Raw genomic sequence first — 1109234 nt, forward strand, 5'->3', positions numbered from 1 at the left:
ATTTTAATATGGGACATCAAATTCATTAAACTACATTCTTGTAGCTTAGACAGGCTTGGAGTTAAGAAGACTCATCTTTCTGAGTTCAAATCTGGTCTCAGACACTTTCTAGTTGGGTGATGCTGGGCAAGGCATTTAATCCTGCTTATCTCAAATTTCTTCATTTGTAAAAATGAGTTGGAGAAGGTAATGGCAAACCTTCAGCCACGTGTTAATTCACTTTTTGTTTGATGAACAATTGGGGTATCAACAATTAAAATGATGATTGTAGGCAGTCTAAGAACCACGTCATCCTCTCTCCTCCTTCCAACCCACTTTTGCCATCTCTTCCATAGAGGCCAAATGGAACCCACAAAGGATTATGGGCCATTTGAAATTCCTATACATTTGAGGGATCCCTTTAGCCACAAAACTTTCTTATTTGGTGACCAACTTTCTGGTGATGTCTCTTACCTACTTAGCTAGGATAGTTGTTACAGAATAGGCATTGTAGGGTTTTCTGTGTCTTGTCACAGCTTGTACTCTATTGCTTGAGTATTCAATAATAGCTAACATTTACACAGTACTATGTTTCAGAAATTGTGCTAAGTGCTTTACAATTATTATTTCATTTGATTTAAAGAACCCAGAGTCACTCATATGGCATAATAAGGCATTAGAGGAACAGAAAGACTTTATAGAAGTTGATTCTCTAAAGAAGGACCTCTTCTCCTTATTTTGTGTCATGGACTCAAAACTGAGAAGTTGGGTAAAGACTTTGGCCCTTTCTCAGAATAATGTATATTTTTAAAATTTTCATAATTGAAGGAAATGCTAATGCTAGAGTTTAATGAAAATAAAAAGAATCTTTTTTCTGTCCAAGTTCAGAGATCCCCTGAAATTTATCCATAGACCCAATGAGAATCTTCTATTAATCATCCCTGTTCCAGCACTTTATCCATTATCAGTCCCTTGAAGCAGAAATGCCAGGTCTATAGTGTGTATTGTCACAAAGCAATACTAATATTTATTTGTTTCTTTTTTTAAAAAGTCATTTACATGTGTTCATAAGCCAGTTCAAGGTAAAGAAGAGAAAGGAATATAGGTTAAAATGTACAGCATGCAATCAATTCTTTTTAATGTGAATTTCTTTTCAAATGTATTACTTGCTCATTCAGCTAGTCTACCAGTTTGAGTCACATTACAATCAACTACAGTTTATCTACATCTCTTTGTATTGGGAGTTGCTCTCTTACTGTCCAGCTATCAATGCCCCATTCCCCTTAACCAGAAAATCTGAGGCAGTCTTTTTTAAAGTAGCTGGATTATTAACAATTTTCCATTATCCATACCCATACTCCCCTTTATTGGCACAGATAATCAAGAATTGATCATATGCAAAATTGAGTTTAAAATATTACCTATTTGTAAAAAGAAAACAAGCATAACCCAAAGATTCATTGGCAGTTGTAGTAAAATTATATGCAGGACATTAAAAAATGTAGAAACTAACATGCATCATCTCTCATTATTTCTATGCAAAAAATGATTCCTCATTTACTTTTTTAAAAATTTAATCTTAGTATTTTGTTTAAACCTTAGTAAATAAATATTTCACAATTGCAAAGCTGCATCTCTTACAGCCCAAATGCAGTGAGGTTAAGGCAACTATCCAGGTAATTCAGAGTAAAACAATTTGTTATAGAATTTAAATTGTGAAAACTAGAGTAGAGAACTGAGACAATTATCTGACAATTCAATAAAAATAATCTGTTCTTGCCATGATTATCTTCATTCTTTAGGCAAAAAGTGATTTGGATTTAAATTATCTGAAAGACTGTCTCAATTCTCTTTCACACTTTATGGGGATAAATACAGTGGATTAAATAGGGAAAGAGTACTTACAGCCTGAATTATCTGGTCTGTTGTCAACACTGATCTAATTAATTTTTTTAAAAATGTTATGCAAAGAGTCATAGATTTTTAGAACTGGAAGGGATTTTAGAACTCCTCTAGTCTAATCCCCACCCCCCTCATTTTAAAAACTGACAAACTCAGATCCAGAGAGAATCAAAGATTTGATTATGTGCACGGTGTTATTCAGTGGCAAAATTGGGACTACTATTCAAATCTGTCCCTCAGGTCAATGAGGTTTCCACTATAGCCCATGGGAAGGGTCAATCTTTTCCAAGTGTTTGGCTTTAAGCCTTTTCCACCTTCTCTGTTGTTTGTCTACTCAGAAATGGAAAAGGTGGATAATGTGATTCACTACAAAGAGTCAAGGGACATAGTGGAAGGAGGGCCAACCTTGGACTTAGAAAGACCTTGATTTTAGCCTTACCCTGGCACATATTAACAATGTGACCATGAGCAAATCACTTAACTGCTCAGTGTGCCAGACAACTCTCAAAAACTGTAAGCGACAGATGAGTTATTTGTCTGCATTGGTTGGGAGAGTTTCCATATTAGGAGTTCCATATGCCAATAAAATAACAGGTCCAGACCAAAAAACCCCAACAATAACAATGCAAGGCTCACTGACAGCCAATCATTGGGCTCCTCCCTATCCCATGCTCTGTCTTACACTTCAAATAAATGTCCTGAAACAAAGCTGGAAGCAAGTTTCCCCCAAAAGAGTAGAAACAGATGTTGAGATGGTGGCTTCCACATACACGCAGATTGATTTGTACCTTACCAAAAGGCCATCTTGTAAACCCAAACTAGGTATGAAGAGAAAGGCCACCTCCTTCCCAAAATATTCCCGATTTTATAGAATTATCTATGCAAAATTTTAGGAAATATGCTTAAATCTAACAAGTTCTACAGATTTAATCTATCCAACTTTGCACCATTTGTTTTTACAATATGACTGCACAGCAAAGACCTGGAAATATTGATTCTACAGGGCATAGTGTTGCCTTAACCAACAGCAAATGGGAAAGACTGACCTCCCCCCCTTCACTCACTTTTGTAGACACAGCCTGTATTAAGTATCTAATTAATTTTAAATGTTGCTTTTTAAAGTGCTGCTAAAAGAAAAAAAAAAAAAGAAATTAAAGTCAGTAACTATTAAGCAAATAGCAGTTTTCTTTTTCTTAGCAAGACAAAATGTTTTGTTTTGGCAAATGGTTTTACATGACTAGAATGCAAAAACACTTAAAACCTCTCCAACAAAATGAAAATGTCCCAATTATCTCGAGTCAAAAGGCACATACAACTGTCTCAACAGTTCATTCAAGTTATCTTTTGCATGTGGTGGTTTAACTGTGCTTTCAGCTTGTTATCCATGCTGTGTGATCTTAAAAGTGACATCTGTGCATGCTTTCATTTTCTTTCCCAAATGGGCAGATTGTTTTCTCTGCTGATTTGATTTGATTTTTTCATTTTCCAAGCTTAACTGGTTTAGGCTTCAAAGAAGGACATCTCTTCCATACTGCCTTTTAGAAGATGTGGTTGACAGGGCTCTCTTCTACTTAGAAACAAAGTTTGAGATTATGTAATCCATCTTTCTATCATAGGTTGGAATTTCTTTGAATTTCAGGGTCATGGAGTTCCAATGCTGTCATTTGTAGGGCTGGAAATGGCCTTTTTGATTCTCTTTTCTTACTGGCTGTCTAAGGCTTACTTCACTTCCAGAAGAGATGATCGGCAGACTATTCTCCATGTGATAGCGAATGAGGTGACCCACATTATCAAATACATGATCTTTGGTCCTCACCTTATAAAGAAAGTACAAAGGATTCTAGGTTAGTTTGTAATAGCTCTCTTGAAAAGAAAAAAAGTAATAATTATATCAAAATGAATGATAAAAACCTTTCCCTAAAATATATGTTTTGTTGTCCTGAGGGACAAAATCAACCAGCAATTTACAAACTTCATGTTAGAGGTTGGTCTTGGGTAATTGGACTTGGAGATCTTTCACTCAGAAGAATGGCCAGAACTAGAGATCCAGATCTGGTCATCATGTGCATAAGGATAGTGTGATTAAAGAAACCCCTTGGGATGAATGAGATCACTGAGGACAAAAATATATAGGGAGGAGGAAAGAAAGAATATAAGAGAGGAGAGTGGGGTGGAGGTAGAAAAGAAAGAAACAGAAGAAAGAAAAGAGGAGAGAAGAGGAGAGGAGAAAAGAGAAGAGAAGAAAAGAAGAGAGGAAAGGAGATGAGAGGAGACGAGAGGAAAGGAGAGGAGAGGAGAAGAGAAGAGAGATCTGAAGTTGTGGAGATCTAGAGTTCCCAGATCCAACTTGATGGGTTCATGAGCCTTTTTTGGAACTTGGATTTTATTTTGCCAACTATGAAGAAACTGAAGGGTACAGATTGCAACTACTACCTTTTGTGCTAGGCTTTTAAAAAGCAGAATTCTTGTCTACACTTCACTTTTCTAGTCTCCAATTCATGCCCAGTTGTTTATCTCTTCAAAGTGAGAAACTGGTCTTCATTTATTACTGATTTATTGTATAGAACCTTTGTTGCTACTCAATAGTCCTTCAACTTTACCTTTATGAACTCTGTCTCTTTACCCAAAAGAAACTGTTCTAAATCTTTCCTCTCCTTTTAACTTCAACCCTACCTCTTTCCCCTATACTTAGATCCCCAGAGGTCATCTAACATGAAACTCCTTCAGTTTCTCTTCACCATTCCTCATAACTTCTCAGTATCATCACCCTACTGTTCACTAATTCCTTTCTCTGTACCTCTGATTCCCTTCCCTCTTCCTCTAAGACTTTGTTCCAAATATCACTTTTTCTCTCAAGCATCTTCAATTTCTCCTTCTCCATCTGCCTACAAATAATGCTCATGTTTCTCCCATCTTAAAAAAAAAAGTTTCACTGACTAGCTATCATCCTACTCTCTCTTTCCTTTATTGCTAAACATTGCATAAAAATTATCTGTACCCAATGCCACCCATTTCCCCACTACTCACTAACTCTTTGTTCTCTTATTATCAGGTTTCTCAAAAAGCATGAATAAATTCCTAATCACTAAATTTGATGGCCTTTTCCCAGTCCTCATCCTCCTGAACCTCTCTGTACTTCAGGGGAGGCAACTGGGTATAGAAGGCACCATAGTTCATAGGACCTGGTGTGAAATCCTGTCACAGTGATTTCTTGTGTACCTTCAATCAAGTCACCCCTCCCCTTCCCTCTCCTCTCCTTTTCTCTCGCTCCTCTCTTCTCCTCCTCTCTTTAGTTCTCTTCTTCTCTCCCCTTTATTTCCTTCTTCTCTACGCCCCTCCCCATTCTCCTCTTTCATCTCTTCTCCTCCCTTCTCCTCTTCCCTCCCTTCCTCTTCTCTACCCTCCACTTGCTTCCTCAGTGATCCCATTCATTCCAAGGACTTCAATCACAGTATTCTTATGCACATAATGACCAGTTCTAGATCTGTAGTCTTGACCAATCTTCTGAGGGAAAGCTCTCCAGGTCCAATTACCCATAAATATCTTTATCAGGAAAGCAATCAATATTTCTCAAGCCCAACATATCCAAACTGGACCTGTTATCATTTCCTACAAACTGTTCTTCCTTCTGACTTTGCTATTTTTGCTCTAGTGCCGCCATTCACAGGTCTGATATGTTCATAACTTTAGAATTATCTTAGCCTCTTCCTACTTCCTTCTTTCTCAATCAATTACCAAGGAATCTATCCCTGCAATTTCTCTCAAATTCATTGCCTCTTCTTTATTCCTACAACTACTACCCTAGTATAGAGCCTGATTTCCATACACTTGGAATACTGAAATACCTCCCTTATAAATATTCCCTTCTATGCTGTCTAACCACTCTAATTCATGCTTTATATCACTACTGGAATGGTCTTTGAAAAAAAAAAAAAAAACACCACACAGTTATGATCATGTTTCTCCTTTGTTCAAAAATCTTCAATGAGTCCCTATGTATCATTGCGTTAAACTGAACTCATATATTGGGCATTTAAGACTATAATCTGCCATCACCCTACCTATCTAGCATTATTTTATAATATGTTTCTCAGGGAACTCTATACTCCAGACAAATATGATTAACTGTCCCTCAAATATCCTCTGCTTTCTCATCTCATACCTCTGTGATTTGGCATAAGTTATGCTGGGGATATTCACTCCCCACCTTCATTGGTTGAATTCTTCCCCATCTTTCAAAACCAAAACAAATGCCATGTTTGCCATTAGACTATCTTTGATCTCCCTTGTTGTTAATGAATCCTCACACTTTTTTTGATGGGGATGAAGTTGGGGAGAGAAATAGTAAAGAAAAATTTTCCATTCATATATATCAATATAATCTTGCATAAAATAGATATTTTTTTTAACTTGTAAGACTTTTGAGGGCAGGGCCTATTCCTTGTCTGCTTTGAATATAGTAAATGCTTTATAAATGCTTGTTGTTGGATATTTGTTTTTTTTCTTGTTGAAAATAAGACTAAAATAGGCAGCCAGAAAGAGGAAGAAAGTTTTCTTTCCCTCCACAATTCAGGGGAATAAATTGTTTCAGATCCTATCCCAAGTTCCAAGAATTGAAAGACTTATTGAACTTTTTCAAAAACTGAACAAAAAATCAATATGCATACTGAACCTTCCTGAATTCCAAACATTCAGACAGTTTTACCAGTACCGTTTTGAAGATAATGTCTGTAAAGAAAAATTGCTTATACCTTGCCTTCAGGGTCCACCAATAGAAGGTGTTTTGCCTGACCTCCTTGTAAGCCACTCAATACATATTGACCAGGTGATGTTGCACTTTCTCGAACCAAAAAATCCCCATCCTTAATTAAGAGGCTTTCTGCTGCTTTCCGACTTAGTTTTCCATGGTAGCAATCTTCATTCTTCAATTGTCTTTTGATTTGGGGTAAAGCATAGAGACCAGCTGTCCTGCTTGTGGCACTTGGTTGAACCGTTTCTGGTATTTCTGAAAATTAAAAGAAAAAAAAAAAACATGGCCAAAACACCCAAGCTATTTTCCCCCATTCAATAAGCATTTTAATTAGTGCTTACTACATACACATTTAAAGGCAATGTAGAGAGACAGCCAGGAAAACAGGCCAAAATCCTGCCTCTGACACAAACTATATGATCCTGGGCAAAGACCTCACTTCTCAGTGTTCACAGTTAGTAGTACTGAACTCAAATAGAAACAGAGTCCTCTAAAGGGCACAGAAGGACACAGAAAGCTACATGTCAATATTTCCAGTTTATTGCATTTTTAGTTATTTTTGCTTTTATTAACTTATTTTTTATTCTAGTTATTAAGTTTTCCCCAAATGTTATGGGTCAGAACTCTGTACTTGAAACAAGGATTCTTACAAGGTGTTAACTCAGTGGACTTGATAAGACAATGGTTATCTAGTTTAGCATGGTGCTTAATAGTTCTCTATTTCAGTATGATTAAATCACTGAAAATTACAACAAATAATGGTTCCCTAGTGATATATTGATTGGCTTATACTCAATACACTGCTTAAAAGCCGGGACAAACTCAGCCAGACAGATTTATTCTATCTCCCACCTTTGTGGTGGCTGGAGGCAGGAGCACAAGACCTCAGATTAAGACAGACTTCAAGACAGAGACCATCGTGGTGGTCCTCCTGCCTCCCGCACAGAAACCAACATACATTTCGGAGGACCTCCAGAAAGCCAAGCCCAGGCAAAGAGACAAGACTTTGAAGGAGATAATAAAGAATTTGGACTTTATCCCTGGCTATTCTTGTGCTGATAGCTGAAACGAAGGCTGCTCCAAGACCTCCAGAAAACCAACCAGAACATTACACCCAAATACATTGTAAGCTGGTATGGAGGACCCATGATAGCTGTATGATTGACACCTCTGCTCTAGGCAACTCTATGAATTACTAATGTAACTTGATAAAAGAAACTTCCTATTCTAATGACAGATCCAATCCCTAACCTGGTTAGCAAGGTAGAAGCTGGAGATGCAAATACAAAAACAATTTCTGTCTTCAAACTTTTTTTTTAAAAGAATATACCATTTTCATAGAAAAATAAATGAAAAATAATCATTTTTTAAAAAGCCTTGATTTAAATTTTTTTCTTTTTTATTGTTAATGAATGCAAACATCTCATTATTCAAAAAAGAGCAAGAGACTTATGTGAAGAATTGTGAACTGTTTTATACTATCTGTTTTTATTTGTTTGTTTTAAGAAATGCATGCATGGCCATCTTGCAGGGAGAGGAAAAAAGAAAAAAAGAAATTTACATGATAACTTTATTATGTATTTAAAAGAAATAAGAAGGACTGCTTGCCATCTAGGAGAGGGAGTGGAGGGAAGGAGGGAAAAATTGGAACAGAAGTGAGTATAATGGATACTGTTGTAAAAAAAAATTACTCTGGCATGGGTTCTGTCAATAAAAAGTTATTATAATGAAAAAAATAAAAAATAAAAGAAATAAGAAGTTGTATATAATTTGAAGTTTCATGTGCAATCATTTTTTATTATATTATTGATAAATACTTATTTTATTACATAAATTAAAAATATCGTTTAAAAAAGAAATATATATGTGCATGTATACATATATATGTATATAAATTTAACAAGGTCATAGCAAAATTGCTCTATTTGTTTGCAATATCTTCTGTACTTTTTAAAAAATGATACAGTTGTGTGTAAATATTCTAAGGACCAAATGAAAATGTTTGCACAAGAAGTTCCTAAAAATTCCCCAGTTTCTGAAACATGGCTGTGGAACGGGAAGAGCAATGACATTAAAAGCAGAGGATCTGCAGCTTAACTCATGGTGCTGCTATTTACTCACTATGGGACAGTGGGAAATCCCATTGGGTCTCAGTTTCCCATAATTAAAATGAGGGAGTTGGTCTAGATTAGAGGTATCAAATTCACTGGCCAAATGGAAGTCCAGCCCAAACCATATCAAAATGCAATTGGGAAATGTTTAACAAAATAAATAAAAATACAATACAACATCAATAACCTCAATTTGTGGGTTTCTAAGTTAATGTGCCTCCAATAGGGATCCTCTTCTAGTTAGGTTTGACATCCCTCACCTAGAGATTCTCTAAAATCTCTTCAGTTTTTGATCCCATGAGCCTATGAGTATAACAATACTAAGCCATGTTTGGCTTCTGTTATTGAAAAAAACCTCACTCAGATGCATGGGTGGTCCCTTTCAAAAGGAAAGGGGAGAAAGGCCAGATTCACAAGAGCTGCTTATGTGACCAGAAAGGGAGGAATTTTTGTGTCTGGTTCATTGCCCTGCTGGAATATTTTTTAATTCCAAAAAATTCTCATGCCCTTTCCCATATGTTTCAACACTTCACATTTTTGGTTGAATCAATATACTACTTCTACTTAACCCTTCAATACACTATTAATAATCAATAAAGCTTTTCTTATGTCCCAGGCACCATGCTAGGGTAGAGTGGGGCAGATTTAAAAAGAAGATAAAACAAAAATTAAACTCTGCTCTTAAGTTGTTTATATTTTATAGGAGTTGGGGGATGTCTAAGAGATAATGTGGAATTTGGTTAATGTGTATATATGTGTATATGTGTACATATATACATAATACAGATATACACACATTTATATATACAAATACACACATACACACACACACACACACACGCACACGTGGAGAGAACAAAGGCTTCTTGTAGAAAGTAATATCTCAGCTGACTCTTGATAAAGTCAGAGATTCTAAGAAGAAACTATGGAAAGGAAGTGCATTTAGACTTGGAGACAGCTAACAAAAGCACAAGAAAGAGATGGAATCATAAGATTAGGGAAATGATAAATAAGTAAGTTTAGTTAGAGAAAGTAAAGCATATGAGGATGATTCATGGGGAACAGACTTATGGAACTGGAAGTGATGTCAGTGGCCATTATCACTATAATATACCAGGTCAATGGTCATGCAGCCTTAGTCTGAAGACCTCCAATGTGGAGAAACTCATTACTTCCTAAGGTGATCCATTCAACTTTGGGAAAGCTCTAGTTGTTAGAAATTCCCCCCCCCACACACACACACACATATATATCAAGATTAAATTTCTTAACAATTTCTGCCATCACTCTTGTTTTACACTTTAATGCCAAGCAGAGTATTTTAATCCCTCTTTCAAATGACAGCCCTTAAAATAGCTCTCTTGAAATATCATACATTCCCTCAGGATAACCACCTGAAATCTTATCAACATGGATACTGCTCCAGCTTTGGTACTGAGAACTCTTCAGTTGCCTCTTCCCTTGGAATGCAGGGCTGGAGGGAAGATCAAAAAACTCCCCTCAAAGCTCCCTTTATAGAGGACTCAGAATTGCCAGCCAGCTTTTCATTTCCCACCAGCTCTTCTGCTTAGTTTCAACTCCTTAAACATGTCCCTTCCGCTTTGGTACTTTCAAACTTCTTTTTGTGTATTGTTTTTCTTTATTAGATTGTAAGTTCTTTGAAGAGAGGGATTTTCTCTCTTTTTCTTATTTGTTTCCTCAGAACTTGGCATATAGAATGGTGCTTAACAAATGTTTACTATCATAGCTATCATTTTTTTCCATTCCCCCAAATCTTCTCTTCTTCAAGTTAAACATTGCTGCTTCCTTTCATTGATCCTCATGTGCTGTTTTTCTCTATTCTGATTGCCAACCTTTGGTTCCTCCTCATCCTGTTAGGGTCCTAAAATGGGATCTGCAAAACTGAACACAATGCTCTAGATGTGGTCTGACCAGAGTGGAGTATAAGTTGATTATTACCTTTCTATGCCTACTTTTAGGAATACAAAGGCAACTAAGTGATGCCCTCCTTTCTTCTAGAGCCATAGATTCCTTAGTTCTAGGCAAGAAAGTAGACCTCAACAACCAGCTTGACCACAGTCCTTTAGGAGCAAAAGCCTGCCAGGGGCTGCAACCTGAAAGTCCTAGTACCACAAAGCTCTCAATTATAGTTCTTGAGGAAAACAAGACCTAAATTGCTAGTGCTAAGGAAAATAGGCTTAACTTCTAAGGCTAGGCCAGAGAACTAAGGATTAGAGCAAGAGGAAGAAAGAGCACAGTATCTAGTTGGGGTCGATTCTGACCACCCAAAAGTCATTTGGGGATGGAGACCTACACTGGGGAACTGTGAATTTCCAAATATGGGAGGAGACTGAGATGCTTTAAGACCTAGCTCTCCCCACACTCCCAAAAAAACCCCAAAAACAGTGAATGGGGGAAAGAAGAGGAAAAATAATTAAAAAAAGAGTAAAAAGAACCCTGAAAATATCAAAGATTTCAGGAAGAAAATAATCTCAAAGACCTTGAACATAGAAAAATCAATAGGAAAAACAATAACAGCAGAAAGAAATGTGACGTCTAGATCTAGTAAAATGCTTTAGGCATCTATGAATAAATACTGAAAAATGAAGGAAAATGATCTAACACTTAATGAGACAGAGGACTCTGTGGAATTTGAAAACAACACAGAATCACAACACATTGTTCCTTAGTTGTTTAAAAGAAAAATGAGAATTTTTGTCCTGTATAGCACAAATGATGAGCAGAACAGAAAAACTTTAATCTACAATGGCAAGCCTCACCAAAAAAACACAAAGAGAGAACAATACACTGGGTATGTAAAAACATATAAGTAAAAGACTACCTAGAAGAAGAGGAAAAAAAATAAGAACATTCAAAGAGATTATACTTACTACACAAGTAAAACATGGGGAATCTCAAAGATAGAATGCGTAGAGATAACCTAAGGATTATAAACCTCCCAGAAGAATACACCAGGACAAAAACCATTAACACCATAACAAAGGAAATAATAGAACTGTTTCAAACTTCTAAATATAGAAAATAAAGTTCCAAAGGAAAGAATTCACATATCACATCCATCAAAAACAAACAAACAAACCAACCCAAGACTGTAAACTCCAAGACACACTAGTTAACAATTCAATTCAGAAACAATAAGTTCTGCAATCTATCAGGAGAAAGGTCTTCAGATTCAAATATAAGATCATCCAAATAATACAGACTATTTGCTACTAAGTCTCTTCCTACTTCAGTCCATCGTCCATTCAACAACTCAACTCTTAGTTTCAGGCATTTTTTTTCTGATAGTCTTCATGCCCGGAATGGTCTCTTTATCTTTGCCCTGACTACTGAATTCTCTGGCTTCTTTTAACTCCCAACCAAAACCTCATCTTCTATAATAATCCTTTTCTAACCCCTCCTAATTGTACTTCCTATTCATACTGTACATAGATTGCTTTGTATATGTATATATATTATATATGGTATGCTGTCCCATATGATTATGATCATAATGCTCCTTGAAGACAGAACCTATCTCTTCTCTTTTTGTATCTCCAGAGCTTAGTAGAGGGCCAGGTGCTTAATAAATCTTGGTTAATTGATTGAGAGAATACAATACATGCAGTTTTCACTTTATATAAATTTGCATTATACAAATTTGACTTTACTAAAGAATTCTGAAAGAAACCTGCATTTCCCCTAAAAAAAATCCACTTTATCTTTACTGTACAGAACTGTGCTCTTTCTCCACTCCTGCTCCTCAGTCCCAGCTCCATAATCTCCTTACTCTCCCTCCAAAAAGACTTTAAAAATAAACACCTTAAAAAAACCCTCCAAGTGAAATCAGCAGCCCATTGGATGGAGATTTGATTTGAGACATCCAATACCAAAAGAAGAAATTTTTGGCCCATTCTGCCCATTTACCCTACATGTTTGGCCATCTTATGTCTTTTCTCTGTATTCTTTCACATATTGTGTGTCTGTCCCTGGCTTATCTTCCCCTGTCTATGTTGTATCCAGCCCCCATGTAATGTCCTGCCATGTATTCTTCCTCTCAGTTCTGACCAGAATTCCACATGGTCCCACAAGTTCTTCCTCTTGCTGTTGTTTCTTTATCTTCAACCCCAACTTCTCCTTGAACCATGTGCAACCCTCTCCTCCAATAGTTCATGACTCCATTCTTCCCTTTCCCATGTCTATGGGCAAATTCATATTATGTAAAAACATACAGAATGATCCATTTTTGTAAAGTGAGAACTGTCAATAATGTGTTTAGAAGAGCATTGGAGTTCAGAATGCAGCCCAGATTAACCTATCTGACAAATTTGAGTTTAACTATGTAGGAAAAGGATAGATACTCAATAATAAAAGAATTCTAAAACATATTTATAAAGAAAGCCAGAACAAAAGAGATAATTTGCTTCTCAAACTACCGAACAACAGAAATGTAGGAAGAGTAAATAAATACAGACCCTCCAACAGACTGACAACAACAGACTGACAAAAGAAAGACAAATAAGAAACTTGTTTCTAAATGTACTCAAGGAGATAGTGATAAAAGTGACCATCTGTTAGAGAAAGGGACATTATGAACAGAACCTGACAACTCCCTAACTACAGGTAAATGCTTCTTTTGGAGGATTACATTATAACATGAGAGGGTAGAGGGGAATATAGAGAGATAAAAAGGAGTGAGTGATGCAGCAAGTTCAAATCAAAGGCTATCAATGATGGAAAGTTGACTTCTGAAGTCTTAAAAAAAAAAAAAAAAAGAACCTATGAGAGTGAGAAATGAGGAGAGAAAATATTGAAAAGGGAAGAAGTGGGAAGTAAGGAGCTGTACTCTGGGCATGGAGAGTTGAAACCCCTGGGGATGACTAACACCTGGAAGAGTGGGAGAGAATGGACACAAGGAGATTTCAGGTAAATACAATAATAAAAGATCAATAAGAGAGGATATATCTGGAGAGCAATTTGGAACTATACCCAAAGGGCTATAGAACTGTGCATACCTTTTGATCCAGCAATACTACTGCTATATTGCAAAGAAATCAAAGAATGAGCATCTAAAGTAAATAGAAAGAGAAGATGGATGATAAAGAGAAAGAGAGAAATCATTTTTGGAAAGGGACACAAAAATGACAATTAAAAATTAATGAAAAGGATTAGCTGAAGGAAAAAAAAAAGTAGGAATCTACTTCATTGAGAAAGGAGAAAAAAGGGAGAAATATATATTATATATCATAATATAATTGTAATATATTATAATAATTATAATATAATATTTAATCAGATAAAAGAATAATTAATAATCAAAGCCTAAAGGAAGAGAAGAAAAATATGAAGAAGAAATCAAGAGTGAGTAGGAACAGAGCCACCTTAAAAAAAAAAGATTAAAGTAACTGAGGGAAGATAGCACCATGTTTACATTAGAAGAGCAAAACAAAAAAAAAAAAAATAGATACAAATGGAAGAAAATATAAACCTAATTTATAACTTTAAATGTGAATGGATTGAACAATCCAATAAAAACAAAAAAGCAACAGATTGTATAAGAAAATAAAACTTTACAATCTGTTGCTTCTAAAAAACACTTAAAATTCAAAGACACACAAAACTGAAGGGATGGGTAAAAAAAAAATTTACTATGCATCAAATGAATATAAAACAACAGGAGTTGCCATTGCTTAGAGAGTAAGCAAAAACATATATTCAAAAAAACCCAAAAGGATAAACAAGGAAATTATATTATGCCAAAAGGAAACACAGATAACAAATCTCACAATAATAAGCTTATATGCTCCAAATGTCTTACCATCCAAATTCATTAAAGGAAAAATTATCTAAACTACAAGAAGACATAGTACCATAATAGTAACGAAAACTTCAATATCTTGCTTTCTATTTAGGAAATCAGTCCAGCAGAAAGAAAAAAAAAAGGGAAAATACAGAACTGAACATATTTCTGTAAAAATTAGAATTAAAACATTTATAAGAACTTCTAAATGGGATAGTAAGAGAATACACATATTCCTTTGTATACTTGGAACTTTTTCAAAAAGTTGATCATTTACAAGGGCTTAGAGATTTTGTAAACCAATGTAAAAAGGCAGAAATAGTCAATAATCCTTTGCAGATGACAATGCAATAAAAATAGAAATTGGTTCAAGATTGCAAATAAATGATACAGACCCAAAGAAAGATATCTCAGAAAAGGAAATAGATCTAGCCATAAAGGAACTACCAAATAGAGGGGGCAACTCCTAGACCTATTGAATTCCAGAATTCTTTAAGACTTTTAAAGAATAGTTAGTACCTGTAGTTAACAAATTGATATCAAAAATGGAGAAAGCACACTATCAGAATCCTTTTGTTCATTAAAATATCTTAATACCTAAACCAAGGAAAAATAAAGCATGAAAAGAAACTATAAACCAATATCATTAATGAACATAGATTCAAAAACTTTAAACAAAATTCTATCAAACTGCACTGATTTATCTAAAAAAAATCATTCATTATGATCAAATGAAATTTGTACAAGGGATACAAGGATGGTTCAACATTAGGAAAATAATTAACATAATTAGTCATATTTAAAAAAACAACCACCCAAACCCATGTGATCATCTCAATAAATACAGAAAAATCCTTGAACCAACTACAACACTTTTAATGCTAAAAAACCCTACAAAATATAGGCACTGAAGAGCATGTAAGAAAATATATTTTTCTTGTAGGTGATCTCAGGAATGATTGTAAAGCAAGTGAATTCTGTCTTGGCCTCTTCTTTTTTGGGGTGTTTCTCCTTTCTATGGCAAATGATCACAAACTTAGTTAAATATTAGGTCCAGCACTTCCACCTAGATTTCTTGATTTTTGATCATGTGTCTTTTTCACTCTAGGATACTGAATGGCCATTTAAAATCAAAATATACCAAAGTAAATAGAAGGAAATTCATAAGAGTATAGAATTCAATATTGGCATTATCATGTTAAGTTTAATATATACTTTTTAAAAGTCTCTACATAGTAGATATTTATAATTACATATACAATATTCTTTTATTATTGTTTTTGTCTATAGACCTGTTCATTTTTGTAGGTCATAATTTAAAAAAGAAATTAAAATTATCCCTAAAATTCTTTTAAAATGAGTACAATGGATAAAATGGATAAAAATACAATATTTTTTTTAAAAAGTTAATGATGCCAATTCAAATACATTTGAGATAGATTCAAAGTGATGTCAAATTTAGGGGATTGATTATGCACATTACGCACATGATGATGATAACCATGTGTCAGGCACTTATATCATTGTTGTTATTATTCTTTACCTACTATGTTATGCCCTGGAGTGTTGAGTTCATTTCTGAAAGTCATATTTTAGGGAAGACAGTGATAAACTAGAGAAGATCCCAATGAGAGCAGCTAAAATTGGGAAAGACCCTTAGGATTGGGAAAGACAACATGCAAACAAAAAAGACATATAGATAGGATAAATCAGATCAGAGTTAATCACACAGGGAAGGCACTAACATTTAAGAAGACCCAGGAGAAACTTCTTATAAATAGTATGATTTTAGTTAACTCCCTCATTTTATAGATATAGAAGTTGAGGTCCAATTTCAGTTACGAGCATTTTTTTCCCTTGTTTGACATGGTCATCTTCAGTTGTGGAACTCTATACTAACAGCTCTGAGCTGTGATCTCAGTGTATTCATTAAGCAATGTATTACCTTCATTCCCAGGGTATCCTCTATGCGCTTATGAAGTGTGACAACTACAAGAAGAGGAAGCTAAAAAGTCCACACCAACAAAAGCTACTTTAAAAATTTGACTCCAGTAGAATTTTCTCTAGAGAATTTTACCTCTTCTACACAGGATGGCTTTCTGTGAGAAATGAATTAAGCCCTTCTCATTTGGGATTTCGATGGATTTCATGCCATTATATTACACACTATAAGAGTCCCTCAGGACCATTTGAATCAATGTTCTCATACACAGTGATCCTTGCAAGTCTCATGCAGTCCCTTGTATGAGAGAAGCTCAGTCTTCTAATAATATAAGATATAATTCATAGAGAATTCAGATGATTCAATCAAGTTGTAAGAATCCAAGAAAATCACTTTCTAAACTTGGTTTAGCAAACTTATTTACAAAGCTGCCACTGATAATCCATGAGAATGAAACTTACTGAATCAGTAAATCATAGATCATAGAATCAAAGATGAAGAATTCAAAGGACTTAAAAGTCCAATCCTGCTATTTTATAAAATGAAAAAACTAAGTCCCAGAGAAGTGAGGTGATTGATCTTAAAGTTATTTTTATCAAGGTTAATTGATGTGCCCAAGGTCACACAGCTAGTAAGTGTCTGAGGCCAGTTTTGAACTCGGGTGGTCCTGACTTCAGGGTTGGTGCACTGTCTACTTCACCACCTACATACCCCAACCTTAGGTTGTGCAAACTCTGGATTTAAACTCATATCCTAGGATTCCAAGCTCAGTGTTCTCTCTACTACATTAAAAATGAATCTCAGTAGTGGTTTCTCCACCTTTGCATACTGGAGGACTAATCAATGAAAGCCCAATTTTTATGAGCATGTATAGTCTGCTCAACCTAATGGAATCTTCCATGTAAGCATCATAACATGTGTACATGTATTCTAAAGCTATTTCCAGTCTTTTAAATTAGTTTCGAGTTAGAATTGATCATGCATGCAAATAGACCCCAGTGACTCTAGTTTGAGTGAAAGAGCAATATATAAGCCTCCAAGTGTGAAGAACAGCAGTGGTTATTCTCCCCACTCAGTTTAACATGAAGCCATAAGCCCATGGTCTCACTGTTGTTTCTGACTTGATTAGTCCTATTCTTTTCTACCTTAGATGAAGGAGTATTAGAAACGCTAGGCTAGAATGTGATCTTTTAAACTTCAAAAGTTTGAGAGAATGTGTTCAAATTTTGGGGCAGACAGACCAGTAAGGAAAAAGCTGCTTGACCCACAGAAATTAAATTACTTGTCTAAAGACATGTAGCTAATTAGTGACTGAAGAGAATTTCAACTCAGTTCTTTCTGATTCCAGGTCTAGTGCCCTAACCACTACACTACATTGCCTCTGTGAAGGAGCCCAGAATAATTGCAGGAACATAAAGTTAGAGCTAGAATGGATTCTAGATCATTGTGTCTCTTTTTATAGATAAAGAAACTAATGACCAGAAAGGTGACTTATCCATTGGCACACAGCTGGTAGATTCCCAATGTGGAGCTGAATTTGGTTTTCTTGATTCTCCTCACTATATTTTTAGTTCACTATGCTTTCTCTTCAACAAAAGCCATGTGATATCAAAAATCTCTTTTAAATTCTAAATTTTGCTCTATGAACAGGGGTGTGAGGGAGTGAGAAGGGAATGGGCAATTATTAAGTATCTACTATGTGTCAGGAATTGTGTTAATATTATTTCATTTGATCCTTGTAACAGATCTGAGAGGTAGATTCAACTGTGATCCTCATGAGGAAATTCCAACAGGGATTACACAGCTAAGTATCTAAAGCCATATTTGAACTAGCATTTTCATAACTCAAAGCCCACCTCAGCCATCTAGTCACCTCTATGAAGAATACCCAAGTTAAAATCCAGTATGTATTCAAATTTTTCCCTCCCCCAACTATAAATTGAGCATAAAGGAAATGTGATCTTTGCATACATTTTCAAATGAAGTAGAGAGAATGTTCCCTTTAGAATGTGAAAAATGTGTCTAGTTACTTACTTGCACAGTGTAACGGGCTCCCAAGTATTTGAGCGGGGTCTTGATTTCCAGAAGGGCAGACTGCCGTCTGAAATGCCTGAGTGTTGATGTAGCAGGGATCATCGAAGAGATCCACCCTGCACCTATGCTTCGTTAATGATGGATCCCTTTGAGTCTTCACAACTCTTTCACTGATACTACCTGGAGGGATAGTATCTTGCTTGTATTATGTAAATTTTTAATGAATCATAGCACATACAAATATAGAATAAGCTTGGGATTTGAATCTTCTAGATTTCCATAATCTTGGCTTCCATGTCTAGAAATCAAGAGCCATGTTCGCCTCATACTTTTTATTTATTTTGTGTAATCTAAAGCCCAGAACCAAAATTCTGGATTTATATAGCCTGCATTCAATCTCTAGAGCTTTCTTAGAATTATACTCTTTTGGTTTGTGTCCCCACCCATTATTTCCCTTGGGAACATCAGCATTTGGCTTATTTCCCACCACCCAACCAGGATTTCCCCTAGGAACATAAGAATTTGGCCCATATCTGGAGCTACACAAAAATAAAAAATAATGGAAACCAGCTCACATCTCTCATGAAAGCATTCAGGCAAACAAAACATCAAATATAGGACAGAGTTATTTATTCTGACAAAACCCACATAAAAGCTTACATTCATAAACAATAAAGACAACTCTCCTTCTGTCACTGATGAGTTTCTCCCTCCCAAATATCTATGCAAGTTTCCACACAATTCTATTCCAAGGGAAATAATTTGAGATTGTAAAAAATAGTTGTGTATCCCATTGTGAGTCCCACTCCCTACGGGATCTTTACAGTTGCCTTAACTTATCTGCCCTGAGTTGAGGGAAAAGTATTGAGAGTTAATAGAGACTTGACTGCCTTCTCTAGATCTGAGTCATCCATATTGCTCCAGAACCAGTGAAAAGTTAGATCCAGGTTTGCCATTCTATATCATGGATCTGGCACTTACTATTTCTCAATTCTGGTTCTTGCTTCATCAAGAAATTTCTCTACTTTGTTTAAGAGCTGCTTTGTTGTATGGCTATTATCACCAGCTTGAATTCCTGTAGTTCCCAACTTGGTTTAGTAACTCTCTATCCACTGCCTCTATTCACTGCCATTTTGGGATAAGTGCATAGTTCCCTGATATAGCTGGGGGAAAGTCTCCTAATTCACATTCTTTCCCAGGAAAATGGTAGGAAAGGAGCTTGGGGGCTGTACAGACTCCTGTTCAGAGAAATATCCTGCCTTTTAGATACTTGTCCTTCTATCTCTAGTTTCCCAGTTTCCAGTAAAAAGTCATACTCCTAAGGTTTTTATAGTTCAAATGTTAGAAGTAATTGTTAATTATTCGTTATCAATCCATATTCAATGATATCAGAAGGATTAAGAAAAAATATATAGTCCCAGATAATATCTATGCATCTATTCATCTACTTATTTATATGATAATCTAGGAGCCAAATTAGTTCATACTTTATCAAAAAACTAATTTTGTCAAAGGAAATTTTGTCTTGCATAGGGAAAAATCACCAATGCCAGAATAAAAGACCTCAACTGAAGAAACAAGTATCTAAGACAATGTTTACATTTGTTTTCGCTATAATTTACTGGTGTTCAAACAGTAGTTTTCGGTTTGGGCCTGGTCTATTAAAAGTACAGTAAGTCCTTGGCCTTTGAGTGAGATCCCTTCAACATGTTTTCTTAGTCTCTTCCTCAGATTCCTCCAATTGTACATGGAGAGAAAATCTAGTAGGAGGAACTGAGGTTGAGTGAGGCAGATTAAAAAAGATTAAAAAAAGGCAGATTAAAAAAGAGTAGGAAAGGTAAGAAATAGAAAAGGGCTAGTTGAAAATCACAAAAGCTGGTCAGTAACTAACTTCCAGTGACCACCAATGATTGAATCTAACAATTTCCTAATTAGACCTATTTTTAAAAACTTCAGTAATTCTTATAATAATATCTTTCATCCTCTGTCAACATGATCATACTTAGTTCTGTCAAAAAAAAATAATACTCTATGGAGGACATGTGCTTTTTAAAGTATATTCATGGGGAGTAACTATAACAATGTAACTTTATAATCAAATTTGTAGCATGCATTTTGGATACTATGTAGTATCATATACAGTATAAACAAGCTCTTAACTTGTGATTTCCAGTGATAGAGAAAACTCACTAAAAAGAAGCTTTCTCTTATCAATGCAATTGAAAAGCTCTTCGCAACCCAGAGAGCTGCCCAAGAAACTAAGTTTCCTTGGTTTTCCTGGGTCATACAACCAGTCAGGGTTAGAACTGGGACCCGTGTTTTTTTAGTTCTGTGATCAATCTTTTAACCAAGATGCCACACTGCCTGATTCATTCATTTGTACCAAAGAATTAGGGAATAAATGAATATTTTCATGACATCACATCATTTGTACTTATTTAGTAAGCTCCTCAAGGTCAGGGACTATCTCCTGCCTTTTTAAAAATTGTATTTGCAGTGCTTAGTATAGTGCCTGGCACACAAAGTAAATGACTGATAAATGTTAATTGTTTGATTTAAATGGTTTAATCTTTTGGCTTGGTTTTTTTGTTTGTTTGTTTGTTTGTTTATTTTCCTGGTGTCAGGTTACCAACAGTAGACTCCTGTTGTCTCTTGAGATCCACTGCACATGACCACCCTATAGTTAAGATCAACCTTGAACCTTCTTGCTCTTTAGCAACTAGACCCTTAGATGTAGTTCAAGAAAGGCAAAAGTTAAATTGAGTTTAATGTTATAGTGAATTTTGCTGTGTTAAAGATGATGCTTATGTCCCAGAGAAGTTGTGGTAGCCCTGTTTCCTTTCACCTGCCAGAGTACTCTCCAGACTCCAGACTCCAGACTCAAAGACCAGGTATCCTCACTGCTTGGAGGAGCCATTCAATTCTGGAATTTAATGAGTGCAAACTCATCTAACTCCAGCCCCCAGCTTCTTAAACTGTGGGTCTCAACCTCATATGCAGTCTCACAACTGAATGTGGGGGGGTCACAAAAATATGATTTATTATTAATAAATGTTTGATTTGCATACCTATTTTTATAACTGTATACCTGGAGTCACTTAAAATTTCTCAGGCAAAAAGTAGTGGCAAGTAAAAATATTTTTAAAAGCCAGCTCCAGATTAGACTTCATACCTCATCTCTTCATCTACCAGGAAATCCAGGCCATACCCTAGGCATCTTTTCATCTGCTACCCTACTATGCAAATATCATGCCCCAGCATTTTTCACTTTCTACTTCTTACCTGGAAGCACTAAATAAATAAATATGGCCACTGCCTATGGAAAACACATGACAATCAACTTCTGGTGCAATGCCGCTCTCAGTCACTGTGACTCCCCAAATCAAAACTTCCTTCTCTGGCCACCACTGCCCTAAATATGCTATCTCCCCTTATTCAAACTTAACCGCCTCAAGCACAGACATTGACTGTCTCCCTTTGGCATTTTTAGCTTAGTGCCTGACACATAATAATACTTAATAATTCATTCAGTGTTTAGAAAAAAATCATTCAAAATATTGGATATTTTGCTTTATTGAAAGTCAAAGAAACAAAATATATAGTATCGTGTAGTGAGAATAACAAAGGACAGGAACCCAAATTCTCATCCTATCTTTTATTTGCTAGCTCTATGATCTTGTTTAAGATATTTAATCTCTGGGCCTGTTTTCTCATGTGTAAAGTGGGAGTAATAATATTTACAATCACATATATAAGAAAACTGAGGACCAGTGTTGTTCTTTGTGTCTCAATGTCTCATGAAATCTTTAAACTTGTTATCTAATTGAGCTTTTTACAAAATAAAGATTTCTGTTTTTTTAAAAAAAAATCATTTCCTAGGTTTTAATAAGATCTGGAGCTGGAAGGGTCCATGGAGATCATTTACCTAATTTTATAAACAAGGAAAAACTCAGGTCCACAAAGAAGGGACTGGCCCATAATCATTACAGCTAATAAGTCTTGGAGGTGAGATTTAAAAACAGGTCTTCAGAGTCAGAGCTGAAAGGGACCCTAAATCTCTTTGTTGAGCCACCTTATTTTATACATGAGGGTCAGTTCCCAGAAATTTAAGGGACCTGACCAAGATTGCACAGGTATACAAAAAAAAAAAAAAAAAAAAAACTCATAGATTTAGAATCCAAAGGACTCTTACAGACAATCTAATCCAACCCTTTTGTTTTGCACGGGAAGAACTGAGTCCCAGGGAAGTTGTCACCGATCTGGCCATGGTTCCTTAGGTGAATCATAAATGACAGAGCGAGAATTGAAACCCAGTTCCTGACTCCAAGGCCAGCACGCTCTGTTGGGCCAAGCTTCCTCCCCTCTTTCCTGATTCCAAGTCTAACAGTCTTTCCACACAACCGCATTGCCCTGGGAGAGTAATAAAAGTGGAGTCTGAGTAAAAGCTTTCCTCAGGCAGCCAGTTTCCCTATTGAGTATAAAAATGATTAAATGCAATTATAATTACAATTAACATTTGAATTAATATAACACTCCTTTGAAGAAGTGGAAATTCTATGATCTGAAACAAATCTGAAATTGAATTCAACTTAGGACTTTAAAATGTGGCAAAAAATTTCAGATCATATAAATTATTTGTGCAATGATTGCATTTTAAAAGAAATCTTGATATTCTCCCTTCCATAATTTTTTTTTTCTTTCTGAAATCTCTAATCCTTTTTTTTTAGGTTTCTGAGCAGAGAGAGGGTTTTGTGGGTGATGGGGAAGGAAGAGCAAGTCTTTGGTGAATGTCAGTGACCTAAAGAAATAAATGAACTTCAATAAAATATTTAAAAGAAAAAAACCCCATCAAATCCTCTCTTCTCTGCAGTCTTCCCTTGACTAAATAGAAGCAGAACATCATTTCCTATCTGACTCAGGCAAAATCAATCAAAGCATACTAAGCCGCTCTTATGAGCAGGAAACTGCTATTGGCAATGCCATCATAGTCTCCAACTCCCACACCCACTCCAGGAAACCCCAAACTAAAAAGAGAACACTCACTGTGTTTGTCTTGTTTGACTTCCGAAAGAGAGGACCAATATCTCATGCATTCTTTCACAGTTCTTAGTATACTATGAATTCCTTAGCCATATATTTAAGACCTGCTACTATCTGGTTCCATCCTACCTTTCCAGCCATATTTCATATTTCATATACTCTGTCATGCAAACTATATTCCAGCCAAACAGGATTACTTTTAATTCTCTGATTTCTTCCTGTCCTTTTCCTGTCTTCATGAATTGATATAGGTTATCCCAAATTCTTGGACCACACTCTTCCTCTTCATCTCTGTGTTAAAGTCCTCTTTCTTTAAGGTTTAGCTCCACTGTCACTTCATTCATGAAGTCTTCCCTAACCCCCCCCCCCCAACCCCAAGGAAAATCATTCAGTTTCTCCTGAAAAGTCACTCAAATTTTCCTAAAGCATTTTGTCATAAGCTACATTTAAACTACCTTTGTATATGTATATTCAAGAGCAATACATGTACCTTACACATAGGATTACAATAAAATAAAATACACAAGATTACAAGAAAATAATATAAACTATATTGCATGCAAACTCTAAAGGGAGAAAAAATATATTTTTCTAAATTTTTACTCTTGGAGATAAATTCTGTTCCTTTTAAGATACAATTATTTATAGAATGAATAACATTAAATTTATTCACAATTAAATGGTGGTTATTTTATCTTTTCTTTTAAGAACTTAAATAGTATTGGAATTCTGGGTAGGATTGGCTCTATTTGAACTATTTTCTTTTGGGGATCCTATGACTTCATAGATAAAGATATTTATAACTACGAGGAAGTTTCTTAGCTTCGTAGCACACTAGGCAACTAAGACTATAAGTCACAAAGAAGCTATCAACTTTTCTTGGAAAAGTTTCCTTTTACCATTGAAATAAATCACTAGTCCATTTCCTACCTCTAGCCTGTGATTTCATTAAATGAACTCCCAGTATGGAAACTTCTTTTCCCTCATCCAAGTAGAATATTTAGTCTTACAGACTTGCCTAAGAACATTTCAAGATTGATTGATTTTTGTCTTACAAGTCATACAAGTAAGTGTGTTTCAGAAATGGATCTTAAAATTGGGTTTCCCTGATTTAATGTTAAATTGTTATTCTGATCTGGCATACAAACTTGTTAATCCAGTTGAATCTTTCCACTAAGGTAAATGTGAATTTTTTCTCTCTCTCTCTCTGATGCTGTCCTAGGAAGTGAGACTCTTTAAGATGGATTCATAGAACCTACCCCTACATATGAGCTATTTGTAAACATTCTGTTCTCCCATATTCATAGTTGTTAACATCTGTATTCATTCTCTTTTAAGTTCTGTTCTTTGTTAAAAGACTACTTTCTTTTTTCAGTTAGCAAAGTTATCTTAAATCGTTAAAAATAAATAAAATAAAATTGGGGGAATCCCACCCTGTACCCACATTTAAAATACAGACTTAAGTGTGTGGTTGACTAAAACTTAACCACATATGCCAGCCATTGTGCATTCCAGGGTTTTTTTGTTTTGGGGATTTTTTTGGCCAAGTATTGCTCTGAGAACCTTATCCAACCTGCCTAAGAGAAGATTTGTGGTAGAAAATAGATCCACACATAGGCTGCTCATACTGTAAAGTACCAAAAATTTTAAGTGTAAACCCTAAGGGTATATGGAAATTTGACGTCTTTTTGATTAAAAAGATCAACATTTCCATTTTAACTTGAAGTTTAGGTAAACATTATGCTATTTCTCCATCTAAGTTTTTTTTTTTTTCCATAAGTGAATTTAACATTAAGGATCTTTAAAAAAAAATATGTCTGGCAATAAATGTGATTACCTTTTGCAACCAAGACTGTCCATTGCAGTGTGTATAGTGTCCCAAATTCAGGTTTTAAGTCAATATTTGAATAAACAAATGTCTTATGAGGAAACAGGCCAACACCTATTAAAAATATTTATATAGGTGCTCTGAAATACTTGCATGAGAATCTCTAATGGGAAAAACTCTGAAAGCTGCAAATTCAAAACCTGAGTAACTTTGTTGAATCATTAGTCAAGCACTGAAAATCTCATTTCAGACTTAAGTCTGATTACCACAGGCAGCCCCTGAAATAGGTCCATCAGATTTTTAAATTATTTTTTTCAAATATGCCAACATATAATCCACCACATTGTGAGGATGGAGTTGCCTTTTTGCCACCACAGCACATAGGGGAGTAAGGGAACTAGTGAGGGATCTTAGAGATCTTATCTAGTCTTTATTTTATATTTGATGAAGTTGAGTAATTTGTTCAAGGTTATAAGTAAAAAGAGCTGAACTCAGGTCCTATTATTCTAAGTTCATTGTTTTTTTTCTTCTCTTCTATGCTGCCTCCCTGCTAGTATGGTGGAGTGGAAAGTGGGAAGAGGAGAGAAAATGAAAGTTGTACAATGGAAAAAAATATTGGATTTTTGAATCAAAAGACTTTGGCTTAATTCTCAGATCTGCTAGTTAACTCCTGTGTAATACTTAACCTTTTAGGACCTTGAAGTCTTTATCTGTTGGACTAGATGATCTTAGAGGTTCCTTCAGTTTCTGAATCTATGACTCTCTGTTCCCCAAGTCTCATAGCTGAAATACGATACAGTTACAGCAATATCTATTTCCAATTAGTGCATTTTCCATTCTAAATGTATGTCAGTTAAGACACTTGTTAAAAGAGGCTTTTGTAGACTTATTTGGGAATTTATCCATCCATGCATCAACACATCAATCAATTAATCCACACAAACTAAATCCTTACTATATGCTAGGCTAAAAACAAAAACAATCCCTGTTCCCAAGAAGCTGATATTCACTTTCTCAAAAATGATTTTTTATTGAAATCTTTTGTTTTTGCATCACCTATATTTTTCCCCTATATGCCCAGAGAATTATCTTACATAAGGAAAAAAAAAAGAATTTAAAGGAGAAAAAAAAAAAACAGTAAAACCAATAAGCAAATAGAAAAAAAAAAAAAAGTCTATTATTGTAGGGAATGTTTCACATCTGCAGACCCTGGCCTCTACAAAACAGCAGGAAGGGGCAGTTTCTCAAGTTTCTTCTTTGGGACCAAGCTTGCTCTTTATAATTTCACTACATTTACTTTCAATTGTTTTATGATTGTTGTTCTTTTCCCTTGCATTGTTGGTAATCAGTTTGCACAGTGTTTTCCTGGCTCAACTTCCTTCACTTTGCATGAGTGTGGCCAAATCTTTCCATATTTCTTTATATTCATCATGCTCATTGTTTCTTATAACATAGTAATAACCCATTATTTTTATTTACCAGAGTTTAACCATTTCCCAGGCACAGATATCTACTTTGTTTCTAGTTATTTGCTACTGCTAAAAGTGCTGTTCTAAAAAAATGTGGTTGTAAATGGAATCTTTCTTTTTGTTGATGACTTAAGGACAGGATATCTTAAGTTTTTACCAATGGAATCTGAATCAAAATTCATGGACATTTTAGTCACTTTATTTGAATCATTACAAATTGCTTTTCAGAATGGATTGGACCAAATCATACCATCACCAGTTATGCATTACTATGTACCTCTTTCCATAACACCTCCAATAAAAACGATTCCTAAATTTTGTCCTCTTAGTCAATTTATTGGGTATGAGGTAAAAACCTTACATATCATTTAGATATCAATCCTTATAATAGATGTTTAATATAAAGATCTTTCCAAGGCAATTATTTCCCTTCTTAGCATAGAATAATCAATTTTATTTGTGTAAAATGCTTTCCAATTTCATGTGATCAAAATTTTTGTTTTATCTTTTGTAATTGCCTCTATTCCTTATTTGCTTATGAATGCATCTTCTATTCTCAAAGCTGTGAAAGTTGTGTTTGAGATTTACTTTTCTTCCCAATTAAAAATGCAGAATTCTTCACAAATGTATATGTTAACCTTGCCCAGGAACTCTTGGCTTTGTTTGCTTTTGTTTGTTTGTTTGTTTCAGTTTTAGCAAATGTTTTCCAAAGAGAGCAAAGAGGCTCACATTCTAAATAGGAAGACAACAGATAAACAATCTAGGTCCCTATATTGTATATAAAAATAAATAGAAGGCAATCCCAGAGGGGAAGGTACTTCAAGGCCAGGAAAGACTTCTTGTAGGAAATGGGTCTCAAAAGAAGCAAGGGATGTTGAAAAAGTAGAGGTAAGGAGTGAGAGACACTTTGAAAAAACAAATTGCAAATTTTAACAACTGATTGGATAAGCCAAAGTGTAGAGAAAGGGATGACACTGAGTCTGTGAACCTGTGTATCTAAAAATATAGTGGTACCCCAAATAATATAGAGAAATTGAGAAGTGGGATAGTTTTTTAGGGGGCAAAAGGGGAAATAAGGAGTTCTGTTTTGTACCTGTTAAGCTTTGAAATATGTATAGAATATTATCTTTGAAATGTTCCCTAGGCAGTTGGTTGATACAAAGCTAGACCTCAGAAGAGGGCTATAAATGTAAATCTCAGAATCATTTGCACAAAGATCATAATTTAACTTCAATCTGGTTAGCGGATGGAGCTCCAGTGCTGAAGTCAGGAGGGCCTGAGTTCAAATCTGCCTTCAGACACTAGCTATGTGACCCTGGGTTGGTCACTTATTCCTGGTTGCCTCAGTTTCCTCATGTGTAAAATGAACTAGAGAAGGAAACAACAAATCACTCTAATATCAAGAAAACCCCAAATGAGGTCACAGAAAGTTAAACACAACTGAAATGACTGAACAACAAAAAGATTAATGAGATTACTAATTGAGAGAATATAGAAAGAGAAAAGAAGAAGACTTAAAACAAAGTCTTGGGGGATGCCCACTTAGTGAATGAACCATGGATGAAGAGCTAGCAAAGAAGGCTAAATAAAGGTCAACAAAGGAGGAGAACAAAAAGAGCAGTTACAAAAACCCAGAAAGAGCAGAGTCATGAAAACCAAGAGAAAAGAGGATGCTGAGTAGTGGTAAATGCTACAGAAAAGTCAAAGGACTGAGAAAAAGCTAACTGATTTGGATTAAGGGATCATTGGCAGATAAACTACTTTTAGCTAAATAAGATCTGATGTTGAGAAGAGAGTGGAGAAATGGGAATACTGGGTTTAGAGGACTTTTTCTAAGGATTTAGTGAGAAGGGGAAGAGAAATGAAAAAGGAGATAGCAGGGGTGTGATTTCAGAAGTATGTGAACCCAAGATGAGATCCTCATCTATAACTTTGTTCCTAGGAGCAAGTATATACAATTTACAAAAGAATTCTTATAAACCAATTGTTTGTAATTTAAGGATTTTGTAAGTGATAAATGAAGTTTTAGAGGAATAGCTAGAAAATTATTCCTTGCATTGGTTGTTTAAAAATGAAAAAAAAAATCCAACCCTAAACATAAGGACAAAAATTCAACAAACCTTGGTCAAACCTCCTAGAACTTGTGGGCTATTGCCTGCCCATTGTATAATCCATTCCATGATGAGGCATCAGAATGGTAGTTGGACAACTGAACTGGAGGCAAATCCAGTCAAACTCAAACAGAAAGGATACTTAAAGCTGTATATTGACTTAGAAAGCCACAAATTAATATTATCTGTGTTGTATTGCATTTTAATTTATTTTGTTAAGCATCCTTCAATTATTTTCATCTGGTTCAGCTGCACTTGGGAGTTTTGCAGCTGCTTGCTATCCACTGATGGTGAGTTTGACACCTCCACTTTAGATTACCTAAAAAATACCTACAACTAGAAGAGACTTCAGATGCCATTTAGTCCAACCCACTCATGTTACAGATGAGAAATTTGGGACTGCATGAAGTGAAGAAACTCAGCAAAGTCCACATAAGTGATAAGCAACAGAAGTGGTCCACTGATCCTAGAGAGAGCACTATTTCAACTCTTTCATACTATTTCAGTATGGAACAAAAGAAAGGGGAATGCAACTCCATTTCAAAAGTACTTCTAATAAAAAGCTCATTTTATTAAACAGTATTTAATTGAGGGGACAGCTAGGTGGCACAGTGTACAGAGAACTGGGCTTGGGCCAGGAAAATATTTTCATGAGTTCATAACAGTCTTCATGAGAAAACATCCAGTGCCAGATACTTACTACCTCTGTGACTTTTGGCACATCACTTAACCCTGTCTGCCTTAACTTCCTCATGTGTAAAATGAGCTGGAGAAAGAAATGGCAAACCACTCCATTGTCTCTGCAGAGAAAATGCCAAATGAGGTCACACAGAGTCAGACATGACTGAAATTACTCAACAATAATAAAAATCCACTTATGTAGAAATTATTGAGATTACTTGGGATTTGAAAGCTACTTAGGTTTGGATTAGGTGCTCTCAGGATGAAAAAGAAATAGGAAATATGATTGCTTTTTTCAAGAAGCTAAAATTCTAACTAGGGAGAAGAATAGAACAATGGAGAAGTATAGAATGATAGGGAGGACAACATGATTTCAATTTTATTCCTGTATCTTGGGAAGTATTAGTAAGGGTCAGGGTAGTTAGAGAAAGCTTTTTGAAAGAGAATATTCTTGAGATGGGACCTTGAAGGAAGTAAAGAAATGGGATGGGAGGAGGGAAGGAAGAACAGTGTTCCAGCTGGAGTGAAGGTGTTATCCAAATAAGCAAGATATTACCACACTAAGGAAGCACAATGATTGGCACACAGGTGAAGCTTAATGAATATGGTGAAGTTGATTTTAACTGCTGAGCAGTTGATCTCAGATTTAACCTCATGTCTGACACTAGACTGTTGCCCACTGTGAGGTTGGAAACCAAGAGAAAATCAGAAAGGAATAGAATAATAGCTAATAATAGTTAGAATTATAAGATTTCCAAACGTGCTTTACGTTATTATTGTATCTGATCCTCACATCCACCCTGGGAAGTAGGTGTCATTATTATCTCTGTTTTATAGATAAGGAAATTGAGGCTGAAAAAAAGACCAGTGACTTGCCCAAGATCACTTAATAAGAGTCTGAAATGGGATTTTAATTTGTCTTCCTGACTCTGAGGTTTCAGGTTTATGTGTTTCTCTGTGAGATCTGAGTCTCAGGACATGCAATGAGCTGCTCAAAGTCTTAGGCATAGCAAATGCTCAAGAGTTTGGGGAGTAAATGAATCAGTGTTACAAGATCCACAATAAATTGTCTTTAGCCACATATTCTGAGCCCTTTCCCCTTCTCTCAGGTGTCAGGACTCTGACATCAGAATTTGGCTCATAAGTTTTTCTAAGGAATTTTGGATAGGATGATATGGTTAAAATCAAGCTTAAAAATTTAAGAATATATCAACTTCATCCCAAATATATCTATGCTGGCTTTTATAGATTATTGATCTAAAACTGGATAACACCACAGGAGCTTAAATAATTCACTGTAGTTTTTACATCTATATTTCATGTATCTATCTATCTATCATCTACTTTTCACCTATTTACCCATACATCCATTCATCCATCCATCTATCATCTACCTACCTATCCATCTATTCATCTCTCTATCATTGATCTATATATCTCTTCATCTATCAATCTATCTATTTAATATCCAGCTAGCTATCTTACAGTAGTCACCTCACTGCAACTACCACCATTGGACTTGGAATCAAGAAAACCTGAATTTCCTCTTCTGTTAAATGAAAAGGCTTGGGTTGGATGGCCTGTAAATTCCAGTTCTAAATCTATGATCCTATGGATTTTTCTAAACCTTTCTTGGAATTGTTTGTATTTTTAGCCTTCACCTTCTGCTGAAAGAATGAGTTTTTTTGCTTACCACCTAAATGAATTTAGCTTATACTTCCAGAGATTTTCAGTAAGGTAGGATAAGTTTATTGATTTATTTCCAATATCAATACCCTTTCTGATAATGACCAAATATCTACAAGGAATTAGGAATATATTCTGAATAATATATTTCTTTCTGGATTGTGTGATAGTAAAAACCAATAACTTAAGCATAGTTTAGAGTATTTTCCTGTAAAACTCATTACTAAGCATTTGTTAAATTTAAAATACAGCTGTCATATTTCTGTCCATTCACAATGTCTTGTAAGATTATCTGTAAAGCTTAGCATGTGACAGTCTCAAAGGGCACAGGGTCTGTAAGCTTGAAAAGTTGCTGTGCAGTGAATGATCTTCTATACCAGTAGTATACAAATACTCCAGTGAATATGTTATCTTATCACTGTGGCTATTCCCTCCAAGAGTGCAGCATGCACCTCATCCATGTATGTCTATCTGGCATGACTCTTGACACACCCTCCCATAAGTTCACCACCAGGAGACCACTTAACATTGTAGAGGTCTTTCTCACTTTTTCTTGACATTGTAAATATATCAGAGGAGCACAGGAGCTGTCCAGTAGTTATTCCTTCATTCTCACCATGGACCAGTTCATCATTTCTACATTTCTCTGACAACATCCTTTACTCCTTTTCCATTTTGGTGGGATAATGTTTTAGAGTCTATTCACAACTACCAAGGACTTATTCATTGTTCTGAAGGTGATTTTTAATTTCAATTCTTTTTATACTACAGTTGTTCTATAACTCACAGCCATACAACAGAACTGGAAGGTCATTGGATCTTAGATCTGGGAGCTAAAAGAAACCTTAAAGTCACAGTCTTCTCATTTGATAAACTATATATATATATATATAAAATAAGATTTCTTCAAGCACTAATTTCTGGGGGAGGGAGGTCACACTTTTTATGTGATCCCCACTTATCTTCTTCAGTGAAGCAGAATTGGGATGGTGGATAGAATGTGACTTTGAAGCCAGAAGACCTGAGTTCAAGTCTTGACTATGAAACATATTTGCTGTGTGACCCTAGGCAAACTGATTAATCTCTCAATGTCCTAAGCAGTTTTGTAAGACTATCATTTGGAGAGAAGGTATTAACCAGAATCGGTAGAAGTTACTCACTGAGAGCTCATTATACCAATAAAATCATAGATGTAGTCTTTATCTCTTTGTCTAACCATGAAGAATGGGACCATGGACTGCTGTTGCACATTCATCCAAGGTTAAAACTATATGGAGAGTCTGCTAAGCAGAGAAACAACTATACTTCATAATAGGATATAATTTGGAGTAATATTAAATATAAAGAGTTTACAATAGTAACTGTACCTATGAAAGAACAAATCTGTCAACATGGAAACATGACTAAAAACCACTATAGGTCAACTATCATTACCTGAAGAGAAATGCTTAAAGTAAATCTGGGTTTTGGTACAAAGCTACAGGTCAACTATAAGAAGACACAGATCAGAAACACAGTGGGGATTACTGGATCTGACAGTTTTGGATACTAAAGTTCATTAATTTTCTGACTTATTGAAGAGGAATAGCACTATGCTCTCATCTCTGCTGCCTGAGAAGCAGCATAACACTAGTCTCTCACTTCTGCTGCCTGAGGAACTATAGCAATAGGCTTTCATCTATGCTGCTGAAGAACTAGGTAACCCTGGGTTCTCAACTCTGCTGCCTGAGAAGTAGAAGCATTAGGTGCAACTCTCTAGTCATCTGGGATAACAATACAGCTAACTGTTCTTGCAGGCTATAATACACAAGGCTACAGATGGCTGATTGAATTAATATTTGCCAATTAGTATTTTTTTAGTATCTGCAGTGTTTTCACAGAAGACCACCAAAGTTCAGAACAAGAAAGTATTCTATGCTGTAGCCAAATAACGACTAGCATGGAGTATTGCTAACTCCAATCTAAGAGTTTTTAATAAGACATTTTCAGGAGTGAGCATTAAGATTTTCTTCCGAATAACATTCCCTTTTAGAAAGTTCTCTCCTGGCTCAAGTAGAGGAAGCCTCTTTCTGCCTGAGAGACAGCATTTAATGTGTAAAAATAATGAGATGCTCCATAAAGTAGTATGACTAGCATGGCAGGGTACCCAAGGGCAAGCAAAACCTGCAAGTCTTCCAAGAGACACATATGAAGGATTTTAAGGCCTTCCTTTCTGTGAGGCCTGCAGCCAAAGGAGTCTATGAATGGATATATACACAGAGCAGGCTTTTCCATGGAGGGCTAAAGGTAAAATACCACACCCTTCCTTATGGCTTGAAATACAAAACTGGAATCAATTCCACCTACCTATTGCCCTGCTGGGTTCTAAGCAATTTTCATATACGCTGCTGCATTTGGGGTTCCGGGGCTGAAAGAATGAGAAAAACATAAAGCAGTCACAAAAATAGCCCTCTGCAAAAAGCTTCAAAATATATTAATAATTCCCTAGTAATACACAATGGATCACTCTTGCCTTACTCATTTGTCTAAGAGGAGATAATAAACCTTGGATATAAGCTAAGAGCTTTGACTATAGGACATTGGGTCTGGGGCTGCCCCAGTGGGACTGGTCAGAAGCTATAGAGAAGGCTATGCTGGCTGAAAAGGGCCTCTGTGAATTTATAATCTGTTTCCAGAAGTCCAAGAAAATCCTAGATAGAGACTGGTTTTTAGGATGGCTGGGCAAATAATGGACAGAGAACAATTGTCTCTCATCTGGAGATCTTTATTACTAGACTTATCTGGTAAATTGACTTGAGTCAGTCTTTTCTAAAGATAGGGCATGGATTAAATAACCCCCCTGAATTCTCTTCCAATCTAATAATTTTATAAGAAATAATTTCTCATGTCATGAACAATTTAGATACTAATATAGACATGAGGGAAATGGGGATTGGGGAAATAAATACAGGGGAAATAGAAGTAAAAGAAACTCAAGTCACTCAAATAATTCATAGAATCATAAAGTTAGGACTAGAAGGGAAATCTGAGTTCATCTCATCTAACTCTCTTTTTGTGGATAAACAAACTGAGGGAGGTCTGGAGAAATTAAATGACTTGCTCAGAGTCACACATGTAGTAAAGTAAGAGACAGAGCTAGGATTTGAACTCAGATCCTCTGACTCCAAATCTAGTGCTCTTTAAAAACAAAAAGAAAAAAAAAAGGAAAGAGATGTTTCAGCTGCCACTATACACAAGATTCTGAAAGTGGTTTTGACCATAGCTTGCTCTATGACCTGCAATCAAGCATGGAATCTCAGGACACCCAAAATGGCACCAGACCGGGAGTCAGGAAGACCTGAGTTCAAATCCTGCATCCTGAACAATTCACTGAACCCTTTTTGACTCAGTTTCTTCTTCGGTAAAAAGAGCTAGAGAAGGAAGTAGCAAATCACTACAATGACTTTGCCAAGAAGACCTCTAGTGAGGTCATGGAGAGTCACATATGGCTGAAACAACCTCTGAGCCCTAATTTCCCTATTGATAACATCAAGGAAAGAAATATTTTTTTTTAAAAGAATTGGATTAGAGCTACTGTAATTAGCCTCTAAGATCCCTTCCATTTTTAAAGCTATGGTTCTGTAACTTTTGAAATTGGAAAATGAAATAGGTTCGACACAATAACAAAATACACCCCCCACTAGTTCTAGCACAAAGGAAGACTTCCTTACTGAACAGCATAGCTTTTCACATTGTATTGGGCAGTAAGTTCTTTGTTCTGTGGTCTGAACTTTCATTCGAGCATCTAAAACACCACCAGCAGGTGGCTGCTTTCCTGGAATTTCATTGTAATACTCATGTTCTTCTTTTTCCTCTGTATTGTCCTCAATATTCACCTCCTCCCTGAAAAGAGGGAAAACAACCAACAGACTAGGTCAAGAATTAAAATACTAGTAGACATTTAGAAGAAATAGATACTGTCAGGGAGATTCATCTAGGTCTTGATTAGAGCAAACTATATGTTCACCCTGCTTATTTCCTTTGGGATAGAAGCAGTGATCATATTTTAAATAGTCATAACTTAAATGCAAATTTGAATCCGTAAGACCACTTCAGTGCATTCATTATTACTACTAATAAGGACTTATCTATATATTACAGATTTTGCTGTGATAATTTAGCACCTTCCAAGGTGCTTTGCATACAAGACTTAAATAAATGTTTTTGAATGAATAAATGAATCTATAAATCTGTAGTTTTACCAACACTGTATCAAACATTTGAATGGGAAAATTCAGATATTTAAATTCTTTCATTTCTACTGGGTTCTTGAAATGGTGAAAGCCAAAAAATGGTACAACAAATGATGTTTCATACTTTCTTCTGTTAATTATTTAAAATAAAAAAAAATTTAAAGGGTAGGCATTTTGTCATAAGAAACATAAGAACATAAATACTTCTTTAGCTGCTCCAGGGCATTTATTCTTTCAGAAGAAAGCTATCACTTTCTTTCTAAAATGCTTTGCCTAAAGAACCAATTCAGTAGAAAGCCTAGCCAGTTCATTAAATCAAAATAAGAAAAAATGTGGAAGCTATGGCCAGTTATCTTGTCGGTATAAATCTGGGAGAAGTATATAGAGCTTATAAAGAAATATTAAAACCATATGTGACATGTGGGTAGGATTTATATAAACATAATTTGTTTTTAAATTGAATAAGGGTACAAAAACAAATGCATTTTTCTTCCAAGTAGGAGTGAGTAAAAGTTTTGCATTTTTTAAAAAGAAAAACAATAAATCTAATCTCCTTTGCCATTTAAGTGATGTCATTGACAGGCCATACCACTTGGGTTTATTGCACTACAACAGAATGATGGCATTGACTGACATGCATCTGCCCTTCTTGAACAAACTAAAGACCAAGGGGTTCTTGTATTCCCTTGCTACTCCTCTCTAAAGGAAGATGTTCTATGCCAGAGTTTGTATGAACAAGAATGAAAATGACAGATTATAGGGAAAACCCTACATATAAATGGGCCTGAGAATTTACTTTCTTAGACTTAGTTGATGAGATACCCAGGCTCATGTCCTGTTCCACATATGGTAGCATCTGACAGGACAGAAAGATTTTTTCCATTCCAAATTGCTGAGCCATGATAGCATGACTAGCTCTTTCCATCACAACCTGTTCAACTTGGAAACAGGTTTTTTTTTTTAACCTTGACTTTTTTTTAACCTTGAAGAATACAAAACTAAAGAAGACAAAGACTTTAGAAAACTGAATATCACTATGCAAATATGAGGCAAACAGATCATATCATAATTCATTTTGATATAGTTTTAAGATTCACAAAGCACTTTATGTATATTATCTCATTTGATTTTCATTATTATGGATTATCAGGGTCCAACAGGAAGTGTTGGTTTCTATATACTTTATTCCCAGTCCTTGCTCCTATGTTCTTGAATTTTACAATGTAAAGAGCATAGGGGATGAAGGAAGAAAATGGAAGAACTATTGATTTTTTTTAAAAAAATTAAGCTATTAAAATATACTGTATCTGGATTAAATTAGAGCCTACCACCTTGTTCACAAAATTAGAAAATAGTATCAAGATGGGGACAGACAAAAGAAAAGTTAGAAATACCACTTGTGTCTGACACCTTCATGTATGGAAAAAATATAAAACACATTGTTTGTGAGCCACTCTACATAAACCACATTTTATCTCAAAGAAAAGCAGAACATAGTAAGTCAAACAATTACAGAACACTTGGCTGACCTTTCACTGGGAATATTCAAAGAAGAAGGATTTTTCAAATACTCTTTAAATCGGAGTTCAAAAGCCTGCCCTATGGTATTTATGACATCTTGAGCCATTCCACTGGGACATTCCAAAATATGGCAGGCTATAAGGAGTGAAAAAAAAAAAGAGTATGTTACTAAGAGTCTTCCATAAGAGAGGAAACATTAATTCAAAATATTATCAAAAGAAAACCTCTAAGCAAATAGAATTCTCTCTTTTTCTTGTTTTTCTATAAGTGCCTTTCTTCTCTGAAATGTCCAAATGAATACCACATATATCACCTCATACTGAAGCATCACACTCCATAAAAGCATACTTACTTCCATTTTTTAGGAATATGTGATTTTTCCAGTGTAGAGATTCTTTCTACTAATACTCTCTACCTGGGTAATCTCAAACAAGTTATTGAATCTCTCTGGATTTCAGTGTCTTTATCTGTAAAATAAAGGGGTTGGTCCAGATGACACTGAGTTCTTTTCAAGCTCCAGTTCCATAATCATAAGACATTAAGATTGGTGTAATTTCCACCCCTTAGCACATAGTTTTTGTGACTTGCTGTGGCCAAAAAAATCCTACATCACCTGGTGTTTAGCCTTCTTGTGGGTAGCCCCTCCAGATTTCATTAAATTAATTCTCTGAAAACAGATATGTGACCTATTGCCAGGATCATCCTCAAAGCCTTGGAGCTTGAGAGAGCTTGGAAGAGCTTGTGTTCCATTGGCATAATATCCAAGAAGCCAAGGTCATCTTCACACCATGATCAGGCACTGAATACTCTGGGGGACACAGACTCTGAGCCAGATGTGCTCAGGTGTGTAAGCTCACGTGGTGAATGCTGTGTGCACATCTTGAGAGGAAGCCATAAAAAACACAAATGACTTTTAAAAAATTCCTGAAGCACCTCCAACTAGATCTCTCAAGGCATTTTATGAATTTTGCTCTTGGATCTAGTTTTCTTATGCCTCTTTTCAGCAGGAGAAACTTGTGTAAAATGAACATATGACTTGCATAAATCAAAGTAAGGCTCCTCACTATTCTTCTGGTATTCAATGCTATAAACTTCAAGTCAACGTACAACTGGATAATAATTATTTGTCCTAGGGTCTTCCAAAATTACATTTAATATATTTGAAAAAGAAGTTATAGGTACAAGGTTGGCTCTGCACAAGCAGGAAAAGGATAAAGGCAACTAGAGAACACTATTAAATACAATTAGCAATATGACTCAAGGTTAGAAAAGCAAACAGGTTACTGGGAGGTATAAATAAGAGTACATTATCTAGAAACTGAATTAATCTCTCTTCCATCTTCATCATTGATCCTTATTAAATAAAGTACTCTGTTGAGTTTGGTGTTTAGAAAATGAAGTTTTAATTAAAAGTGAAGAATAGAAGATAGAAAAGAAAAAGAAATCACTTGCCTGAGCTCTCCCCAAACACCATAGAACATTTTAAAATAATGCCATAAAACAATTCTTGAAACAAAAGAACCCACAAAAGGACAAGGAGGAATATTTTTCCAGCAAAAGAAAACTCAGATGGTCAGCTAGAAAAGTCTGTCAGGTGAGAGGGCAGCACAGTCCAGCACAGGCCCTAGCTCCAGCAAACCAGGAACAGGTCTTGGCAACCATTACATCATCTCTGGAAACATCTGCTTCAGGAACTCTCAGTCCACAGATAGTAAAGAGTTGAAAAAAAAAAACTTGTCATAAGGAGATGATGGAAGGAAGGGTTTGCTACCACTGAGGAAGGACTCTGTTTTGTCATGCCTGGATCCGGGTTGCAGTCTTTCGGTGGCAGTCCCAGGGTGAAGGGGAGCACTGACACACCAGATCTTGTGGTTGCAGTGAAGTGGGGACCCTTATCACGGTTCCAGGACAGAAAAGAGTGCTTGTGGTCACTCACAGACCAGAGCACAGGCTCAGCAGAGTAGTAAAGATATCTCTTCTTAGATATTATTACCTCAAAAGAACTAGAAGCATCTCTGAAAATAACTTCAAAAAACACCTGAAACTTGGGACAATGTACCCTCCATCTTGGAAGCAAAGTCCTACGCTAACAAAGAGTTTAAAAAATAGAGTGGGAAAATGAGAAAACAACAGAAAAAAAATTCTAACCCCAGAAAGTTATTATGTTGATAAGGAAGATCAAAACACACACTCAGAAGAAGATAACAAAGGCTCTTATATCCAAAGCCTTCATAAAATATATGAATTGGTCTTAGGCTCTGGAAAAGCTCAAAAAGGATTTTGAAAATTAAATGAGAGGTAGAGGAAAAGTTGGAAAGAGAAATGAGAGTAATTAAGGAAAATTATGAAAAATGAGTCAATAGTTTGGTAGAGGAGACACCAAAAAAAAAAAAAAAAATCCAAAGAAAATAACACTTTAAAAAACATACTTGGCCAAATGCTAAAAGAAATACAAAATGCCAATGAGGAAAAAAATAACTTAAAAAGCAGAACTGGCCAAATGAGAAAAAAAAGGCACAAAATTCACTGGGGGGAGGAGGGGGAAGGGAGGACTTTTTGAAAAGTAGAATTGACCCAATGGAAAAGGAGATACAAAAGCTCACTGAAGAAAACAATTCCTTAAAAATTAGAATTGAATAAATGGAAGCTTATGGCTTTATGAGAAATCAAGAAACAATAAAACAAAACCAAAAGAATGAAAAAGTAGAAGACGATGAGATATCTCACTAGAAAATCAACTGATTTGGAAAATAGATCTAGGAGAACTAATTTAAAAATTACCTGGAAGCCATAATCAAAAAAAAAAAAAAGTCTAAACATCATCTTTCAAGAAATTATCAAGAATATCCTGATACTGTAGAACCAGACAATAAAATAGAAATTGAAAGAATCTGCCCATCACCACCTAAATGAAATTCCAAAATAAAAACTCCCAGAAATATTATAATCAAATTCCAGAGGTCCCAGATCAAGGAGAAAATGCTACAAGCAGCCAGAAAGAAACAATTCAAGTATCATGGAACTACAATCAGGATAATTCAAAATTAAGCAGTTTCTATATTAAAGGACTGGGGAGAAGGGAGTGTGGGGAAATTGGAATATGATATTCCACAGGGCAAAGGATCTAGGACTAGAATTCAAAAATTACCTACCCAACAAAATTGAATATAATTCTTCAGGGGAAAAAATGAATATTCAATAAAATAGAGGACTTCAAGCATTCTTAATGAAAAGACCAGAGCTAAATAGATAATCTGACTTTCAAATACAAGACTCAAGAGAAGTGTAAAAAGGTGAATAGGAAAGGAAAATCATAAGGAATCTAATAAGGTTAAACTGCTTGCATTACTACATAGTAAGATACTTGTAACTCATGAGAACTTTCTCATTATTGGGGCAGTTAAAAGGAGTATAAATAGACAGAGAGCATAGCTGTGAATTGAATATGCAGGGATGTTATCTAAAAAAGTAAAATCAAGGAGTGAGAGAAATGTACTGGGAGAAAGGGAAAGGGAGAGGTAGAATGGGAAAAATTATCTCACATAAAAGGGGCTAGAGAAAGCTTTTACAATGGAACGAAGGAGGAAGGAGATTATGGGGAGTTAGGAAACCTTACTTTCATCAGAACTGATACAAAGAGGGAATACTATACACACTCAATTAGTTATAGAAATCTATCTTACCCTATAGGAAAGTAGGAGGGGAAGAGGATAAGAGAAGAGAGGGGAGAGTGATAGAAGAAAAGGCAGATTTGGGAAGGAGATTGTCAGAAGCAAAACACTTTTGAAGAGGAATGATGAGAAGAGAGAGAGAATAGAATAAACAGGATGAGGGGGAATAGGATAGAGGGAAATATAGTTAGCAATAGTAACTGAAAAAAATTTTGAAGGAGGTTTCTCTGATAAAGTCGGTTAAAGAGAACTGAGTTGAATTTATATAAAAAAGAGCCATTCCCCAACTGAAAAATAATCAAAAGATATGAAGTAATCAAAGCCATTTATAGTTATATGAAGAAATTCTCTAATTCACTATTGATTGGAGAAATGCAAGTCAAAACATTTCTGAGGTACTATTTCATACATTTTAGATAAGCTAATAGGACAGAAATGAAAAATGACAAATGTTAGAGGAACTGGTAGAGCTGTGAACTGATTCAACCATTCTACATTCTACAGAATGTAGAGCAATTTGAAACTATGCTCAAAGGTATATACCACTACAATGTTTGTATCCCAAAAGAGACTTAAAAAAAAAAAAGATAAAGGATCTAAATGTACAAAAATATTTATAACAACTCTTTTCTGGTGGCAAAGAATTGGGAATTGAGGGAATGTCTATCAGTTGAGGAACGGCTGAACAAATCGTGATATGTGATTATAAGGGAATATTATTCTGCTATAAAAAATGTTGAACAGATGCTCTCAGAAAAATCTGAAAAGACTTATATGAGGCATGCAGAGTGAAATGTACTGGGTACAAAATCATAATGACATTATAGGATGATCAGGTCTGAATGACTTAGCTATTCTCAGCAATACAATGATCCAAGACAACTCTGGATGACTTATGATAAAAAATATTGCCTATCCCCAGAGAAAGAATTGATAGTATCTGAATATAGATAGAAGCATACTTTTTAAAAAATTTCCTTTATTTTTCTTGAAGTTTTGGATTTTTGGGGGGCGGGGTGTCTATATATTTCTCAACATGACTAATATGGAAATGGTTTGCAAGACTACACATGTATAACCTATGTCAAACTGATCACCTCAATGGGAGTGGGAGGGAAGGAAGAAGGAAGAGAATTTGGAACTCAAAGTTTTAAAATGTTAAAAATTATTTTTACATGTAACTGAGGAAAAAATAAAGTATTAAAAATAAAGTGTACTGACCTGGAAATTGGGAGAAGTGGTTACTAGTCACTAACCCCTAACTACTATGTGATCCTGGATAAATCAATATTTTCGATAAGTATTTGCCTTTGATAGGGCATGATCTTAGTTTCTCATCCATTAGATGAAGAGAATGGACTAGATGTTCTTTAACTTCCCTCCATTGTCTGCCATAGACATTGGTATGTCATCAAGAACATTTTCAATCTTCTTTATGGAGACCTTAAAAGGATACAAGTTTTTATCTTTCTGAGTTGATTTTTAATTGCAACCTGACAGAAGCAGGATATTAGATGACTTGCCACCCAAGAGCCCTTTTAAGCCCATGATTTTAAACTTCATTTTGCAGTGATAAAGATTGTAGTTATATAGAGAAGTCAGTTCATATGACTTTTATAGAATTTGAGAGTACTAGTTAGTTCTCATAAATGTTTTCCAAATTTCATTTTGCAAAACTTCAGGATATTTCCAGTTATCTCAAAGAATCTCAGAAAATTCTCATAAATTAATTAATTTCAATTTCTTATAATTCTAATAGTAAATCTATATCATTCAACATTTTAAAAAGTTGGTATATGAAATCAACTAATAAGCTTTTAATCACTTAAGTTATTGAAATTCTGTTCCTTGAATTTATTTTTTAAAAAATCTCAGGTTTTAATCTGGGATTAGAAATTAATCTGTTGCCATAATTATGGAAATCCAATTAGAAACATAAGAACAAAAGGTATTTTTTTTCACCTCGTACATGGCTTTGTTTCATCATAGGCATTTAATGTATGCTTGTTGAATTTAATTAAACGTTTTAACATTATCTCTATCAATGTATATCTTTGTTCCCCAAAAAGGTAATTTAAAAAATCTATTGGCCTCATTGTATGATCAGTTTCTATGAGAGGTTTTCATTAGATAACTTGTAAGGTATCTCCAAGATTTAACATTTTATGATATTAGACTTTTCCTTCAACTCAAATCAAGTTTTCTGTTAGCTACTTACTACTTATGTGACTTTGGGCAAATATTTAACCTTCAAGGCCTATTTGCTTACCTGTAAATGTAAAAAAGTTAAATTAGATAAACTCCAAGTTCAACTTCTAATTTTAAAAATCCTATTAATTTTTTAACAAATTTATTTCCTTACTTCTAATTATTTCTAAATCATCTTATAGAATGCTACCTCTGACTCTTATGATTTTACCATTTGCCACATGCTTTAAGTAAGAGATACACGTTAGCCAGGAAGCTGAAAAAGTGAATGGACAATGCAGTTGTTGCTATGTTCTCTTTAGAAAATGAACAAAATAAAGATTTAATTTATTAGAATACTCACATATTCATTACTATTCACATCCTGGGGAAGGAGTCATGCTTCATTGGAAGCATGCTTTTTCCTATCTAATCCTAAAGGAATGTTCCTACCTAATTCAGAAGTCAATAGGGATTTATGAAGTCCTCAGGGTTAGAGCTCCCTCTGTCAAAATGAACCTTAAAATTAAGTATATTGGTCTTAAAAGACATGCTGGAGGCTCCAAGGGTTTTGAGACTTGCCTAATAACTAGTCAGTATCAAAGGCAGAATTTGAATCTAGGTTTTTATCACCTCAGGATGTAGAGACTCTCAAGAACATGTGGGCATTCTTTCCGATGCCTTCATTTCCATTTTTTGCCATGCTGCTGTGTCAGAATATTCTTTAGTTGGTTTTGAGACAAATGATTATTTCTTAAAAGTGGGAAGACCCAAACTTTTTTTCTCTGTCCTATTTGCTTCTCTGAAGCCTAGTCTCTCTAGGACAGGGCTAATGAAATGTAGGATTAGCATTGTCCTCATTCTGGGTTTTGCTATTCCACCTAACTAGATCAGACTTCTAAGATAAAATGAATTCTTGCCTCTAGTATTCTAATCAAACTAATCTGGGTGGAGGAAGACCCTCTGTCTGGGTTTCTAAAGGCTCTGGGTGTGGAAGTAATCCTTTTGTCCAAGAATGAAATGTCAACTCTCCTCACTAGAATTATCCATCTATCATTACTTGTTAAGCAATAAAGAGTTGATCATCACCCTCCAGAATACCCATTATTCCAAGGGCATATAACCTGTGAATGTGCTTCCATGATTATCTTTGGTCCAAGACAGAGGGTCATGGGACCATTCCTTTTATTAATAAAATGTAATTACCCAGAAACTATATCTCTCAAACTTTTAAAATATCAGTTTCCCATTTATTCCAACTAAGTAAGTTCTTTGCGGACTATATCTTCTAATTATAATTGCATTTCTTCCCCACATTTCTTCACATACACATTAATAATATGAGTATTAAATAAGTACTCACCAAATATTTTTGACTTCAAGAATGTTCAAATGCTACTTTCTTTATGAAGTTTTTCTTCATGCTTCAGGTCATCAGTGTAATATATTCTTTTATTTACTCAACTGTGAATGTTGTATCCCTCCAGTTGGAATACAAGTTCCTTGAGAGTATGTATTGTATTACTGTTGTATTTGCCTCTCCAGCACCTCACATAAAATTGGCTTTTAATGAATGCTTGTTGGATGATTAATTGGCTCATGGTATAAGCCCATAGGTTAGGACTATGATCTCCTCTTAGATGGCTAGTTACTTATTGGATGATTAATTGACTGATGTTTATACCATTAACCAACCTAACCCCGAGGATGGGTTAGGACCACAATCTCCTCCTGGATGGTTAGAATGGAGTCTTAAAATATAGCTACCTCACTTAGCAGTAAAAAGTCATAACCAAAAAGCCTTCCTCATGATATAGAAAGCTAAGCTCAAGATTGCTTAGTCTTATAAATGTCAGGCAAAACAAAGCCATAGAAGTATTAGAAGTATAGGGTCTTTTGCAGAAATTCTCAAATTGGAGTTCCATTTGACAGTGTTATTGTTATCTAAGGTCTGAACTGTGACTCCATATCCAGACATTTTTCCTAACTTCAAAGAATCTGGGCTCTTCTCACTTGCTTTGTAGTCTTGCTCAAGGCTGATGTCAGAAAAGGCACTGGATTACAAGTCCCAGGGGTCTGAGCCAAAGTCCTGATTCTGATACTTATTACCTGGGTGATCTCAGGCAAATCAATTACCTCTTTGACCTTCAGTTTCCCCATTCATAAAATGAAGTATGAGGCTAGTATAAGATCCCTTCTAGTTTTAAATACATGATCTAATGATCTAGAAGTCAATCTTCTCTTTCTTTTTCTTTTTTAAATAAATTTTTATTGATATTTTTTGTTTCTATGTTGCTTGCATTTCTCTTTGTATATTTACCTTTTTCCCTTCCTGTAGAGCTAATTCATATAATAAAGAATTTCCCTTTACTTTTTAATTTAGTATGTTAGAGGGGGAAGGGGCTAAGAATTGTTTTGTTAGCTAATAAGGAATTAGGTCTGACTTTAAAAAAAAACTGACTTCAAAATTCTAATTCTCACTAGGAATCCAGAAAAATTGGATTTCAAAGTCAGCCATTAGGTGGTGCTGTGGGATTAGGGCAAGAACTGCCATATGTTTCTTACATGTTCCACACCATTTGTCATCAACCTCCTGCCCCTTCTGGGCAGAAGTCAGCCTGCGGTAGTCTTAGCTAGATATTGTATAATGGCATCAGTACAAGTGATACAAATATCATGAGTATAGTTGATGCAAATAGCCTGGAAATATGTCATATGAGTGAGTCAATTTTAATATGGCATAGTGGTTATTATTCTGGCCTCTAAGGGATTTGAATTCAATGTGTTAATCAACATTTCATGAATTTGTGGGAGAGAGTGAAGGACATAAAGATGATATTTCTTCTGAAAATTCTCTTCAATCTATTTCTTCCTTTTCATTCCCATGATACCTCATCACCTCCCACCTCAACTACTACAATTGCTTTTTAACTGGTCTCCTTGCTTCCATTCTCTCTAATTCATCATACAAACTATGGTAGAGTAATCTTCCAAAAGTACTGCTTTGTACCCATCTCACACACTCCACACAGCTCTCCCCACCATACACATTAAATGAAATGCACATTACTCATGAAATAAAGTCCAGACTCTTTAGCCTACTTTTTGAAGTCTACGCTTTTAAAGTCAAGTCAGATCCTTTCTTATCAGTTGTAACTAGGGTGAGGTATATTTAATTAAGGGGAATGAGGTATAGAACAGACAGACCTCATGACATGATTGTGATCATGCTGAGAAGAAGGTGGCCCAATCCTTTGCCTTCAATAATAATAACAGCTACCACTTATATAATGTTTTAAGTTTCAATCAATAAATATTTGTTAAGCACCCACTGGATGCCAGGCAATGTGCTAAGTACTAAGCATACAGAAAGAGGCAAAAGTCAGTTCAACTTGACAAAAATGGTGATTTTTTTTTTCCATTAAAGAGGAATGGAATAAAGTTGGAAAGTAGGTAGTGGAATCATATCTAGGGCAAGATGGCATATAGACTTTGCCTCAGGTACTGACATTTAAGGGTGTGAACTTCCTCCCCCAAGACAGCATTTTCTGTGATTCAGAAATAATTTTTCCAGTATCTTATAGTCCTTTGCTAGCTCACACCCCTTAGGACTAGGATTGAAGGACAGATGTCAAGAAAACAGGGTCATGGAGACTGGAGAAGCTCTGTAATGTAGCAGACAGTTGAAGTCAGGAAGAGCTGACCTTGACTCCTACCTCTGATATTTAACTAGGTACTCCTTTTTTTTTTTTTTTTTTTAAATTAGACCCATGATTTCATTGGGTAGGAAATTCTCTGGTGAGGAAACCACCACTATCAATGCAGATCAGCAAGTTATTCAAATTAAGAGTCTCTGAGAGTTGGGATGGGGGACAAGAGTTGGGATGGGGGTAAAATGATTTGTCTAGTGCCATATAGATAAAGGTAAATTGAAATTCACATCTTCCTGACTCCAAGGTTGGGTAAGAATCTTGAGCCAAATACCTAATACTTTATAATGAATATGAGTATGAGTTCCATGATGATGATGATGATGATGATGACAACGACGACGACAACACTAGATAGGACAGAATCTGGGCCACTTATCTCTTTCCTCTATTCACAAACATCTTTATGATTCTTTGATTTAATCCTTTTGTCTGTTTTTGCCAGTGACAAAGTACAGTTTACTCTGAGAAGCCACAGTGGAGGACTGGTGAGAAAGAATGGACTAATTTGGGTAAAACAGTTTTCTTAATATCAGTGGCACAAAACTTTGGTAAACAAGGATCTTCCTATCTTATCCCTGTTGTTACATCTTTCAAGGAGTCTAGAATTAACTTTGACATATGCACGGGGAACCTTGCTGCAGGAAAGACTTTTAAGACACTATTTTATTCCACTTAATCACAAGCTTTTTTATAGTTCACAAATAATAAGTATAGTGGGATCTTGTATTTGCTACATTTTTTCACTAAGTATGATGGTAAAGATGTGTTCTATTGTAGAGTATTATTTATTAAAGAGTACCTGTTCCCTTGGAATATGCTCATTAAGGAAGTTCACAAGGTATAAATAGATTATTTTCCCCTAAAAAAAGTTTTTATAGATGAGAAAGGAACTATATAAGCTAGGCATGGCTGATGATCTCTTGCTCATTTTGGGGGTCTTAACTGGGTTCAAGTGTTTTTTCATACTTTTGATATTTTTTCCTCCTTCAAATATTTTCAGAATCAATTCATCCTCCATCTTCATTATTTCACATCCAATATGGACTGTTTCTATTTGTACTTGGTCTAATTCAACCGTTTTTCACATTTTAGTTTTGTTCCATGCTATCTCTACTATGTCCATATCTGGGATTAGGAGATTAGATCTCCAATGTGATTCACACTCATTAGTGATGTTTGCCACTGTCATGGAGGACATCCAAGGCAGTGTCTAAGTCAGAAGCAAATTTCCCCATAGTTTGTGATGTTCTCTTCTTTTGTTTAATATATGATGGTTCTCTGGGAGCAGATTTCTTCGAGAGGTTTTTTGGAGGCAGCCTTAGTTTCGGTTCCAAGAAATAATCACCTCAAACGCAGCCAGCTGATAAAATCCAAACGTTTATTTTCTCCTTCCAACTTTTGTCTCTTTCCTTGGGCCCAGTTAGCTTTAATAGAGACCTATCTCTCTCCTTGGTTCTAAGAGCTCCCTCCGAATGTCTCCAAATCCAAAGGTTTGTCCTTCAGCCTCCAGCCAGCACAAAGGTGGAAAATGGAATGAATCTGACTTCACCTCTGAGAGTGGGATTCTGTATCTCCCAGAGTGCTCTTTAACCCTGAGAGCTTCTTGCTTATATATCCCACACTGAGTACACACCAATCATTATATCACTGGGAAACCATTATTTGTTGCAGGATTAAATCAATTCTAAACTAGATTTAAACATTGTCTCCTCAATTCCACTTAGTACCTTGTTTCAAGTTCTGGCCCATAACAATTCCTTGTAAGATCAGATCAATCATACTGAACCATGCTAAATTAGATAATTATTGTCTCTATCAACTCTAATGACTTAACACTTTGTAAGGATTCCAACAATAGTTGATAGGGTCCTGTTTGCAGATAGACATAACAGTCTTCTAAATGAGCTCCATAAGCATTCAGAAGAAATTTTCCTTCCTATTCAAATACACAAAACCAAATTGATAAAGAATGCCTATAGGTAGCTGGGAATGGCACATTGGATAGAGTTCTATGCCTGGAGTCAGAATGATAATCTGAGTTCAAATCCAGCCTCAGACATTTACTAACTGTGTGACTCTGGGCAAGTCAATGAATACTATTTTCCTCAGTTTCCTTATCTTGAAAATGAGCTAGAAAAGGAAATGGCAAACCACTCCAGTACCTCTGCCAAGAAATCCCAAATGGGGTCACAAAGAGACAGACATGATTGAAAAATAACTGAATAAAAACAAAGAATATCTATTACCAGGATTATGATATGCAGTTGAAGGAACAACAAATAGAGGACATCCATTAGTATACTATATCTTGGAAATAGTGCAGAATGAGAAATGTGCAGAATTAAATGGGAAGAGAAGAGAGAATTGAATTACTTTTGGGATTCTGAAAATTTCTTTCAAGCTTCTTTTTGAAACAAAGGCTCATAGTTTAATACTAGTAACTTTCCAGTGATATAATACTGTGAGTCATGGAACACTATGGGGTCTCAAGAATTGAAGTTGCAGATAGCTTGAAGGGCAAAGGAGAGGCACAGGGTGGATCTGAATAGGCTGCAACACATTACAAACAAAAAAATCAAATGTCAGGAGAAAGACCTCACCATTTTATATGGACTACTTGTTTGTAATGTAGATGGACCACATTATGAACAAGGAAGACAGAGAATCAAATGTCAGGAGGAAGACACCCAACATTTTGGATGGACTACTTGTGGTAAACTTATGGGAAGATGTAAACAAAATCCTCACAGAACAGGCACACATCAGTGGATTATTGTCTGAATTTTTGTAAATAAAACCCAAAAGAATTCTCAGATCCATTGTAATATTGGAGTTTCTGTTTGGTTTGGATTTGAAAAGTATTTTTTCTAGTTTTATGCAAGTGGGAGAAATATAGTACATTATACATCTGATTCTGAAGAGCACTTATGCATTCCTCTAAAGAAGGACTCAAAGAGCAAAGGGTATTTCTAGGACTTCAAACCCAGGAAAAATATTTTCTAGTGCTTTGTTATCCAGGTTCCATAAAACACACAGGCATTGACTGTATCCCAGGTACTGCCAATTATGGTACTTCTTCTACCTTTTAACCCCTTCTAATTTTAAGACACCTGGAAGAGAGGAAGAAAGGAGATGGGGCTGAGAGAAGTGTGGATTTTATTACTGTTAAAGGAATCACCTTGCTCAGAAACTCTTGGAGCCAGCAGAGAATTGATTGATGGATTCCAGGGAAGTGGCAAGGCCAGAATTGACTCAAATAGCATCTGTTTCACAGTTGCTCTTTTCCTCCCCTCTTCCAAATAATTGAATTTAGCAAACATTTATTACACACCCACACGTGTGCCATGTACAATGACAAGCCCTGGTACAAGACAAAAACAATCTCCGCCCTAAAGGACCTTACATTCTCCTTCCATCAACCCCTCAAAACAAAACAAAACTAACTGAGCCTCTGTTTCTAAATTCTAGTCTTGAGACTTGGCAATATCTACTTTGGCTGTTCCCTTGTTTTCTCTTTAGAAAGAGAAGTTTGACTTCCCCACAATCCAGAATATATAAAGAAGTAGAACTGAACCCTGTAGTTCTTTGAACAACAGGTGATCTTTGGTTCCAAACTTGGAATGGAGAAGTGAACAGATTCTTACCACCTTCCTGTATCCTAATCTAGAATTCCACCAGCCCATCCAGCTTTGGCTCCGTTTCCTTCCCCTTTCTTTCTTTTCTCTCTTCTTTCTCTTTTTTGCTTGTCTGTCTGTTTTTCTCTCTCTCTTTTTCTCATACACAGACACACACATAGACATGCATACAGATACATAAACACATACAAATTTGGTTCAAACTAAAGGAAATTAGAATAATATAAAATAAGACCTTAAGCTAATGATTTGTTCCTTTAAGTCAAACTATCTGCCCCACTGGGTAGAAGCCAACTAAGCAGAGCCATAAGTAAATAAAGGCAGCTGTATCTTTTCCCCACAGCAGCAACATTTAAAACATGCAAAATTCAAAATAATGTTTTTAAAAGTATAAAATGTTAAAATTATTTATAATTATGACTAATATGTTTTGCTCATTCCTTCAGCAACATTAAAACTAGTTAGCAAGCATCATTCGTTCACTTAGTACACTCTCTACCATCCCACTTGCACACTAGGTCATTTCTTCTCAGCCTCTCCTCTCCCTGCCATCTTTTTTTACTGTTCTCAAGTCTATACGACTCTCTACATGACTGATGTAATGGTCTTCTCTCATGGTTGATATAAGAATGCATTTCGTGTTTTACACCCCAGGTTCCACTTCATGTTTCTTGTCCCAGGTACCAAAAATTGTTCTACAACTAAGTCATTTTCTACCATCACCAAACAAGCTTCCTTTTTATAGACCCTAATAGAATAACACCTTATTTTGTAAGCCAGTGGTATAACTAGGCTATGAAATCCCATTTGTGGACTTTTCTATTTTTTCTCCTTTTATTGGTGTTATTATTTCCCATTCACACTCACATATGATTGTATAGAAACCAACATAATATCCCATTGTAATTTATGGTACTCTTTTGCTTATCATGGCACATAATGAAGATCACATAGAAAGCTGTTTATAACTTTATAGACATTACTAGACAAACTCTTAAAAGAAAACTAAAAGTTACTTTTCATACCTCTTTGATTAACTGGATCTTTAGCTACGTAGGCAACATAGTCTGTGGTGTCCTATAAAAGAGGGAAAATCAGCATATTTAAAATGATTGGCTAGAACTCACAAAAAATTAGAATGCACATGAAAGCTTAACAGTCTTGGCTTGAAGGTAGGTGCTTCCCTTTTTCTGGGATACTATATAAGAAAATGCAAAGTGTACACAAAGATGAAACATGTCAAACATATTTTATGCTCTATGTGTAGATAATTGTGAGAGAAATAATTTGGAGAATAAGTCAGAACCCAGAGAAAAAATAGGTTAGAGCCTTTGAGTATCTATACAGGCTTCTCTGAAAAAGAACTATTTGATTGATTCTGTGAAAGCATACTAGGAAAACCAACTCTTCTTGACAAAGATATTGGAGGGGTTTGCCATGTCCTTCTCCACCCATTTTACAGATGAGGAAACTGAGGCAAACAGGGTGAAGTGATTTGGCCAAAGTCACACAGCTAAGAAGTGTCTGAAGCCATATTTGAATTCAGGAAGATGAGTCTTACTGACTCCGAGTCCAGCACTCTATTCAGTGCATCACATAGTAGGCAATATATAAATACTTATTCCATTCTCTTTCCCTTTACCCTCAGTTCCTTTAGCTTTAAAATGAGAAGGCTGAACTAGATTTTTGCTAAGGTCCCTTTCCTCTCTAAATTTATAATCCTATGAGCCTACACTGATAAGGATATACAGCTAATTAGTGGAAGGGCTATAAGTAAACCAGGTCTACTGATTCCTAATCTCTCTGTAACATGTGTGGAATGTCAGCCACTGTACCTGGTTATTATAAAGATGCAAGCCTTAAAGTCAAACAAATGTCGGTTCTTCTCACTAGAAGTTATTATCACTGGAGCTCAAGAACCAACTTGCTTCCTCATCAACCACTGAATTTACATTCCAGCTTATTTGTTTAAAAACAAAATAAAACAAAGCAAAACAAAACCAATGAGATTTCTGCAACACTAACGAGTGGATTTGGTGATACCGTACTAAGGATATGTCATGAAAAGACATTTACCAAAATAACCTTATACAGATCCTCCTGCCTGCATACAGAAGATCAAAAGGACAATGAATTTGGTTTTCCCCATTTTTAAAGTTGAAAAAATTTAAACACCAAGATTGTGGGATCAAAGAATGCCATAACTTAGACCACAATAATGGTTCTCCAATTGTCCATGCAAAGCTATCAGAAAGCTCAGGAAATTCTTTAATTAAAGATATGTATCAGGGGAATTTTTTTTTCAGATTAACTCAAAAAAAAACAAGAAAGGAAAAGAAAAGAGAGGACTAAAGGATTTACAAAGAGGGAAAAACTCGTTTTGTGGCAGGATTGAAGCAGCTCAAAAAAAAAAAAAAAAGGATTTGCTGACGCTTTAAAAACAAGACTCTTGGTAATCTATACACACTGAAAACAGTGACATAATGAATGACAAGATTTTAATAATTAAAGATGCTTTTCGTTATCTCAGATCTTGAGGAAAAAACATGCTCATACAATGAATAAATACCATTTGCAGATTAGAGGCATGACTCTCTAGAGGGAAGATGCAATCAGCTGGCAGGAAATAAAAATCCATGTTTGTAATACCCTCAAGGACAGTCATTTAATAACCCACTGTGAATCATACAGGAAGCGGATCTCAGGGTCAACATAACTTGTCTTAGATTATTTTAAAAAATAAAAATACACCCCTAAATAAATTGCCCTCCTGAAAATAAATTTCTTCCAAATAAATAAGATCATAGTGGCAAGCTTAGTTTTATGTTTATTCAGAAGTAATCAACAAGAACTGTTAACTCCTTTGCCACTGAACTTAAGCCTGGCAGATGTTAGAGGGGAAAAGTGAGGCATGCAAATGCAGAAATTTACTGAACTAAAATCTCTTCTCAAATCTACCACTGTCATACAGCATAGGCAAGTCATTTCCCATGCTAAGACTATTTCCTTATCCATAACATGAAGAGATTAAATGGTGGATTTCGAAGGTCTCTTCCAGCTCAAACATTTTAATATTTAAGGGGATAATAATAGCACTTCTCTCCCATGATTGTTGTGAGGACAAAATGAGGTAATATTTGTAAAGTGCTTTGCAAACCTTATAGTGTTATATAAGTGATAACCATTGTTATTATTATCACTGCTGGTACTAATAAGTATTTCTTTCATATTTTTATATTTCTATACTTTAGTGTATCCGTGAGTACTGATATGGTTCCAAAGGTATGGAATGAAGTCCTTTTCACTTTTTCTCATTATCCACAATTGCTGGTCTATGGATTCCCATAAATCCTCCATAAGGGATTCATGTAACACAGTGGTTCCAAATGTTTCTGATTCCTCAAACTGCCTTCAACCAACAAAATGTGTTGTGAAACCCCAGGGAAATTTCATACACTACTCATGATATTCTTTGTAATTATTTCCTGCTTAAGGTTCCATTAAAAGAATTTTTAACATAAAGCCCTTGAATCATCATCATGGATCCAAACTACTAAGTGGGAATCCCTGACCGTTGGATTTCAACATCGTATGGACACCACTGGAGCAGTGTTAGTGTTCTATCTCCCTTTCTGATCATACATCTCTCCTTCATAGTATTGTTATTAATATGCTCCAACTACTCATGGCTGCTGGATGAATATCTATTGCCCTTTAATTCTTCAGAGACTATCACATTCTTTGACTTTAAGCCATATAAGAACAATGGAAGAATATTTATGTGAAAAAAAAAAAAACGTGGGTCTTTATTTCAGGAAGAATCTTGGGGTCATTAAAAGCACTCTGCAATTTCTCAAAGGCAATTCAACTCAAGCCATATTTGTTAAGCAATTATTGGCAAAAGGTACAGTGCTAAAGACTGGATGGACAAAGAAAGACATGCAATACTTCTTACACTCACTCAAGATATTTATATTTTACTGAAAATAATTCACAGATTAACACAATACAAGAAATATTGGTAGCTCAGGGGCACAGCTGGTAGAGCCTGAGACCTGGAAGTAAAAACACCTGAGTTCAAATCCAGGCTCAGATATTTACTAACTACATTAACCAGATTCCTCATTTGTAAAATGAGGATAATAATAGCACCAACTTCTCAGGGTTGTTGTGAGAATCAACAAAGATAATATTCTAAAAAATGCTTAGCATAGTGCCTGGCACATAGTAAAAGCTACATAAGCATTATTGTTGTTGTTGTTATTACGGAAGGTGAGGAGGAGTAAAGGAGAGAGGGGTGGGAACCATAAAAAACTTTGTAAATATGGTGACATTTGAGTGAAGCTTTGAAAGCAGATAAGGATTCTAAAAGGCATAGATGAGGATAGAAAACATTCTAAGCATGGAGAATGGCTTGTACAAAGGCATGAAAAGTGGGAGATGGTATAATAAATTTGAGAAATGACTAATAGTCCAATTTGCTTGAAAAGTAAAGTTTGTAAAGAGGAATAGTATATAATCATTCTGAAAAGACAAGTAGGAACATGATCACAGAGAGACTTAAATGCCAGGTGAAATATTATATTTATTCCAGAGGGAGCCATGAAAGGTTTTGAATTCAGGAGTGACTTGATCAGATTGGTGCCTTAAGAAGAGTGTTTTTGATAACTGAGAGAAGGAGGATTTGGAAAGGGAATTTATTAGAAGTTAGGAGAAGGTGTCCAGGTAAGCAGTGATATGTTCTGAACCAAGGTGGTATAGAAAAGGACACGGATGCCAGAAATGTGGCGGCAAAATGATTTGAGAACTGAACAATACAACAATCTATAAAAGAGCATTTTTATGTGCTTACTATATACTGTTCAATATATGAGCATGTATTATGTGCTTACTATGTGCTGTGCACTGTGCTAAGCATAGAGTGACAAATGTGAAGCAGTCCCTCCCCCTAAGAAGCTGACATCCCAATGACAAGGACAACTTGTACTATCTAGATCAGTGGTCCTCAAAGTGTAGTCCAAAGAATTGTTAGGGTCTCTGAAACCTTTTCAGAGGGTCTACAAATTCAAAATTATTTTTTATTTCTAATATAATAAATAGCTATAAATATAACCCATGTGAACAAAAACTCTTTGAACAGATCTTGGATAGTTTTTTGTTTTTTTTTTAACAACATGAAGATACTGAGAACAAAAGTTTGAGAACCACTGATTTAGATATATACAAGAAAGATATATTTAAAAAATATAAGGTATTCTTAGAAGGGAAAATGCTAGCAGCTGGGGTGACCAGGAAAGGTCTCTTGCAGAAGGCAGAGTCTGGCTGAATTTGGAAAGAAAACAGGGATTCCAGAAGATAGAAATGTAGTGGGAGAGCACCTAAGAGAATCAGCCCAAAGGCTGGATGGAGATGGAAATGAAAGACAAAACTCATCACTGTATAAAGCCCTAATTCTATCTCCTTTTCTCTGTGTTAATTCACAAGATCATCAGAGATTCAGAAGGAGAAGTCTTAAAGATCAACTAATCCAACCCCTCATGGAAAAACTGCGTAATCTGCCCACGATCACAGAGCTGGCTGTGGCCAAGCTGAGCCTGGAAGCCAGGTCTTTCCGGCTCTAAGCCCAGGAGGGTCTCTCTGTTCTATCACACTGCTCTAGAGAGACAGGATAAATCCCAGGCGAGGATGAGGTTGTGGACCCCATTCAGCCTAGACATCTTACTGAAAATTATCAGTGAACTTAAAAGTACTCAGCACTCTGAAGATAGAAACTATAAAACTATACTTACAGGAACTACCTGATGCTGATGGTTTGTGCAAAGCTGGTCTTGTCCTCCTTGGTCAGAAATTCAGTCTGCTTATTTTATATGCTGCCCATGATCAAACAGGGATTTGTGTACTAGAGCCAGACTAGTAATATTTTAGGATTCTTTTAATTCCTTTAATTGATTCTGTAAGTGGTGATACTGTCAGAGCTGATGGTATCAGATGTCAGATCCATGACATGTGGTAACTAGAGAAAATTCTTCTGAGGGTGGGTCAGATAATGGACTGGAATTACTTCCTCACCCACTATTCGTCATGGGGCTGGACTATCCCAATTCCCAGATCAAACATGACACTGGCAAATAGTTCATGCCAGGAGACCTCATCTTTGATCGGCCTTTATCCTGGAGCCACCTGGAGCCTCCCTTCTGTCAGGAGAAGAAATTCTAAGGAAGCACTCTCCTCCACCCATGCCAGCACCTGGGTCAAACCCTGTTTGCCCCATCACCACTATTACTATGCTAACTATATCATGAAAAGCAAAGTCTTTGGTCTGATGCTCTATACAAGGGTTCAGAAGTGGCAATACATAACTGAAAAGGGAAAAGCAGCAGCTAGCATATTATATTTTCAAGTTATCTTTGGTTCTTACAGAAATAAAATATTGACAAAAATGTGGGAAATTTTACAAATCCATACTCACAGGATCACCTCCAGAAGCAAAAGAAATGGACTGCATGTGATGATTTGCAATAATCTGAAAAATACAAGAAGCAATTACTTTCTTAATTATGAACAGCCTGACATGAAGATTTTCTTTTGAGAAGTCAGAGTATTCAGGTGCACTGAATTATTTGGATCACAAATATGCTCAGATGTGCTGTGTATTTCACCCATAAAAGATCATAGTATGACGTATAGTTGATGGAGAGGAACTTATTTTAGTGTTCTAAGTCATCACTGAAAGATCTTCTAGCACATTCCAGTCTAGCCTCTGCTCTTGTCTGAGGATGCCCAACATTATCCTAGGTGATAAGATCTCTGGAACAGTTTCGAGAAAACTTTTTGCATACAACTATGGTACCTTTTAGTAGATACCATTTCTTAGAAGAATACCCATTTAAAATGTATTGGATCATTAGGATTTAAACAAAACATGCATCTATATATCCTGCCTATTCATATTTCATTGACACTTATTTCCTACAACTCCTATAGAAAGACACTCAAAGGACTGTTGATAAGCAAATACTATCATTCAATAGTTTTAGCAAGAAAACTCCCCCTCATGATGTAAGAACATATTGTGGAAACTTATGTTTTATTGAAGCATCTTGCCATGGGAGACAGGCTTTACCATGGGGCAGAGGAAGGTGGAGGAGGGAAGAGAGGAAAGGGAACAAGCATTTATTAAGCATTTACTTAATTCTAAGCATGTGTACTATGCTAAACACTTTACAGATATTATCTCATTTGATCCATTAAGAGACCTCTTGCCAATATGTCTGTATTTATTTCTCCCTACAACATTCTTCCCTAATTACTCTCCTCTGTCTATTCCTCCCTAAAAGCCTTTTTGTATCATAGGCTAAGAACTTGGTCTCTTTGGAAACCAAAACATTGTACAGTATGTACTTTTGTTTGAATAAAAACACATTTTAGGAAAGGCAGTATAAGAATGATCCAATAGTTATGAGACATCATTATAGTCAATCTAGTGGATAAAATATCCATGTTCTGAGATTACAGTAAATTTCAAATCAATATCTATTTATCTCACTCATTGATAATTTCACTTATGAACATCTCACACATAAAAAGATAGATGAATACTGCTTTTCTCTCCCTCAAATAAGTTTGAATTATGGTTCTTTTTACTGCCTCTCTGCTCATTTCAGATGGCAGCCAAGCTGTCCTGAGTCAATTCTACCATCTAGTGGTCAATATAGAGAACTGTCTGACCTCAAATCTTCCCTAGTGAGGCAAGATAGTATAGGAGACAGCATACAGGCTTGGAATCAGGATACCTAAGTTTGAATCCTCCTTCTGATATTTAATAGTTGTTTGATCATAGGCAAGTCATTTAATCACTGAGCTTCAGTTTTCTGATGAGATAATAATACTTACATTACCAACTACGGGATTGCTGTGAGTGATGCTCTTGTGTAACCCATATAAACTTCAATTATTATTCTCCATCACCCTTTATCTTCCCCAGTAAAAAGGATCATGCAAATTGTGTTCCCATAACCTCTGAAAATCTGCCTTTCACAATTTATAGGTCAAACCATTTCACTATAGGATAGTTTCACACACAGCATACACATCCTCACACCTCCCCCCCCCCACACACTTCCTTTTTAATGCCAATTTTTGTCCAGTTACCTCAGAGAATTCTCTTCAAATTCTGAGACTATATAAAAAGTTATAAAGTGAAATAGAGAATTTAAATTTTTTAATAATACCAAGAAATTCCCTTCAAAATCTCCATTTACTTTCTTTTGCTCTTTCCATTAATTTGGCTTTCTTCCTTCTTGAAATTTGGGGTAAATAAAATGAAGTTATTTTTCTATTAACCGGTCTTGTCTTGCTAATTTACCTTATCTTCCATTATAGTTCCATGGTGATGCATATTTTTCTAGCCTGGAGGTAATTCTTGTTTCTTGAAGGTTATTACAGTGGAGTAAAAATTCTACCATGTCCTAAGTGAGGTGGAAAGGCTGCCCATACAGACCTGATAATGGACTCTGTCTCTGTTATCTCAGGTCCAGTCTAAGTTCAGGAAGGCTCATCCCCAAAGGGTTGGCCAATAGGTAATGACTTAATCACTACTGATAATGAAGAATTTTATTGTGTTTTTCTGCTGGTAAAAGAAGTAACTATACTAAGGATATGTTTCTTATAATAAGAACTAATAATAAAATAGTACATATTTATATCATGTATTAAGATTTATAAAGTGCTTTCTTCAGAATAATGCTGTGGGTAGATATTACAAATATGATTATATTTATGCAACCCCTGCCCATTTTTGTTGCAGATATGTGATTTCATTCATATAATTCACTATGAAATTTATCTCTACCAGTAGATATTTGCAGCTAGTCTTCTTATCTCTACCAGTAGATATTTGCAGCTAGTCTTCAATCTACAATATTAGATAATTCCTTAGACTGAGAAGTTAATCTGTCCATGAATGAACCACTGTGCATCAGAAGCAAGCCTTGAATCTGATACTTTCTGATTTCCAAGGCCAGTTCTCTGTCCATTATATCACACTGCCTCTTTCTCCTAACATGAGGTACCTTAAACATAAATTTAAGCTCTATTCATCTCTCTAATGTACTTTTGTAATAGCCTCATAATTGGTCTCATTGCTTTCAGTTTTTCCCTCTGTCCAATTCATCATCCATGATTTTCAAAATAATCTTCCTACAGTATAAGTCTGACTATGTCATTCCTAGCTCAAAAATCTTAAAGTGGGCCTTAAGTGCTTCAGGCTTAAGTCTAGTCTCTGTAACTGACATTGGTATCCTTCCACCATACTGTCCTTCACACATTCTAGATCCCAGCTAGGTAGACTACTTTCTCAAATGCAAGATTCTCTCTCATATCTGTATGAATTCTCAAAATCTCCCTGCCATGCCTGGAATGCACTCCCTCCTCAGCTCCACTTGTTAAAATCCTCATCTTCCACCAAGAGTTCAGCCCAGATACCATGTCCTCTCCACCACCTCATCTTCTCTGACCATACTGTCCCCATCTTCCTCAAATTAGCTTATATTTACTTATCTGTTTCCCCAGTAGAATATAAACTCCTTAAAAACAGGGATGCATTCGATTTTGTTAGCTTTTTTATATTCCTATCTGATTAGCACCGTGCTTTTGCACATAGTAGGTTTATTTAGTCAATCAATGTTTATTTAATTAAATTAAATGGACTTGGAATGGCTTTATGGAGAAGGTGGAATTTGAATTGGGCCTTGAATGATGAAAAGGTTGTTATGTCAAGGAATTAAAGTCAGTAATGTTATCATTAGCAAATTTTGATAAAAAGAGAAAAAGATGGTAGCACATCTCTCTCTCTCTCTCTCTCTCTAGGGTAACAGATGTCTAAAAAAGAAGAGACTGAATCAGGATACTAGACCATTCAAATTTTTTTTTTTTTTTTTTTTTTTTTTTTTTTTTTTTTGCTGAGACAATTGAGGTTAAGTGCCTTGTCCAGGGTCACACAACTAGATCATGTTAAGTGTCTGAGACCAGATTTGAACTCAGGTCCTCCTGACTTCAGAGCTGGTGCTTTATCCACTGCACTACCTAGCTGCCCCTGGACCACCAAATTTAATAGTTCTTTTATTCATATAGTAACAGGGATAGGAAATAGATTAGCTAGGGACAGGATTTCATTGATAAAGAGAACAATAAGAAACTCCTTAATCAGTGCAAGTCAGCTCCTTCTCCACATCTTGAAATCTCAGGGAGCTGTATATATCACATTTTTATACCAATCTGTCTTCTCTGAAAAAAGGACCATGACCACTCCAAAAAGATGGCCATTCTTCGAGTGCATATAGACATACAATCAGTATCAGATATGGACAATTCCCTCTAGAAAGAGGTATCAGAAGAAGAGTTGGCCCAGAGGGATTGGCCACACAATCAACAAATCTAGGAATTAAGCAGTAACTACCCTTTCTACTTTAGAGGATGGGCAGTAAATATAGGAAAGAGTGAAAGGAAGGATCACTCTCTGTTGAGTCAGGATGGGAAAGTCCTCCAGTAGTTGGATTAATTTATTTTGAAAGCAGCAACTATGCCTTGAAGTCTCATTAGTCTAGAAATCATATAATTGTAGATTTCAAACTAAAAAGAATCTTGAGGTCATTTAGTCTAACTTTCTCCTTTTATAGCTGAGGAAACTGAGACCCAGGGTGGTTAACTTAAGGGGAAGTGTGTTCTGAACTTAAATTCAACACTCATTCTACTTCATCACATTTCTATCATTCAATACAGAATTTTAACTAACACATCTTGCATCCAGGGCATGCAACCCTAACAGATGCTCTGGGACAAGTAACACCCAGGAGATTCTCAAATCAGCTTTCTAAGACAAATTCATAAGGAGAGACCTTAGGGGACAACTTGGACATCAGACAAGAACCCACCAAGGAAAGAGAAAGACCCCTTGATCTGGTTTCCTACATGGAAGAAAGCAGAGCAGGGTCAAGCAGAAGAGTAGCTCAATTTGGAGTGTGACTGCCAACAATAGAAATGAAAACAGGCTATCTGATAGGTTAATATTTTATTATCTTGCTGCCTTCAAACTAACCTCAGCTGTTTTGATCTCCTGAAGAAACATAAGTGATATCAAAACAAAAAAAATGGTACCTAGAACAAAGACTGCTATGATCTGTCATGATAAGCTAGAACTTAAGGAGCTCTTTTTCATTAATTAAAATCATTTACACCATTTTTTAGTCTTTTTATTTGCTTTATGTTATACTTTATACTTTGACACAGGCTGGAGAATGAAAACATAAGGGAGATCTGGAAAGTGTCTCAGCCTAAACTGGGAGAATTTTGGAAAGGCCTTCCAAATAAGGACTTTACATGCTACACTGCCCCACCCTCCACTCCCAGTTTCCAGTGTCTTCACCACAAAATATATGTACTTTTGTCTCCCCCAGCTAAACTTCAAGATCTTTGAAGTCTGGGACTGCTTTTGGCTTTCATCTGTGTCCCTGATTCCCAAAATAGTGTCTGACACATAGTAGGCACTCCTTAACACTTATTCATTAACTGATCCATTATACATTTGTTGAATTACTAAATTATTATAGAGGCTGGATTGTGTACTTGCTCTATCTCTTTATACACATTTTATTTGCCTTTTCTCCTTTCCTTATGTAGTCGTGACTAGAGACAGAGTGGTCCCAAAGAAGAGTGGGTGGATAATTGAAAAGCAATTACTAGCAAGAAGCCAGTTAGGCTCTTTCTGAAATTTTTGCTTTGGTGCCTAAAATTCCAATTTATGTCACTTGATAAGGACATGTAACTTGGATTAAATTAAGACTTATGTAGAATTTAGTCATGGAAATAGAACATTCTAAGTAATCAGGTGAACATTTATGTAGAAATATTTTAAGGAATGAATTTTATACATTCATGTGGGTAAAGCCATTTTAAGGGTGATTATTTTTCAAATAAATTTAATTTCATATTTTTGATACCAGCAACACAAAAACTTTTCTATGGCTGTGGAGTTTGCCTCTACAATATCCTCCTTGCAAGTTAAAATATACCCAAAACATATAACTTATTGCATATCATTCATCATTTATAGAGGACTGGATTTAGTATCAGGAAGAGTTGAGTTCATATCCTGATAAATAATAACTGTGTGAACATGAATTTTAACTTCTCAGTCCCCTAGGCAGGTTCCTCCCTCCTCCCCCCAGGATTATAAATCATAGGAGCTACCAATCTTCTTTAGAAAAAGAATCCCCAATATTAATGAAATCACAGATCTACATCATAGACAGGCTAATTTCCTTCATTTATAGATGATAGAACTGAGGCCAAGCCTGGAAAACTGAGTTGCCTAGCATTACACAGGTAGTTAAATGGTGGAGCCAACATTCAAACTGGTGTTATGACTTGAAATTCAGCATGCTTCCCACTGTACCATTATCTGTCTTCCATCTATTAGTTTTCATAAAGTATTCTTGAAGGTATTTATATTTTTAGCTAAATTAATCCCCCCCCCAGAAATATGAGTAATTCCTTTTATTTGTCTTGAAACTACATCAGAATCACTCAGGGTCATCCCCAGTTTTAGTTTTGGGGGACTGAATGAACAAATCCCCTTTTGTATTATTTATGCCCTTAACAAATTGAAAATTTTTGCTCTTGTATTTTCTCTGCCTTCATTCCTACCAATTTAAGGAGTCTAAATGTTTGTGGGTTTTGGCTTTTGCTTTTCTGTTTTAGACTTCACGTGGCAGCTGCTTTAGCCCTTGCACCATTCTAATTTCCCTTCCTTGGGACCCTCCTCCATCCCTTGTTAAAACTTTGTTATGGGTTTCTTGAAGTGGAGTAACTAAAGCCACCTGCCATATTTCCCAACCACTTTCCCCTCAGGCCAGAAAAAGCTCCGAAACCATTACAAAAGTGCCTCACTTTTTGAATTTGACAGCTTTGAGATCCTGCCTGATGAGTCTTATCCCTAAATACCCACCACCAGAAGGGAGACAATCCCCTCCCAAACCCGTTAGTGTAAGGAGAAAGTGTGGTTTGCCATCCTCTTCCTTAGAAAGTGTGTCAGCAAAGGCAGCCTCGCGTATACTCATAGTCCACTTCTCCATTTGCTCCCAGAGACGTCACTGTGTGGCAGTGTCAGAGAAATGGCAGAATGAGCAGGCAGAGAATGGGAGAATAGGCTGGGATGGAGGAAAGGACCAGGTAGTATGAAAAATAATCACCACACATTCACACACCCTCCCCCTGAACTCCCAATAACCTCACTGGACATGGAAAGGATCCAGGAACAGAGATATGTCCCCAAAGAGTAAGTCTCCCTCTGGATGTCTCCACACTCACTCCAACCCTGCCCCCTTCCCTTCCACCATGTAATCCTCTCCAGTGGATTACCGAGGGCCCCCAGACTCTGTCAATGAGACCACATAACTAAGACAAGACTATCTGCCAGATGCCAAACAGCTGTTTGTGTGAAAAGGGAGAAATTCAGCCAATCCCCTGAATGTTTCCAAATGTACAGACGTCGTGTAGACAAAACATCTGGATGGCTGACTGCATTTTTTCATTTTTTATCCAGATGTTTGGCATCCTGTAAGCGAGAACTAGATGTCACGCTGGCCTTGTAACAATGATCTCAGCTCTCTTGGCTAATCAATACTCAGACAGACAGGATGAGACATTGGTATATTGAACTTGCTTCCTTTTTCCCAAGTTATCTATTATACCACCACACCTTCAGGTGTTTTTGTTGTTGTCCTTTTTCTTTATTTACACTTTAATCCAGAATCAGAAATCCTCAAGTTAAAAATAGAAATTAAGATGGCGCTTTGACAAAATTGCTAACAGTGATGTACTAGTATTTTTTTTTTTTTTTTGCGAGTTCAAGTACATGGGAAAGTTTTTATGAAGAGGATGTCTGAGTAACAGCAGCTAAGTGATGATGGTTTATTAATATTTATTCGCTAGACTTAATAGTTCATTAGACTTAATAAAGTAAAATCCAGATTGACTGGAAGCAAACTATCTCCAAATCTCAGAGTTGGAAGTGTTACCAGGCCATCTAGTCCAATCTGTACCTGACCTAAAATCCTTACTAGAATTTATAATAAGTAAGTCATCACCCAACCTTCATTTCAGTACCTCTAGTGAGGAGGATTCCACTATCTCTGGAGGCAGCCCATTCTACTTCTAGAGAGCTCTAATTATTAAAAATAAAAACAGTTTTCCCTTACATTGAGCCTATTATCAGCCTTTCTATAACTTCCCATTGTTCCTAGTTTGACTTTGTTCTGGGACCTAGTGGAACAAGTCTTATCTTTCTCTTCCATAAACAGCTCTTTAAATATTTTTAAGATAGCTGTTAGGTTCCTCCTACCCATCTCTAATTCCTTCAATTAATTTTGATACAGTATGATCTGAAAACTCTTCACTACTTTGGTTGTTTCCCTAACTAGCCAAAGCTTCCAACTAATTGGAATTTTTGTACTCAGCTTTCAAGAGAGGAAACCCCCCCCCCCCAAGAAAACAACCTGATATTAGCAATTCCAAAAAGCACTTCCCAGGGGACTCTGAGCCTAATGTTCAATACTTTCTGTAGCTCTACAACTGGATAGTAAATACTGAAATTCACAATGTTGATTCTGAAGTACTGCAATGTCCTGAATGAAATCAAAAGAGAAATCGATTATGTTATACTCTAATCTTGCTGATTCTGCATCTGTGATATCATTCACATCCTTGCCCCTTTATTCATTTCACTGCCAGAACCATAGATCAGCCCTTATTCTAAGCTCTTATAATTTCAATAGCCTCCAACAGAGTCAACCCTTTTCTGGCTTCTTTTTCAAATCCCATCTACACACTATTGCTAGGTAGATAGGCGGATCATGTCACTCCTGGACAGAAAAACCTTCCATTGCTTCCCATCAGCTATAGTATGAATTCAGTAAGTAATATATGAATTAAATAAAATTAAGAAATTCATTCTGACTGATGCTGAGTGAAATGAGCAGAACCAGGAGATCATTATATACTTCAACAACGATACTGTATGAGGATGTATTCTGATGGAAGTGGATTTCTTTGACACAGAGAAGATCTAACTCAGTTTCTATTGATCAAGGATGGACAGAAGCAGCTACACCCAAAGAAAGAACAGTAGGAAATGAATGTAAACTGCTTGCATTTTTGTTTTTCCTCCCGGGTTATTTATACCTTCTAAATTCAATTCTTCCTGTGCAACAAGAGAACTGTTTGGTTCTGCACACATATATTGGATCTAAGATATACTATAACCTCTTTAACATGTATAGGACTGCTTGCCATCTGGGGGAAGGGGTGGAGGGAGGGAGGAGAAAAATCAGAACAGAAGTGAATGCAAGGGATACTGTTGTAAAAAATTACCCTGGCATGGGTTCTGTCAATAAAAAGTAATTAAAAAAAATATATATATATATATAAAAGAAAGAAATTCATCCTGGCTTTCCACAATCTGGCCCCAACCTACTTTCTAACCTTGTTCTCCCTTGATTCTGTTTTATGCATATGTCAGGCAGCCTGGTTGTTTCATGATCATGTCTTTTTCTTGTTTCTATATCTTTGACCACACTCTTCCCTACACTTACAATGCACTCCATAACCATCCCCTTATCCACTCTCTATTGAAATCTTATTCACCCTTCAAGGCTTAGCTTAAATGTCATCTAGGTGATGCAATGGATAGAGCACTAAACTTGGAATCAGGAAAACTGATTTTCATGAGTTCAAATCTGGCCTCAGACACTAGCTGAATGAAGCTGGATAAGTCACTTAACTTTATTTGCCTCAGTTTCCTCATTTGTAAAATGACTTGAAGGAAATGGCAAACCACTCCAGTACCTTTGCCAAGAAAATTCCAAAATAAGGTCATGAAGAGCTGGACATGATTGAAACAGCTCAACAACTCTTCTGCAAATGCAAGAAGGGATCTATGACTAGTTTGAACTCTAATGTATTTATCAAATTCTACCTTCCTTAACATCTTATCTTGTCGACCAGTACAGACGTTCTTAATCATTTTTGTGCCTTTGGTAGTCTAATGAAATATTAAATGCATAATATAAACTACAGTCAATTCTCATTAATTGTCATAGTTACATACTATAACATCATTATGAACACTGAATTAGCAAATACTGAAACATTTCTCTCAGGGAAAATAGAGGGTAAGGTTCCTGTAAGCCTTTGGTCACAACATTTATTTTAGCACTTTCTGGAGCAGTTTCACATACAGATTGGTGAATTTTCTCTTCCTTTTTCTGTATGTAGCATATGGTTAATTCACTAGCAGCAAACTCATGGGCAACAGCACTATAAAACTCATGCCAGAAAAAAGCTTATCTAACACATGGATTTTCTCCATAAGGCACATCACAGCCTTCTGAATAGGAACACCAGACAGCACTCCAGCCCTGCAGTTGGAGGCCATTTTAAATAGTGAAATTACCAAGAAATAGCATAAACATGTGAAAAATATAGCACTAAATAGACCACGAAAAAGATATTTGTTTACAGTATAGAGCTAAAACAAGAAGACAGAGCTTGCCTTGGTCAACTTCAGCTGGCAATGTGTGCATTGGATGACTCAATGTTTTTTGCTGAAAAAAGCTTTACTTTTGTAAAGTGTCATGAATATTGAGTTTACAAATAAATGTTAGTGAGTTGGCAGACTGGCAAATACAGAATCGACAAATAATGAGGATCAACTATATATAGATTACAAAATGTCTTTATCAATTATCCCTCATGCCAGGAACATGCTCCCTTGAAATGTTTGTTTTCTGGCTTCCCTGACTTCCTTCAGGTCTCATCTAATGATCCACCTTCTGCTATAAATATTCCCAGTTTTCTTTAATCTTAGGAATTGTCTTTCTATAGATGGTTACCTGTTTCTAGAGAAAGAATTTCTAATATTGATGAACTCACAGGTACAGATCACAGAAGTATAGCCGGACAGGACCTAAGAGGTCATATAATCTAAACTTTTTCATTCCACAGATGAGAAAACTGAAGTCTAAAGCTACTTTCCTAGTGTCATACAGATGCTTAGGTGATAGTCAATGTTCAACCCAAAATCTCTGACTCCACATCCAGCTCTTTCTACTTTATCATCATCCTTTTATAACACAGTGCCTAGCTCATAATAAATATGGTTAATAAATTCCTATTGACTGAATGACTGAATACAAAGGAAATCAATCATATTGGAATGGTTACTAAAATATTTTTTATTTTTTTTGTTCCTTTCTTTTTTTTAAAATTAATTTATTTATTTTTATTAAATAACTTTTTATTGACAGAACCCATGCCAGGGTAATTTTTTACATCATTATCCCTTGCACTCACTTCTGTTCCGATTTTTCCCCTCCCTCCCTCCACCCTCTCCCCAAGATGGCAAGCAGTCCTATACATGTTAAATAGATTACAGTAGATCTTGAATACAACATATGTGTGCAGAACCGAACAGTTTTCTTGTTGCTCAGGGAGAATTGGATTTAGAAGGTATAAATAACCTGGGAGGAAAAACAAAAATGCAAGCAGTTTACATTCATTTCCTAGTGTTCTTTCTTTGGGTGTAGCTGCTTCTGTCCATCCTTGATCAATTGAAACTAAGTTAGATCTTGTCTTTGTTGAAGAAATCCACTTCCATCAGAATACATCCTCATACAGTATCGTTGTTGAGGTATATAATGATTTCCTAGTTCTGCTCATTTCGCTCAGCATCAGTTCATGTAGGTCTCGCCAATCCTCTCTGTATTTGTCCTGTTGGTCATTTCTTACAGAACAATAATATTCCATAACATTCATATACCACAATTTGCTCAACCATTCTCCAATTGATGGGCATCCATTCATAAAATATTTTTTAAAAATAAACAAAAAATAAGTTCACAGATCCCAGGTTAAAAATTCCTTTTCAGGCCACCATTCAAATCTTATTCTTCTCTCTATTTCCCTCATCCCCAAGCACTATGCACTAAACACTCACTGAATACTTCTCAAATCAGTGCATATAAAATAAGTTATTTTAATATTTTAGAAAGCTTTTCAACATAGGGCCTGAAAGAAAAAGGATTTTATGCTTAACTTTTAATTGACTAGAAAATTAAATAAGTAAATTTAATTTAAAAATTAAATAAAATTCCTCATACATTCTGTTAATTGATTTTATTATACTTTGCCTTGGCAAAAGGTGGGACAGATCAGTGGTTTGAAAAATTCTAGCCAGTATCTATATTTATGCCTTAAAAAGTCCAGACCTAGGGTGTAGGGTATGCAAATAAATGAGACTTTTTCAAAGTGTGGTTTCTGGATCAAAGGCATCTAGTAAGCAAGTCAGCTTTCAATTTCCCTTCTAAAATAAATTGCTGCAAGGTGAACAGCAGAGTATTGTTCTCTTTCTCTGAAACATCATCATCATCATTGATATTGTCAAAAGGTATTTATTCAGCACTCACTTACATAGGGCACATGGAGCTCTATAATAAACAAGAGAAAAGAGAGACCATCTATACTTTATGATAGCCAATGATAAATACTTCTATCATAACTGCTTAAAGAGAAGTCTGGTGTCCTTAAAATGATATAGTTATCCTTTACACCTCTTGAGATTTAGAGGCATGGTGCCCCCATGATCTGGAAAATCTACACAAAATTTTTTGGCCTTCTCTTCATAATAGAGAAGAAATATGAATTATTATGCTATTAAAGGATAAAATATGTTGATATTATACAATACTATACACATATCTTATGCATTTCTGAGTTTTTAAACTTTTTTGTGTCATCTACAGGCCTTTGTGTGTTATCTTTGCTTTATGCAAAACTACCCAAAAATTCCAATTTAATTTCTTATGTCAACCTGCAATATGTTGAAACCACGATGAGGGAAAATAGTGATGTGGATGAGATAATTGCACTTGAAATCATTTACACAAGGATCCAAATCCCACTTCTACTACTGAATAGCCTTTTGACCCTGGGCAAATCCCTTAGAAATGTATTCATTAAGTCAAAGAATTTTGAATAAATGAATGGATAAACAGATGGATTTATACAAAGAGAAATTAATATTTTTAGAAATGAATCATTAGTATCTTAAATAAACCTTCAAACAAAAGTATCTCCAGGATCTTACCTGCTGGGTTTCAATGTTCGTCAAAGTAAGGCTACATGTTGAGATGGTCAGTTTTATATTAATTCCAGAAAACTGAAGGTTACTTCTGCCAAGTACAGAAGATAAAAACTTAACTGGAGGCTTTAAAAAAGAAAAAAGAAAAAAGAAAAAATTTGATGTAAGGGGTTTGAGGGGTTTGTTGCCTAATAAGATGATAAAAGTATCAAAGCAGTCTAGTCTTCTCTATTTTACTTTAAACAAATCATTTCAAAGTCCATTCCTCAGCATGGTGATCTGACCACACTGGGACCACTGATCATTTAGGAGCACAGACCTACAGTAAGTTCCTAAATCCATCCCCTCCCCAACTCAGTTATTTACAAGAGTGAAAAGATGTTGTCAAGTACCCATCTAAGAGTTTTGTGGTATTTGCACATTGGTGCTGACATTTCCAAATCTGCAGGGGACCTCCTTGGTTGAATCTGTTGACTGGCATTGGTCTAGTCAGCTTAAAAACCTATTAGAGTTGTTAACTGGTTGCATTGACAGCTCAGTCAGCCAATGATATTGGTGGAAAGAAAAGTTGAGAAAATAGTTTCTTTCTATATTTTCTATGCCCCTCTACTTTTTCTTGGGCCCCATTAGCACAAAATCCCTGCATATCAATCACTCTGACTCAGTTCATAGATGAATACTCTGTAATTAATTCACTCTTCTCTTTCCACAAAAAAAAGTCTCATTAATATCCCTACCCTCCAGTACTTTGGCTCAAGGCCCAGCATGAGATGGTAGACTGCTGTCTATGTGGTATGATTGGAAGGGTGCCATAAGCCCCCCCCTTCCCTCCAAAGATCTCCATCCCCCATAAAAATCTGCCATTAATCACTTCTATGAGTTAAGACATTGTTTCCAGAAGGTCCCTATTAAAATGCATAAGTATTAGCAGAGAACTGGGCTACCATTAACACTTTAGCACCCATTAACCCATTATCTAGGTTGGGTTTATCAGATTAGCTAATAGGTGCCAAAGTCAGAGTCACATTATTGAAATTATTATTTTTATTACTAAGCCTTCTCTGAGCCACATTATAAAATGATGGTAATGAATGAGTCTATTCTCCCATGCTTATCCCAGGTAGCAGTCTGTATTTCACAGAAAGAAACATCGACAACTCCTGAAACACCTCCTTTCCTCTCTCTATACCATATGGCCCTTTGCAAGACAAGCTATTAATACACAGAAAAGACAGGCTTACTGTCAATGTTGATTATCCCACTGAATATATGCAAATCACTCATCTGAATTTCCACAGTGTTCTTTTGTTACTAGTTTTTAAAATATAATTTATATCATAATATTAATGAGCAATAGCTGACATTTATATAGTGCTTTGTGATTTTAAAAGCATTTTCATATTATTATGTTGAGCTTCTCACAATAACTTTGATACATGGTAAGGCTGCCCATGTATATAGAATGAATTATTATAAAGTCCCCTCAACCCTCAAGATGTCTTCTATGCCTTCCTACTGATGCTGAAAGATAATTCTGAACATTTCCTTTTGTAATTAGAGCTAGGGTTTAAAATGCAAATTTATAATAAGAATCATTTAAGTATAGTCATTCATGGCAAAATATAAGTCACTGACATCAGAGCATCTGCTAGAAGTGAGCTTTAAAAGAGGGGAAGGGACAGATCTGAAAGCAGAAAGGAGGAAAAGACACAGAAGTAGGGAAAAAGGACATGTCAAAATAAAAGGGCAGAAGAAAAGCTTAGATAAACAATTTCTCAGGGGAGGGGGTCTGCCCTTCGTTGGGACATGGGGAAGAGGTCTTATTAATCCCATTTCACAAATGAAGAAACATTAAGAGATTCCCTCCAAGGAGAGGATATGTAATTACCTTCTTGGAACTTCTTATTGGGGAAGTCAGACTGTTGGCTAATCCTGCCAGCCTTCTAGCTTTCTGATGCTTGCAAGTCACTTTACTTTTGGATTCATTATGTTTCTTCATCTATAAAAGTGAAGAAGGGTGAGCCCTAAAATTTTTTCCAATTCTAAACTTTGATAATTCTCAATCAAAAGATTAGGGACTTTAACTTGGGTTTCTTGTAGCCTAATCCTATATTCTTTCCCCTGCACTAGGATGCCACCCAGTGGATTATAAACTTTTTTGATTATTGAGCAACTACAAAACTTCAAATTATCTAGCATCAGAATAGATATCTAGTAAAGACCAAAGCTGGGTATATATTAAATAGAATGCATATTTTAAAGGGAGAGAGGAGAGAGAGAAACATTGTTCACACTTAAATATATATATATATGTATCTTCCTTAGACAAAGGGATTATTTCAGGCAAAAAGAAAAGACCATACTTCTTTTTTTAATATATGTACCAGTTTGCCTTCTGGTGGGAAGAACAGACAGTATTTTTTTTTCCTGAGGGGAGTGGTATCTTGTTGGGATCTTTAAAAACTTTTAGAAAAGGCTATCTGTCATATAGGATGTTATTCCTTGATGGAGAAAAAGCTAAACAAATGAGACCATTGAATGGAATCAGTAAATTGAAGTTGCCTATTCATAAGGCTCTAGAATGAGCAGGAAGAGGATGTGAAAAATGGATGCAGCTAGCTGGGGCCACACCAGAGAAGCTGTGGTGGTGAGTCACAGCGTCACAGACTCAGAGGATAAGAGATTTAGAGCTGAGAGGTCATTTGGTTCAATACCCTCATTTACAGAGGAAGAAATGGAAGCCCAGAGAGTGAAATGACTCACAAGACACATAGGAAATAAGTGACTAAGCTGGGATTCGAACCCAGATGAGTCTGTGCACTATTCTCAAAATCCAGTTTGTCAGAGAGTCTCTTTTTGCTTCCCTGCTGTACCCTGAGGGACACGAGGGTCAGTTCTAGGCAAAATTGTGAAGGGCATCTGCCTTACTGATCTCTGACAACCTGTTCATACTAAAGTATTAATGGATTCATGAGTCAGACTCAAGCAGCAGCAGGTACTTCCCAAGACACTGGGAAGAGAATGTAAAATATCTTTATCAGAAAAAATGGTCCTTTAATTGTGGGGATTTTAAATATTTAGCCTCTAACTCAAATCAGTAACCTGTTCTGTTCCCAAATAAGCCTGTTCTGGATGATGTTAATGTATATATGTATACATACATGCATACATAGAGAAAAAGACACAGAGACAGAGAGAGAAAGGGGAGAGGGAGGTGTGACATGATACAACATGATGCTTTACTTAAGGATCCTTTGTGATATATGACAAGTCAAACTAGGTACTCTTTGGGGCCATCAACCCAATAATTATGGAAAAACATCAAAAGAAAACCAAATTATTATTTACCTTGCGTCTTTTAATGGGTCCATTTTCCCCGGGAACAGCCTCACACAGGCGGCTTATTGCTTCCCTATAGAATGAAAACCAGAAGCCGTAAAAGATTTGACCTTTTATCATACAATATACATTCACCAGCCAGAAATATGGATAAAGGCATAGAATTCTAGAGGTGAAATGAACCTTAGAGACCATGTTGTCCAACCCTTCTCCAACATGAATTCCTTTATAATATTCCCTACAGATATTCAAGACTGATAGTCTTCAGTGCTACAAAGTCACTGGAGCCTTTCTTCTCAACCCCCAAAGAGGCCCAATAATAATTCTGTTTTTAAGAGGTATTTTCAAACTCTGAGCTGAAATCTACCTCCCTGTTACTCCCACCCATTGATCCTAGTTGTTTTCTCCAAGTCTAAGTAAAAATAAACCTAATGCCTCATTCACATGATGACTATTTGAATATTGTGATCAGTATCATCTCCTTTCCTCCCCCATTCCCAAAGAAGAAAAAAAGCTGTTTCTTTTCCAAGTAGACAGGTGGTAGGTACACTATAGACAGAGGAGTTAGGAAGACTTGAATTAAAGTCATCTTCAGACGATTATTGACTGTATGATCTGGAAGTCATTTAACATCTCTGCCTCAGTGTCTTCATCTGCAAAATGAGGATAATAATAGAACTTACCTCCCAGCGGGGTTGTGAGACTTAAATGAGATATCTGTAAAGCATTTACCACAATGCCTGATATACCTCAGGTGCTTAATAAATGCTTATTTCCTTTCTTTTCTTCCCTACTTTCTCTGAAAATATTTCTATTTTTTTGGACCAACCCTTATATGCCATAGTTTTAAGTCCTATGACCACCCTAGGTGCCTCTCTCTGGATGAGCTGTGGCTTGTCATATCACTCCTAAAACTTGGCACATTGATTTAAAAATTTCAATACTATTGCAAGAGGAATTCCTCTGGAAATTCAACTCCAGCTTTGGGGCCAGAGAGGCTTTGTCTGTGCCAGGAAAGCTTGCACAGACAGACAATAAAAGGATGCCTCTGACATAAGAGGTTTTATTTTTATTTTTTTTTAGATAAGAGTTTTTAAAAGAGTGTTGGACAATATCTACTGGGCCTGTATCCCAAAGAAATCATAAAAAAGAAAAAAAGACACGTGCAAAAATGTTGGTAGCAGTCCTTTTTGTAGTGGCAAGGAACTGGAAATTAAGTGCATGCCCATTAGTTGAAGAATGGCTGAATAAGTAATGGTTTGTGAATGTTATGCAATATTATTGTTCTGTAAGAAACGACCAGCAGGATGATTTGAGAGAGGCCTGGAGAGATTTATATGAAACTTAAATGAGCAGGACCAGGAAATCATTGTACATGGCAACAAGATTATAGGATGATCAATTCTGATGGACAAGACTCTTTTTAACAATGAGGTGAGTCAGGCCAATTCCAATAGATTTGTGATGGAGAAAGCTGTCTGCATCCAGAGAGAGGATTGTTGAGACTGAATGTTGATCACAACGTTTTTTTTTCACTTTTTTGTTGTTGTTTGATTGCTTTTTGTTTTTTTCTCATTTTTCCCCTTTTGATCTGATTTTTCTTGTGCAGCATGATAATTGTGGAAATATATCTAGAAGAAATGCACACGTATAACAATATATTGGATTGTTTGCTGTCTAGGGGAGGAGATGGGGGAAGGGAGAAAGAAAAATTTGGAACACAAAGTTTTGGGAGGTTGAATATTGGAAAAAAACTATCTTTGCATATATTTTAAAAATAATTTTTTTAAAAAAAAGAGACCAGGTACTATTAAAAAATAAAAATAAATAAAATTTAAAAACTAAAAGAGTGCTGGACAATAATGCCATAGAGCAGCAAAAACTCTGGGTTTGGAAACAGAGCACTAGAGATCTAATCTTGGCCCTGCCATTTCTTTCCTAGTGACATTGGGTAAGCTATTTTAATATTGTAGGACTTAGTTTTTTCATCTGTAAAATGAAGGGAGTAGAATAAATAGTCTGTAAGGCCCCTGCCTGCTCTAAAATAAGATACTATAATTCTTAGAAGATCAAAAATTCAGAGAAGTAAATGGAGGAAAGAAGTGACTATCTCTGACTCATCATCATCATTAATAAGATCACCAACAAATATTTATTAAGTGCTTTCTATATGTCAGACACTATGCTATGTACCAAGGACAGAAAGCAGTGAAATGCTAATCAAATGAGATAATATCCATGAGGAATCAAATGAGATTAGTAAAGTGCTTAACACAGTACCTGGCACACAGGTGCTATATAAATGCTAGTTTGTTTTTTATTATAGCGAGGCAAAATCACTTTTAGGTTGACATAAATTATAGTTTCCTCTTTCCTGTTTGCAGTGCTAGACTCTGGACTCAATGCAGTTGTGTGTTGCCCATCCTGACAAGTGTTCATCCCTTCTGCCATGGAATCAGCAGGGACAGGGCAGTAGATTTCCTAGAGCCTTAGGATTATTGGGAAGAGCAACTTCCTGAAGAGTCAGGATTACTAAGAGCATCACCAGTGATCTTATCAAGAAGCAGTTCTTTTCATAATCACCCATAAAGTAAGTTATTAGTTGGTTAAGATGACAGGAAAAAATAATGATGATTGTTGGAGGGGATGTGGGAAAACTGGGACATTGATTCATTGTTGGTGGAGTTGTGAACGAATCCAACCATTTTGGAGAGTAGTTTGGAACTATGCTCAAAAGTTATCCAACTGTGCATACCCTTTGATCCAGCAGTATTACTACTGGGATTATATCCCAAAGAGATTATAAAGAAGGGAAAGGGACCTGTATGTGCACGAATGTTTGTGGCAGCCCTTTTTGTAGTGGCTAGAAACTGGAAATTGAATGGATGTCCATCAGTTGGAGAATGGCTGAATAAATTGTGGTATATGAAAATTATGGAATATTACTGTTCTGTAAGAAATGACCAACAGGATGATTTCAGAAAGGCCTGGAGAGATCTATACTAACTGATGCGGAGTGAAATGAGCAGGACCAGGAGATCATTATATACTTAACAACAATACTATATGATGACCAGTTCTGATGGACCAGGCCATCCTCAGCAACGTAGATCAACCAAATCATTTCTAATGGAGCAGTAATGAACTGAACTAGCTATACCCAGAAAAAGAACTCTGGGAGATGACTAAAACCATTACATTGAATTCCCAATCCCTATATTTATGCAACACCTGCATTTTTGATTTCCTTCACAAGCTAATTGTACAATAATTCAGAGTCTGATTCTTTTTGTACAGCAAAATAATGTTTTGGTCATGTATACTTATTGTGTATCTAAGTTATATTTTAATATATTTAACATCTACTGGTCATCCTGCCATTTAGGGAGGGGGTGGGGGGTAAGAGGTGAAAATTGAACAAGAGGTTTGGCAATTGTTAATGCTGTAAAGTTACCCATGTATATATCCTGTAAATAAAAGGCTATTAAAAAAAAAAAAAAAAAGATGCTCCAAGTCATTATTAATCAGAGAAATGCAAATTAAGACAACTCTAAGATACTACTACACACCTGTCAGATTGGCTAAGATGACAGGAAAAATAATGATGATTGTTGAGGGGATGTGGGAAAAACTGGGACATTGATTCATTGTTGGTGGAGTTGTGAACGAATCCAACCATTTTGGAGAGTAGTTTGAACTATGCTCAAAAAGTTATCAAACTGTGCATACCCTTTGATCCAGCAGTGTTACTACTGGGATTATATCCCAAAGAGATTATAAAGAAGGAAAGGGACCTGTATGTGCACGAATGTTTGTGGCAGCCCTTTTGTAGTGGCTAGAAACTGGAAACTGAATGGATGTCCATCAGTTGAGAATGGCTGAATAAATTGTGTATATGAAAATTATGGAATATTACTGTTCTGTAAGAAATGACCAACAGGATGATTTTAGAAAGGCCTGAGAGACTTACACGAACTGATGCTGAGTGAAATGAGCAGGACCAGGAGATCATTATATACTTCAACAACAATACTAGATGATGACCAGTTCTGATGGATCAGGCCATCCTCAGCAACAGACCAACCAAATCATTTCTAATGGAGCAGTAATGAACTGAACTAGCTATACCCAGAAAAAGAACTCTGGGAGATGACTAAAACCATTACATTGAATTCCTAATTCTATATTTATGCACACATGCATTTTTGATTTCCTTCACAAGCTAATTGTACAATAATTCAGAGTCTGATTCTTTTGTACAGCAAAATAATGTTTTGTCATGTATACTTATGTGTATCTAAGTTATATTTTAATATATTTAACATCTACTGGTCATCCTGCCATTTAGGGGAGGGGGGGGGTAAGAGGTGAAAAATTGGAACAAGAGGTTTGGCAATTGTTAATGCTGTAAAGTTACCCATGTATATATCCTGTAAATAAAAGGCTATTAATTAAAAAAAAAAAAAAAAAAGTAAGTTATTAGTCTCCCATGTCCTGCTCCTTCAGAGTAGGTATTAGCCAGGTATCAGCCATGCAGGATTGAGATAAACATTTATCCCTAGGGCACTGAGAAGTGCTTGGGTTTAGGCCATGGGTACTCAGAATAGTTGTTTCTAATATATTTTCCTGATTTGATCCTGCATTCCTAATCTGAGTAACTCATTTGTTTTTTGACTGTAAAGTGAAATCATGTGACTAATACAGCAGATGACCATGAGGGAAAAATTCAAAGAGAATGGATATAAACCCAAACACATCATTACAGGCCCAAGTGTAGCACTAACTCATTATACCATCATATATCCCATAAAAATTATTTTAAAAAATTAATCAGGTAGCTAGATTTCTGGCTTAGTGAATAGAGTACCAGCCCTGGAGTCTAGCGGACCTGAGTTCAAATCTGACCTGGATATGTGACTCTGGGAAAGTCACTTAACCACAACTGCCTGGCAAAAAAAAATCAAAATTTGTTTTCTGACAAGATCATAGTCATGTTAATTTCTAATAGTATGAACCACTGTGGTCTAATTTTGCTCCAACTTTTTCATTCAAGGAGAATATTTGGACTGGATAGGATGAAACAAAAATGGGTAAGCAGAAAGTAGAAAAACAGTGAAGAGATAGGCAGAATGTGACTGCATCAATGAAGTCAGTGTTGAAAATTAGCATAAATGATTGCAAAAGAAAACAATCTGGGTTTTATGTAGAAGGGAAGAAAAAAACTTTGTAATTGTCAAATAAGCCCCAAAATGAATCAGCTGCCTCAGGTAATAGGTTCTCCTTTTTTGAAGGTGTTCAGTGAGAATTTATAATTCTGTGTTGAAAACATTGTAAGGGGAATTCTTGTCCAGATACTTGTGAGAGTAAATGGTCTCTGAAGTTTTTCCAAAACTTGAATACCAGAAAAAAAAAGTTCTACACAATTAACACATTAAAAATACCAGCTGTGCACAATACCTGATTCTATGTCTTGGGAAAAGAAAAACAATTCAATAAGAATTTATTAAGCACCTAAAAATGGCAAAAATGATTATGTGATGATGATACAGAGACAAAAGTGAAGCAATTCCTTCTCTCAATGAGCTTTTGTTCCACTGGGGAAAAACATAAACGAAGAGGTAAAAACTATGTGTATTATGTATATATATACACATACATATATATTATACATATATGTGTATATACACATATATATTATACATATATATGTATAGATATATAGATAACTATGTAAAGACAAATATGTGTACATGTATATATTAGATATGAGAAACAGAAATTGGGGGATTTATTGCACCCAGATTATAGATCTAAAAGGCTGGAAAAGAAGGGAAATCAGAGTTCATCTAGTGATAGGATCATAGACCTAGATCTGAGAAAGACCTTAGATGCCACCTCGTCCAAAATGCTCATTTTACAAATGAAGAAGGTCACAGGACTGATAATAAATATAACAAGTGGGATTTATATCCAGGTCCTCTGACTCCAGAGCTAGAGTTCTTGCCTCTATGTCACGACATCTAGTAATTGGGCTGAGATTTCTAGGTCACAGCTGCAAAATAAGAATTCTTCTCCCTTCCCCGTCCCTTCAGTGGCATTAAAAGTTAATACTGTGAAAGTCAAGGGGGCACTTGGGTACTTTCATTACACAGTCATATAAATATAAAGCCTCATTTCTAACCTAATATTTAAATTCCTCATAATTATGCAAATAATAGGACTCCTGTAGTAAATGCAAATCTTTTACCCAAAGGCACATATAATAATTGAAACAATTACATTAACTTATGTAATTGCCTTTTGCACATTGACACAGACAGAAATTGCAAGGTGAAATATTTTAGAAACTGGGAAAGAAAAAAACAAGCTATAAAGTGTTAAATTGTCTTGATTCCTCATTCTCTCACTACCACACCCCATTAGTTGCCAAATCCTGTCAATTTTATATTCATCATATCTCTTATATATGCCTCCTTCTCTCTTTTGATAGTTATCACTCTGTTGCTTCATCAATACACCTGGACTATTGCAATAATCTCCTGATTGATCTTCCTATCTTGTGTCATCAACTCCAGTCCATCCTCCACTCCACTGTCAGGGATCTTCCTAAAGTACAGGTCTGAGTATATATCAACCCTTTGTTCCTTACTCATTAAACTTCATTGGCTCTCTTTCATCTCCAGAATAAAATATATCACCCTCTGGCTTGTGAAGCCCTTCATAACTTGCTCCTCACCTCTCCCACTTTTCCACTCTTCTAAAACCTTATTCTCCTCCAGTTAATCTGAGATCTAGTGACATGGCATCCTTCCTTTTCCTCCCCCAAGACACTCCATCTCTTAACTCCAAGTTTTTTCACTGGCTGTCTTCCGTACCTGGCATGACTTCCCTCCTCATTCCTGTCTCTTAGCTTCTCAGATTTCTTTCAAGTCCCAATTAAAATTCCACTTTCTACAAAAAGACTTTCCTTACTCCCCTTAATACCAGTGCCTTCCTTCTATTGCTTATCTCTTATGTAATATATACATATATACACATATATTATATGTAATATATATGTGTGTGTATATATATAATGTTGTTTTTTTCTTCACAGTTGTTTACATTTTGTGTCCATCTGTCCAGGAGAACAGTTACTGTCATTTGGCTTTCTTTGTATCCCTTGTACTTAGCACATAATAGGCATTTAGCAAATATTTGTTGACTTGGCTAAAATGAAATGGGCTGACCCATCCCACCATTGAAAATAACTAGAGATTGAAAGACAATTGCTTGAAGATATTGTAGAGAAGATTCCTGTTTTATAAAGCTAGTTATCGTGAAGCTTTATTCCATTTAACATATTACACATTTATATTGGAATGTGTCATTTTAAAATTTGAGAGGGGCAGGACAAGATGACTGAATAAAGGCAATAACTCATTTGAGTTTCCCCAAATTTCTCTCCAAACAATGAATGAATTCTGAAGCAGCAGAATCAACAAAAAGATAGAGTAAAATAATTTTCCCAGCCCAAGATAACTTAGTAGGTTAGCAGGAAAAAAATCTATCTTTCTAGGGTGAGAATGAAGCATAGTCCAGAAGCAGATCTTAGGGGGCAACTGAATCCATGATGGCCCTGGAGGTCTTGACCCCCATATAGTAAAAAGGTCATAGAACTGGTCAGAAGGAAATTACATAGAGTCTTTTGCCAGTACTGGCAAAAGTTGCATTGCCCATACACAGTCTCAGGGCCAGGAAGAGCACTAGCAAGAACTGGGAATCTGGACATGGGTCCAGAACAGAAAAGAGTGCTTGTGGTCACTCATAGATCAGAGCAGAGTAGTATGGAGAGTAATATACCTCCTTAGTTCATAACATGTTGGAAGAAATGAAAACTTACAAAACTAGTTCTGAAAACAGCAGTATGAAAAAACTGTAACTTGGAACAGTGTCCCCTTCACCCGGGGGACCAAAAACCAACTTTAACATAAAGTTAAAAATTAAGAAATAGGCTATGAAAAGAGCAGAACAAAAATAACAACAAAAAAAAACCCTGACCATAGAAATTTTTAATGGTGATGGAGAAGAGCAAAAGCTACATGCAAACCTTTAAAGAAAAAATGTTAATTCGTCTCAGCCCTCTCTTCCCCTCATACTCCCGCACAAAGAACTCCTGAAAGAGCTCCAAAATTTTTTAAAAATCAAAGTAGAAGTAGAGGAAAAGAATTGGGAAAAGAAATGAGAGCAAGAAAACCATGGGAAAAAAGTCAACAGTTTAGTAAATGAGGCACAAAAAATACTGAGGAGAAGAATTTCTTAAAAAGCAGAATTGGCCATATGCAAAAAGAGGTACAAAAGCTCACTCAAGAAAATAACTCCTTAAAAATTAGAATTAGGCAAGTGGAAGCTAATGGCTCCTTAATACATTAGGAAGCAATCAAACAAAATCCAAAGAATGGGGAAAAAAAAGGGAATGTAAAACATCTTGAAAAAAAACTGATCTGGAAAATAGATCAAGGAGAGATAATTTAAGAGTTATTCAACTACTTGGTGAAAGAGAGAGAGAGAGAGAGAGAGAGAGAGAGAGAGAGAGAGAGAGAGAGAGAGCTTAGACATCATATTCTAAGAAATTATCAAGGAAAACTGCACTGATATCCTAGAACAGAAGGTAAAAAAGAAATGGAAAGAAAGAATCCACTTGTAATGTTCTCTAAAATATAATTGTTCTCTGGGAACAGGTTTCTTGGGGAGCTTCTGGATGCAGCCTTAGTTTCAGTTCTGTATAATAATCACCTCAAATGCAGCCAGGAGTTAAAGTCTAGTCCTTTATTGTCTCTTCCAAAATAGCCTGGTTAACTTTCTTAGAGGCCTATCTCTGTCCGTGGTTCTGAAAGCTTTAGTTGCTGGTCCTTTGCCTCTGCCAGTTAGAGCCTCTTGCTCTCTCTCCAAATCCTGGCTTCTCAATCTCCCCAACCGACTCCTGGTTGGGGCTCATCTTTTTATATGCTCTTTTAAAGGTGTGAACTCTAAGGTTGACTCCTCCTCCAGGAATGGGATTGTGGGAGCTGTGACTTGTGAATCTCCTCCACTGAACTTGTGAATCTCCTGGACTTGTGAATCTCCTGACTGAATTCTGACTTGTGAATCTCCTGGAGTGAATCCTGACTTGTGAATCTCCCGGAGTGCCTATCAATTCCAGTGACTTAGCACCTTGTAAGAATCCTAACATCCACGGATCACCTCCTGAAAGAAATCCCAAAATGCAAATTCCCAGGAATATTATAGCCAAATCCAACAACTTCCAAGTTAAACAGAAAATACAGCAAGCAGCCAGAAAGAAACAATTCAAGTATCCTGAAGCCACAGTAAGGATAGCTTCAGATGTAGCAGCTTCCACATTAAAGGACTGGAGGATTTGCAATATGATATTCCACAGGGCACAGGATCTAGGATAACAATCCCAAAATCACCTACCCAAAAAATGGAGTATAATCTTTCAAGAGGGGAAATGAATAGTCATTGAAATAGAGGACTTTCAAACATTCTTTTTTTTTTCAAACATTCTTGATGAAAAGACTAAAGCTTAATGGAAATTTTGACTTTCAAATACAAGATTCAAGAGAAGCATAAAAAGATAAACAGGAAAGAGAAACCATAAGGGAATCAATAAGGTTAAACTGTTTACATTCCACATGGAAAGATGATACTTTTAACTCCTAAGAACTTTATCATTACTACAAAGTTAGAAGTAGTATATATAGACAGAGAACATGGATATGAATCAATCATAATGGAATTGATGAGGGCTGAAGGTACCAAAGAAGAAGTGAGGCAGGAATGGGTGTGAGGGTCAGCTGTCCAAGGTATGAGTTCCTGGTAAAGGAATTTCTCTAAACCCAAAGGCAATGGCAGAAAACCTTTATTGTTAAAGAAATACCAAGAGGGATTCTCTTGATGGGCATATCATTCTCAAGAGAGAAGTGATCTGCAAAGTGTCGTTTTCTGAAGACCCATTTTATGCATGAGTCTAAGGGGAGTCTCAAGTGCATGTGAAATCTTGCCTGGAGTTGTGACTTCCTCCAAGAAGGCTTATATTGCTCCAGAGGATGCAAGACCATTTGGGTTTGTAGATCAAAGGAGACATTTTGTTGGTGATTTTACATAATTTTACAGGGCTGACTCAGATCAAGCAGAGCTTGTATGTCATCAGGATGACATACATAAAAATAACATTAAAGGGTAAGGAATAGGAATGTACTATGAAAAGGAGGGAGAAGTACAATGGGGTAAGATATATCATATAAAAGAAACATGAAAAAGCTTTTACAGTAGAAGAGGAGAGTTAATAATTAATAATTGAACCTTTCATAGGAATTGACTCAAGGAGGGACTAAGACACACACTCAGATGGATACAAAAATCTATCTAATCCCATAGGGAAGTAGACAAGGAAGATAAAAAGGAGGGAAAGGTGGGCAGATTGGGAAAGGTACTAGTCACAAACAAACCATTTTTGATGAACCTATACATAAAACAGAAGTAGATAGCAGAAAGAGTTACATGGTTTAGACATAAAGGATGATACCATAAGCAAACTGGGGAAGTATCTATAAGATCTATGGATAAAGGAACAATATATGACCAAACAAGAGATGTAGAGCATTACAAGATATAATATAGATAATTAGATTACATCATATTTTAAAGTTTTTGTACAAGTAAAACCAATACAGTCAAGATTAAAAGGAAAGCAAAAAAAAAAAAAAACTGAGGAAAAAATTTACAGCAAGTTTCTCTAATAAAAGCCTCATTTGTTAAATATATAGAGAACTGAGTCAAATTTTTAAGAATACAAGTCATTTTCCAAATGACAAATGTTCAAAGGATATGAATGTTCAAAGGTGGAGTTGCAAACTGATCCAATCATTCTTTTTTTTAAAAGCTTTTTATTCTCAGAATATATGATAAATAGTTTTCAATATTCACCCTTGCAAACCTTGTATTACAATTTTTTTCTTCCTCCCTTCCCTTTACCCCCTTCTCCAAATGGCAAGTGATCCAATATATGTGAAACATATGCAATTCCTCTACAGAATTTTCATAATTATCATGCTGCACAAGAAAAATCAGATCAAAAAGGAAAAGGAGAAGGAAAACAAAATGCAAGGAAACAACAACAAAAAAGTTAAAAATACTATGTTGTGAATAATCAATAACTATAGCAATCTAGTGTTTGACAAACCCAAAGATCCCAACTTTTGGGATAAGAATGCACTATTTGACAAAAACTACTAGGAAAATTGGAAATTAGTATGGCAGAAACTAGGCATTGACCCACACTTAACACCATACACCAAGATAAGATCACAATGGATTCATGATCTAGACATAAAGAATGAGATTATAAATAAATTAGAAGAACATAGAATATTTTACCTCTCAGACCTGAAGAGGAGGAAGCAATTTGTGACCAAAGAAGAACTAGAGATCATCATTGATCACAAAATAGAAAAGTTTGATTATATCAAGTTAAAAAGCTTTTGTACAAACAAAACTAATGCAGACAAGATTAGAAGGGAAGCAATAAACTGGAAAAACATCATTATAGTTAAAGGTTCCTCATTTCCAAAATATGTAGAGAACTGACTCAGATTTATAAGAAATCAAGCCATTCTCCAATTGATAAATGGTCAAAGGATATGAACAATTTTCAGATGATGAAATTGAAACTATTTCTCCCCATATGAAAAGGTGTTCCAAATCATTATTGATCAGAGAAATGCAAATTAAGACAACTCTGAGATACCACTACACATCTCTCAGATTGACTAAGATGACAGGAAAAGATAATGACAAATGTTGGAGGGATGTGGGTTAAGTGGGACACTGAAGCATTGTTGGTGGAGTTGTGAACACATCCAGCCATTCTGGAGAGCAATTTGGAACTATGCTCAAAAAACTGTCAAACTGTGCATACCCTTGGATCCACCAGTGTTTCTACTGGGATTATAACTCAAAGAGATCTTAAAGAAAGGAAAGCAATCAGTATGTGCAAAAAATGTTTGAGGCAGTCCTCTTTGTAGTGGCTAGAAACTGAAAATTGAATAGATGACCATCAGTTGGAGAATGGCTAAGTAAATTGTGGTATATGAATGTTTGGAATATTATTGTTCTGTAAGAAATGACCAGCAAGATGATTTCAGAGAGGCTTGGAGAGACTTACATGAATTGATGCTGAGTTAAATGAGCAAAACCAGGAGATCATTATACATGGCAACAATACTAATATGAGGATCAATTCTGATGGATGTGGCTCTCTTCAACAATGAGAGGATCCAAATCAGTTCCAATTGATCAGTAATGAACAGAACCAACTACACCCAGTAAAAGAACACTGGGAAATGAGTGTGGACCATAACATAGCATTTATGTTTTGTGATTGTTTATTTGCATTTTTGTTTTTCTGTTATTGTTTGCTTGCATTTTTTCCCAGGTTATTTTTACCTTTTTTCTAAATCTGATTTTTCTTATGTAGCAAGACAACTGTATAAAATATGTATACATATATTGTATTTAACATATACTTTAACATATTTAATATATATGGAACCACCTCCCACCTAGGGGAGGGGGGTGGAGGGAAGGAGGGGAAAAGTTGGAACAGAAGTTTTTGCAAGGGTCAATGTTGAAAAATTACTATGCATATGTTTTGTCAAGAAAAAGTTATAATTTTTAAAAAATACTATGTTGTAATCCATACTCAGTCCCTACAGTCCTCTCTCAGGATGAAGATAGCTTTCTCCATCACAAGACCACTGGAACTGGCCTGAATCGCCTTGCTGTTGAAAAGAGCAACATCCATCAGAGTTGATCATCATATAATCTTGTTGCTGTGTACAATGTTCTTTTGGTTCTATTCACTTCACTTAGCATAAGTTCATATAAATCTCTCCAGGCCTTTCTGAAATCATCTTGCTCATAATTTCTATTAAAACAATAATATTCCATAACATTCATATACCATAACTTATTCAGCCATTCCCAAACTAATGGGCATCCACTCAATTTCCAGTTTCTGCTACTACAAAAAGGCTGATACCAACATTTTTGCACATGTGGATGCTTTTCCCTTTTTTCATGATCTCTTTGGGATATTGTTGAAAGAAAAGGTGTGCACAGTCTGATAGTTCTTTGGGCATAGTTCCATGTTGCTCTCCAGACTGGTTTGATCCAATCATCTTGAGAACAGTTTGGAACTACGCTGAAAGGGCTATAAAACTATACATACCTTTTGATTCAACAATACTACTGCTAGATCTGTATTCCAAAGAAACCATTAAAAACAAAAAAAGATCTTTATGTACAAAAATATTTATAGCAGATCTTCTTGTGGTGGCAAAAATTCAGAAATTGAGTGGATGCCCATAAATTGGGAAATGGCTGAACAAGTGGTATATGAATTTAATGGAGTATAATTGTGCTATAAGAAGTGATGAATAGGCAGATTTCGAAAAAAACCTGGAAAAGCTTACATGAACTGATGCAAAGTGAAGTGAGTAGAAGCAGGAGAACAACTGACACAATAACAGCAAAACTGTATTCAGATCAATTATAAATGACTTAGTGGTCCTCAGCAGTACAATGACCCAAGACAATTTTGAAAATTCATATTGAAATGTTATTCACTTCCAGAGAAATAACTGCTGGAATTTGAATGAAGATTAAAACATTTTTAAATTTTATTTTTCTTGGGTTTTTTGAGGGGAGGAGATTTGTGTTTTCTTTCACAATATGACTAATATGAGAATGTGTGTTATGTGGTTATACATGCAAAATTTAAATCAAATTACTTGTCTTGTCAAGGAAGAGGGAGAGAAGAGAGAGAACTGGAACTCAAAAATTTTTAAATGAATGTTTTTTAAAAAATCCCTTTTACTTGTAATTGGAAAAAATAAAATAAAAACTGAAGCTATTTATAATCTGGCAGAAACGCATCAGTGGTAAGAACACAGTTACCTATAAGGCATAACATTAGTTGCCTCCTCAATGGCAGAGTATTGAGATGCTGTGAGAACAGGAAGATGGGGAGGAGGGAAATAAGGAAGAGCTGATGAAACACACATTTATTAAGCATCTATTCTGGTCTAAGCACCATAGGCTCAGCACTTTACAAATACTATTTCATTTCATCAAACTCTGTAAGGAACTATGTGCACTATCATTTATCCTTATTTTGGAATTGAGGGAAATGACTTGCCCAGAATCACACAGCTCTCAACGTCTCCAAAGTCAGATTTCAGTTTGTCTTCCTGACTCCAGGCCCAGGACTTGAAGCCTGCCCCTGTGGAGTTCTGTAAGTGGTAGGTTACAGCTCCACAAGCCTCAGGGTCGGCTATAAAAAGGGAAGGGAAATAGAGAAGGGAGAGCAGCCTTTGGGTAGTCACACTCCTTGTGCAGGAGAGAGATTAGGAACATCCTTGCCTCCTAGGGCCACAGGGTCTTGCCTTGGATTTTTTTCCTTTGATGTGTTTTTTGATGGGAGTTTAATAATTAGGGGGATTTAAGGGTGGCCACAGGCCCCATCTCCTAAGAATCACAGAGTTAAAAGAGATTTCAGATAAAATATCTCACCAATTTTCAAGCTACACTCCTCCACCTCCCCAGTCAGGGCACCAATAAATCATAAAAAATCCAGCTCCAAGTGGTTCTCACTAGAGCTGATTGTTAAAATATCAATGTGAACATTTGCCCCTTGGAAATCAGTAAATGCTGCAAATTAGAGCTTGATTTATTTGGTGGTTGTGGTTTCTAGACTTAAGAAAGTGAGGGGCAAAATATTAAACCTAAAAGTAACATAGGAACAGATGGGTAGGTTTAATTTTTCTGGAGAGCTGGTTGTTAAACATTTAACAGGGCACCCCTATCTAGGTCTTGTTTCCATAAGAGATTGTTAATATTTGCCTATTTTAGTAGCTACTTTTAGCCTTCACCCATTAGGACATTTGGGCAATTAGGTGGCACAATGGATAGAGTGCCAGGCCTGGAGTCAGGAAGCCATTAGTTCAAATCAGACTCAGATACTTACTAGCTGGTAATCTTAGGCAAGTCCCTTCACCCTGCCTGCCCCAGTTTCCTCATCTGTAAAATGAGCTGGAGAAGGAAATGGCAAACTGCCAAGAAAATCCCAAATGGGATCTGAAAATCAAATCAATAATAACAAATTTGCATGTGTTTTATCCCCCGCCTACTCAGCACCTTGGGCCAGGAACCAGGCCTGACTTCCTTTTGTATCTCCAATCAGTGTCATAAGCTTCTGCACATATTGAGAGCTTACCAAATGCCTGGTGAAAAGAACCACATCCTAGTTTGTACTGCGTTTATTTTTATGCATATCTTACCACCCAGACTGGATTATAAACTTGGTGAGCTCAAGGCTGTGTCTTTGTAACTAGGGCTGGTGAGAACAAATTTGTATCATTCAATGGGAATAACTGACAGGACTCTTTATATCCCAGAAGTAAATACAGAAATTTTTTAAAGGAGGTATTTATGCTATAGAGAAAAGGAGCCACTAACTGGATTTGGATCATGTTAGATAATGCAAGAAACATACTACATAAATATAAGTTGTTATTATCATAACATCCTCCATTTCTGAGACACGATCAAGCATGGGAAATGCTGCTAAGGCTAGGATGGTCTTTGATCCACTGATGTCATATTTCTGAAATGGTACCACGAGAGCTCCTTCCCCCTCCTCCAATTTTCTGAGTATCTTTCTGAACAGACAACACATGCAAACCTGCTTAAGCTTTTCAAAGTATCAGTCTCATCCAAACTGGGTGATAAAAATCTGTGTGATAGAAAGAGTCCTGGATTAGGAGACCCACACCTGCTGCCTGCTAGCTGTGTGATCTTATGCAAGTCACTTACTCTGAAAATTTAATGCTTTTCCTCTTCTGCAAAATGGAGCCAATAATGCTTTCACTGTATACCTCAGGATGTCAGATATCATTGCTCAGTGCTGCAGAAATGTGAGCTATTATTATCATCATCACACACCATGTCACTACCTATTATATATATATATATTATTTGAGCATTAATCTTCACTTCCTGATTCTTCCACAAACACTTTTTCAAATGACAAAAATCAGCACCCAGTCTTTGCTGTGAGTGTTAATTCATGTGCCTTACTGTGAGTCCTAAAGATTAGACTCTCTTTAAATAGATCCAGGAGTTGACTTGATACAATTAGACAAATAGAATTCCTGGGACTTCAACATGCCCAAAACTTATAAAGATAGAAAGACAAATTCTAGATAAATGATTGTCCTCAGGAAAGTCTGCTGGGCTGAATTCTGCTACAGTTCAAACAGAAGGAAGAGAGCAAAATCTAGCTACTGATAAATGGTTCTGCTACCAGAGGCTGAAGCTATAAATAGGCTTATTATTCACTTCATTATTCCCTCTCATCTCATCAGATTTCCAGCGGCCTGTTACAGAAGAGAAGAAAAAGCTTCATGGCCTGGGAATAAAATACAGTTTTGAGTGCAGCCAGAAAACAGGCAAAATAATGTTGTGGCATCGTGAATAAAAGCTCCCACACAGCTTGGCACAGAAGAGGAATTGAACACGACATGATACTGTCGGGTTAGAGGAAGAAAAGAAGTTTAAAAGGACTAGAAGGGAACAGAATTTCAAGGTGGTCTCAAATGCAGCCCAATTGACTCTCACGCTCCTGCAAACAATTGAACAGTTGTGTAATTTCACAGAAGGAAAGAAAATCAATAACAAATTTCCTCCTTACCTTATTTTCTCCTCTGACTATGTATTTGCCCTTCCTGAGTAAGAGGCACAACTAGGGTACCAGTGCCTTAATGGAAGCAGGGAAGGTTGATTGCTTTCTCCTCTTCCACCTACCCACTCTCCCTTTCCAGAAATGAAGCTATAAATAAAAGCCATCTATCTCCAACCCTGCCCATTCATAACTTCAGAAGCATTTGCTCATTGCCATCTTAACTTTGGCCTTCAAGCTTTCAATGTCCATATTAAACTTTTAAACAAGACAAATGGAAATCTCTTCTGCTGGTTCTAGGTTTATAGCCTTCAGCGCACTCTGAGATCAATCATTCAAACAACAAAAATTTATCACTTTATTTTTTACCCAATGCCAGACAGTGCTAAGCCTTGGGTGTACAAAGATGACAGAGAAAGAGAAAGAGAGGCAGAGAGAGACAGAGATAGAGACAGAGACAGAGACTGACAGACAGACAGAGAGAGAGAGAGAGAGGGAGACAGAGACAGAGAGGCAGAGAGAGACAGAGACAGAGTGACAAACAGAGAGAGACAGAGACAGAGACAGAGAGAGGCAGAGAGAGAGACAGAGACAGAGACAGTGACAGAGAAAGAGAGAGAGAGAGAGAGAGAGAGAGAGAGAGAGAGAGAGAGAGAGACAAAGAGACAGAGACAGAGAGAGGCAGAGAGAGACAAAGACAGAGAGACAGAGACAGAGAGAGACAGAGAGAGGCAGAGACAAAGACAGAGAGACAAACAGAGAGACAGAGAGAGGCAGAGAGACAGAGAGATAGAGCGAAACAGAAAGACAGAGATAGGGACAGAGACAGAGACAATGACAGAGAAACAGAGAGAGGCAGAGACAGAGAGAGACAGAGACAGAGAAACAGAGAGAGGCAGAGAGAGACTGAGACAGTGAAATAGAGAGACAGAGACATAGACACGCAGAGACACAGAGAGAGACACAGAGAGAAAGGGAACTGCTTTCAAGATGATATTCTACATGTACAGGTAGCTGAGAAAAGACTTTCTGCAGAATGATGAGATTGAGTGTAGGCTCCAAATGATGGGGTTCTGGAATAATTCACAGGTGAAGAACTCACAAGGTGTTTCTCTTTAATCAAAAGGTACATTTATTTATGAGAAGAGGTTACAGACAAAATGAAGGCCTAAAATAGGCACCCAGCATGGTAAATATGAAATAGATTGGGGAGAGCACACAGTTATAGAGCATACAGAAAGGAGATTTAACAATTAACAAGAGACAGTTCCCCAGTGAACTCACATTTAACCAGGCCAGAAGAAACATTGCATGAGCTGCCACTGACTGGCAGACTGAATCCATAGAGGAGTGTGGCAGACTGAATCCATAGAGGAGTGTAGCAGACTGAATCCATAGAGGAGTGTAGCAGACTGACCAGTTAGCCATATGGTGGAGAAAGACGCCATTAAAAGGATGACACTATGAGGAAGGGAAGAGAGAGACTATCTCACAGCAGACTTAGTCCTGAAAAGGACAAGATTACCAAAAGCATATCTTTTATAAGGAAAACAAACCTCAGGGGAGGAGGTAAAGTACCAGGGCAGAGTTTGGAAGCTCAGAGGGAGAGGAACCAGGTGGAATCCACCTGGCTTACCTGTTTAAAGATGTGTTAATCAAAATCTCAAAGGCTGTTTAAAGATACTCAGAGGTTGGAGGGACAGATTATGGAGCCGGAAAAAGAGTTCCATCCTTACGTCACTCAATATTCAACAAGATAGTCTGACACTTGGTTATGCCTGATGACAGCCAGATGGGCTTCTTCCTGCTAATGGAAGAGTAAGCTCATTTTAAAGCCCAGGTACAGGTGTACTTGAGTTGGATCTTGAAGAAGGAAGGGAATTATGAGACAAGGGGAAGCATATAGCACATACTAGACATGGAGATCAGCCAGTGCAAAGGGACAAAGAAGAGAATTGAAGGACTGTATATGAGGAAGCAAAAGGCCAGTGGGATGCAGGAAGAGGAATAATGTATCTGGAATTAACTAATGATATTTACCAACAATATGCATTACAAGTTTGATTTGTTTTGTATTTCACTCAAATACTTATTTTTTATTCTATTGTTCAAAAAATAAGATAGTAGACCTAAAATAGCTGGTGACTTGTGGGAGTGGCTGGTGGGAGAATGTAATGCAGAGCAAATTTGAAAAATAGTGCCCATTTCAGAAACTAAAGTAGCAAACAAATGGTAGGAGGAACAATTGGACTTTGAGTGAATGTCTCACGAGGAACTAGAACAAAGGAATTCCAGAGGAGTTTTACTTTCCTGAAGCTCTAAGAGACCAAGTCCCTAATTTTATAGATGAAAAAGACAAAGCCAAGAGAAATGAACACAAAAACTTCCCAGACACATTGAAGTTATCAGCAAACAGATGGTTCAGGAGGAAGCTTATGGGTTTGAGAAATCTTCTTTTTCTTTACGCCTACGAAAATAAGTTTCCATTTCTTATCTAATTTTTTTCCCTGGTTGAATCAAACCTTTCTCTGGGATTTTCTCATTCCTCATTTTGGCAGCACTAATTACAAACAATAAAATAAAGACACTTCTGGCTGGAATCTTCCTTGTATTTCAGTTGCTTTTGAAGGATCCCAGTCATTTTGTTCCAAGAAGATTCAGTTCAACTTAACAAACATTTACTAAGAAAGTCGTATTATATCCAAGGCCCTGTGCTACATAGTGGAGATTTAAAAGCAAAAACAGTCTCTACCATCTATGGATCTTATATTCTATTGAGAAAGAACTACAACACACATGAGGAAAATGAATTCTGAGTATTGTAAGGAAACAAACAATGTTAACTAGGAGGATCTGAAATTCCTATAGAATTCAAGAGGTGGTACTCGAGAAGAGGGTGTGTTCTAGGTGTGACAGACAGCCTGTGGATAGGTTCAGAGGTAGGAGTTGGGAAAGCAACTTCAGGGAATTTCAGGTAGGCCAGTTTGACTGGAACACAGTCTACATCAAAAGAGAACAATGGGATGCAAGTCTGGGAAGGCAGGCTGACATTATTGTGGAGGGCTACAAATGCCAGGCTGAATAAAAAAGGTCCATAGAGAAATGATATATGAAATATGGCCATACCAATCCTCTTCTTATTGGTCCACTCTATGTTCTTCCCTCACCTATTTTAATGACCTGTTGCTAGGTAATTGATTAAAATTGCCCAAATAACCAGTCCATTCTCTCTAAATCCCCAACTTTTATCACAGCAAAGACTACACCCCAGAGATCCTAACATAAGGACAGTCAATTTGGAGGCCTTGGTCTAGAAACTAGCTTCTTAAACTGTGGGTCATTATCCTATATAGGGTCTTGAAAAAATCTTTAATAAATGATAAAAAAATATATATGTATACCAAAGAGTTGTTTTAAAATAAAGTTCTTTGTGATTTATTATCAGTAAATGTATGATTTGTATACCTGAATTTATATACCTATATACCAGGAGTTTCATAAAAATTTCTCAGGCAAAAAAAGAGTCACAAGTAGAAACAGTTTAAGAAGCTTTGGTCTAAAAGATCATCCATAGGAATGTGGATAAATAAATGTAGAAACAGCTGAGAAATGGTGGAGTCCATTTGGGTGTAACAACCCTGTCATGTATAATCTTATGTTAGTTGGTATGTATGTTGGTAAGTGATGAAAAATGATGGATCAGGGAGATTAGTTCACTGAGAGAGCCAATGTGAAGGCAGAGAATGATAGGTAGGAGACAGATGAAGGGAAAGTCTATATGCAAAGAGTCCACGAAAGTCAGAGCTCAGAATGGAACAGTGAATTAGAACAAAAGTGGAGGTCCAAAGTCAAGGATCATGAAGAAGCTAGATATAGAGACAGAACAAGGGAACAGAACCCCTTGGGGAATCAGGAAATAAAGAAAGATAAGGGAAGCCCCAAGCTTTGAAATCCCAAAACTAAAGAAATACAGGCTATTTTGGTAATGGCCTGACCCAGAAGCTATCTTTCTTTGGCAAGGACCTCTTTGGACCAAGGCTTCAAAGACCACACTATAATGAGCAAATTTGTCATAGTACTGTAGCATTTAGAACTTAAAGAGACAATGGATGTCCATCAGTTGGAGAATGGCTGAATAAATTGTGGTATATGAATATTATGGAATATTACTGTTCTGTAAGAAATGACCAACAGGATAATTTCAGAAAGGCCTGGAGAGACTTACACGAACTGATGCTGAGTGAAATGAGCAGGACCAGGAGATCATTATATACTTCAACAACAATACTATATGATGACCAGTTCTGATGGACCAGGCCATCCTCAGCAACGAGATCAACCAAATCATTTCTAATGGAGAAGTAATGAACTGAACTAGCTATGCCCAGAAAAAGAACTCTGGGAGATGACTAAAAACCATTACATTGAATTCCTAATCCCTATATTTATGCACACCTGCATTTTTGATTTCCTTCACAAGCTAATTGTACAATATTTCAGAGTCTGATTCTTTTTGTACAGCAAAATAACGTTTTGGTCATGTATACTTATTGTGTATCTAATTTATAATTTAATATATTTAACATGTACTGGTCATCCTGCCATCTAGGGAGGGGGTGGGGGGGTAAGAGGTGAAGGGTTGGAACAAGAGGTTTGGCAATTGTTAATGCTGTAAAGTTACCGATGTATATATCCTGTAAATAAAAGGCTATTAAATTAAAAAAAAAAAAAAAAAACTTAAAGAGACCATAGAGGTCATCTCAACCAACTCTCTTATTTTACAGACCTGGAAATTGAGACCCAGAAAGTGTAAGGGATTTGCTTGAAGTCACCCAGCAAATAGCAGAGCCAAGATTTGAACCCAGATTTTCTGGTTCCAAATCTATCATTCTTCCTCACACACTACATTTTTAATATTCTACTGGTCTGAATATGGCAGAAGACATATGACTTCATCACTTTTAAGACAATTGTTATTCAGATAAATCATTCTTATAAATGGTGAGAAATCCTATCCTCTTTACTCAAGAAAATATAATATTAACCAAAATAGACATTAGATAACAACAGCCAAGAATATAAATCCTTCTGCACCCAGGTGAGTTACTCCATGGTTCATTTCCCATGGCTAGCCTCAGGATCCTTTTCTTGGTCTTCTTATCTCCTGTCCTCAGTACCAGAATTCCTAGTTGAAGCTCTAAGCAAAGATGATTCCCAGGATTTGATGGTGATAATGTATCAGACTTGTGATTTCAATAGTTTAAGAAAAGTTCTAGCAGTGTAAAATGACACTTTCTTTGCAACATAAAATCTAAATAGTTGCTTGGGACACTGGGAGATTCATAGCCAGCTCAATTTCATACAGCCAATATGTGTCAGAGGGAGACCCAAAATCTTTCTAACTCCAAGGATGGCTTTCTACCACTATGTCACATAATAGCAGCAGGGATGATGATCATAATCATGATTATGATCATGATCATGATGATCATGGTGGTGGTGATGGTGATGGTGGTAGGGATAAAGATGATATTAAAAAATTTTAAATGCCTCATCATGCTGTGGAATCAAATTCTCTACCTTTGGGGTAAAAACTCTGGAAGTTTCTACCATGCTAGAAAGTCTTTGAGTAGGTTCTAGAAACAGATTGCATCTGCTTTCTGAGGACAAATCTAGCTAAGTACCAAGAAGTTTATTGTCAATAGGGATAGGCAGTAGGTGATTAATTCTTTGGTAGTGACAATCCTTGAAACAAAGAATTATTTGAAACAAGGAAAAAAATATAAAATAAATGACTTGTTTTTTGTGGTTCCCTTACACTTTTCCATCTCACTTCTGTAATACACTAATGTGAGCACATCTTAAAAATTAAATATTAATAAAAAAAAGTTTAAGATGTGCTTAAACTTCATCATGTCAGAATTGCACCATCTCCAAGATTTAGAATTTTAGAATTCTACTCTCTGATTACAACCTCCTACTCTTTCCATTCTTACTTTCTCATTCACATTAATTCTCATCGTCACTATTATCATGATCTCTGGATCCTTGAACCATATTTGTTGTGAGCCATCTTACTCATATGTCTCCATTTTCATTCTTGATTCCACAGTGCATAATTTTGATTTTTCATTAATTTAACTTTTTATTATTCTTGACTTGTGAATTTTAATTTCCATTCCTAAGTAAATACCAGCATCTAATTCTCCAAACTTAAAACTCTGGAGCTATTTTTTTTTAAAAGTGTCCGTTTCCCCCACTTTTCACATCTCCTTCTTTGCCAAGTCCTTTCAATTCAATCTTCTCTCAAATTCATCCCCTTTTCTCTTCTTCCTACAACCACCTTAATATAACCCTCAGTAACGACTGCTTAGATTACTGCAGCAGTTTTCTAATTGGTCTTCCTAACTTCAATCTCTCCCAACCCCACCCTTGTTAAAATAGAAAATTCTTCCTCTCACCAATTCCTGATTTCTCAAATGATTACTTGCTTTCAACACTTCCCTGCTCTCCCATGCCTCACATGTGTTGGCTTCTTAAGCAGCAAGTCCTATCTCCTTACAGTAGGATTATATGTTTGGGGTATCTGTCTTCCCAATTTGTTATTATTATTATTATTATTATTATTATTATTATTATTATAGCTTTTTATTTACAAGATATATGCATGGGCAATTTTTCAACACTGATCCTTGCAAAAACTTCTGTTCCAACTTTTCCCCTCCTTCCCTACCCCTCCCCTAGATGGCAGGTAGTCCAATACATGTTAAATCTATTAAAGTATATGTTAAATATAATATATGTATACATATTTATATAGTTACCTTGCTGCACAAGAAAAATTGGACTTAGAAAGAAAGTTTTAAAAACCCAATCTGTTTTTAAAATATCGATTTGGGGGTGCATTTTACAAATCCTTTAGTTACATAAAAATCAATTTAAAAATCAACAAACATCTAGGTGCCAGACACTGTACTATATACTGATATATAAAGATAAAAATCAAGCATTAAATTATATTTTATATTCTATCAGAGAAGTCAATATATACATAAATAAAAGAAACATAAATATTGAGGTCAAGCTAGTTTTTTCAGTAAATTAGCATTTATTAATTGCCTACTACATATGTGCCAAGAATTATGCTAAATGCTACTGATACAAAGAAGTACGTAAGACAGTCCCTTCTTTCAAGAAGTTCACAATTCAAGGTCAGAGGCAATATACAAGCAACTATACACAAGCAAGATTCATACAGGATAAATTGGGGTCACTCTCATTGGGGTAGACTCTAGCAACCAGAAAGATTAGGAAAAGCTTCATGCTATGAGATGTCATTTGGGCAATTTTTAAAGTGATGAGAGATTCTAAGAGACAGAAGTGAGGTAGGGCTTCATTCCAAACCTGAGGGTCAGCTAGAGTACCTTCAATGAGAAACAGCAAGGAGGACAATATTACTGGAAAGAAATAGTTGAAATAAGTTTGGACAAGAAAGTTGGGGTCTTCCTGGCTATGGAAGGCTTTAAAAACTAAACAGGGAAGCTTATTTGATTGTAGACTCAATAAAGGGCCAATAGAGTTTCTTGAGTAGGAGGGTGACATGGTCAGAATTGAAGCTTAAAAGAAATCACTGTAGCAACTCTATGGAGATAAGGGCGCGGATACGAAATATGTTGTGAACATAGAAACCGCGAGATTCAGCATCTAATGAGAAATTTGGTGTGAAAAATTAAGGGCGATGCAGAGAATGAAAGGGCCCTCACAGAACCAGGGAAGGTTGGAAGAGGGTTGGCTTTCAAGGGAAAGAAAGAGAATGAGTTCAGTTTTGAGCATATTGAGTTTTCAGTGTACACAAGGCATGGCTCATGGGAAGCAAGCTAAGTTTACAGAAGAAATTCATTCACCAAATCTGACAGCCCAACCCAAATTTTTGCTGCCAACAGCCCAATAAATCTATATGGATGTTTTTTGATACCCACCCCCTCCTGAGTGATTGCTACAAAAGCAGAGCCGGGCTCTGAGGCCGTGTGATCACTCACTAGACTAGATCTCTGAAACACACTGCCATACAACATTTGTGACTGTGTTGGGTCAAATGAACACAACAAATATAACACAACACACGTTTATTAAACATCTCTGTGTAAATACTACCATGTCCTATGCAATGGAGAAAACGTTTAAGAAACCCATATAGTCATAATGTACACTATGTGCCTTATATCATGGTAATCACTGAAGATGCAAAGAAAAAAATGAAACAGTCCCTGCTTATTGTGTTACATGAGAAGGATATCAAAGGGTTATAAAATAAATTGCTATGTAAATGGGGAGTGACCAAATTAGACTAAGGTGTAAAGATTAGAGAAGGCTTTCTTGATCATGTGAAATTTTTTTTTTGAATCTTTCTGTTCACTAAATGCCTTTAAACTGATGGGAGAGCAGTCCACATATTTATCAACTTTTTTGCTTTCCTTGATGTTTCTATAGTTCTTATGACATTGATATGTCTATAAAGTTCATTTTAACATACCACTGTGTGTGGGTAATTGTCTAATAAATACTTCAAAAGAATAGGATAATAATAGGGTAAAATAATAAAGTAAAATGTTTTTAATTCATGATGATGTTAACCAAGCTTCCAAATATACGTGTAGCTAGGTAAATGGGGTGGAGGCCAGAAGGCTTAGGCTATATAGCCTCAGTTTTGCTGTTAATTATGTGAACAGTAGCAAACCACCTATGGAGTCTCAGTTCCCTCAGTTGTAAAATAAAGAAGTTGAATTAAATAAGATCTAAATGAACTTTCAGCTGTAATATTTTATGTTTTGAACATGGATTGTCCTAGATATACCACAAACATCACTCAACAAATAATAAAGTGGTAAATTGGTTCTAAAGAGACAGGCAATCTGGTTAATTCAAGACAAAGCGAGACTTGTGTTTAGTGTACCCTCTAGAGGTTGCCCTGGCAACTCCAATTCCCTGGGCAATTTCCCAACTCCCACTCCTTTTGTGTGGCATCTGTAAGCTTAGGCTCCTAAAGCTTGGATTATCTACATTTTTGTACCACAGAATTTCAGTTAATTCAAACCTCTTGCCAGTGAATGCAGCACTGGGCCAGGTATTAGGAAAATCTGAGTTCAAAATTAATCACAAAGGCTTACAAGCTATGTAACCCTGGGCTGTGTCTCAGTCTATTTGCCTCAGTTTCCTTACCTGTAAACAGCATCTTTCTCACAGGGCTGTCATGAAGATCAAAGAAGATAATAACTTTTTGTAAATAACTTAGCCTGGCATGTAGTAGGTGCTGTATAAATGCTGCATGTAGTAGGTGCTGTATAAATGCTGATTTCCTTCCTTCTCTCTTCTCTATGCTTTGAGGATGGCAGAAGGCAGCATTGTATAGTAAAGAGTCCGAGTGACATGGAATCAGGAAGATTTGGTTTACAATTCTGTCTCTTTTACTTAATAGGTATACAATCATCAGTGAGCCATCTAACCTTAGAGAGCCACAGTTTCCTATCTGCAAAAGCAGGATGATAACTCCAGAATGTACCTGATAGGCTATTGTGAGACTCAAAAGACACCATGTGAATAAGCCTTAACACACTACATGTGCCAGTTGTTACTGACTGACTGTGGACCTAGAAGGGAGGAAAACTGTAAGGCATCAAGAGGCCAAATAGTTACATTCTAGTGTGCTGTTTGTTTTCTTTAACATCACGTAGAACAGGGACTCTTCCTGCAATACCGCTTACATGCCATGCCAGAATATATGAATGGAAACCCTGCAAACACATTTTAGAATTTATTGTAAAGGATGAACTGAAATGCTTCCCAAAGTGTCATGGGAAAAAAAGAAAGAAAAGGAATCCCTAGTGGCTAGCTTTCTGAAAGACAGAGTGGAAAAGTTGAAAGAATACTATGTTTGGAGAGAATCTAGGTTGGATTCCAGCTCTTTCACTTACTAGCTGGATGACATAGAAATGTCATTTAAATTTGTAGGGAGTGGTGTTATCATTGAATCATTTTAGTCATGTCCAACTCTTCATGGCCCTATTTAGAGTTTTCTTGGCAAAATCTTGGCACTGCCGTGATTTGCCATTTTCTTCTCCAGCTCATTTTACAAATAGGGAAACTGAGGCAAACATGACTAAGTGACTTGCCCGGGAACACATGGCTAGTCAGTGTCAGAGGTTGTATTTGAACTCATACCTTCCTAACTCCAAGCTGTATATTCTATCTCTTCTGCCACTTAATTACCCTAAAACTTGGGATACCGGTGAAAGTCTTGGACTCAAGTATCAGCATAAGGCCAGGTTCAAACCCCACCCCTTACACTTTCTAGCCATGTGATGATGAATGTCACTTAACTTCTTTGGGCCTCAGTTCCCAAACCTGTAAAATGTGGGGCTCAAAGTAAATGGCTCATTCCTTCTTTTCCTGAATCGATGCTCTTGTCATCTTTTAAAACCCTAAGGACTAAATTGGAAATCAGCTGGTTTGTATTATAAAGTTCTTCTCTATATGGTATAAAATTGTGACTGAAACCTCACTTTGATACTTCATGGACAATTAATTTATCTCTGTGGGCACTTCCTCCCCTAAAACAGAAACTTCTATGCTTCAGAACACTGTCCCCATGAGTTGCTATGAGTAAAAAACTGTATTATCTGTATGTTAAATACACCTCCCTGTATATTAAATGTATTCCATGTAGTACCTGGTAACTAGCCTTCTGATGATAAACATTTCTGTACTTGGTTAGGCCAGCTCTCAGCTTGACAAATTATCTGGTTACTTAGAATCAGTGGATCTCAGAGTTGGAAAAAACCTCAGACATGATCTGGTTCAAGTCAGACCTGAACACAAATTCCCTCCCCAACAATTTGGAAAATTGATCATCTAACTTCCTCTTTCAGACATCTCATGGCAGGAAACTCACCCTTTCCTGAGGTAGAGCATTTTGCTTGTGTACAGCTCTGAATATTATTTATTCATTCATTCAATAAAAATGTATTAAGTGCCTACCATGTGCCAGGCACTAAGTTTTTGCTTACATTGAGATCAAAGTTGCATCTCTGCCACTTCTATCCATTGTTAAATGTATTATATTCACTAAACATTTATTAAGTTCCTACCAAGAACAAGACATTGTGCTGGATGCTGATAATATCAATTGCTACTCGTAGCACACATTTAGAGTTTTGTTTTGTTTTGTTTTTTAAAATGTTTACACCATCTACACCCAAAGAGAGGACTGTGAGAACTGAGTGTGGATGACAACATAGCATTTTCACTTCTTTTGTTGTTGTTTGATTGAATTTTATTTTCTTTCTCATTTTTTTCTTTTGATCTGATTTTTCTTGTGCAGCAAGATAATTGTATAAATATATATATGCCAATTAAAAAATAAAAATGTTGACGAAGTTCTTCCTTGAGATAGCCTTGAAGGTAGACAGCAAAAATACCATTCTCTTCCTTTTAAAGATAAGAAAACTGAGGATTAGAGAGATTAAATAATTTGCTTAAGAATACTCATTTGGGAATGTCAGAGTTATGCTTTCTGAGACCAAAATTTTGTTTTGTGATTTCCTTGATGTAGCACCTTCCTATAAGGAATCTCCTCTGCCAGATGAAGATCTTCTACCAATATAAACTGGAACATTTTCCAAGATTTTCCATTTTAGAGAGTTGCCTGGGACACTAAAAAGCTAAGTGATTTGCCTGCACGCACACAGACCATAGAACATAAATCTAGGTTTTCCTGATTACATGGCCAACTCTCCATTCATTCTGCCAGGTTTTGCGTCCAAACCAAAAAAGGTTAATTCTCCTTCTGCATGACAACCCTTCAAATATTTTTGAAGAGATCCATTTTGTTCAGAGCTTGTGCTATGTTGGCAAAGCTTTAGAGAACCCAGGTCCACTTTATTACTAAGATGATGCTCCAAAGCAGGACTTCACAGAGACTGTCTGGTGGCTGCTAAGAATGTCTAAATTCTGTCTTTACTGGAGTTGTAACTAGCAATTTATGCGTTTGGTACCAGTAGCACCAAACAGACCCTAATTTCAGTTGGAGTTGGGGGAGTGTAGAGCTGGGTCATTGCTGGGGGTGAGAGTATGGGAGCAGAGCTCATGAAGAACTCACCCTGGATGGAGATGGAGAGAAAGCCACCATCTAGTAGCACTCGATTCTGACTATTATTCTTCTTATGCTAAGCTCAGTTGTTTCTAGGTAATTTTTGGTTTGTTTTTGGCTTTGGGGGTGTCTTTTTTGTTTGTTTCTATTTCTGAAGGACTAAAAATATAAATTACTCTCTAAATTTCAGCACCATTGTTTAAAGCCCCCGAGGTCTCATTTCTGTTCTTTACGTTGGTATTTGAATCTCACACATCTGAAATCTCAAGCAACAGTATACCTGAATGCACTTCAAAAATTCTCTTTCACAAAAATCTGTCATCTCTTCCCTAATGAAAGACTGAAATAAAAAAATTAAATGTAATTTTTCAAGGACAAATAGTATTTTTAACTATATTTCTGATGTTTCAGTCACGCTCTTTGCCTAAAGAATTGGCTTATACTCTTTTTTACCCCAATCAAAATAAAATAATGAAAAGAAAAGAAAACAGAATAGATATGTAGCCTATGCAGTGATTTCTCCTCTAGACTCTGGATGCTCTTGCCACTTTAATAGCACTTTAAGCACTCTGAGATCCAACTATCTAAATTTTGGACACCTTTTCCAAATAGTTGGGAGACTGACAAGTTATGAGAAACTCTTGGACTGGCCGAATATCTACTAGAGAATCCTCCCAAAGAAACTGACTTTTCAATCTCTCATGAAAAGCTGCCAGTAATTTTTTTGGACCTTTATATTTTAAAAAGAAAAGAAAGAAAGAAAAAGGAGGGGAAGAAAACCTCACAATAACAGTGGACCACTTTGTTTATTGTTTCTCCACATGAGAAGGAAAGAGAAGTGGGCTGATGTAAGTGAATGAGAATGCTGTTGAAGATTTGCTTTTAAGCATGTCAAACCCTGCCTACGCCATAAAGACAAAAAAAGATATTTTGTCTGTCTTAGCAAAGTACAAACTAATCACCCAAACAAAGCTTCCTTTCTTGGTCAAGTCTCTGCCATGGCCCTGCTAATATTAAAATTCTTCTCCTTCATCCAATACCCTCCAGTAGTGAAAGAACCTCTTGAAACAATGCTTCCAACCACTTTCAGGTTAGAAAGGCAGGTTAGAAAGTGAAAAAATACAGCAGAGTTGTGTGTGTGTATGTGTGTGTGTGTTTTCCTGTGGCTGTCAAAATGCAATTACTAAAAAGAAGTTTCAGTTAATAGGAAGAATCAGGAAGCATGGAACATGAAACCAAGCAAATAGCTTAGTAGAATAATTAAAGGGAATATTGAAAATGCAGTTCTTCCTCCTCCCACTCTCTTCTCTCTCCTCCCCAGAGCAAGAGTAGGTACTTTCAGTGATTTGGGGCAAATAAGATGGAAAATTGATTTTATTTGTACCAAAGTCAATTTGTTTATTTCAGGAGAGACATGGGAGCCCCTCACCTCATCTTTGAAAGAAATCACCTAACATGGTTGAAGGAATGTGCTGTGATGGGAACAGATCAAATTGTCCTAGTACTGATGAATGAAGAGATTTGTGAACAGTCCAGAGAACACATCAGTGCTCTATGAGGTTGTTCAGCTTGTTATAGGAAACGGCAAACAATTGGGGGGTGAGAGGGAGTCTCTGCCCTCAGGACATGAAGGAAGGCTTAGTGGTCCACTCTGTTCTATTCTGTTCAGTTTATCGACATTAAAAAAAAAAAAAAAAAAAAAAAACACCAGAGAATCTTTGCAGTCCCATTGGAGGCCTTTAGAATATGAGATCGCCTCTAAAGAGATAAGGATACAATGGAATCAGTCACTGGCTGAAATACCACCTCAGAATGGAGGGCTTCAACAAGTTTTAATGTACAATGCAACTGTGCTATTTATCAAGGGGCATCATACATGAACTTTGAGAATAGTAGATATGGCCCATGAAATGCATTCTTTAACTTGAAAAATGAGCACTTGCTGTCCCAGGATGCTTAAGTGCAACCTGCCAAAAGTTTCCTGCAGCTTTAAACCTGCCAGTCCCATTCAAACCAGAATGACACTGAAATCTAATTTTACACTCTATTAGCATTTCTGTCCTATTTTTCATCTCCAGTATTGTAAAGGTTCTCTTTCTCCCTCTCTCTGTCTTTGCCTCTGTCTCTAGCTCCCTCTTGCTCTTATTCTCTTTTGCTCTTTTGGTTTGGCTCCAACACGATGGACCCATCAAAAGCACTTTTCTATAGAAAACAATCAAATACACAAACATGAAAGGACTATAAGATAGTCTTGATATATCTGGAAGAAAAACCTTCCCTAATGAATGAAAGTGAGGTAGTAATTCTCTCCCACACCCACAATCAATTGTGAAGTAGCTATCACACATTTCAAAATGCAAAAGCACATGGTAGACACAGAATTCCACTATCACTGTGTATTTCTGCTCTCTTTCTCAGTCAAACTTAAAAAAAAGTCTACATTCATTGCCTATGTTTCTACTTCTATCCTGGTTCACTTCTCAGTCCTTTGTAATCTAAGTTTCCAGCATTATAACTTAAATGAAATGGCTCTTTCCAAAGCGACCAATGATATCTGAGTGACCAAATCTAATCTTTATTAAGGCTTCATCCTTTCTTGACTTCTCAGAAACATTTTATGCTTTCGATCTCTCTCTCTCCTCCTGGATATACTCTTTTTTTCAGCACTCTCTGATACTAATTTCACCTATTTCTGTTTCCTATCTGTCTAACTACTTTCCAGCTTCCTTTGCTGGCTTATTGCCCATGCTATTCTCACTAGTGGTGGATATACCCCAACATTCTATCCTTGGCTCTATCTCCTCTCTCTAAACTCTCTCATTGGGTAATCTCATTAATATTGGTTTAGTTATTAATTTTTATGCAGATAACTCTCACACATGTATATTTATATCTAACTTTATTTATATAACTCATATGTATTTGTGTTCATATCTCCAGCCCTAGTCATTTTACTGAGCTTCAGTTTTATAAAATCAACTGCCTGTTAAACATTCCAAAACTGGACGACCCATAATATTTAAAACTGAACATCTCTAAGATGGAAGTTATTCTCTCTCCACTCCCATGCCTATAAACCACTCCTCTTCCACATTTCCCTCTTTCTGTTAAGGGTACCAATATCCTTCCCATCTCCCAAATTTGCTACCAGTGTTATCAGTTGTCCTTACCTTGCATATGTAATCACTGAATCTTGCCATTTCTACCTCCATGCCAGTCATTATTGTTCCTCTCCTCACTACTCACACAATCACCACATTAATTCATTTCATTATCTGTCCCCTGGACAACTGCAATGGTTTTCTCCCAGACTCCTCTGTCCCCAATTCAAAAACACCAAGTGAAATAGCATAAAGGGAGAAGAGGATCCAAGACTGAATACTGAGGGACATCTAAGTTAAAAGGTGATCTAAGGGAAGATCCAATAAAGGACATCAAGAAAGAGAAGTCTATTCGGTGAAAGGAGAACCACGAGAGAATGATACCCTGAAAAGCCTAGAGCAAAAAGAGTATCAAGGAGAAGGAGGGTTAAGAAAAGGTTACTTGAAATTGCCTTGAAAATCAGTTTATAAACTACCCAAGAAAATGACCTCATGTGACATCTTTTGAAAGAATGGAAGTATGGTTGATAGCTCTTTCCCAGTTCTATGGGGGATGGTATATGCCATTTTTAGCTGTGATATGCCAAGTTCATTCCAATAACTAATGAGACTCTTGCATGCTGCCTCAGAATATATTTCCTGTTTTTCAAGTGTTATATCCTCGACAAAGCCTTCCCTATCTATCCAGGCTGAAAATAATCCCTCCCTCTCTAAGTTTTCTCATAACACTTTGTACTTATTATATCCTGCCTTCTAGTAAGTTTAGCCCTTTATAAAGGGTCTGACTCGCAGCAATGGTTTCTTGAATACTATGAAAGAGGAAAAGTTCTGGAAGGTTTTAACAAGCTAGGATGACTTCACAGAGAAGATACACAAAGTAGTAGATAGAACTCTGGCCTTGAAGTCAGAAACACCTGGATTCAGTTCCCAGCTCAGACACTGTCAAGCTACTTAACTTCTCTGTGCCTCAGTTTCCACATCTGTAAAAGGAGGAGCTTAGACTTGATGGCCTCTAAGATCTCTTCCAGTCTGAAAAATATGATCAGGAACCTTTGCTGGCAACCAGCTTAGGTATTAGTTTAGAAGAACTCTAGAAACTTAGATGCCAGATGATGAAATTTTTTTAGCTACTGCAATTCATGAAGACCATCTATTAAAGCATGGTATATGGCAATATATATGGGAGAAGGACTGATACCCGAATAAAGGTGAAAGCTGGCTGCTTTTGCTATGGACTAAGCCCTAAAGTAAAGCAAGAAGTCGTGACTATAGGTTCTAATGTCCCCCCTGCAGCATTATTGGGCAGCAGTGATGAGAATACTCAGATGAGATTGTGTGTGTGTGTGTGTGTGTGTGTGTGTGTGTGTGTGTGTGTGAATTCACATATTTTCCATGTGGGAAAAAGAGCACCAAGGGAGTGAAAGCAGACTTAGAGTAAGTGAGAGCAGCTTGGCTGTCCAGGAGGTTTTTTTTACAATTTTACAGTGACATTACTACTTTCTCATAGTTTAGCACCCTGGAGATTCTCATAAATAAACATAAAGGAAAATTTCTTGGAGAGAACCCGACAATGTAACCACGCCCTTCCTGAGCTTTAGAAGCTTATTTATTTGGTCTGCTTCTCACTTCTTAGAGGGCCAGATCTGACTAAAGGCAATGGGGTTGTGGTTAACTTCATATTTCACCAGAATAAGTTTTTCCTCTGTCTTAAAACAACTCATCTACACATGGCCTCGGAACCTTGGAGATAAAGTAATGTTGGTAAAGTACTTTGCAAACCCTAAAATGTGATATAAATAAAAGTAATGATGATGATGTTGTTGTTCTTGGAGCACCTGCTTTTAGTTCTTGCTGCTCTCCATCATTATTAGACTAACTCTGGGGGAAAGAGGGAGAAGCTGATTTGGTTTGCAAAGAAAGGGAAAAGTCTCAAAAAATGGAGATGGGGACAGTTCATTTGAGTCAAGAAGTCAGGGAAGAGTGAAAGAATGGAGACAGAGAGAGACTGGGGATATCCATATTGTTTAGAAATGAGGGTATATGAAAGGAAGTGGGTTTCTGGCTCCCCTCCATTAAAACTAAAGCCTTGTCACTAAATCCTATGAAGGAAGAGGGAGCTGATATCAAAAGCCTTCAATCTTCCCAGTAAAGTGCAAAGCCAAGCACCTTCTCAGAATGAGGTTCAATTAAGTGGAGTTCAGCACTTGAAGAGAAAAAGAAGATGCTGAAACAACCATGAGGAAAAAGCAGCTGACCCCATGAGAGATGAATAAAAGGACTGCCTCACAATACTGAGGGCCCAGGTAAGGATGTATATATAGCACAAGTTTCTACTGGATCAAAGCAACACAATTTCACAATTTCCTCCAGTCATTCATCCTCTTAAAAGTAGAAGCAGAAGGGGAAGAATGATCTCATATGGTAACTTGGCAATGCAGAAAGTAAGGAAATTAGGGGAGCAAGAGATTCAAAGGTAGAAGAAAGAGAATTATTTAAGCGACCAGTCAGAGGTTAAGGCTGGCACATCCTAAATTAGGCTAAAGTCATAGAAGGTGGAAAAGTGCCTGGGAGGACAATAGATTGTAATAACAATAACCTGGAGAGTGGGTATACAGAATGGTATTAACAATAAAGGAACAGGACTTCCACCTCCAAGGACACCACTGATAAGAAGAAAATCTTCATATCCACCAAAATACTTAAAGAAGCACTTCTTGTGATAGCAAAAAATTGGAAATAAAATAGATGCCAATCAATTGTAGAATGGCTAAACAGATTTTGTTACATAAATGTAAAGGAATGTTACTGTGTTGTAAGAAAGGATAAATGTGATGATTACAGAGAAGCATGGAAAAATCTACATGAACTGATGCAGAGTGAAGTAAACAGAACCAAAAAATGATATACACAGTGACTACAGCAATGTAAATGGAAAGAACCACACCCCCTAAAATAAAAAATGAATTAACAAGGTTATAGGTCAAATATAATTCAAAAGAAGAGATATGAAATATATTCCCAACTCTCCCCTACTTGGAGGTGGGAGGTCCACAGGTGTCTCATACTGCACTTTTTTTTTGCACTTTTTCAATGTATTGATTGGATGTGATAATTTTTTCTCTGTCTATAAAACTGTTTGTTTTTTGGGATGGCTTTCTGGAAGGAAGAATTAGAGGGACATTGGGCAATATTATGATGATTTAAAAAAAAACAAATGACATCCATTATTAATAAGAGAAATGCAAATTAAGACAACTCTGAGATACCACTACACACCTGTCAGACTGGCTAGAATGACAGGGAAAGATAATGTGGATGTTGGCGGGGATGTGGGAAAACTGGGACACTGATACATTGTTGGTGGAATTGTGAACACATTCAGCCACTCTGGAGAGCGATTTGGAACTGTGCTCAAAAAAGTTATCAAACTGTGCATACCCTTTGATCCAGCAGTGTTACTATTGAGATTATATCCCAAAGAGATCTTAAAGTAGGGAAAGGGACCTGTATGTGCATGAATGTTTGTGGCAGCCCTATTTGTAGTGGCCAGAAACTGGAAAATAAGTGAATGCTCATCAATTGGAGAATGTCTGAATAAATTGTGATATATGAATATTATGGAATATTATTGTTCGGTAAGAAATGACCAACAGGATGATTTCAGAAAGGCCTGGAGAGACTTACACGAACTGATGCTGAGTGAAATGAGGATCATTATTCACAGCAACAACAATACTATATGATGATCAATTCTGATGGATGTGGCCCTCTTCAACAATGTGATGAACCAAATCAGTTCCAATAGAGCAGTAATGAACTGAACCAGCTACACCCAGCGAAAGAACTCTGGGAGATGACTATGAACCATTACATTGAATGCCCAATCCCTATATTTTTGCCAGCCTGCATTTTGGATTTCCTTCACCAGCTAATTGTACAATATTTCAGAGTCCAACTCTTTTTGTACAGCAAAATAACAGCTTGGTCATGTATACTTATTGTGTATTTAATTTATACTTTAATATATTTAACATCTACTGGTCATCCTGCCATCTAGGGGAGGGGGTGGGGGGAAGGAGGGGAAAAATTGGAACAAAAGGTTTGGCAACTGTCAATGCTGTAAAATTACCCATGCACATATCTTGTAAATAAAAAGCTATTTAAAAAAAAAGAACTATAAAAAAAACAAATGACATTAATAAAAAACTTTTTTCTAATTAGAAGAGAGGTAGTTGATTAATACTAGCAGGGCAAAAGTCTAGGTTCTGTAAAATAGGGGTGTTTGAAGAAGAGCTGTGAGTATTTGAAAGGGCTGCCAGAGATGTGGAGTTATTAGTGGGTGTGAGGGAGGATCAAGTCTCAAAATGGTTATAAGGGAAGAGATCAAAAATGAGATGGAGAATTTTTTGGGGGGGGGAATAACTATTGGGTTATAAACTCCCTGAGGAGAGAAGCTATATTATTTCATATATGAATTCCCAATGCTTTGTACATATTATGTGCTTCATGTTTGTCATAGATTTGAATTTTTGATTAAAAATTTTTTCTTTCAGTTCCATCTCCCTTCTTTTCAGAGATAAAGGTAAGGGGAGGCCCATGGAGTTGGAATATCATGCATAGCATCAAATTTTTTCCCATATGTTGACTGTTTCTTTTGACTTTCTTTTAATTCTTCACTATAAAGGATGACTATCTGGTATGTAGGAGGGAAAAAGGATTCAGGGGGAATTCTAAGTGATATAAAAGCAAAAGATATCAATAAAAATCTATTTTAAAAATGATTTCTGGACTAAAAATAAAGTATTCACTAGCATTGGTTCTAAACGATGTCTGGCTGTTTCCAAAAAATTAAATTTGTCTTTGACTCTATTGAAGAAAATAAAAAAGAATGTGCTACAGATCTCCAAGGCAATGGTAAAAACAGCAGTATAAAAATGCTTTGAGAAATGGCTGCATTGGGGTAGAATGAAAGTATAGCAGCTCAGGGTGATAGTTTGAAGGGGACAACAATCATTTAGATAAAAATATTTTAATATGTTTACTTATTTGTTTTTTTAAACAGGCTTCTCAAGATATTGTTTCAGGCCAGGCAGGACTAGAATTGTGACTATGTTGCTCAGAAAATATTAAGTTAATAAAGCAAAAGAATAGACTCTTCCTGGAGGCTTCCTCAGGTTTGGAGATCCATTCAGAGGGGGCCAAGTCAGTGTTAGATGAGGGAGATCCAGGGAACAGATACAGGACCCAAAGCCAAGGAATCAAGCTCCAAATGAGTCCGTCACAGCAGAAATTTCTTAGGGTGCAGACTCTAAACCATCAGGGGTTGGGTTTCTATTCCTGGCATCCTAGGGTCTTCAGGCAGTACTTAAGACAAAGCTGTCCCCCAGTACACCAGCATCTCAGAGCATCCCTCCTACCTGTGGCAGCGAGGAAGACCCCTGCATTGGATGGGTAACTAGATGAAAACCAAGACTTTGCCTCCTCCAAATGCCCAAATTAGACAAGTCATGGTCCCTTCCTGTGGAGGCCCTGTATCAGGATCTTCTGCTAGGCCATACAATTGCAAGACTGGATTTCTCCTGCCACCCAAGCCGCCTACCATGGCACTTTTTCCTGAGGATGTGCTTTCCACCCACTTTGCTTCCTTGCCACCCTCTTCATGCAATCACATCTGGGGTTAGGCTGTCCTCCAGAACTCCTTCCCCAAGCTCAACTCGTTTTGTCTTAGAGGTGACTAAAGATGACTAGAGATGACTAAAAACCATTACATTGAATTCCCAATCCCTATATTTATGCCCACCTGCATTTTTGATTTCCTTCACAAGCTAATTGTACAATATTTCAGAGTCTGATTCTTTTTGTACAGCAAAATAACGTTTTGGTCATGTATACTTATTGTGTATCTAATTTATATTTTAATGTACTTAACATCTACTGGTCATCCTGCCATCTGGGGGAGGGGGTGGAGGGTAAGAGGTGAAAAATTGGAACAAGAGGTTTGGCAGTTGTTAATGATGTAAAGTTACCCATGTATATATCCTGTAAATAAAAGGCTATTAAATAAAAAAAAATTAATAAGACTGCTACTCTCGACATTCCCCCCATACTCCACCCATCCCCCAAGACTGCTATTTAAAAAGCAGATAAATAGGTGAGAGCCAGAATATATCACTCATGCCCATGCGAGATTGTGTCTCTGTATGACAACTAGTTTATAGTTTATGGCAAACATTTTCTACTTCTTGGGGAAGATACCTGAATGGAGGGAACAATGCTGAGGCTAGGGGCTCTTGGCTGGTAAGCATTTTCCTTATCTAGGATGGCCTAGATCCAATACAAATACCTTTGTGCCTTGCTTCCACCAATATCCCCAGGGCCACAGAGAGAGGCGGTACCCAAATTCCCAATTCCCAAATTTTAATTTTAGTCATAAAAATGTATTTTTAAAACTATTAATTCAGGAAAACTATTACCATTCATGAGGTAAGACTATATTGAATACCTCAATGAATGTTTCATAAATTCAAAAATACTCCGAAATGCTCCATTCATAGCATGTTTCCAAGCTGTTATTCAGAATTGTGTATGTTGTACATACATATATATGAGATAGTCTATTCAGAATTATGTTAAATATAATTATATTCTGTTCTTTATATGTAATTGTAGTCTATAATTGTCCCATAATTGACTGAATTTAGTTAATAATTATTATTTTCTCTGAAATTCACTGATTTTGACCATGGATATTAAAAAATAATCAACAAATAATTATAATTATCCAATAAAGATAAAAACCTATGTACCCTAATTAGACTGTGGTTTCCTCCCACACAATGGAACTCCTCCTGTACCATCATCAGATCCTGCTCTGAACTATAGACCCTAATTACTTGTACTAGTTTCCACCTACCCATCTCTATCCCCAACTTGTTAGCCCAATGAACACCTTTACTTTCTTCACCTGACTTTCTACTCTAGCTCTGGAAATCAAAATCAACACTACTGAAAGGAGATGACAATCAGTTGTCCCATGGCTCTATTCATATCTCTGTGACTTCCCAGACCAAAATATCCCTCCCTAGCTGCCGTTCCCCTCTATATGTTGTCTGTCCTGCTTTTGTATTTGCATCCCCAACACTTAGCACAGTGCCTGGAACCTAATAAACACTCAATAAAGGTATTCTTGATCTAATCATTCATTTAGAAAATCAGATGAATGTGAAAGGGCAACTAGATGACATAGTGGTTGAAATGCTGGTCCTGAATTTAAGTTGGCCCTCAGACACTTGCTGGCTGTGTGACTCTGGGCAAGTCACTGAACCCTGTTTGCCTCAGTTTCCACATCTGTAAAATGGCTGGAGAAAGAAATGGCAAACCAGTATCTCTGCCAAGAAGATCCTAAATGAGGTATGAAGAGTTGGACATGACTAAACAATAATAACAACTACAACCACGGTGTTTTCAATGCCCCTAAATCGCTCATCACAAGAAAAACTCGCCAGTTTCGTGAATCACATAATACTGTGAATTTTAAAGAATCACAATGGCAGGTAATTCAAAAATCAATAGAAAAAAAGACAGGGTGGGTCCAAACAGGTTGTATGTTTCTGTTTATAATCTATGCATAAGAACTGACAAAAGAAAAAAAAAAGAAGGTTTGTAAGACTGAAAGGGAGGGGGGTTGATCATGTAAGAAAAATGAGAGACAAATGATGAACATCCCAAGTTCTACACTGGTACCCTTGAAATCATAAAAAAAAAAAAAAAACAGAGGAAGGCCTCCAGATAATTGGAGGATTTACAAAAACTTACAGATAAAAATAGCAAAGGTGAATTTTAGGGATGAAGATGTTGGAACCTATACCAGTGGAAAGGCTACTCATGTCGCTCCACTGAAATACATTTTCAAAACCTTTTTCAAAATATCTTTATAATGACAGTGAAAAAATAATTTCTAGTAGATTCTTCAGATGGACCTTGAGGAACCCAAAGCAGACAAAACCTCATTCAAATCATTAAGGAAAACATTTCACTTTCCTAAGGTAAAATACCTATTTCAGTAGATATAAAAGTGAGCTTTTTCATGCCTTTCTATGGGTATATTTGACTTCTATCATACATTTCTCTGTTTTCCCTAGGAAAATACTGTCCAGAAATGGAGCAAATATTCTTCACTGTCATTGGAATGTTTTGTGCTCACTGAATTTCCTCTAGTCACCAAGCTCTTTTCCTGCCAATGAGAGAAGGTTACTTGGGCTATGATTAGTTTTTAATGAACTTCTGTTCCCTCCCATTTATCTCTGTGTTCCCTATGGGAACTTACAAATTGACGGCTTTATTAATTTTTCTAGCAATTTAGTAGAGTGAAGTTAAAACTTGCTGCTCTGTTATTCTCCCAACTTCTTCCTCTTAAAGGCAGACCCAATCTGGGTTAGATTCCCTAGAGGCGCTCAAGAATCAGAGGTTCCTACATAGGCTCCAGATAAACTTAGAATTCTGGCTTTGGGACAGAATTCCCTTTACTTTCTTCCCATGCTTAACATTTTTCTTGGGACCCAAAAGGAAACTCAGAAAGGACTTTAGCTATATATATTTTTTCTTCTGTCAGAAGGTGCCTGAATTTGTGATCAGAGAGGAAAGGGCCAGTTCACCCTGGGAAATGTTAGGCTCAAATAAAATCAAAAGAAAGGTAGAAAGAAGGCAAAATTGAGAAGTATAACTTGAGCTGAGGGAGGCAGCATGGACTAATGTGTAGAGCAGAAAGACCTGGCTTCCAAATAGTCTTCAGTAATAACTAGCCAAGATAATTAGCTTCTCTGAGCCTCAATCTCTCATTTGTAAAATAGAGATAACAAAAAGTTGTTGTAAGGATCAAATAAGGAACCGCATGTAAAGTGTTATGTAAACCTGAAAGCATTTTATAAACTATTATCATTATCTGCAGGCTCAACAGGATTAAGGTGAAAAATCCAATTGATTCCTCAATTGCAAAAGAGACTAAAATTATGCTGTGATTATTAAGTTACAGTCGTTTGAATTCAAGACAACTTTGAAATTTTAATATTGGATATTAAGGTATGAATTAAACTGAGCTTCTCATATATCCTAGTGGAGCCATGGATCTCACCTAACGGGTTCATCAGTCCAGATTCAGAGTATACCTCCTGCCACACACAATGCCCTACCCTAGATGTGGGCTTTCCAGGGCTACTCCACATGCACTTCTGTCAGAACCCATGTGATCTCTGGGGCTTTGGAATCTTCAGTGCTATCCATGATACAAATCTGTACAGCCTTATTTGCCTAAGTGTAGTTGTGTACCACTACAGAAGAGATAAAGAAGCTCATTAAATGGCTCCTCCACAAAGTGGAACTATACTTTAAAAAAAAATTCAAAAAACTTTGCTTTGAGGACTTCGTGTGGTAGAGAATGCCTGTAATCCCTGCTCCTGGAGGCTGAGGTTGGTGGATTGCCTGAGTTTGGGAGTTCTGAGCTGCAGGATCCCTCTAGGAGATACAATGTCCATATTAATTTCAGCATCAGCATGGGGAACCCTTGGGGGGTAAATGTCACCAAGATGCCTAAGAAGGAACTGAGGGAGGAGCTAATCTGGGTCAGAAACAGAGTAGATCAAAGCTCCCATGATGATCAGTAGTGGGTTATCAGTGGCCCCATGATACTTTTACCTTGAGTGAAATTGAGAGACCCAATCTCAAAAGAAAAAAAAGAAGTCTGGAGGTTGAGGAAAATTCCCAGACAGCCTCACAGAATTTTATGAAACCATATCTTTTCATACTTCCAGAAATGATAGTTCAAAAAGAGCATTGAATGGAAAGCAATAGTATCTGTTCAGATTCAGAGCTAGCTACTGATATGACAGTCAAAATGAGAAAGAAAATCCTTTTCTTCTTTGCAATGTTTGCATAAGTTTTGGTAGGACATAATTAGGGTTTTGAAAAAATCCAGCTTTGCCCCTTAAAGGAAATTAAACATCAGATTTCCAGAGTATATATTTAATGCAATGAGCCACTGCTTTGTATTCCTTCCTGATTCTGGGCAGTAAGAAGGGCTGGGAACATGTTGATGCTATCAATACATTGAAGAACTACTCCATTTAATTTTCTCAAAGCATATGTTGCTATTGTTTCTCTCGTATTACTTTCTTGTTTTTAAAAACACTCAATTAATTAATGATTGTCCAAATTAGACTTGTCCAAACTGCTTGACAAGATTAACTGGGATAGAGGCTAGATGAGGTTAGATGTTTAAATAATGAGGCTGGGTTGGTACTGAAAAGAGTGGTAAGAAGGTCAGAAATAGGAACCAGGACCTCTTCTAACAAAGCATGCTAAACCAACAGAGGTTTATCATGGAGTGTTTCCTCTTAAAAGGATGGTCAGCATTCTGGACTTCTGGAGGAAGGAGCTATCTTTAAAGGAGTCTAGTTGGGGGCAGCTAGGTGGCACATTCAATAGAGCACCAGCCCTGAAGTCAGGAGGACCTGAGTTCAAATCTGACCTCAGACACTTAACACTTCCTGGCTGTGTGACCCTGGGCAAGTCATTTAACCCCAAGTGCCTCAGCAAAAAATATGAAGAAAAAGAAGTCTAATTAATAATTATAGTTCTAGATCTGTGACCCAGAAATGTCCCTCAAGTCAGGCCCTACAGTACAGAGCTCCCTCATCCCAATGACCCAGGCTGGGGCCAGCCTGGCCATAACTTGTCTTGAACCTTAGAGGTCTTGTTTCGTTCATTTGGGGCTTGGGGAGGATGACTACCAGGAAGCCATCACTGAAAAGCCCTGACAAAGGTCTGCTCTTCATTTATGTGGATTGTCTGTACCAATTCTCAGATAAACTGGCCACATTGAAGATTTCCAGGTATTCTCTCTAGGTCCTACTGTCAGGCTAGGGCACTGCAAGGAGGATTTTTCAGCTAAGGGTAGGAGATTCTCCCGGAGCATCACCACTACAGTGATGGGCGCAGTGACAGTGGCCAAAAACAGTTTCAACAAGTGGAAACTCATTGTCCAAGAACCTCGTCTGGGGTGTTTAATGAAGTCAGGGAGCAAGAAACTCCTGACACGTTTGGGATCCAACTGGTAAGTAATAATGGTAGAGAGCGCAATTGTGGCCTTGTCTCTGGTCCCGAATCCTTCTCCTCTGGTCTGTTATTAGAATTGGGAAGGGGTACCAGGTTCAAGGGGTCTCTGTTGCCTAGGCTGTTTCAGAAACCACACATAATGGGTATGCACAAAAATAGGAGTAAATAGGATGATGCAAACTGTGGTCTAAAGCCAATAAGAGCTGTCAATCTTAGTGAGTTTAGTGCTGATTTCCTGTCATTGAGAAAAATCCATCAATCAATAAGTATTTAAGAAGTACCTACTATATGCTGGTCACAGTTGCAGGTATTGGGGCTACAAGTATAAAGAATAAAACCATTCCTACTGGCAAGAGGCTTACTTTCTCATGAGGGAGACAAGTAAATATATAAATATATTGCATAAATACAAAGTGAATAAATAAAAATGTACATAAAGTAGTTCAATATAAAGGATTTGGGGAGAGAGGGCCCTAGTAGTTGGAGGAGGAGGGATTGGGAAAGATAGTGCTGGACCTTCATCTAAAAAGGTGAGAACTCTATGAAGCAAAAGTGAGGGGAAAATGAATTTCAAGCATGAGAAATGTGGTGTTGGGTGGTGTTGGATGTGAAGAACAGAAGGAAAAAAAAAGGCCAGCACAGAGTAGGGGAGGGGGAGTACCATCCAATGAGATTGTAATATTTGGTGGCAAGCTTTTACAGGATTTTAAAAGCTAAACAGAGAAACTTATACTTTATCTTAGAGGCAATAAGAAGTCATTAGAATTGATTGAGCAGGAGAGACATGTGATTCGATTTGTGCTAAAGGAAAATTACTTTAGCAGCAATGTGTAGGTGTGATGAGAGACTTGAAGCAGGGATACCAATTAGGAATCTGCTACTATATCTTGGCTGAAAATGATGAAAGTGGTAAGCTGTGTAGATAGAGAAAAAGAAATGGGATATAAGTTATTGTGAAGATTGAAGGAACAAGATTTGGCAACTGACCGTATAAATGGAGTGAGAGAGCATGAAGAGGTAAGGATTATACCCAAATTATGAATCTAGGTGCTTGGAAAGCTAATGCTGCCTTCGACAAAAATAGGGAAGTTTCAAAGAAGGGAGAATTTAGGGAAATAATAAAAGGAATGATAAAGAGTTCAGTTTTAGAGAGAATGAGTTTGAAATATCTCCAGGATATCCAGTTTGAAATACTCAATTGACAACTAGTGGTGTGGGATGGAAGCTTAGGGGAGAGTCTGGGACTAGATATACAGATCTTTGACATAAAGATGAACCCTAAATTCATGAGACTGCTGAAAAAGAGTATAGAGACAAATGTAGGATCCTCTGCTGAAGCTTTATTTTTAAAGAAGAGAGGAGACTTGAACATATTTGAAATGGTAGTGAAGGAACTAGTAGATAGGGAGAAGTTGAAGATTAAAGAAGAGATAGGGAAGATTCGTCTAGTTCAGAAAATCTACCCTTCTTTCCCCTTCTATTCTATCTACCTTTAATCACATGAAACAAAGTTAGCTAGAATAGACTTTAACATAACAAAATATCAAATAAACCCTTCTAAGCTCAATCATTTAACAAATGTTTATTAAATTCCAACTCTGTTATTATGCTAGGCAAAAAGATAAAATTACCTTTCATAATATCCTTTGTAACACTTGACCCCTTTTTTGCATTCTAATAGAGCCCCTCAAAATTGGAAAACCATAAAAACTATCACTATGTGATTAGCATAGATTTTTGAAAAAAGACATGTTAAAACATCTTGCTGAAAAATTCTCAAGACAAGTATAAAGACAGTTTTTAACTAAAAATATCAGATTTCTGTCTTACGTCAAATGACCAAGAAAAGAGGTCTGGGTCTTAGGAACTGAAATAATGAACCAATGAGTAGCAAAGCAGTGAAAGGTAAAAATTATCCATTCAACTTACATATTTTGATTCATGTGTCCCTATATGTGTTTTGTATATTTAAGATCGAAGATTTAAAATTTTGTGTACTGTATACTTAACATCAAAGATTTAAAATTTAAAGGAATCATATGGGATCATGGATTTAGCTTTGGAAAGGATCTTAAGGAACCATCTAACCCAATATTCCCATTTTACAAAAGAGGAAGCTGAGGTCTAAAGAGATTAAATGATTTGTCCAAGATGACACAGTAAGTATCAGAGGTGGAATTTAAATCAAGATCTTTTGGTTCCAAAACCATTGCATTGTTCAATAATTTCAATCTTCCTCATTTTATAGATAAAGAAATCCATATTGGTTAAATGACTTCCAAAGGGTCATACATAACAAATATACAAGAGAAAACTTCTGTGATGCTTAAATGTGGCCAATCCTATCCACCATGACCTACTCTGACCTATCATGAGCTAGAACAGGAACATGTTCATATATTATATACCTCCTTTCATCCAATTTGCCTGTAGATAAGCATACCCATCTGAGCCCAGACATACATTAATAAACAAATGCACATCCTCGTACACAGTCATTGGTTAATTTAAAGACAGGTTATCCAAATTCAAAATGAACAGGAGTTGCAGTGGGGGTTATAAAAATATTCAGATATTTAATCTTTAATTATAGGGATAAGGACCAGATTTATGATTTCAATGGGAAAGGGAGCTCTTGGGAAGGAAAACCCCTTGACTCAGCACTTTCTTTACAACCTAAAGTCTTAGAGAGCTGCCAGGAGCTCTCAGACATTGAGTGTCTTGCTCTAGGTCACATTGCCGACAGGTGTCAGAAATAGGATGTGAACCCAGTTTGTCTTGATTCCCAGCATGACTCTCTGAACAGTACCCCTTAGTCCTATTGCTTCTATAATTATGTATTTATCCATTTCAAAATACTTTTCCCAAATAAAAATTTGAAGTTTTGGTAAATATCTGGAAATTCACAGATTCTTATATAAATATCCTGTAGTTCATGTACTCCTGTAACTGTTTTGCAGGTGAGGGCTACACACACACACACACACACACACACACACACACAAGCATGTATTCATCTCCAAAGAACTCTCCTTAATGTCTTACTGAAGCCAAAGAATTAAAATTTCAAGATAGCGAATTAAATTTGCAGAGTCATTGCTAAGGAGCAATAACATTACAAACAGGAAATTAGTCCAATTACAATATCCTCTGAATTATGATCTCTGCTTCTTTGCCTCTTTACCTCATACCCAAATAACCAAAACAGACTGCTTACTGTCCATAGCAGCAGAGTGAGAAAAGCACAGTGCTCTCTCTCTGACTCTTGTCTCTTTCTGTCTCTGTCTCTGTCTCTGTCTCTCTCTCTGTCTCTGTCTCTGTCTCTCTGTCTGTCGCTGTCTGTCTCTCTCTTGACTCTTTTGAAAAAGAAAGATAAATAGGTTACCATATGCAGGCTCTTATGTTAAGCAAGACAGGATGAATCCAATGCCCTATCTTAATAGGGAATAATCCTAGACCATTATCTAACAGATCCCAATTTTACTTTATAGAAGTAGGAATCTGCAATTTCATGAATAAGGCAAACTTGATTAATGCTAGGCTACTAGTGCCCGGCAGTCCCCATAGCTCCAGCAGAAGTTCTGGTTTGTGACTGGTTTCTCCAAGGTTTGGTCAATCCAACTATCAGCTTGTCTATTTTGATTACTGAGTATATATTAAAAATTTTAAGCAATTTTGAGAGGAAGTGGACAGATTAATATGAGAGTGATTAGGGGTCCCCTTGCACCAACAATATACAGAATATCTTGAAAGGATTACTTTCTGTTTTTAATAATGATTTTAGAAAATAAGTTTTATTGATACCTTTTGTTATTACATCAGTGTCATCTTGAAAAATATTGTTTCTTTATCTTCCTCTAAATTAAACCTTCATTTGTGATAAGGAAAAACAATCAAGCAAAAAAATCTAATAAGGTGGCTGGTCTGACAATGTATATTAAATTCTGGTGATGATATATATAATATTTTCTTCCAAAAGCCCATAAGCTCTTTGAGGGCAAAGGCCACTTATTTTTCATTTTTTGTCTCTCTAAAACCTACATAGCTCCTGGAATACAGTATGTACTTAATAAGTGATCTTCCCAAAGTGCAGGTTTAACCATGGCACCCTCCCATTTTTCTGTTTGATAACCTCCATTGGCTGTGGCTACCTATCACTCCCAGGGTTAAACCAAAAATCCTGTTTGGCTTATAATACCCTTCAAAACTTGGCCCCTCCCCACATTTCCTGTCTTGGACCCCTACCCCTTACTCTCCAGCCCCACCACCACCACCACATATTCTAAAATCTAGTAACACTGGTCTTCTTGCTAACCTCCACCTCCCAATGCCAAACACATCCCCCCATGCCTGGGATTACTCTTGTCCCTGACTTCCTTCAGGTCCTAGCTAGAATCCCATCTTGTACAAGAAGCCCTTCCTCACACTCTCTGCTGATCACCTCTCATCTGTCCTGTTTGTAAAGTGTTGTTTTAAAATTGTCGTCCTATTGATTCATTGTTGGTGGAGTTGTGAACGAATCCAACCATTTTGGAGAGTAGTTTGGAACTATGCTCAAAAAGTTATCAAACTGTGCATACCCTTTGATCCAGCAGTGTTACTACTGGGATTATATCCCAAAGAGATTATAAAGAAGGGAAAGGGACCTGTATGTGCACAAATGTTTGTGGCAGCCCTTTTTGTAGTGGCTAGAAACTGGAAACTGAATGGATGTCCATCAGTTGGAGAATGGCTGAATAAATTGTGGTATATGAAAATTATGGAATATTACTGTTCTGTAAGAAATGACCAACAGGATGATTTCAGAAAGGCCTGGAGAGACTTACACGAACTGATGCTGAGTGAAATGAGCAGGACCAGGAGATCATTATATACTTCAACAACAATACTAGATGATGACCAGTTCTGATGGATCAGGCCATCCTCAGCAACGAGATCAACCAAATCATTTCTAATGGAGCAGTAATGAACTGAACTAGCTATACCCAGAAAAAGAACTCTGGGAGATGACTAAAAACCATTACATTGAATTCCCAATCCCTATATTTATGCACACCTGCATTTTTGATTTCCTTCACAAGCTAATTGTACAATATTTCAGAGTCTGATTCTTTTTGTACAGCAAAATAACGTTTTGGTCATGTATACTTATTGTGTATCTAATTTATATTTTAATATATTTAACATCTACTGGTCATCCTGCCATCTAGGGGGGGGGGGGGGGGGGTAAGAGGTGAAAAATTGGAACAAGAGGTTTGGCAATTGTTAATGCTGTAAAGTTACCCATGTATATATCCTGTAAATAAAAGGCTATTAAATAAAAATAAAATAAAATAAAAAAAAAATAAAATAAAATTGTCGTCCTATTGGACCACGAGCTCCTTGAGAAGAGAAATTGTCCTTTGCCTTTTCTTGTAACTCCACAGTGCCTGGCACATCATAGATGCTTAATAAATGTTGACTGAGTGATAGGGAAGCATTTCTCATGACAACCAAGTTAGGGGTCCAAGCTTGACCCAGCCAAGTTTTTTGAGCCAAAGGCTAACACTGCCTTCCTCTTGCGTTTCTTAGACCTAAGGCACATCAGCTGGCTTGTGCTGTTCTACCACCACTGAGAAAGGTATATTTTTCCCCATCTGGACACAGAGTTAAGAGGTACAAAAGCTTCTTTTAGCTTTTTGCTAGAACAACATTCAGTCCAGTCCTCTCAGGGAAATGAAGCTCTTGCTTCAGGGAACTCCATTTCTTTTTGATCACTCATTCTCAGCAGCCAATTTTTGTTTTATTTTCAGATGTAGAGCCGTAGAGGTGGAAAGAGTACTGGTCTGAAGGACAACACAGTTTGGATTGGAATCTTGCCTCTGGTACTTCCAGGCAATGGGACTTGGGGCTTCTAGCCCATCTTGCCTCTCTGCTTCTATTTCCCTCTTAAAAATGAGGCCATTAGAACCTACAAAAGCTACCTCACTGGAAATTCTCCCAACATTCCTCTCCAAACAGCCTTAAAATAACACTTCAAATTGAATTTTAAAGCAGCAAAGCCAACCAAAGGTCAGGGTGGGACATTTTTCTAACCTGGGACAATTTAGGACGTTGGCAGGAGGGGTGAGACCTGGGTGGATAGAACCAGCAGCAGATTTTGGAAGCGACTGTGGCAGCTCCCAGAGCTCCCAGCCAGAGACATAAGGAGGTTTGACAGTGCTCAGAAAGGAGCTATGAGGGACCCTTTACTAGAACTGGGTATCACTGGAAATTTTGGGCAACTCTATTACCCGGGATGGTTCTGGGTCACAGTTCTAGCGCAGAGAAGAGTGTGTATGGCTGGTTACATGGGAGCAGGAGCCCAGGTCTCAATTCCAAGGCAGAGAGGAACACTAGCACTTATAGCCACAGGAGACCAGGGTGCCGAATTAAAGCTCCAAGGCCAAGAAGACCGCTGTGTTTGCAAATATAGGAGAATGAGGGTCTTCTTAGGGGAAGACCAGAGTATCCACTAGGAGAGCAGTGATTGCATCTCTGTGTAGGTAACACCACCTTGGAGCTCCAAAAACTTGCAGACCTCCACAACTAGCTCTGTTTTTTTTTTTTTTTTTTCAATCAGGAATACTTGGGAGTCCTCTCTTTCATTAAAAATCTATTTTCTTCCCTGAAGGATTACATTCAATTCTGCTGGAATTTTTGGTTGTAATGCCTAGCTTCTTTACCTTTTAAAATATCATATTCTAAATCCTCTGATCTTTTACCATGGAAGCTTTAGATCTTGGAATCCTGACTCTATAATATTTGAATTTTTTTTCTTGTTTCTCATAGTATTTTGTCCAGAGCTCCTAGGAACTCTGGAATTTGACTATAATTTCCTTAGGAGTTTTCATTTGGGGATATTTTTCAGGAGGTGATCAGAGGATTTTTTCCATTTCTTCTGGATCTAAGATATCAGGCAGTGCTCCTCAATAATTTCTTGAACTATGATGTCTAGACTTTTTTTTTTTATTATGGCTTTTAGGGAGTCAAATAATATTTAAATTATCTCTTCTCAATCTATTTTCTAGGTCACTTCATTTTCCAATGAGACTTCACATTTTTCTCTATGTTTTCATTTGTTTGACTTTGTTTTATTGTTTCTTGATGTCTCATAAAGTCATGAGCCTCCATTTGTCCAATTCTAATTTTTTTTAAATTTCTTGTCAATGAGCCTTTGTATCTTTTTTCATTTGATCAGTTATGATTTTTAAGAAGCTTTTTTTTTTCAATGAATTTTTGTGGCTCTTTTTACCCTTAGATCAATTTTGTTTTTTAAAGTGTTAGTCTTTTCAGTGTTTTTTTGTGCTTCTTTTACCAATTTATTAGCTGCATAATTTAAAGCAAGTTAATTTACCTTTGTTAAGCTCAGTTTCCTAATCTGTAAAGTAGATAATAATAATAATACCTTACATTAGATGATGAATTGAGTCTTTAAAAGAATGTGGAAAAATGTTTGAAAATCATTAAATGTTTAATGGGATATATTTGCTTTAAAAATAGATAATACTGGGGCATCTAGGTAGTGCAGTAGATGGAGCACCAGCCTGCAGTCAGGAGGACCTGAATTCAAATCTGATCTCAGACACTTAACACTTCCTAGCTGTGTGACACTGGGCTAGTCATTTAACCCCAATTGCCTCAGCAAAAAGCAAAAAGCCAAAAAAACAAAAACAAAAACAAAGATAATACTGATGACTTACTGTTGGGAGAAAAAGTAACAACGTCTCTTTAAGTTATTCTTATCTATGAAGTTCCTTGGGACTTTTTGCTTGGGCACAGTCATATGATTTGATCAGTCTTTCTGACAATGTGTTATAAAATCCTAAAATATTGAAGTTGGAGAAACTAGGATAACATCCAGAAAAGAGAGGAAATTTATAAGTTTCCTTATAGCAAAGGGCAAGTTTCATCTGAAATTATTTGACTATCCCTGATGAAAATGATGAAATCATATATGCTAATGAGTAGTATGTATTGAATCTTTAAGCCAATTTAATAACAATAGATTTTAGATTCAAAGATTTTATTTTGTGCTACAAATTAATAGGCAATCTGTTAGTCTGTAGACTTAGAATAGGCAGATTTTTTTAGAAATTTGGAGTCAACTATCATGTATTTGCTGCATATATAAGACTCCAGAATGTGATTATTCTTAATTTATAAATAAATGACAAATGAAATGTCCTTATGTATGCTCCTTGTTAACTATTATTGAAACATAAGCAAAAATAATTATAACCTGAGCTGAAGCTGTAATTAATGAAATTTTACTTTTTGAGGTAAAATCTTATGAGACTATAATCTGATACTATTCTAAATTTTGATTTCAAGTATGATTGTCCGAATTGTTGTAAAGCATTTGCTGTCCAAAGGGAGTGTGGTCTGAGAACTGCTACAGATGGATATCTGAAAATAGGAAAACTTGAGGAGACAATCTTGTGAAAGTAGGAGCCTCTTGACTCAGTTTCCCTATGGTGCAATTTCTTTTCCAAGCAGGAAATGTCCTCATCTGGTTAATTCTGAGCAGGAATATGAGGCCCTGTGAATATTATGGAATTTGCTGTTTACTATGACTCTTGCCTGGAATCGAGCAGAGTTTTAAAGGAGTTTATCCTCTGTTTTAATTTATGTCAGATCATGTCAGATTATGATTGTCGCCTGAAGGGAAAGACTTGATATTGTTGTAATCATGTCCCTCTTTTTCCTTTCATAACACATTTCTATAACCAGGGCAAATAAACAGTGGAAATTTGTCACTGCAGTGCTAACTCTTTATTTTTTTTTTTTTATTTAATAGCCTTTTATTTACAGGTTATATGTATGAGTAACTTTACAGCATTAACAATTGCCAAACCTCTTGTTCCAATTTTTCACCTCTTACCCCCACCCCCTGCCCCAGATGGCAGGATGACCAGTAGATGTTAAATATATTAAAATATAAATTAGATACACAATAAATATACATGACCAAACTGTTATTTTGCTGTACAAAAAGAATCAGACTCTGAAATATTGTACAATTAGCTTGTGAAGGAAATAAAAAATGCAGGTGGGCATAAATATAGGGATTGGGAATTCAATGTAATGGTTTTTAGTCATCACCCAGAGTTCTTTCTCTGGGCGTAGCTGGTTCAATTCATTACTGCTCCACTGGAAATGATTTGGTTGATCTCATTAGTGCTAACTCTTTAACTAGTAGATTAATACTGTAAAATCTTATTGCTTTACTATGAATCCATGGTCAACTCCATATCCTAAGCAACTAAGTAAATTAATTCTTAGGCTTGCAATCCCCTTGCCAATAGTTATATATTCATGTATAAGATTAGGTATCCTTAAAGTACCTCATTCCTTCAAGATGATATGAAGATGATATATATATGCATATATATATCCTAAAAAGAAGAGGATAAAACAAAAATGTAAAAGCTGTTATAAAATTTAATGGTTTGTGGTAGACTGAAAAAGCAACAAGTTTTGTCTGTTAGAATTATAAGAGTTAGGATATATGAATGTGTGTGTGTGTGCGTGTGTTCATTTGGCTTCCAAATGTGTCTGATGGGAAATATAGACTTGAATATGTTTTAATAATAAGTTTCCAAACTTAGATTAGATTTTTTACATATAAATTGCATTAATAATTTTAAGAATTATAAATTAAATCATATCCTTCACCAACTTGAAGTCCCTATCTGATAATATTAAGCAAAGGGAGGGCTAGTTTTCCAAATAAGATGTTCTTCCTTTAGTCTCTGGATAGCACAGAGCTTGAGTAAAGATAGAAAGAGCAAGTAGTATATAAAAAACTGAAATTCTCTGAAGTTTCAGGTGAATTGTTGGTTCCTAATTTGTTCTTCTTCTAACTTTCATGTCAATAGGATTAGATCCATACAATTAACTTAATTCTTACCATATGAACTAATTATTGGAAAAGCAAATTTGGGAAGTTGCACTACATTATACTGAGTCTTGTTACTAGCAGATTTTAGCAGAATTACCTAGAAACCTTTGCAAGTGACTTGGAAACACAGAAGCAGAACTACTAGAAGGAGACTATTCCAGAATGTCCAACAAAGATGTTCCAGGGAGCAGACACTGGACACCTAAGACTCAAGCTGAAATGTGATAATTGAATGAGCACTGGGAGTGGGTTACCAGGTTATAAGAAAACTTGAGGTTATTGCTCTCTTCAACTAAGTTTGTTAAATATTTAACTAGGATACCTTCCCCCAAATCTCCGAAAACCCACAAAGGAACTAGAAGCAAAAAGTAATAACTTATTCCCTGTAAAGATGCTCAGCCAAAAGCAATTTTAAGTTTCAACTATGGCAATAAGGTTCGTTGCCATGCCATGGTCTTACCTTGTAACTTGGGTTCTCATGCCAAAATCCAAGGATCTCATCGACTGCAGCACTTCAACACAGCCTATGTACTGGAGTAAGGGGAAAAAAAAACACATGTAGGGAAAAAAAGCCAAACCCATAGAAGATGTAGAACATCACACAAAGAATATACCCTTCACCTTGGCATTCCCACATTGAAGATATTAGAAATTATCTACTTCAAATCACCAAACCAGCTCCTGCTGGCTTTTCCTGGGTTACACATTTGAATATTAGTTCTGGGCATCTGAATATCAAGGGAAACTTGTGATCATTAAGATTCTGGGTAAAAATACACAAATTTACCTGCCCTCTGGATAGCCAGAGCTATCAGAACTGAATTCTCCCTCTGCTAAGTCATTGAGGGTTTTTAGGGGAAGGCTATTATCTTCTTACATGGTTAGAAACCAGGTGACTAACCCCTCAAATCTAAGTATTGGGATGGTTAAACACAATGACGAAGGCTGTGCCTTTTTTAAAATTCTTTTCAGTGTCTTGAGCATAACTGGTTTTTATTAAATATTTATTGTGGAAACAAGAGGAAGCCAGGGGAAAATACTCAGCGTATTTTGTCCCATTCTGACATAAGGTTTCCTAAGCTGTGGGACTCTTGGTTCTATCTTCCCTCTCCCTTTTGTCCACTATAATTTAGTAGATAAATCCTAGGAAGCTGCTTGTGGTACCAAGAGTTTCAGGGAAGGTTACTGAGATAGTAAATTGGAAGGACAAGATGCAGCCTAGACCTCTTCTGACCTAGCACTTTGGATAATTCAGCTCAAGAAGCAATTAAACCTAGTAGTTGCAAAACACTGGTGTAAGACAGGGGAGATACAAAGAAAAAAGGAAAAACCCCTCTCCTTAAGGACTTTACATTCTACCAGAGACAGTCAGGTAAGGAAGTGTAATACAGAAGTGTCAAACTCATGGCTCAAACTAGATTAAAATATAATTGGGAAATGCTTCACAAAATAAAAATACAACACAATACAATGAAGACAATGCTAATTTGTGATTTTCTAAGTCAATATGCCACCTATAAAGAATTTTTTGTATTTGAGTATAATACCACTAGTGCTGTTCAAAATGCAGATATTTACTAACGTGTTTAATCTGGGCAGGTCACTTATTCTCTTGTAGGTGACATGCTGAATTCTGACCTGGGTCCTAGGCTAGCTTATAAAAATTACTAACATAATCATTTTCTAAAATCATTAATATAATTATATTTAGACTTGTTGGGCTCACAGGAGGACCACTTGCCCAGTAAACTATTCCTTGAACCCAGGTAACAAAGTTGCTGTTTTGACTAATTTTATTTTTAACAGATTCTGTGGCTAAGCTACTATCTGAAAAAGATTCTGTTTTTAGGAGACAGTATTTCTAATATGACTTAGAACCAAAATTATGGTATATAAGTTTCTTCTCCCTAACCCTAATTGCCAATTGGTTACCCACGCTTTTTAGCACACCCACTTTTATGAAATAAAAGTTTGATTTAAAGAGAATCCTGTGTGAGTATTATACTTGATTCAGAACCAAAAATTTTCCCACAGTTCTCTCAGACTCAGTTTCCTTATCTGTAAAATAGTGATAATAACATCTATTTCACAGAGTGAATTTAATAACAATAGGATAATAGATTTGGAGCTGGAAGAGACCTTGGACATTAACAAGTCCACATTCCCACCCTTCACTTTAATTTGGGCGATTAGGTAGTACAGTAGCTAGAGCACTAGATTGGGTATCCGGAAGGCCTGAGTTTGAATCCTGCCTCAGACACTTAATAGTCATTTGACTTTGTATAGATCACTTCCTCATTCTGTCTCAGTTTCCTTATGTAAAATGAAGAGATTGAACTTGAAGGCCCCTAATATCCTTTCCATTTCCAAATCTGTTTTTTTCTCTCTACTCTATTCAACTATCCTACCATCTAGTCGCATATTCCTGAGAATTGCAGAATTATTGAAAGGGACAACTTTAATCTATCTTCTTTACCAACGATGAAACAAAAGACCAGAGAAACGACTCTCTCCAGTTTATGCAGCTGCTTCAAGGTTAAGTGGCTGTGTAATTTCTATTTTTACTACCTAAATCCAAAAACTTGGTGGCAAGGTAGAAAAAAGGATTTGGATTAGGGATGGTATGCATAGAGGAAGCTTTTTATTTAGGCAAAAATCTTATAAAGTCAAGCAAAAAATTCTCAAGAAAAGTGGATCCCCCAGATTGCTCCCAGCTGTATGCTGGAACTAGGCAGGTGAGCTGATTGTTAAATTTTTCAGTGTGAACATTTACATTTTGGAAATCAACAAACACAACAACTCAAGGATTGAATTATGGTATTGTGGATTGTCTAGATTTAAGAAAGTAATGGAGAACAAGTGAATCATGCAGATTAAAATTAAAGCACGTTATGATACTTTTTTTGTGGGTTGGGGGACAAGCTGATTTGTTAACCATTTACCAGCACACCCCTGCTCTAAACCTATGGTTAGTTCTACATGAAAGAGTATTTTTCTTCTTCCTTCAGTTTATTTAGGCATACTTGGAGTTCTCTTTCAATATAGCGCACAGGATTTTCAAGCTAACTGCTTATCCTCCCACCCCATCCCCAAAAAATCCTCATTGATTTCCTATTGCGTCTTGAATAAAGTTCAAAATCTTTTGTCTAGCATTCAAAGCCATTCATGATCTGCACATGGGAGAACATATCCTAAATAAAGTCTCAAATATTCAGGTGCAATCGTTTATTATCCTCCTTGCAGTGGCATTTGTATTTTAAAAGGTAATAATTAGCCAAAAAATGAATAAATCAAGATAGAATTTGCTGGGGCAGGGGAAATACCTTCCCTAAAGCTCCCCACATCACCCCTAGGTGGGTGACTGCTGACCTTGCCCACTAGGAAAGTAGCTATAATGTTCCTCCCTCCAACATTTCTCTCCACATTTACTGGTCTGTCTCTAAGGAGCATGGGGATATGCTTCCCACCCAGTTCACAGGGATACAATGAGACATTCAGAAGAAACCTGAGTCAGAACCCAGATCATCAAAGAATGAATGAGTTTCTACCTTGATTGGCAGAGGCAAGTCTTAGAAGAAAATGAGGAGGAAATAGTGCCAGAATTTTGCAACCAATTACTAGTAAGCCCAGAATGGAGTTGATCTTATCACTAAGTCACAAAAGCCCATTTTAGTTTAAAGATCTTTCCTTGGAAAAAGACCTTTTTCTGACACAGACAGAGAGAGACAGAAACAGACAGACAGACAGACAGACAGACACAGAGACAGACAGACAGAGACAGACAGACAGAGAAAAAGAGACAGAGAAAGAGAGAGAGAGAGAGAGAGAGAGAGAGAGAGAGAGAGAGAGAGAGAGAGAGAGAGAGAGAGAAGAGAGACAGAGACCTTTTTCTGAGACAGAGGCAGAGAAAAAGAGACAAAGACAGAGAGACAGAGAAAAAGACAGGAAAAAGAGACAGAGAGAGAGAGAGACAGAGACAGAGAGAGAGAGAGACAGAGAGAGAGAGAGACAGAGAGAGAGAGAGAGAGAGACAGAGAGAGAGAGAGAGGAGAGACAGAGACACAGAGAGAGACTCAGAGACAGAGAGAGGTAGAGGCAGAGACAGAGAGAAGCTTCTAAAAATGTTATTTGTCTACTTTGTTGCATAAACTGATATGGGGGCTTTCCCTATACTCTTAGGTGCATTGCTTTGTTTGTGTGAAAACTTTTTCATTTTATAGAACCAAATTGATCTATTTTATATTCTGTAATGCTCCTTGTATCTTTGGTTTTAAATTCTTCCCTTTTCCATAAATCTGACAGATAAACTAACTATTCCATGTGCTCTTGATTTGTTTATGGTATCACCCTTTATATGTAAATCATTTAATTTGAAGCTCAAGGTTTTTGAGAACAGGGTGAGGAGGGATCTGATTTATTAATACAAACGTGAGTCAGAGTGAAGTCAAAGTCTTCATCTCTTCCTTATTAGTCTCTCTCCCTTCCTCACATCTCTCCATTCTCCAGTCCACTCCCCCCCCCCATCTACCAAAATGACATTTTAAATTTTAATTTTCTATTATTTTTTAAATTCATGAAATAAAAAAGAATTTTCATAACAGTATAATAATGTTTTAAAAGATGATTGCACATGAAACTGCAAATGTATTCTGTACAACTTGCTATTTCTTTTAACGTATTTCCAACACAAATCTGGCTAGGTCACTCTACCACCACTCCCACCTCAAAAACTCCGGTTCCCAATTGCCTCTAGGATAAATTCATCCTATCAATCTACAGCCTTATTTCCTGTTTCCAGGTCCTTTACACATTCATTACTCTTCTTTATGTATTCTATCTTCCAGCAAAAAGTTTTGTTCCATATAAAACACTTCATCTCTTTTCTCCCTGCCTATATAGTATGAGTTATTGCCCATGCCAGGGAAAACACTCTTTTCTCAGGTGCCTCCCCACAGCTCCCACCCCACCCCAGTCTCCCACAATCTCTAGAGACTTTTAAGGCTCAGCTCAGTCACCGCCTGGGCCATGAGGTTTCTTCTGATCTCTTTAACTAGGAGCACACAGCAGCCTCCCTCACTTATGAAATTATTTTGTGTTTACCATAAATATGTTAGCATTTTAGTGCTTTACTGGTTTCCCTAACTGAAAATTAGCACCTAAAAAGAATACTGTTCACTTGTCTTTGTGCTCCCAGTGCTTGGCACAGTAGCTGTTTAATAAATGCTTGTGAATTAATTGGGCAGTTGATCAATATGTTCATCTCCTCTTTAACAGAAAAGACTCAGAGATGGCAAATGACTGTGCCCAAGCTCAATGAATTAAAGTGATCAGCTCAGGGTCAGCCAACCAATATAATTTTTCTCCATTATTTAAAGTTTTGAATTTCAAATTCCCTCTCTCTTGACTCCCTTCTCATTCCCTGAGATAGTAAGCAATTAGATATAGGTTATATATGTGCAATTATGTAAAACATTTCTATATTAGTCATTTTGTACATGAAGACTCAAATAAAAGAAAAAAATGAAAATAAGTAAAAAATAGGATTCAATTCAAGTCTGTATTCAATCACTATCAATTCTTTTTCTGTTCCCAAATAGTATGCTTCATCAGTCTTTTGGGATGGTCTCAGATCATGGTATTACTGAGAATGACCTAAGTCATTCACAATTTTTTTGTCAAACAATAATACTGTTCCTGTGTACAACATTCACCTAGTTCTGTTCACTTCACTATGCATTAGTTCATGTAGGTTTTTCTGAAATCATCCTGCTTGTCATTTCTTATAGCACAATAATATTCCATTACAATCATATGCTATAGTTTGTTTAGCCATTTCCACACTGATGAGCATTCCCTCAATTTCTAATTCAAGCTACTACAAAAAAAAAAAAAAAAAAAAAAAAAAAAAGCTGCTAAGAGATAGATGATAGATAGATAGATTGATAGATAGATAGATGGATGGATACTATTGATGGATAGGTAGATGCATGGTATTCCAAAGAAATACAGACTTAACAGTAGTATCACTGGATCAAAGGGTATGCACTGTTTTATACCTCTTTGGACATAGTTCCAAATTGCCCTCCAGAATGACTGGATCATGGCAGAGTTTATAATTCCAACAACAATATGTTATTATTCTAACTTTCCTATACCTTTCCAATATCCAATATTTTCCTTTTTGGTCATATTAGCCAATCTGATAAATGTAAGGTGGTACCTTAGAGCTGTTTTAATTTGAATTTCTCTGATCAATAGTGATTTCAAGAGCATTTTTTTCAAGTGACTATAGATAGCTTTGATTTCTTTGTCTGAAAACTGCCCATCCATATCCCTTGACCACTTACCAATTATATTTTTATATTTGTATTTGTATATGTAAATATATATACGTATGTATATATGTATTGTATTTTTATAAATTTGATTCAGTTCTTCATATATGTTAGAAATGGAACCTTTAGCAGAGATACTTGTTGCAAAAATTATTGCCAGTTTTCTGCTTTCCTTATATTCTTAGGTGCATTGCTTTGTTTGTGTGAAAACTTTTTCATTTTATATAACCAAATTGATCTATTTTATATTCTGTAATACTCCCTATATTTTCTTTGGTCTTAAATTCTTTCCTTTTCCATAAATCTGACAGATAAACTATTCCATGATCTCCTGATTTGTGTATGGTATCATCCTTCACAATCAAATCATGTACCTATTTTTACCTTATTTTGGAACAGAGTATGAGATGTTGGTCTATACTTACTTTCTGTAATACTGTTTTCCAGTTTTCCCAATAGTTTTTATCAAATAATGAATTTTTACTCCAAAAGTTTGGATCTCTGTGTTTATCATTTACCAGATTGCTATTGCCATTAACCAAATTAGTTTTTCAAGAGGAAATTGTTAAAATGTAGTCATGCTAATTAGAATGAAACCTACTTAGATAATAATTACTTATATTTATACAGCTAAGGTCTACAAAGTACTTTACATGTCTCATCTCATTTGACCCTTACACAACCCTGTGAGAAAATTATGATCATTATACATATATATTCTTTCTAATTGCTCTTATAGTAATAAAATTGTTAAGCATTACAAATATCTTGCCATATAGAAATGTAAACAGTTTGACCTTATTGAATTTCTTACATTTTCTCTTTCATGTTTCTTTTTTTACCTTTTTTTATATTTTCCTTGAGTCTTATATTTGGAGTTTAGTTTTTTATTCAGCTCTGGTCTTTCAATTAGAAATGCTTGAAAGTTCTCTATTTTGTTAAATATCCATTCTTCCTTCTAAAAGATTATATTCAATTTTGCTAAGTGATGCTTGATTGTAATCCTAATTCTTTTGCCTTCTGACATATCATATTCCAAGTCTTCTGGTTCTTTAATGTGGAAGCAGCCAAATTTTGTGTAATTTAGATTGTCATTTGAAATGTTTCTATTTAGCTGCTTGCAATACTTTTTCTTTGATCTGTGAGCTCTGGAATTTGACTACTATGTTCCTGGCCTTTTTCATTTTGAGATTGCTTTCAGGTGGTGATTGGTGGAGTCTTTCAATTTTGATTTTCCCCTTTGGTCCTAATATATCAAAGCAGCTTATCAGGCTTTTTTTTTAATCAAGGTTTACAGATAGTCAAGTCATTCTTGTAATATCTCTCCTGTCTCTATTTTCTAGGTCAGTTGTTTTTCCAATGAGAATTTTTACATTTTCTTATATTTAAAAAAATTAAATTTTGTTTTATAAAATCTTGATGTCTCATAAAGTCATTAGTTTCTATTTGTTCAATTATGATTTTTAAGGAATTATTCTCTTCAGTGAGTTTTTGTACTTCCTTTTGGCCAATTTCATTTTTAGAGAGTTATTTCCTCATTAATTTTTTAAAATATCTTTTCCCATGCTGTTGACTAATTTTTTTTCATATTTCTCATTCATTCTCACTTCTTTCCCCAATTTTTCTTCTATTTCTCTAATTTAAAAAAAAAAAAATCCTTTTAAAAATCTTCCAGGAATCCTTTTGGGCCTGAGGCAAAATTACATTTTTTTTTGAGGCTTTGCATGTATCTATTTTGTCTCTTCTAAATTTACGTCCTCAGTCCTCTATCACCATAGTAACTTTCTATAGTCAAAAATTCTTTTTTTGTTGTTTTTAGCTCATTTTTTCTTCACTTTTTTTGTGAGTTCGTGTTTTTATGTAAGATTTGGGTTCTGGTTCTGCACTGTCCCAAGCTTTATGTACTGGAGTTCTGATCTTATTGCTGGTTTTCACTGAGCTTCAGGGCTTTTCTCCTTGCTTTCTCTGGGGGTAATCTTCCCTTATGGCTCGTTCTAGGCCTTAGACCTCCTTGTTGGGCTCCCTTGGGTGTGGGTCTTAGCTGCTAGCTTGCTCTGGGAGGAGGAGAGCCCTGTTGCCATGGAAACAAGGCCTCTCTACGGGTACCCTCAGGGCAGGGGTCTCACTCTCAATTCAGGGCAGTTGGGGCTGCCCTCGTGGTCATTCTGGGGCTGGCCCTGCAGGTGGCTTGTGCTGGGGGTGCAGATCCCTGGGTTAGGGCTTTGCTGTGCTGCACAAAATGCTCACTTCCCTAGAGGACTGCTGCTTGGCAAGAAGGTAGGGCCTGGTGGTGAGTTGCCCCAGGCTTGGAGCAATGCTGCAGGCCTCCCGCTGGGAGCCTGTCCACTGCTGTTACTGCAGCTCTTGGACCTCATTTCCCTCATGTCTTAGTGAACAGACCTTTCCTGATGGCTGATAAGTTGCTTCCTTTCTCCTAAATCAATTCTGATGCGGTTTTCCAGTTGTTTGGAAGGGAATTGGGGGGAGGGGAGCTTCAGAGGGTTTCTTCCACCTTGGCACCCAGAATTTCAGTCAATGTAATTGTAATCAGATGGGACTTAATCTCAAGAGTCCTTGAGCCCATTGTCCAATGCTATATAATGAGTATGAAAATCATCAATAGAATGGATTTATGCAAGTAGTTTCAAACTTCTTATTGTGGTTCTGTCATGTCCAATTTTTCATGACCCCATGCGGGGTGTTTCTGGCAGAGATACTTGGAATGATTTACCTTTTCCTTCTCCAGCCCATTTTACAAATGAGTAAACTGAAGGTTAAGTGACTAGCTCTGTGACAGCTAGCAAATGTCTAAGGTCACATTTAAACTCAGGTCTTGCCCAGTACTCTGTCCACTGCTCTTCTAGGTGACCTGCTTGACTTCTATTGAAGCCAAAATAACTATATTAATTTTTATTTATTTCCTTAAAACAATCTAGGTAGTATAAAATTATCCGTTTTACAGATTATGTAGGTGCTGAAGCCAGGACTCAAGGGCCAGTATCTCTTTCTACAGTACTGTCTTCCCTGAGATTGGGTTTCCAAAGGCATTGATTGGAAAGTAGGATAACATAATAGGAAGAGTGTTAGAGCAGAATTAAAATAATGAGAGTGAATAAGAGCTCGTCAGAAGCAACCCCAAATACAAATACAACCTTTAACTTGGCTGAGACCTATCTTGCCAGGAGAAAATTCTATTCAGAATCTAACAGATTGATCCCCTAACTTAGCTGTTCCTTTGATGTCCAGAAGCATTACTAATATGTGTTCAGTCTTTGCTTTAACAATTCACTCATAAGAAGAGAACAGAACATTCATTGGTCTTGAGCCCCATATCCCAGAGGGAAAAAAATGTTCTGGGTTTTTTTTTTTTCTGTTTGAGAAGCAAAATGAGAACGTATGGCAAATAGGACGAGAAGCAAGGGATCCAAGTTCTAGATCTGTCACGAATTAGAGTTACTGAATTGTGACTTTGCAAGTGTTACTTAGTGTACAGAGAAACCTCAATTTCCTTGTTTTTTTTTTTTGTTTGTTTGTTTGTTTTTGTTTTTTTAATGAAGTGATTCTCCTTACCTTTTACAAATATTAGATGTAATCATCCTAATAAAGGCCTTTCCTTTTTTCCTAGTCCAGTGCATCTTTGCCCATAGCTGCCAGAATAATGCATTCCTCTGCTCAAATATCTTTAGTAGTTTTCAGTTGTCTGCTCATATGGTCCAAGCTCTTTTGCCTGAATTCAATGTCCTACAAAACTTGGGACCAGCTTCCCTGCTTCGATCTCCCTCTTTCTATTCCTTCCACATTCACACTTCAGGCAGCCTGGATGACCTGCCCTCTATCCAACAAAATCGCCTTCTATTTTCCTTAACCCAGATGTTTGCTCATGCTGTCCCCGGATCCCCAGAATGCCTTTTCTCCTCTCTTCACCTGATAAATCACCTTGAAGCCACACACAAATGCTCCCTGAAGCCATTCACCAGTCTTTACAGTAATGACCTTTGTCCTCATAGTTCATATAGCATTTTGTGGTGTAACTCCCTGATGTATTTACCCGAGTATTAGTGACCATGAGTGTGTGTCTCCTGTTCGTATAAACCTATATGTTCTAAAGAACTGTTTCTTTGCTCTGCATATGGCAAGAGCTTAATAAATGTCTGCTGAATAAATGAGTGATTGATTAAATAAATGGGTGTTATGTGTAATACCAAGAAAGTATGAGTCATAATCTTTATCCTTGAGGTGTTTATAATCTACTTAATATTCATGAAATGATCAAAATAATACACAATACCAATGTTAAACTAAAGGTAATGTTTCATAGTGAATAGAGTGCTAGACTTAGATTCATGAAGAACTGAGCTTAAGTCCTCTTAACTTTTATTTCCTATGTGAACCTAAACAAAACACTAAACTTCCATGTGCCAAAGGCAAGTCCCTAGGGCTTGCCTGCTGATTCATAGATGTGTTGAGATCTAAAGAGGGAAAATATTCCATCCTGTTGAAACAACATACATCCGTGACATCAAGAGGTGTCAAAACAAGTTCCACTGGCTGCTTGCAGCTCACAACACTCGTGTACAATGCCCAAACCAGATAAAAATGTGACTGAGAAGCATTTTGCAAAATAAATAAAGACACAGTAAAACATGATTGATATTAACGTGATTTTCTAAGTCACTATGCAGACAGCAGAGATTTAGTGACCCTCATTTCTATCTGAGTTTAATACCTCTGGTCTATGTAACTAAATGAGAAATTATATGGTCTAGAACAGGGCTTTTTCAACTTTTTCCACTTGTGACCCCATTTCACACAAGAAATTTTTATGCAATCACAGAGTATTTATAAAGTAGGTTGGGGAAGCTAAATGGTGCAATGGATAGAGCACTGGCCCTGAAGTCAAGAGGACCTGAGTTCAAATGTGGCCTCAGACATTTAATACTTCCTAGCTATATGACCCTTGGCAAGTCACTTAAATCCAATTGCCTCAGTGAAACAATAAATAAAATAAAATAGGTATATAAATCAACATTTACTGATAATAAATATAATTTTGCAATCCCCACATTCAAGTTTTTGATCCCATATAGATCACAAATCCTCAATTTAAGAAGCTTTGGTCTAGACTCTTGGTACAAAAGTAGTATCAAGATGGGAAAAATCATGGTTGGGTGTATTGCAGTTTCACACTGAGATCTAGGCCTAAAGGGGACTCCATCAATCATATAATAGGCAGTTTTCCTTAGTTCACTAAGAAATTTCTTTCTCTCTCAGTCTGATTACTTATTCTCTTTAACCCAGATTAGTGAACCTGATGGTGGGTGAGATTTTCCCAGAGATTTCTAGGAACCCAGGTTAAGAAATTTCTCAACAATGTTCCAAGAAGTTTCAAAAATAACCTGAATCCTTCCTGTGCAATCTATCCTGCTATTTCTGCAGGAAGAGATATTCTTCCTAGATAAATTTGATTGAAGGGTTTATGGTTGTGATTCTTGTACAAGACGGAGCATTCTGTGAATGAAAAGCAGAATCCTTTCCCTTCCAGTAACTGGGACGCCACAGCAAGTTCATGAAAAGCAAGATGAAGAATCATGGCTGGAGAGAAGTGAAGGTGATGTGCTTGGAATGGGAATTAGCCAACACCTCACCTTGAATGGTAACCAGGTCTTTTTGGACAAGTCAGGAATGGCACAGCTAAACAGTTACAGCCCAAGAGCCAGAAGGAGATCTCTCTAAACATTTCCCAAAGAGCTATAAGAGAGTTCTACCTGGTGTCAGCTAGCAGATATTAATCATTCATAATAAATCCACTGACGGCCTTGGAAAATGTATGCAGATTTTAAAGCATGCTGCATATTCCTTCCCAGGAGTGCACGGCTGTGGACAAAAATAATTCTAACGTCTATGTCACAGGAATAGAACTATGCTTCTCTGATGTTTCTGGGCTGCTGTAAACCTGAGTGGTTGAGATTGTAAATAATTCCCACACCTTGGGGTGATGTTAATGAGGAATGAGATGGAACTTTTCAGAGAATGTATGGGTCTGTATAGAAAGAGAAGAGAGGAGAGTGAGCCTCAGCATCAGTGAGCTATGTCTCTGTGGATATCCACAGGATTTCTGACCCAATTTAAGTCTGAGAGGTCCCCATGCATGTCTACATGACTAGCCTTAGGCGACATTGTAAAGTAGGGAAAGGTCATTTTTCTCACTTGGCTCTACCCTTTTGAAACTCTTTTTCCCTTTGTACCTCCCCTTTCAGGTATCCAGAGTTCTGCTAATCACTTTTCTCCTCATTTAAAAAATTTGCTTCGGTATCCTTTTTTCACACTAAAGTATAAGTGACTGATAACTAAATTGCTAATGTAAATTAAAATACATCAGTTATCTCTTCTGTATGCGCCTCCCCAAACCTCAAATCTCTTCCCTCTCCAAACTTATCTCCCACACTAAATTACATTTCCTCCTTCCATTTCCATATTAACAGAAAATTTAAGTGTTGAGATAAAAAGATCAGAGGTCCAGAAGGGATGACAGAGGTCTACTGGTCCAAAGCTTCTTAAACTGTGTTGTGACCTCAAGTAGGTTCACATAATTGAATATGGGGGTCATGAAAAATTGGGCAACAGTAAAAGGTTTCTGAATGCAACAACCAGAAATTAATTCAAACCCAAATCTAAGATGTTTCTGGCAATACTTGCCTGTGTTGCATTGCACAACAAACAGTCTTGATTCTCAACACACAATACGCACACTTTGCAGTGCATGAGCAAATGCTAACAGTAACTTCTCGGCTTAGAATCCAGACGGGATTGTGTAAAAATTTCTCAGGAGGAAAGGGGTCATGAGTACAAAAAGCTTAAGAAGCCCTGATCTAGTCCAACTTCCTTATTTTATTCATAATGAAACTGAAGGGCCTGGCCACACAAAGAATCAGAGTCCAAATTTGCACTGGGGCTTTGTGACCTGGGACAGCTAGGTGGCCCAGAGCATCGAGTGCCAGACCTGAAGTCAAAAAGACTCATCTTCCTGCATTCAAATCCAGCCTCAGACACTTACTGGCTATGTGACCCTGGCCAAGTCACTTACCCTCATTTGCCTCAGTTTCTCATCTGTAAAATGAGCTGGAGAAGGGAATGGCAAAACGCTTCAGTATCTTTACCAAGAGAACATCAAATGAGATCAGAGAGAATGAGACATAGCTGAACAACAACACCTTGTGACTTGGAAGTTCATCAATCTTTCCGTTGTTCTACTTTGCTAAGGTGTCTCACAAATAGAAATGGTCTTTCTCCCATAGAACAAGCAATCTCGGACTGCTCCCCAAAAGCCCCAAGGAAAATTAAAATTCAACGTCATATTTTGGAAACCCCACAACTTTAAGGGGGAGAAATGCAAACTGTAAACTTTTAAAAGTGATAAAGTTGCATGCAAATGCATTACATTACCCCCACCATTCTTAATGTGGGCAAGAGAAACATGAGAAGAATCCAAGCATTTCTGAGAATCCTCATGTCAGAGGCCCACTCCTGAGGCACTCCTATAACCAACTCCCTCTGACTGATTTTTGGAATGGGAAGGATTTCAGCTCTGCCCACGGTGCTGAATCCAGCTCTGTTCACTCAGTGTGAGGTCCTCCATGGGCAAAGGCGTGCCTGAAAAACTTGCAGGCTCTCTCTCACCTTTCCCAGCATTAACTTTAAAGGGAGAGAAAGACCACAGGACGCGGTCAGTTCCTTCTCTTTGGATCCATTCTAATTTGGGTCCTAGTGCTAGGGGGGCAAGGGATGCAAAAGGACTATTTTCTGATGGGCCAGCTTGATGGGCCTAGGTATGGCCTTGCAAAGTCATAGGTATGGTATTAATCATCACAATCACTCTGAGACAGGTAGGGAAGGAAGACTGGCATGAAAGGAAGCAGAAAGGATGTTGGAGCTGGAGTTGGGACTCAAGTTCTTGCATTTGCTGCTGTTCTTCCTTCCTTCTCAAAGAGGACCAAAGTCATCAAAAGGGTGACATCTTGATTTGATCTTGAACTGAATTTAAGTGAGACAGAGCTAACCACTTATTATTTTGGTGACCTTGGCAATCATTCAGTGTGATCTTGGGCAAGTCAATTAACTTCTGTCTCAGTTATCTCAATTCATGTCCTCCCATACACCAAAATCTCAGAGTTGTTGTACGAATCAAATTGGATTATATTTGGAAAGTACTTAGCACAGAATCTGGCACATAGTAAGAACTATGGAAATTATAACTATTATTGTTTTCTCAAAAAAAAAAAAAAAAAAAGGGAAAAGTTGGTTAATCCTCCCTCAGAAACCAAAGTATTGCAAAGGTATTTATTTCACTAAGCTGTTTGGTTATTTAAATGTGAAAATAACAACTAACATTTTAAACGTATACAATGTCCATTTTTTGGAGAACAGAAAGGTGAGAATTATTTTAATGGAGAGCCTAAGCCACTTGAGAGACTTTTAAGAGGCTTCCTTTCATCCAGACCCAGAATACTGTTTCCATTTAGGAAAGGATTCCAGTTAGCCTGGGCACAGTTTTCTCACGAGTAGAATGAAAAGAAATACTGCCATAAGAGCATTTTACCAAACTCATGAAATTTCTATCCAGTGGCCACTAAGTCATTCTATCTTACTGCACCCCAGTTTTCTCACCAAAGAGCAAATTTTTTTTAAAAAATTGGTTCATGTATTTGGATTCATCAATTTCTCAGCTTTTTTGCTTTAAGACCAAGTCAGAAGGAGCATGATTTTACAACATCCTGACTTTGCCATCTATTATTTGGAGAAGACATAGTATCCCACAACTAAAAAGTAACTTGGAAGTTTGAATTTTTCTTTTTTGTGCTTGTTGATGCCTTAAAAAAAATCAAAGGGAGTATAGTTGCCAAGACAAACCCACAAATTATATGAACACAATCATAAAACTTTTCACATTAATAAGTGAGATTTAACAATTGGGAAAATATCAATTTTCCTCGTGGGTAGGTCAAGCTAACATAATAAAAAATAATAATTGTACCTAAATTAATTTACTTATTTAGTTCCATATCAATCAAACTGCCAAAAATTATTTTATGGAACTAGAAGAATAATAGTAAAATCATCTGGAAGAACAAAAAGTCAAGGATATTAAGGGAATTAATGAAAAAAAAAAGATGCAAAGGAAGATAACCTGGCCATAACAGACCTAAAACTATATTATAAAGCAACAATCATCAAATCTACTGACTATGAAATAAAGTGGTACATAAGTGGAATAGATTAGTTATACAAGACACAGTAATAAATGCTTATAATATAGTAGGAACTAAGCATAGATCAACATCTCATACATCATATATCAAAATAAGGTCAAAATGAGTATATGATTTAGACATAAAAGGTGATACAAGCAAATTAGGAGAGCAAGGAATAGTTTACCTGTCATATCTATGGAGAAAAGGAAAATGTATGACCAAACAAGAGATCAAGATCATTATGAAATGCAAAATGGATAATTTTGATTGCATTAAATTAAAAAAGGTTTGCACCAAAAAAAAAAAAAAGAAAGAAAAGAAAAGAAACAAAAAAAACAATACAATCCAGATTAAAGGAAGCAGAAAACTGGGAAACAAATTTAACATCCAGTGTTTCTGATGAAGGCCCCATTTCTCAAATATATAGAGAGCTGAGTCAAAATTATAAGAACCCAAGTTATTTCCAGATTGATAAATGGTCAAGGAGATGAACAGACAATTTTCAGATGAAGAAATTAAAGCCATCTATACTCATATGAAAAAATTTCTCTATTTATTAGAGAAATGCAAATTAAAACAGCTCTGAGGTACTACCTCACAACTCTCAGATTGGCTAAGATGACAGGAAAAATGAAAAAGTTGGAAGGTATGTGAGGACATAACATAATGTATGAATGTATTATTGGTGGAGTTGTGAACAGATCTAGCCATTTGGAGGGCAATATGGATTTATGCCCAAAGGACAAGCAAATTGCATACTCTGATCCAGCAATACTACTAGGAGGTCCCAAAGAAATGTTTTTAAAAGGTGGGGGGGAAAGACCCACATGTACAAAAATATTAATGACAGCATTTTTGAGGTAGCAAAGTACTGGAAATTGAGGGGATGCTAATCAGCTGGGGAATGGCTGAACAAGTCATCCTATATGAATGTAATGGGATACAATTATACTATAAGAAATGGTGAGTAGGCAGATTTCGGGAAAAACCTAGAAAGACTTGCATGAACTGATGTTGCATGAAGTGAGCAGAACCAGGAGAATACTGTGCAGAGTAACAAGATTACATGATGATCAATTACAATAGACTTAGGTCTTCTTACTAATCTTTGTACACAATATAGGAATCAAAAATCAGGCTCCCCATTCTAAAGGTATGTCATGTATGGGACAGTGAACACTGCTTTTCTTCTCCTTCATACACTTAAGACAAATGGCTCACTCAGTTTCCTCATCTATAAAATAAGCTGGTTAAAATAGTAGAAAGAGTATTAGACTTGTCATCAGAAGGCCGGATGGTAATCTTCCTTCAGACTTACTAATGTGTGAAAGATTATGTATGACTTTACCAAGTTACTTAATTTCTCAGACACCCAAATTTCTCATCTGTAATAATAATAATAATAATGTTTATATAGCTCATACAACTGGAAAATCAAGATGAAAACTCATTGAGAACCCCTTAATTCTATAATAATGAGAGTTATTTTTATTAAATGACCCATACATATTCTTCCACCTCTAAATTCCATGACTTTTAAGTTTTAGACCCAGCTCTTCCTGATTCCTCCAGAAGTCTACTAACAAGATACTTCCACTCAGCTCCGCGCCTGTTTCACAGCACCAAATAAATAAACAGCTAAAAATATGGTCTTGGTCATGAATCATAAATGAGATGGAAAAGGAGTGACTCACAAATGTTAATTTACTTCCCAGGAGAATCTCGTTGGATGTCCTTTTCTCTTGAAAGGTTGGGCAACATGCCAAGATGAACTCTATGACCAGACAACGTGGTACAACTATCCTCCCTGCACATTGTTTCTGCACATTTGTGTCTTCTTGAGCTCCCATACAGAAATCCAATAGAGTGATGGGTATTGCACTTTCCTCAAAGTAGCAAATGACACATGATCAGCCAGAAGACATTGCTGCAGGGGATGCTCTAGGAGATGAGCACAAGCACAAAAATGGTTTGGGGCTTTGAAAATGGTGATCAAGTAACTCAACCAAAAGACAATGCATGATATTTGCTTATAACCTGAGTTGGAGTGCCCTAGAAGAAAACTGAATAGTTATCTGGTTGTTTGTGGAGTTAAGGGACAGAGGAAGCATGGTTGCTTCCTGACTTTTGTAGCTTTTACCATTAAGCTTACTTGTCTGGAGCTATAGTATGGTAAGAAAAACACTGAATTCAGAATCTAAAGACCTAGGTACAAGTACTGATTTTGCCACTTGCTAACTGTGTGACCTTGATCAAGTCACACTATGTGTGAAAGAGGGAACTGATCTAAATGACCTTCAAGGTTCTCCCAATTCTAAATCTGAGCCGTATCTGATGATATGGCTTACCTAACAATTGTAGTGATCAAATTGGCTTCAGTTCCATTATTTCTTTAAACATGACAACTAGAAGTCTACATAATATTCCCTATGTGGATACAACCATGGATTGGTAGAAGGTAGGGTGAAAGATACTTCAATTTTGTTGTCAAGACCTATTGTCAGAATGCCCAAAATTCAGTTGGTCTTTTTGACCACTGGTACAAATAAAACTAATTATCTTTAAAAAGAGTGAATCATAGCTTCCTTTCTTGGGTCCAGTGATAATCTGGATTTTATAATAACATTTATATTTATTTTACATTTATTTTTACATTAAATTTACATTTACTTTAAAATAACGTTTATAGGTACTCACCTAACATCTGTTAAAGACTTTACAATTACTATTTCATTTATTTACTCGTCTCATATAAATATGGTTTGAATTATTCATCATTAAATGCCTTAACTTACACATATTCATTCACATACACATTTTCTTTTCATGGTAGAAATGGGGAAAGTTCACTTAAGGCTCTCCTCTTCATCACTAATCCTTGGTGAATCTCAAGCCCTTAACACTAAATATATAAAGTTCCACAAGTTGTAGTGCAGTTTTATACTTTAATAGCTGTGCAGTTCTTCCTTATTGTAATCATTGATCCCTTGACCTACCTTTATTTTCCCAGTTCCTCTCCCATAATGTGTTTTCACATGCTTCTAATCTCAGCTTTTACCTCACAATCTTTCTTTTTTTAACGTTTTGCTGTGTGCTTCTCTACAGTCTCAAACCACTTTGACCATCCTCCATTCTTAACCTGTGAATTCTCATATCTGAATCAGTTTGTACAACCCCTTCTGCACAATAACCTGTGAGGTAGGTAACTGCTTCTACATTCATAATTTACCAGATTGGTTCACTAGTCTGTAGTTCCTTCCTAGTGAGGCCACTGGAGATTTTTTCAATGAGTGGAAATTATGGGCAAGAATATAGTCCTTGGGAATTATCAAATCAAGAACATCAAGTCCATTATTTCTGTGAAGATTTCTTTTGTATTTTTCCACCCCAAAAGAGGCCAAAGATTACTCTGAATGAAAGATTACTTTGTTTTAACTATAGCATTCAAAAAATTTACTTTTGGGGGCCTTTTTCTGAGATATCGTTTGCTTACAAAGTTTGCATTTTAGCACATGGACTTCTAAAATCAGGAATCTACCCTGAACACTGAATGAATAAAACCCATAGTCTACTCCCCATAGGAATCAGGCTTCCTCATTCTCTTCTATAACTCCATATGCTCAACCTACAGTCAGAGAAAGTCAGCAAAGCCTAGTGAATAGGGCACAGGTCTTGGGGGGTTACTTTGGAAAACTTAGCTTCAAATTCCAGTGCACATACTTAGCTGTGTGACTCTGGGCAAACTATTTAGCTTTTCTCTATATTTCCTTTTCCTCATCTTGTAAACTAATGATGACTCATCATTCTGTTTCTAGTTATGAAATCCAAAAAAGATGGTGAGTTTGGTAAGTAGTAAGAGTGAGCATAACTCATGGACAGCATGACTTGTACTGGTGACTTTGGAATATTAAGAAAATCAGTGGTGGGCCTCCAATATGTTGGATTTATCCTCTGTGAAGAATTTACAGAAAGACATGGAATCAAAACTTTTAGAGCAAGAAAAAACCTTAAAGATCATTTAGCCTCTTCCATTTTATATATAAAGAAACTAGGTGAGTTTAACAAAGTCACTCTGATAAAAAGTTGTTAAGACTTCATGTCAGGCCTTCTGACTATTCCAGGGGTCTTTCTACTATAATTATCATTGCAGATCCAACCTCTCCAACTGCCCTCTGGGCATTTCCTAGAGTTGGATCTAGAGAAGACCTTAGACACCACCAAATCTGCTGAACTATGGCTAGACAAAACTGAGGATAGGACTCCAAACCAGATCTTCTCTGTCACCAAGTTCAGTATTTCCTATAGCACCACACTGGAATATAATCATGATTTCTTCAACCAAGTGCTGATGATGTTTTTAGACATCACATTGAAGAGAAACACCTGGCTCTGGTCTGACTTAAACAATCTAGCGATGACTCAAGGAGTTTCTTCTGTTTCCTTTCTCAGAGTCCTCCAACAAAGCCAAGTCTTGAGTGGTATTAACTTACTCCTTAGGGAGTGGGCACATTATGCTTCCTAAAGGCCTCCAGGATCAATAACATCCCTTTGCCAGGTCTTAAGAATCTCTTCCTTCCATCAGAATGATTCTTTGCTGCTTTCCCCTCACCACCTTTTCCTTTGACAGTGACATTGACTTAGGATATTTGGTTCTTAATTCTTTCTGAAGGATGACTCTTGAAAATTAACCCCACAATTTGGGGAAGCCTATTAGTGTACTGTTGGAGTTCCAAATTTTAGCAACTTCCCTCATTTATTGTATCTAGTATCTTTCTTACCTTTCTTCCAACCCTTTTCCCTTGGCCTCTCCTTGGTGAGGAAATTTGACCACCTACTAAAGTGGTATAATAGCTAGAAGTAACAGACTGAGAGTCAGGAAGAGCTGAATTCTTCCTCATTCACTAGCTGTATGACCTTGTTCAAATCTCTTTATTTTTCATCTGCAAAATAGATATGATAATAATGCTTTCCTCACGAGGTTGTTATGAAGGTCAGATGAAATAATATATATCAAATATTTTGTAAACTTTAAAGAGCTACAAAAGTGCTAGCTATTATTATTCTCCTCTATAGAAGTCTTTGTCTTTATACTAGACACCAATTAGCTGGTTATTGATTGGCTGATGGAACCACCAGTCATTTAATAGGACTTAGCTAAATTTGGAACTATGCCCCAAAGAGCTATAAAACTGCATACCCTTTGATCAAGCAGTGTCTCTACTGGGTCTGTATCCCAAAGAGATCGTAAAAAAAGAAAAAGGATCCACATGTGCAAAAATGTTTGTAGCAGCCCTTTTTGTAGTGGCTAGAAACTGGAAACTGAGGGAATACCCATCAGCAGGAGAATGGCTGAATAAGTTATGGTATGAGAATGTACTAGGTTACTATTGTTCTATAAGAAATAATGAGCAGGAGGATTTAAGAAATGCCTGATAAGATTTACATGAATTGATGCTGCGTGAAGTGAACCAGAATCAGGAGAACATTGTACACAATAACAATAAGATTGTGTGATGACGAATTATGATAGACTTAGCTCTTTTCAGAAATATAATGATCCAAGACAATTCCAATAGACTTGTGATAAAAAATGCCACCCACATCCTGAGAGAGGACTACAGAGATTGAATGTGAATCAAAGTATACTATTTCCACCTTTTGTGTTTGTTTTCCTCATGGTTTTTCCATTTTGTTCTGATTTTTCTTTCATGGAATATGGAATATGGAAATATGTTTTAAATGATTGTACATATATATAACCTATTGTTATTGATTGCTTGCTTCTTGGGGAAGAGGGAGTAAAATCTGCAACTTAAAATCTTACAAAAATGAATGTTAAAAACTATCTTTACATATAATTGGAAAAAATAAGATACTATTAAGTGGGGGGGGGGGGATAAAAGTAATCATGACAAAAAAAAAAAAAAAAAAAGACAGTGCCTAATTAAGAAAAGCAATTGTTGGACCAATGGGAAGCATACGGAAGCTTGGGCCAATCAATCTGGATACAAATTCCACCTCCAATACTTACCTGTATGACCATAGGCAATCACTGACCTTTTTCTCAGCCTCAATTTCCTCTTTTGTAAAAAATAGATGTAATAATACTTAAGGATACTCTAAGATTATAAACCATAAAATAGGAGACAATTGATTTTGCTTAAATGGATTCTGTTGCTGAGGCTTTTCTACAACAGTGAAATTACTGGTCAGGCACAAACAAAAATACTTAATTTACCTACCTCACAGAATTATTGTGGAAAAAAGCATTTTATAAATCTTAAACTACTACATAAATAAAAGACTATTACCAGAGGACAAAAAAAGAACCTTTTGAAAACTTCATACTGTCTGTTTTTATTTGTACAAGCTGAAGGATATCTAGGGATCTGCTAACAATAAATAAATTACTTAAGGACTATAGACAACTGAACAGAGATATCTCAAATGGATCAGATACCAACTCCTGGCAGAAAAGCAACACAGACAGATGGACATAGGGTGTTAGCACATTGGTCTTGGTTTCTGGGGATAGTTAGAAAATAAGATGATAAGAGTAAGAACTGGAAGGGACCTGATGAGGCTTTTTAGTCCAATCCCCATTTTTTACACTTGTATCAACTGAAGCACAAAGGAAGTAAACCACTTGTGTAAGGTCACACAGGTAGTGATAGAACCAAGATTCAGAATCTCTGATTCCAAAGTTCTCACATCATGGTGAGCACTGACTAGGAGTCAGCAAAATATAGATTCAAATTCCTCCTCAAATACTTATGCAAATATACAAAATACTGTACTTCCACTTGGATACGTCTAACTGCAAGATTCTGGTAAGTTTTCCCATCTCTTAAAAAAGGGGTAATACTTTCACCTTCTTACCTTGTTGTTAGGAGCAAAGCACAGCAAATTTAGATATTGACCTAGTCCAACCACTTCATTTTACATGTGAGATAAGTGAGGACCAAAAAGCTTGAGGTACCTTCATGCTATGAGTTCCTAAAGTCAAGGAGATTAGAATGCAGCTACAGGAAGAGCTAATGTAGTTTGCAAAGCATTCATTTTCAGATAAAAGCAGCAAATTCAAGATTTGGACCCTGCACTTTTGCCACTATTAAGCAACTGAGATAAGGCATGCAAAGGACTTTGAAAAGTTCCATGTAAATGTGAACTCCTCTCAATGCAGTTGTGAGATATTCAACAGTGTGAAACAGGAGAGCAGTCTTCTCACAAAAGTCTCCACTTTCAATCCTGTAGGGAGATTTGGGGGAGATGGGGAAGGAGAAAGGAGAGAATCCCAAATCTGAATTTTCACAAATGCAGAGACTGCCTCCCACTGATGTGGATTTTAGAAACAGCATTTAAATCCGGGTCTTTCTGACTTCTGATCCTGCAGTATTCCCATGATACCTAAACCTCCTCAAATTTCTGGTTACTTGGCAAGAATGAAAGTCTTTAAACAATGTTTCCAAAACAAAACAAAAAAGAAAACAAAGGAACTGATCAAACTGTCTTTCTCCCACTGTTCTCCAGATAATTTGCTTCTTCCACCCTCCCTCCATAAGATCACATTTTTAAAAAGAATCCCTTGTCTCATTGGATGGTTATCTAATTAAATCTGTATTCCTTGAGCTAGAGAGAACTTTGTAATCATTTTCCCACTTGTTATTCCTCTCCTTAGGTTTTGTGAATTCTCGGAATTCCCCAAAAGTAAGTCTCCCACATACTGAGAGACTGTGGCAGGGAATGTGGAGAACTGGCCAGGAAGACCTGACCTCAAAACCTACATCTGATACTTTCTGGTGGTGTAAATCACCCAACACTTCAGAGCTCCAGGCAACTAAGACTAAGTTGTAGAGAAGATGGTACTTTGTCTTCATAAAGGGCATTTCCTCTTATGGAAGTTCCCTATTTTGTTATTAATCAGTTATATCCAACTCTCCTGTGACCCCATTTGGAGTTTTCTTGGTAAAGATATTGGAGTAGTTTGCCATTTCCTTCTCTGTCTCATTTTATAGTTAAGGAAACTGAGGCAAACAGGGTTAAGTGAATTGCCCAGGGTCATACAACTAGTAAATGTCTGAGGCTGGATTTGAATTCAGGAAGATGAGTCCTCCTGATACAAGGCCTGAGAGCCATCTAGCTGCTTGGGAATTCCCTACATCAAAGAAATAACAGATCATCTTTATCTGTAATCACATCTTACCATTCAAAGTTTCTCTTATGCAAAGAAGGGAGTGAAGCAAAAAAGTATAGAAGAAACTAAAAAGGCATTATTCCTAGTCCTTAAAAGAATTACTAATCTCCATATTTGAAAATATCAAATAAACTACTTTTAAGCCTCTTTGCATCTTGGCATATGGCAATAACACTTTTTTTAATGGTTCATTTCCCCACACACACACCATTTTGCTTTAAAAAAAATTTTTTTTGACCCAGATCCATGATTTCTTCAACATTTATAACTTCCAATTTGCAAACTCCCTCCACAGAGGCAGATCTCTTATAATATACAGTATTAGAAAGTTGTCTAGGATACAGAGAGATTAAGTAACAAAAGTGCATATGAAATAGAGTCTGCCTGACACTGACCCACATGGTTCCCTTTGGCAAGAACCAGGATGTGTCAAAAGTAGAATTTGAACCCAGCTTCAAGGAGAACAATATGATCACAATTAAAAGATTACTAAAATGAAGCCAAATGCTCAGTAATTTTAATGATCAATCTTAGCCCCAGAGAAAAAGATGACTAAGCAGTTCCTTCCTTTTGGGTAGAGGGAGGGGGTTCCAGGTACAGAAGGTTGCCTACACAGTCAGGTGTGGTCACTGTAACATTTAGCTTTGCCTAAATTTTTTTTTCTTTGTTCCAAGGGAGGATTCATGAATATGATAATTTTCTTAATAAAAGGTATCTGATAGAGTTAGCAATGGAAGGGTCCCTTGAAGTCATGTAGTCCAAACCTTCCATTTTACAGAAAAGGAAATTGAGACCAGTGAGATGAAGAAGCGTGCCCAAAACCACAGAGGTAGCAAGTATCAGAGGTGGAATTTGAACCCAGGTCCTCTGATTCCAGAGTCAGTGAGTACTTTTTCCACTGTACATCATTAAAGCTCATCTTATAAAGGAAAATAAAAGAAATAGGGTCAAGGAGTCAGGAAACTGGGGCTTCGTTTCTATTCCAACAAATACTTAGGTTACTGCCACGAGGTAAGGAATTTTTCCTCCCTCTTCCAAAAGCATCCATCTCCCCATGTACAAACAAGAGATTACAATCTCAGGTCTTGTCTAAATCAGAGTTGGAGATCACCAGCAGGGCTGGGCAAAGGCTATCAGTTAGAACTGAACTAGAAGTTCCATATGTCACACGAACAGAGTATAAACTACCTTGGCTTTTGGCAAATAGTAATAGGCATATTGGAATAAACATTGGATCAGAACTGTTGTTAATGTCCATTAGGTACCAAGGTAATAATACATTTCCAATTTTAAAAAGCAAAAACTGTTTAAAAACAAATTGTGTCTGCTCTAATAACAAATTTCAGGCCAATTTACTTAATGCTCACAAGGTCCTTTGAAGAAAGAAAGGATACTTTGTAGAAATGCAAAATGTTATTAAGTATCAGGAGGATTGCTGTAAAATGGTTGGGAAAAAAAATGGAGACTCTTTGGTCAGGTGGATTTTGATAAAAGGCCCTGGTCCTTGGATCCTTATAATCTAATACAGGAAAGACATCCTGTTACTGATAAACAAAAGCTGAGAGAGGAAAAACTCCAGGGCTGGGAGAGTATCTAAATGTAAATTGACAGCTACAATTTTACACTTTTTAGAGCTGATTCAATTGCATTTTACCACCTCAAGGATGGTCATTGGACAGGGCACAAGAGCTGGGAGTCAAGAGACACACTTTCTTCCCAACTCTTGTTTCATTCTTATAAATTTCCTGGGGAAAGGGGGCTTCTCTTGGACCACCCTTTACCTGAGTAAAAACTATTTCAAAGACAAGCATAATGACATTCAAATAATATGTTTTGTGGAAGAAACTTAATGTGGCCCCAGTAGAGCCTATTATTATTTATTCACTGTAATGGAATCTGGTCACTGAGGACCCAGTCTTTGAAGCTTGTGAAATAGGGTCTGCCTACTACTGACCCATATGATTGATGCTAAAGCTGCACATTCCAGAAAACACCTTTCCCTTTTCTTAATCTTAGTGCTTTCCCTTTAAGGCAATTTGCAAATTATCCTGTCCATATCCTGCTTATATATATTATGATTGTATTCCTCCCCTATCAGATTGTGAGCTCTTGAGACCAAGGTCTTGGTTTTTTGCTTTTTATTGTATCCCTCGTTTTAGTGGAGATCTAGCATGAATACATTACAGAAGATCTACATTTCCTTTCCTATATTCTCTTAAGAAAACAGAGGAAGCAGCCTCTCTTCAAGGCTAGGTCAAGTGCTATCTCTTCCAAGAAACTATTCTTCATCCCAAAATTAGTAGTAGTTTTCCAAACTTGAATGATCATTTTGTGTTTATTTTGTATAATTTTAATGCATTTATTATGCAAGCTATATTTTCCAAGTAGAGCGCTTAGAGTCAGGAAAATCTTAGAAGTCAGGGACTTCTATACAAGTCCCATCTTTCACACAATCTGGCTATGTGACATAAACAAGTCACTTAACCTCATCCTGATACAGGAGATTCTTTGAATATAAATTACAAAAAAGTTACTGATTGGGATTGGTGCATAGCACAGTACAATGTAAAGGTGTAATGTACCATTATTGTAGATGTCTGAACAATCAGGGCAACTGGACCATGAGTGCACATTTTCTTCCCTTATTCTGGGAGATGCCTGGTAATTTGGGTTTGCTGCTGTTCCTATCCATCTGCCAGGGTCTGTGCCATTGCCACTAGCTCCTGTCCCAGCTGCCATTCCATTTAATACCTCTACCAGCACCCATACACAAGGAATGACCCTGCTTGAACTCTGATCTGCCTCCATTCTCATCCTGATACCCATTATTTTTCCTCACCACCAAGCATAGAAACCTTCCTGGTCACTATAAACAAGGCCAACAACTAAATAAACCAGGAAATCTAGAAAGTCTATAGTGGCAGCTGTCAGTAAAAGATGCAGATGAGCCTGTCACTGGTTTATTAGTATTGATGATGTCAATGGAACCACATCAGCACCAGTGGTTATTAACAGTACCAATTTTAGAGGACACAGAGGATCAATGGAAGAAACAAAGGTAAAATATGGTACAGTAGAAAAAAAGCTGAATTTGGAGGATGATGAGCTGAGTTCAAATTCTGCTCCATCAGGACTTGTGTTACCTTGAAAAAAAAGATTTCATTTCATTAGACTTCACTTTCCCCATGTGTAAAAAGATAAGATTTAGATTTAGACAATCTTTGAAAGCTGGTTCAAAGACTATGATCCTAAAACATGCAAATTATCATGTCCTTCTAGGGAGAAGGGTGGTTGTTGTTATTGAATCATTTCATGACCTCATTTTGGCCAAGATACTGGAGTGTTTTGCCATTACATTTTCCAGGTTATTTAACAGATGAGGAACTCAGACAAACAGGGTTAAATGAGTTTACTGGGGTCACACAGCTGCAAAGTACCTGAGGCCACATTTGAACTCAGGTCCTCCTCTCTCCAGAGATGACACTCTATCCATGGAGCCATCTAGCTGCCCAGGAAGCAGGATACTTTCAGTATAATCACACTGACACACAGAAATCTGGAGGATGGGGAAATTACCTGATATCCCCAGATCACAAAACATGTTTCTTCCAGCCAAAAGAAAGACCACTCAAATCACATTACATCTAAAAGTCTGATACATTTTATGGTCCAAAAAATAAAGAATAGGGATGAATACAAATATGGTCATTCCAATTTGTTGGAATTCCAATTAATTCTAATTAATCAATGAACAACTCTTTATTAAATGCCTACTGTTCACGAGTGACTGTGCTAGACATTGAGGATACAGGTACAAAGAATAAAGTCATTCTTACAGAAAAACATATATGTGTGTATACATATATATTATTTATACGTATATACATATATGTATTCTGTTAGAGGACACAACTCATATACAGAAAATTAAAATATAAGGTTATTGGAGGAGGAAAAGAGCAATAATAACTGGGATGATTGATAAAAGTCAACTTGACCCTTGAAGAAAAATATTTTGAGGGGGAGGGATGAGCAAGGAGTGCATTACAGGCATTCAAAGTGGTTTCAGCAAAGCCTCAAACATGAAAGATGGTGTGCTGAGTTTAGAAAAGAGATAATAGTACAATTTGATTGGATCATAGAAGATATGAAGGGTAAATATGGTTAAAAAAACAAGGCTGAAAAAATGGGGGGATCAATGGGGAGCCTTTTTGGAAGGACTTCACATTTTATTTAAGAAGTAATAAGTAACATTTGGTAGTGTTTAAGCAATGATAACTGTACCTTAAGCCAATTATTTTAGAAACTTAATAGAGAATGAATTGGAAGCTAAAAAATACCCTGGAGAGTAGGCCATTAGGAGGCAATTACAGTAATCCGGGTAAGAAAGATGGGGGCCTGAAGGAGGTTGAGGACCTTCTGAAGGTGGCAGGAGGAGAAAAAGAGATGGATTTAAGAAATATTGTAAAGATAGAATAAACAAGATTAGTAACAGACTGGTGGTTATGGAGGGAAAAGAAGTGGAAAGTGTCAAGGCTGACTCTCATGTTTCAAATCTGGGAGCCTGTCAGGATGAGGAAGTCTTCAGAAGATCTAGGGAATAGGAGCAGATATGGCTTTAGATGGGAATGATACTCAGTTCTACCTGAGAATGTGCAGAAAATGAACTATACGAGTAGAGACATCAAACAGGGGAGGACCAGTTATTAATGGTACCCATGCAAATAAAACTAATGCTGAAAGAAACACAATAGGTTGGAGAATAGAACAAATTGTGAAATATATGTAATGGATATTATAGCATAAGAAATTATGAATACAAAGAACAAAGTGAAATTTGGGAAGACTTTTATGAATTGATGTTGCATGAAGTAAGCAGGATCAAGAAAACAATATACACAGTGAGTACAAGACAAAAAAGATAATAAAAACTTCAAAGTCCAAAATAGAGGGATTAGTCTTTGCAAAGAGAAGTCTTCATAGACGGTTGTTTCTTACTTACTTTGCCTGCTGAGATCTAGATTATTCAAACCTAACACAATTTGGTATTAAATTTCAAATATTAAATTAAATATTCAAGTAGTAAAATTTTAAAGCAAATCTGACTGGATCTTCCTGAGTTCTCATTTTAAAGCAAGTATTTACAAGAAATAGAGGGACAAGAAGGGAACAAGCATTTATAGAGTACCTACTATGTTCTAGGTGCTAAAGCAAGCTCTTTTTTCAAATATTATATGATTTGATCCTCACAACAATCTTTCAAGGTAGGTGCTGGTATTTTCCCCCTTTTGCAGTTGAGAAAACTGAAGCAGACAGAGATTAAGTGACTTACCCAGGAACACCCAGCTAGATTTGAATTCATGTATTACTGACTCCAATGCTCTATCTACTGTGCCACCAGTTACCTCTAAAATATTTATTAAATTTGAGGGAAGTGCTGAAAAGGAAGGCCCCATTTCATATTTGATGAAACTGAGACAGAAATTAAATGACATAGACAGGATCACACAGCTAGTTAGTGTCAGAGGACAGATTTAAATTTAACAATTCCTGACTCTAGTTAGGGAACTCTATTCACTGCATCCTCAATATGGAAACATAAGGAAAACATAAACACTACTGGTGTTAGGCAGGGAATCATCCCCTATCTTATAGACTAACCCCTTCAGATCTGGTTCTCTATGTAAGGAATTGCTATTTGTAAGGTCAAGTTTTGACCCACGCAAGAGAATATTGTATACAGTAATTGCAAAATTATTTTAAGAACCAATTTTGAGTAATAGCAACATTGTTCAAGAATCTGCTTTGATAGACTTAGCTTTCCTCACCAATATAATGATCTAAGATAACTCCAAAAGACTCACATTGGAAAATGCTATCCACATCCAACGGAAGAATTGTGGAGTCTGAATGCAAATCAAAGAATACTATTTCCACTTTTGGGGATCTTTTTTTCTTGCGGTTTTTCCCTTTTATTCTGATTCTTCTTCCACAACATGACTACTCTGAAAATATATTTAATTTGATTGTGCATGTGTAACCTATATAAAATGAATTGCCATCTTGAGGATGGAGAAGGGGTGGAAGAGAGGAAGGGAAAAAATGGAAATCAAAGTCTTATAAAAGTAAATGTTGGAAACTAAAAATCAAATAAAAACAATGATAAAAAATAATAACTTTGAGGGACTAAGTCATTTTGACTATTATAAAAACTCAAATTAATGACAAAGGTTATATGAAGGAAGATGATATCTATACCCAGAGAAAGAATTGAATAAATAGAAATATGTATAGAATGATTTTACACATACATAAACATATATTTGTATCTAATAGTAGCCATTTTGGGGGTGGGAGAGAGGAAGAAGGGAGAAAAAAAAGAAATTCCTCTCTTTTACTAATGCCACACATTCGATCTGTTGCCAAGTCTTGTCATTTCTATTTTCACAAGACCTCATATACCTCTCCTTCTATCCATTCAAATAGCTACCACACTAGCACAGGCCTCCATCACTCTTATAATAGTTTTCTGATGAGTGTCCCTGCCTCAAGTCTCTCCCCACTCCAGTTTATTTTTTCCTAAGGTACCAAAGTGATTTTTCCTTAAAGTGAAAGTCTGATCAGTTCATGACCCTATTCAATCAACTGCAGTAGTTCTTGATTACATCCAGGATCAAATATAAAATCCTCTGTCATTTAAAGTCTATCACAATCTGTCAATCTTCTTACCTTTTGCATTCTCTCTCCATGTACTCTTTTTTTTTTAATTAAAACTTTTTATTTTCTATTATTAAAGCTTTTTGTTTACAAAGCGCATGCATGGGTAATTTTTCTAACACTGACTTTTGCATAACCTTTTGTTGCAAATTTCCCCCCCTTCCCTCCGCCCCCTCAGTGGGACAGCTGGCAGGTAGTCCAATACATGCTAATTATGTTGAAATATATGCTAGATCCAATATATGTATGCATATTTATACAGTTATCTTGTTGTTAAAAAAAATCAGATCAAGAAGGAAGAAAAAGAAAACAAAATGTAAGCAAACAATACCCTCTGTTCCCACGGTTCTCTCTCTGGGTATAGATGGTTCTGTTCTTCAATGCACAAGTGAGACTGGTCTTAATCATCTCTTGGTTGAAGAGAGCCACATCCGTCAGAACTTATCATCATGTAATAATGTTGTTGTGTATAATGGTCCTGCTCATTTCACTCAGCATCAGTTCATGCATGTCTCGCCAGGCCTTTCCCTGCTGGTCATTTCTTACAGAACAATAATATTCCATAACATTCATATTCTACAATTTATTCAGCCATTCTCCAATTGATGGACATCCATTAATTTTCCAGTTTCTAGCCACTACAAACAGGGCTGCCACAAACATTCTTGCACATACAGGTCCCTTTCCCTTCTTTATGATCTCTTTGGGATATAAGTCCAGTAGAAACACTGCTGGATCAAAGGGTATGCACAGTTTGATAACTTTTTGAGCATAGTTCCAAATTGCTCTCCAGAATGATTGGATCTGTTCACAACTCCACCAACAAAAAGTGTCACAGTTTTCCTGCATCCCCTCCAACATTTGTCATTATCTTTTCCTGTCATCTTAGCCAATCTCAGAGGTGTGTAGTAGTATCTCAGAGATGTCTTAATTTGCATTTCTCTGAACAATAATGATTGGAGTACCTTTTCATATGGGTACAAATAGTTTCAATTTCTTCATCTGAAAATTGTCAGTTCATATCTTTTGATCATTTATCAATTCTCCATGTATTCTTTGTGCATTATATGCCATCTTTTAATTCTACCTCTTTCCTGTGACTCTGTCCCATAACTTGAATGCTCTTCTTATTTATGCCTTCATTCAAGACTTGGCTCAAATCCCATTTTCCAAAGGACAACTTTCCCAGTCCTCCTCCCTCTAATGCTTTCTCTCTGATCTTACTCTTTGCCTATTCTTGTATTTACACATTTTTCTGTAAATTGCCTTCCATGTACTTTGAATCTCTGTGGAGAGCCATAGAAAAGCTACCCCTTCCTTAGCTGGGATAAGATGTTTGATATGGTTTTATCTCCATTGCCAAACTTTCTGTCCCTAGAGTCATTCAAGAAAGTAGCAAAATACACTGGCCAGGGATCACTATTATTCATATATTGTAAAGGAATGATTCTATTTCTCCATCTCTAAGGAAAAAGTGAGGAAACAAATCAAATAGATTATAGCCACTAACTTCTAGCCATTTGTTCAATATCCACAGTCACAACTAGGGGTAGTAAATAATTCACTCCCTCCATTTCGTAAGGGCAATGATTAAGGGTTTCATGGAATCGCTTTGAAAGAGCTCTCCCTCTGCTAGAATATGAGCTCCTTGAGGGTATGGGCTACTGGAGGCCTTTCTTTGAAACCTTACTGTGTAGCACAGTGTCTAGCACATGATAAGTACTTAATAACTTTTTTTTTACTGGCTATATTCTTCAACATTTCACCATTGGATACTTGAAGTACCAAGCAAATTGAAGTGGATAATACCTTTTCAAAAATGGTAGATGGAAAAGCCAATGTGGAAGATATCCAGGTACTTTGTAGTTGGGAAGTGATGGAAACAAAAATCTATCCTAGCACTAGAATAAACTTATATACCTTTTACATTCCAGTTCTGATGTATCTCTATGGCCTTATATTGTAAATAGACCTAGCCTTATGCAAAAAAAGATAGTCTGGCTTTGGAGTTCTTTCCATCTTTTGCACTTTCCATGCTCCCACACTTTTCTTCCTCATTCTTGTTTTAAGATAAACTTCCTTCAAAAAAATAATGTAACCTTATTCTCAACATTTTAATTGACTAGAAGCAAATTAGATAACCTTCAGGGCATTCTCTTGCCCATCCCTTTTGTCTTCCACTTCCCTGTATTGCTCTTTCTTTTTCTTTTACTTCCCCACATTTTCTCAGACCTTCTACTTTACCTTTCTCTCTCAAGCCTCCCATCTACCTCTATCACCTTCGAAAGGAGGTGGGATGAAAGATGGAAGAAGAAGGATAAAAAAGGAAGAAACATGATTTAGAGGATCTTGTTGAATTCAAGGTCACTTTCAAACCACAATAAGGCATCAAAATTGGACTTTAGAGGAAGGTGAGAAGAGTAATTTATTCCAATGTGCTAATGTTAGAAAGTTATAGCTAATAAGTCATTTGACATCCATCTATTTCTTCATAATATGAGGGAGGACAATGTGTTCAATTACATTAACCTGTAACTATTAAGGGCTGACTACATGCAAGACATTGTGTCAGAACTAGGGATAGACACAAAAGATGCAAATGAAAAGGTCCCATGAAATGGAAAGAACAAGAGAAAAAGAGGTAGGTGATCAGTTCAAGCATCATTATATATCATTATAGCATTCATCATGTGTAATTTAGATAAGCCACTTGGTTAGGGTGTACTTCTGATGTAGGCAGGCCAATATGTTAGAGACAGCTCAGAAGATGGGACAACTATCACTGGCCAAGGCCAGACTATCAATAAGTCATTGATGCTCAAATTCTTCAGTGGCCGTGGGTGCTCCAAACCCCAGGCACCCAATGTATAGACCAACGTAAAAGATTTCTCCAGTGATTTAGGTAACACAAAGAAACACTTGTACACAGAAGTACTAAAAGCTTTCTAAGTGACCAGACCCTACCTCCTCCTCTAATTGCCCTGATATGCCATGAAAAGATTCTACCTAACTCTCTCCTTTTCTTCCTTTCAAGGAAATCATATTTGCATGACCAGAATAAAAAGGTAAACTTAAAAATTGGGGATAATTAGATGGCACATAAGACTTGGAGTCAGGACCTGAGTTCAAATCCAGCCCCAGACATTTAGCAGCTGTGTGACCTTTTACAAACCATTTCACCTTGTTTCCCTCAGTTTCCTTATAATGATCTAGAAAAGGAAATATCTCTGCCAAGAAAACACAAATGGAGGTCATGAGTTAGACACAAGTGAAAAATGATTCACCAATAACTATCATGTGCTAGGCCCTAGATTTATAAGAACAAAACATTTCAAAGTTTTTGGCAGAAGTTGCTATTAATTTTCAATTTTAGAACTAACATTATTAATCAGAGAAATGCAAATTAAGACAACTCTAAGATACCACTACACACCTGTCAGATTGGCTAAGATGACAGGAAAAAATAATGATAGTGTTGGAGGATTGCGGAAAACTGGGACATTGATGCATTGTTGGTGGAGTTGTGACAGAATCCAACCATTTTGGAGAGTAGTTTGGAACTATGCTCAAAAAGTTATCAAACTGTGCATACCCTTTGATCCAGCAGTGTTACTACTGGGATTATATCCCAAAGAGATTATAAAGAAGGAAAGGACACTGTATGTGCACGAATGTTTGTGGCAGCCCTTTTGTAGTGGCTAGAAACTGGAAACTGAATGGATGCCCATCAGTTGGAGAATGGCTGAATAAATTGTGGTATATGAGATATTATGGAATATTACTGTTCTGTAAGAAATGACCAACAGGATGATTTCAGAAAGGCCTGGAGACTTACAACTGATGCTGAGTGAAATGAGCAGGACCAGGAGATCATTATATACTTCAACAACAATACTATATGATGACCAGTTCTGATGGACCAGGCCATCCTCAGCAACGAGATCAACCAAATCATTTCCAATGGAGCAGTAATGAACTGAATCAGCTATGCCTAGAAAAAGAACTCTGGGAGATGACTAAAAACCATTACATTGAATTCCCAATCCCTATATTTATGCACACCTGCATTTTTGATTTCCTTCACAAGCTAATTGTACAATATTTCAAAGTCTGATTCTTTTTGTACAGCAAAATAATGTTTTGGTCATGTATACTTATTGTGTATCTAATTTATATTTTAATATATTTAACATCTACTGGTCATCCTGCCATCTAGGGGAGGGGGTGGGGGGATAAGAGGTGAAAAATTGGAACAAGAGGTTTGGCAATTGATAATGCTGTAAAGTTACCCATGCATATATCCTGTAAATAAAAGGCTATTAAATAAAAAAAAATCAAAAAAAATTTTAGAACTAAAAGGAACTAAAATTTTAATTCCCATGGTCAGTGAGTTTTCACCACATGTACTAAACCTAATCTTGACCCACTTAGATAAGCAGAATGGTGCAGTGGAAAATGTGCTAAATATTGTCAGAGGCCCTGAGTTCAAATTCCAGTTTTGCCATTTAACCTTTCTTGGTCTGTTTCCTCATTTGGAAAATTAAGAGGATTATGGATTATCTAAGGGATTTCAAAGACCCTTTCTGTACTGAATTTAAAGTACATGATCTTAAATTAAGCATTGCCTATATAAAAGTCACTCTACCAGGCCCTGGGGAGCCAAAATTAAAAACTAAGACCAAAACAAAACAAAACAAAAATCTGAAATAACTCTGCCTTCAAGAAGCTAACATCTTACTATTCTAGCTCTCTGCTGCCCACTCTAAAATTTACAGCCATACCCTTGGTTTCTTGTTTGAGACCCAGCTTTATCTTTCTAACTGCATAAATGACTTCACCAAGCAAGCGCCACCTTGTCACATTTAACACATCTAAATTAAAACTCTTCATCTTCTCCTTGACAATGTACCTCTCTCTCCCTTCCAGCTCCTACCCCCAATTTCCTAGCTTCTGCTTTCTAGGTTATAATCCTTGTCATTATGGGCTTTCCCTTCCACTCTTCCTCTTCTCTGTGCTCCTTATATCAATCATTTTCCAAAGGCTGTTAATTGACTCTCCTAGGGAGTCATAGCTTCCTCTCCTTCTCCATGGCTACCATCCTAATCAGAATCACAGAGCTAGAAGGGACCTCAGCAGCATCTAATAGGAAATCTAATGGAAAAGGAATTCCCATTTGAACTCTCAAGCAAGAGAGTTTAAGCTGTGTCTAAAGATCTCCTGATATGGAGCTCATTACAGTCTGAAGTGGCCCATTCATTCTGCTTCTGGACAGATCTAATTTTTCAAAAGTTTTTCCTCTTATCCAGCCAAAATCTGCCTCAGTAACAGTCACCTACTTTTGTCCCTGAAGCAAATAGGAATGAAGCAAATCCCTGTTTTCTTCTTCCATGTGATAATTCTTTAAATACTCAAAGATGGCTATTTTGTTGCCCCTAGGTCTTTTTTCCAGAGCAAATTTTTCCAGTCCCTTCAAGTGTTTCTCATATGACTTGTTCATTCATCCTCACACCATCTCCTCCTCATGGAATTACTAAAAAAATTACTAAAGAAGCTTCTTTCTTATCTTTCTTCTTCATTCCATCCCACACATAACTACCAGACTAATCCTCCTATACAGCACTTTTTGGCAATGGGGACCATTGCTTAAGAATTAAACTCATTTCAACAAAAATGTCCTAAGTGCCTACTGTGTGCAGGATGGAGAGGTCACCTTTACTGCTACAAAGATTCATGTTCAAGGCTTATCTCAAGGTTAGCTATATGACCCTGGATAAGTCATTTATGAAATGAATATTGCTTTCTGCAACAAGAGTATCCCCAGAAAACTCTCTGATATTTACAAATTTTAAACAAGATAGGAGTCTGAACTGGGAGAATTTCCCTTTTCTAATAAAAATCATAGGTCTGCTTCTCTCCTTTGGGTACAAACACACAGACTGGAATTCATGTCTTCCTGACTGCAGCACTCCATTACTAGATCACCTATTTGTCCAACTTGGGAATTGCTGGAAGACCAGATGGACTGAATCAGAGAATATATGAAGGGGAATGATATGAAATAAGGGACCTTTAACAAAGAGAGTGCTCAATGTAGCCCTAAATTTTTGTATTTTATCATAGAGGCAAAAGAAAGCCAATGAATATTTCAGGAATTTTTTTCAAAGACCCATTGTAGCTCCTTTTAAATACTAGATTAAATCCCATCTCCTAATTTAGCATTCAAGCACCTTCACTATCTGACATCACCCTTAGATATTAACTTTAATCTCCCATCATTTCCCAGCATTAACTTTCTGGTCTTAATATCTTCTGTGAATGGTCCTTCTTGTATTTGTGTTTTATTTGTGTTTCACTTGACTGGAATGTTCTACTTCCTGCCAATCTAGATCCTAAGCTTTTGTTAAAAATGAGATCAAAACTCACTTCCTCTAGGAGGCCTTCCCTGACTAAACCTAGGCTATAATAAATTTTTTTTGATTGCTTAAACCCCCCAAGATAGCTTGAGATTTACTTGCTAGATTTCTTTCCTAAGATTCATTCCTTAAACTCAATTCACTCTCTCATTGACTGGCTTCAAAATGAATGTTTGGGCCCCAAACTCCCAAATTGATTTTTTTTTAATTAGGTAAAAGAGTCCATTCTTTGCCTCAATTCTTACCTAGCTTTAATCACTGAATGATGCAGCCTCAAACTGTGTCCTGTTGAAAACCGTAGCTTAAAAAGGCCAAGGTCTCTCACTGGCATCCAGGGCCATCTCCAGTCGTCCTGATCTATATCTTGACACTGGACCCACATGGCTCTAGAGGGGAAAGTGAGGCTGGTGACCCTGCACAGCCCTCCCTCTCTTACATCCAATTAACTTGCTTGTCCTGGTATCATCCTGGTATCATCTCCCTGATGTCCTGGTCCTCTTCGGGAACAAAGGACAAACAACAGTACATATAGTGTAGAACAGAGGTATCACACTTGGACCGAACCAGACTAAAATGTAATTGGGAAATGTTTGACAAAATCACTGAAAATACAATATAGCATGGATAATGCTAATTTGTGGTTGCCTAAAACAATATGCACTTTGTAGGAATCTTTCTATTTGAATTTTACACCACTAATATAGAATACTCACATCTCTGATGACCTGGTACTTAAGATTTATTCTTTAATTATCTGAGATAGATAAATGTATATTGTGTACATATGAATATGAATATGTTGGTGCAACTATGTGAAGCAATATGGCAAAGTGGATAGAGTTGGCCTTAATGTCAGAAAGGCCTGGAGTCAACACCCACCATTGACAAACAGTGATTATGCAACAGGGGCCAGTGACTCAATGCCCCTGCCACTCTCTGAAGACTTTAAGTTTCAGAGCAAATGATTTCTGCTTTGGTCACGAGTTTCACCATACCAATGAAATTGTGTGTGTGTGTATGTGTGTGTGTGTGTGTACTCACTAATTCTCACTAATTTTCTTACTAATTCAAGTAAGTTCCTTTAAGACAAGCACCTAAAAATATCTCCCATCCCCCAACTCCCGGAGACTTTACCATGACTGGACACTTGACAGGTATGTAGCAAAAACCGGCTGAGCACTAAATGGCTTTTTTAAAAATCAGACAGATTAAAATTCCTACCACACCTCTTTGTGTGTTTTCTCTCCCTCCCCTTTTATCTATGGTATACTGGTCAGGATTCCTACCCACAACGTGTAGGGTAGCAAGAATATTAGCCTTGGAATCAGAAGACTTGGGCTATTGTTCCAGTTCTGCGTCTTAATAGATATATAGTCTTAAATGAACTATTCCACTCCTAAGACTTAGTTTCCTCATCCGTAAAATGAGGATAATGATTTTCTCTTGGCTAACTCACAAGCAGTCAGTCAATCAACAAGCAGTTGTTAAATGCTGTCTGTGGGCCAGGAACTGTTGTAAGTACTGGATTGTAATGAGTTTGTAGTGAAAACTCAAATAAAATAATATAGAAGAGAACATTTGACCATAAAGTAAATTATAAAAAGGGAGCCTGGTTATCATCTATTCACCCAGATGGATGAAAGGGCTTGAACAGATATACAGGTTGCATGTACCTAGATTCCAGGCCAGATAGTTTGGCACCAAATTCCATGTCCTTCCTTCTATACTACTAAATGTGAGCTATTCTGTTTCTACGTCATTTACAGTAGAGCCATGTACATAGTAGGTGCTTAATAAAGACCAATTAGATTAGAAATCATGCTAAGTGCTTAATAGATACTCATTGGATTGGACTGGATTGCATTCTTGGATTGGAAATTACTGTATTGTTTTCTGACAATTATGGAATCAAACAAAATCAAGTGGACATCCTTGTAATTGTTCTTGTCTAGAAGTAGCACCTTCTCTTGCCCTCGGTCCTCCCTGGTTGTCTTTGAATTGGAAAGTGCTCTGATCTGAGAACATGTCACTTTAAGTGGTATATTAGGGGAGATCCACAACCCTGATCACCACCTCTTTAGACCCCTTAATTGCCCAAACATAATATCAGTTTTCAGTTATTCTCATTGCATTGCCTGTTTCATATTTCTAGACTCACATGATGTTTAGCTCTTCTTAGCAAAGCCAGAGGCTGCAAAAATAATCATAGATCCCCAGACTTTAGAGTTGGAAAGAACCTTAGGAATTATCTAGTCCAAATTAACTCATTTTACCAGTGAGGGAAACTGAGGCCCAGAGAATCTTCATAAGTTGCCTAAAGTCACCCAGAGCACTAGTGATTAACCTAGAAGACCCCTTTCTCAATCAGTTCTTAGGAGGCAAAAACACCGAGGGAACAGACTTACCTTTACACAGTAGTTCATGCCTGTCCCCAGCAGGTGCCGGTGAGAGGACCCATCCTGATTGCTCCCAGAAGGTGGTGCCTCCAAGGTGGGCAGGATGCAGTTATCCTCATTTTGTACATCCAGCCGAGGAGATGAAGCAGAGGTGGCCCGGGAAAGGCTGGCTTCTGGGGAAGTTGGGCTGCTCGGAGCTGCCCCCCGACTCTCCAACAGTTTGAGCTTGGGCACCTCACGGGTCCCCAGGCAGAAGTTTTTCAGTCCCAGTAGGTTTGCTGGATTGGCCAGTCTAAGACTTGCCATTCGGGGCATCAAAGTGCACAGTGGGGTGGGGTTATCCTGAGCCGCCAAGGTGACATCTTCCCCAGGCAGGTGAGCTGGCAAGGGGGAAGAAGGAGAAGTCTGAGGTACGCCTTTGACATTGACTGAAGAACCTCCAGAAGACCCTTCATCTAAGGAAGTGATGGGCTCATTCCGAAAACGACTATACTTGGCCCTGTGCAGCATCCCGGGGTACCCAAAGAGTCCTACATACAGTACGTGTCCACTGAGGCTCTCCGGACTGCGTCCTCTCATAGCCTTGGCAGGGCTGAAACAGGATACTGTTGCATAAATTGGCTTCCCCGTCTGGCAGATAAACGATATGGAAATTAAATGCTTCAACACACCATACAATTCAGAGAAAGAAACCTCTCTAATATTTTCATTCTCTCTCTCTCTCTCTCTCTCTCTCTCTCTCTCTCTCTCTCTCTCTCTCTCTCTCTCTTCTTTGAGACTCTCACCTAAGCATGGAGTTCTGCTCAGGGTTCCTAGATCATCTCTTCCCAGACATTTTTAACCCTAAGAGGTAACAGCCAATGCAGAAACCAAGTCCCCATCACTGCTTTTAGTCAGAGAGCTGCTGTCCCTCCCTGCACTGGCTCCTGCAATAGAATCCAGGCATTTAAACTGCTCTGAGCTTGGGCTTCTTGCCGCTGTTACCAGCTCTCTGAGAAAGCCTTAATGGTAGAGCCCAGACTGCGGTGAAAGCACACACACACACACACATACACACACACACACACACACACACACACACACACACAGCCTTCCACACAAAGCAGTGCAAATCAGTCAGCTTGTCAGTCCCTTAGCATTTCTAGCCCACTGAAATATTTACTCCCCCCCTTCTGGGTCTCTGCACTTTGAAACCCTCCTTGTACAGCTCCCCAAGGGGAAAAAATGAATTGCAGGGTAACCCTTTCATATCCTTTATTCCTTTCAATAATTTTTTAAATAAAAAATTAAAGCATATGAACAAAAATCACTTTGTGCTGAATCAATCTGATCTGATCCCTGGCTTCTCCTGGAAAATCTCATCCTGCAAGTCGTTCAGCCCAGCAATCCAGGAAAAACTCCTGTGATGCTCAACATTCTTTCCGAGACTTAAGATCCAGCTGTGTTACTCTAAATCCTCACACAGACTCATCAGCGTTCAGGAGACTGCTGCTTCGCCTCCTCGGTGTTGGACTTATCTTCCTTCAGGATCCAGTTCACAGTGGAACGTTGAGATATTAAAAATGATATGGAGAGTGTTGCAATTTTTATGAATGAACTTTCTTGAATGAATTTCTCCCTGTGTGCAAGCTAATAAATCTGTGAATGAAGCTGAGAATAGCTGTAATTGACTGACAGTCCCAGGGGTGTTGGGTTTTCACCCAATCAGAAGGCAGCTTGATGACTCATGCACCATAAATATACTAAACTAGTAGCCATGAGAAATAAAGCTTTTTTTTTGGGGGGGGGGGAGAATAGGGTGGAGTAGAAGGGAGGGAAAGAATAGGAGAGAGAGAATAGCTTTTATTTTGTGTTATTGATGAGTGGGCAAAGGAAACAAAATTTTCCTTATCTATAAATCATCAGCAAGCATAGAGGACGGCAGGTTGAAAGAATCCTTTTTTCAGAATTGTCTCCATAACTGGGAATACCAACTGGGGGAGCTAAAAATTAAATCCATTGTTCCACGGGTATTAGGACATATGGTACAATTCCTGGGGGAAGCTCTGATGCATCTTTCTTAAAACCATAGTTCTTTTTTTATTGATTGTTGGTTCAATCTCCAGTCTGGTGCGACTTCCTGTACCTATCAAATTCACTCTAAAGACAGGATGAATGCTGCAAGCCCACAGGAAGCCAGGAACTGAGCAGGCAAAGGAAGATGCAGTCCCTCTTAGGATTAAGGATGAGGAAATCACTTAGAAGAGGCAAGACAATCTCTTCTGAAGGTTTGTTTTCACAGAACACCCAGCAGGGGCTGATTCAGGCAAGACCTGTGATCCCACATCTTGCTTCCTGCACTCTGCACATCAGTTTTCTCCATTAGGTCAACAAGCTAAATTTTTTTTCTTTCCTCTTTTGAGTAAAATGATGAAAGATACAGTATATTGAAAAAACCCTGGTATGTAATCAAGTAAAATCTCTGCATAGTTTGAGAGATAATGTCTTCTTCACCTCAGTTTCCATTGCTACATTTAAACTCCTCTGTGCTTATGGTGGTCCAGCTCTCCTAAGATCTAGACACCAACAATAGATTAAAAGATATTCTATGACAGGCAGGAAAACCTTTCTCTCCTGCTTCCTGATCCCTTCTTGTAGTGGTTCATTTTTCCAAATACAGGCTGCAAAATTTGTTTAGATTTCTCTTTCCTAATTTGGGAAAGCCCTTCCTGAGTTACAATAATTTCCCTCCACCCTCAATTTTTTCAAATTTCATTTTCCCTGAAAATTTTCTCTCATTAAGCCTTGGGACAAAGTCAGGAGTAGGAGATAGAAGAAGTGTCGCTTTGAGATTTTTATATAATCTCAATTTCAGAAAGGGCCTCACATATCATATTGATCAAATGGTGGCTAAACTGGAGATCTCGACAGCAACCCCAGCAAATGGTATTCCAGCCTTTACTCAAAGACAAGAGGAGGAACCTCCTATTATTTAATCCCACTCTACTTTTGGACAGTACTGATAGAGAAGAATTTTCCTCAAGCATGGATTTGATGTCATCATTAGAGACTCATTAATCTTTAGTGGTTCCCATTGCATTTAGAATCAAATACAAACACTGACTTGTAAAGCCTTGTCCCAGCCTATCTTTTCAGCCTTACTATATATTACTCCCTTGCAGGTACGCCATGGACCAAAAAATGTGTTCTCTGTTCTTCACAGGACCCTCTAACTCTCCATGTCTTGTAATGACTATCCTCCTTGAATTGGACTTGGAGTCAAGCACATTTAGGGTCAACTCTTGCCTTAGACACTTATTAAGTTGGACAAGTCATTAACGTCTCTGGGTCTCAATTTCCTAATCTGTAAAATAAGAAGAAGGGACTTGATTACCATTAAATCTCTTCTACTTCTAGCTCTGTGACACTTCCTTATCTGGGAGAATACTTCTCTTCCTTCAAGAAAAACCTTAAACACTGGCAAACAAAGGATTTTCAGATCCCTCAAGTTTGTCAGTGCCCTCCCTAGGGCTCTGACTCCCTCACTAAGCACATTACATTTTACTTCCCTGTACAGTAGACAAGAAGGCTGATCCTGAGTTAGGAAGACTCATTTTCCTGAGTTCAAGTCCTTCCTCAGACATTTTACTAAGTGATGTGACCCTTGGCTACTCACTTAATCCTATTTACCTCAGTTTCCTCACCTATAAAATAAGCTGAGAAAACCCCAAATGGGGTTGCACAGAGTAGACACAACTGAAAAATGACTAAGCAAGAATAACATTCTCTGTACATCTCTATATGAATACTTTGCCCCCCTTGATAGAATGTAAGCTTCATAAAAAGACAACTAAATAGTGCAATGGGTGGAACTCTGAGCTTAGAATCAGGAAAGCTCATCTTCCTGAGTTTAAATCCTGCCTCAGACACTTCCTAGCTAGTCGCTTAACCCTCTTTGCCTCGGTTTCCTCATCGGTAAAATAAGCTGAAGAAGGAAATGACAAAATACTCCAGTGTATCTGTCAAGCAACACCCCAGCCCTGCCAAATGGCATCAGAAGAGTTGAACATAACTGAAATGACCCAACAACCAGGTTCGTAAGGGTAGGGGCATAGTGCCCAGCACAAGACAGGAGATTAATAAATGTTCGTTGATTGATTGACTAATTACATTGAGCTAACTCTGTACAAGACAGGAGATTAATAAATGTTTGTTGATTGATTGACTAATTACATTGAGCTAATGCCGTACCCATTGCTGCTAGTTCTGTTCCCTGCAGCTAAACAGAACAAGTCTAATTTATCTTCAAATACTCAAAGGCAGCTACCAAGTCCTCATTAATCTTCCTATGGGATTATATCCACTCCTTTCACCATCCTGGGCCTTTCCTCCAGATGCTCTCCAATTTATCAATGTACTTCCTGTGGAACTTCGAACTGAACAAATATGATCTGGCTGAGATAGAGTCCATGTAGAACTATCCCCATTCTTCCCTGGACATTATGGACATTATGAATTCAATTTAAGATTATATTAGCTTTTTGGAGCTGCTATGTCACAGAATTGACTGAGCTTTCAACTTTTTCACATGGACAATTGTCTAGCCAACTTTTATTCATCCTATATTTGTGCAGTGGATTTTTCTTAAAAAGTTTAGGACTTTATTTTTATTTCTATTAAATTTTTATTAGACTTGGCTCATTTTTCTGATTTGTGTAAACATTTTATTTGCTATATAATTCAATTTGGGTTGAATTTTATCAACCACCATTTCAGGAAGAGAACCACCCATATTTCATCTCATTCACATCTATCAGTTCACCTGGGAGCTCACTTCCAGAACCTTTCTACATCCCCACCAAATATCTTTGCACCCCACAGAAACTTCTGACTTGGGCCCTTGTTCTCCTAATTAGTGAACCATCATTTCAGAAAAGACCCCACTTATTTATCACCTACTCACGCCTCAATTCACTTTTCCAGACTTCTTTTTCTCCTCACCAATCACCTTGTCCCCCTGAGTGTACTCTTTCCCTGTAAAATTACTCTAAATTATTTGAGGTTTGTATTTGGAACCTCAGTATTTAGCAAAGCAACTGACACATAGAGACTATTCAGTATCTACTTATCATGTCATCCTTTGTCTTAGTTATCCTTCCCAATTTCTGTCATTTGCAAATCTGTCTGCATGTCATCTATGTCTTTACCTAGATAATTGACAGATTTCTGGGCCAGTCCTCATGAGACCTCCTTCCAACATTTAGGACAATAAAATTAGCAACCTTCTCTCTCAGTTGGGTCATTTAACAAGTTGTGAATTTACTTCACTGTGCCATCATATAACCCAGTTTCTATATCTTGTATAGCAGAGGTGACAAATATGTAACCCTATGGAGCCACATGCAGCCCACGATGCTCCTGAGTACAAGTAGTACCTGATCAAAATGTAGGAAATAATTAACAAAAAAATACAATAAAGCATAGATAATATTAATATGTGGTTTTCCAAGTCAGTATAAGCAGCCCACAGATATCCTTATATATGATTTAGTAGCCCCCAATTCCATTTGAATTTAACATCATTATTGTACAGTCTGAGATATTTTATTAAATGTTTAGCTGAAATCTAGTTATGCTATATCTGTGGTATTCCATGGGGTATAACCCCATGATGCAATAGTCTTGTAATTCTGCCCAAATGCTTAATTAATTTCATGTGATATAACTTGTTTCTCATGGATCTATACCGGTTCATCATGGTCACTATTTCTTTATCTAAATGATCATAAACCATCCTTTTTAATATTATATTTTATAACTTTGTGAAGAATTGAAGTCAGTCTTATTGAGCTATAATTTGAACCTTATTGTCCTACAGTTTTAATCTCGAATTCCTCCTTCAAAAAACTAGAAGGTCTAAAGGGAAATCAAAGCTGAGGAAAAATTATGAAATAGGCAGCTTGTTCTTTGGCAGCCCTGCTCTCTTTTTGCCACTAAGCTTCCCATCTACCAATGAAACCTACCTTCCTCCTCCAACTCCATTTCAGAGCCTCCTCCTCAGAAATCTCCCTGGTCTTTGCCTAAGATCTTAAGAACCTAATCTGATACACTCTCTATTATTAAGGGAAGAAGGCTAGAGGAGACTCTAAGAGTGGTGCCATTCATGTCCCAATTAGAATATAGGCAGGGCAGCTCAGTGTTGCAGATTTATTTTCCTGATGAGTTTTTCCTCAGACTCTATAATAGTTCTCTGACTCTGTCTGGGTAACTCACTTAACCCTGTTTGCCTCAGTTTCCATACCTGTCAAATGATCTGGAAAAGGAAATGACAAACCATTCTAGGATCTTTGCCAAGAAAATCTCAAATAGGCTCATGAAGAGTCAGAAATGACTGAACAAGAAGAAGAACATATGCATTTTAATAGTCACCTTCTCTAGACAATGACACTACCTAAGAATGACTCAGAGTGAATTTCAGGCCAAGAAAAAGAAGTATGGTGCCTTGGTAAGTTAAATCAGGGAGATTTTTCTGTTGATTAGGGAACCTTGGCAAAACTTTGCATATCACATTAGATAGAGGGCAATCTGACCCATTCTTGTAAACCTTCCAAGACATGGAAGATAATAGATTTGACAGATTTAATAGATACAGAGCTAAAATTGATCTTAGAAGCCATTAAGCTCAGTCTCCTCATTTCACAGATGAAGAAACTGAGTCAGGGAAAGATTTAAGTGGCTTCATTCTCCAATTGAAAAATGGTCAAAGGATATGAACAGACAATTCTCAGATGAAGAAATTGAAACTATTTCTAGTCATATGAAAAGATGCTCCAAGTCATTACTAATCAGAGAAATGCAAATTAAGGCAACTCTCAGATACCACTACACACATGTCAGATTGGCTAAGATGACAGGAAAAAATAATGATGATTGTTGGAGGGGATGCGGAAAACTGGGACATTGATGCATTGTTGGTGGAGTTGTGAACGAATCCAACCATTTTGGAGAGTAGTTTGAACTATGCTCAAAAGTTATCAAACTGTGCATACCCTTTGATCCAGCAGTGTTACTACTGGGATTATATCCCAAAGAGATTATAAAGAAGGGAAAGGGACCTGTATGTGCACGAATGTTTGTGGCAGCCCTTTTGTAGTGGCTAGAAACTGAAACTGAATGGATGCCCATCAGTTGGAGAATGGCTGAATAAATTGTGGTATATGAATATTATGGAATATTACTGTTCTGTAAGAAATGACCAACAGGATGATTTCAGAAAGGCCTGAGAGACTTACACTGAACTGATGCTGAGTGAAATGAGCAGGACCAGGAGATCATTATATACTTCAACAACAATACTATATGATGACCAGTTCTGATGGACCAGGCCATCCTCAGCAACGAGATCAACCAAATCCTTTCCAATGGAGCAGTAATGAACTGAACCAGCTATGCCCAGAAAAAGAACTCTGGGAGATGACTAAAAACCATTACATTGAATTCTAATCCCTATATTTATGCACACCTGCATTTTTGATTTCCTTCACAAGCTAATTGTACAATACTTCAGAGTCTGATTCTTTTTGTACAGCAAAATAACGCTTTTGGTCATGTATACTTATTGTGTATCTAATTTATATTTTAATGTATTTAACATCTACTGGTCATCCTGTCATCTGGGGAGGGGTGGGGGGTAAGAGGTAAAAATTGGAACAAGAGGTTTGGCAATTGTTAATGCTGTAAAGTTACCCATGCATATATCCTGTAAATAAAAGGCTATTAAATTAAAAATAAATAAATAAATAAATAAAATGAAAAAAAAAAAAAAAAAAAAAAGATTTAAGTGGCTTGCCCAGTATCATATAACTAGGAAGTATCTGAAGTAAGAATTAAATCCAAATATTTTTTACTCTAGATCCAGCTCAATTTATTATATCAGGCTGCTTTTAAAGGGATTAAGGCAGGAAAAGAGGGACTTTTACCTAGGAAAACTTTTACCTAGTTAAAGCACAGTCTTCATAAATAGCACAAAACCCTCTGTAGCAAGAAATTGGCAAAAGCATGACTTTGGATTTATGTCTAGAAAACCCCTAAAAACAGAACGTCTTTGCCCAAAATAAAGAGGATGATGAATAGTGTTAAATAGCACTGGGGTATTAGAAACCAAATAGTGAGCATCTTCCTCCAAAACCCAAGGCTAGATTTCTTAACTGACTCGTGAGACTGAATAACTCAGGAAAAAGCTAAGTTTAAAAGAGGAGTGCATTTTGAGGTGACTAACTTGAAACAGCACTACGTTTTCCACTGCTGCTGGTGCTATGGAAAACAGACTGTGGGAACCCAACACAAGGGTACCTTTCTTGGAGCTTCTCTAGAAAAGTCATTCTATTTGTCAATGAATCAAAGTGTCTGATGATTAAGCTTCCAAATTTCATAGAAATGGACACAAGGAGGCTCAGAAATGGATTGTTAGAGTGATTTTTAAAAATATATGTCCTTTCATTTTTAAGTTGTTTCTTCTTAGAAAATCCCATAAAGTGGGAGTCCATCGATTAGAAAATGATTGAACAAACTGGTATATAAATGTCATAGAATGCCATTGCTCAGTAAAAAATAGTAAATATGAGTGAAAGTAGGGCTTTGCTTTGTGCATGTTCAGATCACCTAAACGGAAGTAGACATACGGAAAACAGCAGGGACTTGTGTCTGAAAGAAGACTCCTCTGTTTCTCTACCAAGTGGTTCAGAATATCCTTTTTCCATTGGCAATGGACAGGATTGTTAAATTACAAGGTTAGAACACTCTAGGTTCTCTTTCCCTCATTTTTCCATACTTAGAATAGGTAAAAGTCACATTCCTCCCCACACAGGTGCCATGAACTAACTTAGACTGTAAACACCGTGAGGGCAGGGGATGCCTTTGCCTCTTTTTGTATCTGAAGCACTTAGCACAGTACCTGGCAAATAAATAGTTAACAGAAGTTTATTGGTTGTACTTGATTGTACTTCATTCTTGGGGTTGCGGTTCTGTTTTGGTATGTTCTGTTTTATTTGTCTTTCTCACTTGTAGGCATAAATGGTAAAATCTCCAGGAGACTCGAGTAGGAGCTCACGCCATGATGGTTTTGGAGGCAAAATTCCAAGTTACCTGTATGGCCAGCTGGCTGAGTAAGGAACCCTGAGAAAGAAGGTGGTAGGGTGCACAAGAACCAAACCCAAGGGAAACTTGGACTCGGAGCTTGCTGGGATTGTGCTGTATAGAAAGGGAGCTAAACTAGGCCGTGCACCCATTCCCTCACTCTCTGGAGACCGATCCTGAATCCAGAGACGAATAGTGAAACATGGGACATGAGGTGCCATAGATGGAGAATGCGGCATACCTTGTCAGTCATGGTTGACTGCTTTGTTTGATGTCGTTCTTTATTAGAAGGGAAGATTCTATAGGGCAAGGCTACTCTACAACGACCGAGGCACTTAAAAACAAACAAACCAGGGGCAGCTAAGTGACACAGTGGATGGAGTATTGGCCTGTGGTCAGGAAGAGCTAAATCCAAGTCCCTAGTCAGACACTTACCAGCTGGGTGACCCTGGGCAGATCACACAGTCCGGTTGCCCTCAAAAAAAAACAGACGAACAAAAAATAAGTCTCCAGAAGAAGTCTTCTCTGGGGAAGCCCCTCCCAGCCTTATGAGATAGGGAAGAAGAAATGCGCACTTGAAACAAATACAGTCTGGCCCCCAGGACCGGCCCATGGGACAGCGGGGAATCCCCGAGCCCTCTCTCCCATGGAACACTGGCTCTCCCATGCCGCTCTCAGAATGTGCGCGGTTCCCTTCCCGGGGGCACACGGGTCCCGACTGCGGGGGAAGGGCGGGTAAGGGACCCGGCCGGGAGAAGTCCAGCCACAAGAAGAGGCCGAGTCCCTGGCACCATACTAAAACCGGGCTCGGCGGCGGGAGATTCCAGGAGAGTTCGCAAGTCCGTGTATAAGCTAAACTCTGATGAGTCAAAATGAAGCCGGAGGACGAATGTTTATTAAACCCGAGGCGTGCGCCGGGCTCTGCGTTAAGTCCTGGGGAGCCCATCCCTCGCCGAATGCCCCCGGAAGCCATCCCAGCAGACAGGCTGAGTCAGGGGGCTCCCTGCTGAGTGAGAAGGTGTTCTTAGAGAAGTGAATGAGGCTGATGGCGTTATTGGGCCTTCTGCCATTTCTCAAGTGACAGCGCTCCCAGCAGCGTCGCTGGCCGGTCCAAAAAAGCTGGAACCAATTCCCAAAATGTGGGGAAAGCCCCTGAAACAGCGCTATTCAGCTAGAAATCTGTGATCTCTGTAAAGCACAGGTAGAAAACCTAAGCAGAAATATCCCATAGGCAACAGGAAATACATGCGCAGGTCCCCAGCGAGGTAAAAGATGAGGGCTAGAACAGAGGTTTGAGTAGGCATCCTAAGTAACTCAGTGCAGGCTGAGGAATGGATATTTCAAGGGACAGAGTAGAGAAGAAGAACAGAAGAGAACCATAAGGACTTCCGTTAGGGAAACATCCATTTGAAAGGATGGATGAAAGAAAGGATGAAGGGATAGAAAAAGCAGAAAAAGAAGAAAAAGAGTGTTTGGATTTCCCAAGTCAGAGGAGGAAAGAAAATCCAAAAATCGCTCATCATTTTCAAATACAGACCCCAACTCCTATAGAAGTGGTAATAAGTAACCTGTGTGACCTTCAACAAGCTACTTAACCTCCTTGGGTCTGCTCCTTAATATGTAAAGTATGAGGATGGACTTGATGATATCTGAAATCCCTTCCAGCTTATGCTCCTTTATGCTATTCCAGTTGGAAGTGATTAGTCCAAACCCCTTATTTAATGGATTAGAAAACTGAGGTCCAGAGAAGTTTGTGCGCTTTGCCCAAGGTCATACAGGTAGTAAACATTAGTACTTGAACCAAAGCCCATGATTCTTGCCCTGTGCCATACTATCTCCTATTCTATAATCCTGTGATGCTAAGAACAAAAGGGGATAATTAGTGAAAAAAGATTACCAGACTTGCAGACTTTTTATAAATCATCTGTGACCCTTGATACAGTTACAATGAAGTAGTGGGCACAAAAAACAGATAACATGAGGCTTTCCAGAAATTAGAAGGTAAAGTCAGCTGGAGAATAGCTGACAATGTTGTGATATATGATTGTGATGGAACACTACTGTGCTATAAGAAATAATAAGCTGGTTGATTTTTAGAAAAACATGGATAGATTTGCATGAAATAATGAAGAGGAAAATGAGTAGGACTAAGAGAATATCATATGAATAATAGCAATATTATTTTAAGAACAACCAAATGACTGTCATTTTGACTAATATAAATATCCAAATTAGCTACAAAGGAAATATGAAGAAAAATACTATCTGCAACCAGAGAAAGAATTGATAAATAGAAATGTGTAGAGAATGACTGTACACATACACACACATATACACACATACACACTTGTGTTTAATAGTAGCCATCTTTAGGGTAGGGTGGAGAAAAAAGAAAAAAAGTTATACAATTTTATTATATATTTAAAAGGAATAGCAAGTCGTACGTGATAGAATTGCAGTTTCATGGTCAATCTTTTTTTTATTCTATAATCCAATGAAAATGCTTGTTTTTAATTTTAAATTAAATTTTAAAAATTAAAAAGAAAGAAAAGAAACAGAAGTTGTCAGCAAAAGGGAAGAAGTAGAATAGTAGATGATTAAATGGATCAAGAGAAAACTCTATTTTTCCTTACAATAGAGAAGGTGTCATTAGTTGGTAAGAGTGATAGGAAATCCTCATTGACAGGGATTAGAGGAGGAAAGGGGCATTTCTGTAGCTTCAACCTCTAAAGACCATTTGCAGCCATTAATATATATATTACATATATACATACACACATGTATATAGGTATATATATATATATATGTGTGTGTGTATGTATATATGTATATGTATGTATTACATGTATACATGTATACATATGTATATGTATATACATACATTTAATACATATATAGACACATGTATATATATACACACATGCACACACATATATGTATGTGTATATATATATACATATATATATATATATATATAAAGTTCATCATTCCAATATTCTTAAATTTGATTAGAAGTCAAGGTATCCGAATTCTAATTCTGTATCCTCTATTAGAATAATAGAATCTATGGTTAGAAGAGAACTCAAATGTTATCTTTTCCAACCCTTTAATTTTACAGGTGAGAAAACTGATGTCTAGAGAGATCAACTGACTTAATTAAGAGAGAGAATCTTGACTCATGTTCACTGATTTCCAGTGCATTGTTCCTTCTACTACAACTAGCTATGTGACCTTAGCAAGATGAAGATTAATCTCTCAGTTTATTTCCTCATCTGTAAAAGCAGGAGGTTAGACTCAATAATCTCCAGATTCCCTTTTAGCTCTAAATTTATGATCCTATGAAGAAACTGAACTTAGTTTTTCTCATGTGTCAAGTAGAGACAAAATCTTATATTTGTGCAAACAGAGTGTCAAATGATCCCTAAATCATGGGAGGCTATTGCTCTCAATCATTAGAAGTCTTCAGGGTGGGGCTGGATGTTACATGTTGAAGGGACTTCTTTTTTAATTTATTTTTTAAATTTTTTTTTTGTTTTCTTTATTTTTCTGTTTATACATGTATGCTAATTTTTTTAAGTATACATTTCTTTTTTAATCATGTTGGGAGAGAAAAATAAGAACAAGGGAAAAACTAAGAGGAAAAGAAAACAGGAAAAAAAAGGTAAACATAGCATGTGTTGATTTACATTCATTCTCCATAATTCCCTCTCTGGATGCAGATGGTATTTTCTATCCAAAGTTTATTGGGATTGCCTTGGATCACTGTTTACAATGTATTCCTGGTTTTACTTGTTTCACTCATCAGTTAGCATAAATTTTTCCCAGCCTTTTTAAAATCAGCTTGCTCATTTTTTAAAAATTAGAACAATAATGTAGAAGAGACTTCTATTGAGATTCAGTCTGGATTTATTGGTGTCAGGTCCTTTCCAACTCTGTTGTTTGTGCTGTTCTAAGGCACAAAAATATTTATAAAACATTTAAAAATAACATCATTTGGGAAATATGGAAGGAGTTGGTAAGGAAACAAAATGGATTATGTGAATATAAGGCAGGAAAAACTACTAGGACTTGGGGATCCAGTCTCTACTTTTAAAGACAGAGGAGCATGTGTGAACCAATACAAAGTAGAGACAGTTTTAGGAGCATTGTTATTAGAAACATAAATAATATGTGACAGGTCTTAATCATTGAAAACTGATATAAAATAGATATTTTTAACAAATTCAAATTGAGTGACATACTGATTGTGATGCTAATAGAGCATAAGCCCTGTACTTAGGACCCAGAAGATTTGGGTTCAAATATTAGCTATATGAATTGTTAGCTTGCTCTTGAAGTCATATAGAATAAATAGGAAATAATTAGCAAGGATAAGACACTAAGCTTAAAGGGAATCTGAAAAGGCTTCTTTAGGTGGGTAGAATTTTTGCTGGGATTTGAAAGCCAGAGGGTCAAAGAGAATTCAGGAAAGGGAGACAGCTAGTGACAATGCTTGGAATCAGGAAGTGGCAGCATTCAAGATTTCTCAAAATCTTACAAAAATGGATGTTATAAACTATCTTTACATATAATTGGGAAAAATACTATTAAGTGCAAGAATAAAAATTTTAAAGTATCTCCTGCCATTGGTGAAGGGAGCAGAGGGGAGGTCAGGCGCCCTCTGCCAAGATCAATTTCTTTTTAAAAGTTAAAGTAAAGAGAAAAAAATTTGATGTGTTTTAAAATGAAGCAATCACAGGTTTTAGAGGAGAAATAATATAGGGAAATGGGACTAGATGAGAACAGTGCTTCTCTGGAGCAAAGGGATGAACTCTGGCCTGATTCCCTTTTCCTGATGAAGAGCTATAGATGCAGGGGCTTAGTAGGATTTTAAGAGCTTTGGTTGCTGCTCTTCCTTTTGCAGATGATGGTTTTAAAAGGAAATACATTTTCCAAGGCATCTACGTAGTGCAATAGATAGAGCACTGGACTTGGAGACAGGAAAACCTGAACTCAATTCCAGTTTTTAATATTTTATAACTATGTGAACCTGGGGAAATCAGTTAATCCTGTTTGCCTCAGTTTCCTCATATGGAAAATGAGTTTGGGAGAAAAATGGCACTCTGATAACTTTGCCAAGAACCCCCCAAAATGGAGTCACAAAAAGTTGGACACAACTGAAATAGATGAACAACAACATAAAAATACACCCATTTCCATTTGAGAGGGAACTGTGTTTTTCCTGTGTTCCCCCACACACACTGTGCGTTTTCAAGTAGAAACTTGACAATTTGCCTGATCAGTGGCCATGTGTTTTGGGGACATGAAAATGCGCATGCTTAATAATAAAAAGCATTTGTTGTTATTGAATTATTTCAATCATATCTAACTCTCATGATCCCATTTAGAGTCTTCCAGACAAAGATACTAGAGTAGTTTGCTATTTCTTTCTCCAGTTCATTTTTCAGATGAGAGGCAAACAGGCTTAAATCATTTGGCAGGGTCACACAGCTATTAAGTGTCTGAGGCCAGATTTGAACTCAGAAACCCAGACATCCCATCCGCTTCACCAGCTAATTGCCTCACCCATAATACTGATCTCATTAGATCTTAATTACATCATGAGGTAGTAGACCATTCTCATTGTACAAAGGATAACAGTGAGATTCAAAGAGGCCTAAGAAAAATAATTATTAATAACCAATAATTTGGGGCAATTCAGAGCTCTCCACCATTTCCAAAGTTCTGATCTTAAAAGTTCAGTCTCTTGAAGAACATTGCTGATAATGAGGTTAGACTTTCTTGTTCAAGACCCGACTTTAGCAGAAGCTATTGTGATCTGCTCAGGCTGGAACGGGGTAGACATTCTTTGAATAAATAGCCCAAAGCTGTGCAGGCATAGAAATAGTTTCTCTGTCTGAGGGTGACAAGATGTCACTCTCAGTCCTTTATTTTAAATTAACTTACCTCCTATAGGGTTATCCAATAACAGTTGATTGCCCCCCCCTCAAGAACACCTAATCTTTGAAGTATACATAAGTTGTGATCCTGCTGCCATGATTGTCCTTTGTCTAACAGAGATGGCCAAATGACCATTCTTTTATTAATAATGTGCTAGCTTTAATAATAAAATGATTACATTACCCAGAAATTATGTCTCTCAAACATTTTCAATCATCACACTGCTCAAGATCATAGAGCTAATCAGCAAGCTTGGATCCCATTTAAATACTTGGCAAGGATACTGGAATGGTTTGCCATTTCCTTCTCCAGCTTCTTACAGATATGGTTAAGTGACTTGCCCAGAGTCACACAGCTAGGAAGTATCTGAGACTACATTTGAACTCAGAAGATGTTTCTTCCAGACTCCAGGTCCTGACACTGTATCCACTGAGCTTAGCACATAATAGGTGTCTTATAAATGTTTATTGGTTGGATATGATGTAAGAGGACCTGCGTTCAAATTCTGGCGGTGCTCTTGGGCCAGTTACTACCTACCAGCCCTCAATTTCTTCTTTGTATGTAGGAATACCAGCAACTTTGTGGCTATTATGCAAAAGAAAAGCAGGAATGGGGAACAATAATTAAGGGATCCAACTAGCCCTTGTTGGTCTTGAAACCAAGCTGATTTATGTAGCCACTAAAGAAATGATAGGATTAAGAAGAATTCCTTTAGCATCAGATACTTTTCAGTCTTGTTATGAAGTCTTTAGGATGATTTGAAGGATGGAGTTCTTAGGATGATTTGAAGGGAATCCAGGCAAGTGATGAAGGGGTTAAATGAGTTAAAGAGATTTTTTCCCTACACTTAAGTAAAATAAGGATTTGAACTGAGACATCCAGCAGAAATTCAAAGCTTAGATTTAAAGATAAGGCTTCTTAAAAGCTTCTCAGTCAGTTTGGGTTGGGCTGCCCACCTGGAGTTTACATCATAACAGAGCTAAGGTGAACCTTGAGGTTGCCAAATCAGAGACCTGGCAGATCCCTCCCTTTGCTACATACAGAGATGCCCAGCAGCAGGAGCTACAGAGGCGTCCAGTTACAGGGCACTAAGAGAAAGAGAACAAAAAGACAAGCAATCCCAGCTCAGCAGAGAAAACAAGTCTTCCTATAATCTCACTAACAATATTAGCCATTCTGAAAGCACTAGGGACATGAATTCTCCTCATTACATGTTCTGTGTGTTCTCTCTGTGTGTATGCAATCCCCTTCTGGTAGTATGGTCATCTGTGAGAGATTGCCTCCCCCTTGGGGGAAAATTTTTTGTCATTTATCTTGATATGCTATTTAATTAAACGTTTTTGCTTTGAACTATATAGTGTCCTGTGTTTGTCTGGTTTTAAAAAAACCACTTTGATAGGGGCTCATAAACTATAAATGATGACCCATATCTCCAAGATGTCTCAAATTTGGGGTAGTGTTCAGGGACTCATGTAAAAGGGAGAAGAGGGAACCCTGGGTGTAACATATAAAAAGAAAGATTTGGAATAGATAATCTCTCAAGTCCCTTCTAGTTCTAAACCCCATAATCTGAACTAAGGATCTTAGTAGAAAAAGTCCTACAGCCTAGAGCAATTTCTCTGTCATATTCCAGATTCAGTTAAATTTGCCATGAATCTACTTTATTTCCAGTGGGGAAAAGGACACAAATATTAACTGAACTCTCTCTCTCTCTCTCTCTCTCTCTCTCACACACACACACACACACACACACACACACACACACACACATTTTTTCCCTCTTCTCTCCCCCTTCTCATCCTTTGCTTTCCTTCCTCTCTACTTCCTCCTCCCCCCCATCCTGAATTCAGAGGCTGAATGAGACTCCAGGGCTAGAAAGTGCGTAACAGTTGGGAAGGAGGGGCGCCTGACCTCCCCTCTGCTCCCTTCTCCAATGGCAGGGTCTAAAGAAGCCAAGGAACTGAGAAGATCTGATAACATCACAGATTTGAGACATGATGCAGAGAGTGACAGACCAGGTAGTGGTTGGGAGGATAGAGAAAAGCCTGAGCTCCAAACTGGAGGACAGCAATAACAGAGTCAAAGCCAAAGCTTGGGGCAACCCTCAGTGAGCATCGGAAACAAATGTAGGAGCAATGTTTCAGAGGCTAAACATAACCAAGCCAGCCTAGAGAAGGAAATTAGTTCTCATTGTGCCTCTCTCCTTTAACAGAAGTAGCTATAGCTGGGCTCTTTGAAATCTCAGGCCACTGTCCTTCTCCTTTCTCCTTGGGGGTAACAAATTAAGTGGCCAAGGGGCAGCAGGCCCCTGACCTGTATCCAGCAGAGCTCCAAGAAAGGGAATATTTCAACAAAGGAGAAGGGGCCACCTGGACACTCCCAGCCTGGCTGGACTGGAAACTTCATATACTTCCCTTTATGGTCACACAAACATCCCCCATCCAGGCTTTCAAATGGAGCCATGTCCCTCTTTTTCCCTCCCCTCCAAAAAAGGCAAGCAGAACACCAGACTGAAATCTAAATCATCAAAGCTACAAAGATCCTAGAGAAGAAAAAGCCCAGTGTACATTTTTTTTAAATTAAAAAGCTCTTCTCAAGGCAAAAGCAGCTTGGGGGTTGGGCAAGTAGGAGTGAACAGGGAGAGAAGGGAAGGTGAAACTGTAGTTTCATAGTGTGGGTAGTCAGTGTGTGGGTACCCAGGAAGGACAAAAGGGCCTTAGTCCCAGAGAAAATGTAGCCTGCAGCCCTTTTGAAGAGTATAAAAGAAAGCTGTGTCTCCCACAGGACTCAGGCCCACATTTGTCTTCTGTGTACATGTCAAAAGGAGGTTAAGGAGGGATCCTGCTGCCTTGCCCCCTCCCCCTCTCAAGGAGCGGGTCGATGGGAGAGCCAAGTTCTTCTCCCCAGGGAGCTTGGTCAGGAACTCGATTAAAATAGAATTTTCCAGGCTCTGCCCTGGGTTCTCTGTTGGCCTTTTCAAAGAGGCCTGGGTGGGAGAGCAGTGTGCTCTGACCTAAGTTTCTTGCTCAGCCATGCTTTGTCTTCTTGTTAGAAAGAGATGCAACACACAGTTCAATCTCCTTTGATGAGGTCCACATCCTTAGCCAAGGGCCATGTTCAAATCGTAAAACCAAAGGCCAGAGGTGGGGAGCTAGGGATTGTTACTCTTTCTCTGTCCCTCTCTGGAGTCTCCTCTGGCCAAGTGTCCTTTCTTCAGTGCTCCCTGGCTCTGTCCCTATTGGCAGTCACAAGGAAGGAGGAAATGAGCTTGCTGACATTATTCAAGCAATTCTCTACAAAACTGTGGGTCTCCCTGCCCAAATGTTGTGCATTCACATCTGCCCCCCCACTCAGGATCTTGGTAGCTGTTGTCTACAGACCTGGTCATCCCCTTCCCTCTGAACAAATTCAACATCTGGCTCACAATTTTTCTTTCCTACCAAATGTCTGCCCTCATGCGAGGGATTCAATATGCACAGACTACCCCTCAAACCCTCTAGGCACTGAATTACTCACCCTATTCATTTCCTGTGACCTAATCCTCTGCTCTACTTCAGCTGTACATAAAGATAACCTTACCCTTGATTTTGCCAAAAGCTACAAACGTACTGCCTCCATGTTCAATAACCCGACATCCCTTCTTCTCCATTTAGACTATTTTACTTGATGAAATCATCCATTCCCAAGGATTTAATTATTATGGTGATGATTCTCAAATCTACCTATTCTGCCCCAAACTCTCTTCTGACTACACTATTAAAAACTTACAAAATATATTTCCTAACTACAGTTTTTTTAAAATCAATAAACATTTATTAAATATCTACTATCTGCCAGACACTGTGTTGAGCACTGGGAATATGAGAAGAGAAAGATTGTCCCTGTCCTCAAGGACCTCACAATCCAGCAGGGGATTTAAAATTAAAAATTTACTAAATTCAGGAGCATGGATCCCTATGTAGAAATTAAGAAAAAAAAATGCATGGACTTTTTCATCCTAAATCAGAATAAAGTCTCTGATAAAGAAACATTTAGTGTCTAAGAAATAAAGATGAATAAAACAAATTTGGACCTGAAAGAACTAGTTAATTAAGGAAGTTTCAAAAGAATTTAGAACCTGGGATGAGAAATTATCCTCTGAAGAAGAAAGCTTATTCCAACAAAGGCTCAGAGAAAAAGACAAACCTCTCCTTATGAGAAAAATAAATAAGTGAATAAATAAATAAAAGTCAGGAAAGGTTTTTCCCTAGTCCCATGAATGAATGTGTAAGGTTCTGTTTTTCTAATAGAAATATAGCAAAAAGCCTCTGGGTTTAAAGCTAAAAGAGTAATGGCTGTACTCACTCTTCTTCCTATAAAAGAGAGGTAGAAACTCAGCTAAAAACTCCAAGTAAGGCTGCAAACAGAGAAACACCACAATCTCAGGCGCAGTAGAGCCATACCTGGTAGTAATTAAGAGTAACCACGGGATCAGCAATATTGGGCATCCACCTCATGAGACAAGCAAAAACTTCATGATCACCACACAAGAACTGTGGGATTAGCCTCAAGACATCAGTGAACAAAAAGCATTTATTGTGCCTACCATGCGGCAGGGCCTGAGTTAAGCACTGGAGAAGCATAAAAGCATCGCCAGAAGACACTAATGGACCCACTATGGTACTGGAGGCATGAGTTACCCTTCCATGTGTTGGGCCTGGACACACATGTTCCCTGCATACAAACATTCTTCCATTGGCATTTTTTTTTCATTTTGAGGAGAATGCCCCATAGATTTAAGGGAGAGGGAACATTTTATTACTATTTTTCTTATTATGAAATTTCATTAAAACACTATATATAATTATTTGTGTCCTCTGTTTGCTTGATGATATAAACATATCATCAGGGGCTTGTACTCAAATACCCTATTACTTGTATAATCCTGGGCAAATCATTTAACCTTTGTCAGCCTGATTTTCCTTATCAGTAAATGAAAATATTAATAGCTCATGTCTCCCTCGTTTCTTGTGAAGATTAAAGAAGATAATTTCTGTAAAGCAGTTTACAAACTTAAAACTTTATATATACATATTTTTTTTTCATTCCTGTCAGGAAGGGAAGCAGGAACCTGAGACCAAAGGTCACACTGCTCTCACACAGAAGGGGTTAGAATTATATCTATTTGTGCCTTTAAATATTTTTAGTCTAGAAGATATGATTGGGTTCAAGTTAATTTTTGATCACTTTGTCTTATTATTACTGGGAAGAAAGAGTGAATCTAAGTTTCATATCTAAGATTTGACCCCTGTCCACCAAATATCATTTCTGTAATGAACACAGATAGTGGGTTGCAAAGAAGCCATTTATCCAAATTATAGTAAAAAATTAGAGAAAATATACATAGGAGAATATATACTAGACAATATGAAGTGAAGAAGTTCTCCCATTGGGAACAAGATGTCTATTGTAGCAAAATGGGGACTGCCAGATTCTTTTCTCTTTCTAGAGTCTTCCTTCAACATCCTAAAGTGGAATTGGTCTCTTCCTTTTTCCCTTCTAGAAGCTAGAAATCAGATGTGTCTGAAGCAATTTGGGCTTGAAGAAGACATGAAATTTGAAGAGTCCCAGAGAGCAGAGCTTCTTAAACTTTTTCCACTCATGTCCCCTTTTGACCTGAAAAATTTTCATACCACTCTGGGTATATAGGTATATAAAATAGGTATACAAATCAAACATTTACTGACAGTAAATTATAATTTTGTGACCCCCCATAGTTAGTTACAAGACCCTATATGGGGTTGAAAACTACAGTTCAAGAAACTGGATCAAAGAAGACTCTCTGAGAATGAAGTATTTTTATGTACTTTGCTCCATCCCTCACATGGGACAGATTTTATTTCTACCAATGAGGAGAGAGTCCCATACTGAAGGGAAGAAGGATGAAGGATAGGGGTTATGCTATTATCATCAGTGTCATCATTATTATGAACACTGATTTTGTGTGGATTCAGATTACAGAGTACCTTAAACCTGGGGTTGCTTTATCTAATGGACCCAATTATGCAAACTGTGGATGTCCTAGGTACTAAAGGAATTAATGTAAAATCTTATACTTTGAATTTAAAATAATCAACTCCAAAAGTATATGACTAAGAAAAAATAACAAAATGGCAATTTCTTTGAAAAAGATATGAGGATTTTTAGCAGATTACAGGCTTAACTTGTCAACAGTATTGCTTTGAGGCAAAAAAATTAATATTTTTCTTTGACCATCTTGAGAGAAAGTGTCTAGAAGTGAAGTTATAGTCCCATTGTGTTCTGCCACAGTCAGACCAAACCTGAAAAACTGCGCTCCACTGTGGGTGCCACATTAAAACCCTGTACACTCAAAGCATAATTAGAGAAATGTCCACGGGAGGGCAATTATCATGGTGGTTGACCTCAAGGGCATACCATCAGAAGTGATATTTAGCCTATGGAGAAAAAAAAAGTAGGGAACTGCTTTCAAGTATTTGAAAAGCATATTATGAAAAAGGGATTAGAACTGTTCTGCTTGGCCCCCTGGGAACAACAGGAAATTACCAAGAGGTAGACGTCAGCTCGATGTTAGAATCTCTTACCAATGACAGTTGAATTGTCTCCTTAGAAGTCTTCAAAAGTAGACTGGTTACTCCCCTATCACAGATGCTGTGAAAAAGGTTCCTAATTATGGATAGGAAGAGATAGTCTCTGAGGTCTCTACTGAGTCTGTGAAAACCCTGCCAGAGCCTTCCTTCTGTCAATACACAATTGATATTTGACTTGCTTGGTTCAGTCTCTAGACCCTAAACTGAACTATGACCCTCTGGGGAGCTTAAAAGAGATGAGTACAAAATGATGCAATGGTTAGAAAATGTCATCCACAAAGGAATACTATCAATTCTCCATTATCAAGTAAATTTGAATGATTTCCTGAATTCTGGATTTTGTGCCAATCCATCTATAAGTTGGCCCTATTCCTTTTTGTGGCCTGTAGCAAATGTTATTAGGATGACTTTTTTTAAATGTGGTCTTGGGACTACAGAACAAAGGATTTCTTGGGCAAATTTGGCTTCTCTGACAAATGAACTAGCAACCTCATTAACACTTTGCTTTAAGCACCTAAGTTAAGTGGGCCAGACGTCTAGAAAGAGAATAGAAAATTGGACTTATTTAGGAAGAGAAAGAGGTGAGAGGAACCTAATAACCCTTCATGTTTCTCTTAGTCCTTTGGCCAAATGAATTTATCATCTGCATTGGCTGTTTGAGCTCCTCATCTCACAACCCCTCCACAGACCAAAAGTCCTCTCAGATCCATGGCGCATGAGTTGAGAGAGCTGATAGTTCCTTGTGAGGGATTCTTTCCCAAATATTTCTCCTAACTGGGTTGAAACTCGATTATTACAGATTTGCTCCCATTGCTCTTGACAGATCACAGATTTGAAGCTGGACCAGGAAAGGAAAAAAAGGGAACTAAAAAGGCAACCAAGAAGCATGGCAAGTCCAGACTTGGATGACCACTATTTTTTCTAAGGGTCAGTCTTGCCATAGCCTTAGGACCCCTTGTAGGTTCATTAAGTTAGGGGGATCCAGGTTAGGAGGCTCTAACAGTGTGGCTCCAGTGAGTGCCCATTAGCGATCTATCATGTTTAATACAGTATTGGTCTTCAAGGCCTAAATTTAATCCCCAGGGTTTTGAACAAACTCCTTCACAGTGGTCCTATTAGCTTTGTAACTGGGAAAATCATTTCACCTTCTTGACCCTTAGTATTTTTGATCTGTGAAATAGGTATAATAATTAGAACTTTCTCACAAGGTTTTGTTAAGGCTCAGATGAAATGATATGTATTTTGCAAACCTCAATTGTATAAATGTAAATAATTATTATCCAAGTAGAAGGTTCCATTGTCATTAGTCTGACCATACTCTTACAACTTCCTCTTGAAAAAACTGAGGAAATGACTATAGTAATCTAGTATATGATAAACTCAAAGATCCAAGCTTTTGGAATAAAAATTCACTATTTGACAAAAACTACTGGGAAAACTAAAAAACAATACGGTAGAAACTAAGTATGGGCCAACATCTTACTCTGTCAAAATAAGGTCAAAATAGGTACTTGATTTATATATAAAGGATAACATTATAAGAAAATCAAGAGAGCATGAAATAGTTTTCTGTCAGATTCATGGATAAGGGAAGAACTTAGGATCAAAGAAGATATTAGCATTACAAATGTAAACTAGATCATTTTGATTATGTAAAATTGAAGTTTTCACACAAACAAAACTGAGGCAGCCAAAAATATAAGGAAAGCAGAAAACTAGGGAAAATTTTTGTAACACTTATCTCTACTAAAGGCCTCAATTCTCAAATATACAGAGAAATGAGTTACATTTATAAAAATATAAATCATTCCCCAATTGATAAATGGTCAAAGGATATGAATAGGTAATTTTTAGGCCAAAAGAAAAATCAAAGCTATCTATAGTCATATGGAAAAAATGCTATAAATCATTATTGATCAGAGAAATGCAAATTAAAACAACTTTGAAGGACCACCTTCATTTACCAAAGTGGCTAAAATTACAAAAGAGGAAAATGTTAGATATTAGAGGGGATGTGGGAAAGTTGGGATTGCATTGTTGGTGGAACTGTGAACTGATCTATCCATTCTGGAAAGCAATTTGGAACTATGCCTAGAGGGTTATAAAACTGCATGGATGCAGTTTGGATCTAGCAATAGCACTGTTAGGTCTATATCCCAGAGACATCCAAAAAATATGTACAGCAGCACTTCTTTTTTTTTTTGGTGACTAAGAACTGTAAATCAAAGGGATGTCAATCAATTGGAGAATAGCTCAAAAAGTTGTGGTATATGACTATAATGGAATACTATTTTATTATAAGAAATGACAAGGAGGATGATTTCAGAAAAACCTGAAAAGACTTACATGAATTCATGCAAATGAAGTGAGCAAAACTAGGAGAATATTGTTAACAATAACATTGTCTGATAAAGAATTGTAAATGATTTAGCTATTTTTAGCAATACAATGATCTAAGGCAATCCCAAAGGATTAATGATAAAGCCTACCATCTACCTCCAGAGAAAGAACTGATTGATCTAAAGCTTTTTATTTTTCACTTTTTTTCATTTTTTTCTTTTATTTGAATTTTCTTACCCAAAATGATTAATGTGGAAATAGTTTACATAATTGCACATATATAAGTTATATCTGATCGCTTACCATCTCAGGGAGGGGAAAAGAAAAGGAGGGAGGAATAGAATTTGAAATTCAAAACTTTAAGTAAAAATGTTTTAAATTTAAAAAAGCAACTAATTCTTTGTTTCAGGGATCATGGCCTACCATTTGGCAGAGAACTATTTAGTCACATGTATTTGCATGTCTCCTTCTCCTTTGCCATGCATTTATTTCAGTCACAGGTGGAGGTTTGTGAGTAGTCCAGGCTCAGGAAAATATCCTAAGGGAAGTACTACTCAGTTGAGAATTGACAGGAAACAATAAATGCAGAGAATATGCTCTCTAGGCACTAAGTTTCCAATTTAATTAGGCAGCTCTTATGAGAAAAGGATTGTTTGAATTTTTATAAGACACTTAGTCAAGAAATGCCACCTGTCTTAAATGTCCCTAGGGAAGATGAGTCAGAGATGATGTGTACTACATCTTCCTCTTTTTTAAAAAAAAATAAAAACAGTATATATGGGTTTTCTCCTATACTAGAAAACAATTTAGAAACAGATAAATTAACAACAACAACAAAAGAATCTATTAAGTACCTTCTATGTGCCAAACATCATGCCATATGTTAGGGGAAAGTGTTTTGTTTTGGTTTTTTCCCCTCAAGGAGCTCACAAATTAATAGGGAGGGAACACACACATGGGGAGAGAGAAAGGAATGAGAGTTTTGGACTGAAGAAAGTCATAGAAATGGTGCGTGGATCCATAAAATGGTCAGTTGCTATGCCCCTTCTAAGAGCAATGGCATTATTGCTTTAATTACCATTCCCAAAGCAAGAAGTAAAAGTTGGAGGCTATTTAAGAATGGGAAAAAATGAGTCCCAGCAGAGCAGATGGCAAGATGCTTGGAGAGGTCTTGGTTTCCTAGTGGATGATTTGATATAGATACAGGTATAAAACTCATCAAACAACCCCTTAGCATTAGAGTGACCCAGAAAAGAGAAAGTCCCTTCCAGACAACATCTGTTTGTTTGGCCATCAATAAAACATAACAGGCCTGTTCATGTTCATTACTGAGCAACTAGTATGTGCTCAACTAGAAGGGAGCAAGAAAAGTTCCAGGAGTCCTCAATTTAAGAATAAGTACCCTGGAAGCATGCTGCTCCCCTCCTGATGAATAAATAATGAACTCAGGATGTAGGGTGAGACAGACATTTTTGGACATGGACAAGTTATCAATAGCCACATAAAAAGTACTGCAGATGAACTGATGCTGAGTGAAATGAGCAGGACCAGGAGATCATTATATACTTCAACAACAATACTAGATGATGACCAGTTCTGATGGATCAGGCCATCCTCAGCAACGAGATCAACCAAATCATTTCTAATGGAGCAGTAATGAACTGAACTAGCTATACCCAGAAAAAGAACTCTGGGAGATGACTAAAAACCATTACATTGAATTCCCAATCCCTATATTTATGCACACCTGCATTTTTGACTTCCTTCACAAGCTAATTGTACAATAATTCAGAGTCTGATTCTTTTTGTACAGCAAAAATGTTTTGGTCATGTATACTTATTGTGTATCTAAGTTATATTTTAATATATTTAACATCTACTGGTCATCCTGCCATTTAGGGGAGGGGGTGGGGGGGGTAAGAGGTGAAAAATTGGAACAAGAGGTTTGGCAATTGTTAATGCTGTAAAGTTACCCATGTATATATCCTGTAAATAAAAGGCTATTAAATAAATAAATAAATAAATAAAATTCAAAAAAAAAATTCAAAAGTACTGCAGATTACTAATAGTTAGAGGAATGCAAATTAAATCAGTTGCACTTCCACATTACACCCATCATATTGGCTAAGTTGACTAAAAAAGAGAGAATAACAAATATTATAAGAGAGAAAAGAAAACAAGCACATTAATGTAGAGTTGATGGAACTATGAAATGACCCAACCATTCTGGAAAGAATTTTGTAACAATGCCCAAAGAGTTATTATATAGTTTGTAGTCTTCAATACAGCAATCCCACTACTGGGCCTAGAAGAGATCAAAGAAAAGAGGAAAAGATTCTATATGTCCCAAAATATTTACAACAGTTCTTTTTGTAGTGGCAAAGTTAGGAGTATGCCTAACAATAGAGGAATGGCTAAATAAATTATATCAATTGACAGGAAAAGATAATGACAAATGTTGACGAGAACATGAAAAAACTGGGACACTAATACATTGTTGGTGGAGTTGTGAACTGATCCAAACATCCTGGAGAGCAATTTGGAACTATGCCCAAAGGATTATCAAACTGTGCATACCCTTTGATTCATCAGTGTCTCTACTGGGCTGTATCCCAAAGAAATCATGAAAAAGGGAAAAGAACCCACATGTGCAAAAATGTTTGTAGCAGCTCTTTTTGTAGTGGCAAGAAACTGGAAACTGAGTGGATGCCCATCAGTTGGAGAATGGCTGAATAAATTGTGGTATATAAATGTTATGGAATATTATTGTTCTATAAGAAACAATCAGCTGGATGATTGATTTCAGAGAAACCTGGAAAGACTTATATGAACTGATGCTAAGTGTTATGAGCAGAACCAGGAGATCATTATATATGGCAACAGCAAGATTATACAATGATCATTTTTGATGGACTTGACTTTCTTCAACAGTGAGATGATTCAGACCAGTTCCAATGATCTTGGGATGAAGAAAGCCATCTACAGCCAGAGAAAGAACTATGGGAACTAAGTGTGGTTCACAGCATAGCATTTTCACTTTTTTTGTTGTTATTTGTTTGCATTTTATTTTCTTTCTCATTTTTTCTGGTTTGATTTGATTTTTCTTGTGCAGCAAGATAACGTAAAAATATGTATGCATATATTGGATTTAATATATTTCTACCATGTTTAACATATTTTGGACTACTTGCCATCTAGGGGAAGAGGTAAAGAAAGGGTGGGGGGAATTGGAACACAAGGTTTTGCAAGGGTTCATGTTGAAGAATTATCCATGCATATGCTTTGAAAAATAAAAAGCTTTTAAAAAAGAGAAAAAGAAAAAGTTATTATAAAAAGGGGGAATAAATAAATCTAGAAAATAAATTATTTCAATGTAATGGAATATTTATGTAGTAGGAAATGTTGAGTAAGAAGGCTTCAAGAGATACCTAAAAAGACTTGTACCAACTAATGTAAAGTCAAATAATCAAAACCAGGAAAATAATCAATAATATGATAATAGCAGTATAAAAATGATGGTAAAAAATGTTACCTTCTGACAGAGAAGGGATAGACTTAATATGTGGAATGAGACACTTATTCCGCCCCTCCCCCCAAGTACTTGCAATGAACCTGCCTTCTTACAAAGTATCATAGGATTATATATTTATCATTGGAAGATCTTTTAATCCAAATGATTGTTTTTACAGATGAAGACACTTAGACCCACAGAGATTAAATGACTTGTCTAAGAATACACAGGAAGAAAATGACAGAGTCTGGATTTGAACCAAGTCCTCTTTCACAGATCTAGCATCCTTTCCATCATACTACACTACCTTCCATTTCCTTGACTTTGTTTGAGTTTATAATTGTCTAAGGAAGTAGGAATGCTGTTCTTCCTCCACTCCCTTTCTCCCCACCCTCCAAGTCAATTGATACAGTCATAAAAAGAGCAGATTGTAACAATAATACATAGAGTAATTTTTAAGGATTTTTTGGTCCATTCTAGGAAAACATAGTAACACATGTTGAAGTTTTAATGTATAAACAAGATGAATCTAGGCAAGAGTTTTTCATCTTTATTGCATATGGAGTCCTGTGGAAGTTGATGGACTCTTTGTAGATGCATTTATTAAACTATAGATGATTATAAGGGAAACCAATTATATTGAAATTGTATTGAAACATATTTATCAAAATATTGTTTAAAAGTTCATGCTCCTTAGGTTAAGAACCCTGGTTTTATGTCCTATGATACCTTTAGAAGGTGTCAATCTCTTTGATTAGGAAACATTAGGAGTCATATGTATGTATATATATGTATATATTTGAACACATGCATATATTTGCACACATATACACATAAAGTATATATTTGTATTGTGCACATATATGTAGATGTATAAGTACATATACAGATACAGATGATATCAATATCAATATTGATGATTGATATATAATCCTTCTTCCCCCAATAAATTCAGTGTTTAGTTCACAATTTCTCAGTTTAGCATAATAGGGATCTTTAATATATATGATACTCCCTCAAATACCTTAACATCCTATTTCCTCTGACTACTTAATTTCTATTATCTGCTCCTCCACTTCACATCATACCCTTGATCTTGCCATCACCCACACATGTTCTACTCCCTTTTTCATAAACTCTGAAGTCACTTAAACTGATTATAACATTTTCTCATCCTTTCCACCTCCCCACCTCAACACTTTTATTTGTCCCTATTTGACTTCCATTCTCTCCAAGCCTCAGTTTTTTATATCTCCTTACTCCTGCACTGATTATATCCTCCTCCCTTCCCTGTCTTGATCTCTTTATGTACCAAATCAGTTTTACACTCGCCTCCCTGCTAGAATTCCTTAATCCCTTGTCTTTTGGCCACCTATGTCTTATCAGTCCTCAACCATGGATCCCTCTCACTTCATTCACTCTTATTCATAGCACAACCAAATGTAGCTGGAGGAACAGAATGAATATGCTACACAGGTGACACTGGACAAACTTGCCAACAATTAAAATTCTACAAGATGACATCATACTTTCCAATCATGCATCCTCCTTTGCTCTGCTGCTTATTTCATTCTCTAAACTGTACCAGAGATCATGCCCAGGAAGCACTAAGTTGCTCAAAGCTTATCTTTCTGGAACCATGAGAGCTCATTTTCATTTTGTCATTTATTGCTATGTATGCACTCACCTTCTCCAATTTCAACCTTCAGCTCTGAAAATTATAATCACATTTAATCAACTTTACCACTGATTAAAGGGCATATCGACTGCTCCATTGTTCCTTTCTCCATCTTTGTGACTTCCCTGTTTCCCTATATGTGCTATCTTATCCAGTTAGAATGTAAGCTCCTTGAAGGCAGGGAATGTTTTGTTTTTATATTTGTATCTCTAGTACTTAGCATAGTGATTTGCACATGTTAGACACTTATCAAATGCATTTTCCCCCATTCATTCACTTATTCATTGGTGGGCCCCATAAGCCGGAAGGAAAACCCACCTACACAGGTTTTCCTATATACAGAGGAAAGTCCACATGCCCTAACTAGCCCAGGTTGTTCACCTTGCATCTCTGGATTATGGAGCAGAGTCCCAGGCATAAAAGAAAAATCTCAAATCGGCTTTGTAACTCCATTATTGGCAACTAACTTTTTTTTTTAAATAGCTTTTTATTTACAAGTTATATGCATGGGTAATTTTACAGCATTGACAATTGCCAAACCTTTTGTTCCAATTTTTCCCCTCCTTCCCCCAGATGGCAGGATGACCAATACATGTTAAATATATTAAAGTATAAATTAAACATGACCAAACTGTTATTTTGCTGTACAAAAAAAATCGGACTCTGATTGTACAATTAGCCTGTGAAGGAAATCAAAAATGCAGGCGGGCAAAAATATAGGGATTAGGAATTCAATGTAATGTTTCTTAGTCATCTCCCAGAGTTCTTTCGCTGGGTGTAGCTGGTTCAGTTCATTACTGCTCCATTGGAACTGATTTGGTTCATCTCATTGCTGAGGATGGCCAGGTCCATCAGAATTGGTCATCATATAGTATTGTTGTTGAAGTATATAAGGATCTCCTGGCCCTGCTCGTTTCACTCAGCATCAGTTCATGTAAGTCTCTCCAGGCCTTTCTGAAATCATCCTGCTGGTCATTTCTTACTGAACAATAATATTCCATAATATTCATATACCACAATTTATTCAGCCATTCTCCAATTGATGGGCATCCACTTAGTTTCCAGTTTCTGGCCACTACAAACAGGGCTGCCACAAACATTTTGGCACATACAGGTCCCTTTCCCTTTTTTAAATCTCTTTGGGATATAAGCCCAGTAATAACACTGCTGGATCAAAGGGTATGCACAGTTTGGCAACTAACTTTTCAAGGATACACTTGCACTCCATATGGCCTGAACTGCTCTGCTCAGTTGCCTTTCAGTCTGGGCCTTGAAAGCTCAGAAAAAGTAATACTTACCCACAGCTCCCTTCATTTTCTTCCTTGGCAGTTAAGGGGTACAGTTAATAGAGTGTTGATCTTGGGGTCACAGAGACCTGTTCAAGTTCTGTAACCCCAGGCAAGTCATTTAATCTGTCTCAGTTTCCTTACTGGTAAAATAGGAATGATAATAACATGTCCTTCATAGGAGTATTTTTTTTTTTTTTTTGCTGAGGCAGTTGGGGTTAAGTGACTTACCCGGAGTCACACAGTTAGAAAGTGTTATGTTTCTGAGGTTAGATTTGAACTCAGGTCCTCCTGACTTCAGGGCTGGTGCTCTATCCACTGCGCCACCTAGATGTCCTTCATAAGAATATCATGAGGATCAAATTTTTAAAAAAAGGATTTTGCAAACCTTAAAACATTTATACAAATGTCAGCAATTATCATTCCACTCTCAGAGCAGATTAGCTGCCACAAGATATTTCTATAAAGGGTCAAGCATTTATAAACATCTTATATAAGCAATGAATCATATCAGTTTGAATATGTAATACATTCTAAAGACGCCTGGATGACACTTGCTCTGTGGCTATTGAAAGTTATTTGCTGATTCAGTATCCCATTGACTATAGTTCTGCTTGTCAATCAGTGGCAAGGATGGTATCAAACAGTCCATTGATGTTCATGAAGTAGTCATCATCTCCTACCTGTGACTTTTGTCCCCATATCTGCAAATTGTTATGTTCTTGCTACCTTGGAGAAGAATGCAAAGGCCCAACCTCTTTCACTGATGTTGATTTGAATTGTCTTCAAATTTACTATAAAAACTGTTCCCATCTTGAAGCTCTCCTGATATTTAGTGATTAGCCTCTCAATGTTTTAGTACCTTGATTACTCATAATAAACTCCTTTTAATTCTGTTGGTCCTGAATTTTGCCTCATTAATCAGGACAAAACCTCAAATGAAGGATATCCCTTTCAATATAGCCATGAGCAAGTGATTTAATTGTGATGATACCTGGAGTATCTGTTTCACAGGATTGTTTTGCAATAATGAAATAACACAGAGCTGTACAAATATTATTATTAAAATAGGCTGCACTGTTTCCAGCCAAATCTAGCTTGTATAAACTTGTAGGCAACCTATAATTTTTCAGGGCAGCTGGATTGTACAGAGGATAAAATACCAGGCTTGAATTCAATTCCAGCCTCATATACTAACTATGTGATCCTGGGCAACTCATTTGGCCCTGTTTGCCTCAGTTTTCTCATCTGTAAAATGAGCTAGAGAAGAAAATGGCAAACTATTCCAGTATCTCTATCAAGAAATCTCCAAATGGAGTCATAGTTGGAAACAACTAAACAAAAATAAGTTTTTCAGTGTTTCTGTATAACACTCCTTTCACAAAGATTACAATTGTAATGGATATTCTGTATTCAGAGGAATGTGGTATATTGGCAGTGACAAAATTTCTGACAAAGGTCAGGAAACTCTTTGTGGGATAAGAGCTATCTCCTATTTTGAGTGCTCCCTTTTATTCCTTCTTCCCTCAGAGTAAAAAGCCAGCACATGGAATAGTAATTCTAGATCTGGGATAGGGGATATGGTCACATCCTCCTCCTGCTTTCTTCCTCTTGGAGACTGATCCGTGTACCCCCCTATCTAGGGCAGTTGTAGTGTCAGAATTGAACAGTGTTGGGTCCCTGAGCCACACTAACATGCTGTTGTGACTTAACCTGCCTGTGCTGACAGAAGTCACTGAGAAAACTTTGCAGAGCACCTAGATGAATCCCTGCGACTCAAACACCATTATTCAGTCCTGCTGTATCCTTCTAGTTCCATTTTTGGTTCTTTCAAAGGTTTTGCAATTTTCTCATATTTAAAAAAAAAATCCATTCAGAAGTAGTGTTTTTTCTTTTCTTTACTTTTTGTACCATAAACTCCTTTGGCAATCTTGTGAAGACTATGGACCTGTCAAGGTATTAGGAGACATCCTTCGCCCTGTTGCCAAGACCTAGCAAACCGGCTGTGCCTTGAATTTGGCAAAAAACCACCCTTTGTACTGACCCTCTATATGATCTCAGACATAGCAAAATCCCAGAATTGTTTCTGGTCATGAAGCCCTGCTATGAAACAATCTTGTCACACTGTTGCTGTTACAGCCAATGTGTATTGAGATCTCTTCTCATTCACAAGTGGATCCCCCCACAAAGGACAGGGCTCCTTGCTCACAAGCTCTTTCCCTCACTTGGAAATTAAAGTTTTATTGGATTCCTAACTCTCCTATCTCTAGCCTGCTTTGTTCAGCTCCAGAAATCCAGAGGTTAGAGGCTGGTTCTCTCCAATTGATTGCCTTCTCTGAATGTTTTTAGATGGATGAAATAAAACACACAGGATTACAAAGGAAACCATTTATACTAAAATTCAATATTTGATGTAATTTAAAAACTGGTTCACGGATTCCATGTTAAGAACTTCTGATCCCTGTCAAACATGTTGAAGGGTAAGAAAATTTTGAACACGGAGAAAAAAAACTTAACATGCCTTACACAAAGCCATCTTTTTCTCTTCCAGATTTGTAAAATAGTTTCCTCAACTTAAAAATAGGAACTATACATGGTTGTTGACAACGAATTTTCTATTGATTGGAATTGGGGGCGTGGCTTGGAAAAGTGACAAGTAGCAGAGTAAGCTAAAATTACAGATGATCTGAAAACTAGTAGTTTCAGTCTCATCTATTCTGACTAGAGCAGCTATTAAGAAAGAACTAATTATCTCACACTATTCCTGGTCAGAGGTCTTCATAGGTAGTAAAACTTCTTTGAAGTCAGGCAAACAAATGGACCAATAGGAACAGAAAAAGAAGCAAAAGGTAGAAAAGCAAGTGTTCTACGTAATTCATAATTAAATAGTCCCTGAGTCAAATCATTTAATCAATTAAAGTTTATTAAACCCCTATTATGTGCCAGGCACTGTGCTAAGTATTTGGGATTACAAAAAGAGGTTAAAGGCAAACTCTGCCCTCCAGGAGCTTACAATCTAATTGAAGAAATGTCGTGCAAATAACTATAAAACAAATTATATACAGGATAAATAGGAATTAACATCAGAAAAAAGGCACTGGAATTGGGGAAGGCTTCCTGTAGATGGGATTGTTGTGATTTAAAGCCAGGGAATTCAGTAGGCAAAGATTAGGAGGAAGAGTATTCAATGCTCTTGGAAGATGGCCAGAGTATGCTTAGATCATGGAACGGCCAGGAATTCAGGGTCAGTGGATTGAAAGATATGTTGGAGAGATAGATTGGAAAGATAGAAATGGACTATGTTATGAAGGGCTTTGAATGTACCATCTCTATAATGATTACCAGATCTACTTGTTATGCCAGTTCTTTTATTGTCCTTACTCAGTTTCTCTAATTGTTCTGCTTTAGTTTATAATTATCAGCTCAAAGCTCAGTTCTGCAAAACCTCCCCTCCCTCTTTATCAGAATATTTGATAAGGATAAAAGATCTTATGTGTTAGAGTATCAGAATGCCTTTCCCCATCCCAAGCTACTGGAATGTCAGATACCGTCTTTATCAAGATGCTTCTCCCATATCCAGGGTGCCTCCCCCATTATGTCACCCTTATCTCCGGTGGCTCACCTCACCCTGTCAGAGTCCCATTCCCATTCTCAGCACCCTGACTCTGCCCCTGCCTCAGTCTACCCCAAGTCTGAGCCACATGTGTATATACGTCATTGAGAACTCACATTGTTTGCTGGATTCTGGAGTCTCGTTCAGCCCTGGGACCAAACCATGGATCCATTTGGTCCCAGGAAATATCTCCCATTTAATAAATCATTAAATACTCTTTAATCTCTATCTTGCCTCAGTTTTTCCAGCCTTACATACTTAGCCCTAGCCTCTCTCCTGATTTCATCTCACATTTCAGAATATCTGCTGGACATCTTAAATTGGGTATCCTGTACTAACTCCATAGATCTAAAAGTCATTATCCTCCCCCACCCAAACTCTCCCCTTTTCCTAAGTCTCCTATTGTTGTTGAGGGCACCATCATAAAATCCTGTTTGGCTTTCATAGTTCTTCATGAGTTAGTACCATTCTAACATTAACATTGTCCTTCTTGCTGCTATTCCTCATCTCCCACCTCTGGTAATTTTTACTGGCTATATCCCTCATGTCTCTCCTTTATCATCAATTTCTTGCCTCTTTGACTTTCTTCAAGCTCCAGATAAAATACCACTTTCAATAGGAAGCCTTGATATTTTTAATGCAAGTTTCTCGTTATTTACAATTTATCCTGTATATATCTTTATACAGAGTTTGGCATGCTGTCTCTCCCATTAGACTTTGAGGTCCTTGAGAACAGGAACTGGTTGTCATTTCTTACCTCTTAGTATTCCCAGTACTTATTATAGCGGCTGGGACATAAAGGTACTTAATGTTTGTTGACTACCATTTTTAAAATTAAGTCATTTCTCCTTTAAGAAGTATCAGCATAATGACTTAACATGCATAATCGATATATTACTTATCTGCTCAAGGGGTTGGATGGGAGTGGGAGGAAAGTAATTTGGAACTCAAATTTTTTTTTAAAAATGAGTTAAAATTTTTTACATATAATTGGGAAATATTTTAATGTAATAAAAATACATTAAGAAAAAAATAAATACCAACAGAGAGGCATCATTGCATCAATGCAGACACACATTGTTGGGGGGAGGTGGGTGGTACATGAGATCATTTTCTTTCTAAGACTTGGTGGGGGGGGGAGAACACCCATATTGTTTACATATAAATAAAATGCACATTTCACAAGCTTACAATTCACACTTGTGACCCCCAAAGTCCTTAAAGCCAAAAACTGCAAAGGCGCAACACAGGTGACTTTATTCATTTTCTGATCTTTTGGCAAGTGGGGTAAAAGGCCATAGTAAATATTAAGTAGGAGTCCCTAAGTTCACTTCAGCTCCTCTTGGGAGCAAAGTCCTGAACACAAATGGCATCAAACACAAGAGACAAGGTCACTTAAACAACAAATTCTGAGTGCATTGGTCATTGTCACTTCATACCTATGTCCAATATGGCAGCCACCACGATAAAGCTTTGAGTTTGCTGTGTTATCACAAATGTCAACAAACTGGGAACGGGATAGGGTGGGAGCTATGGAGGTTTTGGAATGTGAAATGAAAAACACTTTCCTATATACTTGATTTCCTAGATCTCTGCTGGGTCATCTCTCCATTGGATCTGAAATTCATTTAGCTATCCTGGTTCTTAGAAGGTGAAGTAAATAAAATCTGAACCTCCAATTTGAGATATCAATCTCCATCCTTTATTAGGGCAATCACTTAATAAGTATTATATAATTCAAACTTAATACATAAAGGCAAACACACATGACCAAAGACCTGAAGTAACTGACAGGAAGGGAGTAACAGATTGGCCTGAATATCTGAATAGCACCAGCTCTGCACTAACAACAAGACTTTGGGGAGAATTATTTAATCTATTTGAATCTCAGTTTCACCCTCTATAAAATGAAGAGATTTGGGTAAATGAGTTCTGTTCAGGTCTAATATTCTAGGGATTTATAAAACATAACCCAAAAATTGTTCAAATTAAATGGTTTGTAATGACTATCATATAGAGGTGATTTGGTGGGGTGAAGAGGAGGAGAAAGAAAAACCCTAGACTATTGATTTCATTGATGTAGAGAACTCCTGGTAAGGAAAAAAAAAATTTTTTCTCCTAAACTTCCCCTATTGATGCAGAGAAGCAACTCACCTATAGGTATGGCTGCTCTGTTCCCAATTCTAAAATTCAAAGTAGCAACAGAGCTACTAATACCACAGATTAGCTAATATTTTAGGATTAACATCCAACTTTTGCACTGTTGGTTTCCTGTGGCTGTAGGTGTCATGTACACCACCTTCTGGCTGGTTTGTAGAAAAACAATTACTTCGGTTGGGGAAAACAGACAAAAGCTTATTAAATTTTGGGTAGTAACTACTGGTTAAGAATTTGGGTGTTCTGGTCTAATTGGTTCTGTCCAAGCACAACTCCCTGCTCTATCATCTCAAAGTGCAAAATAAATGACAAATAAAGCAAAATTAAAATGGGGAAGTTTTCTTTATGAAGAGAGGAAAGGAAGGAGGGAGGGAGGAAAGAAATGAAGAGAGGGAGGGAGGGATAGAAGCATCTATTAAGTACCTATATCTCAGGCAGTGTGTTAAGCTTTTTACCAATATCTCCTTTGAGCCTCACAATCCTGGTAGGTGCGTGCTCTTCCCCATTCTATAGTTGAGGAAGCTGAGGCTGACAAAGATTTAGTGGCTTGCGCAAGGTCACACACAACTAGTAACTATGGCTATATTTAAACTCAAATTTTCTTGACCTTCCTGACTCTAGGTTCAAAGTTCTATCCATTTCACTATCTTGCTGCCTCTAAACAAAGCTTTTAAGAAAAATTTTAAAAGAGAGCTGATGAGCTTGGATCAAAGGTGGAGAATTTTAATAAAGTAATGGAATATTTTTTTAAAGGAGAATGCAAAAATTCAGCAATGCAATAAAAAAATATAAGCACAAAGTCAACAAAAGCAACTGACTTAAAATTTTTTTTAAGTATGCCTCTTAGCAAAAAAAAAAAAAAAAATCCAGTAAGACAAAACAGATTGATCCATGTGAATCCCTCCAGAATCTGATTATCCCTTACCAATTATAAGAACTTTATAATGAAATGTTTTGTCCTTAAAAAAAAATTAGCTTTTTCTACTCACCAGAATATCTAGCATATACCATTAAATTCAGTAAAACTTTATAAAGGGACTTAAAACTTCTCAAAAGAAAAGCATTGTTTTACTTAAGAGTCCCATTTCAGTCTTCCCAGAATATGCACTAACCTGTGGCTTGACTCCAACATGATCAATTCTTAGCCTTATTCTCTAACCCTCCCGCTTATTCAGCCCCTTCTTCAGTTGTGCAAGCTCTCAACTTCCCTCTTCTTAGCTGGATTTGGAGTCAGCTCCTCAATCCATATTCCAAAGGTAGCAGCTTTCAGCTGTATCACTGAATATTCTGTACACCTCTTCTCCCAGCATATATTCCTCTATTCTCAACCCATCTACCTGATAGCTATCAAGCACTTCTCAAGTAATAACCAGAATCATCCTCCACCACCACCCCCACCCCCTTTTTTTTTGGATGTGACAGAATTCAACAGGAAGAGCAGGCATGGATTGAGGCAGATCACAAATCTCATTTACATTATTTTTCTGTCCAGAGGCAACATATTTCCCACCCAATTTCACAATTATTTATGTCATCTCACTCACCTAATATTTCCTATCATTTGCCAAATCTTGTCATTTCTACCTTCTCAGTTCACTTTATTCACATAACTACCACCCTAATTCAGGACCTTGATTGCAAAAGCTGCTTAATTGCTCTCCCTCTTCTAAATTTCTCCTCACTTCAATTCAGCTGCCAAAATGATTTTCATTAAGTTCATGTTTCACCATATTCACTTCCTTACTCAATAAACTTCAGTTGGCTACCTACTGGCCTTAACATTATATATTTTTTTCATTTCTTTTTTATTTTTTTATTTTTTTTCATTTCTTTTTTATTGCAATTTTAATGTAAATTTTATAATGTAACTTTCTCATAAGAAAAATAGCCTGATCAGTGCCTGTGATATGTATCAAATTCTTATTAATTATATAATTATTAGTATAACAGTACATGTACATAACTTACAAATAAACACATTTATGTGATATACATGCTCAAAATTCAACCAAAAAAGTTGGGAATCTACCAGACTAGGATAGTGCTCTCCAAACTTTTTTCATCATACAAACTCAGTTGCTTTTGTGGGTGCCTGAGAGTAAGGTTAGACTACAATTTCAAGAGGTTAAGGCCTTGACAAGAATGTTGGAAGCTTATATAATTTTGAAAGGTGAAGGAGCTGGGAAATGCTGAGCTGTAATGTGTGAAGAAGGATGAGTGAGGTTCCAGGACTGGCTATCAAAGGAATTTCAGAAACATGCAACAATATTCTTCTGGAAAGCCGTTTCAGTTTTCAACAATCCTACAGCCAAAATTTCCCCAGATTTATTCCATACTCATGATGTTGAGGAATAACTACACCTATGTGTACTATAATAAAAGACAAAATCTCTACAATCATTTTATTGGTTATTAAGAGTCCCCACTAATATTTACATAGTGCAAAAAAGCTGTTATTACTCCAAAATGATTAACAGAACAGTTATCTTAATATAGCAAAAAAACAAAAAAATTTTAAACAAAACCTTCATGTTCTAATTCACACTAAATTTGCTAAATTAATACTAGAGTATAATAAGTTTAAAGATATTAAATTATAGATAAATGTAGCATTTAATTATGAAATATTTAAAATAAAGGAAAACACTATTACACACAACATATGAACACTTTAGAGGTTAGATGTGCCAACAGCAAGTTTTCAGTACTTGGGATTCAAATTTCAAGTTAAACAGACATTTTGGTAGTATTTGTGGTGTGTGGCTGGGTTGATAACCTTATGGTTTTTCATTATGGCTTCACACTCTGCTTATTGAGGGAAAGGAAAGAGAAGAGTTTGTTTATAAATAAATCTCAAGTTCACTGCAATTTAAAGAAAACTTATTAAAACCCAGTACATATTTAAAAGATTAAGCTAATATTCTGATGAGTTGGCACAACTTATAGTAAATACTTAAAATGACAGTTTTTAAAGCAAACAGCAGCTTTTCAAACAGTAATACTCTGTATACATAAATTTAAAGTAATATTGTATTAAATTTAAAGTCAAAGAAATTAATGCAACCACGTGTAGCTCATCACCCATTTGCACATAACATTTTCTACTCCTCCCCATCCCACCCCAACTTATGTTAAGAAAATCACTCAAGTGCATTATTCCGACATGAACAGTTTCTGAATATTTAATTAATGAACTACATTAATTAACTTTTGACTAAATTTCTTTCCCAAATATTGGAGGCATATAAAATACCTTTTCTGTAAAAATGACCTCCAGTCAGCTATTTTAAAAACTGTCCTTCCAACTATATCCTCATATTATTTTCCCCATAATTAGTCAAAAGAAATATATTACAGGATTTACAAATGATTTAAACTAAAAATTAAAACTAATACAAACATTTGTTTTATGAGTAGTTATCTTCACAGCAAACAAAGCTACGGTAGCAAGAAAATCTGTTTGGGGAGTGTAACAATTCACATAGTAAATCATATACCTATATATTGAAATAGAAATATAAAATTTCAAATAATTAATCCCAATAAAATAACCTAGCCAAAAATTAGAAAAAGCTATGCCTTTGAGTGCTGATAGAATTAACTTTCATTATCATGAATTCTCTTTCTTGTTCTCCAAATGTTCCCTCAAAAACTCCTAATTTTTGGATACTAGAAGACTTTCTCCACATACTGTAGTTATTACAATTATAACATTATTATAATTTATCAAAAGGAAACAAGTCCTAAGCACATTATTAATACTTAAGCATATTCTCTCAGCATGGTAGCACATCCTTTGCCAAATTTTGGTTTAGCCTCTAGAGGTGACCTGTCTCCTATTATAAAAAGGCCATGGTCCCTTGGGTGTGTTGGCAGAATGGATACTACAATTGCGAGAGGAACTATTGCACACATTATAGAATACTTCTGAAATCTATAGCAAAATTACAAGTAATTGGTGGTTTGAGGATTACCCGAACTTTTCCTGTATACAAAGTCAAAAAACTTTAAAATGACAATTCAAGTTCAGAAAAGATATATAAAATATAAGAAACCATTGTAATGTCATTATTTCAAGATCAAGAGTTATCTGAATCACTGACACTGACTGACTAATCAAAGGAAATATACATCATGGAAAGTACTAAAATCTTTTAATTCACTTTTTGAGGGGAAGAGAGATTGTCAGTAGTTCAAAACCTCTATCATTTCCTATGCTGGCTAACATTTCTATATGTAGAAAGTAAGATCTGCCTTGTAACTATCCATGATTACAATTTATGAGGCATCATTCCTTACATACGGCATTCTTAAAATGCCCGTTCCTTAGTGCCTAGGAAGTTTATATTGGGGAACAAAAGAAAAAGACAACAGTGCTCCCCCTTCATATAGCTTCCCCTATATTAAAAGATTATCACTATTTTCTAGACATCTATGTCTCAATTGTGAGTATTTTATATAATCCACAGATTTTCTGTAGGTCTCAAACACTCATTAGCATCTCAAAGAAGGCTAACATTAATCATTAACCCTAGAATGTCCAAAAACTAAAATGCCAACACTGTTAAAATACCAAAACTAATACAGTAGTTCCAATGAGTTAAATATTCTGCCCAATTCTCCTCTTCTGGCTTTGCGAGGCACAACCTGTCAGGTAGTAGTAGAATGGCAAGGAGAGAACTCTATTTCTGTCCATCCCTATATTTCATGTTTGAACCAATCTTATTGCCTAGGTAAGTGAGAGCTGGTGAGCAGAAAGTTGATTTGGTTTTGTGTTAGAGGTGGAGATAGGATGGTCTGATTCTCCTACCCTCACAAACCTGAATATTTCATGAGAGTCTTTTAGGTGTCTGATTGGAGGTGGAGAATTGAGCTCAGTAAGTTTAACTCCTCAAAGCAGGTAGTTTCTGTGCACACATTGCTAAAGAAGGGCAGTGATATGAAAATTTTTCTTAAGCGATCAAGGAGTAAATATACAGTACATACAACTGCTTACTCTGAATCATCATCTGGTAAATTTCACTACAACTTTGACAACTTCCTCTCTTCTTCTATATTTGCTCTTCAAAGCAAAGTCATCAGGATATCTGTTGCAGTTCTGTAAATGCTTTGTCTCTCCTCTACATCAGTAGCTATGGTCTTCCTTCTTTATTTTACAGAAGATATATCACTAGGCTAGTACAACTGACATGCAAATATTTCATTCTATACAAGATTTTATGTTCCAAACCAGAGCTTTAACTCAAGTCAAGAGGGTCATGATCCAGAAACATGCAAGATATCATTCTCTCAAAATCCAAGCCTCACCTTTGATTACTCTATATCGAGTGCTTCAGTTATAAAAGTTACACTTAACTATTAAATATTTACCTGTCAAAACATGCCAAATTCTGTATAATATAGATGATGTACAACAGCATTCCTGAGGTAAAGTGAGTAAAAAACAAATATCAGAATGAGGGTGATCATGGTTTACTTTTCCATAATTGTAGGAAATTAGTATTAGCTGTGACAAACACAGACTATCATTGGTCACCATGGTTTAAGTTTCCTCCTCTACTATAAAAGTTTTAGAGGTATTATCCTCATTGCAATTTACATCTTTCTAAACACAATAATAGTCTTTGAAAGAAGCTTTCAAAGGCCAAGTAACAGTTTCATCAAATTTAGCACGAAACACTTCTGGTACTAGTCATCCTCTTCCTTTCAATTAGGTGGGCTGTTTTGTTTCCGATGCATTACCCCACCATTTTTATAGCAGCCAGAAAAGTTCCCCCTCCTCCTCCCTCCCACTGTTTTCATTAGAAAAACATGGGCAGAGAAATTAAAATTACAGTGGGATACTCAGGATGAAAATGCCAGTAAATTGTTGTTGATCTTAAAACTTGTATCTTCTATTTTCAAAATATGAGTCTAAGTAGGCATTTTAAAATTATTTCTCTTAAAACTGGTCTTTTTAACATTAGTTTCTATCACAGAAAAAGCTAGAACTTATCTGTCAAAATTTTCATAGATAGCTCATAGAAATACATTTTGATGTTATTTAAAGCTAAGCTACAGATCATAAAGAAACAATTAACAAAGACAACTACAAAAATATTTCTGTTGGGAATTAAATACACTTATTAAACATTTAACAGTGCAAAATGTTGAGATGAAGCATAAAAGGTAATGGCTGCAACCCTTACAGTTAATTTTATATATAATATATATATATATATATATAAATATATATATACACACACATAAATACATATATATGTGTGTATATATGCACACACACATATATATTTTTTAATTTCCTGAGTTATGAATTTTTATGTTGTAGTAGAATCAGAATGTTCTTTATTAAGAGAATTGCAGCTGTTAGGTTTCTCTTGGACATTGCTTGCTTGTTTATCAGTTGTCCATTCCTCAATGTCAGTTACTGGATCTGTTTGCTCTGGAACCTCTATTTCCTCTTCTCCACTTTGTTCAGTATTGTCTTCCTCTGCTCCATTAAGGGTCTTCCCAAGTTGAAGAGTTTCCATAGTTCTTTGGGTTTCTGAGACCCATGATTCAATTCTACTGTTGAGTTGCACTTCTACAGATATGGGTTCATGGGGGTAATCTTCATCATCATCATCATCTTCATCCTCTTCTTCCTCAAGCATTCCTGGTACAAGAGTACTTGTGGTACTAGTAATAGAAGAATTCAAAATATCTCGGCAGCTCCCATCCAAAGACCCTGTCTCTGTACTCTGCTGTGACGCCCATTCTAAGTCATCTGGTTTCACCTCCTCTTTGTCACTCACTGCACATTTCCCAGGGTTTGTAGTTGAGGCAGTGGCACCAGTAGTCACTGAGGGTAGTTGTTTATTAACAAGAACCTTGTCGTTTGGGATTTTATTGGATGTTTCAGGTGCAATGGTCTTATTATATGAAGCATCTCTCTCATTTTCGGATGTTTCTAGTCCATCTGAGGTTTCTACCATGTTTCTCCAATTTGTTTCTGTAAGTAGCAAAACAGATATTTTCATCAGATTATTTCAAAACTTGCCAACAATCATAATGCAAAAAATTAAGAAATTTTTCCTTGTAAGAGATTTCAGCAGCATTTCAGTCCATCCTATACTTGGGAAGAATCCCCATTATAAGCTATCCAGCTTTAAGCTCTCCAAGAAAGAACCCACCACCAAGGCAGGTTTTTTCATTTTGGAGCAGTTCTAATTGTTAGACACTTTTTTCCTCACATAGAGCTTAAATTAACCTATGCAAAACTACCCACTACTCATAATTCTTTCTTCTGTGGCCAAAAAGAATAAGTCTGATCCCTCTTGTATCACAAGCTTTTTCACATACCTGAATACGGGTATCATATCACCTCAGTGGATTTTTTTTTCAGCCTAAATATCCTATGTCCCTTCAATTAATCCCTATATAATATAGAAATAAGGACCTTTCCTATCCTGGTTCTTCTTCACTATACACTACTTAGTTTTATCAGCATCCTTCTTAAAATATGGGGTGCAGAGTTGAACACAATACTCTAGATGTAGATTTATTAGAAGAAAATACAGAAAATCTATCACCTCCTAATTTCTAGGAGCTGTGCTTATACAAACATAAGCCATTGTGGCCATAACGGCAAGATGCCATTAGCTTTTTCGACTGTCACATTGCATTGCTGACACATCTTGACCATGCCTCCCCTATCTTTTTTTGTGACACTGATTTCTGAACCCAATTCTCTGGTGAATTGTAGTTTTTAGATTTAGCTCAATCTTCAAACCTGTTGAAATTTATCTAGTTCCTGGCTGTCTTCTGGCATGACAGCTATCCTTCTCAGCTTTGATTCATCTAAAATTTTGTTGAGCTTGCCATTTATGCTTTTATTCAATCAACTGATATAAATGTTACAACATCCAAAGAAAAGTCAAGGCCCCAGAAGCACTCTGCTGGAGAGGTCCTGCCAAGATGACCTTGAACCTTTAATAACCATCCTAGGAGCCTGGTGATTTCAACAGTTCTGAATCCATCCAGCTGTATTGTTATCCAGCCAACATCTCTCTATTTTTCCATAGGAAAAACATGAAAGATTTTACTATCTGCTTTGTTAAAATCTAAGTAAAAATTTGTTACAAGAGATAGTGATTAAAAAAAAGAAATTAAGAAATAAAAGAGAATCAAAGAAAATCTTTAAATACATCAAAAAAAGAAAGAGATACACAGAGAGGATAGTATTTGTACTTTTAACAATGTTGACACTTCAAAAAACCCTGAATATTGTAGATTCACAGCTTCATAAACAATCCTCATGCTTCTGAGCTTTTTTGTATATAGAAATATTTATGCCTATTGATTATACAAATTATGAACCTGATTTTAGATTTAGTTCAATTTTCAAACCTGCTGAAATTTGTCTAGTTCCTGACTTGAATACAAGTTCATAATTTAATTTTTTTTTAAATCTAGGTAAAAAATATCAGTTTAGAAATCCTATCAAAAGAAAGAAATAAGATTGCTCTGTCCTTGATGAAGCCAGGCTGTCTTGAGGATCCATAATTTCGCCAGTTATGATTTATTCCTCTTAATGATGTAAATCTCAAATACTTTGTGCCTTATAACTATTTATGAGTTGGTATGGTCAAAAAAAATTTTTAAATATTATTTAGTGGCCCATTCGCTAAATGATGTGTTTCTGCACTTAGCTAACTAAGCTCATCCTCTGGGCAAATGAATATGGTGCAGAGTCTGCTGATGATCAGATGCTCTAGACCATTTTAGCTTTGGGCCTTCCAGAGAAGGTGCTCCATGAAAAAAGCCTTCAAGTACTCAGATCCCCTGCATATTTGATGAGGATTTGTGGTAGAACTTTAGTGGAGAGATCATAATCACAGGAGAAAAATAAGAATTTCATATTTAATGAGAAGAAGTTAATCCTATGCCATATGCTTAGAAAAACAATCACAGAATGTTAGAATGAGGTTAATCTCATGACCTAGATAAAAAAACTGAAAGCCAGCTAAGTTAAGTGTCTTATTTAAGGTCACATACCTCACCAGTTGTCGAACCAAGACTAGAAATTATGCCTTTTGATTCAAAATAAAATGTTCTTTTTCTTAGCTAAATAAATAAATAAGTGAATGTTTTTGTTAGGCTTATCTGCAGTTAAGACTCAGCAAGTAATTTTAGAGTAGAGAATATAAGTGAGAGCAAGACAAAGAATAACAGAATGTCATTGTTAGAGAGGAACCGCAAAGAGACATCTAATCCAACTCAGACCTGATCAAAAATCCTGCAACATAGCTGAAAAAAGATCAACTAGCTTTTGCTTAAAGCCCTTGAGTAAAAAATAATTCTAGGGCCAATTAGGTGGCAGAATGGATAGGGTGCTGCTTAGAGTCAGGAAGACCCGAGTTCAAATTCAGCCTCAACTATTTACTACTTGTGTACCTGGGACAACTCACTTAACCAGACTGCCTTAAAAAAAAAGACTCTTTTCTTAAGTAACTCATTCTAACTTAGAAGGTCTAGTAGATAATGAAGTTTTTCCTTACATCAAGCCTAAACTTTTCTCTTTACAACTTTCATCTATTACTTTCAATTTTGTCCACTGAGGCCAAAAAGAAAAAAAGTCTAATTTCTTCTATGTCATAACCCTAAAAATACTAGAAGACAACTAGGCTTATATCCCAAAGAGATCATAAAGAAGGGAAAGGGGTCTGTATGTGCAAGAATGTTTGTGGCAGCCCTCTTTGTAGTGGCCAGGAACTGGAAACTGAGTGGATGCCCATCAATTGGAGAATGGCTAAATAAATTGTGGTATTATGAATGTTATGGAATATTATTGTTCAGTAAGAAATTACTAGCAGAATGATTTCAGAAAGGCCTGGAGAGACTTACACGAACTGATGCTGAGTGAAACGAGCAGGGCCAGGAGATCCTTATATACTTCAACAATACTATATGATGATCAATTCTGATGGACCTGGCCATCTTCAGCAATGAGATGAACCAAATCAGTTCCAATGGAGCAGTAATGAACTGAACCAGCTACGCCCAGCGAAAGAATTCTGGAGGATGACTAAGAATGATTACATTGAATTTCCAATCCCTATATTTTTGCCTGCCTACATTTTGGATTTCCTTCACAGGCTAATTGTACAATATTTCAGAATCTAATTCTTTTTGTATAGCAAAATAATTGGTTAGCTATGTATACTTATTGTGTATCTAATTTATACTCTAATATATTTAACATCTACTGATGGTCATCCTGCCATCTAGGGGAGGGGGTGGGGGGAAGGAGGGGAAAAATTGGAACAAAAGGTTTGACAATTGCCAATGTTATAAAATTACTCATACATATAACTTGTAAATAAAAAGCTATTGAAAAAAAAAAGAGAGAGAAAGAGAAAAATACTAGAAGACAAGTTTCATATCTCCTGTAAAGTCTTTTCTTCTTCAGGATAATTATATTCAAATTAATTTTTTTTTTACTCATGAGGAATCAGTAAGTAGACAAAACAATAGGAATCAGGAGATGTTATCTCTACAATCTTAGGAGAATTATTAATTCTCACTGGAAAAATGAGGAAGTTGGAAGGACTAGTATTTCTGCTTCCTCATCTGTGAAATGGGACTAAGAATCCCTGCCTTAGTAAGCTCACAGAGGTTTTGAGATGATCAAATAAGAAAAAAATATGTAAAAATTACTTGGAAAATATAAAGTTCTAAATAAATAATAATTATACAGGAGTATTTGCAAGATAGTGGCAATTTGTCTAATGTAAAAAAAAAACACTGAATTATATAGGTGAACAAATGTCAAGAGAGACAATGAAATAAAACATGACAAAATAGTGGCATTCACTTAAATAGAACTTTATAGTATTTTATATATATTACTCATTTGATTCTTATAATAGCCTTTACATGAGATATGTGAATAGAGCCAGAATTTGAACACAGGTCGTTAACTCAAAAGCCCAGTCCTCTTGCTGCCATAATACCACAACTGCTAAATACCATCATTTAAAAAGTTAATGTATTACTTAGGAAAGAACTCCCTTTACAATTATATACCTTTTACAGCTATGGGTAAGAAATTATTCTTAATCAATTACAAAACATGAAATGGATAAATTTGATTACATCAAATTGAAAGAAGGGAGTAAAAGATTATTAAGTAATGTCTTAAAGGAGGGAAAAGGGATGGAATCAAAAGCACAGACCAAAGATTCTGCAAGAAGGAGAAAGAAAGAATGAGGGAAAAATAAAGAAGCAAACCTTTACCTTTCATAAGATTATTTATTTATTATGGATTTTTTTTGTCTGATGTTTTCATGGGTTTGTGTCATCTAGTTGTATCTATCCTTTTATCTTTTATAAATATCCTTTTTTTTTTTTTCCTGAGGCAATTGGGGTTAAGTGACTTGGCTAGAGTCACACAGCTAGGAAGTATTTGAGAGGTCCTCCTCTCAGGTCCTCCTGACTTCAGGGCTGGTGCTCTATACACTGCGCCACCTAGCTGCCCCTTCAAAATATAATATTAAAACATGAGTTCAGCAGAAGATTGCATAGATAGCCACATTGGTTTCTTCAGATGCCTGATCCTTCTTCATCCTGACAGTATTTTCAAAATGTCTTTGCTTCTGTCTCTTAAGGTTTTCTTCAGCTAACTTGAGGCACACTTTTTTCTTAAAGTCTCCATGGAATTTATCTTTTTCTGAGTCCTTTTGAAATATTCCTTCCTAATATCTACCTTAAGTTTATGAGAATATTCAGTGTTTGTCAAGACTAAGACTAAGTGCCAGTGGCATTAGAGGTTACTTCCTTCAAATTTCAATTTAAGGCCCTCATTAGGTAAGCAAATATCTTGCTAAATTAAATGTCTTTTTCACATTTGAGAAATGTACCTGTCTCCTGCCAGAAGCTCATCATTTTGATATTAAAAGCCAAGGAACAGAAAACCAAATCCTATTTGACACTATCCCTTCAGCTATTCACTTTTCATATCTGTCTCTTCCTTGAAAGGTTTTAGTGTTCAAAAAATCTGACATATAAAAATGAAAATAAAAATTAGGGGGAAAACCCTCCTATTCTTTTATTATCTAAGTCAAAAGAACTTAGGAAAACAGAAAGAGCTGGTAAATTGAATAGCTTGACCATTTATTCAATGGGTTAGGGAATGCCTGTCATTTCTGATCTGAAAATGAAACCTAACTGGCTCCCAAATTGGAAACAAGAACTTGGCAAACAATCTAAAAGGAGCTGAATAAAAAAAGAGACAAGGTATCTACTTCTAGCTGCCATAAGAGGTATGATACAATGTTGAAGTAAAAATAGATGGTCACTAGAAAGATAAGACCAAGCTAGTAGCTTAGAAAAATAAAATCATATTGCTCCAGAATATATTTATAGTATTTAGTAATTTTACTATATCTATGCTATATCTATATAATATGATTTCACTAAATACTAATAATTATAAAATAGATCATTAATAATCAGTTAGTGGTCATGATTCAGAAAAACAGGAAAAAAATCTAATGGATCCAGAGTAAAAATCTTTCCTCATTCAAAGGAAGTTCAGGAAATCAGAGCAAGATTGTAGAAAACCTCAACACCTTTACAATGGAATTCATTTTTTACCCAAATCCATTCCTCTCACAACCTTCCCCATTTCTGTTAAAATATACATTATCCAGTAACCAAGGTTCATATCACGAGTGTCATCCTTGATTACTTCCTCTCCCTTAAGCTTTCATATTCAACTAATAGCTAAGTCTTATAGATTCAATTTTTATTTGTGATTTTCTACATGGACAAATGCAATTGTCTCTCCTAATCAGTTTCTTTCATATCACTTTCTTTTATATACTCTACCTGCCAGTCAAACCAATCTTGTTGGCTATTCCCTGAACTCATCACTTTAGCATCTTTCTCTGTGCCTTTCTATAATGTAATGTGATTTATACACTTAGAAATTCCCCCTCATCTCCAGTTTTAGCATCCCTAATTTCCTTCACAATTCACTCCATTATCAATTGCTATGTTAAGCCTTTCCTAACTCTCCTCTGTTGTTAGTGTTCTCTTCTCTTCTAACTATCTTGCATTTATTTAACTGTGCATAGTATACTCTCCAATCCCAGCCCAGGAGCAGATAACTCTTTTTAAGATCACTTAGACGTACAAAAGAAGGAAAGCAGTAATATATCCAGCATTGTTGCAAAATAAGGGAGTAGAACAGATGATCATACTAACCCCAGGACGGATTACAACAGTTAAGAATAAAAGAAACAAGAGTAATAGTCGGCAAAACAGTCTGAACTCCCAGTATGTTTGGGCCCTTCCCTCACACCAATATGAGTCAGCATCTATTATGTGCTTAGCCCTGTTACTAGGCAGTGTTAAGAGAGAAGACAAGACCTTTGCCTTCAAAGAGTCTACAAGCTAATGCAAACACAAATAAAATATATATGAAACAAGTAAAAACAATTTAAAGTGTTAATATGTTCAATGAGAAGCAGCATGACAGAGTACATAGATGGCTCATAAGAACTGAGATTATATACATATTCTTGACTCTGACATATAACAAATGTATGAACATGAGCAAATTTTTTAATCTCTAAGTGTCCCAGGCTATTCTAAGATTAGTTCCAGATCTGCAACAATGAAGATTTTTCCATACTAGAAATTCCTTACACCAATGAAATCCTAAATTATAGTCCCTCTTAAAATAACATTAAATAAATAAATGGAATTTAGAAAGTAAATAAATATAAATAAAATAAATAAGACAAAAAAGTCTAGGAAGATCAGGAAGAAAGCACCAGTACCTAGAGGAAGGAGGAAAATCTCTAAAAGATAGTGCCTACTATAAATTTGGGAGGAAGTTAATAAATCTAAGCAAAGAAGTTAAGAAGCTATTGCACTAAAGGCATGAGGGTCAACCTGTGTGACTTTACAGGAGCAGAAGACAAAATTGAGATAAATTATCTCAATTGACTATCACATAGAACCCATGAACTGAAGTATTTTGAAATAAAACCGGAGGGAAGGAAGACTGAAGCTAAACTATGGAAGGCTTTGTTCCAGCCAAAGGAGTTTACATTTTACTTCAGGGACAGTAAGGAGTCACACTGAAGGTTTCTGAGCAGGAGAATGACATTATGAGTTCTATTTCAGATATACTAAGTTTGAATCATCATCAATGCGACACCCAGTGGGAGATGTCCAGAAGACCTTAGGAATATTTTCTGGATGATGAACAAGCTGATTTTAGAAAGTCCTGGAAAGATTTGTATGAACTGATGCTGAGCAAAACAAGCATAACCAGGAATACATTGCACACAATATCAGCAAGAATGTATAGTGATCAACTATAAAAGACTTGGTTCTCAAAGGTTCAAAGATCCAAAGCAATCCCAAAAGATTTTGGACAGAAAATGCCATGTGCATCCAGAAAAAGAACCATGGAAATTAAATCAACACATGTTATGTTCACTTCTTTTGTTTTTTTTCCCCTTTCTCCCATGGTTTTTCCCTTTTGCTGATTTTTCTCTCCCAATATAATCCATAAAGCAATGTGTGTTAAAAATAAAAAATTAAAGGAAAAAAAGAAATACATTTTGGATTCATCTAAACAAAGATAACTGAATTCATGGGAGCAAAAAGGATCAATGAAGAAAAAGACTTGGTGGGCAGTCTCATATAGGAATTTGGAGGCAGATGATGAATAAATGAAAGAAAACAAGAAGGATTAATCAGACAGGTAGAAAAAGCATGTGGAGAAAGTAATCACAGAAACCAAAGGAAAAGAAAAATATCCTAAACAAATTAACCAAGAAGGACTGATACTTTCTAATACATCAAGGAAAAAGTTTAGGGACTTAAATCATCCAGATTAACAAGATACAGGGTAAGAGCTGTATTGTAGAGAAGAGGAGTGGAATAATTATTGAAATAATGGAGGAAGAGAAGGAGAAATTCAGAAGTTTACAGTTCACAGGACTCATCAATGCCAAGGAGAAATCAGAGAAGAAGTAAAAGAGTATCTGGGAGTCTAGGGTGGAAAACAAAATTTCCCCAACAGGGGGGGAAAACAATTCAGCAGATCCTTGGAGTTAAGTGTCTTGAGAATAGCATTTTCCATTTTCCATTTTCCATTTTCATTAAGGAAAAAGATATGAAAGAAGATTACTGTGCTAGGGATCACACAAATTCAGGGAAAAGCTCCAGAACCTTGATAGTTAGATTCCTAGGAATCCTTAAGTGGCCTGATTCCTAAGACCAGTGGGATATAGGGAACAGAGTAACAGATTTGCAAAGGACTTTGGTTTGATGCTTAGTTCTGTCTGTGTGACCTTGTACAAATCACTTATTTCTGTGAACCTCAGTTTTCTCATCTGTAAAATGAGAAGGTTGAACTAAATAACTCTAAGATTCCTTCCACCATTAGATATATGATACCATAAACTTCTGGAATTGGGTGCAATTCTGAATAACATTAAAGTCTAGAATACAATTTAACTATAATACCATCTATTCAATTTCAGCCCAAATCTATTTTTTTCTGCCTTTTTTTTTTAAAGAAAATATTTTAAGGCAAACGTAACAAGTTTTGTTTTTTTTTTTTTAAATATATATGTGTAACTTTAATTTTGGGCAACTTGATTCTGATTATAAATAGAATGAAAAAAGGTAAGACTTTTTAAAAACCTTTTTAAGTACTTCTCTATAGTAAAGCAAACGAGTAATCTACCTCCAAAAATTATTTTAGACATTATAAGTTAAAATTAATAGATAAAACCACCTACCATATTCCTTTTCATTTACTTCGGAGATGGGTTCAGAAATAACACTGCAAAAAGAAATTGCACTTGCTGCAGAAGGATTCCGGGAATGGCCCATGTGATGGGGTACCTTCTTAACATTCTTCAAGGCTTCCTCAGCCTGTTCTTGTTCCATTGCTGCCACCATGTCCTTATAAGCTTTCCTGGCTTCCTCAGTCAGTTCTACCAACTTATTAAATAGGCTCTAAGTGGAGAAAAGAATTTTGGTTAATACTTTCTTTTCCTATACAATTTTAATTCAAGTTAATTTTAAAACATCCATAGTATTATTCTTAATCAAATAAAGATACACTCTAAAAGAAGTTATATTCAGATTGGGTGAAACAGCAAATCATAGACATAATTAATAACTTCACTCAAGAAAATGATAATAATGAGACATCATACCAAAATGTGTGGGATGCAGCCAAAGTGGTAATAAGGGGAAATTTCATATCTCTAGAGGCTTACTTGCATAAAATAGAGAAAGAGAAGGTCAACGAATTGGGCTTGCAACTAAAAATGCTAGAAAAGGAACAAATTAAAAACCCCCAGTCAAACACTAAACTTGAAATTCTAAAAATAAAAGGAGAGATCAATAAAATTGAAAGTAAAAAAACTATTGAATTAATTAATAAAACTAAAGAGTTGGTTCTATGAAAAAAACCAACAAAATAGACAAACCCTTAGTAAATCTGATTAAAAAAAGGAAAGAGGAAAATCAAATTGTTAGTCTTAAAAATGAAAAGGAGAAACTCAACTAATGAAGAGGAAATTAAGCTAATAATTAGGAATTACTTTGCCCAACTTTTGGCAATAAATGTCGACAACTTAAATGAAATGGAAGAATACCTTCAAAAATATAGCTTGCCCAGATTAACAGAGGAAGAAGTAAATATCCTAAACAGTCCCATCTTAGAAAAAGAAATAAAACAAGCTATTAACCAACTCCCTAAGAAAAAATCCCCAGGACCAGATGGATTTACATGTGAATTCTACCAAACATTTAAAGAACAATTAACCCTAATGCTATATAAACTATTTTAAAAAATAGGGACTGAAGGAGTCCTACCAAACTCCTTTTACAACACAGACATGGTACTGATACCTAAACCAGGTAGGCTGAAAACAGAGAAAGAAAATTATAGACCAATCTCCCTAATGAATATCGATGCTAAAATCTTAAATAAAATATTAGCAAAAAGATTACAGAAAATCATTCCTAGGATAATACACTATGACCAAATAGAATTTATACCAGGAATGCAGGGCTGGTTCAATATTAGGAAAACTATTAGCATAGTTGACTATATCAATAAGCAAACTACAAACCATATGATCATCTCAATAGATGCAGAAAAGCATTTGATAAAATCCAACATCCATTCCTAATAAAAACACTTGAGAGTATAGGAATAAATGGACTTTTTCTTAAAATAGTCAGGAGCATATATTTAAAACCATCAGTAAACATCATATGCAATGGGGAAAAACTGGAATCTTTCCCGGTAAGATCTGGAGTGAAGCAAGGTCGCCCACTGTCACCATTATTATTCAATATTGTATTAGAAACACTAGCCTCGGCAATAAGAGTCGAGAGAGATTAAGAATCAGAATAGGCAGTGAGGACACCAAACTATCACTCTTTGCAGATGATATGATGGTATACTTAGAGAACCCTAGAGATTCTAAGAAAAAGCTATTAGAAATAATCCATAACTTTAGCAAAGTTGCAGGTTATAAAATAAATCCCCATAAATCCTCAGCATTTTATACATCACCACAAAATCCAACAGCAAGCGATACAAAGAGAAATTCCATTCAGAATAACTGTCGACAGCATAAAATATTTGGGAATCTATCTACCAAAGGAAAGTCAGGAATTATATGAACTAAATTACAAAAAATTTTCCACACAAATAAAGTCAGACTTAAACAATTGGAAAAATATCAAGTCCTCCTGGATAGGTCGAGCGAATATAATAAAGATGACAATACTGCCTAAACTAATCTATTTATTTAGTGCTATACCAATCAGACTTCCAAGAAAATATTTTAATGATCTAGAAAAAATAACAACAAAATACATATGGAATAATAAAAGGTCAAGAATCTCAAAAGAATTAATGAAAAAAAAAATCAAATGAAGGTGGCCTAGCTGTACCTGATCTAAAACTATATTATAAAGCAGCAGTCACCAAAACCATTTGGCATTGGCTAAGAAATAGATTAGTTGATCAGTGGAACAGGTTAGGTTCACAAGACAGAATAGTCAACTATAGCAATTTAGTGTTTGACAAACCCAAAGATCCTAACTTTTGGGATAAGAATTCATTATTTGACAAAAACTGCTGGGATAACTGGAAATTAGTATGGCAGAAATTAGGCATAGACCCACACTTAACACCGTATACCAAGATAAGATCAAAATGGGTCCATGATTTAGACATAAAGAGCAAGATTATAAACAAATTGGAGGAACATAGGATAGTTAATCTCTCAGACTTGTGGAGGAGGAAGAAATTTGTGACTAAAGACGAACTAGAGACCATTATTGTTCACAAAATAGAAAATTTTGATTACATCAAATTAAAAAACTTCTGTACAAACAAAACTAATGTAAACAAGATTAGAAGGGAAGCAACAAACTGGGAAAAACATCTTCACAGTTAAAGGTTCTGATAAAGGCCTCATTTCCAAAATATATAGAGAATTGACTCTAATTTATAAGAAACCAAGCCATTCTCCAATTGATAAATAAATGGTCAAAGGATATGAACAGACAATTTTCAGACGATGAAATTGAAATTATTACCACTCATATGAAAGTGTTCCAAATCATTATTAATCAGAGAAATGCAAATTAAGATAACTCTGAGATACCACTACAGACCTGTCAGATTGGCTAAGATGACAGGAAAAAATGATGATGATTGTTGGAGGGGATGCGGGAAAACTGGAACACTGATACATTGTTGGTGGAGCTGTGAACAAATCCAACCATTCTGGAGAGCAATCTGGAATTATGCCCAAAAGTTATCAAACTGTGCATACCCTTTGATCCAGCAGTGTTTCTACTGGGCTTGTACCCCAAGGAGATACTAAAGAAGGGAAAGGGACCAATATGTGCCAAAATGTTTGTGGCAGCCCTGTTTGTAGTGGCTAGAAGCTGGAAACTGAGTGGATGCCCATCAATTGGAGAATGGTTGGGTAAATTGTGGTATATGAATGTTATGGAATATTATTGTTCTGTAAGAAATGACCAGCAGGATGAATACAAGAGGGATTGGAGAGAATTACATGAACTGATGCTAAGTGAAATGAGCAGAACCAAGAGATCATTATATACGTCAACAACGATACTGTATGAAGATGTAATCTGATGGAAGTGGATTTCTTTGAAAAAGAGACGTAATTCAGTTTCAATTGATCAATGATGGACAGAAGCAGCTACACCCAAAGAAAAAACACTGGGAAATGAATGTAAACTGTTTGCATTTTTGTTTTTCTTCCTGGGTTATTTTTACCTTTTGAATCCAATTCTCCCTGTGCAACAAGAAAACTGTTTGGATCTGCACACATACATTGTATCTAGGATATACTAGGACATATTCAACATATATAGGACTGCTTGCCTTCTAGGGGAGGGGGTGGAGGGTGGGAGGAAAAAATCAGAACAGAAGTGAGTGCAAGGGGTAATGTTGTAAAAAAATTACCCTGGCATGGATTCTGTCAACAAAAAGTTACTATAATAATAATAATTAAAAAAAAAGAAGTTATATTCAGTTATACATATATATATATGTGTGTGTGTGTATATATATATATATTAGTTATATTCAGTTCTGACACATTCTTGGATAAAGCATCCTCATGAACAAATTCCATTAAAAATGTATTAATTTGTGTATCTATGTGAACATGTAAATATGGATATAAATATATATATGCATGTAAATATATCTATAGCTCCTCCCCTCACAAAAACACACAGATATATTTATACACATAGATTTTCACATACACAAAAATGTGTGTATAAATCCTAAGCCTTCAATAACCTGAAAAATAGCTCCATATTAAAAAAAGAAAAGATATTTCTAGAAGTTTGGAACAGCTTCTGTCCCTCCACTCTGGAGGTTTACTAAAATAGTAACGCCCTTTACTAAAGTTTCCCTACTTTAACTGAGATTTAAAGGCAGAATGAGCAGACAACAAAAAAATTTCTGACCATTGAAAGCAATTATGGAGACAAGGAAGATCAAAACACACACTCAGAAGATGATGAAGTTGAAGCTGCTACATCCAAAGCCTCCAATAAAGGTAAGAATTAGTCTCAGGCCATGGACGAACTAAACAGGGACTTTGAAAATCAAGTAAGAAAGATAGAGGAAAAATTAGGGGAAAGAATTGAGAGAGATGCAAAAGGAAATACAAAAAAACTAATGAGAAGAATGCATTTTAAGGCATTTGTTCTGATTATTTGCAATATTTTTCCTTGATTTTTTTTCTCTCTCAATTGCCCCTTAATGTTTTTTTTTGTGTGTGTCTTCCCTCTGAGATTATGTCCAGTAGATTGTGTATCTATCTGGTTTGATTGAAATGTCCGGGCTAGCTTTCTGGAGGTTCTTGGGATCAGCCCGAGTCCTTGATCTTAGTGGAGAAGTGAGGAAGGCAGGACAGCAAAACTGACCAATTGGGAAAGGAGGTACAAAAGCTCACTGAGGAAAATAATTCCTTAAAAAAAAAATTGAGCAAATGGAAGCTAATGACTTTATGAAAAAATCAAGATACAATAAAGCAAAACCAAAAAAAAAAAAAAAAGAAGAAGAAGAAAAAAAATGTGAAATATTTCATTGAAAAAGAAAAAACTGACCTGGAAAATAGATCCAAAAGAAATAATTTAAAATTTTTTGATCTAGCCATGATCAAAAAAAGAGCCTGGACATCATCTTTCAAGAAATTATCAAGGAAAACTGTGCTGATATTCTAGAACCAAAGGGTAATACGGAAATTGAAAGAATCTACTGCTCTTTCAGGAGATGATATTTCAAAATGAAAACTCCCAGGAATATTATAGCCAAATTCTGGATCTCTCATATCAATGAAAAAATATTGCAAGCATCCAGAAAGAAGCAGTGGAGAAACAGTCGGGATTTAGCAAACTTTAGCAAGATTTAGCAGCTTCTACATTACTAGAGTAATTTACTACAATTTACAACTACTACAATTTACAACTACTACAAGACTAGAGGGTTTGGAATGTGATATTCCAGAGAGTAATGGAATTAGGATTGCAACCAAGAATCACCTGCCCACCAAAAGACTATAATCCTTCAGAGAAAAAAAAGAGATCATTCAATGAAACAGAGAATTTTCATGTGATTCTGATGAAAAGGCAAGAGCTGAATGGAAAATTTTATTTTCAAATATAGTTCTCTGGAGAAGCATAAGGAGGCAATCAGGAAAGTGATACCATAAGGGACTTAATAAGATTTATCTGTTTACATTCCTACATGGGAGGATAATATTAGAAGTTATTAGAACATTCTAATTATTATGGCAGTTAGAAGGAGAAAGGACACGGATATGAGTTGAATTTGAAGGGAAAATATCTTTTTTAAAAATATGATGAAATTAAGTTTTGAGAAAGGAATGTACTGAGAGAAAAGGAAAGGGAGAAGTGGAATATAACAAATTATTTGCCATTTAAAAAAAGGGCAAGAGGGGAAGATTCTGGGAAGATGGGGAAGTAGGCTGGTAAATTTCAAACTTTCTTGATTTACTCCACAAATGAACAGTCAAACCTCAGGGCAAACATTGACAGGTTTGAAAAACTAAGAAGACTTGGGGCATAACAGGAATCTTTCTGGTACAACTCCAGAAGATCTGAAGAAAGGCCCTGGATTGGGGCTTAACCCAGGTGAAGTGCAAACACTCCAGGGATACTTTGTAAAAACATCAAATAGAAATTCCCTCAAGCTAACTGGATGTAGTTGGAGCCTTAGCCAGAACCAATTAACTATTTGTAGAGACTGGGAGCTCCCACCCAGCTGTGCCTGAGACCAACCCTTAATTTAAGGGTTCCTGGTGAGAGTGGAGAGTTGAAGGGAAGCTTGAGACACCATCCCCCACTCTACGATTAGAGATGCTTACACTAATACCTCTTATTAAAAATTTTTAAAAAACAAATGAACTGGCAAAGAAGATAGAATTCCATCCACTGAAACATTTTATGGGAACAAGGAAGTCCTGGAACAGGGAAGAACATCTTCAGAGGAGAACGTTTTAGTTAAAAAAAAAAAAAGGTTCTACCCCAAAGAGTAATGTGAAATGGCTCCCTGCCCAGAGAGAATTTATAGAAGAACTCAAAAAAGAATTCAAAAATCAAATGACATTGAGAAAAAACTTTAAAAAAAATTAAAATCAACCAAGAAAAACAAGATTATAAAAATAAGTTAACCAATTAGAAAAGGAGATACAGAGTCTCAAAAATGAAAATAATTCTTTGAAAATTAGAATCAGGCAAGGGGAAGCCATAAGCTATGAGAAATCAAGAAATAAAAAAAGAGATTATAAAGAATGAAAAAAAATAGAACAGAATGTGAACTCTCATAAGAAAAACAACAGATCTGGAAAACTGATCAAGAAGAGAAAATATAAGAATAATTGGACTGCCAGAAAGTTGTGATTATCCTAGAAAACTGTCCAGGAGTGATAAAACATGAAGGGAAAACAGAAATAGAAAAAAATCAACCAATCACCACCTCAAAGACATCCTTTGTGAAAAACACATAGGAATATTATTGCCAAATTTCAAAACCCCCAGATCAAAGAGAAAATTTTCCCAAGAAACAAGAGAAGAACAATTCAAATACACTAGAACTATAAATAGAATAATTAGAACAAGATTTCTCAGCAGCTACAATAAAGACCGAAGGTCTTGGAATTTTTTTTTTACAGACAAGCAAAAGAACTAGGTCTGTGGCCAAAAATATCATATCCAGCAAAATTATCTATAATTTTGTATGACAAAAAAGGGACATTCAACGAACTTGCAGATTTTCAACCAATTCCAAACTTAACAGAAAACATATAAGAGCCAATATCAAAGAGCAATTTTAAGGATCTCAACATGAACAAACTATTTAAATATGGACAAATTATTTTTTTTTAACATGGGAAATGTATACTTTATATTTAAGATTTACATCAATAACAGGTTAAGTTCAAAAGAAAAACTGGCAGAGTTAAGGTAAAAATAGTAATCAAGATATATAAATGAGGTGCAGAGGAAGACCAGACAGAGGCATTAGAGGGGAGAGGAGGGCTCATAGTTCTAAAAACCTACTCACATCAAGAATGGGTTCAATAGGCAACACTACATAAATACCATGAAGGGTAAAGCACCCTCCAAAATCTATCAAGAAATAAGGGGGGAGGGATAGGTGAATGAGGAAGCAAAGGGTGAGGAAGAAGACAAGGGAGGGATCCCTGAGTGGAGGGAGGTTAAGTAATAGTAAAGCAAATTATGGAGCAGAATTTAATGAGAGTCAGCAGGGATAAGAAAGATATGTGGGGTATATATGTGTTTCTGTGTATATATATGTATTTATGTATGTATAGATCTACACATCTTTATATAAATATATCTTCTCTTAACTATAGCCTGCTTGGAGGCAGTAGGGGGGATAAAAAGGTGATATGTATGTGTCTACGTATGTATGTGTATGTATATATTTACCTATGTATATATAAATATATCTTTTTTTTTTTTTTTTTTTTTTTTTTTTTTTTTTGCTGAGGCAATGGGGTTAAATGACTTGCCCAGAGTCACATAGCTAGGAAGTGTTAAGTGTCTGAGGCCAGATTTGAAATCAGGTCCTCCTGACTTCAGAGCTGGTGCTCTATCCACTGCGCTACCTAGCTGCCCCAATATATCCTTTTTAAAAAACTATAGCGTGCTTGGAGATGGGAGGGGATAAAAGGGAGGGGGGGAAGCATAAATAAAGGTGTGCAGCAGAGATCAAAAGAACAAAATTATATGGAAGTAAAGAAAAGACAGACACTCATGAATATAATTTCTTCTTTAATATATATACTTTCTTAAATTGGTATTTGCTATTATACACCTTGAATCCTCCCTGATGTTCTGCTGGGCACATGATAATGTTATTTTTTTTTGTTGTTGTTTCCTTTTGTTTTATATTGCTTTTCTTTTTTTTTTTAAATTCAGTTTCTTTAAATAAAATAAATTTGGAACAAAAAGAGACAAGAAAAAACTCTTACAGTGGAGGGGAAGAGGGGGAAAGAAAGGGAGAATGAGTGAACCTTACTCTCATCACAATTGGGGCTCAAATAGGAAAAAATATAAATACTCAATAAGGATATAGAAATCTATCTTATCCTGTAGGAAAATAGGAGGGGAATGGGATATGGGAAGGGGGGAGTGTGAGAAAAGAGAAGGTCTTTTTTGGGGAAGGAGTGGTCAGTAGCAGAACACTTTTGAGGAGAGACAGGGTGAAGAGAGAGAGAACAAATGGGGGGAGGAATACAATTAGCAAAAGTAATTGTAAAAAAATTTTCAAAGTAAGCTTCTCTAATGAAATATTATTGTTATCTGAAAAATGATGAGTAAGATATTCTCAGGGAAAAAAATCTGGAAAGTTCTCCATGAACAAAGTGAGAAAAACCATATACAAAATAATAGCAATATTCTGGGATGACTAGCTATAAATGACTGTTATTCTCAATAGTACAATCATCCACACTTACTCTGAAGGATTTATGATTAAAAAAAAAAATCCTATCCATACCCAGAGAAGAAATTAAATGAGTCTGAATTTAGATCAAAGCATTCTCCACTACTCTCTGTAATGTATGGGGGCTAGCTTTCCAGAAGTCCTTCAGATAGGCCATGGTCTCAGCAGGATAAACATCATGAGAATGATCAGGAATAAAGTCTAGATTCTTTATTCTGGCCCAGTCTTGATCTTGGTGCAGGTGGCACAAGAGCCACCAAGAGGCTGGTCAAAAATAGAATGTCTATCTTCCAGTTCTTCTTAGCCCTTATATACTTTATTGTAATTACATCATTACAGCATACTGAATATGTGTGAACTAAAGAACCATTATATCACCATACTAAATACTAAGTATATATGTGAACTAGAGAACCATCATCTCATCAATTCCACTGAGTTACCTGTTTCAAGTATACTTCTCCAAAGTTCCGCCCTCTACAACTCTCTCTGTCTCTTCCTGTTTTTAACTTAATTTTTCTTGAGAGTTTTTATTTTCATCAGGGTGGAAGATCTCTGTTGTCTTTCAAAACTGACTTTTATGAAAATGTTTTACATAATTTCATATGTGGTTTCTTAATTGTGGATGGGCATAAGGGAGAGAATCTAGAACTCAAAAATCTTAAAAACAAATGTAAGAAAAATGGTTTTGAATGTAACTGGAGAAAAATACTAAATACATAAATTTAAAAACAAACAAACAAATAAAAAAACCCAGAGGGGATTTTGGAATGCAATATTCCAAAAGGCAAAAGAGATATGATTCTAAGCCAAATAATTTGCTCTAAAAAATAATCCTGGAGAGGAAAAAAATAGATATTTAATGAAATAGAGAACTTTCAAGCATTCCTGAAAGCAAAACAAAACAAAAGATAAGTAGGAACTCTGAAATACAAACACAAAAGTCCAGAGAATCCTAGAAAGGTAGTATGATTTTAGAAACTAGGAGTTGTACTGATGATCTAATGCTAACATTTTAAGAGAAGGAGATTAAATAAGGATCCCTTGAGATCATTGTTTCAAAAGTTATTGAGGGAGTAAGTAAGAAAAACAAAGGTTATGGAAGTAGACTGGTTCTTTAAAGTAGGGAAAAAGAAGGAAGAATAAAAGGAATGTGTACAAATGAAAAAAAAAGGAGGTGGTAGAACTTGCTATTCCTCATAATGGGAGTGCATGAGAATACAAACATTCAGGAAGAAGTGAGGAGTGGGCATCAAATGAATCTTACTCTTATCTGAAAGGGACAAAGGAGATTCTCTCTCTCTCTTTCTCTCTCTCTCTCTCTCTCTCTCTCTCTCTCTCTCTCTCTCTCACACACACACACACACACACACACACACACACACACACACATACATACACAGAGTTGGATGTAGAAATATATCCAATGCAAAATAGAAAACAACTGAAGATAGGGAAATTTAAGACAAAGACTATTAAAGGAATAAGAATATCAAAGGAAAACAAACTTCCCAGTTCTAAAGAGGGGTATATAAAAAGAGAAGGGAGCAAAGAATTACAATCTTAGGGGGTACCTTAAATAGCCTTTACGATAAGTGGGGTATGGCTAAATAAATTATGATATATGGTCATAGAATATCAGTATACCACAAAAAATTATGAAAAAGATGAATTTCAGAGTATCTTGACTAGTATTATCTGACAGATTGAAGTAAGGAGAAACAAAAGAAAAATTTTTACAAGGAAAAATGTTACAATGGTCTTTTGGCGGGGCTTCACGATATAAAATTCTTCCCTCTTCTCTCTTCCCCATACAAGGTATTTTTAAAAATCCCACATAAACAAACCTAGTCAAACAAGACAAATGTATACAATGACCATTGCCACAAATGGATTTGTACCTTGAGTCAATCTCTCCTGTCAGGATGTGGGTAACATTTTTTAAACACATAGAAGAGAACTGAAAAGAAGTTCAGAAGTCGAATCATTTTGAAAATAACATGTAAAATTTATCTTGAGATGAAGATTCACAGTTTCATATAAAATCCTCATTTTATATTCTGCTAAATAAATAAATAAGCACTCTTTTGGTGTTTAAAATATAATTTAAAAAAAAAACAAGCAATGGGGAATGACAAAGTTTATTGTTGGATTTTTTTTGTTTGTTTTAGCAGAGTGGTGCACTAGGCTAGAAAGAGGGAGAACAAATAGAAAGTCTTAAAATAAGCAAGAATGAAAAAGAATGAGCCACAAGCAATAGTAACAATAAGCACACATGAGAAAAAGGGAAGTGATGAAAGGCTAGGAAAGGAAAAGTATGTATATAAAAGAAATTTCACAACAGAGGATAAAGGAAAGGGCAAAAAGTCAAAGATTACTTCAAGTATCAGAAGGTTCAATGACTTTAGTAGTGTCTAGAGAAAAAGGTGTTTTAATTAGTCAGCATTCATAATCCATTCTATTTCCAGATATATCATTATTTTGGAGAAGACTACAACAGGATGTCACTGAATGATGAAAATATCTCACAAAATCATTCAACATTCTTTGTTTATGAAAAGTACCAGTGAACAACCTTCTGATGGTGATTTATTTTCCAAAGTATACTTTTCTATTGGGAAAAGAATGCAATGATCACTTGACAAGCATTCTTGGCCATTTGGCATACAATTATCTCATTTTAAATTGATTCCGGCTTACAAATCATTTGTTTCAGTAGGCTCACCATAAGTAGTAGCCAGCTAGTTTCTCTCTCTACTGCTACCTTAATTACATCATATTCAATATACTGAAATAAATTAATCACACATAGACTTGAAACATGTAATATCCCCTGAATACATAATTTTAATACTTTGATAACTATCCTATAAGAAAAATTTATTCTAACAATTGAGATGAACTAAAATAATAATGTGGCATTCCCTTATGTTACAGATTTAGGGGAAGGGAAAGATAAGTATTTAGATAGTGCCAACTATGTACCAAGTGCCTTTTTAAAAACAAAAAACAAAAATTATCCTCACAACCACCCTATTGAGAAAACTTTAGAAAACAGAGATTAAGTGGCTTGCCTAGGTCACGCAGCCAATATAATATGCCCGAGTTCAGATTTGAATTTAGGTCTGATTCCAAACCCAGTGTCTATTCAGCTTCTTCTACAAAGGTAAATTTAGTCTACTTATGGCTGTGAATGGATTTATCCTCTATTAAATATTCTCTCAAGATTGGGGGAAAAGTATATAGTAACTCGGGAATTTTTTCTTTAGTCTTTGAAATTTAACAACTCATTTTTTCAAACACTCAAATATTACATGGGCATGTACCTCCAAAATATGCTATTGTACTGTATCTTCTGAATTCTTATTACCTCAGCACCACAGTAGTTGAATATTCCAACAACACTGACAGGCACCAGTTTGTTTACACAGCGGCCCAGAGCTTTCCGTCCAAGTGCAAAGACGAAAGGGATTTCTTGTTCCCGTGCCATAGCTATAACATTATAAAGTGCCTCATCTAAGCCACCTGGAAAAAAAATCAAGTTCGCAAATTTAAGTGATTTTATTACCTAAAGTGATCTAATACTCTACTTCTAACACTGCATTTGTTTTAAATTGAACTAATATTTCATTTTTTCACAGTGAAAAAAGTTGAATGATTCAATTCCTATAGCACATTATACCATAAAATCTCACATCAATAATATTACCTTCTATTCTATATCTTTTCCTTGTATGTATATCTTGTTTCCTCAACTACACTGTAAGCTTCTCAAAGGGTAGGATTCTTTTCTTCTACATCTTTTGTAGGGATCTTTTGCCAAGCAAAGTGCCTGGGAGTTGAATAGACTTCAAATCAACAAGTATTTAACTTTTCATAATAAACTACAAATTAGTTTGTTGCCATAACATTCCTTTTCTCTCAGTCTCAGTTCAATATAATAAACACACTACAAAGTAATAAAGAAAATCAGAAACAAAAATTTTCAGTACTGTTGCCTATGGACAAGCCTACAATTAACAGATCAATCTATTCTATTTGAACAAAAGAAAACCGAAAGCACATCTCTGCTCTCTGAGAAAACAACATATAAAAAGTCATAAGTACATCTGTTCCATACATGGTAAGTTTATAACAATGGATTTCGTAATACAAAACCTTTACCAATGATGTTAAGGGAAACATTCCTTCTGTTTCTTTTAGAAGAAAGAACAATAAGAAAAAGAAGCATTAGGAAAGCAGATGGCTTCAAACGGGTTGAGAACACACCAGACACTGGCTACTATACTAATTTATTATGATCTTAGGATGGTTGAACAAATATGTACCCTCATTAACAAAAATGAGTATTTCCTTTGAAATGCATGCTCCAAATTTGAATTAAATCTAGATTTTGAAAGACTCTTCTCGGGAAAGGGACCTGTATGTGCACGAATGTTTGTGGCAGCCCTTTTTGTAGTGGCTAAAAACTGGAAACTGAATGGATGTCCACCAGTTGGAGAATGGCTGAATAAATTGTGGTATATGAATATTATGGAATATTACTGTTCTGTAAGAAATGACCAACAGGATAATTTCAGAAAGGCCTGAGAGACTTGCAGAACTGATGCTGAGTGAAATGAGCAGGACCAGGAGATCATTATATACTTCAACAACAATACTATATGAGGATCCAGTTCTGATGGACAGGCCATCCTCAGCAACGGATCAACCAAATCATTTCTAATGGAGCAGTAATGAACTGAACCAGCTATGCCCAGAAAAAGAACTCTGGGAGATGACTAAAAACCATTACATTGAATTCCTCAATCCCTATATTTATGCACCCTGCATTTTTGATTTCCTTCACAAGCTAATTGTACAATATTTCAGAGTCTGATTCTTTTGTACAGCAAAATAACGGTTTGGTCATGTATACTTATTGTGTATCTAATTTATATTTTAATATATTTAACATCTACTGGTCATCCTGCCATCTAGGGAGGGGTGGGGGGTAAGAGGTGAAAAATTGGAACAAGAGGTTTGGCAATTGTTAATGCTGTAAAGTTACCCATGCATATATCCTGTAAATAAAAGGCTATTAAATTAAAAAAAAAAAAAAAAAAAAGAAAGACTCTTCTCTCTTTAATATTTTATAACAAACTGAAATAAGCTACATTTTCCTTCATTGTATATAACATTATATAAGTTAAATAATCACACTACCATCATATATATACATATATATACCTAGGCACTTTAATAGGTAGGCAAGCCACAATTCCTACCTTTTGACTGTATTTTTTCACAATTGGGAGAAATAATAACACACTTGATCTTGTTTAATTTCATATGCTTGGTAACCTCTCGAAGGCCCATAACTAGACGTCTCCTTGCTTTTGCTCTTACAGGATCTTTTTGGTAAATACGCTCTTGAAAACTAACGAGCTCTTGAAGAAGCAGAGTCACACATTCATCAATTTCTTTACAGAGAACCTGATTACAGTACCTGTTAAGAAAAAATGTTTTTAAAAAGTTAAATCTTTTAATGCTAAATTTATTTTCTTGCATTGTTCTTTCATCTTACAATACCTCAGGAAACAATTACTATAGAAAATCTTAATTAAAACATTAAACTAAGCATTCCCTTTATCCAATATTTGATAAAAAAATGATAATACTGAGCCTTCTTATTAAATCCTTTAAGAAATTCTTATTTAAGTATAAACAGAGGAAAAACTCAAAATAACGAATGGACTTTATTGTTTTTAAATTACAATTTCAACAGTCTTTTGATTGGATGACATAAAATCCTTCATGAATAAAAGAAAAATCATTCTAATTATCCAAATCAAATGTTATATGGTTCAAATTCTTGGGTCAAGTGAGATAAAAGACATTTTTGCTTCATCCTAGATGGACAAAGGCAACTAAAAAGAACATATTTCAATAACAGGGTTTCATGGTAGAGAAGTGGTGGTTGGTAAAACACTAGCACATCTGCCAAAATGGTTCTATAGCCAATTTCAAACCCATGATCAATAGGTCCCACTGCCTCTTAAATTTATATATTCCTCTTGTCATTAATAAATGTTTAATTCTATGGAGACTACTGTTACAAACTTATGGTAAGAAACTCATCAGTTCTGTCTTCTAATAGTGACAATAGTGCAAAAAAATTAGAAAAAAAATGAACAGAAAGGAAGGAGTCAGGAATGTGCTATGCTATCTATACTAGTTTTTACCCATATATCCCATCTTGAGAAGAAACATGGCATACTGGATAGAGAGCCAGGCTCAAGGCTAGGAAGATCTTGTTCAAGTGTCAACTCATCTCTGACATATACTAGCTATGTGATCCTGAACAAGTCAGTTGACTTTTTCTGGCATCTCTCAGGCATCTCTCAAGGACTATAAATTGCAGAGACGTTGACTATTTTCATAGATACAGGAAGTTTCTAACTCAGGAGATCCTAATACTAATATAGTCTTAGGGCCAGCTTCTCTCCCTTTATCACACCATACTCAACTCCTTGTCAAAGAAAATTAAATCGATTAAATCTAAGAATAACTACATTTTCCAATTAAAAATAAGAATATTAATAAAATGGTAAAATTACATGTATCTTATTTTCAGCTGCAAACCAACATGTGGGGGCACTGGGTTGGAGAAAAGGCAATTGGTAATAAGTGATTTGCCCACAATCACACAGCTAAGAAATGTTAAATGTATAAGGCCAGATTTGAACAAAGGTCCTTCTAACTTCACTGCTCTATCCACTGTGCCATCTGGCTGCCGCAAATCAATATTTTATTTGGTAAGCAAGTTCAACTACATATAAGCAATGGTGCAGCTAGGTGGTACAGTGGATAGAGCACCAGCCCTGGAGTCAGGAGGGCTTGAGTTCAAATCAGGTCTCAAATACTTACCATGTACTAGCTGTGTGACCCTGGACAAGTGACATAACCCTAACTGACTCACCAAAAAACAATATAAAAAGAATATATAAGCAAATAATAAAAGTAAATCAAATTTTAAAAGTAGATTGGCTAAGAAACTGAATTTTAAAAATGGGACTTTTAGATAAAGTCAACTCAACTCAATAAGCACTTCTTAAAGGCAATTTAATAACCAGGTACTCTGCTAAGGAATGGGGGAATACAAAGAAAGATAAAACATTTCCTTCTCTCAAGCAAATCATATCCTAATGGGAAGACGATATATAAACAATTATGTACATATAAGATAAACATAGGGAAAATTGGAGTTATTACTAAGTGTTACATATGATCATGAAAGCAATTTAGCAATTCTTTATTCTACTTCTATAAGCCCTTTTTATGGTATTTGACTTCATGTAATATTTGACATCTTTCTAATCTAAGCAAGAATAATTTGATAGTGGCATTAGGAAAAAGAAGAAAATGCAATAAAGTTCAAATAAATGCCTAAATCCCTAAAATATAAAGTAACAAAGTATCAAGTGTAAGTTGCAATATTTTTAACATATAAAATTAAGTTCAGTAGGCTTTTTTTTTTTAATTTTAGGAAGAAATTCATTCCATCGTATTACTTGCTAATAGTTCACTGGAGGCTACATCAGCTAACACATGTGCTGATGATGGCACAACGGTCATTCTTTAGGAATGTACAAGACAGTTTTAAAACCCTAACAAAGGTCTATGAAAAAATAAAAAATTAGCTTCGTGTAGAAAGCATATTTCATAGTGGTTTGGAAAAATTGTCTCAAAGATTGATATAAAGTACACAATAACAAAAGTATTTCATGGAAAATCCAAAATAATCCTAAAAGTAGAAACTGACAAGGTATTCCAGATATCCAAATCAACAAAGTCTTTTAAAAAGAATAAATGCATTATTAAATTATTTCTATGTGAAATATATTTTGATATCTAATGAAATAGGTAAATGCTTTAAACTGATGAAACTTTTATCAAAATTAATTTTTAAATAAGCATTTCCAAAGAATATTAAAATTATTTGTGAATTAAAGGCAAATTTTATTCAGAGTTCAATGAAAACTTAAGTCTGTACTTGTATTCTTGTATGGTTAGTACACACAATAACAACTAAATAATATTTAAATTCAGAATTGTCATTAGGATATGCATTCTACAAGATCAGGAAGTTATTTCAGTTCATTGTAACTATTCATATAACCTATTGCCAAACCTCATTTCATAAGGTACTATAGGACCTTCCCTTTGTAACAAAGAAAAATATCAAAGATCTTACTCTCTAAATCTTTTGCTGTGGATTTTGGTAATTGCTGAAGACGCCATTGGACTGCCTATCCCTGAGCTGGCAGGAGAGCCCTGTGATACAGGTGTCATGCAATATGGAGAATTCTGACTTGCTGGAGAGAGTGAAGTATCACTAGGCATACTTAGTCCGGTTTCTGAAATTAAAAAAAAATTAGTTTAAAATCTTTCTACACCTTAAAAAGTTGTTTTTAATTTTTAGTATGGTAGATGGTTATTTCTTTAAAATATGCATAAACTATCAATAATACATCAGCATCTTTTAGATTACAAAAAAGAAAACATTAATTTTATATCATTAAATAATAAAATTTTCCTAAAGAAATATTCAAATAATTTTAAAAATTCTCTAATGGCCTAAAATTAGTCTATGTAGAAATATTGAAGACATGGATGTTAGACTCTAAAATATGAATTCCTAGATTTTACCTCTATGAACAAGATATTAAATCCCTCTGCCGATGACTTTCTTTGCATATTTCAACAATTCCTAGGTTTTTGTTTGTACTGGTTAAACACTTATTCTCCATCTACTCCCTCAGATTTCAGTCTACTTTGATTTAAAAACTTAAAATTCCACAAAACAGAACCAAAAAAACAATATAGCCACATGATAATAACAACTATGAACAAAAATATGTCTTGGCAAATAAATAATATTGTTTCCTTTCAATCTCCGTGTTTTGTCATCCTGCATACTATTTGAACTCTTTTCTACAGCATTTCCCATCCTTTTTTTAGACTCTCAAAAACAACTGCCTCCACTGACATAGCAAAGGTATATCCCAATCTTTCTCTTCAGTTTGGCTTTTTTTTATCATTATTCAGACCTTTCCATTTTCTAAATTACACTTTCAGGCTACTATTTTTCTCCCAATAATTACTTTTCTCTTTTACCTCAATGACCAAACTCAACAGCTTTAAGATACCATTCCCCAACCCCATGATTACCTACCTCTTATTTAAAATTAAAAAAAAAAAATGAACCAGCAAAGAAAAAAGAACTCCATCACTGAAACATATTATGGCAACAGAGAAGACCAGAGTTCATGTTAAGAGGAAAACACTTTAGTAAATCAAACAAACAAAAAACCTTCTAGCCCAAAGAGTAATGTGAAAACAACTGATCTGGAGAATTGATCAAGAGGAGAAAATATAAGAATAATTGGACTGCCAGAAAGTTGTGATCAAAAAGAGAACCTTGACACAATAATGCAGAAAATGATCCCAGAAAACTGTCTTGGAGTATAGAACATTAGGGGAAAGTAGAAATAGAAAAAATCCACTAATCACCACCTCAAAGAGATTCTTTGTGAAAAATATATAGGAATATTATTGCCAAATTTCAAAACCCCCAAATCAAAGGGAAAATTTTTCCAAGAAACAAGAAAAGAACAATTCAAATACACTGGAACTATAAGTAGAATTGTATAAGACTTATCAGCAGCTACAATAAAAGACCACAGGTCCTGGAATCACATATACTAGCAAGCAAAAGAACTAAGCCTGTGGCCAAAAATAACACATCCAGCAAAATTATCTCTAATTTTGAATGACAAAAAACAGACATTCAACAAACTGCAGATTTTCAGGACTATCAACCAAACCCAAACTTAACAGAAAAATTTAACATATGAGTCAATATCAAAGAGAAATTTTAAGGATCTCAACATGGACAAACTGCTTAAACATGGACAAATTGTTTTTTTGTTTTTTTTGTTTTTTTTTTTACATGGGAAAAGTATACTTTACGCTTAAGATTTACATCAACAATAGGTTAAGCTCAAAAGAAAGACTGGCAGAGTTAAGGTAAAAATAGTAGTCATGTTATACAAATGAAGTACAAAGGGAGAATAGACACAAGAGGCATTAGAAGGGGAGGAAGGCTTGTAGTTCTAAAATCTCACATAGTGAATGGTTCCAACAGGCAACACTACATATATACCATGAAGGCATAGTACCCTCCAAAATCTATAAATGGGGGGATGGGCATTTAGGAAGCAAAGAGTGAGGGAAGAAAATGAGGGAGGGATCCCTGGGTAGGAGGAGGTTAAGTAATAGCAAAGCAATTTGTGGAGCAGAATTTAATGAAAGAATCAGCAGGGGTATAAAAGACATGTGTATATATGAAATATATATAAGTGTATGTATATGTATATATTGTATATATGAATACAATCCTTTCTTAATTATAACCTGCTTGGGAGTGAAGGGCGGATAGGAGGAAAACAAAGAAGTAAAAAAAAGCTGCACATAGAAAACAAAAGAACAATTTACAAGTAAAAAAAGACACTCATGAATATAATTTCTTCTACTAATATACATATATATACTTTCTTAAATTAGTATTTGTTATTATATATTTTGAATCCTCCCTGATATTCTGCTGGGCAGATGAAAACGTTTTCTTTTCTTTTCTTTCATTTTGTTTTGTATTGTTTTTCTGTTTTTCCAATTCTGTTTCTTCAATAAAATAAATTTTGGAAAATAAATAAGCAAATGGATGGGTGAATGAAAAAATACACAAATAAACAAAGAGGGGAGGGGGATGGAGAATAGTCTTAATACTGTTCTTTCTAGACTGTTTCTTTCCAGATCTCTTGAATAAAATACTATGTGTGAAAAAGTTTTATAAACAATAGTCACAGAAAGTTAAATTATTATCATTACCTTAGGCATAGTCAATCACTCACTTCTCTAACTTAACAGCTTTTCTTTCAAAAGACAGTATTCCATTTTGAATGAGGCGTCACTGTTAGCTAGTCCTGCTTTAACAATCCCAACTTGATTGCATTTTTCCTCCTGAATTCATTTCTTGGTACCCTGATTAACTATAACCCTCACAGATCTTAACTTCTACTGACAAATACAATCAAATCTAATTTATGGAACAATACCTCTTGTTGTCTATAACAGTACCAGAATATCTTTCTAGATCATAAATTAGCAAACTATGGCCTGCAGGGCCAATCCAGTTGACTCCCTATTTTTGTATAGCTCAAATGCTAAGAATAGTTTTTACATTTTGAAATGAAGTTGTATTTGTTTTTCATTCTGCTGCAGCTGCTTAATGGTAACAGCCATCTGATTTACTACTTTACTCTACTTTAAATGAGTAATTCTTTTTTTTTTTTTTGGTTCACTCTTAAATCTGAACTCTGCACCTTAAAAGATAATTCATGCTTTAGTTCTAAAAAGATAAATTTAATAATATAAAAACTGTCCATAGCTTAGGGACTATTTAAAAAAAAAAAAAAGTGTTGGCAAGTGAGATTCAGCTCCAAGGTTGTATTTTGTTGATCCCTATTCGAAATAATTGAATACCATATCTAATTAACCAGAGTAAAAGAAATCTCCTACTTTCTACAATATTCTTATTGACCAGTTCCTTGATTTCTTTTTTTAAAAAAACAAATAAATTAAATTGATGCTTTGTTTTTTACACAAGTCATTTGCAGATATATTCCTACACCTCTACTTCTGCCGCTGTAATGAAGAAAAACAATGAATACAGATACAGTGACTTCATTTGACAAGCTAAGCAACATTCTGCCCTTAAAATCCTATATCTCTTTAGTCAGAGGATGAAGATATTTTTCATTACCTCTCCTCTAGGATCATTATTTTCTTTCCCCAATTACTGAAAGTACAGGGGGTTTGGTTTGGTTTTTTTTTAAATAATATTTTCATTTACATTACTGTAGTCATTCAAAATTATTGTTCTAGCTCTATTTCACTCCATACTGGTACATATAAATCTTCCCATGTTTCTCTGAATTCTTCACCTTCAATCCATATCTACAATTTCATTAGTATAGGGAACTTCCAATAAGACCATTTCTTCTACTAATGCAACCACTTGGGCCCTTCTCTATTACAATCTTAGTGGTGGAACACTGAGAGATTGGATGAACTGGACAGAACAAGTATCAGAAATAGAATCTCGAATCACACCCTTATGACTCAGGTGTCAGCTCTGCTTCCTTTCATTTCTTACAACATAGTAATACTCTATTACATTCATATTACATAGCTTCTTCAGCCATTCCCTAGTTAATGGACACCTACTTTGTTTCTAATTCTTTACTAACATGAAAAGTATTATAATAGACATCCTGGTTTCTGTTGAATTTTTGTTTTTTATGTCTTTGAGGTATGAATAGTTTACTAATTTTTCTCAATGTAATTCTATATAATTAGTAATATAATATAAAACATGTAATTTGTAGCATCTTTTCTCATATTAAGTCTGTAATATTACATAATTAGTATCAATATAAGTATTTTTTCTCATATAATTCTGAATTGTTTTACAAAATAGTTGGACTAATTCACAATTCTACCTTGCAATATTGTTTCTGTTGTTACCTTTGCTAATCCATTTTCACATGGGCATTAATAAAGTCTGAATGTAGATCAAAGTATACTATTTTTCACTTTATTTAGGAAGTTATTTTCTTTCACAATGCAACTAAAATGAAAATGTTTTGCACAATTACATATGTATAACCCATATAAAATTGCTTACCTTCTTAGGAAGAGTGAAGGGGAGGGAAAGAAGAGAATTTGACACTCAAAATACAAATGTTTAAATTTTTTAAATGCAATTAGGGAAAAATAAAACATTTTTAGAAAAAGATAAATAGACTGTACTTTGTCACATATTTGTGTATATATGTTTTTCTTATCATGCTAAAGTGTAAGAGGCAGGGAACAGATCTTATTTCTGTAGTTCACATAATGCTTTATAAATCGAATAGATTTATAAATAAATCAAGGCTTACTTTACCTGCAAAATCTTTCCTTTAAAAAAAAAAAAAAGCACTCTATCAGTAATGTTAGTATTTACTGAATCTCCATTGTTGTCATTCAATCATTTAGTTGTGTCAGAGTCTTCATGACTCCATGAACTTTTCCATGGCATTTTCTTAGTAAAGATACTGGAGTGGTTCACCATTTCTTTCTACAATGTATATCCATTTTACAGTAGAAGAACTGAGGCAAATAGAAGTTAAGTGACCTGCCCAGGGTCATATAGCTAATAAGCTGCAAAGGCCAAATGTAAACTTAAGATATTCCTGATATTAGTAAATAATGTAGAGATTAAATAACTATAAACATTAAGCATCTATTTAAAAAAAAAAACTATGTCATAACAGAAAAAAGCAGTGGACTTGAGAGTCAGGAGACAATTAGTCTGAATACTCTCATGCTTATTAGTAGAATAACACTTAACATCTTAAAGTTTCAGTAGCTTCATTTTAAAAATGAAAGTGAAACTTACTATTGACATTACAGGGCCATGATGAGAAAAGTACTTTATCAACTTCTTTAAAACACTTTATCAAAGCACTATATAAATTTCAATTATTTGAGTTATGTACAAAATAAACAAAAAAGTAGAGAGGACACAAAAGAATATAACTATTATCTTTCTCCTCAATCATACAGATTAGTAGTAAGAGAGATAAATACACACACAAAAATTTAAAAGAGGGTATCCCAAAAGACTTGGTCCCAACCCTGTATAATATTTGGCACTTTCCATAGCTTGGGTAGCAGTAGAAACTGTTTTCTATACAATTTCGATAGCAGAAAAGATGACTGAAGAAAATGCATACTCAGAAAACAGAACAGAGAAGAAACATTCTATTCAATTAATGTTAGCAATACAGTTCTTAGAATATTTAAACATATTCCATTCTCAAATATTCTATATATTTATTGACTTCTTTCCATTTCAAATTATGTCTGCTACACTATGGAAGATAATTAGTTTATGTCCCACAATTAGTTGTAATCTATATTGAAAATAGTGATCTTTATTTACTACTAACCAATAATTATGTGACTCTAAGTAAGTCAGGGATGAAAGTCAAGAGACCTGTATTATAGTCTTAGCTTTATCACTAATCAAATGTGTAACCTTGGGCAAAGCACTAAACTTTTCTGGATAGGACAAAGTGGCCCCTGAGGTCTATGGTACTTAACATTCCATGATACTAAGAAAAGGTAGATTCAGATGGCAGAGTGGAAATCTGGGGATTCCACAAGCAAAGACAGAAAAACAAGAATATTCAAGAGATATTCTGACAACAGTGAGTAACAGTTTGGCTATAGTAGAAATTGATGGAAGAGAGTAGTGGGAGAATGGAAAGATGAGCCTGGGCCAAATTGAAAAGGATCTTGAATTTGAGTGGAGAATATAGGCTTTATTCTCATAAAGTTGAATGAAGATTTATGATTAGGAGACAGACAGGGTGAACACCTTTTTTAAAAAGACAGACTAAATTGCTAGAAGTGTTGTACAGCATTGTGGCATAGTGGAGACAGAACTAGCCTCAGTATGAAGAATCAATCAACAATTACTTAGTAAGTGCCAGGGATACAAAAAAAAAAAAAAAAAAAAAAAAAAAAGAAAGAAAGAAAGATAAGAAAAAGAAAAGAAAAAAAGAATTCCTATCCTCAAAGATCTGTTTTCAAGCTCCTAACCAATACTGGCTATGTAACTCTAAGCAAGTCACTTAACCTCTGAGAGCCTACAAGAACAGGGGTTGAGCTGTTTGTTGTAACAGGTTTCTCATCAACTCCAGACCATGCTTCATGTCCTATCCAATCATCCACTTGGTCACCTCTTTGCCATCTCCCCTGCACTATACACATGATATGAAAGATAAAAAAAACAATGGAAAGCAAGAATCTATATAATTTAGTGACTAAATCAAAAGTGATTACTCTAAGTCTCTGATCCTCTTTGACTGGAAAAATGTTAGAAGTAGTTTGAGAAATAAGAATTTTGTATTAGACAAGCTGAATTTGAAGTGCTAATGAGACATCACACTGTCATGTTTTACTTTCATCATGCCTAGGTGCACACTCATTAAGCATGGATGACTATGGTATAGGAGAAAACACTAGAGATGGATTCAAAAGACCACTTTAGAAGTCTCCCTTCTGATAATGATTGAACCATGCAACTGTGGACAAGTTATAATCTTTTTCATTCTATGTCATCATTTTTCATATACAATTTGGTTTAAAGATAGACAATATCTCAAAATGATGCTTGAAAGGAAAATACTTATACAAAATTAACACTATATTCTATTGCCTCCAAGATCAAATACAAAAGCATTCAAAGCCCTTTATTATCTACCTCTCTCCAACATTTCCAGTCTTCTTTACTCCACTGACACTGGAATTCTATCAATTTAATGAAGAAGATGCTCCAACTCTTGTCTTCAGGCATTTTCTCCGAGCTCTCTCTCATGTCTGGATTGTTCTCTCTCCTCATTTTTGCCTAATGGCTTCCCTTAAGTCCCAACTAAATCCTATCTTTTACAGTAAGCTTTTCCCAACCTCTGTAATTTCTAGTGCATTCTATCTGCTGTTTCCTATTTTTCCTGTAGATAGCTTGCTTCTATGTATTTGTCTGCATGTTGTCTTCCCCATTAGATTGTACATTCCTTGAACAGAGAAACTGTTTTTTGTCTCTTTCATTATCTTCAGTGCTTAGTATACTATCTGCTATATAGTAAGCACTTAAATGTTTAATGATTGATACTAATAAATATATCATTAAAGCATATTTGTTAAAGTTTTAAATAATAATATGTATATAAATTTTTGCAAGGCAATTGGGGTTAGGTGACTTACCTAGAATCACAAGCTAGAAAGTCTTAAGCGTCTGAGGCCACATTTGAACTCAGATCCTCCTGATTCCAGGGCTGGTGCTCCATTACTGCCTCAATAATATATTGTTAAAATTAAAAAAAAAAAAAGCTTTAGGGGGCAGACACTTAACACTTAACTAGCTGTGTGACTCTAGGAAAGTCACTTAGCCCCAATTGCCTCAAGGGAAAAAAAAAAGCTTTAAAAAATTCCAATCACATAAAGTCATTAAAATTCAAATCATACAAAGTCATTATATTTAATCATAATTTCTCTGTCACTATAATTTTTTGCGTATGAGATTTTTCTAAAAGTCAAATGTGGAAAAAAGTCTGGACTATGTTAGGAGCTACATTTGTGTTGTTCAGTCAACGAGCATTTATTAAATGCTTTCTATGTGCCAGGAACATGGTTCTAAAGATACAAAGGCAAAAACACTGTCTCTGTTCTTGTAGGCCATATTCTAATAGAAGAGACATCATGTATACACCTTACATATAAGATATATACAATGCAAATAGAATATAATCTCAGAGAGAAGGCACCAGCAGTAGGGAGAATCAAGAAAGGCTTTCTCCAGAAGGTAAGATTTCATCAGCCTTGAAAGAAGTCAGGGAAACTAAGAGATGTAAACAATGAAAGAAAGTATCTGAGGCATGAGATACATTCAGTGAAAAGGCATGGAGCTGATAAGTAGAATTCCCTTATATGAGGAACAGCAAAGAGGTCATTGTACTTCTACAGTGTAGGAAGAAAAGTAAAGTAAGAAAACTGGGAAAACCTACCCAATAAGCAATCATCTTGCCTCGCTTGAAGACTTCAATAAGGGCAATCCATTAATTCTTGTGGTAGTCCCTTCCACTTTTAGATAAAACTAATTGGTAGGAAGCCTAAATATTTCTTTTTACAACTTTCACTCATAGTTCCTATTTCTATTTCATGAGGTCCAGAAGGACAATATAACATATCTTTCTATGTCACAATCCTTCACATAATTGTAAACAGCTTTCATATCCCTCACTGGTTTTCTCTTCTTCAAATTAAATAACCTTAATTATTCAGCTAATCTTTGGGCAGCATAATGCCCATACCTTACATCCCATCCAGCCATTCAATCATGCCATTTTATTACTTGTCCTGTAATTGTAGATGCATCCCCAATTCCATTCCCACTAGTTTTTCATCTCTTGCTCCAAAGAAAGTGTCAATGGGTCAACTCACTACCCCGCTATATTTCACCAGACTGAACCCTTTTCTTGTCTACCATTTCCCTACATATTGCCTTCCTCTATTAGAATGCTCCTGGAGGACAAAAACTGTCTCAGTGTTTATTATTCCTGTTTATCTAGTGCTAAATTAGCATAATGCCTGACACATAGTGTCTCATAAGTGGATTTTATGGATTCATTAATAATCTAAAACCATTCTGGTTTATCCTTTTCAAGATTTATTTTTCTTTGAGAGAAAGACAGCACCCAGAACTGAGTACAACATTCTAGATAAGGTCTGATCAGGGCAAAGTACAGAGCATTATCACCTCCCTAATCCCAGGCCTTTCTTGATGTTCCCTAAGAATGCATTATCTTTCTTGGCTCCTCTTATTACATGGTCATTTGTACTGAGCTGGCAGTACACTAAGAGATCCAGATCTTCTTCATATGAACTACTATCTAGCTATGCTATTTCCTTCAATTTTATACTTGTGAAACTGATTTTTTTAACCCAAGTATAAGACTTTAAACTCATCCCTATTAAACTCAACTTATCTATTCTGGCCCAATTTAAACCTGTCAAGATCAAGAATTTTATCAAGTAAAAAAAAAAATTTAAAAAAAAAAAAGAATTTTATCAAGTGTATGAGCTAGTTGCACTTTGCCAATTTTCACTTAAGTCTCTTTGCCATTATCTCAAGCCAGTGAATACAATTTTATTTTTTTTCCTGAGGCAATTGGGGTTAAATGAGTTGCCTAGGGTCACACAGTTAGGCAGTGTTAAGTGTTTGAGACCAAATTTGAACTCAGGTCCTCCTGACTTCAGGGCTGGTGCTAACGACTGTGCCACCTAGCTGCCCCAGGGAATACAATTTTAAACAGTCTATGACCAAGCAAGATTCCTAGGTCATACCACTGGAAACCTGCTAGAAAATTGAGAAAGCATTGTATAGTGGGCAGAATTTCAATCGGAGACTTAAGTTCAAATCACACTGTGTGAATATAACCAAGTTGTTTAACTTCTAAAGGTCTCAGTGTCCTCGTATGTGAAATATAGGTAATAATCATACCTATCTCACAAGGTTGCTGTGAGGCTCAAATAAAATAAATTCTGTAAAGCTCTGCAAACTTTAAAGTACTATAAATGTCCATTATTATCATTACTAACATTGTCATTAATGCCGCATTTTGGAATTGGGAGTTCAATGGGTTTCAAATCTAGCTAACTTCTTCTAAGTAGCCCATATCTTCCTTTCTTTTTAAGTAATAACTTGAAAGACTGTCAAATGTTTTGACAAAATCTATGTAAACAATATTACCATTCTTCCTTGATTAACCAGTTTAGTGACACTGTCAAATACACAACTGAAATCAGTTAAGTTTGGTATGTATTGTTCCTGATAGTCATACTAATAACTCTCTGTTGTTGTCATATTCTTTTCTAAATGTAATTATCTTTAGAAATTCATTGCTCAGTGATTCTCATCATTTCTGGGCTGACTTCCACAGTAGAAATTTAGGTCATGAGAGCTTATTTATCCTTTTCTTTTAACAATGTGATGATACCTAACCTTCCCAAAACTATGATATATATATATATATACATATATATATATATATATATATAAAATCGGACTATTCCCAGCCTTCCCCTTTTCTCTTTATCACAAATTCTATGATAGAATTTTATGACATCTCATTTAAATTTCCCATCATTTTCACTTCAACAATAAGTTCTTTCCTGCTGTTGAAGATCAAATTCAGAATATGATTTCCTTATTTTGTTTCCCTTGCCTTTTGGAAGATGAAATTATCATTAAATCAAGCTGAGAAATTATTAGCTACTCTACCTTTGGCAGAAAAGAAATGTTCCAGCAGATGTTAAATAATGGAAATTTCTAATCATTATGATATCATGCCAGACTTGTAATGTTTATTTAATTCATCAGTTATTTTCATCTTATGGGTCCTCCAATAAGAATACTCCTTCCATTTCTGCCTCTAGTGATCATCAGTATGTTTTTCCAGTATGTTTCCTCCATCTAACTCCTGGATTTATTCTACTCCTCTCCATCTTCTTCCCCGTTTTTACATATCTTGTCCTCTTTTAAGCTCCTTCTAGAGCGGTATTGTAGTCTGTCTCAGTGATAATAATGAAGCAAAATTTTCCTTCTTTCATTAGGATCTCAAATTCACTCTGCTGCTCACTTTGTGCACTGACATTTGAGACTACAGGTTTTTGTTTCCTATAAACTTCAGGTTATTTCTACTGCTCATCTTTTTCTCCACACTCTAAAAAAAGGGTCAACAGACGATGGCCCATAAGCAAAATCTAGCCTACTGTCTGCCCATGAAAAAAATAGTTTTACATTTTCACATATGACTTTATTTATAATTAAAATATAAGCTTTCCTTCAAGCTGAAAAATTCAGCTTTGAAAGCTAAACAAGAAAGTTAAATAGTCAAATGGAAAAAGACTAATCAGACAGTTGAAACCATTAAACATCTGGAACACTGCAAAAAGAGAACACAACTTTATTCAAAAATTTAAAACACGTTCTTAGAATATAGGTTGTATGACAACAGGTAGCAAGGCTAGATTTCGCCCATGGGCTGCAGTTTGCTAACCACTGCCCTAATGTATCTAACTTAGTAAAGATGTGTATGTATGTACATGTAATATTTCATGTGTATATTTCTTTTTTCTTCATATTTCATACTCACTGTATGTATATATATATATATCTCATGCTACTTCTATTTATTTTAAATATCACAGGCTATGTTTTTCTTTAACTTTAGATATGAAATACCCTTTGCACTTAAAAACGCTGAATTTAGCTGATTTTTATCAGGCAGTATTCTTTCTTTAGATATATATAATCAAAGGTAGAAACTAAAAACCCAATGCAATACCACATATTCCTATATAGTCTCTCAGTTCTTAGTTCTAACTTACTTAGCCATTAAGGCTAAATTCACAAAATCAGTCATAATTTTTCCCACTTTTGTTTTTAACCAATCCTACAGTAATGTTTTATAGTATCTTCTCATCTTTCCTAATAAATTCTAATATCTTTCCAGGATAAGACTATGTCTTACAAATTTATTTTCCATAGCATTTAGCATATCTTAATATCCTAAATCTGCTTAGTATAAAAGCAGTTTCAAAATATTTTCACCAATTTACCTCATTAAAGCCTAATAACTTTGAACAAGAAAGGACATATGTCAAAGTGGACAGAGATAGCCTCAGAGTCAGACAGACCTGGATAAAAGTTCTGCTTTTGACACATACTGCCGGCTAAGTCACAGAAGGTCTTGGTGCTTTAGGTTAACTCTCTAAGACTCTAAGTTGTAAAACAATTACTGAATAACATTACTAAATACTAGCAGTCAATTTCTTATACCAATGAAATCAAAATAAATAAACAACAAACAACAAAATGGCCTCTGCTACAGGCGTGAGGAATCTTACAGTTGAGTAAATTAAAGTTCAAATAATATACCAAGGAAGTTGCAATATTTATTGAAATACTGAATAAATTAATGGTCCTAAGAATTTCTCAAAGGGGAATGGTAAAATCCAGTATACAGGATAATCCTGATGAAATATATGGAAGATGAACCATCATTAGAAGTAATTTTTCAAAACTATGGAAAATAAGCCAGGACAGTATAGAGGGATCAAAGATCATACACAGTCTTAAAGGTAAATATCCAATATGATACATGCTCTAATTAGCCTCCACTATGCACCTGTGTACACGGTCTCTTCAATAATTTTTAATGCACTATAAACAATTCCGTTTTTCAAAAAAAAGAAAAAAATCAAATTCTTTACCTTCCTGGGAGGCAGTTTCCTGTGGTAAATCCTCAATAAAATCTAAGGGCATCTCTATTGGCTCCTCAGATCCCGGAAGACTATGGTCTACAGTAAAACGCCCTTTCTTTTCCTCTCTCTCTTTGAGAATAACCTAAAAGCAAATAACAGTACAGAATAGAAAAGAATCAGCTTGACAACACAATAGTTCATATGAAATAGATCTGGGTGTTTGAGTTGACCATAGACTCATTAAGAAACAGAAATACAAAATGGTTGCTGGAAAATGTTGGAAATACTCGAGAGCTGTTGGAATACATGGGAGCCATCTGACAGTGGCTGCTGGAGATCCAACACAGACCTGCAGAATGGATCTCCTCTTGTGAGAGGATGATACAAGGAGACTGAAAGGCAGTCGCTGTTCTCTGACCCCTCTGACTAGAGGCCGTTGCGTTGTCTGACCTCTCTCTCTTCCCTCTGCCTCCAAATTATCTCATTCCCAGTCCGCAACGCCTGTGTCAGCAAAGGCTGCCCTGAAACTCCTTCCAATGCTATGATCCACAGCTGTGGATGTGTGAAAGATGACCTAGATGAGGCCAGAGGGCTAAGTCTGAACCATTAGGAAGAATTTAGAAGAGGCAGACTTCAGGTTATTTTTAACAATTAAATTTGGTAAACAATAGAATAACTACCTTCAACAATCTAACACAAGAATTGATCTGTCCCTTAACAATTCCCCATTTTTTGTTTTTTGCTGTTATTTTCCCCCCACAGCATGGTCTGCACCCTGAGGAATGCAAGCAGCACTATCACCTCTGGATGGTTGTAGCCAGTGTTGATCTTATCATGGAGGCAAACTTTCAATTCAGTAGTCAGAATAGGCATTTAAGTCTCTCATCAGTTTCCTGACTCGGCCCTTTGATGTGTTGGCCCATTTAATTACCCCAACTAAAAAAGTCTTACAGGGACTCTTCTTCCTTTCCTTCCCCACAGGTTACCGAAGGAACTCGGAAGGATCCTTCTCACATACATTTCTGGTTCTTCTTATAATTCATATGCTTCTTATACCCCACATTCAGGCGCCGTATGTTGGAGGACCGGGAATAAATTGGAGGCAGAGGGAAGAGGAAAGAGGTCAGACAACGCAGAGGCCTCTCAATGAGAGAGGTGAGAGAACAGCAACTACTTCTCAGTCTCCTTGTATCATCCTCTTACGTGAGGAAGTCCACTCTGCAGGTCTGGGTTAGCAGCCACTGTCAGTTGGCTCCCATGTATTCCAACAGCTCCCAAGTATTTCCAACAGGAAAGGTTAAATTAAAAGAAGTAAAATTCTACTGGTTAAATTATATTTCAAAATTCAGTGATAAGTTCTGGGAATCATATTTTTAAAAAAGATTGACATAATGGAACATATCCACAGCAGAATGAACATGACAACAAGTGGCAAGAAAAACATTTCATGCAAGAAAAGTTCAATGAAAATATTTTACACATGTAAGAATTTGATTTTTTAGATTATAAAGTGTCTTTATTCAAATAACTATTCTACCAAGTACACCAGGCTAACCATTATTAGTCTCATTTATAGAAGAACAATACTATTTTCGGAAAGATTATTTGAGCTGTCCATAAGTGCAAACTGCTAAATAATATGATAAATGAGACAAGAATCCCAATCTAAGACTAATCTAAGTTCTAAGTGCAATGTTTATCAAACACTGTTTACCTTGAGGAATAAAACTCTTAAGACTATTGATAGAATAGAAAATGGAACTGTGAGTTCATTGGTACAGGGAACTCCCTTTTCCAATACTAGTTCACATTTTCTCTGCAATTTACAGCCTTAGGGAGATGACTAAACCATTTAAGAAGTAAAGCATCTTGCCTAGGGTTACAGAGCCAGTATGGATGCAAGAAGTGAAACTCAAAGCTTGGGATTTCCTAATTTCAAGGCCATCTACAATGCACCATTGCTTTCCAGAATTGAAAGCTGCCTTCAAGTATTTGAAAGATGACCTAGATGAGGCCAGAGGGCTAAGTCTGAACCATTAGGAAGAATTTAGAGGAGGCAGACTTCAGGTTATTTTTAACAATTAGATTTGGTAAACAATAGAATAACTACCTTGAACAATCTAACACAAGATGTATTCATGCAGAAGTTAGATAAGCACCTAATGAAAATATTATAGAACTGATTTCTTCATTGGGTGAGGAGCTAAACTAAATAAATTCCCTCTAACTTCAAGATTCTATAAATATTAAAAAAAAAATTCTATAAATATGATATAGCACTGCATTAGAAATTTAAACTTACAAGTTACATACACTCAAAGAAGGGAGACTCTACTAAATAACCCCCCCCCAAAAAAATGAATTTTCAAATTATTTTAATATAAAAGTCCAAAAAAGGACCTGGAACTACAGTTTAAAATGTGTCTGACAATTGAAATTTATATTGGTCAGGAAACACTGCATGTCATATGATATTTAAAAATTTTTAAAGGCCTCAAAAATCATATGAAATTTTCCCAACTGAATGTATATTACAGTAGTAACTGATTATGTCTAATAAATTCATATTTAAACATGAAATACCAGCACAAATATTCCATAAGTAGGATAAGTTTTACACCAGAATTCATTATACTATTGAAGAGAGTTTAGGTTCTTTTTGAATGCTTAGTATTCTACCATTTATTTAATCTTGTAGAAAGTAGCACCAACTTTCCAGTCTTATATTCTGACAGGATTAAAATTGGCTATCACCATTTTCTCCAATTGTAAATCAAATGGCCAACATATAGAAGCAAACATTTAAGAAAAATCGATTGGAAATATTATCATCACTTTATTTAATCCAATGAATTGGATTAATCCAAAAGTAATTTAATCCAAATAAATATATACTCAGAATTAGTGTGAGAGGCAATATAGCCTGATAGAGGGCCTGACAAGAGTCAGGAATCAGGGAATACTTGGCTTCTGGCCTATATGAGCAGGTAACCAAAGGCAAATTACTTAACTGGTCAAAATGTTGGGCAACTCTCCAAGATAAAGGTGAGCTACAAACTTTCAGGGAGGAGTTTCCATTCTAGGGGGTCTCTACACTCATAAAACCACAGGTCCGGACCAAAAAAAAAAAAAAAACTGGTTTACCTTTTTAAGTGCTGTGGGTCGTTTAAGCTTTGCAATTTCTTTCTCTTTTCCTCTCTTTATTTTGGGAGAAGTAGAGTCCAAAGGGTTAAGAGGGGCCAAACAGGGTTGACTTTTGGTTAAAGACTTTCTGTTGGCAGAATCTTTAGACTGTAAAGGAACAGCACTGACTACTGAAAACAAACAAGGACATTAGTTTCACTACAGAACATTCCTGGAGTTAGTTTCACACGCTTTCAAAATTCCCAATGACAAAACTACAAAAACAAGAACATCCTCTTCCGGTGGGAGGAAAAAAGGCAGATAATGACAATAGGAAGCAGCCTGACCCACTGACGCTTTTATCCATATTTCTTAAAGAATAAAACAAGACAAATGTTGTAGGCCCAGTATCCTAAACCAATATGGCAACTCAGAAAAGTGTTCCTAAATGGGTACAAAAGTGTAAAATCCAATAGAATCAGGGAAGTCTGAGGTAGAAAGTACAAAAAACCTGTCCTGTGGCTCCACAAAACTTGCCCTTATCATTGTGCTTTCTTTAGCCCCAACTCTTGCAATCCTGAATCTGACTAGCTATTTAATGCCAAATTAACCATTTAACACTTTCTTTATTTTTAATCATCCAAATCAACCTTCAGAAAAGCCTCCTCCCCAAACTAAATCTCTGTCTTCTTCCAATGTTCATATTTGAAACAATATGAAAAATTCTTTATTTGAATTTTTTTTTACTGACAGCAGGATGACACCTGAGAGGTGAAAGGAGTCTACCTGTTCAGTCTCACTGTATATCAACCATTCCCTTTGATTCAATCCAGCAAAAATGAATTAAATACCTACCCTATGCCAAATACTATGCTAGGCACTGGAGACAAAAAGGACCAAAGAGGTAACCCCAACCCTCAAGGAGCTTATATTCTATTAGAGAGAAGTGGCACTGTGTAGAAAATTAAGTACAAAATAGATACCAAAAGTCAATGGAGAGAGAACTCTGGTGGCTGGGTTCTAGAGCCTCAGAACCAGAGCCAGGGAACCCAGAGCCTCAGAGCAGATGGTGCTTCTTAAATCTGGGTTCCAGTCTACCTGGATGATATGCTGTTCACTGCACTCCCTGATCTCCTACCTCCACAGCTCTGCCCATGCCAGACTGTAACTCTCTACTCCTCTCCACCTTACAATCTTCTTGCTCACTACTGAATTCTCTCTGCACTGTTCTCATTGGCATCTCCCCCAACTGCACCTAGAGCACTCAGTAGCACAATAGAAGCTCCTTGAGGGCACATAGCTTTGCTGTTTTGTTTTTGTCATTATACCTTCAGTGAGTACATATATTGGGCATTTAATAAATATCTACTGAAATAAACTGAGTTTTCTTGGGGATGCCTGGGATAAAACATGTTCAAGACCTAGAATAAAATCTAGCACATGAACATTTCTAAATCACTCATCTTTCTAGTCCTCTAGAAATAAAGCTCTGTGTTCTAATTACGCATGTTATTATATATGCCATTACATATGTAGTAAACATGCTATTGTTTACATTTTATATATATAATGCTAACTTAACCATCAAATATTAAAAACAAAGGCTCATATCCAAAGACTACATAAAACAGAAAAACAGGTTCTAAATTCTATGTTCAAACATTCTACCCTAGTCCAGTTCTACTATCTATGACTTAATTTGCTATTAAGTAATGGTTGCTGTACAAAGAACAAAAGGATTTAAAAAAATTTTTAAATGCTATTTCATATCAATGATAATTTTTTGGTAGTGGAAAAAAAAAAGGAGAAAAAAATTAAAGGAGAAAAAAAAATTCATTAATAATATATGGCAAAGTTTTAAAACAATGACCAAATATGCCAGTACCCTTTTTAATTCTCTCAGTTGATATTTCATTTAAGACATAGGTGTACAAAATTTAGAACACACATTTTATAACAGCAATTGTTTCATAGAAGGCAAGCTAATTTTTTCACAATAGTTAAAAAATGCATTTAAAATTACCAGTTAGGTCATCCTGCCATCTGGGGGAGGGAGTGGGGGGTAAGAGGTGAAAAATTGGAACAAGAGGTTTGGCAATTGTTAATGATGTAAAGTTACCCATGCATATATCCTGTAAATAAAAGGCTATTAAATAAAATAAAATAAAATAAAATTACCAGTTAGCTTGCACCTAATTGAAGAATTAAATTTGGCCAAATTAATATGATTTTAAAATATATGAGATTTCAATCTATTAGAATTACTTTTAAAAAAACAGGCAGCATCCCAAAAGTCTAATAGTTTGTTTCTGGGACATTCTGTTAATGCATACTTGAAAAACAAATACATAGACATAAACACACATAAATTTAAATACTTCTACATACTGACATCACTTGACTACATATCATGAAAGCAAAATCCTTTCCTTTACATAAATGTTATCACCTGTGTATGATAATGGTCTGGTATTAGTGATTTGCCGAGCTTTCATTGCTTGCTGTTGCTTTTCCAGAGCAGCTAACATATCCCCTAAATCAAGCTGTACAGGAGTCTTACTCTTTTTGCCAGCTGCTTTTGATAAAGCTTCCTGCAAGACGAACAAAAAAGTTTACCTATATATACAATATAACATGGTGGCAAATTTAAATTTAAGACTGTTATATTTATTATATCCCTCCCAACTATTCTTTCCTTAGTATTTGTCAAGTATTAAAATTCCACAAGTGAGAATTATTTTTTAACAAACCTGTATTTTTTTTTGTTCCATACTGATTTCTGAATACTCCTGAGCTGTGGCAAGTGCTGCTGCTAAAGCCTTTTTCTTTTGACTTTTTGCACGTTTAGGTACCGAAGTTGTAATTGGAATTGGAGTCTGAACTATGTTAATTGGTGAATTTTCAGGTAAGTCATCCAACTGAGATTTCCAAAACAAAAACAAAAACAAAAGAATGGGATATTTAAGGATTACTTATGGTCTTGGTATCTGTTACTAGAGTTATTTCTTATAAATTAAATTGATTAAAATAACATACAGCTACAATAAATCAAAGCATCAATATGGATACAATTAAGATAGTTTATCAAGATATTTTCTGAAACATAAGTTTTTATAATGACACTATGAGACAATTCTATCTTCCATCTCTAACTTCAAATATATATAAATGTGAAAAAATTCTATATATTTTGTAGATCAATGTTGACTATAAAAATCCACTTTAAAATTAGTGTCAAGAAACTAGTATATGATTTATAAGCTTTGCCAACCATAAGGAGACATACTTCATATTAATATGTAAAAAACAATTGATCTGTTTTATTAATGAAATTCTAGTTTAAAAAATATGCTTGCTAATACATTGTTGGTGGAGTTGTAAACTGATCCTACTATTCTGGAGAGAAATTTAGAACTATGCCCAAAGGGCCCTAAAACTATGCAAATCCTTTGATCTGGCAGTACCACTACTTTGTCTGAATCTCAAAGAAATCATAAAAAAAGAGAAAGGACCCACATGTGCAAAAATGTTTGCAGCAGTTTTTTGTGATAGCAAGGAATTGGAAATTGAGGGGATGCCCATCAAATGGGGAATAGCTGAATAAGTTGTGGTACATGAATGTAACAGAATACTATTGTTTTATAAGAAACTATACTGAATGAAGTAAGCATAACCAGGAGAACGTTGTATGTAGTACAGCAAGACAGGATTAGCTCTTTTCAGCAATACAGTGATCCAAGACAATTCTAAAAGACTTAGGATGGAAAATACCATCTACATCTAGAGAAAGAACTAAGAAGACTGAATGCAAATCAAAACATACTATTTTCACTTTTTTTTTCTTCCTTTCTCATGGTTTTTCCCTTTTGTTCTGATTTTTCTTTTACACCATGACCAATATGGAAATATGTTTAAAATGAATGTACATAAATAACAAGACTGCTTGCTGACTTGGGGAATGAGGGAGAAAAAAATTTGGATCTCAAAATCTTGCAACAATGAACTCTGAAAACTATCTTTACATGTAATTGGAAAAAATAAAATACTATTAGATGTAAAAAATGAATAAATATAAATAAATAAAATATGCTTGGTAAGGGAATTTAATACTTGCATTAACAGCTATATATAAAATCAACATTAGTTAAACAATTCTGATATTCTGTTCATGTTTAAGAACAAATCACAGCCAAGTGTCAGTCTTACCACTTTTGCAGAAATTTTTTGTTGAATGTTTTCATCTTTAGCACTTCCAGTATCATTCAGTTCTGTAAATTCATCTTCATCCTAAAACAAAGTAACAAATTTTAAAATAAAAACTGAAAAGAGCACAAACCAATTTAGGAGATTTTTTTAATTCTTTAAGAGTATTGAAAAAGTCTTAAGGTTTTTTTTTCCCCAATCATATTGCCACTATTCGGATCCTCATTACCTATAGCTAAGTGTATTTTAACAGTTTCTTCACTAGTCTATTTGCCTTCATGTTCCTCCTTCATGTGAGTCTTCTTTCCTATATACTGTAACCACAATAATCTTCCTAAAACAAAGTTCCTACTCCCCAAAGACATTCAATGGCTTTCCAAGGCAAAATGAAAAATATCTAAATATAGCATAGAATTTAAGGCCCTACAAAATGTGGCCCTAACTTTGTTTTATCTCCCCCAATCCTACAATTTATCCAAAATAGAATTTATTTTTATGTGAACACATGCTGAGCTTTCCCATCTAACAATTTTGCTGCCCTTTCCTTTTATCCAAAATGCTTTCCTTTCCTTACCCCTACTTTTCCTGCTCATATTCACTCCTCAGTCACTGCCAAAGTCCTATCCATGCTTCTTCCCTCTTCATTTCATATCACTCAGAAGCATTTTGCCATTATTTTTGCTTTTACCCCATCTCACCTAAAGAGGCAGTCTAAATCTAAAGACCTCTACCTGCTCAAGTGATCCCATTCCACCTTATCATCTTCAACAAATTACCACTTCTGTCATCTCTACTCTTACTTATCTTCACTCTCTGTCTCCTGGGTCATTCACTACTGCCTACAAACATGTCTCCCTCATACTAAAAAACCCTCACTTGATTCTTCGTCCTCTATCTGTTCTGCCCTTTGTGGCTAACCTCCCTGAAATGGCTATCTACAATAATTTTTCTCCTCTCATTCTCTTAACCCTTTACAATTTAGCTTCCAACTTCATCGTTCCACCAAAAGACCTCTCTCTAAAACTGCCAATGATTCTTAGCTGCCAAATCCAATGGCCTCTTCTCAATCCTCATTCTCTTTGACCTCTCTGTCACTTTTGGGACTCAATTACGCTCTTGTCCTTGATATTCTTCTCTAGGTTTTCAGGACATCACTCTCTCCTGATTCTTCTATGTATAAAATTACTACTTTTGGTGCTTAATAAACTACTAATAAATGCTGTGTGCTAATAAATACTAGATGACTTAAAGCAAAAATTATTTGGAAAAAGAAACACATTTAATTCTACTCATAATTTCCTAAACAAATATTGAAATAAACAGGCAAGACACTGCTTAACACAGGGCTTTAAAAATTCTGATATCGCCTTAACCTTCTCTTGTAAATCCTCATCCTTGATATGACATCAAATATCTCCAGCCATCAGTAGTTACTGTTCCTTCTCCATGTCAAGACCAAACTCTTTTTCTATGCTTTAAAACCCAAATCCTCACATTTTCTTCAGCAAATTGCCCTCCTCAATCATTCCTACTCCCTCTCTTTCCTCTTCACCTTCATCTCCTCTCCTTTCTTCTTCCTTTTCATCTCTTCTCTTCTCTCTCTTCAATCTCTCTCAATCTACTAATTTTTTCTCTTCTTCTTCCAAACATCCCCATCCCCAATCTTAAAAGAAAAAAATCTTTAGTACTCCCTACTATCTACTAGTTATTATCTCTACTAGCAGCACTGAATCTTTCTCTTATCATAGCCAAATTCCTTGAAAAAGCTTTCTTTCTCTTCTCAACTCCCTCTAAATCCTCTGCAATTTTACCTCTGACCTCGTTCAATAATTACAGAGTTTTCTCCTTAGTTTCCATATTAACCACCAAATCTGACAGCCTGTTCTTCAATTCTTATCCTTCTTAACATTGTTGACCACCTTCTCTCCTGAAAGTGCTTTCTCTGGCTTTTTTTTTTCTGGCACTATTCTTACATGGTTCTGCTCTAAGTTTCCCTTCTCAGTTTCACCATCCATTATCATACCCACTGGGGGTATAGCCATGAAGCCACCTGAAAAAAATGGAATGTAAACAGCATTAACCTTCATATCTCAAATGATACCTGTAACATCTTTCTACCATTTGTTCAGTTTTTGCAAAAAAGACTAAAAGTTAGTTCCTATTTGTCATTTCCAAGTAAGGAATGTTGTGGTTTTACTTTTTAACGGCATAATAATATAGTGTTGGCCTATTAAGTATAAGTGGTATTTAAAATTTGAACCAACACACACACACACAAAAAGAGATAAAATAATGGAAAGAATACAGAATTTAGAATCCAAAAAGCATGTTTTATGAGTTTCAGTCCTTTCATCTGTAAAATGAGGAAATGCATTCTCACATCTAAGGTTCTTTCCACCACTAACATTTTGATCCTAAAAAGGTAATTCTCTTATCCACAAGAAACTTAAAATCTAAAAGAAGAAATAAATTCAAAAATATTAATTGATCAATGTATACTTAATTACCTCTGCATCAGATGTCACATTAAGCACTGGAGAAATAAGTATCAAGAATTAAACAATTCTTGAGAGATTAATCAAAAAAAAAAAAAAAAAAAAAAAAAGATTCAAAATAAATGTTCCATGGTAGAAATAACTAATATCATACAAGGAAAAGACAATACCTCAAAGTATAATGGGTCGGGACTTGGTTCTACTCTGTGAGATTGACTGCTTAATGGTTTATTGTCTTGTCTCTTTTGCAAACTTTGTCTTCTTTCTGAGGATGTGCTATGTCCACGACATCTGAACCCAACCTAAACAAATTCCAAGAACAAAAAAACCCAAAAAACTAAAATTTCATAATACTAAACTTTTAAAATAATTTAGTACAATAATCACAAATATAAATATTAACATATATATGTTAACATGCTCTTATCAACATTCGCTACCACCAATATTTTTAAATTGTACTTTTAAAAAATTCTGTTTAAATCTGGACTTTACAGGAAAGCTGATAATAAAAATAACTTCTTCACAAAAACACAATAAAGTGAAATGCTATGAATTTGTTTGCAATATAGCAAAATGCTCAGTTTAAACAGAGCCAAAATAAATAGTAAATCTAAAATTAGCATCGATTTTCAGATCACCTTTTTTGAAGTACTCAATTTATTTGTGTTAAATACATTCCCTTATCTAGAAAAATTTTAAAGAACTAAAAACTGTAGTCTCTAGGTTACATCAGCTAACAAAACTTTTAACTAAACTTAAACAGTGCAATTACTGGACTAAGAAAGACCTTGAGAGGAAATGCTTTAATACATGCCTTGAATTCTTTAATCTGAAAGCAAGCTTATGAGGGTTTCGAAACTATACTCTTAGAAGCTGGTCCTTATTTCTAAGAGTGAAGACGAGAAGAATACTAACTTTGTGTTGTAGGCCTCGGTCATGTTAAAAGTAAGAATATGCCAACACAATCACAATCTGGGAGTTCTGCTAGGGTAAATGTGGCTCTCATTAAACTGCTTAGACACATGACAAGGGCCAAATGAAAATATCAGGCTCTAGAAAGCAGAGTTAAAAGGACTGCAAAACACAGCATGAAATTACCTGGGATCTATTCCTACCTCTGAGACACTGGGAAAGTCATTTAATTTTTCTGGGACTCAGCTGCCTCATCTTGTAAAATACAAAATTTGGATGAGATGTCATCTAAGATTTCTTCCATTTCTAAAACTTAGAGCCTATGAGTTTAAAAATAATAGATTTATAACAAATTGGTCCTCTTCACAAAGTCTTAATCCAACATTTCATCATGTAGAGATGCCTAAGGTTCTAAAAAGCAAAAATCAAATTTAATCATATTATAGGTTTGAGAATTTCTAATAAAGATGGAAGATATCATTTATAAAAATCATTTAACTGAAAATATATGTACCAATGAAGGTAAACATCTACAATTACCATATTGTTATTTATAATATTAATGTTTATGATAAATATAGTATATTAAAGTAATGAGTTTTTTGTAAATTTAATTTTTCAGTTTCACAAAATAAATTCTTCCTGGTAGAGACAAAACACATAGAACAACATAAATTCAATATTAAAAATATGTCTATGAACTTAGTTGTTAAATTATAAAGCCTAAAGTAAAGTAGGTCAGAATAGGGATTGCACAGAGCTTCTTCAGAAAAACAAAGACATATGATTTGACTACTATGATAAATGATGAAAAAAGACAAATAAAAATAATCAGAACCTAGTTTTTAGGTATCAATATTAGAAATATTCTATTCAAAGTGATATTCACTTGAACACTATAATTCTCCCAACCTCGCCTGACTTATATTTCATATCTTTTCCAATGATTTCCTTTCTCTTCATATGCTTTCTCTCTAGCAGGCTGCTACAACCAAAATGAAGTTTTGCATTTCTGGAAAACTTAGTAAAGAAGGTAGGAATTGTGGCACTTTATACACTTTTAAAATATGGCAATGAAACACGAGAGTTAATAAGGTCTTTCATTTAGGTTAGAAAAAATACTTGGGTTTGTTAGACAGTTTTAGTGGCCCTCAAGCCCAATGAATCAAGAGAATGATCTGGCAACAACTTTAGGTTGCATTAAGAGTCCCAAACTAGGAAGGTACATAGTTATGATTAGACCACACTTGTAATATTTCTTTCAGTTATTGGTACCACATTTTAAGAATAACATTGATAAGCTAGAGATTAATCAGAGGAGTACCCAAGATTGTAAAAGACCTTGAGTCCATGCCATCTGGGAATCAGCTGGACGAACTAAGGTTATCAATCACAGAAAAGAAAAGGACATTTATCTTTTAAGTATTTAAAGGACTACTATATGAAAAACAATTAGACTTGTTTTGCTTGGCCCCAGAAGACAGACCCAGAGCAAATGATGAAATTGCAAAGAGTAATTTTAAGCTTCATTAAGGAAGAAATTCTTAACATTAGAGCTATCCACAAAAGTAGAGAAGGCTCTCTTGGGAGGTAGTAGGTTCCCACCTCCCCATTTGAGATCTTCAAGAAAAAGCTGAATGGATTTCTTGGATTACAGGAGGAATTCTTTATCAGCTTCCAACACTGGGAAAAAATACAGACCATGAGGATTTTCCCAAGTCTGCCATTCTACCAATATTTATTTGTTAATAGAAACTAAAGAGTTACTTAAAATTCTAGCTTTTTAAAAAATAGATCTTTGCCTAATAGATTTTCTATAAACAATAATAATTTGTTCTTACAGAAGTAACTGCAGATCAGTTTTCAAGAATGAGTTCATAGGGGCAGCTAGGTGGTGCAGTGAATAAAGCACCAGTCCTGAAGTCAGGAGGACCTGAGTTCAAATCTGATCTCAGACACTTAACACTTCCTAGCTGTGTGACCCTGAGCAAGTCACTTAACCCCAATTGTCTCAGCCAAAAAAAAGAATGAATTCATAGTAATGATACCTAAGTATCTCAAGTTTTACCAAAATCAAAGATTCGGGTAAACAAATCACCTAGGCAATTTACCACTCAATTAACATCAACAAATATGATTTTTTTCTTTAGAAACGAAAATGCAATTTTAAAATTCTAGATAAGTTTATTACACCTCAAGCTAGTTATTAGTTTAGCAATTCAATAAGCATCTGTTGCCAGGGGTTTTAAAAGCCTAAACCCCTAACACAAAGAAGTTCCAGGTGGCATTAATTCTGCTTAAAGACAGGAGGGGGACGCAAGAGAACTGATTTTTACTAATAAGGACAAACTGTCTGCTAAAGCAGAAATGATGAAAACATCTGGAGGAAGTGACCATGCCATATTAAAGCTCATAACAATCAGTAAGGAGAAAGTTGAGTAGAGTTTGATGCCCACCCTAGATTTTGGATATTCAATTTTCAAAGTTCCAAATTAAAGTAAAAACACTCTACCTAAAATTCTATAAAGAAAGCTAGCCAAAGAAATGGAACCCTCAATAAATTTAAAAAAAAATAAAAACTGACAATTCTTGCAAAGAAAAAGAAGTTCTATTTAAAAACTAATGTGAACATGCAGGGAATTCACTAAATAATTTTGGTTTTAAAAATACTTGTACATAAAATGGAAGCAAAGGGAATTAATTGACAAGGAATAAAAAGAGCATAGCACTGTACTGTACTATGAAAATGGTGTCGAGAATGCTAAAGCTTAGAACAAGTTAAAAGTTGTTAAGTGCTGAAGATAAGAAACAAGAGATATTTTAAATGGTATTTTGCAGATAAAATGAAGACATAAAGAAGGGAAAGAAATGTTATCTTGTCTTTAAAGAGAAAAGAGCTTTATACTCTTTCAAAGAAGCAGTTGCTTCTCATCCAAGAAGTAATACTATAATGTTAGGAGAGAGATTATCCAATAAAGATCACAGGAAAAAGCAGTAATTAGTAATTTCTTGCTGAAAGCTACTGAAACAGTTATCTGTAAATCTCATTAAAAAAAAAAAAAAGTCTCCTACCTTCCCAAGGTAGTCTGCTTCTTTCCCATGTAAACCCAAGGCATTTTTTTAAAAACCACCCAAACCTTTTTCAAATGAGATTACTAGTAGTCAGTTCTCACCATTCAATCAGGCACTTTCAGAAAAAAAAAACACAATCTAAAAAAATATTGTCAAATATTTCAAAGTCTTGAGTAAAAAAAAACCTGAAGGCCTTAGGAGTACCCGCATTGTTTCTATCATTTCTGTTCATCAAAAAAAAGAAAAAAGTAGATTTGGGAACAAAAAATTGGTTTCAGAAAAGAATCTTTCCTGTGACTAAGAATATAACAAGTTCCTAAACAAGGATGGCACCTAACAATAACTGATAAGGATATTCTTGCAAATCTAATCAAACAAACTTTAAACTGAAAATGGAAAGGTGAAGGAGAAAGTTTTATAAATATAGGAAAAATAGTTGAAGCTAAAATCTACAGAGGATAAATCCAAAAAAGAAGTCAACAATAAAACCTAGGCCTCAGTTGTCTACACATAAATATTGGTATTAGCAAGATTTACTAAGGGTCCTAATATATGGAGAAAATTTAACTTAAGTATCATATAAGATTCATGACTGGAATGTGACTAGAAAAGTTTCAGCCAAAATAAATGATGATAAGATTATGGGAGTGGAAGGAAAGGAAATAGGGAAAAAGGAGAAGAGCAGTATGTATATTAAGAAGATCTAATTGAGGAGGAAATCTAAGAATCAAAAAAGGAAGCACAGTTAAGAACATATGGATGAAAATCAACAGATAAAAATAGAGGCAAGAAAATCAACAGATAAAAATAGAGGCAAAAATTTTTTACATAAAAAAATATATGAGGATCTGTGAAATCTCTCTTGGAAAAGAACCAATGAGGAAAAAATATCTAAAAGATGCAAGTAGAAAAAAAGGGGATGAATAAAGAATCAGAGTTCTATAATTAGTAGGAAATAATAATAAGATCAGGTGAGGAGTAAGAACATTTCATTTTTTGACCTAGAAGAATGAATGAAGATGTTGAGATGATATTCTTCATTCAAAGGCCTCAATCTTTTAGTAAAGTAGAAGGCTAGATCACCTATAAATTTGAAGGGCTGCAGTACAGTTGGTTTTGGAAGAATCTCTATGAGGAATAAAATAGAAATAGGAAAAATAGGATTTTGGGATAGCACTGACTTTCAATTCATATTCTATGATTATGAAATAGAAGTTACCTGTGAATTATTCCTTTGCTCAGTTTGCCTTCCACCTCTAGAAAACGGCTGACTTTTTTCCATCCAAGGTTTTTTCTGAGTTGCCTGAGAAGTCACATTGGACCAACTTGTCCCACCTACAAGTGATGATAAAGATTTTTTAAAAAGAAACAAGAAAAACAGGGGGATAGGAGTAGGGGAAAGAGAAGAGCAAAGATATGTCTTATATTTATAATTAAGTTAAAATCTATGTCAAAGTCAAACACTTACTCTGAAGCATAGAATATAATAAAGTTGGGGAAATTCTCAAAGTTGGAAAAAAAAATTTATAACATTCTTATTTTGAACACATATTGTATCTTGCCATACACTTTTAAGTTTTCTAATTTGCTCAGGAAAGACATCTAAGTTAACATTAACTTTTTTGGAGACTTTGTTTTTTGGGGGGATTTTTTTCCCCCATTTTCAAGTCTCATAGGAAGGAGCATGAAGAAAAAGGAGCAAGAAGGATGAAACAACATGGAGATTAATAGCAAGTAGATGATAGTATCAGAATACTTAGATAAATACCTGAACATATTGATGGTTCCACAAGCTGAAAATAAGGGGGGAAAAAATGTTAGTTTGCCACTTTTAATTTGAAAAACTTTCACACCATAAATATAGCACACTCACTACAATTTTAGAAAAAATTCCCTCTATTCATTACTTTAATAAATTTAAAGGAAAAAATATATTCAATTTAAAATAAATGTTCAACTGTCACCCTCTCATTTCCATTAGCAACTATTAGAGAAAGTAAATATCTAATCACAGTTACATTCAATAAGTGTATAAATCTAGGCAACGGTTACATACATTAATTGTACCACAATCAGTGTTTCTGGAAGTCATCATTGTAGCTTGATTGTTGCTGTGTTTGGGACTACAGTAACCACTATCACTATCAATGTCAGCTTCACTAGCCCCTTGCTCACTAGAAGATTCTGCTGTAGGATGGGATGATCTCCTCCTTCTTCCTTTTGATTTCCAAAGCATTGTAGAAGTACTCTCTGAAAGAGACTTATTAGCAATATCTGATGGAAAATCTGAAAAGTAAAGAAAGTATAACAATTCTTTGTAAAAAAAAATATTTTTATAAATATATAAGTTTAGAAATCATTACAAAATAAAACAGTTAGTTGTAAAAGAAAACTGCAGGTATATATCGGTTCTTTAAAATGTAGACCAAAAGGTTCATCCCTTCTGAAGTCAAACATCAATGTTTCATCATAGTAAAAAGGTGATTTTTGTAGGCTATTTTAGCAGAGCCCAGCTTTGAAAAGTTTTGACTAAATTGAAAAAGCTTTTTCTATGAAGGTGACTGTGGATTATATTGGTCAAGTGAAGACAATCCTGCCCATATACAGACAGATGCATAAGCCCTGAACAACCACGTAGTAAAGTACAAAATTTCTAAAACCGTGGGTCATGACTCCGTATGGGGCCTGGTAAATGAATGTGAGGGTCACAATGTTTTATTATCAATTAATGTTTGATTTGTATGCCTATTTTATGTACCTACATACCCGTAGTCATATAAAAATTTCTTAGGCAAAAAGGGGTTGCAGGAGGAAAGAGTTTTAAGTCTTGATACAGTGGATAAAACACTAGACCTTAGTCAAGAAGCCTGAGGTTTGAATCTTGCCTTAGATACTTACTATTTATAAGGCCCTGAGCTGGTGACTAGACAACTCTGAACCTCAGTTCTCCATTTATAAGATAAAGGGATCAGATTTATCAATCACCTCAAAGGTCTTTCCAGCTATACATCTATGATCTCCATTCTATAGTGAGGATGGTGAAGCATCAAAAAAGGAAACATAAAATGCTAAGAATTATAGTTTTAGATCAGGGGTCCTCAAACTACAGCCCGCGGCCAGATGCGGCAGCTGAGGATGATTATCCCCCTCACCCAGGGCTATGAAGTTTCTTTATTTAAAGGCCCACAAAACAAAGTTTTTGTTTTTACTATAGTCTGGCCCTCCAAAAGTCTGAGGGACAGTGAACTGGCCCCCTATTTAAAAAGTTTGAGGACCCCTGTTTTAGACAATCTACAAAATGTTAATTGTTGGTACTTAAAATGTGACCTTTGTCCAAAACAAATGAGTTAAAACAGACAAGAAATTATTTCATGAAATGACATTAATCCACATTCAGTTACCCACAAGATTATTAATTGGTAAACACCAACTGCACTATATGCAGTTATGAAACTTCCAAACAGAGCTATTTAAAAAGCTGTTGATGCTTTTAAAATGGGAAATAGTCAAGAGTAAAGGCAATGACTCTTAATTGATGCAAAACAGTTAAAATGAGGCAGTCACAAAGGCCTGGAAAGACCTCAAACATGGGACTTCCCTGCTGAGCAGAGAGAAGGGATAACCAAGGTTAGTTAACACTGGTTTAGAGTACAAGCTTATTTGCAAAATCTTATTGAGAACAATGAGCAAAACTTTTTTCAAAACAACACAATGCAGTTGAGAAAATGACTCGACAGATAGCCAGATCATTCCAAGAATATTCATTGATGAAACTGGAAATAGGACAAAACAGTTATTAAATGGAACAGGTTTTATCCAGAATTTTTATAGTCATTTATTCTCATGAATAAATATCTTTTTTTTATCATCACACTATTCTCATTAGAAATGGAACCTTAATACCTAATGTATAATATAAGTGTCAATGACAAAAAAAAAAAAAAAAGAACTTGTGAAGAATAGATAGACCCAATCAAGAAAGCATTAACAGAGACAGTTCAATTTTAAAGGAACTCAGGGATTAATTTAAAGACACTCAAACAATATAACACCCCAAGACTACAGGGTTCTTTTGCCAAAAAAGAGAGACTAAAACATTAACAACTACTAACTCTTAATTTACTCATATACATAAAATTGCAGTGAGAATGCAACAGACATGTATTATGAAGATACCTCATTTATGAGTATAAGGAAGGTTTTGCAAACTTTTTTATATAAACTATATTTTTATGATCACACAATGGAAAAAAAACATAGAAAATAAGATTCCATTTTATGATAAAATAGCAGACATAATACCACAAAATGTAGTTTTGAAGGTACCTTTTAAATATGAGAACATTAAAATTACATATAGTTATAATAGTTGCAATTATGAAAATAGCATTGTTCAATGGTATGAAACCATAAAAGCCATGTGAAACTATGGAAAAAGTACTTAATCTGGATGAAAGGAGAAAGAGGACAAAAGGAACCTAGTGTTTGATAAATGCAAACTCCAGCCTTGGAGATAAGAGTTCAATATTTATAGCAGTCCTTTTTGTGGTAGCAAAACATTGGAAATTGAGAGAATGCTTATCAATTGGGGAAATGGCTGAATAATCTGTGGTATATGAATGTAATGGAATACTATTGTGCAATAAGAAATGATGAATAGGCATATTTCAAAGACTTGAACAAACTGATGCAAAGCAAAAATGAGCAGAACCAGCAAAACATCATGCACAGTATCAACAATACTGTGTGATGATCAATTAGGATTGATTCAGCTCTTCTCAGTAACATAATGATCCAAGACAAGTACAAAGGACTCATGAAGGAAATGCTGTCCATAACCAGATAAAGAACTGATGGATTTGGAATGTAGATTGAAGCACATTGTTTCCACTTACTTTAATTCTTTGCTTTTTTTTTTTTCCTTTTGATCTGTTTCTTCTATCATAACTATGAATAACATGGAAATATGATAGCACATGTATAAACTAGATCACACTGCCTACCTTCTTCAGAAGAGGGGAGGGGAGAGAGAGAGAAAACTTTGGAACTCAAAATCTTATAAATATGCTAAAATTTTTCTTGTCATGTATCTGGGGAAAAAAATAAAATACCATTATATTAACAAAAAAATGTTCTTGATCTGGAGTCAGAACACCTAGTTTCAACCATTCCTCTACAGTTTTACTAACTGGGTGACCTTACATAGTGTAACTCCCATAATTTCCACAAGCCTCAGAGAGTTTGCACACATATAAAATGAGGGTGAATTAGATGGACTCCGAGGTACCTTCCACTCTAGATCTATGATCTGCCTCATATGTTTGCTATTGCCAAGGGAAAAATCCTACAAAAAATTTAAACAAAAGGATTCACTGGTCCCATCTTATTTGATCCCTAGAACACTATAAAGACTTCTCAGTGAAATCCACTGCAGTGCAGGCAAAACAAAATGGATGAAAAATATACTGTTTGCCCAATCCTGTAGCTGTACAGACAGTGTCTCAAGTTTGTCCAACAATATGTGTATTGTATCTGGGACAGGCACTGGAAATAAAATCTAGGCTCAGAATTGAGGAGGAAGAGGAAAAAAAATAAGACAGACTGAATTTGAAAAACTTAAATTACTTCCAATAATCCCTACCTGTTTTCAGCTACAAAAGCCCATCTTTAATACAAACATTTCTTCTAATAATGAGGCATTCCAATAACAGAAGAATTAAAATTACCAACAACCCAAAGGGCAATGGAATGATTTGTAGTGGACGTAAGTATGACATATACAGCATGTTAATTATGATGATTTGTAAGAAAGTTGTATAAAAGATATTATCAAAAACACATTTGACCTGAAAACAAGGTGTGCTGTTCATAAACAAAGAACAGAAGAACAAGAACAAAGCACATAAAGTCTAAGGGATTCTAGACCTTTAAGATCTTAGATGAATGAGAGGAAACCTCCAGAGCAATGAATAGTCTCCCTATGGATGTACTATGGGATAAGAATTATATAGAATGAGAAGATATGAAGGAGCTGCAATCTACTTCAATGGAGGAAGTGATATCACAGTTTCAAAATACTATCCTTTACTAAACTTAAAGACACAGGAAAAAAAAGATGAGACTTGACCATTTTTGAACTGTAGCAACCAGAGTCAGCTGTAAATTGATCTGAATTAAAATCCTTAGCAGTAAGATTTAAGAATTCATCTGAAACTAAACTTAAAATATATAGCAATCAACTCTAGAAGCTACCCATTAATTCAAGAGCTGGCATTTAATGTTCTTCACAGCATGGCTCCAAACTAGCCTTATTATACATTATTGCCTTTCACATAAACTAAAGTCATCAACTCCCATAGATTCAATGATTATCTCTATGTAGACAGATGACTCCTGTATCTAGTCTTTATCTCTCTCCAGAGTTCCATTTCCGTATCTCCAACTTTTTGTTGTTCTGTCATTTCAGTCATGTCTTACTCTTTGTGACCTCATCTAGGGTTTTCTTGGCAAAGATAATGAAGCAGCTTGCCATTTCTTTCTCCAATTCATTTTACAGATGAGGAAACCGAGGCAAACAGATTTAAACCATTTGCCTAAGGTCACATGGTTAATAAGTGTCTATGGCAAGTTTCAATTCAAATCTTCCTGATGCTAGGCCTGGCATTCTATTGACTGCCCCACCTAGCTACCCTGGATTTTCACTATCCCCAGGTCATTTCAAACTAGATGCTAATATGAATCTCAAATGCAACATGCCCAGAATATAACACATCTTTCCTCTGAAATCCACCGCTCCTGAACTTCCTTACTTCAATTGATACAAACACCATCCTCCCAAGTTATATAGGCTCAGAACTTCACTGTCATCCTTGACAGCAATATCATTTACCTCACATCCCCAATGAGCTGCCAAACTCTTGTCTAATTCTACCTCCACACCAAATCTGTCTTCTTGTTTCCTCTCACAGAGTCAACAATTCTGTAGTATATGGACTCTTAATATATCTCACCAAGGATTTTGAAAAAGCTTCCTGTGGGGAGTAAAATACAATAAAAGGGGAAATAGGTACCTTTCTCCATGCACAATAAGTTTATTAACAGTGATGCATGTAACTAGCAACAAAGCACAATTAACAAAGCAAGTCAGACTGGCCCTTTCAGTTAAGGCTAGTGCCCTTCCTTCAATGAGAAGGGAAAGAACATTTCTTCTGAGATGCAAGAAAGGTGGTGGGTATTTGGGGAGCTTTAGGATTAGCTTCAGGTGAAGAAAGTTGGGTCCAAACTTCAAATGTGGCTTAGCTTACATCTCCCTGACAATAAGGGAATGTTAATTGTTTTATGGGCCACAACTACCTCTACTAATCTTACTTAATTAGAAAATCAAAACCACTTAAACCAAGACCCCTCTCGTTAGTTGCCTCCTGAGGGAGATCAAACATCTCTACCCTAAAAAGGAGGAGAAAGGACAGAAGATTAGTCTTTGGAAGGAACTCCAGATTAAACTGGTCAAGGTTTACAAATTCCAGATTAAAATCCCAAATAAAACCAAGGGGCTAATTACTGGAGTGATTAACATATTACAACTGGGAGACCTCATTCTTAACTGGGTAAGTTCAGCAGATGCTAGCCATTATAAAAATCATTAACTGTATAAAATCATTACATTGAAAAATTAATGCAGTAGAGATCAGAGGAAATATTAATTTCTATCTTTTCACACTTCTGATTATTTTTTCTGCCTCAAAGACTCCCGTTTCATCTTCCACAAAGCTACTAAATTGCCTAAAGCACAAGTTTGACTCCTCTTTTTCTACTTAATATACTCTCTGGTAGCCTACTGTTTTCTGTAGGATAGAATATAAACACTCCTTTTCAAAATTTAAAATTCTTCATAACCTAGTCAAATGGTAGTTTTCTAAACTTTATGATTCAAATTTTCTTTGAGAAAATTACAACAAAATTTCACTATTTAAAATTTTATATAAACCAATGGTTCTTTTAAAAGAAAAAAAAGTCAGTGCCAAAAATCTAGTACATAACAACCATCTTAAAATAACAAAACAATCTGTGCAGACAATGGAGGAAGTAAGTTTAAAAAATAAAGGAAACAGATTGTGGCTCCCTACTTCCAAGGAATTTTATAAATCAGCAGACCAAATAAAGGTAAGAATGGGAAGGATTTCTATTGAGTATTATTTTTATATTATACTTTTAAGATGGTATAAGCATTTTTAAAAATTAAGATTTCACTTTCAGAAGTCTAGAATTTTATATCTACCCCTTCTCTTACCTGTTTGCTGGGAAGCATCCACTAGAAGCACAATTTTTGACCGATTATCAGGTCCTGCAGCACTGGTTTCTTTTTGAGTAGCTACGTTTTTTACTGGTGGCCTTTTACTTTTTACATGTTGCTGTAAAAGCTGCTGCTGCTGATTTAAATTGAAAAAATAATATACTACTTCAATAAAACAATAGTACAAAAATAAATACAAGTAAAATGGGAATAGACTAGATCAGAGGTGTTAAAATCAGGTCCATAAAATTCTGAAATGCTAATCAGATTAAAATGCAATTGAGAATGCTTAACAAAATAAATAAAAAGACAAATACAATATACAGTTAATATGTGATTTTCTAAACCACTATAAAGGCAGGGATCCTTGATAATTGATTGATTTCTAAATCTCTTACCTACAGAATTTTATTACAATAAGTATTTGACACGGAATATGTGAAAATAGATCACCTTACCAAAAAGCTGAATTTTTGTTTCATTAACATATACTTATCATTGGGTAGGAATTTTCTCCTGAGAATGGAAAAATTATAAGATGATTTCTGCTGCTTAAAAAAAAAAAAAAAAGAAGAAGAAGAAACTCTGAATTCCTTTTACATGGTTATTCTTTGCTTAACAATACACTGATTTGATGGAATTTTAAAATTGAGGAACTGAACCTACTTATTAATTCCCTCAAAAGTACTATCTCTCTCATTTTTTGGAATGTAGGCCTTATGTGCTATCTATTACCTTACTTCTATTATCTTATGGCTTTGATCCCTTAGAAATTCCATACAGATGACCATCAATGCAATATAAATGACCTGGGACACAGACAGACCCAAAGCTTTATACAACAATTGCTACCTTTAGTTTCTACTTTCTCCCTCCTTCAAAAGCATACTATAATAGATGAAAGCCTTTTCATTGGTCAGGGAGAAAGTACTGGTTCTCTGCTGTGCTCATATAAGTGAAAACAAAGAAGTTATCTTTCAGGTTTCAATTCTATTCAAGATTAATTCTGTCAACTCTAAGTGATTATGCAGGACGTGATTTTTAATGGCTAGTAGAAAAATTAAGGTTCTTTGATCAAAAAAAAAAACCTCAAAACAATTTGTCTTGTTTGTCACAAACTAATCTTCAACAAATTCACTGGTACTCTTAAGGATTCCATTAATTGAGGGATATTTAGTCAAAGCCAGAAGCTGGAAAAGGAAAAAGGAACTGTTCTGTTTTAAAAGATGTTTTTGAGCATGTATCTTTAGTTTTGATAATAAACATGACATTCAACTCACTTTCCCTACGCCCTGGCTAGGCAGTTTTAAATTTTCATTTTGAAGCTACTCTTAAGTTATACCTAAAAAGGGTGATTCTGTTGGTGGTGTTAATAATGAGTAACCTTATTAATGACAACATCAGTTTAAAAAAAATAAAAGAAAAAAACTTCCCAGTGATTGTACCCAATTGCATATCCAAAAGACCTATATTAGAAGGTCAACTTGAACCACTTCTGTCTAACAGATAAGTAACCAGATGATGGAATATATAAAAAGGGAAGCAAAAGACAAAAGCTCAATCCTTGAGATGGAGAAAAAAGTTGGACCAAAAGGAGTAGTTCAAGACACAGAAGGGAAAAGAATGAATGAGACATTAGTCCCAAACTTATCTAAATTTCTTTGAAAGGCTATTCAACATTCCTGAGTTTGATTTGATTTCATATGGTTTAGGAAAAAATATTTCCTGCTAAATATAGTGGATTTTTTATTTAAACCAATGAGAAAACAGAATGTTAACAAAAATTCACATTTATAGCTAACTTTGATGAAAATGTATTATTCCCAATATAAAGCAGTTATAGAAATGCTTCTTTCCTTATATTGCCCAGCATTTTATTACTTAATTTTTTTCAATTCTATGAAATGACATAAACGGAATCAAAGAGAAGTGAAAGGGAACAACATGAGAATAATTCTGTAAAATATCATCACATGATCAACTATGATAGACTGGACTCTTTTCAACAATGAAGGGATTCAAGACAATTGGCTTGTGATGCGAAGTGCCATTCCCATACAGAGTGAGAATTATGGAGCCTGAATGTGAATCAAAGCATAATCTTTTCACCTTTTTTTTTTTTGTTTATTTGTTTGCATGGGTTTTTTTTCCTCTCATGATTTCTTTCCCTTTTGACCTGATTTATTATTATTATTTTTTTTTGCACAGAATGACGATTATAGAAATATGTTTAGAAGAACTGCAAATGATTGTTTGCTGTCTTGGGAAGGGGCACAAGGCAGGAGAGGGAGAAAAATTTGGAACACAAGGTTTCACAGAGATGAATGTTGAAAACTATCTTAGTATGTATTACCAAAAGTAAAATACTATTAAAATAAAATAAAATAAAAAGAAGAGGACACATTAAAGAAAAACATCACAGTAGATAAAGATACCAATTAATCAGATGTGACCTTTACAATCCCAGTTACTGTTTAATTTCCAATTCTCAATACTAAATTTAGTGGATTGCATTAAAATATTTATTTTTTACTTAGCATGACCCTAAGCAAATATTAAATAATTGCCTCACAATAACATAGGTATAATATAAATTCTGAGCTATTAATTTAAATCCTTTGGAAGCACAAGGATATTGTGATTAAATAGATTTATATGAAAGATTAATGAAAAACATAATGAAAAAAATCCCCATATAGAAGTTACTGAAAATAAATGAATGGTGGGAAAAAAAATTTAATAAACATCATCTGTCCTTGTGTATGATACAACAGGTATGTCTCTTGTCCAGTATCAATCTAGCTAAATTTGGAGAGGTATATCACTAAATTGGTGACAGGATGATGAGCTTTTACACCAAATGAACTCTCAGAACTATCAATCAAGTCAGAGAAAGGCTAGAGTTTGGAGTGTTGGCAGAAATACCTACAATGACTAAAAAAAAAAGGACAAAATGTAAAATAAATGATATTTATTTATCATGGTGGTGAAAGAGCCTACCAACAAATTTCATTTACTATACCGTATACTATAGTTTAAAACCAAAAATGATGAGTTATTTGCACCAACAATAACAAAACATATACACAATTTTAAAGAAGTCAAAGAAATTACTTACTTTCTGCACAATGGGACCTCTGTTACTACTTCTACTTCTGTGGCTGGACAGTGGAAAGACTTGTCCAAGCTGATTTGGACGGTCAGTGCATTCTGTAGGAATAGTATTTAAAGTATTTGCTGTTGGAAAGGTGCTGGAGTAAGGTGTAGGAAAAGGATGATAAAATCCCATAACTTGGGCACATGGAGCTGGCATCAACTGGTAATATGTATATTCAGTAGAAACAGGTGGCTGAGCAGATATAATGGGATAAGCAAGGTATGGCCCTGGAGGATTTGGATTTGGTTGCTGCCATCGTAAGTCACTGTTATATAACGGAAACTGCCTGTAAAACCAATAAGAAAGGAGAAAAAATTTATTAAATATGCAAATCTTTCCAAAAAAATCATGTTTAAGATTTAAAAGTTTTTTATCTAAATTTAAAGTCTAAAACAAAAACAAGTAATGTTTCTATTATGAAAAAATTAATTCGTTAGAACTGCCATGTAATGCTAGCATGGAGAACAAAGTTTCCTTTCCTTGCTCTAATTACTCAAATGTTATATGCATGTGAAAAGATTAAACATAAATTCAATATAACTTCTAACAGTTCAACTGTATCAACTACATTTGCTTAAACCTGGAATTTTCTTATGTTCTCATTGTTTTCATCTTAAAATCTCCGACAAACATTTATTTAAGTAACTAATTGCTAGATCTACCAACCAATTTCAAAAGCTGTGTAGCAGGATTCTATGAGATTCCTCTTTTGTTTTTTCACTCATTTTTCATATTCCTCTCTTAATAACATGGATGGATACTCTTCTGTGCTACTCTTAACAATAGAAATGCTAACCAACAGCAAGAGAAGTAAAAATAAAAGCATTAAGTTTTTCTATTCCAGTAGCAGTAATCTTAGTAGAGCATACTTTTAAGGCTCTCAAATACAATGGAGGAAGAGAGGCTCCCATCTTTCATTTACAACTTCTTTAGGAATTCTACCGATGAGAGGTACAAGAGTAAAAGGGTTTTTTTGTGGAGAGATGGGAGGTGGAGTGGAGAGAGGCAAGAGGGAGATGTTAAGAGGAAACGGGAGGATATTATAAAAGAAAAGCCATTTTCTTTGACTTCTCCAAATTCAGGAGATGTACACGCATGAAAGATACTGGATCTAAAAAAAAAAAAAAAAAACACACACACCTACTATTCAATATAATTTCAAAAATATTAATGATGTTTTCTTTACTTATGAATTCTCCAAGATAATTTGCTAAAAGGCTGCAAAAAGAAAAACAATCCCCTTAATAAAAATAAAATATACACTGTCAAAAGTTAACTAAAATCATATGTAAAGGATTATATTAATGTATATCCCAAAGGAAAATTTAACTATTTCCTTAATTTTCTGTTACTTCTTTTAATATTCTTTTTGTTATTTCTGTTACTCAACTCAGTATTATTTATGAAATACTAACAAAATCTCAATAAAAACAATTCTTTCATTTCCCCATTATATAGCCACCTTAGCAATACTCAGAATCTAAGAGTCTTGAACATTTGGGGACAATTAACTTGAATACATAATATTTCTGGACTACAGATTTACTGTCTTCATAGATCACATTTTGTGTTAACAAATACACAAATTTAGTATCAATTACATTGCTAGCTATGATGAGAAAAGTTTACAAGGATAAAAAAACAAATTCTAACCATTAAATGACATAATTGCTAACTACAAAGTAAATATTGCACTAGCACCTAATATCTAGACATTGTAATAAATGTTTTCTGACTGAACATAAATGGTAAATAGCCATACAAGATCTTATTGCTAAACAAAATTTTGGGCATAACTTATCATTGTATTAAGACTTGGGAAGATTAAATATAATATACAAAAAAAGCTTTTATTGGGGTTTTTTGCACCCTTCATTTCTCCATCAATTCAATTTTTAATTTAAACAAAATAGAAGATCATGGAATGATGAAAAAAACAAATCTCTATGTCATCATTTTGATGTGTGTATATCCCTACATACACATAGAAACGCTTGTTGGCATTATATGATTTTTTTTTTTTGGCTAAGGCAATTGGGGTTAAGTGACTTGCCCAGGGTCATACATCTAGGAAGTATTAAGTGTCTGAGGCTGGATTTGAACTCAGGTCCTCTTAACTTTAGGGCCAGAACTCTATCCATTGCACCATCTAACTGCCCCTTACAATATTTTATATCAGTATAAAATTTTACTGATTTTTCAAGTTTTAAGCAAACATTTAGTTCTATAAAGGTCTTCAATCATTTTATGAACCAGAAAAAGTGCCAATGTTATAAGTCACCAAGTATGATAATTAAGCCTAGCAACTTTTTACACTTTGCCCTCCCCCCCCCAAAAAAAGCACATATACATATTATATACACACACCCAACACAAAAGTTACCTATTAGACTGGTTTTCCTGCACAAAGGGATAACAAGTTATCAGGTAGCTGGGAATTGGAGTTGGTTCCACTCCACTCACACTTCCACTATCAGCTGGAAGTGCCATTGGGATCATAAGTGTGTCAGGAGTCTTTTTCTGAGGAACAAATGGCTCTACTTCGGCAGACAGCTTGACATTCTTCAGAGAAAAAAAAGAAAAACAACTCAATCTCATGAAAAGAAATGTTACACAAATTTGACAAAAGAGAATCTTTCAAGAACAGCAATAGAATTATTTGGAACCCTCAGAACATTTAAGAGAAAGAGTAGTGTCACTTAAAAATAACTGAACAACAACCAAGTTATTCATACAAAGCCATCAATTAAAACAATGGAAAAAATGCATAAAAGATTACCAAGTTTCAATGAAATCATTTCTTCTTACGTAATCAAAGATGTTAAAGTAATCAAGAATACAAGGAAGTCATACTTCAGAGACTAAAAATAAACTTGGTAGTAAGATATTTAATTCCACAGACAAAATAGTTTGGGCTTTACTAACTTCTGGTGTTTTTGCATTCAGATTAAGGTGAATGTGGTCACTTCAAAAATATGAAAACATGCACTGAGATTTCAATACACAATATAGACACCTAACTAAAAAGAAAGTTTTTAAGATGAAATCAAATCTAAATCTTTAACACAAAGAAACAACTTTCTTAAATGGATAAAAATTGTTGGAAAACTGAAGATGAATTCAACGTAAAAATTTTTTAAACTTCAAAAAAATGTTTCTATATTAAATGTTTACTTTTCTTAAAAAAAAAAAAAAAAAAAAGCCAGCAGGAAAAATCAAATGTTATCTTCTTTTGAATGGCTATGTCATTATAGTAACAATACACATTTTATAATACTTAATGCTAGATAACTGTGGGAAAATTCTCAATTATCAAGTTCATTAACTTGAATGTGAGATCTTCAGCAATTATAAAATCACTAAAAAAATTTATACCACAGAATTTCAATGAAATTTGTGAGGAAAAGTAGTTTCATCACCTATTACTTGATATTAATGTAATTCATCTGGATCAGAGATGATAAATTGTAGACCTCTTTGTCAGTCTGGTTAAACCTCCAGAGTTGTATAGTTTAGTTCTGTAATGGTGTTCAGTCATTTTTATGAACCAAAAAAAGTGCCAATGTTATAAGCTACCAATTATGACAATTAAGCCTAATCAACTTTTATCCTCTGCCCTGCCTCCAAAAAAACACATACACATATTAAATACACACACAACACAAAAGCGAACTATTAGACTGGTTTTCCTGCACAAAGGGATTATAAATTATCAGGTAGCTGGGAATTGTTTCCACTCCACTAACACTTCCACTACCACCTGGAAGTGCCATTGGGATCATAACTGTATTAGGAGCTTTTTTTCTTTTCTCAGAATGTTTTTAAAACATTAAATTTTTTTAAAGTATTAAAAATATATACAACATCACAAAGGAAACCAATTTGTATTTATTTATTCATAGTTCAAAGACCCAGATTAAAGACCTTGATTTAGATTTTTTAAAAAATCTGTGAAAAACAGATTTAAAACGTCTTTAGTTATTAAAATAACTGAATTCTTAATATCATTCAGAATTTATCTCAGACAATGCTGTCAAAAAAAATTACAAAGTCCCTATACAAAGCATATTCTGTAGTAGAATTGTAGCTATTAGACTCAAGTGAAGAAATGGGTTTAAGTCCCACCTTTGACTAGCTATGTGACCACTTAACACCTGTGAGCCAGTTTCTCCAATTATAAAATGAGCACAAAGAACACATGTAATACCTAATAGGGTCATTGTAAGGCTCAAAAGATAATCTCTAAAAACCAGCAAATGTCAAAACCCGTTAATACAAATAATTTTAATTGATATAGATCACACATTTTTTCTTATAAAAAAAAGTCTATTGACTTAACCTACTTAAAACATTCAAACACTATTTACTTTAAAAAAAGAGAGAGCTGCACTCAAACCAGATAACTAATATTTTTTTCTTAATAAACTAAGCTTCTCACTGAATTTCACTCTTCAGCCTGGCACTAATTCAAATAACTGAAGTAGATAAGGCTTTGCTGTCTATATTCATATGAAAAAAATGCTCTAAATCACTATTAATTAGAGAAAAAATTAAAACAACTTTGAAATACCACCTCGCGCCTATCAGAGTGGCTAATGTGACAAAAAAGGAAAATGTTAGATGTTGGATGGGATGTAGGAAAATTGGACACTAAAGCACTGTTGGTGAAGTGGTGAAAACTAATCTGGAGAGCATTTACAACTATGTCCAAAGGGCTATAAAATATGTGCATACTTTTTGATCCCACACTACTACTACTAACTACGTCTATGTTCCAAAGAAATTCAAAAGAAGGGAAAAAGACCTATTTGTACAAAAAATATTTATAGCAATTCTTTTTGTAGTAGCTATGAATTAGAAATCAACTGGGGAACGGCTAAACAGGCTATGCTATATAACTGTAATAGAATAATAATGTGCTATAAAAAATGAAAACCAGGATGATTTCAGAAAAAACTGGACTTAGATGAATTGATGAATAGTGAAGTGAACATAACCAAGAGAACGCTGTATACAGTAACAGCAATATTTGTTCAATGAAGAACTGTTACTATCGCATTGCTATTCTCAGCAATGCAATAATACAAGACAACACCAAAGGGATAATAAAGCATACTTTCTGCCTCCAGAGAAAGAACTGGTATTGTTTTTCACTTTCTTTTTTTTCCCCTTTTATTTGAGTCTTCTTGTATGAAATGACTTTTACGGAAATGTTTTAACATAATTGCACCTAAAAATATTTTACATTATTGCACATATATAATCTAGTTTACAGTCTCAGGGAAGGGAAGAGGAATGGAATTTAGAACTCAAAAAATGTAAATAAAAATGGTTTTAAAAGTATTGTTGCTTTGAAGTAGTTAAATTCAGAGCTTAAAATTCTCATTTGATTTAAAGACTAAAAAAGTCAAATTTAGACTATAATTTTACTTTAACCTTAGGTAGGTAGCAAGAGAGCAAAATGTTACTACCAAACTATGATCAAAAAAATTAGCACTTCTTACTAATAGAATTATAAGTGGTATGAGAAACACTCCAAATAGCACATCAATGAACAGATAGCAAGAGACTATTATAATTGAAAATTTCTCCAAATGCAAAAAAAAAAAAAATCAAAGTCTTCAAATATAGTTGAAAGAGGAGTAATATATCAGAGATGAAGGACCTGGCTTCAAGTTCTGACTCTTACTACCAGATCTTATGACATTTCAGAAGTCACCAAAACCTCTCTTAGCAAGATCTTCCAACTCCAAATTTATGCTCCATAAATAAGAAATTTAAAGATTAAATTCAGTTTGCTTTGACAATGTATATGTTTCTGCCAAATTGTATTTAAATTTTTTAAAGAAACAAGCTAAAGCACCAGAAATGTTTAAAATCAAATTTTGCAAAACAATTGTTTTTAAATATGAATAATCATAACCTAACAAATCTGTTTTGTAATTCTGCATTTGTGTATATTTCCGTATTTTTAAAGCAAGGAATACTTCCAGATCAAATGAACTATATTTTACCAATGTTAAAAACTAACCATCACAACTCTCAAGTGAAAATAATATAAATTATAGTAATTTCTATATACACACATGCAAAACCTTTGCAGAATATTTTTTTTCAATTTATAGTCAAAGCTGTCTTCAATTCAAAACTTAAGAAACAGTTTTCATTAAGCTGATTTTGGTGCCCCAAATATCTTTTAGAAAGCTTGATCAATTTGAGCAATGAAATGCTCAATAGATAATATGTATAAAATCAATAGATTTTTTTCAAATAAAAAATTTCATATTTATTCAATTAAAGCTTGTTTTCCCTTTTATTTGATGTTTTTCAACAGTACCAGTTATATATTTTAACAATTAAAATCACAATAAATATAAATGACCATTTTGTTCTCTGCCTAAAAGAAAAGCTATTGTAGTCATTACCAGCTGCAGAGACAGAAGATGTCACTAATAGGAACAGACTGGTAAACTATATTCAACAGTTAAAGTACTAGAGAGTTTTTTTTGTTTTTTTTTTTTAAAGATCTTGTTTGTTGTAACTTTAGGAAGTTCTGTACCTCACATTAAAATGCATTGTCTTCCCTAAAACTCCAACCTATTGATGAAGAAAGCAACATAAAAATTTCCAATTGTTCTCTCATATACCACAATTTGATAAAGCAGACACAGACAATATATTAGGAATGACTATAACACTAAATTAGAGAAAAGATACACTTTATATTTGTGTGAAAATGAAAAGAAAAATTTTGCAATGACCAAGAAAATATAGTCAGCTATGGGAATATAAGAGGGCATGCTACATAGCTAGGTTATGGTTTTACTACTGGATATTTAAATTTAAATTTAAATCTGACATTAAGAATCTGACTAAAATAAAAGTTCTAAAACTATAAAAATACATCATGAAAAAAACCGAGTATTACAAAAGCTAAATTATACTTTTGGTTTAAATTATCTTTAAAAAAATGCAACTATGAAGTTAAATTATATTTTCTTCTTTAAAGTACTTCAGACTCAGTATATCTTAAATGAAATTATTTCACAATTTAAAAATGATTGCTGCAAAAATTATTTCCATATAATTATACCTGAAACTATTGCAGGTACATTGGGAGTTTATACAGTTCATTATAATCTTTTGGGGAAATTACAGAAATACAAACCATTAATGACATTATTTTTGCAGCTAGGATATTCATGTTACCTCTCTGCCCCCTAAATTGACAATTCAGAGATAAAAATCTTCCAACCTATTTCATTAGATTACTCAAATAAATTCAATGGGCACTAGTGAGAGCCTTCTTAAATTCAACAACTATTTATTGATGCAGCTCTGGGAGGAAATAAATACCATCTATATATTTATTATTTATTCATAATCTATATTGTACATTTTTTGAAGTTACTAAAAAAAAAAAAAAAAAAAAAAAAAAAAAAACTTCTTCCCCATTCCAAACAATGTAAAACTAAGACTAAACAACCTGCATTAGAAAATAATACTATCTCATAATGAAGTTTCAGAAGAAATTATTCCTCCCACTGAAAGAAAAGAGAAAAACTTCAGATTGTAAAAACACTTTGTTTTTTATCCATCTTGGAAAGGAAACTAAAATCACACTTTAAGATATTTTGCCTTCTGTAGCCAAAATTACCTTCTGAAGCAAAGTGTGATATAATGGAAAAAAAAAAAAAGAGTATGCAAGAAAATCCCAGAAGTTATCCTTCTAACAGCCTGGAGATTTACTCAAAATGTTTACAGTGACTAAATAAACTACTTGCCAAAACAAACTACAGGAGTAACTTTAGTCTGAATGTAAAAATTTTGCAAGATTTTAGAACACATTTAGAAAAATCAAAGTCTGTACCTTTAACTTAATCAGTTTTCTTACCCACTTGCATTCTTATTCACCTGATTTTTTTTAAACTAAGTAGACATAATCTTAATCCAATTCAAATAAAATACTGGATGTAGCACAGTGTACATACATAGTATTTACTAGTAGTACTACATTTACTGATTTGTGACTCAATGACAGAATTGTCATGAAATTTGTGTCATTTGTTTTTGCATTCAGAGAAGCCAAGATCAGTTACCCTAATTCTACAATTTAAAAATGAACACATTTTGGGGTAATTAACATCATTAATGATGTTACTAGAATTTGTAAAGCATTGAGAATTATGAAAACTTGTTTTTAAAAAGAAGACATAAAAAATTTCACTTTCAATAGGTTCCTGGCATAATACATATATACATACAAATATATACATATATACATATATATATATACTTCATAGCATTACCGCTTTCTATAATTCTTAGAAAATTACAAGAGAGTCTAACAATTTCTAAGTATATAACTATCCATTAGTTATTCACTGGAAAGCAGGTCAATTTTTGAATTTTATATACTCAAATCTTAAATCTGTGTAAATAAACTGGTTAATATTTCATATTCAAGGAACAAGATTTCTTCACTGTATGTAATAGATTATGATCTGCAATCTTTGTTGCTTTGTTTAAAATCAAACATTAAATAAAACAAAATCTAATTATTAATTCTTCCTATCCCTCCTCACAATGCTTTTTTTCCAAAGAAAAGCTATGCATTACTGTTCCTGAAATACCTAAATGAAATCTAGAAGTTTGTCTATTTTTCTTGGTAGTTAAGATTAAAATACATGTTTTTTATAAAATTATCTACAAAATTACTGTTATTTTTTTTCTAATAAGTAATATCTTTTCTAAATGTTGTAGTCATTATAACAATTAGGATTATTTATGGAATTACAGTACTTATGTCTAATAGATTTATGTTCTTAGAAATCACCTTCTCCAAATCCTTCATCAGAACTGTTAAATATATACTCTTTTACACTGAACAAGAGATCACAGATAGGTCTACTTAGAGAATTAAGAGAAATTCTTTTACACTGAACAAGAGATCACAGATAGGTATGCTTAGAGAATTAAGGGAAACTCTTTTACATTGAACAAGATCTGATCACAGATAGGTCTACTTAGAGAATTAAGAGAATACTATTAATATTAAGAAAAGAGTCAACTGACTTTTTTTTTAGGTAGAAAGGTAAGTGCCCATATAGAAAACACTTAAGGTAAAATACACACACAATTTACACCAATCTCCAGCCTTAACCAGAAATTATTTCCTCATACACTTCATGTTACAAAAATGACCACGTTCAAATAAATAGCTATGTTAAAAGTTGTTGTTTAAATAGTTAATTGCACTTCCTTTAGGATGAAAGGTACTTTAAGTATACACTAGCACTACTAGTTACTGCTCTGGCATCCTGGTGAATAACCAAAATATTTAACCCTTTCATTAACCTACTCTATAAAGAAGGAAATGGTTCAACAATTTCTTATTTTGTCACCCTTCAAAAAGTCAGCCATCTTTGATAAACACTTCTTTCAGGCTTGAGTTAAACAGGCCACAGAAAATAAGGCAGAGATATTAACAAGGTCAACAGAATATAAAATATATTTGTAATAGCCCTTTTCTATGAATATTCCCTTGTGTAATTCCAGATACACTCTATCAAATCCATTCATATTTTTAAAATCACACGTGTGTATATACACATCTAAAATTGAGAGAAGGGGAGGGAAGGAAGGGAGAGGGGCAAAGAGAAAAGAGGTGGGAAAAGAGGGAGGGAGGAAAGGGGATGGGGAGGGCAAAGAGGAAGAGGGAAGAGAGAAAAAAGAAACGGAGAAGGGGGAGGAAAGGGGAAGGAAGGAGGGAGAGAAGAGAAAGAAAGGGAAAGAGAAGGAGAGGGAAAGGGACAAGAAAAAGAGAAAAAGAAAGAAGAAAACCTGGATCATAGAGTCCCAGGAAGTTGGGAATCCTTTTCTCTATGAACATGGCTCCCCATCCCCAAGATACATTCACAATGCACCTCTCCTCTTCTTTCTCCATCCTACTGCCCATTACCTGATTAAGGCTTTTAGCAAAAGACATACATTGAAAGGAAATGTATCTATCAAATTTGCTTCATGTTAACAGCTCTTGTAGAAGGTTTGGGGGAAAGGAGGCTAAAACATTTGACTGAAATCTTTTTCCTTTTTTTTTTTTTTTTTTTGGCATTTCAATTATTCCTGTCAACCCGTAACACTAATAGCGCTCTAAAACTTATCAAGACTTTGGTATAAAAACAAATCAAACAAACAAAAAGTCCTTTCCAGATTTAAAAAAAGGGGGGGGGGGAGAGGGGAATTGGCATGTTACTTTGGTTCGTTGAATGTCCCTGAACTTTTAAAACCAGTAGGTTTGTTTGGGTTCGGAAGCGTATCCCGCACTGCCTACGTTGCTAGTTCGTGGCTGTTCTCCCCGTCGGGGAGCGTGAGGACGTCACCGAGCAGGAGGTGGACGACAGAACTATCTAAAATACCTGCTAGCACCTGGGTGCAGGTACCCCTAAGACTGACACTTCTTTCTAGGACGCCTCCACTGAAATGCCCTCCTTCTCAAGTGTGCACTCTGGCGACGCATCTGACTGACACTATTTGGGGGAATTAGGGGAACTAAATATGAGACCACTGGTTGGGGGGAGATAGTACCTGGATCACGCAGGTGCCCAAACCCGCCGTCAGACCCAGCTCAGCCAAAGCTAAAATCCTCGGAGTGGGTGACGCAGGGAGCCCCCCACCCTCCGGCCGGCCCGAGCACCAGAGGGACTGCGAACATCAGGGGGGAGGGGGAAGGGGAACTGTCAGACGCGGCCCCGGAACGAGACTTTCTTTCCGCATCCGTGCCGGGCCTCGGGCCTCTGCAGGCTCCGGGGCTCGCCCGGTCCAGCCCCGCGTACCTGGTCCCCGGCGGCGGCGGCGGCAGCGGCGGCGGCGGCGGCGGCTCGGTCCATGGCGCCTCCTACGGGAGCGGGAGCCGCTCTCAGTCAGCGTCGAGAACGACCAGGGCCGCTTCCCCCATGGCCCCCACCCGGGACGTGACCGTGATCCAGGCCCGCCCGCTCCTCGAGATCTACCTCAGACACAGAGTCCGGCTACGCCACTGACCGTGGCGGCAGCTCCCGGAGCTCTCCGAGACGATGGAGGAGGAGGGGGAGGAGGAGATGGGGGGGCTGGGGGGAGGGGAAAACCGTGTAAGGAGGCGGAGGGAAAGAAGCAGCAGAGGGAAGGGCGGGGGGATGGGGGGGAGAGAGAGAGAGAGAGAGATTATCTAGGACGGGAGCCGAGGAGGCTCAAACGATCGCGGAAGACGTTGTCAGCTCCAGAAAGGAGCTGCCTTCTGGGGAAAGAACGGGGCGGGACTCTGGCTGCCGGAGTGACGAAGTTTCTCAGCCAATGATGGCCCTCTCGGCCGAATGCTCAGAACCCTACCTACTGTGGCTATCAGGGTATAAGACTCGCCATGAAAAATGCTATCTAACTCCCGGGAGAGCACTCACGTAGTCTGAGTGAGGACTGAAGTATACTTTGTTCTTTTTCTCTATTTTTTTCTTGCAACATTGCTAATAAGAAAATAACGTTTTGCACGTGTACAATTGATATATTTACTTTGGGGGGGGGGAGGGAAGGTCTAGAGGGAGGGAGAAAATTGAGGCGGAACTGGGGATGGGTGGCTCACATTTGAACATGAATTTATGCCTTGGGCGCTCGTACAGAAAAGCTCTGTGTGGTTGGGGAAGTGGGCCCAAGGTCTTAGTATCTGGGACACTTTGATTCTGCCCTGGAGTACCCTCGAGATCCTCTCCCGTCCCTACTCTGCACCGTAGGAAAGAATAATTTGTTACGGTAATATTGTTGATTGAGTTAATATTTAAAAGACATCCTTTATTAATTTCAACAAACATTAGTTCAGTATCTACTATGTGCCCCACTTAGTTCTTGATTCTGGAGATTTGAAGATGTATCCCCATGGTTTTTACCCTTAAGAAACTTAATGTAATACAGGAATAAAACTTGCAATTCAATTCTACAAACGTTTGTTTATTGGGTACTTACAACGTGCAAGACTAGGTGCGGCTGCTACAGATACAATGTAGCTTTCATGGTACAAAGAAGACGTAAAACATTGAAGATAAACTCGCCACTCCTTTAAAATTTCAGTGACTTTTAGTAAGCTCACTTAAGTTTTGTAAACCTCAGTTTCTTCACTTGGCAAATGAAGAAACTGAACTAGATGTTTTCTCATATTCCTTCTTAATTTAAATTGGTGATCCCGTGATTAGACCCTTGTTAAACTTATTATTAGGGAGGAAATGATATGTATACAAGGGAGAATAAGATAAGGGCAAAAGAGAGGCCCAAAGTTGGAGGAGCAATTTGAAGAGGGAGAGATCACTTTCAATTCATGGAGAAGATGGCATTTGAAGGAAAGAAGGAATCTCAATAGATAAGAAAATTAGAGGGTGGAGTAGTCCATTCTGTGCTTGGAAAGCTATACTGTATATACAGAGACACAAAAAGAGAAGATACAAAATAACAAATAGAAAAAATACTATACTACAAGTTACAACATGACCAAACACATTTGCATTTTTATTGGCAATGCCTATCACTTATTTTAAATTATACTTTTACCTAAACAAATGAAAATACCCTTGAATTTCACAATTATTTTATAATTCCCCATTTGGCCTTGCATTTCCCAAAGCTGACTCTGGTTTCAGTCTGTTGCATAGTAGTTAAAAGACATGCAGATAAATCGATACTAATTCTTCTCTTTGGAAAGATTAATAGAATGCTGAATTTCCTAATTTGTTTTTTCAGGGCTGCCACAAAATTAGACACAACTGATCTTTGGTCATAACATAACTAATCCAATCCAATGCAATCCAATCCACAGTTTATGGAAACATTTTCCTTTTTTAGGAAAAAAAAAAAGTTCAATTGTCCTATTAGGGAATTGAACTAAAGAAATTCTGTAAACTTTTTTGCTACTTTTTATTTCAAAATATAAATATGTGAATAAATTATTGAGTGTAAATGAAAATAGAACTAAAGTTATTATTTTCTCCTTTTTATAACTTATTTACATTTTCATTTGTAGAAGGGAGAAAACTAATTACATTTGCTGCAGATATAAAAAAAGAAAAACAGAATTATAGAGTTGGAAATTACATCAGAAATCTTCTAGTCCAACTCATACCTGAAAATAAATGTTCCCTATAAAGTTCTTAACAAGCAATTATTCAATCTTTTCTTTAATATTTCTAATGGAGGAGTGGGAGAGAGCAACTACTTTACAGAGATCCATCTCACTTTAGGACAGCTCTAATTTTTTAAGAATATATTTCTTGCACAGAGCTAAAAATCTACCTGTCTGTAGCTTCTCAAGTTGGCCCTCATTCTGTTGAGCCCAAGTAAAACAATCTAGTCCCCCTTTCACATGACAGGCCTTCAAATATTTGAAGATAAGTATTGTGTTTCTCTATCCCCTACCCCCTCAACAAGTCTTTTCTTTTCCAGTCTTAATCTCCTGCATTCCTTCAAACACTCCTCTTCTGGAATGATTTCCAGTCCTCTCACTATTGAAGTTGTCCTTTGAATTTACTCCAGGTATCTTCCTAAACATTTGGCAACCAGAATTGAATCTTGCAGATGAGGCTTGGTTATTGCAGAAAACATTGACCTCTCTCATTATAAACATTATACTTCGGTTGACATAACTTAAGTTCCCATTTTTTTTACTACTATATCATACTGTTAGATCAAATTGAACTTATAATCCACTAGACCTCCTTCATAATAAATATTTATTGATTTATTGACAGCAACTATTGCCTAGACATGTCTCTACAATACTGCAATTATACAGTTGATTTCTTGAACCCATGTAGGAATTTTACATTTACCATTATTAAATTTCATTTCACTATACTCTGCCCTTTCTTATAAGCAATCAAGATTTTTTGTTTCCTGACACAGTGACACTATTGTAGCCAATGAGGTTTAACTGAGGTGATTATTGCTAATTGAAAACTTTTCTGATATCTCACCATGAGGACCAGATTATATTGCCTACTATTTTAACTCTGCCTCTCATTTTCCTATTATCTAAAAATTTGATTAAATATAGCACATATCTCTTGATTTGTCGTTGATTTAAATATTGAAGAAAAATAAAACAAGGACAAAAAAAGACTCTTGAGAAAACACACAGCACTAGAAAGCACTCTTTGAATAGGCCATTCAGGAATATCCAAATACATTTAACTTTTCTAAAACCTAGCTTCCATCATTTTATCTTGTCTATATAGATATTATGAGAGAGACTTTCTCTAATGCCTTGCAGAAATCTATATATGTACATTGAATTCCCCTTACTAATCAGTCTAATAAACTTTATGATCTGTTTTTGATGAATCTATGTTAGCTCTTATTTATCATCACTCTCCTTTTTAAGTGTTTATATACCTCTTTAATCTTCTTAAATAATATGTTCCAGAATTTTACCAGGATCACCATAGATTTCTGAATTCTCTTAATTTCATGATATTGGAGGAAATATATATACATGACTAAAGAGAGGTTGTATAGAAAAATATTTATAACAGCATTTTTGTTTTTGCCAAGAGAACAAATGTAGTGCACATCAATTGGGGAAATTTCCATTTACTATATGTTATAACCATCTCTAGAGGAGCTTTTGAGGTCACTCAATACAGCTTTCTACCAAGACATTAGAGCTACTTAATTGGGGACACAGTTAGACCTATACTTTAGGAAAATCATCTTTTTTTTTTTTTTTTTGCAGAATCTATGCTGGGAAAAGGAGAAATAAAGTACAAAGACCAATTATGAAGCTCTTGCAATTGTATAGCTTAGATGTAATGAAAACCTGAATTAGGACATTGGAAATGGGAGAGGGTAGAAGTAGTATGAACAAATTTCTGTCAAATCAGAACACACTTAAAAAAAGTTTTATTGATGTTTTTAATCATTACAGAATAACTTTTCCTATAAGATATATATCAAGCACCACTTTTTTACATGAAGATATTCCCAACTGCTGGTCCTTCCTTTCAAATTAACTTGCATTTAACTATTTTGTATTTATTCTCTTTATATTTATCCTATATCTACTTATATAATGTACTTTTAAAAATTCCCCATTAGAATGTAAGTTGCTTTTGAATAGATTGTTTAATTCTTTATATTTGTGTTCCCAGTATTAATGCAGTGACCAAGACAGTGGGCATTTAATAAATGCTTGTCTATAGATTGTATGATTGATTTACATCAGAGTCCTTTCCTTTCCCACCACCCTCCAGTGTCCTCTCTTATAACAAATTAAATTAATTAATCAACAATATATAATACAAAATATATATTATGTAATATATAAATAATAATATATAAACAATATATAATACAAAAATTATTTTTCTCGTGGTGTGTATTCTAATTTCTCACCTTTATGAGGAAGAAGTTTTATCTAAATTCATAAACATACACATACATGTATATACATATACACGATACATAAATATTTGTATATATAATTCTCCTTTCCTGAGACTTTCATTGTTATTTTTAATTTTTCAGAGTGAAGAAGAAGAAACTTTCTATTACATTAAAACGGATATTTGATGTAACTGACCAGCAATACAAATGGCCATAATAATTCTAAAATAGGACAAGATGTCGGAATGTTTGAACCTATGGAGTAGAAGATTATAAAACACAGAGGGGAAGTAAAAATAAAGGAAGAAATTGTGTCAGTTTTTGTTCATTTGTAAGCAACTGCAAGGAATAGAAGTTTAACAATGAGAGAAATGGATAGATAGATATCCTTTAGCTTTCTAGTTTGAAGATTTCAGTCAAAAGCCTTCCTCTTTGCAGAGCAGGCATTCAAACAAAAGCTTCATATTTATTTAAGATAGGGAAAAAACATGGAAATGAAGCACATAGTGAAGAAACTTTTACTACAAGTTTTGATTGGTTCAACCACTTTAAAAATCAATTTCTATTGCATAATGTTAAAAATTACTGGAGAAGTGGCCAGTACAGATGAGGACCTTGTGGTTAAATATCCTGATGAAAATAATCAAAAGTGTGTGTATATATATATATATATATATATATATATATATATATATTCTGATCAACAATTTTTAATGTGAATGAGACTGGTTTATGCTAGAAAAGGATGTCTTCCAGAACATAAGAAAAAAAAAATTCAATCTGGATTTAAAGTGACTAAGTATTGTGTAAGACTTTTGTTGCTTTGGGCAGGTAGTGCAAAAGTAAGGGAATTTTAAGTTAAAATCTCTCTTATATCTCAAAATCCATGAGCTCCTGAGAGACCCTGCCTGTCAATTTTTTCCAGTTCTTTGGCATGGATGACTAAAACTGTTTTCAAGATCTATTCTCAAATTATTTTAACCTAGCCATTGAAAAATATTGCAAGGACAACACTGTGTTGAAAGCATTACTGATTTTAGATTATGTCCCAGGTCATCTAACTGCACTTGGTTCTTTATATGAGAATGTTAACATGCAAATTTACTGATATGTGGATATCAGCCTACTTATGAAGATTTAAAGAAAAAACAGTTCAATAGTTCAACCCATACTGCAAAAATAAATGACAATAACAATATTTTCATCATATTGTCATTGTAGACATATTTTAGATGCAATATTTAGTTACTTTTAATGTTTAAAATTTTACTTTCTACAATTATTATTTTATTTTATTTTTTGCTGGGGCAATTGGGGTTAAGTGACTTGCCCAGTGTCACACAGCTAGGAAGTGTTAGGTATCTGAAGTAAGATTTGAATTCCGGTCCTACTGACTTCAGGGCTAATGCCACTGAGCTATCTCACTGCCCCTTACAACTATTATTTTATAATAACTTGAAACAGAAATAAACTTTTCTTTATCCTTTGCTCTTATGTTACACTGATAAAGAGATTTTTAAAAATCTTATTTTTAACATTTTTTCATTGCATATTTCCATTGAACTAGATCCAATGACCACATTTTATTTATAGTTTTAAGTGAGAATAGTACAAGTTTAAATGTGATCACTTCATGGAATTATTTGCATTTTTATACGAAGTTTATTTTATTCTTTTATTAACTCATACAAATTTCATGTGCCTCTAAATTCCTGACATCCATCATTATTTATTGTATGGTAATATTTTATATTCCTTTCCCACAATGTTTCTTCAGTCATCCCCTAAAAATTGGGCAATCACTTTATTTCCTATTCTCTGCTAGCACAAAGAGTTGGGGAGTGAGGAATAAGCATTTATATATCACCTACTATTCCAGGCATCATGCCAAATACTTTACAAAAATTACTTGATTTGATCTTCATATCAACCCTGCAGGTTAAATGCTGCTATTATCCTCATTTTAGAGTTGAGGAAACCAAAGCAGACACAAGTTAAATAATTTGCTATGGCTCATAAAGCTAGTATCTGAGGCTTTTTGAACTCAGGCCCTGTGCTCTATCTACTTTGCCTATTATGACTATATGGAAACATACTAAATCTTTGTCTCTCTCTTTGATTTCTTTGAGGTGTATGCTTGTTGGTGGAATTGTTAAGTTGAAGGTTTTTAGGCTAAGCTTTGACATTTCATCTACATTTGGAAAATTGTATAATTTTATTTTTAAAAAACTTACATGTGCTCATTTTATCACATAAACAACTTTTGCTCTTAAGAATATTTTAATTATCATTTACCTGGTTTCTAACCTCTATCTCTTTCCCTCTTTACCCCCCATTCCATTGAATACAGCGTAAGAATGACCTCTCCTTCCCAAAGTCCCGTTGACTTGTGCACATTGCTAGAAAGGGAGACAGTAACTTCCAAAACAAATGAAAAATAGTGAACAGACATTTAAGCAACATACTCAAAGAAATAAAAAGGAAATTGAACCCTCAAATTTAACATTAAATCATAATGCTCAGTTGCTAATTTTCTCTAACTTGATCTTTTTTACACTCTTTCTTCCCTTCTCTAATCCATTCTCTTTGGAAGTATAGTCACACATCAGTTCCCTACTCAAAAACTTTCCATGGTTATTCATTACCAGTCAAATAAAATATAAACTCCTTAGTTTTGAATTCAAAGCCTTCCCCCATCTGGCACCATACTCCCTTTCTCCTTCACTCAGTTGACTTTGAAGCTAAACTATTCAAAGTCCAGAATTAAAAATTCTTATTTTATTTAATAAGTAATGGAGGGCCATTGTCTTTTTGTTAGCCTTTTCAAAGGCCTTTCTCTAGGCTTAGAATGGACTTTCCACCGCATCCATGCCCATCCCCACGTATTGACTCCTTCCCTTATTTCTATTCCCAGGTCATGTGCTTCCTTGAAATCCTTAGTGATTCTTTCACGAAGACAATAGCAGGAAATGAAAAAAGCATATTATGTCTATCAGACAACCTGTATTCCAATTCCCAGGCCTCTATGACCCTGGACAAGCCAATTAATTTCTCTGGGTTTCAGTTTTTTCATCTAGAAAATAAGGGAATTTTGTAAGATGATCTGGAAGTTTCTTAATTCTAAATCCTATATATTCAATTTATAACCTGTTTTATTTGTATATATGCCTCATTTCTCCATTGAAGATTGTAAATTCCTTAAAGAGTTAGAACAATATTTTTCATTTTTTATGCCTCCAGTACTAATGTGATTCAAGAATCAAATTGATATAGGTAATGTAGACACCAGATGATGGTAGTCACCAAAAGTTGGGATTCAGTCACATGAAGAATTCATAATAGCCATTCTCTTTGGCAAAAGGGAAATGGGTTACAGGCAAAATGAAGGGATACAAAAGATGCCAGGAATAGTAAATATGAAATAGAGTTGGGAGAGCTTATGAAAGACAAGTTCTTACCCAGTAGAAAGGGAGGGTCCCATGAGGTTGGGACATGCCCTTAAGCTGGCAGGCTAAATCTTGAAAGGGATTTAGTACCTTAAAAGAGTTAGTTAGCTCTAAGGAGAAGTGGGGTCAGGAGGCATAGTGGAGTTAGGGGAGATACCACATGGCATGAGGAAAGGGGAAGGGGAAAGACACCACAAGGAAAGTGATGTGGCAGACTGACCCAAAGGAAGGCAGCAGCCATGGGATGGGGGCCATAATAGATTTTATTGGGAAAATTAAACCTCAGGGACATGACTGGGATTTCTGACAGGGCATGGCAAAGTGAGACAGCTCGAGACTTCTACAGAGGGTGGGTCTCAGGAGTTTGACATAACTTGGATTTCAGACTGGATGATCTGCCCAAATGGTGGGACCATGGAGCTAAACTGATCTCTATCAGAGCCTTCTTCCTGCTTGCCTCCAGGATCAATTCTTTAGTTTCTCTCTGTCCAACATCCTACTCAGGACCTCATCACCTAGTAACATAAATATTTGACATTTGTTGAACTGCATTACATTTTTTATTTTTTCACTAAGAAAATAATACACCTTTCCTTAGAGGTCAAAAAACATCAGACTTTTTCTACTTCTCTCACTTCACCCCATCCCCTTTTTTTTTTTTTTTTTTTTCCTTTAAAGCAGCAAGATAACTAGTAAAACATGATTCTCAGAGTTAGGATTAAATGGAGCCAGATCTGCCAATATATAACACTTGGTGTTGTTCCATCACCAAATTTCCCTAAGGCTTCCAATCAGTTATACTGACCTGACAACCAGCAGTATCAGTCCCAACTAGGCAAAAATAAGAAAAGGCTCTAAAGATACTATAAAAGTGCCTGCTGTTCTGGATTAGTTTTAAAAAGCAAAAAATAATTCATGAAATGTGTATAAGACAAATATTAGGACATGTCATCCATTTATGTCTTCCTTATCTCTTCAATTGAAATGTTTATTTATATATATAAATGTATATATATTATTTTTCCAGTTACATGTAAAATTTTTACATTTATTGTTAAAACTTTGAGTTCCATATTCTCTCCCTCCCTCCCTCCCTCCCTCCCTCCCTTCCTCTCTACTCCCATCTTTCCTTGAGAAGGCCAATGTAAAGGTGTACAAAGCATTTCCATAAAAATCATGTCACAAAAGAAAATATAGATTCCCCTTCATCTCAAAAAAAAAAAAAAAAACTTAAAAAAATAAAGTTAAAAAAAAGTATGTTTCCATCTGTATTCAGACTCCATCACTTTTTTCTCTGGTATGGATAACATTTTTCATAGTAAGTCCTTTAGATCCTTCGATCATTGTATTGCTGAGAATAGCTAAGTCATTTACAGCTGATAGAGAATATTTGCAGAACACCTTGGGGAAATGTAGGGAATTTTTTTTCCCTAAAAGATTCCTCTTCATCAGTCTTCTTTCTTCCTCATTTACCTCTTTTCTTCTCCCCACCATCTTTTTATCAACCCCCTTGTATCAGCAACCAGAGACTAGAATCTGAATAACTTAATTCTTTCAGCTCCAGAACTCTTGACTTGAAATGCCCAGACTCTGATTAGTTAATACTTCATCGTCCATTATATGGTTCACTATATCAGTCCAGTTGCTCATTGTACTCCCTTCCCATACTCATTAATCACTTTTTGGTCTTCCACATTCCTTCTTGGTTTTCCCCAGCTTCCTCCCTTCACATGCACACACCTCCCTCTAGCAGCCCCTAAAAACTTTCTGATTTTGGAACCAAACTGAACCAGAACTTCCACTGCTACTGGAAATAATATTTCAATCTGTTATTTCTCCCTTGAGTCCGCTCAATTTTATGAACCACAATTTACCTTCCTGGCCACCAGTATTTTATGTGTATCACTTCTCCTTATTAAGATGTAAACTCTTGTAGTCAGATGTCTTTGCATTCCTAGAATTTAGCAGATTATTGGGAACACAATAGGATTGTAGTTCTAGAAATCACAAAGGCAATAAATGGCAAAACCAAGCTTTGAACCCAGTCCTCTTATTACAAATGCATCATTTTCCCCTACAGTACCATACTGCCTCAAGTGCTTAATTAAGGCCTTTTCATTTTTATGATTCTAGAGTCATAGATTTCTAGCTAGAAAGAACCATAGCAGCCATCTAGTTAAATCCTTAAATTTACAAAATCAAGACTTTGAGGGGTTTAGTGATTTGTCCAAATTTTTTTTCTTTTTAAAATTCTGTACCCTTTCTCATTCTCTATGTCTCTATTTGTGTCTTTGTCTCTTGTGTGTCTGATTCCATCTGTCTGTCTGTCTCTGTCTCTATCTCTATTTCTCTTCTCTCTCTCCCTCTCCCTCCCCCCTATCTCTTCCCCTCCTTTTCTCTCTCAAAAGAATCATCAGTCTTCAAGAAATTAGACCAACTGAACTAAATTGGGAAATTTTAAATTCTCTTCACACAAACGTATTGCAGATACTATGGAATATGCCTGCCATAGGTAGGGAAAAAATAAGAAAAGGCAGATGTGAAGTCTTATCACATTTTTACCTTGCAGGATTATTGTAAAGACAAATAACATGATATAAGTGAAGGACTTTTGAGATGCCCTGAAATTAGGTTTTTATAATTCCCATTATTTTGGAAGAAAGAGTTTAAAAGAGCAGAGGAAAGTGTCCCTTTTTCAGAACTGAAACCCCAGAAAAAAATCTTAAGAGGTCTTAGTGACTAATTTCTGCTTTGATTCAAATTTCTAGAGTGCATATGTAGTTAGGTTATACCATATTAGTTTGCATTAAGTTGTATACTATGGAGTCTTATTTGCATGGTTTTTGCATTTCACATAATAAGGGCTTAACAAATGCTTTTCTTTAATAAATGCTTTTTTCTATCCTTAACTAAGACTATAAGTACTCTGTGTTTAGTGACCACACATTTTATTTACATTTTTATTCATATAAAATCTAACATAAGTCTTGAGACAATATATTTTTAAAAATTAGTTTGACAGGGAAGTTTTTTTAATCACTAGATTTAAAAGTTGTTTAAGCAACTGTTAGCTATGTGAAAGGAAAAGTCAGAAATAATTTCTCTGATCTCTGCTATGAAAGGAAGGATGAGTCTAAGAGGTTTGGGGAAATCTTTGACTCATCTCTCCCTTCAGTAATATTCGAGTCTTGATGCTTTCTTTGAAACATAACTTGTATCCTCCTTTTCCCATTCCCACTGATAATCATTCTCATCTTCTCACACTTGTATTATGGCAACAGCCTAGTAGCTTGTCTTCCAGCCTCATTTCCCGCCCCACCCCCAACCCATCCTGTACAAACTGCCAGAGGAATCTTCCTAACACATTGCTTTCATCATTTCATTTCTCTGCTCAAAAGTCTTCATCATCTCTCCTTTTGCCAGCTGCAGCAAGGACTAGCTCCCCTATCTTTCTTTCCTAGACCAACATTGCCAATAAAACTGTACATTTCACTATTTCCCAATATATAGTCTATACCCCAGTTAGGTCACCCTCCTTTGTCGTTACCTTACCTAGTTTCAGTGACTCATGCTTCTTCCATGATTTTGACCATGTTCACCATTAGAAGTTCCCTCTCCCTTCCTTTTGCTCTACTTATTCAAAATTTGCCCATCTTTAAAGGTTCATTTGAAGGCCCATGGTCCTTTATGGAGTTTTCCCTGAGTACTGCATTCCACACTGACCTTTCTCTTAATTGTCACACAATTCAGATTCTGAGCACTTAATACTGTAATATTAATTCTCTCTATTGGTTTTATGTGTGTCAGTTTCACTTAATCAAGAAATTGGAGGCTTTTTTTAGGACAAAAGATATTTCATATGTTTGCATTTTCCTATAGTATTTAGCACAGAATTGGACATTCAATAGCTACACAATTAATTGATTGGTTGACCTTAAATAGGATATAGAAGCCTTACTGAGAGGCTAGAAGGCAAATGATTCTTTATCAAAAGAGTTGGGGAAAAGATAAAAATAAATATCCCTTTCCAAAGAATCAATGGGAATCAAGTGGTATTTCCATATTTTGAGTAGAAATATATTGTGAGCTTATCAATAAATGGAAGTGCTTTGTTTAGAACACTCATTTAAATCTTCAAGTGTAGATCATTCACATAAACTAAGCTATGAAAAGAACTATTTCCACATTTGGTGACATTTTTTCTTTACTAACAACTTACAATTTTTAATTTAATTTTTTAAAAATCCTGAACTTGAAAACAGTAGGTAAAACAGGCATTTCCAAAATAAAATGTAGAAACAGGCTTAAATCTCTCTTACTGCCTACACACACACACACACACACACACACACACACACACACACACCATGAAGGTATTGCATCCTCCAAAATCTACAAAGAAATAAGAGAGAAGGGAATAGGATAAGGTGGGATATAGAAAGGTGTGTAGATTTATAGCAGTAGGACAACATGTGTAGATCAATTTGAAAGAAATAAAGAGGGAAAGAAAGGATGGCATCTAATAAAATGGCAAAGAGTATGTAGATTAATGGGAATGGGATAAAAAAAGATGTATGGGGGAGCTTAAATAATAGCAAAGCAAGTTAGAGATTTGAATTAAAACAGAAAAGTTAGTAGGGATAGGAAATAAGAGATATACACAAACACAATAACAAGCATCAGGAATGGAATTTATTAGAAAAAATAAAGACTAGCAATTATCAATCTCAGATAAACTTAAAAGTTTAACCAAAACTTTAACTTCAACCAAAAGAGAAATCTACATTATATTTCAGCCATATTAATATTGTTTTAAGGGCACGTTTATGTATGTGTAAATATTTATGTATATATGTGTGAAATATATATATATATATATATCTGTAAAAAGTGCACAACAGAACAGAAGAATAACCTATAAGGAAGCAAAGAAAAGATGGATAATCATAAATATAATCTGTTATTATATATGCTTTCTTGAAATGTAAATTTATTGTTACATATTTGGAATTCCTTTTTCTATTTTGTCTCTTCTTATTTTGTATTTAGTTTTAAATATTTTTTTAAAAATGAACTGCTTTCTTTTCCTTTTAATCACATAATATCTCCAACATGAAATTTTCAATGTTGTATAGCTTGTCTGTGTCACCCTGTTGCTTTCCTTCTGTTCTCTTCTGTGCATTAAAAAAAAAAAATTGCTTCAGTTATCTTCATTTCTTTTTTTCCCCTGCCTCACCTTTTTGGGCAGTCTATCACTAATCCCTCTCCTGCTTCTCCTCACCCTTAGCCCCCAAATCAAAATCTTTATAACAAACATCCATATTCAAGCCAAAAAAAAAAAAAAAAAGAAATCCCACATTGGCTGTGTCCAAAAATAACAATCATCATTGACTGTAAGCTATATTATTCACTTACTCAATCCTGTTTTACCCTTTTCTTCCTTTAATTTTTATATGCACACTCAGAGCTGAACACAGTATGAATAGGTGGTGTTTACATGGTAGAAGGCAAGCTAACCTTCCCCAATATAACAGTAGTCTTCATAATTATTGTTCTCATACTTCTTCTCAGAGTTCTTGGCTAGCCTATGCTATCATTGGCAAATCACTCTGAAAATTTCTGCCCTATCCAGGGTTCTATCACTCTGATGGCTCTGTCATAAGTTTGTTTTCTTCCCCAATTCTTGGGGACTAGGAAAAGAGCTGGATCATCCATTCTTCCACAGTGACTATGCTTGTGGTCAGCCTATCAACTGTTTGTCTCTCACCTGAAAATATTCCTAGGTAGGGCAAATATTCTCCTCATGCCTGTCATAATTTCCTCTTGCTGAAATAAGTCTCAAATTGAAAAATGTTGCTCCCTTCTCAAATTTCTCCTACTACTCTGTTTGGACTTCTACTAAATTTGAAGCTATTTTACAGAGGCAGTTTTCAGAAATAAGAAAACAATAGTCTTATTGGATTCTGCTCTGATCAAATCACCTCTGAAGGTTTGTGTTCAATTCTGAGTGCCACATTTTATTTTATTTTATTTTTTGTTACATTTTAAGATCTGAACTGTCTCCCTCCCTCCTTCCCCACCCATACTAGAGAAGGCCACCATTTATCATAGATAGATGTTTATTAGTTCTTTCTCAAGAGATGGATAGTATCTTTCTTCAAAGATCCTTTGTAGTTGCTTTGAATATGATACTTAGAATAACTTAGACATTTGCAGTTATTCTTTGAACAATATTCTATCAATCTTACTGTATCAATGTTTTCTTGGTTCTGCTCATTTCACTCTTTATTATTTCATGCAAGTCTTTCTGAAAGATTTTCTAAAATTCCTCCTTATTTCTTACAGTACAGAAATATTATATCATAATTAAATACCACAACTTGTTAACCATTCTTAATTGATGAGAATCCCCTCAGTTTCCAGTTCTTTGCCACCACAAAGACAGCTGCTTTAAATATTTTAAAACATACAGATTATTTTCTTTTTTGATCTGATCACTTTAGAAAACAGATCTAATAGTAGTATTCCTGGGTCAAAGGGCATGCACTCAAAAGTACTATTTTATAACTTTTTGGGTATATTCTATAATTATACTTTCCTAAATGTTTGGATCATTCATAATTCTACTAACAGTATATTAATGTCTCCATTTTTTCATATGCCCTTCAACATTTGTCATTTTCTCCTATCATTTTAGCCAATCCTATAGATATGAGATATCTCAAAGTTGTTTTAATTTGCTTTGCTCTAATCAATAATAATTTAAAATATTTTATATGACTAAATAAAGTTTTGATTTCTTCACTGAAAACTGCTTATTTATATCCTTTGATCATTTATTAACTAGGGAATGACTCATATTCTCATAAATTTAATAGAGTTCTCTATGAATTAGAGATTTAGGACCTTTATACCAGAAATTCAATAAAATTTCCCCCTAACTTTCTGCTTTCCATCTAATCTTAATTACATTGGTTTTATCTGTATAAAACTTTTAAAATTTAACATAATCAAAATTATCTATTTTACCTCTCAGTGCTCTCTATCTTTTGTTCTTTCACAGATTCTTCTCCTTTTCATAAAGTTGATAGGCAATATGGTCTATGTTTTTCTAATTTACTAATAGTATCTCCATTTTTACTTAAGTATCCATTATGACCTTTTGTTGGTAAATGGTGTAAGATAGGAGTCAATTTCTGCAAGAAATTTCTTTTTTTTAATTTTTAATAGCTTTTTATTTACAAGTTATATGCATAGGTAATTTTACAGCATTGACATTTGCCAAACCTTTTGTTCTAATTCTTTCCCTCCTTCCCCCCACCCCCTCCCCCAGATGGCAGGTTGACCAATACATGTTAAATATGTTAAAGTGTAAGTTAAATACAATATATGTATACATGTCCAAATAGTTATTTTGCTGTACAAAAAGAATCAGACTCTGAAATAGTGTACTATTAGCCTGTGAAGGAAATCAAAAATGCACACGGACAAGAATAGAGGAATTGGGAATTCTATGTAGTGGTTCATAAGCATCTCCCAGAGTTCTTTCGCTGGGTGTAGCTGGTTCAATTCATTACTGGAGGATGGCCAGGTCCATCAGAATTGATCATCATATAGTATTGTTGTTGAAGTATATAATGACCTCCTGGCCCTGCCCATTTTGCTCAGCATCAGTTCATGTAAGTCTCTCCAGGCCTTTCTGAAATCATCCTGTTTGGTCATTTCTTTTTTTTTTTTTTTTTTTTTTTTTCTGTTGGTCATTTCTTACCGAACTATAATATTCCATAACATTCATATACTACAATTTATTCAGTCATTCTACAATTGATGGGCATCCATCCACTCTGTTTCCAGTGTCTGGCCACTACAAAGAGGGCTGTATGGCAGCCCTTTTTGTAGTGGTTAGACACTGGAAACTAAGTGGATGCCCAAAACCTTCTATTCCAACTTTTCCCCTTCTTCTCCTCACCCCCTCCCCTAGATGGCAGGTAGATCAATACATGTTAAATATGTTAAAGTATATGTTAAATGCAATATATATATATATATATATTTATACAATTATCTTGCTGCACAAGAAAAATCAGATTTAGAAATAAGGTAAAAAATAACCTGAGAAGGAAAACAAAAATGCAAGTGGACAATAATAGGAATATAAATGCTATGTTGTGCTCCACACTGGTTTCCCATAGTTCTTTCACTGGGTGTAGCTGGTTCTCTTAATTATTGAACAAATGGAACTGATTTGGTTCATTTCATTGTTGAAGAGAGCTGTGTCCATCAGAATTGATCATACTTTTTTTTGGAAGTAAAAGCAGCTATACTATCTTCTGAGTTTGAACTCAGATCTTCTCTATCACCACAGAAACTGTCTATGGTTGGGTCCTTTTTCTTTGGCTTATTTCTTGGCTATTAACTTTATGTTAGAGTTGGACTTTGGTACCAAGGGTAGTGATGTTTTCAGGTTTTTCATGGTGTTTTCTGAGCTCTATCTGGGGACCTGACTCAGGTATTGCTCTCCATCCCTGAGCTTTGCCCATAACCAGTAGGGCCTTGACCTTCTGCGACTCCTCTAATTGACATGTGCTCACAGACTGGCACCACATCTGGTCAGTATATTCAGACTCCATGTCCAGGGTGCCTGCAGAGGGCCCTGCAATTTTCCCTTGATCAGCCAGCTGACACCCAAACTGTCCATGAGGCAAAACTTCCTTCCTTCCTTCCTTCCTTCCTTCCTTCCTTCCTTCCTTCCTTCCTTCCTTCCTTCCTTCCTTCCTTCCTTCCTTCCTTCCTTCCTTCCTTCCTTCCTTTTTTCTTTCTTTCCTTTCTTCCTTCCTTCCTTTAAAGGAAGATAAATAAGGATAAGGAGAGTCATAAATTAAAGGATATTTCTGTGGTTAGGAGTTCTAAACATGGAGGGCAGACAGACAGTTGATGCAAATGTGCAGTGGCAAGATTGGAATTTCAAGTTTTATAATTTTCATTTTTCAGAGAATGATGGAACAGCTCTGTAATTGCATACTGAAATGAAATGGAATAAAGTAAAAGGATGATCAACACTCAATTACTTGTGGTCATCTAGAGACCGTGACTATTAGACAACAATTAGACATTTAAAAAGTAATTTTACCTTTAGTTTCAAGTATATCTAAACTTTTTAAAAATCAAAACTGAAAACAACTAAAATAGTGATAGAGTTGAGTTTCATCATTTAACTAATAATAGCAATGCTATTAGGAAGTCAAATACATCATTTTATGGTTTAAAATGCTTTATTCAAAGCTTTCCAAGAAAGACAGTATATTATAATCTCTATGGACATATAAACTGAGATTCAGAAAGATTAAGTAATGTGCCCCTACTCATTTATCTAGCAAGATTTCTGACTTTATGTCCAATGCGCTTTCTAGCATTCCATGCTGCTTTCCACTCTCCCTCAGAAACCTCTGTTCTAAGTTCCTAATGAATAGAAGGACCTCCACTGAAGATTCCAGATTCAGTTTCTGTGCCAACATCAAGTTCTTTTTTCCTCCATTTTTGTTTCTAATGAACAAAGGGGCTCTGCTTGCACAAAGGGTAAGGGAGGTAACTGTTGTGTGCCATGCAACCAATTCCAAGTATCTTATTTGGCAGACTAAGTAAAAGTTCTGGAGGAAAGGTAATAATAAAAATAGTAGGGATGGGATGATAGGAATCTTTAACCAAATAAAAAAGTCTCCCATGCACAGTAAAGATTGATTTCAGATAACAATATCCTCTTTTAAAATAAAATGTTCCCTGCAATTATAAATCTCATTTATACCCTAATCTGAATTTTTATCATAAAATCAGAACACTTTGCTGCCTCAAAAACTGGCAATTTGATACACATAAGAGAGACAATTTTGGAACAAGAGGACAAGCCTGGATGGAGGAGGAGACTGGACAGTGGGAAGATAGTGTGAAGGAATTATTGTCAGAGTTACAAGACAGGCTGACAAAGGCTGACAAAGATAACCATTATCTACTTTTAGAACCAAGATAAACTCAGTCCAGATCTGAAAATTGATTTCCTTGTTTTAATCTCTACTAGACTGAATATGGCAATAGGTCAACATAAATGCCTACTGTGCCATGGAGGGGGGTGTTTTCTGGCATTAAAAATATGCTCATTTGTAAAAGAAATATGTAAAAATTCTGTGTGGGATGGGTCCCAGGCAGTTTCCTCAAATGCCTACTCTTAAGTTTTGACTCTTGTCTATTTTATGCTTTGGGGCTTAGAGTCTGGAGACATTTGTAATAGTTTGCTGCAAGCCTGACAGCTTCAGATTCCTCCAATTCAACCCAGTCAGCCCAGTTTAACTGCCCTTAGGTCATTCTATATCTTTCTATTCAATCTTTGTCCTTCCCCTACTGGGAGGAAAAGGAGAACAGGGACAGAAAAGGAAAAAAAAATTTAAAAAAAAAAAAGGAGGAAGAGGCAATATCTACTATTTGCATTCTGAGGTCCTCCTTCCCTCTTTCCTTATCACCAATTTAATTTGGTTATTCTAGATGCACTCCTTAAGAATATATCTCCTTGACAAAGCCAGGGCCCTGCTATGGCTAGCTAACAAAGAGAAACAGAAGAGTACAAATCAGCCTCTTTCCCTGCATGTAAGCCCTTGAATCATCAAGAGTTTCAAGTAGTAAACATAAAAAAAGTAATGTTTTGGTTTCCTTTACAAAGAAAAGTAACATCTTTTTATTGTATCCATGCTCTTAAATAGCAATTCTTAGTTAATCAATTCACTTTAATTAGTCTCTGAACTCCTTAAGAACAAGGACTGGGTTATATTTTTTGGTTTGTTTTTGTTTATTTATTTGTTTTGCATCCCTTGCATTTTGCATTCCCAGAATTTAGCACAACACTAAGCATGTATTTGGTGCTTAATTAAACTAGAAGAACCAGGAGAATTAATTATATCAATTTATGTAAATATTTTAAAGACTATATATATTTGCTGTAATTTACTATAATTTTTCCTATCTTGTGCAAATGTATTTTAAATACAAATGATTTCAAGGAGATATTACAATTTTACTATGAAATAAAAATTTTCATCTTACTATCTCTCATATGTATGTGCAAATGCACTGTGTCCATTGGCACAGCTTGTTCCTTCAAGTCATTCTTACATTTCTCCTTCTTCTTGCTTGTTAACTTGATTTTCCTTATTGATCTTCCCTGTTATACTGTAGGTCTCACCATGATCACCAGACCTTTGAGCAGAAGGTAGTCACAGAAGCATTTGAATATTAAAAAAAATGTTTTTGGACCAGATTTGTCATTTCAAAGGATGAAGAAATTCTAATTAATCCAGTTCAGCACCCACCTACTTGGCAAGTTAGAGTCTCAAGAATTGCTTGAGGGATTGAAAGATTACATGAAATGCCTAGCTTCTCATAGTCAGTTTGTGTCAAAGGTCGTCTTAAGTGAAGGCTGTTCTGAAGTCTCACTTGACCACTCTAGTCTTGGTCTTGACCATGATTATAGTACAGGTATCACCAGTATCTTAAGATAGGCTCAGAGATTTATAGATTTAGAGCTAAAAAGGACATTTTAGGTAATCAAGTAATTACATTAAAGTCTAAATTGTCCAAGAAAGACAAAGAATCCAGGTCTTCCTATTCTAAAATGGACTCACTAGCCACTATTCCATGCTGTTCTTTTTTAAAAAAAATCTTTATTTTAAAAATAAAAAATATGTTTCCCAAATTGTATGCAAAGATGTTCTTGCTTTCCTAAAGTTTATACTTGCAAAAGAATACACCAAACACAGCCTCCTGAAGGCACCACCAGGCAGGTTGCACAGAAAGGGTATTTTGACTTCTTCTCCTGAACTACTTCTCTATTCTGGCTATGTGGTCCAGAAAGCCCTATTTTCCTTAATACTCTGCTTCTTTCCCAGTTTGTGAGATTGTTTTGAGGAGAAATGAAGTAACTGTTTGCTGGCTAAAAAACTTTGTTTTTACTTATTTTCATTCAAAAGAAAAAGGGAGTAAACTACCTAGCAAACCACAGAATCACAGTTTTAGACAATGAAAGTTTAACAACTTTGAAAATCCAACTGCTTTGGAAGTAGATATTGGAATCCAATGCCATCATTTTACTACTTCTCATATCTAACAAGTAATATATACTTGAGTTGGTTCTGTCTAGGTATAACTAGTCTCTTCTAATAGGATCAGAAATATACACCTTTAGAGTGAGAAGGAACATTTTAGGTCACCAAGGAATTGGATTAAAGTCTAAAAGACAGAGAAATGTCTTCAAAAGTGTTTTTTGACTTGAGAGTATAAAATCACTATCGAGTACTCTCTGCCTGATAGTAGCAGTCACTTAATCAACAAATGCTTATTAAGCACCTATTGTGTACCAGGTACTATACTAGGTGCTGAGGCCACAAAAACAAAAACGAAAATAATCCCTGTCCTCAAATAGTTCACTTCCTATAATGGAAAACAATGTGTGCATTTAAAATATATACAAAAAAAGTATAAACAGAATAAAAGCTAATTTGGTAGCTGGGAGGAATATGGAAAGGTGGATTTAGAGCTGAGTTTCAAAGGAAACAGAGGGTTCATTTTAGCAATAGCAGGGGATAACCTATGCAAAGACACAGAGACAGAAGAAGAAATGACATGGATTAAGATTATCAGCATTATCCATTTGATAAGACTGATGAGTTTGTGAATGGAAATAATATATAATAGAGAGGGGAAGGAAATAAGCATTTATATAGTGCCTACCATATGCCTGCCACAGAGCTGAGTGCTTTTACAAATATTATCTTATTTGATCCCTCACTTGGGAGTTAGGTGCTATTATTACCATCACCATTTTCAGATGAGGAAGCCAAGACTAAATGACTTGTCCAGAGTCACATAGCCAATAAGTGTTTGATGCCAGTTTTAAAGTCTATTTACTGGGTCACCTAGCTGCTTCTACTAAAGTTGGAAAGATAAAATTTGTGTGTACTACAGAAGCTAATATTTCTGTTTAGGGCCATCCTTTTGTGTAAGTTATTCCTCACAACACTGACACTGATATAGAAGAGTCTAGTTTTTATTGATTAATGAGGCATAGAAAGAACAATAGACCTGAAGTCAAATAAACATGGATTTGAACCCCCAGCTTTGTGCGAGGGTTGCAATAGATGGTTTCTATGGTCCCTTTTAGCTCTAAATTTTATGATCCTATTTAACATATAGCTTAACATGTTTAACATATATTGATTTACTTGCCATCAAGGGAAGGGAATGAGGGGAAGAGAGGAAAATTTAGAACACAACATTTTGCAAAGGCCAATATTGAAAAATTATCCATGCATATGTTTTGAAAATAAAAAGCTTTAATAATAAATAAATGATTTATAATCCTATTATACACAAAAGGTTTAACTGATTTTGCTTTGGGTTTGAGGATCATGTCCTAAACTGGGATGAGACTTTCAAGTCTATGAGTCTAATTCAGTGTCTAGCTGATGTTTGTTCCTATATCTGCCCACTTAAAAGGATTTGAAGAGGAACATGATTTCAAATCAAATGGAGTATCTTGATTAGGAAAGAAACAATAACTGGGTTTGTAGGTGAAAGGTTTTCTTAACAAGTACATGCATCAGTGTACAGTACAAGGAAATGTTTGAGTATTTCCCAATCAGTAGGGAACAGAGATCAGCTTTAAAGAAAAATTGCTCCATAGTCAAGTGGTGTCAGTTTTTCAGTTTTCCCAAGGGAAATTTCTAATAGAATGCTACCATATTTTCCCTTCCTCCCCCTACCATACACACTAGCCTACCCACCCACAAATACACACACACAAGCTCCTTGCCCTTTCTTCCTTTTTCATTCTGCTATTCCCCAATCCTGGTTTTATTTCCTTTTTTTTTTTAGTCCCACTTGTTCTCTATATTGCAAAGGATGGCCAAGATCACCAGATAGTTAGCCTTACTGCTTGTGCTTGATTTAAAAGTATTTATTTGACCACCCTTCTAGTATATGAGTTGTTCTAAATCATGTTACATCTTGTAAATGAATTGAGGGAAAGACCATAGGTTTAAGAACTAAATCCCCTTGCTTCCATGAGATCTTTTAGTCTTCATATTTCACAGGGCCTCCCTACAAGGCAGCACTTTTGGGGAACAAAGAGATTGCTTCAGAAAAGGAAGGAGGGCTAACAAGTTAAATGCAATAGGCTTTTGTTTGACATATTTGAATAAAGGAAAGTGGTCGAACTTGAGACATCAAGGTTCATGAGGGGTTGGGAAGCAGGAGGAAGGTTCCATCCAGATCCAAATCCTTAGGGAGACAAGAACATAACTAGAAGGCTGGAGGGGCCAGAATGTAGGATTTCTGAGTGGGATAATCTTCGGGGCAGTATAAGAGGAAGAAAGGAACCAATTATCCAGCAAGAGCAGTCCTCCCAATGTGGCACTCAGGAACTGTCAGGTTGTTAATCATTCCTCCCAGTTAGGTGAGGGAACATCTGGGGCATCACACAATAGGGCTGCTGGACAATATGGATGAGCGCCAAGGGATTAATGCTAAAGGATCTCCAGGAGCATATCTGATTAGTTTCCTACCACTGTTGTGGGCATGGTGGTATTAATGAGGCAGCTAAAAATATCCAGATATGGGTGAGAAGGTCTTGAAAATACTAAGTACAAAGAAGGGGAATATATAGGGCAGAGGCAACCATTTGTTCATTGGGAATTTCAAATAAGACTTTCTTTCCTTTCCCCAAACAGCAGTTTATCAGACTATCATAGAGTCATATCAAAAATAGAGAGAAATGTTCTTTGTAGGATATGACACAAAAACCTTTCTCTATACAAGAGGAAGAGCAGGAAACAGATTTCCCTTTAGTTCAGGGATACTAAATTGCAGTAAGACTAAAAGTTATAAGGGGGCTCCACTAAGACAAGCACTAATATGATGAGCAACAGCAATGGCCCCTAAGGAGGAGAAAACTGGTCTAAGTTGGAAAACTGGAGGTTACAATTTCTATAACAATCAGCATAAGAATTGGTCTGCTATATGTTCAGTACTAGTGAGAGAGAATTAAAAAAAAATAAATTTTTAAAAAATTTAAAAAAATAAATAAATTGAATGCTGGAGGAGTAAGGTAGGTTTTTTTCCCCATATATATTTTGTTTTTACATTAGCTACATTTCACAATCCCTTCTCACTCCTACTCCTAGAGAGCCATCCTTTAAAACAAAGAATAAAAGAGAAGCAAAAAATAACAGTTCAGCAAAACTAATGAAAATGTTACCTGACTGTGCCATTATGTATAGTATTTTAGACCCATAGTTTTCTAGCTATGTCAAGAAGGGAGGGAGGTATATTTTCATATCTCTTCTTAGTTTTATTGTTATATTTTCACAGAACTGTTTCATTTGCTGTTCTTTCACTTATGTCATGGTAGTCAACATGAATATTTCTTTCCTGCTTCTGCTTCATTTTTTGTCAGTTCATGTGTCTTCTCATGTTTCTTTATAGTCATCATATTCATTACAGGAAAGTAATATTTCATTACATAACTTGTTTAAACATTGTCTAATCAGGGGACAACTACTTATTTTTTTCCTACTTCTTTGCTATTTGTACAGGGATCCTTAAAAGTTTCTCTTTAAATATTTGGCATATATGGGACCAAAAGCTAGACTTTTAAATGCTCTCAGATCCTAAGACCCATCTCACTTTTTAAGTGAGGAGAGAGGTGAATGGACCTATGGTTTCAAAGTGAACTCCCATTGAAGAATCACTAAATGAAGATCAGTAGCTGAAGATCAGGCACTGAGTTTAGTGGCTTTCCCAGGATCACACAGCCAGAATATTAGGGACAGGTCTTGAAATCAGGCTTTCTTGATTTGGAAGCCTTCTCTGTCTACTATGCCATCTTGCTTTTCTGGCATCTCATATAACTTCAAAATCCTTCAACACTTCATGGATCTATGTCTTCATCAACATGGCCACTCTTTCCACCAACTCATTTGTGCCTTTGTAGATAGTCCTCAAGCGTGAGTAGGATGTTTAGGGAGGACTAGCATCTCTGGTATCAAAGCTTTATTTCTCATCCATCTTTGGTGTCTACCTTCACTCAACTCTTACCTATAGCTCCAAGAAACTCTCACATGTAAAGTGGCCACAATCCAGTAAACCATTTCAGTAGACTGGCAAGCCCAGCTTGAGAGTAACCAACAGGCCTCAGACCTATTGGTGAGTTATTCTATCCCAAGCATGTAAAGATTTCTCCCGGCAGAGTGGATAGTCCTTATAAAGTGTTAAGTCATTAGAATTGATAGAGACAATAATCATCTAATTTAGCATGGTTCAGTATGATTGATCTGATCTTACAAGGAGATGTTATGGGCCAGAATTTGAAACAAGGTACTAAGTGGAATTGATGCTCTCACAGAGAACCATCATATATTATAAAAAAGAAGAGAACACCACAGATAGGTGAGAGCAATTCGTTCCAACATCCAGGAAAGCTCCTGAGGCAGATGCTGTGGAGCACTTAGAGCAGGGTCAGACATTGAAGCTGCTAAGGCCATCCACTGCATTACTGACCATCACCAATTGTTTTGACTTTTATCTTGCCACTGACTTCAATGTGTCAGGGAGAAAGAGAGACTGACAACTTGCACAACATGTCAGGACATCACCTGTAATGTCATTGATCCTCTTTTAAAAATGAAGAATGAGCAACAAGATGTTCTTTAAGAGTTGCATGGTCAAAATCCAAAATTGATCATCTGGCCAAGTCATGAACTTTCCTACATTAACAGTCAATTGGTTCTTCCCAACTTGTGTCCTTAGTCACAAAAAGCAGAACTGTTCTCATCCTGAGCCTCTACAACTTAAACTTATTTTTCCAGGTTCTTGTTTCTCTTTTATAAATGATGTTGAAACACTCTACCTAACATATAAACACTGCCACCTTAGGTAGCCTGTTCCATTATTGTGTACTCTGGCTTGTTAGAAGTACCTGGTTTACAGCAACAACTCAATAAATGCTTTTTTAAAAAAATCATTTCTCAACCTACTTAAATTATGGAGTCACAGTCTATGCCTGGTCCAGAATTCAAGCTTTTCCACCTGGATCAATAGAATCTCATTGAGTTCAGGGATCATTGGGCTAGCCTTCAAGACTCCAGGGTGACCCCAATGTATCATTATAATAATAGCTGTACAATAATGTTCCTTCAATATAAGTCAGGTGGGTCAAAACTGCCCTCAGCCAATCGGAATCTATTTGACTCCATCATCATACCCAACAAGAGACAACTCTCCACCACTTCAAGAAGTTTGGGAAAATGTGATGTCCATTGGATATGTTAGTGTTAAATGTAAATACAGAGAAAAACATGCTACACAGTTGGTAGGAACAGAGTGAAGTAATGAGAACAAGACATGAAGGAGAGTTACAATCATAGGCATTGTGTTCCCTTCAATGCTGCATCTCACTTCTTGGGCGGTTGGGCCTGTAAGACACAGATTTTGTGGGGGTGTGATGAAAAAAGCTTTTCATCCTCCCTGAATAATTAAATCAAAAAGAAGACTGTCCTGGAACTATTTAAGGGAATTTGTTTATGTTAGAAAAAAAAAAAAAGAAATATATAGAAGATTGAGAATATTCCTAAATCTAGCTTTAGAGATTTTGAAACACTATCTCTGACTATTTATTATTTGTGTTACTTTAGGCAAACCATTTAGGCCTCAGTTTCCCCTTCATTAAAATAGAATTGGGTTTCAGATTAAATGGCTTCTTAGATCCCTTCCAACTCTAGATTTATGATCCTATGATATACCTTGGGCAGTGCCTTCTGGAAGAGGACATCAGCCTGTAGAAACTTCTTTACAATTCTGTAGACTGGGAATGGGAATTGGTCTTTTCCCTGTGACTAAGTAGTGGCACAAGGTGGTGGACACCTTTGCCTATTATTTCCCAAAATTTAAAATTTTAAGAACTTCCTCAGGTAACATATAGGACCTCTTTTTCAGGAATAAAAAAAATCACTTCCAGTAGTAAAATGTTTTCAAATAACGATTCTTGTTAAATGAAATATCACAAGGCTCCTCTGATTGGCAAGTTACTTTGCCCCAGAAATGAAAGTACTATAAATATGACCCAAATAAACAGCCTGTAATAATTTGCATTAGCTGATAACTAAGATAAACAAACTAACATAAAAGCAATGATTTAAATTTTTAAAGATGTTTAGATAGTGCAGATTTAAATAAATCATATTAATTTTTTTACTAAATTTATTTTTAAAATCTTCACATATACTTTTGGAATAAATATCAATTACTTTATTGCAAGATTGCAACATGCCACATATTCTATATTCAATTCATTTTTATAAAACTAAAAAAATTTAGTTTTAGAAGGGACCTTCAAGGTCATGTAAATCCAAAATCTTCCATTCAATTCAGGAATTCCAAGCATAAAATCTCTCACAGAGGGTGGCCTGGTCACTATTTGAACACTTAAAATGTGTTACTTATAATTTGTATATATTCTATGAATGGAATTCCAGTGAAAAGAATTCACTGATTTTTAAAATATATTAATAGTGCATTAAGATTTTCAAAGTACATTATATAAATTATTTCATTTGAGCTTCATAGTCCTCCAAGGGCCATGAGTTTATTATCATTGCTTTAAGGATAAGGCGGACTGAAGCTCAGGAAGGTTTGATGATTTGCTCAAGATCATACAGTTCAATAGACATCAAAGGCAAGATTCCCACCCAGATCATTGTGACTGCTGGCCCAGTGCTCTATTCACAAGTGCTGTTGTTTTTTTGTCTTTCATTTTCAAAGAAGGCCAGTGACATCATGGGTGATCTATTGACTTGCTCATGAATCGGATTTAAGTGAGGCAGAATCGCACAAAATTGTCAGCCTTAATATCTATTCCCGACTCATTGAAGTCTAGGGGCAAGACAAAGTCTGGATGATTGGTGATGGTCCAGGATGCAGTGGATGACCTTGGGGATTTCAGTGTCTGACAACAGCCTCCTTCATGGTTGTTGCACCAAATTGTTCTCATCCTCCCATTTCACTAGGGAAAATTTTCATGTTCTTGGGGTAGACCTCCGTTCACCAAGAGGTCTGAGGCTAGTTGGTTACCCAACTGAACACATCTGCTGAGTATGTTCACTGTGCATACTTTAGCTTCTTGGAACCACAAGTTGGGTTAATCAGGTGGACACCAAAGGTGGAAAAACAGCTCTAAAAGTGGCTTGGCAAACCCTCACACCAGAGATGCTAGTCCTCCCTAAACACCCCATACATCTCCCCAGCCATCATATTTTATAATTGGATAGTTCTGCTTGTTAGAAATGCTTGGTTTACAGGAAGTACTTAGTTTTATTTTGTTTTTTTCCTAATGCTTTTTCATTCATTAGAAAATCCTCCATTTTAAACTTGTGAATGAATTCATTATCTTTCCCCTATAAATGTTCTTTCTACCTAACTTCTTTATTGCTCTGAAGGGTACCATATTCTCTCTCTCTCTCTCTCTTTCTTTCTCTCTCTCTTTCTCTCTGTCTCTCTTTTTTCTTTCTCTCCACTACCCCTCTTTCTTTTTCTCTGTCTTTCTCTTTTTCTCTCTCTGTCTCTCCTTTCTTTCCTCTAATTCTGCTACTACCTTAGCACAGTCTCATCACCTCACCTTTAGAAAATATTACAATAACTTGCTGGTTAGTCTGTCTATCCCAAGTCTCTCCCCACTCCACTTCATCCTCTATTTAGCTGTCAAATTGAATTTCCAAAAGCACAGGCCTGATCCTATCATCCCCACTCCCTGTGGCTCCTTGTTACTCCCAGGACTAAATATAACATCCTATTTGACTTTTCCAGGGCCCTAGTGACTTTCTCCTTTCTACCTTTCTAAAATGCTTCTATTTTACTCCTCTCCACGTACTCTGCAATCTAGTGATAATGGTCTCCCTGTTTTTCCTTGTATACAAGACTGCATCTCCAGACTCAGCATTCCCACAGACTCTTCTCCCATACCTGGGACACTGATCCTCCTCTTTATCTTTTGGCTTCCCTGAAGTCTCAGCTAAATTCCCGCTTTCTTCAAGAAGTCTTTCTAGTCCTCCTTAATCTTAGTGTCTTCCCTCTGAGATTACCCTCAATTTATCATAGCTAGATTTTATTTGTACATAGATATTTATCCCTCATCAGACTCTTTTCTTCTCCTTTTTTTAGTCTCCCTCCCCCATTTAGCACAATGCTCAGCACACACAAAAAAATTCTCTTAATAATGTTAGCTGACTTGATTTCATTACATTGAACTAAAATCTCTCTTCCTAAACATTCATTTTTTGATCTTGATCTGGTCCTCTGGCGTTGTGATACGGGAGCCACCTGACAGTGGCCGCTGGAGATCCAAGCCTGACCTGCAGAATGGATCTCCTTGTGTGAGAGGATGATACAAGGAGACTGAGAGGCTGTTGCTGTTCTCTGACCTCTCTCCTCTTCCCTCTTCCTCCAATTTATTTCATTCACAGTCCTCAAGGAACATCTGTATCAGTAAAAAGGCTTCAAGTTTATGATCCACAGCTGTGGAGGCTCTTGGAGAATTGACCTGCCCCTTCACTTAGGCATGGAACACTCTGGAACCTCACATTATAAATTTCTTCCCTCTCTCCCAAATTAATTCTTTGATTATTTGAAGAAAGCTATTTTTAACTACTATGCTCCCAATAAATCAAGGAATTTGGAGTCAGAAGACCTGCGCTTAAATGTTGACGTGGCTACATATTTACTCCACACACGGCCTAGGTGAGTGACTTCCTCTCTCTGGGCTTCAGTTTCTAGTTTTTCTGAGCCTATGTAAAATGGCTCAGAACCATCTTGTACTATTGTTTCTGTACCACATAAATCTTTGTTATACTTTTCCAAACAACTCAAAATTCTGGTCACCTCAGATGCTCTCCATTTTGTCAAGATCCTTTTAATATGATATGGCATATAGGAAGTAGACAATCATCCAGATCAGGATATAATGGGATTATTGCTTCCCTTGATCTGGACATTATACTTCTACTAATTGCTAGCCTGAGATTATTTCCAGCATGAGATTATATTAGCTATTTGTTTTGTTTTTCAGACTTGAGCAATAGGAAGATTATTTTGGCAATTGTGTGAAAGACAAATGACAAGGGGCAAGGACACCAATTGTATTTCATCTGTGTAGTTTGGCCCCTTGTTCCAGCCTATTGAAATCTTACATGAGTATGTCTTTGTGGGAGTAAAAAAAAAAAAAAAAAGACGGTAGACAGAACAGGGCCAAGAATGGAGCCTTTGGGATGTAAATAGCCAATATTTCTCTAGAGTGAAATTGCTTCATCTGGATTTTATCTTGAGATTTCGTTAGTATTGGGAAATCCCTTTTTGGAAATACCTTCCACCCATGCAGGTCAGAAACAATTCTAGAATGAACAATTTAAAAGTTGCTTAGAGGAACTACTAAGAGTGAAGGTAGTACTTAAATGTACCTCTTCCCTAATTCAAGACTGGTTTTCTAGCTCCTATCATGCTGGCTCTCACGTTATTCCATGAATCAGTTCAATACAACAATTCAACAAACTTTTATTAAATACTTAACAACAACAATGACAATAACTCACACTTATGTAAGATCAAAGGTTAACAAATAACTTTGCTCACAACAACCCTGTGAGATAGGTATGATGATGAAATCACGACAATATAGAAATTAAGTAACTAGCAAGAGAACAGACTCAGGTTTCCTGACTTTATGTCTGGGGTTCTGTCCATTACTTCTGCTTCATAATCATGGGCAAAACCAAAGCTTGTCAGGTACAAAAATTTAAAGAAGACACAATTCTTACCCCCATAGAGCTTCCAATCTGTTGAAGAATATGACACACACCATAAACTACTGTGCACAATTATAACACAAAATCATTAAGAATGGGGCATCAAGTGTTTGGTCTGAGAAAGCAAGGTTCATACTCACTGGGAGAAGGTGTTACAAAAGAGAGCTTTCTGGGGGTGGCGATTCATTTGGAAACTAAAGGATAAGAAGGAATTAAACCCATAGACAAGACCACATTCCAGTGCAAACAACAGCATGGAGTCAGGAAGGGGTGGGGACGACAAAAATTCCTATTTGGCCTGAGCATAGTGTACCTGGAGAAGCATGAGGTAAGAGTAGAAAGGTGGGAGGGGGTAGCATTAGATTGCCTAAAACCAGGCAAGAGAATCTGACCTTGACCTGAGGGACAAGAGGGAGGTATTGAAGGGTCTTGAGTATAGAACTGCAAAGACTAGCTCAACATTCTTTAGATATGATTGATTTGATTGTTCATCCAGCTATGAATTCATGTAATTAGACTGTCATCCGAATCTTGTAGCACAATATATATAGCGAAAAGTAGAAATCATTCATTCTACAGTAAAAATCCAACCATTTTATTAAGCGCCTGCTATAGTAATAGCAATAGTAATTAGTGTCATTGAGATAGTGCTTTAAGGTTTGAAAAAATGTTTTACATACATCATCTCATTTGATTCTTATAACAATCCTATGAGATTAAGTACAAGGGTAACTTTATACCTACTTTACAGATGGAGAAGTCGATGCTCTGAGAAGAGGCAATGTAGTACAATGTAATGGAAAGTGAGCTGGATTTGCTGTTAAAGGATTTGGGCTGGTGATATAAGATTGCTACTGCTTGTCGGAATCTGGAAAAACTGTTGGATAGATGGTCTCTTAAGGTTCCTTCTGGTTTTAAATTCTGTGATCTTCTATGATTTGACCATTTTCATACTAGCGATTAGCAAAGGAAAGATTCAAATCTAGTTTCCTTCTGATTCCAGGTCTAGAGAACTTTCTCCATTAGACTATATTGCCTTTAAAGCCCTGACTTTGCTAGTATCATACTGCATGATGGAGATATGATAAAAATAAAAAATTTCAGTATAGCAGAGAAGGAAAAGATGCATACGAGTAACTTTTCTCTGCTTGGTACAAGAGAAATCTCTCAGATGGACCCAAGTTCAAATCCTGAATCTGCCACTTGCCACCAGTGGGGCTTTACACGAATCATTTTTCCTGTGTGAATTTCCTCACTTGTAACAAAGGGTCCTTTGAATTATAAATCCATGAAATATATACAACTTTAATGTCATAAAAAGAAATTTAAAAATATTATTAAAATGAGAGATCAGGATCAACTCACATAGAAGTCTTTAAAGACTGTAATAGTGACATTATAATATCATAGAACTGGAAGTGATCTACAGACTGATTATAACACATTTCAAGGTTAAGAGTAATTTGAGAAATATATGTTTACTGGTGATATTTTAAAGAAAGTCACACCACTGGTGCCAAATTATTGGCAATCATTTAAAGACTTGGATTTTTAAGAGATGATTGAAGAGAAAATAGGTTTTCAAGAGCAAGAATTATTCTGCATATGAGTACAGATTTAGTCACTTTAAATGGAGATGCCTAATTGAATAGCTTCAGAAAATCATCCTTTTTCCCCCCACCTTTCTTCATTTTCTAAATAATCACAAAATAGATGAGAACAGAGTTGATAACTAAACTTAGTGTTTTCAACTGCTTGCTTTGGGACTGCTGAAAAGCTATCCAAAATTTTTTTTTTTAAATAAAGAGAATGTATTTTCCATTTGTAATTTAAAGGCTACTCAGTGGTACAGTGGATAGAGAACTGGACATGGATTCAAGAAGACTTGAATTCAAACTCAGTTTATGGATTGTATGATCTCAGGCAAGTCACTTAACTTCTGTTTCTCTCCATATTCCCAAATATAAAATGGTAGTAAACATAGCATATCCCTTTCAGGGTTTTATGAGGAGTAAATGAGATATTTGTAAAATGGCTTGCAAATCTTAAAATGCTATTAAAAATGTTAGCTGTTACAATTCAAAGTTTAATTTTTTTTTGAAAAAACATGCTTTCATTAAATGAACTTATATGTGGTTGACGCAAATATTCATGATAGTTCAAACTATCTTAGGCAAATAAACTACCTAAATGCTGATAAGAGATAATGTATCATGGCAAAAAAAAAAAAAAAAATATTCCAAACACTCAGACTTTACTTGAGTTAGAGAGAACTTGCCTTAATGATTTTGCAAATATATTGTCCCAGTTAATTTTGGCAATGAATCAGCATTAAGTTTTGTGATGTAGTCACAAAAATGTGAGTTGCATCACTGCTTTAAAACGTCAAGTTGAATGGCTTCTAAAAAAGTAATTGAAATAACAGTATTATTTCATAATGCTTTAAATCTTATGAAACCCTTTTATTATGACATCTATGTGAGGTAAGTAGTGTAAGGATAGATTTGACAAATTCAGAAATTGAGGATCAGGCTGATTTAAATTGACTTAGTAAAGTCACATGGCTAGTCAATGGCAAAGCTGGGATTTGAATCTAAATCTGTTCTCCAAGTTGAGTGTTCTATCAAACCAAGTTTCCTCAAAAAGAAATCACCTAACTAACCAAGGGTTATTCTAATATAATGACTCCATCATCTCCTTTTTGTTTTGCTTTGGTTTTTGTGCTAATAATTGTTGCTCTAATAATGTTTTCTTTTGGGAGTCAGACACAGGTAATACTTGGTTGGGGTCTACCACTTTCTGCCCTTGAGTGATGTTCTAAAAAATATATTTTTGTTAATAAATTTTTATTTTTATTTTTATATATCAATTATAGTTTTCAGTCCCTCCCCCAATATTTTCTTCTCTGTTCTTTTGATACTCACTAGACCAACATAGTGATAATCATTTTTAGTATGATCCACAGATTTCCATCATCCTTGCCCCAGGACCAGCAGGTCAACTTAGTACTTAGGATGTGCAGATTTTTATTCTCTATTAACCTCCAGAATTCTCAGATGAGATTGCTGAGTTGTGTCCTGACATGGGAAGACCAGAGGAATGAAGGCCCTTCTTTACCAGCTGAGATCTAAGTAATCACTGCAGCATGCTACAGCACAGATCTAAACAGAGAAAGCCTCCTTCCTTCCCATCTCTGCATTGCTTTGATTTGGATCTGAGAAGGATGGATCTGGACTTGGAGGAGACTCAATGTTCTTGTCACAAATTTAGGCAGCCCAGAGTAGAAATGTCTATTTGCGGGTCAAGTCAGATCCAGAAGAGTGAACCCAAAAAAGGATGTGAAAGGGCAAGCCAGTTACAGCGAGGATCAGGGCTTTGGCCTGTCCTGGGAGGAGTTTAGGGACAGTTCAGAGAGGACTAGATCGAACTGGGAAGTAATGGAATAATTTGTTCGGCCCTTAGGGCCCCCCTCAGGGAAGCCGGAATCACAGCAGTCAGATTGGTGGACAGACACAAGGTCATGTTTAGCTTTCTTTGTCCACAGCTCTCTAAGTCAGTGCTACTCAATTCAACTCAATAAACATTAAACACTTTTGATGTGCAGATTGAAGGTGGTGAAGAGGTGCTAGAGAAGAGAAATAGGAAAAAAAATAGGGTAAGGTCGCGGTACTCAAAGTGCTTAAGATCCTCTCAGAGGAGTCTTGATGTATACAAATAAGCATAACACAAAATAGGGCGTAATTGAGGCCATAAGAGATCCAGATAAAGTACTCTAGAAAAAGTTTTAAAAGGAGAGAACATTTGGGCAGATGATGCCATCTCTGAGTACATTTCTTTGTGTATGGAGGTAAGACTGAATGACCTTCATAGCACTTTCCAACTTTTCCTTTAGGTTCAATAAATATTGAGAAGAGGCTATATTAGACAGAAGTCTAGCCTGCAAATAGAGATATTACACATCGAATCATGGATAAAGTGTGAGAGTTACCAGCAGCCAAAGTAGGTTGGTTTGTTTTGGGTTGTTGGGACAGATATAATCCAAAAAGAAGGCTTTATGGAGGAGAGGGTGGCAGAACAGCACATCCAAACTGGGAATAGCCTTCCCAAGTAGGAAGAGAACCAAGAAGAATAGATTAGAGAAAGGAGCCTAGCTAAGAACTAGCGGGATGGGGGACACAGAAGAAGCAGCTTAGAAAAGCTTATGAGAAAAGTAACAAGCTTGGGAAGAAGCTTAGAATTAGAAAGGTGAGAAGAGAAACAAAATAAAAGCACTTGGGGAAGGAAAAAGTAGGAGAAGATGGTAGCTTAAAATATTGAATATTGTAGAGAGACCAGAAAGAGATACTGTATTTAGCAATGAAGAGGTCAGCCATGAACTTTGAGCAGTTTTGGTGGAGTAGTGGTGGCTTGGATTCAGATTGTAAAGGAGTATTGACAAAACAGAAACCTTCACATTTGTGTGTGTGTGTGTTTGTATTACACATACACATGTATATGCTATTATTCAGACTATGACTCTTTTAATAATCAGCTGCAAGAAACCTTATAGCTGCCACAATCAGTAGCAGGGTCAGAGAATCACTCAATTGTACTCTAGGGCCTTGTGCTTTCTTTGTCAGATAACTTGGAATAAAAGGAGCATTGAGGAACAGTTGGATGAATAGTGAGGGAGAGAAAACTAGAGATTTCCTGTGTCTTTTAAACAACCAATGAACCATTTTAATTTTATTTTGCCTAAGTAGGGAAAAAAAGACACTAAAGCACTTGACAAATATTATCTTATCTGACCTTCACAATGGACCTAGGAGTTAGGTACTTTTTAAAATTATCTCCACTTTATAGAAGAGGAATTCAAGGGCCAGGAAAAGTTAAATGTTTTGTCCAGGATCACAAGGGCTGGGCTGGATCTAAGGTCTTTGGGTCTGCAGGATGGGTACTTTTGAATCATCTAACTGCCTCTAAACCTTAAATAACCTCTAGAATTGAGGATGTGGCCTATGTAAAAATGATGAATTAGACATTTGTTTTTGGTCATGTCTTCGATTTCTTATGGTCTTATACTTTCCTGAGTCTTTTCTTTTAGCAGGAAAAACAGCTAATAAACGAATTCATACTAAAGTGTTAGTAACTTGAGACTTTATTTCTCTGAGAGTTAATTAAATTTCAGGAGAGGTTTAGAGAGGTCATTATTTACAAAGAGAAGATATTTTTTATTGGCAGAATTTTCAGGTACCCTAACAACTGATTTTGTGGGTAGAGGGTACTTCCCTGAACCCTCCTTATTTATTTATTTTCACTTATTCTACCCATAATAGAAATTATAAGAAGCATTTATTACAGAAGCTTGGATGAACTGAAACTCTTTTTCACTAGACTGTGAACTCTTAGAGGACAGAGATTAGTTCTTATCCAAACATTGCTCATTCATCCTCTAGTAACTAGCACAGTGTTCTACACATTATAGTTAGGAAGCAAGCAGATATGTGGATGCCTTTATTTCTTTGGGTAACCAAAAGCAATCTGTTTTGATGTTAATAGAATTTTTAGCATGGTGATCATTGGTATCGATAAGCACCTTTTCTAACTTATATACAAGAATGGCTACCTATTTACAGATAGGTATACCTTCCTACAAATCATTATTTGAAGCTAGATCTGATTCTAAAAAAGATTGTATTACCACACTGTCTCATGAGGTTCTCAGAGATGGAAGAATAGGGACAACCCTGGATTAAATCAACTTTACCAACTAACTGATATACTCTGGAATATTTAACAAAATGTACACTAAGGTCTAACTCTTCTTTTTTCTATCTTGCACACTTTGCCTTGCACACACTTGCACACTAATGAATTTTTACACATGAACTTTAAGACTATGCTCAAGCTCTACTTAAAACTATTAGGGCAATCATTACTGACTTAAACTAAATCCAGTTTTTCTTAAAAGTAAAAATTATTTCAGGTACCTTTTAAGGGATAGTTTTGTCTGTTTATTCACACTCTTGCCATTATGGTTTTTAGAGACCTTGGGTAAAGGCATTACAATATTATCAGTTCCCTATTTGGGCCTTAACCAGAATGATAGAACAGTTACTTCTACGGTTCCCCATTGAAATTCCCTCCTGTGCTTCTCTTTGGGTGAAGGTAAATCTATGCCATATATAAAGTAGAAAAGGTATGAGAACATAACCTCTGGCCTGGGTTCAGATTCACTTTTGTGATCATATTCTCAACTGAGGTTAATGAAGATTAAGTGACTTGCCCAACGTCCTATGGAACTGGAATCCTAGATTCCTCCGATGTCAGATGCAGTTTTTCCCCTTGGGAAGTTTAATGCTTGGTGCCCACCTTTCACCCTGATGACCTCCATTTCTCACTTCATTCTCAGTCATACATCATTACAGCCTCCTAGGCCAGCCTTGGCCTCTGGGCATGGAGACAGATCCAGATCAGAGGGAATGCTGACCCCCTCCCCTGCGGGTCTGGTCCTGGTGCCCATTTGGCTTTCTCCCAGTCCTAGCCCCTCCCTGACCATGCCTTGTTGAAGTGATTCTGTGCTCTTAAACCTGACTCATCTTACCAGTCTAGGTATGGTCACTCACTTGCTGTGATTTATGGCTTGCAAAATGCTTTAAATTATCTCATTTGATTCTCAGAGCAATTTTCTAAGGACTGTGTGATGTCCCTCATCTGATCAGCTGTTTGTCTTTGTTCTTAAAAGGGACCATGACTTCAAGGAGGGGATGCCGTGATGTGCAGGTGAATTGGACTTAAGTGAGGGAGACTGGGCAAGTCACTGCCTCACTCTGCCCTCCAGAGCCTCTGGGTCCAGGGGCCAGACACAGATCAGGATGACTGGAGATGGCCCTGGTTGCATGGGAGACCTTTGGTCTTTTGAGCTAAGATTTTTAACAAGTCAGTCTGACGGAGGTCCCACCCATTCAGTCGATCAGTCTAGGTAGCAATTGAGGCAAAGAATCTCCTTTCATTTAATTAAAAAAAAAAAAAAACCTAACTAAATAAATAAGTCAAAAAGGGAAGACCTTCTGGGTTTCTGGCCAAAGCAGAAATGATTGTTTTAATTTATTTAAGAATTGAACCTTAAGAAAGAAATCTAGCCAAATAAACTCCAAGATATCTTGAGAGGGTTCATGGCACAGTAGATAGAACATTGGCCCTGAAGTCAGGAGGACCTGAATTCAAATCCTACCTCAAACAGAAAAACAAAATGAAACTGATAGAGGTTGTCATGTGTTCAGGATCAAATTTGATAAACAAGTGTCTGAATCATGAATTGAGATTGGATCTGACTCTAAGTTTAGCTCTCAATTTAATATACCACCATATTGCCCAGGGCCATATCACATGCAGCAAAGACTAGAGATAACCTAGGACTAACTCTAACAACTCAAAAAAGATTATTTACTTTGGGACATTTAAAAAATTGTATACTAGCATCAGGTTTTCTCGTTCTCTCCTAAGCACATTTTGCTTATAACTCATTACTGATTTGTTGATGGGTCTATTATATAAAAATGATTTTTCAATACTAAAAGATCTCAAGGAACAACTTAGAAAATTTTAAGGTCATAGTGAACATTGACATATGCAGTATTTACATAATATTTCTGAGCTGCAATGTTTCCACCATTAATTAGAAAAAATTTTTGCCTTTTTAAAGGGCCTAATTGAATGTTCTTTATGGTACTTTCCATCTTGGCCAGTATCATCCTGCCAAGAAATCTGATTAACTGCAAGAACAACCAAACAATCATATATTTAAATAGTTTCCAAGTGCCCACAATTGTACAAGCTTGATATTTCAAGTTATACAAAGAAACTGTATGACATAATACTTGCCTTTAAGAATCTTACAATCTAATTGGGGAGGCCAAATGGATGAATATGAAATAATTATAGTAACCTTTCATTATTATATCTGAACACAAATAAAAGTTATGAGATGGGAAAAAACTCATAAGGGCCAGTTAAGTTGGTTGGAAAAGGCTTTATGGAGGTGGCAGGACTTAATTAGGCCCTAAATAATGGGTTTGATTTCTCTAATTGAATGATATGAGGGAGCACATTTCCCCAAAGAGAAGCAGCGAACATAGTCTCAGTATCTTTTCTTGTCATGACTATTGTAATTTTCTAACTGGTTATTTCTTCTCCAATATCATTCTTCATGTAATTTTTCCAAGTAATGATCACATTACTCTTACTTGAGAATCTTCAGTATGTTCTTACCGAACACAAAATAAAGTATAATAATTATCTATTATTTGCTTCAAATTCAAGTTTCTAGACTGCTTCTTTGACATACTCCAAATCCCAGCAGCGCTGGATTACTCACCATTCCTGGAGTACATGTCTCCCTATTTTCTGTCAGTTGAAGACCCTCTTTCTGTCCTAAGAGTGCCCACTCTTTCATGAAATCTTCTGTATACCAATATACTTCCTGAACAAAGTAGTTTCTTTCCTTCAAACTTATCATAGCCCACTTCCAGGACTTCTCTTGTGTACTCACACTTTTCCTAGTTATTTGTGGACAAGTAATTTTCCCCTTATGAGATTGCTACCTTGAGGGCAAAGTCTAGGTTAAAACTATGTATCCCCAATGCTTAGTAATAATAATAGCTAACATTTATATTGTAATTTGTTTGCAAAGCACTTTATATATTATTTCATTTGATCTTCGTGATTAACTTAGTAAAGCAGAGGCTATTACTATCCCCATTTTACAGATGAAGAAAGAGAGACTGAGAGAGGTCAAGTGATTTTATTAGGGTTACACAGCTAGTCAGTATTAGATAGGATTAGGTTCTCAAAAAATGATGAACTGAATAGTATATGTAGAGAACCATGCAGGGGAATTTCAGTAGAAAAGAGAATATGAAGAGAGAAAATACAATTGAATCGGTAGGATGGGGCCAGATCACAGAGAATTTTGAAAGCTACAAAAAAAAAGGAGTTTGGATTTAATGTATTAGGTAATAGGGAATCATGTTGTTTATCAGGAGAATTACAAAATGCAAAAGATATTTGGTATCGATAATTCTGATGATTCAATTTGGTTCCATAAACATTTAAAAAAACAAAAACAATACCATTACCCAAGTGCATTGGGCCAGGAACTTGGGATATAATAATGATCCTCCTCAGGGAGATCTAGTAGGAGGGAAGATGATTTTTTAAAAAATGTACATAAACAGCCATCATACAAAATAGAAATAAGTACAAAGGAGAGTTCCAATTATGAGAAATTAGGGAGATTAGCTAGGAGAGGGTTTGACTTCATTCACTCTTCGATCCCTGAATCCCTGCCTAGGACAAAAGGAAATGTCACAACAGGGAGAGGTTGGACACGTGCAGACAAGGGACGAAAGTTCAGTTTAGAAGAAAAACTCCTTCATAATGAGCGCTATCCCAAAGCAGGGGGCCTGCCTTGGGAAGAATTGAATTCTCTTTCACTAAAGGTTTCCAAGCAGGGACAGGAAAACTCCTTGCCAGTTATGTTGTAAAATGAGATTTTTCTTCAGATATAACTGGACTAGATAGCCTGAGATCTCTTCCAACTTTAAGATTGCTGATTTATGATGAGTACTTATGTTGTTGAAGGTAAATTGTTGCTTTCTATAAGTATAATATGGCTATAATAGCTACATGGCTATAATCAGTTGAGAAGATGAAATTCAGACCCTTAGCAGGCATTCTTTGGCAGCACCTAGGAGTTTTGGACTTAAAGTCAAGAAGACCTAAGTTCAAATCTAACCTCAAGTATTGGTTATGTAACCCTGGCCAAATCACTTATCAAAATAAAAATAAAATGGAGATAACACCACCAGCCTCGCAGGATGGTTATGAGAATTCAGATAAGATAAAGATAATAGTTATATAATCTCACCACCAAAATGTTACATAAATGCTTCCTATTCCAAGTCCAATTTCATTATACCACACTGCTGTTCTTGTCAATATTAGTGATTGAATTTGGGAGCCTAAATATTTAGGTCTAAGTCCCAGATCTCTACTCTGCTTTTAGCTAATGCAATTTTTCTTTGGTTGAATTTGGAAATCCTCTAAATTCGGGCTCCCAAACTCAAATTGAGACAATTATTCATTTTTTCATCAGCAGAAATGAGGGAGATTTTGATCAGCTATAAGGTCTCTTTTATATTCAATGATTTGACTTCAAAAATCAAAATCTCCCTTTCCCCCAAAAAAAGTTTAGCTTCAGTTGGAAAGTGCTTCTTTAATGGAATAACAAACACGGTAGCAATTTTACTGGTGCTGGGTTCTAAACTTCTGTCTCATTACTATTGTATTGATGTAATGAACTACCTAAATTTTCAAGATATGGATGTCACTAAGTGAGGGAACTTGGAAAAATAACCATGTTGTGTAAGATCTAAAGTTTCAAGGAGGGGATGATTTGGAACAGAAAGCTTTGCAAGGATCAATGTTGAAAAATTACCCATGCATATATTTTGTAAATAAAGTTTTAATAAAAAGTTAATAGAAAGATCTAAAGTTTCTAAAATTTAATCATAAAATAATGAATGTTTTTAGTTCTTTCTCCCTAATTTTCCAAAAATGAGCTCTGCTTTTTTAATGTAGAAGCATACTCATAGCTGAATTGTACTTTTTGGTTCTGGAACATTTTTGGTAGGCTTTAGCTTAGAAATATACCATAGTCACAGATATAAAAGACAGAAAGGACTTTAGGGGTTGTTTTATCTACCTCCCTCATGTTACAGATTAATTTAGGCTGAGAGGTACAGGCATTTGCTCAAGGGCACATAGGTAATAATTAGTACTCCAAACTGCTTCCATCCCAAGCCTTCAAGGATGGCTCCATTAGTGTTGACAGATCTTTGGTCTGTTTCACTTGATCATGAAGGGTTGTGGTATGAACAAGTGCTTCCAAGGTCTGCTTGAGGGTGTTCTGGAGGTTCACAGGTAGGAAGTAAAGTTGCCCGACATTGCAGAAACTGAGACCTCCCAGGCTTTAGCTCCAATTCTAGCCATTCTTTTTGAAAGATGTCTCTGTGCCCCCAGACTTGCTTTCCTACAAGGGATTCATAAACTTTTGGGCTTTAATAATGATAATGACCCTTTATATTTTGTATAGGACTTTTCATTCAAAACACGTGAGTCTCTGGCCCTTAGTTACAGTAGACAAATGGTCACCAATTTTTTTTGCTTCTTCTACCATAATGTGTATATTTACTTATTTATAAATTACAAATATGTATGTGCTGTACTTTATATTATGAAACTTGCACAAAAAAATGGAAATTAAGAAAGGATGAGATAAAGACAATATTCTTTGATCCTCAGTTCAAAGCCACTGGGGGCTTACTGAGTAGAAAAGTAACAGTGCAATCTGCACTTGAGGAAAATCACTTTGGAAGATGTGTAGAAGATGAAATGGAGAAGAGACTTGAGGCAAGGTATGCCATTAAGACAATAGTGCTATAGTTTAGGTGAGAGGCGATGAGGATCTCAACTTAGGGTAATGAGCCAGGGTTGAATGCAAGAGACTTGGTGGAGAAATTAATGGCAAAATTTGGCAATTGAATGGTCAGATTATGGTGATGGGGGATGGCACAGGCATTTTGTCTGCATAGCTTATTGCAATTGCCCATATCAGTTTAAAATCTCTCCGAGAATCCCACACCTGGGACAGGTCCCAGAAAACCATCAGTGATGGTGGGAGAACCAAATACTGAAAGGATTAGGTTATTTGGGAGTCTACAGGGGAAGAATGAAATGCAATCCATCTTCCCATACTCTCTGATTGGCTGTTCACATACGTCCTTTGGGACAAGCTTCCAGTTTGGATATCACTGAACTAGCTAACACCATTACACAAGACAACTGTGAGCAAAACTAGGTTGAAAAGGGTTAGGGACCACTACTAGCACTTTGGTCCTACTGAGTTGCTACAATTCTCTGTAAACTATGAAGGTTGCAAATGCTACATTCAAAGGTATAGATGCCACACTTAACAAAAGAAAAGCATTTCCCCCACTCACTGTATTTGCCTATCCTCTCCATTAATATTCACCTATCATTCCAATCATATGCCTACACAAGTACCAAGACTCATGGAAGAAAGGATGAATATGTGAGAATAGTTAAAATGGGAACACATACACAACAGAAAATGTACTTATGGGGGAGGAATGAATAAAAAAGAACCTACTGAGTGCCTGTATATATTAGGCACTGGGAAATACAAATATAATGATTCCTTTATTTAATGAGCAAGAATGCGAAAAAGAGTAAAAGAGGAACACAAGAAGGCAGAGAGAACCAGAATTGGAGGTTAATATTCACTATTATCATTATTTTTTAAAAAATGAGATAAAATGGAATAATTTTCAGCTCATCTTAAGATGAACTATTATTAATACAAAGTAACTATCAATAGCAGTGATTGAATCTGCATTAGATGGTGAATTTCGAATTTCTTGAAGGCAGGGTCTTAACTTTTCTCTCTTTTTGTAACAGCAGAGCTTACCCTAGTAGCATTTTAAATGCTTGGGGATTGATGTTGATTGGTCTGCCTGAATTATGCTCAGGGAAATTCTAAATGATTTTGGTATTCTAATTGGGTCAGACCTGCTAATCAGGAATAAAAAACTGGGGAAATGTTAGGAAAAAAATAACTTGATAAATAATTCACATTTGTATAATAGTTGAGAATCTCAAAGCACTTTCTACAAAACCACACTGAGGGGCAATGTAGTGTGCTATGGAGCTTGCTTAAAAATCCAATTAATTCCAGTTGGTTCCTATATCTTGAACATGAGAATTTCCCTGACCAAAAAAGTTAGTGAAACATCCTACTATTTGCTACTAGTGAATTCTTAAAATTCCTTCTTTGTATAATGAATGAAATTGAACATAGAATACAATGGAATGGGAGAGGAATTTCATCCCAAGTTATGCTGACCCCACAATCTCCAATGACATTTTGCTAAGATATTTGCTAGATTAAAAAAATAACGAGCTGTTGTCAAATGCTGTTTATTGTAAAAAACCCTGTTTGTGTTCTTGCCATACATACCAAATAAAAGGTCACTTTAAAGGGATGTTATGCTGTATTCAAGAACAAAATGGAAAGCTTGGAAAATGTCTCTTTGTTTTGTGGATGCAATGCTATGCCTCCTCTACAGCAGGGGGTTCTTAACATTTTTTGTGTTGTGGATGGCTTTGGCAATCCAGTGAAGCCTATGGATCTTCTCTCAGAATATTTTAATTCCATAAAATACATACAATTACAAAGGAATCAATTATAGAGTTATAAAAATATTCAAAAAATTAAGTTTGCAGACTCCAAATTAAGATTCCTTGTGAGTCTACATTTAGTATAGGCAAAATATGTAAGGTGAGGGTAAATGACATGATTCTGTTAGCTGAAAAGGAAGGCTTGGGTGAGGGAGAAAGGTGAATAGTATTCAAAAATTCTTTCACTTTTAAGACACATATAGAGTAAGTGTTTCGGTTTAGGCACAAGCAAATACTGGCAGGATTCAAGTCACAACAGCATCCACTTTCCAAATACAGGATTTAAGTTATTTCCATTAAGTTAATTACTTTTAATTTTTCACAGGATTGCTTGGTAAATCTGCTATTTATTTTTGTCTTCTGTCATATCCTTCTAGATGATAAATGGCCAGAGAATTCAAATGCTGAACACCTTTAAAAATCTATAGACTGGGCCTAGGGTCAGCAAAATGTGAGATTAGATCCAGCCTTCTACACTGTGAATGAGTCACTCACTTTGGCCAATCCCCTAATCTATTTGAACGTTTTCTGAATTGTAAAATGAAAACTCTTCAAGTTGTTGTGAGGATCAAATAAAATATTTGTAAATTGCCTAGCAAAGTTGTTGGTGTATAGTAGGCATTATATAAATGCTATTATTATTAAAACTTCTTTATATTCAGAGAAGTTATCCATTTAATATTTTCCTTTTTGTAACTGTTTATAACATTTTCTGCAAGGTATTTATGTAACTTGTATGGATTAAGTTATTATTCAGGCTTTAATGGTTTAAAAAAAAAACCAAAACTTGAGCTTCTGATTCCCATATTGACCAAAAAACTTATTCCCCAATTCTTTCTTCCTATTTATTTTTAAGATTTCCTGATATTGTGACAGGAAGTCAAGCAATTGTTTAGCTTTTAAATGTCATATGTATTTTCATTAAAAAGTATGAACATATAATTAAATCATGTGACTTTTTCAGGCAGGAAAAAAAAAACTTGTAAAATGTTTTGAGGAATCTAAGCTACTAAGAGTAGGCAGCAAAAATAATACCATAATCAAGTTCAGAATGACTGCTTTAAGTCTGACTGGAAAACAAAAGACTCTACACATTATCAGGAGCCCCAGGAAGAGATTGGGGGGAGGAGATTTTAAAATGAGGAGTCCTTACTCAGGCAAAAATAAGCATCTATATATAGCAAGATTATAATATGTATAGTTGTGTTTTCAGTTTATGCTTTTGTCATTTGAAGACTATTTCTTTATGGAATTGACACTTAAAATTGTAATCCATCTATGCTGATGACACTCTTGATTACATTATAGGTTCAATATAACAAAAGATTAGTGATTTCATTCATCTGGGCACTACTTTCTCCATGGAGACAGAATTATAAGCTTATAGACAGAGGTGGAAGGGACTTCCAAGAGGTCCTTTGGTTCAAAGGAAACTGATGCCCAGAATTTAAATACTCTGTCCAAGATCACAGGTGGTAAACTGGGAATCTAGCCTTGGTCCTCTACTACAAACTCAGAGTATCACTCACCATTATCTCACTTTCCTCCAAGAAAAAAGATTCTGAACCATGTAATCAAACTTTTGGTGATGAGTCTATCCTGACCTATCACTGGGTCTGAATTCGGTCTTTCTAGGTTGATAGGATGAACCCAAAATAATTTCTATAGCATGATAACCACTGGATAACTATGAATGTAGTATGATGGTAGTAGACAAAGTCCTCCAAGCAAACACCAGTTTTGCTAAAGATTATGTAAAAAGGCTATCTGCCTCTTACCTCAATGGAATTCCATTCTTCCACTTGATAGTTAGGGATAGTTAAGCCTGCTATTGATTTGCTATCATGGGCTAAATGAAAATGTAAGTCTTTTTTGTAAAGCAACAGTTTAAAATCTCCATTTGAAATCCATTCCAATCTGAATCCCTTACTAATTAATTACTGTTTCACTTGAACCACACTTTATTAGTCAATTCCTATGTTACACCACTTATTCCTATCTGATTTCCCTTTTGTATCCCACATTGTTTGGCCCCATTCGCAGGGTATAGATAATGTATTTGAAAAAAATAACATGGACCTCCTGGTATTTCTGGTCTCTTTTCCCAGAGACATTCTACTCAAATAGGGAAAGGAGAACTTTGAACTCGCTGAAACTTATAGGGAAAAACTAATTCTGATATAAAAAAATAAACAGGAAAAAAAAAGGAATCCCCAAAGTTAAGGTAACCCATGTGTCCTGTTTTAGGTAGGGCTGCTTTGTTTCTGCTTATTTCCTCCTGCATAGACAGATATTATCTATTTACATCCACAATGGGAAAATGTTCTCCATATCATTGATAATGGAAACACCACAGCCAGTGTCACTTATGTGCCTAAAAAGGGAAGACAAGTAAGTAAGGGATAAGAGGAGAAAGTAATGAGTCATCTCCAGGCAGAAACTAAAACATTAGGTAAATATAATGGACTTCAGATAGCATGTTTCCTGGTAACGATTCATAAAAACTAAATTGCAGTTGTGCAAAATACAAATTTTGTGGATACATTTTAAAGTATTTAACAGGAAATGTGATACTTCCTACAGGCAGGGAAATGAACTAGACTTGTGAATTCTCTTGATATAAAGTTCTTCCAAATGAGGAAATTTTCTCAACCCATGTTAGGTCCATACCTTCTCTTGGAACTTAAGTCTTAGGGAGTTTGCCTAAAGCACTGACAGAATAATTTCCTGAAGGTCACAAAGCTAGTATGCATCAGCAGCAGGGCTTGAAACCAGGTTCTGCTGGCTCTCTATCCACTATGCCATACTGCCTCCTGAAGGTTTATGTGTGTATGGATATTGAATTTTAACCTCTAATATAACTTATTCTTATTTTAGTTATTATCTATATAAAATATAGCAAGAGCCAGGTATTTTTATCTCTAAAATATGATGTAGAAACTCTACAAACAGGATTGCTGTGCTGTTCACAATCTATGGGTCAGAAGCCAGGAGAATCTGGATTTCCTTACCTAAGCAATTTGGGTGAAGAAGGTTGGGGCATTTATTCAAAGCCTATTTTTCCTTCCAGTTTTTCTAGCATTCTAACTGAGTCAATCCTTGTTCATGTGGAATGGAAATCAAAATGAAGGACTCAGTAATTAGGCAGAATTATCTACCTGAACTAGAATATCTATGCTTGCTACAGGAACATTATTCACACTGCATACTACCCCCAGTCTTCTACTCAATTTTCAATTGAGTATTTCAGTGATGAGACCAGGGGTTAGAGAATATTTCTTTTTTCCTATTTTAGGCCACATAATCAAAGAGATAAATCAATTGAAGGTAACCTAGAAGTTTAAAAGCACATTTTTATAGGAAACAATCTTCCACTTACTTTATAAATAAGATAGAAACAAAATTACATTTAATCACAATATACACAAGAGGTGAAACTAACATGTACATATAGAAAGATGGAATGGAAGAAGAGATGAAAAATAAAAAAAAAATGTGTTGGGGAAGACTGATATAGAAAGAAAAACAAGGAGGCATAAGAGGAGCTTATAAAGATTATAAAGTGTCAACATGAAAATGTTCTTATAGTTAACTGGGGCTATGATTATCTAAGTAAATTAATAGGTTAGGGTCATTTGAAACAAATGTATAGCCCTTTCTGTAGTGGGAAATTGTTAGCTCTTTTCAACCTTCTAAGTTTATTTGAAACAAAACATGCTTCAGGTTTGTGATTTTATCAGCACGGGTAACTCCATATGAATATTCTTTTAATTTAATTTTACAGACCTGCCTTAGGTGTTGAGATGTTAAACAACTTGCCCATGGTCTTGAAATTACAATCCTGTCAAAGTCAGGCCTCTATTTTTGAAAGTTCTATTTTAAAAAGGGAATTTCAAAGATTTTTTTTTTAAATGTGTAACAAAATAATTTAGGTTTTAGAAATTTACTTAGCAACTTTAAAGTTGTTGATCACAAAGCTATATATCAGTTGAATCAACTTTCAAAACTCTAATTTATGAAGTTATTTGAGAAATCAGGTCTGTCCTACTGAACAATGTTAAAAAGTTTACTTGAAAAAATTATTATTAGCTCTTGATGAAAATCCCCAGTAATTTACACTATTCATTTGCATTTGCAAATTCAAAACTGGGATAATATCCTTTTTCCTTTATCAGTGACATTGTGACAACGAACTTTTTCACTAAACTTAAAAATCCTTAGTTAGAAATGTTCTTTAATTTAAATTTGAAGAATGTTTACTAAGAAACATTATTTTAGGCCAAATCATTAACCCTCAGGAGAGGCAAATTCTATCTTCTTGAATGTTTCAAAGTAAATAGGAATGCAGTCCTAGAATGGAAAACACTCGACTCATGATCTTAAGATCTAACAGATCAACTTTTCTTCTACAAAAAGTAGCCATGATTAAGGAAGGCTTTCTGAAATTTTAGTATTAAAAATGCAAAAGTACCCTCTTAAAGAGTACAAGATATTGAGCTATGTAGTCAAGGAGATAACTTGCATTGTTTTTGGCTAATATATTTGTCTGGTGCTAACAGCAGCTAACCAAGATTTACACAGTAAATATTTTTATAAGGCTGGTTATGCAATTTTTTTTAACCTACAAGTAATTTTTCTTTGCATGAGTCAGAAGTCTTGTGCTAAAAGTACAGCATGTAAGCCTTCTAACTCACCCTAATATATTAGCCAATTCTCAATTATTCATTCAAGGAAAATCCTCAACAGATGTTTAATTCTTTGCTGGCTTTCTTGGCATTGCAGCATACTTCTAGCCACCTGCTCAGTACATACCCTGAGAATACAAATGAATTTATATATTAGGCTTAAGCACAACAGAGGTGGGAGAGTAACCCATATTAAATCATTCCAAAATCAAATTTAATGTTGATAGCTATGTTGCTGTTTCTTTCCACTGCTGCAGATTATTGATATTTTAATCAAATAAAAGCTTTTGTAACTATATAATGTGGATTTCAAATGTGATGAGAAAAACTCAAATAAAATGGGAGAAATTCAAAATATACAGTATTGAAATGATACTGCTATATATCATCATTTGGCTGTAAATAAAATGTGACAAGTGCATAGGAAAGTCTATTCCTTACTCCCGTATGATCAAGTGTTATGTTATAATTTAGTCAAGTTATCAATAAATCTGTATTATTTCATTCATCAAATAAAGTCTTTGGCACTAGTTTTAGGAATTAAAATAGCTAATGCCAATCAAGTAGGCTACTTTTAACATCTGATAACAGCATATTTTGATAAGAATAGAACAGGAAGGTACGGAGGGATTTAATCTGTGCCAGTGTAGGGACTATTCAAATTATAACACCAACACATCTAAATATGTTAGAAACCATTTTAAAATACATTTACCTTCTCTAGAGAATTTCATGTACCTATAACTTTATCCCTGGTAATAATTTTCAAACTTCCTGGGGTAGTATAGTTGAAAGATTAATAGTCATTTGTCTTCATATGATGCTATGTGATGCTATTTAGAACTTGCTCTCAGCTAGAAATGAAGATCATATTTTCCAAATTACACAGAAAAGTTAACTGATAAATCAAGGATCTGAATAAGTTTTTACATATTTAAATGTTGAATAGGTGACCACACCTATGCTGAAAAACAGACCATTTATAATTTCATGTGTAAGACAATGCAAAAAGCTAAATGTAAGTATTTATTGATTTGGGAAGGACATGGTACTCATACTTGACAGTACAATAAAGAACTTTAACTCTTCCTGAAGTAAAAAAAAAACCCAGAGAATTCATGGGGATAAAATCACACTGTTCTTCCCTATTGTACATTATATAAAAATTTAAAAATAAATCTTTCCAGGATTTAAAAGAAAATAATTACTGCTATATTTCAGTTTGGGGAGTAAATGTCATGAATCACCAACAGCAAGTTGAATTTAGTTTTTATTTGTAGGGCTTAGTTTCACAAAACATAAATCCTCTTAATAGCATTAAGATTCTGACTTAGCATTTTCCCATACTCCATTCCAAAAGATTTAGATGATTACCATAACACTCAATTCTTACTTGATTCAAAATAATTTTAAACCGCAACTTAAGAGTCTTCAATGTGCACATTAGTTTAGAAAAGACACAACATTTAAAAAATGGTTCTAATAAGAGAACTCCTGATATGATGTTACAAAGAATTTCATGGAGTTTTTATATAGAACCTAAATCTTGTCATCAATACATGAAGTTGCCTGAAAAAAGATGCTGGTGCATTTAAAGCCCAAAACACTAGAGGAAATGTTTTGTTCTTGGTCACACAAATAAAAAAAAAATACCAAGCTGTGTGATATGACACCTAGTCTCTTGTTCTACCTACTGATCATGTTCTCTAACACTCTGGAACAGAACAGTTGAAAGTTAATTCCTTTCTTAAAGAAGTTAGCTGTATGGACTTTAATTCATAATTCTGCTCTTTCCAATGGTAAACAGAACAGAAACCGGAGGTTATAACAGAGAGAGTGCTGATCTTGGAATCAGAAAACCCTGTGCTCAAGTCTTGGCTCTTTCATTTATTAACTACATGACATTGGCAGGTTACTACACACTTCTGAGACTTGGTTTCCTCACTTATAAATTAGGAGTAATAATATTTTTCCTGTATCCTAAAAAGGGCTATTATGTTATCACAGCCTAGTGAACAAAGTATTAAAAAAATAAGACGTCATTAAAGAAATAATCACAAAAAGAATGGAATTCTTTGCTCTGCTTAGGCATCTAAATAATTTTAACAAGCATAGGAATTATAGGCTTTCAATGACTGAATCAGGTTTTAAAAAGCCCCAAACTTTCAAATGTGTGTTTTATATGAAAAAAAAAAAATTCCCTCCCACTTGAAATAAACAATTTTAGAAGCACAATTTCAATTATACAGGTTAAAAATAACTTTGCAATTAATTTAATATGTACTTCCCTGCACCTATGAAATATGAAACATTATTTCAAACTAGGTCAAGCTGGAAGGGCTTAAAAACAATTTTGGCAAAAATAGTTCCTGCTATTTCTTCTCCAAGGCACCTTTACTGAGGGAAACTCAGTGGGCAAAATGCCCACTTAATATACTAAACACTATTTCCAAAGAGTTTACTTACCTGCATTCACTACCACATCATGCAAAAAACTGATTTGAAAAATTTATTAAAAAAAAAATCTCTAAATTAATGGAGATGTTAAATAGTTTCTATATTTTCTAACAATATTGCTAGATGAGTGGGTCTTTTGTCTGGAAAAGATCTATGTTATCTTTCCTCTTTGCAATGATAAATAGTGTGGCCCATTTAAAATAGGCCTCATTTGAATTATACTCACAAAGTGAGATCAAATTTTCATGAGTCTTGAAAAGATACACCATCACTTAGTTAATTATTACCTAAGAACACCATTATATAATGAAATCAATACATTTACTAACATTCTAGGAATTTTTTTAAAGTGCCAAAAGACCATTTATATAGTACATTCATGTTAATTTTCTATTACGTAAAAATGTAAACCAAATAAATGATAGTGAGTCAAAAGGAAAACATTAAAATAAACAAGGGAGTTATGTATGTATGTATGTATGTATGTGTGTGTGTGTACACCCATACCTATACATGCACACATTAATACTTTTGTTTGTCTACAGATCTATATTAGCCATCATTGTAATCATTTTGAGAGGATGAGGCAGAAGCAGAAAGAAATCATTCATTCATATATATGTATGTATATGTGTACACACACACACACACATACACACACACACACACACACACACACACGTACGTATATATAGGAATGATATCAGCCTAAGTTTACAGCAGGGCAAAAGTAAACTACTAAATTTTAATTGAAAACCACTAGGTGAAAATAGATTATAATTTAAAAACAAAAACTGTGTTTCATAAAAATCAGGGATAAATCTATCAGTAGACTAACATCAGGAATTTGCCAATCTAGCATACTTGCCTGCCAAAATACAACTTAAATTCAATCTTTAATCTATGTTTCAAGCTTACAAAATTAGAAAAACAAAACATAGAGCTTCAAATGTTAAATTGGAAAAAAAATCCAAATACTGTTCTAAGTGACAGTCAATAGATATTAAGTACACATTCTCTCAAAGGGCTAAATTATGTATTCTAAATGATCAAATTTAGAAAAATATCCCTTGTAAAAACTGAATTAGGTGTACTGATACTGAAGTAATTACATTTAAATTAAAGATTTTAAATAAGAGACACATTTAGGCTAATTCTCTAACCAAGGCATGGATGAAATGAAAGTTATATAGGGATGCTCTTTGAGAATTATGAGATGTGAAAATATTCTTTTTCCTTTAACATTATATAGTCTGTTTATGGTTTTCTCTCCTATACAAAAAGGTGTATTATAGAACAAAACAAAGCTGGAACAGGAAAACTGGTAGAGTTGTTGTATTAATAATACTGGAGATCCTGAGACAAATCATTCTGAAATCTAATTCTATCAATTAGTGCTGGAAAATTTCTGTTTACCACTATTATTTTATTCATAGGCAGATTCCTTCACTTGTTTACCTTTCATTTGTCAGCTATTATGATTCAGGTAACAAAGGATTTTCCAAATACTGATACATTTCTTTTTTATGTTATTAAAAAACACTCCTGAAATAAATAACACATTATTTTATAAAGGCAGGATATGCTATGTAAAAGAGGAGAAAATACACATAATATGATAAAATTATCTTCAACTCTTTTATTCCCTACCATAGACATGACTTTCATTTTTGGTTTTCTTCCAATGTTCTACAGTTTCCAACTTTCCAACTGTTTATTCACACTGCTTTTAACTTGATAGACATTGGTTATTGCCTTCCTAAATCTAGAGATGATCGAGCTAGAGTATAAATATATACCACAAATCTCCATAAAATGTTGACAAAACTGAATAAGCATGCCTTGGTTTAAGTCCATGCTAGTACCGCTGATTATAAAATGGGATTTATCTACCAACAACACTTTGTTTTCACTCTGAAAGTTGTAAAGAGTTTTCCTGCCACTGACTTGTACTTTATATATCAGAAAGAGATGATAGTCAAAGAAAAAATAAATTAACCATATCAACATTTCCTTTTGATTCTAACTGTTCTAAGTGTAGAATAATAAAGTTTTTCTTTTAACAAACATGCCAGACGCTGGCAATCCAAATATGCACTCTTCCCTTTTAAAGTGGTCACCTTGAGAGGGAATATACTCATTCCAACAACATTTCCATTCCCGCTTGCAAATCCCCTTCAGAAATTGCTTCCATGGTGACACATTCTTTGAAAACCTCAAAGGTAAAAAGTCTTTGCCCTATGAGGATGGATTTAATTTCTGGCAATACTCCAAAGCCATTGGGAACAATGTCTGGTGAATTTGTCAGGTGATCAGTATATAGTATGGGGGTAAAAACGAATTGAGATTTGAAAATACTTATACTGATTTTAGTCTATGGTTCAATTTGGTTCCAAAATCAGTTTTAAAAGAGAGGTACCAAAAATATTCTACACAGTACATCATTAGAGCAAGTACTAACCTCTCAAAGTGACAATTATAAAGTTCTGGTATAATTATGATTTTTTTTTTTTTTAAAAAATCACTTTTTATAGTTATAGCTTTTATTCTATCCCACTGTAATATATAGGATTCACTACAGAATTTAAAGCCTTTTAGCAATTTTTGAAATTCAAGAGACAATAAGTAACATCCTGCCCATTATTTTTGGTAATTTTCTTTTCCAAATTTTATTCTACCAAGTTGGCACTACCCAACTTGTGACGATTAAATACCTAGTTTTGTTTCTCTTTCATAGTAAGAGACTTTTACATCAAAAGTAAAAAAAGAAAACAAACAAACAAAAAAGCCAAACCTCAAAAGCATCAAATCAATTCATTTATCCCCAAATAGCTTATCATTGGAGATAAAATAATTTTAAATCTCTAAGATATTAAAACAAACAAAACAAAACTAAAATATAAAAAACACATCAAGAACCAAACTGTACAATTTCTGAGCTGCACTGTTTATTTTGCTGCTTGAAACCTAAGTGACAGTATGCCACTATCATTATGGGGTTTCATCTAAACCTTTACTACACTGCAGGTACAGAAATATACGGACACATTTTTTTGGAGAATTGACATTTTGCAAAATGCAGCAAACATTTTAATTTATACATGAGAAAAGGAAGTGTTCAAAAGGGTATGCATTTCAAGTTATTGCAGGTTATTTCTGTGAGAGAATTTCTGCAGGTAAAACATGTTTAAATTTAACCAACAGTAACGTGTCAGTGTATTTAAAATCATGACAAAAATCTTCTCTCTGGTCATTAGTTGCCCATGACAAATTACTATGATGTTGTATGTTTAGGGCAAGATGTCAATACAGCATAAATCCCATGGCATTTTGGTTTTCTTCTGGAGATTAAAGCTGTTTTTCTTGGGATAAATGCAGCAGCAAAACACAAACCAGCTGATCAAAAAAGCACTTCTGCCATAACTCCAATAATTTTCAGGGCACATCAACCGACAGTAGTTTTGCCATTCCCAGTTCTTTTAAGGTTTACATCACTGCACTGTTGCCTTAAGTATGTCTTGTAAAAGCTTGTTCTCTGTTAAGCCAGTTTACTGACTACAGCTTGGTTGAGAGAATTTAGCTGGTTGGTCCATTTATCTAGTGCAGTATATCGGGCACCACCCCTCTTCTGATGATCCAGTTCAAGGAGCTGGTTGACTTGATCAATTCGGCCATGAATAGTGCTAGAAATAAATAAAAGACAATTTGTCTACAAAATACCCACTATGCATATGTCTGGAATGTTGTTTCAGAAAAAAGAATTACCAAGGTACACAAAAGAAACAAGCTGTCTGTATAAACTGACAATATTCAACAGTGTTGTTGATTTCCTATGCTGTCACATTTTCTCAAATTATTCAAATTATAAGAAAATAAGTATTATGAGAGACATGATCATCAACATGCTTAGAAGTAACTAATTAATAAAATTAAATGTCCTGTAATACATAGAAGTAATGTACTAGGTTAGTGGTGGCTGCACACTATAATTTAATCATCCTTTGATGATGCACATGTATCTAGTATGTGACAGTCTGAAGATTCAAATCATTCTTAAACTATAATATGAGCTATATATTGATAAGAAATCTTCCCAAAGATATAATTCACAATTTTTTCAGAGTTCAAATGCTAAAAAAATTTCCCTGTTACAAGCCGCTTCTCTAATCTAACTTGATTTTAATAAAACAAACATATGTACACAAAAAGCCCATACATTTTATCAGAAGAAAAGCATACACTTGTAGCAAATCTTTTAAAGAAAAAAAAATTTACAACTATCTTAATCATTGAAAATTTTATATTTTGCAATAAAAAGTATAGAAACAAGAAAGTACTTACTTATCCAATATGCACTGTACCAGCAAGCTCTCCACATCAGCTACATCTATGTTTAATTCCTAAGACAGAAGACTCATTATATTTCCACTGATAAATTTCACTGACTTTAAATTTCATGCAAATTATGAAATAGTTTTGATTCATTTACTAGAACTTAATTAACACTGCATTCAGAATGTCTGAGTTTTTCAATGTGACCTCAAAAACATTTTTTAACACAAGCCTGACAAAATCTGCCCGTTGTAAAACTGAATTCATTTTTATTTTTTCATCCCCAATAGTTTACTGTTTGAAGTTATTATTTCATCAATAACACACCTGTCAAGAAACCCATTTCTTTCTAGCATATTATATTAATAAGTTTATGCCAAGGAAACATTTCAGTATCATGTCATAGTATAATTAAATTAGGTATAAATTCATAATAAGATGTTATAACTATAATGATTAATGAATACAGATTAGTCTTTCAAACTGAAGGTATATATATGCTACATTCAAAATTATAAGCTATTAATAAGTGATAGATCCTATTAGTGCTAAGTACCTTAGAAATAAAAGGAATATGTATTCTTGTGTAAGGCTTAATTAATTTTATAAGCACTTGTGTTCTGATGTTTCTCAAAAGCTCTGGAAGAAAAGACAAAAGTTAAAAAAAAACCACAAACCATAATCAACATTAAGTAAGAAAAAGACAGATTGTAAACATCTTCATACAAAAACATAGTACACTTTTGTTTCATGAAAATAAATTATTTTTTCAACAATTAAAAAAAAAAGATTTCTTTAGTCTGAAAACAAAATATATGTTAAATTTTTTTGTAAATATATTTTGGTACAATAGATACAAATTTTACAGATTGGAAAATTGTATTCCTTTGAAGAATCCTTGCTGATATATGCTGTTTGTGTTCTACCAATGTTTTCCACACATCCCTTAAATTTTCATATATTTCTTCTCTTTCTATCTACTGTCTATTTATAAAATTTAAAAATCAAAATAGATTTATAAATTTTTTGAGGAAAGAGATGATCTTTTATGGTTTTTGTACCATCCAGTCCTTAATACTGTTCTGAGTCAATTAGAACTTGATAAATGTTCCCTGAATGATTGGAATTAGAAAGGAAGATGAAAAACAATTATCCACTATGGCACCAATTTTGAGTTCCCTTAGTGGAGGTGGACTATACATAGGCAACCTTATGAGAAGCTCCTGTTGAGAGGCAAAAACCAAAGTTTTATCCCTAACAGTGAAAAGCCCTATATCCATGTACTAGCAGAAATTACCAAAACACACTGGTGTAATAACAGAAATATCAGAAATTTAATTTCCTCACTGGTATATTAGTTTATGAGTTACAACATACTTATCTAAGCATATCTTAGGTCAATTTGTATTGTTTTAATTCCTTTTTAAAGTGCATCCTAAAAATTAGTTTCAATGCAACGATCAGTTAGAAATATAAGCATCAAATATGTCTTAAAGGAAATAAGATACCAATAGATGAAGATAATCATCCTTAGGCTGATAAAACAACTATGTCTTAGAGTTGCTAAATGTAAAGGAATGTCATGCTCTATTTCATGTGGTAATGAATACAAGGAAAATAACTAAATGCTATATATAATCTCAAGAAACTTATCATATCCCACTCTACATTCCAGAGATTTCAAAATAATGATTCTAGAGTATCAAAGAAAATGCAGATATAATTTATCAGTTTTCACAGAGAATGTACCTTCAATGTGCTCCCTTATGAAGGGATCGTCCATGATGTTGCTGTGATTTGTTTTCAGAATCTTCTCAAATTCAGTGATGTCATTATTCTGATAGGCACTAAAAGAAAAAGGAGGAAAAAGGCTGAATTCTAAACTTATCAAATTAAATAAAATATACACAAAGACAGAAAATCCATAGAGCTTGCCTGTCAATTATGACGGGCTAATAATATATGTCATTGGACTCTCTAACTTATATGGGGGGGAGGGGAACAATAATCATAGTATAATGGGAAAAAAACAGCAACACTGAAACTGGAGACTGGAGGGCTGAGTTTCTACTTCTACTTTCCAGATAAATAGCTGCATGACAGAAGATAAATAACTTAAAATCCCTGAGCCTCAGTTTCATTATCTATAAAATGAGGATGTTGAGGTCTATGGCATGAAAGGGTTGGACATCCTCTAAGTTAAACATATTCTTTGTCCCACCTTTCTTCTTCCTAGACCTTCTCTACCTAAAATAATTTTTTTCCTTAACACTTTGATTCTACCTCCAGAAAGGAAAATAAAACGTTCTTTCCTTTTTGTCAACTGTAAACTACTAAAATGATCTTTGAAGATTTCGATTTATTTAGCCACAATTAGAAGCTAACTATGACTTATTATTTAGCACAATTCTTAAATTTGATGTTTCTAATTATGACTATTTTTATCTATAATGGTCATCACTGAAGCAATTGAGGATATGTACATATTTATTGTGATATAGGAATTAATCTCCATTAAATAAATGATGCATCCTCTGTGATAGTCAGAAAGTATAGTATTTTATTCTTAATCTTTTAGGAAACCATCAGCTACCAGAACCTTTCAAGTAAAACATCTGATTTTCTTGCTCTTAACCATGAAGTTCCATTGAGATCTGAAAGATGAAACATTATTATAGCAATGATAAAAAAAATTGCTGCCAAATGGGACACACGTACAAAGCAGAGAGCAGTGATGGAGTCCCTTACTGCAGAGAGCCAAAGGCCTATTTATAGTCACAATTTCTTGAAGTGTATGGTTGTCTACTGCTGATATCAATTCTGCCAGGCACTGCGTGAATCTTGCTAAAGGTGCTGAGAAGGAAGAAGCCAACCTTCTGGATATGGCACCACTGTCTGCTTTATACATTTGTCATATTCATCAGCCATTCTGCACGACCTCTGCTGTACTTCCATCTGTTGGATCGCAATGTAACTTCATTTTAAGGAAAGCAGATTCAAGTGCTTCAACAGGTATTTTTTCCCTGTAGTCTGCTGCCAACTGACTAGGAAGATAAAATTAGTAAGCATTATTTTCTTACCTTTCCAAAATGCATCATTTGAAACTATTATTATGGGTCTAATTAGGGAGCAATAAAAACAAATATATATTTTAATGAGGAAATGTTTTCTTACTGAGTTTTTCTTTTAATATTTTGCAAAATTATAGGGTTTCTGTAATGGATGTAACATTATCATCATTAAAAAATTTAATAGTTCTATAAGTTCATTCTAACCAAGTAGAAGGAAAGCTATAAAGCTCATACTTAAAACATTTAAAGATGTGATCAAAGGATAGACATTAACTCCACCTAATTAGCCAACATAGGTTTTAAATTAAAATGGGAAATTTTTCTCACTGAATTTTCTCAAGAAGTTTGAACAGTATGTAGAATAAAGCCTTCTCATATGGTAGTGTAACAGAGTCAAAAGAACCCTGGACTAGAAGTCAAGCATTTGCCTATTTAAGCTTTATTTCTGATATATAATTATTTTGGAGTATAAAAGGCTTTCTTGGGGTTTTAAGCTCAGTAATGGAATCTGTGGTTCAAAGGTTAGTGGCATTAAGTCATTTTATTTGCAAAATTCCAAACTGCTGTCCAAAATGGTTATACCATTTCACAACTACATTAACAATGTATTCACTGCCCCTCCAACACTTGACTTACAATTTGTAAGTGGTGAAGTGAAACATCAGATGATTTCAGCTGATAATGCATTTTTCTGATTAGTGATGTGGATCAATTTTTCATTTGAGAACTACTAGTTTATATGTTTTGATCAAACAGCTATTGGGGAAACTATGAATATGTCACTAGGTGCTACAAATTAAATGGTGAATACAGACAGTATCATATATTGGAAACCAAGTTAAAGCTTAGAGGTAAGGAGTGTCATGGATTCAGAACTTCCCTCTAATACTTAATAAATAAGGGATCATGGGCAAAGTCATTTAGCACTTTTGAATCTCAATAGAAAAGCGGGGTGCCACAGAAAGAGTACTGAACTTTACAACTGGAAGACTTGGGTTAGATCTCATCTTCAATGCTACCTGTCATCATGGGCGAGTAACTTAACACTTCTAAGACTCAGTTACCTCAAATGTAGAATGGAGGTGGTTGAAATAGATGATCACTGAGGTCCCAAAATTAAATTCTGATCCTATCTTTCTTTTGTGAATTATGAAATGTAAGTGTTGAATATAGTCTCTCTAGTGCGCTCTCTTTCTCTATTATATATATTCTACACTTTGGGGGAATTTAAGAAATGAAATGATGGCACCAGGCTAGTTGAATTTTTTAAGATCTCTTCCCACTCTTAAATTAGGTGGTTCCTATCATAGTCTACACTTCCATACAAAGGACCTCCCTTTCTTCACAATTAAAATTCTACAATCAAAAGCCTAATAAATATTACTAAGAAAAATTATATCAAAATGAATGGCATAGGGAAAAGAAAGAAGGCAAAGATCGAAAGACTAAATTTAAAGAGCTGGGAGGAATCTCAGAGATGATTTACTACAACCCATTCATTTGGATATGACAAAACTGAGGCATAAGGAAATTAAATACTTGCCCAAAGTCACATAAGCATTTGTGTTGGATATCCCTCATTCATGGAATGTTTTGTTACCTTACCTTTACCTTTAGATTCCCTGACTTCATTCAAGACTTATCTCAAAATCTACCTTCTGCAGGTCTTTCCTGGTCCCTCCTTCCGTTAATGCCTTTCACTTTTACATTTTCTTCCATCTACTCTGTATATATACCTCTAATTTATAGTTATTAATATATTGTTTTACCCATAAGAATATCTACTCCTTGAAGTCTGGGACTATTTCCTTCCCTTTTGTAGCACAGTGCTGATCAATAGTAAAAAAGACTTAAATAATGCTTGTTTACTCAGTGCATAACTTTATCAGCTCCCATGAATTTAATTATCGTCGCTACGTTGATGATTCACAGATCTATTCAACCAGACCCATTAACTTCCCCAAGTTTCAGACTTTCATTACCAAATGCCTAATGGGTATTTCAAATTAAGAATAGTAGAGATAGCCTTTCTATGCTCATTGGCATCATTATTCTTCCAGTCAACGAGATCCATAAGCAGTCAAATGACTCTCCACATATTCAATCAGCTGCCAAATATTATTATTTCTATCTTTATTACATCTCTTGTAACTAAACTTTTCTCTCTACTCACAGTCAACCCACTTGACTCTCATCACCTCTCTTAGATTCCTGTAATGGCCCTTTAATTGTCTCCTTGCTTAGAATATCTCTCTACTTCAGGCCATTCAAAAGGAATTTTTTAAGTGAAAATCTGTCCATGTCATTCCCCTAAATAACTTAATCAACTCTAATAGCTCTTTATGCCTCTAGGATAACATATAAACTCCCATGTTTTAGCCTTTAAAAGCCTTCATAATGTGGTCTCAAATTGTATATTAATCCAATCCTGTCCTCTGTGATTCAGCCAAACTAGATATCTCTCTTAACAAAAACTCCCATCATCACCTGTCTCAATTTCTTTGAACTGCACCCATCATACCTGGAACACATTCCCTATTCTTTTACTCGACTACCTTGTTAAATGCACATACTCATTAAAGATGCCACTCAAGAACCACCTGTTATATGAAGCCTTTTCTGATCCTTCCAACATCTAGTGTCCCCCCGTCTAAACTGCCTTCTCTTTAACAAGTTGTATAATTTATATTCGCAATCTAATTCCATTCCAATTGATCAATGATGGACAGAATCAGCTACACCCAGAGAAGGAACACTGGGAAATAAATGTGGATTACTTGCATCTTTTTTTTCTTCCCAGGTTATTTTTACCTTCTGAACCCAATTCTTCTTGTGCAATAAGAGAACTGTACGGCTCTGCACACATATATTGCATCTAGGATATACTTTAACATATTTAACATGTATAACCTGCCTGCCATCTAGGGAGGGGGTAAAGGAAGGGAAGGGAAAAGTCGGAACAGAAGTGAGTACAAGGGATAATGTTGTAAAAAATTACCCATGCATATGTACTGTCAATAAAAAGTTATAATTAAAAAAAATAATAATTTATATTCATTCTCTTTATTTATTTACACAAGCATTTCCTATCTTCCCTATTAGAATGTAAGTTCCTTGAGAGCAGAGACTATTTCTTTTTTTTTTTTTTAATTTTTTTTATTTAATAGCCTTTTATTTACAGGTTATATGCATGGGTAACTTTACAGCATTAACAATTGCCAAACCTCTTGTTCCAATTTTTCACTTCTTATCCCCCACCCCCTCCCCTAGATGGCAGGATGACCAGTAGATGTTAAATACATTAAAATATAAATTAGATACACAATAAGTATATATGACCAAAACATTATTCTGCTGTACAAAAAGAATCAGACTCTGAAATATTGTACAATTAGCTTGTGAAGGAAATCAAAAATGCAGGTGGGCATAAATATAGGGATTGGGAATTCAATGTACTGGTTTTTAGTCATCACCCAGAGTTCTTTCTCTGGGCATAGTTGGTTCAGTTCATTACTGCTCCATTGGAAATGATTTGGTTGATCTTGTTGCTGAGGATGGCCAGGTCCATCAGAACTGGTCATCATATAGTATTGTTGTTGAAGTATATAATGATCTCCTGGTCCTGCTCATTTCACTCAGCATCAGTTCGTGTAAGTCTCTCCAGGCCTTTCTGAAATCATCCTGTTGGTCATTTCTTACAGAACAGTAATATTCCATAATATTCATATACCACAATTTATTCAGCCATTCTCCAACTGATGGACATCCATTCAGTTTCCAGTTTCTAGCCACTACAAAAAGGGCTGCCACAAACATTCGTGCACATACAGGTCCCTTTCCCTTCTTTATAATCTTTGGGATATAATCCCAGTAGTAACACTGCTGGATCAAAGGGTATGCACAGTTTGATAACTTTTTGAGCATAGTTCCAAACTACTCTCCAAAATGATTGGATTCGTTCACAACTCCACCAACAATGCATCAATGTCCCAGTTTTCCCACATCCCCTCCAACAATCATCATTATTTTTTCCTGTCATCTTAGCCAATCGAGCAGAGACTATTTCATTTGTGTGTGTGTGTGTGTATGTGTTTAGATCCCAAGTATCTAGCACAGGTTAAGTGTTTTAAAAATGATTTCCAAATGATTTTAATATGCAGGGGAGCTAAGAGTAATGGTGAAAAAATTGTTGGGAAATATGGCTATGAGAGAAGACAAAAGCTTGTAGAATATTCAGAAGTCTAAATCTCAAGAATACTTCAAGAAAAGAGCTAGCATTTATAAACATCAGGAATATAAATGTATATGAACAATGGGTCCAACTTTAGAAGAAAAAGAAATTGGATTTTATACGGGGGATTTCAATAGAAACAGACACAACCCCCCATGTTTTTAAACACTATTCTTTGAATGCTTTGTGATAAATTGGAAATGGCATTAGAGAAAAAAAACAAAAAAACCCCCAAAAAATAGCTGGACCAGATCAAGTATAAAGAGAAGAAATCAGTGCTGTAAATGATAGTTTACAAGGGGTTAAGGGGCTGTTTTGTAAAATATCTAAAAAAAGGGACAATAACAAACAATTAAGAATATATCACCAATTATCCTACTACTGAAAATTAGCACTCAAGAGGACAAAAATAACTACTGACCTATTTACCTACTTTTTCATCTCTATAAAATCTTAATGAAAATCTTCACATATGATAGTACCCTTGATGAAAATAGAAGGGAACAAGCAGACCATGACTGCATAATCATACAACTTACTGAAAAGTACAACAAATATATGCTTATTGATTATAAAAATGTATTTGCTTTAGTACTGCAAAATGTGGTCTTACAATATTCTCCTTTCCCAAGATGCCTCCCATGCATAAATTAGTATCATACAAGACTTTTTGATAGCTAAAACAGCTGAGACAACTTTTTTTTCAATAATGTACTGATAATCAATATCAATTCAAGCATAAAACAATAAAATATACACTTGCAAAAGATGCTTGCTTCTATACTGGAAGGCATTTAGCAATATTAAGAGAATAAATGGAGGAGAAATTCCTTATGTATGGCAAAATCCTCCAAATGTTCTTTTTTGCAGATGGTGTTCCCACTACATCAAGTCCTAGTATTTAAAAAAAAAAAAAAAGAATGCTAGATTAAAGCCACAAACACCCAAGAATTCACCTTATCAATCCAAACAGAAAAAAAGCCAAATGGACAAAAAGTATCAGTTACTGAGATTATAGCAACCCAACTGAACCCATTCATTGGTAGGTATGCACATAGGTAGGTATGTATATACACAGTGGTAAAATGCTGATCTTGGAGTCACTAAGATTCATCTCTTGAAGTTCATAATCTGGCTTCATACACTTACTACCTGTGTGATCCTGAGCAAGTCATTTAACCCTGTTTGCCTCAGTTTCCTGATTTCTAAAATAAGCTGGAGAAAGAAATGGCAAACCATTCCAGTGTCTCCGCCAAGAATATCCCCAATGGGGTCACAGAGAGTTAAGACATGACTGATACAACTGAACAACAATAGCAACAACATCTATGTCTATTTCTTGAATAGACACTGTAAAAGGACAATGACTTTGGCACAGAATGAATAGGAAAAAGAAGATGGACAGATTCTATGTGGGGAAAATTCCCAGTGTTTTTAATGATTCTAAGTTCCTCTCTGAAATATAAATTTTTTTCAAAATTTGTTTTCCTTTCCTTAAGGAGATAGATTGATTATTTAGTAAAGAATAAAGAAAAATGGATTACTAATTCAATGGCAATTAGAAGAAAATAAAAAACCTAGACATCTCTCAGAAAGTTGAACATATTCCTTATGAAGGCTCTATGGAGGGAATATGAAAAAAAAATCATAAAATATAGAGAGATTGTAACCTGCATTAGTGGAAGGAGTCCTCACATCTATGATATCACAGAAGCACTAAATCATTTATTATCTCTTGCTTTTTCATTATCAGATTCTTCCATTACTGATTGATTTATGTAATAGGAAGGCCTCAAAGAAATTTTAAAATCTAAAGATTTTTGTCCATTTCCCTTTCTATACCAGTAAACTGCAATAGACAATGTAGGATACCAGACTTTGGGAAACTTAAGGATTCCCCTTTATATCTAATGTAGTTACTTAAAACCTTTGGAGCTCTACTGACTGATCTCCATAGGTAACATTCATTCCTGTTACCCAAAGGCATGATGCTTACCTGCATGGATCTGCACTTAAAGTTAGGAGACTATGAGTGGAGGTGGGGGAAAGTAGAAATTAGAAAATAAAAGGAAAGGAGGAATTCTTTGTCAGCCTTTGGGGTACCTTCTGCCTAATGAATCATTATCACTTTCATCTAAGTAAAACTTTTCTCTCTCTGCCTAGTCTTCTCGAAAATTATTTTATGCTGAATTGCTATACTAAAAGTATCAATCTTCAGTTATTTTTAAGATTGCTAACCTCACTGAATTACAAAAACAGACTACATTAAAATAACAATCAAGGGTAAAATTATCTATATCTTATAAGAATTCTCCTTCTTATTAGTCACCAATGCTGGAAAAGGCCATTGGGGGGGGGGGGAGGGGGAAGCTAAAAAGCATGAAATTTTAATAGTAAGTATATCAGCACACATATACACATTTCTGACAGAAAAAAAAAAATGACTGCACAAAGAGATAATGAGAATGCCAAGTTTTCAAATGCAGGGCTTTAATAAAGAACTTTTGGAAAAAAAAGATTAAAACAGCTACTCTAGCTCTTAGATAACTATTTCTAACTGTTCAACTTGTCACAGAGTTACAGATAAAATGGAATGTTATAAACAAATACCCTTAAGTGCAATCATACTCATTTTCTAATTAAGCTCAGTTTAATGAGCTCAATCTAGGGAAAGTGGGAGGGAAATTGAATTTATAAAGACAAAAAAAGGAAAGAAATAGCTGAGTAGGAGGCATGCTGATTCTCCTCTCCATATGGATAGTTAGATAGTCTTTTAATTTATCAACCTCAGTTAAGGATAGATTACATTTCACCGGGCTTTACTTTATGGATAAGCAACTTAAATCACTGTTGTGAAAGAGAAAAAAAAAATGAAGGAATTAAAGAATTAAATGGAAAAGAAATGTATTAAGAAGACAAACTAGTAAAAATATGGAGTGTTTGTGACATCTAATTTTTTAATTTAAATTTGTCATTTTGGACCAATTCATGGTCAGATTTGAGAATAAGTTAACATCTCTACATGAGGAAAGGTAATGTGATAATAGATTTTGCAACAATAACTTTTGAACAATGACACACAGTTTATCACACAATAAGCAACATACACATTAAAGCTAACAAAGCAGATATTTATCTTAGAGAACATGTAACTGAGATCTAGTGAGGACAGATAGAACTTTTTGATGACTTGATTTCTAAAGGGAAAAGAAGGTTCAAATATTTTTAATACCGCTATTTTGGTATATTTAAGATTAAACAATTAGAGATCACTGTAAAACTGTGATTACCATAAATACCACCATAAAGATTTTAGATCCTATTTTTAATAGTGCTGTATTTAAATTCTTAACTCGCTGTTTTAAGTAAAATTCCTCAATTGAGAGGCAAAATCTTACCTTACTAAATTCGTCATCGCTAGAATCTCTGGATCATTTTTATACGGCTTTGCCTAAATACGATAAAAATACATATTAACTACATACATATAGTTATGAAGAAAGTGATAATAATTTATTTTTCTAAGAGACACTTAGAAAATAAGAATATGGCAATGAAACATCAGATGCTATAGACTGAACGTACCTCCTGAGAGTCAAATGGATTTATTCCCGATTTCATTAGCATGTTTGCTAAGACCAAATATTTTAAGCAAGTGGTTCGTCTGGGACTCCCTGATTCATCATAATTCTTGAATGCTTCAAAAAAATCAGTGTGAGCCTTCTCAAATTCACCTTCTCTTAAGTGCATTTTACCGCCACATTCTATATGAAGGATAGAAAAACAGAATGTGCTGAGTATTTACTCACAAGAATCTCACTTTCAAATAGAATATATTTCAGTGTCATGCTGTGGGTCATGTAATTCAGTATGTTGAAATAGTTTGTTCTTAGTGCATTCATTTTTATTAAAAAAATAAAACAGACTTCTTCCTTAGGCAAATGACAAGAGAAAACTACCAATCTGGTCATCTTTGTCTATTTACTAGCAGCTTAAGTAGAAAGGAGTTTTCTTTGAATTTATATGTCAATTCATTTTTTACCACAAATTGAATATATGAAAAACTGAAAATGCAACCATTTTACTGACTATTAACACTGTATATATAGCATGTTGTCATTTGAGTATTTCAGTTATGTCTGATTCTTTGTGACTCTATGCTGGGGTTTTCTTAGCAAAGACACTGGAGTGATTTGCCATTTCCTTCTCTTTCTCTCTCTTATATATAATCGTATAACGACAGATTATATTTTAAAGTCAGTAAAATAATTTACCATTTATAGCAACTATAAAATAACTAAAAAATGTTAGTTTGTTATTGCATTTAATATCTTTGAGGCATTGTTTGAAGTGCTTTAAAATTATCTCATTTGAAAACCACAAAAATCCTGGGAGACTATGCTATTATTGCTCTCATTTTAAAGCTTAAGAAACCAAGGCAAACAGAGATTAAATTATTTGCCTATATTTAGAAACTAGGAAGTATATGAGGCTGAATTTAAACTCAGACCTCTCCTAACATCTAGGTCTGGCACTCTATCTACTAGGCCAGCTACCTGTCTCTGTATTATGTTAAATGCTGTGATATTCCTTTTATTTTCAAAAGACTCTCTTCTACTCACCTCTAATGACACCCATGATCAGTGGATGGGGGATGGCTGATTTGATGTGCAGTGACTGTTCATACAATGCTTTAAGTTTTTTGTTATTTTTCTGTGCTGTATACATTTGAATTTCTAACGCATAAATTTCCAATAATTGTGTACCCTTTTTAAGGTCATCTTCTCCATCATCCGTCTAGGAAAGAGAATTATTTTTAGAGTGACAAACTTAATTTAAAAAACCACACAGGTATAGCTTCCAACTTCAAAATCATTATGTATCAAATGTTTATTTTTAAGCCTGCCATTTGAAACTCAGAACCTATTTCCCTTCAGAACCTGTTTTAGGTGAACCTCCCAAGGCTAGCCCATAAAAGCCTTTTTTTTTTTAGCCCATAATTAAGCCAAAATATAGTACAATACTATCTGGATTAAATAAGAATTTGTAAATTAGGCATAGAACCTAACCCTCTATTTATAACACACTGCATTTGTAAAACAATGCTGTGCAAATTCCAATTTAGAATGTGACAATTCAGAAAACATACTACTCCTTCCTCATTGTAGCCACTGACCATAGATAAAGAAGGGAATCTATATAATTGTCAGTTTCTAGTCCCCTGACAAGAAGAAGAGACTCTTCTATTATAGTTGCAAAAAGAGTTCCTTGGCCAAGATTAAGAACTATGTGTAGGGAAAAAATATCTAGGTAGTATATATATATATATAATGTCAATATTTTTCAAAGTAATGTTATGAAGTAATCAATAAAAAGAATCATTTAATCAAGAATTAGATATTAAAAAGCCAATGTTTATTATTAGCATAGGTTAATAATTTCTTATTAGGTAATGTTCTAATATATTTTAAGATCTTTAGCCTCTACCTAAAATAGTTTTGGAACCACCATGAGAGTCTAATAAATGAAGTGCAAAAGATATGTGTACATCTAGGTTATGACCCAATTGATTCCACAGCATAATCATAAAAGCAAATACTAAAATGGTATTTACAATGCACACAAGACTTGTTCTTGTTCTCATGTTTTGAAATAAATGCAAAAATTTCACCAGAGGTGCTTTTATATTTTTTTGCAGCTTTTGTTCCTTGTAAATATTTAATAAGACATTTCCTTTAAGTAGATGTACATGCCCTCCTTTACTCTTTAGAGCTCTCCAGGTCTATGGTGGCTTTTTTTTTTTTTTTATACTATTTCTACTTCACTTTGAAATTGGAACAAATATCTTTTTTGATGAAGAGTAGACTAAAATTTACCATGAAAAACACTAAATAGCAGAGAAGCAAATTAAATAATTTTTGAAACGATTTTGAAAACTATTCAGTGAGAAAATGATAAAATGGTAGGCTTATTACTATATGGTCTAACTAACTTTGCTTTTTAGAGGAAACAGCTACACATTCTTTTTTTTCCCTCCTAATAAGTTTTTTCTCATCTCTTCATAGAAGATAACGCAGGTATTAGTAAAATAGGAGAATACTAGAAGTTCTTAGAAAAGGTTCTAAAGTATGTAATAAGGTATCTTTGATAAAATTTCTAACTTAGCAAATACTTGTTGATTAAGAGGGACAAATGGAGAAAATTTTTCAAATTCTGAAATAGATTCAATTCTCAAATGGAACTTGTATTCTGGGCTTGCAAATTAAAGGGAAAATGTGTGAAACTTATGACTTTAATTTACAAATTGTTTTTTAAAAATATTTTACTGATGCTTTTTAATACTAATGTTATCCGCCTCTGACTCTCCTTCTCCTGGGCTGAAATAGAACACTTTGTAACAAAGGTAGAGTCAAACAAATTAAATCCATAAAATATCTATGTCTGGCATGTTTTGTCATCAGATCTCAGAATTTATCTTTTCATTGCGTGAGGTTTGGGTACTTTAACTATGTACTAATTTATTGCCATAATATAAAATAATGGCAAATTCTCCTATGTATTAGATGGTTCTTAAATTTAGATTCAAGATTAAAGTGGATTAAGATACAAATACGAGGATATAATAGGGATGTATATGACTCCTACCTTATACAATCCTATAGAACTGAATTCCAAATATTCATACCTAAAGTAGTTTCATTTGAGATTATATTTTTGTGAGATTAAATAAGATTATATTATGTAGACAATTAAACTAACAATTTATAATTCAATTTTAAGTACACTGTTTTTGGTAACCTATAAGAAACTATGGCATAGATCTGATCTTTCCTTTATTTCTAAGGTGGGAGCACTTATTTTTAAAATTTCTACTTCTCTCAAGAAATTTAGCAACATAAAATATTTTTTAACCTGTGAATTATTGTTTTTAGTCTGGTAAATTAAAATTTTTTCTTGTCTTACTAAAATTTTTATATATACATGTAAAGATATTTGTAAATATGGAAAGAAAATGATGGATGCTACCTGGCATGACTGATGCAACTGGCGCAAAATTTTTTGAAGCTTTCCATATTCTTCTCGTTCTAGATATAATTTTCCAAGCTGTAAGAAAGCAAAGTCTTTAAAACCATTTAATTCATAAATTTTGAAATGAGAGGTTTGCATCTTTAGGATATACAATGCACAAAACAATTAATGTTAAATGTTACCTTTGTGTTTGTCTTAAACCACAGCCTATCATTCTTAGCATCTTTCAGAGCTTCCAGTGTTGTTTCATAGAATTCCTGCAGTAAATCCATCTGACATAAAAAATCAGAATTCTATAATTGTAAACAGCAAATTTATACCTGTTAATAAAGTTAATCTGAACAAACTAAAAGTGCATGTTTGAATTTTAATACACAAAAGATACTGTATTCCGCATCTTATTGAATGTCTGCTTACAAAGAATAAAAACTAATGAAATTTATGTGCATTCAGCTTACAACTTATGAATGAATTATATTTCATGACCTCGTTTCATTAAAGTGGGCTGCCTGCAATTTGAAAAGCATTTATTAGTCACAAAAGATACTCGGGTCTTTAGGGCAATCCATAAAAAAAGCTTATTTCACTTACAATAGCTGAACTACAATACTAATAAGTTAAGTACTGTAAATTGTAATTCTAATATTAATTCTATTAACATTTACCTTCTATTCCAATCACATATATTTTACTTGCTAGGGTAAAAGAAAAATGAGACAGCCATCATATACAAACAATATTTCAGTGACAGAGAATGAAAAAGATAATATGGCAGTATAGCTGCACAGAGTTCTCTACTGAATAGGGGAGTAGTAAGACCACTGGCAATGGGGCAGGCACAGTCTGTTAAGTTACTAATTTTATTGATTCCTTACCATTCCACCTCCAAAAGGAACCAGTTGTTTTGATATCAAAAGAAATTTTTACTAATATTGCACATGCTCCTGCATTTCATGCCTGGTTAGACCGAGTCATTAATATTAAGAATTCAGTGGTGGTAAAAGATAGAAAGGCTTAAAATGCCAATGAAATAAATATATATGTATGTAGCCTTCTACAAATAATAGCACCATAACCTAATATGTAACATACATTTAGTCTCCCTTCAAAATTAATTACTTTTTCTACTCAAAAATGAGTATATAATTTATTGTAACACAAATAATAAGAGTAAACTGAATAAAATTTAAAGATTTTTGGCTTAAAACCACCACAACAAAAAACAAATCAACAAAAAAAGGAGATTCATTTCTCCGAGTTCAAATCTGGTTTCCCCAGACACTTTCTAGCAATGTAATGATCCTGGGCAAGTCATTAACCCTGTTTGCCTCAGTTCCTCATCTATAAAATCAAAGAAGGGAAATGGCAAACCATTCCGGTATCTTTGCCAAAAAAAATCCCAATTGAGATCATGGAGAGTCGGACACAACTGAAACGACTGAAGAACCACAACAACTTATTTTTATCTATACCACACACTAGTATTTATTTTGTATATAATTATATGTTTTATATATGTAATTATTATCTTACATCTGTCCTCCTTGAGGGCACTGTTCACTTTTTTATTCTGATTCACAAGTGCTTAGAACAAAGTAGGCTGTTAATTTGCTTATGGCTATCGCTTTATTAGACCATTAACTCCTTAAAAAAAGGCATTGTCTTATTTGATGCCCTCATATACAGTGATGCTTTAAAAAAATTGTTGAATTTAATTAATGAAAATAATTGTTCAGTGAGGACTCTAGATTTCGCTTTTTTGAAAAAAGTACAAAAATTCACTAGAAACAAGAGACATGTAGGTGAGTACTAAGATGAAAAAAACTGAAGCTAACCTGTTTGGAAGTAGAGATATAATCAAGAATAGAGTTAATAGACTTTTCAGAATAATTCCTTGTGACTGCACTCCGAATATAGGTCAATAGTTGTTTATATCTATTCATCATTTCTGGATAGTTTGTCTGTGAAGAAAAAGACACAAGATTTTGTTAAAAAATACTCTGAACAATCTTATTAGATGCATTTTGCTGATTAAAACACAGTTTGAGTAATTATATAATTAAATGTCATAAATATTTTAGAGAAATCCCATATCAGTTAAGAATATTATAAAACTAAGTCTGAAAGAACATGTTTGGGTCACAAAATTCAAATTAAAACTAGAAGCCAACATTAAAAATAGCAGTGAAAATGTGATAGTATTCTAAATCTTAGATTCTATTCTTTAAAACTTTTATATTTCTACTATGTTAATAGGCATAGATGATACAAAAAGAACCTTTAAAACTAGAGTTCCAGACTAATATCTCTCACAATACTTTGCAGAAGTCCAATTTCTTAAAAGTATCATAATTATCAGTGAGATTTCAGCACTGTACAATGCACAGGGGGAAAAAGCTCTTTATTTATAGCTATGAATTTTCCTTCTACCCACTAAAATAGTTTTTAACCTACAAGCTTACTGACCTCATGAAAACCACAAAAAAAAAGAAACTGAAAAGCCCCCAAACCATGACCATTATCTGCTTCAATGCGCTAAAAAGTTTTAATCCTAGTTGATGATTATTTGATAACAGTTGAGTAATCTTCAGATTATTCTGCCACCCAGAATTATTTGCACTGTATTTCACTACTCTGAAATGCAGCATGGCACAATGGAAAATAAACTGGTCTCAGTATCAGGCTGGGTTCAAGATCTGTCTTTAATACATGCTGACAGAATGACCTTGGTTAAGTCACAACTTCTCAATTCTCTGATCAATTTTCTATGAATACAAATTGCAGAGATGCTGCTAACCTGTACTGGTAAAGCGTTTCCTTACCTAGGAAATTATACCATTCAGATATCATTCCTCTATCTATACCATTCCTATATTTATATAATTTCTCTATCAATGCCTTCAATATCTAAAGAAAAATCACAACTGGGGTCATAGAGTCAGACGTAACTGAAACAACTGAAGAAGCACAAATATTTATTTCCATATATACTATAGTCTACTAAATTGGATTTTTTTTCTTTCCTCTATACACTTTCTGTGCGTTCTCTTTTCCTTACCTAAAGATTTTTTTTTTGGCAGGCAGATCTTTGTAGCAAAGGAAAAATCTTTCCTGAATCTTTCAAATTATATAACGCAGGACAACTTTTAAAGTTAGTTCTTGTAATCTAGTCCCATTTTCCTTTTGTACTTCTAGGACTCTACTTTCTTTGAGTTATATCTACTACATCTTATCTAAGGGCAGGTATATAAACAAGTACTATGCCTTTTGTCCTTCTCATATATAAAGTTCATTTAGAAATTACTCATTCTAAAGATCTTTGATGAATTTCTTAATAGACAAATCAAATCAATATCAAATTTCTGAAAAATGCCATTAAATTTCCTTTTAATTAGAAATGAAGGATTAACTAATGATATTAACTTGACTTCTCTTTCAAAATGGTATTTTCTATGCACATGTGAAAATCCTAAAAGAGTTCTTGAGAGAGATTATAGAGCTCTTTTAGACCACTATGGTTATTAAAACCAGGTGAAGGAGAGAATAGGAAGATAAATGCCAACTAAAGGTGTTTTACATTTTTGTGAAAGAGATCAAGAGCAGTCTGAGTTGAAGGAGGATTGCCTGTAGAACAAGGATTCTTGGCCTTTTTTGTGTGTCATTTGGCCTTTTGGAAGTTGGGTGAAGGCTATGTAATTCAAAACAATACTTTTAAATGCAAAAAAATAAAATGGATTACAAAGGAAACCAATTATACTGAAATTCAATTATCAAAATATTTTAAAAGAAGAGGAAGAAGCAGCAGTAGCACCACTAGCAGGAGCAACAGCATAGACCAGTGCTCAAATTAAGAACCTCCATTATACATGGTAAGGTCTTTTAGGCGTTTTCTGTTTATGAATATCATGCTAGCTGCATCAAGTATCTAAACAGGCACAAACCCACTCAAAAAACTGTACATATAGGAAAAAAATCCAAGCGGATTAAAAAATTGCTTATTACCAGATTATGACATGAAATTAAAAAACTATAGAATTTATTAATTTCTCTTTCTTGTTATGTATGTATGCACACATACACATATTATATGTATGAATATATAGGTATGTATATGTATTATATAAACATACTTATATGTATTGCACCTATATTGTATATGTTATATATGCATATTTTGTTTTTATAAATTTTTTTCCATTGGTAAAATAAAGTAACCTCTGGACTAGATGATCTCTTGAGTTCACCTTTCTGGCTCTATTATGATCCTTTAACTGACAAAAATTTGTGAACGTGTGTGTCATGCTGGATTTCATTTAACAGGATGTACTATAATCATGCTACTAAGCAATAAAGCACAGTTAGTATGAAATACTTTTTTTTATATAGAACTTCAAAGTGTATATTGCATAGAAAGAGCATTGGACTTAGCGCCTCAGATGATCAGGTTTTCATTCTGGTTTTGATACTTAAAAGCCATAAAACTAAGGGCAAGTAAGTGGTTTCTTCACATGTAAACTCTCAGTCTTACAAGACTTTTTAGGAAACCTCTTTGTAAACTTGAAGCATTATTGTCCTATATATCGTATTGCCTTGTAATACTAACCTGGATGAAATGGCAAGATATAATCAAATGCTATCTGTACAATAAATTATGTTTCCCAACTATTCTTACCAACTTGAAGTTTATTTTAATCATTTGTTTCAGTGCTTTAAATCCCCATTCTCCTTTTTCACCTTCAAGCTCCAAAACCTGAAATAGAAAGACATTTTCCTCAATCCAGTTTGAAAATACTATATCATGGCAACATTTAGAGTATGAAAAGCAGTTATATAGGAATTCCATTGTTTTTCCCCTCAGGATGATTTAAATAAATAATCCAAATATAAACCAAAACAATATAAAAGACTGGAAAAATCTTTAGTCAAAGAGAGAAAAAAGCCAGCTGCAAAAAAAGACAAGTTAAAAACTTGTATTTGTTAAAAATACAAAAGCAAAAATGAATTGGCTTTAAAATTCTTTCAGGAAAAAACAAAAAAAATTAGTCCACTACTAGACTAACTTTGAACAAGCATTTGCATGAATTCCCCAAATGGGGTACCTAAAACTGTGCCTATATGATAGTAATATATTGTACTGGAAAGAGCATTGGAGTTGGAAGGCAAAGAACCTAGATACAAATTCTGGCTCTAAAGTTTGTCTTTGTGACTTTAATCAAATCATTTAGCTACTCTAGGTCTAAATTTTATGCTCCATTAAGTGAGATGGTAGTTTTATATTAGAGTTCTTAATTTTTTTTTTGTATTACAATTGCTCCCACTAGTTTGGTAAAACCTATAACTTGCTCCTCAGGATACCCCCCCCCCCCAAAAAAAAAATCATAATTGAAGGAAATGCTAAATTTCAGTCAATAATTAATTGTTATCAGCTAATGGAAAATAAAGATAATCCCTAAGAAATCACTACCTTCCCCTCATCCAAGGTCATGGACTCCACAAAAGCCATCAAAAACTCTTCGCCTATACGTGATCACTAAGGTCCCTTACAGTGCTAAATTAAGATATTTATGATCTACTCTAGAATAAATTAAAATTATAAAGACTAGAATGAAACATATCTCACTAATGACACTGTGTGACTTTGGGCAACTCATTAAATCTCCTTGGGCCTCAGTTTCCTCAACTATAAAATGAGGATTTGGACTATCTAGCCTCTGAGGAATCTTCCAGCTCTAATTCTATTGACTATGAAGACTAAAAACTAATGTGACTAATGTTACAAAAAGGAAAATGTGGACATTGCTCAGAGATTCTCAGTATTTCAGGACACTCACCATGAATAGATATAGTAGAAAGCTATTTCATAATATGAAATAATTTCATTATTTTATAATAATTTCATAATTAAGAAAGAATGAGACAATCCATATTATATTTCTGCTAAGTATTTAGAATGCAAATGAATGTTAACAGTTTTATTGTAGCTACAGAATAACATAATATTTATCTTTTAAAGCTATTTGTACATATATAACAAATAATCTCATTTGTTCTACATAAATTATATATATATATATATATATATATATATATATATATATACATACACACACACACATACACATGCTAATATTCACAAATAACAAGCTAATAAAAGTAGTTTTTAAAAATTAAGTACCTTCTGGAAACTACTTAATGCTGCTTTTGGATCATCTTCCTTCAACGCTTTGGAATTGTAGTACTGGTTTTCCAAATCCACATTTGGTTCAGAGTTACTATCTTCAGAGTATTCCTATGTTTTAGGAAGAAAAATGAACATAGAAAATCAAGATACTAGCAAAAACTTGCCTTGAAATTTCTATCACTATCCATTAACTGATATCCAGTATGAGAGTTAAAAAAAAATACAAATGTTAAAGTTGTCTGTGACACCTTAGTTAAGGCAAATAAACAGGAAAATGTCCTTTTCTCAAGTTTCTTTCCTCAAAAACTTCATGATGATAAGTTTTAGAGGCCCATAGTTAAGTATAGCAAATATAAGTATTTCACAAGTAAGTTTTGACTATAATAAGCTAGAGTTCAACTTACTTCTATCTATATCTATATCCATTTACTATGGATAATACCTATGTTTGATTGTACGGAAATGTAAAAATGAAAAGGAGGGAAAGAAAAGTAAAACATGGCATGTGCTTCTTAAAAGAAATGTATCTTTTTTTTTTTTAATAGCCTTTTATTTACAGGATATATGCATGGGTAACTTTACAGCATTAACAATTGCCAAACCTCTTGTTCCAATTTTTTACCTCTTACCCCCCCACCCCCTCCCCTAGATGGCAGGATGACCAGTAGATGTTAAATATATTAAAATATAAATTAGATACACAATAAGTAGAAATGTATCTTTCTTAAATATCCTGGGAATTAACTGGACAACAGACTGTATCTACAAATATTTTTTCCTTCTTCAAATTAAATGAATATTTTCCACAGCTTGAAAGAACAGAAGCAAAAGGAGTGAAAAAAATGTGAAGTCCTTGGGAAATGAGCAATAAATTTACCATCTTAGCTCTCAATCTTCCTGTGTTTTTGTCTTATTTACTCCTTCTCAACTCTCAAGCCTGGGTACAGTAATAAAAATTTTGTAGACCTGTGTGTATGGGAAGAACAAGCAGTCTCACCCACTTTTAAAGAACAGCACCAGGGCAGCTGTCCAAACAAGTTCTTCACTCTCTGCTGCCACACATAATTCACTTTCCTTTCATTTCCTGATGCAGATCAAACCTCTGCTAACCTCAACTGCCTGGACCACCAAGTCTCTTTTCATCAAGCCTTCCTCCTATGAAGCCCAGTTTTCTTTTGTTCCCACCTCACTAGCAGCAAGGAGGAAAAATCTTTAGTCAAAGAGAGAAAAAAGCCAGCTGCATATTATATTGGGAGTCATGCATGTCCCTCTTTCTCCACTAACAAGAACCAGTATTAGAGACTAGCTCGGCCTAGCAGTGGAGGGTAGGTGGTAGGGAAAAAAGGACAGAATGCTGGGCCTTCAGTCAGGAAAACTTTTGTTCAAATACAGCCTCAGACAATACTAGGTGATAGTGAGCCATTTAACTTGTCTGTCCTCAGTTCTACACCTATAAATGGGGATTATAATAACCCCCACCTCATAAGATTGTTGTAGAGATCACATGAGATAATATCTGTAAAATGCTTAGCACAGTGATTGACATGTAGCAAGCCATTTAATAAATAAATAAAAGTGGATTCCTTTACCCACCCATTTTTCTCTCCCTCAATCCAGGGAAACTATGACTTAGAAAATTTAAGTTATTCACTAATCTCTAGCCCAGTGACCCTGGGCATATAAGTACATAAAATAGGTATGCAAATGAAACATTTACTAATAATAAACAGTAATTTCATGACCCCCTCATTCAGTTATGAGACCCCATATGTAAACCACAATTTAAGAAGCTGAGCCTTATAGCAGTCCCCCATACCTCTTCTCCCCCCACAAAGAAATAATCCTAAAACATTAACCCAGATAAATGTAGTAACTTTTGTGGCCTAGAGAATGGAATCCCTGTAAATATCTAAAATCTTGCAGTCTTTGTTTGGTTCAAATGAAATGACATTGTTAAAGTGCTTAGCTACTGGCACACAGTAGCTCCTATGTATGAAGGATGAAAATTAAAACACTGTGTGACAGAAGCAAGGTAGTAAAATGAGTTTAGGTAAAATGCCAGTAATTGTACACTGCAAGTTAAATAGGATTTTGAGGACTGGCCTACTGAAACAAATGTGTCTATTTCAAAAAGTATACAAAGAAATTAAGAAAAGATTAAGCAGAAAATTTACTACAAATACTGGATTGTGAAAACAAGTTTTCCAATTTATTATTCTACTAAACATGGCTGCACCTATGAGATATTAAAAATGGTACTAACATTTAAAAACTATTACAAGAAGTAAAATGGCAATAACTATAAATAACTTTTAGGTTTGCAAAGCACTTCACAAATATTATTTGGGGAAAAAATGACATTTCCATCCTCATTTTACGTATGATAGAACATGGAATTTGTCTGGAATCACAATTTGTCAATGTTCTGAGCATGGTTTGAAGTTAGTTTTCTCCAATTCCAGCTCTGATGCTCTATCCATTGTACTATTCACTTAGCCTTAACCTAGTAAATATGAAATACACACGGCCCAGAATAAAATAACAAAACAAAACAAAAAATATTGCCTTATAAAACATAAGATAAAAATTTCATCTCAGCTACAAAGTCACCAGCAAGATGCCATAAGACAGAGCAAGTTAATAGCCAATTAAAAAATAATTCCAAAACAACAGTGTAGAGATAAGAACATAATACATATTCAAACTCTGTAATGCTCTACATAATGGGTGAGAGAACAATTAAAAATAGATCATAGTACAATGAAATTAATGTAGTAAATTTTAATCAAGAGTTGAAATATTTTCTTTACTACAAATTCATGTTTTTTTCTTAAACAGTGGATAGCTAGTCCTGATTCCTGCTGAGAGTAACATTAAGCTTTACTTGCCTGGCAGGGTGCTCTCAGAGGCTGGATTTAAAGAAGGTGGATGAGCTGGAAGACTCTGCAAGTGAGTGAAGCTACTGTAATTTTGCCTCACTCGAACCCGATTCATGGGCAAGTCAGGACAATTCACTTGTGAGTGATTTATAACACAGTCTAACTTGTAAAGGTCATGGTTCTAGTATCGGCCAGTGTCACGAGAGCCCTAAAGCGACATCTAAAGATAATCATGAGCAGGACAGGGAAATAGTTAATCTATATTGCACTGATATAATGAGATGTGGATACCCTCATAAAGAACTGACAAGAAAAACAAAAGTTAAAAGCTGTAAGCTCCTGCCTTGTACTTCTCATCTCTCACTATACCTGCTGCAGGATCAATACATACCTGCTAATGATTGAAATGCAATTTGGTTTTGCGTATAGGAGAAATATTTTCACCACTATTTTATGAATTTTATGAATTAATTTTATGAATTTTATGAATGTCATCACGAAGGGTATATGAATATGCACATAAAATAATCATCAAGCATTTATTAAGCAATTACTAAGCATGGTACTACAAGTGAATGATCCTCTCAAGGAGGATACAATCTGTCAGTAAAGATAAAACACAAAAGAAAAATAATTGTACTGAGAAATACTTTCCCTAAATTCTCAAAAGATCCTTAAGGCTCTGAAATAGCAAAATCTCAAAGTAAAAATCCACTTTACCACTTCCTTATATAGGGGTTTAATAATTTATCTGTTCATATTGCCATAAATATTAAATTACCCAATATTATTTCTAGAGAAGTAAGAAATGATGGGCACTAAAAACTTACGAAGTTGATTACATTTTTGTTCCAAGATGTTAATGCTGATCATTGCTTCTGAAGCTGTAGAGTAGAAAATACAATGAATCTGGAACTGGAAGATTTGGGTTCAAACTCTTGACTCTACTACTTTCTGTGTGATTTGTATGATTGAGCAAGTCACTTCTCCTCTTCCAGCCTCAGTTCTAAATCCAGAGGGTCAGATTGGATTTTCTCTAACATTTTTGCCAAATTTAAATGTGAAAAATTTCTGAAAAAGAGTAATTCATGGTGTTCGTCTCTCTTACTTCAGATTGTTTACAATCTATTAAATAGTCACAGCTAAAGGACATAAGAGTTGAAAGGAATCTTGGTTTTATGAATTAGTCCCTCAATTTATAGTTGAAAAAACTGAAACTCAGTTAAGTAACTAAAGTCAAAACACATAGGTACACAAAGTAGCAGAACCAGGAATGGAACTCAAGTGAAATGACTTTTCAAAACTAGCACTATTTTCATTAAATTACAAAGTTTTCCATTCTGGCTTTTCTTTTTTATGTCTGTTGCTTTTTAAGTTGTGGCATATTAAAAAGTCTCAAAAAAAAAAAAAATTCTCAATGAACTATGGTCAGAGAGCCAGTCTCAGAGGCACAAAAACTTAAGATTCAAATCCTGCCTCTGATACACAGTGGTTCTGTAACCTTGGGCCAAGTCACAACCTTTTAAAGATTCTAGGTAACTTTCCAAGATTGTAAGTTGCAGAGAGGATGCAGACCTCTACCTCCCTAGTAGAAATTCCTCACTCAGGAGTTCCCTAAATCAATGAAATCAAAGGTTCAAACCTCTCCTTACTCAAAATGAGCCACTTCAGTCACCCTAATTTTTAAGTTGCTCTCATCTTCTAACTCACAATTGTTCCATTATTTAAATTAATTTAAAAATCTTTTCCACTGCTTTTAATATCTTAGTTTGGAACAACAACAACAACAACAACAACAACAAAAAAGCAAGTTATTCTGACTTTTCTCTTAGGATCAGTAAGTGGGATTCCATATCTAAGCAAAAAGCACATTTCTGAACCTACTAATGAAGTTTCCTCTTAAACATAATGAAATAGAATTTTACAGAAATTAATTCTACCATTCTGATCTAGATATCATGTGGTATATCTACTTTAAGTGAATTTGATACTGTATATGAAAAATTTTATTTTATAAAATTTTATAAAAAATTTTTTTAAATGAAGATTTTATAAAAAAGAGTGTGTATGTAGGAGTTATTATTTTATTTGATGCAAAGTGAAATGAGCAGAACTAGGAGATCATTATACACAGCAACAATAAGATTATACAATGATCAATTCTGATGGACGTGGCTCTCTTCAACAATAAGATGATTCAAACCAGTTCCAAGGGTCTTATGACGAAGAGAGCCATCTACATCCAGAGAGAAGTGTGCATCACAAGATAGCATTTTCACTCTTTTTGTTGTTGTTTGCTTGCATTTTATTTTCTTTCTTTTTTTTTTTTCTGGTTTAATTTAATTTTTCTTATGCAGAAAGATAATTGTATAAATATGTATTTTGGATTTAACATATATTTCCAAAATGGTTTATATTGGATTATTTGCCATCTAGGGGAGGAATGGGGGAAGAAAGGGCAAACTGGAACACAAGGTCTTGCAAAGGTTAATGTTTAAGAATTATCCATACATATGTTTTGGAAAACAAAAAGCTTTAATAAAGAAAAGAAGAAACTCTAGATTCAGATTTTTTTTTTTTTTTTTTTTTTTTTTTTTTTTTTTGCTGAGGCAATTGGGAGTAAGAGAGTTGCCCAGGGTCACACAGCTAGAAAGTGTTAAGTACATCTGAGATCACATTTGAACTCAGGTCCTCCTGACTTCAGGGCTGGTTCTCTATCCACTGCGTCACCTATTAGTGTAACACTATTACTCACAGGACAGTAATGTCAAAAATCAACTAAGGTCAAGGATGAAGTATAGATGAATTCTAGTCTTTATTAATGAGAAAAAGGATCTAATTACATACTGAAGTATTATAGGAGAAAATGTATTGGTATTGCCTGGAACACTACACTCATAATATGTATATACAGCTAGATGATACAGTGCAGAGGTATCTAACATATTCTACAACATTCCAGGATTTCAACCGAATAAAAATGTAATTGTGAAATACTTAACAAAACATAAAATTACAATAGAGCATAATGTTAGTATGTGATTTTCTAAATGGTCCACAGAGATTCTTATGGTTTAGTCAACCCTGTTTCTATTTCAGTCTGATTCTACTGTTGGAATAGATAGAGCCCAAGACTTAGAATCAGGAAGACTTGAATCTTCCTCATATACTTTACTAGCTGTATGAGCCTGACCATGTCACCTAATCTGTCTGCCTCAGTTTATTCAACTTGTAAAATGGGTATGAGAGTACCCATTTCCCAAGATTGTTATGAGGATCAAATGAAGATATTTATAAAGCATTTAGTATAGTGACTGGAATAGTTTCCTTTCTCCCTCTCTTTCATTTACCCATTAGATCCATTTCTTTGGTGGTTCTGGCAGGAGTGTGGTAACTATGGTAATAGTACAGGAAGAAGAGGAATGGGAGTATGTGTAGGTATATTAGTAGCTTACAAGAAATAGGTGGTTAAATGAATAGATGGGGCTAAAGACGTAAGCATTCTTAAGAAGTAACTGATCAGTGTGATAAATTGGCCCAACTTTTTGTGTTACTCTTTTCGCAATATGATGAAGCCTATAAACCCATTCTTATATTTTAAATGCATAAAATACAATGCACATGATTACATGGGGTACAGCAGTTAATGAAAATAAAGATGCAATCCTCTCCCCACCCCATCTAAGGTCACAAACTTCTACCCTTAAATAGATCTACTGATTCTACTGATTACATACATGAGTTAGAATGATCACTAAAATAGAGGAATAGCTATGGCTCGCCAAAATATAGAAGGAAGAGGTTTTGAAGTACTGATTCTTTTGTGCAGAAACTGCATTTATAATTCTGAAATGCAGCTGAGGAGAAGGTCTCAGGAAAGATGATTAATACTGTTTGTCTCAAGCAGGGAATGGCAAATTAGAAAGAAAATATTAAAGTGGGAAGAAAAGAATGGCAAGCTGTTGTTAGATGTGTATGTGCATGTGGTTATAATTCAAGTATTTGCAAGTAGGACTATTTATGTATTTCTTTTATTAAATAAAACTCTAAGCTCCTTGAGAGGCAGACCATATTAATTTCATTTTTGTATTTACAATGGCTCGTATAGTGCATGCCCATAATGGCAACTTAATGAATGTTTGCTGAACTCAAATAACAAACTGAATATGGCGATATATTCCAATTTGCCAAAAATCTGCCACACATGCAGAAGACATTATTTAAGATCACAGTTCTGATATTATCACACTAAACATATAAAAGGACAAACTGCTAGATTTTGGAAGTGTAAGGTATAATAGTATTTACAGATTTAGTTTCTTGGAATAAAACCTAAAATTGTTTCATACACAGAAAGTAGTATGTTATGTTAGAATTCTTTTACAGAAGGGGATGCTAAACAACCAGGAGATTTTAAGTTAAGTAGAACAACAGGATATTTTCAAACCTCGGCAGTCTTACCTTAGGCTAGTTTTTTGGGGTAAGGATCCCATAAAAAATAACAACAAAAACTTTCATAGGTTACTTTTAACTGTAGCCTGTGTTCCCCAAAGGTGCTCTGATCACTCTAGATTATAGGATACGATGGAGGTTATGATGGCTGAGGTATACTGTTGATGGAGCTGTAAACTGATCCCACTGTTCTGTTTATCAAATCGGAATTGTGCAAGAAAAGTCTTCATATCCTCTAACCTGCAAACTGTCATAAACTATCTCATATCATTTAACCCAGTCTACTACTGGACATATATCCCAAGAAGTCAAAGATAGAGATGAAGATTCAATATATATCAAACTATTCATAGTAGACACTTTTGTGGTAACAAATTGGACTATGGTTAAAAATACAGCAAAATATGATATATAAATGTAAAGAAAGATTGTGCATTAAGAAATGTCAGAAATGAGAAATCCAGAGAAATGTAGGAAATTTTTAATGAACTGATAATAAACTGATAACAAAGCAAGCAGAATCAAAACAATATATAGTGACTAATACAATGTAAGTGAAAATACCAAAAAAAGGAAGCCAAAGTAAGTAGATGAAAATCCAGCAAAGGACATACAGGAAATCCAAGGAAAATCCAACAATGAAGCTGACAATAGGAGAAAAATATTACCAAAAATTTGACAATGATGCTGTATTTATTTCTAAACAGGCATGAAACACTATTCAATAAGAACAGCAATTTATCAGTTGAAACTGACAAATGCCCCATATTATGCCAGTCCTTGAAGAAAGGAGAAGAAATAAAACAAAAATAAAGCAAATGAAAAATGGTACAACTGTTGGGTTTAAGATTTATAATTTATGACTAACAAAATTATTGATTTCTGCTTTTACTTATGGATGCTTTTTAATATAATTAGTTTGAAATAAATAAAAGAATGCTGTTAGTCAAATGATGTCTGAAGACGGCAACCTGGTTATACATGGGTCTAGGGACATAGTCCAATGACATATATATAGGCCTAGATTAGCAGTATGTGCAAACTTAGGAATAGGTACTAGCTAAGGCACAAGTGGGTAAACATGATCATACAGCTCTTACTTAGGCTAGTAAGGATTCTCTCTTAAGAAATGTAACAAATGGTAGATCTGAAGGACTACAAGTGTTAATCAAAATTTCACGAAGTTGGTTCAATGGGGAAAAAAAGCATTGGATATGCAATCAGAAGAACAATAATCTTAGAGCTGGAAGAGATCATGATTATTATCTAGTTAAATCCTCTTATTTTAAAGAAAAAGAAATTAAAAGCCCAGAAAAGTTAAAATATAGATCCAAGATCACAAGGATAGGAACTGAATTTGAAAGTCAGCTCTGCTATACGGATACCATAATTAGGTCACTTAGCCCATATGAGCCTTCATTACCTCAGAATTTGGAAAATGAAGGGGGATGGACTAGATGACTTCTAAGATCCTTTCCTTTCAGCTATATATCTAAATAAATCTATAAATGGTAAACATGGAATCTGACCAATTTTTACATGAATTTTTAAAGGTGAGATCAACTCACCAAAGAGAAACATCTTACTTGCAATACTTAGTAATACTCTGATACTTCCTTTCTCCACATTCATTTTAGAGAAAATCATTCAAGAAAAGAAATTAAAAAAAAAATTAAATCTAAGACAGAATGATAATACTTCAGTATTAATAAAACATCCATAACATCATTAGTGTAGGTATTCGTTCTCTACCTATAAAAAATTCCAACTACTCTGCACATTTTTAGTAAAAAATAATCTTCAGGAGATGTAATGGCTATAAAACAAAAATCTCCAAACCATCCCACACCTGCTGGCTCATCTCACAATGAGTCTTTCCAAACTTAGCCTGCCTAATCCTCATGACAACATACTATCACTGAGTTCATCCTCAAGTCTTTCTAGCTAAGTGGTTCTATCAGAATGTGTTCTCTGCAAGCAGAAACTTCAAGAGGGTTACCTCCATATCCCATTTTATCATTGAGTTGTTTCCAATTGTGTCTAACTCTTTATGACGCCATTTGAGGTTTTCTTAACAAAGAAACCAGGGATCCCAGGATCACATAGTAAGTGTTTGAGGCTGGATTTGAGTCTTCCTGCTCTGGGACTGGTGCTATACCACCTAATTGACTCACATTTTACAGGGGAACTGAAATAGAACTTTAGGTAGCTAGATAGGAATGTAAAGAATATTGGACTTAAGAGTCAGGAAGACCAAAATTCAAATCCTGCCTGAGAAGTTGGTGACTCAGGGTGAGCCACACATTAAACTCTCAGTCTCATTTTCTCAACTGTAAAATCTTTGTCACAGGATTGATCAAAAGGATAACATTTAAAGAGCTTTGTAAAAACCTTAAAATGCTATACAAATGTTAGCTATAATTATTATTTCTGCTTCAGTGGATGTAGATAAAAAAAAAACTATTAAAATTTCTCAATTTGAAACACAGTTAATCCCATTTATGCAGAAGTCAGGCATCTTGCAATTGCAACCTTGAAAAAGTGATAAATATAATGTCTAAGAATTAAATAGATGTAATAAATTCTAAGCTTTAGTTCAAGCTGCTATTTTTTTAAACATAAAATCCTTAACAAACTTAGTTTTCATGGGACCAACTATAGTTCCTGAAGACTTAAAAGGAAATATTCTATCCACCTCCAGGAAGAAAACTAATAAAGACTGAAGCAACTTTGCTAACGTAGGAATCTGTTTTGTTTCAGTAAACACATTTCTAAGCTTTTCTTACTTTGTCAATGGATAGGGGAAAGGGAAGAGATTGTATTGAAACTGAAAAAGAAAAAAAAAAAAGTTATATTTACAAAAAACCCACAGACGACTAGAAGCAAAAACCTGAAACAGAATTAAAGTTAAAAGGTAAATAGGAAGAATGAAGGTGAAGACAATGATATTTTAAAAATTTTTTAATATTTTATTTTTCCAATTCATTTTTGTAAGACTTAATGTTCCAAAATTTTCTTTCTTACTTTTCCCTTCCCCAAGACAGCAAGTAATTAAATATAGGTTAAATGTGTGCAATTCTTTAAAACATATTTCCATAGGACAACAATGAGTTTGACTAAAACATACTACAATATATTCAATTTCCTCTCTGTTTATGAAAGTTAGTCACATACTATTAAAGATGTTTAAAGTTTGATTCTTTCAGTGGCAAGTCACTTATTCTGATAATGGTGGATAACCAGTACTGTTGTACTTTGTAAAAGTTTCCTAAAATACCAGTATGAAATTGATCAACTCATGGAAAAGACCCCCTCCTCCAACGCTTTCAGAGACCTAAGGAAAAAAACTGAAATTAGAATAATTGAGTTTTTTCCCCTTTAAGATAAGTATATACAACAAAATTCAGCCAGTATCTGAAAGCAAATTATTATCTTAAAAGTCAAGAGGCAGCTATAGTGTACAAGTCAAGAACACCCGAATTTGCTTCCACCTGATATACATTGGCTGTGTCACCCTGGACACGTCACTCAGTCATCGAAAAAAATCAAGTTGCACAGAATGTAATTATTTGTACTAGAAAGAAGAGTTTTTTCATCTGAGAATTCCCTGGATCAATAAATTCACAGGTATTCCCTATCCTGAAGACAGGTATTTATGATATGGAAAATATTGCATTCATATCATCTTAAACATAAACATCAATAAATTTTTTAAGTTCTTCTTGACCTGAAATTCCATAAAATGAAATGACAAAATTTCTACAATACACATAAACACTCTCATTATCCTGTCCTATCACAACAGGACATTGGCCTACCTGGCTCTTTAGCAAGGAAAAATTTGGTAGTCTGCACAATCATTTCTAAGAGAAGGCTCCAGGAACTATGTGCTATGTGAACTTCTTATCCTGACTTAGTCTATAATAACCTATTTTTAAAATTTACTCTGATGAATAATTATTTTAAAAAATCAGTATTCATTATACTGACACTACTAATAAATTGTTAACTACTATGTCTCAGGGATAAAATTTTGTGTAAAACAATCCTATAATAACATTAATACATATTAATACAAATTATATACATAATTAAAACATATTAATACATAATTAAACATAAGTTTTTGTGGATTAAAATGATAGGCACTAGAAGAAAACAGAATTTAGATAATATTTCTGTCCACATGGAGCTTACAGTCTACTATTGAGAATACCATTTTTTTTTTGTCATCCAGGGTGACTATTCATTTTATTAACTCATAATCAGTGACCAACCCTCTTCAATTATATCTCCACCATATCTTTTATATCAGTCTTCTTTCAACTTGCACAACCACCCTCCATCACATCTCCTTGAACTACTCTTAATAGTCTCATAATCAGTTCTTCTGTCTCAGGTTTCTTCCTTTTAATTCATCCTGCCAAAGTGACTAAAGGGCAGGTCTAACTATGCAATCCTCTTGCTCAAAGACTCCAGTGGCATCTCTGCTGTCTTGAGGATCATATCCAAATTCCTCTGTTTGGCATTTATTGTTCTCCATCATCTAATTGCTGCCTACCTTTCTAGGCCAATAATATGCTACTATCTTTCAAAGAGTTTCTGGTCCAGCCAATTCTTAACTCCTTATTCCTCAAATGTGACATTCCATCTTCCATCACTGTTCCTTTAGCTCACGCTTTCCCCATGCCTAAAATGTAGTCTTCTCTTTTACCCTTCCTCTGCCTCAAGTCCCAATTTCTTCAAAGATTATTAGCCCACTTCTTAAGAGGTTCTTTCTCATTTCTATAACTGATAGTGCCTCCCCTCCAAATGATGAAATTATTTATTTTGTACATACTTAAATGTCTGTGTGTTGCACACTACTCCACATTCCCAGGAACTCTTTTTTGTTTGTTTTTGTTTTTTCAGTGCCAAAACAGTGTGTAAATATTTAATAAATACTTGTTAATTTGGACACATGATAGAGTTCAGAATAATAAAAGGTAAATTCATGAGAGAGATAACAGAAAATGTTTTTCAAGATGTGAGGTTTTTTTTCCCTTCTTCTCTATCCCCAAAGTTAAACACCCTGGGCATAATTTTAAAAAATAGAAAAAACTAGAATCAAGTTATAGGATTTGATTATTTAAATTTTTTAAAAGGGTACTATCAAATATTTATTGAGTTATCACTAGCTTCTGGAACCATGCTCAGGGTACTGTATGGTATACAATACAGTCTTTTTTTTGATAGTTAGGTTCACATACGATAACCATCTATCTTACAATGAGACAACCCCATTTTCAAAGAAATAAATGCTTTACTTTATAATGAAGCATTACACAACATGAATATCCTTTATCAAACATTGTGTCCTAATTTTTGGTTCTGTAGAATAAAAATGTGAAAAACAGTATAATCTTCAAATAGTTTAACATGAGAAAATACAGTTCTGGTATAGATATAGTCCAGTTTCTCTTACTGGAAATGTAAGGTTTATTTGTAAATGTCAAAACCCTTTTTGAACTCATTTTCTGCAGGTCTTGGGATTGTTAATAAATTATCTATTTCACACATATGGTAGTTTCTTTTTTGTAAGTTTAATTTTGTGTTCAGGCTTTAAAGGTATCCCTTATCCTAGAATTATAAGATCTGGTAAACAAATATGCATTCTCTTTATTTTATACAATTAAATATTGTACTCTTTTGACCATCTTTAGAGTAAAATAATCCAAATTCTTTTTTAAAAAGCTATTTATGCTAAACTTAATATTTAATCAACTTAAGTCAATCAATCATAAACATTCATTAAACATCTACTATTGTGTCAGATACTATGCTAAGTGCTGGGGATACAACAAGAGGCAAAAGATAGTCCTTTTCCTTAAGAAGCTCATAATCTAATGGGGAAAACAACTTGCAAAGAAATACATACAAAGAGTTTTCTGGTTCTAAGTTGATAGAGAGAAGCCAAGAAATTACCTGAACTTTCCCTAGTTACACCTGGAAACAAAGAGTAAATCAAATCTCTGAAATAATTCTAGAGTAAGAGAATCCACAAAAACACAAAGTGAAACAATTTTCCTGTCCAAGATAACTTAGGACTTCAGGAAAGGCCTGACTCACTTGGGTAAAAGGGGAACAAGTCCCCGTGCAGACAGTGTTCAGACAAGTCAACGGGAAGCTCTCAGCCACAAAACAGAGCAGGAACTAAGCCCCATAGTCCAGGGTCAGCCTGCAAAACTACCAGCCCAGGAATCACAGGAACAACAGGCATAACTAGGCTGAGTCACTCTAATACGGTGGGTAAGCTGTCAGCCTCAGAGGCCCTGATGCAACAAGTCAATGAACAGGGCCCTGGCCTCCAGTGCAAGAAAATCTTGGAACAGTGCCCTACAGTGCCCTCTTTATCCCAGCAGCAGAGCTTAACTTTTAAAAATGAGCAAAAACCAAAAAAAGGACCCCAACCATAGAAAGCTACCATGGTGAGAGGAAAGATCCAAACACAAACTCAGAAGAAGACAACAATGAAACCTCAAAGGAGAACATGGATTGTTCTCAAGCCTAAAAAGTGCTCTTGGAAGAGCTCAAAAATGATTTTAAAAATCATATAACAGAGGTAGAAGAAAAACTGAGAAAAGAAATGAGTTATGCAAAAGAACTATAAAAAAAAAGTCAGCAGTTTGGAAAAAGAAAACACAAAAATATAGTGAAGAAAATAACTCCTTAAAGAATAGAACTGGCCAAATTGGAGGTGGGGGATGGAATTCACTGAAGAAAACAACTTCTTTAAAAATAGAACTGGTCAAATGAAAAAAGAGTTACAAAATCTAACTTTAGAACTGCCCTGATATTCTAGAACTAGAGGGCAAAATAGTCACTGAAAGAATAAATACACCGATCACCTACTGGAAGAGACCCCAAAATAAAAACTCCAAGGACTATGATAGCCAAATTCCAGAATTTCCAGGTCAAGGAGAAAATATTAAAAGCAGCCAGAAAGAAATAATTCATATGTTAAACAGACACTTTTAAAGGATCAGGTGGTCTTGGAATATGATATAAATAGGATGAAAGGAAATACAGCGAGTAATCATAATTGTCAATGTGAATGAGATGAACTCTCCCATAAAATGGAAATGGATAGCAGACTAGATTAAAAACAATGTAAGAATCCTACAATGTTTCTAAGAAACAGCTGAAGGAGAGTAGTGAAGGAAGTAAAGCTAGGTGGTGCAGTGGATAGAGCACCAGCCCTGAAGTCAGGAGGACCTGAGTTAAAATCTGGACTCAGACACTTAACACTTCCTAGCTGTGTAACCCTGGACAAGTCACTTAACCCCTTAATTGCCTCAAAAACAAACAAACAAACAAAAAAAACAAAAAAACAAATCAAAGGAGAGAAATACAGAGTAAAGATTAAAAAGCTAGAGGAGCAATCCTGATCTCATACAAAGCAAAAGCAAAAATGGATCTAATTTAAAAAATTAAAAAAAAAACAAAACAAAAACAAAAACCACATTCTAAAAGTTACCACAAGGACGTAATACCAATATTAAACATATATGATCCAACTAGTATAACATCCAAACTCTTAGAAGTTGAATGAGTTACAAGAAAAGACAACAAAACTGTACCAGTGGGAACGTCAACTTCTCCCTCTCAGAACTAGATAAATTTAACTACAAAATAAACAAGAAGTTATGGAGGTGAAAGATGAATAGAATTTTAGAAAAATTAAAGATCTCTGGAGAAAACTGAATGGATATAAAAAGGGATATATCTGTTTTTCAGCAGTACATGCCACTTCACAAAAAGTGATCCCATATTAGGGCATAAAAACCTCACATTTAAATGAAGGAAGAAATATTAAATGTATCCCTTTCAGATCATGAAGTAATAAAAATCACATGTAATAAAGGGCCATGGAAAGACTGATTAAAAATTAATTGGAAACTAAATAATCTAATCATAAAGAATTCTAAAGGGGTCAAACAACAAACTATAGAAACAATAATTTCATCAAAGAAAACGACAAGACAACATACCAAAATTTATGGAATGCAGACAAAGCGGTACTTCAGGGAAATTTTTTATTTCTCAATGCTTACACAAATAAAAATTTAAAAAAGCAGATCAATGAATTGAGCATTCAATTTAAAAAGCTCGAAAAAGAGCAAAGTAAAAATCTGCAATTAAACATCAAATCAGAAATTCTGAAAATCAAAGGAGAGATTAATAAGAAAAACAAAGTTTACAAAGTATGTTTCAATCTACATTAAAATTCTATCAGTTCTTTCTCTGAAGATAAGACAGCATTTTTCTTCATGGGAAATTGTTTTAGGTCATTGTACTGCTGAAAAAAATAGGTTATTCACATTTGTTCATTATACTATATTGTTGTTACTGTGCAAAATATATAAAAAACTAGTAAACTAATAAACTAAGCTCTTTTATGAAAAAAAAAAAGATAAATCTTTGGTTAATTTGAATTTTTTTTAAAGAAGATAATCAAAAATAAAGAGGAGATTAAAGCAATAATTAAGAGCCCTTTTGCCTAACTGTATGCCAGTCTGGTGATTGAAATGAAATGGATAACTATTTACAAAAATATAAATTTCCCAGATTAACAGAAAGGAAACAAATTATTTAATTTTGTTAAAGTTTTGGAAAAAAATATCGAATAAATCATCAGTGAACTCCCTTGGATCTCTATGGCCAGATGGATCTGCAAGTGAATTCAACCAAACATTTAAAGAATAATTAATTCCCATACTATATAAAAAACTTGAAAAATGGATAGAGGAGTCCTACCAAACTTCTTTTTATGACACAAATACCTTACTGATACCTAAATCATGAAATCAAAATAAAGAAAATTACAGACCAGTTTCCCAAACGAATATTGATGGAAAATTTTTTTTAAATAATAGAAAAAAAGATTACAGCAATTTATGACTAAGATAATATACTATGACCAGGTGGGATTTATACCAGGAATTCAGGGCTAGTTCAATATTAGGAAAACTATTAACATAATTGATTATATCAATAACAAAAAACAATAGAAATCATGTATCTCAACAGATGGAAAAGGTTCTGACAAAATACTGCACTTATTCCTATTAAAAACAGCTGAGAATGGATAAATGGAACTTTTCTTAAAATGATAAGTTTTATCTATCTAAAACTATCAACAACCATTATCTGTAATAAGCTGGAAGCCTTGCTATCAGAGATGAAACAAGGATATCCATTATTACCACTACTATTCAATATTGAAGTAAACATGTTAGCTGTAGCAATAATAGAAGAAAAAATAAATTGAAAGAATTTTAAGTAGGCAATGAGGAAACAAAACTACCCCTCTTTGCAGATCATATGATGATATACATAGAGAATACTAGAGAATTAACTCAAAAATACCTAAAACAATTATCTTTAGCAAAATTACAGGATATAAAATAGATGCACATAAATCATAAACACTTCTTATGTTACCAACAAAACCCTAAAAATAGTGAAAATCCATTTAAAATAATTGTAGATAATATAAAATATTTGGGAATCTACAAACCCAGAATTACATAAACACATTTACAAAATACTTTTCACATGAAATAAAGTCAGATCTGGAAAAATATCAACTGCTGACTGGTAGGCCAACTTAGTATAATAATAATTTTTAAAAGACAATTCTAACTAAATTAGCTTAGTTATTACCATACCAATGGTAATAAACTACCAAAAATTATTTCATATAGCTAGAAAAAATAATTACAAAATTCATCTGGAAGAATATCAAGAACTGAAAATTGAATGGATGCCCATTATTTGGAGAATGGCTGAATAAATTATGGTATATGAGTGTTATGGAATATTATTCTTTAAGAGACGATCAGCAGTATAATTTCAGAGAGGCCTCGAGAGACTTACATGAACTGATCTAAATGAAGTGAGCAGAACCAAGAGAACATTGTACACAGCAACAAGTTTATACAATGATTAATTTTGATGAGTGTGGCTCTTTTCAACAGAGGTAATTCAGACCAGTTCCAATGGTCTTGTGATGGAGAGAGCCACCTGCACCCAAAGAGAAGACTGGAAACTGAGTGTGGATCACAACATAGCATTTTCATTCTCTTAATATTTTTTTCTTTTTCATCTGATTTTTCTTGTGCAGCTTGATAATTGTGGAAATATACAAGAATTGCACATGTTTAACATATATTGTATTACTTGCTGTCTAGGGGAAGGAAGAAAGAAAAAAAAAATGGAACACCAAGTTTTGCAAGGGTAAAGGTTTAAAACTATATATGTATTTTAAAAATAAAAAGCTTGGGGCAGCTATTTAGTACAGTGGATAGAGCATAGCCCTGAAGTCAGGAGGACCGGAGTTCAAATGTGACATCAGGCAGTTAACACTTTCTGGCTTTGTGACCAAGTCACTTATCTCCACTTGAGGGAGGAAGGGAGGGAGGGCGGGAGGGAAGAAGGGACAGAAGAAGAGAAAAGAAAAAGCTTTATTTTAAAAAAAGAATATCAAGGCAATCAGTGAGAAAGAAAAAAAAAAGCAAAGGAAAAAAGCCTGGTTATATCAAATCTGAAATTATATTATAAAAGCAGCAATCCATCAAAATTATGTGGTACTGGCTAAGAAACATAATCTCGATAGAAACAAATCAATGAAATGGATTAGGTATACAAGAGAGTTGTAAATGACTTTTTCTAACAAAAATTGCTGGGAAAACTGAAAAACAGTATGGCAGAAACTAATAACAGACCAACATTTCACACCTAAATCAAGCAAGGTCAAAATGAGTATAATATTTAGACATAAAGAGTGTTGCCATAAGCAACATAGGAAAACAATAAATAGTTTACCTGTCAGATTTGTGAAGAAAGGAAGAATTTATGACCAAGCGATAGAGAACATTATGAAATATAAAATGAATAATTTGGTTACATTAAATGAAAAGGGTTTTACACAAACAAAACCAATGCAACCAAGATGGAAAGGCAATCAGAAAGATGGGAAGTAACTTTTACATAAAAGCCTCATGTCCCCAAATAAAGAATTGAGTAAATTTTTTTATTTCCTCCCCATCCCCTCCCCTAAATGGCAAGCAATCTAATATATTTTATACATGTTAAATTATATGTTAAATTCAGTATGTGTAAACATATTTATATAATACTCATTGTACAAGAAAAATCAGATCAAAAAGGAAAGAAAATAAGAAAACAAAATGCAAGTGAACAACATCAAAAAGAAGGATGTTATGTTGTGATACACATTCAATTCCCAGTCTTCTCTCTGGGTGTAGGTGGCTCTCTTCATCACAAGATCATTGGAACTGGCATCAATTACCTCATTGTTGGAGTCATGTTCATCAGAATTGATCATCGAATAATATGGATCATTTCACTTTGCATAAATTCATGTAAGTCTCTCCAGGACTCTCTAATCATCTTCCTGATCATTTCTTATAGAATAATAATATTCTATAACATTTGTATACCATAACTTATTAAGCCATTCTCCAACTGAGGGGCATCCATTTTGAACTGAGTAAAATTTATAATACAAGTCATTCCCCAATTAATAAATGATCAAAGGATATGAACAAGCAGTTTTCAAATAAAGAAATTAAAACCATCTGTAGTCATAGTAAAAATGCTCTAAATCACTATTAAGGAAATGCAAATCAAACAATTCTGAGATACCACCTTATATTTATCAGAATGGCTCATATAATAGAAAAGAAAAATGACAAATGTTGGAGAGCATATGGAAAAATTGGGACACTAAAGCATTACTGGTAGAGTTGTGAACTGAACCAACTATTTTGGAAAGCAGTCTGGAGCTATACTCAAAGGGCAATCAAGCTGATTATATAACCTTTGATGCAAAATTGCCACTAATAGGTTTTGTATGCTAAAGAGATCATAAAAGGGGAAAAAATAACTCTGTACAAAAATACTTTTGTGGTGGCAAAGAAATGGAAATTGAGGGGAATGCCCATACACTGGGAAATGACTGAGCAAGTTGTGGTATATGAATGGAATGGACTGCTACTGTGAGCAGGTAGATTTCAGAAAAACCTGTAAAGACTTACGCGAACTGATACTGACTGAAGTGAACAGAATCAGAGCACTATACCCAGTAATAGCAAGGCTGTGTAATGATCAACTATGACTGATTTAGCTCTTCTCAGCAATACAGTGATCCAAGTCGATTCCAAAAGACTGGAGATGGAAAATACTATTCAGGATAGAGAAAGAACTATGGAGTCTGTATGCTTATCAAAGGCATACTATTTTAACTTTTTTTATTTTTTCATGGCTCTTCCCTTTTTTCTTTCTTCTTTCACAACATGACTAATGGAAAAATGTTTGTTGTTGTTTGTCCTTCGTTCTCAGAGGAACAAGACATCATGTGATGCCATGACAAGCAAGTGAATTGGATTTAAGTGAGGGAGGGCTGTGTAAGATCACCTGCCTCACCTACTCTCCAGAGCCATCTAGGTCCAGTAATCAGATACAGATCAGGACAATTGGAGATGACCTTGGATGCCAGTGGGAGAGCTTGGTCTTTTAAAGATAAGGTCTTTTAACAGCTCTCAGTTTGACTAAGGCTACACCCACATAGTGATGAAGACTAGGTAGAAACTGAGATAGCCTCTTTCACCTAGTCAAAAACCCCCAAAACCCAAATAATTAAATAAATGTTTAACATAACTATGTATGTATAACCTATATTAGATTGCTTGCTTTCTTGGAAAGAGTAGAGGCCAGAAAAAATTTGGAACTCAAAATTTTATTAAAAAAAAAAAAAAAAAAAAAAAAGGAATACTGAAAATTATCTTTGTGTAACTGGAAAAATTTAAATTTTCGAATTTTATATATGTATGTGTATATATACAAACACACACCAGCATTCTCTTTTAAAATTTAAAATTTAAAAATATTCCCATTCACTTTTATATAATTGGAGTTAGACTGTGGTTATTGCATATTCTATTCTTCTGGTTCTGTGTTGTTTTACATTATTTAATATAAAGGTCTTTCTATATTTCTTTTTATTCCTCATGCAAGTTATCTTAACTGTTCTATAGTATTTAACCTCATAAATGTGAAATTTAACCCTTCTTTTATTGTTGGACATTTGAGTTATTTCCAGTTTTTTCCACTACAAATAATGATTTAACATATATTTTAACACATTTAACAAGTATTGGACTACCTGCCATCTAAGGGAGAGGGGTGGAGGGAAGGAGGAGATAATTTGGAACAGAAGGTTTTTCAAGAGTCAATGTTGAAAAATTACCCATGCATATGTTTTGTAAATAAAAAGCTTTAAAAAAATTACAAATAATGATGCTATTAAAAAAAGAACTTTTACAAAATAGCTTAAAGCTGGGCATGATTGTACATAGTGTATTCCTAGTTATCTAAAAGGCCAAGAGCTTACATGGGCAGCAGGATGTCTGTACTCAGAATGAAATCAGTACAGGGAAAAAGGAGAGTAAGAAGACCAGTTCAGATTCAGGCAGGAAAAGCAACAGGGCAAAATTTCTAGGCTTATCAGAGTGGGACCCAGTAATGAGAAGCCACTTTATTTCTAATCTGACTCAAAACAGAACCATTTCTTGGGGAGTGATGGGTGAGAAATAGAGAGAAATAAAAATTCAGCTCTTCAGTGTATATTCCCAACCATAGAACCTCATCTTCTAAATTTGTTCTGCTATAACAGTTCTCTCCCCTGCCAATCATTTAATTAATGTGCTTTTAGTTAGTGCAAGTTTTACAAATTTATAATTATGTTCCATATTTACAACTCTTAGTATTTGTTACCAAGTTATTTTATGATTTTTTTTAAATTAAAATAATACCATTGGTGAATTATCTGTACTGAAATTTGACTACAAGCTGTTATGATTTAATGAAGTTGCCAGGTACTTCCAATGTTAAAATCTGAAAATGATTCAGTATCAGTGTGTACTATGGCAAATTTTTTTTTTTTTTGGTCAATTGGGGCTAAGTGACTTGCCCGGGGTCACACAGGTAGGATGTAGTAAGTGTCTGAGACCAGATTTGAACTGAGGTCTTCTGACTTCAGGGCTGGTACTCTATCAACTGCACCACCTAGCTGCCCCATACTATGGCAAATTCCAAAAAATATGTACTGAATCATATAATAAGGTTCCAATGTATTAGTGCAATGCCTGTAAGTTGAAAGCATTAAATGCTGATAATTTTTATTCAAATAAATGCAAATAACTATCAAGAAAGTACAGCAATCTAACAGAGTGTTTGCTAGTATTTTTCTTGTATAAAATATTTAGCATGTTTTTCAAAATACTTTTTCATTCACTTTTTAAAAAAAGTTGAGTTGGTGATATATTACATACTTTATCAGGTGGGGTGAATCTTATGAAAAATCAGGTTTCATCTTGTTAACAGTGTCATCAAAGAAAATCATTTTTCTACATATTGAAGATTAATCTCTAACGTTGACTTTTTCTGGATCTTTTCTATGTCCATCATGCAGGGTACCACTATAAATAATGGGATCAGTTAAAAAATGTACACTAAAAAACAAACCACAAAGAGCAATGGCTAAATCTGTGCCAAGTATTCTGCTAAGAGCTTGAGAATATAAAGGGTTTAACATTTTTAGCTTTCAAGCAGCTCACAGATGAAGGAAACACCACAAATAATTACATACAAACAAGACACACATACATACACACAATAAGTTGGAGATAATAAACAGAGACAAGGCACTAGAATTAATAGAGACCTGGAAAGGTTTCTAGTTAAAAATAGGATTATAACTAGAATTTGAAGGAGGCCAGGAGACAAGAATTAGGGCAGAGAATTCCTGGAATGGTGGACAGCTAGTTAAAATGCATCCAATAGAGAGATGGAATGTGTGTGTCTTGGGGGAAGAGGGTAGAGGTTGGAGGAACAATTAAAATATAAGAAGTCAGGAGGGGATCAGGTTACAAAAGACCTTGAATGCCAAAAAAATTTATAATTGATCCTAGAGGTGAGAAGGAGCCACTGGAATCTCTGTGCCCAACAGGGAGGTGGACAAGATCGGATCTACAATTTAGGAAAATCAATTTGATGGATTAGTGGAGAGAAACCTGAGGAAGGAAAACCAATCAGAAGGCTATTTCCACAGACCAGATGTGAGAGGATTAAGAGCCTGAACTAGGCTGGTAGTAGTGTTAGAGAACAGAAGGGGGAATATAAGAGACTTTTTTTTTTTTTTTTTTTTTTTTTTTAACAAAGCTAGAAAGCAAAGGACTTTAGCAACAGACTGGATGGTAAGAGAGGAGTTGAGGATAACCCTTCAGCATGTCTGTGTGACTGGGAAAACAGCTGATAGCAATAGCCACAGTAACAGGAATATTTGGGAAATTAAGAGAATATTTTCAGTTCTGGACTCCTTTGAGCTTTACAGTCTATAGGACGTACAATTCAAGATGTCTAAAAAGGAGCTCACTTATCCAAATAGCAATTCCTATTTAGATAGTGTTTTAAAGATTTCTCACTTTCTTTAACATCAGTTTTGTAAATTAGGTGGTGTTACCCTTATCCCAACTTAGCACAGTAAGAAACTGAGGTTCAAAGAAGTTGTGACTTGCTCAGAGCACACAGCTATTATCAGAACTCCTTCTCTTGATTCCACAGCCAGTGCTTTTTCCATTACACCTTGGTAGGTAACCAAGAGAGCTAAACTTGCAGTCCTAAGTCTTGAGTTTAAATCCCACTTCTGCCATTTACTTCTATGTTCTTGCTCCAAGTAACCTTTCTAGGCTTCAGTGTCTTAATTTTTCAAAATGAGAGCGCTAAATAAGATGACTTCCAATGTCTCTTCCAGATGTAGGCTGATGCTGATTCTATGAAGCCATAATGCCCTTATTTCAACAATGTTTTCTTTACTTAAAAATTTCTTCAAAAAATGTACCAAACAAAAACTTCTCTTTGTTTCATAGTCATAACGCTTAATGGGATGCTTATTCACTAGTTTTGGCTTTGAACCAATTTCAGATATTTCAAAAAATTAAAATCATTTCCAAAGTATGAAGACTCACTAGTAATTCAAAAGAACAGACAGCCAATGCTGAAAAATACTCTGAATTAAATGTTCACAGGTCACAGATTTAGAGTGCAAAATGATTTCAGGCTACCTAATTTAATCTTTTCATTTTAACAATGTGGAAAATCAGATCTAGAGAGCTTGAATGGCCTGCACTAGGGTCACAGAGCTATTGGAGTAATAGAGCTAAGCATAAAACCCAAGTCTTCTGACTACAGGTCTAATATTCTTTCTACTGCACAATGCTACCTCTCTAAATGTTTTCTAAAAAAAATTTAGCTTTGGCAGAATTACTAAAACATGTGCCTTCCAATATGATTATTATAAAGGGAATAATACCATTCTCCATAGATACTTAAAAAAAAATCTGTCACACCTTAACATTTATAGTCATACTTCTTTGACATAATATAAATTTAATCCTACACACATCTTAAGAATGACCATACCACATGTTTATATCAGGATACAATATTTTTTGTTTTGCAGCAATGTTCTTCTTTATGATACCCGACACTTAACTGAGCTTTTATAACTATGGCATGATAGTAGGCCTTTGTCCTTTGGAAACTATCTCCAATGACTCTAGGTTCCTAATCTGGATCATGGTAGCTAATTCAGGGCCTCTCATTTTACCTGGAGAGTTTGAATTTTTTATCCTCAAATGGACTAAACACTTTTCTGCCACTTCTCTGTTTGAGAATAATCTCTTATTCCATTTCCATCAAATTGGATCTTCTCAGTCCAAAACACTATTATCTGCTAAATTAAACTTATGTCCTTATTATAACATTAGAGATCAATCTCCAGTATATAGAAAAATAATTTTCTTTGATGGCATTGTTAACAAGAGGTGAAACCTGATTTTCATAAAGTTCACCCCATATGATAAAAGTATGTAATATCTCCTACTCAACTTTTTTTAAAAAGTGAATGAAAAAGTGTTTTGAAAAACATGCCAAATAATTTTATACAAGAAAATTACAAGTAAACACTAACTAGATTACTATACTTTCTGGATAATTTTTATTGAAATAAGTGCACATAGCAAAATAACTACATGGACATGTATACATATGTAGTATTTAACATATACTTTAACATATTTAACATGTATTGGTCTACCTGCCATCTGGGGGAGGGGGTAGGGGAAGGAGGGGAAAAACTGGAACAAAAGGTTTTGCAACTGTCAATGCTAAAAAATTACATATCTTGTAAATAAAAAGTTATAATAAAAAAAAATGCACATAACTATCAGCATTTAATGCTTACAACTTACAGGCACTGCACTAACACAGTGGAACTTTATTATATGATTCAGTACTGCTTGGAATTTGCCATAGTACACAGTTGTACTGAATCCTGTTCAGAGTTTAGTATTAGAAGTACCTGGCAATTTCATTAAATCGTAATAGCTTGTAATCAAATTTTGGTACAGGTAATGTACAGGTAATGGCATAATTTTAATTAAAAGAAAAATCATAACTTTGTAACAAATATTGAGAATTATAAATATGGAACATAGCTATAAATCTGTAAAACTTGCACTAACTTAAAGCATATTAATTAATCAATCCCCCTTTCTTTCCCTTCTTCCTATTGCTGCTCTTCAGATTACAAGGCAAAGAAACATGTATCAGCCAATGAGAAATACCACACTCCCGTGAAAATCAAATAGGATCATACTAGAAAGAAGAGATAAAATATATTGAATTTCTTCTAGGCTTAGGGCTTTTTTTTTTCCTTTTTAAAATTAAGCCTGTTTTCATTCCTTTTAAACTTTGGGTTCACAGACTGATGATTACTTTTATGAGTGATGCAATGATATAGTTTTAGATAAACACATCCCATTTTCTCAGATATTATTGTATGGCACTATATTTTCTAAATCTATCAGAATGACAGACTTTCGAAAAAGTAAAAAGTTTGGATTCACTAAATTCAGCTTACATTACCAGCCCTATATTCTATTCCTATTTCATACAGGGACCAGTGCATTACTTGTAGCAAATGTCCAAGGTGTGTGTTTGGAAATGGCCAAGTGGTATAGCATACTAAGAGTCCTGATGTGAAGATGAACAAAAATGACCAAGAGCTTTTGGTCTCACAGAGAAAATAAAAATAAGGAAACACTTTTATTCATCCCATACATCTAACTAGTTACCAAGTCTTTTATTTACATCACCTCTCTCGAGTATCCACTTAGGTGCTGTCTTCTCATTTTTACTTTCTTAACATCCTTCCTATAGATTACTGTAGTAGATTCATAGTCAGTTTTCCTATCTCAAACCTCTGTTCAGTCCAAGACATCCTCCACATAGATGTCCAACTGACTAGGAAACTGCAGAATTAATTATGGCAGTCACCCATCTTCAACAAATTCTAATAGCTCCTTATTACAGGAGGGGTCCTCAAACTACGGTTGGTGGGCCAGATGTGGCAGCTGAGGACGATTATCCCCCTCACCCAAGGCTATGAAGTTTCTTTATTTAAAGGCCCATAAAACAAAGTTTTTGTTTTTAGTATAGTCTGGCCGGACAGTGAACTGGCCCCCTATTTAAAAAGTCTGAGGATCCCTGACCTAGAGGATCACAAACTTTTGTTTGGCAATTAAAGCTTTTCAGAACTTGGTCCCTTTCTACTTTTACAGTATCTTTACACACAATCCACTCTCATTCATTTTGGCCTGTTTGCTGTTCCACAAATACAGAAGTTCTATCTCTAATTTCTTGTGCCTTTGGACTGACTTCATCATTCCTTGAAGGCATTCCCTCCTCACATTTAGGATTCCTGGTGGTTTCCTTTAAGACTCAGATTAAGTGCTATCTTTAATAAGAAGCCTTTTCTAGTGTACCCCAGTTGGCAGTTTAAATTCTTTCCAAAACTTGTTAGTACTAACTTTGTACATATTCTGTATATTCATAAATGTCCATCTAGGTGGCACAGTGGACGAAGTGCTGGACCTGAAATCAGGAAGAAATCTTACTGATTTAAAATCTGGCTTCAGATACTTACTATTTGTGTGACCCTAGGCAAGTCACTTAACCCTCTATGCCTCAGTATTCTCATCTGTAAAATGAGTTAGAGAAGGCAATGGCAAATTACTTCAATATCTTTGCCAAGAAAAATCTCAAATGAGGTCATGAAGAGTCAGACATGACTAACTAACAATATATAAATATATGTGTGTATATACATATTGCCTTTACCTTAAGAATATAAGCTCCTTGAGGTTAAGTGATTTTTTCACTTTATCCAGGTTGTCAGAGGTGTTAAAAGAAATGAATGCTTGTTGATTGAAAAATTTTAAAAGACATTCCATTTCATTACACAAGGTCAAGAAAACTAATTCTAAAAATTTGCTCCCCAAATCTGAATGTTGTTATATTTTGTATTCTAGTTTGCACCTCTATTTCAAGGTTGAAAAATAGGGCAAAGTTCAAGTATCTTATATTTAATCAAAAATCTTGTTGAAAACAACTTGTCCACCTAGAGATGATAAGAACAATCTCATCATTACTATACAAATTCTCAAAATGACTAAGTTAATCATAGAATTATGAGCTATGAACTAGAATAAAAACTTTTATTTCTAAATTCTTTTTTTGGTAGAAGAGTCAACAGAAGCAAGCAAGCATTTGAGAAACTATATCAAGGCTTTTAAACTTTAGGGATACACGAATTCATAAGATGGGGGCAAATCACAATTTTCATTGACTTTTAATTGAAATTTAGAATTTCCTCCGATTATGAAAATCATTATTCTGAGAAGAGGGATACAAATTTCAAACCACCAAAAGAGTTGTTACATGGAAAAGGCCATTGTTCTATTAAGAAGCGATCTGATAAAAAGCAGATTCAAAAAAAAAAAAAAAAAAAGTAACTATATTTAAAGAATTAACAACAATTTCTTAGGGAACTGATTTTATTATCATTATTTTTGGAAATGCATATGTACTTGATTTTCCTACAATGATGGAAGAAGTATAGTAATGTTAAGTGATTTAGTTGGAAAACTGAGGTTCAAACCTTGCCTCTATTAAGTTATTGTTGGGGGTGGTGGTCTTGGTTTCCTCATCTATAAACTGAGAACACTGAACTAGATGGTCTAAAGGATCCCTTTCAGTTTTAAATCTATAATCTTCCAATTAAATATTTGCAAATATTATACTAAATAATGCACAAGTCATTCAAGTATCAGAATATCTAGAAACTTAATAAAAAATAACTTTTAAAGACTTCATCAACTCTCATTCATAGCAGTCCCCCATATCCCTGACACAACTGCTAATTTAAAAAAAAAAAAAAAAGCAAGATACTGAGTGCAAATAAAATAGGTTTTACCTCTGTACAGAAAGCCATTCGTTAACTTAAGATATTTTATTAAGATCTCATATAGCCATTTTTACACATGTGGTAGGCAAAAAAACCCAAATCCCCGTCTGTAACTACATCAGTCCGTATTCAGGCCACAAGCATTTATGAAGGGTCTGCTAAGCGCCAGGTACTGTGCTAAGGAACTTCACAATTAAAAACAAGGGTGAAGCAACAGCTAAGAAAACCAAGTGCAACAAGCACCATACACACGTAATAAGCATCAACAGCAAAGCAGCCCAGCTAGCGGATTCCAACTCTTTCTCCTTATTCCCCAAATCAGATTTCCTTCTCTAACAGTAAAGTGTATTAAAACTTTACAAAGTTTTACTTTATATTTCAGACCTTTTCCGAATTACTTCTTTGGTCTTTCTTAGTCATTATAAGAATTCGTCTGGGTGAAGATTTTCTGCCCCGTTGATACTTTTTACTAAGAATCCTGGGAATGTTTAAGTCAAGAAGGGGAAGACGAGAGATGATCCCCCCCATTTGTAAGTAAAAACAAAACATCCCCTGCTTTTCTCTTCATCCAAGGTGAGAAAAGGAAGGATTCCTTAAATTTATATTCCTTCTTTTTAGGGGATCGAGAAGAGAGGGACGATGGCTCTTCCGACCTCTCCACCTGCACCGCTCCCCCAGATTCAGCCTGTCCCTGAAAGACCCCACTATTCCCGCATAAGATGCCCCAAGGGGCACCCATGGTTTGGCTCGGCGACCGCTGCCCAGTTCTCTCCACCCTTGAGTCCCCGGGGGGAGGGGAGCGGAGGGGCCCGGGCCGGGCCGGGCCTGAAAGGGCAACGCTCGGGCCTAGGCGGCCGCGCCGGCCCCGAGGCGGCTCGCGCGGGCGCGCGGGAGCGGGCGGAGCGCGGCTCGGCCCGGCCGGCGTTGGCAGGCCCGGCCGGGCGAGGGCCAGGGGCGCGGGACAGGCTACCCTCGGCAGCCCCTCCGCACCCGGCGTCCCGTCCCTCTCGGCCCTCGTCCGTCCTTCCCTCCTCCCGCCGGCCGGGGGAGTCGGGCCAGCGCCGGATGCGGGGAGGGGGCGGAGGAGGTAAACTCGTCCTGTCACTGCATCCGGAGAGCCTGGAAGGGGGACGCGCTCGGAGGGGGCGAGGCCGCGGCCGCGGCCGCTCCGGCCCTAGGAGCCAAGCGCTGCCTCCAGCCCCGTGTACCCGTCCCCAGCGCCTCACCAGGTCGTAGTCCTCCTCATCATCGCACATGAAATCATCCTCCATGTCAGACATCTTGGCCGGGAGGGGGGGAAGGGAAAGGGGGGAGGAGAAACTGGAGACGACCTCCTCCCACAATCCTCCGCGCGGAGCGGAGTCACCCCCTTCTTCCTCCGCGCCGCCCTCCTTGTCGTCCAAGTGAGGAGCAGGAGGTTTCCGTGCGGAACGGACGTGCTTAGAGCTGAGGTGGTCCGCTACGACATTGAAAGGGAGCGCGCAGCCACTCTGCCCGCCCTTCCTGCGAGGCGGTTGGTGCCTTAGCAACTTGCCCTAGCGACTGAGCCTAGCAACGGCGGGATCCGGCGGCCGGAAGCCTGGGCTGCGGAAGCCACGGGAGGGTTTTTGGAAACTTGACAAGCCTCCCGAGCCGGGTCCAGCATCAAGGCGGAGGGAAAAGCCTTTGCCCTTCATTGCCTGAGAGGTTGAGGACAGTCTCGATAGGCTGGTGAAAGTAGAAGACTAGCAAGGCCTTGGAAAAAAGGCTCCTTTTCCCCTCGTGTCTACCGTCTTCCCAGCTTCTTGGGAGAGCTCGCGTGGTACTGGCAGAGAAAAACCTTTAAAAAGCAGATGCCTCATAACGCAGGGTGCGCGTCTCGTGGCGGTTGTACTGTTGGCGCTGACGCTTTCTTAGCTTTAGGCTCGGATGCTTCTCGTTTTTATCACCTCCTCGGGACGACTGCAATAGCCTTCTGTTAGGTCACCCTTGCTCAAGTCACTCCCCGGTTCATCTTCTCAGCGGTCACAACGATCTTTGTATAATGAAGGTCTGATCGTGTCTCTTCCACTCGCCCCGTCCCATCCCGCCCCCGGGCTCTTATTTAGTCAACTCTAGTGATCCCTTCCTGAGCAACTACTCTGCACTCTGTCTTCTCTGAGAGCTGGCTGGGGCAGGGGGGTTGTCAGTCAAGCAAGGAACGAATAGACGCTTATTCGGCATCAATTTTGTGCTGAGTGAACGGTGCTAGGTTTGGGGAGGCAGAGATTTTATATGTGTGTGTGTGAGTGTGTATGTGTATATACATATATGCGTATGCACTTATTTGCATACACACAAACACATAAATACACACCAGCGTATGGACAGATAATATCGTTGTATCTTTCCGAAAGCCCGCGCTGATCCTCAGGTCTTACATTCTCCCCAGGGGAACGACATACACACATGCCTGAACACAAAATAGAGAGCGTCCCAAAGTCTTACTTGCTGTTTTATGCTTTTATAGCTTTTTGGCAATGCATATATCTGGAACTTGACATCTCTTAAGATATTTTATTTTCAGCATGTCCCAAAGTGAACTCATTGTCTTTCTCCAAAATCTTTCCCACTTTGTGATTTCCATATTATTGTTGAGGGGTCCTCTCGCAGGCATCTGTGTTTACAGCCTCTGTGTCATCTTCAACTTCATCTTCATCTTCATCTTCATCTCTTCATTCTGGAAAAGCTTAAACCAAGTCCTGTCACTTCTACTTTTATAAGATCTCTCATTTATATTTCCTTTTATCCTCTGACATTGCCACCACTCTGGTGGAAGTCTTTATCGCCTCCTCCGGACTATTGCAATAGCCTTCTGTTTGGTCACTCATACTCAACTAACTCCCCACTCCCAAGTCCATCTCCTCAGCAATCAAAACGATCTTTCCACAATGAAGGTCTGATACATCGTCTCTTCTACTTGCCCCATCCCAACCTCCCCCTGTGATCAACTTGTGATTCCTCCATGATCTGGCCCCTTTCCTACTTTAAAGTTTTGTTTTTTTTCCTTTACATTCCATTCCTCAGGTACTCTCCATTCTAGGGACATTGGCCTTGTTGTTCCTCACAAACCATACTAATTCCCATGGTTTTCCCTTCCTGTCCCCCATGCCAGGAATTCTTCTCAGATTCTTAGCTTCCCTGTCTTAAGTCTTGAGTCCCTCCTTTTCCAAGAAGTCCTCCTTAATGCTAGTGCCTTCCCTTTGTTATCTCTATTTTATCCTGTCAGTATCTTGTTTGTATGTAATTATTTCACATTGTACCTCTCCCATCTCCAGACATCAAGGACTGTCTTGCCTTTCTTTGCATCCCCAGCTTTGGCACAGTGCTTGGCACATAGTAAGTACTTAATAAGTACCAAAAGATAATTTGGTAGGGATAGGCACTATAAGCTGTAGAGATCTGTAACTGTCTTCTGTAGGAACTGAGTTTTCTAAGGAAAGTAGGGATTCTAACAAGCAAAAGTAAGAAGGAAGGGCATTCCAGGCCATACACCAACTGGCTGTACAGAAGCCAAAGAAACAAAAGATAGAATGTTTTTGAAAATTGTATTTATTTTTTCTTTTTTAAAAAAAGCTTTTTATTTTCAAAACATTCACATAGATAATTTTCAATATTCACTCTTGCAAAACCTTGTGCTCTAAATTTTTTTTCCCTCCTGTCCCCCCATCCCCCAAACGGCAAGTAATCTGATATATGTTAAACATGTGCAGCTATTCTATACACACTTCCACAATTATCAGGCTGCACACATACACAAAAAATCACATCAAAAAGGAAAAAAAGTAAGAAAACAAAATGCAAGTAGACAGCAGAAATAGAGAAAAGACACTCAGTCCCCACAGTCCTCTCTCTGTACAGATGGCTCTCTCCATCACAAGACCACTGAATCACCTCACTGTTGAAAAGAGCCACATCTATCAAAATTGATCAAAAGATAAAATTTCAATATTTGAAGAAGAACATATAGGCCTGCTTATCTGGAAAGAAGAGTGAGTGATGGGGAGTAATGTATAATAGAAATATTAGAATATATAATCTAGAGTCAGATTATGAAAAAGTAATAGTATGTAGTGGTATAGATGTGGATTTGGAGTCTGGGAGATCTGGACTTGTAAATAGAGTGCTGGATCTGATTCACATCCAGCCTCAGGCAGTTCTCTGCTGTATGACCCTGACAAGTCACTGAACCCTGCTTGCCTCAATATCCTGAGCTGGAGAAGGCAAGGGCAAACCACTCCAGCACCTTTGGCCAGAAAACCCCAAGTGGGGTCACAGAAAATGGGAAAGACCTAACCACAAGATCTTGAGTTTAGATCTGAAATCCTACTAGCTGTGTGACCTTACACAAATCACTTCCTTTCTCTGAGTCTCAGTTCTCCCATCTGTAAAATGGGGACATTGGGCTTTTTGGTCTCTAAATCCCCTTCTGGTTCTTAATCCTATGCTTGCAGATCTTCCAGATAGAAATGGACTTTGTAGCCACCCTTCCACATTGCAATCTCATGGTAATCTTATTCCTTCAACAAAGTTTTATTGAGCAAATGCTCTCTAAAAAACTTTGAGTAGTTGACTATGAGGACAGTGACTCACTTCATCTCTCTTAGCCTGTTTTTATAGGTGTGAGGCCATGCATATCTAAAACACAGATAGAGCACATGGCTTTTGCTACATTCCAGTGAGAAGCCCTAAAACTGGATTAAAATGTAATTGGAAAATATTTAACAAAATAACAATAGAACATACATAATGTTAATTTGTAGTTTTCTTAAGTCAGTATGTGACCTTGAGGACTCCTGTAAGATTTAGTGGTGCCCTTTTAAAATTTTTTTTGTTATACATGTATATTAACTTTTTATTTTTTTATTTTATTTTTTTTAGGATGGAAATTATTTTAGTGTCATCTCACATTATTTAGTGTCATTTAGTGTCACCCTCGTCCTCAGGATGCTAGCAATTGTTGGTTTGGCTAGAGGATTCTGAAACACTGATTTTTCTTCCATTTCCTTTTTTTTTTTAAATTAATTAATTAATTTTTAAAAATTTATTTATTTAATAGTCTTTTATTTACAGGTTATATGCATGGGTAACTTTACAGCATTAACAATTGCCAAACCTCTTGTTCCAGTTTTTCACCTCTTACCCCCCACCCCCTCCTCCAGATGGCAGGATGACCAGTAGATGTTAAATATATTAAAATATAAATTAGATACACAATAAGTATACATGACCAAACCGTTATTTTGCTGTACAAAAAGAATCAGACTCTGAAATATTGTACAATTAGCTTGTGAAGGAAATCAAAAATGCAGGTGGGCATAAATATAGGGATTGGGAGTTCAATGTAATGGTTTTTAGTCATCACCCAGAGTTCTTTCTCTGGGCGTAGCTGGTTCAGTTCATTACTGCTCCATTGGAAATGATTTGGTTGATCTCATTGCTGAGGATGGCCAGGTCCATCAGAACTGGTCATCATATAGTATTGTTGTTGAAGTATATAATGATCTCCTGGTCCTGCTCATTTCACTCAGCATCAGTTCATGTAAGTCTCTCCAGGCCTTTCTGAAATCATCCTGTTGGTCATTTCTTACAGAACAATAATATTCCATAATATTCATATACTACAATTTATTCAGCCATTCTCCAATTGGTGAGCATCCATTCAGTTTCCAGTTTCTAGCCACTACAAAAAGGGATGCCACAAACATTCGTGCACATACAGGTCCCTTTCCCTTCTTTAGTATCTCTTTGGGATATCAGCCCAGTAGTAACACTGCTGGATCAAAGGCTATGCACAGTTTGATAACTTTTTGAGCATAGTTCCAAACTGCTCTCCAGAATGGTTGGATTCGTTCACAACTCCACCAACAATGCATCAATGTCCCAGTTTTCCCGCATCCCCTCCAACAATCATTATTTTTACCTGTCATCTTAGCCAATCTGACAGGTGTGTAGTGGTATCTTAGAGTTGTCTTAATTTGCATTTCTCTGATTAATAATGACTTGGAACATCTTTTCATATGACTAGAAATAGTTTCAATTTCTTCATCTGAGAATTGTCTGTTCATATCCTTTAACCATTTTTCAATTGGAGAATGGCTTGATTTTTTATAAATTAGAGTTAATTCTCTATATTATATTAACTTTTTAAAATACACATTTCTTTATGAATCATGTTGGGAGAGAAAAATCAGAACCAAAGGGAACAACTACAAGAGGAGAAAAAAAAGAATTGAACGTAGCATGTATTGATTTACATTCAATCTCCATAGTTCTCCCTGTATGCAGATGGAGTTTTCCATCAAAAGTTTATTGGGATTGCTTAGGATTACTGAACCACTGAGAAGAGCCAAGTGTTTCATAGTTGGTCATCACACTCTCTCACTGTTACTGTGTACAATGTATTCTTAGTTCTACTTGCTTTGCTCAGCATCAGTTCATGGCTCTTTTATTGTTTAAAATAGTTGCTTTTCTTAGAAATCTTTTGTATGTATTTAAAAACATGAGAAAAAGTTTAAATGTTTCACTTGACTGCTCAAGTAGTTTATGACACAGAAAAAAGTTAAGAAGCCTCAACTGCATAATCTCTTAGATTCTCACCCAGGATTCTGCTCTGCACCCTTATCCATACTCACCTCCTCTCAAAAGTCCTACTTTTTCTGCTTTTCTTCCTAAAGTGTTTCCCCAGCTCTGTTCACATGCTTCCTCCTCTTTGTAATAATCATAGTAACTTTTTCTTGGACTCTGCATAGCATTTATTTAAATTAAAAAAAAATTTACTAAATGCCTATTCTGTACAATATGCTATACCAGGTATGATGAGAAAAAAAAATTTAGAAACATCTTTGCCCTCAAGAAATTTATATTCCATTTGGAAGATAGGTTGTAGAAAGATAAGTAATTGTAAAAAATATACAATGTATTTTTCTGGGTGACAGCACTAATATCTGGGGATCATGGAAGGCCTATGTAGGAGGTGAAGTGAGAAAGGGGTATATTCTATTCATGAGAAAAGGAGAGGCACCAGATGGAATACTGTGTACAACAAAGACTCTAATTTGGCTGGAAAGTAGAATTTGTAAAGTGGAAAATCAACATTTGTTACAACCTCATTCTGTGAAGTTAAATATTAGACTTTTAAAAAAATTAATGTTTTGTGTTTAAAATTAAGGAAAATCAGTTTTTTTTCCTTCTTGTCTTCCTTTCTTCTCACTGCCATCCCCCCCCCCCCAAACCAATTGTGAAAGAAAAAGAAAGCCATTATTGATATAGAACAAAATTCAATATTGGACATGGCCAAAAAGGTGTTGTTTTTGTAGGTAGCTAGCTCCTATGATTGTTGTCCTTCATTCTCAATGACCAAAATGACATTACCATGTAAGAGTTGAATGTCTCTAGCTGTGGCTGATCAGACCAATTGAGTTTAGAATGCTCTGCCATAGATTGGATACAAATAGTCCATACTAACATTTCGGGTGGCCTCTCCAACTTTGCATCTCTCACTTTTCTTCTGAGCTACTTTAATTCTGTTTTGCTTGCAGAACATAATACCTTCTCTGATGAGGGCATGTCATGCTGAGTGGTCCTGTTTGGTGTCTTCTATGTCATATAATCAATTCTAAAGTTCTGACGGAGAGACCTTGAGAGTGTCCTTCTACTGCTTTTTACTGACCATCTTGTGAGCACTTGCTCTGTATGAGTTCTCCATAAAATCATCTTTTTAGCAAATGTACATTTGATGTCCTGACCTACTCGCTGGAGGATTTCAGTACCAGCTCGAATCCTGATCATGGGTGAGGAGTGAAGGGGCATAACTCACAAAGATAGTCAAACAGGAGGAGTTTGTTTATTCAAAATTCTCTTAGTCGATGACAGGAAAAAATAATGATGATTGTTGGAGGGGATGTGGGAAAACTGGGACATTGATGCATTGTTGGTGGAGTTGTGAATGAATCCAACCATTTTGGAGAATAGTTTGGAACTATGCTCAAAAAGTTATCAAACTGTGCATACCCTTTGATCCAGCAGTGTTACTACTGGGATTATATCCCAAAGAGATTATAAAGAAGGGAAAGGGACCTGTATGTGCCAAAATGTTTGTGGCAGCCCTTTTTGTAGTGGCTAAAAACTGGAAACTGAATGGATGTCCATCAGTTGGAGAATGGCTGAATAAATTGTGGTATATGAATATTATGGAATATTACTGTTCTGTAAGAAATGACCAACAGGATGATTTCAGAAAGGCCTGGAGAGACTTACACGAACTGATGCTGAGTGAAATGAGCAGGACCAGGAGATCATTATATACTTCAACAACAATACTATATGATGACCAGTTCTGATGGATCAGGCCATCCTCAGCAACGAGGATCAACCAAATCATTTCCAATGGAGCAGTAATGAACTGAACCAGCTACGCCCAGAGAAAGAACTCTGGGAGATGACTAAAAACCATTACATTGAATTCCCAATCCCTATATTTATGCACACCTGCATTTTTGATTTCCTTCACAAGCTAATTGTACAATATTTCAGAGTCTGATTCTTTTTGTACAGCAAAATAACGTTTTGGTCATGTATACTTATTGTGTATCTAAGTTATATTTTAATATATTTAACATCTACTGGTCATCCTGCCATCTAGGGGAGGGGGTGGGGGGGTAAGAGGTGAAAAATTGGAAAGAGGTTTGGCAATTGTTAATGCTGTAAAGATACCCATGTATATATCCTGTAAATAAAAGGCTATTAAAAAAAAAACCCAAAAAAACAAAATTCTCTTAGTCTTATATACTCTAATACACTTACATAAATATGGCACACTGTGCATGCGGGACCACACAAACAACTTGCTATTGTATGAAGATATTCCCTTGCTACTTTAGAATAATTCTGCTTTAATTACAACACAGGTTGTCAAGCCCTCTGACTTATCAGGAAGGCCGAGATGCCCTTAAGGTGATGGGGAGCCAAATCAATCAGGTCAGCAGGATTCCATTGGACTAAAGGAATTTATACCTCACCCAGGGTTCCCCACTATCTGTTACCCTCTATAATATGGAGTTCAAATAATGTGTTCAGAATTGTATTCACTACAGTAAAGTTGGAATGCTAGCTCAGTGTTTGGTATCTTATCCTGTTAGGTGATCTTTAAAATCTTCCTAAGACAAATCAAATAGAAGCATTTCAGTTTCCTGATATGGCACTGGTATAGTGTCTGGGTTTCACAGGCATACAAAAATGATTATAATGGCTTTGTAGCGCTTCAGTTTGGTGTCAAATACCTTTCCTTTCCCACACTTTCCTTTGGAGCCTCCAAAAAATTGAGCTAGCTCTGTCAGTTTATATTTCTGTCTCATCAGTATGGACATCCCTAAAAAAAATACACTGCTAAGATAAGTATACTTATCCATAGTATTCAAAACTATTCCATCTACTGTAACTAATTGTTCTACATATGAATGATGTGGTATTGGTTGATGATTACCTGTATTTTCTTGGTGTTAATTGTTAAACTAGCTTCCATATTGGATTGCAAATTCCTTGAGGGAGATAGTACTATGTAATTGTATGTTTCAAAGTACCTAGAACAGAATTTAGGGCAGCTGGGTGGTGAAGTAGATAGAATGCCAGTACTAGAAGTAGGTGAACCTGAGTTCAAATTTGGCCTCAGACACAAGTGACATGACCCTGTTTGCTTCCTTTTCCTTATCTCAAAAATGTGCTGGAGAAGGAAATGGCAAGGCAATCCAATATCTTTGCCAAGAAACTCTAAACGGGGTCATGAAGAGTGGGACACAACTGAACAAATGAATTACAATTTTAACAAATAGGAAGGATTTAAGAAATGTTAAAAATTAAGAGTTGAACTGAACGGTCAAAGCTTATTTTTAGAGCCTGGGTGACAAAAAATAACAATTTTGGCAAATAATCCAGGCCTAATTGATTTTCCTGAATACATCCTCTCTTTTGAAAGGCAGCAGGTAATGGAGATCATTGCTTTTTACTAGAACAGAGTACTGGATCTGAGTCTGGCCAGAGACACTATAGTTTTGTATCCTTGGGCAAATCATCTAAACGCTTTAGTTTGCTTTAGTTTCTTCATCCAAAATGGAAACAGTAATAGCTAATAGCATGTACCAGCTATGGTACTTGTAAGAACAGAATGAGATATTTGTGATTAAAAATGGAATGTTTAATGACTTTACTAATTATCTTGATTTATTGGGAGCTCCAGATTGACCTGGAAATCAGATAAAACTGAGCCTTTACAATAAAATGTAAACTTTTTACTTGGGTATTTAATGCTCCTTCATAGTTCAGCTTCATTCTTCTTTCCAGATTGATTACACATTACTACTACTTACATACTCTGCCATCCAAAGTGGCTTGCTTTCTGTTTCCTGAATATTTTGTTTTCTTCTCAGTGCCTATATGCAGGCACTGGCCTTCTACCCTACTAACCTGGAATGCTTTCCTTTTTCCTCTTTTTCCTTCCTTTTCCTCCTTCCCCTCTTTTTGGACAGCTGAGATCCTGTCAAGGCTTAGTTTGAGTGTCTTTTCCTTTAAGATAATTTTCCTAAGCGTTCCAGTTATTAGCTTAATGCCTTCCCTATCACTATGCGTTTATTTTGTATTATATCCTGTGTTTACTTCTATGTAAAAATGTATCCTTCAGTAGAATGTAAACTCTTTGGGAGTAAGGATTGTGACACTTGGGTATTTAATTTCCAATGCTAAGCACAGTGCCTGGCACACAGCACTTAATGTTTATTGATTGATTGACTTCAAATTCACTTGCATAATTTCCCTTATTTTTAGCAGAGGCTTTATCAGTAAAACAGGGAGGAGAGAATGTTGCAGATAAATTGATGAGAGATGCAAAAATAGCATTTTGAATTTAACATTTTACGCCATTCCTCCCCCAACTCTGGCCTTTGAAAATTCATTGAGTAGTTTAAAAAGGTTCAGAACAGTCCTTAAACTCCCCCCCCCGCCCCCCCCAGGAAATAGAGTCATTCCTATCTTAATGTTTTTTTTTTTTTACCCTTGCCTGTTTTTTTACCCTTGCTCTTTTACTTTTTCTGACCACCACATAAATTATTTAAAAATGTAACTCTTTGGAGAAAAATAAATTCACATTTTTTTCTTTAAAATTGGGGAGTGGACAGGGGAAAAATTACAAGAATATAAGTAAATATCCTTATTAGAATTTTTGATCATTTTACTGTTTTTTTTAACCTAACTATTCCTTGTTAGTAATGCCTCAATTTTGGGTAAGTTTAACGAGAAACCTAATTTTATCAACGTTATTGTAAGAAGCAAAGTACTCACAGTTCCCATTTGCTTCCATTCCCATACAGCAAAGATGCCATACTTTCTGAGTTTTGTGAGTTCAGTTGTTTTACTAATTACTATACATTTTCATCAAAATAGTATGCTGGTGCTTTTCTGAAACTGACCAGATCAGAAGCAGTGTATGTATGTGTATTTGTATGTGTGTGTGTGTGTGTGTGTGTATATATATATATATTATACATGTCTATATGATATATGGACATTTATATAAATAGGTAGTCACATTTCCTTCCTCAAAAAATGTAACAGTATAGTACAGATTATAAATCTAAGTACCATCCAAATATGTAAATATTCATACAGTCCAAAGGGATGGCAGGACTTTACTGTTTAGTAATTAAAGCACATCAATTTAGAGAAAATAAGCAGTAGCTTCCCAAACTGATTTTTCAACTACTCACCAAAACGGTATATAAGGGTGGGGTGGGATAAGGTAGCGTCGATTGGAGAGTGGGAGGAAGGGGACAGTATTGGACTAAGTCCAATGCCTTTCTCTTTTTGCAGAAATTTTGAACTTCGAATGTTAAATTTTAGTGACTTCACAGCACCACTACCAGTACAGATGCCATTTTTTCCCCGTATGCTTTGAAGCAAATTTTCTTTTGCACTCCCTCTGGACCCATTTCTTGATTTGGAGGTTAAATAATTTATTTGCAAATGACCAGGCTTTGCAACCTCAACCAGTATTTTTCTTGAACAGAAATAAATGCTGAAGGGAGCGGTGCAGATTGGAAGCAATGGGTCAGAGAAGTGTAGTTTTGCGGTGGAGGTGGGGGGAGGTAAAAGGTGATAACTGAATTCAGACTTCATCCTGGGAGTGCACCAAGGGAGTGTTTCGTCAGTTCCTCGAGTACTTTACGCAGGGACTCCCGGAACGCAAACGTCAGCTGAGATCCACATTGCTGCACCTGACTGGGGGGCGGGAGGGCCGGCTGAGGGAATCCTGTGGAGGAGGGGTTGGGGAGGAGCAGCGAGCTGCAGAACAAGCTCACTCCAAGTCGACGGACTTCCGCGAAGTCCTGCCTATAGTGCCCGGAAGGAAGAAGGTTTTAAGCCTCTGCCAATCCCGTGATTTTTTGCGTTGCCAGTGGAAGCGGTTGAAGAGAGAAGAAGCCGGAGTAATGGCTGCGGAAGAACCCGGCACCCGTCTGATCCAGGTGGCAGAGCATCCCAGGTGGGAGAATGGGGATCCCATGCCTTGAACTGCTGGCTCTGGCCTTTTTTGGTTTTGTTTTGTTTTTGACCTTTCCTCGAGGTCACAGTTCTGCCCAAACTTTCCTTTGGGGAATGTTGCATTTTGTCTCCGTCAAGACCTAGTGGAATATTTAAAGGTTTCTCGCCTGTTGTGCCGGATGACAGGGCAGCAGTCAACCTTCTCCCTCCTCTTTTCTTTCGCAATCAGGAAAAATGGATGAGAGAGCTGGGGACTTGTACACTAAAGCAGAAACACTGGGTTTTCTCTCTTATTCCATCCCTTCTCTTTTCATCTTTTGTAGGTGGACCATGAGCAAGTCCATACTAGGTGAAATTATTACTTTCCCTCTTCCCCTCCTACCCCCGCCCCTTACGCTTTTAGGAAGAATGCAAAAAAAGAAAAAAAGAAAAAAAAAAAAAACACCCATCCTTTTCTAAAGCCCAATTCAGATTCTTATGAAGTAGGTTCTTGAAGGCTGTGACAGCTAAGCACAAGCTCTACCCATCTGAAATGATTTCCAGCAGACCCCAAAATTGAATACAGTTTCTGTCATTTGAGAACCAGGTTAATTTCAGAAAACTTTATTTTTTGATTGTTAGTCCCAATAACTCAGGAAGAGTACATCTGAAGCCGAGGAAAAGTGGTGATTCTGGATTGGTGATTAGATCATTTGAAGTTTTGAGTATGTGATAAAGTTTCACTTCACAGTCTTGAACTGGTGGTTTTAAGGATGGCTTGCTGAGCTTATTATATTTTCATAAAAAAAAAAAAAAACTATTATAGGAACTAGTGATCTTCAGACTCCTGAAATAGTTTCTGCCTACTTATTTAAACTGGCTTCACCTGGGCAGTTTCATGGGCCCAAGAAAGAACATTTAGATTAAGGACAGATTGGAGATATGGCATAGAAATTGGCTGATATCTTTTGCAGAGAAAAGTAAGGATTTTTGCCTCTAAAGAAAACATACAGTATAGTCAGATGACCTATTTATTCATGAGTCATTTTTATTTGTTGGAGCTGATTTTTAAAGTTTAGAAAATCTATGGTCACTTTATAAGCTAAGCAATTGCTCAAAGTACTGCTATGAAGTTTGTAATATGAGGTTTCTTTATCTTATACAAGTTTATTTCGTGGAGCCCCATTCCATCTTTCTGTGTATTTGTGAATGCATGAAAAAGCAGTGGGTAGTGTAGAGAGAATGCTGGAGTTATGTGGAAGACTGGGATTCAAATTTTGAACTGACATTTACTATTTTTGTGTTCAGGGACAAACTATGTACCCTCTTTCATCTATGAAAGGGGAGTAATAATATTTAAAGTGATCTTACAGAGATATTGTAGAAAATAATAGTGGGCATTTTCATTGTGCTTTAAAATTTGCAAAGTGTTTTATCTACATTATTTCATTTTAGTTTCGTAACAACCTTGGGAAGTAGCTATAGCAGTTCTTGTCCCCCATTTTACAGATGAAGACCCTCAACCTCAGGTTAAATGCCTTGCCCATTGTCAGTCAGTGTTTATGGTTTCAGATTCTAGGTCTTAAAGCACTATAGAAATGTGTGCAGTTTGTTTTCATAGACTTCTTCATATTCTAGAATCCTTGCCTTGAAATCAATAAACCATTTATTACCCCTGGAAATCAAGAAGGAATGAATGCATGAGTTTCATATTCTTAGTTTACAAGTTGTTGATGATCACTTTTGCTTGTGTTAAGAAAAGAGTGAAATCTGATGTATTTCAATCTTGTAGTAGTTACTGGTCAAAAATTTCCATTTATCTTTTTGGAAATATCTGTCTTTGTTTTCTTTGACTGGTAAAAGAAAGAAATAAAGATAAAGCTGAGTCCTTGAGGACAGGTCCTATCTCACTTTTAGAGAGAAAAGATAAATGTGGGGTGCTCAGATAGGATCTTTAATGATTTTGCAAAATGTTATGATTCTTGTTTTTCTAAGAATCATCAAAGGAGTTTGAAATCCCTGGCTCCCTATGTTGGGGAATCATATACTACCCAGATGGATGTGGTGAAAGGACACTAATCACCCATACATATCAAGAATTTTCTTTTATTGCTAAGGATTTCAAAATATAGGCAATTCTTTCTAATATTGCAGATCAGGAACTATTCTACAATTTAAACCCTTGGAGAATTTTCTGGTCTCACTGATGATATATTATCAGTGGTATTATAATGGAACTTTTTTGGGATACTCAAGAAAGTCAGTATTGACCAGTCTGGGTTCTTGAGATGATAATGGTAAGGAATCAATTAAGAGTGAATCAAGGAGATAATAAAGTAGAGAACACCTGCAAGAAGTTCCATACATACATATATACACATATGTACAATATATGTATATATATATACATATATGTATATTTTAAAGAGAATATTAATATCCCAACATTATTAAATGTATCATTGCATGAAACAGAAAAGAAAGATGTTGTTCATTAAACATAGGTGATTAAAATATGTGTTGGAGAAAAATGTATATTCTTAGCTACAGGAGATAAATAAGGGTGTTTCTCTCCACGTATAGCTAGTTTTACTAAATCAAAGAAATCTTCCCATAGAAGGAGAACATTCCCAAGCTACTGGTACCTTTCATCTTTAGCAGTTAAGTCTTTTTATGCCAGTAAGTGAAAACGAGCTACTGAAAGACAGTAATGGCCGCAGGTAGTGTTGTAGTTCATTGGGAATTGTTTTTTGTTGTAGTTTGTCCTTTGTTCTTAAGTAGGACTGTGGCATCAGGGAGATAGTGCCATGGCATCCAAATGAATTAGATTTAAGTGAGGGAAGCAGTGCAGAGTTTTCAAGCCTTGCCTTTCTCCTCTACTGCCATTTGGGTACAGTGGCCAGATATTGGTTGGTTGGTTGATTGTCCTTTGTTCTTGAAGAGACCAAAATGACATCAGTATGTTAAGAGTTATAGTTGGTTCAACTATAGCTAATCAGATCTATATTAGCTCTGAATGCTCTGCCACAGATTAGACAGGAAATAGTCCATATTTGGGGTAAACTTTAACTTTGCACATCTCGCATTTCTTCTGGGCTGATTCAATTCTGCTCTGGTCATAGAGTACCTTCTTTGATTGAGGACATGCCATGCTGGCTAGTCCTGTGCCAGGGTCTCCCATGTCATACAATCAAGTTATAAAGTTCTTAAGGGAGACCTTGAGAGTGTCTTTGTATCACTTTTTCTGACCACCGTGTGAATGCTTGTCCTGTGTGAGCTCTCTAGAAAACTATCTTTTTGGCAAGCGTACATTTGGCAGTCAAACGATGTGGCCAGCCCAACAGAGCTATGCTCTCTGCAGTAGAGTTGGAATTCTTGGCAGTTCAGTTTGAAAAAGAACCTCAATGTCTGGTATCTTATCCCGGCAGGTGATCTTCAGAATCTTCCTGAGACAATTCAAATGGAAGTGATTTAGTTTCCTGGCTTGGTGCTGGTCGGGTTTCATAGGCATACAACAATGAAGTCAACACTTCTTCTATTTGGTAGTCAGTCTAATACTTCTCCTTTCCCACACTTTCATTTGGAGCCTTCAAAACACTGAGCTAGCTCTGGCAAAGCATGTGTCAATCTCATTAATAATGTGGATATCTCTAGGAAGTATACCATAAGGTAAGAGAACTTACCCACTGGATATAGATCAGGATGACAGGAGATGGCCCTCAATTTATACTCAAAAGGCTGCTACAGAACCCCATGGAGTCAGTATGGCTTGGAGCAGGCCTGTTCCAATGGAGAAAAAAATCTGTGTTATACAAACATCAGGAAAGTTCTTGGTGAAACACTAGAAAATTTGATAAAGGATATAAAAACCAAGGAGACTTAATGGAAAAGTGTCAAAGTCAGTCTCTGGTGGGGGAAAATATTTTATCAGTGGTGTATGTGGAGACCACATACAAGAGTTACCTTTTGGGGATGATAATTTTATTAGTTCACTGTTCCCTCAGGGCCAGTCACATAGAATGCATTTCTAGGGGATAAGCTGGATGGCACAGTGGATAGTCAGGAGAACCTGAGTTCATATTTGATTTCAGGTATTTACCAGCTGTATAATCTTGGGCAACTCCCTTAACCCTAGAACTTCAAAAAAAAAAAAAAAGATTCCTAGGGGCTGCATAGCATCTTTGAAATCTGTAAATTGACATCTTTATTATTTTTTATTTTGTTAAACATTTCCAAATTGCATTTTCCCCAATTTATTTATTTTTAACACACATTGCTTTATGAATCATGTTGGGAGAAAGCATGGGCGAGAAAAAACCCAGAAAAAAGAAGTGAACATACCATGTGTTGATTTATATTCAATCTTTATAGTTCTTTTTCTGGATGCAGATGACATTTTCTATCCAAAGTCTGTTGTGATTGTTTTGGATCACTAAACCACCAAGAAGAATCAAGTCTTTCATCATGCATTCTTGCTGTTACTGTACAATGTATTCTTGGTTCTGCTTGTTTTGCTCAACATCAGTTCATAGAAATCTATGACCCTTCTAAAATCAATTTGTCCACTTTTTATGGAACAATTACTTTCATATACTACAACATGTTCAGCCATTCCCCAATTGATGTGCAGAATTGTTTAGAGAAAAACGTATTTTCTTAGCTACAAGAGTTAATAAGGGAGTTATTCTCCAAGTATAGTTAATTTTACTTAATCAAAGAAATCTTCCCATAGAAGAAGAACTTTCCCAAAGTGCTGGCACCTTCCACCTTTAGCAGCTAAATCTGAGTAGTCTTATTTTCCAATTTGCTATCACAAAAAAGATCTGCTATAAATATTTTTGCACATGGGGGTCTTTTTTCCTCCTCTATGATTTTCTTGTAGTATCCCAGTAGTATCACTGCTGGATCAAAGTGGGTGAACAGTTTCATAGCTCTTTGGCCATAGTTCCAAATTGTTCTCCATAATAGGTGGATCTTTTTAAGATATTTTTTTTTTGTGTGTGTGTGAGGCAATTGGAATTAAGTGCCTTGCCCAAGTCACTCAGCAAGTAAGTGTTAAGTGTCTGAGGCCTGAATTATAAGTCAGGTCCTCCTTACTTCAGAGCTAGTATTCCATCCACTGCACCATCTAACTGCTCCCTCCAAATGACATTTTAATCTTGTTTTGGCTGACACTTCTGGGTTAAGCGAATTATCTGAGCCCTAGAATCAGTATACGTTAGAGATAGCACTTGAATTTGTCCAGCACTTTAACCATTATGATAGGATATTGTGAAACAATGAATCTTTTTAATGGAATTTCCATATTGTACATAGGTGCCTAGTAAATGTTCTTTAAATTAAATTGAATATGGTGGACACATTTCAGCATATGTAAAATATTTCTAAGAATTCTGTAGTACTTTAACTTTTTGGAGAAGAATGGATGTGATGCAAATAATACTCAATAGTTTCTTAGCTTTTTCTCCCTAAACAGATCAGCATTTTCCCAGTATTATATATACAAGTATACATATACATACATATATACATATAAATGTATGTATATATATGTGTATATGTGTTTACATTATATATATGTGTGTATATATATATATATATATACACATATAAATGAATATCGATCGTCTGTGGACAAACAACATATATATAAATACAGCATTCATATTGTAGCTGGCAAAGTGAATAGAACTTTGGGTCTGATATCAGGAAGACCTGAGTTCAAATATGGCTCCTATCAATTGCTAGCTGTGTTATCCCAGGCAGGTCATTTAATCCTGATTGCCTCAGTTTCCTCATCAATAAAATAGGGATAATAACACCCACCCTAGAGGAGTTGTGAGAATCAAATGAGACAATAATTTAAAGTGCTTAGCATAACACTTGGCACAAAGAAAACTCAATATAAATTTTAGCTTTGTTGTCTTGTTATCGTAAGTATTATTATTTATCTTGTGTTAGGCATTGTTCATAGTGCTGAAGAAATAGAGAAAATGAAATCCAGCAGTTTTTATCAAATGTGTTAACATATGTAAAATTCTTTATAAGCTTTAAAACGCTATTTAATGTTAGCTATATTTATTATTTTTTAATGTACTCCAAATGTGGCATCTCATTTTAGCAGGGTTCATCTGGAATTTGAAAATACATTAGTTTTTCAAAAGAGGTGTATAGGGAATACAAACATACATAAAAAAAATCACTCTGCTTATAGAATGAGAGCACAATTTATAAACTGAAAAAGTGCTTAATAAAGTGCAGGGACATAAATTTTTATTTTCTTTGATATACCCTTCTCCAGGGTCCTAGAAGAAGTAATTTTTTCAAACAAAGCTTCCTAATAGTTCCATGAGATGTTTAAATCAACTAACCTGTTTTTTGCTTGTTTGTTTGTTTGTTTTTTGAAAGAGAAGATTGAAACAAGATTAGATGCCTTGTTTTTAATCACATCTACCCTAAAAATCTTATTTCCTAATCTCAATGCAGGGCCTTTTTCTTATAGAATTGCAAGTTGCTTCTAGGACTGTCCCTTAAGCCCAAAGACAAGGTGCATGCCCATTCAAAGGTGGTTACTCCCATAAATTTGTTTCCTTAAGCTTAGTCACTAGTACTGCTATTAAACAAATCTTCACTCAAAAGGACTTTCAGAGGCTCACAGTCAACAGTTTGTTTCAAAGAGTTATCCTGGTAAATTCTTCCTTGAACAGTGGGATCTTTGTGGGAAACCTTTTCATGCTAAAAGTGCGCTGAGGTCATTAGACTGCTTTTTGGCACTTTCCATGGCAGCATATTTTAAAAGCTAATGTGTTTCCAGTGACCAGTGCAGAGTGATAAAAATAGCTACTTGCCAAATTATAAGCACGAAATACCGTGCATTATTGGAGAGTTACAGATGCATAGATATACTGAGTAAAAAGAACACAACAGTAAGAAGCAAAACGAAGTTTAATCTAGAATAATATTGTTGGATATTTAGAGTTCATTTTGTCTAAGTTCATTACTTGGAACAACAATTCTCTCCAAGCAATAAATGATCATCTAAATCATTTCCCCTGGAAGACTGGTTGTGATAGGTGAAACTTTACTTTCCAATGCTCACCATTCCATTTCTGTATAAGAAGTTTTTTTTTTTTTTTTTTTTTTTTTGGTGAGGCAGTTGGGGTTAAGTGACTTGCCCAAGATCACACAGCTAGGAAGTATTAAGTGTCTGAGGGCAGATTTGAACTCAGGTCCTTGTGATGTCAGGGCTGGTGCTCTATGTGTAAGAAGTTCTAACTTCTAGGGAGATGATGTCCAGGGGAATATGACCTTGATGGTCAAGAAGGATTGGGTTTTGTTCTCCTTTCTATATGACAGTCCCTCAAATGTTTAAAGATAAATTATTGGTTCTCCTCACTCTCAATGAAGTTTTCTCTAGAAATTCTCTAGGATAACATTCCCAGGTCTTGCTGAGTTGTGGAATAACTTAAATACTAGGCAAATTTAATTGGTAGAAAATAGGGACTCAGTGAATATTTTTGAGCAAAAGTATGATATAACCAAGTTTAGGCATTAGGAAGTTTCATCTGTTAGAAATTTGAAAGATGGGTTGCAGGTGGGAAACAAGTTGTAATATATTTCAGGCTGATGATTTTGAGATCCTTTATAAAGTGTACTGCTGAAAGGAAGAAAAAGGAGATAGTGGAGTTGAGGTAATATGGAAATAGAACGTACACAACGTGGTGATTGATTGAATATAAGATTATAGATGTAGAACTTATAGGGACCTTATCTAGTATACAACTCTTTTGTTTTACAGATGAAGTAGCTGAGGTCCAGAGACTAAATCAGTGCTCCAAGGTCACACAAGTAGTAAGGGGGCAAAGCCAGAATTCAAACGCTGGTCCTCTGATTCCAAAGTCAGCCCTTTTCTGAGAAGGAAGAGTCAAAGATAACATGAAGGTTTTGAACATAGAGGATTAGGTGAATGGTGGTTCCACTATCAAAATGACAAAGTCAGAAGTGGGAATAGAATTTTTGGGAAAGAAGTACAATTTTGGGAAAGGAAATGGGGTGGTTACAAATTAGGAATGAAAGACAAAAAATGTTCAGTACATGGATAACAACCAAGATCATGAAAGAATAAGCAAAGAACTTCCTGTGAGTGTCTGAGTAGCTCTTCAGAAGATTTATGGAAACATGAATAAGAACCATCCCAGGTGAAAAAGAATAGAAAGTTGCTTTCTGCATTGAGAGAAGTACAGATATCAGGATATTAAGAAAATGAACAAATATTTATATTTTTCTGCTATTTATAAAGAAAAATCTTACATGGAAAGCTGCAATGGTCTTTCTTTTCACCTTGTTTCTTCTCTTCAGTCCATTTTGAATATCACCTTCTTAAATAATTTTTAGCAGACTTACATGAACACTTTCATAATACTTCTTAAGAGCAAATCTTGATAACATGTTGCAACCCAAAGGGCATCATGTCCTTTGGATTATTTGTAACTTTGATTCTTTTAAGATTGTGATATTCCATGATTTGCGGACATCTGTATTTCCTCTTTGTAGGAAATGACTGGAAAATATTTACAGAAGTTATTTGTATTAAAAATAGTTAATATTTACTTTCTTGTGACTTTGGGGAGGACTTCTTGTGACTTGGATGAAGGAAAATTTCAAGTAAATTTTGGTTGATTTACAGCAGAAAGATATTGCCTTTTTCGTTTTCAAGAGAAGACTCACTAATAACATTTTTGAATGTATTAATGTTAATAGAATATTTTCCTCACAAAAACCGTCAGATATAGGCAATTCATATGTCATTATGCCTATTGTACAAATAAGAAACCTGAGGTCAAAGTGATATTTCCTGTAATCACATAGCTAATAAGTATCAGATTCTAGATTTGAATTTTTGTTTCCTGATCCCAAGATCAGTTTTCTTTCCACTATATCATAATTTCATAATGCATAGTTACTATGTGTTTTTATCTTTAGATTGTTATGTTCAAAAATATTCTGAGATATATTTCACTTTGCCTTTCAGATTGCTAAAACTGAAGGAGATGTTCATTTCTAAGTTTGGATCCATTCCTGAGTTTTATGTCCGGGCACCAGGACGAGTCAATTTAATAGGTATTTAGAAATTCATTCTCTTAATTTTTTGGCTCTAAAATACAAAACTGGCAAATTCTAAATTTGTTTGTGGATATTTTACTCTTTAATTTTTCCTTGGGGGAGGGAGGTTGAAGAAACAGATTATATGAAATATATGGTTATGGGAATGCTTAAACCTCCCTCTGGGGCTCACTTTTTATATCTATGTTTGAGGCTCACTATTTTTGTTCATTATTCCTTTTCTGTGATAAGATAGAATTATATAATATGTGATAGATTTATATAATCTTTGCTAGGAAAGCTGCATACAAGCTCATGAAGAATTGGACATGATGACACACTTTACCTTTAATCTGTCTTAACATTTTTGCTATCACTTTCTCAAGTATAGACAATCAAACAATAAAAAAAAAAAATCAAGTCCTAATTTGTAGCATCCGATGATTTCTGAAGTGATAAAATATTAGTAATGAATATTTTCATCTGGCTGTAGCATGCTGTAAACTAGAAGAATACTTAACATGTTTTCTGAATCAGTGATTTATTTTCTTTTTCTTTTTTTGGACGGAGAGAGAGGATGTGTGTGAGGCAATCAGGGTTAAGTGACTTGCCTAGAGTCACATAGCAAGTAAATGTCAAATTTCTGAGATTAGATTTGAGCTTCTGATTTCAGGGCTGATGCTTCATTTCATCATTTTTACAAATAAATTCCAAAAATGTCACTATTCATGTCACTTTTTCCTTGTTTCCTTTTTTTCCCCCTTCTACAAGAAGGGAATACATAGAGTATTTGTAGAAAAGTAGCAACCTCTTGGGAAAAGATTTCCTTTTAAACTTAATTTTGGGGCTAGATTGGTAGATTCAGGCATCTCTCTGAGGCTGAAATTACCCATTTTCAAAGCATATTTATCATATCACTTTATTTGGATTGTTGTTATGAAACGTTTTCCATGTTATGAAATTCAAAAGAAATCCAACTGCCCTGCATGAACACTAGGAGGAGCATCACATCTAGTCTTTTTATGAACTAATTTTATTTCATTTTGTAATACCTCCTCCCCCCCCCCCCCCCTTTTTTTTTTTGGTACTCATGTCATATAACGCCATGACAAAGGTTAAAAAAAAAAAAAAAAAGGAACAGGAAAGACCTCTGAAGTTGAAGGGAGAAGACTTGGGCTTGAAATCTAACTTATTTATTTATTAGCCTTGTGATCTTGGGCCAGTTGTTTAATCTGAGCTTCAGAGTTATAAAATGGGAGAACTTACCTTCCTTGCTTATTACCTTCTAGGATTGTTGTAAAAGTCAAGTAAGACAGCACATATGAAAGTATTTCACTTTACAAAGCATTATATAAGTGAAAATTTTAATTTTAGAAGATTTAACAAAAATCTGTTTTTATTCTCCATGTCTTTTTCTCCGCTTCTCTTTCCCCTTCTTCATTCCCTCCTCACACAAATCCCTACTTCATTTGGGTGTGGATGGGGGAAATCCTTGTAACAAATATGAAATTAAATTCTTACATTGTTCGTTTCCTATCTTCCTTATCTTCTTTCTGGGGAATTTGGACATGAAAATACATCGTTGCCAGAGGTTACAGACAGAAGGAACTTGAATTAGGATTTGTCTTTCCCCTTATCCTACCCTCCCCAATACGTAGCTGCTTTTCTCTTTTTTCCATTGGTCCTGGCTCCTTCATAAGTGAAGCATATGAGAAAGGGGGAATGAGGGGAGAGAAGGGGATAATGGTTCAGGCTCGTGGTCCTAGGCTGGAGGTCTGGTAAAGTATAACTTTTCTGTTTTGTTCTTAGCATGGATTAAGGAGGGGGGCAGATATTTATATATTTAATATAATTATTGAGGTGTGTGCTCTCATAAAAAGATAAAGATTGTACCATAGGTAATTGTAGCTCAATTTCATTTCTGTACTAAAACTGGCATAAAGCTATATTTAAAAATCTTGTTACTTTTTCTGTAGGGTCTGTGGTATAATTAGTAACTATTTGAAATCCGTTCTTGTAGATAAACTGAGATTTAAAAAATTCTATGCTGTATAAATAAAGGCCAGTTATAAAGGTTATAGGGTCCTAGAGTTGCCAAAGGTAATCATTTTAAAGATATGTCATATAAGCCAGAGATACAGTATGAATGAGTGACTGAAGAACAGACCTCAAAGCCAGGGAGACCTGAACCTTTCTCTGACATATATTGACTCTACCACACTATATAAGTCACCTGTGATTGCAGGCAACTGTTTAACACGGTAAAATGCAGAGGAGGTGCCTGCCTGCATTGGTAGAGGGAGTTTCCTCATTTAGGAGTCCTTTGTCAGTGAAATCACTGGTCTATTCTGTATCCTTATCCTTCCAAATCAGATGAGTTCAGCAATTAGCAGGAGACAGGCAGGTGGAGCCTTAGAAAGAATGTTGGGTTTGGAGCCTGGTTTTAAATTCTAGCTTACCTGCTAGATAGGAGTTATGACTCCTGTACAAATTAAGGTAGAGATCATTATGAGCCACAGGGAAAAAAGGAAGAAAGTCTGAAAAAAATTGTGCTGAAGGAGAATAATTCTGGCTGATAACTATCTAGGTAAGTAGGATCCCCTGAGGAGAAGGTCACAATGAACTCATTCTTTTTTACTCATTTTTTTTTTTTAAAGTATTTATTGATATTTTTTGCTTTTACATCGCCAACCTTTCTCAGTGGTGACTTATCCCTTATAACAAAGAATTAAAAAAGAGGGAGAAAACAATTCAGCAAAACTCATTAGCACATTGAAACATTCTAATATTTATGCAGTATTCCCTACTCATCATCATCTCTCTCTCCACCCCTGCAAAGAAGGCAGGTGAAGAGGGGCAGAGGGTAGGTAGAGAGGGGTAGCATCAGATAGAATCTTCGATCTTAGAGCTAGATCCTTAGGTCCAGTGACCCCATTTACCGAAGAACAAACTGAGGCCCCTGAAAGGTAAATAAAGTCATTAGCCTAGGGAAACACATCCAGGGTTTGAGATGGTTTTCTTACATAGTTCTTCCTGATGGAGTTCAGCACTTTGTCTACTACACCATGCTTCCTCTGATTGAGGAACTGAACTTGGTCATCATAATTTCACAACATTCACTTTCTTGTTTTAAAATTATTATTAAAGCTTTTTATTTTCAAGACATATACAAGGATAATTTTTCAACGTTGACTCTTGTAAAATCTTGTGTTCCAATTTTCCCCCTCCTTTTCCCCTAGATAGCAAGTAATCCAATATATGTCTTTCACTTTCAACAGATTTCCATCTATATTATTGTAATTTTTTGTATATGTATTTCTATTCACACCTCCTCACAGTTATTTTGAAAGAAAGGAATGTCTGAGATGATCACCATCATTTAGAAGTGAGCAAACTAGGACTTGGAGTGGTTGATATCAAGGTCACATTGTATTAAATTACAAATCTAGAATGCAAAATCAGGGTTTCTTGATTCCAATCTTTTTTTTTCCAAACTAAATTATGATAGTATTTGAGTATGAGCCTGTACATAGCTACCCTCACTTTAATCATGATTTGCCATTTACAGAACCTTTCATTTTCATGTTTTGAAGTTTGAGATAGTAATATTTCATCTTTTGGTGAGAATAAGAATTACAAAATTGCTAATAGAACACTGTTTTAAGCTTAGTTGTAGGTATCTTATAGGATAAAGTGGATTTTTGGCAGCATGTCTGGATAATTTAAAAAATAGTTTCTGTAGGTTATGGATGACTAGTGTTTGAAAGAAATATAATCTTTTTATGCCTTGTTTCAGGGGGAAAATTATGATTTAATTTCAACTTAAATCCCAGTTATACTACAATATATGTTTATAAACAGAAGACAGCCTTCATTATTATTATTATTTTTATATTTTAGAAATTTTATATTTTTTCTAATTGAATGTAAAAATATTTTTAACAATTATTTTTTAAAAATTTGAATTCCAAATTCTCTTAACCTTCTCCCTCCTTCTTGAGAAAGCAAACAATTTGATGTAGATTATACTGTATACATTTTTTAAAAGTGGAATGCAGGGGGCAGCTAAGTGGTGTAGTGGATAGAGCACCAGCCCTGAAGTTGGGAGGACCTGAGTTCAAATCTGGCCTCAGACACTTAACATTTCCTAGCTGTGTGACCCTGGGCAAGTCACTTAACTCCAATTGCCTCAGCAAAAAAAAAAAAAAAAAAAAAAAAAAATGGAATGCAGCATTCTTTGGAAAGAATAATTAAGCAGTTTAATACTACATCAAGCTTTCTATGTATTTAATGTGTCAAAAACATTTTATAGAAAAAAAGTTAATCTGAGACTTTGTTTACTGCAAAATACAGATGGACTGTTCATCTAGCTTTCTCCAGATGTCGTTTCTATTTAAATCTTGTGACTGCTATCAATGATTATGATAGTAATTGGAGAAAATGTTAAACTTATGAGTGAAAAGTGGAAGATTTACATAGGACTTGGAATGAGAGTTGCTACTTTTGGTTAAACCCACACAAAATTAACTTTCTTCTTTGGCTAGCTGTACTTAATGTGTAAACATAATGATTTGAAAATGATGATTCCATATTAGAAACAATAGCAGAGAAAGACCAACTTGTGTACATATTAGAATGCCAAAAAAAAAACTCTGAAGAGCTTGGGATGTTATTGGTAGTTGGCAGAGGTTTCTGGCAGAAGTGTCTAGGATGGAAGAACACTATCACTCTTATTGGTCTTTTTGTTTGTTTTGTTTTGTTTTCCCTTGCAATCTGGTGTTGTATGAAATTTTCTCTGATATTGGCATGCCAGTTATTCTTTGGTGTCCATAATGATTACAGAATGCTCTTGATTTTCTTTTCTAGGAGAGCACATAGATTATTGTGGCTATGCTGTCCTTCCTATGGCTGTAGAACAGGATATTCTGATAGCTGTTGAACCTGTGAAAAGTCAAACACTCCACTTGACCAATACGAATCCCAAGTACCTGTGAGTACTTTAGATTTCTATAATTGCCTATATGTCCTGGGTCTTAAAGAACTTTAGAGGTAGAGGGGAGGAATTTGCCATGTTTATTGTATATTTCAGGTTTCATTGAAACCATCACTGATTATACATTAAAATATTACATACACATACACACACACTCACACACCATATGCAATTTTATTTTGCTTTTTAGATATCAGTTGGTTTAATTTGGATATTTCTCTTTCATCTTGACTTTCATTCTTGCTTATCTTTGTCAAGAGGCAATCAAAACTTCATGAAACCTAGTAAAAACTAGATTTATTACAAGAGAAACGAACCCAAAGAGTTCATAATCCATATAGAAGTTTGCATATTTATGATAGTACAGCAAAGGAAAGAGGAAGAAACACAAATCTCTTCCTGAAGGGACATGGCATGAGGAGGAAAGATACAGTAAAGGTGTCCTGAAAGGGAGGAACATGGTTAAGGCAAAAACTACATTCTTTTCCCTTGTAAAATGCTAGACCATGAAGATATGATGATCTGTTTATCTATTTATCTGCTTATCTAGGCAGCTTCTTAGCCTACTGAAGACTGTCAAAAACCTGTCTTGACTTCCAAAGACACATAGGGAATCCTATTTGGGATGTAAAGAACAAATTATGTTAGTGCAATGGGAATTTGTCCTTGACACAAAGGACATTCAGAGCCTCCTATACACTCTCGGTCCAGTGTTTCTGAAAACTATGGCTACTCAAAAAGACAAATTCAGGGAACCCCTTAGCATTCTTTAATACCTAATCAGTTACAATTAATTCACAGTTGTGATTATTGATGCTTTGTCCTGACTTTTAGGACCAATGCAAGCTAACTAGAGTTCACAAAATCTGAGTTTGAAGTCAGTCTCTGTTGGAATAATGATTAAATCCTTCCACAATAAATTAAATAATAGATTGTCCATTCTCTGTTTTAAGACCTCTGCTGAAAAAGAAATCCCAATTTCCTAAGATAATAAATTCCATTTTGGGGTAACTGATGGTTATTTAAGTGTTAGGAAAGACTGGTAACATATTTATCCTAAATCTATTCTCTATGTCAAACATCCCTAATTCTTTTAACTGATTCTCACATGAAGTTAACTTGAGAGCCTTCATTATCTTTGTTGCCTTCTTCTGGCTGTTCTATTTTCTCCTATTTCATATGTTTCAAGTTGATGTTTTCTAGTTTTTTTTAATCTGTTTTTTCAGTTTTTTTATCTGTAAGATGAGAGGGTTGGACTAGATGATCTTTAAAATCTCAGCTATAAGTCCAATGATACTATGACTTTTTATTTTTGAATTAAGAATGAATGTAGTTTAGAAGTTAAAAAGAGACCAGATGTTTATTTTCTTTAAATAATTGTATATATTTGTATATATTTTTAGTTGAAGAAAAATATGCAAAATATTTCTATATATATATATTCTCTCTATATATATATACAAACCTTGTGCTTTATTTAAAATAAATTATAAATCTTATGAAGTTGGGGGAAGGAAAATGGTAAAGGAGAGAAAAAGTTTTAGTATTTAGAGTAACAAACTGTCATTTCATTTTCTGATGTTATAGAATTAAGCTAGGAACTAAAGACTGATCAGTATTGTATATGTAATTTTTAAAAAAATTATTAGTGATAAAGAATGTTCTTCATTTGAAATTTGCAAAGTGCTTTTCACACACTAGCTCATTTGATCCTTTCAGTAACCTAACAAGGTGTATCCTACAGGTTTTATTATTTTCATTTTACAGGAAAAAAAAAATGAAAGCTTGAAGAAACAGAATGGTCATATGTGATGGTCATACTGTTTGTAATATCTGAATCCAGCTCTTTTCTTTATCCAAGTACATTGTCCTTTCTATTAAATATAAGGCTTCCCTCAAGAATGTATATTTGGAGAAAAATATTAAATCACAACTTCTTGATGAGCAATTTATTTAGGTTTGATTGTAGCCCAAGTTGTCTATGTTAGGACTTTGTAACTTTCAGACAGGCCATAACTGAAAATGATTCCTCATGAAAATGTCTTGTAAATTTCAAAGAACTATATAAATGTGATCAATTATATGGCATTGCTGATTTAAAAAAAAAAAAAAGAGAGAGAAAAAAGATGGTTCCTCGTTTATTTTCTCACAAAAGTTCCTTTAGAAAGCTTTCTCTTCCACTAGAGTTAAATTTTAATTCTACCTATATCTTGTGAAGGTCTTTTAACCTCAGTAATCTTTTTTTAAAAAATCAATAAGATTCATGAAATTATGGCATTAAAAATTTTGGTGAGTTGGAAAGGCCTTAGATATCTTTACTTTAAAACTTCCCTGCATTTTATAGATGAAGAAACTGGGGACATTAAATGACTGACATATGATCATTTACCCAGGTAGTTAATGGCATAGTTAGGACTAGAAATTAATTTCCAGTTCATTTTTTTCAACTGAGTAGAAATAACATGGTGCAGTAGTACTATTCTGGAGTTGCAGCACCTGGATTTGACTCTCAATTTTGACACTTATTAAGCTGTGTGACCACAGAAAATTCACCTAGCAATCAGAGATTTGGTTTTCTCATTTATAAAATAGATCTGATAACGATTTTACCACTTATCTCATAAAATTTTTGTTAATAAAGTGCTCTGAAAAGTATTTTAAGTTATATAAAGGTGAATTTTTATTTTTCTGCATTAAAATACATGTGAAAGTATTTTTTTAGTCAATCAACAAGCAATTATTAAGCCCCAGCTATACTTGTAATGTAAAGAAAAGTATCACTGTCCTGTGCTCTACTGTGGGAAATATGTACACATATAATATTACTCAGGATCATTCATGTCATAATTTCCTTTGTACCATGTCGCCTCAAGAATTTCTAAATTTTTTTTTCCTCAATAGTATTTCATTTTTCCAAATACATGTAAATATGGTTTTCAACATTCATTTTTGTAAAGCTTTGTGTTCCAAGTATTACTCCCTTCTCTTAACTCTTCCTTCCCCAAGGCAGCAAATAATCTGATATAGGTTAAATATATAAATCCTTTTAAACATATTTCCATATTTGTCATGTTGTACAAGAAAAATTAGACCAAAAGGGAAAAAAACCAAGAGAAGGAAGAAAAACAAAAACAAAAACCAAAACCAAAAAATAAAAAGGTGAAAATATTATGCTTTTTCTTTTGTAGTGGTAAAGAATTAGAAATAAAGAATTGGAAAAAAACAAGTAAACAAACAACAACAGCAAAAGTAAAAATACTATACTTTGTTTCACATTCAGTCTTCATAGATAGTTTTCTCTCTGGAAAGGAATGGTACTTTTCATCATGTTTATTAGAATTGCCTTGAATCACCTTATTGTTGAAAAAGAGTCAAGTCCAACACAATTGATCATCACATAAACTTGTTACTGTGTACAGTGTTCTCTTGGTTCTTCTCACTTCATTTAATATCAGTTCAAGTAAATCTTTTCAAACTTTTCTGAAATCAACTGATGGGCATCCATTCAGTTTCCAGTTCCTTGTCACTACAAAGAAGGCTGCCACAAACATTTTTGCACATGTGGGTCCCTTTCCCTCCTTTAAGATTTCTTTGGGATATAAGCCCAATAGAAACACTGCTGGATCAAAGGGTATGCCCAGTCTGATAGCCCTTTGGGCATAGTTCCAAATTGCTCTCCAGAATGGTTGGATCATTTCACAACTCCATCAACAATTCATTAGTGTCCCATTTTTGCACATTCCCTCCAACATTTGTTATTATCTCTTCCTGTCATACAGTTGCTTACATCTAACTTTATTTGTGTCAAAAGTCTTTTGTGTGTTCATATAGTTCTTAATAGTGTCTTGGCAGGTAGATTCCCAAATATTTTATGTTGTCTATAATTATTTTAAATAGGCTTTCTCTTTCTATCTCTTGCTGTTGGCCTTTGTTGGTAACATATAGAAATGCTGATGATGTGTGTTTATTTTATATACTGCAGCTTTGCTAAAGTTAATTGTTTCTAGTGGTTTTTTAATTGACTCTCTAGGATTCTCTAAATATACCATCCTTTCAAAGAATGTAAAATTAAAAAAAAAAAATCCTTTTAGAATCCCAAAGGCATCAAGTATTATCTATATACAGCAGGAAGATTGTTGGACAGAACAAGTTCTCTTGTCTGATTGTGGGAATTGTAAAAAAAAGCATTTCAAGTCTGAATAACAATGGTGAAATAGGAAGTATACTAGAGCTGGACTCAAAGGGCCTGGATTCAAATATCAACTTTGCTACTTACTACCTATGTGACCTTGGGAGACCTATATCGTATCTGTTGCTTCATTTATAAAATGAGGGGGTTGGGATAGATAACCTCTTAAATCTGATGAGCATTAAGAGAGGGGGAGAAAAAGAGGTATAGTTTAGAAGTTGCTGTTGTCTGAATTTCTAGTGTAGCACTGAAGTTATCAACTGAAAACAGCTATTTGCATTTGGATTTTGGTGTAGGAATTTGTACATTACTATCAAAAGCAGTTGAGCAAGATGTCAAATTGCTTAAATCTGTGAAATGAGAAAGAAATCCCCATACAGGGAAACCCCCTGTGAATATAGAGCTCAGCTAGGGATATGGTGGCTATAGCAGACACTAAGAAAACAAAAAAAGAGGTTGACCAAAAGTTGTCTTGACATTTTGTCAATATTTAGAGTAGAGTATGGTCCTATGAGATGCAATCTGTTTGAAGAGCTAATAATAAAAATTGACACATAATACTTTAAAGCTTGCAACATGCTCTGTGTATTTGTATTGCATGTGTGAGAGATATTAAGATGGACCCAAAGAGGCTCAGGTATTTTACTTGCTCCCTTTCCAAAGTCCTCTTTATTTAGGCTTTATCCAAGCTTCAAATTGGATTCAACACTAGAGGAAGCCTTTAATTGGAGGGTTTAGGCTCCCTTTTATAAGACTCTTTCAGCATATTAAGTTCTTGAGTAGATCTTCTCAAAGAGGGAATTAAAAAGGTACTTTGTACAATGTAAATCAAACTTGGGACAGTTATTTATTTCCTGAAAACAAGTTCTTGACACAAAAGACATCAACAGAGAAAATTTTAAAACAAAATTTGATGACTTATTTTAGAACTATTGTATAATCAGTTACAAGCAGATAACTTAAAACTCATCTCAACATGAGTCTGTTTCTAGTACTGCTTATTAGCCATTTTACTCTTATCTCAGGTTTTAATTGTTTCCCTCAAAATATAGGTTTTCTGATAATTCAGTTTAGTGACCTGGGCTCCAATTTTTGTTAATAAGTATGTTAATTTCAAACAAACAATTCCATTTTATTTTAAGCCTCTATCTTGTGATTAAGTACTTGGTAGATATTTTTTTTTTTTTCTGTAATAAGATAAGCACTTTTGTATAGCTTGGCAATGACGTGTGTGTTCCCCAAATTTGTCAAAAAATTACTACTCACATGTGTTTTTCAAATCTGGTAAACAAATGATAAATACTTAGTAATGACGTTAGAAAAGTAAAGTAAAGGATAATTTCCTCTCCTCAAAGACTTAAACAATTTATCACCAATCAGAACTTAGCTGCAAGTTGAAATGCTCTTAACTAGAACAAGAGAAAATCAGTACTGGTGGCAGTTAACAGTCTGCTCCTGGTTTAATTAAGAGAGCATTTGATTAAGTGCTTGATTAAGAAAGACTCCTGTAAACATTTACATGAACTAATGCAAAGTGAAATGAGGAGAATCAGGAGATCATTGTACAGGGCAACAACAAGGGTATACGAAAATCAGTTCTGGTGGACCTGGCTCTTTTTAACAGTGAGATGACTGAGGCCAGTTCCTATTGTTTAGTTATAAAAAGAGCCATCTGCACCCAGAGAGAGGACTGTGGGGACTGAGTGTGGACCACAGCACAGCATTTTCACTCTTTCTATTGTTGTTTGCTTGCATTTTATTTTCTTTCTCATTTTTTTTTCCTTTTTGATCTGATTTTTCTTGTGCAGCATGATAACTGTATAAACATGTATACATATATTGGATTTAACATATATATTTTTTTACTATGTTTAACATATATTGGATTACTTGCTGTCTTGGGGAGGGAGTGGGAGAAAGGGAGGGAAAAATTTGGAACACAAGGTTTTGCAAGGGTCATTGTTGAAAAATTATCCATGCATATGTTTTTTTTTTTTTTTTTTTTTTAATTTAATAGCCTTTTATTTACAGGATATATACACGGGTAACTTTACAGCATTAACAATTGCCAAACCTCTTGTTCCAATTTTTCACCTCTTACCCCCCCACCCCCTCCCCTAGATGGCAGGATGACCAGTAGATGTTAAATATATTAAGATATAAATTAGATACACAATAAGTATACCTGACCAAAACGTTATTTTGCTGTAGAAAAAGAATCAGACTCTGAAATATTGTACAATTAGCTTGTGAAGGAAATCAAAAATGCAGGTGTGCATAAATATAGGGATTGGGAATTCAATGTAATGGTTTTTAGTCATCTCCCAGAGTTCTTTTTCTGGGCATAGCGTTCAGTTCATTACTGCTCCATTAGAAATAATTTGGTTGATCTCGTTGCTGAGGATGGCCTGATCCATCAGAACTGGTCATCATATAGTATTGTTGTTGAAGTATATAATGATCTCCTCATGCATATGTTTTGAAAATAAAAAGATTGGGCAGCTAGGTAGCACAGTAGATAAAGCACCAACCCTGAAGTCAGGAGGACATGAGTTTAAATCTGGCCTCAGACACTTAACGCTTCCTAGCTGTGTGACCCTGAGCAAGTCACTTAACCCCAATTGCCTCAGCCAAAAAAAAAAAAAGTGATTATATATAATAATGAATGTAGTAAGCCTTATCAGTGTGCCATTCACCTTAATAGACATTTGTTACAGCAAATTGGTTACCTATGTATTATACTTTACATCTTGCATAGTGTATATACTGTATCTTACACACTTTTCACTTGCATAGTGAAGAAATTTTCCTTGTCTCAGTTCTGCTCATTGGACTCAACAGTTCTAAACTAATTCAACTCAGGATGTTGCCTTCAAGCCAAAATATGTTTACTTTGAGACTGATGTTTGGTCACCTATTCAGGAAAGAAAATAGAATGGAAAAGGCATTCAAAGGCCCAGTTGTAAGCTTTTTTAATTGAGCCCAACCTCATGGGAGAAGAGGAAAAGGAAGAAACACTATTACTAATCTCTTCATTCCCCTCAAAGAGAGTTTGGTGACAGAGAAGTTTATTTGCCACATGGGAAAGGGGTATAAAGAATGCAAACCAGAAGCTGTTTCTTGTTGGCAGATCCCCTTCCCCCTCTGTCAGAGGACAGGGAGGACCTAGGATCCACTCAGAACCTTCTGTGCCATACCTAGGCTGTATTCAGTGCTCAATTACTCCTTGAACAGAGGCAGCGAGGATGTTCCTTAACCCCCAAAGACCCAAGTTTCACAAGAATTACTGGAATTAGGGAATTTCTCTGCATGCTGTGTTCAACCTGTGATACATATCAATTGTCATGTGAGCCTTAAACAAATCCTGTGAAGTAAGTAATATGGATATTATTGTTTTCCTATGACAGACAAAGAAACAGAAGTTCAGGTAAAGTGTCTTGCCAGTAGTCATTCGTTTGATATCTTGATTTGAATTCTAGTCTCCCTTATTTCAGGTTCACTGCTATACCAGGGCTTAAACTTTTCCCACTCTCAACCACTTTTCACCTGAGAATTTTTCCCCCTGAGGCAATAGGGGTTAAGTGACTTGCCCAGAGTCATACAACCAGGAAATGTTAAGTGTCTGAGGGCAGATTTAAACTCAGGTCCTCCTGACTTCAGGGCTGGAGCTCTATCAACTGTGCCAGCTAGCTGCCCCAACCTGAAAAAAAATTTCTGTGACTTCAGATATGTAAATATATAAAATAATAAAACATAATTTTGCAACCTTCATATTTAGTTATGCAACTCATAGTTTGAGTGTTGTGCAAAAATGCATCTCTAATATTGTGTTCAGTTGAGTGCCACAGTTTAACAAAGATTCCATTCTGGTGCGGCATTGATATGGTGAAGGAACTAGATCATGCCATAGGAGTTTTAATTGAATGAACAGAGCTTGTTTATTCTGAAGAAGAAATGACTTGTGTTAAGAAAGAGTAGAAAAATAAGAGCAATTTTCTAGTTCTGAAGGTAGTTATATGAAAGACAGATTAGGCTTGTTTTGTTTGGGTACAAAAGGCAAATCTGGGAGCAAAAGGTAGAAGTTTCTGAGTGGCAGATTTTCAATGATTGAAGAAAAATCCTGACAAATAGAACAATCTAAATGGCTATCTTGACTCTAATACACTGTTGGTGGAATCGCAAACTGATCTAGCCATTTTGGAGAACAATCTATAATTATATCACATATTATTATATTATATGTAACATATGTATATATATTATACATAATGATATAAATATGTTATTCAACTGAGTATATATATCTATATCTATCTATCTATATATATGTATATCCTTTGACCCAGCAATACCATTATTAGGTCTGTTTCCAAAAGTGATCAGGAAAAAAAGAAAAGAACCTTTATGTTCAAAACCTTTTACAACAGCTCTCTTTGTGGTGGCAAAGAATTAGAAATTGAAAGGATGATCATTAATTGAGGAATGGCTAAACAAGTTGTGGTATATGATTACGATGGAATACTACTGTATTATAAGAAATGATGAGCAGGTTGGTTTTAGAAAAACATGGAAAAATTTCCACGAAATGATGAAGAGTGAAATGAGCAGAACCAAGAGAATGTTTTATATAGTATTTACAATATTGTGAATGACAAAGGTGTTCAAATTTTCAAATTGATTACAAAGGACTTATGAAAGAAGATGCTGTCTTCAGAGAAAGAACTGATAAGTGGAAGTATGCATAGTATGTATATGTTTATATATATATATATGTATACATATATTCTCTATATGTTTCTATCTGTCAAAGGGTGGCCTTCTTTAGTGCAAGTGGGAAGGGAAGAAGGGGTACAGTTTGGAACCTAATATATAACAAAAAGTAAATTAAGTTGAAAAAATAAATTTAAAAAAAAAAAGATTGTCATGATAAGTAGTAAGTTTCTTATTTCTAGAGGTCTTCAAGCCAAGGCTGCATGACCACTTGTTGAGGTGTTTTTTAGAAAGAATTCTTTCTTGGGAATATATTGGGCTGAGTGATATATTCCAATTCTGAGATTCTATATCTATTCTTCCCTGAAAGCATTATATGGTAGTCTCACACTAAAAGGTACTGGTTAGTTTTCATACTCCTTATACAATATCGTGACTTCATACTTGTGTTTATTGCTATTGGTTTTGTAGTCACCATTCAGCACAGCTTAGTGGGATGTGTAAACTTGGAGGTTTTACTATGTAAAGAAAAATCCCAACACTAATCCCTCAGTGTCCTATTTTAATACTTTCTATCTATGGAAATGTCTTTTTTTATCCCCAGTCTTTTTTTTTTCCTGTCTCCAAGCCATTTATTTATCCATAACAAAATATTTCCCCAACTGTACCCTTAAAAACAAAAACAGAACAGAATAAAAAAAAATAGCCTTTGGGATGAAATAGTTTTGGGTTTGCAATAATGTCAGATTGAGCTGTTTATTTGAAGGCCTGAATGGCGTCAACTTCATCTTTTATTTTTCTCCTAAAAATTGTCATTAAAAACAATCTTTTTATACTACTATATGTCACTAAGATTAAGTAGGTCAGTATATAAATAAAAAAATTCAGCTTTCACAAAGTCAAAATATTTTAATTCTTGTATTTTTTGGGTGAATGTGCTGTATATGTGTGTAATATACAGAGAGAGAGAGAGAGAGTTTAAAACTACACTAAGACTTTTGGTATACCATGTACATGTGAATAACACATACATTATATCTATATAGTATTATATATGTATGTGCTATTATACATTGTACATATATAATATTTATATGTGGGGTATATATGTATGTATATAGATCTGTTTCGAGTTGTGATTTCATCAGTATAAAGAACTTTTGGTATGGAAACTTCTCCCACTATTGCAGATCTGTAGTTGCTGTATAATTTATAGTCAGAGAGTGGCCTTTGGGCACCAAGAGAGAAGGAAAGAAAAGAATATGAAATTCAAAATTTCTGTTACTTTAACATTTCATATTTGGTAAAGACAGAAATGACTAAATTAGATAGAAATTTGGGGATCTATGGCATAATTCATTTATTGATAGTGTTTCTCTTTCTTAAAATCTGTAACTAAGCAGATTCTTTAATCAGACCAGGCCAGTAGAGGTCATTTTACTTACTTATTGCATATTTCTAGTCATTATTGCTATCTATGTTTTTGACTTGGTAAAGTTTATGAAGTTTTCTTCTAGTGGCTGATCATTTCTGATGACCAACACCATTCTGGGGCAGAATTAGGCAGTTTTTTATTCTCCTTTTTTTCTTAATGCACTATATTTTCCTTATCCCTTCTGCTACCTTTTCACATCTCCATAGGTGTTCATTTCTTGATTTATCAAAAGGAAAGAACTTTTTCTGTTAAATTAACTCATTAAGTAAAGTATTAGTTGATAATAATTCATTGTGTTGTCTCTCCTATGGAATATTTGCAGTCTTTAATTTGGGACTTCTGAAGACCAATTTACTATTTTTAAAATCTCTTATTGATACATTTTTTACCTCCTATATTTCTTTCTGGATCCTTTTTCTTTTCTTTTTCCAGAGAGCCATCCCAAAGGATTTTTAAAAAATAAAAATAAGAGGAAAAAAAGAACAATTTTTAGTAAAATCGATGTAGTTTAACATTATGTACAAAATGTTCCATAGCCATACCTCTCTTCCCATCCTCTACCCCCTTCTGCAAAGGAATGTTAAAGAGTGTCTTCTCATATCAAATTACTTTTGAGAATTAAAGGACATGATTTTCTGATGATAAAATGTCAGTACAAAATGTTTGAGGGAGGGATCACAAGGGAGTCTTCTCAGAGATTACATCTATTTTGTTCACTTGTACATATCTTATCTTGCTGCAAATTTAAAGAATTATTTCTCTAAAATTGAAAGCTCTGACATTAGCCAAACTCTCTTACTACTCAGTTTAATGGTATGAATGTCCAGAGCATTTTAACTTAACAACTTTGCTTCAATTTAGAATCACGTTAGTGTGTACAAAAGCTAAAAGAGACATGGAAAAACTGGGTTAGGAATTTAGTGTGTTCCTGAAATAAGGCTTCCCAAAGAATTAAAATACAATAGTTGAAAAAAAAATTGAGACATAATTTTGTCATTCCCTTTCTTTGTTATCTCCTGTGACTCTCTTTTGCTTTTAAGATAAAATGTAAATATTTCTGATGGGCTTTCTACTCCACCCCAATTTTCCAGACTCACTTATTTCCATTACTCATTCATGTATCTATATTCAAACTAAACTGACTGGCTTTTTTTTTTTTTTCATGGTATAGGAGAATACTTAATTGTTTTCTAAGCAATTATTTAAAGCAATAAATTTAAGCAATTTAATTAAATCAATTAATTAGTTTAAGCAATTATTTTTAAAGTAAATACCTTTACTCAAACTGTTTCCTATGCAGGGATGTTGTTTCTCTTTACCTTGCCTTTTGGCATCCCTAATTCCTTTCAAGGTTCTGCCCCGACTTCCCACCCCTTTTCCCTCCAACCTTCAGCTTACTTTGAATTTCTTTTGTGCGTACTTTGTGCTCTCTATACTATGTCAGTTGACTAAAAACTCCTTGATGTCAGGAACTGTTTTGTTTTTGTCTTTGTATCTCCTGTGCTTAGCACAATACCTAGATCTGACAATTAAGAGACCATCTGTAACTTTGGAGAGAGTAGTTTTGATTGAATGTTGAGGTGTGGGGAGCCAGTTTATAGAGACTTAAAAAAAAGTGAGAGGAGAGGAAGTGGAATAATGAATCCTTAAAAAGTGTCCTTGTAATGCCAGAGAAACTGAGGCAGGATAGAGATTAGAGAGTATTTAATAATTTATTAAATGGAGAGATTTACTGGGACCAAATGGATCCATGGTTTGGTCCCAGGGCTGAATGAGACTATCCTGTCCAAGAATCCAGCAAACAGTTCTTGATGACATATATACATGTGGCTCAGATGCAGAGGGTAGACTGAGGCAGGGGCAGAGTCAGGGTGCTGAGAGCGGGAGTGGGATTCTGACAGGGTGGAGTGAGCCACCAGAGATGGGATGACATAATCAGGGGGAGGCACCCCAGACAAGGCGAGGCGTCTTGATAAGACAGTATCTGACATTCCAATAGCTTGGGACTGGGAGAGACATTCTGATATTCTAAAACATAAGGTCTTTTATCCTTATCAAGTATTCTGATAAAGAGGGAGAGGAGGTTTTGCAGAACTGAGAAGCAGGGAAACCTAGGCAGGACTGAGTCAGGATAATTAGGGAAACTAAGTCAGGACAATCAAAGAGAACTGTGGCAAAACATCCTTCGAATTGTTGTTGCTTTGATTGGTCATTTCCTGGCCATGACTTTTTGTGGGATTGGATTTCTTACCTTGTCCTTATCACAAGTCTTACACAGGAAGTGCTTTTCTGAGTCATTCTCTTTGTCTTCAAGAAATTTTGTAAAAGAACCAAAGAATTGGGACTGGTTTGTTAGTAAACATTTGAAAACATCACTTACCAACAAAATATCCACAAGATTTTGCAATAAAAAATTATGTCCAGATCTGGAGATCTTTATCAAAGAGAAATTATTAATTTATTTTGTAACAAAGTTCCTAAATAAGATATTCAGTAATAATAACAACAACAAAAGACAATTGCACCCAGACTTTCTTCTTTCACCCTACAGAATGTGAAATCATAATAAAGCCTTTAATTTTGAGAGAACTATTAAATTAGGGGAAACTTTATTCTAACCTAAAATTTGTTTAGAAGTTCTGCCCTGCATATCCTGTTTTCCTGCAAATTTGAAGAATTTATTTCCCTAAATTAAAAGCTCTAACATTATTCAAACTCTCTAACTATTCAATTTAAAGGTACTAATGTCCAGAGCATTTAACTTAGCTATCATGGGGTTGTTTCAGTTTAGATCACAAAAGCTAAAAGGAACATGGAAAAACTGGGTTAGGACTTTAGAATGTTCCTGAAATAATGCTTCTCAAAGAATAAAACACATTAGTTAAAAGAAAATTGAGACAGAATCTTGTATATATTGAAGTACACAAAAAGAAGAAATTTTTCTTAAAACTTCTGCACTGTTTGACTGGAGAGGGGAAAGGAAAAATAGATAATATAAAATAATTTACTTTTTAAAAACCTCCCCAAGTTTCCCCTATTGGGAATATCTTCTGTTCTTTGATCAGGGAGAAGTGCCCACAACCTGAAGTCAAAGATCTGGTTTCCTGAAACAGAACTTATTGTTGAAAAATTATAGCAATCCAATGTTGTTGGTTCAAAAAACTTTAAATATTTAATGTTCTCTGAGAAGTCAAAAGAAATTACTCTCAACACTCACACAGTATCTTGGATGGATCCTCAGTTGAAATGAGCATGACACATGGACCAGAATTATATAGGATAGACAGGCTATTTGCATATTTCTGCAATTTCTGCAAAGAACATGAGATGTAAGAATCACTTGAATATTTGAGAATACCTGCATAATGTTTCATATAAGTTTAAGAATGTTTTAGGGCACTGACTTATTATTAGTCATTGGAAAAAGAATTGAGAGTTGCAGATATTTACTGAGTGCCTATGGTTTAATGGGAGCAGTTAGTTCTCTGACAATTGAAACTTGTCGCAAGTCAAATCATGTACACAGAGTCATGGTGTACAAGACAATATTCAGAAAGATTTGGTTGAATGTAAACTCCTCGAGGACAGGGACTATTTTTTCCTTTTATCCCTAGTACCTAGCAAAGTGTTTTGCACATAAGAAATAATGTATGTTTGTTGGGTGAAATATGAATGGCTCTACCATGAGAGTGAAAAGGAGGCAAGGATTCATAGGTTGGAAGATGCAGCATTTTAACTGCGTATTGAAGGATAGCTAGTTAGTGAAGGTAAGGGGAAGGAATTTTAGTTAGTAATTGATAAGGTGCATTTATTAAATACCTACTATGTTTTAGGCACTGTTAACTACTGGATGACACAAAGAAAAGCAGAGGATAGTCGCTGTTTTTAAGAAGTTTATAGTCTAACGGAAGGGGGGAGAAACATGTAAATAACCATGTACAAACAAGACATAGAAGATAAATTGGAAATGACCAGCAAAGGGAAGGAACTAGCATTTAAGGGAGGTCTGGAAAAGCTTCTTATAACAATGTGGGATTTTATTAAGGACTTACTGCCAGGAAATGAAGATGAGGAAGAAAAGATCCAAGTCATGGAAATGCACAAATTAGGGAAGCTGAACCTGTGTGAGGAACAACTATGAGGAGGCCCCTGGAGTATATAGAGCAGAGGGGAATACAATATAAAAAGAGTAGAAAAGAAAGAGAGGGCCTGTTATAAAAGGTTTTGAATGTCAAAGATGTTATATGTATATTTTATTTATTAAATATAAGGATGACATGGTCAGATCTCTATTTTAGGAAGATCTACTTAACAGCTGAGATATGAGGATGGATTGACATGAGGAGAGATTTGAGATAGAGAGGCTATTGTAATAGTTCAGGCCTGAGGTAATGAGGGCCTGTACCTGAGTGATGGCAACTTTGGATGAGAGAAAGGGATTTATACAATATAGAATTAATAAGACTCCATAAATGTATTATACTGGCAGGGGTGGAGTGTAACTCAGCCTATATATAGCAAATATTAATCATTAGTAGTCAAGAATATTTATAAAGCATGTTCATATCATGCTTTTAACATACTTTTAATACTTGAACTGTTGACTTCCAGAGTTTTCTTGCCCAGGTTGTCTCCCTTTATTTCTGATTACTACCTAAGATAAATCCTGTCTCTTGTAGCACCCTTCCCATGTCGCAGAAGAAAACAGGGTGATAATTTACTTCCTACCAACTTGACCATTTTCCTTGTCTCATTTCTATGCCCTTTCCCTAAGGATAACCCTGAATCTTCAGATCTTTCCTCTCTACCTGTATAATCTATAGCCAGAGCTCTTTTTAACTCAAGGTAAAAACCTTCAGTCTCTACTTTCTCAGTACCTAGTTTCAATTCTTAAGTAATCCACAGAATAAGTTATTTCTCTTGTAGTTTTCTTCCCTTTTATTATTCTTATTAATAGTTATAACAAAAACAACAACTAACATAGTATGTGTGTGTGATATACACACACACATACATATAAAAACCTATTTTGTGCTAAGCACTTTTTACAAATATTATTTGATCCTCAGGACAATCCTAGGAAGATTTTGAACTTGGGTCCTCCTGACCCCAAGCCCAGCATTCTGAAGCTCTCTGTTTTGTTTTAGTAAGCAATATTAGCTTATGTGACTGGGAACTTGACCTACTCATACTCTGGAGTGCAGTGGAAAGAGTTCTGGATTTAAAGTCAGAGGACCTAGCTTTAACACTTAATACCAGTGTGTCATTGAGCAAGTCAAATTATATTTTTTGGCTTGTTTCCTCAGCTGTAAAATTAGGGAGGGTTGGGCTACATGTACACTTCCAATTCTATGACTGGATATCTGGAAATGGTGACATTCTAATTTGAAGAGCAGTCTTTTTTCTTTAACAGTAAGATGCTTAGGATATACATATATATATATATATATATATTTTTTTTTTTTTGGTAGAACTTGCCCATTTATATTCTGTATTTCCTTAATTTTACTTGGGAGGATAGGGAATATTTGTTAACATTTAAACTGCAATTAGTCTCTGGGAAATCTCATTCTTAAGGCAGCTATTTCTTCCATGAACATCTTGAAGACATATCCACATGAATCAGGATAATATCACCTATTTGTTTTGGCTGAATCCCTAAGAAAAGAATTTGCATAAGTTAAAAGTTAAGGTAAGCAATACCAGCATTCTTTTAAGGAATACCTGAGTAGAATTGCCTCACCTATGATGAATAAAACCTATAAAGAAGACTATTTCTATCTAGTAAGGCACAAGTCTCACTACTTAAGTATTACTTTGTTCATTTGTGAGTTGAATAGACTTTTGTCAACCTTGATATTAATTGATATGATTTTAAATTTCTGTGGGAAAGATCACATTTGTATATGTAGAACTGGCAATTGGATCCTATAACAATCTGCACATTTTTTTTCTTTTCCTGCATTGCTTTCTTTTAAAAAATTATTTATCTTTTGCTTTTCTGTTATATTCATTCCCAGATAAATCCCTTTTTTCTTCCTTAGAGCTTATAACAAAAAATTAACAAAGAAAGATGAGGAAAAAAACAGTTAAAAAATACTAACAATAATGTCAATTAAACTTGAAATTCTAGTCTGTCACTTATCAGTGAAAGGAAGGAGGTTAGATGTCATATATTACTTTTCTGGTTTTACTTACTGGACTAAGCAGCAGTTTGCATATATCTTATACTGTAATGCTGAAGAAACTGAGGCAAGATAGAGATTAGAGAGCATTTAATATTTTATTTGAAAGGGAGAAATTTACTGGGACCAAATGGATCCATGGTTTGGTCCCAGGGCTGAATGAGACTGTTGTCTCCAAGAATCCAGCAAACAATGTGAGTTTTCCATGACCTATATACACATGGCTCAGACTCAGGGGGGTAGACTGAGGCAGGGGTAGAGTCAGGGTGCTGACAGTGGAATGGGACTCTGACAGGGTGAGGTGAGCTACTGGAGATGGGGATGACATAATGGGGGGAGGCACCCCAGAGATGGGGAGAGGCATCTTGATAAGATAGTATCTGATATTCTGATAGCTTAGGATGGGGAGAGGCATTCTGATATTCTAAAATATAAGTTCTTTTATCCTTATCAAATATTATGATAAAGAGGGAGGGGTGATTTTGCAGGATTGAGCAGAAGAATTATAAACTGAGGCAGAACAATTAGGGGAACCAAGGCAGGACAATTTAGGGAAATTGAGTCAGGATCATTAGGGAAACTGAGTTAGGAAAATAAAAGAGAACTGTGGCACAATAATACTTTTTTGAATTCTTCATGTTCATGTTTATTTATAGCTCACTGGTATTTCACTATGTTCATATATCATAATTTGTTTAGTCATTCCTTAATTGAGAAGTATGTACATTGTTTTCAGTTTCTTGCTTCCACAAAAAGTATTGTTATAAGCATTTTGGTGGATTTAGGATTTTTGTTTCTGTCTCTGAGCTCCTTTGCAAAGATTCTTAAATGTTTTTGGGTTATGGACTCTTGGCATTTTTGTAAAGTCTGTGGATCTCTTTTCAAAACAATGTTCTTAAATGCATATAATTATAAAGAAAGCCAATTATATTGAAATACTGTTATCAAAATATTAAAAATAAATATATGAACTCCCAGCAAAAATCCTTGTCCTTGGCCTAGAAATAGTATATCTGGATCAGTGAGATATTTAGATCAATAGACTTTTAATAATAATAGAATTTTGATAATTTTGTTAGCAAAATCCTAAATTGCTTTCCAGAATAGTTAGATTAGTTTATAGTTGTACCAGAAGTGTATAATTACTGACTATATATATATTTAAGATTCTTTAACTTTTGATTTTAATAATTTCCTTAATAGTAATAATAACCTTTTCTGATCTCCCCAAATAGTAATTCTTTTCCTTCTAAGGCTGCTTTCCAGCTATTTTATATTTTCATTCTATCTGCAAACATATTTTTTTCAGAATTAGGGGCAGCTAGATGGTACAATGGATAGACTATGGGCCTGCAGTCAGGAATACTCATCTTTCTGAGTTCAAATCTGGTCTCAGATACTTATTAGCTGGATGATCCTGATCAAATCATTTCATCCTTTTTGCTTTAATTTCCTCATCTGTAAAATGGTTATAATAGCACCTACTTCTCAAGATTGTTGGGAAGATCAGATGAGATAATTGTAAAGTGCCTGAGGATAAGTGCTTTATAAATGTTGGTCTTCCTTCCCTCCTTCCCTTTCTCTCTCCCTCCTTCCCTTTTTCTCTCCCCCCTTCCCTTTCAAGCTAAACTTCAACAAATATGAAAATTTCTATACAAAGAAAAACGAAAAAGAGAATTGTACATATTTACTTCCCATGATTCTCACCATCTTTTGTTTAGTCATAAACTATTCCCTCATCTATTTTATCTGACAAGCAAAATTTTTCATGTTCTCCCAATTTGCTTGTGATATTCTTTATGTCTAAATGTACCCATTTTAACCTATATTGGTATGTAGTATGAAATGTTGGTCATTGCCTAGTTTTTGCCAAATTGTTTTTCAGTTTTCCAACAATTTTTGTCAAATGTTTAGTTCTTACCCTAAAAGCTTGGATCTTTGGGTTTATCAAACACTTGATTTCTACGGTTATTAATACTGTGCACCCAATCCACCATTGATCTACCATTCTATTTCTTAGCCAATATCAGATTATTTTGGACTACTTTTTTAATACAGTTTAGATCTGAAACTAATAGGCCACCTTTCTTTACATTTTTTAAATTGATTCTCTTTGTATTCTTGACCTTTTGCTCTCTCGCCAGTGAATTTTGTCATTATTTCTTTTAGATCTGTAAATGATTCTTTTTAATAATACATTAGCAGTTTGATTAAAATGGTAGTAATTAAATATTTTTAGACACATTGTGTTTAAAACTGTGTCTTATTCCATCCCTCTAGTTTGTCACTTTTCTGCCATGAGGAAAAGGAAATGAATAAGCCTTTATATAGGCTATGTGCTAGGCACTGTACTAAGCACTTTGTTTAAGAGGTAGGAAAATGATTTTATCATCACTCTTCTAAATTCATGATAGGTCATGAGTGAAACAGGGAAACTGAGGACTTCTCAGAATAATAATCGAATAATTCAAGACTCAGCACCAAGGGTCTGTTTAATTAGGCTCTGGGAAGAAGAGCAAAGATTTACTTTTCCAGCAGAAAATACTTGAGGTAACCTCTTGACCTTTACTCAACTGCTGAGAGAAGAACCTGACTAATTATTTAATAGCCTGGAGGTATTCTAGAAGCCTCTAAACTTGCTATCTCTATTTTGTTGATTGAGAAAGCCTGAGGTAAACCAAGTCTCCTTAGTTATTTTAGAAACCTTTAACTGCTCTGGCTTTATGGATTACTTACCTCTAAATAAATCTCCTTATTGTGAGGGATCATTAACTAAGGTAGATTGAATCTATAACCTTAATTTTAGTTTATGAAAGTCTGATTAGGTTTGGGAAAAATGAAATTCTTTGTACAAACATTACAATAGAGTGCTCATATCAACTCAAGCAAGCATTTGCAAATATTGTAACAAGCTGAACACAATAAATTTAGGCAAACATACTTGCTTGCAATAAGTCAATTAAATCAGCTTGACTAGAATTAGCAAACCTTTTCTACTTTCATTTGAGCAAGCAGTGAAAATTAATTGGATAAGGGGAGGTGGTCATGGGTTCCTATAACTATTTAATGGGTCTAACTCCGTAATCATCAGCCTCTTCTCTCTGAGAACTCAGTGAGCGGACTGCTCACTTCTCTTGAGATTCTAATAAAGCTTCTGATCTTCACTTTGAGAAATCTCTGAGTAGTCATTTTGATTAGGGGTTGTGTTTCCATCCCACACAGTCATTTCTGGACTCATTGTTCTTAAGGCTTACCCTCTTGTTTTTCCTCAAAATGTTGGGATCATTGAGTACATTGTTTTCCTGATTCTGCTCACTCATTTAACTGTCATATAAGTCCTTTCAGGTTTTTCTGAATTTCTCCCATTTTCTTTTTTTTTTTTTTTAAATAGTGTAGTAGTTTGCTATTGCATTTCTGTGTCATAATCTGCTCATTTATTTCCTAATTAATGGGTACCCACTTTGTCTGAAGTTCTTTGGTACAATAAAAATTGCTGCAGTAAATATTTGTGTACATATTGTGCTTACTGACTGAAATTCCTCTAAATATCAAGACAGCCCATGCATTTTTAGGGAGACACTAGTAGCACTGTATATCTTATGTTGTATGATTTTTCTAGGGCAAGGTTTTCCAGCCTAAATTCTACTGTGCTTTGGTAAATTTCCTATGTGGACCACTTTATTCGGTGTAATCTCAATCTGGCAGTTCTTATTGGACCAGGGAGCAGGAATAGGAGGTAGGGGTTGAGGGAGAAGGAAGAAAATAGAAGGAATTGGGGTATTTTTTGCTTTTTGGATTTTAAGTAGTGACTTTTTGATAATAAAATTTTTGTGAGCTGGTAAATATTTGCTCCAGAGTTATTTCTTTGTGAAAGAAATATTTTCCCACTGATAAACACTCTACTTGCACCCAGAACACTCAATACTTTTGCTTACAGCCTTTTTTCTTACTGTTACTACAACTGAATGTCATCATAACAAAAATTTGGAGGAAATACTGACATTGACCAGAATTCTGTTTTCTTTTGACATGTCACAAAAAGGTTAGCCTAAAAAGCTTATTGGGAGTAGCACCTTCCTGGGGGACATTTAGTGATAATAATAAAATATTATCTGTTGTATTCTGTTGTATTTTATTTCTCTCTTATCTTTTCATTTTATTCCACTTCATCATAATTTAGTTATTGCATATTTGTATGTGTCATATCCTCTTTGCTACATTGTAAACTCTATGAGGTTAGCAGCTATGTCTTAATTATCTCTTTACTGTCCCTTCAATCCCTGCCACAGTGTTTTGTGCATTTAGTAGAAGGTAGTTAATAAATGATAATTGAAGAAATGAATAAGTAAATTGAAAGTAAGATGATGTGGAAATTAGAAAAGGGTTTAAATTGACTGGATCTGTAGAGGAAAAGAGATGGATGAAAAATATCTAATTTAAACTTTTAACAGATTTTACTCTGTGTTCATTGAAGAAGCGATATACTTTTCTTATATAGGGCTTTTATTTCTATTTTTTTTTTTTAACCCAGGAAAGTTTCCTGTTCATCAGTAAAAAACAGAAATTAAAAAGCCAAATCTTTTAGTAGACACATAGTCATTTAGGAAGTTGAGAATTTTAATTCCAAAGAAAGACAGTAAAAATTAGCAGTTAAGACAAGTGATTCCTGGACTAGAATGAAAATATCACAAGAGCCAAATAGTCTTTTTAAGACACCAAGTTACTCAGCTCTTTCCCTGAATTGATCTGGGACTTATAAGAATATTTGTGTTAATGGTACCATGTCTTAGCAAAGCTACATGACACAGTGAATAGAGTTCCTAGTGTCAAGTGAATTCATCTTTGTGAGTTCAAATCTGCCCTCATACACTTACAATCTGTGCGATCCTATACAAGTCACTTAGTCCTGTTTGCCTCAATTTCTCATCTGTAAAATGAGATGGAGAAGGAAATGGCATTTGCCAAGAAAACGCCGGAGTCATGAAGAATTGGACCTGACTGAATAACAACAACCTGGTCTTAATGTTTTTTCTGTTGTAGTCTGTTGTCCCCAGGAAGTGTGTCATCCCAGAGATTTTCTTATGTTGCCATATGGTTTAGGTTGGCCCTGTTGTGAGACATAACAATTAGAAACAGAGACTGTTAACATCTCCTCAAAGAAGAGCTACATAATTGCATTATTACCAAAACCTTTAAGATTGTTATCTTCCTAGGTGTTAATATATGTAGGAGACAGGTTTATTTCTGAAGCCATTGTTTTTCAACAATTTTCCCCCCTCCTGTTGAAACATTTGGAAATAGCTACCTAGAAGAGCTTTGATTAGGGAAGGGTTTTTACAGTTGACTGGATAGAGCAGGAACATAAGTCTTTTAAAAGTAAGACGGTCTTTCCTTCATTCTTGGAGGACAATTCCAGATATGATATGAAAAATCTCTGAATATTTCTTACACATCTGAATTACTCCCAATAGTTCCTGCTTTCTCTCAACCTCAGATATATAAATATAAAATAACATAGGATTAAATTTATTAGAAAGATGAAAAACAAATTTTTAGATATGGGTCAGGGGTAAGGTGAGGAGGAGATTATTGCTTGAGTGGGGAGATAAGGAGTAGCTTTATGGTCAATTTTCTCATCTCTCTCTTTTATTTTTACAGATAGGTAAAATGAGACCAGCTAGTTTAAGTGATTTACCCACAATTAGCTAATCCCAATAGTTCTCTTAGAGGAGAGCCCAGGCCTATGTTCTTTCTGCTTCCTCTTATTGCTTGGTTTATTGGGAGTGAAGGTAAATGAAGTAAGCCAGTAGTGGCAGAGAGGTCATCTTACTAGGGACAGTTTCTCTTATGAAAAAAATTTAACTTTAGCTCCTCACTTACCATGAACACTTATTGTCAATCTTTTTGCCTTTTTAGCTCAAAGAAAAATTACTTAATTCTTAATGTTCTTTTACTGTTGTAGATTTGAAAAGCCCAAAATTATTTCATAGTTTAATGCATTTTATTTTAGGTATCTCAGTTTTTTTTTTTTTTCCCAAACTAATTTTATCTTAGTCTTTTATGTGAGGAAGAGGAAGACAACATAAAGGAAAAGTTTGGTGTGCCTAGTTCATGTCCTAGATAAGAAAAGTGTATATTCTTTCTTACCTGTGTAGTTTTGCAGAGACCATTTTAGTACCAAAATAGATCATTCATTCTAGGACACAGATGGCTCTCTTAAGTTAAAGACAGCCTGCTAAGTAAAGTTGATAGCTTTATGTCCAAAAATCACAGTTCTTAACAATTCAGTAATGCCAGGCAATTCTTTAAAAAAAAATATTTATTTTTATTTTAAATTTGAACACCAAGTAAAATGGGCATTTCCATATACACAATAGAATGCAAAAAATGATTATACATGAAATTGTAGGTCTATTATGTATAGCTTGTTTTTCTTTTTAATTATATAATAGATCCAACCTGCAGCCTTTAAAGCTCTTTCCCTTGTCTGTGATTCTGTATATACAAAAAGAAGGTTTTAAAGATCTTCTCTCTCTCTCTCTCTCTCTCTCTCTCTCTCTCTCTCTCTCTCTCTCTCTCTCTCTCTCTCTCTCTTTCTCCTTTCCCTTGCATTTGTCTTCCTTTCCCTACTACAAAAACAACCAAACAGATGTACATAGTCTAGTGAAACAAATTCCAGTATTGACTTTGTTAAAAAATGTATATTTTATTTTGCCTCTAATTCCTTACCTTTTTGTTAAGAAGTAAGTAGTATGCGGATCATGGTTAGTCATTATTACAAGTTTTCAAGTCTTTCAAAGTTATTTTTCTTATTAATACTATTGTTATTGTATAAGTTTCCTGGCTGAATTCTAAATTAGTTCATATAGGGTTTCTCTGAAATTGGCTATTTCATCATTTCTTATGGTGCAATTAAATTCCATCTTATTTATATACCATAATTTCTACTATAGAAAGTGTTGCTAGAAATATTTTTATACATATAGATCCTTTCCCTTTTTCTTTGGTCTGTGTTTTTGTTTTTGTTTTTATTTATATGTGTGTGTGTGTGTGTGTGTGTGCATGTGCCTGTTAGCCATATTTCTGAGTTAAAGATTATGCACACTTTAGTGATTTGGGGGGGAGGAATGAGGGTGGAGGAAATAGGTGTAATTTGCATTACAGAATGGCTGGATCAATTCACATCTCCTCCAAAAGGGCATAATTAGTGTTTATTTTTCTGCTACTCATTCAGTACTTCTCATTTCTCTTGTTTTGTCATCTTTGCCAGTGTGATAGGTGTGAGATAATCTTAGAAATTGCTTGAATTTTCATTTCTTGACTTATTAGTGATGTAGAGCTTTATATATACACAGTTGTTAATAGCTTAGATTTCATTCCTGGAAAACTGCCTTTTTACATCTTTTGATCATTGGTCTTTTGGTTTGGTCTGATTTGTTTTTGCTGAGGCATTGGGGTTAAGTGACTTGCCCAGGATCACACAGCTAGGAAGTGTTAAGTGTCTGAGAGTAGATTTGAACTCAGGTCCTTCTGAATTCAGGGTTGGTTCTCTATCTACTGCACCACCTAGATGCCCCTAATCATTGATCTTTTGGGAAATGACTTATTCCTACAAATTAGTTCCTTTTATAAATATTTTAGGTCCATATATATATGTTAATATGTAGCATATGTATATACATACACACATATATTAGGTGTGAAACTTATCAGAATAACTTTCTATAAAGATTTTCCCCCCAGTTCCCTTTTTCCCTTCAAATTTTAACAACATTTGTTTTGTTTGTACAAAAAAATTTCAATTTTAAATATTCAGAATTGTTCATTTTATTTGGTGTGTTCTTCTCTATCCCTTGTTTGGAAAAGAACTAGGTATCCATACATCTGAAAGGTAATTTCTTCCTTTAATTTTTGATGCTATCTGTTAATGTCTAAAAAAGTATTTGTTGGGACCTTATTTTTGAAATGGTTTGAGACATGGGTTTCTGCAGTTTTTGCCAGACTGTTGTTAAGTTTACATAGTAGTTTTTTTTTTGTTGTTGTTGTTGCTGTTGTTGTTTTTTTGAATCATGAATCTTTATGCCAGGGGTTAGTTTCTTTGGTTTTATACAACATTATGATATGTGTTCATTTTCTTCTGTGATTAGGTATGCAGTAGCATATCTGTTCTTTTATAATTCTCTATTTTTTAACTAGTACCAAATCATTTCAGTGATTATTACTTTATAACAGTTTTAGATCTTGTACTTCTAGGTCTTCTTTCTAATTTGTTTATTTCTTGAATTCTTAAATCCTCCATATGAATTTTGTTATTATTTTTATAGTCCCATAAGTTAATAGTTTAATAATTGGTTTGCTATGACATTGAATGAAGAAATTAATTTTAGGTAGCATTGTCATTTTTATCATGTTGGCAGAAACTACCTAATAATGTAATGATTTCTCCAATTATTTAGTCTTTCTCTAAAGATTGTACTTGGATTATATAGTCTTTAAAGACTGTAGTTGTTACTAGATTGTGGTTGCATTCATACAGTTCTTAGGTATGTCATGGTAAGTAGATTGCCAAGAATTTTATTTGCTATAGTTATTTTGAATGGAATTTTTACTTCTCCTTTCTGTATTTATTGGTAATATGCAATGCTTATAATTTATGTGGGTTTATTTTCTAGTGTAGAACTAAAATAGGCACCATAACTTTTTGGGGCATCTTGATGAACTAACAGTGTAGAAGTCTCTCAACCATTTTGTATGGGACAGGTCGCGTGTAAGACCCCTTCCCAATCCCATTACTGAATCCCATCCCAATCGGAGACATCATCAGATACAAAGAGAAAACATTTATTTAATCCCTGCAGGGAGTGGCCCAGACACACACCTGGGAGCCATCCCACGCCACCATGTACTCCTGGAACCTAGCCAGCTTTCTGCTTGTCCAGGGTTTAAAAGGCAAAGGACTCAAGCCTTCTTATTGGATAGACTAAAAGGAAGTTGTTGTGTTCTCTTCTTTTGTATAATATGATCATTCTCTGGGTGTATGTTTCTCAGGGGGCTGCCTTAGTTTCAGTTCAGTGTAATAATCACCTCAGGTGTTAAAAGTTCAGTCTTTTATTGTCTCCTTCAAAATAGCCCTTTTAGTTTTCTTAGAGGCCTCTTTCTCTCCTTGGTTCCAAGAGCTCTTGCAGCTTGTCTGCCAGCTTCAGCCTCCAGCTCTCTCTGAGTCTTGGTTCTGCCCGACTGCAGTCTCTAGCTTCTCAATCTCTCCAACTGACTCCTCACTGATTCCAAGAGCTTCTTATGTATGATCTCTTAAAGGTGTGAGCCCAAAGGTTGACTCCTCCTCTGAGAGTGGGATTGTGGGAGGTGTGACTTTGTGAATCTCCCGGACTTGTGAACTAATGTGTGAGCTAATGTGTGAACTCTCAAAGGTGTAAACTTAAGCATTGTTTCTGTCCATTCCAGTGAGTTAACACATTGTTTCAAGTTCTGGCTCATAACAGGAAGTAACCGTCCTTGACCAATGGTCACCAGTACTGGCTGCCTCCCAGAGGTCACATCACTTCCTGCAACTTCCTGTATCTCAGGTTCAAAGTTCATTCCTCTAGAGAGTAAAAGACCTCCCCAAGGTCTCATTCTGGGACTCAATACTGAGAAATACTTCATCCAATCAGTCCCATTCCACTTGGTGTTTTAACATTAGAAAGTCCCCATCAGCAGGAAGATTGTAAAGTAGATAGTCTCATTTACTATTGTAACAACTACTTGCTGTCATTGGATAAAAGATCCTATAGTTTTGTCTACAAGGACTGTTTTCACAATTGTAAAGAAATAATTTAATATCATCTCCTTGTATCCTGTCCTTAAGTAAGAGAAAGTTTCCTTACAATAAATCCTTCTAGTTATATTCCAATAGTTTTCTTTTCTCTCTTGACTAATCTCTCTTTTCCTATGTCTCCCCCCCCCCCCCCCCCCCCAAATGAAATGCTTTGCTTTGCTATCCTCTGCTGGGGATAGAATGATCCTTATTGAGAGAATGCCTTCAGTGGGCCTGAAAGGTTATCAATTACATATGTTCTGCAAGAGTTTGAATTTGCTGTGAAGGAGAGTAGATTCTTTAGCATGTTAGTAAATCTCTTTTTAATTTGACCTCCTAATTTTTAATTTGACCTAATGCCTAATTATAGGCATTACACCCCAGCTAATGGTTATGTTTCCCATTTTCCAGAGAAGTCTCTGATGATATGCTAAAGCTTTGCTCAGTTTGTTAATACTTTCAGTTAATATTTCAGTTGACTGTATATGACTCTCTAGATCAAGCATATCTAATTCTTGGTCCCGGGCCTTATGCACTATGGCAGGAACCAGATTTAAATCTAATTGAAAAGTGTTTAAAAAATAAAAATATAATACATATAAAAAAGTTAATTTGTGGTTTTCTAAGTTAGTATTAGGTGGAAGAGGTCTGTTTGTATTTGACTTTGACACTATTGCTCTAGATAAATCATATCATATCATATGAAAAGGGCATAAAAAAGGACTATTTTTTGAAAAAGGGATAGTTTTGTTTCTCTTTTAATTATGTTTATTATCTTGAATTCTTTTTTCTTTTCTTATTGCTATCATTAGCATTTATAATACTATATTTAATAGTAGTAGTAAATTTGATATCCTTGTTTTATCTTATTGGGAAAACCTTGCTCTGTTACCTATAATTTTCACCTTTGGTCTTGGATAAATTCTACCAAACATATTAAGGAAAAATCCATTTTATTTCTTTGTGTTCTGGTATTTCTTTTTATTTATTTATTTATTTAATAGCCTTTTATTTACAGGATATATGCATGGGTAACTTTACAGCATTAACAATTGCCAAACCTCTTGTTCCAATTTTTCACCTCTTACCCCCCCACCCCCTCCTCTAGATGGCAGGATGACCAGTAGATGTTAAATACATTAAAATATAAATTAGATACACAATAAGTATACATGACCAAAACGTTATTTTGCTGTACAAAAAGAATCAGACTTTGAAATATTGTACAATTAGCTTGTGAAGGAAATCAAAAATGCAGGTGGGCATAGATATAGGGATTGGGAATTCAATGTAATGGTTTTTAGTCATCTCCCAGAGTTCTTTCTCTGAGTGTAGCTGGTTCAGTTCATTATTGCTCCATTGGAAATGATTTGGTTGATCTCGTTGCTGAGGATGGCCAGGTCCATCAGAACTGGTCATCATATAATATTGTTGTTGAAGTATATAATGATCTCCTGGTCCTGCTCATTTCACTCAGCATCAGTTCGTGTAAGTCTCTCCAGGCCTTTCTGAAATCATCCTATTGGTCATTTCTCACAGAACAGTAATATTCCATAGTATTCATATACCACAATTTATTCAGCCATTCTCCAATTGATGGACATCCATTCAGTTTCCAGTTTCTAGCCACTACAAAAAGGGCTGCCACAAACATTCGTGCACATACAGGTCCCTTTCCCTTCTTTATAATCTCTTTGGGATATAAGCCCAATAGTACTGGTATTTCTTTTTAAACAATATGAATGTTGTATATTCTCAAAATCCTTTTTAGTATCTATTTATATAATCATGTAGTTTTTATTATTTTTATTATTACTGTGGTATCTTAGGTTTATGGCAGGTAGGTGGATTTGGAGTCAGGGAGACTCATCTTTCTGAATTCAAATGTGGTCTCAGATACTTACTAGCTATGTGACCCTGGGTTAAGTCATGTAATCCTGTTTGCCTCAGTTTCCTCATTTGTAAAATGAGCTGGAAAAGGAAATGGCAAACCATTCTACTTTTCAAAAAAAAAAACCCATATGGAGTTACAAAGAGTTGAAAATGATGGAAAAGACTGAAAAACAGCATTATCCTTAAATTTTCCTTATATTGAACCAACTCTATATTCATACTATAAACCCAAATTTCTCATAGTATATTATAATTTTAATTTGTGTTTTAACCTCTAATATAAATTTAAAATATTTTATTAATATTTTTGTGTCATTGTTTATTAGGGGCATTTATACATAGTTTTTTTATTTGCTTTATTGCTCCTTAATTTAGTTATTTTATTATTTTGGGTTTTTTGTTTTTAATAATATTTTATTTTTCCAAATACATGTAAAGTTAGTTTTCAACATTAATCTTTGCAAAACTTTGTGTTCCAAATTTTTCTCCTGTTCTTCCCTTCTCCCCCCTCTTTTAGACAGCAAGTAGTCCAACATGGGTTGTTCTAAACATTGAATTTAGTTATTTAAAATTTGTTTTCTTTTGTTAAAAATTTATTTTTAAGACACATTGCTTTATGAATCATGTTAGAAGAGAAAAATCAGAGCAAAAGGGAAAAACCATGGAAGAGGAAAAAAAAAACAGAAAAAAGAAATGAACATAGGTAGCTTGTGCTGATTTATATTCAATCTCCATAGTTCTTTTTCTGGATGCAGATGGCATTTTCTGGCCAAAGTCTATTGGGATTGCTTTCAGTCACTGAACCACTGAGAAGAACCATGTATTTCATAGATGATCATTGCACATTCTTGCTGTTATTGTATACAATGTATTCCTGGTTCTGCTTGTTTTGCTTAGCATCAGTTCTTGTAAATCTTTTCAGGACTTTGTAAAATCAGCTTGTTCATCATTTTTTTAATAGAACAATAATATTCTTTATCTAAGTAAACTACAGCTTATTCAACTATTCCCCAATTAATGAGCATCTACTTATTTTCCAATTCTTTGTTATCACAAAAAGAGCTGATACAAAACATTTTTGCCTTTGTGGGTTCTTTTCTCTCCTTTATGATTTATGATATTATTTGATTTTGATACTATATTTCTATCACAAAAAAGAGTTTCGAAGAATTCCTTTTCTTCCCAGTTTTATAGACAGTATTTTTGTAATATTTTGTTCTTTGAATGCTTGATAACATTTGTTTATAAATTCATCTATCTGGAGTTTTTTCAGGGGGAGTTGTTTACAATTCAATTTATTTTTCTTATACAGCATTATTTATTGTATTCTTCTTTTAATCTGAATAGTTTCATGTTTTTGTAATCATTCATTTCATCTCTGTTATTGGTTTGCCCAATATAATTGGGAAAAATAGTTTCCTTTATTCTTACTTGTGAATTTGTTTCAATTTTTGATAAAGTTTAGTTTTCCTCTCTTTAAAAAAATCAAACCTGCTTGTTTTGTTTGTTGTTTTCCCTTCTAAAAATATAGTATATGCATTTGTTAACTTAGTGGGATTTTTTCTTTTAATTTTGTTAATTTTTTTTAGTTTTTCAGAATTTGAAATTCTGAATTATATAAAAAAATACAATTAAGTGTTTTACTCTATTTTAGTTACTAATCATGACCTTTGTAGCACTTTCCACATGATAGTTTCATATTCATCAGTGATAGATGAACTGCTAATCTAACTTCTGACAGTATTTCACTTCCATTTCTCTCAACAAAAAATAGAAATGAAGAAAAACAATTCAGTAAAATGAGCTAACATAAAAAGAAGTTGGCCACAATATATAGTGTTATATATTGGTAGTGTTCCATCTTTGCCAAGAAGGGGGAGGAGGTAGCCTTCTCATGTTTCTTTTTTAGGGCCAAACTTATAATTCATTAATTTTGTAATGTAATTAATGAATTATAATTTGTTTTCATTTGTTTTGCTGCTGTTTTTCTTTCCATCATTTACATTGCAAAACTGTTTGAGAATATTGTTTTCCTGGTTCTGTTTACTTCATATCTATTCATTTAAGTATTAGGTATTTATCATAGTCGTTCTTTCTTATTGCATAATAATAGTTTGTTACATTTATTAGCAGAAAAGAAGCAGCCAGGTGCCCCAGTGAACAGAACTTTGAACTTAATAATCTGGAAGATCTGAATTCAAATTTGGCCTCAGAAAAATGTGCACTGTGTAACCCTATGCTAGACTTGTGTGTTTGACTTGACCTCTGTTTTTCATTTTTCTCATTTATAAAATGGGGATACCACTAGTACCTACCTTTCAGTGTTGTTATGAAGATGAAAGAAAATAATAGTTGATAGTTATTATTTGAGGTCTGGACTTCTTCTATGGAAAGCAATACAATAGCTGACATAATGCAGAAGGAAGAATTGAGCATGCTCTTATAGTACTGCCATCCTGGGTGTTCTTTCCTCCAGCTACTGAGCTGTAATTTTATCTTTCTTCCTTAAATATTGCAAACAAAGTTTTTTTTCTTACTGCTATTCTTTAGACAGGGGAGGTTTGCTCCAAATTTATACCTACTGGCTTATCTGGATCTTTCCTGCTAAATAAGTTTTTACATAAAAACTATCACACATACTGAATAAATAATAAACTCTTTTATCTAAGCAAAAAGAAACAACTGAAGATATATGCATTAGTATACACTAGAAAATACAAAAGAGAGAATGAACTCTTTAAATAGGAGTGATATGAGATAACAGTTCAACTAGGACAGGGACCCTGATTTTACCCAAGGGGAAATTTTTCAAAGTCTTATTAGACTTTAAACTGGAAATTAAGTATATGTTGTGAGATAGTAAAGATGTGGTACATTGTTTAATATTGCTTGTGAAAGAATGCTTATCCCCTATATATCTGTAGCTTCTAGTATCTCTCTGTTGCTCTCCCCCCATTTTCTTGCCCATCTCCTCACCCCTTAATCAGAAATTTCTCTCTGTGTCTCTCTGTCTCTTCTCTTTGTCTCTATCTCTGTCTCTCTGACTCTGCCTCTGTCTCTCTGATAGTGTCACTCAGTATTCTCTTCATCATTTAGGAGATTCTCATGTAAAATACTGACTTGAGTTACATATGTGAAATCTTTCTTTTTTTTGTCAATAATTTCTTTAGGATACATCAGTGGGATCTCTGCTTATAAAGTGTATTAACATTCTAGCCTCTTGGCTTTATGTAATTCTAACTTATTTTCCAGAATGGTTGAAAAATTATAGTTTCACCAGCAGAATGTTCACCATCATCAGCAATGAGTATTTTAATCATTTCTCACCTTTGCCAGTTAGTTGGGTGTGTGGTAAAATGTCAGAATTGTTTTGATTTGTTTTTTTCTTATTCTCATGGTTTGGAGCAATCTTTTATTTGGTTGTTAATAGTTTTGTATTACAGAGAACAAAGAAGGCAAGGACAGTTGGATTGTACTAAGTATATATATATATGTATATATACATATTTATATATGCGTGTGTGTGTATATATATAACATATATATACATATTTATATATGCGTGTGTGTATATATATATATGATATATATGTATTTAAAATACTTATATATATATGTATTTTATTTACATATATATATATGTATTTTCTCTCTCATGGAGATCTGTCCTGGAAGTGATAGAAGTATGAAGTTATTGAAGTATAAGTTAAAGTAGAAGATAACAAAATCATGGAGGAAAACACCCATAGACCTTTTTAAAATCAAAAAAGTAACCAAGAGAAAATCAATTACTAGTCACCTATATGTCTATTCTGTTATTTTCACATAATTTTTTTGGGGGAGGGGATGAGGTAATGGGAGTTGAGTGACTTGCCTGGGATCATACCAGTAAGAGTCGAATGTTCAAGATTTGAACTGATTCCAGGACCAGTGCTTTATTTACTGCACTATCTATCTGCCTATCTATATAAACTTTATGAGTAATATTTATAAATAAATTGAGAGCATCCTCAATGAAGATATTAGTAGGAGGTAAGTTATCTTTTACAGGCAATATTAAATAATATACCATATCTTTATTACCTCACAGTTAGCTGAAAGATGTTGAAGAGATCATGAGTTCCCATTGTATTTATTATTTGTTAATTATAACATAGCATTTAATAGTAATATGGGAAACTAAATGATACAGTGGGTAAAGTCACTGGATTTAGAATCAAAACTTGAATTGGAAGCCTTGTACATTTCAAATCCATCAGTTATTATAGTGGAGGAGCAATATCAGAGTAGACTAAATATGTTTCTTTGGAAGATACCATGTTTTTTATAAATTGTTCTTGAAATTTTCATATTGTTAATATGTGTTAAATAAAGAACAGCTTTTCCTTTCGATATCAAATACTTAAAATGGTCTTACTATGTTTGGATCTGTTTTATATATTTGCAGTCCACTACTAAGTCATGAGTTCCAAATTGTGTCAAAGCCTTTGTGATACTAAAAATAGAAAAAATATTATTGAGCCTTTAGGTGATTTGTTCAATAATCATCAAACTGATCATTAGTTGCTCTTTCTAGATATTCCTGAGACTTTTTTGGCACATCTTTTGTTGTTGTTGTTGTTGTTGCTCAAATATGTTTATAGATTTTTTTTTGTGTGTGTGCTCCAAGCTGTGAATATTTTGTATAAAGTATAGTCACTTAATGGCCTTTAAGTCTCATCAATTATTATTATTGTTGTTGTTAATAGGAAAAGCTTTCTTCTCATCTTGTTTGGTGGAGGACACATGGAAATGGTTCAAATTGATATCTTATTGTTATTCCTTTATATTTGATATTCTGAAGAATAATGCATAGATATATAAAATAAAAGCTTTTGTAGATGAATGATAGTATTGGGATGTAAATTTTTTTTTTGTGGACTCACTGAAAGCATTTTGCTTTAGTAGCAGACAGGATTATGGGAATGATATGTATCTCATTCTGTTTCTATCTTTCTTCCTGAGTATTTTGATTTCTTCTGTCACATCTCTATATTTTGAAAGTTTTTTGTTCCATGCAATTTAGAGATTATGGAAATCTGGTATGATGACATCTATAAAAATAGAATTTAAAATAAAATTCTGAAAAAACCCATAGTAATGTTTTTTAAAGTGTACATTACCAGGTTGGATTTATACCACACATAAGAGTGTGATTCAGTATCAGGAAAACAACTAGCATAATTAATCACATAAACAGCAAAAAGACCTTGAAACCAAATTACTATACCAGTGGATCTAGAAAAACAACTCTATCCAACAAAATACAGCATTCAGTTATAGTGGGATTTTGGGGGGACTTTAGAAAATCATTATTCACTATTCTAGGTTGTCATTCTCTGGGGTTTATCTGAGGGGGGTAATTGTGGTTCATTTTTTCTACTCAGTTATTATAAAAACTGTCAAATGTGAGGGTATAGAAGAACTCTTATTTAACATGATCAAGAACATGTGTATCTAAAACCAAAAGAAATTCTGGGAGCTTTTCTTATGTACAACTGAAGAGTAAACCATTTTGGAAATGTAAGCTATATTATAGTAATATTTAGAAATGTGAGTATATTTACAAATATATAGTAATATTCTTAAAATGTAAGTTACATTGTAGTAATAAAAACTAAAGGCTGAAATTAAAAACAGAGTCAAAATTATTCCTATTTGTAGATGACATGATGATTTACTTAAAAGACCCCAGAGAATCAGTGGAGAAACCAATTGAGATAATTAGTAGCTCCAGTAAAGTATTAGGATAAAAAACAAATCCACAGAAATCAACATTTCTTTATAATATTAACAAAATGCAAGAGAAAACAATAGTTTTGAAAATTCCATTCAGAATAATTATTAAATTAATAAAATATCTGTGATTTAACCAAATAAGTCACACTGAGAACTTACATAAATAGGGATTGAGATAACTACAAAACTCTTTTTTATGGAAGTAAAAGACAATGGTAGAGATATGAATTGTTTGTACTGTATTTAAATCATGCCATTATAATAAAAATAATGACAACTACCTAAATTAATTTATAGATTTAGTATTTTACTACTATAATTGTTGTAGAATTTCTTTATACAATTCGATTCAAAACTTTTTTTTGGTGAGGCAATTGTGGTTAAGCGACTTGCTCAGGGTCACATAACTAATAAGTGTTAAGTGTCTGGGGCTGAATTTGGACTCATATTCTCCTGACTCCAGGGCCAGTGCTCTACCCACTGTGCCATCGAGCTGCCCCTCAATTCTATTTTAGCTAAATTAAAAAAACATTATGTACTTACTAAATAGTCTTGCCTTTGACATATACTGGCTTTTGACTTTTTGTGACTTTCAGCAGGTCACTTAGTGCTTTGGGAAACTAGGGTTATTAATTGCAGATAGTTCCTAGTCTGTGCTGTGGAGTTATATAGGGAAAGAAGGGTATCCCTATACCATTGAAATCATAAGATTAATCCCTAACACTATTTTTCTGTGCAGGAAGTCATTGCTGGGAATGCAAAGCCAAAAATGAAACAGCCCTTGTTGTCAAGAAATTTTTATTCACTTGGATAATGTAATATGTGCAGAATTGTAAAGATATATAAAAAATATCAAGAGAAAATTTTATACTTACCTTTCTTTGATTTTTTCCTTCCTAATTTGGATACCAAGATCACTGGTCTTATAAAATGTTTGGTAGACTGTAATATTCGGGCTAGCTTTCTGGAGGCCCTTTGGACGGGCCTTGGTCTCAGCAGGATAGTCACCACGAGAATGGACAGGAATGGAGTCTGTGTCTGTCACAGTCTGGCCCAGTCTTGATCTTAGTGGAGGAGGGCAGGAGGCAGGAGAGCCACCAGGAGGATGGTCAAAGATGGAATGTCTCATTTCCAGTCTTCAGCCCTTAAATACCTTGGTATAATTACATCATTACAGCACCCTGTGTATGTGTGAATTAGAGAACCATTACATCACTGTGCTAAGTAGTAAGTATATATGTGAACTAGAGAAACATTATCTCATCAATTCCACTGAGTTAACAACTTGTAAGTATCCTTGTTTCAAATATACTTCTCCAGAGTTTGGCTTTCTACAGTAGACTATCTTCTTTACCTTTTTTTTTTTTTTCACAAATGATTTTATGGCAGTAAATTTCTGTTTAAATGTTTGGTAGTATTCACTTGTAAGAATATTTGAAGCACAAGTTTTGTTTTGTTTTTTAATCGTGGAGGGTGTTTCATTTAAGCATTTCTTGATTTCCTTTTTAGAGATGGGGTTATTTGAAATGCATATTTCTTGTTTGTTACCTTGGATATTTCATAATTTTGAATTAATCAACTTTCTTTGAATTCTTAGTTTGAATAATTAAAAAAAAAGAATTCTCAATTTGGGTTTTTCTAAAATACTATCTAATAACTACATTTCTTCTAAATTCATTGTAAATTTACCTTATCCATTAAGAAAATTGCTCTTTATTTTCTGCTCAGTTTTTTTTTTTTTTTTTTGATCAGGTTACCTCAAGATTTATCAACATTGTTCGACTTAAAAAAACCACATAGATCTTTTGTTTATAATTTTTTTAGTATTTTTCAATTCTTATTATTTCTTATCCAATTTAACTATTTGTTATTTTGTATCTATGTTTTGGTTTATGTTTGGTTTATTTAGTTTTTAAATTGTAATTTTAGTTCATGAGTCTCTTTTCTGTTTTATTAATGTGTTAGCACATTTTCCTTTGTACATTACTTTAGCTGCATCCTATGTTTGAGTATATTGTCTCAATGTTAACATTCTCTTGCCCAATTCTTTAACCTAATATTTATTATTCAAAATGTTATAATTCTGTAAGAAAAGTAGCACCGTTATGGGGGAAATAACACTTAACCTTAAGTCATAAAACCTGAGTTCAGTCCCAGCTTACTGCTTGTGTGATTCTTCAGTGAATTATTTAACTTCTCTGGGACTCATTTTCTGCATTTTATAAATGGTAGGGTTGGATTAAATTAAATTTAAAAGCTTCAACTTTAACTCTATAATCCTGGCATTTTGACATGTTGATATTTCCATTTATGAGCATCTTTTGCTGCTCATATATCCTTTGTTGATTACTAATTTTATTGCATTATTAAGGATATGTTTATTATTTTTGTTAGGAAGTAGTAATTGGCTTTGCAGGAAATTAGGAATCCTATAAAGAAGGGTGAGGTAAGAAGTGAATGTGTTCCAAATATGAGAAAACACTTGTACAGAGGCATAGGAGAGGAGATGGAATGGTATACTATGCTAGGTTACAGCTAATAGATGTGATTGGAATCGAGAATGTATGAAGGCAGCAAAAAAAGAGGGGGACTGCTAGGTGATGCAGTAGATGGAGCACCAGCCCTGAAGTCAGGAGGACCTGAGTTCAAATCTGGCCTCAGACAGTTAACACTTCCTGGCTGTAACCCTGGGCAAGTCATTTAACCTCCAGAGAGAGAGAGAGAGAAAGAAAATATGAGTGTATAAAGTGAATAAATGTGAAAAAAGACTGAAAAAACTGACTTTGTATATTGGGCTGCAGATTTTGCGTTTTATCCTGCCTTATACCCTGAACTTGGTACTTCTCTGCATGTCAGAGTCCTGGCTTTCATCTGTGGACTCCACTTACCCCTTTATTCAGTTGAATTACTGATTCTCCATCCTTGGAGATAGGCTAGTAGCACTGAGAACTTGAGTGAGATCTTGGTAGTTGTACCTAGAGAGACTGTTATTTCTGTGCTAATCATGTGCTCTTTGAAAAACAAACATGATCTTGAGGAGAGGTTCCCTTCTTTTGTCTTCCCTCTTACTGCAGGAACTGTTTGGGTAATACATATGCCAATTTCTTCTTGAAAAGGAGCGATTGTTGGTATACATTTGGCCAGACTCTCTGTGGCTGCTTACATGTGCAGAATAAAACAGTCTTCTCTGTTTTCTGACATCCTGTCTTCCCCTTCATTTTCTGCTCCAGTTAGCTTTAAACAGGAAAAGAAAACAAACAAATAAGAAAACCTCTCTTCAAAGTTTTACTAGAGGGTATTTTATCTTTATTTAATGCTATAGATCTTTTTTCTTTCTCACTTATTGGCAGTATCTCTTATTTGAAGGACTTTCCTAATAGGCATTAGAGAGACATATACTTTGCATTTCCTAAAGTTTGGACATCACTAATCCCAGTGTAGTTATTGTTGTTGTTGTTGGCAACGATATTTTTGACAAAATAAACCAAATAAACCTCCCACAAAGATATTCCCAAAAATAGTTAATGCTTATTATATCCTTCTTGGTTGGCTTGGATGATATCTATACACCTATCTAGCTCAAAAGTATAAACTGTAGAGAAGAGGGAATTGATTTTCCAGTCAGAGGAGCTGGGTTTAAATATACTTCTGAAGCCTACTATCTATATGCTCCACACCCCCTCTTTTCTTTTCTTTTCTTTTTTTTTTTTTTTTTTTTTTTTTTTTGTTCTCCCAGTTTTCTCAAGGTGGGGTGAGAAATTGTGAACTTTTAAATTTACATCTGCTTTTGAGCCCTTTCCAAGGTGATGATTTTCCAGTTTTCCTCTGGCCCATTCACCTTTTTTTCTTTTACTGGAGAATTTTTTCCTCTGTACTATCTCATAACTAAATATATTTATTTACCAATGAGTCAATGTGATTCTTTTATTTTATTCTTGAAATAATTTGCTTCTTCTGATTTTTTTATCCTCTTATATTTTTTTGCCCATGAGTGTACTCTTTGTTTTTTTCAGTGTCCCTCAGATAATGTGAACATTTTTAAAAAGAGGAAATTTTTAAAAAGACAACCACAGCCCTAGATACACAAAAACTCAATTCTTTGCTTATATCTTCCTTGAACCTTATACAATGACTGGCATGTAGTAGGCATTTAATACATACTTCTTCCATGTACTCATTCATGTGACCCATTTTCTTTTAATGGATCAATGACTGCCTTATTTGAACTGGTTTCTTTTGAAGGAATAATTAGAATGCTTTTCATTTGTTGAAAGTCAAACTTTTAAAATTGATATTAAAGCTCAGCTTTGTAGAATGTTATTTTGCTCTGTCTTAAAAATAACATATTCCAATTTTTTTTGATTTCTCATAAATACAAGCTAGTCCCCAAATAATCTTCCTTCCTCCTTCCTTCCTTCCTTTCTTCCTTCCTTCCTTCCTTCCTTCCTTCCCTTCCTTCCTTCCTTTCCTTCAATATTTATTTTTGGTTATGTAGTTCTAGAATTTGACTGTGACAATTTTTGGTAATTAATTTTTGGATTTTTCTATTGCTGTTCCATGGATTCTTTTTTTCCTATTATGTTTGGTTAACTTTTATTTTCATATCCAAGTTTGCTCTCTCTTCCTTCCCACCCAATCAGTGAGAAGGCTAGAAAAATAAAATCCATTGCAAATACTTATAATCTTATTGTAATACTGGAGAAACTGAGGCAAGATAGAGATTAGAGAGTATTTAATAATTTATTAAATGGGAGAGTTTTACTGGGACCAAATGGATCCATGGTTTGGTCCCAGGGCTGAATGAAACTGTTGTCTCCAAGAATCCAGCAAACAATGTGAATTCTCAATGACCTATATACACATGGCTCAGACTCGGAGGGTAGACTGAGGCAGGGGTGGAGTCAGGGTGCTGAGAGTGGGAACGGGACTCTGACAATCAGGTTCTGACAGGATGGGGTGACCCACTGGAGATGGGGGGGGGAAGAACTCCAGAGATGGGGAGAGGCATCTTGATAAGACAGTATCTGACATTCCGATAGCTTGGGATCGGGAGAGGCATTCTGATGTTCTAAAACAAGATCTTTTATCCTTATCAAATATTCTGATAAAGAGGGAGGGGAGGTTTTGCAGGACTGAGCTTTGAGCTGATTTTTATAAACTGAAGCAGAGAAACTGGGTTGGGATAATTAGGGAGACTGAGTCAGGACAATAAAAGAGAACTGTGGCATAACAGTATGAAACAAATTTCTGCATCACCATTGATTACCCCCTCCCCCCCAAAAAAAAGAAAAGAAAGAGGAAGAAAAAAGAAGAAAGAAATAGAAGAAAATATGCTTCCTTTTTTACTCTGTTTATCAGCTTTCTATTTGGAGGTGGAGAGCATGTTTCCTCATGAGGCCTTTGGAATTATGATAGCACATTGTATTGATCAGATACTAAATCTTTTGAAGTTGATTATCTTTACAATATTGCTATTCCTGATATTTTCCTCACTGCATTGTTTCTTACCACTCTACCATCTGCTTACTTTATTTTGTATCCTTTCATACAGGCCTTCCTAAGTTTTTTTGAAACCATTCTTTTCATCATTCCTTATAGCATAATAATATTCCATCATCTATATATATCATAACCTGTTCAACCATTCCTCAATTAATGGGCATACCCTCAGTTTCCAGTTGTTTGCCATCTTGAAATAAATGGCTTTAAATATTTTTGTACTTTTGGGTTCTTTTACTTTTTATTTGGTCACTCTGGGGCCTTAGTAGTAGTATAGCTAAATCAAAGATCTTTGGATTCTTTCAGCCTCTATTTTGTCTATTTACATTACTTCTGAATAACTTTTCTACCCAATTTCTTATAGTAATATTCAGGAATTTATTTTTTCAGTTTTTGCAGGGAGAGATCTGTAATACTTAGTTATAGTTAAATTCTCTTTGTATACTAGTTTCATTGTTGAGAATTACTATAGTGTATTATCATTATTTGTGGAGTTCTTATGTATTCTTAGGGACATTTTGGTTTATTTCATTTAATTACTTTTTTCTTCTGATTCTTAACAAATTTCTTGTTTTAGTTCATTTGATTAACTTTTATTTTCTCCCCTGCATTTTCTTCATTTCAATTCTGTCATTCTCTTTTTCAGCAAGTCCATTATTTTGGATCATTTCTCTGTCATGATAGGTTGTTTATACAATTGATATGGCTTTTTTGTATCTAATTTTTTTATTTACAAATATTCTATTTGTTTTAATCAGCTCAAATCTGGCTTTTCACACTCCCATTGCATCTTCTTCCCCACTAATTAAAAACATCAGAAAAGCAACACCCAGTATAAATGGTCAATCCATACACATTTCCACATCGATTATATTCAATAAAAATATTTCATTCTATACTTTTTGTCCTTGATCTTTTTGTCAATAGTTGGGTAGCATGTGTCAACACTGAGCAGAGTCTATTCTTTTCAGTTATTTTATTGAGGGCATTCACTGCATTGTTTCTTACCACTCTACCATCTTGGCTCTGCCTCTCTCCACTAGCTTAAATTTTTTTCATGAGAAATCTAATGTCTGTTCTTTTTAACTTTTAAGTTTATTTATCTTTTAAAATTATTGGAATCATTCTGGAAGTTTGTGGAGTTATATATTTCCATTTCTAGGGTCTTTGTAGAATTTTTTTTTTTTTATGGTAAGACTTTTCACTTTGGTAGAAGTTCTTGACTAGGTTTTATTTATTGCAAAGTACTTATTCTTTGTACTGTCTTATTATCTATATTTGCTTATTTTTCTTATTTATCAGTACTTCTTAGTTTCACTCTTGGTTTTTTCTAGGGTGCCCTTACTATAATCAGATTCCTTTCTTACTGATAATCCCTTCCCTTTAGCAAAAGAGGCCCTACCTTGTATACCTCTTCCCCATCCACTGTTGTTTACTTCCTGAGACCATTGAGGTTGGGTAAGATTAGAGACTTGCTGGGACAGTGCCCCAGGCAAAGTACAAGAAGCCCTTGCAGCTTCTCTTGTTCTTCACTTTTAACTGGACTCTTCCTGTAAATAGTAGTATTTACTCCTACACTGAGTTAATTTTGTAACATGTCTCACACTTCTGGGCTTTGCTCTCCAACTTTTTTCCTTCCTGATTCTAGGATTGTGGTTGAAGTTATAGGTCCCAAAACACTAAGTGGTTGAAGAAGAGTCTATTTTAATTACATAAAAATATTAAAAGTAATGTAATTATAATTATCAGATTCAGAGAATTTTTTCTTATAAAATATAAAACCAATTTGTGTTAAAAAAAATCACTAGAAAACACAGGAATAAATGTACTTTTCCTTAATATTGTAAATACCATATGTTGGCAGCTAAAATTTCACAATTCACATTATACATGGTCTATAAGCAGTAATGACCTTTCCAATAAATCAAGTAAAGTAGGATTTTCTATTGTCACCATTTTTTGTTTAATATGGTTCTATAAAAGCTTTCCAAAGTAGGAAGAAAGAGGTGGGACCTCCTTTTTTTTTTTTTTTTTTAAAGGGAATTTTTCAAGATGATTAAGTGACTTGCTGAGGGGCAGAAAGTTAGTATATGTCAGAGGATAGTCTCAAACTCAGGTTTTCCAAGTTCTTAAGCTAGGATTTCATTCACCACTATGTTGTACTCTAAGAGCTGCAGCAAGAAAGCAAGAAAAGAAATTGAGGGAATAAATCACAGACAAGAAGCAAAAATTTTATTATTTGCTGATGATATGGTTTTCTTAGAGATTTTAGAGATTTAAAAAAGCTTAATTGAACTGATCAATAACTATTAAAATAGCACTATATACAAGATGTTCATGATTATTAACTTCTTTCTATAGTATTAACCTATTGGGAGAAGCTTTTGGATAAACAAAATAAATGCAATTAAAATGAGGGACAAACAATTGAGAAAAAACCTTCTTGAACAATTTTGATAAAGGTCTAATATCCAGGATATTATAAAGAATTGACATAAATCTATATGAATATGAACCATTCCCAATATAGAATTGGTTAAAAGATGACTAACTTTTTCTTAAATGAAGAAATGCAGCAATCATGTGAAAAAGTGTTCTAAATTACTCATAATAGAAATGCAAATAAAGAACTATGTGGTTCCACCTCACATAAATATTGGCAAAGAAGAAAGAAACATAGGAATTCTTGGGAGGAAAGACCCATACAATCTTGATAGAGCTGTGAAGTGATTCAGCCGCCTGAAAATTTGGTTTTGTACTCAAAAAGTCACTAAATTGATATACCTTTTGACCTAGAGATGTTCCTCTTAGGCAAATATCGCAAAGAGGGCAAGGACAGAGAAAAATACCTATACATACTGAATATTTAAAGAAGCTGTTTTTTGTTGTTGTAGCAAAGAACTAGAAACAAAATAGGTGCTGGTCAACTAGTATAGTTGAACAAATTATAGTATAATGAATGCCTTGGGATATTATTGTGCCAGAAGAAATGATGACTATCATAAATTCAGGGAATTATTGAAGCATTAATATAAACTGATGAAAAAGGAAGTGAAGCAGAACCAGAACAATCTGCGATGCCTACAATAATAATGTGAGGGGAAACAACATGGAAAGACTTCATAACAATTGACTAGCATAGTGACCAATAATTATTTTAGTAGACTGTTGAAGAACTTTATTTCCCACTTCTTAGCAGGGAGGTGATGGACCTGAGGTACAGAATTAAGTATGCTTCTTCAGGTATGGTTATTGTGTTGATTTATTTTGTTTGACTATACTTATTTATTACAAGAGAAAGCTTCTATTTTGAGGAGGGCAGGAAGTAGATTAATGATAAACTTGAGGCAAAAATGCATCAGTAGAACATATTTTTAAATGGATTGAAGAAAGTAGGCCTGGAGGATATTGAGTATTTTGTTACTACCATGTTAAACTACATACATACAGATATGCATGTATTTATGTAAATATAAGGAGATCCCACAAGTGGCAAAGACCCTTCCAGTAACATTGTGGGGTGGTTGTGTATTTCATTGGGAGGCAGAGTAGGACTGTCTAATCTTTTTTTCCTTCACCCTTCTCCAAAGGAACCTTTAATTCCTACCTGGTGGTGAAACAGGAAGTTGGGGCTCAAGGTCACTTTGCCTACCTTAGAAAAATGAGTGGCTTGAATTACATCTGTCAGCTCTCTTAAATATTGTTAGTCTGTGGGATATAATCAGATTTTAAACTAACTTCTGATCTCTGGGTCATAACTGGGGGAAGAAGCAGGATCCCAAGCATTAAATAAAGGTTTTACTACTTTCACCAATGAAAAGACATAGTCAAAATAGCAAAAAACCCATTTATCCAAATCATAGCAATATTGAAAGTAGAAAAGGTATACATAGGAGAATGTATACCAGATAGTCAGACAATGCAGAGTAAAGGAGCTCTCCCTTTGGGATTGAGATAACTCTGAGAAAGAGAGAGACAGACACAGAGAGAAACTGAGACACAGAGAAACAGAGACACAGAGACACAGAGATAGAGAAAAACAGTGACAAAGGCAGAGACAAAGACACCTACAATTCATCCACGAGGAAACTCCTGGAAGTCGCTTGGTTATGAATCTGGAAATAGGGAAATGATGGAGACCGCTAATTCTTCTCATGTCTTCCAAGTGTTTTCCTTCTATAACTTGAAGTGAGGTTGACTTCTTCCATCTTCTATCTGGAAGCCAAAAGCACCCAAAGTTATCCTCTATTTAAAGAGTCCTGAAAAGGACTGAAGAAAACTGGAGCTCTGCACTCACATTGGCCAGGGCATTCATCCCCATTGAGGAGAAAGCCCCATACCCGATGGCTTGGGACAGGGACTACATAGATGGGTCCATTTAAAAACCCTTCAACAGAATCTCTCAATTTCTGATACAATTCCCTTTCCTGTTCATTTTTGTATAATATTTTGTATAGTATTTGTATAAAAATAGTATTTTGTATAGTAAAATGTTTCTTGATGATTAAGTTCATAATAAATTCATTTTTTTAAAAAAGAACCTCTCCTTTTCCTTAAATTGGGCTATTATGAAATCTGTGTGTGACTTCTTATTATAGGATCACAAAAGAAAGCGCAAAAGAAGCTCGACGATCGTCTGGTCTACTTTTATATATTTGGAAATGGAGGCCCAGGGAGGTTGTGATTTGACCAGGGAGGTTAAGTGCTTGTCCAGAGTTACATAGATATCTGGTCTAAGAGAAATGACATGGTCTTAGACATGATGGAATTGGTCCTCAGTGTGAACAATACCTTTACTTATGTTCATAAATGCTATAGCTATGGCAAATGCTAGCAGGAGCAGATCTTATCTGCATGGCCTTTTCCAAATCGACTCAGTCTCTGTCCTGAGTCCCTTAGGTAAATAGGAATCTCAGCACTAAGCCCATTCATTAACTTTCCTTCCCTTTTCTGAGTCCTTGAGGCTGCAGGGGACAACTTGGTAAGGGGAAGCAACCACATTCTCCAACTCCCAGGAATTTCTACTTTATCCTTAGAGCTGTGGATGTCTGGTGGCCCTAGGCTTACTACTTGAGTTACAGATATGCCTTTGTGGAGCTCAGTGTCACAGAAGAGTAGTATGGGGAGGGAGTAAGGGTGAGTAATAAGATTTCCAAATTGTTCAACTGAATGAGGATATCTTAAGAATGAAATGAGAGGAATATAGGAAATGATGTTTATATGTGTGTGTCTTTTAGCTTCTTCATGTGTATATAGAAGTAAGACTCTTGAAGTTCTGTAAGATGTCTGTGAACTGAAAGTTGTACTTAGTCTGGATGGTAGAAAAAGTCTGTGCTTTTAGATTGAACTTAAATCTTGGCCTAAGCTCGGTGTCAAGGAGGGACATTTTCCCTTAGTGATGAAGTGTCTGGAGAGGCATGTGGTGGCTCACCTGAGGATGCCATGGAAAGAATGAATGAAAGGTTGGGGAAATATCATCACTTTCACACAGAGGATCATTTGGAGAGGAGATAGCTCACCAGACATTTCTTTCCTAAAATGTATTCCCTAGCTGTTAAAGAAACAAAGTTTGTATCTGGATGTGAATTTTATGGGATCATGGCTTCAGGGGATGGATGAGCCCAACATCACTGGTAATGAATGACAGGATCTTCACTTGTATAATTGTGAAATCAAATCAGACTTTCAAAAACCATGGGACTTGAGGCAATTCTCTATTTTCATGGACATACTTTATTAATTTTTCTCTGCACTTTTTTTGGTTTTCCTACTGAGTATTGGCTGTATATTACATGCACATGTGCTTGCAATTTGGATCAAATATAGTACAAGGTGATAGAGTTTGTCAAACCCAGACATTGTCAAGACTTAAAGGTCTAAAATGATAAATCAATCAGCAGATACATATTAAATGCCTACTATATGACTCTGGGGATACAAAGACAAAATTAAAACAATCCCTGCCATTAAGAAGAGCTTAGAGTCTATCAAATAATGGAAGAGGAAGCTGATAGTTACTATATAATATATGATGCTAAGTGATAGAATTGCTAAAGTTTTAAAATTTTTTATGTGAAGTCAATATTCTGTGTTTTAATATAACTTTGCAAGTTTGGAATTTGAAATTTTTTTTCATACTTTCAAGCTCAATTTCCCACATTCCTTTGCCATTTAAAATTTTACTATTTTGGGGGTCTCTTTTGATTATTATTAAAACACACAGAGGTTTCTCCCAAGTATGTCAGTGTATTTTGATACTATAAATCTTTGTTATGAAAGGCATCATGGCATGGTGTTTAGAAAACTGACCTTGAATCTGGATGATATGAATTCAAGCCTCTTTTGCTTATTTATCTGTGTGACCCCGGGAAAGTTATTGATCCTCCCTGGGCCTCAGTTTCCTTATCTACTAACTTACTATCATTCTTGTCTTTTGGGATAGTCTTTTTCTAAACAGGATATATAGTAAATCAAATGTGTGAATTAATGGCAGAGTATGTGAAGCAATTTTGGGACAGACTACTCAGCAGTGAATGAATCAGGTTGTGTAAAACCTAGCAAAGCCATCTTCCCATCATCACTGTGTGGTCCAACTTCTGCAGAAAGAAATAGCAGAAGGCTGGTAGAATGTATTGGTTTTTTACAGTGTCAAGAAATAGTGAAGTCAGTGGGAAGTACTTCAAATGATTCTTTGCTATCTTAATGATAAATAGCTTGGGACATTGGGATACTCCTGTGTAATCTGTAGAATGTGAAAATGTATAAAGGAGGTAAAAATGTTATTGTATTGTCAGAAGGTGGCAGCAGTAAGCCATTTGTTTTTCAAAGGACTGAACTATGACTTAAAAAAATAAACTGATGTATCTTCTATTTTCTACAGGGATTTCAGTACCAGTGTTAATGACATTCACATTGATAAGACCAACCCTCAGTGGCACAACTATTTCCTTTGTGGACTTAAAGGAATCCAGGTGAATGATGTTAAATAAGGAATCTTCTACCAATTAAGAAGATAAGAAATTGTGTCTTATGTTTAATACTATTTCTCATACTTTTGGTCATACAGGGTGATTTTAGCTTTCATTGGGCTAATTTTCTGCCTTTTCCTATTGAAAAGATCTTAATTGAGGCCTCTGGCTTCAGTAATGAAGGGGATGGGGACAAGAACTCCAGCTTTGATAGAAAAGGGCAGAGGTGTGAGTAATTTTAACTTCTACTGGACTTTTTTGGAAAATATGGTTGAGGTAAGGAAACCCCCAGCATCTAGTTTGGTGGCCATTGAAGGTAGCAGTGACCTTCTTTTAGAGGGGTTATTTGTAGATAAGGAATTTCCTCAATTGCAGTTATATATTTATAGGTCCATACCTATGATTTCATTGGAGAAAGGAGCTCTCATAAATGGATGGTAACTTAGAATCTTAAAAAGTTCCTTGAGGAATTGAGCAGTTAAATGACTTTCCCATGATCATTCACTATTATGAATCAAATATGGGACTTGAATTGAACTTAGGTCTCTCTGACTCTTTCCCTCTGTGTTGTCATACTGCTTGGATTATATATTATTGTTAAGTGGTCCACATATTTATGAGGCATGATAAACTGGCAAGCCATACCTGTTTCTGGCTTTCATTTTGTTAATGTTTTCATTTGAAAAGATATGTGCAGATTCTTGCATTTATACTCTATTGTAATGTCAATATATGTGTTGTGTTTTTTTTTTTTATAGAAACACATATAGGTTGATTTTCATTCTGGCAAGGAAGTCTTCACATGAAAGAACAAAACCATCTCAATTGAGTATTGTATAATAAAACAGAGGTTTTTTTTTTTTATTATAGCTTCTTATTGACAAAACATATGCATGGGTAATTTTTCAACATTGATCCTTGTAAAAACTAGTCCCATCTTTTCCCCTCCTTCCTTCCATCCCCTTCCCTGGATGGCAGGTAGTCCCATACAAGTTAAATATGTTAAAGTATATGTTAAATACAATATATGTGTACGTATTTATACATACAACAGAGTTTTTAAAGAAGTAATGAAGTTATGTTATACTAAATATTCTCCTAGATATGTTACAGAACTAGGTTGAATATCATTGGATTTTTGTTTTGAGAACAAGAAAATGAAAAGAAAATCATGGTTTTCTTAGGTGACCAAGGCATTCAAATGGTAAGAGGTAGACAGGCAGTTTCCAGCTGAGCAATAGTTTGTATTTCAATAATTGTTTTAAATCTGGAGATTTGAAAGGAGAGGTTGTAAGCAATAGATGTTGTCCTTATGAGTCTGTTAAGTGTTTCTGAGAGCATGATGACTGTGCTATTATCGTTCAATAGAACACATGTACTATCATTCCAAGAAATCCAGAGTGAAGCTTTAGCCATTACAGAGATGCATCAGAGCCATCTCAATTGCATTATTCCATGATCAATTGAGGTAGCTTTCTTCTTTTCATTTTTTTATTTTTCAGGTCCAAAGAAATCTCTCATGTGAAGACTTTCTTGTCAGCATGAAATCTTTACATTGCTCATTTTAAGCAATCTAGATATTAATGGAAACTTCAGTATTTGGAATGTATTTGCCTGGCAAGAGCTACAGGATTTTTTATGCATTTTGGATAACGCACCTTAAATGAAGCAGGCTATTTGGGGGTGGAAATTGTGGGGATGGAGGGGGGTCGGTGTCAGAGAATCTGTTTCTGAGTTTTAGGTCTTGACAGAAAATCTCTCAGTTGATGGCTCATGTGCAAAGCAGGTTTGTAGACTGAACTCCTGGCAGAAAATCTCCCTCAATGTGAGGCTGTTAGGAAACATTCAAATTCAAGTGCTAGGAGGGTCCAGAGGATAATCTGTTTATATTAAATTGAACATGTTATCCTTCTGGGATAGAGCTGTTGCAGAATTTGGCAAAACCTATTTTCATCTCTGAAAGCACAGTACATTTTTATTTAAACATTGCGTGATAAGTTTGTAAGCCTGATTCACGTTCAAGACACCCTGTGGATTGGTTTCTGGTTAAATCTCTAAGGGTTGTTTTTTTCTTTCTTTCTCTCCCCCCTCCCCCTTTTTTTTAACAAGCTGTCTGATGTTCTGCATGAAAAGGGTATTGGCAGCAGCAGTGTTTCAGTTTATAATTTGTTTGTATTTCTGGAAAGGAAATTTTTAGATGATTTGAAGTGAAAAAAGAAACCTAGCCAACTGAGTAACTGAGTCTTTTTACTTATAGACCACGTGAGTTTTGCCCACTAATTTTAGGGAAAACTTTTAGAATCTGTCCTTTGCAGAAAATAAGACATTTCTCTGGTTGTTATTATAGCTTGTTTACAAAATCTCTCCCTAGCATGTTGCATGTGACAGTATGTCATGCAGTGGGATTTCCCACTTGCATGACATTTTGTTTTCTGCATATAGTATTATATTGTTATTTCTGAAGAATAGTTATTGTTATTATTATTATTGTTATTATTATTATTTATTCTCAGTCACAGAGAGGATAAAGAGTTTCCTTTATCTTCCCCATTAAGCCAGATGTAAAGCTAGCTTTCAGTCCCCATAGCCCTAGCTTTCTAGACTATAGTTCTAACCAGATTAGAACTTCTCATGCCCAGGTAACATGAGTGTAAACTCAAGTGGGAATCAGTGCAATTAAGGTACTAGTTCTAGATCTATCATTAATTGTTTATAGGATCTTAAGCAAATCGATTCATTGTCTTGGGCCTCAATTACCCCATGTATAAAAAGAGCAGGTAGAACTCAATGAGGGCCTTCCCAGATTTGAAATTATATGAATCTTTATATGCTAGTCCATAGAAGCCTAGTGTTCTAACTAGAGAAGGAAAGTTCTTGATGAGGAATCATAGACCTAGGCCTGAGTCCTGCCCTGATTGTTTATTTGCAGTGTGTTCCTAGTTTGATGCTTTGATTTCTCCATTTGTCAAATAGCACTAATGATTTTTGGAACTCTTTTCTAAAGAGGAACTTCTGATAGTAGGATTTCTAGGAATACAAGTTTGTATTCTGGGTAACTTTCTGTGGTAATAAATGGTTTAATATGGAAGAGAACTAATCCTTTTCATTTGTATTACTTTTTGCCTCAGCACCTGAGGTAAATAGATTCATTAATGATTTCCCATGTCATCCCATGTCCCAAATTCCCATAGGTATTTGGAATTGGGGGAAGAATTGGAGATTTGAAGAGCTACCATGAATTGTGCTTAGTCACAAAAGAAAGAACTAAGAGCAATAGGAAGAAATTTTATAGAAGTAGATTTCAGCTCAATAGAATGAAAAAATTCCTAAACCAGGGATTCTTAACCTTTTTTGTGAAGGTTGTCATCTTGGTGAAGGAATGTGGGCCTGTGAGCCCCTTCTCAGAATAAATGTTTTTAAATGCATAAAATAAAATGCATGTGATCAAAAAGGAAACAGATTATTTTGAAATAAAATTTTTATTTCATGAACCTCAGATTGAAAATCCTTGTTTTATCCAATTGTCTACACCAACTCTTGACATAAGCATGGCAATTATATGTGATTGTGTTTAAGTTTTATAATGTCTTCTCAGATAGGTAGAAAAGCATTATAGTCTCCATTTTATAGGCGAAGAAACAGGCCCAGAGATCCGGTTCTATGAATTACCCATGTTCATAACACTAATAAATACTGGATGTAATATTTGAACCCAATTCTTTCTGACCTTAAGTCTAGCACTCTCCATTGTGCTATATTAGTAGAGGTTTAAAGCAGAGGTTTGTTGGTTACTTGTTGGGAGTGGGGGTGTGGGATAGGGATAGAATGTTAGAGATTGTAGAGAAGATTCCTGTTCAGATAAGAGTTGGACTATCTAATTCTGAGAATCTGTGATACTTTAAAAAAGAACAACAAACTCTCCCAACTTTTTAAACCATGGTCTTTTTTTATTCACTATAGTAATTCACCGTAGTAAAGTGAAAGGTAATCTGACCCTGAATATATTAAGAACAAATAAGTATGACAGTCATGCCATGGGTCATCTCTGATCAGAAGAAGTGTTTCTAAATAATACAGAAATTGCCTTGTTAAAACCATGCTTCCTGGGCCTCCTTGGATTTCATTTTTTTTTTTATCCTATTATTAGGAACATTTCAACCTTAAGAACCCCACTGGAATGAATTGCTTGTTGGATGGAATTATCCCCCCAAGTTCTGGCCTTTCCAGTTCCAGTGCCCTGGTTTGTTGTGCTGGGCTTGTGACACTGAGAGCCAACAAACTGAGTCTCTCCAAGGTAATTTCTTAAGAAACAACTCTTTCTCTCAAGTTTCCTTTGTGCCTTTTTGTTTAAAAACCATTTACATTCGAGTCCCGGGCCAGAGTGTCTTGCTTTGAATGAGAAGCGATGATTGGCCTTTTCTTGTACCAGGTTCTGTTTCCTATAAACCCATCCTAAGGTAGCTGTTATCTTCCTGGCTTCCTCCGCTTCCACCAGAGGAGCAACTTGTCTGGGATGAAGTGTCTTAAAGGTGCTCTCGGAGTCAGTGAAGGGCTGGCTGCTTTGGCAGTCCTTCCTATCACCTCATTAACAAGTTAAATTTGGAGCAAGAAATTTCAGGCCTCATAACAGTGTCTGTTTAGTTTCACTCATAACCTTAAATTAAACACTTGATTGAGCAGTGTTTAAGGAAGGTGAAGACCAAACAGAAAGGGGACTAACAGTGTGTATGTTTACTTTAGCAGGTTAGTCAATGTAATAAACTTTTTTCCTCTTAATATTGCATTACAAAGAGGAAATGCTTATTTAAAGAATATATAAATCCAAGAATAGGTCAGAAAGCTGCATTTTACTAGTTCACATAAATCTCCAGCTTCACAGCACAGAGCAGGTGTGCTCCATTTTAATTAATGCTTTGGGGCTCTGGTTCAAATAAAACTTTACTGGAGAGCTTTTTTTGCCTGCTGTGGATGCCAGGACCCAGTGTGCACATCGATTGGAAGCACACACCTGCATCAAGTCAGACCTGGGAGGAGAGTGTTGGTCACCTGAGAAGAGAGTATGCATGACCCAGGCTTCCTATGTCCAGCCGACATCTGTTAGTCTAGCTGGATCACATCAGACTGCCTCAGGAACCAGCAAGTTTGGGATTGAGGTGGAAGAATTGCTTCCCTCCTCACCCATCCCTCACTTTTTTTTTTTTTTTTTTTTTATCATGGTGGGCAGAATAACAGGGACAGGGGGAGGCACTGCATATGAAAAAATGTTTTACTCCCTTAGGTCCTGCTTTTCAGTCTGATTATTCATTCCAGTAAATAATCTTCAATTAGGTCCTTTTGAGGACCATTGATAATAGGGATATTTAATCAGGAAGAAGTAATAGACTCTTTGATCCTGTGAAAGTAAACCTGGATTATAATGGATTGAGCTAATTCCTTTTTATCAGTTGCCTGGTTATCCTGTCTAAAGATTTTTGTATTTCTGTATTGCACATGTGATTCTGTGGGGCACGTTAGGGTACTTGTATACTATGCTTAGTTCTGGATATTATATCTAAGAGGGGCAAAGTGGAACCTGTCCAGAAGAGGGGGTACAGAATGGGTAGTAATTGGGCTTAAAGGTGCATGGGACAGAATATTTTTAACCTAAGGAAGATATTTAGAAGAGATATGATTGCTAACTTAAAGACTTGAAAATCTCTGATATGGAAGAGTAATTAGATTCATACCAATTGGATAACTAGGTAGCATAATGGATACAGTGCAGCACTTGGAGTTAGAAAACTCTGCCTTATGTACTTAAGAGTTGCTTGATACTAGATAAATTGCTTAGTTTTCTCAGTCTTAGTTTCCTCATCTGTAAAATGGGAATAATAATAATCTGACCTCACAGGGGTATTGTGGAGATCAAAGGAGATAAAATATATGAAGTATTTTGTAATTTTTAAAGTGTTATGCTAAAGGACTAAAGTAGGGTAGTGTGAAGTATCAAAACAGGGTTTGACTCAATATAAGAAAGAACTTTTTTTTAAACAAAATTCTCTAGAGTCCAATGGGTTGCCCCTTGGGTTAATAAATTTGATGTCATTGTGACTGTTTAAGTCATCTGACATATATATTGTCAAGAGAATTATATATATTATGAGTTAGGAGGTTGACTTAGATTATGTCATGGCTTCTTCCCAAACTCAAATTTTATTGAATTGGAATCTTGTATAATTCCTGATCAGGCATAAGTTGGAAAAGTGCTACAGAACCTAGCTCTCACATTGTTTTAAGTCAGGAAGTAGGCAGGAAGAATGAATGTGTAAAGAAAGGAAGAATCCCACCATAAAGAGCTATTATGGTGTGACAAGAATTCTTGCAATGAATCTAGAAGCAGAGAATGACTCTAAAATATCCATAAGCAAGCATTCATAGAAAACATAGTTTGGACACAGATTCAAGTAGGATTCCTGGGAGCTATGAAGGAAGAGTTAAAATGTTTTTGTAAATGAAATAAGAACTTTTGAGGAGAAAATTAGAAAGAATTGAAAAGAGAATCAGCAGTTTGGCACAAGAGGTACAAAACTTTGTCCAAGCAACAAACTCTCTGAAAATTAGAATTGATCAAAAAGAAATGAACAACCAGATTTATTATGAGACAATAAGAAATATTAGATCAAAATCAAAAGACAGAAATAAGTTGAATAAAATGTAAAGTATCTCATAGCAAAAACAACTGATTTGGAAAACAGAGGAAAATAATTATTAGGCTTGAATACTATGATTTAAAAATAATATAATCTAGATACCATATTTTAAGAAATTTCAAAACTACTCATATCTCTTAAAACCAAAGGGCAAAGTTAAAATAAGAAAATCACTAGTCACCCAAAGAACCCATAGTGAAAACTCTTAGGAGTATTATAAATCCAACCAAAATTCAGAGCTTCAAAGAAAAAATACCTCAAGAAGCCAAAAAGAAATAGTTCAAGTACTGGGGAGCCACAGTCTGGAACACACACAATTTAGTGGTCGTCACTATAAGGGGACTGAGATCTTGGGCAAAGAATGTAGGTTGGTATAGCCAAGAATAACTTAGAAAAATTGAATATAAAGCTACATCAAAAAAAGGAAACTTTAATTGAGTAGAGGACTGCTAAGCATTCATCCTTGATGAAAGGACCAGAGCTGTGTAGAAAATTTGAATTTCACACATGGGAGTTGAGAAACATAAACACATGTGAATAAGGGACTAAACAAGGATAAACTGCTTGCATTCAAATGTGGAAAGATGAATTATGGGTGTCCTCTAAATCCTGTCATCATCATTGTCAGAGGTCATAGAAGGAGTCTACTTAGATAAATCTGGAAGTGGTTCTTCTGTGTTTTGATCTCAAGAGGTTATTGGAATGGAAAGAAAAGAGGAATACCCTAGGAGGAGAAGGGAAAGGAAGGTTAAGGAGTATTCTCTTTCATATAATTTAGGTGTGCAAAGAAGTAGGGAGGGAATGGAGGTAGCAGCTGACACTTGAACACTCATATAGAACTGGGTACAGAAATACATTTGAAAGGGTAATACAAGGGGAAAAGGAGAGAAGGGAGAATTAGAGGGAGGAGAGATTAAGATATCCTTAGTCTTAAGCAAAACACACTCTGATGAACAGAAACATTTATTGCTCTCTTTGAGGTGACAAGAAAATTTGCCAGAAAAATTGTTGTACTGTTAAGAAATAATGACATGAAGATTTCAGAGAAACCTGCGAATATTTGTATGAATTGATCAAAACCAAGAGAATGATTTGTATAATAACAATAATATGGTTAAGACAAACAACTTGAAAAGATCATTATAATGACCAACTAAGATTCCACAGGACTAATGATGGAACATGCTACCCACTAGAGTAGAGAATGAGATATATATGTTTTTTGGACATGATCAATGAGGAAATTTGTTTTGTTAGGCTATATGTGTTTGTAACAGAGGTTTTGTTTTTCTTTTGTTCTTACAAGGGAGAAAGAGGGAGGAGCTTCAGTGTGAGGGTATGAAGGCAAATTTCTTCTATTTGAAGGATAAAATATAATTTAAAAAAAGAAAAAAGAAATGACCAATTGGGAGCGTAAGGAGTCTTTAGTCTGAAGTTCTTTAGTGGTTTCTTCACAAGTATGCTCATAGGGCTCTGGGGACTCAAAAGAGGACATATATTTAATCCTTGGCCATAAGGAATTATAGTATACAAGAGAGACATTCGTGTTTTATTTAGCAAACAAGAATGGTGAGTATTGATAATAATAATTTGAATTGAGATAGGGCTTTATAGTTTACAGAATATGTTCCTTACAATGATCCTGTGAGATTAGGTAGTATAAGTATTCCAATAATCCGCTGTCTTAAATACTCCCATGTGTCTGTGATCTCATCATAGTATTTTGAGTATTTCCTTAATGTTTAACAATGCATATCCTAGTCTATCCATGTCTAAACATTGTGTACTACTTATGTCCATATCTCCCCATGGCATCCACAATACACGTAGATGATGATGTTGAGATTGCAGAAGCTTCCTTTCATTCTCAAGATATTGTATGGCTACCAGTAGGCTTTCCATTGATTCTCCTTCAGCCTTTGCTATCTAATTAGCACACATTTCTTTGATTACATCATTGAAAATATTATCATTTCCTTTTTAAGACAAGGAAGATAAAGCTCAAATCGTTTTTTAATAGCTTGCCTAAGGTCACAGAGCAGGGGAGAATATGTCCAAAAGTCTATTAAACTCAGATTTTTTCACTCAGAATCTATCATGTATAAATGATTACAGTGAGTATATGTAAGGATCATTGATTAGTTGACGTTTGCATGTGAATGTAGCTCATTTGAAATGTCACGTGGCCTTCAGAATGAAGAGATATGTTGTGTTATAGGAGCAAAGCCTTAAAATTATGCAAAGGTTCAAATTTAAGTTTATATTTTTAATAGTCTTTTAGTACATGTCATAAGAAAAATCAGAAAGTGATTTGCAATGTCACCAATTACTAGCCAAAGAAAGTCATATGAAGACATTGTATCATTTTGCTTGGAATAACCAAAAGCTTTAGCTATGGAATGATTAAAGAAAAGAGTATTTACTCTCAAATGATTCAGCCAGATGGTGAGTGGTAATGAATGGCATGGAATACCAAAGCATATGAGAGGATGACAGGTCCAGGACAATGTCTTTAATGCAGTCTTTTAAATTCAGCATTGAATATGACCTCCATCTGTGCTTTGCTAGTGCAAAAGCAGCAGAGGGTTTGATGTCAGCATCGATTGTTCTTCCATAAAATATATTTGAAGTTTTGAGTCAAGAGGTAGCATTGTCAACAACAAATCAACAAACATCTATTAGGAACTTGCTGTGTGCCAGGCAGGAGAACTGGGTTTGAAGCCATGAAGATTTATTTTCCTGAGTTCAAATCAGACACTTACTGGCTGTGTGACCTGGGAAGTTACTTAACCCTGTTTGTCTCAGGTTCCTCATATGTAAAATGTGTTGGAGAAGAAAATGACAAACCTCTCCTGTGTTTTTGACAAGAAAACTCCAAATAGGATCACAGAGAGTCAGGCATAACTGAAATGACTGGACAATAACTAATCTGCCAGACATAAACATAAGTGGAACAAAGTCCCTGTCCTCAAGAAGCTTACATTCTAATGTGTAAGGGAGCTAAAAGGCAAGGGAGGAGTGGAGGAAGAAAAATGGAGATTCTGAGGAAAACCTGTCAGTCAGTGGGAGAGGTGCCAAGAGCAGAGGGTATTTCCAAGGGGAGGGTGAGCTTCCAGAGGTGAAGACATTTCTGTGACATGGTGGAGAAAGTCCTGTGGAAATGAGTCAGAAGATGTAGTTGGCCCAGTCTCTTGCCCATCTTCACCCCACTTTGTTCTCAAGAGTTTTTATGATGTCCAACTGACTAAGTGGCCCAACTTTTATACTCCTCGAAAGACTGGAGTCTCATCTCTGTGATTGCTTCTGAGAGTGGATATGTCACATTACCTTTTTGTATCTCGGTTTTCTCATCTGCAGGATGAAGAGCTCAGTTTCTTTAAGATACCCTCTAGCTTTAAATCCTATAAATTAAATTCTGAACACATGAACCCAAATTCAATTCACCTCATTCTGGCACTAAAGGGAAAAAAAAAACCAAATCAACTGTGTTTCTATCAGTTGTGTGGGATGATGTTTTTATTTGTGTTAGCATTCTGTTTTAGGGGCAGACTTGGGGAATGAATCATTCATTTATTTATTTAATGATTTTGTGCACTTGAATTCGTTTGGATAATGTGACTAAGCTATTTGACTGCAAATTAGAAGTCTTGCTTTTCTGCTCTTGTTTAGGTGACCTCTGGGGTTTTGTTTTTTTTTTTTCCATTTCCTTTCCTAGGCTAACTACATGTTTACCTTCAGTATAAACTAAGGCAAACAAGTCTAGTTCAGAGAACAGCAGATTAAAATATCTAAGGCCAATGTTTGTTTCCTAGTGCTTGCAAACTTGGCCTTTGACTTTGCACATTAAAATTTAAGTGTGTGATTTTTAAGTATGCATGTTCTGTCTCATGGTGGTGTGGAAAAAAAAAAAACATTTGATTTCACATCAAGAGTCTTGAGTCCCTATTATTTAATTTATTAGCTGCATGATTTTGAGCAAACTGTCTTTCCTCTTTAAGCTCTAGCTTTCTCCTATATAAAATGAGAATGATTAAACTATCTCATCTACAAAATGATAATGATTAAATTATCTCTAAGTTCCTTCTTCTTTCTAAATTTACATGATTTTACGTATGTGATAGTTACAAAATTACAGGGTCAGAAAAAACACCACTGGCCATATAGTTAAACCTATTTCTTAAAAAGAACCTTTTCTGTAACTAAAGTTTTTAAACTTTTTAAATGTCATATATTCTTTGGGCAGAGTGGTGACTCCTGTGGACTCTTATTCTGAATTTTATTTTAAAATAATTGAAGAAATCATACATTTTAGTTAGGTGAAGAAAGGAAAGATTCAATTTTTTTAAAAAATCTAATTTCATGAACTCATTGACCTCTATCCATGGTTCCCAGCTGAAGAAACTTTTCTCCCCAAACCAATATGTGATGATCTAGACATTGCTTGAAGATTCTTCAGTGAGAGAAACCTACTCTCTCCCCAAATATACCATTCTGGTTTTTGACAGTAATGATTAAGACATTTTTCCATACGTTAACCTTAGATATCTTTGTGATTTATAAGCTCATAGGATTTTAGACTTAGACTTGCAAAGAGCTTGAGAGGCTATCTAGTTTAACCCCCTAATCTTACAGAGAGGTTGTGACTTGCCCAAGATAATACAGATAGTAAATAGGATCTGAACCCAGGTCTTCAGATCTTAAAGATTGAAAGCCTGTGTCCTTTCATTTGTACTATACAGCCTTCAGTTTCTTCCTTAATTCATTGTTGTGGGTCTATCCTTTAGGGCCAAATAGGACAAATCTGATTAATCTTCCACATAAATTAGATCTTAACATTTAATCACTGTGTTTAGGAGACTCTAGACTAAGACTTTTACAGGAAAGTATGGTAAATGCTATTCAACATATAAAGAACTAGAACATTGTTAAGCATCTCACATAATTGTGTATTTTTCCCTTGGGCTCAGGGTGTTTTAGAGTAATTTAGAGCTGAAATCCAAAGGGAAAAAATTCCTTTACTGAATATGCTTTGTGTTTAATTTTACCCTCTGAGTTTTCTAGAAGCCCTTCGTGGTTATAGATCTTGGGGTAACTAATGGGATGGAATTTAGGGACTCATCACAGCCTTGCCATTGACTTGTACATGAATATAGATTACTCTTTTGCCTTCTATATCCCTTAGCTTCCTCTTTATGAAATGGAGCAAGAGACTTTCCTTTTTGTTCTGCAGAGAGATGGTCAGAACTGCTAGGGGTGAATGAATACACATCTCTCACTCTGAACTGCTTGGTAATTACAATATTAAGAAAAGAAAGGAAAAAGTATAGAAAGAAGGGGAGGGAAATCAGGGAATGGAATTAAATTGGTAGATTAGAAGGAAGTTGTTTAAAATGAAGAGAGATGTGAGCTATTAGGGTGGAAGATGTATTTGTATAAAATGTGGGATAGGCAGCGTGATTTAGGTGGTTAGAGTGCTGTAATTAAAATTAGGATGACCTGGATTTGAGCTTACTTCAAACAATGTTTGACTCTGGGTCTAGATCTGAGCTTTAAATGGAATGTATGATTTCAGTAAGCAGAGAAGATAGGGAGGATATTTTAGCAAAAAGGGAACAGAGAATAGAAAATGGTGAGGGGTTGGGAATTTGAATAATATAGTAGGTAGATAAAGTTCACTTAAAAATGTAGCTTCTTACAGGAGAATAATTAAGGGTGAAGTTGGAAAAGCGAGTTGTCAGACAAGGGAGGACTTTGAATAATATTACTAAAGAGTTTTGTAACAGGAATCAAATGATAGCTGTTGTCAGACAAGTCCATTTATCTTTCTTTGGGTCCATAAGATAATGATTCTTTGTCAAACGACCTTGGATTGACCTAGCAACCTCTTACTGATTCCAGTGATTAGGCATTGTATTAAAGAGTACTATCCATGGAGTGTCATGTTGGACTGACATTTAAAGGACACGTCTTTTTTAGTATCATAGAAAGACCCTACCCATTCTCTTTTAGGTTGTTCCCCTTCTTTCCTCTTTTTAACCTGTTATTTTAGGACTCTGCTAGTTCTCCTTTGGACTTTTCAGCTCTTCAACTGTACTGATAGGACAAATCCCCTAAGGGGATGACTGCTCTGGGCTTAAGGGTATATGCTCCAAAACCATACTTGTGATATCCTTCTGGAGTGCTTGGCTTATCTCTATAGTTAACAAAGTTAACTCAGAGCCAAGTCATTTACTGAAATGGCATAGTAATACAGAAATAATCTCATAAGAAAATTCATAGAGATGTAGATTTGAGAATCTTCTTCAATAATTACATTATTGACTTTATTATTATTTGTTTTGATTCAACAATTATTAAAGCCATGTCTAGGAAGAGTGTGTAGAAAAAAAAAGATTAGAGGCACAATGACTGGGCTTTGCTAATGTTTAGAATGCATGGAGACGTAGAAACACTGAAAGAAGAAAAGAAGGATAACCAAAGAGAGTGGAGGGGAACCAGTGGGATGCCAGGGGAATGAAACAGGATAGGAGATGGGAAGAGTAGTCAGCCATATCTGAGGATGCAGAAAAGTCAAGGGGAATGAGACTCAAGAAAAGGCTTTTGATATGATGAAGTCTTTGGTGACAAAAGTTTCTGAAGAGCTCGGGATGTTGGGTGCAATGTATTCAAAACAAAATTCGCCTTTCCTCCCAAACCTATCCCTCTTCCTTCCATGTTACTGGGGAGGTTCTTACCTTTGGTTGCCAAGCTTGTATTCCCAGTGCCATTCTCAATTCCTCATTCAATTCCCAATCTCACCCAACCTCACTATTTCCACTCTATAACATCTCTTCCATTTACCCCATTCTCTGTACTCACATAACTGCCATCCTAATTAAGGTCCTTATCATCTCTAGCCTGGATTATTGTAATAGCCTTTTAGTTGTTCTCATTGTCTCATGTTTCTTCCCCATTTTATTCATCCTCCAAATAGATGCCAAATTGATTTTCCTAACTAAAGCACAGACTTGTCACCCCTCACCTTCCACATAGTTAAACTACAGTGTCTCCTTGTTATCTCTGGCATTTAAAAGCTCTTCACAACTGGCTTCTTCCTGCCTTCTTAGGCTTCTTACACTTTATTCATCCTTATGTACTTTAAAGTCTATTCATGGTGTCTGACTGACTATACCACAAAGATGCTCCGTCTCGTTTCTTTGCCTTTGTACTGTTTGTCTGCCATGCTTAGAATACTCGCCCTTCTCATTTTTGCCTCTGTGAATCTCTGCTTTCTTTGAAAAGTCAACAAAAGTACCACTTTCTATTAATCCCCTATCTTTCAGAGCCTTCCCTACAGAAAATGACCACTATTCATTTTGTATATATTCTATATATACTAATATATGTAAATGTTGCCTCTTCTGAAATTATATATTGTTCCCCTTAAGGTCTGGCCCTGAGTACTATGCCTGCAACATAATAGGGGCTTTATAAATCTTGTTGATTGATTAAAATGAAGAGGGACACAGTGAGACAGTAGGGATTTGAAGATGATTGTGCTTTGAGGAAATGGATAGAAAGCATTTAATTTGGCTTTATTGGCACTTAGATGACTGACTAGGGTTGATTTGTGCTCTGGATGATGTGTCGACTGATGACATTAGTTCTAAGTTGTGTAAATCACTCTGTGAGTTCAAAGCAGTGTCTGCTTAAAATCTGAAATAGCCAAATTTGAGTTGTGAATTATGAAGTTTTTTTTTCACAGATAGTAAAACAAAAATTTCTTCATTGTTGTTTTTGCCTCAATTTCAAGTTTTGAATGCAGTAAATCTTTAGGTACTAAATTTGGATTATTTTTATTTTAGCTTACTAGAAGTAAAAACGTTTCCATTATTGTAATATTATTCCTGTCTTAAATAGACATGATGTCTTCTTTTGCTGAATTATTATCTACTGACATTTTTCAATTTTATTCTTAGCGATTTAAAAAAAAATCATCATTTTACTAACAAAGCAGAACCCTCTTCTCACCCCCCTCCCCAAAGAAAACAAGTAATATTGCTTATAGGTGGGGAAAGTCACAGAATGGTGTTGGTGGTGTTTACATTGATTTTATCTAAAGTGAATTATTAAAAATCTTTTATGCTTTTTATTCAACTTTTTTTGAACAACTTAAAGCCTGAGAGATATGGTTCTTGCCCTAGACTAATAGGTACAAGCTACCTCCTCCATTATGACCCATTATTGTAAAGCTTTTATTTCTTGAAGCCCTAGTAGAGGAACTAATATTCATGTTGTGATTAGAGCCTTTTTCCTGCTCTCATTGTCAGAGTAATAAGACTTAAATTTTTTTCTTTTCCTCAGTAATATTTTATTTTTTCAAATACATGGAAAGATAATTTTCAGCATTCATTTTTGTAAAACTTTATGTTCCAATTTTTTTTCTCTCTCCCTTCCCTTTTCCCTCCCCAAAACAACAAGTAATCTGATATAGGTTAAATATGTGCAGTCATTTTAAGCATATTTGCCTATTTGTCATGTTCTGCAAGAAAAATCAGACCAAAAGGAAGGAATTATGAGAAAGAAAAAACAAACAACAACTACAACAATAAAAGGTGAAATACTATGCTTTGATCCACAATCAGTCTTCATAATTCTCTTTCTGGATACAGATGGCATTTTCCATCTAAACCTGTTGGAATTGCCTTGAAATCTCCTTATTGTTGAGAAGAGCCATGTCTATCACAGTTGATCATCACATAATCTTGTTACTATGTATACTGTTCTCTTGGTTTTGCTCACTTCACCCAGCAACTGTTCATGTAAGTTTTTCCAGACTTTTTTGATATTATTCTGCTCATCAATTCTTATAGAGCAATAATGTTCCATTACATTCATATACCATGAGTTATTCAGCTATTCCCCAGCTGATGCATATCTATTTAATTTCCAGGTCTTTGCCATTACAAAAAAAAGCTGCTACAAATATTTTTGCACATGTGGGTCCTTTCACCCTTTTTATGATCTTTTTGAGATAAAAATACAGTAATAACACTGCTGAATCAAAGGATATGTTCAGTTTTATAGTTCCTTGGGCATAGTTCCAAATTATTCTCCAGAATGGTTGGATCAGTTTGCAACTCCACCAACAATGCACTGGTCTCCTAATTTTTGCTACATTTATCATTATTTTTTTCTATCATCTTAGTTAATCAGAGAGGTATGAAGTGGTAATTCAGAGTTGTCTTAATTTGCATTTCTCTAATCAATAGTGACTTAGAGCACTTTTTCATATGATTAGAAATGGCTTTAATTTCTTCATCTGAAAATATTTTGTTCATATCCTTTGGCCATTTGTCAGTTAGGGAATGATTTGTATTCTTATAAATTTGAGTTAGTTTTCTACATATTTTTAGAAATAAGGCCTTCATCATAAACACTGGCTGTACAAATTGTTTCCCAGATTTCTGTTTCCCTTCTAATCTTGGCTGCATTGATTTTGTTAAAACATAAGCTTTTGAACAGTATACATCTGTTCAGTACTTGGATGTTTTCAGTATTTTTGGAGCCTCTATCTTCTAGGACATTCAGAGAACTTTATGAAGCCAAGTAGCTTCAAGTCACCAGCTCCTGAGAACAGAGACCTAGTTGTCATAGACTTTATATCGAGTTTGAACATTTTCTCTCTTTTTGGTTAAAGGGAAAAGACCTTGTTGCACCATACAAAATATAATGATTTCTTTTTTAGTCCCAAATTCAAAAAACAACTTACTTGAGACACAGAACTACTGGGAGGATTAGAATGCAGTCTGAGATGATTTGGGATGTAGTAAAGTCATAGGATTGTAAAATTTAGAGATTATCAAATTCAGTTTATTCATTTAGTGGAAGAAAAGCTGAGACTTGGGGAGGCTGAAGTGGATTGCCTAAGGTTACACAAGTAGTAAGTGGCAGAACCAGAATTCAAAGCTAGCATGTTTTCTGCTGTAATATGTGTCTCTTTTACCATTTGGCTAATTCTATTTTCTAAGGTATTATTATCTTCAGTATTTTTTGTCCCTCTTTTACCAAATTGTTGACTTTTTTCATGATTTTCTTGTATCACTTTCATTTATTTTCCCAATTTTCCTCTACTATTCTTATCCCTTTCTCTTACTCTCCCAGGATTCTTATGAGCCTTGTGTCTCAACCTGAAGATAGTAAGGGAAGGGGGGGGTTGGATAGTAAGGGGATGTTAAGGATCTGATTAGAAAAAAGATAATAAGGAACCTTTTGGTGGCACTGGGTAAAAATCCTGGAATTGTTTATCAAAGTTCTTGCCCATATGCAGTTCCAGGTTGTAATTTCAGGGTAGAGAGAATTACTTGTGAGTTGTCACAAAGGAACAGAAACCTTGGGCCTAGTTCTAAGTACTAGCACTTGTGGATGAAGGAGAATAGGGGATCTTATTAATGGTTCAGAGCTAAAAGAAGTACTAGTTCTTTGTGACTAAGGGAGAACAGGGGTCCTTGCCACATAAAAACCAGAAGACAGACTAGGAGGGCAGTGAGTATTCCTTTCTTGGAATCAGACCACCTTGGAATCACCTAATATTTTCAAACTCCCAGAACTGGCTTTAAAGACAGTATCAAGAAAAAGTCTGGATCTTAGAATGATGATGTCTCTCATCCCCAGGTAAGCAGACCTTACTTAACTTTAACATAAAGTTTAAAGTCAAAGAAAGAGGCTAGAAAAATGAACAAACAACAACAAAAAAGTGTGACCACAAAAAAGCTACCATAGTGGCAGGGAAAATAGATTTAGAAGGAGATAGCAACATGAGAATAACTTTAAGCTATTCCTTAAAGAAAAATCCAAATTGGACACAAGGCTCACCAGAATCCTGGGAGAGTAAGAGAAAGGGATAAAAATAGTAGAGGAAAATTGGGAAAATAAATGAAAGTGATACAAGGAAATCATGAAAAAAAGCCAACAATTTGGTAAAAGAGGGACAAAAAATACTGAAGATAATAATACCTTAGAAAATAGAATTAGTCAAATGGTAAAAGAGACACAAAAATTCATCCAGGGAAAAGAATTCATTAAAAAGTGGAATTAGCCCTCCCAAAGGGGGGTACAATGAGATTACTGAAGAAAATAACCTCTAGAATTGGGCAAGTGAAACCTGATGATTTTATGAACCATCAAGAAATAATAAAATCAAAAGAATAAAAAGTAGAAAAAACATGAAATATCTCATCAGAAAAATAATATGAAAAGCATATCAAGGAGAGATAGTTTAAGGATTATTATACAATCTGAAAACCATGATAAAAAGACCCTAGATAGTATACTTTATGAAATTATAAAGGAAAATTGCTCCAATATCTTAGATCAATATGGTAAAATAGAAATGGAAAGAATCTACTGGTTACCAGAAAAAGATCCTAAAATGAAAACTCTTAGGAATATTGCAACCAAATACCAGAGTTCTCATGTAAAGAGAAATATTGCAAACAGTGAGAAAGAAGTAATTCCAATATTGTGGAGTCATAGTCAGGAATACATAAGATTTAGCAGCTTCCACATTAAAGGAGCAGAGAGGGAAAAAGGAGTAGAGGGCTTTGACTTAATATGACTATGAAGGCAAAGGAGTTAGGATTATAGGGTTATAACGAAGATAACCTGCCTAGGAAAACTTGAGTGTAATCCTGCAGGAGAAAAAGTGGATGTTTAATAAAATAGAAGACTTTCAAGCATTCCTGATAAAAATGCCAGAGATGAATAGAAAATTTAACATTCAGACACAAGACTCAAGAGAAACATAAAAATATAAACATGAAAGAAAAATCATAAAGGACTTAATAAACTGTTTACATTCCTATATAGGAAGATGATATATATGACTCCTAATAACTTCATTATTATTAGGGTAGTTTGAAGCAATCCATGATGACAGAGGACATAGGTATGAATCTATTATGTTGAAATGATTCCTTCTCCCCCTCTCCCTAATGAAGGAATGAGAAAGAGGGATGCATTGGGAGAAAGGAGAAGGGAAAAAAGATGCACACAAGGAAGAACTTTTATAAAGAATTAGAAGAAGAGAATATGTGAGCAACCCTTGAACTTCATTCTCATTGGAATTGGTTCAGTAACATAGGAATATACATACACACTGAACTGGTAAAATAGAAATCTCTTGCCCAATCAGGAAGTGAGAGGAGATGTAGATATAAGAAAAAGGGAGGAAGTTGATAAAAGGTTAAAGGAGGCAATAATTAGAACCAAAATGGACTTTTAAGGAGGAACGGGTAAAGTAAGAGGGAAAACAATAAACAAGAAAATAAAATCATAATTATGAATGTGAATGTGATGAACTCAATAAAATCATAATTATGAATGTGAATGAGATCAACACACCCATAAAATGGAAGTGTATAGTAGAATAGATTAGAAACTACAAGCCAAAAAAATTGTTTTTTGTTTTTTGTTTTTTGTTTTTTTTACTAGAGACACACTTGAAATAGAAACACAGTTTTAGAATAAGGGACTAGAGCAGGGTCGAATATAGTTAAAGGCAGGAACAAAGTGGCAGGTGAAAGATGAAGTGACTGGAAGTAGAGGCTCAAACTTCCAAGCATGTCTTTGTTTCCTCAGTCATCTCATCTTTCACCTGCAACACTACTGTCTAATACAGTAGCAATCATGATCTCAGACAATGCAAATGCAAAATTAGATGTAATTAAAAGACATAATTAGGAAAACTACACTTTACTAAAAGTTATCATGGACAATATAAACATTTTTACAGCCAGTTTCTTCAATAAAAGACATTTCTCAAATGTAGAGGGAACTGGGTTAAATTTATAAAAATAAGAACCATGTCCCCCGTTGATAAGTGGCCAAAGGATATGAGCAGCTAGTTTTCAGAAGAAGATATCAGGACTATTAATAGTAATATGAAAAAATTCTGAGTCACCATTGATTAAAGAAATGCAAATTAAAATAACTCAGAAATACTACTACGTACTTATCTGATTGCCCAATATGGCAGAAAAAGAATATGAACAATGCTAGAGGGTTAATGGTGGAAAATAGGTATATTAATGGACTGTGGGTGAAGTTTTGAACTGGTCCAACCATTCTGGAAAATAGTGTGAAACTATGCCCAAAGAACTATACTACTACTAGGTTTGTATCCTAAAGAGATCAAAGAGAACAAATTAGGTTCTATATGTACAAATATATTTATATAAATTCTTTTTTTGTGGTGTGAAAGGAAGTCTAATAATTGCAGAGTGGCTAAACAAGTTGTGGCATATAATTATGATAGAATACTATTGTGCTATAAGAAATAAGGATGGTTTCATAAAAACCTGGGAAGACCTTACCCAAAATGATGTGAGCAGAACCAGGAGATCATTGTACATGTACATAGTAATTGCAATAAATTGTAATGTTGATCACCTGTGAAAGATTTAGCTGCTCTTATCAATTCAATGATCTGAGATGATTCTGAAGGAAAACACATCTCGTACTGAAAAATGGAGAATGGATTGCAGGAGTGGAGTGACTGGATCCAGGGAGATTAATTAGGAGGCTATGCTAGATGTGGTGAGACCTTTAACCAGGGTGGCTATCACATGAGCAAGAGGATGAGGGAGAGAAAGAGAGATTATAGACTATAGTAAGAATATGGAAGGAATGTATTTGTCTAGATTCCAGGTACCTGTAATTATTTGTCAAAGGAAGCTGCCCTGCTTCCCTGTACTTCTTACTCATACATCTTTTTTAGGTAAGGAAACTGGCACCCTAACAATTTTATTTATTTTTGGTGATAAAATGAACTGTTTATAATTGTTGCTTTAATTAGTAGAGTTGTGGGTAGAAATATTAACTTAGTTATATAAACATATTTTATTTTTTCAAAAATATGATATCTAAAAGGGGACCCTACTCCAATTGTGGTTTGAACTGTGTAGAGTATGGTGGGATTGCTGCTTCTCTCATTCTGAATAATAGACTTTTTATACTCAACATTTATGCGACCTTTTATTTTAGCTATGTGTGTGTATTATCTTCTCTACTAGTCTGTCAGTACACTTAGTTTTTAACAGTGCACTCAGATATTTATTAAATTATTCAATAAATCTTTCAATTACTGTCCTACATGTGTGTTCACACTAAAAAGGGATTAGAAATGATTTAGTGCTCGAGGGACAGAGCACTTAGGACCTTAACAAATATTAGGATTCTGTCTCCTAAAGGCAGGAAATGGTGTGGCCACTCAGGTTGTTTTGGTGGGGTTTGATCTTATCTATTTAATTTGGTGTGAATCCAAAGTAAATGCTGTTTTTGTATCATAGCAAATTGAAGCTGTTTCATTTCTTATCTTAAAGGATTAATGGAAATGTCATACTTATATAGATAAATTCCTGCCAAATTATAGCATTAAAGTCAGGAGAAGCAATAAAAAAAGACAAAAAGGTCATCAGTTGGTATCAAAGGTCATACTTATCGCATAGAAGAGGGATCTTCTCTCAGTGCATTGAAATGTAAAGATGTTTCTTCTCATGCTATTCTAGAAAATGAAATTTGGAATTTTAGACCAAACACCATGTGGTGTGTTTGTAAAACTCTTCTTTATTCTGTCCCTGCTGTATGGCAAAAAATTGTCCTATCTACAGTTCTTGATATCACAGAGCTGATCCTAGAGAGTGTCATGGGTTCCTGCTTTTTTCCATACTCTCTTCCCCTCTTCAACCCCCCTTCCCAACCCTTCCAGTTAACTAACTTGAAAAATAACTCTAAAGGTATCATTCTTAGAGTAAACCAGAATTCTACTTTGTTGGTAAGCTATAAGAATGTCTGTCCTAGTTGTGTTTCTCATATGTAGACCTTTTGTGCTGTCAGGTTGGCAATGAAACATGTTAAAACAATTTATACTACAATTAAGCCATTTCCCATGGAGCAGCATCATTTCTTTTGGGCAATACTGGAAGTAGGAGTGAAAATCCCAATTCTAATAAATAACAAGGAAAGAAAGTATTGGAAGTCTCCCTTCTAGAAACCCATTTAGTTATACATTTGTTTTTCATTTTGTTCAAAAAGGAATTTTGCCCTGCTATTTTCCTAATAGTTTTTAACTGAATTTGTTTTGAGGGAAGATTCTCTAAGATGCATGAATATACGACTTCCAATATTTTGTATCCTGGGACACATAAAAAATTCAAATGTCTTTGATTTGTTGAGCTAAAACTGTTAAAGAAGAGACAGATGAAATTTTTTCAAGAAAAAGTATTTAGAGCTTGGAAACATTTAATTCATAGCATAGATTGTTATCGTAGTCTCCTGGGGAAATATTGAGTACCACAACTGACTATTTGTACATATTTGTAAGTTAAATTGTAGGTGCTTTGCATGATTTAAATGTTTCCTAGGAACAGTAATGAGGAATAGGATAAGGAATTATTATAGTTATACATAACTTGAGATGTATCTGGTATAAGAGATGGTGACAGCAGAGTAGGAAACTTGAATTTGCATTCAGTTGCTTTCATAAAATACAGTTATAGCACAAAGTAAGCTTCCAATAACTACTTAAGACTTAGAATTGTTTGCCAGATGAAGGCATTGAAGATCAGGAAAACCTTTTAAGTTACAACTTGCTCATGAAGGTAGTAAGTTAAAATTTGGTTAACATCATAGAGGGGTAAAAAACAGAACTGGGATTTGAACCAAGTTTCCCACATGGTATTCAATTACCAGGAAAAGTTACTACTTCTGTCTTTGTTGGTCTCTCTGTGACCCACAGAGTTTTCTTGGCAAAGATACATTTCCACATGACAGCTCTTCAGATGCTTCCAGAGAACTATCATATCCTTCCCCAACTTCCTCACATCCATTAATTTCCAGGCTAAATATTCCTAGTTCCTTTAACTAGTCATCTCATGGCACAATCTCTATCTTTTTTCATCTTGGCTTCTCTGAAATCACGCTGGATTGTCAGTGTCTTTCCTAAAATATGATGATTAGAACTGAATAGAAACCTGACTACAGTGGCAATAGGACATCCTATTTTGTTTACTCATTCTCACCCTTAAGGTAGCCTGTGTTTTAGTCTTTTTGACTATTATGTGACCTTTTGACTTAGTGAGCTTGTAGTCCACCAATTCTCCCAGATCTTTGTCATAAACTGGTGTTTTGATACTTTTCTCCCCATCTCACCCTCATCTTGTATTTTTCAATTCATTTTCTTAGGCAAAGCATAGAGCTTTATATTTTTTTCTCTTCAATGCTTCAGATGTGTGATTTCATAGTTTGAGGCTGAGGGAATAGGTAATAGAAGGGAAGAGAGGGAAATAGAGTAATTCTGCTTGAGCAGCTTCTTCGGTCTTAGATATTCTCTATCCCTAGCAGAGAGGAACTGGTTAATAGAGCTTCATAATATGATTTCACTATTTTTATTGGTGTTATTTTGTTTGTGTATGACACTTGCCAACTGCTGGGAAATAGTACTCTCTGGCATTTCATTGTCCTGGACATTGGTCAGGAGGAGGGTGGTCCCTTTTGAGCAAAAGTTTGGCACAGACAGTCCAAGAGGCAGAATTATAAATTGTTACAGACCAAATAAAGGCTACAGGTAAAAAAAAAAAATCAAACAACTATTATTACCCATGTGGTCTTCTTTTAAAAAAATTATATAGAGGGATATGAATACCAAACTATCGTTATAGCCATCTTTGGATACAACAAATTTTAGTAGTAGTAGAAGTAGTAGTAGCAGTAGTAGTAGCAGTAGTAGTAGTAGTAGTAGTAGTAGTAGTAGTAGTAGTAGTAGTAGTAATTCCTGTCAGTTCCTGCACTATATCCATATTAAGTAAAGTTTTTATTAAAATATTGAAATAAAGGACAATGATCTAGAGCCCAATAACAGATGACTTTTGTATTACCTCTGGTTCAGCTTATCCTCATTTTTATGCTTTTCTTTATTAGTGTGGGCCATCTTTGAATGAGTTGGCTCTATTACACTTGTTTATTATCCCCTCCTGATCTCCAGGTAAACAGAATTATTTTGGGGTTGAAAGAAAATCCAGATTCTCCCCCCCCCTTCTTTTTATAAGGTCAAAGTCATTTTAAGGATATAGTATTTAAATCTACTGGTTTTTCTTGAATCTACCTTTCTTTTTAGCTTAGAAACAAGGTTAAGTATGACAAGGAAATAAAAGATTTTGTTAACAATGTGAAATTTCTTTAAAAATATGTTTTGGAGCTATAGACCAAAGTTACTTTCTTGGCCACAATTACATTGAAAGGAGATATTCCTCAGTTGTAAAGATTGCCTAGTTAATTCCCAGGATGCCCTGCTTTATATTACTGCCAGTTAGGTTATGCTAAGTAAAATATACAAGGAGGTTTCCTTTTTCATTTCAACTTTCAAATGATAGCTTTTAACGTGAACCACCCAGGATACTCTTGTATTAGTTTGCTGGTTTAATTAAAAAAAAAAAAAGTCATGCAGATGAAAATGCAGTTCTATGAAAGGTCTCAAGCCACTTCCCATCAAAGAAGACATTCCATGGCTATTAACCAGTTGTTAAGTTTGGCTGTGTTTATGTCAAATCAATTGGAAGCAGAGCCCTTTGGAACTCTATGTGTGGTAGTCAAAGCCGTAATCCATCATATAACCTATAATTTACATAAGTTATAGAGAAGGTAAAATTGGAGCGTAATTTTTGTAGTTAAAATGACATCCAGATAATATTTGATTAATATGTTCCTACTTTTGATGAACTTGTCTCATTATCTTGAAAACATATGCAAAATTCAGCTAATTGGAACTTTAGCAAACCAACCATAAACAGATGAAAGTTTTCATTAGACTTTTTTCTTAATGAGAATTGACTATTTGCAATTCTTTGTTATACCTTAAATATTCATTTTTATGTTGTCCTTATTCTCATTTTTATGAGCAGAACATATTTATGTTTTTATTATAAGACCTTTTAAGATTTCTGTTTCTTCATTAAAATGAAGGTCAAATTAAGAAGAATAATATTTGATGGTGGTGATGAATAGTATTTGTTAGATTTTTTTTTGTGTTAAATTCTGTTGGGAAAGAATTAAGCATTTATATAGTGAGCCATCTTTACAAATATTATGTACTGTTTGTCAGTTACTGTGCTAAGTACTTTGCAGAAAGTATAATTTTTGATCCTCACAAAAATCCTTTGAGTTAGGTGCTGTTATAATCTCCATTTTATGTTTGAGGAAACTGAGGCATAGAGAGATTAAGTGATTTTCTTAGAGTTACCTTGTCTAAATTTGGATCCTGACTCCAGGCCCAGTGCACTATATTGCCACCTAGTATGAATTAGTATGATTAAAATCTATTTTGGTGAGGGGCAAAATTTAAATGACTTTCTTGATACATCTTGCATTTGTTCACTGATGATTTTGCCCAAAGATTTTAGGTTTAACATCAGTTACATAAATTATTTTTATAGCATTAGCTGTACCACAGAGTACTAGATTTCTTCAAAGTTGTTTTTGTTATTATTTTTTAAAAGATTTTTCTCCCCAATTTATATATTATTGGTTCGATTTAGGAATAATATAAAGTATGCAATCTAAAATTGTTGTGATGTTATTAACATAACATGACATTTTATAATTCTTTGTAGCTAGAAGAAGAGCTATGTTATCTAGACCAGTGGATGGAGCTAGGGTATAGCATATGGGATAATTGTTTCCTTCATACATGGGAGTTTTCCATTAATCCAAGAATCAGTTTTAGCAACAATTAGTGTCCCCATTTCCCCACATGCCCTCTAACATTTGTTGCTTTTTCCTTTTATCATTTTGGCCAATCTCATAGCTCTAAAGTGATTTCTCAAGGTTGCTTAAATTTCCATTTCTCTAAATAATGATTTAGAGCATTTTTTCATGTAACCATAAATTTTTTTTTATTTTTTTTATCAGAAAACTTCTCATTCATATCCTTTGACTATTTATCAATTGGGAAATGACTTATAGTTTTGTAGATTTGACGAAGTTCTTTATATATTGAGATATGAGACATTCACATGAGAAACTGTCTATAAAATGCCCCCCCCCCCATTTTTTGCTTTCTTTCTGATTTTGGCTACATTTGTTTTATTTGTACAAGACCTTTTAAATGTAATTGAAATTGTCCATTTTGTATCTTATGATGTTCTCTAGTTCTTGCTTATTCATATATTCTTCTCCTATCCATAAGTAATATATAGGTAATATGTTCCATGCTTTTTAATAAGCAAAACAATAATAATGAAAATAATAGAAAATATTTAACTTCTAGTACCTATCAATAAAGGAGTTTGAAGATATGGCAGTTTGTAATTTTAAGCTTTTATTTCTAAAGAAAATTCAATTCCCAGCTAGCACATTAAGTATATCATTTTTTTAATATTAAATTTTTTCACCAGAGGGATGATGGTGAAGGACAGGACAGGCAAGTCACATCAGACAATGTGATTTTTTAGTTACCAGTATCCAATTAGGCATGTTGACACGAATGGGTTTGCACTGAAATTGCCACCTTTTACCCATTCCCTGCTTGAGTCCAACACCTTGGGTGTGCGAGAAGGCTGATAATGGTGGCAGTGATGACATTGTCTGTGGTTGGCTACATTTCATTCTAAAGGAATTAGTACTAGTAGTGGACAGTGTCCTCTATAGTTTTATGAATGGTGTGGTTTGCGTGTTTGTTTTTCTCATTTGGAGCTGACTGGTCTGTTATGAGGGTCCAGTCTGCAGCCTGGGTCTTATTAGTACCATGTTCTAAATGACTGAACTAAGTTGTTAATAACGGAAGTGAATATTTAAAACCTAATTTAATGCACATTGTCTAATTTCTGTAAATTTTCCAATTAGACTTAACTAATCTGGATAGGTTTTCCCCAGTTGCTACTGTCAGGGTGGTCTTTGTTCATTCATGTGAAAATGCACAGTGTTTCTAGGCTTGTCAGAGCAGCAAGGTTGTGCTACTTATGTAGAGATATTCAAACCAACCAGCACTTTAACAAATACCTAATGTGTGCAAGGCACTGTTCTAGGTGCAGAGAATACAGACATAAAAATGTCGGTTGCTACCCTTAATAAACCTAGATGTTTCTGAGGGAAGGTAGAGAGTAGAATGAACTTAATGACGAAGCTTACAAATGCTGTTGAGAAAGCTTTGGTTCTTTACTGGGATAATATTTTCACCGTGGGGAGTGGTTCATTTTTCTAAACATCTTAAGGGGAATACTGTATATTTTCACAATTTTGTGCAGCAGGGCACCCAGAATGTTAGGTTGACCTCTGTTGTTGATAATTTGTAGGAGGAAATGGATATAGTTGCACAGGGTGGGCAGGTATGGATGGATACAATCTGTAGCATTGTTAGCTAAATAGATAAAGTTCTCGCCTTGGACTCAAGATCTCATTTTAAATCCTGCCTCAGATAACATTGGTGCACAAAGATGAGCAAATGACTTAATCTTTCTCACCTCTAATTTTCTCTTCTGTAAAAGGAGCAGATTGAACTTGGTCTCCAAAGACTCTTCCAATTCCTAAATCTGTGATTGTATGACCACTGATGAATTAAAATGTGTCAAAACTCTACCAGCCTGACCGAAGTACCTAGATAGTGCTGGTCTAGAGCTAATGCTTTAAATGGTCTGTGAAGTCATCCAACTTGAGTATTTCTTCTGGTAATACAGACCTAACACATCTAGATCTTCTTATTTTGTCTTTCTCTTATCCATGACTCCCTTAAATCTTCCACAGAAGCTTCCCTGTGTTTAGGGAACCTTCCTGTAGTTCTCTTACTACCCAAATCCTTTCTATGTCATACATCTCTTGGATATTTTCCCTACTCTTTTTACATGCTGTAGTCTATTTATGTCCAGTATATGTCTCCATTGACCTTTGGGTGAGCCACAATTTTGATTCACTGGAGAGTTTAGACCACAATAATAGGGGAATAATGTCTGGCATTAGGAGATAGTAGTCCAGTTGTGTTCTGTCCTGGTCAAGCTTCATCCAGAGTATCATTATCACCCATGAAAAACTGGAGTGTTCGAAAGCTCACTAGACTGGTGAGAGGCCTGGAAACTATGGCATCTTAGGATCTTTTTGAAGGGCAAAGAAGAATGACTTGGAAACAGGGCAGTTGCTTTTAATTACTAAAATTCTGTCACATGAAAGATAGATTAGACAATTTTCTGTGTTCCAGAGAATGGTCTAGCTACCCAGATCCAATTTAAATCTGATGTAAAGGAAACTAACAATTTGAGCTGTTTAAAAGTTGAATGGGCTTTTTCCTGACACATTGGAATCTCCCTCACCAGAGGCCTTCAAACAGAAAGGCTGCCTAACCATTTGTCAGGGAAATGGTAGCAGGGATGCATGTTCAAGTATGAATTGAATTAGAAGCCCTTCTAGGTACTTTCCAGCTGTTAAATTCTGTGATTCAACTAATCTCTGGATTCCCTTATTTTATGGTGAAGCCTTTATAGATTGTTATGGGAATACTTCAAATAGAGCCACACCCTGAGGGACCCTACCTCTAGGATAAAGTACTCCATTGTCTTATTGAAAATACAGAAAAAAAGAGGCTTTGTAGGGTCTTGATTATTTGAAAGGGCATCTTAGCTTGAATGAAGTAAGTAGAGACCAGACCTCCTGGTGTGAGCAGGGAGGATTCTTATTTTAGGCACCCATAGGTCTTCAGATGGTAAGGTTTCTGAAAATAAATTTGTGTTTGCTATCCTATTCATACTGTCTTAATAATTTTCTTGTAGGGCCCCAGGGATCCAACTCTTAGGGCCAATATAAACAGAACATAATTTTAAAAGACAGTCTTTATGTAGGAAAAAAGGATCAAAAACCAAATTTCAGCCCCAAGCTCCTGATATCTCCTTCAACAAATCTTTTATGAGAGTTAGCAGTAGTGAGCCAAACTGAATGCCTCTCCTGGCCCCAGTGAATTCTATGATAGAAATACTTTTAAGACAGTAAAAAAAATGTCTAGGGAAGTATAATAAGCTATAATAGACTAAATAGTAAACCTATTATCATTAAGACTGTCTGTAGGAACTACGGAGAGGAGGAATAGTGTGTGATAAAATATCTTCTTTAAAATTTAATGTATAGCAGAGATTCTTAACCTGGGGTATGTGAACCTAAAATAAAGAAAAAACCCAAAACATTGATAACTATTTCCTTATGAGTAATATCCTTTGTAATCGTTTGTGTTTTGTCTTCTGAGTTTAAAAATATTGTTTTGAGAAAAAAGAATTTGTTTTGAGAAGAGATCCATGGGCTCTTCCAAAGGGATCCACAACATTAAAAAAAAAAAAAAAAAGATTAAGAACTCCTGATTTGTAGGAAGTCAGTACAACAAAGTAGAAAAGAATGGTAGACCTGTAGGTTGATGACCCAAGTTCAAAGTCATGGTTTTGACATTTACCTGTTGTGTGACTTTTGTCAGGTCATGTAATTTTGGGGGGGACTAAATTTCCTTATCTGTAAAATGGGAAGAATAATCTCTTTCATGTTTACTACATAGAATTATTGAAGGGAAAATTTTTGTAAATTTTGAAATATGATATAAATATGTTCTAGTGCTGTTTTTCCTGGTTAGTAATAAATTCTCATACTTTCCCACTTTACATATTTCTTACTTGGATCTTTCTTCCATGGTGAAGGAAGCCAGGAGTTAAGTAGCTACTGGATTAACCCTTAAAAGGTTGAAGTTATTATAGAGGCCACTCACTTTTACCCAAACTGGTATGTCCCTTTCTCTCCATGCATAAAACCATAACCCTTACTCAGGCCCTCATATATACTAGTACAGTAGCCTTCCAGCTGCCCTTCCTGAATCAAGGTTCTCTCCAGTCCAGTTCATCCTTGAATCTGTGGTAAGAGAGCTCAGACCTAATCTTCTGTCAAGGGTTAGAACAAACCTGTGACTCCAGAGCTGGAGAAACTGAAAGGCACTGACGCAGAGTAGCAAAACCTAAACTTTGCCCTTTGCTATAACTGTGAGTATTTCGAACGGATTTGGTAGATAGATGGTGACAACTTTCTGGACACACCAAGTTTGTTTAGTTTCTGAGAAAAATCTAATTCTCCCCAGATTAGGAGATAGAATTCACTAGAATGTGAAAAGTTAATTGTCGAGCAAACTCAAATTTATTTCCTTCCTGGAGTCCAAATCCTTAGGTTAATGTTGTTTGACTGGAGACCTGTGTATTGGTCCTCAAGGGTGGAAAGTGACGCTCATAGAAAGAGCTCTTTGGAAGTAAGGATGGTGTTTTGATTATTATGAGTTCCTGGGAGTCCTTTTTGTTTTTCTGCATTATTTCTGCAGGATAAAGTTGAATGTTTTTCTAAATGCAGTCTGCATTTTTCTGCATTATTAACATGTCATGGCATGAGACCTGAGACCCTTTTGTGTACATTTGTAGAGTTCTGTATTTTTGTCCTTGCATCCTCTGTGTTTAGTGTGGTGCCTGGCACATAGTAGGTGCTTAATAAAGACTGTTAATTGATGACCAAGTCATGACCTAAAAAGTTGAAATTTTGGGGGAGAAACAATGATTTGAGGGAAATGAACTAAAGAAATGGGATTTTAAAGAAGCACTCAAGATTGAGCATGGTCTGTATATGGGAATTCTAAGCCACAGATTATACAAACACTTTTGCCTTTTCATTTGGGGCATGCACATATCTGATAAACTCATATTTCTCTCCTCTCTTCTCTCCTTTCCCCTTCCTTCTCCCTATTGAACCTTTCCCCTTTCTCTTCCATCCTTCTTTCCCTCCTTGCCATTTACAAAATACCTCAGACATTTTTATAAAGTTTCTACTACATGCTAGACTCAGTGCTGTGTGCTGGGTATACAAAGACAAAGGTAAAGTTAACCCTGTCCTCAAGAAACTTATTCCTTATATGAAAACATATAACATGTACACAAAAAAGCATAATACTAGGAAAATTGAAAAGGATGATAGCATTTATTACCTCATTTAGTATTTTATAGTGATTGCAATTTTTTCATGAGGGTGAGCGCAAATTAGAACCATTTAGATATTACAATGAACAGTGCCCTTTGTGTTTCTTACTTCCCCAAATGCTTTGCAGAGATAAAATAAGGAGCTTTGTAAATATAGATAGTATATCATAACCAGAGGGTAAAAAGGGTTATGTGTGTTACATAGTGAGTAGAACAAGGGTAACTTGTAGGCGAGCTTGACAGCTAGTCTTTGGCTTACATTTCCCAGTTCACTTGGGATGAGCTGGGATCTATGTGGTAGGCCCTTTACAAAATGATGTCATGGGTTTTTGGGCTCACCTGTATGTAAACATTTGTTTCTTCCAGCTCCTCAAGACAATATGGTGTTCTGATAGTCCCACATGCTGGTGACATGTGAGGTGGATATGTTTTGTGATGAGTTACCCTAGTGATGGGCAAATTTCCGGGCCTGAGCCAGTTCTTGTTCCATTAAAAGTCACTTGCCCTTCTTTTGAAGCCTCTTGCCAATAGTTTGCTAAGACATTGGCTGGCATTCTGGCATTTATGTCAAGGAGGAGAGATTGTGCAATAACATCTGCCAGATTCTTAGTGTTGTTTTTTATATTTTAACCTTTCCCTCATAAAGTTATCTTTCAGCTTACATCAGTTAAGTGCCTACAATGTACATACTCCTAGGATGATATAACTTAGAATTGAAACTAACTTTGGAGATTATCTGTTATAGGTTGATGAACTCCTGAGCCCCAGAAATAATATAAATTGACTTAGGATCATGGATAATGGGACTCACAGACATAGAATTGGAAAAACCAGTGTATACCATCAATTTCAACACCTGAAATTTTATGGATGAGGAAATGGAGAGCCAGAAGAAGTAAAGTGATTTAGGAAGATGGATTAGAGAGGTCTTAAATGTCATCTAGTTAACTCCCTTTATTTTATAGATAAGGATACCAAGTCACAGAGATATTAAAGAATTAGATTTACACAGCTAGTCAGGATTTGAACCCAAATTGTTGGTCTTTTACAAATATAGCTTTCTTTTCATCATACAATATAGTCATTATAAAAATGTAAGTTGTTTATATATTTATTTATTGGGGAAGGCTGAGATATATGGATGCTCAGCAAAGGATGGAGAAAACTATTTTTTTCAATTAAAAGGCAGAGTTCCTCTAATGCATTAGCATTATGATTATTCATTCTTTGGAATCTGATTATAAGATCCTGAGGGCAAATATCAAATCTTAATGTTTCTTTCATAACATTCTCAATCCCTAGAATAATGTTGTATTTACTTAGTACTTATTGAGTGAATGAATGGCATTTCCAATGTTTCCTCTTCCATATTTATTTGATGGAAGTATGGTCTTTAGCATAGATAAGATATAGGAAATTATATGACTTGGAGGGGTAGGAGCATAATTGCAGCTGTGGCCATCAGTGAAATTAGTATTCTCCTCATGAAATCCCATATTGACTAGAGACTGCTAACTAACCTGATAATGGATCTAAGTACCATTCTTTGAACAATGATCCTAAAAGGATTTTTAAACTTGAATCAATTGAGGAAAGACAGTATGATTGTTCCAGCAACCCCAGGTTAATAAATAAGTAATCTAAAGTGTCTGAGAATATATAAGTGGTTGAGTTTCTCCTTAGTATCTTAGGACCATATTTATAGAATTTTTATCTTTGGTTCCTGGATTTTAGGAGCAGAATCTGGCTACCATGTCCTCCATTCTTTACCCCAAAATTAAAAATTGAAAGGTTTATGATTCCAGAGTTCACAATTCCCTGCCTTAGAGAACTCGGATATTTGGTTGTAACATGATATGGCACCTCTTGTCTTAAGCCCTACCTGAAGAATATATATATAGGATTGTAATATCTCAAATTTGAAAGGACCTCCAGCCTTACTTAGTTTATTGTTTGAAACTTGAATCCTCCTAACAGTATTGATCATCTAATTTTTGCTTGAGGATCTCCAATAATGGGGAACACATTATTTATTGTTGTACTACTTTTGTAGTTGTTGCACTACTTTTGAATAGCTCCAGTTATTACTATGTTCTTCTATCAGGTTTCATCTAAACCATGCTTGGAGAGATCCCTTTACCCCAATTGTGTGAGGAGAGGCAGGGAGAGGAAGGGGGAAGGAATCCTTTAAAAAAAAACTTTTTGTGGGTGACCTTATTTGATCTTCTGGTTACAGAGTTCTTTTCCCATGTCACAGTGCTAGCGAGCTGAAGGCCCTATTTCATTATCTTTCTGCTCAAAAAGTCCCTTGTGGTAGAATATTTTAGCATGAGTTAGTGGAAGAGGGCTGAGGGTTAGTTTGATTAATAATTAAAGGCATTCTGTTTACAAACACTGGTATGGTGTTTCTGGAGTCAAAGGTTATGGATTCAAATGCCTACCTCTGACACTGCTTACATATCGTAACTTTCCTGAGGCTCAGTATCATCCATAAAATACTGGGGCTGGACTAAATGGCCTCTGTGGTCCTTTCCAGCTCCAAGCCTCTGACCCTAAGTCTAGCAGGTGGTATAAGTGTTAATATCTTCATTTCACAAATGAAAAAACTAAGAGTGAGGTCAGAGCTGGATTAGGATCTTTGACTTGACTTCTCTAATGCAAGGACAGATCCATACTAAGGAAATAACCAGGATTACTTTTAGTATTACCTGGTATTAGCATCCGTCATTTAATTTTCCCACATCTTTGTTTCCTCCCTGTCCAAATTGGGTGGATGCCTGGTGGTATTGACTGGTTGGCCATCTACTGCTCCTTGGGGCTGAGACAGGAATATGATGCTTTTTGGACAGTTAGTGCTCCATGAGAAGCAGAGTCCCCCCTGGGGAAATGGGAGGGTTCCATTGACTGTGGAAGATGACATTTGGTTCTAAGGGACTTGAGGCTGGCAGATTCACCTTTTATCCATTATTCATGATTTAAACTTTTCAGAAAAGTGGGGGCCAAAGCAAGCAATCCTTCAGCCAAGGGAGAGACAACCCTTTCTGAGATGCTTCAGCAGGACGCTGAGTCCGCTTTGGTAATCAGTAGCTGGGACTGATCGCATCAGGCTGGCCCAGGCTCTCCTTCTTGCTCTCCCTATTCTTTTCTGCCCCTCCCCCAAACAACTGTCACCATCTTAGCCTATGTGAATTTTAAAGAAATTTAGACAAGGATAAGAATTAATTGTGTCCTCCCAGTTGGGTACATTCTCTGAAAGGAAGGCTCTTTGTGCCTCCTGAATTCCAGGTTTCTGGCCAGTTGGACCATCTTCCCAGACTCTCAGCCCTTTGGCTGCAAAAGACTTACCAGCATCCCAGCTCTGTCTCTAGACTGCTTTGGCTAGAATGTACTACTACTTTTGGCAGCCTCTTTTGGATAAATGTGAAAAACTGAGGGGGGGGGCAGACTGAATTCTATTAGTCTGTTTGGAGGGGGAGAAACATTTTGGTGGGGATCGCATGGCCGAGTCTCAGGGATTTTTGAGTGCCTTGCACATAGTAGGATATAGATTGAATATTTGTTGAATATAATAATTAGCTCTCAGAGTGATCCAGGTTGGACAGGTATTCGTTAAACACACTTTTTTTGGGTACAACACATTATGTTGGTTGCCAGTACAGTGAAGAAAATAAATATGATGTGGCTCTTTTCTCTTTTTTTTTTTTTTTCATCTTTTTATTTTTTATTTTATTTTTTTTTTTAAATAAAAATTTTATTTGACCTAACAACAATTATGGGTTTGTTTTTTTTGTTTTTTTTTACATACCTCCCTGATGTGTTTTTTTTTTTCCTTTTTTTTTTTATTTTTTTTTATTTAATAGCCTTTTATTTACAGGATATATACATGGGTAACTTTACAGCATTAACAATTGCCAAACCTCTTGTTCCAATTTTTCACCTCTTACCCCCCCCCCTCCCCTAAATGGCAGGATGACCAGTAGATGTTAAATATATTAAAATATAACTTAGATACACAATAAGTATACATGACCAAAACATTATTTTGCTGTACAAAAGAATCAGACTCTGAATTATTGTACAATTAGCTTGTGAAGGAAATCAAAATGCAGGTGTGCATAAATATAGGGATTGAGGAATTCAATGCTAATGGTTTTAGTCATCTCCCAGAGTTCTTTTTCTGGGTATAGCTAGTTCAGTTCATTACTGCTCCATTAGAAATGACTTGATTGATCTGTTGTTGAGGATGGCCTGATCCATCAGAACTGGTCATCATCTAGTATTGTTGTTGAAGTATATAATGATCTCTGGTCCTGCTCATTTCACTCAGCATCAGTTCGTGCAAAGTATCTCCAGGCCTTTCTGAAATCATCCTGTTGGTCATTTCTTACAGAACAGTAATATTCCATAATTTTCATATACCACAATTTATTCAGCCATTCTCCAACTGATGGACATCCATTCAGTTTCCAGTTTCTAGCCACTACAAAAAGGGCTGCCGATGTGGCTCTTTTTCTCAAGGAATTTGTGGTCTATTAGAGCTATCATAAACTATATATAAAGATACATTGTATTTAGAAATTAATTGGAGAATTACATTAGAAATTAAAATCTAAGTGCACATATTTACCATAAAGTGATATAAGCAGATGAGGAAGGGAAAACTAGTTCCAGCTAAGGCAATCAGGGAAATCTCCACAGAGAAGGTAGCTGTTTAAGCTGGGCCTTTATGGATGGATAGAATGACAACAGGTAGCTATAGTATTTGGGGGATGAGCAAAAGGTAATAAGGACATCTCAGGGGTAGGTAAAACTGAGCAAAGGTTTATCAAGATAAGAAGTCTTTGTCTTTCAGCCCATTTCTCCTGTGAGTTCCCTATGTATGTTTTTATGTGATATTTCCTTAGCATAGATTTTTTTGGGGAGGATACTTCAAATTCACTTTATTTATTCATTTGTTTTGCAGAGGCATTTGGGGTTAAGTGACTTGCCCAGGGTCATCCAACTAGGAAGTGTTAAGTGTCTGAGATTAGATTTTGAGCTCAGGTCCTCCTGACTTTAGGGCTCGTGCTCTATCCACTGTGCTACCTAGCTGCCCCTCAATTCATTTTCAAAGAGAACTTTTGTGTTGCTGTTTTTTTTTAATTAAAGCTTTTTATTTTAAAAAACGTACGCATGGATTGACCCTTGCAAAACTTTGTGTTTTAATTTTCTCCCTTTCCCCTATCATCTCCCCTAGATAGCAAGTAATCCAATATATGTTATACATGGTTAAAAAAATATGTTAAATGCAATATATGCATTTAGTTACCTTGTTGCACAAGAAAAATCAGATCAAAAAGGAAAAAAAAATAAGAGAAAATAAAATGTAAGTAAACAACAAAAAGTACAAAAATGCCATGTTGTGGTCCACACTCAGTTCCCACAGTCCTCTTTCTGGGTGTAGATGACTCTCTTCATCATTGAACAATTGGAACTGGTTTGAATCACCTCATTGTTGAAGAGAGCCATATCTATCAGAATTGGTCATCGTATAGTTTTCTTGTTGCCATGTACAATGATCTCCTGGTTCTGCTCATTTCACTTAGCATCAGTTCATGTAAGTCTCTCCAAGCCTCTCCGTATTCATCCTGCTGGTCGTTTTTTACAGAACAATAATAATCCATAACATTCATAAACCAAACTTATTCAGCCATTCTCCAACTGATGGGCATCCATTCAGTTTTCAGTTTCTAGGTGCTATAAAAAGGGTTGCCACAAATTTTGCACAAGTAGGTCCCTTTCCTTCCATAATCTCTTTGGGATACGAGCCTAGTAGAGACACTGCTGGGTCAAAGGGTATCATAGATTTTTTGCATCTGGAATCAGCAGATTTTTAGGATCAATTCTCTGGTACTTTCATCTTCACTGGCTGAGTCTTTCTAGGTCCCATTTCTTCTGTAATTCTTGCAACCTTTTCTCTGTCTCTTCTGTACTCCATATTCCTTTTGTAAAAAAGGGCCTATTCTTTGGTCTCCAGACTAATTTTTCTTTTTTTCTTTTTTTTTTTTTTATTTAATAGCCTTTTATTTACAGGATATATACATGGGTAACTTTACAGCATTAACAATTGCCAAACCTCTTGTTCCAATTTTTCACCTTTTACCCCCACCCCTCCCTAAATGGCAGGATGACCAGTAGATGTTAAATATATTAAAATATAACTTAGATACACAATAAGTATACATGACCAAAACATTATTTTGCTGTACAAAAAGAATCAGACTCCAGACTAATTTTTCAGGGCCAAAGAAACAAGCATAATTTTTTCTGTGCCTATTTTGGGATGTCTCCGGGTTGGCTCACAGTGTCCCTTGACAGCTCATCTTGAGGTAGAATACCTCATCAGCTTTAAAGGAAAAAGAAATGCAAACACAAGGGAGACATCATCTTTGTGGTTTGGGGACCTGTGGAGAAAAAAAGGCTTCTTTCTCAGCATATACCCAGGGGGGCCTGCAATTTGAAACTTGGACATTGACCATGTTCTCAAACAGAATTAAACTCTGGTAACTTTTTGGTAACTGCTGTAAGAGCTGCACTATGAGGGAAGTAACCCGTTCTTGGCTGGGTCCCACCTGATTGTTCCAATCTAAAAATAGGAACTTGAGTCTCTTGTAGATTGCACCAGGTATTTGATAAAGGTGTGTTGAATTTAAGAGTCTGAACCTGGGGGTAAGTATACCCCCAGAGAATTAGAATAGTAAAGAGCCTATTATCTGTGGAAAAGAGGGTGAATTTAAACATAACAAAGTTATTGAAGTTGTATACTTAAAAAAAAACCCAACAACTTCTTGATGCTTAGAGCTATTTTGTATTGAACACTGCTTTTAACTGAAAATGAAAAAGCACTGTATTTTATGGACGTTTTCCACAGCTTTCTTGTTTGTGGATGGCATCCCCTCATGAAATATTTCTTTGCCAAAAAATGTATCTGGTTTTTTAAATTGATTCCTAAATACTCCTTTCACCACCACTTTTTCTATCAATCTTCCCACCATATCTTCCTTCATGTATTTTTTAGCCCTTCTTTTCTTGTGTACAAAGGAACATATAAACCTAGAACTTTCAGATCATCTAATTCAGAGGTTTTTTCTCCTACTACTTATTATTTTATTTTCCCCTCAATTACATGTAAAGATAGTTTTCAGCATTCATTTTTATATGATTTTGAGTCCTAAATTTTTCTCCCTTTGTCCCTCCCTCTCTTCTTTCCTCTCCAAAACAGCAAGTAATCTGATAAAGGTTATATATGTACAATGATCTTAAACATATTTCCACATTAGTAATGTTGTGAAAGAAGAATGAGAGCAAAAGGAAAAAAGTCTTGAGAGAAAAAAACAAAAAGTAAAAATAGTATGCTTTGATCTACATTCAGACTCCATAATTCTTTCTCTGTATGTGGATTGTCTTTTCCATCTCAAGTCTTTTGCTTAAGGTATTACCTTTTATTTCCAAATCATGTGCTATTTTGACTTTATCTTGGTGGAGGATATGAGATGTTGATATATGCCTAGTTTCTGCCATAGTATTTTTCAGTTTTCCCAGCAATTTTTGTGAAGTAGTGTGTTTTTGTCCCAGAAGCTAGAGTCTTTGAGTTTATCAAACTTTTGATTACTATAGTCATTTCCCACTGTGTCTGGTGTATCTAACCTCTTCCACTTATCCACCACTGTATTTCTTAAAGAAGCCAGTGCCAGATAGTTTTGGTGATTGTCATTTTTAATACAGTTTTAGATTTATTATGGGTAGGCCACTTTCCTTTTCATAGTTCAGAGGTTCTTAACTTTTTTGTGTGAGATAGATCCCTTTGGTAGAGTCTAGTGAAGTCTGTGAATGATGAATAATATTTTTAAATACATAAAATAAAATGTGTAGGATCACAAAAGAAAATGATTATATTTGGATATTATTATAAATAAAAAAACACATTTATGGATCTTCGATTTAAGAGCCTCTTTTAATCCCTCATTTTAGAGTCTGAAAAAAACCAAGGTCTTAAGAGGTTGTAATCATGCCCCTATTTCTTTGTTGAGTAATTAGTATTCTCTCCAAGCTCTACCCTTCTCCATTTTTTAGGGACAAATTGAGTAGGCCAATTTATCTGGATTCTTAGAGAAGTGATTAGATCAGAGGGTCTTTGATCTCAAGTTGGAAGGGACCTCAGAGGCTCATATCAACACTAGCCTAAAGTTAGTCAATGAGTGACACTCTTTACAAGATCTAGACTTGTGCTGGCAAAGCTACTTTTATTAACTGTTACATCCTTGGCCTGACATTGAGGTAAGATATCATTTGATAGATCATTGTAGTGTGAGAATCGCTCTAGGTGTTTGTGAATACAAAAAAGTGTCATGTGCTTATTTGTTTAATTATAGTTAAAAAAAAAAAAAACCCAAACCCTACAACCTTTTATCCTACTGCCAACCACCCCTGGGTATGTCATATACAAAACCTCCCTACATCTCAGTTGCCTCATCTATAAAAAGAAGGGATTGGGTTTGATAAATTCTAAAATTCCAACTTAAAATGTCTAATGAATATGAACCATAAGTGATCACTTTAGTGAGACCATTTAAGCATAAACACCAATTATATATAAAAACTTCAGTACTATTGGGTACTTCATTCCCTGATTAATTTAACTCTGGTATTCACTCTGATTTTCCAAGCCTGGCTGATAATTGTTGTTTATTTAAATATCCATCTTGACCTCAGGTAATTTTCCATTTTTCTTAGGGAGAAAGGGACCCTGGAAGTGGGGTGCTAACCATGTTAACTGCTTTTAGTAGCTTTCCTTTTAAAGTTGAGGAGTGTCTGGTAGAGCAAAGAGCCAGAACAAGAAACTGTAGTTTGTTGGCTTCTAATTTTGGGAAACAACTTTGTATGAGGTTTGTGAAGGCATTCTTAAAGGACCCTCAGATTATATTGTTTGGAAGAGAAGTTAGGGTGGAGTAGGACTTGGATGAAATTTGAATAACATAGGCATCTTTGAGTAATTAATATAGGTTCAGAAGGTGGGGTGCTGGAGAGAATTCCATTTCCTTTATTAAACAAAGTTTAAAATAACTGAACAAGGGGCAGAAGGGAAGCAAGCCCTCTCTTATTAAAGTTTTACTTTTCTTGCCCCAGGGTTCTCAATCTGTCATAAGCAGTACAGTGGGGAAAGACCTGATATTTCCAGGTCACCTTAAAGTCCTCACCTGCATAGGAAGAGAAAGATGCCTTTGTTCTTGCTGAAAGGCTTTCGGTTGGGTCCAGGGTTTAATGGAAAAATGAATTTTTCCTGGTGTTTTCTCAGAAAGATTTCTTTTCCACACTCTTCTTAATGTGTTTATAACAATTTTTTGTTATTAATGTGGAGTTTATTGCACAACATTTGATAAAACTTAAATAATAGGTGAGTACTAAGTGAATCAACTTTTTTTTTTTTTTTTTTTTTTGCAAGCTATTCATTGTATTATAGCAATGTGAGAATCACTATATTTTTGTTAACTGTAATCCTTTGGATTGAGTGGGGAGTAACATTATTCACATCCTTCCAATTTGCTAGTATTATCTGTTCCCTATTACTCCTTTATGTGGTTATCTTATTTCAGTTCATATAACTTCTGTCTCCCTTAGGATATAGATTCGAGTCCAAATTTGATTTTGCCAAAAACATGTATTTCTTTTATGCCAGTCTTAAAATGTACCCCTTCTTCATCTCTGCCTCTTAGAATTCTTATTTTCTTTCAAGAATCATTTCAAGTGCCACCTCCTCCATGTAGTACTCCCTGATTTCCTCATCATTTAGTGTTATCCTTTTCTCAGATGTCCTTAGAATCTTTCCTTTGCTCCTTTCACTCCTTACTTTATATTATACTCACATGTATACCTGTCATTCCCCTTATAGAAATATCATATGTATGCCTGTTATTCCCCTTATAGAATTTAAGAGTGACAGGAGTAATTTAGTTTTCTATTTATATCACTATTGCTCGTCACAATTCTTTGAATTGTAATAGATAATTAAAAATGTTAATTGAATTGAAAGAAAATTCTGAGTATCTTTTATATTTTTAATGTGATTCTTTCATATCATATGGCTACCTAGAATTTGCTTTTGTTGTTTAGGGATGTAAATGGGAAGGAAAAGGATTTCTTTTTTCATCTTAGTCAGCTGAGTAGGAAGAATTCTGGACATGAATTCACAAGACCTGGATTCAAATTTTAGCCCTGGAAACTTAATATTTGTGTAATTATGGGTAAATCAATTAGCTTTTTGAAGCATTTGTTTCACTGTCTAGAAAATGGAGATTATTACACATATGTAATCATATATGCTTGTTAGAATTATGGGGCTGTGGTTAAGGAAACATTTTATGAACTTAAAAGCAGTGTATAAATATGACTTATTTTATTGCATGTTAATATTTTTTTGTGAAGTGTCTTAATAGCTTCTGTTTTCAGATTTCAGTTGGGGTAGGTAGCTTTTTTATGTGCCAACTACATGATTCCTTATTCTCAATATGCATTTGGATGCTATGTATGTTCTTTTGTAGTTTTTTTTGTACTCATAATAGAAATAATTTTATTCTTTCCTTCTCAATTCCCCTTTCCCCGTTTTCCCATTGTTTAGTCTTTCTTTTTGACTAACTGGATCATTACATTCTGGCCATATAATTGTTAGAATGGCATTTTAGTCATGATATCAAGTCAGCTTTCTTTGAGGAAAGAAAATAACAAAAACAAAAAAGAAATTGATTGTAGTTTAACAGATGGGAAATGACTTATTACCAATGATGAGTCATCACCAATTCTGTACTAGTGTCAAATCCTTGACTTATTTAAGCAAAGATTGTGATTAATGTAAGAGTAGAAACAAGAATAAAAATGAGCAAAAATATAGCCTGTTATTAAAAATGCCAACCTTATGTTGGTAACAAATTATTGATTTAGAAAAAGGGGAAATGAATAGAAGGAAGGACGTGAACAGTGACTATAATAGTTTCATACAGAATTTTAAAATAGGTTTTTACTTTTCCAAATACATGCAAAGATAGTTTTCATGTTAAACTTGTATTAAACAAATGTTTAATTAAATGTATTGAAAACCTTGTATTCCAAATTTTTCTTGATTCTTTTCCCCCACTTCCTTCCATATTCAGTAAGCAATCTAATATAGATTAAACATGTGCAATTCTTCTAAATATATTTACATATTTGTCATGCTGCACAAGAAAAATCAGATCAAAAGATGAAAGAAAAAACAATAAGCAAACAATAACAAAAAGTGAAAATACTATGCTTGATCTACCTTTAGTCTCCATAGTTCTCTCTCTTGATGTGGATGTTCTTTCCATCACAGTTGCCTTGAATCACCTCATTGTTGAAAAGATCTAAGTCCATCAGAGTTGATCATCACAAAATCTTGTGTCTGTGTACTATGTTCTTTTGGTTCTACTCACTTCACTTAGTGTTAGTTCATGCAAGTCTTTCCAAGCTTTTCTGAAATCATCTTCTGATCATTTCTTCCAGAACAATAATATTCCATAACATTCATATATCATAGTTTATTCAGCCATTCTCCAATTGATGGGCATCCACTCAGTTTCCATTTTTTTGCCACTTTAAAAAGGGTTGGCACAAACATTTTTGCACATATGGGTCTTTTTCCTCTTGTTTATGATCTCTTTGGGATACAGGCCCAATAGAGACACTGCTGGATCAAAGGGTATGCACAGTTGATAATCCTTTAGTCATATAGAATTTTAAGTGCCATGAATCAATAATTTTAACTGGAAGACCAAGAAAGTTGAAAGATTGCCTTGACCTACTTGCCAGGTACAGGTATATTGATAACAATAAGCAATAGTTGTTTGGAATGTAAATTTGTTTGTAAAGTAATTTGGAAGAGAATAGGATTTGCCTCATTTTATGAGGCAAACAGCAAGAAGCAATGAAGGAAAAAAAAAAAAACAGTTTAAAGAAAAGTTAGCCAATGTCATCCTATAGATATTTATAGATGAAACTTCAAGGAGGGCTACAAATGGATGAAAAAGATCTGTAAATATTTTTTCCATGAGAGCCATCTTGCTTACATTTTTATATCATGTTCTTGAATGTATGTTCTGGAGCAGGTGTTATATACCTGGAGTCAATGAACGAACTTTAAATGATTATTTAAATAGAATTTCTTTCTTTCTTAACCATATGCATTCTATTTTATGTATTTAAAAACATTTTTCTAGGAAAGGACCCACAGACTTTACCAGACTATTAGAAGTATTTAATATCTACCTCCAAAGGGAAAAAAACCCCAAAAAATTACAAACCCTTGATATGGAAGATATATAAATGACCCTCAAGGATTAAAAAAAATTGAGATAGTCAAACTGAACCATCCCAAGTATATACAGAACAGGTTCTTGCTCAAGTCAGTATGGTTTTGAAGATGCTGGGGGATTGATTTTCAAGGTTTCTGAAAGAGATAATATATCAAAGTTGTGGAAGATGCTTGGATTTTATTATTATCCCCCAAAAGGTGACTAAAAGAACATTACCCTATATCTATACTTGGAATGCTGAAAATATAAATTGAGAGCTAGAGGGGACTTAAGGAGGCTATTTAGTACAGGCTTTCCCTAACTATATAATTTTTTTATGAGAATAACTTAAAACATGCCTAGAGAGCTCATCCTATAATATTCAATCGTAGATATTTACACCAATGCACAATTTAAAAAGATATAAAAATGTAAGATCCCATTTTAGTCACTATTTCTTGACTATTGGGAAAATTATTTTTGCTCTATAAAGCTAATGTCTCAAAGGTATGTTTGCCACAAGGTGTCGCCCATGCATATTCCAGAATTATGCAAAATCCTTTAAAGACATAATTTAGATAAACTTGTTTGATGACCCTCCATTAATATCATATAAAATATAAAATGGGACAGAGGATAGAATACATACATATTTATATATAGTATATATATATATATATATATATATATATATATATATATACTTAATCAAAGTATTTGTGATTATCAAAGAAAATCCAATGTAGCTTGAAAGTTAGGAATTCTTCATAGTGAGGTCTTCAGAGGCTCCTGTTTATGGATGACATGTTTATTGTAATAGTTCTGGAAAATTGATAGTCTCCTAAGATTCATAATCATTCCAAAGAGTTTGATCTAACTATTTATGTGGAAGTTGGAAGAATGAGGGCAAGAAGAGCAAACAGATAAAGAATGCCATGACACAAAATTAGGCACAACCTATAGAACTTGACATTCGTGCATATAACATTGATAATCATTCAAATGGATAGCAAGTTCAGTCCAGAATTAATGAAATCATATGTGATATCACACCTTTCTTTTAATAACCATCTTCCAAAATAAAAATGACTATATCCCTAAAACAAAGACAAAAAAAATTTTTTTTGGATTTTTTTCAACTTTATATAACATACATTTCCTGATAATTCCTTCCCCTTTCCAGAGAGCCATATCTTATAATAGAAAAAAAATAGTACAGAAAAACCTTTGTATTTAATGTGTGTGTGTGTGTGTGTGTGTGTGTGTGTGTGTGTGTGAGAGAGAGAGAGAGAGAGAGAGCGAGAGCTTTCTTTTTATCATTATCTTTTTATCTATTTTATCATCCTTGGCAAATGGGTAGAATCTTTGAGTCAAAAAGTATAAGCATTTTAATCACTTTCTTTTCATAATTCCCATTTGCCTTCCAGAATGGTTGGATCAATTCATAGTCCACTATCATATTTTTCTTTTTATCTGTTTGTCAATTTGATCAGAATTTGGATCACTGCAGTGACCAGTTGTATCTTTAGGAGGTTGCTAATGAAGAAAAATTGAACTAATATCATGTATAGTATGTTGTTTGCTTTAAAATAAATGATAATGATGATGGTGTTTACCACATATTAGACAGAAAACCTGAAGCTTAAGAGGTTTCAAGAGCAGGATGATATCTAATTCTTACAACAAAAATAAAGCTATCTGATGCTGGTGAAAATTTCTTTTGTTAATTGCTTATTCTGGGTTATAGAAGGTTAAATCTTGTCAGGTTATGTATGCAATTCACAAATATTACCAAGTTGTAATGAAATTAAAGGTGTAAAGAGGATAATTTTCTAAAAGTCTTGTCCATTGCAGATGGAAGTGAGTATTGAATTTTTGGTAAAAAAAAAAAAACTTATTTATATACAAATTTATAATTAGACACAGTATTGGTTGTGTTGGTTATCTTATAAAGTGCTTGGTGGCAATTTTTATAATTTCTCAAATTCTTCCTGTTGTTGCTGGAAAAAAATCAGGGTTTTCTTTGGGTCTTTCCTATATTGTGCTTGTAAGTATCTTAATTTTGTTGTAACCAAAGAATTATTTTTTTTTTTTTGTATGACACTTTGCCTTTTAATGAGAGAGGAAGACAAAGCAGAGATTTAGAACTCAATTTTTTAAATGTAAAAATTGTTTTTTACATAAAATTGGAAAAAAATTAGAGAAAAAAAGAATAGTTAAAAAGTTTTAGTTTTTTGGCCACCTTAATGAGTCGATTCTATTGTCTATCTAACAGATACAATTAGCTGTACTGAAATTGGTCATTTAAAATCCTATATGGCTCCCTTTAGATGTAAGCTTCATTTATCATAGGAAATGTGTCTGTCTAAACCCAGCTTCAGTATACAGAAATACTGGGATTTCTTATTTCTTCAATTCTTTTTTTTTTTTTAATTTTATAGCTTTTTATTTACAAGATTTATGCATGGGTAATTTTTCAGCATTGACAGTTGCAAAACCTTTTGTTCCAATTTTTCCTCTCCTTCCCCCCTCCTTTTCCCCCAGATGGCAGGTTGGCCAATACATGTTAAATATTATAAAGTATAAGTTAAGTACAATATATGTATACATGTCCAAGCAGTTATTTTGCTGTACAAAAAGAATCGGATTTTGAAATAGTATACAATTAGCCTGTGAAGGAAATAAAAAATGCAGGCAGACAAAAATAGGAATTGGGAATTCTATGTAGTAGTTCATAGTCATCTCCCAGAGTTCCCAAAGAACTATTTTTGTTGTTGTTGGAATAACTTCCACTGAAAGCCTTCCTTGGTGCTTCAGCCTGGTGCAGAGCTAACCTTTGAAAACTTTGAGAGCAGAATGTGATCTTTAGCAAATCCCACCAAGCTAAAACAGTTTCATTTGTGGGCCATCAGGGTGTACTATATGTTCATTGATGTAGGACCAGCCTCGCTAAGTTTGGAGAGACATCATCATTGGATTCACTGTGGTAGGAAGAATGTTTTAGGCACAGCCATTCTCAAAGACCATTTAGTGAAGGGAGTCTTAACTTGTTTTGAGTCATCAACTCCTTTGATGATTCTGGTGAGTACTATTCTTCAGAATAGTGTTTTTCTATGCATAAAATAATATGCAAAGAATTATCAAAACAATCAAGTATATTGAAATACAATTATAAAATTAAAAAAACAGTCATGGACTCTAGATTAAAAATTCTTTATCTAATAAGTTCTAGAGGTGAATTAAAATCTAGAATCTTTAAAGTGTAAGTTAGTATCACATATAACGTAAAACAAAACTATTATTAAATCAAGCCAAATTGAAGATTATTTTTTCATTATTCTGTTTTTCAATTTAGTTCAATTCAATATACATTTATTAAACATATATTGCTTATTTTATTAAATTCATTTATTACTTATTTATTTTAATGTTTAATATGCAGATAAAGTTTGTAGATGTCATTTCAGTGTCAGATTTTTGATGATCATTTTAGTTTTTTTCTTTTCATCTTTTATATTTCATACTGTCTACATTGGACATTAGTTCAAAAATCATAACTACAACCTTCACAAAATTAATAATATAAAATGGACGCTGATTATATTATATATACACTGCTAGAAAAGTACTGTATTGCATGCATTTTGTACATATATCATTGATTCTAGACACTTAAGAAGCAACTTTTTGCCCAAGTGATTAGTTTAGACTAATTTTTAATGATTTTCTGAATGTGCACACAATGTTGCACAATTGACATAGAGAACAAGATAGATGTGTTTGCTGTGTGCACTTTGTGGGATTTGTGGAATCCCAGGATTCCACAGAATAGTTTAAGAAGTTCTTACATTATGAATGTTATGGAATATTATTGTTCTGTAAGAAATGACCAGCAGGATGAATACAGAGAGGCTTGGAGAGAATTACATGAACTGATGCTAAGTGAAATGAGCAGAACCAAGAGATCATTATATACGTCAACAATGACACTGTATGAAGATGTAATCTGATGGAAGTGGATTTCTTTGACAAAGAGACCTAATTCAGTTTCAATTGATCAATGATGGACAGAAGCAGCTACACCCAAAGAAAGAACACTGGGAAATGAATGTAAACTGTTTGCATTTTTGTTTTTCTTCCTGGGTTATTTTTACCTTCTGAATTCAATTCTCCCTGTGCAACAAGAAAACTGTTTGGATCTGTACACATACATTGTATCTAGGATATACTAGGACATATTCAACATATATAGGACTGCTTGCCATCTAGGGGAGGGGGTGGAGGGTGGGAGGGAAAAATCGGAACAGAAGTGAGTGCAAGGGATAAAGATGTAAAAAAATTACCCTGGCATGGATTCTGTCAATAAAAAGTTACTATAAAAAAAAAAGAAAATAAATTTATTGGAATAAGAAACAAACAAACAAAAAAGAAGTTCTTATACATAAGGGGAAAAGTGTATTTCTTATATATACTCTTTCAATATAAGCTCATTTTTATCCCCAGGTAGAACTGGCAGAAATCTGTACCAAGAGTGAGCGTTATATTGGCACTGAAGGAGGAGGCATGGATCAGTCCATATCATTTCTTGGAGAGGAAGGAAAGGTAGGTGATAGTGATCATTTGGAAGTACCAACTGTGAGAAACCACATAGAGAAGAAAGTATTGACATATACACAATGTTTAGTCACAGACAAGTTCTATCAGACTTACTCTTTCAGATTTCTCTAAACATTTTCCAACACCATTTTTTTTTCAAGTTCACTCTCAATACTTATCTAACAGTACCACAAGCTTATCTCTTAAGTTTTTGATCTATTTCACTATTTTCTTAATGTCCCTTATACTTTCATGATCATATTTCAGTTCACTTTCCCATTTGGTCTTTTATCTTTTTCTTTTATACCCACTTTCTTTCATCATCCAGTTTGTGTAAGAGATTTCTCAATTCTCTGTGTTTGAAATAACTCCCTAAACTTCTCCATCTCATATTCCTTCCAAATTCCCTTGTTGGTTTTTAAACCCAAATGTTAGTTCCTTTACCACATGTATTCATAACCTCGCTTTTTATAATTTGCTCTTTAGTAATATTTCTTTCTATAAACATTTTAAGACCTAGGCTGTGGGGAAGAAAATGTTGACAGTCAGCCAGAAGTAGATTCCTATGCTGGTTGCCACTTCCCCTTGGCTATCAGCTCCCTCAAACAGAATAGAAGTTTTTGGTTGCTGTCCAGAAACTGCCCACTTCCAAAATAGATGCAGATATTTCTTCTAAACCTTTTCAGTTTTCAGTACTGCATCAACTTCCTACAGATTTGGCTGTTCTTCAAGAACACCTTTCTATTTAGTATATGTTGTTGAAATATGTTGCTTGAATTCAGATTTCTAAAGCTCCAGGCAAAGAAGTATAGGGGATTTTCTATGGCATAAGATATTGCTTGAGCTTTCAGTTAGAGGACCTAAGTGGCAAGTTTGAAAACAATGGTTCTGAACTACATGTAGCTGTGCTATTTGGTTTATCCAATCTGAGTAGTTAGCAGAAGACTTTGAAAGAATCTTTTTTGTATTGACTGTGTACCTGAATCATTTCTAGGTTTTAATCTGCCATTTTTTCTTTTGAAAGGCCAAGTTAATAGAGTTTAATCCTCTGAGAGCCACTGATGTTCAACTTCCAAGTGAAACAAGTTTTGTAATTGCTAACAGTTGTGTTGAAATGAACAAGGCAGCAACTTCTCATTTCAATACTCGGGTAATGGAGTGTCGACTGGCTGCGAAGGTAACATACCTTGTGAATGCTTGGCAAATTGTGCTGCAGATTTCATATAGGGTTGTTGCTTCTATCACTCCCTGTAGTCCCAATTGCTCTAATGTCACATATTTTTGTGTAATGCTACTAAAAGTACAAGTAGGATGTTGCACTTGGAGGATGAAGTGTTGGAACTAAATTCCACTTGTTCTTTTGCATTCCTCATCAGCTTTCCATTCTAATCATCATCCTTGCACTTCCAAATATTATTTGAGCTTAACCTGGCTCCTCTCCTCAACTCCTACTCTCTCAAAATTATTCCGCTGCCTTGTCACAGTTGGCTCTCCATAATATCCCTAGAATGTAGAATTTCCTGTAGAATGGAAAGAGCTGAGATTCCCAGTCACCAGAGCCCAGCCAATAGAACTCCATTCCAGTTTCTTTTTCTAATATGATTTGTAGACAGCCATCATAGACTTTTGTTGACTGGTTTCTGAGATGGAGATTACTCAGAACAGGGTGTAGAATTTCTGTGTAAAAGCCCTTCACAGGCAAAATTTATGCTTGAAAGGCATTTGTAGTGCTCTTTGAAGGTTTGTAGTTATTTTTCCTGATAGTGAGTTTTTTTTTAATAGCCTGTTTCTTTTTAAAAAAAAAAAAAAATATATATATATCTAAATGATATTTTTATCATACAAAATATTACATTAAAGACATGTCTTATCAGAGAAGAAAGTTGTCCAGTCATGGGGAAGTATACAGATAAGTATAAGAAAAGTATATATTTATATCTGGAGTATTGCTCTGGTGTCCATAAAACATTAGAAGACCCAGGGAAAGACCTTCAGTTTCTTGAGTAGCTCTTTAAGGAGATCTATATTGATGGAGGGAGGGGTCAGTACCTATACCAGTGAACTTTTGGATCTACTAAAGTATTAGTTTATCCTTATCAGTAGGGATTAATCAAGGATAGTCAGGTGGAAGTTAAAAGTCTTGGGTGAGATGCAAATCATTTCATTTATTGGAAGTCCTGGTGACATCAGATCATAAGTAGTGGTAAAGGAGTAGGGGAAAAAGCACAGAAGAGAGAAAGAGAGAAATCACAAAAATCCAGACATTATTGAACCCTTGTAGAATGCCTTAATTCTTTATCTTAGTTTTGTGCTCAATTTTAGAATTAATATTTTATTAAGTAGCTGATTAGTAAGCTGTTGTATAACTGGGATCACATCTTAAACTTCTTTTATATGATTGTATTGCAAAGGTTTTTGCTTAATAAGTAGGAGAGGGAGAGAACACACATTTATGAAGTGCCTGCTACGTGCTAGACACTATGATGAGCACTTTACAAATATTATCTCATTTGATCCTCACAATAATTCTGCAGAAGTAGGATGTTGGGGGAAATGAGGTAGAGGTTAAATGCCTTGCCCCCAGAGTTAGGGTTACACAGCTAATAGTAAGTTACCGAAAGCAGATTTGAATTTGGGTCTTTGTGACTTCAGGTCTATTGCTCAGAAACTGTCATCTAACTGCTATATGTGCTGAAGGATTTTTAGAGGGGAAACGGAATACAAACTAGTTGTAGTGCTCTTTCCTAATTAAACAAGGAGATTTGACTAGTTTCTATTTAATAACATTTAAAAACTAGTGTGGGACACATTGAGCTTGAAGATTGGCTTTAGAATTCTGAAATCAACTTCCTCAGTGACTCCCTTCATGGGTTTAAACAAGGGATTTGACTCATTATTAGGATCATATATTGAGAGGTAGGCAGAACTGTGGAACTCCTCTTCTTTTACTACCCAACTATAAAGTTGAGAAGTTTCAGAGATCTTACAAGTGATTTGCCTTAGGTCCCATTCAGAACTAGTACAGTTCAGAGTTAGGGTTATCTGAATACAGGTCTCTGATTCCAACAAAACTGTTCTTTTCAAAACACCATATTGTATCTTAAACTTCTGTCTTCCATTTTCATTTTTGGTGAAAATCAATGTTAGGACCCTTCTACTAGTAGGATATGGGTTAAGAAATTAATGAATAGTAGTAGAATCAATTTTATAACTCTTTGGGTGTGAATTCAGAGGTTATAGCAAGAAAAAATAACTCAAAGAAAAAGAAGAGCAAGAATGAAAGATGATCATCTGATGAGGCTTTACAAATAGTTTAGAAAAGAAGGAAAGAAAAAGGAAAAGATATGCCTAATTGAATGCAAAATTCTAGAGAAAATTAAGGAGAAAAAAGAAAATTTTCTTAAATGAGCAATGCAAAGAAACAAAAGAAAACAATAGAATGGAAAACACAAAAGATCTCTTCAAGAAAATTAGAGGATATTAAGGGAATGTTTCATGTATAAATGGGCATGATAAAAGACACAAATGATAGGGACTTAACAGAATCAGAAGAGAATAAGAAGTGGCAGGAATATACAGAATAAATATAAAAGAAAGTTCTTAACAACATTGAAAGTAGGATGGTATGATTTCTGATCTAGAGCCAGACATCCTAGAGAATTAAATCTAGTGGTCTTGCTTTACTTTCAATAAGGTTAGTAGAAGTGATGGGATTCCAATGAGCTATTTAAAATCCTAATGATGATGCTGTTATAGTATGGCACTCAATGTGCCAACAAATTTGGAAAGGTTAATAATGGTCACTGAATTAGAAAGGATCTTAAAGGAAGTAATATGCCAATGAGTGTTAAAATTGTCAGGCAGTTGTGCTCTTTTCATATGCCAACAAAATTATTCTTAAGATTCTGCAAAGTAGGCTTTAGCAATGTGTGAACCAAGGTTTACCAGAAGAGCAGGCTGGTTTTCAAAAAGCCAGAAGAACTAGAGACCAAATTGGCAACATTCATGAATTATGGAGAAAACAAGGAAGTTCCAAAACAAACTTCTACTCCTTTACTAACTGTACTAAACCCTTTAATTATGGGGATCACAACAAGATGTGTCAAGACCTCAAAGAGATGAGAATACAAGATGATCTTACTTGTCTCCTGAAGAATTTGCATGTGGGTCAAGAACCAACAATTAAAACCTAACATGAGGGGCAGCTAGATAGTATAGTGAATAGATTATCAGTCCTGTAATCAGGAGGACCTGAGTTGAAATCTGGCCTAGACACTTAACATTTCCTAGCTGTGTGACCCTGGGCAAGTCACTTAACCCCAGTTGTCTCAGGAAAAAACAAAACAAAAACAAAAACCTAACATGGAATAAAGATTGCAAAAGGAGTACAATAAGGATATTGTTACCTTATTTAATCTATATGTAGAGTGCATTATACAAAATGACTGGATGAATTAAGGTTGCTAGGAAAAAAATATACTTGGATATGTAGATGATATCACTCTGATGACAGAAGGTAAGGAGGAATTAAGAGACTTCTTGATGAGGATGAAAGTGGAGAATATAAAAGCTGGCTTGAAGCTTAACATAAAAAAACTAAGATCTTGCCAGCTGCTTCCATTATTTCGTGGCAAATAGAGAGAGAAGAAATGGAAGCAGTTTCAGTTTTATATTCTTGAGCTCAAAGATCACTGCAAAGAGTTATTGCAGCCATGAAATTAAAAAAACAAAACAAAACTCTTGTTCCTTGGAAGGAAAGCTATGGCAAATCCATTCAGCATCTTAAAAAACAGAGACATCACCTTGCTGACAAAGTTCCATAGAATGAAAACCATGGTGAAAAACCATGGAAACTTTGAGAGTTGGACCATAAGGAAAGCTGAATGGCATAGATTTGATGCCTTCAAATTGTGGTTCTGGAGAAGATTTTTGAGAGTCACTTGGAAAACAATATCAAATTCCTCAGTACTTAAAGAAATTAATTGGGAGCAGTTAGGTGGCACAGTGGATAGAACTTCAGCTCTGAAGTCAGGAGGACCTGAATTCAAATTCTTAGATATTTAACACTTCCTAGCTGTGTGACCCTGGACAAGATCCTCAGCCAAAAAAAAAAAAAAATCAAAACTGTTTATTGGAAGGTCAAATACTGAGGCTGAAGTTTAAATACTTTGGCCAATAATGAGAAGATGAGACTCATTGGGAAAGATCCTGGTGTTGATTACAAAGGAAATTGATTGCAAAAGAAAAAGGGGATGGCAGATGAAATGGATAGATAATCCATGGAAACAACAAACATGAACTTGGACAAATTTTGAGAGGTAGTGGAAGATACAGAGAAGCTGACATGGTATGGTCCATATAGCCATAGAGTCAGACATGAATGAATGAACAACAAGGAAAAATTAATGAGAAATGTATAAGGCACTTTAACTTGGAACCAGGAAGACTTACCTCAGATCCTAGCTGTGTGACTGACCACGAGCAAGTCACTTAACCTCTGTTTACCTCCATTTTCTCATCTTTAAAAATGAGAACATGGAACACTATAGCCTTTGTGGTCCTTTGTAGATTTAAATCTTAGGGTTAGAGCTTGAGCTGGAAGGGACTTTAGAGGCTATTAAGGTCAATCTCTTCATTTTTTAGATAAAGAAATTCTGAATGTCTGGGAAAGATAATGAGCTGCTAAGGATCACATAGCTTATAGGTGTCTGAGCTTAGATCTGGATCATCATGGCATATAACATTGGTCCTGAATGTTGGCAGCTTATCTGTGCTATTAGAAAAAGAGTGCTTTCTTTCTTCCCTTATCCAAATGCTGAATGGAGAAGGACTTAGAAGAAATCAGTTGGGGCACTGGACCCAGAGGAGGCAAACTCTTTCACTGATGCTTTGTCCTTGAGAAACAGCAACCTTCCTTGCTTCCCTCATCTGTAAATCATCTTACTGTCTCCAGATCCAAATTTCAAAGGGTCTCAACTGTGTTTCCCTATTCCACTCCTGGAATTGTGTGCTGCTCAGCTGCCCATAGGAAATTACAGTCGATGTTGAGGGCATGTGGTAGATTTCATCGGTAATTGAAATGCACACTAAATTGGCTGTGTGGACCTTCCAGATGAAAGCTAAGTGGACAATTGGGCTAACCATTAGCAAATTGCGGATGTAGTTGGATTGAATGTGAAATTCTGTAAGTCAGTGCCTCTGTGTGCAGATCAATCACACATAGGAAAGGAGAGGCTAGCTTTTGAAAACTGAGCCCTGGAGCCATTTTCCTTGCATCTTACATACCCAGATGCTATGGATTCTGTTCCCTGGAGAGACTTCTGGGGACTAGAAATTGGGACTTGGGTGTTGAATAATGAAGAGAGGCTTAAATTTCTTGGCAAGGTTCGCTCCAAGATTCTCTAAAGCTTTTCCTTGTTTTTTCATGGTTATTTCCAAATTTAAATACTTGACAAAACTATTTCTAAGGTTTAATCTGTGGCATGAACTTATGTGAGTTGATTAACTTGAATTCTACCATTTCACTATGTTGGATTTAGACATAATGTTGGGACAGGCTGTCAGTCTTTGGGACTGTCAACCTAGAATTTAACCAGCAACTATTACAAGACCTTATATGGTAAAGAAAAAAGAAAAAGCATTGGACTTGAACAGGAAAAATGTGAGCTCAAAGCTCAACTCAGCTATTTAATAACCATGTGCTCAAAATAAGTTATTCACTTCTCAATTCCTTCATTTATGACGTGGAAATAGTTATATTTGTACTCAAGGCTTAGCTGTTTAACTTATAAGCTAACGTGAAGATTTCCAGCACCTAGAATAATGTTCAGCACAGTTAAATACTTAGTAAGTGCTTGTCAATTGATTGGTTGAGCAATATCTTTGGGCAAGTCAGTTAAATTCTCTGAACTTCCTTTTTAGTATCTGTAAAATGGGGGTGATGATGCTAGTAATGATGCTTAGTTAAGTTCTAATGAGAATTGAATGAGATAATGTATGCAAAGTGCATTGAAAAAATGTTATGGAACTGATTGATATTTTCAGTTTATAGTCCTACTATTTCCCAGGTACTGTGTTAAGCGCTGGGGATACAAAAGAAAAGTAAAATACAGTCTCTTCCCTGGAGGAGTTCTTAGTCTACAGGGAGGCAATATTCAAATAACTAATGCTATATGAACATCCTGCTATTAGCATTATAAACATTAGATGCTTTAAGCCAGATTTAGTGGAATAGCAGGGAAAAACAAAGTCATTTAGAATAAGTTTTAGATTTATTTCTGTGCTTTAAAAAGGGGTATAAAATGTGTTAAAACAAAAGACACTGTTGTCTGGTTTCCCAGGTCATTTTTAAAAGCATTAACTCTTTTCAAATGTACAATCTGAGGTTTTTAAAAGTATCATTGAATAAAACTGTTTATTATTAATGTTTCCTTGAAATTAATGGTCTTAACCAAAATACAAAGCTCTTTTGGTACACCCTGCTTCCTTCACAGAATAAGGAAAATCTAATAATTGGTGTTGCAGTAGAATAAATTAGTTGCACATTTCCTTATGGAGTTTTCTCCTTTTTCCTTTCTTATTTCTTCTCACTGTTTATTTTCTTAGGCCTTGTTATATCTTGGACCCAGGAAATGAAGCTTGATTGGCCTTAGTATCTATTCCAAGAATTAGGGAAAAGAGACTATCTGAACTCAAGCCTTTTCTCCTCTTTTGAGTGGCACCTCCTTTTAGGGGACCCATGCAGTGGCCAGGAGAATAAACTATGGTGGATTAAGGAAAAATGATAGAAAGAGAGAGCATACCCTGGTTTGAAGGTTCCCCAAAAAATCTTTCCAAGAAGTTCCTGCTGGTCCCAAGAATTTGGTACATGCTTAACTTAGGGTACTCTCTCAGAGGAGAAGAGAATATACAACTTTACCCTATCATTAGTTGAATGAAAATGGTTTTTCATAAATTCCTCAATGAAGTTTTCATTTAAAATATCATCCAGACATCCAGATATTCAAGTTCATTAACTACCTTCCAAGTGTTATCTAGTAAACAGGAGAAGTCCTAACTAGATTATTGATGACATGACTCCCTCAGACCCAGATCATGTTGGACTAGTTTTCTGTAAATGTTGTAGAGGCGGGGTGTACTAAGGATAAATCATCTGCCTAGGGATTAAAAGTACATAACTATCCATGGAAGTCGCCCTGTGGGAAAGGAGGGACAGGCATAACATCAATAAAAGATTAGGTTTTTTTTTTAGAAGGACAAAGACTTAATATTTCTGGTCTTTGAACATCTGTCATATAAGAATGGGAAATTCCAAACATCTGAACCCACTCTATTTCTCAGCAATGGTGGGGAGCTTGGGTAGGTTGAGCAGAAAGAAATTCATCTTCATGTTGGATTTAGCTAATTAAAACGTGGCCTTTTGATTTCTGAATAGAAATTGATCATTGTCTTGATTTGAATTTGTAGTTCCTGGCTAAATACAAAGGCCTGGAATGGAACAAAGCCCTATGCTTGGAGGAGGTACAGGTCACACTAGGATTAAGTCTGGAGGAAATGCTGTTGCTAGTGGAAGAAGTCTTCCATTCAGAACCTTACAGCCCAGAAGAAGTCTGCAGTTACCTAGAAATTAGCCTGGAGAAGCTCAAGACCACAATCCTTTGCAAGAACACTCAAGATGGTAAGTCCTGAGAACCTCCAATCAAAAATGAGTGGCTTCCACTCCTTCAGATGATTAAAACCCAAGTTCCCAAGTGAAATATATTAATTTTCAAGCATTCTGGAGTGAAAATCTAAATATGTAATTCCTTGGCCTGGCCTGTTTCTCCCACACATAACCATCCTTTGGTCATTTTATTACTAATAGAAAGTATTTTCAATGAGAGCAGGACCTCCCAAGTAATATGTTATTATAGCCAATGGAATCATGAATACTCAACTGATTTGTGACAGGTGATGGTTTCCACCATAGCTTGTGGCCCATATTCTCTCTTTTTGTTAAATTTGTTAGATATATTTTAATTTCCCTAGATATCTTGTCTGGCAACACCAGAACCAGAGATGGACATAGAAGGTATAGATTTATGAAGAGAGTACAATTCCCTTTCTTGAATTTGGAAATGGAAGATGGTCAATTTGATGGAGGAAAGACCAATTGAGACTGTCAGCTCTTATCCATGACTTTGTAGCTAGTAGAGCTAACCCTATAGTCATGTTTTAAACACAGATCTTTTGACATGTTGACTAGCTTGTTACTCACTTTACCATGTTGCCTTTCTTGAAGCACAAAAATTGCTGGAATCATTTCCTCTGTTTGTTTCTTCCTTTCTATCCCTGTCACTCGTGCCTTAATACAGATTCTTCTTTCTCCGCTTTTGATAATTACAGTTAACTTTTTAGTTGGTCTTTCCTGCTAAGTCTTTCTATTTTGCCCTTCAAATCATCATTTGCAGTGTTTGCCAGACTTCTCTTCCTTCCTACAATTCCTAAGAGAAATTGTCTTCTAGAAGGAAGCTGCTGTTCTCGGTTTTGGGAGAGATAGGAAGAAGGGAAAGAAGCTAGAAAGGTCATCTTGGGAAGAGATGAAGTGACTTTAGAGAACTAAGGCTACAGACAAATAAGTCATTTTTCAACAGACAGTGAAACTCACATCAAGTTATCAGTAAAGAGATTGCATGGCCCCATCTCTGGGATTTGGTTTTCAAGTTATTAAGGGTTTCAAAGGGAAATTTCTCTGCAAAGGCAGTAACTAAGTGGTAGTGGCATATAAAGCACTAAGCAGAGACTTCATGAGAACCATGAAAATTTATTGATGAGACTTGGGCAATGTTGCTATGGTTCTGTGAGTAAAGTTGTCAAAAACTTTTATGTTTAATTTTAAGTATGTAATTTTCATGTAATTGTAAGCCTGCCTTCTTTGTTTGTTTTTTGAAGAGTACTTTTGATTTCACTGGCATAGGGAAATTATTCTTTCCCCTTATCTTCCCTTTCCCCCTTGTTAGGAAACTTACTAATTCATTTTGGGCATTGAGGAGTTAGGCAATACTAAGTAAGATCCTCATCAAGCCTAGGATCTTTTTAAAAATGTATGCCACAGAACTAGAAAAAGTTTGTAAGGGTAACTGTAAAAGTGAAGAGGATATTGTGGTAAGGAATTACTCTTTAAAAAAAAATATGTTCAAATAAAAAGAATTGAGGAAATATGAAAAATATGAAAAAATGGGTAGATTAAAATGCATGTTAGAGGAGTTTGATCTTACACCCAGGTATATACTGTGCTTCTTTTGCAGTCATTAATGAAGTCATTTCCTCTGTTTCCTTCTCTCTATTCCCATTCCACAACCTAGTTTAGTTTCTCATATCTTCCTTCTTGGACAATTGCATTTTTTTTGGCCTTTCCTTTTATTCATGTTTTGTGAACATAATTTTTAATTTCTTTATGAATCTTTCCCAACCATCTTTTCTTCTCTCTCCCTTTTCTGTCTATATGCTTCCATTTATACTTTTTCATTTCAATTTGCCCCCTTTTCTTTAACATTATGGAATACTTTGCATTATTCTCATCTTGCCTGATATTGTCTTGTATCATTATATTATCATTTTAAACTTCTTGAATGAACTTTTATTTCATCTGAGTTTTACTAGATCTTTGTATCTCAGCACCTTGTACACTTTAGGTCCTTGCTAAGTCATTTTATTCAAATTATAAAGCACCGAAAACTGATCCTTTGATATATAACCTGTAGGTATTTAGCTTTTTTGGTCACAGTGTAGTGAACTGAGTTGTATTTAAGAAATAGTCAAGTGCTTTCAGAATTCTTGTACAGTTCATCATAGATAGCTTTCAACACCCATTATTTGATAAACATAGTTTGGATTATTTTTTTCCTTGAATGACCCTGTTATGAATGGGAGTTGTATTGGCAGTCTACCAATTCTTGTCACAGTTTATGAAGACAGGTCACAAATATTGGCCAACATTTCTGCAGTTTCAGCCTTGTTTCCTTTGGAATCCTTGGGTGACTGCCATTGAGTCTCAGTGATTTATTTATTTCCACTTTGTCAATTATGTTTAGAACATCTCGTCTGCTTACCAGTGTTTGATTTTTCCAATTAAAAAAGATAGTTTGGGAGTGAGAGGCTCCAAACCTCTCAGTAAAACTGATGTAAAGAGAATTTGTTGAATGTTTTTCTGTCAACTTTTCACTTTTAGACCATGCCTTTTGTTCTTTAACAATTGAACAGAATTGAATCAAGTGATCTCTGACTCTCCAGCTAATAACTTCCTGTCTCTGATCTATTAGAAGAAACTTTTATTATTGACCACATAATTCCTTTCAAGATGCTCCTAAAAAGCATTTTGATTTACCTTTTTTTTCATGTTTTCTGGGCTTCTCAATTCTTTCCATCTGAACAGACTTCCACTTAAAAAAAAGATTAATTCCTTGCCACAAAACCATTTGTCACTTTTCCAGTTACCATGATAGGCATTTTCTGGATCTGTGGCATATATTTTTAAAAAGAAGAAAATATTAAATTGGCTTATAGTCACAGCAATGGTAATTGGGAATCCACCGATTTGGGCCCTGAACAACTTAACCCCCTAAAGGCTTTATTAACACTTTTCAGCCTGGGCTGGCCATTGACTTGGACTGCTATACTAAATGTGCCAGGACTGAGAGGAGTGGATGCTATTCTTGTACCCCAGAAATTCCCAACCAGGACCCTCAGTGGAGAAGAAACCACCTCCCACATTCCATAGCCTATCTACAGCTTACACAGATGAGCAGACCTTGTGGTGCTCCTTCCTTGCCAAAACAACCAATAACGTTGCTATGTTGGTGGTAGTCCCTCCAGGATGTGGAGCAGTGGGATACATAGACAAAGTCAGACCATGTAGCATTTGCTAGGAGGTGTTGAGCAGAGCTGTGACTAGAGTGCTGTTTTAGAACACCTATATTCAGGAGGTATACTTCCTCCCTTGTAGTATCCCTCTTGTGCTTCAAAATCTTCCACCCACCCCAAGTCCTTCCTGTAATCAAGAGAAATTAGCAAGAAAAATAGAACAAGTTTCCTAATTTTGACAGTCTGTACAACACTGGAGCTGCCGAAGATAGAACATCAGGCTGGAGTAAGAAGTCAGTTCAAAGTCAGTTTCAGACACAAATCACTTAAATTCTATCTGCCTCAATGTTCCCATTTGTAAAATGAGGATAATAAAAGTACCTTCTTCCCAGGATTGTTATGATGATCAAATGAGGTAATATTGGTAAAGCATATAGAAAATTCTGTAAATGTTAGTTATTATTGTTAACTGTGTGAACGTGGACAAATCACTTAAGCTCTGTCTGCCTCAGTTTTCTTAACTATAAAATGGGGATAATAGGAGCACCCAACTTATAGGGTTGTTATAAGAATCAAATGAGCTTATATTGGTAAAGCACTTAATAGGTGCTTAAGAAATGCTTAGTCCTTTCTCTCCCTCTTCCATTGGGACCTTAGTAAACTTTCAGATTTGCTTCTCTCACAGCAAACATTTGTCTGAAGACTGATAATTAGTGGTGGAGGCAAAGAAAGATTAAACAAACTCATAACTGTTGAATCACAGGTACTTTTCTTCTTCCTATTAATTACTTATATTCTGGTCTAGCTTTGTCCTTGGCTCATTCCATCATCCATGAAAATTCCTACCTATGCCAAATATGAATCAAAGGCTTCCTAATTTTCACATTTAGCTTTCTTTTCCTATTTGACTGTAAACTCTTTGAGGGCAGGATCTCTTGTCATCATTGTATTCTCAGTACTTAGCCATGTCATTTGTGGTGCCTAATTTCTGTTTGTTGAATTGATTGGGAAAGATAGGGTTTGAGGAGAAAGGTTGGTAGGAAGTGTCTCCATGCAAAATTGTGATTTGTAAGTTCCATTCAACCTGCCAATTTTTTTGAGGCTTACATGTGATTGCTGCTCTTCTCTTTCCCAGTCTGTCAATGAATGACATGCTAGGCTGTTCAGAAGCTATCCTTGTTACTTACATGTCTTGACAAACAGGATGAGAGTTGCCACGATTCCAAATACTTTATGGTCCAAGGACACTGCACTGTTTGGGTCCTATGATTTCTAAAGTAATGATTATTATTATTCACACACACACACAATTATTCACACAAATGTGATGCTATCTGAATAGATGGTTCTTGGAGAAATATCCAAGGTATTGCATTATAATTATTAATAATGAATGGCAAGCTTTCTAGCTGCACCCTAAGAAAAAAATTAAATTGTCACTCATTTACTTAGCTCTGATTTCTCATAAGGATCAAGAATACTAAAGATTTGAACCAAATAATACCCTTTGAAGATCACGTAATATTAAGGATGATATCTTTTTTAAAAATAGTATTTTATATTTTCCAAATACATGAAAAATTAGTTTTCAACATTCACCTTTGCTAAGTGTAAGATGTTTCTAGATTATCCAGACCAAGATGTCTCAAAGGCAGGTGGAGGTGTGTCTAGAGGCCAACAAATGGGTTAGTGCTGAATAAGTAGATGTGAGAATCATTAGCCAGACATGATCATTGAGTCTCTGGGGGCTGATGATGGTATTGTATACCTGTGGGATGCCCATAATTAGTGGTCATGACCTGGATGAATATCCAGCAAAGGAGACTAAGAAGGAACAGTTAGACAGGCAGGGAGAGAACCAGCATAAAGTGTCCCCAAAACCTAGGAAGAAGTGAGTATCAAAGAGAATTAGAGTGATTGACAACATTCAAAGTTGCAGAGACATCAAGAAGAGAGAAGAAAGAGAAGACCTTTAGATTTGGCAATTAAACAATCCTTAGTCACTTGGAGAGAGAGCAGTTTCAGTTGAATAATGAGGTTGGAAGTCAGACTAAACAATTAGGAGAGTGAGAGGAAAGGGGAGGTACTTTTTGCAGATGTTCTCAAGTTGTTGAGCTACAAAAGGGAGGTTTTTTTGAGGATGGAGGAGATATGAGCGTATTTGTGGGGATTGGGGAAACATTTAGGCAGAGAAAGATGAAGATAAGTGAGAATGGGGATTATAAAAAGAAGTCTTCTGAAGAAGATAGAATGGAATGAGGGATCTCATGTGCATTTATCTTGTCAGAGATACACATATGACACAGAAGTAAAGGAGGAGATAGTGGCATATGACATCTGAATGATGAGAAAAGCAGCAAAAGTACATTCTGAAAAAGTAAATGGCCTCAGTATTTTTAGTAAAATAGAAAGGTAGTTTCCATGGGAGGTTTGAGGAAAGATAAAAAGGGTTTTGAAAGTCTCAATGGGATAGTATATCTGGAAGTATTCTGAAAGATCCCATTTTCCATGTTTTCCTCAGATCAGAAGAAGTGGCTTAGACTTGAGATGTTAGACAATAGTGCCTAGAAAGTAAATCTTTCAGAGTTAAACAGATTGGACTGTGCCTTCACTGCATAGCTAGAGATTTGCCAACAAAAATGTGGGAAGTTCAGAATCCACAATCCAATAATCTAGTTTTAAGGCCTGATTACTTTGTCATATCATCCTATTATGCTTGCATCGTTTTTGCCCACTCATCCAGGATGTTTGGAGCACTTATCCAACCATCCCCCCTACTCTCCTCTCCCCTCCAATATTACCAAAAACCCAAAAATAACCCCCTCTCCTAAACAAACTTTTTCCTTTCTTTTCATAGCAGAAATAGACTTAGAAGTATTCAGATGACCTAAGTTGGATATATTGAAGATTAATAATAAGATTAATAGGGCATGATGAAAATGAACAGGACTCAGTTTTTTTTTATGGATAGAATTTCAGGCCAGCAATATAAATCTGGATAGATTTTTATGAAAATGCTAGGGTAGAGAATTAATAAACTTAGAATCCCAGGAGTTTGGAGTCTAGTCCTGCAGTTTTGCTACTTTGCTGGAAAAAGTTTATTGTTGGACCAGTTTTTGGAGGAAGCCCATATTCCTGAGACCATGAGGCATCAGAATCATGGATTCTATTTTTGTAAAGACAGCAAAGCTAGATAAAGATTAGAGGACAGACTCCTCATTGACTGGGTTTTTCCTACTTCAAACAGGAGTTTGGTTAGTAGCACTCTACAAAAAGAACAAAAACTTATTCTTTTTTTTAATATATGACAAAATCTACCAATTTATTTATTTATTTGTTTTTTTATCTTTTTATCTTTTTATCTTTCAAAATACATGCAAAGATAGTTTTCAACATTCACCCTAGAAAAATCTTGTGTTTTCAGATTTTTTTTCTCTCACTTCCTTCCCTCTCCCCGAGAGGGAGAGGGAAAATAATCCAATATAGGTTAAACATTGCAATTCTTCTAAACCTATTTCCACATTTATCATGCTATAGAAGAATCAGATCAAAAAGGAAAAATATGAGAAAGACAAAAGCAAGCAAGCAAATAACACCCCACCAGCACCAAGGTGAAAATGCTATGTATGTTGTGATCCACACTCCCTTCCCACAGTCCTCTCTCTAGGTGCACATGGTGCTCTCCACAAGTCTTTTGGAATTGGCTTGAATCATCTCATTATTGAAAAGAGCCAAGCCCATTAGAGTTGATCATCTCATAATCTCTGGTTGCTATAGTCTGGTTGAGCATAGTTCCAAATTGTTCTCCAGAATGGTTGGATCAGTTCATTCACTCCCTCAGAAAGGCTTGAGATATTAGACAAGATCCTACATCCCCTCCAACATTTATCATTATCTGAGAGTTATGTATGAATTGGTACATCAAAAATGTCTTAATTTGCATTTCTCTAATCAATATTTATTCTTTCAGAGATGTTGCTTTTATTATGATACTATGATATTACACTATAGCAGCTTAGTGGAAGATAAGCTCTTTTTAAAAATTTTAAAATGAAAAAAATAAGCTTTAAAACCAAGTTGCTGTCCAATCCATTACTACTCTACTGCATTTTTACTCTTCTTGCCTTGTTGAAGTGTTTGTTTAATTATCTAACTTACAGTTTGATCTTTATTTTTTTCAAACACATGCAAGATAGTTTTCAACATTTACCTTTACAAAACCTTGCGTTCCAATTTTTTTCCCTCCCTCCCTTCACCCTCTCCTGTAAATAACAAGCAATCTATTATAGGTTAAATGTGCATTTCTTCTAAACATATTTCCATATTCTTCATGCTGCCCAAGAAAAATCAGATCAAAAGGTGAACAACAACAACTAAAAAAACATGAGAAAATACAAACAACAAAAAGTGAAAATACGATGATTTGATGCATATTCAGCCTCCCTATTTCTCTCTTTGGATACGGATGGCTCTTTCCATCCATCACAAGTCTATTAGAATTGCCTTGAATCACTTCATTGTTGAAAAGAGCCAAGACCATCACAATTGATCATCACATAATCTTCTTGTTACTATGTAACTCATGATTCTGCTCAAGTGGTCCTCAAAGTGTAGTCCAAAGAATTGTTGGGGTCTCTGAAACCCTTTCAGAGGGTCTACAAATTCGAAATTATTTTTTATTTCTAATATATTAATAGCTATAAATATAACCCATGTGAACAAAAACTCTTTGAACAGATCTTCGATAGTTTTTTTTAACATGAAGATACTGAGAATAAAGGTTTGAGAACCACTGTACTCAGCATCAATTCATGCAAGTCTTTCTATTTTTTTTTTAAATCAGCCTGCTCATCGTATATTATAAAATTATATATATTATAAATATTATAAATATAAATAAATATATTATAAATTATATATATTATAAAATAGTAATTCCATTACATTCACTTATCATAACTTACTTAGCCATCACTTAATTGATGGGTATCCACTCAATTTCTAGTTCCTTGCCACAAGAAAAACCATTTAAAAAAAGGTGGTATGTGGATGTGGATGTATGTGGGTGTGTCTCCTTTTATGATAAGTCTAATTTTGGAGTTTAGTATTTGGTGAAACATTTGTGTGTGCTTTGATATTTTTCAGAAAAATTATAAATCATATGCACCTTTGTTAATTGTGACACCCACATTATCACAATTAATATCTATTTTTATCCAGAGAATTATTGATACATACAACTACATTTCTTGGACTCCTTAATTTTTCTTATTTGTAGTAAAGCAGTGATGATATAAAGGAAAGAATTTGGTCTTTGAGTCAGAACTCAGCCCTGTCACTTACTAGCTCAGTGATTGTGTGTAAGTTAACTAGGCTCCCTGAGCCTCCTTTTCCTCCTCTGTACAGGGATACTTTTATTATTTATCTTACCAGGTCTGTCATTGTGAGCAGGTCATTTGTACTTCCCAAGACTCAGTTTGAAGACCATAATACCTTTAGTGTTTTCGTTTCAAGGTTATTGTGAGGATCAAATGAGATAGTAGTAAAGTATTTTATAAATCTAAAAGTGCTACTTAAGCTACATTACTCATATTAATAATATCTCATTATTGTGATTATAAATTATTATATATTATAATAATCATAAATTATACCTGCTTTTTAAACTTTATTTCAAATTATTCTCTCTATTGTAGCCAAATTGGTCAACTGATAGTTCCCTGATCTCATCCTCCCATTCTTTTTTCTGTATAATCTGCCCCCTATGTCTAGAATGCATCTTTGTTTCCTAATCTTTGCTTGTTGGAATATTTCATTTTCTTTCAGGCCCAGCTCTAGTGCCACCTTTTTCATGAACCCCTCCTTGAGTTCCAAACTTGAACCCTCCTGCCTCAAACTTTCATAGACCACTTTGGATCTCTCCTTTGTTTCTATGCCATTTTATCTTGCCTTGTGCTTGTTGCTATACTTACTATAATCTCCTTTTGTAGACTACACTCCTTGAAAATAAGAATTTTATCTTTTTTTTAATCTTTTTACTCTGAATAGAATACTTTTAGTATATCTCTATCAGCTAATACCTGAAGAATCAAAAGAGCTCTTGACCCAGTGGTCAAAAGAGAGATATATGGTGGATGCAGGGAGCCTTTAGCATATAACCTTTGTTCAAGGCGTGAGGTAAAAGATGTACTATTGGTTCAGGAGGGCATCATGGCCAAATATCCTGAATGCAGAATGCTTACAATGCTAAAGGACCTAGGAAAAAGTCCCTGGTGTGTTGGATCATTTCTGGAGGATTCATGGACAAAGACTATATAGAAAGAGAAGACATTCATTGGTGGTTTGTTCTTTGTATCATATGGGAGTAGGGGTGGGATGATCCAGCTTAATGAGATATACTGAAGTATTTTGACACTTAAAATAGTTCCTTGTACATGGGTCTTTGATCTCATGAATGTCCTTATTCCCACCAACATTAATAAATTAGCTAATAAATGGCCTATAAACAGATTGAGATTAGAGTATGTGCTTATTTAACAGAACATCTTGGATCCTCTTACTTACAAATGAAATTCAATTCTATGCAATAAATATGTTTCTGAGAAATTTATGTAAATCAGATTTTTGTAAACAAAATTTAAATTAAATTTTAAATTAAATTAAGCAAGCAAGCTGGCAACTTGAAGGAATTCCAAAACCGATATTTTGGTAAACGAAAAAATGGCAAACTAATTTAAATGATTGTTATATTGTCATTTTCTTAAAGCTAGGGGGATATATAATATTCTTCATATTTTTAAACTTCAATACTAGTGATAATTGTTGAGCAATTGGTTAGTCTGAGTATATTCTGGTGCCTTTTAAGAAGTACAAGTTGTGACTCTCAGGATTTTCTGTAGCTGCTATTTGCATTTTATCAGTTGTAGCTTAGTCTTTTAGATTTGTAATTGGCTCAAAACTTGCTCATATTTTCAAGGCCATCCTATCCATTAGATGACACTGTCCATTAGAATGACAGTGAAATCAGAAAGCTGTGCTTTGGTGCTCCCTAGAGACATTTCTTTTGGCTACATTTTTATGGTTACCTCAATTAAGCTTGCTTACTAATATCTTCTGTTCCTTGAATTGCCAGTTCTGCTTTACATTGTTTTCTACTCTTTCCTGTTTGAAGGTGCTTCTTCCTGAGAAGGGAAAAGCCAGGTAAGTCTTGGTTGCTTAGTTCTGCCTTCTCTCCGACCTCACCTAAGGATTGAGTCTGCCCCTTTCTTGTTCTTTAGCACATTCTTTCAGGTTTGTGATGTACTGTTGTATTTATTATTGGTTCTGTTCCTCTCTGTCTTAAAAATCCCAGTTCAAGGACAACCAGGTGGCGCAGTGGATAGAGCACTTACCCTGAAGTCAGGAGGACACGAGTTCAAATTTGCCCTCAGACACTTAACACATCCCAGCTGTGTGACCCTGGCTAAGCAAATCACTAAACCCTAATTGCCTCAGGGGTGAAAAATCTGAGTTCATTTGGACAATTTCTGATTCATTACATCGTTTTGTTTTGTGTTTTATTATTTTTCTTCATTAAGAGTGTTCACAGCTTCAATTTTGAATCCCATCTCATAAACCCCATTCCATCTTTAGTGTCGATGTCAAAGCAGAGCTAATTTTTTTTCTGAATTTTTTGAACTCTTCTTCCTCAAAGTCTAAGGTATTATATGTTCCCTCAAGTTTATATGTTCAAGATGACACGAGCAACTTTTCCCCAAACTTCCTTTTATTTTAACAAAGTCAACAATCTGGGTGTTTGTGTGTGTGTGTGAGGTAGTTGACATTAAGTCTTGAATAGCAGCTTCTTTCTTTGCTTTATTTTGTTTTGAGAGATGAAACTGACAGCAAGTCAAGCCAAGAATTTCTCAGAAATTTTGTCTCAAGCAGAATTAGGCTTATAGGAGATAAGGCTGATGAAAGTTTCCCGTTGGTTCTCTGGCGTGCTTCTGGGTCAATTTTGTAATATGTATTAGAAAAACATGGTTCATATTCTGACTAGGTGATTGATAGAATACTCCCACAGTACTATTACTTATTTCGCTTCTATCCTTCCCTAAATGCTTTCTGCTCTGTCCCCGCCCCTCCCATTCTGCTCAGATTAATGGATTACATTGCAAACATATATCTTTATTATATGTATGTCGCTTTTCCCCATTTTGTTATATTCGTTTAATTTAAAACAAGTCTATTCCCTATTCCCCATTCCTTCCCTAACACCCTATATTAATGCCTCATTAAAGTTATAAGGGTGATCCTAGGTTATTGCTGACTGTGCTAGAGAAACACAAAGTCTGGCTGGGTAGAAGGGCATTTAATAGAGCCTGGTGATGGATTGATTGTATGTCTCATATCTAAGGACCAAATATAGCTAATTTGGGGGCATTTCCATGCCAGATTGGACTCATAGTGAGTAATGCAACTGCAGCACCTCACAATAACTATGTATTAAAGCAGAAGAATTATGAGTAACATGCATGGAAGGAGAACTCACAACAGTTAAGTCATAGGTTCTTTTACCATTCCATTGCCATGTTCCCAGTTTTACATTCTTTTCAATTAAATCTCCACTGAGATTTCTGCTCTTTACTTACTTATAATAACATTTAGACTTCTAATATATATTATACTCTGTGTATTAGAATACTCTATTATTATTGCTCTGAACTAGTGTTCCTTTTATTTTCATTTTAGAATTAATAGACATATCTTACATTATTTTTATGTGCATTAGGTTGCTTTTCTCATATTATCAGGTTTTGCAATTTTACTCATATTTACCTCCCAGTATTGATCTATCAAAATCAACTCAGAAAGGTCCATAGTTTTGTAGAGGTATACTCTTTCTATATGAAAAGTTTGTTGTTTTGGGAACAATAGAAACCATATTTTCTGCTTGATATCATAGTCTGGTTCTTAATCAATCAGCATTTATTAAATTCTTATATATTTGACAGTATGCTAAACATTATTACAGCTATGATTGGATAACAGATGAAATCTCCAATATTAAATTAGTAAACATTTATTAAGTACCTACCATGTGCCAGGAACTGTATTAAATGCTAAAGATACTCTGTAGATTTTAGCCTCTACTGCCAAGTTAATTCAAGTGAACTCATGATTTCCCATCACCCTTTCTTTCTTAGCTATATGTGCCAGCCCTCTTGTAGAATGGCCACAGTACATGACAACCTGAAAGTAGAAAAGGGCAGCCATTTGTGCTTTGGTCCATTTTCAAAAATCTGCATTTATCTGGATTGTAACTGATCTGTTCTCTCGTGTGCACCTATTAAGACTATCTTTTCATTATGAAATTGGTCTTTAAAAAAATGTGGTTTGAACTCAGTGCCCAACCTCTTTCAATGGATTTTTGCCTTGGGTGCTACAATAAACTTCTTTACATTTTTTCTTTCTGTTTTGCTTCATTTTTGAGGACAAAGCTTTTCTTTGAATAATTTCCCCCTCAAAAAAAAAAAAAAAAAAAAAAGGAAAAAGACGGTGTGATCTCAAGGAGCTCATAATCTAATGGGGGAAACAATAAACAAATATATATATATATATTTATATGTGTGTATGTGTGTGTATACATATACATATATATATATATGTATATATATATATATATATACATACACATACACACACACATATCATATTTGCCTCAGTTCCTCATCTGTAAAATGAGCTGGAGAGGTATATAACAAACCACAACAGTGTCTTTGCCAAGAAAACTCCATATGGGCTCACAGAGTCAGACATGATTGAAATGACTCAACAGCAACATATACAGTACAAATAAGAAATAATTAATGGAGTAGTCCAGCTTTTTGGGAAGGAAGTGTTGTCCTCGGGACTCTCATCATTTTTGAGGGGGAGGGAAGAATTGTATTCAGGACTCTTCTTTTTTGGGGGGGAGGGAGCGTTGTACTTTACAGTTGCTAAAGAGTCTTTCTAAATTTCTTGTTCATGATTTCTTCCAGCTTCCCCCCTTCTGTTTCCTCAGTGAAACGTTGTGTATTTAATGAATCTTGAGCTGTCTCTGTCACATAATTATAGTGATGATAATTAGCTGAGATTCACAGAGCATCTTAAGGGTGACAAAATATTTTACACATATTAATTCCCTTTTGATCTTAATAGCCCTGTGAAGTGGGTGCTACTGTTGTTATTATCATCCCCTTTTATGGGGAAACATAGAGACTCATAGAAATTATAGTGGCTTATGCATTACAGTGGGAAAGAAGTTTGGTTTTGGAGTCAGAGATTGCTGTTGAGTCCTTGCAATCAGGTCTGACTCTTTGTGACTGCATTTGGGATTTTCCTGGCAAAGATACTAGAGTGGTTTGTCATTTCCTTCTCTAGCTCATTTTAGACTTGGAGAAACTGAGGCAAACGGGGATAAGTGACTTGCTCAGTCACCCAGCTGTTAAGTGTCAGGTGTGGAGTTTTCCTGACTTCAGGCCTGGCGCTCGCTCCATCCACTGCGCCACTTCGATTCAGATTCTGGCTGTGACACTTATTCTCTTGGCCATTTAACTTTTCCCCCTGAATCTCATTTTTCTCAACTGTAAAATGAAGAGATTGAATTCCATGTTTCCTACGGTTCCTTTTAGCTCTAAATCCACGCTGACCAAACTAATGTTAGAGGCAGGATTTGAACCCATTTCTCTGCTGATCCTTCATTCAACACTTTTCCTATATCACTGTGCTCGTTGCTTTATAGTTTTCAAAGCATTTTTGCACATGTGGTTATGTTTCATCTTGGTTAAGTGTAACAGAATTGAAATAAGAAACTACTGAGAGCTGCCACAGTTTTCAGAACAGGGGAATAAAATACTTCAAAAAAGAGTTAAGTAAGATGATTCTTGGTATGTTATTAGCATAGTTTAGTAGAGGGAGGTAAAAAGAATTAACAGCCTCAGGCTAACAGGATCAGGAGTATGGAACTTTTTTTTTTCTTTTCTGGTTTTTTTTTTTTTTTTTTTTTTGCCTATCAACCCACAGGAAAAGAATTAATTGAGAGTCATGGAAATAAAAATTTTAAAACGAACCACAAACTTAATTTAGTTCGTTTTTAAATGAGAAAATTAGAAAATTTTCCAATCATCCACATTTTAAATTAACAACAGTTCCTTGTATAAAATGCAGTTCACAAAATAAAGCTTCAGCCTTCTGAGGTGAGTTCTGAAAGTGCGATTATTTCCATTTTTACCCATGTGGAGATAGAATTTCCAAGAAGTTAAAATAAGTTACTTGAGATCAGAGGGCCAGAAAGTTAGGGAAAGGCATTCAAATCCAGGTTTTTAAGACTACAAGTTATTTTATTTGCATGACATCACATAGGATTGCCTTCTTGATGCTACTTTCTGTTAGATACTAACTAGCTTTAGGGACATGTAAAATTGAGGAAAGGGAAATGATCGGATTATTTTTCATGAAGTGGGAAGTAAAGTCCACAAACCTCTGCATAGTCCAAGATTTATGAAAACTAGTGGGAATGAGGAGTTAGGAGAGTGGTAGATTTACTTGCTCAAGAAATATTGAGAGCTAGCCCTGTGCAATGTGGTTTGAGTTATACAAAAATGCATAAAACTTTTCCCCTACCTTAAAGAAATTTGCAGTCTAATAAAAGAGATGAGGGGGCATCTGGATGGCACAAAGGACCTGGAGCTAGGTTCCTGAATTCAAATATGGCTTCAGACATCTACTAGCTGGGTGACTCTGGGAAAGTCACTGTTTTTGCTTCCTTTCTCAAATAAACTGGATAAGGAAATGACAAACTATTGTAGTATGTCTGCTAAGAAAACCTCAAGTAAAGTCACATATAAGTGAAATGACTGAACCACAACAACTGATAAGAGATAGGGACTGAGTAGCATAGAAAAGTAGGGTCAAACTCAAGTAGAGAGAAATACCTGTGAGAAATTTATTGAATTAAAAAGCACAAATTAATATTTCTCTGTTGCATTGTATTAGTTTTTGTTTGTTTTATTAAACATTTCTCAATTACATTTTAATTTGGTTCCTGCTCTACTCTGAAGGACCTTCAGGCTGAGAACATGATACTTCTGTGATTCATTATAGGGAATTAATTAGTTCTGGAGACTTGAAGAACCTGGGTTCAAATTCTGCCTCTGACACTGCCTTAATGTATGACCATGGACAAGTCATTTGATTTCTCAGTGTTCTAGAAAACTCTCTAAGGGTATAAATTTCAGAGAAGGTATGAATGGCTTTAGTTGGGTGTGTTTTCCCAGCTCTGTGCTCTATATATCCATAAAATCGTAGAACTAGTCCTAAAATGACAAACACAATTATAATATAATTGATAATAAGTGACAATTGAGTTATAAAAAATCTTAGTTTTAGAGTAGTATAAGAGAGAAGGAAATGACTGCTGCTTAGTTTGATGAGAGGAGGCATTGTGTAAGAAATGGCATAGGATTGAGTTGCTAAAAGATGATGGATAGAGGACATTGCTCATTGTATATACAGCCTGAGCAGAGGCATAGACTGGAATAAGTACAATTTTCAGGAGTGACAGATAAATCATTCCATCTCAGAGTTGTTAAGGGAAGTGGAAACTCTTCTAGCTTAGTTGCCTATCTGATTCACAAATCCATTCTTCTAAATTATAATCACCTCTAAGGCTAGATGATCCCTAAGATTATTTCCAACTTTAAATCCATTACTCTTGTGATCCCTAGTAACTCATAACTTCTATAACATAAAGGGTAGTGACATTGGATTAGATTTGAAATGGAAAAAATGAAAAATAATCACAATGTTAGTGGCCTTGGACCTTCACAACTTCCAGTAGTTAATATTTCACATGAAGGGGAAATATGGTTCTTAGTTGGAATAATACTTTTGAAAATCTAAGAGAGGCTATAAATGCATGAAGTAATATTACACTCTAGTCACATGGTGACTTGATGTCACAGAGTTTTAGATTTTAATAAATTCCTTTGGAATTCAGTTTTTCATGAATCAGTGTGGTCAGTGTTGAAAACACAAATTACTTTTCTTTTTTGTTCTTTTTCTATGAATGGTTTTATTGTTAAAGAGCAGGTAGAAATTGTTCTTTTAAATGTAAAATTCTAATTTAATTTTGTCTTTTCAGCAGGGGAATGGGCTCCTAATGTGCCTTAAAACGGCAGTTTATTTTTGTGGCTTTGACAATTTCAAAACTTCACATTTGTGAAAAATAATTTTACTTGGAAAATAAATGTGGAACCACAATGACTTCAATGGGGCATCTATAGTGTTTTTCCATCTTACTAAACAAATGCCCCAAAATACTATGAATTAGGCCTCAAAGTAAAAACTTATCATAACTTTGTTGCACAAGAAAAGAGCATCCTTAAATGGATTAAGAAGCGGTTTTTCCCATCCCCCTTTGGCAATCTGTTCTTGGAAACCAAACCTTGTTCTAGTGTATCAGAGAGCTGTGTGCTGAGTGAAACTGACCAGTTGCATGCTGTTCTATACCATTTTGTAAGGGTAATTTAAACCAAACCAGTAATTTCACCAGTGGAGTATTCCCTCACGTAATATGGATTTTGATTCCTTTCTTCCTTTTGGTAGTGGATATTTATGAGTTATGTCTAAAAAATCCATTGGTGATGATCCTTCACCAGGCCCTTTTTCAGATTGTAGAAACCACATTTTAGAGTATAAACTCCTGAGGCATTTCCATTTCAATAATAAAGATTTCTCATGCTTCATTCTCAGGGTTTAACCTGGGCTGATTGAGCACTATAACTATGAGGCTTCAATCTTTAAAAGACCAGACCATCTCGCCATAAATCTAGGGCTAAAAGGAACCCCACTGACAATTTAGTCCAACTTTTCCTTATTTTACAGATAGGGAAAGTGGGACTCAAGTTCTCACAGAGAGTATCAGGGTAAGTATTCAAACTCCTGTCCTCTGATTTCAGAGCCAGTGCTTTTTGCATATTGAATCCTACTACCCTGCATTCTTATCTGTCTAATTTGATTCCTAATATTTACGACTTTTTCACTGTCATCCATACTTCTAGGCTTTAAGTTCTTCCTGCCTACCTTTGACCTGCTGCTCACTTTCACTCTATTTTCTCATATTCCTCCTGAGCCTTTAAGATGCTTGTCTCCCAACTTTCTGCCCTAAGCTTTCATCTTTTTTTTTTCTCTACCCTCTGTCTAGTTGACAGTTTCACTTAGTCTCATGATTTCAGACCTCACTTCTACTTAGAGGACCTTCAGATTCATATTTTCATTGTACCTGATCTATTTTCTAAACTCCAGATCCACATCACCAACAACTGATGTAACATAACCATCTGAATGTCTCATTGATACGTCAGACTTAACAGTGCCCTAAACTAAGCTTATAATCTTTCTCCCTAAAGTTCCTTCATTTTTGATGTTATTTTTGTCTGTATTCTTGCCATTCACTATCTTCCATCTTTAAAACTATATTGCTATCTTTAATTCTTTCTTTTCTTCTTACCTGGCCAGTCAATTGGATTCTGGCTCTCAGAGCTATCAGATCTCTCCCTCTCCATGACTTCCTAACAGCTGTCTTTGCTACCTTCTTTTTTCAACTTATTCACACCACTCACAGAAAAGTTTTCCTTATGTATAACTATAATCCTTCACATTGGTAAGAGGAAACACGTTATAGTGGATAGAGAGAATGGGCCTCAAAGTCATTATGAACTGGGTTGAGACATATACTGGCTCTGTGAACCTCAGCAAGTCCCTTCAACTTCTCAATGTTTTAGGCAGCTTTCTAAGACTAAGATTCAGAGTACTACCTGCTTTGGTAGACAGGTTTCTTTTATTGCTGCTCATCATTTCAGTTGTATATGATTCTTTGTGCCCTATCTAAGGTTTTCTTGGCAAAGATCCTGGAGTGGTTGGCCATTTCCTTCTGCAATTCTTTTTACAGATGAAGAAACTGAGGCAAACAGAGTTAAGTGATTTGCCCAAGGTCACACAGCTAGGAAGTGTCTGAGGCCAGATTTGAATTCAGAAAAATGGGCTGATTTCAGGTCCAGCTTTCTATCCTCTGTGCCCTCTAGTTGTCCTTTATTCTGCCCTTCACTTCCTATATCGGAATTCCCTATACCCGTGAAATTGAGGGTCTAATTCCAACTGTATCCAATAGCTCCCTTGTTCCAACCAAAGTCAAGAGGCTATTCAAAAAACATGCCTATGTGTGACCTTTGACTCCCCTTAGAACTCTCTTCCCAAACAATCAAAGAAAGCTCAGAAAATACTTGATTCAAAAGAGTCATATGAGACTATATATTCCTAGAAGCTTCAAATTTCCTCCAAAGTCCTTATGTCCTCAAACTGGCATCCATCTCTATAAAGGGTATGAAACCCCTAATTCACCATATCTCTGGACAGAGCCTCTCTCACATCCATACTCATTGCATACCTGGGGCTTACCAGCTCCACATTTCTGTCCTGGCCCACTCTTTCTTTTTCTTGCTGAATTTTATTTCAAACTCATTCTCTACTAAACCTTTACAAAGTTCCATGATCTTATTTTCACCCTACTTTTCTCAGCTAAATGCCCTCTAACTGTAGATTCACATTACCAAGTTCTATTGATTCTGCCAGTATAATCTCACTTTTGTCTCTTCTCCATTTAGACTTTCATTAGTTCTCACCTAGACCATGGTAATAGCCTTCTAAATGTTTTCCTTGAATCAAGTGTCTTCTTTCTTCAGCCTGTTTCATCATCCATAAACTAGGGATAATGAAGCCTATAATACACATCTTATTATTTGTGATGCTTCAGTGAGATTGTTTATAAAAGCAAACCTTAAAGCAGTATGTGTCAACTTTATTATTATTATCATTGAAGATGCTTTAAATCAGTTAAGTGCATAAAAAGAGAACAAGTACCTTTTTTAATCTTACACAGTTTTTAGTAATATTAGTAACTTTCATATAGCATGTTGTCAATTAATGTTTGGTGATTGATTCCTGAGGCCATATGTAGAACCCAGGCCACGTGAATCAATTCCAAAATTCACCATAAGACACACACACACACACACACACACACACACAACTATGTCTTAGAGGTATCAGAATGCCTCAAAAAAAAAAGGGGGCTCAAAACTCCCCTATCTGCAAACTTATGCCTTTATTGATAATTCATAGATGAGCCAATTGGCTTCTTGGTCTCCAATATATGTCATTGAAAAAGGAAACATTTTCATCTGTAAAAATGGAATCCAGTTCACTGAAAATGAAAGCTCTTCAAGAAATAAAATGAAGTTATCACTGATATTTCACTTCAGCAAAGTGTTGCTATTACCCTTGAGATACAAGAATTTATGTCATTATATTATTTCAGGATTTGATTAATTAACTGTGTAACAGCAACCCAAAAAGTGTCTGTCTCATAAATTTACAAGATATCACATAAATTTTTCAAGAAACTTCTTTACTTCTTTATATTCAGAGTATAATATTTTCAAGCTGGAAAAATACCTTTGAGATCACCAAGTCAAACCCAACCTCCCCCCCCCCCCATTGCCTCATTTTAATGAATGAGCAAGTAACTTGTCTATAGTGGCACAGCTACTCCTTGCTGTTAATCCAATATGTTTTCTGGTTTTTGAAAATACAGCCCATTTCCAGATAGGGCTTCAAATTTCCTATTGTGAAGTTACTAGAAGCTCATTATTACATATATGTATTGGGGACAGGGAAGCCATTTTGTATGCACTTTGATTCTTGATGGGAGCACATCAGCAAAGAAAGATGTAAAAAATCAGTTTCCCCCATTTTTTAATGACATGATTATTCTCCAGGATTCTGTGAGGTTGAAGACAAACCCAGTGTCAAGGCTGTTAGCAAAATTATCATGGACTCTGGTTCAGACACCTTGATATATGTCCAATAGAGATCTGTCCCCTTGCCATTGTGTGCTGTGCCAGAACAGCAGACCCCCAAGCACTGCAAAGTAACAGGCAAGTAAAAAGTTGCTTCCCAAAGGGCGGTCTCTGGGATATGTTCTAGCCCTTGGCAAAAGCTTTACATCACAATTGAAAACAGGCTTGTTTCAACTTATTCTAGCGCTACTACTGTTTAGTGGTGATTTACCAAAGTGGGTGAGCTATGGAAAACTCACCCATCACCTTCAGGTAGATCCTAAAAGGATTCTCTTGGAAATTCTTTTTTTTTTTTTAATGAAAGAAATATTTTGTGAGGATAGAATGTTTAGAGGAGTATTATTATAAGTATAGAGGTATGGAAATATAAAGATATATAAAGAGAAGAAGTTTGAATCCTAGTTTACCCACTTATCAACTGGACAGCCGTGGCAAATCTTTTTTATATCTTTTTTTTTACTCTGGGACTATCTTCACCTATAAAATGAGAAGGTGTGATTTTGGTGATCTCCAAGGTCTCTCCTTATATTAAATCAACTAGGAGGCTCCGATAAAACTTTGGTGTATACCTGATTTCTGTGGGGTGCTATTGTTTGCTCTGAGAAAACTAGAATATTCCTTGTCTAGGTTGAGTCTTGAGTCTGGACACAAGTCACAGTTGAGTCTTGAACATGAGGAATTTTGAATGAAAATGAGAGGGTTACTCTTGGTTGGAAATGCACATGAAACTGTTATTTTAAAGTTTATTTGTATATAGTATTATAAGTTCAGTGACCAAAACTTTGTCTTGAGTATACACAATCCACTCCCCACAGAGTATTCCCCCTAACTCTTAGCTAACAGTGTCTTAGGCATAGTCCTAGTCAGGACTTTGGAACTGAGGTCTCAGAAGAATTTTTAAGGGAGAAAAAAATCTCCCAAATAAACCACAGACTCTGTGGCCCAGTCTTTGATTAGGGGGAGGTAAAGTCGTTTAGGAGTAAACTGAAACATATGTAATCTTAAAGTTGGCATTTTATACATTTAGTCTCAAACTGAGCTTAACTTAAAAAAAAAAAAAAAAAAGGAGCAGTTTAGTGGTAGTTGCTTGAGGAAGCCATCTTCTTTCCATTCAGACCACTTTGCATATGTTGCCTGCAGTAGCACCCATCGGGCCCTGTTGCCAGGTTGTTTTCCCCATTGGACTGTGAGTTCCTTGAGGGCAGGGACCATGCCTGTTGTCTGGTCCTGAGCTGTCTGTCCCAATGACAGAGAAACTGAGAAAAGCAGAAATTGATTTTGAAAGACTGGAGGGACTTTGATAATTTAAGAAGGGAGAGGAGAATATTTGATGGTGGGTAATGTTTGAGTGGAGGTGAGAAAGTATACTAGTATATTGAAGGAAACAGTAATAATAATTATAGGTGGTACCTAAATAATGCTTAAACATTTATCCAATATTTTCTACACATTATCTCATCTTCACAACAAAATGGAGAAATAAATGCTATTATTGTCCTTATTTTACTGGTGAGGAAACTGAGAAGATCAAAGGGATTTTCCTGGGGTTACATTGCTAGTTAAGTACCGGAAGTAGAATCTGAACCCAGTTATTCTGAATGTAAGCAGTGATGATGATGATAGCTAGTATTTATATAGCAACTACTATGCCAGGCATTATGATAAGTGCTTTATAGATACGCTCTCTTTTGATTCTCACCACAATCCTGGGAGGTGGGCACTAGGACACTGAGACAGTGCTTAGGGGACTTGACCAGGGTCACTGAGCTAGGAGTAAATGTCTGAGGTCAGATTTGATTTGGATCTTCCTGATTCTGCCATACCAATCACTGAATGGGTGCAGCCTCAGTTCAAGACCTGAGCTTCAAAAGGCCAAGGTCTCCCCCTGCTTCTGGGGCCATCTCCTGATCTCTATCTGGCCACTGGACCCAGAGGACTCTGGAGGGGAAAGGTAGGCTGGTGAGCTTGCCCAGCCTCCCTCACTTAAATCCAATTCACTTGCGTGCCATGGCATCCCCTCTCTGATACCATGGTCCTGTTTAAGAAGGAAGGACAAATAGCAACCCTACTTCCATTTGGCTGAGTGGAGGATTCATTCCAAGGAGAACTGGAGATAAATCTCCAGTGAAGTGAAAATTACCAATTTACTTTACTTTCCTGCCTTTCAGTGTTAGAAGTCATTTGCTAGTGTTATGGGTGGGTTTTTTTCCCCTTTTGATTATCTTTTTGCATTTTTGTCATATCATTTGGAATGATATTTGACTGATAGAAATTCTTACTTACAAGTAATCTTTGCAGAAGATTGCTACCTTTCCTCCTACCCTCCTCTGCTCTCTCTCCTGCTTCTGTTGCCATGAACACGTTATGAAGATGTGGGATTTTTAGAGAATCCTTTGCCTAAACCTGTGATACAGGGCACTGCCCTAAGGCAAAAGCTACTGTTATCAATTTTAATGTACATTCTTAGTTAAATAGGCTCCTGTAAGCTGGCTTAGCAAATTTGCCATCTCTAGTAACCATATATAGCATTGTCGATAGGGTGGGGTGGGATGCCTTTTGAATTCCAAATAATTAGTTGCCTTAAGAAGGAGCTTGTGTAATGAAATAATTGTAAGCTGGGGCCTAGCAGTCCTGATTTAGGGGCCAGCTTTTCCATTATCTAGACTTCTTCTGCCTGCAGTATTCACCTGCCTGACCAAGATCTGAAGTTTTGTTTTTTTGCTTTTTTAAATTATGACTCATCCTTATTTATGTTTTTTGGATCAAACCTAAAAACCTATGAAAATGTGGCCATTAATGTCATTATATGTAAAATAGAGTAGGCTGCTTGGCTAGTCAAACTGCTTCCTGAAGGCAGGACCCTGGCCTAGCTGTTGCTAGTAGAAATTAAAGGAAGAAAAGCCCCTCATGTAGTTAATGGAGTGAAGGGAACGCCAACTGTTGGTGAAACTCAAGGTTTAGATGGTCAGGATTCCTTTGAAAAACTGGCCCTTGTGTTGAAAGTAGCAAGTTCTCCATATATGTGGGCTTGATGATGATTGATATTCACCTAATACCTTTAGCACCGCAAAAATGCTTAGTGGAAGTTTTGTCCTTTGAGCCTGAGAGGGCACATCCTTACCCTGTTACCATTAACTCAAGGAGACACAGGACAGCTTTGTGCCTGGACAGACCCATGCTATCTAACCTGACAGCATCCTTCTCTTTGGTGAGATACTGCTGTTGACTCCCTGGCTTAGACACAGGGAAATCGGATCATTGAAATTGCTCCTAGCCAGACAAGTTTGCTCATGCCTTAGGTATCAGCTGCTGGGGAAACAGACTGGAAGATAGCTTGTATTCCAGAGTTCTTAGCTGCAGTAGGCTGAACTTTGGGTAATGTGCACTGAGCCTGGCTCCAGAGTGGTGAGTTCTTGGGAAAAGGCTGCCCAACAACAAGCAAACCAGCTCTAGTCAAGAGATGGCACAGATTAAAGCTTCCATGCTGATCAGTACTGGTGATAAGGTGCAAGAAGTCATGAAGATGGAGTCATTTGTAATAAATTCACAGGCTTAAGCCATTTCCAAGTCAAGGAGCAAAACTTTACCCACTCAGATACTGAGTTTCTACGGGGAGGTGGTCTTTTGTTCCAGTTTCCCTGTGTCTAAGTGGCAGAGGAAATACCAGCCTTCATTGGTAGAATGAGTTTTCTCACCAAGAGAATTCCCCTTATGAGTGAAATAACAGGTTAGTCCCTATGTACTCCCTTGCTGTTCTTCATACCAGTACTCCATGTTCCAATCTTGAGTACCTTCTCCCCCCATCCCTCCAGACCTGGAAGGCCTCTGACTTTCTTTATGCCCCAGTTAAGATCCAGCCTCTTATGGGAAGCCTTTCTTACTCCTTAATTCTAGTGCCTTCCCTCTTTTGAGTATTTTAAATTTATCCTACATAAGTATATGGTTGGTTTGAACATAATTTTTTGCATTTTTAGATTATGAGCTCTTCAAAAGCAGGGGCTAACTTCTATATTTCCTTTGTGTTTCTAGTGTTTAACAGTGCCTGGTTCATAGAAAACACATAATATTTATTGACTGACATCATGTAAGCTCCAAGAGATCACTCATAGACTATTTCAGTTTTATCATATTATTCCCAATGCCTTAGCCAAATGCCTGGCATTTTGGGGTGGGAAGTGGAGGGAATGGTCTGGACGTAGGAACACTGGATATGGACTCTACTTCTCCTGTTGTGGTCTTTGAGGGTTGTGTGGACCCTGAAGGATTGTCTGACCAGTATGTTAGAGGAAGAACTTCAGTCCAGATCCTGCTAACTTTGAAGCTAGCCTTCCTTCCCCTATACCACATTGCTTCTTCCTGGCACATTACAGGCACTAAGTAAATGTCTGTTGGCTAATTGAATGGCTGTCTTGATTTCTAATAATATCTTAGGATCATAGATTCAGAGTTAAAAGGACCAAAGAAATCATAGTACAACGTCTTAATTTTATAGAGGCAGCAGCAGCAACTGAGAGAGATACATTAACTTAGCCAAGGTCACACAGGGGAAAATGACACTTTGGAAACATTTGGAGAGAGGTTTTATTTTTTTTAAATACATATATACACACATTTGGGGTTTTTACTTTACTGAAACAAAGATTAGTTTATATGAATGTCAGCTTTGGCTAGGAATAATTGCCTTGGTACAACAGAGGCTGAAGACAAGGATGATAGAGTAAGAGAACAGAAATAGCCGCCACTGAGGGTAGTATTTTTGTGTACCCTTGGGACAGAATTCTGTGACTATTTCTAACCACATCTCCCTTTATTTATTTGTTATTTGTTTTACCAAGTGCTCGTCTTCAAGTTGTACCAGCGCGCAAAGCATGTGTTCAGTGAGGCAGCCAGAGTGCTGCAGTTTCAGAAGATCTGCGAGGAAGCACCTGCCAATGCCATCCAGCTGCTGGGAGACCTGATGAACCAGAGCCACAGGAGCTGCAGGAGCCTGTATGAGTGCAGCTGCCCTGAGCTGGATCGGCTGGTGGATGTCTGTCGGTGAGTCTGCTGGGGGAGCCAAGGAGAAGGCGGAGCATCTTGAGCTCCATCACTCAGAGGAAGGTGCTTCCCAATCTCAGGATTCATGAATGGCTTCTGGGAACATTGTCTGAGATTGGTCCTCTCTCGACAGCTGAGGAATTTTACAAAATAAAGGATTCCTTTAATGGCAGCATAATTCCTCTTCTTTGAAATCTCTATAATAACTCTTTATTATCATGTATTTAGATCTTTCATGAAGGCAGCACTTGCTTTCTTCACATATTTTCTCAATCTGCTTTCTGATGACTTTGGGCTGAATGTGTCTTAATCTGCATAACTCCTGGGCTACCCTCAAACTAATTGGCTTTCTTGCTTGTTTCTGAAGTTCTCTTGTAAAAGTAGTGGAGGATCATGGCATAACTGGGATGTTCAGGTCTCTTAGGGATTGAGATTCTGTTTAAAGCTGAGACTCTTTGAATGGGAATAAATGGAATAAATAGTATTTGTAAAAGGTTGAGTTGAGACACTCAACTTTGTAAAAGTTGGAATATTTCATGAATTGTTTTGGGATTTATAGGCAGTGGGATATTAATATATACCAGTTGGACACATAAGTAAGAAAGATAGAAATGACCTGGAGAGAACAGAAAGTGAAATCCAGGGAGCTTTCCAGTGGCTGGCTGGATGTCATTTCCATTGTGAGAACAGAATAAAATGCTGCCTGTAATTAATAAAGAAAATACAATTAACTACTTGGCGCCGGTGGTTTGCCCCGTCCATTGCCACAGAGTCAGCATGGAAAGATTAAACTGAATGGCTCAGATGCTCATAAACCATATGTGTCACACAACCTGTTGAGAGAATTTGCCTAGTGTTAATGAGCCCCTTTGCTGACGTCAGTATTTGTTCTCTAATTTCAGAAGAAGCTTCCGGAGTTTGTTTTATTGTAGGGATTATTTTATGAAATTATAGAGCATGTAGGAATGGGAGACAAATAATTTCAGTTTTTGAAGAAAAGATGTGAAATAGATTGCTCATTACTTCAATCAGACAAATCAGGTAGCTCAGGGATGAGGAAAGGTTTATCCCCTGTTTTTTCTGATGCAGCATGGTTGAATAGTTAGTAGTTTTAGAGGCAGTCTAAGTAATTGGTTTGCTTTGTACAATTGCTGAGGTTTCTCTCTTGACAACGATAGTCAGATTTGCCCTGTAATTTCATATTTGTTTTGCATTTATTCATATGTATATATGTTGTTTCCCCTTAGAGAAGGTAAGCTTCTCAAGAGCAGTGATTTTTTCATTCTATAGATCTCCAGTGCCTAACATGGAACCTGGCACACATTAGCCCCAGAATAGATGCTTATTGATTGATTGATTGAGTTCTACCACTCAGAAACAAAAAAAGCCCTAAGATCTTTTCTTCCTAAGTTCCCCTTAAATATATATGTATGTGTGTTTGTGTGTGTGTGTACATATATGTATATAGATATATATGTGCTATATATGTATATAGATATATATGTGCATATACATATACACATATACATTCACACACATATATGAAAATTTTGAATTACAAATGAATTATATTTATAAATATACTTTTCTTCTAATTTTTCCTGACCTTTGTAAAATAAATCAATTAGTTATTCAATAAGTCATTAGTCAGTAAGCATTTATTAAGCACCTGTTATGATATAGCAACCACCATTAACCAACATCTTATACTGTTTATAATGATTTGGAAGCGAATTAGGTCTTTGCTAGAGAAGTGGGCTTAGAAAATGACCCCCTCTTTTTTTTTAAGAATGGAAGTTGAAGACCATAAACTATACCTGGAGAGAAGAAGGAAAGGGAGTATTTTTTTTTTTTTTTGAGAAAAATAAAGTGCTAAGAAAAAGGGAAATAAAAAATAGGATCAAGTTGTTCCTTTCCACCATGCCCTTCCCCGACCATCTTTGGGAAACCAACTACAGACTATCAAACTTAAGTTTTTTTTTTTTTTAATGTATTCCATGTGGCATTAGATGCTTTTTTAATGTTTTTCAAGTGTTTCAAATAGACAATCCAAACAAGAGAGACATTCACATATCACATCCAAGAAACAGATCTTGATGCATTAAGTATATGTCATTTATATAATCAAAATAATGTTTTCTTCTATTAAATACTGTAATGAGCTGAAGCTCGAGTTGATGCACTGAGGTCCCAAGCATGTGAGGCTAAATAGTAATTGGACCATACTCTATTAATATAGATGTTTGGAGAAAGAATAGCCCCCTCTCACTCTTTGTGAAAGTCCTGATGTGTTGTATAGGAAATGACGATTTTGGCGGGGGATGCAGAGGGGCGGAGAGGGAGGCAGAAAGAGACTGCTGACTGGTTCCTGTGGCAACTGCTCATGTTGCTATTGCAACCCCCTTCACCTCCACAAAGAATAAAGATTGAAGATTTTCCTTTAACCTGAATTCCTTACTCCGACTGATTTTAAAATATGTGGTCATCACAAAATACCAAAACACCAAGTTTCCCATCCTAAATGACATATTCCTGCACACAGAAACAAATTTTTCTGCTCTCAACTGAATAAAATTAACACACACACAGCAAACAGTAATCCTAACACACACAGGTAGTTCACAGATATTCACAAAGCAAAATCTTAATGTCATTCATGAGTTCCTTCTGCCAGTAGTTATATACTAAGCATAGCATCACCTTAAAAATGCTTCATTTAATTAGTTTTCCATTATTTGGCATCTGTAACTTAGGGAAAACAATACTTACCACTGAAATGGTTCTGAATCATAAATTCAGTGATCTCAGACTAGTTTGGCTTTTTAATGAAGTCTGATTTTAAAATGTGCTCAAATTTAGATGTTGACCATTAACATTAAAATGCTATTCACCCTAATGGATTTAAACTGTTTCTGAAATTTACTGAAATGCCAAACTTAGTTTTAATCACTCCTGTCCCAGGTCAGATATGTTTGGTTGGGTTTGGCCATCTAACACTTTTATTTCTGGGGGAGCTCATGGCCTTGTTGGCTGTCTGTCACATCATCAGTCAGTGCAGCTCAGTGCTCGGTGTGTATGGCCTGAATACATACCAAATGTTTCTCAGAGAAGAGACATGAGTGTCAGACACACATCCTGAGTAGAATATTGGTTGTTCTGTTGAGTGACAAAATGCACATGCCCAGTAGGGTAATTTGTATCACAAGAAAAAAAGAGAAATTCAATAGTCACTATTTATTGTGTCCCTACTGTGTGCTAGGCATTGGGAATACAAAGACAAATGAAGAAGGAAAAGGCAGATTAATAACAAGAGCTTGCATGTGGGTTGGTAAGCTTTACAATTTACAAATCACTCTCCTCCAGAACCGTGTTTAGGAGGAATGGCAAATATTATTGACATTTTACTGTAAGGAAACTGAAGATCAGAGAGGTTAATGTTCACCCATTAAGCACCGAACTTGGAAGCTCAAAAGCCTATTCTTTCTATCCCTAAATCCAGTAGTGCTGGATTATTATGGTTATGAAAGTCATTCTCTTGATGCTTCCCTGGGCATTGTCTGGGACAAAGGCTCTCAGCCTTTTACTATCTTGAGAACTCCTCAGGCATCCTGGTGAAGCCTGTGGATCCTTCTGAAAATAATGTTCTTTATTTAAACATGTCTAAACTAAAATGACATAGAATTAGAAAAAAAAACAATTGTAATATTGAAATTGTATAAAAAAATTTTTTAAATAGTTCTTTGACCCAAAGTTTAAAATTTGCTGGTCTTTTGGGGAAAAACCAGCAATAACAAAAAGCTGGTATTTTATGTCAGAAGATCTGGGTATTTATAAGCCTGTATCACATCCCCAGACCCAGCCTGCCCAGTTGATTCTGAAGGCCCTAACCTAAACTGTGTCCCATTTGCTTGCTATTGATGTTTGAAATTCTTATCTACCGTTTGCACTTATTATACTAACTTGTTCCTTTCTCTGCTATTTCTTTTGAATGCTACAATCCTCCTGAATACAGAAAAGGTAGTGGCAAGGGATTCTAAGTCCCTCCCCATAGCTGGGGATCCTGCCATCTTTCTTCAGCTCCCTTCAGTCTCCAAGCTGAAGCTTTGCTTAAAAGCAGATGTAGGAGGGCTCTTGGTGGTATGGTTTAAGATCATTCTGTTTGGTGGTGCTCTTGTTGTAATGACTGAGTTACCCCCAGACTAAGATTGGACCACAGTATGGAAATAAGGTCTAAAGGAACTGAAGGCCTATAGTTGTTTTGGAACTACATAAGATTGACTAGGTCCTTGGGGAACTGAAGGAGGGCAGATCTCCCACAAAAGTAAAACCTAAGCAACCTGTTTTATGACCTTAGCAAAAATAAAAAGAAAAATAAAAGAAGAGCACTTGAGTATTCCCATATTTATTAGGCTAGCCTTTTACCACCTTGTAGAGAAAATTATTTAACAAAGAATCTAAAGAAAGGTCCAGAGGGAGATTAAAAAAAATACACAATGTAGTTTGATTTTTTTTATTAGATCACTAATTATATGCAACAAAGTTGATTTAATAATGAAAGAAAAAAATGCTTGAATTAAAACAGAACTCTTTTAAATGAACAAAAAGCACATAAAATTTTATAAGAATAGTTAAATGTTAAAGCAGAATTGATTGACAATATAAAAAGAACTTGAACTAAACCAATTATATCCTCACCACCACTTATTGGTTACATCAATCCTATCCTGAAAATAATTATTTTGTTTTTTCTTGAGAAACACATTCACATATTTAATATCATTTTTTACACTTGTTGAAATTAGAAAAGATTTACTGCCATATTGTTTCCTAAGTTATTAAGAAAGTTGAATGACAAATTTTTATGGAACCATTTCAAGTAATGGGCCAGCAAAAGTTACATAAGTTTCTATGTATTCTGAAAAAATTTTGGTCCAGACCAATTTTGTGAGCACCTTTTCTTATACTTAAATGAATTAACTTGACCCTTCATTTTTGAACTGAAAAGAGCAGTTTGTGAACCACACATACTTGGTTTCATTTGGAACTGAAAGTTGATTGTCCTCCCAGAGGAAGAGAGAATCTATATTGTTCATTCTTAGAGGGCTACTGACACAGTTTGCTACTGTCTGTCTATAGTCTCTTTTTTCAAATTAAGAATACTTGCTTTATGCTTTTAAAGTGTGGTTATAGGAGTGTAGATTTAGAACTTTAGGGGACCTAGTTCAGCTTCCCCATTTTACAAGTGAGGAAAAGGAGGTACAAGGCAACAAGTGACTGGCCCTACATCGTACAGGTAGTAAGTTAGTGGAGGTCCAGGATTCAAACCAGGTTCCCAATGTTGATGGAGTGGGAAGAGATGTGGAGTTAAGTGTCCCAGGACCTGAGTGACCTGCTTAGGTTGTTAGATATCTTTCGACATCAGTTTATACATTTAAAACCTACATTTAGAGGAAAAAAATGAATAAATCTTGCAATAATCTTAAGACATGATTTGTTCATTTAAAATAAACTTTAAACTTTATTTAGCCATCTCCCTTAGCATTTTTTATGTATTTTCTGAAGTACTCATACAACCAGAGCAGAGAGGACAGTAAAGATGTGGGATTTGAATATATCTGAAGGGGCACAAGTACCACATGCTCCTGCACATGTGCCTGAGCTCCTCAACTGCAGGGCAGCCTCTGTGGACCCAAGTGCCAGCAATTGAAGTGCGCCAGCCAGTCGTACTTATAGTATTGTCCTCACTTTTGGAAATTTGATCCCTGATGGTTTGGGAGTTATGGGGCTTTCCCTTCCATTTAGCCCGTTTCAAGAGTTTTTTTTGTTTTGTTTTGTTTTGTTTTTGCAGTACAGTCATAGATTATTATGAGGGGTTTGGAGAAGCAGCAAGGAGTTTGTATTTACCTGAAACATCTTCAACCTCCTGTTTAAAAAAGTAGCCCATGTGTCACAAGAGAACAGACCTTCTAATCAGATTCCTTGGTTACAGCCAGGTTCAAAATAACATGAAGACACTGTTTTTGGTCTAAGTTTCAGCCTCCAACATTCAAATACAATTCAAATTAGAAAGAGAAAATATACTCATTAAAAATAAATGGTGGGGGCAGCATCGGGGGCAGGGGGAGTTTGCTTCTAGGGAGCTTATAGATCTGGGACAAAGAATTTGGATGGAAGAGTAGAATCTAAATTCAGGATAGATAGGAACCGATATTTCAGGGTTCTTCAGGGGCTGTCATCACTTTAATTTTTCCTGTATTTTCCTTGGCAGTGAGCTAGGCCTGGACATGTTGATGCATGCCATCAGTGAGATGGGACCTTCAGTTTGGCCCTCTTAACCTCCAGGTCATCCTGGATCCTCTGAGGCTTTTAAGGAATCTGCTTTATACAGAAGGCAACTTCAGAAGGAAGAGATGGATGTTTTCACCACAGAAAGAAAACCAGTCTTCTTTTGTTTATTTATTTCCCCCCTTGCCTTTCTCTTTTTGAATAATAAATTTCAGTAAATACAATGGATGATAAAAACAAATTAAGGAAATTATTGGAGAGGGTAGGTGAGGATAGAGAGAGTTGCCACTGTGCAATAATTCTAGTTTTATAATATGGGGAGAAATGGCCTATTGATATTTTCCAAGAAATATAAAATAAAATGGGGCAAAACCATGTTGGTGGTATAGCTTTTAATTTGATACTAGTAAGGATCACTAATATATGTTAGATTTTTATTGCAACTTGGCCCATTAGGAGAGAAATTAACCTTATATACTTTGTTTTGGGGCTTATCACCCTTCAATTCAAATCCTGCGTTTGAAACAGGATCTATTTGATGATAACTAGAGCCAGCCCATGACTATTGGCTGCTGTACAGATTCGTGACATTTTATTTGATGATCCGGAGTGCCTGTAGAATGTCTGTCCAGTGCCCAGAACAAAGGAATAAACCTATTTTGTCTATTACTTATTCACTAGAGATATTTTCATATAAGGGAATCTTGAATTTTTTTCAAGGAAATTTTTTTAAATGATAATGTTTAATAATATATGCTATTATGATAGATTTTCTCAGTAAGAATCAAGGTCATCTGCTCTTTAGGATTGTTGGTTACATATAAAAAAATGGAAAAAAAAAACCCCAATAATAATAACAGCATTTATATAGCATGTTAGGATTTGCAAAATTTTTAACATGTTATTCCATTTAATCCTTGCAAAAACAACCCTATGGCACAGTCACTATTATTATTATATATAGGACAAGGGACAAGAGGTTAAAGAGATTAATCATTCACCCAATAACTAAATGTCTAAGGCAGGATTTGAACTTGGGTTCTCCAGCTGCATTATTAAGTATTGTGCTAGGCACTGGCGAAATAAATAATATAAATAAATGGTATACCATTATACACAAATAAATATAGGGAAATTGGGGGTCACTAGCAGCTGGTGGGACAGGGTAAGCTTCCTTTATTTAGCAGGTTACATGAGCTGAGTATTGAAGGAAACTGGATTTAAAAAGGCAGTGGTAAAGATGAACTAGTACACTGTAAGCATGGAGTGCTAAAACATGGAATGTTGTATATGAGGAAGTTCAAGATAGGATTGAAAAGTATGAAGGGGAGTTCCTTAGTAGTAGAGATTGTTTCATTTATTATAGTTGTCCCTCTGGCACAGAATTTGGCAGATAGTCTAGGTTTAATAAATACTTATGATTAATAAGTGTGGAGAAGTAGTTTGGAGTCAGTTTGTTAAGATCTTTAAATGTCAGAGGAATTTGTATATAGAATCACAAATCTTGAGAACAAACTGGAGGAACAAAGAACCTTTCCCTGAAGAAAAAAAAAATTTGAGGGAGGGCATAAGGGCTTTAAATTGTGATTTGACATCACTTAAAGCCATCTTCTAGTTGATCCAGGTGTAACTACTCATTATTTCTGTTCATTCTTCTGTCTTCTCCCTTTTTCTCCTGTTACTCCATTATGGCCCTTTGATGGCAAGGCTACAGAATATTAAGACTATGAAGACTTTTTAGAGCTGATGAAAGCCATGGCCTTGCGGACCACCAGTGCCAGCCAAAACTGGGGATTAACTTTAGTAACAAATCAACAACTAGAATGTCTCAGGTTCTATAACCTTTCCCAAATGCTGAAAGCACATATATATGTTTTTTTTTTTTTCCCGAGAATTTGGCCAGCCATAGATATTCTTGTGCTTGAAGACAAATAGCTCTTGTTAATTGACAGTTTCTAAATTTTTCTTCTTATTATTGTAGGCAGTTTGGGGCTCAAGGGTCACGACTGACTGGAGCAGGATGGGGAGGCTGTGCTGTATCATTGGTACCTACTGACAAGCTGCCTGACCTTCTAGCAAATGTGCAAGAAGCTTATTACCAAAGCAACAAGGGCACGTTAGCTGTGGAGAAGCGGTGTCTGTTTGCTACCAAACCTGGAGGTGGGGCTTTGGTTTTCCTTGAGGCCCAAACAATGTAAGAATTGCAAAGAAACTATTTAGGGCATTTAGGAACTGGCAGGACTTCCTATGCCACGGTAAATTAATCCCCTTTCTGTTTTCTATTATGGTGAATGTTTGCTATTATCAAGATATATTTCCAAAGAAATTGTTGAAAGCTCTCTGCATTTTATAATGAACACTTTTTTCCTTCTTAAAAATGCTTGTTATAATTAATATCCAAGATATTGCTGGGATGGACCTTTTTAATGACTGATGATTAAGTGAACCTTACCAATGTGAAAATGTCAGAGATTAAAAGATCAGTGATGCAAATAAAATCATGCGTACCTCATATGTTCTTATTTTCTCCCGTACATCATTGACACCAAGATGTGTTGAAAAGTAAGTAAAATTTATTATTATAATTAAACTGAGGCCATGAAATGGTTGACTTTTTCTCAGGCTGTGTACATACACATTTATTACTATGGATTAACTGACTCTTTTTCATGTTGAGGCTTAAGTTTTTCATCTTCAGCATAATGAATAACACGACAGGAAGGTAGAGAAGCCAAAGCAGGGATTGTGGCTACGGCGGCGGCGGCAACACTTGATGGTGATCTAGTTAACTCATAATTTTCTGACCTTTGTTCTTGACGCTGTTCAGACAATGAATTGAAATACATGCAAATGTTCAGAAGATCATCTTTCACTTTGAGGATGTTAGTATAAGATTATGCTTCTCCTTCCCATTTCAAAAAAAGTTCCAAATGGGGGTGAGAGTAGTTGTTTTCTAACATATAACTGGTTGGGAACAGGTGAGATTTAAGGAATCAAGGGATCTGAGGGCTCTCTTTGGATTTGTGGTTAGGATATGGTGTAGTTTTACAAAGAAAGGTCTGATTTTTGGTTGAGATGATCTCAGACTGTCCATTTTTATTTATAGTAAAAGTAGTAAATTGAGATAATTATCTACACACAAATTGCTATACGACTTTTTAATTTCTCTATTTTTTTTCTTTTGCTAAGGCAATTGGGGTTAAGTGACTTGCCCAGGGTCACACAGCCAGGAAGTGTTAAATGTCTGAGACCACATTTGAACTCAGGTTCTCCTGACTTCAGGAGCTGGTCCTCTATCCACTGTGCCACCTAGCTGCCCTATTTTCTCTATTTCTGTCAAGCACACCACTGTCCTTCAGTCATGGAGGTTTGCAACTTCTTAATCATCCTTAGACTCCTCTGCTCGCTCCTCTCCCATACATCCGATCACATTTGCCAACATTGCAGTTGATTCTACCTCCACACGACCATCATCACCCCTCTCTCTACTCACATATAAGGTCACTTTCCTGCTTCAGGCCTTTATCATAATTCTAATTGGTGCCTCCTAATTGGTATCTGTTTCTTAGTCTCCCAGTCCACCTTCCACACAGGGGCCCAAGTGATGTTCCTCTTGTACAGATTCGGGCATGTCACTCTGCTGATTCCCTGTTCCCTTTAGAACCACATATAGACTGAAAGGCCTTCAGAACCTTGCCAGGAACCACACTGCTCTGCATGATGGTTCTCACAGAGTACTTGGTGCATCTCCTGTCTCGAAGCCTTTGCAAGGGTTGTCCCAGGTGTCTAAAATGATCTCTCTCTCTCTCTCTGTCTCTCTCATGCATCTGTTTGCATTTATGGCTCAATAAAGGGTATACCTGTAGCTATTAGAGATGAAAGTGATCATGAACAGGACTGTGTTGGGTGTATGTTATCTGCATTTCTTTCAGTTCTTGGAGAAGAAGGGATAAAGGAACTGTGCCTTCTGAAAAATTTTTTGAAAAAAGTTTTGGACAGGTTGAGGGAAGGCATTCTAGGTAGATTGATAGCATGGAGGAGTCTGCCTGGAATGGGTAGTTTGTACCTACATTAGAGAAGGGCCCGACAGCCAGCAGTGGATTAGATTTGATGGGGGTAGGCAATGGGAAGCTTGTTTGTCTTTGATTTTTGTGCCCAAGGTAGTGATGTATGTGATAACTAAAGTTTACCCTTTCCTGATAGTATATGATATAGTATTCTCTATTTTTAAGATAATTCCTTAGATATTGGAACTCAAGGAGGACAATATGAGGATCATTCAGAATTACTGTGATGAAGCATAGGAAAAGGGAAGAGAAAGAAAAGTTCGGTTGAGAAAGATGTAGCTTTAAGATATGTATCAAATAGAATTTTCAAAGGGCTATCTTAGAGCTACCGAAATTCTACATCTAGATAATTAGCAACTATAAGACAAGAATAGTTTTGAATCAAATTTTTTTTTCCTTCTAAGACTAGAGAGGGAGATTGAGGCTTTTTACTGACTCAAACTTAGCCATATCACCCCATTATAATTTGGATATTAGAAATAATTCAGATTTATTCCCATTTTAAGTAGATTATATGGAAAATGTGGAGATGGAATCCTCAATCCTACATATAAAAAGGAAAACATACCAATTTCTCTAAATATTTTAGACAATCACTCATAGCTTTCTCTGGTCTCCGTCGGGCTTTGTTTTTCAGTCTAATAGAATAAAAAAAAAAAAAAAAACAGAATAATAAACTACAATGGCATCATCCTCACATGTGTGTTTTTTGATAGCAACAAATTACTTCTGCACTAACATACTGCTATCATAATTCTTAACAGGCTTGAGAATGAATAAAGAAAGAAATAGGACAAAGGTAAAAAAAAGTGAGGGAGAGGAAGTGAAATACAAAGGATGATGATGGGTAAGGAAGAAGGCAGCTAGATACAAGTAGGAATTTGAGAGATGATAGCTAAGAAGGTATGTAAATTGAAGATAAGGAGAACAACAAAAGCTCATAATTTCAAATTTAAAGTTTAAAAAATTTCATATGCATTGTGACAAATTTCTGATTTTTCAGCAAATGGAAAAGAAGTTAATTCATCAAAATTGTAAATTTTACACACACACACACACACACACACAAACACACACATACATACACATACAAAGAGCTAATACATACAATTTGTTTTTCCTTTTAAGCATGTAACTCAATGAGTTACTACTTTCAAAGTTGTCTTGCCTGTTTCTTTATAAATTTGCTTTTGTTTCTTTAAAATAAAATGATTCTTTTTCTTTCCTTCCTTCTTCCCTTCCTCGTTTTCTTTCTATTCTTTTGCTATCTTATCTCCCTTCTCTCCTCTCAGACTTCTCTTTAAAAGAGGTGGGTCACTTAATGATGTAGTTGGCTATTGAATTGATCAGCATTTTTAAGTATTTCAAAGTTTTTTCTTTTTTCTTTTTTTAAAGCTTTATTAATTCATAGTCAGACCTTTTATAAATCTAATTTCTAAAAGCAATTAATCAAATAAGACATTTTCATTTTAAAAGGGATAGTATGTTTTTCCCCTAGAGAGGACAGAGAGAAGTAATTAACCTCATGGGTTACTCTTTTCCAGTTCCTATTATAGACAGCAAAGGAGAAAAGAATAGAGTGGTAATGAAATTCATAGTAAAGATAAGTAAGGAGAATAAGTAAAGAGTGTCAATTAAAGAAATAAAAGTATTCACTTTAATGATAGCACAGATGATATCTCATCAAATAACTAAGTTGCGTATATTTCTACTTATATTACTGGATAAATTTTGTTTATTTAAAAAAATTTAAGAATGGCTTTTTATTTTCAAAATATATGCAAAGATAGTTTTCAGCATTTACTTTTGCAAAATCTCGTGTTCCAAATTTTTCTACCTCCCTTCCCCTCTTCTCCTCCCTTAGATAGCAAGTAATATTGGATAAATTTTTGAATGAAAAAACAAACCTTAGAAAGTTCTTGTTCAATTCCAGTTGCTTATTTTTAATTGACTTTATCTCTTCTCTAATAGTTTTGAATTTTCTGTAAAATAAATTTTGGGGGGAGGTTGGAAAGATTTAAAATAAGTAATTGGGAAACAATATTAGTAACAAACTGGATATTAAATTCATTTTGGAAATCTTTCTATAGAACTTTATTCCTTCATACTACCTTTTATAAAGTCTAAATTCATCCCATGTACCAGGAGTCTCATGCCCCGCATTGCTGCTGCTGTTTATACCCTTTCCTTAAGAGTGAAATGACTAAGGCTGAATTTCCTGACCTTATTACTGCTCTACAGGGAGGGAATGGCAGTATAGGAAAAAAAAAAAACCCAGGCAAATTAGTAGACTAGATTCTATATAATTTCTATCCCTTTGGGCTATTTTGCCTAGTGCTCTGCTCACTTCTGCCACATAGATGTGATATTTTAACCTCTATTCTACGGGCTGTTTATGGTACTCTTGGGCCATAGAGCTCCTTCAAATCCAATCCTGTGAGAGACAGACAACTTGGCTTCCTGTTATCTAAGTCTTTCATATTTGAATGCCAAGGTTGTTCATGTACAACAACTTAAATTAAAATGTTAAGTTTAAATGCATGCATTTTAGAAAAGTCTTCTCCACCAGCTCTTTTTGGTACCAGTATATTTTCCATTCTTCAGCCAAATTGTAAATCACAACAGTTCCAGCACACTTTAGTAATTGCTGCCAATTTCCTTTTCTCTCTGATTTTTTCCTTATATCTTTCATTAAGGCTATAGCCCTTCAGATGAAAAAACTGGTATCCTCCTTTCATTTGCCCACCTACTATTACAGTATCTTTTCAAAGGAAAATTATGCCTTTGATAGGTACCAAAAGAAAGAATTGACTAATCAATAAAATGAGGAGCTGACCTATTTCAAAAGCTCTTACCTTGGCCTTGGGAACATTATATATATGTATATATATATATGTGTGTGTGTGTGTGTGTGTGTGTGTGTGTGTGTATGTATGCACACATACATATACATATATATTTATATATGTGTATATATACACATGCATGCACCCACATATATGTTCCTTTGTATTTCACTTTGTTTATTTAAAAGCATTATTCTGAGGAGTCTATGACACCAAAAAAGGTTAAGTACTTTCTCTTAGATGATTTCTAAACTTCCTTTATCTTCACAACACTATGCTATTCTAATTTTTAAAAAGTACCAGTCAAACTTACACTTTATAAGCAGCTTTGTTTCTGGCCAATATTTTTTTGCTTTCTGCTACAGCGTCACGATATGTTGGCTTCAGCTCTGTCGTATAATTACAGTTAAGGATCTCTGATTTGAAACATTTTGGGAAGTTAATTGGTACATCTTGATGAAAACTGGTAATTACTATCCAAAGAGGGCCTAGAAAGGCAAAATCATAATCGATTCCTTGGAGACTAAATGAACAAAGCCATGTGATTCTGACTTAATAAGGTCACAAGAGCACCTCACCATTATGATCACTTCGCTGAGTTGCTGTGTATCTTCATGAAAGTGTTTAGTCAATAAGGGTTATCTCCTCCAGGTTCTCAGAAAAGAATAGGTCTATGGAGGTCAGCCTCTACATTTAGATTATGTTGTAAAATTAAGAATCTTTTGTAGGGATATTTGCACAAAGGAAGAACTCTTTCCCCCAAGGAATGGGGGCTTAGTTCTCTCTCCATATATTTGGGGTGTGATGGGAAGTGACAGTGATAAAAGGACTCCTGTGGTATGTGGGATGTTTTGTTGACATGGCCACAATAACCATTTATTTTCTGTCACCAAAATTCCATATCCTTAAAGGAGATACTAACCAGGCCCTTAAAAAAATTCTGCCTCAGACCATTCCCATTAAATTTTGTTTGGTTATGTATAACGATTGAGCCATTTGGGATCTCAAATTCTACAGTTGTACTCCTGTTATTATCTTGGTTTACCTGATGTTGAGATACTTTACAGGCTGAAATTCAAATGTTTTCCTAGATCCTCAGTCATGGATCAAAAAGGCATTTTTAATCTAATCTTCAATTTTATTATGCCTCCTTTCTTTCTGTGGCACTAGAAACATAGCAGTAACACTAAGTGAAAGCCATTTTCTGCCCTCTAGTAATCTTCATAGTTTATGGCTAAATGCAGTCTACTTTTGAGAATTAAGTAAGTGTGGATATCTCCTTCCAAATGCTACCCTGTTTAGGCTTTGTTTCTTTATCTCAATGAGACATCTTTCCTTCTTAAGTGACTTAGAAGTAGTCCAATTCGGGTGATCCAGAGAACATAGAACAAGCATCAAGGACTGAGGGGAAAAGCTTATAACTGCTGGGGCTACAATTAACAGTGAGAAACACCTTTGACATCAAGAGCAATATAGAAAAATGAGCAGAATTATGAGTATATGATGAAAGCTTCAGAAAAATGAACAATCATCCAAAGAAAAAACATTTTTATTCCTTGTGTTTGGGAGTTTTTCTCCTCTCATAGATTTATAAATGTTTGGGATATTTTCAACATAATAGTTCTTTATCTTTTTTTTTTTTTTAATGCAACCTTTCAGCCTTATTTTCCAGATTATCACTTTGTGTTGTCTCTGAGTTTTTCTGTATTGGCCTTGTGTTATTCTGGCCTGTTTTTCAGGGATTAAACCCTGTGTTTCTCAATGATCATGGGTACAGTTTAATCTAGGCTAATGCAGACTCTGAGAAAACTGTATGTTTTCCCTAAATATCATGGAAATAATCTTAGGACTATTTTGCAGAGGTTTGCAGAATCTTGTTAGGAGCCATGGGGGCAGACTGATAATTTATGTCATCTCTGGTCCCCATTTACAGCACTGGCTCTTTTTTCATTCATATCTCTTCCCATATACCCATTTGCCATGTTTGAATTGGAATACTCTCCATTGCCATTTCCAATCTACGAATCTCTTAGTAATGACTCCTTTTTTGAAGTTCATTCAATTCATATTTATTATCCAATCAAGATTCTGGCAGGTGTTATCTACCAGTACTTAGGACACTGTCCTTCCTTCCTTAATTAATTCAATGCCTAGCACATATATTTTTTTCCTCGTCAACTCCTGTCTTCATACCTGGGAACTTTAACATACATATTGATCCTGTCTCAAACACCCTAACTTCTTAGTTCCTCAGCTTATGAATTTCTCATGATTAACTATATACAGAAATAGTCATATCTTCGATCTTTTCATCTTGCCATCATCCACATATGTTCATGAACTCTGAAATTTCTTTATCTTATCATAATCTTTTATCATTACATATTTCCTGTTACATTATGACTTCTAAACCTCTTCTTCATTAACCCTATGACTTCCAGGTCATCACCCCTGCATTGGCTTCTCGGGTTGCTCGAAGCAACCCAAGCTAGAAAAAGCTAGAAAGAAAAATCGTGAAACTGTATGGTTTGGACCATTACATATTTATGTCACATAATATCAACTGGGCTCTCACCACAGCAAGGTGGTTCTTTTACATCTTCCTAATTAATTTACTATCCCATTCATCAAAGCAGCTTTTCCAAAACTTTTCAATCTTGCTCATATTTCCTAAGGCTCCTCCTTCTTCCATGCTCTCAAATCATCCTTGTCCTTCCTTGTCTACATTAGCTGCTTCTCTGTTTCTTATAAATTGAATTCTAGGCACTGTGCTAGTTTCTGATAATGCAAAGTTATTTATTTATAATACATATTACTTTAATGAACCACACTGGGGAGAAAAATCAGAATAAAAGGGAAAAATGGGAGAGGAAAAAAAAAACAGAAAAAAGATGTGAACATAGCATATGTTGATTTATATTCAATTTCCATAGATTTTTTCTGCATACAGATGGCATTTTCTATCCAAAGTCTATTGGGATTGTATTGGATCACTGAACCACTGAGAAGAACTAAGGCTTTCATAATCAATCTACTACCTTTAAGGAACTTACAGTCTAATGTAAAAAACAACATATATATTTATATAAGTTTATACAGAATATCAACATGAATAAAAAGTAATTTGTAAAGAGTAAAATGTAGCAGCAGGGACCAAAGTTAAATTTTATCATTACCATAGGTCTCAGTGGTTCAGTTATATTCAACTTTTATTAAACCCTTTTAGGGTTTTCTTAGCAAAACTGCAGGGGTTTGTCTTTTCCTTCTCTAGCTCATTTTGCAGATGAGTAAACTGAGATAAACAGGATTAAATGACTTGCCCAGGATCACACTCTCAGTATCTAAGATCAGATTTGAACTCCGGACAAGGAGTCTCCCTAGCTCCAGGCTCAGCACTATCCACTGCACCATCTACAAAATGTCTGATTAGATAAATTTTGGATGATCTCAAAAGAAGACTGGAAAGGGTAAGGAAGAAGAAGACACTGAGAGAGAGGGGAAGAATGGAGAAAATTATCTCATTAATAGAGCGCTCAAGGTAGTTTACAGTGGAGGATCAAGTTACATTTGAATCTCAATTTCATTTGAATTGGTTAAAAAAAGGAAGAATATACCTACTAACAATTGAGTACAAAAATATATCTTATCCAAGAGAGAAATAAGGAAGCAAAGGGGTTTAACAAAAGCACTGGGAAAATAAGAGGGAAAATAGGTTAAGGGTAGCAATAGTCAAAAGTAAAACATATATTAAGGGGGAGGGCAGGGAAAAAAAGAGAAAGTGTAAGAAAACAGAATGGAGGAAAATACACAATTAAGAATCATAACTGAACCAGATAAACTCATCCATAAAATGGAAGAAGAATTCTAATGAATTCTAATTCACAGAATGAATTAGAAACTAAAATCTAGCAATATGTTGCTTACAAAAAATACACTTCAAAAAGAAAGATATACATGGTTAAAATAAGGGACTGTAGCAGAATCTCTTAGGCTTTGAAGCAAAAAGGGCAAGAATAGCAATCATGATTAATGACAAAAGAAAAGCAAAAATATACATAATGAGAAGAGGAAAGATAAAAACAGATGGGCTGGATCTCTGGAAAATGCTGAATGGGAATAGAAAGGTGTATGCCTCTTAGCTATATATGTTGAATTTACAAAAATTAACCATTAATCAGGGCATAAAACTTCACAAATTCAGAAAAATAGAAACATAAAACACACTGTTTACCAAAATTAATACAATAAAAATTACATTCAACAAAAGGCCTTTGAAATAAAAGTTAAAAGTTAATTGGAAACTAAATAAATCAATCTTAAAAAAATGGTTGGGTCAAAGAAAAAGTCATATCAACAATTTCATTAATGATATGAGATGCAACCAAATTAGTACTTAAGAGAAAATTTATATCTCTAATGTTTTAATAAAAAAAAGAAAAAAATTAAATAGGTGTGTAAAAAAAAAAATAGAAAAACAAGTTAAAGATCCTTAAACACAAACAGAAATTTTAAAGGTATTAACAATATTGTTTATTAAAAAGCATTGGCTTAAATAATAGTAAGAGCTAAGTTTTTGAAGAAAAAATAATCCATTAGATGCTTTGACAAAGAAGGAGAAAATTAACTTATCAAAAATTAAACTGACAATTGATAAGGAAAAACAACAATGCAGTGCTATTTTGCCCAACTTTTTGCAATATAACTGACAATGTAAATAAAATGGGTACTTAGTTATAAAAACTATAAATGGCCTGGGTGAACAGACCATTTAGAAAATTTAAGTAATCTTTCAGAAAAAGAAATCATACAAGCCATAAATTAACTCTCAAAGAACAAAACCCTAGGATCAGATGTATTTACAAGTGAATCCCACAAAAGAGTCTACCAATACTACATAATCTCTTTAAATTTGTGACACAATTTATGGTCTTGATACCTAAATCAGAAAGAGTTAAAATGGAAAAACAAAACTATAGATCAATATCCTTAATGAATATTGATGCAAAAACCCCCAAAGGATTAACAAAAAAACTACACTATATCACAGAAATAATTTATTATGATCAGGCTAGAATTTTATTGGGAATGTGGATCTGTTGTAATATTAGGAAAACATAACAGGCCATGTTAAGAAAAATAACAAAAATTATATGACTTCCAAAAGATGCAGAAAAGACTTTTGATAAAATAGAATACCAATGCCTACTAAAAGAACAACACAACACACTAAAAAACATAGGAATAAGTGCAGCTTTTAAAAAAATAAGTGGTATCTATTTAAAACCAAAAGCAAATATCTGTATTATACGGTATAAGCCATAAGCTATTCCAATAAATTTCAAGGTGCATTTTTACCATCTAAAAATGTCCAATATTACCATAACTATTCAATTTATAGTTGAACTAGGCATGCTAGATATAATACTGAAAAAAAAAAAGAGAAATTGAAGGAATAAGCACAGGAAATAGAACTATTGCTTTCTGCAGATAAAGAGATGAAGAACCCTAGAGAGACAATTAAAATAATTGAAACAATTAACAAATACAAGGTGCAGTTTATGATATAAATCTACACAAATCAGCATTTTTTGTATATTACCAATGAAATTCAGCAGGAAAAAAATATAAAGATTCTATTTAAAATAACTACAGATAACCTATTGTAGACCAAGAAATACACAAAGTATATGATTACTGAGGACTCTTTACAGCAGATATGTGGAGAAATGTTTTAATTATATGTTTAAGTGTTTTAATTTAATTTTAATTGCTCATGGGTTTGTTGCTGTTCAGTTGTTTCAGTCATGTGTGACTCTCTCAGAAAATCTTTTGGAATTTTCTTAGCAAAGATCTGGGAATGAATTGCCATTTCCTTCTCCAGATCATTTTATAGATGAAGAAACTGAGGCAAAACAGGGTTAAGTGACTTGTCTAGGGTCACACAGCTAGTGAGTATGAGGTTGAATTTGAACTCAAGAAAATAAATCTTCTTGACTCCAGGCCCAGCACTCTATCCACTGCACCATCTAGCTGTTCTTGCTGAAATAAATTAAAATGACAAGACTAGTTAAATTAATTTACTTATTCACTACCATGCTTATCAAACTACCAAGGGCTCTCTCCAGTTCTGATCTGTGTCTAGTCACTGGATCTAGATGACTCGAGAAGAGAACATGAGGCTAGTGACTTTGCAGAGTTATACCTCATTTAAATCCAACTTGCTTACATGTCATGGATGTCACAGTCCTCTTTGAGAATGAAGGGTAAACAACAATCAAATTATCAGAAAATAAATTTATATATCTTGAAAAAATAATAACACAATTCATGTGGAAGAACAAAGGATCAAGAATATCCAGGAAATCAATGAAAAAAAAAAAAATGGGAATGGCACCTAGCAGTAATAGACCCCAAACTAAGCAATTTAGTACTAGATAAGAAACAGAGACTGTCTGATCAATGGATCTAATTCAATATGCAATATATAGAAGCAAATGAACACAATAACCTAGTGCTAGCTTAACCTAAAGATCATAACTAATGGGGCAGAATGGACTTTTTGATAAGAATTTTGGGAATTTTAAAACTGGAAAGTAATCTGATTGATAGAGATGCGGTGTGGACCAACATGTCATACCATATAATCAATAATTTTTAAATGGATACATGAGTTAGACACATAAAGGGTAATGTCACAAACAACTTAGTGAAACATGGAAAAAATTACTTATCAGATCTATGGATAAGGGTCTTCTTTCATGACCAAACAACAGAGAGAGATCACAAAAGGTAAAGTGGACAACTGTTACATACAATTGTTTTTTTGGGTTTTTTTGCATAACCAAAACCAATGCAGGCTAAAATTTGAAGGAAGCAGGAAATAGCAAAACTTTGCAACAATTTTCTCTGATAGAATTACTATTTCTAAAGTAATATAGGAAATTAAGTCAAATTTACAAGAATCATTCCACAATTAATAAATGGTCAAAATATATGATGAGGAAATTTTTAGAGGAAGAAAGAAATCTAATGTATCAATAGGCATATGAAAAAATGTTCCAGTCAGAGAAATGCAAATCAAAACAACTGAGGCAACACATTATCACCATCAGAATGGTTAATGTGCTGTTGATGTACTTTAATGTACTGTTGGTGAAGTTATGAATCAGTCTGTCCAATCATTGTGTAAAATAATTTGGAATATGCTTCCAAAGCTTTTAAACTGTGTATATCTTTTTATGCATCAATACAGCTACTAGGTCTATACTCCAAAGAGATCAAAGAAAGAGTAAAGGGATTATGCATACAAAAATATCTTAATAACTCTTTATGAGGAAGCAAAGATAAGCAATTGAAGGGATACCCATCAACTGAGGAATGATTGAACAAGTTATGGTCTTTGAATGTAGTGGAATACTATTTTGCTGTAAGAAATGAGGAACATTTCTAAGATATATAGAGAATTGCCTCAAATTTATAAGAATTCAAGCTATTCTTCAGTTGATAAATGGTCAAAGGATTTTCAGATGAAGAAATTGAAACCATTTCTAGTCATATGAAGAAGTGCTCTAAATCATTATTGATCAAAGGAATGCAAATTATGACAACTCTGAGATACCACTACAAGCGTCTCAGATTGGCTAAGATGACAGGAAAAGATAATGATGAATGATGGAGGGGATGTGGGAAAACTAATACATTGTTGGTAGAATTGTGAATAGATCCAACCATTCTGGAGAGCAATTTGGAACTATACTAGTACAAAAGGTCACTCTGATTACTCCTTGATCCAGCAATGTTTCTATTAGGATTAATCCCAAAGAGATCTTAAAGGAGGGAAAGGGACCCACATGTGCAAAAATGTTTATAGCAGCCTTTTTTTGTAGTGACAAGGAACTAGAAAACTGAATGGATGCCCATGAATTGGAGAATGGCTGAATAAGTTATGGTATAGGAATGTCATGGACTATTATTGTTCTGTAAGAAATGACCAGCAGGATGATTTCAGAGAGGCCTGGAGAGACTTAACATGAACTGATGCTGAGTAAAATGAGCAAAACCAGGAGAACATTGTACATGACAACAAGAAGATTATGAGATGATCATATCTGATGGATGTGGCTGTCTCCAATAATGTGATGATTCAGAGCAGTTCCAAGATCTTGTGGTGAAGTGAGCTATCTATACCCAGAGAAAGGACTGTGGGGACTGAGTTTGGTTCACAACATAGCATTTTTACTCTTTTTTTGTTGTTTGCTTGCATGTTATTATCTTTTTTATTTTTTTTGGTTTGACTTGATTTTTCTTGTGCAGCAAGATAATTGTGTGTGTGTAATATATGTATATATAAATATATATGCATAGATTGGATTTAACATATATTTCTACCATGTTTAACATATATATTAGATGACTTGGCATCTAGAGAAGGGGATGGGAGAAGGGGAGGAAAAATTGGAACATAAGGTTTTGCATGCCTATGTTTTCAAAAATAAAAAGCTTTAATAAAAAATTTTAAAAAAGAAATGAGAAAGAGGATGGTTTTGAAAAAATCTCAGAAAACTTATATAAACTGATGTAAAGCAAACAGAATTAAGAGCAGCATTTATATATAATAACAATACTGTAAAAATAATAAACTTTGAAAGACTTGAAAACTATGTTCAATATAATGGTCAATCAAAATTTCAAAGGACTGATAGACAAAACATGCTATTTACCTCCAGAAAAAGAGAAAAGAGAGCTAATTAACAAAGAACACAAATTGTAGTATATTTTTATTCTCTTTTTATCTTTGCCTTTTTTTCCATTTTGGACAAGACCAGTGTAATAATTTGTTTTGCATGACCAGACATATGTATTCATGTGTGTGTATGAATATTTATATCTATATATATATATATATATATGTATATATGTGTGGGTTTTATTTTTCTTATCTTCTCAATGGGTAGGGAAGATAAAGAATTCAAAACTGAAAATAAATTAAATTTTCATCTTTTGCAGGAGGAATTTCCTAGTTCTCAATGACTTCCCACAGAAGTTACTTCCAATTTAATCTGTATATGTCTTGTTTGTACATAAATTATTTGTATGTTGTCTTCCCATTTGAATGTGAAATCTTGGGAGAGGTGACTGTTCTTGTCCTCCTTGTATGCCCAAATATTCAACACAGGGCCTTGCACATATATTAAATGCTTAAAAACTGTTTGTTGAGGGCAAAATTCTGAATTTGGACCTTTTGGAAGAACCTATGCTGCTGGTCCACTCTCTTGGGAGTCTCAGGGGCTTAGCCCTCTTTGCAGCACTTTTGGGAGACTAGTACTGTTTGATGTCTTAAGGTTGAGTGCAAACATTCTAAGTGACCACTTTTGTTCTCCCTCTAGAGTTTGAGCCCAGTATTTACTATTCTCTCTCTTACTGAAATATGGTCAAATATGTGCTTTAGTGGCTGAATGGAGCATGGATTGGAGTCGAGAGAGATTTGGGATAAGCAGGCCCCACAGCAGGTTATTGTAATAAGTAAGGTGTGAGATGATGAGCACTTACACTACTTGGTGGCCAGGAGAAGGCAAACTCAAGAAACGTTGTAAAGATGAAATTGGGCATGGCAACATATTATATATGAGGAGGTATAGGAGCTGAGACTGACACTTAAATTGTGAGCCTGTGGGACTGGAGGATGGGGAAGTAGGGAAGGTAAGAGAAGGGGAGGCATCTAAGCAGAAAGGATGAGTTCCATTTTGGACATGTTGACTTTAAGAGGAGGACTGGACAAGGCAGTTGGAGATGCAAGAATGGAGATCAGTAGGAGGTTGGGGCACAGAGATATCAGAATGATCAGCCCAGAGATGGTAATTATATCCAAAGAAGCTGATAAAATCACTAATTGAAGTAATATAGAAGGAGAAGGGAATTCAACTCAGTACAAAACCTTGTGGAACACCTACCATTGATGATGTGATTTTGATGAGAATCCACCAAAGGAGATTAAAGAGTCAGGGAGAATGAGGAGGAGGATCCTAACCTGAAAACCCAGAAAAGACAATTTCAAGGAGGGGAAGCTGATCAACAAACAGTGTCAAAGGCTTCAGAGGGAATGAAGATTGAGAAAAGATCTTGACTTTGGCAACTAAGAGATAATTGTAACTTTGGAGAGAGAAGTTATGGTGGAACATAAAGGTCAGAAGTCATGTTATAAGGGGTAAAGAGAGTGCAAGGAGAGAAGGTTCAAGAATTTGTTATAAACAGTTTTTTCAAGGAGGTTGGTCACAAAGAGTAGGAGGGCTGTAGGATGATAGTAGGAATAGAAAGATCAAATGAGGGTTTTTTGAGGATAGAGGATATATGGACATGTAAATTTAGAACCTCCAGACACTAATAAAAAGGAACCCCGAATCTTACTCATGAAGAACTTAATAGTAAAATTTTAATACAAATTTTGTCAACAGCAAAGGAAAAAACCTTTCACATTTTAAAGAGGATCAACCTGAAGCATGAGATTGCTTTGTGATCATAAGAAATAGATGTAAAACTGAAATATGATATTCAAAGAGCAAAAAGAATTAGTACCCAAAGAGAACATTCTGAAAAACAGATTAAGAACCTAAGAAAACAAATGGTTTAAAAAAAAAAAAAAGCAAGAATTTGAACCATTCCTTCCAAAGAACCCAAAGGTAAGCAAAGAATCCAAGGTACAAACTGGCTAAGCAGAAGGTTAAACTCTTTTCAGATAGGTATGAAATCTAAGAAATAAAATGTTTATTTTGGGGGCAGCTAGGTGGTGCAGTAGTTAGAGCACCATCCCTGAAGTGAGGAAGACCTGAGTTCAAATCTGGATTCAGACACTTAAGGCTTCTTCCTGGCTATCTGACCCTAGGCAAGTTACTTAACCTTAATTGCCGCAGGAAAAAAAAAAATCATATGGCTAAGGAAAAAGCTATTAAATGAGGTCTTTTAAAAAACAATTTTTTTCTTTCTTTGAAATCTTAAAACCATATCCAAGAGATTTTGAGAAGATAAAGAGAGCATCAAATCATACACAGAAACTCATTCATACTTTATTAATGAAAAAACCAAAAAATATCACAATTACATGCCTACATATAAATGAATTAAATAAAAAGATTGGAGAGATGAATAAGTGTTGGAATCCTTACAAAGTGTAAGTCATTAGAATTGATAGAAACAATAATTATCTAATTTAGCATGGCTCAGTATGATTGATCTGATCCTACAGGAGATGTTATGGGCCAGAACTTGAAACAAGGTACTAAGTGGAATTAATGGAAGCAATGCTTGTGTGCTTGGGTTGGCACCTTTTAAGAGTTTACACATTAGAGGTCATACATTAGAGCTCCCACATTGGAGTTCACAAGTACAGGAGATACACAAAGTTAACTTTGTAACTTTGTGAATTCACACCTCCCATAATCCCACTCTCGGAGGAGGGGTCAACCTTTTACACCAAGCATAAAAAGAGCTTCAGTGAGTCAGTCAGAGTCAGTTCAGAAGAAGCCACGAGTCGGAGTTGAGCTAGAGCCAGAAGTCACTTTGACAGATTGACAGAGTGAGAGTTCATTTTGGGAGACTGAGAAACTAATCTGCAATTGGGCAGAACCAAGATTCAGAGGGAGCTGGAGGCGACAAAAGACAAGCTGCAAGAACTCTTGGAACCAAGGAGGGAGAGAGGCCTCTAAGAAAGCTAACCAGGCCCAAGGAAAGAGACAAGACTCGAAAGGAGAAAATAAACGTTTGGATTTTATCAGCTGGCTGTGTTTGAAGTGATTATTACACTGAACTGAAACTAAGGCTGCCTCCAGAGAACCTCCCCAAGAAACCTGCTCCCAGAGAGAACCATTATATATTATAAAAAAAGAAGAGAACACCACAAATAAGAAACTTGAAGAAATTAATTAAAAATTCTATTTGCTAAAAATTAAAATAAAAATATAAATTATAAATAATAAAAATTATTTTAATATAAATATTTAAAAACAAAGTGAATGAAAATGAGTGGATGAAATAAAATAATGTTTTAGGCAACTCTAAAAAAAGCAGGAATTACAATCATGATCTCCAAAAAAAGGCAACAATAAAAATTGATAACATTAAGAGAAAAAGAAACTATATTATGTTTAAAGATACCATAGATAAATGTAAAAATAAAACAACTATTAAATACCATAGAGACTAAATTCTTAAAAGAAAAACTAGATGAGTTGCAAAAAAGGCTAATTATTCAACCATAACACAAAATCTTAGTATCAGTCTCAGAGATGAGAGTTTAACATAAAATTTGAGTTATGGTCAGATCATTCCCTAATATACCAATCATGTTGAAATAATTATGTATTTTCAAAAGAAGCATTACGGCAGAACTGAATAATATTTCTTCCACTAGTGCAAACTGTACTAGTACATTTCATACTATCTCACCTTTCCTGCCTTGTTTGTTTGCCAGTTCTTCAGCTGTTGACAATTCCCCAATTCTACTCATATTTCTTGGATTTGAAAAAAATTGAATTCTCACAGCAGTAGATAAGCAGTGGGAAATACAGCATTAATTAGGAATGAGGGGTCTTGGACAAAGGTTCAATCAGCAAAGGAACTAATTGTGGAAATCAAGCCTGAAGTAAGGGTGTGCATAATTTATATCATTTCTTTGAGTTTACAAAAAGTTCCTGGAGTCATATGCATATCAACTTTTATCATTGTTGTTGTTAGTCACTTATGGCTTAAAATAGATGTACAGGAAATCTCTTTTAAGCAGAATGGATTAGAGACCAGAATTTAACAATACGTTGTTTACAAAAAATACCAAAAGACACACACACACACACACACACACACACACACACACAGAATTAAAATAAGGCTGGAGTAAGATCTATAATACTTCAATTGAAGCAAAAAAAAAAAAAAAAAAAAAAAAAGCAGAAGTAGCCATTATGATCTCAGACAAAGCAAAAGCAAAAATAGATCTATTTAAAAGAGATAATCAGGAAAACTACATTTTGCTAAAAGTGAAATAATATCAGTACTAAACACATATGCATCAAATGCTATAACATCCAGATTCTTTTTTTTTTTAATTGTAACTTTTTATTGAAAACATATGCATGGGTAATTTTTTTTTTTTTACAACATTATCCCTTGCACTTACTTCTGTTCCGACTTTTCCCTTCCCTCCCTCCACCCTCTTCCCTAGATGGCAGGCAGTCTTATACATGTTAAATAACATCCAGATCCTTAAAAAAAAAAAAAAAAAAAAAAAAAAAAAAATTAAATGAGTAATAGGAGAAAATAGTAAAATTACAATAGTAGGGAAACTCAATTTACCCCTTTCAGAGCTAAACAAACTTAATCAAAAAGCAAATTAAAAAATAAGTAGATGAATTAAAAAAAAAATTAAATTGGTTATGATAAGCCTTTGGAGAAAATTGAATGGGAGTAGAAAGAAGTATACCTTTTTCTCAGTTGTATATGTTGCATTCACAAAAATTGACCATATATTAGGGCAAAAAAAAATCTCATATCTAGATGGAGAAAAGCAGTAATATTAAAGGTATCCTTTCCAGATCATAATATAATACAATCAATAAAGGGCCTTGGAAGCATAAATTAAAAATTAGTTGGAAATGAAATAATCTAATCCTACAGAATTAATGGATCAAAGAAAAAAATAATAGAAACAATCAACAATTCCAGGAAAAGACAATGACAACAATAAGAAAACATTACAAAATTTGCCAAAACCGAATTTAAGGGAAAATTTGTATCCCTAAGTAACATCAACAAAAGAGAAAATGAACAGATCAATGAATTGGGCATGGAACAACGATAACAGCACCAACAACAACAAACTTGAAAAAAAATTAAAATTAAAATAGAAATTCTGAAAATCAAGGAAGAAATAACATTGAATCTAAAAGGCCACTAAGCTAATAAACAAACCCAGAAGCAGATTTTATTTGAAAAACAAATCATTTGTTGATGAATCATTTGTTAATCTGACTTAAAAAAAAAACCAAATTTCCAATATCAAAAATGAAAAGGATGACTCACTAAATGAAGATAAAATTAAAGCAGTCGAGAAGCTACTTTATCTAATGACAGACTAGTAAAACTGACAATCTAAGTGAAATAGATGAATATTTACAAAAATGTAAATCAGCCAGAGTAGCAGAAGATGAAATATTATACATAATAACCCTATTTTAGAAAAAGAAATTGAACATATGATAAACAAGCTTGTTAAGAAACAAATCATCAGGACCAGAAGAATTTACAAGTAAAACTCTACCAAATATTTAAAGAACAATTAATTCCAATATTATATAAACTATTTGTTAAAACAAACAAACAAACAAAGAAGGGGGCAGCTAGATGGTATAGTGGATAGAGCACCCGCCCTTGAGTCAGGAGGACCTGAGTACAAACCTGGACTTTTAACACTTACTAACTGTGGGACCCTTAATCCAAGTGCCTTGCAAAAAAAAAAAAAAAAAAAAATAGAGTCCTACCAAATTCTATCTATGACACAATATAATTTTGATAACTGTGCCAGTACCCTTTGATCTATCAGTGTCACTGCTGGGTCCATATTCCAAAAAGATAATTAAAAAAGGGAAAGAGACCCACATGTGCAAAAATGTTTGTAGAAGTTGTTTGTTTGTTTGTTTGTTTTTTTGTATTGGGCAATGAACTAAGTGGATGCCCAACACTTGGGAAATGACTAAATAAGTTATGAATGTAATGGAATGTTATTATTCTATAAGATTCAGAAAATCCTGGAAAGATTTACATGAAGTGATGGTGAGTGAAGTGAGCAGAATCAGGAAGAATATTGTACATAGTTCACAAGATTATGTGATGATGAACTGTAATGGTTTTGTCTCTTCTTAACAATGCAGTGATTCAAGGCAATTCCAATAGACATGGGATGGAAAATGCCAATCGCATCCAGAGAGAGAATTATGGAGACTCAATGTGGATTGAAACATAGTAATTTTGTGTTTTTTTTCCTCTTTCAGTCTGATTTTTCTTGCACTATATAAACAAAGGTGGAGATTTGTTTAAAAGGATTGCACATATTTATGCTTGCTGTCTTGGGAGGGGGAAGATAAAGGAGAGAGGAAGAAAAATTTAGAACACACCAAAAAATGAATGTAAAACTATCTTTACATGTATTTGGAAAAATAAAATACTATTGATACTTATGCCAGAAAAATTAAAAAAATAAAGAAAATATAAATTAATTTCCCAAATGAATATTGATGCAAAATTTTAAAATAAAATACTATCAAGGAGACTATAGCAATATATAACACAAAGATCATACACTATGAGTAGGTGGACTTTATACTAGAAATGCAAGGCTAAGTCAATATTCAGAAAACTTGACAATATCAATAATAAAAATAGCAAAAATCACATGACAAAAGATCCAGCAAAAGCTTTTTGACAAAATATAGCACTTGTTGCTAATAAAAATGTTACAAGCATAGGAATAAAGCTTGTTTTGAAAAAAAAATGATAAATAGTATTTATACAAAATTAATAGCAAGCATTATATGTCATAGAAATAAGCTAAAGGCTTTCCCAATAACATCAATGTTGAAGCAAGGATATCCATTATCACTATTATTACTCAATATTTTGCTAGAAATACTAGCTATAGCAATAAGACAAGAAAAAAAATTGAAGGAATAAGAATAGGCAACTAAGAATCAAAACTAACACTCTTTGGCAATTATAAGATCATATCCTTAGAAAAAGAAACCTTGAGAATCAACTAAAAATTAGTTGGAACAGTTAAAAATTAAGCAAAGTAATGAGACATAAAATAAATCCACATAAATCATCAGCAGTTTTCTAAATATTATCAACAATACCCCTCCAGAAGAGATACAAAAATTCTATTTAAAATAATTGTAGACAGCACAAAATACTTGAAAGTCCACCTACCAATACATATGCAGGAATGATACAAACAAAATATAAAATACTTTTTACGTAGAGACAGATCAAAACAACTGGAGAAATATTAACAAAATTTGTCTGGAAGAACAAAAAGTGAAAAATATCAAAAGATTTAATTAGAAAAAAAGTCAAGGAAAGTGACTTAGTAGAGATTGCAAACTATATTACATAATAGTAATCATCAAAACACTCTGCAATTTACTGAGAAATAAAATGATTTTAACAGTGGAATAAATTAGGTACATAATACACAGTACTAAATGACAGTGATCTAGTATTTGATAAATTGAAAGATCCAAACTTTGTGGACAGGAATTTATTATTTGACAAAAACTGCTGAGAAAACTGAAAAGTAGTCTGGCAGAAATTATGCCTAAACCAACATCTTACACCACATACCAAGACAAGATCAAAATGGGTGTTTTAGACAGAAAGCAAACTTGGGGAACATGGAAAATTTTGCCTGTCAAATTTATGAATAAGCGAGGAGCAAAAAAGTGAATTTAACCAAAATTAGAAGAAAAGCAGAAAACTAGGGGGAAATTATTTCACAACAAATTTCTCTAATCAGACAAATTTAATAATTTTTAATAAAATAATTTCAAAAATATATAGAGAATGGAGCCAAATTTATATTACTAAGAATTAATCATATATGTATATATATGATGTATGCATATATTTATCATTTGTGGTTTTGATAAATATGGTTATATCGCTAGGAACAGGCAGTTTTCAGAAGAGAAAAAGCAATCAATAGGCATATGAAAAAAATACTCTAAATCACTCAAAGAAATGCAAATTAAAACAATTCTGAGCTACTATCTTACATCTATCAGACTGGTTAACACTGACAAAAATGGAAAATGATAAATGCTAGAGAGGATAAAGAAAAATAGGTTCACTAATGTACTGTTAGTGGAACTATGCCCAAAGGGATATAAAACTATTGACCCAGAAATGCTACTACTTTGTGTGTATCCCAAAGAGATCAAAGAAAAATGAAAAGCACCTATCTTTATATAAATATTTATAGCACCTTTTTTTTTTTTTTTTTTTTTTTTTTTTGTGGTGACAAAAAATTGGAAATTGAAGGGAAGCCCATCAATTGGGGAATGACTAAACAACTTATGGTATATGATTGTCATGGGAATACTATTGTGTTGCCAAAAAATAACAAAGTTTATGGGTTTTTTTTAAATTTAAATGTTTCCTTGCTGAAATAGTTTTCTTCTGTATTTCAATATACCTAGTTTCTTTATTAGTTTCATTTCTTTTAACAGTACAAATAAAAATTGACCCTAGTAAGAAAAGGAATTCAAGAGTGAGATTAGTACTAGAGATGGTTTGGGGAAAGTTTGAATATATATAGGGAGAAAGAACTGAGAGAAGTTTGGGGCTTCATGACTCCATTGGAAGGGCAGGGTTGGGGTGGGAGAAAGAAAAAATATTCAGAAAATGTGACAGAGAAGAAGTGGTCAGAAAAGTAGGGGAATCTGAATAATGTTTCAGAAGCAAAGAAAGGAGTTTCAAAAAGAAGGAAGTGGTATGTTGTAGAATAACGGTGTCAAACTCAAATAAATATATAAGGATATTTATTAATAAGGATCTTTGTGGGTTTCATGTTCACTTAGCATTAAAATGTCATGTTACCTGTGTTTTATTGTATTTTTATTTATTTTGTTAAATCTTTCTCAGCTGTTTTTTAAGCTAGTTCTCCCCACTACAGAATGTTGCAGGAGCTTGTGGCCCGTGGATACCAAGTTTGACATTTCTTCAGTATAGAGAGTTCAAGTTATTTCTTTTGGATTTGGTTTTATTTTAATAAAGGGTTCTTGAAGAGTAGAAAAATTTTCTAGACTTAAGGGAATTCCTAATGATGGAATTAGGATCAGAAGTGGGGCAGGTATCTTGGCATAAAGTGTTCTCAATCCCCTTAAAAAATATCTCACATATGGACTCTATTTAGAATGTGGTCCTACATTTTTTCCCCTAAATCTTGGAGGAAAGCCTGAATTCACAGCACTTTGCATTAACACTTCAAAATAGCTCAGCTCTTTCATCTTCTTGAGATTTTTGTCACAGAATCATACAACACCAGAAATAGAGGGGATCTCAGAAGCCATCTCATTCCAACAATAATGGGACAAGAATTCCTAACAAGGGCTGTTCTTAGTTTTGCTCAAAAACCTTCAATAAGGGAGAGTCTAACACTATACTTCTGTTTATTAGTTCTTTTTGCAGAGGTGGATAACATCTTCCTCCCTAAGTCCTTTATAGTTGATCTGAGTATTTGTTATACTCAGAATAATTCGGTTGTTCACAATTATTCTTCAAACAATATTGCTGTTACTGTACATGATGTTCTCTTGATTCTACTCAGTTCAATTTTCATTATTTTATACGTCTTTCCATGTTTTTCTAAAATCAGTTAGCTTATCATTTCTTACAGTATAGTAGTATTCCATCATAATCATATACCACAACTTGGTTAGCCATTCTACAATTGATGGACATCCCTCAAAGAGACCTATTATAATGATTTTGGAACATATAGGTTCTTTTCCCCCTTGATCACTGTGGGAAACAAACCTAATAGTGGTATTTCTGAATCAAAAGATATACACAATTATATGACTCTTTCGGTATATGATTGCTCTCCAAAATGCTTGAATAAGTTCACAGTTCCCCAACAGTGTATTAATGTACCAATTCTGTCCCACAACCCTTCTTATATTTGGCTAAAATGATAAAACTGATAAATGTGAGAGGCAAATTTGAACCAGAACTTTCTGAGGCAACCTAGATGACATCTTTTCCCCCTTTTCTCTTAATCAATTCTTCACTTTTAGGGCATTCCAACCTAATCACATATACATATTCACACTCTCTTTTGGCCTTTAGATGAGCTGCAACTTTAATTCTTTGGACAATATAGTCTTTCATAACTCATAGATATTAAGTATCCCTGGGAAAATATTGATATTAATGTACCAACATATCAAGGGAGAAGCTTAGAGATCAATAAAAGTCTTGCTAAATTTTACAATAGTAATTTGTCTCTTTAGTTCTGAATCCAGCTCATTGCCTACCTTCAGTATTTGTTCAAAATATTCCTGTTTTTGGACTAGTTTTATGGAGTATCTACTCGGCTATGTATCATAATCTGGATAATATGTACTTTTTATTCATTTGATTTTTCCCTAGTAGGTTGTTAGGTTGAATTTTTCAAAGTGATTATAGATTACATTTAGGAGGTTCTGCAGTATTCCAAGAAAATGTCATTCAAAAATAAGAATATCTGGAGGTACTTCTGGTTCTTTTTGACTCTTCTCTGAACAACTTATATGATAGTGACAAACACTTTTGGCAGATAGAAATCATGTCTTATGCCCTTTTTATTGATAATCAAGAAATTTTTAAGCAAAGTGATTTCATTGTTATATATTTCAAAAATCCTTGTATAATTTAACATGAATAGAAGATCTTGTTGGAGAAGAGCCTTTGCTACTCTGAATCAAATATTTTTTAAAGTCAAACTCTCCCTACCTTCTTTCCCCTCTTTTTTTTCCTCCCCTCTTTTTCCTGTTCTCTATGTATTTGGTATATCTATCAGATATGATAATTAATCCCTTAGTGTCCTTTAATGTGGACTTCCTCTACATATACTTGGCCTAATTCAGCTGTTCTTCCCATTTTCATTTTCTTTAATGCTATTTTGACTTCCTCATCAGGAACTGTGATACAAGTGTTTGATAGCTGGAAAAAAGAGTTCAATATAGAAGTCTTTATAGATCTTTCACGTTTTTAATTTGTCCACTGTATTCCTTCCCACTTTTATCCTTAAATATCCTTGGAATGATCTAGTTTAGTTAAGTCTTTCCCCAAGCTTTCTCTGAACTTGTTTTACCCTCGCTTACTCCTTACTGTTTTATGAGGCAATACTGCTCATGATCTATCTTCCTTCCAAGATTTTACAAACATGTTAAGAGTCTAAACTATTATTTCCCTTGGCTTCCATATCTCTGATGGACAAGGAGGTCATGTTTGCTGAAGTTTCTGAGTTATTTTGGTCTGTTTATTATGGCAGTTGATTTAAAATGATTAAATTTCCTTTGAAAATTGTGATAGTTCTAGCCCTGAAGTCAGGAGGATCTGAGTTCAAATGTGAGCTCCGATACTCAAACTTCCTAGCTGTGTAACCCTGGGCAAGTCACTTGACCCCAATTGCCTAAGCAAAAAATAAAAAAAAATTGTGATAGTTTATGCTGATGCCTGTTTTTTTTTTTTTTTTTTTTAATAATTTCTTTTTTCTTTTTTTTTTTTTTTTGATGTCAAGAGTTTATTGATATGGGTCAGGTTTGAGTTACATGCTATGCATTTTCTCATTTCTCTTCTAATATGGCATTGATTTTTATCTTTCCTCTAACAAGTTGATGTTCTGACTATAAATTGACAAGTGATTCAGCAAAGTCTCCCACATCAATTAACAGTAGTTTTTTTGTCTGGTAAAATATAATTAATTTCAGATTTTATGATGCTATTTGCTGCTTGTCATGCCCAGCTACTCTTGACTTCTATCTTCAAAAATATAATTCGTGATAGAAAGGCATTAGGCTTTGCTGCACATACAATCCTTTGACTTCTCTAACTTTTTACTCCTGAATATCTTATTTTTTCACTGTCTTTCTCTATGTCCACCTTTGCTTTGAAGTCCTGAGATTTCAAGTATGTTTGATTTAATTTGGAAGGTCTTCCCTAATTATTTGTACAGTTTTTCTCTTTCTTCATCTTCTGCAAATTGGGACACATATTATAATTATCTGCGTGACATTCTTTTTGCCAGTGCTTGTCATGAACACTGCAACAATACCAGGAGACCAAGTGTCCCTTTAAAAACTTTCTTCTTGTTTCCTTTTGATTCATAATTGAACCAACTCTACTAATTCCTTTATTGCTTCTCCAAGAAAGACCTGTGAGCCAACCAAGTTTCCATTTAGCTGTAGCTTCATTTTATCTTCTGGTTTCATTCATAGTCAAAAGGTCACAAGATTGATATGATTAAATTTCTTCAGTAATATGGCTTTTAGGTCAAACATTCAGTTACCAGCTAAAAGTTATTATTGATTAGATGGTCTAAAAATTGACTCAGTATCTTTACATATAGTAAGTCATAGGATCAGAATCACAGATTTAAAACTAGAAGGGATCTTAGAGGTCTACTCTCATTTTATAAATGAAGAAACTGAGCATAAAGATCTTAACTTATTTGCCAGTATCTGAGGCAGAATTTGAATCCAAATCTTTCTGAACCCTAAGCCCAATATCTTATCTACCAATCTATAATAATCTTCAGGTGCAATTTAAGTTGGGCAAAAATAACTAGGTTTTTGTCAAGATAAAGTATTCTCACTGGCAAATTCTTAAATGTACCTTCTACAGGAAGTCTTTCTCAAATCCTTTTAATTCCAGGGCCTTCCCTCTGTTAATTATTTAATTTTTAACCTGTATAGAACTTGCTTTGTATATATTTCTTGTCTCCCTATTTGATTGTAAATTCCTTGAAGGCAAGGACTATCTTTTACCCCTTTTTAGTTCTCTATTGCATAGCACAATGCCTGAAACATAATATTTGCTTAATAAATGTTTATTGATTAGTTGATTAGGTATTCTTTATTCAGGCCACTTAAAATATTTTTATTTGTAAATACTCTCTGGTCAATGAAACCAAAGAATATTGTTATAGTAAGAGTGGGATCATTTCACTTTAACCTTGATACCTAGGGAGAAAGTTTCAAACAAGCAATCAATTAAGATCTCAAACTAAGTGTGAAAAGTCTTTGAAAACCATTTGATAAAGATTAAGACAAGAAGTCAGTTCCAATTGACTATGGAATTTAATTCCAATCTCTAAATACTGTATAAAAGTGTCAAATTGTCTATAAGGGGAGTTTTTGCAGAGATTGGAGCATGTTTTTTTTAGTATATTCCCCAAAGAGGAACCACGAGTAAATAGAGGGACAACAAAGGAGAAAGAGAGGAAAGTAATCCTCAAGTTTGGCCAGATCTACTTCCCTTCTTCCCTCCCCAACCCAGCCTTGAACCAGAAGAGGACTTTCCAGCTTCAAGGATCCAGGGGATGTTGAAATTCCCATCTAATGGTATGCTAAATGATTTGCTAAATAGTGCTCCTCAATCAATTGGCAACACCTATTTGCAACAAGAGGAACCAAGAACAGAAAAGACTCATGGCTCAATAAAAAGCATGTGTAAAAGAAACTTCTTGAGCACCCCAGGAATGAAAAAGGGACTTCTAGTAATCAGTAGTAAAAGGGAGTTACCCTCCCCCCCCTTTTTTTCCCTGAGGCAATTGTGACCAAGGGTCCTGTAGCTAGGAAGTATTAAGTGGCTGAGGTCAAATTTGAACTCGCGTCCTCCTGACTTCAGGGCCAGCACTCTTAAGGGAGTTACCTTTTTGCCACATATGCCCTCTAAATTTAATCCCTCTTTTCCCTGGACACTATTGTGGGGAGTTTGTCACAGACTTTTTATCTTATTATTTTAGAAAATAAAGAATAAAAGAAATAAATAAGCACTTAATCTATAATGTCAAACATTGTGCTAACCACTTTTTTTACAAATATTACCTCATTGATCCTCACAACAACTGTGAGGTAGATGCCCTTATTTTGCAGATGAAGAAACTGAGATAAAGAGAAGTAAATGACTTACCTAGAGTCACACAGTAAGTATCTGAAGGTGGATTTGAATTTAGGTAGTCTTGACTCCAGATCCATCACTTCTAACACTGGTACCAAAAGCTGCCTCTAAATACCCTTTCTGAAAGTTACTCAGAGCACACTGACTAAATGATTCTTAATTGATAATCCTGGGGGAAAGTGTGCTAGTGGGGGCTCAAGCCAATCATATTATGTTTTAGGTTACTTCTAGAATCCTGAGAGGAGAGGTAGACAGCTTAGCTCAGGAAGACTCATCAATAGAAATTAGGATCTTCAGACCTTATATGAGCTAAATAACTCATTAGTCATCAGATTAGTCCAATAAGAAAAATGGTAGAATTTTTGTTGCTTGAGTTATATTTGATCCTATTTACTACTACTTTCCTATAGTAATAAGATCTCCTTAAGTTCACATTGATAGGGAAGACTAGAAGCTATTTAAAATTCTTATTTTTATTGTCATTAATTTTTACATAACATTTATTTATTTACTTCGGCTATTAAAAATGAGTCTTCCTAGGCCTTCTTCCATTCTAGTATATGTCCATGGGTTCACTTTTTCAAAGTAGGTGGTTCTTATACTGTCTAAATAATTTGCATGCTACTATTTTCAGCTATTAGTTAATTTGTCTTTGAGAATATTTACTTTTTTTTCAAAGATTCTATTCTTCCCAATTGGACTTTTCATGCTAGAAAGTATTTATGAGAGAGCTGATATTTTTTGCTGGGAAATAATTTAATTTTGTTTGCCTTGAACATTGGTTATATAGTTTCTCCTTGATCTTGATGAATGGAAAGAAAGGTTATGTTTTAAATTAATTTTGAACATACGTCATTAGTATGATGAATTTGCATACATCCTTTGGTAAAAATGTTCTAAGCTTGTACAAAGTTTTAGTCATGATTGGGCATTCAAGTTATTATGTGAGACTTCATGTAGTTTGATGATCTGCACAGACTTAGACTTTAGCATTTCCTTATGCTATTCATTGTTGGTAAAATTTTCAGAAGACTTCAGTTAATACACATTAATGAAGATAGTCATTTTTATTATGTTAAGACCTTCAAGGGCATTTTGTATTCCAATTATAGAGGTTGGTTTAATGCTAGTAAAGTTTGGAGAATAGCAAAATTATGTTCCTTGAAGATGACTATGGCAAGATGTTTTCCCATTGTACTATATGAACTGTCAGTGAACTCCCCTTTCTTGTCTCTCTCCCCTCGAGCTGCCCATCATTTGTGGTACATGTCTATGTAGTATGCATCTAAAATGAGAGGGAATCATTTGGGGACAAATTCTAGTTATCATTTCATTTTAAGACTCAGCAGAAACTGCCATTAGAATATTCCAAGACTACAGTTGCCGTCACAGGGACTTCTTGTAGGTATCACAGATATTCCAGTTTTGAGAGAGTGAAGTAAACCTAGAAGTCATCTAGTCCAGAATTCTTAACTTGGGATTCTTGAACTTGCTTATTTAACACTATTTTGATATCTCTCTTTTAATACAGTTTTGTTGTCTTATATATTTTATTTTATTCATTTAAAAGCATTATTTGGAGAAGGGATGTATAAGCTTCAGCAGAATGCCAAAGTAGACTAAGATACAAAAAATAATTGAGAATTCCTTGACTAGGGAGCCCTGAAACTCTCTAAAACTCCTTCAAGGAGAAAGTCTCCTTGAATCCTACCTCTATAGGGGACCCCGCCCGAGGACAAACAGCTTCATTCTGTTATCTAGGTGGGGCTGGTTGAGTCCTGAGTTGGAGAATTCCAACCCTATTGAATTAAAGATTTTCTATTTAATTCAGCTCAAGCTGTACCCAGCTCCAGCAAGAACTGTCCCTCCTCCTCCCCTCCCGCTTGTAGATAAAAGAGTCAATTTTAAACTCACTCCTTGCAGAGGATCTAATATGCCATCGCTGGCATAGCAGCAAACTTCTGCCTGCTGGAATGATATTCTCCTCCAGTGCTACCCTCTCTTTATCCTCATCTATTTCCCTAACCAGACTTTATATCTCTCTGCCAGGATTTCTCTGCCAGAAACTTTACTCCCCTGTCCTGACCTTGCCACTAAGGAATTCAGCCTTTCTATTCATGCATAGCAAACACTGACTTCCCTATGTCAATAATAAACTTCTTTTTATCAGTCTAACTTTTTGGGTTCGTAAATTCCTTTATGAAGGACCTCTGTGCCTCCAGAAGGGGGTTCCCCAAACTCCTTACCCATGTGTCGAATCACAAAGGGGTGTAGGGGCGCCAAACCTGTTCGTTTGGTTCCCTGAACCCCGAACCTGTCACTAACCTCTCATCATTTAACTCCCTGACACCAGGAACCCTAATCTCATCATTTTGGTTCCCTGAATCTAATCTCATCATCCTGAATCAATACAACCTATTTATATAAAGAAATAAAGAGGCAGCTAGACAGTGCAGTGGATAGAACCCTGGCCCTGGAATTAGGAGTTCAAATCTGGCCTCAGACACCTAATACTTCCTAGCTGGTAACCTGGGCAAGGCACTTGATCCCAATTGCCTTGCAAAAACAAAACCAAAAACAAACCCAAACAAACAAACAAAAGAAATTAACTATCTTGCCTTGGAGCATCTTAGTTAATAAGTAAATTCCTTGGGATGTCAGAATTGACAGATTGGTTATCTATCCCATCTCATTGTAAGTTTCCTGAAATGTCCCTGGAATTGATTTCAGAAATCTCTGGAGTCAGGGCTGATAACCTCATACCACCTACAGAGCTGCCAATTTAGAAATATAATCTGGATGATTAAGAATCTTTCTAATTGGACTTTCTGCATCCCCCTCCCTCAGTCTTTCTTCAGTCCAAACCATTTCTATATGATGGCCTTTTTTAGTTTCCTAAAGTATAGGTCTGATCATGTCACTTTCCCCTGACCCACATTCAGCCAATTACAATGACTCCTATTGAATCTAGGATCAAATAAAATTCCTCTTTTTGGTATAATCACAACCTAATTCTTCCTGTCTCTCTAGACTTTAAAAACATACACTCTATGGTCCAAATAAACTGGCTTGAGTTCTCCCCCATAAGCCTCCATCTCTCTTTTCCCTACCTTTGTACTAACTGTCCAGTATTCCTGGAATGTTCCTAGAATATTCTCCCTCCTAACCTCTGCATGTGACTCCCTTTAAAGCACAGCTCAAGCGCTATCTCTGCTTCCTGCAGAAGGCTTTTGGTAGTCCATGTTACACTCCTCCAGCTACTAGAACATTTTCCTCTAAGGTTTCCTTTCAACTACTCTATAGTTGTCTTGTAAATACTAATTCAAGGATATGTTCCCAGAGAATGTAAACTTTATGTGGGAAAGGACTCTTTTTTTCTTTGTCTCATTAGCACTTATCCAAGTGCCTCATGTATTTGTTGTTATTCAATTATTCAGGTCATCCAGACTATAAGTGCCACACTCTATCCACTGAACCACTCAGAGGTTTAGCATAAATAAAATACTTAATAGTATAGAGTTAGTACTTAATACAATGCTTGTTGACTGAATTTGAACAATAAACATGACGGCCAGAAATTTTAGTCTAATCTTAATTTGCTAATTATTAAATATGCTGCCTGGCATAAAAGCAACAAACTTCATGAAATGATTCATTGACAGATTAAATTTAGGTCCTAAAAGTGGTGCTCAAGTCCATTTTCCCAAGATCATCCTTTTACTGAAATATAGGTTTGTCTTTCTACCATTGATATACAAAATCTTTCCCCTTCTTCCCTCTTTGTCATGTAATTAGAAATTAGATTACTGGTAACTTCAGGTCTTCAGAACACACTCTTGGGGCAGCTAGTGGTGAAATAGAGCTTTGGACTTGAGGTCGAGAAGATCCAAATTCAAATTTTGCCTCAGGCATTTAGTACCTCAATCCATTTCCTATAAAATAAAGGGGTGCTATCTAATATCTCCTATAACTCCTAGTTTATGATCCTATAACCTAAGAAGTAAACAAATAGAGAGGGAAAATAATTGACACAAAATAATTGACTCCATAGAAGAGTAAAAAAACAATTTTTAAATCTTTACTGACAACTTTAGGAACTTGTTATCACATTAATTTCACAGGTATAAGCCATCTGACTTCCAATTTATTATTTATTAGAAGCAATGAATTTATATGAAGAGGTTGTTGAGGGATGTCTTACAGGCAATGGTAGCAATGGCAAGTGAGAGCTGATCTTCCTTGACATTACAAGAGAAAGCAAGAATGATAAACAGCAGACATAATCACTAGAAAATAAAAGCAATTTGGAGCCATTTAGTGCCAGGACAAGCAATCCTACATACCTCTTCAGCCCCAAAGGGCAGCACAATAACCAATGTTTATCCTGATGTCCCTTGAGTCATTTAGAAAAGGTTATATCATGTTCTATTTATTCCTTTTGAAAAGAGAAAGTTGTGCAAGAAGCTTTAGCAAGATTTCTATCATGGTTGAAAGCAGTCTTGCTGCTTAAAGAAGCAAGCTTCTTTTAGATGAAAATTTAATTATGTGGAACAATTCATTCCTTGGCAATACCTGATAAAATGAAACTGGGTAAGAATTGTAGCCTTTAGCCCTTGTCTTATTTTCCTGGATATCATGACGTATTCTCATGACCAACCAAATCTGAACATTTCTGGTAAAATTGAACAAGTACAGATAAATTTAAACAAAACCAAATCCAGTTATTTAGCACCTGCTTGTACAAGGCACTATGCTAAGTCCTGCAGATACAAAAAATAAAAACAATAGCCCTGGTTTCCAGCATTTATACCCAAGAAATCTGTAATCTCCATTACAGCAATTGCAAATTAGTAGCTTAGTTCTTTAGAGCTGGTTGAGCACAGAATCAACAGCTTGTCAGAGAGGACAGGAATTTCATGACATTAAACCTGACATTCTGTCCAGCTGATTCTTAGACAATCTGTATCCAGATATATAATTACAAAGTAATTGCAATAGAAACAAAGAATTAACAACTATAAAGGACTTTGGGAAGGACTCCTTTTAGGAAGTGATATCTGGGCTGAGCCTTGAAAAAGACTAAGGATTTGAGAGACAGGTGAGGGGCAGGAAGCATTCCAGTCATGGTCAGTGGGGTATGAAAAGCTTGAAAGGGAAATGACAAATTTGGGGAACAGCACATAGACCATGGGTTGTGTGTGTATCTATATCTATATCTATATCTATATCTATATCTATATCTATATCTATATCTATCTATCTATATATATCTAGGAGTTAGTTAACTCAGATCTAGAGTTTAGGAGAGAATTTAATACTAGATACATTGGTTGTGGAGTCACCTATGTAGATGTGATAATTGAATTCATGGAAGCTAATGAGATTAGTGAGAGAATATATAGAGTTAAGAAGGCTCTGGACAAAGCTTTGAAAAGGGTTTCACAGTTGGAGAGAGAAGAATGAAAATCTTGCAAAGAGGTAAAACCAGGGGAAAGTATCATGCTGTACAAAGAGAAGAGAGGGAGTAACCAAAAGGAGTGGATCAAAATTAGTGTGAGAAGTTTCACAGAGATCAAGAATGATGAAGAATGGGGAAGACCAAAACTATCATAGTTAGCATTTGGAAGATCACTGGCAACCTTGGAAAGAGATCAATTTCAATTGAGTAAAGTCAAGAATTCCTTTTGCAAGGGGGCTCATAAGAAAATGAGTATAAGAAAGTAGAGACAATGAATGTAGATGCCTTTTTTTTCTACAAGTATGGCTGAGAAAAGGAATAAACATATAGGATAACAGTTTGGGTAATAGCAGCATCAAATGAAAGTTTCTTTTGGATAGAGCCAATCCAGTCATTTGCAGGCAATAGTGTAAGAAGAGTAAATAGGGAGAAATCGCAGATGAAAGTAAGAGGAGGAGGAAAGTTCCATGTATGGAACATGTATGGGATCAAAGGCAAGGTAAAGTAGTTGGCTCTAACAAAGAGAAGAATCCCCTTCTTCTCAGAGTCCAGACCAAATGAAAAGAGAGCAGTGGAATATATAGTGGAATATTTAGAAATATGGAGCAGGGAAGAAGAAAGAATGAGATGGATGGCCTCAACATTCTTCGTATAGTAGGAAATAAGTCCTTTGCTAAAGAGGAAGACAAATTGTATTGGAAGTATAGAGAACAGGGAGAATTAGAACTAGATCTAGAGATCATGATGAGCAAATAGAAAGGGGTTAGAAAGAGGGAGAGATTATAGCATAGGAGGTTAGAATGTAAATAGGAGATTTGCTAAGATTTATTGTCATAGAGGTGGAAGGAAAAGGAATGCTAGTAGGTTTTGACATAAGAATAATTTGACTACAATATAACATCATATAATATAAAAGATGAGATAAATAAATGTATCTTATAAATGAATGTGACTTGTACCCAGAACCAGGATTCTTTATTTTTTCTTTTTAAAGTATTGGCTTTCCAAGGAAAATGAAAGACAAGATTTTAGAATTAGAATAAGGTTTCTGGTTTCTCAAGTACCAGATCATGCATAAATAGCCCCCTGGCCAAAGCAAGTAACACCTTTTACTGGGTGAATGAAGAGCAATAAATGCCGAATTTGTTTACTTTTCTTTTTTTTGTCTCTTCTAGGATGAGTGGGTAGTTTTGTTTTGTTTTGTTTTTAAATAGTCTAGTCAATTTTTTTTATTTAGAATGTTTCTTTTAACTTCTAAAGAAATTCCAAGCTTTCTAGAGTTGGCTTACCACTTGATCATAAAGAAAAACAACAGGGTTAATAGAAGCATGTGAATATGTGTGTGTTTGTGTTTGTGTGTGTATGTGTGTGTGTGTGTGTGTGTGTGTGTGTGTGTGTATTTTAACCTTTGTGGATCATTTAGAACAATTTTATTCTGACTCATTTTCTTCTCCCAACTGAGAAACTTTGGCTCTAACAGATTTATTCCGAATTTCCATAAAAGGGGAGAAAACCCACTTTCTTGATGAAATTATCTTCTCCAATTTACCCTCCTTCCACACCCCATTCCATAAACCATGTTTATAATCTCAAGTCCAAATTGTGGTTTTTAAAAATTGATACAATGCCCTTTCCCCAACCTGATTTCCTCAGGCAACTAAAGTCTTCTATTTATCTCATTAGTTAGTTTAATAACAAGTTTGTTGAATTGTGGTTTGGGTATTGTATACTTTATAAAATATCCCAAATTGGAACTTAAACCAAGTCCTTTGAGAAGAAAAGGGACTTGATCTTTTGAGCAATTTTGTAATTGTCTCTGGCTCAAGGTGGATGAAAATAAAATGGTTATACTCCTCACGCACATGACCACTTCAGTAAAACAAAACTCCTTTGTTCACCATGTTCTTGAGAAAAGTGTTATTTTCCTTTTCTGCCCCCTGGTTTCCTTGGTCCCAGCCTCTTAGGGAACTGGCAGAGTTTGAGAAAAGAGAGGCTTAGCAACATTATCAACATGACTCAAAACAATTTCAATTAAAAGTATTCTAAAAATATAACCAACCTTTTTCTTTTTCTAGAACAAAATTGCTATAACTGATTTTGCTTTTATTCAATTTTGACCTATCATGACCTTATAAGAAAGTCAATTTATATAGCATGTGTATGCATGTGTGTGCCTATATACATATATTTTGTGTGACACACAAACAGACACACACATACACAGAAAGACAGAGAGAAATTGAGAGAGAGAAATATATAAAAAGAGAGAGAGACACACACACAGAGAAAGAGATATACAGAGAGGAAAACAGAGGGAAGAAGAGACAAGGAGAGAAATAGAGAGAAAGAAAGAAAAGAGAGGATAGGAAAAAAAATAGTATTGTGCTGGAGTTTTAGGTAGAAATCAGATACTAAAATTTGGGAGTCCACCAGTATGGTGAATGTATAATCTCAAGAAATTATACAAAGAAACTTTTACAGAACACTGCATTCAAAAAGTAAGGATATGGGCAGAAGTTTAGTCAGGTCAGAAATCCTCTCCCCCCCCCCCCCCCCCCCCCCCCCCGGAAAAGGACAGCAACTATATCATGCAATTTTGGAGGAAACTGTAAAACTAAGTAGTGAATGTGCATGACATGGCAAACTCTTTTTTCTTGGTTGGAGTTATGTTGGTTGGAATAAAAAAAAAAGCCATGTGGAAATATGATGCAAAGGGAAGCAAAAGAAAAGAGAGGCACCAATAGCTAAATGGGAGAATGGTCTGAGATCAAGATGACAGTTTTCCTCTTATAAATTGTAAGGAGATAGGACTTTTGACTGAAAAACTCTTCTGAAATCTTCACATGCACAGATCAGTCAGAACAAAAAGCAAGCCATTTGGATGCAAACAAAATTTCTCCTTAGGGAAAAGCAGAGAAGTTAACTAGAAATAGGTGAGAGGAGCATTCCATATTACAGCCTCAACAATTACAGAGTCTGACTTCTTGACAGAATCAGTCAATAAAAAGCATTAAACAAAGTACAAACTACCTATTCAAGTGTGGGAGGAAGTAGTACTTCAATTCATTGGATGATTAAAAATCAGTGAAAATAAAAATAGCAGCAGGGGACTGGGCAGAGCAATGGACCAGGCAAGAAGCAGTTAGGTAATCCTAAATCAACAATGCCAACAGTAAACTGAATTCAAACTGAGTTAAATCTAGACTAAAAGCAAGAAAAGCTCTACAAATGCTATTGTTTTGGAGAATTTAGATCTCAAGTCTTTTATCCTAAGATTTCCACTCCTCTTTCCTCAAAGCTGGTTGGTTCTGCTTTGAAGATTGGGGGTGATGGGAGTGGCAGTGGTAGTAGAAGTTAGGCACCGAACCCTTGATTTCATTGTTCTAGGGAACATCTAAGTGAGGAATCTCCCCCTATCAATGGAAGTCTACACCTTCTCTGCAACTTATAGCCTTAAGAGTTGCCTAGCATTAAGAGGTTAAAGGACTTGCCCAGCATAACAATCATTTTCTGCCAGCAATGAAGCTTGAACTCTGGTGTTCCTGGTTCTGCGTCCAGTTCTCTATTCACTACACGACACCTTGCACATGGTATACAAGAAAAAAAATTTTTTTTTTCTAATTGAAGATCACCCCTTAGCACAGATTCAGTTTATGTGTTTCCTTACTTTGTTCCTATGTCTTAGATTCAGTAAGGGCATCTATACCTTCAGGGTTTATCCGTGCCGGTTTCTGAGAACAGAAACAGTCTGGCTTCAACTTATAGTTTGGGTCATGAATCATATAATCAAAGAGTTAGACTAGGAAGTCAACTCAAGAATTCAACTAATGTAAACCCTTCATTTTACAGATGAGGAAAACAAGGTTCTGAGAAATGAGTTAAAGGGCTTTTCCCAAAGATATCCAGGTAGTAAATAGCAATAGTAGCAATAGAACTCAATCAAGTGTTCTTTGTGCCGTTGCCTTTTTATTGAACTTCCTCACCAAACTGTTGCCCATTAGGGGTGATGGTTTGGGTCCCAACAAGTAAAATCTATTAATATCACAGTGGACAAATTTTTCTTAACATATTTTTAGGAGGTTATGCATCCTCGGTGCCTGATACATAGTAGGTGTTAAATAAATGCTTGTCCAATGATTGAAAAAAGTCTCATGCTTTTGTTTTCCCTTATGCTCATGTAAATACTATTCTTTTGTTAGGAAAGACACCAGATGGAAGCTTCTATTTTGTAAGTCTATTCAGATATCTATCTTTCAAATAATCTGTTACCTTTTTGTGAATAAGTCTATTTAATTTTGGAATTGAATTAGGTATATAGTCTAACAAAAACTTTAAATGTGGGGTTAAAAAATGTTGTTCAAATTGGAACCAAACTTGGTTCTTGGTCTACTTAAGAATGTTCAAAATCTTAGTTAAAACAAAACATTGTGAAAAGAGACTGCACTTGCTCATAAAGTATTCCACACCCTTCTACTCCCCATTTTTCACCTCAATTTTTCTGTGTGAAGATGGGCTGACTTATTACCCACAGCTGGTAACCTTTTATGAGCAGAGGGGGTTTTAATTTCTGTGCTGCTTGTCTGCTTCCCCCACATAATTGATAATTAAAAACAGATGTTGACTTTGTGAAGTCTATTTTCATGCAAGGGTAAAAGCTAATATACTCCCAGTTATCTTTTTTTTTTATCATGGAGTTTGAATATTTATGCTCTAGGTAATTTGATATAGATTCTGGCTATCTGTCAGCAAAGCTTTCATTTCACATCTTGCCACTGATAATCAGTGACTGCACACTAATGATGAGGGAGGCAAGGGAGTAGTGGTACATTCCAGACTGGCCAGCAGTAGGGTCAGTGTGCAGTGACTACTTTAAATAACTCTAGTTGCTTTTAGCTAATAAATATTGCAGTGGAAGAAAGAGTCTTCCTTGTTCTGAAATTCACACTGGCGTCTCATATAGTTTTGGTCTAGAGCAGGAAGCTTAAAGCTTGGCATGTTCACTATGGACCAGTGCAGTGCCCAGTTTGTTGCCAGGGAAATCCAGTTATTGGATTACTACTGTCATCAAAGGTTTTCCAAATGGAAAATTTACCATAATAATAGGGAAAATTATGACTACTTAGATGCAGTTTTTGAATAAATTGAAAATGATCAGCATCTTATAAGCTACAGAAGGCAAAAACACAGAATTTTCTGGTAATTTTTATAGAAGGGACCTTCATGATGTAAGTTGAGTCCTTAAAAAACCTAAAACTTCAGTAGTTTTTCTGCTCTGAAATTCATTTCCATTCATTGTAGGGCATACAAAAGAAATAAACATATGTTATGGTCTTTTGCTCTCAGTGTTTACAAGTTTGATTGGGAGTATGATGATACTTTAATGCTTTCAGTAACTTAGCTTTGCAACTACAATACTTAAACTCGATTTCCTCATCACTATTTTGCCTGTAATAAGGATGCCCTGTCATTAGGTGAACATTAGTGCCTTTTTTGAGATCTTGTGATCCAAACAGCAAGGCTTTGTGGTTAGTAGAAAAATTAGCACACTTTTCCTACTTGCTCTTCTTTCTTTCATCATAAAATTAAATTAATCATGAGATCTAGGGGAGGAAGAGAACAGAGAGAGAGAGAGAGAGAGAAAGATAGGGGAAAAAGGAAGAGGTAAGAAGAGAATGGGAAAAAGGGAGGGAGAAAGGTTGGAAGGGAGGAAGGAAAGGAGGGAAAGAGAGAAAGAGCATCAAGTGCACTATTCTTTCCGAGCAGCAGTATATTTCTATGGAGTGGTTTCTTTTTCTTCTCCCCTTCTGAAAGAAAGGATATGGAAGAGCTTATATCTGATAAACTAGAGGAACAGCACTGGACAGAAATTATAGCAATCAACACCTTTTATAATGAGTCTTCACAATGTTTTGTTTTCATTAAAATAGTACTAAAGAAGCAAACACAACTTTTATTTTGATCATTTTGACAAGGTTAGGTTAGATATAAAAACCTCAATGTTCAGTCAATAAACATTTATTAATGTTTATTGGGCACCAGCTAGGCACTATGCTAATCATTATTAGTACAAAAAGAAGCAAAGGACAATTTCTGCCCTTGAGGAGCTCATATCTAACTGATTTAGATCCAGTTTAGATTTAATTCTAACTAATGGTGACTGAGATAGAGAGGAGTTTTAGCTTGCCACCACCCAGGAGCACTTTGACAATAAATAAAGGTAAAGGCTGAGAACAAATAATTAGAAAAGATATGTGATTCAATAATTCAGCAAACATTTAAATATCTATTATGCAGCATGATATAGTAGAATGAAATTTGACATTGGATTCAAGAAAATCTTAGTTTTAAGTTCTGTTGCTGATATTGTGTAACCATAGATAGCTCACATAATCTTTCAGTGTCACATGTGAATCTCTAAGACAATAATAAGTTGTAGTTGATTTGGGAATTTTCTTTCATGGAGGGAATTTCAAAGTCTGAAGTTTCCTACCCTTATAAAATCCCACGTCCCAGACTGTCAGACCAAGCATCTGTCTCCTTATTGTGTCAGGGTTCACTAAAACTTTTATACTTCTGAGATGACAGTATTCAACAATATAGATTTATAGTATCACTGGGTGCATATTAATTTAAGAAAATGGGCTTTTCCATTAGAGAGCAACTTGGGATCATGGAAAGAGTAAAATTTTCAGTTATGCTCTAAGATTATTCTACCATTCCATTAAAATCTTTTCTCCAAATTCATATTTTACTTTTGACATTCTTTTCTTTTTTAAATTCTGAGTTTCAAGTTCCTTCCTTTCCTCTTATCTCTTACCCATCCACTGAGAAGGCAGGAAAAATGATAGCATTTATACATGTGAAAAATTTCTATATTAGTCATATGGAGAGAGAGAGAAAATTATATTTCAATTTGCATTATGAATACATAAGTTCTCTTTTTTGGAGGTGGATAGCATTTTTCATTGTGAGTCTTTTGGAATTGTCTTAGGCCATTATATAATTGTATTATCATTGTGTATCAGCAGAGTAGTCAAATCTTTCACAGTTGATCATCATTACTACATTGCTGTTACTATGTGGTAAGTGGTCAGATTTGAACTTGGAAAGATGAATCTTCCTGACTCCAGGACAGGCTCTCTAACCACTGTGCCATGCCAGAAATAAACTCATAATATGAAAACAGTTACAACCAAAAGCTCAAAGAAAAAGGCTAACTGAATACAGGCATAGCAAGAATTACTGGAAAAAAATCAAATAGAAATAGAAGTGCTAGAGGGAAAATTGGGAAAACAAATGAGAGTTTTGAAAGAAAATAATGAAAAAGGAATTAGTCTGGCAAGAGACAAAAAAATTGAAGAAAATATCTTAAAACTTAAATTGGTCTATTGATTAAAAAGGTACAAAAATTCAGTAAAAAAAAAATCAAAACTAAAGCCAAAAATCCTTTAAAGCAGAATAGGAATTTCCAGGGGCCTAGATGATGAAATAAATAAATCGTCATAGCGCTTTCATGTTCATCTCCAAACAACCCTAAAATGGATCCCAAAACAAATTCTGAAACAGCAGAACCAGTAAAAAAATATGAGGTGAAGTTTTTTTTAGCTCAAAAAACTTGGAAGACCAGAAACAAAAGGTCTGTCTCACTTGGGTAAAAGGGGAGTACAGTCCAGGGCAGGAAGTATATCAGCAAGCTCCCTTTAGCAAACCAGTGGGACATACTGAGCCCTAGTGTAGTAGAGCAGGTAAAAGCCACCATGAGGATCTCCCACATGCCTCAGCAGAGCCAGAGGAATGGTATAATCCAGCTCCTACCCAGGCAAACAGGCATCCTCTGGTAGCTAGACCGCCACTGCTTTCCATACATAGGGAAATGGAAACATTCCACCAGATTTGGCACATACCAGACACTACCACTAAGACTCCTCCTCCGCATCAGGTAAGGTATCAGCCCCTATGGTCTCCAGAAGCACCAGCCTTCCCCCAACATTGCTCTCTTAGCACAGCACCAGACATGAGGTCCTGGATGGGCTTCAGGGCCATATTAGTGCAGTATCAGGTAAATAGCCAGCCAGGTAAATAGAAACCTGACACAGTGCCCTTTCTGCCCTAGCAGCAGAGCTCAATTTTTTTTAAGGGAAAAAGGCCAAAAAAGACGAGGAAAAAAAAACAACAATAAGAATCTGATCATATAAAATTATGGTGACAGGGAAGATTAAGACACAAGCCCAGAAAAGGAGAAAAATGTCAAATGGGCAAAACCCCAAAGAAAAATTGAAAGCAGTCTCAAGCTCAGAATGAACCTGCTATGTAGAGGGAAAGATGGGAAGATATGCAATGAGCATCACTTGAACCTTACTCTCATTAGTATTGGCTCAAAAAGGGAATAATATACATAATCTGTTGAATATAGAAATCTGTTTTACCCTATAGGAAAGTAGGAGAGAAGGAGATTAAGTAGAGAGGAAGAGACTGACAGAAGGGAGAGCACATCAGGGAAAGTGGTAGACAGAACAAACAAGCAAACAAAAAACCACTGATGAGGAGGGAAAAGGACAAACAGGAGGAAAAATCCACTTAACTTCTAAAGTGAACTAAAACATAGTTATCTGTGTTTAAAACCTTGGTGTCACCCTAAATTCATATCACATATTCAAGGAATTGCCAAAATTTGTCATTTCTATCTTTCCAGTATCTCTCCTTTATATTTCCATTCCTCTTAACTCATATAAACACCACCCTAATTCAGGTCCTCATCTCTTCTCATCTGTCATTTTGCCTCAACTTTCTCCTCACTCCAGTTCAACTCCAACACCACCTGATTTTCCTAAATCATATGTGTCCTATTCCACCTACATTCCATATTCAATAGACTCCAGTGACTTCTTCTTACAACTGTTATCCAAATCACCTCCTTTGTTTGGCATTTAAACTGTTTTCCCCTATAACCTGATCCCTATCTACCTTTCTAGTCTTATGAATGATTTATCTGTACATATTCTGTGGTCTACTTGCTGATGCTCACAGATGATCTATTTTCTTTCTTTTTTTAAATTATTTTTTATAGCTGTTTATTTATAAGATATATGCATGGGCAATTTTTCAGCATTGACAGTTGCAAATCCTTTTGTTCCAACTTTTTCCCTCCTTCCCCCAGATGCCAGGTTGACCAATGCATGTTAAATATGTTAAAGTATAAGTTAAATACAATATATGTATACATGTCCAAATAGTTATTTTGCTTACAAAAAAAATCAGACTTTGAAATAGTGTACAATTAGCCTGTGAAGGAAATCAAAGATGCAGGTGGACAAAAATAGAGGGATTGGGAATTCTATGTAGTGGTTCATAGTCATCTCCCAGAGTTCTTTTCCTGGGTGTAGCTGGTTCAGTTCATTACTGCTCTATTGGAACTGATTTGGTTTATCTTCATTGATGAAGAGGGCCACGTCCATCAGAATTGATCATCATATAGTATTGTTGTTGAAGTATATAATGAGATGATCTATTTTCTATCTCTATACCTCTTCACTGCCTTTCCCATATACCTGGAATGCACTCCCTCTTCCCTTCTTCCTTTTGGAAATCCTGATTTTCTTTAAAACCTAGAGCTACATGAAGCTTCCCTGGTCCTTCTCACTATTGCTCTCCACTATTGACAAACTGCTTTTTTTCATGTTTATATTCTGTATCTACTTATAAGAAAATATGTTTTCTTGTCCATTAGGCTATAAGCTCTTTCAAGACAGTGGTTTTTATTTTTATATTCTTATTGATCAGAACTTAGCATAGTGCCTGGAACAGAGTAGGACCCTAACAAATGCTTAAGATGATGGATTATAATTAATTAAATCAGGTCCTTTCCATCCTGAAACAAATAATCATATTGATTATAGGATGTTGAGTTCAACACCTCATTTTGCAGATGAGGAAACTGAGGCTTTTTAATTGGCTGACTGGTTTCTTGCTGTGGTGATTTCTATGTTTCTGTTAGAATTCCTTAGGAAATAGTGATAATGGAAGAGGAGCCCACCATGATGGAACAGCAGGAAGCTTATCTCCCATCTACACTTCCTTCACACAGATCTACAAAGGGGAAATACAGAAAAGGTCATAATGAGTCTTTTGCCCAGCCCAGGTTGGCATAGGGAGACAGACAAGGAAGTCTGCTGACAATGTACCCACCCATGGAGAGGACAAAATACTAGTCCCATACTAGAGCATCCTATAGCAAGGTGATTTAACTATTAAATCACCTTGCTATAAGTGCTCTAGTGCCAACTAGCAGTTTTGTCATTCACTATTCAGTTTTGGTCACAGATTCAGAGTGGACTGAGAAGGGTAGTTGTGCTTGGGGTGGCATACAGAGGAAGAAAGTCTTGGTGATGTACTGAAAAAGGTGGAAGTTCAAAGGTAAGCAAAAGCAGTTTGGCTCAGACCCCAGAAATGTACTGGGATCTCAGTTCTAGCATCTGCCCAGCCTACAAATAAAGAGGCAGAGCAGGAATTCCAAACCAAAGGAGAACCTGCAATTGTTACTTTGAATTAGTAGAACAATCAAGCTGGCTGAGAGGACTTGAGTCCAAAACAGTTTATTATTTCTCTACCTGGAAACCCAGGTCAGGAACTTGTAGAACTCAGATGGAAAGGGGGTTGGAGGCAATCAGACTTTTCCATGCTCAGATCACTCTAGGGGCATTGAAAAACTTGCAGATCCTTAACCTGTCCCTAAAACCCTGGAATAACACTACATTCAATAGCCCAAGAAAGCAATAACAGGATCAGCCAAGATCTTTCATCCAAAAGTGTTGCAGAGCATAGAATTAACATAAAACCTGAAGTTGGGAAATAGGCTTGAAAAATGATCAAACAAAAGAAAATCTCACCAATAATGAGCAACATTGGTGACACGGATGCTTGAGATGCAAATCTACAAGAGAAAAATTCCAAAGCATCTATAAACAAAGCCTCGGAATAAAACATGACTTCAGCACAAATTCATCGAATTTTTCTGGAAGAGATGAGCGAGGGCTAAAAGTGAGACAAAAGTGTGCTTTAGAGAAGAGGGTGTTTCAGGGAAAAAATGGAAAAGAAGGAAGAGTTCTGAAAGAAAGGGAATTGACAGATGATGAACTCCTTGAAAATTAGAATGGACCAGAAAGAAGCCCATTACTCCATAAGATAAAGAGAAAAATTAAGACAAAATTGAAAGACTAAGAAAATATAGAAAAAGTATGAAGTATCTTATACCAAAAACAACTGATCTGGAAAACAGATTGAGGAGAAAAAAAAATTAAGAATCATTGGAATGAGTACCTGAATGCCATGACCAAAAAAGGGCTTAGATATAATATTTCATTCTGGAATCATCTTTAAGCATATCACTTCATTTTGTTTTATTCTGAAAAACTAGCCTGGCCTAATTCAGGTATGGTCCACAACAGTTACTTTTTTACATGAATCCTTTGTGGATTCCTTCAACTTTTACTACTTGTTCTCCCAATTGATTTTGTATTTTATTTATTCTTCATATACTTATTTACATATATTTACCTACATGCTTATATACTTCTCTCCCTTCTTAAAATGTAAGGGTGAGAGTAAAGATTGTTTTATTCTTTGTATTTTTATGTTTAACACTTAGAAGAATGCCTAGAACATTGAAAGTACTTGATAAATGTTGATTGATTGATCTTTCTTTTGTAGTTCCTGGGATTCCCCTCAGAAAACCTGCTCTAGGTTCAAGGGGTTTTTTGAGTAAACATATACACCGATAAATAACTAGAAGATGCAATTTAAAGTAAAGCAAAACAAAACAAAAAATCCTCAAAGAACATATCTAGATCCTAGTTTCTTACACTGTGAGTTGCAACCCTATATAGAGTTGGGGGGGTCATGAAATTATGATTTATTATCAGTAAATGTTTGATTTGTGTACCTGTATTACATAACTATCTACCTGGGATCATGTAAAAATTTCTTGGGTGAAAAGGACTTGCAAGTGGAAAAAGTTTAAGAGGCTAAATGATCTAAATGACAAAATGACCAAAAAAAAAATTCCAATGTGTACACATGGGTTATATCCTTTCACTGCCAGAAGGACACACATGTACAAAGAACATATGGTATTAAAAACATGGTGGGGCACATGTTTAGACATATGTTTGCTTTGGGAACATATGTAAAGGGATGTTGTGTGAACACAGCACACATATATAGAAAGTCTACATATAGGATCCAGCATCATAGCTAGGATAATTCATCCTTCTGAGCCTCTAGAGTTTCCAATGTCCTCTGTTGGCAGCAGGGTCATTGTGCTGCTCTTCTCTTGGTAAGCCCTGACTGTTTCTCTTGCTCTCCTGAATACCAAGTTGCTCTCTACTATTATCTACTGAGCTTAAACTATTTCAGGTCCCAGATGCTACCATTTAGGAGATTTACTAGTTTAGAAATCTCCCTGACAGGGAGAGCTGTATTGCTTTTAGTGCATAGCTGAGGGTTATTCGCCACTACACTAGATGAGAAGGCAATAGTTAAACAAATGGGTTCATGTTCAGATCAAGCCTGTCCTTTTGACCACTTACTTGTTTCCTTATGCTGACTCCTTGGGCTTTGAAAAAGATCTGATTTGTGGTTAAATAATTCATTTTAATTTCTATTAAATCTATTATTGTAAATATGTAATAATAGCAAAACCTCTTTGGGGAACTATTTCCGAGTTCTCCTCTCCCTTCCCACAGATGAGGCAGGAGTGATAAGACTCCTATTATTCCCAAGATCTTCCCTGATTGGCAGGCCTAAAGCAAGAAGTAGAATAGAAGATTTAGGCAGGACTTTTAGCCTTGTTTGATGTGCACATTATTGTTCATCCTTCATTTTTGAAGAGGACCAATGACATAATGGTGTGTTATCTTGACTTGTGCATGGACTGTATATAAGTCAGGCAGAATCACAAAAAATTGTCAGCCTCATTCTCTCTTCCAGAATGATCAAAGTTCAGTGGCAAGACAAGAGTCAGTGCTGTTAGTGCTCCACAGTACCTGTTTTAGCTGCCTTCGTGGCTATTGGATCAAACTCTTCTCCTCTGCCCATTTTTTGTGGGGGATAGTCTTCACATTCTTGGGGTAGAGATCCCTCTAACTTGCCTATGGGTTTGAAGAGTATTGATTACTCTCAACCTAGTTTGGCTGGTCTGCTGAGACAGTTTGACTAGGACGTGGTTGTTGTACATGTTACAGCTTCTTGGAGCCCCAGGTGAGAGATGTATATGTGTGTGTGTGTGTGTGTATGTGTGTGTGTGTGTATAAATAACATGAAATGTATTATAATGTACCCTTTTAGGATACTTTCTCACCTATTGAACAAACACATATAGAAAAAAGAGGAAATCTTACCATCTCTAACATTATAAGTCTTTTCTCTGAAATATTATTTTTAGAAAGGATATGTCTGATATGAAAAAATATATACTTCATCTTATGTTTATTGGGAAAATACCCTCAAATACTTATATATTTTAAAACTATTTCAGACATTCCACCTTTCAATTAATTTATTCTTTTCAAGTAAATTAGTTACTCAATTTGCATTTAATAACCAATAGGTATTTGTAAGAATTGAAGTCAGTCTTAATAAAAATCAGTTAGGGGATACAAAATTTCAAAAGGGATTTGTGTGTATGTGTGTGTGTGTATGTGTATATGTACACGCACACGTGTACATGTGTATTTACAATAAATTATCTTGGACATGGACTGAAAAGTATTTTTCAGACTACCTTACTATTGAAGATGAGTTGTAGTGTCTATCTCATGGGCTTTAAAATGCTATGTAAATGTCAGGTTTTTTGTTGCTAACAGAAATATTATTAATATCCTCAACATCATTGTCACCCACAGATTGAACCTAATCTATATAAGGAAATATCCTTTTGCATGAGAGATAATCATGATCTCATTTTTTGGTCAAGACAAGAATAGTGTAACAGCACACGAGTTTATCATTATTGTCTATCTTTATTCTTTGAGTGATCCTGGGTGGGACTTATTTTGTCAAGGAAAAAGATATGCTCTGGAGACATTAAAAGTGACTAGAGTATGGAAAGTCTACATGTAGGATCCCATATGATGACAGCATATGTATAGTTACAGTAACTCACTCTTCTGATGCTGTAGAACTCCCAATGTCTTCTGATAGTGTCACTTTTGATACCTTAAGGCTGCCAATGTTCTCTGTTGTCAGCAGTGTCATTGTAGTGCTCTCCTCTTGGTATATGCTGACTGTTTTTCTTGCTTTCCTGGACATCAAGTTGCTCTCTGCTGTTATCTGCTGAGCTTAAGTTATTTTTTTAAATTGGGGAATAACTTAGAAATCCATAAGTCACTAGAGATTTCTTCATCAGCAGCAATGTATTGATAAGAAGATAAAATCAATTATTTAATTTAATAAGGTTCTTGATATGGCTAAAAGACAATTGAATCCTATCAGTTTTCTATATACCTGTTCACTTATTTCCCATATAAACATTATTTTAAGTATAAAATGAAGAAAGAATACTCTAAATAGTTTCTTGAATATAATGAAAAGGAAAATAACTGAATTAATGAGAATTATAAGTTTCATATCTTTCATTGACAGAGACATTTAAGATTAGGATATTTTATAAATAGCATATGAACAAAACTCAAAAGGATATGGCCATCGAAAAACTTGAGTCATTTGAATCTTGTAAGAATAGGGGACTATTGGAATTATTGCGATATTATGCATCTTCAGATAATATGCTACCAGAGGACTCTGACCTCCAATTCTGAAGAGAACATGGCAAAATTCTGTACCACGGCCCAAAACATGAGACTGTAATGGAAAAAATGTCAATTAAACAAAATTTGATATAATTTTTCAAATTCTATGCAATAAGAAAAATACAATATAGCTATAGTTAGAATCACTATAAAATATCAATTATAAGTAGAAAGCAATAGCTTGAAAATATTCTTCAAATTAGAGAAAAATAATTTACCAAAGCATGAGTTGCTGAGTAGAAATTATCGTGAGAATTATTTTTATATCTCTTTATTATTTCAAGGAATTAAGTTATCCTTTAACTAAGCATCTACTTTTACCCTAATAGAAAACATCTTTCATTCTTCATCATTTAATATATAATATAATTAATTGTAAAGCACACTTTATTAAAGGGTGGTATCTATGCACCAGTGAATTTGTTGTGAAAAGTTAAGAAAAGTAAAAAAAGTCATCATGTATTTTGTTAAAAATATAGGAAAACAATAGGCTATTAGATTTTTCTGTATTGGTCAAAACCCACTGAAGAGCACCATGGACATGCATAGTTTTATTCTGTTATGAAAGTAATCAACAATCTTAAGTGATGAGAAATTACATTTTTTTTATTTTTTTTTATTTAATAGCCTTTTATTTATAGGATATATGCATGGGTAACTTTACAGCATTAACAATTGCCAAACCTCTTGTTCCAATTTTTCACCTCTTACCCCCCAACCCCCTTCCCTAGATGGCAGGATGACCAGTAGATGTTAAATATATTAAAATATAAATTAGATACACAATAAGTATACATGACCAAAACGTTATTTTGCTGTACAAAAAGAATCAGACTCTGAAATATTGTACAATTAGCTTGTGAAGGAAATCAAAATGCAGGTGTGCATAAATATATATATATATATATATTTCAATGTAATGGTTTTTAGTCATCTCCCAGAGTTCTTTTTCTGGGCATAGCTGGTTCAGTTCATTACTGCTCCATTGGAAATGATTTGGTTGATCTCGTTGCTGAGGATGGCCTGGTCCATCAGAACTGGTCATCATATAGTATTGTTGTTGAAGTATATAATGATCTCCTGGTCCTGCTCATTTCACTCAGCATCAGTTCGTTAAGTCTCTCAGGCCTTTCTGAAATTATCCTGTTGGTCATTTCTTACAGAACAGTAATATTCCATAATATTCATATACCACAATTTATTCAGCCATTCTCCAACTGATGGACATCCATTCAGTTTCCAGTTTTACCACTACAAAAGGGCTGCCACAAACATTCGTGCACATACAGGTCCCTTTCCCTTCTTTATAATCTCTTTGGGATATAATCCCAGTAGTAACACTGCTGGATCAAAGGGTATGCACAGTTTGATAAACTTTTTGAGCATAGTTCCAAACTACTCTCCAAAATGGTTGGATTCGTTCACAACTCCACCAACAATGCATCAATGTCCCAGTTTTCCGCATCCCTCCAACAATCATCATTATTTTTCCTGTCATCTTAGCCAATCTGACAGGTGTGTAGTGGTATCTTAGAGTTGTCTTAATTTGCATTTCTCTGATTAATAATGACTTGGAGCATCTTTTCATATGACTAGAAATAGTTTCAATTTCTTCATCTGAGAATTTTCTGTTCATATCCTTTGACCATTTTTCAATTGGAGAATGGCTTGATTTTTTATAAATTAATTTAATTCTCTATATATTTTGGAAATGAGGCCTTTATCAGAACCTTTGACTGTAAAAATATTTTCCCAGTTTATTGCTTCCCTTCTAATCTTGTCTGCATTAGTTTTGTTTGTACAAAAACTTTTCAGTTTGGTATAATTGAAATTTTCTATTTTGTGATCAGTAATGATCTCTAGTTCTTCTTTGGTCATAAAGACCTTCCCCTTCCACAGGTCTGAGAGGTAAACTATCCTGTGTTCCTCTAATTTATATTTCATTCTTTATGCCTAGGTCATGAACCCATTTTGACCTTATCTTGGTGTACGGCGTTAAGTATGGATCAATGCCTAGTTTCTGCCATATTAGTTTCCAATTTTCCCAGCAATTTTATCAAACAGTAAGTTCTTATCCCAAAAGCTGGGATCTTTGGGTTTGTCAAAGACTAGGTTGCTATATTTGTTGACTGTTTTATCCCTTGAACCTAATCTATTCCACTGATCAACTAATCTATTCCTTAGCCAATACCAAATAGTTTTGGTAACTGCTGCTCTATAATATAATTTTAGATCTGGTACAGCTAAGACACCTTCATTTGATTTTTTTTTCATTAATTCCTTGAAATTCTTGACCTTTTTTTTCCATATGAACTTTGTTGTTATTTTTCTAGGTCATTAAAATAGTTTTTTGGGACTCTGATTGGTATAGCCTAAATAAATAGATTAATTTAGGTAATATTGTCATCTTTATTATATTTGCTCTCCCTATCCAAGAGCATTTAATATTTTTCCAATTGGTTAGATCAGACTTAATTTGTGTGAAAAGTGGTCTGTAATTTTGCTCATAAAGTTTCTGATTTTCTCTTGGCAGATAGATTCCTAAATATTTTATATTATCAGTAGTTACTTTAAATGGAATTTCTCTTTGTAACTCTGACTGTTGGATTTTGTTAGTGATATGTAAGAATGCTGATGACTTATGTGGGTTTATTTTATAACCAGCAACTTTGCTAAAGTTGTGGATTATTTCTAATAACTTTTAGCAGAATCTCTGGGGTTCTCTAAGTATACCATCATGTCATCGGCAAAGAGTGATAATTTGGTTTCCTCATTGCCTATTCTTGTTCCTTTAATCTCTCTTTTTTTTTTCTTTTTTTTTTGTTTTACCCCCCCCACCCCCTCCCCTAAATGGCAGGATGACCAGTAGATGTTAAATATATTAAAATATAACTTAGATACACAATAAGTATACATGACCAAAACATTATTTTGCTGTACAAAAAGAATCAGACTCTGAATTATTGTACAATTAGCTTGTGAAGGAAATCAAAGATGCAGGTGTGCATAAATGTAGGGACTGGGAATTCAATGTAATGGTTTTAGTCATCTCCCAGAGTTCTTTTCTGGGTATAGTTAGTTCAGTTCATTACTGCTCCATTAGAAATGATTTGGTTGATCTTGTTGCTGAGGATGGCCTGATCCATCAGGACTAGTCATCATCTAGTATTGTTGTTGAAGTATATAATGATCTCCTGGTCCTGCTCATTTCACTCAGCATCAGTTCGTGTAAGTCTCTCAGGCCTTTCTGAAATCATCCTGTTGGTCATTTCTTACAGAACAGTAATATTCCATAATTTTCATATACCACAATTTATTCAGCCATTCTCCAACTGATGGACATCCATTCAGTTTCCAGTTTCTAGCCACTACAAAAAGGGCTGCCACAAACATTCGTGCACATACAGGTCCCTTTCCCTTCTTTATAATCTCTTTGGGATATAATCCCAGTAGTAACACTGCTGGATCAAAGGGTTCCTTTAATCTCTTTCTCAGCTCTTATTGCTAAAGCTAGCGAGAAATTACATTCTTAATCTTAAGTGTCTTAGTTCAGTAAGTTAAAAAAGAAGTGCACTCAATAAGGTAGAGGGAACCCAATTTTCCTGCTTCCCCATCTGTTAGTCTTCCTGTGTTTCATTTTTGTTTTGGCTGCTTTATAGGAGGTTGGTTGATTGTTTGTTTGTTGGTCGATTTGAGGCAAGGATAAAGGGATGATGGAACAAGAAATCTATAAAAAAGCTCAACTAGCACAAAGCTCTTCTACTTGTAGGATTAATGGAATGAGTCAAAAGCTCTTGTTATAAAGAAAGATACACGAATAGGAATTAAAACAAGTATTATATGGATTAAACAAAGAAAAAATCTTTTGTTAATGAAATGAATGAAACATTTTAAAATACAGACCATTTGAAAAGACATGGCAAAACTTAGGTATTTATATACTTAGACCTCTTGACCTAATTTTCCTTTTTACATGGTTTTGTACACATAAACAGAAACACATTTATTTGTGATTATTATTGGAGAATTTAGGAGTATCAATTTGTAAAGGTTTGAGAATACAAAATTGGGAAGATCATTTAGAAATTCTGGACCTGAAGTCCGAGGACATAGGTTCATACCTTGGCCTTGTCCATTAATAGCAGGAAAAGAAATGAGGTTAAACTGGTGGGAACCTATATTATCCTATAGAAATAGCTTTTTCCTTTTCTAGTTTTGTATTTAGGGAGAATGGGATAGACAGGAGAGATGTTCTGAAGATAGAAATGACAAGATTTATCAACTGATTGGAAATGTAGGCTAAGTGAGCATGAGGAATTGCAGATGACATTGAGATTGTGAACTGGGTGATGGGGAGGATGGTCATACCTTCCACAGTAATAGAGAAGTTCAGAAAAAGTAAGGATTTTGAGGGAAAGACAAGGAGTTCTCTTTTGAATATGATTAAGTTTAAGGTGCCTATAGTATATCTAATTCAAAATGTTCTATAAGTAATTGGTGATGTAGGAACAGAGGTTAAAAGAGAGACTAAAGCGATAAAAAAAAATCATGTTTGCATAAAAATTAGTGAACTCATGGGAGCATAAAAATAGGCTGACTATGAATGACTGCTTTACTCAGACAAATTTCACCTTCGTTGGTTTTTGTTGTTTTTGCTATGGTTTTTCCCTTTTCTTATAATTTTTCTTTCCCAACATGATTCATATAGAAATATTAAAAAGTTGTACATATGCAATCTATAACAATTTTCTTGTCTTGTGGAGGGGGAGGTAAAGGACAGAGACAGAAAAACTGGAACTCAAAATCTTATAAAAATGAATGTTGAAAACCATCTTTAGTTGTAATTGGAAAAATAACATGGCATTAAAATAATTTTTTAAAATCTATAAGCTTATTTTTAGATACCATAAATGGAGAGATAAAGAGCATATAGATATCTCTGATTTTAAGTTAGGGCCTTAGATCATTAGGATTCTCAAAATCTGGATAAAGAAATTCAGTGTGGCAGTTCTATTGACTTCTGCTGGGAAGCAACAGTTATATCCAGGAATTATTCAAAACCAATTTCTGAACTTAATAGTCCTAACATCCAGAAAGTGATCTCTTCTCTGTTCTAAGGTAGCGGCTGATAAAGAAATGCAAAATTCAAAATATGGGTAGGGAAGGTGGATTGCTTATAATCTTTTTGACCCCTCTTTGTAACCATGTTCTCTGGCAACTGCTATACTAATATTGAGAAGAATTTATTAGTCAGGAAGTAAGCTTCTTGGACCAGTATGGATCATCATTACCATCTTGCTACCAAAATAAGGGAACCTCATCACATGAGTCTTAAAAAGATTATTATTGTACTGGGGAAACAATTTGGGATCACATGAATAAAAAGTCATTACATTATTCATGACCTCCACCCTAGAGATCAGTGGGTCAGAAATCCCAATTAGATTATACAAAGATAGAATGATCTTATACAAAGAATAGAAATATTGTCACCTCCAAGATCAAATACAAAATCCTGTTTGGTAAACAAATCTTCATAACCTAACCACCTTTTACCTTTCTAGTCTTCTTATTCTTAATTTTCTGCCATATACTCTTTTATCTAGTGGCACTGACCCATTTGCTGTACCATGAAAATCTCTCTTCATTTCTCTGCTTTGGGCATTCTCTCTATCCTCAATGTCTGGAATGCTCACACCTTCTTGCTTCTCTGCTTCCTTCAAGTTCCAGCTAAAACCCCATTTTCTTAATGAAGCCTTCCATCATAATTTTGGTACTTTTTGTCTTTTCATTATTCCATTATTCCCTGTTTTTTACAATATGATATCTCATCTGTATATATTTGTTGATTGTGGTTTCTCTCCTGCTAGATTGTGAGCTCCTTGAATTCAGGAATTATTTTTTTGCCTCTTTTTGTATCCACAGAATTTAATGGGCACTTAATAAATGCTTTTTAATTGATTTTTTGTGACAAGAAAAACCTGGAGATAATAGCCTTTCATGGGAAAATGAACAAATTGTGATATATTAATATAATAGAATATATTACTTTGATATAGATATAGAAAATATGAGAAATTCAGAGAAGACTTAGGAGGCACAAAAGAAAACAGTGAAATAAATAAAACTAGGAAGATAATATTGATAATTGCCATGCAATTATATATAAATGCAAAGCAAATTAAAATGAAGTTAAATACTATTTAATTATAATGATGAAATTCAGCCCCAGAGATGAGATGAGAAAATATATATGCTTTCTCACCTTAGAGAAGTGAGGGACTATGAGAACAGGATATTGCCTGTGCTGTCAGACAAGGTTCACTATATAGATTAATTTTGTTTAACTTTTACTTTGGTTACAAAGGTAGGCTCACTGTGTAGGTGAATTGGAGATATATCTAGAAATAATTATAATGGAACAAAACAGAGACATAAAAGGAAGTTTAAATTAAAAAGAAGAATGTTTGTAGATGAAAGAGCTAAAAAGTACGTGTTTTTAGTGAGGAATTATTGACTTTTCAGAATGAAATGAGGCTTTTCAGAATGTTCAAAATCTAGTTACAAGCAAAGGGACAACATGCTTTAGTAAATCAAGGGCTGAACTTCGAGTCAGAAAGATCTTAATTCAAATATTGCTTTAGACTCTTGCTAATTATATGACCTTCAGCAAATTCCTTAGTTTCTCTGATCTTTAATTTCTTCATCTATAAAATGGGAATAGAAATAGTTCCTACCTTACAGAATTGCTGTCAGGATCAAATGAGATGATGAACGTAAAGTGTTTTGTGACTTTAAAGTACCATATGTGTGTCAGCTGTTATTATCATATAAACTGAAAAGAACTTCTGATGAGTTAGTTGAATTTCTCCAGTGTACATATATCAGCCATGTAAGTAATAACATTGTTCATGTTAAAGTGAATAAACTTGCTGTTTGACTAAATTAACTAGTAGATCCATAATTTACAATGATAACATAATTCACAAACCTTTCTTGGCATACTTGGCTCTTGTTCGGACGTTGGAAGCAGTGCATTTTGGGCATCTTGTATTAGTCTGTCCAAGTCAAATTCCAAATCTAAAATAGAAATACAATTGTTTTTAAAGTTCAATATTTCCCATTCAACAACAAACAAATGAGTTCACACTCTTCTTTTGGCAATACAGGAGAAAAGCTGAGAAAGTTATAGCAACTTAGCTTCCAAATGTTGAAACTGATACTTATTTTCTTTCATTTTGCTCCTGGGAAGTTATGGACAGAGCACCTAGCACAACCAATATACTCTGGTATAAGAGATGATCTTGCCACAATAGGAGTCATATATCTATGTTCCACTTGAAAAGCATGAACCTCTAGCTTTCCTCATCAATTTTACCATAGTGTTTTGGCTCTGCTTTTTTTTTTTTTTTTTTTTTTTTTTTTTTTTTTTTTTTTTTTTTTTTTTTTTTGGTTTTGGCTCTTTTTTTTTTTTTTTTTTTTTTTTTTTTTTTTTTTTTTTTTTTACTTTATGAATGGAGTTCTCCCTGACCAAAGGCTGCTTAACATCCACCTTTATCAAATGGGGGCATTAACCCTTTTATTTTCTTTATTCTTCTTAGGTGGCATTGGGATACATGAAAATACCCTCCTAGGAGGATTTGTGGTACTTTGACCTATTTTAGTATTATGTAATAACTTAATCAGTTATGGTAATCAACCAAAATAATTTAATTCAGCAAATAATTTATTAAGTACTTTCTTTGTACTTGATATTGAATTAGCCAATGGGGATGCAAGTAAAAAAACAAAAGACAAATAAAAACAAAAACAAAAACAAAAACATATGGTCCATGGTTCCAGGAACTTTCTTTCTACCAGAAGGATCAATAGAACAGAGAGAAAAATATTACAGAATCGGGAAGTAAGGGAGCAAAGGTGAAGTGAGGCAAATGTTTTAGTCAAACAAATGTTTAGTTAGACAAATGGATTCTTAATCATTTTTGTGTCATAGATTGCCTTGACAATCTGGTGAAATTTATGCACTTGTCAGAATATTTTTAAATACATAAGAATAAAAAGTGTAGGATTCCCAAGGAAAGCAATTACATTGAAATTTTTGTTGTTCAGTCATTTTTCATTTGTGTCTGATTCTCTGTGACCCCATTGGGGTTTCTTGGCAGAGATATTAGAGTGGTTTGACATTTCCTTCTCCAACTCATTTTACAAATGAGACAAATGGAGGCAAACAAGGTTAAGCGACTTGTCCAAGGTCACACAGTTAGTACGTTTGTAAAGTGAGATTGGAACTCAGATAGATGAGTCTTCTTGTGCCACTTAGTCATTTACATTGAAATATCTACACACAAAATATACTAGATGTAATATAGATGCAAGATTTTTTTTTTGGTAGTTGTTGTAACATCCAGGGTTGGTGAAAACAAAACTGCACTAAGACTTTTGGGACATGTTGTATTTTAAAAATCATAGTAGAAGTTAAGGGGAGAAAAAAAAAAGAATGGAAGTATAAGTGTTAACTACTTAGAACCACTTAGGAATGTGTAAAAGGAGGTCAGCCTTTGGAGGGAGAAAGAAAAGTCTAACAATAGTAATTAAAGCTGGATTTATTAGGAGCATATGATTTCTATTTTCTCTTCCTTTCTCCCTTCATCTTCCTCATCATCTCATGCCTGGCCTATACCAATAGCCTGCTGGTGGGTCTGCCTGACTGCAGACTTTCCCCTTTCTAGTCTGTCCTTTATTCAGTCACCAAAGCAATTTTTCTAAAATACAAGTCCAACCATGATACAATTCCCTCCTCCCCTCCAATAAATTTTAATGGGTCCCTGTTACCTTTAGGGATCAGATACAAAATCATTTGTTTGGTGTTCAAAGTCCTTCTTAATCTCCCTTTCTCCAGTACTTTTTCAATCTTTTCTCTGGCAGTCTCCTATGTCTGGAATGTTCTCTCTCCTCATCACCTCCTGACTTCTCTGGTTCCTTCAAATCACAGCTATACTAATAATTCTAGTGCCTTTCTTCAGCTGATTGTTTCTAATTTATCCCTTATATTGCTTATTTCTGTGTAGTTGTTTGTATATTGGCTTCTCCAATAATTGTAAATTGCTAGAAGGCAGAGACTATGCTTTTCTTCGTATCCTCAGTGCTTAGCATAGTGCCTATCACATAATAAGTGTTTATATGTTTGTTGACTAACTTCATTGGTCATCACAGCAGAGGCAGAGGTATATGAGTTTTTGGGGGCACTCTGGACACATTACATTTGGGCTATAACCTGATTTTAATGTGAACTCTAACTAGATTAAAATCCAATTCAAAAATAAGCTGTAATCTGATTTTAATGCCAATGTCAACTTGATTAATCAATTCAAAATCAGAAGCACTGGTCAAACTGTGAAAAAGTAAAATCACTGCTTATTCTTTCTCTCCCTCTCCTCTCTTTCTCAGACCTTTGCCTAAGTTCCTTGAATTCCTTCTCATTATCTTCTTCAACATTTTTCTACTTAGGATCTTAGAATGTGAAGGGACCTTAAATATCATCCAGTCATTTTTAAGATAAAGAAGCTAAAGTGCAAAAAAGGGAAATTATGGTAAGTGACAATGTCTGAATTCAAACCCAGGTCTTCTAATTTCACACCTAGTGTTTACCACATCCAACCAAACATCCTTATCTATTCCTCACATTCAATTTTTAGTTTTCTGAAGATCCTCCTCACTCTGCATTGGCAACATCACAGATTATCAGAGTATAAACATAACTTTCATAATATTGTTCTTACCAACCTCATTACTCATTAATGCTATTAATAAATTATAAGTAAACCCAGAAGAAGGTGGCTTCCTCCCTTCAATATTTCTTCTCTTCTCTCTTTTTTCCTTTATTCTGTTCTCCTCCCTTCTCTAACACTATTCGTATGAAATCAATGAGCTCTGGTATTTTTGTTTTATTTAATTCTCTATTTTCTTGAAATCTATTAATATTAGGTACAGTAGGACTCTTCTTCTATACTCTTAGGCCACAAAACAACAATAACACCAGCCAAAACAAAAATATAGGAACTAAAGCATTAAAGACCAAATTGAAGAATCTGGTTCCCATTTGCTACAAAGCTTTTAGAAAACACAGTTATATATTATTTTATTAACCTGAGCTTTTTTCTTCCATTCACATTATGAAGAACTCATCACTATACTTGGATTTAAAAGATTGTCTCTGCTTGATTCAGATTGTATTGTACATATTCAATATGAAAAGATGTCTAGCTCTTTTAAGAATGCAGACCAATGGAAATTGACGTGGTAGACAGACTTCTGACTTTCCAGATGAGATAGAAATTGGGGAGTTAATTAAATCAAATCAGATTTAGACTTTAGGAATGGAGACTGATTGGTGACATGGAATACTACTGTCCAAGTTTCTTTCTGCTGTAACCAAGACCAGATGCCTAAAAGCTGAGATTAGCGTGGTGAGACCAGTGAGGCAGAGGTAACCCAGACCTAGGAGCAGAACCTAAAGCTGGAATGAGAGGAAATTCAGAGTACCAGAAATGGGTGTAAATTGGTGAACTGGAAGTGGGAACATAGATCTCCCTCTTTATATTTCTCTGAATTCCTTTCTTCAATATATTGTGATATAGAACTGAGGACCTAGGCCTAAATTCCATCCCCTTTGTTCCCTTTCCACAATCTGTGGTCAAGTGAAGTTTAGATCTCTAGACACACTTAAATAATGGAGAAAGATAATTGGGAGCAGTTTGGGGGAATTATGGGACAGAGACTTCCATGTAGATCTTAATAGTTTGCCTTTTTTTTTTTTTCCTTTATCTCATAAACTCTCACCTTCATAAAATTGAAATCTGGCTAACAGTGGAGAATCCTTAACCTTGCATCAGCTGTGGGGATTAAATAGAAACTGATCACTCTGTAGTCAAAGGATTTTATGAGACTTAAAAAAAATTAAAGAGGCAGCATTGCATAATGGTTAGAGGGCTGGACTTGGAAGATGCTGGGGTGAGCAAAGAGTCATTAGCATTTAATGACTATGTTATAATGACTATGTCTCCTAGATTCGAATTGGATAGAGTGGTAGAGAAGTATTAGCCATTGACAAGGAAGACTACAGAGAATTATAGGAAAGAAAAATGTATTATTCCTTTGGATTGTTAAATTCACAATGTGTCAACAGTCACTAATGCTTATGTTCTATGAAGGTAGGAGTCATTGATTTAGAAAGAAGATTCAAACAGATTTCTCACTTAAAAGCCTTCTTTAAAGTTATTCAATTGTTATTTACTCATTTGAATCATGTCTGACTCTTCATGAGTCCATTTGGGGTTTTTAATCACATATGAAATTCAGAGCTCAGCCAGCCTAGGTATTTAAAAATCTTCCATCACTTATTTTTCCATTACTTATATTTGGAACTAGATAACATTGCAGTGTAGGCAGTTTTCTCATATATGTATATACTAGAAAGAATTGGATATAACAACTTGGCCAGTGGCCTGAAGAGTACCATCTGGTAAACAATTCAGATATTTTACTCATTTGCTGGATAATTACAATGTTGTATATTGCCTTTCCTTAGCACATATAGTATCAACTAATTTGACTTAGACTACTACTACTATTGCAATATTCCATACATCTCAAAATATATACACAAAGTATCATATATATGCCCAAAGGTTTCACATAGTAAGGGTTCTATTGTAACCCAGAATAGTGAGAATAAGTAGGATGATCTAAAATTTGAACAATGGGTTAGATAGGCTGAGAAATGGGAGTAGACATTCCGGGCAAAAGTATAGAGGTGATGATAATCAAAATATATTTGAGTGATAGCAAGGACTTCTGCCTGGCTGGAACAGAAATCTGAGTTGGCAATTTTACAGTTAAGATAGTAGAGAAAGAGCAACAAAAACATTGGAGCAAGTATGCTAATACTGGTGAAGCATTTTTTAAAAATGAGTAGTGAAAAACAACTTAGTGGGATCATTGAAATAATTGATGGGCAATTATGAATTAACATATTTTTAATTTTTAAAAAATATAGCAAATTATTGGACTGTTAGGCTTTAGAGCACCAAAGTTAGACACTAATGATCCTGATTATTATACAATTATGCTAGCCTCCATTTCATTATTGACTTCTTACAAAAGTACAAGGTAATAAGAAGGTGCACTGGGCTTTGTAAGCAATTATGCCTTTCTCTCATTTTCAAGAAGGAATTTGAAAACTTTTGCCAAAGACTCCAGAGATTTTTATTAGTCTATTCATAATAATATCAAGGATAGATTTTTTTTTCTCCCAGATTTTTAAATCTGGTGATAGGGAAAAATGGTTGAGAAATATATACTTATCTGCTGCAGTAGGAGAATACAATCTAGGGTTTTTTCTATAAAAAATTGAGTATATACTTACAAAATCAAAGGATAGAAGGGATTGAAATCTGAGGCATGCCATCATATATTTTTATCTTAGGGACTATATATGTATGTATGGTCATAAATTTGGATAGTAGGGTAAAATGGTGATGAGGGAAACTTTCAAAATAGTTCATTTTTTAACTTTGAGTATAAATGTTAAATGGAGGGTGCTGTGGTTCACCCATATCATTTTCTCTTTGTTTAGACCCATTGTGTTCTAATGGGAAAAATATTAGCAAAAGCCATGGTGACGCAGTGTCCGCTCCCCACCCTTTAACCAAAAACTTTCAGTCAGAGTTCTTACTGTAAGTCAGGTTTCTGTACTGAACAAAGAAATTGGCATTGTGCTTTATTCTATTATTTGTGAAAATAAATTAGAGACTTAAACTTCCTTCATGGGTGGATACTTAATATTCATCATTTTAACAATAAGCCCTAAAATAAACCCATCTCCCAGATCAAACTAGCAAATTTTGGTTCTGTTTCTAATTAAACCAAAAATGATCTCAGCTGCTTTTAAGTGAATAAAAAAACCTAATAGCTGAACTTAATGATTGGAATAAGAATTGACTCTTATGAGACTCACTAGCTTCCAGTGACTTTGATCTGACTACCCATTAAGTTCCCAACCCAAATGCTGAGAGCCATTGGATCCAAATGAAGTCCAATAAATGAGCTACACCAAAGGAAGGGGCTCTATCAGAAGCAGCTCATTTACATAACCATAAAATCTACATTATGGAAAGATAGAATCCCAGTATTTGGGGAAGAAGACCTGTCTTTCTCATCATATGTCATTGCTCCAGAAGTAGTTTGTCTTTACATGTATTTAAAACATGTGAGTAGTGTTTTTGTTAATGATGTGTGGTTAAGCTAAAAACTAGCCTCTTTGAAACTTTAGTACTTATTTTGTCTCTATATCCAGAGATAGAATGATGTAGTCTTATAGTCACCAGATTTGGGTCAATGTTTTAGTTCTAATATTTACTAGGCGGTTTATCTTAGATCAGTCATTCAGTTGTGTGAGCTTTAGTTGTAACTTCATCTATAAAATGACATTAATAATAGATTGCTAACTATGCCATAGTGTTTAAGAGCTAAGTAATTTATTTGTTATCCAATTCTAGATAAGAAAATTATTTATTCTTGGATTTAATAATTTGCATGAATTCACATTAGTTACAGATATGGTTACATTTTAATGTACATTCATAGATGGATGCTATGGTGAATTACCATTAAAGCCATTAAAGTGTAATGTCACCATAGCATCCATCTATGAATGTACATTAAATATCTAAAACTAATGAAAAAAGTCTGGATTTCCAATCCTCTTTGTTGATAAAAGGTTTAATAGGCCAAGATGGTTAAAAAAAAAAGTCAGGTTCCTGTCTGAGGTCTTCCCCAAATCCCTACAAATAATTTTAAATAAATCCACCAAACAAACTCTGGAGCAGCAGAACTCACAAAAGGATGGAGAGAAATGATTTTCTACTCCAAAGCAACTTGGAAGATTAGAAAAAAAAGATGTCTTGCACTGAAGAGTGGAATTTAGTCAAGAACAGGCTGTGCTTCAGAAAACCATTAGTAGGTCTCCAGGCAGACTGAATCATTGGCAGCAGTGGCATTTTCTAGACCTCTCAGCCTCAGAGATGGCAACTGGTCAGAAGGAGATTATAGGTTTCCTTTGCTGGCTTTGAGGTCAGAATTCTGATGCATTACCCATAATGGGATGTGGGTCTTGGTCCCAGATTGAAGAGTTGTAGTAGCATACCAAAGATTGTGTCTGCAGGGGAGCTGAGAACCTGGTCACAGATCCAGGGTGGAAAAGAGTATTTTGCATACAGGCCAGCAAAGTCTTAAACACACCTCTTCCTATATCATACCATCCTGGAAGAATCAAAAACTTATTACACATCGCCAGAATTATCTCTGGAAATAACTACACAAAAAACCTGATGCTTGAGACTCTCTACTCCAGAAGTAGAGCCTTTCTTTAGAATAAAGTTAAAAGTAAAGAAATAGACTATAAAAATGAGCAGACAAATGAGGCTGGAAAAAAACAGCAGAAAAAAAACCAATTATGGAAAATTACTATAGTGACAGGAAACATCAAAATACAAATTTAAAAGACAACAAAGTCAAAAATGCTACATCCAAAGCCTCAAAGAATAATATGAATTGATTGCAGGTCATAGAAGAACTCAAAAAGCATTTTTAAAATCCAGTAAATGAAGTAGAGAAAAAATTGGGAAAAGAAATGAAAGTGATATAAGAAAATCATGGGAAGAGTCAACAGCTTGGCACAAAACAGGTGGCACAAAAATACCAAAGGAAAAAATACATAAAAAACTGAAATTGCAACTGTTTGTAAAAACCCCTTTTGTAGTATCAAGTGAGTAGATGCCCATCAGTTGGAGAATGGCTAAATAAGTTATGGTATATGAATGTTATGGGATATTATTGTTCTATAAGAAATGATCAGCAAGATGATTTCAGAGAGACTTAGAGAGGCTCACATGAACTGATGTTAAGTGAAATGAGCAGAACCTGGAGATCATTGTACATGGCAACAAGAAGACTGTAAAATGATCAACTCTGATGGATTTGGCACTTTTCCACAGTGAGATGATTCAAACCAGTTCCCCTAGTCTTGTGATAGAGAGCCATTTGCACTCAAGGAGAGGACTATGGAAACTGTGTGTGGTATACAACATAGTATTTTCACTCTTTTTTTTGTTGTTTGCTTGCATTTTGTTTTCTTTCTCATTTTTTCCCTTTTTGATCTGGTTTTTCTTGTGCAGCATAATGTGGAGATATGTATAGAGGAATTGCACATGTTTAACATATGTTGGATTGCTTGCCATCTAGGGGAAGAGGTGGGGGGAAGGGAGAGGAATTGGGAGCACAAGGTTTTGCAGGGATCAATGTTGAAAAATTATCTATGAATGTATTTTGAAAATAAAAAGCTTTAATAAAAATAATTAAAAAAAAACTGAATTAGCCAAATGGTAAAAGAGACACAAAAATCCAGTGAGGAGAAGGCCTTGATATGCAGAATTTGGCAAATGGAAAAAAGATACATAAAAATTCACTGAAGAAAAGAACTCCTTAAAAAGTAGATTTGGCCAAATGGAGAAGGAAGTTAAAAAAATTAATGCAGAAAATAATTGCTTAAAAAATTAGAATTGGACAAGTAGAAGCTAGTGACTTTATGAGACATCAAGAAATAATGGAAAAAAATAAAAAGAATGAATAAATAGAAGAAAATATGAAACATCTTATTAGAAAAACAGCTGATCTGGAAAATAAATCCAGGAGAGATGATTTAAGAATTGTTGGAATTGAAAGCTATGTAACAAAAAAAAGAGTTTAGACATCATCTTTCAAGAAATTATCAAGGAAAACTGCCCTGGTACCCTGATAACCAGAAAGTAAAATAGAAATTGAAAGAATTCATGGACACCTCCTGAAAAAGATCCCAAAATTAAAAATTCTGGATTATAGCCAAATTCCAGAGATCCACAGTTATGGTAAAAATATTGCAAGCAGCCAAAAAGAAACATTTCACATATTGTAAAGCCAGTCAGGATAACATAAGATTTGGCAATTTTTACATTAAATGATCATAGCCTGATTTGACTGTTGAAAAATTTATTTATTTACTATTTAAAATTTACTATTCCCAAAGAGCTATGAAATCACACATACCCTTTGACTAAGAAATGCCATTCTTATCTGTATTCCAAAGACATTATTTTTGAAAAGGAGAATTTATAGCAACTGTTTTAGTGCTAGCAAAGAAACTGAAGGGATGTCCATCAATTGGAGAATGGCTAAAGAAGTTGTGGTATATGATTGTGATGGAATATTGATATTAAAAATATTAGGTGCATCCTCTGAATAGAAAATGAAATAGTTCTTGCCTTTAAGGAGTTTCTAATGGGATATGATATATTCACAAATAAGTCAAAGAAATACCATATCCACTAACTATATATACAAAGTAATCTCAGGAGGAGCAAATAAATGTGCTAATAATTGGAAGATTAAGAAAGTTCTTCTTGAAAGATGTGTGCTGAGCTATAGATTTAAAATATAATTGTCTCCCTTTTTGCTTTGTATTAATTCTTTTCTTGCTCTTTAATGAAAATTGCAATTTTGGCTTGTCAGATTAATTTTTTAAAGAGCCTAAAGTAGAGCTGGGTTGTGGTTGTAAACTTCTAGGGCAGGGATTTAGAACACTGTTTAAACTCAATGTTGCTCTTCCCCCTACTAGATTAAAATAAATGAAGATTATGTTTTTGCCTATAAAATAAGAATGTGAAGCCAAGAATATAGATTACATTCCTTTCATAATTCAGAATTAACTATAAATATAATGAGGATCACTGGATATAGAGACTGAAAAAATTCTTGATAAAAAAATTAGCAGGAACTAGCTTTTGAGGTCATTAAAGAGAAGTGAAGTGAGAGACTTAGCAGTGGCATTGAGGGATATAAAGAATAACAAGGATAAAAATAAAAACCACATTCAAATAATTACAAAATGTAGAAAATATCTGGAAGTTAACAAATTAAGGTACACTAAATACTTATGTAAGTATAATTATAATCACTTTTTATAAAGACACACACAATAAGAAATATTAACTGTTCATGATTGGACTATAACAACATCATCTCTAAATTATTTTTAAAAATTTATTTTTATACTTATAAAATTATCAAGGCATTACTTTGTAGAACCAGACAAAATAACACAATTAAGTTGGAGAAACAAAAGTTCAAGATGTTCCAGGGAAACAAGAAAAAAAGTAGGAATGAAGGAGGCCTAGGATTTCCTAAAGATAAAGTGACAGTCATCAAAACTGTTTAGTATTGGCTAAAAGTAGATCAGTAGTTCAGGCTAGATAAACAAAGTAAAAAACAATGGAATACAGTAACTCATTGTTCAATAACTTTGAGAGAAAAGACTTCCCATTCTGTAACAAGTGCTGGGTAAACTGGAGAACAATTTTGTAGAAATTAGATTTATATCAGCATCTTAAAACATATACCAAAATTAACATAAAATGGATTAATCACCTTAATATAAAATACCTTATCTTTTTTTAATTTTCCCCTTATCTTTTAAAAAAACAAATCAAAACAAGAGAAAGAAGGTGAATTTTTCAGACAAAGTTTACGAAATAATTCAAAATCACATAAGAATTAGAAAAGATCAGTAAAAACAAAAAAGAACATTTCAGTTATATAAAATTTAAAAGCTTTTGTGTGAATAACATCAATATAAGTAGAGAAAAAGAAAAACTTTCATTTGAGAAAAAAATCTTTACACCAAATCCCAACTAAAATCCAAGAACTAATACATAAAAAAGCAAGAGGTATTTCTCAATAGATAAATAGTGAAAGCAAGCTAATTGTACAATATTTCAGAGTCTGATTCTTTTTGTACAGCAAAATAACGTTTTGGTCATGTATACTTATTGTGTATCTAATTTATATTTTAATGTATTTAACATCTACTGGTCATCCTGCCATCTAGGGGAGGGGTGGGGGGGTAAGAGGTGAAAAATTGGAACAAGAGGTTTGGCAATTGTTAATGCTGTAAAGTTACCCATGCATATATCCTGTAAATAAAAGGCTATTAAATAAATAAAAAAAAAAGATAAATAGTGAAAGGATACGAACAACTTTCAGAAGAAGAAATGCTCTAAAATCGCCAATAAGAAATGGAAATTGAACGTTTTATCATACATCCAAAAAACTGGCAAGAATATTAAAAGACAAAAAGTAATTAATGTTCAATGGATGAGGGAAGATGGAAACATCCTAATCAATTGCTAAAATTTGTAATTTCTACTTCCACAACACTTTTCACCTCGACCTCTTCTCTCCACTCACACAGCTGTTATTAGTATCTTATTCCACTAACTTAGATTATAGCAACAGCCTCCTAACTAATTTCCTTGCTTCAATACTCTCTCTAGTCTGGTCCATTCTGAGACCATGGAGGCCAAAGTCAGTGCCAAAGTAAGTGCAGATCTGACCATGTGACTCTCCTACTCAACCAATTCCCTTGGCTTCCTCTTGTCTTTAGTAAAATATAAACTCTATTTAGCTTTTAAAACCCTACATAACTTGTTCTCAACCTATCTTTTCAGTCTCATTATGTGTTATTCCCCTGAGTTCTATCGAAATTCACCTTCTCTTCATTGTTTACTCATGACTTTCGATCTTTTGTCTCCAGCATCTTTACACTGGCCTCTCATTCTTGAAATTCACCCTTGTTTTACCTTCAATTCGAAGATTCCCCTTCTTTTCATTATATGAGGCAGCTCAGATAATATCTTTTTGCATGAAACATTTTCGGAGGTTCTATTTGGCCCCATATTGAAGAACTAGGAACAGAAGGCACAAGTTACAAAGAGACTAATTTTAGTTTGTGATTAGGAAAGGATTCCTCAAAATTAAGGTTGTCTATGATTTAGGCTACTTGGAGAGGGCATGGCTCTCTCCTGAAGTTTTCAAGTAGAAGGTGTCATCTTGTAGTGGGAATTTCCTTCATGTAAGAATTATACTCTAAATAGCTGGTGAAATACCTTCCAACTTTTGGATTGAGGGACCCTATGATTCATTAAAAATCATTTTGGTCTACTTTAGACAATATTCATAGTTATTTATAGACCTTTTGGTATGACTTCATCTTCCACAACAAATGTCATTATATAAGCTACAATTATTTTCAAGTTATCTTTTCATTTTTGATCATCATAAGCATGAGATGACTAATTTAACCATGTAATGATTTTTTTCTTGCCTTTGAGTTCACAATGATACAAACTCCACTAACTCCTTTTATTTTTTATCTCCTAGGAGAATCTGTGAGTCATCCTTCCATTTAGCAACAACATATATCATATCTTCTGGTTTCATTTATAGCAGGAATGTGAGTATTGATGTGGTTCAACTTCTTTAATAGTATATTTGTTCTAATACTTGTTCAGTGTTAGAATATTAACTTCCAGTTATTTGTAGAAATTCTCAAAACCATGATTTTTAGTCCCTTCTATCCTCTTTGTATCATTACTACTAATACTATGAAAGCATAAAGAGAGACCATAGGTCCAAAGGTTGTTTTAAATTTTAATTTATTTAATGGCTCAATATGGTGTTAGGGAGTTATTTGTCATTGAGAATATTGTTCTTTTATACATATTCCAAGAATCCTGTGAACTTGAGATCTTTTGCCAACAGTAAGTCTTGGCAAATTGTGTACCCAATAACCTACATTTACAGAGGGCAAATTTTAATTTCATATCCTTAATTAATTAATATTGGGAGAATTTTAGCAGAAAAAATAAATATAAAAATCACTATTCATCAAAATTAGAATGATCTCAATCAAGAAGTTACTTTGCATTATAAACTTAGCTTTAATAATTTGTAATAGTAAATCTAGGACATATAAGTGGCACAGTGGATAGAGTGCCAGGTCTGGAGTCAGGAAGACTCCTATTCCAAATCCTGCCTCACACTTACCAGCTACGTAACCCTGGGCAAATCACTTAAGCCTGTTTTTGTTAGTTTCTTCATCAAATGAGCTGAGAAGGAAATGGCAAGCAACTCCAGTAATTTTGTCAAGAAAATCTTAAATAAGGTCACAAAGAATCAGACATAATTGAAAAATAATTGAACAAAATAGTTCAATGGTAAACTGGTAAAACAGGCAGAGAAGACATATAGGCTAGATGAGGAAATTGAGGTTAAGTGACTTGTGAACTTATAAAATGTCACACAGCCAGCAAGTGCCTGAGGTTGGATTTGAACTGAGATATTCTTTACCACATATCTAACACTGTCTACTTCAACAAGATGCATAAGGGAGACAACTCTCTCTCTCTCTCTCTCTCTCTCTCTCTCTCTCTCTCTCTGTCTCTCTCTCTCATCTCTGTCTCTCTCTGTCTCTCTCTCTCTGTCTCTCTCTTTCAGAGTCCCATTGGATCACTCTTGCTGGGATGTTAGAAGCTCCTGAGGAGTCAGCAAAAGTAAAAGAATTTCTGAAACTCCCTTGAATTTGTGGGCATCTGGGAGAGAGGAGAGACAGAGGAAAGAGAAAGAGAGAGAAGTGACAGAAGAAGAGAGAGGCAAAGGGGAGATAAAGTTAGAAACAGAAACAGGAAGAGGAGAAGAGAGAGAATAAGTGCCCTCTGAGCTTCTGTCCAAGTCAAGGTGAGAGGAAAAGGAAAAAAGAACATGAAATCACCTTTTTTCAAAATAAATATCCACAGAATGAAAAATTTGTTTCTATTCTTAGATACATATACCTATAGGTCTAAGTATGTACATGTATGTGTATGTATATTCAAAATACAAAATTTATAGTTAACTTTATAATATTTTACATGGTGGGGATTCAAATAATATTTTCCTTTCTTGAGCACATCTCTTTTTGTTTCAATCTGTCAGTTTCTTCTCTAAATATACAGTGTAAGGAGAATGCTGCACAAATGATCTTTGGGACTAATCTGATTTGCTATGAAAGTGAAGAAGGGAGAAGGAACTGTTGTAGGAAATTACTATAATATAGTAGACTATAGAAATAATATAGTGTCTTTTTGCCATGCTTTGGTCTAGAAATTGTTGACTGGCCTTATATAGTTTTTCTGGAGTTTGTTTCTTTTCACATTATTTTGATTCTGAACAAAGATTAATTCCAGAATTGCCCTTTTATACAGTATGTTTTCCTACGGGTTAAAATGGCCAGATCCATGGTCAGTGAGATATATACTGCCCTACCTGAGCAGAGAAAGAAAGGGAAAACAATAGAGTTTTCAGAATCATTGAACTATTATTTGCATGGAGATGCTTCTTTAGTCCTTGACACTATTCCTATGTCCCACTATTGGGACAGACAACATTCAGACACGTTTCAAAGGAATATTATTATATATCCTTAATAAGAATATCTTTTACCACTACACATCTCTCAGATTGGCTAAGATGATAAGAAAAGATAATGATGAATGTTGGAGGGGATGTGGGAAAACTGGGACACTGAAACATTGTTGGTGGACCTGTGAATGAATCCAACCATTCTGGAAAGCAGTTTGGAACTATGCTCAAAAAGTTATCAAACTGTGCATACCCTTTTATCCAGCAGTGTTACTACTGCGCTTATATCCTAAAGAGATCTTAAAGAAGGGAAAGGGACCCACATGCACAAAAATGTTTGAGACAGTCCTTTTTGTAGTGTTTAGAAGCTGGAAATTGAATGGATGCCCATCAATTGGAGAATGGTTGAATAAATTGTGGTATATGAATGTTATGGAATATTATTATCTGTAAAAAATGACCAGCAGGATGATTTCAGAGAGGCTTGGAGAGACAAGAATTGATGCTAAGTGAAATGAGCAGAACCAGGATATCATTATACGCAGCAACAACAAGATTATACAATGATCAACTCTGATGGACATGACTCTCTTCAACAATGAGATGATTCAAACCACTTTCAATTGTTCAATAAAGAAGAGAATCAGCTACACTCAGAGAGAGTACTATGGGAAATGAGTGTGGACCACAACATAGCAATTCTACTCTTTCTGTTATTGTTTGCTTGCATTTTTGTTTTCCTTCTCAGGTTTTTTTTTCTTTCTTTCTAGATCCGATTTTTCTTGTGCAGCAAGATAACTATGAGTATGTATACATATATTGGATTTAATATATACTTTAACATATTTAACATGCATTGGACTACCTTCCATGTAGGGTGGGGAAAGGAGGGGAAAAGTTGGAACAGAAAGTTTTGCAAGGGTCAGTGTTGAAAAATTACCCATGCATATGTTTTGTAAATAAAAAGCTATAATGATAAAAGAAAAAAGAAAGAAAAAATTAAAAAAATAAGAATATCTTTAATAAACATGTATTCTCCCTTTTCCATGATGCCTTTAAAGGCCATATCCTCATAGATTCCTCTTCTAAAGTCTTCATTTATTATCTATACTAATAATTTGGTACTTGGCATAAAGGCTGCTGCTTCTATTTCTTTCTATCCCAAGAATCCATCACAATGTTTTGTAAGTAGTAATCCTTAGTGAATGTTTGTTATTTGTTGATTACAATGATAATATCTTCATCTTTATGCTTCAATGATATTTTTCACTTTTTAAATAATACTTAAAAATTCACTTATTTGCTTGAACCTGGTGTTGGAGAAGTGGATGTATTTTTCCTCCCCAGTTGAATTCTGAACATGGATTTCAGCAAGTTTCCTGAGGTTAGCAGCTTCCAGTGAGCCTCCTTGCTACCTTTACCTTAACATATATCATGAACTTCCCTGATGTGATTATATAACAAATAGTTTCCCCTCCTAAAACAGTCCTGCTGCAAAACAGTTTGACTCCATCTTATTTTATCAACCATTTTGCTAGTAAAAACTACAAGATCAGCAGCCACAGTTAATTTCTTCTAGCATCTCACATTTTTGATTAAAAAAAAAAAAAGACTTAGTTGCTAAAGGTAGAGTATTCTAGTAGCCTGGGAAAGTTCTCCTCCTTGTCTGGTTCAAGAGGTAGATTTCTTTGATTTAGGTAGACTAGCAATACTCAGACAATAACTCTTTTATCTATTTCCTCTAACGAATATACATTTTTTCTCCAACAAGTAGGCTATTATTTTTGTATAACCCCCTGTGTTCTATGAATAGTCACCTTTCTTTTCTTTGTTTGGTACAGCAATACACTGAATAACGTTTAGTTTATGAATGCTGCCTTAAAAATTTGTGCATAACTGAATGGATGTCCATCAGTTGGAGAATGGCTGAATAAATTGTGGTATATGAATATTATGGAATATTACTGTTCTGTAAGAAATGACCAACAGGATGATTTCAGAAAGGCCTGGAGAGACTTACACGAACTGATGCTGAGTGAAATGAGCAGGACCAGGAGATCATTATATACTTCAACAACAATACCATATGATGACCAATTCTGATGGACCTGGCCATCCTCAGCAATGAGATCGACCAAATCATTTCCAATGGAGCAGTAATGAACTGAACCAGCTATGCCCAGAGAAAGAACTCTGGGAGATGACTAAAAACCATTACATTGAATTCCCAATCCCTATATTTATGCCCACCTGCATTTTTTATTTCCTTCACAAGCTAATTGTACAATATTTCAGAGTCTGATTCTTTTTGTACAGCAAAATAACGTTTTGGTCATGTATACTTATTGTGTATCTAATTTATATTTTAATGTACTTAACATCTACTGATCATCCTGCCATCTGGGGGAGGGAGTGGGGGGTAAGAGGTAAAAAATTGGAACAAGAGGTTTGGCAATTGTTAATGCTGTAAAGTTACCCATGCATATATCCTGTAAATAAAAGGCTATTAAATAAAAAAAAATTTGTGTATAAGGAACTTCCCTATGCCAAGCTCATAGTAGATGCCATCCATCTTGGATCACCCAGAAAAAAAGGGTTTCTTGCTTCACTCGTTATTGACTCTTTGTTGATATTATCTAACTCTGACCATAAGAACTTAGATTGGGGACTATTGTACCTCTTGGACCCTTCTCTTCAATCTGACTGCCTATTTTTTGTTATTACTATTGAATCACTAATGGACATTGCTATGCATGTAAATTATCCCATTTGTAAATACAGTCAGTCTTCAACATTAGGATATTTAATTTTTACAACTTCAAGCATTCATGTAATTTTATTAGTAAACTCATTTTCACCTTTGTTTTGGTAACTATGAGCATTCATAGTTATGTGCAACAAAAGTACAAACAAGCTCTCGAGATTGGGCCCCTCAGTTTCTAAGCTTGAAGTTGGCATAATCAACCAGAGACATCAAGGCTACTTATCCCATTATTAATCAAAGCCTCAAGTTAAATGTCAACTCACCTCTATTATACAAATGGCTCATGAAGCAGATATCACTAATGGATTATTAATGTCCAGCTCCATCTCCAGCCAAGAAGAACAGGGTGTGTGTGTGTGTGTGTGTGTGTGTGTACATCATACATGTGATGTTGAGAACTCAATGTCTAAAGATTCAACAATAACATAAAATTAAGTAGAGCTATTAGTAAGTTCAATAAAGTAACAGAATATAAACTCACTAAAATAATCAGCCTTTATATTACTAACCAAAGAAGAGGATAAAAATTGTGATGTTTGTACAGAAAGAATTTTTCAAATTAAAATCTATATGAATACTAGTTATTTATTATTATTATTAAAAACTATCAGAAAGAGATAGAAATTTTATTTAATGTAACTATAAAACATTTAAGAGTTAACCTATCAAAACATGCATAATTATAACCACCTTTCCTCTTTCTAGAAATAGTTAGACTTAAATAACTGGAGAAATAGTTTTTGTTCATGATTGAGCCACACCAATACAATATCTATATTGGTTTAGAGTTTTAATAACATGCTAATGAGATTATCAAGGGCTTAAATTTTATGGCACTAGACAAAATAATAACACTCATATGAAGGAATAAAAGATTAAGAATCTCAATGGAAATCTTGAAAAAAATAGAAATGGAGGTTTAATGTTACTAGATTTTAAAATGTATTATAAAGTAGTAATTGTCAAAACTACTTGTTACTGATCAAAAAATAAGTTAATCAATGGAACAAACAGATAATTTGAGAACCAAAAGAAGCTGAATATAATAGTCAAATGTTCAATAATTCAATAACACAAACTACTGAAACTACTAGGTAAACAAGACCCAGAAACAATTTAACATAATAACCTAGTATTAAATAAGAACATCTCTGAAGTAAGAATTTTTTAACTGACAAGAATTGCAGGAAAAATTGGAAAACATGTTGGTAGAAATTAATCTAACATTTTACATCATGTACCATAATAAGCTCCATGTACATATGCAGCTTAAATAAAAGGTTACAATATGAAAACCAGTTACAGGAGAAAGTGTATTCACCCTTACACACTGGAGAGACTTTTTAAAATAAGAGTTTGAAAAGATTGTAATTATTTGAGAAGATGTTATTGCACTTAAAAAAACCCCTTTTTATGAACAGTATCAGTATAGTTAGAATAATTAGAAACATTGTCAATTGGGGGGGATTTTCCCCACTATATGTTTCTAATAAAGGGCATACATCTAATATTATTTTTAACTATCCTGTGCTTTCATTATTATGGCCATCTCTCATTCCCTCTACAAATGCAGACTGTCATCTATTCTTCAAATTATGCTCTCTTGAGGACCTGGTACAGAGTCATACCATCAACATCTTTCACAGTAGGACTTTATTCTAAGTTCAACGTATAAAGGGAATTAATACAAGTACATATATTCAAGATCCATTTCCTATTTGGTAACTGGTCAAAACAGTTTTCAAAAGAAGAAATGTAAATTATTAAAAACTATGTTAAAATATTCCAAATCAATACTGATATGAAAAATGCAAAGTAAAATAATTGCAAAGTTTTTATTAGTTATCTATCAAATTGGAAGGGTTGGAAAAAATGATAAAAATAGCAAATGTTCTGGATAAGCTGTAAATTGGTAGACCCATTTTTGTAATACAATTTGAAACCATATTAGAAAAATAATTAGAATGAACATAATTTTTAATCCAGTAATACTGTATTCCAAGGAAGCTGAAGACAGAAGAAAAGGCCCATATACACCAAAATAAATCAATTTCTTTTCTTTCTGGGAGCAAAAATTTGAAAATATAGTATCCTTTAATATGTAAGTGGATAAATAAACTGCTTTATATATACAAAATATGTTTATAATGATATTATTGTGGCATAAGAAAAGATGATTGATGAATTCAGAAAAAACCTGAGAAAACCTGTAACAATTGATACAGGACAAAGGAGCTAGAACCAAGGTAACAAGGATATGATGACTACAATAATATAAAAGACATTGTATTGAAAAACAGTATGATCACCAAAGTAATCAAGCCTGATTATAAAGAAATGGTGATGAAATAAAATAACTTTAGTCCCCTTAACAGGGAATGATGAATAGTAGGTGTGGATATGACTAATATATTGATTTTTTTTTGCTTCATTGTTACAAGAAAGGATGCAAGTAGTGGAGTGATGAAGAAGTTGCTGGCACAAGATCAGTAATCATTTATTTAAAAGGGAAAGGAGAAAGAAATCAACAGTCATTTTCCAGCATGACTTCATAATTTTGCAGTATTATCTGGCTATAACATTATTACAAAATGACATTGGCTATATGGAAATGTCTGAATTTTTGTTTGTCTTTCTAAAAATTTATATTTTTGAGAGATGACTTCCATCAGGATGTTGTTGGCAGAAGCTTTTACTGAGTGAGTTTATGCTCTTCAGTAGAGTCAATTCAGAATGAATGATATGTTTAATGTCAGGGTTCTTTTTGGAGAACAATGACTAAAAAGATATTGTCTAGATTGCTGCTGTTGGTAACCTTCTCACACAAAGGCACTACTTTAACCTTTAGCCAAATTCAGGGTCCATGACTTCAAGTAAACCAATGCAAAGACCCAATACAAGTGATTGTTAATACATACACATCTCTACTAATATGACACATGCAACAATTGCACTCTTCTGTCACAAAGAGGTCTCCTCTATTTTTATTGCTCTGCCTCCTTCCAAAACAGATTTAATGTTAGGGGACTTTGCACACATTGTCATGATGATCCAGTCAATTCCTGAACTCTAAGTCTCCTTGTATCCTGAGACACAATCTATTTCTATGGGTAGATTGCAGAGGATGTCAGAAATTAGTCATTCAAATATAACCTGTCAATCTATATCTAGCTCAGAAATAGAATGGTAAGTCAGTAAAATAGATTAGGTACAATGATGCATAGTAATAAATGACCATAGTAATCTAGTGTGTGATAAACCTAAAAATCCTATATAATCAAAATTATATTCAATTAAAATTTTTTTTTTGCACAAACAAAATCAATGCAGCCAAGATTAGAAGAAAAACAAAAACTGGGGGAAATTTTTTATATCAGATATTTCTGATAAAGGCTTCATTTCTCAGATTTGTAGATAACTAAGTAAAATTTATAAGAATACAATTTATTCCACAATTGATAAATGGTCAAAGGATATGAATAGGGAGATTTTAGATGAGAAAATCAAAGCTATCTACAATAATATATAATATGATATAAATCATTATTGTTTAGAAAAATGCAAACTGAATTACTACTGTACACCTATTAGATCACCTAATATGACAGAAAAGGAAAATAACAAATGTTGGAAGGGAGGTGGGACAAATGGGTCTACTGTTGGTAGAGTTGTGAACTGTGCCAAGCATTCTAACGAGCAATTTAGAATTATGCCCAACTTTGTTGGTAGTATGTGGAAATGCTGATGATTTATGTGGGTTTGTTTTGTGTTCTGCAGCTTTGCTAGAGTTGTTCATTGTTTCAGGTAGGTTTTTGGTTGATTATCTGGGATTGACTAAGTTTACCATCATATCTGCAGGGAGTGATGGTTTTATTTCCTAGTTGCCTACTCTGATTCTTTCTGTTGCTTTTTCTTTTCTTTTCTTTTCTTTTTTTAATTGCTAAAGCCAGCATTTGTAGTACAGTGCTGAGTAGTGGTGGTGATAATGGGCATCCTTGTTTCACCCTGATCTTGCTTCTTCCTATTGCTTATGATGTTTGCTGATGATTTTAGATATTGCCTAACATTTTGGGGAAAACTCCCATTTATTCCCGCGTATTCTAGTGATCCAGTATTTTCTTTAAATTGACCCAAACATTATAAGTCTAAATGTGACTGTCAAGCATGGCAAAATGGCCTTTTGTTTTTCATTGTACATATAGCTAGTATGCTCTAGCAACAAACATCTCAAGATCAAGTTGAAGTGCCTGCATTGAAACATGTGAGGAAGAGTGACCTGATTCATATTGGATGACATCTAGGAAGCCTGTAGAGTATGTTCTATGCCCAACCCAAGTTTATAAAACATTACTTTTGAACTCACTGCTCTATAAAAGATCTAGAAGTAATCAACAGATTTTTGCATAAATTTTTTCTAGATTGCCAATGACCCAACTTTTATGTCTTCAATTAGAGCTTTTAATAAAATATTTTGCATATGTTCCCAAAGTAAAAAAAAAAAAAAAAAAAAAAAAAAAAGAATTATGCCCCAAAGTCTATAAAACTCCCCAGCAATTGATCCAGCAATTCCACTACTTACTTGGTCTGTATCTCAAAGAGCTTTTTTTTTTTTTTTTTTTTTTTTTTTTAAAAAGGAAAAGGACCTATTTATCACAGTTTTAAAATAAAAGCTCTTTTATAGTAGCAAAGAATTGGAAATTAAAAGAATGCTTATCAATTAGGGAATGGCTGACCAAGTTTTTGGTATAGGAGTGTCATGGAATACCATTATACTATAAGAAATGATGAGCAAGATAATTTCAGGCAAACTTGGAAAACTTAACATGAGTCGATGCAAAGTGAAGTGAGCAGAACCAAGAGAACATTGTATGCTTCAAGAGTAATATTGGATGATAATCATCTATGAATGACTTAGCTGTTCTCTGAAATACAATGACCCAAGACAATTCCAAAGGACTCTCCACTTCCAGAGAAAGAACTGATAGACTGTGAATGCAGACCGAAGCATACTATTCTTCATTTTCTATTTTTGTTTTTCTTTTTGAAGATTGTATTTTCTTTTATAAAATGGCTAATATGGAAATGTGTTTTTAATGATTGCACATATATATCCTATATCAAATTGCTTATCATTTCAGGTAGGGGGAAGGAAGGAAGAAAGAAAATTTAAAAATCAAAATTTAAAAAAAATGTTAAAAATTGTTTTTACATGTAATTTGGGAAAAATATAAATTATCTAAAAATATAGATTCTCCAATATTGGTTTTTCTACTGGAGAGGGCTATTAGGACTCACAACACAGAACAATTTCTCCCTCTTTGCACTCACCTCACTTCTCTCAATCATGCTCAGTGAATTTCAAATTGCTATAATCCAAACTGCTTGATATTTCTAAATTTAGTCTCAGTCTTTGTCTCTTTGCCTCTGTATTTCTGTGTCTCTTTCTTTTTGCAGACTCCGTTCACTATTACTTATCAAATACACTATACATCTCAAATCTCCTTCTTCATAGGCAGGACTAATTTCTATCACTAGGTCTTTTGTGAACACTAATGATGAGAGAATTGCTTTACACTTTTAAAAAAAGGGTATTTTATTGATGCAATTTGTCTTAATAACACAGTGACTTCAAGGAGCAAAACCCTTCTCAATATTAAACCTTTTTTTGGAACCAAAAAACCTCCAAACAAACCAAAACAAATTGAGAAAAGATTTCATATGGTGACTATAAAATGAGAGATTTGGAATTGGCAACTTTCAAGATCATTTTCACCTCTAAATCTATGCACCTACGATATCTGACAATATATACAGCATTTTGTTCTCCTAGTCACTTGCCTCTCTGTTATTTGGAATGGAGGAAGTTTTCATTATCTGTTCTCTGGGATCTTGTTTTTTTCAATACTTCAGATTTTGGCTTGTGTGATAGATGTAACATCTACTCACATTGTAGAGTCTCAACCATATAGTATATATATATATATTTCTCTAAAAAAGGCAATGAAACTGTATTTGAGACTTAATTGGTGTAGGGAGTTAATTAGGGCTTTAACTGTTAACATAGCTTCTTTGTATCTATCTAATCTAATAAATAAAACTAATAAATTTTAGTTTTATTTAACTAATAAAAAACCTAGCATTGGAGGAACCTGAGCCAATACTATATCTTTGTTGAATGACCTTCCCATGATATTATTAAATAAATTTTTGTAAAAGCCTCTCAGTTTATTCCAGTCCAGAACCTGAACTCCTTAATTGTCTTGAATCAGGATGGTCCAAAAAAGCTTGTTTTTAATGATTTTTTTAATAATATGATTATAATAAGTGTTCCTATACTTTTTAAATAGGCCTGGTGACTATCAGCTACTAACAAATATAATTCCACAGTCTTCTGCCCAGAACCAAGCCTTTTTTTTTTTTTTTTTTTAATCACACACATTTATGTGAGTGTGTACATTTAAAACAGTGGTAGTCTGCTGCCACATTTTTAGTCTTTAAAGGGACAAAAGGAGGAAAAAACCCCAAACCCCTCAAAAAACCCCCACAACCTTGGAAATGTCTCAGTTGGTGTTTTTCTGTTCTCTTAATTTGTTGTTTGATTTAAAAACAACATCATTACAAACGATAATGCCCTTTGTTGATACCTTTACAGTATTTTTATACTTCTTTTGTACACTTCTTTCTTCCAGGGAGTTTTGGAGTGAAGATACCACAGACCCATAGAGAGAGCCATGACTAACTCTCATGTATTTATATTGTTTTTCTTTGTTGTAAGGGGTTCCTACCCGGTTTTCTGACATGGACCCCACTTATTAACATAGTTTAATTGATGGACCCTTTTTAGGAATAATTTCAGGTAGGATTGAGTGAAAGTAAAGATCTAATTGTTTTCCCATATAAGTTCACAAAGTACAGTTAGGAGGTCCAAAGGACAAAGTGCCAGGTCTGAAGTCAGGAAGACTCATCTTCCTGAGTTCAAATCCAGCCTCAGTCACTTACTAGCTATGTGACCCTGGGCAAGTTATTTAATCCTGTTTGTCTCAGTTTCCCCATTTATATATATATAAGTTGGAGAATGAAATGGCAAACCAGTATTTTTTCCAAGAAAACCCTAAATAGGGTTACAAAGAACCAAATACAACTGAACCCAGTTCACAGACAACCTTGAAATCTTTCCATGAGCTTGTGGATCCCTGTTTTGGATTTGTTCTTGAACATCTTCTGATACTCAAGTCTCCATTTAATCTCCTGCTCTTTCTCTGTTCCAATCATTACCGTAGAAGACTCATCCTTAGATTCTTTTGATTTCTTCTTTTCCTCTAGCTCCTAACTATTGTCCCTCCAGGCTGCCTTTCTCCCAAAAGACCGAGTGTTGTGGAGTAGAGCCAGGATAGAACCAAGAGAACAATATACATAATGACCACAATTATGTAAATGAAAACAGCACTAAAAGACAACAGAACTCACATTTAATACATTTAGCAGTCTTGGTAGCTGAGGAGAGATAATGAAACCTACTTTTTTTTTTCTTTTGGTGAAAAGGGAAAGAATTACATTTAGATGATAGATAGTCCATAAACTGCCAAGAGATCCTGACAATGATTGTTTTACTCAACTGCTTTTTTTTTTTTAAAGGAACTTTTTTGATGGAATTTTGGATGATTATAAAGATTACAGAGGTCTCTAAAAGCATAAATAAAACATTTTTAAAATGGCAACCCATTGCCTCTGTCCTTTTTACCTCCTGGGCTCTTTATTTAGGAATCCTATATATGTTTACAAGAAAGAACTCCCCTATTTTACTTTTTCAGATTTGGAAGGGTATTGAATAATTGTTTTCTAACCTTAAACTTAATTTAGATATTAGCAGCCTCTTTTCTTTGGTAACCATGGACATGAGTTCTTGCCATTATACAGTATAGTTTAAAAGACAGGCATTGTATTTATCTTTAATGGATGTGGAGTAGAATTGTCTTTATTAACCTTTCTAGGACTCCTAGCATTTAAAAACCTGAGTCTTGGTCACTCCCAAAGGGCTTAACTCTGAGGAGTCACCATTTGATAGACACTGATTCCATAGGTACTTTTCTATAGGCTTCCTTTTCTGATCCTAAGCCCAGGCATAGAAACAGTAGTTGATCTAGGGTTTCCCACTGAAGGTGCATAATAAAATATAACTTGGTCTATACTACCAACTTGGACTCCTTCCTCTACTAGTCTATTGCATGGTCAAGGTCCCAACAAAGGATTCCCATTCAGTTAGGTTTCCAGACTCATCATTTGGACCTAGAGATTCATTTGATCTCATCCCCCTTCTGCTCCACTTTTTACTTCTCCAATATTTCAAGAAAAGTGGAGGAGACTGTTTTGTTCCCCTATGTATTAAACTGCTATTATGATCTTCCTGACCACAAGCTGGGAAGAACAGGCAACAAGGTACAGCTAGATTTGGGAACTCAGTGATTTAAAAGACTTGGGGTGCAAAGGAAGGCTTTTCCTAAAATAACTAATGAAAATCAACCATAGTTGTATGTATCTTACTTAAATATACTTCTGGGCATACTCTTCCTTTGAAAGGAAAGAAATTTGCCTTTCAAATATGTAATCTCATTGGGTTTTCATGTAATAGGTCCTCCAAATAGGAGGAGGTGTGTAGGGAACACTAGGATTCCCTAAACCCCCAGGAAATATAAACTTCTGTTGTCATGTCGCTACCTTCATTCTTAAACTCTCATCTAAAAGGCTGGGACTCCAAGATTTGGGATACTTCCTGGATCTAACCTCCCTTTCATTGAACCTCAGATTCTTACATTTGCAACCATAGGATAAGGGCCAGTTTAAAAAGCACCAGCCCAGAGATAAAGGTTCCTTTTGCTCTAATATACTATCCAAAATCCACTTTAGGTTCAGGAGAGTTTGATGCCTCTTCTTATAGATTAACTTTGTAGAAAAAATCATCCCTGATTATGATACTACTGACAAATTTACTTTTGTATCAACCATATGACTCTTTTTGGCTTTAATAATATACAATAAGGATTAATTAGTTTCTAGATACAATAATAAGCTGGAGAATTTCCAGAGAGAGCAACTAGTATGACAAAGGAACTTGAGTCTATGACATAGGACCAATTGAAGGAAAGAAGTATATTTAACTTGGAAAAGAGAAGGCTCAAAGGATGGGGAATGGGATGTTGATCTATGTCTCCTAGTATTTGAAGGGTTGTAATGTATCAATAGGATTGATGGGGTATAGGGGAGCAGAAGCACAGATCCCCAAATTATATTAGGTTTGAGCACTCTCCTTATATAGTTCACCAAATATTGGGAGCAGGGGTTGGACCTCAGAAACATAGTGGGGTCTCAGGCTGGTATCAGTGAGGTAGCTCAAAAGGATATATGTAGGCTTAGACCATCTTAAAATCAAGAGGAAAAGTTTTATTAAGCTACTGACTGGTGGGCTGAATTCCAAAAGGGAAGTTTTAGTCATTTACAAGGGAGAAGACAGAAGCCAAGCTCCCCAGAGGAATCTGCCATTAACAACAGACAAGATGCCATTAAGGCAGGCTAAGTTTTTAATGAACCAGCCTTTGTGAGGAGTGGGCTAACTTTGAAAGGAGTTAGCCATTTTAAGGCTTAGTAAGTGGGTTAAAAGGAGTTAGTCAGGAAGTGGAGTATAAGTAGTTTCTTTTTATAGGAGAAAAAAGGGGGCAGGGGAAGTTGACATAATTTGTCCTGATTGGATATAGTAACTGTGGGGTAATTTTGTCAATGCAAGGAACAAAACACATGCTTAAGGACAAAGGGGATAGCTGTGTAAATTCAATTAGGGCTTGCTGAAACAAAAGTTTACTTAGAAGCAACATAGCCCTATCAATCCCCTCCTTAAGACCCAGCCAGATGGTGGGTTGAACAATCCATGAGCATTTACTGAGTGCTTCCTATGCAATAGGCATTATACTGGGCACTGGGGATAAAAATGGATAGAAGCTGTGGAGAGGTCAATTTAGATGTAGAATCAGGAAAAACTGTCTAAAAACTTCAGATGTCCAAAAAATGCAATGATCTACCCTAAGAGGTAGTCAATTCCTCCTCCTAGGAAGTCTGTAGGCAAAGGTTGAATGATCACTTAGTTGTGCCATAGGAAAACCTTTTGGGAATAGTTATATTAAGTAACCCCTCTGTGATTATGTTGATGAGAGGAACCCCGAAACTCTTTCTCTTCTCTTTCCCTTTCTCTGATTTTGGGAGGAACGCTAAGCTCTTCCCTGAAAGACCCACCCCAGGGAATCAAGATAAAGTGGTTTCATTCTGTTATCTGGGTAGGACTGGTTGAGTCCAGGACCACTCATAACTTTATTGAGTTGGAAATTAGCCCAGAGACACTCATTCTATTCAAAGATTTTCTATTCTGATTCCAGCTCAAACTGCTCCCAGCCCCAATCAGGAGCTGCCCCCAGCTTCTAGCCAAGGTTTCAATTATAAAAAGAGGCAACTTGGGGCTCATTCCTTGCAGAGGACCTAACATGTCATGCCAAGGAAGCTCTCTCTCCCCTTGGCATAAGCTGCAACCCTCTGCTTGCTGAAAGGTATTCTCCTTCAGCATTACTCCCTCTTTATCTTTTCTCATCTATATCCCTAACAGGACTATGCCTTTTTACCTTCTTGCTGGGATTTCTCTGCTAAAACTTTATATCCTTCTGTTGGGACCTTGACACCTAGGAATTCAGTCTTTCTATTCATGCATAGCAAAGGCCAATATTAAACTTCTTTTTGCCAGTCTAGCTTTTCGGGTTCATAAAGTCCTTTACAAAGGACCTCTGCACCACCAGAAAGGGTTCCCACAATTCCCTGCTCTGTGCTGAACTTCATCAGTTGGGGACACAACCTCAAACCTCTTCAATATGATTTATTAAAATGTACATTATCATGGATTCATATAGCTAGTGTTGGAAGGGACCTCAGAGGCCACTTAATTCACTCCAATCATTTGATAGAAAAGGAAACTGAGAGTCAAAAATGTTAAAGAATCTCTTTAAGTGACCTTAGTCACTTAGTGACAGGCAGTAAGCATGAGTCAGGAGCTCTGATTTTGAAATATGCTGACTCCTCTAACAAATGGAAGATGTTTACTGATATGTATTAAGTCTACAATAAAAAAAAAAAAAAGATTAGGGAAAAAATCACTAATGGAAGACCCAAAGATCTTCCTGAAGTCTAAAACATATAAAAAAGTGAATCCAACTGGTGATTGTGACTAAGTCATATACTATAGGATTAAATTCCAAAAGAAAATGTTTTAGGCAAGATGATTGGAAATATAAATTATCCCCAAAAACAGATTTGGGAAGAGAATTCTTAAAATTAGATCTCCTTTGTAAAGTTAATTCCAGGAGAGAACCATCAGGGTTTTGCCCTAAGAATATGGAATGTACTTCTTCTGAACAACCCACTTGAGACTGGACCCATTCCCTCATTTGGTCCCAGACTACCACATCCAGAGACCTATCCCAATGATGAGGTCACCAAATGATGAGTTGTAAGAATGGAGAGTAAGAGATCCCTAACAGCAATGGGATCCCCTTGGCTGGTGGCACACTTTTCGAAAGAATTCGCAAAGCCCAATGAATACAAGCAGGAAGTTTGAGGCAAAGAATGGGATTTATTTACACTAAGAAGACAGCTTGCTAGGAAAACAGCCTTCTTAGTGGGCAAGGTCCTGTTAGGACTTCTACGAAGTTTAAGGGTTTAGAATTGTCTTTTATTTAGCCTTCTGAGGTTTGGGACTGCTTTGATCTTTTTTTTGCGGGGGGGGGGGGGGGGGGGGGGCGCCCGCAGAGACTGATTTTCAATTCAATTCAAAATTGAATGAGATTACTTAACTGGGAGTTTGAGCCACTCAATGTTGACAAATGAAAAGAGATTACTTATCTTGGGAAAGGTATGACCCATCCCAAAGGAGAGCTTGAGACCCTAAATCACCCTTCCCCCACAGATTAAAGGGGACATAGTTTCAGGGCCTCTCCAAAGGTTAAAGGGACACAATTTACATCACCCACATATCCCTAGCTCCTAGATCTTGCCTCCTCTTTTGCTACTGTTTCTCTACTGGAGATTGGGGATTGTCCATTCTTTTTATTATTAGTGATTATTCTTTTTATCTATTTCTCCCCCCAATGTATATATTAATTTTCTTTGGTTTCAAGAATTCTTAGTTATAGCTTTCCCCTTTTAAAAATGTATCTACAAAGGAGCTACTTGAGTTTTAACTTGAGTATTTTTAGCTAAAAGAGGGGTCCAAGAGTCCAAGAAATTATCCTAAATTGATGAGGTCATGTAGAAGAAACCCCAGAAAAACAATGGGGGGGGGGGTGAACCCAAGTCAGTTTCCATAATACTTCCCTTCCATTCTCTTGTATGGTTGCCCTGGCTTTTCAAAACAGTTTTTGGTTTTGAGCTACTGAGGTAATTGCCTCCTTTTACTTAGTGAGTAGGGATGCTTTGATCATCTTAAAAAGATGTGCTAATGTATGTAAGAAATCCTTTCCTTTAAGAAAGCAGGAAGAGAATCAGAAGATCTCTCAATTTGGCTTTAAGTTGTTGTCTTTCTGATATTAGGATCAACTAGCCTACCTGTGCCTAACTTTCTTCATTCTAAATGAGAGATTGAGATGATATACTCTCAAAAATCCCACTTAACTTTGAATCTATGATTTTATTATGAGTCTTAGTTTTCACACAAATGACTGGATGTTGAGGCTACAAATTTTACTAGGAAAATTAAGAAAAAGAAAACAAAACAAACAAAGTGTGAATTTGAAGTTTGTCTAAATTTGAATTCAAGATAACGTCAAATCTGACCACAGGCATTTTGGTTAATTGGCTTTTTGAATTTAAACTGATTTCTTGGTTCATATTCTAGAACTCTGGTTCCAATCTCAGTTTTGTTCTTTCTAGGCTAATCATAACTCATTAAAATTTAGAAGGCAATAATTGTGTCACTTTTTGTTCTAATACCTAGTATTTAAGTGATCATTTGTTCAAGTTTTTGGATGTAACCAATTCCCTTTCTTATCATTCACTCAAGATTTCATAGCAGTCCCTGCATAAAAGACATAGTATTGGCACTAGAGATATAAAGGCAAAAACAACAACAGTTTCTGCCCTCAAGGAACCTAAATTCTATTGGATAATATAATATGTATACAGATGATTTAAGGAGGAAGAAAGCATGAATATCTGAGCAGCTTTAAGTAAAGGTTCCTAAGGGAGATAATGGTACCTAAATTTAATTCAGAAAGAAGCTAAGGATTCTGAAACATAGAGGAGAGATTTTCCAGATATGAGGCATAACCTGTGGGAAAACACAAAAAAAGGAGATAGAATGACAAATTTGGGGAATAATTGGTAAACTGTATGCTCTACTTTATTTTTACATATTATTTTCTACTACAATAGCAGAGTTTTGTTTGTTTGTTTGTTTTTTGCTGCTTAGCAACTTCTCTTTTAAGTTTTGAATTTCTCATCTTCTTTAGACCCTAAATTCCTGTTCTAATCTGATGGTTCCTAAATAGATACTGCCTAGGGCTCACAGTATACAATGTACATTGAAATGAACAAATAGTTAATTCCCATTAAAGGGAGATAGGTTATTCCTTTATAGGCTATTCAATGCTATATACACATTCTAAGTAGAGCAGTCCACAGAGTTTCAGGATGTTAATAGGGACTAATCTCATAAAAAGGAAATGAATATGAAATAGCAAGTTATGGGGATAATAGAATTGTGAGTAATAAGCAGAAGAATTTATGAAGAATCCATCACAGATGAATTTAATTGCATTTTAAAAGTCTGAATCATAAAATTGGCTATAGTCAGAAATGTTTTGATGTATATTAGCTTAACACAGTGTCTAATGAAATCTCTCATGAAAAATATTTTAAATTTGTTTAGTGTGAACTTTCCTACAAGTCTGAAAGCTGGTTAAAGGATAATAAATTAAAAGAAATGATTTGAAGATAACAGGATACAATGACATAGATTTAGTATTATTAATATCTTGCTAAAAGAAGATTAGTTATAAATAGTAAATATTCAAGTGACAACTACTAAAATGCACTGGAAATTTTACAATGCCAAAATGTGTTAATTTTATCACATTATTTGTACCCCTCCACTCTTTCCATTCACATAACCAACTCTTTAGGCATAACAAAGTTGTGAGAGGCTCTTATATGAACAAGAATCACTTTATAGTAACTCTGGTAAGTAGTGTGTAAAATTAACTGGGTAAAGATGCTCTCCTGGAAATATAGCCTTAAGTTACATCTTAAAATTGTGACTTGAGATTTCATAATAACAACAAATAGCGCTATAGCTAAAAAGTTACAGGTGTTTGTCTCTTTCTGTTTCCTACTACCTCTTAATTAGCATTTAAATACTTCTTTTAAAAGCAATTTATTCTTCTATTTCTGGGTTAGATTTCTGAGATTAGAATATAAGGCTGAACTCTCTCAAACAATGGGAGAAAAGGCCAGGTGGAGGCTTCTTTAGTCAAGTTATTTAATGTTGTGTTTTATAGTTTTTACTTTACACTCCCTTTACTGAAAAACACCTTGTCAAATGGGAGATGTACTGTGAAATTGTAATAAACCCCTTTTTGCTTTTTCTTACTCAGTCTCTGTTTTTGTGATGGCTACTATTCCACTCAGTTTGGGGGCTCATTCCGGGATATTTCCTGTTTGTGAAGGGTTTCTCTTGTACTGAATCCTTGGGAAGGTGCCCTCTGGAGAGATCTTTGGTGGGCCAGAACTCTGAACTTGAAACAGCTAAGTCAGTGGAATTGAGGAGACAATGTAACCATCTAGTTTAGCATGGTTCAGTATGATAGATTTAATCTCACAACAAATAATGGTCTCCTAGTGATATAATCATTGGTTTATACTTGAGTAGAACATATACGCTAGAAGCCTCAGCCAGGTAGATTCGGAGAGCTAGAGAGAGAGAGTTAGAGGGGCAGAGCCAGAGAAGACAAGAGCACTCGAAGCTCTCAGAGCCAAGGAGACAGAAATTCATTTCACCTTCAGTCAAGCTCCTTGTGGCTGGCCTGTACTCCTGCACTTCCCCCACTAAGACCAAGGCCAGATTGAAAGGCTCTCCAGAAAGCTGCCTAGCATCAGGCAAAGAGATAATAAAGGATTTGGCTTTAACACATGGCTGTACTTGTGGTGATTACTGAACTGAAATGAGGCTGCTCCAGAGACCCCAAGAAAACCGAACTAAGGAGAACATTACATTTTGGCATCCAAATGTGGGACTAAGAACCTACATCTGTGAAATTAGGGTGAGTACAAGAAGGAAACTTTGTAAAGGGCTAAAGTAGTATTCCAGTTAAAATGGGACAAATGTTTAGAAAGGAAATTTCTCCACTGCAAGGAAAATTTGTCAAAAACTTGATTAAATTCATTAAAAGCCAAGGTTTGATTGTAACTTGGGAGCAGATCATTGAACTTTTAGAAACAGTACAGTACACATCTCGTTGGTTCTCTAAGGAAAAATAATTAAATCTAGAGGAGTGGAAATTAGTAGGAGAGCAACTATGTGAATACTACAATGATAATGGGTCTGACTTAATTTCCAAAGAAACATTTTATACATATAACTTAATACAATTGACTTTAGGAAATTATATAAGTTATAGAATAAGGAAAAAGAAGAAGTGCAGGAGGGGGAAGAAATTGATAAACTAGGTGAAAAGGATGAAGAATTAGACAAGAAAGGATTTAAGTACAATTCTGAGTGTGGTGCTTCACAGCAGAAGCCATTAGGACATTCTTCATTTCATGACCCTCTCCCTTCAATTAACCCTTCATGGGTGGAGGGAGAAGGAGGAGGGGGAGGCAGGAACACTGTCAGCACCATCTATGAAGCAGCCTATGACAAAATTACAAAGGGTACTGGTTAAGGCTAAAAAAGAAGGGCAGGATATATCTGATTTAATAAATGCATACCCTATGATTAAAGAGCTTGACTCTTCAGGTCAACAAAGGAGAAGATACATTCATTTTGATCTAGAAAAAATTAAGGATTTGAAAAAGGGTTGTACTCTTTACGGGCTACATTGTCTTATGTTGAGATGTTACTAGAGAAGTTGGCTTATGAAATCTTAACTCCTGGTGATTGGAAATCTATAGCAAGGACATGTTTAGAACCTGGACAAAACTTGTGGCTTTCGGAATCTAGTGAACTTTGCAGGGTACAAGCCCAACAAAATAAGCAAAATGGAGTTAACATACAGTTAACATGGGGCTATGTGTGTTTAAGGTTTGTCTTGTTTTCTTCCTTTAACAAAGAAATAAAAGCAAGAAAATTTGGTGCATAGAGATGAGTGTAATTGAAGAACAAATTGTCTGAAGGGTGTGTAACATGTTTAGAGATACATGGGAAGGTATTGAGGAGGTGTCCCCTGAAGGGAGGGAATCTGGCTCTAGAATATTTAGGTTAGGTTTTGGTGAAATAACAATAGTGGGAAAACTGAGATATAGAGTATAAATGGAAAATTTCTCCTGAGCTCTGGGGCTTTAAGAAGGGGTTATGGAATAACATTGGAACAAATTGTACCTAAGTAAGGTCTTATAAGAAATGGGGAAGGGATTGCAAATTGGGTAGCAATTCCATATACCTGGGCATCTGCTCTCATTAGGGAAAATGGAAAGAATTGTTAAGTTTCTTAAGAAAGTGATTATTATATTGATGTTAGAGACTAATTTGTTTACCTATGGACCAAATATTTGCCTATTGCTCTGTTAAAGAATTAGAACTGTTCCAAGATGTAATCTGGGACTTTTCTCATCTGAGATACTGTTTGGTTTGCCCTAAATTGGGCTCTTAAGAAAAATTTGGGAGGAACAGGACCTCATAAACAGTAAGGGAAATCAAACAAGTGTTAGAAAATTTGCTATTACTATCAGAAACAGTGGTGGTACAAGTCAAAAAGCTCCAAAAGGAAGCTCACTAGAAGCAAGGGAAAACAGGCTTGTAGACAAGGAAGAAAGGTGAACTGGGCTAAGTCATAGGGGAAAAACCCCAATGTTAGTTTTAATATCTCAAACAGATCATCCCAAAGTGATCCCTATCTTTAATTAAAGGGAAACAGAAGAGTTATCTAAATTAGGGGCTATTAAAGATCAGAAAGGATGGTGGGTATTCCCAGATGGAAGAAAAATGTTAAAGGGATTTTCTTATTAGAGAATTGATGGGAATTCTCCACAGTCATTGGAAAACCCAGGTACCGTGTGATATTATTCTTAAATAGTTTGGGTGTATTGGGATTTATACAATGGCAAAACAAATCATCGAAAGATGTGTGATATGCCAGAAAGTTAACAAAATAATCCTAAGGAACAAACAAAGGGAGGAAGGGAAAGCTTGCTAAAGTTTTCAGGTGCATTTCACTGAAATGCCACAAATCAGGAGATTTAAACATTTACCAGTAATTGTAGATTAATTAACTAGATGGGTATAAATCTATCCTCTGAGCTCAGCCACTAGCAGTTGGGGTCAGCAAAATCCTCTTTGACCAGATTATTAATGTCTTATCCAAAGGAGGAAGGAGAAGTCTCATCCTTTCAGATAAAGGATAGGTTTTTAAGAAATTGTATACTGGTCTCATCCCTTTTTATCCCTCAGGAAACTAGGATTGCTGATCCAGACAACACCTGTTTTCCTTGATCATCTTGTTCTCAGTCTCTAATCCTTCTGTACCTGGCTTGCAACTGGACCTCCCACTCCAGGTTGTCCAATTTTTCTTCTCCAGTCATTTCCTTGGGGTTAAATCTACTTATGAGCTATCTGATGGCTACTACTCTCCTTTGGGTCAGCTCACCACAGCTTTCTGCCTTGTGGTATTTCCCTTCCCCCATACCACATGGTATCTCTCCTAACTCCACTATGCTTTCCGACCCCATTTCTTCCCACAGCCAACCAACTCCTGTAGGGTGCCAAATCCCCTTCAAGATTCATCCTGCCAGCTAAGGACATTCCCCAATCCCATGGGTTCTCCCTTTCTACTGGAAAACTATCAGTTCTACTGACTTTTCTTTCCTTTCTAACTATATGCTCTCACAATTCTGTAACAAATTCAGTGCCTTGGTCATCTGGTTAGTAATTATTTCAACCAGGTCCTGTCCTACATATCTGTGTACTTATTGAACCTATTCTACATTACAAATTGGGATTCTGTACACCCAACAATGAGAAAAAAGGCTAGGTGAGATGCACTTCAAAGTGCATTGAAAGATATTTAATCTTGTGTTTTCGTGGTTTTTGCTCCTTTTACTGACAAATATCTTGTCATATGGGAGATGCTCTTCCTCTGAGATTGTAATAAACCTCTTTTAGCTTTTTCTTACTTTGTAAGTCTTTGTTTTTGTGGTCACTACTGTCCCACACAGTAGTCATCCATCTTCTATTTGAAGACCGCCCTTTGTAACATATCCATTACCTTCTAAAGCAATGTATTTCATTTTTCAATAGCTGTTAGGACATTTTCCTTACATTCAGTCTAAACCTAATACTCTGTAACTTTTAGTCTTTGATTATGGTTCTGCCTTTTGGGACCTTCTAGACTCAAAACCCTCAAATAGTTGATAATAGTTATCCTATCCACCTTGTCTGTCTTCTCCATTCCATCCACTGTTACATTTTATCTAGGGATAAAATAAAACAAGAAGTCTTCAAAAAGAAAGATGTAACAATAAAAATATATACAGAAGCAAAAAAATGATCTAAAAAATTAAGAGTGGCCAATAAATTCAGTAAGAGAAATGAAAGAATGTATATATTACTAAAAAAACAAAGAAAAACAAATACGAGACTTGGAAGTTTGGGATGCTCAATGAGGGATGTATTAACATTTATTAACATAAATTAGTATATTGTCTGTGAAGAAGAATCCATATGGAAGATAGAATTTAGAGGTTAGAGAAGAAATTATTAAATAAAATAAATGAAAATATAGTTAAAGGATATGAAGGACAGATTTTAGCATGCCAATCTGAGCATTATTGATATCCCAGGAAAAAACATGAAAAACAGAATCTGAACTTTGGTAAATCAAAAAGGAAGAAAAAACTATTTCCTCTCTATCTAAACAAAATATACCACTTGGAATGACTGATATACACAGTTAATTCTTGAAAGTTTTTCAATATTAATTCATTAATGAGTCAGTCAGCACCCAGAGTTCAGACCTACAGAACATTTGAATGTGTCCACCAGAGAGGACATCATATGCATTCAATATTCAATGATATGACAGATTGGAGTTTATATGACAACTAAAGAAAAGAGATGATACCCAAGACAGTTAAAACAACTTTTCATATACGAGGGTCCCACTTTCTCTAGACACATATAATCAAACTGACTTTTGGTGCCTCCTTGGGATGGATGTCCAACTTCACAGATGTGAAGTGACAGAAAAGATCTGGGAAGCACCAGACATGTAGGGAAAATCAACTTAATATGTTTCTAATTTTTTTCTTTTCTTTTTAAAAAAATTTCAATAGTATTTTATTTTTCCAATTCCATGTGAAGTCAGTTTTAGATAATCATTTTTTATAAGATTTTGAGTTCCAATTTTTTTCCTCCTTCACTCTTTTACCTCCCTCCTTCCCAAGAGAACAAGTAATCTGATATAGGTTATATATGCACAATCATTTTAAACATTTCTCTATTTGTTATATTGTGAAAGAAAAATAATAACTAAAGGCAAAAGTCATGATGTTTTAAAAAAAGCAAATAACAACAAAAAAGGTGAAATTAATATGCTTTAATCTGCATTCAGTCTTCATAGTTATCTCTCTGGATAGAGATGGCATTTTCCATCCCACATCTAGTGGAATTGTCTTGCATCACCATATTGCTGAGAAGAGCTAAGTCTCTTAATAGCTGATCATCACAAAATCTTATTATTACTGTATACAATGGTCTTCTGGTTCTGCTCACTTCACTCAGCATTAGTTCATGTAAATCTTTCCAGGTTTTTTTTTTTAAATCAACCTGCTCACCATTCTTTATAGAAAAATAATATTCCATTACATTCAAATACCATAACTTATTCAGCCATTCCCCACTTGATGGGCATCCACTCAATTTCTAATTCCTTCCCTCCACAAAAGGAACTGCTAGAAACATTTTTTGGACATGTGGGTCGTTTCCTCTCTTTTATAATCTCTTTAATATGCAAACCAATAGTGATACTGCTGGATCAAAGACTATGCAGTTTTTTAGTCCTTTGGGCTTAAGTTCAAGTTGCTCTGGAAATGACAAGCTCTATTCACAACTTCACCAACAATGCATTAGTGTTCCAGTTTTCCCATATACCCTCCAATATTTATCATGGTACCTCAGAGTTGTTTTAATTTGCATTTCTCCAATCAATAGTGACTTAGAGTATTTTTTCATATGAGTATAGATGGATTTAATTTCTTCATCTGAAAATTGACTGTTCATATCCTTTAACCAATTATCAATTGGGAATGACTTGTACTATAAATTTGAGTCAATTCTTTATATATTTTAGAAATGAAGCCTTTATCATAAATACTGGCTGCAAAAATTGTATCCCAGATTTCTGCTTCCCTTCTAATTTTGCTTGCATTGGCTTTCATTGTACAAACCCCTTTTTAATTTAATGCAATGAAAATTATCTATTTTGAATTTCATAATGTTCTCTATTTCTTGTTTGGTCATTAATTTTCTAAAGATCTGACAGGTAAACTATCCCTTGCTTTCCTAAATTGTTTATACTATCATTCTTTATGTCTAAATCATGAACCCATTTCAACCTTATCTTGATATAGGATATGAGATGTCAGTTTATGCTTAATTTCTGCTGTACTATTTTCTAGTTTCCCAACAATTTTTATGAGGTAGTGAATTCTTATCCCAGAAGCTGAAGTCTTTGGGTTTATCAAACAATAAATTACTATAATCATTGACTATTACGTCTTGTAAATTTTACTTAGTCCACTGATCCATTACTGTGTTTCTTAGCTAGTGCCAAATGTTTTTTTTTTTAATTATTATAGCTTTTTATTGACAAAACATATGCTTGGGTAATTTTTCAACATTGGCCCTTGCAAAAACTTCTGTTCCAACTTTTCTCCTCCTTCCCTCCACCTTCTCCCCTACCACTACCCTGTGGCAGGTAGTCCCACACATGTTAAATATGTTAAAGTATATGCTAAATACAATATATGTATACATATTTATACAGTTATCTTGTTGCATAAGAAAAATAGGATTTAGGTAAAAATAACCTAGGAAGAAAAACAAAAATGCAAGCAAACAATAACAGAGAGTATAAATGCTATGTTGTGGTCCACACTTATTCCCAATGTTCTTTTGCTGGGTGTAGCTGGTTCTGTTCATTACTGATCAATTGGAAGTGATTTGGATCCTCTCATTGTTGAAGATAGCCACTTCTATCAGAATTGATCCTCATATAGTATTGTTGTATAATGATCCTGGTTCTGCTCATTTCACCTAGTATCAGTTCAGTAAGTCTTGGAAAGACTCTCTGTATTCATCCTGCTGGTCATTTCTTACAGAACAATAATATTCCATAACATTCATATATTACAATTTACTCAGCCATTCTCCAATTGATGAGCATCCATTCAATTTTCAGTTTCTACAAAAAGGGTTGCCACAAACATTTTTGCTCATACAGATGCCTTTCCTTCTTTAATATCTCTTTGGGATATTGGCCCAGTAGTAACAGTGCTGGATGAAAGGTTATGCACAGTTTAATAACTTTTTGAATATAGTTCCAAATTGCTCTCCAGAATTGCTGGATCTCTTCACAACTTCACCAACAATGCATCAGTGTCCAGTTTTTCCGCATCCCCTCCAACATTCGTCATTATCTTTTCCTGTCATCTTAGCCAATCTGATAGGATAGTAGTGTCTCAGAGTTCTCTTAATTTGCATTTCTCTGATCAATAATGATTTGGAACATCTTTTCATATGAGTAGAAATAATTTCAATTTCATCATCTGAAAACTGTTCAATATATTTTGACCATTTATCAATTGGAGAATGGCTTGATTTCTTATAAATTAGAGTCCATTCTCTATATATTTTGGAAATGAGGCCTTTATCAGAACCTTTAACTGTAAAACTGTTTTCCCAGTTTATTGCTTCCCTTCTAATCTTGTTTGCATTAGTTTTGTTTGTACGAAACCTTTTTTAATTTGATATAATCAAAATTTTCTATTTTGTCATCAATAATGATCTCTGGTTCTTTGGTCACAAATTCCTTCCTCCTCCACAAGTCTGAGAGGTAAACTATCCTATGTTCTTCTAATTTACTTATAATCTCAGTCTTTATGCCTAAATTGTGAACCCATTTTCATCTTAATATTGGTGTACAGTGTTAGGTATGGGTCACTGCCAAGTTTCTGTCATACTAATTTCCAGTTTTCCCAGCAGTTTTTGTCAAATAGTAAAATTCTTATCTCAAAAGTTGGGGTCTTTGGGTTTGTCAATTACTAGATTGCTATAGTTATTGACTCTTTTGTCCCGTGAACTTAACCTATTCCACTGATCAACTAGTCTTTTTCTTAGCCAATATGAAATGATTTTGGTGACTGCTACTTTATAATATAGTTTTAGATCAGGTACAGGTAGGCCACCTTCATTTAATTTTTTTTTCATTAGTTCCCTTGAAATTCTTGACCTTTTGTTATTCCAGATGAACTTTGTTGTTATTTTTTCTAGGTCATTAAAATAGTTTCTTGGGAGTCTGATTTGTATAGCACTAAATAAATAGATTAGTTTAGGTAGTATTGTCATCTTTATTATATTCACTCAGCCTATCCAAGAGCACTTAATATTTTTCCAATTTTTAAATGTGACTTTGTGTGGAAAGTGTTTTGTAGTTTTGTTCATATAGTTCCTGACTTTCCCTTGGCAGATAGATTCCCAAATATTTCATGCTATCGACAGTTACTTTAAATGGAATTTTTCTTTGTATCTCTTCTGTTGGATTTTGTTAGTGATGTATAAAAATGCTGAAGATTTATGTGAATTTATTTTGTATCCTGTAACATTGCTAAAGTTGTGGATTATTTCTAATAGCTTTTTAGTAGAATCTCTGGGGTTCTTTAAGTATACCATCATATCATCTGCAAAGAATGATAATTTGGTTTCCTCATTACCTACTCCAATTCCCTTAATCTCTTTTTCATCTCTTATTGATGAAGCTAGCATTTCTAATACAATGCTGAATAGTTGATAATGGGCAACCTTGTTTTACTCCTGATTTTACTGGGAATGATTCCAGTTTATCACCATTACATATGATGCTTACTGATGGTTTTAAATAGATGCTACTGAGTATGTTAAGGAAAAGTCCATTTATTCCTCTCTTAAACACTCTAAACACCTCTAAAACACCTCTAGTGTTTTTAATAGGAATGGGTGTTGGATTTTATCAAATGCTTTTTCTGTATCTATTGAAGTGATCTTATGGTTTTTGTTAATTTGGTTATTGATATAGTCAATTATATTAATAGTTTTCCTAATATTGAACCAGCCCTGCATTCTTGGTATAAATCTTACTTGGTCATGATGTATTATCCTGGGGATGATTTTCTGTAATATTTTTACTAATATTTTATCAAAGATTTTTGCATCAATGTTCATCATAGAGATTGGTCTATAATTTTCTTTCTCTGTTTTCATCCTATCTGATTTAGGTATTAGTACCATGTCTGTGTCATAAAAGGAATTTGGTAGGAGTCTTTCAATCCCTATTTTTTCAAATAGTTTATATAGCATTGAAGTTAATTGTTCTTTAAATGTTTGGTAGAATTCACATGTAAATCCATCTGGTCCTGGGGATTTTTTCTTAGGGAGTTGATTAATAGCATGTTCTATTTCTTTTTCTAAAATGGGTCTATTTAACCAATTTATTTCTTCCTCTATTAATCTGGGCAACCTATATTTTTGAAGGTATTCATATATTTCATTCAAGTTATCAAATTTATTGGCATAAAATTGGGCAAAGTAACTCCTAATTATTTCCTCTAATTTCCTCTTCATTAGTGGCAAGTTTTCCCTTTTAATTTTTAAGACTAACAATTTAATTTTCCTCTTTCCTTTTTTCTAATCAAATTTACCAAGTGTTTATCTATTTTGTTGTTTTTTTAATAGAGCCAACTCTTAGTTTTATTTATTAATTCAACAGATTTTTTACTTTCAATTTTATTGATCTCTCCTTTTAGTTTTAGAATTTCAAGTTTAGTGTTTGATTGGGGGTTTTTTAATTTGCTATTTTCCTAACTTTTTTAGTTGCAAGCCTAATTCATTGATTTTCTCTTTATTTTATGCAAGTTAGCCTCTAGAGATATAAAATTTCCCCTTATTACCACTTTGGCTGCATCCCACACATTTTTGTATGTCATCTCATTACTGTCATTCTCTTGGGTGAAATTATTAATTGTGTCTATGATTTTCTGTTCCACCCATTTATTCTTTAGGATGAGATTATTTAGTTTAGAATTACTTTTTGGTCTATTTTCCCCTGTTTTTTTACTGAATGTAATTTTTAATGCATCTGAAAAGGATACATTTACTATTTCTGCCTTTCTGCATTTGAATTTGAGGTCTTTATGTCCTAATATATGGTCAATTTTTATATAGGTTTCATGAACTGCCGAGAAGAAAGTGTACTCCTTTCTGTCTCCATTTAGTTTTCTCCAAAGATCTATCATATCTAACTTTTCTAGTGTTCTATTTACCTCTTTAACTTCTTTCTTATTTATTTTGTGGCTTGATTTATCTAGTTCTGAGAGTGTAAGGTTGAGATCTCCTACTATTATAATTTTGCTATTTCTTCTTGCAGCTCTTTTAACTTCTCCTTTAGGAATTTAGATACTATACCACTTGATGCATATATGTTTAGTATTGATATTGCTTCATTATCTATGCTACCCTTTAGCAAGATATAGTGCTCTTCCTTATCTCTTTTAATTAGATCAATTTTTGCTTTGGCTTGATCTGTGATCAGGATGGCTACCCCTGCTTTTTTGACTTTACCTGAAGCACAGTAGATTCTGCTCCAGCCTTTTACCTTCACTCTGTATATATTGCCCTGCTTCAAGTGTGTTTCCTGTAAATAACATATTGTATGATTCTGGCTTTTAATGCAGTCTGCTATCTGCCTCTGCTTTATGGGGGAGTTTACTGAATTCACACTTATGTTTAAAATGACTAATTCTGTATTTACCTGCCATCTCGTTAACCTCAGATTATGCTTTTCTCTTTCCTTTCCTCCTTAGCCCCCTCCCCAGTATTAAACTTGTGAGCATTATTTGCTTCACGCAGTCCTCCCTCTTTAGGATCCACCCCCCCTCCCTTAGAGTCCCTCTCCTTTTCTTAAATCTTTCCCTTACAATTATTGCATTCCCTTCTATTTTCTACTCCTTTCCTTTTTGCTTTTCCCCTCCTACTTTTCAATGAAGTGGGAGAAATTTCTTTGCAAACCAAATATGTCTAATATTTTCTCTTTGAGCCATTTCTGATGAGAGTAAGATTCACACTATGTTCATCCCCTTCCCTTCTTTCCCTCAGATATAATAGATTTCCTTTGCCTCTTAGAGATGTAGTGAGATGGAGTAGCTCCACTTTTCCCTTTTGCTGGTACAATTTCCTTTCCACTTCTAGATCCTTTTTAATATTATAACAGTAAAACCAAATTATACATGTACTATTTATATATATATACATAACAGAAATACAGTTCTCAACAGTACTTTTTATCTTTTTAGGCTTCTCTTGAGTCCTGTATTTGGAAGTTGTTTAGCTCTGTTTTTTGTTGTTGTTGTTGTTGTTGTTGTTGTTGTTGTTTTTTGTCAAAAATAAATGGAATTCACCTATTTCATTGAATGTCCATCTTCTTCCCTGGAAGAAAATGCTCAATTTGGCTGGGTAAGTTATTCCTGACCAAGTTCCTTTACCTTTCAGAATATCAGATTCCAGGCCCTTTGATCCTTTAATGTAGACACTATTAGATCCTGAGTAATCCTTATTGTTGCTTCACGGTATTTGAATTGTTTTTTTTTCTGGCTGCCTGTAGTATTTTTACCTTGGTCTGATAGTTCTGGAATTTAGCCACAATATTTATTTGAGTTTTAATTTTGGGATCTCTTTTAGTAGGTGATAGATGAATTCTTTCAATGTCTATTTTACCTTCTGTTTCTATAACATCTGGGCAGTTCTCTTTGATGATTTCTTGAAAAATAGTGTCTAAGTTCTTTTTTTCATCATGATTTTCAGGGAGTCCAATAATTCTTAGATTATCTCTCCTAGACCTATTTTCCAGGTCTGTTGTTTTCCCAAGTAAGTATTTAACATTTTCGTCTATTTTTTCATTTTTTCATTTTTTCTTGACTGATTCTTGGTGTCTCCTCGAGTCATTCATTTCCATTTATTCAATTCTGATTTTTAATGAATTATTTTCTTCATTTACTTTTTAAATTTATTTTTGTAATTGTCCAATTGAGTTTTAAATGAGTTGTTTTGTTCTATGGAATTTTTTTCCATTTTGCCAATTTTATTTTTTAAGGAGTTATTTTCTTTTTCCAGTTCACTAATTCTGTTTTTCAGGGAGTTGATTTCTTTATCCACTCTATTTTTTAATGAGTTACATGCCTTATTCAGACCCTCTTGCAAAGCTTCCCTTTCCTTTCTCCATTTTTCTTCTAACTCTCTTTTAAGAGCCTTTTAAATTTCTTCCATGAGAACCTTGTGAGTGGGGACCAGTTCATATCTGCCTTTGGGGTCTCATCTAGAGACAAACTGTTTTAGTCTCCTCAGAGTCTGAAATTTCCTCTCTTTCAGTACAGAAGCTGCCTATAGTTAGAGCCTACTTTGCCTTTTTATTCATTTTAACAGAAAAAAAAAACCCTGCTGCAGTCTGCTATGGGGTAGTGAGGTATTTCCAAGCTACCTCTACAGACAACAGGATGTAGCAGTTAAGTGGCAGTGGGACAGTAATGGCTGCACTGGGATCAGTGGTTACTCTGAGATCATGCTGAGTCACTCCAGTGCTGGGTAGGTGTGACCAGGTCCTGAGAGACTCTAGTGTTTTGGGATTATAGTCTTTACTCCCTGTGTTTATAGCTTCTCTGCTGATCCACTGACTTGGTGTCAGGGCAGAGTAGTCAACACTGTGGTAGAGTTTTCCCTGTAGATTTTCTACTGACAGAGACCACCCCCCCACCCCCTTCCAGTCTGTTCAGTGTGAGCTGTTTCCTGTGGTGTCACTGGCTATTTGCCTGAGTCTGCGCCTGGCCTAGACCCATTCTGTCCCTGCCTGCGAGTAAAAACAGACTTTTTCTGGCGAATTTCAAGATTATCTTCTGTTGGCAATGTATTGTACTACCAATATTTGTGGATTCTGACAGTCAAGCACTAATTCTGAGGCTGTTTCATAAAAATAGTTTGAGGGTAAAGGAGAGCTCAGAAAGACACATGTCCTCTCTGCCATCTTGGCTCCACCTCCTACGAAATGGTTTTGATGACTGCCACTTTATAATACCGTTTTATTTTTTATTTTTTATTTTTTTTTATTATAACTTTTTGTTGACAGATCATATGCCTGGGTAATTTTTTACATTATTCCTTGCACTCACTTCTCTTCTGACTTTTCCCTTCCCTCCCTCCACCCCCTCCCCTAGATGGCAAGCAGTCTTATACATGTTAAATATGTTATAGTATATTCTAGATACAATATATGTATACAGAACTGAACAGTTCTCTTGTTGCACAGGGAGAATTGGATTCAGAAGGTAAAATTAACTTGGGAAGAAAAACAAAAATACAAACAGTTTATACTCATTTCCAGTGTTACTTTTCTGGGTGTAGCTGCTTCTGTCCATCATTGATCGATTGGAACTGAGTTAGATCTTTTCTTTGTTGAAGAAATCCACTTCCATCAGAATACTTCCTCATACATATCATTGTTGAAGTATATAATGATCTCTTGGTTCTGCTCATTTCACTTAGTCTCTCCAAGCCTCTCTGCATTCATCCTGCTGGTCATTTTTTACAGAACAATAATATTCCATAATATTCATATGGCACAATTTACCCAACCATTCTCCAATTGATGGGCATTCATTCATTTTCCAGTTTCTAGCCACTACAGAAAGGGCTGCCACAAACATTTTGGCACATAAAGGTCCCTTTTCCTTCTTTAGTATTTCTTTGGGATATAAACACAGTAGTAGCACTGCTGGATCAAAGGGTATGCACAGTTTGATAACTTTTGGGGCATAATTCCAGATTGCTCTCCAGAATGGTTGGATTTGTTCACAACTCCACCAACAATGAATGCATCAATGTCCCAGTTTTCCCGCATCCCCTCCAACATTCATCATTATTTTTTCCTGTCATCTTAGCCATCTGACAGGTGTATAGAGGTATCTCAGAGTTGTTTTAATTTGCATTTCTCTGATCAATAGTGTACAATATAGTTTTAGATCTGGTACTTTCTTTGCATCCCCCCTCCATTAATTCCCTTGATGTTCTTGACCTTTTGTCTTCCCAATGAATTTTGTTATTATTTTTTTAGTTCTCTAAAATAATTTTTTGGCAGTTTGATTGGTATGACATTGAATAAGTAGATTAATTTAGGTAGCATCATCATTTTTATTATATTAGCTTGGCCTACTCACAAGCAGTTGATATTTTTACAATTTTTTAGATCTGACTTTATTTGTGTGAAAATTCTTTTGTAATTGTGTTCATAAAGTTCCTGGTTTTATCTTGGCAAGAAGACTCCAAGATATTTTTATGTTATTTACAATTAATTTTAAATGGGATTTCTTTTTCTTTCTCTTGCTGCTGGTCTTTGTTGATTATATAGAAATGCTGATGATCTATATGGGTTTATTTTATATGCTGCAACTTTGCTAAAGTTGTTGATTGTTTCCAAGTAGTTTTTTAATTGATTCTCTAGGCATGTCCCTAATTTCTAACTTGCCTCCCTAGAGACTTCTGGAAATTTCTCATGGGTAAGATCATGCTGTCTCTCTTTGTTGAATGAAGATCTCATTTTAGTCTCATATAAAGAGCTCATTTATGCTTGCACTTTTTCTGGTATATTCTAATTTATTGAACAATGATTTCTATTAATTATTCCTTGGAAAAATGAATTCATTGGTTATTTCCTATTTGTGATGATCTTTTGTGCAACTAGCAAAGTAGTCAAATTTATGAGTATAGCTAAAGGTTATCCTTTCCTTGTGAAAGGTAGTGATTAGGGAAGCTACTGGCCTCTTGTTTTGAATCTAAAAAAATTATACAATGTTTAGGGGCATAATAAACAAATCCAGTTTCAGTCTGATATCCTCATGGAAGTTGACTCAAAGAGGTTCCCCCTATCCTGATATTGTGATGATTCTTTTTTTCTCCTCAATGGCAGATATAAGAACATATTTTACAATACCTCTTTTGATCTGCTTTTAGACAACCCATATGTACATAATATATTATATGCGGCACACACCTTCCATGTGAAAGAATTTAGAATTGGGAGTCAAGCAGTCCTCTTACTAGAAGGTGACATCTTTTTACATCTCCTGCTATCAGCTGAGGATCAGGCCACTTACTTTGTCTTTCCTTCTTTCTTCTTCTTTTTAAATATCACATTCAGGACCCATTAGATTCCTCAGCTCTAAACTGGCTCCCATTTAATTGCATTTTAATACTACCATTAGCCATTTATTTTTTCAAATCACCTTAGTGACAAGTCACACAATTTATTTTCATGTATAATGTATATCTCTTATCCCCTTTAAACTAATTTCCAGGCTTTATATGATCTAGGATTTTTTCAATTGTATCTAACAACTCAATGACCAAATCACATCTTAATCATGTTCTCATCTTCATGTTGGCATTATCTTCACCTGCTCAGTTTCTCCCACCCCACATATCCAATCTGAGGTGAAATCTTTTCACTTATTCCTCCTCAATATCTTTCACATCTAATTTCTTCTCTATTCACATAGCCATTATTGTAGTTCAGACTCTTATCATCTCTGTCCTAGACTTTTTCAAGAGTCCCCACAATTTTCTCCTTCAATCTATCCTTTGCACAACTGCTTAAATGATTTTACTTAAATATGGATCTGATCATGTCTTTCCTCTACTCATTAAATGCCAGTGACTCCCCATTCCCTCTAGGATCAAATAGAAAGTTTTCTATTTGGCTTCTAAAGCCCTTCACAATTTGGCCCTTCTCATCATTCCATCTTCATTATTCCCATTCCTACATTTTAAAATCCATTAAACTCGTTTTCATTCAGTTCTTTACACAGTTCTTTGGATTTGTCACTGGATTTGTCATATAATAATAATATGTTATTACCCATATATGAAATGCATTCCCTCTTTACTTACTGTCTTCTTTCAAAGTGCTACTCAAACATCACATTCTATATTAATCCATTTTTGATCCTCCCAACTATTAGAGGCCTCCCTCCATTTCTTCTTACATTTTAATTATCTTGTATTTACTTTGTATATGTTTACATATGCAGATACTATATCTCCAATAGAATGTAAGCTTTTTGAGAGCAGAGACTTCTGCTCTGAGTTTCTGATTCAGATCTTCTCTATTTCCTCCCACAACACTTTGCTTTTGTTTAATACTCCGTTCATTTTAAATGTACAACGGATTCCAAATTTCTTTAGTTGAAGGATTTTCACCTTTAGGAATTTATTATTTGATATTTGCTAGTTTGTTTAGAACTTTATATGGTGTCTTGAACCTCATGTGTTTTCAACACATATTGCTTGATGACAGGGTGAGTCAATTCATTTTCCATTTAGTTTTTAAAGTTTTAACTTTTAGCAAAGTAGTTTCCTATAATTTTTTCTTTCACCAAATGTTTGCCTACACAAACTCCTCTCCTATAAACATTATCATGAGTTTTGTTATTTAAAAAAAAAAAAAAACATTACCCAGTTAGGCTACATCAACTTTTTCAAATTACTGAATTTTTTTTTTTTTTTTTTTTTTTTTGTGGAGAAAATTGGATAAAAGTTTAAAAGTACCAGAAGTTGCATCATTATAGGTTATTATTTTAGCATTGTTAGTCCTCTATAATATGAAGTTGCTCCCAGAAGAATACTGATTAGAATAGGAACCAGATGTGTTTTTCAAGACCAGACTGAAAAAGTCTAGAAAGATAAACAAGTAGAGAATTAATATAGGGATGTACTAAGGGGATTTTGTGGGCATGTTGGAGAATGTGTGTGTTCGGAGTTGGGGGAGAGAGACAGACAGACAGAGAGACAGAAATACAAAGAGAGACAACAGAAAACATAAAGTAAGGGGAAGAAAAAAGTAAGAGGTAGAAATGGAAGGATGGAAAATGGAGCTTAAAAAAAGCCAACACTTGCATAACTCAAAATAGAATAAGACCATCCAAAGATTTTAGAACCCTAAAGAAATAATCACAATTCAACTCTTTTTGTAACTTAAGTCGTTTTTCCGCTTAAAGGGAACGTGCTAAAATAAGGAAAAGTTCTGGATAGGGGAGAAAAGATTTTTTTTTTCTTAGACCTAAAATGTTATGTGTTCTGGGTATGACACAAGAATCTAAAAATTTTACACATCCTCCCATCCCACTTAAAAACCCCCAACAAAACTCAATAATGCAATAATGCTTTTGATGCTTTTTGGTTACTTCCTAGTTTTAAGATGTTAGGAATAACGTATATTTATTACTACCACATTTCAATTATTTATGAAGCATTCCAAGTGTCAGGAAGTGGTAAGGGAATAGAGGAAGATAAAGAAAAGACAAGAGTACACTATAAACTATTTTATTATAATTTAAATTACTTTTTTGATTGTTCCTTGAGTTGAGAACTAAACATTTCCTGCCTTGCTTTCATTTATATGTGGTAAAGGAAAGTAAACATGAATGTTCCAATGTAAGTATTGTCTTTATCTTCTTGTAAATAAATGTAGCTAGTCATCCTCCCCAAAATCTTATTCACTGTGGTATGGGGGTTTCCCTGGGTTTTTGAAAACTGTTAATTAAACATAAATTCTTCTTTTTTTTTTTTTTTTCTGAGGCAATTGGGGTTGTGACTTGCCCAGGGTCACACAGCCAGGAAGTTAAGTGTCTGAGACCAGATTTGAACTCAGGTCCTCCTGACTTAGGGCTGGTGCTCTCTCCACTGAACCACCTAGCTGCCCTTAAGCATGAATTCTAACAAGTTCCATCATGTAGGAAAAGATTCGACTACAGTCCTAGCAAAAAACATAGTTGTTTTTCAGGTGGAGATGGAGAAGCTAGGTTAAGCAACCTATAAAACACAATAAAAAAGTGGACTCTTCTGCAGTGACTAAGATAGAGTTTCAGAAAGAGGTAGTAAGTGTTAAAAAGGACACACTAAAAATATTTAAAAAATTTTTTAACTTGACCCAAATTGTTAGCACTCTAAATCAATCAACTTTGAGAAGGGCTAACTATTTGCTAGGCATTATGTACTAAGTGCTGAGATACAAATTAAAAACTCAAACTTGTTCTTGTCCTCAAGGAACTTATTCTAATGAACGAGGGAACACCTATGTAAATAGGTAAAAGACAAATATAGAGAAGATGGAAGATGCCTTTAAGAATGGAAGCAGTAATAGCTGGTGGGGGATAGGGCAGTAAAGACCTCTTATAAAAAGTAGCATTTGAGCTGAGTTTAAAAAAAAAGATATAACAAACTTGGAGATTTTAAGAGGTGAGGGCTAGAAGGGAAAATATTTCAAGCATAGGGAACAGCCAGTGCAAAGGAAAAGAGATGGGAGATTTGAGTGTTGCATGTGAGGAACACAATGGAGGTTTACTGTAAATTGTGATATTTCTATCAAGTGATCAACATGTGGACCTACTAATGGTGGAATTAAATGATATTAATCTTATATTCTTACTATAAAATGAAAACATAGTACAAAAATATAGCAAAACAAAAATGATCTTCCTAGGAAAGTTCAATAAAGGAGTTAGTAGAGGTAGCTTCTGTCTGCATCCAAAGGGAATAAAATCAACTTCTTTGGACCTTGCATCATCTTGAGAATATATACCATTTACAAGATGAACACCACAAAATAATTACAGATTATGTGAGACCACCTGTTGCAGAGAATGAGGTAGAGACATTTTATGAAGAATTCAGCAAGACCCTCTAAATTAAATCAACAAATACTTCAATATTATTAGGTGATTTGAGGCAAAGGTGAGCATATTGAGAGAATATTAATAATATGTTCAGAAAACACAGTTCAGTAGTAAGGAATTCCTCCTGTCTATATCAAGAAATTTTTAAAAATGTATTTTTATTCTACTTTTTTTTTATATATATAAAGAGAGTCCATAGGGACTAGACATGTTGAGGAACAAATAACATCAGAAAACTGAAACATTATATTTCAACAAACAGAAATTTCAGCTTAATGTTATGAGTCATTTCTGAATTAACCACATATGTACATTCAGATGACCAAACTTTTAAATATAAAAATCAATATCAAATTAGAAAAAGACTAAAAATGAAATTATAGGGCATTCACTTGCGGCAAATCCAAATTAATCTATTTAATCAAGCTGTTGACCCCCCAAAGAGGAAATGTTTAGAAATATGCCTTTATCACACAGTGAGATATAAAAGAAGGAAATACAAGATTGTAGCATGCTATGGGCCATCACAACAGAAAGTCTGATTAAGATCATCTTAAGGGCATGTAAAGAGGAAACTGGAAGAAGAACAAGCAACAAGTGAAAAAGATCTGAAAAGATTTCTATTGCTATTGTAGTCCTCATTAATGACAGTGGAGCACCATATTTGGATTCTTACTGTTACAGTCTCCAATGAGTTGCATAATGAAGTAAAAATTATAAAAGAATAGTAAAGAAACAAAAAAGAAAAAGAACAACTAGATTAGCCCAAGTATACATGGAAGTGATTCATATTGGAAGTGATACAATTTTTAGGGCACTAATGTATAGATTTAAAATATCTCACTGAGGAAAGAATATCAAGCTTTTATCTCAAACAATCATCTTATATGTTTATTGTCCCATCTCTACACAATTTATATGAGAATGTTTTCATACATTGAAGACATCAATAAAAGTAGGAGAAAGGAAAAGGCTGGGTTTTTCATGTGATACTCTATAGCAGACAATATCTTTACAATTATACTATTGACTGAAAGGTATATAGAAAATAATATCTCATTGTGCTTGTTTCAAGTACATAAAAAAATTACTTTAAAGGAGCCTCTCTGTTTCCTAATGCATTTGCTAATGTAAGGTAGGATTAATTTAACTTGACTCCACCCTAGTTAAGGGCAGCTAGAAGGATTCATAGAATACTCATTTCTGAAGAATTAATGGTATGAGTCACCAAAAGGACTAAGGAAAATGGTGGATATAAGCAGGCTACAACAAATTATTAAAAAATCCTTTGATATCACAGTATTAAATTTGAAGCTGGAAGGAACTACAGAGTCTGTTACTTCCTTTATTTAATGATGAAATGTCCAGTTAATAAGTGTCTAAGGAAGGATTTGAACACAGATCTTGTCTCAAAGTTCAGTACTCTATGCATTATCTCATGCTGACTACCAAATAAGGTATAAAGACTATCATAAGAAAGTTGTGTGAATAGAAGTGAATATTGGCTGGTTATACAGTAAGAACAAGAGATAAATGATGGAGAACCTGCATATTCTATTGATAACCCCACCAAGTCAAGAGAACTAGAAAATAATTTACAAACTGTTGGGTAAATTCTCTTGGATGGATAAGAGGTAAAAGATGGGAAGATGAAGCATGGATGGGTTAATACCTACATGTTTACAGGCAATAACCACATCAGCGTGATCACAGATCCCTTGAAGTAAGAAACGAAGGCACAATAAAACTTCATTTATTTGGACAACACTAATTCAAAATTTGTCTTAATTTGCATAGAGTTGAATGGAAACTTATCTTCAAAGACTTTGAAATAATGTTAAATAAACTCAAAATCTCAATGATCATCATGCCAAGTAAGAGCATAAACAAAATCTCCTAAAGAATGTCTAAAAAACTGGAAAGAACAAACTTTTCAATCACCCAGGAAGGCTTTTGAAATACTCCATCATTAACAAATTAACAAGTTAGTTACAAATAATTGAGACAGACAATATTACCTTAGCCTAGTTTTAATATGTGTATACACACACACACACACACATACACATCATAATAATTGAATAATAAAACTAGTGTTCTCCAAACATATCCTTAGTGGAAAGGGTTCATCGAATATGACCAATCAAATTAAAGCAATTATTGAATTCCAAGGGGGCTGGTTAGCTGATGGCAATACTTTTATTGATAGATGAGACACCATTTGAAGACAAACTACACACAACCAGAATAGGGAATTTTAGTTCTGTACAAGAAAATGTTTGAGGATTTCATGAAAAAAGAAAATGACTTCTGATAACTAGGGGTTTATGGCATCCCTTTTGGCACATCTAATTTCTAAGTTTGCTTTCCTCACAAATCACACACAAAATTCCTGGAGAATGTATCCCTTCACTTTTGGGTGAATTTTAAGAAACTTAAAAAAAAAACCCACTTATTAAACACCTCTTTATAAAAGTTGATTGATATAGGCTTGCTAATAAATAGAGGAAATACCAAGTAGACACTAGTGAATGGTACTAGAAGAGCACTCCTCTCCTAACACTTTAGGGTTATTTTTAGAACTCTAAGGGGAAAAGCCACTCAGTCAGTCAACACTCTTTCATTAAGTGTTCACTATTGTCCAAGGACCTAACCTGTTAATGCCAGTGAGAAGTGAGCCTATAGGGAGTGCTACATCATAGTTTTGGTTTACTGTGTTTACATGTGTGTGTATGTGTTTACATACACATACACACAAACACATATATATGCACATGTGCTTTCCTCTTAAATCCAAATTCATTAACTCACTAATTTGTACTAATTTTTTTTTAATGGTTTCTAATGTGCTTAAGATTTAGAACCAGTCATATTTACAAAATGTCATTGAAATTTATCAAATAAAAAACTGAATTTTTATCTTGATACAAAACTACATTATTTCAAACAGCTGGAATGACTAATATGTGTGAATGCAATTTGTGTTTTTAGGACTGCTATAGTATTTTAATTTGCTTATAAATGTTTTTGATATTAAAATATTTATAGTATTTCATTCTTATAGAAAAAATTGTGAGATTAGTGTTGCTAAATAGAAATTTTTTTCCCTTAGTACTTACTAAAACTATTATAGGGTATATATTATTTTATTAGGGATGAGAACTGTTGGTATCCTATGGAACTTCCTGAAGTAAATGACTTGTCTTGTGTCTTTACCAGAGGTTGGATTTCACCTCAGTTCTTGACTCCAAACTTAGAACTCTATCCACTAAGCCATATTGTCTATATAATAGCAGCACAAGATCAAAATAATAAGAAAAAAAGAAATTCATTTCTTCTCTGCTTCCAAACATAACTTTATTTTTTCTTTTTTAGATTTTTAGTGGCTTTAAACCATTATTAGATTTTAAACTCTATTTTGAAAAAAAAAAAAAAAAACAACAGCAACGGAACCTGTTATTGGGATCCAGGAATATTTCAATTTTAGACTTTTATTGAAGGCTAAACAAGGACTTGGAATCTGGTTCTTCTGCACACACTTTGCACTAATGGGACAACTGAAATACTCATGGAGGCAGAGGAAAACTGGGAAGAGAGAATTTTGAAATGAGGCCTGGACATCTCCAAATAGGGCAATGTCTCAAATACCATGCTGTGATTTATGACTCTGGGATTGTCTGCAACAATGTTTTGAAAATGGCCCTACTATGTTCTGTTTGCCAACAACTACTTTTTTTTTTTTAAATGAGGATATGGGAAGCAGGCTATTATTAAACTTATCCACAAATAACATAATAAGAGCAACATTTTAAAAACCTATTTAAATGTTCATTTAAAAAAATTGTCTCTACTGCTAAATTTTAGTAATAATTTAATCCTTAGTGGTAATTAAATTTGTAAGCTCCTTCTAGATTGCTGACTGGGATAGACTGATCCTGGGTTTGATGTAAATTGTGTCCCCTTTGCGGGGAAGGATGCTTCTGAGTCTCAAACCCTCTGGGAAGGGCACACCCTTCCCAGACAACTCCCAGATAAGTAATCTCATTCAATTGGAAATCTTGGCATGGAACATAGTCAATATTCTCTATTGAGTTGCTCAAATTTCTCCCCATCTCCAGTCCAAAATTAACCTGATATAACCAAGGGTTGGTTAACCCTTCTTTGCAGAAGTCCTAACAGGATTTTGCCCACTAATGAAGATATTTTCTTCTCATTGTAAAGCCATCTTTGCTAAATTTCTAACCAGGAGTTTGCCAGCTAAGAAAGATGTTTCTTACTGTTTTCTTACCATTTAGGTACCTAAATGAAATTAAGGTTACTGGTGGTCAGGGAGTTAAATGAGGTCTAGTGGAAGGTTCGAGGTGTAGCGAGTCAAATGGAGCTCTCCTGCAACCCCTTTGGATTTGGCGCAAGGGTAGGGAGTTTTGGGGAACTCCCTTCTGGTGCACAAGAAGTGCCTTGTAAAGGAATTTACAGACCGGAAAACCTAGATTGATAAAAGAGGTCTATTATGGGGGTTGGAAGTAAGGTTAAAGTCTGGTTAAGGAAACAGGTGAAGGTAAAGAGAAGAGGCACTGGAAACAGTATTCCAGTGGGTAGAGGCTCCTTGGGATGCCAAGTATGGTAGCCAGCATGTTTGGAACCTCTGCAAATAGAGGATTTTAGTTTGGCTATTTTTATAATGAGAGATTTAGCTAAAGGGGGCCTGTGGGTGGAGTCCCAAATTGGCTCAGATCCGATGGGGACTGTGAAAGCCCAAGTTGACTCAGATCTGGTGGGGGCTGGGACAAACCCGGATCTCCTATTGGAACTCAAAGGGGTGCTTTTGACCAGGATTTGTGAATCAAAGGCCCCGGCTTCCTGGACTGATAATGCATCAGCCAGGAGGGGCTGGGAGTAATCTGAAAGGAATCACAAATTGATAGGAAATACAATTTCTTAAAGGGACCACAACCCGCTTCATTTGCCATAAACCTTATGCCTATATTCATTGAAGTTTGTGAATTCTTTAGCAAAACCTGCCATAGCCCAAGGAGATCCCATTCCTCTTAGGGGATCTCTTACCCTTAATTCTCACACCTCATCAGGTTAAGATCATAAGGTGATCCTAACACCTAGAAATGAAGAATCTTCAATTTTTTAATTATTTGATTTTTGAATGATAGCTGTGCAGCTAAAGGATACAGTGAAACTCAAAAATACTGAGAACTCTTGATGAATGAGTTCTTATTATATATTAAAATTTATGATTATTGTGTGAAACAGTATTGTCCACAAAAACAATCAGACTCTCAGAGTAAAAAAAAGCAAAAAGGGGTTTATTATGATCTCCTGAGAAAAGGCATCTTCCATCTGACAAGGTATTTGTCAGCAAAGAAGTGCAAAACATAAATTGTAAAACACCATATTAAATAGCCTGAAGGCAAAAAATCCCCACCCTTGGAGTCTGATCTTTTCTCCCATTGTTTGGGGGACTCTAGGCTTACATTCTAATCAGAAATCTAACCCAGAAACAAAAGAATACAAGTAATAAACTCTTAAGAGAATTTAAAGCCATCATCACCTTTAATAAAAGTACTTAAATGCTAATTAAGGGGTGATAGGAAAATAGGATTTCAACTTTTAGCTATAGCCCTATTTGTAATTATAAAGTCTCAAGTCACAATTATAGTTTAAGGCTATATTCCCATGAGAGTGTCTTCACTTGGTTAATTCTTCACATTATTATTATTATTAATTTTAACTACTTTTTTCAAAACTTCTTTTTCTCCTCCTTTTCTCAAGGAGGTTAAGTTCTATTGGCCAAGAAAATATTCTACATATTGAAATGTGTACAAAATAAATACAATGCAGAATAAATAAAAATGAATATAATGTAATTAAATACAAGATAGGGAGAGAAAATACTTGCAATGATATCAGTAAAGACAATATAAAGAAAATGAGTATAGAGATGAGCAATGGAGTCTTGGGTGATAAACATAAAAAGGGTTAGTTTGGCTACCCTCGAAAGTATAGGAAAGGGATATATTGAGTATATATTGAGGTTGGAGAAATAAGCTAATGCTGGGCTGTGAAGGACATTAAAAAACTAACAGAGGAGGTTATATTTTAAGCTAGAGGCAAAGGGAAGTCACTGCTGCTTACTGAATAGGGAGAAACATGGTCAAATCCACATTTAAGGACGATCACAGCCTCTGGCAATGTGGTTCCCACAGAATTTGTCATTTGTGCTTTCTTTTCCCCTCTAACACAGACTTAATTAAATGATATGCACTTTAAATATGTTCATTTGTAGCAAATATATACTTTAGTCCCTGGAAACTGAATCAAGCCGTTAAACACCATTATGATTATGTCAATAATTAGATTTTGAGGACTTCTCTAGTTTTTCTGATCTGAGTGGTGATGAAGTAAGCACTTTGTAATAAAACAGCATATAAATATGAATTATGAAATCAATTATAACTATTATTAAACATTTATAAATGATTTTTAGAATTAATTAGAAATCGATTAATTAGAGGCAGTATGTATATAGATCTTGGAGTCAGAAGACCCAAGTTGAAGAAGGGACCCTGAAACTCTAAAAATCCTTGAGGGAGAAAATCTCCTTCAACTCTGCCTCAGTGAGGGACCCTGCTGGAAAGCAAACAAGACAATTTCATTTTGTTATCTAGCAAAAGGAATTCCAATCCTATTGAATTGAAGAAACTCATTGAATTCTATTCAAATTCCAGCTCAAGCTGAAACCCAGCAAGTAGATGAGCCAACTTGGAACTCCACCCATCAGCTCCCTTCAGCTTGTAGCCAAAGTTCCTATTATTAAAGAGCCAATCTAAAATCTTCTCTTTGCAGAGATTCCAAACATGCCATGCTATGCCATGATAGGCTATGCCATGCCATGCCAAGAAGCCTCTTTCCACTGGATAATATTCTTTTCCAGTGTCACCCTCTCTTTATCCTCACCTATTTCCCTAACCAGACTTTATGCCTCTCTGTCAGGATTTCTAGCCTTACTTCTAATTCCTATAATAAACCTCTCATATATCAATCTAGGTTTTTGGGTTTGTAAATTCCTTTACAGAGAACCTCTGCGCCACCAGAAGGGAGTCCCCAAAACTCTCTACCCTTGTGCCAAATCCCAAGGGGGGGCAGGGGAGCCAAACCTCTCTTTTTGGTTCCCTGAACCCCAAACCTGTCACTAGACCTTATCATTTAACTCCCTGACCACTAGAAACGCTAATCTCATTTTGGTCCCCTAAATCTAGACTTTATCATTTGGTTCCCTACTAAAGGAAATCCCAAAATCTAAACCTCATCAAAGTCTCACTCATGCCTGTGACCCTTGTTAGTTATAAGACCTGAATCATCACTTAACTTCTGAGTCTTGATTTCCTCATTTGTGGAACAGGATTGATAAAAGTATTTTTAATATCTGTCTCACAGATTGGCTGCAAAGAAAGCACTAAAATGTTGCATAAAACTGAGCTATTATAATTATTTTATATGTAAGGAATATTTAAAATATTTATATGTAAGAATACTTTATATTTATTTATATGTAAATTTATTTACACATTTATTTTATATTTATATATGAATTATATGTATATTTATTTATATGTAAATATTTTATATTTATTTATATTTAAGGATATTTTAAATTAATAGCTAATTTTTAAAAAAAGATTTATTTGGAATATGCTTTTGACATATTGTTGAAAAGTCTTTCACCTGAACAATCCTACAATAAGAAAATATCAAGGAAAACACCTAAGTGCGAAACTCAGAATGCTTGTAAAGGGTTAAAGGGGACTGTACCATTAAGGGGAAGGTGAAAGCCCCCACAGCTGTGAATCCTAAAACACTTGAAGGAATTGCAAATCAGCCTTTACTGAAGTAGGTGTTGCTTGTGAATGGGGAATGGAATAAATAGGAAGCAAGAGGGAAGAAGAGAGAGATCAGAGAATGTAACTGCCTCTTAGTCTCCTTGTATCCTTCTGCTGGTCAGAATTAGATACTCAGTAGCCACTAGCAGGTTACTACTCCCTTAACAGGAAAATGCTTAGCAAAATGTAGGACAAATGGTCTCCCATTTCCTAAGGTTTTCCACTTTACAAAAGGGTTACTATACCTTTTATCTTGATACATACCAAAGGATTTAAAAATGTCAGGGTGATCTAAGAAAGACCTCCAGGAATTACTATTAATATATATGGAACTCTCAAGTCACTCAACAGGCATTTGTTAAGTAGTCAGGCCCCATGCTAAGCTCAAGGGACATAAAGAAACTAAAGGAAAAAAAGACCTTATCCTCAAGAAGCCAGCAGTCTAATGGGGAAGAAAACAAACAAAAAACTCTGCAGTGTAAAGGCAATTTTTGGTGGTATTGGTGCTCCTCTCTCCCTACTCCAGTCCAAAGGAATCTTCTGGTCTGACCATGTCACTCATCTGCTTGAGCCTTTTTTTAAAGTTTTGTCTGACTCTTCATGAGCCCATTTAAAATTACAGTTTGTCATTTCCTTCTCTGGGTTATTAGAAAGATGAGGAAACTGAGACAAGCAGATTAAATGACTTGTCTAGTAAGTGTCTGAGGCAGAATTTGAATTTAGGAAGATGAGTCTTCCTCACTCTAGCCCATGTACTCTATCCCATGTGCCATCTGTCTGCACCCACTTATGTCCAGTAGTTTCCTATTACCTCTGAAATCAAACATAAAATCCTCTCTTTGGTTTTTGAATCTCTTTCATTCCTTGGCCCCTTCCTAATTTTCATATCTGGACTCCTTACTATGCCTGGAAACCATCTCTCAATGTTTCTGCCTTCTCATTAGTTGTCCCTGATACTTAGAATATTGTCTTTCTTCCATCGATTTTTGCCTTTTGCCTTCCCTGTGTACCTTGAAGCTTGCTCAAATTCTACCTTCTACAGAAGGCTTTCCCTTTTCCTCCCAAAAGAGGTTCATAGAAACTGTCTTCTATTCCCTGGAGTCCCTCAAACAAGGAAATGGTTCACATTGACAGTGGAGTTTCTAGGACACTTCTGGTATTGATCTAAACCCCTGGATTGAGGCTGTAGTAAAATCAAAGTTGAACGATGATAAGGCTTCTAGGATAAGCTTTTGAGATCCTCTCCTCCTCCTTCCTTGTCTTTCTTAACTATATATAATATGTGTATATGCATATATATGTATATTTATATTTTATTTCTTTGTATTTTATTCCCAGTGTCTAGCGCATAGCCAGCACTTAATAAATGCTTGTTGATATACAGAAGGGGCTGTTAACTGAAGATTGGTGTTTACTCAAACTACCAAATTGGCCACTCACTATTTATACCCAGTGGCATCTAGTCTACGTGATTATTTCAAAAAACATATTTGTGTTAGAATAACCTAAGATTGTTAAGTTTAGTGGGAGAAACAACATCTTTTAAAATTAATGTGATTAAACAGGAAGTTATATTAGTGCTTCTTTAGTCATGTTTATGACTCTATAAAACCTATGACAGTTTTGTCTTTTACTGAGATGAATTTAAGAGTGGGAAAGAGTCTGAGAAATTATCTAGCGCAATCCTTGTGTTTTACAGATGAGAAAACAGTCAGGTAATAGGGAGAACAGTGTGGGGTCTTCTTATTCCAATATACTTTCTATTATAATATATAACTTCTACTTATTTCCCCCAAGTTATATCCTTGAAACTACAGAATTATTCTCCTAAGAGTCTGACTCTGGGAATCTTTAGGTAGGTGAAACTCTTAGTAAATGTGAAAAGTGTTATTGTTTAAAAACAATAACAAAATTAGACAGGACAATATCAAAAATATTGTCAGCATCAAATACAAGTTGTACAAAGATCTTAATGCAGTTTAAAGCTATTAAAGCTAAAACTTTAATGCATGCAATTTAGCCTAAATTTTAATGGATAAAAATTGCCAAAAGAGTTATGAGATGCCATGTCTTTTTTGATAAAAAAGTTTCCTACCAAAGATCCTTGATTTCTTTCTTAGAAAAGTGAACATTCCTTCTCTGTTTCCTATTCCTCCTTCATTCTAGTTTCCCCTTCCTAAAGCTTTAAAGACTACCCTCGGATGGCAGGTCATAAAGGTCTCAGAACTTTTACATATATTTTTAGATCTGCCCTCTAATTTCAGATCTTTAGACAAGTACTTATTTTTAAGCACCTTAGGAGAATAGACTGTGAAGAATGAAAAAATGGTAAAAACTTAATTTGAATTGGATATTGGAAATAACACGAAGGAATAGGAAGAATTTGGGGAGTGGTGGTGGTTCAAATTCTAACTGAAACATATAGACTGTGTGACATTAGGTAAATTGCTTAACCTGTGTCAATCTCAGTTTTCTCATCTATAAAATATTACTTGCATTAGTTATCTTTTAGACTTACTGAAATCTACTGAGATATAGTGCTTGTAAACTATAAAGCCCCATGTAAATGTGAGTTACTCTTATAAAATTTTTATTTAACGTTTTTAATGGAGCAGAGAAGAAAAATGAGTCATATTTTGACATGATAAAGTTGAGCTTGAATAGGTGGCTTTAAGGGAAAAAAGCATAGGAAAAAGAAGAGACTAATATTATTTTTCCATTAGTTTATTTTCTTTCACAATCATTCTCTTTAGCACTAATTAGGTCTATTTAGTATAGAGGACTCTGGTTTCTGTGAAGAAATGCTCTAATTCCTCACAGTTGTGAAGAGGGAGGAATTAACAGCCTTTTGATCAATTCAATCCATCAAGAATTTATTGAGGGTCTATTTTGCATTCAGTACAGTTGTTAGGTGCTATGAAAGGAATCAATAGGAATATAGAAAATAGTGCTGGTCTTCAACAAGTTCATTAGGAAATCACTTCCCAACCCTATGCTCTGTAGGCTGAAAACTTTTGGTTATATATCTTCCATAATTTTATTCACAGTTTCTCTTGTCTGTTATCCACCTTTAAGGCCATGCTCTTAAATGTAATGTGCATTAAATTAAATGTATAATGGATTAAGGGAGAAGCATGGAGTTCTGAGTCTTGGAGTCATAGCCCATCTTGTTACATTTATCAGCTATGTGACCATAGGCAAATCATTTAAGACTGTTGAGTTGAAAGGGCTTTTTGAAGTAATCTAACTTACCATCTCATTTCACACATGAAGAAGCTGAAAAAGCTCAAGGAGGTTAAAATTTTTCTGAGCTCAGACAGGTGGTAGGTAATAGAATGGGAATGGCACTTAGAATGAGTTGGGTAAAGTTGCCTCTCTTAAATAATTTATAATAGAGCAAGTAGATTGACAGAAGTGGTGCAAAGATTTTTATAATAGCATTATTTCTAAATGTCAAGAATTGGAAACAACCTAAAAGTTCAACAAAGGGGAATGGTTAAATAAGTTGTGGTAGATGAATATAATGGGATATTATAATGCAATTAAAGTAGGCAAGTATGAGGAATATAAAAAAAATATGGAAAGACATGTAACAAATAATGCAAAGTGAAGAAACAAGAGAACCAGAAGAAGAGAGAACACACTAACTATAACCATATAAGAAGAAAAGTTAATTTGGAATGAATAGACAAACAAAGAATACTAAGGCTGACTGAGAAGGAGTGACTGGGAAGTTGTTATGACATTTTCTGTGTTGAAATTCATTTATTTAAATGTAAATAGTTGCAAAGCAAGTTTAATTGGCTTCACTGATGGGTAATATTAAGTTTATAATAAATCATTTTAAAAGTGTACTACAGGTTTAACTGAGAAGTGATTGTTATCACTTCATTAAAATAATTTGACTGTTAAAATGTACATTATGTTCAAATATAAATCGTATTTGGATTGGATTTTTTTTTTTAAAGGAAAGATCATAGAAGAACCCTTAGATAATGTAGATCAATTAAAGGGGGAGGTCAATGAACAAATCATAGAAACAACTAATGATAAAAAAGAAAATGATAATGATACATCAACATATAAACATTCTTGGGATACAGTTAAAATAGCCCTCAGGGGAAAAATTATATCCTGGTAAACATATACTAACAAAATAGAAAATGAGCTGAAAATGAAATTTAAAAGCTAGAAAGCCAACAAATGAACTAAAAATATAGGCCCAAAGAGGAGATAATGAAGAACACAGGAGAAATAGATAAACTGGAAACTAAAAACATTATGGAAATGATAAACAAAACTAAAAGCTAATTTTTTTTTACAAGATTAACAAACCTGACAAATCTTTAGTCAACCTGATTAAAAAGGAGAGGATAAAAAAGCAAATCAATGAAAAGAAAATGAACTGATGAAATCACAGCAAAACCAGAAGAAATAATAAAAAATGATCAGAACAGCTATATGATTAACAAGTCTGAATACACACATAAAAAACCAGAGGAATAATTTCAAACATATAAAATACCTATACTAACAGAAGACCAAATGGAGATCTTAAATAATCTAATCTCAAAAAAAGAAAAAAAGAAATAGCTATAAGGAACCATGAAAGAGTAGGGAGGAGAACCTCCTCCTGAACTATCTTACAGGATAATTCTATCAAACTTTTAAAGAATAATCAGTACCAATGCTATACAAACTAGTCTATAAAACTGAGAAAGTTCTTTAATAATTAGACTCCTTTAATAAAAACAAATACCATCCTGATAGCTAGATCAATTAAAAAGTACAGAAAGAGAACTAAAAACCACAATCATTAATAAATATTTATTTCAAAAAATTTGAACAGCATGTTGTCAAAAAGTCTATAGCAATTCCTTTCTTGCAAAATTGGATTTCTACAAAGGATGAAAGGATGGTTTCTAATATAATTAATTTTATTAAACATAAAAGCATCAAAAATCATATATTATCTGAATTAATATAGGAAGACTTTGAAAAAATGCAATGCTCACCCATGCTAAATTTTTTATAAAGTATAGCAGATTGGGAACTTTTTTAATATCCTAAAAAGTATCTACCTAAAACCAAACCTAAAATCAAATGCAATAGAGATACACTGGAAGTTTCCCAAAATAGTAGGACTATAACAGGAATAAAGTAAGGATATCTAATCTTCCCACTATATTTTATATAGTTTTAGAAATTATAGTAATAAGACAAAAAGGATACTGAGTATAAAAGTAAACAAAGAAAAAACTATCCTATTTAATGATTTTTAATCATTTAATTTAATGATAGGAATAAGCAAATATTCTCATTGGAACACTTGATAGTTTCAATGTCCTTGTGAACTACAAAATCAACCTTCAGAAATCCATAGCATTTCTATATGAAGATAATAAGCAAATCTAAGAGGTAATAATAGAAAAGGAAACCCTATTCCAAATAACTATAAAATGTGTACAATATCTGGGAATCAGTCTAAAAAAGCACACAAAAATTTGATTACAGGTTCAATTACAAAGCATTCTTTAAATAATAAAGAATAACTCAAATAACTGGAGAAATCATGATCATGGTTGAATTGTACCAATATAATAAAAATGGCAATATGACCAAATTTAATTTGTAGTTTTAATGCTGTACCAATTCAGATTCAGATTGTCAAGGGAAATAAAATAAAAAAGTAGGAGGTGAAGAGGGAATAGTGCTTCAAGACCTTACTTTATCTTAAAGCACCTATTATCATAACCATCTGGTATTGGCTAGAAATAGAAATTATAGATCAATGGAATACTAGATAAAGGAGAATCAGAAAAAAGTGGAATTCTACAAATGAGTGTTTCATAAATCAGGAAATCTAAATGACTTAAGGAAAAAACTCCCTATTGGATTAAAAAAAAAAAAAAGCAAACTTCTAGGAAAGTTAAAAAGCTGTCAGGCAGAAATTAAGATAACATCAACATCTTATAATGTATTCTAAAATAAATGCTAAGTGGATATGACCTTAAGGTCATATAACAAAAAATTATAAGACAATCAGAACACAAAGCTTTCACAGTTGTATGGTAGAGGATGTATTCATAATATAACAATGGAGAGAGGTCATCACAAAAGATAAAAAACAACTTTTGTTGTGAGAAACTGACAGGCTTCTGCACAAACAAAATCAATGCTTCTATGATAATTAGGTAAACAACTGAATGGGGGAAAATCTTTGTATCAACTTTCTCAAATCACAATTTGGTATCCAAGATACATAAGACTTTATATATTTTACATATATATACATTTGTATGTATTTTTTAAACCAGAAATCATTCTCAAATAGATAAATGGATATGTTAAAAAGATATGAACAAACAATTCTCATCAAAGTTGCAAACCATTAAAAAACATTTGAAAGAATGCTTCAAATAATTAATGATAAGAATAATACAAATCAGAACAAAGGAGAGTGTACCTTAGATCCAACAAATTGGCTATAATGACAAAAGATGGGAATAGTCAATGTTAGAGGACCTATGGAAAGATAGGCATGTTAATTCATCGTTTGTGGAACTATGAATTGGCATAACTGTTTTGGAATGCAATGTGGAATATGCAAATAAAGTGATTAAAATACCCATGTCTTTTGACCCAGAGATCTTAAAGAGATATGAGGCTAGAGCTTCAGACTGAAAAATAAGATGAAAATAATAAAGATCAATATAAGAAAAATCTTATACCTGGGTTAAAAATTTCACTTCTCAAGAACAAGATGGGAGAGAGGACTGGTAAAACATCAGTTTGTACTAGAAAAAAAAAAAAAAAGACATCTTGGAAAAAGACACCTGCATCTGCTAACATCAAAATTAAGTGTCTTTGTGTCAGTCTAACTCAGAAAGTAGTTGAGAAATATTATCTTGAAGAGTAAGGGTGAAATATTTCATTTGATGACTTAACTACCTTCTTGGATTTCATTATAGCAGGTTATAACATTATAGTTGTTAGAGAAAGTTATAATTTGTTGATCATACCATTATGGGATTATAAATTTAGTACAGGAAAAGACCTCAGAAATTATCTAGAACAAATCTTTTCTTTTAAAAATGAGGAAAGTGAGGCTCAAAGAAATTAAGTAAGGGGTAAGATCTAAGTAAGGTCATACCTGTAGCCAATAGCAAAGCTGAGATTTAGATTCCTGTGACTCTAGCTTCCCCTGCACCTGTTTTAGGGTTTGGCAGTAAAACTTTGCTAGCAAAGGTAGTATCTGTCATATTGGAAAGAGCAGAAATCTGAAAAAATTACCATTTTCCTCATATGTAAAATGTTTTTTGGTAATACTTGCATTACAATACCACTCCACAGTTTCTTCAGGAAAGAGCATTGTAAATTGTATAGACCTAGAAGCAAGAGTTGTACTCTAAATGTCTAGAAATTATGACAAAGGCAGTGGAGGGGTTTCAACACAATGAGACAGTTTGTGTATAATAATTCTTTGTAGCAGCTTTTTGTGCTGGTCTATAAAATCATCAGGCATCTAGGTGATGACAATAGAGACCAATAGTATCTTAAAATATTCATGGTATGAATCCCTACCTTGGGATGAAAGGCACAGGAAATTGTATATGGGAAATATTATTAGATTGTAATAGGAAAATTGATGGTGGTCTCATAGACAGACTTTTTTCCTCTGGTGAAAAGAGACGGATATTGATAATAAATTTTTACAGTCATTATAATAGCACTTATTACTACTTAATGATTAGCTAAGAAAATTACTTTCATTTTCACATTTACACTTCTATCCTGGTTTCTCTTCTTTTTACACTTCACTATGCTCCATGCAGCCTTCTTTTTCTGGATTCTGTCTCTGCATCCACGTCTCAGGTCAGTTCCTCCTGCAACCTCTGTTTTGAGCAAGTATCCAAGCCACCATCATGCTCACTTTCTTACTCAGCTCTCTTCTACTCTACCCCGTCAGGGTATCTTTCTCTTTCTTGCTGTTCTGCTCCTTTATTTGAATGGGAGCTCTCTGGAGGCAAGGACTGTCTTTTTGCTTGTATTTATATTACCAGTGCTTAGACCAACATCTGGCACATAGCAAACATTTACAAATGTTTGTTGTCATTGTTGTGTAATGCAGCATATGTGTTTACAAATGGAGAAATGTAACAACCTCTCAGGTTGTCTAATAAGAATTACTGTTCCAAGCTTCCAGAATATATATAGAATGAGTTCGTGCTAATTTAATATTTACTGCTAGTATTCTCTCTAGGAGGGTTACTTGCACTTGGCTTTCCTCCCCTTCTCCCTTTTACCCCAATTACTGCCCTATATTTGTTCTTTTAATGGATTGTAGATTTAAAAGCTGGATGGGACTTCAGTTCAATCTGTTCATTTTACAGATGAAAAAAATGCAGCCCTGGAAAGTTCAATAACTTGCTAAGGGTCACATAGTTCTTAAAAGTGTCAGAAGTGAGATATGAACCCAGGTCCTTTTATTTCCAGAACAATTACTCTTTCCATTATGCCATATTGCTTCCTTCTTGAACATTTTATTTTTTTTTTAAACACAACTTTCCTAATTTTCTATACTCATTTGGAAATCTAATTCTATATTTCAAGGTATTGCCCTCCATTATTCCTCAAGATTAGCATGGTTTGCTTTCCTTCCAGATGATCTAGTTCACTCTAGCTGCCCATTCTTTTTTTTCTCAAACACTATTATTCCTCTGGTCCTATGGTTTCCAACTATATCAAACAAAAAAACCGAAAAATTATTTTCCTTGTCTTCAAGTCCCCCTGCCAATTTGAAAATTCTCCATTTAACATTTTCTTCCATCTGTCTGGTCTAGGCTTAGCATTAGGGATTGGATTTGTTCATTTTTCGAATATAAGGAAATCTCAGATGAAGAAACTCCCTGTACCAATAAAATTGACACCTCCTCTATAATTTATAATCTTAGACAGTTAGTTGCTTGGAACAGAGATATGAAACACTGGCCACATGCACCTTACAACACTTCTGAGTAAAGCCTAAACCAGATTAAACTATGGTTGGGAAATAGTTAACAAAATAAATAAAAATACAATAAATAAAAATAATATTAATATGAGACTTTCCCAATCAATATGTGGTCCCTATAGTGGCCTTTGTTTCTATTTGAATTTGACACTACTGGGTTAGATCCCTGAAATTTTTATAATTTGCCTAAAGCTACATAACCAGTATGTGTCCAAGGCATGGCTTAAACTCAGGTCCTCCTGACTCCAAGATTAGCTATACATTCTACCACATTGCCTCTAGGCCAATCTTATTTCTCATTATTTGCCCACATGAGAAATAAATTTAGTGGGCCCGACATTGTTTGGTGTCACTCAGCTTTGGAACTCTACACAAATTATTGCCTTAAAAGAGGAATGTCCCTGTATCTGAATAATTAAACAAGAAGAGAGAATTCAGGCCTTTTTCCTTCACTTCTGCTATGAGTTCTTTATAGAGGACACAGCCCTCATAACAATGTGCAGTAATCTTTCTTTAATTTTAACTCTTCCTCTCTTTAATTTCAAGTTTTAGGACTATCTGCTATTTGATGACAATGACTTTACCAGCAGCTAATGTTGATGATATCTGTTTTTTCTTCAACAGGGCAAAAATTGAAGTGGAGACTAAACAAAGAGGGGGTTTAGGAGACAGAAAGTTGACTGCTCTGTAATCAGAAGAAATAGATGATTTAGTGTGTAGGAGTGGGGATGAGGAAGGAACAAGGGCTAATATTGGCTACCCACAGGGCATCTAGTAGATGTTCTTTAATATCTGCTTAATTAAATTCAATAGAAATTAAAGTTTTACTACTAAAAGTTATAGTTTTAATATTAAATAATTTTATGCTTTTATCTTTTCCCCATTAGTGGCAAAATTTTTTTCAAATGACTTTATGAAATATCTTGGCTCCATGTTAATTGAAGCTCTATTAATGACCTCTGATGAACTGTGGAAGGTTTACAATGGTGTCACACATCATACATCACATTGTTACATTTTTTGGAGAGATTTATTACAATTAAGTCATCTTTTACATTAATCTTTATCTCAGTCACATTGATTTTTAAAATCAGTGATAGAAGAAGAATACGTTTGGCCCTGAATCTCTTGGCAGACTACAATAAGGCATGGATGGGTTGTGATCTATGTCAGTATGAAGAAAATTTCAGTTTTTTTCAATAATACCTGACTCTTTGTGACCTTAGTATGGGTTTTCTTGGCAAAGATAAGGTTAAATGACATGCTCAGGAATCACACAGCTAGAAATGGAAGTCATGAAGATTAGTCTTCCTGACTTCAGGAGCAGCACTCTGCCCACTGCACCACCTAGCTGCTAGTTGAGAATGTATCCAATATTAATGAAATCATAGCCTTTTTGATGATTAAGTACATCAATCAATATGTAACTTCCCCTCACATTTATTGCAAAAATCCAGACATGGCTAATGATAACTCCAGTATGATTACTTCCTTCAGGATATTACTTCAAAGATTTGAGGAACTCTGGGGTACCAATTCCTACTCCCCACTAGTACATATATATTTTTTATTTTCTGTAACATTTCGGCTCAGTGATCATAATTGTTTTAATACTCTAGATAGATATATTGTTGGACATGGATTCAAGAACTGAGTTCAAATCTGGCCTCAGATACTTAGCTGTATAACCATGGACAAGTCACTGAATCTGTTTGCCTCAGTTTCTTTAATTGTAAAATCCAAATAATAATAACATCTACCTTGGAGAGTTGTTGTAAGGAAAAATGAGAAAATATTTGTAAAAAGCATTTCGCACTGTGCCTAGTACATATCAAGTGTTAAATGCTTAACCTCTTCCTTTCTTCCTTACAAAATCCTTTTGTAAAGATGGGAGCATAGAATAATTTAAGAAGAAAATAGTGAAAATATTGGGAAATTGATGGATGTGGTATTCTCTTCTTTTGTATAATGTATATGATGGTTCTCTTTGGGAGCAGGTTTCTTGGGGAAGTTTTCTGGAGGGAGCCTTAGTTTTAGTTCAGGGTAATAATCACCTCAAATACAGCTAGCTGATAAAATCCAAACGGATTTTATCCTTCTCCTTCCAAGTCTTGTCTCTTTCCTTATCTTCCGAACTGACTGACTTGAGCTTTCTTTGGTTCCAAGAGCTCTCTTTGCTAGTCTTCTGCCTCTAGCTCAACTCCGACTCCTGGCAATCTTCTGAACTGATTGACTGAAGCTCTTTTATATGCTCTTTTAGAGGTGTAAACTCAAAGATTGACTCCTCCTCTGAGAGTGGGATTATGGGAGGTGTGAATTTGGATATCTCATACTGAACCCTGAAATCTCCCAAATGTGTGAACTAATGTGTGAACTCTCAAAGGTATTAACTTAAGCATTGTTTCTATCAATACTAGTGACTTAACACCTTGTAAGGATTTGCTCTAATGTGTGAACCAATAAGCATTGTATCAATTCCATTGAGTTATCACTAGGATTCTAACAGATGGAAGAGATATTGAGAAAGGAGAATCAGCTAACTTGATGACTGAATATGGAAGAATAGAGGTGGAAGAGGTTAAAGGGGAATATATGAGTCTCTTATAATTATTTAGCATTATTAGTATTATTAGTCCATTATAAAATGAGGCAGCAAAGAAGGGAAAGAGACCTGTATGTGCCCAATGTTTGTGGCAGTCCTTTTTGTAGTAACTAGAAACTGGAAAATGAATAGAAGGAGACTGGTTGGGTAAATTGTGGTGTATGAATGTTATGGAATATTATGGTTCTGTAAGAAATGACCAGCAGGATGAATACAGAGAGGCTTGGAGAGACTTACATGAACTGATGCTGAGTGAAATGAGCAGAACCAGGAGATCATTATATACTTCAACAACAATACTGTATGAGGATGTATTCTGATGGAAATAGATATTTTCGACAAAGAGAAGATCTAATTCAGTTCTAATTGATCAGTGATGGACAGAATCAGCTACACCCAGAGAAGGAACCCTGGGAAATGAATGTGAAGTATTTGCATTTTTGTTTTTCTTTCCAGGTTATTTTTACCTTCTGAATTCAACTCTTCTTGTGCAACAAGAGAACTGTATGGTTCTGCACACATATATATTGTATCTAGGCTATACTGTAACATATTTAACATGTATTAGACTGCCTGCCATCTAGGGGAGAAGGTGGAGGGAGGGGAGGGGAAAAGTTGGAACAGAAGTGAGTGCAAGGGATAATGTTGTAAAAAATTACCCAAGCATTTGTTTTGTCAATAAAAAGTTATTTAAAAAAAAAAGATGAGGCAGCTAAGGTTGAGAAGTTAAATGACTATCTTGTCCTTATGTAGTTCAAAGTGTCAGAGCTAGGATAGAAACCTAGATCCAGCATTCTTTTCACTAAACCACATTGTTTTGACCATTCTGTTCAATGCCCAAAGATATGAAATACTATTTGATTTACATATATTCAAACAAATTGAATCAGACTATAAAATTTGATCTCTATAGTGATGCATTTGGGAAACTCAATTGCATTTATAAAAAGAATGCTATACCATAGTTGTCAAAGAATTAAAGCATTATCTAACCAAGAGGCAAGGAAGAAAAAACGTAAAAGTACAGCTTATAGACTATTATCAATGATGGTTTATGAAAGAGAAGAGTTATCAATATTAATAGAAAAACAATTGACTGGAAGACATGGGCTGATCATGACAAGGACAAGGGATGACAGGTAGTCTGTATGTTTTATTGGTAGTTATTTAAAGATCCACAGAAAATCCCTTAATACATTTTTTTGGTAGATTCATGGATTTACAAAATTGTAGAGTCAACTCCAAAAGCCAACCACAGGTGAAGCAAGTCTTTCAAGTAATTTCCAAACCATACTACTTACTCTTATTCCATTACTCCCATTTCCCTCTCAACCTCAAATTTCTTCTTTGGATCTCTTGGTTCTGAAAAGTGAACTTTTGCCTTATCTTGCTGGGAATCAGGCCCCCTTTCATGCCATCTTCACACTATGTCATATTCATTAAAACCATCACTTTTACCTGTTGTTGCAACCTTGGATTCTGCCCTTGAAAGCCCTGACTCTGATAGGCCTTCACACCTGTTCTGGACCATTTTCAAACAGTATTATCTGCATTCCAGCCATCATCTCCATATTCCTCTTTCTAAGACCTTGGGATGTTTTTCCTGGAACTTCAATACGTGAACTTCCACATTATATCACTCAGAACTAGGTCTCCATGCAAATTTCAGGTCTTCTCCACATTATACCTGTGTGATAGAATTTCTCCCCATACCTTCTTATTCAAGCTCCTCTTCATGTGTTGTTTTCCCTCCTAAAATATAAGCACTTTGTAGATAAATATTTTATTTTCATGTAATTTGAATCCTCAGAAATTAGTACAGTGCTTAAGTAAAATGCTTAAATGATAAGCATTTAATATTTGAACTGACTTAGATATCTTGGTGAAGTGGGTTGAAGCTGTTGGTATGTTAAGGTCATTAATTCCTTTATTAAATAAAAAATTGACTATCTAGTATGTGCAAGGTCTGGATTGTATATTGTGGAGATAATGAAGTAAGACATAATCAATCAATAAACATTTTTAAGTGCTTAGGTATCAGGTATTGTGCTAAGTGCCTGGGGGATAGCAAAAGAGACAAAAGACAGTTGCTACCCTCAAAAGGTTTACAATCTAATGCAATATGACAATTATAAACCATTAACTTATAGAATTGGGTCATAGCCTTGACACAATTTTGTACATATGATTCAATTTATATTTTATATACAGTTGGTTTAAAATGCTCTTTTTTATGGGCCAGAACTCTGAAACAAGGATTCTTTTTTTTTTTTTTTTTAATAGCCTTTTATTTACAGGATATATGCATGGGTAACTTTACAGCATTAACAATTGCCAAACCTCTTGTTCCAATTTTTCACCTCTTACCCCCCACCCCTCCCTAGATGGCAGGATGACCAGTAGATGTTGAATATATTAAAATATAAATTAGATACACAATAAGTATACATGATCAAAACGTTATTTTGCTGTACAAAAAGAATCAGACTCTGAAATATTGTACAATTAGCTTGTGAAGGAAATCAAAATGTGGTGGGCATAAATATAGGGATTGGGAATTCAATGTAATGGTTTTTAGTCATCTCCCAGAGTTCTTTCTCTGGGCATAGCTGGTTCAGTTCATTACTGCTCCATTGGAAATGATTTGGTTGATCTCGTTGCTGAGGATGGCCAGGTCCATCAGAACTGGTCATTATATGGTATTGTTGTTGAAGTATATAATGATCTCCTGGTCCTGCTCATTTCACTCAGCATCAGTTCGTGTAAGTCTCTCCAGGCCTTTCTGAAATCATCCTGTTGGTCATTTCTTACAGAACAGTAATATTCCATAATATTCATATACCACAATTTATTCAGCCATTCTCCAACTGATGGACATCCATTCAGTTTCCAGTTTTTAGCCACTACAAAAGGGCTGCCACAAACATTCGTGTCACATACAGGTCCCTTTCCTTCTTTATATTCTCTTTGGGATATAATCCCAGTAGTAACACTGCTGGATCAAAGGGTATGCACAGTTTGATAACTTTTTGAGCATAGTTCCAAACTACTTCTCCAGAATGGTTGGATCTTGCACAACTCCACCAACAATGCATCAATGACCCAGTTTTCCTGCATCCCTCCAACAATCATCATTATTTTTTCCTGCCATCTTAGCCAATCTGACAGGTGTGTAGTGGTATCTTAGAGTTGTCTTAATTTGCATTTCTCTGATTAATAATGACTTGGAGCATCTTTTCATATGACTAGAAATAGTTTCAATTTCTTCATCTGAGAATTGTCTGTTCATATCCTTTGACCATTTGAAACAAGGATTCTTACAAGGTATTAAGTCAGTGGAATTGATAAAGAAAATGGTTATCTAGTTTAGCATGGTGCTTAATAGTTCTCTAGTTCAGTACATGTACTTAGGACTTAGTATAGTTCTACAAGATTCACACCTATGATAATGTAATTATAAGAGAGCATATAAACTGGGAGCCTTAGCCAGAGTCAGAGCCAGAGAAGACAAGTGGACTGGCTACAGGAGCTCAAGCTCTTGGAGCCAAGGAGAAAGAGATTCAATTCCATCTTCATCAGCCTTGTGGTGGCTGGCCTGTCCTCCTGCATTTTCTCCACTGAAACCAAGTCCCCTCTGTAGGCCACGAGAAAACTAGTTGAGCACCAGGCGAAGGAGACAATAAAGACTTTTGGACTTTAACACCTGCTGTTCTCTTGGTGATTATTCACGAAATAAACGAAGCTGCCCCAAGACCTCTGGAAAACCACCGAGAACACTACAGCTCATGATTATGGAAATATTCCAAAGCAAGGAGTGTTTACATGCCTGAGAATTTATATGGAAAAATCATGCTAACTTGATTCCTTTTTATGCAATGTATCCAGTGGATGTCCCAATCAGATTGACATATTTACAAAAGGACATCCACACGCAATATGAACAATCATAAATAAAGATCATAAAATTTAATATAAATTTAGATTATAAAAGTCTAATAGTCCTCTTGGAATTTATAATTTAATAGAAGAATGGCAAATATATACAAATAACCATAATATATATTACAGCGTTGGGGCTGTTAGATTGCATAGTAAATAGAACACTGGGTCTGGAGTCAGGAAAACTCATCTTATTAAGTTCAAATCTGTCCTCAAATACTTAGTAACTATATAATCCTGGGCAAATCACTTAACTCTGTTTGCCTCAGTTTCTTCATCTGTAAAAAGAGCTGAAGAAAGAAATGACCTAATGCTCTAGTATCTTTTCTAAGAAAACCCCAAAGGGGTCATGAAGAGATGAACATGACTGAAATGACAATAGCCCCAACATATTACAATGGTAAGCACCATTAAGAGAAATATAAGTTGAATTGGGAGTTTAGAGGTGGAAGATCACAGGAATCAAAAGATGGGCATAAACATGAGGGCATAGAATAATTAAGAAGAAAATAGTGAAAAAATTGGAGAATGAATGGAAGAGATATTAAGAAAGGAGAATCAATTGAATTTAATGACTGACTGAATGTGGAAGAGTAAATGTGAAAGAGGATAAAGGGGAATATATGAGTTTCTTTTTATTATTAATGGGTTTTTATTTTCCCTGGCTCCAAATGTGCGATTTACTCCTTCCTGATTTATAGGTCATATATAGGATCATCAAGCTTGAAAGGCTTCCAGTACTCATATACTCTAATCCAATAGTGGTTCATTTCATAGAAAAGGAGGAAGCCTAGAAATTTATTTCCCCGACTTGAAATGCTTTTCCCTGCCATCTTCCTATCCAAATTTTACTCATCCTTTACAATTCCACTCTGGTCACTCCTCTATGAAATCTTCTCCAATCTCCATTGTTCTCTTCATGTTTTCAGCAACTCATGAACTTCCTCTATTGTTCATTTTAGTATATAATTTACATAGTGTAATGTAAAGACACTGTTACTGGAATTTCATGTATGTTAGTTTTTTTCTTCTTCTAGTTCTAGTTCCTAGAGGGCAGATATCTGCGTCATCTGGCACAATTATGACAAACATAGTAAATATGCAATAATCACATATATTTATTGGAGGAATGTCTACTTCTGATTGTTTAGAAGATTTTCAGAAACCTATAAAGACCACAGTGGGCAGGGAAAGCGTGAAATGTAGGTACAAAAGTACTTTATTTTACTCTTTTTTTCTGTGTAAGGGAATTTAATCGTATTGTCTTCTCTGTAAATTTTTAAAAATTATAAATTTAATATCAAAAGTAATAAACATTTAAATACACAAATGTAGAAAACTGTGCATGAAACCAAAAAATTCTATAATTTAAGTTATTTAAATGTCTAAATGGATTTTTAACAAGATATGAATTTTAACTAATTCGTATTTGTCCTGTTTGTCCATACTCCCTTTAGAATTTTTTCTTTTCACATATTTTCTACATGCAAAAGCAATGACATAGATATTTTGGAAGAAGAATCAATAAGAGAAAAACTGATGTGGTACATAAAAACATGAAAGAAAAAATGACACAATGATTTTACACATGGGAAAATGGATTGAGTAGGTATATCTTGGACAGAAATAGGGATTCGGGGATGAAACTGACTTGACAAGGATAATAATTAATATTTTGGACATGCTAAATCTGAGATATTAGTGGAACATTCATATGTAGATATAGGTGAAAGTTAAAAATATGGGTTGGGAGTTGATCATTGAAGCTATGTGTGGATGCAATAGCTAAGGAATGTAAAGAGACAACAAGAGAAAGTTGAGGACAGAATTCTTGTGTTAAAGATAATCTACCTAACTTTCCTCTCCATCCTTCTCATTCTTTCTTCTTTTCTTATCACTTTCTCCCCACTGTCTTCTCTCTGTTGACAAATCAATGTTTTTTTTTTAATGTTTTAATGTACTGAATGAAAAGTTCAGCCAATTTTGCTATTGAGACACTGACATTCAACAGTTCTTTTTTCACTTTTGCTGTGTAGAAAATGAATATGGAACCAAAGAATGACGAATTAAAGTAAATGATATAATGAGACTAATTATTGAGGGGCCATGTGTTCTTCTGGGAAGTCTCCAGGGAATGGAGCAACACTAAGTGGCCCCACTATGGTTCTTTTCCATGTCATCCTCTAATGGTCAAGGACTTTCAGACTCAGCAGTTGACTATAGGTTGCTAGCTCCAAAAGAGCATTAAGTCAAGCAGAATTAAGAAACTGAGGGATGATTCATATGACGTGCTTTCCTTGTACAGAAATGGTCCAAATGGAAAGAGAGAGCTCATTGTCATTATGATATCAACTAGAGAATCTTCCTGAAGATTAAATGATTTGAGAGGTTTTGTTTTTTAATGACAAATTCACCAAGCTTTTTTTTTTTTTAAACAAAAGATTAAATCATATGTGATGTTTTAGGAAACTCAGAGATACGGAGAGTTGTATGACATCTATAAACCAACTATTTATATAGTTGAGTCATTGCCATGCCACAATTTTGCGCATATGACTCAGGGTTAGTATTTTATATACAGTTGGTTTAAAAATGCTCATGGTTGTGGAAACATTCCAAGAGCAATGACAGTGTTTACATGCCTGAGGATTTATATGGACAAAGCATGCTAATTTGGTTACTTTTTGTGTATTTTATCCAGTGAATGCTCCTCTTTATTGTCTTTGATCAGATCCACATAGGTCTGCATAGGACATCCTCACACAAACTGATTTAGGCACTTGTATCCTAGATTAGAGATGGTTACTACATCCAATCCCCTCATTTTACAGATAGGTAAACTAAGAGCCATGGAGGCCACATAGTAAGTGGCTAAGGTAAATGGCAGACTTGGGATTCAAAGTCAGGCTTTCTGAATCCAAATCCAATGTTCTGCTATCTTGCTTTTCATAATACTTCCATAGGCATAGAAAGGAAGGTACAAGTATACCTCTCTCCTGACTTTCTAATAAATAATGAGAAATGAGGAGGAATGTGAAATTGAGTTTTAGAGCATTATATGTCAATGTAAGGGATTAGGTATCTGGATTTAGTGGGGTTTACCTAAGGGAGAATGTAGACAAAACTAGAGAGTGGGAACAGCTGTTTAAAAAAAAGAAAGAAAACAAGAATAGCAGGGATAGAAATTCAAGTTAATGGGTAAATTCCTGGGGACAAAGGAGCCATGCAATAGGCTTGTCCAAGGAACATCAAAAAGAGTACATTTTTACAAGATGAAACTTGTCTCTTTGGGTACCTCTAGTTCTTATCTGATTTATATACAATCATAAACTAAACAAAATGTAATGTTCTTGATTTTGGCAAAACATTTAACAAAATATTAAGAAATTTTACTATCAATTAATTGGATTTGGCACCTCACATTAAACAATAATTTACTGTTTTTCTCAAATAACAAATGAAAGCAGTTAAGTTCATATCTGCACGGCACCATGCAGACTCTTCTTTTTTGAAGTAAAGAGAATATTGGCTTGTTTTCTGAGAAATATTAACTTTTTAATGAGTTTAGTTTGACTCAGTGAGACATCTATCAATCAACCAATAAACCTTTATTAATGCCTACTATAGATGGAATAGAGACCAGGAGATGCAAAACTAAAAAAAAAAAAAAGAAATAATTTCTGCCTTTAAATATATAACTTATGTGCTACATGGAGAGAAAATATATACATATATAAGGATGTACAAAATAAATAAATGCAGAAAAATATAAAATGAATGCAAGGTAATGAAGAAGGATCTAAAAAATACATTATGTACAAAGATGGTAAATGAACTATTTCTTAAGGAAGTGAGGAATTTATAAGGTAAAGGTGAGGAATGAATATATTCTAGATGTGAGGGGTGACATGCTGATGGGAGACAGACTGCTGTATATGAGGAGCAGAAAAAAGAGCAGTTTAGCTGGTCCATAGAGTATGGGAAGGGAGTCTGCATAATGAAAATGAAAGTTAGGACAGGTCCAAATTGTGAAGAACTTTAAAAGAAAGAGAAGCTTGTGTTTAATCCTGGATATCACTAGAGTTTATTAAGCAGGGGAGTGATGTGAAGAGATTTTTATTGAAAGAAAATTCCTTTGAAATCTCTGTGGAAGATGGCTTGGAGTGAAGACAATCTTGAGATACCAATCAAAAAGTAATTGGAGGTGCAGTAAATGGAATGCTTGGCCTTGAAGTAGGAAAACCATGGTTCAGATCTAGCATCTTACTAGTTGTGGCAAGTTACCTCTAGCTGCCTCAATTTCCTTAGCTGGAGTGGAGATAATAATAGCACCTACCTTCCGGATTTGCTATGAAAAATCCAATGAGGTATTTGTTTAAAAAAAAAATTCAGCACAATGCCTTATATAATGGAATTCCATTTCAGTTGCAATGATCTAAGTAATAGGGAATAATTTGAACTAGACTGTGTGAGTAGAGAGAAGGGGTCAAATTGAAGAGACATTGTGAAGATAGAAACATTAAGATGTATATGTGTGTATATACTTGTACACTTATATACAAACATACAGTATGTATGTGTGAATATATAGATACACAATTCATTATATGAGTATAGAGTATAGAAATAAAGGTGTATTTATGCACACATACACACTTACATATAGCATACATATATGTATGCACACATATATCCTTGGGTGTATATCATTCATGTTTGTGTGTATGTGCTATATGCACATACATGCACATATGTGTGTATACATATCTATCTATCTATAAGCCATGATAAACTACAATACAAAATAGCTCTCAGTCCTGCATGGCCCCTTTCAACTTCTGTAATAATAGTGGCAGAGTGCTAGAAAGTGGGACTGAGAGGAATAAGAATGACATAAACCCTAAGACTCTGTATAAACATAATCTAACTGTTAATACTCTAAATACAAGATCCTTCTCCCATGACCAATAGGGAAATCATACTGTTAATACTATTAGTAGAACTAATAGTTCCACTATTAGTGGAAATGAATCTTCACATTCCTGCTAGAAAATCAGAGGATAGAGCACTTATTAAACACTTATTGTATGTTAGGCACTGGGTTAAATTCTGAGGATACAAATAGGAAATATAAGTAGATAAGAGAATCCTAAAGGAGCTTACATTCTAATGAGAGAAAACAACATATAAAAGGGTGACTGGAAAGTGAAGAGGGCAGGGAATAAGGGATTGCCCTTATGTGCATAAGGAAGGAGAAGAAAGGGTTTTGTGAGAGAATGAATGAAGTGAAGCATTACTGGAGTCATCAGCAGAGGGCAGCCTGTTTCCTGTAACTGGAAAGTATTCCCTCCCTCCTCATTTTGAAGTCTTGGCCTTCAAGATCTCTTCCCTCAAACCTCAGCTCAAATGGTATTTCTCATGAGATCTTTTCTGGTTTCCTGCTCATCTCAACTCCCCAAACTGTAATTATATTATATGTACTTCTATGAATACATGTTATTTCCTCTGACAGAATTTAATTTTTTCAGTGGCAAAGATTTATTTTTTGTCTTTGTAAACCAAGCACCTAACAGAGTACATGGGACATAGTAGGCATTTAATGCTTATTGATTGATTAAATCGCCATAACAAAGAAATCAGAATAATTTTCAATTTGCCTTAAAAAACAAAAGAAAACAAAAACCCTTGACTTCCTTGTCAAGTGTAATGATATGACCACAAAGGATAAAATTGGGTCAGACTATAAACTCATTTGTAAAACTTTGTAGTTGTTTGTTAAGAATTTTGAAACATTATAAAAAATTAGTTTAACTTAACTAGTTGACTTAACAACCAAGTAAAATTATCCAGAAGATTTTTAAGGATGAAATGGAAGACAAAAAATAAACCAAAGATGGAAAAATAGAGATATTTTATTGTTAAACTCTTTCACCATCAATTATAATAGATCTATGATGTACCATGTGTGAATGCTAACATCTCAACCCCAGATATGCTTATAGAAATAATACAAATGAAACTGAAGAGAACAAAATAGGAAAGGCAGCTGGAATAGACTAATTTATAGAAAGGCAATATGGGCTAGAGGTGACACAATTTTGACTGATTTTCAAGTTATCTAGAAGAGTGGAAAAAATCTCAGATATTATTCAAAAAGTTACAAAAAACCTATGTTCTTACTTTCCCATTTATATACATAATTTTTTTTTTTTTTGGTGTGAATAGAATCCTTAAAGACATCCTTCATAAGTGTTTTGGAAAGGAATTGGAGGGTTTCAAAAGCAATTCAAAAGCTTACCTATGGTAAGCCGCAAACCATCATAAAACTGACTAAAAGATGTAGAGAGCACAAATGCCTATTAACTATTAAACATAAAACAGAATTCAACTTTGTAGAGAAAAATGTCCTTTTGAAGATTCCTATCTAACTAGGTGTCTTGTGTGTATTCCAAGATTATGCAAAATTTCATGGAAATAAAACCAAACACCCCCAAATCAAAACCATAGAAATAGATATAACCTGATTCAACAGCTCTCAGATTATTAGTATCAGATCATGCATAAAACATGTTCTAATTCATGATTTTCGCTGTTGCCCAGTACATTTAGACTTGACCCTATCCACATTTCATTTTGTTTTCCAGCCATCTTTTCACCAAGTAACTTGCCACTAGGCACATGTCTTCTAATCTTATTCTTAACCTTTCCTAAAAGCCTTTTTAATTTTTGAACCATAATAAAATTAACTCTGTCATTGTTTCAGACTCCTCCCATAGCATTACCCATCATCCCTGTAACTTTCCAAAACACAATGTTCTTCTACCTTGCTACTACTCCCATATATTTCAAATTTCTTAGGGCAAGGACTATCTTCATTTTTTTTTTTTTTTTTTTTTTTTTTGGTATTCCCAGCACTTAGTTCAAATCTTGTAAGTTCTGAATAAATACTTTTTCATTCATTTCTTCAGTTACTCTAGGAAGAGATTTAGGACAGTTCAAATCCAAGAATATTCCTCATGGATAATGAACACCTTCAGATGTTTTTGTTTGCGAACTACATCAAGTCCTAGACCACTATAAAGTCTCCTGGATAAGGTCCTCATTCTTTCCAAAAAGTCTAGCCTAACTATTCACAAAAGGGAAATCAAATCGATTAAGAATGCTTGCTGTATAATGACATGCAGGTAGATGAATAATCTGTAGAGCTCATCCATATGCAGAGTATCCTCAAAGCCTTAGTGCTTTATCCTAAAAAAGATTAAAACTACACTAATATTTTGGGTATATCTTGGATATCTTGGATGAACATGAATGCTAATAGACAATGTATTGGACCTAAGGGATTGTGGTAAATTGTTTGAAGGAAATCACAAAGTTTTTGTGATAAATCTATGCTTTTCTCCAAGACAAAAGTCCATCTTTTTAAACACTGGTATTCTTGCAATGCTATCATTAGGCTCCAACAGTCTCTGAAAGTATTAAATGGATACTAATACAAAGGATAAAGAAGGGACTCTAGATGATCACTAACAGGATGCCATACATTATAAATATGTAACAACAAAGGACAAATAGAATAAGGAATATCACTAAAGAAATGCATAAGTAAAAATATGGATTGATGATACGGCAAGAGTACAGAATAACTGTTGATCACATCATGGTATGTACCCATGACATCTTTGGAGTATCATGAGAAAGCAAGGGAAACTTCATGTTGTGCATTGAGTGGTGAATTTTGGGAATAACATCGATAAGACTCATTCAAGATAGGCAGGCCTGGATGACCTGTAATTTGTGTCACTGTGGGGAATTGATGAGATCACAATTCCATTTGAATACATGTGGTAACTTTATTTAACAAATAAAGGAAGTTGACAACAACCACAGGATTGTGAATTTCTAACAGTCATTTACTAAAAAAGTATGTATAATTGAATTAATTTTTCTGGCTTTATAGTTTGAGCTAAGCAAAAGCTATAAAGAAATATGAATTGGCTTATTTTCTTTTCTCTATGACTTTTGATATTCCTTAATTAAAATATGAGAGCGAATCTCCCTTTAACTGAAAGAGGAACAGAATTTTAAAAGGATTTTTGGATACTTTTTTTTTTTTGCATTTAATATTTTATTTTTTCTATTTACATGTAAAGATAGTTTACAACATTCATTTTTGTATGATTTTGAGTGCCAGATTTTTCTCCTTTCCTCCATTCCCTCCCCCATCCCCAAGAAGGCAAGCAATCTAATATAGGTTACACATGTACAATCATGTTAAACATTGTTTATTTCCACAGTGGTATATTGTAAAAAAAAAAAAAAAAAAAAAAAAGAATTAGAACAAAAGGGGAAAATGAGAAAGAAAAAGCAAAAAACAAAAAGAAAGTAAAAATAGTGTTCTCTGATCTATATTCAGACTCCTTAATTCTTTCTCTGGATGTATAACATATTTTTTATCTTGGGTCTTTTGGAATTGTCTTAGATCACTGTGACTGCTGAGAAGAGCTAACTCTATCATAGTTAATCATCACACAATATTGACATTACTGTATGCCGTGTTCTCCTGGTTCTGTTCACTTTACTCAATGTCAGTTGATATGTCTTTCCAGATTTTTCCAAAATTTACTTCCTCATTATTTCTCAGAGAACAATAGTATTCTACTACATTCATATCTCACAACTTCTTCAGCCATTCCCCACTTGAAAGGGGACATCTCTTTAATTTCTGATACTTTGCCACCATAGAAAGAGCATAAATATTTTTGTACATGTGGATGCGATACTTTTATTTAGATGAATTTGATTCTAATCAAATCAAATCTAATCAAAGAATTCAAGAAAAGAAGGAACCTTCATATGTTAAAATGGGCCATTTGAGGTAAGACGTGCTTTAAAGCAGTTGGGGGTAAAAACTAGTGGATTGTTCTCTTGGACTTGGAAAAGTGGCCTTTATTTGAAATAAGCAAGTCAACATAAAATTGACACTACAAGATTTATTGCCAAATTTTCTCCCTGATGAAAGCTAAATTAAGAATTAAAATATATTAAAAATCAGTTTAACCAGTTTATTTAAGAAGGATAATTTTTCTTGCTGTGGTTGTGGGTAAAACAGGAAAATGAAAAGAGGTGCCATCTATAATAGGAAATAGCTCTGATTAAATTTAGTGAGGTACTTAAACTATTTAATTGAATTAAGTGCAAATTTAATTTAAAAAATCTATGCTAGTAACTTTTAAAATCGATTTTAGCATCTAGGGAAGCTAAGTGATGAAGTAGATAGAGCACCAGGGGGTCAAATCTAATTTCAAATCCAGCCTCAGATACTTCTTTGCAGTGTGACCCTGGACAAGTCACTTAACCCAGTTTGCTGATGTTTACTCATCTGTAAAAAATGAGTTGGAGAAATAGCAAACCACTCTATTAGCTTTGGCAAAACAAAACAAAAAACAAAAAACAAAAACCCAAATAGAGTCAACTTTTAGAATTTTTACAAGGTGCTAAGTCAGTTATCTAATTTAGCATGGTTCTTAACAGTTCTCTAGCTCACTAATGTACTTAGTACTCATTGGAGTTTTACAAGATTCAGAAGTCAGAGAGGAGTCCAGGAGATTCACAAGTCAGGAAGGACAAGCCCACTAACCCACAAGCCCACTCTGGGAGGTGGAGTCAATTCATTCCAACTTCCACCTTTGTGTTGGCTGGAGAGATTCAGGAGAAGAGAGGCTGAAGCTGGAAGAGGCAAAGGACTAGCAACAGGAGCTCATGGAACCAAGGTGAGGGATAGGCCTCTAAGAAAGCTAACCGAGCTATTTTGGAAGAAACAATAAAGGATCTGGACTTTTAACTCCTGGCTGCATTTGAGGTGATTATTACTCAGAACTGAAATGAAGGCTGCTTCCAGAAGCCCCCCAAGAAACCTGCTCCCAGAGAACAATATATTTTAGAGAAGAGAACATTACAGTCAACTACAGTTGAAACAACTGGACAACAGGAAGCCAGTAACTATATCTAATACAATACTACATAATAGACACATAGATTGTAACATCCACAGGATCTATCCCAGGTCAAGAAATGCTTTTAGAGGATGATTACAAAGTTACTTTGAAAAAAATTGTATTCTGTTATAAATGAATAGTTTCTTTTTCTAATCATTGTTTTCCTATTATGCATACTTCTAAGCAGTTCCTAAATTTCTAGACTTCAAGAGTGAAGCCTTTGGAAAATCTCTAAATACAATACACTGGTATGAAGCAGAAATAACAAGTGAATTAAAAAAAAAGAATTTTAAGAAATGATAAAAGAAAATGACAACAATTCAGCAAACGCTCATTAATCACTGACTATTTGCAAGGCACTCTCAGGCTTTGAGGAGAGATCAAAGGTGGATGTTGGCTGTTTTCTTTAAAAGATCAATGAAAGATTTTTCAAATAAAATTTGAAAAATGTCAAGGGAAATAGAAAGATTAATATATTATCAGTTCTTTGTTTAAATGAGAAGATTCTCAATTAGAACTTAGGCAAACTAGGTTATGTTTTATATTTGTAATTATAGCATGTAGATAGTAATTACATACTTTTTGTATGGTGTTTTAAAGTTTGCAAAGTGTTTTATACATGTCATCCCATATTAATCCTCACAGCAATTTTTAGAGGGAGGTATCCATTTTACAGATGTGGAAATTGAGGAGGATGGCAGAGGTTAAATAACCAGCTAATTGTTAGAAACAAGTGTCTTATTAAGGATTCTGCAGATTTGCTGATGAAGCCAGGTGAAGATTTTTATTCACCATCTTGCAGGAATGGTTCCCTAAAATAGGCATACCCTTGAATTGCAAAAGTTCAGCCTTTTATTCTGTCCCAGAAAAGCAAGTACCTTTTCTGTTTCCCCCATTGGCTATATACCATAGAGTAGCCTATCCTAATCCCCCATGTGAGTCTTTGCTCCTAATTACAACTCTATTCCCCATAGGTCAGGAACCATAACCCTAATTTTCTTTTACCCTTATTTGGATGTGTGTATACCCCTTCTTCATTTATCAATAGCATGTTTCTTATTCTAATTTATGGTTTCCCTCTATAAGTTTCCTTTCCTTTGTTCCACATCAGGTTTACCTCTAAGTTTCATTTTTTAGTTGCAATTTCATTTCTTCAACTAAAGTTTCAATTCTTTGATTTTTAAATGTAATTCTATGGAAGCTAAATCCTTTTCTGATTCTCACAATTAAATATCTGAAAAAGGACTTAAATTTAGGTCTTCCTGACCTTTTTATTTCCTTTTTTTCCCCCCTCGAGTTCTTTATGATTATTCTTTCATGTTTATTAATACTTCTCTTGCTTCTTACATTTGAATGTCCAATTTTTTTGTCCAGCTTTGGTCTTTTCCCTAGGAATGTTTGAAAAATTTCCTCTTTCATTAAATATCTATTCTTCCCTCCTTCCCTCCCTTACCCCAAAAGAATAATTTTCTATTTTGTTTGATAGATTATTCTTTGTTGTTATCCTAGCTCCTTTGATTTCTGGAATATCCCATTCCAAGTCCTCCTCTTCTTTAACATGGGAGCCACTAGGTCTTGGGTGATCCTGACTGTATCTAAATGACTTAAGTTATTTCTTTCTGGTTGTTGGCAATATTTTCTTCTTGACCTGGGAGTTCTGAAATTCATTCATTCATTTATTTTTTTATTAAAGCTTTTTATTTTCAAAACATATGCATGGATAATTCTTCAACATTAATCCTTGCAAAATCTTGTGTTGCAGTTTTCTTCCCCTTCCCTCTACCCCCTCCCCAGATGGCACGTAGTCCAGTGAATGTTAAACATAGTTAAAAGTATGTTAAATCCAATATATGCATACATATTTATACAATTATCTTGTTACACAAGAAAAATCAAATCAAACCAGAAAAAAAACTGAGAAAGAAAACAACATACAAGCAAACAACAACAAAAAGAGTGAAAATGCTATGTTGTGAACCACACTCAGTCCCCACAGTCCTCTTTCTGCGTGTAAATGGCTCTCTTCATCACAAGTGGATTGGAACTGGTCTGAATCATCTCATTGTTGAAGCACCTTTTTATTTCCAATTAGGTAATAATTGCATTTACCTAAACAAAAGGTTTTTCCTCCTTCCTTTATCTTAATTTTTTAACAAATCTTTCATCTCTACCAATGGACTAGGCTACCTGAGTGGAATTTATGTCCATAGCAAGATAAAATGGAGCACTTTTGCATTCCTCCTAGTAGATTCAAGGGTCCCTTAGTAATTAATTCTCAGAAACCTGAGTTACTAATATTGGGCCAATTACAAGTTTAGATGTTTTAGCTCAAAGTATGTATTTGGATGTGCATTTAGGATCACTGACTTATAGAAATATAGAACTTTAGAGATTATCCAGATTAGGCTACCTACTTTACATATGAGGAAACTGAGGCCCAAAGATGCGAGTTGTCCAAGACTACCAAGGCAAACAATACCAGAGCCGAATGCTATTTGATAAGCTTTTCATTAATGTTATTTATTGTTTATTTTATTCCCTGTGTCACCTACTTCAAACCTTCTGCTTTCTTCAAGACCCCAGCTCAGTCTTTGTTTTTAGCCAAAGTCATGGACTTTACTAAAAATATTAAGACCAGTAAAGAAAGCTCCTTTAATTGTCCTTCCAACTTCCGTACTTTCTGTGTTTCCACAGGTCTTCTGTCACAGAAGGAGAGGCTTCTCTTTTTGGACAAAATCTCGAGTCCATTCTTTCTGACTCCTTCAGGGATGTTAGTTCAACAATCATCTTTTTTTTCCTCCTACATCTTTATATTCTCCTGCAGACTTGAATCTTGCCCTTATGCTTTACAAACAGCTTCAGGTCTCACCTATTCCAAATGATGTTTTACCTTTATACTAAACCATTCTTTCCTGTGTTTCTTTCAGCAGCAGCCTGCCTTTGCTTTTCTTTGCCTTCTTACCACTCACTCAATCCCTAAGTTCTTAAGATCTTGTTTCTTTCCCCATTTATTCTACTGAAAATTGTCTCTGGAAGGTCACCATTGACCTCCTTAATCACCAAATTCAGTAACTTCCCTCACCTGCCCCTGTCTTAATCTTCCTTGACTTATCTGAAAGATCTCATGTTGTGGAGCATCAGTTACTCTCTCTTATATTGGCATTCATTAAACTTCACGCTGATAGTTTCTTCTTACTTCTCCAATTGTTCTTTGTCACTTTCCTTGGGCCTCTTATACATTTAATAATTTAATACAGGTGTTAGAATCCTTACAAGGTGCTAAGTCAGTTATCAAATTTAGCACGGTACTTAACAGCTCTCTAGCTCACTAATGTTCTTAGTACTTGTTAAGAGTTCTACAAGATTCACACCTTTAAGAGAGCATATATAAGCTAGGAGTCTAAACCAGGATTGAGTCCAGGACATTCTGAAGTCAGAAAGGACAAGCCCACTCTCAGAGGAGGAGACAGGTTCATTCTATTTTCCACCTTTGTGCTGGCTGGAGACATTCGGAGGGAGCTAAAGGCTGAAGCTGGCAGAGTCAAAGGACTAGAGGCAAGAGCTCTTGGAACCAAGGAGAGAGATAGGCCTCTAAGAAAGCTAACCGGGCCCAAGGAAGGAGACAAGACTTGGAAGAGAAAATAAAGGATTTGGACTTTAACTCCTGGCTGCATATGGAGTTACTACACTGAACTGAAACAAAGGCTGCTCCCAGAAGGCCCCCAAGAAACATCCTCCCAGAGAACAATATATTTTAGAGAAGAACATTGCATACAGGCATTTCCTTAGACCTCTTCTACTTGAAATACTTAAGCTTCTCTGAACTCAAGAGCTTTGTGAAGGCAATGTCCCCTTCACTGAATCCTCTCTTCTACCTACCTTGCTTCTAGCTCCTGCTCTTCAGCCATCATTGAGGAGAACAGTCTTCAGGAGAAACCTTGAGGTGCCCACTTTTTTCAACACCAACACCAACTGCTTTGGATATAAGCCCCAAAGCTCTAGCTGCTGCAGCCCAGGTCACTTGTCCTACTTCCACCCCAAATCCTACAGACATCTTTCAGGGAAGCAACCTCTAGAGATGTAACTTCCCACAAAGCTAAGACCCACAAAGGTAAGTTCTCATCACCAAAGTCCTTGGCAAATGGTTCCAATGTTTTAAAAGCATGTGATTATACATTAAAAGATTAAGGAAGATGTATTGCTATTTGTTCTGTTGCTGTACCCTGGTGGGACCTTTCCATTTGATTTGCAGCTGAAAAGTCCTATCTTGCACCCTTTAATACAGGGGTCCTCAAACTTTTTAAATTGGGGGACAGTTCATTGTCCCTCAGACTGTTGGAGGGCTGGACTATAGTAAAAACAAAAACTATGGACACATTCCTATGCACACTGCATGTACCTTATTTTGAAGTGAAGAAACAAAATGGGAACAAATACAATATTTAAAATGAAGTAAAGTTAAATCAACAAACTTATCAATATTTCAGTGGGAACTATGGGCCTGTTTTTGGCTAATGTCTGGTTCCATATTTGTCACTGCTAGTCATAACAAGTGATGCAAGCGTGCATCCGTTAGTCTTGATCTGGTTGGAGATTTCAAATGTTTCATTCTAGAAAAAGTCTGTTCACAGACATAAGTGCTGCCAAAGATGGTTACCATTTTGAGTGCATGGTTCCTGAGATGAGGATATGTCTCAGAGAGAAGAGATGCATAGAACTTATGAAGGCTGCTTGACTTGAATGCATCTTTCAGAGAGTCACAATTCTGCAGTTCAGCCAGTTTCATTTGGTAAATTGTATCCAATTTCCAATGTCGATAGAAAATGGGTTACGGAAAAGGTGTATGTCCTGTTCATGGAGATGAAGCTTTTTAAATCTAAATTGGAACTCCTTCTGCAAATTTTCCATTGAATCCACACAGGTTTTGTTTGGGAATGCAATCAGCGGTTTTTCCGCTAACAGATTTTGAGTTGTGGGGAGGTGGCAGAAGTTTTCCTCCTTCACTTGTTTGAAGAGGGGGCCTAATTTTACTTCAAATGCTTTGACATGTGATTGCATATCACAGATGAGCTTCCCCTTTCCTTGAAGTTGCATATTGAAATTGTTGAGTAGCTCTGTTACATCTGTCAGAAAGGCAAGGTGCCATTTCCATTCTGCATTATTGAGCTCTGGTACCTCTTTGTTTTTTGAAAGCAGAAAAATTGTAATCTGTGGAAGTAAGTCATAGAAACATTTCACAACTCTCCCTCGACTCAGCCAATGGACTTCTGTATTATATAGAACATCTTCATACTCAACATTTAGCTCAGACAGAAATTCCTGAAATTGTCTGTGATTTAGTGCATTAGCTCTAATGAAGTTAACACAAGATACCACAATTTTCATAACAGAGTCACACTGCAGTGATTTACTACACAGCACTTATTGGTAGATGAGGCAGTGTATGGCTATTGGATGAGAATGGTTATGTTTGTCCATCTCTTGGTTAATGCGAGCAATTACTCCTTTCTTAGACCCCACCATGCTAGGAGTACCATCAATTGTCACACTGGCAAGATTAACCCAGTCCAGCTCCAAACCATTCATAGTTTGGCAAACCTTTTCATAAATATCCTCTCCTGTAGTTGTTCCTTTAATGCTTTTCAGTGCAGCAAGCTCTTCTATGACTTCAAAATAATCATTTGTCCCACAAATAAAAATTAGAAGTTGTGCAGAATCTTGAACATCATTGATTTTATTGAGTGCCAAGGAAAAATATGAAATTTTTTTATGGAGTTTTGCAAAAACTGATGCAGATTGTCTTCCATTTCTTTAATCCTCCGCGTAATTGTAGGTCCTGAAAGACTCATTGTACTAAATAAATCGACCTTCTCTGGACACATCTCTTTGGCAATAGAAAGAAGGCATTCTTTAACAAATTCTCCCTCTACAAATGGTCTACCAGTGCAGGCTATTAGCTTGGCAACTTGAAAATTTGCTCGCAGTGATGAAATATTTAGCTGCTTCTGCTTCACAAAAGTATTTTGCTGAGTTGTCAATGTATTTTTCAGTTTTAATATTTTATCTTTTCTCACTTCTCCAACCAAACAATCATATTTATCTTTATGTTGAGTTTCATAGTGTCCATGCAAATTATATTCTTTGAACACAGAATATAGTGTCTGGCATATCAGACATATAGCTCTTTCCTTGTACTGCATGAAAAAGTAATCATAAGTCTACTGTTCTTTGAATATCCTACACTCCGAGTCAATTTTTCTTTTTCTTGACATCATTATTTCCTAGAGATTCCAAATTGCTATTAGTAAAATACATATATCTATCTATCTATATATATATATATCGCTACAAAAACAATATACCAGCAATAACTTTGCCCACCAGAGACATACAGACTGCAATGCCCAACTTCTTCCAATCTGCCTCTGTGCTGTGATGCCTCCGTTTCCCTGCACTCTCTCTCCCCTTCTTAGCATTTCCGCTTCCGATCTTCTCTGCTGCAGTGAATTCCCCCTGCAGCGGCTGTGACATGCGCAGCATGCACTGTATATCCCCCGCGCCTGTCTGTTGTGGGGGCTGCCATTACTGTACAAGGCCGCAGGCCGTCAGTTCTCCATCTTCTGCATCTCTCTCCCTTCCCCACAGCACACACCCTGGCCTGGGAACTCACCTCACTTCGGTATTGCCTCACACTCTGTCTCCACCACCTCAGCCCAGTGCTGGAAGTGTGTGTTGCTAACGCGAGTTTAGGTCGAAGGTCACTTCCAGTCTGATTTTGCTATAACCCGGCGGGCCGCATAAACGTCCTCAGCGGGCTGCATGTGGCCGGCGGGCTGTAGTTTGAGGACCCCTGCTTTAATAGATAGTAACTTCCTTGCGGGCAGAGATGGTTTTTGCCTTTCTTTGTATCCATAATGCTTGTTGATTTGACTTGATTCATTCATCCTCCTTCCCTTGGTGATCTCATGTAAGAGAGATTTTAACTGTAAGATTTTAACTATCCCCTCTCAAACATGTAAATATATCCCAATAACTTGTAGGGATATTTCCCTTTAGACATCTTTTTTGGCACTTTTAAGCTCAACAGGTTTAAAAGCAAATTCTTTTGCTGCCATGCTTGTTTTTTTTTTTTTTTAATGGACTTAGACTTTTAGTCTATAGCTTCATGGTACTCTTACTCATACAGGCTAGAAATCTTGTCCTTGTTTTAGTCCCCAACTCTCCATCACCCTTCTTCTCCCTAGTATCATATAAATCAGTCACCAAAACTGATTCTCTGTAATCCTTCCACTACTTTTGGATCATCTCTTCCTTTCCATTTCACACATTGCTCCCCTAGTTGAAGCTCTCAGTACATCTTGCATATTTCTTTTGTTAGCTTCCTAATCATCTCACTTCTACATTTAATACACAATGCTGAAATCAATTTAACATTTCTAATGTACAAGATTGGACAAGTCACACTGAAATTCAAAAACCTTTACTGATTGAGCACTGCCTACTGTTAAAAGGTCCAAAGCCCTTAGTTTTAAAATCTTTCTTATTCTGACTCTAAACTGTTTTTTAAGTTTGATCTCCCATACATGTTATAAATCCAGCTAAAATGGACTAATTGCTATCCTGAATACTCTTCATATTTTTCTGTACCTCATCTTGGAAATTCCCTCTCTTTTAAAAAATTACACTTTTAAAATCAATTAACAATGACTTTATATCTTTTTACCCTCTCCTACTGAGGAAGCAAGAGTTAATTGGCCCATGTCAAAAATAATGTTAACCTACACTCTGAATTCTTCACCACCATCTGGAAATAAGTAACTCATTTCATCCTAAGTCCTCCAAAATCATTATTGGGCATTGCACTGATGAGAGTCCATAAGTCCTTCAGCATTGTTTCTCCTTACAATATTATTTTTGTATAAATTGTTCTTCTGCTCTGCTCTTTTTATCGTGCCTCAGTTTATACAAATCTTCCCAGTTTTCACTGAAACCTTTTGCTTATAACACAACAGAATTCTATCACATTCACATTTGTTCATTCATTACCCAACTGATATACACTCCCTCAATTTCTAATTCTTAGCCACTGCCAAAAGGATAGAAATATTGGGGATTTGTTTTAGTACTTATGTCCTTTCCCTCTTTTTTTGATCTCTTTGGGGCAAAGACCTCCAGAAATGATATCATTGGGTCAAAGGTCTACTTCACAACTTTTTGGGCATAGTTCTAAATTGCTCTCCAGAATGTCTGGACTAGTTCACAGCTCTACCAATGGTGCATTAACACACTTGCTTTGCTGCCTTAGTTAGTTCCCCGTGAAATGACTTGGAGACTGGAACTGATATGCTTCTTGGCTCCTGGGTTCCAGACTACACAGCCACCACTTTTATACTTATTTCTCACTCAGTTCTCAGCTTAGAGTTTATGATGACTCTTTACCCTGGAGTTTTATTTGCTTTGAATAGGTCCCCTCTTCAATTTGCTCCTGGATCTGTCATCCAGAACTGAGTATCCTGTGACAGTGCTGCTTGTTGCCACCTGTTCCTTCATCCTATACGTCCCTTTGTTTTGGTATGGAAGCTCTTCTTGTGCTCATCTTGTTTTAGTAGCTATACTAGAAAGCTCCATTCCAGGCTAGATTCCATTGATAGGTCTCTATGTCTCTCCATGCCGTACTGTGGCTAGAAAAATGATTTGTAATTTCTCTTCTTGAATTTGCAACCAAAATTTGGTTTGGTGTATATTTCAAATCTTTGTGGAGGTATGGTGGGGAGCTAGGCTAAATTATTTCCTGCTACTCTGCCATCTTGGCTCCATCTTTTCTCTTTTTTCTTGGATATTTAACTGTTGAAAATTCTTCAAGGTCAGCTTAAATTCAATCTTCTTCACTAAGTATGCTATGATCATTCCTTCCCATACAGCAGAGTTGATTTCTAAATTTCATATTACCCCCTATTTGTAGCTTTATTATTTACTTCTCATAGTCTCTCTTGTGGTTATTTATACTTTAGTTATCTTCCTTAGAAGGGTGTAAAAACTTAAGAAGGGCAGAGACTATGTCTTATCTGTCATTGTACCTCTCCTTTTACCTGGTACAGTATAGGCTACAGATGATCTAGTTCAATGCTTCTCTTGTATGGAAGTGATCCTAGGTTTTTAAAATCTATGCTGGTAGAGTCCAAGTTCTGTTTGAGTCTACCAAGCTGTAACTGTTTTGAGTGGTTTCAGTCATAGCTTTTACTGTTCAAAGGCAATACTAGTAAAATGAGGGCCATTTTTGTTAGGCCGTCTGATGATGAATTATGTTATTTTTGATATACTTTGTAAGACAGAAAATAATAAATAATGGTCCCCAAACCTATGTAGTTCCTGCTATTTTACATAGAAATGGCAGTAGAAAAATGGAAAAGAAGTCAAAGAGAAAAAAATAATAATTTTTAGAAAATTACAAATATCAACTATGGGTATATGAAATAAGTTCATTTTCCATCATGGGGTATAGAAAAGGGAGGAAAATTAATAAATATTGAAATCTTGATGTCAAACCCAAGAAAGTTGGGCCATTCTGAATGTACTTACATATGAAACTTGCAAAAGAACAACAAACATACATGAAAAGGAATAGATACTCTAATGTCTTGCAATAATATACTCTTATCACAAATAACAATGGAATTATATCTATTTTCTAATGACTCAGTATTCAATGTGCTTAACTATGAGGATATGGCAATAACCTAAGAAAATAAGATCATAAAATGTCATTGAGGCCTGAGAAAACACAGCAAAAATCTTGCTGGAGTTCACACATGTTTAAAGACAAAAACGACAAATGTTAGAGAAAGGAAGTTTTTAAAAAAAATATGAAAAAGGAAGGAAGGCTGCCAAAAAGATGATTGAGTGACATTAGCAAATTTTCAAGCCATATGCTTATTTTTTCATCTTAATAAAATGAGAATTGTTTGTAAGGTACATGCTCTGTATATATCTTGATGAAAACATTTTTAGGGAACACGCTTTTGCAAAAGATTTTCTAAAGTAGACCACATCCTCACAGTTACAAAACTTTCAGAGAGTGGAGGGAATACAAGATTTCTCTGTGGGCATTGTTTGTTGATTATAAGAAAACATTTTATTTTGTAGAGCAAAATATAGCCTTAGATGGCATTATTGCTAGTCTGTTGGCAGGTTCCAATTTGGAGAATTGGGTCACATCCATGCCACAATGAGGCATCAGAGGAGGTCTTAAATGAAGACTTCCATATTGTTCTAATAATAATAACTCACATTTGGTGAGGGTTTTCAGATTGCAAACTGTTTTCTTGTACAAGTTGGTGACTCTGTGAGGACAGGTACATTATCATTATTCCTAGTTTATAGATGAGAAAAGTGAGGTTCAGAGCATTTAAATAATTTGCCCCTGTTCACACAGATGGTAACTGAAGTCGGGATCCAGAGCTTTTCTGATTATTTCCAATATACTGTACTTAACTACTGTTTTTTACCATTAGGGTGAAATAACATAACTCTGCGGAAGCAGCAAAAAGTGTTTTATTCTAAAAAAAAAAAAGTTGAAGGAAAAATACTGAGACTTACTTAAAAGAGAAAAAAACAGCTTTGGAGATGTATATGTTTTCAAGAGGTAAAATATATATATATATATATATATATATATATATATATATATATATATATTATGTATGTGTGTATATATATACACACATGTATATATGTATATGTGTGTATATATGATATATGAGTATATATAAATGATATATAAGTAGGCATAGTGGACAGAGGGCTGGGCCTGAAGTCAGGAAGACCTGATCTCAAGTTTGACTTTAGACATTTACTAGCTGTATAACTCTGGGCAAGTCACTTAATTTGTCTCAGTTTCCTAATCTGTAAAATGGACTAGAGAAAGAAATGACAAGATGACAAACTACTCCAATATCTCTGCCAAGAACCCTTGGCCCCCAAAAGAGTTCTCACAGTTGGGCATGGCTGAAAGAAGTGAACAACTATCACCATATAGAAATATAAACCAAGTTCAGCATTTACAAAATCCCCTTCTATTGTCTGTATTGGAAATAATTATAAATGAGATACGAGGTAGAAATGCAGTGCTGATATTTAAAGCTGCTTTAATTATATCACTGACCAAAAACTGCTATCATTTACTCCCCATGTGATAAAGGGTACCATAAAAGTTTCTTAAGTAAAACCACATGGAGAATCACTGTGATATAGCAACTGTCTAAGCTTAGATGTTTCTCACTGAAAGCAGTTTCCATGTAGTTTTCATTCAAACAGCTTGTCTCTAGGAAAAAAAAATCAGCAGATATAGTTTTCTTGAGGAAGGTCTCCTGACTATTATTATTGCTTTTTGTGGAAATAGAAATCAGAAAATATTACAACCCACAGTAAAAGTTATAATCTTCAAAGTTCGGAGGCAAGGAACACTTAGTATGCCTTTTTTCATATTATAGAGGAGGGAACTGAGATAGTCTAAGCCCAAAGTATAGCTTGTCCAAGCAATGTGAGATCTTCAGATTGAAGACAATGTCTCACAATTTCTTTGCTTTAGCATATACAGTATATTTCATAAGGAGACAGCTTGATGGTACAGTAGCTAGTACACTGGATCTTGAGTCAGGAAAACTTAAATTAAAATTTATCTTTAGACACCAGCTGTAAAGCTTCCACAGAACAACAACATAAAAAAAAACAACAAAAAAAACAGAACAGCATTTTTACCAATGGTAAAAATCAGTGGTTAAGTTCATTTGTAAAATGTGGATAAAATAGTACCTTGCTCCCAGGGATGTTGTGATGATCAAAGGAGATAATAATTGTGAAGTGCTTAGCATGGTGCCTGGCACATAGTAAAAATTTTATAAATGTTATTGTTATTTATTTATTATTATTATTAATTGTTGTACAAAATTTTTGTACAAGAAACCTTTTTGAGGTTATAATCAATGACTTTCTAGTATTATAAGTTACCACATAGGAAGGGTATTCAAAATTGTCTCTCTAGTCATCTCAGAGTTACCATTTCTGACTAGAAATAGGCTTACAAGCCAACATTGTGTTGACAGTGATACAGCCTTGGGACCCCTAAAGAAATCTTATCTATTAAACTTTCGACAACATTAAGTATTGAGATCTTTAGCACTATCATTGTAGAAATCAGTGCCTTTTTGTTCTTTCAAGTCAAACGTCTACATTTTCATTTGGGCTTATGATTCAATCAGTGTGTGAGATTCTCAGTGTGGGAAAAAGTCCTCCATTGATGCCATTTGGCCACTTTACTACAATTTATAGTCTCAGGGCACTGGGAGAGCAAATAACTTCCTTGTGGTCACACAGGAAACATGTGTATGGCAACCAATACATTTAAAATGCATAGGTAATTTTTTTTCATAAATAAAGAATTTATTAAGCAATTAACTACACTGCCAGGCACTGTGCTAAGCATTGGAAATACAAATACAAAGGGAAATATAAGGCAGTCCCTGCCCTCAAGGAGTTTACATTCTAATGGTAGAAGACTAACACATAAAAGTGAACTGAAATGCTGTGAGGACTGTTAGGAGGGTGAAGGGCAGGAATTATACACTTGGGATGAGATCCAAAAGAAATATAGGGAGTCACAGGCTGAACCAGTTTTGGAATATGCATGGAATATGCTGGCATGGGTGCTTCCTCAAAAAAGAGAGTTATGGTCCATTTATTTTCAGTTTGGGAATCATAAATCATATAGGTACATAGTAAAGTTTTACAGGAACATTTTCAGGAGGTAATAATATTTAAGGGGGAAATTAGTATAATGTACCTGTTTTTCCCAGTGCAAAGTCTTTGCTGTAACGAATAGGAAATAGGTGGATTTCTTAATTTATGAATGATGTTAATTTAATATGTGAATTTAGAACTTTTTGGAAGAAATAGTCAATATTATGATCTTTGACACTGGCAAGAATTGTTGTCAATATCATCTTTCCAAGGGAAATTGATATAATATATCTGACCATAGGCCTTAACACAAAATATTTTCTTTTTAGAAAAATTTGTTAGTAGATCCATATATTATAACATATAATTTAAATCCATTGAAAGTGAATGGTCTTTTCCTCTTTGGTCCAGATGCACCACCTGGTGGTAATGTAGAGCATTTCAAACACAAGAGAAGTTATGGAGAAACAAGCATGTTAATTTAGGGAAAGGAATTTGAATTTATAAAAATATTGATTCAGAGTGACAATTATATTGCCTTGCAGGAGAGGGATAATGAAATATTTGAGTATCTTAATATATAACTTGGCCGAGGAAGTCAGAGGAGGAAATGACTCATGCTAAGAAGCAGAATTTATTTTTAAAGGAAGCTACGTTTTCTCTTGCCTGTCCTAAAATGAATTATGTCATACAGTTATCAAATTTTAGAGCTGGAAGAAACCTTTGGGAGGTAATTTAATCTAATTCCCTTATTTTACAGTTAAGGAAAATGAAGCACAGAGAGTTTGAATTTTCTAAGCCCATAACGTTAGTTAGAGACTGACCTGGGACTATTTATCCCAAGTCTTCTAACATCCAATTCATTCATTTCAAATGGAAAAATTAATCTATCAGAATTCCCTTATATAAAAACAATTAATAGTCTTCATATGAGAATATTACATGCTTATCTCAACTGTAAAGTAAATTATATAGCCCCTCTAAGTTAGCTAATATAATCCATAATTTAAATCTGACAGCCCAGGGGCAGAAGTACAGCATGTACATAAGAAACTGTGGAAAGACAGACTAACAAATAAAACAACCCCTGCATGTATGAAAAAAAGAACATTTTAAAATCTGAGAACATAAAAAACGTGTTTGAATTGCTGTAAAGAGATATCCTTTCTACTTTTCCCTTTTCTCTGTCTTGTCCTTTTCATAAGAATCAGAGTAATTTGTTTCTAGAAAGTAAATACCAACTTTGAGATTTCAGTATAAACTATGTTCATAGCTCCCTCTGATGACCATTGGATACCATACAAGTCTCCTTTTATTCTTGCTGGTGCATTCAACTAACAGCTCACTGGTTAAGTTTTAATTGCTTCCAATGAGGTCAGCAAAGGTATTTATCGAAAAGCACTGAATAACAGACTCTACACACATATACACACACACAGACACACACGCACACAGACACATACACAGACACACACGAGCACGCACACACACACGCGCGCGCGCACACAGAGAAAATCCTCTTGCGTGTTGATTTATGGAAACAATTATGATTCTGCTGGAGTCTCTCAGCTGAGAAATAGTTTTTAGCTACAGTAGAGAGTCTCATGTTGCAAAAGGCAGACAACAGAAATGGAATACTTATATATCCAGCTGTTATCAAGAGAAACAAGTAAGTTACTGTTATTTGTCCTTTAAAATAATGTTTAAGGTTTTCTAATAGTTAATGTCTTTTTCTCTTTTTGTTCAGAAATAGAGGGGAGAAGTAGAGTTAACAGATTTTTCTAAGCATGCTGTTAAGATCTATAGCAATTACCCTGCATATAGCTTATGTAAAGATAAGGTTGAAGCTCTCCAGAGCTCTCCTGACATTTAAAACCAGACAAATGTGGGCAGTTCTGTAGAAAATAATTGGTTAACCACAAAAGTGAAAGCATGAAATAAAGAAATGTAGAAGCATTTTCACTTAGCTAAGAATAAGTTGGGAAGTTTTTTTTAAAGCAATAGATTTAAATGCAAAATTCTTACTAGAAAATAGATAATGGAAATAAGTAGTATAACAAAGAATGTATCTGTGTGTGTGTACATATATATATATATATATCTATATATCTGGATATGATAACATAAGTTGTATAGACAGTCAATTTAAGAGAATGACTCTTTGGAAGTATTCTTTGTGTGATTCAGTCTTTAAAAGGTATACGTTAAACCATACCAATTAATAAACAAAATTATCTACTGAGATTTATATATATGCAACTTTTCACTCGCCTCCTCCCCCTTTTATTGCTTTCAATACAAACAGAGGATTCAAGTAGCAAAGCAGGTCCAGACAACTGAGCTTATTACAACCTGTTTTTTGAAGCATATCTCAACTGAAAGGTACTAAAGGAGCCATCCTCCTGATATCAGTGACTAAAGGATAAAGATCCCCTTTTGGAAAGAACCACCAATCTCAATTAAGTAGATCCACCATTCACTGCCAAGGTAGAAGGAGGTCAATGACCTAGGAGCAACGGTCCAACTTGAGATTGAATTTTCATTATGGTATTCCTGAACACCCAGGGCACTGCACTATAATGCACAAATGGATACTGACATGGATCCTGCCAACTCTGCTCTACACATCATGCTTTCACATTATCTGTCTAGTGGGCACCATAGCTTTCGCTTGCAATGACATGACTCCAGAGCAAATGGCTACAAATGTGAACTGCTCCAGCCCTGAGCGACACACTAGAAGCTATGATTATATGGAAGGAGGGGATGTAAGAGTGAGAAGACTTTTCTGTCGAACACAGTGGTATCTGAGGATTGATAAACGAGGAAAAGTAAAAGGGACTCAAGACAAACAAACTAATTATAGTAAGTATAATTCTATTTTAAAAAATCCTATTATTTATAAACCTTGAAAATATGTGAAGAGGTAAAATTCCAGCAAGTTTGATGAGTCTTCAATTTTTTTTCTCCCCTGTGCATTAATCTGAACAAAATTTTCTCAATTATTTAATATTGGGGTGTTTGGATTAAGTCAATGTAAATATCTCCTTGGTACAGTATAGATATACTGATGTAATCACCCTAACTGGCAAACAGAGACAACTTGAAAACATAAAAGTACACCTCTTACTCTCAAAGTGCTCATGAAAATCAAATAAAATGTAAATGGAATCATTCACACAGAAGTGATTTAATATTTTCTAATTAAGTATGATATGAAATGCTTATTAAATGATGACTGAAAAAAACCTTACCATTATTTCAGTTTTTAAATGATCCATTTTATGATTCTGAGTACTTTGTTCATAATCTCAATAGCAATAGTTTATAGTTATGTAATAAAAAAGAGTCTTTTCATCAGTTCATATTGTTACTGGTATGTATTAGGTAGCTATTTTGGCCAAACTAATTCTTCCCTACATTTTGTTTATTTGAGATCTTCTTGGCATAGGTTCTATTTTGTTTTATGCATATATGAATGTAAAACTCTTCAAGAAAAAGATATTTAAAGTTGAAGAGGTGTTAATGCTCATGATTGAGAAGTTTTTCATCCCTCCCCCATAATTTTCCATTTAATGAATCTAAATTATTTATTTTTTCTATTTTGAAATTCTATTGCTGATTATATTAATATCACTTAATTATAGAAGAGATCTTTTCAATAGAGTAAAAGTATTTATTTTTTAATAGAGTAAAAGTATTACTTCTCTCAAATAATATATAAAATACTTTGGGAGAAAAACAATTAGGGATAAAATTACTAAGAGGCACTAGATTTTGTTTGCAGCACTAAAAAGTAGATGCTGCAATTGTATTTCATCTTGGCACTGTTGTGTACTAAGTTTCACTGAAAATGATCATATCAAATTAATGATAAAATATGCTTTTTATTATGTTCTTATGCTAGCTATTCCACCAAATAAAAATATAGTTATGTAACTTTCTGTATTTATTATAGGGTTACTTCAATGGTTTCTTTATTATCATTTAGGATTTAATCACCATCCCCTCTGATTTCACTATTTTCTTGTTTTAGTCCTTGAGGAAGCCCCTAGTGATAATAAATCTTGATTAGTTAACAATTCATTCTGGGAATTTTTTAGTAGATTTCCACTCATGAGAAAAACCAGAGTATCTACTGTAATTATCTAATCTAGAGGCTTCTGAAATGTCATCTATTTAACTAAGTGCAGGGTGGGAGATAAGAACACTGGCAATTTGGGGAAACCTGGGCTTAACTTCTATTTTTGCTACTCACTAGATTGTACAATACTTATTGGGACTCAGTTTCCTTACTAGTTTATCTTGAAAGCTCTTTTTGGATATTAAATTTTATTCAAAATGTAGTATATATGCATGTGTGTATACATCTTTTTAACTCTTCACATAGGGTATATATATATCTATACCTCACGTCATTTGACAAACTTCAATTTACATATGAGATAATTGAGTGTTCACTCATGGATAGTATCACAGTATATACACACATAAATAATTTGTATCTAAATTTGCTTATTTATACATGCATGTAAATTTTTAAAAGTACTATAATACTCATCATATTGACTGAAAAATTGATATAATATAATGAAAAGTAGACAAGATGACAAGGGTTCTAATCCTTACTCACCTATTAGCTATCTGTGTGATCTTACAAATTAGGAAGGTCTCAGTATCTTCATTTGTAAACTGAAGGAGCTGGATTATGCTATGTCAAATCCTTTTCAGAGCTTAAGATCTTTGAAGACAAGATAAGCTGTCAGAACTAATTTAATGTGGGAGTGAGAGGAATTTAATCAACCTGAAGGAATCTTAGATGTCAGGTAGTCAGTAATCCCATGTTATCTACTTTATTATGATTATTAATAATACTAAAATATTTGCATTGGAAAATAAGAAAAATAGAGAAGAGATAGGAAAAGGAAGCACAAAGTTTAGTGTAAAAGGAATAGTATATTTTAAAAATGGACTTTGTAAATCTAGTCACATTGCTCATCATTTGATTCAGAATGCAATTGTATTGAATTTGGAACTAGCTAAAATTATAGATTCTCTTGGATTTTCTTAAAACTCTAAGCCCATATTTACTGGATCTGAGGCAAACTTTGTGATTTGGATCCAACACAGTAGGATGAACTTTGAATAGTCAAAACATTAAAACCAATTTGGTAGGCCATCTCTCTTTTAAAATGTCATTTGACAAGTTTATTTTAGCCTAAACTAGAATGGCATGAGACTTTTATATGTGCAATGACATAATATACTTTCAATAAATTTTGATACTAAGATTTATCTTGATCCTATGAGCTACTTCTTATGAAGAGAGGGAAAGCATTTCTTCAGAAGGTAAACTTTCCAGGAGAGGCCACAAATCATGTCAGAAACTTTTGGCAAATTGCTTGTAGCTGTTACTAATTTTTTACAGTTATGAGAATCTAAGAACTATTGTCATTTTCACACCTTGAGCTTCTTTCTTTAATAATTATAGTTAGAATGTATAGGGCTTTAAGAGTTGCAGAACACTTCAGAAATATTATTTTCTCTTAGGCTCATAGCCCTGAGAAGTAGGCACTTAGATTCATTTTGTAGATGAAGAAACTGAGGAAAACATTAAGTGACTTGCTCAGGGTCATACTATCTGAAGCCAAATTTGAACTTGGGTTCCTTTGATTCCAGGTCCACTGCTTTATCTGTCGTATTATGTAGGTGCTCCACTATGTCTTGGAACAAACTATAGACTTTTTTATAACCACAAAAAAAGTACCTTGCTACTACAGGAAATTGGTATTGGGTTGAAAGAAGCATTCTACTTAAATTAGACAGAATGGACAGAAAATGATGCTGGGAAATTCTGGGTTTAGAAAAGAATCTTGACAACCATCAGCAAACACATGAGAGATGAAAGAATTTACTTGCATCTTTAATATTTTCTGAACAGAAAAGGTGCAGATCAATAGCAATGGCGTTGAAATGCCTTCCATTTATGCATTGACTAGATACAAAATGAGTATCATATCTTTAAATTTGCTATCAGAATTTTGCTGTTTTTCTATCAGAAAAAAAATACAGAATATATGGAAATAGAAATTTAATTGTGATTTATTATCCACATCTGTTACTCCTTTTTTATCAGTAGAAGGTTGGGAACAAACTGGGAAGCCAAGTAAGTTGAAAAACAAAGTTAATAACAGTGTCAATCAAACAGTCAATAAGCATTTATTAAGCACCTAATATGTGTCAGACACTGACATAAAATGCTTGAGATACAAAGAAAGGTAAAAGTAGTTATTATCTTTGAGGAATTTTTGGTCTATTGAGGGAGACAATATACAAACAACTAAATGAAAATAAGACATATAGGATAAATTAGAGATTATCAGTGGAGGGAATTGATCAGCATAGTATCAAATATCAATATCCGTGACTTTATTTGTAATCTATAAAATGTACTAAGATACTAATGGGTTCAGATACCTTCTTCCTTGAAAGTCATTATATATTTTGTCAATCTGCCTGCCTGAGGTATTTAAATTTCATGTGAAATTCTGGTTGCCAACAAAATTACCAACTTTGTGAAATAGAATTATTACAGTTATTAAAAGAGTCTTCTCTCTATCACCACTATATACCTGAATTGAAGGAGCAGACAATGCTGATGGATGTGACTAGGGTTTTAGTAAAGTGGTCACTTAGCTAGCAGAGGAGCAAAAAAGCTAAGGAATAGGAATCAGGTTTATGAGAGATTGGTGCTAGTAGACTCCAGGACAGGAGAATTATTATTATAGAAAGTCAGACTCATGACTAGGACATCCCCAGAAGGGGTTTTGTGTCACATTCTATCTGTCACATTCATGTATTTGTGTGTGCATATTTAGGGAAAATGAGATAGGGTCTGGACTTATAATTTCATTAGTGTAGGGAAGCCTTGTAAATTCTGTCTCTTCTGATGAAGATCCACAACTATCCTGCAATTTTTGGTGTTAGAGAGCTGCCTTGTATTTAGTGGTTATGTGATTTGCCTGATATTACATAGCCAAACAAAAGTGAACTCAAGTCTTCCTGATACTGAAGCCAGTGTGTTTTAAATTTTATAAAGAATGAAACAGAGCTACCTTGAGTTGCTCATGTCCTTTTCAGGAGGGAGAAGGAAATGGCAAACCACGCTATTTCTGGCCAAGAAAACCCCCAAATGGGGTCATGACTGAAACAACAATGAACAGCAACAACATGGGACAGTAGAAAGTGTATGGGCTGTAAGGTCAGAAGATCTGGGTTTTAAACCCACTTTTGCTGCTTCCCACTAGAGAGACTTTGAGCTAGTAACTTAATCTGTTTGGATTTCAACAACCTTATCTGCAAAATGAGGAGCTTGGTCTAGATGGCTTCATATGTCCCTAATAGTTCTATACTTATGATCCTACGATTTAATTTCAGATTCTTTCCTACCTGTGACTATATTGGTTTTAAGTAGAGATCAGTTTCTTAAATGTTTTATTTCAATTCAGAAACTAGACACAGAAAAGACAAGGGAGGGAGAAGCTGCCATGCAAATGAAAAGACAGTTTTTTGAAAAAGTTATAAAATAAAAATTATAACCAGAACATATTAATTATTTATTTGAACATAGAGCTTCCTAAGGGCCAAAGAGAAGATGGGTCCAAATGTCACTGCCAAGCAGGATAGGTGCTAGGCAGGAGAGGCAACCTGGGAGAAAGTAGTTGTAAAAAAGGGTTGCTTTTTGATTATATCAAGGGATAGGAAGTACCCTCACTGGCCACTCCAGCCTAAATTGTTATACCAGCTACAGAAAAATAGAACATTAACTTGGGTCTATATGAAATGGATTAATATGAACAAAATTTGTCTTTAAAATTCACCCCAAACTAAAGAACCAGTTACTTCTTCTGAAGCCAGATACATATTAATAGCCATAGCAAAGAACCTGTTTACAGCTGGTATTCTGTTGCTAGTGTCTGAAATCTTTTCCTGGGAGTGGGGCTGGAGGGAGGAGTGTGCTGCGGGTGGGGGAGAGGTATTGAGAGGACTGTAAGCAAGGCTGGCCACCAGCAGCCAGAGGAGATCACTCTGCACCTGACAGAAATAACACTGCTATTTCAGTAGGGGAATTGGGGTGCCAAGTGAGAACCAGCAGAAGCAGCACATTGGGAAGCTCACAGCAGCTTTAAGAGACAAATGTGATGGACAGTCCAGACCATCTCAGATAATTTCCTTGCTTTCAGCATCCAATTACAAGGGAGTCTGCCCTTCCTCCCCAATGGTCAATGTTGCTGGCTCCTTTAAAACAGCAGAAATGTTTAACTGCCACACACCAGAGCTCTGAGAGGAAGTGCCCCTCACTTAGTTATGGGATGGGCCTTCTGAGGAGCAGCCAGCAATTTGGCAATAGTCTTGGACAGTCGCACTGTGATGGGATGTGGCCTAAGAACTGGATGGGGGGGAGGACTGGGGGTGGGGTATGGAACACAATGGTGTTGCTGGATAGGACTTGGCAGAGAGAACTTGAGGAACTCAATTGTAGTCAACAATTCTTTGGGTAGAGTCCTGTTCTGCTAGAGACCAGTAAATAAAATTTTCAGTCCTCAAATATGGAAACCATAAGCTCTCTTACTTTCTAACCTATTTCTAACAAGTGATTTATATAAAAGGAAAGTCACAGAACATTTTTTTTTTTAACGCAGAAGTAATAATAACTTTTCAGAGGTCGGCCTCTAGGATATGCCTATTTTAGAGCAGAGAGACAGACAGAAGACATAGAAAGTTGTAGAGACAGAAGTATAGACAGAACAATACTTTTGAATACAGGACGGACTTTTGAATTTATAAGCATCATACCTTTATATGTCAGTAATGAAAAAGCTTAAATGTTGGAATCTCACGGAACATCAGCTCTAGGACTTTTCTTAAAGAAAAGGGGTGTGTGTATGGCTCTGTGTGTGTGTGTGATAGATTTTTAAATTGTTAGTGACCATGGCTTTTGTAAAAAGTAGTGACAAGGTCTAAAGATAGCAAAATATCATAAAACATCAATTCTAGGACCTATTCTTTCTAGGCAGAAAGAAAAAGGCCAGAGCTAAAATTTTCTCATTAGTCACTGTCAGTGGGAGAGGTTCAGGTAATTAAAACAAAACATGACCTCTGGAAATCTCAGATTTAGTTTAAGACTACACGACAGAGCTTAGAAGGATTAGAATAGTTGACTGATATAGTAGCTTCTTGGGCAGGAGGTATATTTCTATTAGTCAAATTTGTATGGAGTATTAGTAACCTTTGCTTACTCTTCAGGATTATTCTGAAAACTCATTTATCTTTTAAAGCTAATGGAAGATAAAAGGAATAGTGCTTCACAGATTTTAAAAGCATATTTACCATGTTTTAATCAAAGATATTATGTTTTCCATTTTATATGTTTACAGGATCAGTAATTAGAGTTGAGGAAATGAGGTGGGGACAATTTGTACATAACCTTACCCAATAACTTTTCCTCAAATTCTAACTATTGTATAAGCCTAGATTATGAAAAATTTCCATTCATTTAGGGGTTTGGTTCAACTCTTTCCTAGTTGGTCTCACTCAATGTTGTAGGAGTTATTCCTGACAAAATATTTATACTAAAGTGCACAATTTGATAGGGAATCCCAACTTGCATGAGGAGGCAATATGAGCCCATGGATAGTGGCATTTCAGGCCTAGAAATCCAGGAACCTCAAGGAGGCTCAAGAGTAATTTCTGAAATTCTCAGTAGGACATGGCTGTGATAATCTCCTAGTGAACAAAACTATTTCTATCTTCATTTTACTTCTTGCCACATAGACAAGCACTAATAAATAATGAGAAATGTTTTAGGTCAAATAATAAAGTATATTTTGGGGAAAAAAACAACTACCTTTCTTTTTTCTAAGGATTAGTGTCTTTGAAAGTTACAGTTGTTTTATTCACATCAAGAAGGAAATCATAATTTATTCAATGAACAAAAAACATATAGATGTTTGATAAATGATAACCCACAATTTCCTTATCTAGTGATAAATGCACTACTCTTCTTTAATTATGTGTGTATGTGTGTATGAGAGAGACAAAGAGACAGAGAGAAAGAGAGATAGATAAAGAGAGAGAGAGAGAGAGAGAAAGAGAGAGAGAGAGAGAGAGATTCATCTGAAATTTTCATTAGAGGTAGATAGTCAAAATTATATACTAAATAAGCTGCACAACAAATCAACACCTTCTCTTCCCCCTTTCCCCCCATTATTTATCTTCTATTAGATCAGAGCTTTTAAATTAAACTTAAAATTGGTATTATGTATCTCTTTGGCAATGTGATGAAACCTATGAACCTCTCCTTAAAAAGATGTTTTAAATGAATAAAATAAAATATATTAAACCATTACATTGAAATAGGATTATCAATTAAAAAAATTAAAACCTGACTACAAATAAAGAAACTCAGTAAGACTGTTGGTGAATTACCTAAGGTATATTACAATCTGGGTCTATATTACTCTTCTTATGGGCCAGGAAACACATTCTTTAATTGGAAAAGGATTGAGCCTCCTGCATTTCTACCAACATTCTCAACAACAGATTGGACTCTATAAGAATATCTTAAAGCATGAACTTTTTGTCTTTCTTATGTCATCGAACCTTTGACAATTAGTGAAGCCTATGAGCCCTTCCTCAGAATAATGTTTTAAAATGCACAGGATTATTAAGGAAATGAATTATACTCACATATAGTAGTAAATAAACTTTTTTTTTTTTTTTAACCTGGAAAGACTTACACTAACCAATGAGTAGTGAAGTGAACAGAATCCGGAGAATGTTGTACATAGTAACAGCAATATTGGTCAATGAAGAATTATAAATAATTTAGCAGTGATCTAAGACAATCCCAAAGGACTACTCATGAAGCATAGAGAGAAAAATAACTAATATTGATGAATAGACTGAAGCATGCTATTTTTAAATTTTCTTTCTTTTTTTTTTTTGACTTCTCGCACAAAATAACTAATATGGGACTGTTTTACATAATTTTTTGTGATAACAAATATTTGGATATTGTTAATCCAAAGTCTACAGGGACTAAAAATACAAACAACTTCAAGGATTCATAAACATTCACAATCATACCATCATCATCATCATCATAGCTTACATTTATATAATACTTCAAGGAATTTAAAGAGCTTTCCATATATTATTTCATTTGATTCCCCACAACAACCACGAGTTATCCCCATTTTACAGAAGAGGAAACTGAGGCTAAGAAAAATTAAGGGATTTGCCCAGTATCATATACTTAGAAAGTATCAGAGGCCAATCCAATACCATCACTGAGTCATCTAGCCACTGGGGAACTTCAAGAACTTGAGAAGTACATCTAATTTGAGTTTGTTCTAGAAGAGTGAATTTTAAACTGATTTAGGGCAGATAGTTGTCTATAGACATAATTTTTATCACTTCCCTTAATCTTCTCAATTTTCTTTACTATATTGGAAACAATATATAATAAAGGCTGGACTACCACAAAAGAAGGACCATTTCTAGAATTTTAATCCTCATGTCCCTTGACACATAGTCATGTTGGCTTTGTTTTTTTTTTTTTTCATCAAGTGCTTGCTGCCTTGATGACTTATATTCAATTTGTTTTGAACCATGTACAATAGTTTTTTTTTTTTTTTTTTTTGCTTTGTTTTTTGTGCTATGTCAATAATGTGGCATACTGGGTAGGGATCATTGTTTACTTCTATGTATAGCCCCTTCATCCATTCATTCAATAAGGATTTAGTGCTGGTATTGTTCCAAACAGTTCGTGTCCTCAAGATTTTAGTCTTTTGGGAGAAAAAAATATCTTATACATAGATAAATAAATACAAAATTTGTACCATATCAAGTAATTCACAGAGGAAAGGTCATTAGCAACTAAATGGGACAGATTATGAAAGGTCCCATGAAAGAGGTGACATTTGACCTGAGTTTTATGTGATAATGGAGATTTTCTATGGAAGGGAGGAGATAGTGCATTTTTAGTTTGTACAAAGGCATGGAGATGAGAGATGTACTATCTTATAGAGGAAACATTACTTAGGCCAATTTTGCTGGAACATGGGGAAAGTAAAGAAGAATATTGCCTAATAATCTAAGAAAGGTAATATGGGACAAGATTGGAAAGAACTTTAAATACCAAAGAAAGGGATTTTATATTTTATAGAGGTCCAAACAGAACAGACCTGGAGAAGCCATTAGAACTTCTGGATAAAAGAAATCACATGCAGATACCTCTGTTGTAGAAGTATTATTTTGGGGATGACATAGAGAATGGTTTGGAGAAAAGAAAACTGGAGACAGAGAAACCTTTTATAAGGATATTGCAATAGTCCAAGCTGGAGATAATGAGAATCTACTCAGTGTACATGACTGCCATAGTGAAGCGTACAGATGTGAAAGATCTGAAAGCTGTAGATACAGAAATGTCAATCCTTGGCAACTACTTGGATATGGTAGAGGAGACGTCAGTAACAAATGACACTGAAATTGTGAACCTTAATGATGTCCTCAAGAGATAAAGGGAAGTCAAAAGAAGGAAGGGTTTGGGGAAAAGACAATGAGCTCTGGTTTGGACCTGTTGTTTTTGATATGCTTATAGGATAACTGATATAGATAGGGATATACACATGTGTGTATGTATATACTTGTGTGTGCATATATATATGTGTGTGTATATGTAATTTTTATTTCATAATTTGCATAAGATGATACTTGAACCCATAGATGCTAGTGATATCTCCAAGATAGACAGAACAGAGTATAGAGAAAATAAGATTGCTAGGATGATTTCATCTTTATTTATTTTTTTTTTTGGTAGGGCCATTCTTTTAATCATCACTTAATTTTTTTTCCTGCCTCTGTCACATTGGGTACCAACTACTTTCTCTGAAATTCAGATTATGTATAAACAAAATGAGTGCATCTAGCTAACAAAGGTAACAGCTTGCAGGATCTGGAGTCAGGAGGACTCATTTTCACCAGTTCAAATCTGGTCTCAGAAACTTACTGGCTGTGAGATCCTGAGCAAGTAACTCAACCCTGTTTGCCTCAGTTTCCTCATCTGTAAAATGAGCTGGAGAAGGAAATGACAAACCACTCCAGAATAATTGCCCAGAAAACTGGAATCATGAAGAGTTGGAAAGAATTGAAATGACAACAACAACCACAAATAAAATGAGCATATTCTCAATTCTATCTTATACATTCTCAAAGATTTTGAAAAGAAATAGATATAAGATTGATCCCTGAAGCAAACCACTTAATATACCTTTTTTCCTCCACTCTAATTCAGATTGAATCATTACAAATAATCTCCTGGGTGTAAACCCATAAGGGCAAGAATGGACTTTCCTAGTTTGTTAAAGAATTTCACATAGAATGATATCAAAAACCTGTCTGAAACCAAGGCAGAGAACATTTCCTTATATATTTCCTGAGGGCAGGATTGTTTTATTGTGGTAGCAAATTGGCACTTAATAAATGCTTTTTGATTGGTTGGTTCTCTGTCATTAATGAAAAATTAATCCCATTGGGAAAAGTCATACTGGTTCCATATTCTTCAAGGTAATTACAAATTGATTTTGTATTCAAGTTTGGGGATCGACAATGGTCACTAGGAGAAATCTCTGCCGTAGATAATCTTTATTTTTGGTGTTCTACTCCACTCTAGTTGCCTAAGTACCTATCCTATTTTAATTCAGCTTGATACCAGCAAATTCCTTATAATTAATATATTAAATAATAACAGATTAAGGCATGAATATATTCCTCTTTGGGAGACTTGAAAGGAGATGATGGAAGGCAGAAAAACTTTTATCAGCCAAAGGATTTAAGATACCACAGATGAGATTATATTTTAGGTCTAGGGGCTATTACTTTCTGAAAATGTCAGGCCTGGACTCAGATGTTAGAATTGTAGGAAGGATTTGTCTGTTGACACATGAAGGAAATCCTATCCTTATGCAACCTTCACTCTTGTACTAACTAGGGAGCTAGGGGGTGCATCAGGCCTGGAGTCAGGAAGACCAAAATTAAAATGCAGCTTCAGATACTCACTGATTGTATAACCCTAGGCAAGTCACTTAATTCTGTTTGACTCAGTTTCCTCTTCTGTCAAATGAGCTGGAGAGGGACATGGCAATCCATTCCAGTATCTTTTTAAGGAAAACCTCAAATAGTGCTACAAACTAAAAACCAAGTGAACAATTCTAATTCTAGAAGCCTTTGCCTAATGATTGTCGAGCTATGTCTTTGCTCACTATCTTGGCCTGTTTTTTTGTCTACCACAGGAAATTTTTCAGAGAGTTTTGCTTTCTGGTCATTGGACTTCTCTAGTTCTCCCATGATGGAATGAATAAATCATGCTACCTCTTAGCTACTAGTTTATCCCTGCTCTAATAAAAACTCTTAATAACTCCCATTTTCATTATGGTTTAAAGTTGAAAAAGAGCTCCTCCTCAGCAGGTCTTCTTGTTTTAAGTACATTTGATTTTTTTCTAGTATTTTTAAATTCTGTTTTTATTTTTATTTGCCTTTCTTTTTCATAACTTTTTATATGTCAGTTGTATATATATGTTTTCTGGAAAAAATCACTATTAATCATTTCCTGATATTTATGAAATGCTCAGGCATCTCACTAATCTTTAAGATCAACATTATTGAAGACAACTTTTATTCTCTTTCACAAAAAAATTCTTGAGTAGCACAGGTGTAAATTAAATATGGGATTGAATGGCTAAAATGAGAAGTTGTTCTAGTGTAGATTTCAGTGTATGAGTTCTCTGAAGCCAGCTTTACCTCCTATTCCTGTGTTCAGTGTAATTACACAATATTCATATATAAAATTATCTGGTAACTTAAATGATTACATCCAGAACTCCAATATCCCATATATAGTTTGGTTATTTCAGGAAACATTCGGGTGGCCAGCTCACTCACTATCCAGAATTATGTGGCAACTCAACAGGAGAGTCAATGAGTTCAATGTGTAGTTACTCAACCAAATGTTTAATTATGTATTAAAAATATGCTCTCACTTTTCAGTTTTGCCTTAAATATCCCACATATTACTAATAATTGGGCACATAAGGGAGGTGGGAATAGAGAGGAAAGAAGACTGGTTTCTAATACTATTTCTTCTTTTTTTAAAAGATGCAGGTTATAGTGACTATAGTAAAGTGGGCTAACTAATAACTTAAAATTAAGTGAATTAAGAAAAGAAACAAAGATATATTAGATGCCTACTATGTGCCATGCACTATACTAAGCATTATTTCATTTAATTCTCATAACTACTTTGGGAGATAAGTTCTATTATTATCCCCATTTAAGAATTGAAGAAAAAGGCAAACATAGGTTAAAAAACTACCAGAATCATAAAACTAGTAAAGACTAGATTAGGTCTTCCTGATTCCAGGATGAAGACCATTTTATCTACTTCACTTTCTAGCTGACTGGACAGTAGTTAGTGCACCAATGATATTTAAAGCCATATAATTCTTTGAAGCATGTGGTTGGATAAATTGCATCTGAAGAGCTATATAAAAACATAATTGATTTGGATATTTGTTTTCTTATCTTTTGTGAGTCTCATGTTTTCCTATAACTCTTTTTAAAGTGGCCCTAATATTATTATTAAATGACAAAAAATTTTATTCCAGTTTCCTAGTTTATAAGTTGGCTCAGATCCTTTAAATTAATTTTGCTTATAAGTTACACTTTGGTTATATTTTTTCCATCCTCTTGACATATGCATTAAAAGACATTTGTACTAAAATTATTATTTTCATATTATTATCACCAAAATGATTTTATAAAATTCAGTATATAAGTCTGTCTAGTCTTTCTTAGGAAGTAGGCCAGACAGTTCTCTTCTCAACAGACCTCCCAATCCAAAGATAACACAAAAGTAAATAAAGCAAAAAGCAGAGCATTGATTCTAACAAAAACTATTGAAGAACAAATTGATAATAAAATAGTTAATTGGTAAAGTTGTTCTGCCTTTTGTCATCATTAACTTATTTCCTAATCTTCTTTGGAATAGCCCATCTTAAAAAAAAGATTCTGATAATAAAAAGGATCAACAGAAAGAAAAAGAACATAAACTATTCTAAGGTAGAATATTTGAAATTCTTATTTTCCTAATAATCACTGGATGATCCTTGATAAATTGCCTAACTTTCTTGTTCTTTATTTTTTCTGAAAACTGAACATAAAAGTATTAGTCATCTATTGACCTCTCTCAAAGATTCAGGTCAGTACCTATCAAAATTATTCCCTGGGCAAGTTACTTACATTTTTGTAGGTCACTACAGTACTTTTTAAACTTTACTACAATCAGCATTAATTCATGCTAAATCAGAAGCAATTTGGAGCAAGAATAATCCACTTGTTTTGATGGTGGATAGAACAAACAATCAGAAGTAAGAAGACCTGAATTCTTTTTCTGACTTTGCTTTTCATGTGACAGTATCCAAATTCTATCTACTCTGGATCTGATTTTTCTCAATAATAAAATAAAAAGGTTGGATTAGGAGATCTTTTAATAGTTTTATGTTTATCATTCTAATCTGAATCACAACAATACTCAATAGTAATAATTCCCATTTACATAGCATTTGAACATTTATATAACCTTATTACTTTACTCTACCAGATAAGGATTTTTATACATAATGTTAATAAGTGCTTAGCTGCCTTAAGAGTTTTCTCTTGGACTGATGATGCTCAAGCTGATTTTGGGGAAGGAGCAATGTTCTTCAAGAGACAGATTAGAGTTAGATCAAGGATATGAGGTGAAGAAATGTCTTCTCTTGACAAAGAGAAGAAACAGGAGCAAAGTGAAGAAAGTGTGAGTGAATGTAGAAAAATGTCTCAGTAGAAAAGAGGGAAATGTGATGTAGTGGAAAGACCAGTAGGTTTGGAATCAGGAGATCTTGTTTCAAATTCTAGTTTTTCCACCAACTATTTATGCGACCTTGTTATTTACCTTGCCAGCCCTCAGTTTCCTTGTTTGAAAGGGGTAGACTGTCCCTTTTAATTGGATGATACAAAAAGCTGATAGTAAATGAACTTGATTTAAGTAAGGGAAAAGGTTTATTTATAGAGAGAAAATAGAGCTGGGATAATAATGATTCAGACTTGGCATTTCTAGCTTCTTCTTCTTGTTCTTGTGAATGTTTTATTCTCCATTCGATCATCCTTATAACTTGAATGTTTTTAGTCCATTAAAAAAAACCCCAACACATTGACTATGTGTTCTAGGTACTAAAGCCTGCAGTTAAGTGGAAAATTAATATAATTTTTGAATCCTTGAAAGCAAGGATAATTGTTTCCTTGTTATCTTTAGGGCTTACAGAATGTATATATGTATATATGTATGTATAATAGAAAATGTCTAAAAATTTTTTTTCCTTTGGATATTTCACCAAGGATTCTTTATTATTCTTCTTTATTACAGTTGCTAATTCTCTTGTCAACCCAACAACTAGCATCCCAATACCTAATTAAAATCCATGCCACACACCCCATTCCCAATCTGAGACATTCTAACTGATCTCTGACTGGTCTAGAGTTAATTCCAACTTGCTCATTCCCACCACCTCCCCAGCCAATGTCACTATACATAATTTGTGAAATGGAGAGTTAAAAGAATCATTTAGATAAGGCTCCAAACATAACATAGGCCATGCTCTTTAATTAATTACACATTTCAAACTGAAAATGGTTGGAATCTCAGTCTTATTGACATAAAAGATGACTTTGAAGGTTATAATGCGTATTTTTTCACAAATATTTATAGTGAAAGGAAAATATTATATCTAAATAATATTTTAAGTGAGAAGAGAAAGGAGTCAATGAATGAATTTCCCTTGGATTATTTCTAATCAAATTAAAGGATTTTTTAAACAAATAAATAGATCATTCAATTTATGAATACATTTTTTTTTCCTTTTCTGGAATCTTGATAGAAATGGTCAAGCTAGAAAGGATACGTATTCTAGTTTTGTTGATCAGTCTGAACATTAAAAAATTAAGGAAATCATACAAAAACATGCACACCCTCTGCATTACATACACACCCGTGTGTTTATGTGTATGCATGTATTGTCAGCAGCACCGCCAGGATTTGAAGACGAGTGCTCTGACTCCAAATTTCTCTATTTTTATCTTGTTCCACAATTTGGTTATAACTTTGTACATTCTCCATACATCTAGAGGTAGGTAGGTGATAAGGTGGGTACATATACACACACACACATACACACACACACACATACATACACACATAATGTACATATACATAATTATTATTTATTTCAACCTTTCTTTCAATATTTGATTTCTACATGACACATATCATCCATACATATCACATGTAACACAAAACCATATAGGTATACAAACATACATACATATATATATATATATATATATACACATATTTATGAGTATATACAAGTCTGTCTATATATGTACATATATATATATATATATACTCATACATGTATATACACACATATGTGAATGTAAGTATGCAAATATCTGTATAAGTAAAATGCTGCTTGCTACTAGTAAGTTTTTAATGTGAGAATGTGACTGAAAAGGTCGGCCTATGAATAACAGTTGTTTGAAAGACTCAAGACTACTTCGATTTTAGAGCTGAAAGTGGTATTTGTGAACTCTGCTGCTATTGGCAAGTGTTAAAAGTTCATATTCTTCTCGACATATTTGTTCAACTAGAGCTGATCTCTTCCCACTTTCTATACGTTATTTGTTGATCTGTGTCAAACTTAACTACTTAGTTATTTTGCAATAGTTTTTGAAACTGTTTGTATTTTAGTATGTAACCTTAAGATTTCACTAAATGATCTGCAGTTGTTTCATCTTTCACAGAATTATTTGATAATGGAACTATATTAGAGAGAGCTCAAGAGCTTATCCCCATAACAATTGCCAGCATTTATATAGACATATCTCTGAGATGTCTTGGGTTTAGTTCCAGACCAACAGAATAAAGTAAATACTGCAATAAAGCAAGTTACATGAATTCTTTGGTTTCTCAGGGCTTATAAACATTATGTTTGTACTATACTGTAGTTTATTAACTGTGCAATAGTATTATATCTAAAAAAAGTACGAAAATTTACTTTTTTATCTTGTTTTAAAGATTTAAATTTTTTAAAAATTTAATTTAATTTAAATTACTTAATTTAAAATATTTTCTTTTGCTACAAATTCTAATCATCATCTGAACCATCAATGAATTTTAGTCTATTTTCTAGAAGAGAATCTTGTCTCCATATTGATGGTTGTTGACTGATTAGAGTGAAGTTTGGAGGGACTCTGGCAGGTTCTTAAAATAAGGTAATAAAGAATTTTGCCACATTGATTGACTCTTGCTTTTACTGGAACACTTAGAGGCTATTATATAAATGAGCTAAAGAAGGAAGTGAGAAACATTCCATTATCCTTGCCACAAAAACACAAAATGAGGTCACAAAGAGTTGGCCACAACTGAACTACATCAACAACAGAAAAGGAAACTAAGACCCAGAGATTTCCTTGAGGCCACAGTCAGCAGAATAGCCAGAATTTGTCCCTGAGTCCTTTGACTCCAAATCCAAATCCATGACTCCAAATTCCCATGATTTGATCATAAACTCTTGTGTACATCTAGAAGTTGTTAGGTGGTACAATGGACATACAGACTTAGTACAAGTCTAGTGGAGGGTAAGGCTTGGAGTCAAGAAGACCCGAGTTCAAATATGGCTTCAGATACTTACTAGTTGTATGATTCTGGTCAAGTTACTTCCCTTCTGTCAGCCCTAGTTTTTTCATCTGTAAAATGGGAATAACAATAGCACTTGCCTCTCAATATTGTTGTATTAAATAAGATAATATTTTAAAGATTTTTTGCAAATCTCAAAATGCTATATAATTTTAAACTATTACTGTTATTATCATATATATTAGTGTGGCAAAGATGTGAAGCAGCAAATATTGAATTAATGAGGGCAGATCAATGAAATTTCAGGACCTTATTTTTTTGTAATCCTGTCTTTTGGGACCCTCCCTGTAATGTACCCTATTCATTGAAATCAGATTGCCTTTAAAACCAGAATCGAAGTAAGCTACAATTACCTACTCAATATTTCTTAATGAAATGTGTTTTCTGTTTTCCCTTCTACTTTGATGATCTAGGTTGCCCAATCTATTGTAGAATGAAAATTGAAGGTCCCCCTTTACTACTTTTCCTAGAGTTCTGTACTTCCTTCAAGCTCTTAGCTGACAAAGGCAAACTCATCATCAATAGGAAAATTTAAGAGACTCTGAACAACATAATACTCCCTTTTGGAACAGACACAACCTTTTATTCCTATTTATTGGGGAGGGGGGGAGGACTACTTCAATGTCCTGCCAATCTCTACCTCTTTCTGTCCTTGACTTTTTCATAATTTAAGCCACTGTATTTGGTTCCTTACTCCTTTCTCCTCACCTTTTTTTTTTTTTTTTTTTTTTTCCATTGTGTGGTCTCCATGAATTACAGAACCTCTTCCTAAAAAATTTAAGGTGTATGGAGTAGGGGATTAAACCTATAATGTTTTCTCAACTAATGTTAAATATAGTAGGTAAGTGGAATTGATAAAATGGTTCGATAGCAGAAGTAATGGTTATAGCAAACCTAAATTTCCTACCCATATAAATGATCCTCATGCTTATTACCAGCAAGAAGGAAGAAAACAAGTATATATTAAGCACTTATTATATGCAAAGCATTGTGTTAAGAACTTTACAACGCTGACTATGATATAGAATATATGAGGGGTAGTAATGTGAAATAATTTTAAAGACATAGAAAGGAATCAGATTGTTTGAGGGTTTTTTAGCACCAGACTAAGGAAAGTACATTTTATTTCTCCAACACTAGAGAGCTTCTGAAGTTTTCTGAATAAGGGGAAATCTGCCTTGAGATTTTATGGATTTCTGGGTAAAGAAATTTATTCTTCCTCCAATCTAATCTCCTACTATTTCCTTGTGTATACCCTCCATTTCATACAACCTGTGATCTGAATATCATTTCTAGCTTTTGTTCAAATTGTGCTCTTCTCCTTGATACCTTCCTCCCTTCTCTCCATTCCTACTCATTCTTCCAGATTTAACTTTCCTCCCTTTTTGTCCATCATATTCTATCTGACCACTCTAGTCCATGGCAATCTCTTTACTCTCTGGCTATTTGGGGTAAGTGATTTGGGTCACATAGCTAGTCAGTATCTGAGGCAGGATTTGACCTCAGGTCCTACTGACTAGAACTGGAGCTTTATCCACTGTAGCATCTAACCACCTTGCCTCCTCCCCCTCTTACTTTCTCTAGCATTTACTATGATTGCTGATTTACTACTTTTAAAATACCACCTTATATTCATGTACCTATTTATTGTCTTTCTAATCATATTTTAAATTCTTTTGTCAGGGACATACTTCTTTGTAACTCTCAAAACTTTATGCAGTGTAAAAATTCAGTAATTATTTGGTCAATTAACCTTAATCCTTAGTTCCAAAGCAAGGATGTGTTCACAAATATTTAACAACAATTTTTTTTAAATCACTTTCCACTTTCAAGCTTAATCTGCATCATTGACAATTTCTCCATCACTTTCCAAAGGTTTGACAAAAGAATCAATGAAGCTTTGATTTGAATCAGTTGCCAGTTTTTGAGGTGTAAATGCTTGTGCTGAAAATTTAACAATCAGGTGTGGCAAGCCAATATGAGCTGCTTGTTTGAACTGGCTTCAGCATATCTTAATTTCTGATCTTAGTACAGTTATGAAAGCAACTAAGAGAGCTGTATAAGAATTCAGTCACGTTCAACAGCAGCTCTCAACAGCTATGTGTACCATCCAGTCCCACAATCATTGCTTGCCATTTTTAATCCTTGTCTTGTGTCCTGGTTGGATACTACTTTATTGTCCAGACCTTAGCACTCACCAAAAATATACAACCACCCCAAAAAAACAATTTTGCCATATCTTTTCATGTTGCTCCTCTCATTAATCAGGTGTATAAGGACTTGGTAATTATCATAAGAGTTACTGGAAGACTGGTACTTGTAGTGAGGAATTAGAATTAATGTTAAGAATAAGAGTGGGTTGAATAGCAGTAATTCTAGGAAAGAGAGGTGCCCAGCACTAGTGAGGTAACATTAGGGTAGATAAAAATTTTCTGGGACATGGAGGATTTGAGCAAATTGACTCAAATTAGTGACTTTGAGGGCAGCCAGATGACACAGTACACAGAGTACTGGTCAGGGAATTGGAAAGACTCAACGTTCTGAGATCAAATCTGACCTCAGACACTTACTAGCTGTGTCACTTGGCCCTGTTTCCCTCAGTTTCCTCATTTATAAAGTGAGCTCTAGAAGGAAATGGCAAACCACTCTGACATCTTTACTAAGAAAACCCCAAATGGATTCACAAAGAGTCAGACATGAATGAAAAAACAACTCAGCATAGTGAATAGGGAGGATAGGAACAGAAATGATGCTATGAGTAGGAGGCAAAGGCAGATATTACCATTTGGGGATAAGGAAAAAAGTTTAGAATGGGTTTGAAAAACATCCTTGATAAGTCAAACAAATTTCCCCAAACCATGTGAAACATGAAAGGGGGAACAAGGTTTCGTGGACCAAATATTTTGTCAAATCCTAAAACAATAGGTTTTGAAAACAATATGCACATCCTCTTTGAATTGTTTGTTGTTGTTGTTTAAGAATTATTGTGATTTCCAAGACAATGGTATTGCTGAGACTAAAACCTCATAGCCCTGTTATTGGATCCAATGTTTATTCTACCAGAAAAATATGCTTACTATAAAAAGATCTTGATATTGAAGTGGGAGAAAAACATCTGACAAACTCCATGCTGCAATATGAAACATGAAAGCCAAATATAGAGCATTTAATATATTTTCCTTTTTAAACTTTATATCAGTAATTCTAAGACAATGAAGGATTAATACTTAGGTATCTGCTAGAACACATAAAAAAGTTTTATGATGCCCTATTCAACTACATTTAATTAAAGAGATTTATTTTGAGAATATGTGGTAGAAAATCATATCCTTAAAAATAGGAACTCAAAAGAAGACTTATTTGTCTAGAATCAAACAACATTTATTCAGTGTGAGATTGATTTTCTGACAGTGACCAAAGTTTTCTCTATGGGATATCTCATCTAAAAATTAATCTTTCTGATAACATTTTCATTCATTCTCTGTCTCTCTATCTCTCTGCTTTTGTCTCTGGATATGTCTCTCTCTGTCTCTGTCTCTCTTTCACCATTTTATTCCTTCCCTTAATCTGTTGTCTTTTTAATCTCACTGCTGACCACTAGGCTCATTCTAAAAACATACCCCTTTTATACCCACAACAAAAAATCCCTTTTGTTTGACTCTGCTATTTTTCCAATTTATCAACCTCTATTTTTTTCTCTTTTTCATTACCAAACTCCTGGAAAGAATCATCTGATACTCACTGCTTTGATTTCTTCATTACCCATTCACTTTTCAATTCCTTTCAGCTTGGTTTCCAATCCCACCAAATTTTACTTTGCAAAATTACTTGGGATACTTTAAAAGTTAAGTCTGGTAGAATATTTTTTAGTCCTCATAATTCACTCCTCTGATGCTTTTAATATTGTTGACTATCTCAGTTAAACAGAAACAGAGAGAAAAAGTTGGGGGCGGGGCGGGAAAGGAGAGAGGCTTGTGAAAAAGAATACCAATTCTATATTTCTCATCAACCTTGTTGGATGAATTGTGCAATTACATACAATAATAAGTAATATATGAGACAGCTCAGTGGATTCACTAGTCCTGAAATCAGAACGACCTGAATTCAAATCTAGCCTCAGATACTTACTAGCTGGGTTATTTTGGGCAAGTTACAAACACTATTTGGTTTAATCCCCTGGAGAAGAAATGGCTACTCTGATTCTTTGCCAAGAAAACCTTGTGGATAGTATGAAGAGTTGTTGTTTGTTCTTTGTTCTTAAAGAGGACCATGACATCAGGGGAGGTGATGCCATGACATGCAAGTGAATTAGATTTAAGCATTTAAAGCTAGATAGCAATTGAGGCAAAGAATAGCCTCTTTCACTTAGCCCCGCTAAAATAAATAAAAAAAATCTGAGAGACTCTCAGGTTTTCTGACCAAAACAGAAATGATTGCTATTTATATTCACTCTGAATCAATCTGGTCCCAAACAATGTCCAGTTGGATCTATTTTTTAGGCACAATTGAATGACTGAATGTATAATTAAACTTGGGAAATAGAGAACAAGTTGTGAAGGTTTTAAAAAAAACCTGCTTCTTGGTAGAGGTGGAAATCTATGGATATGTCATACTGCATATGATGTCAGACTTTTTTGATTTGTTTTGTTTAGCTGAACTGTTTTTCCCCTACTTGCTTATTCTTTGTTACAAGGAAATGCTCTCTGGAAGAAGGAGGAGAGGATACACTGGGAAATACAGGTGGTGCAAAACCAAAATATACCAATAACATATTTTTTAAAAGCCTAGCAAAGTAATTTCTTTTTATCTCCAAAGCAATCCATTGGAAATTTCACGAGTAGGGATATAGCATGATTATATTTACACTTAAGAGATATTTTAAAGGTAGAAAGGTCAAGGTTTGGCAATTGATACCAGATGGGGGATGATGGAGAGGGAAGAATCAAGGATAACTTTGGAGTTATGAACCCTGAAATAAAAAGGGAAATTTGGTAGGGAGTCAAGCTTTTGTTAAAAGACAGTAAGTTCTTTGGATGCAATAAATTGAAGAAGTCTCCAGGATTGTAGTTTGCAAATTCAGTAGGCAGTTTGTGATGTGAGACTGGGACTCAGGAGAATGAATGTGTATATGTGTGTGTGTACATATTTGTATATACACATATTTGTTTATGCATACACAGAGAAAGTGAGAGAGATATATAGTGAGACCTATGAATCATCTGTATAGGGATGATATTTAAAGAAGGGGCCCCATAACCAGGTCCCCATCCTCTATAGTCAATCCTGCTCCCCATTTACAATTATTTAACTCAATCCTCTGTTTTGTGTTGGAGCAAATTCATTACAGTAATAATTATGAGCAACAAAAAGCAAAAGGGAGCCTTCAAGAGAAAAGCATAGGCAAAGGAATAAAGAATCTTGTAGTATAATCACAAGTGTGTGTGTGTGTGGGGGGGGGGGCACAAAAGGAATGATGAGTCAGCAAAAGAGACAGGTCGGAGGAGAACCAGTAGAAAGTACTATCATGAAACTCTAGAGAAAATTAAGTATATAGGAAGAGAAGATTATCAATAGTATCAAATAAAGCAGATCCACAAAAATGAAGAATGAGAAAAGACCATCAGATATGGAAGTTATGAAATTTTTCCTTAACTTTGTCATATTCAAGTTCATATTCAATTGACTGAAGTCAGAAATTAGATTAATAGTTACTTAAGAAATCCCTGTTGCTTTCTGATTGATTCAACTCACTAAAAGAGAGTCAGGAAAATTCAGTCATTAATATGATGCTGTCAGAGGCTGCTTGGTAGTTCAATGAATAGAGTGCTAGATTTTTCAGTAAGACACACCTGGTTCACACCTTACTTTAGACATATACTAGCTGTGTAACTTACTAAGAATTTTTATGGAGAAGCTGTGGATTATATAAAACACTTTGTAGAACAGCATTTTAAATCAACGAATGGGACAAGACCTTCCTCCTGTATCAGCCTGTTTCTTTATCAGTGAGATAGAAATAATAATATACATTCTAACAAAACATATATCATCTACAGTAATCTAATATATAATACTATATCATCTCACAGAGAAGTTGTAAAGATCAAATAGAAAGTGTTTTGTTAGCCTTAAAACACTTCACAAATAGTAGCCATTTATACCACATATTTATACTGGTTCTTTAGGTTGGTTAATAACCAAATAGCACTTAGACAATAAGAAAAGAAAAATTTAACCTGTTAATTGTCAATTCACAGTTGGTCAATTCAGAATGTCAATGAAAAGTGAAATTGCCCCATTTTGTACTATCTCAAGAATGGTTAATTTTTAAGAATCCATCATAATAGTAAGCATCATATTGAAAAAAAATACCTGAAAAAAGTATATATTTAGAGCGAGAAGGGACATCACACCCAACCATTATTTTATAAATGAAGAAAATGAAGTTGAGAGAGGTTAAATGATTGTTAACTGATTATTAACAAAATCTTGATCCTGAGGAACTAGAAGTAAGTGAAATGAATTAGTAACTACCAAGTACATTTTTCAGAGTTTTGATTTCATAAACCAAAATCAATGATTCTTACAAAGGAGATGTATCAAAGAATGATGGTTTTGTCTCATATTAGTCATTGATTCTTAAAGAGAATCTTGGGGATAGCTAGTTACTTTTCCTTCACCAGCCCTGAAGTCAGGAGGACCTGAGTTCAAATTTGACCTTAGACACTTAACACTTCCTGGATGAGTGACCCTGGGGCAAATTAATTCCAATTATTTCAGCCAAGAGAGAGAGAGAGAACAAGAGAAATAAATGCTTTCAGGCAAGTTTGTATCAAACACAATCTTAGACAGTACAACTGATTTCATTTGTATTAGTAAAAAAAAAAAATCTAAAGAGTCACTTTTGTGGGAATACTTTATGCAGTGATAACATTTTCCTCAATGAATACAGACTATGACTATAGACAATTTGCCATTTTTCTGATGTCTTATTTTTAATTCATTTGATATTAATAACTAAGCATTAATTCTTATTCTTTAGTTCCTGTGCTAGGATTACATGTGAGAGAGTAATTTAGAACAATAAAAAGAAATGGGAGTAGGAAATAACTAGACTATGTAATATACTTAATAAGATTGGTAGGAATTGACCAATTATTGATCAACAAGCAATTATCAAGTAGTATGAGCCAAGCATTGTCCTCTAACACTCTGTCCCCCAAAGTGAAATGATCCCTGATCCGAAGAAGCCTACATTCTAATGGGGGAAACAACATGGAAATAGATTAAGATTATACATAACAGATGTTAAATTAAGATAGGTATATTGGAGAAGGAGAATATTAACAGGAACTGTCTTTTTTTTTTTTTTTTTTTTTGCTTCCTTAGTGCTTAGTACAATGATTTTGCACATAGCAAGTGCCTACTTTAATAAATACTTCATTCATTCATTAGGACCTGGGAAAGCAGGAAAGCTTTGTGTAGAAGGTAGTATTTCAAGCTTAGTACTTGATGGAAACCAGGAAACCAAGAGGGAGAGGAGAGGGACTCCAGAGGTAGAGGTATGGAAGAAAGAAAACAGGAACTCCATGTCTGCAGAATAGCAAGTAGGCTGGATCCCAGAGGGCAAATAAGGGGGTACCATGTAAGAAAGACTGGAAAATGTGAGAGACATTCAAATGTCAAAGAGAAGAGTTTATGTTTGGTCATAGAGGCAATCAAGGGTCACTGCAGTTTACTGAGCAGGAAATGGAATGATCAGACCTGTCCCTTAGGGAAATCATTTTGGCAAGCTGACTAACGAATAGATCGGAATGGTGAGATCTTAGAAATCAGAATACCATCCCCAGGTCTCTCAGTCAGAGAATCATAGAGAGTGATAAACAGTGTAGTTATGTATAATTGGTTTTCTGGAGGTCTCTGGGCAGCCTTCATTTCAGTTCAGTAATCACCGCAAGAATAGCCAGGTGTTAAAGTCCAAGAGTCTTTGTCTCCTTCACCTGATGCTCAGCTAACTTTCTCGTGGCCTTCAGAGGGGACTTGGTTTCAGTGGAGAAAATGCAGGAGGACAGGCCAGCCACCACAAGACTGATGAAGATGGAAATGAATCTCTGTCTCCTTGGCTCCAAGAGCTTGAGCTCTCGCCTCCAGTCCACTTTTCTCTGGCTCTGAATGAATCTGGCTCTGACCCTGGCTTATATGTTCTACACTAAGTATAAACCAATCATTATATTACTAGGAAACTAAGATTAACTCAATCATACTGAAATTAGAGAATTATTAATCACCATGCTAAACTTGATAACCATTGTAATCAATTCCACTGACTTAACACCTTATAAGAAACCTTGTTTCAGAGTTCTGGCCCATAACAGATATGTTCATCAAAGAATTGGGGGTACCTGTTCCATCACTTGGAACAGTGGAGTCACACAAATTTCAATTTGGAAAAGACTTCAGAGACATCTAATCCAAACTATTTCTTTTATGGATTGGGGAAAACTGATCTCCAGGGAGCTTAAATGACTTTTCTAAAGTAATACAGGCAATAAGTATCAGTTCTAAGATGTGAAAAAGGCCATTTAATTCCTGAGTTGGTACTTTCTCTACCATATCATGTTGCCTTCTTACCAAAAAGAATCTTGAAAAAAAAGACAAGTGATCAACCAGCCTCTGCTTGAAGAACTCCAATGAGGGGAACACTATTGTCACTTGAGGCATCCCATTCTATCTAGGGATACCTTTTATAGTAAGAAATGTTTTCCTCTAACATTAAGCTTAAATTTGCCCTTTTGAAATTTCACATGTTAACTTCTGGTTTTGTTCTCTGGGGACAAATAAGAGAAGTCTGTTTTCTTTTATGTATAAAGTCCGGTCAAATTATTGAAGACAGTTATCATAGTAATACTAATCCAATATTTATATAGCACTTTTGCTAAGATATATATATATATATATAATAAATATATAAAAGATATAATATATAAATAAAAACACATGTAAAAGATATTTGTGTGGATAGATAGATATGTAACTATCTATCTAGTCAATCTCATTGATTCTCACAACAACTTTGTGAGGCAGGTGCTATTATCATATCCATTTTGCAGATGAGGAAACTGAGACTGAGAAATGTTATTTGTCAAGTCACACAGCTAATAAGTATCTGAGTCAGAATCTGAACTCAGGTCTTTTTTATTCCAAGCTCTCCACTGTCTCCAATGTATCTGTTTGTACCAATTATGTCTCCCTTGAATCTTCTTTTCTTTAAGCTAACCATCCCCAGGTCCTCTAAATGATCCTCATATGACACGGACTCATCTCATTACTATCCCAGATGCCCTCCTGTGGATGCTTACTGTTTTTTTCACTGGGCACATGTAGCTTTTAGAACTGAATATGACAATCTAGGTTTAGTCTGATCAGGGCAGGGAACAGCTGGAAAATCAGCTTGCTATTCCTAGAAATGATGCCTCACTTAAGGCAGCTTAGGACTGCATTAGCTTTTTGTGACTGTCACTTCACATTGCTGACTCACACTGAATATGAAATCTATTAAAGAGACTTCAAATTTTTTTTTAAAGGCAAATTGTCCACTTACCATTCTTCTTTCATTTTGTATTTGCAAAGTTTTTTTTTTTAATAAACTTCAAATATATTACTTTATATTTAATTCTATCAAATTTCATCTTATTAGATGTGGATTCCTATTCTAGCCTGTTAAGATCTTATCAGATTTTGACTGTCATCTACTTGTTAATTATCTTTTCCAACTTTGTGTCCTGTGCAAATTTGATAAGTATCCCATCTATATCTTTGTTCAATTTATAAGAAATATTAAATAGCATAGGGTCAAGCACAGATTACAGGAGCACTTCACTGGAGACCTTCCAATAAACTAACACTGAATTATTCATAATTTATTCAATTAGATATTCAACCAGTTCTGAATCTAATTGGACTATCTTTTAATCCATCTCTGTCTCTCCTTCCTCCCTTTCTCCTAATCCCCAACAGAAAAAGTATGAGAAATTATATAAATGCTATGATTCTTCAAATTCCACCACTGGCACATACTGTGTGACTTTAAAGTAATTCAACTTCTTAGTGCTCCCGGGCAACTCTCTAAGACCACATGAGTCGTAGAATAGTTCCCACTCTGAATTGAAAGAGGAAGCTTCCTCATTAGGGAACAGCTTGAAATGATTAATTCATAGATCATGAAAAAAACAACAACACAATAACAAAAAACAGTTAGGATTTAGCTTTGAGCCCCCACCCACTGACTAACCATACCTCTTTTGGCACTGGTTATATTTCAATGAGTATTATTCACATGACTTTGGCATAATGGCATCAGCTTTACACAAATGCAGAAAAGCTTGCTTCAACACATCATTTAGGATTTACATTTAGCCCAGGATCAATAAACAAATAAGTGGTCTGTAATAACTAGAGAGAAATGAATGATAAATGTAAAAAAAATATCTACAAGCTAGATATGAACTTGCCATTCTCCCAAACTTCAGAAATCGACCTCTCCAATACATAGTATTCATTTGGATCCAGGAGTGCTAAGAAATGTATAGTTTTAGTTTATTTTTATTCCCTTGTGCCATTCTCTTTCATATAGGCAAAGGATTTCCCATCTAGATTTTTAACTCTCTACATGACCTCTGGTTGAACTATGTTCCTAGGACTGAAAATATAGGGAATGGACTTATGATCCAGATAGACTAGGGCTTTCTCCCTACTTAGACCATGGAGTATTGAATTGGGTACAAGCCAGAAACCAGGGCATTGATATTTCCCCCCATTTTAGTACTTATTAGTACCTAGTCTAGTGACTAGTAGGAACTTCTTGATTTCCTCACATAACAACAAATCCATCATGGAGCATTCAATAATCATGAATCATGGAGATTCAATAAGTGATTCAATAAGCAAGGAGTGATGCTTCTACTGCAGATCCTAACATCCCTTGCTATCTGACCTTGAATTCAAGCTTGAACTCTAATACTTCCTACCACTATCAACACAGCTTGAATGAAAGAGAAGGTTCAGAAGGGAGGATTCAGCTAAATACAGAGAGGAACTACATCACAAAAAGCAAACATTATTTGATAAAAATAAGACAAACCTTATTCTTTTCATAACAAGGTTAATAAGGTGGCAATCAGTCAGTTATCACTTATTAAGCACCTTCTGTGTGTAAAATACTATGCCAAGCACTAAAGGGGGATGATGCAAATTATTTGATAGTTTTTCATAATATTCTTGATGAAAAGGGAAAGAAATGAGGGCTAGATGATTGTACAATTAGACAGTACCGGCTGAATGCCTAGACTCCAAAGCTAGTTGATAATGCTCCATAATATGCTTTAACTATGGTTGGCTGGTTTTAGTATGACTTCAATAATTATTTAAATCAAGTATTCATATCCCATGACAAAAAGTATCTTAAAATTTAATGCATCATTCAGATAAGTGAAAGACATCTCTGTGGCAAGTTTAGGATGAAGTGCCAGAGAAGATTCTATTGAAGAAATTATTCTGAGTTCATGTGAACCTATTCCTGGGAGAACATCTGAGGCATGAAGTAGGCACTGGTTAAAATAAATATTAACTGGAAAAGAACATTGCAAAAATAGTTCTACATTTTTCCTATGTTAACTATGAATAAGAGTGAGTAAGCATATGTTTGAGGTGAATAGGAAAGTGATTGGAAATTAAAAGGTTAATAGATCAATAATCTTTATAACATTGCAATTATTTGGACCCATAAATGTTTACTTTTTAATCTGGTAAGGTTTCTAGCACATTTTACATTCAGCCATATGAAAATACATAGACAAATTCTTTACTATTTATAAAGCTGATTCTGTATTTCCCTTCCTAGTCAAATTGTGGGAAAAAATCATGGAAACCCTAGAAAAAATCATAAACGTTTTCAATTAGATTGGGCTTTGATTCTAGGTTAGCATAGGACAAAACAATGTGTAAAAGTATCTTCTCTTACTTCTACATCTATCTAGTGAAACTAAGACAAATGATTTGTGGTATTTGATCCCTGACTAGGTGGAACATAGAATCACAGACTAGGTTATTTGGAAAGGAAATCCTGAAGGTCTTTCCCTCACAGATTCATTCATTCATTTATCTTTTACATTTTTTTTGGACTAGATAAAAAATATAGATTCTTTGTCTCAATTGCTATCTAGGCTTAATCAGTGAATGGGTCCAGTCTCAGTCAAACTGAGGCCTGTTAAAAACCTGTGCTTAAAAAGGCTAAAGTCTCCCACTGCATCCCTGGCCATCTCTAGTTGTTCTGATCTATATCTGGCTGCTGGACCCAGATGGTGGGAAAGTAAGGCAGGTGACCTTGCCCAGCCCTCTCTCACTTAAATCCAATTCACTTGCATGTCATGTTATCACCTCATTGATGTCATGGTCCTCTTCCAGAAAAAAAGGACAAACAAGAACAACAACAACAACAACAACAACAACAACAACAAGAAACCACTGAATATAAGCTTTGTCTGAAGGATCCCCTCTAAAGTATCCTTGACAAGTGGTCAGTAAAATTCTCCCTAAAAATCTTGGGGGAGAGGGAAGGTGGTGTTTCTCTGGGCAGCTCACTGCATTTTTAGATCACCCCCACTATTAGGAAACATCTTAAATTCTTCCAAAATCTACCTCTTTCATAGTACAATAGATTCATTGCTCCCCAATCTTATTCTCTAAATGAGTCAAGCAGAACAAAGATAATATGCCTTCTACCTGTCAATCCTTCTGATTTTTGAAGGCTTCTTCATGAACTTCTACTAATGAGCAACAAAGAAAAGGAAAATGAAGAGAGATTTTCAAGTTCAAAGGAATAAAACACAAGTGATGATATGATTTGATGGAAACACTAGGCTACTGAGGAGACTAAATACAAACTCAATTTTTAAGCCAACACTGCAAATTTTTTTAAATGGGAGAGTAAAAAGCACTATGAGAGAAAACAGAAATGATTGGTAGAATTTTAGAGCACAAAGCAACTAACACGTTTCAGTCCAATGTACTCTTTTTATGAAGGAGAAAATTGAGGTTATGGGAAACTCTGAACTTGCTCAAGATTACCTAGCTAGTTAGTGGCAGAGATATGTAACATGCTGCTCCAGACATATTCAAAACAGCATCAATAGAAAAAATTCTTTGTTCATACAAATCCAAAAGGTACATACAGCCTTATAAAGATGACAATCAATATAAAAACAAGTCTTTAAATTTAAAAAAATATTTTATATCTTTTGTTGTTACATTACATTAATTTGCTAAATATATTTCTTTCTCCTCTCAATGAACCATTCCTTGTCACAAAGATTTTTTTAAAAAAGAGAAAAAAGTTCTGCAAAACCCACAACAGTCAATATATTCAAGAGCGTTTTCAATATCCCATGCTCCTAGTCACCTGCTTTTGAAATGAAAGGTGAGAGATACATTTTCATTTCCTCTATCCTCCAAGTTTAAACTTGGTTAGCTAACTTTTCACAATTTTAATGTCAATGGGGAACTATTTTAACATTAATTAATATATAATTTCAATTGACTTTTACTATGACAGAGTTCTAGTTGAAGACAAATCAGTAAAAATGAAATTATCAGACTATGCTCTCATTAAATTTGGAAGGATGAGACTTTTCCTAAGACTTTTCAATTTTTCAGGATGACTTAAAGAACTGGCACTTCATCCTCATACCTGAGGGGAAAAGAGGGAGGGTACATCATTATCAGTTGTGTCATATAAAAATCAGACTGACTCAGTCATATGTATCAGCATGTATGTACATTTATGTCCATCTTTTCTCACATGCTACCTAAACCATTTTTGGTAATCTGCAAGGGAAAAAATGTTGAAAATGCTGAAATAAAAACTGAGTTAGTAATAGGCATCATTGAAACAGAAATTTCCAGTTTATAGGAAAAAAGTTTATAGAAAAAAATAAAATCTAAAGATTTTATTCATCCAGCTCTAGGTATTAAGTTCTCTCAACAGAGTCTACAAAGAAAAGGGGACAATGATATTAGAGATAAGAGGGGATGGGGACTATAAAAATTGGAAGTGGTGACTCCATAATTCTAAATACATTCTTTAAAAAGAAAGAAAAAAAATCTTCTGCATTATTTTGTGGCTGGGCTTTTACTTACTCTGTAACATTTGCATAAGCAGAGATTATTGAGGCATGGAATTCAAATGGGCCTAACAATATTTTCAAAATCTTGATGCAGCAGTATTTCTTGGTATTTGCAGAACTCACTTATATTTGAAATCGCTGATATCTTTAAATAGGGGAGAAAGAACTGAGATCAGAAAATGAGGGGAAAAGCCCCCATTAGAATGTCTTTGTACTTATATCCTGAGTACCTAACACAATGCCTGACACACAGTAGGTGCTTATAAATTGCTTGTTGATCAATTAGTTGAAAGCTGCAGGAATCTGAGGAAGAATCAAAGTAAAAGAAATTCTGAATGCCTCCAGATTTAGCTTCATTATGGGATTTCTTACAATATGAACTCATATGCTAGGGTTTGGATCACTTACATGGGCCAGAGAAGAAAGCCTAGGTTGATTCACTGTTATTAAAATTCTTTCATTCACAAGAGATTACTTTTGTGACATTTATACAGGTAAAAAACTAAATAAATAGCAACATTCACTATCTTCCAAATTTGTTAAACATGGACAAAATAAAGTGGATTGTACTTTCTCTTTGCATGGGTTATAATCTCTATCAATAAGTAGTTAATCAGTCACAATTTTTATTGTCACAAGCTACACAGAACACTGAGAGATAGGAACTTCAAGTCCTGGCTGTGAACTGAAGAAAATATCCTGAAGATTTTTAGCTCTGTGAGACCCAAATTAATATGGCCAGAGAACACTTTTGGGTTTAATAGAACTATATGCAGATCATACAGATCATAGGATCAAAACCATGGAGCTGAAAGGGACCTCGGAGACCATCAGGCCCAGACTTTCCATTTGACAGTTGAGGAACAGGGAGGACAAGTAATTTGCCCACAGATAACATTATCATTAAGGGTCTAAGGTGGAATTTGGACATAGGCCCTCTAACTCTAGAGCCAGTGTTCTTTCCATTGTATCACACATTTAGTTTCACATATCATATATGACTACATTTAAAATGTATATGTTTATGAAACATGTTTATGTTGTATGAAATTGGTTTCAATTTCCTCTTCTTTGGTCCCACATTTTTTGAAGCCTAATTAATGTAGAACAAGGAGGAACCTTGGGACAGCTAGATAGCACACTAGACAAAGCACTAGGCTAGGAATCAGAAATACTCATCTTTAGGAGTTCAAATAAAGACTAAGACACTGTGTGACCCTGGAAAAGTTACTTAACCCTCGCATTTGAAAAATGAGTTGGAGAAGGAAATGGCAAACTGCTCCAGTATCTTTGCCAAGAAAATTCCAAAAGGGGTCACAGAGAGAAGGACATGACTCAACAACAACAACAACAACAACAACAACAACAACAAAAGAAAGAACCTTAGTTGCCCCTGGATCCCCTGGAGCAAAATAGATATACATATCTAAATATATATACATACATATCTTTATATCTAGTGCCTAGAGACATGATCCACTATCTCATAGAATCCTTCATTTTCCATAAGCTGTAGTTCAAATGCCACCTTCTATATAAAGCCATTTTATATGTGCTAACCTGCTACAACCAGAATTATCTCAAATTTAACTACCTTTTATTTATTTTATATTTATTCTTTGTATATCTGTATACCTATGTATTATATGTATTATACACACACAGAGCACAGTTTCTGACATCTAGAAAATATCTAGTAAGTGTTTGTTCATTGATTAATTGAAATTAAGTCCTTTTTCATACAAAGGCTGAAAGTAAGAAATACTTTTGATGTGCAAATTGTTTTCTTTAATTTTTTATTAAAATTCACTCTTTTTAGTTGCATCCAACTTGTGATTTTTTTTTTTTTTTGGAGTTTTCTTGGCAGAGATACAGAAGTGTTATGTCATTTCCATCTCCAGCTCATTTTACAGATGAGGAAACTAAAGCAAACAGGGTTAAGTGACTTACAGCTAGTAAGTATCTGAGGTCGGATTTGAACTTATTTCTTCCTGACTCCAGGTCTGGCATTCTCTCAATTTCGATATGTAGTTGACCTTACATAATTTAGGAGAAAAAATTGCTGGCATTGTAAATTTTTCAAGCACTTCTCTCATTCAAGTAGCAGAGAATTCCAGGATTCCACAAAATATAGTTGGGAAATTCCAACTAGGAAGCAGTATAATTTTGTGGATAGTATAAAGGACTTGGAATCAGGAAATCTGGATTCAAATGTTGCCTTACTAGATATAAGACTATATATATCCCAAACCTCACAGGGATGTTGTGAAATTATCACAATATATTTGAAGTACTGTCCAAATCTTGAAACAGTATTAAAATGCCATTATTATCATCACATTAAATTCCTTTTTGAAGGTATAAAGAGTCATGTGAGGAAACTCTCTACTCAAAGCAGTTTTACATTTATCTCCAATTTAAAGGCATAGAGAGTTGCTTAGAACACAAAGAGATTAAGGATCACAGAACTAAGAGGTGTCTGAGATAGGACTTGACTTCACATCTCCATGGTTTGGTGATGTATATATATATATACATATATATATATATATATAGGAAAGACATCTTGACATAATTGAAACAGAGCTAGTTTCAATTATGTCAAGATGTCTTTCTTATAAAAAAATTAGTATCTTTTGATGAGTCAATTCAAACATATCAAATATTTTTTATGTAAAATAATATCCAGAAGATACAAGATCATTTTAACCTAAGGAGTTGCATATTTGAAAAAGTATTAAGTTGGTGATTGGATGGGGCTGGAAGATATAAGGGGGATATGGGATGGTAAATGTGTTAGAATAAATATGGTATAGTGAGAAAAATACTGTATTGAGTATGAGAAAACCTAGGTTTTTTTCCTTTAGTTTTACTGCTAATTCATTCATTACATTACTTTAGATATATTTCTCTACCCCTTTAGTCCTCAGTTATTCCATCTGATACATCAGAGAGTGTAAATTAGTTCAATAAACATTTATTATGCCTCTGTTGTGTACCAAGAATATTGTGTAGGACACTAAGAGAAATGAAACTTTTAAATAATAAATAATATCTCTGTCTTCATGGAGTTTACAGTCTATAGGGTAATATGACATATTATTATGACTTGGGTCAGTTTTTTAGTCTGGAGAAAAGAATAAGACAATTGGTTCAGCATTAGTGTTTAATAATAATGCAATGAAACACAAAATATTTTACTATCTTGGTTGCTTGTGCTGGTGAGCCTGTGAATTATATGAGTGTTAATTATAAGCCCTTAATGCTATTATGCAACTATTTTTAAAAAATATTGTTAAACTCATCTACTGGTCATCCTGCCATCTAGGGGAGGGGGTGGGGGGGGTAAGAGGTGAAAAATTGGAACAAGAGGTTTGGCAATTGTTAATGCTGTAAAGTTACCCATGTATAAATCCTGTAAATAAAAGGCTATTAAATAAAAAAAAATATATTGTTAAACAATCAGTCAAAAATCATCTAATTCATTGCTGGTACATAGAGAAGAAAGATTTTTTCTTTTTATTTTTTTTTAGTTAGTGAGAATAGAGAGAAAGCTCCTAAAGAGAGGGAAGTCAAGACAACTTGGGACCACAAAACAGCAGAAAAACAAAGGCCTGAAGGTGGGAAAGAACACAACATGCTTTGGGAAAGATAGTTTTATTTACTGAAACACAGAGCATCTATACAGGAGTAATATGAAACAAGACTAGGAAGTAGGGAGCTGTCAATATTGTAGAGAACTTTTACATGTCAGGCTTAAATTTTAACTTAGTAGTTCTCTCCCGAATATTTTAAATGAGAGTTAAGAGTATTTTGGCTCTAGGGCCCTTCCAGCTGTAATTTTATGATTATACAACTATGTAGAAGGAAGGTTAATTTGTCAGTAGTATGGAAAATTGATTTGAATGGGGAAGAGAATGTAACTGAAAAGATCTGCTAGTACATTATGGTAATAGTCCAAGTTGGCTTATATTGGGAAAGGAGTAGCAGTGGGAATAGAGAAGTGAAAAAAATTGTACAATATGACAAAAAGAATTGTGAGGACAATATGTGACTGACTATAAGAGTTGAGTTAATGATAACGCCAATGTTTAGGACATGATGGACTAACTAAACAGATGGAAATGGAAACAGTTAAGTCAGAAACAGATTTAGGGGGAAATAAAATAATCTTAGGTTGGGATTTGCTAAGTTTGAGGAACCAGTTGCTAGATATCATAATGGATAGAAAGCTGGATCCAGAGCCAGGAAGAATTGAGCTTTATCAGACACTAACTATATGACCTTGAAAATGTTACTTGACCTGTCTCACCATAATCAATAAATATTGTTTAGGCACTGGGATGTTTGCTTAATTTTAAGTTAAGGCTAATAGTTACCACTTCATAGGATTGTTCTGAGAATGAAATAAGCTAATGTATGTAAAGCAATTTGAAAACCTAAAGGCACTTATATACATTTTAGCAACTGCTATTATGACTATGAATATAACTACAACAATGACAACTCCTCCTCTTCCTTCTATTTCTACTACTATTACTACTTTTAGTAAGACTACAACTACTTTTTTGGGGGGAGGGGAGCAATAGGGGATAAGTGACTTGAGCAAAATCACATAAACTACTACTTTTTAAGACTACTACTACTTCTACTGAGACTACTACTGCTGCTAGATCTGCTGATGGAGAAATTTCATACAAAAGTAGATATCAGGTCTACAGACACAGGACAATTAGGTGGCCGAAGGTATAGAGCACTGGGATGGAAATCAGGAAGACTCCTTTTTATGAATTCAAATCCAGCATCAGACAGCTATATGATTCTGGGCAAGTCACTCAGTTTCCTCTTCTGTAAAATGAGCTGGAGAAGAAAATGGCAAACCACTTCAGTATCTTTACCAAAAAACAAATAAACCTCAAATGGGATCCTGAGGAATCAGACATGACTGAAATGATTCAACAATGACAACAACAGATATAGATTTAGAAGGTACCTAATAGGAGTGATAACTAATGAGAGTAAATGGGAGAGAGCAGTCTCTATAGTATGGTAGAAACTGAATTCGGAATTAAATGGGGTTGAAATAAATGTTCTTTCAAGTCTCTTTTAGCTTTAACATTTAAGAAAATATGGTGTAGTCTTCACTTAAATTACAATAACAATGCAAGTTTTGTAGATGGTTTTCTATTCTTTTAAAGCAGATCAAGTTTATCTTCATCTTTTATATACTTACAATGCACTGAAGTAGGACAATTAGGACTCTCAATTTTATATATTGGGAAACTAAAACTTGGAAGGGTTAAGTGATTTGTCTAATATCAAGTCTAGCTACTTGACAGAAGGGCCAAGGTTAGAATCCAGCTTTCTTGGCCAGTGTTTTGTTCATTCTGCCAATCCTCAGCTGCCAGGAAAACATTCCAATTAGTTTCACAAGGGAATTGTGGATGGCAGCTTTCCATCAAGGGCACTGAGAAATTTAATCTAAAAGTATGGATTTTCATATTGGGGTCATAGATTTAGAAATAGAAGAGAACTTCAAGATTATCTAGTCCAATTCCTTCATTTTAAAGTAGAGAAAACTGAGGGATGGGGAAGTGAAAGATTTCCCTAAGCTCACACAGAAAATAAGTTATAGAGACAGGATTTGAATCTTGATTCTCTGATTATCAGGTAACCCCTATTTTCCCTGTACTTCACTGCTTCTCCCCCACAAGGACCTAGAGATAAAAAGCTTGATCTTTATTCAAAGGACTTTGGTACTTTGGGAATGAATAATTCAGAAAACAAATGAAATCAGGATAAGTATGAAATTTGCTTCCTAATACAGAAATGATATTCAATGTAGATATTAACTTAACTTTAATTTCCATAGATAGGAAAAATCAACAAATTAATTAATTAGGGTCCCTTGGTAATTCCATTATGAAGGATCTTCATCTCCTCAGGGGAATAATTTATTGGTTTATTGATTATTGTTATGTATAAATGTTGATTAAGCACACTCAGTGTTAGGAAATATAAGATTTGTTCAATGTATACATAACTGTGACACCAGAGTATCTCTCCAATCAACTGTTGAATGCAGTGATAAACTATAGAACAATCAGGCTAAGAGTTGAAAATATAATTATGACTGATGAATAAAATCAACAATAGCTATTTAAATATCATAGAATTTTCATTGTGTAATACAACTGTAAAGGGAGTATTTATGAAGTTTGTGTATGTATGTAAGTGTATACATACACACATAGATACATATATATAATCTGTAAATTTATATAGAGGTGGCACAACAAATAGAATACCAGGTCTGGATTCAGGAAGACCCATCTTCAAGAATTCAAATCTGGCCTCAAAGACTTATTAGCTGTGTGACTCTAGGCAAGTCACTTAATCCAGTTTTCTCATCTGTAAAATAAGCTGGAGAAGGCAATGGCAAACTGCTTCAATATATCTTTGCCAAGAAAACCCAAATGAGGTCACAAAGAGTCAGACGTGACTGAAATGACTGAACAGCAAAAAAAAAAAATGTATATCTTTATATAGTGCTTTAAAGCTTTTTACAAATATTATCCTATTTTATCCTCACAACAACCCTGTGATGGAGGTACCATTATTATCCTTATAAATCATAGCTTGGATAGTCCCTATGACTCAAAACCAGAACTTCAAGTTGAAATGACTCCAAATTTGACAATCTTGACTCTACACTAGGGAAATAAATATTTAAAGCAATGCTGATTTCCATCTTTTGTGTAAAGGCAAGGTTCCTGCTATAATGTGAATTATGAACCCTGAATTTATTACTATGTTGAATTGACACATTTATACATTGTTTCCATTACTGTGTCACATTTGTATTTTTTAAGATGGATACAATTAGTTGTTTTATTTTTTCAGCACCCTATTTTCATTTTCTTAAAATCTTTACTTAGTTTCTTGGGTAATATTTGTGTTCCAAGGCACACATTTCTTTTCTAACACAACAACTCAATTTACTCTGGTGCTACATACATTATATCTGATAACTAAAATGTTAAATAGCTATTTCAGTTTCTAAAAGGCTGGCAAGACTGTAACTGGGCACTTGAGTGGATCTAAAAGAATTGTTTTGGAATCTTTTTATTAACATTAGAGTTTTTTGGCCATGGACTGAAAGACAGCAGCCCCCCTCTCTCAGCTGAATTCTTGTAGTGTGATCATGCTTTATTATTACCCTCATGATAAGATATTTAGTTGATTGTAAACATAGTTATATTAATAGGTAAATTGTCTTGACTTAAATATGGTTAGTTATAGCTAAGGAGAAGATGTACTCTAGAGGAAAGAACCTTGGATAGGGTATTAAGGATATAGGAATCTGCTAGTTATTATCTGTGTGCTTTTGGTGAGTCAAGTTCTTTTTCTCTTGGTCTCAGGTTCTTCATATGCATGATAATGGTGCTGGACCAGATGTCTTCTGAAATCTCTTGCCATTATAATATTCTTACACCTTGAACCTTCCTTTACAATCCAGCTTACACAGGCTCACTTGAAGTTTCTCCAATGCAAATCTCTTATCATTTGTACCGGCTGCTCTCTCATGTCTGTTCTGGCTCTTTACCTCAAAACTCTTGATCTTCCAGCTTTCTTTCAAGATAGTGGTCAAAACCCATCTTCTGCAGAAGGCCTTTCCTAATATTTCCCCTTTCAAATTTCCTTCCATCTTTGATGTTTTTCAGTCATGTCCAATTTTTTGTGACTCCTTTGGGGGTTTTCTTGGCAAATATTTTGGAGTAGTTTTCCATTTTACAGATAAGGAAATTGAAGCAATTTGTATTAAGTGACTTGCCTAGAGTTTCGCAAGTAGTAATTTCCCAAGATTGGATTTGAACTCAGGAAGATGAGTCTGACTTGAAGACCAACTCTATCCACTGTTCTCACATAGCTGCCTCTATATTCTACATATATCTTACATGTACCTATTTCTCTACATATGGTCTCCCCCTTTACAAGAGAAGCTTCTTTATGACAGGAACAACTTTTGGCTTTTTTCATACTCCCAGAAACTTAGCAAAGTTCATGGCACATATTAAGTTGTCAGCAGGGGTTACAGTTAGAATCTGATATTATATTTTATCTTTTTTTTTCCCTGAGGCAATTGGGGTTAAGTGACTTGCCTAAAGTCACACACCTAGGAGTGTGAAGGTCTGAGGCCAGATTTGAATTCAGGTCCTCCTGACTTCAGGGCTGGCACTCTATCCACTGCACCATCTAGCTGCTTCTGTTATATCTTTAACCTGTGTTTTTTATATATGAGTGAAAGCAAAAGTAGAAAAAAAAAAGAGTTCATTAGAGATAGGTAGATGTTAATGAGAAGCCCAGAATAATAATGGGAAAACTTCCAGGAAGGATCCAGATGGGTGCTGCTAGTCTAGGATGCCAACAACTAGGACTGAAGAACAATGTTATTAAACTATAAGTTTGTACCTGATCTCAACCCAGCAAAGGCTTCAATATGGATCAGGAATGCCTAGTCTCTGATCTATGGTATAATTGATGACATTATTTAAGTGTCATAAACAAAATCAGATCTAGCTATTAAACATGTCCAAATCACTTAGGAGATCTCAGTTCTTTGTAGACACAAAAAACTGAGAAGAAGAATAAATGGAGCTAAAATCATTTTAAAATGACTTTAAAAAGACGAGGTAAGGAAAGGAAAGAAAAATGACAAAATTGCTAGGGAAACACGTAAAAATTTCATTTTAGAAACATACTTTCTTGAACCCCTTATTATTTTTGGTTTTAATTCTTCCTTTAAGTCACCTTTGTCTCTTTAGTGACAGAATGATATTTTAATTCATTAAATTCATTGTTGTATGTATATATATATATATATATATATACATACAAGGATACACACACACATAAAATATGTGGAGAAAGAGAGAAGAAGAGGGAAAAGAAGAAGAAAGAAAGAGGAAAGGAGAAGAGAAAAGAGGAAAGCAGAGACAAAAGAAAAGAAAGACAAAAGAGAGGAGAGGAGAGAAGAGAAGAAATATTTTTAGATATGAAGAAAATTGATAAAAATGTAATAGCAGTTTCTTAAGGTATTTAGATTTTACTGGACATGATGAATGGCAGAAAGATACAACACATACAAGTTTAAATGAGTAAAAAAAAATCTACTAAGTTTTTACTAAGAAGTTTCATCCTAAGGCTTAGAGATTTTAAGAGAAAAGTCAGATAATCTTGGCTATCTCAAGTCAGAGTCCAATTGGAAGGACAACACACAAAGAGGGTTCAATTGCAGGATGGAACTAGCTTATGGTCCTTAGGATCAGTGGCAGGATTCTTTTCTCTAAAGCTAACACTGAATAATGAAATATTGTTTTTCTTTAATAACAGATAACAATAAATTAATATAGCTATTTCTTGTGTTCTTACTCTTTAAAAATATCACAAACATACTTTTTGAAATTAAAGGGGAAATTTCTCATGAAAATAAAAATGTAAGTGAACGGAGAGTTTAATTTAAAACTAAATGTTATACTTGATTAAAGCTTGTTTGCTTAACTTGGCTGTGAATCTAATACCTTTTGATGACAGTGATATAAACAGAGATTTTCTTGGCTTTTTTGGGGTGCCTAAATGAAGTAACCTCAACTAAAATTAATTTCTGTTGTCAACTAACTCAAGTTCTGCTCCAGCATTCATGTGAAATGCAATTTCCTGAGACATCATATCTCATAGAAAGGTTCTCTTGGTAGAGCCTGGAATATTTTGTCATAGTGTACTTTTACCCAACTCTTAAGTTTTTTTTCCTGTCTTCCTTCTGCTACCACATCACCAAAGACCATTCCTAGGAAAAGGTAATACACTTAGCCTTGCAACTCAAGCAGCTTCCTTTCCACATTGGTTATTATTATTTTTTTTTATCATGCCTCACCTTACTACAGCTTTTTATTTCTTCTGCAATTATAATCAAATTTACCCTACCATTACTTTTGGGAAGGGTATGTTCATTGATTCCCCATTGTTCTACTTAACAACTTTAATTCCTTTCCAAATGTACTCCCATAAATTGTTTCTCCATTAGAATGTAAGTTCCTTGAGAATAGAAGGGAGTTCTGATTCTGGGCCCAGGACTCTATCTATTGTGTCACTTAATAACTATTAATTGAATAGCATTAAAGAAATTTACATAGTAGACAATAGTTAAATCATATCTTTTTTGGGGAAAGTATCACAATACTTTGCAATTAAACTAGTTGATTAATACATTTCTGTTATGTAACATAATAGATGCATCAAAAAATTTCAGATTATGTTCTCAAAATCACTTGATAAATAGTTTTTTTTAAAGATTGATATTAATATCATTAAAGTCTTCTACTTCCATTCACTTATGACATGGAAGGTCACTATGTTAGGTACTATGCAGGCTATCACTGGTACCATAGTTTAGGAAAAGGGTAGATGTTATAATTCTCAAAAAAAAGAAAAATAGAATCTATATCTTCCAGGGCTGGCCAATGAGCCTGACTTTGAGTGGTGGCAAAATTCTAAAACCATATTAAAGAAACGGTTAGTGAACATCCAGAAAAAGAAGCATTTGATTATGAAGAGTCAGTAATGTTTCATTTAAAATATGTCTTACAGAATTACATCTTTCACACCATTTTTTGACAGTCTAACTAAACTGGTTGATTAGGGCAATGTTTTGGATATAGTTTACTTATATTTTAGCAAAGGCTTTTAAAAAGTCTCTTATGCTACTCTTGTAGAAAAGATGGGAAGATGTGGGTTAGACCAAAACATCTTAAAGTGTGGGTCATATGAGATGCACAACTGAATGTGAGGATCACAAATTGTGATTTAATCAGTAAATGTCTGATTTGAATACCTATTTTACATACCTGGGGTCACATAAACTTTTCTCTGCGAAAATAGGTTGCAAGTGGAAAAAGTTTAAGAAGTCCTATGCTAGTTTATAATTAAGTAATGTGTATTTGGACCTTCCTGAATGGCCTCTTCATTCAATGTCAACTTGGAAACAGGTCTCCAAGGCAGTTCCTAGGGCTCCTATGTCATTTCATATTTTGATTAATGTCTTAGAAAAAGTATAGATGGCATATATTTTGATTAATGTCTTGGAAAAGTAAGAGATGGAATATTTCTCAAACTTGCAGGCTGAAAAAGATAGCTAAGGCATGGAAGAAGAGAGGTGACGTTTAAAAAAATCTTGACAAGTTAGAACAGTGGAACAAATAAAATAAGAAAAATTTAAATGGATAAAATCTTACTTGGGGTTTAAAAAATAACTTTACACATAGGAGGTGGGATTGGTGCATGGATAATAATAGCTCATCTAAAAAAAGTTAGAATTAGAAATTCAAGAAATTAGAAAAATAAAGTCTAGAGAGATTTAATGACTTGCCATGGTTACACAGTTGGTTTCTGAAATGGGATTCAGATATTCCTGACTCTAGATCCTATAGTCTATCTAATATGCTGATCTAGAGGTTCCCCCTCCCAAATAACTTATGAGTTTTTCAAGAGCAGGGCTGATCATTTAACTATTTTTGTGCCCCCTTGCTTATTACAATGCTTGGTACATAGTAGGCACTAATAGGCACACAGTGATTGGCAGCCTATTTTTTTTTTTTTGGCTGAGACAATTGGGGTTAAGTGATTTGCCCAGGGTCACACATTTAGGAAGTGTTAAGTGTCTGAGGTCAGATTTGAAGTCAGGTCCTCCTGAATCCAGGGTTGGTGCTATATTTACTGAGCCACCTAGATGTCCTACTAGTTTTTAACCTATTTTTGTGCCCCCATACTTAGCACAGTGCTGGCACATAATAGACACACAGTGACTGAACATATGAGACAACAGTGTTGAGGATTCATTAAAGGAATCTGATGGAGATTCCAGGAATAATGAAAAAAACCTCACTGTACTTAATTCTAATCAGAGGACACCTGAGCAATTTTGGGTGTCATATTTAAGGAAAGACTGACATACTAGAGCATTCCAAGGAAGTTAACCTTGATGGCATAGAAGCTTCATGTTCATTCTATATGAAGATGGGTTGCAGGAACGGGGATTTTTAGCCTGGAGATGAGTGGACTAAGAATGAAAATACAGCTTTATATAAGTATTATTGAAGGTCCAGAACTTGGAAAAGTGATTAGATATTTGTTATACTCAGACAATAGAACTTGAATGCATTGAAGTTTTCAAGGGACAAGTTTAAGCTTGAAAAAGGACCTTCTAACAAACATTCACTTGCCTCAGTTATGGATGATTCTATGTGACCCCATAGACTTTGGTACTTTTTTTTATGGCAAAGATACTGGAATGTTTTGCCATTTCCTTCTCCAATATGTCTCCATTTTACAGAAGAGGAACTGAGGCAAATAGGGGCTAAGTAACTTGACTAGAGTAACACAATTAGTAAGTATCTGAGTACAGATTTGAACTCATATCTTCCTGAATGCAAGCCTGGTGCTCAGTCCACGACACCTACCTTGCTATCCCTGGTCTAATAGTCTAATAGTTTAACAATGACAATTATATAAAAAGGGAATGGGTTGTTCTTAGAAGTAAATAGTGTATTTCTGGAATTTTTTTTTTAAGCACAGGAAAGATTCCTTGCCCTTAAGGAGCTTATAATCTAGTGGCATCAACTAGGAAATATAATAAGGCAGAAAGAATACAGAACATTTAAATAGTTACAATCAGAAAATAAGTTTGGTTTTTTTTTTTTTTTTTTGGCTTGGAGTCACCTTTAAAAGTCATTAATCTTATAAATATGCACTTCCAGCATACTTAACTTGTGTTTCTAATTAGTTATTGTTAAAAGGCTTCATTTTTATTGGATTCTTTTTTATCCAAGCTTTTCCCGTACCTCTTTTCCAATTTAAGATTCAACACACTGTATGCATTTAGAGATAAGGTTCATGAGAAGAAACTGTTTATGAACTAAGTGCCTAGACATCACTTTGTGTCACTGCCAAGCTCTTGTCTTTATAGAAATCACGGTGAACTTTATGTTCTCATACTTGCTGACTTTCATACAAAGTACAAATGTATCAGGCAACAAAAACTCAAAATCAAGTTCAGGATAATGTTTCATTAAGCATTGTGATTAGTTACAGTTACTGTGAATTTCTTTTAAGTTTTAGAAAATACTTGTGATTTAGAAATTTAATATATGAAGTGAATTCTATAAAGGCCTGTTGCCTTTAAAGATGAGTAACCACTTATAGGTATATTTGCCCATTCTTTCCTAAGCTATATAATTTTTATAATATCTTTTATTACTGATTTTATTACATTTTACTTAGGCAGATAGGTCTGTGTTCTTATTAGGGTGGATGAAAGTATCCTTGTTTCTGTTTTTCTGTAATTTCTTAGTAGAAGTTCCATATAATACACTGCAACCCTTCCTCTGAAGTACTTGAGCAATCCATCTATTCTCTCTCACTTTTATTACATGGTCAGCCAACTTCCTTTTCCTGCTATACATGTATGGCCTTGGGGAAGCAAGTTAACTTGGTAATATGCCGTACACTATTTATATCACATGCCTTCTGTCACTCTAGAATGATATTATTTGTAATCTTATTTCTTCTAAGGATATATAGTTGTGGGATTTGTAGCCATATGTCACTTATGAAATAATTTGATGTTAAAGAGATAGTTTTTCACAACAGTCAGCAATTTGAGCTTATAAATTTCTCTCTCATTCTAATGTCCATGGAAAGCTTTTTACAGGTTCTACTATGGTGAAAATCTTCAAAGATGAGTTTTGACTAAGTGTCACTTGACTAAGTGACTAAGTGACTAGTGTAAGCTAAAGACTAGCTTAGTTAAGTTTTGTTGCTCAATGAAAAAATTTTCAATTTTAGAAGCCTAAGAAGACTGTATTAATTAATAGATTGTTGTCTTGTACTCATAGTATACTGAATATTATCAATACAATCAATAGACTAACTTGATAGGTTGCCCATCCAGTTACATGCATTTCACCATCTGGATTTGATGATTTTCTCCCTCCCATCTTGTGTATTTAGTACATGGCCGTCTTTGACAATATAAATAAGAAATAAATCCCTTTGACTTTACTTAAGGAGTACAGTTTTATTTTTCCATTATTATCTGATTAATGCTTAACAAGATCCAACTTTTCTGTAGGGTGAGGATTTGCCAACTTCTGAATTTATCAGGAGACTCTTAGTATCTTCAAGAGTCTTTTTGGGACTACGTTGCCTCCAACTATGGGGCATTGCCAGAAGTATGACTTAAAATGTTTAACAAGAAGATCTCTTGGGGGAAAAATATATTCCAGATACACTTCTAACTTCAATCTACATTATTGACATTTTTCCAGCTCTAATTCCATAAACTTGATTCTAAATTTGTGAAGTCAGAATTATAGGAATTGATTATGGTTTGGGTAAAGTAGAAATAGAAGAAGATCATTAAAGTATTAGTCACAAAGGACATGAGTTCAAATTTCTCCTCAGATCCTAGCTGTGTGACTTTTAATAAATCAATTAACTTGTTTTAGCCCCAATTTTCTTATCTGAAAAATGGGATAATAATAGCATCTATCTTGCAGAGTTGTAAAGATCAAATGAGATATTTAAAGAGGTTTTGAAAACCTTAAAGCATTATATAAATGTCAACTAGCTGTTGTCATCTGCTCTGACACAAGATGAATCTTCTTTTTCCCCTTCATTTTATTCTTTTACCCTCTCAATCAATTCCATGATCTGCAAAACTATAAACTATTACAGTATTAGTGTCTTATACAAATAAACATAAACTATTATTATATCTCTATGGTTGAATATAAATATAAATGGAGTTTGGTCCCCTTTCTAATTATCCTGGATTATACAGAAGATACCTATACAGGTAGCTACAGGGGTTCAGTAGCTACAAAAAAGCCCTACATTCTTTCTTTTCTTTATATTTGCTGCCTACTACCCAGATGCAGAACCTGAGTATGCAGTGGAGTTGAGTGACTTGCCCAAGCTTCAGGAGAAAAACCTCACAGAAACAGAAAAGAACAATTATAGAACCAATAGCATGGTGAAGTTTCTGGGCTCTCCGAAGACATAGACACCACTTGGTGGTGGTAGCCCATGAAGCAGTAGCCTCATTTGAAGATAGCTGTGTCCTAAGGAGGCCAAGTGGAGCAGCTAACTGGTGCAGTGGATAAAGTGCTGGTCCTGGAGATAGGAAGGCCTGAGTTTAAATCAGCTTCAGAGACTTACTATCTGTGTTACCCTTTGGCAATCCTGTTTGCCTCAGTTTCCTCATCTGGAAAATGAGCTGGAAAAGGAAATGGAAGTAGGATGGCTTAGTGGATAAAATGCTTAGCCTGGAGTAAAGAAGTAGTTGTTCAGTTATTTCCATTATGGCTAAGTCTTTGTGACCCCAAGAAAACCCCTTATGGGGTCACAAGTCAGACATGACTGAACAACAACAAGAAAGAGACCAAGGAGCACTTATCAGGTGGTAGTTTCCTCAAGGTCTCCAAGAACTCTCTAGACCTTGTGGACGCACGACCTCTAGAAATGTCTATGAAAGCAAAGACAAAAGGATCTATATATGGCATACTATAAGAATCATGATACTATTTATATGGTGTGTGGTAGTTGTAACAACTCCTGAATTTACCAGCAGTCTCTTAGAATTGCCAAGAGTCTTAGAATTTTCTAAGGTGCCTCCAGCTATGGAGCATAGCCAGAGCTATGATGGAAAATATACCACATATATACTGATTACATTTTTCAATTTAATCTATATTATTAATATTTTAATTACTTTCTTAAGTCTAGACAATCAATAAATCCATAAAATTATCCTAGCTCTATAGCATTAGCCATTACTTCATTTCCTAGAGCTAAACTCCATTAGGGAGCGAGGACTAGGGGTATGATAGTTGGGCCCATAGGTGTTTGGTATTTCATTTGGGCAGATGGTGGTTCAGGGAGGCAGTATAGATGGCAAGTTGTCTGGTATTAGTTTCCTATTGGATGATTGGATGGGATGAATAAATGATTTGCTTGCAATCACATCAGTAGGAAGTGACTGAACCAGGAATCAAGCTTATTTGGACCATAGCATTCCCACACACATTATTAAACTACTGTGTCTGCCATAGCTCAATGCAAACTCATCTGTTTTGGCATTTAGAGCCCTTTACAACCTACCTTTTTTCTACCCTTTTCAGCCTTGTTATTCAGGGTGTCCCCAAAGTCTTAATAGTTTAAAGCTATACTAAGATTTTTTTGGATATCCTTGTACTTCACTATTTTTTATACTTTCTTTGTTCAAGCCAAAATGGCCTTCTTGTTCCTAATACCTGATATTCCATTTCCCACTACCATGCCTTTGTGTGGCTATTCCCTTGCCTATAATGCCTTCTTCCCTCATCCTTACCTCTTAGAATTCCAATTTCTTTAAACTAGATTTTGTATGAGGACTTTTTTGATCTCCAGAGTTGGTGGTACTTACCCTGCAAAAGGATCTTATATATTGCTTTTATTTATTTGTGAATATGTAATCTATTTTTATATAATATTAAGCTCAATCTTAATAGGGACTGCTTTTTGTCTTGTATATTCATTATCCAGCACAGTATCTGACATGTATCACTTGTTTAAAAATGCTTCTTGAATGCTTAATCATGGTAAGAGTAGAGGAGCACTAGGTCTGGATTCAGAAAACAACCTGGGTTCAAATCCTGCATCCAATTCATACTTCCTTGTGCTTCTCTGGACCTGTTTCCTCATCTATAGTCTGAGGGAACTGAGCTATATGGTTTTGGGAGTCTCTTCCAGCTCTAAATATAGATTCTATATCTTCAAGGTCAGTGTTCTTTCCATTATTTCATGTTGTTTCTTACTTACAATTTCATATATAAGAAAATAGATATGGACCTATGCAACATGTCCCAAAATTCTTGGTGCAGCTTCAACTTTTAAAAACAGAAAGTTACACTAAAACTTCTGGAATACCCTGGGTATATTCATTGAAATAGAGAGAGTTCAGTTTGAATTTAGATTAAAAAAATGTCCTTCAACTCAGTTTTTAATATGTATATTTATGTGTTTACAGGAAATATTCTTACTTCTGGAATGGGTGGTTGATGCACACCCAGATTTCCATGAATTCTAAATTTGCAGAACTCAGATTGATAATTTTGCCATATTTGGACAAGTCTTCATGGTATAAACAAACATTCAAGAAGGGTGTTTTACCAAATACTGATTTTTTTTTCTTACTGCAACAATCGTCATAAAATAAATATTTCATAATTTAACAAATATATTACATATAAGGTACTTTGCTGGACACTGGGGGTACAAAGATCCTCAAAGAACTTATAATAGAAAGGCTTAAAATGTTCACAGATAAATATTGTAAAATGTGATTTTATAAAGGGAAAGGAGTACTCTAGACAAAATGTTATAAGAAATCAAAGGAGGAAATCATCTTTCATTTTGAGAGCGGGAGATATCAAGGAAAACTTATGGAGGAAGTGACATTTGATTTGGGCCTGGAGGTAAGAAAAAGATTTTAGGAGTAGAGGGGGCAGCATTCTAAGCATGAATTGTGTTAATTTTATCCAGCAGGAAAATGGAAGCTTTGGTATTGAACATTATATATTAAATGTATTAAATCAGTTCAAAAACTACAAGGAATTTATGTAGAAAATGTCAATTTTCTGTCCCAAACAAAATAATATTAATATAATTAATATATTAAGATATTAATATCCAAAGTTATCTCTATGCATAATCACCATCATAATGGTAGCCCCATATAGTATGTTGCAAAGTTCACTACCTATATTATTGTCTCATTTTTTTCCTAATGAGTTTTTTTAAGCTAAATGCTATCAATTTGGAGACTAGGAAAGAGAAATTCAGCATGATTCAGTTGACTTATCTAAGTCACCCATATTTTGACTGGAGGCTATTCAACTAGGAAGGCAGCTAAGTGGAGCAATGGATAGTGTTAAGTCTAAAGTCAGAAAGAGTTCAAAATATGGTCTCAGATACTTACTGTATGACCTTAGGCATGTCACTTAATGGTAAACCCCTCCAGTATCTTTTCCAAGAAAACCCAAGGAGGGTAACAAAGAGTTGAATGTGATTGAAAAAACTGAACAACAACAAATACAGCTAAATGTTAAGATCCTTGGGGGTAGAGAATGATGAACTAAGGAACTTTCCAACAGCACAGTTATAAATAATGGGAACCTGTGGGTATTCCTTCAAAGTTTTCTCTGATACCCCTTTCTTCCCCAACTAAAAGTGATTTTCTCCTTTCTCTGACTTATTCTGATACTTTTTCTAGAGCTCTCCCTTCCTTTTATCAAGTTCTATTTCTCCTATTATGATTTGTCAGAATTATTTATTCTGAGAAGATATTTGTTACATAGTTATAGCCTCATAAAAAATTAACTCAAACAAATGATTTTTTTTAGTTGCAAAAAAGAGGAAACTTTGGAATATTGATTATATGTATATTTCAAAAATTATTTAAGAGCTTTTAACTCTATTGCTTATTTGGGAACTCAAAAGTATATGAGCTGAATTCTGTTATGTGTAGAGATTAGTTTTGATTATAGATCACAACAGTGGTTGTATACATTAAGGACAGTCTCCTTACTGTCTATTACCATCCTCACTCCCATTTTTTTACCCCTTTTCTCCTCCCCTAGTAGTTTAATTTTCTTGGAATGTCCACAATTCTCTGCTCTCCTCATTCTTTAAAGTCTCAAATGGTACCTTTACTATGTCTTCTCTAATAATGATGGCAACACTCCAGTGACTATTACAGTTCAGTCCTTTTGGAATTGTCATAATGCTTATTAACATTGTCTTACACTTTGAGATTGAACTACAGCATCTTATACCAAAAGTCTTTTCCTATTATTTATGATGTGGTAGAGAGAGCACTGGGCTTAGAGTCAGAAGGTTTGGTTTGAGTCCCATATCTGTTACTAACTGTATGAGACACTGAAAAATTAAGGTAACCACTCATTTCATTTTTCCCAACCTCTGCGTACTTATCAATTTAGAGGTTGAACCAGGTTGAACCAGATGAATTCTTAGGTCTTTTTTTTTTTTCCGAGTCTCACATTCAAACAAGATTTCCAATCTGCTGAGAAAAGGAACTATGCCATACACTTCATCTGTAGAATGTTACATGAAACCCATTGTGAGGGAGAATTATTTGATTCTTTGCACTTGAACCCCAAGACCTTAGCATAGGATGCAGTTACATAGTGGGACCTTAATAAATATAATATTTGTTGATGAATTTTGTGTTCTAACACTAATGCTAAATGTCTGCTGGATTTTTTAGTCTATTCAAAAAATAATTTTATTTTTTTTAAAGTACCAGAGTCTTTGAAATTTATGTCTTATTGCATTTTTCTAGGCCCTTTGGATTCATTTTTATTTAACTAAAATTTGCTATACTTTGGTAATAGAGATATGGTTTTACTTTGGCCTAATCTCAGACTCATCAAGTCAGTTAGGATGCTTTGATATCTGCAGAGAGATTATGGCTTAAAGTCATTTCAGCTGGATGTTATGGCTTAATGTTAAATAGAATACATAGGCATTTCACATATATGCTTAAGTAACTATAATCAATTAGAAAAATGTCACATGATTTTTCTATGAGGGAGACTGACTACTCAAGCAGAAATCCCCTTTCCAAGGAATTAAAATGTCAGACATGATTTCTTTAGATGTGCAAAATGCCTTTGACTCAATTCCACAAACAAGGCTATTAACAAGATTGAGTTACTGAGTTTAAGACTGGAGGAGAGAGAGGATGTTTTGTAATGGATAAGAAACTGGCTTAGAGACAAGAAGCAAAAAGACAAGGATGAGGACATCAGTGAATGAAGAAATATGAACAATACATCTTCTTTACCCTCCCCCTGCTCAGGGCTTGTGGGCAGGGGGAAAAACATATGGCAATAACAACCACAACAGCAAGAATGCTTTGCCTGGTCTGTAAAGCACTTCACAAATACTGTCTCTTTTGATTCTCACAACAACCCTGTGATGTTGAGATTATTATTATTATTCCCGTTTTATAGATAAAAAATTAGGTCACACATAGTAAGTGTATGAAGCTGAATTTCAACTTGATTCCAGGTCCAGATCTCTGAATTACAGGTCTATCACTCTATATACTGTGGTACCTAGTTAGCTAAGATCATTTCCTTACATTTTAAAGAATTATCTGAAAGATGGATTGCATAGTAAAAATTCCAATTTGTACTATACAGTATCTTCTTTTAGTCAATTTAGTAGGATGATATATATATATATATATATATATACATATATATATAGCCTGCTCATATAGTCATGTTATATATATATATGTAATTAAACTAATAACTTAAATAAAATATAAAATAGAAATATAAAATATATGAACAGGCAAGTAAATTTTTATGCATATAAGTGCCATGAAATTGTTTGAGGAAAACCTTTTCTTTCCTTTGAAATTCTATATATTTATTCTATGCAAACAGCATTCCAGGATGGAGTCCATCAGCTTTACCATATTGCAAAGAGTCTATGACACCCTAAAAGTAAAGAACCCCAACTTTCATGGACCTGTGAATTCTCTGATATGACTCATTCTCTCATGGTAGGGTAGATCATAAGTCAGCCACAGCTGAGGAAGCTAAGTAGCACAGTGAATAGAAGCTTTGACCTGGAAGCATGAAGACTCAAACTTAAATATGATCTTTGTGACCTTGTGCAAGTCAATCTGCTTCTTTCAGTTTTCTTATCTGGAGATCATAATAGCATTTTCCTTCTAGGATAAACTTGAAAAATATTAAATTACATTTAACAAACCTTTACAAAGCACAATGTAAATACTATCATCATTATCATTATTATGTTACATATATAATTTAAAATTCATTACATATTGTGGAGATTATGTAGTAGATGTGATTGTTTATTGTATACATTTTATTGTATATTATAGCTATTATTGCTATTGGGATAAAAATTACGCAAACTACATAATATGCTTTAAGTTATGACCTAAGACAGGAATATAAGAATGTTCTTTTTTGGACAAAAAGATTGTGTTATTTAATGAAAAGATTAGTTTTGGAATCCAGAAAGATCTGGGATCAAATTCAGCTATTGACACTATTTAGGGGTATTACCCAGATATCTGTCATTGTCTCTGTGCAATTTAGCATTTTGATCAATGATTTGAATGAAGGTATAATCTCCTTTACAATTTTGCAGGTGATAAACATTGAGAAGAATCATTAATATTATATAGATAATAGAGTTGGGACCCCCAAAATATCTTGGCAGGGAAGACTGAACTCAATAACTTCTAAAATCCTTTCCAACTCTAAACTGTGATTCTCTGATTCTAAGAAGGATGGGCCAAAATCTCTGAAATTTAATAGATGTAATTATAAAGACCTATGCTTGTTTTAAAATGTAATAATTTTATGAGTATAAGGGAGATGTGATTGGACAATTATTTGTGTGAAAAAGAACTGGAGTTTGTGATGGCCTTCAAACATCTATCTATCGATCTATTGATAGATCAATAGATCGATAGATATAAGGATCAAGAGTTAAAAATGGTATCCAAAAAAGCTAATGGATCTTAGACTATATTAAGAGAGGCAACGTGCTGAGAACAAAAGCAGCAATAATTCTGATCACACCACATCTAGTGCTTGATTTTAGGAAGACACTGGCAATCTAGGCAACATCCAGAATAGGGCAAGAAAGGATGGTGAGAGGACTTGAGGTCATGTTAGGAAGAGTGGTGGAGTTACTGAATATGTTTATACTTAGAAGACGGGAGGAAGGACATGATAGATATTTTCAAGTTTCAGAAAGGTTATCATATGAAAGGACAATTAAACTTACTCTGTTTGACCTCAGAGAATAGAACCAGAAGCAGAGATTGTTTTCAATAAAAGAACTTTATAGAAAAGTAGAGTTGGAATGATCTGTTTCTGAGCAGGGATGAAGGTGAGAAGTGGAAGCTCCTTTCATGGAGATCTTTAGAAAGCTAGAAAGGTTTCTTATTGGGGATGTGATAGAAAACACTTCTGTGTAGACAGATTTGGCTAAATAACCTCTAAGATCTCATAACTTATGTAACTGTACAAATTTGAAAGAGTTATTAACAATGAAGCTAAGTCCTATTTTGAAAGACAAGTATTATGTGTAGGAAACTTATCCACAGAAGGTTCAGAGATTTAAAAACACTGAAAAAGTTTAAGAAAACTTTAGATGAAATCAGGCAATACTAACCTATAGTATAAAGACAATTAAGGATATTTATAATGCATTGGTAATCATACGTGGTAGAATCATTGAGGGTTACCCAGGTAAGATGAACCTCTGATGAACCATGACTTATCCAATATGATATTTTAAAAGACCATGCTCTGGGTAGGTAGGTAGAGCAATAGACACAGCACCAGAACTAAATTAAGGAGAACACAAGTTCAAATCTGCCTTAGATATTTGACACTCACTAGTTGCATGAACCTGGGCAAGGCACAACAGCAAGTGCCTCACAAAACCCTTAAGCCCCCCAAAAGTCCATGCTCTGTAAATGACAAATATTATATAGAGGTTTAATATACCTGTTTCAACTTGTCTCACTTACCTTTATTTTCTTAGAGGCATAATGACATATTAATAAGAGAACCATTGATAAATCTACATGTCCAATTATCATCTAATGCATCAGTTGTTTTTCAGTTTCCTTGTCTAATCATCATCAAAAAATGTTGGAACATTACTTAGATAAGTAGCACAGTAAATAGATTACTGGATCTAGGGTTAGAAAAGACCGAGTTCAAATTTGATCTCAGACACTTATTAAGCTGGGTAATCCTAGGCCTTTAATCTTCTGCTTCAATTTCCTCAACTGCATAATGCATATGAAAATAATAGCACCTGCCCTTCAAGATTGCAAATATCTCATTTAAAACTCAAAACAAAGTGCTTTGCAAACCATAAAGCATTATATAAGCAATATAATAAATTGTTATTATTATTATTACCTTATACAAAGCAATATTATTATTACCTTATACAAAGAGATATATCTCTACTTCTCTATATAGATATCTATATCTATGTCTGTCTATCTATCTATCTATCTATCTGGAAAGGGAGTTAGGTGGCTCAGATGATAGGATGCCAGAATGTAAGTCAGGAAAACTTCTCTTCCTGAGTTCAAATCTAGCCCAGACTCTTACTAGCTATAAGATCTTGGATAAGTCACAATGTTGTTTACCTCAGTTTCCTCATCTGTAAAAATGAACTAGAGATGGAAATTGTAATCTACTCTAATATCGATGCCAAGAAAACCCAGTCAGACATGAATGAAATAACTGAACAGATACACATGTGTATGTATATTTACATATATGTATGTATGTATATATTTACAAGGAAGAGTGCTAGATTTGAAATAAGAGGAGTTAGTCTAAGATTCTGCTATTTAACACCTTTATAACCTGGGTAAAACTCTTTATTCTCTCTGGGACTGTTTCGTTCTCTCAAAAATGAGGTAGAAAATGATTGTACTTGATGATATTTTAGGTGATTTACAACTTTAAAATTTAAGACTCTATATAAAGAGATATATAAAATAATATAAGATAGCTAATGAGTACTACATGGATAATGCAGATTAGAAGTCAAAAGAAAAAATAAGTATTCTAGGCTAGATTGTAAGGAAAATTATGACAAAATAAAAAGGAAGAGAGAGTGAGAATCATTTAGATTGAATGTCATGAGCAAAAGGTATGGAGTGGGAATGCACGTTTGGAGAATATATTTGGGAAAATAGACAAAGAATAGGCAGATTTTGTTGGAATTGATAATTTATGTAGACTAAACATAGTGGGAGAAAAGGGAAGGGAACTTTATTGAAGGCAAGAAGATTTGTAATGAGATTTATTAAAATGCATATAATCTAGGTACAAGGTAATGAGGGCAGTAGTGTTGTAATATAAAGAAAGGGATAGATTAAATTTGATAATAGATGAATTAATTAATTAATTAATTAATGAACACTTTTTACTTTTGTTTGACTAATAAACTCATAGGTAAAATTTATTAGGGATAATCAGTTCAAATATTTCAAATCTGCCCCGCCTCAATCTTAAAAAGGCTTTCTGTATTATTTTTTTTCATTTTTTTCTTTTTCCATTCATTTTGATTTCTAGGGAAAAATTCTCATCTTTTATTAGAAGTAATTCTTAGCTTGTCAAAAAGGAAGAGGTGCATTAAAATGCTAATAGACTCAATGACTACAATGCTTCTTTATGAGAGATATGTAAGTCTTTAGCCAGTATTGACATGATTGACCAATCTGACTTGAAGGAATGTTCAGTTACAATGAAAAGACATAAAAGTTACATAAGAAAACCACAAAATGGTTTTATAGACTGAGTGACTTTTGAGAAATATTTGCCAATCTGTAACTTCCCAAATATTGAACATGAGTTGAAGTAGCAGGATACTGTATGCTCATGCAGGTTACCAGTTGAACAGGTTACTTTGTGGAATAAATGAAAATAGTATCAGATATAGCAAATAATGATTCCTAAAGTCAGGCCTAGGTGAAAATTTGATGTGGATTAGGTTTTGATACCCTTAAACCTTCTCTAAGGCCTCATTTCTTTCCTTTATTTTGTTCAGAATTTCAAAGCTCTTCTTTCTTATTCCCCATTCAAATATAGATTTTTTAAAAATAGCTTTTTTATTTTTCCAAATATATGCCAAGATAATTTTTAGCATTCACCTTTGCAAAAGCTTGTGTTCCAGATTTTTCTCCCTCCCTGCTCTCCACCACCACCCATAGACAGCAAGTGATCCAATATAGGTTAAATGGGTACAATTCTTCTAAACATATTCCCACATTCATTATGCTGTGTAAGAAAGACAGACACAGAGAGACTCAGGCAGAGGCAGAGAGACTCAGGCAGAGGCAGAGAGACTCAGGCAGAGGCAGAGAGACTCAGAGAGAGAGGCAGAGACAGAGAGAGAGAGGCAGAGACAGAGAGAGAGAGAGGCAGAGACAGAGAGAAAGAGGCAGAGACAGAGAGAAAGAGGCAGAGACAGAGAGAGACAGAAAGAAGGAGGCAGGGAGGGGAACAGAGAGAGAATGAATATTTCTTTGGTATGGACAACATCCTTTAATCACCTATTTGCTTTTTAAAAAAATGCCATTCTCAGAATTAGCTGAGAAAGCTAATTAAACTATTAAAAAGAGCAGCTTTTAAACTAAAAAAAGAAAACTATTAAAAAGAGCAGCTATTCATAGGCCAGTGGATCATGCAGAGATGTTTCTATCTGTAGGTTCGAAGGTTTAAACTAAAAGATCTCAAGGGCCTTTACAGCAAGCATTAAGAATCTACAAATTTAGGAAAGAATGTGGGAGAGGGAAAACAGAGGGCTTCTCTCTTTCTGAGTTTAGGAATTGTGTACTGGCTGACAAAATGGAGAAAAATGGGCCTCATGTTCCAGAGAAGCCTATAAATGACTTTACATGTTCAGACACAAAGTGATTTCAAGAAACGGGTACAGAAATATAATTCTGTACAATACACTTGAGCTAAGTTCCCATGACATTTTTCAGTAATTTGCCATTGGATTCATTCTATTTATTACACAACTTAATAGTTTGTCTTCAAATTCTGGCATAGTTTTAATCCCACAGAAACAAGCTGTTGCAACCTAAATACTTTAAAAAGAACACATTACCACCACTGTACTGTATCCCAATTTCCTGTCCAAACATTGTATACTATCTGTTTTACCTTTTCTTGTTAAAGTTCTTCAATGAATTAAAGTCAATGATTTCTCTACCTACCTTGTAAGTCACTTAAATTGTTTTTGACAATTATAGAGACACAATTGATTAATACTGTAAACGATCTCTTTCCTGATGTTGATAGTGGTATGGAAGCAACTCTCATGTTGCAGGCTATTTCAGTCACATTTGATACCATAATTATGCAATCATGTTGAATTGTTTAGAATTTAATTTTGGTTTGATGGGAATTACACTTTCTGGATTTCAATCATAATCTATCTGTTTGTGTTTCTTTTTTTTTTTGTTGTTGGCTCTAATTTCACTACTTTCCCAATTCTTTTGCTATCTTCCAAGATTCTGTCTTAGATCTGTTATTCAGCAGCTACAGTATATACTTCCTTAGAGTAAAGTTATCCAAAGACAGGACTAACTGCATTACATGTACTAAATCTGGTGCAGCATACGGGAACCTATATGAGAGACTTGAAGAAGTGGAAAAGAGCCTGGAAATGGGGTCTTATCCAGTGCTCTTTGCTTATCCCCCATCCTCTGTGCTCTCTGCTGTCTTTAGAATAAAGTCCAAATTCATTATTTTTAGAAGAGAGTCCAATGCTTGGCATGTATTGCCCTCCACAATTCTGTCTGTTCTTATCTACCTCTCTAACTTTATCACCTATCAACTCTTTTATATGACTCTTCTCTAACCAATCTATCTATTATCACCCGAACATGCCATTTACATTCCCATACCTGCATCTTTGCTCATTTTTGTGTCTGATTGGACTTCCCTTCCTCTCATGTATCAAAGCCTAATGTTTCTTCCAGGTTCAGCTCAAGTCCAAAACTGTAGGCTGGCTGATTCTACAAAACCTTCCCTCACTGTTCCAGTCCACAGTGACCTCTTTTTATATTCCTCCTGTTTTTTGCTTATATGTTTCATTTAACATATGTTAACTTGTGCCATTATCTTCTTATGGGTTCTATTTCTTTCATGTAGTATATATATATATATTCACTAAGAGAAGAAACAATATTTCATATCTTTTCCCTTCCTCTACCCTAGCATATCCTTTTTATGTAGATGAATAATTGTCAATGAAGTTAAGATGAATGTTTATACTGTATTTGTAGACCTCACCAATACTTTAAATACAATTAAAATAATTTCAATATTAATAAGTAAAAGTAGCATTGTCTATTCTGACATGTATACCAACATAACAAGTTACTTCCAAGAAGATCTGGTGGGCCAACAGCATTTCAATGAGTTAAGAATCAGCGCTCCTAAGAGAAAGTAAGATCAATCCTGGAAATAGTTGGTCACTGTTAGTTATTACTAAGTATTAAGGATGGGATGAGGGTTGTGATCAAAGAAAAAAAACTAAAACTGAATCCTGTATAGACTAAAGTTATTCCTGTGTGAATAAAATTTGTTAGGTATCATCTAGAAAGAATAAGTTAAGTGACTAGTCAAGGTCAGCTAGGTCATCAGATACGCACATGTCATCAATGTACAGAATGAGATAAAAGGATTGCCTACAATAGCCTTTATTCCTAGCAGGACTTTCAGACCTTAAAGAATTAAGTTCCTAGATGTGTTTTTAGCTTTTGTTTCTTTTCTTATCAGGACCTTTGGAGTAACTGCCTTTCCAAGGCTGAGGACATGTCTCAGAACTGGAGTTTTCCTGATGTGGGCTAAGGCTTGGGGAATGAGGTTGTAGTGTAGAGTGTCTGACTATATAAAAGGAATCTTTTTTTTTTTTTTTTAATCATTGGAGCCTTTGTTGATTCTGCCATGATTTGGTTAGTCTGAGGTGAAAGTATAAGATCTTGGGTGTTAATACCTATATTTGGAAGCATGAGGAGATGGTTTCTTGACTAATTCATTCCATTATTAGGGTAAAGCATTACTATATCACAGGTTACTTAGCTTTTTCTATGTTAATATGCTTGATATAAGCCAAGAAACACCTAATTTAAAAAGTTATGGAAAAATCATCTAGGAATTTGAGTCTGTATTTGGCAAATGGTGCTTTCAGAATACATACTATATATATATATATATATATATATATATATATATATACATATATGAACACACACACACATATATATATTTGATGCCAGATCTCACTGAAATTGAGAATTACTCTGTGGAACTGGATTAGCAGAAGTGTCCAACAGGAGTTTATATCCATTTGTAGTATTCTAAGTCAATATGGGGCCCACAGGGTTCCTTATTATAAGATCTACTGGTCCCATTTCGATCTGAGCTTGGCAACATTGCTATAGAATAATGACAATTCAGAGGGACACAAAGGGCACATACCAGGATTCACCTGAAAAGCTTTATTTCACTGGGATGGCTCTAAAAGTCATTTAGTTAATAAACATTTATTAAGCACTGAATTATATTCCAGGCAAAGTACAAAGTGTTGGATATAGAAAGTAAGTTAAAAAAATAGTTACTGCTCTCAGTAAACTAATGGGAGAGAGAATATGCACATAATGGTACACCCTCTTTCCCCCCTCCTTCTGCCCTTCCCTCCCTCCCCCCCCACCATTATCAATAGGATAAATTAGAAAAAGCCAACAGAAACATAATATTAGAATTAAGGAGTTTGGGAAAGTCTTTCTATAAAAGGAATGATTTTATTTAGGATTTGAAGAAGGATGGAGTTCATTCGTATGCAACCTACAACTTTTAAAAGTCTCTAATTTTTATATCAGGACAATATATTATACTAGATTCTACAGGGTTTGTTCCATATAGATAAACCCTGAAAATAAGGCATCCCCTTTCTGAAAGAGATCCTTTTGAAAGTAAATATATATATATATATATATATATATATATATATATATATATATATATAGTTACATATGTAAAAAACAAACACTGATTTTATTTAGCCTACATCCTACCTTTAGACAAGATTTGTCCAACCTTATATATAGGAGTGGGTAGCTCGATGGTACAGTATCTAGAGTGCTAGACCTGGATTCAGGTAGACTACTTAAGTTCAAATCTGATCTCAGACACTTAATAGTTGTGTGATTCTAAACAAATCACTTAACCCTCTTTGACTCTATTTTTTCATCTGTAAAATGAGCCGGAAAATGAGATGGTAAACCATTATCGTATCTTTGCCAACAAAACTCCCCAAATGGTCATAAAGTATCAATCAGCTATGAATTAAAAAACCCTGAACAACAAAAAACAATATCTGATAATAGTCTTGGCCCTCTTGGTTAATGGTAATTATGAGTTCAGAGTTAAATAACTGTGTACTACTTCTCAATAAAAAACCTAAGATTTTCATTAGTTATATAATATTCAAAGTCATCAATGACGGAATTCATCTACTTGAAATGTTACCAGTTGGCAAATGTAATGTCTGGGCTAGCTTTCTGGAGGACCTCGGGATCAGCCTGAATCCTTGGTCTTAGTTTTTTCATTATTCCTGGAATCTCTGCTTCCCTTAATGAATCCTAAGATCACTGTGGCTTTGGTGGTTTGAGACAACATTCTACAGGCAAAGAAATATTTGAGAGACTGATAGACTGAATATAGCAGCCTTGTGGTATTACACACTAGAGTAAACTAGAGTTCTATAAAATAGTACTCATTAGCCTACTCTAGAACATGAGACTTTGATATAATACTAACTTTGCATCTATTTTCCTGAGCAATTTCATGAACTCTACCTCTAATAACTGACAGATCATTAACAATGAAGTCCTGCAATGTAGCCAGTCTACCATCTTTGAAATGATGCTCTTCACAACTCTGATAAGCAATCAAACATTTGAGAGGAATGGCAGCAGGATATCAGTGTTATACTGGAAGCTGTAGTGCAATCAGAAACAAGGAAGAAAGAATAAGCACCTGATAAATATATAGATACTTGGTTTCAACCAATGTGGAATTACCATGGATTTTTAGGATATGGAAGCAGGTAGTAACATCATTTGCAAGTCTATCTATCAGCAATGTGTTGCTCTTTCTAAGGACTTCCTGCAGTGTGTATAAAGGACGAATGTCAGAAATGGAGACAGATATAATTTTAAAATCTTGCTTCTGAGACCAAATGGTTGTATGATCAGGGCCAAAATGACCAGTGCCTCAGTTTTCTTGCCTATAAAACATGGATAATAACTATAGTTCTTAATTCAGAGGTTGTTGAATCAAATACATTTTTCAAATTTTCAAATGCTATATAAATGCCATCTATCAGTATTACTCTCATGTATGTAAGGCAAGATTATGAACAGCAAGCAAATAAGAGCTAGAGATGCGAATCTAAGAAACATTTTCTGATGTACTTAGTGTAGGAAAAATCAATCTATATTTTTTCACTAAAATTGTTATTTTAAATATTTACTTTTAAAAATTTTGATTTCCAAATTCTCTCCCTCCCTTCCTCCTTTTATCTCTCTGTGAGACAGAAAGCAATTTATTACATAATGTATTACATGTATATTCATGCAAAACTTTAAAAAAAGACTTGTAATACAGACTTAGTCTGGCAAGACTGTCAAAATAATTCCTTTTAGAATAAGATTCTGATATTATTTCAGAGACTGGGGGCCCTGGCTTGAGGAAGGCTCTTTTCTCTGAGCTCCAAATATTCTTTCTGCCTTTGAACTTTAAACCTTATTGAAGTGAGTTCAAAGTGCTCTCTTTCACTGTCTCATTGGTACTAGCCATGACTTTAGAGCTTTTGAAAGTCCTAATCTCATTCTTAGCCTAGGTAGAATTATTTTTATATATAGCCTTCTCTCTCTCTCTCTCTCTCTCTCTCTCTCTCTCTCTCTCTCTCTCTATATATATATATATATATATATATATATAGCCCTTCCATGGCCTATAGACTTTTCTGAATAAGCCTACTTTATTATCACTAGAAGTCTAAGTGATTTCAAATTCTAGAAAATCTTATTTTACCTTCAACTTTTTCTCTCTGTCTTTGCCTAAAGAAAATTCACAAATGAAATTTTGTATCTCTCTTTAACATATTGATCTTCTTCCTTCTTCCTAGAGACTGTGCACCTCTCAACTGTCATTCTCTAGAGTTGATCAGCAATGTAAATACTTCCCACAGCCCATGGCAAACTTCTGATTTTAAAAAGCATATCCTCGGCTGGACTCTTCCCTTCCCCTTTTTAAACTGAGAGAACTTATCAGTTGTTATTTTTTAGAGAAGAGGTACTATATAAGTATTGAATTCAGTTATTCATATCTTTTCCTGATCTTTTCTTTTCTAGGTTAACTTTAATAATTTATGTCATCTGTCTATACTTCTATAGATTAAAGAAGAGTTGCATCTTTGGAATCCTAATTGCTATATGTTTACAACAATAACAAAGACCAGTGTTCCATCTTAAGTAATAGGGTCATGCTTTGGAACTGAAAGGGACCTTAGAGGTCATCTAGTTCAACCATCCAAGATCACAGGAAAGGATCAGGTGATAGAAATTATCTATATCTTACCTTCACATTCATATTACTCATGTGTAGTTACAATGACAACCAATAGCTTATCAGTATTACTTTCCCTTTGAGCTAGACTGGAAATTGCATTGTTGGGAGTTATAAAGCACAGATATATATATATATATATATATATATATATATATATATATATATATGTATCATATGTCCATTCTACAATGATTTTATGCCCTATCCATAGAATTATGCCTTATGATCTGAAGATATAAGATATCTTATAAACTCTATTCTTCCTACATAAGGAGAAATGAACATAGTTTAACACATGAACTATGCATGAGGGAATAAATAAGAAAAAAGAAATTCTTCCTTTCCATTAGTAGTTCTTTTGCTTTCACCACAGCAGGGAAAATTCATAGAAAAATTCTATATTACATCATAGTTAGTGTAATTAGTCAGGTATTGAATTTTAGATAGCAAAAGGCATGGTATTTGCATATGAAAATCCTTTGCTATGCTTACAGTTTTGTCAGAAAACTAAAATCATTGCCATCTGTAAAGACATATTTTTAGCCTTATTTTAAAATTAAAGCCATATTGAAATTCAGTTAGTAACCAAGTATGAATATTTACTTGACTATTTACTTACTGAGTTCTCAGAATTCAGTTAAATTTTGTTACTTGATATGTTGAATTATTAAAAAAAATTCTCTACATATTATGGGGGTACATTACACATTTGAGTATGTATATGCCATGTATCTATTTATATGTACCCCCACTACATGGCTTACAAGGGAATTTGAACCCACAGATATATGGCCACACTATATTTTACAAAGTACAGTTAAGCCTCAATGAGATAGAATTGGAGAAATTAAATCATTTTGGATAAATAAAGGTTTTGGTTAAACATAAAAATCCAATAAAGATGTTGAATCTGTAATGGCAAGGTCCAATTTCTAGCAGTATAATTAAAATTCAGTTTAGCAAGTTAAGGAAAAAATCAGTCCTACTATTTGAAGTTTTATCATGTATGAGAACTAAACTTTTGTTAAGATAATAAGTTCTTAAGATGAACACATTATACAATTTTAAAATTGTACCTTAATTTAAGAAGGTACATTTGTAACGGGCAGGTAGGTGGCACAGTGGATAGAGCACCAGCCCTGAAATCAGGAGGACCTAAGTTCAAATGTGACCTCAGACACTTGATACTTGTGACCCTGGGCAAGTCACTTAACCCTAATTGCCTTAGCAAGAACACCAACAACAAAGTACATTTATACAGTTTGCTAGTGGCTCATCATTCTGCATACCATTCTTGTATTAACTTTATTAAGATGGTTTAATTTTATTAATTGTTCAAAAGCATACATTTGGTTCCCTACTTCTGATAGGGTAAAATCTAAATCCTTTATCTTTTCAATGTGGCTGCAATCCAGCTTCTCAGTTTTTCTTACTACTCCCATATATGAGTCTGTTCATTGTTCATTGTTTTCCAAATGTGCCTTCCATGTGACCATTTCCACACCTTAACACACATTGATTCTGTCTACCTATGGTGCCATATCCCTTTATCTCTGCTTATCTGAATTTTACTCAACTTTAAAGGCTCAATTCAAATTCCATCTCTGTCCTTGATTCCTTTTTTGACTTTCCCATACCATACTAATTTCTCTCTGTCTCTCTCTGTCTCTCTGTCTCTGTCTCTCTCTCTCTCTCTCTGTGTTTCTGTTTTTGTATCTCTCCTTCTGAACTTTTCATAGTATTTGTAATCTGTAATACTCGTTGGTACTTAATATATGTAACATATATGTGTGTATATATAAATATTTATGTATATTTCATGTCTGATAAATTACAAAGTAATTTTCTTAAAGACAGGGGTTTTGTCTCATATTTCTGTCTATCCTTAATAATGGCTAACATTGTTTGTATATATAACTTGACTATTGCTGAATTTTCATCAGAGCTCTCTCTATATAAATGAAAGTAAATTCTCCTTTCTTTATTCTCCTTTGTGTAGAAGTCCTCTTCCAAGCAGCAATAATTGGTATTTGTTTCATTAATAGTCATACAACATTGATGTAGTACTTTTCAAAGTGCTTTCTTCAGAAACATGAGGCATATTGTTAGTCCCATTGAGAGTTGGCTTTCTAGAGTCAAGTCTGATGATTTTTTTCACTATATCATGAACTGAAAATTTTCATTAAATTCTATATTTAGACTTTAAGCTCAACAAAACTTTAGCTAAAATAAAAAGTTTTGAAAAGTTTCTCTTTAGGAAAAAGAATCATTAAGCTGGAAAGATGCCTAAATCAACAAAGGATTTTTACCACCATCAAATCATGTAAGGAGTCCTACAATAGGTTGGAAAATTACACTGCTCTGGGTTATAAGATTCTTATAATTGCAGTTTTCTCGTTCATTTCTTGAATATATCTTAAATTTTGAATTATTTTAAGTAAAGTGGTAGTATTAATGTAGTCTTTGCATACAATACCCCCTTTTAAAATGCCTCAAACCTTAAAGATGGCTTCTTAATTATTAACTTTTTTCTAAATAACTTTCTAAATATTAGTTCTTATCCCGAGGTCTTCCTCCCCTTCATTGCCCCAAAACTTTTCACACATGTACATTATTTTACTTTCTATATAATACCTATAATAGTCTTATTTATTTATAACCATTTCTCCAATTTCTCAGATTTTAAACCTTACTCATCTTCTTGTGTTTATATTTCCTAATATAGTATCATTCACAAAGTCAATAAGCATGATATTATAAAGATCCCCAAATCACCCCAAAATACAAAATATCATCAAGTAATTAGATTCAAGATGGACCTTGTAGAACATTGTTGTTGTTCAGTAATGTCAGACTCTTTGTGACCATGTAGTCCGTGGGGTTTTCTTCAGTTTTATTTTACAAGGGAGAATACTGAGGCAAGCAGAGTTAGTGACTTGTCCAAAGTCACATACCTAGTAGGTGTCTGAGACCAGATTCATTCAGGTCCTGAATTCAGACTTAGCACTCTGTGCTTAGACTAAGCCATCTATCTGCCTCTTGTAGAATGTTACCACTTAGGTTTCAATGAATAACAACTGAATATGAAATGAGATAACTTTGAAAATCCTGTGTAAATGTAAGCTATAACCTTAAATGTGCACAGAACTTGGGACAGGTGTATGGATACATCTACACTGAGCTTTATGTATAAGGAGCTTCCTAAAAATTATTCATTGGATCATCAAAATAGTTATATAGTCTATTCTAGATCATATTGTGTTGACTTAAATGGGTGCCATGTGAAGAACAATAACCCTTTCTATCTCTCAAAAATAATATATTATCCTTCTTAGACAATTATCTAGACTTGACAAAAATTATAAAACATGTTTTAAAAGAAATCTTTTTGATTATTATCCAGTTTCATAAGCATAATGTAGCTGAGCAGGTAGGTTTGCCTATGGCTGAAATAAAATATCTTGAAAAGCAGCATCAATATCAAGTTGCTAACTAGGAAGCTTTAAAATATTTTTGAGTTATTGTACTTATCCAAACATCATATTAATGCTATATAATAATAACGAACATTTAAACAATTCTTACTAAATTCCAGACACTGGACTAAAAGCTTTGCAAATATTATCTCATTACTTTCTCACAACAATATTGGTAGGCACAATTATTATCCCCATTTGACAGATGAAGAAACTAAGACAAACAGGTTAAGTGACTTCCCTATCTCACAAATAAAATGTCTGAGGTCTTATCTTCTTGCTGTTCCTTCCACATAAGCGTCATCTCTTGATTGTGTGTGTGCATGTGCCAGCTGTTCTCTGTGTCTTGAATTCTTTTCTTCATTTCTCTTTTCTGGTTTCTTTGACTTCCTTCAAGTCTAGGTTAAAATTCCACCTTCTGCAATAAGCCTTTCCAACCCCCCTTAATGCTACCACCTTTTAGCTGCTCATTGAAAATAGTCAACAAAGATCAGGAATTGTTTTTTGTCTTTCTCTGTATTTCCAGTGCTTAGTACAGTGCCTGACAAGCAATACATACTTAATAAATGCTATGAATAACACCATCATTAAGGGGGCTCCGGAAAAGTTTCTTGACTTTTGCATGCAAAAACCAGGACTTGGAGAAGTAAAGGGAGCTGAGCAATGATAACCATTTTCAATGGGCAAGGTTGGCATTCTCAGCTAAGACTTCTGACCACAATTCTACCATTCTTTCTGTGATGCTGCTGTTTCCTTGATCATTATGGAATGTTACCTCATCAGCTCAAAGGTGCTCTTGAAGGCCAGAAAGATAATGAATGTGTTTATTCATTTATTATGCATTTCCTATTTCTTTCATATACATGAATGGAAAAAAAAACTTATTAAGCACTTATATCCAAATATAAAAGCATTAGTCCCTGCTCCCAAAGAGATTATTCTGATTGGGAGAGGGCAGAGAGAGTTTGCACAGAGGAGTGGATCCTTAGGAGAGGCGTTTTGGTTCAAACAGTTACAGGAATTCAGAGTAGGATACCAGGAGAGTATACTGACACATGGGGCAAGTAGGTAGCAAAATGGGAAGGACACCTGGCCAAGAGTCAGGAAGACCTAAGTTCCAATTCAACCTCTGTGACCCTGGCAAAATCACCTAACTTTCTTTGCCTCAGTTTACTCATTTGCAAAATGAGGTGAAAACAGAAATGACAAACATTCAAGTATCTTTGCCAAGAAAACTCCAAATGGTGTCAAGAAAAGTTGGATATGACTGAACAACAGCAACAACAAATTGATGACACACCTCAATCAGGAACTACGGTAGAATTAAATTACTTATCATTTATGGCTCCAGAACCAGTGGGGAGTACAGGGATTCAGCAGAGGTTATTGATAAAAATGTTGTAGTTGGAGAGGAGGTCCACTCAAGTTTTTCTGAAGTAGGGTTCTGGGAGAGGCAGTCACTCATCAGGAGAAGGAGATTATGTATCGCCAGTTGGTCAATACACTGGCACAGGACACAAATCAGGGGAGGTCAACACCAAGGGCAACTGGGCGTAAGGCCAGGAGCATTCATAGAGCCATGAGGTTGGTTTTCTTTCCCTTATGACTTTGAAAGTCTGTAGTTGTGCAGTGTGATGATAGAAGAGAGGAAACTGGATATAATTATAAATACATGGTACGCTGGATTACTTCATTCTATTAATACTATATTCAGTATTTGACATAGCCTCTAAATGTTAGAGGGATATAAACCTCTAAAACTACTGAAAAAAGATATATCATAAAATCTGCATTTCATTTTCACTGAAATCTGATGCTTTGTTTAGATAAGAACAAGATAAAGTAAGGCCATCCCTTCCTCATCATACAGACCACATTTTAAAGGTAGAATGAACATATTTATAAAAACTATAGACCAGGGATTTTAAAGAAATCCATAAACCAAGCAAGCTTATAGGAAAAATGCATTTTTCATCTTGGCTAAAATAAGAAACTCAGAAGTTTGGAGTGTCAGATTTCATTGTGGTAACATTTCCCAGGAAAAGGAGCCTTAGAAGCTCAGCTCTACAGTTGTATTTTTGAGTGAGCTCATTGCGCTACATCAGTTTTAAAGTGGGAATTTACTGGAAGCACTATTGAGTTTCATTTTGAAATATAAAGAATATAACAAAATAAATTAATGCCCTGAAGCAAGATGGAGGACTAAAAATACATAACAAATAGAGAAAGGGAGATAGAGATTTGGTGAGATTAATTTGTTTTTTTGTTTTTGTTTTTTAGTGTTGCTTTCACTGAGCTATATTTGAAATATGCCTTCTTTCTGGATTTATCATCCTTTTCACTTCTAGGAAGATGGAAGGGGCTATCAATTATGTAAAATGTTAATTTCCTAGTCATGATTTTAAAGTAAAGTTGCATTACACTCATAAAGGTAAAATCTTAATGGGGAATATACTATTAAAATGAAAATTCTCTATATTTATGAAGATTTCTCAGGATATCTTTAGGAAGGTTTAAAGAAATAGTATCTTATCCATCTGGTTTTAATGCATTGATCTATAATGAATCATCAAATCCAACAATTTTTTTTTTAATCTTTAGCCTTTTACTAGTTACTATTTTTATTTTAAAAGACCAATAGAGAATTATACAGGGTGAAGGAGAATTCAACTTTCTTACAGTCATTTGTTATTCCTCTAAGTGGTTCCTGTCCTTCAAAATTCCTCCCCTTCTTTTTACTTCCTCCAAGGAAGCGACCATCTAACTTTTAAAATAATCTATGAAATAACTCAACATATAATAATATATAAGAACTCAGGGGAGAAAAGTATGTATATAATAATAATCCTCTTTTTTCCTTGTACTCTGAACTCTTTAAACTTGCTAATTAAAAAAAATATTGAATATAGTTACCCTGTTTTGTCTTTAGCTCCTGTAGACAATAGTTTTTAGTAATAGATAAATTTCTGAACATTCTGGTTATAGCTAATTTCTCTTCAAATTTGGGATTTAATTAGATTTAATAATTGTAGGAAGGAAGAAAGGAAAGAAGGAAGGGTGGGAGGAAGAAAAGAAGGGAGAGGGGAGAAAAGGAAGAGAGGAAAGATTTATTAAGTGTCTAGTATACACCAGGCTGTGTGCTATTTATTTTACAAATATGTTTTTTGATTTTCAAAACAACATGTAAAATTAGATGTTATTATCCCCACTTTATAGCTAAGAAACTAAGGTAAACATAGGATAAATAATTTGCCTAATCATACAACATATGTAAGTATCTGAGACTGTGTTTGAACTCATGTCTTCCTGGCTTCCAGATCTAGATACTAGGCTATGAACTATGTTATAGTTTAGCAGTCAGATATAAATCCTATTTTTCTGTTGATTTCACTTTAACCTGTGTTGTAAGAAAATTTGGCATCCAATTTGTCTAATTGTCCTTTTTTTCCCCCTTTCTAAATATGAGGTGTTTACATTTTCTCTCAAGAAACCTGGAGAAGTTAAATGTAAACACTAACATTTCTGATAGCTTTTTTTTTAAAGCCTGTTCAAATTTATTTATTAAAACAAAAACAAATAGGATTTATTCAAGGTGTGCTAGTGCTCTTGATAAGTAAATGAACCACTAAAAATAAAAGATAGGATCAGAGACTTAAATTTGGAAGGGCCATAGAACTTTATTTATAGATAGATAAGTAAACTAAGGCCCAAAGAAGTAAAGGATTTGTCTAAGATCACACAGTAAAGTTGGCATTGTGGATAATTTGATTCCAAATATAAGTCGTTTTATTGCATTATGCAACATTAATGTATTAAGTCAAGCTTTTTTTTTTTTTTTTTTTTTTTTTTTGCTGAGGCAACTGGAGTTAAGTGACTTGCCCAGGGTCACACAGCTAAGAAGTGTTAAGTGTCTGAGGGCAGATTTGATCTCATGTCCTCCTGACTTCAGGGCTGGTGTTCCTTGCTTCCCCTTGTCAAGTCTATTTAAAAGAAAATATATGTATGTGTAATTGTATATATGTATATTATATATATATATACATGTATTCATGATGTAAAAGACATAAAAGTACAGAAATATATTTTGGAAATATTTCATACCCTTAAATGTACAGGATACAAATAACTTTGATAGAAGTTCAACTTTAATAGAAGAACTCAGTAACAATACATTGTAGTGATCCATTATTGGACCATTATTGGTCCAGGAGGACCTTTAAATGAGGGGCATGTGTATGTGAGTGAATATATACATATTTCAATATTTACATATTACATATATACATATATATATACAAATATATTTCTTTATATAGATATTATATATTATCATATCTGAAACAGAAAATTGATGACTTAGTATATTCTAGTACACATGTAGCAGCAATGATTCTTCCAGTCAGCAGCTATCCAATGGGCAGTTAAGTAGCTCAATAGAAAGAGTCTTGGATTTGCAGTCAAGAAGACCAGAACTCAAATTCATATTCAGGCACTTATTAGCTGTGTGAGCAAGTCATTTAACCTGTCTCAGTTTCGTCACCTATAAAATGGGGATAATAATAGCATCCACTTTGTAGGATTGTGAGGATAAAATGAGGTAATATTTGTAAAAGTGCTTAGCACAGTATCTGGCACATTCTTGATATAATATAAATGCTTATCCCCTTTTCCCTTTTCCATTTCCCTTCCTATTCAGTTCATTAATGTGACAGGAAATAAAGATAAAGTGAAAAATGAAATTGTCCTCAAGGAGTTTCCATTCTACTTGAGGGTAGATCACATCCACAGATAAGTAAATTCAAGTTAACTTTGAGGAGGGGAAGAATACTATCAATAAGACAAAGAAGAGGTAGGTCAGGCAAGGCTTCATGGAGAAGATGGAACCTAATTTGAGCCTTGAAGGAAGATAATGATTCAGCGAGAAAGAAACTCCAGGGGAAGAGCTTTCCTTGTTCAATTCAAGGAGTCACTAGTAACCCAATTTCAATGGAATACAGAAAAGGTGAAGAAAAGTGATGTGAAAAGACTGAAATGATAGATAGAAAAATGAGTGTGAAGTCAGTCAACAAGCATTTATTAATCAGTATAGCTAGACACTAAGTTGAGGACACAAGAAAAGCCAAAAAAATAGTCCCTGTCTTGAAGGAGCTCATATTTAAATGGGAGAGACCCATATAAAAAACTTGGGAGAAATAGATATATACAGAGTGGATCAATGATAACAGCTGAGGACGTAGAGAGTCCTCTTCTAGAGAAGATGTTCTGTGAGCTAAGAAGCCAAGGAAACTAAAAGGGAGAGATAAAGTGACAGGACATTATGGACATATAAGCAATGACTCTGGATATCATGAAAATTTGTATGAGAGTTGTGACTGTATAATACAGAGAAAGGAACATATATAAAATATGCCATAAAGGTAGAGACAAAAAAGATTTGGCAATGCATTGGAGATATGGAATGAGTGAGAATGAGGAGTCGAGGATGTTCCTAAGGTTGCAGACTTGGGTGACTAGCAGGAGGCTGGTTGACAATAATAGATAAATTCTGAAAGGAAAAGAGAATTTGGGAGTAAATATTTGGACATGTTAAACTTAAGATGTTCTAGAAGCAGTTGGAGATTTATAACTATAATTCATAACAGAGATTGTATTTGGATAAAATATCTGGAAATGTCATATATATAAAATTGAAGCCATGGAAACTAGTAAAATCACCAAGTGAGATAGTATAGAGTGAAAGAAAAGGTTGTTCAGGACTGAGCCTTCAAGGACACATATTAGAGGTAATGTTATGGATGAAGAATTAGTAAAGGGGACTGATAAAGAAAAAATAAATCAGGTAGGAGACCCAGGGCAGAGAAGTATCACAAAAATGTAGAAGGGAGAGAATATCTAAGAGGAGACGATCAAAATTATTGCATTCTGTAGAGAGAGACCAAAAAGGCTCAGGATTTAAGGCCATTAAATATGGCAGTTATGAGAGCACTGGTAACTTTGGGGAGGGCACTTTTAGTTGAATGAGGAAGATGAAAGCCAGATGTAGATGATTTAAAAGCAAGTGAGAGGAGAGGAAGTGGAGGCTCCTAATACAGATGATTTTTTCAAGAACTTTGGTCAAGAAGGAAGAGATAATATGATTGTTAGAGAGGGATGGTAGGATCTAATGAGGGCTATTGAAAGATGGGGAAAATGTGGATATGGCTGTGGGCAGCAGAGAAGGAACTAGTAAATCAAGGGGAAGAAAAGGGAGAGGAGGAGGAGAGATGGGGGAGAGAGGGAAAAAGAGGAAGGGGGAAAGAAGAGAAAGAGAGGGGAGGGAAAAGAAGGGCAGAGGAGGAGGAGGGAAGAGAGCAAAAGGGATGAGAGGAGGAAGAGAAGAGAACGAAGGCAAGGAGAGATTTTGCTGTTCAAGGTTTCCCTTGAAGTTCAGCATCCTAGCAGATGGTGATATATCCAGTGACACAGAAAAAAGAAAAGTTGAATAATTTTTATTTTATTCTCTACTGGTAATAGGGAGCAATGACACTTTTTGAGTAGTGAAATTTCATGGTGAAATATTTGTTTAGAGAAAATTACTTTGCTACTGTAGAGGGTGGATTAGAATTCATGGCTTTTTCAACTTTTTCTACTCCTGACCCCTTTTTTATGAGAAATTTTTATATGACCCAGGTATATGAATATATAAAACTGGTAAAAAAGAAACCAAACATTTACTGATGACATCATAATTTCATTAATTCCACATTCAGTTACACAACCCCATATGAACCACACTTTAAGAAACTTTGGATTAGATAAAGGAGAGATTGAATGGAGAAATCTATTAGGAAATTTACAGTAATCCAGATGATAGGTGATGATGGCCTAAAACTAAGATGCTAATTAAATTAAGAGAAAGAAAGGAATGGATGAGAGTGTTGTGTAGGTCAATTGAACTTGAAACTGGTTTGATATAGGGATGAAAGAAAAAAAAAAGGATAAAGGATGATTTCTAGTTTATGAAGTTAATTAATATTGTATATCTTATACCAGTTTCAAATGACAACATGGGAGATGTTATGAATATTCAATAAGCATTTTGTTAGCACTTAGTGGTGGATATAAAAACGGGAGTGAAACAGCCCTTACTCCTAAGACATTAGGACCCTTCCATTACTAGTAAAAACCCTCATTCTAGTGGGAAAGAGAATAGCAGGCAAATAGGAAGAAGAGTTCCCTTGAGTTCAAGGGAAAATAAGAGTTTCTCAGAAATGTAGTTTCCTGGAGGGGACTTCAAGAAGGCAGCTAGAGAATCCTTTTCCCAGACAGGTTTTCTAAAATCACTAAATAAAGGAATATATTCTATTTTAAGAAAATTCCAGAAACATAGTATCCATAAACCTACTAAATGATATTTCATTTTCAGAGGGCATCTTTGTAGATAAGCTAAATCTCTCCATATATAGAAAGAATGAATTTTGCCTTTTTCCTTAGTAGAAACTAAGTCAAATTAGTTATGAATATATCTCATATATGTATAAAAATTATTTCATTTTCCCTTAACTACTTCATTTTAGTCACATATTCTTTTAGAATTTTTGCCAACTTGTTCATTAAACCTAACCTTCCATATTCCCCCAATATGCTTTTGAAATTACTTTAAATATTTATTAATAGACTTCTCTGTCTTGATTTATCTATTGTATTATGAATTCTGAGAGTTTAGGAATTAGCATCAATTTAAAAAAAATACAGTCCCAAATTACAGTACAATTCTATATCCTTTGAGAGTACTCAATTATAATTTATTTGAGGTTAAATAGCATGAATTCATTTTAATTTCCTTCATATATACATTTTCCAGGTCTAATTATATCTCATTGCTTTCTTTTAAATTTAATCTAAGTTCTCATCATTTTTGAATCAGGAAAACTGCAGCATGTAGCTTAATCTAATTATATGTGTGTGTATATGTTGAGCTACTAAATGTACAATTTTTTATGCCATATAGGGGAAATAAAAGGTTAAAAAATAGGAGACACATAAAACAACATGTGTTTTTATTATGAAACATTTTATTGCAAATAAAATCAATTTCAATAGTTTAAATGGTGTTATAAAATATATATGAAAATACTTCAGAATTCATTTGTGCTTATTTTTATGTCCTCTTGCCAATTTCCTATCAGTTTTAAAAGCCCTTTATCTTATTAAGATATTCTGGTCTGTTTTCCATCATTTGCAACTCCTTAAATGTATTTTTCTCCAAAAAGGTGACAAGGGAAATATCTCAAAAATGCTTTAATTGGCATCTTTACTCAATTTCATATGCCCCAAATATATTCTGCTTCTAATTATTGTTTCAACATATTGAAGGTTAAAATTGTTTCAACAGTAAGGGATGCAAGTTTTATACAATATCCATTTCTACATACATGTGTATGTGTATACACATACATATATATGTTTATACATACACATATATGTGTATATATATATATATGTATATATTCAGAGCAATTTAGGAACTAAGTTCTAGAAACAAGCATATTAAATAATCGAAATTGTGATTACACAGGTATCTTTTTTAAATGAAGAAAACATGAAGTAGCCTGTACTCCATATGTGTCATTACAAGGATTACATTGAGTTCTTTGTGTGTGGGAGTTGGGGTATGTGCTTTTAATAAAAACTGTCCTAATCATTTTATCAACTTTTAAATGCAACTGAAATGATTAAAACCAATTCTCCTTTCATAGCTAGAGTGAAAAACTAAATGAAGACCTTACAGATCTTTCTGGCATTCTTTGCAGATATTATGGAGATCAGAACAGTGGCAGTTGGAGTGGTGGCAATCAAAGGGGTGGAAAGTGAATATTTTCTAGCGATGGATAAAGAAGGAAAACTCTATGCAAAGGTATGAATAAAATCAGTAATAGTAAATGCTCAGTGCTTCAAATTTTACTTGAAAACATCTTATCTAATTTTTATGATTATGCCTCCTGAGATAAACGTTCTAAAAGATTAAAGTATTGTTATCACTTTCCATTTTGTATATATTTTATTTTTAGTTTTGATAAATATTTTTAAAATTAAGCTTGTTAGTAAAACCATTATTTTTGGTCAGGCCCACTCACTACTGTTATCATTTTATCTGTTATATGGAAATTCCTACCTCAATGTCTTTGGGCAATTAGTTTGTAACCTATAATCTCAGAGAGCTATTTGGGGCTCTGAAGTCAAGGAAATAATTTGATCTTGGGTTCATGGCTAGGATGTGTTTAGAGGCAATATCTGAACCTATGTGGCCCTGATTTAAAGGATTATTCTCCATTCATTTGCTAAGTTATCTTTGAAAACCTAACAATTTTACATACTTACATACATATATACATATACCAGTGTGTATGCATATATACCTACCTATTTAGTATCTAATGGTAGTCATTTCAAAAAGGAATTTAAATGATAATCTTGTCATGTATATAAAAGGAATAGAAATTTGTGAATAGCAGATTTGCAGTTTCATGTGAAATCATCTTTTTTTTTTTGAACTATATTTTGTTGGAAATGATTGTATTATTCCATATATTAAAAAATTTAAAAGCACAATGCATTTGTAAGAAAACAAAGAAAAACCTTATATATATCAGCCACTGATAAAATCATACAAAAAACCAAACCAAAATCCCACTTTTGCTACATATAGTAAAATTTGACTTCTGCTTGTTTTTATTAATAATCCTCAGGAAGAAATTTTAAAAATAGAATTACAGAAACAGCATTGAATTTGGAGTTTGAGAATTTCGGTTTGACTCTCAGCTCAGTTATTTTCTGTCTTGGTGACCTTGAGTAGACACTTAAACAGTGTCTTCATTTGTAAAATTGGGAAGGAGCAGACCATTTGACTTTTAAGGTCACTTCCAGCTCTAAGTTTCTGAGTTCATTTCTTAGCAATAATTTATTAGCCGTGAACTAAAGAAATGAACTCAAAGGCCTATAGAAAGGCTCCATGAGAACTTTAGAAAGGCAGTATGTCCCAGCGCGCATTTAGGACCAACTTCAGTGTCTGAAGTCCTTAGGTGGACTCCCACCTCTCCCATATGCTGTGCTTTCCCATATGGTGTGTTTGAAATATTAAGCAAGTCACACTAAACACTCCTCTGCTATAAAATATAACAAATGAGAATCTTTCCTACAGAAATGAGCTTGGTGGCAATCTGTGAATATTTCCCTGGATTAAAGGAATGGTCTTATTCCTTATGACAAATAAAACAGAAAAATTTGCCTTACCATGGAACTATTGCTAGATGTTCCCAATAGATACAGATCACTGAATGTTGACTTCTTTAAATAAACATAAAATCAAAAGTCTGCTGCATAGATAAAAAGCAAAATTTTCAACCTGGTCATCTCAGTTGAAAAGTGCTTCTTTCACCAGCTGATTTACTTGGAAGTCACCATCATTTTGCAGATCAGACAAGAACTCTGCCTTGAAGGTTGAATTTTTATGCATTTTCATTCTACCTGATGTTTTCTGGTTGTGCCTCTTCACATTATATAAAGCACTTATTGTACTTTTCTTTTTTAAACAGAAAGTCTGCAATGAAGATTGCAACTTCAAAGAATTCATTCAAGAAAACCATTACAACACATATGCTTCAGCAAAATGGACAAACAGTGGAAGAGAAATGTTTGTTGCAATAAATCAGAAAGGGTCCCCTGTAAAGGGCAAAAAGACAAAAAAAGAACAGAAGACAGCCCATTTTCTTCCTATAGCAATCACCTAACCCTATATAGGACATAAGGAACCAGTTCCAGCAGGAAGATTTCTTTAAGTAGACTTGTAAAAAGTAACTAAGAAAGGCTGGAAAACTACTGAAAAATACAAAAACAAAAACTGAACAAGCTGGACTTGCACGTTTATGTTTATTTTAAGAGACTGCATTAAAAGAAAGATTTGAAATTATACACAAAATCAGATTTAGTAACTAAAAGTTGTAAAAAATTTTAAACGAAGTTGTACAATCATGATGTTAGTAAGAGTAACATTTCTTTCTTAAGTTAATTTACCCTTAAGAGTAAGTTGCGACTTGATTGTCTGATGAATATTATTTAAAAAATTTTCTATCTGCTTATTAAAATGGCTGCTATAATAATTAAGAGAAGCAGAGGGTGTTATGTAAAATATGTTGGACTTAAAGGCTGCTGGAATGATATGTCAGATCATCAAGTCAATGCTACCTGTGGAAGTTGAGCAAGGTTTGAGATGTTTTCCAGTAAAGAAATTTGAAATTCCATATATTCTACCCAGAAAAAAAAAATCAATGCTCTTAAAATTGCAGTAGTGAATCAAAAACCTAGTTTGAAAAATAGATTGTACTAATAGGGGAAAAAACAATCATAAGTATGAATACAAATAGTAATGCTGCTCAATTTAAAAGGGTATTTCTTAGAGGTTGTTTCACAATCTTGTATATAAAACCATAACAGTAATAATACCAATGTACTTCATCTCACTTTCTACAAAGTAGCATATTATAAACTCAAAAAATTAAAATTCAGACATAATTAGGTTTTTTATGTAACATAATCTATCTTTTGTATAATTCCTGTTAGGGCATATGGCTTTTTGAATATTGTTCTTCCCACCGATACTCATGCTTTTTCTGTTGTTACCAGCATTAAACTTTATCTTAAGTTGTATTTGAACGTTATTGTTTTAAGTTATTTAAGTTTATGTTATTTATAAAAAAAAACTTATTAAGTTGCATCTGTTTCATATGCTTTTAATTCTAAAGGAATAACAAAATGGTCTGGCTCAGCTGCATGTTTTTCCCCCCTATGACCAGACACTAAGTCTAGTACACAACACTCATGCCAGCAAACACTGGATGGCAGACAAAAATGACAGCCTGCAGCAATTCCTACAATGGATGTCTCACAGGGAACAAGACAAAAATGTGAAAAATATTTTGCCACATACTCTTGCCAAAGAAGTTGGAGAGTTCAGTTGAAATCACAGCAGATAAAAAGTTAGATTTTAAAAATAATCATTGATTCAAACTTTGAGAATGAAAAGAGTAACCTATTTTAAAAATAAAGACATAACCAAAATAACAACAACATTATGTGTCTTCAGTTTCCAAAAAAGACTTAGATGTGGCCCATAGAAATAAATGATCTTTTCCAATAAAGCAGGACTATTAGTGTTTCACATAGAGTTCTCAGATTCATTATGGAGGTAGTGCCCAGAGCAAGACTAACATATAAGTGGGAAAGTGTGGCCAGCTAAATGATATAATTTTAGAAACATCATAAAATCCTACCTGAACAATGATTGACCCAAGAGATAATCTTCTGGGACCCAACTTGGTGTACTTAAAATGACATTGGACTTAAAGAGTCAAGAGAGAATTCCATAGCCAGTATCTATCTATGTAATTTTAAGTAACTCAATGTTTCTAAGGCTCAGTTTTTAAATCTTTAAAATGAAGGGATTTAGGCTAATGATCTCCAATGCCCCTTCTAGTTCTAACATTGGATGATTCATACTTGGCCTGAAATTCCCACTAATAGAATATAATTCAGGATTAGACAAAAAATCAGGAACATTGTCTCTACTAGGTTATTGAGGAAAAGGCGATACTTGTCATGTGAAAATAGAAGGAAGACTCAGAATCTTCTCTAACTTTTCTCTATCTGAAATATTAACTCATATTATTGGTTAATTATCCTCAAGGTAGACATAAGCATAGATAAGTACCTATGAATAGAAAGAAATTGCAGTGACAAGTCTTCCATTCCAATTATTATCATTATATGTTATAATTTTATGATGTATAATTTTAGTTTTAATTGGCTATGAGTAAAAATAACTGGATATTTTATTTAGAAACTAATAATAAATTATTAGATGGTCTATTTTATATTTTGTCATACTGAAATATACTTTATGTATTTTAAGCAGGTCCATTGTATTTTCTGGGGCTCATGTATAAAATGATGCTTGCACACCTAAATTGTCTATCTCACTTCATACACATATTCTGGGAAATAAAATGAATAATGTTCTGATTTTAAATCTCTTGTGTCATTTGACCTGGCTTAACCCATGAAACCTTTATAACTATGTATGACCAGGTCTATAGGTAATTACTCAATTGATATTATCATAGTAGCTCAAAAGTCTCCTTAAAGGGATGATAAACAAATTAAAGGAATTAGTTCTGTTGTTCAGTGAACAACAAGGAAAACAAGATTCATGAGATTCAAGGTCACCTTGTCTTCCTCATCCACAAAATAAAGGATTGCTTGGATGCTATTGCCTCTAAGGTCCCTTTCAGCTTTAAATCTATGATTTTATGACTTTAACCATCTCTGTATTCAAAATATTATATGAAGAAGTAGAAATGGTATTTAAGAAAAATGAAATTGGAAAGAAGTTAGTCTAAAATGTGTGTGTATATTCTCTTTGTGTGTGTGTGTATATATATGTATATATGGAGATATATACACATACATGTATATGTAGTGTGTGTTTGAATATAAACATTGTGTGTGTGTGTGTGTGTGTGTGTGTGTGTGTGTGTAAAGGGCTGAAACTCTTAAAAGCTGTGCTTGAATCAGACAACCGAGCATCTAAGGCTAATTACCTATTGGACAATGATTCTATTAGCATATGTTTGGAAAAATGGCCCTTCTCACTATTCTGTGCTGGCTCGATGTTTGGTGTATACAGATAATTGTAGGAAGGATTAGAGGGTGGAGTGAGACAACCCAGACTTACTTTTCGGCAGGATGAGGAAGAAAAAGATTGGTGGCAAGCCTGTGGAAGTTTGTCTGTCTCCTTCACTTTTCCCCCTAAAGACTAAAGACTTTTACTTATCCTGACTCCAGCTGTTCTTGAGGCCTCCAGGGAGCTAGTCCGTACTTTACATTTTATGTATGTGTGTGTGTGTGTGTGTGTGTATGTGTGTGTGTATGTGTGATTAGTTGAAATTGAAAATTTGAAAGTAGGTATTAGTCCTTGAGTAATTTGAAGGAGGAGCAAACTCCCAAAGAATCACAAAAATCACAAATTGTAATATTATTGAAAAAGTGAAATAAGTAAATTTTCAATTCATACCTCTACTTTCTTCTCTACAAAATATGTTTATCGAAATTATCTATGCCTTCATTAAAGGAATTTTCAATGAAAACATATAAAGTAGAAAGGCAAACTCTTGTAGATTTTTCTGAAGGAGTCCATATTTTAAAGGTTCATATCAATCTGTTGGTGAAGAGGATATACATTTTTTTGCTTGCTGATTTAAATATAGAACTTGAATAAAGAGAACAAAATATAATCTAGATGAATTTCCACAGATGAAGTGTCCTTCACATATATAACAAAATTATATTAGATATGATAGCTACAAAGAAAATTCTGTTCAATGATTTGCTAACTATCCAACCAAAGAGAAGTGTTAAATAGGGAAGTCAAAAATTGTTCACTAATGATTTTTTTCCCCCTAGAGTGGAAGATATTTTATATAAAGTTCAAATAAAAGGATTTCCAGTGGAAGTGATGTTCAATATGCCATTTAAAAAGGGCATGTTTTCCCATAAATCTTTATTAAAAAAAAAACAACTATTCTATGTGAATCATCCCATAAATACAACTAAGTTTCCTTAGTGTGATCCAAGTAATCAAGAGATCAATCTAAACATCCACACTAGAGAGTAAAGTAGATGAAAAAATATATATAGTTGAAATATTCAGTTAATATACATATATAGAATTCTGTATTAGACAGTAAGGGAATGCAATTTTCATATAAGAGATATCTCCTGAGCTCATTAAGTTTATAGTCTACTATAATTATCTATATGAATAGGGAATTACTCAGAGGGCAACAGAGAGACACATACAGTGTCTATATAACATATTATGAACAAGTTATTTACCAGAAATAGTGTGAAGAATATTATCAAAAAGAATGTGAAAAAAGAAGTAGGCTGATTATGCAGCGAATTTGAGGGATAGACAGTGACAGCTTGTGTGGTCCACTGGTATTCCCCCCAATATGAAGAGAACATGAGGAACCCTTTAAGCACCCTAGGTGGACCACCAATTATGAATTTATGGAAAGACATACACAATAGTTATACGTGATAAGCAGACATTTTATTGTGACTGGTGTAACTGCGGGAAATTCCCATATTGATGGGGTAATAGATTTACCGAAATGTGGGAGACCTTGTGGAGAAAGAAAAGAAGCTGCTTAGACAGGGAAGAGAAGCCAAATTTTTTTTTTTTAAATCCATAACATCTAGTATTTTGGCCTTTTTTGCCATTAGTTTGAAATATCTCTGAAAGATGTCAATTAATAAACCTTGATGAGTAAAAATTACTTCAACTTGAGTATATCTTGGAACAATTCATTTCTTATATATTTTATTATATTACTTTATTTAAGGTTTTTCTTTATCTTCTGTATTCCTTAATAATAACTGCATATACATTCTCCTTAAGTACTTGATAACTGAGTTTGCTGAAAACACAACTATTTGACTTATGGTTTAAAATGTAACAAAAGTATCTGGAATAAATTTTTTTTTGTAAATGGTTTTATCCAAAATTCTCTTGCTGATAGAGCTAAAAGCTAAAAACTGGGGAAAACTTAAGAAAACTATTCTTTGCAAAACACTATCTTCACACTGATGTTAAAAGTCTTAATGTGGTAATAGACTACAAAAAAGAAATGAGCATTAAGAAGTTCAGTCTTGTAAATAATTTAATAATGCACTGGCTTTGGGAAGCTGGCTTGTAAATCCTGAGGCATTCCAGATACTGAAATTCTATAACTGCTTACATTCCAATCCTAAAAAGGGAGATATTTTGCTTTTTTGTTTAGAAATCAGATTTTAACTATCCACTGTCTATTTCATTAAAATAAAAAACAAAAAGTTCTCTTAATTCTAGAGGAAATCTGTAGTCAGTTGATGACACTGCAGACAGCAAGAAAAAAAAAAAGTGTTTTTAGCAATCTAGAGCAGGGGCTCGTTACTCTTTTTGGTTCATGGACCCTTTTGGCAGTCTGGTGAAGTCTATAGATTCCTTTTCAGAATAGCGTTTTAAAAAATTATAAAATAAAATACACCAAATTACAAAGAAAACTAAATGTTACTGAAAATAAAGGTAAATTTTTCTCCCATCAAAGTTTATGCAATCTATCCATAGATTCTTGTGGGTTAAGAACATATTCTGGATGAAGAAATTCTAATACAGTCCTAGAAAATGTTCATTCTACTGTTTATTCATATAATTCAATTGGAAAAAGGAGCTGGTCTGGTAATATAGTGAAAGCTAGAACAAAGGATAAATAGTCTGTGCCCTTTACTGCTATCCATACAATGTTCAGAGATGTGGAGGAAGGTTCCAAGCAGGTGGACATCCTGTGGGGAATTTGTGATAGAGATGGGAATAGATTTATATAGTTCCTACTGTGTGCTCGAGCTTTACAAAAAATGTCTCAATTGATCCTCATGACAATCCTACAAAGTAGATGATAATATCCGCAGTCATATGTCTAGAAAGTGTCTGAAGCTGGACTTGAACTTATTTCTTCCTGATTTCAGGCCCAACACTCCACTCACTCTGCTACCTGGTTGCTTGAAAGGACAAGGTAAATAGTTGCAGAATATGAGAAGGCACCAATAGGTCATCTTGGAGAACATACTTCTCTATCACCATCCTACCACCCAAATCTTCATATATGAAGGTTCTCCTTGAATAGTACCTATTATGAGGCAGCTAGGTGGTGCAGTGTGTAGAGCACCAGACCTGAAATCAGGAGGATAGGACCTGAGTTCAAATCTAGCCTGAGACACTTAATACGCCTAGGTGTGTGACCCTGGGCAAGTCACTTAAACCCAATTACCTCAGCAAAAGCAAACACAAACAAACCAAAAAAATAGTCTCTTTTAGAAGACAAGATTAGAAGGGAAGCAATAAACTGGGAAAACATTTTTGTATTCAAAGGTTCTGATAAAGGCCTAATTTCTAAAATATATAGAGCATTGACTCAAATTTACAGAATTCAAGTCATTCCCCAATTGATAAACGGTCAAAGTGTATGAACAGACAATTTTCTTTTTCTTTTTCTTTTTTTTTGTAAAACTTTAATAACTTTTTATTGCCAGAACCCATGCCAGGGTAAGTTTTTACAACATTATCCCTTGCACTCACTTCTGTTCTGATTTTTCCCCTCCCTCCCTTCACCCCCTTCCCCAGATGGCAAGCAGTCCTATACATGTTAAATAGGTTACAGTAGATCTTGGATACAATATATGTGTGCAGAACCGACCAGTTCTCTTGTTGCTCAGGGAGAATTGGATTCTGAAGGTAAAAATAACCCGGGAAGAAAAACAAAAATGCAAACAGTTTACATTCATTTCCCAGTGTTCTTTCTTTGGGTGCAGCTGCTTCTGTCCATCCTTGATCAATTGAAACTGAGTTAGATCTTCTCTTTGTCAAAGAAATCAACTTACATCAGAGAACATCCTCATACAGTGTCGTTGTTGAGGTATATAATGATCTCCTGGTTCTACTCATTTCACTCATCATCAGTTCATGTAAGTCTCGCCAATCCTCTCTGTATTCATCCTGCTGGTCATTTCTTACAGAACAATAATATTCCACAATATTCATATAACACAATTTACCCAACCATTCTCCAATCGATGGGCATCCATTCATTTTCCAGCTTCTAGCCACTGCAAAGAGGGCTGCCACAAACATTTTGGCACATACAGGTCCCTTTCCCTTCTTTAGTATCTCTTTGGGGTATAAGCCTAGTAGTAACACTGCTGGATCAAAGGATATGCATAGTTTGATAACTTTTTGGGCATAGTTCCAAATTGCTCTCCAGAATGGTTGGATGTATTCACAATTCCACCAACAATGTATCAATGTCCCAGTTTTCCCGCATCCCCTCCAACAATCATCATTATTTTTTCCTGTCATCTTAGCCAATCTGACAGGTGTGTAGTGGTATCTCAGAGTTGTCTTAATTTGCATTTCTCTGATTAATAATGATTTGGAGCATATTTTCATATGGCTAGAAATAGTTTTAATTTCTTTGTCTGAGAATGAACAGACAATTTTCAGATGAAGAAATTGAAACTATTTGTAGTCATATGAAAAGGTGCTCCAAATCACTATTGATCAAGAGAAATACAAATTAAGACATCTCTGAGATACCACTATATACCTTTCAGATTTGCTAAGATGACAGGAAAAGATAATGACAAATTTTGAAGGGGAGGTGGGAAAACTGGGATGCTGATACATTGTTGATGGAGTTATGAATGGATCCAACCATTCTGGAGACCAATTTGGAACTATATTCAAAAAGTTATCAAATTATGCATATCCTTTGACCCAGCAGTGTTTCTACTGTGCTTATATCTCAAAGAGTTCTTAAAGGAGGGAAAGGGACCCACGCTGCAAAAATGTTTGTGGCAGCCCTCATTGTAGTGTCAAGAAACTGGAAACTGAGTGGGTGCCCATCAGTTGGAGAATGGCTGAATAAGTTATGGTATATGAATGTTATGGAATATTATTGTTCTGTAAGAAACGATCAGCAGGATGATTTCAGAGAGGCGTGGCTCACATGAACTGATGCTAAGTGAAATGAGCAGAACCAGGAGATCATTATATATCACTTCAACAAGATTATATGAAGATTAATTGTGATGGACGTGGCTTTTTTCAACAATGAAATGATTCAAACCAGTTCCAATTGTTCAGTCATGGAGAGAGACATCTACTCCCAGAGAGAGGACTGTGGGAACTGAATGTGGTTCACAATAGCATTTTCACTCTTTTTGTTGTTGCTTGCTTAATTTTATTTTGCTTTTTTTTTTTTTTTTTTTTACTGGTTTGATTTTATTCTTCTTGTGCAGCACAACAATTGTATAGATATGTATGTCTACATGAAATTTAACATATATTTCTACCATATTTAACCTATATTGGACTGCTTGCCATGTAGGGGAGGGCATGGGGGAAGGAAGGGAAAATTGGAACACAAGGTTTTACAAAGGCTAATGTTGAAGAATAGTTTACGCATATGTTTTGAAAAATAAAAAAGCTTTAATTAATAAAAAAGTTGGAAAGGTAAGGAATTAGTGGATAACTAAACAATATTTTAAAAAAATGTTCTCTGTTAAAATTTAAATAACATTGAGGAAATTTTATCAGCTACGAACATCTCACTGAGTACTGGATATTTTGTGATGACAAGTGAGAGCAATTTCTAGGAAAGGAGGGCAGATAAATTCATTTTCATTGAGGGAAGAATGATGTTCTGAAACTGGACATTTAATTGGAGAAAAAGTGACTTCCTAATGGAAGAACCTATCCAGATAACCACCATTGAATGATATTGACAGAGAGAAGGGCATTAAGAAAACTAATTAGATACAATTTCTAAAATGCCATATTATAACTCTGTTCTATCACTTGAGTTTTGGCATCTTTCAAATGAAGATCAATCACACAAAGATAGGTTTAAAAATTAAGCAAGAATCCTCTTTTTGAAAGTCAGCTTTTAAAGTTATATTCATTCATTAATACTTCTAAGGTATGCACAACTGGAGATAAGCACCTTTAAAGTAACCTAAGGAAATGGTATCAAACCCCAACGGGACTATTAAACAGGATATGAAGATTCCTAAGAGCTGTATATTGATATAGGAAATCTTTTATTAGCATTGTCTATGTTCTAATGTATTTTTATTTATTTTATTACAAATTTGCCTATCATATTTTAGTCTAATAGCAGGGGAATGAAGACTCGCAGCAACGTGTAGCAGATGGGCTACGTAATACATATAACATATCTGAATAACGAAGTTTGTGTGTGTGTGTGTGTGTGTGTGTGTGTGTGTGTGTGTAATAAGGGGGAAGCAAGGAAATCAAACTGACTAGGCTTCGAGACTATTTACTCTGAAGCCACTGTTGTTATTACTATAGAATCCTAGAAGTTTAGGACAGGGAGGGAACTTATCCTTTTGGTTCAATGTCCCCATTTGACACATAATATTCAGATACAAAAAATAGTAACTTGCTCAAACTCATAGTTTGCAGCAGAGCCAAGGCTACAGTTCAAATGTCTAGACTTCAATTCCAGAGTTCTCTCCAGTACTATGCTGTGAAAGAAGAATAATTCTCTCAGTAAAAATGAAGTATTTATGTCTTTCCTTTTCAGGTAGAATTTTATAGGAACACAAAGTTAGGCATGAAGAGAGTGGAGGGACTATCTAATCTTCTACTTGAACAAGAATTCTTTTTACAAATGTTCGTCCTTAAGGAATTGTATTTCTCTTTTTTGATCCTCTTCTTTTCTCTAATATGACAAAACAACAACAACACAAAAAACCCCCCACAGAACACAAATCTTAAAGAAAATTTTATTGTTGTCCTTAGTTTTCATCTCCATCTTCAAACTCATTCATCTTATATGTACTGGAAGTAGATAGAGCACAGGTCTTTCAACTGGGAAGACTCATCTTCCTGAGTTCAAATGTGACCTTAGACATTTCCTAGCTGTGTCACTCCAGGCAAGTCACTTTACTATGTTTTGGTTTCCTCATCTGTTAATCATTTCAATGATTTTTTTTTCTTGTGGAAGGGACCTGATTATATTGCCATATAGAATTCCTATAAAGAAATTCCCTCCATCAATATAAAATTGCAATTGCTTTGTAACTTAAAAGTTTTAGTTTCCCCAAACATTGAGAGGTTAAATGATTTGTCTAGGGTTTAACCAATATGTGTCAGAGGCAAAACTTGAATCCAGGTTTTCCTGACTGAGAGTCTAGTTAATTCTTTAATCATTATGATGGCAGGATAATAGATTTAGAGCCTGAAGGGAATTTAGAGGTCATCTACTCTGAACCACTAAGTTTATAAACAAGTGGACTGAGGTCCACAGAGGTTATGTGCTATGCCCAGATTCACACTGGCTTGAGTTTGGGACATAAATAGGACCTCTTACTCCAAATTCAAACTATCAAAATGTCCTGTTTATAGAAAAACATTTTGCAATCAAATATTAAGTTTACCTAAATCAAAATTAGTTACATTGTGTACTATTTTATATAATAGGCTCTTTTTCCTATTTATAAACAGATTCCTTATCCACAAACACTTTTTCTAGCAGATTGAAAACAATATTGCTTAATAACTATCTTCTAGCTATAATAGTCAGTTAATTACAAATTATTCTCTACCAAGTGGAACATTTTAGCTTTAAAAAATAAAATTAATGAAAGTTGTTAATCTATAAGGAAGATACGATTGAATTTGTTTTCAGGTCTCCACAAGAATATTTTATGGTTTTACCACTATTCAAATTGAGGGAATTTCCTGAAGTGTCTTAAGTAATTTCATCTGCAGATGAGTTAGTTTAGTCATATTTCATCATCAATTGTTATGAACTATTATTGTTTCTAACTCATTAAACCAGTACATTATTTTTTTTCAGGTATTTATTTCTTCTAAAAAAATGTTAAAGTGTGCTTGATAGAAATGAAAATTCATGTTTTGTTTGAATAATAATGTTCATTTAAAAAAAACTTTATATTTTAAAACTCTATCACAAGTCCTAGTTTTTCAATTGGAAATCTTTCCCAATTTTATTTGGTATCAAATGAACATTAAACATGAAATTAAATTAAACATTATAGTTAACTTCTGAAAAAATTCTAAATACTATAAGATATAATGCCATCAATATCAAGTCTCTGAAATGAAAATATATGTGTGTGGTGTGTGTGTGTGTGTGTGTGTGTGTGTGTGTGTGTGTGTATGTATGTATAATCAAAGTTTAGAAATGTTTTTAGGTTTTCTTTAAGTTGTAGAAGGTATTTTTGATGTTTTATTAGCCCATCACAAACTTAGTAGTCAGGACTAGTAAGGGAGGAGTTGAATATTATAAGATGGGTGATAGAGGTGATTTTTTTTTTAAAGATAGAAGGTAAAACAATGAGTAAAGAACATTAATTTTTAAAAGATATTACTTTGAAACTTTAAATTATTTTTCTTGTTATTCTGAAGTCATATGAACTTGTTATTATTAATTTCTATCTAGTGAACACTTGAGTTTGCTCATCAAATTTTATCCCACTATTTTTATGAATGTTAACTTACGTTTACTTGTAGTTTCTCTTTCTATAGAAATTTCTTCTTGAATTTGTTCAAGCCTTTTTATGTTACCATGGATTGTGGTTTCTTCTAATGTACCAAGATTCCACTGATTCCAAATGCCTTTTGGAGGTTTTATACCTGTAATACCAGATTTATATTTAATCAGAGAAGAAATATTAAAACAAGATTATAATGACTTTTGTTCAAATAAACAGAAATTTGGTTGCTAGGTTACTGATTTCTTTTGCCTGCATCATTTTATAAATCTATGAAGGCTCAGAGAGATTATGATCTACAATAGTAAAATGAAAATCTATATTGATTAAATCATAGATCCATGAAATTTTGAAATAAATGATAATGCTATTTAGCTTTTCAAGCAAAACACATTCATATTTTTCTCATTTTACTTACCAGAACACCCCTCATTTTGTAGATGCAACTGAAGAGAGAGGTCAAATATATTGCATAAAGATATACAGAAGACTAATAGAAGAATTAGTAATCAAATATAGCTCTTCTAATTTCTATCTCCAGATTCATTTTACTTCCCCTGACAATACTAGAATTATTAGAATTTATTTTTTGTTTCTTTGTATTTCTTAAGATAGGCATTTATAAAGATTATATGATACTTTTAAAGGGCAGATCAGAATTTTCTCATTTTGTCTTGATCTGGGTAGCAGATTGGGGATTGATCCCAGGGAATGACTATAGCAGAAATGGATAATAGAAAGAATTGAAGATATATATGCCCCATATTGCGTGGCCCAATTTCAGGAGAAACAGGGAAGAGGAAGAGGGAAAGTCATTAATGTAGAATTTGATGTCTCAACAAAGATACTCTTTCAAAGTTAAGTAAGGATTAAACTGCAGCTAAAGAAGGGTTTAATCCAGAAATAGCAAAAGAACTAAGGGTTTAGGAGTGGAGCCAAGATGGTGGAGAATAGACACATCTATATCTGAGTTCCTCTTAATGTTTATCAGATAAACACCAGATAAAGCCTCTGAACTGGTTTTGGAGTGATAGAACCATAACAAATTTCCAGTGGAAGATACTTTGGAAGAACTTCAGAAAAATCTGTTTCAATTGGGCAGGTGTTGGAATCTTTACAAAGTGTAAAGTCATTAGAGTTGATAGAGACAATAATTATCTAATTTAGCATGGTTCAGTATGATTGATTTGATCTTACAAGGAGATATTATGGGTCAGAAGAAGCAAGGTACTAAGTACAACTGATAGAAACAATGCTTGTGTTCACACCTTTAGAGAACTCACATAAGCAAGACTGGAGTTCATACTTTTGGAAATTTGAGGGTTTAGCATGAGATATCTGAATTCACACCTCTCTGCCTCCAGAAGGAGGAGTCAACCTTTGGGAGATGATATATAAGAAGTGGACAGAGGCTTGGTCGGCAATTGAGCTGAATTAGATTGAAGAAGGGAGCATCAAGTCAGTTCAGGAGAAGCCCACTCTTGGAGGCGCAACCAGATTCACTTCATCTCACACAGCTGTGGTAGCTGGGCTCCTGCACTTCCCCCACTGAGACCAACGCTGGTCTGAAAGGCTCTCCAGAAAGCTGCCCAGCCCCAGGCAAGGAGGTGCTGGCTGGAGGTTGAAGAAAACAGAGGCAGAAGCAAAGGACAAAGCTGCAAGAGCTCTTAGAACCAAGGGGAGAGAGAGGCCTTTAAGAAAACTAACTGGGCTATATTGGAGACAATAAAAGATCTGAATTTTTAGTACCTGGCTGCATTTGGGTGATTATAACTTGTAACTGAAATTAAGGCTACCTCCAGAAAACCTCCCTGAGAAACCTGCTCTCTCCCAGAGAGAACCATTATTATATTTTAAAGAAGAAAAACACCACAGGCAGGGGCACAGATGCAGCACAGAAAGCCAGGGTGTTGTGGTGTCCGTGTACCAAGGATTCTATTGGGAGGCACTTAAGCTACTCTGTCCAAATTAGAAGCCAGTGGATCAGCAAATTAGCTATGAGACATTTAATATAAGTACAAAAAGCAAATAATGAGTCTCTGAACCCCAGAAAAACATGGGACCTGGCCATGCCTACCCAGCGGAAGTCAGTCAGCAGCAGTGGCCACAGGGCAACCTAAAGTGGCTGTCACCTGAAGAGGAAGCTCTTGGGACAATCTTCCCATTGTCCTAAGAGCAAACCTCAACCTTTAAAAAATGAGCAAAAAAGCAAAAGCAAAAACAAAAACAAATAAAAAACACTGACCATAGATAGCTTTTATGAAGAAATAGAACAGACCTCAAACCCTGAGGATCCTAAAGGCAAATCATCTCCAGATGAAGCCCCAAAGGGTGATTTGAGTTGGTCTTCATCTTACAAGACTCTCTTGGAAGAATTCAAAAAGGATCTTAAAAGCAGGTTAGAAGAAAAATGGGGAAAGGAAATGACAACTTTACAAGAGAATTTGGAAAAGGAAAAACAGAAATTATCTGAAGAAACCTACTTAAAAATAGATTTGATAAAATGGAAAAAAACATAAAACTCTTTACAAAATAGATATGAAAAAGAAACCAATTCATTGAAAAATAAAGTTTGTGAAATGGAAAAAAGTACAATAAACAAAACACTTCATTTAAAAGTTCAGATCATGATGCAATAAAAATCATATGCAATAAAAGACCAGGGGAAAATAGACCAAAAGTTAATTGGAAATGAAATAATCTAATTTTAAAGAATGAGTGGGTGAAACAACAAATCATGGACACAATTGAAAATGACAATAATGAGACAACATACCAAAATTTATGGGATGCAGCCAAAGGAGTTATTAGGGGAAATTTTATATTTCTGGATGCTTAATTGCATAAAATAGAGAAATAGAAGATAAATGAATTGGGCTTGCAACTAAAAAAGTTATAAAAAGAACAAATTATAAACCTCCAATTAAATACAAATTTTAAATTCTGAAAATAAAAGGGGAGATTAATAAAATTGAAAGTAAAAAATATTGAATTAATAAAGCTGAGTTGGATTTATGAAAAAAAAAACAAAATAAATAAACATTTAGTTAATTTGATTAAAAAAAGGAAAGAAGAAAATCAAATTGTAAGTATCAAAAATGAAAAGGGAGAACTTTCCACCAATGAAGAGGAAATTAGAGCAATAATTAGGAGTTATTTTTCCCAACTATACGTCAATAAATCTGATAATCTAAGTGAAATGGAGGAATACTTATAAAAATATAAATTGCCCAGATTAACAGTAGAGAAAATGAATTACTTAAATAGTTGCATTTTGGAAAACAAAATTAAACAAGCTATTAATCAACTCCCTAAGAAAAAATCTCCAGGGACAGATGGATTCACATATGAATTCTACCAAATATTTAAAGAACTATCAATTCCAATACTATGCAAACTATTTGAAAAAATACGGAAATAGAGAGTCCTACTAAATTCCTTTTATCATACAAATATGGTGCTGATACTAAAACCAGATATGGTGAAAACAAAGAAAAAAATTATAGATGAATTTCTCTAATGAATATTGTTGCAAAAATATTAAATAAAATATTAGCAAAGAGATTAAAGCAAGTAAACCCCAGGATAATATACTCTGACCAAGTTGGAATGCAGGGGTGGTTTAATATTAGGAAAACTATTAACATAATTGACTATATCAATAACCAAACTAACAAAAATCACAAGATTATTTCAACAGATGCAGAAAAAGCATTGATAAAATCTAACACCCATTCCTAGTAAAAATACTGGAGAGTATAGGAATAAATGGAGTTTTGCTTAAAGTGATCAGTAGCATTTATTTAAAAACTATCAGGAAGCATCATATGTAATGGGGACAAACTAGAACCATTCCCAACAAAATCGGGGTGAAACAAGGTTGCCCACTATCACCACTACTATTCAGTATTGTATTAGGAGTGTTAGCTTTGGCCATAAGAGACAAAAAAGAGATTAAAGGAATTAGAGTAGGTAATGAGGAAACCAAAGTATCACTCTTTGAAGATGATATTTTGGTATACTTAAGAGAATCCTAGAGAATCAATTAAAAAACTACTAGAAACAATTCACAACTTTAGCAAAGTTGCAGGATACAAAATAAATCCACATAAATCATCAGCATTTTATATATTACCAACAAAGTCCAGCAGCAAGAGATACAAAAAGAAATTCCATTTAAAACAACTGTAGATACCGTAAAATATTTGGGAGTCTATCTGCCAAGGCAAACTCATGAACTATATGAACACAATTACAAAATACTTTCCACACAAATACAGTCAGATCTAATCAACTGGAAAAATATCAAGTGCTCATGGGTAGGCTGAGCTAATATAATAAAAATGACAGTACTACATAAATTAATCTACTTATTCAGTATCACCAATCAAACTCCCAAGAAATTATTTTACAGAACTAGAAAAAATAGTAACAAAGTTCATCTGAAAGGAAAAAGGTTAAGAATTTAAAGCTTATTAATGAAAAAATGCAAATGAAGGTAGTTTAACAAACTATATTATAAAGCAATGGTCATCAAAACCATTTTTTAATGGCTAAGAAACAGAATAGTTGATCAGTGGAATAGGTTAGGTTAACAGGACAAAATAGTCAATGACTATAGTAATCTAGTTTCTGACAAACCCAAAGTCCCCTAATTTTGGGATAAGAACTATTTGACAAAAACTGCTGGGAAAATTGGAAATTAATATGGCAGAAACTAGGCATTGAGCCACACCTAATACTATATACCCAGATAAGGTTGAAATGGGTTCATGATTTAGACATAAAGAGTGATACTATAAGCAAATTGGAAGAACAAAATATAGTTTACCTCTTTGATCTGTGGAAAAGGAAGGAATTTGTGGCCAAAGAAGAATTATTAAATACAAAATAGATAATTTTGATTATATTAAATTAAAAAGGGTTTATGCAAACAAAACCAATACAGACAAGATTATAAGGGAAAAAATAAACTGGGAAAAATTTTTACATTCAAGGGTTCTGATAAGGACCTCATTTCTAAAATATGTAGAGAATTAAGTCAAATTGATAAGAATTCAAGGCATTCTTCAATTGATAAATGGTCAAAGGATATGAACAGACAATTTTCATATGAAAACACTGAAGCCATTTCTAATCATATGAAAAGGTATTCGAAATCACTATTAATTAGAGAAATGCAAATTAAGAAAACTCTGAGGTACCACTATATACCTTTCTAAGTGTATTGGCTAAGATGACAGGAAAAGATGGAATGAATCTCTCTGAGTCCAAGGGCTTGAGCTCCCACCTCCAGTCCAATTGTTTTCTCTGGCTCTGACTCTGGCTGAGTTTGTCTGAGCTTATATGCTCTTTTATAATTACATTATCATAGGTGTGAATCTTGTAGAACTTTATTAAGTACTAACTACATGTACTGAACTAGAGAAATATTAAGCACCATGCTAAACTAGATAACCATTATCTTTATCAATTCCACTGACTTAACACCGTATAAGAATCCTTGTTTCAAGTTTAGAGTTCTGGCCCGTAACATTGGAGAATGGCGGAATAAGTTCTGGTATATGGATATTATGAAATACTATTGTTCTATAAGAAATGATCAGCAGGATGATTTCAGAGCATCTTGGATAAGCTTACATGAACTGATGCTGAGTGAAATGAGCAGAACCAGGATATTATTGTACACAGCAACAAGATTATATGAAGATCACTTCTGATGATGGACGTGGCTCTTTTCAACAATGAGATGACTGAGGCCAGTTACAATGATCTTGTGATGAAGAGAACCATCTACACTCAGAGAGAGGACTGTTGGAGCTGAATGTGAAGCACAACATAGCATTCTCACTCTTTTTGTTGTTGTTTGCTTGCATTTTTTTCTTTCTCATTTTTCCTTTGTGATGATTTTTCTTGTGCAGCAAGATAATTGTAGAAATATGTATAGAAGAATTTACATGTTTAAAATATATTGGAGTCTTTGATATTTGGGTAGGGGAAAGGGGAAAAGGAGGAAATTTTTGGAACACAAGGTTTGGCTAGGGTCAATGTTGAAAAATTATCAATGCATATGTTTTGAAAATAAAAAGTTTTAATAAAAAATTATGAAGAATTGTAAAAAAAGAACTAAAGGTTTCAGTGGGAGATAACGTGGAACAGTTCATTCAACAAATGTTTGGTCAAAAAATATGTATTAAGTGTTGACTAATTTCAGGGAATTATGGTAGGAAGAAATGGAGCTATAAAGAGATTTCCAATTGAAGCAGACTTAAAGAGATTTCCAATTGAAGCAGACTCTTCCTTTCCTCAAGTAATTTAAATTGTATTGGAAGGAATAGGACTTGTGTGTGAATAAGTAAAATATAAAGTAGAGGGTAATTGGAATAAAAGAAAGATCTGTACAAATTTTCTAGTTTTGAGTGATGTGTGTGTGTGTGTGCGTGTGTATGTTTGTGTATATGTGTGTGTGTGTGTGTGTGTGTGTTTGTATGTATAGAAATTGGGTAGAGTGAAATCATGAGAAGTCTGACAGAGGACGTGGCAAAAGAAGTTATTATTATTATTATGTCAAGTTTCCCCTTGACGTTTCAACCTCTCTTTACCTATCCAAAAATTTTGTGCAGGAATATGTAGAAAGTTTTGTCTTGGACCATAAGTCTCCCTAAGAGGGTCATTGGATTGGTACTTTTTTCTTACCAGGATCTGTAATGCTAAAAGTCAGCCAGTGACTTATTATTTCTGTAGATATGACCCTGATGTGCAACCAGTCAAAGTATGTGGGCAATGTAAAAAAAATTATAAGATGAAATTTTAGAAGGGAAGTCTAAGTTATATAAAAATTGATCACAAGGTAAAATGAAGCAAAGTGCAATGACAAAGACCAGTAATAGTTAACATATATTTTTAATTCCACTTGGCTTTTGAAGATCAGAGGCAGCTCTTATGCTCCCACTATTCTTAGAATTTAAAGAGAGGTTGTATATACAACAGGGCCCTATCATCTAAAGGGGGCTCAAATAGCCACTTTCATAGCCAATGAAGTCACTACATTTACCCAAAATGGAAAAATACTGTAGAATTGATTGAAGATGGAAACATATTATACTAATAGGGTCTGTGAAATATAAGTCAGTGATTATGATTTTGTTTCTTAGCAGAGGCAGTAATTTAAAGTTACACTTATTTACTTGTTTTACAGATGAGGAAACTGAGATGCAGTGAGAATATGTGATTTGAATGGAATAATTCAGCTGATTATTGGAAGTACCAGGATTAGAATGTGTATCTCTCAATTCTCAGTCCAGAGGAATTTCCAAATAGGGAAATGAGAACAATCTATATCTTTTGAAAACTGGAAATATCCATAAAAATCCCATCAACCTAATAGTCTACATAGTAATCAAATAGTTGTTTGGATTGAGGGTCCTTTTTTACAGTACAGGAGTTGCCATAGCCAAAGAAGCTTTACCACCAAGTAATCAGCCTACTGGTTGTTCCTCTTAGTGACTGACTAAAACTGGTACTCAGAAAACAGACTTGATCTGATTCTCTGGGCCATACTTTCCAGCATGACAGATTCTTCTAGAACTTGCACTCTACTGGCATAGTCTTGGAGAACCTAGGAGCATGTCCATATCACAAAGAGCAAGCAAAATATTTGACTTTTATTTATTTATTGTCCTTTGGGTAATAAACCCATAGCCAAGCAGCTCAAAGGCTGCAAATATATAATGCATTTATAGAGTGTACTGCTCAGTTTCTTATGTAATTTGATAGTGACAAATGAAATCAATTATAATTGAATAATTGATCATTGTTTTCTAAGGTACCATTTTACATAGCTAATATACTAGAAAATGATGGTGATCTAAAGATATATATCAGGTAATTTAATTACTACTGTTACTGCAACCATTACCACTATCATTCATGCAAATATTCATGTAATAACATCATATATATCAAATTGTCTATCAGGAAATATTTTTTCTCCTTACGAAGTAGAACATGGCAATAGAAACAACAGAGATTCAGCTTACATTTGCAAATATTCATTGAAAAAGATGACAGAAGATAATGGTTGATTCTTATAAAACACTGAAAATCAATAGAGGGGAAAACAACCCTATAGAAATCTCAAAAATAAGTCTATAGAAATCTCAGCCCTCTGAGACCTAAAACAGATTATTCCTAGAGCGTTTGTGATTTAAAACTGAGAAAAACAAATAGAAATGGAATTAAATAAGCCTACTGTATGTATTCCTAAAACAATTTGTTTTTCATCAATGATGATAATGAAATCATAAACTTTGCCAGATGTACTATATAAAGAAGGAGAGGGGAAAAGAAGGCAGAGAGAGATAGACAGACACACACACACAGAGTCAGAGGGACAAAGCCACAGACAGAGACAGAGAAAGAGAGACAAAACATTATTTTCGGTGCTTCTTATGTGCTAGGCACTGTACTAAGCATTAAGTCTATGGATAAAATCAAGTAAGATAATTTCTGCCTCCAAGCAGCTTATATTCTAGTGGGCAAAAATAGCACATGGAGGTGAACTGGAGAGTAGAAGAGTACAAGAGTACAAGAAATGGTTGGGAAAACATCACCCAAGATATAAATGGTGTATGAAGAGACTAACAGGAAGGAGTTCAGTTATTTAAGTAGATTTTCTATGGAAGATTTATGGAAAGACAGGGACAAGAGTAACAGTTCAAGGGAAATCATCCATAGGCTATCATGAGCAGCAGTGGAGAGAGTATCCACATTGGGATCATGGATCCATCAATGTGAGAGTATTGCTAATTAAACAAGACATATTATTAGTATAGATTAATAACAAGCTTTAAAAGCAGGTTTGCTATAAGATCTAAAGTCAAATATATTCCTCTAAAAACAGTCATGATTTTGAATAATTATGGTTCTCTTACTACCTAAATAACTGTGAGCAACTCATTTAAGTTCTCTGGGTTTAATTTTCCTCAACTGCAAAATAAAAAAGTTAAACTAGATGAACTTTGACATCTCTTTCACCTTTAGGATGACCTCAAATGATGTTGAGTTGTGTTTTGTAGCTCCATATAAATTTTATGAATCATGAAACTTTTTCCATGGCTGAGATAGTAGGTCTATATTCTCTGAGTACACTATTGGACATTTTAACTGATAAGAGTTATGTTTCCATGGAAATTTCTAGAATTATCACCATGCAAATGAAAGATTATATTTGATCAAGTTCTCCTTAAATCAGGATTTATGCTAAATTTAAAAATTATTCTTTTCATGATTTTTTTTGGTTGAGGCAATTGGGGTTAAGTGACTTGCCCAGGGTCACATAGCTAGGAAATATTAAGTGTCAGAGACCAGATTTGAACTCAGGTCCAACTGACTTAGGCATGGTGCTCTATCCACTGCACCACCTATCTGCCCCCCCCCCACCTTTTCATAATTTGTAAGAAATATAAATTCTGGTTTTTTGTTTGTTTGTTTTTGTTTTTTCACTCTTAAAAGAGAATGGACCCAGCAGTCCCTAAATTTTTTTTTTAATATTATGAACCTCCATAGCAGTCTATTGAAGCCCATGGACCCCTTTTCAGACTAATGTTTTCAAATGAAAAAAGCAAGATATATAATATGAAAAGAAAATCATTTATTTTAAAAGATGATTATCAAGAACATTTTTTTAAAAACCCAGTTCTTGGACCCAAGGATAAAAATCCTTGACATACTCTAACTGATTTCCTGCTACTCTTTTTTAGTTTGCCTCCTCATTAATTTCTACTTTTATATTTTGCTTCTGGTTTCTAAAACTGAGTTGGCCCTACCAGAAGGACTTAAAAGTTGGCTATGAGGAATAATTAGTTCCTAGAATTTGCAGTAGGATGCACCAAGCATAAAATCTAAAAGTATTGTATATATTTTTGTTGTTTTTCTCCTAAACTGAAGTTTAGCTTTTTAAATTTGAAATCCTATTATTATGGATTTTAAGGTAGGAGATAATTTATCCTTAACTTTCCATCTTTTTTTCCAGGAAAAAATTCTAATGCAATAGATAAATAAGTCTGGGTACCACAGGGGAAATTATAATAATCAAAACCAGATCTATTGTGATACAGCCAAGAGGGAGCACATAAATGTCAGAAAGAATATAGCCAAGAATGTGTCCATTGGGAAACCCATGGCTTAAAATGTTATTTCTGAAAAAGTGCGACCCAAAACTATTCGCCAACTTGTCTGGCACAAACATATTAAAAATCAAAAGGTTATTTGATGGAATCCATAAAACATGATTTTATGTTTTGCAATCATCAAAAATGTATATTGATAATATCAAAATTAAATATATATGTATATACATAAATATGTAATACTAAATACATTGTTTATTCCATATCAAAAGTTACTCAAGATTGCTAGAATCATCTGAGGTCAATGCTTTTGCTTTATAAATGAAGGAAATGTAAGTGAAATTAGTCCAAAATTTCCTGTAAAACTAGAAATTGCATGTTATTTCTTAAGAGAAAGAGGCAACTAAGTAAACTTTAATTCTTAAGGGAAATAATCATGAGCAACTTGCTCAACTATAGTGTTTCAGCATGCTTAAGCACTTTACCAGGAAAAAGAAAAACTAATAATAAATGAGCTTACACTACAAGAAACAAACAAAACTAAAAAAATTCCGGAACATTTTCAAAATCCAAAAGGCAATTGCAAAGTAAATTAATAATGTATAACTTGATTTTTGTAGGAGAATGGATGAAAAAAGAGCATGTTGATGAAAAGATTCTTTTTTATGTGGATAGGAGGTAGGTTTTGAATTAAAGAATTAAAGGAAAACAAGAAGAAATAAATTTTAGAGAAACTTGGTTAAAACTCAAATAGAAACTCAAACCCATTAAATCATAAATAACTATGTACAAGGATCCCTGCAGGTCTTATATTAACTTAATTTTGAAATGTAAGGCTATTTATGTTTTGTGTTTTTATTTATTTTGTTAAATATTTCCCAATTGTATTTTAACCTGGTTTGGGCTTTGTGTTTGATACCTATTTAAGAACTTAAATACTTAGTATTTTAAGCCTATATCAGTAGAACAGAATTACGATCATATTCCATCAAGCTGGACAAGCTCTAAGAATCATTCAGCACCATCTAAAAGTGTGTGAGCACTAAATTGTCTGAGATCTTCTCAGAATCATACTAATCATAATTTTAATTCACAGCCCTTCACTTCGCCCTTGACTGAGTTCTCTTTACCCAGGTAAAAATTACATGAATGTCTAAATTGTCTATATAACCCTTTTTTGTAAGGAATTCATTCATTAAGGGAGTTCCCTGATCAATTTGATGAGCTTACAGAGTAGTGAGTCTTGTATTGGGACTTTGTTTCTATGTTCTTATTTCTAGAAAGTCTTAACAAAAATGAATGAGGAATGAAACTGTGTTCCCTTTAAAATTATCACTCTGAAACTATTCACTTTTGATCTGTGATCCCTTTTGAAGTCTGAGGTCCTCCTGAGGAAGACATATCTCCCCAGATAAGTATCGTTATTCAATTAGAAATTTTGGTCAAAAAGCACCCCATTGATCTTTTGAGGATGCCAGACCCTTTGAATTCTAATTGGAGATCTGGGCTGGATACCAATAAGCATCTAGGCCTGGGAACTTTGGCTTCCTTTTCAACCTGAAGCCTGAAGCTTCAAGATTCTTTTAAAGGGCAATTTCTGAACTCACTCTTTGCAGAAGGTCCAAAGCAGCTGCTAGGACCCAGCCCACTGAGAAAGCATTCTCTTCTCAGTGCCAATCTCCTTTTCCCTAAGGATTTTGCCACTAAAGAAGTCAGTCTCTTAGCAAAATTGGCTTCCTATCCAACAATAAACTTCCATTTTTTGCCAATTAATATTTCAGGTTTTGTGAATTCTTTCATGTTGAACCTCTGTGCTGACCAAAAGGGGATTTTAACAACTCTCTGACTGCCACTAACCTCATCAAAAAGGAAGAGAAACAAGAGAGAAGTGTGTCATGAAAATTCAGAGATATGGTAGCACTGAATGCTATCAATAAATATAGAAGCATGAGGCTTCAGAAAGGACCATCAAATTTGGCAACCAAGAAATCATTTTGGAAACAGAAAGGGACAGCTTCAAGAATTCAAATTTTGTTTCAGACACTTTGTGTCTGTGTGACCTCTGGGCAAGTCACTTAAGTTTGCTTCATTTTCCTCATCTTTAAAATAAATTGGAAAAGGAAATGGTAAACCATTCCACTTTCTTAGCTAGGAAAATCCTCTATGGGATCATGAAGAGACAGATATGACTAAAACAAATGAACAATAATGGTGAAAAGTGCTGATAAAAAAGAAGAGAAACAAGAGAGAGAAAGAGAACTGTCACAAAAATCCAGAAAAATGGCAATATCATATGCTGCAGGGAATTAAGTGAGGTTTCAGAAAAGGCCATCAGATTTGGCAATTAAGAGATTATTGTTGCGATAATTGTGGAAATGTGTAGAGAGGAATGCATATGTTTAACATATATTGAATTATTTGCTGTCTAAGGGAGGAGGTAAAGGGAAGGGAAGGAGAAAAAATTTGGAAAAAATGTTGAAAATTATCTATGTATATATTTTGAAAATAATAAAAAAAGAAAGTTGTTTTGTAACATTGCCAGGTTAAGGGATCTTGCCCATGGTTACATGGATGTTATTTGTCAAATGAATACTATCTATAATGCATTCTTATTGTAGCTATTAATCAGTGTTTCATGTTTCCCCTTAAAAAAAAAAAGAGATCATTGCTGGAGAAATTAATTTTAGTTAAATGTTGCAGCCAAAAATCTATGTTGCAAAGGGCTGGGATGTGGTAGAGAGGGAAAAAAAAAAAAAACATTGTATTTGAACATTTTTTGAGATATGGAAAAGAAGGAGTTAATGGTAAATGGCTTGTTTTCCTTAGAAAAGCACGAGACAAGGGAGAATCAGGTCCAGAATACCTATTTCTTTGGTTGGTTTCTTCATCTTTTGATAGATGCAATTAACATTATAGCGAACTAAGAAAGTATTAGCTTTTGTTATTGAGAATGCTCCAAGAAATGTCTTGAGAACCAAAGGCAATATCTTATACTACTAAATCATGCCTTTAAATTTCTCTCCTCTTTCTTCTTTCTTTCTATTTCTCTTGAAACAGAGTCATATTCTAGTCATGGATCACCTCTCATCAAATCTCAATGATATCCATGGGGGCAAAATGACTTTTTGCACTAGTATTTCTCATTCACTTACTTTATCACAATCAGTAGTTCATGTGCAGATAGGTCAGAGACCAGAAATAAACATTCTGGTCTCTGAATGTTTATTTCTGTCTTCTTTATAAAACTTTGAATATGGAGAACTTCAAATATCTCAATAGTCACTCTTGCTTCATTATAGCCATCTTTGATGAGTAACTGAAGTTTGAGGAATATATGGCATTTTCCTTATTTTCCCTTCATTTTTCAGTTCTCAAGCCTTTTTAAAAATAGCATTAAAAGAATCCAAACAAATTTATTTTATAGGGCATATACTATCCCTGCTTAAGAAGTCATCATTCTTTTATTTCAAGCTATGAAAAAGTTTTCCTTCCAATTCTTCCTTTGCCTTCAATAAACAACAGTGAGAAAATATTTCCTCTGGTTCTAAGGAGGCAGCTAGGTGGCACAGTGGATAGAATACCAGGCCTGAAATCAAGAAGATTGATCTTTCTGAGTCCAAATCTGGCTTCAGATACTTACTAGTCATGTCATCCTAGGCAAGTGATATAACTTAATTTTAATTCTATTTGCCTTGGGTCTTCATCTGGAAAATAAGCTGGAGGAATAAAAATGTCTTTGCAAAGAAAACTCCAAATGAGTGAATAGTTAGCTGCAACTGAAATGTATTAACAATTACAACCAAAAATGGCTCTAAGATGTTCAATTTCTTGTATAAGACTACAATTCTTAACAATACTTTTTATAATCTTCCCAGCAGTAAGGATTCAGGAGTACATTTCAAGTAAAGAGAGGGCAACATCAATGAAAATGAGATTGGAAATGGGCAGATTCCCTTTGGGAACGGTTAGTAGGTTGGGTAGAAAATAAGCAATATGAGAGGAGCATAGTTAGCTAGAACTGGCAATATGGATCAGAGGCAGATTTTATAGGATTTTTAAAGGCAGGAGTATGAATTGTTTTATTAGGCAATTGAGACACCAAGAAAGTGATTAGCATTATAAATGTAGCAGAAGAATAAAGGCTGGATTAGAGAGTGGGAGGAGAATGAAGGTAGCAAGGTAAAAGATTAATTAGAGTATGCAGAAAAAAGGTAATGGGACCCCGAAGTAGTCTGGTAGCAATCTGAATGATAACAACAGTGAACATTTATATATGACCTTAAGGTCTGCAAGGTACTTTTCAGAAATCTGGGAAATACGTGCTATGATCGTCCTTATTTGACTGATAAGGAAGCTGAGGCAGACAGAGGATTGGAATGAAAAAGAGTAAATATATCTTCTATCTTGAAGAATAAATTATTGTCATTCAGTCCAACTCTTTGTGACTCACATGGAGGTTTCCTGGCAAATACGCTGGAATGGTTTGCATTTTTTTTCTCCAAACCATTTTACAGATGAGGAAATTGAGGTAAATTGGGTTAGGTGACTTCCTCAGGGTCACCAGCTAGAAAAGGTTGAGGCCAGATTTGATCTCAGGAAAAGGATTCTTACTGACTCCAGGCCCCACACTCTAAACATTGTAGCACCTAGAATAGATATAACTTCACAACTTTGAATGTGAGTCTACTTTTAACTTATGTTCTCATAATAGTGTTATAAAGGAAGTATGAAGCACTTATTGAGCCCTTTAGGAAATGTGAAGTTTTGCAATCAGATTTGATGTAGGTAGTTCTTAGCTAGCTGAAGAATCAGTCATGTTTTTGGCAGCATATTTGTCAGCTATCAAGTCACTTGTGGAAGTCCTCTCAAGTTGGGAGAGACTTAGTCCTGGAAGTCAAGAATTGAGCTGTGGAGAGGGCCTGCTCCAGAGGCCAGCTGAATGACTTCTCTAAAATAGATTCTGTATTATGGGGGATCACCAGGAGAATACTTCAAGGATAAAGAGACACTGAAGCTTTCTGGTGGTATGAAAGTGAGACTTTATTTGGCCATATATGTTCCATACAAGTATGCCTCTTTAGTATTATATTTTTGAAGTGTGCCAGCTTTTTCCACTGATACTTTGTGTTTGTAGGAAAGCACACCCCAAATATATGGGAAAAATATTTTGCTTCTGCTCTTCGTGGGGTGCCAACAAAAATATCTTTATTTTGAGCTAATCATATCAACTGGATGAGTGTTAAATATTAACTAGGAAACAAACATTTATTAAGCATCTACTATGTGCCAAATACCATTCTCATTTGTGGTGATACAAAGAAGAGTAAAATATAGCCTCTGCTCTCAAAAAACACATTCTAATGGCACAGAAAATATGCAAATCTCTATTATAAAGAGGAAATATTCTGGGAAAATTAGGGATAATTTCAAAGAAAATGAACGAAAAACTTTTCTTGTAGAAGATGACAATTTTGCTGAAACTTGAAGGAAGTCAGAAAAGCTAGAAGGTGGAGATAAGGAGGAAGAAAATTACAGGCATAAAGAATAGCCAGTTAAAAATTTGGGAAATAAAATGCCTTGGTTGAGAAACAGGAAGACTAATGGCAATGGATCACATAATTAGGTGGGAGGGAGGGAATAATGAGGTAGAAGGTAGAAGAAAACTAATAGGAAGGGATTAAGTTATAAAGAATTTTCAAGGCCAAATGTGAATGCACTGTTTGGCGCTCATGAGCTACCATTTTAGAAGAGTGGATCTAGAGGCTACTTTGAACCTGGAAGTATACACACAGGTATTCAAGTACAAGTTGGGACAGGGACTGAAAGAAATGTAGCACAACAAATACAAGGAATATAATAATAATTATAGCAATAACAACTATTTGTGATTATTGCATATTGAAAATTTACATATCACTTTCCTTATTCTAAATTCTTTGAAGTAGGCAAAGCATGTATTGTTATCCCTATTTTCTAGATGATAAGACTCAAGTTCAGAGAGGTGGTCAACAGGACTTGCCAATGGTCATATAGTTATTAAATGTCACACAGCAAGTGTGTACAAGCATAATACATATTGAGTTCTCTTTCAGTTTTGGGATAAGGATTTTAGGGAAATGGAGGTGGTCCACCCAAAGAAAGTCAAATCATAAAAATAGAAAAGAAAGCACCCTTACTTCAAAGGTAAACTATACTTAGGTTATTGCTTTTTAAAAATATATTATTTTTTTGGGGGAAGGTATGACTGTGATTTCATTGGTATAGTTAGTTTCTGGTAACAGACTATTGATTTGTATATGTCTTATGTCATATAAAACTGGAAAAAATGGAAACAAGATTATGTTGTTTCTTCATTCTCGAGGATTATAATGATTGGTTGAAAGATGAACAGAATAAGTTTCAAATCCACTGAAACTTGCTCTACTATTAGCTGGGGTCCCTGCAAGACACATGGTCCATGGGGCTGCATCCTAGGTAGGGGATGAGCAAGATTAAAATGTAATTGGGAAATATTTAGCAAAGTAAATAAAAATATAACAAAATATAGATAATATCACATTTTAAAATTTAGTGAATATAATACTAATCCTGATGTATGTTTAGTGGCCTCCATTTATATTTGAGTTTGACATCACCAGTTTAGATTTTCCCCTGGGTTTAGATCATCCCTTAGTTTAGACCATCCTCACAACAAAGAATGCAACAAATACACTATGTAAAATGCCTTTATTATAATTGTCATTTAGGAATCTCTACTATTCAAACAAGTTATAATATTTAGCCTCTTTGGTTAATGATAAGTTCATCTTAATGTACCCTAATCTTGTCATGGAAAAATAAAGTATAATGATTATTTGGAAGCATATGAATGTTTCATGTTATAAATCAATGGACTATGTTTTGCCAATATTTAAAGAAAAATTATTTTTGAATACATATATTTTTAAAACAAAGTAAATTAGTTTTATCATTGGAAAATGTGAATATTTAAATTTAAATAAGTACCTGTCATCCACTGAAAAATAGTCATCACTAATTCTTCTTTAAATGCATCATTAAATAAATGAGAGGAGTCTGGAAATGCTTCTTGGAATATTGTATAGATGGCTTGTGACACACAGTTGGGATAGATCTATAAAAATACATAAAAACATTAATTATCAAGGGGAGATTTATCTAGGTAGTTATTGCATTGGTTCTTTTTTGTTTTTTCCTCATATCTGCTTCTAATTTGGGGACAATTCGAAACTTGCATACCTCCTCCAAAGAGGGTAGGGGTGAGGCATAAAATGGAAAAGATAACTGAAAATCATATGTCAATTTGTTCACCTTTATTAAAAAAAAACAGTTCTTGGAATGATTTGGTATGGGGGAAAAGGTGAAATAGCCAAAATGAGGATAATTACCTAAAATATGATTTATACATATTTATAATTATTTACCCTCATTACCACATTTAACTGGAAAAACTGAGACCATTTACCTCTTAATTTCATGCCACTCAGATGCGTTTTGTGATTATTTTTCCTTCATTTCTATCTCACATAAAGAGGTGGCTCTCTTCCTTGCCAAGGCAAATTCTTTTATATGCATATTTGATTCCATTTCATTATGTATTATTCAGCAGATTGCCTTCTTTCATCCCTACTCTCATTTCTTTTCCGTTCCTTGCCTTCCCTTTTCTTTTCTTCCCTTCCATTCCTTCTTGCCTTCTCTTCCCTTATCCCTTATCTCACTTATTTCCAATCTCTATTTAGTGGTTGTTTTCATCCTGCCTACAAACATATCCATATATTCTCTATCCTCAAAAATCTGCAGTGGATCCATCTCCCCCCATTATATATTATCTTATATCTTCCCTTTTGTGGAGAAACTCTTTGAGAATCAACAATCGATTCCTCCATTCCCTCTCCAGTCACTTGTTTAACAGTCTTAATTGACTTCATAATTCAATTGAAACAGCTCTCTCCAAAGTTATCAATGATCATATTATCTATTAATCGCCAAATATAATGACCTTTTCTTAATATGTGTATGTGCATGCATGTGCATGTGTACACACACATTTACTTCTCTGCATCTATTAACAGTGTTTATCATCCCTCATTCTTTAATACTCTCTTATCTCAAGTTTCTACACATCACTCTCTTCTGGATCTTCTCCCGTGTGTCTGAAAATTCAGTCTCCTTGCTGAACTTTTGTCTAAGTTATGCACTCTAATTATGTGGGTGTTCCTTAACTCTGTCATCAGCACTCTCTTCTTTTATCTTTATATGATTTTACTTATTGTGAGATCTTATCAGCTTCATGGATTCAATTATCATCTTTATGCTAATGATTGTCATATCATATCCCCAATTTCTTTCCCAACTTTGTTTTTTATCTCTAATTACCTATTGAATGTCTCAAACTAATTGTCATGTGGGTATTTCAAACTCAGTTGTGACTGGCTTTTTGTGATGCCATTTGAGTTTTATTGGCAAAGATCTTGGCGTGGTTTGCCATTTCCTTCTTCAATTCATTGTACAGATGAGAAAACTGGGGCAAACAGGACGAAGTGACTTGCCTGGTCACATAGCTAGTAGGTATCTGAGGCCAAATTTGAACTCAGAAAGATGAGTCCAGGCTTGGCACTCTATCCACTCTAATGAATGAATAAACAAATATACATATATACATATAATGTATATGTGTTCATATATCTATATTGTAGATATATTATTATTAATACAGTAGGTAGTTAATAAATGCTTATTGACTGACTGATGGGGAATCAGTGTGATCTTTTGGGAAGATGAACAAACTGATATCCAGGGTTCTTTGTTACAACCCTAATACTATTTGGGTGATTGTGAGCAAGTCATTTCATTTCTCTGGACATCATGATGTAAAATGATGCATTTGACATAGATGGTGGATTAGGGTTAGCTCAAATTTTCTCTAAATATGGATATAATGATTATTAAAATATTTTTTCTTTTGCAGTATTGCAGAGCTAAAATTGATTCAATGGAAGTACCAATCTATTTTGTAGAAAGTGAAACACAGCACTGAGAATCAATTAATGGCATTATATCAAAATACTGTAGTGGTCTATAAAAATTAATTCATCTTCCTAAATATCAAAATTGATTATGCTAATTAATTACTTTATAAAAGAATTTCCAATATGTTCTAACATTAAAGCTATTTTCACTATTATAAAATTCTGGATTCATGATTGTATGTAGATGCGTATGAAATTTAATTTAAATATACTACTATTGATTCATCTACAAATTGGGTTAGGAACTGAATCTTTGATCATTAGAAAAGGTAACTCCCATTAAATGTAGATCAGAACTTTCTCTACAACTTATAAGAGAAATACATAGACCACTGAGAGGCAAAGAGATTTGTCTGATCACACAGCCAACATTTGTCAGAGGTGAAACTAGAACCCAAGTCTTCTGAGTTTCAAAAGCATCTCTCTATCTGGTATACCAAGCTACTTTTAATATACAAATAATAGGAATATGTGTGTAGCCATTAATTTTGTTGGATTTATAATTACAAGTGAACAGTTGTTAAAAATTAAACCCAATTGGCAAACTTGGCATCTGGGTTTTGTTCATACTATTTTGAAGGTTAACCAATTGTTAGTTTAAGTAAAATCTATATCTGATATATATGGATCAAAATGTGATAACTGACAAAAGGCCTGATATATAAATATTATTTGTGGAAATCTTAGTAGATTTAAATCTTTCCATTGCATTAGCGATCTCATTCAGAGAAGAACAATCTTAAACAAGTAATTAATCTTGACAACAGGAAAGTTAACTCAAATCTATTGATTTGTTCATTATTTTTGATTGCTGAAGACATTAGTCTTTGATCTACAGCCATAATATGTAACATACATTTATATTCTTTGTATGCCTGAAAAGATGCCTCAAAAGAAAATTAAAAATAAATATCTAATTAGAGATTACTAGTAGGTAGGTGAATGGATTTACCTACATTTAATCTCCATAGTCCTGGTGATTATTTTTAAAATAATGATAAGTTTTGAATTAGTGCTCAAAATTCAGAAAAAAATTTATTTCTGACACATAGTAAAGCAATTCCTATTCATGAATATTTGACATTACCAACATTTATTCTATGATAGCCATAACGATCAACCAAAAGTTTTTTTCTTACACAGTAAAGAACTCAAGAACTAATTATCTATTTTGTTAATATTCAAAACTAATCAGCACAACTAATTAATTTCTATAAAACTTTTACCTTATAAAAAGTGTCTTTTCTATAGTTGGGGGCGTTCATGATAACTGACACAAAGCTTTCTGAAATCCTATCAAACAAGAGATCTTCATCATGTTGATTATGCTTTAAAAAAAGAAGCATTTAAGAAAATAAGCCATTGAATTATAAAATAAGTATAGATTAAGAAATATTTATTTTAAAGGAATCAATATAAAATTTTCTCCACAACATAACCACTTGCAATTATTTACACTTTGATGCAGTTAAAAAAATTTTTTTTTTTGTTTCAGTATAGTAAATAGCTGAGGAGGTACCACTATCCTACAATTTGTTGGGATGAGGAAGTCATTGTTACTTTTATCTAACTCTGCAGACTATGAATGGACAGATAAAATTAATTCCATTTATAACTTTTTGATTACATTATTTTAATCAGACTTAATAGCAGAGATTAAATAGATTAATATTGAAAATGTAAAGTTCAAATTAAAAAATTCAAAAACAGAAAACAACTAGAAAATAAAAGGAGAAATAGAAATGTCCTTTTCTAGTTACAAAGGTCACACATATATTTTCTGTTACATCCCAACGGATTTATTTTTATTGCCCTTTAGTTCACCTGAAATTTTTATTCTGGAGGCAATCTGTGTTTTTTTTTCCTAGTGGCACTTTGTTTAAAATCTCTGGAAGTTTTCTTGTATTTTTTTTTTTTTTTTTTTGCATTAAAGTGTTCAGTTTTCTTCCTTATCTCATTCTTTTGGAAGTTTGATAATTTTCACATTGTCTCCATTAAGATCAATGTGTTTTGCTTATTTGTAGATAATGCTTTATTTAATGATATTGCCTTTTGCTTCTCTTCTTTTAGAATGTCCTTCATTCATGTGGATTTTTATTCCCAATCAGTAATTCACTTTTTTGTTTCTTTGGTGAAACTTGCTACTGTAGATTCAAATTTTTCTCTTCTGCTAATCAGTGCTACTGTGCAGGGCATAAAATTTAAAACAATTTTCTTTTAAAAACATTAAATGTTTAATTAAACATTAATAATATATTAATATTGTAATATAAACAAAATAATTGAAACATCAAATTAAATGAAATTAAAGTTAAGTAAAAATAAAAACATTAAAAACATGTCTTCTTTCTCTTGAGTTTTATTTACTGTTTCCACTTGTGCAGGTATCCAAAAGATCCTCTGTTTCATCAGGTGCTTTTTCATTTTCCTTTGCAGGCAATATTTATTCATAGATGCCTGAACTCTTTTACCTGTTCCAGAAGTATATATTCTGTCATTAGCATCTTCCTCTATTTATAGGCTTATGTTCAAGAACTTTAGATTGAGATTTCTTTTTCTTTAGATGTTTGATAACGTCAGTCTTTTTTTATTATTTTCCTCTGTTCACTTTCTGACTCTCTTCCTTTTGATGGTAGTTTGTCTGAGAGCAAAACTTCAGAGCATTCTTAGCCTCTTTCCATATTGGGCAATTGAAGTCTCAGTCCTAAGTGATTTCTGTGATAACAGAATGGTCTCATCTAGATTATGCTCATTTCTTTAGGCTTTTTGGAGGGCCAAACGTGTCTTGCTCCAGTTTCTTCTGTTTCTCTGTTCTCTGACTGAATTCTGTTGTTACATAGACTTTTTTAAATGCGGGTCTAGTTTAATATTAGAAAAATTTTCATTATAATTGACCATAACAAAACTAATAGAAATCATGTAATTATCTCAATAGACGCAAAAAAATATCTTTGACAAACTACAATACCCATTCCTATCAAAAACACTGCTTTTTCCTTAAAATGAAAAGTAGAATGTATCTAAAATCATTAGCAAGTATTACAAGAAATGAGGATAAGCTAGAAGCTTCAAATAAGATCACAAGTGAAGAATGCCCATTATCACCACTTTTTTTTTCTTACAGCTTTTTATTTACAAGATATATGCATAGGTAATTTTTCAGCATTGACAGTTGCAAATCCTTTTGTTCCAACTTTTTCCTTCCTTCCCTCCACCCCTTCCACCAGATGGCAGGTTGACCAATACATTACATAGGCTTTTGCATCACTGTTATTTTGACCTGATCAAACTTCTGCCATTTCCATGGTATTGTGAATAAAGGATAGAGATGAATTTTGTTGCAAGCCAACAGTTTAATTTATACAGCTGCCACCACCAGAGTATGGTGAGAGAAGTTGTACTGAGTTCATGTATTAAGGGTTAGATGCTATTAACTTTTTCTATTGTTGATTCATGAGGTTATTATTTCATTTGGATTCTAGGTATCATACACCATAGTACAGCTATAACTTTTTATCTCTTGCATATAATTCCGATTTTGTAGAGTTTTGAAAGTTCATGAGGATCAGAAAAAAATGTCGTCTTTCATCTTGTAGGACATGTGATTTATATTTAACTACTTTATTCAAAAGTGAGAGTGATGTCCCATGAGTCAAAGCCATGTGGTATCACTCAGAGAATACTACTGTTAAAAACATCAGATTTTGGGACAGGCAGCAGCTTAGGATCCCTAAAAATATTCCCCAAAGTGATTCAGTCATTTCTCCTGCTCCTATTAAATTTTGAGGTGAACTCATTGGGCACCTATTATCACTGTTACACATACACATACACATACACACACACACATGCACACACGCACGCATACCCATATATTATTTTACTCTTTCTCAAATCTTGTTTACTGATTTCTATAAACATTCCCAAGTTTGCACCATCTTAAAAAAACACTCATTACATATTAAAATGACCACCAGCTATCTTATCATCCTTACTAACATTTTATCTTTCTTTACTTTCATAACTAAAATCCTTTAAAAAACTGCCTACATTAGGCATCTCTTCAACTTTCCTCATTTTCTTGCAATCTGTCTTCTGCCTTTATTATTCAACATGAATCTGTTCTCTTCAAAGTAACTAATGATCTAACTTGACAAGTTTAATGTTTTCTCAATTCTCATTCTTCTCAACTTCTCTACAGCATTTGACACTGCTGACCATCTTTTTTCTCCTGGAAAATTTACTCTCTGGATTTTCCTTATTCTGCTTTTCCTTCATTCTTCTTGTACTCTTTCTCAATTTTCTTTGTTACACTTTCGTCCATATCAGATCACTAAAAGTGATGTCCCCCAAGGCCCTGTTCTAGGCTTATTTTGTTTTTTTCTATATTTATATGATGAGTGTTTTCATCAGCTTTCAAAAGCTTAACTATTATCCCTATTTTAGTGATTCTTAGATCAATATATCTACTCAATCTCTGAGGAACTCTAGCTGCACATTATCAACCATTTATTGGGCAATTTAAAATGGATTCCTATAAACATCACATTTCAACATGTTCAAACTAGAATTTAGTAGCTTTTACCTTCAGATTCACCATTCTTCCACATTTCTTTCTAATCCATGACAGTGCCACCATCTTTCCAATTACTCTAGTCCAAATCCATGCTTTCACTCTCTATTCCTCTCTCCTGCTTAAATCCTTATATAAATTCAATTACCTAAACTTTGTAATTTATTTTTCTACAGCATCTCCTTAATATGTTTCCTCATCACTTGTGCAATTACTCAACTAGTTCAGCTCCTTATCACTCCTCATCCATACTACCAAAATAACTATCCATTTGGAATTCTTACCTTAAGGCTTTTACTTCTCCATTCCAACCTGCACATAGTAATTTTTCTAAAGCATATGTGAGATCATGTCATTTCCTTATTAAGTAAATTCTAATAGTTCTTAATTATTTTTGGAATAAAAAATAAACTCTGGTTTGGCATTTAAAGCTTTTTACAACCTGCTCTCTTCCTCTCTTTGCAATTTTTTTTTTGAGTCCTGGATTTTTTTCTTTCTTTCTTTTTTAAAAATTTATTTATTTTTATTTATTATAATAACTTTTTATTGACAGAACCCATGCCAGGGTAATTTTTTACAACATTATCCCTTGCACTCACTTCTGTTCCAATTTTTCCTCTCTCTCCCTCCACCCCCTGGCCTAGATGGCAAGCAGTCCTATATATGCTGAATATGTCGTAGTATATCCTAGATACAATATATGTGTGCAGAACCAAACAGTTTTCTTGTTGCACAGGGAGAATTGGATTCAGAAGGTAAAAATAACCCAGGAAGAAAAACAAATATGCAGTTTACATTCATTTCCCAGTATTCTTTCTTTGGCTGTAGCTGCTTCTGTCCATCATTGATCAATTGAAACTGTTAGGTCTCTTTATCAAAGAAATCTACTTCCATCAGAATACATCTTCATACAGTATTGTTGTTGACGTATATAATGATCTCCTGGTTCTCCTCATTTCATTCAGCATCAGTTTGTGTAAGTCTCTCCAGGCCTTTCTGAAATCTTGCTGGTCACTTCTTACAGAACAATAATATTCCATAACATTCATATACCACAATTTACCCAACCATTCTCCAGTTGATGGGCATCCATTCATTTTCCAGTTTCTAGCCACTACAAACAGGGCTGCCACAAACATTTTGGCACATACAGGTCCCTTTCCCTTCTTTAGTATCTCCTTGGGGTATAAGCTCAGTAGTAGCACTGCTGGGTCAAGGGTATGCCCAGTTTGATAACTTTTTGGGCATAATTCCGGATTCTTTGCAATATTTTAACATTTTGTTCCCCACAAGTTACAGCCGAAACAAACTTACTTATTTTCTGTTCTTCACACATTCTTATCTCTGTGCCTTCTGGTTGTATCCCATACCTAGCAATTCCCCCTAACCTAGAACTCTTAAGACTATATGGCTTTCTTTATGATTCATTTCAAATACTACCTCCTGCAGGACAATTTTGTATCCCCCTTTCCCAGATAATAGGTCTTTACTATCCTAAAGTTCCCTTGTATCACTCTATTCATTTTGTGGGTGTATATTTATGTAAATATATATATATATATATACACATATATATGTACATATATATGTCCTTCACATTATAATGTAAATTTCTTAATGGCTGGTGTTATTTTTACTTTGTCTTGGCATCACTAGCAACTAGCACAGTGCCGGACACATTGTAAAACTTAATGTTTATTGATTCTTCGAAAAATATTTTATTGGTGCATTTTTTATTACTGTTACTTCTAAGTGCCTCCCTTTTCATTCTCCACAACTGAACCCTCTATTCTACCAAAGAAATGTAGCTAAACATGTGCTAGTTATAGCCCATCATATCTTTTTCGAGAGGAGAGATATATTTTACCATTGTCCACTATAGTCAGGATTAATTATTGCATTAATCAGAGTTCTGACTTCTTTCAAAGTTATTTTCCTTTTCTTTATTGGGATCTTCATGTAAAATGTTTTCTGCTCATTTCAATCCGCATGAATTCACATAATCACCTATAGAAATTTGCTGCAAAGTCTTCTTCCCAATGTAATTGCTTCTATTCTATTTTAGCTGCATTAATTTTGTGAAAAGTTTGCAATTTTACTTAAAATTGTCCCATTTGTCTTCTATGACTATCTCTGTCCCTTCTTTCATTAAGAATTATTTCTCTAGCCATAATTGTTATTTTTTTTACAATCTTCTCTAAATTACTTTTATGATATATGAATACACAATTTAGCCATGTATCTAGTTGGAGCTTTTTGTGATTTGTAATATAACATGCTAGTCTGACCCAAATTTCTGGTAGTCATTTAACAAGAAATTTGTAGCTTTGAGGGAGACTAGATTAAGGTATAAACACATAGCAGACATGATTCTTCCAATAGAATTAAGACAAAATGTGACATAGAGTTAAGATGGCAGAGTGAAAGGTTATAATGGCCAAAGCTCCTCTAATATCTCTTCTACAAAACAATTACAGAAATCACCAAAAGAATTCTGAGCAAGAAATACAAGAAAAAAGATTCTAGAAAGATGGCAGAGTAGGTCAGAAAATTACAAGATCTCCAGATTTTCCCCACAAATAATATAAAACAGTGCCTGATGGTGAAGGTAGAACGATATAAACAAACAAGAGTTAAGGCAGAGCTATGGTCTTTCTGGGACAATTGAAGAAAATCTGAGGAAAGATACTGGGATGGAGATCTGGCCCATGTGAAATATAAACATCTCCAGGCTAGATCCCCTGAAACAGCAAGTTGGAAGCCCTGGGAACTGCTGAGTTGTGAAGCAGCCTCAGCCCCAGCCAAAAGAATTTTCACCTTGCAGACATTATGGGGAATCTAGAGTTTGAATTGGAGATCATTAAGGGAACTTCTACTGATAAGGGACATCAGGCCCAGCTATGCTGCTGAGACAGAGCCTGGCAGAGGGTGGCAGAGGCTTTAGGGGACAGAAGAAATGAGCACAATCCTAGTTAGTTCAAAGGCAGTGACAAAGGGACACTGCTGGCTTTGAACTCTTATGGAAGAATGAAGTTCTCGGTTTCAAGTTCTAGACCAGAGAGAAGAACTGAAAGGGGACCTGAGGCCAGAAACACCATCCTCCATACCCCAGAACTAGAGGTGCTTATACCAACAATCTGATATATTAGGAAAGAAAAGAACAGAAAAAGAGGAAAGAATCTAAAGCTATTATGGGAATAGGGAAGATTGGAGATCATCTTCAGAGGAGAATACTGAAGCAAAAAAAAAAAAAAAAAAGCCTCCCCACCCCTACTTCCTAACCCTTAATATTAAATGATCACCTGATCAAAAATAATTCATAGAATTCAAAAAGACTTTTTAAAAAATGAGAAAGATTAATGAAAAACTTTCTTAAAAAAAAGGACAATCCAACAAAAACAAGATTATCAAAAGAAAGTCAACCAACTAGAAAAGGACATCCAGAATCTCAAGGAAGAAAATGATTCTTTGAAAACCATAATTGGGCAGGGAGAAGCCACTGAAGTTATATGAGACCAAGCAATAATAAAACAAAATAAAAAGAATTAAAAAATAAAAAAAATGTGATACAATCTCATGAGGAAAAAAAGCTGATTTGGGGAACAGATAAAAAGAGAAAATATAAGAATAATCAGACTACCTGAAAGGTATAATAAAAAAGAATCTTAATGCAACAACACAGGAAGTAATAAAAGAAAATTGTCCTGAAGTATCAAAAAAGGAGAAAGGAGAAATAAAAAAAAAAACACTGTTCACCATCTCAAAGAGATTCTACAAGGAAAATCTATAGGAACAGAATAGAAAATTCTGAAATTCCCAGGTCAAGAATCAAAATATGAGAAAAAAAACCAATACAAGTACTGCAGAGACATAATTGAAATCATATAAGACCTAACAGTGGCTACATTAAAAGACCACAGATCTTGGAACACTATATAACATAGAGAAAAAGAACTAGCATTTTGGCTGAAAATTATGAAAAATTAAGCATATTTCTGAACAAATAACAACAAAAAAGGATTTTCAATGAATCACCAAACTTTTAGGATTTTGCTGCAAAAAGACCCTAACATAATAAAAAATTTGACATATAACCCAAGATAAATATAAGGGAACATCAATGACTAATTTTAAGGAACCCAATAAAGACAAAATGTTTTAAAGTTTTATATACGGAAGTGTAAATCATATGTCTAAGACTGTCATTAGTAATTGGGTAGTTCAAAAGAAAGATTGGGACAGAAGTAAGTATGATGTGATCTTAAAAAGCAATACCATATAAGCAAAAAGCAAAAAAGAGTAATCATGTTATATAAATGAGCTGCAAGAAGAAGAACAGACATCAGGAAATTAGATAGGGGAATAGGGATAGTAGTTCTGGAATCCGACTCATATTGGGAATGGGCTAAAGAGGGAACAATATCTATATCTATAGCTATATCTATATCTATATCTATATCTGTAGATACATGTGTAGATATAGATATAGATATATATGGGTGTAAAAATCTTCTAAATGTATAAAGAAATAATAGGAAATAGGAAAAGGGAGTAATTAATTAATGGAAATGGGATAAGGTGTGTATATTCCTTGAGATTATAGTTCTGGGGCTTCACAACAATGTTTGTTGGGGTTTTCCTTGTGGGATCTCTTTCCAAAGGTGATCAATAGATTCTTTCAATGAATATTTCCCCCTGTCTGTAGAGTGTCAAAGCAATTTTCCTTCATGACCTCTTGAAGATTGCTATCCTTACTCTTTTTTTGGTCATATCTTTCAAATAGGCCAATAAGTTTTAAATTGTCTCTTCTGGATCTATTTTTTAGGTTGGCTATTTTCCAATAATATATTTCACATTTTCTTCCATGTTTTCATTCTTTTTAGTATGTTTGGCTGATTCTTGCTAATCTAATTCTAATGTAGAATCATTAGCTTCCATTTACCTTGTTTTAGTTTTTCATGTGTTTTTCTTGTTAGCTTTTGGTTTTTCTATTTGGTTAATTCTACTTTTAAAGATGTTTTCTTCAGTGGACTTTTTTTTTTTTTTTTTTTTTTTTTTTTACATTTAGCCAATTGTATTTTTAAGGAGTCATTTTCTTTAGTCAATTTTTTCCTACATTTTCCAAGTTGTTGACTCTCTCTTGCATACCTCTAATTTCTTTTCTCATTTTTTTCTTCTACCTCTCTTATTTGCCTTTTAAAGTTTTTTAATGAGCACTTCCAAGAAGCCTCTTTGGACTGAGACCAATTGACATCACTCTAAATTTCTTCTGTGAACATTTTGTCCTTGTCTGAGTTAGTGTTTGGTCTTCTCTATCGCCATAATAGTTTTCTGTGGTCAAGATTCTTTTCTGTTTCTTGCTTAATGGGGAAATTTATCTCATAGAAAAGAGGTGTATAAGGAAGGGGTTTTACCAAAGAGGGGAAAATGGAAGAGGAGTGGGAAATAATTAAACTTCTCTCATCTAAACTGATTCAAGAGGCAAGAATAAACTCACAATAGCAGGATGTAGAAATTCCTCTTACTCAACAGGGAAGTAAGAAAAGAAGGGATTAATAGAAAGGAAGGGATTAATAGAAAGGGGGAAGGTGATAAGAGATGATACATTAAGAAAGACAATGGTCTGAAATTAAACTTTTGAGGAGGAGACAGGCTAAAAAAGAGAAAAATAAATAAACTAGAATAGCACACAGGGGAATAAATTAGCATAATAGTGAATATGAATGGAATGAATTCACCCATAAAACGGAAAAAGATAACTGAATGAATTAAAAACTAGAATCCAACAATATGTGGGTTTACAAGAGATATGCTTGGAATGGAATGACCCACAAGATCAAAATAAGAAGCTGAAGCAGAATTTATTATATCTCAGTTGCAATTTTTAAAAAGTCAGGGTTATCAATCATCTCAGACAAAGCAAAAGCAAAATACACCTAATTAAAAGACATTGAGAGAAACTAAATTTTGCCAAAAGGAACCATAGACAATGAAACACTATAAGTACTAAAAACATATGCACTAAATGGCACAGCAACTAAATTCTTGAAGGAAAAATTAATTACAGGAGAAAATAGATAGTAAAACTATACTAGTGGAGGCCTTATCTTTCTAAGACCTAGTATGAAATAAATAAGAATGAAGTTTTGGAGATGAATATAATTTTAGAAAAGTTAGATATGATAGATATCTGGAGAATATTGAATGGGATTAATGAGTATAACTGTATATGGAATCTTCATGAAAATTGACCATGTATTATAGCATAGAAACTAGCAAAAAAAAGCACATATATTAATTTTACTCTTTTCAGACCATAATACAACAACATTTACATCCAATAAAGGGGTTTTGAAGCATAGATTGAAATTAAATTGGGAACTGAATAATCTAATTCTAGAAAGTGAGTGAGGCAATGAGCAAATCATTGAAACAACCAATAATTGCATCAAAGATAATGAAAACAATGAGACAATATATCATAATTTATGGGATGCAGCCAAAGTTGTACTTAGGGGGAAATTCATTTCTCCAAACACTTACATAAATAAAATAGAAAAAGAACAGAGAAATGAATTGTACATGCAGCTAAAAAAACCAATAAAAACAAACAAAAAAACCAATTAAACATCAGCTTAGAATTCATGAAAAATTGATAGAGTTTAATAAAATTAAAAGTAAGAGTGATTGAACTAATAAAACCAGGAACTAGTTATATGGGGGGAAAACACACAATGAAACAGATAAACTACTGGTTAATTTGATTTTTAAAATGAAAAACAAATTACCAGTATCAGAAATTAAAAGAGTGAATATGTCATCAATGAAAATGAAATAAATAAGTTATTAGGAACTATTGCTCAACTTTATGCTAATAAAACTGACAAGCTAAATGATATGGATGAATATTTACAAAAATATAAATTGGCTAGAATAACCAAAGAAATAGAATATTTAATAATCCTATTTTAGGAAAAGAAATTAAACAAGCCAGGTTTGTTTTAAGTTCTCTTAAAAAATGCTAAAGAAGCAGATGGATTAACAAGCAAATTCAATCAAATCTTTAAAGAACAATTAATTAGAGTACTATGCAGATTGTTGGAAAAATAGATAAAGGAGTCCTATCAAATTCTTTTTATGACAGAAATATGGTTTTGTTACTTAAATTAGTAAGAACAAATACAGAGAAAGAAAATTATAGAACAATTTCTCTAATGAATACTGATGAAAAAAACTAATTAAAATACTACCAAGTAGAATATAGCAATATAACACAAAGATCATATATTAAGACCAGGTGGGAATTATACCACTAGTATAATTTTTAAAAGCATAAGCCAAATTGATTAAATCAATAGCAAAAGCCTATGATCATAACAACAAGTGCAGGAAAAAAAAAACAAAAACTCGTGACAAGATATAGCATCCATTATTAAAAATATTAGAGCAGGAATAAGTGGATCTTTTCTTAAAATAATAATTAGTATTTCTCTAAAACTAAGAGCAAACATTATTTGTAATAGGGATAAACTGGAAGCCATTCCAGTAAAATTATGGGGAGAAGCAGGAGTAAAGAAGTACTAAAAATACTAGCCATAGTAACAAGACAAAAAAAAAAAGGGGGGGGGGGAAGGAGCAAGCACAGGCAATGAGGATATAAAACTATTACTTTTTGCACATGATATGGTAATATGTAGAGAGCCAGAACTCTGGAGAACTATACTTTAAAGAAGTATACTTGAAACAAGGTGTTAACTCAGAGGAATTGATGAAACAATGGTTATCTAGTTTACATATACTTAGTACTTAGCATGGTGATGTAATTGTAATAGGGTATTTAAACTGAGGACAAAGTCAGCCACAGATATTGTACCTTTGAACAACCTCTTGGTGACTCTCATGCCTCCAGCAATAAGAAGTCAGACTGGCAGACTGGCAGACTGCTGGGAGAGACTGTGGAGCAGACTGGTTCAGAGTAGGAGACGAAGTAGACAATAAAGACTTTGGGCTTTATTTCTGACTATTTTCGTGGTGATTATTCTGCTGAGACCAAGGCTTGTCCCAAGGCCCTTCAGAAAGCTAGTCTGAACATTACAATGCTATACTTTAAAAATCCTAGAGAATTAATTTAAAAACTCATCAAAATATTTTACAATTTTAGCAAAGTTGCAGAATGTAAAATAAACCCACACTTCTATCTATTAGCAGAAAGAATTATAGAGAGAAATTGTATTTAAAATTAATGCAATATAACTTTAAAGTAATTGGAAGTCTACCTGTGAAGATATATACAAGAACTATATGAAACATGACTACAAAACATTTTTCACACACACAAAAAACCAGATCCAAGCAATTGGGGAAATATTAACTGCCCAAGGGTTGTTGTTATTCAGTTGTTTCAGTCATGTACAACTTTATAACTCCACTTTATATTTTTCTTAACAAAGATAATGAAAAGGTTTGCTTTTTTTCTTCTCCAGCTCATTTTACAGATAAGAAAACTGGAGCAAATAGTGTTAAATGACTTGCTCAGGATATACACCTAGTATATGTCTGAGACTGGATTTGAACTCATGAAGATGAATTTTCCTGATTCCAATCCCAATGCTCTGTCACTGGATGGAGTGACACCTAATTGCCTGTTCATGAGTATGCTGAGACAATGTAATAATAAAGACAAAATTATCTAAATTAATATATTTATATATTCAGTAACATACCAATTACATTACCAAAATGTTATTTTATAGAGCTAAAAAATAGTAATAAAATTCTTCTGAAAGGTCAAAATTTTGATCAAGAATATTAAGGGAAACAATGAAAAAAGTGAAGGGTATACAACAGTAGCAGATCTCAAACTGTATTGCAAAGCAGTAATGATCAAAACAGTCTGGTGTTAGATAAAAATAGAGTGGTTGATCAGTGGAATAGATTAGTTATACTAGAGAAAATCAAATGAACATAGCAAGCTAGTGTTTGATGAACTTAAAGTTCACTGGTTAATGAAGCAAGAATTGATTACTTGACAAAAACTACTGGGAAAATTGGAGAATAGTATGATAAGATCTACTCATAGAGCAATATTTCACACCATATACCAAGAAAAGACAAAATGGGTACATGATTTAAATTTAGAAGGTAATATCATAAATAAATTAGGGGAACATTAAAAAAAATTACCTGTTAGATTTCTAAATAGGGGAAGATTTATGACCAAACAGGAGATGGGAGCAATTACAGGTGGTGAAATGAATAATTTTAATTATGTTAAATTTAAAAGATTTTGCACAATCAAAATCAATATAGACAAAATTAGAAGGAAAGCAGGAAAATATGGGATCTGTAGCAAATTTCTTTGATAAAGATCTCACTTCTTAAATACATAGGAAATTTAGCCTAATTAGCCTAAAAAATAAGAACAGGCGCAGTTTGATATATATATATGATATATTGATATATTGATCTTCATCTGATATATATGAACAGGCAGTTTTCCAAATAAGGAATTAAAGCTATTAACAACCATATATGAAAATAATTATGAATCATTGATTAAATAATGACCAGTCATGACCTGAGATGCAGTGGATGACCTTGGTGTCTTTGCCAAAATGTGCATTTTGTCAAAAAATAATAAAATGTTTCCATGGGAAGTTCTAATTGTTCTGCAGTGCCTGCTTCAGCCATCTTCATGATCATTGTAACAAATTGTTCTCATATACCCATTCTGCCAGGGGAAGTCTTTTTACATGCTTGAGATAAACATCCTTTTAATTCACTGATGAGAAAACTGAGACAAACAGGGTTAAGTGACTTGCTCAGAGTCACAGAACTTGCTAGATTTCTTCTCAGAAATGAGTCTGACTCCAGATCTAGCACTGTACCACTTAGCTGGCCATATGCATATATAAATACATAAATAAAACAAAATATAAATGCATATACATACATGTCTCTGTGTGTGTGTGTATTTACTAGTGATAAAGCACAATTTTGATCAGTTAATTGATATAATATGTAATTTTTCTCTTTCTTTTGTATTATTATACTCTTAAAGATCCAACTGAACTGTTATGCTATATAAGTACCAAAAATTGCTTTACAGCATGATTGCATACTTTATTAATTTCATATGCTGCAGCAGAACAAGAAGTGAATTTGGAGCCCTAGTACTTGGGTATGTCCTTGGGTACATATTTAAATATGTAGCTTTTCGTAAACATTTATCTTTTCTGAGCCTCTATTATTCTATTTGCATAATGAGGGAATCAAACCTGAATTCTCCTCATGGAATCTAGCAGATTTAGGTCAGAAAGTGATATTTCCCCCCAATTTCATTGTGAGGAGACACATTAAGAATTCTGAATGATACTGATGAGCTTTCTATCTGAGGGACTTTTCTTCTAAATCCTGTGATTCTAGTAGGTTAGTGACATAACATTCATTAAGAATTTTCCAAGTACCTGTGCTAAGTACTATCCCTGCTCTCATAGAGTCCTCAGTCTTATGGGAGAGACAACATGCAAACAATTATTCACAAAGAAGCTATATCCAGCATAAAATGGAGATAATCCACAGAGGGAAAGTAGTAGATGTTTTGATCCTCACACAAGCATGCAAAGTAGGTGCATTATTGCCTTCACTTTATAGACAGGAGATAAGAAGCTAAGAGATTAAGTGACTTATCCAGGGTCACCAGAGAATAAATGTGTGAGGCAGAATTTTAACTCAGGTATTCCTGATGCCAAGTCCAGCAGTCTATGCATTGTACCACCTGGCTTGACAGAGAGCTAATGAATATGTGCATTTTGTCAAAAAATAATAAAATGTTTCCATGGGAATGTAACAGAAGTATTGTGAATTTTTATTTTGATTAGGTAATGAGCAATTGGGCAACTAGGTGACACAGTGAATAGAATGATGCTGAGTCAGGAGGATCTGAGTTCAAATCCAGCCTCTCACACTAACAAGCTATATGACTGCGCAAGTCACTGACCCCCATTTCCCTCAGTTTTTTCTTCTGTAACAATATACTGGAGAAGGAAGAGGCAAACTACTTTTGTATCTTTGCTCCAATGGGGTTACAGAAAGTTGGACATGACTAAAACAACTCAACAATAATGGATAATTAAATAATATTATGAGGCATAACACTGTAAGGAATCATTGAATTTAACCCTCATACTTTCCCTAAACAATGAAGATTACATTCTAACCACGTTGGTATAATGTGCTAAGGTAATTGTTATGTTTTCTATTCCATCTTGATGAAGATGTGGTGACACAAAATAGGAATCAGGTGATTAATCTTTTTAATACATGATATTATTTTTGAGGGAGCTGGAATGTTAGAGTAGGGTTATGAGTGATTTTACTAGCTATTTAAATAGAGTTAGGTTAGTATCTATTTCAGAAAAATCACAAGACATCTGTTTGGGGGACATAGGGGAAAATAGGAAAGGCTAAGGTATGTGCAAATATTATTAAACTTTAGAGAGAACTTCCAATTATCTGTGGTTCATAGCTTGAATCCTTGAAAGAAATGATTCATTAAACTTGTGAAGTAAATATATAGTGTTATAACTATATGGTCTAATGAAAGGGGTCAGAAGATTCTGTTCCCTGTTAGATTATGTTCCCACTCTCTAGAATCATATTCTTGGGAACCAATCTGAGTGATTAAAGCAGGGAAACAATTTTTAAAAATTTGTGTAGAGAAAAGCATATTTAAAATCCCAAAATAAATCCATCAACTTGAAGGCAGAAGAGCTTTTGTTTCATTTATAGCAATCTACTCGACTTCACAAATCTTTTTCTGATTTACTTTTAGAAAGCTTGAGTGTGGGATTTCTGAATGCCAGATTTAAAACCTTGACTCCTCCAGGGGAATTCTAGACTTCAAACAACTTTTCACCATTAATACACCAAAAAATTATTCTCTGCAGAAGGATTCTAGGAAAAATGTTTATGTTGGGGCTGCCCTTGTAGCAACAATATTTAAGAGTGGGGAGAAGGACCTATATTTAGTGAAAAATATTAATAGTAGTTCTTTTCATAATAGCAAAAAAGTAGAAACTAAGGGGGTGCTTACATATTGCAGAAATCTCTAAACAAATTATAATCTCTTAATGTAAAGGAATATTATTGTGCTGTAAGAAATGATGAAATGGTTAGATTTAAAGGAATCTGGGAAGAGCCCTATGAACTGATGCATAACAAAATGAGCCAAATTAGTGAAACATTATATAGCATGACATCAGCATTATAACTTTACAGGGCTTTAAAACTCTGATCAAAGCATAAGCCAGGAGGGGACCAGAAATGAAACATCACCATCTTCTTCCACAGATGTAAGAAATTTAGGCATGGCCAATGAGGGAATTGTTTTGCTAGACAATGCATATTTGTTATGAGGTTTTTAGATGTCTATATTTTTCAGGGGCAGAGGGAAGAAAATATAAATATATAAATAAGTAGAAAATTTTAAAGTTCAAAAATGAATCAACTTTTGAGCTTCTAAGAATTATTTCATATTTTTTAAAGGTAGAAAAAAACCCAATGGCTATACCTTGTATTTATAGAGAAACCACCACCAAAAGGCATCTTGCAAGAGAGTAAGAGATGAGTCTGTGAGCAGCAAAGATGACCAAATTCTAAAACTCTTTGCCTTTAGGGGAAAAAATGGAAATGTACAGGTAAATGAAAATGTGCAAAACAAAAATAAATCTTTACACATATTTAATGTAGTATATATCTTAAATCTTAGATATCAAAACCTTTTTACAATATGACATTTAATTCCAACAACCCTGAAGATGAAATTACAGCTTTCCAAATTCCCAATAATCTGACTAATCTTTTTTGCATGAGCAAGACCACTAAATGTCAGAAGATAATATTGTCCTGTGGTCTTAAGTGACAAAGGGGCAAATGGAGAGGGAGAGGAGGAGAGAGAATTAGAATCAGAGAGAGAAGTACTCTAATTTTTTTGTCAAGTTCTGAGAGAGCAAGGATGAGATCCTTCCCTAGAATATTTTGCTGTCTAATTCTTCTTGCAACTTTTAAAATTTATCCTCTAAGAATTTGGGTTCTATACCATTTGGTGTATATATGTTTAGTACTGATATTACTTCATTATCTATAGCACCCTTTAGCAAAATGCAATTTCCTTCCTTATCTCTTTTAATTAGATCCATTTTTGCTTTTGCTTGATCTGAGATCAGGATCACTATCCCTGTTTTTTTATTTTACTTCAGCTGAAGCATAATGGATTCTGCTCCAACCTTTTACCTTTACTCTATGTATCATTCTGCTTTAAATGTGCTTCTTGTAAGCAACAAATTGTAGGATTCTGGCTTTTAATCCAGTCTGCTATCCACTTCCATTTTATGGGAGAATTCATTCCATTCGTATTCATAGTTAAAATGACTAATTCTGTATTTCCTGCCATTTTATTTTCCCCAAGTTATAGTTTTTTTCTTTTTCCCCTTTCCCTCCTCCCCAGTGCTTTGATTCTGATCACCACCACCTTCAAACAGCCCTCCCCTTTTAAATCCTTCCCCCTTTCTTATCCCTTTCCCCTTCCACTTCTATTTTCCTTCTGTTAGTATCCCCCTTTCCTTTCTCCATTCCTCTCCTACCTCCCTATAAGGTGAGACAGGTTTCTCTGTGAGCTAAATATGTCTCATATTCTCTTTTTGAGTCAAATATGATGAGATTAAAGTTCAAATAATGCACATCCCTCTTCCTTCTTTCCCTCAATAGTAAGAGGTTTTTTTTTTTTTTTTTTTTTGTCTCTTCAAGAGATTGTAATTTACCCCATTTTATCTCCCCTTTCCTCTTCTTCCAGTACAATCACCTTTCCACCTCTGGTTTCTCTTTTATATCATCACAATAAAATCAACCATCTAAGTATACCCATGTCAGAGATATAGTTCACAAGAGCTAAACATATCATCTTCTTTTATAGGAATATAAACTTTTTAATTTAAAAAAAAAGTTTTTTTTCCTTCCTTTTTTTTTTTAACCTTTTTATGCTTATCTTGAGTTCTGTTTTTGGAGATCTAATTTTCTGTCTGATTCTATTCTTTTCATCAGAAATAAATGAAACTCACCTGTTTCATTAAATGTCCATATTTTTCCCTCTAAGATAATGCTTAATTTTGCCATATAGTTGAGTTTTGGCTGTAATACAAGTTCCTTTGCCCTTCAGACTATCATATTCCAGGTCCTTAGGTCCTTTAAAATGGAATCTGGTAAGTCCTATGGTAATACTGATTGTGGCTCCTTGATATTTGAATTGTTTTTTTTCTGATTGTTTGCAATATTTTCTCCTTGGTCAGATAATTTTGAAATATAGCTATGATATTCCTTAAGAGTTTTCATTTTGGGGTCTTTTTTCAGGTGATAAGTGAATTTTTTCAATGGAAATTTTACCCTTTAGTTCTAGAACATCAGGGAAGTTTTTCTGCTTGATTTACTGGAAGATATTGTCTAGGCTCCTTTTTCATCATGGTTTTCTGGTAGTCCAATAATTCTTAAATTCACTCTCCTGAATCTATTTTCTACCTCAGAAGTTTTTCCAATGAGTTATTTTACATTTTCTTCTATTTTTTCTTTTTTTGGGTTTTGTTTGGGTTTCTGATTCTTGATGTCTCACTGAGTCATTTTTTCCTAATTTTTTCTAATTTTTAGTGAATTATTTTCTTCAGTTAGTTTCTTTATCTCCTTTTGCATTTGGCCAATTGAATTTTTAAATGAGTGGCTTTCTTTATTAGGATATTTTTCCCCCTTTCACAAATTCTGTTTTTCATAAAGTTGATTTCTTTTTTTCCAATTCATCAAATCTATTTTGTAAGGAGTTATATGCTTTTTCCATTTCTCTGTATTTTTAAAGGAGATTTCTTCTCTGGAGATGATTTGCCTTTAGTGTCCTAAGGGTGTGAGGTCTGTTCTTCTCTGTCTTCATAAAAGCTATCTGTGATTAGAATTCTTTTTTTTTTTTAATCATTTTTTAAAGGTTGAGGTCTACTCTTAGAGCAAGGGGGAGATTATCTCAAGCTTTCTGATAGTAGCTCCATGCTGCCCTGGGTCCAGTGATACTGACTTCCTTCTTGTGCTGGGTAGATATGGCCCAAGTCCTGTGTTATTCTGGAGTTCAGGGACTCACTATTTGCCTTTTGTAGATGCATTGGATGTTTTCTAATGAGAATAAGATTTTAGCTTTCCAGCCCTTAATCCCATCTTGCCTTCCACAGTAACAGTTCTACTCATTCCTCATTCATATGCAATAATTACTTAATTTTATCTCTCCCTACCAATTTCTTTTAGGTGTATACCATTAAGGTCAACTCAACCCAAGTCTTCTCTCTATGTATGTATGCCCTTTCAAACTATCTTAATAATGATTACATTCTTAAGTGTATAGATAACATTTTCCCATATAATAAAATCCCTTAGTCTTTCATGTCTACCTGATTATGTTTTTTCTGATACTAGTTGAAATTTTCTGCCCTATTATGGTTTTTTTTTCCTCATGATTCCCTGTAAGTCCTTTAGTTCATTAAATATCCATTCCCCCCTCCCCCCCCCCGCACCCCCCTCCCCAAAGGGACTACATTCAGCTTTACTGGGTAAGTTATTTTTGATTGAAAAACCTACTTTGCTCTTCATAATATCACCTATAACCATCAGTCTTTTAATGTAGACACTGCTAAATCATGTGTTATTCTAGTTGATTGGTTGGTTGTGATTGTTCTTCATTCTCGAGTATTTAAATTGTTTCTCCTTGCTTGTAGAATTTTCTCCTTGATTTGGGAGCTTCAAAATTTAACAGATATATTGCTAAGTTTTTATTTTGGGATCACTTTCAGATGGAAATGGGTAGATTTTTTTAAATTTCCATTTCACTTTTTAGTCCAAAACTTCATGGCAATTTAGTATATAGATTTTTTTTTTAAACATAATTTTCAGTTAGTCAAAAAATTCTTATATGAATTTTTCCATGCTTCTATTTTTAAATTATTTTGATTTTGTTTTATTATTTCTATTTTATTATTGCCTCTCCAACAATCTTTACTTAACTTTTAGGCTTTTTTGGTCAGTCTACACCTTTTCATTCACAACATCATACTTTACTAATAGTTTTACTGCATTATAACTGGCAGAATCTCTGCTATACTCTGTTTAATGCTATCTTTTTGTAACTCAGTTTGTTACTCATTTTTAAGTTCCATAAACATGTGAAAAATAATATAGCCTTTATTTTTCACATTAAATTCTATGTATCTAGTAAATTCAGTTCAATACTTTTTTACTCTCCGTTTTTGTTAAATTTGAAATATTCTGATCTAAATGCTAAAAATCTCAACTACTAATTTTTAGTTGATTTCTTCTTAGAATGCCAAGTTTTTCTCTTGTGAATCTTACAATAGAATTATTAGATGCACACATGTTTAATATTACATATTCTCATTTTACATAGCACATTTTGGAATAATACAATCTTTATTTTTAATACTTTCTTATTTTAATTAAATTCTATTTAAAATTTTTTAATGCTTTTACTGATTACTTTTAATGATTTTAATGCTTTTAATGATTAATAATTTAATGTAAATATTAGACTATCCTTTCATTTTGAAACTATTTAATTTTTTTGAATTAGATATCTTTCAACTAGCATATTGCTGTATTTTGCTTTTTAATCTACTGTATGTTTTCATTGAATAATTTAATATGTTTATATATAAAATGGTCAAGTTTACCCTTTTTTTTCCAGTCATACATTCAGAAGAGAATATATATATATATATATATATATATATATATATATATGTGTGTGTGTGTATATACACACACACACACACACACACACACACACACATACACACACACTTTCTTTTTATTTCTATTGTTAATATGGGACTAATAAAATCTCACTAAACAAAATTCTTGTATTTTAATAACTTCAATTTTCCTTAACCTGGACTTCCCTTTTATCAACAAAAAGAATTTCATTTAAGGATTGTACTTTCTCTTTTTTAAAAAGAATGTATATCGGCACTCTTCTTCACTTTGACTCTTTTATTTTCATAGATTTAAAATGTTTTTTCTTTTGTTTATGTTATCACTGTTCTTCTCTTTCCTATATCTATTTGTTGCATTTGTTTGAAGAGATTTTGTAAGAATATATTCTACAGTCTTAACTAGAGATCCTCTCTTTGAGCCATTTTAAGGAGGAATCTATTAGAATCATGATTTTTTTCCTGGAATGATTTTCAAAAATCAATACGAATTCTTCCCTAAGGCTTATTTGGCCATTTTAAAAATTGAGAAATAAGTGCTTTTGGCAGGTTATATCAAGAAGTCTGGCATGGGCTACCTTCTTTAGCAGTTATTTTGATACTAGAGTCAACTTTAGGCCATTAGTCATGGCTTCCAGCCAATGTAGTAGTACACAATTCTCAAATGTGCTGTATTAAAATACTCTAGCAGCCAAAACACCTGAACTATGTGACAGTGGCTAGCAGATGGTGGATATGGGTAACTGCCCATTTCCCATTCTTAGGCTGCTTGAAAATAGCAATTAAAGAGCAGGTAGGACAGGGACTTCTGGATTGGTATTTGTTGAGTTTGGCTCATTCTATCATGATCAAGCTATTTCTTTTGGAAGGAAAATATGAGAACTTCTTATAGTAAAGGAGTGATGATGTGGAAGTATATTGTTTCCTGACCGTTTTTCTTGGGTATCTGTGTTCTTGTGTTCTGAATTACTGGAGAAGTTTTTTTTATATCTGGATATTATATGGGCTGTTAAAGGTCTTCAGCATGGAGAATACTAAAGAGTTTGGGTGCTATAGTGACAGTTATGTTCTGGATAATGCTTTTTGAAGTTTCCTCTATTTGTTTGAGTATTAATGCTAGAGATTGAAAACCCAGTAGTGCTCAACACAGTATCTGGCATATAGTAGGCACATAAGCACATTTATGTAGCACATAGTAGGGTAATTGCAACTGACATTTGATATAAATTCTGCTACCTAAAGACACACCTTTTTACCAGAGGAGAGAGGACTATTTAACCACTTATCCTTTAGATTCAGTATTGATCTTTATCTTCAGTATGACTCAATCTGCCTTTATGGTTTTTCTTAATTTAAAAATCATAGTCATTATATTGTTTTGCTCCTGCCACCATTATTTTGAATTAATTAAAAAGTTTCTCAAAATTAAGTATTTTGATTGTTTCTTAAGGCACAATTCACTACATTCATACAGAATTTATCTATTCTTCCATTGATAATAATTTTGTTTCAGCTTTTTGCAAATGGAGTGTTGCTTTGAATATTTTCATTTGAGGGACTGCGTCTTTGAACATCTTTGGCATATGTACACAGCAGCATAAGTACAAAATAGTAAATATACTTATGGAATTAGTGATTTTTTTAGTAGAGTTACACATTTTCTTGTCTTTTACATTTGTCTTACAAGGACTTTGATGAGCTAGGATTTTTTTCCCTCATAAAGTAAATGTTCAACATTCCAGAATATGGTAACATTCTTTCTTTTAAACCATTAACCATTTAGGATTTCATGTTTTGCTATTTTCTTTCCTTTTTCTCATTTGATGGGATTCCTTATGCCTTGATATGCTTCTTCATAGTCAATGGCAATAGTTTCCCTTTGGTCAGTGAGTTCTAGCACAGTGATCAAATTTCTGAATGTTATATACCTGAAATTTCTATTTCCTCTTCTGCTTATCTGGGGAATTTGTATTTTTGTCAATATGCATTCATTTTATTTAGATTATCAGAGTAATTGCACATATTAGTCAAAATAGCTTGCTAATTGCTTTAATTTCATCTTCTTTGATGACATTCACCTTTTAAACTTTTGATGTAATTCAGTTTTCTTTTAAAATCAAATTAATAGGGGTAGCTAAGTGATGCAATGGATATAGTATTGGCCCTGGAGTCAGACGGACTTGAGTTCAAATTCTGACTCAAACACTTGTTAGCTGAGCAATCCCAATAGACTTTAGACAGAAAATGCCATTTGCATCTGGTAAAAGAACTATGGAGATATAATGTAAATCAACTCATGCTTTGTTCACCTTTTTTTTCTCCCATGATTTTTTTTCTCTTTGTTTTAGTTTTTCTCTCCCAACAAGACGGATAAAGTAATGTGTATTAAAAATAAATAAATATTTTTTAAAAATTCAAATTAATGGCATATTTTATTGTTTTTTTTCTTATAAAATCAGCTCAGTTTTATTTATTTACTGGGCTTTTTAAACTTTCAGTTTTATTAATTTCTCTTTTGATTTTTAAGATTTCTAGTTTGATAGTTAATGGGGGATTTTAAATTTGTTCTCCCCTCCCCAGTTTTCAAATTTTGCATGTTCAATTCATTGATCTTCTCTTTATTTTATTGATATGAGCATTTAGAAATAGAAAATTTCCCCTAAGAACTGCTTTGTCTACATCCCACAATTTTTGATAATTTTTCTCATTGTGGACATTTTTAAATGAAATTATTAGCTTTTTCTATGATTTGTTTTTTGATCCACTAATTCTTTAGAATTAGATTATTTCATTTTCAATTACTTTTTAATCTATCTTCCCATGGCCTTTTATTGAATGTAATTTTTTGGCATTATGGTCTGCAAAGAATTCTTTTAATATTCTATAGTTTTGAGGATTTTATTAATGCACTGTCAATTTTTTTGAAGGTTCCTTGTACAGTTGAGAAAAAAGGCATACTCCTTTTCTATTTCCATTCAATCCTCTTCTAACATTCTTTTCATCATCTCAATTTCTTTATTTTATGTTTATATTTATATATCTCCCACTAATAGTTTTCATATCTATTTCTTCCTATAAGTCATTTAAATTTTCCTTGAAGAATTTGGATGCTATGTCATTTGGTGCATATGTTCAGTAATGATATTACTTCATTGTCTCTGGTACCTTTTATTAATTGCCCTGCTTATCTTTTCTAATTTGGTCTATTTTTGATTTTCCTTTGTCTGAAATCATGATTGCTAACCTTGTCTTTTTTTCATATTAGCTAAAGCATAATAGATTCCACTCTTTTTCATCCTATTGTTTTCAGAGATAGTTTTTGGGTTTGTAAATTATCAATGCTTCCAAGGTGACATGATCCAAAGAAAGCTGTGCTCACTGTTCTCCCTCACTATATTCTTGTCTACTCAAAAAAGAACCTTGTTCCCCCTTCAGTCACAAGTGCTAGCATTCTCTTGGCCATGGAACTATTCAAAATCTTCTGCTCTCCTGCAGCTGCAAGTGCTGGTGTTCCTTTTCTGCCTTTGAACTGAAACCAGGGCCTCAGGTTCTCCTGTGATTCTGAGCACTAGTGTTCCTTTTTACCTTGGAACTTCAATAGTTCAATTAGGAACTCCATGTAAACAATGTTATAGGGTTCTACAGCCAAATGCTGGCAAAAGGCTCCTAGAAATCTCTTTGTGACCATTGTCTGACCCACTTACTATCTCTGGACTGAGAGCTTCTAAAGCTGTTACCTGTCTTGTTCAGATCCCTCCAAGACCTCTTGCTGCTGTTGCTGGGACATGTGCTGCACTCTCGGCCAACCTAACCCCAAGTGTCAAAGAACTTGTATGTGGACCTCTTAAGTTGTCTTGAGTTGGAAATAGTATTTCACCCTGACCTTTTATTGGTTGTTTCACTCCTGAATTCAATTTGAGGTATTATTTTAAAGTTATTTAGAGGGAGATATTGGGAGAATTCACCTGAGTTACTGCTTGTACTTGTCATCTTGGTTCTGCTTCCTCTAAAGGATAATTTTTTACTATTTGTCACCCAATCTGCTGGATCCCATACTTAGTTTAGGTTTTGGTCTCATGTTGGTATCTATTATATTCTGATGTTCTAAAAATTCTTTCTTTGCACTTAATTTTCCAGATTAGTTATTTATAGAGTGTTAAAATTAAATGATCTTTTAGTTGTCCTTTGATTTTTGGGGGGTTATTTTTCTTGTGCTATCATTGAATTTTTTATTCTATTTCCTCTATCATTTTTCAGTGTTCACTGTTCTGTTTCAGTTTTCCAGCTTCTGTTCTAAGGTTACCATTTCTTCCTTTAATTTTTCTATTAGAATAATTGGAATTTTCATAACATTTTATAGTTTACAAAACCATTCACAAATATTTTCTTTTTTGTATTCAAAACAACTCTGAGAGGTAATAGATGAGTTTTCTGAGGCAGGCAGAGATGAAATGTAGGCTGTTGCTAGACCAATGATCTCCAATTCAACACCACCATCACTATCACCAAAAATTAGGTACTTACTTTCTAACTTTTTTTTCACATAGCTAGAATATCATTCATAACAGGTGATAACTTAGGTCTTATTTATTATAGAACCTGTGCTCTATTCCATCCATCTGCCTATACTAAAGAAATACCTTAAGTCCTGGGGAAATGTGGCTTCTTTTCCTCATGGTACTCTTTAAAGAACATTTGTAAATAAGCCAAATTTTCAGTGCAAACTTATACATGTAGATTTTCAATATTAGTTGTGAAAATCATCCATGTATCCCATGCATGTAACCTAGATAATTATCTTTCTATATTTTGTTTTTACTGCTTGTTTCTAACAGACCAAATTTGGAATATACCATGCAAAAGTTATACAGATAATTATTAAAGGAAATATCTTTTCTCCTATTAACACATAACATTCAAACACACAATACAATCCTAAGCTCTGGGAAAAAAAAGAAGTCTACATAGAATTATGTTCTATGTACTTTTCTAAAAGCAGCAGAAAAATTCTGCCCCTCCCCTAATTTTTACAAAACAGTTTCTTATGGGAAACTGCAGAAGATTTCTAAAATTATTTTAAATAATTTATGTCACATCATTAATTACTCCATTTAATGGAGTAATTAATTCCAAGCCATTAATTCTGCTTGCTTTTTTTTAAGCAGAAAATAAATAGTATGCCTTATGAACTACTGATTTTACATAACAAATTCATATCTAATTTTACATTTAGTATGTTTTAAAATGTAAATAAAAGCTTAGTTCATTAGATAATGTTATAACAGACTGCTCTCTGGCAAAAAAAAGGTAATAATTACTTACATCAAGTTTCTGGGTTTTTAAAACATAAAGAAAAATTTCAGAAGCTGTCAAATGTCTGGGTAGTTTTGAAGGCATGTTTACTCTGAAACCTAAAAAGGTAAAATTCTGAAAAGAGATGGGAAAAAGTTTAATAATTAACAATAATTATTGAACTTTCCTTTAGTTTTCCAGCATGTTTTATATGATACTATTGTAATACATCACTTTAAAACTTGTAAATAGTCTTTTAAAATTTTCTCTCTATTAACCAGTTAATTCAAAAACATTTTTAAGTGCCTACTTTTGTGTTAGGCACTATATCACACATTACCACCACTCTCTCCCCTTTCTCTTAACTCATGATGTCTTGCTTTGTTGGCAAGTAAAGCACTTGGTATATTCAAATACCAAGAGAACAAGATATTTAGGTTCTGAGTTTGAAAAATATGCCCAAATGCTCAAGGTATAAGCGAAACTGTTAAGAAATAATCCATGAAAGAATATCTCAATGTTTACAGTTTCTTGCAATTTCCTACAATATTTCAATGCCTTCATTTCATTTTTCCTGGGTGCTCTGTTAATACCAGCTCTACTTTCTCTCCCAGTTAGCTGTCATGGCGATTGTCACTACCTATCAAGAATTTTCGACAGTCTCTTTTATTAAGGAACCAAGAGGAAAGAAAATAAAAGTCTCAGTAAAAGTCTGGCTTGGTACAGCTAGTTTTCTTTGCCATAAACTAGTCTGACAAACTATATAGATCCCAGTGCTCCCTTTGAATATCATTGCTACCCTCTGTAGTATCCTTTTTTTTGGGCTCTTTTTGTCAAAAGGAGAGGGGACAAAGACTATTAAGTCAACATTTCCGATTCAAAAAAGGAAAAAATTAAATTGCCTTGGGAATATGTTGACACACAGTAGACTAAGTTTCTAGGAACAATGAGCCTATTCCATTTTTTTTTTTTTTAGTCCAGCAAGACTAAGAGAAGGATGCTCCTATTTCAATCCTCTAGTCAATCCTATCATGCTGAAGGTAGAGAATCAGTGTGATAGGCCAGTAAAGCAGATTTCCAGGAATATCCAGGATAAGAAATTCATACTGATCAGCAATGATGATTGATTACAGGATACAGCCACATATGGTGTAGTTAAAATGTCTTTCCTCTTTTCAACTTCCTTTTAAAATTTTAGGAATATGGAGCACTTTTTGTCATTGTTGAAATCACTATTACTAGAGTGGATGATTCTGGTAACTTATAATGCCACCATATATGAAAAAAATTAACAGTCCTTAAATGTTTTTATATAAGCTAATTCAATTATTTAAGATGTAACCAAAATATATATTTTAAAATTAAAGATAATTTTTTATTATAAAAGTACCAGAGAGCAATTCAAAACACTCTATCTCAAAAATTAAGAATAAAAACTAAAAGTTAAGTGGCAGAAATATCTAAAATTTAAGTTATAACAAATCTAAAACATTTATTTTCTAGGATTTAAAATATAAATTCATCTTATTCCAAAATTCTTTAATATATTGGTTTAATCTAAAATATGTTCTTAGAGAAAAGAATGTTTAAATACCTGCACAGTCTTCTTTTTCACTATATCATATGGATACTGAAAAATAGTTTAAAAAAAAAAAGAATAAGCTTCAAAAGTCATAGAAAAACTCTCATTTGTCCTTAAGCTTTATTTTTTCTATTTTTAGTTAACAATATATCAATATATGTATTAGTTTTTGTTCATAAGCATTGGTTCCAACTAATTGACTAAAGGTTTTTGTGAAATGGGATTATTTGCACTTATTTTATTAGGTGAAAGATTATGTATTTTATATTTGTTTATATGCTTATTCTATTATTATTATTCTTGTTATAATTATTTAAACAACAAACTAGCCAAACTGACTTGCAAATTCTTTTCAAAATTACTGTTGCTAATAGCATTTCCCCCATTTATTCTATTCTCTTTCCTTTCATCCTGTCCCTCCTGAAGTGTTTTGCTTCTGGCTGCCCCAATATACCCTCTTTTCCATCACCCTCTCCCTCCTTCTTATATCCCTCTCTCCTCCTACTTTCCTTTGGGTAAGATCGATTTCTAGATTAAGTATTATATAATATTAATATTATATAATATTAATATATTAATATAATATATACGTATTAAGTATGTACGTTATTTCCTCTGTGAGGCAATTCTGTTGAGACTAAGATTCACTTTCTCCCTCCCTTTCCCGACCTTCACCATAAAAGCTTTGTCTTGGCTTTTTTGTGGCAGATTATTTATTCCATTCTACCTCTTCCTTTCCTTTTCTTCCAATACATTCGTTTCTCATCCCTTGATTTTATTTTAGATATTTTTAGATTTTTTTTTCATATTCAACTCATAACTATGAGCTACCCTAATAATGAGATATAAATTACAAGTATCATTCTTCCATGTAGGAATGTAAACCAATTAGCCTATATTAAATCTCTTATGAGTTCCTTTTTTGATTACTTCCTTATGCTTTTCCTGATTTCTGCATTTGAAAGTCAGATTTTTGTATTCACTTTTGGTCCTTTTATCACTAATGTTTGAAAATCTTCTATTTCATTGAAGATCTACCTTTTCCCCTGAAGGATTGTCCTCAGTTTTGCTGGGTAGATGATCCTTGGTTATACTCTATTGCTCTCTGGAATATCCATAATCATCTTTTTAAAAAAATGTATGCATTTAATTGGGATTTCAATGGGCATTTGACAAAGTCTCTTACAAGAAATCTCAAGACAAAATAGAGAAATCTAAACAGGAACGAGGGCTCACTGTATTAAGAAGCTGCAAAATAAATACTGGTTTCAAAAGGAATCTTCACATATTATCATATGGCAGGCCTAATTTTTTTTCTTGTCTCCCTCCCTCTTTCCTTCCCCTCTCCTTCCTTTTATAAGGTAGTTGGATTAAAAAGCAACTTGCCCAGGGTCACACAGCTTGTCAGTGTCAAGTGTCTGAGGTCAAATTTGAACTCAGGTCTTTCTTACCCTTACATTTTTTTAGAGCTTATTCCAACTAATTGACTCATTCCCATGCCCTCTATCTTTGTAGATTCCTTCTAACAGTCATCCTTCCACTTCTAGCTCTCACTTGCTCATTTCTAATTTTTAAGTAATTATATATATTTTTAGTATGCTTTTGTGCCTCTTTTCCCATCTGACCAGTTCTGCTTTTTAAGGAGTTCTTTTCTTCATTGAGTTTTTGTTCCTTTTATAAAAAAATCTTTAAACAGTTATGTTTTTTATGGTATTTATTCAATTTTCTTGTGAGTACATGTGCCTCTTGTAGCAAACTATTAATCCTCTTTTCATAAATTTTCTTAAACCACTCTCATTTCTTTTCTCAATATTTCCTCCACTACAGGTATCTCTTTCAGAAATTCTTGTTTTATTTAGGTAAAGTTAGCATTTTTCTTTGAGGTTTTTTTTTAGTAACTTGTTTTACATTGTTGAATTCTGAGTTTATTTCTTGGTCTTCTGGCTATTTAAGTAACTTTTTGTGATCAACTTTTTTGTTGTTTGCTCATTTTAAAGTGTGCTTTTTTTGTGCTTCATTATGTTAATAATAACTCTTCTCCAATGAGCTGATATACTCACATTTTTCTGTAGCTACACATATACATGGATATATATTACTTTGTACAAATTATAGATATTTCTAAAAGGATATATGCATTGTGGGGCTGATAAAATCATGTTATATAAAATAACAATAAATATGACTATTCAAAAGTAAAATGGATGCTTTAAAGGTAGTAGGTTCATCCCTACCTCCTTCTAGGGAATTTCAAGATAAGGATGATTTTCATCTTGATTATCTATTTTAATCTTCTCTTTTGCAAATGAAGAAATTTAAACTCAGCTTAGATTCAGAAAATTAAGATGAGTATTGTTTCCCAGATAGTACCAAAATCAAGATTTTGATCTTGATCTCTCTGGCTCAAAGTGCAACACTCTTTCCATTACATAACACTATCTCCTGTAAAAACAATTAATTGAACTCTAATTTTTTTTTTTTTTTGCTGAGGCAATTGGGGTTAAGTGACTTGGCCAGGGTCACACCTAGGAAATGTTAAGTGTCTGAGGCTATATTTGAACTCAATTCTCCTGACTTCACAGCTGGTGCTCTATCCACTGGCTGCCCCTGAACTCTAAATTTCAAGAAAATTAAACTTTGATTAGTTTGAGTAGAGATCGTGTCATGTAGGAGGTTTTTAAAACTCGAAGATATTTTTTAGACACTTAGACTTTAAAAATCTCTGTCTGTCCTTCCTTTTTCCTAACTTTTTTTTTCCCTGTGTGTTATCTTTATATGAATGTGCTCTTAATTATTTATTTTAAGACTCAATACTCCATGGAAAAAACCCAAAGCCTACCTAATATATTGCTTCTGAACCAAAAAAAATGTTTTAAATAATAAAGGCATATTTTGATCCCATTCACTTCAAAAGTATTCAAAAATCTTAAAAGATAACCTTGCCTGAGTGAGATTGACTAGGTAAAAAATGTTAAGACACACTACTGATGGTGTCGAGATTCAGTTCATGACTTATTATTTGTTACAATAAGAGTACTTAAGATAGAGATGAATCCATGCAAAGAAATTCTTGTTAATAATTCTGGTGAATAATAATGAAAATTCTAATTACTGTTATATTGGTATAGATGTTAAGTGGGTTTATAATGAATATTAAACAATCCTGTGAGTTAATGTTGGATATTAGGTACAACACAGAAACTGAAATACTATACGCTGGAAAAAAACAATTCACAAAATTTACTGATAAAGATTTCAAAGAAAAGACCACATTATTTGCAAATATTGCTAGTGGTTTTTTTTACATTTAAAATTTTATATTCTTTGAAGGAAGATTATAGACAGTTCAGCTAAAAACTGTAAATTATGAACATAGCAATTTCAAGGAAATGTTAAAATTGTATATTTAAAATACATACCCAAAATACTGTTTTCTTCCTTTTTTTTTCTATCATTTTCCTTAATTTCTCCAACTTCCTAGTATGAACTTAAAAATAATGAGATATGATTCAGAAACAGCAAAGACATTATCTTCTTTATGTTTTTTGTTCTTTGTATTTTAGGAATTTTATAGTTAGAGAAGACCACAGATGCTCTCCAATTTATCCACTTTTTTTTTTTTACTGATGAGGAATTTAAAGCTCAGAGTAATTTCCTGAAGTTATACCTCAGAAGTAAGATTTGAACACAGATTGTCTAACTCCTGATCTAACATTTTTTTCAAAACATCATGTTACTATCACCTTTCTGTGATCCTTTTTGTAAACCTGAGATATTGTTGAGGTAGGTATTTCCTCCATGCATTTCACAATCCATTCATACCCTTCTATTTCACTGAACTCTTATCTATGCTGCCCAGTGTGTTCTTAGGAGGAGGTCCACTTAAAGCACTGGGGGTCTCTCCTCCAGTTTCTTGATACCACATGGATGACAATGAACAATCTAAGTTGTCACCAGTTACCTGGTTTCATTTATAGCAAGCATGTTAAGATTGATACAATGCAATTCCTTCACTTACTGGTCACCAGACAAGCACTTCACATTTAGAATAAAAACTCTTAATGTTTATATGCAGTCTAAAAGTGGTATAAAAGATTATTTTTATTCTCTGCCCCATTTCCTACTACTCTGCCACCATCACTGAACAAGAAGTTGAACAAGAAGTGAGCTATACTGGACTGAAGGTCATTTTGCCTTTTCTTTTGTTTTATGACTTTTAAGGTCAAAGACTTCATTGTCAGTTGGCCAGGCTATTGGAGATTAGTTTCTCCATTATCAACTAGACTGTCCTCAGAAAACAGACACAAGTTAAGGTTCTTTCTTGACAGGACCAAACTGGAAACCTTTCTGCTGTGGGAGAAATTTCCAGGGCTTGTGCAGCACTGGCATAGCCTTTAAGAACTCAGGGTCATTTCCCATCAAAGTAGGACTTTGTAGAGGTTGAGGAGCTAAACATTGGAAATTATCTTTGCAAAATGAAATTAAATCTTACACTAGACAGAGGTTCTTAATCTTGTGTGTGTGTTTCATGGACCCCTTTGACCATATGGTAGATGACAAGAGGAACTAATTATATTGAAATACAGTTTTTGCAATATAAAAGTAAAAATTTCACAGAACTATATTAAATTATAGACTTATTAGCAAGGAGCTGTTTCTTCCCTCCTTAACTACCCCTCCCATTCCAGACAAATTCACATAGATTTAAAATAAACTGTTAAAGAGCTACTCTATCTCTCATATTATCTTACCATAAATGAATCTGATTTCTCCATTAACCTAGGTAACATTCTCTCTCTACATAAGGCCCGATCTGCAAACAAATAAATCCCTTTTGATACTTCTTTTGGAGGGAAGAGAAAAACTGGTGTTTTAGCCTAGACTATTATTGTCAATCCATCATCTTGTACTAGGAACAGAGTTAAACAAACTCTTCTTGAATAACTAATTAAAACTAATAAAATTCATAAATTTTGCTAATGATTTTTCTTTTAAAATTCCATTATGTCCTGACAAGACATTTATGAATCAAAATTTCAATTTTTCCTATGCCAACATATATTTCACTGCTCAATACTGTTTTTTCCCCTAATTTTTCAAATATTCTCATGTTGTCTATTCAGTTTTGGCCTCAGAATAGTGTTATACTGAACTACTTTGGTAAAACACTTTAGAAAATTCAGTTTTGGAAGGAAGATTTGAGTAAAGGATGTATAATTTTTTTGTTCAGTGTTTTTAATTTTTTTTTTTCCTGCTGTATTTTTTAAAGCTCTAGTTTTCCTCCTTCCTCCAAAAGAAGTATCAAAAGGGATTTATTTGTTTTCAGGTCAGGTCTTATATGTTTAGAGAATGTTACCTAGATTTATGAAGAAATCAGTCATTTCTGGCAAGATAATATGAGAGATGGAATGTCTCTAACAGATTATTTTAAGTCTGTGTGAATTTATTTAGGGTTGGGGTGGGATAGTTAAGAAGGAAAAAAACAGCTCCTTGCTAATAAGTCTATCACTGATAATTTATCAAGTAGAAGGTCAGACCCATATTTTATTAAAAAACTAGGAAAGTATAAGCTGAGGCTAACAATTGATTTTTAAAGGTAAAAAATGCTATATGGATTTCAAGAAGAAGACTAAAGAAAATATAGGACTGAGGTATAGAAGGGGAAATAAGATTGGACAAAAAAGAGAAGATAAAGTTATTCAATTTTCATTTTACTTTTCTCATACCAAAAAAAAATTGACTCCCGACAAGGAATTGAAAGGAAAAAAAAAAAACCTGGAAGACAATAGAAATATTAATGTAAACGAGAAAATGGAATTAGAAGACCCTTAAGTTCTCTCAGTAATAGCTGGGAATAATATAGTATGTTTAGATTACAAAGTACTCTACATACATTAACTCATTCTTCTCAGCTATTATTAAGTCAATACTTCAGGTAGTAATTCAAATCAAGCCATGTTAACATGCATTAAGAGCTGATAAACTTTAAATTAAGAGGCCTGTCTATATTCAAATAGTCTAATATGGAGCTAGCAAACTCAGGTCCCTCTCAACTTCAGATCCTTCATTTCTTCCCTTCATTGCTCTACTACCTTTCTTTAAAAAAAATTTTTTTTAATTAAAGTTTTTTTATTTACAAAACATATGCATGGGTAATTTTTTAACACTGACCCTTGCAAAACCTTATGTTCAAATTTTCCCCTCCTTCCCCCACCCCTAGATGGCAAGTAGTCTAATACATGTTAAATATGTTAAAATATATGTTAAATCCAATATATGTATACATATTTATACAGTTATCTTGCTGCACAAGAAAAATGGGATCAAGAAGGAAAATAAAACTGGGAAAGAAAACAAAATGCACGCAAACAACAGAAAGAGTGAAAATGCTATGTTGTGGTCCACACTCAATTCCCATGGTCCTCTCTCTGGGTGTAATTGGCTTTCTTCATCACTGAACAATTGGAATTGGTTTGAATCATCTCATTGTTGAGGAGACCCACGTCCATCAGAATTGATTATGGTATAGTCTTCTTGTTGCCGTGTATAATTTGATCTCATAGTTTTGCTCATTTCACTTAGCATCAGTTCATATAAGATTCTCCAGGCCTCTCTGAAATCATCCTGCTGATCATTTCTTTTCCTGTCATCTTAGCCATTCTGAGAGGTGTGTTCAGGTTATTATCTCCCAAGCACTGAAATAAATTGTCACTGTGATTGTTTAACCAGTGTGAGTGATCTTTGGGAAAATGTGACAAACTGAAGATGCCTCAATGGGGAGTAAGAGTCTCACCTCCTAATTTATTAAGAAAATTAGAGGCCCTGCTTTGTAAACTTCCTTCTCTCACTTTCTACATCTCAAACCCCAAACTGGTATTGTCCAATATTCTCTCCTTCTCTAATTTCTGGTGAAGAAATAATTCTTCTTTGTGTGCACTCCTCATTTATTGCACACAAGTGCCCACAAATTATGCCTGTTTTGTTTTCAACATCTCCCAACTTATTGCTTCTTTCCCTAATGTCTTCAAACATTCCCATCCTTTAAACATTTTACACTATATCCTATCATCCCCTCAAGCAATCATCCTAATCTTTCCTCTCTGATATAGCCAAACTACCAGAAACTAATATGCACATTTGTCTCTCTTTTTTCCCCTCTCCCCTTTACGATTTGCTCCCCACTTTGACCACTCAACTGAAACTTCTCTCTAAAGTCACCTGCATGCAGGATTGGCACCTTGAGTTCAATATCACCAAAGCAAAACTCATTCCCTCCCCCCAACACACACACCTGTTCTCTTTTGAACTCTCTTTTGTAGAGAGTATCCTCCAACCATCCAGACGTGGAGGCTCACAACTCTGGGATCATCCTTGAGTTCCTCCATCAACCTCTGATATCCTGTTAGTTAAAAATTCTAGCTCCTATCCCCACTATACCTCCATTTCCCCTTTATCATCTTTTGCCTGAACTGTAACAATATCATGCTAATCAAGTTTTTCCCTGTTTTAACTCATCTTTCTATATAGCTTTCAAAGTGATTTTCCTAAAATGAAAATAGTTCTCTGTTCAAAAAATGTCACTGACTCCCTATTACTTTTGAGATCAATTGGAAACTCTTTGGCTTTTAAAGTCCATAATAATCTACATTTATAAACTATATATATATATATATATATATATATACATATATATATATATATATATATGCTTTGTTTTGACCTTATCCAACCAGATTCCTTGCTATTTCTTACAGACAACATCATATTTTCCATTTCTATGCCTTTTCTCTGGCTGTCTCTCCTACTTAAAATTCTGGCTCTTTTCATTTTTGTCTCTTAAAATTTCATTTCCTTTGAAGCAATAAACTGGGAAAACATTTTTACAGCTAAAGGTTCTGATAAAGGCCTCAACTTCAAACTATATAGAGAACTGACTCTAATTTATAAGAAATCAAGCCATTCTCCAAATGATAAATGGTCAAAGGATATGAACAGACAATTTTTGGATGAAGAAACTGAAACTATTTCTAGTCATATGAAAAGGTGTTCCAAATCATTATTGATCAGAGAAATGCAAATTAAGACAATTCACACCTGTCAGATTGGCTAAGATGATAGGAAAAGATAATAACAAATGTTAGAGGGGATGTGGGGAAACTGGGACACTGATGCATTGTTGGTGGAACTGTAAACCTATCCAACCATTCTGGAGAGCAGTTTGGAATTATACTCAAAAAGTTATCAAACTGTGCATATCCTTTGATCCAGCAGCATTACTACTGGGCTTATATCCCAAAAATATATTTAAAAAGGTAAAGGGACCCATATGTGCAAAAATGTTTGTGGCAGCCCTTTTTGTAATGTCTAGAAACTGGAAAATGAATGGATGCCCATCAATTGGAGAATGGCTGAACAAATTGTGGTATATGATTGTTATGGAATATTATTGTTCTGTAAGAAATGACCAGCAGGATGAATAGAGAAAGGCTTGGAGAGACTTAACATGAACTGATGCTTAGTGAAATGAACAGAACTAGGAGATCATTATACACTTCAACAACAATACTGATGCATTGTTGGTGGAATTGTAAACCCATCCAACCATTCTGGAGAGCAGTTTGGAATTATACTCAAAAAGTTATCAAACTGTGCATATCCTTTGATCCAGCAGCATTACTACTGGGCTTATATCCCAAAAATATATTTAAAAAGGTAAAGGGACCCATATGTGCAAAAATGTTTGTGGCAGCCCTTTTTGTAATGTCTAGAAACTGGAAAATGAATGGATGCCCATCAATTGGAGAATGGCTGAACAAATTGTGGTATATGATTGTTATGGAATATTATTGTTCTGTAAGAAATGACCAGCAGGATGAATAGAGAAAGGCTTGGAGAGACTTAACATGAACTGATGCTTAGTGAAATGAACAGAACTAGGAGATCATTATACACTTCAACAACAATACTGATGCATTGTTGGTGGAATTGTAAACCTATCCAACCATTCTGGAGAGCAGTTTGGAATTATACTCAAAAAGTTATCAAACTGTGCATATCCTTTGATCCAGCAGCATTACTACTGGGCTTATATCCCAAAAATATATTTAAAAAGGTAAAGGGACCCGTATGTGCAAAAATGTTTGTGGCAGCCCTTTTTGTAATGTCTAGAAACTGGAAAATGAATGGATGCCCATCAATTGGAGAATGGCTGAACAAATTGTGGTATATGATTGTTATGGAATATTATTGTTTTGTAAGAAATGACCAGCAGGATGAATAGAGAGAGGCTTGGAGAGACTTAACATGAACTGATGCTTAGTGAAATGAACAGAATTAGGAGATCATTATACACTTCAACAACAATACTGTTTGAGGATGTATTCTGATGGACGTGGCTCTCTTTAACAATGAGAGGATCCAAATCAGTTCCAATTGATCTGTAATGAACAGAACCAACTACAACCAGAGAAAGAATACTGGGAAATGAGTATGGACCACAACATAACAGTTCCACTCTTTCTGTTATTGTTTGCTTGCATTTTTTATTTTCTTCTCAGGTTATTTTTACCTTCTTTCTAAATCAGATCTTTCTTGTTCAGCAAGATAACTTTATAAACATGTATACATATATTGTATTTATCATATAATTTAACATATTTAACATGTATGGGACTACCTGCCATCTAGGGGAGAGGGTGGAGGAAAGGAGGGGAAAAGATGAAACAGAAGTTTTTGCAAGAGTCAATGTTGAAAAATTACCCATGCATATGTTTTGTATATAAAAAGCTATAATTTAAAAAAAGAGAGAGAAAAAAATTCATTTCCTTCAAATTTCAGCTCAGGGACTACATTCTATATCCAAGATTTCAAACAAGGATATTCATGGCCAAACTAGATTAAAATGTAAGTGTAAAATTTAATAGAATAAGTAAAAAATAAAATGGAAAATAATGTTAAAATGTGGTCTTCTAAGTCAATATGTAGTCATAGAAATCCTTACCTATAGTTTAGCACATCTACCCCTTTTTTTATTTGATTTTGACTACTGTTCCACATGAAGAATTTCTTGATCCATTTAGATGCTGGTGTTCTCATTCAATTCTTTGAATTTTTTTGATACATTTGTATACTGTATATTATACAAAATCTTAATTCAGTTTTAAATTTAAAACAGGAGTAGGTAGAAATATCTAGAGCTTGTACCACTGGCATAGTCTTCAAAAACCTAGGACCATCAACATATGCAAAAATGTGACACCCCTTTTTGTAGTAGCAAGGAACTGGAAACTGAGTGGATGCCCATCAGTTGGGGAATGGCTGAATAAGTTATGTATATGAATGTAATGTAATAGAATATTATTCTATTAATCAGCAGACTAATTTCCAAAAGGAATTGATGAACTGATGCTAATTGATATCAGTAAAACCAAAAGAACATTGTACACAGTCACAGCAAGATTATGTGATCGTCAACTGTGATGGACTTTCTTTAACAATAAGGTGATTCACACCAATTCCAATAAACTGGTGATGGTGAGAACCATCTGCATCCAGACAGAAGACTATGGGGACTGACTGTGGATCATAGCATAGGATTTTCATTTTTTTGTTTTTTGCTTGATTGTCTATTTTTTTCATTTCCCCCCTTTTGATCTGATTTTTCTTGTACAGCATGATAAATGTGAAAATATGTTTGGAAGAATTGCACATGTTTAAACTATATTGGATTACTCCCTGGGAGAGGGAAGGTAGAAAAGGGGGGAAATTTTTTGAAATACAAGGCTTTGCAAGGGTGAATGTTGAAAACTATCTTTGCATGTATTTGGGAAAATCAAGTTATTATATTTAAAAAATCTAGGGTCATTCCCCATTAAAGTATGATTTAAAAGCTAATCCTTAGTATCTGGCAGAGAATAGCCCATGAGAAGTATGTAGCAAATGATTTTGATGAATTGACTTGAGAATAACAATTACCTTTCCAATTTTTTACAGATACCTGATAAAATTCTCAAATGGATTATTAAAAGAACAGTTTATGAACCCATAAGTAGAAAAGGTGATTGTACTAACACCTCATAAGTTCTTAAAAACAAGTCATGTTAGAGTCAACCTATTTTGTCCTTTGAGAAGATGTCTAGATTTGCTTGATCAGGGGAATGCCCATGAATATTGTCTATATGGGTTTTGTCAAGGTATTGGTAAAGTATTTTACAAAATTCATATTGACAGGATGATATTTTGAATGGAATCTAAAGAATATTGCTAATTGGATCAGTCAATCCTAGAGGTAAGATCTTAGAGGAGGGAATTCTGCCCTTGGCATAACTGTATTAAAAGATTTTAATGATTTGCATGAAAACATAGATGAAATATTTATCAAGTCTGTGAATGAGGAGGGGCAACTAACTCATGGGATAAAACATTTCGATTCTAATTAAGATATCAACAAGATGAGGAAGTAAATTGAAGCTAAGTAGGAGGAAATTAATAGGGACACAAGTGAAAAACTCCTATACTTTTTTCCTCCTTTTCTGCAACAAAAAAACCCCCACACAAACCTGAACAATTTAGAGGTTTCTAAAAAGCAGTTCATTTGAAAAAAAAAGACCTAGGAAATTTTAATGGATTATACGTTTAGTAGAGTAAGAACTGGAATATGAGAGTCAAAATAATTGGTTTGCTTGATTTTTTCTTGGTCAGATCTATAATTTTATTCTGTTGGGAATTGCATCAATGCAGAGTGACATTTTTCTGTAATTTATAGTCTTTTGAGAGTTATTTGGTACAATTGAGTTGTCAAATACTTTCCCAAGGATCACCCAGCCATTATGTAGTTGAGGTAGGACTTGAACTGAGATCTGCCTGATTCTGAGGCTGCTCCTCTTTGTCTGCATGAATAGAGTTAGGCATTCAGAACAACCTGTTTTAATATGCTTTGGCCAAAGAACTTTGGTACTATAGTGTCTAAGCACCATATTTTAGGAAAGATACTAGAAAGGTAGAATGAATCTAGAAAATGAGGAAGAGGGGAATGTGAAAATTTAAAAACCATTTAATTGTGAACTGCTTCTAAGTGAAGCAAGCAGAACAACATTGTGCACAAAAAATAAGAAGACTATGTGATAATCAGTTGTGATAGACTTGGCTCTTTTCAAAAAATGAGGTGATTCAAGGCAGTTCCAATAGACTTATGATATAAAGTGGTATCTGCTTCTAAAGAGAGAATTATGGAGACTGAATATGGATCAAAGCACAGTATTTTCACTTTTTTGTTGTTTGCTTGCTTCTTTCTCTTTATCATGTTTTATTTTTCTCTTTTGATCCGAATTTTTTTGCATGCAGTGTGATGAATATGGAAATGTTTAGAAGAATTGTACATTCTTCTATATTGAATTGCTTAGTGTCTTGGAGAGGGGGAAAGGGGAAGAGAAAAATTTAGGATATAAGGTTTTGCAAAGATTGCAAAATATTGAAAAATATCTTTACATATATTTGGAAAAAATAAAATACTATTTTTTAAAAACACTGAGTAAAGTAGAGATATTTAGCGTGGAAAAGAGTATATTTAGAGGGTAGAACATGTCTCCAAATACAACATATCCTTCAAACTTACAGCATTAGATTTAAAACTTAAAGCTGTAGTTTTAAGATGATATAAGTTAAATATAATATAATCCAATAGTTTTCTTCTTATTTATCCTATATATCTACTTGATTATCCTGACGTAAGTGTATTTTTTTTCTCTAGAATGATCCCTTATTTTCTTTGTCTCAGAAAACCCAGCTTTTAATTAATTGTTCTGACCAGTTTCATATTGCCTCTTTGCAGTTGGCCTTAGAATTATGGGATTGTATAGGCCTGGTTAGGGCAGATAGATGATGCAGTAGATAGAATGCTAGGCCTGAAGTCAGGAAGGCTCATCCTGTTGAGCTCAAATTTAACCTCAGATACTTTCTACCTTAGTGACCCTGGGCAATTCACTTAACCCTGTTTGTTTCAGTTTTCTCTTCTGTAAAATGAGAAGAAAAGGACAAACTTCTCTAGTATCTTTGCCAAGAAAAACCCAAATGGGGCCACAGAATTGGACATGACTAAACAACTGAACAACAACAATGCAGGATTGTAAGGTACATCTTCCTGATCGCATGACTGAATTACTCCTTAGCAATGCTTGCAGCTGTGGCCCTGTGGCTCTACAATAGGAGTTGTCAGAGTTATGAGTTCAGAATGCCTTTCTCCAGCAACAGCTGCCCCAAAGTTCAGTCACGAAGCCTATGCTCCAGGGAAACCCTATGTGCCTATGTTGAGGAAAATGACTGCCTTTGGGAACAGGTAGAAGCTGCAAATTTGCCTTTAGTAGTAAATGCAGAGCAGTCTCCTAACTCCTGAAGTTTTCCAGCCTACACCCTGAATTTTAATTTTTTTTAAATCTTTAACAAAAATGTTCATAGACCTATGCCCTAGGAAGTCCAGCTCCATCTAGGTGAAGAGGTCCAGTTAACCTTGATGGTGTAGAGAACTCCTGCGTCCGCTGCTGAGACCTTCTGAAGCCTTTGCTTAGTTGTTCCAGAATGCTTCTGATGATTCCCAGATGTAGGCTTAAACTGTCAAATCCGAGTTATGCCAACTGCAACAGGAGACACTCATGGAATATCCCAGCACCTGCTGATATCCATTGCCAGGAACCATCTTGAAATGGATCAGTTCCTGGAAATCCTGGAAGATTGCATTAGGGATGAATTAAACTGCAGGAAATGGCTGAAATTCTAAAGGACAATCATTTGGCAGGGCTTGTGGATTAACACCAACCTCCACTTGGCTACCTTGAAACCTGAACAGTCGTGAAACTGGACGAGTGAGTGGGGCAAGGGAAGCAACGGGAGGATAGGTCAGCCCTGAATAAGAACAGCTGAGTGGCAGGGACCAGGTCTATGTGACAACCTGGCTGTCAGGCTACCTGCTAGTACATTATCTCTCCTGGCAAATATAGAAGCCCCGAGGATCTGCATTAAAAATAGTTTCCACACAACTGGGATCTCCAATGGAACCCTCTTTTCTCCCATCTCCAAACACACATGGGCCCCACATCAATGCATCTCTTTCTGCTCCAACTGTGTAAATTTGCTACTTATTGCAACTGGAGGTTTAGGTCTTCAAGGCTGCAGCAGAAACCAGTCATCCTGGAACTCCCTGCCGCACTGGTGCTTGTTGAAATTACTGTCACCTGTCCAGGTCCATCACGCATGACACTAGGCTCCTTTGGACTCAGGTGGGAAGGCATGCTGAACTCCTGTGTTTCCTGTTCCTACTTAGCATAAGGGTAAAGTGTTTGTTCTCTGCACCATTCAGAAATGGGTTAAGTCTTGAAGGTCAAATTCTGTTTCATTTACATCCAGGTAACACTTTACAGAGCTGCATTCAGCTGCCAGCTACCACAATCTAGGCCCAAGGGCAGCATTTCTATTCAGTCATACATTGGGGATGGTTTTCCTGGAATAAAGGGAGATGCCATTGTCTGGGTCCCTTGTGTATTTCAGTGCATCCTGAACCTATTATCTGAAGTTATCATTGAATTAGCCTTTCATAAAGTTTTTGAAGGAAAAAAATCAAAGCAAAAAAAATTGTGTGGAAAGGATTTCCCTCCCAATAGTCAGCCTTGCTTTCAAAAGAAAAATACTGGAAAACTATGCTTTTGCTAAAGGGGTGAGCTAGTTTTTAAATATATATATGCTTTATCGTTTAATCTGTCTTACTAAAATTTTTTCATCACTTTCTTAAGTCTAGACACAAAACAAAAGAAAAAATCAAGCCATGATTTATAAATCCTTACATTGAAAATTGAACAATTACCTCTTGTGACTCCAGCATACTCCTGTTCTAACATGACTATTGTATTTTGGAACAAGCCTAATCTAGGCCAGTCCAACAATTCAGACTATAAGGTGAAAATGCATTGTGTCTCTTTTATGCAACAAAATTTAAGAAAACAACTTTACTAAGCAGAGATTAAAAGAGCACAAACTCAGAGTTAAAGAAGATATAAAAGATTATTTCCTTTAGATACTAAAGCACCCAGTTAACAGCACCAAATCAGCTAGGTCAGGAAGTTATTTTCAGAGTCCAGCAGATACTCAGATCAAACTTCTGACCCCACTACCCACTTGTAGTCAAAACATCCACCAGTATGATACCTTTTAAGCACCCGGCCAGCATATGTTACAGAACTGCAGCCAGGTAGGGTCTCTGTAGAGGCAGGGGCCAACAGAATGAGGAAAGAGAGATGAAAGGGAAAAAGAAGAATGAGATGAGGAAGTCCTGGGAGCTGTTGAAGTTGGAGATTCTCAGGTGCAATTGGCTAACCTCTCCTCCCTAGCAAAAGTCCCAGTTTCCCACTTGTCATCACATATTTGGCATAGCCACTGAAAGATGCAACAGCAAAGCATGTGTAACAACAATGGTACAAACAGGGCTCCTGCCAGAGCTGGGTACTGAAAGTAATCACATGAGCCTGATGCATCCTAGTCCGTGAGGTCTCTTTGAATAGTCAACTCAGGATTTTTCATTCACCAAACTATATTTATACAAGGCATCTTCAGTTGGGTCTGAAGAGGAAACAAATGGAAGAAAATATTCCAGCCCCCCAGTGTCCTATGTTAATTCACAGTTATTTGTGGTCTTGGTACCTACAGATTACCTATGAATTCAATCAGCAGATCTAGTGAGCATCATTCTTAAATTGTTGCAACTTTTTTTTTTTTTTTTATCACGTACATCTCAAGATATGGCAACCAATGTGTCACTATTTTACTTTTAGGTTAAGTTCTACCAGGCATGGAACTTGACAAATTCAAGCCAGTTACAGTCTAAAAGATAGAATGCTAAAAGAATTACCAGATGGAAAGACAACCTGAGGCAAACAAATATCAGGGTAAACCAAGGGTAGACTTCCATGAATTAGTTGGGAAGGGAGTTTTAAAAGGGAAATGCCAAATCAAATTTGTGTAGCTTAGGCAGAAGTCTTAGTTCTGAGATAAGTTATGTGGAAGCAATATGAAGAACTATCCCTTCTTATCTCCCCTAATTCTTTTAAGGGCATGAATAATCTTTTCAGTCACCTGGTTCATAATTCCTTATTCTCCTTTTCTCCCTGTGTTCCTATTAGTTTTGTTAATTTTATCATACTTCTTTTCCCATCTGTCTTCTTCATTTTACTCACATGGTCTCCACTGTAGTACTTCTAATCCTCAACACCTTTCTTCTGGACTACTGCAATAGTACTATTGGTTTCTTTGCCTTAAATTGTTTACTTTGCCAATGCATGCTCCATATATTTGCCAAAGTGATATTCACAGTCCTTTTATAGGACAGGCTTTTCTTAACTCCTTCCTTCATTTCCTTTTTATTTTAATTTGTATTGATATTTTTAGTATATTACCCTTATCTCTAAATATATTCTTCCTCTCTTCCCTCCCAGTCATTCATTCTTAAAACAAATAATTTCAAATTTCCTTTTTAAAATGAATCTTTCTACTATTCTTCACTGCCTCCCTTTTAAAAATATTTTTTAAATTAATGACTACTGCTTTATAGTATAATTCAAAATCTAGAAATGCTATTTTTCCTTCAATTCCTATTAAAATTATCCTTTAAAATCATTCCCCTTGAAATTCTAGATCTCAAGATAAAAGCCTAAATCCCCAGATAAAACCTCAAGATTCTAGATTAAAAATTTATATCATCCTTTAAAAATTATTTCCCTAGGGTAGGAGTGGGGAACATTTTTTCTGCCAAAGGCCATTTGGATATTTATGACATCATTCACAGGGCCACACAAAATGATTAACTTATAGAGCTCAAGCAGTGGGAAGTTGTTGTATCTGTCTATCAGTTGATCTTATTGTCCCTGATAGCTGCCTTAGGAAATGATTTCAAGGACCTTATAAAGCCCACCAGCATTCCCCACCACTGTCTAGAGTGTAAAGATTGAAGTTGGTAAACAATGGCTAATGGGCCAAATCTGACCTATTACCAATGGTTGGTTGTTTTGTTGTTGTTGTTTTTAACAGCCTTTGATAAAAGATTTTTTTTTAATATTTGTAAATTGTAAATTTATAAATTTAGTATATTTTAAAAAGTATTCTTATATACCATCCAAAAAAATGGTAGCAGGCTATATTTGGACAACAGTTGTAGTTTGTCAAGCTCTCTTTTAGATAATTTGTCCCTCCAAATGAATTTTTTATAATTTTGTATAGTTATTTATAATTTCAGATGTATAGCATGAATTTAATTTAGCAAGTATTATAAATTTTATTATGTTGTTGTGGTCACAAGTGCTGAATATTGCTCTAATCATTGAAATTATTAGTGATTTATAATTGTATCTCTATAAGACTTCAATGTGTGTTGGTAGACTATTTCCTACTCATTTTATGCATTATAATGGAACTTATTTTTCCATTATGTTCTCTTTGATTTTGTTATTGGTATATGAAAATACTATTGATATTTGTAGGTTTATTTTGTATCATATTTTTTGGAAACTATTAATTGCCTTCAACTAGTTTATTTACTGATTCTTCAGGTTTTTATAAAATGTCATATTATCAAATGGGGATAGTTTTGTTTCTTCTTTGCTTATATTTAAATGTTTAATCTCTTCTCTCTTATAATTTTACCATTCATTTGTATGTTTTTATTTTTCTTTCTAATTAGATTGCCTAACAGGTTTTTAGTTTTGTTTATTCTATAGATTTTTTTTTCTAATCCATCTTTTTCTCTTCTAATTTTCAAAATGTTCTTTTTTAGGCTTATTTATTGGGCTTATTGATCTAATTTTAATTACATATTCATTCATTCTTTGTCTTTGTGTTTTGTTAAGGTATATTCTCAGGGATATTTCCTCTGAGGACTGTTTAGCTGCATCTAAGATATTTAGAAGGTAAATGTTTCTTAATTATAAATCTCTTTCATATGGTTTATTATTTATTCCTTAACTTACTAATTATGCAGGATGTCATTATGGAAATCTACATTTCATACAGGTCTGTATCTTTGGCTCTGCTTCAGAGACACCAGATACCTCATTCATGATGGATTCCAGATTTAGTTCTCTTTAAGTTTGTCCAATTCTTTTTTTTTTTTTGAAAAAAATTTAAGTGCTGTAAAAAATTAAGCATTTATTTCTCTGTTGTCAATCAGGATAGGGTGATAAAATAGTTAAATTAGATGAAAGAATATACATTAAGATCTTCCATTCTGTTATGACTTTACTTTTAAAATATTGAAACTCCATTATTTAAAAAACAAATATTAATATTGTTTTTTTTTTCATATCTCAGATTTTCTTGGTATAGGGCATGTCGAAAAAACTCTTGTACCAATGTTAATCATAAATTGTCCTAGACTATAATTTCAAAGGGTTGTTTTAGGGTCCCTTAGAGGTCAAGTGATTTGCTCATATTTTTCAGATTCCAAGATAGCTACCTATTCACCAAATTATAGTACCTCTCAAGTAACATAATTATTCAAATAGATGTTGCACAATTTAGAGCAAGATATTTAAACACCAATCTCTACATATAATTTGTCACTTTATCAAAAAATTTTTAATTATCATTCATTACTGCTTAATCTAACTCTTTAGCCTGATTAGAACTAAACTTATTCTGAATCTTATGATCCAGAGTCCAAATTTTCTGGAATATGTAAATGGTTCCAATACACTTCAGAGCTTCAGTTCTTTGAGAAGAAAAAAATCAATGCTCTTATGTTCGGGTATGCTATACTTTCCCTTCCCATCTAAATGACTACATAGGATTTAAAAGAAGTCCATAATTACCACTCTTATTCAATATTGTACCAGAAATATTAGTTTTGGCAATGAGATGATAAATAAATTGAAGTAATTAAAATAGGCAATGAGGAAACAAAACCATTACTCTTTTTAGATAACATGATAATATCCTAGAGAATCAATTAAAAACTAGTTTAAATAATTAAATTTGTAAAATTGGGTTATAAAATAAATAACTCATCAGCATTTCTATATTACCAACAACCATAAAATATAGAAAGAGAAATTCATTTTAGAATAATTGTAGACAGTATAAAATACTTGGAAGTCTATCTGCCAAGACAAATCCAGGAACTGTATGAACATAATTACAAAACATTTTTCACACAAATAAAGTTAGATCTAAACAAGTGGGAAAATATTAATTGCTCATGCATACAATGAGCCAATATAATAAAAATTATGATTCCACCTAAATTAATTTACTTATTCAGTGAATACCAAACTGCCAAAAATTAGTTTAAGAACTAGGGAAAAAATCATAACAAAATTCATCTGGAAGTAAAAAAGGCCAGAAATAGAGAACTAAAGAAAGCAAATGTAAAGAAAAGTACTCTAGCTGAATCAGATTTGTATTCTAAAGTGTTAATTATCAAAAATGTTTAGTAATGGCCAAGAAATAGAGTAGTGGATCAGTGGAATAGATTAAGTACACAAAAAAATAGATTTAAGTAGTAAATGACCATAATAATCTAGTGTTTGATAAAAACCAAAGGCCCAAGCTTTGGGGATAAGAATTCACTATTTGACAAAAACTGCTGGAAAAATTAGAAAACAACATGATAGAAACTAGGTTTCTAGTTGATAGAAACTATCAAAGCTATCTTGTAGTGATATTAAAAAATGCTCCAAATCATTATTAATTAGAGAAATGCAAGATTTCTAAAGTACCACGACACATCTATAAGATTAGCTAATATGACAAAAAAGGAAAATAATAAATGTTGGATAGGATGTAGAAAAATTAGGATACTAATGCACCAATAATATAGCTATAAACTATTCTGAAGAGCAAGTTGGAAATTTGCCCAAAGGGTTATAAAACTGTGCATGTCCTTTAATCCAGCAATATCACTAATAGATCTGTATCTCAAGAAGATAAATAAAGGGGGTAAGGACTAATTTGTACAAAATATTTTTAGCAGCTCCTTTTGTGGTGACAAAGAGTTAGAAACTTGAGGATTCCCATCAATTGGCGAATGGCTGAACAAATTGTGGGATATTGATTTTAATGAAATATTACTGTGTTATAAGAAATGATGAGCAGGTGAATTTCAAAAAAAACCTGACAAGACTTATATGAACTGATGCAAAGTGAACTGAGCAGAACGAGGACAACATTGTACATAGTTAAAATGTTACTATGATCAACTATGAATGACTTAGTTATTCTCAGCAACACAACAATTCAAGAGAATTCCAAAGGACTCATGATGAAAAATGTTATCTACCTCTAGAAAAAGAAATAATGGAGTCTGAATGCAGATTGAAGCATACTATTTTTCACCTTTTTTTTTTTTTCATTTCCTCCCCCCTTTGGCCTGTGTTTTCTTTCACAACATGACTAATATAGTAAATTTTTTTTGCATCAATGAACATGTATAACCTATATCAAGTTTCTTATTGTTTCAGGTGAAGGAGAGAAAGAGAAAAGTTGAAACTCAAATTTTTTTTTTTTAAATCATAAAAATTGTCTTTACCTCAAACTGGGGAAAAATAAACTATTATTATTTTTAAAGAATTTAAAGAAATAACTAATATTATCAAATAGATATTCAGAGCTCTAACATTTAACTTCTCTCTTGGCATAACTATAGATTCTAAGGAAAGAATTCTTAAGTTCATGAAGTTCACATTAAAAAAAAAAAAAAACTATTTCAATATAATTGGTTTCCTTTGTAAGTCCTACGCAATTTTTTCTTGGACTTAAAAATAATACTCAGAGGGTCCATAGGTTTCATCAGACTGTCAAAGGTGTCATATATACAGATATGTATATATGACATAGTATAAATATGTATGCATGCATGATTTCACTGCCTAGCCCCAGATGGATAACCGTTGAGGATGAGAGCATGACTATAAAGAGGTTGGGGTCTACTTTGTTAGAGTATCAATGCTCATGGTAGTATTTAACCTAAAAGAACCTGAGAAGATACTCCTTTCCATGAACCATAAAATTTTCCAGAAAATGTAACTTAACTTTTAGACATTACAAAGTAGAGATTTCAGGATAGGCAAAAAAAGGATCTTTCACTCTTGGAACCTTATTTGCTCAAAACATTTAATATTATGTAAGTCATAGAAGTTTCTACCACAGGATCAGAGGTGGTTGACTTTAATTGATAGGGAGACCTTATTAGTAAAAAGCCTTCTTGGAACTATCCTTGGTTCTACGATCAATTTTAATTGAGTCTTTTCTCTGTGTTTAAAATCTTGTAGCTTTACTGATGGATCCAATTCTGTTTTTTCCTGGTACTGTTCTTAGTACTGTTACATTTTGATATCATGATACATTCTATCATTGACCAAGGACTTGTGGCACTGCAGTGTTTTATAAGTTCAGTTATATCAGAGATCATATGTCTATTTGATAAAGACAGCAACATTAATAATTTAATTGCAAATATTAAGCTTGAAAATATTGTAAAACTGAAGACAACTTTGTAATTTAAAGATACAACTAAATTACTTACACAAAATTTAAAGTTTTACTGTTTGATAGAAGTTAAAGAAATATTTGACCATTAATTTTTGGCATAAAGAAATGTCATTACCTTCCAAAGCAGTGTTTTCCATATAATTTAAGAATAGGGAGGCATGTGCATGAAAATCATCAAATAAATCCTTCATCCTTAATTCCATTTCTATGAGAGCTTTATGTTTCATATTAACATTGTCGCATAAGTATTTATGAATTGCATCAAGTGAACAGGCCTCTCGTAAACTCTTGACAGCTAGTGAAGATTTATAAGCATCATATCTAAAATGAGTAGATTTTGGCCATTCTTCCTGTAAACATTGTAGGGAAGAAAAAAATGTATAAACATATTCAATAATTAAAAATAAATATAAGTCTATAAACCTAAAATTGATATTACAATTCACAGTATACATTTTTGAAAGTCATCATAAAAGACATATCTATTATGTTTAAATAGATGATATAGAGTAAAATCAACAGAGTAATTTTTATAAAATTGAAGGGAGATTTTTTTTAGAGAATGTGTAAAATAAGGAAACATTCTAGAAATGTTTAGAATGAAAGGAGGAAGCTCTGGGTTTTTTTTTTTCGTGGTTTTTTTTTTTTGTTGTTGTTTTGTTTGTTTGTTTAGAGTTCCAATGACTAAAAATAAAGCTAGAGTCCTCCTTTTGTTTTCTTCTTTACATGGTATACTGAAAAATGCACTTGGATTTACTGTTAAAATGAATTCTGTCTCTAATGCTCATGGTATTAACTAGTGGTGTGACCATGGACAAATCATTTTACCAAATAGAACCTCAGAATCTTCATCTATAAAATGGAAGCAATAATATTATCTCTTTAGCAAAGTTGTTGTGAGTCTCATGAAATGCTTAAGTGCTATATAAATATCAGTAGTCTTACTTAATCCCACCCATACTATCACCCTTTTCTAACAGATTGAATTTCCTTTTTGCCTTATATTTTTTAACCCATCTATTGTATTTTTTCCTCCATGAAGATGTCTTCTTATTTCAAAGTAACAAGTCCGTTATACAGAACCTGGACAAATATTCCATCATAATATATTGATGTACAATACTGATAAATTTCTTCAGGCAATCAAATTTTATCCTAAATTTTCTACAAGCCCTGATAATTGACTATTAAAGGCCTTAGATCAATGAATGTTGTGTACAGAGCTCTATTCTATTCCTGAAATTTCACCTAGAGTTGTCAGACAGTCAATACCTTATTCATTGTTTCTCTGCCTTTTTTGAAGTTAGGGAAGAAAGAATACTAATAGTTGGGGAAATCAAGAAAAAATCCTCATAAACAACATAGATATGAACTATATTGAGAAACATAAAATAAACTACTCTACATACTATATTTTGAGCCTTTAAGAAGTCTTCAATGGTTATCGGGGGTTCCTCCATTTTCTAGAAATATAAAAAAAAATATAATTTACTCTTGCATATTATTGTGTTAGATACAAAATTACGGTATATAAATTTTTGACAAATGTGGAATCATGGAACCTTTTTTTTTTTTTAACATTATCTAAATTTCTTGTATATTCCTTTCCTTCCCCTACTCCTTTCAGATAGACCATAAGAAATATTTTTAAAGAAAAGAAAAAAATCAACAAATCAATATATTTTAAAAATTTTGATAAAATATGATGTTTCACATCCACAGAATCCTCCACATCTGCAAAGGAGTGCTAGCAGGTGATTTCATCTCTTCTTTAGACTCATTCTTATTCTTTGTAATATTGCAACAACACGCAGCAATTCTTTTTGTCTGTTATATCCATCTATATTGTCATTGTTTATATTATTTTATTGGCTTTAATTTTTGGGTGAAGACTCTTAATGCTTCTCTGTATTTATCATATTTGTAATTTCTTAAAGTACAGTAATATTGTCTTAGATTAATGTATCAAAATTTGTTTGGCTATTCCCTAGATGATGGGTATCTTCTTTGCTTCAAATTTTTTACCATTACAAAAGCTACTGTTGTAAATATATATATATATTTTAATTTTGGACCTTTCTTTTAATCAATAACTTCCTTGGGATTTATGCCTAGTAGTGAAATTTCTGGGTCTAAGAGGTTGGACATTTTAGTCATTTTTATTTATATAATTCTAAATTCCTTTTTAAGATGGTTCTACTGATTTGCAGTTCCATCAATAGTACACTAATATGCCTGTCTTTTACCTCCAAAATTGTTTTCATTTCCTTTCCTTCCCCTACTCCTTTCAGAGAGACCATAAGAAATATTTTTAAAGAAAAGAAAAAAATCAACAAATCAATATATTTTTAAAATTTTGATAAAATATGATGTTTCACATCCACAGAATCCTCCACATCTGCAAAGGAGTGCTAGCAGGTGATTTCATCTCTTCTTTAGACTCATTCTTATTCTTTGTAATATTGCAACAACACGCAGCAATTCTTTTTGTCTGTTATATCCATCTATATTGTCATTGTTTATATTATTTTATTGGCTTTAATTTTTGGGTGAAGACTCTTAATGCTTCTCTGTATTTATCATATTTGTAATTTCTTAAAGTACAGTAATATTGTCTTAGATTAATGTATCAAAATTTGTTTGGCTATTCCCTAGATGATGGGTATCTTCTTTGCTTCAAATTTTTTACCATTACAAAAGTTACTGTTGTAAATATATATATATTTTAATTTTGGACCTTTCTTTTAATCAATAACTTCCTTGGGATTTATGCCTAGTAGTGAAATTTCTGGGTCTAAGAGGTTGGACATTTTAGTCATTTTTATTTATATAATTCTAAATTCCTTTTTAAGATGGTTCTACTGATTTGCAGTTCCATCAATAGTACACTAATATGCCTGTCTTTTACCTCCAAAATTGTTTTCATTTTTTTGTTATTTTGGGGGTATAAGGTGAAATCTCAGCGTTGTTTTGTTTTGATGTAAATTTCTATTACTTTCTACTAGAGATTTGGAACATTCCTTATATAGTTAATAGCTTGCAATTTCTCCTCTAAAAACTGTTTCTATTGGGGAATGGCTTTTGATTTTATATGTGTATATATGCATATATATATATATATATATATATAGATATATATATATAGATATATATATATAACATGTACAAATGCATGCATACTACATAATATGTATATAACACATGTATATATATATATATATATATATGCATATATAACACACATTTATACATATAGAAACACAAAAGATTTCTTTCCCTATCTGAACATTTTTAAAAAATCTGGATGCACTAATTTTGTGTAATTTGTGGGTTTTAGTTGGGTTTGAGCTTAGAAGCATAAATTAAAATATTTAGTTCTTTAACAAAGATTATAAATGGTTCTTTTTCTGTCTCACTGCTTTCAGAAAAAAGCTATTAAACATACTCCTCTTGAAATCACTGTTTAAATTTTCATTACAGGGATAGCTTAATTGGTATCTTTACCAAAGACAAAGGTTATAATAATTCTCTTTGTGAAAAATCTAATAGAAATTTAAAGAAAGAAAGGAGCTACCTTTAGTTTACCTCTATACGAATAAATGTACACATTACAGTATGTGGATCAAGAAATAACAATATAACCTAAGTGTAATCACTTGCCCATAAGATAGGATCCAAACTATATAATTCATGTTGTCAATGAGCATACAAACCTCAAAATAAAAATCATTTTCAAATTAGTAAGTGGTCCAAGGATATGAAAAGGTACTTTTCAAATGAAGAAAGATAAACAATTAACTATATTTTTAAAATCTTTCAAATACTAATCATAAGAGAAATATAAAATTTAAAACTCTTGAGTTCCTACTTCATACTCAGGATATTACCAGAAATGACAAAAAAGGAAAATGAAAATAATCAGAGGGATTGTGAGATATACTACAACACCATTATTGGCACTGTGAATGTGTCCAATTTTTCTGGCAAACAATAGAACCATACTTCCTATATCACTAAATCGTAGATACTTAAACCAAGAAGTCAAAGAAAGGTAGAAAGAACCCATAGATATAATATAATAATATTGATGGCATTTTTTTGTAGAAAAGAACAGACAACAAAGGAGATACTAATACTTTGAGAATGATTGAATAAATGACATATAAATATGGTGGAATTTTAGCATATTGTAAGAAAGTTTCTGATACTTATATGACCTTGGGAAAGTCAAGAGGCTTATTGTATATATTGTTGGACACAGTTTCTGTATCATTTTTTAAAAATAGTTTTTCCTTGTAATTAGAGATATATTAACATTTAGCACAGTGCCTAGCACATAGTAAGAACTTTAAAATGTTTATTAATTGATATAGACAGAAGACATCAAAATATTTTAAATTAAATACTGTATATTATATAATAAATCAATTAGAGAGTTATAAAATTAAGTGCTATACTGAATAAGAGGACTTGGTTCTTGGGGCAGCTAAGTAAATTGAGCACCAGGCTTGAAGTTAGGAAGATCTGAGTTCAAATCTGACCTCAGACACTTAACACTTCCTAGCTGTGTGACCCTGTGCAAGTCACTTAACCCCAATTGCCTCAGCAAAAAAAAAAAAAAAAAAAAAGACTTGGTCTAAAATGATTCCCGAAAGATATCTAGATAGACTTTAAAAGATGAGTAGAAATTCAATGGACTTTAAAAGGAAAAGGGAGGGATTCTAACATGAGCAAAAGCGAAGAGGTAGAACGACAAGATATGTTTAGGAAGCAGATAGTACTAGAGTTTAGTTGGAATGTAAAGCATATGATAGGCAATAACATAAAATATGGCTGGAAAGGTTAAGAAAAACCACAAATACTAATCAAAGCAGTTTATATTTTATTTGGTTTGCATTGAGGCAGCTCTGAAGAGTTTTGAGCAGCTTCACATGTATAGGAAATTCTATTATGATAATGATATGAAAGATAAATTATATTATAATTTTGAGTTTGAAGATCAAGAGGTATTAGAAATAATCTAGTCTATCTCTCATGTTAAAGATGAAGAAATTGGAAACCAGAAAGATGTGACTTGCTCCATGTTTATGCATGTTGTTTCCTCCATTGACTGAAGGGCTAACCCTAAAATGGATTAACCCTAAAAAAGAGTTAGTGGGTATCTATAGTATGAAGAGGTCTTTAAAGGTGAAATATCACCTCCTGAGTAAATATCATAACGGCTTTCTGATTGGATATGGTAACTGTGGGGGTATGATTATTTTGTTAATACAAAGAATTCAGCTAAGAATTCTACCAGAGACTTCCTCCTGGAGTGGGGCTATAACAAAAGTCCACTTGAACAAAAGGTTTAATGAAATTCAAAAAGGTCCATTTATAATTCTACCACAGTTCTTCCCTGCTTGATTCAGGGAGTAGCCCAGGCAGTTAAATTCACATCCAGATGAGTAATGGCAATGAAGAGCACAATAGGGTTCAGAGGCAGGAGAGCATAGGATTTTCTTCCTTCTTATAAGAAGGGGATAATGGTGGAACATTGACTAGACTCATTTGATGTGCTGATTAGTTTTCTTAACTTTTCTCTCTCTTTCTTGTTTTTTGTTATTAAATGACATGGATTTCTAGACATCAAGAAAAGGATGCAAATGAAAGTGATATAAAAGCAATAAAACAAATTAAGAGCATATAGTTAAGACTCTATGGCATAGGTGCTATAATCTTCTCCAAGATGTCAGTCTTGACAACTTGACAAATTATGTCAATTACATTGGTATATCCTCCATATCTTGAATTAGCCAACATCTTTGGTGTTTAGGGAAATCAGGTAAAAAAGAAGTGAGGTGGTGCATCTTTAATAAATTTGGCCCAGAAAGGATGATGGTGAAAGCATGAAAGAAAAATCAGGTTAAAGGTTAGGTCTCAGTAGAACAATCTGGGAGAATGCTAATGATTTTGAGGTTCCTGGGTTGTCAAGATGAATGCTTGATTGATAGGATGGGGCTCAGATCTTCCCAAGTCTTTTGAGTTTTCTTCCTTCATTTCTTTCATGAATTTTGTGTATGGTATTAACTAATGAAATTGATTTTTCATTTTTAATGCTGTCAAAAAAACTCCCAAAATTCTGAAAACTGTTTGGAACACCTGAGTATACATTTATAAATTTAATACTATGCCTACAAATCAGAATCCTATTGAGTCTCTACTTTTCAATTAACTTATTAACTTATTGACTATTATTATTCAATTAATGTTTTAAAAAATGATAAAAACTTCTCTTTTTCCAAAGTATATGTCTTTAAATTTATGCCAACTCTTGCTGCCAAAAATAAAATCTTGTGTTGTACAAGATGAAAAATACAGAAAAAACAAGCAAAGGATCAAAGGAAATTATAATGCTCATAGCAGTTAAGATTTTAATGAAATTAACACAGCTGGAACATTTTTATTTCTTTCATCATTACTAATAACTAAGATAATTGCACCTAAGTATATTTTTCATTGTGTAATCAGCCAAATATTCCAAATGAATTATTCAAAACTCCCAAAATAATTGTACTGATTTGAAACATAATTTACTGGCAAAATCTGACTACAAACTCCATCTCAGGATTCAATTAAGAGCTACATTTGTATAACATTTTGTGTCTGTCTAAATCTGTTTGAAGTACACATTTTCAAGACAGTAAAGGTCCCCTTTAAAAAGTATTTAAAATTTAATAACAAAATAAGAGTAACAGCATTTCAAATTTTCAGACTGTACACAGATCTTCTATATCTGATGGTTGGAATGGTAATGAATTCAAATTAGGAAACTACTGAGGTTAACAATTTTATATTATGCAGGTATAATGTATTTGAGCATATTTATTATCTTTGTAGTTTCTTTTCTTCATGGATTTCAGTTCTAAACATTTTATTGAACCAGCACTTCCTGAGGAGTGCAAGGTATGCTCACTTTGCTGCCAGTTCTACTCACTTTCAGGACTTCTTTTAAAGGTTGGCCAGCAAGCTTCCCATTCCTGGAAACACCTCCATTCTGAGCCCTTCTTCCCTTACTGATGAATACTTAGCTTCGTTTACCTCTTATGCTCACCATTCCTAACTCTTACTTTTTCCCAATTAATTTCCCCAGTACCTTTCTTATTCTCTTTTTCAATCTTTCCCCCTTTACAATATATAAATTCTTTTAAGATAGGAACTATTTAATCTCCTAGTACTTGTATTCCTCATAGGACAAGATACTCCCTTCTAGAAAACATAATGCTAAATGTTTAATAAATGTTTTATATATCCATTTCACCATGGACTATATTAATAAAATGACAATAGGTCTCATTTTAAAAATGTTTCCAAATTTTGAGCCATGTTGTCTTGATCTGCTAAATAAACAGAAATGAAAAAAAAAAATTCAAGATGAGTTGTTCTAAAAAGTAGATTCACTGGGAGATTTTATATAAAATGAGTACAGGAAATAAACTCTGTGCTACTGTTAAATTTCTGGAGAAGTAGATACATTTTCTTTTGAGTTCTCTCACTCCTTTCATCTTAATATACAACCTATTCTATTTTTACTCCTCAAAGTGCCATGCTCTAGTTCAGACTGCTTGAAAGTTGATCAATTCAACAAACATTGTTTTGGCATGAAGAGAACCTTCATAGACATTGGGGGAACAGTAATATATGAATAAAAAAAAATTATTAATTGCTTATTATGTGCCAAGCACTATGCTAAGAACTCATTGAGGATACATAAAAAAGCAAAGTCTAGGTTATAAAAAAGATATGGATACAATCAAGGCAAAGTACCCAAGATAGAAAGTATAAATAAGTAAATAAAAATAAAGGCATTCTTTTGAATCCCCACAACATATTGCACTCTGAGTTATTACAATGGCCAAATAGTTTTTCTTGATTACTGTCCCTCCCCTAATCTCCTCATATCTTACTGACTCAGCAAAATGCTAAAGTGATAAATGCTCAAAACACATTACTCTTACATTTAATTTAAATTCTACAGATTTGGGGTCTTAAATTTGATAGAAGAGAGATAATTTGGAGGAAGGAAGCTCAGAACACAGATAAAGAAACTGAGGCCCAGAGAAATGACAACTCCCAGTTACACACAGAGCTGTTAAGTGAAAGAATACAGATTCAAGTCCAGATCCTGACATAAATCCAGGGCTCTTTCTACTATATCAAAGCAAGGTGACCTCATGATCCCCGAGTTAGGTTTTGGTCATTTCTTTCTTTTATTTTTTTAATTTTTAATAATAATAGCTTTTAAATTTCAAAATACATGCAAAGAAAGCTTTCAAGACTCACCCTTGTAAAACCTTGGATTCCAAATTCTCTATCCCTTCCCCCATCCCTCCCCTAGACAAACAGTAATACAATATATGTTAAACATGCGCAATTCTTCTATACATATTCCTACATTTATCATGCTGCACAAGAAAATTCAGATAAAAAGGAAAAAAATAATAAAACAAAAAGCAAACAACAACAGAAAAGATGAAAATACTATGTTGTGATCCATATTAAATCCCTATAGTCCTCTCTCTGGATGCAGATGGCTCTCTCTCCAACACAAGTCTATTGGAATTGGCCTGAATCACCTCATTGTCAAAAAGAGCCAAGTCCATCACAATTGATCATCACATAATCCTGTTGTTGCTGTGTACAATGGTTTCTTGGGTCTACTCACTTAATTTAGCATCAGTTCATGTAAGTTTTTCCAGGTCTCTCTGAAATCATCCTGTTGATTGTTTGTTATAGAACAATAATATTCCATAACATTCATGTACCATAACTTATTCAGTCATTCGCCAACTGATGGGCATCCACTGTTCCCATGGTCATTTCCTCAGTGCTAACATATCATTTTCAAATTGCCTTTAGTTTTATAATATTAATCTTGTTGTTTGTCCTTCTTTCTCAAAGAGGACCAATGACATCAGGTGATGTCATGACTTGTAAGTGAAGTGGATTCAAGTGAGGAGGCCCTGTGCAGTCACCAGCCTCACTCTCTCCTCCAGAGTAATCTGAATCCAGAGATTCAGAATATAGATCAGGAATGATGAAGACTGCCCCTATTGCAGTGGGAGATAATACCCATTCAAGTGAATAAGTCTAGGTAAGAAATGACACCAAAAAATGGCCTCTTTTACCTAATTAAAAAAAAAAAAAATGGGGAAGAGTCAGACTCTCAACGTTTCTGGACAAAACAGAAACAGTTGTTATATGTAACAATATTAATGTACAGTTGTTGTGTGAGCTAAGCCAAAGCCCCCTCTTCCCCATACTCAGCACCAAAATAAGAGTGCATCATGAATGTTTGTGGCAGCCCTTTTTGTAGTGGCTAGAAACTGGAAACTGAATGGATGTCCATCAGCTGGAAAATGGCTGAATAACTTGTGGTATATGAATATTATGGAATATTACTGTTCTGTAAGAAATGACCAACAGGATGATTTCAGAAAGGCCTGGAGAGACTTACACGAACTGATGCTGAGTGAAATGAGCAGGACCAGGAGATCATTATATACTTCAACAACAATACTATATGATGACCAGTCTGATGGACCTGGCCATCCTCAGCAACGAGATCAACCAAATCATTTCCAATGGAGCAGTAATGAACTGAACCAGCTACGCCCAGAGAAAGAACTCTGGGAGATGACTAAAAACCATTACATTGAATTCCCAATCCCTATATTTTTGCCCACCTGCATTTTTGATTTCCTTCACAGGCTAATTGTACAATATTTCAGAGTCTGATTCTTTTTGTTCAGCAAAATAACAGTTTGGTCATGTATACTTATTATGTATCTAGTTTATATTTTAATATATTTAACATAAATATATTTATCATCCTGCCATCCAGGGGAGGGGGTGGGGGGAAGGAGGAAAAATTGGAACGAGAGATTTGGCAATTGTCAATGCTGTAAAGTTACCCATGCATATAACCTGTAAATAAAAGGCTATAAAAAAAAAAACAAAAAAACAAAGAGTGCATCAGACGAAAATCTCAACAAAGCATTACAAGATTGTGACATCAAGAGAAACTCTCAAAAGTTGTAATAATTAAATTTTGGAAGAAATGCAGCCGGGTTGCCTAATGGCTAGTGTTGGCCCTGAAGATGAAATTCAAAGTCACTAGCAACGTGACCCTGGAAAATCACTTGATCGCTGTCTGCCTCAGTTTCTTCATTTGAAAAAGGGGGATAGCAGCCCCTACCTCCTAGGTTGTACTAGAGAAAATAACAAGAAAGTTATTATTACCGCTACTCATGCAATCCCTAGGAGGTGGGGCAGTTATTATCCCCATTTTACAGGGAAGGAAACTGAGGCGGAGTGACACAGAGCTATTTAAGTGTGTAGGCTCTTAAGGCTAATCCTCTATCATCCCAGCCCAATAGCCCCGGGGCCGGTCAACTATCCAAATCCTGAGGTATGGTATCCGATAGTCTGTCTCTAGGTCTAGGCTCTCTAAATCTCGCCGAAGCCTGGCTCCTCAGTCAGGCTGCCTCGCTCTCCACGAGTGGGCCCCGAACCTCAGGGCGAAGCGACGGACCGCGTTGAGAGCGGAGGGAATCACCCCAAGCGAGGAGGCAGCGGGGCGGACACTACGGCTCCCAGGCTCCCAGCGGGTACGGGAACACTCCGAGGGCGGGCCAGCCCAAGGGGCCAGTATGATTTGTCGGAGGGGAGCCTTGAGGCGGGACTTCCCGCCTGTTCCCGCCCCTTTCCTCTCCTCTGGCCAGTTACCTTCATGGTTGCTCTTCGGTGATCGCCGCCTCCGCTAACGGGCTCCGGAAGCGCGCGGAGGTGGGCCCCAGGAAGGGTTGCCGCGGCCTGGCCGGCCTTGGCGCCGCCGCCGTTTCAGACTCGCGCTCGTTGCGAGCTGGAGAGCGGAGCCGAAGATCCGGGGCCGGGGCGCCGGGAGCTGTAGGCCCCTCTGGGGGCCGTGCAGGTCGGAATCCCATTTCGTTCTCTGTCCTTCTCCGGGTAGGAAGCCGGAGACCGGGGGGGCGGGGGGGGCCGGAGAGTCCTGGTCTGAAATGGGCTCCCAGGCCTGGGAGCGGGCCTCTGGGCCCGGGAGCGCGGTGATATTGCAGCCGAGGGGAAGAAAGTGTAAACTCTGGTGACTTGGAAGCCCTCCCTGCAGACTGCTTTATCATTCTGCTCCGTACATATGCATGCGTGCGTGCACTTTTGCATAAACGCATGCATATAAATGCACGAGTTTCCATATCGTGGGTATCATGTGTGTGCATACAGACAACTATATTGTGTCAATTACTGATAGAGTCTCAAAAGGTAGCTAGGTGGCGCAGTGGCTGCTGGGACTGCAGTCAGGAAGCTTGTTCTTCCTGATTCAAACCTGGCCTCTGACACTTCCTCACTGCGTCACCCTGGGCAAGTCGCTTTACCCTGCCTCAGTTTCCTCATCTGTAAAATGAGCTCTGGAAGGAAATGGAAGAGCGCTTCAGCATCTCTGCCAAGAAAACCCCACATGGACTCGAGAAGAATTGTGTGGGACTGAACAACAACATAGTCCCTAGTCCCATAGAGTTTTAAGCTGTATAGTGTGTATCTGTTTTAAGACTTTGGGGACAGTATATGTACATTTGCATTTATGTATATCTATATAGACCTATATACACACATGTGTACTTATATGCCTACAGATTACATACATGAGTGTGCTTAGAGATCTACAAATTACATATTGTATAAACATTTACATTTAAGTTGACACACATGTATATGTGCATATAAAGACACAAACACACAAATTCATTTGTATGCATTTATGAATGTACCCTTGTTGTCCCTTATTAGAATATAGGCTCCTTTCAAGTAGGAATTGTTTTCATCCTTTTTATATGTCTATCCCACTTCTAACACAGTAGCTGGAGCTTTGGTTTTGATGGATTCAGCAGCAGAGAATTCTTTTAGAAATGTTGAACCATCTTATGTATGTTCCAGTTTTCATTGGAGAGGATGTGCATGAAAAGGAAGGGCCTCTCAAAGGCACAGAGAATAATAAGCAATAATATATTGTTGTTGTCCATGAGGTTAAAATGATTGGGTAGACTGGGGATTCATAAGAGCACTGGACTTGGATTTATTTTATGCTGAATTTGTCAATAACTGATCTCAGATGATTCGCCTCTAAAATTAAGGGTCACTGAGATGCCTTTCAGGTCAAACATTGGTATTCTTGAATTTGTCAAGTTGTTCCTTGGAAATAATTGGCCAGTTAGGAAAATTCATTAAATTTCTTAGTGTTATTTTGAACCATTGATGAAGATGACTAGAAACTATTTGTTTTCCATATTTATAAAAACATTTTTTTAAAAAACGACCTTATAAACATTTAACAATTCTGTGAGGCATGTAGTACACATACATTAAGGCAGTTAGGTGATAAAATGCATAGAAAGCTAAACTTGGAATCATGAAGATAAGATAAAACCTCCCTCAGATACATTACCAGCTGTATGACTTTACCAAATGTATATACCAAGTTTCCACATTTTTTGAATGAGTCATTAATAATTTATTAAGTGCCAACTATGTGCCAGCAAACTGAAATGGAGTCAGAGATAGCCCAAAATCCAGTAACTTCAGTAATTAATTGCCTTATGTGGAAGTCATATGTAGCATAACCAAGTGGCACAGTAGTGAGAGGGCAGCCCTGAAATCAGAAAGACTTATTTATTGAGTTCAAATCTGGCCTCAGACACTTTCTGTGTGACCCTGGGTAAGTCACTTAACCTCATTTGTCAATTTCCTTCTCAGTAAAAGACAAATTGAGGAAGAAAAAGGCAATATTAGTCCAGTGTCTTTGCTAAGAAAATCGCAAATGGGGTCGTGCAGAGTGGAACATGATTTAAACAGCAACAACCAAAGACATCATATGGAGAAATATTGAGTGGCACATAAAAATAATACTTAATACCTGTGTCAGAGGCTCAAGGGCAGGGGATATTTCATTTTTGCCTTTCTATCCTTGGTACAAATTCTGGATGTAGTTTTGTGAATTGCTGTCTGCCTTGATATCTTGTCTAAGACATGTGATTTCTAAGGGCTGGTTTTATTATTCTGTTCAATAGGAAAAGGCATCCTTGAGTGACTTCAGTTCCCAGAAAGTTTTGAATCAACAAGTATAAATAAATAATATTGCCACTTATGTATAAAATACTATGGTGGGATTTATAGAGAGAGCAAAAGAAGTATAAGTTTATAATCCCTGTACTTTGAATAGTCCATGCTACTTAGAGCATGGTCTGGATATGGTTTCTTTGACATAGGGAACTCGCAGGTTGGTACCTTTTTAGCAACAGATAATCTTTGAGAGTTGAATAAAAAGACTGAGGGCTTAAATGACAACACCTAGAAGGTTTTGTGACTAGTTTGTTGGCAGAAGGACTCGAACTCTGGTTTCTTGGCTTCAAGGCGATGGCTGTACTCTGGCTCTCACTTTTGCTTATGTTGGGCACTTATATGTAGTGTTCTTGTTTTTTTGGGTGGTCTCTGGATCAGCTTTCGTTTCAGTTCGGTAATCACCACAAGAATAGCCAGGTGTTAAAGTCCAAATTCTTTACTGTCTCCTTGCCTGGGACTGGGCAGCTTTTTAGAGAGCCTTTCAGACTGGCCTTGATCTCAGTGGGGGAAGTGCAGGAGGCCAGCCACCACAGTGGTGTGAGATGAAGTGAATCTGTTTCTGAATCCCATCCTGGCTCTTATATACTCTTTTATAATTACATCATCATAGGTGTGAATCTTATGGAACTATATTAAGTACTAAGTACATGTACTGAACCAGAGAACTGTTAATCACCACAAGATAACCATTGTCTTTATCAATTCCACTGAGTTAGCAAGTGGATCCTTGTTTTAAAAACAGAATCCTGGCCCATAGTACTTATAATTTATACACATTTGGAAGAAATCTGGAACCATACCAGAAAATGATAGGTGCCATATGAGTGATACAATCAAGGGAATTAGGGATTCAGAGGGTAAAAAGATCATCACCAATCTGAGTGAACCTTGGAAAACCTAATGCTTAAAGTAAAAGTTGATTTGAACCTTGAAAGATAAATATTATTTTGAAGTAGGGGTGATGGTGAATTTCAGGCAGAGGGAACAAAAACATGAGCAAAAATAGGAAAGCACAAAATATACATGTATAGACTAGTTAGATTGGAACAGGTTTTTTTTTTTGTTGTTGTTGTTGTTGTTGTTGTTTAAGGCAAGTAGTGGGATAAAAATATGGAAAGATATGTTAGGGGCACATTATTGAGGTTAATTAAAGCTCATGGAATTTATTCTACACAGAATTGAGAGCTAGTGGGGCATGAAGTTTCCTTTGTGGTGGTTTTCAATTTTCATTTAAGTGCTTATTATATGCAGAGTCTCCTGTTTGGTGCGGGGGCTATAGAGACAAAAATGAAACCATACCTGCCTCCAAGGAGCTTATTCTACTGGACCAACTCTGTGCCCTTTGTTCAGTATTTGGTACAGTCTTGCTGCACACAATGTGTGGCTCTTTTCATTTACTTTTCTTCCTTATTTATTGATTCCCTTTGTTTATCACCTTCATTTTTAGTATATGCCATCCTTTCCTTATTCTGTAATATATTCCTTGTTAAAAGATTTAAGAAGAAATATTTTAAGAAAGTTCACCAAATCCAAGATGTACGCTGAATCTGATTATATTTAAGATTGCATACCTTTGAACCTTGTCTCTGGAAAGAGGAGAGGATACTCTTCTCTGAGCCAAGCTTGCTGTTTGTAATTATACAGAATATAGCATCTGGGTAGCTAGTAGATATGATGAGGTTGATGAGTCAAAGAACCAAAATATGATGAGGTGAAGTCTAGTTTTGGGGGCTCTCAGTATGGGAACCAAAAATATGATGAGGTTTAGGTTTTGGGGTTTCCTTTAGTAGGGAACCAAATGATGAAATCTAAATTTAGGGAGCCAAAATGAGATAGGGTTTCTGATGGTCAGGGAGTTAAATGATAAGGTCTAGTGGCAGGTTTGGGGTTCAGGGAACCAAATGGAGAGGTTTGGTTCCCCTACACCCCCTTTGGGATTTGGTGCAAGGGTAGGGAGTTTTGGGGAACTTCCTTCTGGCGGTGCAGAGGTTCTCTGTAAAGGAATTTACAATCCCAAAAACCTAGATTGATAAAAGAGGTTTATTATAGGGATTGGGAAGTAAAGTTAGAGATCCTGACAGAGAGGCATAAAGTCTTGTTAGGGAAATAGGTTAGGGTAAAGAGAGGATGACACTGGAAAAGAATATTATTCTAGTGGGCAGAGGCTTCCTTGGCATAGCATGGCATGTTTAGAACCTCTGCAAAGACAGGATTTTAGATTGACTCTTTTATAATAGTAGTTTTGGCTACAAGCTGAAGGGGGCTAGTGGGTGGAGTCCCAAGTTAGCTCATCTACTAGCTGGGTTTCAGCTTGAGCTGGAATTTGAATAGAATAGAGTTCCTTTAATTGAATAGGGTTGGAATTCGAATAGATAACAGAATGAAACTGTCTTGTTTCCTTCAGGCTGGGTCCCTCACTGAGGTAGAGTTGAAGGAGATTTTTTCCTTCAAGGAGTTTTAGAGTTTCGGGGTCCCTTTTTCAGATATAATAGTGGATAGAGTGCCAGGCCTGGAGACATGAAGTCCTGAATTTTAATCCTGACTCCGACACTGACCAGCTGTGTAACTCTAGTCAAATCACTTAACCTTTGCTTCAATTTACTTATCTGTATAATGGGGATTATAATAGTATCATGTCACAGGGTTTTTGTGAAAATTAAAAGAAAGAACATTTTTAGAGTGCTTATCACTGTGCTTGGCTATAATAAGCTCTTTATAAATATTAACATGCCATCATCATTATTATTAGGTCAATTTTTAAAAAAATTACATTCTTGTCATTTTGTCTATTGTTTTCTTGGCTCTCGTTATTCTGTGTTAGTTGATATGTCTTCCCATTCTTTTGTGAATTCTTTGTATTTCTTCTTACTTGGACATTTCTTGGACTTGGACATTGGACTGAATTGGACTTACATTGGACTGAAATATTGCATTGCATTCATATGCCACAATTTGTTTACTATTCTCTACTCAGTGCTTACTTTGTTTCTAGTTGCTTTCTATCACAGTTGCTACTACAGAATGAATTGATAGGAATACTTTAACATATATGGATGCATTTGATGTATCTTTCTGTATTAAGTATTCTCAGGTGTATGTTCCTTGTAGCAGGATTTCTGGGGGAAATGTTATTGATATTTTAATCACGCTCTTTGACCTAATTCCAACTTACTCTTCAAAATAGTTTGACCATTAATGTATTCACCAATGGTATATTAATGTGACTATCTATTATCAATCAATACATATTTATTAAGTACCTCCTATGTGCCAGGCACTGTACTAAGTGTGGGGGATACAAAAAATGGTAAAAGATGGTCTTTGCCCTCAAAATAGTAAAGAATTAACAGAAGGAAGATACTACAATTAAAAGAAGTTAGGAAAGCTTCCCATAGAAGCAGTGACAGGAGTGTGAAACTGTGTTTTATTTTAATCTGTAAAATTAACACTCTGCAATTTTGTCCCCTTTGATACTTGGCCTCCCAGACTCCATAGAGTCTGAGAGAGAGCATATCTCCTCAGACAAGTTAAATATTGTTATTCAATTGGAAATCTTGGTCAAAAGCACTCCATTGATCTTTTGGGGGTACCGGTTCTTCAAGAAATTCCATTTTTCTCAAAAAAAGATCTTGGTCTGATAATCAGCTAAAACTGCCCCCCAGCTCTCCGCCAAGATCTTCTTATAAGTTTCTGTTCACTCATTTCTTTGCAGAATGGCCAAAGAGGACTATGCCTCCTCCCTTTTATAGCTGCCTGTCAGGACCTCTGCCCTCTGTGCAGACATTCTCTTCTCAGCGGAAAAACCTTTTGTTTTTTCTGCCACTGAGGAAGTCAGTCTCCTAGCAAAACTGACTTCTGCAGTGCCAATAAAATTTCCTTTTTGCTATTTCTAGTTCAGGAATTCTTTCATGAAGGACATGCATGAACCAAAAGGGGTTTCCCACAATTCTCCATCAGTAGGATTTTAATTGGGATTTGAAGAAAGCTAGGGAAGTCAGTAGTCAGCACTATTACTCTTCATCTTTTGTTATCTTTGCCAATTTGCTCCATGTTAAGGGAAACCTCAAAAGATTCTTTTGATTTTTATTTCACTTAACAATTGGGGTAATCTTTCATTTGTTAATAATTTGCAATTCTTTTGAGAATTATTTAGTCATATCTTTTAGTCACTGATCCATTGTAGTGGCTCTTGTTCATATATATGTGTATGCATATATAAAAATACATATTATATATGTATTCATATGTACATATGGTCAGTTCTCATTACTCATGGAAGTTATGCTTTATAAAGTTGTAATGAATCCTGAAACATTGCTCCTAAAGGAAATACAGGGTTAGGTTTCTGAAAGTCTTTGTTCACATTTACTTTAGCACTTTCTGCATTGGTCTCACCTGTATGTCAGTACATTTTCTCTTCTTTTTTTGGGCATTCATAAAATTTTGTTGATTCATAAATTCATAAATTTTTATTGATTCATAAACATTGAACTCGTGGCCAAAAGTAGTATGTATTTATGTCTGAATGAAGATTATCTAACACATAGATTTTCTCCATAAGGCACACTACAATCTTCTACATAAGTGTTATATAGTAAGCAGTAAAATCGCCACAAAAAAGCACAATTTAAAAAAAAAATGACAATTATGTAGACTGTGAAATGGGCACTTATTTATAGTTTGAGATCTGAAATTAGAAGGCAGAATATTGCCTTGTTCAGCCTGAGCTGGAAACATGGGCATGTGCTGACTCAAATTTTTTGCTGTTCTGAACATGTCTATGTTCTTAAGACTTAAGATTTGAGACTTTTTGTTTCATTTCATGTGGAAAAGCTTGAGATCTTTTGCTAACTAGAAATAACCTCCTATAGCTGTTGGGGTTATTAATAAATTTTAGTGAATAGATGAATTTGCAAATATGAAATCTTTCAATAATGAGCACAAACTATGTGTGTATATTTCCTGTATATATCTTGGATATCAGACTATATTAGAGATAATCACTGAAAAGATTCTTCCTGTTCCCTCAATTAAAAGCTTTCCTTATCCTGACTAAAAGGATTTTCCTTGTTTAAGAGATTTTAAGTTTCATGTAATGGGAATTATCTATTTCATTTCTTATAGTTACTTCTAGAAAGGGAATTTTCCAGTTGTTTAAACTTCTGGGCTTCTTTTTCTTCATCTGTAAAATGAGGTGTTTGGACTAAATGGTCTCTTAAGATTTTTTACTAGCTTTAAAAACCTTTGACTGCTAATATTCAAATAAGTAACCAAAAGTGTGGTTGCTACAGACCCACTGACCCAAATTCCCAAACTCATCCTGCTGGTTATTCTTCCTGTACAAAAACTGTGAGTGAAAACAGATCTGTGACAATTCAGTCAGAGGGCTTTGCCGTTATATCCCCCATACTTTAATTCAGGTCTTTTCACTCTAAATCACTTTAGGTGGTAAGAATACCTTTGATGGTTTTGCTGTGTTTTTGTATACTATCTTGAGGGAAATTGTTAGAGCAGTAGGGATAATGCTTTGAAGCCTGTAATTTTGGCTACCTGTGGAAAGAGTTGATTTGTTTTCTATTAATTATTGCTGGGTATGGGAGAGAGGAGAGGAATACATCTACTTTCTCTGCCATATCCTCCTGAGAACGTATGGCCAGTTTGATTATGGGCAATGGAGAGTTTTCCTAGGGCCCTCCTTCCAGCAGTAAAGAAGTGTGAAAGTCCAGCTGAAAGAGAAGCAAAGTACCACAAAAACCTATACATTCCTGAAGCTTAAATAATGGGGTCATAAGATTAAAGCGAAATAGCAATTCAGTGATTATCTAGTCCTATCTTTTTATCTGAAATTTTAGGAAACTAGGACATAAAAGAGGGGAATCTCCTGCCAAAGTCACATAATAAGTATCAGAGCTAGAGTTTGAATCCAACTTCTTTAACTCCCAAACCAGTGCTTTTCCTACAGTACTAGACTGAAATTTCTAGGCATCCATTTTGTAGCATGTGGAACACACCCAATAAAATTTCTTGTACTTACTGACCTTTTGGAGAATAAACAAATTCCATGCTCCCATGTACCCCTTTTCATTCCTTCATTATTGTTCAATAGATTCAGTAGTCTGGTTAATTCTGTGATCTCCATAGGTGCATTCAAGCCCATCAAACAAAAACACTAAATTCTGAGCAAAGTAGAAGTGGGGAAGGACCAAACTCACTTAACTTTGGGTTTCTTTAGGATTGTTTTCAACAATCTGGAAAATCTAAAGTTTCTGTTAATGATGACTAATTCCCTATAGGTCTTTGGGCTGTAAAAGAATGAACCAAAACTCAAAATATTTGGCTAGAGTAAGATTGGCTTAGTAGCATATTGAGTTGGATTTCATTGACTTGTACTCGACATCATGTTGGTCATCAAAGCAGGACATGTGTAACAAGAATGTGTATCTTGCACTGAGATTTATTTTATATCCTGATCTCTTGGACTTGGTCAGACCTTAAAAACCCCAGGAATCCCTTCTCAACAGAGTAATCATTTTTTTCCTTTCTATAAAAAGTACTTCAGGAATAGTATCTGATTTCAGATCCATAAATTAGAGGAGTTATTTCACAACCAGGTGACTTGGGGTAGAAGGATCTACTGAGTAGTTTTTTGAGATGGGAAGAAGGTATTGGATCACCCTTCTAAATTATTACTTGCTCTGAGCTCTTTAAAAACCTAAAACCTGAACCTAATCAACATGGACAAACAATTTTGGTTGTTTATCCCCTTGGGTAGATTTGGCAAATATATGCTACTCTTACTTTAATGACCAGCATACTTTTTTTTTTGTTGTTGTTGTCTTTTTATGTGGGCTTCAACCTCAACTGTGATTTGCAGTCTGAAGAAAGCCCCTGATGAGAGGTTAAATCAGTGTCACAAACTTTTTAGCAAATTACATTGTATTTTATTTTCCACTCCATTTTTTGTTCATTTTGCTTTCTATTTTTTAAAACCACAGAAAATTTCCTATTGCTTTTTTGCAGCATTTCTTTTGTCACTGTCTGTATGAAAAATGCCTAGGGTTTCATAGTTAAACACCACAATACCATAAGGCAACATAATAAGAAAATCCACCTGTAGCAAGGGAATGCATATCAAATCAAAGGGGTCTCTACTTTCTTTTCTCTCTTCAAGATGTATTTTGGTAGTTGAGTATGTATGTGGCAGTCATAAGTAATTATCCTCCTTTGGAAAAAAATTGAAATAAAAAAGTTATTTTACTACTTTGATCATTTTTTCCCAAGATTCAATATAGACTCTACTTTGAAACTTACCTGCCATAATATCAGTTTTTAGAAAGAATTTTAAAATGATCTAGCCCATTTTATATTAGAATAGCAATCATTCCCAAATATCCCAAATATCCGTGACCCAGATAATACTTTGTAGACTTTCAGTGATGGTTAAACCAGTTTTTGCAGTCAAGTATATTCTGCTTTTAAAAACTTAGATTTATAGCCAAATTAATTTTTAGACTTATGTAAGAATTTAATTTTATAAGGAATATTATTGATTCTAATATCTTTGGCAGTAGGAGATCCTTTGTTTTTGTGGTTTTTCTTAAATTTAAATGGGAGAGGAAAATCAGATAAAAAATAGAACCAACTTTCTTTTGGTAATTTCATTGTCATTTTAAAAATTACAATACTAGTTGTAACAAGAAATAACAACTAAATGTCTTTTGACATTCAAATTCTATATCTTATTTATTATGTGTTTCTTGATTGTGCTAATCCATGTACTGCTTACATAAATCAATAATAATAATAATTGACAAATAGTAGACTTGTAAAATACCATATATATGTGTGTGTGTGTGTGTGTGTGTGTGTGTGTGTGTGTATATATATATATATATATATATATATATATATACACGCATATGCTTTATCTAATTTGTTATCATCCTTGGGTGATAGATTAGATATAATCTTTTTGTATGTGGGAAAAAATTAGACTCACCAGAGTTAAATGAGTTAGCTGCAGCCACATTTCAGAGTCTGAATTTGAATAGATTTTGGAAATGACAAGTTTAGTCCTTTTTACAGTGTTCTCTCTTCTCCCTATCCCTGTTTTACATTTTTTTCCCATCCTCCCGTCCTGTTTTTATCGGTTCCCATGGGTTCAACTCTCACCTATATGCAGCTGACTCCCAAATCTACATAACCACCATTAATTTCCTCCCTGATCTTCAGTTATACATGACCATTTGCCTGTTAGAAATTTCAAATTGGAGAAAAATTTCAAACTCAACACATCTAAAACTGAATTCATTTTCTTCAATGAGTTCTCCCATCTTTTGCTGTTTCTTTTGAAGATACTACTATATTTCCAATCTCCCAGGTTTGTGACTTCCATTCTATCCATTATTCTTTATTCTCTCTCATCCCATCTAAAAACTCATTCACTTAGCAAATCTTGTTGTTTCTATTATTATAACATCTTTCACATCTGAACCCCCTCTCTGCACTTACAAAACTCCTCACTTCTCACCTAGAGTATTACAATAACCTCATTTGTCTCCCTGCCCCAGGTCTCTCATCACTCCAGTTCTTCTCACAAACTGCTGCCAAAGTGATTTTCCTTAAGTGAAGATCTGTTGTTTCTAGGATAAAATATAAACTTCTCGGTTTATCTTTTAAACCCCTACATAATTTGGCCCCAATATATCTTTCCAGCCCAACTGGAGATCACTCTCCTTGTTTTTTGTAAGTCAGCCAAATTGGACTTCCCTCTTCCTAATTCATGACACTCCATTTGTCTCTGCCTTTCCTACTGGTCATCCCATATACTTGGAATGTTTTCTTTCCTTCCCTCTTTTTTCTAGAGCCCTCAATTACGATCTTGTGCATGAAGTCTTTCCTGATTCTTCCATCTATTAGTGCCTTCCTACTTTGTGTATATTTATATTTATTCACTTTACAAAGTGTATATATTTATATATATGTACTAGTTTTTCCCCATTAGAATATAAGTTTCTAAGAAATATTGTTTTGTCTTTTGGACTTAGATCCTAGGGCCTAGTACAGTGCCTGGCATAGGATAGGAACTTAATAAGTACTTGTTCATTGATATGACTGCATAACCTAAAACAAAAAATAATTATTATAGTTCATATAAAAAATGGATTTTCTACATCATTGAACGTCATAATTGAAAAAAAATAAGTTTATAGGCTGCTTTTGCTTTTTAATTTTGATAGAACGTTCTTGAAATTGCTATTTGCCATTTCCAATTAGTTTTGTTTTTCAAATATGTGAAATTTAATAGTAAAGAATTTCAATATTTATTGTTGTTACCATTAATTGTTACACATTATTGACATTTCAGTTTTAAATTAAATCACTATGTATATATCAACATAGTTAAAAAAAAAAAAAAGGATCACGATGTTCTTACTGCATTTGGAGTTAGGGGACTTTGGTTTAAATCCCACTTCATCTATTTAGTACCTGGTATAGGTAAGTCACCACCTTTAGGGTATCTCAGTTTCATCATTTGTAAAATGATGGGATTGGGCTCAGTGATTTCTAGGGTCTCTCCCACTACTAAATCAATAATGTTATGATAAGTAACTTTGTTTTAGAAAATATATTTGTGTAAATGTAAACGCATATATGTATATGTATGATTTCTGTATATGTTTGTATATACATATATGCTTTTTGTGGTAATTTTTTATGTTGAAATTCCTCATTCGCAATATTTTATTGTGCTTTGATTACAGGTGTATTGGCTCTTCTCTTTGGAATTAAAAAAATGTCTCTAAATCCACCTCTGTCTTTCAAAAAAGACAAAGATAGTAAATCAGAATTACAGGACATTTCTTTAACTAAAGAAGATCCCCTTCAAAACTTATGCTTAGCATCTCAGGAAGTTCTCCAAAAAGCCCAGCAGAGTGGTAGAGCCAAATGTCTCAAATGTGGAGGCTCAAGAATGTTCTACTGCTACACATGTTATATTCCAGTTGAAACTGTCCCAGTTGAACAGATTCCAGTTGTGAAGGTTTGTGAAAAAAGAAATGCTTGGGAATGGAATAATGGTTCAAGAAACTTTCTGTATTTTTCTGTTATAGAATGGCTACAGTATCATTAAATGGTTCCATTAAGTGAATTTCATTTTTCATAGCAAATTCAAAATAATTTTTCACTCCTGAGATGATATGCCTCAAAGAACTTAGTATTAAAGTAGTAATTCTTCAAGTTGTTCGGCTGTGCTTTCTTATTACAAGCATAAAGTAACTTAGTGAATTAAATATTTCAAAAATTTAGTAAATAGAAGGTTAATAACAAATCTGATATGGTGATAAGATTTTTATTAAATACTTAAGTTATTGTCTATAACAAAAACATGGCATATACAGATATTTGTGATATGCCTCATTCAAAAATCATTTAAAAAACGACCTGAAACATACCAAAATATGACCAAAATATTTCGGATCTCAACTACAGAACAACCATTGTCTAATAAACCCAAAATGGATTTCAGCTAGACTTTCATTCAAGAATACGTAATGGTGATAGTTAACAAAAGTGAAGCAGAAGCTAACTTCATATGTTGTAAAATATTCAAACTCTTCATAAGTAATTAAAATGGATAAATATTGCTTTATTCAGTAGTATTCAAACCTTTTGTTTTCTGGATCACTTTGATGGATTGTCTATGATACCTAGTTAATTAATAGGTGGATTTATTGAATATCCCTCATGTGCCAGCACCATTTATACTACCTACAACTTTGTGAAGAAGATAAAATAAATATAAAACTCAACCCCTGCCCTCAAGACTGTGGAGAAGTGCAAGTATGTAATACAACTGCAGTATTTAAAGTTTTCTTTTCATTGGCAGGAATTCCATTATTTCAGGTATATTTTTAAAAGTTTTAAATTTAATTCTTTTTAGTGTTTTACATGTCTGAGAAAATGTCCTTTAAGCAAATCCCTATACATTTTTCTGTGATTTCCTTTTGGGATTATTCTCAAAGACCTACATGAATCATTGGTGCTGTGCATTCAGTAAAGATGGAATGGGAGAGAGGAAAAAAACAGCCATCTACACACTGAATTGAGAGTAAAAGGATCTAGCCTTGAATCCTCATCAGATTTCCTGACTTCCTGTGTGACTGTTGGCATGCCACTCAACTTTTTGGGGGCCTCAGTTTTATCTGTAAAATAGGATATTTAATTAGCTAATCTTAAAGTTGCTTTCCAGCTTAAATTTATTAACCTTAACTTTAAAAACACTGATCTAATGGAAAATCTTCTGACCTAAATTCAGGAAGTATGGAGTCTCATTTAAACTCAGTATTTCTCCCCCAGAAATCTCAGAAGCTAGAGAATGCACTTCCTTCTTATACATGCCTGCCTTTTTGAGAATAAATGAAGCCAATAAAAATGAAAGATTCAGAACAACTCAAAGAAAGTCATGACTGTATCCTTTAAGGTGTAGTTAATTTATAATATTATTCTGGTTTCATCAGATGCAAATGGAATTCCATCACAGGTATTATCACAAAGTAGGCCATATTCATAGAAAACACATTGTAAGTTGAAATCATATAAATTAAATCTGGTTTTCCTGTAGAAACAATGCTGAAAAAGAACTTGATACATTATTTAAGTGACCACAGAAACATTTTCATATATTCAGCTATTTACCCATATAAATAACATAATTTCATAATATGAAAATTTCTAAAATATAAATAAAACATGACAACCATATTATATAAAATATTTTAATATGATTTAGTGTCAAGACTGCTATCCTAGGATCCCAGAACTGGAAGATATTTCAGAGACTATTTAATTCAGCATTTAAAGTCAAATTTTTTCTACAATATATTGGACAATTGATTATTCAGCATTTGGAGTTTTCAAATAAGTTGGTATATTCAGTGTTTACAGTTGTAATTGTTAGGAAGTTTTTATTTTATGTCAGTCAGAAGACTGTCCCACTGCAGTTTTTATTTTTGCAATTTTAACTTTAATTTTACCATAACATTTTAGAAAGTAAAAGATCTCAGTGCCCAGAAAAATTTCTTAGATTAGAGTTTTAACAGATGTTTGTGAGACTGTTCAGGGAGATCATTTGAAGGATTTGTAAAAAAAATAATTAAAGAATCTCCATTCTGTACTTTACCTTTTCTCATAAAATTTCTCTGGAGTAAGGATAAGCATTACTAATTAAGTTGTTCTCCATTCTAGGTAGTATAATGAGTATGGTATAGACTTAGAGTCAGGAAAACTTCAAAGTTTCACCTCAGTCTCTGATTAACTGTGGGATCTTGAGGGAGTCAGGACTTAACAGTGTCAGTCTCAGTTTTCTCTTCTGTAAAATGGGGGTGATAATAGCATCTACCTCTTAAGGTTCTTTGTAAACATTAAACTTATATGCATATTCTGGTTGTTTGGAACTTTTGTTGTTGAGAAGATAAAGGCCTTTCTTCTCTTATGCAGGCAGGTAGACTCATTCTAAAGAGCAGCTTTATCTGATCTTCAGTAATATAAAGGATTTTCTAATTAAAACAAATGAATCATGTCTTACACTATTTGCCCTTTCATTCCTTAACACATTCTTATTCTACAGTATCAAAAATTTCCGAGTTTTAACTCTGAGTTATTTGACTTGAATAACAGCACAACTCTGAGGTGGATTGAATTTGCTCAAGTTCATTTTAGGCAAAAATTTTATATGCTGCCTTCAGACAGTAGATTGAAATTATCACATGCTCACTGCCCCCTCCCTTTTATAGCCATTCCCAAAGATTGCATGCCTAATGTAGTTGTAAAATAATGAATTCGTTATTTTTTTCTTCTGACATATATATAAATATATATATTAGTACTTAAATATCCAAGGGACTATTATCTTCCAAGTAGTTAGTTATATTGCCCAGGGTTTTTTTTTTTTTTTCCCCTTAATATCTTTAGCCTATGGAAAGTGCAGAGATGGGAAATGGAGTGTTATGTAAGAAGAGGGGCAAATAGGCAGCATGGACTAGATTGGAGTGGACCTTACTGGCAAGTCCTGACTTCTCTTCAGCAGTTACCTGAGTAGGGGTGATGGACACAAGCACAACTTAGCAGGATTGTTGTTAAGGACCATGCCTAGGTGAAGGGACAGGTCAATTCTTCGAGAGCCTCCACAGGTGTTTTAAAGCTGTGGGACACAATATCTTACTTGTCTTCTCCACTCATCAGATTTCACTCTTGTGTTTTTCTTCTTTTTGTTACAATTTGACCAACCTTGGGATACTTAGAGAGGGACAAATGATAAAGATGGGAGAGAAGGGAGTTGTAGGGAAACAAAGGCTATAGTGTCAAAAGATGAGCTTGGCTGGTGTGTACCCCTTCCTCTTGTTTTACTCTGAATCATTTGCTCTTAATTCTCGTTCAGAACTCTTCACTTCTTCCTTGACTAGTTTTTGTTTGCCATTTGAAAATTACATGAATGTGTAAATTGTCTATATAAATCCTCCCCAACAACAAAAATAACTATGATTCATTTTTGTGACTTGTTAATTATGTAAAGCAATTGATACTAATAACCAGTAATAGAGAAACTTATTAACTTAAATGAATCTTGGGGTTGGCATAATGTGTGTGGAATATATACGTACACATGTGTTTGCATATAAACGCTCACACATATATACATATATAAATAATATATGCACACAGGTACTCCCTTTCTTCTGTTCCCTCTCTTTTATTCTACAGCAACAACAATATAATAAAGTAAACCAGCCTGCCAGTGAGTAATATTCGTGGCAACTTAAAAAGCCCAGCCTTCCCCATTTCTAATCATATTTTATTGGATAGAGTTGAACTTAGGATTTCATTAGTTTAGGGAACTCTACCTTCAATTAATGGCAGATAGTACGTACTGTATAATTTATAATTTCATAAAATTGCCTAGAGCATCAATAGTTAAAGTTACTTTCCCAGAGTCAGGTTAAGTGTCAGGTGGAATTTGAATCCAGGACTTTATAGCTGTGAGGGCAAGTTTTAATCATTTATGTCACACAACATTTTACAGAGTAAATTTAAATTGCTCAGTGATTTAGAGAAGCCCAAAGCTTAGCAGTATATTTTATAGAGAACCTCTTGAGTAGGTAGAAGTGCAGGCTGACATAGCCACTACTTGAAACATAGAACCCCAAATCTGAAAGGTCCACTGGGGAGAGGTGGGGGATGAAGTCTATAAGGGGAAAATATGTAAATTATGTTCTAGCTCCAACAAGTCATGATTTACTAAAATACTTTATAAACATGGCAGAATATATTTACTTTAAAAGAATTTTTTTTTTTTTTGAGTGAGAGAGACTGGTCCCCATCATCTTTTTTGTTTTTTTTTTTCTTTACAGATGCAAGAAATATATTCAGGAGGCATTAAGGCAAGATTTGAGTTAATCCTATGTTAAAGCTGAGACATTATATTGAAAGAATATTTGGTTCTAGATCAAAAGTTCTTTGCCTTTTCTATGCATGGACTTCTTTGGCACACTATAAAGCCTAGAGATTTCTTCTCAGAATAATGTTTTTAAAAGCGTAAAATAAAATACAAAGGATTACAAAGATAAACAATTATATTGAAACACATTTATCAAAATATTAAGGGCAACTGGGGATGACTTAGCTATTCTGAGCAAAACATTGATTCAATAAAATTCTAAAAGACTCATAATGAAAAATGTTACCCACCTTTAGAGAAAGAATTGAAGGAGTCTATATGCAGACTGAAGCATGCCATTTTTCACTTTCTTTATTTGTTTAGTGTTCTTTCTCTTTTTTTATAACATAAATAATGTAAAAATATATTTTATATGATTGTATATGTATAACCTGTATCAAATTGTTTGCCATCTCAGGGAAGATTGTACGGGAGGAAGAGAAAAATGTGGAACTCAATTTTTTAAAAAATGAATATTAAAATTTGAAGTAAAATAAAATTGTATTAAAAAAAGAAAAGGAAAAAGTATTTAATATTGCAAGAGGAAATTATATAGTGATGACTTTACAACTTCAGTTACTAATGGAGAGGTGAACTGATTCTATCATTCTGAAGAGCAATTGGATACTATGCCCGAAGAGCCACCAAACTGTGCATACCTTTTAATTCAGCAATACCACAAGTTCTGTATCCCAAAAAAATCATAAAGAAGGGGAAAAAAGGACCTATATGTGCAAAAATATTTATAGCAGCCCTTTTAGTGGTGGCAAATTTTTATAATAAAGATTATTTCTGTGGGGGAAAAGTAAAACAGACAGATAATCAAAATGAAATATTAAGGGGAAAAAAGTTCACCGAATTCAGATTAAGAACCTCTGTTCTAGATGGTGCTGCAGGGAAAATTATATAGAATTAAGGAAAATATGTACATGAACTGATGCTGAGTGAAGTGAGCATAATCAGAACATTGTACACAATAAAAGAAAGATTATATTATGATCAACTATGGCAGACTTAAGCTCTTCTCAGCAATGCAGTGATCTAAGACAATTCCAATAGACTTGGGATGGAAAATGCCATCTGTATCCAGAGGGATAACTATGGAGACTGAATGTGGATCAAAATATATTATTTAAAGCTTTTTTTGTTTGTTCGTTTGCTTTCTTTTCTTGTGTTTTTTTTCTTTTGATTTTTCTTCCACAAGTGAACATGACAAATATAGAAGTATGTTGAAAATGATTGTACATGTATAACCTATATCAAATTGCTTGCTTTTACATATATATGTGTGTGTATATATAAAATGTATATGTATATAAAAATGTTCTCAACACAAATATTGTACTGCTAGTAATTGGATTCTGAATAGCTGAGTAATTATAATGAAAATATCACTGGATAACCTTTGCTTTCAGAGCTGAATATTAAAAATAAGTTGAAAATTGTTCCATTGCATACTACATACTCAGTGAAGAAGTGCATGTTTGTTTTACATAATATAGCTATCCTTAATATTATGAGGTAAAAAACATGCAGTTTTTAAAAAAATATATTTTCCCCAGTTACATATCAAGATAATTTTTGACATTCATTTTTATAAAATTTTGAGTTCCAAATTTTTCTTCCTATCTTCATCACCTCCCCTTTTCTGAAGAAAGTAAGCATTTTTATACAGTTTATACAGCTGCTATCTTGTAAAATATTTTCATATTAATCACAGTTATGAAAGAAACAGATTAAAAGAAAAAAACAAGAAAGAACAAAGTAAGTAAAAAAAAAATATGCACTACTCTGCATTGAGTCCATCAGTTCTTTATCTTGTTAGAAGAGGATTTTCTTTGATGAGTTTTTTGTACTTGTCTTGGATCATTGTGTTGCTGAGAAGAGCTCAGTTGTTCATCACACAGTGTTGCTGATACTGTGTACAATGTTTTTCTGGTTCTGCTCATTTCATTTTGTATCAGTTTGTACAAGTCATTCCAAGTTTTTCTGAAATCTGCCTGTTCATCATTTCTTATTGCACTACATTCATATACCACAAGTTGTTATAGATGGGCATCCCCTCAATTTCTAGTGTTTTGCCACCACTGAAAGAGCTGTTATAAATATTTTTGCACATATAGGTCCTTTTCCCTTTTTACAATCTCTTTGGGATACAGAACTTGTTATATTGCTGGTTCAGAAGATATGCACAGTTTGGTTGTCCTTTTGGATATCATTCCAAATTACTTTCAGAATGGTAGTATCGGTTCATATTTTCACTAGTAGTGCATTAGTGCCCCAATTTTCCCACATTCTCTTCAGTATTTATCACTTAACTTTTTTTTTTTTTTTTTTTTGGTCATATTTTGGCCAATCTGGTATCTCAGAGTTGTTTTAATTTCCATTTTTCTAAACAAAAGTGATTTAAAGCACTTCTGCCCATAGATAGCTTTGATTTCTTCATCTGAAAACTTCTTGTTCATATCTTTTGATCATTATCAATTGAAGAATGGTTTGTATTATAAATTTGACTTAGTTCTTTATATATTTGAGAAATGAGTCCTTTATCAGAAATACTTGGCTATAAAGATTGTTTTCCAGTTTTCTGCTTTCCTAATCTAGGTTGCATTGGTTTTGTTTGTAAAAAAGCTAATAGGTTTGTTTTTAAGACATGCTTTCAAGATGGACTTAAAGTTTCTTTTTTATTTAATTGAAAGTATGTCTGGAAATTTATTATGTACTTGACAGTTTAGCTTAAAAACCCTATGGTCCTTTTTAGGAAAACATAAATATTTTTACATGTAAATTAGATTTTATGCTTATCTTTTTTATTTGCTCCAGCTTCCATTGAAGATTGATATCATTAAACATCCTCATGAGACAGATGGCAAAAGTACTGCAGCACATGCTAAACTCTTAGCACCTGAAGATGTGAATCTTTACACATATCCATGCATTCCAGAATATGAAGAAAGGAAGCATGAAGTAAGTCACCTTTTCTTAGTGTGTCTTGCATGATATTTAAAAATAACTTTTCAAGAACTATATACAAGAACAGTTAATTTATCTGAATATTGTTGAAGAACAGAAATTCCAAGTAACTTATGATTATTTCTTTAAGTAGAAAAATTTTAAAGCTTTTTTTTTCTTTCAAGTTTTCAAATGTTTAAAAAAACTATTCAAAATGGAACTATTTCTATGTATATGTATATGTATAAATATATATGTATTATATACATATTTTCTGAATTGGTAGACTGAATTGGTAGAATTTGTAATATTATTATGTAAAATTAGAATAATAATTTGTGTTTCCCTACTGAATTGTATGCACATTGAATGAGAAGACTGCCATTTCTATATATATTTCATGTGTGTGTGTGTACATTATTGTATTTATGTGCATACCACCACACTTATTAGTTTATTAGAACTACTTGCTGACAGAATTTAGTCATTTCTTGAAGGGTTGGGGTCATAGTTATGAACATTATTACATTGTGTGCTATAATAAGGTATCCTTGGAGGCTTTTTGAGCAGTATAGGTTTATTTGTTTCATAGGAAGATGTTCCATATTGCTGTATTGTATAATTATTGTATCTGTCTTTGTAGCATCTAAGCTGTGAGATAGTATTTCTTGCTAATATCAGTGTGTCATTCAATAGAACAATTCACTCTAACTCTTTACTCCTTCCTCTTAGGTTGGAAATAAAACCCAATTGAAATCCAAGTGTTAAATGTACTGAAGAAGTTATATAGATAATAGAAAATAAATCACTGTTATTGATTAACTGATCAGATTTTTTTCCTTAAAACAGTTTTAAGTCAACTTTATTAAATGAAATATGAATTTATCAGTCTGCATTCATCTTTAATTATTAAGGATCCATGCAAGACATTACTGATCAGAATTTTCTTCATTCTAGATTGTACTTGTTTTTCCTGGTCCCAATTCTGTCTCAATAGAAGATATTTCCCTTCATTTGCATAAACACAGTCCAAGTAATGTTTTATATAGTAGTGAAAATGACAGACCTGAAAAACTACCCAATAAGCGCCAAAAAATGGAAGTAGAAGAGAATGGAGATGCAAAGGACAGCAGCAAGAGGGACAGTGCTTTGCTGAAGAAAGTTGTATTTATAGATAGTACCTGGAATCAGACCCACAAAATAATTGCTGATGAACGACTTCAAGGTAAAGAGATTCCTAAATATACAGAAATGTGTCATGAACATAATAGGAACTTAATTTATTTGATCTAATTTCATTTGAATATGTTTATATGTATTTGGCCATAATATAGAAATATAAAAATCTGAATAGAGTAGAAAGCATTCTTTCTCATGTGTTTGCATTTGGTATATTTTAGCATAGTCTGAAAAACAAACTTGGCAAATCAAAGATATAAATAAGTAGAGATTGAATAAATAAGGTTGTATTATGTTAGAATGATTATTTTTTTCAGTAGAATATTTGTGCATATATTTAAGCTTTTTATTATGTCAAGAAATAAAGTTTTTTTTTTTCCATTTTCTAGGCTATTTTGTTATCATATTTAATGAAGGATATCTATCTCTATCTCTAGTTTTATCTCTTTATCTATCTATCTATCTTTATATTTGTTCCTAACAGAATATAAGCCGTTTTGGTTAGTTTAATTAACTATACTTCTAAAGACACATAAGCAGCTAGATTCACTTTTTCCATGGCTTTAGCATCGATGAGACCATAAACTTTGCTGCTGCTGCAAACATAGCCAAAATGGTCTTTCTGGTCATGTTCATCATATTGGGTTTACCATTAATTGATATATTTTTTTTTTTAAAACAAAATTATATTTTTCTTAAATTGATCAGAATTTTAATTTTATCCATAGATTTTTCTGGGAAAATATTGAAATTAAGAGGGGGGGGAACCTTATATGCATCTCTCATCTATAAAATGGCAGATTTCAACTGTAAATTATTTAAGTTCCTACTATAAAAGGAAATGGCAAAAGGTCATGAAGAGTTGGGTATGCCTGAAATGATTGAACAACAATAAGGAGAGTGTTGAGTGAACTGGTACCAGTTAAGGGAGAGAATAATGAAGGATTAAGATGTAAAGAAAAATACAGGGGTAAAATTTAGGAAAATTAAGTTTCTTTTTGCCTCTACTTTATACTGTGATCTTATCAGTCATTTAACTTGTATCTTTCTTAGTTTTCTTGTTTGATTTACTTGTTTATCCAATTGTGACTAATACCTCCCTCTCTGAAAAAAAAAAGGGCCTATGAAATCAGTCATGTGATTTTTCACATTGGATAAGACCTTAGTTATTTAACCTAAAGTGAATATAACTTTCATCTGATTAGGGAAAGAAAAATCAAAATATATTTGACTAATACTAATAATGATGATGAAAAAAGGTCATGTATTGAGTACTCATGTGTCAAGTATTGTGCCTTTAAACTCTGGAGATATAATTAGAAAAGGCAAGATAATATCTGTCTTAATAGGGGAAGACAACATGTAAAAGAAAGTTCAGGTGTAGGGTGGATAAAGAGCTCCAGAAGTCAGTCCTAAGGGTTAATGGGCTAAATGGCACAGCTCAGAGGTTCTTATGGGGGCATTTGCAGGTCACACTGTAGTACCTGGGACTATATAGGACTTGAAGCCAGGTTGATGATAACATCTAGAGCAATGGTACCAAACTCCAAATGAAGGAGACCACGAATTCAAAATGTAATTTTTATCTTTGTATTTTATTTTATTTGTATTTATTTTGTTACAAACTTCCCAATTACTTTTTAATCTACTTTGAACTATTCTCCAATGTGTACTTGATAGGATGGAAAGGCAGGGAAAATGGCAAGATCTAATGGTCTGCTATTTCACCCAAAGAATTACAGTTGGTAACTTCCAGCTTGTCCAGATGATGTGAGCAGCCATATTATACTACTTTTCCAGTGATCCCAAATGAAATTTGGACAGTTTAGGGAAGAGAAGATAGATGAAGGTAAACTAAGGTAAAAAGTCACCTCTGCTGGCAGTTGGGATTCTTGGAGTTTTGGTAAAGAATTTTATGGGGGGAGGAGCACTTGAATCCTATCTTGGACTTACTTTTCTTCAAACTTATTCATACTTTCTGACTTCGGTTTTTCTAAGTTTCTTCACAAAATTTTGATGTACTGCACCAAGTGATAAGAAAGAAAATTTCACTCAGGGAAATTCTGTTGGTAATATCCTAGGATGGCAGTTTTTGGGTATTCTAAGAGAAATTTTAATTTGGAATTGAAATCTGTGCCTTTGGCACAGGTAAAAGAATCTTTTGTCATCAGTGACTAGAAGAGGTATAGAAGAAAACTTAACTTCTGTTGTTTTTAGAAATAATTTAAATTAGGAAGAAGATCTGGAGACAATTATAGCAGCCTGATTTACAATTTAACCAGAGCCAAGCTAAAGTGAATAATGTCACTAGGCTTTACATTATCTTACTGCATGTAATTTACCTGCTCCAAAGCTCCATTCTGTAATATGGCAATTTTTCTACACTAGTTATCTATTTTTTCATTGGGTGTGCAGAAGTAGTATTCTGGAAGAAGTAAAAATATAAAACCTGTAAAGTCAGAACCTATTGTTGGACAATCCCATTCATAATTATTGTGCCCGTATGGAGCTTGGCATATACTGTTTTTAATCACAAATATCTCATAGGATTGTGAGAGTCAAACGAAAGAGATAATCTGTGAAGAATTAGAAAGATGCTAAAGTATTTGAAAAGGTATAAAGCTGCTAGAAGTAAATGCTTCATACTAAACCTGTTTTCTAAGTAGACTTGTGCTATATCCTAGATTTATACAAAATCTTTTTATTATGGCATCCAAGACAGAAACAGCACTCTAAGTTTAAAATTTAGATCCTAAGCAGAAATTACAGGTTCTTTTTAACTTTAGTTAGTTGCAAAATATACAACTCTTTAGTAGAAAATTCTTCCCCTTTCTCCTTCTCACCCCTTGTGGGCCCCCTGGCAATATAAGGATTACTTGAGGCTTTGCTTGAATTTATAACTTTTGCATATGTGATAAGGATGTAAAATTGCCAAAATGTCAATTTTTTCATAAGTCCAAGTTACTTTCACAAGAAACAATCAATTTTTGTAATAAATCATTTTTTGGCTTTATAAATATTTCAAGTTGTTGAAAATATGCTAAATTAAACAACTCTGACCTCTTTTAACATATTAAAACTCTAAAACTTAATACTTTGGAACTTTTCTATTTCTATTATTTTGATGGTAAAGTCAATAACTTCCTTAACAAGGTAAATCTACACTGTTATAATAAACTTTGCAGAGATATCTTTGGGTATTAGGCCCCTGTCAAAATATAGTTGTATTAGTTAGAAATATCAATGGAATACTCGTCGAGAGAGGGAAATCTAATAAGAAAAAAAGAATAGTTTCTATAGTGTGTGTCTACAATTAGATTGCCTAAGACATCTGGTTAAGATAGCATCAGGTATAGAGGAGTCTAGATCTTCTGCATGTTCTCTAGCCACCAGATTGAATAATAATCAAGAATTAAAATAGAAGCACTGATAAAGTTAGTACTTTATTTACCCTGCATTGGGGAAGGAAAAATATGAACTTTAACAATCCTAATGTCTAGAAGGGAATTAAATAAGAAAAAGAGGAACTGAGGGTAGTTAGCTCTGTTTAAATGATTTTATTAGGGGAAAGGAAAAAAGTGGAATAAATGAGGAAGAAGAGGGTTGAACTTGTATTTCTCCTAATTAGAGTATATGAGAAAGGATGCATAGTGGAAGGAGAGAACATTACGTAAACTTAATTCTTATTTACCTGGTCAAAGGAAATTTGAACACATACTTGGGCTTACATACACAACACCTAAAGAATTTGATGTAGTAATTAATGTATTAAAAAGAGTGGGGAAACATGAGATAAGCAAGGGGATCAAGGGGTTTAAGAGGAAGGAAAGGTTATGGGAAGGAATAGTCACAAAAAAGTTCATTTTGAGAGAATGGATAATCAAGAGAAAAAAGAAACTAAGAACCGGTGAGCAACCTCTTTTGTACTAGAAATGTTATACATGATAGGCCTCTGATGGTTCCTGAAAGGAAATAGAAAGAAGTATATGTATTTAACAGCCATGTATATTCAATTTGCCACAAAAACTTCCTTATAAACAAATATAAAGAAATCAGAAATGTTTAGTGTATCAATATTGATGATCAATATCAAGTTCACAGTAACCAAACATTTTTTTTAAAGATTTCTTGTCTGACTGTTTAAGTGTGCTTTATAATTATTCAGTTTCACTCTTCTTGCCTATATATAGGCAAAATTTAAAGTAAAAACTCAAGCTTTTAAATTTGAGCTGAGTTCATATATTTTTGTACTATGTTTTTATAGTAAATTACTATCTGAAATATCATGAAGTATATTCAGGCATTTTTGTTCTAAATATTTTTTTAAAAATTCAATGATTTAAAAATTGATCATGAGAATAGGAAAGTATTTGATATGTTGGTTTGAATATTAATATGCCATTGTATCTGTGATCTTAGCCACAGGGCTTTTCCAGCAATGTAGATAATAACAATTTTAATTGTTTGGTGGGTTTCCTATACAAGCACACAAGTTTATTTAGACAACTCCCAGTTTACCTACTCATTTGAATTATTTCTCTTTATGTTTTCAGAATTTCATCCTTTAACTCCCTATTTCTGTACTAACTTCCTCTAAAGAATTTTAGTCCATTGTTATTCTGATTCTTTCTCTTATCCTTTGAAAGCTGTTCTCTCAAAATCTAGGGTACATCAATCAACCAATAAATAATTGTTAAGTGCTTCCCAAGTGCCAGACCCTGTACTAAATACTGATGAATGTTACACTGTTCTGGGTCTTTTAGCCTCTATGATGTTCCAAGATGAAGTATTTACTTTCTTAGAGGTTCCCATCATTTTCATGCCAGCAGTCAGTTCAATTCAATTTAGTTAATTTTAACAAAAATTTATAAATAGTTTGCTATATGTAAGGCACTATTCTAGGTGATATGGATATAAGGATAAAAAAGTAGAGAATAGATAGAAGTGGATCATTATTAGCCTAGACAGATAAGTTTTTCAACTGTTGTCCATTCATCCTCTTCCCAATTAATATGTGGTGATTAGGTAACAATGATATATAAAGAACATCATTCTATAAACTTACATTATTGTTGTGTTCTCTGAAGCATTGTATACATTGCTTTGTTTGGAACTAGAAATGGAAGGAATTGTGCCAATTATTTTAGTGAAAAAACTTAATAGTTAAAATATGGATATTAATAATTGTTGGTATCATTCAGTTAAAATGAAATAGTTTATTTATACTTCATGATTTTTTTTTTACAGGGTTGTTACAAGTTGAATTGAAAACACGGAAAACTTGCTTTTGGCGCCATCAGAAAGGAAAGCCAGATACTTTCCTTTCCACAATTGAAGCTATTTACTATTTTTTGGTAGATTACCACACTGCTATTTTAAAAGAGAAGTACAAAGGACAATATGACAACCTTATGTTTTTTTATTCATTTATGTACCAATTGATTAAAAATGCCAAGAGTTCTGCAAGAAAGCAGCAAGAAAACAATATTATTAATTTGTGAACATAATAATTTATTAAATTTTGTAATTGTCATGTTTGATAAACTTGTAATAAACATTGTGCTCTGCTTTTTTACTGCTTACAAAATCTAAACCTAACTGTGCTTAGAATAATGGTTGCCAGACAAACAAGAATGGAGAATAGCTGTTAAAAAATAAATTTTTTTTATAAGTATATGGACTGATGGTCTGTTTTTACCCATGACAAAAGTAAATATTAAAGTCCAAGGAGCGGTTTAGAAAGGTTGACTAAGAATTATCATTTTAAAATGTATGTCATAGAAAACATATTTGTCTTGCAATTTGACAGTTATATTCAATTTAAATTGTATTCATATGGTGCGTTTTAAGATTATTTTAATTACATCATAGTTTATATAATAACCCTATGAGGTAGTGATTAGTGGTTATTAATATCTTCATTTTATACATGATGAAACTTTGGCAATGAGGAATTTAATAATCCGTTCAAGATTATGTGGCTAATGTGGAGGGTAATGACAGAACCACAACTGTGAGAATCCTAATTTCAGAAGTGTTTCTAGTTGGCTTTCTTCCTCTTAAAATTTGAATGCCTAATTGTATCTTTCATCAATTTATCTTAACCATAGAAATGCAAAGTTTGATATAGTCTTAGATTTGTACATGGGAATTCATGTGAGGATTATATAATGCAAATTAATTAATTGAAGAGAATATATTTAGTCTTAGAGATTTGATTCATTTTGTCTTTTTAATCTTTTATTTATATATGTGTGGATAGTATATTAATATGTATTGCTGTGTACTTCTATTTTAATATTCATATCACTATTTATGCCATAACTTAATTCCAACAACAGACTGACATTAATAAGGCTTATTATTTTACTCTTAAAGGAAAAAATCCTTAGTCTCTTCAGAAATAGGTATTCTACCTCCGGAGGCAAACTGTAATTTATTGTATCCATTTCTTTCCACAAATCCTTTGCAAGGAATCTACTTAATTCATTGGAATCCTTACCTTGGGTCCTTCAATCTAATCTTGTCATGATCTTTTATGGTTCTTAATTCTGTTGTAGTTACTCCCTCCCATTTTCATGTCACTAACAAATTTGATAACCATGTCACTGATTCCCTCATTTGAGTCAATGATAAAAAAACATTCGAAAAACCAAGTTAAAGACACTCCATTGGTGACCTCCTGGAGGATGACCATCACTGAGTGGCCCATGATCATTTCCCACTTAACTTTTCTGAGTTGTGATAGCTAGGTAAGATCCTTCCTTCAGTACAGGTATAAAATTTGGATTTTTTTTTTTTTAATCCTACATGCATTGTATGTGTGTGTGTGTGTGTGTGTGTGTGTGTGTGTGTGAAATCCTTAGATAGTAGCTGAATGACCATCTCTCTGAAATTTCAGTTCTTTCATCTGCAAAATGGAGCCGATGATTCCTATGGTACCTACTTAATAGCTTTATTGTGAGGTGAGGTTTCAGAGATGAAATATGTAGTGCTTTGCAGACATTAGAGTGCTATATAAATGTCAGTAATAAATTTGCTTATTTTAAAAATCAGTAAGCTATAGTATTGTCAGAAAGCCCGAGTTCAGATCCTGTGTAAATTATTATCTGTGTGATCTAGGACAAGTCATTTAACTTTTGGATTTCAGTTTTCCTTATCTGTAAAACAAATGAGATAATCTGTAAGATCCCATTCCATCTCTAAATCCTCATTAAGCAGTTGTTTGCTTTTTCTTTTTTCAAGTACTTTATTGTATTCAAATATTGTTTTACTAGATTGTTTTTTCAGGAGCTTGACCCTTCTCCATACAATTGTGTTTTCATTAAACATCAACATTAAAGGTTGATCATACTATTCTGAAAATATGCCTTTTTTTCTGTTAAAACTTTCAACCATAATTACAATGAATTAAAAGCATTTATTATATGCTCATTTATGCAAAGCATTAAGGATACAAATAGAAAATCCTTCTCAAGAAGCTTACTTTCTAAGAGGGAGGAGGGAAATGGAAGGGAAGAAAGGGGCAGGAAAGGAAGGTAGAGGAAGGAAAAGAGAGAGTGGAGAGAAGAAGAGGGAGAGAGAGTGTGTGAGAGAGGAAGAGAAACAGAAAAAGAGAGAATGGAAGTTTTAAGCACACTAAGGCCCTGTGGACCTTAGGTTACAACCATAAAGCATATGGTCTTGTAACCTATGTGTTTTTAATGGTATTTCCTTTGATGAAGCTTTATTTATTTCTAATATGAAGCCATTTGATAATAGAAGGACTTTGGTACTGCGTTCATTCTTTTCTGCACTTTCAAGAGTTGTGGCTGCTAAGGAGATAGATGCTGCAGTGCCTTGGCCCGCCAGGCAGAGTGTGTGGACCCTGGAAGAAAAGATAAGGGCAAGAGAAAGGGGATGCGCCAGATGGAGGCAAGGCAAATTCATCTGATCAAGCCTCATTTTAATGGGTGCAATAGTACAGATATATATAGCAGTAGAAAAGAAGGCAGGGTTTGTTCAAACACAGTACAGGGTGGGGGTCCTAGACAAAGGGTTGGTATCCCGCCCAAGGATGAGCTGCTCAGATGTTTCTGGTGGCAGGAAGCTCTATGATGTGATTAGGGGATGCCTAGATATCTGCCTATTCAAAGTTAGGATGTGATTAGGAGATTCCTATTCAGTAAGTCTTTGGTATAATGTGATAAGGAGATTCAACCTATTCAAGGTTGGCCTTATGTGGCTGTAGATTAGTGCCGGCTCCCCACACTGCAGAATTTTAGACACAGACTAAGGTCAGTCAACATACACTTTTTTTAATAATGGAATGTGAACTCAATATGAGTCAATAGTGTGATGTATAGCAAATAACAAAATTAACATAATCTTAATCTTCATTAAAAGAATCATGTTTAGGACTTGGGACATGACAGTTTTGTTATGACCAGACTATTTTTAGGAAAGATAATGATAAACTGACAAGGACCCAGCATGGGAGGATCCTGAAAAACTTCAAGATTTTAAGGTCAAACACTATGAGGATCAGTAGAAGGAATTAAGAATACTTACCCTAAAAGAACCGGAAATTGAGTGGATCAGTTGGGGAATTGCTGAATAAGTTATAGTATATTAATGTAATGGAATATTATTATTCTTTAAGAAATGATGAGCTGATTTCAGAAAAGGTTGGAAAGACTTATATGAACTGATCCTGAGTGAAGTGAAAAGAACCAAGAAAACATTGTACAGAGGAGCAAGATTATGTGATGATCACTTTTGATGGACTTGGCTCAATGTAGTGATTCAAGGGAATTCCAATGGACTTGTGATGGAAAGAGCCTTCTGCATCCATAGAGAGAACCATGGAGATTTAATGAGGAGCAAAGCATACTCTTTTCACATTTGTTGTTATTTGTTTGTTTGTTTTTTTCCTTCTAAAGATATTTTCCCCTTTTGATCTGATTTTTTTGCTCAGCATGATGAATTTAGGCAGATTTAGACTTAAGGAAAATATTTCTAATAATTAGAGCTGTGTAAAAATGGAATGAGTTTGTTAAAGAAGGTAGTGAGGTTTCCTTTATGAGATCTCTTTAAATGATTAATTTTTAAGTATATAATAGAACGGATACTTGTCCAAAATTTGAATTAGATACTGGCATTAGAGGTGCATTTCAACTCAAAGATTCTTTGATTTTTTTTTATATATAGTCCTAGAAGGGTGATTAGAGATGATCTGATCCGGTCTAATTTATTTAGCTGAGGAAACTTGTTCATTCAGTGTTCCTTGCAGAACTTGGCCTAGGGTGCAGGTCTCTTTACAAGCAAATGATTTTTCCACAATCCCATAAAAAGTATATATAGAAATAGATAAATGTCTATATATGAGAATAGGCTTTCTATAACTTTTATTTTTATAAATAGATTATAGAAATTGTTTAATTTTTTAAAGCAATCTTAGGGCAACTAGGTGGTGCAGTGGATAAAGCACCAGCCCTGAAGTCGGGAGGACCTGAGTTCAAATTTGATCTCAGACACTTAAACTTCCTAGCAATGTGACCCTGGGCAAGTTACTTAACCCCAGTTACCTCAGCCAAAAAAAAAAAAAAAAAAAAAGAAGTAATCTTTAGATTTGCAATTTCTGGCAACATTTTTGAATTTAACAAGCTGCTTTATAGCAATAGTGAAGTTTAATGTCCTGGAGTTATAATCTTGGTATAGTACATTTCCCTTTGTTCCATAAATCCCTATTATTGAATAAAATTCAGTAAGACTATGCATAGTTCTTAATTAGTGAAATAATTTTATTCAAAAGCTTAGCCAAATTTTCCATTCCCAGCCAAATTTTCCTAGTTAATCTTAAAAGCCTAACATTACCATGATAAGCTTATATTTAAAATAATGCAATTAAAATTAAGTATAAGATATACAAAAGAATCTGGGAAAACCTTTATTAAATAATGCAAAGAAAACAAGGAACAGAACCATAAGAATGATTAATATGAGACAAAATTAATGGAAATGAATGGACAAATAATCCTGATGAAGACTCAGTGAATAAAAATTTTTATGCTTTATGTACTGAAATTAATTGACATGTAAATAGTTATTAGCAAATTTAGCTTTATTGATGTTCCTATGTTAAGGTTTTAATAAAACATTTAAAAATAATCTTACATCATTCTAATTGTAATTTGTAAAAAAGGAAAATGATACAATTTTTAAAATAATAAAAGGCAATGAAAGCATCACATGCATACATGTGTGTATGTTGTTTATGTGTGTATATAAGTAGACCAAATATCATCTGTTTGAAACAAGGAAGAACAATTCATTAATCCAGGGTTTGATTATACCATGAAAAATATTCAGTTGGTAGCTTAAATAAAACCTTATTTTTAACCTTAAGACAGGTATGGGTATATTCAAGCATTAACTGAGCTTGGATTCCTGCTGGGAAATGAATATGTAAAATTCAACCATGCTTATAAAATAAGTTATAATTTAACTATACTCACTATGGCAGTACCAAAGGCAGGTACTTATTTTTAAAGGAACTTATCTTGGATAAAAAATATGTGTAATAAAATCTCTATTAATCAGATTTGCTTGTTTTCAACTATTGACAGTTGTCTTTAAGCATGATATAAACATACAACAAAATATGATATCTCTAAGTATTACAATATCATGTGTTGGGATTATAAATAAGCAAATGCATATGATTCTGAAGCACAAAGAGCTTTTGAAAAATCTTAGCATTTTATTCATTTAACAAATATTTATTTAGCATCTATTTTGTGCAATACACAGTACGTATAGGGAGACAAATGGCAAATGGCAATTCTATATGTAATATTGCATAAACATTAAAGAGGGACAAAGCACATTGGTATATTCCTTTGCTTTTGCTACCTATCTTCCTTTTCTGTATATATTGTTCACAAATGATTGTGCACTCATTGCAGCCTCTGAAGCAGAAATATAACAAAGCATGAATCGATTCTCTGATCCTTGTATTAATTTTGGCTTAACAATCAACACCAAGAAAACACAGGTTCTCTACCAGCCAGCAGCACAGCATCCATATGTGGAACCAATGGTTACAGCAAAGGTAGAACTTTTGAATATTATGGACAAGTTCACTTCCCTTGCACTGCTTTGATGGGCTGCCATGTTGGTTGAATGCTAAATGTACATTTGCCTAAAAGACTATTTTATGGAGAACTCAAAAAGCAGTCACTCACAGCGGTCAGAAGAAGCAATACAAGGAGACTTTCAGGGTCAATATATAAAAAAAAGACTCTTAAAGGTCCTTAAATAAATCTCTATTACTTTTCAGCTGAAAAAATTGAGATTAAGAGTGATTGAATGAATATGAAACTGAAGTAACACACTTGGTTATGCATACAGTTCTAGAATCTATGCTTTCCTGAAACCTTATGCACTACACCAAATACACTACACATCAGTGAAATATTTTAAATATCATATATAATATCCCCTCTTTTATATATACAAACTATATGGCTTTGGATAAGTCCCTTAACTTTTCAGTGCCCCCATAAATTGCTTCTGTCTCCAAGCTGCAATATAATCACTTGTTTGCATTGATTAGGAGTTCCATCTCTAAGAGCTTCCTTTATCAATAATCTGTACCTTTCTCTTAAAACAAAAATTAAAAGCTTTGTTCCAAAAAAGTTATTTTTATTTATAATCCCTTAATTCCATATTCCTAAAGAATAGTTCTTTTTTTCACGTTTATCACTATTAGGGAGGTATTATTGCTATTCATGGACATTAATATTTAGTACTTTATATTTTAACAAAAAGTATGATATAAACTTTTTGAGTTTTTTAACTGTTTCATCAAAAATTCAAGATATCTATATCAAAGAAACATTATTGTTATTGAAGTAATTTTCAACATAATGGGTTTTAATTTTAAAGCATTTTGACCATTAAAAAAAAAAAAGAAGAAAGAAAGTAACTGCCCTGACTGAATCAAGTGACCTAATGTTTTACAAGAATCTTAGGGGAAAAATCCTTTTTTTCCTTCCAAGACACATTTCCCTGAAAACATGTTTTTTTTATTTAAAAAGTAGAGGTCAGATAAAAGCTTATATAAGCTGGTCTTTGTTACTTTTGGAAAATACTTTCATAAGGTTAAAAACGTTTTCCAAATTTAAGTTTGGGTACCTCAATTTATTTTAACAATGAGAGTTAAGAAGCGATTCCAAAAGTAAATTAATTTTACTTCTCAGATGAAATCAATGTACAGAAGATATTTAAAAGCTGGAACATAGTATCTTTAGAAAATTAGGTTCAGATTATTATTTCAGTGTTGAATTTGGTTATAAGCTACTTTTCCTTCAAAACAGTAGAAATCCCTTTACAGATGTGGGGCTCATCTGAAGACTGTTGACATTTTAATTATACCACAAAATCATATTTTGGGGGTCTAATATCTTTGACATTTCAAAAATCCTCCTGGCTGAAATTTGATACACAGTTTGTTAGGTTTTATTTTGCCTGTTCTTCCTTTTCCCTCTTTTTCCTTCTCCCCTTCCCCCCTTCCCCTTTCTTCTTGTACTCTTCTCCCCCCCTCCCCCCCCCATTTAAATTCCTTATGTTAAAGACTGGCTTTAAAAATTTGCAAAGAAAAAAAGAAACCTAGTTCATTTCTTATAGATTGGGCTGTTATGTAATACCAAAATATCTCATTAATTTAGTCAAAATCAAAGGGGGACACCCATTGAATTTGCTTGGTGGACAATAGGAAGAAAGAAATACAGAGGGAAAGAAAGCTATATAAGGGGAAAGAAAAATGAAAGAAAAAAGGGAGGAAAGGAAGGAAGGAAGGGAGAGAGAAAGAAAGAAAAATCAAGGGAAAGAGGAAGAAAAGAGCTCAATTAAATTTTCCACTGCTTTATTAGTTATTGGAACATATAAATATCACTTTAGATATGTTTGACATCCTACATAGAAAAACAATGTCTTATAAGAATGCATTGTAGTTCCTAGATTCATAGTTAAAATTTCTCCAAGATTACATTGTATCTTACTGAAACCTATAACTGTTTAAAGACTCTTGAAATTCAGTCATTTTAGGACTATTTAAAATTGTCTTTAATCTTGTCTATTTCAATCACAGATTTCTAGTACAATATTGTAATTTATACATTGCTCTCAGTTTTAAAAATGATAAGAAGATTATTTAAGATTAAGACAAGAACTAACCCAAAGCTCAAATCAGGTAGGAATTGGTTAAAGAACTCTATTGTTTTCCCAATTTTTTTACCCTTAAAAAAAATATTTCTTCAGTATTCCAGTTGATATGTGATATTGACACAGGTACTCCCTCTGGTGGTGCAAATTGCAACCCATCCAACACCTCATCTGTGCAATTATTATCCATAAAATATACATATGTGACCTACATATAGGGGGTCTTCTAACAGGTTTCTTTCATATTCTTTAGTATGCCTGCAGCATTTGGGCTAGCTAACTCTTCTCTTTCAATGACACTACAAGATTGTCCCTCTGCCTTTTTCAACCATATACTTTCTGGGTACTTTTTAAGTCACATCTGCTAAGCAAGTAATTATTCATAATCTGTTTTAGCCCACATTTGTCTATTACATGCCCTTCCAGTAAAAGAGTAAACCTTGGATCTCTTGCAATTTCAATTATTTTGAGAATGTAGTGTTGCATGATTCTTGGCCATATGGAATTACCAGGAATATATTGGTGTTAAAAAGATGGGTTTTATTGCCAAGGAACAGTTTAGATTTATCCAAACACATGTTATGCTTTCATATATATTTATTTCAACAATCTTATGCCCCCATGATAGAATAAAAACTCAGTGTGGCATTAAAAGTCATTTACAGTTAGCTTCAACTTTTCTTTCAAGATTGATTTCATATCACTTCTTTTTACAATGTTTGTGTTCAGGGGCAGATAGGTGGTGTAGTAGTTAGAGCACCAGCCCTGAAGTCAGGAGGACCTGAGTTCAAATCTGGCCTCAGATTCTTAACACTTCCTAGCTGTATGACCCTGAGCAAGTCACTTAATCCCAATTGCCTCAGGAAAAAAAAGTCTATGTTCAAAGTGGTTTACCAAATGATCTTTGTACATGTACATCTCTTTCACCTCAGTGCTTTTGCATAGACAACCTTCCTCATAAATTCCAGACCTCTGCCTAAGAAAATCCCCAGGTCCCTGAGGCTGATGATTTTGCACAGCTCTGCCTTACTTAAATCCAATTTACTTGTAAGTCAAGACATAACCCTCCTGCTGTCACTAATCTTCTTAGAGAATGAAAAACCAATAACAATGCTCAGTCTAAGTGCTGACTCCACAGGTGCCTTTCTAATTTCTGCTATCACTGATAACCTCCTTCCTCCCTCTCCCAGTCACTTCATGTTTAGTTTACATGTACTTTGTATTCACTCAACTGTGTTCTTTTTTTTTTTCTCTCCAGTATATATATCTGGAGGTGAAGAATTGTTTTTACATTTTGGTGCACCTCCGTGCTTAGTACAGTGCCCAGTACTTAGGTACCATTAAATCAATGCTTTCTAAATTAAACTGAAGTAGAGAACACAAGTCTCATTCCTATTTACCGATCAGAAAACAGAAAATCAGGGAAGTTAAATGACTTAATGAAGATTACAGAGCAAGCAACATTTCCAGGCCTCAAACTCAGATCTTCTGATTCAAAGCCCAGTGCCCTTTCTATTAGTTCTGATTCTACAGGAGTAAAACAAATAATAATAATAAAACCTGAAATCTTTTCACATAGACGGATTGAGCTATATATGGCTGAAGACATTGACTATCCCCTACCAAAAAAAGCAAACAACTACCACTTCAGCGATTTTTCCAGACTATTTCCACCATGAAGTAGTAGTTGTCTTTCTTTTATATTGCATGTTTTCATCCAGGAGATTGGTTTTGTTTTTGTTTTTTTGGTGGAGAGGGGAGGACTTGAGGAAAAAATATATGAACCTAGAAAATTGAATATTGGTCCAAATATAGCTTCTCAACTAAGAGTCCTTAATCTGTGAGTATTCTGGACTTTAATATTTCATCAGATCCATCTATAGGAAGCCTTTCTTGATTCCCACAACTTCTTCATGCTTTTTCTCTTTGTATCTCTTGCTGTTGGATTTTGTTAGTGATGTATAAAAATTCTAAGGATTTATGTGATATTTTGTATCCTGCAACTTTGCTAAAGTTGTGAATTATTTCTAATAGCTCTTTAGTAGAATCTCTGGAGTTCTCTAAGTATACCATCATATTACCTGCAAAGAGTGATAATTTGGTTTCCTCATTACCTACTCTAATTCCTTTAATTTCTTTTTCATCTCCTATTGCAGAAGCTAGCATTTCTAACACAATATTGAATAGTAATGGTGATAGTGGGCAACCTTGTTTCACTCCTGATTTTATTGGGAATGGTTCCAGTTTATCACCATTACATATGATGCTTACTGATGCTATGAATTATTTGAAGAAAAAGTCCATTTATTCCTATACTCTCTAGTGTTTTTAATAGGAAGGAGTGTTGGATTTTATCAACTGCTTTTTCTGCATCTATTGAGATGATCACATAGTTTTTGTTAATCTAGTTATTGATATAGTCAATTATGTTAATAGTTTTCCTAATATTGAACAAGCTCTGTATTCCTGGTACAAATCCTACTTGCTCACAGTATATTATCCTGGGGATAATTTTCTGTAATATTTTTGCTAATATTTTATTAATAAATATTATTTAAATTATTTAAATCAAACTTTATTTGAATAAAAAAGGTTTTATATTTTTATTCACATAGTTCCTGTGTCTGTTTTGGTAGGTATACTCTCAGGTATTATATATTATCTAATTATTTTAAATGGTCTAAAACAATATTGAATAATATGTCTGACACTGCATAGTTCCCCTATTTTTCTCTTTTTATTAAATCTATTTTAGCTTTGACTTTGTCTGAAATCATGATTACTACTCCTGCATTTTAATATAATAAATTCTGTTCCTGATTTTTACTTTAGATTTGTGTGTATTTTATTTTATTTTATTTGTTTGCATTTTTATGGCATTTCCTGAAAGCAATGCATTGTCAAATTCAAAATTTTAATCTGCTATCCATTTTTGTTTTGGGAGTAAATTAATCCCATTAATATTCTAAGATATAATTACTTGTTTTATATTTTTCTCTTTCCTATTTTCCCTCACTATTCTTCTGTCCCTATTCCTATCTCTTCTGCTTCCTTTGCTTTATTTGTACCTGCTACCTTGCCCTAGTAATCTTTAACTTTCCCACTCCTCCAAGAATCCCTGTATTCTATTCCTTGCCCTCATTTCTTTCTGAATCCAGAAGACTTTTATACCTTTCTATATTTAATAGATGTGTTCCCTCTTCAACCCATTCCTGATTTGATTAAGGTTTCAGCAATTTTGGCCCTACCCTCCTCCCCCCACTAACATCTTCTGTAGCAATATTTTTTTTTTGCCTCAGTTGTAGATAATTGCTCCTTTTTATCTTTCCAAAAACAGTATTTTTTAGAATCACCTTTTTATATTCAGCTCAGTGCAAGCCTTTCTTTCCTAATAAAATGACAGTCATAAAAAAATTGTTATTTTTATTCATAAGTAGTAAATGATTTGACCTTGAGTCCCTTATAATTGTCCTTAATGTTTATATTATTCCTAGATGTTATATGTTGAATCTTCCAGCTCATTAAATGTCTATTTTTTTAAATTCAGGATAATATTTAACTTTATTGGGTGAGTTAAATTTGATTGTAACTCCAGCTTCTTTTGCTCCAAGACCTTTGGTCCTTCAGCATAGTAGCCCCTAGGTTTTGCATAATCCTTATTATAGCTCCATGATATTTAAGGTGTTTTCTTGCTGCTTCCAATATTTTCTCCTTAACAAGGGAGTTTGAACACTTGGCTATGATAGTCCTCTGTTTTCACTATGTGATGTCTTTCAGGTGGTGATTAGTATTTTTTAATTTCTTCTTTGCCTTTTTGTTCTAGGACTTCAGCGTAATTTTCCTTGATAATTTCTTGTAGTATTGTATCAAGATTCTTTTTTAAATCATAATTTTTAGGCAGTCTGACTATTCGATTCTGTTTTTCAATTCTGTCATTTTGCTGATATATTTCATTTTCTTTCCTATTTTTCCATTCTTTTGATTTTGTGTTATTATTTCATTGTGTATTAGGACATCATTAGCTTCCTTTTGTCAATTTCTAGTTTTTAAGGAATTATTTTCTTCCTTAAGATTTTGGTTCTCTATTTCAAGTTGGTTGACTTTCTTTTAATAATTGTCTCTATTTTCTTGAATTGCTCTTATTTTTTTCGTTTTCCCCCCAAACTCTCTTATTTTATTTTAAAAGTCCTTTTTGAAGTTTTTTTTCAGAACTCTTTTTTTGTGTTTGGGATCATTTGATGTTTCTCATCAACAACAGGTAAGCTTTTTTTGGCTCCATTATCTTCCTCTGAATATGAATCTAGATCTTCTCTATCCCCACAATGGCTCTCTATGTATGAGAGTTTTTGTTGTATTTTATTTTTAGCAACTATTAATGCAATCAAATTCTATTTCCAAAGTATGGGAAATAATGCTGAAAACCTCAGGTGCTTCTTACTGTTATTTTCTGGGTCTGTTTCAGGGTTCAACCTTCGACTCTCTTCTCCACTCCTAAAGTGCAGAAAAGTTCCTCATCACACTTTCCTGTCTGGGATCTAATTCCTTGCAGTCCCTTTGGTGGCTGCAAGCTACAGCTGTCCCCTCTTTCCTGGAACTGAAACCAAGGATCTTTTCTCCTCCAAGTGCTCACAGCAGCAGGGTCCTTGCTCCTCTGCTGGTTGATTGGTTGCTGTCATTCATTCTTGAAAAAGAGCAGAATAACATCACTCTTAGAGTCAAGTTAGTGTGTCCAACTGTGGCTGATTAAGCTAACATGAACTCTGAATGCTCTGCTACCTGTCACTTACAAATAGTCCCTATGAACATTTGGGGTGGCTTCTCTAATTTTCCTCATCTCACATTTCTTCTAGGCTAATTAAATTCTGCTCTGCTCATAGAACACCTTTTCTGATGAGGGCATGCCATGCTGGATGGCCCTATGCCAGTGTCTCCCATGTCATACAATCAGTTCTGAAGGGAGACCTTGAGAATGTCCTTGTATTGCTTTTTACAATACCTTGTGAACGCTTGCCGTAAGTTCTCCATAAAATAATCTTTTTGCCACGCGTACATTTTGCACTCAATGTGCTCAGCCCAACAGAGTTGCACTCTTTGTAGTAGACAATGGATGGTGCTTTCCCAGTCAACAATGGAGTGAAACAAGGCTGTTAATAGCCCCTCTGCTACTGCCCTCACCAGGTGTGTGGTAGTTCCTTCTCTCTCCCATGTCCCCCCCAACCCCAAGCAGAGGATGCACAGCTGTGTTTGGTGTCTCTCAACAGTGGAAAGTCCTTCAGTCTTCTCCCACTCAACTGTTAGGTGGATGGGATCCCCATCTGAAGGAGCAAGGGCTCTTGACTGGGAGATGAAAATTTCTAAGACTGTCTGCTTTCCGACCCCAGCTTGGGGTGCAGGGCTTTTTGTTGCATTATTGCAGAGTTAGCTTGGAGGTGTTTGCATCCAGGGGTCCTCAAACTACGGCCCAAGGGCCAGATGCAGCAGCTGAGGATGTTTTTATCCCCCTCACCCAGGATCTATGAAGTTTCTTTATTTAAAGGCCCACAAAACAAAGTTTTTGTTTTTACTATAGTCCGGCCCTCCAATAGTCTGAGGGACAGTGAACTGGCCCCCTATTTAAAAAGTTTGAGGACCCCTGCTTCACTCTGACTGAACTTCAGATTTGGGAGGTTAAGTTTTTCCTAGGGTTTTCTTAGGTTGCCTTAGAAGAACAACTGTGTATTCTGACTTCAGTTTATTTCTGTTCCTCTGTATTTCTTCTGAGACAATTTTTTTTTTTCCTGTGGAGGAATTCTGGGAGACTCAAAAGTTTTATTAGCCTATTTTGCCATATTCCCAGAACACTCTCTGAATAAGAAATGTTTTATAATTTTTATAACAATTGTATTTAAATCAAACAGATGCAGACAGGCTTAATAGAATACCAAATATTGAAGCTTATTTTAGTTAATCTACTTCTTGGACCAAGCTGTGTGGTATATATCTACTTTGGAGGAATGTACTATTCTATTCTTATAACAGAGGTCTAGACAACTATAAAAGAAAAATAAGCCAAAGAAAACGGCACCCTTTAAAGAAAAGATGCACTTGATATATCATTTGTCTCAATTGCCCATATCTATTAACTTACAATTCATTTGCTCTTTTGTGATTCTGCTTATAATTTGAACCCAATTTTAATTGGATAATGAAATAAAACTCTCTTTATCCACTGACTCCTTACCTGCCACCTGCCAACATATCTAGGTCTCTCTTCCATTCATTTAAAAAAATCTTCATTTGACCCTGTCATCCCCTCAATCTACCATTGTACATCTCTTCTCCTTATAACAATCAAACTCCCTGGAAAGGAGGCCTTAGGCCTCACTTCCCAGCCCTTTTTAGTCTGGTTTCCAATCTTGCCACCTGAATGAAAAGTTCTCTCCAAGGTTACTGAAGCGCTCTGACTGCTCAGTACAAAGGCTTCCTCCCCACCCCAGTCTTATAATCTAATAGACTTACCCATAGCTTTTGACAATTGAGCACCCTGAACCTCCTGGATATTTTCTTTGTTCTTGATTTTCTGACACTGTTTTTCCCTTGGTTCTCGTCCTACCCAAGTTACCATTCCGTATTGGTTTTTGTTGCATCATCCTTCTTTTTCCCAAGAAGAACAGAATTTCCATGGTTCTGTTTTCTGTCCTTTTCTCTTTCTATATCAGGCCCTCTTCACCCTTTTTACGTATATTTCATGAATCCCCTTGGCAGTTTGGTGAAGTCAATGGACCCTTTCTCAAAACAGTTTATTTATTTGACTATATTTTATATAGTCAAAACAGTGACTTGCCCCCAGTCACACATCTAGTAAGTGTTTGAGGCTGGAGTTAAACTCAGGTCTTCCTGACTCTAGATCTAGTGCTCTATCCACAATACCACCGAACTGCCTCAGAACTATGTTGTTAAATGTATAAAACAAAATATATAGTATTGCAAAGGAAAATGATGATACTGAAATACATTTATCAAAATCTTAAAAACAATAATTCATGGTTCTCAAGTACATTCACTCTACTTTGTCCCTTGGTGATCTTGGCTCGGTTATCTCTATGTGGATGACTTCCAGGTCTGTACATCTAGCCCTATTCTCTTCTGCATTGTTGTTTTTTATTACCAACCATCTGATGGGGGTCTCTGTGGTTCCTTATTGATGAGAGCCTCCCTGGTGACCTATGTGGCTGCTTCAATCAAACTCAGATCATATCTAGCCAAGCTACTCATGAGCCACATCTGTATTAAAGGTATTCTAAAACTCTTAGTGAAGTTTGGAGACATCCCTTAGATAGCTCCATATGCATATTTTCAGGCAGCTAAGTAGTAATGAGGATTTGGAATAACAAGCCAGAGAAGGAAATGGCAACCACTTCAATATTTTTGCCAAAAAAAAAAAAAAAAAAAACCAAAACAAAACTAATAGGGTTCCAAAGAGTTGGATATGATTGAACAGCAATGATATACATATCCCATACAAATTAAATCTTTCTAAAAGCAACACAGTTTTAAGAAACAAAAGGTTTGATTTTCAAGGCATATCAATGAAAAAGAATCCAAAAGAATGGGGGTGAAAGGCAAAAGCAATATTATTACCAAAAAATAAGCCAGTAGAATAATCAGCAACTTGCTGTCTCACTTCTATAAAATGTTTTAAACAATGATCTATGAACGTAACATAAGGCATCCTTAATGAAAATGTGTTTGCTTTTATTGGTTGTCCCTTATTCTCAGAGACCCAATAATATCATGAGAGTAATGTCTTGATTTGTTTGTGAATTGGATTTAAGTGAGGCAGAGGAGTGTAGTCATCAGCCTCTCTTTCTCTTCCAAGGTATCTTGTACAGAGAAAGACCAAATTTTCAGTTGTATAACTGACTGATAATGAGTAAAGTATGCATTGTTCACTGTATATATGGTTCAAGGATTACAAAGAAACATTTGACTTATAACAAAGCATAACCTTGAGGACTTTCTTCAAACAATACATTTTAAGTATATGGAATTATATAATTTTTTTTTGATAAATGCAGTCACAAGGATAACTGCTCACATTCCTTTGACCCTAAGCATCAAGGGAAGCAAAAAAATCCACCACCACCAAAACAAAGGAAGATATTAAGAATCACAAAAGTATTCTCAGTGTCATGGAGCTAGTCCCTTACAAAGGTAGATCACTGGATAGAGTAAGGGGTTTGGAGTAAGGAAGATCTGAATCTCATCCTGCCACAGACACTTTATTACCTTTGTGAATCTAAGCAAGAATTACTTACCTTCTCTCAGGTCTTCATTTGTAAAATGAGCATCATAACAACACCTCACAGGGCTGTTGTGAGGCTCAAAAGAGGCATTATACATGTTATACATTATAAATTTTAGCTAGTCTTAGTATTCTCTGGTGATGTTTCTGGATGAAATTATTCTGACAACATTGGTCCCAGAATACTACTGAGAATCCTCAACAAGATTCAGTTATTCAGAAGAGAACAGGCTAGCAAACCACACAGGAGAAATCAAATGAGGAAAGAATGTATATTATCCAGATTATATCAGTTGGTTGGGAAAATCATTGAGTCATCTTCTTGTTCATGTATCTTATACAGGCACAGCAGAATGACCAATGTATTGGACCTAGACATGAAAAAGAAGAACAGAACAGACTATCACATTTGGAACATTGCATTGCATTCTCAATAATTTCAAACCACTCTTAGCTGCAAAAACCAAATTTTTAATGGTAATATTTTTCCTGGTGTGGTTATTTGGATAAAAATCATAGAATGTCAACATCTCAGAGAAATGTTTCAGATAATCTAAAATATAATGAAATGAAACACACTGGGGATCAGCAGGTTGTAGCATCTTGCCAGCAAGGAGCCAGAATCTCAAAGAGGCATAAAAGACATAGAGTTAAGAACATTGGATTAGGAAAGGAAATGAATTGGTCATATAGCCATGGATGGATCGTCAGATTGTTCCAGACTAATAGCCACAGGTTTTTAAAAAATCAAAATAAGTAAGCTTCGTACTTTGGACCTCTTTGGACAGTTTATAGAAAGATGTGGACAAGAATATAACAGAGTGAATTAATATTAATATAGAGTGATAATAATAGCAATATTAGCTAATATTTATATAGTGATTTAATTGTCTGAATACTTGTGTGTGTAATCTCAGCTGATCCTCATAACAATCCTATAAAATAGAATGTTTTTATTATCCCCATTTTAAAGATGAACAAAAATGTTCAGACAGATGAAGTGTCCTGCAAGTGTCCTGCCCATTGTCCCACATTTAGTAAGTACCTGAGGTAGGAATGGGGTTCAGGATTTTCTGCCTCAGAAAGTCTAGCACTCAATCTACTAAGCCACTTGGTATAGATTTATTGTGAGAAGGGATCTTAGAAGCTGTCTATCCAATGTGATGACTACATTTAGCACCCAAAGTATATTAAAATCAGCCAGAGTCAGAATAAGGGAAAATCCTTGATCTTTATTCTTTGCAGAGGTGAAGGGGGGAAATGGCTATAAGAAGTGAGAGCAGTCGTGACATGAATCTGGCCAGCAGTGCCTCTGGCTCTCACATCCCACCCACCAAATCGTCTCTACATCATCTCCTATACAACACATAAAAATAAAAATTTGCAGAGAGTAGGCGGGGCCATTCTTTCTCCAAGCATATTTTAATAGAGTATTGTCCAATTGCTATTTAGCCTCATGTGCTTGGGACCTCAATGCAATGACTTAAGAGCTTCAGCCCATTACAATCCAATGATCTCCCCTTTCCTTCATTTTGAAGGTGAGGAAATTGACACCCAGAAAGGGTTAAGTGACTTGCTATACTATTAAATAGTAAGTAATAGAGGCAAAACTTGAATTAGGATCCTCTAACAGCAAATGTACTCTTGACACTGTACCATAATGGGAGTGAGTCTTTAAAAAGTCATATTTCTATCAAATCAATCAAACCCTTCTTATGTGAATTGAAAGGATAGATCATAACTTTACGAAATATGCCTGAAACCATATCTACACAATGTGTGTGCTTAATACATGTTTTTGCACTTATATTTCTATAAATCTAATTGTGAGGCTCAATCAGTTAATGCTAGGCCTGTTAACTGATGACAAAAAAAACGTATTTTAAATACAAATAATTATGAGTACATAACAATTTTATTTTGAAATAAAACTTTCATCCTCCTATCTCTATTTTCTTTGCTTTATGGATTAAAAAGCATATATTACATCAATTGACACAGTGTAATCTTTTGAGGTATCCTAAAAATTCGGAACTACTAATATAAGTTGTCTGTTTTTACAGAAAGAAAACTGACTATTCAGAGAATATTCCAAATGGTACAGTGGAAAGAGCAATGGATATTAGTGTGAGATGAAGTGGGTCAAACCCTTTCTCTAGGCTATATTTCTTCATTTGCAAAACTAGAACCAGGTGATCTAGAAGGTCTCTTCCAGTTCCAAACCCAATAGACCAGATGGTATAGTGTAAATAGCATTAGGACTAGAGTCAGAGAATCTGGTTCCAAAATCTCTGTGAGAGATGGATGATAGATAGACAGATAGATAGATAGATAGATAGATAGGAGGATAAATAGATAGATAGTTGGATAGATAGATACATAGACAGGCAGATAGAGAAAGAGATGGATGGATACATGGATACATAGAAGGATGAATAGATGGATGGGTGAATAGATAGGTATAGGTAGGTAAATAGATGGGTAGGTGAGCAGATAGAGGAATAGACAGATGGATAGATAGACAGATCATAAGACATGTATATAGATAGCTGTGGTAATATTTATTATTCACTTGTTACAGCCATTTCTGGTACTTTGTGAACTCATTTGGGATTTTCTTAGAAAAGATACTAGAATAGTTTGCCATTTCTTTCTCCATATTATTTTACAAATGAGGAAACTGAGGCAAATAGAGTGAAGTGACTCACCCAGAGTCACATAGCTAGTAAGTGTCTGAAGGAGGATTTGAACTCAAATATTCCTGATTTCAGGTCTGGCTCTCTGTGCACTCTGCCACCTACCTACATTTACACACACACACACGAAAAACATAGAGACAGAGACAGAGAGACAGAATGACAGAGACAGAGAGAGAGAGAGAGAGAAAGCAAGCCCTATTTTTGTATATGGGTATATATACATACCCATATATATACATATATAATATAATATGGACATATATACACATGCACATATGCATGTATATGTATCATGCTACACATATTGTACCTATATGAACATGTCAGTAAAATGAGGTTTGGATTATGGAACTAGAGCTGGAAGAGACCTCAAAGACTACCTAGTACAATTCCCATTTTACAGAGGAGCAAACCAAGGCCTAGAGTAGGCAAGTCAGTCACTGAAAGCCACACAAGCATTAAGTATCAGAGTCAGGATTTAAATCCGGGTCTTCTGATTCCAAAGCTCATGCTTTTTGCATCCTTCTTGATGATTTCTAAAGTGCCTCCTAGCTCCAGACATGAACTTCACTTAGCGGGCATCTTTTGTCTCTCACTTTTATCTATTTTTTGTCTCTCACTTTCATGAGTGAATGATATCCCATAAGTAGCAACAGCTACTGTCTTTTTGGCAGTAGTTGTAGAAAAGCATGAAATATAGGTGAAACCTTGCTCTGTACTCAGAAAGGAGCATGGAAATCCTCAGACCAGAGAGAGCCATTCATTATGTTTTTGTCTTTCTGTGCTTTAGAACTTTTATAGCACCCAACATATATTATTTAAATTACAGATGTATGAATTTATCCAACCATTTCAGGGCAAATTAGGTCACTATGAGTGGGTGGTAGCTATGTATTGTTTAAACCACTTCTATAATAAAGCTGATTTCACGGAACAGAAAAGGAGATGAAATTTTTAAAAATAAAAAGAGTTAAAACCAAGGTTTTCATTTCTTGTCTCCTCCTCCTCTTTGTCTCTCTCTCTTTCTCTGTCTCTGTCTGTCAATCTCTCTCTCTCTCTCTCTTTCTCTCTCTCTCTCTGTCTGTCTGTCTCTTCTCTCCTTCTTCCCTCTTTCTCTCCCCCTTTTTCCTTCCCTCCCTCTCCATTCCACCTCTCGTTCTCCCTCTCTTTGAATTTGTCGCTCTGTCTTTTCTACACACACACACACGCCATTACCCACCCCATTTATTTTTCTTTGAAATTTCCTAACTAGGGCAAGGACATAAGTAAGACTACTGCAAGGAACTGTTTAATTCAAACCAAGGTCTATTATGAGCCTGGTTCAGACAGATTTTGTAAGCTTTTCTAATTATAGACCATTTGCCAAATATAGTAGCTGCTTTTATACATACATGAAGGAACTCTTTCCAACAATTCTTATTAGTTTTCAAATGACTTCTCCTTATTAAAGAGCAAAACCAGGAAATCAGGTATATATTTAAAGTAAGCCAAATTTCCTTTTAAAAAGTTACCATCTCAGTGTCTCTTTTGTATACTTAAGAGTCTGTACAGTAAAATGCAGATTTTTTTTTTTTTAAATTGCCAAGTACTCTAAACATAAGAAAGAAAGTGTTCCCCTCTTGGTGCCTCAAGAAAAGACCTTAACTCTGGCAAGCTTTCCCTACTCCACCCACTTTCCACTTAAATAAAACATGTATTCCAGATCCTGGAAAGATCTGCAGCTTTATTCAAACATTAATGTAACAAACCAGCATTAATCACAAATGACCAATAAACAGGCATTCACCTCACCAAGGAGGGTTGTCCAGCCCAACTGGGAATACAATGCTCACTCTTAAAATGGGAAGAGAGATAAATTATGGGAGCATCTGAATCCTGGTCTGTTGCTACCCTCAGCAATCTTCATTAATTATCAAGATACTAATTAATTTTCTTTCCCACCCAATCTTACTGAAGATCAAAATTTTGTCAAATGACAAAATGCCATTCCTTCAAAATTACAATAGTTTTCTCTTTCCTCTTCCTCCCTCATCTCCTTTCTTTTTTCCTCTTCCTTCCTTTTTTTTTTTTTCCCTCCCCCTCTTCCTTCACCTTCCCTTCCTCCTTTTCCTTCTTATATTACTTGGTGAAATAGTGTGAAAATAAATTAACCTCATTTCTGTATGTTTCTCTTTCATTTGCAAAGTTACAGCATTAGCCTGTCAGAAAAGGGCCAATTTAATCTATTCTTCATCAGGACATAAATAAAAATTTGTACCCTTTTTAAACATAGAAATCCTACTTCTGCATTATCTTGCAAGGCTCTTCAAAGGCAGAGGCCCTCTCTATGCCAAAATAGCTACAACAAAACTATTTAGTGGTAGCTAGGAACTGGGAGAAAATAGATGCCCATCAATTAGAGGATAATTAGACAAACTGGCACATCTGTGTTCTAGAATGATTTTATTCCATGAGAAATAATGATTATTAGAGGAGTGATGTGTAATAAGACTGCAATGGTAAGCCGGAGCCAACTAGTGCAGGGCTTTAAATATAAGACAGAGAACTTTATTTTTGATCCTAAAAGTAACGTGGAGTCACTGGATGGGCGTGACATTGTCAGACTTGGGCTTCAGGCATATTCCTCTGACTGCTCCATGGATGATGGAGAGGAAAGAAGAAAAACCTGAGACAAGAACAGTAAGGAAGCTATTGCCTACTCCCAGCAGGATGTGGTAGACTGGTGGCCATGCTAGTAGGGAGAAGGGGCCATATTTGAGAGACAAAGAATTAATATGTAATATCATAAATTCATAAAGAAGATGCAATAAAATGCTATATGAATGGTATAAAGTGGCGTATGGAGAAGTAGGTGACCACAGAAGTCTTTGTACATATTTGAAATAAAGAATAATACCAGGTAACATTAATAAGTGTTTGAATAAATAATTAAGGTTTAGAGTTGGAAGGCAACTAGAAGATCATCTTGTTGAATTCTATCATCTTACAAATGAGAAAGTAGAGAAAATAGAGGCAGCTAAATGGTACAAATGGATTCAACCCTGGCTCTAGAGTTAGGAGGAGAGCATTGTGGTATAGTGGATAGAGTATGGGACCTGGAATCAGGAAATCATTTTCCTGCATTAAAATTTGGTTTTAGACACTAGCTGTGTGACCCTGGGCAAGTCACTTAACTTTGTCTCAGTTTCCTCATCTGTAAATTGAGCTGGAAAAGAAAATGGCAAATCCACTTCAGTATCTTTGCCAAGAAAGTTCCAAATGGGATCACAAACTGTCAATAACAAAAATTGACAGAAGAAAGATGAGACTTTCTACTTGATCCTAGAGGGAAAATACTGGAATAATGAATAGAATTTGTAAAGAGGCAAATTTAGGCTTGATATCAGGAAACCCTTCCTGATGATTAGAGCTATGAAAAGTGTCATCAACTTCCTTGGGAGGTAATAGGGTCCCTCTTCAATGGGATTCAAGTAGAGAATGGATGACCATAGGCTGGGTATGTTATGATGGGCATTTTTTTTGAGGTGTGAATTGGACTACATAGTTATCAAGGTCCCTTTTAACTCTAAAATTGCAGATTTATATGACATATTTGTGGTTTCTTAAAATAAAAGAAGTTAAAATCTTCCCAAATTATATTATTTGAACCTAATTATACTTGGGAAATATAACAAATCATATACAAGTTTTACATTGATAGCAGCAACAAAAACCATTAGGTGTCTATAGGGTCAGCAGTGATGAAGATCTCAACTTAAAACCTGACAGACATTTATTTCATCACCTTAGCAAATCAGTCAACCCTCTTTGGGTCTCAGTTTTTTCTCTTGGATTCAGTGGCTTCTGAGGCCTCTTCTACTCTGAATCTAGAAGCTTAAGAAATGAGAGAAAATGTATGTAAGACATTTTACAAATATTGGGAGAGGACAAATCTGCCTTTTTGAGGATGTGTAACCTGGAGGAGGATTTATGACCTGGACTTTCACACCCAGGGCCATGTACCCTGAACTTTTGGAAACTAAAGCTCACTTTAACTACCTGACTGCCCACCTCAAACACACATACATACACTATTCCAAATCAAACTCTCTTTTCTGGTCACAAATTCCTCTTTAAGTTGTCTACTCCCATTTGATATAAGCCCTGTGAAGGTAAGGACTGTCTCTTTTTACAAAAATATTTGTATTCCCAGAGCTTAGTTCAGGGCCCAACACAGAGTATACATTTGATAAATAATTTTTTTCATTCATGTAAATGTATGAGCTATTGTTATAAACATTCTTACTATACAGGAAATTTTCAGTTGATGGGACAGTGACAAATATTTCAGTCTTTCACTCTGCTAAAGTTTATAGGATAAAATGAAATGTTTTCTCATCACAATTCTTCTAACAAGTACTGACATGAAGCCAAGTGCAGCAAGTCAAATGCTCATAAATTCTGTGTATTTTCAAGGCTGAGATAACTCAAGCCAAATCCCTTGGATTAAGATCAAGTCCAGCCCAAGGAAAACTTTCTAATAGGAATTATTTTAGGTAAAAAGGGGGATATCTAGACCCAGGGATATGTAGGGAACCCAGATTATTTTTCAGCTCTTCTTTTCCCTGTCCCCATAAATGGGGAAATTAGGGGAGCCTGGAGGCCTATTTGTATTGTGAATGCCTTTTGCCTTCTTGTGTCTGATACCTCAAGCATGAAGAAAAAAAAGTGCAAACTGCATTTCTTCAGGGTCTTTGCAATCAAAATCAATGGGAACAAATCTGTCCCAGAAGAGCCTTCAACTTGGACATGAAATTAATATGTGAGTCTAGAATCAGACCTGCCCCAAGACTACAAGGAGCTGAGAAGCCATTCAGCCACTGAAACTCAGTTCTGCCTTATTCTTCTAAAAATATGTACCTCTGCTTTGCCAAAGGCATCAGAAAGTCAGCCCTGAAAGCTGCCGCTATATTATCCCAATTTCTCCCAGACCTGGGCTCCTGCCAGCAGACAAGCATGGCTTTCTACTTGAGATCTTTAAGACTTTCCTGTTCTAATGGAAATATTCATGATCTCGTGTGTGTATTTACAGAGCCCGAGGTCGCCAAATCTTTTTGCCAGGGAAGGGAGAAGTCATATTTCATAGCTTTGGTGCTGCCGTCTGACCACATTTTTTTTTTAAAGCTCCGTCAAATGGTTTTAGTAGCAGCGATCTGAGAACATAGCATATTACAAATCAAGAGTGTGTATTTAAAGAAATACATGAATTCATATCCAGGTTTTAGAAGTTTATCCTTAGACAGTTGACATATATGTGTATATATTATATATAAAATGTATGACTACAAACACACATAAACATATATTAATGATTATCATGAAAATACAGACTATATACATATACACACATATATATATATAAAATTAAAAAAATATATATATATATATATAAAATGAATGTAAAAGGATGCCAGAATCCAGAATGATTTATGAATAAGGAAGAGGAAGGGATTAGAAAATGGATGATTTGGGAAACTGAAAAAGAATTGGTATTTAAAAGGAAACATAAAATTGTTATCAGAGAGAGATACCATTGTATAGTGAGTAGAGGGATGGCTTTGGAGTCAGCATAACTTGGGTTCATGACGCATCTCTGCTATATACTGGTTTTACTTCCCTGAGTATATCATTAAACATGTCCTACAACAATTTTCTAATACTATATGTTTAGAAATGTTACTTGATCTGCATTATCATTCAGTTATTTCCAACTTGTTGAGACCCTGTGGACCATATCCCTCCAATACTGAACATGGAATTTCCTTGGCAAATATACTTGGAGGTGTTTGCCATTTCCTCTCCAGCTCATTTTACACATGAGAAAACTGAGGCAGAGGTCATATGATTTGCTGAAAGTCACACAGCTAGTACGCATCTGAATCAGATCTTCCTAACTAGATTCTGTGTTCTGTCAACTAGTTGTCTTCAACTGAGCTGTATAGGTATATCTCATTTTCTTATTTAGGATTCCCTTCATGGATGAAAACTTATGTCAAAGTGATTTTCCTAAAGCACAAGTCTGATAAAATAAAATTTTCTTTCCCGTTTCCTTCTCAACTAAATAACCAACTATACATAGGGAAAAAGAAACATGCTAAAACCAACATATTAAAACAAGTATTTGGCAGACATTATGGTAAAGGTTGATATAAAAATAAAAGTAAAATAGACTTTGCTTTCAAAAAAATTACATCTGACTGGGCAAAATAATACATAAGCAAGTAAATTAATATAAAATATACAGAAAATAATTTAAGGGAGGGTTTGAATACTAAATGATTAGGAAAACATTGAAAGATAAGATTTTGAGATATATGGAAGACAAAATAATTACAAATAAAACATAAAAAAGGTAAGAAAATATCATTACAAATGTCTGTTTTCTCATTTCTCTAAAATATTGATAAGAATAATCAAACATATTGAGCAAGTCCTTAATGAAATTAAGAGGGAAAATGAGAGAGGATTAAACAAACTTTTACTGATCGCAGTTTCACAGCTATATAACTACTTAAGACTATAAATGACAAGATTTTGCTTTTTAGTTGCTAATTATTTTTTAATGATTCAGAAGGAATGTGTCAAAATCACTCTTTTAACAAACTGTATTCCATAAGATCAATATATATATATATATATATATAATGATGATTTTGTTTAACAAATATGATAAATGGTATTAAAGCATGAAACTGAGAAGCATATACTTACCTTGAAGGGTATCTTGAGGAGACTCTAAATGGAAAACTGATTCCGAAGAGAGGTCCTCCAGATCATCTTGTTTACAGATGAGATGATGATGGTTTTATCAGATCCCAGAATACTACACCTCTTCTTCCATGAGATCCATGGCTCCTAAAAAATGTCTCAACCATTCACACAAGAAAAAAACAAAAGCCTAAAAAGTTCTTGTGGACAGACCATAGGGTACACTTCAATGGGAAACCCATTGAATTACCCTATCAGTATGTGTATGTTGGTTAAGTACTGAAGATGGTTGAGGAACTATTGCCAGAGAAAAAGTGAGATGTATTATACCAGGTAGATTCAGAAACACTTTTAACAATTCCAAGCTGGTACCTAAATATTAAAAGCGATATATACAAACACACATACACATATATGGTATTCTAAAATTTTGGTAGTTTTAAGCTATTCTGTGTAGATATACATACTATCAAAAGGATGTGTTTATTATAGACACAGGCTCTCATATACTTTGATAGCTTAAAAATGCAAAAAGACTTTTGTAATATCTTTGTTGTTCAATTGTTTTTCAGTCATGTTCAACTCTTTGTGATGCCATTTGGGGTTTTTGGGCAAGGATACTGGAATGATTTGCCATTTCTCTCTCCAGCTCATTTTACAGATGGGGAATCTGAAGGAAACAGAGTTAAGTGACTTGCCCAAAATCACAGAGCTAGAGAATATCTGAGGCCATATTTGAACTCATGATGATGGGCCCGTAAAATGTGTCTACTGTTTGATTCAGCAGTGGCTCTACAGGTTTGTATACCAATAAGGGATAAAAAAGGGAAAAGGATGACATGTGCAAGAATGTTTGTAGTAGTCTTCTAGTTTGTAAGTTTGTAGTGACAAAGAACTGGAAACTGAGTGGATGTCCATCAGTTGGAGAATGGCTGAATACATTATGGTATATGAATGTTATGGAATATTATTGTTCTATAAGAAACAATCAACAGGACGATTTCAGAGAAGCTTGGAAAGACTTACATGAACTGATGCTAAGTGAAATGAGCAGAACTATAAGATCATTATACACATCAACAACAAGAGATGATCAATTCTGATAGACATGGATCTTTTCAACAATGAAGTGATTCAGGCAAATTGCAATAGACTTGTGATGGAGAGAGCCATCCAGAGAAAGGACTGTGGAAACTGAATGTGTATCATAAAGTAGTATTTTCACATTTTAATTGTTATTTGCTTGCTCTTTTTTTTTTCTTTCTTATGTTTTTCTTTTTGAACAGATTTTTTTTTTTGTGTGCAGCATGATGTGTAAATATGTATAGAAGAACTGCACATATTTAACATAAGATTGGATTGCTTGCTGTCTAAGGTAGATGGGTTAGGGGAAGGGAGGGAGAAAAATTTGGAATACAAAGTTTTGCAAGTGTAAATGTTAAAAACTATCTTTGTGTGTATTTTAAAATAAACAGCTATAGTTTAAAAACAAAACAAAAACAACAACAGGGAGTTTGGCTGCTACTGCAACAGAAATAAGGACTGACATATAGGCATCCCAAGTGCTATATTGATATTGATGATGGGTCAACAAAACCAGGAGAGGGTCTCAGATATATTTGAGAGATACAAGAAATTGCATAGGATGAAATTTTCATTTGCTCCAGTAGAGAAAGTACACAGATCGATAAAATCGAGAGTCCATTAGAGTGTGTAATCATCTCTGGAAACAAAAAACTGTTTTCTGAACTAAACTGAATAAACATTTCATACCTGACTTATAAGGTAAACTTTATATTGTGAATAATTTAGGTAAAGATTTAAAGAAAAGATATACTGACTTTATATCAAAGAAACAGCAGCATTAACAGGAATCTCCTTCATGGAACACTGGGTATGGAATTCTGACTATAAATAGACTTTCTAAAATAGTTTTGCTTTTTTTCTTCCTCTGAATCCATGCCCTACCTCATAGGCACCAACTGCTGAAAATGTTGACGACAGTGGAGGCTTTCTTAAATGCAAACAACGAAAATATTTTTTGCTATAGTGAATGCATGTTGGAAACAAAAACTGTGCTTAAGAATATGAATCCAATGAAGGAACAAATCTATAGCATATGCTTAAGTTACTATAAACAAAAAAGGCAGAACAAAACAAATATTCACCTTAAAATGAACAGCTTAAAGAATCCAAAGCTCATTTAGTCATAAGTCTATGATCATGTAGCCAGAGTTCGGCCTTGGGCAGTTTGGTGCAATGAGTAAGGAAGGCCTTATGAAAATATTTAAAAGATATAATTTAGAATTCAGTCCTCTGTCACTTAAAGAGCTATGTTTTGAGGGTAAGCAGATTAACTACTCCAAAGACCAGTTTCTTCATTTGTATGATGGAAATAATAACACTGAGATAACACTCTTGGAAAGATTGTTAAAGTATTTTGTAAGCTTCAAAGAGTGATATAAATATGAGTCTAGATCAAGTAAATTTGATTCCTTGCTTAAAATAGAAAAAATTTTCCCCAAACAATATGGAACTTAAAAATATGCTTAAATCAGATGTTCTTTGACTGTCTTGAGTAGGCAAATGGATTTTGTTTGCTTGTTTTTAGTGCCTCCAGAACTTCTGAGAAGTATACTTCCTTTCTTTTTGATGGAAAAGAAATAAATGCATTTAATCAATCAGGAAATATTTTTTAATCTTCTGCTATGTGCCAGACACTTTAGGTGCTAGGAATACAAATCCAAAGGTGAGAAAACCCCTGCCCTCAGGGAGATTTTATATTTTGTTAAGAGGGATTTTAAAAAGAAGTAGATAAGTAAATACAGGATGCATACAAAATAATTTGAAAGTGATTAATTAATCAAATACAATTGTCTGAGGTGCTCTGTTTTTATTCAATGGGAAGATAGTAGCATGAAGAACAGAAGAGATTTGCCTATGTGTAGTGTTAGGAGTTGTATAGCATGTTCCTGATTAGTACAAATAATTAATCCCCAGAAGTAGCCATGTGTATTCAGATTTGTACTACATATACATATGTACATATACACACACAATAAAATATTTTAGATACACAATACACATATTGATATGTTCATGTATTTGTATAATATGCCTATAATATAATTGGTTCCAGATCAATAGAATACTGTAAAGTCAAATAATATTGCCATTTCAAGGGATTTATTATTCAAATTTGGAATTCCTTCTTTTCTACTTACTGATCATTACCATATACCGCCATCAGTGTAGTGGGTGGTAGAGATAGCTCTACAATTCCCCACACTGCCCTCCAACCTCCTATTCCATTAAATTAGGAGTTTATTATGTCTGTTTTTTGCTCTAAGACTAAAACCAGGACTACACATACAGAGGAAGAGTAGTCACAAATGCTATTGTCATGGATGCAATTACACTAATACCACTTCTGGATTTTGGATTTCACTACAGCCTGATATGGAGTGGGCACAGTAATATGCCCTGTGGGTGGCCATAATGAGTTATAATCATTAAAGGTGTCATAAGACCACATCTGAAAAAACAATCAGTAAGAAATGGAACAATGTTCCCTCCAAGGCCTTCCCTGAGAAACAGCTAATCTAGGCAGTTTTGTCAACTTCTAATAGAAAAGACCTCACTATTCATACATAAAAATCTTTGTTTGTCAGCTGCATATTCATTTAGTTTTATAATGTAATATTATCTATTCTTTATTGTATAATTTTATTTATTTTGTTAAATATTTTCCAATTAAATTTTAATCTAGTCCAGCTACACTCATAAGTTCTATGGGCCACATGTGTCTGCTGGCCTTGTGTTTGGTACCTCTGGTCTAGAGAAACAGCACAGAATACAGAGACTTAAGGAAGAATTTTTACACTTAGAGTTCAAATGCCATAAAATGAATTTTGGGGCAAGAGTGCTTTCTGTATATGGGGTGGGGGGTGAGGATAGGAAAAAGTAGGAATTATCTCAAAGTAAAGAGACAAAAAATTCTGCAACATAGTTAGAACTATATAGGAGGGATAAGGAGGAAAGGGGAGTTGAGTAGATGGAAGGGAGAAGGGAATTCATATTGTCCTGCCACAGGCTAACTTCTTAGCATGGTACATTAAGAATTTATAATCAAGTGAGAAATTCTAGGAATCAAAAAGAAGAAACATAGCAGAGAGTATTTGTTTTTTGTTTTTTGTTTTTTGTTTTTTTGGTGGGGGGGTTAAATAACTTTTTATTGACAGAACCAATGCCAGGGTAATTTTTTACAACATTATCCCTTGCACTCACTTCTGTTCCGATTTTTCCCTTTCCTCCTTCCACCCCCTCCCCCAGATGGCAAGCAGTCCTATACATGTTAAATAGGTAACCATATATCCTAGATACAATATATGTGTCTGAACAGTTCTCTTGTTGCACAGGAAGAATTGGATTCAGAAGGTAAGCAGAGAGTGTTTGAATAAAAGTTAAGGGAAGGAGAAAACAAGTGATTTTTTTGTCTTTCTGAGTGCAGATGGCTCTTTCCATCACAAATCTAGGACATCTTTGTATCTAGTTCTTTTCTTCTGTAGAAAATGCTGCTATAAATATTTTAGCTATGTAGGTATTTTCTTTTTATCACTGATCTCTTTGGGGAATATTTTTAGCAGTGAACCCATTGAGTTAGATGAGTATTTTAGCCACTTTCTTTGCAAAATTCCAAACTAATTTCTCTCTTATGACAGGATTTCTAAACTAATAGATCTACAGGGAAATGTGGTTATAATTTACCTAGATTTTAGCAAAGCAGCTCATATTCTTCTTATGGAGAAGATAGCAAGATGTGGATTAGATGATAATTCAGTTCAATGGATTTAGAACCAGTAGTTTGGCTAAAGTCAAAAGATGGTTGTTAGTGGGTTTAATTTCATTGTGGTAGGAGGTCTCTATTGAAGACCCTCAGGATTTTATGTTTGGCCCTGTTGTTAACATTTTCATCAGTGACTTGGAAAAAAGACTATATGACATATTCATTCAATTTGCAGATGAGACAAAATATAGGAATAGTTAATATATTAGATGCCAGGGTGAGAATACAAAAGGATAGATTAGATCAAAGGATTGAAATTAATAATCTTGTTTGAGTGAACCCAGGGAATCCCAGCCTTTTGGGTTGGAAGCTTTACAAATATAACTTATAATAGACTTTTCATATAGATACTTAAATATCTGTGGTCTGGGTGCAAAAAGATAGAGGAAGGTATAAGAGAGGAAGAGAAGTAAGAAAATGAGAAAAGGGAATGGGAAGAGAGAAGAACAAGATGAAGAAAATGAAAAAGTAAGACAGAGGGAAAAGCATTATCTTAAGACTTAAAAATTTTTTAACTAGTAAAATATGTCCACCCTTTCTACTAGTCAGCTATTTTGAAAATCTGAATTTTTTTTCATATTTAAATGTAATTTTTTATTATAACTTTTTATTTACAAGTTATATGCATGGGTAATTTTACAGCATTGACAATTGCCAAACCTTTTGTTCCAATTTTTCCCCTCCTTCCCACCACCCTCTCCCCCAGATGGCAGGTTGACCAATACATGTTAAATATGTTAAAGTATAAATTAAATACAATATAAGTATACATGTCCAAACAGTTATTTTGCTGTACAAAAAGAATCGGACTTTGAAATAGTGTACAATTAGCCTGTGAAGGAAATCAAAAATGCAGGCGGACAAAAATAGAAGGATTGGGAATTCTATGTAGTGGTTCATAGTCATCTCCCAGAGTTCTTTCTCTGGGTGTAGCTGGTTTAATTCATTACTGCTCAATGGACAGCTGAGTGCCACACTGTTGTCCTTACAATGTCAGAGAAAATAAGGAAGGCTTCCAACATATTGGGTGGATGGACTTCTTGTAGCAAACTTATAGGAAGATGAGGACAAAAAGATAAAAATGCATGAATGGATATCAATTTATATCACAAGACAGATTATCCAACTCATTTGAGAATGACCGTGGCCAACTATTTAACCACTCTGAACCTGTTTCCTCATCTGTTCAATAAAGATGATAATACTTATTAAAAAACAATTAATTACTGCTCTATTGGAAGTGAAAATCTGAAATTTTTATAATGCTTCAAAAGACATTGCTGCATTCAAATGTGCTGTTGATCATATAGATCTTACTGATGTCTTCTCAAAGGAAAAGACTACCAGGAGGATCAACTCAAGCCATTCCCTGGTTCATGATATGGAAGGAATGCCTTGACAGATACCCATTTTATGAAGAATCATATCATATAGCAAAAAGAACACTGAATTTAGAGACTCCTCATTTAGCTTCTCTGGATCTCAGTTTCCTTATCTGTAAATTACTTATTTCAGTAAACCCTTATATCTAGGGTTGGACCAGGTAATCTCTGAATCCTCTTCTAGCTATTAATCTATGATCTCCTGAACTAAATAGAAGTGTGAGCTATATTTTAAAATTATTACCTTCTTTCTCCTAGGATACAGGGTACTTCAAAGAAGAAATAAATAGAATAAGGATAAGCCTAAAGCTTAAGATAGATTTAATGGTCATATACACCTGATAAAAGCAGGAATTGGGTAAGACAATGGGAGAAAAATAAATTTCTTTTAATCTCCCCCTTGGTTTTTACTTAATCTCCTACTCATATATGAAATGGGTTTTAGATTGAGAACTTTAGAGGTTGGGAGAAGGGAGGAAGGGAAAATGTCTTAGACCCCAAGAACCCTTGTGCAGGTTTTTTGGGGTTTTTTGGTGGGGAAGATAGATAATAGAATGCAGTCAAATTAGGTATAATCTAGATGTGGTAAATAAACAGGGATGCTTTGCCCTGAACTAAAATATAATTTCTTACAGAAAGGTCCTAGCCCCAGACCAGGAGGTTTGGTTCTAAGATCTATCTAGGCATAGGCACTAGGTATAAGGTATATCTGAGAACCCATCTAGTAGCAAAACCCATCTAGGGCAAAACATCTCCTGTTGGAAATAAAAGGTTATTTTAACCAGGATTCTTTTTTTTTTTTTTATAGCCTTTTATTTACAGGATATATACATGGGTAACTTTACAGCATTAACAATTGCCAAACCTCTTGTTCCAATTTTTCACCTCTTACCCCCCACCCCTCCCCAGATGGCAGGATGACCAGTAGATGTTAAATATATTAAAATATAACTTAGATACACAATAAGTATACATGACCAAAACGTTATTTTGCTGTACAAAAAGAATCAGACTCTGAAATATTGTACAATTAGCTTGTGAAGGAAATCAAAAATACAGGTGTGCATAAATATAGGGATTGGAAATTCAATGTAATGGTTTTTAGTCATCCCCCAGAGTTCTTTTTCTGGGCATAGTTAGTTCAGTTCATCACTGCTCCATTAGAAATGATTTGGTTGATCTCATTGCTGAGGATGGCCTGGTCCATCAGAACTGGTCATCATATAGTATTGTTGTTGAAGTATATAATGATCTCCTGGTCCTGCTCATTTCACTCAGCATCAGTTATGTAAGTCTCTCAGGCCTTTCTGAAATCATCCTGTTGGTCATTTCTTACAGAACAGTAATATTCCATAATATTCATATACCACAATTTATTCAGCCATTCTCCAACTGATGGACATCCATTCAGTTTCCAGTTTTTAGCCACTACAAAAGGGCTGCCACAAACATTCGTGACATACAGGTCCCTTTCCCTTCTTTATAATCTCTTTGGGATATAATCCCAGTAGTAACACTGCTGGATCAAAGGGTATGCACAGTTTGATAACTTTTTGAGCATAGTTCCAAACTACTCTCCAAAATGTTAACCAGGATTCTTAAAGGAAAACAGACTGCTCTAAAGATGGGGTAACTAAGAAATATTTTAGTTTTTGTTTTCCTCAAGAAGACATTTGCAAGTCTCTGATAACCACTGCTTTGCTTTTCTAAATGTACCAATTAAAGACTTGGACCTTTAAGTAAAAAGATCATAGAAGAACCCACTCTTCTCATAAGGAAAAAAATAAACACAAGAAACAAAGACTAAAACTGAATATAATTTTGAAGCAAGCATACATAGACTTTAGACTAATTTCAAAAAAGTTCTTGATCATTTTAGCTGTTTTTGAAAGCATGGGATGAATGGCTGTGACACTAAATAACAAACGTTTAGATTGGCTGAGGAACCTTGGCCATATCCTTTGAATCATCTAATAATATAGTAGAACTGATTCTGATCTGTAGATTAAAGCACTTCACAGACTAAATAGAAGAAGCCTTCAGCTAAGTCTTTGAGAAGTAATCATCTTGAGGGAGTGGGAAGAGAGGATTCTTCAGGATCTGGGTTCAGTTTCCTCCTATATGCCCTTGATCAGAGAAGGACAGTCATAGAATCAAGTTGTTTAGAGAATTTGAGGAAGGGAGGAGAATAAACATTAATCATTAATTGTCTACAATGTGCCATACACTGTGTTGGGCTTTAAAGATTGCCTCATTTGATGCTATTTGGCCTTTAGATCTCATATTACAGTTAAAGAAACTGAAGAGACTTATCACATAGCTTAATGTTGGAGGCTGGATTTGAACTCACATCCTTTCTAACTTCTAGCCCAGTGCTCTCTCTACCGAACCACCTAGCTGCCTGTTGGACATGTCATGGGCATACCAGTAATATTCTTGGAATATCTGATGTCAGTGTTTGTGTCACAGGCTAAAAATGGACTAGAAGTATTAAGGTTTAAGTTTCTACAAGAAGTACTGCAGAAAAACTATTCCAAACTAAGGAAAACATCTCCATATTTTCCAAGACATGAGAGTTACCCCTTTAGCCACATGTATTCCAAACTTGAGCCATTTCCCCTGGATTTTATATGTACTGGTGGGAGAGTGAATTACAGGCTTTTGATGGGTTATTTTGTACTGGTCAATTTAACTAAATATCCATTTTGAAAATCCATTTAGGTATGGCTGGCTACTTGATAGCAACCAGTAATCACAGGAGGCAACTCATAGGTAGAGACTTAAAAACTCTAGTATTAGACTTCCTCCCACTAAGTGTTATCCTTAGAACCTTGAGAATTCATAGAGCCTTGCTCTGCTCTCCAATCTTGCTGGGGACCCAGTATGTAAATGCCAGGTCCTACTGATGTACTGATGCTATTTAAATCTACAAAAAGAAAAAGAAATTCTTGAAATTTTTCCATATGGTAACTTTAAAAAAAATCATTAAATTTTATATCTCTAATATTAATACTCAAATGTGAAACAGTTTAAAGAATGCTAGCAAAAGATGGAGTATCAAGCATGACTCTTCATAATCATTTCAGCAACATCCATAATTGTGGTCAGCCCAGGCAGACAATACAATGAAGTTAAGGATTAAATTGGGGGGGTTAATTAGACTTCTTGGCCCATAGCAATTTATTATATAATTCCAAGTTTTTACACTTCACCTGCCCCATACTCACTCAGGAAGAGTATTTAGTTTAGATGAAGCCATAAACTGTCCATGGCCTTATATGCTGATGCTATTTACACTGCTGGGAACAGCAAGATAAAAAGGGTTTTATCCAAGATGACAATATTCTATTGTACTTCTTTTATTCCCTCCAAGTATGAACAAGTACCAAGTTAAGCCACAGGGAAATGTTTTCTTTTTATGGTATTTTGCAATTTGTCTAGGACAAAAGAAATATAATAGCTTCAACTTAATTTAACTTTCCTTCTCCCAAAATATTCCAACAGCAGAAATGTCTAATAGGAATGATGTACCTCATTTCTATTGCACTATTTTGTTGCCCAAAATGCACCGAAGAAAGAGATCAGTTAAACTCAACACCCTCTGCCCCCATTCAGAGTTGGCTGTTTCCTATAACTTAGATCCCAAACCATTTCCCCCACATTATGACTTTCCCTTTTCATAGAAGTAGGCAACAACTGAAATGGTGTTATTGAGCAGTGACAAGAAGCCTCTTGCCTTAATATATTTCCCTCCACTGGGGCAGTGTCTAAAATTCTTTCCATTAGACATTCCCTCATGTTAAGGAGCTGAAAACTGTGGTTAAACTGTTAGCAAGGAAGAATAGCAAATTAAGCTAAGATAGTCTAGAATGGCTCAGGCTAAATTGGTAACTCTTATCTGAGAATGGAATAAAATGAGACACTTGAAGTCAGAGATTTGAGTCTTAGTTTCCTGAGCCACTTAAAAAAAGGATATTTTCAATATCCTTTAAAGAAAAAAAGACCTTGGGATATTGCTCCCATATGACCCTTCCATCAGCTACTAATACCATAAAAGGAAATAAATCTGTCATGGAAGAAAGCAGAGATAAAGAAATATGATTTAGGATAGGTAAATTTTCTTGAGAAGAAAAAAAAAGAAAGGAAAGAAGCATACATAGTGAAGATATTACTAGGGAGACCTAGTCATAGAATGTCTGGAACAAGGAATGGGTATAGAAGGAACATATAACTAGGCAGCTAAGGAAGTTTCAAGTCCAACATTGGAATGAGGAAGGCCTGAGTTAGAATTCTGCCTCAGACACTTAGTAACTGTGTGACTTTGGGCAAATCACTTAATATCTCTCAGCCTCAGTTTCTTCATCTATCAAATGGGGTGAGTAATGGTATGTTATGAAGGGATGTTATGAAGATCAAATGAAATAACATGCATGCTCAAGAATGTCTGTCTTATACTTAGGTGACCCTTCAACTCAATCGATCAACCAGTAAATCATCAGGCATTCATTAAGTACTTTCTAAATATTAAACATTTTTCTAAGCACCTAAGTACAGGGGTCCTCAAACTTTTTAAATAGGGGGCCAGTTCACTGTCCCTCAGACTATTGGAGGGCAGGACTATAGTAAAAACAAAAACTTTGTTTTGTGGGCCTTTAAATAAAGAATAGCCCTGGGTGAGGGGGATAATCGTCCTCAGCTGCTGTATCTACCCCGCAGGCCGTAGTTTGAGGACCCCTGAGCCTAGAACATAAAGAAAAAGAAAAAACAGTTCCTGTCCTCAAGGAGCTTACATTTTACTGGGGATGAGGGGAAAAAGACAATCCGTACATAAATAGGTATGTATCATCTATGTAAAGAGTAGATGAAAGATAACTCTCAGGGAAGACGTTAATAGCTTGGGGGACTAGGAAAGTCCCCATTCCAAAGGCAATTATTAAACTGCATTTTGAAAGAGGCCAGAGATTCTATGAATTAGAAATGAGAAGAGAAGGCATTTCAGGAATGAGGGACAGCAAGTTCAAAGGCAAAGGACTACAAGGTGGATCAGCCAGTAGGTCAGTAAGGTTGGACCATAATGGGACTACAAGGAAGTAATGTGTGAAAAGGCTACAAATGTAGGATGGCCCTTAAATGAGAAACTGAAGTTTGTCTTATCTCAGACATAACAGAGAGCCATTGAGTTTATTTAGTGGAGGTATAGAGATGGCAGTTGATATGGTCAGCTATAGATAGGATTTAGAAAAATTGCTTTGGTTACTATATTGAAGAAAGATTGATTCTCATGGGGAAGACTGAGGTAGGGAGTCCAGCTCAAAGGCTTTCCATAATAGTCCTAATGAAAAATAATGAGGGTGTGAAATAGGATGGCGATTATGTGAGTGGAGGTAAGGGGACACATGTAAAAGAAAGACAATCTTTACTACAAGATTGTCAGTGGACTGGATGTGTAGGGTGAGTAAGAGTCAAGGTTGACAATGACAATGACAAACCTGAGTGACTAGATGGATGGTGATACCCTAAAGAGCAACAGGGAAGTTCAAAAGAGGAGAAAATAGCTTTTGAGAAACAAAGAAATGGACGAATATAGACTTTGGGAAAAAGGTGCTATAGTGATGGAAACCTGAGGGTGGCAAACCAGGACTGGGAAGGGAAGTGGACAGTTACCCTAAAAAGCTGAGAGAAACATCTCAGACATAGGGCTGGTGGCCCCGAAAAGTCTCATGTGAAGAAGTAGGTTTTCCTCTCCCTTCTGGTCTCAAACATAAGCACCCAGGAACAAAGAGCTAATTATCCCCATCCTTGTTACACCTCTCTCTGATCCAAACATTGATACCCAATGTGGAAATACATTAAACAATACATAAGATTAAAGGAAGTAGGGATTGATTAATTCTTAAGTTTTTGGATGAGTGAATGAATAAAAAAGTATTTATTAAGCATTTACTATGTGCTAACCACTGTGATAAATGCTGGAAATACAAACAGAAAAAGTCAGATAGACCCTGTTCCCATAGAGGTCACACTGATGGGGGAAGATAAAATATAAAAGCAACTGAAGTCCTAAAGAGTATCATGTGTGCTAAGACCCAACAATCATTAGGTTATATAAGTAGATTGATGTCAATGGTAGCAAACTGCAGGGCACAGTGTCAGGGCAGGTGGTAAAGCTGGGTGGTGTCTATTTCATGATAAATAGATTTGTTGATTCTCAACTCATCCAAGTCCCATAAGCTGTCAGGAAATCCAGCCAAGAAGAACAGCAGTTGTGAAGGGAATGCTTCATTGTGTCCTCTCCATTCCACATGGCAAGGTGAGGAAATGGACTAACAATTCAAGTGCTTTTTTTCCCTTAAGCTATTATTTGAAATAACATGGTCACTCGATGGCATCCTTATTGACTTTGATCCCCTTGTGTATATATATATATATATATATATATATATATATATATATATATATATATACATATAGTCTGTAGTTCTGCAGCAGACGTTATAAATGAAATTGGGTTTTTTTTCTAACCTAAAGGAGTTGTAAACCAAAAGAGCTGTGAGTTTATAGCTTCTTATTTAGACTTATATTCTGTAATAATCTTAGATGTTAAAATCACACCTTGAACTTTAAAGTATTACTATATGGTGTTTCCTCTGCTAGAGTCTTCTGATGTCTGGGGTTCTGGTAGGTCTAGCAGCAACCCACCATTACCATTTCATTAAATAGTAAGACTGTTTACATGAGAGACCAGTGGTAAAAATGTGCAATAAGGCACAGTGGTCTTTAGGGAATGAGAACAGAAAAGATATTAGGGTCCATCTTATACACTGGCTTCCTACCATTCCAACTAAGCCAACAGTCATGTACACTCTGTAGCAAGGGGATGCTAGAGGGGCCTAGCCTGTAACCATTGGGAAGGGGAGAATGGGCTGGAAAACTGGGGTATTGGGAATGGGGGAATGAGGGGAAAGACAGAAGAATGGAACGTTATTAGGAAGACTGGAGAGAAAGACTTGCTGCAACTGCTGCTCTTGTGGGGCCTTCCAGGGTCTAGTGGAATCTGGATAATAGGGTGGATTGGGGGCAGCACAGTGGGACTGTCTCTAAAGCTGCTATCAGGTCCTTTGTCCAAGGAAAGCTCTTGGACACGCCACTTGGAGGAATCACATTTTCTTTATGCCTGAATATAATCAGGATCAGAGGGGTTTTTAGAGTTGCCACCAAAAGCCAAGATCTAACTGCAAGATTTGGAACTATGCTTAAAAAGTTATCAGACTGTGCATACCCTTTGATCCAGCAGTGTTACTACTGGGCTTATATCCCAAAGAGATCATAAAGAAGGGAAAGGGACCTGTATGTGCACGAATGTTTGTGGCAGCCCTCTTTTTAGTGGCTAGAAACTGGAAACTGAGTGGATGCCCATCAGTTGGAGAATAGCCGAATAAATTGTGGTATATGAATATTATGGAATATTATTGTTCTGTAAGAAATGACCAACAGGATGATTTCAGAAAGGCCTGGAGAGACTTACACGAACTGATGCTGAGTGAAATGAGCAGGACCAGGAGATCATTATATACTTCAACAACAATACTATATGATGACCAGTTCTGATGGACCTGGCCATCCTCAGCAATGAGATCAACCAAATCATTTCCAATGGAGCAGTAATGAACTGAACCAGCTACGCCCAGAGAAAGAACTCTGGGTGATGACTAAAAACCATTACATTGAATTCCCAGTCCCTATATTTATGCCCACCTGCATTTTTTATTTCCTTCACAAGCTAATTGTACAATATTTCAGAGTCTGATTCTTTTTGTACAGCAAAATAACAGTTTGGTCATGTATACTTATTGTGTATCTAATTTATATTTTAATATATTTAACATCTACTGGTCATCCTGCCATCTGGGGGAGGGGGTGGGGGGTAAGAGGTGAAAAATTGGAACAAGAGGTTTGGCAATTGTTAATGCTGTAAAGTTACTCATACATATAACCTGTAAATAAAAGGCTATTAAAAAAAAAAAAAAAGATCTAACTGCAAGGCAAAGCATATTGGAGGCTGAACTATTGCTTTGGACACTAATTAAACTTTGGACACTAAAACTTCCTGTTGATTTTCTCCAATTTATCTTGCATTATATGCTGTCTCCTTCATTAAATTGTAAGTTCCAGAGGTCAGGGACTGGTTGTGCACATAGTAGGCACTTAATAGAAGCTTGTTTATTCATGGGCATATCTTTAAATTCTTTCAGTCTCAATGTTCTCTTCTATAAAATGGAGGTAATAATATCTACTTCAGAGGATTATAATGACAATCAAATTATATCACACATACATACACATATAAATGAATGTAGAGCATGTGTACATGTACATATAATACATACATATATACACTGAATAAATATATATAGAAGAGAGCTACATAAATTATGTATGTTTGTGAGTAAATATACATACAAACATACATAATTTATGTAGCTCTCTTCTAGAATCAGTTTCACTAATAACAATTAGAATATTAAGAATAGTTAATATCTGTGCTTTGAGATTTGCAGGTGTGTGTGCACATATGTATAATGTGTTTATAAATAGATATGTATTAGATATAGATATATACATGTATGTATATATGCCCTCCTACAAATATACACGTACACAGGCCACACATGCATGTATATAAGTATATATACCCACCCCACATGTATGTATACAAATATACACACATGCATGTATATGAATGTATGTTGATAATAGCAAACCTCAAAGTGTGACTGTTTGTTATCTGTGTTCTGATTCATATCATTATTATTAATGAAAATTATTCTGAGAGAAGAGAACTAGACCTGACCCTTCACTATGGCATATCTTCAAAAAGGGACCTCATAATTCCGTGGAGGCAACAGGAGCCCATAAATGTAGCCTCAAATAATTTTGCATTAAGAGATAGATATCAGAGCAATGGAAAGGATTTTGGCTTTGGAGTCAGAGGAGCCGAGTTCAGATTCCAATCAGCCACTGAGTAATCGTAGAAGTAGTAGATCTTGGACAAATAATATAGCCTTTCTAAGCCTTAGTTTCCTAGTCTATAAAATGAAGGGGTTAGACAAGATGACCTCAAAGGAATGCTTTAGCTCTAATATCTATGATCCTAGGGCTTATAGCAGCTATACAGAACAGAAGGAACACTTAGGCATAGAGCAAAAGCAAGAAATTCTTCTTGCAGAGAGATTACTTCTCATGTGTCCCTTAAGAATGTGACCTAAAGTCCTTTGGCTTGTTTTCTAGGTTCTCCAAGTTGTCTTCTTTACTTGATTAGATAATTTACTTTATTCATAGTAATTGCTTAATTGTAGTGTCTCTGGTTCCTTTCTTCTATAGAGATGTACCCTGTGTTTAACTCTTTATTCTCAACAGGAGACAGACACACTCCTTTGACCTTCCTTGGAACAGGGAACAATTCTTTCTGCAAAGATAGAGTATGGTCCATGGAGTACATTGTGGGGAGCTCAGAGCATTAACTGAAGATTGTCAAAGGGGAAAAGAGATAGACATTTTTAACATCTAAAAACTAGTCAAGAGTGCCACCTTTTGGAAACAACATGTTCTTTGCATGTCTGTCCCTAAACCTATATGATCATGATATGGAAAGCAGAAAGATAGTAAAGGAATGTAGTTGTAGAGCTAGAAGGGACCTCAGACTTCATCTAGTTTTTCTCCCTTAATTTGACAGATATTGAAGCCCAAAGAAATGACATCACTTGCCCAAGACTACAAAAGTAATAAATGGCAGAGCTAAGAATTGAACCTAGTTCTTTGGAATCCAAATTGGCATATACTATGGAAGATAGTATTTGAGAAATCTCAGTGTCATGGCCAGAAATATTTGACCTTCTGTAGAGATTGGGTGGAATGGGGTTGGTCATTATTGTATTCACTTGAAGATTCTTCTTGCACCTTGAGGAAAAAATATACTCAGTATTAGTCATTTTTGAAGAGGGTCTGAAACATCACATGCTCTTCAACCAGCTACACTGGATTAAAATTAAAAGGTAGACTGGAACATTTTCGTAGGAGGAAATTTTGAGCAAGAACACAAAATAAACTTTAGTGATTACAGATTAGAAGGAGTTTGATTTTACTTATTTTGTTTCTGTTTTCTGGATCTAGAGGAATGATCTTTAGCTTGGGAAGGATAGATCAAAAATGGTGAATAGAAATTGATCCCCAAGTCTACTGGGCTAATAGCAGGAAAGCACTGAGCTACCTTGTGAAAGTTCAAGTCATAGTTCCAGATTAATATATCTTTTAATATTGAAAGAATTGGCAGATGTGGTCATTGAGCTATTGCTAGTGATCTTTGAAGAGGCAAATGTCCCATTTTGGTAGAGAATGGAATCTTCAGAATATAAGTCAATTGAGTTTTGCTTTGCTTGTTGGTAAGTCATGTTGGAATTCATGGGAGAGCTGCTGGAATAAACAGGGAGCCACCTGACAGTGGCTGCTGGAGATCCAACCCAGAATGGATCTCCTCTTGTGAGAGAATGATACAAGGAGACTGAGAAGCAGTTGCTGTTCTCTGACCTCTCTGACTGAGAGGCTGTTGTGTTGTCTGACCTTTCTCCTCTCTGCCTCAATTTATTTCATTCTCAGTCCACAACATTTGTGTCAGCAAAGGCTGCTTTGCAACTTCTTTAGATGCTATGATCCACATTTGTGGAGGCTCTTGGAGAATTGACCTGTACCTTCACAATTGCCCATTTTTGTTTTTTTGTTATCCGCCCCCCACCCCCACCCCTGCCCAGCCTGGTCCACACATTGAGGAATGCAAGCAGCACTATCACTTCTGGGTGGTTGCAGCAGATGTTGATCTTGTAAAATATCATGGAGGCAAATTTTCAAATGGAGAAGAGGATTGTAGTCAGAACAGGCATTTAAGTCTCTCATCAGTCTCCTTGCTTGGCCCTTTGATGTGTTGGCCCATTTAATTATCCCAACTAAAAAAGTCTTACCAGGGCTCTTCTTCCTTAATTCTGGAAGGATCCTTCTCACAAATAGCTCTGGTTCTTCGTGTAATTCTCCTTACCTTCTACCCCACACTCAAGTACCTTATGTTGGAATTCACGGGAGCCACCTGACAGTGGCTGCTGGAGATCCAACCCAGAATGGATCCCCTCTTGTGAGAGGATGATACAAGGAGACTGAGAGGCAGTTGTTGTTGTCTAACCTCTCTGACTGAGAGACTGTTGCAATGTCTGACTTCTCTCCTCTTCCCTCTGCTTCCAATTTATCTCATTCCCAGTCCACAACACCTGTGTCAGAAAGGCTGCCCTGCAACTCCTTCAGATGCTATGATCCACAGCTGTGGAGGATCTTGGAGAATTGACCTGTTCTTTAACAAAGTCAGATGAACATATATTTATTAAGTGCTTGTTGTGGTCAGAGACTGTGTTAAATGCTGGGGATCTTTAAGGGGGGGGAAAGGGGGGGAGAAGAAGGGAACAAAACAAAGCAAAAGTTCCTGGTCTCAAGGAGTTCATAGTCTAATAGGTACAATAGCATGTAAACAACTATGTACAGACAAGTTATATACTGGATAAATAGGAGAACTCAGAGGGAAGATACAAAAATTAAAGAGGACAGGGACAATGTTGCAAAAGATTGAACTATAATATATATATATATGTATATATACATATATATATATATATATATAAAATTAAACTATAGCTAATATTTGAAGGAAACTAGAAGGTGGAAGCAAGAGTTAGAGTTACAGGAATGGGAGACATCGGTGAAAATGTCCTGAGCGAGAAGATGGAGTGTCATGTGAGCAATAGCAAGGTTTCCAGGGCCACTGGATCACAAAGCATGTGGAAGGATTGTTCTTGTTCAGTCATTTCAGTTATGTGTGGTACCATAACCCCATTTGAGGTTTTCATGGCAGAGACAGAGGAGTAGTTTGTCATTTCCTTCTCAATTTTACAGATAAGGAAATTGAGGTAAACAGAATTAAATGACTTGGCCAAGGTTACACAGCTGATGAGTGTCTGAGGCCAGGATTTGAACTCAGGAAGATGAGTTTTCCTGACTACAAGAACAGTGCTCTATTCATTGTATCACCCAGCTGCAGCAACGTGGAAGGGATCAGGATATAAAAAGAGAGGAAAGGTTAAAAAGGGGCCAAGTTATGAAGGTTTCAAAAGTCTAGAAGGTATTAGTAAAAAAATGACTCAGGATGTCTAGAAAAAGAAGCAGCAACTACAAAGACATGGGGGCTTCACCAAATATAAATCATAATTTTTTTTCTTTTCATATTAGACTTTTTTAAAAAAAGTCTTCATTAAAAGCTCTTCCTTTCCTGAATAGGACTACTAACCTGATAGATTGAGAGAATGCAGTAGATATTGATTTTAACAAAGCATTTGGCAAAATCTCTAATGCTATTATGGAAAAGATAAGAGATATGAACCAGATGACAATGCAGGTAGGTGGATTTAAAATACATTGAATAGCCAGACTAAAATCATAATCATTAAGGGTCAGTTTGGTGGAGTATGCCTATGGTCTGTGTTTCATTCTGTGCTATATAACATTTTTATTACTGATTTAGATAAAAGCTGGATGGCATACTTATCAAATCTATAGATAACAAAAATCTCTGAGGAATAGCTAATATTATGGGTGATGAGTCAGGATTCAAAAGTCTCCATATGTGCTAAGACAATGCACAGATTATGATAAAATGAAATTATTAGAAATAAGATTAACATTGAGATTTAAAAAAAATCATCTTCATATGAGCAGTTCATCTGGAAAAGATCTAGGAATTTTTGTGGACTACAAGATTAATATGAATCAACAGTATCTAGGCAGCCAATAAAGTTATTATAACAAACTGCATTGAGAAAGACATAAGATACAATTGGGTACACTATATACTACCTCAGTGCCAATTTGAAGTATGATGTTCAGATATGGGTGCTACATTTTAGAAAGAATATGCATAATCACAGAACAGCTAGTTGTATAGTGGATAGAACACCAGCCCTGAAGTCAGAAGGACCTGAGTTTAAATCTTATCTCAGACACTAAACACTTCCTGGTTATGTGACCCTGGGTAAGTCACTTAACCCCAAATGTCTCAGGAAAAAAAAAAGAAAAGAAAGAATATTCATTATCTGGAGAATCTGAAATCATATCATGGGAAGAATAGTTGAAAGCATTCTCTGTGTTTACCATAAAGAAGATTTAGCAGGTACTTGTTTTCCCACTCTCATTAAGTATTTTAAGAGAAAATATATTTGCTCTACTTAGCCCCAAAAGGCATAGGTAGGAACAATGGGTAAATAAGTATATTTAAAATGCTTTGCAAATATAAATAAAAATATTCTAGTGATTATTATATTTGTTGTCACTATTATCATTATTTTGCAAAGGGTAAATTGGGGTTTGTTCTTAAGTAAAATCTTTTAAAAAATGGAAAGTGGTCTCTCAGACAATAATGGATTATCCCTCACTAAAAGATTTAAGCAGAGACTAGACAACCATTTTTGAAGTAAATTGTACATGGGATTTGCATTCGTGTATAGATTGGACTAAATGTTCCCCAAGGCCTCTCTCAACTCTATGATTCTGTGAAATTTTGTTGAATTAAAGAGAATGGACTAGTTGATCTTTTGGAGTTTCTTAACATCAGAGATTAGTCTAATTATTAAATAGTTCCAAGAGGAACTCTATCTGCTAACTGGAATCCATAGGAATTTTGGTATTTGTTAAAAATTAAAAAAAGAAGTCATAATAACAGATAAAGGAATATTTTAATTGCATTGATATTATTATATTAGTCATGTATTTAGGAAATAAAATAGTGTGTTCAGATTGTCTCTGTCCATTAAAATAGCTACATATCTTTTGTATACAAAGGAAGAGAATAATGTTGACCTGTTTTTGGAAAAGTATATACTCTGAGTTATCATAGTGGAGATGAATTTGTTTTGATCTCTGTACCCTCTCCCTTTGTAAGAATTCGTTTGTGACCCACGTCTCATGTGTAATGTCAGTGATGTGATATATGACTATGAAACTGAACAAGGGTAATTACTAAACTACAGGATTAAATCCACAGCTCTTGTCTTGGGAAATTACTGAGGCAGAGAAAAACAGTATTGACAATATAGTGTAAGGTACCCTCTTGATCTATGACTCCGTAAATGATTTTCAAGAATTGCCATGACTACAAAAAAAGGACAGCTGGATAGAGCAGTGAATAGAACACTTGGTTTAGAGTCAGGAAAATTTGTGTTCTAAATAGGCCTCAGACATTTAGTAGCTGTCATTTAACTCTGGTTGCCTCAGTTTCCTCATCTGTAAAATGAACTGGGGAAGGAAATGGTAAATCATTCCAGCATCTTTGGCAAGAAAATGCCAAATTGGGTCATAAAGAGTTTAAAACAACTGAAAAATGAGCGACACAACAAACAGCATGAATAAAAAATCATTCTGAAGCCAACTTGGGATCACAAGATCATAGATGTAAAGCTAGAAGGATCTTTGAGTCAAGTCATTGAATCAAGCCCTCACATTTTAGAAATGAGAAAACCAAGACTTGGAAAATAAATGATCGGACATGCAGGTATTAAATAGCATAAGTGAGACTTAGAGTTTTCTAGCAACACAGCCAGTGCTCTTTCCTCTGGATGACCAACAGTCATTGGTATTTTTTCCCTCCTTGGGATTTAGTCTTTATGAATAAATTTCCACAGACCAATGTTTAAAAGATGAGTTCTAGATTTTTGTTGTTTGGGTTTTTTGCCAATTTTGTTTCTGCCTAATCTTTAATCACAAAGTGACAAAAAATAATCCACATCTACTTGTCAATAATCTTCTTCAACATAGTTTTAAGAATGAGGCTGATGTACCATTTTCCTCTCCCCATTTTGAAGGGGAATGGTACCCTTAAGGCCATTGTCATTGTGTTGTTAAGTCATTTCAGCCATGTCTGACCTTTGTGACTCTATTTGGGATTTTCTTGGCAAAGATACTAGAGTGATTTGCCATTTCTTTCTCCACTGGATGTAGTGGATCCATTTTGTCAGGTAATCAGAGTTTAAGTAACTTGCCCAGCATAGTTGTATTTATCTGAAACTGAATTTGAAATCGGGTCTTCCTGACTCCAGGCCTAGTAGTGCTCTATCTACTGAGTCATTGACTGTCAATAGATTTAACAACATGTCAATGGTCATAGTCAACACAGGGAGATTGATCAAGTGTTCAAAGTAATAAACCTGCTCAAGTTCATCCACCAGTCTACTTTTTTAATGCATTCACTAACTTGACTGATCATCTTAGCATAGACAAGAGGTCTCTTAGCATAGCCAAGACACTCTGAGGGAAGAATATTTTTAATCTGGAGTTGGGATTCAAGTCTATCCTCTCTTTTTCAAAGGTAGTTCCTTATCAGCAAAGTAGCTGATGGAAAGTGTAGTTTTCTCAACTGTATAAGTACATTCTGAAATACCATGGGAAGCAGAAGGCAGAAGGAAAAAAAGGACAATAATGAATTGATGGAGCAACAAAAAGTTCTGCTGTACTGAACTCAAAATAATCATGATCAGTTGGGGCTCTGCTTAGGTCATTAAAGGAGTGATCAGCTTATACACATTTTGTAATTTGCCTGGATGTAGCTGTTCTTTGTGCTATGGAATATAGTAAAGTTGTCCCTTCCCCATTTTCTTTCTATGCTTCATCACTGGCTGGCCATTTGGCACTCCTACCCTTGGAAAAACCTACTCTCTTTAAATCTTGTTTATTTTTTATTTATACTTTTTTAGGAGTTTTGTCTCCATATAAACATGTTTATTTTTCTTGCATTCTTAATGTTTGTCACAGAGATGTTGATCACACACTGGAGAAAAGATAAAAAGGGTACTTGGGAATAATTGCTTTAAACTTAACCATGGACTAATATCAAATTCTTTCCTTGACCCTACAAGGAAGGATTTCAATAAAATAAAATTTCCCACTTTCTTCTTCTTGCCCACTTAAGATCTATGGATCCTTAATACAATTCTCACTTCCACTGAAAAATCAGGTACCTAGAATTTTGCTATATCCCCCTCTCAAAGGAGTTGGGGGCCTGATTCTCTAATGCCACTGGCTTGAGTCTCAACTGGAATGTTTCCCTCCAACATTATTCAACCTTAAGTAGCTTTTATAAAGGGACACTCTTTAAAGATAGTATAGGAAGATCATGCTCTCAAAAGACTGTGATTCTTTCTCCCATAAGGACTTACAGAATCTAGGGGAAAGTGGGCTCAAATTTAGAGAGCACATATGGCAATCTGATTCCTTGAATTTATTTTCTTCCATTCAAGGTGTGCTCAAGATGTTCCATTTAATCATGGTGAACTTTGTATTCAGTTCCTGTTGCAGATACAGCTATTAGTTGTTCTGGGACATGAAAGAGAGTTGGTTGGAAAGAGAGGAGAAGGAAATTCCACCATCCCTGAAATCCTTTAGAGCTGTGAAGGTCCTTTTCTGGTCAAAGGGGACCAGTAGAAGTGAAGAGCAAGATTGAAGCCAGAATTAAGTCCTTTCCTTTCCCTCCAGATAGTTCCTTCTCAGCAGAGAGCTTGAATGCAATGCTTACTCCAACTTTTGCAATGAACCCAGTTCTAACTAGCTTAGTATTTTGTGATAATGATAATAATAAAAATAACTAGCATTTAGCTCTTATTATGCACCAAAAAGTGTGCTAAATACTTTATAAATATCTTGTTTTATTCTCATAACTACTTTGGGAGGTAGGTACTATTATCCCTATTTTACAGTTGAGGAAACTGAAGCAGACATTAAGTGATTTGTCCAGGATACCCATCAAGGAAGTGTTAGGTCAGATTTCAATTCAGGTCTTCTTCAAGGATCCTCAAACTTTTTAAATAGGGGGTCAGTTCACTCTCCCTCAGACTGTTGGAGGGCCAGACTAGAGTAAAAACAAAAACTTTGTTTTGTGGGCCTTTAAATAAAGAAACTTCATAGCCCTGGGTGAGGGGGATAATCGTCTTCAGCTGCAGCATCTGGCTCGCAGGCTGTAGTTTGAGGACCCCTGAGTAAGCCCTACTCTGTCACTTAACTGCCTCTAAAGTAGAGATGACTCTTGGAATTTGACTTAGCCTATCTGAACCTGATTCTCAGGATGCATCCCTCCTGTGGTCTCCTAATTAAAACATCAAGACTAAAATGGGGTAGAATGGTTTGGGTGCCACCCTTACCTTTTGAGAACATTCCTTCTAGATTTCTTCCCAAAGGCTTTCAAATTTCTTCAACCCCTTTGTTCTTTAGTTCTGAAAGGGATGGCTGACTAATTAGAGAGATAAAAGACCTGTAAGCACACCAAGCTAGAATGTTACAAGAAGATTCCAAGAAGACAAGACAAATGTTCTATGTTATGAAGATGCTGGGAAACTAGGTGTAAAGCAATCTACAGCTTGCAAGATCACATTTTTGTGTGGTTTTAAAAAAAACATCTGACGATAGAAAGGCTTAAAACATACAGGATGAAGCAATAGAATGCTTGGCATTCTATTTTGTGGAAATGCCAAGATTTAGTCACATATTATTTATTTCCAGGATGACACAACAACTTAAGGGAATTTCACTTTCCTTAAGAAATACTGAAGAGAAAATGCATTAAAAAAAAGTAAATGAAATATTTTTAACTGCTCTTTTGAAAAGAAGGTGACAATATACATTGGCAAAGAGAAGTTCCTTACCTGGAAGGTGAAATCATAAGTTTCATCCCTATCCAAAACTATTCAAAGTGTCAGTTAAGGCAGAATATATTAAAAATTAGAGGGAGAAGTGTGGGGAAGTCTTTTGGAGTGAACAAATTAGAAAGGATTTTCTATTTTGCCATGGATGTTTTCTGCTGATAGAGTAGCATTTGCTACTTAGCAATAACTACAGAAATTTGTTTTGGCTTATTCTATATTTTAACTGTCAGTACCAAAGGTCTGGCTTTCCTCATAAATATCATTTTATGAAAAAGGTAAGATGGATTCCATTCAATTTGACAATCACTTATTAAGTGTCTATAAGAGGTCCTACGTTATAGTGTACAGAGGACTAGCCTTAGACACAGTAAGAACTGGGTGCAAGTTCTCCTTTTGATTTATTTTTCAATTATCTTCAGTTGTGTGTGACCCTACTTGGGGTTTTCTTGGCAGAGACACTGGAGTGGTTTGCCATTTCTTTCTCCAGATCATTTGAAGATGGACAAACTGAGACAAACAGGATTAAGTGACTTGCCCAGGGTCACCCAGCTAATAGTGTCTGGGGCCAGATTTGAACTCAGGAAGATGAGTCCTGACTTCAGGCTGGATGCTCTAGCCACTATACTACCTAACTCTCCCTTTGACGCAGATTAACTTTGTGAGCAGAGGGAGATCATTCAAACTCTGAGTAGCTCAAGTAACTCTAAGATAACAAGGAACAGAAGAAGAGCTCTGGCTTTGGCATTAGATGACCCAGACTCAAATCTCAGCTCTTCTCCTTACCTACTATGTGACTTTGGTCAGGTCAGGAACATTAATTTCTCTAGGTCTCATTCTTCATGTCTATAAAGTAACTATGTAAGTCACTGTGTTTGTTCTACTATTCCGGGGAAATCTGTGGTTTGCTTGAGGATCTTCTGTATAGTTTGGTAACTAAAAACAAAACAAAACAACAAAAAAAAACCTACAGGCTGAATTGTCCCATGGAGCCCCAAATAACCAACCCAAATCTACTCCAGAGGAACACTTTGCTAACCAGTCCCTCTGACACTTCTTCCCGTGAGATTAGCATGACTTATTCTTTGGCTGCCAGTCAATAATTCTGACAATAGATTCTGTGGCTGTGGGAAGTCTCAACAGCTACACCCAATTCACTCTTTGCTTTCAGTCTCTCATCCACATGGCACTGATCTTCAGAATGGACTGAAGCTATATTTTTTGTTTCTGTTTTTGTTTTTGCTTTGAATCAATGATGCTAATCCATGAAGGCAACCTAGCTGTTTTTGTTGTTAAATTTATCAGGTTCACTCTGTCTTGGAATGCAGAATGAAATAAACATTTTTATTAACTACTTATTCACTTCCAGGTACTGTGCTAAGTAAGTACAAGTATCATCTCTTTTTGACCTTCATAATAACCATAAGAAGGAGGTAATTTTTTCCCTGAGGCAATTGGAGTTAAGTGACTTGCCCAAGGTCACACAGCTAGGAAGTGTTAAGTGTCTGAGGCCAGATTTGAACTTAGATTCCCCCTGGCTTCAGGGCTGGTGCTTTATCCACTGTAGCCCCTGTAGGTAATATTTTTATACCCATTTTATAGATGAGAAAACTGAGGCAGATGTAAGTCAAGTGGCTTGCTGACAATCACATAGCTACAGTATATTTGAGGCCAATTTGAAATCAGATCTTGTTGATTTCAGAACCAGCACATTCCATTGCATCATTCAGTTTATTCTTGATAAAGAGAAGGGAAATTCTAGTGGTCTGTTGTTATTCCCTGCCTCCTCAAAAAAATCTCTCATTTCCTATTCTTTTCCAATTCTGTATTTAATTACTGACTTTAAAGATAATTCTGTCTAATCATATGTAATGGGGACAAACTGCAACCATTCCCAATAAGATCAGGAGTGAAACAAGGTTGCCCACTATCACTGTTACTATTTAATATTGTATTAGAAATGCTAGCTTTGGCAATAAGAGTTGAGAAAGAGATTAAAGGAATAAGAATAGGCAATGAGGAAACCAAATTATCACTCTTTGCTGATGATATAATGGTATACTTAGAGAACCCCAGAGATTCTACTAAAAGGTTATTAGAAGCAATCCACAACTTTAGCAAAGTTGCTGGATACAAAATAAACCCACATAAGTCATCAGCATTCTCATATACCACTAACAAAACCCAACAGTTAAGAGTTACAAAGAGAAATTCCATTTAAAGTAACTACTGATTGTATAAAATATTTAGGAATCTATCTGCCAAGGGAAAATCAGAAACTTTATGAGCAAAACTACAAAACACTTTCCACACAAATTAAGTATGATCTAACCAACTGGAAAAATATTAAATGCTCTTAGATTGGGCGAGCAAATATAATACAGATGACAATACTACCTAAACTAATCTATTTATTTAGCACTATACCAATCAGACTCCCAAAAAACTATTTTGATGACCTAGAAAAAGTAACAATAAAGTTCATATGGAAAAACCAAAGGTCAAGAATTTCAAGGGAATTAATGAAAAAAAAATCAAATGAAGGTGGCCTAGCTGTACCAGATCTAAAATTATATTATAAATCAGCGGTTACTAAAACCATCTGGTATTGGCTAAGAAATAGACTAGTTGATCAATGGAATAGGTTAGGTTCAAAGGACAAAACAGCCAATAACTTTAATTATCTAGTGTTTGACAAACCCAAAGGCCCCAGCTTTTGGGATAAGAATGCATTATTTGACAAAAATTACTGGGAAAATTGGAATTTAGTATGGCAGAAACTAGGCATTGACCCACACTTAAAACCATACACCAAAATAAGGTCAAAATGGGTTCATGACCTAGGCATAAAGAATGAGATTATAAATAAATTGGAAGAGCATAGGGTAGTTTACCTCTCAGACCTGTGGAAGAGGAAGGAATTTATGACCAAAGAAGAACTAGAGATCACTATTATCTACAAAATAGAAAATTTTGATTATATCAAATTGAAAAGTTTTTGTACAAACAAAACTAATGCAGGCAAGATTAGAAGGGAAACAATAAACTGGAAAAACATTTTTACAGTCAAAGGTTCTGATAAAGGACTCATTTCCAAAATATATAGACAATTGACTCTAATTCATAAAAAATCAAGCCATTCTCCAATTGATAAATGGTCAAAGAATATGAACAGACAATTTTCAGATGATGAAATTGAAACTATTACCACTCATATGAAAGAGTGTTCCAAATCACTATTGATCAGAGAAATGCAAATTAAGACAACTCTGAGATACCACTACACATCTGTCAGATTGGCCAGAATGACAGGGAAAGATAACGCAGAATGTTGGAGCGGATGTGGGAAAACAGGGACATTGATACATTATTGGTGGAATTGTGAACACATTCAGTCATTCTGGAGAGCAATTTGGAACTAAGCTCAAGAATTTATCAAACTGTGCCTACCCTTTGATCCAGCAGTGTTTCTACTGGGCTTATACCCCAAAAAGATACTAAAGAAGGGAAAGGGAGCTGAATGTGCCAAAATGTTTGTGGCAGCCCTATTTGTAGTGGTTAGAAGCTGGAAAATGAATGGATGCCCATCAATTGGAGAATGGTTGAGTAAATTGTGGTATATGAATGTCATGGAATATTATTGTTCTGTAAGAAATGACCAGCAGGATGAATACAGAGAGGATTGGTGAGACTTACATGAACTGATGCTGAGTGAAATGAGCAGAACCAGGAGATCATTATATACCTCAACAACAATACCATATGAGGATGTATTCTGATGGAAGTGGATTTTTTTGACAAAGAGAAGATCTAGCTCAGTTTCAATTCATCAAGGATGGAAAGAAGAAGCTACACCCAAAGAATGAACACTAGGAAATGAATGTAAACTGCTTGCATTTTTGTTTTTCTTCCCGGATTATTTATACCCTCTAAATCTAATTCTCCCTGAGCAACAAGAGAACTGGTCTGTTCTGCACACATATATTGTATCTAAGATCTACTGTAACCTATTTAACATGTATAGGACTGCTTGCCATCTGGGGGAGGGGGTGGAGGGAGGGAGGGGAAAAATCGGAACAGAAGTAAGTGCAAGGGATAATGTTGTAAAAAATTACCCTGGCATGGGTTCTGTCAATAAAAAGTTATAAAAAAAAAAGAAAGATAATGCTGTCTAATGGAAAAAGTGCTGATATCATTCACAACAGACCTCTTAACTCTTGCTAGTTATGTGATCCTGGACAAGTCATTTTACTTCTTTGTCCCTCAGACAATTCCTTAAGATTTTTATAAGATACACAGACTTATATACAAGTTATCATGGATTATGATTTGATTTGGAAGAGGGACATCTCCCAAATCCTCCAAACTGACAAAATCAAGTCCAAAATAAAAATCTAATGATTATATTGTGATGGCTACTAAACAAAAATTTGAAAACTCATGAAGAGTATTAAGGCTGTATCTGGGGAAGGTTGTCTTCATTTAAATATTTTACTTTTCTTCTCCTAATTTGTCTGATTCTAAAGGGATAAAATATTGATTTGATCACTTGGATAAGTTACAGCAGAACTAGGTTTATTTACCAAAGAGAATAAAGAAAGAGGAAAATGAACAATATATACAAAGATATTTAGAGTAATCCTTTTTGTAGTGGCAAAATGTTGGAAACTAAGGGACTGCCTACTTTTTTAAAAATTTAATAGCCTTTTTTTTTACAGTTTATATGTATGGGTAACTTTACAGCATTGATAATTGCCAAACCTCTTGTTCCAATTTTTCACCTCTTACTCCCTCCCCCAGATGGCAGGATGACCAGTAGATGTTAAATATATTAAAATATAAATTAGATACACAATAAGTATACATGACCAAACCGTTATTTTGCTGTACAAAAAGATTCAGACTCTGAAATATTGTATAATTAGCCTGTGAAGGAAATCAAAAATGCAGGTGGGCAAAAATATAGGGATTGGGAATTCAATGTAATGGTTTTTACTCATCTCCCAGAGTTCTTTTGCTGGGCGTAGCTGGTTCAGTTCATTACTGCTCCATTGGAGATGATTTGGTTGATCTCATTGCTGAGGATGGCCAGGTCCATCAGAATTGGTCATCATATAGTATTGTTGTTGAAGTATATAATGATCTCTTGGCCCTGCTCATTTCACTCAGCATCAGTTTGTGTAAGTCTCTCCAGGCCTTTCTGAAATCATCCTGTTGGTCATTTCTTACAGAATAATAATATTCCATAATATTCATATATCACAATTTATTCAGCCATTCTCCAATTGATGGGTATCCACTCAGTTTCCAGTTTCTGGCCACTACAAAGAGGGCTGCCACAAACATTCGTGCACATACAGGTCCCTTTCCCTTCTTTATGATATCTTTGGGATATAAGCCCAGTAGTAACACTGCTAGATCAAAGGGTATGCACAGTTTGATAACTTTTTGAGCATAGATCCAAATTGCTGTCCAGAATGGTTGGATGTATTCACAGTTCCACCAACAATGTATTACAGTCCCTGTTTTCTCACATCCCTTCCAACCTTCCGCATTATCTTTCCCTATCATTCTAGCCAGTCTGACAGGTGTGTAGTGGTATCTCAGAGTTGTCTTAATTTGCATTTAATAATGACTTGGAGCATCTTTTCATATGGCTAGAAATAGTTTCAATTTCTTCATCTGAGAATTGTCTGTTCATATCCTTTGACCATTTATCAATTGGAGAATGGCTTGATTTTTTTTATAAATTAGAGTCAATTCTCTATATATTTTGGAAATGAGGCCTTTATCAGAACCTTTGACTGTACAAATATTTTCCCAGTTTATTGCTTCCCTTCTAATCTTGTCTGCATTAGTTTTGTTTGCACAAAAACTTTTCAGTTTGGTATAGTCAAAATTTTCTATTTTGTGATCAGTAATGATCTCTAGTTCTTCTTTGGTCATAAATTCCTTCCTCTTCCACAGGTCTGAGAGGTAAACTATCCTGTGTTCCTCTAATTTATTTATAATCTCATTCTTTATGCCTAGGTCATGAACCCATTTTGACCTTATCTTGGTGTACAGTGTTAAATGTGGATCAATGCGTAGTTTCTGCCATATTAGTTTCCAATTTTCCCAGTAATTTTTGTCAAACAGTAAGTTCTTATCCCAAAAGCTGGGGTCTTTGGGTTTGTCAAATACTAGGTTGCTATAGTTGTTGACTGTTTTGTCCTTTGAACCTAACCTATTCCACTGATCAACTAATCTATTCCTTAGCCAATACCAAATGGTTTTGGTAACTGCTGCTCTATAATATAATTTTAAATCTGGTACAGCTAGGCCACCTTCTTTTGATTTTTTTTTCATTAACTCCCTTGAAATTTTTGACCTTTTGTTTTTCCATATGAATTTTGTTGTTATTTTTTCTAGGCCATTAAAATAGTTTTTTGGGAGTCTGATTGGTATAGCGCTAAACAAATAAATTAGTTTATGTAGTATTGTCACCTTTATTATATTTGCTAGCCTTATCCAAGAGCATTTAATATTTTTCCAATTGGTTAGATCAGACTTAATTTGTGTGAAAAGTGGTTTGTAATTTTGCTCATAATGTTTCTGATTTTCCTTTGGCAGATAGATTCTACGTATTTTATACTATCAGTAGTTACTTTAAGTGGAATTTCTCTTTGTAACTCTGACTGTTAGATTTTGTTAGTGATATATAAGAATGCTGATGATTTATGTGGGTTTATTTTTTTCTTTTTTTAAAAAAATATATTAAAATATAAATTAGATACACAATAAGTATACAGGACCAAACCATTATTTTGGTGTACAAAAAGAATCAGACTTTGAAATATTGTATAATTAGCCTGTGAAGGAACTAAAAAATGCAGGTGGGCAAAATATAGGGATTGGGAATTCAATGTAATGGTTTTTAGTCATATCCCAGAGTTCTTTCGCTGGACATAGCTGGTTCAGTTCATTACTGCTCCATTGGAGATGATTTGGTTGATCTCATTGCTGAGGATGGCCAAGTCCATCAGAATTAGTCATCATATAGTATTGTTGTTGAAGTATATAATGATCTCTTGGCCCTGCTTATTTCACTCAGCATCAGTTCGTGTAAGTCTCTCCAGGCCTTTTTGAAATTATCCTGTTGGTCATTTCTTACAGAACAATAATATTCCATAATATTCATATGCCACAATTTATTCGGCTATTCTCCAACTGATGGGCATCCACTCAGTTTCCAGTTTCTAGCCACTACAAAGAGGGCTGTGTGGGTTTATTTTGTATCCTGCAACTTTGCTAAAGTTGTGGATTATTTCTAATAACTTTTTAGTAGAATCTCTGGGGTTCTCTAAGTATACTATCATATCATCAACAAAGAGTGATAATTTGGTTTCCTCATTTCCTACTCTAATTCCTTTCATCTCTTTCTCAACTCTTATTGCCAAAGCTAGCATTTCTAATACAATATTGAATAATAACAGTGATAGTGGGCAGCCTTGTTTCACTCCTGATCTTATTGGGAATGCTTGCAGTTTTTCCCCATTATATATGATGCTTACTGAAGGTTTTAAATAGATGCTGCTGATTATTTTAAGGAAAAGTCCATTTATTCCTATACTCTCAAGTGTTTTTAATAGGAATGGATGTTGTATTTTATCAAATGCTTTTTCTGCATTTAATGAGATGATCATATGGTTTTTGTTAATTTGGTTATTAATATGGCCAATTATATTGATAGTTTTCCTAATATTGAACCAGCCCTGCATTCCTGGTATAATCCTACTTGATCAGAGTGTATTATCTTGGGGATGATTTTCTGTAGTCTTTTTGCTAATATCTTATTTAAGATTTTAGCATCAATATTCATTAGGGAGATTGGTCTATAATTTTCTTTCTCTGTTTTCAATCTACCTGGTTTAGGTATCAGTACCATGTCTGTGTCATAAAAGGAATTTGGTAGGACTCCTTCATTCCCTATTTTATCAAATAATTTATATACCATTGGGGCCAATTGTTCTTTAAATGTTTGGTAGAATTCACATGTAAATCCATCTGGTCTTGGGGGGGACTGCCTACTAATTGGGGAATAACTAATTGTACAAGTTATAGGTGATGCAATAATACTGTGCTATAAGAAATAATGAAGGAAATGGTTTCAGAAAAAAATTTGGGAAGACTTGTATAAACTGATGCAAAGTAAAATGAAGAAACAAGGGTAATAACATAAAATAACAAGAAAATTGTAAGACAAACAATTTTGAAAGACTTAAGAACTTTGAGCAACAAAAAATGTGGAGGAAATGAGGACTCAGATAAAATAACAAATCCTTAAAATATTGACGCATGATCTAATAGAAAAATTTCTGGATTTGGCATGTGAGAACCTTTATTTGAATCCTGGCTCTATGACTTAGTATTTGTGTAACTATAAACAAGAAGCTTAATCTTTTAGGTCTCAGTTTCTTCATCTATAAAATGAAAGGGTTGGACTAGAAGAACTCCAAAGATTTTCTATTCATGATCCTCTAATCCTGTGAACAATGGGCAGTGCGTTGTTTCATCAATAGAAGATGTTAGAAAAAATTCTGGATATGATGCAAAAAAAAAAAAAAAAAAAAAAAGCACACCCCCGAGAGAGAGAGAGAACACCTGCTTTTCTGTAAATATCTGGCTTAATAAAGTTTCCCAAAATGTTCCAATTAAGAGTAGCTAAGAAACTCAGACTCAGTTAATATGACATTATAATTTCAAAGGTCAGGGGAGAAAAACCGCTGCCTTTCTCCTCTGCTCTTTATCCCAAAGCTTTCTGCTTTCAAAAGTTAAGTGATGAAGCCAACAAATGAAATGGTTTCTTTTTAAGCTTTAAGAAAGGTCACAAATAGCTTTCAACAGATCATAAGTGATTTGACACATGATTGTAGAAGCTGGCCATCTTCCATCCAGGCAGGAAAATTTCAAGAAATTTCCTAACAGTTCCAGCCAACCTTAATTTCACCAGGACAGGTTCTATTGTCATTAATTAGCAGAGAATCATGGCACAGATCCCTTATTTCTCTGTTGCTGTCCATTATGTTCAGACTGTTTTGTACTCTTTGATGTTGCACAAAGCTGAAAGATTACATGGTTCCTTATTACCTTAAGGAATAATTGATACTTTCTTTTCCAGGCCCAGTCTCAGGGTTAGGCAGAACAGGCTACATTTAAGTAGTGTGTTTTTTAAGGACAGTAAAAAGTCTTCCCTGAAACACCAACCCCATCAGTTTTCCTCTTAATATGCAAGAGATCATCCTCCTCTTAATGGGCATTATCTTAACAGCAGCTGATATTTACACAGGACTTTACATATTTGCAAATTGCTTTATATCTGTCATCTCATTGAATTCTTACAATCCTTCAGGAAGGGAGGAAAAAAGCATTTAAGTACCTATGTGCCAGACATTGTACTGAATGTTTTTAAGTATTCTCTTACCACAACTCTATTGGGTGGATGTTGTTATTATTCTCATTTTAGTTGAAAAAAATGGAGACAAACAGAGGTGAAGGGTTTTTCCCAGGGTCACACAGTTTTAAGAGCTTGAGGCAATATTTGAACTCAGGTCTTTTTGACTCCTATACTACCAAGCAGTCTCCAACTATGATAATTAATATTTATCTGGTGCAACTAAGTAGTGAAGCAGATAGAGTGCTGGGCCTGGGGTCAGGAAGACTAATATTCTTGAGTTCAAATTCAGCTTCATAAACTTAATAGCAGGAACTATTTGCCTCAATTTCCTCATCTACAAAGTGAGCTGGAGAAGGAAATGACAAATCCCCTCCTGTATCTTTGCTAAGAAAACTCCAAATGGGGAGTCACAAAGTGTAGGACATGACAAAAAACAAACAAACAAAAAAAACAGCCAAACAACAAATGTTTATATAGTGCCTTAAATCTTGTGTTAGACAAGGTTGATTTGTATTAGGGAATATGGAGTATTCAGGGAGACCTAGCACTTCAGATGTGAGAACTTGCTAAACACTTTTCAGGGCTGTTCATCGACCTGTGATACTCACCTGTCACCCAACTCTCATCTGTGGCCCCAAGAAGCTGTAGCATATGCAATGGCCATTCCCTGCTAACTAAACCAGGCTGAAAATAACCAGCAGGCTTCAAATCTATTGGTGAATTACTGGGATGTCACTCCAAGCACATGAAGACTCCCCCCGTGGAATATTTGGGTGAGAATAATTTGTTCCAACAGCCATGAAGGCAGCACTCTTCAGTGAGCTGCTATGGAACACTTAGAGCTTGGTTAGTCATTAAAGACATTAAGGTCATCCCCTGAATGCAGGGCCATCACCAATTACCTTGACATTTGTTTTACCACTGGATCCTCAATGATTCAGGACTGCAACTTTGTGCAGCTCTGTCTCATTTAAATCCAGTTCACAAGCAAGTCGAGATATTAATTTGTGATGTCATTGGTCTTCTTTGAGAATAACAGAAAGAGAAAGGTTTCACATTTGACCTTGGAGGTGATAGAGAGCTACTCAATTTATTAATTAAGGGAATGACATAGTTAGATCTGAAATTTAAGAAGATCACTTTGATAGTTGATTGGAGTATGAACAGGAATGAGGAGAAACTTCTGGTAGGGAGACAAACCAATAAGCTATTTCAATAGTCCAAGTGTGAAATTATGGGAATGTGTACCAGAAAGATGGCAATGCCCAAAGGGGACATATGCAAGAGATGTCATAAAGACTTTTGCAACAAATTAGATATGTGGGAGTGAGAAAGAGTGAAGGCTTGGGTGAGTTGGGAACCTGGGTGACTAGGAGGATAGTGGCAACTATACTAATACTAATACTAAAGAAGTTAGGAAGAGATGGATGTTGTGGGGGTGGTAATTTGGATTTGGAATTTAAAATTTCTATGAGACATCCAGTCTGATGTATAGAATGGACAGTTTTAGATGTAAGACCAAAACTGAGCAAAAAAAGGTTAGGATGGGTAAATAGATGTGGAGATCATTATCATAGAAATAATAATTGAATCAATGGAAGCTGAGGAGATCACCAAATAAAATAAAAGGAAAAGAAGAGAGCCCAGGACAGAGCCCTGTTATATACCCCATTTTTAGGGGAATTAAATGATTCCCCTAGCCTTCAAGGAAGTTAATATCATATCATATCATATAAAATAAATAAAAGTCATGGAATGAGTTTGAGAGAAGAGGAAATAGAAATTGCTCCTCCCCCATCAACACAATCCCTTCTACCTGATATAGACAATATTGCTTCAGAGAGAGAAATCTCATTACCTGCTTTTTATATTTGTGAAATTTAACTAGATGTCTTCATTAACTAAATAGTAGTTTTCATACAGCTGATAGCACAATAGACTAGAGATTGATTACTTTTGACATGCATGCTGAATATGGCATCTGGACCAATTCTTTGACTTGGACTGTGCTAATAAGTTGCTGCGGATGAAACAATTCATCACCAATAGGCTTTTGGTGATGAATCTCTAGGCTGGTTCTTGGTGGCATATATATGTTCTAGTGCCAAACTATACTTGGAGTCTTTTCAGCTTGGTAGATGATGAATAGAGCTTGCATATGCTCAAAGGTTATTATAACCTTTGAGAAACCAAGGTCACCTCTATACCTTGATGAGTTTCAGTTTTTCTGACAATGTGATTTTAAAATAAAAAAAAAAAATTTCCTTTTGATTTTATATTTGTTATGGTCCCATCCAATTTTTCTTATTAATTAGCATTAATTACCATTCCCCCTTAAAGAAGCAAAAAAGAGAGAAAAAAACAGATTTAATATAGTCAAGTGAAGCAAATTTGCCATGTCCAATAAATACACGTCTCATTCTTCATTCATCTTCAGTTCTCTAGAATGATGATTGGCCATTGCATTGATCAGTTATAAAGTATTTAAAAATTCATTTTCTTCAAAATTTTCTGATTGTGTAAATTGTGATTTTGTTCCCTATTGTGCATGAATTCATAAAGATCTTCCTAGTTGTCTCAGAAACTGTTCACTTCCTATAGTGCAATAATATGCCGTTATATTCATACACTATAATTTGTTCAGGCATTTTACAGTAGGAAGATACTCTTTACTTACCAGTTTTTTTCCTCTATAAAAATTATTGCTATAAATTATATTTTTCTAACATAGTCTATTCTATTCCTTCTTTGATCTCTTTGAAAATGTGTATGTGGTCATCCAGCTTTAATTCTTCCTGTGTTATGGTATGTTCCTTGGGGAGTGGGGAATGGTCACTATTTTGTACTTATGTACTTAATGTATACAGTTATCCCTTCCATGTTACTGGGATTAAAGACATAGTCCCCCCAGAAAATCTGCACAAAAATTTTTAGCTCTCCTGTTGTACCAGAGCAGGTCTGAATTGTTATATTAAAATATTTTTAAAACATTGATGTTATATAATACTATATGTATATTTTATGTATTTCTGGTTTCTGCACTTTTTCTGAGTTATCTGCAGGCCTTCATGTGTTCTCTGTGACTTCTATAGGAACTCCCCAAAAGTTCTATTTAATTTCTTATGTTGACCTGCACAATATATCAAAACCACAATGGGGAAAGTTGTGATATGGAAGGGATAACTGTATCCTTAATAAAGAAGTAAAAAAAATGTAAAAAAAAAAAAAAAAGATCTTATAACCCACATAAAATATTTGTAAAAGCTGTTAATTAGCTAAATGGTACTGGCACATAAATCACTATATTAATCAATAACATAAAGAAGATACTAACTAGTGAATATACTAGAATGGAGGTTCAAGAAAAAAGCAAAGGGAAGATACTCCAAGCATACAGGAGTATACCTAGACTCTTAAGGATAAGATGCAGCCTTGCTCTGAGAACTCAACTTGTCAATAACCATGGAAGTTGGGATTAGAACTCTAGGGTCTCAAACTAACCTTGCTCTCCCAATTTGCCAGTGAAAGTGGGAATTCATTTGTTCATAAAATAAATATTTATTTAGCACTTACTGGGACAACTCCAAACTATACCGAAGATCCTTGAACAAACCTTGAATAGTAGAACCAGTATTGTGACTTACACATTTATTTTATATACATGGAAACTGAGGCCTCTAGAAACAGGACAAACAAGCAAAATACAATCCAACATAGATGCATATGAAAGTGTGTGTATGTGATTATAAATATCTATGTATATATATATATGTGTGTGTATGTATATATGTATGTCTACGTTTATCTAAAATAGATATTAGTGTTTAATTGGAGTCCCTTGGAGGAAAGAAGGAGAGGAAGAGAGAAAAAGGAAATTAAAATATGCATAGCAGAGAATAAAAGAAAACCTAGAAGGAAGCAAAAAAAGATGGACAGTTCTGAATACAATATTTAGGATTTGTTATACAGGCTTACTTAAAGTGGAAATTTATTGCTTTGTAGTTTGAATCCCTCTCTTATGTTCTGTACACATTACAATTTTTTTTCCTATTTTATATTTAAGTTTCAAATAAATTAATTACTTTAAAAAGAAACTGAGGCCCAGAAAAGTTCATTGATTTGACCAAAGTCACATAGGAGGTAAGCAGAAGAGCACAAATTTGAGCCTATGGCATCTAATTCCAAAGCTAGAGCTCTTCTGTTACTTATCATTTTAGAAACTTACTTGAGTTGTTCAGAATTTGAATGATTTCTCCACAGTCACATACATAGTCTGTATCAGAAGGAAAAGTTTAGGTGATATGGTGGGTAGAATATTGAGCATGACGGCCAGAAAGACTCATTTCCTGAGTTCAAATCTGGCCTTAGATACTGTGTGACTCTGGGCAAATCAGTTTAATCCTGTTTGCCTCAATTACTCATTTGTAAAATAAACTGAAGAAAGGGCAATCCACTGGAATATGTTTGCCAAAAACACTCCAAATCAGATCATGAAGAATAAGACATGGATAAGTGAACAACAAAGACCTACTATGTGCAAGGCACTGTGCTAAGCACTGAGGATAGAAAAAAGATAAAAAGTATTTCCTGTTCTCAAGTCTAAAGGGAGAAGACAGTATGTGTTGGAATCTAGCTCCTGTAGTGAATGAAGGGTGTGAACATTTGGAAGCCAGGCAGAAAAGGTTTTGAAAGTTTATTGATCAGAGAGACAAATCTGTGTGTGTGTGTGTGTGTGTGTGTGTGTACCTCAAATGCTTATAGACTTGATACAAAATCTACTCTTTGAAGTTTCTATAGTTTTCTCTGACAAACAAGATCTACTGAGATGTAAATGATTAAGCCCTGGATCTTGGTTACTTAGAGATGTAAATAGTTGAGATACACATCAGAGTAAACTTGTATCAATGGCCTCAAATACCTTTCTCCCAAATGCTTTTAGTCTCCATTGGGAGCTGCTTTTCTTGTCCTAAGACCAAAGGTAAGCCTTTGATCCATTGTATAATAATTTTACATTTTGCTTCAGTCTCTAGATTTCTATTCACATGTTAACAAGTATTTCTCTGCTATTAAAAACAGAAAAAGGGAGTTTTGGTGAGCCAAGTTACTGTAAGATTTAAGACCTGAAATGGATTCTTACCTCCTGGCCCTCTACAAGTATGTAAACAAATATATACAAAGCAAGCTATATACAGGGTAAATAGGCAATAATCAAAAGAGAGAAAACACTGAAATAAAGAGATATTGCAGAAAACTTCCTGTCAAAAGTGGGATTTAGTTGGAATTTAAAGGAAGCCAGGGAGGTCAGTAGTCTAAATGAAGGAGGGAGGCAAATATAATTAAGTAACTTGGCAAGGGTTCCATAGCTAGTAGATGTTAAAGGTCAGATTTGAACTCAGGAAAATGACTCTTCCTGGAGTTCTCTAAATTAAGTTTAATTTATAATCTGATTTAGTTAATCTATAGATTCTGTTTAACTAGATTTGTTTCTTTAGGGGATGTGGAGATTATGATTCTATTTAAGTTTATTCAACTTTTATGGCTTAAGAGAATGTACTAAATTGCCATGTGTAAAAAAAAAATGCTCTCTGATGTAAATTTGTTTATAAAAAGCTTCAATAGAATCCTAATCCTTGTTCAGTATTACTTTTCCTCCCCCTGAACCTATGATTATGCATAATAAAATGTAGGATTTTGCTTCAATAATTTCTGCATTGGGGTAGATTTATTTAGTTGCAGTAATTTATTTCATGAAAACTCAAAGAGGAGATTTTTTCCCCCCAACAAGTTTCTGCTTAAGCATTTCTAATGAATGGGAACTTTTAATTTTACAAGATAATCATTCCATTTTAAGACAGTGCAAATTGTTATACTGAACAGAAATCTGCTTACATCTAATTTCCACACATTTGATCCTTTTTCTGATCCCTCAAGAGACACTGAAAAAAGTTGAATTACTCTTCTCCATTACATCCCTTCAAAGATTTGGATTTCTGCTCTCCCCAACTCTAACTTCAAGTCTCTTCATTTTTAGGCTAAATATTCCAAGTTCCTCTACTCATTTTTAATAGGATATGATTTAGTCCCCTCATCATTCTGATCACCTCTCCTAGATGATTTCTCATTAATGTATATATTCCTCCCAAAGAAATCTTATAGAAGGGAAAGGGACCTGTATGTGCAAGAATGTTTGTGGCAGATCTCTTTGTAGTGGCCAGAAACTGGAAACTGAGTGGATGCCCATCAATTGGAGAATGGCTGAATAAATTATGGTATATGAATATTATGGAATATTATTGTTCAGTAAGAAATGACCAGGAGGATGATTTCAGAAAGGCCTGGAGAGACTTACATGAACTGATGCTGAGTGAAATGAGCAGGACCCTGAGATCATTATATATTTCAACAACAACACTATATGATGATCAATTCTGATGGACATGGCCATCTCCAGCAATGAGATGAACCAAATCAGTTCCAACAGAGCAGTAATGAATTGAACCAGCTACATCCAGTGAAAGAACTCTGGGAGATGACTATGAACCATTACATAGAATTCCCAATCCCTGTATTTTTGTCTGCCTGCATTTTTGATTTCTTTCACAGGCTAATGGTACACTATTTCAAAGTCAACCTGCCATCTGGGGGAGGGGATGGGTGAAAGGAGGGGGAAAATTGGAACAAAAGGTTTGGCAATTGTCAATGCTGTAAAATTACCCATGCAGATAACTTGTAAGTAATAAGCTATAATAAAAAAAGTATATACTCCTCTTAAAATGTAGTGCCCTGAATTGAACCTAATGTAGCAAGTACATGTCCAGAAGAGAACACAATGAGATTTTTCCTCCCTTAATTTGAATCTGGAGCAGACTAACTTTCAGAGAAAGCTATATATGTCCAAACATTTATTTTGCTATACAAAAAGAATTGGACTTTGAAAGGTTCCTTCCTCAAAAGGAAGTCTCTCTCATTCTTTATTTACTCTGTCTTTTCTACCACTTTTTTTCCCCATATAACTCAATCCTTCAGATAAGATGACATCAGTGGAACTGAGAAATTTGTGGCAGATTATTAATCCAAAGGATTTTTTCTCATTTAGTTTAGGAGCCCCCTAACTCCTTATGCAAGTAAAGTTCACTTTAGCAATTTTTTAGCACTCACTTCACATTGCTGACTCATATTGAGCTTGTAGTGAAATAAAACTCCAAAGGCTTTTTCACTTGAACTGCTGTCCAGTCATATCTTTCCCCTCCCATATTCATGTAACTGATTTTTTAAAACCTGAAATATAGGACTTAGTATTTACCCTTATTAAAAAATCATTTGGTTGTACTTAGCCCATCATAACTTAGACTTCCTAATGAATTAGACTATAAAAGCTCTAAAACATAAATTCTTTGAACTACAAAATATTTGTTTTACAGAAATTTCAAAGGAATCTTTGGTCAAAAAACAAAAAGCAAAGATGAAGGAAACAATTGCAGTTGTTAGTGAGTTTAGAGCAGTAGACACTTTCCCCAGTGGCCTCCAAAATTTTATTGCTTTACTTTTAAAAGATAAACAAAATTGTTTGGCATACGAATAGTATAAAAACACAAAGATCCTCACAATAAACATTAGAATTATTTTTTGTTTCCTTTCAGATGTTGCTCTTTAGCATGATCATGCCACTGTCACATATACTTCTCTTCTATGTCTGTCTGTCTCTCACCTTCTCTTTCTCTCTTAGTCAACAAGCATTTATTAAGCACTTACTGTGTACCAGGCACTTTGCTAAGTGTTAGGAATATAAAAAAGGCAAATATGTAAAATAATATACATATACATACATATTAGATGTTTTCAACATTGACCTTTGCAAATATTTTGCTCCAATTTTTCCTCCCCTTCACCCCACTCTCTCCCTTAGATGGCAAGAAATCTAATACATGTTAAGCATGGTAAATATATATGTTAAATCTAATATATGCATACATATTTATATAATTACCTTGTTGCACAAGAAAAATCTGATCAAAAAGGAAAAAAAGAGAAAAAATAAAATCCCAGCAAAAAACAACAAAAAGGGTGAAAATGCTATGTTGTTATCCACACTTAGTTCCCAAAGTCCTCTTTCTTGAGGTGTAGATGTCTCTCTATCACAAGATCATTGAAACTAGCCTGAATCATCTCACTGTTGAAAAGAGTCATGTCCATCAGAATTGATTTGTATAATCTTGTTATTGCTATCTCCTTTGGTCACAGATTCCTTCCTTCTTCATAGATCTGAGAAGTAAACTATCCTATGTTCTTCTGATTTGCTTATAATATCACTCTTTATGTCTAGATCATAAGCCCATTTCGACCTTATCTTGGTATACTACGTCAGGTGTGAGTCAATGTCTAGTTTTTGGCATACTAGTTTCCAATTTTCTCAGCAGTTTTTGTCAAACAATGAATTGTTATCCTAAAAGCTGGAGTCTTTGGGTTTGTCAAACACTAGATTACAGTAGTTATTCACTATTTTGAACTGTGATTTTTACCTTTCCACTGATCAAATACTCTCTTAGCCAGTACCAAATGGTTTTGATGACCACTGCTTTATAATGTACTTTTAGGTTTGGCACAGTTAAGCCACCTTCATTTGCAGTTTTTCATTAATTCCCTTGAAATTCTTGACCTTTTGTCCTTCAAGATGATCTTTGTTATTATTTTTTGTAGATTTGTAAAAGAATTTCTTGGGAGTTTGATTGGTATGGTACTGAATAAGTAGACTAATAAGTAGCATTGTCATTTTTTGTCATTTGTCATTCCAAGTTCCTATCCGTGAGCACTTGATATTTTTTCCAATTGATTAGATCTGACTTTATTTATGTGGAAAGTGTTTTATAGCTTTGCTTGTACTGTTCCTGACTTTGCCTTGGCAGATAAACTTCCAAATATTTTATATTATCAACACTTATTTTAAATGGAATTTCTTTTTGCATCTCTTGCTGCTGAACTTTATTGGTAATGTATAAAAATGCTAATGATTTATGTAGATTTATTTTGTATCCTGCAACTTTGTGAAAGTTGTAAATTGTTTCTAGTAGTTTTTTAGATGATTCTCTAAGTATACCATCATATCATCTTCAAGAATGATAATCTGGTTTCCTCATTACCTACTCTAATTCCTTTAATCTCTTTTTCTTCTTTTATTGCCAAAACTAACATTTCTAATACAATATTGAACAGTAATGGTTATAGTGGGCAACCTTGTTTTATCCTCTGATCTTGGGAATGGTTCTAGTTTGTCCCCATTACATATGATGCTTGCTGGTTTTTAAGTAGATGCTACTGATCATTTTAAGCAAAACTCCATTTATTCCTATACTCTCTAGTGTTTTTAATAGGAATTTAATAGGAATTTTCTGCCTCTATTGTCTATTTGTCTATTGCCTCTATTTCTGCCTCTATATTTTTGTTAGTTTGGTTATATAGTCAATTATGCTAATAATTTTTCTAATACTGAACCAGTCTTGCATTTCAACTTGGTCATGCTGTATTATCTTGGAGATGACTTGCTGTGATCTCTTTGCTAATATTTTAGTTAATATTTTTGCATCATTATTCATTAGGGAAATTGTTCTATACTTTTTCCCCTCTGTTTTTATCCTACCTGATTTAGGTATCTGTACCATCTGTGTCATAAAAGGAATTTAGTAGAATTCCTTTTTTCCCTATTTTTTCAAGTAATTTCAAGTAATTAATTGGAACTAATTGTTCTTTAAATGTTTGGTTGAATTCACATGTACATCCATTTGGCCCTGGAGATTTTTGCTTAGAGAGTTGATTAATAGCTTTTTCTAAAATGGGACTATTTAAATAATTTATTGACTCTTCTGTTCATCTGGGCAATCTATATAACCTACATTATTCCTCCATTTCATTTAGATTATCAAATTTATTGACATATAACTAGACAAAAATAATCTTAATTATTGCTCTAATTTCCTCTTCATTGGTAGAAATTTCTCCCTTTTCATTTTTGAAACTAGCAATTTGATTTTCTTCTTTGTTTTTTTCTAAAGGTTTATCTATTTCACTGTTTTTTTCATAAAATCAACTCTTAGTTTTATTCAATATTCAATAATTCAATAGTTTTCCTACTTTCAATTTTAGTAATCTCCCCCTTTTTCAGGATGTCAAATTTGATATTTAATTGGGGGATTTTAATTTGTTCTTTTTCTAGCTTTTGTATTTGCAAGACCAATTCATTGATCTTCTCTTTCTCTATTTTATGCAAGTAATCATCTAGAGATATAAAATTTCCCCTAATAACTGTTTTGGTTGCATCCCACAAATTTAGTATGTTGTCTCTTTATTGTTATTCTCTTAGATGAAATTATTGATTGTGTCTACGATTTGTTGTTTCACCCACTCTTTCTTTAGGATTAGATTATTTAGTTTTCAATTAATTTTTGGCCTATTTTCCCTTGTTGTTTTATTGGATGTAGTTTTTATTGCATCATGATCTGAAAAAAACGCATATACTATTTCTGCCTTTCTACCTTTGATTTTGAGGGTCTCATGCCCTAACATATGGTCAATTTTTGTATATGTTCAATATACTGCTGAGAAAAAAGTATAATCCTTTCTGCCTCCATTAAATTTTCTCCAAAGGTCTATCATCCCTACCTTTTCTAGGATTCTATTTACCTTCTTCATTTCATTCTTATTTATTTTGTGGTTTGATTTATCAAGCTCTGAGAGAGTAAGGTTGAGATCCCTCACTAATATAGTTTTGTTTTCTTATTCTTCTTGCAGGTCTCTTAAATTTTCCTCTATGATGCTATACCACTTGGTGCATATGTGTTTAGTACTGATATTACTTCATTATCTATGGGATCTGTAAGTAGGATGCAGTTTCCTTCCTTATCTTTTTAAATTAGATCTATTTTTGCTTTTGCTTGATCTGAGATCTTGAAACATAATAAATTCTGTTCCAGCCTTTTACCTTTACTCTGTATGTATCACTCGCTTTAAATGTGTTTCTTGTAAAGAACATATTATATGATTCTGACTTTTAATTCAGTCTGCTATTCACTTCTGTTTTATGGGAAAGTTTATCATATTCACATTCGCAGTTAAAATTACTATGTATCTCCTGCCATCTTGTATACTCCCACTTATGATTTTCTCTTCCCTTTCTCCCTTTCCCTCCTCCCCAGTATTTTTCTTCTGACCACCTCTCCCTCAAACAGCTCTCTCCTTTTGCAGCCCTTCCCCCTTTCTTTTTCCTCTTCTATTTCTGTTCTCCCTTCTATTAGCCTCTCCCCTTCCTTTCTCCTTTCCCTTTCTACTTCCTTATAGGCTGAGACAAGCTTCTCTGTGAAGTTAAATGTGTCTGACGTTCTCTCTTTCAGCCAAATCTAACGAAAGTAAGATTCACACAATGTTCATCCCCTTTCCCTCTTTCCCTCAATTGCAATAGGTCTTTTTTTGCCTCTTCATGAGATGTAATTTATCCCCTTTAACTCCATTTTCCTCTTCTTCCAGTAGAAACATCTTTCCTTCTCTCGTTTCTTTTTTTATATCATCATTTTGTGCCACAGTTCTCTTTTATTATCCTGACTCAGTTTCCCTAAATTGTCCTGCCTTAGATTCCCCAAATTGTTTGGCTTCAGTTCCTAATTGTTCTGGTCAATCCTACAACACCACCTCTCCCTCCTTATCATGATAATCTAGATAAGGAGAAAGACCTTCTATCTTAGACATCATCAGAATGTTGGGTGCCTCTCCCCATTCCAACTTATCAGAATATTGGGTGCCTGCCTCTCCCCATTCTATAATCCCAATTTATCAGATATCCCCATGCCTCTCCCTCACCCTGTCAGAACCAGATCCATAGTCCTGTTCCCCCTCTCAGCACCCTGGCCCCTACCCCTGCCTCTGTCTGTCCCCTGTATCTGAGCCACGTGTATATATATATATATATATATATATATATATATATATATATATATATGTCATTGAGAACTCACATTGTTTGCTGGATTCTCATTCAGCCCTGGAACCAAACCATGAATCCATTTGGTCCCAGTAAATCTCTCCCTTTTCAAATAAAATATTAAAAACTCTCTAAGCTCTATCTTGCCTCAGTTTCTTCAGCGTTACGTTTTGGAGGCTTCCCACAGAGACATTAGAAAATGAGAGCAGGATTAGAGATTAGAGACCTTCAGATCTCCACCTTGGGCCTTGGGGTGATTGAGGATCTGGGTTCTTGGCCTGGAGAGGCTTGCCCTCTGGATTTCTCCAGGATCTCCGGGAAAGAGAGCAGTTTTCAGTTGCAGCCACACCCAATTGTGGACACCTCCATTTTGGCCACAGGAGAGTAAGTCTGGATGTCTTAGGACATGATCTGATCTGTTTACCTGTTCTGTTGTCTGTGCTAGCATCTAGATTCTCATAATAATAGAATGCCAATGGGCATTAAATTCTAGAAGGGTATCTATCATTCCGGGATGCTGCATGATGCCCTCTGTTTGGGTGTCTTCTAAGACACATCTGGTCTGATCTGACTCTGAGTGCCTTTTTGGGCACTCTCTGGTTATGTGGTAAATGTTTTGTTTAATGTTGTAACTGTGCTGTCTATTATGTCTGTGTGGTTTGTCTGTTTGGTTTATTTAAAAGCTTTGTTAAGTTTTAAGAACAATGATTAATAATTGGTTATTTCAGTATTGCAACTGTACTTAGTATAAAAATTGCTTGTGATTTCTAACTCCTTAACTTGTTGCTATTTTAAATTGGCCAAAGGTATTTTCCTTTGGAGCAGGTTTTCAGAGCCTGCTACAGTAAAGGGCAATAAAACTGTATCTGATTGAAACTCAGGCAGGAGGAAACATTTGATTAGGAATTTTAGGATGATTCTGAAATTGTGGGAAATAATTTTACTGCTGCCTATGCAGATTAGATCTGGTTATCTTTGAGTATAAGATCTTAAGAATAATGGCTTGTTAAAGAGTTAGATTGGAAAAGAAAGAGGAAAGTTTTTAATGGAAGGATTTCTGTGTGGGAAAATTGAGTGGGGAACATGTGAGAATCTTTTGTCCAGGGGTGCAGTTTAGCTGGCCTTCTATCCCTCCTGCCTCATTGGAAGTGGAGTGGGGGAAGGGCAGCCATGTGGAATCTTCCCCCTCACTAAGTGTATTCCAGTCACTTTTTGCAGAGCCTTGGCTTTGGCAAATGATTTCAAGAGATAGACCCGCTTTTAAGTTAATTGACTGAATATTGTTTCTTTTGATACGTAATGGTTTTCTTGGTTAAGGAATATGGCCATACATGTGATTCATACTTTGGTAGGATTATTTCTAAAAGTTTAATATTTTTAAGAACCTCTTGGATTCTTTTATGTGGTATTAGGATATTCTGTATAGGATATTCTATTTAAGTTTTAATTGATTGTATTGGGTCATCCTGAGGTCATTTAAAGGGCCTCTGAAAATAATAGTTTTTTTTCTTTGTCCTTTTGAAAATGTTTCTGTTATGGACAATATGAAATTTGAGATATTTGTCTATGTATTGGGTATTTTAAAAGCAAAGTGATTTGTATGTATAATGTTCACTTATGAAACATCTACTTAGATATGAAAGAAATGAACTTACTGAGACAAATTCTTACTATTATAAATATAAAGTTATGGTAAATATTGTTTAGTATTTATCTGAAACTTTAGTTAATGGGATTTGTTATTAGAAATAAAATTTCTTGGGCTTATAGTTAATGTTATTTGGGAGTTTTAAAGCTTATTATCTGGAGTAAAACTGGGTTAAGGCTATGAGCTTAGGGATCAGTTTTAATTGCTTATATTATGTAATAGTTATGTCCCTGCATTTGTTTCCTCCTGTGACTGATTTCTATGATCAGATCAATGGTCAATAGAAACTGTTAATGCAATTCAGTTATGTCATACCTTGCTGTTTCCAATCTGGTTACTAGATATTGTGTTTATGATATTCAAATGTTTTTTAAAAAGTTTCCAACTAATGAGAGGACAATTAACAGTGGTCTATGAGACCTAACTGCTGCTTTTCTTATGGGAACTATAGCTGACAGCCTTTTTTGCCTGTGAGAAAAGCATCTCTTCACATAGGAAACTGCTAGCCAATCTATTTTGGCCTTGCCATATCTTGTAGCAGTCCTTGTAGACCAGTCTTTCTATCTCAGACTGTTCTAACCTTTATTTGTTAGATTTGTGGGGGTTTTTGGTTGTTCTAGATTTTGGTCAAATTATAGATTATTGAAGCACTTCTGGGACATGTATGGGCCCACTTGAAACTGGTAAAAGGCAGAACACCACACCCCCTTCCTGGACTGAGCGTCTTGGCCCATCCTCAGCATGAAGAAGTTTTTGAGAGACCATTATCCCTGCTCTTAGTGTACTTTGGACTGATATGGGGAATTTGGGAATCCTGATTGGGTCATTTATTACTGTGTGTTTAAGATTTGGGATGGAATTTGTTAAAACTGTACTAGTCTGTTATGTATAGGAATTTTTATTCACTCTTGGGATTTATATGTGAAATGGTTATTTGATAATTCCTTTCCATGAGGAAAAAAGTGGGGGGAGGAGGAAGAAATAGGAAATTGGGGAAACTGGTGTATTTTTCTCAAAATATCTGAAAGAATGGAACAATTCCTATTCACTTTGCCTTAGGCACTTCTGCCTCACCCCCTATCTCACTAATTCAGATTGAATTAGAAATCCTTTAAACAGTCTTTTTCATTTTTACTCCTTGCTTAAATTTATTGGACTATGATTTACTGGTTATTCTTTAACTCTGAAATCCCTTATTCTGTTGGAATTGCCCTGGCAGACTCAGTTTGGGGGATTATTTTTAGAAACAACCAGAAATCAGACACCTGTCTTGGGACTGGCAGTCTCTCTGATATGTTTCTCCATTCCTATAACCCCTTCATCATTTTCAAAGGACCCTGCAGTTTAATATCAGACCTCTAAAAGTTCAGGGTTGCCTGCCTTGGTCTAACTATGCATAATCTGCCCAAAAATCTGAATCCTTTCTGCAGCCCTATTTGTTCCTCTGGGCAGGGACAGGGGGAGGTACTCCAAGCCTCACCTTTTTCCCCTAGAGTGGGTTGCCCCTCTGAATGGGTAGCATGACTGTCTTGAGCTCTGTTGCTCTATAAGCAGAGGCTGAGTTAAGTGCACAAATGACTGCAGACCATCTAACTCAGAGTGAACTATCCATCTCAAACTGGGATTCTAAGGCTGAGATGCTCCTGAACTGCAGAGAACGTGACATGTTGCACCAGGGAGTCTTTGTATTGCTGATTAGCTCTTGGGTTATCAGGAAGAGACTTGTCCTTGCCATAAGTCCTTGCACTTTTCTAATTTTATTTGCTTCACATAGGGTTGGTCAAAATTATGGTGCTAAGATCTATCTAGAGGAAGGTAATTCAATGATTTGAATATTCAGACGAGAGAGAGTGTGGAATGTTATGCCACAGTTCTCTTTTATTATCCTGACTCAGTTTCCCTAATTATCCTGACTCAGTTTCCCTGAATTTTTCTCCCTCAGTTCCAAATTGTTCTGGTCAATCCTGCAACACCACCCCTCCCTCCTAATCATGATGATTCAGATAAGGAGAAAGACCTTTTATCTTAGACATCATCGAGATGTTGGATGCCTCACCCCATTCTGTAATCTCAATTTATCAAATGTTCCCCATGCCTTCCCCCCACCCTGTCAGAACCAGATCCATAGTCCTGTTCCCACTCTCAGCACCCTGACTCCACCCCTGCCTCAATCTACCCCTGTATCTGAGCCACGACATGTATGTGTGTATACACACACATTGAGAACTCACATTGTTGGCTAGATTCTTGGAGACAATAGTCTCATTCAGCGCTGGGACCAAACCATGGATCCATTTGATCCCAGTAAATCCCTCCCTTTCAAATAAAATATTAAAAACTCTCTAATATCTATCTTGCCTCAGTTTCTCTGGCATTACAATCACAATAAAATCAAATTATACCTGCACCTTCTAAGTATACCCATAACAGAGATACAGATCTCAACAGTGAAACTTTTCATCTTCTCAAATAGGGATATAAGCTTTTTAACTTTTAAAAGAAAGTTATTTTTTTCTTTCCTTTTTTACTGTTTTATGCTTCTCTTGAGTTCTGTATTTCAAGATCAAATTTATATTCAGCTCTGATCATTTCATCAGAAATAGATGAAATTCACCTGTTTCATTGAATGTCCATCTTTTCCCCTGAAAGATGATGTTCAGTTTTGCTGAATAGTTGATTCTTGACTGCAATTCAAGTTCCTTTGCTTTTCAGAATGTCAGATTCCATGCCCTTTGGTCCTTTACAGTGGAAGCTGCTAGATCCGGGGTAACCCTGATTGTGACTCCTCAATATTTGAATTGTTTCCTTCTCGTTGTTTGCAGTTTTCTCCTTGATCAGATAATTCTGAAATTTAGCTATGATAGTCCTTGGAGTTTTCATTTTGGGGTCTTGTTCAGGAGATGATTGGTGAATTCTTTCCGTGTATATTTTATCCTCTGATTCTAGAACATCAGGGAAGTTTTCCTTGATGATTTCCTGAAAGATGATGGTTAGGCTCTTTTTTTTTTCATCATGGTTTTAAGGAAGTCCAATAATTCTTAGATTGTCTCTCCTAGATCTATTTTCCAGATTAATTGTTTTTCCAATGAAGTATTTTACATTTTCTTCTATTTTTTCTTTCTTTTTTTGGTTTTGTTTGAGTGATTTTTGACGTCTCATTGAGTTATTCACTTCCATTTGTTCGATTTTAATTTTTAGTGAATAATTTTATTCAATTAGTTTTTTATTTCCTTTTGCACTTGGCCAATTGAACTTTTAAATGAAGTGTTTTGTTCATTGCATTTTTTTCCCATTTCAGATTTTGTTTTTTAATGAATTGGTTTCCTTTTTCCATATCTATTTTAAGTAATATATGCTTTTTCCATTTCATCAAATCTATTTTTTAAGTTTTCTTCAGGTAATTTCTATTTTTCCTTTTCCATACCCTCTTGCAAAAGTCTCATTTCCTTTCCCCAAGAGAGCTTTGTGAAATGGGGACCAACTCATATTACCTTTTGATGCTTTTTCTGATGCTGACTTGTTTTTAGGATAGGGTTTGAGGTCTGTTCTTCTCTTTCTCCATAAAGAACTCTGTCTATGGTCAGTTCTTTATGGAGAAAGAGAAGGTAGGTACATCCAGGTCCCTTATTCTTCTGAGGCTCAGTGTCTTTTGTATTTGCTTTTGGGTGTCTGACAACAAATCTGTTGAACCACCATCTTGTGATCAGGACAGAGTAGCCTAAGAACCTCACAGTAGATTCCGTGTGCATGGACACTGCAATGTTCTGGCTCCCCACCACAACTCCTTACCTTGGGCTCCCTGAATTGAGGTCTGGGCTTGGCAACCTCTTCTCTTGCCTGATTGAAAAAGACTTTTCTGAAGTTCTTCCTAAGTATCTTCTGGAAATTTGTTGTACTCCAAATATTTCTGGGTTTTGTCACTACAAAACCAGTTCAGATGCTTGATCTGGTGTTAATTTGATGGAAGCTTGGAACAGGATGCATAGTAATGTGCCTGCTCATTGTCATCTTGGCTCTATCCCCTTTATTTCAATTTCAACAATATCAAAGTTTTGGTGACTGTCATGACAGAAAGCTCATCTTCATTTTTAGTACTGAAATTTATTAGTATTTAATCCAAATATTTATAGATCTTGGAGCTACCATGGCCAATCTTTTCAAGGACCTGAAGATATTTTCGATCTGGGGAGGCATGCCATTCTTGTCCCAAAGCTCATTAGTATGGATTCTCCCTTTATTGATGGAGATGAAGGTCCCATCTTACATGAGAAGTGGGCCAAAGCTTCAGTTCTCAGATTCTATACAGGTGCTTGAGATCACAGATTGTATAGGTGTAAGCATACACACACACACACACACACACACACACATTTTAGGATTGATAAAACTTCCAGTTTTCTTTGACTGTTGGTTGAGCTGGTTTCAAGAGAAAAAATGGGAGAGATTCATAGGTTGCAGAAGGAAAATACATGAGGTGCTGGTAGTTTCCATCATGTTTCTATATTGATCTCATTGTTATAGAGATTTCAAGGGTTTTCCCTTGGGTGAAATCCAAGATATTCTCTCTTAATTGCATTGAGTTCTCTCACTCCCAATGGGAGAGCTCCTTCACTGTGTATTGCTGGTATTGTATATACCTTCTCTGATTTTTATTTTGCTATGAGTTGGATAAAGGAACTTCTTTGCTAATTGTCATATATGTTCATTGTGAACATATCATTCACAATCTTTCAATCAGTATTCTTTGCTAAGTATTAAGTGAGAAAGGGGAAAAGTCTTGATTATAGAGCTTGGGGTCCTTCTCTTCCTCCAAAAGAACAAATCATATCCCCTAAATGCACTATTTAAGAGAGCAGATACATATATTTATAGCTTGGTATTTCCCTCCTATAAGTAGAGCAGAACAGCATCAGCTCAATTTCATGTTTCTCCTTCTGGCAGGAATGAAAGTCTTCCTTTGAATTGAATGGAGGAAGAAGAGTCTCTCTTTAAGCCACATAAGGATAATTCTTATCATAAATGGGGTTCTCTACACACGTGGAATCCATTCTTCTTCCTTGTATTGAATAGACAAAGACTATTGCTTTATTCTTTGCATGGATTGCAATGCTTGGAATAAAATGAATTGAATAAAACCCATCTTGAATCATTAGCCTAATTTTGAATATCTCCTGGGAAAAGTAATAATTACCATTTTCAGTATTCTTTGCTAATGTCTTTATGGTTGGGATTTTTCTCAGTTTTTGCCCACAAGGGATCTAGAGAACAGTTGGTTGCCATCTTTGTAATAACTCTTGATATTCTGAAGACAAATATGGCAGGTCTCACTCTGCTCTTCTTTATACTTAATCGTTATAATTCTTTCAGCTTTTCAAATCCCCATTTGAACTCTGAATGTAGTCCCTTGGAGGCCATCCTCTTCCAAAGTGGGTGACTTGATAATTAATCAAGCATAACCATAAGCATTTACTAAGTACGTATTATGCTTCAGATACTCTGTGAGATTCAAGATCAGTATAACTAAGAAGAAAGATATTGTTTTTCTGCTTTTCCAGAGAATTTCACAAATAAGCACAACAATCTTCATTGCTTCACCTCACAGTGTTACCTGAGAAAAGTGTTTTACAAATTTTAGAGAGTTCTGTAATTGAGGTATTAGGGTTTGGTGGAAAAAGTCCTGAATTTGAAGTCTTAGAGCCAAGTCTGAATTCCATCTCTGCTACTTACTATCCAGGTATCTTTAGGCAAATCATTTACTCTCTCTAGACCTCAGTTTTCTTGCCTGGGAAATGAGAAACTAAACTTCCAATGTTCCTTCTAGTGCTAAATTCATTAACAATGGTACTGTAAATCATCATAATGTCATAACTTTCCCCCTGAACACAAGAATTCAGTTCTCACATGTTGAAAACTAGGTATTGATTTATAGAATTAAAGTGTTGCACATATTATTGTGCCTATTTAACAAATAATTTCAGATGAGTTGCTAATCAGTCATGAAGGGAGCTTCTATTCCAGCAATTTCCCAACATTGATTAAATTGCAAATACTCTTGTTCACAAATAAAACAAAACAAACAAAACATCATGAAATAGAAGTTCATGGAATCTAAAGTAACACACTCAAGATCATAGCATAAATTAGAAGTACATTTGGAAGTGGAACACAATTATCTTCTGATTCCTTGAAAACTAGGCATTTGTTGAAATATTGCCCATGGACCTTGAATTGTGGCACCTTAGTAGTTTTTAAATGGACCACATGACCTAGAATTAGAAACACTATACAAGACATAAAAGGACTCCACACAAAAACTTTGGCAGCTATCATTTAGATAAGGTAGAGTGGGGAGATTGGGGAAGATGAGGCAAGGTCAAGTTGATTGCTCTTATATAGTTTTAAGCTATGTATCAGGTCGAGAATAGTTCTTTTTCTTAGAAATTTGAATTGATTCCTTATATATCTTGGAAATGAGATCTTTAGCAGAAAAACTTGCTGCAAATATTTTCTCAGTTAATTATTCCCCTTTTAAACTTAACTTTATTAAGTTTGTTTGGACAGAACCTTTTTAATTTAGTATAATCAAAATTATATATTTTATCTTCTATGAGCCTCTCTCTTTCTTATTTGGTAATGAATTTTCTTCTATCCATAGACCTGATAGATAATTTTTACATGTATCTCTAATATGTTTATGATGTGAATGTTTATATTTAGGTTGTGTATTCATTTGAAGACTTATATAAGATGTGAGGTGTTGAATTAAAACTAATTTCTTCCAGATTACTATTCAATTTTCCCAGAAGTTTTTTTTTTTTAATCCAAGAGTGAATGTCTATCTCAGTAGCTAAAGTCCTTGGGTTTGTCAAATACTGAACTATTAAATGTATTTGCTTCTATATGTTAGACACCTAATCTGTTCCACTAACAATTGCTTTGTTTTTTAATCAGTACAAAAATGTGACTTTTCAGAGTTGCAAAAATGACAAAATAAGAAAATATGAGTGTTAGAAAAGTTACAGGAAGACACTCACATTGGATATACTATAAGTGGACCTGTGAATTGGTACAGACATTTGGGAGGGAAAATTCAAATTATTCACACAAAAAATAAGTCAATGGCAACTACTGCCATTCCTATCCAAGTAAACCAAGAATGAAAAAGGGCCCTTGATACATAAAAATATTTAGAGCAGCTCTATTTGGTGGCAAAATTCTGGAAATTAGAAGGATATCCAACAATTGAAGAATGATTAAATAAACTCTATGTATATGACTATGATGGAATATTACTGTGTTGTAAGAAATGAGGAAATAGATGATATTTTTTGAACATAGCATGTGTTTATTTACATTCAGTCTCCTTAGTGCTTTTTCTGGATGCAGATGGCATTTTCTGTCCAAAGTCCATTGGGACTGCTTTGAATATCTGAACCACTAAAAAAAACCAAGTCTTTAATAGTTGATTATCACATATTCTTGCTCTTATTGTGTACAATGTATTCCTGGTTCTGCTTATTTCGCTTAGCATCAGGTCATGTAAATCTTTCCAGGTTGTTTTTTTTTTAATAACTTTTTATTGACAGAACCCATGCCAGGGTAATTTTTTACAACATTATCCCTTGCACTCACTTCTGTTTCAATTTTCCCCCTCCCTCTCCCCACCCCCTCCCCAAGATGGTAAGCAGTCCTATATATGTTAAATAGCTTACAATAGATCTTAGATACAATATATGTGTGCAGAACCGAACAGTTCTCTTGTTGCTCAGGGAGAATTGGATTTAGAAGGTATAAATAACCCGGGAAGAAAAACAAAAATGCAAGCAGTTTACATTCATTTCCTAGTGTTCTTTCTTTGGGTGTAGCTGCTTCTGGCCATACTTGATCAATAGAAACTAAGTTAGATCTTCTCTTTGTCAAAGAAATCCACTTCCATCAGAATATATCCTCATACAGTATTATTGACGTATATAATGATCACCTGGTTCTGCTCATTTCTCTCAGCATCAGTTCATGTAAATCTCGCCAATCCTCTCTGTATTTATCCTGCTGGTTGGTTCTTACAGAACAATAGTATTCCATAACATTCATATACCACAATTTACTCAACCATTCTCCAATTGATGGGCATCCATTCATTTTCCAGCTTCTAACCTCTACAAACAGGGCTGCTACAAACATTTTGGCACATACAAGTCCCTTTCTCTTCTTTAGTATCTCTTTGGGATATAAGCCCAGTAGAAACACTGCTGGATCAAAGGGTATGCACAGTTTGATAACTTTTTGAGAATAGTTCCAAATCACTCTCCAGAATGGCTGAATGTGTTCACAATTCCACCAACAATGTATCAATGTTTTCCCACATCCCTTCCAACATTCTGCATTATCTTTCCCTGTCATTCTAGCCAATCTGACAGGTGTGTAGTGGTATCTCAGAGTTGTCTTAATTTGCATTTCTCTGATCAATAGTGATTTGGAACACTTTCATATGAGTGGTAATAGTTTCAATTTCATCATCTGAAAATTGTCTGTTCATATCTTTTGACCATTTATCAATTGGAGAATGACTTGATTTCTTATAAATTAGAGTCAATTGTCTATATATTTTTGAAATGAGTCCTTTATCAGAACCTTTGAGTGTAAAAATGTTTTCCCAGTTTATTGTTTCCCTTCTAATCTTTCCTGCATTAGTTTTGTTTGTACAAAAACTTTTCAATTTGATATAATCAAAATTTTCTATTTTGTAGTCAATAGTGATCTCTAGTTCTTCTTTGGTCATAAATTCCTTCCTCTTCCACAGGTCTGAGAGGTAAACTATCCTATGCTCTTCCAATTTATTTATAACCTCATTCTTTATGCCCAGATCATGAACCCATTTTGACCTTATCTTGGTGTATGGTGTTAAGTGTGGGTCAATGCCTAGTTTCTGCCATACTAATTTCCAATTTTCCCAGCAATTTTTGTCAAATAATGCATTCTTATCCCAAAAACTGGGGTCTTTGGGTTTGTCAAACACTAGATAATTAAAGTTATTGGCTGTTTTGTCCTTTGACCCTAACCTATTCCATTGATCAACTAGTCTATTTCTTAGCCAATACTAGATGGTTTTAGTAACTGCTGCTTTATAATATAATTTTAGATCTGGTACAGCTAGGCCACCTTCATTTGATTTTTTTTTTTCATTAATTCCCTTGAAATTCTTGACCTTTTGTTTTTCCATATGAACATTGTTGTTATTTTTTCTAGGTCATCAAAATATTTTTTGGGAAGTCTGATTGGTATAGTGCTAAATAAATAGATTAGTTTAGGTAGTATTGTCATCTGTATTATATTTGCTCGCCCAATCCAAGAGCATTTAACATTTTTCCAGTTGGTTAGATCATACTTAATTTGTGTGGAAAGTGTTTTGTAGTTTTGCTCATAAAGTTTCTGATTTTCCCTTGGCAGATAGATTCTTAAATATTTTATACAATCAGTAGTTACTTTAAATGGAATTTCTCTTTGTAATTCTGACTGTTGGATTTTGTTAGTGATATATAAGAATGCTGATGACTTATGTGGGTTTATTTTATAACCAGCAACTTTGCTAAAGTTGTGGATTATTTCTAATAACCTTTTAGTAGAATCTCTGGGGTTCTCTAAGTATACCATCATATCATCAGTAAAGAGTGATAATTTGGTTTCCTCATTGCCTATTCTTATTCCTTTAATCTCTTTCTCAGCTCTTATTGCCAAAGCTAACATTTCTAATACAATATTAAATAGTAACGGTGATAGTGGGCAGCCTTGTTTCACTCCTGATCTTATTGGGAATGGCTGCAGGTTGTTCCCATTACATATGATGCTTACTGCTGGTTTTAAATAGATACTACTGATTATTTTAAGGAAAAGTCCATTTATTCCTATACTCTCAAGTGTTTTTAATAGGAATGGATGTTGGATTTTATCAAATGCTTTTTCTGCATCTATTGAGATGATCATATGGTTTTTGTTAATTTGGTTACTAATATGGCCAATTATATTGATAGTTTTCCTAATGTTGAACCAGCCCTGCATTCCTTGTATAAATCCTACTTAATCGTGGTGTATTATCCTGGGGATGATTTTCTGTAGTCTTTTTGCTAATATTTTATTTAAGATTTTAGCATCAATATTCATTAGGGAGATTGGTCTATAATTTTCTTTCTCTGTTTTCAACCTACCTGGTTTAGATATTGGTACCATGTCTGTATCATAAAAGCAATTTGGTAGGACTCCTTCATTCCCTATTTTTTCAAATAGTTTATATAGCATTGAGACTAATTGTTCTTTGAATGTTTGGTAGAATTCACATGTAAATCCATCTGGTCCTGGGTTGTTTTTTTTAAGGAGTTGATTAATAGCTTGTTCTATTTCTTTTTCTGAAATGGGACTATTTAAGCAATTTACTTCCTCCTCTGATAATCTGGGAAGCCTGTATTTTTGGAGGTAGTCATTGCTTGGGTTATCAAATTTATTGGCGTAAAGTTGGGCAAAGTAACCCTTATTATTTCTTTAATTTCTTCTTCATTGGTGGAAAGTTCTCCTTTTTCATTTTTAAGACTACTAATTAGATTTTCCTCTCTCCTTTTTCTAATCAGATTTACCAAAGGTTTATCAATTTTATTGGTTTTTTCATAAAACCAACTCATTTTATATATTAGTTCAATAGGTTTTTTTTTACTTTCAATATTATTAATTTCTCCTTTTAATTTTAGAATTTCAAGTTTAGTAATTGATTGGGAGTTTTTAATTTCGTCATTTTCTAGCTTTTTAAGTTGCAAGCCCAATTCATTGACCTTCTCTTTCTCTATTTTGTTCAAGTAAGCCTCTAAAGATATAAAGTTTTCCCTTATTACCACTTTGGCTGCATCCCACAAATTTTGGTAGGATGTCTCACCATTGTCATTATTTTGAGTGAAGTTTTTAATTGTGTCTATAATTTGCTGTTTCACCCAATCATTCTTTAAGATGAGATTATTTAGTTTCCAATTACTTTTTGATTTATTCACACCTAACTTTTTGTTGAATGTAGTTTTTATTGCATTGTGATCTGAAAAGAAAGCATTCCTATTTCTGACTTGCTGCATTTAATTTTGAGGTCTTTATGTCCTAATATATGGTCAACTTTTTGTAGGTTTCATGAACTGCTGAGAAGAAAGTATACTCCTTTCTGTCACCATTCAGTTTTCTCCAGAGATCTATCATGCCTAATTTTTCTAATATTCTATTTACCTCTTTAATTTCTTTCTTATTTGTTTTGTATTTGATTTATCTAAATCTGAGAGTGCAGAAATAGATGATTTTTTTAAAAAAAAGACATAGAAAGACTTATATGGACTGACACAGTAAAATAGGGAGAACCATAAGAATGTCTTAAACTATATTTTCAATATTACAAAAATATTGAGGACTTTTAAAATGGACGAATTCAATTAGCAGAACTAGAACAAAAATAATTTGTACAGTTATTTATACAATAATGCTAAAAAATAACAACTTTGAAAACTATAAGAACTTTAATAAATACCATAAGCTTATATGACTAGAAAATCAGTGATGCTATACATTGCAAAAGTATGAGGGGTTTAGGGTACAAAAGGAGATACATACACATATGTATACATGTATACATATGTAAGTATGTATATTAATGTGTCATGTGTATTTTAGTGTATATATACATAAACATACACATATTTTATATATATATATATTATTATAAAGTCATTGAAGGATTTTTTTTTGCTTGACTATACATATTTCTTATGCTAAATTTGTTTTTCTTTTTGCCCCCAATGTGGTAGGGGATGGAAAGGAGAGAAAACAAGTTTCTGTTAATGTTTTTTAATAAATGTTTGGGAGGATGTTACAGGTGAGAAATTTTGCATACATTTTCAGATGTGGTCAACATATTGTTAGTTTTACTTCATTTTTTTTTACTTTGTTTCAGAAGACTTCTTAAGAAGTGAAAGCAATATGTAAACACACATGCATATATATGTATGCACATATACATATACATATACATATATGTGTGTGTATATATATAATGTAAAGACAAAACACATCAACAACCAATAAAAGTGGTTGTTGGACATGAGAGCACCACTGAGGTTGTGAACCTGATTATCTAGGAAAATCATGGTCTCTTCAAGAGTAATAAAAATATTTAGAAAAGAGAGAGTTGGAATGGAAGATGAGTTTGATTTTGAGCTATTGAGTTTGAGATGCCTATGGAGCATCCGGTCTAAAAAGTCCAATTGAAAATTGGTTATATGGGATTAGAATTCATGAAAGAAAGTAAATAGATATACACACATATTTACATAAAGATGATAATTGGATCTAATATAAATGCAACAAAATAGTTTAAAGATTGAAGAGAAGGACAAGGACAGAATCCTTCCCTCCAACCAATGGGGAACCACAAAATTATTGTACATTTATTCGAGACATTGTCTTATACATGAAACAATGAAATAGTAGAGACCATTAGTGTGCCATATAAGTCACTTCATTTGCCAAGTGGTGCTTGTATTGGACAGCTCCAATTTAAGAAGTCCATGTATGCCATGGGAACAATAGGACAGAAGATTTCTTAATTCTTATTTAGTCATTGTCATAACCTCTAAAATAACAATTCTACCACTTGCAATCTATCCCCAAAGACCTACAGGGAACCAATACCACTAGTCTAATTTAATTACATTCATTCAATCAGGCAAGAATCTGAGCACCTCATTCTAGTTATGATTTCCTTTCCTTGTTGTGAAGTGGAGGAGAACTATCTGCCAGGTTGTTACAAAACTATTTGCTAACTAGCACCTTTTTTTCTTTTCAGTTCTATAGCATCTCATACTATTCTTTATTTTCACAAACAGAATTCAAAGAAAAAACTTTACTTCACTTATTCCAAGGCTAATAATGCAGTACTTTCATAAAAACCCATGTGTTGGTATTGGAAGTGCATTTTGGAGTTGTTCAACATGCCTATCATTCTATTATGGGTACAGAGTGTACTCAGAGGGAGAGGTTCCTAATGTTATGTACATGCTCAGCCAAAAACTTAGCAGCGTTTGTCTGCTGCGGTTTCCTGACTTCCTGAGTTGTGAACTTCTGGGAGAAATAAAAGGAGGACTCACTCCACTCTTGGATAAGGGGAAAACTACTGAATGATTCTTTACATCATACTCTTAGCAAGAGAGATTTGGATGCTGAAGAGTGAGGAGTCAAATGTATGTTCAATGAATGAATAAATTCAAATGTATTTTCAGATGGTCACTAATGCATGATATCAATCAGACATTTTTCTATCATCTCTAAGCATACTATTATCCAGATATAAAATTTCTGTTTCATGACAGAACCAGGATATGTTTTACCTATTGACTGACAAAACATTTTAATTTCCTTTCTCTTAAAGTTACAATCTCCTTGAATAAAATTTAACAAATATCTGAAAGGATTTTTTGAAAAACCTTTAAAAATTGCTTTATTTCATGTACAGTTTTGTTTAAGTGTAGAAGAGTACAACAACCTGAGAAATAAAGGTGGAAAACTATGCTGCATAGTAGGTCCAAATTCTCAACTGAAGTATTACTGAAAAAAATTTAATGTTCAACAATAGAAAGTGAATACGACATCATACAGAATTCTTAGCTGAGTGAAAATAAATAGACGGATATTATTTTAATTGTTCCATTTAAATCAATACAAATTCTGTCTTAAAAAAGTCATTCAGCATTTTTAATGAGACTTAATCACTGGCTTATGTTTGGAAATTAGGCATAGGTTTCTCTGTGGAGGGAAGTACATTTTTGGTATGCAAAGGGAAAGAAAAGGGAAATACCTTTCATAATGTCATCATGAAAATGCACTATGAAAGAGTATAATACATAAGGCATGTCTTCTTTTGGGAATACTCTTGGGAAAGATTGGTAGCTGGGCTACTAAATCTTTTTGTGTTTCCAGCATCCCCTGGGATATGCTAAGGTCAGAACATATATACTCCAAGAAGTATTCAGTAGCTATATCAGTTCTGGAAGGCAGTTACTAAAACTTGGAAATTACCTAATTGAATAAAATTCCAAAAATTATTTTTAAATGAAGGTGAGACTCTTCTAAACATGATATCTATTATTACTTCTTTTGGAGCCAATGAGATAATAAAAAATAAACACTTTACCTGGATATACCGTACAGTCATAAGTATATAGATATCACTAAAGTTCAAACTCTCTATGATAATGATGTTGGCCAGATTATTTTAGATTTGGCTAACATTCAATCTAATGAAGAGGGAAGAGGAATTTGTAAAAATAATACATTAAATTAACAATGGTGAAAACAAATGATTTTCCTATCAACATGTTTATGAACCCCCTACTAGAAATTAAACATTAATATAGCTACTATTATGAAATAAATACATTTCTAAAACATTTAGTTTCATAATATAATTTAAAGATTAGTGTCCCTCAGTAGAATTCTGTGCTGTAAAGTGATATAATTATAATGTAGCTAGCATATTAGCCCAAGAAAAATATTATAATACTAATTTTGTTATTGTTCTGTTGTTTTTCAGTCACATCTGACTCTTTTTGACCCCATTTAGGGTTTTCTTGGCAAAGAAACTGCAGTGGTTTGCCATTTCCTTCTCCAGCTCATTTAATAGATGAAGATACTGAGGCAAACAGGTTTAAGTGATTTTTCATGGGTCACACAGCTAATATATGTCTGTGGTCAGATTTGAACTCAGAAAGATAAACCTTCGGGACTCCAAGCCCAGCACACTCCCCGCTGTGCCATGTAGTTCCCATGTAATATTAGTAGCCTACATTTATATAGTGCTTTATCAAAATATACTCATTTCTTCAGAAGGTGTCATCATTCTTAGGATGCCCCAGGACATGGTCCAAGGCAATTTTGAAATCATACAACTTCTTCTTACTCTCTAAATTCTCATCATCAATCAGTTACCAAGTTTTTATTGATCCTATCTCTACAATATCTGTCTATTTGGAATAAAGTTGTCCCTTTCTTTGTAGTTCTTGTCACCTCTGACTTATACTATTGCAATAGTCTCCCAACTAATTTCCTTGCCTCCATCTTCTCCTTTCTCCAATATCATCTCTCATGTAGATGCCAAATTGTTATTCATAAAATTCAGATCTGATTATGTTGACCAATTAAAAAATCTGCAATGTTCTCAATTGCCTCTAGGTTAAAATGCATGGCATTTAAATAAAGACTCCTACAATCTGATTCCCACCTATTTTTTCAGTTTTCTCTTGAATTAGCAACTTTTACATACTCTAATTTTCTGTCAAATTGGTTTGCTGCTGTACCCCATATACAATGTTCTATCTATAGGTTTCTTTGCACAAGTATTCTCTCGAATGTAGTTCCTCATTTCCATCTTGTACAATTCCAAAGCTCCTTCAAAGCACAGCTCAAATGTTAATTCCTATCAATTCCCTCAGTTATTAGCACTTTGTTTTTTATAGAACTACTTCATACATAAATTGTGTTTACTTACTTGAGCATATATTACATCTGACCAATAGAATTTAAGTTTCCCTGAGGTCAGAAGCTTTTTATTTTTGTGTTTGTATCCCTAGTGTAGTGACTTTTAAGAGTGAGCATTTAATAAATGTCTCTCAAATGAAATAGAATTGAAACTATAGTTCCAAAGGAATATGAAGTCTCTGAAACCAGATTTGAATTGATGAAATTGCATCTTTTGTTCTTTTCTTTCTAATTTATGAAATAAAAGAAGCATTTCTTTAACATAGTATAATAACAAAAGATAATTGCACATTAAACTGCAAATCTTCCTAACTTCAGGACTAGCACTTTATCTGCTGTGCCAACTGGCTACTTCCTTACCTATTCTCACCCTCTCCCTTCTCATATACATATATATGTATATACATATATATATTCTAACATGATAACCAAAATAGATAGAAAAGGTAGATAGGAAAAATATAAACATTCCAGTTTTATAGATAAGTAAATAAATTGAAGTTTACAAGGCTTAAATGAGTTGTTCATATAAAGAATTAGTAAACTGTAGAGATGGAATTCAAATGCCAAGCCTTGTGCTTTAAGATTGACCAGTATTTTTTTTTAAACTAAGCCTTTCTCTCTTTAGAGTAGGGGAATGTTTTCATAAACTAGTACCAGCTCATCTTGAAACAGAAATAGTATGATTGATATGCAAAAATAACTTGCTCATCTTTTCTCTCCACATGTAATTCCATGAAAAATATATACCTGTATCATAATACATATAAATATGTACTACATACATATACACAAATACATATTCATAAACATGAGAGGCACCATTGCATCATGGACAGCATGGTGGACTTGGGATGAAAAAGACTGACTCCTAAATCACATTTCATCTAAGATACTTATTAGTTTTTTGATGTTGAACAAGTCACTTAATCACTTTGTGCCTCTGTTTTCTCATCTGTAAGATGATCCCATATAAAATCTAAGATCCTAATGTGATATGGAATGGGAGGGTGATAAGAGAGAGGGCATGTTGTGGGAGGGAGTGGTCAGTACCAAAACATTTTTGAGGAGGGACAGGATAAAAGGAAAGAAATCATAAATGGGGGAAATTAGAGTTAGCAATAGTATTTATGAAAAAAAATTCAAAGCAAGCTTCTCTAATAAGGCCTCATTTTTCAGACATACAGGGAACTGAGTAAAATTTATAATAATTTATCATGCCCCAATTAATAAGTGATCAAAAGATATGATCTGTGCCCAACAGGGTATAAATTCCTGCATATTCTTTGACCTAACAACACCACTACTAGGCATGAATACTAAAAGAAATTCTTTAAAAAAAAAAAAAGGAAAATGACCTATATGTACAATATATATTCTAGAAGCTCTCTTATCAAGGCAAAAAAAAAAAAAAAAAGGAAATTAAGGAGATATCTATCAATTGGGGCATGGCTCAATAAATTGTGGTATATGTTTATGATGGGATATTATTGTTCTATGGGAAATAATGAACAGAATTCTCTTAGGGAAAAAAAAGACCTGGGAAGTCTTCCATGAACTCAAGCAAAGTGAAATGTACTGTATACAAAGTAATAACAATGTTCCAGGATTACCAGCTGTGAATGACTTTGTTATTCTTAGTAGTACAATTATCTACGACTACTCTAAGGACTTGTGATGAAAAATCCTCTCCAAACCCAGAGAAGGAATTGATTGTGTGTGAATACAAATTGAATGAAGCATTCTCTCTTTCCTCTCTCCCCTTTTTTTTTCAAACTTAATTTTTCTTGAGGGTTTTTATTTTCATTAGGGTGGGTGATCTAAGTTTTCTTTTCACAACTTGACTTTCATGGAACTATTTCCTAACTTCACAAGTAGTTTCTTAATTGTAGGTGAGGTTAAGGGAGAGAACCTGGAACTCAAATATTTTAAGAAACAAATGTTTAAAAAATTGTTTGGAATGTAACTGAGGAAAAATATTAAATAAATAAAAGAAAAAAGAAATTCTCATATATAACAGCTAAATCATTGTGATTAACTATGACTTTCTCTTATGGTAACCAAAGCTTCCTGAGGATTGGGTGATCTCTATCTGGGCAAAAACTGGCTCCTGTCAAACATACAGTTTGATAATAAGCCTACTATTTTCTGTAAAATAAAATAAAATATAAAATCTTATATGATTACATCAAACTAAATGCCATTAAAACTAAAAACTGAAATTTTCATGGGAACATTTAGAAGTAAATCAATTGCAGGTAATCACTGGTCAGTTGCAACTACTTATTTATTCGATCTTAGTTTATATGTCCTGTAATAAGCCTTACGTATAGCACAGCTCAATCTTATAAAATTTCATGAACTAATATAGCCTCCCCAGAAAGTAATGTTCTCCACAAGACTGACAAAGGAAGGATTACAAGTCACCTCAGTTTTTTTCCTTGAGGATATACAACAGAACAACGCTTGTAATCTTTTAATCTGCTTCACAGTCAAAGAAGTAGCTGGAGTTCATTCACATTGGTATATAAGTTTGTATATTTTGCCCAAACCAGAATTTATTTTGGGTAGGCAAGAATTTAATTCTTATTATGGTAAGATATTTATCTTAAAAACAATCCCCTTCTAAGACAATTGGATATGTTCTTGTTTCAAGTTTCAGAATTTGTACCCAGTTTTTGCAATCAACTTCAGACTGAAGAGATCTTCTCTTAGATCTACTCTCTCTTTTGTCTAGCAACTCACAGAGTTATGGACACCATCTGGTACTCAAGCATGCCTTCCTCACAACTTGGGCAGAGCATTATTAATTGTCCATTAATCCCATTAAGGATCCCATTCTCAGTCTTAGAATTTCCATCCATCTGAAATTAAGTGTGCGGGTTATGATCTATATGAATTGCTCATGGTTTACAAAATACAACTTTTTAACTTTGCCTCTCATCTTTGGCTTTTAAATTTTAATTACTTTAAAGAGTATCATCCTCTCTGGACAGGAAGGCGCCTATCTGATTCAGTGAACTTGACCAGTCATTTCCTGACATCACACTGCAAATGCGTAAGGCACATTAGTATGAATGTTTTCTAATCCTCACCTTTCATGTCATGGTTTCACTAATGATCCAATCAAGTTCCATAATCAAAGTCATCCTTTGGCTCCAGATAAAAATAGTCTTCATCAGGAGAAAGAGCATTTAATCATTTCAAGATGTAGCTGGAAGAAATGCTACTGGCCTGAGTAGCCATTTTACTTGGCAAATCTGTCTAACCCATGTGCACCACACCCTGATGAGAAAGAGAGAGATGGGGACATTCAACATTCTATGTCATCTTGCTAAATAGTTTTACAATCTTTCTACATGATAGTGACAGAAATAGAAGGTCTTACAAATCCAGAGTAAATTGAAGTCATGGGGTCATACAGACACATTTCCTAAGTGCTTTATTTAACAGGTTATGGACTTAGTTTGAAAACTAATGGCTCACTGTAAAGTTTATTTAAAAAAACAACAACCCAACAACTTGCTGTCAGCAGGCCAACAGCAGAACAATCTCAGAGGCCATTCAGGGAATAAGCTATAGAACCATATGGTGCTTATTTGGAGTTTTGCAAACATCTCTTGTTGCTCAATACTACTTACAGATAGCATTGAGAACCTCATTTTTTATATTTTCGTTTATTCTCTAAGATGATTTTAATGTTTAGTGACTTGTAATATTACATATCATGATGGTTTGAATGAAAAAATATGACATTCAATATTGTGGTAAAGTTGACACTCGTGGACCTTGAAAAAAGATTAGTTAATTGAATGTTCCTAAATTTTGAAAGCCTTCGGAGCCTGGAAACTTTGCTCAAAATTCTTGGACTTTTTTCTTATAGATGCTTGTTTTCCCTATTAAAAATGTCAGCATTAGCTTTCTTAGCTGGAGACACAAATTCAATCATTAAGTAACCAATATTGAAGGTTGTAATGACAAAAATGTAATCAAAAATTGGGTAAAGGGTAAGACCAAATGACTTTGGTTATGGTTAAGCTCAAATGACTGACTGATTGGTGTTATAGAATAAGATCTCCACCACTGGCCTCTATTCACTAGAAGATTTCTGAGAGCTTTGAAAGGCTTATTAATGTTACTATATCAACAACACTACCTATGTCTTCAATGTTCCCCAACTTTCACATTCTTCACTCAAGAAGGAGAGCAAGGGGAATCAAATGTTGCCCTTGAAAGCAAGCCAAAAGAAATTGTACATATTCACTTCTCTGACAGCTGTTTCTCCTATGCAGCTTCCCAATTATAGACACTGTTGTTTGTTTAAAGAGAAAAAGAAACTACTGGCTGGACTTTAGCTTAACTAAAAAAAAACAACTGAAACTTTTATTACAATCAGCCACATGGCCACACTAGTCTGAACTAGTTTTTATGAGTTCATCTTAATGGGTCAAATCCTCATATTTCTTCCCTAGAGGCAGTTTGGTGTAGAGAAGAGTATATTTAGTGAGGCATCAGATAGTTTGAGTTCCAGTTCTGGGTTGGGATCTTACTCCCTATATGACATGTCTATATCTAAATGAATATTCTTTCTATCATATAGTAACTTTGCCTTCAGTTTACTTTTTTGGGGAAAATGATGGAACTGGAATCTTGATAAGGTTTCTTAAAGCTTCAAATTCCATGACTCATAAAACTTACCAGATTATAATTTTTCATTTTTGCATTTGGTGCAGTAGCATGTTAACCAGATCAAGGCCATATCTGCCTTGATTATGTAAGTAAATACTATCTTATGAACTAGAATGGCCTTGGTTACTGGGAGCAGATTGTGAACATAAAATAGACAAGAAATAACAACTGATTAGATATTGGAAAAGGAGAGAAGAAAAGGAAAAGCCAAAGCTGTCTCCAAAGTTGCAGACCAGGTAACTAGAGATATGATGTTGTTCTGACCTAAAGACTTTGACTACCAAGCCAGCTGAGAAGCCTAAAAGACTCAGGGTCAATTCCTGCCTCAGGCACAGACTGGCTGCAAGACCATTTGGAAGTCAGTACTCAATGCAGCTCACTAGGATTGTAAATGATACAGTTCTACACTGGTGGAGAGAATTTCAACACCAGGAATTCCTTACATTGATGAAATGAAAGTTCTTTCTTACAGGGTTATTGCAAAGAGAGTGCTTTCATGAACTTTAGAGAGTGGTGTAGAGGAGAATTTTTATTGTAAACAGTATATGGATAAAAGCCACTTCAGGGGCTCTGGGAAAAAGTCTAATTCTGTCAGGCCTAGAAGCAGCTAAACAGGGTTAGAAGAGTAAAGACTGGGGAGGTACAGAGAATTTTTTTATTGATGAAATTTGTTTTAACAAAGCAGACAAATAAAAAATATATAACTCCTAAGAAAACATACTCCCTTAAAAGTTAAACAAAACAACTGCAAAGAATGCTTGCAATGGATAGTTTATACAACTGTACTCTCATAATTTTATGTTTGTTTGTTAAAGGATAGAAAATATAGATAATGTATGTAAATAATTTTACAATCTTCAAAATATTATCAGTTATTATGATTACAAGGCAATCTACTATAATAATAATAATTGACATTTATATGCAAATTTAAAGACTGCAAAATGATTTAAATATCTCATTTCATTTGAGCCTCATAATAATCCTTTGAGATGAGTGAATACTATAGGAATAAAATTATTCCCATTTTACAAAAATCTGAGGTGGGAAAACTTACATATTCAAAGAGGTTAAGTATTTGGCCCATATTCAATTGCAAGGTCAGGTTCTAAGTATCTGGAACACAATTCTAACTCAAGGTTCAGGTACAATCCATCTACTAATTCATGCTCGTACATAATCTGAACTGTATTGCTAGTTAATGTTGTTTGCAATTGCATAGTTCTCATCAGCATCCATATTATTCCTTAGAATCTGCTTTCTTTACTCTTTAACACTTCATGTGAATCTTCCTCTATTTCTCTGAATTCTTAAGTAGGCTTCTGAATGGCAAAGTGAAAGACTCCAGCCAAGCCCAACTTTCCTATAAAAATACCTCATGAATAACAGGGAGGAAGATTAAAATAAAACAAAGATGAAGGAAAATATTGAACCACTGAAATTCTACATTCTGGTTGGATTGGACCAGTATAGAACTAGCCAGGGAGAAAAGACATGAAGCTGTGGATAATCCCTTGAGGTCAGTGTATAAAGTTGCAAGATCTGAATTGCCAAGATATGGGCAGAGACCAAAATAGCTAGAAGTCAGATCCGTATACCCCTAGAATCAAGAGTTTGACAGGAGCTTGCTTGTCAGGGAGCTCAGGGTACAGGGGAAAGATCTAGTGACCTAGTGATTGGAAGTTGGGGGCTCTAGGAAGTGGTATGAAACCAATCTGTTGGGGTTTATTAAATCAAGTCATCAGACTGGCTCAATTTCACTAGGAAACTGGATATAAAAAAGCAAGAATTAAACCATTCTTGCCCCCAAGAAACTTACATCCTAATAGGGAGAGATAGCTTATATATGGTAGTCATAGCCAGGTAAAGAATTGTCTGGGTAGTTATAGGAATAAGGTAGATGATGGATCTTTGTAAGAACAAAAGGAGAATGGTAGTATTAATTTAATTATTAAACCCAGGTCATGAGTAAAGGGGGTACATGTGGCAGCATGATAGATGGAAAAATGGCCAAAGTGGACAAGTGGTTGGGATGTGGAGTAAGGTTAGATATAGTGAATTACTTGAATTGGGGGCTTCTTACTCAGCACGCAAGACTTAGCTTGATTTTTTGTGTACTTGACTTACCAATCAACATCTTAGCTCAGCAAAATCTTAGTTAAGATCAACATCTTAACTCCGTTGGCAAATGGGGGCAAGAAGTACTGTTCCATTTGGGAAGAAATGGAATATCAGTAGGTCAGATGACAAGAAAGCATTAGGATGCTGAAGATGGTCTTGTCTACAGATCTGAAAATGACAATTTTTAGTCATAGAGCTTCCTCATTATCCGATCAGGACAATTTCTACCAAGACTTCATAAACTTAAAGTCTATAAGGTCTCATCTCCCTGATGGAGATATTCCAGGAATCAGACTAAAGCTAATGACTAATATAGACTGCAACTATGGGTAGGGCCTGACCCAGTGCTGGGTACGGCTCTAGATCTCAGGCCAGGTCTAAGGAAGGATGAAGTACTTACAAGGTCCAAAGCAGCTTCTATAGCTAGGAACTACTAAATAGTAGTTATAATCCAACCATTTCATTAATGTCAGTTACAGAGCCATAGCATCTGAACTTCAACCTTGGCAGGATTTATCCTAGAGTTGGTGAATTCTCACTATGACATTTCAGTGGGTGTCAGAATCTGGGCCTAAAAATCCCATCCAAGAAGTTAGAAGGAAGAGAACCTAATCTTAACACAAAGTTCTAATGAGGTTCTGAAATTGAAGATACAACTAAATGGGGGTGAAGAGGGGTAAGAAAAGTTATCTTTTAAGACAATGAAAAAATACTATGAGATGAAAGAATCCCAAGAAAAAAACTTGACCAAAAAATTAAGTCTTCAGTAATTACAAGTAGATTTCCAGGAAAAAAGTGGATTTGTCACAAAAATTCCAAAAGTGGATAAATAGGCACTTTAAAAAAGAATAATCAACTTAATGTAATTACTCTCCCAAAGTGGAATTGCTACAGGAATAACATATCATCAGAAGAATAGAATTAATTTGATTCATGAGTATCACTCTTCAAAATATCTAAAGTAGGCATGACACCAACCCTTCTTTACTTCTTTAAAAAACAATTTAGAAAGAATCAGTAATAATCAATTTCCCATTTCCACAAATCTGATTAGTCTACATACATCCAATACATTTTTTGTGTTTCTTCATTTATTTTAAAATGTTTGTTGTTTTTTTTTAAATTTTATGTTACCTTTATTTCCAAATATATCCTGCCCCTTCCTAGCAAACCTTAAAACAAAGAAGAAAAGAGAAAGAAGAAAAAAGGCTCAGTAAAATCAATCCATGCATCTACAGAGTGTATTCAGTATTCCATGTCCATAGAATTTCCTTTCTGAAAAGGAAAGAGGAAAGTAAATTTTCTCGACTTTTCTCTTAGGCCAAGCTTAGCTATTAGAATTATACAGCACTGAGCTTCAATTTTTGTTCTTTCTGTCTATATTGGTATAGTTATTGTGGATAGTTTTTCTCATTTTTCTTACTGTTCAATAGTTCCATTCTTTCTATTCTAATTTCTCCATATTCATCATCTTATGGTGCAATAATAACTCATTACATTCATATGATATAATTGCTTTACCTATTCCCCAAATAATAAACAAATATTTTGTTTCTAGTCATTTTCTATGACACAAAATACTGCTGTGGTTATTTTGCTGTATATGGCACCTTTCTTTCCAATATAGTTTCCTATGGGAATATCCTTAGCAATGGAATCTTTGGATCAAGGGTATGGGCATTTTTGGTCACTTTTTTTTAGCATAATAATCAAAGACATCATTGTTGTCATGAATACAAATAAATCCTACAAGCTTCCATTAAAGACGAAACAACAAAAATAGCTATTTATTTGGTGAACCTCTGATTATAAATATCATGTGAGGCACATGATAAGGAGATAAAGGCAATAGAGGATGTTCAATTCAGATTCCAAGTGGAGGAGGTAGTTCCCTTTTTTGTGAAATTCTACAAATACAAATAATATAGGCAGTATAAAAAAATTGTAAACTGTACCATTATAGGGAGAACCCACATTAATGAGATCACTGTTATCAAAATGTCAAAGTTAGCAACATAAAGAAATGATAATTTTGTGGATTTATTTAGTATAGCTAAAGCTATATATTATCTATGTTGCATGTGTGTAGGTAGACAAGTCTCTAGAGTTTTCCAAATAACTAATATTATATCATCTGTAAATAGAAATGATTGTGCTTATTTGTTACCAATGATTAATTTCTTAATTTGTTTTTCTTGCTATAGCTAACATTTTTAGTACTATGTCAAATAATTATGGTGACATTGGGTATCCTTGCTTTACTATTAATCCAGTGGGGAATGATTCCAGTGTTTCTTCATAAAAATGACACTATTTTTTGGTTTTAGAATTTTTTTCAAAAAGGCTTTAAGAAAAATTCTTTTAATTATTGTTACTTTAATATAAATATGTTCTATTTTGATCACAATATTCTCTGTGTCTATTGGTAAACCATGTTTTCATTATTTTATTATTAATATAATTTAGTGCTCTATTTTTTTTTTTTTTACTAATGTTGAATCAATCTTGGGTTGTGGTTTTTTTGGCATATGACAATCTTGGTCATAAGAACTAATTGTATAAATATTACTGAAACTCTTTTGTCAGCATTTTATTTAGTACTTTTGCATTAGTGTACATTTGTGACATTGCCCTCATGCGTTCTCTCCCCCTTTTCAGTATCAATATCATTCTTGTTTTTCAGAACAAGAAAGTATCTAAATCTTTGTTTTTGAAAAGTGTTTAAGTAGCATGGGAATTATTTGTTCTTAAATTGTTTCTCTCTAGTCCTCAGGGTTTCTGCTCCAACCTAATCCAATATCCTCTCAGCAGTTCTTTTCTGGCTTGCTAAATATCTCTTATTGAGAATGGGTTGGTTAGATGAATTATTCTTTGCAATTTGGAGTATTTTATATTTTCCTAGATATTAATCCATTTTATTTATATTTTCATAATTATATTTGCCTTTATTTCCTTTTCATTAGTTATGACTTCATTTTTCCATTTTTATGTTGATAATTTGATTTTCCTCTTTTTAAAAAATTACATTATACATCGATTTTATTTCTCTTTTAAAATCAAGTTATTTCTTTATTAGTTCAATTTTTATTTTAAATTGTTTATTTTATTTTTGAAATATCCTCTTTTGTACTTATTTGAGAAAATTAATTTGTTAGTTTTCTAGTTTTTTAAAATATCTTCTCACTTCATTAGTCCTATCTTTTCTCTTTTTGTCAATATAAGTTTTTAGCAAAATAAAATTGCTTCTGTAGACTACTTTAACTGAATTTCATAAATTTTATGGCATATCACTAGTGCCATTCTCTCTTATAATTTTTATTGCTTCTGTATTTTGAACTTTGAACTTTTTCATTATTTAGAATTTTGTATTGTTAATCTCCATTTAAGTTTTTATCTTTTGTTTGTATTTATTTTATTATCATTTTATTATATTACAATTGGTAAAGAATCTCATTAAGATTTCTGCCTTCCCATTTTTATGTCTTAAAATGTGTGTGTTGCGGGGGGGGGGGGAGGGAGACAAGGACTCAATGGATTTCTAAAAAAAATATAAAGCAACAATTTGCTGCCTGCAAGAAACATCTAAAGCTTAGGGACACATATAGATTCAAAGTAAGAGGCCAAACAAAATTATTCTGTTTTAAATAAATAAAAACACAAATAAAAAGAATTGTGGTCATGACTTTAGATAAGCAAAAAATGAAAACATATTATTGAGACAAATTAACAAGCTAAATTGATCTTAATGACACAATAAATTATAAAAATTTCATCAACATTAAATAGTATGAACTATACATAACATAAAATAGTATATAAAATAGAACATGGACTCTAGTCACTTACTACTTATATGACCTTAACCAAATAACTTACTCCTCCTCTCATTCCCATAGCTTCAGTCCCTTCTTCCATGAAATGGGGAGAGAAGGATTATACAAAATGCCTCCAAAGTCCTTTCTAGCTATAATGTACTTCTATATGACAGAATCAATATCATATAAACATAATACATAAAGAAAATGTCAATTGAAATGCAAAAAAGAAATCTGGATAATAATGACTTTACAATAGAAACCTTGGTTTTTATCTTAGGATTTGTCAAAAGACAACATTGACAATAGCATAAAGTTATAAATCTTGACCATTTTTTAAAAAAGCATTATTTCCTTTATAGATTTTCAGAAATGGAAGGGATCTTAGAGTTAATTTAGTCCAGCTCTACTTGAAAAATGTCAATTAACATATCCTCAAGTAATCATTCAAACTAGCCTTGAAGACTCTAGTGATGGATCACTCACTACCTCCTGAGGGAGCCCATTCTATTTGTTAGAAAGATTTCTGATATATGTCTTGTGGTTGGATGTGTATGGCAAAAGCCCTATCCAGAGGTTTTGTTTTGTTTTGTTTTGTTTTTCAGAAGCTGTGAATATCATTGGGCATATTGAAGAGACATCTTTTCTCATGAATATGCAATTTTCCAGCAAAGGCTGACTTTGCTTTTCAGTATATCAAATTTCCTTCCTCATACTTTTTTCACTCCTCACTCCCTTTTTTCCTTCTTCATTTTTCACTGGAAAATCTCACACTAACAAATTGGCAAAGATGACAAAAGATGAAAATATTGAAGGAATTACATAAAGACAGGCACAAGCAAACATTGTTGATGACAATATGAATTAATTTAAACATTCTGGAAAGCAACCCGGAATTATGCTAAATTTGCCCTTTGATCCAGAGATCCCACAGCTAGGCACCTGCCCCAAGGAGGTCAAACACAAAAACAAAGGTCTGATGATTTTGATTGTGTTTTGTCCAGTTTTAGAGATAATGAGAACATCATAATAGCAAGATCCACAATGCAGCAGCAAAATAACTTTACTTAAATAATAGAAAAAGATAAACATGGGAAATATGCTCTGCAATGACAGATGGAAGTTTTAGAACTTGCAAAAAGGCCTGCCTGAATGTCTAACTGGTGTCACAGGCTTGATCCAGGTAGAAACTTAACCAAATAACTTAAGACAGCATCATGATATGAATCTGAGTAATTTGGAATAGACTCAGTGATTGGATCTTGCATTATTTGGGTTGCCCAGGGATTCAACTTGTGGTTGTTATACAACCCGTAAAAACAAATAAGGTAATTCCACTTTCTGGGTTTAGGCACATGTAACTATGGGACTGATTTTGAGAGCTCCTTTCTTTAGCCTGTCTTTCATAGACCTATAAGATTATAGATTTGAACTGGCAAGTTCTAAAGTTTTAGAAGTCCTCTATTCTTATCCCCTCATTCCACAGAGGAGGGAACAAGGTGATTTGCTCAAGTTCACACAGCAAATACATGGCAGAACTCATATGTAAGGCTACATGCTCTGATTTCCAATCCTCTTCTCATATAACACCTTTCTTCTGAAAATTTCCTGTGTCCTTCAAGTGTATGACAAAATATTCATAGTAGCACTTTTTGTGATAGCAAAATGGGAAAATAAACAAATCATAGCACATGAATTTAGTGGAATATTACTATGATAAAGAAACAATGACTAGGAAGAATTTAGAAAAAGTAAGTAAACAGTGAAGGAAGACTATATACATGATATAATAAGAAATAACAATAAAATGAAATGGAATACTGACTGATTATAAGTAAGCTCAGACCTAAAGACAAAATGAGAAAATTCAACTCGTTCTTTCCATTAGAGAGATTAGGGGCCTATGGGTTTGGAATGTTCCATATGCTTTATAGATCTGATAGACACAGATAGTGTGTTGATTGGTCTTGCTGAGCTGGTTCCCCCCCCCCCCACCCCCATCTTTGTTACAAGGGGAGAATCTCTGGATAAGGAGTAAGGGCAACAAGAAGACTATATGATGATCAATTCTGGTGGATGTGGCTCTCTTCAACAGTGAGATGATTCAAACCAGTTCCAATTGTTCAGTAATGAAGAGAGCCATCTACACCCAGAGAGAGAACTATGGGAAATGAGTATGGACCACAACATAGCATTCTTGCGCTTTCTGTTGTTTGCTTGTATTTTTTTTTTCTTTCCCATTTTTGTTCCTTCTTGATTCGATTTTTTTTTATTCAGCAAGATAACTGTATAAATATGTATACATATATTTGATTTAAGATAGATTTTAATATATTTAACATGTATTGGACTACCTGCCGTCTAGGGGAGGGCATGGGGGGAAGGAGGGGATAATTTGGAACAAAAGGCTTTGCAAGGTCAATGTTGAAATGCATATGTTTTGTAAATAAAAAGCTTTAATAAAAATCTTTTTTAAAAGGAGGTTAAGCTCATTTACATATAAATTATAGATTGTACATGCCTCCCTTTAAAAATAAAAGGCCAACTTTTTTTTTCTACTTTTCAGTTTCTATTACCTTTCAAAAATCACTGTCAAAGGCTTAACGATCCTTTCAGTCCTTTCAGCATTTAAGCATGTAATTCTTCTCCACTGGGTGAAAAACTCTCCAGATATTTAGGTGAGCAAGAGATCATCTTTTCACTTAACTTAGGAAATTATTTCAAGGCTCCTGGTCAAAGAATTAGCTACTTTGACAAAGATTTATAAGAATGTATATGATAATTTACAAACCTACAAAAAGGAGCTTTAATTAAAAAAGGGAGAAGATTATACTAAACAATAATTTAGAAAAAAGAGCAATTTCAGAGGAGACAAAATCAAGGAAAAGGACCACTATTGGCTTTTAGTTATACACCAGAAGAATGAGTAACAAGCAAGATGAAGTAGAAATCCCACTGCAAGGAAAGCAAATATGAAATTATCATTGAGACTTGGTAAGAAGAGATATGCTTAGAATATATCTAATGAGGATCTGGTTTTGTAAGTGATAATATTTACTCTGATGAAAATTAGAAATAAAGTGAGAGTAATAGATCTCTTCTTTTGTTTTTAAATTTTCTCTTTTTTAAAATTATAAATTTAAACTTCAACAAAGATAAACCAAAAGAAGGACTGAATAGGAGGCCATGAATTGCTGTTACATTAAAATTGTTTTTAAAAGTGCATATTAAATTTAACAACATAGTAGAAACACCACCTTCTTCATCTGTGTTCCTTTCTGAACTTCTTTTTGTTCTCTTCTGTATATTTTTTATTGTTTTATTGATGTTCTCTTCTTTCTTTTCTTCCCTTTTTTTGCATCCATCCCTCACCCCCAGGATATTTCTTCCTTCACCCACTGTCCCCAATTAAAAACTCTCTTTTGTTAAAAAAAAAAAAAGTAGAGCTAAGTAAAATTAATGCACACATCAACTACATCTGAAAAGGCATGTATCTTGCTGCAATTCTAGTCCATTACTTCTCTGCCAGGAGGTGAGAAGCATTGTCATCAATCTTCTGTAATTATGACTGATCAGCATCGTTTCACTGATCAGAGTTTCCAAGTCTTTTAACACTGTTTTCCTTTTCATTATTGAGTTCAGTATTTAAATTTTTCTCCTAATCCTCTCATTTCACTATCAGTTCATATGAGTTTTCCTATGTTTCTGTGTATCCTTTCCATTTCTTAGAGAACAACAGCAATAAATAATCAAGTGATTATCGATTTAAACATGAAAAACTTTAGTGGTTGTTGAGTCTATGTGCTTCAGGTTTTTTCAGATGAGAACATTGAGCTGAGGAGACTTCCCCAGGGTCATACAATTAGTATCTTAGGTTGGATTTAAACCTAAGTCTTGTCAACCCCAGTATTCAGCACCATATTTGCTATGCTGTGCTGCATACCATAATATTTTCAGCCTCTCCACAACTGATGGGCAATGACTTGTTTTCTAGATCTTTTTTTTTTTTTTAATTTATTTAATAGCCTTTAATTTACAGGATATATACATGGGTAACTTTACAGCATTAACAATTGCCAAACCTCTTGTTCCAATTTTTCACCTCTTACCCCCCCCCTCCCCTAAATGGCAGGATGACCAGTAGATGTTAAATATATTAAAATATAACTTAGATACACAATAAGTATACATGACCAAAACATTATTTTGCTGTACAAAAAGAATCAGACTCTGAATTATTGTACAATTAGCTTGTGAAGGAAATCAAAGATGCAGGTGTGCATAAATATAGGGACTGGGAATTCAATGTAATGGTTTTTAGTCATCTCCCAGAGTTCTTTTTCTGGGTATAGCTAGTTCAGTTCATTACTGCTCCATTAGAAATGATTTGGTTGATCTCGTTGCTGAGGATGGCCTGATCCATCAGAACTGGTCATCATCTAGTATTGTTGTTGAAGTATATAATGATCTCCTGGTCCTGCTCATTTCACTCAGCATCAGTTCGTGTAAGTCTCTCCAGGCCTTTCTGAAATCATCCTGTTGGTCATTTCTTACAGAACAGTAATATTCCATAATTTTCATATACCACAATTTATTCAGCCATTCTCCAACTGATGGACATCCATTCAGTTTCCAGTTTCTAGCCACTACAAAAAGGGCTGCCACAAACATTCGTGCACATACAGGTCCCTTTCACTTCTTTATAATCTCTTTGGGATATAATCCCAGTAGTAACACTGCTGGATCAAAGGGTATGCACAGTTTGATAACTTTTTGAGCATAGTTCCAAACTACTCTCCAAAATGGTTGGATTCGTTCACAACTCCACCAACAATGAATCAATGTCCCAGTTTTCCCACATCCCCTCCAACAATCATCATTATTTTTTCCTGTCATCTTAGCCAATCTGACAGGTGTGTAGTGGTATCTTAGAGTTGTCTGTTTTCTAGATCTTAACTACATTAAAGATGCTGATATAAATATTTTGATGGATCTTTCTCTTTGACCTCTATGGATTATAGATTTCTTTTCAAGTATTTGAAAGATCCTAATATAGCAAAAGGATTTTTATTCTACCAAGTTCAAAAAGGAAGAACTAGGAAAAGTGGATAGAAGTGGCAAAAGAAGCAAATTTAATCTTGAAACAAGGAAAACTTCTTAACAATTACATCTGGTCACAAGTGGAATGCCTCAGAAGGTAGTAGTTCGTGGGTTCTCCCTCACTAAAATTATTTAAGCAAAGGCATTGACCAATTTTCTGGAATGTGCTTACTTAGCGTGATATGGTAGAAAGAGTGTTTGATTTAGAATTAGATAACCTGGTTTTTAATTCTGGGTCTTCTACTTAACACTTGCGAATCATGTAACTTTTTGAGATGTATCTTTCTCATCTGTGAAATGATTTAGGTGGTCTTGTCAATCATGTCAAATTTAAACCATATTGACTTAGAAAACAAGATATTACAATTATCTATTTTTATTGTATTTTTTATTTTGTTAAACATTTTCTCATTACATTTTAATATGGTTAGGCCATACTCCAGAGCTTTGTAAGCTTGAGATGAACACTTCTTTCTATGTGACCCCTAAGATCTAAATTCTATGATCCTGTATCAGCTTGGTCATTTTTAGGGTAACATGGATAGAATCTTGAACTTGGGCATCAGCAAGACATGAAATCAAATGTGACCTCATACACTTCCAACTCTGTGACCTCTGGGCAAGTAAGTCACTTAACCTTACTTGCCTGTTTCCTCATCTACAAAATGTGGGTAAAAATAGTAACTTTCTTCTTAGGGTTGTTGGGAAGATAAGCTAAATATTTGTAAAGTGCTTTGTAAATTTTACATAAATATAAATATTGTTGTTGTTACTATTTCTCCTTATCTCCTTGGACATACAGTTCTTAATCAGTGATGTCTATTTACCCAGGAATTCAATGTTTTTTGTATGTTATAGATCTCACTGGCACACTGGTAAAGGCTAAGGATCTAGTCTCAGAATAATGTTTTAAAATAAATAAGATTACAAAGAAAACAAGTTGGCAATTGTTAATGCTGTAACGTTACTTATACATATAACCTGTAAATAAAAGGCTATTAAATAAATAAAAAAAACAAAGAAAACAAGTTATATTGAAATACAGTTATCAAAATATTTTTTTTTTAAAGTTTACAGACTTCAAGTTTAAGATCCTTAAACATAGGCTGTCCTCAATCTCTATTAATAGAGGGTAAAAAGGTTGTAGAATTCCTGCTATTTGTATAGTCGAGTGACCCTGACAAAGAGGAGATCTGCTTAGTCGGGGCAGCATAAACAAGGTCGGGCTGTCACTAATAAATTTGTTCTTTTCTCTTTTTGGTTCCCTTCCAAATGCAGTCCCTTTGCTGCAGATCATGTCTTTTGGCTTTGTCTTTGTGCTTTGCTAGTCTCAAGCACTCACTGTGCACTAAGGAATTGTACACAGCTGCTAGGAATAGATGGCAAATCCAGGGACATTTGGTAGGAAAGATTTTTGTTGTTGTTGTTCAATTATTTCATTCATGTATAATGGTTCTTCATGATCCCATTTGGAATTCTCTTGGCAAAGATATTAGAGTGGTTGGCCATTTTCTTCTCCAGCCTACTGTACAGATAAGGAAACTGAGCTAAACAGTTAAAGATGTGGCCAGTTCATACAGATAATAGGTGTCTTAGGTTAGATTTGAACTCAGAAAGATTATTCTAATTGATTACAGACCCAGTATTCTATTCACAATGAAACATAATTGCCCTAATAGGAAGTATTATCAATCCTAAAGGAAAATTCCAGTATTTTAGACCATTTTTTATAATATCAGTTGAGTTTAAAGACTTAATCAGACTTTTTTAGTTGGGCTTTGAATTTTAGATTTAACTTGATACTTGATTTATCTTGAAATGTTATACTATTGTTCTTTACATCTGGAATTATCCTTCCTTATATTGTTCAAAAAATATCTTTGAGATCCTTTAATAAATCCTTCTTTATTTTTTTCCAAAGCAATGGGGTTAAGTGACTTGTCTAGGTTCACATAACTAGTAAGTTTCAAGTGTCTAAGGCCACATTTGAACTCTGGTCTTCCTGACTCCAGGACCAGTTTGGTATCCAACTACCCCCAAGATTCTCTAAATAAAGAAGCTTTTCAAGATAGATGAAGCAAAGGACCCAATTCTTGGCAGGTTTTTGTGGGGTTTGTTTTTTTGGGGTTTTTTTTATAATTTGAGCCTGGTCCTACTAGTACTCTTGGTGGAGATCAATAGGTAGAGAGTTAAAAGAAAAGAAACAGAAAGTAAATAATGTTTACTTATTTCCCCAGGTTCCAGGGGAAAGGATTAAGGAACTATGTTTCAACCATTCTGGCCTCCCTGTACATAACACTCCATTTATTGATTCTATTCCTTCTCATTGGTTATCCCCATGCTTGGAATTCTTCTCCCTCCTCCCCTCAAACTCTTGCCTTCCCTCATTCTTCAGTAACACTTAGATCAAGACTGAGACCTGTTCCAATGATCTCTTGATGAAGAATGCCATCTACACTCAGAGAGAGGATTGTGGGAACTGAATGTGGGTAGCATTTTCACTCTTTTTGTTTTTGTTTACTTGCATTTTATTTTCTTTCTCATTTTCCTTTCTGATCTGATTTTTCTTGTGCAGCATGATAATTGTACAAATATGTATACATATATTGGATTTAACGTATATTTTTATGTTTAACATATATTGGATTACTTGCTATCTAGGGGAGGAGGTGAGAGGAGGTGAGAGGAGGGGGGAATTTGGAGCACAAGATTTTGCAAGGGTCAATATTGAAAAATTATCTATGCATATGTTTTGAAAATAAAAACTTAATAAAAGAAGGAAAGAAAGAAAGAAGGAAGGAAGGAAGGAAGGAAGGAAGGAACAGATCAAATCCTTCCTTCTATAAGAGGTCTTTTCCATTCACCTCTTTTCCTTCTCTTAATGCCTCTCCTCTTAGATCATCTTCTATCTACTCTTTATATATCTTGTAGGTACATATTTGATTTTGTGTTGTCTCCCATCTTTAAATGTCAGTTTCTTGAGAGTAGGGGTCATATGTTTGCCTTTATACATATTTCCAGACTTAGGATAGTGCCTGGTACATAACACTTCATAAATCATTGTCAACTGATTCATTCACAGCCGAGAGTTAAGGTTAACTTGTTTAGTAGGTGGCACATGCAAGATTTTAAAAATACTAGTAAGACCCTTCTGCTTTTCAAAACAGTTCCCCACCTGCTAGATAATATCTGAAATTGCTTTAAAAGGGAACAATGCCTTCTAGTTCACAATTTGAACTATGGTCTAAAATGCAAAATCCTCTAAGATAATAATGATTTTATTTATACAAAGCTGTAAATGACTGATACCATCTTTTGTCTTGAAAGCAGATTCTTTTTGAGAGGGTGGGGAGAGAAGAGGAGAGAAGAAGAAAGAAGGCATTACTTGTAATCACTAGGACTTTGAAGGAGGATATAGGGGGAAATAGTGGGGAGAAATGGTTGAGGGCAGCTTCACAATTTTTTCCCAGGTGTGCTCCTGCTGACAACTAATAGACTTTCCTTAAGCAAAGAAGGCACTTTTAAAAATCTCTTCATTCCTTAAAAATATTTTCTATTTTCTACTTCAGTTGTATAGAGAAAGGATCTATTTCTGTGGTTTCCTGAAGCCTTAAAATTGCAGTCTGGGTGCAAATTTTCTAAGAAATTTCTGCCAGAATTTTGCTCTTATAATCCCAGAACTAGGCATGCAGCTTTAGTCAAGCAATCATCTTGGAGGCAATCCACTGCTACCCACAAAACTGCTAGCTAGCTCACTCAGTTGTCTTTGTGGGATTTACAACTTAAGATTGTCAGTTGAAAATAATGCCATCAAAAGTAGATGGTTCAGAGTGGGGGGAGAGAAAGAGAGAAACAGAGAGACCGAAACAGAGAGAGATGGAAAGAGACACAGGGAAAGGGACCAGGACAGAGAGAGAGAGAATCAGAGACAGAGACAGAGAGGCACAGAGATAGGGACAGGGACAGAGGCAGTCAAAGGAATTATTTCCTTCCTTATATTATTCTATATTCCAAGAGCCATCTTTGAGATCCACTAGGCTAATAGGTTTTTCTCAAGTTAGGTGAAATAAAATGCCCAAATCATGGCAGAAAGAGACAGACAGAGACCCAGACCCAGACCCAGACAGAGAGAGAAACAGACAGAGAAAGAGAAAAACAAAAAGAGACACAAAGAAACAGAGCAAGATAAATAGAAACAAAGAGAGAGAAGAGAAGAAAGGGGGAGGGAGAGAAGCAGAAACAGACAGACACAAAGAAAAATAAAAATAAAAAAGCAAGGGAGACATAAACAAAGAGAGACACAGAGTTATAAGATTGGAATGAGAGAGAGAAATAGAGTCAAAGAGAAAAAAACAGGAGAGAAACAGAGACAGACAGAAAGGTGGACCTCTAGATGAAGCAGTCATCCTCCTATGAAATCAGTTTAATTGGATTGAGGACTATTGTAGGAAGTAGAGAGCCAAAACTAAATAGTAATCAGGGGAGGATGTTGGGAAAACAGAAGAAAAGCAGCACTACAATTAGCACTTAAAAATACTTGATAATCAATCAATCAATAATCATCTACTCAGGCAAATTGAAAGTTGTTAAAGACCTGAGCTTAAAAAGGTCAGGGACTCCAACTGCATCAAGGCCATCTCCAATCATGCTGATCATGTTTGGCCACTGGACCCAGATGGCTCTAGTAGGTGACCTTGCACAGTCCTCCCTCATTTAAATCCAATTTACTTGCAAGACATGGCTTCACATCTTTAAATTCCTCTTCAAGAACAAGGGACAAACAGCAGCAGTTAAGCACTTGCTATAAACAGGATGCAATGTGATGTCTCTGCTCTCAGGAAATTTACATTCTCTTGGGGAAAACAAATACACATATATGAGTATATATTAAATATATATGTATACATATATGTCATATACATATACATGTATGTATTGATGTTTCGGTCATGTTCAATTCTTCACGATCCCATTTGGACTTTTCTTGGCAGAAATACCAGAAGGCATGCCATTTCCTTCTCCAGCTTATTTTACAAATGAGGAAACTGAGGTAAACAGGGTGAAATGATTTGCCCAAGGTCACATGGCTAGTAAGTGTCTGAGGCCAGCTTGAACTCAGGCCTTCCTGACTCCAGCTCTGGTTCTCTGGCCACTGTACCACCTAGCTGCCTTGATAAAGTAGATACAAAGGAAATTTCTTCATATTTAGTGAACATCAACTCGTAAGCTTCCTCTCCTGTCCTTTTCTATTTCTACCTAAGACAATAAGCTATAAGAAATTTATTCATTCAACAAACTCTTTTTTTTCAAAGCATTTTACTACAGTCCCAGCTCTGTGGTAAGTGCTGGGGGAGATAAAATGATTAAATAAAATATAATACTTGCACTGAGGCAATTATCTCAACTTCCCCTGGCATGATGAGTCAGGCTTTCAGAAAAAAGTTACCATGCTCCTTCAGGGAGCTAAAGGTGTCCTTGTTGGCACTTTTGTGTGTGTGGGGGGAGGATGTCTCTTTTCTAGTAGTACGTGTTCAGACTTCTATTTTATTATTTTTTGTCATGCTTAAGGCTTAGGATTACAAAAATGGGATTCAATTAATTTTGGGGAAGGAAACATTTACCATGTGGTACAGTAAAAAGAATTTGCATAAATATCTCCCCCCAAAGTCTGAAACATACTGTCCCACCTATATCTAAGGGGAAATCAAGCTTAAAGAAAACAGGTGTCAAAGGTATATTTTATGACAACTAGAAATCTTTTTTTCTCCCATGTGGGATGCTCAAGAAATTTCCCTTAAGCAGGAGTAGCTAGCTTCTCTGCTACATTTTCTAGAACCACAAATCTGCATATAATCTATCTTTGGCTCCTAATGTAGACCATGGTGTCAGCTGATCCCAATTCACTACTAGAATACCGACAGGAAAATGGAAATTTCAGAGTCCTCTGGACCCTATAATATTGTCCTCTGGCAAAAGGAGAAAGGAAAAAGAGACCTAATAGGAGGCCAAAGCCAAGCTCTCTCCTTTCTCTCCACTAGCAGCCCACAAAACAGTTTCAGAGATTGTCACTGGAATACCACATTTATGCCCATTTATGGAATAACTTTAATTCTCAACTAGCTTGATATTTTATAGATGACTCCCAAGGTACAACCAAGTTTCTTCAGCTTATTAGAACATGGGACTTCACAAGGACTTTTAATTTTTAATCTAAAGCTATACTGGAGAATGGCCTGTTCTCCTATCCAGAAAAATGACTGATGCTTATTGGTAGTATGACTCTGGGCAAATCACTTAAATTCTCAATCATCTAGACATTTCTCTAAGACTATAAATTTCAGAGAAGGTATGGAAGGAGTTTTACTGTCCATTAATCTGCAAATGCATAAAATTACAAGTGTAATCCCAGTGTCTGACCTTGACCCAACTTTTACATCAATTTGGTCAGACCAATACTCAACCTGTGTCATCTGCTATTGCTAGTGTTTTAGAACCATCAGAAATACTGAATCATGTGGAACTCCAAGGAGAAATAAAGTATCTTCTAGTTGAGTTTTATTTACCTGCCATCCTTGAATGAAACTATGAAGCAAACAAACACTGAGTAATTTTTTGGTCTAATCTGAGACAAGATTAATCTTCAGGTATTTTCCAACTAATTTGGATGGCCAGCACTTCCTATCATTTGTAGGGCCACTCTGAAGTAAATGACTCAAATAACTATCTTCTTTTGACCTTTTTTCCATTGTGGCCTTCATGAACTCCTCTGCTATTGTTAACAGACTTCCTTTTGTCCTTGATCACTTCATCTCATAATCTTTCCATCTCCTAATACTTAAATAAAACACTAAATTTCTGGGTCCTTGCTCTAGGACCGAGGTGTTTCTTCTCTCAAGTTCTTCTCTACTCACCCCTGATACTGAGGGCCAGGAAGACTAAAGATATATTCTTGCTTCTAACTATCCCTTTCAATCGAATTCTTTGTTACTGTTATGTATAATATGAATGAATAAAAGAGGGAGAATGTAAATATATAATAACAGTGGAATCAGTAAAACTTGGCAATTGACTGAGTGAGGTGAGGGTAAGTGAAAAGTTGATGATGAAGTTGAGACAACATCCCTGAGTGAAGAGAATTGTGGCATTCTTGATAGAAATAGAGAAATCAGGAAAATTTCATTTGAGGAAAAACTCATCTTTTTTTCTTCTAGGATTCAAAGAATTTCTCCTTGCTAAGGTTAATTTAAGCCCTCTATTTATACCCTTTATCTCATACCCTACTTTTGTCTCTTATTTGTTATGGGAGCCACCTACTAGTGGCTGCTGGGGAGGGAAGGGTTTTATAGATGATTATAAGAGATAAAATAGAAAATACAAAAATTATATAAAAATGACTTTATATGACAAATTCATACATAAGAAAAAATTATTAAATTAAATTAAATAATGAAAGATACATCATTTCTTCTGGTTGAGGGCCAAAGGTTTGTAGACAGTTATATACTCTGTTAAGTAGGGTCACTGTGTCAGTTCGATTTTAATTAACTGTATTTCTTTGTTGCAAGGAGGGCTTCAGAGGAGTTGGCTAATATGAAAAAAAATTAAATTTCAAAAAATGGTAATCTATCTCATAATAGTGAACCATAAATTCTTCCAACATGGAGTTCCACAAAGAAACTTTTAAAATGGATGACATCTCCAAGAAAGTAACAAATTATATTCTATTGAAGTAAAATATCTTGCCTTTTTGGACTGCCACCCTTCTTTAAATAATGTAAACTATATATAAGACTGTTCCATGAAACTTCTGCCAATTCTTTACTATTATATTTGTTATTTTTTCTCTTTGTTCAAACAATGATATTGGTGTTTAGACTTTCTCTGTGTAACTGCTTCTATTAAATGTCAGGTTTAATTGCATTAATATAAAGTATGACAGAATCCCATTAAGATCTGATACTAGGTCCACAATTATAGAGCCATCTTTCACTGATTTCTTGCTAGCATCTTTGTAATCAGGCCTGGTGCTTTACTTCTTATGGCATGTATGTACCAGCATCTTGGAAGGTGTACTAATTTATATCACAAATCTCAGAGTCAGAATACTAGAAACAACATTCTTTATTCTCATCCTAAAAGCACTAGGAAATAAGCACTTTAAATCTGAAGTCAAATGATGATATATGAATTGCTTAAATATGGCCATATATATGTATATATATATATATATATATATATACATATATATATATATCATAACTTCCAAAACAATCACAGAATTTGAGAATTGGGAGGGACATCAATGGTCATCTAATACAACTCAAACACAAAAGGATTGTTTATTATGACAAGCCTAACAAGTGGTCTAACCTGTACTTGCCTGCAAGGAGGGAGGATTCATCTTTTTAAGTTCTACTTTTTGACAACTCCAATTGTTAGGAATTTTTTTCTGATATCTAGCCTACACTTATCTCTTTACACTTTGAATGTTGTTCCTGGTTCTGCCTCTGCCTAGTGGGCTGAAGAGAATCTAATCCTTCCCATAAAATACCCCTTCATATACTTGAAAACAACTATAATATCCTCTCAACTCTTTTCTTCTTTCACCTAAATATTCCAGTTTCTTCAACAGATTCACACACAAGTAACACAAACTCACAGTCATTCATCTTGCTATTTGGACATATTTAGGTAAATTCAAAGTGGCAATAGGGAGAAATAGATCTGAAAAAAGTATATAAAAATCACATTGTGGGAATTTTAGATGAGAGTGGATGGTAGTATAATGTATTCCATTTTAGATCTGCTGAATTTGAGATGGGACATTCAGATAGAGAACTTTACTAATTTGTTCATAAAACAATTGGTAGGAGGAGAAGGAGAAGGAATAAAAGAAGGAGGAGGAGGAGAAGGAGGAGGAGGAGAACAAGAAGGGAGAGGAAGAGGAGGAGGACAAGAAGGGAGAGGAAGAGGAGGAGGACAAGAAGGGAGAGGAGGAGAAGGAGGAGGAGAAGGAAGAATAAGAATAAGAGGAGGAGGATTTTTCTTTCAATAGTAATTTATGTTAATGTATAATGAGTTGATGATGATTTTAAAGGAATAGTTTTAATTTTTAATGATTAATATCAATACCAAATATAATAGAAATAAGCAAAGGCTCTTTGGGGTTCCCAATAATTTTTAAGCATTTAAATGACTCCTGACACCCAAAAGTTCGAGAACCCTTGGAGGAGGAGAGAAAAAAGAGGAGAAGGAGGTTTTAGCAGACACTCATGATTAGGGAGTGGAAAATGAATGATGTTCCAAGAAGGGATACTGAGGAGGGGCGGCAAGATAGTACAGAGAAAGACCTAGAAATTCTGACACCTGAGGCAAATTCTATTGAATAGGAATAGAAGAAGAATGTCTAAGATATGATTGGTACTTTGCATAGTTGAAGTAGACTGAAGATGGAGGTCAGAGGGGTTGAGGAGTTTGAGGAATTGAAAACCACACTTTTCAATAGAGGTAAAAGTTAGGATGGAGAAAATTTCAAGATAGGTACTGTGGTTATTGCAGAGGAGGGAGAGTAAGCTGGAAGTCCATAGAAGGTAGCAGCAAGGATCTGTATGTTGTGCAAGCTCTCATCACTTCATACCTAAACTAATACAATAATCTTGTTGGTCTTCCTGCCACATATCTTTGTCCATTCCAGTCAATCCTTCACTCAGAAGTCAAACTGATCTTCTTCAATGAGCACAGAAAGTGCCATTCCTCTATTCCATAAACTCTCGTGACTCCCTATCTTCTCTAGTCTGGCATCAAATAGAAAATAGACTATTAGGTATTCAAAGTTTCCTCTTCTTTTTCTAAATTGATTTTTATGACTGCTTTTCCCCAACACATTCTTCAGTCCAATGATGAGATACTTCATCTTTCAGTGACTGAGTGTGCACTAGCTATCTCCTCTGCCTAGAACTTTCTGGTCATCTCCAGCAACTGGTCTTTCTTTTGAGTCTCATCTAAAAGTCCACCTTTTCTGCATCCCCCTGGTGCCTTCCAATTCCAATTGATTATCTCCAATTTTTCATGTGTATATTTTGTTTGTACCTAGTTTTTTGCAGGTCATCCTCCCCTTTAGACTGAAAGCCACTAGAGACCAGAGACTGTTTTTTGTCTTTGTATCTTTAATACCTGGGACAGTGCATACAGTAGACACTTAATAAATGATTATTGACTGAGTTTCTATTGATGAAATATAACATTATTTCTTTGGCTCAAAACAAGTCTAATCATAATTTTCTCCTTTACTCATCTTTCCCCATGTTTTATCCCAGTGCTCCAGTGCCAGTGGAAAAATATAGCTTCTAAGCCAGGAATCTACATAGATGAGCATCCTTGCAAATGTGAAGAAAAGGATGATTGTGATTATGGTAGTGGTGATGGTAGTGATAATCTTGATAACTCTCTAGGGACTAACACTTGTTGTCCAGAAGAAGGTCTGGAAGAGGGCATAGACCCTACACATACTTTAGGGAAAAGGACCAAATTGCCTGTGTACAAAATTATCTTGCTGTCACGCTAGTGAAAGATGTATTCTCCTGGCTCCCTTACAAAAAAGCAATGTTGGTACTAGCTAAATTGCTAAATAGGCCAAATGTACCCTTGTTTTTCTCTATCTCAACCTCTCAGCCCTTTTTCTCCCTTTTCAGTACGTTTGCTTCCAACTGATCCTCACTCTCCCCTAGGTAGGCAACCTGTGTCCCTATAATGCCCTGGGGGGAGGGGGGATGTGATAAATTACTGATTTAATATGTTTCTTTCTGCCTGGTCAACTTTGGGTAAGTCATTTAAACTCTTTAGATCCTAGTTTCTCATATGTAAAATGAGAGGATTTGATTAATTCTGGAGTTCTTACTCTTGTTGTTATAGATAAAGCTATGACACGCTATGTGGTCAGAGGGAGGGAAGGAGGGAGAGAAAAAAGGTAGGAAGGAAGGAAGGAAGGAAGGAAAGAAGGAAGGAAGGAAGGAAGGAAGGAAGGAAGGAAGGAAGGAAGGAAGGAAAGAAAGAAGGAAGGAAGGAAAGAAGGAAGGGTCTTCAAATTGAATAATTCCAGTCAACAACAACAATAAGGATCTTTTGACAGTCTGAAGATTGTGGGCCCTTTCTCAAAATAATGTTTTAAAATAACTAACATATACTACTGGGCTTATATCCCAAAGAGATCATAAAGAAGGGAAGGGACCTGTATGTGCACGAATGTTTGTGGCAGCCCTCTTTGTAGTGGCTAGAAACTGGAAACTGAGTGGATGCCCATCAGTTGGAGAATGGCTGAATAAATTGTGGTATATGAATATTATGGAATATTATTGTTCTGTAAGAAATGACCAACAGGATGATTTCAGAAAGGCCTGGAGAGACTTACACGAACTGATGCTGAGTGAAATGAGCAGCACCAGGAGATCATTATATACTTCAACAACAATACTATATGATGACCAGTTCTGATGGACCTGGCCATCCTCAGCAACGAGATCAACCAAATCATTTCCAATGGAGCAGTAATGAACTGAACCAGCTACGCCCAGAGAAAGAACTCTGGGAGATGACTAAAAACCATTACATTGAATTCCCAATCCCTATATTTATGCCCACCTGCATTTTTTATTTCCTTCACAAGCTAATTGTACAATAATTTCAGAGTCTGATTCTTTTTGTTCAGCAAAATAACAGTTTGGTCATGTATACTTATTATGTATCTAATTTATATTTTAATGTATTTAACATCTACTGGTCATCCTGCCATCTGGGGGAGGGGGTGGGGGGGTAAGAGGTGAAAAATTGGAACAAGAGGTTTGGCAATTATTAATGCTGTAAAGTTACTCATATATATAACTGTAAATAAAAGGCTATTAAATAAAAAAAATAAAATAACTAACATAAAATACACAGCATTAAAAAAGAAAGCAATTATATTATTTTTAAAAACTAGTATATACAATACTTCAACAACGATACTGTATGAAGATATATTCTGATGGAAGTGGATTTCTTTGACAAAGAGACCTAACTCAGTTTCAATTGATTAATAATGGACAGAAGCAGCTACACCCAAAGAAAGAACACTGGGAAATGAATGTAAACTGTTTGCATTTTTGTTTTTCTTCCCGGGTTATTTTTACCTTCTGAATCCAATTCACCCTGTGCAACAAGAGAACTGTTTGGTTCTGCACACATATATTGTATCTAAGATATACTGCGACATATTTAACATATATAGGACTGCTTGCCATGTAGGGGAGGGGGTGGAGGGAGAGAGGGGAAAAATCGGAACAGAAGTGAGTGCAAGGGATAATGGTATGGGTTCTGTCAATAAAAAGTTATTATAATAAATTTTTTTAAAAACTAGTATATACATATATAATTGACATCATGTTGCTTGCCTCCTCATTGGATAAGAGTAGGTAGAGAATTCTGAACTTAAATTTAAAAAGAAGAAAATGTTTAAAAATAAATAAATAGCAACAAAAACAAACAAACAAATATATAGACCCAAACTTAAGAATCCTTGGGATGATTTCCAAAGGACCCTTTCATATACTTTGACTCTGCATTATTCTTCCCAAGAAGAGGCTACACAGAGAGGGTAGGGATCCACATAAGAATGGTCTAGATCAGTGGTTTTCAAAGTGATTCACATATTCTGGGGCTACAAACCCCATTCATGGAGTCTGACAGGTCAAAGTTATTTTCATAATAATATTAAAATCTTATTTGTCTATTAAAAGATTCCATTTTTCTAATCTATGTGTGAAGTTGGATTTTCTTCAATCATTTTAAACAACATATCTTATTGAATGCAAAAGCAGATATGAGAAGTCAGTTATCTTCTATTAAGCTAGCTAAATATTTTAAAAACTTGCATAAATATATAAAACAATATTACTCATCTCACTAATTTTTGCAAAATTATTTATTTTTCTTTCAATAGTAATTTATGTTAATGTATAATGAGTTGATGATGATTATTTTAAAGGAATTAATAAATAGTTTTAATTTTTCATGATTAACATCAATACCAAGTATAATAAAAATAAGCAAAGGCTCTTTGGGGTTCCCAATAATTTTTAAGCATTTAAATGAGTCCTGACACCTAAAAGTTTGAGAACCTTGGTTCAGATACATAAACTATATCCATACTTCTAGAATCATTGTGGGTAATAGCCCACTGGCAGCAAATGAGTACTATTATTTCTAAGAGGGGGAAAAAGTACAGAATAGAGAGTACCCAAGGAGTGAGAAGGGGGAGCTGGGATACATAAAATTTGATTTAAAAGAAAAAAGTGTGGATGACAATTTGCCTGCTTCTTAGTTTTTCTCAGTGTTGATAACTATTCCTAATGTGTCACATGAAAATGGGATAGAGTGAGGATAGAAAAATGCTTTGTTTTGTAGAGAACACACCTTGAAAAAGACACTGTGGATTCCACTCTATCCTGGCCCCACCATATGTCCAAATGAATTTAAGAATATGGCATATCTATCTCAGCAGCATTTGCCCTTAAAGATCCTAAAGAACTGTTCTTTCCCAAACTCTCAAATGACTAAACGTCTTTCTCTATAGGTTATGACAACCTTGCTCTGTCCTTAGTGGAGCAGAGAACTTGGCTAACTGGAATCTGACAGCTGTCCAGGACTCACTCCAAGAGTGCATGATGTAGCAGTTTAGCCATGGACAATGGCCAATCATGTGAAAATTAGACAAAGCACCAATCACTTTCACAGACAGGAATATGTTAATTCTAAGAGCTAGTTATATTTAGTCCTCACAGAAATTTCAGAGACAATGATCTGATAGGAAACAAGCTTTTAAAAAAAATATATGGTCTTTGCATTTACTCATGAGCAACATGATCCTTGGTTTCCTGATCATTGAAACCTTTAATAATTGCTTTTGCTAACCTTTAAGAGTTATGATGATTAAGTCAGATCATATATGCAAAGCATTTTGCAATCACAAAACATACTACAACAACAACAATAATAATTCCTTTAAAATTTAGGGGGTAAAATGTTATAATAGAAAAAGGAAGCAATAGGCATTATGGAGTATTCATTATATGTCAAGTACCATAATTCTTTTTAACAGATATTATCTCATTAGATGCTTATGTCAACCCTGTAAATAAGTGCTATTATTATCTTCATTTTACAGTTGAGGAAATTGAAATAAACAAAAATGAAGCGACTTCCTCAGGACCATATAGCCAGCAAGAATTTGAAGCCAGATATCTAGACTCCACACTCAGAATTCTATCCACTATGCCATCAGCTGCCTTGTGTTAGATTTAGGGTCAGAGATCCTTGATTCAAATTCTAACTCTTCTACTTTGTATTTGTGTGACCCTGGATAAAGCAGTTAACTTTTATGGGACTTTATTTATCCCATCTGTAAAATAAAAGTATTAACCTAGATGACCCCTCAGGACCTTTTCAAGTCAAAATCTATGATCCCTATGTTATTATTATATTATTGAATATTAATATTATATAAATAGTGTAAACATTAAATTTTATATTGCTAAATTATATCATATATATTATATGTGTTATATTATTATATTTTAATTATTATAAGTTTGATATGATTTCTTATTGCATTATTAGTGGTGTTTAGAGCTGTGACATTCTCCAGGTATTCAAAGATACAGGTTCCCTAAAAGGTGAGGGTGGGTATGAGTAGTTCATAATATATTATCAATGGAAAATGTTTCAGGAGAATAGAAATAAAGGGGAGAGAAAGTTGTAAAAGAAGAGAGAAAAATATGACCAGATTAGTCAGTGGGGCCATTGTGGAAAGAGTAAATTTAATACTATGTCAAGATAAAATAAGTTTGCTAATTTAATATAACTAATTATACATAAGGATATGCTATGTTGCTTAAAAAGATAATTTGTCAACAAAAGATAATTGATTCTATTTTATTTTAAACCTCTATTTTGGTCTTGAGAAAATTATTTTTCTATAAGTTGCTTTTCAACAATAAAGTAAGGACCTGTAGGAGATGATTTAATATGTATTATTCTTTTAAAAAAGTGATTAAACATATATAGACCTTCTGATAAGACAGCCTACATATTATACATAATCTACATACTACATAATATTATATGTAATTAAAAGTAAGTTAGCAATTAAATTATGTGATAATAGTTTTAGGTAAAAGTTTCCAAATTCACCCATGATGACAGTCATTAATTGGCCCGTTGTAAGTAGGACAGGTGCCTATGGTCCTACACTTGAGACTGAGAAGCCCATGTAGTTCCAGGACAGTGAAAATTTGGACACTCGATAAAAGAAAATCAGGGAGGGAAAGACTGAAACTCTTGTCTAATTTCATAAGAAAGATACTTAGTGGAGCCTCTAAAATTTGCACAATAGCCTGTTTTTAGAGGGTATTGTTTATATGTTTTGATTAATAAAATTTCATTGCATGAATCAAAAAGTATAAAACTAGTAAATGTTTCCACATGCAGAGAGTGGGGCATGGGCATGGGCATGGGACAGAAAGAAATGATGTATATCTCGTTTGCTCCTTTGGGTGTGATCTGCACCTTTGAAGGCAGTAGATCCCACAACATTTCAGTTCAATTCAAATTTACAGCCATTTATTAAGTAGCTACATACAAGACATTCTATTAAGTGCCAGAAATACAAAAACAAACAAACAAGCAGATCTATCCTCAAGGAAATTATATTACATTGGGATATACGTATATATATATATATATATATATATATATATATATATATATACACACACACACACACACATATATACAGTTATCCCTCCCACATAACAGAGGTGTGGGATGCCTTTCTGTGGGAAGCCAACTCCAACCCTTGGTAGCTGTATGAATCATGGTTTGCTATTTCAAAGCAAAACTGGTGTCTTTTATTTCAGTCTGACTGGGGACGACATGCCTGTGATCTGGAAAAATCTACATAAAATTGGCTTTCCCTTCATACCAGAGAAGAAATCCCATTTTTAATGGGATATTTACAATACCTTATTGTAAAATTTGTGTTGATATTATACAATACAATACATAGATTTTATGCATTTCTGAGTTTCTAAACTTTTTCTGTGTCATCTGATGGGCTTCATCTATAGTCTGTGGCTTCTGCAAAACATCCCCAAAATTCCCCTTTGATTTCTGAAGCTGACCCACAACATATAGAAACCATAATGAGATTGAATCAGCTACACCCAGCAAAAAAAAAAAAAAAAAAAAGAACTCTGGGAAATGAATATGAACCATTATATAGAATTTCCAATCCCTCTATTTTTGTCTGCCTGCATTTTTGATTTCCTTCACAGGTTAATTGTTCATTATTTCAAAGTCCAATTCTTTTTGTACAGCAAAATAACTGTATAGACATATATATATACATATATTGTATTTAACATATATTTTAACATATTTAACATGCATTGGTCAACCTGCCATCTGAGGGAGGGGGTGGGGGGAAGGAGGGGAAAAGTTGAAACAAAAGGTTTTGTGATTGTCAATGCTGAAAAATTACCCATGCATATATCTTGTAAATAAAAAGCTATAATAATAATAATAATAAAAGGAAAAAAAAGAAAAATAATGAAACCACAACGAGGAAAGTTGTGATATGGAAATAATTGTACAAATTATATACCAGCTAATAGCAAAGTTTATTTTAACAAGAGTTACAGCTCATGTGCACATGGAGTATTTTAAGTCCTTGCTTGTTCCTTCAGGTATGGACTCTAGGAATAGAAGGGACTGGATTTCATTGATGTAGGGAACTTGTGCGACATTCCCTGTACCTTTGCAAATTGGCACTTTCTCTGAAACATAGGGTATTACTTAGAGAACTTAATGGCATGATACACAGAATAGTTCAGGGGCAGGAACTGGGCTGATCAGTGGATAAAAGTGTGAAATAAATGAAAGTTGTTTTGAGTTTAGTCATTCAACTTTTAACTACTCCTTTCTGCTATTGCCTTATAGAGCCCAGTTCCCTCTTGCTACCCTTTCTTGGTTTAAGTCTAGATCCTCCATTTATTGTCCAATTTGAACCTGCCCTCCTGCATAATGTTTAATTATCCAAATCTCTCTCTCCTCCCATTAAAATTAACCTTCTTTTGGGGAATTTCCATCAAGGCCCACTGCCAAAGTGACAGGTTTAGTAACTGGATGAACTAATCTATGCTAAAGTTAATGAGCCTCAATGGCTTAACTTGGAGAAGTGATTCACATTTAAGGCAAGCTTTTAAGACTATACAAAAAGAAATATTTAAATTCCAGACATAGTCATAGGCATGTTGGGGAGTAGGTGGTATGCAAGCATTTCAGGGCTTCCTCAATCAAATCACTTAACAGTTGCTTCTTTTTTAGAAAAATTGATATAACAGTGCTTCTTAACCATAATGTCCCTTCACATCCACATTTTCCCCCAAAATCCAAATAATCACTATAAAAAATCTATTACCTCCAAGTGATTACTGGAGCATTGGTGGGATAGGATGGCCCAAAGCAGGTATATTGATAATCACTTCCAAAAAAGAGAATTTTCATGGAGGATGTCGTCCCCAGTCAGACTGAAATAAAAGACACCAGTTTTGCTTTGAAATAGCAAACCATGATTCATACAGCTACCAAGGGCTGGAGTTGGCTTCCCACAGAAACCACAGGCGGCCAACACACGTGTCTACATAATCCGTAGCTCACACCAAGGCTGAAAGTGAGCTTCTGTGTTTTGCCTGTGCTAGTTAAAGGGCAAGGACAAATCAAACACCCTGCCTATCATTTGCCATGGCAACCCTGTGGGCAGTCAGGCCCCATCTACCTCTCCAGAGGCACATGTGGCTGGGGTCCACACTCAAGCCACTCTGATTGCTGGGGCTCTACCCACATACCCTAACGAGTGCAAAAATGGGTCTCTTGATTCAGGGTCTTCTTGCAAAAGGCAGGGATATCTTTGACCTTAAGGGAAACTACATTCCCTTTATTGCCTTCAAAGCAAAGAAAGATCATGAATTTGAGCAACAAGTGATAAGGGAAAGGGCGCCACATGCCCACAGCTCTGTTTATAATCTTGCCCAGGGCCAAATTTCTCCGAGTGGAGTGTCAGTAGCCATGGCAGCCACACATGTCTGGGCTGAGCTCTCCAGGCCCACAATAGACACATGGTCCACATGTGTCATCTGTTGATAATTTGGGATGATAGGCCGGCTCTGACTTGCTTCAGTGGTACATGTTTTAGTCTACCTTGCAGAGTCTACTCTGAAACAGCTAATATTTCCATTCCACATGAAAACATGTAATCCAGAGACAATTTAATCACTGCCTTAGTAACTATCTCAGGATTCACAAACAAAAGATTATTCCATTAGTACAAGAGATAATTATAAAGGCAGGTACATCTTACAGAAATTATAGGATTATGTTCTTTCAATAGTTAATGATAATGATGATTTTAATACTAATGATAAGGCTAATAATAATATTAATAACTCTCACAAAGCCAAACCTATCAGCCAAGTCATGGAAAGGTAGAAGGGAGCATATTAGAGAAATTCCAACTAATGTAAAATGTAAAGGAAGAATTTTATTTTAAACAGAAAATTAAAAAAAAAAAAACTTTAGTACTGTAACACAGAAGTATATGTGGCCACTTCTGCCATATTAAGAACCTTAAGAGAAAAGTGAAGGAATACCCCTAGGAATAAGCATCAAACTCCATCATGGTGAAGACAACTTAAGAAAAGTGTTGTGTCACAGTGGATATTGCACCGGATCTGGATCCAAGAAGAACTGAGTTTAAATCCTGCTTCAGACTTTTATTAGTTGTGTGACTCTGGGCAAGTCACTTAATTTTAGTTTGCCTCAGTTTCCTAGTCTGTAAAGTGGGGATAATAGCATCTACCTCCCTGGATTATTGTGAGGATCAAGTGAGATAATAATTGCAAGGTGATTAGCACAGAGCCTGGAACATAGTAAGCACAGTATAAAAATTTAGTTGTTATTGCAGTTGTTGTTACCAGTGGGAAGGCATTAGAAGATTATATATCACTATCTATTTGAATCATACAGCAGAAAACTTGAAAGACATATTGTCCAATTAAAACAAATGTAAAGGAAACAGTAGAAAGGTGTGTCAGAAAATTTCAATTTCCATAATTATCAAACATTTTAAGAAAAATTTAAGAAGATATAAAGTGTCAAAGCAGTACAAACAATTCCTCTTCAAATAAAAAAAAATATTACTTTTTTTAAAAGTAGTAAAGGGGAGGGGGATTGTCATTCAAAGAGAAAAGAAATCAGACTGTGAAGGGATACAGCCATTCTGGAGAGCAATTTGGAACTACACTCAAAAAATTATCAAACTATGCATACTCTTAGATCCAGCAGTGTCTCTACTGGGCTTATATCCCAAAGAGATTTTTTTTAACAGCTTTTTATTTACAAGTTATATGCATGGGTAATTTTATAGCATTGACCATTGCCAAACCTTTTGTTCCAATTTTTCCCCTCCTTTCCCCCATGCCCTCCCCTAGATGGCAGGATGACCAATACATGTTAAATAGGTTAAAGTATAAATTAAATACAAAATAAGTATACATGTCCAAACTGTTATTTTGCTGTACAAAAAGAATCGGACTCTGAAATGTTGTACAATTAGCTTGGGAAGGAAATCCAAAATGCAGGCGGGCAAAAATAAGAGGGATTGGGAATTCTATGTAATGGTTCTTAGTCATCTCCCAGAGTTCTTTCCCTGGGTGTAGCTGGTTCAGTTCATTCCTGCTCCATTGGAACTGATTTGGTTTATCTCATTGTTGAAGAAATGATCAGCAGGATGATTTCAGAAAGGCCTGGAAAGACTGACATGAACTGATGCTGAGTGAAATGAACAGAAACAGGAGATCATGGTACATGGCAACATCAATATTATATGATGATCAATTCAGATGGACTTGGCTCTTTCCAACAATGAGATGATTGAGTAGCTCCAATGATCTTGTGATGAAGAGAGCCATCCACACCCAGAAAGAGGACTGTGGGAACTGAGTGTGGATCATGTTATTTTATGACATTCTCACCCTTTTTGTTGTTGTTCATTTATATTTTGTTTTCTTATCATTTTCTTTCCTTTTTGATCTGATCCTTCTTGTGCAGCAAGATAATTGTACAAATATGTTTACATATATTGGATTTAACATATGTTTTAACATGTATAACATATATTGGATTACTTGCCATCTAGGGGAGAGGGTGGGGGGAAGGAAGGGAAAATTTGGAATAAAAGGCTATGCAAGAATCAGTGTTGAAAAATTATCCATGTATATGCTTTAAAAATAAAAAAGCTTTAATAAAAAAAAAGACTAAAAAATAAAAAAAGAAATCAGGGGCATAAGGAAGATATGGAACATTTTTGATAATCTATCTAGTCTCAAGACCAAAGAAAGAGTTTATGGGCAATTTCCAATAGATTCTATGTTCTCAAGAGGTCTGACATGATGAAAAAAACCAAAACACCCAGTTAGTAGATTCTACAAGGAAGGACCTTGCCTTCTAGACTCCCTCCCTACCTGCCTCCCTAACATGTCTAGCCTCTTCATTCCTCTCCCTAGGGGGATAAAGGAGGGAACTGGCTCCTACCTATCCTGGAAGAAAGACTTTTGCATCATTAAAGCAAAGAATGACAATAATTATGCTAAGGGGAATGATTGAAATCTTAGCCTCTCTACAATACCAGAAAGACGTTGTTCCAGTTAGGTTTCATAATTATTGGCCCAAAGTTTCACACTGATGCATGAATTATCAATAGGATGTAGCTTTCTCTCAGGTATAAGTTTGATTTCGCCTTTATTAACTGAAGATATCCTATCTTTGTTGCTAAAGAATGAGAATATCAGTGACTCATTCAGATATAGACCAGTTGTGTGCTTATTCACTTTACACAATGCATTCACAGTTATGTCATGACAAAAACAAATCTCTAAACACATGACAACAGTATTTTGGCTGAGAAGCAAAAAATGTGTCAAGTTCTAGAGGGTGTAAAGAACAATTCATAATTGATTTGGTGATTATAAAACCAGTTGTTCCAATGTGTTATAACTTAAATGCTGCTTTTGTTGACTGTCACAGTGCCTTTGAATCAATGAGTACTTTATGCATTAATTATTCACACACTGGAAATATATAAAACAGACCTGACTATAGTGTGCACATTAGAGGACCCAAATATATTGGGAATATGAAAGCATTTGATATTTACTTGGAATGATATTAGCTATTTAGAATATATCACCTACACAATCATTTAAAAAAGAAATTCATAGGAAATATGGTATTTTAAAAAATAGTTCAAATTAATTTTAATTTTACCTTGCCTTGAATCCATTATCATCTTTCCTAAAAAGAACTATCATTTCTAAATTAAAGGAGTTGAATCAAATGTCTTATTATTTACAAAATTATGTATACATATATATGTAAATGTGTATATATACATAAATGCATATGTGAATATTATGGCTCCCCTGAAAAACAAATTAAGCAGCTTTCTTATTTCATGAAATCTTTTTCCAATGCTATAAAATTGTTATTGTGGCATAGTAAGTGTAAAATTCTTAACATAACCAAAGAAAAAGAGGCTAAAGCCTTCATTCTTGGCTTTGTCTAAATGCAATAAAAGATTTAGTGACATTCTAAAATCAAAGCTGAATAGGAAGAACATACATAAAACAATCTCTATTAAAAACCACTCTTAATTCACACTTTAGAATTGTCAAGTTTCTCAAAATAGATTTGGAAAGTACACTAACCTATTAAATACCAATTCTCCCCATAGAGTTTCAGCAATATTAGCCTAAAGCTGCCACATAAAGATTATACCCCCCAAAAGTGAAAGATAGATAAACCTTATTAGAATACATGACAAATGCAAGAAAAAATGCTTTTGGAATAAGAAAAGCATCACTTCAGAGTAAGTAATTTTGAGCCTAGAATCTTACCTAAATTCAAACACAATCTCAAATTATTTTTTATATGACTGAACTCATCACTTAATCTCTGATTACCTCAGTTTGCTCACCTATAAAATGGGGATAATAATAGCAATTGCCTCCTAAAATTGTTTTATTAATCAAATGAGATAATATTTATAAAGTACTTAGCTCAGTGACTGGTAAATACTATGTGCTAAATAAATGCTTATTTTCTTCTTTCATTGAGTAATAGGAAAAATTGTTAATAGATACTGTTGAATTTGTCAAATGTGACTATGATTCACCTTTGTTTCTTTGGAAATATCTTAAATTCAAAAATAGAATTAAAAAAACTTCCAATGGGCAATATCTTCTTTAATTTGATTAATAATACAATGAATAAAGTAGCATAAATGACTTAGTTATGTAGATTTATTTATGGAAATAAAGATATTTATGATGGTAATTTAGAGTAGGTCACTGACATCAGAAACTGCAGAAAGATTAGCTTTAAAGAGCCTGTACTTTATAATCAATTCAAATTATGCAATGGAATGGCAAGAGCATTGCAATATATCACTCAACTTATAAAAATTTGGTAAATGTCAGATACCTAGCAAGACATGACAAAGTATGGAGAATTATACATAGGTATCACATTTTCTTTTATAAACTTACATATAATTAATCCATTCCCCTAGTATAGATATAAACCTTAAAATGTCCTGACAAAACTGAACTGAATAGTTGCTGACAATCACACAGATATTGTATTGGCCCATAAAAATTTAAGAAAACCATTTTAATTAATTTAATCATCCCAAATATTCATCATCTCCAAGTTTCATGGAGTAACAAATGATCCATGCCCTCCAGATGTATATGTTCCAAAGGGGGACACAATATACAAATTACATAGATGATATATAGAGAACAGATGAAGGAGAAGACCCTAGCAACTAAGAGGAACTGAGATTTGGAAAGGCTTCCTGTGGAAGCTTGGATTTGAGCTAACTTTTAAAAAGAAATTTATTATTGTATTTTTTCCAATTTTAACAATTCTAACAGTTTTTCTTCAGATTTTGACTCCCATATTCTCTTCCTCCCTCTCCTTCCACCATTGAGAAGGTAAGCAATTTGACATAAAGGTTATATATATGCACACACACACACACACACACACACACACACATATATATATATATATAGTTATACAAAACACATTTCCACATAAATAACTTATGCTGTAAAAGAAAACAGCCAAAAAAATCCAACAAAAATAAAGAAAATAAGGAAAAACTATCTTTGATCTGCAATCAGTTCCTTGGCATTTGGTAGGATATATGAAGTAGATGAGAAAGTTTATAATGTTACTGAAGTTGTGAACCTATGTGACGGAAGTAATCTTGGTGTCTTACATAATAATAAGGAAGTTTTAAAGAGGTGAGATCTGTGTGTGTCTGTGTGTGTGTGTGTGTGTGTGTGTGTGTGTGTGTAGAGGGGTGCTTTTATCCAACTATAAAAATGAAGTTATTTTATCCATTTGTGCAATAATGCAAAGAACTTCAAATTGAAAAAAACAATAGCAGTATCAAGAGTTGGCCCAGGATCATTTCTAGCTGGATTCCAATTGAAATATAGGAGAAAACTAGATAGTACTATTACTAATAAAAGTCCAATTCATCACCCAAGCTGAAAGAGGAAGGAGGCAATTAAAAGCTTAGGAAGTTAATGCCAGTTAAGTGTTCTATTAGAACGTAAGAGCCCTTCTCTTTAATTTTTTTTTCAGTCAGATTCAAAAAGAAAGCAGGGCCCTTTAATTATGCTGATCATAATTCTCTGGTTCAAGAACTGGCAAACTATGGCCTATGCGCCAAATCTGGCTTATTGCCCATTTTTATGTGACCCACAAATAGAAAACAAAAGATTGTTGAGACTTCTTTTTTTTTAATGCACATAAGAAAACCAAAATAAGGCTAAGAAGAATCACAAATAAGCAGAATAGCTTTGAAAGCTACAAGTTGGATATATTAATATTTTTAACTAATAACTTTTTATTTACAAAATATATGCCAGGATAGCTTTCAACATTCACCCTTGCAAAGCTTTATATTCCAAATCTTTCTCTCTCCCTTCCCTCCATCTACTCCCCTAGACAGCAAGTAATCCAATATATATTAAATGTGCATTTCTTCTATACATATTTCCACATTTACCATGCGGCACAAGAAAAATCAGATCAGAAAGGGGAAAAAATGAAGAAAAAAAAAAGCAAGGAAACAACCACAAAAAGGTGAAAATACTATGTTGTGATCCACATTCTGTCCCCATTGATCTCTCTCTGGGAGCAGATTTCTCTCTTCATCCCAAGTCTAAATTTCCCCAAATCACCCCACTGTTGAAAAGAGCCATGTCTATCAGAATTGATCATCACATAATCTTGTTACTGTGTACAATGTTCTCTTAGTTCTACTCACTTCACTCAGCCGCAGTTCATGTAAGTCTCTCCAGGCCTTTCTGAAGTCATCCTGCTGATTATTTCTTATAGAACATTATTAATATATTTTAAAAGAAAAGTTAGCTACTCAAGACAGAGACCTGCTTAATGTACTACTATGTTCTGTTTTATACATGGAAATGTTTCTTTTATTTAATATATTTAAGTTTGAAATAAAAAAAAAACTTTGAAAAAAGGACATTTTAAAAATAATTAGCATACAACGTTAATGTCATTTATCTTATCTAAATTCCATTTTGTAACCAATTCAGAAAAAAGAAATTAGGTTAATGTAGCACAGTTTCAATATGTTGGCCTCCTGTTGGTTCATAGTGATTATCACTTCCTTTTCCAAATATTCAAAAACTACCTTTTAAATAATTCAATTTAGACTTTTGATAGATATCAAAGGCAAACTTACCTTGTAGTCTGAAGAATCAACTTTCTCAGCTTTTTTTAAAAAGAATAGTGTAATTTTTTTTCCTCATCTACAGATCTATAACATGTCTCTCTCCAAGATATTGGAAAGATCAGGACTCAGTTCAGTACCTAGCCTACAGTGGGAAATTAATAAATGTTGATTGACTGATGATGGCTGACAGTGAATGACTAAGCAATTATCTCTATAAATTCTTTTAATACCTTGTGCTGTTTGTCGGAGCCATGAAAAGTTAAAATTCATTGAAAGCAGGAATGTGTGTGTGTGTGTGTGTGTGTGTGTGTGTGTGTGTGTGTGTCATTTATTTGGGTTTCAATTCTCTTTTAATTCTTTTTTATCTTAAAGTTCTCATTCTGAGGTTCATAGAATCCTAAAGTTATTGAATAAAAAAAAAGTCTTCCAGATCTAGTCCAAATTCTTTATTTTTCAGATAAGGAAACTGACCTTTCAAAACATGAGATGATCCATCCAGGTCACATTGCTAAATAACAGCAGACCTGAGAATAGAACCTGTTTCCTCGCTCGCAGTGCACTATTCTCTTCATTAGATTACTAGAAGTTTCCTCTTCCTTGGTAGTGGGAAAAAAAGTAAAAGATAAGGCAAATTATTCTGCTTTTTATCATCAGTTATCATCATCTCATGCAGTCATCCAACCCCAGCCAATATGCCTTCAACAAATAATTCTTAATATTCCTTGCCAAGTTTATATTGGGTTATAGTATTGTTAATATATTTATTTACCATGAGTGAACCTAGACTATTGCATAGATGTTCCATAGTGTTTTGTAATAAATAGTCAGGTAAAATATGCTAATATGCTTTCAAACAGTAAGAACAAACACAGAAGAAAAGCTGGGATTTTTTTTTTTTTTCTGGAAGGCAGTTGGACTTTAGAGAGCTTTAATGAGCTAGAAAAAGTGGTTAGGGTCCTGATTCTGCCATGAACTTTATGACCATGGGACAAATCACACCAAAGCTCTGGAAACTCCATTTTCCTGTGACAAAATGAAGCCAATTATATGTCCTATTAATCTTACAATGTGGTTGTGAGGATCGAATAGGACCATGACTATAAATGCCCTTTGAAAAGTATAAACTCTAGACAATCACTAGGATTGCTTTTTTACGATAATGATGAAGCTGATCAAATGCTTACATTGCCAGATCCTTGTCTGAGACTGGGCAGATATAATCCCTATTGCCATGTTGACATCTCTTCTTAGTCTGGCATCCAATCACTTTCTAAATCAGGGAAAGTAGAAAAATCATCAGGTTACAGAAGAAAAGAGTGGGAATAACAGCAGCAAATATTAAGACTAGCCTCCTGGGCACCATTATGCAGTCATTTCTTTTATAGCCAGTGGAAGGAATCCAGGGAACATAATTCCAGGACCTCCTATCTGCCCAAGGCAAGCCATTAACAGAAAGGCTGTGTCTCCATGTTTTGGCAGTGGATAAACCAGTATGTATAGAGTTGTGGGCAACAATGTCTTAATGTGGGCAATAGCAGCAGCATGATGTACCTCTCCATGGAATACCAACCTCTCCCTTCCCACTCTGCATTTTTAGTCACCACCCCAAAAACTTACCCAATGGCCCACACCCTGAAATTGTTGGCAGTTCAGAGTCTGAAATGCCCTCAAAACTAACTTAGTGAATTGGAGAATTCCCTCCAATTCAAGGACAGGATCAGGTAGCTTCATTCCTCTCTTGGATGTGATCTTTAATCAGTAAATCAATTTTTTAGTCAGTAAAGCAAGTGTCAAAGATCATGATACTCCCTAGTGACTATGTTTGGGGCACTAGGTGATACAATAACAAGAATACTGGGCTTCCTGACTCATCAACTTCAAATCTAGCTTCAGACACTTCCTGGCTGTATGACCCTGGGCAAATCACTTAACTCTGTTTGTCTCAGTTTCCTCATCTGTAAAATGAGCTGGAGAAGGAATTGGCAAACCCCTCCAGGATCTTTGCTAGAAAAATCTCAAAAGAGATCATGAAGAGTTGGACACACTCAAAGAGCAACCAGCAGCTATTTAAATGCAATATCAAAATTCCCCATGTCATCTATTTATTAACTCTATGATCCTTCCAAGTTTCCTTCCCAAACTAGCTAGTTATTACAGAGATAAGGTGGTACGATGGAGTGCCACTCTTGGAATCAGAAAGTCCTGGATTCAAGTTTTGCTGCTGATGACTATGTCCCTGAGCAAGTCCTCTTCACCTACACCACTTTCTAGGACATTAGTTTGCAGAGAAAACTCTGATCTGCATTGTTAGGAGGCAGTTTTTCCATTGGAGAGTTCTTTATGAGGTCACAGGTCCACTCCCCCTTCATCAGCTTCATCAGCAAAATCTGTGCTCTATTATCCAGCAGCCAAAACAGACATCTTTTGAGGGTGTCCCATCCAGTGGAAGCTGGATGAATCTCTGGCTTGATTATTCACTCACAGAGTCCAGAAGACTGACAGAGAGATGATTTATATCTTTAGGATTATTGAGGAAAAGGACTGATTTGTTTTTTGCTTTTATTTCCCCAAGGCCTTGCATATAGTAGTTACTAATAAATGTTGAATAAATATTGATCTTTTTAAGGCATACCTGATGTTCAGAAGTATAATTGGATGACAGACATAGGTAGGCAATTATAAAGTTGGAAGATATATCCAAAATCATTTGGCTATGCTAGGACCATAGATTTAAAGTTGGAAGGTACCATAGGGGCTGATTGGTTCAATCCCTGTTTTACAAATGACAAAACATACCTTAAATGGAAATTTAAAGTATTTGTCTGAGGTTACAGAGGTTGGGGCAGAATTTGAACCCCAGTCTTGTGGCTCCAATGTTAATGCACATTCCATCATATTGTGATACCCTCCCCTTATCTGAAGGACAAGGAAAGTGAGGCACAGAAAAATTAGGTGACATGGGCAAGATCACACAACTAACTAGTTGCTAAACCAGGATAAGAAACCCTGCTTTCTTGATCTCTAGTTTCATGACTTTTTCCCTCTGCCAAGAATCCAAATATGCCAGTTGGAAACATTAAAAAGTCCAATGCTGAAGAGTTTTAAAATGTAGAGCTCACAAATCAAGCCAGTAGTAAGAATCAGTGCAGCATGAGCCAAAAATTAACCTTCAGAGAAGAACATAGAGTTATACAACACTTGCCGGTATGTATCAGCTCTGGAGCAGACATAGCATTGCTTCCATAAATATCATAAAATGGTTATCTAGAGCTGGAAAGGATCAGATCTCAGAGTAGTCACTATCCAGTCCTTCATGTCATGTATGTGTGTGTGTGTGTGTGTGTGTGTGTGTGTGTGTGTTGAAGAATGGAGAGTACAGAGGCAATTGCAATCTGACTTGGGATTTTTAGGAAATTCTGGTAAGGTGATTGACTCCTACAATTGCAGATAGACACTTAGAAGCTTTCATGGGTCTCTAAGATTACAATGCTTAAAATTACAAAGTAAGAATTTGACAGAAGCAGAGTCAGGGGCCAGCTCTCTATCCATCAAACCATAGTGCCTCAATGCCATAAGATTAGGAAATCCCTTTGAACTCAATCTAATGAAATGTTTGGTTGTGATACAATATAGTAAGAAATAGAGCCAAAATGACTTTCTTTGTGGCCAGAAATACAGAGGAAGATACATATCAAAAAGTTCATGGTCTATCATTTGCATGCTCATATTACCTTTTTGTTGTGGTGGATCCATTGCTCTGCAAAGGTAAAATAAGGAGGTAGATTCATTTGCTCCCAAGTGCATTTCCCACCTTCTATATACAAAGTGGGAGGTGGGGGGTAACTGGTATGAAGACAAATGCCATCTCCTACCAAGGATCAAGCTATTTAGAAATGTTTCCTGGTTGGGGAGCTGATCCTTAGAATGGGAACTAGTCAAGCAGATAATCTCTAGGATCATTTTCAAAGGCAAAAACTGATGATGTTAATATTAGCCTATATTTATTTTTCCCCTCACCAATTTTCCATAGCTCATGCTATGGGGAATATCTATTTTATTTTTTGATAACATCACTTGTATTGTTTTATTATTTCAAATGAATAGGCCTTGAGCTCAGTGACCAAGCCACCTCTTTTTTTTTTGTACCCCCTACAAGCTAGAATGGTAGCATTTTAGAATTAGAAGGGATGTTAGAGATTATCAAGCCCAGGACCATCAAACTCAAATACATATGGAGACCACTAAATCATACATAAGAATCTCTATAAGCACATATTAACTTAGAAAACTTCATATTAACATTATTTATGTTTTATTGTATTTTTATTTTATTAAATCATTTTCAATTAAACTTTGATTTATTTTGTTTGTTTTTTCAAGGCTATTGGGGTTAAGTGACTTGCCCAGGGTCACATAGCTAGGAAGCAATAATTATATGAGGTCACATTTGAACTCAAGTCCTCCTGACCCCAGGATTAATGCTCTAACCGCTGTGACATCTAGTCTCATCAATTCATTTTTAATGTAATTCCTACTGCACTATGGGTTTTTGTGGCCTATGTTTGACACTTCTGCTCTCATCTAACCCTTACCACAAATTACCCTATATCTTAGACTATACCAGAAAGTAGAATAGCATGGATAATACGATGGGATTAAACTTATTTTCCAATACCTAGTTATTTACCTAAAACACCACATGTCTTTTCTACTTATCTATACAACTTACTTGTTATGAGCCAGTACTTGAAACAAGGTACTAAGTAGAATTAAGGAGACAGTGGTTAAATCTAATTTAGCACGGATTTAATCCTACAACAAATAATGGTTTCCTAGTGATATAATGATTGGTATATACTCAGTGTGGAGCATATAAGCTAGGAGCCTCAGCCAGGATTGACATTTGAAGAGAAGGCAAAGGACTGGTGGCAGGAGCTTAAGCTCTCAGAACCAAGAAGAGAGTGGCCTCTAAGAAAACTAACTCAGCCCCAGGAAAAGAGACAAGACTTTGAAGGAGACAATAAAGGATTTGGACTTTAACACCTGGCTGCACTTGTGGTGATTACTGAACTGAAAGGAAGGTTGCCCCCAGAGACCCCAAGAAGACCTCAACAGAGAACATTACATTTTGGAGAGAATATTACATTTTGGTGCCCGAAAGTGGGACCAAGAACCTTCATCTGAGACCCAGAAATTAGGGTGAGTACAAGAAGGAAACTTTGTAAAGGACTAAACTAATGCTTCGGCTAAAATGGTACAGACGTTTAGAAAACAGCCTTCTTTTCCTCTTCAAGTAACATGTGTCAAAAGCTTGGTCAGACTAATAAATAATTAAGGTTTAATTGTAACTTGGGAGCAGATCATTGAACTTTTAGAAACAGTACAATACACATCTCCTTGGTTCTCTAAGGAAAAAGATTTGTTACATCACTTCTAGCCTGTGTTATATTACTATGTGCTTATGTAATTTATGTAATTATGTGTAATACCTCCCACATTGATGGATTTATGTATACCTGTTTTAAGAGTGAGCCCCTTCAGAAACCCACTAACCTGATTTGATTTCCCATTTCCTTTGGTGTTTTAATCTTCCTTTCTGAGATGTCAGGGAAGGCGGGATCACTTCTTTTTATGGTGATTTCACAACTTTTTTGAGGAATCAGGGAAGGTGTGATCACCTCCTTTTGGGGGGGTTCTCACCTCCTTGAGAAGTCAGGGAGGTCATGACCACCTGTGTTCTAAATCAAAAGAAAGCAGGAGATGTTATGAGCCAGAATTTGAAACAAGGTACTAAGTGGAGTTGAGGAGACAATGGTTAAATCTAGTTTAGCATTGATTTAATTCTACAACAAATAATGGTTTCCTAGTGACATAATGATTAGTGTATATTTAGTGTGGAGCATATAAGCTAGGAGCCTTAACCATGATTGATATTTAGAGAGAAAACAAAGGACTGGTGGCAGGAGCTTAAGCTCTTAGAACCAAGGAGAAAGATAGGCCTCTAAGAAAGCTAACCAGGCCCCAGGAAAAGAGACAAGACTTTGAAGGAGACAATAAAGGATTTGGACTTTAATACCTGGCTACTTGTGTAGTGACACTGAACTGAAATGCAGGCTGCTCCCAGAGATCCCAAGAAAACCTCAACAGAGAACATTACATTTTAGAGAGAACATTACACTTACTCATCCTTTAAAGCCTATTTTATATTCTATCTCTTATCTCCAGTCTCCCCAAATGCTCAATTCTACAGTGAATTCCTATAGCACATATTATTTATCAACCTTGTTTGTTGTCTTATCATCTGCTCCTTTCCAATTGTTTTTATATTTTCATGAATATGTTCTGACTCTCCAACTAGATTGTAAGTTTCCTGAAGGCAGAGGTCAATCATATATTTTAAAAAATTTGATTCCTTTTGGGCTATCACAGATGAATTACACATAATAAAATTTAATAAATCATAGAATCATTCAACTATTGTCCAGTGATTCATATGGAAAGGACCTTAGAAGCCATTTGTTCCAGTCCCACTCATTTTACAGAGGAAGGCAAAGTAACATAGGTAACAAATGACAAAGTTGATATTCCTTTATGGTACATTTGCCACAAAGTCTATTCAAACTGCTGATGTTCTTTTTCTTACATTTCATGATTCTTCCATGGCCAGGCCCCAAACAAGGCCAGAGCAAAGAAGAGCTAAAATAACTTCAGGAGAACCTTTTGTTTTGTTTTGTTTTGTTTGTGATGAACAAAAACTCCTTTATACAAATAGCTTAAAATTTTTCTTAGATTCATAAATTCCTAGAAGTGGAAAGGACCTTGGATATCACAAGATACAAAATGTTAAATGATAATGCTATTGATTTAGCCCTTTAAGATTTACAAAGCATTTTAAATATTTTACTGAATTTATTTTTATATATTTATATATAATACATGTTTACATAATATGTACATATTATATATATATATTTTTCCCCAATAAACTTTTTGAAACAATATTAATTCAAAGCCTACCTCTGATGAGAGCCATGACCATGTGGTCAATATATATACACATGTATACATAATATTTATGTATAAAATAAACATTTATTTCATATTATATGTAGATTTATTTTTATATTTTTTAAATTTGTTCATGTGGGGATTTTTATTCTTTTTAAATTTTATGTATTTTTATTTTGTGGAATAAAACAAACATTTCTGTAACATGAGAATAAAAAAGATGATTGTACATGATATTATAAATCTATTATATTCCTTTTAAATATATATAATAAAGTTATCATGTAAATTTTTTTTCCTTTTTTTTCTTCTACTTCTTCTACTTCCAAAGAAAAGGACTTTGGAGATCCCATCCAACCCTATATTTTACATTTGAGGAAATGAGGCATTAAGTTCATGTATCTTGCCCAAAATTCTGTTGCTTACTCTGGGAGCATCAAAATCAAGGTTTGGTCCCCCAAATCAGACACTCTTTTTATTTTGGGGGATGTTTCATTTCTGTCTTTGTATCCTTAGCACCCAACATAGCATCTTGCACATAATAGGTGCTTAATAAAGATTCATTGAATTGAACCCAAATTTTCCTAATTTAAAGAAGAAACTGAAGTCCACAAAAGTTAAATAATAGACAATAATACACAGTTAGCTAGAGCTGCCACTGATAACAGAAGTCAGAATTCAATATTCCTAGTCTAAATCTCTTTATACTACACTACAGATCATAGTTTCATACATTTTGAGGTGCAACAGAACATAGAGATCATTCAGTCCAACTCCTTCATTTTGCAAATGCAGAAACTAAAGCCTGGAGAAGTGAAATTATTTGCCCAGTGTCACACAGGGAGTCTTTTGACTTCAAATCTACTCTTTCCACAATACTATGTTTTCCCTCAATGCTGCTTTTCATGCAGTATTAAATATTTGGTTTTGTTTAATTTAGACAGAGAAGAATTGGGTCGGGAGAAGAATTAAGATCGGAGGACTAGGTTATGCTCTGCCTGGTTTGAACGCCTTAGGAAGAGGATTATATTTAGGATGGTGGTCAAGGAAAAAGAATTCCAAAAGGGAGTGCCTTAGACAAACTTGGCCCACTTCACCATTTCTCCTTAGGTCAACCCTGACTAGATATACAATTTAGGACAACGTTGCCATGACAAAATATGCAAAGTTTGGAAGACTCAAGATGAATGTGCTTTATATATTCCTATTTTGTCCCTTTTTTTTACTTACAGTTTAAAAAATGCTCTTAACTATTGCTTTATTGAGGAAATGGAATCATAATTTTATAAATATGTCAGGAAGGATAGAAATAATCCTTATTGTGATTTTGTCCTCAATTGAATTCAGGATAAGAATGGCTCATGGATTTGGGCTTGTTCAGATTTGTAAGTGGCCTTTGAATGAGTCTCCAGCTATTCCTGGAATTTAGACCATAGGGATTCCCTCTTTGTCGTCTCCCCCCACCCCTTAATTATCCAACATGTCACAAATAAATGTGATGGGAAAACAGGCAAACATTTCATTTGCTTTCAAAAGAAAACTTATGTTGGAAAATACTTGAGTTGCATCCATGGTTGTGGGTTTCTTTTGTCTAATTCAAACATTCCTTCATAATTTAGCCTTTCCAATGAGTTATTACTGAAAAAGCACTTAAATTTATTGTGTTCTGTTCAGAGAACTGGTGAGAACACAAAAAAACATTCACTCAAATTCTGCCTCTGACTTCAAGATTTAGTAACAAAATCTCATTATTGAATGGGACACATCACATCAATGATACATACTTATTTTTCCAGTGCCTGGGAGGTGAAAATTCCCTCAGATTCTATGATCTATATCATGGCAACATATTTCAATGTTTTCTCAGTGAAAGTCTAAAATTAAGGACAAATTTGTATCAGAGACAAGGAAAGAAGAGATGCTACTTCCAGAAGCCATGGAACTCTGCCCCCTTGGTGACTTATACTTCCTCCAATGACAAATATGGGCAGAACCAGTAACTGTGTATGGATCGATGTGCCAAAATGTCAGCAGGCATCTTCTTGGGTGCGGTATCTTCATTGTACTAAAAACACATGAAGGCTCTGTATGTTTTTCCACATGGTCATGGCTCTAGTCAGAGCTTGACTCAGAATCCATATTGTATCAAGCTGTTTGTTGGGAAAAGTCACTTCTTTTTCTCATGGTTGTATTATATTACTCCCCTTACCCTATGATCTTCATTGACTCCAAATTACCTATAGTATCATGTACAAAAATTTTAGTCTGAAACATAAGGCCCTCCAAAATTAGGTTTCATTGTACCTCTTCCAATCTCACCTATTTTTTAAAATTAAAATAGCTATCAAAATATTAATTTTATTCTGAACTTAAATAAAAAAGTATTTCTATGACATAGTAGAGTAAAATAAAAAAGAATGATTCCACATGAAACTGCAAATTTGTTGTGTAAAACTTGCTATTCCTTTAAATATATAGTAAAATTATATTATCCCCCCCATTTTTCCTCATTTATTTCTTTCCAATACACAATTCCTACCTCCAGACTGACCAGAAAATATACCATAATTATTATTCTCACTTATCTGTCCTTGTTCAGACTTCTCCCTGTATAGAATGCCTCCTTTCCCCAGTTTTCTCCCATCCCCCAATCTCTCCTATTCTCCCATCTCCATTCTATTGCTTCTTAGAGATCTCATCAAGTTCCCCTCTCTCTCATTGAAATTTTTCAATGTGCTTTTTACTTTCATACTTTATTTGTATTTTGTGTCATATTCATATAATATTCTCCATTGTTATTTATGTGCATTACTTATTTATCTTACTATATAGTAAGTTTCATAAGACCAGAGACCATATCATAGTCATCTTGTAGTCTCTGACAACTAATACATTGTACATGTTATTCATCCTTCATTTTTGAAAAGGAACAATAGCATGACAGGTGCACATAATACACATTTAATAATAATTAGCATTTACATAGTATATTAAAGTTTGAAAGCACTTTTCAAAAGCCATCTCATTTTGTCCTCACAATAATCCTGGGAGGGACATGCTGTTATCAACAGGACCACCTCCTCATCATGCTGCTTTTTTCCTGACCATTATCCTCATATCATTTAGCTTCCAGCCTTGAACTCAGCCTCTAGGGGCTTGATAGCTGAGCTTTTAGCCTGTCTTATCTGGTTGTTAAGGTACTTCTTAGCCATTTCCCTACTATGAGGTTGAGGCCATATCTCCATTTTCTTTTCCCATTTTTATCAACCCTTAACATGTTATGTTTCCATGTTAGAATAAAAGATCCTTGAGGGACAAAGATTGTCTCTTTGTATTTACATTGTAAGTTCTTCATAAATTCTCTCTGTCTCTGTCTTTTTCTCTCTCTCTTCCTCCCTCCCTCTTCTCTTTTTTCTTTTTTCCTTCCCTCCTTCTCATTCACTATCTGTGACCAAAAATCAATCAGTCCCTAAATTAAAAAAAAAAATTCTTCTTAATCAAATGACTGTTCAGTTAAGTGGAAGGGAAAAAAACACCCAACAAACAAATCAGTTATTTGAAGAGTTGACCAATTAATCCCAGAAGATATCTAGAATAGGAAGGAAAACCAGAGATCACCAAACCTCTCATTTTAGAGAAAAGAAAAATTAGACCAAGGTGCTACTATGCATGGCCATGATCATACATCTGGTAAGGATCAGAACCAAGATCTCTATGTAGAGACAGCCACCTAAATTATGTGGAATCAAAGAAACATACATGTAAAGCTTGAAGGAACCTTAGTAGTCATGCACTCCAGAGGTATAAAGTACACTTTGAAGGCCCACAAAATTCCCAACTAGATTAAAATATAATTGGGGGCAGCTAGGTCGCACAGTGGATAGAGCATTGGCCTTGGAGTCTGGAGGCCCTTAATTCAAATACAGCCTCAGACATTTACCACTTATTAGCTATGTGACCCTAGGCAAGTCACTTAACATTAAGTGACTCACACCCCCCAAAAATGTACATAATTGGGAAATATTTAACAAAATAAATTTTAAAAAATACAATGGAACATATATAATTTTAATATGGTTTCCTAAGTAAATATGCAGTCCACAAAATCCTTATGTATAGTTAAAGACCAAAGTTTTTGGTCAGATGAATAAACTAAACCTGACTTGGATTAGCCTTCTAGTCCAATTGTTGCATGCTCATCAACGTTAGGATGAAATGAGACATTTTAGGTCATAACCACAAGAAAAAAGGAGTTTACTTAGTCCTAAATAGAAAAAATATTCAGCAAGTATACATTAGGACCTAACTTGGGTAAACACAACCCTCCTTAACTCCACATGGAAGCGTGTCTGTGTCAGTAGGATAGAGTAGGATGACTTCCATGATCTGAGAACATCCATTAAATATGATGGAAACTGATCCCAAGTGGGTGGGCCTTTTGATGCCCTTAGGTGAGCTAAAAGTTTTGTCAATATTGCCAGAAGCATGAGGAAGCTACTGACAAGGCGATAAAGCTTGAACTATCCCTAGGCCAATTAAGTTTTGACCTTGTTGTCTTATACAAAAAACTCCCCTAAAACAAAAAAAACCAACCTAATCCATGTTAGGGGGTGAGAAAGAAGAGAGAAACACTGGTAGATAGATATTGGTCCTATCATATTTGCTTTCATGAAAGTTATCTTGGGTTCTTGGTTAGACCTATTGGATATATATTAGTTGGAAAAGTGATTTGATTTTAGATGTCTTGGACTATGTGCTCCATGCTTATTAAACTAACATATGCCATGTTAATTTGGGATGATTTCCTCATCAACACTGATGATAACACCTATTATATAGGTCATCACCCGAACAAAGGTAGCAAAAATCAGTTGGAATCACTATGTCACAATTCTAATCATTTCATCTATATTGATTAAGTATTTGTCTTGTTTCTAGCCCTCAAAAAGATGTATTGAATAGGTAACCTCCATGCTAAAACACCTGTGGGCCTCCTTAAGATTATAACTGTTGAAATATACTACAATGTGGGTTAGGATCATGGATTTTGAGATAGGAAGAACTTTGAAGCTCATCTTCATATGTTGCTTTTTTTTTTTTTTTTAATAAATGAAGTACCCAAAGAGATTAAATGATTTGCTAATGTTGTGAAATTTAGGGAGGGTTAAAGTCCAATTTGAAGTTGGAAGCTGAGTTAGAGGTATAAATTTAGGATTAAAGTTGGAGGCATATAATAGTTCATGGGATTAGTATCAGTGGTGAATTTAGAGTTGGTTAGAGTTGGAGGGTTTGAGGCAAATCTAAAGTGGTACAATGCATATAAGACAGGACTTAAGGAATCATCTCCCTAAGTTCAAATCTAGTCTCAGACACTAATTTTGTGATTCTGGGCAAGTCACTGAATTCTATTTACCTCCGTTTCCTCATTTGTAAAATGAGCTGGAGAAGAAAATAGCAAACCATTTCAGCATCTTTGCCAAGAAAACTCCCAGTGGCATTTGGATATGACTGAACAACAACTAAAACATAGGAAGTAACATTCAACCCCAAGTTATCAGACAGTATTATGCTGTCTGACTGGGGAGATGGGAAAGAAAAGAGAGGAACTGCTAAATTCCCAAATTCAAGGGAAAAAAAAGAAGGGGAAGAAGTGAAAATATCTAAGAACCTTGCTTTGGTTTTTGGCAGGACCCTCTCACTGGAGAACCTGATTGGAGGTGTTCCAACATCCAAAAATCTAAATTATACTTTTTTTATTTGAATAGCATTTCAGACCAAGAACAAAAGAGATGTGTAGGTAATAGCAAATTTTAGCTGTTTGCCTGATTCCTGGAATAGATCAATGCTGTCAGCAAAAACTTTTTAAAAGTTTTCCTTCTGATTTTGTTTGTGGTTTTACAAAGGCTAACCATATCAATGGGTCTGGCATTATCATGACTGGTAATTTTTTCCTCTTTATTTGTATTGCAGTTGAATATATGAGAATGATTCATATAACCACATGTCCATAGGACAGCAAAAGGAGAAATATACTCATGTGGAGCCATTTAACTTGAGAAGGGTGCAATTGAAAAAATAATATGAAAATAAAAGCTCCAGTCAATAAACAAAGCTGAATAATTTATATTCTTTTCAACATGACGCATGATGCCACAAGCAGACAGAACAAACAAGCAGGTAAAGCGATATTAACAGCCATAGAAATCAATAGAATAAGATCTCAGAATCAATAAAATCTTAGAATTCAAAGAGTTGGCAGAAAGGGATGTGGTCTAAATGGTTTCTAAATAATAATACCCTCTACAATATATCCATAAAAGGACTATCCAACCTTCATCTCAAGATTTCTAAACAAAGATAATATATATTTATAAATGTTTATCTCTCTATATATCTATATACATATATGCAGAATGTCTTCTAAAGATCATTGATTTCTTTTGTTTTTACATGACTTTTATTTCCAAATAGATTCCTCCCAGGCTGCTACCTAGAAAGTTATCTCTTATAATAAAGAGTTAAAAAGAGAGACACCATTGACATTTCTTAGAGAACAAAGAACCAATAAAAAAAGAAAAGAAACAAAGTAGTTTGGTAAAATCCAAGAGCTAGTCTGACAGAATAGGCAATGCCATACTCATTGTCAATCTATTAATAGATTATTTCCATATATGCTAATAAAAATTGTATATATTCTAATAAATCTTATAGACTCCTAAGATATGTATGATGATACATTGTCAAACAAGAGTTTCATCCCCACTCACAAAACAGTGTGCTACCTTAGATAATCATTTATAGAAGACCAGTCTTTGAGTAATAGAGTTAAAGAGGAGTAAGGGCATTTGGAAGTTGCCATTGTATACCCAAGCTAATCATAATCTTGTTACTTCAAAGTGACTATTGACAGAATCAAAATTAATCCATAGACTTTGGAAAAGTGAAGCTACCTCTTCTGAATTCCCCAGAAAATTCCTTTGACAGGGTATGTCTGTTTTTGTTTGTTTTTGTTTTTTTGGTGAAACTGCCAGGCCTGGCTGTGGGGAGGGAAGGCAGGGGAAGAGAGAGAAGAAAGAAGAAAGAAAAGAAGATGGAAGAAGAAAGAAAAGAAGAAGGAAGAAGAAGAAAAAAAGAAGAAAGAAGAAAAGAAGAAAAAAGAAGAAAAGAGAGAGGAAGAAGAAGAAAGAAGAAAAAAGAAAGAAGGAAAGAAGAAAAAAGAAGAAAAGAGAGAGGAAGAAGAAGAAAGAAGAAAAAAGAAAGAACAAAGAAGAAAGAGAGAGAGAGATTGGGAGAGAGAGAGAGAGAGAAAAAAAAATGTTGAATTCACATTTAACTTCCTTAGTATTTTGTCTGCTATGAACTATATACCTACCCACAATGGTAGGGTGGTCAGTTTCACATTAAGAGCCAAGTATTTGCTAATAAATCCATTCAGATATAGTCTAAGATGAATTTTTCATAAGGTCATTATTTTCTGTACTCCATCCTATTACTCTAATATCATGTATGAAATTGTTAGATATTATATATAAAATGAAGCATAGGGCTATTTATAGTCTGGTGTAGGTATTTTTCTAGTTCTTTAGTCTCCAGGGTACCCCCATTTGATTCCTTTTTCTTGACAGGAAAGTAACTGCTAGGACCTATTTAGAGAACTTGATACTAAGGGCCACAAAATTTAAGAATTTATTTAAATCAAAATAAATAAACTGGAAAAAACTAGCCAGATAGCTGACCCCATGTAATGGTTAAGTAGGCAACTGTTTAGTCAGTGTGATTTGAGGACTCTCAGAAGCCCTAAATAATTCACCCAACATTTCCAATCCTTATTCATTTCATTTGAAATGTCCAATGTTAGAATCATATATATGGTAATACAACAAAGGTTATTACCTCTAAAAAGGTGACTTGCATACATATCTCACTGTCCTTCTTCCTCTCTTCCCTTTTCTCTTCTTTTCCCTCTCCTTCTCCCTTTTCTTCTCTCATCCTCCCTCTCTCTGTCTCTCTCTCCCCCCATCTCTCCTCATTTCTATAGATTTACATCAATCTATATCCATCTATGGTTATGTCTATACATTTTTATGAAAGAAGAACTATGACAGATAGTTAATCATCATAGAATCATAACTTGTTAGAGATGGAGACCCTTGTTATCACTCAGTCTTTTCAGTCATGTCCAACTCTTCATGAACGCATTTGGGGTTTTCTGGGCAAAAATCTTGGAGTGGTTTGCCATTTCCCTGTCCTTTTAACTTTACAAATGGGGAAATTGAGGCAGAGTTAAGTGACTTCCTCAGAGTCATCCAGCCAGTAAGTGTCTGAGGGGCAGATATGAATTCAGGTTTTCCTAACTACAAGTCCAGAGCTCTATCCACTGTATCACCTAGCTGGAAATCCTTAGGGTTCATTTATATACGACTTTCTCATTTTGATTAGCAGCAACCAAAACAAACCTAGGACTCCTGATTTCTACTCCAGGTCCAGCCCTAAATGTTTAGGAATGGTGCATGAAGGAAAAGCAAATGCACTGTGATGGGAGTACCTGAGGACTGAAGTCCTGTAATGACCAGTGGAGGGAAATTCAGATATAGCATAGAAAGGAATGGTGGTGTGGGAGTAGGGAATGAAACTGAACTTTGTCTACCTTCCAGTTTTGCCTTTGGGCTCATATAGAAGGCCTGGTGAATCCAAGAGCTCATTTCTTCAAAGTTCTATAGGCTGTCTGGGAAAGAGTAGTACAAACATTAAGTGAAACCGATTTGCCTAAAGGCAAGGCGGAGAGGCGGGGAATGACTCAGGAGAGTGGTGGAGGGACCTTTAGCTTCTAAGTCACTGGCACGGATCCAGGCAGGTTGGCAGGCACAACAATTCATTAGCATCAGATAAATTTCCTGAAGTCATGGTGAAACAAGTTGGTGGATTCTATCCAGTTCCTGGGAGTCTAGTGTCCCAACCAAGACTAACTGCCTTAGAAGGTGAGAGGAAGGTCAAACAAAGAAGGGAAACAGTGATGGACATCATGCTTTAATGTGGAGTACTCGCTTTAGAATATCAGAATCATAGCTCTGGGGTTCTGCTACCACTTGACACTTTTCATAAGCAATGTATTCCATTTATTTGGAAGAGAAAGTATTTTTATTAATTCCAAAAATAAGATGTAATTTAAAAAGTGGTTATTAAAATAAACTGAAAATGTGCTTAAGATCCCACTGAAGCCCCACCCCTTCATTCACACAACTTTTCCCCTCCTTTGAGTAGGACTTTGGTCTACAGATTCCTGACAAGATTACTGAAGAACAGATAAAAGATCTGTGTGGAATATTTGGCTCCATCCCTGCCCAGCCCTTCTGTACCAGGATGGGAGCTACTTTGAACTTCCAGAGATAAAGGGAATATGGTATCATGATATGAACACATATTCATTCAGAAGCTGCTTTATAACAATCCAGGAGCAACGACCTCCTTCAGCAACCTTGACATGGATTGTCACAAATGGACATATTATAGTCCCTGGCCAAGCCACCCCTAAGCAGCTCCAGCAGATGGCTTTTTCCCTGTATCCATCTGGAGCTAATTAAGAGTAAGAGCAGCTGTCTCTATACTTGCCATGTTGTCATGGAGAGAACCAGCTCTTACTTTCATGAATGAGTTGGGGGTGGACCAGTGTCCACCTTGTCCACTTAGAAGAGTGAGGGTAGCATTGGTTTGCCTAAAGGGTAGGCTGGGTATGCTGACACACCTAGCCCACACACTATGCACACCCGTGGAGAGTAGTTTCTACAGAAGGATGGATTGTCAATCACAATGGTGACGAGATCTGTCGAAGTGAAGTAGCAGGCAATAAGCTCACCATGATCAAGAGTGTTCCTCCCCCACTGGACCATCATTTAGCTTGGAATTTCAACTTTATTTCTGATGAAGTAACAAGTGCCTTTTATATTAGGGAGGTTGAACACATTAATTCAGTTGTTCACATTGTAGTATGAAGCAGCATGGAACAGCAGAAAGGTATTGAATTTGAAGTCAAGAACCAAGATTCAAATATAAACTCTTCTACTTACTAGCTCTCTGACTTTTTGCAAGTTACTTATATAACAATCCTCTTTATTTTACAGAATAGAAAAATGAATCTAAAGGAATTATTTTCTTCAGCTTCAAATCCTATGAACATGTTATCTAAGAATAAGTTTAATTAGATTTATTTGATCCAAACAACTTGGGGAGGGAGAGCTTGCTGAGAAAAGAATAAGGTGTCTTAAGGAGAAGAGTTATTTCAGAGTAAGGGGTACTATTTTTGGAAGGCAAACCTGAATGAAGTATGATACAGTGAGGGCTTTGGATAGCCAGTGAGCAATGGATGCTCAATGGAGAGACACAAAAAGGAGAACTAGCTTGGTTTTTAAAGATAAAGTTAACCTCTGCGATTTTGCTCAGAGCAAGCTCTCAGAGGATCTTTTCCTTGCATACTGTTCTCATTAAAGAGCCTGACTTCAATAATTCTTCTAGATGTAAACTTAAGACTGAATAATAGGAATAGGATTTGTGTTGTCTCAAGGGATACAGTTTAAAATAAGGGATCCAATGAGTAGGATTCAGAGACTATTGAACTGATTAGGCAAGTGTGTTTCTCTGGGAATCCTGCCTACAAGGGGGGCATTATTTGTAGATTAGAGCTTTGCTATAACTTTCCTTGAAGGGGGAGACGTGGCCTTTCTCTGACCCTCTCACAGGCTTTGGATTCTGTCATTTTCTGAAAATATACAAACAAGTGACCAGCAGATTGAAAACACAACTCTGTGCCTTCTGCGGAGGGAATATGGGAAGAGCCATTGAGCAGAAGAAGTTCCTTGTGCCTTGTCAGTGACAGGGCGTGGTTGGCATCCCAGGGAATGGACCATGCCAGAGCATCTTTGGGACAACACGCCCATGCTGATGCAGGGGTGGAGGGAATCAGGAAGAGAAAGCAAAGAGGAAAAAGACTCTTGTTTTTCCCAAAACATTTCTATGGTGTATCATATTTTTACAGAGTTGAAGCTGTTCAGGGTCTGCAAAACTTCAAATTTGAAACCATTTCAGCATGTAGTCTGTATCAGCCCATAATTGGTCCAACATTTAAACCAGTTTGGATTTTCATTTAATGAGTTCCTTACCCCAGTCCAAATGGCTCTGAAATCATTCCCAAGCCTGAATTGATTCAAACTGTGACTATTTCTGAATGATGACGGGCTGGCTGCTCTGCCTGGTGGAGCCATGTGGAGCTATGTGGGAGGGCTGAGTTCACGACTAACAATCATATCCTTTCACCTCTCTTGGAGAAGGCTAAAAGTCACACAGAGAGACAGTCCCTTTGCTGGGAGACCAGAGAGCACCTTGTTGCAACTGCTCCCAGGCATGAAGCCCCACCTCCATAATGAAGAGAAGGAAAAGGGAGGTCCAAACTGGATTTCTCAGAGAGAAAGGGAGGCTAGTTTAACTCTGCAATTCTCTTTTCATTTTCTGTCTGCAGAGGGAAAAATGAGATTCAGATCGAGGTTGTATCTTCATTGAGTGAAGATTACTGGGTTTCCTAAAACTTGCTGCATTTTACCCCTGGGACCTGTGGGCAACTAGGGTTACCCTGTGAATTCAACTAGCAATTGAAGCCTGAAAGAGCTAAATGTGCTTTTGGAGAAATACTTCCTCTAGCTGTCAGAAACAATGGGAGCAGCCTCCTGACGCCTTTGATAATATTTGGAACTATGGGCATATGAAGGATTGGACTGACTTGTCCTCAAATAATTCTTCACATTTTATTTCCCTTTTATATGTTTTTCCCAGTGGATCATTTTCCATTCCAGATTGGTGAGACAACCATTCTCCTGATGAGGATCATTCAAAACTTCAAGTGAACCATAATGACATTTTGACTTTGTCAACAATGAGATTGTGGGAGAATGGCAAAATTAGATAAATCAGTTTATTCTCCAAAGCAAAAGACACAAATGCTCTTAAAGCTACAGCAGAAAGAATACTGAAGATAGGCTTTAGATGGTATCTCTGACATTTACTACATGTGTGATCCTGAACCGATTATTTAAAAGTTTGTCAATCTCTGCAACCTCCTCTGGAAAATTAGTTAAATTGGACTGGATGACTTCAGGCCCCTTCTTACTCTAATCTAACATGATTCTAAGATGCCATCTTTGACCCTATTTCTGGTATTTGAAATGAGAGCTTTTCCACAGTCTTTTACTTTGGTATTGTTCTGACTGAAGATGATCAGAAGATTTGTACAATTAAGAAAGCTGGTAGGTGAAGGTCAAAACTGATTAGCTAAGGGTGACCTTATAAGGAATTCCTATCAAGTAGAGTTTATTTTTGTTTCAGATCTGGCCAATGCCTTTGCAAAATATTAAGGAAAGGGTAATGTATGTTAGAAATGTGTCCCTTCATAAGTGCTGGATTGTTTTTGTTGGTCATTTTTTAAGTCACGTCCAACTCTCTATCATCTCATTTGGGGTTTTCCTGGGAAAGATCTTAGAATGGTTCATCATTTCCTTTTCCTCATTTTACAGATAAGGGAACAGATAAACAGGATTAAGTGATGTGCCCAGTGTCACACAGCCGATAGTGTATGAGACCAAGTTTGAACTTCCAGAGATGAGTCTTCATGACTCCAAGCCTTTGCTTCTATTTACTGCTTCACCTGGCTGCCCCTAAGTGTAAAACTCTTGATTTGAGCATAGGGAAGGTGGTCTAGAACTATGATCTCCTCAGTGTAGAAAATCCCTCAAATAGACAAGTTTCTATCAGTTTGAGGAAACACCATAAAGGCATTTAGGATTTTTCTCAGCTTCTTAATAGGATATAATCTCCTCATGTGAGATGAAGGACTCATACTATATTATCATCTCGCATGAGGAGATTATACTATAGTATGCTATCCTCAGCTTGCCCCCCCCCCCCATGAACATGTTATCTAAGAATAAGTTTAATTAGATTTATTCGATCCAAACAACTGGGGGAGAAATCAATACCAATATCAGATGCTAAGGAGAACTGTCATAATATTTAGTCTTGGTTTTCTCAGGGATTAGACTATACTTATAAGAATTTCATAGGCAATAATATATTACTTCACATTATTCTAACTCATTTAAGGGCACTAGAAAACAATTTTACTTATGATGTTTCCTTGTTGCAACTGTTAGCATCCAATTAAATAGGTTTCTATGCTTGTGATATTACTGGGGCTTTTATATTCCTTTTTCTCCCTAGAATCCTGAAAGAAACATGACATTTATTTAATTTGGCTAAAATTCCTCAACAAATGTGAACCAATGTGGATAAAGTAGATTGATTTTTTTTTTTTCAAAAGTCACCTACCACACCAAGTTTATTTATTCAATTCAAGGAAGAATAAAACTTGAATCACCACCAACGGAATGAACTGTAGCAAATCTCAAGTTGTACTTGTGTGAGAAATTTGGAGAAAACAAGAGAGAGGATTCTTGCCTCATCTGTTCCATTCTGGACTGTGAAATTCAGGAGAAAGAGGTTGGCCACAAGTTCTCTGGGCCTCATTTGCAACACCAGCATAAAATGGGTTAATTAATGCCACCCATAAGAATTCTGGATCTTCTTGGAGAACAAAACAAAAGGAAGAAATGATTCATTTGTGGAAGATATAGGAAATCTTTATTTACTAGTCAAATCTGGTTCCCACATAATTCTTTAGTGGCATTTTTTTGTACATATTTAATAAATTAAAGCTGGGATTTGGCTTACATTTTTGGATGGCATGCAATCTTTTTTCCAGGTGTGGTTCCACTGGACCTTCCTAGTGGCTGAAACAAAGACAAATCTTCAGAGAAACAGAATTGAAGCCGTAGCATCTCTGTCTAGAGCCTATATTAAGATGTAATAAAAAAAGTCGAGATTTTGGAATCAGAAAACTTGGGTTCAGATATGGCAACTGGCACTTACTACCTGTGTAACACTTAAAAAGTTATCAACCTCAGTTCTTTCATTTGAAAAGAAGGGAAATAAAGCAGATACCATTTCTAAACTTTATGACTCCTTTTAGAAGAGTTAGTATTTAGAAATTGGGACAGCTAAGTGGTTCAGTGGATAGAATATTAGGCCTGGAATCAGGAAGACCTGAAATCAAATCTGGCCTCAAATACTTACTACTTATATGACCCTGGGCAAATAATTTTAATTGTTTAAATATGGTAAAAATATATGTTAAATCTAATATATGCATACATATTTATACAATTATCTTGTTGCACAAGAAAAATCAAATCAATAAGGAAAAAAATGAGAAAGAAAATAAAATGCAAGCAAACAACAACAAAAAGAGTGAAGATGCTATGTTGTGATCTATATTCAGTACCCATAGACTTCTCTCTGGGTGTAGATGGCTGTCTTCATCACAAGATCATAGGAACTAGCTTGAATCACTTCAATGTTGAAAATCACCATGTCCATCAGAACTGATCATCATATAATCCTGCTGTTGCTGTGTATAATGACCTCCTGGTTCTGTTCATTTCACTTAACATATGTTCATGTAACTCTTTCCAGAGCTCTCTGAAATCATCCTGCTAAATGTTTCTTATAGAACAATAACATTCCATTATAATCATATACCATAACTTATTCAGCTATTCTCCAACTGATGGGTATCTACTCAGTTTCCAAAGGGCTGCCACAAGCATTTTTGCACATGTAGGTCCATTTCTCTCCTTTGAGATTTCTTTGGAATATAAGTCCAGTAGAAACTCAGCCAGATCAAAGGATATGCACAGTTTGATAGCCCTTTGGGCATAGTTCCAAATTGCTCTCCAAAATGGTTGGATCCATTCACAACTCCACCAATAATGTATTAGTGTCCCAGTTTTCCCACATCCCCTCCAATATTCATCATTATCTTTTCCTGTCATTTTAGCCAATCTGAGAGGTATAGTAGTACCTCAGAGTTGTCTTAATTTGCATTTCTTTGATCAATAGTGATTCGGAGCACCTTTTCATATGACTAGAAATGGTTTCAATTTCTTCATCTGAAAATTGTCTGTTCATATCCTTTGACCATTTATCAATTGGAGAATGGCTTGAATTCTTATAAATTTGAGTCAATTCTCTATATATTTTAGAAATGAGGCCTTTATCGGAACCCTTGAATGTAAAATTTTTCCCAGTTTATTGCTTCCCTTCTAATCTTGTCTGTATTAGTTTTGTTTATACAAAAACTTTTTAACTTAATATAATCAAAACTATCTGTTTTGTGATCAATAATGAGCTCCAGTTCTTTTTGGGTCACAAATTCCTTCCTTCTCCACAGATCTGAGAGGTAAACCATCCTTTGTTCTTCTAATTTGTTTATAATATCGCTCTTTATTTCTAAATCATGAACCCATTTTGACCTTATCTTGGTATTTGGTATTAGGTGTGGGTCAATACCTAGTTTCTGCCATACTTATTTCCTATTTTCCCAGTAGTTTTTGCAAATAGTGAGTCCTTATCCCAACCTGGAGTCTTTGGGTTTGTCAAACACTAGATCGATATAGTCATTGACTATTTTGTCCTGTGAACCTAACCTACTCTACTGATCGATTACTCTCCTCTTAGCCAGTACCAAATGGTTTTGATGACCACTATTTTATAATATAGTTTTAGGTCTGGCACAGCTAGACCACCTTCATTGGCATTTTTTTCATTAATTCCCTTGAAATTCTTGATCTTTCATTCTTCCAGATGAACGTTGTTATTATTTTTTCTAGCTCTGTAAAATAATTTCTTGGGCCTTTGATTCGTATGGCACTGAATAAGTTGTATTGTCATTTTCTTCTTTTGGAAATGTACGTACTCCAAATATTTGTGGGTTCTGTCATTCCAAAACTAGTTCAGAGGCTTAATCTGCTGTTGGTCACATAAAGCTGTGTCTGCTCTCCACCATCTTGGCTCCCCACTTTCTCTTATCTTTTTCCCTTACTGTTTCTGCCCTCACTTCTATCTTGTCCCTCCCTTTTCTTTCCCTATTTCTCCTCCTACTCCTTTACAGGGTTAGATAAACTTCTATACCCAATTGAATGATTAAATTGTGTCCTCTTAGAGCTAAACCTGATGAGATAAAGTTTCAGACAATGCTCGAGCCCCCTCCCGTCATTCCCTCAATTGTAATAGATCGTTTGCACCTCTTCATGTGAATTAATTGCCCCATTATATCCCCCCCCCCATTCCTCTTTTTTTCCAGGAGAGATTGTTTTCTATCCCTAATGTCTTTTTCTCTGATGTCATCATATCAGAGACCATTTACAACGACACCTTCTATCTATGTGATGCCCACCTCTGTCTGCCTCAGTCATAGATACAGTTCTCAAAAGTTACAGATATTGTTTTCCTATCTAGTGATGTAAATGGTTTAACCTTTAACTATATATTTCCCCTGTTTACCTTTGTATGCTTCTCTTGAGTTCTATGTTTGTAGATTAAATTTTTTTGTTTATTTCTGTTTTTTTCAACAGAAATGATTGCAGGTCTCTTCATGGAAGCTCTATACCCTCCCCTGAAAGATGATGCTGAATCTTGCTGGGTAATTGTTGTAACCACAGGTCCTTTGCCTTTCAGAATATGGTATTCCAAGCCTTCTGATCCTTTTTTGTAGAAGTTGTTAGATTCTAGGTAATCTTGACTGTTGCTCCTTGATATTTAGATTATTTTTGTCTGGCAGCATACAGTATTTTTCCTTGAGATTGTAGTTTTGAAGTTTTACAACAATGCTCTTTGGGGTTTTCCTTGCGGGACTGTTTTCCAAAGGTGATTGATGGATTCTTTCAATAAGCATTTCCTCCTTTGTTTCTAGAATATTGGGTTAGTTTTCCTTAATCATGTCTTATACAATGATATCCAGGCACTTTCTTTTTGGGTCATGGCCTTCAGGTAGGGCAATAGTTTGCTTCTGATCTGGGACTGGAAGCTGCCCTCCTGATCTGCTTCTCTACTGAGCCAGGACTGAGGGTCTTCGTTGCTGATTAGCTGTGATTAAGAACCTCTCACTGACTTTCCAGACTCCAAACTGAGCTGAGCACCCTTTTCACCCCAGTAAGATTGACCTTTCTTGAAGTTTTTCCAGTTTACCTTGAGCTGGGGGAGTGGTTTTATTCCATCAGACTGTTCAGAGGCTTGGTTTCATGTGGGTTTTTTCCAAGGGAAAATGGGAGAGCTTGAGCAGCTTCCTGACTTTACTCTGCCATCTTGGCACCATCCTTGGAAGTCCCTATATACAGTCTTTAATAGAATGAAAAAACAAGTTATGGAATAGGTGCGAATCTCATTCAGTTAAAGAAGGGCGGGGGAAGGGATTATGATTACTAAATCCCTTATCTATTCCTCTCCCCCCCAACCCCACCCTCTTTTACCCTCACCCTCACACAGAGTGTTCCAGCTAAGATACAGAACACATCTTATATTTTGCTCTTTCGGCTCTGTATGTGGATGGGGGAAGGCCAAAGCTAATATCAACTATTACTGTTTCATGTGTTGGGCAAGTGTCCTCATCTCCCACCTCCCAAATGGGTTTTCTCCTCCTTTTTTTGCAGGCTCTCCTTTTAGTATTGCCCCAATGCTAAAACATGCAGTATTTCTTTGAGAAATTTTTTTAAGAAAAAAAAAATTCCCAATCTCAGAAGTCTATGTAGATCCAAGTTATTCATATGTACCACTTCTAGAGGGGACATTACACTAATATCTAATATCTTCTCAGTTGCCTTTTATGACTACATGATGGATGTTTTCCATTCCTTGATTTTTTTTTTAATTTCCCAGTAATTGATCTGAGTACCTGTGAAAATGTTTATCATCCCTACTACAAATTCTTCCTGTTTTTGATAATAACAGACAATTTACCACTTACCCTTTGAAGTTTGCAAAGTTCTTTACATGTTGACTCATTTTCTAACAACAATTCTAAGAGTTACGTGATTGCTATTTTCATTTTATAGATGAGGCAGAAGATAAGTGACTTGCTGAGGCTCACACAGCTAGTAAGTGTCTAAGACAAAATTTGAACTCCAGACTTCCTGATCCAACTTCCACTCTGATTACTGAGCCATCTATTTGGCCAAAGATAGTTATTGTTGCCAACCTCATTTTATTAAGTATTGTTTTTGCTTCTTGACATAAAGGATCAAATACTAAGATACTAAAGTCAAAATCTAACAGTTTCACAGTCAGATAATGAGAATAGATCACTGGTTTCTGACTTTTGCACTTGTTTCTGATTTTTATAGTTGTATCTACCAATGTTTTGAAATGATCTATCTTTTCTGATTCTCCTTAGAGGTTTTCTGCAGATTTGTTTTCATTTATAGTTTTAATCAACATTTTGTCAGATGATACTATGCATAATTTTACTTCTTCCTCCATGATGTTTGCAAATGAGTTTATATTCAAAATTCATTTGATCCTTGGCTACTCTTTCCTTGGCAGAGAGAAGAAATATTTATCGGTTGGGATAGTTTCTGAGCTCTATTGCTCTCTTTACAATAACAGTTTTATGTCAGTTAAACATTCAATAATCAAAACACTGTCTTTCTTTTTATCTATTTCCCATTTTTCAGAATTGACAGTTTATTTAAATAGCAGGTTTAGAACTGTTGTAATTTCTTACAATGACTTCTTGTGTTTATTCTTTTTTTCTAAGTTACCGATTTTGATCTCTACTATAACTGATTAAAAATCAGATGGCCCAAAGACAACTGATTCTGATTTGACTCCCAAGTGGTCAACTAGCTGTCCATTAATATGTAGCTTATCATTTTTTTCTATAGCTAAGTGTTACTATTTGCAGTATTAATACTAACAGTATTAGACCCAAGAGTACTACAAGATCTTATTGATGTAATCCATAAACAATCAAAATTGACAAATTAAACATCCCAAGGCAAGGATGAAAAATGACCAGATGGTGACATGCAGGTGGATGGACAATCCACTGGATTATTCCATTAGTACACACATTTCGGAGAGCTACTATGGCAAAACCCAGAATTGAGTAGAAGAGGATATGGCTGAATTGCATCTGAGAAATTTCACAGTGCATTCATTCCACAAGCACAATTAGCCTCCTGATCAAAGAGTCCAACTTCTCAATGAAAATATTCTTCTGATGTCTAGACTGTGATTCAAAATATAATATAATCTCCAAATAATTAAATATATGGGAATGCAGAAGGCAATGAAAAGACATGGTAGGTGTGAAAGGGGAACCAAAAACGCCAGTGAAGATTTTGATGTAAGTGATGTCTAAAGAATGTGCCTGAGAACAACTTTGAGTGAATGTTATTTTGATTATTATAAATACCGAAATAAATTATAAAGGACATATAAAAAGAGATGTTATCTGCATCCAGAGAAAGAAGTGATAGAAATATGTATAGAATAATTTTATATGCATATATATGTATATATACATTCACACACACACACACACACATGTTCCTTTGTCTTCTTCTACATGATAGTCCACAATTTAATTTAAACATCAAAACAAAAGCAGGGAAGGGTACAGAATAAAATACCATATTTGTCAAAGTCAAGCTTTTAGTACATTTGCACCATATTATAAAAACACATATTTCAATTCATTTAATTGCTAAATTTTCATTTCAAACAATAACAGATCCAAGGAACTTCAAATCTTTGGTGGTTGTATTGGCATTTCAACAAAGCTCAGCAAAGCATCCTTACCTGTACTCAAGCCTGTTCCAAAAGCATACAATATTACCTAAAAAAAAGCCTTTAGCCAGGGACAAACCAAGACTAAAAATTGGGCCTAGATATTCAAAATATGTTATAATCTTCACTTTGAGTTCTGTAGGTTTATTGACACCCAATACTTATGTAGCCCATGAGTTCCTTTATATAGCAGAAGAGAAGAGAATTAAGAGGAAAAGAGGAACAGAGAGGGAAACTAACAGAAAAGAGGGTGGGAAACAGAAGGGAATTTAGAGGGTGACCAAGGATTTCACAAATCTATAGGTGGCACGATACAATAGAAGCACTGAACTTTAGAATTGTGGGACCTGAATTCAAATCCAGCTAAGCTACAGATCATAGAGATGTAGAAGTAACATTCTAGATAAGACTTGTCTGGGAAAAGATAGATAAAAGTGGCTATTGACAAGAAGGAGCAAGTCATATAGGAATTTTCCTTTTGGATTCACAGCCAATATTTTGTTCTTAAATTTTATTTTAATTTTTGAATCATTTATTTCATTTAATTTTTGCTACATAGGGGCAGCTAGGTGGCACAATGGCTATAGTGCCTCAGAATTGAGAAGAGTTGAGTTTGAATTCAGCATCAGATGCTTACTAGCTTTGTGACTCTGGGCAAGTCACTTAATTCTGTTTCCGTTTCTTCATTTGTAAAATGATCTGGAGAAGGAAATGGTAAAAACACTCCAGTATCTTTGCCAAATGGGATCCATGACCTATTTTAATCAGACATGACTAAAAAACATCTGAACAACAAATTATAGTACCTTTTCCTAATTAGAAAAGGATTTGGGGATTGTCCCTGGTGAACCTCATAATCCCTGGAGTTCCTTTCCAATGCCCTTCTCTTATTCTCTTTCATTTGTACTTGTTACCTTTCTCCCTTGCTCTTCATTTTTCATATTTTCTTGCTTCTCTTGTCCTGCTATTTTGCTCTCTTTTTTTTCTATTAGACATCTGTCTCTCCTGTGCCTTCAGCCTATTTTTCTTGTTTCCATTTCTACTCCCTGAAGCATAAAATGTAGTCTATCTATGTTATTACAAAGAGGCTGAGTATTCAGTAAAAGATTCCATATCATAATAATTATATCACTCTGGAGCTCAAATTCATTATTCTGTAAATCATAATGTTCCCATTCCTTGGCTGGAACTTTTACTGAATTGTGGGTTGGGTCAATTGATTAGAGAAAACATTTTTAAAAGAGAAATAAAGATTGTTATGGTGAGATGGGAAGCAGTAAAGAGCAAAAAGAAAATGAATGGAAAAAAAAACTTGGAAAAACACAATGGATGGCTTTGGATTTGATAGAATACAACAGAACATCACCTGGACAACATGGGGTCATGGAAAGAACTTTGGATTTGGAACCACAGAACTTGAGTTCAAATTCTGATCTTGTTACTTGTTATCAATATGACAATACTTTTTTGTTTAACTTCTAAGGATCTCATTTTCTTCAGCAACAAAATGATATTTGACTCAAGAATCTTTTAGGATTTTTCTCACTCTCAAGAAATAAACCTGTCATCTTGAGTCTCAGAATACTTTTCTTTATTTTCCTTGATCCTGAAAAATATGCCCAGAGAAACATGAGAAGATTTGCACAGTTTGAAACAAAGTAAAATAAGCAGAATGAAAAGGTAAGATATCAACAATTGTTACAATAATGTGAAAAATCTCTAAAAGAAAGCCAAACTTGGAATAAATGTTAAGCCAATAATGGCTCCTGATAACAAGTTAATGAAACATACAGTCAGATCCCGTGGAAAGAATGCTGAATTTTATATTGAGTTCTTAGGTGTATATCCCAGCTCTGCCACTTACTGTATGAACTTGGGCAAAGCTTTTCAAATTCCTGAGCCTCAATTTTCTCATCTATAAAATAGGGAAATGTTGAGTTCAATGACTTCTGAAGTTCTTAAATTTATGAGCCTATGATTCCCTCTAGACAGAAGTAAAAGTTTTCTAGTACAGTGTATATATATTGTCTCAGATTCTGCAGTGGATATTTGTGCTTAACTGTTTCCATTTACTTTTAAGGAGGATTTAATTTTGAGGATGGGAAAAGGTAGAATGTCCTTTTTCAAAAATAACTGTGACATCAAAAGGCATCAGTAAAGCCTATTTTTTTAAATGTAAATTTTCCCTTTGACCCTATCATGTTTTATCAGTTAGACATTGTTTTCATTCTACAGAGGACAGGAAATGTTGTATTTAGCCCTCTTAACTTCACGACATTTTCCTTTAAATTGTCTTAGTATGCTATTTCATTGGTGGCAAGAAAAATAGAGAAAAGAAAAAAGACACAGAAGAAATATTTTTTCTCTTCCTTGAGTTTTTTTTTTAATCATTACTACTACAAACTTTATTTACCAGGAAACAGACAAATTACTTAATTCAGGAAGGGAGATCAAGGTAATCTGTCTATCCCCTGAAAGGAGATACACATCCATGAAAAAAAAAGAGATCTACAGATTTATAATTACATACACACACACAAAGGCAACTAGATGGTGCAATGGATAGAGCACAAGTCCTGAAGTCAGGATTTCAAATCTCAGACACTTGCTATGTAGGTGAGCCAGGAAAAGTCATTTAATCTTATTTGACTCAGTTTCCCCATCTTAAAATAAGCTGGAGAAAGCAATGCCAAACCACTCCAGTATCTTTGCCAAGAATACCCCAAATGGGTGACAATGAATAAGATATGACTAAAATGACTAAACAACAACAAAAAGACACACATATGTTATAGATTTTTAAAATACAAAATAATTGAGGAGGGAAAGAATGATAAACACTATGAAAATAAGAGAAGGCTTTCCATAGGAGGAAATATAATAACTGGGCCTTGAATAAAGGAAAAGATTCTAAAAGGAAAAGGTAAGGGTAGAAAGTTAATTCTAGGCAGAAGGGATGGGCTAAATAAATATATGAAGGTAGAACCTTTATAGGCAATATTGTTTTTAAAATTTTGACTATATTCTTAGCATAATTCATGAATAATCCTCTCTGAGTTTTCATAACTATCTCTTAAACCTAGGAAATGGATAAGAAAAAATCTGGAATAACCTAAAAGAATTATAAGACTAGAACCAAGAGAACCAATGTACTAAGGTAAGGATAGAAAATAAGTCTAAAAAATATATATTTATTTAAGTCCAATTTCAGACATTAAATATGCATAATTGTAAATTGATAAGTGGCATTTATATTGTGCTTTAATGTTAATTTTTCCCAGCAAATCTGTTTATTTTAAATACATATTGCTTTATGGATCATATTGGGAGAGAAAAATCAGAACAAAAAGGGAAAAACATGAGAAAGATAAAAAAACAGAAAAAAGAAATGAATATAGCATGTGTTGATTTACATTCAGTCTCCTTTATTCTTTTTCTGGATGCAGATGACATTTTCTGTCTCAAGTCCGTTGAAATTGCTTTGGATCATTGAATCACTGAGAAGAACCAAGCCCTTCAAGCCTTTCTTGCTGTTATTGTGTACAATGTATTCCTGGCTCAGTTTGTTTCACTCAGCATCAGTTCGTGCAAATCTTTCCAGGCCTTTCTAAAATCATCTTGTTCATCATTTTTTATTGAACAATAATATTTCATTACCTTCATATACCACAACTTGTTCAGCTATTCTCCAATAGATGAGCATCTATTCATTTTCCAATTCTTTGCTACCACAAAAGAGCTACTACAAACGTTTTTAACATGTGGTCCTTTTCCCTCCTTTACGATTTCCTTGGGATACAGAACCAGTAGAAACATTTCTGGATCAAAGGGTATGCACAATTTGATAGCCCTTTGGGCATAGTTCCAGATTGCTCTCCATAATTGTTGGATTATTTCACAACTTCACCAATGCATTCGTGTCTCAGGTTTCCCACATTCCCTGAAACATTTATCATTATCTTTTTCTGTCATTTTAGCTAACATGAGAGCTATGAGGTGGTATTGTGTGGAATAGAGAGATAAGGTGAAGAACTTACAGAAATGTGTGAATTCTTTTTCTGTATTTTATTTTCATTATTTCTGTGTTTCCCCTATGACCTGCATTAATATAATAAGTGCAGGCCCATATTTACTTGAGCTTGGCCAGCTATAAATATATTCACTTAATCTGAGCTAATGACATTTATCAGTATTTGACATTTATCAATATTTAGTCTATTAGCTTGACCACTCTCTGCTTGATTATCTAAAGCCTGAAGGCCTGATTTTCGGTTTCCTAGAAATCAGGTGATTTGGGGGAAACAGAAACCTTCCATTTTAATCTCTTTGGATAGCAGCAACCAATTAGATGCCTTCCCCCCCCTTCTCAATGCTCTTTTACTTGTGATGTAATCTCTTGTATAAAAGCAGTGTATCTTTACTACTTCTTCAGCCCTCCTATCATGAGTTTTCTCTTTCCCTTATCTTGTGGTAGAACTGCTCATCCTCATGAGGATTAATAAACAACCATTCTGCTTTCTACTTTGAGTGATCTCTGAGTAGTCATTTTGAGTAAGGGTCTTCTAATTCCACATAGTATCTCAGCATGATTTTAATTAGCATTTCTCTAATTAATAGTGATTTTGAACAGTTTTTCATATAACTATAAATGGTTTTAATTTAGTCATCTGAAAATTGTTCATATCCTTTGACTATTTATCAATTGGGGAATGGCCTGTATTCTTATAAATTTGAAACAATACTTTATATATTTTAGAAATGAGACCTTTATCAGATTTTTGTAAAGATTTTTTCCTCAGCTTAGTACTTCCCTTTTAATTTTTTCTGTTAAAAAAAGATTTTTTTGTTTTGTTTTGTTTGTGTAAAAATAATGTCTATTTTTAAGAGACTTTTATATACATTATTTTACTTGATCTTTATGAGATCCCTGAGAGATAAATGTTCAGTTGTGTCCAATCCCCACTTAGGGTATTTTTGGGAAAAGATACTGGAAGGGTTTGCCATTCCCTTCTCCTGCTCATTTTACAGATGAGAAAACTGAGGCAAACATGATTAAGAGACTTACCCAGGATCATACAGTTTGTAAGTGTCTGAAGCCAGTTTTAAACTTACAAAAATGAGTCTTCCTGATTCCAGATCTGGCACTCTCTCTACTATACCACTTTAGGAAAGTAGGGCAAAATAAGGATTGAGCAGGATCAGGCAGCTAGAAAGTGTTTGATGTAGTGTTTTAATATAGAGCTTGCTGTGACTTAACATCCTACTCTCTATCCACTATGCCACACTGAATATTAAACCTTAGAAGATTTAACCCACAGAATTAAACCTTTGCAGGTTTTTATGCATGTGTTTTCTGTGTGTGCATAGGAGAAGGAAGGTGCAATTGGGGGTGATGGGAGGAGTGGTTAATCAACCAAACTGATTTAGGCTGGATCTTCAAGCAAAACTGGTTAAATTGTTATGATGGTTAAGAAAACCTCTGACCTGTGTGTTGGAGAAACAGCTTGAACATTATAAACACCCTGGAGTGGGCTCATCTGCCAAATAGGATGTTTTAGAAATACTTAGTATCCACTAATGAGTACAACCAAGGTAAATATGACCAGAAAGACTTTCTGGCTTTTTCCTTCATTTTTGCCATTCCTGGCTGATGAACATGTATAAGCAGAATGCAATGCTCTTAGACAAGAAATCATTAGTTTAAAAAATCTGATTGGTTTTTGACAAAAAAGTGTAACACATTAACACTCGGCAATAGAAAAATTGCAATCTCTACCTGTTCTGTTGTCTGGACCACTTTCATCTTCACCACTCAGAATCTTGAGCTCATTTCAGGCTTGTGGATCAACTCTGAGATATCTTCCCTAATTCCTTGGACTCTCCAGCTTTTTCTCAATTTACTTTGTACTAAATGTATGTCTGCTCATGAATATAAGCTCCTTGAGAGCAGAAATCATTTCATATATTTTCTAGGTTTCAGCACCTAATAGACCTTTGATAAATGATTGTTGGATTAAATTTTGTGATAACTGTTATTGCTTCAATTGTGTCCAATTCTTCATGATGCCATTTAAGATTTTCTTGCCACAGATACTGGAGTGTGGTATGTCATTTCCTTTTCCAGGGAATTTTAGAGATAGGAACTGAAGCAAACCTGGTTGAGTGACTTGACTAGGGTCACACAGCTAAGAAGTATCTGAGGCCAGATTTGAATTCATTTTAAATGAGTCTTCTTGACTTCAGACCTGGTACTCTATCCACAATGCTATCCAAATGCCCTAAATTTTGTGGCCAACACAAAATAATATCTTATATAAAAGATATTATATAATAGTTATAATAGTACGGTTTCTAGCAGTGTGCAATTGTTTGTGGCCTTGAGTTGGGCCCAGTTGCTGCTTACATGTGTTTTAGTACCTATTTCTCCACGGTATTTAATTACCATACTAAAGGCCTATCATTCGGTTTTGAGGTTTGATGGAAGCGATAAAATTTAGTAAGGGGGTAGGGGCATTTAGCGGTAAAAAACTATTATAAATTATTATTTGCCTATGCCTTCAAAACAGGTATGTGGATAAAGTCTTTTTCTTTGTCTATCACATCAAACACTTCCCACCTCTGCCCTACCATCACCCTGATGTAGATTAAGTCATAATCATTCTTTTTCAGTTGCTTTGTAAGAGTCAATAGAGAGGAAAGTCACCCTCTCCTTAATTCAGAAAACATTTAGGCTATAAAATCAAAGCAAATATTGTAGTACTGTTCAAAACAGGATTCTCTTTTAAGAATGTGCTGTTCAATTGGTCTTCTACATAGTCTGTGAATCCAGTAGATAAATATAAGACTAATGTGTCTCTGGACACATTGGGTGTCTAAATATATATCTTGTTTATGAAGACAGATGGATGAAGTTACAAAAACACTGACTGTGTATTTGGGATGCTCGGGAAACATGAGCAAAGCCAAGAAGAGGCAGAGGCAACAGCCATAAAACATCCCACTCATGCAAAAAAACTTGAGTGGGAGGCTCAATTAGCTTTCAAAAGATGCATATTCTTTTCCATCACAGAAGAGTTTTCCAAAAAGGGCTCAATGTCATACCTCTGTAGAGTTGCCACTTTTGTTCAAGACCTGAGTATCAAGTTGAGGTCTGCCAACATCCAGTTCCATGAACATTATACATAAATATAACTATATACAGATATAGATATAGACAGATGGAGGTATAATTACACATATTTTATGAGCTATATATTTTATAGAACTGTATTACAATATACTTGGTTTCCTCTGTAATCTTATGCAATTTTTTTTTAAGGAATTTAACAACTTTTTCCCAAGATGGAATTCATAGGTTTTACCAGAATGACAAACAAGTCTTTGACATTTAAAAGGTTGAGAACTTGTGCCAAAAGGATAGCATGGACACTGTAGAGATGTGGAAGCAGCCAATGGTGCCTCGTAGCAGAATGGAAACATATGGTCTTCTTGAGTCACATTTGTACAAGTCATGAGGATACCTGTTTGTCCCTGGGAGGAACAGCAGGCTTCTTTCTGTCAATGTGGGAGTTGCCCCTTGTTATGATGTTAATTTCTTTTTTTCCTTGTCTTTTCCTTTACTAGTTCTTTTGTTTTCCCATGTTAGAGTTTTACCAATGAGAGTGTTTCAATACAGGTATAATCTTACTGATTAATCTTTGAAAAGCTAAGAGCCACCCTCAACCCCTTAAGATAGCTGCTCCAGAACTGAATGGATGTCCATCAGTTGGAGAATGGCTGAATAAATTGTGGTATATGAATATTATGGAATATTACTGTTCTGTAAGAAAGACCAACAGGATGATTTCAGAAAGGCCTGGAGAGACTTACATGAACTGATGCTGAGTGAAATGAGCAGGACCAGGAGATCATTATATACTTCAACAACAATACTATATGATGACCAGTTCTGATGGACCAGGCCATCCTCAGCAACGAGATCAACCAAATCATTTCCAATGGAACAGTAATGAACTGAACCAGCTATGCCCAGAAAAAGAACTCTGGGAGATGAATAAAAACCACTACATTGAATTCCCAATCCCTATATTTAGGCACACATGCATTTTTGATTTCCTTCACAAGCTAATTGTACAATATTTCAGAGTCTGATTCTTTTTGTACAGCAAAATAACGTTTTGGTCATGTATACTTATTGTGTATCTAATTTATATTTTAATGTATTTAACATCTACTGGTCATCCTGTCATCTGAGGGAGGGGGTGGAGGGGTAAGAGGTAAAAAATTGGAACAAGAGGTTTGGCAATTGTTAATGCTGTAAAGTTACCCATGCATATATCCTGTAAATAAAAGGCTATTAAAAAAAAAAAAAGTAAGGACTCAAGGAAATCTGGTTTTGAATTCTATTTGTGACACCTAGTAATGCTATAAAATGAAAAAAGTGAAAAAAAAAAAAAAAAAGATAGCTGCTCCAGGCAGATAGCCAGGTTATTTCAAATTTACTCTCTCCATTCTAATCCACCCTTGTGCATTTTTGCAAAGGGTGGAGATGATGGACAATTCCTGAAACTTTTTTTTAGCCAGTGCATTAATGGAATACTCCATTTTCTTTCTGTCCTGTTCCTCCTCATCCTGGAAATTATTATGCTTGGAGTCCAGAAAACTACACAGGAAAAGCATATCAAAATCAATGGTATTCAACTTATTATATTTCTTTCTGGACTTTTAAAACTCAATCCAAATATCAGTCTAGTGGTTACACTTCCCAGAAAATACCTCATTCTTCTCTCTGTCTTACCCTTTACTTCTAGGAGAAAGGAATAATGCAATATTTGCAACCTAAGAAAAGCCTTTTTTAAAAAGGCCCTTTTGACCACGGATCATACCCCCTTGCTTTAGGTTGAAGAACTGAAGTCTTGAAAACAAATATGGCCTCTTTTCATTTCACTTTTTGGGACTATTAGGTTTTGCTTTTTCAGGATGGGGTTGGGGGAACACAGTAGGATATTGTCCTCTAATCAATAATTAAAGCCTCTCTGATAGATGGGGGGCTCACTATATCCCACCTGTTCTTAAATTAATGGCTTCTGGACCTAAACTGAATATTTTTCAACTTCCAGCAATTTCCCATGATTCTCTGTGTGCATTGTAAAACCTGGAACAGTCCAAAGTTGAAGATGTGATTTGCTTCCACAAATAGTCAATCAAACATAGAAAGAGAATCATAAGCATTTTCCAGCCAATCCATTCGTTTCACAGCAAGGAAACTGAGGTTCACACAAGTTAAATGAATTGCCCAAGATCACATAAGTAGGAAGTAGAAGGTCTGAGATTTGAATCCAGGATCTCTGATTCCAAAACCACCACTTTCCTCCGTATCATGATGGTTTTCAGACAGAGATAGAATAGGAACAAAGAACCAAGTGGTAAGCAACCCAAGTCCCTATAATAAGTACATCCATAACCATATCAGCCCTGCTTTTAGAGCTCTCAAGAGATAACAATTCAGCCTATGTTGGATGCAAACCTGTAGACTGAAATTCCCGATTTGTAGGCATTTTCTTCCCTGTGTGGGATACAAGTTTTTGTTTCTTAAATGTCTAAAGATTGTTTGTTGGTCAGACTTTGGCCAGAGTTGTCTCCAAAGCATGAGTCACTACCACCACCAATTCTTACCCCATCCCGCCCCCACTCCCAACTACATTTTGAAAGGTTAATCCCTGGCATCAATCATTGGCAGTACTCACTTCCATTAATCACGGTTCTTGTTTCCTTATTTTTACAAACTGATAACCACCCATGTTCCTTCCTAGGGCTGCACAATGAAGTCCAAAACAAGTCATTTAAAGTGGTATTTTAAAAAAATTCCACAGTTGAATTTATTTCTTAAATTAATTTATTTAAAAATAAATAGAAAATAAGAAAAAAATAAATAGAAAAAAGAAAGACAGAAAAAGAAAAAAACAAACATTGTCATGTGCCCAGCAAAACATCAGGGAAGATTCAAAATATGTAACAAATTTCCATTTCAAGAAATCATATATAATAATAGAAGAGACTATATTCTTGACTGTCCATCTTTTCTTTGCTTCTTTGTAGGTTATTCTTTTGTTTTCTTCTGTGCACTTTTTATTTTATTCTTTTTTCCCCTTTCATCCTCCCAACTCTCCTAAGCAGACTACAATTATAAATTAATGTTTATGTGGTTTTTTTGTATGTGTATACATATATCCAGCTATACACATACATATGTAGATATATATATCCTGTATATACATATATATAAATGCATACAAATACACATAAATACCCGTATATATACACACATATGCATTTGCACATACATAAACATGCATCTAAAGCAACATTAATATGGCTGACATATAATATAGTTTGTTCTCTTGTTTGAATCTGTAAGTTTGATTTTGAGATTTACTCTTCTAATAAATTCTACTCTTGATCTTTGTTATTGTGTTTATGTATCTCTCTTATTTCCTATTCCTGCTAACTCTTCTACTTTAGTTCTACTCCTTAACTTTCCTTGCTATTATTTAGTCTTTCCTCAAATTCCTTCTTTATCTTCTCCCCCAAACTTTTCCCTTCATCTTTATTGCTTTCTCCTTAATCTATACACCTTGTCCCACTGCTATAAATCTACACACCTTTCTATACCTCACTTTATCCTATTCCCTCCCTTCTTATTTCTTTATAGATTTTGAAGGGTGCTATATCTTTCATGGTATATTTATGTATTATTCCCTATGTAAAAACTACCAGTTCTCCTTCCCCAGCTAATGCCTCCGTATCAGTTCTTCCTCTGCACCTCATTCATATAACATAATTACTATTTTTACCTTTTCTTAGACAATTTTTCTTTTTATAGTCAGATCATACTAATCTCTATCCCAGTCTTTCTTTTGGACTATCCAATTGCTGATGTCAATCTTAGACATATGATTTACATTTCTCTGTATAAAACATCAATAGTTTATCTTTAGTTGGTCCCTTGAAATTAGTCTTTAATGTTGGCTCCTATATGCTAAATTTTCTATTGAGTTCAGGTTTGACTGAGACACAATCCTAGAAATCTGAGAGTTCCTTGAATGTCCAGGTTTTTTTTTTTTTTTTTTGATTCAATATTATGCTTAATTTCATTAGATATAATATTCTTGGCTGCAGGCCTCATTCTTTTGATTGTTGATATATAACATTCCAGGATCTGTGATCTTTTATTGTTGCTGCTGATGAATCCTGTACAATTCTATTTGTAGCTCCAGTATATTTGAATTGTTTTTTGTTTCTTGTTTCCTGTAAAATTTTCTCTTTGATCTGGGAGTTTCAAAATTTAGCAATAATGTTCCTGTGTATTTTCTTTGTAAGATGTCTTTGAGCAGTGATCTATAGATTTTTTCCCACTTGTTCGATCACTTTTGGATTCTTTGATTATTTTTTGTATTATTGTGTCAAGGTTCTTTTTTTTTTTTTTTTTTTTTGGTCACAGCTTTCAGGTAGTCCAATTATTCTTATGTTTTTTCTTCTTGATCTGTTCTCTAGCCCTGTTATTTTTCTTATAAGATGTTTCACATTTCCCTCTATTTTTTCATTATGTATATATATATATATTTTGTTTCTTATAGCTTCACTGGCTGCCCCTTGCACCAAATTCTAATTTTCAAAGAATCATTTTCTTCATTAATACTTTGGATCTCCTTTTCTAATTGGTTGACTTTCTTTTCATAATCTTTTTGTTTTTCTTGGATGATTCTTATTTTTTTTATTTTTTTAATCCTCTATCTTTGTCATTTGATTTTTAAAGTCTTTTTTTTTGAGTTCTTATATAAATTCTTTCTGGTCAGGTAGCCATTTAATGTTACTCTTTTGGGGTAGAGGAGACTTTTTCTTTTTTACTTTAATGTCCTCCTCTAAAGATGAACCCCAGTCTTTCCCATTTGTATAGAAAGTTTCCATGATTAGGCTCTTTCTTCTTTGTGTACTTATTTTTTTAAAATGACAACTTAGTGTAACCACCTTATCCTAGGACTGGTGAGGAATGGTGCCTCTGGCTTCATTTCAGTTCTCCTCTCTGGCCTGGAACCCAAAAAGAACTCCATCTTCTTGTAAATTCTAGTAACCAGCAGCATCCCTACCCCACTCCTTTACTCACAACTCTTCTGATTCCTTCTGGCACAGGCAGCTTCTCTGCAGCACAGATAGACCTGGCATTTCTAATTAGTTGAGATTTCCTCAATCTTCCCAGCTCAGCTCCCCAACTGTCCTGGAAGTGAAAGCTCTTGTCATTTGGGCTGAGGCTATATCTGAACTTGAACCCAGGTATCCTCAAGGCTCCTTTCCCCTCCTTGGTCTGAGTTGGCCTGGAGATATTTACATTTGATGACAATTAAAACTCAGTCTTGGGGGGGTCTTTCTTTGATCTTCTCAGGCTATCCTAGGAAGACCCCTGTTCTGCTCCCAGCCTTATCTGTTTATCCCTTGCCTCTTTTCCTGAAATTTTGTTTTGTTTGTGGGGGAAATCTGGAGAGTAATTTTCTGAATTACTCTGCCATCTTCCCAGAATCCTCCCATCAAAGTGGTATTTTTATTGTTCTTGTTGAGCATTCCTGAGCATCAGATATTTAGAAGCTGAACCTAGTAAAAGGAATCTAATGTAGCTTTACTAAACTTGGCAGAAAGAAAGGGCCAATGATTTTTAAATAGTCACTGGGACCCTGTGATTGCTACACCAATTTCCAAAGTTTCCTTCACTCCTTGATGGAGTGCCTCCCAAAAGAAACTCCACTTATCTTAACCATTTCCCCCTTCACATGAATGAAGTAAAAGTTTTGAATATGATAAGTTTTGGGGGTCTGGTCCCTATTTTTCTCTGAGCCCTAGCATTTAAGCCAGATTAAACTTGGAGAAGCAACAAGGCAATAAATATTTATTATATGCTCACTATTTTCCAGGTGCTGTGTGAAGCACTAGAAGATAAATATGTAAGCAAAAAGAAAGGTAGTCCCTGTCCTTGAGGAGATTACATTTTAATGGGGAAATACAACATGAAAAAGGGAATTGAAAAGAGGCTGAAGTTGGAATGAAGATACCCACAGTTGGGATGGCATTAAAACCTGGAATGTTAGAAACTTAGTTGGGAGGAGAATTAAGGTTATCCCACAACCACCCCACTTCAAAATAAAGGTCCTGGAGAAAACCTCACTAACAGAAGAAGAGGATGAGCATGTTTGATGAATGATCCAGGGTAAGGAGGCTTTAGGTTCAAAGGAAGATTCCAGGGTGAGAGGTTTTTGTTTGCCATTGCAGCATGCACTGGGAACAAAGGATGGAAGAAAACAGGTCCAGGATAGCAGGTGTGGCTCATGTGTAGCCCAAGCAAGTGAGATGCAAGCCTTTAAAATACAAATACATTCACATTCTCCTACCTACTCTTAGAGAACCTGACCAAGCCAGAGATGTAAACATTGAATCAGCAACTCAAAAAGGTTGCCTTCTGAGAGGCAGGGACTGAGCTGATACAATGGAATCTTACATATTAGATATGTACAAGTTTCAAATGTTAGGTTACTGTCACATTTTGGGCAGGGTAGCCTGACCCTATTCCCCACTTCTATTTCTATCCTGCCTCCATTCCAGTCTCACTGATGACCACCAGTAGCTGATAACTGCTAGCTTGCTTACTATATCTCTAACACTTATGCACTGGCCTTTTGATCAATAAATCTAAACCCAACGCGAACCCAAGGTTAGCCTCTATTATCAACATGAAGTTTATAGCAATATGGCCAATCCTTTAAGTCAACAATAACAACCAAATTAGAATAGAAACTATAGGATCAGAGATTTAGAACTGAAACTTAAAAACCCTCATGTCCAACCACCATCATCAACTCCCCTTTTTAAAAATAAATTTTAAAATGAAGCTTAAGAGAAGTTAAAGAACCTTTCCCGAGTCATACATCTAATATATATCTGAAGCAGGATTTTAATTCATCTTGCTAACTCCAATGGATTATGATGATTCAGAAGTCTTATACTGCTTATGTTTTGCACTACTCAAAGTTATTATTTTATACTTACCTCTAACCAATTGTGACATATATTTAAAATGTGGAGACTAGTCTGATAAGTTAGAACTAACCCTGTTTGATGTTTTGTTTTATTTTGTTTTCAGGTGATTGAATATCAGGTTGTTTTCTGGTGTTGGCTCTTTCTCCTAAGATAACAGGAAGGGAAAACAAAAAGAACCCAATATATGGAGAACTTAAGACAAGTTAATTGAAATTTTATTGTATTAAGTAATTTCTTTGGTGCCTGTGTGGGTACTTCTTCCATCAATTTAGATTGTAACCCATTTACATTTTTATTTATTTTTAAAATCTATTTATTTTATTCTGAATTAAAAAAAAAACAAAACAGTAGAATAGAATAGAAACAATCCTGGAGAAAATCTCACTAACAGAAGAAGAGGATTAGCATATTTGATGGATGTTCCAGGATAAGGAGGCTTTAGGTTCAAAGGAAGATTCCAGAGTGAGAACTGCAACAATAGAATAGAAACAAAATGACGATTACATATGAAACTGCCAATCTGTTACATACAACTTGCTATTTCTTTTAAATATATTTAAAGTTATTATGTAGCTTTACTTATTCTTCACTCCTCTCTTCCCCACATTAGAGATGGCTACTATTAGACACAAATATATATAAATCACAATCCATTCACATATTAACCAATATGATTCTTTTCCCCAGTTTTTTCTGTAGATCATCTTTGAGACCCATCTTTCATTCTTTTAATGTGTGGGGATTATCAATATGCTTCTTAGACTCTGTTTTCTTCCAATCAATACAAATCATTAAATTTCTTTTTCTGGTCATGCTCTGTTTTAGACACAACTAGACTTAAGAAGTAACAAAACTTGCCTTTAAATCCCATTTCAGACTCCCAGATTTTACAACTCCTAAGACACTGGGCAAAGCACTTAAAGACTTTCATCCTTTGTTTTCTCATCTATAAAATAAAAATAGAAACAGAGCCTATCTCACACAGTTGATGTAAGAATAGGTAGAGAAATAAAGTTCTTTGTGCATTTTAAAGTACTCTGTAAATAGCAGTTATTACCATGCCATCACTGTCACATGAGGAGAGCCTATGCTCCATGCGTCTTCTCATGACTTTGGGTTACTTGCATTTTCTGATACTTCTGGAGTGTTCTTTCCTGATTTTCAGGCATATAGCAACGTCATATAAGTGTGAAAAAGCTGGATTTTGGTGCTGGACATTGAGCAGACTGACATCATTGAAGGCACTGTGGAACGTTCCCTTTTCTTTTATAGAAGTGCATTCAATATCAAATATTTTGGCATTAGTTTTGCTGAACTTTTCCTTCCACCTCAGTATTAGTTTTTGTTGTAAGGGGGATACCCCAAAAGTACCAGATTGGTGTCACAAGGTGTCTCAAAAGAATTTGCAGGCTTAAACCCATATCTTAGTCAAGGGCCAAAGTTTTATTGAAAGTAATTGTATGCCATTACAAAGCACACTTAAGTCTAAGAGAATCCACTAAAGAAACAGAACCAAGGAAGGTCATTTTATCCAGCTTCTACCATAGATATGTTAATTCTATGGCTCAAGGACTAGGGTGTCTATCATTGACATGTTATTTCTACAGCCTAGGGGTAAGGCTAGAAAGTAGTCTCTAGATTGAGGAATAGTCTTCAAAATTTGATTATCAATGACCAGATCATCAGTCAGCAATGAACCTAGAAATAGTCTGTTTAGAATGAGAGAGATATGGCATAGAAGTTTCCTGAGGCAGATTCCAAAACCAAAAGTTTTAGAGTTTCATATTATATCACAGGCATGGGGTACAGCCAGAGAAAATGCCTAGAGCTAGAAGATGAAGCATCTTGATTATGGAACTGCCAGGAGGTCAGTACCACTGAATGGAAAAGTAGGAGAGGATTCAGTTATGAAGGGTATTGAATGCTAAATACAATACTCCTGGAGGCACTAGGAAGCCATTGGATTGGGGGATACTAGGGGTGGTGACATGATGGAACCTTCTTTTTAGGAAAAGTACTTTAGTAGCCAAATAGAAAATGGATTGGAGTGGGGAGAGATTTCAGGCAGGCAGACTTGCCACTAGACTATTGCATTAGTCTTGTTATGAGATGATGATGTGTCTACATTAGAGTGGTGACAGTGTCAGAGAAGGAAAAGGGTCAAATTAGATATTGCAAAGATGGAATCTGCAGGCCTTGACAACAGTTGGATTTGGAGGTGGGGGTGGTGAGAAAGAGTAAGGATTTCAAAATAACTCCTAGGTTGAGAGCATGAGAGATTGAGAGGATGCTGTCATTAACAGTAATAGGGAAGGTAGGGTGTGGGCAAAAGAAGAAGGGGAGTTTAGGGGAAAAGAATAATGATTTGTGAGATCCAGGAGCAGCATTTTTCCCGATGACTTCTTTACAGTACAGTTAGTATTTGGCCTGGAGTTAAGAAGACTCATCTTCCTGAGTTCAAAACTGGTTTCAGTCAGTTCCTAACTGTGTGACCCCATCTGCCTCAGTTTCCTCAACTATAAAATCAGCTGAAGAAGGAAATGGCAAATGACTCCAGCATCTTTGCCAAGATAATCCCAAAAAGGGGCACAAAGAGTTGGACATGACTAAACAAGAGTAACAAACTATGGAACAGTAGTCCTAAGAGTATATCCTTGGATGACTTTCTGGAAACAAAAGTCAAGTTAATTACTCCCTTTTCCACCCATCTATGAAAAAAAGTGAATTATCCTAAAATTCTGTAGACCTGAAAAGTAGGGAAACTATAAATTCCTCTCAAATGAATGAGTCTTTCAGTGTCCTCAGATCTTGGTCACAGTAAGATTAGAAAAGAGTCCTTCACTGAAAGTTCTCTCATAGAGAAAGCTCTGTTCTTTATCTGAACTCCCTGGTCCTAGAATCTCCTCGTGTGTGTGTGTGTGTGTGTGTGTGTGTGTGTGTGTGTGTTCACGTGACTGGGTCTGTGGATTTGAGGGGGTATGACCTTTTTCCACGTAAGTGTATAAGGATAGCCATGGCATGCCAATGCAAGAATACCTTGGACCAAGATTTGACAACTCCTATGAACCAAAAATTCAGTTTTTAACATTCCTTATATTGATTATCCCAAGAAGACTATTGCTTATCTTCCAAAACTTTTAGCTTCCTGCCCTCTCTTGGCATTTCTATCAAGGATCTATTATGATGTCTCTGAAACACCCCTGCCAATCTGCTGTTATTGAAACCTCTTCTAACTTTCTTCCATCTGCATTTGATCTACAATGTATTTTGTTGCTCATTTTCTGCTAAAATATTTTAAAGCTTAGATATTTGTTTCTTTTTAGTGGGACCTTCTGCAAGCCCATTAATCCTTCTTCTAAAGGTATCTTGATTCCTCTTATTTTATTCCACACAGAATCTGTTCCTTAGTTCTGAGAATCTTTCTTTTCCAATTTAAATTTTAGCTGTCAACTGCTCACTGGGTTTCAGATCCTTTATGACTAGTAACTGGTCCATCCAAATCCACCTCCCCTCCGTAAAATTCAAATTCTCCACAGCCTCGGTCAGTCTGGATATAGTTAGAGACATTATTAGCCTATTCTTCATATGGTTCCAGAGTTTAAAGGGCCATTGTCAATTTGGTTTACACCCATACTTTGCAGAGGGAGAAAGCTTTTGCCCAGGTCTATTAAGAATAGAAATGGTTTATGATTTTTAAAAGTCCTATAGGCTCCATAAATATTCCCTAATGACCGAGATTAGGCAGACCAAAACTTTGCCAATGGGGAATTGTTTGGTCAAATTAGAGAGGAAAAGGAAAAAAAACAGTAAAGAATTTCGCTGCCTATTTTAGTTGTCTATGATTAAGAGGCATATAAGCAAACAATAAAGAAGAAAAAGTTAACTTCAACTATAAAATTATTGATCTTTATTCTTTCAGTCAAACTGTAAAGGGACTGTGTGCTTCTTTGAATATCCCTGGATACTGATCTATCCTAGAATTCACTGTGCAGTATAAACTATGTATATGTCCTTCGTTCTCTTCCCCGGGGATTTGAATGTCTCAATTCACCAATATTTGGCTACACCTCTGCTCCTCTCTATAGATTCTATTCATCCTGTGTGAATCTGGATCTCTCTTTCCTCCCTTGTATACTTGCATCTCATCTTTTCTCATTATCTGTTTCTGTCTTAAGTTTTTATTTCTGCCTATTTCTTTATTTTAAAAAATTAAGGTCATTCATTTCTTCCTCTCTCCAATTATCATGGGTATTCTTGATACAATGACATTTTGATTTTTAATACGCAAAAATTAAATTAAAACCATGAACCTTTGAATTACATTTTGAAGTATTACTAATAACTTGCTGCTCAGTGTTATTCAAATTCTTTCACCTTTCTCTCTATTGATTATCTTCAATTTAACCTCTGTGTAGCTTATTTATTTTTATAAAAAGTTATTTGCATCTTGGTTCTTTCATTATACTATTAACTCCTTCAAAGCAGAGGCTATTTTTTGCCTTTCTTTGTATCTCCAGTACTTAACATGGTATCTGATACATAATAAGTGCTTAATAAATATTTACTGACTGAAACAGTTATTCCTCAGATATGCATTAATTTATGTAGGGGACAGAGACAATTTTCAACTTTCCATGCTCTTTTGGAACTATACTTAGTTGAAAGAAGACACAGTGGGAGGGAACATCCTAAAATTCACATCACTATACAAATGTGCAGAATTCCTTCCAAATACCTTGGAACTACCATATTGTTCCCTTTCTCTTGGGAAGAAAGAGTAATCAGGGAATATTTATTAGATAAAAAAGGCTTTTTAAAGTCATAATATGTTTCTTTTTTATGAGATCTGGGCAAGACTTCCCCACTCCTTCAACTGTGGTCTTAAACTCAGTTATTTGATAAAAAGTGTCAAATTTTTAGCATATAAAGAAGGCTTATTTCCAATCATTCTTTCTGCCCAATTTTGAGTTCCTTTGTGAATGAACCAATGCTGGTTTGTAATAATGTGAATTCTATATGTTTAAACCTTACTGGATTCATTAAGAGAAGACAGAGTAAGAAGAGAGGGTTGTAAGCTCTTGGTTTATCTCCCAGATGAAGTTCCTGGACTGAATGGTCATGGAACACAATACATATGGCTTAAGTACAGTGCAGAGTTGGAACTGGCTGAGGTCCTTTTGGAATGTGAAGAAGGTAGTAGAGGCCACATAGGGAGATACAGGTAAAAACAGGACTTCAGCAAAAAAGAACTTTTGTTTGTGTCTTCTTGTTAGAATAGTAAGAAGTTGTTTTCTCAGCTAAAAAATATGATTCCCTTAATTCCTTTATCTCCTGACCTGCTGTGGAAAGGCTTTTATATACCTTTCTACCTTCAGCTTAGATTAAGAGAAGACTATTCAATTAACCTAAAGAGGAAAACTGGCTGTCTCAACAGCCATTTGACAGGTGGATATTGAAGCTACATGTCAATTTGCAGAAAAGTGGAAGACTGCAAGATATTTATCAGGATCATCCACTCTGCTCCTTTTCTAGCTTGGTGAGAAATCTCTAATTCTGGGAATGGCAAGACAGAGGAACAAATTCATTGTGATTAAGTACTTATGTACTTATAATCCAATATGGAAGTGAAAGAATGTGAATCAACTGCTCTGAAAGAAAAATATAATAACTAAAACATTTGTAAGCATTCACTATGCTCCAGGTAACTTGCTAAGTGTTTAATAATTATTATCTCATCTATGCTCACAAGAATCCTGGGAAGAAATTCTAGTCCAAAACTGGTCTTAAAAGGTCATACATTGCACTGTCAGGATTTAAATTTAGCATGTGACTCTAATGTCAGGGTTCTATCCATTGAACCACACTGTATCCTTTAAATATGATATATTCAGATGGCTTTAAAAAAGATAGAGTCAGTCACCAAATCAATGAATAAAGGCCTGAATAATGTCAAATATTATCATACAAGGGCTTCTGGGTTCTTACAGGTCTTTTACAACTATCTGAGCCAGTTAACTCAAGAGTACTAGAACATTATATTATAGTAAGTAGACCAAGTTACAAATACGATTCCTGACAGAAAATTAAAAAGCTAAAAATATCTGTAACCTCTGGCTACTGACTGAAATCTATTTCCAAGTCAAATGTTTAATAAATGTATTGCCATTGGTCATAAAGCAGAATGAATGAAGGGGTTCAGGCAATTTAGTACAAACCCATACTATTTTCCACCTGATGAAAAAATTTAAATACCTCTTTTAATGGTGTAAAATTAGTAACATATTCTTTGTATATAAGGAATGATTCATGCTTCACTTAATCATTCAATAATCATTTCTGGATAGATGATAGGTAGATAGATAGACAGATTGATTTATATAGATATATAGATTCATATTCTTTTGAATAATCTCAATGGAGACAAATCTTTCTTTGTGAAAGTGAATTTAATTTTTGGAAATAGTCAAAAGTCATCTAGAGCCAAGCTTTGTGGACAAAGAGACTAATCAAGCTGAGGAATAGTGCTTTTGATTAAAAAGAATAGATGCAGCAATAAAATAACATAATCAGTTTTTTCATGTGGTTTATAACTAGCTTTAAAGGCAGATTAAAAACATAAATTTCCAAAAGCATTTTGAATGGTGTATCAGAATCTATATTTCCCCTTATATTTCTCCCTCCTGTGTCATAAAAGGATGTAGAAGGCAACTAGGAACCCTTCTGTGGCTTTACCTTTCTCTGGCTTCAGATAGTACAAGAAAAGACTGTTTTAGCTCTTTACACAAAAGTAGCAAGATTCAGTTCTTCAATCTTCAGAAAAACTAAAGAACTTTCTCAGCTGAGTAAACTTTTCCCTAAACAATCAGTAAAGTAGTGGAATTCATTCAATCAGCAGGTTCCCAGTGAAGTAGCTGAATATCAGCTAACTCAGCTGAAAGCTTCCTATGTCTTCCCCTTCTATGTTCAGCACCTAAGTCTTTTATAACAGGAAATCCACCTGTCAGGTATGAACTCGACAATCCTTATACTGTTTCTCCTTATTCCCCCAAAGTTATTTGTTTTACAGTTTATTTCTTACAGGCTTCAAAACTCTAAAAACAGCTATATAGAAATGGATTGATGGGATTACAATGTCCAAAAGTCATTGTTATCTCAGTAATTGTTCTACCTTCCCTACAAGTACATTTATCTGAGAGGTATTTCTCTATCTGGTCATCTTACCATTCAATGTTTCTCATCAACATTTTATCTGATTTTTTTTATAATTTAATTTTTTCAAATATTATTTCTTCTATGACTATGAAAAGCACAATAACTTATACTTTCCTTACAATATATATTTTTGTATCTCTTTTACCCACTTGTCATCTTTTATTTTTCATTATGGTTATTTGTGTATCTCTAATTTTCTTTATTAGACTCTAGGCTACCTGAGAGTAAGGATCTGTGTCATCTTTTATTTCTGGAAGCTTATCCTGTATGAAGTGTATTTGAGCTATTTGTATACAATGGGTGTTTAATAAATACAGTCATCTCAATACTCCATCTTAATTGGTTCCAGAAGGACAAAGAGTAGTGAAAAGGGCAAATACAGAATGAATTTTTCCCATAAGGAATACATCTTTAGTCCACTGCCTAACCATTCCCCCAGTCAATTCCTGAAAGGGGCAAGTGGGGTTTCTAACTGCCAGCTGGGGAGAAACAAGCCAGTCCAGCTTGACTCCTACCTTCTTGACCCCAATTTACTTCCTGAGAGGAACCATGATCTTTATAGTCTCCCCCAGCCTCAGATCATCTAAGATTCCTTGGGCAGGGGGCAGAGCTGGAACCCATGATCCCTTACCCTCCACTGTCCAGGATTCTGGCTCAAGGTTTTAGTGCATATACACATAATATTCTATCTCCTATTCCTGTACCTTTGCATAAGCTGTGCCCCATCACTAAAATACTCTTTATACATTTACCCCTTGGAACTCTTGATTCCCTTCAAATCTTAGCTCAGCCATCTCTTATCTGAGGTTTTTATTGATCTCTAAAAAATTGTTTTTCCTCTTCCTTCTCACCAACTGACAAATTTACTTATCTATGCATGCATTATATCTCTCCCTTCCCCCCTCCTCCCTTCATTCCTTAAAAGTCAGCAAAATTTAAACTTCTTGCAAGCAAGAACTGCTTAATTTTTTGTATTTGTATTCCTAGTACCTCATAAAGTATACTAAATGCTTTCTATTGAGTGAATTCTATTTATGTGTAGTAAATTATTCAATAAATAGCTCTGTACAATTTTTTTTTTCACATTGGATTTCTCTTAACACCACACACAGTACTTAAGAAAATTCTTTTACCAGTTCATGAAACAAACTTGAAAGTAGATTTGAGTTTCCTAAATTTGGGAGTAGTTTCTGTGTTTTCTCAGCTCACTTACTGAGATTACCTAATTTTTAACAGTTACTAAACTACAGAATATTAAATGTTGTTTAGTTTACCCTCATAAGAACAGTAGTTGATATTTATTTTGCTATATTCCAGGGAATGATTGCCAACCATGATATTATGAGTTGACTAATATAAAGCTGAAGTACAATTGAATTAAAAGTGTATTGTTTTAAAACATGGTAATTTGAAATCGAAAATATTGGACAAATCCATTTAGATCTTAGTTGTTTGTAATTGAGCATAAAAAAAACTTCTTCCAGCCTAGAATATTCATGCCATGTCCCCAGAGGAGAGGGGAAAAACAAATTGTGAAATTCTTTGTATAAGGTATCTCATTTGGTGCTCACAATATATAAAGCATGTAATACAAATCTTATCTCAGATTTGTTTTGTTTTGTCCTTTGAGGCAATATGGTTAAGTGACTTTCCCATGGTCACACAGTAAATGTCGAAGGCTATGTATGAACTCAGCTTCTCCCAACTCCAGGGCCAGTGCTCTATCTGTGGCACCATTTAGCTGCCTCCATATGACTACTTTTTTTTTTTAAATCTCAGTTTTTAGAAAAGGAAATAGAGATTAAATTACTTTTCCAAGATCACACAATAAGTTAAGTAACAGCCAGAACTAATTCTTAGGTCTTTGGTTATTCTTTGATTATATCCATATTGGACTCTACATAGTTTCTAGTGTTTGCTATGTGAATCACTAATTCATTTATTCAACAAAGAAAAGGCATATAGGTGACTCAACAGACTAGTCACTCTACTAAATTAGAAACTCAAAAAAATTTTAGTTCAAATTTTGCCTCAGATTCTCACCAGCCATGAGACTCTGGCAAAGTCATTTAACCACTGTCTGCCTCAGCTTCTACACGTGTAAATATACTAGCATCTACTTCTCAGAGTTGCAAAGATCAAATATTTTAATATAGGAAAAATGCTTTTCATACTTTAAGGCTTCTATTATAATTACTAGCTATTTTTTTTAAAAAAGGTTTTAAATTTTTGTTTTCTTTATTCTTAATATTTTTTTAAAATTGAGTTCCAAATTCTGTCTCTACTGCCTCATCCCCACACATTAAGAATACAAGTGATATATCAATTATATATGTGAAGTCATGCAAAACATAATTCTGAATTAACTATGTTGCAAAAAGAAATAAAAAAATAAACAGCAAGAAACAAAGAAAATGAAAAGTATAAGCTTCATCAACTCTCTGGAAGTGGATAGCATTTTCCATCATGCATCCTTTAAATTATCTCTGATCATTATATTATCAGAGTAATTAAGTCTTGCACAGTTGATCATCTTTACAATATTGCTGTTATTGTGTACAATGTTTTCCTGGTTCTACTCACATCTCTTTGTATCAATTCATATGAGTCTTCCCAGGTTTTTCTGAAACCATCACCCTTATCACATATCTAAATGCTAGCTATTAATATTAATTTACAAAGTGCTATACTCAAATAGCTTCATAGACTTAATTTAATCATTTACACATATCCCAACTGATTAAGACAGTATAACGAACCTAGAGAATACTTAATAAACAAGTCAGTTGATGGGTTACTGAATAAAGGTCCAGATCCTGAATGTAAAAATTACTATCTATATTATTCTTCATCTCACGAAGCCACTTTTATGTTTGGGACCTCATTCTCCCCATTTGTAAAATGAAAGAGATTGAACTAAATGATATCTAAGGTCTCTTAATGTTATAAAACATAATCTTCTAAGATTTAAATTTTTTTCTTTTACTTTTTGGCTTAAAAATTTTTGATGGAGAAGGCTGAAATTAGGTATATGGCAGTGATATATCAGAGAGAATATTAGCCTCAAAAGTCAGAAAAACTTGGGTTGAAATAATAACATTATTTACATTATAATGTATAGGTTAGTTCATTTCCCTGAGCCTCCATTTGTTCCTCTGTAAAATATGGACCTCACTTGCCAGAGTTGTTTATAACGTTCAAATGAGATCATATGTATGAAACATTATATGAAAGTCCATTATTGTTACTGTAGGTAATTATTTCCTATATAACTAATTATAAATGTCTATTATTGTTACTGTAGTTAATTATTTTCTGGCTATAGCTTTATCCTGTTTATTGCTTGTACATGTTAGTTTGCTTGATGTCTCTTCTATTAGATTATGAATTACCTGAGGGCAGGAACCATCTCTTGTCTCTTTTTGTTTCCCCAGAGTTTAGCACAGTGCCTAACACATGATAGGCACTAAATAAATGCTTATAGATTGACTCACTGATCAACCTCAATGACTGTCTAAAAGGAGATTAAAATGTTCCCCTCTCCATCCTCCCCCAATTCCATATCACCCTATTTTGTGCCTTTGTTTTCATCGGTTATTTAAAACTTGGCTAGATGGAGTGGCACTTTGAGAAGCACAACTAATTAAAAATGGGTAATAAAAACCAAATAGACAACAAAAGAGAACCAGCTTCAAGGAGCTGCAGGAGTGTAGACAAAGTTATTCTCCACTGCATGTGGTACACAGCAGAACCAAGTTCATCGTCTCTGGCTAATAGCTGAGGATACCAGGAAAGTGTGAAAAGCACCATAAATGTGTCAGCTAAACATCACTGACATTCCACTGGGCTCTAGTTTTTTCCATCTGTCTACTGCAAGGCTACTGCCAGCCTTCCCTTTCTGGAAGTCAGTGATAAATCATTCCTTGGACCTGGAAAACAGGGAATATTCTCTTTAGGGAAAGAGTCCTCCCTCCCAGGTGTTTGTGCGGATGGGAGAGGCATAGATCCTAGGAGGGGAAAGCCACCTGGGCAGAGTGCTCTTGGGAGGGAGGAAGAAGGGAGGTCAACATCAAGAACAACAGCTGGGGAGGGAGAAAGGGGTAGAGATCAGAAGGTAACCAGTCAGGATTGCAGCCTATACTTCAGCCAAGCAAATTAATATGTATCTGGGATGCGCATCTTCTCTCATCACATAGACTATTTTCTCACCAGCAATAAATCAGTCAGCAAGTATTTATTAGAATTTAAGAATGTTGGAACAGGAAGGGACCTTAAAGATCATTTGTTTCTGCTCATCATTTTACAGATGAGGAAAGTTACAGGAATAAGGAAACCCAGTGACTGAGAATCTTCTGATTCTCAGATCAGTCTTCTGTATACTGTACCACAACCACACATAGGTCATGCATAACATTTCAAAATATCCGATATTCAGCCAACAAAATAATTTTCCTAATCTATAGGTCTGACCATATCACTTCTCTACTAAAATGTCAGGAATTCCCTCTTACCTCCCGGAGTTTGGAGTCTAAAACTCTTCATAACCAGCCTCTCTCCCCTCCACCTTTCCAGTGTTTTTATACCTTGTATTCTTTCCATATACTCTGACCCAGTGACATTGACGGCATTTCCAGATCAAATCCAGATTAAGATATCCCAGCTCTCAGCTTCAGGTATTTTTCTCTTGAATCCTTTTCCTCCTTATTTCTGCCTCTCAGCTTTTCTGGTTTCCTTAAAAATCCAACTATAACCTCACTTTCTACAAGAAGCCTTTCCTAATCTCTCCTAATTCTAGCACATTCCATCCATCAATTATTTTCTATTTATCCCATATATAACATGTTCATACATATTTATTTGCTTGTTTTCTCCCCCATTAGATGGTGAGATCTGTGAGGACAGGGACCACCATTTGCCTTCCTTTATATGCTTAATGCTTTGCATAATACAGGGCATATAGTAAATACTTCATAAATGTTTCTTCACTTTCTAAAAACTTTTAGAGATGAAAGGAAAAAAAGGCACACAAAAGCATTAGATTAACCCTTTCATTTTACAAAGGAGGAAACTGAGGCACAAATGAGTGAATTTCTGAGAGGCAACATAGCAATGTAAACAGACAAAGTCAAGGAGAACTGGCTTTGAATCCTGCCTCCAATATTTGCTATGTCACATTTGGCAAGTTATCTCTCCTCTCTGAAAGCCTCCTATGTAAAATGGAGATAATAATAGTACCTTTTTTACAGGAAGGTTGTCAAAACCAAGTCATATGAGATATGTGTGTATCTCTCTCTATCTATATCTACTTACATAGATGTACATATCAATATCTGTAAACCTTAAAGAGCTATTTAAATTAAACTATTCTTAGAGAATTGGGACTGGAATCCTTTCTATGAATTCTTCCCATACTAACCAAACCTAGCTTACCACATTCAACTAACTCTCAATTCCCAGTAGTTTCTCTTTTCCATTCCTCTGATAATTTGGTGGGCTAAGTCTCATCTACAAAGTCATTTCCTTAGAAACTCAGAGAGCCAGATATGTGCCTGAGTTTGGGAAAGACAATCCAGATTTCCTCACATTTCTCTGATTTCTTCAGAAGGGAATCTGGAGAGTTCAATGAGAAGATGGTAGTGTATTAGAACTAAACAACCCCAGTTCCTCCACTAACACTCCAATAAAGCTTTAAAAAATGCATCAGAAGGAATAATAATACTAATAAAGAGAATTAGTTATACATTTCTCAATCCAGTATAGGACTAGCAAAAAAAAAAGTCTGCCAGAATCCCACAGAAGTAGGGAATGCATAGAAAGTGATGTGCAAGACAATCCAGCTACATAACAGGAGGTGAGACTGGAAGGGTTTCCAAGAATCTCCCTGCCTAGCTCAGCAAACAGAAATCCTGGGCTTCAGCCATGGGAAGGGGCAAGATCCAACAATTCTGGCAGAAGGTGGAGTAGATCTTGGCCACTGAGATCAAGATCTAGTAGGATATATTCTTACCATACATACATTCTTTCCCATACTTACTTTTTGAGTATGGGAACAAAGTTTGACCCAAGTAGAAAGCCTCCATCTAGAACCTAAGGCTGGCAATTTAAATAAACAAGAAAAAAAGTGACAAACACAATGAAGAAATATTTTGAAGCAATAAAAGTCAAAGAGATAAACCCAGAAGAAGAGAGAAAAGTCCAGGTAGATTCTCAGAAAAAAAAGAATGTTCTAGCCACAATGACCAGAGGAGGACTTTGAAGAAATGGAGTAAGGACATGGAATAGTTAAGGGGGAAAATTGCAAAGAGAATTAATACCTTAGAACAGATGTTGATAAACCTTATCCAGAAAAAAATACAGGGGATGTTCTGTCCTTACTCTTTGTTAACTATATATGGTTGTTCCTCTTTGGCTGCCCTCTGGTTTCCTTTCCAGGAGTTTGTTCAAGGTCAAGAACAAAACTGCAGGTACCCAAAAAAAAAAATGCTGTAAGCTTGAGGGAAAATATTTGATTTGTCAAATTTCCATGTCAATGATTCTATGAGTGGGGCAAGATTAGACTGTATTAATTGTATTGTTTCTCTATAGATTGAAGCCAAGTCAACAAGCATTTATTAAGTGCCTGCTTTGTATCGGACACTGTGGTAAGAGTTGGAGATACAAAAAAGGCAAAACAACAGTCCCTTCCCTTAAGAAGTTCACAATCTGATCAGGGAAAATAACATGCAAGTATACAAAACCATGTATGAACAAGAGAGATCCATATAATATATATGTTGTTGTTGTTACTATTGTTGTTTGTCCTTTGTTCTCCAAGATGACCATGACATCAGGGAAGAGATACCCTGACATGCAAGTGAACTGAATTTAAGTGAGGAAGGGCTACACAAGCTCACTTGCCTCACTTTCCCCTCCAGAGTCATCTGGATCCAGTGGCCAGATACAGATTGGGATGCCTATAGGGATGCCTATAAATGGCCTTGGATGCATGCATATGTGTGTGTGTGTGTGTGTGTGTGTGTGTGTGTGTGTTAAATTGGATCTTAGAGAGAAGCATTATCAAAAGAGATCTAGAAAAGCTTTTTGTGGAAGGTAGGATTTTAGCTGAAATCTGAAGGAATCCAATAAGTAGCAATGAGGAAAGAGTTCCAAGCAAGAGGCATTATAGTGCAAATTCACTGAGTAGGGAGATGGAGTATAAAGTCTGGGAAATAACAAGTCATAATCACTGAATTGTTGAGTAAGTGGAGGGAAACAAGGGAAAATACTGTGAAGGTTAGAAGGAGTCAAGTTACAAAGAGTTTTAAAAACCAGAGGATTTATTTGGAGTCTTCGCTTTTACAGAACAGTATAAAAATTGATACTTTTTTCCTTTTTTTCAGGAGATAGGGACCTTTTTTTGGCAAAAAAAAAATTTAGGGCCACAGCAGAAATTAGGAGAGTTGCTACCAGTGGCTTAATAAGTGCATTATGCTTTGTACAAGTAACATAGCCATTTTAAATAATAGTTTAAATCTTGGAAATAAATTTCAACCACTGCAACCCTTAATAATCCAGAATCACTCTACAATTGTTAGAAAGAGAGACTGAAAGAAAACATTTTAAAAGCTGGATCTATAGAGATTTTTTTTAATTTTTAAAGTTCTATTTATGGAGATTTATTTATTTTTCTTTCTTTAAATCAAGGCATGAAAATGTAGAAGCCAGAACTCTGGAGAAGTATACTTGAAACAAGATGTTAACTCAGTGGAATTGATAAGATGATGGTTCTCTAGTTCACATATATACACAGTACTTAGCATGTGATGTAATGGTTCTGTAGTACACACATATTCAGTATGCTGTAATGACATAATTGTAATAGAGTATATAAACTGGGAAGTAAGTCAGACTCAGAGAGAAACTGGTTGAGACTGTCAGACTGCCAGACTGCCAGACTATCAGACTGTCAGACTTGCAGACTGGCAGGCTGCTGGAGGAAACTGGGTCAGACTGAGATTGGATCAGATTATGACAGACACAGACTGTGTGAGAGACAATAAAGACTTTGGACTCTATTCTTGACCCTTCTCATGATGTCTATCCTGCTGAGACCAAGGCCCTTCTGGAGGACCTCCAGAAAGCTAGCCCAGATATTATATGGGAGGAATAAGATCAATGGCTTTTCTGAGTCAGTAATTCTTTCTCCCTTCAAAAACACATGCATTTTTCTCTCCCTCATACTATTCTGTTTAATTAGTTAATTCAATTAATTGTCTTTTCCTTTGGACTCATACTATCTGACCTAGGTCAGACTTTTTGGAATTTAGAGCTCAGAGTTAAGAATTTGAATAGGTGATGGATCCTAACAAAGAATCATAAATTAGGATATATCTTTCAGGAGAATGGATAGAGGGTATCCCAAATTACATAAAAAGACAAAGAAACTGAAAAAGAACTTCAAATGGAAGTTGTGACCTGAGACATTTTGTTATGGAACTCTAAAAACTGACAGTAGAAACTTGCAATGATTTATAAAGAGACTTGATTATTTGAATGAAATGACTTTGTATATAAGACTTGAGGTATCACTATCTGCAATGTGTTTGCCTTTATATAGGTTATTTATATAGATTTTTCACACCATGATAAAGATGTCTTGGACTCTAAAGCTGTGTAGCTGATGCCTCTCTATGCAGAGGAAAAGGAAACCCCTACAAATTTTCTAGTCCCAAAGAGAAGGCTTCCCTAAGCCTGAATGATGACAATGACAAAGCATATATAAAGGCAGCCCTGATCAAGAGTGTTTGCCATTTTGACAAAAACTGCAAGATGTACATTCTCCTTCTCCTATGTGTTGGGGGCCAAAAGAACATGGGTAACAGAAACTGGAGCTCAACCAAGGAGAAGTAACATTACGTAGAACAGAACAAGCACTGTCCAAATAAAACAGCCTTGAAGGATTGTACTGTTGTTTTGTCTACACTAGAGTATTATTAGCAGTCTCAAGATAATGCTAATATTAGAGTTGGAAGTGATCTTAAAGATTATTTAATCCGTTTTATTCATTTATCAAATAAAAAAAATGAAATTTAGGGATGAAGTGATTTATCCAAAATGAGAATTGAACCATTACTTCCTGATTCCAAATCCAGAACTTTTGCATTGTATCATACTCTTCTTCCTTCCTTCCTTCCTTCCTTCCTTTTTTCCTTCCTTCCTTCCTTCCTTTTTTCCTTCCTTCCTTCCTTCCTTCCTTCCTTCCTTCCTCCGTCCTTCCTTCACTCCCTCCCTCACTCTCTTCCTTTCTTTCTTCCTTCCTTTCTTCATTTCTTTCTTCTTTCCTTCCTTCCATCTCACTCAATGTTCACTGCTGCTCATTTCCATTTAAGTCATAAGAGATCCATTTCTCAAACCTGTTCATAATTTACATAAAGACATTCTCCCAGGGTTCTGAAAGTTCAGGCTTCTATGTGGATAGCAAAGGAGGATCTTGAACATAGTATGGACATGGGATAAAGCAGACTACAGGGGATTAATTATTGCCTTCTTCACCTCTGAAGGCTCATTTACTTTGGGTTTGCCCAGTGCTTAGGAATTTATATTGTGTATCATGGAGTTTCTTAAACTTTTTCTACTTGTAACCCCTTTTCATCAGAGTTATTTTTACACAACTCCAGGCATATAGGCATATAAAAATTATACAAATTAAATATTTATAATAATAAATCACAAAGAAACTTATTTTAAAGCAACTCTTTGGTATACATATATTTTTTTTATTTATTAAAGACAATATGAATGTGTTTGTTTATTTTTACACAAAGAATTAAACCTTAATGGAATATTTGAAAGCTTCAACTGTTGCCAAATTTTTCACAATTTCCACATTATGTTATGGGACTCTTATGGGATCATGACCCAATTAAAAAGTTTTCATATATCATATCTTTTATTCTTTCATAGCACTTAATTATTAGTTCTTCTTAAGCAGAGCTGTAACTAGAAATTTCTGTACAAGAGCAAATTCATTTGGGGTTTACATGAGCACATGTCTATCCCCAAGAATTTGTCCCTGGATCCCAAAGGACTTGGGGGAAAGTGACCCTTGTAGATCTGTGAGAATGGCAGATGGAGGTGAGAGTTGGAGGATAGGAAAGATATGCCATATGTCAGCATGAGCTGGTAGAAACAGCAGGGCATGAGGAGAATGAAAGTCATGTTTGCCTAGCAGTAGCATCAGTATTGTCTATAAATCTTATTTACATATATGCTTTGTTAGAGTCCCAGACCTGGGAATCAGGAAGACAATTTCCTGAATTCAGATCTGACTTCAGCATGCACTAGTTGTGTGACCCTAGTTAAATTACTTGACCTGCTTGCCACAGTTTCCTCATCTATAAAATGAGCTGGAGAAGGAAATGGCAAACTACTCCAGTATCTCTGCCAAAAAAGCTCTGAATGAGGTCACAAAGAGCTTGACTAGATTGAAATACTGAACAACCACCACCATTGCTACTTTTGTGTGCACTGAGGAGCACAGGTTGATTCCTTATGGATAGCTACCATATCTGCTTATTTTTTGGCTGACCCCTGTTGTATCTAGATGAGAACTGTTCATTGTGCCCAAGTCCCATGAGTTCATTGACAAGACAGGGACAAAAAGGTACATTCTGTTCCTGCTTGAGCTCTTGAAGTTTTCCTCTGCCTGAGATTCTAAGTCCTCAGAAATTGAAACACCCTTTACTCCAGGGTCTCAAAGAGAGTAATGTTTAAAATAGTTTTTGTTGGCTCTTTTGTAAGTCTTTGAAAGATCAATTCAACTGTCAATAATTATTTGTTGAGTGGACAGCAGGGTCTCAAGAGGTAGAAGGAAGCTCATCCATGACCATCTAGACTTTTAAAAATTCCTGCAGGGAAAAGAGTACAAGATTTGAAGGCAAAGGACCTTGTTTAGAATCTTGGATTTATTATTTCCTAGTCACATAAATTTAGACAAATCACTTAACAACTCATTTGTTGCTGTTCAGTTGTTTTCCGTTATGTCCAAACCTTTGTAACTCCATTTGGGGTTTTCTTGGCAAAGTGGAGGAGTTTGTTATTTCCTTCTCCAGCTCATCTGATAGATTAAGAAACTGAGGCAAACAGAATTAAGTGATTTGCCCAGGATCAGACAGCTAGCGTCTGAAACTGGATTTGGATTCAGGAAGATGGGTCTTCCAAGTCCAGCACTCTATCTACTGTGCCACCTAGTTACCTTAGAAACTCTAGATCCCAGTTTCTCAGCAGTAAAAGTAAGGGCATGGGACTAGCCCCAAAGACTTCCTGGATTAAAGAGTCCTCCCGAGGCCAGGTCTATTAGAGTATACCATCTGTGTTCTAGTTGTACTAGTTTAGAATCACAATGCAAGTCACTTGACTCTGTTGACTTTTGTTTCCTCATCTATAAAATGAGCTTGAGAAGGCTCATTTTTAGGCATAAAGAATCCAATTAAGACAAACTAGACATTAGAACAGCTAACAAAAAGGAGGGATGGTTGTTTTTTATAGTCCTTCTCACCCCATGCTTCAGCCCCCTTATTTCATTTCAAGCGTGGAACAGAAGAGTATCCAGTAAATCATTTCTCCAGTAACACTGTCCTTGCTTCCAAAGGTTATCAGGCATGGATCTGATTCAGATAGGGGCTTGTATTCAGTAGAAGTCCACAAAAGAGCAATTGCCAAGCCAACATCAAAGGAAGAATTCATAACTGCTTATTAGAAAATCGTGTTCCCTGACATGCGTCTGCCAACTGATACACTGACCACATCCAAAGGACATTGATGAAGCTCAGTGGAAGAAAGATGAGCTTTGGGGGCTCCATAGCCCCATTCTGGCTTCAGGGGGAAAGAGTGGCCTGCAGGTTGTGGGAAGAAGTGAAGGGAGACTGAGTTTATGGTTCATTTCTCAAATCACTGACTGGAGACAGGATCAAAGGGAAGTAAACAATCCCTAGTGCATGCCCCTTGTTTTGGGCCTGCAGGAATTTGGTTTGCTTATTTTTATTTATTTATTTAACACTTCAGCACTTGATTCCCAGTTCTAAGACTCAGAATGGGTTGGCAGGCCCCATTCAGGGTTGATCTGGCTGGTCTGTGAGACACCTGGGTTTTATAGAAATATTGGTTTTATTTGCATTCTCTCAAGCCTCCAACTTTTTTTTTAATCAGGCACCTAAAGTCTTCAAGAAATGTTCTCTTCTATTCCTCTACAGAGAAGACTGTATTTGGAGTCAGGAAGACCCAGGATGAGCTCTAACAGACTTGCTATTTTCATTGTTGTTTAGTCATTTTCAGTTACGTCCAACTCTTGGGTTTTCTCCTCAAAGATACTTCTCCAGCTCATTTTACAGATGAGGAAAACAAGGTTAAGTGACTTGCCCAGGGTCCTACAGCTAAAGTCTGAGGTTGAATTTGAATTCAGGACTTCCTAACTCCAGGCCTGGCTCTCTATCCGCTGTACTATGTAACTGAGAGATAGGAGATAAGAGGTGTTATATGAATGTTGGCCACTGCTTTTTTCAAAAAGTTTAATATTTCATTTTTCCCAATTATATGTAAAAACAATTTTTAACATTTATTCTTTTGAAAATTGTGAGTTCCAAATTCTTTCCATCTCTCTTGATGCACTGCTGCACCTTCTTGCCTGTCCCTTTATTTTCTGACATAGTTGATATCATTTAATTAATATGTAATCATTATTTATGCCAAACAATTGTTTTTTCAGCCTCTGATTATGAAATGGGGCATTAAGACATATCTTCTTTGACAATATTGCCAAATAACAACTTGTGCTTTCATATTTTCCAAGTGCTTTCATATTTATTTCTCAAGGTCTTCTGAAAGAAGGCACAATAAAGGGGCACAAAGAAGTTGCATAACTAGCCTAGGGAGGCAGTAACTATGGTTCTCTAATCATTTTATCTACTTTGATCATCCTTGTAATAAATGAAGCTACTTCCTGGTTACTCCTGGCCTTTTGCCCACCCCAAACACATGATTTCTATCCTCTACTGGTCAGTCATCACTTTGCTGAACACAGATGATTTTTAACCTTTTTTCTATTAATGGGTCCCTTTGACTGACTAGGAAAGCATATGAACCCTTTCTCAGAATAAAAATTTTAAATGCATAAAATAAAATATAGAGGATCATAAAGAAAACATTATTGAAATATCGGTATCAAAATATATTTTTCAAATATATTCACAAATCCCAGGGCAGGAACCTCCAGGCTACACCAAAGACTTTTCTGTGGTCTGGGCCATCTTGAATTCGACACTGCTGGAGGCAATTGTCTTCTCAGACATGCTCTCTTTCTAGCTGACATCGGAGAAACATAGAATAATAAATTCACAGGTGGAAGAGCTTAGCTGTCAACTCCTCCAAACTTCTCCTTTGACAGATGAGGCAATTGAGGCCAGAGAGGTAGCATCAGCAGGCAGCCAACAAACCTTAATTGAGAGCTTACTAATTTATCACATACCAATCATTCAGTAAGTAAGAAGAAACTGATATGCTCTGACTCTTGAAACTCTACATTCAATGGTAGTACTCTTTCCACTGAACCAAGCTCCTTTTCTTATTTACTGTCATACCCTTCTTCTAAAGCTTGGATGCAAAGCTTTTAATCAAGCAGATTCTCTCCAATAAAGTTTCTTAGTCGATCACTTATCCCTGGTGAACTTTGCTTTACATGTGCCCTAATTTACACATATATGTACATTTGTTTCTATATATCCTATATAATTATATATCCTAATTTACAACTATATATACATATACATATATATATATATATATAAATGTTTTGCGTAATTTGCATATACATGTTCTTATGCGATAGGGTTTGAAGCTAGGATTTAGAAGTCATATAGATGAGTTCTGGACTTGGAGTCTGAGGAGCCCAAAGTTCAAATTCTACCTTAGTAACTATGTGAACCCAGTGAAGTCACTCTCAGTTTCAGTTTCCTTCATGTGTAAAATGGGGAATAATAATGAATCTACCTCTCAAGGTTGTTATGAAGATGAAATGAGATAAAAGATGTAAAGTGTTTTTCAAATTTAAAAGCAAAACAAAAGTATTAGTTATAATTACTATGATGTGGTCCAATTCCAGTTACATATATTTTGTATATGTTATACATAAGTAATGTTACTTTGATTATGCAACCAAACCAATGTTTAGTTGTTGCTTGTATACAACCGAAAAAGAGGGATGTGTACATGATGATGGATCATAGGTTCCTGGATTATATCCAAAACATTCTGGTTTTAATCAATTCTGACATTAACAATGGGTCCAATCTTGAGGGCTGACTTTAAATCAAAAGGTTTTTTTTTTTAGTCTGTAGTTGTACATAATTGATTAACAGTTTCATGTGCAAATTATCTTCTTTTATTTTGCTATGTTATGAAAATGCTTGTTATTTCATAAATTAAAATACAATTAAAAATCTTTGATTCTGATATTTAACACTTTTAAAAAATTCTTGTCTTTGGTCAATACAAAGGGGTAACTTCTATAATCTGACTCATGGTAATAGGAGCCAACCAATTCATCTTAGGGATGGACTCCATCAGTGAAAGATATCCTTCAGGAGGCACCATGAAGGGGAAAGGCACCACCAATTCAGCAGAAAGAACTCTGGCTCTGGAATTTGAAAACCTGGGTTCTAATGCCAGTTCTGCCATTTTCTTTCTGTATGAATTCTGGCAATACTTTCTGGACTTCAGATTCCCCATTTTCAAAACAAGGAGGGCTGGACAACATAGTAATTTTAGGTGACATTTATATTTCACTTGTTACATCTGTTATCGCCTCTGGTCTTTACAACAATCCTGGGAGATAGGTACATAATTATCCCCTATTTAGCTCTTCTTTTAGAATGAAGGACACACAACAATAATACCACATTTAACACTTGAGAAAACAGAGACTGAGAGAGATGAAGTGACTTCCCTGGAGTTATCCAGCTAGTAAAAAGCAAAGACAAGATTTGAATTTAGGGTTTCCCTGATTCCACATCCAGAACATGGCTTTTAAGATCCAGCTTCAAAAACTTATCTTATAAGATCTCAGGATCACTCCTGGACACTGAGACTAAATCAGGAGTTCCTCAGTCCTCTGAATGAGGTCATGTCCACCCCTACCTCAGAAACCTGCAAGTTCATCAAGTTGGTCTGGAAAGTCCATTGATTACCTCCCTGTCTGCATATGATCCCAGAGGGATGAGAACGGGCCATTGGCAACAGTATTCCTCCTCCCTGGGCCTTCTGCCACCAGCTCTGCTCCCTCCATCTGTCCTTGAGATCAACAGATGATCCTATAGAATGTTGTGCAAACCAAGGTGATTTTTTGAGTGAATGGCTTTCTCACTGTCAGAAGAATCTGGTTCTCTTCCTGTTCTTTTAACTGACCTTGCAAAGATATGAGCATGTGGACTACCTCCCAGGTCCATCTGGAATGATATAGAGTCAGAGAGTTTAAAAGCAACTCTTTGGCTGCATGGCCCCATTTAACAGGCTATCCATCAAAACCACTGATGAAAGGAGTGATCTGCAGACTCCCTCAATTCATGACTGCCTTTGGCCATCAATTCTTCATGGACCTCTCTTTCCCCTTGTCTTCCAAACCTCAGAGCATCAGGAGATATACCAGCTCCCAAGAAACCAAATTTCAGGTTCAAATTCTTCTGCTCTGTGAATAGCAAAAATACAACCACAAATACCAAACATACCACATTCCTATAACTGCTCATGGGGCCTCTTATTTATGAGATAAACAAAAGATCCTCAAACACACGAAAAGATCATTTACCATCAGCCAGAGAATGTCCTTTGAATAGTCAATCACCCTCCTTGGTAATGATTTTTTCCCACTGGACTTCATTTGGCATTTGACTTCCTATTTCTTATCATGTAATATTGGGTAAGAAAGCCATATGTGTGGTGCCTCATCCCCCTATTAGACTCCAAGCTGTAATGATAAGAGCAGGATCTTTGGACTAGAGAGAATACAATATACAGATCCCATGTGTACTTTATAGGGTAAATCTTTAATTAAGTGGTCCTCACAGGCACAGAAGAGCTTCATAAATACTTGTTGGCTTGAATTCTCTTCTATAGGAAGTATGGCAATAGTTTTGGTCATCAGGCTCTCATTCTGAAGATGGCTATCTTGCTCAAAGGAGGTCATAGCTTTAATTTTTAGGAATGAAGTCAGCAGAAAAGTTAATTGACTAGTGACTCACTCTCTCTGCCCCCACCCCCTCAAAGCAACATAGAGGTCAGAGTTTGGGGAAATCAGGATTGCTAATGAATTACAGAACAGAGCTGGAAGGACCTTAGACATGTCATATAACTCAATTCTATTTTATAAATGAGAAAACAGACTCAGAGGAAGTTCAAGGTTACAGAGGTTGTTTCATGGTCTAGATCCAACTTTGCAACTATCAGGAAAGTGCCATTTTTGGAGTCAGAGGATGGGGGTTGAATTTCTGAATCTTCTGTTACCCTCAGTAAGACAATTTCTCATCTGTATAATGGATGGCCCACTAAAATTCCTTCTTACTCTAAAGTTTATGATCCCATTACCTGAATCCCTTTCTTGTTTCTATTATACTATATGCTGGTTTTTGCTCCTATCAGGACTAAGTACCTGGTTGTTCTGATGAAGGAAATGACATTTTGTTTCTACTAAAGTGTTTGTCCTGTTTGCAGTGATACAGGGTGACTTTCAAATTGATTCCCTTTGGAGCCATGGTAGAGCCCATTCCTGCTAGGCTGGCTGGCCTTTCAGAGCATCCCTCCAGCTGTATTCTCTCTGGCCTGCATAAACAAATCAGGCTTTCAGTGTCAGATCTGAAGCAATATGGCTGAGACTGAGAGTCATCCCATGGAAAGTGAATCTTCTCAGGCTTTCTCATCTCCCTGGAGGAAGGTCAGGGCTTGCCTCAGACTTTCCTCTTGGGGCTCTGAGGTCACTCTGCTTGGACTTGCTACTGGGCTCCCTGGCCCCTGCTCTTTGCTCAGGCTTGTGCAAGGGCAGATTGCCACTCTGAAGGAATCATCTATGAATTAATCCAGGGAGGAGAAAGGAAGTAACAGAGATGAAAAACTTCATAACAGATTTGTTCAGAACTACCTCCCTCAATTACAAAAACAAAAATCTTCAGATGGTCTATATTCTCCTGGTCTTTATTAATCCACCTTCCTCCTCATCTCTGACCCTAGGATGCCCTAGATTCTCTCAAGTTTCAGTTAGTCTTGCCTTTTTTCAAGCTTTCCCAGTCCTCCTGAGTCTCAGACAATACCCACTTTCTCTTCATTTTTTTTTGCACATAATCATTTGTTTATTTTCTCTCCCATTAGATTGTGAGCTCCTAGAGAACAGGGGGTAGTTTTTGTCCTTCTTGTATCTCCAGGGATTAGCATTGGGCCTGATATGTTTGTTGTTCTGTCTCAGTCATGTCAAGCTGTGACTTTGTGGCTAATATTGTTTATGGTGTTTTCTTGGCAAAGATACCAAAGTGTTTTGCCATTTCCTCCTCCAATGGATTTTGTTTGGGTCCCAATTGATTCAGATTGAATAGAAATCATTTCTGCTTTGGCCAGAAATCCTGAGGGTCTTCTCCTTCCACATTTATTTATTTAGATTTTTTTTGGGGGGGAACTAGATGAAAGAGAAGATTCTTTGCCTCAATTGCTACCTATCCTTAGTCACAGAATGGGTGCATCCTCAGTCAAACTGAGACATATTGAAGAGCTTAGCTTAAAAAGGCCAAGGTGTCCCATTTTATTCAGGGTCATCTCAAATCATCCTGATCTATATCTGGCCACTGGACCCAGAGGGCTCTGGAGGGGAAAGTGAGGCAGGTGACCTTGCACAAATCCCCCTCACTTAAATCCAATTCACCTGCATATCATGGTATCACCTCCCTGATGTCATGGTCCTCTGAGAACAAAGGACAAACGAGGTGAACAGAGTTTAAGTGACTTGCCCAGAGTCCTATAGATAGTAAGTGCCTAGGTTTGAATTTGAGTTCATGTTTTCCTGGCTCCAGGCCCAGTAATCTGTCCCCGGTGTCACTTAGCTTTCCTCACCTGGCATGCAGTTGGCAATTAATAAATGCTTGTCAGTCACCACCAATTACCTCAGCAAAAAAATAAAATAAAATAAAATAAAATAAATGTTTGTTGCCAAATTTCTGCCTACTAGTTCCCTACTTAGCACAATAGGGAAAAAAGTCTCCAGGTTTTGAGTTCCCTTTATTTGAAGGGTATGAGGTAACACAATGTGGTTAGAGAGATAACTTGGTATAGTTATCTATATGAGAGAACCAAGGCCCTCCTGGCTACCCCTATCAACTGTGAGACCCCTGGGAAAGGTATTTAATTTCTCAAGTCTAAGAAGCTCTCTCTATGGCTATAAATTGCAGAAAAGTTGCCAACTACCATCAGTAGAAGGAATTCCCTCACACAAAAGTTTTCCATATCAATGAAATTATAAGTATAATCTCTCTCCCTTTTCCCTTGACAGGAACAATGCCTAAATACCTAATTCCCAGATGAATTCTCTTCTTGGAGTAATGCAGGAAAAAAATGGTGACTTCAATGACTTGTCCAGAGCCATAAAATCAATCAGGAAAAATGGAGAACTGGCTATTTCCAGCCCCCAACTGTTCAATTCAGAGATGCTTAATTTCTGAGCTTGCTTCATTAGCAACCATATCGTTGTTTTAAAAGTATTATTATGGTACATTATTTTATAGTCTCTTTTAGTAGATTAGGTGGATGTATTTCTAATAACAATAGCTGACATTTCTATATCACTTTGCCAGTTCCAAGTCCTGTGACCATGGGCAGGATGCTTAACTTTTCAGTGCCACAGACTATTTTTCTATGATTAAAAGTTACAGAATAGTTAATGATCTGCATATGTAGGGAAGTTCCAGTGTGGAAATTCTTTCCCCTGATTCTGATTATGGAATTTTTCTATAATTTAATGGCGTAGAAAGTGTTTGATGAAGAATAATGGCTGACATTTATATAGAACTTTAAAGTTTGCAACTGTGTCTTAAATTGATTATCTCCTCTGATCTTCAAAACAACCCTTTGAGGCTAATATTATTTTTATGCCCATTTATGCCCATATAGATGAGGAAGGTGAGGCTGAGTAAGCAGAGCCAAACATCTATTAAGTTTAGGAGGCAAGACTTGAACCCAGGTGCTCTTGATTTCAAGACCAACCACTTTATCTTTTCCAATTTTTCTCAAGTGAGTATCAAATGACATGAAACATGTACTTATTAGTTATTATCTGAAGTCAAGCTATTGTTCAGTATTTCATTTATAGAGCAAAAAATGGGGCAGCTAGGTGGGGCAGTGGAGAGTCAGCACTGATCCTGGAGTCAGGAGGATATGAAGTCAAATCCCACCTCAGATACTTACTAGCTGTATGATCCTGGGCAAGTCACTTAATTCCTATTGCCAAAAACAAAACAAAACAAACAAAAATATAAAAACAAGTAGAAAAAGAGGGCCATATTTTAACAAAACTCAGATGGTCTGATCCAAATCCAAGGCACATTTTAATATCATTTATTTGTAGGATTTGGTTTCTTCACAAGGACCATCACCAGGTTCTAAGAAGGGCAAACCTGGGAAGACTCCACTTGCTTTTATAGCATAGTAACTGCACAACTCTTGTTCCTCTTGTGGACATGTGGTTTAAGTTACTCCGGCCAGAAATTACAATGGAAGTCCCAGTCTGTTCTGGGTACACGTGAAACTTCACAAAGACTCTCGTATGGAAAGCACTGGAAGCTGTATCTGTCTCAGCTTTGAGGGACAGGTGGGGGTATGGCTGGCCACTCTCTTCCTAGCTGCCAAACTCCGGGAATAAGCCATATTCTCTTTATGCAAGGTGTTTCCAATAAAAAAGGCACATTTCCCTCATTAGGCATAAAACAACACAGATTGACTATGTCATGGAATTTTCTCGGAAAATATGAAAACCGTTCTCAAATGTACTCAGGGAGCCACAGTAATTGTGTGCCTGGGTGGAGTGGTGGTGGGGGAGGAGTAGACAATTTACACGGGGAAGCGAGAGGAAGCAGCCAGATGGTTTTAACATCGCAGCACGAGGTTCTTTGGGCCAACATTGGTGAAATGTCACTTGTTCAGCTGCTTTATTGGGATGAGAATGAACGCCTGATGGAGAGGTCTCTGATTTGAGTCTGGATATTCTTGGATAACAGACAAAATGCATGGAGTTTATTGGTCAAGTCCACTTACACAAGGCTTCTCTGCCCTTCAAGGTTTACATTATTTCCCTTTCCTCCATGAAACCTTTCCCCCTCTATTTTAGTCCTCAACAATTTCTTTGTTTTCTATGCTCCTCCTATATTTTCAGACCACACAACTTAGCATTCAACACTATGCTGATTTATGTAACTGTAAGGGGCCATAGCTGAATCAGTGTACCGAGCCCCTATTTGCACTGAAATTTTTCTCCGTGATTTTATGAAAAAGGATAACTTATTTAAAATAAAGCATGGAATAGTCGGGAAAATTGATATTTGCAGAATATTAGATTTTGTCCTTCTTATAGACAGTTGCAATAGTAAAATGGATAGTCCACTCTATCTGAAGTTAGAAAGAATTCAAATCCTTCTTCAAATACTTGCTAGCTGGGTAAACCTGGGCAACTCAATCTCTTCCAACCTCAATTTCCTCTTTTTCAAAATAACAACAAGAGCCCCTATCTCATAAGATTGATGTGAGAATCAAATGAGATAATGTTTTTGTTTAATTGACTGAGAAGCATCCAGCATCTGTTTGGATAATAATTGTGTTTCTCTCTCTCTCTCTCTCTCTCTCTCTCTCTCTCACACACACACACACACACACACACACAGACACACACATTGTCTCACTTGATTTTTACATTTCATTTAAAACTCCCATTTTGAAGAGAAGGAAACAGATTAGGAGAGGTATGACCATAAAACATAAACTTAGAAAAGTCATCTAACTCAGATCTCTCATTTTGCAGATGAAGAAACCGATGCCCAGAAAGATTACAAGGTTTTTCTGGTGTCACATAGCTAGTAACCACTGGTAGAGCTAGGACTCAAATCCATATGAGGCTCTTGCCACTATATAATACTGCCTGGCATCCTGGCCTTCCAGCTCTAATGAGAGTATTTCCATAAATTCTTAGTAAATGCTCAAAAAAATAGCCAAGGAGGGTATGACTCGGCAAGATTATTCCTAGTGCCACTCTTGAATCAGTGTCCCATGAGGAAAGTACCTCAGGTTCTAAATTCCTTTAGTTGAAGGAATTTCTTTCTCTAATTATCTATCTAGTTTCCACATGACTGATCTCTATTGGAGAAGGGCACACAGAAGCAAAGGGCAGAGGTAAATTAAAAGACTTCCTCAGAGTCATAGGGTGAGTCAAGAAAAATGAATAGATGACTATTCCAGACCCAAATTGTTTAGTTCAAAGAATATGCCTATGTTGTAATGATGCTAACCTCCCTCATGGAGGGAATGAATTTTGACCCATGCCTGTAACAATTTCACCCATGGGCCATTTCTCATAGCCTCATTCAAAATGTTTGAAATCAACAAAAGAAAATTCTACTCTATCAATCTTGCTAAGTTTTGATTGGTCACTGCATTCACTGGAATTCTGATGTCTGTCAATGTTGAAAATGTCATTTATTTCCCACCCCTAATAAAATTTTATATTTCTCAAGAGGAATTTTTCAAAGCCTACTTTTTATTAAATGTTATTAGTTGGTCTGATAGAGGATATTGATAAAGAAGTAAGAAGGAAACAGTGGGACTCTAGAGTTAAAGTGCAGGATGTGGTTATTGCATATTATTCATTCATCCCTGGCAAAGAAGAAGACTCTTTTGTCAAAATCTAATGTTACCAAAGAGACATTGTCGATGCTTTACGTGCAGAACAGAACTCTTATGTCAATTGTAGGCCTGAGTCATTCCCACTATTTCCTTTTGCATACACATAGGATTTATGACCTGATGCAAATGTCTTGGGGTTCTATATCCAAGATTAACCTTTCAGAGGCAGTGGACTAGCCCACGCCTATGGTTTTACATTTGTGTACTTGTTTCAGTTTTATTGGCAAATGTATTTATAGGAGACAATGAGAAAAATAACATAGCTCAGGAGAGATAGAATTTTAACTGGTTCAGGAACTGAGATTTGTGAAGCCTCCCAAGGGAAAAAAAAAAGTAAGATTATAATGGAGAGATAACCTACCAGGAGCTTTGAAGCTTGCATCCCTATACAATCTCAGAATCTGTAAGAACAAGTTAAGAAAAGTAAAAAGTATTAAGAGTTTGAAGTATCTAAAGTATGATTGAGGTTAAAGAAATGCTTCTATGTAGAATTTTTTGAAATAAGATTTTTATTTAAATTGCTGAAAAGCACTGATATCTACTTCAGATAAAAACTGAGGCTTCTAGCTGTATCAGACCTAAAACTACATTACAAAGCAGTGGCCATCAAAACCATTTGGTACTGTCTAAGAAATAGAATAGTTGATCAGTGAAATAAGTTAGCATCATAAGACACAATAGTCAGTGATTATAGTTGTTATGGGCCAGAACTCTGAACTTGAAACAAAGGATTCTTACATGGTGCTAAGTCAGTGGGATTGTTAGAGACAATAGTTATCTAATTTAGCATGGTTCAATATGATTGATTTAATCCTACAAGGAGATGTTATGGATTAGAACTTGAAATAAGGTACTAAGTGAAATTGAGGAGACAGTGGTTAAATCTAATTTAGCATTGATTTAATCCTACAACAAATAATGGTTTCCTAGTGATATACTGATTGGTTTGTACTCAATGTGGAGCTTATAAGCTAGAAGCCTCAGCCAGGGCTATTCAGAGACAAGCGGACAGAAGGCTGGAGGCTGAAGGCTGGAGCACAAACCCTTGGACTCAGACAGATTCATCCCATCTCACACTACCTTGATGGCAGGCTCTCCTCCTTCGCTTCTCCACTGAAACCAAGATTTTGAAAGGTCTCCCAAAAACTAGCCAAGTCCCAAGTGAAGGAGATAGGACTTTGAAAGAGATAAGAAAGGATATGGACTTTAACACCTGATTGTACTTGTGGTGATTACTGAACTGAAACAAAAGTTGCCTCCAGAGACCCCAAGAAAACCTCAACAGAGAACATTATACTTTAGAGAGAACATTACAATAGTAATCTAGAGTTTGATAAACCCAAAGATTGAAGCTTCTGGGATAAGAATCCATTATTTGACAAAAATTGCTGGGGGAAATTGGAAATTACTATTGCAAAAACGAGACACTGAACAATAAATACCTAACAAAATAAGGTAAAAATGGATTTATGACTTAAACATAAAGGTAATACTATAAGCAGATTAAGAGAACACAGGAAAGTCTACTTCTCATATCTGTGGAGAAGGAAGGAATTTATGGCCAAAGAAGAACTAGAGAATATTATGAAATGCAAAATGTATAATTTTGATTATATTAAATTAAAAATATTTTGTACAAATAAAGCCAATGTAGCCAAAATTGGAAGGGAAGCAGAAAACTGGGAAAACATTTTTATATTCATAGGTTCTGAAAAGACCTCATTTCTAAAATAACTGGAGAATTGATTCAAATTTAGAAGAACACAAGCCTTTCTCCAATTGATAAATAGTTAAAGGATAAGAACAGACAATTTTCAGATGACGAAATTAAAGGCATTTCTAGTTATATGAAAAAATGTTCTAAATCACTATTGATTATAGAAATGCAAATTAAGAAAACTCTGAGGTACCACTACACATTTCTCAGATTGGATAAGATGACAGCAAAAGATCAATGATAAATATTGGAAGGGATGTGGGAAAACTGGAACACTAAATATTGGTGGAGTTGTTAACTGATCCAGTCATTCTGCATTGGATAATTTGCAACTGTGCCCAAAAGGCTATCAAACTGTGTACACCCTTTGACCCAGCAGGGTCTCTACTGTTTCAGTATCCCAAAGAGATCAAAAAAGAAAGAAAAAGACCCATATGTGCAAAAATGTCTGTAGCAGCTCTTTTTGTAGTAGCAAGGTGCTAGAAACTGAGTGGATACCCATCAATTGGGAATTAGCTGAATAAGTTATGATATATGAATGTTATGGAATATTATTGTTCTATAAGAAAGGATTGGCAGTATGATTTCAGAAAGGCCTAGAGAGACTTACATGAACTGATGCTAAGTGAAGTGAGTAGAACCAAGAGAACATTGTACACAACAACAGAATTATGTAATGATCAAATCTGAAGGACTTGGCTCTTTTCAGCAATTAAGTGATTTAAGTCATTTCCAAAATATTTGTGATGGAAAGAGCCATTTGCATGAACTATGAAAAAGAACTATGGGAACTGAATGTGGATCACAATATAGTATTTTTACCTTTTATATTGCTTTTTTTATTTTTTCATTTTTTGATCTGATTTTTCTTGTGCAGCATGATAAATATAGAAATATGTTCCAAAGAACTGCATATGTTTAACCTATATACTTGTTGTCTGGAAAGCAAAAAAAGGGAAGGAGAAAAAAATTTGGAACACAAGCTTTTGTAAGAGTGAATGCTGAAAAACTATCTTTGCATGTACTTTGAAAATAAAAAGCTATTATTTAAAAAAAAAAAGGGAATGAAGAAAAAAAAGAAAACAGGGACCACTAAATGGTATATATCAATCTGGTACATACTGATCTGGTAAAACAAAATGTCATCTTAAAGATTCTCCTCCAATCTTAACTCTCCCACGTGTATATCAAAATTATATAAGATTCCTTTTTGTGGAATTTGTGACGAGGATAATAAATATTTGTTGAATGAAATAAAACTAAATGCCTACTATATATCAGGCACATCTTTATGAGGAAAGACTTTATGGAAGATGGTAGATTTGCATTTCACTTTAAAGAATCAATAGGAATTCAACAAAAGAAGGGAAGGACATAGAGAACATAAGCAAATGCTTGGAAACCAGAGAGCATAGGGCATATTCAGAATACAGAGAAGCATATGGTTTGTCTGGTATATAGAATGGGTGGAAAATCCCTCAACTCTTTCTCAGGAAGTATTCTTTATCATTAACCCTCTAGAATCTTGCTTGATCCTTACATAGGTCAGAGTTATTTACTCTTTCAAGCCTTTTGTCTTTACAAAATCATTGCTACTATATAAATTGCTTTCTTGGCTCTTTACCCTGCAGGAATGAAATATATACTTTTATATTTGGCTAACATAGAAATTTGTTTTGCTTGATTATATATATTTGTTACAAGGTTTTTGTTTTTCTATACTTTTAATGAGGTAATGAAAAGAAATACTTGCTAATTGAAAAAAATTAAGAAAGAACGTGTGGAACTGATGCAAAGGGAAATAAGCAGAACCAGGAGAACCTTGTACACAGTAACTGCAATGTTGTATTATGATCAACTATGAATGATTTAACTCTACTAGGCAATTCAATCAACCAAGACAATGCCAGATACTATCCACATCCGGAGAAAGAACAGATAGTCTGAATGCAGATCAAATCATACTATTTTGCATTTTTTTCATGGTTTTTCCCTCTTTGGTCTGTCTTTTGCAACATGACTAACATGGAAATATGTTTTATATGATTGTACATGTATTATTTATATCAAATAGTTTTCTGTCTCAGGAGGGGGGAGGTAAGGGACAAAAGGAAAAAATTTGGAATTTAATGTTTAAATGACTGTTAAGAACTGTCTTTATATGGAATTGGGAAAAAATAAGATATTGTTTTAAAAGAAAGAACATGTGGCCATTTTGCTCTGATTTTTCTCTCCCAATATGATTCATAAAGCAATGCGTATTAAAAATAAATTTACTAGAAATATAAAAAAGAAAATGTGTGGAAGGCATTAATAAGACAAAGTTCAAAAGTTAGAGTAGAAACAGACTACAGAGGGCATTGAATGCCAGGCAAGGAATTTTAGTATTACTTGGCAAACAATAAGAAACCCCTGAAGAATTTTGAACAAAGGTTTTTAATAAGACCAGATTGGTACATAAGAAATATTACCTTGGCAGGGATATATTTAAAAGATAATTTGGAAGGGGAAGAATCACTGAATTTGATTTGATCACTGAAAGGGATCTCAGTGGCCATCTAATTCCACACACAGAAGAACACCCACTATAACATGCAATCTCTGCTTAATGAATTCCATGAGGAAGCGACAACCTCTCTAGACAGCTATTCTACTTTTAAAGAACTTGGTTAAAAAATTAGAAATAATAAAATTATCTTTAGTCAAAAAAACAAACAAAAACCTTAAAAAACATTTTAAGTAAGGGTCACAAAAGATAATTCTTTAAGGCATTTTTAGATCAATTATACTTTGAATACTTTAGTTTCACTTTTACTTCAACTGAGTTGAAAGTTTTTCCTGTCATCAAGACTTAATTGGCTTCTTCTCACTTTCCACCCATTGGCAGAGAAAGAAGTCTTGGAAAGTAGCCTAAGTGGGTGATAATGAGGGCCTGTATTAGAGTTAGTCAATAGGCTATGCATTTATTAAACATTACATTATGTATGAGAAACTAGGTCAAATAAGATCTGGAGATATAGAAAAAGCCAAAACTAATCCCTGCTCCCAAAAAGCTCATGGTATAATTCAGAGACAACTTGCAAACAACTAGGTACAAAGAAAATGCATACTATAGAGATAAACTGGAAATAACAGAAGTAACTAGCAGTAAATGATATGTTGATGGTAGGAAGAATAGAGGAAGAGCTGGAAAGAAAAGCCTGTAGGTAGGCATGGATAGTTATTGGAAATTAATTTGATATTAAAGACAAGGTTTACTGTAAGAAGTTCTCTATTTGTTCTATCTATGAGCCCTCAAGTTACCATAAATTTGATTTTATATGAGAGTAATACTAGGAATATAGGTGCATCAAAAAGAGGACCTACATTAATTCTGAAGAGAAATTTAAAGAATAGTACCTCTAAAACTTTATATGTATATTTGAATATATATATATAAGTGTGTGTGTGTGTATATATATATATATATATACACACACACATAGATACCTATATATAAAAATTTTCCCCATTACATGTTAAAACAAATTTTCACAGTATTTAAAAGTTTTGAATTCCAAATTCTATCCCTCATTTCTTTCTTTCCCACTCACTTCAGTAAGAAAATTATAAAATAGTTTATATATGTGTAATCATGTGACATATTTTCATATCAATACTATTTAGAAAATCTGTCACTTCTCAATGGCCCAGTCAACTTAACTAATAAAACCCTCTCTTGTAACTAACCAAACAAAAACAACAACAACCATGATTAAACAAAGTAATATACTGGCTATGTCTGAAAATGTGTTTCATTTAGTATCTACCATTCTTTTCCAAGAAGCAGGCTTTACCATCAGTCAACCCAATCAATAAACTTTTATAAAAACAAATATTATGTAACAGTGTGCTAGGTATCAGGGATACAAATAAAAAGCCAAAATGGTTTCTGCTCTCAGGGAGCTTATGTTCTACTTTATCAGTCTTCCCAAGTCTTGGTCACTTCATTCAACAGAATTCTGATGTCCTTCAATGTCTCTTCAATCAGTATCCCACATCTAATACAATTTTTATATTCCTCAAATACCAGAATTCAGGAGAATTTTTTAAAGTCTATTTCTTATTAAATTTCATTGCTTTTCTGTTTTGCACCATTATTATTTTCTCCCACTCATCATTATACACGTATAATACTTAAGCTACATTATGGTTTTAACAGGCTTTTGTGGGCAGGGGAAACTAGGAAACTAAAACCTTTTATAATATCATTTTTCATGGGGAAAATACTAAGATCCAAATAACTGATAATGAGTGTTTTTTGTTTTTAACCAGGATTCAATATTTTCTATGTGGTAATCCCTTCAAGATTAAAAAGTGAAATGTAGCTTCCATGTCATCCTTCCCCTCACTCCCATTAAAAAGAGGCTAAGTTTCAATGCTCTTGTGATGAAGAAAGCCATCTACACCCAGAGAGAGTACTGTGGGAACTAAATATGGATCACAACATAACATTCTCACTCTTTTTGTTGTTGTTCACTTGCATTTTGGTTTTTTTTTATTCATTTTCTTTCCTTTTTGATCTGATTTTTCTTGTGTAGCAAGATAATTGTATAAATATGTTTACATATATTGGATTGTTTTCCATCTAGGGAGGGGATGAGGGAAAGAAGGGGGAAATTTGGAACATGAAGATATGGAAGGGTCAATTTTGAAAAATTATCTGTGTATATATTTTGAAAATAAAAAGGTTTAATTTTTAAAAAAAGAGAGAATAAGACTGGAAAGCTTTAATGATCTCACAATTTGTCTCCACTGTGAAATGTGGGTCCAGCCATTCCCAATTCCTTTATGATTTTTTTAGCTCCTGGACTTCTATGCCATACCTGCCTGCACTGTGGGCTTATCTCAAATACATCTATTTTGTCTACTTAAATTTCTCCTCCTTCCTCAAATTTGGCAGTCCCTGTCAAAGTGATAATTCACTTCTTTGCTTCCTACTTGTTCTTCTTCATCTTCCATTGAAAAGAGAATACATGCTGGCCTTCAAAAGCTGCTAGCCATGGACCTGTTATTGACCTCTGTGCACTGACAGGGCTTTAACCCTTTTGAACCACAAGCTATTTATAAGTGGCTGAATGTGTATGTCAAACACAAATGAAGCACCCTCCTCCCAACTTTCTGAGTGGAATCCCCATGTAAGGGTTCAAGGTATTCTTTGGATCCATGCATTGCTGAAATCACAATTCATAATCCCCTATCCAGGTGTCTTAACTTTTCTAGACAAAGGACACAATTAGCTCAACACAAAGACATTTCATGAAAAAAAAATTGGTAATAAAATATTTTCTCCATGATAGCACATACCCCCACAACCATACCCTCAGTGGGAAGAATGAACACACACAAGAAACAAATTAGCTGGGTCACACATTTTGGAAAAACAAGTAGCAAAGGTACAACTCATATTTCAGATGCAGCAAGACTACAAAAGTCATCTGGCTGTCACTGTGTTATCTCCACTGGTTTTCTCCTAGAAAATGCAGACTCTCCAGGGTGTGTAGTCCCTGTTGGGCAGGGTAAATTGTAATCAAGTATTGCTCTCTTCTTAGGTAGTTTCATGTGGATGTTGCTCGATCTTGGACTTCTAGTTCCATCACAGTTGCCACATGTAGCTAAGTGGGTTACAAGGTTATAGAGCTTCTTTCTGCTACTGTCTTTTCCGAACTGTTGTAGTCTTTAATTATAAGACTCTTGATTATAAGAGAAGGATCAGGTGCAACCAATGCCATACTTACCTTAAAGTTTACTGGTATTTTGATACAAAGCTTCTAGAAAACTTTAGAAAAATTTTCATTCACAAACACAATCAGAATGTTTCTTCCAGCCTAGCCTAGAATGGGTGTTTCCTCATCAAGAGATTTCTTCCTTCCGGCTTCAAGTTCTCTAGAACACAGAGTCAGGGCAGCTTTAACTTACTTATGCTTTCAATATTAAATCAATTTTAAGCCTTTCTTTCTTGATTTTTGAAGGTCAATTCTTTTTTTTTCCTGCAAACTCACTTTGAATTAGGGTGAGAAATTCCATGGAATTCCTTATTTAATTCCAATAGCTAAGCTGCTCCAAGTCTTCAACATCAAAGAGATTTAATTACACAGATGAACAACAAAAAGATGATTTAGGGATAGGAACAAAGATGGAAACAACTAATCACAAATTTCACTATTGTCTTATGAAGTCACTAAGTTATTTAGTATGAATGGCATGGGTGAAGAAAGAGGGAAAGTGGTGAAGGCTAGGACACAATATCTAGAAAAAAGTAGCTGAATGGTAGCTAGGTGGTGCAGTGGCTGGACACTGGGTCTGGAGTAAGGAAAACTTGTATTTAAATCCTGCCTCTGATACCAGCTGTATGAGCCTGAACAAGTCACAACCCAGTTTGCCTCAGTTTTCTTATCTGTAAATTGAGCTAGAGAAGGAAATAACAGCCCATTCCAGCATTTCTACCAAGAAAACCTCTCAAAAGGATAATAAAGAATCAGATACAATTGAAAAATGACCAACTTGAATGTGAAATGTTTAGTCAGCAGAGGCATCCCAGAGGAGAGTTAAATCAAAAAAGATTTGGGAACAGTTGGTGTATAGGAAAGAGGGCTGAGCATGGAATCAAGAAGGTGCATATTTGTGAGTTCAAATCTGGCTTTAGACACTAGTTCTGTGATCCTAGGCAAGTCACTTAAACCTATTTGTCTCAGTTCCTCATTTAACACAGTGAGCTAGAGAAGGAAATAATCAACCATCCCAGTATCTTTGCCATGAAAACACCATCTGGGGTTATGAAGAGTTGGACACAACTGAATAACAAGTGAATTAATAAATGAGATGACACATATATAATGCTTTTCAAATTTTATAGTGCTATGTAAATGTTAAGTATTATGATTAGAAATTAAATTGATATTTTATATCTGTTGGAGAAAACTCCTCAAAAATGTGGTAGTTTCACAGATGATTAAAGAAAGAATAAAATCAGAAGAGCTCAGTCTGAAGAATCTGAAAATTATACTTTTTAACTTATTAAAAGATGCAAATATATATTAGAATGCATTTTTTATAATTACATTAAATAAATATCATTTTAGTGTTTTGGGTTTAAATTTTGCTTTAGTCTATGTGATACAGTTGTTTTGTAGAGTGAATTATGAAAACTTAAAATAGGTTAAACACAATCATCCATAGTTCGATGCAAAAGTCCAATGGGAATGACAGTCCTCTGCAGCCAAGCCGGAAAAATTTCAAAATCATCACAAATCACTCAAAGTCATGTTTACTTGCAACACTTAATTGCAAAGGCAATGTCTTACTGAGGCACAATGGCAGTACATGACAAAACCAAAATACTTGCATGTACAGCAAGCCTACCCATTCTGCTCAACACAGTCCTAACTGTCATTAGGAAGAGAGGCCAGGCAATTTTTTAGGACAAAGGGGCAAAGGGATATGGTAAACTCTTACAAGCCTTGCAGGATCATAAATTTAATTTTAGTTTGGACTTAGGAGTTGGCTTCATTAATATGCCGATTCATGTTTGAAATCATTTCAGCAGAGTTCATAGTTTCCAACAGGTCTTACATCCAAGGAAAAGGCTAACCACCGTAAGCTTATTGCTTATAGTGATACTTTCATTTTTTTATTTGTATCACTCAGTGCCTATCACAGTACCTGGAACAGAATAAGCACTTAATAAAGCCTTGTCAGTACAGTGACTGGTTTGGTAACTGTTTTCACTCGGGGCTAATACTCAGTAAATACTAATTGCTCATTAAAGTTTTTAGTGATGCAACTTTGGGTTGTCAAAGGTTATTATAGTGTGGCACAACATCTGCAAGATCTCAGAAAGTTGGAAGGGATTCAGGTACAGGCCCAGTGATGAGCTGCATATCTTTTGTCCAAGGAACAAGTGAGCTAAGTTTGGATAGGCTCATCATTTGTATAGATAAGTAAATTGTAGTCCATAGAATCCAAGTCAGTAAAAAAAAAAAAATCCAAGCCAGCCTATGGACACAAAGCTAGTCAGTACAGAGGCACAAGGCTATATAAATATGTAGCCTACAGTCTATAGTAGGTTGATTATTAGGTGATGAATTATTTGTCTCTAGCAACCCATTAAATAAAGAAAAAATATAATAATCCTAAGTCGTGTGTAGCCTATTTCTGCTTCTGTAATCTTAGGATCAGTGTTAGAAAAGATATAGAGGGTGCTAAGAATCACTGAGATTTAGATCATCTATAAATATGAACTTACCTCCTGGTATGCTAAACATGAGATCCTTGTTAATAGTCATAGGGTCCACATACTACTAGAACTAAACCATGTAAACATTGCCATTGCCATTACCATTATAAATCAAACCAAAAGATTACAAGACATATTAACTAAAAAGAAGGGTGACCCACAGGTTCTCCTCAGAGAGCTTTAAAGAAAACAAAGATTCCAGTTGAGATGAGGAGAAAGCATTCCAAATATGGATCACAGCCAATGGGAAAGTCAGGAAATGGAAAATGGAAAGTCATGTTTTATAAGGAACATAGGACCAGTTTGACTAGATCACAAAGGGCAAATAGTAATGTATAACAAGATTAAAAAGGTAAGTCAGAGTTAGTTTATAAAGGATTTTAAATGTCAAACCAAAGTGTTCATAACTTATTCTAGGAGGCAAAAGGGAGTGACTGGAGGGTGAGGAGGGTGGGACTTGATCAGTTTTGACCAATTTTTTCAGGAAAGTTGCTTTGGCAGCTATATGGAGGAAAACTCAGCAGAGTACCTGCTACCTAGGAGGTGTTTGATACATATTAGTTGACTAATTTGCTCACGTCCTTTATGCATATAAGCAAAATGATACTGAAAGTAATTGCAATTTGTGCACTATTCAGTGATTTCAGTGCAGAGATAGGTATAAGGGAAGATAACAAAAAATGTTGGAAAAATCATAATTCAGAAATAAGGGGAAAAAAGAACCAAAAGGAATTGAGGTTATTAGTTTGGGCAAAGAAGATCCAAGGGATTTTTTTTTCTGATGATAACTATCTCCAGGTAGATTTTTGGAGGCTTGTTATATGGCTGTATGATTATAGTTCTCTTTGGCCTCAGAGGATAAAACCAGGAGCTGAGGTATAATTTGCAAAGAAGCCACTATAGGCTTGATCCAATGAAAAACTTCTGAACAAATTTAGCTGCCCAGAAGTGGAATGGGTTTCTCCCATAGGAGATGGTGAGTTCCCTCTCTGTGGAGGTCTTCAGACAGGCTGGACAATTATTTATCCTGTTGGGCATGGTGGGGATTACTTTCATGTATGGATCAAACTAGTTGGTCACTGTTCTTTCAGTGGCCTATGACTTACCTAGGGTCACCAAAAAAAACCCAACAACAAAAAAAAAAACTTTTGAGACAAAACTGAACTTAGAAGCTTGATCTATTGATTTCTTTTTATAATATCACTTTTTAAAACTCAGTAAAACCAATTCTTTAGCAACTATTATTATTATATTCTGATAGAGGCAATGTTAGCTTTAGGATGGGGGGAGAGAGAGTGAGCCTAACTTAAAAGTTCTTGAACTCATTAAAATGCTTTTGTTATTTTTACTATTATTTACCCTCTATGTTTTCTGTGTACTTGTCTAGGTCCAGGTTGACAAGTTACAGATGGTCTAATTTCCACATTTACATGTTATCAAAGTAATTTGCTTTTATAATGTCATCATTGGGCTCTTATCGTGTGACAATCTGGCAGGAAGAGAAAGGGCCTATGCTTTAGGACAAATACTTGTGATAATAGAAAGATTTTTAAAATGTGTCTTCTGTCCTAAAATCATTAGTTTTCAAGAAACTAATAATGATGTCTCTTATTGGTCTTAGTAAATTTTTATGATCTTTTCTGCAGCCCCAAATTTCATGAACCCCACCAAATTTTCAGTCACTTGCAAATGTTTTATTTGTAAAAAAAAAAAAAAAATACTGAATTGATAATTATACAGTAACAGATGTAAAATCATTTACAATACAAAAAAGGGATTTTGAAAAAAATGGTACACAAATAGAAATCAACACTATTTTTAAAAATATATCACATCAACTGGATAATCCAGTAATCAATATAGCCAAATCTTGATTTTCCTAACAATAACTTCTTAAAATTTTATTTGACTTTCAAAAGGAATATTTTCCCCAAAAAAATAATAATGCAAATCTGCATACCTTAAAAAAAGTAAAATTTAGTTGTTACAATTTTTACTTTCATTTCACATTAGTTATTAAATATAAAATAGAATTTATTTTAACCACAATAAAACACTCTGGAATCCTCAATTAATATGCTAGAGCCCATACTCTACTTTTAAAAAAATGAGGCATTTTTTAAAAAGTGGCTGACCTTGCAGAATCAATATACTTTCCACAATTAAGTCATCTACTTGAATTGAAGAGAAATTATCAATATTTATTCTACTTTCCTTATATTTCAAAAACAGTCCAAATATAGGCCAATCCATAAAATTAGAGCTCTTCAAAAGAAAAAAAAAAGAATACATTGTAAAAAATAATAATAATAATTATAGAATGCACTTAAGTTTTATACAAAACAGATCCCAGGAAAAAAATGGATTAATGTAGCACTTAAATGGAAAGATAACAGCTTAAGAACATTCCCAATAAATGATACAACAAAAAGAGTGTTTTTTCCAAAGTTCAGATAACATTTAAATTAAAATTCCCCCTCAAACTTCCACAAGTTTGTTCTATACAAGAACAAAGTTCACATTTCTTAAAATTTTCAAATTTTACTGATTAATCCAACAGGAATTCTATTTATATTAACCAGAAAATCTTAGTATGTCAATTAAATTTATTCTGTTTTTTTTTTTTTAAGAATGAAAACTGGATATTTAAACATACAGTTCTGAGCCTATTTCTATTCTATGCTAGTTACAGGAATAAAAAACATTGGGCTTACTGGAAATTTTGAAATGTTAGGACAGAGGCCACTTTCTATTTAAGGAACAGCCACAGACCTGCAAATAAGTACAATTAGACCCATATAATCTTTTGCAATAAGTGTCAAAGCATATGGGTTGCTTTGCTCAGTCTTCCAGGCAGTTAAGTGAAATGCTTAGGCCTGAAAATTGCAAAAGTTCATGATTTCTCACTTTGGAATGAGATATGACGCAGGAAGAGTAAACTGCAGATGTTTAGCACCAGATGTTAACGTAAAAATTGGAAAATCATGGTCCTATATAGTTATAGCTGATGTGAACCACACCCCAAACCCATTCTATAG

General features: G+C 34.8%; 7 protein-coding genes across 17 annotated transcripts; 3 read left to right on the forward strand and 4 right to left on the reverse strand.

Moving 5' to 3' along the window:
* Window positions 1-1303: 1303 nt before the first annotated feature.
* On the reverse strand, window positions 1304-166827 carry SHC4 (SHC adaptor protein 4). 5 transcript variants are annotated; one of them, XM_031955164.1, is made up of 13 exons: window positions 166645-166827; window positions 165193-165813; window positions 126341-126411; window positions 72833-72896; window positions 69491-69610; window positions 56762-56815; window positions 51318-51369; window positions 37095-37221; window positions 35044-35215; window positions 33680-33740; window positions 18519-18698; window positions 6633-6886; window positions 1304-3697 (listed from the first exon to the last, which is right to left on the reverse strand). In XM_031955164.1, the coding sequence occupies exons 2-13, from the start codon at window positions 165760-165762 to the stop codon at window positions 3542-3544; spliced, it is 1881 nt and encodes a 626-aa protein (XP_031811024.1). In that variant the 5' UTR covers window positions 165763-165813; window positions 166645-166827; the 3' UTR covers window positions 1304-3541. The 5 variants fall into 5 exon arrangements, with proteins under 5 accessions (XP_031811024.1, XP_031811023.1, XP_003755972.1 ...); XM_031955163.1 differs by having other exon boundaries at window positions 166494-166827; XM_003755924.3 differs by lacking the exon at window positions 166645-166827 and adding an exon at window positions 165969-166438.
* Window positions 166828-203733: 36906 nt separating this feature from the next.
* On the reverse strand, window positions 203734-283414 carry SECISBP2L (SECIS binding protein 2 like). Of its 3 annotated transcripts, none has more exons than XM_031955168.1 (18): window positions 283086-283414; window positions 274634-274812; window positions 272212-272536; window positions 269091-269226; window positions 262857-263086; window positions 262569-262593; window positions 262020-262135; window positions 256984-257115; window positions 254322-254402; window positions 252866-253033; window positions 252565-252706; window positions 250137-250306; window positions 247002-247134; window positions 234250-234412; window positions 231281-231501; window positions 229384-229538; window positions 217237-217456; window positions 203734-208421 (listed from the first exon to the last, which is right to left on the reverse strand). In XM_031955168.1, exons 1-18 carry the CDS (start codon window positions 283137-283139, stop codon window positions 207748-207750), a joined length of 3324 nt encoding a protein of 1107 aa, XP_031811028.1. In that variant the 5' UTR covers window positions 283140-283414; the 3' UTR covers window positions 203734-207747. The 3 variants fall into 3 exon arrangements, with proteins under 3 accessions (XP_031811028.1, XP_031811030.1, XP_031811027.1); XM_031955170.1 differs by having other exon boundaries at window positions 250137-250303; window positions 269091-269229; XM_031955167.1 differs by having other exon boundaries at window positions 269091-269229.
* A 51620-nt stretch (window positions 283415-335034) lies between these two features.
* Window positions 335035-387561, reverse strand: COPS2 (COP9 signalosome subunit 2). 2 transcript variants are annotated; one of them, XM_012545329.3, is made up of 13 exons: window positions 387253-387561; window positions 358259-358372; window positions 356756-356833; window positions 353919-354044; window positions 352266-352376; window positions 352081-352158; window positions 349677-349851; window positions 348640-348818; window positions 348453-348505; window positions 339502-339599; window positions 338309-338391; window positions 337762-337820; window positions 335035-337103 (listed from the first exon to the last, which is right to left on the reverse strand). In XM_012545329.3, exons 1-13 carry the CDS (start codon window positions 387304-387306, stop codon window positions 336959-336961), a joined length of 1353 nt encoding a protein of 450 aa, XP_012400783.2. In that variant the 5' UTR covers window positions 387307-387561; the 3' UTR covers window positions 335035-336958. The 2 variants fall into 2 exon arrangements, with proteins under 2 accessions (XP_012400783.2, XP_012400785.2); XM_012545331.3 differs by having other exon boundaries at window positions 352266-352355; window positions 387253-387508.
* Window positions 387562-398326: 10765 nt separating this feature from the next.
* On the forward strand, window positions 398327-549352 carry GALK2 (galactokinase 2). 2 transcript variants are annotated; one of them, XM_003755926.4, is made up of 10 exons: window positions 398328-398573; window positions 407583-407671; window positions 412520-412643; window positions 459030-459120; window positions 463265-463411; window positions 506656-506754; window positions 507773-507925; window positions 515215-515425; window positions 540362-540563; window positions 548830-549352. In XM_003755926.4, the coding sequence occupies exons 1-10, from the start codon at window positions 398521-398523 to the stop codon at window positions 549044-549046; spliced, it is 1386 nt and encodes a 461-aa protein (XP_003755974.1). In that variant the 5' UTR covers window positions 398328-398520; the 3' UTR covers window positions 549047-549352. The 2 variants fall into 2 exon arrangements, with proteins under 2 accessions (XP_031811032.1, XP_003755974.1); XM_031955172.1 differs by lacking the exon at window positions 463265-463411 and having other exon boundaries at window positions 398327-398573.
* Window positions 549353-549401: 49 nt separating this feature from the next.
* Window positions 549402-871098, reverse strand: FAM227B (family with sequence similarity 227 member B). Its single transcript, XM_031955171.1, has 16 exons — window positions 871019-871098; window positions 861661-861714; window positions 860367-860601; window positions 842152-842219; window positions 838745-838780; window positions 837181-837285; window positions 827622-827720; window positions 811704-811805; window positions 808436-808562; window positions 791308-791442; window positions 603719-603807; window positions 596619-596779; window positions 554075-554155; window positions 552823-552897; window positions 551484-551553; window positions 549402-549667 (listed from the first exon to the last, which is right to left on the reverse strand). The coding sequence occupies exons 1-16, from the start codon at window positions 871022-871024 to the stop codon at window positions 549494-549496; spliced, it is 1617 nt and encodes a 538-aa protein (XP_031811031.1). The 5' UTR covers window positions 871025-871098; the 3' UTR covers window positions 549402-549493.
* FGF7 (fibroblast growth factor 7) lies at window positions 701690-782035 on the forward strand. The gene is made up of 4 exons (XM_003755917.3): window positions 701690-701927; window positions 702564-703123; window positions 777920-778023; window positions 779702-782035. Exons 2-4 carry the CDS (start codon window positions 702838-702840, stop codon window positions 779894-779896), a joined length of 585 nt encoding a protein of 194 aa, XP_003755965.1. The 5' UTR covers window positions 701690-701927; window positions 702564-702837; the 3' UTR covers window positions 779897-782035.
* On the forward strand, window positions 871087-897723 carry DTWD1 (DTW domain containing 1). 3 transcript variants are annotated; one of them, XM_031955173.1, is made up of 6 exons: window positions 871087-871223; window positions 883189-883466; window positions 887833-887862; window positions 890742-890885; window positions 891828-892095; window positions 897297-897723. In XM_031955173.1, the coding sequence occupies exons 2-6, from the start codon at window positions 883221-883223 to the stop codon at window positions 897548-897550; spliced, it is 942 nt and encodes a 313-aa protein (XP_031811033.1). In that variant the 5' UTR covers window positions 871087-871223; window positions 883189-883220; the 3' UTR covers window positions 897551-897723. The 3 variants fall into 3 exon arrangements, with proteins under 3 accessions (XP_031811033.1, XP_003755975.1, XP_031811034.1); XM_031955174.1 differs by lacking the exon at window positions 871087-871223 and adding an exon at window positions 871244-871258; XM_003755927.4 differs by lacking the exon at window positions 887833-887862.
* The last annotated feature ends 211511 nt before the right edge of the window (window positions 897724-1109234 follow it).

This window comes from Sarcophilus harrisii, chromosome 2 (genome assembly GCF_902635505.1).
Source record: "Sarcophilus harrisii chromosome 2, mSarHar1.11, whole genome shotgun sequence".
Classification (NCBI taxonomy): Eukaryota; Metazoa; Chordata; class Mammalia; order Dasyuromorphia; family Dasyuridae; genus Sarcophilus; species Sarcophilus harrisii.

Bases quoted from the DNA above. Each gene is read 5' to 3' on its own strand.
- SHC4 (XM_031955164.1), bottom strand. From the start codon at position 165,762: ATGAGAGGACGCAGTCCGGAGAGCCTCAGTGGACACGTACTGTATGTA. The intron at 56,816-69,490 runs GTAAGATCCTGG...TGTATTTTTCAG, and splicing joins CGAACATTGAAACCCAGCAG to ATTATTGCAAATCATCACAT. The intron at 3,698-6,632 runs GTATAAGCAATT...TTTCTTTATAAG, and splicing joins TGGTGGACCCTGAAGGCAAG to GTGAGGACCAAAGATCATGT.
- SECISBP2L (XM_031955167.1), bottom strand. From the start codon at position 283,139: ATGGACCGAGCCGCCGCCGCCGCCGCCGCTGCCGCCGCCGCCGCCGGG. The intron at 252,707-252,865 runs GTTTGTTAAAAA...TTCGTCTTGCAG, and splicing joins TGGAACAAAAAAAAATACAG to GAAGCTTTATCAAAAGCAGC. The intron at 217,457-229,383 runs GTAATAAGAATT...TTCTCCACTTAG, and splicing joins TCAACTACTGTGGTGCTGAG to AGCCTATTTAATAAGTTGGT.
- COPS2 (XM_012545329.3), bottom strand. From the start codon at position 387,306: ATGTCTGACATGGAGGATGATTTCATGTGCGATGATGAGGAGGACTAC. The intron at 348,506-348,639 runs GTACGTTCAGTC...TATCGTATTTAG, and splicing joins ATCCATTTGACTCTCAGGAG to GCAAAGCCGTATAAAAATGA. The intron at 337,104-337,761 runs GTAAGTACTTTC...ATTTATTTCTAG, and splicing joins GTACAGTGCATATTGGATAA to CACTATTCATGGCCGAATTG.
- GALK2 (XM_003755926.4), top strand. From the start codon at position 398,521: ATGGCTGCGGAAGAACCCGGCACCCGTCTGATCCAGGTGGCAGAGCAT. The intron at 459,121-463,264 runs GTGAATGATGTT...TCCTATTATTAG, and splicing joins GTGGACTTAAAGGAATCCAG to GAACATTTCAACCTTAAGAA. The intron at 515,426-540,361 runs GTAAGTCCTGAG...TGTTTTACCAAG, and splicing joins TTGCAAGAACACTCAAGATG to TGCTCGTCTTCAAGTTGTAC.
- FGF7 (XM_003755917.3), top strand. From the start codon at position 702,838: ATGCACAAATGGATACTGACATGGATCCTGCCAACTCTGCTCTACACA. The intron at 703,124-777,919 runs GTAAGTATAATT...CATTCTTTGCAG, and splicing joins AGACAAACAAACTAATTATA to ATATTATGGAGATCAGAACA. The intron at 778,024-779,701 runs GTATGAATAAAA...TTTTTTAAACAG, and splicing joins AAGGAAAACTCTATGCAAAG to AAAGTCTGCAATGAAGATTG.
- FAM227B (XM_031955171.1), bottom strand. The intron at 827,721-837,180 runs GTAAGTAATTAT...TTTCCCCTAAAG, and splicing joins TAAAAACCCAGAAACTTGAT to GCAAAGAGTTTTAGAATTTG. The intron at 551,554-552,822 runs GTTTGTTTTTTC...TTATTCTATTAG, and splicing joins TTGAACAAGAACTTTCTAAG to ACTGAAAAACAAAGCCCGAC.
- DTWD1 (XM_031955173.1), top strand. From the start codon at position 883,221: ATGTCTCTAAATCCACCTCTGTCTTTCAAAAAAGACAAAGATAGTAAA. The intron at 887,863-890,741 runs GCAAGATTTGAG...TATTTGCTCCAG, and splicing joins TATATTCAGGAGGCATTAAG to CTTCCATTGAAGATTGATAT. The intron at 892,096-897,296 runs GTAAAGAGATTC...TTTTTTTTACAG, and splicing joins TGCTGATGAACGACTTCAAG to GGTTGTTACAAGTTGAATTG.